At 37.2% G+C, this 1,153,433-nt stretch overlaps 8 protein-coding genes, 1 long non-coding RNA gene and 1 other non-coding gene across 13 annotated transcripts; 4 read left to right on the forward strand and 6 right to left on the reverse strand.

Annotated features, from left to right (window-relative positions):
• Positions 1 to 72,983: 72,983 nt before the first annotated feature.
• Positions 72,984 to 297,237, forward strand: LOC116417791 (SET and MYND domain-containing protein 4-like). The gene is made up of 7 exons (XM_031932842.1): positions 72,984 to 73,158; positions 123,142 to 123,263; positions 160,456 to 160,551; positions 189,696 to 189,860; positions 208,467 to 208,680; positions 230,000 to 230,215; positions 296,863 to 297,237. Exons 1-7 carry the CDS (start codon positions 72,998 to 73,000, stop codon positions 297,164 to 297,166), a joined length of 1,278 nt encoding a protein of 425 aa, XP_031788702.1. The 5' UTR covers positions 72,984 to 72,997; the 3' UTR covers positions 297,167 to 297,237.
• Positions 143,100 to 144,717, reverse strand: LOC116417793. Its single transcript, XR_004228049.2, has 3 exons — positions 143,976 to 144,717; positions 143,309 to 143,883; positions 143,100 to 143,211 (listed from the first exon to the last, which is right to left on the reverse strand). It is a non-coding gene; the product is annotated as an uncharacterized LOC116417793 (long non-coding RNA).
• Positions 147,360 to 152,246, reverse strand: LOC107981769. The gene is made up of 3 exons (XM_031932841.1): positions 151,966 to 152,246; positions 151,809 to 151,904; positions 147,360 to 149,742 (listed from the first exon to the last, which is right to left on the reverse strand). The coding sequence occupies exons 1-3, from the start codon at positions 152,068 to 152,070 to the stop codon at positions 148,345 to 148,347; spliced, it is 1,599 nt and encodes a 532-aa protein (XP_031788701.1). The 5' UTR covers positions 152,071 to 152,246; the 3' UTR covers positions 147,360 to 148,344.
• Positions 152,386 to 157,886, forward strand: LOC100678896. Its single transcript, XM_008211738.4, has 8 exons — positions 152,386 to 152,919; positions 153,023 to 153,141; positions 153,237 to 153,495; positions 154,256 to 154,414; positions 155,882 to 156,838; positions 157,029 to 157,165; positions 157,238 to 157,451; positions 157,534 to 157,886. Exons 1-8 carry the CDS (start codon positions 152,673 to 152,675, stop codon positions 157,677 to 157,679), a joined length of 2,238 nt encoding a protein of 745 aa, XP_008209960.1. The 5' UTR covers positions 152,386 to 152,672; the 3' UTR covers positions 157,680 to 157,886.
• LOC116417792 lies at positions 189,762 to 245,081 on the reverse strand. 4 transcript variants are annotated; one of them, XM_031932847.2, is made up of 3 exons: positions 244,633 to 245,081; positions 237,050 to 237,209; positions 189,762 to 189,867 (listed from the first exon to the last, which is right to left on the reverse strand). In XM_031932847.2, exons 2-3 carry the CDS (start codon positions 237,189 to 237,191, stop codon positions 189,818 to 189,820), a joined length of 192 nt encoding a protein of 63 aa, XP_031788707.1. In that variant the 5' UTR covers positions 237,192 to 237,209; positions 244,633 to 245,081; the 3' UTR covers positions 189,762 to 189,817. The 4 variants fall into 4 exon arrangements, with proteins under 4 accessions (XP_031788707.1, XP_031788703.1, XP_031788704.1 ...); XM_031932843.2 differs by lacking the exon at positions 189,762 to 189,867 and having other exon boundaries at positions 236,662 to 237,209; XM_031932844.1 differs by lacking the exon at positions 189,762 to 189,867 and having other exon boundaries at positions 236,662 to 237,209; positions 244,660 to 245,057.
• Positions 297,238 to 312,627: 15,390 nt separating the features above from the next.
• LOC103316369 lies at positions 312,628 to 314,129 on the reverse strand. The gene is made up of 2 exons (XM_008209715.1): positions 313,116 to 314,129; positions 312,628 to 312,714 (listed from the first exon to the last, which is right to left on the reverse strand). Exons 1-2 carry the CDS (start codon positions 314,127 to 314,129, stop codon positions 312,628 to 312,630), a joined length of 1,101 nt encoding a protein of 366 aa, XP_008207937.1.
• A 4,162-nt stretch (positions 314,130 to 318,291) lies between these two features.
• Positions 318,292 to 780,870, reverse strand: Msh4 (mutS homolog 4). Its single transcript, NM_001159771.1, is given in 15 exon segments — positions 318,292 to 318,693; positions 318,764 to 318,850; positions 351,722 to 351,899; positions 375,891 to 376,099; positions 410,517 to 410,630; positions 436,577 to 436,678; positions 465,409 to 465,628; positions 479,803 to 480,046; positions 542,317 to 542,503; positions 601,231 to 601,425; positions 670,871 to 671,091; positions 721,810 to 721,931; positions 734,734 to 735,076; positions 771,581 to 771,639; positions 780,735 to 780,870. Coding segments are annotated over 14 exon segments (2,265 nt in total). The 5' UTR covers positions 771,612 to 771,639; positions 780,735 to 780,870; the 3' UTR covers positions 318,292 to 318,681.
• Positions 780,871 to 933,942: 153,072 nt separating this feature from the next.
• Positions 933,943 to 934,602, forward strand: LOC116417794 (proline-rich receptor-like protein kinase PERK10). The gene has a single exon (XM_031932848.1). It carries the CDS (start codon positions 933,943 to 933,945, stop codon positions 934,600 to 934,602), a length of 660 nt encoding a protein of 219 aa, XP_031788708.1.
• Positions 934,603 to 937,664: 3,062 nt separating this feature from the next.
• Positions 937,665 to 958,290, forward strand: LOC116417795. The gene is made up of 8 exons (XM_031932849.1): positions 937,665 to 938,106; positions 938,239 to 938,491; positions 938,625 to 938,875; positions 938,951 to 939,133; positions 939,224 to 939,392; positions 940,211 to 940,611; positions 957,436 to 957,826; positions 957,926 to 958,290. The coding sequence occupies exons 2-8, from the start codon at positions 938,245 to 938,247 to the stop codon at positions 958,288 to 958,290; spliced, it is 2,007 nt and encodes a 668-aa protein (XP_031788709.1). The 5' UTR covers positions 937,665 to 938,106; positions 938,239 to 938,244.
• Positions 958,291 to 1,007,091: 48,801 nt separating this feature from the next.
• On the reverse strand, positions 1,007,092 to 1,007,164 carry TRNAK-CUU. Its single transcript has one exon. It is a non-coding gene; the product is annotated as a tRNA-Lys (tRNA).
• Positions 1,007,165 to 1,153,433: the final 146,269 nt, after the last annotated feature.

Consider the following 1,153,433-nt stretch of genomic DNA (forward strand, 5'->3'; position numbering starts at 1 on the left):
ATAAAAATATATCCTGTAGCTTTCCGGTAGTTGATCAATAGTCTACGAGTAGTCCAAGTATAATATAAGTCCGAATATAAATATATCCTTTAGTTTTCCGGTAGTTGAGCCATAGTCTACGTGCAGTCCGAATATAATAAAACCACATCCTATAGTTTTCCAGTAGTTGAATATTATCCTACAAGCAGTCTGAGCGAATAGAAATATATCCTGTAGTTTTCCGGTAGTTGATCAATAGTCTACGTGCAGTCCGAAAATAATAAAAATATATCCTATATTTTTCCAGTTGTTGAGCAATACTCCTCAAGCAGTCCGAAAATAATAAAATATATCCTGTAGTTTTCTAGTAGTTGAGCCATAGTCTACGAGCAGTCCGAATATAATAAAAAAATTATATCCAGTAGTTTTCAGGTAATTGAATATTATCCTACAACCAGTCTGAGCGAACATAAATATATTCTATAGTTTTCTGGTAGTTGATCAATAGTCTACGTGCAGTCCGAAAATAATAAAAATATATCGTATATTTTTCCAGTTGTTTAGCAGTACTCCACAAGCAGTCCGAAAATAATAAAAATATATCCTGTAGTTATCCAGTAGTTGAGGCATAGTCTACGAGCAGTCCGAAAATAATACAAAAATTATATCCTCTAGTTTTCCAGTAATTGAATATTATTCTACAACCAGTCTGAGCGAACATAAATATATTCGTTAGTTTTACGGTAGTTGATCAATAGTCAACGTGCAGTCCGAAAATAATAAAAATATGTACTTAGTTTTCAAGTTGTTGAAAATTAGTCTACGAGCAGTCCGAAAATAATAAAAATATATCATATAGTTTTCCAGTAGTTGAATATTATTCTACAACCGGTCTGAGCGAATATAATCTTGTAGTTTTCCAGAATATAATATATATTATCGAATATAAATATATCCTTTAGTTTCCTAGTAGTTCAGCAATATCCTACAAGCAGTCTGAGCGAATAGAAATATATCCTGTAGTTTTCCGGTAGTTGATCAATAGTCTACGTGCAGTCCGACAATAATAAAAATATATCCTATATTTTTCCAGTTGTTGAGCAGTACTCCACAAGCAGTCCGAAAATAATAAAACTACATCCTATAGTTTCCAGTAGTTGAATATTATCCTACAAGCAGTCTGAGCGAATAGAAATCTATCCTGTAGTTTTCCAGTCTACGAGCAGTCCGAGCGCATACTAAAATATCCTGTAGTTCTCCAGTAGTTGAGCAATAGCCTACGATCATTCCGAAAATCATAAAAATATATCCTGTAGCTTTCCGGTAGTTTAGCAGTACTCCACAAGCAGTCAGAAAATAATAAAAATATATCCTGTAGTTATCCAGTAGTTGAGCCATAGTCTACGAGCAGTCCGAAAATATTACGAATATATCCTTTAGTTTCCTAGTAGTTCAGCAATAGCCTAAAAGCAGTCTGAGCGAATAGAAATATATCCTGTAGTTTTCCAGTAGATGAGCAATAGTCTACGAGCAGTCCGAAAATAATACGAATATATCCTTTAGTTTCCGAGTAGTCGATCAGTAGTCTACGTACAGTCCGAAATAATAAAAATATCTACTATATTTTTACAGTTGTTGAGCAATACTCCAAAACCGTCCGAAAATAATAAAAAAATTATATCCTCTAGTTTTCCGGTAATTGAATATTATTCTACAACCAGGCTGAGCGAACATAAAATATATTCTATAGTTTTTATGGTAGTTGATCAATAGTCTACGTGCAGTCCGAAATAATAAAAATATATCCTATATTTTTCCAGTTGTTGAGCAATACTCACAAGCAGTCCGAAAATATAAAAATATATCCTGTAGTTATCCAGTAGTTCATGGCCTAAAACGAGTCTGGGCAAGAGATAGAGAATATATTCTGTAGTTTTTCCAGTAGATGAGCAATAGTCGAGCAGTCCTAAAATAATACGAAAATATCCTTTAATTTTCCAGTAGTCGATCAGTGATCTAAATTACGATCCGAAAATAATAGAAACCATATCCTGTGGTTTCAGTTGTTGAACAGTACTCCACAAGCTGTCGAAAATAATAAAAATATATCTTGTAGAGATTTATCCAGTAGTTGGTCATAGTCTACGAACAGTCTCAGCGAATAGAAATATATCCTGTAGTTTTCAGTCTACGAGCAGTCTGAGGCGCATGCTAAAATATCCTGTAGTTCTCAGTAGTTGAGCAATGGCCTACGATCATTTCGAAATCATAAAATATATCCTGTAGCTTTCAGTAGTTTAGCGGTACTCACAGAAGCGGTCCGAAAATAATGCAGATATATCCTTTAGTTTCCTAGTAGTTCAGCAATGGCCTAAAAGCAGTCAGGCGGGCAGAAATATATCCTGTAGTTTTCAGTAAGATGAGCAATAGTCTACGAGCAGTCGAAAATAATACGAATATATCCTTTAGTTTTCCAGTAGTCGATCAGTAGTCTACGTACGGTCCAATAATAAAATATCACACTATATTTTTCCAGTTGTTGAGCAATGCTCCAAAACCAGTCCGAAAATAAAAAATTATATCCTCCTAGTTTTCCGGTAATTGAATATTATTCTACAGCCAGTCTGAGCGAACATAAATATATTCTTTAGTTTTACGGTAGTTGAGCAATACTCCACAAGCAGTCCGAAAATAATACGAGATATATCCTTTAGTTTTTCCTACTAGTTCAACAATAGCCTACAAGCAGTACGGGCAGAAACTAAATCACCATAGTTCTCCAGTAGTTGAGCAATAGCCTACGAGCAGTCGAAAATAATAAAATATATCCCATAGTTTTCGGAAGTTGATCAATAGTCACCACAAGCAGTCCGAAAATAATAATCAAAAAGTATCTATGAATACGGTAGTTGATCAATAGTCTACGTGCAGTCCGAAAATAATAAAATATATCCTATATTTTTTCCAGTTGTTGACAGTACTCCACAAGCGGTTCCAAAATAATAAAATATATCCTGTAGTTATCCACTAGTTTGAGCCATAGTCTACGAGCAGATCCAGAAAATATTACGAATATATCCTTTAGTTTCCTAGTAGTTCAGCAATAGCCTAAAGCAGTCTGAACAGACAAAGTATATCCTATGGATTTTTCAGTAGATGATGAGCAATAGTCTACAGGGCAAGTCCAAAAATAATACGAATATATCCTTTAGTTTCCGAGTAGTCGGTAGTCTACGTACAGTCGAAATAATAAAAATATACTATATTTTTCCAGTTGTTGAAGCAATACTCCACAAGCCGTCGAAATAATAAGGAAATTATATCCTCTAGTTTTCCGGTAATTGAATATTATTCTACAACCAGGCTGAGCGAACATAAATATATTCTATAGTTTTTATAATGGTAGTTGATCAATAGTCTACGTGCAGTCCGAAATAATAAAAGAAATATATCCTATATTTTTCCAGTTGTTGAGCAATACTCACAAGCAGTCGAAAATGAAATACGAATATATCCTTTAGTTTCCTAGTAGTTCAGCAATAGCCTAAAAGCAGTAGTCTGAGCGAATGAAATATATTCTGTAGTTTTCAGTAGATGAGCAATAGTCTACGAGCAGTCCTAAAATAATACAGAAATAATAGCTAATTTTCCAGTAGTCGATCAGTAGTCTAAGTACAGTCCGAAAATAATAAAATATATATCCTGTGGTTTTCCAGTTGTTGAACAGTACTCACAAACTGTCCGAAAATAATAATAAAAATATATCTTGTAGTTATCCAGTAGTTGAGCCATAGTCTACAGACAGTCTCGAATAGAAATATATCCTGTAGTTTTCCAGTCTACGAGCAGTCTGGTAGCATACTAAAATATCCTGTAGTTCTCAGTAGTTGAACAGCCTGCAGTCATTCGAAAATCATAAGAAATATATCCTGTAGCTTTCGGTAGTTTAGCAGTACTCCACACCAAGCAGTCGAAAATAATACGAATATATCCTTTAGTTTCCTAGTAGTTCAGCAATAGCCTAAAAGCAGTCTGAGCGAATAGAAATATATCCTGTAGTTTTTCAGTAGATGAGCAATAGTCTACGAGAGCAGTCCGAAAATAATACGAATATATCCTTTAGTTTTCCAGTCGATCAGTAGTCTACGTACAGTCGAAAATAATAGAAATATCTACTATATTTTTTCCAGTTGAAACAATACTCCAAAACCAGTCCGAAAATAAAAAATTATATCCTCTAGTTTTCCGGTAATTGAATGTGTTCTACAACCAGTCTGGGCGAACATAAATATATTCTTTGAACACGGTAGTTGAGCAATACTCCACAAAGCAGTCCGAAAATAATGAATATATCCTTTAGTTTCCTACTAGTTCAGCAATAGCCTACAAGCAGTACGAGCGAAAACTAAAGTATCCTGTAGTTCTCAGTAGTTGAGCAATAGCCTACGAGCAGTCCGAAAATAATAAAATATATCCCATAAGTTTTCGGAAGTTGATCAATAGTCTACAAGCAGTCCGAAAATAATCAAAAAGTATCCTATAGTTTTCTGGTAGTTGATCAATAGTCTACGTGCAGTCCGAAAATAATAAAAATATATCCTATATTTTTCCAGTTGTTGAGCAGTACTCCACAAGCAGTTCCAAAATAATAAAAATATATCCTGTAGTTATCCACTAGTTGAGCCATAGTCTACGAGCAGTCCGAAAATATTACGAATATATCCTTTAGTTTCCTAGTAGTTCAGCAATAGCCTAAAAGCAGTCTGAGCGAATAGAAATATATCCTGTAGTTTTCCAGTAGATGAGCAATAGTCTACGAGCAGTCCGAAAATAATACGAATATATCCTTTAGTTTCCGAGTAGTCGATCAGTAGTCTACGTACAGTCCGAAATAATAAAAATATCTACTATATTTTTCCAGTTGTTGAGCAATACTCCACAAGCCGTCCGAAAATAATAAAAAATTATATCCTCTAGTTTTCCGGTAATTGAATATTATTCTACAACCAGGCTGAGCGAACATAAATATATTCTATAGTTTTATGGTAGTTGATCAATAGTCTACGTGCAGTCCGAAAATAATAAAAATATATCCTATATTTTTCCAGTTGTTGAGCAATACTCCACAAGCAGTCCGAAAATAATACGAATATATCCTTTAGTTTCCTAGTAGTTCAGCAATAGCCTAAAAGCAGTCTGAGCGAATAGAAATATATTCTGTAGTTTTCCAGTAGATGAGCAATAGTCTACGAGCAGTCCTAAAATAATACGAAAATATCCTTTAATTTTCCAGTAGTCGATCAGTAGTCTAAGTACAGTCCGAAAATAATAAAAATATATCCTGTGGTTTTCCAGTTGTTGAACAGTACTCCACAAGCTGTCCGAAAATAATAAAAATATATCTTGTAGTTATCCAGTAGTTGAGCCATAGTCTACGAACAGTCTCAGCGAATAGAAATATATCCTGTAGTTTTCCAGTCTACGAGCAGTCTGAGCGCATACTAAAATATCCTGTAGTTCTCCAGTAGTTGAGCAATAGCCTACGATCATTCCGAAAATCATAAAAATATATCCTGTAGCTTTCCGGTAGTTTAGCAGTACTCCACAAGCAGTCCGAAAATAATACGAATATATCCTTTAGTTTCCTAGTAGTTCAGCAATAGCCTAAAAGCAGTCTGAGCGAATAGAAATATATCCTGTAGTTTTCCAGTAGATGAGCAATAGTCTACGAGCAGTCCGAAAATAATACGAATATATCCTTTAGTTTTCCAGTAGTCGATCAGTAGTCTACGTACAGTCCGAAAATAATAAAAATATCTACTATATTTTTCCAGTTGTTGAGCAATACTCCAAAACCAGTCCGAAAATAAAAAAAAATTATATCCTCTAGTTTTCCGGTAATTGAATATTATTCTACAACCAGTCTGAGCGAACATAAATATATTCTTTAGTTTTACGGTAGTTGAGCAATACTCCACAAGCAGTCCGAAAATAATACGAATATATCCTTTAGTTTCCTACTAGTTCAGCAATAGCCTACAAGCAGTACGAGCGAAAACTAAAATATCCTGTAGTTCTCCAGTAGTTGAGCAATAGCCTACGAGCAGTCCGAAAATAATAAAAATATATCCCATAGTTTTCCGGAAGTTGATCAATAGTCTACAAGCAGTCCGAAAATAATCAAAAAGTATCCTATAGTTTTCTGGTAGTTGATCAATAGTCTACGTGCAGTCCGAAAATAATAAAAATATATCCTATATTTTTCCAGTTGTTGAGCAGTACTCCACAAGCAGTTCCAAAATAATAAAAATATATCCTGTAGTTATCCACTAGTTGAGCCATAGTCTACGAGCAGTCTCAGCGAATAGATATATATCCTGTGGTTTTCCAGTCTACGAGCAGTCCGAGCGCATACTAAAATATCCTGTAGTTCTCCAGTAGTTGAGCAATAGCCTACGATCATTCCGAAAATCATAAAAATATATCCTGTAGCTTTCCGGTAGTTTAGCAGTACTCCACAAGCAGTCCGAAAGTAATAAAAATATATCCTGTAGTTTTCCAGTAGTTGAGCCATAGCCTACGAGCAGTCCGAAAATAATAAAAATATATCCTATATTTTTCTGGTAGTTGATCAATAGTCTACGTGCAGTCCGAAAATAATAAAAATATATCCTATATTTTTCCAGTTGTTGAGCAGTACTCCACAAGCAGTTCCAAAATAATAAAAATATATCCTGTAGTTATCCAGTAGTTGAGCCATAGTCTACGAGCAGTCTCAGCGGATAGAAATATATCCTGTAGTTTTCCAGTCTACGAGCAGTCCGAGCGCATACTAAAATATCCTGTAGTTCTCCAGTAGTTGAGCAATAGCCTACGATCATTCCGAAAATCATAAAAATATATCCTGTAGCTTTCCGGTAGTTTAGCAGTACTCCAGAAGCAGTCCGAAAATAATAAAAATATATCCTGTAGTTATCCAGTAGTTGAGCCATAGTCTACGAGCAGTCCTAAAATAATACGAAAATATCCTTTAGTTTTCCAGTAGTCGATCAATAGTATACGTACAGTCCGAAATAATAAAAATATCTACTATATTTTTCCAGTTGTTGAGCAGTACTCCACAAGCAGTCCGTAAATAATAAAAATATATCCTGTAGTTTTCCAGTAGTTGAGCAATACTCCACAAGCCGTCCGAAAATAATAAAAAACTATATCCTCTAGTTTTCCGGTAATTGAATATTATTCTACAACCAGGCTGAGCGAACATATATATATTCTATAGTTTTATGGTAGTTGATCAATAGTCTACGTGCAGTCCGAAAATAATAAAAATATATCCTATATTTTTCCAGTTGTTGAGCAATACTCCACAAGCAGTCCGAAAATAATACGAATATATCCTTTAGTTTCCTAGTAGTTCAGCAATAGCCTAAAAGCAGTTTGAGCGAATAGAAATATATCCTTTAGTTTTCCAGTAGTCGATAAGTAGTCTACGTACAGTCCGAAAATAATAAAAATATATCCTGTAGTTTTCCAGTAGTTGAGCCATAGTCTACGTGCAGTCCCAAAATAATAAAAATATATCCTATATTTTTCCAGTTGTTGAGCAATACTCCACAAGCAGTCCGAAAATAATAAAAATTATATCCTCTTGTTTTCCGGTAATTGAATATTATTCTACAACCAGGCTGAGAGAACATAAATATATTCATTAGTTTTACGGTAGTTGAACAATAGTCTACGTGCAGCCCGAAAATAATAAAAATATATACTGTAGTTTTCAAGTTGTTGAAAATTAGTTTACGAGCAGTCCTAAAATAATAATAATATATCATATAGTTTTGCAGTAGTTGAATATTATTCTACAAGCGGTCTGAGCGAATATAAATATATCATGTAGTTTAGCAGTAGATGAGCTATAGTCTACGAGCATTTCGAAAATAATACGAATATATCCTTTATTTCCTAGTAGTTCAGCGAATAGAATTATATCCTGTAGTTTTCCTGTAGATGAGCAATAGTCTACGAGCAGTCCTAAAATAATACGAAAATATCCTTTAGTTTTCCAGTAGTCGATCAGTAGTCTAAGTACAGTCCGAAAATAATAAAAATATATCCTGTGGTTTTCCAGTTGTTGAACAGTACTCCACAAGCTGTCCGAAAATAATAAAAATATATCTTGTAGTTATCCAGTAGTTGAGCCATAGTCTACGAACAGTCTCAGCGAATAGAAATATATCCTGTAGTTTTCCAGTAGATGAGCAATAGTCTACGAGCAGTCCTAAAATAATACGAAAATATCCTTTAGTTTTCCAGTAGTCGATCAATAGTCTACGTGCAGTCCGAAAATAATAAATATATATCCTATATTTTGCCAGTTGTTGAACAGTACTCCACAAGCTGTCCGAAAATAATAAAAATATATCCTGTAGTTTTCCAGTAGTTGAGCCATAGTCTACGAGCAGTCTCAGCGAATAGATATATATCCTGTGGTTTTCCAGTCTACGAGCAGTCCGAGCGCATACTAAAATATCCTGTAGTTCTCCAGTAGTTGAGCAATAGCCTACGATCATTCCGAAAATCATAAAAATATATCCTGTAGCTTTCCGGTAGTTTAGCAGTACTCCACAAGGAGTCCGAAAGTAATAAAAATATATCCTGTAGTTTTCCAGTAGTTGAGCCATAGTCTACGAACAGTCTCAGCGAATAGAAATATATCCTGTAGTTTTCCAGTAGATGAGCAATAGTCTACGAGCAGTCCTAAAATAATACGAAAATATCCTTTAGTTTTCCAGTAGTCGATCAATAGTCTACGTGCAGTCCGAAAATAATAAATATATATCCTATATTTTGCCAGTTGTTGAACAGTACTCCACAAGCTGTCCGAAAATAATAAAAATATATCCTGTAGTTTTCCAGTAGTTGAGCCATAGTCTACGAGCAGTCTCAGCGAATAGATATATATCCTGTGGTTTTCCAGTCTACGAGCAGTCCGAGCGCATACTAAAATATCCTGTAGTTCTCCAGTAGTTGAGCAATATCCTACCAACATTCCGAAAATCATAAAAATATATCCTGTAGCTTTCCGGTAGTTTAGCAGTACTCCACAAGCAGTCCGAAAGTAATAAAAATATATCCTGTAGTTTTCCAGTAGTTGAGCCATAGCCTACGAGCAGTCCGAAAATAATAAAAATATATCCTATATTTTTCTGGTAGTTGATCAATAGTCTACGTGCAGTCCGAAAATAATAAAAATATATCCTATATTTTTCCAGTTGTTGAGCAGTACTCCACAAGCAGTCCGTAAATAATAAAAAAGTATCCCGTAGTTTTCCAGTAGTTGAGCTATAGCCTACAAGCAGTCCGAGCGAATACTAAAATATCCTGTAGTTTTCCAGTAGTTGAGCAATACTCCACAAGCCGTCCGAAAATAATAAAAAATTATATCCTCTAGTTTTCCGGTAATTGAATATTATTCTACAACCAGGCTGAGCGAACATAAATATATTCTATAGTTTTATGGTAGTTGATCAATAGTCTACGTGCAGTCCGAAAATAATAAAAATATATCCTATATTTTTCCAGTTGTTGAGCAATACTCCACAAGCAGTCCGAAAATAATACGAATATATCCTTTAGTTTCCTAGTAGTTCAGCAATAGCCTAAAAGCAGTCTGAGCGAATAGAAATATATTCTGTAGTTTTCCAGTAGATGAGCAATAGTCTACGAGCAGTCCTAAAATAATACGAAAATATCCTTTAATTTTCCAGTAGTCGATCAGTAGTCTAAGTACAGTCCGAAAATAATAAAAATATATCCTGTGGTTTTCCAGTTGTTGAACAGTACTCCACAAGCTGTCCGAAAATAATAAAAATATATCTTGTAGTTATCCAGTAGTTGAGCCATAGTCTACGAACAGTCTCAGCGAATAGAAATATATCCTGTAGTTTTCCAGTCTACGAGCAGTCTGAGCGCATACTAAAATATCCTGTAGTTCTCCAGTAGTTGAGCAATAGCCTACGATCATTCCGAAAATCATAAAAATATATCCTGTAGCTTTCCGGTAGTTTAGCAGTACTCCACAAGCAGTCCGAAAATAATACGAATATATCCTTTAGTTTCCTAGTAGTTCAGCAATAGCCTAAAAGCAGTCTGAGCGAATAGAAATATATCCTGTAGTTTTCCAGTAGATGAGCAATAGTCTACGAGCAGTCCGAAAATAATACGAATATATCCTTTAGTTTTCCAGTAGTCGATCAGTAGTCTACGTACAGTCCGAAAATAATAAAAATATCTACTATATTTTTCCAGTTGTTGAGCAATACTCCAAAACCAGTCCGAAAATAAAAAAAAATTATATCCTCTAGTTTTCCGGTAATTGAATATTATTCTACAACCAGTCTGAGCGAACATAAATATATTCTTTAGTTTTACGGTAGTTGAGCAATACTCCACAAGCAGTCCGAAAATAATACGAATATATCCTTTAGTTTCCTACTAGTTCAGCAATAGCCTACAAGCAGTACGAGCGAAAACTAAAATATCCTGTAGTTCTCCAGTAGTTGAGCAATAGCCTACGAGCAGTCCGAAAATAATAAAAATATATCCCATAGTTTTCCGGAAGTTGATCAATAGTCTACAAGCAGTCCGAAAATAATCAAAAAGTATCCTATAGTTTTCTGGTAGTTGATCAATAGTCTACGTGCAGTCCGAAAATAATAAAATATATCCTATATTTTTCCAGTTGTTGAGCAGTACTCCACAAGCAGTTCCAAAATAATAAAAATATATCCTGTAGTTATCCACTAGTTGAGCCATAGTCTACGAGCAGTCTCAGCGAATAGATATATATCCTGTGGTTTTCCAGTCTACGAGCAGTCCGAGCGCATACTAAAATATCCTGTAGTTCTCCAGTAGTTGAGCAATAGCCTACGATCATTCCGAAAATCATAAAAATATATCCTGTAGCTTTCCGGTAGTTTAGCAGTACTCCACAAGCAGTCCGAAAGTAATAAAAATATATCCTGTAGTTTTCCAGTAGTTGAGCCATAGCCTACGAGCAGTCCGAAAATAATAAAAATATATCCTATATTTTTCTGGTAGTTGATCAATAGTCTACGTGCAGTCCGAAAATAATAAAAATATATCCTATATTTTTCCAGTTGTTGAGCAGTACTCCACAAGCAGTTCCAAAATAATAAAAATATATCCTGTAGTTATCCAGTAGTTGAGCCATAGTCTACGAGCAGTCTCAGCGGATAGAAATATATCCTGTAGTTTTCCAGTCTACGAGCAGTCCGAGCGCATACTAAAATATCCTGTAGTTCTCCAGTAGTTGAGCAATAGCCTACGATCATTCCGAAAATCATAAAAATATATCCTGTAGCTTTCCGGTAGTTTAGCAGTACTCCAGAAGCAGTCCGAAAATAATAAAAATATATCCTGTAGTTATCCAGTAGTTGAGCCATAGTCTACGAGCAGTCCTAAAATAATACGAAAATATCCTTTAGTTTTCCAGTAGTCGATCAATAGTATACGTACAGTCCGAAATAATAAAAATATCTACTATATTTTTCCAGTTGTTGAGCAGTACTCCACAAGCAGTCCGTAAATAATAAAAATATATCCTGTAGTTTTCCAGTAGTTGAGCAATACTCCACAAGCCGTCCGAAAATAATAAAAAACTATATCCTCTAGTTTTCCGGTAATTGAATATTATTCTACAACCAGGCTGAGCGAACATATATATATTCTATAGTTTTATGGTAGTTGATCAATAGTCTACGTGCAGTCCGAAAATAATAAAAATATATCCTATATTTTTCCAGTTGTTGAGCAATACTCCACAAGCAGTCCGAAAATAATACGAATATATCCTTTAGTTTCCTAGTAGTTCAGCAATAGCCTAAAAGCAGTTTGAGCGAATAGAAATATATCCTTTAGTTTTCCAGTAGTCGATAAGTAGTCTACGTACAGTCCGAAAATAATAAAAATATATCCTGTAGTTTTCCAGTAGTTGAGCCATAGTCTACGTGCAGTCCCAAAATAATAAAAATATATCCTATATTTTTCCAGTTGTTGAGCAATACTCCACAAGCAGTCCGAAAATAATAAAAAATTATATCCTCTTGTTTTCCGGTAATTGAATATTATTCTACAACCAGGCTGAGAGAACATAAATATATTCATTAGTTTTACGGTAGTTGAACAATAGTCTACGTGCAGCCCGAAAATAATAAAAATATATACTGTAGTTTTCAAGTTGTTGAAAATTAGTTTACGAGCAGTCCTAAAATAATAATAATATATCATATAGTTTTGCAGTAGTTGAATATTATTCTACAAGCGGTCTGAGCGAATATAAATATATCATGTAGTTTAGCAGTAGATGAGCTATAGTCTACGAGCATTTCGAAAATAATACGAATATATCCTTTATTTCCTAGTAGTTCAGCGAATAGAATTATATCCTGTAGTTTTCCTGTAGATGAGCAATAGTCTACGAGCAGTCCTAAAATAATACGAAAATATCCTTTAGTTTTCCAGTAGTCGATCAGTAGTCTAAGTACAGTCCGAAAATAATAAAAATATATCCTGTGGTTTTCCAGTTGTTGAACAGTACTCCACAAGCTGTCCGAAAATAATAAAAATATATCTTGTAGTTATCCAGTAGTTGAGCCATAGTCTACGAACAGTCTCAGCGAATAGAAATATATCCTGTAGTTTTCCAGTAGATGAGCAATAGTCTACGAGCAGTCCTAAAATAATACGAAAATATCCTTTAGTTTTCCAGTAGTCGATCAATAGTCTACGTGCAGTCCGAAAATAATAAATATATATCCTATATTTTGCCAGTTGTTGAACAGTACTCCACAAGCTGTCCGAAAATAATAAAAATATATCCTGTAGTTTTCCAGTAGTTGAGCCATAGTCTACGAGCAGTCTCAGCGAATAGATATATATCCTGTGGTTTTCCAGTCTACGAGCAGTCCGAGCGCATACTAAAATATCCTGTAGTTCTCCAGTAGTTGAGCAATAGCCTACGATCATTCCGAAAATCATAAAAATATATCCTGTAGCTTTCCGGTAGTTTAGCAGTACTCCACAAGGAGTCCGCAAGTAATAAAAATATATCCTGTAGTTTTCCAGTAGTTGAGCCATAGTCTACGAACAGTCTCAGCGAATAGAAATATATCCTGTAGTTTTCCAGTAGATGAGCAATAGTCTACGAGCAGTCCTAAAATAATACGAAAATATCCTTTAGTTTTCCAGTAGTCGATCAATAGTCTACGTGCAGTCCGAAAATAATAAATATATATCCTATATTTTGCCAGTTGTTGAACAGTACTCCACAAGCTGTCCGAAAATAATAAAAATATATCCTGTAGTTTTCCAGTAGTTGAGCCATAGTCTACGAGCAGTCTCAGCGAATAGATATATATCCTGTGGTTTTCCAGTCTACGAGCAGTCCGAGCGCATACTAAAATATCCTGTAGTTCTCCAGTAGTTGAGCAATATCCTACCAACATTCCGAAAATCATAAAAATATATCCTGTAGCTTTCCGGTAGTTTAGCAGTACTCCACAAGCAGTCCGAAAGTAATAAAAATATATCCTGTAGTTTTCCAGTAGTTGAGCCATAGCCTACGAGCAGTCCGAAAATAATAAAAATATATCCTATATTTTTCTGGTAGTTGATCAATAGTCTACGTGCAGTCCGAAAATAATAAAAATATATCCTATATTTTTCCAGTTGTTGAGCAGTACTCCACAAGCAGTCCGTAAATAATAAAAAAGTATCCCGTAGTTTTCCAGTAGTTGAGCTATAGCCTACAAGCAGTCCGAGCGAATACTAAAATATCCTGTAGTTTTCCAGTAGTTGAGCAATACTCCACAAGCCGTCCGAAAATAATAAAAAATTATATCCTCTAGTTTTCCGGTAATTGAATATTATTCTACAACCAGGCTGAGCGAACATAAATATATTCTATAGTTTTATGGTAGTTGATCAATAGTCTACGTGCAGAAAATAATACGAATATATCCTTTAGTTTCCTAGTAGTTCAGCAATAGCCTAAAAGCAGTTTGAGCGAATAGAAATATATCCTTTAGTTTTCCAGTAGTCGATAAGTAGTCTACGTACAGTCCGAAAATAATAAAAATATATCCTGTAGTTTTCCAGTAGTTGAGCCATAGTCTACGTGCAGTCCGAAAATAATAAAAATATATCCTATATTTTTCCAGTTGTTGAGCAATACTCCACAAGCAGCCCGAAAATAATAAAAATATATACTGTAGTTTTCAAGTTGTTGAAAATTAGTTTACGAGCAGTCCTAAAATAATAATAATATATCATATAGTTTTGCAGTAGTTGAATATTATTCTACAAGCGGTCTGAGCGAATATAAATATATCATGTAGTTTAGCAGTAGATGAGCTATAGTCTACGAGCATTTCGAAAATAATACGAATATATCCTTTATTTCCTAGTAGTTCAGCGAATAGAATTATATCCTGTAGTTTTCCTGTAGATGAGCAATAGTCTACGAGCAGTCCGAAAATAATACGAATAAATTCTTTTGTTTTCCAGTAGTCGATCAGTAGTCTACGTACAGTCCGAAAATAATAAAAATATATCCTATATTTTTCCAGTTGTTGAGCAATACTCCTCAAGCAGTCCGAAAATAATAAAAATATATCCTGTAGTTTTCCGGTCATTGAATATTATTCTACAACCAATCTGAGCGAACATAAATATATTCTATAGTTTTCTGGTAGTGGATCAATAGTCTACGTGTAGTCCGAAAATAATACGAATATATCCTTTAGTTTCCTAGTAGTTCAGCAATAGCCTAAAAGCAGTCCGAGCGAAAACTAAAATATCCTGTAGTTCTCCAGTAGTTGAGCAATAGCCTACGAGCAGTCCGAAAATAATAAAAATATATCCCATAGTTTTCCGGAAGTTGATCAATAGTCTACAAGCAGTCCGAAAATAATCAAAAAGTATCCCGTAGTTTTCCAGTAGTTGAGCTATAGCCTACAAGCAGTCCGAGCGAATACTAAAATATCCTGTAGTTCTCCAGTAGTTGAGCAATAGCCTACGAGCAGTCCGAAAATAATAAAAATATATCGTATATTTTTCCAGTTGTTTAGCAGTACTCCACAAGCAGTCCGAAAATAATAAAAATATATCCTGTAGTTATCCAGTAGTTGAGCCATAGTCTACGAGCAGTCCGAAAATATTACGAATATATCCTTTAGTTTCCTAGTAGTTCAGCAATAGCCTAAAAGCAGTCTGAGCGAATCGAAATATATCCTGTAGTTTTCCAGTAGATGAGCAATAGTCTACGAGCAGTCCGAAAATAATACGAATATATCCTGTAGTTTTCCAGTAGTCGATCAGTAGTCTACGTACAGTCCGAAAATAATAAACATATCTACTATATTTTTACAGTTCTTGAGCAATACTCCAAAACCAGTCCGAAAATAAAAAAAAATTATATCCTCTAGTTTTCCGGTAATTGAATATTATTCTACAACCAGTCTGAGCGAACATAAATATATTCTTTAGTTTTACGGTAGTTGATCAATAGTCTACGTGCAGTCCGAAAATAATACGAATCTATCCTTTAGTTTCCTAGTAGTTCAGCAATAGCCTAAAAGCAGTCTGAGCGAATCGAAATATATCCTGTAGTTTTCCAGTAGATGAGCAATAGTCTATGAGCAGTCCGAAAATAATACGAATATATCCTTTAGTTTTCCAGTAGTCGATCAGTAGTCTACGTACAGTCCGAAAATAATAAAAATATCTACTATATTTTTCCAGTTGTTGAGCAATACTCCACAAGCAGTCCGAAAATAATAAAAATATATCCTGTAGTTTTCCAGTAGATGAGCATTAGTCTACAAGCAGTCCGAAAATAATCAAAAAGTATCCCGTAGTTTTCCAGTAGTTGAGCAATAGCCTACAAGCAGTCCGAGCGAATACTAAAATATCCTGTAGTTCTCCAGTAGTTGAGCAATAGCCGACGACCATTCCGAAAATCATAAAAATATATCCTGTTGCTTTCCGGTAGTTGATCAATAGTCTACGAGTAGTCCAAGTATAATATAAGTCCGAATATAAATATATCCTTTAGTTTTCCGGTAGTTGAGCCATAGTCTACGAGCAGACCGAAAATAATAAAACTACATCCTATAGTTTTCCAGTAGTTGAATATTATCCTACAAGCAGTCTGAGCGAATAGAAATATATCCTGTAGTTTTCCAGTAGATGACCAATAGTCTACGTTTTGTCCGAAAATAATAAAAATATATCCTGTAGTTTGCCAGTAGTTGAGCAATTGCCTACGATCATTCCGAAAATCATAAAAATATATCCTGTAGCTTTCCGGTAGTTTAGCAGTACTCCACAAGCAGTCCGTAAATAATAAAAATATATCCTGTAGTTTTCCAGTAGTTGAGCAATACTCCACAAGCCGTCCGAAAATAATAAAAAATTATATCCTCTAGTTTTCCGGTAATTGAATATTATTCTACAACCAGGCTGAGCGAACATAAATATATTCTATAGTTTTATGGTAGTTGATCAATAGTCTACGTGCAGTCCGAAAATAATAAAAATATATCCTATATTTTTCCAGTTGTTGAGCAATACTCCACAAGCAGTCCGAAAATAATACGAATATATCCTTTAGTTTCCTAGTAGTTCAGCAATAGCCTAAGAGCAGTCTGAGCGAATAGAAATATATTCTGTAGTTTTCCAGTAGATGAGCAATAGTCTACGAGCAGTCCTAAAATAATACGAAAATATATCCCATAGTTTTCCGGAAGTTGATCAATAGTCTACAAGCAGTCCGAAAATAATCAAAAAGTATCCCGTAGTTTTCCAGTAGTTGAGCTATAGCCTACAAGCAGTCCGAGCGAATACTAAAATATCCTGTAGTTCTCCAGTAGTTGAGCAATAGCCTACGAGCAGTCCGAAAATAATAAAAATATATCGTATATTTTTCCAGTTGTTTAGCAGTACTCCACAAGCAGTCCGAAAATAATAAAAATATATCCTGTAGTTATCCAGTAGTTGAGCCATAGTCTACGAGCAGTCCGAAAATATTACGAATATATCCTTTAGTTTCCTAGTAGTTCAGCAATAGCCTAAAAGCAGTCTGAGCGAATCGAAATATATCCTGTAGTTTTCCAGTAGATGAGCAATAGTCTACGAGCAGTCCGAAAATAATACGAATATATCCTGTAGTTTTCCAGTAGTCGATCAGTAGTCTACGTACAGTCCGAAAATAATAAACATATCTACTATATTTTTACAGTTCTTGAGCAATACTCCAAAACCAGTCCGAAAATAAAAAAAAATTATATCCTCTAGTTTTCCGGTAATTGAATATTATTCTACAACCAGTCTGAGCGAACATAAATATATTCTTTAGTTTTACGGTAGTTGATCAATAGTCTACGTGCAGTCCGAAAATAATACGAATCTATCCTTTAGTTTCCTAGTAGTTCAGCAATAGCCTAAAAGCAGTCTGAGCGAATCGAAATATATCCTGTAGTTTTCCAGTAGATGAGCAATAGTCTATGAGCAGTCCGAAAATAATACGAATATATCCTTTAGTTTTCCAGTAGTCGATCAGTAGTCTACGTACAGTCCGAAAATAATAAAAATATCTACTATATTTTTCCAGTTGTTGAGCAATACTCCACAAGCAGTCCGAAAATAATAAAAATATATCCTGTAGTTTTCCAGTAGATGAGCATTAGTCTACAAGCAGTCCGAAAATAATCAAAAAGTATCCCGTAGTTTTCCAGTAGTTGAGCAATAGCCTACAAGCAGTCCGAGCGAATACTAAAATATCCTGTAGTTCTCCAGTAGTTGAGCAATAGCCGACGACCATTCCGAAAATCATAAAAATATATCCTGTTGCTTTCCGGTAGTTGATCAATAGTCTACGAGTAGTCCAAGTATAATATAAGTCCGAATATAAATATATCCTTTAGTTTTCCGGTAGTTGAGCCATAGTCTACGAGCAGACCGAAAATAATAAAACTACATCCTATAGTTTTCCAGTAGTTGAATATTATCCTACAAGCAGTCTGAGCGAATAGAAATATATCCTGTAGTTTTCCAGTAGATGACCAATAGTCTACGTTTTGTCCGAAAATAATAAAAATATATCCTGTAGTTTGCCAGTAGTTGAGCAATTGCCTACGATCATTCCGAAAATCATAAAAATATATCCTGTAGCTTTCCGGTAGTTTAGCAGTACTCCACAAGCAGTCCGTAAATAATAAAAATATATCCTGTAGTTTTCCAGTAGTTGAGCAATACTCCACAAGCCGTCCGAAAATAATAAAAAATTATATCCTCTAGTTTTCCGGTAATTGAATATTATTCTACAACCAGGCTGAGCGAACATAAATATATTCTATAGTTTTATGGTAGTTGATCAATAGTCTACGTGCAGTCCGAAAATAATAAAAATATATCCTATATTTTTCCAGTTGTTGAGCAATACTCCACAAGCAGTCCGAAAATAATACGAATATATCCTTTAGTTTCCTAGTAGTTCAGCAATAGCCTAAGAGCAGTCTGAGCGAATAGAAATATATTCTGTAGTTTTCCAGTAGATGAGCAATAGTCTACGAGCAGTCCTAAAATAATACGAAAATATCCTTTAGTTTTCCAGTAGTCGATCAGTAGTCTAAGTACAGTCCGAAAATAATAAAAATATATCCTATATTTTTCCAGTTGTTGAACAGTACTCCACAAGCTGTCCGAAAATAATAAAAATATATCCTGTAGTTTTCCAGTAGTTGAGCCATAGTCTACGAGCACTCTCAGCGAATAGAAATAAATCCTGTAGTTTTCCAGTCTACGAGCAGTCCGAGCGCATACTAAAATATCCTGCAGTTCTCCAGTAGTTGAGCAATTGCCTACGATCATTCCGAAAATCATAAAAATATATCCTGTAGCTTTCCGGTAGTTTAGCAGTACTCCACAGGCAGTCCGAAAATAATAAAAATATATCCTGTAGTTTTCCAGTAGTTGAGCCATAGTCTACGAGCAGTCTCAGCGAATAGAAATAAATCCTGTAGTTTTCCAGTCTACGAGCAGTCCGAGCGTATACTAAAATATCCTGCAGTTCTCCAGTAGTTGAGCAATTGCCTACGATCATTCCGAAAATCATAAAAATATATCCTGTAGCTTTCCGGTAGTTTAGCAGTACTCCACAAGCAGTCCGAAAATAATAAAAATATATCCTGTAGTTTTCCAGTAGTTGAGCCATAGCCTACGAGCAGTCCGAAAATAATACGAATATATCCTTTAGTTTCCTAGTAGTCGATCAGTAGTCTACGTACTGTCCGAAATAATAAAAATATCTACTATATTTTTCCAGTTGTTGAGCAGTACTCCACAAGCAGTCCGTAAATAATAAAAATATATCCTGTAGTTTTCCAGTAGTTGAGCAATACTCCACAAGCCGTCCGAAAATAATAAAAAATTATATCCTCTAGTTTTCCGGTAATTGAATATTATTCTACAACCAGGCTGAGCGAACATAAATATATTCTATAGTTTTATGGTAGTTGATCAATAGTCTACGTGCAGTCCGAAAATAATAAAAATATATCCTATATTTTTCCAGTTGTTGAGCAATACTCCACAAGCAGTCCGAAAATAATACGAATATATCCTTTAGTTTCAGCGAATAGAAATATATCCTGTGGTTTTCCAGTCTACGAGCAGTCCGAGCGCATACTAAAATATCCTGTAGTTCTCCAGTAGTTGAGCAATAGCCTACGATCATTCCGAAAATCATAAAAATATATCCTGTAGCTTTCCGGTAGTTTAGCAGTACTCAACAAGCAGTCCGAAAGTAATAAAAATATATCCTGTAGTTTTCCAGTAGTTGAGCCATAGCCTACGAGCAGTCCGAAAATAATAAAAATGTATCCTATAGTTTTCTGGTAGTTGATCAATAGTCTACGTGCAGTCCGAAAATAATAAAAATATATACTATATTTTTCCAGTTGTTGAGCAATACTCCACAAGCAGTTCCAAAATAATAAAAATATATCCTGTAGTTATCCAGTAGTTGAGACATAGTCTACGAGCAGTCTCAGCGAATAGAAATATATCCTGTAGTTTTCCAGTCTACGAGCAGTCCGAGCGCATACTAAAATATCCTGTAGTTCTCCAGTAGTTGAGCAATTGCCTACGATCATTCCGAAAATCATAAAAATATATCCTGTAGCTTTCCGGTAGTTTAGCAGTACTCCACAAGCAGTCCGAAAATAATAAAAATATATCCTGTAGTTTTCCAGTAGTTGAGCCATAGCCTACGAGCAGTCCGAAAATAATACGAATATATCCTTTAGTTTCCTAGTATTCGATCAGTAGTCTACGTACTGTCCGAAATAATAAAAATATCTACTATATTTTTCCAGTTGTTGAGCAGTACTCCACAAGCAGTCTGTAAATAATAAAAATATATCCTGTAGTTTTCCAGTAGTTGAGCAATACTCCACAAGCCGTCCGAAAATAATAAAAAATTATATCCTCTAGTTTTCCGGTAATTGAATATTATTCTACAACCAGGCTGAGCGAACATAAATATATTCTTTAGTTTTACGGTAGTTAAATAAAATAAAAATAATAAAAATATATACTGTAGTTTTCAAGTTGTTGAAAATTAGTCTACGAGCAGTCCGAAAATAATAAAAATATATCATATAGTTTTCCAGTAGTTGAATATTATTCTACAACCGGTCTGAGCGAATATAATCCTGTAGTTTTCCAGAATATAATATATATTATCGAATATAAATATATCCTTTAGTTTCCTAGTAGTTCAGCAATATCCTACAAGCAGTCTGAGCGAATAGAAATATATCCTGTAGTTTTCCGGTAGTTGATCAATAGTCTACGTGCAGTTCGAAAATAATAAAAATATATCCTATATTTTTCCATTTGTTGAGCAGTACTCCACAAGCAGTCCGAAAATAATAAAACTACATCCTATAGTTTTCCAGTAGTTGAATATTATCCTACAAGCAGTCTGAGCGAATAGAAATATATCCTGTAGTTTTCCAGTCTACGAGCAGTCTGAGCGCATACTAAAATATCCTGTAGTTCTCCAGTAGTTGAGCAATAGCCTACGATCATTCCGAAAATCATAAAAATATATCCTGTAGCTTTCCGGTAGTTTAGCAGTACTCCACAAGCAGTCCGAAAATAATAAAAATATATCCTGTAGTTATCCAGTAGTTGAGCCATAGTCTACGAGCAGTCCGAAAATAATACGAATATATCCTTTAGTTTCCTAGTAGTTCAGCAATAGCCTAAAAGCAGTCTGAGCGAATAGAAATATATCCTGTAGTTTTCCAGTAGATGAGCAATAGTCTACGAGCAGTCCGAAAATAATACGAATATATCCTTTAGTTTTCCAGTAGTCGATCAGTAGTTTACGTACAGTCCGAAAATAATAAAAATATCTACTATATTTTTCCAGTTGTTGAGCAATACTCCAAAACCAGTCCGAAAATAAAAAAAAATTATATCCTCTAGTTTTCCGGTAATTGAATATTATTCTACAACCAGTCTGAGCGAACATAAATATATTCTTTAGTTTTACGGTAGTTGATCAATAGTCTACGTGCAGTCCGAAAATAATAAAAATATATCCTATATTTTTCCAGTTGTTGAGCAATACTCCACAAGCAGTCCGAAAATAATACGAATATATCCTTTAGTTTCCTACTAGTTCAGCAATAGCCTACAAGCAGTACGAGCGAAAACTAAAATATCCTGTAGTTCTCCAGTAGTTGAGCAATAGCCTACGAGCAGTCCGAAAATAATAAAAATATATCCCATAGTTTTCCGGAAGTTGATCAATAGTCTACAAGCAGTCCGAAAATAATCAAAAAGTATCCTATAGTTTTCTGGTAGTTGATCAATAGTCTACGTGCAGTCCGAAAATAATAAAAATATATCCTATATTTTTCCAGTTGTTGAGCAGTACTCCACAAGCAGTTCCAAAATAATAAAAATATATCCTGTAGTTATCCACTAGTTGAGCCATAGTCCACGAGCAGTCTCAGCGAATAGATATATATCCTGTGGTTTTCCAGTCTACGAGCAGTCCGAGCGCATACTAAAATATCCTGTAGTTCTCCAGTAGTTGAGCAATAGCCTACGATCATTCCGAAAATCATAAAAATATATCCTGTAGCTTTCCGGTAGTTTAGCAGTACTCCACAAGCAGTCCGAAAGTAATAAAAATATATCCTGTAGTTTTCCAGTAGTTGAGCCATAGCCTACGAGCAGTCCGAAAATAATAAAAATATATCCTATATTTTTCTGGTAGTTGATCAATAGTCTACGTGCAGTCCGAAAATAATAAAAATATATCCTATATTTTTCCAGTTGTTGAGCAGTACTCCACAAGCAGTTCCAAAATAATAAAAATATATCCTGTAGTTATCCAGTAGTTGAGCCATAGTCTACGAGCAGTCTCAGCGGATAGAAATATATCCTGTAGTTTTCCAGTCTACGAGCAGTCCGAGCGCATACTAAAATATCCTGTAGTTCTCCAGTAGTTGAGCAATAGCCTACGATCATTCCGAAAATCATAAAAATATATCCTGTAGCTTTCCGGTAGTTTAGCAGTACTCCAGAAGCAGTCCGAAAATAATAAAAATATATCCTGTAGTTATCCAGTAGTTGAGCCATAGTCTACGAGCAGTCCTAAAATAATACGAAAATATCCTTTAGTTTTCCAGTAGTCGATCAATAGTATACGTACAGTCCGAAATAATAAAAATATCTACTATATTTTTCCAGTTGTTGAGCAGTACTCCACAAGCAGTCCGTAAATAATAAAAATATATCCTGTAGTTTTCCAGTAGTTGAGCAATACTCCACAAGCCGTCCGAAAATAATAAAAAACTATATCCTCTAGTTTTCCGGTAATTGAATATTATTCTACAACCAGGCTGAGCGAACATAAATATATTCTATAGTTTTATGGTAGTTGATCAATAGTCTACGTGCAGTCCGAAAATAATAAAAATATATAGTCTACGAGCATTTCGAAAATAATACGAATATATCCTTTATTTCCTAGTAGTTCAGCGAATAGAATTATATCCTGTAGTTTTCCTGTAGATGAGCAATAGTCTACGAGCAGTCCGAAAATAATACGAATAAATCCTTTTGTTTTCCAGTAGTCGATCAGTAGTCTACGTACAGTCCGAAAATAATAAAAATATATCCTGTAGTTTTCCGGTCATTGAATATTATTCTACAACCAATCTGAGCGAACATAAATATATTCTATAGTTTTCTGGTAGTGGATCAATAGTCTACGTGCAGTCCGAAAATAATACGAATATATCCTTTAGTTTCCTAGTAGTTCAGCAATAGCCTAAAAGCAGTCCGAGCGAAAACTAAAATATCCTGTAGTTCTCCAGTAGTTGAGCAATAGCCTACGAGCAGTCCGAAAATAATAAAAATATATCCCATAGTTTTCCGGAAGTTGATCAATAGTCTACAAGCAGTCCGAAAATAATCAAAAAGTATCCCGTAGTTTTCCAGTAGTTGAGCTATAGCCTACAAGCAGTCCGAGCGAATACTAAAATATCCTGTAGTTCTCCAGTAGTTGAGCCATAGCCTACGAGCAGTCCGAAAATAATAAAAATGTATCCTATAGTTTTCTGGTAGTTGATCAATAGTCTACGTGCAGTCCGAAAATAATAATAATATATACTGTAGTTTTCAAGTTGTTGAAAATTAGTTTACGAGGAGTCCTAAAATAATAATAATATATCATATAGTTTTGCAGTAGTTGAATATTATTCTACAAGCGGTCTGAGCGAATATAAATATATCATGTAGTTTACCAGTAGATGAGCTATAGTCTACGAGCATTTCGAAAATAATACGAATATATCCTTTATTTCCTAGTAGTTCAGCAATAGCCTAAAAGCAGTCTGAGCGAATAGAATTATATCCTGTAGTTTTCCTGTAGATGAGCAATAGTCTACGAGCAGTCCGAAAATAATACGAATAAATCCTTTAGTTTTCCAGTAGTCGATCAGTAGTCTACGTACAGTCCGAAAATAATAAAAATATATCCTATATTTTTCCAGTTGTTGAGCAATACTCCTCAAGCAGTCCGAAAATAATAAAAATATATCCTGTAGTTTTCCGGTCATTGAATATTATTCTACAACCAGTCTGAGCGAACATAAATATATTCTATAGTTTTCTGGTAGTGGATCAATAGTCTACGTGCAGTCCGAAAATAATACGAATATATCCTTTAGTTTCCTTGTAGTTCAGCAATAGCCTAAAAGCAGTCCGAGCGAAAACTAAAATATCCTCTAGTTCTCCAGTAGTTGAGCAATAGCCTACGAGCAGTCCTAAAATAATACGAAAATATCCTTTAGTTTTCCAGTAGTCGATCAATAGTATACGTACAGTCCGAAATAATAAAAATATCTACTATATTTTTCCAGTTGTTGAGCAGTACTCCACAAGCAGTCCGTAAATAATAAAAATATATCCTGTAGTTTTCCAGTAGTTGAGCAATACTCCACAAGCCGTCCGAAAATAATAAAAAACTATATCCTCTAGTTTTCCGGTAATTGAATATTATTCTACAACCAGGCTGAGCGAACATAAATATATTCTATAGTTTTATGGTAGTTGATCAATAGTCTACGTGCAGTCCGAAAATAATAAAAATATATAGTCTACGAGCATTTCGAAAATAATACGAATATATCCTTTATTTCCTAGTAGTTCAGCGAATAGAATTATATCCTGTAGTTTTCCTGTAGATGAGCAATAGTCTACGAGCAGTCCGAAAATAATACGAATAAATCCTTTTGTTTTCCAGTAGTCGATCAGTAGTCTACGTACAGTCCGAAAATAATAAAAATATATCCTGTAGTTTTCCGGTCATTGAATATTATTCTACAACCAATCTGAGCGAACATAAATATATTCTATAGTTTTCTGGTAGTGGATCAATAGTCTACGTGCAGTCCGAAAATAATACGAATATATCCTTTAGTTTCCTAGTAGTTCAGCAATAGCCTAAAAGCAGTCCGAGCGAAAACTAAAATATCCTGTAGTTCTCCAGTAGTTGAGCAATAGCCTACGAGCAGTCCGAAAATAATAAAAATATATCCCATAGTTTTCCGGAAGTTGATCAATAGTCTACAAGCAGTCCGAAAATAATCAAAAAGTATCCCGTAGTTTTCCAGTAGTTGAGCTATAGCCTACAAGCAGTCCGAGCGAATACTAAAATATCCTGTAGTTCTCCAGTAGTTGAGCCATAGCCTACGAGCAGTCCGAAAATAATAAAAATGTATCCTATAGTTTTCTGGTAGTTGATCAATAGTCTACGTGCAGTCCGAAAATAATAATAATATATACTGTAGTTTTCAAGTTGTTGAAAATTAGTTTACGAGGAGTCCTAAAATAATAATAATATATCATATAGTTTTGCAGTAGTTGAATATTATTCTACAAGCGGTCTGAGCGAATATAAATATATCATGTAGTTTACCAGTAGATGAGCTATAGTCTACGAGCATTTCGAAAATAATACGAATATATCCTTTATTTCCTAGTAGTTCAGCAATAGCCTAAAAGCAGTCTGAGCGAATAGAATTATATCCTGTAGTTTTCCTGTAGATGAGCAATAGTCTACGAGCAGTCCGAAAATAATACGAATAAATCCTTTAGTTTTCCAGTAGTCGATCAGTAGTCTACGTACAGTCCGAAAATAATAAAAATATATCCTATATTTTTCCAGTTGTTGAGCAATACTCCTCAAGCAGTCCGAAAATAATAAAAATATATCCTGTAGTTTTCCGGTCATTGAATATTATTCTACAACCAGTCTGAGCGAACATAAATATATTCTATAGTTTTCTGGTAGTGGATCAATAGTCTACGTGCAGTCCGAAAATAATACGAATATATCCTTTAGTTTCCTTGTAGTTCAGCAATAGCCTAAAAGCAGTCCGAGCGAAAACTAAAATATCCTCTAGTTCTCCAGTAGTTGAGCAATAGCCTACGAGCAGTCCGAAAATAATAAAAATATATCCCATAGTTTTCCGGAAGTTGATCAATAGTCTACAAGCAGTCCGAAAATAATCAAAAAGTATCCCGTAGTTTTCCAGTAGTTGAGCTATAGCCTACAAGCAGTCCGAGCGAATACTAAAATATCCTGTAGTTCTCCAGTAGTTGAGCAATAGCCTACGAGCAGTCCGACAGTAATAAAAATATATCCTGTAGTTTTCCAGTAGTTGAGCCATAGCCTACGAGCAGTCCGAAAATAATAAAAATGTATCCTATAGTTTTCTGGTAGTTGATCAATAGTCTACGTGCAGTCCGAAAATAATAAAAATATATACTGTAGTTTTCAAGTTGTTGAAAATAAGTTTACGAGCAGTCCTAAAATAATAATAATATATCATATAGTTTTGCAGTAGTTGAACATTATTCTACAAGCGGTCTGAGCGAATATAAATATATCATGTAGTTTACCAGTAGATGAGCTATAGTCTACGAGCATTTCGAAAATAATACGAATATATCCTTTATTTCCTAGTAGTTCAGCAATAGCCTAAACGCAGTCTGAGCGAATAGAATTATATCCTGTAGTTTTCCTGTAGATGAGCAATAGTCTACGAGCAGTCCGAAAATAATATGAATAAATCCTTTAGTTTTCCAGTAGTCGATCAGTAGTCTACGTACAGTCCGAAAATAATAAAAATATATCCTATATTTTTCCAGTTGTTGAACAGTACTCCACAAGCTGTCCGAAAATAATAAAAATATATCCTGTAGTTTTCCAGTAGTTGAGCCATAGTCTACGAGCACTCTCAGCGAATAGATATATATCCTGTGGTTTTCCAATCTACGAGCAGTCCGAGCGCATACTAAAATATCCTGTAGTTCTCCAGTAGTTGAGCAATAGCCTACGATCATTCCGAAAATCATAAAAATATATCCTGTAGCTTTCCGGTAGTTTAGCAGTACTCCACAAGCAGTCCGAAAATAATAAAAATATATCCTGTAGTTTTCCAGTAGTTGAGCCATAGTCTACGAGCAGTCTCAGCGAATAGAAATAAATCCTGTAGTTTTCCAGTCTACGAGCAGTCCGAGCGCATACTAAAATATCCTGCAGTTCTCCAGTAGTTGAGCAATTGCCTACGATCATTCCGAAAATCATAAAAATATATCCTGTAGCTTTCCGGTAGTTTAGCAGTACTCCACAAGCAGTCCGAAAATAATAAAAATATATCATGTAGTTTTCCAGTAGTTGAGCCATAGTCTACGAGCAGTCCTAAAATAATACGAAAATATCCTTTAGTTTTCCAGTAGTCGATCAATAGTCTACGTGCAGTCCGTAAATCATAAAAATATATGCTATATTTTTCCAGTTGTTGAGCAGTACTCCACAAGCAGTTCCAAAATAATAAAAATATATCCTGTAGTTATCCAGTAGTTGAGCCATAGTCTACGAGCAGTCTCAGCGAATAGAAATATATCCTGTAGTTTTCCAATCTACGAGCAGTCCGAGCGCATACTAAAATATCCTGTAGTTCTCCAGTATTTGAGCAATAGCCTACGATCATTCCGAAAATCATAAAAATATATCCTGTAGCTATCCGGTAGTTTAGCAGTACTCCACAAGCAGTCCGAAAATAATAAAAATATATCCTGTAGTTATCCAGTAGTTGAGCCATAGTCTACGAGCAGTCCTAAAATAATACGAAAATATCCTTTAGTTTTCCAGTAGTAGATCAATAGTCGACGTGCAGTCCGAAAATAATAAATATATATCCTATATTTTTCCAGTTGTTGAACAGTACTCCACAAGCTGTCCGAAAATAATAAAAATATATCCTGTAGTTTTCCAGTAGTTGAGCCATAGTCTACGAGCAGTCTCAGCGAATAGAAATATATCCTGTGGTTTTCCAGTCTACGAGCAGTCCTAGCGCATACTAAAATATCCTGTAGTTCTCCAGTACTTGAGCAATAGCCTACGATCATTCCGAAAATCATAAAAATATATCCTGTAGCTTTCCGGTAGTTTAGCAGTACTCAACAAGCAGTCCGAAAGTAATAAAAATATATCCTGTAGTTTTCCAGTAGTTGAGCCATAGCCTACGAGCAGTCCGAAAATAATAAAAATGTATCCTATAGTTTTCTGGTAGTTGATCAATAGTCTAAGTGCAGTCCGAAAATAATAAAAATATATACTATATTTTTCCAGTTGTTGAGCAATACTCCACAAGCAGTTCCAAAATAATAAAAATATATCCTGTAGTTATCCAGTAGTTGAGCCATAGTCTACGAGCAGTCTCAGCGAATAGAAATATATCCTGTAGTTTTCCAGTCTACGAGCAGTCCGAGCGCATACTAAAATATCCTGTAGTTCTCCAGTAGTTGAGCAATTGCCTACGATCATTCCGAAAATCATAAAAATATATCCTGTAGCTTTCCGGTAGTTTAGCAGTACTCCACAAGCAGTCCGTAAATAATAAAAATATATCCTGTAGTTTTCCAGTAGTTGAGCAATACTCCACAAGCCGTCCGAAAATAATAAAAAATTATATCCTATATTTTTCCAGTTGTTGAGCAATACTCCACAAGCAGTCCGAAAATAATACGAATATATCCTTTAGTTTCCTAGTAGTTCAGCAATAGCCTAAGAGCAGTCTGAGCGAATAGAAATATATTCTGTAGTTTTCCAGTAGATGAGCAATAGTCTACGAGCAGTCCTAAAATAATACGAAAATATCCTTTAGTTTTCCAGTAGTCGATCAGTAGTCTAAGTACAGTCCGAAAATAATAAAAATATATCCTATATTTTTCCAGTTGTTGAACAGTACTCCACAAGCTGTCCGAAAATAATAAAAATATATCCTGTAGTTTTCCAGTAGTTGAGCCATAGTCTACGAGCACTCTCAGCGAATAGAAATAAATCCTGTAGTTTTCCAGTCTACGAGCAGTCCGAGCGCATACTAAAATATCCTGCAGTTCTCCAGTAGTTGAGCAATTGCCTACGATCATTCCGAAAATCATAAAAATATATCCTGTAGCTTTCCGGTAGTTTAGCAGTACTCCACAAGCAGTCCGAAAATAATAAAAATATATCCTGTAGTTTTCCAGTAGTTGAGCCATAGTCTACGAGCAGTCTCAGCGAATAGAAATAAATCCTGTAGTTTTCCAGTCTACGAGCAGTCCGAGCGCATACTAAAATATCCTGCAGTTCTCCAGTAGTTGAGCAATTGCCTACGATCATTCCGAAAATCATAAAAATATATCCTGTAGCTTTCCGGTAGTTTAGCAGTACTCCACAAGCAGTCCGAAAATAATACAAATATATCCTGTAGTTTTCCAGTAGTTGAGCCATAGCCTACGAGCAGTCCGAAAATAATACGAATATATCCTTTAGTTTCCTAGTAGTCGATCAGTAGTCTACGTACTGTCCGAAATAATAAAAATATCTACTATATTTTTCCAGTTGTTGAGCAGTACTCCACAAGCAGTCCGTAAATAATAAAAATATATCCTGTAGTTTTCCAGTAGTTGAGCAATACTCCACAAGCCGTCCGAAAATAATAAAAAATTATATCCTCTAGTTTTCCGGTAATTGAATATTATTCTACAACCAGGCTGAGCGAACATAAATATATTCTATAGTTTTATGGTAGTTGATCAATAGTCTACGTGCAGTCCGAAAATAATAAAAATATATCCTATATTTTTCCAGTTGTTGAGCAATACTCCACAAGCAGTCCGAAAATAATACGAATATATCCTTTAGTTTCAGCGAATAGAAATATATCCTGTGGTTTTCCAGTCTACGAGCAGTCCGAGCGCATACTAAAATATCCTGTAGTTCTCCAGTAGTTGAGCAATAGCCTACGATCATTCCGAAAATCATAAAAATATATCCTGTAGCTTTCCGGTAGTTTAGCAGTACTCAACAAGCAGTCCGAAAGTAATAAAAATATATCCTGTAGTTTTCCAGTAGTTGAGCCATAGCCTACGAGCAGTCCGAAAATAATAAAAATGTATCCTATAGTTTTCTGGTAGTTGATCAATAGTCTACGTGCAGTCCGAAAATAATAAAAATATATACTATATTTTTCCAGTTGTTGAGCAATACTCCACAAGCAGTTCCAAAATAATAAAAATATATCCTGTAGTTATCCAGTAGTTGAGACATAGTCTACGAGCAGTCTCAGCGAATAGAAATATATCCTGTAGTTTTACAGTCTACGAGCAGTCCGAGCGCATACTAAAATATCCTGTAGTTCTCCAGTAGTTGAGCAATTGCCTACGATCATTCCGAAAATCATAAAAATATATCCTGTAGCTTTCCGGTAGTTTAGCAGTACTCCACAAGCAGTCCGAAAATAATAAAAATATATCCTGTAGTTTTCCAGTAGTTGAGCCATAGCCTACGAGCAGTCCGAAAATAATACGAATATATCCTTTAGTTTCCTAGTAGTCGATCAGTAGTCTACGTACTGTCCGAAATAATAAAAATATCTACTATATTTTTCCAGTTGTTGAGCAGTACTCCACAAGCAGTCTGTAAATAATAAAAATATATCCTGTAGTTTTCCAGTAGTTGAGCAATACTCCACAAGCCGTCCGAAAATAATAAAAAATTATATCCTCTAGTTTTCCGGTAATTGAATATTATTCTACAACCAGGCTGAGCGAACATAAATATATTCTATAGTTTTATGGTAGTTGATCAATAGTCTACGTGCAGTCCGAAAATAATAAAAATATATCCTATATTTTTCCAGTTGTTGAGCAATACTCCACAAGCAGTCCGAAAATAATACGAATATATCCTTTAGTTTCCTAGTAGTTCAGCAATAGCCTAAGAGCAGTCTGAGCGAATTGAAATATATTCTGTAGTTTTCCAGTAGATGAGCAATAGTCTACGAGCAGTCCTAAAATAATACGAAAATATCCTTTAGTTTTCCAGTAGTCGATCAGTAGTCTAAGTACAGTCCGAAAATAATAAAAATATATCCTATATTTTTCCAGTTGTTGAGCAATACTCCACAAGCAGTCCGAAAATAATAAAAATATATCCTCTAGTTTTCCAGTACATGAGCATTAGTCTACGAGCAGTCCGAAATTAATACGAATATATCCTTTAGTTTCCTAGTAGTTCAGCAATAGCCTACAAGCAGTCTGAGCGAATAGAAATATATCCTGTAGTTCTCCAGTAGTTGAGCAATAGCCTACGAGCAGTCCGAAAATAATAAAAATATATCCCATAGTTTTCCGGAATTTGATCAATAGTCTACAAGCAGTCCGAAAATAATCAAAAAGTATCCCGTAGTTTTCCAGTAGTTGAGCTATAGCCTACAAGCAGTCCGAGCGAATACTAAAATATCCTGTAGTTCTCCAGTAGTTGAACAATAGTCTATGTATTGTCCGAAAATAATACAAATATATTCTATAGTTTTCTGGTAGTTGATTAATAGCCTACGAGCAGTCCGAAAATAATAAAAATATATCCTATATTTTTCCAGTTGTTGAGCAGTACTCCACAAGCAGTCCGTAAATAATAAAAATATATCCTGTAGTTTTCCAGTAGTTGAGCCATAGTCTACGAGCAGTCTCAGCGAATAGAAATATATCCTGTGGTTTTCCAGTCTACGAGCAGTCCTAGCGCATACTAAAATATCCTGTAGTTCTCCAGTAGTTGAGCAATAGCCTACGATCATTCCGAAAATCATAAAAATATATCCTGTAGCTTTCCGGTAGTTTAGCAGTACTCAACAAGCAGTCCGAAAGTAATAAAAATATATCCTGTAGTTTTCCAGTAGTTGAGCCATAGCCTACGAGCAGTCCGAAAATAATAAAAATGTATCCTATAGTTTTCTGGTAGTTGATCAATAGTCTACGTGCAGTCCGAAAATAATAAAAATATATACTATATTTTTCCAGTTGTTGAGCAATACTCCACAAGCAGTTCCAAAATAATAAAAATATATCCTGTAGTTATCCAGTAGTTGAGCCATAGTCTACGAGCAGTCCGAAACTAATAAAAAAAGTATCCTGTAACTTTCCAGTAGTTGAAAATTATTCTGACAAGTAGTCCGAGCAAATGAAAAAATAACCTGTAGTTTTCCGATAGCTGATCAATAGTCTACGAGCAGTCCGAAAATAATAAAAATATATCCTGTAGTTTTCCGGTAGATGATCAATAGTCTACGTGCAGTCCCAAAAGTCTGGGCGAATATAAATATATCCTGTAGTTTTCCAGTCTACGAGCAGTCCGAGCGCATACTAAAATATCCTGTAGTTCTCCAGTAGTTGAGCAATTGCCTACGATCATTCCGATAATCATAAAAATATATCCTGTAGCTTTCCGGTAGTTTAGCAGTACTCCACAAGCAGTCCGAAAATAATAAAAATATATCCTGTAGTTTTCCAGTAGTTGAGCAATACTCCACAAGCCGTCCGAAAATAATAAAAAATTATATCCTCTAGTTTTCCGGTAATTGAATATTATTCTACAACCAGGCTGAGCGAACATAAATATATTCTATAGTTTTATGGTAGTTGATCAATAGTCTACGTGCAGTCCGAAAATAATAAAAATATATCCTATATTTTTCCAGTTGTTGAGCAATACTCCACAAGCAGTCCGAAAATAATACGAATATATCCTTTAGTTTCCTAGTAGTTCAGCAATAGCCTAAGAGCAGTCTGAGCGAATAGAAATATATTCTGTAGTTTTCCAGTCTACGAGCAGTCCGAGCGCATACTAAAATATCCTGTAGTTCTCCAGTAGTTGAGCAATTGCCTACGATCATTCCGAAAATCATAAAAATATATCCTGTAGCTTTCCGGTAGTTTAGCAGTACTCCACAAGCAGTCCGAAAATAATAAAAATATATCCTGTAGTTTTCCAGTAGTTGAGCCATAGCCTACGAGCAGTCCGAAAATAATAAAAATGTATCCTATAGTTTTCTGGTAGTTGATCAATAGTCTACGTGCAGTCCGAAAATAATAAAAATATATACTATATTTTTCCAGTTGTTGAGCAATACTCCACAAGCAGTTCCAAAATAATAAAAATATATCCTGTAGTTATCCAGTAGTTGAGACATAGTTTACGAGCAGTCTCAGCGAATAGAAATATATCCTGTAGTTTTCCAGTCTACGAGCAGTCCGAGCGCATACTAAAATATCCTGTAGTTCTCCAGTAGTTGAGCAATTGCCTACGATCATTCCGAAAATCATAAAAATATATCCTGTAGCTTTCCGGTAGTTTAGCAGTACTCCACAAGCAGTCCGAAAATAATAAAAATATATCCTGTAGTTTTCCAGTAGTTGAGCCATAGCCTACGAGCAGTCCGAAAATAATACGAATATATCCTTTAGTTTCCTAGTATTCGATCAGTAGTCTACGTACTGTCCGAAATAATAAAAATATCTACTATATTTTTCCAGTTGTTGAGCAGTACTCCACAAGCAGTCTGTAAATAATAAAAATATATCCTGTAGTTTTCCAGTAGTTGAGCAATACTCCACAAGCCGTCCGAAAATAATAAAAAATTATATCCTCTAGTTTTCCGGTAATTGAATATTATTCTACAACCAGGCTGAGCGAACATAAATATATTCTATAGTTTTATGGTAGTTGATCAATAGTCTACGTGCAGTCCGAAAATAATCAAAAAGTATCCCGTAGTTTTCCAGTAGTTGAATATTATTCTACAAGCGGTCTAGAGCGAATATAAATATATCATGTTGTTTTCCAGTAGATGAGCTATAGTCTACGAGCAGTCCGAAAATAATACGAATATATCCTTTAGTTTTCCAGTAGTTGAGCAATAGCCTACAAACAGATCGAGCGAATACTAAAATATCCTGTAGTTCTCCAGTAGTTGAGCAATAGCCGACGATCATTCCGAAAATCATAAAAATATATCCTATATTTTTCCAGTTGTTGAGCAATACTCCTCAAGCAGTCCGAAAATAATAAAAATATATCCAGTAGTTTTCTAGTAGTTGAGCCATAGTCTACGAGCAGTCCGAAAATAATAAAAAATTATATCCTCTAGTTTTCCGGTAATTGAATATTATTCTACAACCAGTCTGAGCGAACATAAATATATTCTATAGTTTTCTTGTAGTGGATCAATAGTATACGTGCAGTCCGAAAATAATAAAAATATATCCTATATTTTTCCAGTTGTTGAGCAATACTCCACAAGCAGTCCGAAAATAATACGAATATATCCTTTAGTTTCCTAGTAGTTCAGCAATAGCCTAAGAGCAGTCTGAGCGAATTGAAATATATTCTGTAGTTTTCCAGTAGATGAGCAATAGTCTACGAGCAGTCCTAAAATAATACGAAAATATCCTTTAGTTTTCCAGTAGTCGATCAGTAGTCTAAGTACAGTCCGAAAATAATAAAAATATATCCTATATTTTTCCAGTTGTTGAGCAATACTCCACAAGCAGTCCGAAAATAATAAAAATATATCCTCTAGTTTTCCAGTACATGAGCATTAGTCTACGAGCAGTCCGAAATTAATACGAATATATCCTTTAGTTTCCTAGTAGTTCAGCAATAGCCTACAAGCAGTCTGAGCGAATAGAAATATATCCTGTAGTTCTCCAGTAGTTGAGCAATAGCCTACGAGCAGTCCGAAAATAATAAAAATATATCCCATAGTTTTCCGGAATTTGATCAATACTCTACAAGCAGTCCGAAAATAATCAAAAAGTATCCCGTAGTTTTCCAGTAGTTGAGCTATAGCCTACAAGCAGTCCGAGCGAATACTAAAATATCCTGTAGTTCTCCAGTAGTTGAACAATAGTCTATGTATTGTCCGAAAATAATACAAATATATTCTATAGTTTTCTGGTAGTTGATTAATAGCCTACGAGCAGTCCGAAAATAATAAAAATATATCCTATATTTTTCCAGTTGTTGAGCAGTACTCCACAAGCAGTCCGTAAATAATAAAAATATATCCTGTAGTTTTCCAGTAGTTGAGCAATAGCCTACGAGAAGTCCGAAAATAATAAAAATATATCCCGTATTTTTCCGGTAGTTGAAAATTAGTCTACGAGCAGTCCGAAAATAGTAAAAATATATCATATAGTTTTGCAGTAGTTGAATATTATTCTACGAGCGGTCTAGAGCGAATATAAATATATCATGTTGTTTTCTAGTAGATGAGCAGTAGCCGACGATCATTCCGAAAATCATAAAAATATATCCCGTAGTTTTCCGGTAGTTGAATATTATCCTACAAGCAGTCTGAGCGAATAGAAATATATCCTGTAGTTCTCCAGTAGTTGAGCAGTAGCCTACGAGCAGTCCGCAAATAATAAAAATATATCCTATATTTTTCCAGTTGTTGAGCAATACTCCTCAAGCAGTCCGAAAATAATAAAAATATATCCAGTTGTTTTCTAGTAGTTGAGCCATAGTCTACGAGCAGTCCGAAAATAATAAAAAATTATACCCTCTAGTTTTCCGGTAATTGAATATTATTCTACAACCAGTCTGAGCGAACATAAATATATTCTATAGTTTACTTGTAGTGGATCAATAGTATACGTGCAGTCCGAAAATAATAAAAATATATCCTATATTTTTCCAATTGTTGAGCAATACTCCGCAAGCAGTCCGAAAATAATAAAAATATATCCTGTAGTTCTCCAGTAGTTGAGCAGTAGCCTACGAGCAGTCCGAAAATAATAAAAATATATCCTATATTTTTCCAATTGTTGAGCAATACTCCTCAATCAGTCCGAAAATAATAAAAATATATCCTGTAGTTTTCTAGTAGTTGAGCCATAGTCTACGAGCAGTCCGAAAATAATAAAAAATTATATCCTCTAGTTTTCCGGTAATTGAATATTATTCTACAACCAGTCTGAGCGAACATAAATATATCCTTTAGTTTGCCGGTAGTTGATCAATAGTCTACAAGCAGTCCGAAAATAATCAAAAAGTATCCCGTAGTTTTCCCAGTAGTTGAGCAATAGCCTACAAACAGACCGAGCGAATACTAAAATATCCTGTAGTTCTCCAGTAGTTGAGCAATAGCCGAGGATCATTCCGAAAATCATAAAAAATATATCCCGTAGTTTTCCCGGTAGTTGAATATTATCCTACAAGCAGTCTGAGCGAATAGAAATATATCCTTTAGTTTGCCGGTAGTTGATCAATAGACTACAAGCAGTCCGAAAATAATCAAAAAGTATCCCGTAGTTTTCCAGTAGTTGAATATTATCCTACAAGCAGTCAGAGCGAATATAAATATATCATGTTGTTCTCCAGTAGATGAGCATAGCCTACGAGCAGTCCGAAATAATACAAATATATCCTTTAGTTTTCCAGTAGTTGATCAATAGCTACAAAGTCGAAAATAATAAAATATTCTTAGTTTCCAGTAGTTCATCAATAGCCTACGATCAGTCCGAAAATAATAAAAATATATCCTATATTTTTCCAGTTGTTGAGCATACTCCACAAGCAGTCCGAAAATAATAAAAATATATCCGTAGTTTTCCAGTAGTTGAGCAATAGCCTACAAGCAGTCCGAAAATAATAAAAATATATCCTATATTTTTCCAGTGTTGAGAATTACTCCTATAATCAGTCCGAAATCATAAAATATATCCTGTAGCTTTCCGGTAGTTTAGCCAGTACTCCACAAGCAGTCCGAAAATAATAAAAATATATCCTGTAGTTTTCCAGTAGTTGAGCCATAGCCTACGAGCAGTCCGAAAATAATACGAATATATCCTTTAGTTTCCTAGTAGTCGATCAGTAGTCTACGTACTGTCCGAAATAATAAAAATATCTACTATATTTTTCCAGTTGTTGAGCCAGTACTCCACAAGCAGTCTGTAAATAATAAAAATATATCCTGTAGTTTTCCAGTAGTTGAGCAATACTCCACAAGCCGTCCGAAAATAATAAAAAATTATATCCTCTAGTTTTCCGGTAATTGAATATTATTCTACAACCAGGCTGAGCGAACATAAATATATTCTATAGTTTTATGGTAGTTGATCAATAGTCTACGTGCAGTCCGAAAATAATAAAAATATATCCTATATTTTTCCAGTTGTTGAGCAATACTCCACAAGCAGTCCGAAAATAATACGAATATATCCTTTAGTTTCCTAGTAGTTCAGCAATAGCCTAAGAGCAGTCTGAGCGAATTGAAATATATTCTGTAGTTTTCCAGTAGATGAGCAATAGTCTACGAGCAGTCCTAAAATAATACGAAAATATCCTTTAGTTTTCCAGTAGTCGATCAGTAGTCTAAGTACAGTCCGAAAATAATAAAAATATATCCTATATTTTTCCAGTTGTTGAGCAATACTCCACAAGCAGTCCGAAAATAATAAAAATATATCCTCTAGTTTTCCAGTACATGAGCATTAGTCTACGAGCAGTCCGAAATTAATACGAATATATCCTTTAGTTTCCTAGTAGTTCAGCAATAGCCTACAAGCAGTCTGAGCGAATAGAAATATATCCTGTAGTTCTCCAGTAGTTGAGCAATAGCCTACGAGCAGTCCGAAAATAATAAAAATATATCCCATAGTTTTCCGGAATTTGATCAATAGTCTACAAGCAGTCCGAAAATAATCAAAAAGTATCCCGTAGTTTTCCAGTAGTTGAGCTATAGCCTACAAGCAGTCCGAGCGAATACTAAAATATCCTGTAGTTCTCCAGTAGTTGAACAATAGTCTATGTATTGTCCGAAAATAATACAAATATATTCTATAGTTTTCTGGTAGTTGATTAATAGCCTACGAGCAGTCCGAAAATAATAAAAATATATCCTATATTTTTCCAGTTGTTGAGCAGTACTCCACAAGCAGTCCGTAAATAATAAAAATATATCCTGTAGTTTTCCAGTAGTTGAGCCATAGTCTACGAGCAGTCTCAGCGAATAGAAATATATCCTGTGGTTTTCCAGTCTACGAGCAGTCCTAGCGCATACTAAAATATCCTGTAGTTCTCCAGTAGTTGAGCAATAGCCTACGATCATTCCGAAAATCATAAAAATATATCCTGTAGCTTTCCGGTAGTTTAGCAGTACTCAACAAGCAGTCCGAAAGTAATAAAAATATATCCTGTAGTTTTCCAGTAGTTGAGCCATAGCCTACGAGCAGTCCGAAAATAATAAAAATGTATCCTATAGTTTTCTGGTAGTTGATCAATAGTCTACGTGCAGTCCGAAAATAATAAAAATATATACTATATTTTTCCAGTTGTTGAGCAATACTCCACAAGCAGTTCCAAAATAATAAAAATATATCCTGTAGTTATCCAGTAGTTGAGCCATAGTCTACGAGCAGTCCGAAACTAATAAAAAAAGTATCCTGTAACTTTCCAGTAGTTGAAAATTATTCTGACAAGTAGTCCGAGCAAATGAAAAAATAACCTGTAGTTTTCCGATAGCTGATCAATAGTCTACGAGCAGTCCGAAAATAATAAAAATATATCCTGTAGTTTTCCGGTAGATGATCAATAGTCTACGTGCAGTCCCAAAAGTCTGGGCGAATATAAATATATCCTGTAGTTTTCCAGTCTACGAGCAGTCCGAGCGCATACTAAAATATCCTGTAGTTCTCCAGTAGTTGAGCAATTGCCTACGATCATTCCGAAAATCATAAAAATATATCCTGTAGCTTTCCGGTAGTTTAGCAGTACTCCACAAGCAGTCCGAAAATAATAAAAATATATCCTGTAGTTTTCCAGTAGTTGAGCAATACTCCACAAGCCGTCCGAAAATAATAAAAAATTATATCCTCTAGTTTTCCGGTAATTGAATATTATTCTACAACCAGGCTGAGCGAACATAAATATATTCTATAGTTTTATGGTAGTTGATCAATAGTCTACGTGCAGTCCGAAAATAATAAAAATATATCCTATATTTTTCCAGTTGTTGAGCAATACTCCACAAGCAGTCCGAAAATAATACGAATATATCCTTTAGTTTCCTAGTAGTTCAGCAATAGCCTAAGAGCAGTCTGAGCGAATAGAAATATATTCTGTAGTTTTCCAGTCTACGAGCAGTCCGAGCGCATACTAAAATATCCTGCAGTTCTCCAGTAGTTGAGCAATTGCCTACGATCATTCCGAAAATCATAAAAATATATCCTGTAGCTTTCCGGTAGTTTAGCAGTACTCAACAAGCAGTCCGAAAGTAATAAAAATATATCCTGTAGTTTTCCAGTAGTTGAGCCATAGCCTACGAGCAGTCCGAAAATAATAAAAATGTATCCTATAGTTTTCTGGTAGTTGATCAATAGTCTACGTGCAGTCCGAAAATAATAAAAATATATACTATATTTTTCCAGTTGTTGAGCAATACTCCACAAGCAGTTCCAAAATAATAAAAATATATCCTGTAGTTATCCAGTAGTTGAGACATAGTTTACGAGCAGTCTCAGCGAATAGAAATATATCCTGTAGTTTTCCAGTCTACGAGCAGTCCGAGCGCATACTAAAATATCCTGTAGTTCTCCAGTAGTTGAGCAATTGCCTACGATCATTCCGAAAATCATAAAAATATATCCTGTAGCTTTCCGGTAGTTTAGCAGTACTCCACAAGCAGTCCGAAAATAATAAAAATATATCCTGTAGTTTTCCAGTAGTTGAGCCATAGCCTACGAGCAGTCCGAAAATAATACGAATATATCCTTTAGTTTCCTAGTATTCGATCAGTAGTCTACGTACTGTCCGAAATAATAAAAATATCTACTATATTTTTCCAGTTGTTGAGCAGTACTCCACAAGCAGTCTGTAAATAATAAAAATATATCCTGTAGTTTTCCAGTAGTTGAGCAATACTCCACAAGCCGTCCGAAAATAATAAAAAATTATATCCTCTAGTTTTCCGGTAATTGAATATTATTCTACAACCAGGCTGAGCGAACATAAATATATTCTATAGTTTTATGGTAGTTGATCAATAGTCTACGTGCAGTCCGAAAATAATCAAAAAGTATCCCGTAGTTTTCCAGTAGTTGAATATTATTCTACAAGCGGTCTAGAGCGAATATAAATATATCATGTTGTTTTCCAGTAGATGAGCTATAGTCTACGAGCAGTCCGAAAATAATACGAATATATCCTTTAGTTTTCCAGTAGTTGAGCAATAGCCTACAAACAGATCGAGCGAATACTAAAATATCCTGTAGTTCTCCAGTAGTTGAGCAATAGCCGACGATCATTCCGAAAATCATAAAAATATATCCTATATTTTTCCAGTTGTTGAGCAATACTCCTCAAGCAGTCCGAAAATAATAAAAATATATCCAGTAGTTTTCTAGTAGTTGAGCCATAGTCTACGAGCAGTCCGAAAATAATAAAAAATTATATCCTCTAGTTTTCCGGTAATTGAATATTATTCTACAACCAGTCTGAGCGAACATAAATATATTCTATAGTTTTCTTGTAGTGGATCAATAGTATACGTGCAGTCCGAAAATAATAAAAATATATCCTATATTTTTCCAGTTGTTGAGCAATACTCCACAAGCAGTCCGAAAATAATACGAATATATCCTTTAGTTTCCTAGTAGTTCAGCAATAGCCTAAGAGCAGTCTGAGCGAATTGAAATATATTCTGTAGTTTTCCAGTAGATGAGCAATAGTCTACGAGCAGTCCTAAAATAATACGAAAATATCCTTTAGTTTTCCAGTAGTCGATCAGTAGTCTAAGTACAGTCCGAAAATAATAAAAATATATCCTATATTTTTCCAGTTGTTGAGCAATACTCCACAAGCAGTCCGAAAATAATAAAAATATATCCTCTAGTTTTCCAGTACATGAGCATTAGTCTACGAGCAGTCCGAAATTAATACGAATATATCCTTTAGTTTCCTAGTAGTTCAGCAATAGCCTACAAGCAGTCTGAGCGAATAGAAATATATCCTGTAGTTCTCCAGTAGTTGAGCAATAGCCTACGAGCAGTCCGAAAATAATAAAAATATATCCCATAGTTTTCCGGAATTTGATCAATACTCTACAAGCAGTCCGAAAATAATCAAAAAGTATCCCGTAGTTTTCCAGTAGTTGAGCTATAGCCTACAAGCAGTCCGAGCGAATACTAAAATATCCTGTAGTTCTCCAGTAGTTGAACAATAGTCTATGTCTTGTCCGAAAATAATACAAATATATTCTATAGTTTTCTGGTAGTTGATTAATAGCCTACGAGCAGTCCGAAAATAATAAAAATATATCCTATATTTTTCCAGTTGTTGAGCAGTACTCCACAAGCAGTCCGTAAATAATAAAAATATATCCTGTAGTTTTCCAGTAGTTGAGCAATAGCCTACGAGAAGTCCGAAAATAATAAAAATATATCCCGTATTTTTCCGGTAGTTGAAAATTAGTCTACGAGCAGTCCGAAAATAGTAAAAATATATCATATAGTTTTGCAGTAGTTGAATATTATTCTACGAGCGGTCTAGAGCGAATATAAATATATCATGTTGTTTTCTAGTAGATGAGCAGTAGCCGACGATCATTCCGAAAATCATAAAAATATATCCCGTAGTTTTCCGGTAGTTGAATATTATCCTACAAGCAGTCTGAGCGAATAGAAATATATCCTGTAGTTCTCCAGTAGTTGAGCAGTAGCCTACGAGCAGTCCGCAAATAATAAAAATATATCCTATATTTTTCCAGTTGTTGAGCAATACTCCTCAAGCAGTCCGAAAATAATAAAAATATATCCAGTTGTTTTCTAGTAGTTGAGCCATAGTCTACGAGCAGTCCGAAAATAATAAAAAATTATACCCTCTAGTTTTCCGGTAATTGAATATTATTCTACAACCAGTCTGAGCGAACATAAATATATTCTATAGTTTACTTGTAGTGGATCAATAGTATACGTGCAGTCCGAAAATAATAAAAATATATCCTATATTTTTCCAATTGTTGAGCAATACTCCGCAAGCAGTCCGAAAATAATAAAAATATATCCTGTAGTTCTCCAGTAGTTGAGCAGTAGCCTACGAGCAGTCCGAAAATAATAAAAATATATCCTATATTTTTCCAATTGTTGAGCAATACTCCTCAATCAGTCCGAAAATAATAAAAATATATCCTGTAGTTTTCTAGTAGTTGAGCCATAGTCTACGAGCAGTCCGAAAATAATAAAAAATTATATCCTCTAGTTTTCCGGTAATTGAATATTATTCTACAACCAGTCTGAGCGAACATAAATATATCCTTTAGTTTGCCGGTAGTTGATCAATAGTCTACAAGCAGTCCGAAAATAATCAAAAAGTATCCCGTAGTTTTCCAGTAGTTGAGCAATAGCCTACAAACAGACCGAGCGAATACTAAAATATCCTGTAGTTCTCCAGTAGTTGAGCAATAGCCGAGGATCATTCCGAAAATCATAAAAATATATCCCGTAGTTTTCCGGTAGTTGAATATTATCCTACAAGCAGTCTGAGCGAATAGAAATATATCCTTTAGTTTGCCGGTAGTTGATCAATAGACTACAAGCAGTCCGAAAATAATCAAAAAGTATCCCGTAGTTTTCCAGTAGTTGAATATTATTCTACAAGCGGTCTAGAGCGAATATAAATATATCATGTTGTTTTCCAGTAGATGAGCTATAGTCTACGAGCAGTCCGAAAATAATACGAATATATCCTTTAGTTTTCCAGTAGTTGAGCAATAGCCTACAAACAGATCGAGCGAATACTAAAATATCCTGTAGTTCTCCAGTAGTTGAGCAATAGCCGACGATCATTCCGAAAATCATAAAAATATATCCTATATTGTTCCAGTTGTTGAGCAATACTCCTCAAGCAGTCCGAAAATAATAAAAATATATCCAGTAGTTTTCTAGTAGTTGAGCCATAGTCTACGAGCAGTCCGAAAATAATAAAAAATTATATCCTCTAGTTTTCCGGTAATTGAATATTATTCTATAACCAGTCTGAGCGAACATAAATATATTCTATAGTTTTCCGGTAGTTGATCAATAGTCTACGAGCAGCCCGAAAATAATAAAAATTTATCCTATAGTTTTCCACTAGTTGAATATTTTACTACAATCAGTCGGACCGAATAGAAATATATCCTTTAGTTTGCCGGTAGTTGATCAATAGTCTACAAGCAGTCCGAAAATAATCAAAAAGTATCCCGTAGTTTTCCAGTAGTTGAGCTATAGCCTACAAGCAGTCCGAGCGAATACTAAAATATCCTGTAGTTCTCCAGTAGTTGAGCAATAGCCTACGAGCAGTCCGAAAGTAATAAAAATATATCCTGTAGTTTTCCAGTAGTTGATCAATAGTCTATGTATTGTCCGAAAATAATACAAATATTTTCTATAGTTTTCTGGTAGTTCATTAATAGCCTACGAGCAGTCCGAAAATAATAAAAATATATCCTATATTTTTCCAGTTGTTGAGCAGTACTCCACAAGCAGTCCGTAAATAATAAAAATATATCCTGTAGTTTTCCAGTAGTTGAGCAATAGCCTACAAGCAGTCCGAAAATAATAAAAATATATCCTATATTTTTCCAGTTGTTGAGCAATACTCCTCAATCAGTCCGAAAAGAATAAAAATATATCCTGTAGTTTTCTAGTAGTTGAGCCATAGTCTACGAGCAGTCCGAAAATAATAAAAAATTATATCCTCTAGTTTTCCGGTAATTGAATATTATTCTACAACCAGTCTGAGCAAACATAAATATATTCTATAGTTTTCCGGTAGTTGATCAATAGTCTACGAGCAGCCCGAAAATAATAAAAATTTATCCTATAGTTTTCCACTAGTTGAATATTTTACTACAATCAGTCGGACCGAATAGAAATATATCCTTTAGTTTGCCGGTAGTTGATCAATAGTCTACAAGCAGTCCGAAAATAATCAAAAAGTATCCCGTAGTTTTCCAGTAGTTGAGCAATAGCCGACGATCATTCCGAAAATCATAAAAATATATCCCGTAGTTTTCCGGTAGTTGAATATTATCCTACAAGCAGTCTGAGCGAATAGAAATATATCCTTTATTTTGCCGGTAGTTGATCAATAGTCTACAAGCAGTCCGAAAATAATCAAAAAGTATCCCGTAGTTTTCCAGTAGTTGAGCAATAGCCTACAAACAGACCGAGTGAATACTAAAATATCCTGTAGTTCTCCAGTAGTTGAGCAATAGCCGACGATCATTCCGAAAATCATAAAAATATATCCCGTAGTTTTCCGGTAGTTGAATATTATCCTACAAGCAGTCTGAGCGAATAGAAATATATCCTGTAGTTCTCCAGTAGTTGAGCAGTAGTCTACGAGCAGTCCGAAAATAGTAAAAATATATCATATAGTTTTGCAGTAGTTGAATATTATTCTACAAGCGGTCTGAGCGAATATAAATATATCATGTAGTTTTCCAGTAGATGAGCTATAGTCTACGAGCAGTCCGAAAATAATAGGAATATATCCTTTAGTTTCCTAGTAGTTCAGCAATAGCCTACAAGCAGTCCGAGCGAAAACTAAAATATCCTGTAGTTCTCCAGTAGTTGAGCAATAGCCTACGAGCAGTCCGAAAATAATAAAAATATATCCCATAGTTTTCCGGAAGTTGATCAATAGTCTACAAGCAGTCCGAAAATAATCAAAAAGTATCCCGTAGTTTTCCAGTAGTTGAGCTATAGCCTACAAGCAGTCCGAGCGAATACTAAAATATCCTGTAGTTCTCCAGTAGTTGAGCAATAGCCTACGAGCAGTCCGAAAGTAATAAAAATATATCCTGTAGTTTTCCAGTAGTTGATCAATAGTCTATGTATTGTCCGAAAATAATACAAATATTTTCTATAGTTTTCTGGTAGTTCATTAATAGCCTACGAGCAGTCCGAAAATAATAAAAATATATCCTATATTTTTCCAGTTGTTGAGCAGTACTCCACAAGCAGTCCGTAAATAATAAAAATATATCCTGTAGTTTTCCAGTAGTTGAGCAATAGCCTACAAGCAGTCCGAGCGAATACTAAAATATCCTGTAGTTCTCCAGTAGTTGAGCAATAGCCTACGAGAAGTCCGAAAATAATAAAAATATATCCCGTATTTTTCCGGTAGTTGAAAATTAGTCTACGAGCAGTCCGAAAATAGTAAAAATATATCATATAGTTTTGCAGTAGTTGAATATTATTCTACAAGCGGTCTGAGCGAAAACTAAAATATCCTGTAGTTCTCCAGTAGTTGAGCAATAGCCTACGAGCAGTCCGAAAATAATAAAAATATATTCCATAGTTTTCCGGAATTTGATCAATAGCCTACAAGCAGTCCGAAAATAATCAAAAAGTATCCCGTAGTTTTCCAGTAGTTGAGCTATAGCCTACAAGCAGTCCGAGCGAATACTAAAATATCCTGTAGTTCTCCAGTAGTTGAGCAATAGCCTACGAGTAGTCCGAAAATAATAAAAATATATCCTATATTTTTCCAGTTGTTGAGCAGTACTCCACAAGCAGTCCGTAAATAATAAAAATATATCCTGTAGTTATCCAGTAGTTGAGCCATAGTCTACGATCAGTCCGAAAATAATAAAAAATTATATCCTCTAGTTTTCCGGTAATTGAATATTATTCTACAAGCAGTCTGAGCGAACATAAATATATTCTTTAGTTTTACGGTAGTTAATCAATAGTCTACGTGCAGTCCGAAAATAATAAAAATATTTCCTATAGATTTCCAGATGTTGAATATTATTCTACAAACAGTCTGGGCGAATATAAATATATCCTTTAGTTTTCCGGTAGATGATCAATAGTCTACGAGCAGTCCGAAAATAATCAAAATATTTCCTATAGTTTTCCAGTAGTTGAGCAATAGTCTATGAGCAGTCCGAAAATAATAAAAAAAGTATCCTGTAGCTTTCCAGTAGTTGAGCAATTGTCTACGAGCAGTCCGAAACTAATAAAAAAAGTATCCTGTAGCTTTCGAGTAGTTGAAAATTATTCTCACAAGTAGTCCGAGCAAATGAAAAAATAACCTGTAGTTTTCCGATAGCTGATCAATAGTCTACGAGCAGTCCGACAATAATAAAAATATATCCTGTAGTTTTCCGGTAGCTAATCAATAGTCTACGAGCAGTCCGAAAATAATAAAAAAGTATCCTATAGTCATCCAGTAGTTGAATATTATTCTAAAAGCAGTCTGGGCGAATCTAAATACATCCTTTTGTTTTCCGGTAGTTGGTCAATAGTCTACGTGCAGTCCCTAAATAATAAAAAAAGTATCCTGTAGATTTCCAGTATTTGAAAATTAGTCTACAAGCAGTCCGAGCAAATGAAAAAATTACCTGTAGTATTCCGATAGCTGATAAATAGTCTACGAGCAGTCCCAAAATAATAAAAATATATCATGCATTTTTCCAGTAGTTGAATATTATTCTACAATCAGTCTGGGCGAATATAAATACATCCTTTTGTTTTCCGGTAGTTGGTCAATAGTCTACGTGCAGTCCCTAAATAATAAAAAAAGTATCTTGTAGCTTTCCAGTATTTGAAAATTAGTCTACAAGCAGTCCGAGCAAATGAAAAAATTACCTGTAGTTTTCCGATAGCTGATAAATAGTCTACGAGCAGTCCCAAAATAATAAAAATATATCATGTATTTTTCCAGTAGTTGAATATTATTCTACAATCAGTCTAGGCGAATATAAATATATCCTGTAGTTTTGCAGGAGTTGAGCAATAGTCTACGTGCAGTCCCTAAATAATAAAAAAAGTATCCTGTGGCTTCCCAGTATTTGAAAATTAGTCTACAAGCTGTGCGAGCAAATGAAAAAATTACCTGTAGTTTTCCGATAGCTGATCAATAGTCTACGAGCAGTCCGAAAATAATAAAAATATATCCTGTAGTTTTCCGATAGCTGATCAATAGTCTACGAGCAGTCCGAAAATAATAAAAATATATCCTGTAGTTTTCCGGTAGCTAATCAATAGTCTACGAGCAGTCCGAAAATAATAAAAAAGTATCCTATAGTCATCCAGTAGTTGAATCTTATTCTAAAAGCAGTCTGGGCGAATCTAAATACATCCTTTTGTTTTATGGTAGATGGTCAATAGTCTACGAGCAGTCCGAAAATAAAAAAATATTTCCCATAGTTTTCCAGTAGTTGAATATTACTCTAAAAGCAGTCTGGGCGAATATAAATATATCCCTTATTTTTCCGGTAGATGGTCAATATTCTAAGTGCTGTCCCTAAATAATAGAGAAAGTATCCTGTAGCTTTCCAGTAGTTGAATATTATTCTACAAGCAGTCTGGGCGAATACAAATATATCCTTTAGTTTACCGGTAGATGATCAATAGACTACGTGCAGTCCCAAAATAACAAAAATATTTCCTATAGTTTTCCAGTAGTTGATCAACAGTCTACGAGCACTCCGAAAGTAATAAAAAAGTATCCTATAGTCATCCAGTAGTTGATCAAACGTCTACAAGCAGTCCGAACGAATAAAAAAAATATCCTGTATTTCCCAAGAAGTTGAGCAATAATAATAAAAATAAATAATAATAATATTTCCGAAAATAATAAAAATATTTCCTATAGATTTCCGATAGCTGATCAATAGTCTACGAGCAGTCCGAAAATAATAAAAATATATCCTGTAGTTTTCCGGTAGCTAATCAATAGTCTACGAGCAGTCCGAAAATAATAAAACTATTTCATATAGTTTTCCAGTAGTTGAATATTACTCTAAAAGCAGTCTGGGCGAATATAAATATATCCTTTATTTTTCCGGTAGATGGTCAATAGTCTACGTGCTGTCCCTAAATAATAAAAAAATTATCCTGTAGCTTTACAGTAGTTGAATATTATTACAAGCAGTCTGGGCGTATATAAATATATCTTTCAGTTTTCCGGTAGATGATCAATAGTCTACGTGCAGTCCCAAAAGTCTGGGCGAATATAAATATATCCTTTAGTTTTTCGGTAGATGGTCAATAGTCTACGAGCAGTCCGAAAATAATAAAAAAGTATCCTATAGTCATCCAGTAGTTGAGCAAACGTCTACAAGCAGTCCGAACGAATAAAAAAAATATCCTGTATTTCCCAATCAGTTGAGCAATAATAATAAAAATAAATAATAAAAATATTTCCTATAGTTTTCCAGTAGCTGAGCAATAGTCTACGAGCAGTCCGAAAATAATAAAAATATATCCTGTAGTTTTCCAGTAGCTGATCAATAGTCTACGAGCAGTCCGAAAATAATAAAAATATTTCCTATGGATTTCCGATAGCTGATCAATAGTCTACGAGCAGTCAGAAAATAATAAAAATATATCCTTTAGTTTTTCGGTAGATTGTCAATAGTCTACGAGCAGTCCGAAAATAATAAAAAAGTATCCTATAGTCATCCAGTAGTTGAGCAAACGTCTACAAGCAGTCCGAACGAATAAAAAAAATATCCTGTATTTCCCAATCAGTTGAGCAATAATAATAAAAATAAATAATAAAAATATATCCTTTATTTTTCCGGTAGATGATCAATAGTCTACGTGCTGTCCGAAAATAATAAAAAAGTATCCTATAGTCATGCAGTAGTTGAATATTATTCTAAAAGCAGTCTGGGCGAATATAAATATATCCTTTAGTTTTCCGGTATATGATCAATAGTCTACGAGCAGTCCGAAAATAATAAAAATATTTCCTATAGTTTTCCAGTAGTTGAGCAATAGTCTACGAGCAGTCCGAAAATAATAAAAATATATCCTGTAGTTTTCCAGTAGTTGAGCAATAGTCTACGAGCAGTCCGAAAATATTAAAAAAAGTATCCTGTAGCTTTCCAGTAGTTGAGCAATAGTCTACGAGCAGTCCGAAACTAATAAAAAAAGTATCCTGTAGCTTTCCAGTAGTTGAAAATTATTCTCACAAGTAGTCCGAGCAAATGAAAAAATAACCTGTAGTTTTCCGATAGCTGATCAATAGTCTACGAGCAGTCCGAAAATAATAAAAATATATCCTGTAGTTTTCCGGTAGCTAATCAATAGTCTACGAGCAGTCCGAAAATAATAAAACTATTTCATATAGTTTTCCAGTAGTTGAATATTACTCTAAAAGCAGTCTGGGCGAATATAAATATATCCTTTATTTTTCTGGTAGATGGTTAATAGACTACGTGCTGTCCCTAAATAATAAAAAAATTATCCTGTAGCTTTACAGTAGTTGAATATTATTACAAGCAGTCTGGGCGTATATAAATATATCCTTTAGTTTTCCGGTATATGATCAATAGTCTACGAGCAGTCCGAAAATAATAAAAATATATCCTGTAGTTTTCCGGTAGCTAATCAATAGTCGACGAGCAGTCCGAAAATAATAAAAATATTTCCTATAGTTTTCGAGTAGTTGAATATTACTCTAAAAGCAGTCTGGGCGAATATAAATATATCTTTCAGTTTTCCGGAAGATGGTCAATAGTCTACGTGCAGTCCCAAAATAATATAAATATGTCCTGTAGTTTTCTAGTAGGTGAGCAATAGTCTACGAGCTATCCGAAAATAATAAAAAAGTATCCTATAGTCATCCAGTAGTTGAATATTATTCTAAAAGCAGTCTGGGCGAATCTAAATACATCCTTTTGTTTTCTGGTAGATGGTCAATAGTCTACGAGCAGTCCGAAAATAATAAAAAAGTATCCTATAGTCATCCAGTAGTTGAGCAAACGACTACAAGCAGTCCGAACGAATAAAAAATATATCCTGTATTTCCCAATCAGTTGAGCAATAATAATAAAAATAAATAATAAAAATATTTCCTATAGTTTTCCAGTAGTTGAGCAATAGTCTACGAGCAGTCCGAAAATAATAAAAATATTTCCTATAGTTTTCCAGTAGTTGAATATTACTCTAAAAGCAGTCTAGGCGTATATAAATATATCCCTTATTTTTCCGGTAGATGGTCAATAGTCTAAGTGCTGTCCCTAAATAATAAAAAAAGTATCCTGTAGCTTTCCAGTAGTTGAATATTATTCTACAAGCAGTCTGGGCGAATATAAATTTATCCTTTAGTTTACCGGTAGATGATCAATAGTATACGTGCAGTCCCAAAATAATAAAAATATATCCTGTAGTTTTCCAGTAGTTGAATATTATTACAAGCAGTCTGGGCGAATATAAATATATCTTTAAGATTTCCGGTAGATGGTCAATAGTCTACGTGCAGTCCCAAAATAACAAAATATATCCTGTAGTTTTATAGTAGTTGAGCAATAGTCTACGAGCTGTCAGAAAATAATAAAAATGCATCCTATAGTTTTCGAGAAGTTGAGTAATAGTCCACAAGCAGTCCGAAAATAACAAAAATATATCCTATAGATTACCAGTAGTTGATCAATAGTCTACGAGTAGTCCAAAAATAATAAAAATATTTCCTACAGTTTTCCAGTAGTTGAATATTTTAGTACAATCAGTCTGAGCGAATAGAAATATATCCTGTAGTTTTCTGGAGTTTTGTTCAATAGTCTACGTGCAGCCCGAAAATAATAAAAAATTATCCTATAGTCTTCCAGTAGTTGAGCAAACGTCTACAAGCAGTCCGAACGAATAAAAAAATATCCTGTATTTCCCAATAAGTTGAGCAATAATAATAAAAATAAATAATAAAAATATATCCTGTAGTTTTCCGGTAGCTAATCAATAGTCTACGAGCAGTCCGATAATAATAAAAATATATCCTGTAGTTTTCCAGTAGTTGAGCAATAGTCTACGAGCAGTCCGAAAATAATAAAAAAAGTATCCTGTAGCTTTCCAGTAGTTGAAAATTATTCTCACAAGTAGTCCGAGCAAATTAAAAAATAACCTGTAGTTTTCCGATAGCTGATCAATAGTCGACGAGCAGTCCGAATATAATAAAAATATTTCCTAAAGATTTCCAGATGTTGAATATTATTCTACAAACAGTCTGGGCGAATATAAATATATCCTTTAGTTTTCCGGTATATGATCAATAGTCTACGAGCAGTCCGAAAATAATAAAAATATTTCCTATAGTTTTCCAGTAGTTGAGCAATAGTCTACGAGCAGTCCGAAAATAATAAAAATATATCCTGTAGTTTTCCAGTAGTTGAGCAATATTCTACGAGCAGTCCGAAAATAATAAAAAAAGTATCCTGTAGCTTTCCAGTAGTTGAGCAATAGTCTACGAGCAGTCCGAAACTAATAAAAAAAGTATCCTGTAACTTTCCAGTAGTTGAAAATTATTCTGACAAGTAGTCCGAGCAAATGAAAAAATAACCTGTAGTTTTCCGATAGCTGATCAATAGTCTACGAGCAGTCCGAAAATAATAAAAATATATCCTGTAGTTTTCCGGTAGATGATCAATAGTCTACGTGCAGTCCCAAAAGTCTGGGCGAATATAAATATATCCTTTAGTTTTTCGGTAGATGGTCAATAGTCTACGAGCAGTCCGAAAATAATAAAAAAGTATCCTATAGTCATCCAGTAGTTGAGCAAACGTCTACAAGCAGTCCGAACGAATAAAAAAAATATCCTGTATTTCCCAATCAGTTGAGCAATAATAATAAAAATAAATAATAAAAATATTTCCTATAGTTTTCCAGTAGCTGAGCAATAGTCTACGAGCAGTCCGAAAATAATAAAAATATATCATGTAGTTTTCCAGTAGCTGATCAATAGTCTACGAGCAGTCCGAAAATAATAAAAATATTTCCTATGGATTTCCGATAGCTGATCAATAGTCTACGAGCAGTCAGAAAATAATAAAAATATATCCTTTAGTTTTTCGGTAGATTGTCAATAGTCTACGAGCAGTCCGAAAATAATAAAAAAGTATCCTATAGTCATCCAGTAGTTGAGCAAACGTCTACAAGCAGTCCGAACGAATAAAAAAAATATCCTGTATTTCCCAATCAGTTGAGCAATAATAATAAAAATAAATAATAAAAATATATCCTTTATTTTTCCGGTAGATGATCAATAGTCTACGTGCTGTCCGAAAATAATAAAAAAGTATCCTATAGTCATGCAGTAGTTGAATATTATTCTAAAAGCAGTCTGGGCGAATATAAATATATCCTTTAGTTTTCCGGTATATGATCAATAGTCTACGAGCAGTCCGAAAATAATAAAAATATTTCCTATAGTTTTCCAGTAGTTGAGCAATATTCTACGAGCAGTCCGAAACTAATAAAAAAAGTATCCGGTAGCTTTCCAGTAGTTGAAAATTATTCTCACAAGTAGTCCGAGCAAATGAAAAAATAACCTGTAGTTTTCCGATAGCTGATCAATAGTCTACGAGCAGTCCGAAAATAATAAAAATATATCCTGTAGTTTTCCGGTAGCTAATCAATAGTCGACGAGCAGTCCGAAAATAATAAAAATATTTCCTATAGTTTTCGAGTAGTTGAATATTACTCTAAAAGCAGTCTGGGCGAATATAAATATATCTTTCAGTTTTCCGGAAGATGGTCAATAGTCTACGTGCAGTCCCAAAATAATATAAATATGTCCTGTAGTTTTCTAGTAGGTGAGCAATAGTCTACGAGCTATCCGAAAATAATAAAAAAGTATCCTATAGTCATCCAGTAGTTGAATATTATTCTAAAAGCAGTCTGGGCGAATCTAAATACATCATTTTGTTTTCTGGTAGATGGTCAATAGTCTACGAGTAGTCCAAAAATAATAAAAATATTTCCTACAGTTTTCCAGTAGTTGAATATTTTAGTACAATCAGTCTGAGCGAATAGAAATATATCCTGTAGTTTTCTGGAGTTTTGTTCAATAGTCTACGTGCAGCCCGAAAATAATAAAAAATTATCCTATAGTCTTCCAGTAGTTGCGAAATTACTGCAGGCAAAACTACAAAAAATAAATAGTTCAAATAGTGGATGCGCAGTAATTATGCCAGTAGTTCAAGTAGTAGTTTGCTAGTAGTTTAAACAGCACTTATGTTCCGTAAGGAAAATAAATATTAAATCGAATAGATCTTATTAATTTATTTGAATTTAAAAAATTTAAGAAAATTGTTTGGCTAATGTGGTTAAAACACGTGTTATTATAGAAAATTAGAGAATTTAGAGAAATTTGCAGTTGTAAATTGTCGGACATACAAACGCTAAACTGTCTGCATCTTTTGGCAATGAGTAGAGCGTTGGTCAGTGCGACGGAATCAGAAGTAGTTTGCTCTGTGACTGTTCGTTTGTCATCTCCGTTTGTTGTGAGGATGCAACGCTAATTTGTTCCGCGTATTCAGGAGTTGGAACATGTTGCTGCTGGAATTTAGTGTCTGCTGTAAAATTGCTGCAAAACGCGTTGTACGTCTCACTAAAGCAGTTGAGCAAATCATCTATGTCAATCTCTTCACGTGGCGTATCAGACGACGACTCCGCAAGAGGAGTTTTTTCGTTTAACTCGACTTGTACCTCGCTAGTAGACTCCTGCTGGTTATTTATTCCAAGTGCTTCGCATACAACCTAGAATAGCAAAAAAAATTTGGGTTTAGTTTTACTGATTAATAAATTATAAGAGTACATAGATAGTATTTTTTTAAAATAACAAAGCAACGGTTAATCAAATAAATAACCTCGCCATTTACAAATTGAAATTACAAAATTCAACGCACAAAAATTGATATTTTTCTGACTTTACTCGTTCAAACTCTGGAACTTAAAACAATGAAACAAATGGACTTCGTGGCTCCTTATACAAGTATTTTAAAAAAGAGAATACGTCGGAAAACCGGAGAAAGGCGAGCGGGAGCGAGAATCAATGCCCCGGAACAAAAACTCTTAAATCTAGCTATCCAAACTTCGGGACTTCTTAAAAAAAACTATTTTATAAACAAATACCGCGGCAAATCAGAGAAATCCGAGGTAAACAAGAAGCAAAGCTCCAAAACGAAAACCCTTCAATCAGCTACATCACGCTCCGAGACTCCGTATACAGACTAGCTACCCCACGCTTCGAAACTTTTTATACAGTAACTCTTTTAAAAAGCAATGACGTCGGCAAACCGAATGGAGGCGAGTTAGAGCAAGAAGCAAAGCTCTAAATCAAAAACCCTTAAATCCTACGCTTCAAGACTCCTTATACAAGTATTTAAAAAAAAAAATACGTCGGCAAACCGAAGGAAGGCGAGCAAGTGCTGGAAGCTTGGCTCCAAATCAAAAACCCTCTAATTAAGCTACACATCACGCTCTGAGACTTCGTATATAGGCCAGCAACTCCACGCTTCAAAACTCCTTTTTTAAAAAGCAATGACGTCAGCCAACCGGAGGAAGGCGAGTTAGATCAAGAGGCAAAGCTCTAAATTAAAAACCCTCAAGCAAGCTCAAATCAAGAAGGCGAGATAGAACAAGAAGCGAAGCTCTAAATCAAAAACCCTTAAATCTAGCTACCCTACGCTTCGAGAATCCGTTTACGAGCATTTATAAAAGAAAGGACGTCGGCAAACCAGAGAAAGGCAAGCGAGAGCAAGAAGCAAAGCATCAAAACAAAAACCTTCAAATCAAGCTACCTTACGCTTCGAGACTTCTTATCCAGGCCAGCTATCTCACGCATCGAGACACCTTATACCGTAACTTTTTATCAAAAACAATGACGTCGGCAAACCGAGAAAAAGGCGAGCTAGTACACGGCAACAATAAAGTATTGTTAATTTTAATTATTTTGATTGGATAAATTTTATTATGTTCTTAAACTGGTATGATATACAATATTCGCTATATTCAAAATATATGCTGCATAATATCCGCCAGGGGACGCAGGCACGGATGTTCAAGCCGGGATCTCCGTGGTTTATTGTTTTTTATTTTGTTTCTCCGCATCGTGCATCGCCAATAAGTGCTAAGATCATCACTGGAGAGCTGCCCGGATCATCGGGAATACAAATTTGTGTGCAGTTCGGGAGGATTGCTCCGATCCCCGCATCGCCGTGACCACGACAAAAAACCATGGAAAAACTAAATTTAACGAAAAATGTCCTTAACAAAAGTTGAAGCGGGTAAAGGGGGCCATCGAATGACACAAACACCTATGACCTTGAACTCGATTTTCAAGGTCATTTGAAGGTCATTGTATTTGTTTAACGGCAACCCCTATTTTTGACCTCGGAATACGGAGCAGAGCAGCGGAAAAAATTACGTCGGAAATGTGACATTTCAAGTTTGCCTTAGTGACCTTGAGAAGGTCAATTCAAGGTCAAATAAGAAGTATCAGCCTAAGATTGTTTTCCTTTCAATTTTTTCGTAGAATTATCATTTTGTTATTGTAATAAACATTAAGAGAATAATTGACTTAAAATGTGATTATGCTTTGCTGACTTCAAAGCCATTTTTTAAGGTCAAAAGTGCAAAAATGCAATATCAAATGTTATGTGGAGTACATATTTATATCCTAACTTTAGTGTTGCCCAGGAACAACGACGTGGACGTAATAGGATTGTGTTCCCTTTGGGGTGCTTGATTGAGTCTCCTTGTCTCTCACTTTTATTATGTACAGATTTGAATGTAGGTGCCCAAAGACACCACCATTTTTTTGGATTCTATTCAGTTCTTGGGATTTTTTCGTAAGCGAATTTTTATTCTATCTTTAGCGTTACTCAGGAACAACGTGGACACAATTGGCTACTAATTTTCCTCATCGAATTTTGCCTGAATTTATTGTTGAAATCAATAATTTATTTTGTAAAGATGATTTTCATGTTGAATTTTCCCGCGACTCATTGTTGAAATAGACAATTTTTCTAATAAGAGATCTCTTTTCATATGGAAGAGGAAATTCCCTTTTCAGAGGAATTTATCCTCTACTCATTGTTACTTACACTTAGTATTCAATAGTTTACTAGTTATTGAATAGTTATTGATTAGCCAAACTAATCAAATATCATTTGTTTAACTCTTTTTCATTCATTGACCTTTATTTTTTCTATTAAAATTTATTACTCATCGAAAGCTGTCTAATTTGTTCAGTTTGGTAAAAACAAAATTTTTTATTGAACTTGTTATAAATTTTTAACAATGGCTGATTATCCAGCCGCTGAAAGGGTTGATATTTTATTGATTCTTGGTGAATCTAGACGTAATTATCGATAAGCTGCAGCCTTGTATCGAATTCGATATCCCGATAGAAGACATCCAAGTCATACAACCATTCGTGAGATTTACCGTAGAGCTCAACAAGGGCAACTAGCACGGGTTAGAGAACGTCGTAATTACAACGAAGATGATCTTCGTGTAATGGTCGTTTTAGCAATGGTTCATTTGAATCCCCACGTTAGTACCCGTGAAATTCAAAGGCAAAGTGGTATACCTATGGCTACTGCTTGGAGAATACTGAGAAGTCAACGTTATCATCCATATCATATTACTTTGACTCAGGATCTCACACCTGCTGATATGAGGTTAAGGCTACAGTTTTGCCAATGGGCACGACAAATGATTGCTAATGATCGTCACTTTTTTCAATACGTAATGTTTTCTGATGAAGCAAAATTCAAAAGCAAAGGAGAGCTTAACCGACACAACTGTCATTATTGGTCGAATGTTAATCCGCATTGGTACAGGCAGATAGATAACCAAAATCGTTGGAGTCTTGATGTTTGGTGTGGAATTGTTAACGGATACCTTGTAGGCCTTTTTCGATGAAAATGTAAATGGCCATAATTTTTTACAGTTCCTGAGAGAACGTCTTCCAGTACTTCTTGAAGAAGTAGATTTATACACAAGAGCAAGAATGTGGATTCAATTAGATGGAGCTCCTGCACACTATGCTCGAATAGTTAGACAATATCTTAATCAAAATTACCGTGACAGGTGGATTGGACGCGCTGGACGTGGAGATTTGGGTGTTCGATGGCCACCGAGATCTCCAGATATAACATCACCCGATTTCTATTTGTGGGGGTATTTGAAAGATGTTGTTTATGAACATGAAACTACAACAAGGGAAGATATGATCCTCAGAATTCAAACCGCTTGTGAAAACATCCCAAGAGCTGTATTACTCAGAACAGTAGAACATTTTCAGCAGCAAATTGAATTGTGTATCCAAAAAAATGGTGGTGTCTTTGAGCACCTGCGTTGAATTTTGAGCAAAAGTGAGAGGCAAGGGGACTCACTATAATCAAGCACCCCGAAAAGTGAGAGGCAAGGGGACTCACTCTAATCAAGCACCCCAAAGGGAACACAATCCTATTACGTCCACGTCGTTGTTCCTGGGTAACGCTAAAGGTAAAGCTAAAGGATATAATATGGACTTCACATAACATTTGATATTGCATTTTTGCACTTTTGACCTTACAAAATGGCTTTAAAGTCAGCAAAGCATAATCACATTTTAAGTCAATTGTTCTCTTAATGTTTATTAAAATAACAAAATGATAATTCTACGAAAAAAATTGAAAGGAAAACAATCTTAGGCTGATACTTCTTATTTGACCTTGAATTGACCTTCTCAAGGCAAACTTGAAATGTCATTTCCGACGTAATTTTTTCTGCTGCTCCGTATTCCAAGGTCAAAAATAGGGGTTCCCGTTAAAAAAATACAATGACCTTGAAAATCGAGTTCAAGGTCAAAGGTGTTGGTGTCATTAGATGGCCCCTTTTGCTCCCTTCAACTTTTGTCAAGGTCATCTTTCGACATCAGTAAAATAAAACCAGACAAACAGCTGTTTAGTAGATTTTTTGTTATTTGACCTTGAATTGACCTTCTCAAGGTTACCAAAGCAAACTTAAAATATCATTTGCGACGTAATTTTTTCCGCTCTATCCGATTCCAAGGTCTAAAATAGAGATTCCTATTTAAAAAAAATAATTACCCTAAAATGACCTTGAAAATCGAGTTCAAGGTCATAGGTGTTTGTATCATTCGATGGCCCCCTTTACCCCCTTCAACTTTTGTTAAGGTCATTTTCCGTTAAAATTAGTTTTTCCATGGTTTTTTGTCGTGGTCGGATTAAAATGAAACACCTTGTGTATATATATATATATATATATATATATATATAATACACAAATTTATAATAATAGAAAAATAAAACACAAACAATAATAAAATAAATATACCATCATTAAAATATAATTTTAAAATTAGAAGTAACTACATCATAACAATAAAGCATAATACTTATTATTTATATTTAAATTAAATTCCAAGAGTGTACGGTTATGGAGTAATATTGTCGGAATAAAGGATATTTCCTACGCGTGATATAATACGCGAACAGGGTAACACACAAAATAAGTACACTAGGATAAATGAAAGGAGCTAAACGTGGCTTTATTAACTAAAAGTGACCGAGCGTGGTAAGAGAAACGTGGCGTGGTACGCGATATGTTGCTTGCTCGGAGAGCTGGCGAACAGTGAGGCGGCAGCCCGCGCGCGCCGCCGAGCTGAGCGGCGGATCACGTGACTGTGTCGACTCGTGTTACATCTCCGCGTGTGAAGCTAAGTTTTTAATAAAAATTAATTACTTAACTTTTGATGGTAGAAATGAGACCTAACTGTTCCACGGTCAAGGCAGTTTTACAAGTCCTGCAAAGGGCTGGTGCTGTTGCAAGGAGAATATGTTAAGTTTGGCTGCTTAGGGCTGCTGTCACCACTCCTGAAGATGTTTGAAAGTGCCGGGTCAGGAGGCCCGGGTAAGAAAGCCGTAGAGTGGACTCTGTCTTCAAGCCGGTCTATCCGCTCCTCGATTTTATAAGTATAATCCTGTATTATACTTATTTTGCAAATTGGATGAAATGGTATCAAATAGTCGTAAGATGTATTTTGTAGCAGTAAGCAAATGAAAAAAAAAATGACGTAATAACTCTAAGTTTTAATACTCGAAAATAAAACTCAAGGATCAAAAAGGTTAAAGAATACTATGAAATTTATTCAAGTGAAAATTATAAAGTGACTGCTCAGTTAGAGGTCTAGCCGAGGACTGCTACACTGTCTGCTTCAGTGTGGCCGGCAGTAGTAGGTGGTGGTTGGCGTGGGCGGAGCTGGCTCGGCATTGGTGTTGCCATGGATACGGCAATGGCTGCTTGTGACGTAGGCTTCTTCTGGTTGGTTGTCGTTATTCTTGTGGCGGGACTATTTGTCGGATGAACTCATCTTCAATTGCATCATGCTTGGTTCTTGATTTCAGTCGAAGTATATACGAAGTATAAACGTTATTGAATCGTGATATAAAATATACAAACAGTTTTTTGAGCCGCCGCCGCTTGATGACATTTTAAGGCTTGGGCATATGAGAGAGTCGTTGCTATACGCAGATAGCATATTGACAAAGAACTGACGTGTGCTTCGGAACATCGTATTACAAAGGAGTATACGGTCACTGCCGGATGTATAGTCTTGGACTTATCGGTTTCAGAATACAAAAGCAGTGTTACCGGACTTGGCTATAATCACTTTCTTGCTCTATACGCCTCTTTCTTATACGCATGAAGAATAATATAACTTTGTTCTTTAGTATAAAATAATTATTATAAATTTCATTGCGGTTTCGATGCTAAAATGTAGGTGAGAGCTTTTACATGTTTTTAGTATTTTACATTATTTTTCTGACTGCAATATTAAGGAAGATATGAGGTCCGAAAGACGAGAAAAGTATCAGGAGAGCAGGAGATCTAAGGAGGTACGTCACGGTATTGAGAGGCGGCTGATAATGGTTTCTATTAGTACTGGATTTCAGGAGGTAGTTGATCATGGTTTCTGTTACTATTGATTTCTGTAGAAAGAGTGCGTTTTTCAAAAGCTAAAATAAAATGTGTTTTATATGTATGAATAATATAATTTTCTAAATTTCTAAATTTACTCGTAGCAGAGGGATTATATATGGTCATGACTTAATCTAACGGATATAATAGAAATAAATGTTATTAAATTAATAATAATATATGTGTATATTGTAAGTGCGTTTTTACGCAGCATGACTCGTTTGTTATTCGATTTATTTATCTTCTTTAATTAATTTCTCATTTACCACACGGTAGTCGGTTACCATACGATAGTCGGTACCGCGGGGTAACAACTCTCTATGTTCAAACGGGTTAGCAGTTGTCGGTAAGTTATTGACGCTAGTCATGGTAATGGTTCAAATGCAGTGTATGGTTTTCTACGTTCTGATTTCTGATTCTATTGTAAAGTATTATTTGTCTTTTTAGAATCGAAAAAGTTTGGCTGTGAATTGGCCGACGTCACACCCCCCCCCCCCTGTTAGAATCAAAGCCGTGCGAAGAATGAGCTCGAGTTTGATCCAAAACATCGGAAGTCGGACAATGAGAAAGTCTTGGGTTGTAGGTTTTTCTATGTTTATTCTAGGTGGTATTGCTGGGAGTTGAGGCGGAGTTCCAGAAGGTGCTGTTGGAGGAAGGTCTGGAGGAAAGGTTTCACTCATTTTTACGTCTGTATTGTTTTTGTTTTGTTTCTTGGGTAATGGCCCTTGGTGTATCAATAAATTTGCTATTGTACCTCAAAGAGCTCCTACCATTCTTAATCCGAGCCCATAAATTCTATAAAGTGTGTACCCATGTATAATTGTATTTAATATATATTTTAATAATCCTAAAATGATCCCAATCATCATTATGCTTGCGCTAACTGATCCGAATGTCACAAATTTCTTCCACAATTTATTTACTGTATTTTCAGTGAAACTATTTAATGTATTTTCGTTCATTACGTTTAAAACATTTAAGTCGTCGGTAGAAACATCTTCTCCGATTATTCCTCGAGCAACTTGATTTAATACGGCTGACTTTGTTACCGGAAACATAAGTGCATTTTTATAACTTTCTAAATCATTATCTGTGTAAATACCGCTTCTCGCGAGTTCGCCCGGATCAGTATATTTCCATGTTGGCTTATTCAAAGGCTGCAGTACCTGCGGCGTGTCTGCAGTAGTCGGAATCGGATCTAATTGATACCAACGTTCGTCAATTTCAAACATTGTAGGTAATAATCTGTTACAATCGCGTTGTGTTCCGCGATTCGTTATTATTCTCGACTTCGGTGTGATAAAATAAGATTGATTTTGATAAGTGATTGGTAGTTCAGCAAAGCACGTTAAGTTTGTTCTCCGTAGATTAACCGGAACAGCGTCACACTGAATGACATGTGCGACCTCACCCGCAAAGATAGCCATATAGCCGGGGCTTTTCATAATGGTGAATGCAAATTCGTCCGGATCTACAGACGATTGTGATAAGGAATTTTTGATAACTTGTTGTTCAAGTAAACATCTTTGCGTGATAATGTCTTGGTATAAAGATTTTAGTTCGTTCTTGAAATGATGAGCAATAAATAATATTTTAGCGTAATAATATCTTTTGGATTAATTTTCACGTTTTTTGTTGGAAAAGAATTACCGATTGTGGTTTCGAATATATATATATATTACTTTGTTCCGTTAGCTTCAAAGTATGACCGCATACAAATTCGTTTCCCAAGTCCGTATACGCGAACTTTGTACCTGTGTTGTTGTTAAAGAATAAGGCTGGTGCGTTAACTGCTTTACTAAATGTTTTGACTACATTACCCTCGAATAATATAACGAAGTTATTAAAACCACAGGGCGATGCCTCTGTTTTTTCCATAATGCATAAGTATCATCTTGCTCTGTGCATTGTTCAGTTGAATACACACAAAAGGTTCCAGAATTTAGAATGAGTGAATTTTCGTTTCTACGTATAATGGCTAAAGAAGTGGATAAGGTAATTTCTAAGGTGAGTAGGACAGTAAGGTCACTTTGACCTTCAAAGAGTTCTGCTTTGCATCTCGAGTCACCATCGACTGAGCCTTTGACTCTAACAGTTCGGTAGTTTGTACGATTTGTTTCCAAATTTGTAATAATCTGATCATAAATTTTATATTGCCCGAATTTGTACATTTCATGATATGCTTCGCGAGAAATGCGTTTTGCGTATTTTCTTTCTTTATTAGTTTCGGCTGTATGAGAACCCATACCACAATATTTAACGTTTTTTGTAATAATGACTCGACATGATTCTATCATGGTACTTTCAAATTCTGCTTTCTGTAATAAATTTACGTACTGCATTTGCGTCTCGGTCGTCATGCTGTTAAAGTCGCACTTACCGACATGACGCAGTGATATTGTAGTGACGTTCGGTGTAGATTTTCTTCCGCAGTCGTATCCAATAAGGGCGTCTGTCGCGCCAGCAAAGAGTGTTGTGAATGATGCTAGCCATTAGGTTGATCAAGATCGTCGAGGCCATCTTGGTTCCGATCCTCGTCTGAAATAGATGTTTCAGTTTAACTACTACTTATCTCACTTGGGTCTCTAAATCTAGTTAAAAGTAATTTGTTAGTATGAACAATTCTGATTTTATTTTTAGCAATAATATCTACATTATTGTTATCTCGGTTTACTCGTATGACCTTGTATGGACCAGAGAATTCGTTCCCGAACACGCCCTTCTTTGGTTCCGCCAAAAGTCGTACGTAATCTCTGACTTGGAATGTGCAAGGATTAACTTTTCTATCGTAATATTTCTTTGACCTTTTCTTAGACGACTTCAAGTTCTCTTGAGCGATCTCCTGAAGTTTGCTAATTCGCCTTTTTAATTCTAGAAGGTATGAAAAATATGACTCATTATTTTGTTTTTCGTCAACACGCACGCGGTCTGAAGGTACGCGGGCTATTTTTCCAAAAACACATTCATACGGTGTTAACTGGGTGCCTTCATGGACACTCGTATTATAGCAAAATGCGGCGCTGTGAATCCATTCATCCCATGTCGTTTCGCTTTTTACATAGCATTTGATATACTCTTTCATGATGTGGTGCATACGTTCGATGCTGCCATTACTCTGAGGCCGATAAGCCGTCGTTGTACATTGGTCGGTCAGAATTAATTTAGGTGAACCGTATATGTACTCGCAATGGTTCAAAAATGCAGTCGCGATGTGTATAGAGTCCGCTACCGAAAGAGGACATAAAATTACGTATTTTGTCAGAAGGCACTGCATAGTTAGTATATATGTATTATTGTTCATTGTCGTTGGCAGAGGCCCAACGTTATCGAGAGCAATTTCTTTCGGTAATCTATAACTAATCGTTTTTTGGGTTTGCCCTTTGAATCAAGTGTTTTTTTAGGAACCATCCAAATCGGGCTATTGTACGCGGAGGTAGATGGTTCAATAATTCCTTTCTTAAATAATTTGTCAACTTCTTTTTCCATTTCTTGTTGCATGATTACCGGAGGACGATGTGGTTTAACATGGAACATCGGTTTTTAAAATAATTCTATGTTCAGTTAGTAATGTAGCAGGTAAGTCTTCATCGGGTAATTGAAAAACGTCTGCATACATTTCACACATAAGATTCAATCTTTGATGTATCAAATGTATTTCGTCGGTGTATGTATCAAGTTTTACTAGTTTTTTTACAATGGAGATTCGTTCGTCTCCTTGCACATTCAAAGTGGGAGACTCAAAACTCGATGAATTCATATGATAAGCAAGGTTATCATCACAAATTACCATGACTTCGTTGTCAAAATCAATTGTAAATTCAATATCGTTTATGCAATTAAACACAGGATGCGAGCTTGCGCTATCAAATTTTTCGGAATGTTTGTGATTTTTTATAAAGTTGATTACGTATGGTGTCATCTCGAGCGAGTTCTCAAGTAGCAACGTGTCTAAGTCGTCTGTATGTGAGTCACTGTCGTAGTCAGTCAGCTTTTGTTTATATATTTGACAATCGGGTCTTTTCTTCGGTCTGAGCCACGGATACCACTCTCTATCAGTAAATAAATTTTTCCAATCAATGCTTGAGATTGAATTTGTATGTGCGAGCGGAGTGTCAAACTGTCATTGGTAAAACTGAGAAGTCTCTTTGATTACTTTTTCTGTCAGCGCGCTCCGGTTTATTCGCATCGTCATAAATACGAAGCATGTTTATTTTATCACAGTTCTGATTACATTGCCCGTCTTTCTCTGGTGGTGAAATAACATCCGATAGCTTTCTGTCATCGGTAGATATAGTTTTATCTGTATCGATGATTATAGGTTTACTTTTATCAGAATCTTCAATAATATCAGTATTCAATTTTTCAGCTTTAACGACTGGCTGAAGCTTACAATCACGAGCCGCACTCGGGTAATGATTTATATCAGGAACACTGCCGTTCAGACCGGGCGGTTCCTTACATTTACTTTCGTCATCGAAATCAAGATCAAAATATAAGTTATTGCGTATAGCGTCAATGATTGCTTCATTATCGGCTGCATTCGGCGGAGAGATGGACGATGATGTAACGGATGTATCAAGTAAAGGGAAAACAATATAGCTTCGAGCGGTGACGGGGCATGACTCAATGATGCAGCACGCGGCGAAGAAATAATAAAAGGTGAGCACGAGTCGGCTTTGACTGGCGACTGGGCACAACACGATGGTGCGGCACACAGCAAAGGCCTGGGCTCTAAAGACGTGAAAGTGTTTATACTTGACGCACGTGTAATATAATTCAAACATGAAGCTTCGTTGAGACTATCGTTATTAGAAGTGGTCGGCTGAGGATCCTTAAGTAAGCAATTCGATGAATTTAATACCGCGTTCTTACGTGGCGTTTCGTGAATTTCCGCTTGAATAGTACGCGTATTTGTAAAATATTCCGACGAACTAGATTCGGCATATCTATCGTTAACTCGATGATTAATTCTATCTTTGTTATTATCTGTATTTTGCGGAATCAAAGAAACAAGCGGTATTCTAATATCTACCGGAAAAGAATTTTCGTTTTTAATAGGAACGACGACGTTACCCTCGAGATTTTTCGCGAAATTTCCTCCGACTGAAACTCCGGGGAATACCTCGATATTGGGGACGTCTCCCTCTTTGGTTCCTGGCTGAGTTTTGGAAACAGCTCACGTGGTCGTGTGTGGATAAATTAGACGCATTTCTTCCTGTTTAAAATGGAGTTCAACGTCCAGAAATTGTAATGTTTCCGAGCAATAATCAATGTACATATCTCCTCCGCTTAAAAATTCCGACCCGAGTATTGCAGGTACCGAAATGGGGAAATCGTCGGCTACAACGAGGAAATTGGCGTGCGCGAAATGAAACTGCGTCAACGCGACCGTAATTAGCCCAATCGTGGGAATAGCGTTGTCACCGATCCCCTTAACTAAAGCGAGAGAGATCTATCGACTCTCGAATGAAACTTGAGAAATTTTTACAATATTTGGCATCGCGCCCGTATCAATCATAGTCCACATAAAAAATCGGGACTCTCCAAACTAACGACAGGGATTTTCCCTAATCGCGTTGTGCCATATTTTTGAAATTGGTAGACCGGGAGTTGCTCAAATGATTCACTGGGCGGACTTACTCTTTCTCTGTGCTCGGAAATCGGTCCTCGTCGTTCCGAGCATTGTCTTTTCCCGATTTTTGTTCGAATTCTAAACGTTGTCTTTTTAGACAATAATCGTATTCATGAACTCTGCGGTCGCAATAAGTGCAAATTTTATTATCATCTCGCGGTGCGCGTCTGAAATTGTCAGGCGGATACGTACGATCCTAACGATTTGGTACAGCTTTGTTATAATTTGAGTCATGCCTTACATCTCCACTATTTTTATTATTAGTAGGAGCTTTACGGGGCTCACTATTGTTAGCAGGATTATTATTCCCGGAATAATTTGGATTATTACGGCCCTGATTTGGGCTCTGTTGCGGAGCACCTTGAACTGCATTTGTTCTATGTTTCATGCGATCAATTTCGACACGTTTTTCTGTACGTATTGTCTCGGCATACATTGTGTTAACGTTAATGTATTTGCCATATTTACTTGTAATCTAAAATCTGGCGGTAATGCGCTTAAAAACTCTTTAATGCAATCTCTCTCTAAGTTTAATATTTCTCGCGGAGATAAAGAATCACGGTTATTTTCAAGGCACGTACAGTCTATAATCGCGGCATAAATTTCTGCGAATCTATCAATAAATGCGAGAATAGTTTCGTTATTTCTTTTAAGGAGGTTCGCGAGCTGACCTCTGTAATAGCTTGACGATTGGTGTGAAGCAAAGATAGTTTTCAATGTTTGAATTAATTCATTTACCGTGTTAATTTGCACGTCATCAATAAGCGTACTCGTGTTATCAGATTTTTAGTAGACCGGAATTTTAGTAGACTAACAAGCTCTTGTTGTGCGGCAGCAGGAAATTGATCGCGAATTTTTTTAATAGCCTTTAAGAATTTAAAAAGATTCTTACCGTCAAAAATCGGAATTGCTTTGATAGCTTCCTTAATAAATGTATTAGACGGTAGGTAATTTACAGGCAGGAGAGACCGTATAAATATCTTTATTAGGTGGATCAACTACGTTTCGTGGCTGCGGATTTTGTTTGACATTTCGAGGATTGTTCTCCTCGTTAAATGCAACACGGCGCTGTCCTACATTATTTGACTCGCCGCTACCCGATCCGAAAATATTACGCGCAGGAAATTCATATGTTCTATCAGAATTACGATTAGGCGGATTTGATCTATCACTTTTGGGCGTAGAATTTGCAATACTTCGTGTTATAAAATTTTCTGAAGGTAGAGCAGCTTCGTTGAGTTGAGCTTGCTCTTGAATATCGGCAATTGCGCCTTCTAAATTCTCTATTTGCGCGTGTAATCGGCGTTCACTTTCGATTCATTCTTGTAATTCTGCTTCGCGTTCATTTAATTGTGCTTCGAGTGCCACGACGTTATCTAAATTATTAATTTGATTAACATCCTCAACTTGACGTGCGCGTATTTCAACTTCTCTTGCCTGTCGTTCAATTTCGGCTTCCCGTGTATTTAATCTTCTCTCTCTATTCACAAGTTCTTGGATACGATACTCTATTTCTACTGCATTCATATTCGCGTAATCATCGGCCATTTTGTATCAAAATTTATTAAAGTCAAATACGTGTACACGAAAATAACAATATCGTAATATATACAAATGTCGCAATAAAAGTAAGAATGAAATAAATGTTAGTAAATTAATAATAATATATGTGTATATTGTAAGTGCGTTTTTACGCAGCATGACTCGTTTGTTATTCGATTTATTTATCTTCTTTGGATAATTTCTCATTTACCACACGGTAGTCGGTTACCATACGATGGTCGGTACCGCAGGGTAACAACTTTCTATGTTCAAACGGGTTAGCATTTGTCGGTAAGTTATCGACGCTAGTCATGGTAATGGGTTCAAATGCAGTGTATGGTTTTCTACGTTCTGATTTGATTGTAAAGTATTATTTGTCTTTTTAGAATCGAAAAAGTTTGGCTGTGAATTGGCCGACGTCACAGCGTATGGTTGTGTGGTGTCGACTGTTGGCTTAGCCTTCGCTGAGGTTGCTGGTATATGTTGCTATCTTCTAATTCTGAAGTTGAGAGATTATTGTTCGTTGGTTCGAAATACCTGGTCGTGTACGTCTCATTAAAATCTTGGTCCCTACTGATGGTGGTGCATCTTCTATCGACCGTGTAAATTCTGATGTTTTCAAACGGGTACTACACGCTGGGGGCTCTCTCGGAGCGCTGTTAGCTATACGTAATTTCTTTTTATATTCGCACGCCTCATCTTGTATTTTCCTATACTGTGCGGTTTCGTCGTCTTTCTTTAATAGGTCGTCGACGACTCTCCTCGGTAAGTTGTATGTGCAGCCGTCACTGGCTAAATACAACAGGGAATCGACGTTCGATGTTCTTTCTTGTTCATCCGCTAATTCTGGGGGATTCCCGTCTATTCTTATTTGAACTGGACTTTCGAGGCTTTCCTCAACAACGTCATTCCCTACCGTGCTAGTATTATCGCACGGATTACCAACGAAAATTGTTGCTAACGGTTGTCGAACCTGTTCTCTATGTAGCGGTTGACCGAACCCTATTGTTACTGGTTCCAACCAGCTGAATTCATTTTCGACGCCGCTTGGATTGCTGCAATCCGTAGGCTGATACGCCTGTTGCTCCTGGCTTTCAGCATCAGGATTGCTGATTGCATTTCTTTGGTGCAAAATTCTTAGACTTATTTGATTCGCGTTCCGCTCTTCTTCTTCAAATATGCCGCTGACTTCTTGAGGGATATAGTTTGTTATGTACGACGCGCGTCGTGTCGCCCGCGACCTAAATAACTCCTCAGAATTTAACAGGGATAGCGATGGACGGAAGTCTGCTGGCGCGTAGTCACCTAAACAATCGACGCTTTCTGTCTTCATCAGCCCCCCTATCCTGCAAACCTAAGAAATCTAACGCTTGACCTAACGTATTTGCGTCAATCGATCTTACGTGGTCTTGTATCGCTACATGCGATCTGCTTAAGTCTATGTACGAGCCAGTTAAAGACATTGTGCTCGTTGAGTATTCTGACATTCGGCAGAGCCGAGTCAAATTCAGCACAACCAAAAAAAACTCAGGATTCAACAATTCAAGTTACTCTCGAAGTGATTTTAATACCTAGTTGTCGACACTGGAACACACGTTTGCTTTTCCGATTAATACGTGTGATTTAATTTTAATCACTCCATTAAATTTTTATAACGGTAACAATGATTTGTTTTTGGACCGCGATAAGTTGCCTGACAGGGCACGTTTTAAAATCTGAGAAAGAGAAAAAAAAACTTACTAATTTGTAAAAAAAAACAATTCCACTTTAATAAATTATTTGTGAGTTTAGATGTTACTAACTCCCTCTATTTTATCATGCAAAAAAAAATTCTACGCAATTCGAAAAAGCAATTATACGCCGGAGCGGCTATGTGTTGATTGTATATGTATTTTTATTCGTACGTTTCTGTACTCAACTACGCAGCTATTTTTTTTCACAAAACCAGGCTCAAAATCTCGCGAAATTTTCATAAATTATTATCGCGGTTTAATGCGTTAACATTCCTCATAACACAACAATTTGTTGCACTGCGAGATTACGGCGTAAACAGTAGTCAAGTTCAAAAATTGCATCAGAGTGCAAAAAGAATTCTCAAAAATCCATACAATAGTTTGAATTCCTATACTGACTATAGTTCATCCGTCTCACTCGCACTCAGTCAAAAATTCCCTGCCTAACGGGCGACACTGTAAGCATTCGAGCTCCCGGTTCGCGGCGCGCGATGTAAACAATGTATACACTCGCTGTCGCTGGCCGCTCGGTCGTTGACCGTTTCGAATTTTGAAGGCTGATGCCTGCCGCTACAAAGTTAAACTGCGCGTATTATTCGACGCTGTCTAATACTTCCTACCGTTGCGGTCAGTTTTTTTTTTCCGAGTCTCACTTACGTCTACAATGTGTCAACACTGTAGCACGAGCAGCCGCTGTACAATTTTCGTATACTCGCTAGTAAAATCGCTTGACCTAGACACACGTTTTGGGCGCCATTTATAACACTCGGTTAATACTTTCCTGCCGTGTTATAATATATAACCAGGGCCAGAGGGTCCTGTTTATTGTAAATTTACGTCGGGCGTGCAGAAGGCACGGCTCGGCCGACTCAGATCATGCACGTGTTTTTACACGAGCCCGCGGAGGCGGCGTAGGTCGGGTCGTAGGAAATAACACACGAGAAGTTTAGATAAGGAAATATATATTCAATCGTTACTATACACGGAGGTGCAAACGCCGCACACTTCGACGAACGATAAAGAGAGACGAGAGATATTACCCTGTCGACGTGAGAGCGTGAGGTACTTACAACTCGGTAGTGGCAGTAGTACTTGACGCAACGGACGTGGTCCAGTCTCGGACGTGGAGATGTACAGTTCGGACGGGCGTCGCAGCAACTAGTCGGTAACGCACGGACGAATATCGTTCGCTCGCAGGTGCTCGCAGGAATCACAACAAATCCGCGTATACAGTTGCGCGAGCTATTCGTGTTGATAGCGCAGCGAGACTAACTCTAGTCGCGGTTCTCCCGGCCGTCGGCACATCGTTGTCATATCTCGCCAACGCTGTGCGGCCAGGCGGCAACCGCGCTACCTATGCTCTCACTCTCTCTGTCTCTATCTTGCCTCGTTTCTCGTTCTCGCTCGTTTCGGCACTCGTTGGCAGCTTCTGAAACAATAATCTTATTACATTTAGTACATAATTAGCCGTTAGACATTTGACGTGCACTTGGCCGTCACAATATATATATATATTATTTTTAATATATTTCCTTTCTTAAGAATATCATTTATTGTTTTTCATTAATAAATACATAGTCCTAATGAAAATGGTATATTTTATACGGTAGACTGGTAAAATTTTTACTTGTCCAGTGTTTTAGGTTGTTCAACAAACCAAAACTGGGTAAAATCGGCCCCTAATTTAGGTTACACATTTCCTATTGATACATGACCATTCGAAACTTATTATTATAGCGAATAGCAAAACAGGGTATATGATACAATGTATAGGGTATATGGTACAATAAGTATACAAAAAATAAACCAACATAATTTTTTAACTACAGCAGACAATGCCCGGGTATCAAAGTCAGCGAGACATGGTCTATGTTACAAAGCACTAATTATATATGAAATGTACAAAAAAATGTTTACTTTTTGTAAACGATATCCAGGTGTCAAAATCGCTTTCCGAGCGGCAAAACATGGTCTATGATACAACGCACGAAGTATACAACAAATGTACCGAAAAAAATTTCACTTTTTGTTGGTATCCAAGATTTTTGGGTCCGTCGAGAGGGAGGTAGAGACTACGGAGGAGGTGATGGAGACATAAATGGCTACATCATTCCTTCTTATCTCTCAGATTAACTTGCATTACTGTCAAGACGCCTCAGCTATCCTACGAATGGCGAGAACAAGCATTACACTTGGCTTGGTCCCTACAGCGTGGCAGGTAACCCAGGTAGTATTCATTCCGAAACCGGAGAGAAATGGATAAACATCCATGAAAGACTTTCGGCTAATCAGCCTGACCTTTTTTGTACTTAAGACCGTTGAACAAATGGTCGACAGATGCATTCGAGAAAAGGTTTTGGGTAACAAAGAGCTACACAAAAAGCAATACGCCTACAAAGCAGGGAGGTGCACGGACAGCACTCTTCAGGGCAGTATCCACTATTGCTGGAGGCCAAAGAATATGCCATAGGCGCACTATTGGATATCAAAGGGGCATTGATCCACACATTGTGAGCATTGATCAAAAGGGCCATGTGATCTTTAAAATAGCGAAATGAATTGCCACATGTTGGAAAATCGCAATTTAGAAGCGAGAAATGACAGCACGACACTTAAAGGTACGAAGCGTCTGCTGGATGCTCGCAAGGCGGCGCGGGCGTCCTTTCACCACTAATATGGTGCCTGGTGATGGATGAGCTGCTCACCAAATTAAACAACACAGGCTGCACGGCGATAAGATACGCAGACGACATCCTAATCATTGCACGTGGCCCTTCCCTTGACCCCCTGATCGCTGTGACGCAAGGTGCCCTAACTTTAGTAAACAAATAGTGAAGGCCGGGTTATCTGTCAATCCGGCCAAGACGGAGATCCTGGTCTGCGCCAAAAGATACAAATAGAAAATGGAATGCAAGTTGACTCTTGGGGGGCAGAAACTGCCTCTTTGAGTCAAGTCAAATACCTAGGAGTCATCCTAAACAGTAAGCTGTCCTGGAAGAAACACTTGGAATACGTGATAGGCAAGGTCACGGCCAACCTATGGCACATTAGTAGGGTCATAGGGAGAAACTGAGGCCTGAAACCAGAAGCCTTGAGATGGTTTGACAGTGTGGTGGACGAGAGCAAACCTCTCCACCCTAAACATCCTCCTCGAATGGCTGAGAAGTCAAACTGCGAGGAGCATCTCAGGTACTATGAGATCAAAACCAACAGCGGCACTGGGAATGCTTTATGTAGAACCACTCAGGGTGACACTGGCTACAGCGGCTGCGCAAGCCCTGCACAGGATCACCAACTCGCTTGGGGAAGGCAATATGCAAGAGCTACAGCTCCCAAAAAGATTGGACAAAAAGGGGACTCTGCGGATTAAACCCGAACGCCACAAAGCCTTCCTGTTTGACAAGAAATATAGAGTAAGCATCTCATATACAGAGGGGAATGGGATGACGAAAGAATAAACATCTCGAATGATGGAGACCTGTGGTATACAGATGGATCCAAAAATAAGGATGCTGCAGGAGCGGGGGGTACCAACGACAAAGAGGCAAAGAAACAATCTTGCTGCTGTTTCGTCACGCTACCGTACTCCAAGCGGAGCTGACAGCGATCATGTGGACGGCGTAAGCGGGTACTAGCTGAGAGCACGCGCCCGCGGATATATATCTGCTCCGACAGCAAAAGTGCTCTCCAAGCACTAAACAACTTCACCACAAAATCTAGGCTGGTATGAAACTACTTTTAGACCCTAACAGACTAGCACTGTGCGTCAAGACCGATAAATTCTTTATTTCAATGTAAAAATACATACAAACATTAGCTTCCTAATAATATATTAAAAATATTTTGTTTTCATAAGTTTCTAGTGGACCGAATGCTTTAACCTGCTTTCTCCGCTGGTCCTTAGGAGTCGCACGGATCCTAATCAAAATTTCTGAGTCGGCCATCATTTACTGTCTTGCCTCACGGTGACTGCATTTGGAAAGGATTTAACGATGTCGGCGCCGACGTAGCAAAGTTGGGATTGTATAGTTAAAAACGCACATTCTTCAGATTCACAGAACCAAGCATATTTTTCTTTTATATTCGTTCATTTTAAATAGAAATAAACAAAAATACACATTTACCAAGAATTCTTTTTCATTTATCGCAGTATTTTCGCAGCAACTATAAACTTGACTTCTCGCAATGAAAAGAACGAGAACATTTAATTTAAATGTTTATCATTCCCCTCTTATGCCAAGTTTGAAATTTTATTCTAATTATTATAATCTTACAACTATTTGATTTATTTCAAATATAATTTTTTAATCTTATAGAATCATCTGGAAGTCATTCTATAATCATGTCAAACTTTGTGAAAATAAGACAATCTATTTTAGCTGGAAAAGAAGCTGTAGCTAATGCGGCTGTTAATCCAGGCGAAGTTCTTGTTGCAGAGAATCCTCTGGCTTCGTGTTTATTACCTAATGCTTATAATTCTCACTGTCAAACATGTTTAAAAAGGTAATATGCTTTTATTTTCATTTATGATAATCTTTTACATGATATTAATATTCTTGATGCTTTCTGTGAACATTACCATATCCTGTTAAGTATCTTATGAAAATTATCTTGCTTTCTCCTAGGAGAAGCTTCGTAATAGTAAAATTTCTAGTTTTGTTAAAACTTCATAGAAACGGTGTACGGAGATTTGATCAAAAAGAGATTTGATCAAAAAAATTTTGGCCGAACGAATATTTGATTAAGAGCTTTTTTGCCAAATAGCTATTTGATAAAAAAATATTTTTTCCCGGTCAACAATTTGAAGATGTTTAAGAGATTTTCGAAAGGCGATCAGGTTCACTATTGTTTCAATATACACTGTAACGAGTTGAGCACCGCAGCCAACTCGTAGCGGTATGAGTACCGCTGCGTCGCGACAATAAACACGTGCGAATTCGGTAATAGGCGCAAAAGAGATAGAGAGAGCAAGCGCGCGGGCTAATCCTGCAGGAGCGCGCTCAGATAGCTCTCGGCCTTCGCTATGTAGCCACGCCTTTATCTAAACACGCGACTTCGCTAGCAAATTCAAAGGTTTCGCGATATCGTTTGTGCTGTGCTGTGTCCAACGATTCGAGGTGCATTTTGTGTGTGTGAGTGTGACGCGGAGCCAGGTGACCCCAGCCTAACGGTCCAGGGTGGTTACGAAGTCTTTCGGCCTGTCCAGGACTACGAGCGTCTTCGACGAAAGAGAGAAGGTTTGTGTGGTGCGCAGTCCATGAGAGAGAGAGAGACTAACAAATATAACCTTTTCGTCTTTTTATTTTACGTGAGTTGTCGTCATTTCTAAACCTCGTTCGCTTATTTCCGATCCCTGTTCCTTCCTGCGAATACCGCCGCCTCCGCATCGAGGGAACGCGATCCAGTCGTTCTACGAGTTATTCGTTGATCGAATTCACACCCCGTTACAACACGTTGTAGGCGAATTCGCAAATATTTATTGAACTTGGGCTGACCATGGTGCCTTTGATTATCTCACAATAATATAAAAATAACCCAAGATCCTAAAACAGCAACGACCAGGGGTGACAGCAAGTGGCTCTATTGCCGCAGCAGTTTTTATTAAAGTGTTAGTTTGTTTGCCCTCTTGGGTACAAATTTCTATTGTTTACTATAAATCGATCATCGGTGATCGAATATGGGCATGAAATGAACTGAAAGTCACATTATACAAAAGTGATCGTTAATGTGCACTCGAGCGAGCGCCAGCGAGTGAGTGATTTTTTGATAGTTATGTATTAAGAATAATATTAATAATGTGAGAATAAATATGTGTTAAATATATATGGTAATGGTTATCAAGATCAGATTTATGTTAAGTTAATTATTTACGGTGTAAATTGGTAGTCAAGTTTTCAGCAAAATTTCTGAATTAAGATGCTTATTTGAAATTTTAAAAAGATTTACAAAAATTCATAGATTTTTTTCAAGTAATAATGAGGGATCCCGAAACTTCCTAATAGAACTTAGTCTACATATCTATACTAGGTATTTTTGTATGTTTTTTTTTTCATTGCATTAAATTATTAACTCGAATTACTCCCAATTGTGAATTAGCATTCAATTCCAAGCATAATTTTTTTTATAATCAGAGAAGATTGTCAATTTAACATACAATCGTTACTCCTGTTGACTGTTGTATTTAACAATGACGTTTGAGAAATCATTCATTCTGCTACTAGCTTTATGCATTTGTGCGAGGGTATGTTTGTTGACGATCAAAGTGGAATTTTCAGGCGCGTTGTACAGATGCACCCATTACTAAAATTATAGAGGTGTAAGAAAACCATAAATGAATTTGCATGTATGGTAATTATTTATACGTGAAAAATAGATATAATTATGTAGAAACTCAAAATGAGCGAAGCGCAGTTTTTTATCACAAAACGTAGGATCATACAATAATTAGAGATTATAATCTTAGCTCAGTCATCTCTAAAAAAAGGAAAAAATTTATATATATAGTAAATTATATTAATTGTTCATAATCTATTTGTGTATCAAATAAAAAGTTATTCCAATTGAATATTAATTTTTTTATAATGCTATACTCTCATAATATAATATTCTTAATTGTCTCTGAGTTTCAAATAAATTTGTCACCATAGCTAGTTCCTAGTTTTACATTATTTTATTATAATAATTATAATGTTTTGTATCACTGTTAAAATAGTAATCGTAAACTGTACTGACTGTTTATCATATCACTCAAAAGATAAATTAAAATGATAAGATTGAGTAGATTTTTTTATATTAATTTTTTGACTATACTAAGAATACTTTTCAGTCTATACACTTTTGAAAACACTAATTCCAAACTAAATTTTTACTTTCATTAAAGCAAGAAACAAATATTACTCAAAAATTATGTTTTGCTTAAAAGTAACTCTTACAAGTATCTTGTCCAACCATTTTTAGGTCCGGCTGCTTATCGTATGACAGAATGCAATATGAGATAATGAAGAGAAAAACAAATAATTGTAAATGATGAAATTGAGTAAATTTAAGTTACTACTAAATCAGTCATCAGACTTGAGATCATAACATTTACATTATACTCCTTATTAGAACATCTCTAGACATAATGATTAGAGCATCTCTATACTGTTCAAAGCATAAAACATACTGTTTAAAAAAACTGTTTGAAACTTAAAATTTTATTGTTGATTATGAGTTTGAAGCTCTTATTTTAATTTCTTACTAAAACGTGTCGACAAGCATGTACCTTAATGTACCATTCGAGTAATAGATAACAATCGTTATAAATATAAATTTTCTCTGAATCAGGCTAAATGCAAATATTACGTATGCAATTTTAATCGATTCCTATTTACTTAAATATCAATACTTTCTTATCGTTTTTCTAATCAACAAAAACATTATGTCAATATATCGGTTTCTATAGCCTTTAATAGGAACATTCAACTATATCGATTTGAATAAGTTTTAATCAGTTTTAATAGTATCGTGAATGTGCGCGCAGGCTGCGAGATTATGAACTATATATATTATATTGGTTTGCAATATGTGGACGGATCCTGCTACGTGTAAAGTGGCGCAATAGCGCATGCGAGCTAATAATAATCCTCCTAACAGTTAGAAATTACAACCAATTAAAATGATTATTAGAAGAATTGTCGATTAAAATAAATTAATGAATCCAGTTCAATTGTGATCTATTTTAATCGTTTTCAATCATTTTAATATGTTCTAATATCCAACTGTTATCAATGAATCAGCGAAAATTATGATGTTTCGGCTATTATATACTCAACTTAATTCAAGCTGATTATATGTTAAATGAGTTTTTACACAGACTCGTCAATCGAGATTATTGAATCTAAATATGATTAAAATTGCCCTCGTTAAAAAAAATTGAAACGGATTGAAACAATAAAAGAAATGAACTAATTCGATTTAATCAGTTTTAATTGGTTTCACTCGGATCAATTTGTCTCAATTTGAAAATTCCGGATAGCAGTTCTATATTGAACATTCGATCGTTTTCAATAGATTATTTTCAGCTGGATAGGATATCCTGCTACAAGTTACAAGTTAAAAAAAGTTGACAAGATGAGTCAAGAAGATTCCTGATGTAATAGAATGGCGCGTATAAGCATATAATTTCACTTTTTGTATTGGAACTTGATTAAATTATATATTATAGTATCAATAAAAGTCAATAGAATTCTATAGAAAAAAGATTAATTAAAATCGATAGATTTTTATATAGAATTTTATCGACTCCTATTGATACTATCTAATTTAATCAAATTTTAAGGCTTTTGTTCGGTTATAAAGGATTTTATGGACTTCTTATGAATGGGTAACAAATGATTGAATTAATCTCCCATGAATTAATTAAAAAATTTATATCAATTTATTGTACTTCAATAATATTAGGTAATGAACATAAATAACGTGCATTTTTTGCATTGACTACTATAACTTTACATTTTATATCATTTATTAAAGTATAAATAGTATGAGTATAATTTTCACTTTTTATCTTTTTTATATGGAAAACACCTTCAAAAGGATTATCACTGAACATTTCGAAGATTGATATTTTGAAATAGCATTGTCTATTAACATCAATAATTTTCATAATACGACCAAATTCTTCTGTCTGCAATTGAACTATCGTGTCATCTGTTTTATTTGCTCGTTTATACTGAATACTATGGTAAACAACAACTTTAAAAATACACTTTATTGTACTCTGAACCTTGTAAAAATTGTCTTTCTCTTCTAAAATTCCATTTAAACAAGGTAAGCTAAAAAGTAACCTTCATTTCAGAAGCTTTAGGTTTCATTGATCCGTGAAAAATACCAGCTTTTGGAAGCCTATGGATTTCATGGCTTGGAGTTATAGATAAATATCTTCTTTCTACTTCTGTGATTTTTTTTTTGTTAGTTTATATGAGGAACAACCACTTTCCATTCCTTCCATATTTGGAGAGTTACGCCAAGAAGCAATTCATGCATATACTCGTAGGAATATGACCAAACCATATCAAAATTTCGGAGGTCCTGCAAACTTGAGTAACCTTTCACACCTCTCTTGGTAGAGCCATGTTCCATAGAACATCGAACATTACTCGCGTGAGTTTCATACGTTCTTATGATAGCTTCTTGTTCAAATAAGTAACGAATACCTTTGCAGCAACTGCAACCACAATATCCATTGAATTGCAAACGATTTTGCGTTACAGGGCGAGCAACAGAATCCACAGCACAATTAGCAATACATAATTAAAATGTATAACTAACATTGTTCTTTTTGAAAACGATTCCTTTTGTAGATAACTTATTCATTTCTTCACAAAAATTTTGTCACGTACAAGTTCATTAAATCACTCTTTGGTTCTTTATCTGTTATTTAATAATCCTACTAAGTAGTACACACTCAAATCTCAACTTTGGTTTTAAAATTAAAATTTAAAATTTAATCATTTAAAATTAGTTGTAACGGCCAAAATGCTCGCTTACTAGTTAATGGAGCACCATCGGTGTTAAAATTCAATGTTAGCAAATATTCAAATTTCTTTACTCTCGCGAGATTGCAAAATTTACTGACATATTTGTCCATCATAAACATCTTTAATTTTATCATGATTAGATATAGTTGTGGTCCGAGCTTGTACATTTTGCAATAAATTATCAAATATATAATCACTAGTAAATAACTACATAATTTGATAAGATATATCTATAGAAATAAAATAATTTTGTGAATTTCTACGTATAAGATTTCGCGTTTCACATTCGTCACAAATAATGTTTTTGCTTTTTAATCTTTGTTGCGCAGTGCCAGAATATACAATTTTCTTTGAACATTCATAACAAAAATAATGATATGTTAAATTTTCAATTTGTGTGGAGAAACATTGACGTATAAAGACAAGTCATGAAATCTTGGTCCAGCATATATCTTAAGTAAGTTTATCAGTTCTAGTTGTCCTTCATCAGAAAGTTGAAATCGCAAAGAAAATGCTGAACTAAGTTTAACTATATCACAAAAACTTCAATTTGAAGATTCAAACATTATCTTATTAAATATTACACGATCATTTTTACTTGGCATGGTAAAATCTTCATTCTCGTCACTACTATATTCACCACCATCCGTGCAACTATCACTGGCTGAAGTATAATTATTCTGACAATCGTTTTCGTATAATTTTTCATTACAACTATCAAGTGGCGCGGGAGCGCCACGAAGGCGAGTTTGAGAAGCAGACGACGCCGCGGCGCCCGTGACACTATTTACTTCTATATTGGTCTCTCGAATTTTCAATTAAGGAAATAAATTATTTATCATTCATGTAACCAGCTAATTTTGATAAATGTTTATACTGGTATGCCAAACTATGATTTTAAACCAAAATATCAGCAATAAACCAGCTTTAACATAATAAACAAGTATGCAGGTGAACAAAAATGCTGAAATCACTTGCTTAATTTTTCTTCAGCCCAAAAAGTGGTAAGACCGTTAAGTTAGCTGCGTGCAGTTTGACCGAGTGGTTAGACTGTGAAGTTGGCCGCACAAGCTATTGAGCCTACATTGTCTGCTCCTCTGCTTGAATTATAAATGTGTGCTCCGTAGTATTCGGTGTTTTGGTGTAAAAATCTTTCAAGGAAGGTGTCTAGATAAATAGGGTAGCTGATGACGACGTCTAGGTGGTGCGCTCCGTGATTTTTGGTGTTTAGATAAATAAATCATACGAGGACGGCATCTAGGTGTACAGGGCGGCCGATGGCGAGGTCTAGGTAGTTCGCTCCGTGGTTTTTGGTGTCTAGGTGTAAAAATCATTTGAACGCGGTGTCCAGGTGTACAGGGTGGCCGATGACGAGGTCTAGGTCGTGCGCTCCGTGGCTTTTGGTGTTGAAATAATTCGAGGGCGGTGTCTAGGTGTACAGGGTGGCCGATGACGAGGTCTAGGTAGTTCGCACCGTGGTTTTTGGTGTCTAGGTGTTGAAATAATTCGAGGGCGGTACCTAGGTGTACAGGGTGGCCGATGACGAGGTCTAGGTAGTTCGCTCCGTGGCTTTTGGTGTTGAAATAATTCGAGGGCGGTGTCTAGGTGTACAGGGTGGCCGATGACGAGTTCTAGGTAGTTCGCTCCGTGGTTTTTGGTGTCTAGGTGTAAAAATCATTTGAACGCGGTGTCCAGGTGTACAGGGTGGCCGATGACGAGGTCTAGGTCGTGCGCTCCGTGGCTTTTGATGTTGAAATAATTCGAGGGCGGTGTCTAGGTGTACAGGGTGGCCGATGACGAGGTCTAGGTAGTTTGCTCCGTGGTTTTTGGTGTCTAGGTGTAAAAATCACTTGAACGCGGTGTCCAGGTGTACAGGGTGGCCGATGACGACGTCTAGGTGGTACGCTCCGTGATTTTTGGTGGTTAGATAAATAAATCATACGAGGACGGCATCTAGGTGTACAGGGCGGCCGATGGCGAGGTCTAGGTAGTTCGCACCGTGGTTTTTGGTGTCTAGGTGTTGAAATAATTCGAGGGCGGTACCTAGGTGTACAGGGTGGCCGATGACGAGGTCTAGGTAGTTCGCTCCGTGGCTTTTGGTGTTGAAATAATTCGAGGGCGGTGTTTAGGTGTACAGGGTGGCCGATGACGAGTTCTAGGTAGTTCGCTCCGTGGTTTTTGGTGTCTAGGTGTAAAAATCATTTGAACGCGGTGTCCAGGTGTACAGGGTGGCCGATGACGAGGTCTAGGTCGTGCGCTCCGTGGCTTTTGGTGTTGAAATAATTCGAGGGCGGTGTCTAGGTGTACAGGGTGGCCGATGACGAGGTCTAGGTAGTTTGCTCCGTGGTTTTTGGTGTCTAGGTGTAAAAATCACTTGAACGCGGTGTCCAGGTGTACAGGGTGGCCGATGACGAGGTCTAGGTCGTGCGCTTCGTGGTTTTTGGTGTCTAGGTAAATAAATCATACGATGACGGCGTCTAGGTGTACAGGGTGTCCGATAACGAGGTCTGGATAGTTCGCGCCGTGGGTTTTGGTGTCTTGGCGTAGAAATAATTCAAGGGTGGTGTATATCAACAATCAGTGATCTCATGTTTGTGATAAAAATGTTACAAAAAAGCTTTGATCTAAAGGTGCTAAATATGCTTATATTTTATTTCTACGACGTCGAATATGAAATACTCAAAAAATTTTACTAAAAAGGATTGAAATCTCTAAAAAAAATAACTTTTAAAAAAGTAAAAAGTTAGGCAAGTTTAATATATTTCGCAACAAAATTACAGATTGAAAAGTACTAAAATCAATCAAACAAAGTCAAGTTTATTATATTTAATCGTGATGAAGCAAGGAACAACTCTCAAGATAATTACTACGTAACTTGCCATGCCCGTTTCATTGTACTTATGGTGTTTGTATGACGTTCTAATACATAAAAGGAAATTTTAGTTGTTCACCAATAAACAAAATTAAACGGGCATGGCAAGTTACGTAGTAATTATCTTGAGAGTTGTTCCTTGCTTCATCACGATTAAATATAATAAACTTGACTTTGTTTGATTGATCTTAGTACTTTTCAATCTGTAATTTTGTTGCGAAATATATTAAACTTGCCTAACTTTTTACTTTTTTAAAAGTTATTTTTTTTAGATTATACTCACTGTTACCATCATCTTGAATTTCTTGCTCATAATAACCATTGTTATTATCATTATTTTCATCGACTTGTTCGTAACAATGATTTTGGTTATTACTATGGTTTGTTGTGCATACTAAATTTTTATTATTTGAACTGATTATATAGCTATTATCACCAGCAGTCGACTTTCCATTATTATTTCCACATGCTTCATGTGCAATACCTTCGTGCAATAATTCGTTATTATCTGACTTATAAGAGCATAAAGACTTTTGGTGGTTTCAATTTTTTCAGTAATATCACTAAATTGAATATCATTTATCGTTTTATTTGAGATGCTTTGATGCAATTCAGAATTTATTTGATTTAAAAACAGCGTGGGCCATTTTAATCAAACCGGTCTAATAACTCCTAAATTAAGCCATGAACAGAAAAATTGTTCAGATGAAAGTTGTCCAGGATCAAGGGAGACATCTTTTTGTGCAATTAGTGTTGACCTTGAACTCAAATTTCAAGGTCATTTGAAGGTCAAATTTTTTAAAAAATCGGAACCCCTATTTTTGATAGCAGATTCGGTAAGAACAGGAAATTTTACGTCCGAAACGTCCGAAAGTCAACATCCTCTAAAAGCTCTGGCAGTCGATCTCTGAGCAATGCCAAATAGCTATTCTGGTTAACATTTTGACCGAAAAATATGGCCCAATCAGGTAACCATTAATGATCCCACACCACACCACTAAACTCCATCGGTTTTGTTGGTCAATAGCCCTGTACCAGTGGGGATTTACAGGTGACCAGTAGTGACTATTGTGCCTATTTAATTGACCATCACTGCGAAATATAGCCTCGTCAGAAAACATAACAAATCTGAAAAAATCTGGATCATTTTGTAAAACTCCTAAAGCCCACTGGCAAAAGTTAATACGCATTAGAAAATGGCGTGGCCTCAGCTCACGAAATAATCTTATGTGGTAATCATGATAGTGGAGATTATTGAGAATTCTCAATGCTGTTCTTCGTGGTATACCGATTTCTCTTTCAATTTGTCGACTACTAATTTGTGGATTGAGATGAACAGCTGCTAAGGCGGCTATAACATTAGGATCATTTTCGTTGTATTCGTGGCGTTGACGACGAAGATGTCCATCACGAGCTCTTTGAAGTAATCTGTGTATGTGTCGTGAGTAGGACGCCTTCTTAGAGGAAACCGTTCAGCGTAGAGCCGCACCGCGGCTCTGGCATTGTTTTGGGTTTCGTCTAAGATCATTATCATATCAACAATTTCATTGGATTGATAAGCGTCCATGTTGAAAATTTTGTTTATAATAAGAAAAGCTATTTTATTTACATTCAGTCTTTATTGAAATTGAAACTAAACCAAAATAAGAAAGTGACAACAAAAAAAGGAAGAATTTTCAAACTGTATAATTTTTAAATCAAATTTGTAACTTCTTATTTTCTTACGTTAAGACATTGTGATTTAAATTGAAGACAGCGTGAGTACAATCGTTACAATTCATTAAATTAGATTAAAGAAATTCAACTTAAATAAAAACATCTAAACTGGAAATGATGCACTTTGGCAAATACAATTAAACATTTTTTTAACATCCTACCTTTATTGTTTAACCATTTTTTACGCTTTTGAAACGTTAAACTTTTACTTGACTCTGTTTCGACCGTGAATGAATTGACAACATTGATTTTTAACGTTCCATTTCCCACTCCCATTAAGAACTCAGATATTTAAAATTATCATGTTTACTTCAAAATTTACTTTTGACCACTAAAAATTTGTTAACGAATGTTAAACAAGTACCCCAGTGAGAGGCAAGGGGACTCACGTTAAAAAAGCACCCCAAAGGGAACATAATCCTAATACGTCCACGTCGTTGTTCCTGGGTAGCGCTGAAATTACGGAATTATTTTGTTTTCAAGGTAAATATTTTCATGGTCATTGTCACATTGGGTTTGAATATTCATCATAAAAGTACATTAACTATGATTATTCTATCAGAAAATGCGATTAAATAGCAACTACAGTATTTCTTAACATTTGACCTTGAAATGACCTTGTGTGAAGGTCATGAAAAAAAATTTGAAATACCGTTTCGGACGTAAAATTTCCTATTCTTTCCGAATCTGCTATCAAAAATAGGGGTTCCTGTTTTAAAAAAAAATTTGACCTTCAAATGACCTTGAAATTTGAGTTCAAGGTCAAAACTAATTGCACAAAAAGATGTCCCCCGTGATCCTGGACAACTTTCATCAGAACAATTTTTCTGTTCATGGCTTAATTTAGGAGACTGGTTTGATTAAAATGTCCCACCCTGTAGGTCTGTAAATATAAGATTAAGATTATAATTCCACTTTTTGCATTAGAACTTGATAAAACGCGATAAAATACGATAACAATCGATACAAGTCGATAAAACTCTATACGAAAAATTACAATTAAAAGCAATAGCTCTCAACTTCTATCTAATTTTTTTAGCAGGAATATTTCTAAAATAATATTATTATTACCTTTCTATAACATTATCAGATAAAACTTGCAGATTTGAATTCCATTTGCGTCGAGTTTGTCTGCATACATCATTATCATCATGATTTTGTTGCAGATAATCTGCATCTAAATTTCGCCTATAACGAACACGTTTAGCATTTGATTGTCTTACTTTTTCGTCATCATCTGTACGTTCATCTGTGCTAGTACTAATACTCGTCATTGTTATATATAGCTAAAACTAGTTTTTTAACGAAATGTTAAATGTTAATTTTATGAGAAATAATAGATATATATAACCTATAACATAAATGTATTATATACCTAATATATATTCAATAAAATGATTATTGTATACACTGTTTATAAAGTCTTATATAATATGTATATATACAGGGTGTTTCATTTTAATCCGACCACGACAAAAAACCATGGAAAAACTAATTTTAACGAAAAATGACCTTAATAAAAGTTGAAGGGGGTAAAGGGGGCCATCGAATGACACAAACACCTATGACCTAGAACTTGATTTTCAAGGTCATTTGAGGGTAATTGGGATTTTTTAAATAGGAACCTCTATTTTAGACCTTGGAATCGGATAGAGCGGAAAAAATTACGTCGCAAAGGATATTTTAAGTTTGCTTTGGTGAGCTTGAGAAGGTCAAATAACAAAAAATCTGCTAAACAGCTGTTTGTCTGGTTTTATTTTACTGATGTCGAAAGATGACCTTGACAAAAGTTGAAGGGAGTAAAAGGGGCCATCTAATGGCACCAACACCTTTGACCTTGAACTCGATTTTCAAGGTCATTTGAAGGTCATTGTATTTTTTTTAACGGGAACACCTATTTTTTACCTCGGAATACGGAGCAGCGGAAAAAATTACGTCGGAAATGACATTTCAAGTTTGCCTTAGTGACCTTGAGAAGGTCAATTCAAGGTCAAATAAGAAGTTTCAGCCTAAGATTGTTTTCCTTTCAATTTTTTCGTAGAAATATCATTTTGTTATTGTAATAAACATTAAGAGAATAATTGACTTAAAATGTGATTGTGCTTTGCTGACTTTAAAGCCATTTTGTAAGGTCAAAAGTGCAAAAATGCAATATCAAATGTTATGTGAAGTCCATATTTATATCCTAACTTTAGTGTTGCCCAGGAACAACGACGTGGACGTAATAGATTTGTGTTCCTTTTGGGGTGCTTGATTAGAGTGAGTCTCCTTGCCTCTCACTTTTATTATGTACAGATTTGAATGTAGGTGCCCAAAGACACCACCATTTTTTTGGATTCTATTCAGTTCTTGGGATGTTTTCGTAAGCGAATTTTTATCCTATCTTTAGCGTTACTCAGGAACGACGTGGACACAATTGGCTACTAATTTTCCTCATCGAATTTTGCCTGAATTTATTGTTGAAATAAATAATTTATTTTGTAAAGATGATTTTTCATGTTGAATTTTCCCGCGACTCATTGTTGAAATAGACAATTTTTCTAATAAGAGATCTCTTTTCATATGAATTTATCCTCTACTCAATGTTACTTACACTTAGTATTCAATAGTTTACTAGTTATTGAATAGTTATTGATTAGCCAAACTAATCAAATATCATTTGTTTAACATTTTCTCTTTTTCATTCATTGACCTTTATTTTTTCTATTAAAATTTATTACTCATCGAAAGCTATCTAATTTGTTCAGTTTGGTAAAAACAAAATTTTTTATTGAACTTGTTATAAATTTTTAACAATGGCTGATTATCCAGCCGCTGAAAGGGTTGATATTTTATTGATTCTTGGTGAATCTAGACGTAATTATCGACAAGCTGCAGCCTTGTATCGAATTTGATATCCCGATAGAAGACATCCAAGTCATACAACCATTCGTGAGATTTACCGTAGAGCTCAACAAGGGCAACTAGCACGGGTTAGAGAACGTCGTAATTACAACGAAGATGATCTTCGTGTAATGGTCGTTTTAGCAATGGTTCATTTGAATCCCCACGTTAGTACCCGTGAAATTCAAAGGCAAAGTGGTATACCTATGGCTACTGCTTGGAGAATACTGAGAAGTCAACGTTATCATCCATATCATATTACTTTGACTCAGGATCTCACACCTGCTGATATGAGGTTAAGGCTACAGTTTTGCCAATGGGCACGACAAATGATTGCTAATGATCGTCACTTTTTTCAATACGTAATGTTTTCTGATGAAGCAAAATTCAAAAGCAAAGGAGAGCTTAACCGACACAACTGTCATTATTGGTCGAATGTTAATCCGCATTGGTACAGGCAGATAGATAACCAAAATCGTTGGAGTCTTGATGTTTGGTGTGGAATTGTTAACGGATACCTTGTAGGCCCATACTTTTTCGATGAAAATGTAAATGGCCATAATTTTTAACAGTTCCTGAGAGAACGTCTTCCAGTACTTCTTGAAGAAGTAGAATTATACACAAGAGCAAGAATGTGGATTCAATTAGATGGAGCTCCTGCGCACTATGCTCGAATATTTAGACAATATCTTAATCAAAATTACCGTGACAGGTGGATTGGACGCACTGGACGTGGAGATTTGGGTGTTCGATGACCACCAAGATCTCCAGATATGACATCACCCGATTTCTATTTGTGGGGGTATTTGAAAGATGTTGTTTATGAACATGATACTACAACAAGGGAAGATATGATCCACAGAATTCAAACCGCTTGTGCAAACATCCCAAGAGCTGTATTACTCAGAACAGTAGAACATTTTCAGCAGCGAATTGAATTGTGTATCCAACAAAATGGTGGTGTCTTTGAGCACCTGCGTTGAATTTTGAGCAAAAGTGAGAGGCAAGGGGACTCACTCTAATTAAGCACCCCGAAAAGTGAGAGGCAAGGGGACTCACTCTAATCAAGCACCCCGAAAAGTGAGAGGCAAGGAGACTAACTCTAATCAAGCACCCCGAAAAGTGAGAGGCAAGGGGACTCACTCTAATCAAGCACCCCAAAGGGAACACAATCCTATTACGTCCACGTCGTTGTTCCTGGGTAACGCTAAAGTTAGGATATAAATATGGACTTCACATAACATTTGATATTGCATTTTTGCACTTTTGACCTTACAAAATGGCTTTAAAGTCAGCAAAGCATAATCACATTTTAAGTCAATTATTCTCTTAATGTTTATTACAATAACAAAATGATAATTCTACGAAAAAATTGAAAGGAAAACAATCTTAGGCTGATACTTTTTATTTGACCTTGAATTGACCTTCTCAAGGTCACTAACGCAAACTTGAAATGTCATTTCCGACGTAATTTTTTCCGCTGCGCCGTATTCCGAGGTCAAGAATAGGGGTTCCCGTTAAAAAAATACAATGACCTACAAATGACCTTGAAAATCGAGTTCAAGGTCATAGGTGTTTGTGTCATTCGATGGCCCCCTTTACCCCCTTCAACTTTTGTTAAGGTCATTTTTCGTTAAAATTAGTTTTTCCATGGTTTTTTGTCGTGGTCGGATTAAAATGAAACGCCCTGTATATATATATATATATATATATATATATATATATATATATATATATATATATATATATATATATACATATATATATATATATATATGGGACGTTTCACGTCAACCGGACCATAAAGAGAGAAGCTACAAGACCGAGCTTACAAGCTGCAAAAAATAAAGCAATTCTAGGTGTTAAAGCTCTTTATTCATGGGCTAATGGGCGATCATTCAATATAATATTTTTCTTATACACCAAAAAAGATCACGAACAAACTCGTAAATTCCTAACAAAGAGATTTAAAAACTGTCCACCTGTCACAAACATACAAATGGGGCATGGATTTATCCCAGAACATAATGAAACGTTGAAAGTCATGTATTACTCTCATGCCAATGAACCTAGGAACAGAGTAATTTATGATATCGGCGAAAGCCATTTATCACCAGTAAAAACTCCACAAACGATCGTCCATTTTCTCCGTCTTAAGGCTCTAAGTGTCTTACGTCTATGATGTTTCCGAATTGTTGGAATGTCTCTGTTAAATTTTGTCTTGTCGTATGTCCGGGTACTCGTACACATATAGTATCTAATTTTCAAGTTTGTTGCACACACACGTTTTGATTAAACGAGCAAATTTGTTGTCTGATAATAATACGAATGAATTATTTGATCTACTTTTTTTTCTTCTATAAGACTCATATAAACAATTAACTTTTATTATTTTGAAATGTACTGTCGCATTCTTCGATAGATTAATATTAAATAATGATAGATCATCTACGCTGTTACCTTTACCAAAGTAAGTTACATACGATATTTGAAAAAAATTCTTGACATGTGATTCAAGAATATCATGACAGTATAACTTGACGACTTCACTTATATGTGAATAAGTGAATTCTTGCAAAACTGTTGCAGTATGATGAATTTTAACATACCTAATTATTTGCTGTGTAACCCTTTGAACATTTAATCGCTTTAAGTAAATCATGATTTCCTGATTCAAAAGAAAATGTAGAATGGCACCATAAAGGTCCCCAATTCAGTACACTTTGGGACAGATGAAGAAGTTGATGTATGTTATAGGTCATCGCTGTCTGTCCAAAATATTTTTCAGTATCTTATGAATGGTACATTCATGCTCTCTAATATTTTAAATGATTTAATTTCACTGTACTGATTTTTCATGATACAACAAAATATTTTATTGATATCCCTTTATCAAAAGGGATATCAATAAAATATTTTAAATATAAAAGTTTACAATTAGTCTTACCAAAGCTAACTCTTGCGTAGTGTATGTCACACGTTCCTTCTGTCCTTTTTTTTGCTTTGGTGGTGGGAATTTTATTTTTTCTATCGTCTTCATCATCATTGAATTGTCCATCACCATCATCAGAAAGCAATAAATCTTTTGATTTATTTAATTCGTGCTAAGGAGTTGTGGCTCTGTTCTCTCTGTCTTTATTGACTATTTCAATGTCATCGGAATATGACAAATCAAAATGATCATGTTTTTTGTCATAAGGATTTTCTTTATCATGCGCATTCTTACTTTTCTTCTTTGGGTCAGAAGTAGAGAGATTTGAATCTGTTGATTTAACTGACTGTGAATTAGTTGGTACTTCACCGTCAGAATCGTTACTATTATATACATCGTCATAATCTAGTTTAGCCACATGTTTCCTCTTTAGACTTGCGTTCTTGTTCTTCTGCATAGCTTTCTCTGAATAATGCTTATCGCAGTTGACATTGTTGCTTGAATCCAGTGTTAATGTATCCTATTCAGAAGATTTATTATAAAATATTTAATTTTTGAAAATTATATTATAACTAAAATATACAAATATGTTTTGAAAGATTACAAACCTCTTGATTTATACTATGCAGGAGCGCCTCATTTTGTATTTGTTCTACTTTGCTATTTTTTCTTTTCTTTTTCTTGGGTGGTAGTGTCGTTTTGTTTCTCGTCATGAAATTCCTTCTTTTTGATAATTTTACGGCTATTTAGTGAAACATTCAGTTTATCATATTTTACTTTATTTTCGATTTGTTCCTTCACATCTGTCCATTCTGAAATAAATGTAGTATAAAATACAGGTATAACATTGAAAGTTTATCCAATCACATTCATTAATATCATAAAAATAATTATATTTGTACTCACCACCATAGGCTAGTACTTTCACAACATGCTTAACAAAATTTACTTTTCGAAGCTTTGGTTTTAAAAGAGCAGCAGATTGAGTGTCACATGTGGGCCAGAAGATTGTGACTTCCTCTTCCAACAAAATGATATAATCTATTCTGGCAGCATCATCTTTTTCAAGCCATGCTGTGAATCCTACAGCTAATGAATTGTCATTGTTCACAAATTCTACTAATATGCTTGCATGATTGTGAATTTGTGACAATTTTCATCGAAGTTTCTTATCGACCGTTGCCATGAAATTTGCCATTTTGGTGAGAAAAAGAGTTTAAAACCGAAAGACTTATCGTTGCATGCCCAAGTGATTGTACAAAACTGTAGAAGCAGCAAAGCGCTTTATTTTTAGTGTAAAAATCAATCCAATAAGAATGAAATACCTTCGCTTTTATTGTTAGCATTTAATTATACTATATATTTACAAAGAATATTGTAAAAGCTGAGGAGAAACAAATTTTTAAGAGCGGATATATCGATACTTTGTTAATTTTGGCCAACGATACTATATGACTTATATAATATGAGTTGGGAAACATATATATGTCAACTCATACACTTCTATTACACGTTTACCACACGCGTACTTGCCGTGTACTACACCTATGCAGTATGCCGTTAGTATATAAGGGCCTTTGCCTTCGCGCAAAAACGGAACAATACCACTGTTCCGTTCCTCCTATCCCTCATATATATTAGCAATGTGCGAAACCGACAGTATGGTGCCATGCGAAATACATACAATCAAATATGAAATGATATGCATCCCATTTGATTGCGTGTATTTCGCATGGCGCCACTGTTGCTTCCGCACATAGCGAAAACATTAGGCCTTAAGGCTTCGTCTACATTTAAATATATTCTCTGGCTGTTCCGCAGTCTCAGTATTCCATTTCTAAAAGGAAGATAGCGATAGTATCGAATTGAAGCTCATACAGAGCCAATTCAGACCGTTATCAAAAAATAGGAAGCAACTTCAGAGAGTTCAACAACAATAAAATCAACGCGCGCGGCACGCGCGCTAAGCCAATTTCTAGTTGTCTTAAAAAGTAGTATATCCAGGGTGAGTCATTTTAATCTTTAATCTCAATTATCTCGTTGGCAAAGCATGCCAGCGAAAAAAGTTTCGGGTAAAAGTTTTAGGATTTTTCCCTGGCTATCTGATGACCTTGACAATGTCATTGAGCATGACCTTCAAGGTCATTTGAAGGTCAAGTCGATTTTTTCAAATAGAAACCCCTACTTTTGGCACCAGAAATGGAAAGAGCGGGAAATTTTACGTTCGAACATGTGATTTTGGAAACAAATCATCTTTTGTGCGGAAATTACGTTTGACATCAGCCGAACCCAGGATGCACCATCGAGGAGGTTGTCAAAAGGATTTAGCATCCCATTTTTTGTTTTTTGTTTTTTTTTTTTATTTTTTTATTTGTTTTTTTTTTGTTTTTTCCCTTTTTGTTATTTTTTTGGTATTTTTATGGAATGTTAACTGGAGTTAACCATTGATTAATTGTTCGAAATTACCGCCGTTTTGTTGGATGCAAAGATTAAGTCGAGCTCTGAATTATCTTATGGTTCTAAGTAGAACATCTCGAGGGATTGCTGCACAAGCTGTACGAATGCGTTCGATCATATTATCTCGCGTTGTTGGCCGTTGAGCATAAACAACATTCTTAAGATATCCCCATAAGTAAAAATCGGGAGGGATTAAATCAGGTGATCGAGGGGGCCAGGCAACTGGGCCATCTCGCCTAATCCACCTGCCATTGTAGCGGGTGTTTAAATAATCACGAACAATGCGTGCATAATGTAGTGGTGCTCCATCTAATTGGATCCACATTCTTAGCCTTGTGGCTAGGTCTACATTTTCTAGTAATTCAGGTAAAATGTCTCGAAGTAATCTCAAAAAGTTTACCCCATTCACGTTCTCTTCAAAGAAATAAGGACCAATCAAATAGCCATTGATGATTCCACACCAGACCATAACACTCCAGCGGTGTTGATTGTCTATGGGCCTGAACCAATGAGGATTTTCATCTGACCAATAATGGCAATTATGTCTATTCAATTCTCCAGTGTTTCTGAATGTTGATTCATCTGAAAAAAGAACGTGCCTGAAAAAGTCTTGATCTTGTTGAATCATTTGTATTGCCCATCGACAAAAACGTACTCGCAAAATCATATCATTTGGAGTTAACTGTTGTGATAATGTTATGTGATAAGGATGATATCTTCTCGCTCTCAATATTCGGGATGCTGTTGATTGAGGTATACCTATTTCTCTTTCTATTTGTCGAGTACTAATGTGAGGATCAAGATGAATAATCGCTAGAATGGTAATAACACGAGGATCGTTTTCGTCGTATTCATGATGACGGCGTTGACGAACAAAAGCTCCATTTCGAGCTCTCTGAGTTAAGGTTTGAATAGTAACATTACTTGGGTGTCTCCTATTGGGATAGCGTTCAGCATAAAGTCTGGCAGCTGCTGCATAATTATTTCGACTTTCTCCCAAAATCATGCTCATATCAACGATTTCGTTGGGACCATAATCATCCATGATCAAAATCAAAATAATTTGTTACAGACCAGTAAACAGGGAAACAGATTTTTTTCAATAATAATTATCGATTTACAAGAAGTAAAAAACACGATTAAGCTTTTCTGCACTAATTTGCTATCTACATAACTGTTAAGAGTAGTTCACTCTCAAAAATTGACACTAATACAAAATGATGGAATGACTTAACTACATCAAGAATTTTGAAAATTGACACTAATACAAAATAATGGAATGACTTTGAAAATTTCTGGAAATATTGAAAAATTTTTCATTTTTGAACGCATGTCACTCTCATTTCATTTATGGGGCTAAAAGTAGGGGTTTCCATTTCAAAAAATCAACTTGACTTTGAAATGCCCTTGAAGATCCTGTTTAACGACAGGGTCAAGATGACCATTCGTCAGCCGGGGAGAAAACTGAAAACTTTTGTGGGTAACATTTTCTCCTTGAATGCATTAGAGTTCAGCTAACCAGTTGTACTGTTATCGGCATGAACAATGACCTTGACCATTGAATTCAAGGTCAAGGAAAGGACATATTCAAACGTAAAATTTCCCGCTCTTTCCATTTCTGGTGCCAAAAGTAGGGGTTTGCAAAATCACCCATATGTTGATCAATATGTCAAATTTTATCGTTTTCAACTAGAATAAGTAAATTTTTAATTAAGACTTTTGCTATTACAAAACTTTCTCTAGCGACCGTGGGAGTAATTAATTGACAAAAACAGATCTAATTTCAGATCAGCTGATCAAGCTGGTTTTTAAAGTACAAGTATATCATTACTAAAAAAGTCTGCAGATATTTTTGCACATAAATCTGCGCATAAATCTGCGCATAAATCTGCAAAGATCTCTGCAGAGTTTGTTGCACAGATTTCGGCAGATGTTACTGCAGATTCAAAATTATCTTCATGAATTTCTGCATATTTCTCTACAGTAATCTCTGCAAACTTTTTTCGTAAGAAATATTATCCAAACAATTCTTTGCATCTAAAAATTTAGCAGTTATTCTATAAATTCAAGTGGGTTTTAGAATTGAAAAATGTTTAACAGTATCATTTTCGCATGTTCTACTTTAAAAAATAGAAAATTAGTTGTTCTATACCGTAAAGTGTATTTAAGAATATTCAAAGTAAGAAAATATTCGTTGAAGCCCCTTATGAAATAATCCTGCAGGAATTCCAATAGCAATTTTTTTTTTTTTTGATCCTTCCCTTGATGAACCTGTTGGCTTGATTTTTTGAATACTAATTCTGTAAAATACTTAAATGAAAAATCTGTCGGCGTATAGGTGCTACCATCTGGATGATAGCAATAAAAATGGAGACTAATGCCTATAAAATTTTAATTTTTAACTTTTTTTATTCATTAAAAATATCATAAAATTAAAATTATAATTATATATAAAAATATATACGTATCTTTAAGTATTTTAAAGAATTATTGTTAAAACAAGCAATCAACAGTAATTCCTGCTGTAAATTCCTGCAGGAATTCCTGCAGGCTACTTGTAAAAATAATTATTTTCTAACAATTCTGCAGGTGATCTCCAGGAAATACTACGAAATACATGCAGGATTTCCTACACGATATCCTACAAAATATCCTGCAGGATTACCTGTATAATTTCCTGAAGAGTGTAAGGGGCAGCAAAAGTTACCTGTAATAAACAATTACTTAATGAGATAAAAATATGTTTAAAAACCTCAAAAGCGATAAAATGGTGCCTCTATACAAGTTGTACATACTATCTAGATGATGCAACAAAAAATAGATGATTATATGGTTACTTAAATTTATAATTAAAAACAAAATTGTTTAGCCCGTACTGAGCTCTACACAAATTTTTGCACAAATCTCGAATCTGTACAGAAATCTGCAGGAACTTTTGATACCAGCAATATTAAAACAAATCAAATCCCATTAAATTTTTCAAAAAAAGATATGTATTTCAGAAAAGGTCTGTTCAGGTTTCTGCAGTGACACCTGCAGAGATCTCTGCTGGGAATTTGTACTCTGTGCAGATATTTATCGGCATCTGTATCAAACTCTGCAGCGAACTCTGCAGGTATCTCTGCAGACTTCATTGCATGTCTACAGAGAGTACAAGTTCCCCGTATAGAGGTCTGCATTTCATTGCAGGAAATTCTGCATACTTTATTAGTAAATAATATGCATAGATCTCTGCGGAGCTCTCTGCAGGAAATTAGGACTGCAATATGAAAAAGTTCCATAACAATTCTTCATAGATATATAACTTTAATACAATATAGTGTCCTTGGCGAGAAAAATCACGTGATTTATCACGTGACTATTTGGCGTGATTTCCGCGTGACAAATCACGTTAAAAATCACGTCAGAAATCACTCATAAAATTGTAGTTTTATATTTTATATTTGTTTTAATTAAAATAAATTATTTTTTTTACTAAACAATTAGAAAAATATATTTGTTGATCATCCAAATAAATTAACCGCAAAAAAAGGAAATAAAAAATTGTCTCTAACCGAGGATTGAACCGTGGTCCTCAACTTCAAAATCCATTCTTACTGCCTGAGCTCAATCCTAGGTTAGGGCAAAGTATTTTTTCCGTTCTCACGTGAGGAATCACGCTAAATCGTCACGTTAGAAATAACCTGATGATTAATCACGTGCGAATTCAAGTGATCCATCACGTGATTGATCGTGTGAGAAATCACGTTATTTTTCTTACCAGGGGTATTAAAGTTATATCATATTCAAGCACTTTCATGAAACTTAATTTTTTTCATACTCTTACTAAAAAAGTCTGCAGAGATGTCTGCAGAGATCTCAGCAGTAAATATAGACTCTCTGCAGAGCTGCGTTAGCATGTACACCCGCCTGAAATTATGTTTTAAATAAGTTTTTATGCATTTAAACTATATTGTTGTTCATTATATAACGTTTTACGGCACCTCTGCAGAGGGTCCGAATTTCCTGCTGAGATCTCTGCAGACATCTATACAGATTTCTCTGCAGGGATCAGTGCAGAAATCTCTACAGATTTCTCTGCAGGGATCAGTGCAGAAATCTCTACAGATTTCTCCGCAGGGATCAGTGCAGAAATCTCTACAGATTTCTCTGCAGGGATCAGTGCAGAAATCTCTACAGATTTCTCTGCAGACATCTATACAGATTTCTCTGCAGACATCTATACAGATTTCTCTGCAGAGATCTCTGCAGACATCTCTACAGATTTCTCTGCAGGGATCAGTGCAGAAATCTCTGCAGAGATCCGTGCAGAAATCTATGGACATTTTTTTTAGTAAGTAAATATTATATTAAAGTTAAATTTTCACAATAACTTTTATGGAACTAAAATTTATTTATATTACTAGAGTCCAAATTTTGCGCAGAAAGCTCTGCAGAGCCCTGTGTAGAAATCTCAACGGAGAGCTCTAATAAAACTCAGAGAAATCTCTGCAAACTAGTTTAGTTAGGTTATAATGATCCACCATTTTTCAAGGCAAGTATCATCCAGATGGTACAAACTAATATAGAAATATTTTTATATTACTTTTAAAATTTTAAACCACTTTAATGATAAAAAGTAAGGCATAATTTATTGCAGGAGTAACGCTCTGAATACACTCACGATACCTGATGCAAAAATGCTTTAAGAAATTTCTGTATGAGATCTGCAGGAATCGTGCAGGATTTTCTAAAGATTTTTTATTGAATGTCCTGCACGATTAATTCATTTTTTCCAAATAGAAATTGAAATATCTTGTGATGCATGTAAATTATGTAACCCAATGTGTAATTTCCTTCATTACCCAGTCTACTCATCTTACTTTAGGCCGTATATTTTTCTCAGAACCTTATTTTCGAATACTATTGTGTACATTGCGAAGCGAGCGCGACCATTCCGCTGCGTGCGCTATGGGCAGCAATGCATGAGCACATAAGAGTTTCCAGCAGCTTTAGTTAGTACCCACATTTCGTACCCGTACCGAATTACCGGCACTATTACATTTCTAAAAAAATTGTCCTCACTCAAAAGCGGGAGAATAATTATTTTTACCACACATGCACGATTTCTGCGTTTTTTGACATAAAATTAGGGGCTAATGTAGTCAATTTTCGACTCGGCTTCTGCTCGGTATGCGTACTCGCCTTCGCCTCGTACTGCAAACTCACACGCGGGAGCAAAAGGCCTCCTTCTCTTCTTGGTGCATAATGTACTATTTTCTCCTCTGGGAAAAAAAATGTTTCTCTCGCTGCGGTATATATATATATATATATATATATATATATATATATATATATATATATATATATATAGTTATAGTTTGTGATTTATTTCTTAACCACAAACTATAAAATCAGATAGTACAGAAAAACAGTTTTATTCAATTAAGGATTACTACTCAACACTTAACAATTAGCGTTTTGTCCAAGACGATTTGTTACCAAAAAATCTGCAGGGAGGTAATTTTATCATTGTTAATTTTATCTTTTAATTCAAGGTTGACTCATCTGACAATGAAAACGAACAAAATCGCTTTGTGGATAGTGAGGATGCGATATCTGACGTATATGATGAGAGCGAATATAAAATACATGCAAATAGCAAGATATGTCGAACCAGGGCTATTGGTACAGTATGCAATCCGCCAATTGTTGTTGAAGACATTGCAATGGAAACTAATGATGATGGTAATATAGATAATGTACAATATAGTTCAGAATCTAACGAATAAAAGCAAGCTAAGAGGGACGAACATTTATATAGAGCATGATTTAAGTTACGAGGAAAGGAGAATGCAGGAAGAAATTAAGAGATGGTGCATAGAAAAGAAAAGGAAGGGATGGAATATAAGAATAGTAGTAGGTAGGGTAGCAATCGACGGGCAGTGGATAAGGTGGGAGGAAGAAGATAGAATAAAAGAGATAGAAGCTGAAGACAACAAAAGACAGGAGAAAGTAACTAAGCAATTAGAATGGATGAGGCAAAATAGAAAGGAAAATAGGTCTGTGGTAACAGAAGGAGAAATAGGAGGAGAAAAAGTGGACGGAGAAGAAAATTTCGAGTAGGCCAGAAATGGAGATCGGAACAGGAGAGGGAGGAGAGGAAGGTAGGAAGAAGAGAAAAAATGTTTACAAGTAAGCAGAAAGAAAATAAAGGGAAGGAAAAATGGAAAGAAAATAAAAGTAACACTTTCAAGTATGAAGAACAGTGGGGCAGTCAGGAGCTAGAGGAAACAGTGGGACAAAAGAATAAAAAAAGGGAAGAGGAGAAGAGTAAGGGAGGGCCAGGGGAGGTAAACACAAAGAAGCTACTGTTCTGGAATATTGCAGTGTTATGGAATAAGGACATGGATTTTTGGAGATACATCAAAGGGAAAGACTTCGTAAGCCTGTCAGAAACATGGGTGGACAGAAAAGATATAGATAAAGTAAGAGATTTATTACCAAAGGAGTTCGAATGGGAAATAGGCAAAGAGGACACAAAAAAGAGGAAGAGCAGCAGGGGGTTTTATTATAGGAATCAAGAGAAACTGGAGCAAGGAGGAGATATTAATAGCGGAGGAAATAACAGAAGGCTTAATTAAAACAGAAATCAGGGAACAAAAGGAGATAGTAAAAATTTGGTCAGTATATAATCAGAAGAACACGGATAAAATAATAAAAAAATTAGAAGAAATAGAAATAAAGGAAGAGGGGAAAGTGATAATAGGAGGAGATTTTAACATCAGAATAGGGGAAAAAGGGGGCTACATAGACATAGAAAACGGTGAAACGAGACATAGAAAAAGCAAAGACAAAAAGTGTAGCAATGAATGGGAGAAAGTAGTGGATTTATGCGAAGAAAAAGGTTGGAAAATATTAAATGGAAATAAAGAAGGGGACGAAGAAGGAGAATACACTTTTATAGGAGGTAGGGGAGCAACGGTCATCGACTACATAATAGTAAATGAGGAGGTTTGGGAAGAGGAGTCAAGGTTTGAAATTCAGGAGAGCATAGATTCAGACCACGCACCACTAGTATTAGAATATAGGAATGAAGGTCAAAAGTCAAAAGAGGAAGTAAAAGAAAAAGGAAAAATAAGGAAAGTATTGATATGGGAGGAAGAAGCGGTGGAAAAATACAAGGAAAAAATAAAAGAGCTGTGCAGAGAGATAGAAGAAAAGGATGAAGATAACATTGAAACAAGATGGAAGGATACAAAGGAAATAATAAAGAAAGCGTGGATTGTAGAAAGATTGTTGAAATAAAGAAAGCGTGGATTGTGGAAGAAAGATTGTAGAAGAAGGGTAAAAGAAAGAAAACTAGGCTACAGGAGATGGTGGAATAGGGACTGCTCAAGAATGAAAAGGATAGCAAAGAAAGAGTATAAAGAAGTAAGATATATAAAGAAGTGGAAAAAAGGGGAGAGTAATAATGCAAAGTATAGGCTAGCTAGAATAAAATGGAGAAGGAAATGCAGGGAAAGAGAAAAAATATGGAAAGAACAACAAATGAAAGAATTAGAGAACATAAAAAGGAAAAGTCAGGTTTGGGATTACATAGGAAAATTTAGGAAAAAGAAAACAAAGAAAGGGATTAAAAATGAAATCTCAGAAGAACAATGGAAAACACATTTTGAAAAACTACTACAGGGATCTGGGACAAAAAAGGTAGGAGAAAAAAGGGAAATGATAGCAGAAAAAAAGAGGGAGAAGGTATTACGGCAGAAGAAATTTTGCAAGCGTGGAAAGGCATAAGAGGAGGAAAGCGCCGGGATGGGATGAAATCCCAAATGAAGCATGGATACACGGTAGTCAGGAAATAAAGGAAAAGCTGGTAGCAATAATAGGAAAAATATGGGACGGTGGGGAGATCCCAGAGGACTGGAAAACGGGGGTCATAGTACAGATATATAAAAAAGGAAACGTAAACGAACCTAGCAATTACAGAGGAATAACATTGTTGCCGACTGCGTATAAAATCTATGCAGAAGTGCTAAGGAAAATACTAAGTAAAGGAAGTAGAAGAAAAAGGGTTATTGTCAGAAAGTCAAGCAGGGTTTAGGGAAAACAGATCCACAATAGATAACATTTTCACACTGGACCATTTGATAAAGAAAAGTAAAAGAAATAAAAAGAAACTGTACGCGTTATTCATAGATTTGAAGGAGCCGTTCGACACGGTAAACAGAAAAAAAACTATGGAAGATTCTAGGAGACATAGGAGTAAGTAAATATATAATAGAGCAACTGAAGGGAATATATGAGGGAACCAGGGTGAGGGTAAGAACGGAAGGAGGAGTTACAGAAGATTTCTGGACGGAACTAGGACTAAGACAAGGCTGCGTGTTGAGCCCAATTCTGTTCTGCCTATATATAGGAGAGTTAGAGAAAGAGTTTAGGAAAAGGAATATAGGGGGACTAGATACTAATGGAATTAGGATATGGAACCTGACTATGCAGACGACATCGTACTTCTAGCACTGAATAGGGAAGCAATTCTAGACATGATGGATACTCTAAGAAGATTTTTAAAAGAGAGAAACTTAATATTGAGCACGGAAAAGACAAAGATACTGATTTTTAATAAAAAAGCAAATGAAAGGAAAGAAGTATGGAGATGGGAGTGAGATAGGATAGAAGAGGTAAGAGTATTCAAATATCTAGGATTCACATTTAATAGGGAGGGCAACTATAAAGACCATATAAAGGAGATGAAATAGAAAGGCCTAGCGGCAGTTAAGGAAGTGTGGGGATTAGGAGAAAGGTCCTGCAAGTATGATATAAAAGTAAGAAAGATGCTATTCAATTATTTAGTGAGAAGTGTAATGGAATACGGAGTAGAAATATGGGGATGGGAAGAAAAAGTAGAATTGGAAAACATTCTAATACTGTACTGGAGATGGAGCTTAGGATTAGATTTTTGCACGCCCAAGTACTTAATACAGGAGGAAGCGAAGTTAACAAAGCTAAAGGGAAGATGGGCTCTGAGGGCACTGAAGTATGAAGATAGGATAAGAAAGCAAGAAAATGGGAGACTAACAAGGATATGCTGGGAAGAAAAATTAAAGAACATGAAAGAAGATGAGTACGTGATGAAAAAAGAAAAATATTTAAACAATATAGGACTTAGCACGGTGGAGGTGGAAATTTTGAAAGGATTAGAAAAAGATATAGGAGAAGAGATTATAAAAAGAGAAAAAGACTTACAGAAGCAGTGGCAAAGAGAGAAAATAGAACAGTCCAGATATAATACAAGATACAAAGAGATAGTAACGCTAGGCAGACCAGAATACCTAAAGAAAGAGAACAGAAATATCAGGGAAATAGCTAGGCTTAGGTGTGGGAACGTGGAAAGTGCAAACAGATACTGGGAAACAGAAGAGAATAGGAAATGCAAGCCATGTAGGAAAGAACTAGGAACATTGGAACACGTAGTCGAAACCTGTGAAATAATTAGGAAATGGGAAACAGATACAAACAAAAATATAGTAATAGGATTAGAGCAACTGAAAGAGGTCTGGGAGGGAAGAAGAAATGAAGAAGTAGGAAAATGGGTAAAAGAATTAGAATTAGAAATAGAAAAAGAGAGACGTAGACAAGGGCAGACATAGGACGCAAAATGGGGAAAGAATGATAGAGGGTAAAATTACAAAAGGGCAGAAAAACAAAACGTAAATAAGTTGTAAAAAGAGAAAGAGCGCAAAAGTAGATATAAGAATGTAAAAGTTCTGTAATAAATAGGAGGAATGAAAATGTAAAAGTAAAAAATGTAAGATTGGAAAAGGGTATAAGTGTAAAAAAGGCAAAAATGTAATAAGGTAAATGTGTAAAAAATGTGAAAATGTAGAAATATAGAAACTGTAAAAAGTAAATATGTATAGATGTATAATTGTATAAATGTAAAAATGTATAAGGTAACGCCGAAATTAAGTTAAGATAAAATAAATGTAAAGGTAATAAATGTAATTGCAAACCATAATGATAGGAGGGAAGAAAGAGGGGATAGCATGGAAATATAAAAAAGGGAAGCGCAATACTGTAAAAACCAAGTCCATTTCTGGGCCATGTAAAAGGATGAAATAAACTATTATATATATAATGATAGTATTCTTAGCCAAACCGAAGAGGACAATAATTATGGAGAATCTGAAGAGACACAGGTTTCCGATAATCAGGTTGGTTATATTTCATATAATTTAACGTCATAGGAAGTACATTCCTCGTAAATTCGTACATTTTATGTTTAAACTGATGTTTGATTCGTTTTTGAGCTATATTACATGCAGCAGCATTATTGAAGTGATAACTTATTATGGCACGCTGTGAACTTTTTCCAGCTCATGTTCCCAAAACCGTAACGGCGCCAGACTGTCGCGCCAGCCATCCCCTCTCTCTTATCCTGACTCGAAATTCACCTCACTCGTTCTATCTCTTTCTGCGCGTGCTCCCCACCTCTGGCTTCTCTCGAGATCTCTCTCTCTCTCTCTCTCTCTCTCTCTCTCTCTTTCTCTCTCTCAAGTATTAATATTATTTAGTTTTATTGCAGGAACGCAATGTCTAGTACGAAAATTGTAGGATTACGAAGAATGAAAGTGAACTGATCAATTTGGCATTTGCAATAAGGCACAGTTTGCCGGATATCGGCTTCGAAAATCTGATCAGTACAATCGATTGCCACCTACCTCATGATGAATTCAGGTCAAAATATCTTTTTATGAAGATTTATTTATTTATTTATTTATCCCACAACTGGACTCTCCAGAATCTTATTATTGTGATGATTGCAACGAAATATTGACCCTTAATAAGGAAGGAAATGGTACTTGCCGTTTCTGCTTAGTAAGTATACTAACAAAATTTTAAAAAGAAAAGGTCAGTTTTTCATTAGTATTTCTTTGCGAAAACAATTAGAAGATCTAGTTCATAGCGAATTATACGAGAAATTCAGGAACATATGTCAGGAGACTGATGTCATCAATGCAAAATTATATAAGCGACTGAAAAAGCGAAACATTATTGGTGCAAATGATATAACATTACAATGGAACGTTGATGGTGTTATGCCTATCGAAGTCATCAAAAGCTTCTCTGTAGCCAATTTTAGTAACCGTAAACGAGTTCCATATCGAATCCGCAAAAATAATGTTTTGCTATATGTAATAATCATTTTCACACATTCAAATTAATTTAAGAATGAAAAGAAAAACTAATAATGTTACAGTACGTAATATTATTAGTAATAATTTACTAGACAAATTAATACAAGATGATGATTGCTTTAGAATCCTAAAATGCGATAGATCCAGTCCGTCCTTTTGGGAACATAAAAAAAAGTTTTGATGGTAATGATTAGGCAGCGTGGAAGGCCAGATTTATTTTTAACACTATCAGCTGCAGAAACGCAATGGTTAGATCTCATTCGCATATTTGTAAAAATTTTAGAGAATAAAAATATAACAAATGAAGATGCCGAAAAATTGACTTGGCAAGAAAGAACTAAACTAATTCAATCAGATCCAGTTACATGTGCTAGATATTTTGATCATAAAATAAGATGTCTATTAAAAGTTTTAAAAGCAGAATCTAGACCGCTTAAAAATCATCCAATTGCAGACATGTATCACAGAATCGAATTTCAACATCGAGGAAGTCATCATTTGGTTAAAAAACGCACCAAATTACGAACCAAATAATACATTATCAAAATCTTTAGTTGAAAAATTTATTGATCAATATATTACATGTGATTCTAAAAATGAACTAGTTAAAGATTTTATAAAATATCAAGGTCATAAACATGCAAAAAATTTATATAATGATAATATAGATTTAAATACAAGAAAATAGAAAAAAGTACGTGTACGAAATTAAAATAGATTATGATAACATTTTAGAAAACATACAAATAGATGAAGATAATGAAAATATTACTCATGATAACAGACCATCAGAATTTCTTATATTTGAAGCAGCTGAAAATGAAACTGATATAGCAATTGATATTCTGAATGAACCCAGTAAAAAAGCAGAATCATTTATTGTTCCGAAACTCACGACAGACACGGAATACGGTGAATTAATCAAGAGCTTAAATAAAGAACAATACGAATATCATATAGATTTATTACACAAATTAAAAACGAAGAATCAACAATTCTTTGATTTTATAAGTGGAGGAGCAGGCGTTATTAAAAGTAGATTAATTAAAGTTATCGTGCAAACATTACTTCGTTTTTATATAAAAATGTATAAAGAAGAAGCAGATTCTTTATTTGTCTTACTTTGTGCACCTACTGGAAAAGCAGCGTTTAATATTGGAGGAATGACTCTTTATTCAGCATTCAGCTTACCAGTGAATCAAATTTCAATGAATCATCTAAATGCAGATACAGCGAATACGCTTGCTACAAAATTAAAAAATTTTAAATTATTAATCATTGATGAAATAAGTATGACAGGTCGACGAATGTTTTCACAAGTGAACCAAAGATTACAGCAAATATTTAGATCTAATGAACTATTCGGCGGTGTATCACTTATAGTTTGTGGAGACTTCAATCAGTTAAAACCTGTTATGGATGGCTGGATTTTCGAACCACAAAACACAACTCTAGAAATCATACAAGGAGCTTACTTGTGGTCAAAGTTCAAAATCTATACTCTGAAAGAAATAATGCGCTAAAGAGATGATAAATTATTTGCTGAAGCACTAAATAATTTAGCAACAGCTTCAACAAGAACTATAGACGATGATTTATTTAAATCGCGACAAATAAATAATATTCAAAATATTAACATACCAGAAAAATGTTGTAACGGGGTGACACTTTGACGTGAGTGGAGGAAATCGCAAAAGTAGACGCCGGGACCGAGAATCGATCCGGCGCTCCCGAGATCTCTAGGCACGCGCTCTGTACGTCGAGCTAATGCCGCCTTATTTTGTCACACTCTATTCTGCCTCGATTACCGGCGTGGCGAGAGACGTTGTTCCTCGTTACAACCCCCCGCTAGAGTTGGATTATCGTCCCGATTTCGACTCTACCAATCCACCGCAGGATCGCCGGTAAAGCAGGAATTCTTCTTCGCCGACTAGCTCTTCGACGATGTCTCCAGCCTCGTACATCCCCGCACCTTTCGCACTCGTTTTCTTTGACCGCATGTCGTAATCCGCAGTGCCCTGGGCTGCCCTCCGCTGCAGCTGATCAGTTCGATCCCTCTTCCCGCCTGGGAGAGTCAGGTAGGTGGGGGTTTCTTCCTCGTCTCCTATTCCTTCGTGGAACTCCTGGAGAACCGTGGAAATCTTCCTTATCCGCGCCTGTGGGTAATTCAGTTGGGCGCCATGTAACGGGGTGTATGATTATTCGCCTAAACGACGTTGGATGAGATCGCGGCGGATAGCACTTCAACGCCAGCGATTAACCCGCATTGCAATGCAGCTTATCCCGCTGCTTCTTCTCGTGGATACCACACCTTCTAGTGCGTGCTCGGCTACTCAGGTGCGTTGAAGCTACTTGTTCAACGCCCGCGTAGGCGGCGGTAATCGGGGGAAGGAATTAGCAAGGTGGCGGTCGTTAAATAATAACAAAAAGTCGTAAAATAAAAAGACTAAGGTTATATTTAGGCTCGCGAGATAAACGTGAATTTACAATACATCGAGAGACAAAATAATAATAATACACGAGTCGCAACAACTTTGCGACTCGCCGCGAAGCCGGAGTATTTGTGCTCGACGCGTGTCTCGCACCACGCAGGTGGAATCCTCGCGCACAATCTCTCTCTCTCTCAAGCACTGCGCGCATCCACACTAACCTTCTGCTGGTCTTCTCGATGACGCCGTCTCCAATTATCGAGGTCTAGCGCTGGACCGCTCGGCAGGACCTGGATCAGCCTAACGCACTCGCACACACTCCTTTCTCTACGCCGCACGTACCGCGAAACACCGATAGACGCACTTTCGCGATACGAGCGAAGCCGCGTATTTATAATTCGGGAGCCGAAAGCTATCTGTCCTCCTCGCTGGACTAGCCCGCGCGCTCGCTCGTTCCGTCCCTCTCGCGCCGAATTTCGCACGTGTTTTTCTATCGCGCGCGCGACTCTACGTACTCTCGTCGCGGCGCAGCGGTACTCATACCGCTGCGTGTTAGCCGCGGTGCTCAACACGTTACAATGTATAAGGTTATTTAGCACTAATAATGCAGTGAACCATTACAATAATACATTTTTAAATTCGTTAAACACAGAAGGATCAAAATCATCAGCGTTACAAATAAATAGAAATCAGTTTCCTTTACAACCAGCAGAAGCAATGACAATACATAAATCGCAAGGATCCACGTATTAAACTGTATTTGTAAATATTGATAATATCAAAGACAAAAGAATGCTATACGTAGCATTTAGTCGAGTAACAAGCGCTTCTGGACTATTTCTAGAAGGAGAATATATACCACGGCAAAAACACCCTGATAAAGTTGAAAACGAAATGCATCGTTTGAATCATGAAAGTCCTTTATTACTTTCATTAAACTTTATAAAAAATCATAGAAATTTAAATACTATAACATATTTATGTAAGAAGTTTGAATAAAAATATTAATTATATAAGATATGATTTCATTAATAGCGCTATAATATCACTTGTTGAAACATGGTCATCATAAATGTGTGCATTTTTTCACTGTCCGTAAGATTCGAAGTAAACGAAAGGTTCTTTTGGGCTCAAACTCAAGGAGAATACTTTGTACACTTTTACTTTTAGTATAAATGCAGGAATTTTAATTTGAATGCTTAGAAATATTATAGCGGTGAAAAACAGATTTTTTTTTGTTTATTCTGGCACCTTTTTGTGTATAAAACATTTTCTTAACATTCAAATCAAAATTACTGCATTCATACCAAAACTACAGGTGTACAAAGTATCTTCCTTGAGTTTGAGCCCAAAAGAACCATTCGTTCACTTCGAATCCTACGGACAGTGAGCTGAAATCAAAAAACATCATTTGAAAAAAATCAACCTTAAAATTTAAGATTATTGGTGAAAATATAACTTAAATTAGTGCTTACCTTAAAAATGTAATAAAAAGATTATTTTATCCTTGATAATAATAACACTTTATACTTGTCTTCTCTTTAGGTTACTGTGTCGAATCTTCAAGTTAAAACTGCAGAAAATTACCAGTCTAACCTCCAAATGTCAAAATGTTTAGTCAGGGAGCTCCAATCTCTGTAGCGGCTTTTTTTCCATCACTGCAGTTTTCACGGAGTCCTTGGCCACTTTTTTACACGCTTCACTGAATTGTTTGCTAATTGCATCACATGTACACTGAGCCACGGGTATTAAGCAGTCCATCAACCAATAAAATAGATGATGGCCAGCGTATCCAAGTCCAAGAGTATGAAATGTAACTACTGCTCTTTTGTTGTTTACCCAACCATGGTTCTTGACGTCAACTTTTCTGCATGAGTTAAAAGCTGTTAGCTGACCACACTCAATACACATTACTTCAATCTTGAATCATAATCCCTAAGCGTCTAATTTGCTAAGTTGATCTTTATCATGGCATTGGTTGCAAATCAAAAGTTCCTCAAGCGCAGGAAATAGAATATTGATATCATTTAATCTATTCCTGACCTCAGAGGTTCCTTTCACTGCTGAAGTTTGTATCTTTTTTGCTGAACTCGAAGGTCTTGACTTGTTGGCAGGTTCATCCTCACTTGTTACTCCTAGAAATCTTCTTGGCCTCTTTTTGCCTCCTTCTCGAGAGTACTTCTTGTCTAGAGGGTACTCGTAAACCTTCCCTTGGTATCTCGACGATCACACACATTTTTAAAATCACTGAACTTTACACTTTTTTAAAAATCTTCACTACTCTGCTTAAAAAAAAATACTTTACTTTTTTTCTTTTTGAGGTTATAAGCTATAACCCCAAAAATACTACGAACACTACTTAGATTAGTTTTAAAACACTTTTAAAAAATATCAGCTATTTTTATGCTAAGCAAAGGCATTAGAGTGTAAAACACATGCCAGGATTGTACCAGCTGTGTTTTGAAATATTTGCTGTCTGCTAGCAGAATAGCAGAACGGTCGCTCTTTCCTTCTTTGACACATTGATTCTAACCTTCCCACAGGTAGCGCGTAGACGTGCGATATTTTGTTGGCGAGTCTTCGCGCCGCTTGCCGTCTATAGTAGACTACAGGGTTAATCTAGCGCCACCATGCGGGCAGCGCTAGGTATTCACGCGTGCTCTGCAAAGTACTCTCTCTCCTGCCGACCGCTCTCGAAGCAACAGCTCCGTCGCCCGAGTTATACATCAGAGGAAAATAAATAGAGAGTTATAACAGAATATTAGTGCCTAGTTTAATTACGAGTTCTCCTCACCAACCATCCAACTAGGATTACTCTAACATATTTAAATAATTTAAATTCAAATAAATGTCGCTAAGTTTCGTTCGGAGCATTATGTAAGAAGCAAAACTAGAAATTTATCTCAAAAATAACGCAAAAAAGCTTATTAATACGCTTAAATTTATTTACTAAAACATGTATCCTGAGGATAATATATTAATACATATATACTACGCTAATAAAATAGTATTTTTAACATTTATAATAAAAATTTATTTTATATTAGATTTATGAAACTTAAAATTATAATTTGTCACGGGCAACTGGGCTTTAGCGCGACAACCGCGAAGATGCTGTCGCGTCAACGAGGGGGATTACTCACTCTTTTATCTCCGCACGGCTATCCCTCGATGATGCTGAAGTCGGTGACGGACGTTAGTCGTCGGTGCAATGCCGACTCCGTACTATGCAGCCGGGTTCCCTCGGTGTACAACTGTGCGGCGTGCGAAGCTCGCTGCGCTTTCTTCACGTATAGAGTCTCCGGCCAGGCGCGAGCTCTGTAGCCGCGCAGCGATGTAACCCGCTTTACTCTTCCGGGTTCGTCGGAAGGACGCAATAGGTATACGGAAGAAACAGACATGCGTTCGTGTTCAAAAGTAAGATGTCTATATTCACTCAAGATGTTAATACAAATACAAATACATGTGGCGCGTGTCGCGAGAGGACGAGTTCGCAATCCCAGCTCGCACTGGAGACGAGCCGACGACTCGGTGGCAGCGAGCCTCGGCCTCGGCGTCTGTAGCCGATTCGGTGATCTATAAATCGCGCAATAGCTAATGTTACGGACTTACAGTTTTGACGCGCGCGTTGGTTACTCGGTCGCCGCGTATCCGTCGGCTGACGACGGGGAAAAGTCCTGGATGGCCGGGAGGTGTCCCTCCTGGCTGAAGCAGTGACGTGCTGGGGTACCCCGGGTGCTCACGGTGATGATGACTCGGGTGTGCTACTCCAGCGGATGGTCTCTGGTCGTCGATGCTCTCTCACGTCTCGTAGATACGGATAATCGCGGGTGGTATACCGCTAAAAAGTGCCGCACGTCTGGACTGTACTAGCACTTTTACCAATCTGTCCCGGGTGCTGATTCCGCGCGCGCTTCCCGAGTCCCGCCGAACTGGCAACGTCGCCCTCACGCCTGAAATGGTCGCCCAACGCAGCGAGCGCGCGAAAAACGGATTCGCGTTCGCTCGTCACAAATTATAAGTCGTACTAAACAAAAAATGAAAAATACGCAATTTTACGAAAAATGATAAAAATTTTGTTCAGTATTTTACTTTGCGGAAAATTTCCTGTCAAAATAAGGAATAAAAAGGAATCGATTTTGTGCAAAAGTGTTGTGTCCCCTTAAGTTTATTATTTGTTATTATTTAAGCTTCGCGCTTGCTCGGATTCCCACGGTGCTCGCGTTACGCTCTCACCCGGATTCCCATGGTGCTTGCGCTATGTGCTCGTCCGGGCTCCTACGGTGCTCGTGCTACGCACTCGCACCGTACGGATGTCGGTTTTGTTACCGAGTTGCTCCAATAACTAATTCGTATGCGTTAAGAAATAATCCAACCAACCCCATTACTGCCCTTGGGGTGTGTTGCACTCTGTTTAAGTGCCACGTTGGTTAAGTATCAGACTCGTATGCCCTAAAAAATAACCCAACTAACCCTATTACCGCCCTTGGGGTGTGTTGCACTTGGTTCTAGTGCCGAGTTGCTTAACCAAATAACCCAAGTAAAGATGGTGGGCGAGTCAACTGAAAAACCCAAATGAAAATAACAGTGGAGTTCTGGGCTGATCACTTCGTCGATCATTCGCTGGAAGGTCGCTCCAGCGTAGGCTAAACTAAACTTCATACGCGTGAATTGGAATAAACCTAGCCCAGGAACTGTAAAGGCCGTCAGAGGTATTGCCTCCGGCTTCAACGGTATTTCAAATCAAATGATGGTACGCGCTGCTAAGGTCCAACGTCGATATGTATTTCGCTATCTGCAGTTTACGAAGGATATCATCCATGTTAGGTAATGGATATGCGTCAGCCTTTGACAGCGCATTAACTTTCCGGAAGTCGACGCAAAAACGATATTGCCCGTTCGCTTTGCGCACCATCACTACCGAGCTTGACCAAGCACTGTCGGAGGATTCGATGATTCCCGCAGCAAGCAACCCTCGTACTTGTTGAGACATTTCCTCTATTTTTGGCGACACGGTATAATACTTCTGTTTTATCGGCCTGGCCGATCCAACGTCTATCCCGTGCTCAATCAACTGCGTCCGTCCGATCGTACGATTGGATTCAGGCAGGATGCTGTCCAGCATTCTGCGAATCTGCGCGTGCTCGTCGTTACTGACGTACACGAGTCCAACCACGGCGATATCTATCGCCCCTGCTGTAGCTATTGTTTTCATTTGGATCGTGGACTGCCGAACAGGCGTCCGAAATTCGTCCCAACTAAACATTCGTTGGTCGCTTCGGGAATGATTGCCACCGTTACGTCGCATTGTACGTCTGCGACGTCGAATGGGAAGTCCACAAATCCTACGATCGGCGACGTCTGACCATTTGCACACTGTGCTTGACGGCCATCCCGTTGTCGCAAAGGTCGACCGCAGGCGCTAGCGATCCGAAGTCCTAACGACCCCATCCACGGTCATAGCGGCGTCTGTGTCGTAGAGAGCTCTTACTCTGAACCCTCCGATGCCCACTTGTACCCACCAACGCGACTCGTCTTCATTGGGCGACATCGTCGGCTGGCGAGACTCACTGGACAACAGTGCGACCATGCGATCAAAATCGCCTGAGGTTCCGCGCGTGGTACCGGCTACGCCCTCCGTCACGTGCCTCTCCTCTCTGTAAAACTCCTCGCGCGACGGTTAAGGAGGAGCAGTAACCTCGCCTACTCCTCCATTTTGCCGTTTCCCTTACCCAAGGGACATTCTCGGACAATGTGACCTTTTCCACGGCATTTGAAGCATTCTATTGACTTCTTTTGCTCTCGTTGGTCCGATTGACCGGCATTCTCGCCAGACCTCTGGCTTTTGCGCCTCGGACTAGGAGACTTGCCTCTCTTTTTCCTAGGTCCGGAGCGTCCTCGCTGAGGGGCTGACTTATTGTTGCCTCATCCCGCGTTGGCGAGTTTCGCCGGTTGCGCCATTGCTGCAAACTTCGTGTCGAATAGCTGCCTATGGCGTCAACCAATAAGGGCAGGGTGTCGGTTTGCTCCGCAAACCCCATGGCTGCCACCGGCGTTTTACCGCAAGTCTTCGGCGTTTCGCCCTTAAATGCGCATTCGGGGACGATTGCTACACCAGGCTTCGGAGGTGCTCGGTACGAGGCTTCGCATGCTAGTGCAGCCTCGAATTCGACTAGTAGAGAACTCTTTCCGCTGGAGCCCGCGTTTGAGACTAGGCAGCATATTGTGATAGATCCGATCCAGTTGCTGGCTAGTGTCTGGTCGGGGAACCATCCTCCGCATTATACCTTGCAGGTTATTCACGTACACCCGCACGCGTTCGCCAGGCCCTTGCGTCCTAGAAATTACTTCGCTCAGTAATTTCTGCTGGTAACCTTGCGTCTGTCCGTACCATCGCTTGATGCACTCGCAGAAATCGTTCCAGCTAGACCATTCTCCCTGTTCGGAGAGCCGGTTCTGTATAAATTTTTCGACTCAGAGAATATGCGATACTAGTGTCAGCTTCAAGTTTCGCTGCTCCGAGTCGTTTAATTCTACGTCGTGTGATAATATCGGTAGATATTTGTTCTCGGCCTGGCAACAAAAATCTCCGCTTATTATTCATAGACTTCTCGTGTGAATTGCATTCTAATTATTCGTATACGCCGGACGAATAAATTCGAACGTCGCTCAAATCCGCCCGATTTGAGCGCGACGTAAACAACGAGGGGATGCTCGTGTTTACGTCGCTCGCGCGACCTTCTGAAATTCGCAACGGTTTCTCCCTCGCGCCGAAAATCGCGAAAATTACAATATTTGCGCGTTCCATCCTAATTAACCCACGAACTGGGCGCCAATGTAACGGGGCGAGAATTCGATCAACAAATAACTCGTAGAACGGCTGGATCGCGTTCCCTCGATGCGGCGGAGGATTCATCTCCGCCCGCGAAACACCACCGTTGCATGCAGCTGTTTCAGCTGCTTCTGTTTGCTGGGTCTACGCGCCGCCCGGCGCGTGCTCGGATGCTCAACTGCATTAAAGAAATACTCTTAAAGAACGCCCGCGGAGGCGGCGGTATTCGCAGGAAGGAACAGGGATCGGAAATAAGCGAACGAGGTTCAGACATGACGACAACTCACGTTAAATAAAAAGACTAGGGTTATATTTGTCAGTCGCGAAATAAACGTGAAGAATGATAAATTATAATACACGAGTCGCCAACAACTTTGCGACTCGCCGCGACGCTAGAATATTCGCGCTCGCACGCGTGTATCGACGTGAAGGTCGCGCGCGCCGGATCACCCTCGCATGAGTGATATCCACTCACCAGACACTCTCTCTCTCTCTCTCTCTCTCTCTCATGCACTGCGCGCCACATACACCTTCTCTCTTTCGTCGAAGACGCTCGTAGTCCTGGACAGGCTGCACCAATACAAGTTTATAAATATTTGGATCGATTTTAATCAGATTGAATAAACACTTTTTAATCGGTTTTAATCGACTTTCATATACTGATCATTGAGTTCGAATGTAATAAATGGTATTAAAAATTAGACTTGAATTTGATTCAACCGTTTATATCAAATTCAATTGTCTTTTTTAACAGGGATATAGTTGTTTTCCACATATGATCGTATCAACTCCTATCGATATTATGCGAAAATGAAAATTCGAATGCAAATCATATCGACTTCTATGAACTACTTTTAGCAGGGGCAATTTGTTTTTCATGTACAAACATATATATAAACTCGTTTTGATATTATCAACGGAGTTATAATAAAAAAAAACTTTAATCAAGATTTATCATGAAATACGATAGAAAATCTTATCGACTCCTATCTACTATTTTCAGCATCGGCAACTGGGTTATATAATGTTGATACAAGTCTATAAGATTATTTATCAAGTTTAATAGTAAATCTGAATTCTAAATTTTGCTTTAGAACTTAATAAAATGCGATAAGCTCGATATTGGTCGAGAAAACTCTATATGAAAGATTACAATTCAAATGAATACTCAGAATCTTATTGAAATTCTATCGGTTTTTATTGTAATTTTCCAACTTAAACGATGTCTAATTGGATGTTTTTGGAATGGCGCTGAATTTGAATATTTTAACCTTAAAATTTAAAGGAGTAAAGTTCGCATAGATGCACTTAGTCCCTATATAAAAAAGTGATGATCGGATATTGTGAAGACAATATAGACGTTTTGTGATTAGCTTATGTAGTGCGCATGTGTTAAAGTCAAGAAGTCTAAAGGTTGACCGTCTTTGAGGTTAGGGCGCGCAAAGCGCGCTGTTCAAGCTCTACTCTAATTAAAATTTATATTATTTTTAGAAAATTGTTGAATTTATTTTTTTTTTTTAATGAACATTAGCGAACATAGATTAATTATTTAATGTATATATTTAAATAAATAAATATTTAAGTGTACGCATTACAAAATATAAAACATAAATTAAACTTATGTAAAGCTGTTAAAAACTGTGAATAATCGATGTGATAAAACCCTATCGAATGATCTATCTATAATCTTATCATATATTATCTAGTTCTATAAATGGAATGAAGATCGAATCGCTATATTATAAGTAACCCTGCTAAAAATAGTCCATAGAAATCGATAAGACCTCGTATCAAATTGAGTAGTCACGATTTTTGCATTAAAACTCGATTAAATTAGATTGGGTCAATGGGAATCGATTCAAATCTATAGAGAAATCAATGGATTTTAAGTGGTTTTCTATCTATTTATTTGAATTAATGTTTTTCATATAGAATTGAATCGACTTCTATTGAATCTATCGAATTTAATCTAGTTTCAATGCGAAAATGGCGACTAAGATTTACTATTCAATTCAATAAGATATCTTATCGATTTTGAAGTACTTTTATGGACTATTTTTAGCAAGGAATCTTATAGTGTCTATCAACCGTTTTCAACAGGAATCGTTAAAAAAAAAAAAATTATTTTAAGATAGTATCACTTAAGACTGTGTATTTTTCGATACGACTGTGTCATTCGACACATCCTCTATTTCTGTATAATTTGCATCAACCTTCTGCACTATCTTCATTAGATTTATTTTCTGGAACTTCGTCCTCACTTTCTGCGTCCACACTATTCTGGGATCCCACAGGTGAAAAATCTTCATATTCTTCGAAAGGCTCAAATGGCGTAGAAGGAAAACCCGAAAATCGAGCAGTAAACGAATCAGTAGTATTTTAAGTCATTGATAAGTTTTGGATCGTCTGTTTCTAGATCAGCTAAAGGATCTTTTACTTGCTTCTCATCAATACTTGATAATAGTGATAGAGATGCAGAAGTCATAATATCAGTGTTCAACAAATCCTCATTGTTACTAATTGAATGTACTGGTGCAGCAGTTTTTAACAGATTCTCATCACCATCAATTGAACGTACTGATGAAGCAGTTACGTTAGTTTCATCTTTGTCTTCTGTTTGATTTTTCGGAGATTTGGGCGTTTGAATGGCTTCATCTGACGACTCATTGCTGGTTTTTGATTTTTTTTCCTTTGCCTTTGAATAAAAAAAGAAATACGTTACTTTTAATTTTATTAATATTTATACGTATGTTTTCTTTATTAACAAGCAAAATTGTACCTTTTGATTTTTTAGGTTTTTTATCAGAGAATCTTTTTAAATAAGAAATATGCTTTGTAATGACTTTTAAAATTGAGTAAAACCTGTTTTTCATTCGCTTCTGGATTTTTTGGCATAAATTCCGTCTTCACCCATTGTGTATACCATTCTATAAAATTACAAGAAATTATGTATACAGATTACAAGCGAAGAATTTTTAATTAATCAATTTTTTGTAGGTTTCCTAAAAGCTATCAATTCAAACTAATTTAGACTAATCGGTTTTCTAAATTTATTGTACATTATATTCTATATGGAAAAAATCGATCAAATTTCTTATCGACTCGAATGGTGAATCTTGATTGTGTTGTTGCATTAGAAGTTGAAAAAGAACAATAATCGATAAAAGTTAATAAAATCGTATACGATAAATTACAATTAAAATCTATTTAAAAAAATTATTAATTATAGAATTAAAATTACATATTGATTTCAATTGTTCTACTGCAATTAAGATTTATCATTGATGCCGATAACTATTGACTTCTATCGACATTTTGCAGCGAGCTAGGAGAATGAATTAAAACACAGTACATTTTTTTATGAACATTTTAAGGACCTGCAAGAAGCTAACAGATATTTATTTTTTCAAAAAATAGAAGACAAGCTACTATGCGCTCAACATTTATTTATTATTTACATATTTTTTAGAACCTAATATAAATTAAAACCTAAATATTAATTTTTAAATAAAATAAATAATATTATACCTTTACAAACTCCTAATTTGACCGGATCTAGTTTTTCTACATTACTATGTATCCTTCAAACTACTTTTATTGATTGGTCTTCCAGTCAGGGTGCTTTTCAATAAAACTTTCTCGCCAAAAATTGCTTTTAAGATATTTCCAGTACATTGTGATGCTGTATAGGATGTGTTCATGGCATTGTCGAACACTGATTTTGGCATCCATGTATTTCGTCCAACATGTTTTACTTTACAGGTTAAGAATCAAAAAACATTTAAGTTAAATGTTTGTTTGTGTCTCTATTCCCTGCTAAAAATAGTCAGTAAGGATCGATCGGGATCGTTTAAATTGTCAACGAATTCTATGCTAATTCTGAATACCATTTTTTGTATAAGGACTCGATTTAAATCGATTAGAATCAATAGGAGTCAATAGATTTTAATACGAAAAATAAAAAAGAAAAGTTGATAGTTAATACCTAACATTGGTTTCTATTAACTTTATTACTCTATTTTTGTATAGAATTTTATCGATTCCTATCGATTTGTATCGAATCTATCTATTTTAATCAAGTACTTATGCAAAAAATGAGATTCAGATATAGCATAGAATTCAATTATAATTAAATCGATCTCTATTGACTATTTTTAACAGGGTTATGTCATATAAATTACCGTATCATCAGAAGTTCGTAAGTGACCAACAAGGATACAATTCTTTGGATAGCTTATGAAACCACCTGGCTTTCCCCGATCCACTTGTTTCGCTACAACTGAATAAAAAATAATGCATTTTAGGAAAAAATTTTGTTTGTAAATAATTTAAAATTAGGACGAGAATAAAATGATACTGTATTTATATTAGTATGAAAATATATTTCTAGCACAGTGTGGCTAAAATCCGCTGTTAAGTCACGAATAGGCGAGACTTGCGGACTTTAGCAGTCTGTGCTACAAAATTTTATACGATACTCTTGACTTGAATGGTTCAGTTTTACACGGCGCTTAGTGCCCTCGCTACGCTCGGGTGCTAACTGCGCCGTGGAAAAAAGAACCATTTAAGTCACATGTATCGTATAAAAATTATACCACTCAAACCTAAAAACCACACATTTGAATTGAGTTTTAGGTTCTCGTGGTATAAAATGCGGTTCGATATTGGTGCGTAAGGTGACTTGCTTCGCTCGTGCGAAAAACGTCACATGAGGTAAATACAATCACCTTTCCACACCCGTGTCGAAATGTACTATTTCGATATAGAGCTTATAGTGCGTCTAAAATTGCTTTTACGCACGCTCCTCGTGCGATCAATCACATTTTCCATTCCCTGTATCGAAAAATAAAGTTCGATACCCGTACGAAAATTGATTGTGCAGTCGTGCAAAATCAACTTTTCCGCACCTGTATGGAAATATACTATGCATGCATACAAAATTTTAAATAACTTAAAATAAAAACAATATCGATATAAGTTAAAATAAAAAATATTATAGCATCCAAAACATATTCAGCTATATGAGAAAACGTTAAAAGGCTATTAAATATTAAATTAAATATAGCATTAAGGTGGTATCAAATTTATGCACACTTTTCAAGTGCCTATTATACCTGCCTCTGTGAGTTTTACTTACCAATCTGGGCCTAATTGTGGAGATTCAAATTATACTTGCATGAAAAGTAGATATAAATCGATAAGTTTTCGTATCGACTTAAATTGTCGATAAATAAATCTTAAATGCATGTTTTGCAGAACTCTGTTAAATTCAATAGGATGGATAAAAATCGATTCATATCTGTAAAAAGACGCAAAGTATATACGATTTCAAAGTCATACGAGTCTACCGATTTTATTGACGAGTTTCAATACATAAATACTATTAAGATTCACGGTCAATACGATACCTTATCGAATTTAATTCATCGATAATTGTATCAGGATTGTAATATAGATATAGTGTCAGATAAGCACCGATATAAAGCATACCCAGCTAAAAATAATCATTAGGTAACGATTAAATTATTAAAAATTCTATGCGAAATCTAAATCCCACGTTTTGTATTAGAAATCAATTAAAATCGATAGGAGTCAATAAAATTCTACAGACAAATGACTATTGGAGTTAAGAGAAATCATTAATAGTTGGTATTAGCTATTGATTTTTATTGTGATTTTTCATATTGAATTTTATAGACTCCTATTGATCTTATTGATTTTAATCATGTTTTAATACAAAAAGTGGAATTCAGATATAGCTTAGAATTCAATTAATAATTTAATTGATCCCTATAGACTATTTTTAACAGTGCAAGTAAGCATCATATACATACACACATACACACATATCCTCTCTTAAAAAAGTGATTGACTTTGTTATGACGAATTACCCAGATAACATCACGCCGGCGCATTGACGGTAATATGTTGAGAAAACGCAAAAGCACGCATGTCAGCAATTTTCTATTATTTTGCTTCGTAAGCGGGGTCAACGTGCAAGCACGAAGCTTTATGCGCTCTTTCGGCGGGGTATCCGTAACCTATATAAAGAGGTTTTAAAATTTATTTTCAAACAAGAAAAATTAAAAATGAATTTGAATGTTTATTTATTAAAAATACATAACAATAAATATCACATTACGTAGATATACAAATCACGAACGTAAAACAATCAACATAAAATAGAATCGCAAATTTAAATGAAATATTGAAAATACTGGAATGCAACAATCGTTATAATAAAAAATATAAACCTTGAACACAACAATTGATCGCCAATGTGAATAAAACAAATTTACTATAATAATCCCTACAACTGTATAAAGTTTTATACTTGTTACTGTAAAACAATCCAAATGACATGACAATTATTGCATCTGATAATATTTTGAGATTATTTACAGTGCCATTTGAATTGTTTTTTACAATATGTTTAGGTCCTGATGGTAATAATCGCTTGGTCCTTTAGCTTAGTTCATTAATAAGAATTTTAAGTTTTAAGTGCTCCGGTAGCTTTTTATTAATATAGACAGGCCAATGACAAAGTAATTATTTCATTTTGGACCTACAATACAGCAGAAAACATATTCATATTGAGGACTCATAGATCGTCTTTATGTATTGTAACGAGGTTGATCGAACCCTGTTACAGTATATTCATGAAACACTGGCAATGGACTCTTAAATCTTCATGTTAGTGAGTCCTCGATGAAGATCCTGGCGAAGAAGACGAGCAGTACTCATGTCCTGCCGCGACATCCAGCATGGTTTGGATGGTTTATTATTATATACACCTCCTGGACACCTAATTTAGCCTCATTGCTCATCCCTGTAACTGCAAAACATTATTTTAAAAAACTGTTGAGAGCAACAGAGAGTAAAAAAAATGAGGTTCACACTGCACATATTATATAGGCGAGTAAGAAGTATAATAAAGACCAACGAAGAAGGATTAGAGAAGCCCATTGTCAAGACCTGAAAAGTGAAGAATTTAGAGGACTGGATACTTGTTGATCTTTTCCAGCTTCTAATGAAATTGAATAACGAAAATTAAATTTTTTGTTTAGGTGTGAGGGGGCCCCGACCTCGCCCTTCTCTGTGAGGGTCATCCACTTTCGTAGCCCCTCCAGCGCTTTCTTACATATATACTAGTGTCTAAAATAATTTAGTTAAAATTACAAGCAAATACGACAAATTTAATTTTAATTCTAAACGATTACAAACAAGTAAACTACCGAAACTGTAAAAAAGCGCTATTATAAAATAAAAGACAGACAGCAATGAATGAAATTGAAAAAGAATAAAAAGTAGTTCGATGTTTATTTTTTATTTTCCTGTGAGAAAACATCACAATAATAAATAAATAAATAAATTGAAAAAAGGAGGAGAAAGTGCAAAACCATAATCACAACCTTTTTCCGCCTTTTATAAACCTGTACACGTGATCCTCCTCCTGATCCAAATACTCGGTTGCTCAATCGTTTTCCTCATCGGTTGCTCAATCGATTCCTCACGTTAGCGTCTTTATTTGCCTCATTATCTTCGGTGCGGTCATCCTTCTCGTAGTCGTTACGGTCTTCGCCGTGATATTCAGAAATGTTCTCTTCACTATGTTCCTTAGTCCTGAAGTCATTATAGCCTCCGATGCCGAAATTTTCTCCACCACCGCCGTTGAAATCATATCCACCGTTCGGAGAATAATCTTCATCTCCGTTGTCCTCTCCACCGACGCCCAATTCATCTTCGCCGTTGCCCTCTCCACTGACGTCCAGTTGATCCCTGCCGTTGCCCTCTCCACTGACGTCGAGTTGATCCCTGCCGTTGCGCTCCCACCGACGTCATCGTAAATGTAATCGTTGTCACCGTTGTTGCCGTAGTCATCGTCTGGATTGTTGACTCTCTGGTTGTTGCCAAGGATGCTGTCATTCTATCTGATGTTACCTAACTAGCAATGCGGATACTCTTCGCCATCGTTCATTGCGTTCTCTCTTGTGCTGATGTCACCGGAGGCAATCGACACGGTATCCTCGTCGTTTTCGTGTCGTCGTTTTCGTTGCGGTGCTTGTAGATTGAGATTATTATGCGGAAGTGGAGCTTTCCTCTTCAGACATTTACGTCGAAAACCTTCCTTGGCGCTTTTCAAAGCTTTTGTCATCACGAAGACGAACGCATCCTTCTTCGATTTCGTATAAACGAGGTTGTACGATGGTAAGGCTTCTAAAAAATTAAAATTCATTGTGAATTTATAAAAACGCAATAAATATGTATATAAATAAAGTATAATTTAAAAAATGCATACCTTCGCATGCAGCTGCAAAGTGAGTATCTTTTAAGCCCACTATGTTGAACTTTTCTGACCCAGTCCAGGTCATCCTGTGTAAAGAATTCTTCATTGAATTTGAAGCAATTCTTAATACATATTGCTGCTGCGTTGACTCTTCCTAAATATAACAAATAGTCGACCTGAAATGAAGCAATTGATTGCATTAATTTACAAATACATATTAGAATCATTATGTTCTACTCACGAGGTCGGCATACTGCTCTTCATTGGCGTAATTAAATGAGAGGAGATCAGCTGTTGTCTTGAAGGGTAGGTACGCGGGTTGGTCTCTGGCTGTGATCCGTTTGTTCTTGTTAGAACGCTTTAATCTCTCGTTTATTTGTCTGTAAAATATAAATTATTACAATATTAAACCGAATGCAGGAAATAAAAGCTATACTAAGACGAATCCCAGTGATCTTATCGACCAGCTGAGACATATCAATTGGGTGAGAGGCGTTGCTTTATCCAATTTGTGACATCGATTCATTTGAACATAGTTTAGCTCGTGATAATTGTTTTATAAAGAAGAGAGAAAGCAGACTTTTTTCGTGCGCATAGTTCACAACCGCTATTATACGTTTATAGCGTTCAAAAATGCAAGCTTAATATATACGTGACGCTTTTCTTTATATGGGCAAGTGCGTTCTTGAGAAAAATGGATACGAGTTTTATGCTTTTAAATCTACTAAAATCACCAATAATCTGTATATAGACAGCATCGGTGCATCGCGATAATCGGCCATAAAGATACGCGGCTAATCGAGCGCCTAAGGTGCCCCTTCACTCAAGCAACCATCCAAGCACCTGCTTTAATGTTCGGTGCTGCGAAATGCGCGGAAATCTACGATTCTTCCGTCGATCGTCGCGCAATTTTTAGAGCAAGAGAAATAATAATAACGGAGCATCCGAGCTCCGGTAGAGTCCCTCTGCCCGTTGCCAAAAAAATTCATTTTTCCTCGCGCGGCTGCTCGGAGATACAATACGCATACTTCACAGTCTGTTCCAAATTTTCTAATCTTGTTCCATATTCACTGAAATTGAACGAAATTTTGTTAGTACATTTCTCCAATAACTTTAGTATTAGTTAATTCATAAGTAAAACTTGAACAAATTTTACCTCATTCGTTTTTCGGTGGCTTCCAAGATATTTTCAATATTTCTATAAATTAATTACAAATTTTAGTATTATTGTGAAAAATAAACAAATAATGTTATACAATAAAAGCTTGCTTGCATGCTTAAAAGATTCATCCAAATTAGTCAACTTTTGAAGAATCAAGCTGAAGATTTGAAAGAGAGGAACGCATTATAGGCATATTTTTATGCATTACATTTCACAGGAAATAAATGTACTCGATTTTTGACGATGAAGACCTTAGTAGATTAAACGGCGTGCTGAAGAGTTGCTGGTTTCTATGACGTAGCTATCAAAAATATAAAAAATATCATGAATATCATCACTAATGGATCATTTTTTATTGTACATAACTAATTTACCTACGAGAAGAGGGACGTAATTGTTGCTCTGTATTCATGCTGCCTTCGCCTGCTTCATTTCGTCGTGGAGCTTCTCCGTGGGGCTTCCTAAATTTGGGCCGAGACTTATTGAATGTTGATGTTGGTGTTGGAAATTGACGTGGATCACGCTTGGGCGTACTCGAACCAAGAGGTGGTGCCTGTAAACCTTTCAAAGGTGTAGTTTATCTACTTGCGCTGATGGCAATTGCATGCGTGATTGTGAGTGTGCGCGTTGAGTTTTAAAGGATGAGGATGCGCGTGATAAATCACGGTGCTCCTGAGGTGGTTTCTCTACAAAGGACGAAGTATTTACAGTTTGTCGCATGGGTGTTTTGCGAGAATTTGCAGAGGATGTGTGGACGGGATGCGGGGTTCATTCAATAAGCGTTGTCTAGTGTCTTGTGTATGCTGGTGTCGTCATGTGTGCTGATTTGCGTGTTGTGTGTCTTGTGTATGCTGATTGTGTGATGTGTGTTGATGAGCGAGTTGTTTTTGTTGTGTATTCTGATTATGAGATTTGTGTTGATTTCTCCTCAGTGACTGGCATTTCTGCGAACGCGTTTATTGTCATCGCGTATAGCAATTGTAGATTAGGCCCTGTCAGTTGGCCTAATCCTTGCGCCCGTTGACTGTAGTTCATCTCGATCGCCCGCATCACCACGACTTCGTTGGCCTCGATCTCTTGTTGTAACAGCTTCAGAGGTTGTGGCTGTTCGGCGTCGTAATCATCGTAATGCTTCAACTGCATACTTTCGAGGGCATCGTCCATTTCTTCTACGTCGATGCCCAAGCATCAATTCTCGACGACCTTCTCTACTTTCTTCGCTATGCTGGTGTATTTTCTGCGTCTATACGACGTTTCGCGGTTGCGCAACAAGATTGTATTCTTGTTACTATAATGTAAGCTGCAAAAATACAACTTTTCTACTCACACACTTGGACACATAAGCGCGTCGCTGTAACGTGGATTATTGCTCCAAATCGTATAAAACGAAAATTCGAATTCTTATATTCGGAGCCAAATCCGTAAAAAAATTTTAATTACGCCGCTGTGCTCTCTCTTGCAACGCACAGTTTGTGCAACAGACATATACGCACTCATACGCCCGAAAAAAAATTCCGAAAACAGACGAAAATATTTTTCGCGGAATTACGGGTATATCTCGACCTGCGAGTCGGGTGTGTTCTTTTCTTGACAAATATTGAGGTCTTCTCGGATGAAAACTGGGCGTATACTGTTCCGCGTCTTCCCATGGAAGTGACTATATGCCTCGCGCCCGTCGCGTTTTCGTAGAATCGCCTCTATGTAGCGCTGCAAGCGCTCGCACTCTCTCTCACACACTCGCGCCGCTGCGTGCTTCGCTCCACTATAGCGTGCGTGGACTAAGTATAGTCGCAAAGTATTGCGTTTACACGCGTTTATGTTGCCGCTTTGCTGCATTTTGCTGTTTAATTGTTAATAATTAAACAACTTACAGTTTCGCATACACGCTCTGCTTTCACGCGAGACGTCACGAAAAAATAGTTATGCTACTCTCTATCCTAACAAGAGTGCTTTAAAATTCTCCCGACAACAAATAGAAAATTAATCGACTCGGAGAGCATGCGATACTAATGTCAGCTTCAAGTTTCACTGCTCCGAGTCGTTTAATTCTACGTCGTGTGATAATATCGGTAGATATTTGTTCTCGGCCTGGCAACAAAACTCTCCGATTATTATTCACAATCTTGCCTCGATTACCGGCGTAGCGAGGGACGTTGTTCCTTGTTACAATATAAGCTATTATATTTTATTAAGATGCTTTCATTTATATTTTCAGACTAAAATTAAGTTATGGATGTTCAGATTGTAGCAGCATTAGTTTTTGTAGTTATAAGTGCAGAAATATCGGTTTAAACACTTATCATAAATATGAGTGTAAGATTTTTTGCATGATTATCGGTAAGTAAAGAAGTTCAATTAAAAATGTTAAATTCTATTTTCTAAAATTTCTAATAACTGCTTAGAATAATATAATATATTTTAATAAACAGTTTTTGTAACTGATTAAAAGCATTTTTCATAACTGCTTATAATTATATAATTCAGTCTAAGTCCACTTGGGAATGGGAGCCACAAAGGCATGACTTAAAAATTGGACCAAGACATCGGCCATTATAGATGTTTTTAATGTTACATTTTACAGTTACACTATGACGAGTAACTGTAGGTAGTAGTGAATAGTAGGTGGTTCTAGGGGATTTTATTATAGCATAATTTCTTTTTTATAATAGCATAATTCGGTTTTTGGTTTGCATCTTGCAGTGCCTGGGATAGATGAGTTTAGGGACTTGAGGTACATTAGTATTAAAGTATTAAGTTTGCAATTCTTTGCGTATGGCGTAAGTGGATTTAGGGTATAGAGGCGTATTCGGACTTTTGTCCAAAGACATTTTTTTCGACGGACGTTTTTTCGAAAACCGTTTTTTTGAACGGACGTTTGTTCGGCAAAAAAAATTTTTTCCATTGATCCACGTTGACTTATTTGGGGCAACTGCGAATGCTGGCACACTTATCGCTCGGTAGAACCACTGCGGTAACAGATACACTGCTGTACCACCCCGAGGTTGATGCTGTTGGGGTTTCAGGTTATTTTTATGCAAGTGTGAGTTTCATAAAAAGACCAAGGTCAGCCCGGGTTGACCCGGTGGGTTTTGAATGTGGAAGGGCGCAAAGCAAAGCGCCTGACACATCCATAACCCACCGGGTCAACTAACACGGCACCAGAACAACTGCGGTAACTGAGCTACTGCTGTGCCACCCCAATTTGGTGCTGTTGAGGTTTTAGGTTATTTATACAGGGTGGGTATACCATTTTAATCAAACCAGTCTAATAACTCCTAAATTAAGCCATGAACAGAAAAATTGTTCAGATGAAAGTTGTCCAGGATCAAGGGGGACATCTTTTTGAGCAATTAGTTTTGACCTTGAACTCAAATTTCAAGGTCATTTGAAGGTCAAATTTTTTTTTTTAAATAGGAACCCCTATTTTTGATAGCAGATTCGGAAAGAACAGGACATTTTACGTCCGAAACGTCTGAAAGTCAACATCCTCTAAAAGCTCTGGCAGTCGATCTCTGAGCAATGCCAAATAGCTATTCTGGTTAACATTTTGACCGAAAAAATATGGCCCAATCAGGTAACCATTAATGATCCCACACCACACCATTAAACTCCATCGGTTTTGATGGTCAATAGCCCTGTACCAGTGGGGATTTACAGGTGACCAGTAGTGACTATTGTGCCTATTTAATTGACCATCACTGCGAAATATAGCCTCGTCAGAAAACATAACAAATCTGAAAAAATCTGGATCATTTTGTAAAACTCCTAAAGCCCACTGGCAAAAGTTAATACGCATTAGAAAATGGCGTGGCCTCAGCTCATGAACTAATCTTATGTGGTAATCGTGATAGTGGAGATTATTGAGAATTCTCAATGCTGTTCTTCGTGGTATACCGATTTCTCTTTCAATTTGTCGACTACTAATTTGTGGATTGAGATGAACAGCTGCTAAGGCGGCTATAACATTAGGATCATTTTCGTTGTATTCGTGGTGTCTGCGTTGACGACGAAGATGTCCATCACGAGCTCTTCGAAGTAATCAGAGTAATGTGTCGTGAGTAGGACGCCTTCTTAGAGGAAAGCGTTCAGCGTAGAGTCGCACCGCGGCTCTGGCATTGTTTTGGGTTTCGTCTAAGATCATTATCATATCAACAATTTCATTGGATGAATTCACGTCCATGTTGAAAATTTTGTTTATAATAAGAAAAAAATATTTTATTTACATTCACTCTTTATTGAAATTGAAACTAAACCAAAATAAGAAAGTGACAACAAAAAAAGGAGGAATTTTCAAACTGTATAATTTTTAAATCAAATTTGTAGCTTCTTATTTTCTTACGTTAAGACATTGTGAGATTGAAGACCGCGTGAGAACAATCGTTAGGATCTAGTACCATGTTGGTTGACCATGGTCTATAGCAAAACACCATAGGCAAGCCAGGTAAGCCGGAGTATTTTTTTTGTGAAATCACGCCACGTACATGCTACATACTCTTACAGAAACTACAAAGGAATCTATGCTGAGAAGCTAAGGGACTTCTTTAGCGCATGTGACTGGTCATCCTTCACCACGCCATCACTTACCATGCATTACCATTCTTAACGCTCACATCACGAACGCCATAAATGATCTTGCCCCATTAAAGACTGTGACACCTGGACATAAACGTCACCCGTGGTTTACCGCGGCTCTTCGTGACCTTTTAACTGAAAGGAACAGACTCTACAGGCGCTTTCGCAGAAGTCGTTTACCTTGGGATCTATACTTCTATAGAATTGCAAGGGACAACGCGCATAAACAGGTATAGGAAGCCAGGCTGAATTACTACTATTCACGCTTGTCTACCTTGACCGACGTTGCAGAGATCGGGAAAGAACTTGAAAATCTTATTATCTTACTACCTCTAAATCTCCTTCACCTGCTCGGTTCTCTTCAGATGCTCTCGACAAACACTTTAGCTCCATCTCAAACGACCCTCAAGCTCCATCTGTTGAGGAGTATCTGCGAACCCTGGAGAGTCTGGACCTCCCTGAACACTTCATCTTCAGGGCTATCACGGAGTCGGATGTGTCGGCTGCAGTATCACACTTTAACACCCAGGCCAAGAGAAGCGATGGCATTCCACAGGTTGTAATCTCCAAAGCACTGCCAATACTCGCTCCTTTACTTTTACAAATTTTTAACCTGTCTTTGATCGAGGCACGCTTTCCTTCAGCCTGGAAATCATCGATCGTAAGAGCACTAAACAAAGTTAACTCTCCAACAGCTGTAACTGACTATCGTCCGATCTCTCTACTCTGTTTCCTGTCCAAGGCGCTAGAGTGGCTGGTGCACAAGCAAATCTCTGAATATCTTGAAACAAGACTTTACCTTGACAATTTCCAAACTGGCTTTCGCACTAGCCACAGTACGCAGTCTGGCTTAATTAAGCTGGCTGATGATGTCAGGCTTGGGATAGACAGGAAGAGGGTCACACTGCTACTTCTATTTGGTACGTAGCAACGACTAATTGGGGGTTTTGACCTCGTGTGGTTGCAGTACTCGTCTTTGATTCGTACTGCAAACTCCATATTCGGTCTAAAAAGGCCCACTTCACTTCCTTGGTACTAACATAATATTTTCTTTTCAGAAGTCAAAATAATTAATTAATGAATATTAAAAAATATACAATAAAATATACATTCTTTTTATTTTATTACAAATGTCAGTATTAAAATTTGGTCAATCGCATAAAATTCGTATTGTAATATTTTCATTCATGCATTGCATGAATTCTCAAAAACATTCGAAACAGATGAATACTTCATCTCTTAACTCTTAAGAACTTAAAAGAATATCAAAATCGAAAAAAAGAAGCTCTGAAAATTTACAGAGCTTTTAGTTAGGGAATTCTTTAAGTGGGCTATTTTAAACAAAAACGATGATTGTCTAACAAAAGCGTGAGCATTCAAACAAAAAATATTGCATTTTTTTAGTTAAAGTATACCCAAGTATGAGTAAAACACAAATTAGTTATTCAATTACTATTAAACAGAACAGAGCTTAGTGTAAGAAAATCGCGAGCTTTTAAACAAAAATCTGCATACATTTAATCAGTATCTTTATTTCTTGTTTTTAACGATTTATCTCCTCTTGCTGTGCATATTTTATCAGATACTGCTTTGGATACTTTTCCTTTTATACCTTTGCTGCAGCCAAAAACTTTTGCCACACAATCTGCAATAATAGAATTGTTAGTTTTTTTTTGTTTTTTAGTATATATATATATATATATATATATATATATATATATATATATATATATATATATATATATTACAATGAATCAATCTTATAACGTTTACTTGTTTACTTTTTAGGTATTATAATATGGAAAATTCAGAAATGATTAAGAATTATTTATATGAATGTGTTAATTGCAAAAAAGGATTTACAAAAAAAATCTTTTAATAATCCATGAACGAATTCATTCAAAAAACAAACCATATACATGCGATATATGTAAAAAAAGTTTTGCACAAAAAGGTAATTTTAATGAACATGTGAAAACACATAAAAATATAAAAAATTATCAGTGCTTAACATGTCATAAAACTTTTATGAGAAGATACCAATTAAAAATCCACGAAAATACCCATACAAAATTAAAAATGCATTATTGTAGTGATTGCAAAAAGCCATTTTCTCAAAAAAGTCACTTAGAAGAACATAAATTGATTCATAATAATATACGTCAACACATTTGTGAGATTTGTGACAAAGCTTATACGAGCCAAGATACTTTAAAAAGACATTTATCTACCCATTTCAAAAAAGAATACACTTGTGATTATTGTAATAAGAAATATACTATCAAAAAAAAATTGAAGAAGCATGTTATAGCACATATGTTTCCAATCACAAAAGTGTTTAAACCTCCAGTGTTAAATATACCTACATTTGAGTAAAAGAATTTGATTTGTTTCAATCATGTTGTAAAATAAGAAGTTGTCAATAAAAAATAAGATAAATATTTCATATACGTAAATTATTTCTAATGAAACAATACCCTTTTATGGAGTATAAATAAATTTACTATAATGTTATATATATTTAGGAACTATTTTGCTTTGTTGAACACAAGTATTTTAATACTTAATCTTGCACAGTGAATTACTGCATTATTATTTAAATCTGTTTTAACAAAAAAACTAAAAATATTTACTTAAAAAAATGAAATAAAGTTTGAACTTAAAAAAATAAAATAAAGATTGATAATCTTCTATAATAGCACATAAAATTTCTATTGTGGTCTAATCCGTTTAACTGGTCTACATCCCCGTTGAAACTTTTCTGCGGTCATTGGCACAGCTTCAGGATCTAACTTTACCTGATCCATACTATCATAGAAAACTGTGACGAGGGAATCTAAAAAAAAAACTAGACTTAATGAACAATATTAAATTAAAATATATGAAAAAAGTAATAGAAATATATATGGACAAACCTTGTCCCTTTACTGTCCCTGTTACTGTAACACCTAACTCAAGTTTGGACTGCAAAAACTGCTTTACTTGAACCGTAATCTTCTTCTGCCCATCTGTTATAGCACCTAAGCCATAACTCATGAGGCCAGTTCGATTATGAATTAAGGAAAATGGGGTCCTAATATAACCTGAAATTTCTGAAAAAAATATATGTATCCGTGCGTATGTTTTAGTAACGACAGGTAAAAATCATAGAACACGGTACACAATATCCTTACCAACTAGTCCTTCTATGTTGTGGATAGTATCAAAAGAGACTTTTTGCACTTGTTCTGTCGCTGAACTCTTCAATGTATGATACCCCAAGAAATGGATTGTGGTATTTTCCTTGACTAATATTTCAAACGGTACGAGGTTGTTGTCTTGATGGAACTTTGTTGCACGACAGTGACCACCATTAATATTGATAATCTATAAATATAAAAACATTTCAAATGACGCATTTCCATAAAATACCGTTGTTTTCAAAAGTTTTATAATCACTTAATTTATCACAGAGAAGTAGAATATTTAAACATGTACCTAAAATGTGCAAAAGTGTGCCAAAAATTATTTGAAGCTTTACTAAAATTATGAATTTTGTACAAATGGAATATTTTATATGAAATAATTAGTATACTTTTTCCACAGTATAATGTTTGTTATACTTTAAGTACATGAAAAAACTTAATGTGTCTAAATTAATACTTGATTAAGTACAATTAGGTATACAAAACGTAAAATCATTATTAAAATGCAATATTCTAATAAAAACAATGTATACAGCGATGAATGCTATTTTCAGTTAAAGTCCACGTCTTTTATGGCATATGTATGTAAAATGATAATATACGATATTTACCCTATTAATATTTATGATATTTATTGATAAGGTCATTGTCATCGTCCCATATGAGAATGTCAATTCTTTTACTACCATTTGTTAAAGTGAATTTTAACAAAGGAGTATTTTCTTTGCCAGATGGAGCAGGTGCCGTAATGAAATCGACATAACCTATCATGCTTCTGCAAAAAATAAAATACATTTTGTTTGTTATTCATTTTATATTATTTTTGAAAGAAAAAAGTAAGAAAAGAACGATAAAAATATAGATAACATAATTTAATTGAAAAAACATAACCTCAAAAATATAATTTCTAAAATTACTTACGTGGTCGCATCTCGATCTTCAAACTGCAACATTTCCTCATTTGTTGTAAAAAAGGACGCCATAATCCTCTTAGTAAAAAACAATTTATTTTAATTAATAGATAAAATTGTTATCGATTGTAAAGATGCGATACTGGATACAATGACTAGCATAATAATCCGCGCGACTTGATATGATAGAAGTGTGTGGGAAAGCAATATCCAATACATATAGCTCATAAGTGACAAACTTCACGGTCCTAACGTTTTTCGGTCTGGAGAATCGCAAAATCACACATCGTTCATCATAATAATTACATAAATATTTACTAATATTTTTAATGGAAATCGTAATAAAACATAAGCCACTTGATATAAGCTACAATTTTTACAGCAGGTTAAATGACAAAAAAGCAATAATGAATAATCAATTTTCAACTACACTACATTCGCGGCTAACTTAACGGTCCTAACATTTTTGTCTAGAGAATAAAGAGATGATTTGAGCATTCGAGAATTACACATCCATATATTTTGAAAATGAAACAGTTTTTTTGCCAATATTCTTGGTAGAATCATAGTTTAGCACAAAAACATGCTAATGATTCAATAATTTAATAGAAAACAGTAATAATATGCATTTTTTTACGATACTATAAAATCCGAACGCCAATATAGAAGTAAATAGTGTCGCGGCGCCGCGGCTTCGTCTGCTTTTCAAACTCGCCTTCGTGGCGCTACCGCGCCACTTGATTATCAAAGAAATCAATTTGTAAATATGCTTCTATTGTTTGAGACAGTGCATGCCGTTTTAGTATATATTTTAAATAGCAGTCACTTGCCACACGTTTTCAATTGATCGCTTTATTCGATTTAGATGAAAATATAGTAATCTTAAGAAACATAGTAGGAATCACTTAAGTGGTGTATATTATTATATGATTGTACTTTATTGTTTAACTAACTTTTTATTCCAAATAAGCTTATTTTAATGAAAGAAAAAGTGTAATTCATCATTTAAAAATATAATTTACAACTTTTACTATAATTGGCTCTACTCAAGTGGATTCAAATATGTTCGTTAAAATCTCCATAAAATTTCATCTGAATCGAATGAAGCGTTCAAGAGAAAACGCGTGGTAAGTGACTCTGCTATTCGAAGTAGATACTAAAAAGATATATGCAGTGCCTGAAGCAATACAAGCAAAAAATAGAAATTGTTTATTGTCAATATTTTTATAAACATGTTTTTTATCTTTAGAAATAGGCAGAATACACACCACCTTTTTCAAAAGTTGGAAGCAAAGGACATCTGATTTCCTTGTTTACTTATACATCTATATCGATATGTTCAAGGGCCCTTAATCCGTTAAAAAAAAACTTCTTGTGTGACGAGGATACATATAGTTTTTTGTACAGTTTCTTGCACCTATCTCTACAGTATTGTTTACACATTTACCTGCACAGATCTCTACGCTGTTCTTTGGGCAATTCCCTGCACAGTTCTCATTTTTTTATCTGCAATAATATATAATCAAAATATTATTGCAGAAAAGAGCACTCATAGGTCTCCTCAGAAATATTTGCAGATTAATTTATTTCGTTAGTCCCTTGTTCCGTCTCATGATACGTGCCGCTGGCTATAGTTAAAGCAAAAAACAATTACGTTAAAGTTAATAAGTTATTTAAAAAATTGGATTTTTAACATTTTTTATGCAACTGTAAAAGTAAGAGTGATATTTCTCGTAGGCATAATCTACCTGATATCGGATTATATAATTAATCACTGATGTGTACAAAGCGAACGAATGGACGAACTTCGTATTATACTATTCGATTCCATGCTTTGAAGGGATTATGAAAAGTAAATATTTGAAACATTGGAATTTATTTGTCTTTGGATTAAGTTTACTTTTACAAGAAAGAATTTCAAAACAGAATTTAAACTTTGCTAAAAGAGCACTACATGAATTCTTACGAGATGTTGCAACATTATATGTACCAGAATTTATGAGGTTCAATGTGCACTTGCTGTTACATTTGCCAAAGTATGTTGCATTGTTTGGAGCACTATGGGCTTGGGCTGCATCCGTTTCGAAGGTTTTAATGGCTTTATCAGACATTTGTATTTTGGAACCCAATATATACCTCTTCAAATAAGTAAATTGTACAGTAGACTTAGGTATGTAAGAAATAATTCATTCATATTCAGCAGTGATGAAATAGATGTAGGTGTATTAAATGTATTTCTAAAACTGATGAATCAGTGTAACGTAAAAACCTGCATTGAGTACGGAGATTACTTACGAGTATTTGGTAAACCAAAACAAATCAAATTATCGATCATCGAAAAGAATATTATAGAGCAACGCATTGGACATAAAGTAGAAGATACCTGTTTATGTTATGATAGATTTATTTTAAAACATATACTTTTTTATTCAAAAAACTACAAAAGAGCCCAGAAAAGAGATAACAGTACTCTTATATACAAACAAGGATTAATAATTACTATTTCACATCTACTTATGGTTAGTCACTCCACATCTAATAACGAAGAATATGTTATTATAGGTGAAAAATTGAAAATTAAATAATGAAATTTTATGTAAGAGTTATATTGCGACTATTCGAAGATTCATAAAAATATTGTTTCATTACCGAACGACGAGAATTGAATGCATAAAGGTAAATTACGTTTACATGAAATGTATAAACGTGCCTCTTCCATATGGGAAAAGATGCATATTTCCCTTAATTAATAAATTCGAGACAGACTAATTGTTATATATTTCAATAAATATTTTACCTACGATATATTTTATTATTATATTAAATAAATGTTATTAATGTATTGAATACATATTTTATTACGATTTCCTTCATTCTGTAGAGACATCTGCAAAGTTTGTTGCACAGATTTCTACATATGCCACTGCATATCTGCAGCGGGCCTAAAATCTCTGCAAAGATCTTTGCAGATTACCCTGCTGACCTCTCTGCAGGGACTTGTGCAGACTTTTTTGTGAAGGTGTACACAAATCTGTACAGAAAATTATGATTTTCTGCAGTGATCCAGTGGCAACTGCAGAAATATCTACAGAAAACTGCAAATTGAGTTTCAGTTAACTATAGAGATTGCAAAGATATCTGCAGGTGTCACTGCATCTAAAGAGAGTGTTTGGTTCCCTGCAAAGAAATTTGTAGATATCTTTACAGGTATCTCTATAGACAACTTTATCGTAAATATTTCCACATAACGCAAGAATAGCTGTAGGTAATTACATTTAAAGTTTTTCTTACAAAACACTCTGCAGAGAATCCTGCACAGAAATATGTAAAGTAATCTACATATCAATCTACAGAAATATCTGCAGGGAATTGGGACTATCTGCGAATACTCATGACTCCTACAGAAGCATCTGCAGAAAAACCTGCAGAGAAGTCTGGAGAGAAATCTGTAAAGTAATGTATCCCTACAGAGAGTTCTCATTCACTACACTGATCTCTGCAGATTTCTTTGCAAACATCTCTACGGAGTTCTTTGCACATTTTTCGTAAGGGTTTCCGTAGATAATTATGCAGAAAATCAGCCAAGCAACTCGGCACAGATCTTTGTAGAGAATTGTACAAACTTTATGAAATTATTATTTATAACTTGTGTTCGAAATCTCTCCACAAAGATCTGTAGATTATCCTGCAGATATTCTTTAACAATCTGTGTAGGATACGTATACATTGGACCCTAGTGGAAATGGATTTCGTGCCAAAGTGTGCCAAAGTGTGCCAATGCATTCAAATTCGGAAAAAAAGAAACACTTTGACACACTTTGGCACACTTTGGCACACTTTGGCACATTTTAGCATACTTTGGCACAGTTTAGCACACGTCCTAAAAAAGACCAAATTAATATATTCAATTTTTGTTTTGTGAACACTGTGGCACACTGTGGCACACTCTGGCACACTTTGGCACACTTTGGCACACTTTGGCACACTTTGGCACATTTTGGCACATTTTGGCATTTTTTGGCACACTTTGACACAGCATATTACATCAATGGTACACTTGCGGGTATGACATAAATAGATATACACTGACATAGATATGTTTTAAAATTAAACAAGTGCTTGCAATTAAAAAATATATTTTTAAAATTTGAGTTATAAATTTTGTTTATTAAAAATGTCTAATAAACACATCAATAAACTATATAAATGAGCTATTATTATTAAAAGGTATCACGAATAAATATACATAAAATTTATTAATGCATATTCATTTTATTATGCTCGCACGGCGACAACTTTTCTATATTTAAAATATATAAACGTATATATTATGAACACATGTATTATTTATTTTTGGATAGATCTTTGGCTACCTCTTTGATTTTTATGTAGCCGATTAAAAAGCTGTGATGAAGTACTATAAAAAGATTTTCTATAAGCATTTGTGAGGTTTCTGCAGCAGGAAAACCAGATAAAACATTATAAAATTAAGAGAAAATTAAGTAGTTAAGAGCCTTTCTATATAAAAATCAGATTTTTGAATGATAACTTCTTACAGATTCTTTTTTTTATAATGTTTTATCCGCAATTGCTGGTACAGATACCTCATACGTGCTTATAGAAAATCTTCTTATAGTATTTTATCAGTGCGTTTCAACCGGGAAATAGTCAATAATGGAATAATCAGTCAATTTCCATTAAGTTTCATAAATTTCTTACATACTAACAACAAATTCTTTCGTAATGACAAATATTACTAATACAAAGTCTTATTAAAGTAAGAAAAAACTGTAGTTTAAATTTAACTTTCGTTGCCATTGCTTTCATTATGAAATGGATTCTTCGATTTGTTCCTTCTTTGTCCTACAGAAGTAGGACTTCTTAATGGATGAAATCGAGTTATGCTGATATCTGTTTACTTTCCTCATTTCATTATCGATCATGTGAAGTGGATACCATTTTATATTGAGAAACTTGTAAAATTCGTTCTCTACGACTTCTTTCTTTATTGGGGAAAGAGGGCGATCCTCTAAGCCAACAATCTTTTTCACACACCGTGTTAACAAATCACTTTCTCCGTAAATACCTCGATTTATAATCGTAAAAAATAATTGACAATTATCGGTTTTAAACGCATCTTTGTATGCTAATGAATTTATATATACACCCTTCTTAATATGTGTCAACTCATTGTCACCATCTACGTTGCCAATATCCTTTTGGTTCAGTTCAAAAACGTTATGTGGAAGTCCTACTGCATCTTTTTCTGAAAAATTATATATAAAATTATAATAAAAACTATGTACAAAATAGCTAGCATATGTTGGATTCAAACAATAAAACAGTTTATAGATATATAATTTTTTATCACTATAATCTGAAACTAGTGGTTTAAAAATACAATATCTTAAAAGTGGTTCATCGCTTAGACTTCAAACTTGATATGCTAGCCCTTGTAATGTGTAGAAACATAATTTGGGTAGTTAAGTTACTTTACTGTAGCCAGAAGGTCAAGTTTTATCTCATTATGGGCTCGAGACGCGACTTTTTCTTCACCAAGTTGACCCACTAGCTGCATTAAAGTAACCAAACAATGAAAATATGTTTCAATACAGTACAAGGGCTAGCATATCAAGTTAGATGCCCAAGAGATGAACCAGTTTTGAGATATTGCATTTTTAAATCACTGGATTCTGATTTATGTGATGAAAAGTTATATCTCAATACTCAAAACTTGATATGCTAGCCTTTGTACTGCATTGAAACATATTTTCATTGTTTGGTTACTTTAATGCAGCTACAGAGTACACTTGTTGAAAAAAAAGTCGTGTTTCGAGTCTCTAATTACTGTAATATCCTATTAATATAAGGAAGACACGGGTTGAAATTCCACGCGTAACGGTCAACGGGCCTCAGCTGAGTCGAACTCATAAAATACCGCGTATACATAGATGCGCATATTAGCGACCTCTAGTAGCAAAAGGGAGATCCGTCTCTGTATCTATTATCTATACGTAGACTAATATACCATACGTTGTGTTCTTTTTGGACTGTAACGGCCGATTGTGTTTTGAAAAATGACCATCGGAAATAAGTTATGAATATAATATAATTACGTATATTAATTATTACAGTGATAATTCTAAATACGTATAGCGTACGCATACGCATACGTATACGTACATGTATTGGCGCAGATGATTCGTGAAGGAATAAAAAACGAGTACTAAAGTAATAAAAGGTTGTGTCTACATATCATACAAAAAAATTCTATTCGTTATATTGATAAATAATTAGCTGTCAGTGTAAGTGTAATACCATAATGACTTCAGTAAAAACACATTATCTAATGCTTATAAGAAAAAATATTATTAAAATTAATTTACAATTTTTCACAGCGATAAAATCCACCTGTCGAAGCATCTTTTAAAAATCTTCAGTATTATGACAAATATGGTAAACAAATGATACCTTCAAGTACAATACATGATCGTCAAAAGGATATAAACTCAAACGTAGTTAATGTGGTACGTGTGTATATATATATATATATATATATTGAAATATAAAAATCATCATTAGTATGTTTTAATACGATACATATGTATATATAATACAAAATATATTTTCATAGCAATCAGAATCAGTGTTAAAAAATGTTCATGATGCGACAGAGATATTCAACGAATCTGTTAGATCTGATATTAGAAGTAATGAAATATCACAGCCGTCCACAAGGTTTAGAACAATTGATTCAACTGAAAATACATTTGTAAGTAAACTTTGTAGTTGGGTTTCAACAAAAATTATGTTCATATCAAGTTGAAGAGTCGAATGTCCAATTTGCAGAGTTGATGAACCAGTTTTGAGATATTGCATTTTTAAATCACGGTATTCTGATTTTTGTGATAAAAAGTGATCTACAAACTAGTTCATCGCTTGGACTTCAAACTTGATATGCTTGTTATGTATAGAAACATAATTTGTGTAGTTAAGTTACTTAATTTACTTTACTGTAGCAAGAAGGTCAACTTGTTTCTCATTTTGGGCATAGAGATGCGACTTTTTTTTCAACAAGTTGACTCTCTAGCTGCATTAAAGTAATAAATTTATTAATAAATTTTGAACACGAGTCGACGGCACAATGCCGTCATGTAGCTCCTCAAAATGTCGTCATAATGCTACCATGAGTGCCAACACGGCGTGACGGGGCGATAACATGATGTCGGCCGAATGACGGCACTGAGACTGCACGGAATGGGCCACGCGTGACGTCCAGGTACCCCTGCTCCGGGACATGAAAATGACGGCATTGTGCTGAGCACAATGACAGCACGCGGTGCAAGCATCGTGCCGGCACTTAAATTAAGCGAAAAAACAAAAAAATTAAAACCCTAACGAGGATCGAACCCTGAACCTTTCAGTTAGCAGGCAGGCACTTTACCACTCGACCACGAACACTTGTTACAAGACATAGCTAATTGTGTCCTTATGTATTGCGAGCAGCTGTTGATGTTAATAAAGTTGCAAGTTATTGTAATAAACAATCACCAAAATTATTATTAACGCGTTTAACAACATTGATATTCGCCGCTTATTTCGTGTAAGGCGCGAAACTGGCAGGCTGCTATAAATTCGGTAGTCATGAAAGAGTAGTCGTAATAATATGATTAGTGAAAATTGACAACGAACAAAGTCCGGTGGATAAATAATAGCCCAAATTAACAAAATCAACAGCCTTAAAATATAATTCATTGAAAAGCCTTATTTTGTGAATTGTGCGGCTGAAAATTTTCTAAGTTTCGCAGCCAACAAAGCCAGCATTCTTGGTGCCGTCAGTCTTGGTGCCGTCAATCCGCCGACATCATGTTATCGGGGATGTTATCAAGTATGTATGAAATATTGTAATAAAACGATAATACTTATTGGAAATTTTATATTTTCATTTCACATTAATAAATACACAAAATAAGACAAACTACTTTCAAATATGCTGATCTGCAATATTCTGTGTCATAGTGTGCCAAACTGTGCCGTACTGTGTCACACTATGCCATACTGTGCCAAAGTGTGTACAAGTGTGCCAAAGTGTGCCAAAGTGCCAAAAAACAATTTCAAAATATACATTTTGCAGTATTATGCAAGGCTGAAATTGATAGTCGAAAGTCGAAACTCACACTCAACTTTAACATGTCAATGTGTAAATGTCGATGATGAATATCAGCATGAAATTGATAGTCGAAAGTCGAAATTCACACTCAACTTTAACATCTCACTGTGTAAATGTCGACGATGAATTTCAGAATCAGTTACTTTGTACTACACTAATAGGTTCTAATTACCTTAATTGCTTTATCATGCACATCACGGTTGACGTGCAAAGTGTATGAAGAATTGGAGGATCTTCCAAAATTAATACGCAGTCGAGAATTTGGTTACTGATTTTTTAGTGGGACTCTACTCTGACGCGAGTTCAGTATCAAAATAACAGATTTTGAACCACTATTTCTGTAACGAGAAGAAAGTATGTAGCATTTTAATAAATGCGATAAACGGTCGCATGCAAGAAATAGAGATATTTCGCTGTACTTACGTAATGATAATTGTCGTGTAATCACTTTTGTCTCGATGAAATTTAATATACTTATAACCTCAAACCTCACATAGTCACATGGCATGCTCATCAGTCACCATCGCGGAAATCAGCTCGCCTAACCGTCTATTGTTTACACGCGCTGAACGTCGGTCAGTCGGTTAGCGTAGGGCTACCAACCTAACTACTAACTGAAATTTAATCTCCGAACATACTAATAGAGCTTACAAAAATGTTTACCGAGAGTCGCTACAGAGGGCCCCGCTCTCCGCACTCCGCTCTGCGGGTGGCTTTTGCAATATTCCCGACTATATACATATATTTTCGAAGCATGCTTATGGGCAAACAATACTCAACGGATAGCAGCTTAACTATGTTTTAACACATAGATTCGATAACAAATGACAGTTAATTTTTTCGCACAAACCGAGTCGTTGAAATCTTGAAAAACTTGTTTCCTGTATATAATTGTTGGACTTTATAAAATTGTGTTGAAATTAACCTCACAAATCTATTTATTTACGGTAGGTGCTAATCTAATAACGTACAAGTTTGTTTATTTCGTTTCAAATTGAGAATGTAGTAAAATATATATAATATACAATGCAACACTATCTAACAGCAAGAGTACATATAAATATATGTACTCAATAATGAATATTGTTGACTCATTAAATTATAAAAAATTGACTAATATAAATTATATTATTTCAGTTTATTTATTGCAAATAATGGGTTCATACAATTTGGCAAGATTTGATCGTAACTTGGAAGCCAAGAACAACCAGATACAACCGTCAAAGAAGACAAAATAGAGATGATTCTTCAGATTCCATTATGGAAAATGAGACCTGGCGTAATCATCATCACATCAATCACCTAAAAAAATTGCAACAATAAGTAATGAATAGCTATCGTAACTGATAAGATTTCAAAAATTGCAATACTTATGAAAATTAAAAAAATATCATATTATTGCAGCACCAAATATGTATTATTTTTGATAAAATGTCAATAAAAATTGATTATATTTGTTTTATACATATAATATATTAATAAGTAAATACGTGACAATACAAAAAGTAATATCTCTTTGTAATAAATAAAAAATTTCAAATGGATTTTATCCTCACATCGAAATAAGTTGACACTAATATCACTCGGCACAAAATCAATACGGCATCGATACTGACTTGATATTCAAATCAATGCGAATTTCGATATCCGTCGGAACTATCAATCCTGATTTCAATATTGATTTCAGTCTGAAATCAGCGTTGATTCAGTACTGAATCCACGTTGAATTAACGAAGATTTCGACAACGTTAGCTTCAACCGTCAAAACGATCAACGTTGAAATAATGCTGATTTCAATTTTGAATTTCAGACTGAAAATTCTACGGACTTGCACGATTCGACGCGCGCGTAACCACGTTCGCGGAACCGGTCGCGAGTCAAGCACGGCGTGCAAGCTAAAATAGAGCGAAAGAGAGAGAGAGAGAATGAGAGACACCAAACACCGAGATATCCAGAGAGAGAGAGAGAGAGAGAGAGAGAGAGAGAGAGAGAGAGAGAGAGAGAGAGAGAGAGAGAGAGAGAGAGATACAGAGAGAGAGAGAGACAGACAGAGAGAGAGAGAGAGAGAGAGAGAGAGAGAGAGAGAGAGAGAGAGAGAGAGAGATCAGCAGAAGCAACAGCACTACAACACTTCGGCGGACCTTTTCGTACGAGCAAATTCACAAGGTCGAAATCGATTCGTCGCTTAGCTAGACAGCGTGAGCTGTCAACGGCTTGGCGTCTTATCGAGAACTATCGCAGCAAGTCGCGAAGTCGCTTACTCAACTCGAGCACGGGAGATGGCGCCACGGGCTCTACGTCGACCTCGCGGAGTTCGCTCGACGCCGTTTACACGGCGGAACTCTTCTCCTCGGGTCTCGACGGAACAGGCCCAATGGAAGCTGCATGGCGTATTCAAGAATTAACAATTTGCGCTCGTTCTTACAGCGTAACTAAACTAGCTATTCATTTACCGAATCAACAAAAAATAATTTTTTATGAAAACAACATCGATATTGATTCTCTCAATCATGAGACAACTTTAACAGCATGGTTTATGTGAAAAACCAGAACATTATAGTTTTACGAAAAATAGTAGATAAGACGTAAAAATTATTCAAATACTTTGGGAAGATTGGTCTGTGTGATTCCAAACGAACGGAAATTATTTCACTTGAAGTTAATATTACATAGAGTTAAAGGTACAACGTCATTTAATGATTTAAAAAACTTTGAAAATAAAACGTATTCAACATTTACTGAAACAGCAATAGCCATGGGATTAATTGAAAACGATGAAAAAGTTTTTCATATATTTGACGAGGCATGTACAATTATTATGTTATGTTATGTTATAAATTATGTTACCAAAGTAATTACGTTTGTTTTTTGCTTGGTTTATAATCGTAAACAAAGTACCATTAGCACAAACTGTTTGGGAATAATACAAAAAATTTTTTTTGTGAAGACTGTCGACAACGTAAAAAATCAAGCTTTACATATTCAAGAAATTTTAAAAGGCAAAAACTATAAATGTTCAAATCTTAGACTATCAGAACCTGTATTGAAGTTAAACAAAACAAATGAACCGTTGGATCTACTATAGATGATTACAAAAAAACATTCACTGAATTATATCATAATCAAATAAATTTTTGATTATGTAACTAAATCTCCAGAAAATAAAAAAAAACGATATTCATTTATGGACCTGGTGGTACAGGAAAAACAATTTTATATAATACTTTGATTTATTATTATTTGAGTCAACGAAAACAAATTTTGTCAATGGCTTGGACTGGAATCGCTTTAATTTTATTACTCGGAGAAATGACAAGTAATAAGAATTTACAATTACTATTGGATTTACAAGACATAAAAATTGCATGTTTAAAACATCCATCTGAAAAAAATAATTAGAGAATGCGAAGTTATGAATTGGGATGAAGCTTCTATGATCCTAAAAAAGCTTTGGAAATTGTTGATAATACAATACGTGATTGTTGTAAATTAGAAAACATTCCTTTTGCGGGTAAATTGGTAATTCTAGGCGGAGATTTAAGACAAAAATCCTGTTATATCGGTTTGTCACGAAAATATGGCACGGAATTTTTTGCAGATTTAGCGTTTGCAACAAGGCTTTTGCAATCGCACAAAGCAAGTATAGCTGAACAAGCATCCAATGCAGTACAGACCAACATGGTTCCACAAGCTTCTAATGCTTCTCATGTAAATAATTTAATTCAATTACAACTGTTTGAAGAACAAACTGGTCAGTTACACTGCTTACTACTCTCTTCTGAAGATCACGAACGTGCATCGACAGGTATGTTTCTGTAATAATTAGATGTTTCTCACCTGTTTTACACTTTATATCTCTAATTTTTTTTTAATATTTTAATATATATGCAGTATTTGCAGCTGAAGTGCTTCGGCAACATAAAGAAAAATATTTCATTCGACCAGTTGACGATAAATAGGAAATGCCACCGATGCTAGAATGTGAAGTCCCAAGTACGCAGGAGGGAGAAGAAGAAAGTACTCCAAGTGGATCCAAAGGAAATAAGCTCTATATCTTTGTAATACAAATTTTTACCATAAGGTGTTCGAATATTAGTTTAATATGCGAAGAGAACGAGAAGGTTCGAGAAGCTTGTCACCTTAAGTTCAAATTCGACGATTTTCGCTAGCCCGCACGGCATCAATGAGGTTGCCATGGCAACGCGCGCTCGCTTGCTCTTACTCTGTCTCTCTCCGCCTGTTTCGCGAGCGGTCTTCTGCCGCTTTCGCTGATTTGTGTTATTCAGTTTTCGTATTGCCGAAGCGCTGTGAAGACTCGCCTCATAGTGTCGACCGTTAAACAATACCGTTTGTTAACGCGTCGGTGCTCTAACACTCTTCTAATACTCTTCAATTTTCCATAGTCAATACATTTGTAATCACACTCTTTTCTTTTCAATAAACATCAATTGTTTGACGGTATACTTAGTATATACCTTTTCATCTCAAGTTTAAAGAGCGTGTTATTATTTTCACATTAATTGTTTTGATCCACAAGTATCTATCAAAGTCGTGATACTATAAATATAAGGTATTTATAACTAATAATATATTCTTGTACATTTTTAGAGTCAATACGATGCTCTTGGAATTCTGAACAAGTTCTATTACTTTTAACATTGTAGTACACTTGTTTTGATACCACTCTTAGGCAAATAACAAAACTTTTGATGGAATTAAACTACCTGGCATGAAGCTACGGTGATTGAATCACACTGCCAGGCTACTTTTTTTTACATATACTCAGTGATTAAATCACACTGACAGGCTACTTTTTTTTAACTAGTTGGATTATATTCGTTTTTTACGAATTACTCAACAAAATTTTGTTTTGTTAATCAAGCTTTAAAGCTTAATGAAGATATTGAAACTATCAAGTTAACCATAACTAATTACACGACATAATTAAATAAGATTTATATAAATGGTTAACTTGTAAATAATCTATATTCTTCGTTTGGAGTGTTGGCAATGTTCTAGTTTTAAACTTATTACACTTATTATTTAATAAGGTTCGATTATATTTATGTACTATAAATGTTGACAAAAGCATGTTAATGACTGATAATCATTAAGATAAAAGTACATACGTAGATTTTTGTTTTCAGAATTTTTGTATGGTTTGTGTACCTTCAATTTATATTTTCATAACGTTCGATTATAGTAATTTATTATACATTGTATTACAATAAATACTGATAAAAAGATGTGATTAAAAAAGACAATAAATTTTTTTATTCACAATACAACATTTTTTATTTCATACAAAATTGTATACATTAGTATTAAAAAAAGACACCTTTTACCGTCAAAAAATTAAAAATTAGATTTCATTTTTATGTTTATCTAGTAAATATTTTCTTCAAATTTCGTTTCAGTGGTGTGTGGCTGTGTGCTGGTACTGGTATCTATAAAATTGTAAAGCCTCAATTATTAATTTCATTCGTTATATTTAATTTCCAAATATGCTTTGATATAAGTACATTTATAATAAAAAATACTCACTTTACAAAGTGCATTTCATTCAAAGTTCCTTGCTCTCTTTGCATTAGTTATTAACAATATCTCTATTTATTATGTGCCTTATATTTTCTCTTTTAATAACTCCATATTCTCTTGATTGATTATCTACTTCTTCTGGTTCGGGATATCCATTAATTATATCCGGTATTATGACAGGATATTGAAACTCATCATTTCTTTTTAGACATATATTATGTAAAATGCATATGGACAAAATGTAGTATTAAATCTGTTCGTCGCATAGGTATTTTATCCAAGAAATACCTCCATCGCATTTTTAACAATCCAATGGCTCTTTCTACCATCATACGACTTCTTGACAGCATTGTATTAAAACAAATTTCTTCTAAAGTTAAATGGCCATGATCTCTGTAAGGAACCATGATATGTCTTTGTAGAGTGTATGCCGCGTCAGCTAACAGATAGGTATTATTTGGGAAAAATTGATCGTTGCATTGATTCTGTACCCCAGAGTATCTGTATACTCTCATATCATGTACAGATCCAGGCATACCTGCATAGCAATTTATGAATTCTAACTTGTCATTGCAAATAACCTATAATAAAATGATAAATGTTAAAAATAACTGTTTACATTTTCCAAAGAAGGAATCATCCAAATTGTTTGGCTCCATTTAATTGTACGTACTTGTAATTGAATGGAATGTCTGCCTTTCCTATTTATATAAGCATTCGCATCTCTTCTAAGAGCAGCTATATAAATATCGGTTCTATCTAAGGCACCAATAACACCTGGAAATCCAAATCTTTGTTCAATTCTATCAGCAGTCTCCTGTGCTTCAGCAGGAGATGGCCAGCTTATATAGTAATTTCTATAATTACACAGTGCTCTTACTACCCTGTATGTAGCACACCAAGCTGTAGATTTGGCAACACCAAATTTACTGGTTATTGACCTACAAAGTTAAGAACGTGTTAAATTAATTTACTCAATATTGTAAAATATTTTAAATCTGTGTATATTTGTATCTATAGGAATCAGGTGTTGATTCCTATAGATACAAATATACACAGAACTAGATAGAAATATACACATCCAAGAACCCAAAGAGCTATGAATAATTGTCTTTCTGCGCTAATACGCACATTACCAAATCCAATAGCATCAGCTTCCAATTGGTCCCTCAATACAAACAATAAATAATTGAAAGTATCACGACGCAATCACCATACAGGTAATGATTATATAGTTAACAATTTGTTAAATATCCCATGCTTAACATTAACATAATGCAATAATGTGTACATTAAAATAGGTTTAATTTACCTAAAATTTTCTCGAAATTCTTCATCATTAAAGTTATGTACAACATTAACTACAAAATTTTCAACTCGTGGAATACGATGATCATTGGTTTCATAATCATCGAAAATGTCATCAAACATTTCATCTACATCACTTTGTTCATCCCTACTGAAAAACATCACGTGATAATCATGTGATGATCACATGATAATCACGTGAAGTTATCGATAAAATTATCACGTGATTATCACGTGATATACTTAATTTTTTTTATATAAAAAATTACAAAATTAAATATCTGCGTTTAAATCAGTGCACATAAATATATTATTTGAAATGTATACATACTGCAAAATTATTATATAAAAAACAATTTATATTTGTTTCTAAAATGAATATAAAATAATTATTAATGTGACGTCGGCTAATTCGCAGTCAAACTTTTTCGATTCTAAAAAGACAAATAATACTTTAAATTCAAATCAGAACGCAGAACGTAGAAAACCATACACTGCATTTGGACCCATTACCATGACTAGTGTCGATAACTTACCGACAGCTGCTAATCCGTTTGACCGTAGAAAGTTGTTACCACGCGGTACCGACTATCGTATGGTAACCGACTACCGTGTGGTAAATGAGAAATTATCCAAAGAGGATAAATAAATCGAATAATCAACAAGTCATGCTTTATTATTGCACTTATTTGCCAATTGGATGGAATCGTATTAAATAGTCGTAAGGCTATTTATTTTGTAGGAGTAAGCAAACGAAAAAATAGCGTAATAATTCTAAGTTTTAATACTCGAAAATGAAACTCAAGGATGAAAAACGTTAAAGTATACTGTGAAATTTATTCAAACGAAAATTATAAAGTGACTGCTCAGTTCGAGCTCTTATAGTTGAGGACTACCTCACTGTCTGATTCAGTGCGACCGGCAGTGAGTAGGTGGTGGTGGGTGTAGGCGGAGCTGGTTCGGTATTCGTGTTGCCATGGATACTGCAATGGCTGCTTGTGACGTTCTAGTTGGTCGTCGTTATTCTAGTGGCGGGACTATGAGTCGGATGAACTCATCGTCCGTTTCATCATGCTTGGTTCTTGATTTCTGCCGAAGTATACATATATGAAGTATAAACGTTATTGAATCGTGATATAAAATATACAAATAGTTTTTTGAGCCGCCGCCGCCGCTTGATGACATTTTAAGGCTTGGGCGTGAGAGCGAGTTCGTTGCTATACGCAGATAGCATATTACAAAGAGATGACGTGCGCTTCGGGACATCGTATTACAAAGGAGTATACGGTCACTGCCGGACTTATCGGTTTCAGAATACAAAAGCGGTGTTACCGGCGTTGACTATCATCACCTTCTACTCTGTACGCCTCTTTCTTATACGCATGAAGAATAATATAGCTTTGTTTTTTAATATAAAATAATTATTATAAATTTCGTTGCGGTTTCGATGTTAAAATGTAGGTGAGAGCTTTTACATGATTTTAGTATTTTACATTATTTTTCTAACTTTAAAATTAAGGAAGATGTGGGGTCCGAAAGGCGAGGAAGGTATCAGGAGGGCAGGAGATCTAAGGAGGTAAGTGTATCGGTATTGGGAGGAGGCTGATCATGGTTTCTATTACTAAGAGGCAGTTGTCATGGTTTCTATTAATATTGATTTCTGTAGAAAGAGTGCGTTTTTCTAATACTAAAATAAAATGTGTTTTATATGTATGAATAATATGATTGTCTAAATTTCTAAATTTACTCGTAGCAGAGAGGTTATATAAGGCACTTGTATATGTATGTAATGACTTAATCTAACGGGTATAATAGGATTAAATGTTAGTAAATTAATAATATATGTGTATATTGTAAGTGCGATGTTACGCAGCATGACTTGTTGATTATTCGATTTATTTAACCTGTTTGGATAATTTCTCATTTACCACACGGTAGTCGATTACCATACGCTAATCGGTACCGCGGGGTAACAACTCTCTACGGTCAAACGGATTAGCAGCTGTCGGTAAGTTATCGACACTAGTCATGGTAATGGGTCAAAATGCAGAGTATGGTTTTCTACGTTCTGCGTTCTGATTTGAATTTAAAGTATTATTTGTCTTTTTAGAATCGAAAAAGTTTGGCTGCAAATTGGCCGACGTCACAGTAAATAGTCTACCTATGCGCGGGTAGATGGCCTGCGCGCATGTAACACAGGAGAGAGGGAGCAACTCGCGTAAATAAGGTGACCCGGAGCCAGCAGCGAGCATTAATGATCTGGCTCTCAACTGAGTAACATGCGAATGGTAGTACTCGCTGCTTACTCCAGTCTCCACCATACCTAGTAGTTCATGAGCCCAAAGCTCTCAAAGAGTATGTGTGCAGTCCACTCCCTCTCCTATAGACTGAGATCCAGTATCGCTTATGAATAATTATCAAAGGAATAAATGAATAACATTTAATAATACATAAATAATTTAAACCCTACTGATAAAACTCACTTGAGAATCAAGTGAGATCTCAAGTGATTCTCAAGTGAGAATCATGCCAAAATCTCAAGTGATTCTCAAGTGATTCTCAAGTGATTCTCAAGTGATTCTCAAGTGACTCTCAAGTGATTCTCAAGTTGAATTGTGCATAAAAATAAATAGAAAAATATATTATATTGTTTTAATTATTATTAATACCGATACTTTGCATAGTATGCATTACAGAGAGGGAATACAGGATATAGGAATACTGCAGAAATAATAAAATTAAACAAATGTTTTTAAATTTATTTATTACAAAATATGTATAAAACGGTTTTCTTAATCGACAATAAAAAATTAATTAAAGCTTTCATTAATGTGCTCGTAAAAGCTTGCAATTCTTTAAAATGCTTGTATACTTAATAATGTAGTAGATTAGGTAGAGGGCAAATATACATGATTCCAAGTATTTGCATGAAAATACAAATAGTCTCGATCTCATTGGTTTCAACAATTGTAGATTCTGTGCTGATATGTTCTATTACTCTAAGATTATTGTAATGCTTGCTGAATCGATGTCTTGTTGTAACAACATTGCAGACAGTGAATTCTTGATTTTTTTCGTCATCTGCAATAAAACTATCAATTTGTATAAATCTTTTGTCCTTTAACTGTGCAAATGAATTATTTGATCTTTTTTTCTTTCTAATAGATGATTCGTATAAACATCCATTTTTTACCATTTTCAAAAAAAGGTTTGCAGAATGTTCAGACAGCTGTAATTTTTCTAATATATCATTTGGTACTCGGTTACCCAGACCAAAATATGTGATATCCCTTATTTTACAAGTATTTTGCACTTTTGAACCAAGAAAATCATCACAGTACATTTTTACCAAAACATCCGCATGTGGATATACATATTCTTGTACAACAGAAATAAAATGATTGATATTGATAAATCTTACGATTTGTAGTTTAACTCCTTTTGAACATTGTATTGCCTTTAACAAATTTTGGTTTGCCGATTCAAAAGAGAAGGTTGACTGACACCACAATGGTCCCCAATTCAATACGGTTTTAGAGATATGTAGTAACTGGTGGACATTAAACGTCATTGATTTTATTCCAAAATATTCTTGAGACTTAGCTACAAATTCGTGCAACATTTGATCGGCTCGATCCAATTCTCTTATATGAATACTACTTTGTAACAGTATATTCAATTCTTTTAACAAATAGAAGCCAATGAAAAAGATGATTTCTGCTTAGGTGATCTGCTCAAAGCGGTACACTATAAAATAGAACATAATTTTCCCATTCACGTGCTTTCCAATCCTTTCTGATACTTATTGGTCGGCTTAAACGTGAAATTTGATGAGGCGCAGTAATTTTATTAATTTTTTCATCAAGTTCTTCAATGTCATCTTTACTCATTGATTGCAAGTGATATTCTGTAAACTGACTTGCAACACCTTCTAAACAACAATGAAGGTAATCAACAGTAAAACCTAATATAATATTAAATTTTGGAAAATTTATAAGAGGTGATGGGTATTTAATACCATTAATAGGATTATCAGGAGTTGCATGTAACATATCATTAACGGTTTTTTCATGATCTCGATCATTCACATAATATGTTAATAAAGGATACCGCATACTACCTTCAGCCCATTCTCCCGGATGCAGGCACCAACTGCATCCGTATTTACCATTAAACTGTTTAATGCCCTGAACAGGAGCTCTAGCTACAGAATCTACACAGCATGTGAGGACGTGCAGTTTTAAGACCTTGTTTTCATTTTTTACATTACATGAAATTCCTTCACTAGTTAATTTATTAATTACGTCCACAAACGTTGATAAGAACACGCTCATATCAGGTTTTTTCTTATTAAACCATAGTCCACATGTGATTAACTTATTAATTCGGTCTTGTTTAGGTAATTCGTTTAACATAAGGTACAATGGCCAAATCGAATATTGCGAACTTTTGAATTTTGGAGCTCCATCCGTATTAAAAACAGCACTTACGTAACTATGCTTATCTTCTGGCAGTAGTGAATTAACGAATGACCGGTACTCTTTACCATCGTATACATCTTCTATATATTCAGGCTTTGAGACTCTTGTGTTGACTACATAATCGTAATGATTTTCATAAAAATGAATCAAATCTCTTATTTGTGTAGATGGATCAATAATAACAAAATAACTTGTGTTACTCGGATTATCTAAATCTAATTCTGCTTGACATATATTACATTGTTTAACGGACGTTATTTCGCCATATTTACCTATATATGCTGAACAATTGTGGCATACGGCATGAAATTCGGCAAATTCTTTTGGATTTAACAATTTATCTACAGAATATCGCGATTCAGGCATGACTGGCGATTCAAAAATAACATTAAACAACTTGAAAAGATTAGTCATGCCTAAGAATGATAACTTATTCACAACACAAAATTTAAGTATCATTAAAAATAATTCGCCTTTTTTAACCTTAATAGGACACGTAATATATTGAAAAAAATCTACATTTTGAATCATTTCTTCCAAATTTTTAGGGATATTGCATGATTGTTGAAGGCATTCGTTCTCATCTTCTAGTAATAAGCTGCGAAGGTGATTGGTTAAATCTAGTTCATTTGATTCTGTCGAAGTGCGATTCTGAAAAAAATAATTAATTTCTTCATGTTATACAATAATTGATTTTGTATATATATATATATATATATATATATATATATATATATATATATATATATATATATACATATATATAATTATTAATCATATTTTTAAATTTAATTATTAATCACGCGATGATTACGTGAGAAATCGGTCGAAAATCTCACGTGATTTGAACGTGATAATCACGTAATTTTTCTTAGATAGGGTCTAGTTCGCATTTTGTGACCCATCTGCCTATATTGAAAAAATTACGTAATTAAACACGTGACTAGTTTCGTGATTAACTGCATGATTAATACTATGATTAGTTACGTGATTGGTTGTGTAATTAATCGCGTGATTACTCACGTGACTAACAGCGTGATCAATTTTTCAATTATATAATCACACGTAATTAACCACGTGATAATTCACGAAATTTATTGATCGATGATATCACTTAATTTATCGCGTGATTGATCACGTGATAATTCATGTGTATAATTACGTCATTTTTTTCAATAGGGCGTTTGTTTGTGCCGCAATTTTTTTTTTTCAGTAAGATATTTCACAATTTGTTTAAACAATATTTAATCAATTGCATCGGATTTAATTTGTTAATATCTGATCAAAATTCCGGATAAAAATCGATCACATGCTGGATTAATTTATTTGTATTGAACGGATGTGCCTGCGTCATTTATTACATAATCAATCACATTTTGAAACAAATATATATATATATATATATATATATATATATATATATATATATATATATATATATATATATATACATACATATATATACACACACACACACAGTTTTCAAAACATTTTAATGAAATAAAATTTTTTTTTCAATTAATAAATGAATTTGGGAAATTTTAATATATAAATATATTATTTTCAAATTGAGTAAATGTCTAATAAAATAAGTGTCTCATTGTGCGAAATAAAATTAAAACGAAATAAAATAATAAAGTATTGAATTTTATGAGTAGCCTATTTACTTATTTAGCAACTTTGTGTGTTAAGTGCAAATTCACACATTCAACAAATTCTCAGTCTCAATTAAAAAATCCTTGGCAAAAAAAGAATCTTTAATGCATATGTTCGCACTAGTATTTAAATTTTCTCTCATTAAAAAAAAAATTGTTTTATGATTTTAGGAGTTGTATAATTATGGACACCGTACAAACTCTACACAAAAATAACCCTACACACTACACGAAATAACTCTATACACATATTTGCTACACGAAAAAACTCTACACAGATATTTACTACACCTAAAACTCTACACGCATTTTTGATTATTTGACTACACCGTAAAACTCTACACAATCGTATAACCTATTGTTGCAACAATAGATAACAATAACTTATACGATTGTGTAGAGTTTTACGGTGTAGTCAAATAATCAAAAATGCGTGTAGAGTTTTACGGTGTGGTAAATATCTGTGTAGAGTTTTATCGTGTAGCAAATATGTGTGTAGAGTTATTTTGTGCAGGGTGTAGGGTTATTTTTGTGTAGAGTTTGTACGGTGTCTAATTATGCTTACTATTTTTTTTTTACCTGTGTTCTTCAGACAGAGCAATTTATCGAGACTACTTGACAATAAATTATTAATGAAGGTTTTTGAGCTTAGGGGTTACTGTTTATGCTATTATACATGGTTTTCGTTTAAGAAAAATCTCTCAATTTATAATGTGTTAATAAAATTGAAATAATTGCTACAGTCGTATTAATCCATAATAATAATGTCAAATTTAAGGTGATAGCTGTACTATTTTTTAATCATTTTTAATAGAAAAGAAAGTATATATTAATTAAATGTCTATAAACAATGAGTTAAACATTTCTTTGAGGTTACAAAGCCTAGTCAAAGGTAACACTTGGTCCAAAACTGGGTGATAAAAAATTGTGCAGTAAATATTACATTAACAATTTCTACGGTTTAACAAGAAACAAATTTATCACAATAATTCTGCTTTCCGCTTACATGAATGAAAACTAACTTATACATAAAATAAATATTTTCTTTCATACTATACTAACCGTAACTTTATTACTGTTTTCTGCACATAAAATATCTTGATTTGTGACAAGATTTTCCAACACATTTCCATCGTCTGAGCTATGATGACTTGATACCTATCAACAAAGCATTCATTGAATAACATAATATAATTATCAATGCATTTGTGCATTTTACCTCCTCAAAATTTAAGTTTTCATTAATGACAGCTTTGTATCTTTCAGCTGTTCTTTTTGTAATTGCTTCATCTCCGACATCTATATTTTTTTTGTATCTTTTCATTTCACAGATATAAGTAAAAAATCTTTTACAATATGTGTTGTTACAATAACTGCTTTCATTCGAGTAATAATAAACTTGTTTTCACTTATTACAATATTTGATATTATTTAAAAATAATTGTAAATATATTTATGTTAGGTTATTACAACAGCGTTACTTTTGTTGTGTTACTTTTATGCATATACAATCCTGATGTACATACCTATAGAAGCTATATATATTGTTCCTATTCTAATACTATAGGATGGAACAAGGAACAATGGAACAAATCGTTATAATACGGAAAATAGATTACTCATTTCTATGTTATCTGGGTTGAACACTGTGATCTGGATGCTAGCTAATGTTCTATTTTATCATATTCGCGCTGTCCGCCGCATACATTAATATAATAATGGGCTAGATAAATACATTTATTTTTGCATTTAGACGTAGTATTAAATAACGTAGCATAATATTATATTGTAAAACTGAAATTATTTCTGATAATTTTATCATATTCGCGCTTTTTTTTTATTTCTGAATTATTTTTGATTACAATAAGTACTTTAGTAAACAATAAGTAGTTTACTACTGAATAAAAGTTTGACATACTTAACAAAATGTCAAAAGTGTCTTATGCTTGCTTGCAATATTTAGATGATAAAATAAAATATTATTATGCACCGATAGAGACTATATTTTATAAGAAGAATGATCAGAGTCCTATCGTTGGAAAAGATTTGCTAGATTTTGATAAGACACACAAATACTATGTTTTATGGTCAAAAGGTAAAAATGAAGTACCTATTTCTGGTCAAAGAGATGATGAATCAGAATTTTATGCTGCCTATATTGTATGTCTAGGAGGTAAATAGTTTATATTTAATTATGAACAATAGTAAATAATCGTTACTTCATCTGGTACGTACTAATCGTTCATTTCTAACATTATTTTTTTTAACTGTTTCAGAAACGGAAGATGATGCTAGACTCAGAGCAATAAGTAAATCTAAGCGATTAATTGTTCCAAAAAAAATAACTTCCAGTGAGTCTAATGAAAGTTTATTTGAAAGTCAAGAATTGAAACCGGTAAGTTTATGTATTTTGTATTGAATAATATAAATAATATAATTTGTGTACTTCTTTCTAACATCTATTATAATATTTAACCTTTCTACTTTCAGAAAACTGGAAAAATTATTAAAAATGTAGTTCAAAAAGTAAACAGTCAACGAACAATTGAGAAGTATAAACAAATAACTCTCATGAATAACAGAAAACCATTATTTCTTGGTACTAGTACAAATGAATATCTAACAGAAAATAATGCAAGGAATGTTCAAATTGATTCTACAATACGCATACAAAATTCAAAGGAGACGAAAACAATGAACCTACCTGAAGTTAGAGTAGTTTTACAAGATATTTGTAAAACTAATAGAGGTTAGTAATATTTGTAATTTTTTTTATCTAGGTTATAACATTTTTTTTCGGGCACATTAAAAACGTAGTCTTTTCATAATATTAAGGGGGTTTTACCAGCTATATAATAAATTTCATACATATCAATAAGAAATTGTAATCATTCTCAATTTTAATTTTATTACTGGTAGAACCACCTAAATACATTTTAAACTAGTATACGTGTAAATTGGTGAAATATCAAATTGTTGTAAAAATGCTTGTAATATAATACTTACCCGAGTAAAAAGTCATATGGCTGGCCTTACGTCACATTTAGCATTATGATTGTTAGATTACAATTATAATTTGTAGAAACAATTATGCAGCGATTGTGCCTTTTTTTATCTTTTATGATATTGAGATTATTAAAGTTGTTTTTCTTGTACGTATTCGATTTGATTATTGTGTACGCTAATCTTTGTATTCTACTGCACCTAATAAATTATAAGTAGAGCCGCAATAAAAAGTATTTTATAATTGTTTGAGAAAATATTATAGAAATGGATAAATAATCTACAAAACAAATTTTGCGGTGTTATGTAATCCACCTGAATCGTGACAAAATTATACAAATTATTGTAAGCCAGAAGTGCAGCAAGCATATAAAAATGTTTGTCAGTCGGAAGTTCGAAAAACTGGCATCCTGCTCGGACCCTGGTCCAATCGTTAGGATTATTTTTAGTCGAACACTTGATTTATGTAATCCGTAACAAGCATTAAAAATTTTCTTTTATTTTAGATGAATTGAACCATAAAAAAAATGTAACTATACGTAATATGGTTAAGTGCGTGTCATTACCTATTGCTTTTTCAACTCCCAAACGCACAGTTGAGAAATGTTCACTGTCACTGAATTTCCAGTGTCATAAACCATATGAGCGATGGACTCCACAAGCAGGTTACTTAATTAATAAATTAACATGCGTGTATCTACCCTAGTGTAAATGAATATAATGTATATAAATGAACAAAAATAAATAATTTAATACTTCGCATAATTTTTTAGTGTTTTGCATCAAATTTGAGATCAATTGAATTTCTGAATGGCAATTAGAAAAACTTATATTATTACACTCATGTATATTTATATACTTTTTCATTTCCACTAGAGAATGTCTAAAAATCGCTTCGTGCAAGTAATAAAAAAAATTAAAAATCCATATTATTCTTTAAATTATTACTTTTTGAGGTTAGAAATTTAAACAAGCAGATATCGCACACGAAAACGTTTGAATATGTGTATACGTGCGTGGGTGTGTGTGTGTGTATGAGTATTTGCGCGTGAGTGCGTGCATACCCTACTAAAAAAAATCACGTAAAAACACTTGAAAATAACGTGAAAATCACGTGAGATATTTGACGAATTTCTATCGTAGTTATCACATTAATTAATTTTCTGACCCATAGTCATGTTCATTAAATAGTTCAAAAATTCGAAAATTTCGGTCAGACAATTAATTAATGTTACAAATTAACTATTATTTTAATAACAATAACTCAATTTATTTATCTATTTTCTTAATTTATAAATATTATTTTAACACTCCCTACTGAAAAAAATCAGATGAAAATCAACTGATAATCAGCTGATAATCACCTGATAATTTACAAATTTTTGATGATTATCAGCTGATTATCAGCTGGTTATCAACTGATTATCATTAACATTTTATCTCTTATAAACGCATATTTATAACTATCAGCTTTAATAAAAATATTAAGCTGAAATCACCTGATAATCAGCTGACGTTTTGGCACGATTATCAGCTGATTATCAGTTGATTTTCATCTGAATTTTTTCAGTAGGGCTTTTAATAATATTTTTAAATTTTTTATTATGAATCACACAATATTCACGCGATTATCACGTGATAATTACGTAAGAAATTGGTAGAAAATCTCACGTGATTTTGACGTGATGTTACGTGATTTTTTTTTTATTTTCACGTGGTAAACACGTGATTTTTTTCATTAGGGTATATATATATGTGCGTGTGCGTATGTGGGTATTCACGTAAATAGTCGCGTAAGTAGTTTCACGATTAGTTGCGTTGCATGAGTAGTCGCCGATTAATCTCGAGATAAATTGCTTTAATAAATAATCACGTGCGTACTAGCCCTTTTTTAAAATATTTTCTGAAGATCTTGCGTAAGTTCTTACTTAAGATTTAATATCACAGCTTGAATATGATTTTGCCTAAGATCATGCACAATATATTGCCATAAAATCTTACGTCAGATATAATATGAGGTATCACGTGATAATAAATTATTAACTTACAACAGGGTACTGAGTTTGCACGGAGCGAATATTGTTTTGATTTATATTGTCTTATACTAATGAAGTACATAAAACTATTTTCAGAGTTTACAAAATCACAACAAGTAAATATCCATCAGAATTCTCTGTCCTTAGAAAGAGATGATAATGTTTCCGTATCCATACCACAATTTTCACCGATTCTCAATGGTTCGCACTTATCACAATCACAAACACCACGAAGATTAAGAGATAAGACGCCCTTTCGTTTACAGACTCTGCTAACTTCTACAGTAAATGGTCCAGGAGATCATCATTCGCCAAGTGTTGGTGTTTCAAAGATGCGTTGCAATAGATTATCGACTTTGCAAAAGATTCCGCGTTTAGATTCTCCACTACCTTCAGACAAACGCGCTTCACAACATTCGCTTTCAAATGCTTCTCTAAATTTAGATTATATTGATCAGTCAGATCACTCTGATTTAAGAATGCCTTCACGTTCACGGAGAGGTCGTTTGCCTTCTATAGCTTCAGATTCGTCATCAAGATATAAAGATATTTCAGGACCGAAAAGTCAGTCGTCTACACCATTTGTGCCTTCTAATAGGTTGTATTCGCCAGTTATGTCGTCTCCACAAGAGCCTTCTACTCCTACTAGGTCATGTTCAGAAGCAAGATCTGTAAGACGTTCGCTCTTGAACAGTCTCTCGCGTTCTGTAGCAGAATTTCGAACAGAACAAGAAACACCACCAAGACGGACAGGTCCACGTTCTGGAGCGCAAGAAGTAGTGCCTACTCGCACACCGCCGAGACGACCAGGCCCACGTTCAGTAACCCAAAAAGTAGTGCCTACTCGCACACCGCCGAGACGACCAGGCCCACGTTCACTAACCCAAGTAGTAGTGCCTACTCGCACACCGCCGAGACGACCAGGCCCACGTTCACAAACCCAAGAAGTAGTGCCTACTCGCACACCACCGAGACGACCAGGTTCTGCTTCACCAGGAAGAGAAGATATTCAAGATAACGAAGACGAAAATGAAAATTTGGAAGTTTATGCAGGTAATAAGGGTAGAGATTTTTTTAACTAGCTTTAACAAGCTATATTTTCTCAATGTTCACCTTTTGAGGTTAGGATTGAAAAAATACGCAAAGATCGCGCGCGAAAACAGCCAATTAGAGAACGTCTTTTTTAGAGAAGGATTGCTGATTCTACACATCATATTATTTTGTATATAACATTTATTTTCAGGAGGAGAATCTGATTCTGCCGTTCCAATGCTTGAACAGTACAAACCCAAGTTATTAAAAAAATACAATAAAGCAGGGTACGACTTGGACTCTAATATTCCTGAACAACACAAAAGATACGACATTGTTAGGAATAAGGTATGTATGAAAACGCAATACGACGAATTTTCAAGTATTTTATCTTTTCATTAAATCTTTTTTATTTTCAAGATATACCTAGGTGAAGGCAGGACAATTGGACAGAAATCATGGAGGATCATTAAATCCAAACGAAAGAATGCATTTTTAAGAGACTTAGGAACTATTTTATGGACAAAAAAAGTTATAGCTTTAAAAAGTTTAGATTTAAGTAAATTGAAAAAAAATACCTTTGGAACAAAGCCCATTCAGCTTTATTCACCCAGAAAACTAAATTTATATCTAAGTAAGAGCTATATATAAACATACTACATGTATTACACATTTATCATTTTATACTTACAAAAATAAATATTAATTTTACGTAGGTTTGTACAGCGATTTCCTTGACACTTCTAATAGGTATAAACAATTACCGCAGGAAACCAAAGACATTCTTATAAAGGATGCGACTGAAAGCTTAAGTTTTCACTCAAGAGATGAGAGAAAACACCAAGATGAACCAAATGATTGAACCAAATAATTAAGCTTAAAAACTTGAATGTTTAGATTACATATTTCGTAACATTAAGCTTATAAATTTAGAACTGAATGATAAATTGTTATGTTAGTATTACATCTTGTGTAAAAATTAGTTTTGAAAACTAAAAAAAAAACAGTTATGTTCAAATTACATTATATGAAAAACCCGCTTTAATGAAAATAAATATTTTTCTACTTACCTTGATTTTTCCTAATGCAGTTCCTTTAATTTTATATTTATATTCCCGTTATTCTACCTAACTACGTGTTACGTCCGAATGAGCGCAACTCACCAATATACTTACGTGTGCCGAGTTCCTATCGTAATATTATTTTATTTGTATTGTAATAAAGGAAATCCCTTTTGGCTACCGCAGACGCGGTCACTGCCTTCCGGGAAAGGGAGCCGGATAACGAAATCACTTAGACGGGGTTAAGTTTTAAAGCAACTACTATAATGTATTTCACTCGTATTAGAAAAGAGAGAAAAGTACCTTTTACAATGTGTGTGTATGTTTGTGTGTGTGTTTGTCTGAAGATGCACGCCAGCAGGAGGTTGCAGCTGTGGATCCTTGGCGCCTGGTTCCTGCGTCGGTGGTTCAGTACGGTCAGGCTGTTGATGGGCCGTCGGCTCTCAGCTTCTCTCCTTTATGGTAAACAAGTGTAGACTGATGGGCGCCTCGATGCGTCGGCTTCCTTTTGGAGACGAGAGGGTGATGCGCTTTGACGAACGCCAACACGTGTATCTCCGTTCACTATATAGACTGTCGATTTGGGCTAAGTCCCTTTAACTTGCGCACTGTTAACTCGTATTTATAATTGTTGTTGGTCTAGCGACTGGCAGAGTAACGACTTGCTTAGTTACTGTTGGACTCTCTACTGACTCTCCCTCTGGTTTTCCCACTGGGCTTGTACCCTTTGCTCCCGGGCTTTATATACTAGATTTTCGTATTTTTCTTCATTCTATTTTTGGAGATGCTAACATAAGATTTTCTTGTGATACTTGCTCTAATGGAAATGTGACAGGTCAATTCATAAAATCTTAGTTTTATTACTTCTAATTTTGGGGAATCGAGCTTGTAACTAGCTCTCCCGCTGCTTTCCGTTGCCTGCGCGCTCTTTGAGAGTGCGCGCGTGAGACTTTCCCGATTGTTTTAAATTAGAAAGGTCGTAACTCGCTGTTTTCTTCTTGCCGCCTGTTCTCGTCAATCTAAAATCGTCTGCCTGGATTTCTTTGTATCGCGATATATTTCATTTTTATGTGTGACATCGTTGCAGAGTGTCGCGATATTTATGAGGTTCCTCTATTAGCTTGTTTGTTTCGTATTCTGGTCTATGTCTAATTTACTCTGCCATTTTTACGGTAGTCGGCTTAGATGCGTATTGGCTGCTGGCTCTTTAGTTTTATTTTGGTAAGGCATGACCTCTTTTCTCAGCGTGTGGTTGCTGCGATGGCGACGCGTCATGAGTGTATGTGTCTGTTTTAGTGTGTACGCGTGCCATTATTTTATTTTTTATTCTGTTTTTGTGCGCGTAGTGGAATTTAGGATTCCCTTACGCCTGTAACTTTTCTATGTTTCATTACATCGCGTTTATGTGCGTAATGGAATTGTGAATTCCATTACATACGGTCTTCAGATGAAGAGTTAACACGCGTTCTTGTATCATTTACTCTTAAATTTTCACTTTTCTAAATTAGAAATTTATTTGTATAAACAACGCATGTGAAATGAGCAACTAATTTGAGAATGTTCTCGAAAAACAGTTAGAAATTCTGAAAATTTACTTTGAAGATAAAATTTATTCTTATATTATATACAGATCGCGCACGGAAAGGAACAGCTAATCACGGAATAAAAATTAGGCATCCATTTTTGAAACGCAGAATTCACGATAATGAGGATTCGTAAAATATACTCACAATTCAACTTGAGAATCACTTGAGAGTCACTTGAGAATCACTTGAGAATCACTTGAGAATCACTTGAGAATCACTTGAGATCTCACTTGATTCTCAAGTGAGTTTTATCAGTAGGGAACCCTTTATTAGTATATCCACTCCCATCCCCTATCCGTTGTGTCACCGATGCAGGATGGTAGTACCCTGTTCTTAGGTGGCGCATCTGGTCATAGACTTACGGTGAGATGGTAGTACCTCACACATCAGTCTAATAGCTGCGTGGTTTACCTAAGTGTGCGGGACGTGCGTAGTGGATAGACCCTACTCATTTCCTCCAACACACGAGCAGCTCTCCACTGGTGGGTCTCCCACCTCAAAGGATAGGGAAGGCTTTTGTCCACTCAATAGATATTACCGGATGGATCAAAGTTTATTGTCGTTCTTCGGATTTGCTTGTCTACTGATTTACTAACCCCGGGTCACTAATTCCTCGCGTTCGCGTACTAATCCTTCGCGGACCGTTTCAAACTTAAAGACTAACAAGTAGCAACATGGAGAAGCAGGTCTAAATTAAAAAAGTCAATATTTACTGCCAATAAGCGCTTCACGAAGTATCAATCTACGTGTTTTAGACAGATTTTCCAGTACAAAAGTGTTTTTTGACGCTAAAACCAAATAAAGTCTGGGATAGCTAAAAATAAAATTTCTGAATTTTGCCTTTTAAATGTGTTTTATTCGTCATATGGCACATGTATGCATTGTTTTATATTTTTTACATTATACCAGAATGAATCTATGGTTTAATTCTTATTTTAAACGAAATTTTGCATAATATATAATAAGATACTTATAAATGTATATGTTTTAGGTTCTGGAATGAGCATTCTTAGTCATTTAGCTTTACGCATTGTTACACAATTGGGCTTAAAAAACTGCTTATCCCTCTATTATTATAATTTTGAAGGTATGTCTTAGAATATTTTATTTTTCATCAAATTTAAAAATTGAGTTATTTTAAAAGGAATTTTGAAACTATTCTTATTCTAAAAGACAATTATAGTACATTACACAACTAGGGGCGAAAATTGGCTTCATCAAGCGAGGGAGATGATTGAGCACGAGTGGGAGTCAAGGGCGCCGCAGGCGCCCAAAACGGATACCAGTGCTCGATCATCATCCGAGTCTGAAAAATCCAATTCACCCCTTGTTGTGTACCCTGCTTTTTATAATCAGGGCATCAATAGTGCTCTTTATAAAACCTGCCTGAAAAAGCAAAACTTTGAAAAATTTCAAAATTCTAAATATTTAAAAAATTTTGACCTTTCACCTTTCACCTTAAGATATATGTATATATGTGGCTACACGCGCTGGGCAGCAGCGTCGCCAGCGCAAGTAGACGCTGCGGCCAAGACCCGACTTCGACTGGCGAGGTTACTGCCGAAGTCGACGCCATAACGCCATCCGCCGGACGCCATGCTGTGGCGAGCGGGGAGCGCGTCCCCGATCACCATTCTGGATTCGGCCGCCTAGTAAAGCACACGCTCCATCATTCTGTGATATTAACATTAAGGAATAAAGTCTTCATAGTTAGTTGTATTAAACAGAGTAGCTCTTTCTTGTCGCCTTCGAACGGCAAGTAGATATTATTGTTTTCTATTATCATTATTTTTTTTTAAACGTTTGACTATTTAGTTTTAAAGATATGAATTTTTAAATAAAAAACAACTTTTTTATCATCTTGCGGAAAAAAGTAGGCAACTTTTAGATTATTTTGTAAGATACATAAATCATTACATAGAAAAACTAAAAAATATTTGAATAAAAATCTAGAAATGGTTGTAATATATGACCATAAAATCAAAAAAAGTTAATTTTTTATTTTAATTGACTCAATACTTACAATTAATATTGCTTGTATTTGGAGTTTGTAACTGGTGCTTATTACATTATGATTTCATCACCCCTAGTTCCTCTCATCATCCCGTTAATTACTAAAAAGAATTTAGTAAAGCTCAGACTAATTGAAAAGATCAATATAAAACGATTTCAATCGAAAAACGTTAATATTTCATACTTACATTGACGCGCTAGTGGATGATCGTAACGCTGGCGTATGCTTTCCAGAGCAATCGACAGAACATCTAGATTACGAAATAAACCATTGGTAAACATACAAGAGACCGTGGTTATTCTACAATGTAGTAGGAGAAAACGCAACTTCCTACATAAATTATTATCTATCGATTGCTGCTGAAGATCTAAAGCCCACACTGCACGACACATCGTACGAATATACGGATCTAGAACTTTCGCAATATTCAATGCTTTACGCAAAACTTTTACTAAATGTGTCACACTTGCTCGAATCATTCTGTAAAAAAAAGATGTTTTGAAGGGTTACCGACACTTCGCCTAAGGACATTTCACCTACAGACATTTCACCTAAGGACATTTCGCCACATGCGACATTTCGCCACAAATGATAAATTTACCGGGGTCTAGACCAACGCTCTAGAGCAACGAGTTCTCATATGTACAGGCGACATAAAAACTAAAGAAAAGAAAGTTCAATGCAAGGATTTTTTGGTACGATAAGTAGAAGGGCATTCCTTTGATAATTTTTTTTGAAAAATTAATACGCTGACATGTTGAATACAGACAAAAGTTTTCCTGTATGCAAATTGCAGAGTGAGAATTATGACATAAAAAAAACAATAAAAAAGAGAGCGCAACGCTTGACTGTATTTTAAAATGTTTTCAAGGCCACTTCATACAGTGTGCAAAAATACATCTACAGTTAAAAAATCGTCGCTCTAGGTCAAAAACTAAATTTTTGGTAGCAAAAGACAAGAGCGGCATAGTTGTTTGCGGTAGTGGTGGTGGTGATGGTGGGACAGCATCCCTACCTTCACATTGCGCGAATGCCAAATGGTTGCTGACAGTAAGTGTCTATAGAGAAAACTTTGGTTGGTGGCAGTATGTGTTTTTTTTCGTTCCTTTCTCGTAGAAAAAGGTATTAGGGAAAATCTTAGAAAGACCATAACATGACCTTGTTTACGGGGTCGTCGAAACATCCCCATCCCCAAGACAGCCGTGTGTCGGATTCACACCGACTAAACCCACCCCCTTGAAAAACACCCAGCCGTAAAACGGAACGCCCTCTTTGCTTTTATCGATCCTTAAGGTATCGTAAAGGTTCCTAGCTCTATTTTGTATGCCTCTGGACCCCGTGGTACCACCGTCAAGCAATGCTTCGCAGGGAAGGCAAAAGGCTTTTGCCCGCTTCTGGTTGATCTACTCACCTTTTCGTCTTCTTTATCTTTTCTGACTTTCTTGAGAATTTCTGCTGCATAGTTGCTGACTGCGTACCATTTATCCTCTGAAGTCAGCATGGCCGTCATAATCGACTCAGGAGTTACTTCTGATCTAAAAATAACCCTTAAGTTCTTCTCGCTCTTGATGATATCGTAAGCACTCGCAAAAGACGTGCTCAACATCCTCTGTTGCATCCAAACTTATTGGGCAGTTCGGAAAGTCGTCTTCGGAAAGTTGAAACCGATGCAGGTACGCCCGGAAACATCCGTGTCCGGTCAAAAACTGCTTGAGGTTAACTTAACCATGTCTTCTTTCAATTCAGTCTTCTATCGCCCCTTGCTACTAGCGTCCCATCTTGTTTGCCATTCAGCCATCGTCTTCTTTCTAGCGGCATCCAGATCTCCTTCTGGCTTTTGTCATTCAATCGTCTTCTAGCTTCAAATACGTCCTTTCTTGCATTCGACATACATGCGACATTTCGCCACAAGACATTTCACCACAGTGACATTTCGCCACATGCGACACTTCGCCACAAATGATAAATTTACGCTTGTGAGTCTTTTTATTGATGTTTTTTTTTTTATTTAATTCTGCCGAGCTCGGTTGAGATCCAGAACCACGACGTGAACGTGTCTGCAATGGTTCCATTTTTTTTTATTTTTATCACTTTTTATGTGTGATTGTTCATTTTATAATAGTAGTTTTTTTAATTTGTTTCTGGAAGTGAAAATAAGAAAATTATAAAATAACTAAAATTAAACGGGGTGGTACCGCTGTGGCTCTGTTGCCGCGTTGGTTCTAGTACCGCGTTGGTTGTCCCTCATGGGTTATGCGCGAAGCGCCCTTCCACACCCAAAACCCACCGGTCAACTCGGGCTGACCTTGGTTTTTATTGAACTCTCAAGGTATATAAAAATAACCTAAAACCCCAACAGCACCGACTCGGTGTAGTACCGAAGTATCACTGAAGCTGCGTTGGTTCTAAGTACCGTGTTGGTCGACCGGGGTCTAGAGCAACGCATCATAGTTGGCACCCTTCCACCAAAACCCCAACAGCAGCACTGACATACACTAAATGGCCTAAAAAACATAAATCTGAAATTTGTGGCGAAATGTCACTGTGGCGAAATGTCGCTGTGGCGAAGTGTCGCATGTGGCGAAATGTCACTGTGGCTAAATGTCGCTGTGGCGAAATGTCGCTGTGGTGAAATGTCACTGTGGCGAAATGTCGCATGTGGTGAAATGTCTTTAGGTGAAATGTCGCGTGGTGAAATGTCCTTAGGTGAAATGTCCTTAGGTGAAATGTCCGGATACGCTGTTTGTGCATTGCAAATCACTAGACTAACGTCCAGGGTTCAACGCTTCGTTCTGTGCCATATTCACCAATGTGTTCTGCTAATCCACCTTTTCCTTCTATAAATTCATCCATTCTGACGCAGATAATGCGCTCCAGGATTTTGCCTAGGGTATCAGCATGCAGAGCGGTCTGTATGATGAGGACTCCTGAAGTGGTTTCTTTCCTTTTGGCAGAAGCTGAAGTCGCTGTTTCTTTCAGTTTGTGGGAAATATTCCCTCTTCTAGACATGTATTGTACTGTTACGTCTCCGCGTGAAAGGGGTAAGCATGTCTATAACTGGCCAGTCAGCGAAATGTAATTATTGTAAAAATGACACGAAGTTAATTGAAACAGTTTATTGATACGGACGGAGAATGGTTGTGCGATGGCAAGAGTTTCTGAGCGGAAAGGCCAAGGTCGAAGACCGGTAAACCAAAAGTCGACAGACATCCACACGGAATCTACATCTGCAGCAAACCAAGACCTCAGCGGTTCTCCTCTTGCACGGCTTCCCACAGACAGATCGGCCTTCCAGCTCTCCGTGCTGGAGATCCGCAAGCAAGTGTCGTACTTATTATAGGCAACGAGGGACGTGGCAATATCTCGTTGGAAAATTCGTTTTGACTATAATAAATATTTAACATTATACTGACCACGTCTTTTGGACCTATAAACAAGAGTGAGTATGAGTGGTATGAGTGTGTGTGTGCGTGTAAAATACGAGACATCTAGCGAGAACTATCGTGGAAATATAGCTCTGTATTGCGTTCTACTATTTTATATAATTACAATTATGTCATCAAATCCTATGTCATGAACAAGATATATCTTTCTTATAAATTATATGTACATTAAATATCCAAACCACGCAATTATTACATGGCGCTCAACGCAAGGTCATGACGTAGGACAATTTCATGACATAAGGTGTATAAAATTAAAATATAAATTAGTCAATAGTTATTATTTACAATCTGACCTCGCATGGTACTAACGCGAACCGGTAAAGGTAGCGATATAGAGAAGATGACTAACGCAGACATTGATGAATTTGAAGAGCAGGTAGCACGACTATCGGCCGTATCGACAGCGTCCGAAAACGAAATCAAAGTATTGCGTGAACAGCTCGATGAACTGAAGGAGCTAAACAAGAAATTAATGGACAGGCTTGATTCAAGTTCAAGCGGAAATAATCGCAATGGTAGAAGCACGCAGTCTAACGGGAGCCAGACCTAGCCTGGGCGTTCAAATAATAATCACAATTCGACCGAGGATTCCGAGAATCCGGATAATAATGGACGAAATAATGATGAAAACGCGGTTGACAATCTCAATCTAGATTTAGTAAGCGGTATTTTAAATCATTTTGAATCCCTCAGTATCTCGGTTGTACTACCAATTTACGATGGCGAAAATGGAAACCCAGTTCAATTTATTGAAAAATTAGAGAAATACTTCGCTGGAAAAAGGACAAAGACGGAACAGAAATTGTTAATAGTCGAGGACGCGTTGAAGGGGAGAGCACGCGCGTTTGAACATTTCAAGACGATATTCTTGAGTGAATTTTACGGGGTTGAGGCGCGCATAAAGTTCAAAGCGGAATGGACGAGTAAAGCATCAAAATTAAAATTTATGTTTAAATTTTAAGCACAAGTTCGAAAAAGATCCCACCGCTGTCACCAAAATTATGTCACGTCTCCGCGTGAGAAGCTAAGTTTTTTGAAATGCCGAAAATATATTTAGAAATCTCAAAATACTTAACTTTTGTTGGTAAGAAATGAGACCTAACTGTTCCACAGTCAAGGCAGTTTTACAAGTCCTGCAAAGGGCTGGCGCTGTTGTAAGGAAAATATATTAAGCTTGGCTGCTGTCACCACTCCTGAGGATGTTTGAAAGTGCCGGGTCAGGAGTCCCGGGTAAGAAAGTCGTAGAATGGACTTCTTCTTCAAGCCGGTATATCCGCTCTTCGATTTTATAAGTATAATCCTGTATTATACTTATTTTGCCAATTGGATGGAATCGTATTAAATAGTCGTAAGGCTATTCATTTTGTAGGAGTAAGCAAACGAAAAAATAGCGTAATAATTCTAAGTTTTAATACTCGGAAATGAAACTCAAGGATTAAGAAGGTTAAAGTATGCTGTGAAATTTATTCAAACGAAAATTATAAAGTGACTGCTCAGTTCGAGCTCTAGTTGAGGACTGCCATTCAAGCATTCTTAATCTAAACCCATAAATTCTGTAAAGTGCTTACCCATGTATAATTGTATATATATATATATGGGACGTTTCACGTCAACCGGACCATCAGTGCACCCAAAATTTGGGTTGACCTAACAAGACGTTTGAGGTCTCAAAATGATCGTCGGGTCAAGGGCTTTTGAAAAAGTTCTGGCCTTTTCAAAAATCCAATGTGGCGCATAAAATATGGAGCCTGAAACCCACGTTTTCATAGCCCATTCAACAAAAACAATAGTAAAAATGTTCTAATTTGTGAAATATCCCACTAAAAAACATGTACAACTCATGATAGGACATATTATTGATAATGCTGATGGAATTCCAAAATAAAAAATGGCGAAAGCAAAATGGTGTACATTATACCTCCACCAAACCCATTTTACCGCAACAAATGATTTTTGATCAGTTTAAAGTATCGGTATGGGAGTTTAAGGGGCCGCTGAATCTTATTTTAACCTCGAAATTTCAAAATTCAATATGGCCAATATAAACTGGCGGATATTTGTCATAACCCACCCGCAGGCTCTCTCGCGAAAAGCCCCTACTAACGCGCAACCCGCCGAACACGCCTCGCACGCTGCAGCACTTATCACCGCGGCGCTAGTACCTCGGCGCGCCGCTAGGCGGCTGCGCATTACCCACAAGTGAAGTAGCGTCGCGGAGGGCACATAAGGAGGCCGGGTCCAGCGCTGTACCTCGCCCCTCTTCCAACAGCCTAATGCTGCATGTACACGGCTCGTGTCCAATGACAACTTGTGAAAGACTTCAGCAAATAAAACTGTTTTGTGGCAAAGGTATTTATTGCTTTCAAGTGATTTATTTCATCCCTCTTTTTTACCTACATCCCCAACCCCTTCCCACGTTTAGCAACCCATAGAAAGGAATATTTTCTTCAAGGAATGCTTTCTTCATCGGCGACTTTTTCTCCAACAGTCTTTTTAAAGATAGTTGGTGAGCAAGTCCATCAGCGGCTTTATTCATAGGCGACTTTTTCTCCAACAGTCCTTTTTAGGATAGTTAATAGGTACATTAATAGATACATTGGCGACTTCTTCTTCAATATCCGTTTTAAGGCAGTTGTTGAGTAAGTCTTACTTTACCGGCATCTCCTTGTTCAACTGTACTAGCCGTAATTTTGTTATTTCTAACATTTTTTTTGTTTTGGTTGTGCTTTCTCATATCCTACAACAATGTCTTCTCCTGCGAAAAAATATCGTATCGATAGATGCGTTAATCCATTTGATATTAATACAGGACACAGCAAATCTTTTAGGAAGATCTCCAAAGAATTTCAAGATGTCTATCCTGATTATCCAACTCTTCACTGATTTGTGATACATGTAGAAAAGCCTTTTACAAACTACATGATTTGTCATCTCCAAACGTCAGTATGAGTGTTGATTTTGATCAGAGACTGACTCACCTTCGGTTTCAAACACGGATGTACCTATGCAAGATGATCTTACAGATATTTTAACTGAAACAAATTCCAATCCCAGCCGGAGAACGATCCATTACGTGTCAGTATTCTTACTATATTGCCCGAACACTGGGCAATACGTAAAATTATGAACCAATTTGGTGTGTCAAGATTTTTACGAAAATGATCTTAACAGCAGAATTATGCCAAATAAAAATGATACCGTCAGTATTTATTTATATGGTGAAAAAATAAAAGTGCAGAAAAGATTATTACTTACTGATATTAAGAACCTTCATAATAAATTTAAAGAACAGTTTCCTGAACATCCGATTGGGCTTACCAAGTTTGCGGAACTGAGACCAAAATGTTGTGTCTTTGCAGGATCCTCTGGTACACACAATGTATGTGTATGTACGATACACCAAAATTTCAAGGCGATAATTGACGCAGTAAATCGTAACCGGACATTTCACCTAAAGATATTTCACCAAAAGACATTTAACCTAAAGACATTTCACCTAAAGACACTTCTCCAATGCGACATTTCTCCAATGCGACATTTCGCCAATGCGACATTTTACCAAAGCGACATTTCGCCAATGCGACATTTCACCAAAGCGACATTTCGCCAATGCGACATTTGACCAAAGCGACATTTCGCCAATGCGACATTTCGCCAATAGCGACATTTCACCAGAGCGACATTTTGCCAATAGCGACATTTCGCCAGAGCGATATTTTGCCAATAGCGACATTTCGCCAAAAATCGTATGCGGTGTAATTACTAAGAAATCAGTTAATTATAACATGATAAACGCTTCGCGGAGCGCTTTACCACGGTTCAACGACTTTCTGCTGCAACAAAGCCAATGCTGTACCACCCCGAGCCGGTGCTGTTGGGATTTTTGATTATTCTGATATTGCTCTAGATCAATATAAAAACCATGGTCAGCCCGAGTTGACCCGCTGGATTTTGATTGTGGAAGGGCGCGAAGCGCCCAACACACTCATAACCCAGAAGGATCAACCAACTCGGTTCTAGAACCATTGCGGTAACAGAGTCACAGCTGTACCAACCCGAGTCGGTGCTGTTGGGGTTTTAGGTTATTTTTATATTATTGAGAGACAAACAATATCACAAAATCGTAACAAAACGGTCACAAAACTGTCATGTGACGGTCACACGGCGTCATGTATCGACCACACACACGATCACACGCAGTCATGTATCGAATTATCGAATTAGGTTTATAAGAAGTTGTTTCGTTTCTATCCGCCAGGTGGCGGCGACCCTACTTTTACCAATCCATTATCAAAGTTGTATTCTGAAATGCATAAGTAGGGACTGAGATATTAAGCAAATTGTCTATTCCAATTTATTTGGAATATTTTCTGAGTCCCTCAACCATAAAAATTGTCTAAGTCCCATCATCCTTAAAAATTTGTTAATTTCCTCCCCATCTTAAAATTCTTTCGTCAAACATTTTTTTTTTCACAATCACTTGTTTTTTATTTATTAAAAATGGAGTTTGAGTTAGACTACATATCTAGTACAAAGGGAAATCCGATGTTACATTACAAAGGCTTCGTTTATCATAAGCAGATAGAAACAGCTAATAAAGTTTATTGGAGATGTACGGAGTATGACAATCTGTTTTGTAACGGCAGAGTCATCGTTGCAAATGAAATTGTTGTTAAAGAAATCGGTCATACCCATGAGGCTTGGGCTTCAGATATAAATAAAAAAATATTATTAAATAATATTAAGGATACAGCAACATTTTCTGAGGCATCAACTAGTGCAATTGTCAGCAGAAACGTTTCTCAAGCTTCTGAGTCGACAAAACTAATTCTGCCAAAATTTAAAAGTATGAAAAGGACTGTAAATAGAGTGCGAGCACGACTAGCAGATCGTCCTAACCTACCTACATCTTTGGAAGATTTAATAGTTCCAGAAGATTTACAAGTAACCGAAAGTGGTGAATGTTTCCTTTTATATGATTCAGGTAGCGATAATCAGAGAAGGATACTTATTTTTTCAACAGCCAATAATCTCAAACTATTATCAAAAAGAAAGAATTGGTTTTCTGACGGAACTTTTGATAATTGTCCAGAATTTTTTTATCAATTATACACAATTCACGGATTGTATGATACAGTAACAGTTCCATTAGTTTACTGCCAAACAAAACTACTGAAACCTACATTGAATTATTTCAGGTTTTAAAACGTCTTCAACCTAATTTGAACCCAGAATTAGGGATGATCGATTTTGAGTTAGCTGTTGCGAATGCATTAACCTCTGAATTTCCAACTATTAATATTAAATTCTGTTTTTTTCATATGAGGCAATCATTGTATAGGAAAATAGGAGAACATTCTTTGAAAACCTTATATGATGATAATAGAAAAGTGAAGATGCTCGCCGCTTTAAGTTTTGTGCCACCAGACGAAGTTAAGGAACTTTTTGAAAACTTAGTCGAAGAGGAGTTTGCAACTGCAGAAGCAAACGTAGACAATTATTTAGGATATTTTCAGAATACCTACATAGGTAATACTGTAGGTAGGCGTGTTGTAGCACCACTTTTTAGTATAGATCGATGGAATCATTACAACTCAGTAATTGACAATCTACCTAGGACAAATAATAGCGTTGAGGGATGGCATCGAGGATTCGACTTTACACAAAAGGGGTGCCAACATTTTTGATCTATTCAAAGCTTTCAAAGCCGACCAAGCATTGACTGGGGTTAAATTAACACAAATACGTACTGGCAATGCGCCAGAACCACCTAGGAAGAGATATATGTCATACAATGAAAGAATTCAAAGTATAGTTTCAAAGTATGATACAGATATTTATTCCGACGATAAAATCTTATATCTATCAGATATTGCAGCTCTACTAGGGTCATAAAAAAATCAAAATAGTTTATTAACTATTTCAAAATATAATATTTATTTAATTTATATTTTTATTTTATAATACGATGACAAACAATATAAGATATTGTTGATATATATATATATATATATATATATATATATATATATATATATATATATATATTATTATTGATATACAAAATTTCATAATCAAAGATAGAAAGCAAACTTCTTTTAGTTTTTTACCCATGTACTATTAAAACTACAAAAAAAGAAATAAAAAAAAATTTAAAAAGAAAAAAAAAAATTAAAAAAAATAAATAAATAAAAAAAAATAAAATGTGTAACCGCAGTAAATATAGAAAAAATCTCAAACAATATTCTGAAGAATTATAAAGATTGTTTGAATTTCGTTCTATGTGAGGATCCCAAACCAAGTTGTTATTTGAATGAATACAAATTTTGTCCGGACATTCAAAAGTTTTCTAATTACGTTGAGAACATTATGGATGAGCACAATATTGATCAAGTCATATTCAGCACGTGGTAATCAACCGATAGATACACTTTGATAAAACAATGCCTAACATCGCAAGAATTTATTGAAACTTTATGTTCTAGCCTAGAAAAGTTGATACTTCATCGCTAAGGAACAATCAAAGTTTATTTTTGGGAAGAAAAATAATCTTTCAGATGAAGAGCTTCTTGCTCAATTGGATTTTGCTGAGAACTATGCTTTTACAGCCCAAGATGCTGCACAGGCATTTCATTTTAATAATGATCAAAGTACGATTTTTCCTGCTGTTGTTTATTATAAATCTGAAGGCAAGTCAGTACAGTATCTATGTCCGACTATACTACTCATGATGCCACTGCAGTATACATAATGCATCAAAAGCTTATACCTGAAATTCGCAAGGTTTGTCCCACAGTAAAAAAGGTAATATATGCTACTGATGGTGCTAAACAGCTTTTTAAAAATCGTTATCAAATGAGTAGTTTAATGTGTCATAAGAGAGATTTTGGCATTGATGCTGAATGGCACTGTTTTGCAATAGCACACGGAAAAGGTAGTTGCGATGGAGTTGGAGCGATAGTAAAGAGAGAAGCTACAAGAGCAAGCTTACGAGCTGCAAAAAATAAAGCAATTCTAGATGTTAAAGCTCTTTATTCATGGGCTAATGGGCGCTTATTCAATATAAAATTTTTCTTATACACCAAAAAAGATCACGAACAAACTCATCAATATCTAACAAAGAGATTTAAAAACTATCCACCTGTCACAAACATACAAATGCGGCATGGATTTATCCCAGAAAATAATGAAACGTTGAAAGTCATGCATTACTCAAATGCCAATGAACCTAGGAACAGAGTAATTTATGATATCGGCGAAAGCCATTTATCATCAGTAAAAACTCCACGAACGAGGAGCCAGAATTGATAAGAGTGCACAAAATGTCATTAAAGATTGATTCATTTGGCCAAATTATATATTTTTTTCATCAACGCAGGCATATACATATACACAGAACAATAGAAAAATTTAAGTACAAAAACCGCAGACAGATAATTCTAAATCTAATAGACCGGAAAAATATAAGATTCATGTGCACAAATACTGATTCCGATAATACATTTATAACCATTTACCTCACAAACCCCCATATCGATACTTTAAAGTGATCTAAAATCATTTGTTGCGGTAAAATTGGTTTAGTGGCGGTATTATGTCCGCCATTTTGGATCCACCATTTCGAATTTTGAAATGTCGAGGTTAAAATAAGATTCAGTGACCCTGGAAACCCCCATATCGATATTTTAAACTGATTAAAAATCATTTGTTGCGGTAAAATGGGTTTGGTGGAGGTATAATGTACACCATTTTGATTTCGCCATTTTTTATTTTGGAATTCCATAAGCATTGTCAATAATATGTCCTATCATGAGTTGTACATGCTTTTTGGTGGGATATTTCACAAATGAGAACATTTTTACTATTGTTTTTGTTGAATGGGCTATGAAAACGTGGGTTTCAGGCTCCATATTTTATGCGTCACATTGGATTTTTGAAAAGGCCAGAACTTTTTCAAAAGCCCTTGACCCGACGATCATTTTGAGACCTCAAACGTCTTGTTAGGTTAACCCAAATTTTGGGTGCACTGATGGTCCGGTTGACGTGAAACGTCCCATACACACATGTATATATATATATATATATATATATATATATATATATATATATATATTACTTTGTTCCGTTAGCTTCAAAGTATGACCGCATAAAAATTCGGTTCCCGAGTCCCTATACGCGAATTTTGTACCTGTGTTATTGTTAAAGAATAATGCGGGTGCATTAACTGCTTTACTAAATGTTTTAACTACATTACCCTCGAATAATATAACAAAATTATTAAAACCACATGGTGATGCCTCTTTTTTTCCCAAAATGCGTAAGTATCGTCCTGCTCTATACATTGTTCATTCGAATAAACAGAAGAGGTTCCCGAATTTAGAATGAGTGAATTTTCCTCCCTGCGTATTATGGCTAAGGAAGTGGATAATGTGATTTCCAAGGTAAGTAGGACAGTAAGGTCGCTTTAACCTTCAAAGAGTTCTCCTTTGCATCTCGAGTCACCATCGACGGAGCCTTTGACTCTAACAGTTCGGTAATTTGTACGATTTGTTTTCAAATTTGTAATAATTTGATCATACACTTTATATTGCCCGAATTTGGGCATTTCATGACAAGCTTCGCGAGAAATGCGTTTCGCGTATATTCTCTCTTTATTAGTTTCGGCTGTATGAAAACCCATACCACAATATTTAGCGTTTTGTGTAATAATGACTCGACATGATTATATATCATAGAACTTTCAAATTCGGCTTTCTGTAATAAATTTACGTACTGCATTTCCGTCTTGGTTGTCATGCTGTTAAAATCGCACTTACCGACGTGGCGTAGTGATATAGTAGTGATGTTCGGTCTACACTCTTTTCTGGCGCAACAGACGCCCTTATTGGATACGACTGCGGAAGGAAATCTACATTTCCTTCCGCAGTCGTATCCAATAAGGGCGTCTGTTGCGCCAGAAATGAGTGTTCTGAAGACCATGCTAGCCGTCAGGTGGATCAGGATCGTCGAGGCCATCTTGGTTCCGATCCTCGTCTGTAATAGATGTTTCAGTTTCACTACTACTTATCTCGCTTGGGTCTCTTAATCTAGTTAAAAGTAGTTTGTTAGTGTGAACGGTTCTAATTTTATTATTAACAACAGTATCGACATTATTGTTATCTCGGTTTACTCGTACCACCTTGTACGGACCAGAGAATTCGTTCATTGGTTCCGCCACAAGTCGTACGTAATCTCCGACTTGGAATGTGCAAGGGTTAATTTTTCTATCATAATATTTCTTTGACCTTTTCTTAGCCGAGTTCTCTTGAGCGATCTCCTGAAGTTTGCTAATTCGCTTTTTTAATTCTAGAAGGTATGAAAAATATGACTCATTGTTGTGCTTTTCGTCAACGCGCACGCGGTCTGAAGGTACGCGAGCTATTTCTCCAAAAACGCATTCATACGGTGTTAACTGTGTGCCTTTCTGGACACTCGTATTATAGCAAAATGCGGCGCTGTGAATCCATTCATCCCATGTCGTTTCGCTTTTTACATAACATATGATATATTCTTTCATAACGTGGTGCATACGTTCGATGCTGCCATTACTCTGAGGCCGATAAGCCGTCGTTGTGCATTGACTAATTTTACAGATTTTTGCAATGTTTTTCATAAGTGAGGAAGTAAAATTTGAGCCTTGGTCGGTCAGGATTAATTTAGGTGAACCGTATATGTATACGCAATAGTTAAAAAATGCAGTCGCGATGTGTATAGAGTTCGCTACCGAAAGAGGACATAAAATTACATATTTCGTCAGAAGGCATTGCATAGTTAGTATATATGTATAATTGTTCGTTGTTGTTGGCAGAAGTCCAACGATATCGAGAGCAATTTTGTAAAATGCCTCGCCTGGCGTGTCGGTTAAGATCATGGGTTGATTAACCTTACGTCTTACCAGTTTCTTTAATTGACAAGTTTCACAACGGCTTATGTACGTCTGGACGTCCTGCTTAAAGAAGGCCAGTAGTAATCTTGTCTATTACGCAAGTACGTCTTTGTGACCACTTTGTGACCATTGATGTGCGAAGAATGAATCGTATGTATAATATCAATTCTCTCTTCTTCGTCCGGTACACGTACTAGGTTTTTACACAAGAGAAACTTGGTATCAGGCACAAATTGCGATAAATGTTCTAATTTTTCTCAAATAGTGATCCACGGCACGTCGTCTATTGATTGCGAAACCGAGAATCGAATAGTTTTAAGTTTTTTCTCAAGCAACTAATCTTTCAAATGACTGAAAGCTAAGTCATGTGTGTCGACTTGTACGCGAACGCGATTGTTCTTTTTTATACACAAAGCAAGAAGATCTTTTCGACTGACTGTCCGAGTGACTACTGAGCCAAGCTCCACTCTGTCATGATGTACATAACGGTTTGCGTCATGCAGGGCTTGCGCCCCACTACAGACCGGTTCGTTCTTGCTTGTGATAAAGTAAGCAAGATTATCTTTGTATATGAGAAACGAGTCACGTATTTCGATTACGTTATTCTTTGCTCGTCTCATGATATCGTACGCAACAGCAGGCGGTTCAAATATCTCAGACGATTGATCGCTTGACAGGCGTAACCACGCTCTCGGTAGAATCGAATTGGATCACGTTTCGTTTGCGCGTATGTTTAATTATCGGTACTTTGGAATTTGGCGCGAAAAGAAAGACACGGCGCGACGTGCTAAGCATGTCTGCTGGAGTGAATATTTCATCTGACTCGGACGAGGCCAGAGTTAAAACAAAGAATTGCAAAAGCCTTCCGGCTCGAGTGTCGGTGGATTTCTCGATAACGCTGTACGCCTCTTTCTTATACGCATGAAGAATAATATAGCTTTGTTTTTTAATATAAAATAATTATTATAAATTTCGTTGTTATTTCGATGCTAAAATGTAGGTGAGAGCTTTTACATGATTTTAGTATTTTACATTATTTTTCTAACTCCAAAATTAAGGAAGATGTGGGGGTCCGAAAGGCGAGGAAGGTATCGGGAGAGCAGGAGATCTAAGGAGGTAAGTGTATCGGTATTGGGAGGAGGCTGATCATGGTTTCTATAACTGAGAGGCAGTTGTCATTGTTTATATTAGTATTGGATTTCAGGAGGTAGTTGATAATGGTTTCTGTTACTAAGAGTATATGTATGAATAATATGATTGTCTAAATTTCTAAATTTACTGGTAGCAGAGAGATTATATAAGGCACTTATGTAATGACTTAATCTAACGGGTATAATAGTAATAAATGTTAATAAATATATGTGTATATTGTAAGTGCGATGTTACGCAGCATGACTTGTTGATTATTTGATTTATTTATCCTCTTTGGATAATTTCTCATTTACCACACGGTAGTCGGTTACCATACGATAGTTGGTATCGCGGGGTAACAACTCTCTACGGTCAAACGGATTAGCAGCTGTCGGTAAGTTATCGACACTAGTCATGGTAATGGGTCCAAATGCAGTGTATGGTTTTCTACGTTCTGCGTTCTGATTTGAATTTAAAGTATTATTTGTCTTTTTAGAATCGAGAAAGTTTGGCTGCGAATTGGCCGACGTCACATCTTCCTCGCCTTTCGGACCCCACATCTTCCTTAATTTTGCAGTCAGAAAAATAATGTAAAATACTAAAATCATGTAAAAGCTCTCACCTACATTTTAGCATCGAAACCGCAACGAAATTTATAATAATTATTTTATATTAAAAAACAAAGCTATATTAATCTTATACGAATAAGAAAGAGGCGTACTGAGTAGAAGGCGATGATAGTCAACTCCGGTAACACCGCATTTGTATTCTGAAACCGATAAGTCAAAGTCCGGCAGTGACCGTATACTCTTTTGTAATACGATGTCCCGAAGCGTACGTCATCTCTTTGTAATATGCTATCTGCGTATAGCTACGAACTCGCTCTCACGCCCAAGCCTTAAAAAGTCATCAAGCGGGGGCGGCGGCTCAAAAAACTGTAACCGAGTTCAACAGCTTTACACAACTCATCAGCAAACCAGGTGCCCGTGAATTCACGCATTTTTGGGTCTTCGTGATTGCAGTCACACTGCTGCATTTCTTCGCAGCATGAGCGACAAAGAGCAAAAAGAAGACGTCCGTGCATTTTAATTGGTAAGAGTGGAATGTGCAGGTCGCGCGGTGGTAAGATACTACATTTAACTAATCCTTCAATATTGTTGAGATTATTGTTATTCCCCTGCGTTAATTCGTTGCAGTCTTCACCAATTAAAATTCGCGGATGTCCCACGGGAAATCGACCTCTTTTACACACGTACGGATAAAGAGAGCATATATCTGTATATTGAATTTTTTCGTTATGTCCGATCGTGTACTCAGTAACTATATTCTCCGTTCTACCTCAAAAAAAGCATCGCGCTGATTCAACGTTATACGACTCATAAGAGGATGCTGTGTTACATATTCGTAGATTTCGCGATTCTCTACTTTTATCCGATCAAAAGTACATTCCCATATCTCTCGAACTTCGTAACCCAGAGCTTTTATTTTTTGAATTCTCCGAAAAGTATTCTCGTACGACTCATCCATAGTTCGGCCGTATGACATTATTTTATCTCGTCGTTTATTAAAGCAAATAGGGCAACCGTGTGTGTAACAGCCTTGATATTCAAAGACAATATACCTTTATTTGCATTGTCATTTTCCGGAGGTAAATAGCCATCTACACGAAACCCTTCTGGAAGCATAAATTCACGTGCTCTACCCGCGTGTATGATTTCCCGACCAATCTCACGTTCACACTGTAACAGCCACTGTATTGACTTTTGCGAATGATTATCAGCGCGTCGATATCCACCTGCTGGAATGATACCGATAGTTTTTACGCGTAAGAAATTTTTTCTATACACAATGGAGCATGCAGAAGCTATGGTCGTTGCCTCTGTAAACGGACAAGTATTCCCGCATTTAATGAAAATTTTCCGAAAAGCCATGCATGCAAGTCTTAAAATTTCTACATCCATACGGCAATAATCGAGTATTTCACGTTGAAATTCAAACTCATAAGTATTTCGGTTCTCCTCATACCATACAATAAACTTTTCCCTCTCAGACGTCGACATGGCATTAGGCGCATAGAACGATGCTTCGGTTAAAGCCCCAACATAATTTTGATTATCTAAAGTATTGAATAGATGAGGAAAATATCATTTTTTACTAGCTGGCGGTAGAGAAAGGGTTTGTGGTAAAGCACTTAATTTCGTGTGAAAATAGTTTAAGCTATCAATAAATTTTGTTCGCCCGCATTGAAGCATAATTATATTTTGTCCATTCAATATTACGTTTGGTACTATTGAGGTATTTTCAACGATTTCTCTCAAAATAAATTGCGCATCAAACCTACGAGAGTTATGAGCAATACAAATTATTTGACCGAAGGTAGTTTTCTCGCGTACTGTCAAACCTATTAATTGTTTAACTGGATCATCGCGAAATATATGCTCTCTTACACCACACGTATGGCATGGTATATTTATATTTTCATCATCCATGCAATCATCGCAAACCTGTTGTACAACACATAGATTTGGAATGTGTATTTTTATCTCTGTATGTTCACGGTAAGCAGAATCTTGACGCGTCTCAAAGTCATAAAAAATAAATAAGTTTTTCTTTGGGGATTTACGATTAATCTGTGCGTTAACATTACGTCCAATGGGTTGAATATAACAGAGCTGATTTACATCATGTTTTTCGCGACATAAGTTGCACCAATTGATTCCACACTCGTGCTTTGACTTGTAGATATTAATTCGTTTGCAACACATATTACAAAATTTTACTACATCGCATATTTTTTTATTATTTTTTTTGTATGACCCATCTATTTTGTGACGGTCGAAACATATTTGTCCGTAAAATTCTCAGTTACATTCTACACACTTTATAATATCTATATTAGAATTATACGTTGGCGCACAAAAACACCTGTCACATTTGGCTGTGCATCTATGCTCATCTACGTATCTATAGCTTTTATTACAATGTTCGCAGAAAAAACGATTGCGTGCAGCACCGGTTAAATTTACTATTGTATCGAAATGACGCCTTCGCGCGTTGTACAAAAGATTTATAACGTCAAAAGAATTTGACTTTAACAGAGGTCTTCCATCGTAAAAGGGCGGTTCTCCACTTCCAAAAGATAAACTATCGTATATTACAATAGCGATATTTTTTGCAACATATTACCGCTGATACGTCTCTATTTCTCGTATACCGCACCCGTTTGCAGGAATTACGACGTTTGCATTAATAGTAAGGAGATTTGCGCGCTCTTTTTGCATACCACGTCTGCTATCTCTGACAATATTCCAAGTATCAATGGCTTCGTTTGAAAAGAATTTTTTATACATCATAAAAGCCTCCCCGACAATTAAAGCTCTTGGCAAGCATAAATTATCGTTATTTCTTATAGATACAACCGATCTCTGAGATAAGCTATCAACACTCATCCTCTTTCTACTTCCACCTCGGCCACTATTAGGTATATTAACAAGTGTTAATGTTAGAATAAAGCTCTCATCTATTTGAAAATCCTCATTACTCTGAGCTAATCCGCTTATTAAATTCCATAAATCATTGTAAAAAAAATTATTTACTAATCGTAAAGATAACCCACCCGGGCCTCGTGCAAAATTTAAACTTCTAACGGAGACGCCAATCATGTCGTTTTCATTACATAATGAAATTATATAAGAATAAACATCGCGAATAACTAACTCCAACCAAACTATCGGATTTATAGATCCATCCTTCGGTGGAGATCTTATTTTTAGCACAATACGTCTACCTTCTATTTTATACTTAGATATATAATGCGAATTTTGTTGGAAAATATCAAAACGATTACCAGGAGGCTGGATATCCTCATCCTCTCTTTCCTCATCGACTCCTTGATAATTCATATTATCGTCTGTTTCGCTTCTCTCCTCATCCTCCTCGCTGATCTCCTCCTCCGCCTCCTCATTCTCCTCACTGGGCTGATTATCATCTTGTTCGTAGTGTCAGACAAATCATCATTATTGCTGCTTGAATTTTCAATTCTTCTTCTTTGTCCTCTACCAACTTGAATAGAAAAATCACTTTCATCGGCCTCGTAATCCTGCGATTCTACAGAAGTATTGGTGTTCAAAGATGATGTAGATAAGGGAAAAATTTTTAAATTATTCTTCTGGTGGTCCTGAAAAACTCTGTCCCAGGCGATTAAACACTTCAGGTAAATTTTCAGTGTCTAACAGTATGGAATTTTTATCTTTACAAGCATTGAAAAACCAACGTATTTCTTGTGCTCTTCGAACATACATGATACGCATGATATCTTGTTTCAAAGCCCTGGGGTACTTTGCAAATCCTTCGAGACCACGTCGAATAACTTAAATAATATTTAAAAATAAGAATTTATTTCAAGAAAAATGTATATTTAAATACAGCATAATACTCACGTTCAAATTTGACGATCTCTTGGATTTCTCTGGTTAAAAAAATGCTCGGTGACCAATCCTCCAGCGCTTCTTCTTGTGTACCGCATTTATTCGGGTTCTACTGGTCGGGCCAAAAAGTCGAGGATTTGTTGCCGTCTTTTGACACATGGATGCTCCGCATACTCAATAATATTCTCGCTTTCATCAGCTGCTCGTTCCATCAAGCGCTGTAAAATATTATTAGCAGCAGCTGTCGGCTCTATACATGTGGCAAGAAGGTGGTCAACATTAACCATGCGCTGAGAATCCCTATTGGCAGGTACATCTTCAGCCTCTTCCGCTCTAGCATTGTGCTCATTTTGCGCTCTCTCTACTGCTTCATCTTCCCCTCCTCCTCCTCCTCCATCGCCTCATTCACCTGAAGACGCACTGCTGCAGGCGCCGCAGCCACCGCTTCTGCTGCTGCTTTTCTCCTTACGGCTTCGCTCTCCTCCGCCCGCAACTCCTCTCCGTGTGCATCGGCAGCGCTCACCCCCACCATTTCAGCCGGTACAATCTGTACATCGGCTACAGCGTTCAGCGCTTGCGCTGCATCCTCCTCTTCCGTCTCACTTGCCTCTCTTTCTTCCTCCTCCACCTCCTCCTCCTCCTCCTCCTCACCTTCATCCGATGACGTAGGTTCAACATATTCATTTGATGTGTATTCTGTAATATTATCATCATCTTCATCAGAGGTTATGTCGGCTAACAAATTTTCTAACGCTGAAATATAAAACAATTTTATGTTAAAAATACAGAGCTTACTTTTTATAATAAACGTTATATGTATTCGAAGGTAGTGATGCATACAACACATAAATATTAAAATCGCTTTGATGTCGAATGAATTAAAACAAAATATTAACCGATATTTGACTACACATTTTTTTAATAAAAAAAAAAAACAAGAAGTATAGTGAGAAAAACAGTTGTTTAAAAAAGTATTCTCACTGTCATAGAATATAGCGGATGTATATTCTTTGATTTTATAATTATACGTTATATTACTGTAATGATAAAGAAATACGCATCGCATGCTATGTAATACGACAGATGTAAGAAGCTAATATCCCTAGCGCTGAAGCAGACGACTTGAAAACACTAGGCGTCATACGTAGCAGTCGATGCGTTCTACGTCAAGAGCAGACGACACTGCGTTACGAATGTGTGTATGCGTGCGCGAGCGCGAGTGAATGAAACGGAGCTTGTAGCAGCAGTAGCAGACGACGCTATCAGCTGTGGCACCGTTTACCTCGTTGCCAAGTACAAGTGCTGTTTGATTTTTATTAATTGACAACGCGATATAGGGTAGAAAAATTGCAATCAATAAAAATGTACTCACCATTGTTCTCCTCGAATGCTGTCATTAACCGCATCAACACAGGTAAATGCGCAAAATTCTGTTGCATAAAAAATTCTGCTGCGCATCGCACAGCTAAGTTGCATTTTTTAAAAATGTGTCTATGAAGCTGTGCAATTTTCCGTGGCCCACAGCATCTTAAAAGACGTGAAAACTCGCGGCATAATTGGCACGCTACCATGCGTTTCACGCGTAGACACCAGCTTCTTGTACACCTGCGTCTAACAACACTATTTGCTTGAAGATTGCCCGCGATGCGAAGCACTACACTGCGTAAAGACTCCTCGGCTACGTTATACATGCTTGCGAGCTCTTGATTTAATGCAACTACTCTCATGACTACTAAGCTCCTGAGGTCAACGTAGGGTTTATATAGTATAAAAAAACTCTCTTGCTAGTGGGGGGATGTGTGGACTCGCGCAACAGTATAAAGCACAAAAAATAACATCCTGTGATAAGTTTTGCCTCAGCTTTATCATTCGCGAGTATCAAAATTTCGCCGAATGTCACTTACACGGTAAGAGGATCGACTGATTAATAGGTATTAGATTAACTACGCTCTCACGGGTCCAAGATGCATAACAATCTGAAATAATGATACCGTCGACGATTCTCGCACGATACAAGGCGGCTGAAAGCAATGCTCTATCACATTTAATAGCATTCGACTTCCTGTGCAAGCGATGACCATAGCGATTCTCATACAAGCAGTATCAAATATACGGCTCCGAGAATCCACGTGTTAATTACATTTGAGATTACTCTGAACCGTTGTTTTGTCACACTGATCCATTTTTTCCGCGCATAGGTATCGACTGTAAAGACTCTTGCCGCCCAGTAGATACTAAAAATATCAAGTTCACACTTAGAGCAGTCGAGAGTCAAAGATCATGCTCTCTCTCTCTCTCTCTCTCTCTCTCTCTCTCTCTCTCTCTCTCTCTCTCACACAATACATAATATTTCGTAGAAAGTTTGTATATAGAGGTTTTCGAGGTCGCTGATTACAAATCTGTTATCAGATTTTGAAAATTCAAAATGGCGGATCCAATATGGCGGACGGAAATATCGAAAAAAAATTTTATATAATAAAAAAGTTTTAAACGACTAAAAAATTTGGAACAAATTTGTAAACATCTATAATAAACAAATTAAGTTTTTCGGTTTTTTCATAGATACTTCCCCTTAGGGGGGTAAACCACCCCTAACACAAAATAACTATAAGTATACTTCAATCCATAATATTTTGTAGAAGGTTTGTATATAGGGGTTTTCGAGATCGCTCTTTACAAATCTGATATCAGATTTTAAAAATACAAAATGGCGAAACCAATGTGGTGGACGAAAATGTCGAAAAAAAATTTTAACTTTCAAAAAAACTTGTTTACAAATGTGTGATCTTTGTAGCCTGTACATGTGAACTAAAGAGCCTTAAACCCTAAACCCCTAAAGAACAAATAGGCTAAATGGTTGTGCTTTTTAACCAAACGACTCCAAACCCCTAACCTCCAGACAAGCCGAAGGCCTATGCTTTACCGTAGACACGAGTATAGACATATTACCGATATTTTATTCTATCATTTTGTATGTAACAAATAACGTCTCGTTTTATGTTTCAATCAAAGATTATTTATTTTTCTGCTTTTATAAATTAGCATAATTTCAAAAGTAATTTCATAAATTATAAAGTATTTCATAAATTGCATAATTATATAATTTTATAAATTCAAAAAGTCCACACTTTTTTGCAAATGAAAAAACATAGGTTAATAAAATTAGTTTATCAAACTCTTTTGCGTTTTGTAATAAAATTTAATGTTGTCAAACTTGGAAGTTTTTCATTGTTACAATTATTTCGTAAGCCGAAAGTTTTTTAGATGAATTCTCGAAGTAATGATTATTGTATCTATAGTAAAATATTTACAGTCTGGAATTCCATAATAATACTATTTGCTACGATTTAATGAATTTATCAAAAAATCTAAATTTAATAATAAATATTATTCTAATTATTATTATTATTTTTCATTATCATTGCTATTATCAGTATTACTGTTATTATTGCTATTGCAATTATGCTTATTCTTATTATTATTATTATTATTATTATTATATTACTATGATAATTTTTGTTATTGGTAAAAATACATAAAAGAATATTAATACTCGAACTTCATTTGCAATTAAAGAACACGTTGTTATTGAAAGGGAATTTTATATGCATTCATTAGTTTAATGAATGTTATCGTACATTCAATGATAATTCCACAGATAAATGTCTTTCACTCATAAAAGTTGTTGACAATATGTGCGAATCAGTATGTTCTTTTTTTAGATTGTTTTCATCGAGTGTTTACCTCAGCTGCCTGTGTTATTTTTTAGGCAGTGAGTGAGTTTTGTGGGTATTCTAGCTCGATGCCGGAAAGTACGAATAGTACGTCTTTTTGTTTGTCAGTGGTATCATACAGTTGTAGAAAATTTTCTTTAGTGATTTTATATAGATTTACATTATTCAATTTCAAAGTGAATAAAAGTTGAATAAAACCAAAAATAGAGTTTTCCGAACATCACAAAGTGGAACGAGAATTCTTCTCCAATGCATAAATTAATGATTTGATTCAATTTACATTCACTCGTTTTATTCTGGTAGAAATGTAGCAGTCGTGCCTTACATGCAAAAATACAGCTTGTATAAATTTTACCGCTTGTTTTCATTTTAGAGTGAAAAATGAAAATTAATCCGTTAAACGTTCTAAACTTATTATTAGCATACTTAAACATACCAGATAGTGTCACGAATTATCACGAAACAGAGTTGGCCGAAAAAATAAAAGAAATTTTAATAGATGCAACACATGATTTCAACGATGTAGAAATGATTACTGATGACTCTTTGGATTTTCAAGAAGAGTATAAAGACCATAATGCGGAAATAATTGAAGATGAAGTGCAACATCATTTTCCTGATCCGGATATAGCACCAACAAATCAATGTACAGCAGATAATGAAGAACTAGATTTTGAATACAAAAAAAGAGCTGTAGAATTTTGGAGAAGTAGCAAAACGAAGCAAAATTTAAGTCTCAAAACAGTGCAAAACAGATTCAAAAAAGTATCATCTATTAGTCAGCTACGTCGTTGGGCTCATTCAATTAATAAAGGTGGTACGTATAGAGAAAAAGTAGCACAAATTTGTCAGTATACCCTGGATAATTTTCAAGCAGCTCTCGACAGTGGTTCAATTATCCATGATGAAGATATAATTCGATGGGCCTTACAAGCTAAAAAAGAAATTGGTTTTGATGATATTAGATTCAAAGCTTCTAAACATTGGTTACTCAAATTTAAGCAAGCACACCGAATAGTTTCTAGGAAAATAAATAAGTTCATAACAAGAAAAACACTAGAAAGTAGTGCAGAACTTACGGCTAAAGCTGAAGCATTTATCGATGACGTTAAATCGTGTATACCAAGGATTGGACTCAAAAATTTGTATAATACAGATCAGAGCGGATTTCAGCTAGAAATGCATTCTGGAAGAACATTAGCAGTAGAAGGAGAAAAGCAAGTGCAATGTCTGGTACAGTCAATTTCAGCAACAACGCATAGTTATACTATACAGCCACTAATATCAGCTACTGGACAACTGTTGTCACCGCTATTTCTTGTTTTAAAGGAACCAAGTGGCAAGTTTGGCCCTATTGTAGAACAAAACATATTTAGACCAGAAAACGTGTACGTGGAAGCATCCAAATCTGGAAAATTAACAACAAGTAAGGGAACTAATAACAATTTTTACATTGTAATATCGTTGATCAGTTAATTAGTAAGTCGTTTAATTGCAGATCACTTCAAAATCTGGTTGGAAAAAATATTTTATCCCTATGTAGGCCATCACTCAATACTATTACTTGATTCTTGGAGTGGTCATTGTGACAAAGTTATAGAAGAAACAATGCCACAAAATAAAATTATTAACATAAAAAAATTCCAACTGGAACCACAGGAAAAATACAACCACTTGATGTCTATGGATTCCGTATTTGGAAAAACTTTGTCCGAACATTTTCTGATAATGTAATGTTAATGGATCATGATATGAATTTACATGTGAGAAATAATATAATTAAACTTCAATCATTGGTTCACAACCAACTGTCTTCACCGAGATATATAGATTTGTTTAAATATTCCTGGTATAAAAGCGGTTACGTCAATGAAAAACCAGATAAATTTGATAATCCTATAGATTTCAGTTTTGGAAAGTCTTGTGCAACACATTGTGAAATAGAAGGGTGCACAAACATTGCAATTGTACGATGTGGTTGGTGCAAAAAAGCATTGTGCTTTAAACACTTTTATGAGGACTACCATTATTGTAAAAACATCGTAAAATAATATATTTTATGCTCAATACAAAAAATGCACTATGGCAAAAGATAAAAGATTGTAGATTATTATTATACTCTAATATTATAAACAAAAATACATTATAAGTTGAATTTACAATAAAGGAATTTCAATAACATTCTGATAACAATTTCTACGGAAATTATAAAACTGCTTCACACACAGAATTTTCTTGTTTACAAATTTAGGAATTTGAGGTGGTTTGGTTAAAAAGCACAACCATTTAGCCTATTTGTTCTTTAGGGGTTTAGGGTTTAAGACTCTTTAGTTCACATGTACAGGCTACAAAGATCACACATTTTTAAACAAGTTTTTTTGAAAGTTAAAATTTTTTTTCGACATTTTCGTCCACCACATTGGTTTCGCCATTTTGTATTTTTAAAATCTGATATCAGATTTGTAAAGAGCGATCTCGAAAACCCCTATATACAAACCTTCTACAAAATATTATGGATTGAAGTATACTTATAGTTATTTTGTGTTAGGGGTGGTTTACCCCCCTAAGGGGAAGTATCTATGAAAAAACCGAAAAACTTAATTTGTTTATTATAGATGTTTAAAAATTTGTTCCAAATTTTTTAGTCGTTTAAAACTTTTTTATTATATAAAATTTTTTTTCGATATTTCCGTCCGCCATATTGGATCCGCCATTTTGAATTTTCAAAATCTGATAACAGATTTGTAATCAGCGACCTCGAAAACCTCTATATACAAACTTTCTACGAAATATTATGTATTGAATTACATATTTACAGTTATTTTGTGTTAGGGGTGGTTTACCCCCTTAGGGATAATATTTATGAAAACACCAAAAGACGTCAACTAAATTTTGTTAATAAGGATGTTTAAACATTTTTTCCAATTTTTTTTAGTCGGTTTAAACTTTTTTATTATAAAATTATGCCAAAAAATATATGTTTTCAACCCCTAAAAAATAGCGGATGCTACCCTTACTCTTCAAATCACCATGAAATACTTGCTCTTTTTGTAAGAAATAACCTCCAATTTGTTTCATTGAAAAATATTAATTTTAAGCCGAGATATTTAAAAAAAAAACGCTTTTTGGGGGTTAACTTTAGGGGAGGTTTTTACCCCTTAAAAGTGAAAATTAGCTGATAAAAAAAAATACGTGTCTCTTATTTTTTTATGTTCTACAACATATATGAAAATCATCAAAATCGGTGAGTTCGGGTTGGGTACCTTTCCTTGTAAGAAGCAGTTGTCATGGTTTCTATTACTGTTGATTTCTGTAGAAAGAGTGCGTTTTTCTAATGCTAAAATAAAATGTGTTTTATATATATGAATAATATGATTGTCTAAATTTCTAAATTTACTCGTAGCAGAGAGATTATATAAGGCACTTATGTAATGACTTAATCTAACGGGTATAATAGTAATAAATGTTAGTAAATATATGTGTATATTGTAAGTGCGATGTTACGCAGCATGACTTGTTGATTATTCGATTTATTTATCCTCTTTGGATAATTTCTCATTTACCACACGGTAGTCTGTTACCATACGATAGTCGGTACCGCGGGGTAACAACTCTCTACGGTCAAACGGATTAGCAGCTGTCGGTAAGTTATCGATACTAGTCATGGTAATGGGTCCAAATGCAGTGTATGGTTTTCTACGTATTGCGTTCTGATTTGAATTTAAAGTATTATTTGTCTTTTTAGAATCGAAAAAGTTTGGCTGCGAATTGGCCGACGTCACAATAGGTATTACTAATTTAGCCAATAGCGTGAAAGAAGGCGGGGCAAGATCCACCCACTTTCAAGCTTATGCATTGCCCATATAGGAAATGGGCGTGGTCTTTAGCCATACACTATGTGTTCGAACCAAAAATCAATCTCTTATACGCTGCTAGCAAGGAAGCAGGCGTGATCTATACACGCCCGCTTTCTTGAAGCCAAACCGAACGTCAGAGTCAAACTACTCCTTGCATCTTATGTGATCCTAATCGGTCTCGCGCTTAAATGCTACGTGAATGTTGTACAATGTATTGTAAATAATATAATATACTAGTGCATATATGGCTAATCTGAGTTTTACATTTACATTTTACATATGAATTTGCATAAACTTTGAGGCATATATGTTGAGCACATGCTCTGTATAAGATGCGAAGATTCTAGTGATGACAAAAATATAATACAATGCAAAATCATAATAAAGATATAATTTAAACAAATTAATTTACGTAGATTGTCAAAAGTATAATTTGTGCATATGTTCTATTGAAAAATATAAAATTGCGTAAATGCAGTGTAGTATATAATTGTAATATAATGCAAAAATAGTGTATAATTATTATTAATATTGTCGATGATTCAGTTTTTCGATCAACTGGAAATATCATTGATCATACGATAATCAGTTACCGTAATCGTACGATCGATCGCGAGCAGCTAAATCTTCCCGCGAGTAGGGACTAGCTGTTGTCGGTAGGTTATCGACATCAGTCAGTGTGCTCGATTCACGTATGGTATAAAGTCCTTTGCGTTCTGCCGGTATAACGGGGATTTGATCGTTTGCTGTGCTTCGCGCTGAAGTTTGATTTGAAAGATTTACCTTTTTGGTTTCGAAAAAATTAAACTGAGAATTGGCCGACGTTACAATACATCCGTAATAAACGCGTTCGAATAGCATAATAGAACATGTAGTTGAGTGGCTCGAGAGTCAACGTGCGTATAATTTACACCGGCCTGAGACGTCGATTTGCGCGACGTAGTTATAATGTGCGTAATTTGGATGACGTGTGGGAGGCTGATTTCATGGATATGAAATCCTTAAAAACTTACAATGACGGTTACGCTTATATCTTGACTGTCATCAATGTTGTGTCAGTAAATATAGCTGGATGGAACCGATGAAAACTTCTAAAAATACCGCTGAGGCTTTCTTGCGGGTGCTGTCGAGAAGCAATGATCCAGACAGACAAGGGGATCGAATTCCTCGGTTGTGAGAGGCAGTAAGTTTTGCGCGACAACGACATTGTTCACAGAGTGGCACGCAGTCCGGAAACGAAGGCTGCTATCACTGAGCAAGTGATAAGAACAATTAAAGAGCGAATTTGGCGATATTTCACCATTGATTAAAATGATTTCGTTCTCCGGCTTTTATCCCAAGAGGATGTGAGCACATGAGCAGTAGCTAAAAGAGATTTCCTAAGATTTAAAAATTAAGATGAAAACTTATTTTGCTTATCTACCTTACATTGGCGAACAACAATGCATGTGCAAAATAATTTTTATTATGGTACGTTTTAATCAAATCTAGATATCAGTGAGTGCCTTCTTTAGAAAGCAAAGCCTTTTACTTTAAGTGATTTATCACCTATCTAGGTTAGATTATACTTTAGAATAATTATGATGCTGTTAATAATTATAGAGATTTAATAAGTTTACGAAGGTAGTGTTAATGAATACAGTAGAATTCTTGGTTAAAATAAATCTTTATTTACATTATTATTCATTTGATTTCAGGCATAATGTGTACAAAATTAAGGAATTATTTAAAACTTTATGATTTGGAAATGCATTCTTCAGAAAGATCAACAAAGGATTATTTTGATCGAGTATTAATGGCAGCATTCTTAATTCAGTGTTTAAAACAAGTTGACTTTTTCTGCGACTCCAAACATCATTTCGGTAAGTTCTACAATAAATAAATAAATATTATGTAAGATCGACTACGATTACGTGTACTATTATTAACAACATGGGACGCGTCTTGCCCAGCTGTTAAAAACCGTGTTCGTACGAGTATTTAGATGACGGTGGACTACGCTTTGCCGAGTTTCATCACAAATAAATTTTTGCTTCCTTCCTAAGGAAGCCTTGTAATCGCTTTTTTGGAGTTTGTGTAAAAACATGTAGGATGTATGTTTTAACGTATATTTAGTCGAAAAATAGTGTTTTTAGAAAATGTCCTTACGGATGTGTGTGTGTGTGTGTGTGTATTTGTTTGTATACGCCTGTATCTCAGCTTCTACGCAGTGGATCTTAACCCACCGAGTCTCATTTTCTTTGTTTTTACTAGTACTTATAGTAGGAAAATAGTCCGTTTTTAGCGTAACCGGACATTTCACCTAAAGATATTTCACCAAAAGACATTTATCCTAAAGACATTTCACCAAAAGACATTTAACCTAAAGACATTTCACCAAAAGACATTTAACCTAAAGACATTTCACCAAAAGACATTTAACCTAAAGACATTTCACCAAAAGATATTTAACCTAAAGACATTTCACCAAAAGACATTTAACCTAAAGACATTTCACCAAGCGACACTTCGCCAAAGCGGCTTTTCGACAATGCGACATTTCGCCAATAACGACATTTCGCCAATGCGACATTTCGCCAATAACGACACTTCGCCAAAGCGACTTTTCGCCAATGCAACATTTCGCCAATGCGACATTTCACCAAGCGACACTTCGCCAAAGCGGCTTTTCGACAATGCAACATTTCGCCAATAACGACATTTCGCCAATGCGACATTTCGCCAATAACGACATTTCACCAATAGCGACATTTCGCCAAAGCGACATTTTGCCAATAGCGACATTTCGCCAAAGCGACATTTTGCCAATAGCGACATTTCGCCAAAAATCGTGTGCGGTGTAATTACTAAGAAATCAGTTAATTATAACATGATAAACGCTTCGCGGAACGCTTAACCACGGTTCAACGACTTTCTGCTGCAACAAAGCCAATGTACCACTCCGAGCCGGTGCTGTTGGGATTTTACATTATTCTGATATTGCTCTACATCAATATAAAAACCATGGTCAGCCCGAGTTGACCAGCTGGGTTTTGAGTGTGGAAGGGCGCGAAGCGCCCAACACACTCATTACCCAGAAGGGTCAACCAACTCGGTACTAGCACCATTGCGGTAACAGAGTCACAGCTATACCAACCCGAGTCAGTGCTGTTGGGGTTTTAGGTTATTTTTATATTATTGAGAGACAAACAATATCACAAAATCGTAACAAAACGGACACAAATCGGTCACAATATGGTCACAAAACGGTCATGTGGCGGTCACACGCAGTCATGTATCGAATTATCGAATTAGGTTTATAAGAAGTTGTTTCATTTCAATCCGCCAGGTGGCGGCGACCCTACTTTTACCAATCCATTATCAAAGTTGTATTCTGAGATGCATAAGTAGGGACTGAGATATTAAGCAAATAGTCTATTCCAATTTATTTGGAATATTTTTTAAGTCCCTCAACCATAAAAATTGTCTGTCCCATCATCCTTAAACATTTTCTAAGTCCCCCTCACCCTTTAAAATTTGTTCCTCCCCATCTGAAAATTCTTTCATCAAAAATTAAAAAAATTTTTTTTTCACAATCACTTGTTTTTTATTTATTAAAAATTGAGTTTGAGTTAGACTACATATCTAGTACAAAGGTTTGAGTTAGACTACAAATCTGGTACAAAGTACAATCCCATGTTACATTAGAAAGGCTTCGTTTATCATAAGCAGATAGAAACAGCTAATAAAGTTCATTGGAGATGTACGGAGTATGACAATCTGTTTTGTAACGGCAGAGTCATCGTTGCAAATGAAGTTGTTGTTAAAGAAATCGGTCATACCCATGAGGCTTGGGCTTCAGATGTAAATAAAAAAATATTATTAAATAATATTAAGGATACAGCAACATTTTCTGTGGCATCAACTAGGGCAATTGTCAGCAGAAACGTTTCTCAAGCTTCTGAGTCGACAAAACTAATTCTGCCAAAAATTAAAAGTATGAAAAGGACTGTAAATAGAGTGCGAGCACGACTAGCAGATCGTCCTAACCTACCTACATCTTTGGAAGATTTAATAGTACCAGAAGATTTACAAGTAACCGAAAGTGGTGAACGTTTCCTTTTATATGATTCAGGTAGCGATAATCAGAGAAGGATACTTATTTTTTCAACAACCAATAATCTCAAACTATTATCAAAAAGAAAGAATTGGTTTTCTGATGGAACTTTTGATAATTGTCCAGAATTTTTTATCAATTATACACAATTCACGGATTGTATGATACAGTAACAGTTCCATTAGTTTACTGCCAAACAAAACTACTGAAACCTACATTGAATTATTTCAGGTATTAAAACGTCTTCAACCTAATTTGAACCCAGAATTAGGGATGATCGATTTTGAGTTAGCTGTTGCGAATGCATTAACCTCTGAATTTCCAACTATTAATATTAAATTCTGTTTTTTTCATATGAGGCAATCATTGTATAGGAAAATAGGAGAACATTCTTTGAAAACCTTATATGATGATAATGAAGAATTTAAGTTTTGTGCCACCAGACGAAGTTAAGGAACTTTGAAAACTTAGTCGAAGAGGAGTTTGCAACTGCAGAAGCAAACGTAGACAATTATTTAGGATATTTTCAGAATACCTACATAGGTATTACTGTAGGTAGGCGTGTTGTAGCACCACTTTTTAGTATAGATCGATGGAATCATTACAACTCAGTAATTGACAACCTATCTAGGACAAATTATAGCGTTGGGGGATGACATCGAGGATTCGACTTTACTATACACAAAAGGGGTGCCAACATTTTTGATGTATTCAAAGCTTTCAAAGCCGACCAAGCATTGACTGCGGTTAAATTAACACAAATACGTACTGGCAATGCGCCAGAACCACCTAGGAAGAGATATATGTCATACAATGAAAGAATTCAAAGTATAGTTTCAAAGTATGATACAGATATTTATTCCGACGATAAAATCTTATATCTATCAGATATTGCAGCTCTACTAGGCTCATAAAAAAATCAAAATAGTTTATTAACTATTTCAAAATATAATATTTATTTAATTTATATTTTTATTTTATAATACGATGACAAACAATATAAGATATTGTTGATATATATATATATATATATATATATTATATTGTTGATATAACAAATTTAATAATCAAAGATAGAAAGCAAACTTCTTTTAGTTTTTTACCCATGTACTATTAAAACTACAAAAAAAGAAATAAAAAAACATAAATAAAAAAATAAAAAAAAAGAAATAAAAAAAATAAATAAAAGAAATAAAATGGGGTCGACAGCCGACACGTCCCCTTCGTGACCCTGGAATACAAACTAAGATCAGTCTTTGTTCTGTTTCTTGGGTAATGGCCCTTTGCCTAAGTGTATCAATAAATTTGCGATTGTACCCCGAAGAGCTCCTAGCATTCTTAATCCAAACCCATAAATTCTGTAAAGTGCATATCCATGTATAATTGTTTTTAATATATATTTTGATAGTCCTATTATGATCCCAATCATCATTATGACTGCAGTAACTGATCCGAATGTCACGAATTTTTTCCACAATTTGTTTACTGTATTTTCAGTGGAGCTAGTTAATGTATTTTCATTCATTAAATTTAAAACATTTATGTCGTCGGTAGAAACATCTTCTCCGATTATTCCGCGACCAACTTGGTTTAATACGGCTGACTTAGTTACTGGAAAGTAACAAACTTTTTCGTAAGTGAGGAAGTAAAATTTGAGCCTTGGTCGGTCAGGATTAATTTAGGTGAACCGTATATGTATACGCAATAGTTCAAAAATGCAGTCGCGATGTGTATAGAGTTCGCTACCGAAAGAGGACATAAAATTACATATTTCATCAGAAGGCATTGCATAGTTAGTATATATGTATTATTGTTCGTTGTTGTTGGCAGGGGCCCAACGATATCGAGAGCAATTTTGTCAAATGCCTCGCCTGGCGTGTCGGTTAAGATCATGGTTTGATTAACCTTACGTCTTACCAGTTTCTTTAATTGGCAAGTTTCACAACGGCTTATGAACGTCTGGACGTCCTGCTTAACAGAAGGCCAGTAGTAATCTTGTCTAATACGCAAGTACGTCTTTGTGACCCCTTTGTGACCATTGACGGGCGAAGAATAAATCGTATGTATAATATCAGTTGACTTGTACGCGAACGCGATTGTTCTTTTTTACACAAAAAGCAAGAAGAACTTTTCGACTGACTGTCCGAGTGACTGCTGAGCCAAGCTCCACTCTGTCATGATGTACATAACGGTTTGCGTCATGCGGGGCTTGCGCCCCACTACAGACCGGTTTGTTCTTGCTTGTGATAAAGTAAGCAAGATTATCTTTGTATATGAGAAACGAGTCACGTATTTCAATTACGTTATTCTTTGCTCGTCTCATGATATCGTACGCAATAGCAGGCGGTTCAAATATCTCAGACGATTGATCGCTCGAGTTCTTTATTGAACTGACAGCCGTCTCGGATAACTCCGGAGGGTTATCGTCGATAGCGTGTGCTGTGATATCATTTTCATCATTGTTTTCATTTGTATCGTCATGACCGGATTCGACAAGCGTAACCACGCTCTCGGTAGAATCGGATTGGATCACGTTTCGTTTGCGCGTATGTTTAATTATCGGTACCTTGGAATTTGGCGTGAAAAGAGAGACACGGCGCGACGTGCTAGGCATGTCTGCTGGAGTGAATATTTCATCTGACTCGGACGAGGCCAGAGTTTTAACAAAGATTTTGCCTTCCGGCTGGAGTGTCGGTGGATTTCTCGATAATGCGTCTGCGACGTAATTTGTCTTTCCTTCTTTATATACAATGTTATAATCAAATTCGCTGAGTTTAAAATAGAATCGTTTCAAACGCGTAGTCGGATCTTTCAAATTGTGAAGCCATACTAAAGGCTTATGATCTGTCATGAATGTGAATCGGCGACCGTACAACGCGGGCCTAAACTGCGCTGCTGAGTCGACCATGGCCAAAAGTTCTTTCTCAATAGTTGAGTAATTAGTTTCTGCATTTTTCAAAATTCGAGAGTACGCGATCGGCTTATCGTCCTTTCCATAAATCTGGCTCAGCACGCTGCTAATAGCAAACTGACTGGCATCAGTCGTTACATAGAAGTGTTTTGTATAATCGGGGTATACGAGTACAGGTTCTTTTGTTAAACATTGATGTAAATAGTCGAAACCTTTTTGGCATGCATCCGTCCATTCGAATTTCGTACCTTTACGTAAGAGTGAAGTCAACGGTTTAGCTTCTTTTGCAAAATTAGGAATAAACTTACGATAATACCCGACTGCCCCGATAAATTGTTTAATATTTTTCTGGGTTTTTGGAATAGGGAAAAATTCCATTGCGTTGACTTTACTCTTATGAGGTCGGATTCCGTCAATTCCAATTTCAAGTCCCAAACAAACTACTTTTTGGCAATAGAATATTATAAAGATAGCATATTATAAAGAGATGACGTGCGCCATCAAAAACCAAAAGTTAAGTATTTTGAGATTTCTAAATATATTTTCGGCATTTCAAATAAAACTTAGCTTCTCACGCGGAGACGTAACAGTGACTGCTCGGTTCGAGCTCCGGTGGTGGAATGGCGTTCTGGGCTTCGTCTGAGAACTTCCTCGAAGATTTTGGAGGTGGAGCCTCATGTGTGGAGGCGGACTGATGTCTACTCTCTCTGCTCTCATTGGTGTTATCATGGGATGAGAATGATGGCTTCCTCGTTGCCATGGTTACGATGTTCTTATTGGCTGCCGTTCTACGACTTCGCTGGTGAGAGAGCTGTGCAGTGACGTAGGTGGATGATGCAAGTGTGAGTCAGTTCTTTGGTCTTCGGTCGCATGAGAAAGTTTACAGTTCGAGTAAGCAAGGCATCGAAATATAGTAAGTGTTTATAAGAGGTTAAATATGCAAAGCTTGTGGAGTATAAAGTGTCGGCGGATGTATAGTATAGATATCTCTTGACAGAAGAGTCTCGAGTATACGTGTGAGAAAAAAGGCGAAGAGAGCTGTGCATATCGACGAGTTACTCATCGGTTAAAGGCGTGTGACAAATATATATGGTCGGGCTAGCTTATACGTACCAATGCGTAATACATATGATTTTGCTTAACAATACTTTAACTCTAGTGACCAACGGGGTCAGTGTCTACATACATATGAATATCTCTTATTGTAATAATTATTTAGCGCTAAAGGAAGACGAGAAAAGGTCTAAAGGTATCAGGGAAGCATGAAGACGTAAGAGCATGCTGAAGTTTATGTGAATATATATATATATATATATATATATATATATATATATATATATATATATCCGCATCCTCCCGCTCGGCAGTCCATGCTTCTCTTCTCTGTAGATCTCAATCGATTCCAATAGACTCCTATATATTCACATAAACTTCAGCATGCTCTATATATATATATATATATATATATATATATATATATATATATATGTATATATGTAGACCTTGGGTGGTGAGTGGATAGGATGCTTACATACTGTGTACTCGTATGTAGACGTATACATACAGGGTGTTTCATTTTAATCCGACCACGACAAAAAACCATGGAAAAACTAATTTTAACGAAAAATGACCTTAACAAAAGTTGAAGGGGGTAAAGGGGGCCATCGAATGACACAAACACCTATGACCTTGAACTCGATTTTCAAGGTCATTTGAGGGTAATTGTGATTTTTTTTAAATAGGAACCTCTATTTTAGACCTTGGAATCGGATAGAGCGGAAAAAATTACGTCGCAAAGGATATTTTAAGTTTGCTTTGGTGACCTTGAGCAGGTCAATTCAAGGTCAAATAAGAAGTATCAGCCTAAGATTGTTTTCCTTTCAATTTTTTCGTAAAATTATCATTTTGTTATTGTAATAAACATTAAGAGAATAATTGACTTAAAATGTGATTATGCTTTGCTGACTTTAAAGCCATTTTGTAAGGTCAAAAGTGCAAAAATGCAATATCAAATGTTATGTGGAGTCCATATTTATATCCTAACTTTAGTGTTGCCCAGGAACAACGACGTGGACGTAATAGGATTGTGTTCCCTTTGGGGTGCTTGATTAGAGTGAGTCTCCTTGCCTCTCACTTTTATTATGTACAGATTTGTAGGTGCCCAAAGACACCACCATTTTTTTGGTTTCTATTCAGTTCTTGGGATGTTTTCGTAAGCGAATTTTTATCCTATCTTTAGCGTTACTCAGGAACGACGTGGACACAATCGGCTACTAATTTTCCTCATCGAATTTTGCCTGAATTTATTGTTGAAATAAATAATTTATTTTGTAAAGATGATTTTTCATGTTGAATTTTCCCGCGACTCATTGTTGAAATAGACAATTTTTCTAATAAGAGATCTCTTTTCATATGAATTTATCCTCTACTCATTGTTACTTAACTTAGTATTCAATAGTTTACTAGTTATTGAATAGTTATGATTAGCCAAACTAATCAAATATCATTTGTTTAACATTTTCTCTTTTTCATTCATTGACCTTTATTTTTTCTATTAAAATTTATTACTCATCGAAAGCTATCTAATTTGTTCAGTTTGGTAAAAACAAAATTTTTTATTGAACTTGTTATAAATTTTTAACAATGGCTGATTATCCAGCCGCTGAAAGGGTTGATATTTTATTGATTCTTGGTGAATCTAGACGTAATTATCGACAAGCTGCAGCCTTGTATCGAATTCGATATCCCGATAGAAGACATCCAAGTCATACAACCATTCGTGAGATTTACCGTAGAGCTCAACAAGGGCAACTAGCACGGGTTAGAGAACGTCGTAATTACAACGAAGATGATCATCGTGTAATGGTCGTTTTAGCAATGGTTCATTTGAATCCCCACGTTAGTACCCGTGAAATTCAAAGGCAAAGTGGTATACCTATGGCTACTGCTTGGAGAATACTGAGAAGTCAACGTTATCATCCATATCATATTACTTTGACTCAGGATCTCACACCTGCTGATATGAGGTTAAGGCTACAGTTTTGCCAATGGGCACGACAAATGATTGCTAATGATCGTCTTCTAGTACTTCTTGAAGAAGTAGATTTATACACAAGAGCAAGAATGTGGATTCAATTAGATGGAGCTCCTGCGCACTATGCTCGAATAGTTAGACAATATCTTAATCAAAATTACCGTGACAGGTGGATTGGACGAACTGGACCTGGAGATTTGGGTATTCGATGGCCACCGAGATCTCCAGATATGACATCACCCGATTTCTATTTGTGGGGGTATTTGAAAGATGTTGTTTATGAACATGAAACTACAACAAGGGAAGATATGATCCACAGAATTCAAACCGTTTGTGAAAACATCCCAAGAGCTGTATTACTCAGAACAGTAGAACATTTTCAGCAGCGAATTGAATTGTGTATCCAACAAAATGTTGGTGTCTTTGAGCACCTGCGTTGAATTTTGAGCAAAAGTGAGAGGCAAGGGGACTCACTCTAATTAAGCACCCCGAAAAGTGAGAGGCAAGGGGACTCACTCTAATCAAGCACCCCGAAAAGTGAGAGGCAAGGGGACTCACTCTAATCAAGCACCCCAAAGGGAACACAATCCTATTACGTCCACGTCGTTGTTCCTGGGAAACGCTAAAGTTAGGATATAAATATGGACTTCACATAACATTTGATATTGCATTTTTGCACTTTTGACCTTACAAAATGGCTTTAAAGTCAGCAAAGCATAATCACATTTTAGGTCAATTATTCTCTTAATGTTTATTACAATAACAAAATGAGAATTCTATGAAAAAATTGAAAGGAAAACAATCTTAGGCTGATACTTCTTATTTGACCTTGAATTGACCTTCTCAAGGTCACCAAAGCAAACTTAAAATATCCTTTGCGACGTAATTTTTTCCGCTCTATCCGATTCCAAGGTCTAAAATAGAGGTTCCTATTTTAAAAAATCACAATTACCCTCAAATGACCTTGAAAATCGAGTTCAAGGTCATAGGTGTTTGTGTCATTCGATGGCCCCCTTTACCCCCTTCAACTTTTGTTAAGGTCATTTTTCGTTAAAATTAGTTTTTCCATGGTTTTTTGTCGTGGTCGGATTAAAATGAAACACCCTGTATAATGAGAAATATCGATAAATGTTGCTACAGGCGGCTTATAACTAAAGAAATCTTGCTTTCGTATACTAGGATCGCATGACTTGATAGTAAGTGGCACAAGATGCAAGTACAGACTTAAGTAGATACAGATCTAACAGAATAGGTATTACTAATTTAGCCAATAGCGTGAAGGAAGGCGGAGCAAGATCCACCCACCTTCAAGCTTATACATTGCCCATATAGGGAATGGGCGTGGTCTTTAGCCACACACTATGTGTTCGAACCAAAAGTCAATCTCTTATACGCTGCTAGCAAGGAAGTAGGCGTGATCTATACACGCCCGCTTTCTTGAAGCCAAACCGAAAGTCAGAGTCAAACTACTACTTGCATCTTATGTGATCCTAATCGGTCTCGCGCTTAAATGCTACGTAAATGTTGTACAGTGTATTGTAAATAATATAATATATGTTAATAAGATATATACTAGTGCATATATGGCTAATCTGAGTTTTATATTTACATTTTACATGTGAATTTGCATAAACTTTTAAGGCATATTCGCTGTGAGCACGACTGGGTCCGACATCTGGCGAGATAAAATGGCAACCGCGAGAGTACATTTCAGTGCAATCACCTATAGAGATTCCGTTAAAAATAGATAATTTCGAATCTAAAATACTTATTTTGTGAAAATAAGTGATCCAAACGAAGCATAAACATTCTTATATATTTTCCAACATATTTCGGTAAGTACACTGAATGTAAATATTCGATTTCCAAGACAATGTTTTGTAAGCGGTCAGAGGTTATATTTACATATCATACATATAGATGTATATATATATATATATATATATATATATATATATATATATATATATATATATATATATATATATATATATATGTGTGTGTGTATGTGTGAATTTATTTGAAAATATACAATTTCAATAGATTTAAATTAATAGTATCAAATTTTAAAATAACGTGATAAAGGACATTTAGTTATTTAATATTTTTAATTATTTTGCAGAGTAAATATGAATATCATCTTCAAAACTGGTTTTGAAAAAATAAAACATGTTGTTCAATTTCAACCTGAAATGATGTCAAAGGGTAAAAAACTGGTTGAAGCTAATCATGTTTTTGATGTTGAGGAAATACGAGAAAATGGAAACAGTCTTTTTATTCGAGCTCAAGTTATCAGACAAACATCTGTTACCTCTACGCCTTATAAAGTGCAATTAAATGTAAGTAAGCTTTACATGTTCTAAACTATTTATAAAATTTTTTGCATAAAATTAAAATAACAAATCTTTTTAGATAAATGCTAGTCGAGTAGTGACAACTGTGACTTGTAACTGTGTTTACAATCAAAGTGGTAAATGTAATCATGTTGCTGCTGTTATATATTTACATAAATAACGAAGACAGCTTATCAAAAACAGACTTTGAGCAACAGTGGGGTAAACCTACAAGCCACCAGCTGGTTAAAGAGAAGTATGCTAAGGGCAAATTTTTGTAAGAAATGTTTGGATGCACACCAAAGACGCAAAAGAGTGAATGCTGTCCTGTGAAAGTTTCTGACTTAAAAGACGTGTCTGCATTAAAGCTCATTGGTTACACGACATTTTACCTAAAGACATTTCATCAAAAGACGTTTCACCTAAAGACATTTCACCTAAAGACACTTATCCAATGCGACACTTCTCCAATGCGAACATTTCGCCAAACGACATTTCACCAAGCGACATTTCGCCAATAGCGACATTTCGCCAAAATAAACAGTATTCAATAAAAAATAAAATACAAAATAACTTTTATAAGAAGACTGTAGCCGATCTTAGTTTGTATTCCAGGGTCACGACGGGGACGTGTCGGTGGTCGACCCCATTTTATTTTTTTTTAATTTATATACTTTTTTTTATTTTTTTTTATTTATTTTTTTGTAGTTTTAATAGTACACGGGTTTTAAAAAACTAAAAGAAGTTTGCTTTCTATCTTTGATTATTAAATTTGTTATATCAACAATAATATATATATATATATATATATATATATATATATATATATATATATGTATATATATATATATATATATATATATATATATATACAGGGTGACCCAATTTAAACGGGCACCGCTCATAACTCGTCAGGGACAGCCACAATCGAAAAAATGGTAGAGACCAAAGTTGTAGGATATCGAAGGTGCAACCCGATGGTGACCTTGGATTTGACCTTGAACGCGTTTTTCAAGGTCATTTGAAGGTCAACTTTGGATTTTTAAATAGGAACCCCATTCTTTTATTGCGGGAATGGAAAGAGCGGTAAATTTTACGTTCAGAATGGTATGTTCGGTTGCGGTACTGAAGGTCATCGCAAGGTCATGCAGCCAGAATGAAACTCCGCCTACGTAATTCCTCTAGCAATATATATATATATATATATATCAACAATATCTTATATTGTTTGTCATCGTATTATAAAATAAAAATATAAATTAAATAAATATTATATTTTGAAATAGTTAATAAACTATTTTGATTTTTTTATGACCCTAGTAGAGCTGCAATATCTGATAGATATAAGATTTTATCGTCGGAATAAATATTTGTATCATACTTTGAAACTATACTTTGAATTCTTTCATTGTATGACATATATCTCTTCCTAGGTGGTTCTGGCGCATTGCCAGTACGTATTTGTGTTAATTTAACAGCGGTCAATGCTTGGTCGGCTTTGAAAGCTTTGAATACATCAAAAATGTTGGCACCCCTTTTGTGTATAGTAAAGTCGAATCCTCGATGCCATCCCTCAACGCTATTATTTGTCCTAGATAGGTTGTCAATTACTGAGTTGTAATGATTTCATCGATCTATACTAAAAAGTGGTGCTACAACACGCCTACCTACAGTATTACCTATGTAGGTATTCTGAAAATATCCTAAATAATTGTCAACGTTTGCTTCTGCAGTTGCAAACTCCTCTTCGACTAAGTTTTCAAAAAGTTCCTTAACTTCGTCTGGTGGCACAAAACTTAAAGCTGCGAGCATTTTCATTTTTCTATTAAATTCTTCATTATCATCATATAAGGTTTTCAAAGAATGTTCTCCTATTTTCCTATACAATGATTGCCTCATATGAAAAAAACAGAATTTAATATTAATAGTTGGAAATTCAGAGGTTAATGCATTCGCAACAGCTAACTCAAAATCGATCATCCCTAATTCTGGGTTCAAATTAGGTTGAAGACGTTTTAAAACCTGAAATAATTCAATGTAGGTTTCAGTAGTTTTGTTTGGCAGTAAACTAATGGAACTGTTACTGTATCATACAATCCGTGAATTGTGTATAATTGATAAAAAAATTCTGGACAATTATCAAAAGTTCCGTCAGAAAACCAATTCTTTCTTTTTGATAATAGTTTGAGATTATTGGCTGTTGAAAAAATAAGTATCCTTCTCTGATTATCGCTACCTGAATCATATAAAAGGAAACATTCACCACTTTCGGTTACTTGTAAATCTTCTGGAACTATTAAATCTTCCAAAGATGTAGGTAGGTTAGGACGATCTGCTAGTCGTGCTCGCACTCTATTTACAGTCCTTTTCATACTTTTAAATTTTGGCAGAATTAGTTTTGTCGACTCAGAAGCTTGAGAAACGTTTCTGCTGACAATTGCACTAGTTGATGCCTCAGAAAATGTTGCTGTATCCTTAATATTATTTAATAATATTTTTTTATTTACATCTGAAGCCCAAGCCTCATGGGTATGACCGATTTCTTTAACAACAACTTCATTTGCAACGATGATTCTGCCGTTACAAAACAGATTGTCATACTCCGTACATCTCCAATAAACTTTATTAGCTGTTTCTATCTGCTTATGATAAACGAAGCCTTTGTAATGTAACATCGGATTTCCCTTTGTACTAGATATGTAGTCTAACTTAAACTCCATTTTTAATAAATAAAAAACAAGTGATTGTGCAATAAAAATTAAAAAAATTTTTGATGAAAGAATTTTAAGATGGGGAGGAACTTTAAAATTTTAAAGGGTGAGGGGGACTTAGAACATTTTTAAGGATGATGGGACTATACTGTGTGTGATCGTGTGTGTGGTCGATACATGACGCCGTGTGACCGTCACATGGCCGTTTTGTGACCAGATTGTGATCGTTTTGTGACCATTTTGTGACCGTTTTGTTACGATTTTGTGATATTGTTTGTCTCTCAATAATATAAAAATAACCTAAGACCCCAACAGCACCGACTCGGGTTGGTACAGCAGTGACTCTGTTACCGCAATGGTTCTAGTACCGAGTTGGTTGACCCTTCTGGGTTATGAGTGTGTTGGGCGCGTCGCGCCCTTCCACACTCAAAACCCAGCTGGTCAACTCGGGCTGACCATGGTTTTTATATTGATCTAGAGCAATATCAGAATAATCTGAAATCCCAACATCACCGGCTCGGGGTGTTACAGCATTGGCTTTGTTGCAGCAGAAATTCGTTGAACCGTGGTTAAGCGCTCCGCGAAGCGTTTATCATGTTATAATTAACTGATTTCTTAGTAATTACACCGCATACGATTTTTGGCGAAATGTCGCTATTGGCAAAATGTCGCTTTGGCGAAATGTCGCTATTGGCGAAATGTCGTTATTGGCGAAATGTCGTTATTGGCGAAATGTCGCATTGGCGAAATGTCGCTTTGGTCAATTGTCGCATTGGCGAAATGTCGATTTGGTCAAATGTCGCATTGGCGAAATGTCGCTTTTGTAAAATGTCGCATTGGCGAAATGTTGCATTGGCGAAAAGTCGCTTTGGCGAAGTGTCGCTTGGCGAAATGTCGCATTGGAGAAATGTCGCATTGGAGAAGTGTCTTTAGGTGAAATGTTTTTAGGTTAAATGTCTTTTGGTGAAATGTCTTTAGGTGAAATGTCCGGTTACGAAGCTCATTACAGCTGAGTCAACCAAAGATGAAAATGAATACGCAGTTAAAGCTGTGATGTCCTCACTTCTAACAGATATTGAAGGTCTTTTAAAGAGGGAAAACTGTGAAGTTTGTGCAGACAATCTTCTTTTATATGTTGAAGACAATGAAATATACACACAGAAGTTTCAATTTGAAAATGAGTTAATAAAACAATTATATACTAAAGAAATAGTGTTGACAAGAGATGAAATAATAAAAGTTTGCTGTAATACAGTGGATAAGTCAAAGTGCAAGGATTGGTTTTCTGCTAGACAGTGTAGAATATCTGCAAGTACAAATTGTCACAGCATCAAAATCCGTGTTAAGAAATCCATTGCTTCTGTAGTTACTGACATGATATCTCCTAAGACTATCAGTACTCTGTCACTTCGCTATGGAATCGAAAATGAATCTCGCGCAAGACAGCATTATAAACAATTATTTCACTGTGAAGTTATAGATGTTGGAATTGTTATTAGCAAAGTACAACCTTGGCTATGCGCAAGTCTTGATGGAATAGTTATCGTGGATGGTTGCATAAGCAAAGTCCTGGAATTAAAATGTCCTATCAGTTGTTCCAATAAAGTAATTGTAGACTTTGAAAAACAGGAGTGCAATGTAAAATACTTACACAGTTTGAAAGCAATGAAGTCGTATTAATAAAAACAGTACCTTACTACACTCAAGTGCAAGTCCAAATGTATTTAAGTGGCTTAAGTGTTTGTGATTTATTTATATATTCTAGTGTACTACATGATTCTTGCTGTGTACAAGTTCATCGTGATGAAAACTTCTTAAAACATGTTATCACTAGTTTTGAAAAATTCTATTTCGAACATTATTTATCAGCATTGTATGCAGCAAGTCTAAAAACAATATCCTAAACGAAAAAGTTGTACTACATGTTACAAAAATCATACAATAAGTCTGAGTCGTCTCCAAAAATTATTTATATTTATATAAAGTAGATTAAGATTTAAAGTTATGTATAATGCATGCTCAACCTTATGAAGGTTCAATGGTTTTTTATGTTATAGTAAGGTATTTTTGTTAAAAACAATGACTTTAATACATAGACGCATTAACATTATTTATTGATAAAAATGTACAAACTTGTCAAAATACAAATATGCTGAGTTCACACTGAGTCAAACAATAAAAATATATTGTTAATAAAAGTATGCAATGTATGTATTGACTATTATCCTCATTCCTTTTGGTTTTCTTGATTATCTGAGAAAATTGGTGGTTGTAAATTCACTAGTACACAGCATACATGCAATATATCATCAATGTGTTGAAATAAATATTCAGGAATATTGTCCAATATTTTATAAATTCTTAAACGTTGCATTATACGCTCTACGCGGATTCTCACTTTTGCCACATTGTAAGTCTGATCAGTTTCCTCATGGGTAAATTCTTTTTTTTTCCAAAAATGGAGGCATAACGACCAACACTGTCTTACCCTTTTGATCAATTATTTATTGTAGAAATGTTGGGAAAACCTTTATCAGCCAACACACAATCTCCATCTTCTAATAAGTCTACAAGACCAGATTCAATGGTAATTGGTGAATCACTCTTCCTTCCTCCGGCAACTTTTGATTTCAAGCAAATAAATCCTGATGGAGTAATTCCTATTAATACCTTAGCTGTAAAACTTTTTTATAGTGTGAGTAGCAATATACACGATTATCCACTGATGACGGAACTTCAATTCTAAACTCAGTACAGTCTATGATTACAAGTGTATTGCATACTCTGGATAAAAACACTGTGGCATCGTTCGCTGGACAACATCTTTGGTTGGCCAAAATACCAAATTTGAGGTAGCACTACTAAGCTGCTCCAAAACATGATGAAAAATTCTTGATATGGTGGTTTGATGCACAGAAAATAAAACAGACATTGCTGAAAATGATAATCCCGTCTTGATTCTTACTAGGAAAATAAAGAGATTATCTTTTTTTGACAGCTTCCACCTCTCAGGTATACTAATTCTTTGTAATAAAAAATCGAAATTATTCAATGACACGCCAGCAAGATCAGACATCTGTTCATTATTTTTCACTGAATTAAAATCAGTAAAGGAATCACTTTTCACTTCCACTTCACTATCACCTCCAACAGCTTTATCAACGTATGATTTTACTTCAGTTCCGCATCTTTTATTCTTGAACTTCGACTTAATCTCAAGAGTTACAATTTCATTAGCATCCAAAATTTCTGTTTGAACTTCAGCTTCACAGAAGTCAGATTTTTCATAGATGTATCTATTACACGTAAATGTATTTTCATGATAGCTACACTTGTTGAATATATTTACTTGAGACTCTTGATCAATGCATACTTTTTCAGGCTAATGTACATCTATGTCAGTAGAGTCTTCAACAACACTTTCATAAGGTGTATTCTCCTGAGGCGTCGTTACCTGGCACTCTTGTTCAATGCACACTATTTCATACTGATATACATTCATGTCCTCAGTAGAATTTTGAAAAAGACTCTCATCAGGAGTTTGGATGATATTTCCACTCATGACTGTTGCTGCAGTGTTCGTTAATGCTTTTTGGAGTCTCCTTTTCATGAAACGATGGTGCCTGTAACAATAACAAATAAATAGTGTCACAAAATCAGTGATCGTGACAGAGTTATTTCACAAAAAACAATTTTGTTTACCTGTTCATAGCAGCTAATTCATTTACATGCTTTCTCTTGTAGACACCAGGAAAAATTGTTGGGTGATAAGAGGGACTGAATTGATTTTCTGACTTTTCATTGCCAATAAAATGACTGCTACATATCTTGTCATCAATCCGAAGAGTCCATAGTGATCCATCAGAATTATCCAATTGATTAACAAACAAAAAATAAGTTGTTTACATTACTCCTTTGAGCAGCAGCTCAGCTGTAGCGTCTGCTTGTATACACTTTGATAAGTATGGTTATGTTACTCACTTCTTTCGACTTACAGCAGCAATCCTTTTTTGTCTCTGGGTTAATTTCCAGTCATGTGTTGGGAATTTGTAAAATTTGTACTTACTATTTTCACTTGTGTTTTTGCAATCAACAACACAACAATAAGTACGGCCCATTTTATTTAATATTTACACACGGTTATGCACAGACATTTACTCTCGCTGTTTCTCTATTTCTCCGCTGTTAAGCGCTGACAGTCACTGCGAAATCCCCTCCATCCGGCTGCTCAAGGCGAATATGTTGAGCACATGCTCTGTATAATATGCGAAGATTGTAGTGATGACACAAATATAATACAATGCAAAATTATAATAAAAATATAATTTAAACAAATGAATTTACGTAGATTGTCAAAAGTATAATTTGTGCATATGTTCTATTGAAAAATATAAAATTGCGTAAATGCAGTGTAGTATATAATTGTAATATAATGTAAAAATAGTGTATAATTAATATTATTAATATTATTAATGTTAGTAGCTTAAATAATTAAATGTGAGTGCGTTTTTACGCAGCATGACTGTCGATGATTCAGTTTTTCGATCAACTGAAAATATCATTGGTCATACGATAATCAGTTACCGTACGATAGTCGACGGTACGCGATCGATCGCGAGCAGCTAAATCTTCCCGCGAGTAGGGACTAGCTGTTGTCGGTATGTTATCGACATCAGTCAGTGTGCTCGATTCACGTATGGTATAAAGTCCTTTGCGTTCTACCGGTATAACGGGGATTTAATCGTTTGCCGTGCTTCGCGCTGAAGATTTACCTTTTTGGTTTCGAAAAAATTAGACTGAGAATTGGCCGACGTTACAACATGGATATTTCCGCAGATATTCTACATGAAAAATATTCATTTTTTTACAATACGTTCCCTCTTGAAATTATCTGTGGAAATCTATGTGGAATCCATGTGGAATCAATGTCAATTCGTGTAAATATCCACGTACATAATCCACATGGATATCTAGTCAAATATTTTTATTAGGGTTTGCAAATTTACTTTTTATTTTATTAATTAATCTTAATACAGAGATATTTTCATAAAATATAAATTTCTGAATGAAGCTTGTAATACAACGTCAAGTCTGTAGCTCTAATGGTTTTAAAATAAAAAATTGCTTTATGAAAATTATACGTTTATTAGACTTTTAATTTTTGTTAAAGTTTGGAAATTTAAAATGGATAAGGAGGCATGGTTTTTGACACTCCCTCAAAGTCCAATACTTTATATTGCATATTTATTTGATAACCAAGTTTCCATAATAATAATAATAAATTAACTAGTTTGAGGGGATTTTATAAAATGCACTTAATAACAAATTCTGATGAAGTAAACATTTATTTGTAGTTTTTGATATTTCACATTATGTTTTGCAGATTTGCATGAAAATAGACAACATAACGAAATTGTCGTGGGCACGCTTTTGTTAAGACATTTACTTTTATTACAATTTAATGCTTATGAGATATATGACACTATCTCTGAGAATATCCCAAATGTGTATGATACGTACAATCTAAGATATATTGGTGTTGGGATATATCCTACAGCGGCTAGATTCAATCATGAATGTTATTCTGCAACTTTCAGGTAAGCATTGTCATATGTCTGTTTTGAAAACTGTATGTTATAAATCGGAAACTCTGTCGCTGATTATCTAATTTTACAAATAAATTCATCGTTACAGCCCTGTTAAAAATGTAAACAGTAAATAAAAAATATGTAATATAAATGTAAACAGTAAATAAAAAATGTAAATCTCCTTCTGAGTGTTGTACTTGTTCTTCTTTTAGTTTGGAATACTTCCTTACTTTTTATGGCCAATAGGTAAATCGGCGGCATACCAGCAATTGTCCGATACTGTACGGTAAGCGGACGCCACTCTTAGTGCACATCGTCTGTACACAGTGGTTAGTAATCGGGCATACGATTTCACCCGCATCGCATCTGCCCATATTGGGGCTCCATATAGCATAATCGATGTAGTTACACTGGCTTCTTAGCATAGTAACCTTTGCTTCTGAGTTGGACCTCCTACATTTGGCATCAATCGTGATAGAGCAGCGCTGACTTTTACTGCTTTATCGCTGACTATTTCCAGATGTTGTTTGAAAGTTTTGTAGGAGTAAGCAAACGAAAAAATAGCGTAATAATTCTAAGTTTTAATACTCGAAAATGAAACTCAAGGATTAAAAAGGTTAAAGTATACTGTGAAATTTATTCAAGCGAAAATTATAAACTGACTGCTCAGTTCGAGCTCTAGTTGAGGACTGCCGTACTGTCTGATTCAGTGCGACCGGCAGTGAGTAGGTGGAGGTGGGTGTAGGCGGTGCTGGTTCGGCATTGGTGTTGCCATGGATACTGCAATGGCTGCTTGTGACGTAGACTTGTTCTGGTTGATCGTCGTTATTCTAGTGGCGGGACTATGAGTCGGATGAAATCATCTTCCGTTGCATCATGCTTGATTTCAGCCGTAGTATATATGAAGTATAAACGTTATTAAATCGTGATATAAAATATACAAACAGTTTTTTGATCCGCCGCCGCCGCTTGATGACATTTTAAGGCTTGGACGTGAGAGCGAGTTCGTAGCTATACGCAGATAGCATATTACAAAGAGATGGCGTGCGCTTCGGGACATCGTATTACAAAGGAGTATACGGTCACTGCTGGATGTATAGTCTTGGACTTATCGGTTTCAGAATACAAAAGCGGTGTTACCGGCGTTGACTATCATCGCCTTCTACTCTGTACGCCTCTTTTTTATACGCATGAAGAATAATGTTGCTTTGTTTTTTAATATAAAATAATTATTATGAATTTCGTTGCGGTTTCGATGCTAAAATGTAGGTAAGAGCTTTTACATGATTTTAGTATTTTACATTATTTTTCTAACTCCAAAATTAAGGAAGATGTGGGGTCCGAAAGGCGAGGAAGGTATCAGGAGAGCAGGAGATCTAAGGAGGTAAGTTTATCGGTATTGGGAGGAGGCTGATCATGGTTTCTATTACTGAGAGGCAGTTGTCATGGTTTCTATTAGTATTGGATTTCAGGAGGTAGTTGATAATGGTTTCTGTTACTAAGAGTATATGTATGAATAATATGATTGTCTGAATTTCTAAATTTACTCGTAGCAGAGATTATATAAGGCACTTATGTAATGACTTAATCTAACGGGTATAATAGTAATAAATGTTAGTAAATTAATAATATATGTGTATATTGTAAGTGCGATGTTACGCAGCATAACTTGTTGATTATTCGATTTATTTATCCTCTTTGGATAATTTCTCATTTACCACACGGTAGTCGGTACCGCGGGGTAACATCTCTACGGTCAAACGGATTAGCAGCTGTCGGTAAGTTATCGACACTAGTCATGGTAATGGGTCCAAATGCAGTGTATGGTTTTCTACGTTCTGCGTTCTGATTTGAATTTAAAGTATTATTTGTCTTTTTAGAATCGAAAAAGTTTGTGCGGCGAATTGGCCGACGTCACACAAAACACGGTGGATCGCAGCGCACTTACGTGTTGTTGTGACTCGAGGTTAGCACGTTGTCTGCTACGCAAAGGTTATGCCTGTGCGGATTGCTTGGTCAGCGCAGAGGCTTCGACGTCTTGACCTGCTCGAGGAGGTGATCTACGAAAATCAGAAGGACTGCAGCACGCTTGCAACATCGCCCAGCTGTCTTACCGACAAGGCCGGTGCGATGAGTCGCTCCGCATCTCGGTCGTAAGTATGCGACCTTGCTCCTCATGCAGATATTTTGGAGCGTAGGCGGGTCCCGTTCGAGGCACGCTGGCACTCAGGCTGCAACGACTCGTAAGTCGTTGCAGCCTGAGTGCCAGCGTGCCTCGAACCTCCAAGTCCTCATGTGCGTCATGCAGTATTTGCAATAGGAAAATGCGCTGCATATATGAACGTGAGTGCCGCGATAAGACTGCCGCTGCATCTGGACCACAAGAACTCCAAAATTGTTGTAGTGATGCAAGTGGTGGTAAAGTGTGTATACAATGTTAGGATTTCAGTGCTGAAAATGTGTGACGTAAATCAGGGTATAGCATAGGTGTACTAGCGAGTTCAAGCTCTAAAACACGTCAATTTTTCCCGCAGAACCTACTAAGCCGACAACAGCAAGTGCAAGGCCTGCTACGAAGAGTCCAACAACACCTGCACCAGCCTGAACCCCGAGGACTGCAGCAGCTGTTGGAACGTCTTTGACGGCTCGTACTGCGTGGAGAAGTGCCCTACGTATAAGTTCGACGACAAAGGCCAGTGTCACCACTGACACAAGAACTGCGTGGGCGGCTGTGCATGCATAGCGAGATGCCTGAGAGATGCCTGCAGAAGGAGCTCTGCCCCGACAGTTTTTTTCTAAATTCGGTGATTGCGCTTCCACAGGAGGGCGGTGATCCAAACGACAACACGACGAATTCCAACTGCACAGAGGCTTGTCCGCCTGAGTACCTGCGCAAGGTCTTACCCAACGACAGCTCGCAGAAACCGGTAGACTTTGGCCTCCAGTACGACGGGAGCTGCAGCTAGCCATTCTGGGATCTTCATCGTCAGTGTTCTTGTCAACATCTTTATCTCCTTCGCCGGTCTCTCATGTACCAGTAGAGCCTGAGGGTCAAGGCCAATGAGAACATCGTAAAGATGACGATGGCGTTCACTAAGCTAGACGTCATGGAGCCGCTAAAGCCGACCGGCGTCAAGCATACGGCGAGGACAAGAACTCACACTTCTGGGCTGGCGGACGTAGCGCTGCAGAACTAGGACAAAAAGGAAAGCGTCTAAGATTCGGATTCCGACGAAAATCAAGACAGAGCTCACTCAACGCTCAGAAATTTGTTAATTAAAACGCCTCACAAGCCCAATCGCAGTAACTCGGGATCCAACTCGCCCGACACTGACAGCAACACTGCGCATCTGGCGACGCAACAGCTTCTGGTGCACAAGGCAATTTTGAAAAAGTTGCCAAGGCTGGAAAGAAGTCCAAGATGGATACACTGAACGAGGCCATCAACAGTATCATTTAACACAGCAAAGTACGTTTTTTTATGCATAAGTACATTTTTAAATACTTCTATCGTTAATTATTATGATGATTTCTTAAAATTATACTTGATCAATTGTGATTGTTTATTTGATCTTTTTAACCCTGAATTACTTTAACTGAATCTCTATTTCTGTATAATTTATAATTCTTTAATGAGAATATTTATGTTTTTGGACAGAAGGAAGATGACTCTGGAATAGAGGACGTAAAATCGCGTGAGCTGAAGCACTTTGTACTGGTTAAAATAGGGTCAAGAACATTCGTAAACACCCTGAATGCGATCGAACCATTGATCTGCAATATACGCATCTGTCTCTGCATCGTCCCTAACGACAATTTCAGAATGCGTCTTCCTAGTCTCCACCCAAATCTGCTTAACAGCATCAAGTCGCGCCTGGACCATGCTTTTATTAAGCGAGTCACGCTGCTTAGCAAGCAGGCGTGTACGAATGCTCTCAATTTCGACTTCTCGAGCCGTCTGTAACGCAGTCAGCATCTTCAGCGCAATAGGAGCCATGATGCTCGCAAAGTCTCCCTATACGTAACGCAAACTTAAAGAAAATAAGTGTCGTGCACGCACGCCGCTAATACGCGGACACAACCGCAGTGTGTCTAAGAAGTCGCCGCTCCCTAATCCGCAAACGTCAACACACGCGCGCGGCGCAAGGCCTCGCTTCCGAGAACGCTCGACCGGCCGAGTATGTAAACAAGAGCGAGCGGCGCTATACAAAACGTTCACACTGAGGCTGAGAAAAACAATACTTGGAACTTCAACAGAAATATAATATGCTACTGGAAAAAGTCGTTACAGTGTGAACGCGTTTGTGTACAGATTTTATACACTACGTTTATCGCACGATTATGCCCGATAGAACAAAGAAAAACGCACGAAAAAACCAATCACTCACTCCTCACCCGGGGCACCATGAATAATAATCTTAGAACGAATGAAAGAACTCAGAGTGAGTTCCAACAAAAGGAAAGGGTTGAGTGAGTGAAGGGTTCTTTTTAATTAACACACACGATTTCGCGGTACACAAAAAGCACTTGCTTTGGCGTAAAAACCCCCACGGTTTAGAGGGAAAAGCCTCAGCAAGTGTAAGCTTTATTGAAAATAAGGAAAGGGAAACTATACAAATAAAAGAAAGAGAACAGTGACTCTAAAAGAGAAAAAACTCAAGTGAAAGAACGCACGCAAACGCAAAGACGCGAGGTACCTTTTCCGCACGCAGAGAGAGCTCTCTTACCGCAAAGACGAACGCAAAAACCGCCGCTGAAGAGGGCGTTGAGCAGGCCTCGTCGTAGTCCGGCGCTGCTTCCGTCCTGGTCCTGGATGTCTGGAAGCTAGGCCTGGGGAGCGAAAGGATGGTCCGCAACCGTGCACTAAGCGCGCCCCGACGTCTCGGGGAGCCAGACGCTTGGCACGAGGGCAACAAGGGGTGTTGCCGCTGTTCGCTCGCCCCGAAGGAGTCACGTACAACACGTGGACACCTTCGCCAACAAACCTTAAGACTATCGCCTCGAGGCACACTCACACACTCGCACAAATACTCACACGCGAACGACGCGATCGCGAATTTTCCGCTAAACACTACCAACACGGCGCAGAACGAGGTGAACAGTGATAGCTCTGAGAAGAACACGTCACTGGCTCACCGTCAGAAGAAAAAAAAATCGAAAAGCGTAAGGAAGCCAAACGTGCGAAGCGCTAGGCAGTCCGAACAGGAATCCGCGCGCGCGGGCCCTTCGCGCGCTCGCAAGCGGGGCCGGCGGCGCGCAACTCGAGGCATGCGCGCGCGCTCTCAACGTCGCAACGGAAAGCGAGCAGCGGCGCGAAATTCATAAAGCCTAAATTTACACCTACACTACTTGAACGAATAAAACGAACTGAACACTTATATTCCGACGCTATTACCGACGCTAAAATGAAATATGAAACAAATCTTATTCAAAATAATTCCAATAACCCAAAAAACTTTGGGAAATAATAAATATAAAAATCGGGAAAGCTAAAAAATGCAATGCCATAATTATATAAAATTAAATAATCAAAAAATTACTGATAAATTCCAGATAGCGCAAAATATGAATACTTTCTTTTATGATATAGGTAGAAATCTAAGTGCTAATATCGTTAAACCAGTAAATACTGGACTTAAGCTGCCTGCCATGAATCCTATCTCTATTTTTTTAAAGCCAACAAGTACAGCAGAAATAATAAGTATAATCAATGCACTGAAATTGAAAAATGGAGGAGTTGATAAAATAAATGCGAAGATCTTGAAACTAGTATGTAAACACATTGCAGGTCCTGTAACCCATATATTTAATAAGTGTATTGAGAAAGCGATATGGGCAGATTCTTTAAAAAGGGCCGAATTAGTGCCAGTCTATAAATCAGAAGAGAAACATACAATCACGAATTATAGACCCATCTCTCTCATATCCAATGTTCCAAAGATTTTTTAGCGAAATATATATATATATATATATATAATAGAATTCGTGATTTTGTAGAACAGAGCAATATAATCTCGAAGCAACAATTGGGTTTTATGAGGAAGATTGGTACGAAAGATGCTCTAAAGTACATAACTAATGCACTATATAATAATGTTAATAAGAGTAAGCCTATGATTATAACATTCCTGGACCTGGCGAAATACTGTTGACTATAGCATACTACTGGCAAAACTTTATTTCATTGGAATTACGGACCAAGCGTTGGATCTCTTTTTCAGCTATTTGAGTGACAGATACCAAGTAGTAAAAATAGACGGTATTCAAACCGATAGCTCTGTGGTTAACACAGGCGTTCCACAAGCAACGATCTTGGGACCACTACTTTTTATCCTGTACATAAATGATGTCTTGAAGGAGATCTCCCCCCCCCCCTCCGAGGCTATAATTTCGTATGCAGATGATACTGCTATTATAGCCACTGGTAAAAATTGGATAGAAGCCTAAGATACCATGAACGATTTTCTAAGTGTGATATCGAAGTGGCTGGCATTAAATAAGTTGTCATTAAATGTAGAAAAGACTGTTTGTATGACTTTTGAGAGCAGTATCAGCCGGTATCGAAGTGTACCAGCTCAAGTAAACATCAAAATCCTCGACAAAAATTTAACTAGAGTAGAAGATTTTAAATATCTAGGAATTGTTTTTGATAGTAACCTAAGGTGGGAAAATGACATGAAACATATAATCGGGAAGACAAAATACCTAGTATATATTTTTTTCAAAATTTCAAAAACTAAGCTTACAGAAACTCTCAGAATAATCTATTATGCTTTTTTTCATAGTATCATTAGCTATGGTATCATTGCTTGGAGTGGAGCATATAGTGGAGACCAAGTTCAAAAGCTAGAAAATAAAATTTTAAAAATCATAAATAAACGTAAGTATCCATCACACGACAATCCTCTAAATATAGTACAACTTTTTACTCTTGAATCTTTGAAGCTGCATTATTAAGATCTAAAAGAAAAATACCTAGCATCAGATAGTATTACTAGAAATAGAAGTACCATTATACCTAAGACTAAGAGAATTAGCAATAAAAACAGCTATATGAAAGCAATAAATATTTATAATGAGCTTCGTAACCAACTGAAAGTATAAAATATAGAAAAATTCTCTCAAAAGAGAAAAATTATAAAATGGATTAACTCCAATTGTTGAAAAAATATTTTTACATGATAATAATAATAAGAATAGTAATAAATAAGAGAATAAAAAAAAATGGTTACTTTTTGTTAAAAACAACAAGTAAAATTGTTCAGCGACAGTTACAATTATGTACAATAAATAGTTTTAAATAGGTTAAGTTCTAATTTTAAGTTTCATATATATTTTTGTTGTAACCAGGTCTGCTAACAGGTAACTTTGTTTACCTCTGCAGGATTTCCAGGCATGATTCACATGCCTTGTAAACAATTTTCTGATGAATAAATAAGTAAATAAATGAATTCACCCATTAAGAATAATGAGCGGCTTTTTCTGATATGACATGTTTTGGCAGAATTATAGTAGTCGGATACTAAGTTATTGTAATCTACATCAAATTAAAAATTCGAGTAAAAAGTATTTTTATACTTTTCTAATAAAATTGGAGTGTTTTGGAGTAATAGATAAAACAAACTTGGTTTTGAATGATCATTTCTGTTTTACCGACCCAGGGAGCTTTGAAAAAGTTTATTTCTCTGTAACTTAACAGTCGAAGAATTTTATCAAAAAATTGTAAAATTACTTTTATTTTTAAATTTGATGTAGATTATAGCAACATCAGTCTCATTGAATAACTTGGCATAAAACTCTTACAAGCCTGCAAAAATATGAAATTTTGGAAAGAAACGCCAATTATTTATGGGCGAACGGATGCATAGAGAGACTTTAGAGTCTCATGTAATAGCAAAAATCATTTTATACCATTCCAATTAAAGCATTTAAAATTCTTTATACACCCACATACTTTAAAATTATTGTACACTCATAATTCAATACGAAATATCTTGAGCTATGGATAATAACGATTATTTGAAAGTAAATTTGAAAATATGAAATGCACCATTGTATTCTACATACATTTACAGAATAGAAGATCGTATCACTCGTTAGTATTCATCATGAATTGAAATAATATTCTACAGTTTTCAATGAAAAATAATATTTTATATATTTTGCGAAATATTCTTCAAAATCTTAGAATGTGAAAATAAATAATAACAACTGATACTGTTACTATAGCTGCTGGTGTGTAACACCCCGTACAAGCTCCACAAAAAATTTATAAATATTAAATACTAAATTATATGAAACAACATTTTAGATCCTACAAGAGCATCTTATCACCTCAAAATATTGAGGAACTCTTACAACAATGTTTCAGGGTGGAAGTCATGTCGAGTCTCGATTTAACATCAAGCTTCTGGCAAATACCTCTTTGTGAAGAAAGTAAAAAATACACTAAATTTATGTTCGAAGGAAGATCACCTGGGGCATTTAGTAGAGTTATTTCAAAGTTTAATAAAATGGAATTTCACTTTGAGTTTCAAAAAATCTGAATTTTTCAAAAATAAAACTAGGTTCTTAGGATTTATTCTATCAACAAAGGGGATAAAACCTCAAGAGAATAAAATTGAAGCGATAAAAAACTATCCAATTCCTAAGAATCTAAAACAGTTACAGGCCTTTTTAGGCACAATACATTTTTACGCGAAATTCGTAAAATATCATGCGCATGAGTTAGTTACCGTTATTAGAGCTACTAAGAAAAGAAAAACAAAAATCCTGGGAGTGGGGGGACAGTCATCAAGAAGCTTTCGAACGAGTCAAAGAGCTCTTCGAAAAAGACGTTTGCCTTGCATATCCCGATCCTTCCAAACCTTATATCCTCCATTGTGACGCGTCGAACTTCGCAATCGCTGGTGCATTATCGCAAATTGACGATAACGGGGATGAACGGGTTATTATATATATAACGTTTTTAACGAAAAATGACCTTAACAAAAGTTGAAGGGGGTAAAGGGGGCCATCGAATGACACAAACACCTATTACCTTGAACTCGATTTTCAAGGTCATTTGAGGGTAATTGTGATTTTTTTAAATAGGAACCTCTATTTTAGATCTTGGAATCGGATAGAGCGGAAAAATTACGTCGCAAAGGATATTTTAAGTTTGCTTTGGTGACCTTGAGAAGGTCAATTCTAGGTCAAATAACAAAAAATCTGCTAAACAGCTGTTTGTCTGGTTTTATTTTACTGATGTCGAAAGATGACCTTGACAAAAGTTGAAGGGAGCAAAAGGGGCCATCTAATGACTTTAACACCTTTGACTTTGAACTCGATTTTCAAGGTCATTTGAAGGTCATTGTATTTTTTTAACGGGAACCCCTATTTTTGACCTCGGAATACGGAGCAGCGGAAAAAATTACGTCGGAAATGACCTTTCAAGTTTGCCTTAGTGACCTTGAGAAGGTCAATTCAAGGTCAAATAAGAAGTATCAGCCTAAGATTGTTTTCCTTTCAATTTTTTCGTAGAATTATCATTTTGTTATTGTAATAAACATTAAGGAGAATAATTGACTTAAAATGTGATTATGCTTTGCTGACTTTAAAGCCATTTTGTAAGGTCAAAAGTGCAAAAATGCAATATCAAATGTTATGTGAAGTCCATATTTATATCCTAACTTTAGCGTTACCCAGGAACAACGACGTGGACGTAATATGATTGTGTTCCCTTTGGGGTGCTTGATTAGAGTGAGTCCCCTTGCCTCTCACTTTTCGGGGTGCTTGATTAGAGTGAGTCCCCTTGCCTCTCACTTTTCGGGGTGCTTAATTAGAGTGAGTCCCCTTGCCTCTCACTTTTGCTCAAAATTCAACGCAGGTGCTCAAAGACACCACCATTTTGTTGGATACACAATTCAATTCGCTGCTGAAAATGTTCTACTGTTCTGAGTAATACAGCTCTTGGGATGTTTTCACAAGCGGTTTGAATTCTGTGGATCACATCTTCCTTTGTTGTAGTTTCAAGTCAGCAAAGCATAATCACATTTTAAGTCAATTATTCTCTTAATGTTTATTAGAATAACAAAATGATAATTCTACGAAAAAATTGAAAGGAAAACAATCTTAGGCTGATACTTCTTATTTGACCTTGAATTGACCTGCTCAAGGTCACCAAAGCAAACTTAAAATATCCTTTGCGACGTAATTTTTTCCGCTCTATCCGATTCCAAGGTCTAAAATAGAGGGTCCTATTTAAAAAAATCACAATTACCCTCAAATTACCTTGAAAATCGAGTTCAAGGTCATAGGTGTTTGTGTCATTCGATGGCCCCCTTTACCCCCTTCAACTTTTGTTAAGGTCATTTTTCGTTAAAATTAGTTTTTCCATGGTATTTTGTCGTGGTCGGATTAATATGAAACACCCTGTATATCAGTAGAACGCTCAAAGCAGCAGAAAGAACATACTTCACAACAAAGAAAGAACTCCTCGCGGTTGTATGGAGTTTAGAAAAGTTAAGTACCTATTTACGAGCCGCAAAAGTTTATATAAAAACGGATCACAAAGCTTTAATATTCTTATTTAAATGCAAATTTGTTAGCAACTGAATCCGTCGGTGAATTTTGGGTCGACATCCTCACTTTAATTCAGAAAAACTACAGAAACCGGGAGAGATGATTATTGCAATCTTTTAAAGATATAAATTCACAAAAGATGTAATGTTTAAATTTAAATATTTGTCAAAGTTACAACACGATGCCGAATATTTAAATCAATTATTTATAAAAAATTCAGATAAAAAGAATCAGAGCAATAATGCTACTTATTTAATAGAAAATGATATAATTTATAAAAAGAATCAAGCAAACCAATACAAAATTATGGTTCCAAAAAAAATGATTAAAATACTTATTTTTGAAACACACGAGACTTATGGCCATGTAGGCGCGAAATAAGTCATTCTTATGTTACAAGAAGATTTCTATATTGAAGATTTAAGACGTAAAGCTCAAAAGCTTATTTCATTTTGTGACCCACGTCAAAGAAATGAAATTTCCACACGACCATGTACAGCGCCAATGGAGTCGATAATTCCGAAAGCGCTACATGATTTGTTATCCATTGATTTCTATGGGCCGTTACCGACAGAGCGCGGCGGTATGAAATATATACTTGTAAATATAGACACGTTTTCAAAATTCGTTCTTTTATGTCCGATTCGTAAACCTGTAATACAGCGATAAAGAAAATTTTTAATGATTATGTTTTGTTATACGGAAAACCGAAGCTTATTTAATGTGATCACGGCTCACAATTCACTGCAAATGCGTGGAACAAGAAATTAAGAGAAGAAAATATTGGGTTAGTTTTTTCATCTATCTGACATCCACAAAGTAAAATCGTTGAGCGAGTTAATAAGGAGCTCGGTAGATTTTTTCGTACATTTACTAATGAGAAACACACCGGTTGGGTCGGATATATTAATATCATCCAAACCAAATGAAACGTATCACGAAACAACGAGTTTTACTCCGATAGAATGACACATGGGTATCAAACCTAAACGTGCGTGGAAAAATTGGATATATCCAATTAATTCAGAGGTCGAGCCTCCGCTTGAACAAAAAATTCATTTCGCTCGGGAACGTATAATTTCAAAAGCGCAAAAACGTGCAGAAAAATATAATTTACAAAAGAAAACATTTTTTGTTGAATTTAAAGAGGGAGACGAAGTTCTATTAAAATCAAATAACATTTCAGATTTAGACAATAACTAAATTGCAAAATTCGTTTCAATTTGCGAAGGCTCATATGAAATATTAAAACAAAATGGTAATACAACTTATTTATTATTTTTGATCGCGATAAACAAAAAGAAAAAGGAAGATTTTATATAAATGATCTAAAAGAATACAAAAGAGAACCTAAATAAATATAATGTTATTTGATTACATAATAGAAAAGTTCATTACTTTTGCTCATCAAACATTGTAAAGAAAAAATGATCACGCTCAAAAATAATCACGTTTCTATTTCATACGATATTTTCGAACACTCAGAGCTGTATATACAAATGTAAACAAGCCGGCACGGCTAATCCCGACTCAAGAAAACAGAGGTGGGACATAGTCCGTCTTTCTCTCTTTCCCCATTCTCCCGCGACAACACAACTCGTATCCGCGAGGCCGCGAATTCCCCCTCTCTTACTACACACACAGCGTTGCCACGTCACTTTGTCGGCGAACCTAAGATTGTAGGTATACTTGAGACGCGGGATAATTCAAAAATATGACAACATGGTCATTTCTCCTTTTTCGGAGCAGCTCTAGCTTTCTCCATAAAAGAGCTCGCGCTGGGCTGACGCAGTCAGTTTTTCGACGGTCGCAACTTAAGCGCCTTAGAAGAAATCTAGCCATGGTTTACCCACGCTAGCTATCTCCTGGTTGGACGTTTTGGTTCAGACTATTCCGTTAGGACAGGAGACGAGATCGCGTTATCACGCCAAGGTCGTCGCAGGAGCGAGCGAGCCTAGCGCACACGTGGAAGTCGTGCGGTGTGCGCATGCCATTCGTCCGCGCCGTGCAGTGCGACTCCGCACATCCGTCGCCTCCTCGCACAGGTGAAACACCTGCAACGCACGCAATAAGCGTATCACCGGCTTCTGCGCTTACACTTTCGCAGGAAAGCCTCACGCCTCCTCCCACGCCATCATCTACATCAGCTCCAACAAAACCCTGCATCACCAGCATCCAAGCAGTCAAGATTGAAACGAAAATACGTGGTTTGTTCGACATGCCAGCTCTCGTTACCTCTAACACCGAAAAAACAACCTTTGTGAGCGAAAAGAGCGAGGTCCTGGAAGCTCTTCTACGCAAGCCAAAGCAAAAGCTAAACCCATACGCCACCTACGGGTACGGCAACAGCGTCTGGCAGCGGCAGGTCAGGCTTGACTTTGAGGACACCTGGAAGTCAGTAGGTAAGGAGGAGGCGAGGATAAAAAGGAGAGTAAGTGCCAAGGTCACCGCAATAGGTATACAGCTCTGAGTGCATGCATTTTAAGCAGCACTTTTTATTCCTTTTGTTAAAACTCATGAATTTATTTTTAATCATTTTTTCTCCGGGAGTATAGTGAAAGTTCTTCGTTTTTCGAAAAATTTTCACTAGGGGACTATGTAATACCCCGTACAAGCTCGTACAAGCTCCGCAAAAAAATGTATAAATATTAAATATTAAATTATATGAAACAACATTTTAGATTATACAAGAGCATCTTATGCTCCCCCACTCCCAATACGAAGCTACGCGTGTCACGTCCCGGCGTGAAAGAGTAAGTTTTTGAAAATAATTTTGATACTTAGCTTTGTAGAAAATCGGGACTTGACGTTCGAAGCGGTCAAGGCGGTTTTACAAGTCCTGTAAAGGGCTGGAGCGGATTTGTGCTGTAGAACAGGTAAGCAGTAAACGGCTGCTGGGCGTGCTGTCACCAGTCCTGATATGTTTTCGGCCGAGTCAGGAGTCCCGGGTGGAAAAAGGGCTGCTCTGCGTCCAGGTCACGATGTCCAAAACGCCAAGAAAAGACTGTTTCCCAGGCGCTGTCTCCAAGCAGCAGAGATGTTTGTTGAGCTAGGGAGTTTCGTGAAAATCTGTCGCTCGTTTTATGTATTTTAGAGCGAAATTTCAAGTGAATAAATAATATATTTGACTGTTTGAAACGAGAGCAATATTCTGCTTCTAGAGTAAAAATACTTGTGTAAAATAATAGAATTTTAACTTAAAATTCGTAAGAAAAAAACTCAAAATATAAGCGTAAAACGAATTGTAACTTTTATTATACAAGGTATAAGTCAAGAAAACAAGGCAGAATTATAAGTCAAGAAATTATAAGTGACTGGTGGGAGAGCTGTGCAGTGACGTAGGTGGATGATGCAAGTGTGAGTCAGTTCTTTGGTCTTCGGTCGCATGAGAAAGTTTACAGTTCGAGTAAGTAAGGCATCGAAATACAGTAAGTGTTTATAAGAGGTTAGATATGCAAAGCTTGTGGAGTATAAAGTGTCGGCGGATGTATAGTCTATAGATATCTCTTGACAGAAGAGTCTCGAGTATACGTGTGAGAAAAAAGGCGAAGAGAGCTGTGCATATCGACGAGTTACTCATCGGTTAAAGGCGTGTGACAAATATATATGGTCAAGCTAGCTTATACGTACCAATGCGTAATACATATGATTTTGCTTAACAATACTTTAATAATTATTTAGCGCTAAACGAAGACGCGAAAAGGTCTAAAGGTATCAGGGAAGCATGAAGACGTAAGAGTATGCTGAAGTTTGTGTGAATATATAGGAGTCTATTGGAATCGATTGAGATCTACAGAGAAGAGAAGCATGTACTGTGGAGCGGGAGGATGCGGGTATATATATATATATATATATATATATATATATATATATATATATATATATATATATATGTGTACATATGTATACAGTGGGTGGTGAGTGGATAGGAGGCTTACATACGGTGTACTCATACGTAGACATATTGTGAGAAATATCGATAAATGTTGCTACAGGCGGCTTATAACTAAAGAAATCTTGCTTTCGTATACTAGGATCGCATGACTTGATAGCAAGTGGCACAAGATGCAAGTAACAGTATAGGTATTACTAATTTAGCCAATAGCGTGAAAGAAGGCGGAGCAAGATCCACCGACCTTCAAGCTTATACATTGCCCATATAGGAAATGGGCGTGGCCTTTAGCCACACACTATGTGTTCGAACCAAAAGTCAATCTCTTATACGCTGCTAGCAAGGAAGTAGGCGTGATCTATACACGCCTGTTTTCTTGAAGCCAAACCGAAAGTCAGAGTCAAACTACTCCTTGCATCTTATGCGATCCTAATCGGTCTCGCGCTTAAATGCTACGTAAATGTTGTACAATGTATTGTAAATAATATAGTATGTGTTAATAAGATATATACTAGTGCATATATGGCTAATCTGAGTTTTACATTTAAATTTTACATATGAATTTGCATAAACTTTTAAGGCACATATGTTGAGCACATGCTCTGTATAAGAAGCGAAGATTCTAGTGATGACGAAAATATAATAATGCAAAATTATAATAAAAATATAATAAAAATATAATAAAAATACAATGCAAAATTATAATAAAATTATAATAAAAATAATTTAAACAAATGAATTTACGTAGATTGTCAAAAGTATAATTTGTGCATATGTTCTATTGAAAAATATAAAATTGCGTAAATGCAGTGTAGTATATAATTGTAATATAATGAAAAATAGTGTATAATTATTATTAATATTATTAATGTTAGTAGCTTAAATAATCAAATGTGAGTGCGTTTTTACGCAGCATGACTGTCGATGATTCAGTTTTTCGATCAACTGGAAATATCATTGGTCATACGATAATCAGGTACCGTACGATAGTTGTCGGTACGCGATCGATCGCGAGCAGCTAAATCTTCCCGCGAGTAGGGACTAGCTGTTGTCGGTAGGTTATCGACATCATTCAGTGTGCTCGATTCACGTATGGTATAAAGTCCTTTGCGTTCTGCCGGTATAACGGGGATTTGATCGTTTGCCGTGCTTCGCGCTGAAGTTTGATTTGAAAGATTTACCTTTTTGGTTTCGAAAAAATTAGACTGAGAATTGGCCGACGTTACACGCGCCACAGTTGAGCTCAAAGCAGCAGTACAACAGTAGCGCCACGAGCCAGCCAGCAGCAACAGCGACAAGCAGCAAGAAAGCTGGGAGAGCGCGCAACACGCGCCTATATCTATATGGACTGAGCGGCGAGCGCAGCGGTGCAATTATAATGAGAGTAGGAGTAGAGAGTGAGCGGCGGCGCGGCGTACGTATTATATTATAAGTGAATAAATGATTTTTACATATAGGTGTGAATGAGTGTGTGCAAGTATGAATGTGAAGTTTTTCCGACGGCTCGATTCCCGCTCTCTCCGTAGCCTATAAAAGGACCCGCACAACCCGTATTAGCTCACTAGCTCCAGTGCAACTTAAGCGCCTAGTCTCTCCTTAAGAGCAGCTCACGCCTTGAGAAGATGCACGACATAGAATTATTTCCAATCGTTTCTATACTTATAAAATTTCGAGTCAGGCACGATATCTTATCTTAAAGCGTATCAGTCCTACATTTGTCATAAATTTAAAGACTTGTCAAACACTTATAAAAATTTCGAACTAAAGTAGATAACGCAAATTTAAGCGTATCTACTTAAAATCTCATTTGTAAAAATCAAAGCGGATTTATTCATATATTGTGACACAGAATATATGCAACAATTGATGCAATATTCCTATCCTCAAATATAATTTGAGTATATTTATTTTGTTATAAAAACTTTTATTATTGAAATAAATTTCCACTACCTGGTATTCCGGACCTGACTTATATGATAATAATACACTACTATCTATAATTACTTTCTTATTTATGATCTGTTGTCAAAATTCGGACGTAGATCAGTAAATGATAACTGCTCTTCTCTAAAATTTAAAATCTCATACGCGCTGCGAACCGAGAAGAGTAGTGACCGTTTCAGGCGCCACCGGTGCAGATTTCAAATTTTGCTACGTTACAATTTCAGGGATTGTTTCAGCAACAATCTAAAGTTTAAAATAAGTGTAGATTGAATATATCAAGTTACAACACAAATAATAATAATGTATCATCAATTTCGTTATTCAAATAAATAAATTTGAATAAAGAAATTGATGATACCTTAGCCAAGCTTTTATCCTGATCCTTATGTATCGATTCATTGCTCGTAATCGCAATTGCAGTTTTCGTGGCCGATTTTTTTTCCTCTTCCTATAAATATGAATGAATAACGTACTTTGTATACATTTTTTTAGGTACAAGAAAATCAATAATTATTCGACAGAGAGTTGAAAAAATTATTGTTTATCTTACCCTAAAGTTATATTGCTTTTGCCAAAGTTTCTTGTTGTATTGTTCGTTCTTCTTGATATATATATACACATACACATACACACACACGTATGTGTATAATTGTGTATGAATTATTTTTTTACTAACTTTGATCGTAAATTTCATATTTACCGGAAAAACATTAATTTTGCAATAAATAATTTCCCTAAATTTTCTAAACATAATAATTTTATGCAAATCTGATAGTGAAAACGTGATCAGCGACCCCAAAAACAGTAGACAACCGATCTGTTATCAATTTTTTATTTTATTTTCAAAAGTCGGTTTAATGTCGTTAGGTCCCTTAAAATCACTACACTTCACACTTTTTTAAATAACTTCACTGCTCTGCTTTTACACTAACACTTCACTTTTTAGTTCTTTTTAGGGTTACAAGCTATAAGCTATAACCCCGAAAACAATACAAACACTACTTAGATTAATTTAAAAACACTTTTAAGAAATATCAGCTTCTTTTATATATTAAGACAATAGCTGTGTTTACTCGGTGTGAAACCCATCCCAGGACTATATCAGCTGTGTTTTAAAATATATGCTGTCTGCTAGCAGAATAGCAGAACGGTCGCTATGTCCTTCTCAGACACATTGATTCTAACCTGCCCACAGGTGGCGCGCGGGCGAGTGTTATTTGAATTTAAATCAATGTCCCTACGTATCCATCGGAGCCTTATATAAGAAGCGAAACTAGAAATTTATCTCGAAAATAACGCTAAAAATCTTATCAATACGCACTAATTTATTTATTAAAATTTGTATGCGGAGCATAATATACGTATATACTACTGTAAAAAAATAGTATTTTTAACATTTACAATACAAATTTTATTCAGATTGAATTTATAAAACTCAAAATTAAAATTATTAAATAATGAAAAATGTGCAGTTTTACGAAAAAACAATAAAAATTTTGTTTTAGTATTTTGCTTGTAGCTTTGCGGGAAATCTTTTTTTTAATAAACGTGTTTCAGGAGCATGTTTTACGGAATATTTTCTGTCAAAATAAGCAATAAAAAAAGAAAACGATTTTTTCGAAGTTTAAAGATGATGTGTCCTTAAGATCGTCACGGACCACAGTAGCTTGCGGTGGCTATGCAACTTGCATAATCCCACCGGACGCCTAGCAAGATGGGCGCTCAAAATGCAGGGCCGTGTCTACACTGTCGAGCATAGAAAAGACCTGCTAAACGCCGTACCAGACGCATTATCACGTATGTACAAAAAAGACGCAGTAGCAGTCGAGGCAGTTGGATGGGCAAGCGAAACCCCAGGACGAATAATACTGTGAAAAGGTCTGTGAAATACAGCTGCATCCAAGATCCACTGTATAAAATGTACGGCGGGCAGCTACATTACTTCTACCTAGATGCGGATCTTCGGACGGCGTGATACCAAGAAGAAGAGTTAGCGATGAGACGAAATCACATGTTGTCTTCTGGAGCAAAGCAACGCTCCGCAAAGCTAGCACCACCAAATATTAGGCCGTAGAAAGTAGTGGAGATACGTGGCACCAATGCATATCGACTTGTCGATGAGATGGGAGAGTAAGTCGATCTTGCACCAGCTGCGCAGCTGAAGCCTTTTTATTCGGCAGCGGCGAACGAAGAGTCGCAGAAGAGTGAAGAAGATGGCTACGCTCAAACACCGAAGGATGCGAGCGTAGACGCGGATGTTAGCAAAGCACCGTCGCGAAGCGAGCGAGACTCTGTCTACGAACAGAGCGATATAGCGTCCGAACGAACAAAGTCGCCAATCGTCTGAAGCGATCGAAAAAGACACGAGTGATCGTAACAAATCCTGCGACCAAGAAGATAGGCTGTCCAAGGAATAAGGTGTACACGGTTAAGCGTGCAAGGCCAACGCCAGAGACCCCAAGAGCTGAGGTCGACACCGAGAGGAGGAGCCTTCAAGCGAAGAGGCAGCCGGAGCGGCGTGGCGCCAGCATCGCACTAAGCTGGTGGAGGCTCTAAAGGCGTCTGTACACACCCGCCAGCTGGAAAGCAAAGCGTACCGGCTATACACTCAGTCGGTGCGTAAATACGGCGATGCCTTCCGCCTGTGTGCCAGAAAGTGGGCGCTCCTGCTGGAAGAAAAAAGAGCGACGTTTTACGCTGAGCGCGACAAAAAGACGTGCGAATTCAGCCAGCGATATAAAGAGACAGAGAAAGCGCGCAAACAAATCCCTCAGGTGCGCGCTCAGATAGCTCTCGGCTCCCGAACTATAAACACGCCACGCGACTTCGTCGATATGATATACCAGTGTGCTGTGCCTAGCATAGTGAAGTGTGTGTGTGTGCCGCGAAACCTGGTTGATCCTGATCTCCCTGACAAGCAGTATGGTGCAGCGTGCAAGTGCAGTGATTGTCCAGGGTCAGGAACGTCAACGCTGAGAAAGGTTTAAGAGCGCGTAGTGCATGTGATTATATGTATGTGTGTGTGCATCACCTACGCAAGGGTGCGCGGGACCTTCTTGGGTTACCGACACTTCACCTAAGGACATTTCACCACATACGACACTTTGCCACAGTGACATTTCGCCACATGCGACATTTCGCCACAAGACATTTCGCCACATGCGACATTTTGCCACAAGACATTTCACCACAGTGACATTTCGCCACATGCGCCACAAATGATAAATTTATGCTTGTGAATCTTTTTATAGATGTTTTTTTTTATTTAATTCTGCCGAACTCGGTTGAGATCCAGAACCACGACGTGGACGTGTCGGCAATGGTTCCATTTTTATTTTTTTTATTTTTATCACTTTTTATGTGTTATTGTTCATTTTATAATAGTAGTTTTTTTAATTTGTTTCTGGAAGTGAAAATAAGAAAATTATAAAATAACTAAAATTAAACGGGGTGGTACCGCTGTGGCTCTGTTGCCGCGTTGGTTCTACCTACCGGGTCAACTCGGGCTGACCTTGGTTTTTATTGAACTCTCAATATATATAAAAATAACCTAAAACCCCAACAGCACCGACTCGGTGTGGTACCGCAGTGGCTCTGTTGCCGCGTTGGTTCTAGTACCGTGATGGTTGACCCTCCTGGGTTATGGGTGTGTCGGGCGCTTCGCGCCCTTCCACACCCAAAACCCACCGGGTCAACTCGGGCTGACCTTGGATTTATAATTGAACTCTCAAGGTATATAAAAATAACCTAAAACCCCAACAGCAGCACTGACATACACTAAATGGCCTAAAAAACATAAATCTGAAATTTGTGGCAAAGTGTCGCATGTAGCGAAATGTCACTGTGGCGAAATGTCGCTGTGGCGAAATGTCGCTGTGGTGAAATGTCACTGTGGCGAAATGTCGCATGTGGTGAAATGTCTTTAGGTGAAATGTCTTTAGGTGAAATGTCTGTAGGTGAAATGTCGCGTGGTGAAATGTCCGGATACGACCTTCTCTGCGTTAGACGCAAACGACAGCGCATATTTCGGCATCGCGGCGAGTCCCAATTTTGTGACGACTCGCATGTTTATTTTGCTTTTGTAAAATCACGATCATTTCGCGTTTGTTAGAGATAATTGTAGTCTTATTATTTTAAGCAAATATTTGTTTATTTCTGGACCTTTTCCGCTCGATTTCGATCCCGGCTCCATCCCGCGAATACCGTCGCCTCCGCGGGCGTTATCCAGATTCGATCAACGATGTTGAGCAAGCGAGCACGCGCTAGGCGGTGCGTAGACCACTGATGAATTAATATAAAAAAAATAAGAAAAAACAAGCCTAGGTGGGTTAAAGTGTATTATATGAAAGCCGAGATAGAAATGATGCAGTTTTTAGTTAAACAGAGTATACAGGGTAAAAACTAAATATTTAAACCTTAATACCTTTTGAAACTAACTGGTTTTATGAACAGCCTAAAAAAAGGGATCATGTATAACGCTCAAGAAATCCAAACTACTTAGCATTTAAGAGGGCATTGCGGCAGCATTTATTTGATGTTGATCGCTAGTTATAAGCATTTTATGTATGCAACAGATGGCTAATAATGGCCAGACCAAAAATTTTATTTGATTGTGTCGGATGTGTTATCACGTGAATTATTTATAGGGCTAGTCATAACCAAAAGTATTTTTTTCTATAAGTGATCAAACCACAATCTGCGATATATGAGTATCTGTGACATACCAATTTTAACAAAATTACTTTTTAAATGTTTTTAACTGTATTTGCAAATAAGTAATCGCCTAAAATTAGTATTATTTTACTGTATTTAAATGTTATATGCATACTCTGTATTTATTGTTTTGCCATAATGCACTTAAATCTCTCTCTCGATATATACGTTCGTATACGTTTATTGTATCATAAACAATTTTTATACTATTTCCAGATATTTTATAGGAAAAATGATGATATTAAGATCAAGTCGGTTACTTGAAATAAACAATGTTATTGCTGAAAATTATGGACCGATATTTACTAAAAAACTCCGTTCTGACAGACAAAGGCACTTATATGGAAGATATTGGTTCAACTGTAAATGTCAAGCATGCGAAAATGATTGGCCATTATTAAACAACATCGAATACAGTGCTGTTAAGATAAGGTAACAAATATCTCTACATTATATTACAATTTTATATTTAGTCAATTTTGTAAAAACCCTCCAAAACTCGTAAAAAGAAAAAAATTATATCTATTTTACGGTAGAAATGTTCTTTGAACTAAAATCATTCAAGTTACTAAAAAAAATCTAATGTCTCAAATTTCAATTAGTTTCTAGCAGTGAAAGAACTTAAAAAATGTCCGTCTGTCCGTCTGGATTTTTATTTGCGTTTATTCCACAAAATTTGATGTATTTCATAAACAAAAAACTATTGATTAGTATAGACAGGTACATATGATAAAAATATAGATTTCTACCAAAAGACATTTTCAAGTTTGGTGTAGGTAGATTGGAAGCTGTGAAAACAATAAAGAAACAAAAATAGACGCAATCAATTCATTTTTTTAATATTTTTGACACATATTATGACACACAAATACACATACACACACAGGCATATATATATATATATATATATATATATATATATATATATATATACATACATATATATTTACTATATTTGTTGTCGGGAGAATTTTGACGCACTCTCGTTAGGATAGAGTAGCATAACTATTTTTTCGTGACGTCTTGTGTTAAAGCAGAGCGTATATGTGAAATTGTAAGTTGTTAAATTATTAACAATTAAACAGCAAAAGACAGCAAAGCGGCAACACAAACGCGTGTAGCAGCAAAGTATAATCCACGCACGCTATAGTGGAGCGAAGCGCGCAGTGGCGCGAGTGTGTGAGAGAGAGAGTGCGAGCGTTTGCGGCGCTACATGATGCAATTCTACGAGAGGCAATCTACGAGAACGTGACGGGCGCGAGGTATATAGTCACATCCACGGGAAGACGCGGAACAGTATACGCCCAGTTTTCAGCCAAGAAGACTTCAAGATTTGTCAAGAAAAGAACACACTCGACTCGCTGATCGAAATCTACGCGTAATTCCGCGAAAAATATTTTCGTCTTTTTTCGGATTTTTTTTCGGGTGCATGATTGCGTATATGCTTGTAGCACAAACTGTGCGTTGCAAGTGAGAGCACAGCGGTGCTACGAGTGCGCGCGCCAAAAGCAATTCGTGTTTATCTGGCGTAATTAAAATGTTTTTTTTTTTACGGATTTGGCTCCGATTGTACGAATTCGATTTTTCGTTTTATTCAATTTCGCGTATTAATCAACTTCACAGCGACGCGCTTAGGTGTGCAAGTTTGTGAGTAGATAGGTTGTAGTTTTGCAGCTTACGTTGTAGTAACGAGAATACAATCTAGGGGCAATCTGGAGTAAGTGCGTAGGATAGGGAGCTGCTACGTCTCGTTGTTGCGCCACTACGAAACGTCGTTTAGACGCAAAAGATACACCAACATGGCGAAGAAAGTAGAGAAGGTCGTCGAGAATTGGTGCTTGGGCATCGACGAAGAAGAGATGGACAATGCCCTCAAAAGTTGCAGTTGAACCCAGACGGCAATTATTAGATAACGTTGCTAGGCTGAATAGATGGCTATACAAGGGTTGAGCTACCAGCAAGCGGGAGTAATGTACAGAATTCACGCAAAGCCGGTCATGTGAATTTTCAAGATACATACAGCATAAATCACATGAATCACAGCAGCTTCCGCGAAGACGCGGGAGCGGTGGCTAGTGTCGAGGCTCAAAGAGAGCAGAAGTAGCCAATAGAGTGCTTCAAATGCCGTGGAAAAGGTCACATTGCTTGAGAATATCCCTTGGGTAAGGGACACGTCAAAAAGGAGGAGTAGGCAAGGTTACTGCTCCTCTTGAACCGTCGCGCGAGGAGTCTCCCCGAGAGGAGAGGCACGTGACGGAGGGCGTAGCCGATACCTCGCGCGAAACCTCAGACGATTTTGATCGCATGGTCGCACTGTTGTCCAGCGAATCTCGCCAGCCGACGATATCGCCAAATAAAGACGAATCGCGCTGGTGGGTACAAGTGGGCATCGAAGGGTTCGAAGAAAGGGCTCTCTACTACCCAGGCGCCGCTATGACAGTGATGGGGTCGTTAGGACTTCAGATCGCTAGCGCCTGCGGTCGCACTTTGCGACAACGCGATAGCCGTATAGCCCGGGCTTTTCATAATAGTGAATGCAAATTCGTCCGGATTTACCGACGATTGTGATAAAGAATTTTTGATAACTTGCTGTTCAAGTAAACATCTTTGCGTGATAATGTCTTGGTATAAAGATTTTAGTTCGCTCTTGAAATGATGAGCAATAAATAATATTTTGGCGTTCAAGTACGCGTCAATTCTTATATCTTTTGGATTAATTCTCACGTTTTTTGTTGGAAAAGAATTACCGATTGTAGTTTCGATATATCTTCCTATATTATATAGTCATTTTGGCAAGACTCCCCCCCACCACCCCTCCACCACCCCCCCCCCCACCACCACCCCTCCACCACCCCCCCACCTTGGCCCCCCCACCAAAACACGTAAAATTCTTTCATTTTTCTGTTATTTTCGAAAATCTCAAAAACCCTCATTTTTCAAGGAATCCGGAAGAAGATCATGTCTTCTACGAAATTTTAAAATACATTGAATAGTTAATGTAGTTTTAGTTGGAATTTGGGCTAAACTTATAAATTTTGATGTTATTTGAACTTCGTCAAATATTTCGAAAAATTGAATTCGTGAATGTAATCTTTTTAATTGATCTTCATCATATTCTCTGATCAAATCATTTAAATAAAGTTCATAATTTACTTGCTCTAATTCATGTTCTTCAATTTGATTATTTAATGCTCGCAAAAAGTTTTCATGTGCTTCGTTTTCTATTGGAACTAAAGAATTTTGAGTTGGATCCCACTCCATTTTTAAATATTTGTGGATACAGCTATAATATCATTAAAACAAAAATATTTTTTTTATTAAATTAAAAAAAAATATATATGTATATTCGTGCAAATTAAGTATAAACTTCTAATCGAAAATTTTATTCCAAACTATATTTTCTATTTCTGAATTGTTTTCACTTTCGTTTTGAATAAACAATCGATTAGGATCTTTGCATCTAGATAAAGATACATACAATTGTCCATGAGAAAATAAAGGTTTTTTTAAGTATATTCCTACATTATCGAAACTTTGTCCTTGAGATTTATTAATAGTCATAGCAAATGCTAAGACTAGAGGAAATTGTTTTCTGTATAAAATAATTGGTAATGAAGATAAATTTCCGGTATTTAAAGTAATTCTAGGTATAAAAACTTTATTTCCAATTTTTTCCCCAGTTATAATTTCGGCTTCAATGTTGTACTTAAATAATTTGGTAACTTTTAATCGCGTGCCATTACACAAACCGTCTGTTATACTCAAGTTTCTTATTAACATAATGATAGCCCCAATTTTTAAATTAAGTTCATGAGGTGGCAATCCTTCTCGAATGCTATTCAATATTTCGATCGGAAAATTTATGTAAATGTTATCGTCAGATTTATCAACACCTTGATATGTTGCAGTATCAACACTGTAATAAGTTTTTGTCTCTCCTTCCATTTGATTTAAGATCTTATTATTCAAAAAATAAGTATATTCATTGTGAGAAGTGAGTATTACGCTATTTAGTGATAAATCTATGCTGTGACTAAAGATTTTTGAACATATATCATTTGTTTTCCATTTTTCGGGAATTCTAAACTTTTTTATCTTTCCTTCTCCTACTTCTAATAATAATTTTGCAAATTTTCTATCGAGTGAACGCATATTTATGTTTAATTTCAAAATATGAAAGTGTAACCAAAGGTATGATGTTTTTATAGTTTCTGCTATTATAATAGTTCTACTACTATTTTTTACAACAGGTAGAATTTGCCGAAAGTCTCCTCCTAAAACTATTAATTTATTCCCGAAAGGAATGTTAGTATCACATAGATCACGTAAAGTTAAATCAACTATTTCTAGAGCTTTTTTAGGAATCATAGAAGCTTCATCCCAAATAATCAAATCTGCTTCTCGTAACTTTTCTTTATCAGATTCAAACTTTAAAAATGCAATTTTTAAATTTGTCAAATCTAAAGGTAAGCGAAACGTTCTATGACTCGTCATTCCCTTTGGGAGTAATATTGAAGCTATACCAGTCCATGCCATTGATAATATTTTTTTATTCTGAGAAATAAAATAATAAATCAAAGTTTTGTATAGAAATGTTTTTCCAGAACCTCCAGGACCGTCGATAAAATACATTTTGTGATTTTGTGAACATTTTGTTTCAAAAATCTTTTTTTGGTCATTATACATTAATTCAAACAAACGTTTGCACTGTTTAAGTTCATTACTATCATAAATGTTCTTTAGAACAGTTTTGTTTGGCATAGGTAAATTGAATGAGTCACAAGATTTATCCTCTAATTCAAATATTTGGTTAATATGTAAAAGAGCACAATTTTCTTTGTTATCAATAAAATCCTCTGTGAAAATGTTTTTGTATTCTTTCCATATGCGATCACCTTGAATATTTTCAGAAAGTAAGAACCACGCAAAAAATTGTCGCAACTGATTCGGTAACATAACAGTACAAGCTTCTTCAAAAATTTTATCAATTTGATCATCATGTTCAATTAAACCATGGCAATAGCAGTGTCTTTATATGTACTATAATTTATATCGTTGTAAGTTTTCAAATCTTTAAACGACGTGGCACCTTTTACTTTATTTAATATCAATTTTAAATAAAACCGTTCGTGATCTTTGGGAAAAACCACGTTTAATCTACCAATAGTATTATTTTTCATTTTATTTTTTCTTTTTTGCCACTTTTTACTTTGTCTATTAAAAATATAATATTCTGGAATATTTACGTATTTTATAGATTTTGCGAAATCATCGACTTTATTTAATTCCAACCATGCTGTTAGTCGTGTTTGATAGTTGTCTATTGCAATTTTAATTTTATTTAGTTCAAATATTTTATATTGTTTGTTTTCATCATGTACAGACATATTTTCTACTGAATGACTTCTATAACAAATTGGATAATTTTGTAATCGCCAAGCTGCTTCCATTGGACTTAAATATCTACCATCAACATAAGTTTTATGTTAAACAATACTTTTACTTCCAGTAACAGGTTTTCTTATACAATAAGATCGATCATTTTCAACCATCCAGAACATAATTATCAGTTCATGAAAATAAAATTTTGAAGATAAAATCACACAGAAACTACAATAGGGGGTTGGCGAGCGAAGCGAGCAGGGGGGCGGAGCCCCACTAGTATATATATATATATATATATATATATATATATCGAAACTACAATCGGTAATTCTTTTCTTATATACATATATATATATATATATATATATATATGTATATATATTACTTTGTTCCGTTAGCTTCAAAGTATGACCGCATACAAATTCGTTTCACGAGTCCGTATACGCGAATTTTGTACCTGTGTTGTTGTTAAAGAATAAGGTGGGTGCATTAACTGCTTTACTAAATGTTTTAACTACATTACCCTCGAATAATATAACAAAATTATTAAAACCACAGGGTGATGCCTCTGTTTTTTCCCAAAATGCGTAAGTATCGTCCTGCTCTATACATTGTTCGTTCGAATAAACACAAGAGGTTCCCGAATTTAGAATGACTGAATTTTCTTCCCAGCGTATTATGGCTAAGGAAGTGGATAATGTGATTTCCAAGGTAAGTAGGACAGTAAGATCGCTTTGACCTTCAAAGAGTTTGTAACGGTCACTTATGGGTCGGGGGAAGTTTTAAATTTCGCGCTGCGACACGGGCGACATTTTATAGGGTAGATTTGGCAAGCATCGATTTGTATGTGTGTGTGTGTGCGGGAGAGAATACGAAGCGCCGGATCGCCGGGCAAAGCAGAACGCTGCGAGAGGTCCAAGCGATCGGTTGGACTCTGCAAATTTATAATACAGTCGACTCGAGAGAAATTGCAGAAACCCGAGAAGGGGTAAGCCGAGTGAATACCGTGATAAGAATTTAAAAGTAGATTTAATTCTAATTGGTTCCGATTAGTTTTTGTATCAAATCAAAAGTTCGCTGCTCTGAGGAGGCGATCAGGGAGTCGTAGCCCTGGAAAGGACATCGTCAACGTGGCCGTCGAGACGTGGCTCCGATTTCGACGTACCCGCAATACAGATCCTAAAGCCATCCAACGCGCCAACGCCACTACTCCGAGCGCAGAGCATCAGTGATCGACGCATTGTAAGCGAACGAATTTGAATCGAAGTTATAGATATCGAGCCGGCCATTCAAATAGTAGCGGAGACAAGCTTGTCTTTTAGAGCAAAGCCACATTTAATTTGTTGACGACGATAGCGCGCTGCGCAAGTCAAAGCATGTATGTGAGTGTGTGTGATTTGATAAATGTGCATGCGCGCATATAATTTCTTTTTAAGATTAGTTCGACGAACGACGGTATCCCAGTTGTGCCTCGCAGAATTTTGTACTCAAAATAACAACGTACCTTATTTTATTTGAAATATACATATATCTATTCTCCCCATACATCCATTTTTTACAAGTTCTCCTTTGTATCTCGAGTCACCATCGACGGAGCCTTTGACTCTAACAGTTCGGTAATTTGTACGATTTGTAATAATTTGATCATAGACTTTATATTGCCCGAATTTGTGCATTTCATGACAAGCTTCGCGAGAAATGCGTTTCGCGTATTTTCTTTATTAGTTTCGGCTGTATGAGAACCCATACCACAATATTTAACGTTTTGTGTAATAATGACTCGACATGATTCTATCATAGTACTTTCAAATTCGGCTTTCTGTAATAAATTTACGTACTGCATTTCTGTCTCGGTTGTCATGCTGTTAAAATCGCACTTACCGACGTGGCGCAGTGATATAGTAGTGATGTTCGGTGCAGATTTCCTTCCGCAGTCGTATCCAATAAGGGCGTCTGTTGCGCCAGAAAAGAGTGTTGTGAAGACCATGCTAGCCATCAGGTGGATCAGGATCGTCGAGGCCATCTTGGTTCCGATCCTCGTCTGTAATAGATGTTTCAGTTTCTACTTATCTCGCTTGGGTCTGTCTCTTAATCTAGTTAAAAGTAGTTTGTTAGTGTGAACGGTTCTAATTTTATTATTAACAACAATATCGACATTATTGTTGTCTCGGTTTACTCGTACGACCTTGTACGGACCAAAGAATTCGTTCCCGAACGCGCCCTTCTTTGGTTCCGCCACAAGTCGTACGTAATCTCCGACTTGGAATGTGCAGGGGTTAATTTTTTTATCATAATATTTCTTTGACCTTTTCTTAGCCGACTTCAAGTTCTCTTGAGCGATCTCCTGAAGTTTGCTAATTCGCTTTTTTAATTCTAGAAGGTATGAAAAATATGACTCATTGTTGTGCTTTTCGTCAACGCGCACGCGGTCTGAAGGTACGCGAGCTATTTTTCCAAAAACGCATTCATACGGTGTTAACTGTGTGCCTTCGTGGACACTCGTATTATAGCAAAATGCGGCGCTGTGAATCCATTCATCCCATGTCGTTTCGCTTTTTACATAACATTTGATATACTCTTTCATAACGTGGTGCATACGTTCGATGCTGCCATTACTCTGAGGCCGATAAACCGTCGTTGTGCATTGACGAATTTTACAGATTTTTGCAATGTTTTTCATAAGTGAGGAAGTAAAATTTGAGCCTTGGTCGGTCAGGATTAATTTAGGTGAACCGTATATGTATACGCAATAGTTCAAAAATGCAGTCGCGATGTGTATAGAGTTCGCTACCGAAAGAGGACATAAAATTACATATTTCGTCAGAAGGCATTGCATAGTTAGTATATATGTATAATTGTTCGTTGTTGTTGGCAGAGGCCCAACGATATGGTTAAGATCATGGGATGATTAACCTTACGTCTTACCAGTTTCTTTAATTGGCAAGTTTCACAACGGCTTATGTACGTCTGGACGTCCTGCTTAAGAGAAAGCCAGTAGTAATCTTGTCTAATACGCAAGTACGTCTTTGTGACCCCTTTGTGACCATTGACGGGCGAAGAATAAATCGTATGTATAATATCAATTCTCTCTTCAAACTGTCCGGTACACGTACTAAGTTTTTACACAAGAGAAACTTGGTATCAGGCACAAATTGCGATAAATGTTATAATTTTTCTCGAATAGTGATCCACGGCACGTCGTCTATTGATTGCGAAACCGAGAATCGAATAGTTTTAAGTTTTTTCTCAAGCAAATAATCTTGACAAATGACTGAAAGCTAAGTCAAGTGTGTCGACTTCTACGCGAACGCGATTGTTCTTTTTTACACAAAAAGCAAGAAGAACTTTTCGACTGACTGTCCGAGTGACTACTGAGCCAAGCTCCACTCTGTCATGATGTACATAACGGTTTGCGTCATGCAGGGCTTGCGCCCCACTACAGACCGGTTCGTTCTTGCTTGTGATAAAGTAAGCAAGATTATCTTTGTATATGAGAAACGAGTCACGTATTTCGATTACGTTATTCTTTGCTCGTCTCATGATATCGTACGCAACAGCAGGCGGTTCAAATATCTCAGACGATTGATCGCTTGACAGGCGTAACCACGCTCTCGGTAGAATCGGATTGGATCACGTTTCGTTTGCGCGTATGTTTAATTATCGGTACCTTGGAATTTGGCGTGAAAAGGGAGACACGGCGCGACGTGCTAGGCATGTCTGCTGGAGTGAATATTTCATCTGACTCGGACGAGGCCAGAGTTAAAACAAAGATTTTGCCTTCCGGCTGGAGTGTCGGTGGATTTCTCGATAACGCGTCTGCGACGTAATTTGTCTTTCCTTCTTTATATATAATGTTATAATCAAATTCGCTGAGTTTAAAATAGAATCGTTTCAAACGCGTAGTCGGATCTTTCAAATTGTGAAGCCATACTAAAGGCTTATGATCTGTCATGAATGTGAATCGGCGACCGTACAATGCGGGCCTAAACTGCGCTGCTGAGTCGACCATGGCCAAAAGTTCTTTCTCAATAATTGAGTAATTAGTTTCTGCATTTTTCAAAATTCGAGAATACGCGATCGGTTTATCGTCGTTTCCATAAATCTGGCTCAGCACGCTGCCAATAGCAAACTGACTGGCATCAGTCGTTACATAGAAGTGTTTTGTATAATCGGGGTATACGAGTACAGGTTCTTTTTTTAAACATTGACGTAAATAGTCGAAACCTTTTTGGCATGCATCCGTCCATTCGAATATCGTACCTTTACGTAAGAGTGAAGTCAACGGTTTAGCTTCTTTTGCAAAATTAGGAATAAACTTACGATAATACTTGACTGCACCGAGAAATTGTTTAATATTTTTCTGGGTTTTTGGAATAGGGAAAAATTCCATTGCGTTGACTTTACTCTTATTAGGTCGGATTCCGTCAATTCCAATTTCAAATCCCAAATAAACTACTTTTTGGCAATAGAATTCGCATTTTTCTGGTTCAAGTTTCATACCAGATTCTCTCAGTCGTTCTACTACGAGAGACATCTTCCTATCGTGATCATCCATTGTTTTCGCGAAAATTATTAGATCGTCTATGTATAAGAAAATCTCTTTATTCTGTAACCCAACAAATATATCGTTCATAGCCCTCATGAAGGTACTAGGACTGTTTCTTAATCCAAAGGGCATTCTTTTGAATTGATAATGGCCGTAAGAGATAGAAAATGCAGTGTATGGTTTGTCGCACTCACGCATTGGGATTTGGTGAAACCCAGATGCTAAGTCGAGAACCGAAAAGAATAAATTTCCGCCCAATTTTTCAATAATATCGGATATATTCGGACTAGGATAAGCGTCCTGTTCCGTTATTTCATTTAACTTTCGGTAATCTATAACTAATCGTTTTTGGGGTTTGCCCTTTGAATCAAGTCTTTTTTTAGGAACCATCCAAATCGGACTATTGTACGCGGAGGTAGATGGTTCTATAATCCCTTTCTTAAATAATATATCAACTTCCTTTTCCATTTCTTGTTGCATAATTACAGGAGGACGATGTGGTTTAACATTGATAGGAACATCGGATTTTAAAATAATTCTATGTTCAGTTAATAATGTAGCAGGTAAGTCCTCATCGGGTAATTGAAAAACGTCTGCATACATTTCGCACATCTTTGATACTTTTCGTCGGTGTATGTATTAAGTTTTATCAGATTTTTTACAATGGAGATTCGTTCGGCTCCTTGCACATTCAAAGTGGGAGATTCAAAACTCGATGAATTCATATGATAAGGTTCTCGTCGCAAATTACTACGACCTCGTTGTCAAGATCAAATTTAAATTCAATATCTTTTATGCAATTATACACAGAATGCGAGCCTGCGCTATCAAATTTTTCGGAATTTTTGTGATCTTTTATAAAGTTCGTTACGTATGGTGTCATCTCGAGCGAGTTCTCGAATAGCAATGTGTCTAAGTCATCTGTACGTGAGTCACTATCGTGGTCAGTTAGCTTTTGTTCATATCTCTGACATCCCGGTCTGCGCCATGGATACCAATCTTTATCAGTAAATAAATTCTCCCAATCAATGTTTCAAATTAAATCTGTATGTGCGAGAGGAGTTTCAACTATCATCGGTAAATCTGAGAAGTCTCTTTGATTACGTTTTCTGTCGGCGCGCTCCGGTTTATTCGCGACGTCATATTTACAAAGCATGTTTATTTTATCATAATTCTGATTACATTGCCCGTCTTTCTCGGGTGGTGAAATAACACCCGATCGTTTCTTGTCATCGGTAAATATAGTTTCATCTTTATCAACGAGTATAGGTTTACTCTTAACAGAATCTTCAATAATATCAAAATCAAAAGTATCAAGTTTTTCAGCTTTAACGACTGGCTCAAGTTTACAATCACGGGCCGCGCTCGAATAATGGTTTATATCGGAAACACTGCCGTTCGGACCGGGCGGTTCCTTACGTTTACTTTCGTCATCGAAATCAAGATCAAAATATAAGTTATTGCGTATAGCGTCAATAATTGCTTCATTATCAGCCGCATTCGGCGGAGAGACACACGAGGATGCAACGGATGTATCAAGTGAAGGGAAAACAATATTAGCTTCGACCGGTGCCGAGGCATGACTCAATGATGCAGCACGCGGCGAAGAAATAATAAAAGGTGAGCATGGGTCGGCTTTGACTGGCGACTGGGCACAACGCGATGGTGCGGCACACAGCAAAGGCCTAGGCTCTAAAGACGTGGAAGTGTTTATACTTGACGCACGTGTAATGTAATTCAAACATGAAGCTTCGTTGAGACTATCGTTATTAATAATGGTCGATTGAGGAGCCTTAGATAAACAATTCGATGAATTTAATATCGCGTGCTTACGTGGCGGTTTGTGAATTTCCGCTTGAATAGTACGCATATTTGTAAAATATTCCGACGAACTAGATTCGGCATATCTATCGTTAACTCGATGATTAATTCTATCTTTGTTATTATCTGTATTTTGCGGAATCAAAGAAACAAGCGGTATTCTAATATCTACCGGAAAAGAATTTTCGTTTTTAATAGGAACGACGACGTTACCCTCGAGATTTTTCGCGAAATTTCCTCCGTCTGAAACTCCGGGGAATACCTCGATTTTGGGGACGTCTCCCTCTTTGGTTCCTGGCTGAGTTTTGGCAACAGCCCAGGTGGTCGTATGTGGATAAATTAGACGCGTTTCTTCCTGTATAAAATGGAGTTCAACGTCCAGAAATTGTAATGTTTCCGAGCAATAATCAATGTACATATCTCCTCCGCTTAAAAATTCCGACCCGATTATTGCAGGTACTGAAATAGGGAAGTCGTCGGCTACAACGAGAAAATTGGCGTGCGCGAAATGAAACTGCATCAACGCGACAGTAATTAGCCCAATCGTAGGAATAGCGTTGTCTCCGATCCCCTTAACTAAAGCAAGAGTTGATCTATCGACTCTCGAATGAAACCCGAGAGCGGAAATTTTTACAATATTTGGCATCGCGCCCGTATCAATCATAGTCTCTACTTCTCCACATAAAAAATCGGGACTCTCCAGTCTAATATCCGGGATTTTTCCTAATCGCGTTGTCCCATAATTTTGAAATTGGTAGACTGGGAGCTGCTCAAATGATTCATTGGGCGGACTTGCTCTTTCCTTGCGCTCGGAGATCGGTCCGCGTCGTTCCGAGCCTCGTCTTTTCCCGACTTTTGTTCGAAAGCTAAACGTTGTCTCTTTAGACAATAATCGTATTCATGACCTCTGTGGTTGCAATAAGTGCAAATTTTATTATCATCTCGCGGTGCGCGTTTAAAATTGTCAGGCGGATACGTACGATCCTGACGATTCAGTACAGCTTTGTTATAATTTGAGTCGCGCCTTACATCTCCGCTATTGTTATTATTAGTAGGAGCATTACGGGGCTCACTATTGTTAACAGGATTATTATTCCCGGAATAATTTGGATTATTACGACCCTGATTCGGGCTCTGTTGCGGAGCACCTTGAACTGCATTTATTCTATGTTTTATGCGGTCAATTTCGACACGTTTTTCCGTACGAATTCCCTCTGCATACAGTTGTGTTAACGTTAATGTATTCGCCATTTTTACTTGTAATCTAAAGTCTGGCGGTAATGCGCTTAAAAACTCCTTAATGCAATCTCTCTCTAAGTTTAACATTTCTCGCGGAGATAAGAAATCATGGTTACTTTCAAGACACGTACAGTCAATAATTGCGGCATAAATTTCTGCGAATCTGTCAATAAATGCGAGCATAGTTTCGTTATTTCTTTTAAGGAGGTTCGCGAGCTGACCTCTATAATAGCTTTACGATTGGTGCGAAGCAAAAATAGTTTTCAATGTTTGAATTAATTCATTTATCGTGTTAATTTGCACGTCGTCAATAAGCGTGCTCGTGTTATCAGATAACCGGAATTTTAGTAGGTTAACAAGCTCTTGCTGTGCGGCAGCAGGAAATTGATCGCGAATTTTTTTAATAGCTTTTAAAAATTTTAAATATTTTTACCGTCAAAAACCGGAATTGCTTTGATAGCTTCCTTAATAAACGTATTAGACAGTAGGTAATTTACAGGCGGGAGAGGCCGTATAATATCTCTATTAGGTGGATCAATTACGTTTCGTGGCAGCGGATTTGGTTCGACATTTTGAGCATTGTTCTCTTCGTTAAATGCAACCCGGCGCGCTCGTGCATTGTTAGGCTCGCCGCTACACACTCCGATAATAACAGGCCGTGGAGGAAATTCAAACGCTCTATCGAAATTACGGTTATGCTGATTTATTCTATCTTCACTTTTCGGCGTAGAATTTGCAATACTTCGTGTTATAAAATTTTTTTGAGGTAGAGCAGCTTGTTGAGTCGAGCCTGCTCTTGAATATCGGCAATTGCGCCTTCTAAATTTTCTATTTGCGCGTGTAATCGGCGTTCACTTTCGATTCTTTCTTGTAATTCTGCTTCGCGTTCATTTAATTGTGCTTCGAGTGTCGCGACGTTATCTAAATCAATATCCTCAACTTGACGTGCGCGTATTTCGATTTCTCGCGCCTGTCGTTCAATTTCCGCTTCCCGTGTATTTAATCTTCTCTCTCTATTCATAAGTTCTTGAATGCGATACTCTATTTCTGCCGCATTCAGATTCGCGTAATCATCGGCCATTTTGTATCAAAATTTATTAAAGTCAATCACAGAGAATACATGTACACGAAAATAATAATATCGTAATATATAAAAATGTCGCAATAAAGTAAGTTTAGATTTGTATAAGTCGGCAAATTCAAAAATAATAAAAAGGTGCTAATAAAAAAATTATAGAAAATCACTTGATATTGTCACAAGTCAGTACTATAAAATTGTAAAATTGTAAAATTGATTGTCACAAGTCAATACTATAAAATAAGTACTATACAGATTATGTAGTTGAATAAAAATATAAAATAATAATTAATTGAGTCCTCAATAAATTTAAAATTATTTGAGATAATAATCGAGATTTAAAATATTGTCACTTGTATAAATTCGAATTGACAGTATAAATAAAATTAATTAAAATCAGCGTGCCTAGAACGATATAATTTAATTATAAGAGCTATGTTCTTTGCTTCTTTCTTATTGCAGATAGCCGTACTGTCAGCTTCGTTCACGATTTTTTCGAAGAATTTAAGTTTGAGTAATTTCAATCTGAGTGTATCGCGCCTATGTATTTTATTGTGTTACAAACATTACGTATCATTTATGTGTGATAAAATTCAAAAATCGAAAAATTCAAATTTAATAAAAGTAAAGCATCAAAATTAAAATTTATGTTTCAATTTTAAGCACAAGTTCGAAAAAATATCCCACCGCTGTCACCAAAATTATGTTACGTCTCCGCGTGAGAAGCTAAGTTTTTTTTGAAATGCCGAAAATATATTTAGAAATCTCAAAATAGTTAACTTTTGGTGGTAAGAAATGAGACCTAACTGTTCCCCGGTCAAAACAGTTTTACAAGTCCTGCAAAGGGCTGGCGCTGTTGCAAGGAAAATATATTAAGCTTGGCTGCTTAGGGCTGCTGTCACCACTCCTGAGGATGTTTGAAAGTGCCGGGTCAGGAGTCCTGGGTAAGAAAGCCGTAGAATGGACTTCTTCAAGCCGGTATATCCGCTCTTCGATTTTATAAGTATAATCCTGTATTATACTTATTTTGCCAATTGGATGGAATCGTATTAAATAGTCGTAAGGCTATTTATTTTGTAGGAGTAAGCAAACGAAAAAATAGCGTAATAATTCTAAGTTTTAATACTCGAAAATGAAACTCATGGATTAAAAAGGTTAAAGTATACTGTGAAATTTATTCAAGCGAAAATTATAAAGTGACTGCTCAGTTCGAGCTCTAATTGAGGACTGCCGCACTGTCTGATTCAGTGCGACCGGCAGTGAGTAGGTGGTGGTGGGTGTAGGCGGAGCTGGTTCGGCATTGATGTTGCCATGGATACTGCAATGGCTGCTTGTGACGTAGGCTTCTTCTGGTTGGTCGTCGTTATTCTAGTGGCGGGACTATGAGTCGGATGAGCTCATCATGCTTGATTCTTGATTTCAGCCGAAGTATATATGAAGTATAAACGTTATTGAATCGTGATATAAAATATACAAACAGTCTTTTGAGCCGCCGCCGCCGCTTGATGACATTTTAAGGTTTGGGCGTGAGAGCGAGTTCGTTGCTATACGCAGATAGCATATTATAAAGAGATGACGTGCGCTTCGGGACATCGTATTACAAAGGAGTATACGGTCACTGCCGGATGTATAGACTAGTCTTGGACTTATCGGTTTCAGAATACAAAAGCGGTGTTACCGGAGTTGACCATCATCGCCTTCTACTCTGTACGCCTCTTTCTTACACGCATGAAGAATAATATAGCTTTGGTTTTTAATATAAAATAATTATTATAAAGGCTATAGCCGGGTTACTATGGTGAAATGGCCCCCTTGGAAAATGTATATATGTTATATACCATTCGATGGGGGATAAAAAAAAACTCCCATAGCCAAATTTTTAGCTCTCTGCCTAGTGCGCATGCGCAGTAACGTCGATAAACGTGTTTTTTTGATTTTATTTTTTTCTGAAGTCCCTATAGGATAAAAATTTTTTTAAAAATTCACATTGGTGTATTCTTATGTCATGAATAACTGCAATTTTTTTGGGATTACATAACCTCAAATATCGGATCTAAAAAAATTATTAAAGTTTTCAATCGATATTTTGACCCCCTTGTTTTTGAGGTGCAACTTTTTAAGTAGACTTTTTTTGTGTACTTTTTCCCGTTCTTTACGATGGCACTAACGTTTTTTCCTTAAAAATGGTGGCACAACTCGATTTGAGCCAAAAACTGATTTTTTTGCCATTTTTTCACGTTTTTAGCTGGTTATGTTACAATTTAGTTACTAAAGTGACTCCTTTTGAGTAGTTTTGCATATCTTCCCATGAAAACATAATCAAATGAAATATTTTGTTCGCTCCAAGCCGTATTTTTTATATTATCTTACGTTTTCAATGATGGTCTTATCAGAATTGTGATATCACCTTATTATAAAACTGATGGCTAATGTTATGTTCTTTTTAAACGTTCTGTGATTGGTGGAAAGTATTGTCTCTGTCGCACTTTTTTGTTTATTGTTTATTTTTATTTATAATAAAAGGTTATGCTTGGCCGCGCGGTTGACGCGGCGGCTGCAATGCAGACGATCTGCGTAGTGAATGGTCAATCATAAAATTAAGAATTATCAGGAGCATAAACAAATAAAGTATTTTGATTTCTTAATTAATTAAACGATGCGCAAACCAATGGCCAACATTGTTTTTTTCAAAACTAATTTTTTTTTTTCTTACAATTGTCTATATAAGGGAGAAAGTACAATACGTCCCGTCCCGTCCCGTACCGACCCCGGGACATACCGTCTGAAATAAGTCACTTTTATATTATTGGCTAATTCTGTTCGATAACCCAATCGACGGTACAGAATTAGCCAATCCCGTAAAAACAGCTTATTTCAGACGGTATGTCCCGAGGTCGGTACGGGACGACGGACTCAATTGTACTTTCTCCATAATATACTAATACAAGTGAATGGTGAAAACGCTGTTAGTATAAGTTTATAACTTTTAAAGTAAATTAAAATCTAGCAAATAAAAATTGTTTCGATTTTTCTTTTTACTATTTCGGCTTTTGACTGATAATTGATAGCAATACTAGAAAAAATAATAAAGTAGTTAAGTATTTATTTTCAAATACATTGGAGTTAGTTGGAACCGAAGGCTGACGCGGCTACTTTAAATCTTTCTGCTGTTTACTTCAAAACTAACAATCTTGTATATTTAAAGTGAGTACTATATATTTTACATATCTTTTAAAAAAATGAAGATTTAACAAAGTTTTTCAAAAGTTTTGACATCACAGATTATATGCTTTGATATTAGGGTTATATGTATTTCTAATACATATTACACAATAAATTAATATTTTGTTAAATAACTTCTTTAAAATCAAAACCTATTATTAATATCTAAAATGTTATTTTTATGCCGACACTTAGAGTTTTGAAAAAAATACTGTAACCAACCTACTGATAAATAAAAAATCTCCCATGTATTTATAATAAATACACTTGTATTTTACCGGTATATGCAGAGTAAGACTTATTAATGGGTAGAAAAATAAAATTTTTATTATAAATTCTGTAGTATTAAGAGTAATTGTATCAAAAATAATGACAGATAATATAGTAATATAATAATATGATATAATAATATAATAATATGATATAATAATATAATAATATGATATAATAATATAATAATATAATATAATAATATAATAATGTAATAATAATAACAGATAATTATTAGACCTTTTTATACGCTAAATAAGAAAAACATGTTGTGTACGTTATTAAATTCTTGCATAAAATCAAAAGTTTAAACCAACATTAAATTATAAACTGTTTTAGTACTCGCATAAAGATCCGATCTTATCCTAAAATAAAAATAGCAATCAGATTTTAAATCAATAAGCTAACAAAAAAGTAATTAATAAAAATGAATTTTCAATCCTATAGATATAGATATACGTACAATGCATGTAAGGGGAACGAGTCTTTATCTATTTAACTTAACCAATTTAGGCTAATCACATAAAGTAAAATGAGAAATTAGTTAAACATAAAGTTGTTGAAACTATTAACTAAATAAAATTAAGAAGGAAAAACATTTGAATAAAATATGACAATAAACTTTTGCTAGAAACGGATTTGACGATTGATGAGTTGCATGTTTTGATGTAATGCGGTATATTAATTATACAAGTATGATTAAATTGATAAAATATAGAAAGTCTTGAACAATAATTAATTTGTTTATGTATAAAATACTGTCAAATTAATAAAAAATGCACATAAATATCTGCATATGACTATATATGATGTGATTTTTACTATAGTTAATTATTATGAGATGAGAAAAAATATTTGGTTTTACATAAAAACAATACATGAGAAATAATAAAAATGAAAAATAGAACTAATAGGATGCGAACTTATTAATTGTCAATTAACTTTTAAGTTAAAAAAATGTAAAATGAATAAAGTAAACACAAGCTAACCTATGCTTTAAACACATACGTATATGAAACATCATTAAAAACAACATTATTTATTTATTTTAAAATACACTATTATTCATGTCTAGATACAAGAACATATTTTTACAAAAAAACAAATTGAATATAATAATTTCATAGGTTTGTTGATTTTATAAAGTCACTAGGTGCAAGCACTTCAATACAGTTTTTATGACAAAAAAAAATTATTTGCTTAAAAAACTTATAAATGAAATACAACTTATTTCACTTTTACTAGGCAATATTATTTTTTTACTTTTCATGTAAAGCTACTGAGAAAACTGGATTATACAAGAACTTAGATTATAATATTTTTGTAATATTTATTATTCATTCTAGTTTTTAATTTAAAAAAAGGCAAACAATTTTTTTAGATTTTTAAAAACTAACTAACAGCATTTTTAAATGTATTGTAAAATATTTATATTTTATTATTTCAGAAGTGATCTTCTTGTCTAATGGTTAAATAAATATGGCATCTAATAGTAATGAAGAGTCAGATAACATCAGGAAACGCGATGATCGAAGATGTGCCATGTGTAATATTTATATTAGAAAATCAATTGGTCGAGAAAAGGAAATCGAATCTGAAGTTGAAATCGAATATGCTAAACAATTATCAAATAAAGATATTTACATCCATGATGTAATTTGTGATTCATGTAGAAAGCGATTAGCCAAATACATATCAAGCTCTAAACCTAAAAAGGTTAATGTTCCAGCAACTGCTTCGTCTCAAGATTCAAATGTTTCTGAATCATTTTCTCAGCTAACTGTCACTTCATCATCTCAGGAAAGTACACAATCATCTGTATACACAATAAAGGAACAAAAAGTACGAGCAACCACGGAATTACTTATTCAAAGGACGATTGCGGCACATAAATATTGCTTTGTTTGTGGGTACCAAAAACAGACTAATAATATATTAGTTCCTTTAGAGGCCCGAATTCAAGTTTATAGTAAAATGAATGTTTTTATTCCACATGGCAATAGATGCTGTTGCACACATTTAATTAAAAAAAGATTTTATGAAGATGAACTAAATAAAATTAATATTTTTTCCACTACAAGTACGGTATATATTGATGAATTACTACAATTTTGGAGTCAATTATCAATGAAAGCAGACGAAACTTTATTAGATACAGTAGCTGAATTTTCCATGCCTGAAAAAAAATTGAAAGTTTTTACGGGATTAACGTGGGAAAATATTAATTATCTTAAAGATCAACTCACTTCTCTGAAGAATTCCTGTGTAAGGACAGCGACACAAGCCATTGTCGTATTTTTATTCAAAATGCGCTCTGGGAATTCTAACTCGCTCATCTCTACAATATTTGACATTGAAAGCGAACAACAAGTATCTCGTTTTTGTCAATCAGTATTATTATCTTTCGAAAAAGATTTACTACCAAAACACTTTGGATTAGAAAATGTAGACAGAAATGAATTGATTGAAAATCTAACTTCTAATATGGCAAAGAAATTACATCCTGGTAAACAACTTATTTTGATTGCTGATGGTACTTATATAAGACATGAAAAAAGCTCTAATAACGAGTACCAAAGAAAATCTTATTCAGGCCAAAAAAAAGTTCCTCTGACTAAACCATTTACTATATGTACTACTAATGGTTATGTTGTTGACCAGTTAGGTCCATATCTTGCAAATAAAAATGATGCTATAATACTGATTGAAATATTGGAAGAGAAGCAGAATATTTTACAGAAACTTCTTCGCCAAGGGGACATTTTTATACTGGATAGAGGTTTCAGGGACATTAAACAAAAATTAGAAAATATGGGTTATATTGTTTTGATGCCTGCACTCAAAGGTTCAAAATCTCAACTTTCTACGCAAGAATCAAACGAAACAAGATTCACGACAAAACTGCGATGGGTTGTTGAAGCAGTGCACGGAGTTCAAAAGAAAAAATATAGGTTATTAGATCACAAACTTGATAATAAAATGGTGAAAAATACTGGATCTTATTGTAAAATTTCTTGCTACTTAAATAACTTGTTTGGCAAACGCCTAGATTCTGATGAAGACATGCAAGATGAAATATTTAGTGCTATGCAATCTAGAAAAAATGTTGAAAATACATTAGCAGTTTTAGTAGCAGACAAAAGATGGAGTCGTCGGAAACTACCATTTAAAATAATAACTTCGGATGATTTACCAGACTTTCCTGAATTAACAATAAAAGATTTGAAAATTCTGTTTACAGGAACATATCAGCTTAAACAGACAATATCTTACTTAGCGGAAATGCTTGACGCAGATAATAATTTGAAGATTGGATATTCAAAAGAGACTAACAATATTCTCAAACTTGAAGTTCAATCCAGGCATATTAACAGAAAACAATACAAATGTTTCGTTGAGTATAAACCAAATGGTATTGGTTATTCTAGCATCTTAAGACACTGTTGTGATTGTGCTAACGGTAACCGTACTATAGGATGTTGTGCGCATATTGCTGCCATAATCTATTATCTTTCACATGGAAGATATTTATCAAAAATCATACGACCATCTGAAATTATGTCTAAAATGTTTCTTAATGATCAAATTGAAGTGTGTATTGATTAAGATAGTGACAATGATGAGTGAATCATTTTTTCTATTGTGAACATTCGTTATTTTTAAAAAGCTACTTGTATACGTTCCATAATTTATTTTAAATAGCCTATGAAGATAATAAATTATACTTTGTACGAATTGAACATACTTAACTTCAATTCCTTTTTACCTGATAATTATTACTGTCAATAGATTTTGAATAATCAATTAAGTAGAGGCAGATAAGCCAAATATGGCCTTTTTAAGACCACAAGACGCCAAAAGTACCCTCAAACGATCGATTTCAAGGCTATGTTTAGCTAAAAACAGGCTTTTTTGCGTGAAAACCCTTGCATTATGACATTTTTAGGTTAGTTTTGGGTTACATGGTACCAAAAATGGCCTTTTTCGGCGTTAAATCACTCAAATGAGGGCATTTTTAGGTTAAAGAGAAAAGCAGACACTGACAGAGGCGATATTCTTTTTATATATAGAGAGAAACCCTTTATTACCTCAAATTCTGATAAGACCATCATTGAAAACGTAAGATAATATAAAAAATACGGCTTGGAGCGAACAAAATATTTCATTTGATTATGTTTTCATGGGAAGATATGCAAAACTACTCAAAAGGAGTCACTTTAGTAACTAAATTGTAACATAACCAGCTAAAAACGTGAAAAAATGGCAAAAAAATCAGTTTTTGGCTCAAATCGAGTTGTGCCACCATTTTTAAGGAAAAAACGTTAGTGCCATCGTAAAGAACGGGAAAAAGTACACAAAAAAAGTCTACTTAAAAAGTTGCACCTCAAAAACAAGGGGGTCAAAATATCGATTGAAAACTTTAATAATTTTTTTAGATCCGATATTTGAGGTTATGTAATCCCAAAAAATTGCAGTTATTCATGACATAAAAATACACCAATGTGAATTTTTAAAAAAATTTTTATCCTATAGGGACTTCAGAAAAAAATAAAATCAAAAAAACACGTTTATCGACGTTACTGCGCATGCGCACTAGGCAGAGAGCTAAAAATTTGGCTATGGGAGTTTTTTTTTATCCCCCATCGAATGGTATATAACATATATACATTTTCCAAGGGGGCCATTTCACCATAGTAACCCGGCTATAGCCTTTCGTTGCGGTTTCGATGCTAAAATGTAGGTGAGAGCTTTTACATGATTTTAGTATTTTACATTATTTTTCTAACTGCAAAATTAAGGAAGATGTGGGGTCCGAAAGGCGAGGAAGGTATCAGGAGAGCAGGAGATCTAAGGAGGTAAGTGTATCGGTATTGGGAGGAGGCTGATCATGGTTTCTATTACTGAGAGGCAGTTGTCATGGTTTCTATTAGTATTGGATTTCAGGAGGTAGTTGATAATGGTTTCTGTTAGTAAGAGGCAGTTGCCATGGTTTCTATTAATATTTATTTTCTGTAGAAAGAGTGCGTTTTTCTAATACTAAAATAAAATGTGTTTTATATGTATGAATAATATGATTGTCTAAATTTCAGAATTTACTCGTAGCAGAGAGCTTACATAAGGCACTTATGTAATGACTTTATCTAACGGGTATAATAGTAATAAATGTTAGTAAATTAATAATATATGTGTATATTGTATGTGCGATGTTACGCAGCATGACTTGTTGATTATTCGATTTATTTATCCTCTTTGGATAATTTCTCATTTACCACACGGTAGTCGGTTACCATACGATAGTTGGTACCGCGGGGTAACAACTCTCTACGGTCAAACGGATTAGCAGCTGTCGGTAAGTTATCGACACTAGTCATGGTAATGGGTCCAAATGCAGTGTATGGTTTTCTACGTTCTGCGTTCTGATTTAAATTTAAAGTATTATTTGTCTTTTTAGAATCGAAAAAGTTTGGCTGCGAATTGGCCGACGTCACAAGCCCAAAAAGGTTTATGGTGCCCGGACCCATCAACTTCATGAATATAGGGGTTTATGGTGCCCAAGCTTACAAAATATAGGAGTTTAAGGAGCCCGAACTTATATATAGGTTATTATGGCCACATATAAAAAGTACTCAGAGCCCGGATAAAGACGACATATGTCGCTTTCATGAAATTGGCCATTACTAAGTTGACAACAACGACAACGCTTGAAAATAAAGAGGTCTCATCTTTTGGAGATAATGTTCTAAAATATATTTATATAAGGTGCAAAGCAAATGACCGGATAATGACGACATCTGTCGCTTTATTTATTTTAACAATAAGGAAATTTTGCTATATTTAAACTGATAACAACGATAGTGTGAGACTTACGAACTACGATAATCATGATTTTTATCTAAAGACTCCGGCGTAATAGTATCGTTTACTATATACCGGATATAAACGACGCTTTGAGAATAACGATTACGGTTAAGTGACTGGATCACAACAGCATTATGAGAACTGTAAACAGAAATATGTTAACATGATTTAAAATGATATGCTTAAATGGTCTAAATAATAGAGAGGCCTGATATTTTAAAAAATTTACTACTCAGACCGTATAATGACGACATTTTACACGTCCACGAATTTAGTACCAACTGACCGGTATTCTATGAGAAATAATGTTCTAAATTATATTGATATAAGGTTAAAAGCAAATGACCGGATAATGACGATTCTGTCGCTTTAAGGGATTTTGCTATATTTAACCTGATAACCAACGACAGTATGGGACTTATTAACCTATGCTCAAGAATCATAAATTTGATTATTGAACGGATAACGACGACATGTAAAGCTTTAACCATAGAGACTGAAATCAAATGACCAGATGATAAGTACCTTTATTCCCATTTGAACGAATTTTGCTACAAGTCAACTGATAACATCTACAGTATGAGGCTTACGAACCTGGATAATAGTGTCGTAGTAATCCAGACACTTAACGATACTCGTTATTTTGAAAGTTTTATGTGTTATATTATCCGGTTAATAATAAACAATAATATTACACCGGCGATTTTCAATAAAAATTATTATTAAATGGTGGAGATTAGTAAGTCTCATAATATTGTTCTTATCAGGTTAGTGGTAGCGAAACACGTTAAAATGACAAATCTCATTACCCGGTCATATGGTTTAGTAGCGTATAAACAGAATTTAGAATATTTATTCTGATAGTATATTAATTCTCATAGTGTCGTTGTGATCCAGATACTTAATGATACTCGTTATTCCCGAAGCCGTATCCCTGCTATAAGCTATAGACAGCAATTAAAAACAATTAAAATTCAATTGATTTGAGTTGACTTAATTGACTATTCTAAAAACTATCAATTAAAAATTAATTGATATTAATTGACTTTTATTACAATTTAGTTCAATTGCTATATTTCTCATTCATTTTAATATATTTAAATTGATTTCTATCACGGAGTATTTTAATTTTTTTTCCTATTGAATTTAATTACAATTTTGACAAAACAATCCTATCTACTTCTATATATTTTAATAACTTGTAAGTCAATTGATTTTAATGTATTAAATAAGTACAAAATTTATATTGACAGTAATTGATTTCTGGTGATTCTAAGAATTTATTGATTTGAATTTAGCCATCAAGTGTAAGTCTAGAATTGACTTTAATTAACTTTAATAGAACATTTTTTCAGTTGAATTATATAGAAGACTAATATTCAGAATTTTAATTGACTTTAGTCAATTTCTATAAATGCAGAACATAAATAGATCTTAATATTATTTATCTTCATAGGCCAAAAATATTTTTTTATTCATTGTAATTCAAAAACTTTAATTGAAATGTGTGCGCTATTAATATCTTGAATTTGAATTGTATCTAGTCAATTTGGACATACATATCCAAAATAAATTAAAAAACTTAACTTCAATAAACAATATTTTAATTCAATTCTATCGATTTCCAACATTGATATTATTTATTGAATTTAGTTGATTTGTAATTAATAATGTTATCAACAGACCTTAAGGCTACTTATCTTATAAGTATAATTTCAATTGACTTTTGAAGAGAAATTAATTTTTATGTACATACATAAAAACTAAATAGTTTCAATCCAAATATCTCATGGAAGCTATACATAAATTTTATTCAATTTTAATTAATAAACGTTTAATTAAATGTAGCATATAAAATAAACAGTCATTTTAATTTTCTAAAAACATTTTAATTTTATTAAATGTGTATTAAATTTTATTAAATTTCGTATTGATTTTAGTTGTAATATTTATTATAAAAGCTAAGAATTGTTTTGACGTTTTGAATTTCTATTTGATAACTTTTTTTATTATTTTTTTATTGCATATCAAAGTCAAGTAAAGTTTGTCATTTCGACTCATACCATAAACTGAATGGCTAATCATCTTCTAGTTACCTTAAATAATGTTAAGTTGGTAGTGTAAAAATAATACAATGATCTAAATCGCTTTTCAAATGGTTGACAACTGAAGGATAGATCCATTAATATTATAAAGCGTGCCTCATATACTGTTCTGCTGAATTTCTTATTTTTTTTTTTGTTAAAATTTTTCGTAACCAGTAGTTATTTTAAGCAACAAAATTTAATAAGATTGCTAATAATTTTCTTAACCATCAACTTACAAAGCAATAATTTTTAACGATGTTAGCACATGTTCTAATACAGCGTTCGAATTTGTGTTTCGTCTTATACTTGACCTATACAATCTACGAATTTATATAGGTTTAATTATTAAAGATAAATCTGATTAGCTAGTTATTTTCACCTTTCCTTTAATTTATTTTTGTAGATTTGTTCGGTGAACAATTAAAAGTTTGATGAATCAAGAATCATCGTTAATGTTTGACATTTCGACTCATACAGTAAACTAAACTGAATCGCTAATCATCTTCTAGTTACCGTAAATAATGTTTAGTTCGTAGTGTAAACATAATACAATGTTCTAAATAGTGTTCAACTAGTTTATAACTGTATCATAGATCCATTCATATTATAAAGTGTCCTCATATAGTGTTCTGCTGAGTTTGTTATCTTTTTTTGTTAGAATTTTTCGTAATCAGTAGTTATTTTAAGCAACAAAGTTTAATCAGATTGCTATTCATTTTCTTAACCATCAACTAACAAAGCAATAATTTTTAACGATGTTAGCCAATTCTCTAATACAGCGTTCTAATTTTTATTTCTTCTCATACTTGACCTATATACAATCTACTAATTTAAGTAGGTTTATTTATAAAAGATAAAGCTGATGAGCCAGTTTTTTTCTCATTTCCTTCAATTTATTTTTTAGTAATTGTTCGGTAACAAATTAAAAGTTTGACGAATAAAGAATCATCGTTAAAGTTGGTCATTTCGACTCATACCGTTAACTGAATGGCTAATCATCTTCTAGTTACCTTAAATAATGTTTAGTTCGTAGTGTAACCATAATACAATGTTCTAAATTGTGTTCAACTAGTTTATAACTGTATCATAGATCCATTCATATTATAAAGTGTGCCTCATATAGTGTTCTGCTGAGTTTGTTATCTTTTTTTGTTAGAATTTTTCGTAATCAGTAGTTATTTTAAGCAACAAAGTTTAATCAGATTGCTATTCATTTTCTTAACCATCAACTAACAAAGCAATAATTTTTAACGACGTTAGCAAATTCTCTAATACAGCGTTCTAATTTTTATTTCTTCTCATACTTGACCTATACAATCTACTAATATAAGTAGGTTTATTTATTAAAGATAAATCTGATAAGCTAGTTATTTTCACGTTTCCTTAAATTCATTTTTGTAAATTTGTTCGGTAACCAATTAAAAGTTTGACGAGGCAAGAATCATCGTTAAAGTTTGTCATTTCGACTCATACCGTTAACTGAATGGCTAATCATCTTCTAGTTACCTTAAATAATGTTTAGTTCGTAGTGTAACCATAATACAATGTTCTAAATTGTGTTCAACTAGTTTATAACTGCATCATAGATCCATTCATATTATAAAGTGTGCCTCATATAGTTTTCTGCTGAGTTTGTTATCTTTTTTTGTTAGAATTTTTCGTAATCAGTAGTTATTTTAAGCAACAAAGTTTAATCAGATTGCTATTCATTTTCTTAACCATCAACTAACAAAGCAATAATTTTTAACGACGTTAGCAAATTCTCTAATACAGCGTTCTAATTTTTATTTCTTCTCATACTTGACCTATACAATCTACTAATATAAGTAGGTTTATTTATTAAAGATAAATCTGATAAGCTAGTTATTTTCACGTTTCCTTAAATTCATTTTTGTAAATTTGTTCGGTAACCAATTAAAAGTTTGACGAGGCAAGAATCATCGTTAAAGTTTGTCATTTCGACTCATACCGTTAACTGAATGGCTAATCATCTTCTAGTTACCTTAAATAATGTTTAGTTCGTAGTGTAACCATAATACAATGTTCTAAATTGTGTTCAACTAGTTTATAACTGCATCATAGATCCATTCATATTATAAAGTGTGCCTCATATAGTTTTCTGCTGAGTTTGTTATCTTTTTTGTTAGAATTTTTCGTAATCAGTAGTTATTTTAAGCAACAAAGTTTAATTAGATTGCTATTCATTTTCTTAACCATCAACTAACAAAGCAATAATTTTTAACGACGTTAGCAAATTCTCTAATACAGCGTTCTAATTTTTATTTCTTCTCATACTTGACCTATACAATCTACTAATATAAGTAGGTTTATTTATTAAAGATAAATCTGATAAGCTAGTTATTTTCACGTTTCCTTAAATTCATTTTTGTAAATTTGTTCGGTAACCAATTAAAAGTTTGACGAGGCAAGAATCATCGTTAAAGTTTGTCATTTCGACTCATACCGTTAACTGAATGGCTAATCATCTTCTAGTTACCTTAAATAATGTTTAGTTCGTAGTGTAACCATAATACAATGTTCTAAATTGTGTTCAACTAGTTTATAACTGTATCATAGATCCATTCATATTATAAAGTGTGCCTCATATAGTGTTCTGCTGAGTTTGTTACCTTTTTTTGTTAGAATTTTTTGTAATCAGTAGTTATTTTAAGCAACAAAGTTTAATCAGATTGCTATTAATTTTCTTAACCATCAACTTACAAAGCAATAATTTTTAACGATGTTAGCACATGTTCTAATACAGCGTTCTAATTTATTTTTTGCTTATAATTGACCTATAAAAACTAGTATTTCCTTTAGTTATAATAATTAAATAAATCTGATGAGCCAGTTTTTTTCTCATTTCCTTCAATTTATTTTTTAGTAATTGTTCGGTAACAAATTAAAAGTTTGACGAATAAAGAATCATCGTTAAAGTTGGTCATTTCGACTCATACAGTAAACTGAATCGCTAATCGTCTTGTAGTTACCTTAAATAATGTTAAGTAGGTAGTGTAAAAATAATTCAATGTTCTAAATTCTGTTCAACTAGTTTATAACTGTATCATAGATCCATTCATATTATAAAGTGTGCCTCATATAGTGTTCTGCTGAGTTTGTTATCTTTTTTTGTTAGGATTTTTCGTAATCAGTAGTTATTTTAAGCAACAAAGTTTAATCAGATTGCTATTCATTTTCTTAACCATCAACTAACAAAGCAATAATTTTTAACGACCTTAGCAAATTCTCTAATACAGCGTTCTAATTTTTATTTCTTCTCATACTTGACCTATACAATCTACTAATTTAAGTAGGTTTATTTATAAAAGATAAATCTGATAAGCTAGTTATTTTCACGTTTCCTTTAATTCATTTTTGTAGATTTGTTCGGTAACCATTTTCTTAACCATCAACTAACAAAGCAATAATTAAAGATAAATCTGATAAGCTAGTTATTTTCACGTTTCCTTTAATTCATTTTTGTAGATTTGTTCGGTAACCAATTAAAAGTTTGACGAAGTAAGAATCATCGTTAAAGTTTGTCATTTCGACTCATACCGAAAACTGAATGGCTAATCATCTTCTAGTTACCTTAAATAATGTTAAGTTGGTAGTGTAAAAATAATACAATGATCTAAATCGCTTTTCAAATGGTTGACAACTGAAGGATAGATCCATTAATATTATAAAGCGTGCCTCATACACTGTTCTGCTGAATTTCTTATTTTTTTTTTTTGTTAGAATTTTTCGTAATCAGTAGTTATTTTAAGCAACAAAGTTTAATCAGATTGCTATTCATTTTCTTAACCATCAACTAACAAAGCAATAATTTTTAACGACGTTAGCAAATTCTCTAATACAGCGTTCTAATTTTTATTTCTTCTCATACTTGACCTATACAATCTACTAATATAAGTAGGTTTATTTATTAAAGATAAATCTGATAAGCTAGTTATTTTCACGTTTCCTTAAATTCATTTTTGTAAATTTGTTCGGTAACCAATTAAAAGTTTGACGAGGCAAGAATCATCGTTAAAGTTTGTCATTTCGACTCATACCGTTAACTGAATGGCTAATCATCTTCTAGTTACCTTAAATAATGTTTAGTTCGTAGTGTAACCATAATACAATGTTCTAAATTGTGTTCAACTAGTTTATAACTGCATCATAGATCCATTCATATTATAAAGTGTGCCTCATATAGTTTTCTGCTGAGTTTGTTATCTTTTTTTGTTAGAATTTTTCGTAATCAGTAGTTATTTTAAGCAACAAAGTTTAATTAGATTGCTATTCATTTTCTTAACCATCAACTAACAAAGCAATAATTTTTAACGACGTTAGCAAATTCTCTAATACAGCGTTCTAATTTTTATTTCTTCTCATACTTGACCTATACAATCTACTAATATAAGTAGGTTTATTTATTAAAGATAAATCTGATAAGCTAGTTATTTTCACGTTTCCTTAAATTCATTTTTGTAAATTTGTTCGGTAACCAATTAAAAGTTTGACGAGGCAAGAATCATCGTTAAAGTTTGTCATTTCGACTCATACCGTTAACTGAATGGCTAATCATCTTCTAGTTACCTTAAATAATGTTTAGTTCGTAGTGTAACCATAATACAATGTTCTAAATTGTGTTCAACTAGTTTATAACTGTATCATAGATCCATTCATATTATAAAGTGTGCCTCATATAGTGTTCTGCTGAGTTTGTTACCTTTTTTTGTTAGAATTTTTTGTAATCAGTAGTTATTTTAAGCAACAAAGTTTAATCAGATTGCTATTAATTTTCTTAACCATCAACTTACAAAGCAATAATTTTTAACGATGTTAGCACATGTTCTAATACAGCGTTCTAATTTATTTTTTGCTTATAATTGACCTATAAAAACTAGTATTTCCTTTAGTTATAATAATTAAATAAATCTGATGAGCCAGTTTTTTTCTCATTTCCTTCAATTTATTTTTTAGTAATTGTTCGGTAACAAATTAAAAGTTTGACGAATAAAGAATCATCGTTAAAGTTGGTCATTTCGACTCATACAGTAAACTGAATCGCTAATCGTCTTGTAGTTACCTTAAATAATGTTAAGTAGGTAGTGTAAAAATAATTCAATGTTCTAAATTCTGTTCAACTAGTTTATAACTGTATCATAGATCCATTCATATTATAAAGTGTGCCTCATATAGTGTTCTGCTGAGTTTGTTATCTTTTTTTGTTAGGATTTTTCGTAATCAGTAGTTATTTTAAGCAACAAAGTTTAATCAGATTGCTATTCATTTTCTTAACCATCAACTAACAAAGCAATAATTTTTAACGACCTTAGCAAATTCTCTAATACAGCGTTCTAATTTTTATTTCTTCTCATACTTGACCTATACAATCTACTAATTTAAGTAGGTTTATTTATAAAAGATAAATCTGATAAGCTAGTTATTTTCACGTTTCCTTTAATTCATTTTTGTAGATTTGTTCGGTAACCATTTTCTTAACCATCAACTAACAAAGCAATAATTAAAGATAAATCTGATAAGCTAGTTATTTTCACGTTTCCTTTAATTCATTTTTGTAGATTTGTTCGGTAACCAATTAAAAGTTTGACGAAGTAAGAATCATCGTTAAAGTTTGTCATTTCGACTCATACCGAAAACTGAATGGCTAATCATCTTCTAGTTAACTTAAATAATGTTAAGTTGGTAGTGTAAAAATAATACAATGATCTAAATCGCTTTTCAAATGGTTGACAACTGAAGGATAGATCCATTAATATTATAAAGCGTGCCTCATACACTGTTCTGCTGAATTTCTTATTTTTTTTTTTTTTGTTAAAATTTTTCGTAATCAGTAGTTATTTTAAGCAACAAAGTTTAATCAGATTGCTATTCATTTTCTTAACCATCAACTAACAAAGCAATAATTTTTAACGACGTTAGAAAATTCTCTAATACAGCGTTCTAATTTTTATTTCTTCTCATACTTGACCTATACAATCTACTAATTTAAGTAGGTTTATTTATTAAAGATAAATCTGATAAGCTAGATATTTTCACGTTTCCTTTAATTCATTTTTGTAGATTTGTTCGGTAACCAATTAAAAGTTTGACGAGGCAAGAATCATCGTTAAAGTTTGTCATTTCGACTCATACCGTAAACTGAATGGCTAATCATCTTCTAGTTACCTTAAATAATGTTTAGTTCGTAGTGTAACCATAATACAATGTTCTAAATTGTGTTCAACTAGTTTATAACTGTATCATAGATCCATTCATATTATAAAGTGTCCTCATATAGTGTTCTGCTGAGTTTGTTATCTTTTTTTTTTGTTAAAATTTTCCGTAACCAGTAGTTATTTTAAGCAACAAAGTTTAATAAGATTGCTAATAATTTTCTTAACCATCAACTTACAAAGCAATAATTTTTAACGATGTTAGCACATGTTCTAATACAGCGTTCGAATTTGTGTTTCGTCTTATACTTGACCTATACAATCTACGAATTTATATAGGTTTAATTATTAAAGATAAATCTGATAAGCTAGTTATTTTCACCTTTCCTTTAATTCATTTTTGTAGATTTGTTCGGTGAACAATTAAAAGTTTGACGAATCAAGAATCATCGTTAATGTTTGACATTTCGACTCATACAGTAAACTGAATCGATAATCATCTTCTAGTTACCTTAAATAATGTTTAGTTCGTAGTGTAACCATAATACAATGTTCTAAATTGTGTTCAACTAGTTTATAACTGTATCATAGATCCATTCATATTATAAAGTGTCCTCATATAGTGTTCTGCTGAGTTTGTTATCTTTTTTTGTTAGAATTTTTCGTAATCAGTAGTTATTTTAAGCAACAAAGTTTAATCAGATTGCTATTCATTTTCTTAACCATCAACTAACAAAGCAATAATTTTTAACGACGTTAGCAAATTCTCTAATACAGCGTTCTAATTTTTATTTCTTCTCATACTTGACCTATACAATCAACTAATTTAAGTAGGTTTATTTATTAAAGATAAATCTGATAAGCTAGTTATTTTCACGTTTCCTTTAATTCATTTTTGTAGATTTGTTCGGTAACCAATTAAAAGTTTGACGAAGTAAGAATCATCGTTAAAGTTTGTCATTTCGACTTATACCGTAAACTGAATGGCTAATCATCTTCTAGTTACCTTAAATAATGTTCAGTTGGTAGTGTAAAAATAATACAATGATCTAAATCGCCTTTCAAATGGTTGACAACCGAAGTATAGATCCATTAATATTATAAAGCGTGCCTCATACACTGTTCTGCTGAATTTCTTATTTTTTTTTTTTTTTTTTGTTAAAATTTTTCGTAATCAGTAGTTATTTTAAGCAACAAAGTTTAATCAGATTGCTATTCATTTTCTTAACCATCAACTAACAAAGCAATAATTTTTAACGACGTTAGCAAATTCTCTAATACAGCGTTCTAATTTTTATTTCTTCTCATACTTGACCTATACAATCAACTAATTTAAGTAGGTTTATTTATTAAAGATAAATCTGATAAGCTAGTTATTTTCACGTTTCCTTTAATTCATTTTTGTAGATTTGTTCGGTAACCAATTTAAAGTTTTATTCTGATAGTATATTAATTCTCATAGTGTCGTTGTGATCCAGATACTTAATGATACTCGTTATTCCCGAAGCCGTATCCCTGCTATAAGCTATAGACAGCAATTAAAAACAATTAAAATTCAATTGATTTGAGTTGACTTAATTGACTATTCTAAAAACTATCAATTAAAAATTAATTGATATTAATTGACTTTTATTACAATTTAGTTCAATTGCTATATTTCTCATTCATTTTAATATATTTAAATTGATTTCTATCACGGAGTATTTTAATTTTTTTTCCTATTGAATTTAATTACAATTTTGACAAAACAATCCTATCTACTTCTATATATTTTAATAACTTGTAAGTCAATTGATTTTAATGTATTAAATAAGTACAAAATTTATATTGACAGTAATTGATTTCTGGTGATTCTAAGAATTTATTGATTTGAATTTAGCCATCAAGTGTAAGTCTAGAATTGACTTTAATTAACTTTAATAGAACATTTTTTCAGTTGAATTATATAGAAGACTAATATTCAGAATTTTAATTGACTTTAGTCAATTTCTATAAATGCAGAACATAAATAGATCTTAATATTATTTATCTTCATAGGCCAAAAATATTTTTTTATTCATTGTAATTCAAAAACTTTAATTGAAATGTGTGCGCTATTAATATCTTGAATTTGAATTGTATCTAGTCAATTTGGACATACATATCCAAAATAAATTAAAAAACTTAACTTCAATAAACAATATTTTAATTCAATTCTATCGATTTCCAACATTGATATTATTTATTGAATTTAGTTGATTTGTAATTAATAATGTTATCAACAGACCTTAAGGCTACTTATCTTATAAGTATAATTTCAATTGACTTTTGAAGAGAAATTAATTTTTATGTACATACATAAAAACTAAATAGTTTCAATCCAAATATCTCATGGAAGCTATACATAAATTTTATTCAATTTTAATTAATAAACGTTTAATTAAATGTAGCATATAAAATAAACAGTCATTTTAATTTTCTAAAAACATTTTAATTTTATTAAATGTGTATTAAATTTTATTAAATTTCGTATTGATTTTAGTTGTAATATTTATTATAAAAGCTAAGAATTGTTTTGACGTTTTGAATTTCTATTTGATAACTTTTTTTATTATTTTTTTATTGCATATCAAAGTCAAGTAAAGTTTGTCATTTCGACTCATACCATAAACTGAATGGCTAATCATCTTCTAGTTACCTTAAATAATGTTAAGTTGGTAGTGTAAAAATAATACAATGATCTAAATCGCTTTTCAAATGGTTGACAACTGAAGGATAGATCCATTAATATTATAAAGCGTGCCTCATATACTGTTCTGCTGAATTTCTTATTTTTTTTTTTGTTAAAATTTTTCGTAACCAGTAGTTATTTTAAGCAACAAAATTTAATAAGATTGCTAATAATTTTCTTAACCATCAACTTACAAAGCAATAATTTTTAACGATGTTAGCACATGTTCTAATACAGCGTTCGAATTTGTGTTTCGTCTTATACTTGACCTATACAATCTACGAATTTATATAGGTTTAATTATTAAAGATAAATCTGATTAGCTAGTTATTTTCACCTTTCCTTTAATTTATTTTTGTAGATTTGTTCGGTGAACAATTAAAAGTTTGATGAATCAAGAATCATCGTTAATGTTTGACATTTCGACTCATACAGTAAACTAAACTGAATCGCTAATCATCTTCTAGTTACCGTAAATAATGTTTAGTTCGTAGTGTAAACATAATACAATGTTCTAAATAGTGTTCAACTAGTTTATAACTGTATCATAGATCCATTCATATTATAAAGTGTCCTCATATAGTGTTCTGCTGAGTTTGTTATCTTTTTTTGTTAGAATTTTTCGTAATCAGTAGTTATTTTAAGCAACAAAGTTTAATCAGATTGCTATTCATTTTCTTAACCATCAACTAACAAAGCAATAATTTTTAACGATGTTAGCCAATTCTCTAATACAGCGTTCTAATTTTTATTTCTTCTCATACTTGACCTATATACAATCTACTAATTTAAGTAGGTTTATTTATAAAAGATAAAGCTGATAAGCTAGTTATTTTCACGTTTCCTTTAATTCATTTTTGTAGATTTGTTCGGTAACCATTTTCTTAACCATCAACTAACAAAGCAATAATTAAAGATAAATCTGATAAGCTAGTTATTTTCACGTTTCCTTAAATTCATTTTTGTAAATTTGTTCGGTATCCAATTAAAAGTTTGACGAGGCAAGAATCATCGTTAAAGTTTGTCATTTCGACTCATACCGTTAACTGAATGGCTAATCATCTTCTAGTTACCTTAAATAATGTTTAGTTCGTAGTGTAACCATAATACAATGTTCTAAATTGTGTTCAACTAGTTTATAACTGTATCATAGATCCATTCATATTATAAAGTGTGCCTCATATAGTGTTCTGCTGAGTTTGTTATCTTTTTTTGTTAGAATTTTTCGTAATCAGTAGTTATTTTAAGCAACAAAGTTTAATCAGATTGCTATTCATTTTCTTAACCATCAACTAACAAAGCAATAATTTTTAACGACGTTAGCAAATTCTCTAATACAGCGTTCTAATTTTTATTTCTTCTCATACTTGACCTATACAATCTACTAATATAAGTAGGTTTATTTATTAAAGATAAATCTGATAAGCTAGTTATTTTCACGTTTCCTTAAATTCATTTTTGTAAATTTGTTCGGTAACCAATTAAAAGTTTGACGAGGCAAGAATCATCGTTAAAGTTTGTCATTTCGACTCATACCGTTAACTGAATGGCTAATCATCTTCTAGTTACCTTAAATAATGTTTAGTTCGTAGTGTAACCATAATACAATGTTCTAAATTGTGTTCAACTAGTTTATAACTGCATCATAGATCCATTCATATTATAAAGTGTGCCTCATATAGTTTTCTGCTGAGTTTGTTATCTTTTTTTGTTAGAATTTTTCGTAATCAGTAGTTATTTTAAGCAACAAAGTTTAATTAGATTGCTATTCATTTTCTTAACCATCAACTAACAAAGCAATAATTTTTAACGACGTTAGCAAATTCTCTAATACAGCGTTCTAATTTTTATTTCTTCTCATACTTGACCTATACAATCTACTAATATAAGTAGGTTTATTTATTAAAGATAAATCTGATAAGCTAGTTATTTTCACGTTTCCTTAAATTCATTTTTGTAAATTTGTTCGGTAACCAATTAAAAGTTTGACGAGGCAAGAATCATCGTTAAAGTTTGTCATTTCGACTCATACCGTTAACTGAATGGCTAATCATCTTCTAGTTACCTTAAATAATGTTTAGTTCGTAGTGTAACCATAATACAATGTTCTAAATTGTGTTCAACTAGTTTATAACTGTATCATAGATCCATTCATATTATAAAGTGTGCCTCATATAGTGTTCTGCTGAGTTTGTTACCTTTTTTTGTTAGAATTTTTTGTAATCAGTAGTTATTTTAAGCAACAAAGTTTAATCAGATTGCTATTAATTTTCTTAACCATCAACTTACAAAGCAATAATTTTTAACGATGTTAGCACATGTTCTAATACAGCGTTCTAATTTATTTTTTGCTTATAATTGACCTATAAAAACTAGTATTTCCTTTAGTTATAATAATTAAATAAATCTGATGAGCCAGTTTTTTTCTCATTTCCTTCAATTTATTTTTTAGTAATTGTTCGGTAACAAATTAAAAGTTTGACGAATAAAGAATCATCGTTAAAGTTGGTCATTTCGACTCATACAGTAAACTGAATCGCTAATCGTCTTGTAGTTACCTTAAATAATGTTAAGTAGGTAGTGTAAAAATAATTCAATGTTCTAAATTCTGTTCAACTAGTTTATAACTGTATCATAGATCCATTCATATTATAAAGTGTGCCTCATATAGTGTTCTGCTGAGTTTGTTATCTTTTTTTGTTAGGATTTTTCGTAATCAGTAGTTATTTTAAGCAACAAAGTTTAATCAGATTGCTATTCATTTTCTTAACCATCAACTAACAAAGCAATAATTTTTAACGACCTTAGCAAATTCTCTAATACAGCGTTCTAATTTTTATTTCTTCTCATACTTGACCTATACAATCTACTAATTTAAGTAGGTTTATTTATAAAAGATAAATCTGATAAGCTAGTTATTTTCACGTTTCCTTTAATTCATTTTTGTAGATTTGTTCGGTAACCATTTTCTTAACCATCAACTAACAAAGCAATAATTAAAGATAAATCTGATAAGCTAGTTATTTTCACGTTTCCTTTAATTCATTTTTGTAGATTTGTTCGGTAACCAATTAAAAGTTTGACGAAGTAAGAATCATCGTTAAAGTTTGTCATTTCGACTCATACCGAAAACTGAATGGCTAATCATCTTCTAGTTACCTTAAATAATGTTAAGTTGGTAGTGTAAAAATAATACAATGATCTAAATCGCTTTTCAAATGGTTGACAACTGAAGGATAGATCCATTAATATTATAAAGCGTGCCTCATACACTGTTCTGCTGAATTTCTTATTTTTTTTTTTTTGTTAGAATTTTTCGTAATCAGTAGTTATTTTAAGCAACAAAGTTTAATCAGATTGCTATTCATTTTCTTAACCATCAACTAACAAAGCAATAATTTTTAACGACGTTAGCAAATTCTCTAATACAGCGTTCTAATTTTTATTTCTTCTCATACTTGACCTATACAATCTACTAATATAAGTAGGTTTATTTATTAAAGATAAATCTGATAAGCTAGTTATTTTCACGTTTCCTTAAATTCATTTTTGTAAATTTGTTCGGTAACCAATTAAAAGTTTGACGAGGCAAGAATCATCGTTAAAGTTTGTCATTTCGACTCATACCGTTAACTGAATGGCTAATCATCTTCTAGTTACCTTAAATAATGTTTAGTTCGTAGTGTAACCATAATACAATGTTCTAAATTGTGTTCAACTAGTTTATAACTGCATCATAGATCCATTCATATTATAAAGTGTGCCTCATATAGTTTTCTGCTGAGTTTGTTATCTTTTTTTGTTAGAATTTTTCGTAATCAGTAGTTATTTTAAGCAACAAAGTTTAATTAGATTGCTATTCATTTTCTTAACCATCAACTAACAAAGCAATAATTTTTAACGACGTTAGCAAATTCTCTAATACAGCGTTCTAATTTTTATTTCTTCTCATACTTGACCTATACAATCTACTAATATAAGTAGGTTTATTTATTAAAGATAAATCTGATAAGCTAGTTATTTTCACGTTTCCTTAAATTCATTTTTGTAAATTTGTTCGGTAACCAATTAAAAGTTTGACGAGGCAAGAATCATCGTTAAAGTTTGTCATTTCGACTCATACCGTTAACTGAATGGCTAATCATCTTCTAGTTACCTTAAATAATGTTTAGTTCGTAGTGTAACCATAATACAATGTTCTAAATTGTGTTCAACTAGTTTATAACTGTATCATAGATCCATTCATATTATAAAGTGTGCCTCATATAGTGTTCTGCTGAGTTTGTTACCTTTTTTTGTTAGAATTTTTTGTAATCAGTAGTTATTTTAAGCAACAAAGTTTAATCAGATTGCTATTAATTTTCTTAACCATCAACTTACAAAGCAATAATTTTTAACGATGTTAGCACATGTTCTAATACAGCGTTCTAATTTATTTTTTGCTTATAATTGACCTATAAAAACTAGTATTTCCTTTAGTTATAATAATTAAATAAATCTGATGAGCCAGTTTTTTTCTCATTTCCTTCAATTTATTTTTTAGTAATTGTTCGGTAACAAATTAAAAGTTTGACGAATAAAGAATCATCGTTAAAGTTGGTCATTTCGACTCATACAGTAAACTGAATCGCTAATCGTCTTGTAGTTACCTTAAATAATGTTAAGTAGGTAGTGTAAAAATAATTCAATGTTCTAAATTCTGTTCAACTAGTTTATAACTGTATCATAGATCCATTCATATTATAAAGTGTGCCTCATATAGTGTTCTGCTGAGTTTGTTATCTTTTTTTGTTAGGATTTTTCGTAATCAGTAGTTATTTTAAGCAACAAAGTTTAATCAGATTGCTATTCATTTTCTTAACCATCAACTAACAAAGCAATAATTTTTAACGACCTTAGCAAATTCTCTAATACAGCGTTCTAATTTTTATTTCTTCTCATACTTGACCTATACAATCTACTAATTTAAGTAGGTTTATTTATAAAAGATAAATCTGATAAGCTAGTTATTTTCACGTTTCCTTTAATTCATTTTTGTAGATTTGTTCGGTAACCATTTTCTTAACCATCAACTAACAAAGCAATAATTAAAGATAAATCTGATAAGCTAGTTATTTTCACGTTTCCTTTAATTCATTTTTGTAGATTTGTTCGGTAACCAATTAAAAGTTTGACGAAGTAAGAATCATCGTTAAAGTTTGTCATTTCGACTCATACCGAAAACTGAATGGCTAATCATCTTCTAGTTAACTTAAATAATGTTAAGTTGGTAGTGTAAAAATAATACAATGATCTAAATCGCTTTTCAAATGGTTGACAACTGAAGGATAGATCCATTAATATTATAAAGCGTGCCTCATACACTGTTCTGCTGAATTTCTTATTTTTTTTTTTTTGTTAAAATTTTTCGTAATCAGTAGTTATTTTAAGCAACAAAGTTTAATCAGATTGCTATTCATTTTCTTAACCATCAACTAACAAAGCAATAATTTTTAACGACGTTAGAAAATTCTCTAATACAGCGTTCTAATTTTTATTTCTTCTCATACTTGACCTATACAATCTACTAATTTAAGTAGGTTTATTTATTAAAGATAAATCTGATAAGCTAGATATTTTCACGTTTCCTTTAATTCATTTTTGTAGATTTGTTCGGTAACCAATTAAAAGTTTGACGAGGCAAGAATCATCGTTAAAGTTTGTCATTTCGACTCATACCGTAAACTGAATGGCTAATCATCTTCTAGTTACCTTAAATAATGTTTAGTTCGTAGTGTAACCATAATACAATGTTCTAAATTGTGTTCAACTAGTTTATAACTGTATCATAGATCCATTCATATTATAAAGTGTCCTCATATAGTGTTCTGCTGAGTTTGTTATCTTTTTTTTTTGTTAAAATTTTCCGTAACCAGTAGTTATTTTAAGCAACAAAGTTTAATAAGATTGCTAATAATTTTCTTAACCATCAACTTACAAAGCAATAATTTTTAACGATGTTAGCACATGTTCTAATACAGCGTTCGAATTTGTGTTTCGTCTTATACTTGACCTATACAATCTACGAATTTATATAGGTTTAATTATTAAAGATAAATCTGATAAGCTAGTTATTTTCACCTTTCCTTTAATTCATTTTTGTAGATTTGTTCGGTGAACAATTAAAAGTTTGACGAATCAAGAATCATCGTTAATGTTTGACATTTCGACTCATACAGTAAACTGAATCGATAATCATCTTCTAGTTACCTTAAATAATGTTTAGTTCGTAGTGTAACCATAATACAATGTTCTAAATTGTGTTCAACTAGTTTATAACTGTATCATAGATCCATTCATATTATAAAGTGTCCTCATATAGTGTTCTGCTGAGTTTGTTATCTTTTTTTGTTAGAATTTTTCGTAATCAGTAGTTATTTTAAGCAACAAAGTTTAATCAGATTGCTATTCATTTTCTTAACCATCAACTAACAAAGCAATAATTTTTAACGACGTTAGCAAATTCTCTAATACAGCGTTCTAATTTTTATTTCTTCTCATACTTGACCTATACAATCAACTAATTTAAGTAGGTTTATTTATTAAAGATAAATCTGATAAGCTAGTTATTTTCACGTTTCCTTTAATTCATTTTTGTAGATTTGTTCGGTAACCAATTAAAAGTTTGACGAAGTAAGAATCATCGTTAAAGTTTGTCATTTCGACTTATACCGTAAACTGAATGGCTAATCATCTTCTAGTTACCTTAAATAATGTTCAGTTGGTAGTGTAAAAATAATACAATGATCTAAATCGCCTTTCAAATGGTTGACAACCGAAGTATAGATCCATTAATATTATAAAGCGTGCCTCATACACTGTTCTGCTGAATTTCTTATTTTTTTTTTTTTTTTTGTTAAAATTTTTCGTAATCAGTAGTTATTTTAAGCAACAAAGTTTAATCAGATTGCTATTCATTTTCTTAACCATCAACTAACAAAGCAATAATTTTTAACGACGTTAGCAAATTCTCTAATACAGCGTTCTAATTTTTATTTCTTCTCATACTTGACCTATACAATCAACTAATTTAAGTAGGTTTATTTATTAAAGATAAATCTGATAAGCTAGTTATTTTCACGTTTCCTTTAATTCATTTTTGTAGATTTGTTCGGTAACCAATTAAAAGTTTGACGAAGTAAGAATCATCGTTAAAGTTTGTCATTTCGACTTATACCGTAAACTGAATGGCTAATCATCTTCTAGTTACCTTAAATAATGTTCAGTTGGTAGTGTAAAAATAATACAATGATCTAAATCGCCTTTCAAATGGTTGACAACCGAAGTATAGATCCATTAATATTATAAAGCGTGCCTCATACACTGTTCTGCTGAATTTCTTATTTTTTTTTTTTTTTTTGTTAAAATTTTTCGTAATCAGTAGTTATTTTAAGCAACAAAGTTTAATCAGATTGCTATTCATTTTCTTAACCATCAACTAACACAGCAATAATTTTTAACGACGTTAGCAAATTCTCTAATACAGCGTTCTAATTTTTATTTCTTCTCATACTTGACCTATACAATCTACTAATTTAAGTAGGTTTATTTATTAAAGATAAATCTGATAAGCTAGTTATTTTCACGTTTCCTTTAATTCATTTTTGTAGATTTGTTCGGTAACCAATTAAAAGTTTGACGAAGCAAGAATCATCGTTAAAGTTGGTCATTTCGACTCATACCGTAAACTGAATCGCTAATCGTCTTGTAGTTACCTTAAATAATGTTAAGTAGGTAGTGTAAAAATAATTCAATGTTCTAAATTCTGTTCAACTAGTTTATAACTGTATCATAGATCCATTCATATTATAAAGTGTGCCTCATATAGTGTTCTGCTGAGTTTGTTATCTTTTTTTGTTAGAATTTTTCGTAATCAGTAGTTATTTTAAGCAACAAAGTTTAATCTGATTGCTATTCATTTTCTTAACCATCAACTAACAAAGCAATAATTTTTGACGATGTTAGCAAATGTTCTAATACAGCGTTCTAATTTTCATTTCTTCTCATACTTGACCTATACAATCAACTAATTGAAGTAGGTTTATTTATTAAAGATAAATCTGATAAGCTAGTTATTTTCACGTTTCCTTTAATTCATTTTTGTAGATTTGGTCGGTGACCAATTAAATGTTTTACGAATAAAGAATCATCGTTAATGTTTGACATTTCGACTCATACAGTAAACTGAATCGCTAATCATCTTCTAGTGACCGTTAATAATGTTTAGTTGGTAGTGTAACCATAATACAATGTTCTAAATTGTGTTCAACTAGTTTATAACTGTATCATAGATCCATTCATATTATAAAGTGTGCCTCATACAGTGTTCTGCTGAGTTTTTTATTTTTTTGTTGTTTGAATTTTTCGTAACCAGTAGTTATTTTAAGCAACAAAGTTTTAAAAGATTGCTAATAATTTCTTTTACAATCAACTTACAACGCAATAATTTTTAACGATGTTAGCACATGTTCTAATACAGCGTTCTAATTATTTTTTGCTTATAATTGACCTATCAAATCTACTATTTCCTTCAGTTATAATAATTAAATAAATCTGATGAGCCAATTTTTTTCTCATTTCCTTCAATTTATTTTTTAGAAATTGTTCGGTAACAAATTAAAAGTTTGACGAATAAAGAATCATCGTTAAAGTTGGTCATTTCGACTCATACAGTAAACTGAACTTAAATAATGTTAAGTTGGTAGTGTAAAAATAATTCAATGTTCTAAATTGTTTATAACTGTATCATAGATCCATTCATATTATAAAGTGTACCTCATACAGTGTTCTGCTGAGTTTGTTATCTTTTTTTGTTAGAATTTTTCGTAATTAGTAGTTATTTTAAGCAACACAGTTGAATAAGATTGCTATTAATTTTCTTAACCGTCAACTTACAAAGCAATAATTTTTAACGATGTTAGCACATGTTCTAATCCAGCGTTCTAATTTTCATTTCTTCTCATACTTGACCTATACAATCAACTAATTTAAGTAGGTTTATTTATTAAAGATAAATCTGATAAGCTAGTTATTTTCACGTTTCCTTTAATTGATTTTTGTAGATTTGTTCGGTGACCAATTAAAAGTTTTACGAATAAAGAATCAGCGTTAATGTTTGACATTTCGACTCATGCAGTAAACTGAATCGCTAATCATCTTCTAGTTACCTTAAATAATGTTAAGTTGGTACTGTTACCATAATACAATGTTCTAAATTGTGTTCTACTATTTTATAACTGTATCAGCGATCTATTAATATTATAAAGCGTGCCTCATAGACGCTCCTGCTTAGTCTGTTATCTTTTTTTGTTAGAATTTTTCATAACCTGTAGTTATGTTAAGCAACACAGTTGAATAAGATTGCTAATAATTTTCTTAACCATCAACTAACAAAGCAATAATTTTTAACGATGTTAGCACATGTTCTAATACAGCGTTCTAATTTGTGTTTCGTCTTATACTTGATCTACACAATCTACTAATTTAAGTAGGATTATTTATTAACGTTAAACCGCATAAGCTAGTTATTTTCTCGTTTCCATCAATTCATTTTTGTAGATTTGTTCGGTGACCAATTAAAAGTTTGATTATGCACACACTCCTAACTCTTAATTACTAATCTAGAAACACACACACACACACACACACACACACACATAGGTTAAATATAATTAATGATAAAACTTACGCGTTCACTATACACTCACGCACATAAACACAAAATTTCACGATACGACGTCGATTGTCTCTTTTTCAGTACTCGCCTCTATCTTCACGATGACAAGCTTTCCCCTGTCAGATATGTTGTCGGGAGATGCAGGCGAGTCGAACTGAAAAAATTCTTCTCCTATATCAATTTGCATGGCGGCATCGTCCACGGCCTCCACCTCCACTTCCTCCGCTTCCTGCGCTTCCTCTTCCTGCTCCTCTCTTTTCGTGATTTCCACCATAGCAGCATCTTCATCGGTATGCACCACCTGTGTAAAGATACACATAATTAATCTATTGTGACAAACATAAGATATTCACCTTATTAACTAACTAACCTCCTGCTGCTGCATCACCGCCTCAGCAACCACCTCCGTCTCCTCCCTCTTCTCTGTTCCTACGCTGCAACACCACAGTTCTCTTCTGCTGCACGTCGTACAGCGTCGCGCCCTGCACTCCGTGCAGTACGTCCAGCGTGTGCGTATGATCATACGCTTCATCACCCGCGCACACACTTTACATACATCCCCAAGCTTAGGGATGTAGTAATTGACGGGGCCGATGGTAGGTGAACTTTTCATGAAGGAGAAAAATTTAGACTTGTGCTGATTATTGTTCGATACCGCACGTGTGCTCGTACACCCGATACCCGAACGAGCTGGCTGACGCGTTGTGCAGCGAAATGCTTGACGGATACGGGATACTTTTTACGAGCGCGACAGAGCATAACCTTTGACTCTCAAGTGCTCTTCGCAGGAAGTTGATATTTTTTAGTATCCACTTGTCGCCACGAGTCTTAGCAGGCGATACCTATACAGCGGAGATGAATTAGTGTGACAAAACAACTATACATGTTTGATACTGCTTGCTGCTCGACGAACACGGGATACTTTTTTTACGATTGTGTGTGTGTGAGAGAGCGAGAGAGAGAGAGAGAGAGAGAGAGAGAGAGAGAGAGAGAGTGAGAGGGAGAGAGAGAGAGAGCATGATCTTTGACTCTCGACTGCTCTAAGCGTGAACTTGATATTTTTAGTATCTACTCGGCGGCAAGAGTCTTTTCAGTCGATACCTATGCGCGGAAAAAATGGATCAGTGTGACAAAACAACGGTTCAGAGTAATCTCAAATGTAATTAACACGTGGATTCTCGGAGCCTTATATTTGATACTGCTTGTATGAGAATCGCTATGGTCATTGCTTGCACAGGAAGTCGAATGCTATTAAATGTGATAGAGCATTGCTTTCAGCCGTCTTGTATCGTGCGATAATCGTCGACGGTATCATTATTTCAGACAGCATTCGAGGAGAATAATGGTGAGTACATTTTTATTGATTGCAATTTTTTCGCACGATATCGCGTTGTCATTAATAAAAATAAAACAGCACTTGAACTTGGTAACGAGGTAGACGGTGCCACAGCTGATAGCGTCGTCTGCTACTGCTACTACAAGCTCTGTTTCATTCACTCGCGCGCATACACACATTCGTAACGCAGTGTCGTCTGCTCTTGCCGTAGAACGCATCAACTGCTACGATAACGCCTGGTGTTTTCAAGTCGTCTGCTTCAGCGCTAGGGACATTAGCTTCTTACATCTGTCATATTACATAGCATGCCATGCGTATTTCTTTATCATTACAGTAATATAACGTATAATTATAAAATCAAAGAATATACATCCGCTATATTCTATGATAGTGAGAATACTTTTCTAAACAACTGTTTTTCTCACTATACTTCTTGCTTTTTTTATTAAAAAAATGTGTAATCAAATATCGGTTAATATTTTGTTTTAATTCATTCGACATCAAAGAGATTTTAATATTCATGTGTTGTATGCATCACTACCTTCGAATACATATAACGTTTATTATAAAAAGTAAGCTCTGTATTTTTAACATAAAATTGTTTTACATTTCAGCGTTAGAAAATTTGTTAGCCGACATAACCTCTGATGAAGATGATGATAATATTACAGAATACACATCAAGTGAATATGTTGAACCTACGTCATCGGATGAAGGTGAGGAGGAGGAGGAGGTGGTGGAGGAGGAGGAAGAAAGAGAGGCAAGTGAGACGGAAGAGGAGGATGCAGCGCAAGCGCTGAACGCTGTAGCCGATGTACAGTTTGTACCGGCTGAAATAGTGGGGGTGAGCGCTGCCGATGCACACGGAGAGGAGTTGCGGGCGGAAGAGAGCGAAGCCGTAAGGAGAGAAGCAGCAGCAGCAGCGGTGGCTGCGGCGCCTGCAGTGGTGCGTCTTCAGGTGAATGAGGCGATGGAGGAGGAGGAGGAGGAGGAAGATGAAGCAGTAGAGAGAGAGCGCAGAATGAGCACAATGCTAGAGCGGAAGAGGCTGAAGATGTACCTGCCAATAGGGATTCTCAGCGCATGGTTAATGTTGACCACCTTCTTGCCACATGTATAGAGCCAACAGCTGCTGCTAATAATATTCTACAGCGCTTGATGGAACGAGCAGCTGATGAAAGCGAGAATATTATTGAGTATGCGGAGCATCCATGTGTCAAAAGACGGCAACAAATCCTCGACTTTTTGGCCCAACCAGTAGAACCCGAAGAAATGCGGTACACAAGAAGAAGCGCTGGAGGATTGGTCACCGAGCATTTTTTTAACCAGGGAAACCCAAGAGATCGTCAAATTAATGAACGTGAGTATTATGCTGTATTTAAATATACATTTTTCTTGAAATAAATTCTTATTTTTAAATATTATGTAAGTTATTCGACGTGGTCTCGAAGGATTTGTTGGTTTTTCAATGCTTGTAAAGATAAAAATTCCCTACTGTTAGATACTGAAAATTTACCTGAAGTGTTTAATCGCCTGGGACAGAGTTTTTCAGGACCACCAGAAGAATAATTTAAAAATAAGAAAGTGTAAAATAGGGTATTCAAATATTTTGTATTCAATAAATTTTTTCAGAACATAATCACTCTGACGATTCATCTTGTTCTTCTTCTACAACCATTTTTCCCTTATCTACATCATCTTCGAACACCAATACTTCTGTAGAATCGCAGGATTACGAGGCCGATGAAAGTGATTTTTCTATTCAAGTTGGTAGAGGACAAAGAAGAAGAATTGAAAATTCAAGCAGCAATAATGATGATTTGTCTGACTACGAACAAGAGGATAATCAACCTAGTGAGGAGAATGAGGAGGCGGAGGAGGAGATCAGCGAGGAGGATGAGGAGAGAAGCGAAACAGACGATAATATGAATTATCAAGGAGTCAATGAGGAAAGAGAGGATGAGGATATCCAGCCTCCTGGTAATCGTTTTGATATTTTCCAACAAAATTCGCATTATATATCTAAGTATAAAATAGAAGGTAGACGTATTGTGCTAAAAATAAGATCTCCACCGAAGGATGGATCTATAAATCCGATAGTTTGGTTGGAGTTAGTTATTCGCGATATTTATTCTTATATAATTTAATTATGTAATGAAAATGACATGATTGGCGTCTCCGTTAGAAGTTTAAATTTTGCACGAGGCCCGGGTGGGTTATCTTTACGATTAGTAAATAATTTTTTTTACAATGATTTATGGAATTTAATAAGCGGATTAGCTCAGAGTAATGAGGATTTTCAAATAGATGAGAGCTTTATTCTAACATTAACACTTGTTAATATACCTAATAGTGGCCGAGGTGGAAGTAGAAAGAGGATGAGTGTTGATAGCTTATCTCAGAGATCGGTTGTATCTATAAGAAATAACGATAATTTATGCTTGCCAAGAGATTTAATTGTCGGGGAGGCTTTTATGATGTATAAAAAATTCTTTTCAAACGAAGCCATTGATACTTGGAATATTATCAGAAATAGCAGACGTGGTATGCAAAAAGAGCGCGCAAATCTCCTTACTATTAATGCAAACGTCGTAATTCCTGCAAACGGGTGCGGTATACGAGAAATAGAGATCAGCGGTATTATGTTGCAAAAAATATCGCTATTGTAATATACGATAGTTTATCTTTTGGAAGTGGAGAACCGCCCTTTTAAGATGGAAGACCTCTGTTAAATTCAAATTCTTTTGACGTTATAAATCTTTTATACGACGCGCGAAGGCGTCATTTCGATACAATATTAAATTTAACCGGTGCTGCACGCAATCGTTTTTTCTGAGAACATTGTAATAAAAGCTATAGATACGTAGATGAGCATAGATGCACAGCCAAATGTGACAGGTGTTTTTGTGCGCCAACGTGTAATTCTAATATAGATATTATAAAGTGTGTAGAATGTAACCGAGAATTTTACGGACAAATATGTTTCGACCGTCAAAAAATAGATGGGTTATACAAAAAAATAATAAAAAAATATGCGATGTAGTAAAAGTTTGTAATATGTGTTGCAAACGAATTAATATCTAGAAGTCAAAGCACGAGTGTGGAATCAATTGGTGCAACTTATGTCGCGAAAAACATGATGTAAATCAGCTCTGTTATATTCAACCCATTGGACGTAATGTTAACGCACAGATTAATCGTAAATCCCCAAAGAAAAACTTATTTATTTTTTATGACTTTGAGACGCGTCAAGATTCTGCTTACCGTGAACATACAGAGATAAAAATACACATTCCAAATCTATGTGTTGTACAACAGGTTTGCGATGATTGCATGGATGATGAAAATATAAATATATTATGCCATACGTGTGGTGTAAGAGAGCATATATTTCGCGATGATCCAGTTAAACAATTAATAGGTTTGACAGTACGCGAGAAAACTACCTTCGGTCAAATAATTTGTATTGCTCATAACTCTCGTGGGTTTGATGAGCAATTTATTTTGAGAGAAATCGTTGAAAATACCTCAATAGTACCGAACGTAATATTGAATGGACAAAATATATTTATGCTTCAATGCGGGCGAACAAAATTTATTGATAGCTTAAACTATTTTCACATGAAATTAAGTGCTTTACCACAAACCTTTTCTCTACCGCCAGCTAGTAAAAAAGGATATTTTCCTCATCTATTCAATACTTTAGATAATCAAAATTATGTTGGGGCTTTACCCGAAGCATCGTTCTATGCGCCTAATGCCATGTCGACGTCTGAGAGGGAAAAGTTTATTGTATGGTATGAGGAGAATCAAAATACTTATGAGTTTGATTTTCAACGTGAAATACTCGATTATTGCCGTATGGATGTAGAAATTTTAAGACTTGCATGCATGACTTTTCGGAAAATTTTCATTAAGTGCGAGAATATTTGTCCGTTTACAGAGGCAACGACCATAGCTTCTGCATGCTCCATTGTGTATAGAAAAAATTTCTTACGCGAAAAAACTATCGGTATCATTCCAGCAGGTGGATATCGACGCGCTGATAATCATTCGCAAAAGTCAATACAGTGGCTGTTACAGTGTGAACGTGAGATTGGTCGGGAAATCATACACGCGGGTAGAGCACGTGAATTTATGCTTCCAGAAGGGTTTCGTGTAGATGGCTATTTACCTCCGGAAAATGACAATGCAAATAAAGGTATATTGTCTTTGAATATTAAGGCTGTTACACACACGGTTGCCCTATTTGCTTTAATAAACGACGAGATAAAATAATGTCATACGGCCGAACTATGGATGAGTCGTACGAGAATACTTTTCGGAAAATTCAAAAAATAAAAGCTCTGGGTTACGAAGTTCGAGAGATATGGGAATGTACTTTTGATCGGATAAAAGCAGAGAATCGCGAAATCTACGAATATGTAACACAGCATCCTCTTATGAGTCGTATAACGTTGAATCAGCGCGATGCTTTTTTTGGAGGTAGAACGGAGAATATAGTTACTGAGTACACGATCGGAAATAACGAAAAAATTCAATATACAGATATATGCTCTCTTTATCCGTACGTGTGTAAAAGAGGTCGATTTCCCGTGGGACATCCGCGAATTTTAATTGGTGAAGACTGCAACGAATTAACGCAGGGGAATAACAATAATCTCAACAATATTGAAGGATTAGTTAAATGTAGTATCTTACCACCGCGCGACCTGCACATTCCACTCTTACCAATTAAAATGCACGGACGTCTTCTTTTTGCTCTTTGCCGCTCATGCTGCGAAGAAATGCAGCAGTGTGACTGCAATCACGAAGACCCAAAAATGCGTGAATTCACGGCACCTGGGTTGCGGATGAGTTGCGTAAAGCTGTTGAACTCGGTTACAGTATTACGAAAATTTATATTATTTCGCAATATGAGATGACACAATATAATCAAATTGATGGTAGTGGAGGTCTTTTTGCTGAATACGTAAATACTTTCTTAAAAATCAAGCAAGAGGCTAGCGGATGGCCCTCATGGTGTACTGATGAAGCAACTAAATTACAATACATTGAACAGTATAGACTCGATGAGGGTATAACTTTGGATAAAAATAATATCGAAAAAAATTCAGAGTTACGAGCTGTTGCTAAGCTCTGCTTAAATTCGTTTTGGGGTAAGCTTGGACAACGGAGTAATTTGAAACAAACTGAAGTTGTAAAATCACGTGAATCTCTTTTAAAACTTCTACTTGTCCGGAAAGAGATGTTAATGATATACTAGCAATTAATGATGAGATACTGTAAGTGAATTGGCAATACAAGGATGAGGCTGTCATTCCTGCCCCGCATACGAGTGTCGTGATTGCGGCTTACACCACTGCTCAAGCACGTTTAGAACTATATAATTACTTGAGAAGGTTGGGTGATCGTGTTCTTTATTATGACACTGATTCTTGTATATTTGTTTCGCATGACGATGCTTCGGATGAGTATAAACCTTTTATTGGCTCTAAACTAGGTGATATGACAGATGAACTTTGTGGTTATGGTGAGAATACGTATATAAGTAATTTTGTTTCGGGAGGACCAAAGTTTTACGCTTTCATAGCTGTAACACCCAATAAAGATGATAAAATTGAATGTTGTAAAGTAAAAGGTATCTCATTAAACTTCTCAAACGGTGTAAAAATTAATTTTGATAGCATTAAGAATTTGATTAACGATGCCTTTGCAAACGAAGATCACGAATCTGAAAAAATGAATGATGAATGTAGTAAAATGAATGTACGCTTAAAATTCAAAGGTATCAGAAGAACTAAAATGCATGAAGTTGTAACGCGTGAAGAATCGAAAATATGTTGTGTTGTATTGAAAAAACGACGATACCTTACGTCACGTAAGTCTCTACCTTTTGGATATAAGAATAATTAACTTTTTGGATGTATTTATTGTAAATAAAAATAAACACACATTTTTATATAATTTCCTTATTTTTCCATTTAAAAGATCCCTAACACATTTTTATATCCGCAGTATAGCTTCTGTCATCGAAGAGAACGCTTCTTATGGAAATTTAGCTCATTTTAACGCATAATTCAGCTTACACGCGGTGTTATTTAGCTTGTTGGACACGAATATCAGCTTAAACAGCGGTAATAACAGCTTGTGATTCAGCACACGTAAAATTAGCTTATTTTTACGTGTGCCGCGCCGCGCCGCCGCCGCCGCCGCCGCCGACCGTCCGCATGCCATAAGCTTATTTTAAGGAAAATCTCTCGTGTGTGTGTGTGTGTGGGTGTGGGTGTGTGTGTGTGAGTACTCGGCGAAATGGATATGCGATTCAAACATCCGTTTACGTGTATCGTTAGCGGACCCACGGGATGTAGTAAAACAGTTTTTGTCAAAAGGTTTCTTCGACATCTTCCACTCATGTGCAGTGTAACTTTTGATCGGATATTACTCTATTATGCCGAGTGGCAGTCTACGTATGAGACAGACTTTGTTCCAGGAGGCATAAGTAGGGAGAGTAGAAAAAAAATTGTTGAATTTCACGAGGGATTACCTCAGCCTTCAGATTATTCTCAAGACAATGAAAAGAAAAAATTATTAATTATCGATGATTTAATGAGAGAATCTTCGAATAACATTATTCTCGATTTATTTACAAAGGGAAGTCATCATAAGAATTTAAGTGTGATTTTTATTACACAAAATCTTTTTCACAAAGGAGCTGGTCAACGCGATATCTCATTAAATGCAAATTACCTAGTTATTTTTAAAAATCCACGTGATCGTTCACAAATACAATATCTAGCGCGTCAAGTCTATCCCGGAGACCCAAAATTTTTACAAGAAGCGTATCTCGATAGTACGTCAACTTCTCATGGCTATCTATTGCTGGATTTGAAACAGTCGACCGAGGATGAATTTCGTTTCCGTACCTCTGTTTTTCCCGATGATAAATTGAGTTACGCATATGTACCGAAGAAGAATAAGAAATTCCGATAAAAGTAGAGTATTCTATGATTAAAACTTCAGTCTGATTGAAACAATGGCAGGGAGAGGAGCGTCTGCGAGAACCGATAGTTGTAGACAGCGTAGAAGACAGCGTGGAGATGGTGGTGCTGCTGCTGCTACTGAAGAAGAAGAAGAAGAATAAGATACAAGGTGTGGGTGCCTACCAAAGCATTTTACAAAAAAGTGTGTTGCAGTATTGAATGCTCTTTGTCATGCAGATAGTCAACAGCGCTTAGCACTGTTACGTGTAGCTGATAAAAAACTCATTAAAAGCATATGCGAGTGCGTGTTAAATGTATTGTGCGGAGTCGTTAAAATAAAAAACTCACACAAGTTAAAGTTAAAAAAAACATAAAAGTGTCTTGAGAAAATTATTAAATAAATCCAGTAGTAATAACAGTGAAAAAGAGTGGAAAAAAAATAAACGCGTCCTTATTCAAAACGGTGGTGCTTTTTTACCAATGTTACTTCCACCAATTATAGGTGCACTTGTGTCAAAAATATTTGGAGTCTCTGGAAATTAAAATATAGAGCACGCTCGTAAAATGGTCATTGTACCAGAGAAAACATACGAGAGAGTAACGAAGCAACAGCATCAACAACAACAACATATAGTAGAAGAGTCGAGTAATGCTTTAGAGCCAACGATACAGACAAAGGGTGATAATTTAAGTCGTCTCGATGCTGAGATGCACGATATACTTTTTTCAAAAAGTATCACCGATGAACGTGAAAAATGTCAAAAATATTTACAAATTTTAAGAAAATATCTTCATTTTAAAAATTTTGAACGTCAGGAACTTTTATCAGATGCAAATATACTTGATGTAGAGCATGAAAATGAAGATATATCGAGTCCATTGTCCAATGAAGCGATACTTGCAAGCATTTCCAAGGGTTATGTGAGAAAAGCACGTTTATTGCTTCAACATTGGAAATCAGCATCGCATCGTATTAAATGGGATAATTCAGGTACAGTTAGCATTGATGATAAAGCTATACCACACTCAAATATTATAGATTTACTAGAAGACGTGGTACGGAGTAGACCTGTTGAAGAACCTGTAGGAAGATTTCAATTAGCTAATTTTATAGCAACAACTAACACTCCACCCAAATTAATAAGTAATCCAGATGTGATAAAAATTAGTGAAAGTTTGAAACGTGCATTAAACAAAATTCCTTCAACCAAGAGAAATAATTCCGAGAGCGCTCAGACTTTGGAACAAGGTACTAGACTCGCGGCCGCACAACGCTATAGTGCACGTTTGAATAAGAAAAAATCCATACCGCAGAAAGCAGACAAGTGGCTGGCTTATAAAATTTAACATGTCTTATGAAAATCAATACTTTGACACTAGACACGAGACTGGATACGCTGGTGCTCGTAATCTGTTACGAATTAATGGTAAAAATAAGAAGAAAGCGAGGTTAATGAGTGGTTAAGTAATCAAGATGCATACACACTACACAAACCTATTAGACGAAAATTTCCTAGATTGATGTACAATGTCACTAATGTGGATGATTGTTGGGAAATGGATTTGTGTGACATGCAATCTCTCAAAACGTATAACGATAATTTTGCGTATTTACTTGTAGTCATAGATGTTCTCAGTAAATATGCTTGGGTCGAGCCTTTACGTGACAAAAGTACAAAAAGTGTTGTAGCTGCTTTCGACAAAATCTTAAAAAGAGCCGATGGGCGACGCCCAATTCTTATACAAACTGATCGAGGCAAAGAGTTTGTCGGATCAGATTTTCAAAATTATATAAAACAACACAAGATTAATTTTCGAGTAGCACGTAATCCCGATGTTAAAGCAGCCGTCGTCGAGCGTCTAAATCGCACGCTCAAAGAACGTATGTTCAGATATTTTACTCACAAAAATACTCATAGGTATATCAATGTTATTGAAAATATCGTTTACGCGTATAATCACACTATGCATAGTGGTACTAAAATGGTTCCGGTAGTTATAAATATTCGTAATGCAGTTGTGGCAAGAAAAAATTTAGAAAAAAGAGCTCTTAGTCAGAGAAAAAAGTCTAGAGCACATATATACAGCGTGGGTGATCATGTTCGCATCAGTCGGTTGAAAGGCACCTTCGATAAAGGTTACGAAAAGAATTACAGTGAAGAGATCTTTAAGATTACCCGTGTCTCACGTCGTCAAAATCTGTTCACCTATGAATTGACTGATTTAGAAGGTGAAATAATCGACGGATTTTTTTATCCCGAAGAACTAGCTCGAGTTGGCGATGATCGTTTGTCACAAAATAAGGAATTCAAAGTGGAACGTGATCAAGAGTAGGGGACGTGGTGTTAAAAAACAAGTTTTTGTAAAGTGGCTTGGCTATCCTGATAAATTTAATTCGTGGATTAAAGCAAGCGAAATCGTTACACTTTAAACATGGCTGAGGACGAATTTTATTTGATATTATCGAGTAACAGTAGTATGAAATATTTTTCTGAAAATACAACATCTTGCTTCACCACGCACTTATCGCACGAAGTACGTCTGTATGGTAGTGGAGTGTTGCTCTCACGGAAATCAGCATACCATGCACGATGATGCATATTCAGAAACACGAATGTAATATAAAGTTTGTCAACGCACATAGAATAGCAGTTGCAAGAAAGAGAGACATATCTGAATATTTACCGGATTGGATAAACGACAAACACAACGATGCCATATTTCTACCAGGTGTTTACGAGAATCTCAACAATCTCACAGAAGCTATAAACAATATACCTGAATCTCACTTACGTATTGAACAGGCAAAGAAAAAAAGTGGTTATTACAATTTACATAAAAAGTGTGAATGTAAGGAAACTCATTTTTTCAGCTTGAGCGAAAAGGTCAAACGAATATTTGGCTTTGAGAATGAAAAATATAGAAATCAGGAATTTATACCCATGATTCCATCTGTAGAGTCGAAAAAAATGCAACATTGGTAGGAAACAGACCTGATTGTTTGGCAAGAGCGATAGCTGATCAATTTTTCGTTTACTCAGATATTTGTATTCCGTACACAGTCGGTGACGTTCAAGCATCCCTTTTGCGCATAGTAACACACGATAATTCAAAATATAAATTTGGTTCGAGAGTGGTCAAACAATTTGCACTGGGAATTTATCTACCTTTGTTAAATAACACATTTCAGAATATAATAATAGATATAAGAGATGAAAATGGGAATCATATACCATTCGAGTATGGGACGTTGACCGTAACACTACATTTCAAGCGCATTCTCTGAGAAAAAAAATGGCTTACTACGCAGAATACTATGCCGATCAAATCGGTGGTGGTGATGGTGGAGGAGGAGTACGTCGAGTGTTTGCAGGTTCAACTTATCAGCGAGGTCATGGTGGAATCGGCAGCTTTTTGAGTGGATTATTTCGAAGAGTTTTACCTTACATTACGAGTGGTGCTAAAGCCGTTGGAAAAGAAGCTATAAGAGCAGGAATGCATGTACTAGATGATGTGGGAAATCACGGAAGCAATTTTAAACAAGCTGTAAATATGCGCATGCGTGAGTCCGGTAAAAATCTTAAGCATAAAGCCGCGATAAAATTGCCGCTATGATGAAGGGATCAGGATATAAGATACGCGCTAAAAAGCGGAAGCGTCAATCGTCCAAGAACAGTTCAGCTGTACGCATCAGCAGTAAAAGTGGCCGTGTAAAGAAGAAGAAGAAGAAGAAGAGCCGTGTCAGTGTTCGCAAATCTACGAAAAAGAAAGCTGGTAAGAATAAGCCAAGGAAGAAGAGAAAACAACGCAGTGTGAGCGATATTTTTGGATCTACATAGATATTATTTAATATGGCTTTTCTACACTCAAACTCATGTGAATGCATGAAATCAGAATTAGATTTATTTACATTACCACCTACACAGACTTCGGTGGAAAGCTCTCAATTTATACATTATAAACCAGTTTAAGACTTAATGTATAAATTGAGAGCTCTCAATTTATACATTATAAACAGACGATGGACCGTTGGAATTCGTCGTTCCAGCTGGTAGTGATTATCTCGATCTTGCACATACAATGCTAAGCATTCGTATGCAGATAGAGCCAAATGTTGAAATAACAGAAGCAGCTAAAGCTACAGAGTATCCGAAGGTAGCAGCAATAAATAACACGTTACATTCGCTATTTAACCAAATAGACGTTTTCTTTAATCAAAAATTGGTTTCACCACCAAACAATGCTTATCCTTACCGAGATTACATCGAAACACTGTTAAATTATTCAAAGAGTAGTATGGAATCACATCTCACGAGTGGACTCTGGTATGCGGATACCCCTGAAAAATGGGCAGCGCCTCCCAATAGCAAGCGTACTGATGTAAATGCAAATATTGGTCAGTGTAACCGTCAGTATTTTACCCATAATGGTAAAACTGTCGATTTACTCGGTCATTTGCATTGCGATGTTTTCAATCAAAATAAATTTCTGTTAAATGGTGTTGAACTGCGATTACGATTGGTTAGGAGTAAGGATGCTTTTTGTTTCATGGATTTTACAGATGATGATAAATTTACTATACGCATTAAGGAAGCTTCACTGATTGTGCATCGAGTTAAAATAAGTCCAGGTGTTATACTAGCTCATGCTAATGCACTTACAAAAGCCACTGCTAAATACCCAATCAATCGTGTGGAGGTGAAGGCATTTACAATGCATAGAGGTATTCTTGGCGATACACTGGACAACGTTATTCTCGGTCAAATACCCAAAAGAATAATCATTGGATTTATGGATAACAAGGCATTCAATGGAAATAGAAAGTTTAATCCATTTAATTTCCAACATTTTAATATAAACTATATTTCTCTTTATGTGGATGGTGTCCAGATTCCCAGCAAACCATTGCAGCCTTGATTTACGGGTGAAAGACAATTATTTATCGACTCGTTTCATACACTATATTCTGGGACTGGAATTCATTTTCTAAACGAAGCATTAATTATCTCACGATCGGACTACGATGAAGGGTATACATTATTTGCTTTTGATCTATCGCCTGATTTATCAGCAAATTCAGTTTCTCATTGGAATTTAATCAAGCACGGCAGTGTTCGTATAGAGGTAAAATTTGAAAGAGCACTTGAATCTACAATCAATTGAATAATTTACGCCGAATACGACAGTGTCTTGGAAATAGATTCAAGTAGGCAAATAATAACGGATTTTAATGCATAATACCGTTAAAGCGATGGAAAAGTAAGAGGAGAAGGTGGAGAAGGAGAAGAGGGATGGGGAAAGAAGCAACAGCAGCGCCTCTATGCTATAGATGAGCAAAAAAGCTAAACGTCATACTCTCAGTGACGTTTGAGAAGTGAGCGAGTTTGGATCGACTGTGTCAATTTTTTATAGTATCATGGATTACGTTATCGATATTCAGGGTTTGAGAGACCGTAACAACAAGTTTACACCTAAAGAAGTTGGTGTACTTGGTTTAGAGCACAGAATCGTCCAACATTGGATAGTTAAGGGGTTCCTAGGGTTAAGGGGTTCCATAGATTTGAAGAACTTGCAACTGGACTTAAAAGAACTAACGACTGCATCTCTATCTCATCATTTTCATGGAATTCGTTGGCATGAAGGTGACATCACCATTGAACAACTACAGTATCATTTACAACAAATAGCCAAAGTGGCTATACGTATTTTTACACGCGGTCATGACAATTGGAGATTCCTGGAGACTGTAATGTGTCGAGAAGTTGTGAATGTTGAAGAAATGTATGCCCCGAATTTTGTCGAATTGAAAATAAATTCAGGTAACTTCATGTGTTTAAATCATGGCATTTAAGGTATAAACTCCAGTCGCGATTGTGCTCTCAATCATGCATATGTGCTACGAAAGTGGTTACACTCTATAGCTGAAGGTATAACGCAAGATTCTGCACAGAAATTGAGTGATGCATTGTACTGCAAACTAAACTCGCGGGTACGTACAGCTACGTCATCGTCTATTTACGCGACACACGAAGAGGACGTAGTCGATCATTGCTGAAATAATAATAATAATAGAATGAATACACAAGAATTACTAAAAGCTCTTGACCCGTTAACCGTCAAGACAGTTGGCGTGTATGCTGCGGATAGAATTCCAAACGTTTTGGAATACCCCGCGGCCATCATAGCTAATACAGATGATCACACGAAGAAAGGAACAAATTGGATTGCTATCTACATAGACTCAAACGGTTATGGAACATACTTTGACAGTTACGGACTACCACCAATGTCCCAACATCATCTTAAACGACTCAAAAGAAATTGCAAGCGGTATCAGTGGAATAAAAAAAAGTTGCAAAGTTTTGATTTACAGGTGTGTGACCAGTATTGTATTATGTTCCTTTACCATATGGTTAGGCTACCTAACTTACGCGTGTTTTGTCATAAGTTCTCGCGAGATTCACGAAAAAATGATGCCGTAGTTGTATCGTTCTATAAAAAGCTGTTACGAAATAATAATCATCATGTACGCTCGAAAGATGTTAGGAGGTTTGGAAGTGAAGCCTCGCGCGGCTCAGGATTTTGTAATCAAACATGTACTTCGAGAATGTATGTAAAGTAATAATAATAATTGTTAGATATCATGTAGTAAAAAATATGAATAAAGTGTAATCTTTCATAATATAAAAAATGTTTTCATTTATAGAGCCTTACTCATTCCTTTAATTCCATACTGTAGTACTATGATATATTTTTTCCTGTTGCATCACACCTCGCTGTATAGTTCTAAGTACATATACATCGGCATTTATTAACGGTTATAATACTAACATCCGGTGATATTTACTTTAGTTTTATATTCCATTTCAATCTTTATCTGTAAGCGAAAGAGAAGCTGATAAAACTGACGGTTGTAGTAGTAGTAGAGTAAACATCCTGTTCTTAAAAACTCGGAGAAATGTAACCGTAGCCTTTGACGGTTAACGAATATGATATTTCCTTTGTGAAGTTCTGAGAATACACGCGCAGAAAATCTCTCCCCACTGCATTCGATCATTTTACTTTGAGGTAGCGGGGGTAAAACGTATAAGAGAGATTGAAGAGTGAGGAGCTCCATCAGTTCTTTCGTGAAAGTTTGAGAGATCGTTTGCTAAGTGTAACTCGGTATATTGTGCCTCTTGTTTTTCGTACCATGGCCCAATCAAGTGTCAGTGCTCCATCTCGTGTGCAGAACGTTCTGCCAAATATGCTGCTCTCCACGTCCTACGCCATTAATAAGTCAAACTCGAAACGCGTTACTCTTGGCTTAGAAAGTTACCAGGGAAGCTATCGACCAGTGGTGAAACTCTCAACGTCTACAACATGTTTTAAATCCGTCAAATTTGATGCATCTGGCTGGAAGGTCTTCAAGAATTACTTTGATCTTATAAATTGCTATTTCCAAGATGCGTACAGATTCCAAAGTGAATACGCTCGACCAACGAAGGTGTACATGGAAAATCATGATCTGATGTTTACTTCTTCATACAATACCAAATCCATATTGATAGAAGAAAGACCTGTCGGAACATCCATCTTTCCAAATCTTTTGATTGACGAAGAAAACGATGATGTACTGCATACAGTTAGTGCTTCCCATTTCAATGACTACACTGGTACTGCTGCTGCTGCTGCTACTGTTACTGATGGTGAGAATCTACGTCATCAACCACCACGAGCAAAGAAACAAAAAACAGCTTATCATCAACCATCGATATGCATGCAGCAAGTCATTTTTGACGGGTTAAAAATTGTCTCACAGTGTATTGACGAACGTATGAGTAAACTTGAAGAGTGTGTTGATAAAGTGAATGAAATTGTTTCTCATATTAAGAAGTTTATAATTGACTGTATTAAAAACAATGGTATTGAGAAAGACCCTAATTCTATACTAAAGACGTATGAGATGTTTCAACAATATTATACTTTATACACTGAAAATATTAAAATTATAATTCACAACAAGTTTAAAGATACTATTGAGGAAATAATTTTAAATATAATCTTATGTGAAATAGCTGCTTTTCAATTGTTTGATATATATAAAGACATTTATACTGCCATAATTAAAGTATAAATATACATGCTATTTTTTGTCATTACGCTTTGTACATATGTCTTCCTATCTTGTAATAAACCAGAAAATATTAAAATTCACTTTTTGTGACATCATCTAAACCTCCCACCCTACTGCCACTCCTTACGACTCTCTATAAATATCAACTGTGCATAATTATGTTCTCATTGCTTCGCGTACACTAGACGAGTCATAATCGTAATATAGACAAACACAATATGGAGAAGAAGAAGAACGAAGGTTCAGGTCGAGAGGAAGTGAAATATAAACTGGCTTCTGGATTCCAAAAGTATCTACCTCAATATTCTTCCAATACTGGATCATTCCCGAAAAAAGAAGGGTACAGGAGTTATTGTCCTGACAAGGAAGCAAATAAAGATTCCAAATATCAAGGACACAACAACACTGATTGAGGATAGCAACAATAAAGTCTTATTGTAAGACTTTTATTTATCAATTAAAATCGGTCCTTTTTAGGACCACAATATTACTATAAACGTACTACAAACTCATCATACATAAAAATCTCATTATCTTATGACGTCATAAGAGGTGTACATGACGTCAGTAACAATCCATATTTATCTTAATTGTTTAAGATAAATGCTTAAGACGTTGGCGATACCTTATCTTTATTACCTGTTTTCATAATAAAAAAAGTATCATCATGGATTATTATTGCGGTAAAGATAGCTTCTTTGTTTATGTAAACATTATATCTTAATTACACACGTATAAACAAGATATCCTTATCTTAAATTCGATAGAAAAAAGTTGTATTTCCTTGAGATCAAAAACTTTTCTATTTAACTTTATTTTGTAGAATGCATAGAATTTGAGTTAGAGCCAACAAACCGTTTTTAGAAATTTTTAGACGTGACCGCATTCTGCGTATACATGCAGAATCAAGCCCAAAATAAATTTTGGCATCATACTATTACGAGGAGAGTTTGCACACAAATTTTTAGCCGGATTGATAAAAGTCTCCCAGAGATAATCGTGTAAAACCAAAATTTTATTAAAAAAACACGCAAAAATTAAACAAATTGTGGTTGTATTTTAAAAAAACGTATATGATCGGGATAAAAAAAATTGGTTCTTAGGTTCGTGCGAGAGGAGACTTCTTCAAAAATTTCAGCCTGATCGGTCGAAAATTGCGTGAGATATCGGATCTCACACATTTTTCGATGACAAAGCTATAAGGCACTTCCATGTCGCGGTCGTACCTAAAAATTAGCTGTAAAGTTTCAGAATTGGTCTGGCCTACTACTAGAAGTTATGTAGAAAACAAACAGTATATAATGGCTAATAAGTGGTTTTACATGCAAATTTGACACTTATAACCTATTACATTTCATGTCTACCGATACGTATACCCGATACCTCTTGCATTCGCGCGCGGAAGCGTCGTTCTTAGATTATTGTAACTATTTGTATCACGAATCAAACTTTGACAATATACTTCAATTCTTTTCAATTTACACGCGAGTGTTTCTTTCTTTGTTTAATTCCCGATTATCCCGATTGACCGTCTACCCTCGGATACACGGAGAAAAATGTGGTGCCCCCAGCGCACCACGCATTTCTATCGAGCATCGATAGGCCAAACCACTAGTGATAGCGCTTCACTCAGCGGCTAACGTCCACTCGCTATCACTTGGGGGTCATTTGGAAAAGAACCTTCTCGAGGTGACGTGCGGAATCTTCGCGGTCGCACAAATTGCCTGTCGAACGCTTCGTGACAACTAGCGCCCAACTGCGTACAGCGGCACTGGGAAGTCGCAAAAAACGGTTTAAATAAATAAGAGTAAAATCACTGGTATAAATTTCGTAGACGTAAACACCGTAGCGGGCGAGAGGACGCAGCGAGCAGGCGTAAACAAAGCGTGTGGACGAACGGTACACGCTGAGAGAGACAAGCTCACGCGCATATAGGTGTGCTCGCCGCGTTGTGCGAGCTACACAGTATAGACACAGGCGTCGAACGGCAAGCCGCGGGGTTCGCATCTAATACTTCGTGCGCGTTGGCGCACAGAGTCGCGCGGAAAACGGATTTATACTGCTCTGTAAACTGATGACAACAGGCCTCTCACACTCGCACGGATATAACTGTAGTGCGTGTAGCGCGTAAATAGGCTTTCGCTAATTTTCTTCTATTTTTAACAATAGGAAAAATTCCTGTATACGAGAACAGGAGTGGCAGTGCTGCTGGCCAAACAAAGATTTAATTTTTTTTTTTTGCGAAACCGCCTGCAACGGAATAAGTTTGTAGCGGCCAGGCATTTGTGTACATTTATTTTTTTTAATGTATTTTTCTCATTTTTAATGCAGGATTGTTTTTCATCGAACCGGGGATATAAAGTAGAAAACAACCGGCGGCACAAAGCGAACGAAAGCGAAAAATCAAGCAAAAGCGAAAGAGAATCCTGCAGAATAAAGACCGCGAAATCCGAGCGCACGACAGGCGATACTAACATTGTAAGAGCGTGCGCGAGAAGAGAGATTGAAGAAGAAAAAATCAGAATAGTAAGAAAAAGACGACAAGATGCAAGAGAGTAAGACAAGATCGCCGTCTGGCTAGATTTAGGGAAAGAAGGAATGCACACCGCACTAATCAATATAGATATGCGCCGAGATATTAAGTTGGAATGAGTCCAGAGATTGCTGACGGGTGAATACAGCCCGAACGACTTCGAACCCTCACTGTACCTGGATCCAGTGGACATCAAGGCTGAGCGGGTAACGATGCGCAGAACGTTCATACGATCCGTCTGCAAGCAATACCGACAAGCGACGAGCGGCACAGCCGCCGCTCCGCACCTGCTGAAAGGTGCACTCAAGGATGATATTGTTGTTATATATATACGATCATATATGTAAATATATATGATCGTGATAATATACTCAAATTGGTACACGTTGCGCCATCTCTTGGTTGATGACGATTTAGTACAACGAGACGAGTTCGCGCACGAGACTCTATACTTTGTACAAGCACGTGCTACGCTAGGCTATACTATTCACGCTAAACCTTACACAGTTTATTTATTAATCCACCCTCGATTCCAACGGATATCATGCGCAATCGACTCTAGAATACATTGAGCAGACCAGAAGCCACCAAGGAGGAGAGCAAAGAACCTCCTAATCAAGTAGCACCAGTAGAAGCAGTCAAACAACACGCGAACAGGTACAAGGGATCGCAGGGGAAGATGAGAGCCTCCAGCTCCCAAGTAAACAGCGCAGCAGGCCACGCGCCGGTGACTCTAGATATCTAACTCTCAGTGTATAATTATTTTCTACCCTTCTCCCTTTTCTAAATTCTAGCGCCTTCTATCATCAGAGACTGTTTTAGCCTTACGGCGTCATTCGATTTATCGATTAGTTGCGGATTGAGCCAGTCCTTGATTGTTCAGTTTACCTCGCAGGTAGCCAGCCTGTCTGCCTTTTTGTTACCCACTGCACCGTAGTGCCCTGGTACCCACACTAGTCTCACTACATTGTGTTCCTCCAGTGATTCTAGCGCCTGTCTGCACCTAAGTACCTCTTTTGAGAAGATAGCGATACTTTCTAGCGCCATGAGAGTTGCCCTGTCCGAGCAGAAGCTCACAATTCTTTGTCATGTGCTTCTCTCCAACAGCGTTTTGACTGCCTCTTTAATGATCTGAGTTCGTGTGATCCCGTCTTCCATTCTACCCTTTCTGGGATCATGATCGAGAACAGTTTGTAGAAAGATGGTGCGGATTAATCTGCGTGAACTGTATGGTAGTGTCTGGTACAGATCAGCCATTTTGATCAAGAGCATCGCCACCCGCATCTACTTCTATGGCTACCGTAGTAAGGCCGGAATCTACCTCCATCACCTCTTCTTCCGTCTGTCCTGACTCTTCCTTTGTATTTTTTTTAAATGGGTCGACGTAAGCCCTGCCACTTCCACAGAAAGGCCTAAAGTCGAGGGCCTTCAGTGCTTCGACCTCAGTCCTTTGGAGCAGCACCCGAATAGCCGTCTCCGCCTTCTTTTTACCCTCAGTGCCCAACGTTACCGTTTTAGTTTCGGTAACCACCCAGGAATCCGGTGCGAGTATGGTGTTTTGCCTCTTTAAGCGCTTTACCACGACCTCCGGAGTATGCACTCCAAGGGCGTAGATCATCACTCTGACGAGTTTTTGAAGGTCCTCTATCTAAATAGCCTCAAATTAAGTGCCCTCCCCACACAATTATGTAGTGGCATTGCTAAATAACCATTCCTTGTCCTTTTAGTACTTGCAGTAGAAATTTTGTGCACCCCTCTGGAACTAATTGTCCGAGAAACTTGGAAAATAGCTTTCGTCCGGGGCGTCATCGATCTCATTCTCCATGGCCTCTAGGACCTTCTTTCTCTGATCCTCGTCAAGACGCTCCTTTAGGTACTTGACCGACACGATGGCCACCTTTAAGTCAGTGGCCACCGCTCAGCTGTAACTTTTTGAAGCGTCCCCAACTGACCTCTTCTTACGCTCCCTCGGGGTGGAGCTGTCGGAATGCTGTCTTTTCGGCGTGCCCGCTAGGGTACCAGCCTGAGACCCTCCAGGAGCGCCCTCCAGGCGTCTCGCACTCAGCTTCACCCCCGAGGCTAGCTTCCTATTTACATGCCTATTTCTTTTCTTATCTTTGCCGTTTTCTGTCCCTGAAGAGACACCTGTATTAATAAGGGTGACAATTTTTGAAACGGTGGCAGCGGCAACGGCGAAATTTCTTTTATAATATAGAGAGACAATTCTAATTACAAATAGTTTAATGATAAGAAAAGAACGAAAAAATTGTTTTGCTCGGGATACTGTACGTGACAAGATTCGTGCAATAATACGAGCTTTTCGCGCATTCTCGCAAGTGTGCATTTGAAAAAGAACTCTTGATACGGTTGTTCCACATAGTGTCAATTGCGCGACGATCGAAAATGCGAGGTGCCCTGTCTTACCCTCGTTATAATCTCCTAACAGAGCATTTGGTCTCTCTTCTTTGATATACCGTAATTCTGGTCCCATTTTAACAAAGTTGATTATGTTAGATGCAAAATTGTGAACAACGTTGTGGCTATTTTTATTGTAACATATGTAAACGTTATATAAAATATAATCATTTTTTTTACATGGCTCCGCTACAAGAAACAAAAAAAAAATCTGCGACTGCGGATGATAACAAAAGAGAGAGAAAAATATTAATTGTTATTTTATGATTTTGAAACTAGACAGGACAAGCCTGTTTCATGAAGCTTTAGAGACTTTTAGCATATCTCGTCTTTGTGTGTTGCACAACAGGTTTGTACAGACTGTTTAGATAATAACTGTACATAAGATGTTGATATCTTATAGGAATACATTGATCTTGTGAATACTATGCTAAATTTACGTGTAAAAATAAAAAATTTAACTTAAGAAGAATTAACAGAGTGAAAATATAAAATTGGTCCTGTAAATAATTTTCTTCATTCCCTGTTTAATCAAATGGAGGCTTCATTCAATTAGAAATTAGTGATACCAGCTAATAATGCATACGCTTATAGAGCGTATATCTAGCCTAAAATAGAAAGAGCGTATATTTAGATTATAGAATAAAATTTAAAACTTTTTCATGAAATTTTCATTTGCTTCTAGTACCAAGTTGCTTCTGTGACAGACTACATGCTTTAAAAAACCACTCTCCTGATCAATTACGGCCCTTAGCTTGTGTTAAAGTTGGCTTAAGAACCAGGTTGCTTAAACTAATAACGTAAGTTAAAGATGGTGGGTGAGTCGAATAAACTGCTATTTTCATTCAGGTTGTTCAGTCGACTGATCCACTATCATTACGTATGTTATCATGTTAAGTGATCAGGATAAAGTGGTTGCGTTGCATATTCATTTTACTAGAAATCGAGAAATTTGAGAAAATACATTAGCGAGTTAGTCAAAATGTCGCATTGGCAAAGTGTCAGATTGGCGAAATATCGCATTGGCAAAATGTCGCATTAGGGAAGTGTCTTTAGGTAAAATGTCCGGTTACCTTTAGGTTTGTGGAACATGTTTCACAGCTAGTTGCAGTTTTAACAAAAACATATTTATTTTTGTCACAAATAATATCGAAAATAGGGAATTCGGAATAGTTGAAATAGCTTCAAGCTTCCATCGGGGCTGAAAATTTAAAATAAAGTTTTTTATCCAATTGACTTTTACACAGCAAGTCAGTAGCCTATTGTACTCTTCTCATCTCTCCTTATCATTCTACTGTCGATGCGACTTATTGTCAGAAAACAGTCGTACGTGTGGACATGCTCCTTGCATTTTCACACACTAAGTTCTTAAGTAGTAGCGTTTGTAGCTGACGATGCCTATAGCGTCGTCAGAGGTATCGCCAGTGATGCCATCGACTGTTATCATGGAACAGTACTTATCTTGTTTGTTTTTTTCACATACGTACATAAAGAGCGCTATTCATTTTATTGTTCTTCGACTCGCCAATTTTATAGTATCCTTATAAAAATATTGTTATTAAAAATAATAATGATAATTATACCTTTCTTTCAGATGTAACCACAAATCGTGTACTGAATATATTAGAGTTCATCTTAATAAAAATTACAAAAAATGTTATGCATGTCTCAAATGCTTGAAAATACAAAATTTCCGGAAATCACATGAAAATATAATTACAAAATGTGTGTTATGGTATGCATATGGAACGACTGCAATAAGTAGACAATGCACTCCCGAAGCGGCACAAATACTATTTAAAGCATTAAAAGTTTTTCATCATGTAGCAAGTGTTCCTCATCGATTTACTCATTTAGCTGAGCTTGGGCAGCAATATTGTTTAATTAGCAACATATAAAAAGACAATATGTTTCATAATTATTTATAAGTCGTTTTAAACGTATAAATAATAAACGTTTTCATAGCCAGAAAAATGTTTTAAAAATTGAAAAAAATTAATTTTTAATAATTATGTAAACATAGAAATATTAATTTAAAACAATAATATACTACTGTATGACTTTAATGCTCGTATAATCACATGAATCACTTCGTTGTCATAACAAGGATAAAAAGATACTTGTCCAGAGATATATTCTAAAAATTTAATTTGGAAACTCAAATGTTAAAACAATGTAGTTGATAGTAAGGTTTTAAGTTCCAAAAGGTTTAGAATTTGAACAAAGATTATTAAAAGTTGCTCGCTTAGGTGTCGTGCTGCGAGCAACGATACAGGGTAAACTGCCGAACTAATCGTATGCTAAGACTCGTATATCGTCCGTTTGACTACGTAAGAATCATAGCGTTCTGTGATTCCGCAATTTGATGTTTTGACGGTTCTCTATTTAGTCTTTAGATGAAATGTCCGGTTACCCTTACGATTGTGGAATATGTTTCTTAGCTAGTTAAATTTTTGACAAAAACATCCTTATTTTCCTCACAAATAATATCGGAAATAGGGAATTCGGAATAGTCGGAATAGCCTCAAGCTTCCATCGGGGCTGAAAATTTGAAATTTAGTTTTTTATCCAATTGACTTTTACACAGTAGTTTTTCCAAAGTTGTAACAAGGTGCGAAAGTGCAAGGTGAGATCGGGACCTCGTGTCACGGTTCATCGGACAGAAAAATAGCTTCCGGCCATAGGTAGCATCTGAGCTCTTCTGCGTGAAACTGAGTACAGCAAGTGACTACCAATAGCATGCAAAGGAGAGGGAGTGGGTGTAATTGCGAAAAGAAGATGTCTTGACCAACTCCTGCTACCATGGGGAAGGACGATTCGACCTGTCGACCAGCAACCAGACGAGAGGACGACGGCACCTGTATGAAAAACATCAACATCAACAGTGCCAAGTGCGTGTGAATGTGTGGTGTAAAGTGAGACGTGAGGTAAGGAGCTTATTTTGTCAGCAATAACAGCTACTACTGCTTTGCTACTTTCGGTAGCGGCACCAAGTAACTGCCTTCTTGTATGCGCGCGTACGCGTAGCAAGATACTCTCTACCCCAAGTCATACCAATTGACGTGAATCGACGCATACTTGTACAGAATCAAGTTTAGCTGCACAATATACTACTTTTACTATTTTATAGTACATCGGGATTTGTCTCATTTTCCCAAGTTGTTCTCTCCCGTTTCTTCCATCCTTACTGCGAATACTGCCGTATCCACGGGTGTTGCAACAAATAATTGCAAATCTGAGAAACCAGCTCCGCACAGGAGAGGGCGAAGTAATAGCACATGTGCGAACACGAAGTTTGCAAACTGATTCACCGGTTAAGTATTGCCAAGTTTGCCCCAAAAACTAGCCCCGTTACAAAGTATTTACTCAAGAACTTTTATCACATTGTATAATACTTTCTAATCATCAATTATATATAAGACAATTTATATTTACACATAACATTGCTACCTTGATTTATCATTTCGAGCCTTATTACTAATGTCCTTGAGTCAATTCAGTTTAAAAAGTCGCGCGGATTTAATTTGTTGCCACATTTTTAACAAAGTGAGGTAAACTGAAATAAAACCTATATTTTTATTTATTTGCATTTTTATTATTTGCATATATTAACTGCATTTTTTCATCTTTCATCAGCAACCAACCAAGGTTAGATAATAAACTAACAGAATGTAAGTTCAATTTTTAGGTTCTTATTTTTCTATTACCAAATGCAATCGTGGCATGAAATTGATCATTTTTGGTAACTACTCATTACCTTTCATTAAAAGCTATCTTAAAACATCTAACTTTAAACATGCTTTTGTATTTTTGTTCGGCAACATTACTTAAAATTTTACGAGAACGCGTATTAACACCTAAATGATCGTTTTTTTTCGAAAAAGAAATGTTAAGAAAATACTTACACCTACAACGATATGCTCGACGACGCGAAAATAGATATTATCGTTCTTTATTGTCATAAATTTTTTCAAAACGTTTGACAATCTAGTTTTGGAGATATTAAATTTTTTTTCAAAATCACCTTTTTATCATAACAATTGAAGGGAACGGTCAATCTTGAAAATCTTGCAGGAAAAAGTAAACAATTTATTGCTCTTTTAGAAGCAGTATTGCTAAATTTATTGTATTTATCATTTCTACCAGAGCATCTTCATAAATCTACATTTCTATAAGAATTCTATTATAATTTCTCCTTCAAAATTTCTGAAATTATTGCAAGCTGCAAAAACTTGGCAATTCTTTCAGTGTATTTTTATATGTAGAAAGTTATGATAACTTTGCCCTTTTCCCAATGCATTAATAAGAATTTTGACTTTTAAAAGTTGCAAGTGATTTTGAGCACGATGACTGATTTTCAAATTTTGTTGCTGCTCTCATTCAGAAACTAATATACGTAAAGAGCTCATCTTTTGCATGCAAATTTCTTTTACAATACTGAAACAATATTTAAAGTTAAATTTCTCTCAAGTGATAAGTATTAGGGTTCATCGCTGAGATGTTCACATGGGTGTCCGGATGGAAATTAAAAGTATATCACTTGAGAAGAATTTAACTTTAAATATTGTTTCATTATTATCAAAGAAATGTGCATGCATCTGCTCTTTACAGTATTAGTTTCCAAAGGAGAGCAACAACTAAATTTGAAAAATAGGCATCGTAATCAAAACCACTTTCAACTTTTAAAAGTCAGAATTCTTATTAATGCATTGAGAAAAGAGACCAAGTTATTGTAACTTTCTACATATAAAAATACACTAGAAACAAGAACTACAACTGGCTAGAGTTATTAGATCCTCTGGAACAAGCCTAACAAGAAATGTCACCCGCCAAATCCAAAATTTCTCATAGCCCTCGAGCTGACAATTCCAACTAGGACATTTAAGTAAAAACTAATATGGTGACTAATTTTTAATTTAACAAATATCTGTAGACAAATTCAGATATCTAGCTTTAATACAAAACAAATGGAATAGTAATACTAGACCTGGACATCAGCTACCAGGGGATATAAAATTTTGATTTTACTTAATTAAAAATGACTTAATTAAAATAGAAGCCTTCATTAATAAATATTTTTGAATTATTATTTAATTAAATGTTTAATGCCTTTATTAATAAAAAATTTCTATGTTATATTAAATGATATATTTTCTTGCACTAAATCATAACCTAAAATTTTAAATTTATATTGCTTGGTGGGTTGTTACCGAGATTTCCACGGATTAACGTCATCAGGTCACGAGGGAACTAGCGAAAACGGTTCAAATAAATTCGCGTAATTTCTTAAATTTGGGTATTAATCGGCAACAACTTCTCAAGATTTCTACCAGGGAAATCGCAAGTATTCTTGGCAACAGAAAAATATATATATATATATATATATATATTGTATATATTCCCTTTGATTTTACAATCTAGTTATAGTTATATCAGTAAGCTTTATTTTGCATTATTGGCTTTGGATCACGCTTTTTTAAGTATACAAATGATTTGAAATTATTCTAAGTTCTTAACTGATAAGCGTTAGTTGCGTTAGGGTACCCGACATTTCACTGAAAGACATTTCACCTAAAGATATTTCACCAAACGACATTTCACCTAAAGACATTTCACTGAAAGACATTTCGCCAAAAGACATTTCGCCAACTGCGACATTTCGCCAATGCGACATTTCATCGTCCTTCGCGCCCTTCCACACCCAAAACCCACCGGGTCAACTGGGGCTGACCATGGTTTTATATTGACCTCTCAATATATATAAAAATAACCTAAAACCCCAACAGCACCGACTCGGGGTGGTACCGCAATGGCTCTGTAGCCGCGTAGGGTCTAGTACCGTGTTGGTTGACCATGGTCAATAGCAAAACACCATAGTTGGCGAAATGTCGCATTGGCGAAATGTCGCATTGTCGAAATGTCCCATTGTCGAAATGTCGTATTGGCGAAATGTCGCATTGGCGAAATGTCGCATTGGCAAAATGTCGCATTGGCGAAGTGTCTTTAGGTGAAATGTCTTTAGGTGAAATGTCTTTCAGTGAAATGTCTTTAGGTGAAATGTCTTTAGGTGAAATGTCTTTCAGTGAAATATCTTTAGGTGAAATGTCTTTCAGGGAAATGTCTTTAGGTGAAATGTCCGGTTTAGGTTGCGTTATCATGTTTAACACGTTAACACGTCTTTTGGAAATATCAAAATAGCACGTGCTAGCTCTTCACCACATTATACAGTGCCGAGCTCTCCGCATTATATCTATACTCTCTTCTCCCAGCAGTCTGATGAAGGCTGGAACGCGCGTTGAGTATAGATATACTCTAACTCTACCATACAGAGCACGCTGTATACGCATACAGTGTCGTCGAGCTCTCCGCGTATATCTATACTCTCTTCTCCCCGCGGGCTGCAACGCGCGCTGAGTATAGATATAGATAAACTCTCTCCGCCACAGCGCGCACATAGTGTTGAGTTCTCTGCACGCTGAGTATAGTTATACCTATACTCTTTTCTACACTCGGTCCGGCGCGCGCTATGTTTGCTCTGCAAATTCAAATGTATGATGTGCGAAAAGTATGGAGGGGAGCCGACACTTAAACCAACATTATATTACAAACGTTTTATGCTATTCTTGTGCCCATATATTTCTATGTTTTCGCTGTATCGAATAAGTTAGGTATAGAGCCTATTTATATGATATCAAAACTGTACATGGCACTGCCGTGTCGAGATTTGTATCCTACAGTAACATAATATATATCTAAACGACAATAATTCACATATGACTACATTAAATTTTGCACTACAAAATACTGATGCAATTGTTGCCTAATCAGCTACTCTCGATATGTATGTATCGTCATTATCATTACATTTTACACAAACGGTTGTTCCCACGGTATCTACTCATAAGAATAAGGAAGAGATAAAGGAAAGGAATAATAAATAAATGTATGCAAGATATAAAATTATTTTGTTTATTAAAAATTATAATGGTATATAAAATTATGTTTTGTTTATTAAAAATTATAAGGTTATAACCTATTACAAACATTATATGTAACGACGTGTATTATATTATCTTAGAACCTCTTGTAACCTTGATGTTCTGGCATAGGATTCGTGTTGCTGGAATACTTGCTGAAATAATTTTTTCATTCTTTGCTTTTATCAGCAGGCTAAGAGCAAGGCTCGCCTCGATATGTATTACATTGTTTGCTATCTTGTACTTTTCTAGCGTTTTTATCTTCAACTTGAGGTGTATATGAAACTTTATTTTGACTCATTTTGGAGAAAGTCGTAACCACACTAAGACCTTATGGTTATTTGCATAGCTTTATACAGAGAAAAATGTTGTGGGGAAAATTTTTTAAATTAAATAATTGATTTAACATCTCCACTTGTAGGATTATACTTGACAATGCGATCATGTATAATTAAACAATATGCTGTTGTATCAGCGGGTATATTTTCTTTCGTTTCAAACTCGAGGCGTAGATCCACAGCTGCTTGTTTCAATGATTCATTCTGCTTGGAACAGTCAATAACTATAAGTGGTGAATATGTAATGAATTCTTCCTTGCTTAAAAGAGGATTCATATTGTGCATATCATACAACATTGCAAATTGATTATTATCAATATCAAGATTAAGATTATTGTATGGATAATTCTGTGAGTTGAGAAAAAGTTTTTCACTGCTAATCTCACAATGAGCAAAATGGCTGCAATTTTTCCTATTATATCCTTTTCTAGCAGTTTGAAAAGCTAGGGATAATAAAGCGCGGTTTTTCCAACTGGTTTGATGTTTTGACGGTCCAGACATGCTGACTAGTTCGTGGAAGTACTGAATATTCATAAAATTCCTAAAACCGAAAACTCATAGTAATGGGTATATCTTTTTAAATGTAGTTATAAAGTTGTATTTTCCTTTTGTCTGACAAAACTACATAAGGCATGAGCCATTTCTCTATACGAGAAATTGTTAATTTAAACTCATCAAATGTAGCTAGATTTAACAAATCACCATCTTGATCTACGATCCGTAATATAAGTGATCAATAATTTTAACTGTTATCGGTGAATATATAATTTGTTTCGGAACTTCAATTATTTTATAACCTAGTGAAACTACAGGGAAAAACTCGTGAATGGTATGAACTTGATTTTGATTAATGTATACTCCAGATGTGATATTACACTCTATTCGTATGGCATTCACTTTAAGAATGGCGACAGGCAAGTCAGAGTTGTGAGTTATATAGGGTTTCAACAGTCGTGGAGTGAAACCTAGTAGTCGAGCTATCGAGTCTTTGGGACGAAAGTCTACTTCATGACTACATGTAATGACACTTCTCAATGTATTATTACTTAATTTAATACTAGAGAATTTCCTGAAAAGTACGTTCAATATCTTCTATTTCATAGCTACCAGTTAGTGATTCAATGATTTCTTGTGCAACATAAAATTTATTGATTTTGAAGTCCACATTAGGTATGGAGTTAAAAGTTAGTAATTCAACCAATCCGAGAACGTACATTTTATCTAAATCGAGTTCAATCGGTGGAAAGTATAGAATTTCCAGAACAGGTGAAGTGCCTGGCAGGCTTAAAGTTAGATACTTATAGTACAGAAGTAAGATACTTATAGTTTATCGATCCATTTACTTCTTATATAGACCGAGTTGATTGCATCAAAATTTTAGGCAGACCACATACAAAAGTATCAATTTCTTAATATATTTTATAATTATATTTAAGTTTATTAATATTTAAGTATTTCATAAGATCTTCAGGTGGTTGTAAGTCACCAAAACTGTCGTAGTAGAAAACATTATTACCATTTTTACGATAAGCTACCCAGTGAGTACCAGCTCCTTTTTTATCATCCAAATTTATAATTGCAGTTTCTCGATAATGACTTTTATTTGTAGGTAAATCATTTATCACGAAAACTCCTCGAAAATTTTGAATTTTCAATAAGAGCGCGTATTTCAGTAAATTATAGTTAATCAATGGTCGATGTGGTAAACGTATTACGTCAACGGAGTTTTTTTTTGCTGTATACTATTCCGCTTACTTTGTTTCAGACAGATTCCATAACATGTTTTATGAGATTTTAAGTAAAGTCCCTTTCCAAGTGTTAACATTTCTATTTTTTATTATGTCGTTTTTGTTCTTTAATTTGCTGCTTATCAGCATTTGCCCTATTAATAGCTTCAGCGATGCCTGCATCTCCCAGCAAGTGAGCCTACAGCACTCAAACCAGCAAAAATAGGAATTAGAGCTGGAAGAAAACCACCTACCTTAGGCACAGCTAGTACACGTGGAATATTGATATTTGTTTTTCCACCTGCATTTTTTATATGTTTATGAGCTACTATTAAAGCTGACTTGATTAAACTACGTGAATTATTGCTAAGAATAAATGATTTTGCAGTAGATTAGATCACTAATTTTCAAACAATTTTCTTTTCTTTTGCATCTTTCTTCTCTTTCCACTGAGTCCCATACCTAACTTCGATTTTACTTCAATGATAACTGACGTAAAAACTATAAACGCATGCTTTTATACTTTTATTTAGTCAGTTGGAACTAATCTTTAAAACAAGATGGATCTGCAACAACAATCACTAAAATTACCGGTAATCAATTTTGATACGCACTGAATCAAATTCTAAACGACATGGACACTTAGTTGCGGATAACATTCGAGCTGTCTTTTGCGGACCATCTAATTGTGAAAAAACAATTGCTGTATTATTTCTCATAATACATCCGAATGGTCTGAAATTTAAAAATATATACGTATATTTAAAGTTTCTAAATGAGTCAAAATATAAATTTCTCGAAAAGCTTATTGAACCACTAGAAGGTAAACAATACTTACCTTCCGGTGAGCACGACCTTGTTGTATCACCTGATGAAGCTCGAGCTAATTCTATATTTGTTTTTGACGATATTGCATGTGAAAAACAAGATATGTCAAAGCGTTCTACTAAATGGGCAGACATAAAAATGTTGATTGTTTCTACTTATGTCAATGGTATGCACAAGTGCCAAAACATTTAGTTTGTGATAACATTAATTTATTAATACTTTTTCGACAAGATAATATGAATTTGAAACATATATATATATATATATATATATATATATATATATATATATATATATATATATATATATATATATATATATACAGGGTGAGTCATTTTAATCTTTAATCTCAATTATCTCGTTGGCAAAGCATGCCAGCGAAAAAAGTTTCGGGTAAAAGTTTTAGGATTTTTCCGTGGCTATCTGATGATGACCTTGACAATGTCATTTAGCGTGACCTTCAAGTCATTTGAAGGTTAAGTCGATTTTTTCAAATAGAAACCCCTACTTTTGGCACCAGAAATGGAAAGAGCGGGAAATTTTACGTTTGAATATGACCTTGCCTTGACCTTGAATTCAATGTTCAAGGTCATTGGTCATGCCGATAACAGTACAACTGGTTAGCTGAACTCGAATGCATTCAAGGAGAAAATGTTACCCACAAAAGTTTTCAGTTTTCTCCCCGGCTGACGAATGGTCATCTTGACCCTGTCGTTAAACAGGATCTTCAAGGGCATTTCAAGGTCAAGTTGATTTTTTGAGATGGAAACTCCTACTTTTAGCCCCATAAATGAAAAGAGAGTGACATGCGTTCAAAAATGAAAAAATTTTCAATTTTCCCAGAAATTTTCTAAAATTTTCGTAATGTTTTCAGTTTTCAAAAATTTTCAAAGTCATTCCATTATTTTGTATTAGTGTCAATTTTCAAAATTCTTGATGTAGTTAAGTCATTCCATTATTTTGTATTAGTGTCAATTTTTGAGAGTGAACTACTCTTAACAGTTATGTAGATAGCAAATTAGTGCAGAAAAGCTTAATCGTGTTTTTTACTTCTTGTAAATCGATAATTATTATTGAAAAAAATCTGTTTCCCTGTTTACTGGTCTGTAACAAATTATTTTGATTTTGATCATGGCTGATTATGGTCCCAACGAAATCGTTGATATGATCATGATTTTGGGAGAAAGTCGAAATAATTATGCAGCAGCTGCCAGACTTTATGCTGAACGCTATCCCAATAGGAGACACCCAAGTAATATTACTATTCAAACCTTAACTCAGAGAGCTCGAAATGGAGCTTTTGTTCGTCAACGCCGTCATCATGAATACGACGAAAACGATCCTCGTGTTATTACCCCGATTTTTACTTATGGGGATATCTTAAGAATGTTGTTTATGCTCAACGGCCAACAACGCGAGATAATATGATCGAACGCATTCGTACAGCTTGTGCAGCAATCCCTCGAGATGTTCTACTTAGAACCATAAGACAATTCAGAGCTCGACTTGATCTTTGCATCCAACAAAACGGCGGTAATTTCGAACAATTAATCAATGGTTAACTCCAGTTAACATTCCATAAAAATAACAAAAAGGGAAAAAACAAAAAAAAACAAATAAAAAAAAAACAAAAAACAAAAAATGGGATGCTAAATCCTTTTGACAACCTCCTCGATGGTGCATCCTGGGTTCGGCTGATGTCAAAGGTAATTTCCGCACAAAAGATGATTTATTTCCAAAATCACATGTTCGAACGTAAAATTTCCCGCTCTTTCCATTTCTGGTGCCAAAAGTAGAGGTTTCTATTTGAAAAAATCAACTTGACCTTCAAATGACCTTGAAGGTCATGCTCAATGACATTGTCAAGGTCATCATCAGATAGCCAGGGAAAAATCCTAAAACTTTTACCCGAAACTTTTTTCGCTGGCATGCTTTGCCAACGTATATATATATATATATATATATGTTTCAAATATGTATATAATGATCATGTGAATTCAGACATGTCATATCAAAGATTTAAAGATTTCTGTTCGTCATGTTGGAATAGCAATCACGGCTTTCTTGTAATTGACAAAAATTCAAAAATTAATGATAGCCGTTACAGAAAAGGTTTCAATAAATTTATAATAAATATACAACGCACGGAATAACTTTAGTATTCGACTGTGATACTTGTAAGTGACAAGATGGCTGATTTCAATAGATTGCTGTTCTGCGATAAGTAGATGTAATGCTATAAAACAAAAACACACTTTAAGGTAAAACGCCCAGTAGCCGGACAAAAATGAAATTCAGACCTATGCTTGGACACTCAAAAATGAATTGTAACGATAAATTAAACTATATAACGTCCAAAAACAAAATGGATTATTATTGTTAATACTATTTTAATAACCTACTTAAATTTCGTATTAATTTTGTACATAATTTAATAAAAATAAACAAGTTGAAATTTTGCCATAAGCCCCGTAAGAAAAGCATAATTTTCGTCCACTAGTTTTACATTTTTGAAAACTGTTTAATAAGAATAACAAATTATCTGAAGTACGTATTACGTACGTAATACTTTTATTTTATAGCTCTTGCACCGTAGAACAACTTTCCCATTTAAATATTGTTAAAAAAAAATTATTTAAGCCAAAATTAGCTGTCTAAGTTTACCTCGCATAATCGGAGTAGTCGGACAGCGCGGTGATCGTGTCCAACTTTAGCTCATATACGAAGCTAGTACATGGATACATGTTTCGCTTTATTTTCACCTGGTATTTATGATAAAACTGTTGTTAAAAGTGCATCATTGTAATAATATTGATAAATTATAATCGACATAAAGTTATGTAATTGTAAATAATCTCAAGAAAAAAATGTTGCGTATCATTGTGCAACTTAACCTACAAATCTACAAACGGAGTGTTACCCTTAGGAGACAACCTAACCATACTGAAGAGTGGAACTTTACCGCTTAAACGAGACGAAATGCATAGTTTTTTTAATCAATAATAAAATTAAATTGAATCAATTTGCATAATTTACAAGCCCTCGGGTATTATTTTTATAAACCGCTAAGCAATTATTATTAAATCAATTGTCAACTAGGAAGTACATATAAATGCAAACTTTAGATACAGTATATGGTGTACGAAGATTGCGTAACGATAAACTCAGGGTCGGTGATAGGTTTCATAGAATTTGATGATAATTTTATAAAAAAAAAACTTTTAACCAAAGTATAAATGTTAGGCGAGTTTGATGTATCGCATACTGTCATGTATGTTAATAAAATAACGTAACACAATAATATACTTTTTTTTTACTACAAAATTACAGATTAAAAAACAACTAATATTTTTATTACGAAATGACAGATTAAAAAACAATTGAGATCAATCAAAGAAGGCAATTTTCACAATGAAATTACAAATTAAAAAACAACTGAGATCAATAAAATAAATTCAAGTTTATAACCATATTATTTTTTATTTATAATTAAGGGATGAGGCAAATGATTACTAATTTTAATTTAAGTAATATATTGATAATTTACAAAGAACTCAAGATACTACGTAACTTGCCATGCCCGTTTCATTTTATTCGTAGGTAAACAACTAAAATTTTCTTTTTAGGTACGACCATGGTACGGAAGTGCTTTATTATACGTTACAACGTTATACCGAATTTATTAATGTTTTTAACTTCTTACAAAGACTTTTGGAATATGCAAAATTTGATGAATATTATTTAAATAGTAATTTTTTATTTCAAAATAAATAAAATTTTCATGACTTAAATTTCTATATTTTTTTACAAAAGGAAAAAATGTTATATTAAATACTATTTTCTTCAATTACATTAAGTAATCTATATTGGAAATGTATCATTATATAAAACTAATTTTTAAGTTTCTGTACACAAATAAAACATGCAGAAAATTACGCTTACAATCACACAACACCATGAATAATATGAAACGGGCATGGCAAGTTACGTAGTATCTTGAGTTCTTTGTAAATTATTAATATATTACTTAAATTAAAATTAGTAATCATTTGCCTCATCCCTTAATTATAAATAAAAAATAATATGGTTATAAACTTGACTTTATTTTATTGATCTCAGTTGTTTTTTAATTTGTAATTTCATTGTGCAAAATTGCCTTCTTTGATTGATCTCAATTGTTTTTTAATCTGTCATTTCGTAATAAAAATATTAGTTGTTTTTTAATCTGTAATTTTGTAGTAAAAAAAAATTATATTATTGTGTTACGTTATTTTATTAACATACATGACAGTATGCGATACATCAAACTCGCCTAACATTTTTACTTTGGTTAAAAGTTTTTTTTTTAGAGATCTCATATCTTTTTAAGTAATCTATTGAGGTATCTTAAATTTGTTCTATTTAATAATACATGCAAGAATACACTCAAAAAGTAAACCATATATATGTAGTATATGTCAAAAAAGCTTTACTCAGAAAGGAAATTTCAATGTGCATATCAAGATTCATGATAATGTGAAAGCTTTTAAATGCTTAGTATGCAACAAAAGTTTCAAAACAAGTTGGCAATTAAAAGTACATCAAAGTGTCCATACAGGTTTAAAAAATTACAGTTGTAGTGAATGTAATAAGAAGTTTACCCAAAATCAACATCTGCAAACTCATAGATTGACACATAATGATATATGTGACTTCAAAAGTCATATCTGTAGCAAAACTTTTGCGAGAAAAGATGTTTTGAAACAACATTTAAACACGCAACATCCTAAAAATATTTATACATGTAATTATTGTAAAAAAACATACGTTAACAAAAGAAATTTGGAAAAACATATTATGGCTCATATGTCTGGAACCGTTGAAATTGGAAAACCTCCAGTTCTATCTATGCCCTTATTGTAAAATTATGAATTACATATACAGATAATACAAAAAATATTGTTCAAAATCATTTTAACACTTATTTAATTAAATAAACTTATTTTGTTTGAAATGTCATAATAGACTTTTTATTCACTTTATAGTTATACAAAAATATACGTGGACCTGATACATTGTTCGTACAAATAAATCTTTGTATAGTAAAAAAACATTACTGAGAAATTTTTATTACACTTGATGGAAATACAAAATTGTATTGAGATATTATGTTAACTATTTAGTATTATAAACTATATATTTGGATCTACAAATATATACTATCGTTTAAAGAGTGATCTTTACAAGATAGATTTTCTCTTTTTATTATTAGTCTTATAAGCCACTTAACGGTGTAATTACTAATCTTCCTGTTATAAATTAGTCTTCAAAGTCATTTAAATACTTAAACACGTAACTGAAAATCTTAGTCAATTAGTTATTAAAGTTATTTGAACACTTAAACACGTAACTGAAAATCTCAGTCAATTAGTTTTTAAAGTCATTTGAACACTTTAACACGTAACTGAAAATCTTTTAAACTCATGCAAATTTATGAAAATACTGCCATAGTTTTAGTATTGACTTTTTAAATATAACATTATTCTAGTTTCAATAAACACGAGTATCACATATTTTTTAATCTGGAGAATAACTATAAAAAGTTTCTTTTTTTTAGATTAAAATATGTTTCTAATATCACAGTCATAAAACTATGAATCACATTTTGTACGTAACCTGTACATAATTATCCTTGGTTAATAACTATTCATCTTTACTCTAATAAATAAAAGCTTGAAAACGTAAAACTTAGAACATATAACATTTTTAAATGTAATTTAACATTTTTTGTCACTTGGGCGTACGCGTTTAACTGGTCTGCTACCCCGTAGAACTTCTGCTGCTGATAAAGCTGGTGTTTCAGCATCTAACTTTATATTTGTGATGCTATCGCAGAAAATTATCACAAGTGAATCTAAAAAAGAAAAGAAATCGTCAAAAAGTTATCTACAAAAAATAGATTTTAATATCACACATCAAATTTTGAAGACAAAAATAATAAAATTAAAGACAAACCTTGTCCTTTTACTATTCCTGTAACTATAACAGAATCTCCAATTTCAAGCGCACATGCCGTAAACTGTTTTACTTGAACAGTGATTTTTTTTATACCATCGGTTATGGCTCCTAACCTATAAGTCATCTGGCCACTACGGTTATGCAGTAATGAAAATTTAGTTCTTACGTAGCCAGAAATTTCTAAAACAATAAGGAAATAGATAACAAATAGATACAAAATATCAGCAATTAAAAATTACTACTTACCCACTAATCCTTCAAAAGTATGTATGTTATTAAAAGTTGCTTTTTGAAGTTGATTTGTCGTTTGATTTCCTAAGTTGTGATAGCCCAAAAAGAAACTTGTGTGTTTTCTTTTATAATTACTTCAAATGGGATCAAATTACTCTCCTCCTTAAATTTTGATTGGGCAACAGCTCGACAGTGGCCACCATTAATACAAATTACCTAGTAATAAAAAAGATAAAAACATACACACATTAAAAACAATTGTATAATATAATATAATATAATAATCATAAACTAGACAATTTACCCTGCTAGAACATATTTCCTTGTAATACTTGTCGATAAGAGTTGGGTCCCACACAAGGATAGGGATTCGCTTGGTTCCATTTGACACAATGAACTTAAATAAAATATCATTTTTTCCAGTAGCTGGTGCAGGGGCTGTTATTGAGTCAACGTATCCCACAATAATCCTATTTCATAAATGAAAAACAAAATAAGACTTGAAATAAAAAAACCATAACCTTACAAATACTTACGTGGTTACATCGCGATCTTCCAAATTCGCCATCTCCTCATCAGTTGTGAAAGAAGAACTTAAATTCATTTTTTATGAAGTGTAAATTTGCTGATTTCTTGAATTTTAATAATAATAATTTAACTGAATTTCTTTATAAAAGTACACGATGATTCCCTTGTGATAATACTAAATGAAAGAGCGGGAAAGAAATATATGTGAGAAAGCAATCCCCAAATACTCTTGGCCGTATGCGGCTAAGTTCACGGTCCTTTCACTTTTCGGGCTGAAGAAGAAAGAGATGATTTTAGCATTTGTGGATTATACACTCACATATTATAAAAATAAGCAGCCTTTTCACTAATATTTTTGTTGGAAATCATAGTTTAGCTCAGAAAACATTCTAATGAGCCAAAAAACCTTATCAACAGTAATGATAAGTATTTTTTTTTTGTATAATGAAAAATCTGAACACCAATATAGAAGTAAATAGTGTCGCGGCGCCGCGGCTCTTTTCAAACTCGCCTTCGTGGCGCTACCGCGCCACTTGATTACAATTGGTCAGAAAAAGAATAACAAGAAGTCTGGCCTCATTCAATTGTTGTTCATGAAAAATTCTGATCAAAGTTTAATTACGGCTAAGGATATGATAGATTATGCTGAAATTTTAAGTGATACCAGCGCACATAGAAAATATTATCTTCCGCATGAAGCTATCCGTGTGCAAGACAGTAAAAAGTATACTAATTACATCAGCAAGTCTATCAAGAAAGCCAAGCTTAAGAAAGGTAAAGGCTTATCATCCATGTTGGGTTTGGGGTGAAGTAATGATGACTGAGAGTTCGGTTAATGACACTTTATTATAATAACGTAGGCTGCGCAGCGTAGCGTCTGTTCCGGTTGAAGGCTCGGAGTATACTGGCTTGGGGAGGTGGCGTGGGAGGCCGCTTGGGTCTGAGAGATGAAGGGATGGGGGAGGGACGAGCGGCTGAGAGAGCCATCTGAGGGGTGTCGGAGGTAGCCGGTCGAGTTGCATGGGGGCGCCAAGATTCAAATCCAACATCCCGCCAGCCCCGTTCCGTGAACGGAATAATTGCTGCCCGCCGTGCGGGTTGCGCCGCCCGCCGTGAGGTGGTCAGCATCGAGGGGGACAGAGGTCGAGCGAGAAGATCGTGGCCAAAGGGCCCGCGTTGGGGGCGGGGCTGCGATGCGACGTTGCAAACGTCCGACTTTACGCCAGCTTCCCAGATTCCGCCAAAGTGAGGCGCGGATGGTAGGATGAACCGCCATGTGATGCCTTGCTGTGCGAGGCTGCCCTCCACTTGTCCCCAGTCCATTTCGGCAGCGCGAAGCAAGCGGTTCAGTTCCACATTGGCGCCTTGGAATGTCGTGCCGTTGTCACTCCAGATCTCCTGTGGCTGGCCGCGGCACCCGGTGAAGCGGTCGAGAGCGCCGAGAAAGCTCTGGGTGGTAAGGTCGCCAACGAGTTCCAGGTGCACGGCTTTGGTGGTCATGCAGACGAACAGCGCAACGTATCCTTTGGTGGACCGTATTCCTCGGTCTTTCGTGCACAGTATCTGGAACGGCCCGTCATAGTCGACCCCCGTGCGGAGAAAGGCGGCCGACGGCGTGACCCGGGCTGCGGGCAGCGGGGCCATTGCTTGGGTCTGCGGCCGGGCGTTGGTGATGGTGCAGGCTACGCACTTCTTGATGTGTGATCGCACCTGTGTCCTGGCGCCGACGATCCAGGCTCGCTGGATGGCGTAGGAGTACGTGGACCTAAACCCGGCGTGTAGGCTGCGGCGGTGGGCCCAGTCGATGATCAGTTTTGCGAGGGGGCTGCGCCCGCACAAGATGACTGGGTGCATCTCGTTTGCCGGCAGGAGCGAGTTGCAGAGTCGGCCTCCCACGCGAAGCAGTCCGGATTCGTCGAGGAACGAGGAGAGCGTTCTCAGCGCGCTGTCCTTGCTGATTGGCCGCCCGAGCTGAAGCTGCCTGATCTCGGGCCCATAATCCTGTCGCTGGCTGAGTTTGGCACAGATATGGGGACCAGGCTTCGGACCGGTGAGAGTTTGCTCTTCGACCACAGCAGGCTGACCGACGTGGTTTTGCTGCGGGGGTCGGTGGTCCTGCAGTACAGTGCGGTTGCCATTGCGCGGCGGCTCGCGTTTATTATTCAGTTGAAATCTTATTTCAAAACGATTATTTAAGAGGACGCCGTACACAAAAAAAGATTCCTGTTTTACCATCGTTTTATCCGGTTTTCGTAATTCAAAGTTTTCTCAAAATCAACCATACCGATTGACTTGAAACTTTAGGAAGTTACTTGTAATAAAGAAATAAAGGGGGACAACTATTACTTTTTCGAAATAAGCTAAAAATATTATTTCTGTGTTTTTATCGCTTACCGACCGCGCATTCAGTATGCACAGAGCCCACGGTGCCTTCCCTTTCCAGCCTTTTTACAAATAATGAATAAATATTTCAGAGAAATCTTTAGTTGTCCCCGCTTACTTACGCAACAAAGTACATTCCTAAAGTAATACAATATATATAATAACAAACAAATCTACAAAAACCTTGAATTACTCGGCGACGCTATATTGCTGTGTAATGGCATTGTTAAGCAGACGACATAAGTCTGGTTTCATCATTTCGACTCGTATGTAAAAATCACTGATTTTGATGCATTTTGCGGAGTTGTCACCCCTTACTGTTACACTAAATTATCTGATAAATCACATCTTGCCACTGAAATATCCGTCAATTTTTCAAAAACTTTGAACTACTCCGCGAGGTGACACGAGCCCGAGACGAAAGGTGGCGGCCATATTAGGTACTGATTTATAACACCACCAAGAGAGGGTGTTTGAGTCTCGTTCTCAGTCAGTTTACCTGCACTCTAGAAATCTTTGCCGCGCTACATCAAAACAAGAACGACGTAACGAACGTTATATTTACAAAAGTAATAATTATTTACTTAGGGTTGGGATAAACGATAGAAATTTAAACAAGAAGTGCCTCTATATGGTTTTTTACCGTTCCTCCTGCCTAGGTTCGCTGATCGAAAGTAGCATCTAAAACGGCTCCAGGTGAGCCTTTTTACACCTAACCTACCCAGAAATATGTTTTACTACTCATAGTTCGTCGCGTAGGGGGCTCTGCGGGCGAGGCGCAGATCAAGTCGCAACATGCCGGTCGTTCGTGTGTAACAGCATTTAATGGGTAGACTCTAACCTCTGTGGATGAAGTAAAAGTTTATCAAACTTCGCACATCATCGTTTGTAGTACCCTTTGACTACCAACATGGTCACGTGAATTCATCTCTAGTATTCTTACGGTTTTATGACAGTGACAGAGAGAGAGAGAGAGAGAGAGAGAGAGAGAGAGAGAGAGAGAGAGAGAGAGAGAGAGAGAGAGAGAACGTGAGCATGTTTATACGGGTTTGTCATCGGCTGACGCGCTGTGAGCATTTCGCTGATAACTCATCCTGTAATGCATATTAATTGCAATCAAACTATCACAACCATCCCATTAATTTGCAGTTTATCAGCAGGCAGAAGCTGTCACTTTTATCTATTACATTAAAGACAATTTTAACAAAAGTCATAAACCTATATTTTACGATAATAACATTATGAGCATACATTATTACATTGTTGCGCGGTTGAAATGATAAGATTGTTTTGATAATGATACTCTGAGTTTCGCATTTATTACGCACAGTCGTTATTGCACACGCAAACACCAAATCACCACGCAAAAATGGTGAATTGTTTATTTACGGTAAATGACCTGATAAACGAAATGGAAAAGTGTATGATTACATAGGATGGCAAATGAATGATCTATGATCTAGGATTCTCATAACTTACCCCTGCTGAGTTTCACTTAAAAATTGGTATAGTCGTGATGATTTGGTACCGATGAATATGTATTAGATAATTCTTAAAGTCGTAAAAAGTAGGTCAAAATACTCTAAAGTAGATAAGTAAAGATTCCCGACCAATTGACTTGTTAATCGAAGTATTTTATTTAGAAAAATATATCGAATCTTATTTCATCTTATCTTATAGAAATTTCAATATATTTGCTTTGTATTTTATTCGTAAATATTCAATACTTTTAGCACTTTCATTCAAAATTATGAGTACAAGAAATCTTCAACATATAACTTTTCTTTTTTTTAAACATTTTTTCGTAACATTATTTGTAAACAAAGATGTGGTTTTCCCAATAGGCTGAATCCACAATTTTTCCGTATTTATATATATTTTTTGTACTTATAATTTTAAAATCATAAGATATATCCAATATAATGCAATACCTTATAGAAATCTGAATAAATTAGCTCGTATTTTATTTTTAAATATCTAATACTTCATGCATTTATTATTCAGTTTTATATGAGTATATAAAAGTTTTGTAACGTATGAATTAAGAATTTTAAAATGTATGTGTTATACAAGTGATTTTCGAGTATTTTCAAACTGTTACTATTGATATATGATATAGTAACAGCCGTGTGCGACTGTGTATCGTCCGCGCGCCTCTACATTGCCTCTCTGTTTTGAGCCTGACTCGAGTGAACGATCTCTTGGTGTTATCGCGTTACTTTCCTAACTTTTTTATTCACACAACCAAAAAGAAATTCGATAGTTTATTCCGTCCAAAATCGGACCATCCTGCCACTAGACTTCTTATTTCTGCCGATCCGCCGAGAGAATCCAACTCACGAGTCTAATACACTCGCACTCAATGTACACTCTCGCTGGACTGACGCCTGTTCTAGCCGCGCGCGATTTAAACAACCGCTGTTTACGTCCGCACTGCTTGCACGCTGCCGTCCTCTCACCGTTGTTCGCTATGCGTGCTGTTGCTGCGCTCGCAATCGATTCGAATTTTCACGACAAAATTTTTCCTCCGCGAGACGAGCTAATTCTTCATTTTTGCTACACGAATTTACTTTGATGTTTGCCTACTCCTACGCTCTCGCTCGTTACCTGCAACGTTAAGGCGCCAGTTTGTAACGGAGCAACTAGTGCAAGTGCAAGTGAAGCTCGCCGCGCTTTCTCCGCGTACAGGGTTGCTCGACTGCCAACGGCGACGACGATGCTACAGCTACATCTCGGTCTAACCCTGACGAGTCCGCGAACGGGAGATATAATTTTTTTTTCATAATAATAACAACGATCTATTCTTTTAATTATAGGAATACATTCATTCATTGATTCTATTTTTTGATAAAGATGAAATTGCTTGATTCAATCTTTTGGTACAGAATTATACTCGACATTTATTCTTTTGAAATGACGGAGCAAAATATTACTTTTTACAAACAATTAAACTGTGAGATATAATCCTTACAATAGAATAAATAGTGTTATTTTTTTCGTTTTAAATGGTGGGTCGAAATTTTATTCTTCGCAAAAGATTAAACCGCGCGATTTATTCTATAAATAATGTAAGTTTTATTCTTTACAAAAGAATATAGTGTAAAAATGTATTCTTCATAAAGTAAAACCGTATTCAAAAATAGATGCTTCGAAGCATTTTGAGCAATATTTTGATTTCATAATATTAAACATGAAAATTTCAGGTGAGAATATCATAGTGATTTCACTACCAATAAAGTGTCTTGATTATTGCCAAGTGCATTTTATCTATTTATAAAATTTTAAAAATCCTTACGCTAAATTACAGATAAAGTTTTGACTGAAGATTACACTTTAGATGTTTTAATAAGGATTGTTAAAATAGTATATTTTGATACAAGTGCGCAAACTTGCTTCGCTCGGCCAACAAAATCTTTTAATTAGAGCAAAATTTGTGAAAAAAATGTTATTACGTTAGGTAAGCACAAATTGCTCCTTACGTGCGCTCTTGTAGCTCTTGAGTGTACTTGGAACGCACAGTTTGTGCTACAGGCATATACGCACTAACACTTCCAGAAAATTTAAAAAAAGACAAAAATATTTTCCGCGGAATTGAGCGTATATCTCGGACGTCGAGTCGAGTGAGTTGTTCTCTTGAATGCTTCCAACGTCTTCTTCGCTGTGTAACTGGGCGTATGCGTTACTTCTCGTCTTTTCGTGGAAGTGTATCTATATATCGTGCCTGCCACGTAATCGTACAAGTGACTTCCGAAATCAGACACTTCAGGACACCTAAATATTTCCAATAGAGACTTACTTAATTTATTCATTATTTTACTAATAAGTAATAATTTGAAGAATACGCAGAAAAAAAATATATATAATTAAAACTTTCAACCTTGATTATACGTAATTCTAGCCACTTAACCCATTATCTTTACGTATGTTAAGCAAATCGGTACGAGGTTACTAATGTTTTTTTTAAGCATTCGAGCCTGTCGCTTAAGCGACTCGGCATTACTTGGCATCAGATTTGTGGGAAAAATTATATTTTATTTGTTACAAATATCACTATGTGATAAACTTAAATTTTTTTCCAGTAATTGTCGATAGAAGTCCATTACATTAAAAATTTTACTATAACATTTTGCATTATATTTAACAGTTTTCATGTTTTCTAATTGATCGCTAAATACAACATTTATATTTTTATCTCCACGAGTTTTTAACAATAGTCTTGTTTTAGCTATTTTCGCATAATCGTTAACAGACTTTATATTCTTCGAAAATCTATGATTTTGTTTCCAATTTCCCATTATCACGCTATTTATGGAAATAAGACAAATAAGTATCTGTAATAGAAATTTCTTTGATGATATATTTTCGTATTTTCTCAAAACTTGCTCGGTGTGTTTAAGAAACGGCCTCATGTTATGATCTATATCATAATTTTTATTTATATTATCTTTGATTATCCTTGTAGCAGTTGATATCTTAAAATTTCTTACTTTTATCAGGTTATAAATCTTTGCGATGAAAGTATAATATTTTTTATTTAACATTTTTGATTCCGTTAAGTTTAATTTTATTGGAACCTGCAACAATCATACATTATAATTATTCTAAAATATAAACGTACGCGACAAAATAAGTTTATTTAAATGCAAAATTTTTGCATCTTTTATCTATTTCCAATAATTTGTTACTTTTCAGAGATGCATTTTTGACTAAAATGCATTCCTGGAAAGCTACAAAAAAAATGTCCTACGAAGGACCTTTTTTGTATAATATTCTGAATTTATCAATAAAAATACTTTTAAAGTCCAAATATGTGTATACTGAGGATAACTCATTTGCATTAAGATCTTAAAAAAATGCATTTTAAACCTTAAAATGTGAAAATGTCAGTGTTCGATGTAAAGATACCTTTTTATGGTAAAAAAGTAAGACTAGAATGGGTCTACTACTAATAGTTAAATAGTAAACAAATATAATATAAAAAGTCGCTTTAGATGCAAATTTTTACTTATAAATTAGTACATTTAATGTCTATCGATACCAACAAAGTTATGCAGATAGTGTTTAGTAGTTGTTTTGTTGAGTAGGAACGAGGTTTGAACATAGGAAAAAGCGAACACTAAATATAGTTTTAAAATGAATAAGTTATATTTTAAAAATAAGAGTTTAGAAAATTACACTGTTGCTATCACTCCATGTTTACTCAATCGAGACGATGCTGAGACTGCTAGAGCTCTCGCACTCTGGCTCACAAGAAAGCTCGGTCTGCTGACCTGAGGCCTAATGTACGTTAGATTAGGGCCGGACAAAGGATCCTCATTAAAGACTTAAGCCGCAACCTGGGTTTCCCCAGCTAGGCCCAGAATAGTCACGCAATAGATCTCAGACGTGGGATGGGAATTCCCTGCTCACAGCGTCGCTATAAAAAGAAACTGCGCCCTTTTCACCGGCATCTTATTCCTATCGTAAAATATCCGAAAAAGGTACGCGATACTTAGGAAAGTACTCATTGCCACGCCTGACAATATGCTTAACGTAGATATACATACTTTGCCATTTTCCATTAAAATTGGTCACTCTCAAACTAACTGTAGTAGATGAGCAGTACATAACAAATAGTTCATAATACCGGAGTGGGGTTTGACTAGTTGCAGCATATCAGGATATAATTTTGATTAAAAAATGTTAAAAATTAATATTCAACTTTTATTTTATACTGCCTATAAATTATCTAATAGGATATTTGTTGGAATATTGGCGATCCCACACGACATCCAGCCCCGTCCGATAGCACTGCTGTGCCCAAAAAGTCAAGCCGTCTTAATCACGTGACCGGCCGCTCCGCTCAGCGGCGCTTTTCGGTCGCCGTCTCACTGCTGCTTACCAGCTCCTCAAGCCAGCAACGCGCTCTCCACTCACGTCACGCGTCTAAGTCCCGTTGTTCTTTTCAAGCTACAATAAAGCCACGTTTATTAATCTTACTCTTCTTGTGAAGTGTTCTTAATTTGCATATCACCTTTAACGGGGCTCGATTTCTGGGGAAAACTCGTCAATATCCGACCGGATCACAATCCCTCGGTGCGGCGGAGAACTCTTTCAACGCCTGTGATTTACCCGCGTTGCAACACAGCTTGCTGCTAGAGCTGCTTCGCGAACGTCATGTTCGCACGTGTGCTATTCCTCCGCACTCTTCTGTGCGGAGCCGGCAGTATTCGCGATGAGGACGTAGGGAACAGGAGAGAACAACTCAGAAAAATAAATCTAGTCTCGATTAAAATAAAATAGCGAACTCATATATTGTGCGGCCAATATTGTCTCTTTACAAATGTGCGCCGAGTCACCTCAATGTCGACTCGGCGTGAAGAGTATCTCGCGAAGCTTACGCGTGCGAACGAGAAGGCCGTTACTTGGTGCCGCTGAACCAAGTCACAAAGCTGTAGCCGCTGCTACTGCTGACGCGATACAGATAAAAGGACTCAGCCATACTTACTCGCTGACGCCGTCCTCGGTAGGCGCGCACCACACACTCACACATCCCTGCGCCGGTAAGTTGCGCCACTAATGAGTTAATTGCCCACAGGTCCAGCACTCGAGCCTTTTTCGCGCTATTCTGGACAGGCATTATCTGGCTCAGAACAACTTTCCCTTTCATGCGTCCGTGATTTAGCATCTCTTTTTAGTTATGCTCTTCGTCAAAAGTTATTTCGCTGTTCAGCGTTGGTGATGTCTTGCTCGTTGTTGAGGTTATGACAGCGTTTCCACTTGATCTTTTATTCTCATCGACAATCGGATGATGTGGGTCCTCACTCCCCTAAACGCTGTCTATCCTCGACGTAACTGTCTCACCGTTCTCGGCTGGACTTGGCTCTCAACTGCTTTTCTGTGGTCTGTGCGCACTTTTCGTCGGCACTGTCAAATCCGCTATCCTGTGCGATTCATGCCGCGACTGTTTTGTAGACACTCGACAACGCGATTTCTAAAAACGTGAGCAGCGTTAACTCTTTCTTGTCTTGAATGACGTCTCTGCCAAGCTCTTTAGCGCTGACGAAATCTTCTTCGTTATCGTCGCCTACTAGCCGTGTCTTCAGACGCCGTATATTGCTCCTATGGTCGTCTGAGGTCTTTAATATCAGCATTTTCGGCGCAACTGTACTATGAAATGTGCCTCGCTGGCGTCATCATTGGCTCCTATCACTGAGCACTTTGAGCATCCTGAAGCCTTTTGTATTTTTGTTGCTTTTAAGAATATTCAGTAAATTAAAAAGATACGCTCCAAATATAGTGCAGAGGTCTGTGCAGAGATTTGTACAGAAATCTCTGCAGAGATCTATGCACAGATATCTGCACATTATTTCCGTAAGGGAATACTGTTTTGCAGCACAAGAAATTCTTATATATTTAAAAAAAACAATCAAAGATAAAATCTTTGATATTGGTACTGATTACGTCATGTACTCAAATTACATTATGATATGTTGCTTCGAGCCAACCCCATCTACATGAACTACTTAATGTGTACTGCTTTTCTACTATTTGAAGTTAGCTGCGTAAATTTGTTAATACCGTTAGATATGAAATGCAATAATTTATATGTAATATATACATTCCTAAAAAAAAAATTTTTTTCAGAAGTTATAACCCTGGGCAAGAAAGGGTAGTGAAATTTATAAATATTAAAATGTCAAGTAAATGTTTTTCTGTTTTGCTATACGGGCTGAGATAAAACTAAACTTACAATCATCTTTCCCAAATAATATCTTAATGCTTGTAGCAAAAAAAACATTTACTTGATATTTTAATATTTATAGATTTCAATACTTTTTCTTGCCGAGGTTATTATTGTTATCATATACAAAGCATATTCTCCTTGAAATCTTGATCTATTTAATAGACAATAAGCTACTATTGCTTGAGACATTGATCTCATCGCAGATATAATCGTATAGCATTATTATATGTACATAATATATAGCTATATACGTATATAATAATACCACAATCGCGTGTCACCGAGTAGCAGACGAATGATGGTAAAGTAGATTATAACTGCTGTAACCACTGGCGTATAATACGTCAGACCGTAAGTCACATGATCAAAGGAAACAAAATATCAGGAGAAGAAAATCTGATGAAAAGAAATACACCGAACAAATTTTCAACTTGCAATATTAAGTTAATAACGTAATATATATTCGAATGAAACCTTTTAAAGATAAAAGATTAGGTTACTATATTTTAAATAGATATTAGCAGATTGCGCAAAAGTGCAATACTAATGATTTAAACGCAATCATGATTTTTGTTGGAGATTAGAAAACCCAATTTTTAAGTATATAGGGTCGCCTTGTCCTGAACCGAACTTCGTCCTTTACTTTGTCCTTTACATATGTTACTTTTGAAAATGCCCCCCCCCCCCCTCGTTACCTGCTAAATAACACTTAAATATTACAATCAATATAGTACTATACATATTTATGTGAGCGAAGAAAATGGTCGGATTAATTAGAGAATACAAAGCCGAAGGCACCAAGCTTATTATGGGTTGTGATTCAAACGCACATCACACATGTTGGGGCAACACAGACTACAATTCTAAAGGAGAAAGTCTATTGGAGTTCTCAGCAGCAACGAACCTGGACTTTCTCAATACAGACAGCAGATCCACGTTCCAAAACGCCGTAAAAGAGGAGGTCATAGACATCACCCTGGCCTCCAGAAACGTGTGGTCCAAGGTTATGGACTGGAGCATGTAGGAAAAAGTCTCTATTTTGGATCACCAACACATAGTGTTCAGACTCGGCAGACAAAGTACATTCGACCATCTTATAAGGAACCCTAGGAAAACAAACTGGGTAGGTTACAGAGAAAAACTCAAGGCCAAGATCAGTTGCTTCCCTGTCACATACGGGACGGCGAAGGACATCGATCACTGCAGTAGAATCCTAAGCGACATAACAATAAGTTCTTACGAGAACAATTGTGAACTTAGGCTAAAGAGGCCATCGAAAAGCGCTCCCCGGTGAAATAAGTCACTGGAGAAATGCAGGAAAAAAGTACGGTGGCTATACAACCGGTCCAAGCACACGAAGATTAACAAGGACAAATGGGCGTATAGAGTGTAGCGAGAGGGATATAAAAAGTAGATCGAAAAGGCCGGGGTGGAGGGTTGGAAGCGATACTGCAAAAGCCGAAGCACGTTATCAGGCACGGCTAGGCTGTGCAGTGTCCTGCAAAACCCGAAGAAGCCTCTGACAGACTCGATCAGACTAGCAACAGGGGACTGGGCAAAGAATGGACAGAAGGCCCGAGAGGGCCTAATGGAAACCTACTTTTCAGACTTCAGGGAGGGTGCGAGGTCAGAGGCTGTTCAGTTGATGGCCCACGATGAGGACTGGAGACTGGCGAGACGCGTAACAGACAAGACGAGGATAAGGTGGGCTATAGGGACGTTCGAGCCCTACAAGGCGACAGGTCCGTACAGCATTTTCCCGGCTCTGTTGCAGCAGGACACATCACGCGGTCGCAAAAGACTTTAGGCCAATCAGCATGACCTCATGTTCACTCAAAACCCTAGAAAAGGCTGGTTGACAGATATATTAAGAAGTCATCACTAGTAGAAGCGCCGCTGCACATCAAGCAGCAAGCCTACCAGACAGGAAAGTTAGTGAACACATCGTTGGTAGCTGCGGTTAGCTTTATTTAATAGAACATGAAAAACAGGGGTTTGGTATTGGTGGCTTTCCTAGGCGTTGAAGAATCTTTCAATTACACGACTGGCGAGGCGATTTCAGCAGATATGGAGGAGCACGCAATACCAGCAACTGTCGCCAGGTGGATCAGCGTTATGCTGAAGACCAGGACGATAGTGGCTGCCTGGAGAGCGTACTCTTGCAAAGGGGTGGTGAGAAAGGGATGCCCACAAGGAGGGGCGCTGTCACCGACACTATGGTGCCTGGTAGTGGACAGCTTGTTCTGCATCCTGAACGAGGCTGGTATAAACGCGCAGGCATATGCAGACGACATCGTCATTCTGATTAGGAGGGACGACGAGGACATGCAAGCAGGTCTAATGCAGTTCGCACTGAGCCTGGTAGAGAAATGGTGTAATAAAGTAAAACTGGGGGTTAACCCTAACAATGAATGAAAGGACTTGGAATGGAAATTATAATAATCTTTAATGATCATGATTTTTTAAAAAAAGCTCAACATTTAGTTTCCTAATGGTCAGGATAGTTTTCGGAACGCTTGTAAAATCACTAGTAATCGAAAAATCGCCATAAACGCACATGCGTAACTGAATACCTTGTGTTTCACAAATTGGTTAGAAAACAACAAAAAAACAAGCCTAGGTATGGATTAAAATCCATTAAATTGAAGCTGAGATCTAATAAACAACCCCGAAAAAGGGATCAAGGAACTATATAATAATAACTAAATATAAAATTAAAACTTGATTATTGTTTTTTTACTTCAGTTATGGAACAAGTAATGCCGCTAATGGAAGAAAGAGGTTGTGACATAATGGCGGAGAGAATTTATTTCTCTAAGCCGTTCTTGATCATAATCCCAGAAAGGAAATAATGGAAGACGGGTTCACATAAACTCCCCAAAAACAGTGTGGCGTGGTTTACAAATAGCTCAAAAAATGAGAACGGTGTAGGAGCAGGTGCCTGGCAAAAGTGAGACACACAAGAAATTGTGTGCTCGCTCGACTACTATGCTACGGTGTTTCAGACAGAAATCAGGGCTATTGCAAAAGCTGCTAAATGGCTGTTGGAGAGAGGCACAAGACAAATAACTGTAAGCTTCAGTATCTCTTCAAAAGAGGTACTAAGGTGCAGACAGACGCTGGAATCACTGGCAGAACACAACGCGGTGAGACTGGTGTGGGTACTGTGACATTCCGGTGTGGTGGGTAACGAAAAGGCAGACAGGTTAGCGGGTAGGGGCGCGGACGGTATTCGTGCAAGAAGGTGCGCAGTCGCTGTCCCAACCTGCGGGATTAATAAAGCAATTAATGACTAGCTAAACTCGCAACTAAGCGACAGTGGACGGATACGAAAAAGACTATCGGCCGACTATTAAGTACCTAGAATCAACATGGATGCCAGTTAATGTTTAAGGACTAATGCCAAATGCAGGTGTACCAACGTATGGTCGAAGGTTACTTCTAGCCAGTGTAACTACATAAATTATGTTATACGGTGCTTCAATATGAGCAGATGCCATGTAAGTGGAGTCTTCCGCACGAAAGCTGTTAAAATTTTATAGGAGAAGTGCATTTTGGGTCGCTTTTGCTTACCGAATAGTATCAGAAGATGTAGTGTGCGTTATTTCAGGTATGCCGCCTATTGACCTTTTAGCAACAAAACTAAGGAATATATACGAAGGAAGCTGACGTGGTGACAATACTCAAAAGGAAGTATAGAAATCTGCGAAGAAACAAACTCTAGCTGAGTGGCAAAGTTGATAGGACTCCAATAAAAAGGAGCGATCGACGCACCGCCTCTTACCACGGATTGTTGACTGGACCAAAAGACGACACGGGGAAGTGAATTCCTACCTCACGCAGTTTTTGAGAAAACATGTGTGCTCTCAAGCCCACCACACCGCTTCAAGATAGAGGACAACCAAAATTATCCAGTATGTTTGAAAGCAAATGCAGATGTGCAGTATGTATTCTGTGACTGTTATCGATACAAAATAAAACGAGAAGAACTCGAGTGCTACCTTTGAACTAGATTGACACCTGAAATGAATAGAAGAGAAGAACAACGTGAAATAGCCGAGTAAATATGTTGCTAGACGAAGGCCACTAAGTACTTGATACAAAATGTTCCTCGAATCGATGCAGAGTAAGATAGGCCACAGGGTTAAGCTTTCACTCCCTTGCCCGATGCAGAGGAACGAAGAAGCTAGGGTTGAGTAATTTGAAGTGCTCCTCAGACCGATACTGAGGAACGTAGGTAACTAAGTCGAACCCAGACTCCCTCACCCGATGCAGAGAAACGTAGATGTCGAAGTTAAGTATGTCCAGAGGATGACCGGACGATGTTGCAAGAAGTATACGGCCGGACGATGATGCAGGAAGCAGCAACTAGAAGATGCAGAAAGAAGAAGGCAAGTTTGATCCTGAACCCCTAATCGCTTTGGTGGATGGGGGATGTATGGAAATATCAAGCTTTAAAGGAGAAGCCAACTAGTCTAATTCACACGCTCCGAAAGAGTATTGTTTAACGATCCCATTATCAAAATTGGCTTTGCTCGAAGCTTTTGTCATAAGAAATACTTTCACCATTGAATACCCAAAATTGCCTTCGCCAAAGCTGAGCAATCGGCCCGTATAGCTTATATTTTAATATAGCAATATGCAACAAGCTATATAGATCAAAATAAACTTTTTTTTATATTCTACAAGAAATATGCAAAAAATTGATATGTGTTTACCTAAAATGCTTCTATTTTGAGTTATAAGCCATTTAAGTTGTCATAAAAAGCAAAAATTGAGAAAATTTTAATTTTTGATAAGGCCATAACTTTGAAGTGAGGGTACTCAGAGGTCTGAAAAATTTGTCGTATTCTTTTGAGGGTATACTACTAGTATACAAATTTTGGCCAGGATTTGAAAAATTTTCCCACGGCTTGGCGTGAATATCCCATATATCTTTCTATATTATAGAATCACTTTGGCAAGACCCTCCACCACTATGGCCCCCCACCAAATAGCGTGATAATTCTCTGTTATAAAGAATATTGTAATTTGCGCAATATTCTATCTAAAAAGATTATTGATTGAATATATTTTGTTAATGAAAAGAAATAACATACTATTATTATTGAAATGACTTTTCACTACCTGGTATCTTGGACCTCTCTTATATTATAAAAATACATCAATATAAAATCAAATCTTTATTTGTGATCTGCTGTCAAAATTCAGATCAGAAAATGATCATTGCTCTTCTTAAAAACTAAAATCTTCTACGCGCACAAATCCAAGAAGAGTCGTGACCATTTTAAACAGGCCAAAAATTAGCTTAAAAAGCTTTATTACAAATTTTTAATTAATGCAGTCTATGGTAAGTGCATTAAGCGAGAGTGATCTCGCGTTGATGTGCGATTAGTGAATAAATTTACTAGTAGATATGGAGCAGAAGCGCGTATAGCTCAACCAAAATTTTCTGCTATCTTTTATGAAAATTTGGTTGCTCTACAGCCTAAGAAAGCAAGTATTAAAAAATAAAAGCCAATATACGTTGGTCTCAGCATTCTCGATTTGTATACTCATTGTCATATAATTATTATTATCCACTTTCTCTTTCTCCATTATATTAAAATGTGTCTAGCTGTTAGTAGTCTCCGGATATAAGTTCACTTTATCCCTAAAACTACCCTTTCTAAGGTGTTAGGGTAAACCGGAAGTTGACCAGAAGTCGACCGGAAGTAAACCGACCGTCGACTTAGGTCTGAGATATTATCTGAGTAATTGTAATACAGTATAAGTATGCGTATAGAGATCCTTAACTTCTATGTACGCGTTTTGGGTACGGCACCGCGATAGTACAAAGTACGAGTTAGAACTATGATAAAACTTTAAGAAGCGATCTTGACAGAATGAACTCTGTCGAACTAAAGAGACGCCCGCGCTGGCCATCGATCCCTTTTTAACAAGTTTAGGGTTTCCATATTTGGCTTATCGTAAACTATTAAGAGGTCAGAGTTCGCTTGCCTGAAATTGAATCTAGACCAGTAAACAATACATGACGTAGTGTGACTTTGTTACACGTGTCGTTATTTGTTTGCATGTACTACTTGTTGTCTCAAAGATCAATGGTCGTGGCGTGAGTTAAGTGCTAGCGATTAAATTATACAGGTGATGTATGGGATTATTATAGGTAAAAATTGAAATTATTGCGGAATATCACACATAAAAGAAAGGTCAGGTGGAGGAGAAAGAGGAGAAATAGAAGGAAGAACCGGATGATAAAGCGAAAAAAGAGGAGACGACGGAGAAAGAGAACACGGCAGAAAGAGGTAAGGTAACGAAAGAGGAGGACAGAGAGAGAAGGAGGAAGAGAGGAGAAAGTGGCACGGTCGCGAAACATGAACGAACTCAATAATAATCAGATGGGATACAGAGATCAGAAAAGACATAGGAAGAGGGGAAAAAGGGAGAAGAGATAACAGAGGAATATGGAGAGCTCAGAAACAACTAGTACTGACGAAAAGTTTTACGAAAGAAGAAAAGGAAGAAGAGAAAAAAAGAAGAGAAGCCTGGAAGATGAGAACAAAAAGAAAAGAGAGATAAAGGAAGAGATAAAGGAGAGAAGCCTATTTGAAAAGAGTATTCTAATACCTAGAGCACCAACAAATAAGGAAGAGAAGAAAGGGGAGGAGAAAGTGGAAGAGATGGAGGATCTTAAAAAGATGTCAGACAAAATATTGGTGTCGATGAAGGCAGAGAAAAAAGAAAGCAAGGAGGAGGGAATTGGAGGGAACGGGAAAAGAAATGAGAGACCATGGAAAAGAAGGTTAATGAAGGACTAAAAGGGATTGGCCTAAGGCTCGAGATAGAATGCAATTGAAAGAAAAGATAAAGAGACTGAAAAAGAAAGAAGCGCAAAACAATGAGGATCTAAAATAGAAAATTGAAGACAAGGTAAGAAACTTGGAAGAAAAGATAAAGGAGACACCACAGATTGAAGATAAGGAAGTAGAAGAGCAGAAGACAGAAAGTAAAGAGAAAGAGGAGAAACAACTACAAGAACTATAATGGAGAATAGAGGAAGGCAAAAGAGAGATGAAAAAAACGCCGTAATATCAGGAGTAAAAGGGGAAAGATGGGATGAAAAGAGTCTAGGAACATGGATAGAAGAATAACTAAGAGTAAAAATAGAGGTGAAAAGGACATTGATGATTAGAGAAGGGAGCGGAAGCAAAATAGTTGCAGAATGCAGAGACAGGGAAGAGAAAGAAAAGCTTAAAGCAGCGAAGAAGAGACTGAAGGGAACGAAAGTGGGGAACGAACAGCATCACATTTTGGACGTATTTGACGTATGAGGCCGCATAATTCATGCGTTGCAACAGTAAAATCTTTACTTTTTCCATCGCTAACAGATAACGTTGCAATGGCGTACGGCCATGAATGTGAAGATATAGCACGAAAAGAATTGAAAACAATAACAAAGAAGGAAATGAAGATTTGTGGATTATTTATAGATCCAAAAGATTCACGTTTTGGTGCTAGCCCTGATGGCATAATAGATGACGACAGAATTGCTGAAATTAAAAATCCATATCGTGCACAGAATTTAACTGCAAAAGAAGCCATGGAAACATTTTCCGATTTAAATTCCGTTGACAAGAAAACGAATGGCATGAAAACTACACACAAATGGTATTACCAAGTACAAGGTCAGGTGCATGTAACAGATCGAAGTTATTGCATTTTTGCATTGATAACGCCTAAAAGTATGGAGATAAGAGTAGTGAGGAGAGATGATGATTTCTGGAAATCGAAATAGGGGCCTTTCTTATTGCGATTCTATGACAATTGTTTGCTACCAGAAATTTTGGATTGTCGGTATCTTCGAAATATGCAAATAAGAAATCCACGTTATATTTTAGATGCAAAAGAGAAGCAGAATCAAAAAACTATTAAAAAAAATTCAGAAACAGCAATGTTTCGAAGTTAGCGAATCCTGATGATTTATTGGTTAAATTATTTAAAACCAAAACAGAAGCAGATCATACGAGCGTTGTATTAACGACTGATGATTGCCATATGAATAACAAATTATTACCTACATTACAATCAAAGAATGATAAACGTTCTCAGAAAGCAAAGAAAAGATCCAGTAACTCTATATTAAAAGTGTAACAATTGATTTGAAAACAACTAATGATACATATAACGATACAAATGGCGATAGCAATAACGAAGTGGTATTCGTTAGTTCTAGCAATAATGAACATGTTTGGAGTAAAAAAGATATTTCAAATGTTACAAGTTATTTCAAAAACATATTTAAAAGCTATTTGCAGAAATGTTTTATCCGACGAGTGGTTAAGTGACGATGATATCGAAGCTTTTCTTGGTGTTGTTAGACAAAATCATCCTGAGTTTGAATTACAAAGCGTAATGTATTTATATTATCCTAATTGCGTTGAACCAGTATAAACAAATGAAAGTGTATTCGTTACCGGAAGTAGATGTCCTAAACACTGGCGTTTCGGTTATTACAATGGGCATGCAGTCTATATGTATGATTCCCTTCCTAACTACACAGGTGGAAAACTAGTTAAGAGAAAAAAAAATTACATCATGCTTCGTTTTATAAACATCAAAGAAAGTGATATCAATTTCATACAAATAAAGACAATACAACCGGATAGCAACAGTTGCGGATCTACTCGGCAGCGCAATTAACTTCTTTAATCTTTCAAGGAGACCCTTCAAGTATTACTCTGTCGGGAGATGTGATTGTTATGAGAGTCTTAGAAAGAAATTATGTAATGTAATACAAAAAATAAATTTTTTGACACTGTGTGCGAAAATTGATTTCTCCTAGCTGCGTAGCGTGGAGCAAAGCAGCAGTTTTCGTAGTTGAAACTTGGAATTATTGCCTGATCGTAGCGTACACAAGTAAGCAAGTTTTGTAAGTGTCTTAGATTATAATTTGTGGTTGAGACCCCTTTCTAAGCTATTGTGCATTTATCCTTATTCATTATCGCGAGTTTCTAGTCAAAAGTAAAAATAGAAAAATAAGCAAACGTTTAACAGTTTCTAGGTTTCGAGATAATGTACAGTTGAGTAAATCACCAAAGCTGATCATGTATTTTGACCTTCTGATTAGGAATCGCGTATGTGATATGCCAGAAAATGCGTCTAAAGAAGATTCTCTAAAAAATGATTGTAAAAATGTCCACCCATGCGCTCCAAAAATAATTTATTTTAATTTGTTTGAAAAAGTAAAGAATAAAGAGTTCTACTAAATTTTCCCGTAAAATGCATTGTTTCTCGTTGAAAAATCATTGAAGTTAACCTTTTTATCGTGAGTTCTTTTTGGTAAATTCAGCGATTTTTCTACAATAAACAATAGATTTTATGAAGAAACGTCGTACACTTTTGTCTTAAATTTGTACATAAAATTGAAGTACAATGTTTTGGAGCTACAAAATAAATATTTTCCAAAACCTACTACGTGATTAATAATCAGCAAGCCAAAATTTGCAACGTGTGGATCAGATTTTAATCCTTTTTATAATCACGTTAGTGATGCTATTTTTCATCATTATTCAACAAATATCAACATTTTGTAATATTTTTTAGATATTGTTCTTCCTATTTCATGAGACGAGTACAACCCGGATGACTGCTTCAATTGGCACAGTTTACCACTATTATTGTATCAAGTGGCGCGGTAGCGCCACGAAGGCGAGTTTGAGAAGCAGACGAAGCCGCGGCGCCGCGACACTATTTACTTCTATATTGGTGTTCGGATTTTTCATTATACAAAAAAAAAAATACTTATCATTACTGGTGGTAAGGTTTTTGGACTCATTAGAATGTTTTCTGAGCTAAACTATGATTTCCAACAAAAATATTAGTGAAAAGGCTGCTTATCTTTATAATATGTGAGCGTATAATCCACATATGCTAAAATCACGTTTTTCTTCTTCAGCCCGAAATGTGAAAGGACCGTTAAGTTAGCCGCAAGAATTGTTAGGACCGTGAAGTTGGCCGCAAAGCTATATACAGATGGGGATTGATTTCTCAAGAAAATATAATACTTAATATATTACGATATTTAGAATAAAGAGGTTGCCGGTGCATACTCTGCGTTCCGGAGCTGTAACAGTAACTAGCTTGCCAGGGTAGCCGATGACAAGGATCAGGATGTTTTCAGTGACAATGAATGATTTTTATACCAAGTACTGTGTCTAGATGTACAGGGTGGCCGATGACGAGGTCTAGGAGGCGTCCTCCGTGGTTTTTTGTGTCTAGGTGTAAAAATCATTTGAACGTAGCGTCCAGGTATACAGGGTGGCCGATGACGAGGTCTAGGTGGTGCGCTACGTAGTTTTTGGTGTCTAGGTGTAAAAATCATTCAAGGGCGGTGTCTAGGTATACAGGGTGGCCGATGACGAGGTCTAGGTGGTGCGCTACGTAGTTTTTGGTGTCTAGGTGTAAAAATAATTCAAGGGCGGTGTCTAGGTATACAGGGTGGCTGATGACGAGGTCTATGTGGTGCGCTACGTGGTTTTTGGTGTCTAGGTGTAAAAATCATTCAAGGGCGGTGTCTAGGTGTACAAGTTGGACGATGACGAGGTCTAGGTGGATGGCCGATTACGTGGTCTTGGTAGTTCGCACCGTGGTTTTTGGTGTCTAGGTGTAGAAATAAGTCGAGGGTGGTGTATATCAGAACAATCAGTGATTTCATCTTAGTGATAAAAATGTTACCAAAAAGCTGTGGTCGAAAGGTGCTAAAGATGCTTATATTTTATTTTTACTACGTTGAATATGAAATACTCAAAAAATGTACTAAAAAGGATTGAAATCTCTAAAAAAGTTAACTTTTAAAAAAGTAAAAGACCATAAGTATAATGAAATGGTCATGGCAAGTTACTTAGTAATTATCTTGAGAGTTATTCCTTGCTTCATTACGATTAAATATAATAAACTTGACTTTGTTTGATTGATCTCAGTTCTTTTCTATCTGTAATTTTGTCGCGGAATATATCAAACTCGCCTAACCTTTTACTTTTTTAAAAGTTAATTTTTTTAGAGATAGGTAAATTTATAAGTGTATTATACAGAAGTACATATTAATTGTTTATCATTTTATTACAAGTAGCTAAACAAACGTTCAATGATAATACAATCTTTTTATAAATTACACTATTACATGCACATTTCCAATATATTTTCATTTGTAGGGCAGAATATCAGGGTTATCAATCAACTCTTACATGCGGCAAATTACCATTCACCTAGGTGTCCAAAAAATTGTGTAATGGAGCATACCACCTTTAAACAATAAATTAAATAAATTAATATTTAAAATATAGTAATGAAGGTAAACGTCAAACAATAAACCAACTAAATTATACTAAAAAACAGTAATTTTCTTGTTAAAATTTTTCTACATATATTCCAATTTAATTTCCTGATTTCATACGACAACTAATTTATTAAAAAGCTACATGCTTAAATTTTGAGCATTTTAAAACATTTTTTAACTCTGCACAGAAGATGCCATCCATAATGAGGAATATCGAATTTAAGATATAACCAAGCAATTAGTATGGAAATACTGAATTTTGTGTGTACTTTTGAATTAAAAACAAAGAATTTTCTTCAGACTGATTTATGGATTCAAATGAAAATTGAATATACCAATATCTCTCAGTATGTATTGCATGCTGGGTATAGAGTTTAGAAAATATTTTTAGAGTGAGAAGTTGTTTTTTCTCTAAAAAGTCACTTGTGCGCATGGGAATTAATACAAAAAAGACCCTTCTGCGCTCTGATAATTAACAAAACTGTTGATTCACCATGAACTACATAGAGAGGTGTAGGAAATCAAGTTTTTATATCCAATCAATCATTTAGTGTGAAAAAAATATTGAACCTGCAAAATGCGCATAAAGTGCATTATCTCCTCACTGTTTGGATGTTTAGAGCTAAAACTTTTCTCGTGAGCACGAGCGACTATTCGAGCTAAAACCAACTCCCAGTCTCTGAATACCTTCCAAATTGTACACACAACATACAGTACATATTGACGAATAGTATATCAAATTTTAATTCAAATCAATCAGTCAGTGTGGAGAAAATCCTTTATTTATTTGAAAAATACACACAAGATACAGTATTTCTATACTGTTTCATTTTTTGGATCTTAGAATTAATATACTATGCCTCAATGTGTACTGCGTGTTCAGTGTAAAGTTTAACAAATATTCTGAAAGTGGGAGGTTGTTTTATTTTGAAAAAGTCGCTCGTGCGCATGAAAATTAATACAAAAAAGACCCTTCTGTGCTCTGATAATTTACCAGACTGTGGATGCACCGTGAAGAAGAAAGGTGTAGAAAATCAAATTTTTTGGATCCAATCAATCAGTCAGTATGAACAGAACAACTTTTCAAATTAAAAAATGCACATAAAGTGCATTATCTCCACAATGATTGAATGTCAAAAGCTCAAACTTGAAGGTGCTTATGGTGATAATTCACATTCACACGAGCTACTTTTTCAAGAAAAAACTACTTCATAATCTCAGAATAAACTATACACACACTGTCTAACAATACTAAATCTAGTAATTTAGTAAAATCAACACCTGAACTTTTTTGAGGGAATCTCAGCTGAGTTTGGTCCCGTGAATCCTTTGACTTTGAAAGCGGTAATGTAATAGGATACATCTGCAGCTAATAATGTTTACAATACTGTAAAAGAAGAGTTCGGTGAGCCAGGGACTTGTTGATCAGAAGAGACAGTTACTGACTGATTTGCAATACCATCACTCACATCCATAACTACCGCCTTAAAATTCTTCTCGTAAACTAAAAATTAAAAGATATATCGTTTTAAATCCTAGTAAATCCATAAACGCAAGAACACACTCATCTCTGTAGACATATATAGTTACAACAAATAGAAGTATAATAGTGCATTTTACAACTGGAAAAGGTATTCTGCACTGTCGAGATGTCATAGAAGCTAGAAGCGACTTATGGCAATTTAACTGTATGAGATGTCTGATGCCTGCACCATTGCTAGTCTACTTGGAGATTAGAAAAAAAAAAAAAAAAAGAAATGGCATTCATCTCTCTTCTATCTGGTTAGTTTCGTGAAAATAGGAAGCAACAATGAATTAAGATACTTACCTGAGAGGTGGTGGAAAGCTGTTTAGCAACGCTGATGGTAGTAACCGTTGTGTTCTCTCATAAACTCTGTTTTCCTTATCAGCTGTCATACGTAGTGCTGCAGACGGCAGTCTGCGATTTCTGGACCTCGGGTCGTATTCAGAGAGACACATCTTCTATCTGATGTTGCTGTTTCGGATTGTTACCGGTACGATCGCGTTCGACCATTGTCTGCTGTATATATACATACCTAAGGTGCACAAAATCTACTGTTTGGTAGTACCAACAGTGAAATGTACTATACCTATATATATGAGCCTATATTCGTACACCCGACATGAATATAACCTAAACTAGCGTAACCATTCTGCCAGTCACGAATCTAGCGTACTCTGCGAGCGAGCACATGAGCGAGACAGCCAGAGTCAGTCAGGCAGAGAGCTTGTAGCGCCATCTCTGCAAGACGTCAAATACTCAGCTGATGCCTACACGAAATACAAAGAACATGTTCGTATTTCAAGACTTTCCAAAAAAATGCATACTTGCTATTACATCTGATAGGCACGACGAATACCTGATAACCATAGCAATGGCGCTCTGGTATTCTAAAATAATAAAAATACATATTTCTTTTATTATTCATAAAATTAAAGTTGGAATTGCACATTTCTGCCTGATGCCAGCGCCACCAACGTGAACTTCCGAAGCTCTTGCTCCCACATTCCCTTAATTATAAACAGCAATCATTAACTCTTTTAGAAGCTAAGTAAAAGCCAAAGAAAAAGTAAATGCTAAAAATCAATCAGAAAATAATATAAATAATAAAATAATAAGTTTAGCTGATAAAACAACTAATTATTGTAATCATTATTTTTAAAGAATCATACTGATGGATGTGAATAACAATGACATTGTAGATTTATTAAATCAAAATAGCAAAAAAAACTTCATTAAAACGAAAAAGACCCCGGCAAAAATGATAGGGAAATTGGGTCCCGGTAAATTTAGACATAAATATAACCAAGTTGTAGCTATCGGTTCCGCGAACAAAATTCCCCATGGGCCCAAGTCTCAGAAAACCACCGTTTTCGAGAAAATAATGATTTTATGCGCCGATTTTGGCGAAGGTTAGAAAGGCCGGCGCATAACTTCAGACGATCTCCAGGCGCAACAGGTTATTGTTGTTGTTTACTTAACCCCCTATTAATGTGTATTATTCTCTATCGGCAGCAAGAATTCGCGCGCAGTCGCTGTAAGTAATCCGGCAGCCTTAAGGAGTAATCACGGAGTCTCGAGAAGTTTCAAGAAGTAACGTTGAAGTGTGCAGTGCGCTAATACTAAGAGTTGCAATGCGGATGATGGATGTAGGAACAAGCAAGCGCGTGTAAGTAATTATATTAAAATCATATGATACTTGATTGATTACTTATTACTGGCTCGCGCATCACCTGCAGAAGTTTCTCGCGACGACTCTAGCCGGCGACTAATGCAACGGCTTGGCCGAGAAGCGCAAGCTCTGCGAGGTGCACAAGAACCTACAGACCGACCAGCAGATGCTTATCCTGATGGTTCAATAGGAGGAGCGCCGCGACTTCACGATTATGGAAGAGTCTAATGCCCGAACTGCAACGAACCTGAACAACGGAAACCTCGCACGTATCATGGAGAGGTACGAAGCCGTGCAGACCGCCTCGCCGCCTAGAGGTGCAACAGGATCGATCAAAGCAAGCTACTCCCCTAACCTATTACGGATGTCGACCGAGAAAGGGCTCGAGACGAGCAAGGCCATCAAGTAGTCAGCTATCAAGAGCCAGTTGGACTCGACGCAGCTGCAGAAGGTCAGTCTCGTAAACTGCACGAGCTAGCTCAAGGTGCGTGGCGTCACGGCAGGGCAGGGGCGCGCGTGCCTCAGCCCCTCGGACATAAAAAGCTTAAACCAACAGGGCTTCTTCCTCCATCAACAGCACGGCGACTGGGAACATGAGCTGGCTGAGCGAGCGGTGCAGTCCGCACTCGAGGTGGGAGCTGGTGGAGAACAGGTCGGCTGCTAGTCAGGATCAAGGATACAGCGAACTTAGAAGAGCCGAAGAATGCGTTAAAGCCACCCAAATATTTTGCGAGGATAGAGAAATACTCCAGAGTATTTCTGCGATACTGAGTGGGATACTGTGCGCAATATTGTGTGCGATACTGGACGCGATACTTTGTATACGAGACTGTGCGCGATACTTCGTACGATACTGTGTCCGATACTTTGTACGAGACTGTGCGCGATACTTTGTGCGATACTGTGTCCGATACTTTGTACGAGTCTGTGCGCGATACTTCGTACGATACTGTGTCCTATACTGTGGCATAAGATATCGCACATAGATAAACGTCATGTCTGCAGGATAAGTATAAAATTCACTGAATTGAAAGTGCTCGCTAAAAATCCCGGTAAGTGTTTGATGCAGCATGTGGTCCTCGCTTTTAACGCCTTTTCGGCCTAAAGATATTCACGTTGCAGTCCTGATAATAAGTCCACAGCTCCGGCAGCCTCGTAATGTTTTGCTCTATTCGATCGATGGCTGCAGGTAAGTCTTACTCAGAGCCAGCGTCCTGGTATCAGTCTGGTGATTGCTTTCGCGTCCTGGTATCAGCCTGGTGATTGCTTCTGCTGTGTTCACGTGCCTGCGCCGACAGATAAAAGTAGCCAGAAGATATCCTTGTCGAATTTCTCGCAGGCGTTGTGCAACACGGTCCGGTCGCAAGTAGTTTTCGAACAAATGTTCGTGCCGCAATTGATGAGCAAAGTTAACACTGCTTTGCTTCCGTCCATGGCTGCCGTGTCTAGTGGTATCCGGCCCTTATTTTCAGCGACGTGGACGTCGGCTCCACTTTCGAGGTTGATCCTTGCTCGACCAATCCCCGCTGCGTAATGCAGGGTTGTTTCTTCGCGGTTTCGAGCTTGCACGTTTGCTCCATGTTTCAGCAACAACAATTATAGCGCTCGTGAGTTCTGCTGTGACAGGCTCCTACATACTTCTACAAATATCGATACTTTGGACGATACTGTGTGGGATACTGTCTCAGGTACCGTGTCCGTTACTGTGTCCGATACCGTGCCCGATACTGTGTAAGATACTGTGTGCCATACTGTGTGTGATACTGTGCGCGATATTGTGTGCGATACTGTGCGCGATACTGTGTGCGATACTTTGTACGAGACTGTGCGCGATACTTCGTACGATACTGTGTCCTATACTGTGTGCGATATTTTTAGTGATTTTCTGAAATATTTAAATCGTTGGTATAAGATATCGCACACAGTATCCTGAAACGTATGTGTATACACATCAGGTATGTAGGATAAATAAATTCTTAATGAAAAAAAGCGTATTAAATTAGGCTGCGTGCAAGATTTTTCAGCAGGTCCGACAAGGCGCTTCTGTTATAGTTGCACACTGCTATGTATGCACGTTTGTGGCATATAGTACATTTGCCTGTTTTGATTTTTACTGACCACAGTATATTTTTGAGTGACATTTAATATATTCATTTACGGTAACATTATTTCGAAAAAAATTTAACGTTTTAAAATTTATTATATATCTAAAGATACTTTTCTGGCTGATTTAACGGCATAATAACACAGGTAAGTCTGCGGTTTGAGGAACATCGCTGAAAAACCGAAGTATGATTTTCTACTTTTTTTTTCGTATTTTTGTGATTTTTCTTCGCTAATGCTTTGAGTGAACAAAGAGTAACCATCACCATATAGTTGGTTTCTTTTTCATGTGGTTTGTTTAATGATAATGAACGATATAATACTATATTTAGATAGCCGCAAGTTCATTTGTATTTCGAATAATGCGACATTGCGTTACTGTGGTAACTTTTGTTAAATATAAATTCAAGGAACTGTTGACATTTAGAGCATCGATAACATAATAGAATATGCCTAGTTATTGCAGACCAGAAAAAGGTGGATGGTAATAAGTGGCAAAGCATATGTAAAGCAATATTTTATTAAAAAATCCCACCTGCATGAAGTGATTTAATTTCAACCTATATCATCTAAACTTCAGGTATTATGGTGCACAAGTTCTTTACTTTTCTAACGTAAGGTTAGGTTATTCACTTTTTCGCCTGTTAAAAGCTAGTACAGAGCTCATACACACAAGCGCACATGTACTGCAATCACGCATTTGTGCATACACACGCTTACGCAAACCAATGCATTCGCTCACATACACGCGCCCACGTACAGCCACACGTTCGCTCATATACACACGCTTATGCTAACAGGCCGGCCTCTCCCCCTGCCTCGCGAAAAAAGCTCACATACACACGCACTCACGCACAGCCACACATTCGCTCATGGTTCGCTCACGGCTCGCAAACAAAAGCAGACATACACACCGCGCACAGCCATGCATTCGCTCGCGATTTTCTAGTTCAGAGAGGCTGGCCTCTCTACGTGGCTTGTAAAACAAACGCACACACACCCCTGCACACCCCCGCATTAAATCGCACACGCACGCTTATTCACACTTCCCGATTTGCCCACGATAAGACAGTACGAACAGGCCGGCCTCTTCCACTGCTTCGCGAAAAAAAGCTCACGTATATACTCTCCCACGTACAGCCACACGTTCGCTCATGGTTCGCTCACGGCTTGCAAACAGGAGCACACATACACACCATGCAGTTCTAAAAGGGCTGCATCTCTTCCTCCCTTGTGAAAAAAAAACTTACTTCTACACTCACGCCACGTCCGCATTCGGTCATATACACGTTCATGCACACCCCCGCATTTGCTTACATTTATACGCACAGGCACACAAACTTGCTGCTTTCCCTAGCTTGCAAATGAAAAAAACACATACAGGCGCCTACGCACAGCCACGCATTCGGTCACATGTAGATCCGACGCATTCGCCCACAGTAATTCAGTACAGAGGCCAGTCTCTTCTATTACTCGGTGCATAAATAGGCATATTATTATTCGGAGACCGTATCTGCAGATTTTCTTGGAGAAAATGAGAAATGCTTTGTTGCAAAATAAGAGAATTAGTGATGTTAACGATTTCACAGATGAAGAAGTTCACACACTGACGAGCCTATCGAAAGATCAGTACAATGAACTCTTCAATTATTGCGACAGAGTATCTGCTGGACAAGTCTCTAGAAAAGATTTACTCATGTTTTTGTGCAAGCTATGACAGGGACTCTCGGATGAATTTCTTACACTACTATTTCAGTACAATGATAGACGAGCTACAAGTGCTGCTGTTGCGAAAGTAAGAGAATCGTTGATGTTACGCTTTGTCCCAGAAAATATTGGACTAAACGCAATTACGAGAGATGAGTATATTCGGCAACACGTTACAGAATTTACTAATGTAATGTACAATCCAGAACCTGCTAACCCTGTAGCCATTACATACGTAGATGGAACGTACATCTACTGCCACAAAAGCAGTAACTTTAGATCTTTGCGACAATCATTTTGTCGGCATAAAGGACGGCATCTGGTGAAACCAGCGCTTATGGTCGCTCCAGATGGCTATATTCTGGATATTCATGGTCCTTATTTCTCGGATTCTCAAAATAACGACGCAGCCATGCTTCGAAACGAATACTTTAACGATGAAGATACCAACAACTGGTTCCGCGAAGGAGATATAATCATTATTGATAGAGGTTATAGAGATGTAGTACCATTATTGGAAGATCATGGATTGCGTTGCAGAATGCCTCCCTTATTGGAACCCGGACAACGCCAACTATCAACAGAAGATGCAAACGAAGCTCGTTTAATCACAAAAACAAGATGGATTGTGGAAGCAAGGAATGGACACATCAAGACAATATTTAAATACTTAAATAATGTCCAACAGATTCACGTACTTCCCAACAATGGTGATTTTTATCGAATCTCTGGTGCAATTATAAACAGGTAAATTAATCATCCCGTCAGTAAATTAGAAGCATTATGTAACAAAATTATCATTACCTATAACATAAATTAGGTTTCACCCATTAATAATAATGCAAAACGTCAATGCTGCGATTGCTAGACAGAGCACTGCAAGAGAACAATATAAGCTGAGAATATTGCCAATCGACAAGCTCAAAGGTGTGTATTTTCTAATATAATCTGCAATAAGAAGCGTTGCCTGTGAAGATAAATCAGTGCAGAGAGCCCGGCCTCTCCCCCTGCCTTGCGAAAAAAAGCTTACGTATACACGCGCCCACGCACAGCCACACATTCGCTCATGGTTCGCTCGCGGCTCGCAAACAAAAGCACACATACACACCACGCACAGCCACGCATTTGTATGTGATAAGACAGTACGAAGAGGCCGGCCTCTCCCCCCGCCTTGCGGAAAAAGCTCACATACACACGCGCCCATGCATAGCCACACGTTCGCTCATATACACACTAATGCACACAGGCCGGTCTCTCTTCCTACCTTACAAAAAAGCTCAAATAATACATGCACCCACCCACAGTCACACGTTTCCTCTTAGTTTTCTCACAGCTCGGAAACAGAAGTACACATACTCATACTTATGCATACTGACGCATCGACCTGCGGTAAGGCACTACAGAGAGGGCAGCCTCTCCCAGACCTTATGCGTGCAATGGACGCCTTTGGATCGACAGAAGCTTTTACATACATATATAGGATTCGCGTTTCTGCATTGGTTTGAATTTGCTTGTGCATAGACACTATTACATTAGCATGCTTTACAGACACAGACATAAGCTTTCGCATTTGAAGAAGCTTGTGCAGTTACTCGTGTATTTATATATACTGCATTTACAGATGGATTCGGATCGATGCTGATCAGTTAGATGATTTTCCTGAATTAACAATAGAATATTTGCAACAACTAACAGTAGGAATATATCAAGTACAATTAGCTCCAGGTTACATACAGGATAACTTACAAAGAGAAGAAAATGACGAATTACAAATCGAAATGCTAAGAGATGGCAACAGACTACCAGAACCTGGATTATTTAGAGCAAGGATTTTTTCACGCCATCGTAATCGCGTGAGCTATCAGCTATGGATTGCTTATGTACCTCATGCTAATGTCAATAATGAACCCGTGAGAGGTTATTATTGTACCTGTAAAACTTGTGCACGCACCTTAGGTACGCTAAGGACTCGCTACGCTCGGGCGCTTACACACGCCGTGCCGTAAAGTACGACTTATGCCACTAGTATCGTAATGTACTATAATTTCATGTGAGTATATTAATTCTAAAATTATATTTTTATAGAAACAACTTGCGGATGGATACGATGTCTTTATTTCAATAAAAGAGTTGTCATATATAGAGGAAAAATGGATTAAGAACAGCAAGGAAATGATCAGAAGTTTAATGAAATTAATTATTGGAAAATCTCAATTAAAGCTTATGACGCCCACTGGTAGAAATAACTATAGAAAAATAACAGAAACACTATACAACGCCGTTTTCTGAGAGATATGCATTAAATTAATTGACTTACTGATTATTGACTTGCTAAATAATAACTATTAAATATAACTTGTTATTTCAGATTACGTTAACAGAAAAGTTGAAGTAGAACACCGGCTCTCACCATTAGACTATCGCCGATGTCTTACTCTAATGTGCAATGGGTTGAGAAATCCTAAAAACTAATGCAATTCTGTTGATAGCTTTCAAAATTCATGGATCTAATTTAATAAATTTTTTTTTTCTCACTACGAATTTATTTATTCTACAAACATGACGTTATACTCATACGTTTTGCGATACTGTGTGCGATATCTTATGCCACTATGTAAATACCGCAGAGAATCACTAAAAATATAGCACATAGTATCGGACACAGTATCGTACGAAGTATCGCGCACAATATCGCGCACAGTATCCCACACAGTATCGCGCACAGACTCGTACAAAGTATCGCACACAGTATCGCACACAGTATCGCGCACAGTATCGCACACAATATCGCGCACAGTATCCCACACAGTATCGCCCAAGGTATCGATATTTGTAGAAGTTTTAAGAAGCATGTGACAGGAGAACTGGCAAGCATGCAGATGTTGTTGTTGAAACACGGAGCCGACGTGCAAGCTCTTTTTTTTACAACCTCTTTCTCACTACGAATTTATTTATTCTACAAACATGACGTTATACTCATACGTTTTGCGATACTGTGTGCGATATCTTATGCCACTATGTAAATACCGCAGAGAATCACTAAAAATATAGCACATAGTATCGGACACAGTATCGTACGAAGTATCGCGCACAATATCGCGCACAGTATCCCACACAGTATCGCGCACAGACTCGTACAAAGTATCGCACACAGTATCGCACACAGTATCGCGCACAGTATCGCACACAATATCGCGCACAGTATCCCACACAGTATCGCCCAAGGTATCGATATTTGTAGAAGTTTTAAGAAGCATGTGACAGGAGAACTGGCAAGCATGCAGATGTTGTTGTTGAAACACGGAGCAGACGTGCAAGCTCTTTTTTTACAACCTTTTTCTTACTACGAATTTATTAATTCTACAAACATGACGTTATACTCATACGTTTGGCGATACTGTGTGCGATATCTTATGCCAACTATGTAAATACCGCAGAGAATCACTAAAAATATAGCACATAGTATCGGACACAGTATCGTACGAAGTATCGCGCACAGACTCGTACAAAGTATCGCACACAGTATTGCACACAGTATCGCGCACAGTATCGCACACAATATCGCGCACAGTATCCCACACAGTATCGCCCAAAGTATCGATATTTGTAGAAGTTTTAAGAAGCATGTGACAGGAGAACTGGCAAGCACTGCAGATGTTGTTGTTGAAACACGGAGCAGACGTGCAAGCTCTTTTTTTACAACCTTTTTCTTACTACGAATTTATTTATTCTACAAACATGACGTTATACTCATACGTTTTGCGATACTGTGTGCGATATCTTATGCCAACTATGTAAATACCGCAGAGAATCACTAAAAATATAGCACATAGTATCGGACACAGTATCGTACGAAGTATCGCGCACAATATCGCGCACAGTATCCCACACAGTATCGCGCACAGACTCGTACAAAGTATCGCACACAGTATCGTACACAGTATCGGGCACAGTATCGCACACAATATCGCGCACAGTATCCCACACAGTATCGCCCAAGGTATCGATATTTGTAGAAGTTTTAAGAAGCATGTGACAGGAGAACTGGCAAGCATGCAGATGTTGTTGTTGAAACACGGAGCCGACGTGCAAGCTCTTTTTTTTACAACCTCTTTCTCACTACGAATTTATTTATTCTACAAACATGACGTTATACTCATACGTTTTGCGATACTGTGTGCGATATCTTATGCCAACTATGTAAATACCGCAGAGAATCACTAAAAATATAGCACATAGTATCGGACACAGTATCGTACGAAGTATCGCGCATAGTCTCGTACAAAGTATCGGACACAGTATCGTACGAAGTATCGCGCACAGTCTCGTATACAAAGTATCGCGTCCGGTATCGCACACAATATTGCGCACAGCATCCCACTCAGTATCGCAGAAATACTCTGGAGTATTTCTCTATCCTCGCAAAATATTTGGGCGGCTTTAACGCATTCTTCGGCTCTTCTAAGTTCGCTGTGTCCTTGATCCTGACTAGCAGCCGACCTGTTCCCCACCAGCTCCCACCTCGAGTGCGGACTGCACCGCTCGCTCAGCCAGCTCATGTTCCCGCTCATGGCACGCGCGCCCCTGCCCTACCGTGACGCCACGCACCTTGAGCTAGCTCGTGCAGTTTACGAGACTGACCTTGTGCAGCTGCGTCGAGTCCAACTGGCTCTTGATAGCTGACTACTTGATGGCCTTGCTCTTCTCGAGCCCTTTCTCGGTCGACATCCGTAATAGGTTAGGAGAGTAGCTTGCTTTGATCGATCCTGTTGCACCTCTAGGCGGCGAGGCGGTCTGCACGGCTTCGTACCTCTCCATGATACGAGCGAGGCTCCCGTTGTTCAGGTTCGTTGCAGTTCGGTCATTAGACACTTCGATAATCGTGAAGTCGCGGCGCTCCTCCTAGTGAACCATCAGGATAAGCATCTGCTGGTCGGTCAGTAGGTTGTTGTGCACCTCGCAGAGCTTGCGCTTCTCGGCCAAGCCGTTGCATTAGTCGCCGGCTAGAGTCGTCGCGAGAAACTTCTGCAGGTGATGCGCGAGCCAGTAATAAGTAATCAATCAAGTATCATATGATTTTAATATAATTACTTACACGCGCTTGCTTGTTCCTACATCCATCATCCGCATTGCAACTCTTAGTATTAGTATTACTCCTTAAGGCTGCCGGATTACTTACAGCGACTGCGCGCGAATTCTTGCTGCCGATAGAGAATAATACACATTAATAGGGGGTTAAGTAAACAACAACAATAACCTGTTGCGCCTGGAGATCGTCTGAAGTTATGCGCCGGCCTTTCTAACCTTCGCCAAAATCCGCGCATAAAATGATTATTTTCTAGAAAACGGTGGATTTCTGAGACTTGAGCCCATGGGGACTTTTGTTCACGGAACCGATAGCTACAACTTGGTTATATTTATGTCTAAATTTACCGGGACCCAATTTCCCTATCATTTTCGCCGGGGTCTTTTGATTAAAACAGTATAATATGTTATAATACCTTATTGATGAATAAATGGGATATTATAAAATACACAGATAATAGATCAATAAATAATTAATTTGTTCTTTTTCATATAGCATATAATTATTATTCAAATTTAACTGTCACATTAATGTTGAAGTGTATTCAACTGTATACGGTGTTAAATATTTCGGTCACTTCCGTCATTTTTTTTTCGATTACTTTCGGTCAACTTCCGGTTCACCCCAACCCCTAAAGAGGGGTAGTTTTGGGGATGAAGTGAACTTATATCCGGAGTTTACCAGACACATTTTAATATAATAGAGTAAGAGGAACTTTGTGGAATATATATATTAAAGTATTACACTCGGTTAATACTTTCCTGCCGTGTTATAACCAGGGCCAGAAGGGCCCTGTTTATTGTAAATTAACGTCGGGCGTGCAGAAGGCACGGCTCGGCCGAGTCAGATCATGCACTTGTTTTTACACGAGCCCGCGGAGGCGGCGTAGGTCGGGTCGTAAGAAATAACACACGAGAAGTTTAGATAAGGAGATGTATATTCAATTGTAACTATACACGGAGGTGCAAACGCCGCAAACTTCGACGAACGATAAAGAGAGACGAGAGATATTACCCTGTCGACGTGAGAGAGTGAGAGTGCAGGTACTTACAACTCAGTAGTGGCAGTAGTACTTGACGCAATGGACGTGGTCCAGTCTCGGACGTGGGGATGTAACAGTTCGGACGGGCGTCGCAGCAACTCGTCGGTAACGCACGGACGAATATCGTTCGCTCTCGGGATGCTCGCAGGACTCACAACAAATCCGCGTATATAGTAGCGCGAGCTACTCGTGTGGATAGCGCAGCGAGACTAACTCTAGTCGCGGTTCTCCCGGCCGTCGGCACATCGTTGTCATATCTCGCCAACGCTGTGCGGCCAGGCGGCAACCGCGCTACCTATGCTCTCACTTTCTCTGTCTCTATCTTGCCTCGTTTCTCGTTCTCGCTCGTTTCGGCGCTCGTTGGTAGCTTGCTGAAACAATAATCTTATTACAATTAGTACATGATTAGCCGTTAGACATTTGACGTGCACTCGGCCGTCACAACATCCTCCCCCAGACGCTGTGTACCCTGCCAGGTGTACCAGCTCGCACTCAGTCATGTTTAACTGGGTTATAAGAACTTGTAATAAATATCAATTTTTACAAGGAAAACTTGACTTTTTATTATCATCATTAATTAGATAATACATATAATGAAAGAAGTAAAAAAATAGTTCATTTTTAGTCTCTCGCCTCTCTTTTTACATACGGCCGTTGGCCAGTACGGCAGTCTTTTGCCTCTAAAAAAAAACATTAAGAGAGAAAGAAAAGAAATAAGAAAAAACAAAATGCTTCATTGCACGGGATTGAGGTAAGGTACAGGAGGAAATGAAGTGGTTCGGCCGTTAGCCTGAGCTTCTTCTTCTACTTCTTCTTGTACTTGTCGCCGTACGTTAAGTCCATTCCATGGACGTTGAAATTGGGGCACTCGTCCAATCGAGCAATACCTCGGTATCCGCAAATGGGGCATTGCGGTCCAGGTTCGGTGTAAGTCGGCAGCCTGTTTTTCGCTCGACGCTTCAATTCACGGTTACGGTCGAACTCTTTGTTCAACTGTTCGTTGGTTAGAGTCGGCCGTTTCTTTACGGCTGTTGCTGCTGGAGCAGCCGTGGTTTTCGACGTCGTGTCGGGCTGATGGCTGGTCGAATCTGGCCTTACGGCTGTTGGAGCCGTCTTCGGGACAACCGGTGGTGCTGGCAATGGTTGCGGCTTCGCTTTGCATTTGGTCTTTAGAAATGCTACGATTTCTACTAGTGTTGTGTCTCCCTTTCTACTAGTGTTGTGTTTCCCGTAGATCCCTCCCTGTGATGCCGAGATCCCTGAATTAACCTCGGGGTCAGTACGGATCTCGCTTACTGTTCCCCTTTGGCTTTTCGTTTGATGACATGTCAGTACTTGTGCCTGTTGCGCCATTCTGTTCAGTGAAAAGATATTCCTCTAGTAACTAGACTGTGGTAACGTATACGGAGGCTGAATCGGCCGTAGTTGGCCAGGCGTATGGTTGTGTGGTCTCGACTGTTGACTTAGCCTTCGCTGAGGTTGCTGGCATATGTTGCTATCTTCTAATTCTGAAGTTGAGAGATTCTTGTTTGTTGGTTCGAAATACCTATTTGAGTACGTGTCATTAAAATCTACGTGTTTACTCTTGGTCTCTGCTGATGGTGTTGCATCTTCTTTCGACCGTGTAAATTCTGATGTTCTTAAACGGGTACTACACGCCGGAGGCTCTCTCTGAGCGCTGTTAGCTATGCGTAATTTCTTTATATATTCGCACGCCTCATCTCGTATTTTCTTATACTGTGCGATTTCGTCGTCTTTCTTTAATAGGTCGTCGACGACTCTTTTCGGTAAATTATACGTGCAGCCGTCGCTGGCTAAATACATCAGGAAATCGACGTTCGATGTTCTCTCTTGTTCATCCGCTAATTCTGGGGGATTCACGTCTATTCTTATTTGATCTGGATTTTCAAGGCTTTCCTCAACAACGTCATTCCCTACCGTGCTAGTATTATCGCACGGATTACCACCGAAAATTGTTGCTAACGGTTGTCGAACCTGTTCTCTATGTAGTGGTTGACCGAACCCTATTGTTACTGGTTCCAACCAGCTGAATTCGTTTTCGAAGCCACTTGGATTGCTGCAATCCGTAGGCTGATACGCCTGTTGCTCCTGACTTTCGGCATCAGGGTTGCTGATTGCATTTCTTTAGTGCAAAATTCTTAGACTTATTTGATTCGCGTTCCGCTCTTCTTCTTCAAATATGCCGCTGACTTCCTGAGGGATATAATTCATTATTTACGACGCGCGTCGTGTCGCCCGCGACCTAAATAACTCCTCCGAATTTAACAGGGTTAGCGACGGACGGAAGTCTTCTGGCCCGTAGTCAACTGCTAGGCACCTAAACAATCGACGCATTCTCTCTTCATCAGCCCCCCTATCCTGCAAACCTAATAAATCTAACGCTTGACCTAACGTGTTCGTGTCCATCGATCTTACGTGGTCTTGTATCGCTAATTAAGTCTATGTACGAGCCAGTTAAAGACATTGTGCTCGTTGAGTATTCTGACATTTAATAGAAGCAGAGCCGAGTCAAATTCAGCACCACCAAAAAAAACTCAGGATTCAACAATCCAAGTTACTCTCGAAGTGAATTTAATACTTAGTTGTCGACACTGGAACACACGTTTGCTTTTTCGATTAATACGTGTGATTTAATTTTAATCGCTCAATTAATTTTATATAACGGTAACAATAATTTGTTTTTGAACCGCGATAAATTGCCTGACAGAGGAAGTAATCACGCACGTTTTGTGCTACAAGTTTGAAAATCTGAGAAAGAGAAAAAAACTTACTAATTTGTAAAAAAAACAATTCCACTTTAATAAATTATTTGTGAATTTAAATGTTACTAACTCCCTCTATCATGCAAAAAAAAATTTTTCTACGTGAATTCGAAAAAGCAGTTATACGCCGGAGCGGCTGTGTGTTGATTGTATATGTATATGTATTCGTACGTTTCTGTACTCAACTACACAGCTATTTTTTTCACAAAACCAGGCTCAAGATCTCGCGAAATTTTTCTATATTATTATCGCGATTTATGCCTTAACATTCCTAATAACACAACAATTTGTTGAACTGCGAGATTACGGCTTAAACAGTAGTCAAGTATAAAAATTGCATCAGAGTGCAAAAAGAATTCTCAAAAATCCATACAATAGTTTGAATTCCTATACTGACTATAGTTCATCCGTCTCACTCGCCTAACGGGCGACACTGTAAGAATTCGAGCTCTCGGTTCGCGGTACGCGATGTAAACAATGTATACGCTCGCTGTCGCTGGCCGCTCGGTCATTGACCGTTTCGAATTTTGAAGGCTGATGCCTGCCGCTACAAAGTTAAACTGCGCGTATTATTCGACGCTGTCTAATACTTTCTACCGTTGCGGTCAGTTTTTTTTTCCGAGTCTCACTTACCTCTACAATGTGTCGACACTGTAGCACGAGTAGCCGCTATACAATTTTTGTACACTCGCGAGTTAAATAGCTTGATCTTGACACACGTTTTGGGGCGCCATTTATAACACTCGGTTAATACTTTCCTGCCGTGTTATAACCAGGGCCAGAAGGGCCCTGTTTATTGTAAATTAACGTCGGGCGTGCAGAAGGCACGGCTCGGCCGACTCAGATCATGCATGACGAATATCGTTCGCTCTAGGGATGCTCGCAGGACTCACAACAAATCCGCGTATATAGTAGCGCGAGCTACTCGTGTGGATAGCGCAGCGAGACTAACTTTAGTCGCGGTTCTCCCGGCCGTCGGCACATCGTTGTCATATCTCGCCAACGCTGTGCGGCCAGGCGGCAACTGCGCTACCTATGCTCTCACTTTCTCTGTCTCTATCTTGCCTCGTTTCTCGTTCTCGCTCGTTTCGGAGCTCGTTGGCAGCTTGCTGAAACAATAATCTTATTACAATTAGTATATGATTAGCCGTTAGACATTTGACGTGCACTCGGCCGTCACAATACATATATGTATATATATATATATATATATATATATATATGTATGTATATATATATATATATATATATATATATATATATATATATATATATATATATTTAAAACTTGAATCAATGTTGTTCATGCTGTGTGGGTATGTGCGGGCCTATCGCTTTGCTGCCGCAGCCACTCGCTGAGTTACAAATATAGTTATAAAGCGAGCGTATTGCTACATATATATATATATATATATATATATATATATATATATATATATATATATATATATATATATACTCGCGCGCCCCTACTCTGCCACTTTACTCTAGTTTATACTGTTGCTGCCGCTGGCTAGTAAGGCCGCTGTTCTTCTGCTGCTACTATCTGCTCAGCTGTGGCCCGGAGTCTTGACGTGTAGATGTCAGAATGCAAGTTTACTTTGGCATTTTATAAGATCGACATCATCCTGCTTCCTGCTGACAGCAAAATTGATACTTACCATCATACTGATGAATAGCGTGCTACTATCGGACAGTCGCAGCTGCGGCATCGATGAAATTCGCAGGGGTTATCCTCGTCGCTGTTCTTGGAATCAAACGTATGAGTATCTATGGGGCTGGCGTAACATCAAATAGTATCTCAATCGCCGTGGTAAAAGAAAAAATAATAATGCGCAAATGGCAAATCAGATAGACGAAATGCTCAAGGGCAAGGTAGACTGAGATTCTCATCACAATCGTAGGATCATAGAGATAACGTAAGAGAAAGTTAATTTTTACTAGACCTAGTTTCTTTTCAGTCACGGATATTTTAGGAAATACCTTTTTATGATTAATAGAGAAGATACACCCGGATGTGAATACACATCCGAACAGGACAACGTCAGGCACACATTTTTTGCTACCCTTACCGAGTTGTAGGACGTAGAGTATTGGAGTTTATAATAGGGGTGTTCACGGCTAATACAGCAGATAAAACAATGCTTGGCGATTCTCTGCACGAAAAACAATAACGGATATTCACAAGACTTATTACCACCAGAATAGCATAAAAAAGGTGACCCCCCAAATCAATGCGAAGGCAGCTACCGAGGGGACTGTCGTCCTACACGCGGATAATAACCAAAAAACAATAAAATTAGAGTAATACATAAGGTTCAAGTAAGCCACGAGCCAAAAAGATTGGCAGCATTTTACAATGTACCTGCGGAAACGCTTTATAATGGTAATAGGCACCTTAATAGACACTAGTATACTATAGAATTTTTGTAATAGTATTGTAATAAATAACGTACTCGATTATATTACCTTTATACTAATTTTCTTTGCTATTGCTTCTGCTCCACTTATTAAAGATTTTGGAAGGGATGACATTCTAGCGGCTGCGATTCCATAATATTCGACGTTAGAAGCCCCAATTTTTAATTTATGCGTATATATTAAATTGATACTTGTCGAGATTTTTGGGTGGCAATCAAAATGTAAACTGCAAAAAAAAAAATAAAATTTTTTACTTAAAATAGTTTTACAGTAAAAAGTAATGGAAATTAAGAATAACTTAATTGCTATAACAAAATTTATAGCAATTAATAACAATAAAATTTTACTGTAACAATTGTCTTAGCAGTCGTTATAGTATATTATATTATATCGCACAGTATGCAGTAAAATATATAGCGGATGATAGTCAAGAAGTTCAAAGGAGCACAACATTTTATAACATTAAAACCTTTAATGAATCATAGAAAACCGATTTTTTTATCGCTTATTTTGATCGGAAATTAACCGCCAATGTTCTTATCACCGTAAAATGTTTCGTGTCCAAGTGATATGTAGAATTCTGAAATAAGATTTTAAAATTAAAACTTTTTGCAAGCTTTCGTCTATTAACTTAAAATTAGTGTATTTGAAAAAGAGCTAACCGACTTCGACGTACAAAACAAGTACTATACATTTTTCACTTATTTTACTTTCAGCACATGTACTTACAGATCTTTTTAAGAATACACACGTGTTTTACGTATCGTTTACTTTGAAGAGAAAAGTGTTCTATTAACCCAACTTAACCGAATTGTTCCTAAGATCCAATAGTCAAATTTGATCACGTTAAAAGTGAATCATTTATTAGTAGTAGAGGACGAGAGTTAACTCAGGAATACTGTGAACACTATCAAACAAAGTTTATAAATACCATTGTCAGGTACAATAGGTCCTCAAAGGCCAAAAATCACAATTATCATTATTTCAGCTACCGCAGACTTACTTCAGTTTTGGGCTTCATAGGACACTTTTTTCTTAATGGATCTACTTTAAACACATATGTTTATGGAATGAGTGTGGGAATTTCAAAAAATTTTAATTCAAGAAGTTGTCTACAAGTTAGACGGTTGAGAAGAGGCTAGTCAACGGCAGACATAAGGAGACGCTAACTCCCATAAGAAGAAGAAAACTGAACCATCGCCTGGTTCTGGTGGCTACTTTTGTTAGTTAGAGTCAGTAGGATTCCATTTTTCTCTCTCTCTGTCTCGCTCTCTCTCTCTCTCTCTCTCTCTCTCTCTCTCTCTCTCTCTCTCTCTCTCTCTCTCTCTCTCTCTCTCTCTCTCTCTCTCTCTCTCTCTCTCTCTCTCTCTCTCTCTCTCTCTCTCTCTCCCATCTCATCTACGCGGATGACTTGCAAAGGCTATAGCCGGGTTACTATGGTGAAATGGCCCCCTTGGAAAATGTATATATGTTATATACCATTCGATGGGGGATAAAAAAAAACTCCCATAGCCAAATTTTTAGCTCTCTGCCTAGTGCGCATGCGCAGTAACGTCGATAAACGTGTTTTTTTGATTTTATTTTTTTCTGAAGTCCCTATAGGATAAAAATTTTTTTAAAAATTCACATTGGTGTATTTTTATGTCATGAATAACTGCAATTTGGGATTACATAACCTCAAATATCGGATCTAAAAAAATTATTAAAGTTTTCAATCGATATTTTGACCCCCTTGTTTTTGAGGTGCAACTTTTTAAGTAGACTTTTTTTGTGTACTTTTTCTCGTTCTTTACGATGGCACTAACGTTTTTTCCTTAAAAATGGTGGCACAACTCGATTTGAGCCAAAAACTGATTTTTTTGCCATTTTTTCACGTTTTTAGCTGGTTATGTTACAATTTAGTTACTAAAGTGACTCCTTTTGAGTAGTTTTGCATTTCTTCCCATGAAAACATAATCAAATGAAATATTTTGTTCGCTCCAAGCCGTATTTTTTATATTATCTTACGTTTTCAATGATGGTCTTATCAGAATTTGAGGTAATAAAGGGTTTCTCTCTATATATAAAAAGAATATCGCCTCTGTCAGTGTCTGCTTTTCTCTTTAACCTAAAAATGCCCTCATTTGAGTGATTTAACGCCGAAAAAGGCCATTTTTGGTACCATGTAACCCAAAACTAACCTAAAAATGTCATAATGCAAGGGTTTTCACGCAAAAAAGCCTGTTTTTAGCTAAACATAGCCTTGAAATCGATCGTTTGAGGGTACTTTTGGCGTCTTGTGGTCTTAAAAAGGCCATATTTTGCTTATCTGCCTCTACTTAATTGATTATTCAAAATCTATTGACAGTAATAATTATCAGGTAAAAAGGAATTGAAGTTAAGTATGTTCAATTCGTACAAAGTATAATTTATTATCTTCATAGGCTATTTAAAATAAATTATGGAACGTATACAAGTAGCTTTTTAAAAATAACGAATGTTCACAATAGAAAAAATGATTCACTCATCATTGTCACTATCTTCATCAATACACACTTCAATTTGATCATTAAGAAACATTTTAGACAGAATTTCAGCTGGTCGTATGATTTTTGATAAATATCTTCCATGTGAAAGATAATAGATTATGGCAGCAATATGCGCACAACATCCTATAGTACGGTTACCGTTAGCACAATCACAACAGTGTCTTAAGATGCTAGAATAACCAATACCATTTGGTTTATACTCAACGAAACATTTGTATTGTTTTCTGTTAATATGCCTGGATTGAACTTCAAGTTTGAGAATATTGTTAGTCTCTTTTGAATATCCAATCTTCAAATTATTATCTGCGTCAAGCATTTCCGCTAAGTAAGATATTGTCTGTTTAAGCTGATATGTTCCTGTAAACAGAATTTTCAAATCTTTTATTGTTAATTCAGGAAAGTCTGGTAAATCATCCGAAGTTATTATTTTAAATGGTAGTTTCCGACGACTCCATCTTTTGTCTGCTACTAAAACTGCTAATGTATTTTCAACATTTTTTCTAGATTGCATAGCACTAAATATTTCATCTTGCATGTCTTCATCAGAATCTAGGCGTTTGCCAAACAAGTTATTTAAGTAGCAAGAAATTTTACAATAAGATCCAGTATTTTTCACCATTTTATTATCAAGTTTGTGATCTAATAACCTATATTTTTTCTTTTGAACTCCGTGCACTGCTTCAACAACCCATCGCAGTTTTGTCGTGAATCTTGTTTCATTTGATTCTTGCGTAGAAAGTTGAGATTTTGAACCTTTGAGTGCAGGCATCAAAACAATATAACCCATATTTTCTAATTTTTGTTTAATGTCCCTGAAACCTCTATCCAGTATAAAAATGTCCCCTTGGCGAAGAAGTTTCTGTAAAATATTCTGCTTCTATTCCAATATTTCAATCAGTATTGTAGCATCATTTTTATTTGCAAGATATGGACCTAACTGGTCAACAACATAACCATTAGTAGTACATATAGTAAATGGTTTAGTCAGAGGAACTTTTTTTTGGCCTGAATAAGATTTTCTTTGGTACTCGTTATTAGAGCTTTTTTCATGCCTTATATAAGTACCATCAGCAATCAAAATAAGTTGTTTACCAGGATGTAATTTCTTTGCCATATTAGAAGTTTGATTTTCAATCAATTCATTTCTGTCTACATTTTCTAATCCAAAGTGTTTTGGTAGTAAATCTTTTTCGAAAGATAATAATACTGATTGACAAAAACGAGATACTTGTTGTTCGCTTTCAATGTCAAATATTGTAGAGATGAGCGAGTTAGAATTCCCAGAGCGCATTTTGAATAAAAATACGACAATGGCTTGTGTCGCTGTCCTTACACAGGAATTCTTCAGAGAAGTGAGTTGATCTTTAAGATAATTAATATTTTCCCACGTTAATCCCGTAAAAACTTTCAATTTTTTTTCAGGCATGGAAAATTCAGCTACTGTATCTAATAAAGTTTCGTCTGCTTTCATTGATAATTGACTCAAAAATTGTAGTAATTCATCAATATATACCGTACTTGTAGTGGAAAAAATATTAATTTTATTTAGTTCATCTTCATAAAATCTTTTTTTAATTAAATGTGTGCAACAGCATCTATTGCCATGTGGAATAAAAACATTCATTTTACTATAAACTTGAATTCGGGCCTCTAAAGGAACTAATATATTATTAGTCTGTTTTTGGTACCCACAAACAAAGCAATATTTACGTGCCGCAATCGTCCTTTGAATAAGTAATTCCGTGGTTGCTCGTACTTTTTGTTCCTTTATTGTGTATACAGATGATTGTGTACTTTCCTGAGATGATGAAGTGACAGTTAGCTGAGAAAATGATTCAGAAACATTTGAATCTTGAGACGAAGCAGTTGCTGGAACATTAACCTTTTTAGGTTTAGAGCTTGATATGTATTTGGCTAATCGCTTTCTACATGAATCACAAATTACATCATGGATGTAAATATCTTTATTTGATAATTGTTTAGCATATTCGATTTCAACTTCAGATTCGATTTCCTTTTCTCGACCAATTGATTTTCTAATATAAATATTACACATGGCACATCTTCGATCATCGCGTTTCCTGATGTTATCTGACTCTTCATTACTATTAGATGCCATATTTATTTAACCATGAGACAAGAAGATCACTTCTGAAATAATAAAATATAAATATTTTACAATACATTTAAAAATGCTGTTAGTTAGTTTTTAAAAATCTAAAAAAATTGTTTGCCTTTTTTTAAATTAAAAACTAGAATGAATAATAAATATTACAAAAATATTATAATCTAAGTTCTTGTATAATCCAGTTTTCTCAGTAGCTTTACATGAAAAGTAAAAAAATAATATTGCCTAGTAAAAGTGAAATAAGTTGTATTTCATTTATAAGTTTTTTAAGCAAATAATTTTTTTTTGTCATAAAAACTGTATTGAAGTGCTTGCACCTAGTGATTTTATAAAATCAACAAACCTATGAAATTATTATATTCAATTTGTTTTTTTGTAAAAATATGTTCTTGTATCTAGACATGAATAATAGTGTATTTTAAAATAAATAAATAATGTTGTTTTTAATGATGTTTCATATACGTATGTGTTTAAAGCATAGGTTAGCTTGTGTTTACTTTATTCATTTTACATTTTTTTAACTTAAAAGTTAATTGACAATTAATAAGTTCGCATCCTATTAGTTCTATTTTTCATTTTTATTATTTCTCATGTATTGTTTTTATGTAAAACCAAATATTTTTTCTCATCTCATAATAATTAACTATAGTAAAAATCACATCATATATAGTCATATGCAGATATTTATGTGCATTTTTTATTATTTTGACAGTATTTTATACATAAACAAATTAATTATTGTTCAAGACTTTCTATATTTTATCAATTTAATCATACTTGTATAATTAATATACCGCATTACATCAAAACATGCAACTCATCAATCGTCAAATCCGTTTCTAGCAAAAGTTTATTGTCATATTTTATTCAAATGTTTTTCCTTCTTAATTTTATTTAGTTAATAGTTTCAACAAGTTTATGTTTAACTAATTTCTCATTTTACTTTATGTGATTAGCCTAAATTGGTTAAGTTAAATAGATAAAGACTCGTTCCCCTTACATGCATTGTACGTATATCTATATCTATAGGATTGAAAATTCATTTTTATTAATTACTTTTTTGTTAGCTTATTGATTTAAAATCTGATTGCTATTTTTGTTTGAGGATATGATCGGATCTTTATGCGAGTACTAAAACAGTTTATAATTTAATGTTGGTTTAAACTTTTGATTTTATGCAAGAATTTAATAACGTACACAACATGTTTTTCTTATTTAGCGTATAAAAAGGTCTAATAATTATCTGTTATTATTATTACATTATTATATTATTATATTATATTATTATATTATTATATCATATTATTATATTATTATATCATATTATTATATTACTATATTATCTGTCATTATTTTTGATACAATTACTCTTAATACTACAGAATTTATAATAAAAATTTTATTTTTCTACCCATTAATAAGTCTTACTCTGCATATACCGGTAAAATACAAGTGTATTTATTATAAATACATGGGAGATTTTTTATTTATCAGTAGGTTGGTTACAGTATTTTTTTCAAAACTCAAAGTGTCGGCATAAAAATAACATTTTAGATATTAATAATAGGTTTTGATTTTAAAGAAGTTATTTAACAAAATATTAATTTATTGTGTAATATGTATTAGAAATACATATAACCCTAATATCAAAGCATATAATCTGTGATGTCAAAACTTTTGAAAAACTTTGTTAAATCTTCATTTTTTTAAAAGATATGTAAAATATATAGTACTCACTTTAAATATACAAGATTGTTAGTTTTGAAGTAAACAGCAGAAAGATTTAAAGTAGCCGCGTCAGCCTTCGGTTCCAACTAACTCCAATGTATTTGAAAATAAATACTTAACTACTTTATTATTTTTTCTAGTATTGCTATCAATTATCAGTCAAAAGCCGAAATAGTAAAAAGAAAAATCGAAACAATTTTTATTTGCTAGATTTTAATTTACTTTAAAAGTTATAAACTTATACTAACAGCGTTTTCACCATTCACTTGTATTAGTATATTATGGAGAAAGTACAATTGAGTCCGTCGTCCCGTACCGACCTCGGGACATACCGTCTGAAATAAGCTGTTTTTACGCGATTGGCTAATTCTGTATCGTCGATTGGGTTATCGAACAGAATTAGCCAATAATATAAAAGTGACTTATTTCAGACGGTATGTCCCGGGGTCGGTACGGGACGGGACGGGACGTATTGTACTTTCTCCCTTATATAGACAATTGTAAGAAAAAAAAAAAATTAGTTTTGAATAAAACAATGTTGGCCATTGGTTTGCGCATCGTTTAATTAATTAAGAAATCAAAATACTTTATTTGTTTATGCTCCTGATAATTCTTAATTTTATGATTGACCATTCACTACGCAGATCGTCTGCATTGCAGCCGCCGCGTCAACCGCGCGGCCAAGCATAACCTTTTATTATAAATAAAAATAAACAATAAACAAAAAAGTGCGACAGAGACAATACTTTCGACCAATCACAGAACGTTTAAAAAGAACATAACATTAGCCATCAGTTTTATAATAAGGTGATATCACAATTCTGATAAGACCATCATTGAAAACGTAAGATAATATAAAAAATACGGCTTGGAGCGAACAAAATATTTCATTTGATTATGTTTTCATGGGAAGATATGCAAAACTACTCAAAAGGAGTCACTTTAGTAACTAAATTGTAACATAACCAGCTAAAAACGTGAAAAAATGGCAAAAAAATCAGTTTTTGGCTCAAATCGAGTTGTGCCACCATTTTTAAGGAAAAAACGTTAGTGCCATCGTAAAGAACGGGAAAAAGTACACAAAAAAAGTCTACTTAAAAAGTTGCACCTCAAAAACAAGGGGGTCAAAATATCGATTGAAAACTTTAATAATTTTTTTAGATCCGATATTTGAGGTTATGTAATCCCAAAAAAATTGCAGTTATTCATGACATAAAAATACACCAATGTGAATTTTTAAAAAAATTTTTATCCTATAGGGACTTCAGAAAAAAATAAAATCAAAAAAACACGTTTATCGACGTTACTGCGCATGCGCACTAGGCAGAGAGCTAAAAATTTGGCTATGGGAGTTTTTTTTTATCCCCCATCGAATGGTATATAACATATATACATTTTCCAAGGGGGCCATTTCACCATAGTAACCCGGCTATAGCCTTTACAGTCAATGCCACCTCGAAGAGCTCGATTCTTTATCAAACAAGATGAGTGCCAATGCTGAGAGGATTACTGGTTGGGCTGCACAGAATAAGCTAAAACTTAATGTTGCTAAAACTAAAGCAATTGTCCTGGGCTCTCCCTACTACATAAACGCATTACCCTCAACAGCTAACACTTTCATTAACATACGGGGTGCCCAGGTCAGCTTTGAATCTTCCGTGCGTAATCTGGGATTGGTGCTCGACTCTAAGCTTACGTGGAGGGAGCATATTACACAAGTGTGTAAGCGTGCTCACACGCTAATGTACAGGCTTTACTTTTGCAGGAAAAGCACCAATCTCAGGTTGCGCAAGCACTTAGTGCAGGCCCTCCTGTTTCCTCTTATAGACTATTGTTCTCTCGTATACTGTGACCTGACGCAGGGACTCGACCTAAAACTTCAGAGACTCGTGAATACAGGAATTCGGTACATCTATGGTGTAAGATGAGATGAGCACATCTCCCCATACAGGCGGGAGTTGCAGTGGCTAACCACTGCCGGACGCAGAAAGTATTTCACTGCTTGTTTCCTAAGAAAAATCTTTAACACAGCCGTACCATCATACGTACTGGCATACTTTGACTTCCGCGTGACACTTCGGCCTGTTAGGGGGGAGGTGATACCTCTGGATATTCCGACATTCGCGACGGAGACGCTGAGGAACTCGTTTCATATCAGCGCCTCATACCTATGGAACAACCTACCATCTCACATTCGTAACACTACATCTGTCTCAGGTTTCAAGAGACTAGCTAAAGAGCACTTTCTCGAGCTTGAAAATACAAACACTTGAATCTCTTGTACACATTCACGCAAACGCACACACTCACACACTCTCGCTTAACCCATCTTCACATTATCATACTATCACAATACACATTTTTGCTGTACTACTACTCCTGCTGTACAACATATTGTACCCCAAATAAATCTAATAAATCTAAATCTAAATCTCTCTCTCTCGCATTCTCTCACTCTCATTGGGCATCCGTGACCACTTTTTAAAGAAGCAATGGCTCAGACCGATGCGCATCTGGTCGATTATGTTGATTTTGCTGTTGGCGTTATTCGTTATTCTGCATCTGGCTTGCGATTGCCCTAAAATTCTATTCTTGTATGATGTAATTGAGAAATTAGTAATAGAAATTTTTGCGTTCCTATTGCATCAGTAAATGTGCTGGTCGACGCTCTAGTTTTTCATCCGTATAGGACTCTAAAGTTTTTATTTTCTTCACTAGACTTAAACTTTGTTCCAATGGCAGAGCTGATAAAGATGTTGTACAAGGCCAACTTAATTTATAATTACATCGTAACAATAAAAAATTCGGATTGATATTCTGGATGGGCATTGGAACGAGTTGGCATTGAAGGCTAGATTTATCCTAGTTATTTCCCGTCGCGGTGAAAACATTCTTTTATTCTACCCACCCTAAAAAAGGGGAAAACTGGGAAGTAGCAAACTATAGACCGATCTCAATGATTAGCTGTTTACCAAAGCTATTTGACGCTTTCTTATCTAAGGAATTGGCGTCGAGAATTGTTTCCAGGCTGACCCAGCAGCAACACGGTTTCATGGCAGGCCGTTCTACTGTAACGAATCTACTGGTTTTTAATGACTTTATCTCAGAAGCTATTGATAAATATCTTCAGGTGGATGTCGTTTACACGGATATGTGGAAAGTGTTCGATTTCGTTAATCATAAGCGCCTTTTAATAAAGCTTCGAAACTTTGGTGTAAGCGGCAACCTATTGCTTTTGATACAATCGTATCTAGCGAATCGCTCGCAGGCAGTCAGATTTGATGAGTCAATATCTGAGTCGGTTGTGGTAACGTCAGGAGTTCCTGGGCCCTTTGCTTTTCTGTATTTATATTGACGACCTCGTTCCTTTAATAAAAAAGTCAAACATTTTGCTTTACGCTGACGATGTAAAAATTTATTGTATCGTTGGATTGGATAAGGATGCGATTGGCCTTTAGAATGATTTGGACGCATTGTCTCGCTGGTCATCGGATAATGGGGTAGATCTTTATGTAAATAAATGATCTGTTATTTGGTTTTCTAAATGTACGTTTCGTCTGATCGCGAACTATAACATTGGTGGCAAAGATCTTCCTAGAGTCTCTTACGTAAATGACTTAGGAGTAATATTTGAAAGTGCTCTTACGTCTAAGCAACACATCGAGACAATGGTGTTCAAGTCCTTCAGAATGCTCGGTTTTGTTAAACGTTCAATGGTAGACTTTAAGAATTGTGACTCTATTAATCTATATCGTTCGCTGGTCCTCTCCAATCTGATGTATGCTCCTCAAATATGGCGTCCTCACACCAAGATTTTGATGGATAGAATCGAATCTGTCCAACATGCATTTTTGAGATATGCTGCATACAAACTGGGTAGACCGTTGCACAGATTCTGTCATAAGTACGGTCATATTGCCGAAACTTATCAGCTCCAAACCGTGAGTTCTATTCATTAAGTTCAAGACTGCACGATAACATTTAAAATCATTCATGGTTTAGTGGATTCCAACAATCTGCTGGGAAGATTTTCGGCACGATCTTTGAATTACTTAGGCGTTTTAGGAGCCTTCAGGAGGAAACTTCGACTGTCCACATCTAATACGGGATTCTTTAGTTTCATAAATTGTATAAGACGACAGTGGAACCTACTTCCTCAAATGGCAAGCAACAACTACGCGCGTTTTTCTTGGCCTATCGCGTTTACATGGCGCATCAACGTTTACATTAGGATCATTTGATTGCGCATTATCGCTAGTAGTTTTCTCTTAAAGGTCTTCATCGGTGGGTGATTTTCCTCCATCTCAGTAGCATTTCAAGTCGACGACTTGGATCTTCTCGAACACCTCTCAAGTGTTACTTTCGAGTCTGTAGATATCCTGACCCAGGCGAGCAGTGATTTCAAACAGTCCGCCATACTTCGGAGATAACTTGGTATTAATGCCTTGAATGGCTAATGACAAAATGCGATTACGCTTCTAGACCAAGTCGTTGATTTTAAATTCGACTTATCGGCGTCTCGCGTTATAATATTTCGATTGTCGTTCTGTTACACGTTGCGCTCATTTTGGGGTAATACTTGTTCAATATGGCATCCATGTGTGGAAGCGAGTACACACGTACAGTCAGATTTCCGCACCATGACTACTGGACTAGACCAGTCACTGTTGGATCTTTGTATTATCCCGGCCTCCAACATCGTTTGCACTTGAGCATGCATTTCTTCCTCTAGCTTCTTTGATACTGGATAATATCGTTGTTTAATAGGCCTCGTGGACCATACATTTATAGCATGTTGAATCAACGTCGTGCAACCAAACACTGCGTATGGGTCACGTCTGCTAAACCGATGGCCACAAGGGCATTAGTCACTCCATCCGTAAGAGTGGGAAGTTCTAAAGGGACTGAGTTCTCTATTCTCTCAATCTTTAGTCGATTTTCTCTAGGCAGAAGTATTGCATTGAACACCCGCATAAAGTCAGTCCCAAGGATACATTCTGAGTCTATCTGACTCATAATCATGACTTTTAAGTAGCAGCGATGCCTAAGGAGATCAAATGGCAACTCTACATGACCGTAAATTGGAAATAGATATCCATTTTCGGGCTTCGCACATAGCCCTGTATACGGAATCATTGATTGGCCAGAAGCCGAAGCTATACCAATAGGGCCAATAGCAGTGCAGGAGGCCCCTGAATCACCGAGGGCGCGCAGTCGAAATCCACCAATTCCAACTTGAGTTCACCAGCGACTACAGTCTATATCGGAAGAGGAATTTTTTTTTAGCAGCATAACTTCGTTACCTCCCGTCTGCCATGAAGATGAGTTTGAGGTCCCTTGGGTGTCCCCGGGAAACGTAGAGACCCCTTCTACTGTTTGCCTTGACTGTTGAGCTTTTTTCGCCTTCTGCGATCATTCTGGACAGAACTTCTTATAATAACCGGGTCAGCCACAGCAATAACACTTGACTGGAGGCTTGGCTGGACCGTGGCTTGCTTGACTCGCGTTGTAATTACTAACGGGCTCATGTCATGGTTTGCTTTTATCCGGCACTTCTTAAATGATAACCAAGGATGTACTTTTCGGCGGACTGAATAATCTTGTTTTGTGTAAGTCAGGACGCGATTAACGTCTCTGTCGTGTACATCGTATGAAAGATCCCAAACTTCCGGTTCTATTAGTTTATATTAAATTAATGTTAAGCTAGATTTGATGATTTATGATGCTAAATATGTGTAAATTGGAAAGATCCCCAAACTTCCGGTTCTATTAGTTTAAATTAAATTAACGTTAAGCCAGATTTGATAATTTAGTAGCTAAAACAAACGTCGATAGTCAACTAATCCGTTAACAGATGTTTTCGAATGCAGACTCTAGATGGAGCTGCCTCGACCTTGATATAACTATTGCGGATTTGCCCGAATCTCAACATGCTGCCGTCTGAATGAATATTTTATATGTAAGTCAGCACGTTATTTAGGTCTCTGTCGTGTACATCGTATGATAGATCCCAAACTTCCGCTTCTATTAGTTTATATTAAATTAACGTTAAGCCAGATTTGATAATTTAGTAGCTAAAATAAACGTCGATAGACAACTAATTCGTTAACAGATGGTTTCGAATGCAGTCTCCAGATGGAATAGACTCGACCATGAGATAACTATTGCGGATTAGTGCGAATCTCAACGCGGAGAAGGACTGAATAATCTTTTTATGTGTAAGTCAGGATGTGATTCACGTCTCTATCGTGTACATCGTATAAAAGATCCCAAACTTCCGGTTCTATTAGTTTATATTAAATTAACGTTAAGCCAGATTTGATGATTTATGATGCTAAATATGTGTAAATTGGAAAGATCCCCAAACTGTCGGTTCTATTAGTTTATATTAAAATAACGTTAAGCAAGATTTGATAATATAGTAGCTAAAACAAACGTCGATAGTCAACTAATTCGTTAACAGATGGTTTCGAATGCAGACTCCAGATGGATCAGACTCGACCAGGAGATAACTATTGCGGATTTGCGCGAAACTCAACATGTAGACGGACTGAATAATCTTTTTGTGTGTAAGTCAGGACGTGATTCACGTCTCTGTCGTGTACATTGTATGCAAGATCCGCAAACTTCCGGTTCTAATAGTTTATATTAAATTAACGTTCCGCCAGATTTGATGATTTATGATGGTAAATATGTGTAAATTACACATGTCCCGTATGCTAAGATTTCTCAAATATTCCGTAGCTAAAAGAAACGTTGATAGTCAACTAATCCGTTTACAGATGATTTCGAATTCAGACTCCAGATGGAACAGACTCGACCAAGAGATAACTATTGCGGATTTGCCCGAATCTCAACATGCTGACGGTCTGAATGAATGTTTTATATGTAAGTCAGCACGTTATTTAGGTCTCTGTCGTGTACATCGTATGATAGATCCCAAACTTCCGGTTCTATTAGTTTATATTAAATTAACGTTAAGCCAGATTTGATAATTTAGTAGCTAAAACAAACGTCGATAGTCAACTAATCCGTTAACAGATGTTTTCGAATGCAGACTCTAGATGGAGCTGCCTCGACCTTGATATAACTATTGCGGATTTGCCCGAATCTCAACATGCTGCCGTCTGAATGAATATTTTATATGTAAGTCAGCACGTTATTTAGGTCTCTGTCGTGTACATCGTATGATAGATCCCAAACTTCCGCTTCTATTAGTTTATATTAAATTAACGTTAAGCCAGATTTGATAATTTAGTAGCTAAAATAAACGTCGATAGACAACTAATTCGTTAACAGATGGTTTCGAATGCAGTCTCCAGATGGAATAGACTCGACCATGAGATAACTATTGCGGATTAGTGCGAATCTCAACGCGGAGAAGGACTGAATAATCTTTTTATGTGTAAGTCAGGATGTGATTCACGTCTCTATCGTGTACATCGTATAAAAGATCCCAAACTTCCGGTTCTATTAGTTTATATTAAATTAACGTTAAGCCAGATTTGATGATTTATGATGCTAAATATGTGTAAATTGGAAAGATCCCCAAACTGTCGGTTCTATTAGTTTATATTAAAATAACGTTAAGCAAGATTTGATAATATAGTAGCTAAAACAAACGTCGATAGTCAACTAATTCGTTAACAGATGGTTTCGAATGCAGACTCCAGATGGATCAGACTCGACCAGGAGATAACTATTGCGGATTTGCGCGAAACTCAACATGTAGACGGACTGAATAATCTTTTTGTGTGTAAGTCAGGACGTGATTCACGTCTCTGTCGTGTACATTGTATGCAAGATCCGCAAACTTCCGGTTCTAATAGTTTATATTAAATTAACGTTCCGCCAGATTTGATGATTTATGATGGTAAATATGTGTAAATTACACATGTCCCGTATGCTAAGATTTCTCAAATATTCCGTAGCTAAAAGAAACGTTGATAGTCAACTAATCCGTTTACAGATGATTTCGAATTCAGACTCCAGATGGAACAGACTCGACCAAGAGATAACTATTGCGGATTTGCCCGAATCTCAACATGCTGACGGTCTGAATGAATGTTTTATATGTAAGTCAGCACGTTATTTAGGTCTCTGTCGTGTACATCGTATGATAGATCCCAAACTTCCGGTTCTATTAGTTTATATTAAATTAACGTTAAGCGAGATTTGATAATTTAGAAGCTAAAAGAAACGTCGATAGTCAACTAATCCGTTAATAGATGGTATCAAGTGCAACTCCAAATAGAACAGACTCGACCAAGGGATAACTATTGCGGATTTGCCCGAATCTCAACATGCTGACGGTCTGAATCAATGTTTTATATGTAAGTCAGCACGTTATTTATGTCTCTGTCATGTACATCGTATGAAAGATCCCAAACTTCCGGTTCTATTAGTTTATATTAAATTTACGTTACGCCAGATTTGATAATTTATGATGCTAAATATGTGTAAATTGGAAAGATCCCCAAACTGCCGGTTCTATTAATTTATATTAAATTAACGTTAAGCCAGATTTGATAATTTAGTAGCTAAAAGAAACGTCGATAGACAACTAATTCGTTAACAGATGGTTTCGAATACAGACTCCAGACGGAACAGACTAGACCATGAGATAACTATTGCGGATTTGCGCGAATCCCAACGCGGAGACGGACTGGATAATCTTTTTATGTGTAAGTCAGGACGTGATTCACGTCTCTGTCGTGTACATCGTATGAAAGATCCCAAACTTCCGGTTCTATTAGTTTATATTAAATTAACGTTTAGCCAGATTTGATAATTTAGTAGCTAAAACAAACGTCGATAGACAACTAATTCGTTAACAGATGGTTTCGAATGCAGACTCCAGATGGAACAGACTCGACCATGAGATAACTATTGCGGATTTGCGCGAATCTCAACGCGGAGACAGACTGAATAATCTTTTTATGTGTAAGTCAGGACGTGATTCACGTCTCTGTCGTGTACATCGTATGAAAGATCCCAAACTTCCGGTTCTATTAGTTTATATTAAATTAACGTTAAGCAAGAATTGATAATATAGTAGCTAAAACAAACGCCGATAGTCAACTAATTCGTTAACAGATGGTTTCGAATGCAGACTCTAGATGGAGCTGACTCGACCTTGAGATAACTATTACGGATTTGCGCGAATCTTAACATGCTGACGGTCTGAATGATCGTTTTATATGTAAGTCAGCACGTGATTTAGGTCTCTGTCGTGTAAATTGGAAAGATCCCCAAACTGCCGGTTCTATTAGTTTATATTAAAATAACGTTAAGCAAGAATTGATAATATAGTAGCTAAAACAAACGCCGATAGTCAACTAATTCGTTAACAGATGGTTTCGAATGCAGACTCTAGATGGAGCTGACTCGACCTTGAGATAACTATTACGGATTTGCGCGAATCTTAATATGCTGACGGTCTGAATGTTCGTTTTATATGTAAGTCAGCACGTTATTTAGGTCTCTGTCATGTACATCGTATGAATGATCCCCAAACTTCTGGTTCTAATAGTTTATATTAAATTAACTTTCCGCCAGTTTTGATGATTTATTATACTAAATATGTGTAAATTGGAAAGATCCCCAAACTTCCGGTTCTATTAGTTTATATTAAATTAACGTTAAGCCAGATTTGATAATTTAGTAGCTAAAAGAAACGTCGATAGACAACTAATTCGTTAACAGATGGTTTCGAATGCAGACTCCAGATGGAACAGACTCGACCATGAGATAACTATTGCGGATTTGCGCGAATCTCAACATGTAGACGGTCTGAATCAATGTTTTATATGTAAGTCAGCACGTTATTTATGTCTCTGTCATGTACATCGTATGAAAGATCCCAAACTTCCGGTTCTATTAGTTTATATTAAATTTACGTTAAGCCAGATTTGATAGTCTAACTTCACAGTCTAACCACTCGGTCAAACTGCACGCAGCTAACTTAACGGTCTTACCACTTTTTGGGCTGAAGAAAAATTAAGCAAGTGATTTCAGCATTTTTGTTCACCTGCATACTTGTTTATTATGTTAAAGCTGGTTTATTGCTGATATTTTGGTTTAAAATCATAGTTTGGCATACCAGTATAAACATTTATCAAAATTAGCTGGTTACATGAATGATAAATAATTTATTTCCTTAATTGAAAATTCGAGAGACCAATATAGAAGTAAATAGTGTCACGGGCGCCGCGGCGTCGTCTGCTTCTCAAACTCGCCTTCGTGGCGCTCCCGCGCCACTTGATTAGTTTATCAAACTCTTTTGCGTTTTGTAATAAAATTTAATGTTGTCAAACTTGGGAGTTTTTCATTGTTACAATTATTTCTTAAGCCAAACGTTTTTTAGATGAATTCTCGAAGTAATGATTATTGTATCTATAGTAACATATTTACAGTCTGGAATTCCATTATAATACTATTTGATACGATTTAATGAATTTATCAAAAAATCTAAATTTAATAATAAATATTATTCTAATTATTATTATTATTTTTCATTATCATTGCTATTATCAGTATTACTGTTATTATTGCTATTGCAATTATGCTTATTCTTATTATTATTATTATTATTATTATATTACTATGATAATTTTTGTTATTGGTAAAAATACATAAAAGAATATTAATACTCGAACTTCATTTGCAATTAAAGAACACGTTGTTATTGAAAGGGAATTTTATATGCATTCATTAGTTTAATGAATGTTATCGTACATTCAATGATAATTCCACAGATAAATGTCTTTCACTCATAAAAGTTGTTGACAATATGTACGAATCAGTATGTTCTTTTTTTAGATTGTTTTCATCGAGTGTTTACCTCAGCTGCCTGTGTTATTTTTTAGGCAGTGAGTGAGTTTTGTGGATATTCTAGTTCGATGCCGGAAAGTACGAATAGTACGTCTTTTTGTTTGTCAGTGGTATCATACAGTTGTAGAAAATTTTCTTTAGTGATTTTATATAGATTTACATTATTCAATTTCAAAGTGAATAAAAGTTGAATAAAACCAAAAATAGAGTTTTCCGAACATCACAAAGTGGAACGAGAATTCTTGTCCAATGCATAAATTAATGATTTGATTCAATTTACATTCACTCGTTTTATTCTGGTAGAAATGTAGCAGTCGTGCCTTACATGCAAAAACACAGCTTGTATAAATTTTACCGCTTGTTTTCATTTTAGATTGAAAAATGAAAATTAATCCGTTAAACGTTCTAAACTTATTATTAGCATACTTTCAAGCGTTAAACATACCAGATAGTGTCACGAATTATCACGAAACAGAGTTGGCCGAAAAAATAAAAGAAATTTTAATAGATGCAACACATGATTTCAACGATGTAGAAATGATTACTGATGACTCTTTGGATTTTCAAGAAGAGTATAAAGACCATAATGTGGAAATAATTGATGATGAAGTGCAACATCATTTTCCTGATCCGGATATAGCACCAACAAATCAATGTACAGCAGATAATGAAGAACTAGATTTTGAATCCAAAAAAAGAGCTGTAGAATTTTGGAGAAGTAGCAAAACGAAGCAAAATTTAAGTCTCAAAACAGTGCAAAACAGATTCAAAAAAGTATCATCTATTAGTCAGCTACGTCGTTGGGCTGATTCAATTAATAAAGGTGGCACGTATAGAGAAAAAGTAGCACAAATTTGTCAGTATACCCTGGATAATTTTCAAGCAGCTCTCGACAGTGGTTCAATTATCCATGATGAAGATATAATTCGATGGGCCTTACAAGCTAAAAAAGAAATTGGTTTTGATGATATTAGATTCAAAGCTTCTAAACATTGGTTACTCAAATTTAAGCAAGCACACCGAATAGTTTCTAGGAAAATAAATAAGTTCATAACAAGAAAAACACTAGAAAGTAGTGTAGAACTTACGGCTAAAGCTGAAGCATTTATCGATGACGTTAAATCGTGTATACCAAGGATTGGACTCGAAAATTTGTATAATACAGATCAGAGCGGATTTCAGCTAGAAATGCATTCTGGAAGAACATTAGCAGTAGAAGGAGAAAAGTAAGTGCAATGTCTGGTACAGTCAATTTCAGCAACAACGCATAGTTATACTATACAGCCACTAATATCAGCTACTGGACAACTGTTGTCACCGCTATTTCTTGTTTTAAAGGAACCAAGTGGCAAGTTTGGCCCTATTGTAGAACAAAACATATTTAGACCAGAAAACGTGTACGTGGAAGCATCCAAATCTGGAAAATTAACAACAAGTAAGGGAACTAATAACAATTTTTACATTGTAATATCGTTGATCAATTAATTAGTAAGTCGCTTAATTGCAGATCACTTCAAAATCTGGTTGGAAAAAATATTTTATCCCTATGTAGGCCATCACTCAATACTATTACTTGATTCTTGGAGTGGTCATTGTGACAAAGTTATAGAAGAAACAATGCCACAAAATAAAATTATTAACATAAAAAAATTCCAACTAGAACCACAGGAAAAATACAACCACTTGATGTATATGGATTCCGTATTTGGAAAAACTTTGTCCGAACATTTTCTGATAATGTAATGTTAATGGATCATGATATGAATTTACATGTGAGAAATAATATAATTAAACTTCAATCATTGGTTCACAACCAACTGTCTTCACCGAGATATATAGATTTGTTTAAATATTCCTGGTATAAAAGCGGTTACGTCAATGAAAAACCAGATAAATTTGATAATCCTATAGATTTCAGTTTTGGAAAGTCTTGTGCAACACATTGTGAAATAGAAGGGTGCACAAACATTGCAATTGTACGATGTGGTTGGTGCAAAAAAGCATTGTGCTTTAAACACTTTTATGAGGACTACCATTATTGTAAAAACATCGTAAAATAATATATTTTATGCTCAATACAAAAAATGCACTATGGCAAAAGATAAAAGATTGTAGATTATTATTATACTCTAATATTATAAACAAAAATACATTATAAGTTGAATTTACAATAAAGGAATTTCAATAACATTCTGATAACAATTTCTACGGAAATTATAAAACTGCTTCACACACAGAATTTTCTTGTTTACAAATTTAGGAATTTGAGGTGGTTTGGTTAAAAAGCACAACCATTTAGCCTATTTGTTCTTTAGGGGTTTAGGGTTTAAGGCTCTTTAGTTCACATGTACAGGCTACAAAGATAACACATTTATAACAAGTTTTTATGAAAGTTAAATTTTTTTTTCGACATTTTCGTCCACCACATTGGTTCCGCCATTTTGAATTTTCAAAATCTGATATCAGATTTGCAAAGAGCGATCTCGAAAACCCTTATATACAAACCTTCTACAAAATATTATGTATTGAAGTATACTTATAGTTATTTTGTGTTAGGGGTGGTTTACCCCCTAAAGGGTAGTATCTATGAAAAAATCGAAAAACTTAATTTGTTTATTATAGATGTTTACAAATTTTTTCCAATTTTTTTAGTCGTTTAAAACTTTTTTATTATATAAAATTTTTTTTCGATATTTCCGTCCTATTGGTTCCGCCATTTTGAATTTTCAAAATCTGATAACAGATTTGTAATCAGCGACCTCGAAAACCTCTATATACAAACTTTCTACGAAATATTATGTATTGAATTACATATTTACAGTTATTTTGTGTTAGGGGTGGTTTACCCCCTTAGGGGTAATATTTATGAAAACACCGAAAGACGTCAACTAAATTTTGTTATTAAGGATGTTTAAACATTTTTTCCAATTTTTTTTAGTCGGTTTAAACATTTTTATTATAAAATTATGCCAAAAAATATATGTTTTCAACCCCTAAAAAATAGGGGATGCTACTCTTACTCTTCAAATCACCATGAAATACTTGCTCTTTTTGTAAGAAATAACCTCCAATTTGTTTCATTGAAAAATATTCATTTTAAGCCGAGATATTTAAAAAAAACGCTTTTTGGGGGTTAACTTTAGGGGAGGTTTTTACCCCTTAAAAGTGAAAATTAGCCGATAAAAAAAATACGTGTCTCTTATTTTTTTATGTTCTACAACATATATGAAAATCATCAAAATCGGTGAGTTCGGGTTGGGTACCTTTCCTTGTTAGACTTTGTTATCGGCCAATCTGTACAGCTAGACACCGCCATCAAATGACTTTTACACCTAGATACCGAACACGCGGAGTGCACAACCTAGAGCTCAACATTAGCCACCCTGTACACCTGGACTCCGCCTTCAAATAATTTTGACACCTTCACACTAAAAACCATCGAGCGCACTACCTAGTTCTCGTCGTCGGCCACTCTGTACACCTGGAAACCAGCCTTGAAAGATTTTTACACCTACAGACTAAAAACCTAGGAACACACTACCTAGAGCTCGTCATCGGCCACTCTGTACACCTAGATACCGCTCTAAATAGTTTGTATACTTAGACACCAAAAACCACGGGGCGCACCACCTAGGGCTCGTCATCGGCCATTTTGTACACCTAGACACCGCCCTTGAATGCCTTTCACAGCTAGACACGAAAAACCACGGAGCACACCACCTAGTGTTGGTCATCGGTTACCTATTACACCTAGACACCGCCCTTAAATGATCTTAATACCTAGACACCAAAAACCACAGAGCGCTATACCTAGACCTCGTCATCGGCCACTCTGTACACCTAGATAACGCTCTAAATAATTTGCATACATCTAAGTAGTGAGCTTCGTGGTTTGTTATCGGCCAATCTGTACAGCTAGACACCGCCATCAAATGACTTTTACACCTAGATACCGAACACGCGGAGTGCACAACCTTGAGCTCAACATTAGCCACCCTGTACACCTGGACTCCGCCTTCAAATAATTTTGACACCTTCACACTAAAAACCATCGAGCGCACTACCTAGTTCTCGTCGTCGGCCACCTTGTACACTTAGACTCTAAATCTTAGGATTTTTATACCTAGATACCACAAACTATGAAGCGCAGCACTTAGACCTCGCCATCAGCTACTCTGTACACCTGGACACCGCTCAAATGATTTTTATACCTATACACCAAAAATCACGAAGCGCACTACCTAGTCTCTCTTATCGGCCACTCTGTACACCAAGACACTTTCATACCTAGACTTTCATACTAGACACCAAAAACCACGAAGCTCACTACTTACAATTAGACTTTGTACCTGAAGGATTAGCCCGCGCGCTCGCACTCTCTATCCCTCTATCTCCTATTGCCGAATTCGCATGTGTTTTCTTTCGCGAGATATATAAGATCAATCTCTAAGGCAAAAGTAGTTTTTTAAAAGTGAAAACCTCGACAAAAAGAAAGACTAATAAAAGTAGCGAAATCTATAAATATAAAAATGTCAAGTAAATGTTTTTTATTTGCTAAACGCATTTAGATATTTTTCTGGGAAGCTAATTTAAACTTTAATTTTATCTTAGCACGTATAGCAAAAAAAAAAAAGAATTACTTGACATTTTTGTATGTATTGATTTCGCTACTTTTATTAGTTTCTTGCCTACGTTTTTATTTATTTATTTATTTTTTTTCAAATTCTATTTAGGGTCAATGATTAACACTTAAATTGTGTCCGGTTATAGACTTCTTCTCATTTGTAATTCCGGCACTTTTGTGATAATTTTCAGCCTTTTCTTAATTGTCTTAATGTAAACTTTTGTAAAATGTGTTTGATTTTATTGGTTTGTAAATTCTGAGCTTCAAAATTCGCTTTGTCTGCATGTAATGAGATTGATCATAAATGCAAAGAAGAGTTTTGTGAGGTTAATTTAAATTCTTTTAATTACAATAAAAAAAAAATAATTCTAAAGATGATTTCACAGTGAAATTACGTGTTTTACGTTTTCTTTTGTTACTTAGTGCCAAATTCACAGGCGTCAATCTGATTTTTTTCGTTCCTAGGCGTGTGATTTACTTGAAATTTCCTAATGTTTATTGTTTTAACGTGGTCTAATGAATAGTTGACAATTTTATGCAAATTAATTTTCTTTATAATAATTTGAGAACATTCATGTTCTTATTGTGAATCCTTACACATGATTTTTAATATAAAAAGATGTTAGTAGATTTAATGCAATTGACTTTACTCCGCTTTTGTTGTTTGGGTACACGCCTCTATGCCTTTTTTTGATCTTACAATATTAAGACTTTGACACTGATGTTTAAAATAAAAGGATTTGTTAATGTTTGTCTATTATATTCACTATTAATTTAAATATATTCGTGAACGCTTTGAGTGCTCTGAGCTACACCTCTGCTTAAAAGTTTTCAAATATTATAATATTCTTGTGTTGCTTTTACAGAAGTTGTGAAGGAAATCTGTCTCGAATCTCTCAAATTATGTTCTATCCTGGGAGAAGTCAAACTCCAGCACTCTGGAGCAGTGTCGATTACACCCTAGTTCGACCCTGGCAACTGTTCGTCAGTGCACTACAGTGCTCACTCATCAACTAGATTATTTTAAGGATTTTTGTGGATATTAATGGTTTTTAAAAGTGCAAATTTTCTAACTAGCCCACCCCTAAGTGCTTTAAGAGCGATTTTTGTTTGTGTATAAAAATGTGGTCAAGGATATTTAGTATAATTTGAAAAAGTGAAATGTTGTGACTTAGTGTTTTAACGAAAAATGTACACAAACACGAATCCTTAAAATGTTTGTGGAAGTAACAGTGAAGTGGGTATTAGTTTTTTCTGTGGTTTTTTTTGTAAAAAAAAACTTTTGTTTTCCGGACAAGGTAAAGTGTAGTTGTTTTCACTTGGAATCGACAGGGTGTTTTTAGCGTTAGATATTCGAAGTTCAAATCCCGGAGGGGTATCCGAATTTGTTATGGTAATTTGATCTACTGAATTCTTTTAATCGGGTTTTCTACCTTGTGCTTCCCTACGGGTGCGGGACAGTGGTGAAAATAAGACACTACTTGTCTTCTGCCTGGATTTAGCAACATTGTAAATTCGTGGATTTCGCGAATAATCATCAAAAGGTGAAAATCTATGATTGTTTATTTATTTATTTTTTTTTTGTTGTTCGTCCTGATGGGCGTGGCACAAGCTTCGAAAACCGCCACGCTTTGCACGTGTGCTCCAGTAAGGCGAAGAAAGTTGCTTTGGTTTGCATTCCTCAGGACATTTCATATTTATCCGGAGGAGTTACGGTTAAGTGTAGAAACTTCTCGACTATTATTTTATAATCTATAATATACTTTTGTTCAGTGATGCTTCGTCACTTAACAGTGTATAAATATTATTCGTTATAAATAATATCCTATATTGAAAACGGATATTTGTTAATAATTATCTATGCTCATGAATGAATTTATGATAATAAGTATAATATTAATTAAATATATAAATCACGAGCGTTTCTTGCTAATATATAATTAAAAATGCATAGATAAAGGCAAGATAGTCAGTTATTATGGCGTACGCAGAAATGCCTAGTGTTTTAACAAGGAAATTATTAAGGAAATTATAAGGAAATTATCAAGGAAATTATTCTTTCAACTTACTTTCAAATATTTTAATTAATTAAAAAAATTTAATTTAACGCTAATTTCTAAGTAATCGCTCTTAATTAATTTTTTTTATTAATGGTAATGAAAATAAAAATTCATTTAAATTAATGCATATTTCATTACAATAATTTCAAACTTGAACGTATTGAGAACTTACGTTGTAAAAAGGATTTTAATTGATTTAAATTGCATCAATCAATCTTTTTTACTAAAAGTTTTTATGTTAAAACGCCTTGCATGTTTTATCTGGCCATCAAATCATGATAATATTAGGTGTATAAAAGAAATTAAAATTACGTACTTAGTGACATTCAGGAAGCTTTCTGAGATTTTAGTCAGATAATAATGATGTGTCGAACAAAATCCAAATGCTTTTGTGCTTAGTATTTTGACGCAAATTGATACAGCAAGACTTGTTCCTTCTTGAAAGTTAGTACTTACGCAAGGTTCATCAAGTCCTATTAATGCATTGTGCGTGAGAGAATCTATGATTAACTTTAGGCCGCGCATCTGTAAATATTTAGAAAGTATAAAGCAATTAATTATTTATGGGTTGCCTTGAAATATTAGATTTATAATTAATTGGCCACAATAATTTCTAACCATGCAGTACTATAAACTAGAGAAAACTATCTATGCAGTACTATAAACTAGAGAATATATGCAGTACTATAAACTAAAGAAAACTATCTTAAGCGTCCATTTGCTGCTCTATAAGTAAAGCAAGCATGCACGTTTCGCTTTTTATATGAGGCACTCGCCTATATTCTAAACTTAGATGAAATACATTTAAAAAATGGTAGAAAATGGCTTAGACATAAAGCTGTCTTTATGGTGAATAGTAAGTACAAATAGACTTAAATGGATTAACAGATTTCGTGAAAATTGAGAAGACGTATGGGGGTATTGAGCAAAAGAGTATGTACAAATAGTTTGAATGGTCAAGATCCCGTTCGAATGGGAGAATGTCGGCGAGAAGTCGATTACAAATTTTTATGCGATTTTGAGGTCACAATGACTTTATGGCTTTTATTCAGCCGGATATTATTCAGCCTGATTGACATATCGCAAAAATCTAGTATATTGCATATATAATTTATGTGGTGAGTTTCGGTAAAAAAATGTGGCTGTTGGCTCTCAGGGCCAGCCGATAAAAGTAAATACCTAAATATGTGTGTTGTAGACTTCGTTTTTTTCTTATTTTTAAATAGGTAAAATAATCAAAAAATGAATATCCCCTTTTCACGTAAAAATGTCAAAATTTCTGTAAGCATGCTTCCATCGTCCAAATCAACGCATGTCATAATGACATGAGTCCATAAAATAAAAAAGTTATCACGTAGAAACTTTTAATTACATAATGTAGTGAAAATTCCAATATGCGGTATATAGCTTTAGGTGCACATACATATCTGGTGGAGAGATGTTATGATATTTTATCATATTTATATGTATCGTTATTTTCGTTTACATTGTCTTCTTTACCTGGATTATGTTCATTTACAAGTTTCACAAGAGCTGTATCAGGACCTTTATGAAAATATTCAAACCATCAGGATTATGATGGGTTTGATTGACACACACACACGCGCGCACACACACACACACACACATATATGACTCTGAATCCTCTGGCGCTGCGTTCTTAATCTAGTCTGACTTGGCCTATAGGCCGTAAACATTTTTCAGTATTATATACTCTGATACTAAATGTGCAATACGGATAGGTCTATGACCAAACCTCACGTGTACAGCGTAAAGATAGAAAGGTTTATTGTGATATTTAATATCACTAAATGTGATTTTTTGTGATGGTATTTTGACCAAAGTATTATTTTAATCTGTGTAGGACAAACACTTTTACCTTCAAAATGCTGTAAATATATTATTATATTCTCTTTTTGTTAGTTTGAATGAGACCCAGTATTATATGATCTCAACGAATTGTATTGTTTTTTACTTTGAGCAAAATAAAGATCTATCTATCTACCTATCTATCTATCTCTCTCTCTTACTCAACTCACGCGCTTACACCGTCGCGACCCGCTGAACAGAATTCGAGCTCAACCTGAGTAAGTTTAACTTACAGGTCGAACAAAAGACGCTGGCTTCCGGCTGCTTACGGCTCTGTCTTGGCGCTGCTCGTCCCGTCTTCTTCCTCGCCTCGTCTACTTCCTTGCCTCTTTTTCTTCTGTACCTCCCGGTCCAGGACTGGCTCCGCGTCAATGGGTCGATCTCCTCACCGTCCTCGTCGCCGTGGCCTGGAATGGATGCGAGATGGTCGTCTTCTTTCTCTCGTCTCTTCGCTCTCCTTCACACTACCACACACCCTCACTTTCGCTCGACTCCACGTATCACACACGCAAACGCGCTCTCTCGAATAATCACGATTTCACACCTCAAATTCGCGATGTACAGAAAAAACTCGTACGACTGTTACACCGACGTGCGTCTTGGGCAACCCGCTTACACACGCTACAATTTTCTGCGAATTCTCCGGACGCAGCCAGAGTTACAAGGATTCCGCGAACACTCTTACACTCTGTTTCTTCTTCTTCTCCTCGAACTTGCTGCTTGCATTAATCCTCCGGCTTTCTAGACTCCTAACCAACAACACTCGCACCGAAAAGCAGAGAAACACACACGAGTTAGCAACAATTCGCGCTCACGACACAAATCACGCCGAAGGACACGGCGCACGACGAGTCGCCTCCTCGCAGATTTTTATCAATTACATCGTCCCAACGTACATTCTAAATCGAAACACTTTTCGCGAAACTAATAGATTTTATTTGTTTCTTCATAACAAATGATTTTAATTGTTTCGAACCGGCAGTCAAATGTTTAGTAATCTTAGAGATGCTTTTGCGTTCGACTTCCTGTAATATTATAATAAAGTGATGTTGATTACTTTTTGGCATTACTCTTAATTCTCCTGGGGACAAGTTATGTAATCGCGGTAGCTTAACTTGATCTGCCAAGAGTCGTGCTCTCTGATCACAAGGCTCGTTCGTAGAAGATAAGAAGTAAAGATAGTTATCTCACCGCACAGACAATTGTTCACGACTCTCTGCAAAAATTTTACCGTAGCCCTTGCGACGTTTCTGAAGATAACTATCTAAATTCATTTCTTCACGCGCGGAATCATCGAAAACGTTAGTTTCTTTATTTATGGATAATTCATTGTCGTTAATATTTTCGGTTTCGATATTTTCTGAATCACCAGGCTCTTGCAAAACTTCTTCCCCGTTTGGAAAATCATTAACTATCTCGCTTAACTTAGAGTTTGCTCTCGTTTTCCTACTTTGCTTATCTCTTTATTACTTTTTTCTATCCCAACCTTCCCCCTAAGTTCCTTTGTCCCTCCGGTTTTATTGGTAATTTTTCTCCGAATGTCTCGATTGTCCGGCCTACTCAATTTTCCTGCACGTGATCGTGTCATTCGACCCGTCGTTATTCCGTCCGTCTCGGGTGCACTGGTCTGTGGAGTCTCTCGCATAAATGTTTCGACGTTAATGTCCGCGTTTTCAATAATATGCATTACTGATTCTGTAGTTTCATCTATCGGATTCCGAGAAAGAGCGTTAGCATTAAGATTGATTTGACCTGTTTATATATTATGTCAAAATTATAATCAAATAACTTTAATCTCCATCCTGTTGCACGTGAGTCTGGATCGCGAGAATCCTTCCACCAGCATAACGGCTGATGATCCGTACAAATTGTAAATTTAGTGCCCATCAAATAATGTCTAAAATGTGGAATACCGAAAACCATTGCTAATACTTCTCTGGACTACGTGTCGTAACGAGTTTCTGAGTCATTTAATACTCGAGACGCATACGCGATCGGGCGGTCTAGGCCTATAGTGCCTTGAGAAAGTACTGCCCCGACGCAGGTCAAACTGCTGCCAGCGATGGCGTTGTCGACGTTGGCACCCCCGTTACCGACCCCCTTCCATAGCTCAGAGTGAGCATCGGTAAATTACTTTATCGACCTGGGATGCTATGGATAATTTGGAATAGGATTTGTAGGATTAAAGGTTAAGATTAATAAATAAATACATCAAAATATTAATTTTTATTTTACTTTATTCAAAAAAAAGATAGGTACATAAAACATTATTTGTAAATACATATATGTATATATATATATATATATATATATATATATATATATATATATACACAGGGTGAGTCATTTTAATCTTTAATCTCAATTATCTCGTTGGAAAAGCATGCCAGCGAAAAATGTACGAATGCGTTCGATCATATTATCTCGCGTTGTTGGCCTTTGAGCATAAACAACATTCTTAAGATATCCCCATAAGTAAAAATCGGGAGGGGTTAAATCAGGTGAACGAGGGGGCCAGGCAACTGGGCCACCTCGCCCAATCCACCTGCCATTGTAGCGGGTGTTTAAATAATCACGAACAATGCGTGTATAATGTGGTGGTGCTCCATCTAATTGGATCCACATTCTTAGCCTTGTGGCTAGGTCTACATTTTCTAGTAATTTAGGTAAAATGTCTCGAAGTAATCTCAAAAAGTTTACCCCATTCACGTTCTCTTCAAAGAAATAAGGACCAATCAAATAGCTATTGATGATTCCACACCAGACCATAACACTCCAGCGGTGTTGATTGTCTATGAGCCTGAACCAATGAGGATTTTCATCTGACCAATAATGGCAATTATGTCTATTCAATTCTCCAGTGTTTTTGAATTTTGATTCATCTGAAAAAAGAACGTGCCTGAAAAAGTCTTGATCTTGTTGAATCATTCGTATTGCCCATCGACAAAAACGTACTCGCAAAATCATATCATTTGGAGGTGTTGTGTTAATGTTATGTGATAAGGATGATATCTTCTCGCTCTCAATATTCGGGATGCTGTTGATTGAGGTATAGCTATTTCTCTTTCTATTTGTCGAGTACTAATGTGAGGATCAAGATGAATAATCGCTAGAATGGTAATAACACGAGGATCGTTTTCGTCGTATTCATGAAGACGGCGTTGACGAACAAAAGCTCCATTTCGAGCTCTCTGAGTTAAGGTTTGAATAGTAACATTACTTGGGTGTCTCCTATTGGGATAGCGTTCAGCATAAAGTCTGGCAGCTGCTGCATAATTATTTCGACTTTCTCCCAAAATCATGATCATATCAACGATTTCGTTGGGACCATAATCAGCCATGATCAAAATCAAAATAATTTGTTACAGACCAGTAAACAGGGAAACAGATTTTTTTCAATAATAATTATCGATTTACAAGAAGTAAAAAACACGATTAAGCTTTTCTGCACTAAATTGCTATCTACATAACTGTTAAGAGTAGTTCACTCTCAAAAATTGACACTAATACAAAATAATGGAATGACTTAACTACATCAAGAATTTTGAAAATTGACACTAATACAAAATAATGGAATGACTTTGAAAATTTTTGAAAACTGAAAAAATTACGAAAATTTTAGAAAATATTGAAAATTTTTTCATTTTTGAACGCATGTCACTCTCTTTTCATTTATGGGGCTAAAAGTAGGGGTTTCCATTTCAAAAAATCAACTTGACCTTGAAATGCCCTTGAAGATCCTGTTTAACGACAGGGTCAAGATGACCATTCGTCAGCCGGGGAGAAAACTGAAAACTTTTGTGGGTAACATTTTCTCCTTGAATGCATTCGAGTTCAGCTAACCAGTTGTACTGTTATCGGCATGACCAATGACCTTGACCATTGAATTCAAGGTCAAGGCAAGGTCATATAAAATTTCCCGCTCTTTCCATTTCTGGTGCCAAAAGTAGGGGTTTCTATTTGAAAAAATCGACTTGACCTTCAAATGACCTTGAAGGTCACGCTCAATGACATTGTCAAGGTCATCATCAGATAGCCAGGGAAAAATCCTAAAACTTTTAACCGAAACTTTTTTCGCTGGCATGCTTTGCCAACGAGATAATTGAGATTAAAGATTAAAATGACTCACCCTGTATATATAATAGCGCTAGAACCGTTAGAGTACATTATAAACTTATGTGAATCTAATAGTAATTAAATTGTGATTTATAAATTGAATAATATGCAATCTTAAGCTAAAAATTATAAATAGCGTTAGAACCGTTAGAGTACATTATAAACTTATGTGAATCCGATAGTAATTAAATTGTGATTTATAAATTGAATAATACTGTGTATGTAAGATGTTACCTTTTACCCAAACAATCACGTTTCTTGTCGGTGATAAGTCGAGAAGGCTGGAGTAAACTTCAGCTACCTTGTCATACGGAAGGTCACCATCGTTCCATTTTAACCCATGGAAAGAATACATTGCTCGGCAAGTTGTAGCAACAGTGCGGTGGTTGAAACATTGCTAGTTGAGCTACTGCTGCTGGCTCGTTGGGATCAATGTAGGCCAACTCCTTGATTATATATTGACCGTTTTGTCCCTTGAATCCCTGAGTATCAACAATCAAATCCATTTTATCTATGAAAATATTACTTATTATTAAGAATAAATTTATATATGAAATAATAAAATATTTAAAATATACTTACAAATGCTACAGCAAGCTTTCTCAACTAATGTAATGTAGAGCACAGTATACTGCTTGAGTACACTCGAAAATGAGTATACAAATACGGAACAGAGGACTGCTTAAATATACTCGAAATTTGTACCCCTTCCACTAAAAAAGCTTCTCAAGCTCAATTCATTCACGCTTGCAACGTGCAACGTCTCTTTTCTTCGGACGGTATCAGCTACCCTCTCTCTCATACGTTTAAATGCGTTTCCCATAGTCCCCACTCTGGCGTATTTTCGGTGCATTGATTCTCTATAGCGCGCTCGGTGCAGCCGAAACAGCTAGATCCTAGGATTTTTTCCACTACCCCGTCTCTCGTACTTTTAAATGCGTTTCCCATAGTCCCCACTCTAGCGTATTTTCACTGCATCGATTCTCTACAGCCCACGCAATGCAGTCGAAAAAAGCTAGCTCCTCGAATTTTCCCTCTACCCTCTTTCTCATACTTTTAAATGCGTTCCCCATAGTCCCCACTCTAGCGTATTTTCGATGTGTCGATTCTCTACAACCTACGCGGTGGAGTCGAAACAGCTAGATCCTCGCAGTTTTCTTTGAGCACATACAGCTACCCTCTCTCTCGTACTTTTAAATGCGTTTCCCATAGTCCCCACTCTAGCGTATTTTCACTGTACCGATTTCCTATAGCGTGCGGTGCAGCTAGAGATTCTTTGCAGGACCAAATATTTGTGTAATGCGTTTTATATTATGAAAATTACCCCCACTCTTTCAGCTATTATATTATTTAAACCAAATTGCGGACGATATGTATTTCAGTTGTGTGAAGTTGTTTTGCTGCACAGATTATTATCATTAATTTATTAGTTTAATTGGAGGAAGCATCTTAAAATAGAAAGCTGAGACTTTACTGGTATAAATAACATTAATTTTACCTTAAATTTAAAAAAATTGAAGGAAAGAAACACTTGTAGGAAAAGCAGCGCGTCAAAGAATTCTACCCTATAGCTTCAGATTTCTTGAGTTTTCCCATCCCTCGAACTGATACTGCTAGTTTATGCGACAATTTTTGCTTCCACATGCAGCGTCGCGTCAGAGAAACCTACCCTGTAGTCTCACATTTCTCGAGTCACTCACATTCCTCGAGCTGATAAGGTTACTTTATTTGATAATTATTGCTTTCACGTGTGCAGAAGGAAGCTCTTCGGGCACACTTGCTGACCCGTGGTACCATTCGAATCCAAGCTCTCAGTGCAGTAACATCGTGTATTGGTGTCAGTGATTGCATAGATTAAAAAAGTTTTTAAAAATACTTAAATTTTAAGAATTTCTGTTTATTAAAGTGTGCGCAAATAAAAAGTGCAAATAATAAAGCGAGTACTATAACGTGTGCTGAAAATTACAAGATCATCTTCATGGAGAATAAAGTGAGTTAATTCTTTTTTTTTCATTATCTATTCAGTGTATCTCTCTCTCTCTCTCTCTCTCTCTCTCTCTCTCTCTCTCTCTCTCTCTCTCTCTCTCATATATATACTAGTCAGACTGCTCTTGTGCAGACGTTCTCTCTCTCTTTCACGCACACACTCAAGCTCTCAGATACATTTCTCAACTAATGATTTTCATAAACACAACAGTGTCATATTATACTATTAAGTATTTATTTATTTATTTTACTGTGAACGTGAAACAACCCTATCTATTAATCTATTTATCTCTCTCGCTACTATATCATAAGCTTCATCTGTTTCTTCTATGCAATATTGATACATTAACCAATTTCATTCTTAATTTATTGCAGAATAGCTTGACCTATACATTAGGATTGGATTTCCTCCTGAAGGATGATGTAATGCTAAATAATGAAATTGGAATTATAGACATGGTAAGTTTATGAAAATTTTTAGTATATGACAATACTAGTGGTATCACTCGTACTTTACTGTATAGTGTTTTACCACTCGGCGCTCTCTCTCTCTCTCTCTCTCTCTCTCACACACACACACACACACACACGCATATCAGTTTTTTTATGTTTGCATTCATATCAGCAACATCAGCAACATCCTCAATTAGATGATATGATTACTCTTGATGAAATACTTGGAAACGACTGCATGAATAAGGAGGAACTATCAGCGATGTACGAAGAGTTAGCTGTATCATTGGAGAACGAGTATCAAATAAATGAATTCGAAGAATATCAGCAACAAAAACAACAACAAATAGAAGAGCAAAACAAACAACGACAAGAATAGGAAAAGCATGTTGAGACGACAGATTTGACTGAGTCTCAAGTTGAATTAGTTCAAGTTATGCCATCAGTCAACATCCTCCAAACAAGTGATGTTATAAAACTCATTGAAGTTATATTAAAAATAATGCCAATATTACAACAAAATGTTGAAATAGTTAAACAGTATCATCATGATACTATAAATGAATTGAGAAATCTATCACAGCAATTCGAAAACTTTTCCAAAACCTTTTCGACATGAATGCAACCTCAGCAGCAAATGAAAAGAAAGAAAACGGCAAATGCTGAAGAAAAAGAAGTGAATTCTAAAAAAAAGAAAATTGTAAAAAAACCTAAGAAAGAGCCAGTAAATGCAACTATTTCTAAACAAGTATTGGAAGAGTTGCAAAAATTAAATGTAATAAATAATGAAAATATTTGTAAAGTAAAAAAGAATATTAAAAAATAAATTTTAATAAAATATTTGTAATTTTTTTAAATTATTTTTTCCTCTGACTACCACCACTACTCGAGTGCAAATAATCCTCTCTCCCTCTCTCTCATGCATAGCGTTCTGCAGGATACAGTCCTCGTACTCACTCTAGATACACACACACGCACGCACACTCACACGCACACACACACGCGCGCGCCCACACACAAACATACACACACCATTATTAACGACCGCTCTTACACTCAAGATCATTCGAATTTCTTTTACGTTAGTCACATTCATGCAGTCGCATCCGCAGGTGTCCAGTAGACCTCTGTTTTACCACTTGGACCAATCGTTTCTCTCTTACGCTAGTGACACAGCATCTCTCTCTCTCTCTCTCCCTCTCTCTCTCACGCTAGTGACAGACATATCTCTCATACACACACACACATTGACACTGCTCTTGTATAGAAGAATCTTACGCTGCCAATCATTTGCGGTATCTAGTAGGTTCCTGTTTTACCAACTTGTTCTCTTACATTATATATAGCTCTCTATATTAAATGTTTTATAATTTTTTAAAAATATATATATCAAACATTTATTGTCGTATAAATTAAAGTATTATAATTTTTATTTGTTACAAGTAGATATCAACTTCAGTAAATGGCGTATATTATGGATGAATGCTTACAGCAAGTTAAGCTGTTAGAAGAGGTTGAAAAAATATTATTTTCCACTACTGCTGCAGTCGATTTATCCACCATAACACGATGGAAAAACCACTTTCTTCTATCAATAAAGACTTTTCAGAAGGTTTTAAGGAATAACAAACTTTCAGTTGCACAAAAACAAAGTATCTTATGTACTTTAGCAAAAGTAGAATGTATGAAGGCTAGACTTGAAGTTATGGCTAAAAGAAAAAGTGGTGCTGGAGTACAGGTAATAAAGAAGAAGAAGAAGCAGACTATCACTGATCGTATGCGTTGGATTGATATGGACAACGCTTTTAAAAATCGCATGAGGACTGTGGTTATCGCAAATTTAACACATATTGATGTACTTATAAACAAATATAAACAAACATATAAACAAATTTAATCCAATGCGTGTCGGTAGCTCTTATATACCATTACCAGCATTCATAGAGAAAAGGAAAGCATGCATAAATGTTAAAAATTATGATAACAAATGCTTTATATGGGCAATTTTATCTGCATCATATCCTGTAAACCGTAAAAATCATCCCAATAGATTGAGTAATTACATTAAATATGAAAACACCTTGGGTATGAAAGGTATTGAATTTACTGTGTCATTGAAAAAAATACCAAATTTCGAGAAGCAAAATACTACAATCTCAATAAATGTATTTGGCTTAGACAATAAAAATGTAGTGCCTCTGTATATAACATCATGTAAAAAGAGTAATCATATTAATCTTCTTTTACTCATGAATGATAATTTAGATGATGATGAGTTTGCAACAAAATCACCTTATGTATACATAAAACAGCTATTACGTTTGCTTAGTAATGATTTAAGAAAAAATGGTAGAAAACTATTAGTATGTGATAGATGTTTAAATTTTTTTTACACAGAAGATAATTTAACTAAGCGTGAAGAATACCGTAAAAAGTTGAATAACTGTAAAATAAGACTTCCTACTGAAAATAATAATATTATAATGTTCAAAAATCATTGCTATAATGAAAAGTTACCGTTTATAATATATGCAGACTGTGGGTGTTTATTAAAACCGATAAGACAAGATGTGAAAACTAACACTCGACCAGTACAGAGTCATGAAATTTATAGTATAGGATACTATCTTAAATGCAGCTATAATGACTCTTTATCAAGATATGACTTTTATAGAGGTCGTGAAGCATCAAAGTAGTTTGCCGAACAGTTAAAAAATATTGAAGAAAAAATAAGTGCTTTATATGCGAATCCTTTACTTATGCCTGTTCTATCTCAAGCTGAAGTAACAGATTATTATAATTCAAAAACATGTCATATTTGTAAAAAGAAATTTAAATAATGATGTCAAGGTACGCGATCACTGTCATCTTACTGGAAAATATCGAGGACCTGCACATACTACATGTAATCTAAACTATCAAGACTCGAAAATGTACCAGTGGTGTTTCATAATTTAAGTGGCTATGACACTCACTTTATTATATCCGATATATCAAATCATTTTCCAGGACAGATTGATCTACTACCTCTGACAAAGGAAAAATATATTTCATTCACAAAACATGTAGAGTATAGTAAAATTAAATTTAGATTTTTAGATTCATTTCGGTTCATACCTTCTTCTTTGGAAAAATTGGTATCATATCTACAGGACTATAAAATTATTAATAAAGAATTTAATCATTATAGCAGAGAACAAGTTGATCTATTAACGAGAAAAGGTGTTTTACCTTATGAGTATATAAGCTCATGGGAAAAGCTAGAAGAGTGTAAATTACCTGAAAAAGATGATTTTTATAGTATGCTTAATGATTCACATATATTTGATAGAGATTATGAACATGCACAAAATGTGTGGAAAACATTTAATGTTAAAAAACAAGGTGAATATTCTGACCTTTATATGAAAACTGACGTCTTGTTACTAGCAGATGTTTTTGCAAATTTTCGAGACCAAAGTATACAAGTCTATGGTCTCGACCCTGCTCACTATTATACTACTCCAGGCTTTTCCTGGGATGTAATGCTTAAACATACAGGTGTACAATTAAAACTTTTAACAGATATTGATATAGTACTTTTTATAGAGCGTGGAATCCGAGGTGGTTTAAGTCAGTGTTCAAATCGGTATGCAGCAGCCAATGATAAGTATATGCTTCAAAAGTATAATAAAGATAAAGAAAATGAATATTTAATTTATTTATATGCGAATAATTTGTATGGATTCGGACTTTCACAATGTCTTCCATACGATGAATTTGAGTGGTTTGAAAATTTCGATTTATTTTCTATCGCATCAGATGCTTCTCATGGTTATATTTTAGAGGTTGATTTAGATTATCCTAGTGAAATACATGATGAGCATAATGACTTACCGTTTTGTCCGGAACATGCAAAACCTCAGGGTTCTAAGCAAGAGAAACTTTTAGCTACACTTCATCCTAAAAGAAATTATTCACTATGTAGCTCTAAAACAGGCTCTCTCAAATGGTCTTCGACTCATTAAAATACATAAAATTCTGAGATTCAAGCAGTCTCCATGGCTCAAATCATACATTAATTTGAACACTAGTATGAGAGCAGTAGCAAAAAATGAATTTGAAACCAATTTTTTCAAGTTGATGAATAATGCAGTATTTGGCAAGACTATGGAAAATGTAAGAAAAAGAGTTTCAGTCAAGCTTATGAGTAAATATGATGGAAGATATGGCGTAGAAGCTCAAATTTCAAAGCCAAACTTTCACAGTAGTTCAATATTTAATGAAAATTTAGTTGCCATACAGTTAAATTAGACTGACATATAAATATAAATATAATACACTTATAAATAAACCAATCTATGTTGGTCTCACAGTTCTAGATCTCTCCAAGACACTGATGTATGATTTTCATTATAATTATATGCGACAAGTGTATAAAGATGATTGTAAATTATTGTATACAGATACTGATAGCTTGATCTATGCTATTAAATGTGACGATTTTTATGAAGATATGAAAATAAATATTTACATGTTCGATACTTCAGATTATTCTGCAGATAATATATTTGACATGCCACGTGTTAATAAGAAAATTGTTGGACTCATGAAGGATGAGTGTAATGGTCAGATTCTCACTGAATTTGTTGGATTGAGAAGCAAAATGTACAGTACACGTGTTAATAATCAAGATAGTATGAAAAAAATCAAAGGTATTAAGGCTTCAGTTGTAAAGAAAACCATTGAATTTAGTGACTACTTGAACTGTCTACAAAATTCATGCATACAGAGTCGAGAGCAGTATGCTATAAGATCAAAACTTCATAACGTCGAGACCATTGGACAGAGAAAAATTGCTCGTAGTCCTTATGATGATAAAAGATTCCTTCAAGAGAACAGTACAGATACACTTGCCTGGGGGCATTACCAAATACGACGACAACAACAACAACAACAAAATGGGTAAGTTCAAATTATAACTATACGTTTTACGCAAAATTCAATTTAGAAACGTTTAATTCCAGCAAAGAGAAGTGTGTACGATTCAAGGAAGAGCCTACCATTCACTTGATGTATACATGGAGATTTGCGCATCATCAAGCTCGATGTGGGAAGTAGGAGGAGGCTGCACGTGATCGAGAACGTTTCAGACGAAGAATTGTGCAGACAAATGAAATTATAATGCCAGTACTTTTGAAAAAATTGAAGGAAATGTAAAATAAATGAACAATAAATAGTTATTTAATCATAATTTATTTGTATGTGTTTACATATCATTCTTATTTATCCAACTATTGTGAGTATTTTCAAAACCTAACCATTTTACATAAACTCTATTACCACTTTTTTTCAAAACTTTCTCAATCAAATAGATATCTGAATATTTAGTTTTGAGAAGTTCTTCCTCATAGAATCCTCCAGCTATTGGCTTGTCTTGATAGTCCTTTAGATGATAAGTGTAGGGCTTCATAGGTGAAACTCGGGTTATTGTAAAGACTTCGGTTGACCAATTGGGTGTATAGCATTTGTCGAAAACCTCCTTGTTTCTACTCACACGAACTTTATCACCAATTTTATATTTAGCTCGCTTAAACAGATTTCTACTGTTCAGCTTTCTAATTCGATTAAAAATGTGATTAACTTTGTCTCTATTCACTTCTGCAGGCTTCATTCCTATTGTTCGATGACGACTATTATTATACTGCGAAGTTAAATCATGTAAGATATCCAACCATTTGTAAGTGCCACGCAAACTAAATAACTTCCACATCTTGCTTTTTAGAGTGCGATTAAAACGTTCACAAATTGATGCCTTAAGATTACTGTAGGTAGAGTATAGATGAATTTTATAACTTTTCATTAGTTTGTCAAAATCTTTATTGTAAAATTCTTTTCCACGATCTGTTTGCAATTCTTGGGCACTCCTTTTTGCAATAGTATTGATTTCATCGCTTGAGTTACACATTTTCCAGTTTTTTGTTTCACTGGCACAGTCCAAGCATACTTTGAGAATACATCAATAACTGTGAGCAGGTACTTAAACCCTTTATTTTGCTTGGCATATGGAATCATTTCAACAAGATCTACTTGCCAAGTTTCATCGATATTTTTGCTGAGAAAAGAACGACGTGGATAATTACGTCGAGCAGGTTTATGAAGTTCCTCCAATAGTCCTGCTTTCATTATGATTTACAGGTTTATTTATTCTAGAATCCAAGATTTGTAATTTCTCTTGCATATCTGATAGTTTGGAGTATATCCTAGAAAATTCAGCCTCAATATTTAAAATTTTGTCATTCACTACACTCTCCAATTCCTGCACAATTATTTCAGCTTTTTGTTTAATCATCTTTTTCACAGACTTTAAATTTACTGCACCATCTCGATCCGTAGCATCTCCAACATTACACAGTTTTTGGTTCTCTAAATCAAAATTTACATCACTGGTTAGCTTGAATCCTAGTCCAGGTGGTCCTCGAGATGCGTCTGCATGGATCAGTTGACGTCCAAACACATCGATGCTCATTTTGATACTGAGTCAATAATTTCAGCTTCACGAAGCTCCTCAATGATTGATTGTATTTCATTAATGTGATTGTTATTACCTGCACTTGTTTCAGCTAAAAGTAATCTTAAACGATCGTCAAGCTCGTTTGGATCATCCCAATAAATGTAATCGATATGTGTATTATTATTATTATTATTACGAACAATCTTATATTGCAAAGCGTCAGAGAGTCCTTTACCACTTTTACTCCGCGGAATCTTGAGAATTTTACTTACAAAATCAGTATATTTCTTACTTGAATTTTCACGAATACTCTCGTTTGCTTTATAGTATTTTTTATGTGCATTTGTATCTTTTAAAATTTTAGCATAATTTTTCTCATCAATATCAGTGATTAAAGTATCATCAGGATATTTCTTAAACAGTACCTCAACTAGTCCAGTAGCTTTTTCATACTCTTTATTACCAACGATAATTTTATCTTTTTTAAAACTTATAGGACTGTCTCCATTCATCAATGAATCATCACGCATTTTGTGCACACCATACACTGTATCCAATGTTTGTGTTTGTCCATTAAGCAGCAATTGAATATTTTCATCTACATTACCGCTCCTCACTGTTTGTTCATGTTCTGAAATATCTGAAAAATCTTCGATATCATGCTGATCTGACTCAAAAGCTGATTCTCCAAGATCATCGTCAGGATCATCAACGTTATTATTGTCAATGTAGTCGTCGTCGTCGTTGTAGGCATCGTCATCATTTTTTTTAATCGGTCTCAATTTTCTCTTCTTTCTCTTTTCCATTTTAATAGCTGGTGGCAAATTTGTTTCTTGTTTTATTCTATGCTCACTTACATCGATTAGCTTTTGTAGAGGTTTCAAAATCGGTTTGAACGAATCATTCAAACTTTTTTCCGCTTCTAATTTATTAAATTTTAATAAATCATACTTTCTTTTCACAGCGTTTCGAGCTTTCTCAACTTAACGTAGGACTGCAGTTTGTTGATTAAAATCAGACATCTTGATAGTTTAGAGTCTCACAACTGAATGCTAAATTTCTCCCGTATTCTGTATATTTATTACAAACTGATCAAAACCTTTTCTGTAGCGACCATCATGAATATGACGATCTTTGTCTATGACGAGAAAACTATGATTGCCATCATTCCAGCACATAGAGCAAATATCTTTGAAACGTTGATATGTCATATCCGTATTAACGTGATCGTTGTAAACATGTTTCAAATTCATATCATCTTGACGAAAAATTACTAACAAATTGACGTTGTCACGCACTAAATGTTTCGGTACTTGTGCATATGACTGACACAAGTAAAAGCAATCCACACTTTTATGTCTACCCATACAGTAAAAAGCTTTGACATTATCCTGTTTTTCACAAGCGATATCATCAAAGACAAAAATTGAATTGGGTCGAGCTTCATCAGGTGATACGACAAGATCGTGTTCACCGAAAGGCAAGTATTCAATACCTTTTAGAGGTTTAACAAGTTGCTGCAAAAATTCATATTTTGTCTGATTCAGAGATTTCGAGTAGACGTAAATATTTTCAAATCTCAGACCATTCGGATGAATGATTAGAGATAAGAGAGCGTTCGTTTTACCACAATTGGATGGACTACAAAATACTGCTCTTATACTGCTAGGTAATAATTTTCTATGACGTGCTTTTTTCTGCTGTTGCTGCTGTGTCAAAAGATCGAAATTAATCACTGGCAACTTTGCTGACTGCTTCTTAAGATCCATCATGCTTCTATTTCATATCACGACTGACCTGTGATAATATAAATATGAGCTTTTATAGTTTTTCTCGGTTAGTCTTGGATGAGCTTGCTAAGAGCTAGCATCATGCAACGAAAAGCAGGTTCAGGATTAGTGAATACACTGATTAATAAATTACCTGTTGAACTTCATGTGCCTGGTTATCAGTACTGTGGTGCAGGTACTAAACTTGCTAAACGTTTAGCTCGTGGTGATTCAGGAATAAATCCTCTAGACGCTTCTTGTAAGGAACACGATATTGCCTACTCAAAAAATCCTGGTAACATTCAAGAGAGAAACGCAGCTGATCAGATTTTAGCAGAGAAGCCGTGGCAGAGAGTGAAATCTAGATACGCTGGTTTGAAAGAAAAAGCGACAGCTTTCGCTATAGCAAATACCATGAAGTTAAAATCAAAGCTTGGTTTGGGTGTTGGAAGAGGAGGAGTAAGAGGAGGTGGCAGGCGTAGATCTAATAAACTTCAGAAAACGATTTCAAAGAAAAAGATTACACTGAAAAATTTGATCAAGTCAATGGGAAAATCTATCATTCCTGGCAACGATTCTCGCTCTATGATAAAATCAGTACTAAAGATGGCTCGAGAGCATGTGAAAAATGTTGGTGGAAAAAGTAAAGTTAATGTTTCACGCATATTGCCTGTTCCCAGCAAAGTAGGTGGCTTTCTTCAAGCACTTATCCCACTTTTTGCTGGTCTCAGTGCAGTAGGCTCACTTGCAGGAGGAGCTGCGGGAATCGCTAAAGCAAAAAAGACATAATGAAAAAATTGAAATGTTGGCACTCGGTAAAGGACTGTTTCTAAAACCTCATCGTAAAGGTTTCGGCATCTTTCTGAAGAAGAAGAACAAAAAGTGTAAAGGAAAAAAAAAAAACTTCGATGAAATAAGATTGCCTAAACGTGCACTTACCGACTACGATCTGCTCAAATATGTAAACCTAATGAATATACCAAATTTTCGAGAAGTTTTTATGAGAAATGCTCTGCCTTCAAACGGTTGTCGAGCCAGAGAATCAGCAGTCATTAATGTGGATGATGCAAGTGGACCTGGCACGCATTGGGTAGCTTATCGAAAAATTGGTAATGAGGTTACTTACTTTGATAGTTTCGGTGATTTACAACCACCGCGAGATCTTATGAATTACTGGAAAGTATCTCAAGTTAAGTACAATTACCAGAAGTATCAGGAATTTTGAACTTTCATCTGTGGTCATCTCTGTCTGAAATTTCTCTGCAATCAGCTCAATCGTAAAGATAATTTTTGTCTATATAAAAAGAAATCTACATGAATGATTTGAATTAGTCTACTCAAGATGGTTGTTGAATCAATGACTCTCAGCCTTTCCGGCACCTCCTCAATCCTTGAGACGCACTATTTTCCTCCAATAGAACTGGATTCGGATAAGCAATACAGTCTTGGACTTGTTGAGCTGCTAACTTTTAATTCTATACCGAACGTCGATGAAAACTGTAATAAATTTTATGTTGGTCAAGAAATAATTGAACTACCTACTGGCAGTTATGAGATTGAGGATATTGATCGAACTCTACAAGGTATCCTCGATACTCGAGGTATAAAAGTTAGTATCAAACCAAATAATAATATGTTACGAAGTGTTATTATGTGTAGTGTGACGGATTGATGGATGGTGGGCTCTCCCTGAGAGCAGAGGGTTGGCGAGAAGAGGAAGACTAAGTGGTGGTAATGCTCTTTATTCTGCATAGAATGAGAGCTCCGCACTGGGTCGTAGTCGCCGGTGATCTGCCCGCTCCGCCGTCGATGCGACTGCTCGACGGCGAGCGATCGCGCGTGCAAAGGTGCATACGCTACACCTCTGCAGCGTGCGAACTCTCGGCAGCGGCGTTCCCTGCTGACGATGCGCTCTAAGCATCGCCAGCGGTGGTCACCGGAGATGCTACGTGAGATCCTAGAGCTCGTCCGTGAGACGTCCAAGGCCGCGCGGGCGGACCTCGACGCCTCAAAAAAACAGGGCCTTTCAGGGTAGCCGTGCCACAGAGTGCTGTGTGCTTAGGTGCTGGGGCGCGCGAGTGCACCCCGCACCTGAGTGTATGTGCACGCGTGAGCGTGCTGTTTGATTCGTCTGTAGTACAAATGTGTGTGTGTGTGTGTGTGTGTGTCCTGGGATGCCAGTGAGGGTATGGCCTCACGACCTCGTGAGAGGTAGCGCATAGAATTTCTACCATCCTTGTCGTGTAGGGTGACTGTGTGCATGTAGCGCGGATGTTATGTATGTGGGCGGCCACTACTGCTCTACAAAAAACGCTTGCGAAGCTCTCTACATTATAAGAAAAAAACTCGAGAAATCCGATGATTGTGAAAGAGATATCAAATATAGAAATTTGATTGGTGCTTTGTTATATATAAGTTCGGCTACAAGGCCTGATATAAGTTTTGCAGTAAATTACTTGAGTAGATTTCAAAACTGCTATAATAATACGCATTCTAAATATGCTTTGAGAATTTTAAAATATTTACATGTGTCTCGAGATTTAAGTTTATCTTATAATGGAAATAAAGTTTGTGATATACTTGATTGTTACGTAGATGCCGATTGGGCAGGCGATAATAATGATGGAAAGTCAACAACCGGCTTTGTGATACGATTATTCGGTAACGTTGTGTATTGGAGGTCAAGAAAACAAAAGTCTGTTACAAAAGTGTCAACATTTGCCGAATACGTTGCTTTATCAGAAGCAGTAACTGAAATTAAACTAGTCACAGAGTTATTAAAATGTTTTAATATTAAATGTAGAAAACCAGTGAATATATATGAAGATAACACTGGAGCAATTAATATAGCAACGTACGGCAATTTTACTAAAAACTCTAAACACGTAGAAGTTCATTATCATTTTGTACATGAGAGCGTAAATGAAGGTAAAATAAATATTGTAAAAGTCGATACAAATGAAAATATTGCTGATATATTTACGAAATCATTAAGTAGAGAAAAGCATGAAAAATTTTGTAAAAAGTTAAATTTGAAATAAATGATAATATTGTAAAATAGCACAAATGTAAGGAGGCGTGTTAAGTATAAGTACATTTATGCTAGTGCATGAGTCAGCGGTGTTCGTGTGAGCCCGTGATGTATGAGTGAGAGAGAGTGGAAAGGGAACTCTAGTTCCAGGGCGCTCGCTTGAAAGAGAGTTGTCAGAGACTATATAGAGTCCTCGGTAGTAGCATCACGCTTAATATAATTATTATCTAGTCTTACGTTTTATTATATTAAATTACACTTAATAAATACTTAATAGTGTATTTATTTTCCACCACTTTATCAAAAATAACTTTACTTTATTATATTACCATTTATGGCTTGCCCTTGAAAATAATTACAATTATCTTAACTCGACGATGACGCATTAGTACTATTATAAAAGTATTACAAAAATACAAAAAGGTTCGTCGAATATATAGCTGGATATCTAATACTAAATTCCGCCTGGCGTGCGGCGGTGGCCATGTGCGACCTTGGTTTTTCTTGCCGATTTCTGTAGCTTGGCTTTTTTCCTTTTTTTTTGCGTGACGGTTTTGCTATTACTGCCGTGAGGTGGGAGCTACCGCGAGTGCTTGCCCGATACTGACCGCCGATGACTCGCTGCGGTTGGCTTAGCTGCGATACGTCTGCAACTAAGTTGTTTGCTGCATTCTTCTGCGCCGCCAGGCCTGTGTCATCTCTATCTGCATCATCTCACGCTGCTGATTGACCAGGTCGCACATCGGTTGCCCGGCTCGGTACCGAATAAAGCACCAAATTAAACAAATTACAAACGCGAGCGTCGCGATCATGGACCAGGACGAGTATCCGAAAATCGAAGCATACCCGCTCAGATCTCTAAGCTCGAACTCCGTCGCCTTTCTTTGAGCGATTTCGCGCGCTTTATTTGCAATTTCGTGCAGGCCCGCTCCTGCCTCTAAATTACCTAAATCCGTGCCGTGTAAGTATTTGGCTCGGCTCGCCGCTACATCCGCGATTGCCTGCTGAATATCAGCAACCGTAGTAAGAGAACCGTTCAGTTGCGCCACGATTCTGGATGCGTTAAGCTGAATTAGCTCGAATATCATGTCGTTTAGGTGGGAGACCAGTGATCGAGAGGCCGTGAGCCGCGCGTTTGCCGTTAGAGCTGCGCACCCTTCTCGCAACTCCAGAACGCCCGAGCCTGTGATTCGCGACGTCACCTGATCTGCGCGCTGGCATTGGATAAATAGGTTTTCCGGCCCACTCGCTGAGTAGATCCACGTGTTGGCTCTATGCAATCTAAGCCAAAACGTGTCTCGCATCTGCTTATGTCGCAGTTGCCCGCATTTTCGATCGGCCGTCCCGACGCAACTTTGATCTCGCACGCTGTGTTTTCTTCGATCTCGCGTACCGGCTCCGGGTTAACCGCGATGCGTACGTCGCCTAGTCTCCGCAATTTCGGGACTCTTTCTGCAGGCACGGGTATAAATGTCCGGTTCGACTCGCTGATTGCGAAGTAGCGGTGCTCGGGCCAAATATAAGTCGCTATATTAGTGATATTTAATATGCGCTGCGCGGTCGGTACTGGCGAAGCTCTGAGCAAGTTAAATCTCTCTATGTCGAGGAGGGGAATTGCCACCTGGTAGACAAGGTGACCTTCGACGAATAATATCGAAATTTTTGACACCTCCATTATCGGAATTGCCGAAAATCCTCCAGCTGGAATCGGAAATTTCGCATTTACTACCGAATTTTTTACCGTTTCGGCCGCGCGACTAATCGTGCTCAGCGGCATAATCCGCGGATGGATTAAACCTTTGACCGCGAATAAAATTGCGTCAGTCACTACCTCCGTATCCAGTCTGAATTGCGCTATAGACGCTTTAGCGTTCTGCACCGCGTTATGCGTGACGATAGCATTCCGGTTTTCGGTCGTTGCGTTGACTAAGATTTCAGATGCGACCTTTAGTTTTAGCATCCGGCTGCTGAGATCTGATAGCTCGCACTCAACGATCTCTGTCTGATTAGCCAGAAGGGCCGCTGTTTGGCGAGTGTCATCTTGACTGCCGTCTGAATTTCCACTAAATCGGCCTCGTCTAACGTACCCCACAGAAATCTGTGAATCTTGCCGACGAATGGCACGAGGGAATCTCCGTGCGTGAGGATAAGGTCAAGAACCCGCTCGGCCTGGCGCGCGGCCACGCTCGCTTCCTCGACTAACTCTTCGACGTCTTGGCAACGCTTGACACCTGCTCGACTAACTCCTCGCCCGCCCTAAAATAGGGGCGAAAGTCGATTTTCTGGATAATTCTCCAGTCGACGCTGGAGGTCGCCAAGGGTGCAATTTTTTCGGTTATTAGCACTAAATTTTCTCTTAAATTATTTATTACGCGATCTGGTCCATATAGCGGCCCTATCCTGATGCCCTCCTGTTGGCCGAATGCGCACGTCCTGAAAAATATTTCAAGGTTAGGCTAAGGCGATATGGACGGGGCAGCATGGCTTTCCGTTGTGCGTTGCAGGCTGGGACGTAAAAAACACGTCCTAGTTCTCCGGGTTTGTATTCGCGTCGGTGGCCTCTCTCGCTAGAGCGCTTGGCCTATGCAACTAGTCGATGTGAACAACCTTAGTGAGTTCTTCGTTCTCGATTGTAGCGTTGTTATTTTCCCGGTCGACCTTAATTATTTTGAAAGGGCCGCGATATTCCTTAGCAAATTTGCCTTTTTTAGGCTCCTTTAATAAGAAAACTAGCTCTCCCTCCCGAAAATGCTTAGCATTTAACTTGCGGTCATAATAGTGCTTAGACCGGAATTTCGACTGAACTAAATTCATCGCCGCGATTGTTTGTACAGCTGTCAAGTTAGCCGTCATTTCGGAGATGTAATCGTTATAAAAGAGATCATTACTAGCACGCGGGAAGCTAGACGGCGTTCTAGCCTTTGTTCCAAATAGCAGCTCATGCAGTGTGTAGCGAGTACTTTCGTGTTCGGTACAGTTATAAGCGTGCTGAGCAATCGCGGTCCAGTCGTCCCATTTCGCGATATTTTTTACATATTTTCGAAGGTACTCCGTTAACGTGTGGTGCCTCTCGATCGAGCCGTTCGCCTGCGGATGATACGCCGTCGTACAGAACTTTTCAATCCCGAAAATTCTCGCGAGCTTTTCGAGCACTTTATTTTGAAAATGCCTGCCCTGATCGGTCACGAAAGCGGCAGGGGTGCCGAATACGCATATTATTCTCTCCGTGAGGACGCGCGCGACCTCGTCCGCGTTGGCGTGCCTTGTCGGCGTCAGAATGACATATTTGGTTAACATATACTGGATAGACAGGATATACAAATTCCCTCTTTTCGTTCTTTCTAGGGGACCGTAAAAATCCAGCGCTATTTGTGCAAACGGCATCGACGGGGTATTGCTACCTTGCAACGGGAGACGCGTTTTTATACGAACTAATTTATTACACTGGCATGTTGCGCATCTCGCCACGAATTGTTTAACGTCGTGGCGCATATTGCGCCAGTAAAAATCAGTAGCTAGCTTACTATATGTCTTTGCCATGCCTCGGTGTCCACCCAACTCGGCCTCATGATATTCTCTTATTAATTTGAAGCGCTGTGATACTAGGGGCACGGGTAAATTGTTGTCTAATAGGACCGCGACTACTGGCTTGTTTGCGAACGCGCAATCGAATAGATCGACGAACTTCGACCATTCCGTCGGAGTTAACATAGCCAGGTCCTTGATTACCGCGAAGTTCTGTACGTTTTCCTTAGTTAACACGTTTCGGAGCGTGCGCAGGTACTTACGCAAATCTGCACGAAGCGGCCGGTTCTCAAAGAAGGATTTTATGTAAACTCCAAAGAGTTTAATGTTTTTACAATTAGTGACATTTATTTCGCCAGATTTAAATTCTTTTTCGGTTAAGTCGCTTGCATTTAGGTACCCGCGCTCGATTAGAGCCTCTTGCACCTCGGTAGATATAAACTTATCCGCCGAGATTAAATAAACTAAGTTCTCATTGAACCGGAACGGGTGCTCGGTGAGAGCCTGCAAGTGCACAAATGGCGGCGGTGCCTGACCCTCAGGAACCGACCACGGAGGTTTCTCAAGTGGAGGCCTCGCGCTGGCCACGACGTAACGTTTCATTTTGTCGTCCTTGAGCGCAGCTGATACCGCGGCAGGGGGGATTCCGTGGGCGTCGGAGCCCGAATCGTTGTCGCCACTTGCGTACCCGACGGGTGCATCAGCACTAACTGTTAGCTGCTTAGAGCCTCGCTGCGACGTGGCTTTGTCCAGCTATCTAGCCGCGGGCATCGCACTACTCATCTGTTCCTCGCACGCGTCTGCTAAGCTGTCGTTACCCCGCGGTCCGTACCGAGTGCCCGGCGGTGGCTCGATATCGTTGAAAGACATTGGAGATGTTAATTCCCGGTCTTGACTTCTTTGCTCTGCTAGATGCTCTGATGCGCTGGCTGCGCTCGGAAATACGTTGCCCTGACCAGATACCGGTTGTGCGGCGCCGCTCACGCGGCCTTTGCCCGGGGTAGGGTTCGCGGCTGCTTTCGGCGCGATTCTTTTCGATGTCCGCTTCCTGCCGAGCACAGGTGATTTCGGCTCTGGATATTCGTAATCGCTGGACGGCGGTGGGTCCCGGCCGCTCAGCGATCGCGCTGGTGCCGAAGGCGCATCTATAACCATGTACGACGTAAAGTGCAGACCGGTTAGATTTAGGTGAATGGTTTCACGCGCGTCAGCTACCAAAATGTGACAAAATACCCGTGGATTGCCCGGCACATCGTAATGGATGCAGATGTTCACGTGGAATTTGTGAGCAAAGAGAAAGGCGCAGTCGACCGAGCCGTATTCTGTGTCGGACTTTAAAATCTTTTTAGTTTCGAACGGTTCACCGCAATTCTGCAGCTCTGCCGAGGCTCACAAATGGCGCCTCAGCCACGTGGCCGATACGTTTAATTTGCGCAATTTGATCAAGGAATAAAATAAGCAATTACCCGGCGGTGAACTAGGAATATCGTCAGACCGTCGTAGGCTCGCGAGCGGCTCTGCGCAATGGCTTTTGCGTAAGTACGTGTGCATGCAGACGTTGCCGGATCTAGCCGACGAATTCCCGTTTGTAGGCACGGGTTTCCTATCATAATTACGAGGGACACCGGCAAAGTCCTCAGACGGACCCACGATATCGGGTGGCGAAGATACTTGCGATCCGAGCGCTGCAGCAGCACTTGGCGTCGGCGAAAGCTGACAGCCTGGGGTCGTCTTCTGCGGATCAACCGTTTTTTCTAGACTCGGGTTACTCAACCGTCTCCCGGAGCTGTTTTTTCCGTTGGATGCGGTCCCTTTCTGCAGACACCGCGACTCGTCATCGCTGCTTGAGTTGCGGCTCGGTGCACGAGCAGTCTCCCTTATCGCTCGCGAGTCTTTGCCACTTATACTGCGCGGTGGTCCGTCTACGCCGAGCCTTGATTTAAGTTTTTCGGGTGGAACCGATGAATTTAATTTCCAAACATCGATTTGTACGCCGCGCTTTCCGTCGCGTGCGCCGCCCTTTACGTTGACTCTAAGTTTCTTCTGAAATTTCTCTCCTGACCATGGCCAAGGTACTAATGTTTCCGGCTCTCGTGAGTCGAACAATAGACCCTTCTTTGGCGATTCATGGTTCCTATTTATTTGTCCTCTTTTCTCGAATACCGGACTTGCAGGGGGGGACGAATTCGCGGCAACTAACGAGAGGTTGGCGTTATCCGGTCTCTTGCTGGGCTGAAGCCCTTTTTCGATGTTCGGCGCCTGGGATCCGTCCAGCCGGGGAAAGCTGTACGTTTGCAACGGTTCTACCTCCTGTGCTACAACGCCCGAGGGTTGGATACGAACGTCCTCCTCGTCGTTGCTCGAGCTGCTGGGCTCGACTGGTTTCTGAGGCGCTAGCACTTGATTTTGCTTGTTACTACGCGTCTCGCGGCCCGAGGGCTCTACATAACGTAGATAAGACTTTACCTGTTGGTGTAAGTCCGACATTATGTCTGAGTACTCCGAAATTATTGATTTAACGGAGCGCATTGACTCATCGGAATCTGACCTTATTCGCCCGGCAGTTTCCACGACGGGTGCGGCTGCGATAAATTCGGTCGAGGCTATTAAAATTTCCCCGATACGCGTGCGTTCGTTTTTACTCAGTGAGTACCTGTCCTTGCTGAGCCTCCTTACGAGGGTATTGGTCAACACACATTCGTATCTCACCGTGTCGCGGTAGTCGGGGGCATAAATGAATTTGCAGCCGCGCACCTCGGTGAACCATTGGATTTTTACTTTTACGTCCCCGTGGAAGACGTCGTGTAATGCGCGACCTAAGTAGAAGCCGTTGTGCTCGTTCCTTATCGCAAGGAACTCTCCCTCCTTATAAATCAACGCGTTATCTTCGCGCTTCTTTTGCCTCGCGACGCGGCTGCCAGAGCAACTCGAATCAGACGCCCGGCGCACTTTTCTGTCCCCGTCAATTTTTCGTTGCTTTATTGCGCGTGTACGAAATATTCTTCCAGGCGGTGCACCAGCCTCTTCGTCCGGATTTTCTTCCACTTGCAAGTCGGCCAATTCGAGCATTTCTTTTCTCGGTAATTCGGGATTCGCCTCGCCGTCAGCGATTATCGGATTTCTAGATAGCGCGTCAGCGTTGGCGTTCTTAATCCCCGGTCTGTATATAATATCAAATTGATAACCGATTAAAGCTGCCTTCAGGTGGTTGAAGTGGAGGTCCGGCTTTTTAGTTGTGTGGAAGTGTTTCAGCGCCTCGTGATCCGTCACGATCGTGAATCTTCTACCGTAAAGGTAGCAGCGAAACTGCTCCTTCGCGAAAACTACTGCTAGCAACTCCTTGTCATAAGTGGGGTACTTCAACTCGCTGCCCTTAAGGCACCGAGACGCATACACGCACGGCTGGTCTGACCCTAATTTCCCCTGACGCAAAATCGCGCCAAGTGCGTAATCGCTACTATCGGTGGTTACAATAAATGGCTGAGGCAGATCGGGTGCTCGTAGAACCGGCTCGCTCGTCATTAGTCGCTTAAGCTCGTCAAACGCGGCCTGCTCCGTCACTCCCCAAACGAAATCTACGCCCTTTTGCAGTAGTCTAAACAATGGGTACGCGATTTTCGAAAAGTTTTTTATAAATCTGCGATAATAACTAAATAATCCTAGGGCTTGTTTAACCTTTCTCGTATCGGTAGGATCTCGGTACTCTGCCATAGCGCGAACTTTGGCCGGATCAGTTTTAATGTAGCCCCCGCCGACGATGTGACCTAGGACCTGTGCCTCCTTCTTTAGGAATTGACACTTTTTGGGTTCGACCATCATGTTGGCGTCCAGCAGCCTTTTTAAAACGCGGCGCAAACGCACTTTATGCTGATCTAATGTCTCGCTAAATACCATCAGATCGTCTAAATAAATTTCGACCTCTTCTCCCTGCAATCCGGCCATCGCCAAGGACATAGCCCTGGTAAAAGTGATAGTGGCCTCTTTAAAACCCATGGCCATGCGATTGAATTGCAGGAGCTGGTTCCCGTGCATACCATCGGGCGCATAAAAGGCCGTCAGATGTGCAGAGTCTGGGTCCATCTCGATCTGATGGTATCCCTGCTTGAGATCCATAACCGTTATGTACTTAGCGGCTGTTAAATGTTCTAAAATATCACTAGTGAACGGGAGCGGGTGGCAGCTGCCTTCCGTCTCCTCGTTGAGACCTCGAAAATCGGTTACTAGACGATATCTCTTATTCCCGTTCGCGTCCGGTTTTTTCGGCACGATCCATAAGGAGGACGAGTAATTTGAGTTCGATTTGACGACTATATTTTGCTCGCGAAGTTTCTTGAGCTCCTTAATAGCCGGCACGCAGTCGATCGTTTAGTGTATGCACTTCTTGGTATTTTTCTTGTTTTTTGTCCGCATCGAACATGCGGCGGAGCGAGGCTGTGAAGTCGGCAATCTTCTCAGCAGAGCCGTCCCCAGCGGCTTGATACCGCGGGTTCTCTATGACGGTCTCGCATTCAACCAGCTCGACCGTCGGAGTAGGAATAACTACCTCTTCCTCGCTGATGTTTATACATTCAGCGTAAATCGGACCGTTCCTACTTTCGGCAAGTAAATTTCCGAATCATAAATTCGGGTGTAAATCGGTCATCGGTACCCATCCCGCTTCTACGTCGTCATTGCTGACGCGTGCGCTGATTACCATTTTTACCCTGGGGGAATCGCGATACGCTCCTCGGACTCAAACGGCATAACTCTGTCGCCTAGCTTCAGAGTTTTGCTGGCCGCGTCGACGCACCCATTATGCGCGTTGATGACGTCCCAGCCGATGACCTGTATTTTCTATAGGGAAATCATTCGGCACAACCTGGACGTCACATTGCAAGCCCTATGGCTGAATAACAGCTTGTCCGAGAGTGTAAGACGTTCCGGGGGTTACTCCCTGCAGCCTAATAATTTTCTGCTTATCTATGGGATAACCGGGGGCCAAGTGGCCGATCTTTACGATCGAAATATCCGCGCCGGAGTCAGCGTAGAATTTGCCCGACCTGTCACGTAATTGGGGACAGTTGACCGAAACGATAGGAGGTTGCCTACCCGCTGTGAGGAATCTAATTGTTGCTGAGTTTTTATCTGAGATTGCCGTTTCTATGCCTGATTTTTCACGTTCGGCGCTTGGGGGGCGCGGCGAGCGTGTATCTAGTTTAAATGCCCGCTAACGTTAGAATTATTGCCGCGGTTATCATTGCGATTATCGCTGTCGCGATTGCTATCGCTCCGATTGCTATTATTATTCTTGTAGTATTTACGGTTACTATTTTTTCCGCGGTAACCCTTGTTGTTATTGTACTCGTTTTTTGAGTTATTACCGGAGTTCACGCTTTTGCCATTCTGCGCGTTGCCCTGGTTATTGTCCTTATTATTGAACGCTCTCCCGGACTTCCCGTTATTATTACGGCTGGGGTGCACGATTATTTTCTTAGCTGCGTGTTTAATCAAAATACGGCATTTCGCCAGGCCATGCCCCGGTATATCGCAATAAGGGCAGTGCTCCATGCTCTGCTCCGCGTTTTCTGGCGTTTCGCCCGATTTTCCTGCGCCTGGGTCCGGTACCGACTCCCTGAGTGGCTCGGTCTCATCGGCTACCACTCGACATACTTGAGCGGCCGGTTTCGAGGCAGAAAGACCCGTGCTGCCCGCGTATCTAGTGCTCTGCTTCCCCTCAAACTCGATAGCCGAGGTCATTGCCGCGGTTAAATATTTAGGGTTTCTACTGCGTACCTGATGGTCTAGCGGCGCTCGCAACTCGAATAGGAACTGCTCTAACACGTCCTCTTTCACGCGGTGCCTTCTCACTTTTCTATCAGCTCGTGACAATTCTGGAGCAGAATCAATTATCGTCATTAATCGATTGTAGAGCTTTTCTACCCGTATACCGTACTCGGCTACCGACTCGTTCGACCCCTGCCTGACTAGTCTAAGCTGGGTATTAATCTGGTACGCGATTCCTATGTTTGCAAAGTGCAGCGTGAGATCGTGCAAGAGCTTCTCAACCGACTTGTATTTCGCGGTTCTAGCACGGTATCCTTCCGTCGCTTTGCCCTTAAGCCTATTGGCGATATGGAGAAGCATATACTTCTCTTGTTTTGGTCCATAGGACCTCATAACTTCGCGAACCGCGTTACAAAATTGAAATAAATTGTCGGAGACTCCATCGAAAAATGGGATGAATGCCGCAGCCTGGTGAAATGGCATCTTATACTCCCGGCTGGAGCAGTCGAACTCGCTCCCGTCTCTTTTTGCCGAACGCTTGCGGCGTGAATGTTTCGCCTTGCGTCCACGCTTATCGGATCGCTCTTGCTCGGACTCATTGTCTGAGGAACGGCGCCTGTCTTTATCTTTACGCCTGCGACGGGGAGTTTTGTGATCAATTGATTCGTCGCGGTTGCCGTCGCGTTGATCCCAGCGATTATGCTTGTGACGGCGCGCTTTATTTTTCCAGGACGATACGGATGGTGCCGAATCCGCACTATCGCTGGATTCGGAGCTCAGCTCGCTTTCCGACTCGCTAGAGTACTCAGAGTCCCAGCCGCTCTCTGAACTGGACTCCGATTCGGAGTCGGAGTCTGACCAGGGGTGCTTCGCGGCCGATTTCTTGCGACGAGATGCCTCTCGGTGCGAGTGCTTACGCCCGCTGCCGCTACGTCTAGACCCGCGCGAGTCAGAGTTGGAATCCCTAAAACTAGCTGATTTTTGAACTGCGCGTCCCGGGGATCGTTTGCGCGGCGCGCCCTCCTTGCCGCGCCGACTAGTTACATTGTCAGACGTTCCCTTCGATTTACGCGTCTTGCCGCGGCCAAGGCCACTACGGTCACTGTCCGACGAACCTCCAAGCCCGAATTCGTCTGCTGAGGCCATTATTTGCTCAACTATCCTTCGCACCCGGTCCTGCATAATTCTCACTATGTTGAATTACTGTTCAACATGTACAACACGCTTCTCCGGCCTATCCCTTTCGAAATTCAGCTCTGCCGATTTTCTAATTTTCCGACGGCTGCCGCTACTTCGGTCACTGTCCGACGAACTACGGAGTCCGCGCTCATCTTCCAAGGTCCTAACCTGCTCGGCGATTAATCGACCTTGATTTTCAACGGCCCTGAGTCTATATTCGGAGTCGCTCTCCTTACCGAAGCTGCGGTTCGCGCGGCGACTCCATTTCCCGGGTTCCCTGAAACGGTGTGCGGCCGGCACATGTTCGCTAAATAAGCAATCACGCGGGCTGTTAATGACTCGTGGACTAAGCGCGCCGGGTCTCGTTTTCCCCGCGAGCATTGGCGGACTGCGTAAATACTCGGTCGCGATAGCTGGCGGGCTGCGGATGCGTTCGGACGCGTTGGTAGCCGCCTGTTGAACTCCGTATAACGGGTTCGGCACTTGCTGACGTGCACTTGCCGCTCTCTGGTGTTTTGCCATAAAACTTTTGCTTTTGCCTGCGAGAGCTCCATCTTTATTACCCCGAGCGCCAATATTTTCCCAAACTATATTTTTTATTCCGTACAAATTGTACACCCCCGCGCGGCATCTCTCGTCTATGGCAAAACGCTCCTTCACTGACAGCGGTACAGCGGACGGGTCACCCGGAATATGCTCGTCACACTTAACTCCTCGAGTTTACTTTCTATTTTTCGCAAGTCGAACTGACTAGCCTGCACCCCGGTGAACTGAGCGGTAAAATTTGCGTCGATCGACCTGGCCGAGCTGTCTGAGTGAGCACGACGTGAAAATTGTCCTTGCCCTTCCGTAGGCTCTGGAAATTCCAGTGGGTGGGTGTGCAGCTGTCGCTTTGCCTTTTAAAAGCAAAGCTTCCTGAGCCTCCGGCCAAGCACTCGTGATTCGCTTCACGCGCCGGTCGGTCTCGGAACCGTCCGTGTCTATTGCCGTCTGGCTGAGGGTTTTTCTGAACGATTTTCCGGAGCGAGGACTTATTTTCCCGTAGACTCTAAACCCTTCGCTGGCATACTTTTCCTGCTTCCTAACGTGCTCCGGGTCGCTCTCCGCGTCTCTCTCTCTTTCTTTCTTTCGCGCACCGCGATTGAGCGCTGCTTTAGCGGCGTCAATTATGCCTGCTGGAGCCATTTTGCCCGAAACCCGCACTGATTTTAAAAAGAGATATTTTCCTTTTTACGCGAGAGGAGAGAACAAATAATTGGCCAATCGAGCACAGTTGAAACTATATCGCACTCCCGAAAAGCCAAGCTGCGCGAAAATTCAGGAAATATTGGCAAGAAAAACTTACATGCTGACGAGAATGATACTTATAGCTGCGACGCGCATGTTGGCTGCTGCTGAACGAGACGAATCGTACGCGCCGACGGCTGGTCCGCGCCGGCGACTGTCTGTGCGTGGTGGCTGCTAAGCTGCTCGGCTGGAGGGCAGCTGGTCCGCGACGAAGGCTGCTATCTGGTTCGTTGGCCCAGGCGGGCTTCGGTGGTCCAAATGGACTTAGATGGCTGAGATCAGCTTTGCGGATTCTTCTTATGCGCCGTCGCTTGCTCCCCTTTTGTTGATAAGGCGGATACTGCAGCGAAATCTCGACGGCACTTGGTATATATATATATTTTTTTTAAGCTCTAACAATAGTTGAGCCTCGGCGACCACAAGTGTTGAAAACGACAGGACAGGCGGCTCTCTGAACTTCCCTCTTGTATTTCTGTCGGCTGAGTTGCTGCTGCTGAATTCGCTCGACAGTATCACTGCGAAGATGACAACTCTCTCGCTGACTCTTCTCGACGACGTTTATAATTTATGCATCGAGAGAACAAAAAAACGTTGTGATTTCAAAGTCTTAAAACGTTTGAAAACTTCTGCTGCTGCAGAGCCCCACTGTGGGATGGCAGTTGTGACGGATGGATGGATGGTGGGCTCTCCCTGAGAGCAGAGGGTTGGCGAGAAGAGGAAGACTAAGTGGTGGTAATGCTCTTTATTCTGCATAGAATGAGAGCTCCGCACTGGGTCGTAGTCGCCGGTGATCTGCCCGCTCCGCCGTCGATGCGACTGCTCGACGGCGAGCGATCGCGCGTGCAAAGGTGCATACGCTGCACCTCTGCAGCGTGCGAACTCTCGGCAGCGGCGTTCCCTGCTTGCATTCAATAATAGTGATGAAATTCGGATAGCTATACAACATCAAGATTTGTGTGTTATACCATCAAAAAGTTCTTTACATATTTGTGGAAAGATTACTAGACAGGATGGACAAGCAGTACAACACACCCTGTTTGTGAACAATGCTATTAGTCATCTCTTTAAAGAAATTCGATATGAAATGAATGCCATAGAGATTGATCGATGTAAGAACGTTGCTGCTACAACCCTGATGAAAGGTTACACATCTTTCACACCTAGTCAACTAAATCTTCTAATTCTAAGTATCTTGAAAATTCGATTTTTGGTTTCCAAATTTGATTTTTGGTTTCGCTGAAGATTATCGCGAAATCGTTGTAAACGTTAAGCATGAACGTATTCTCACAAGATCGAGAAATGATTTGAATGCTGTTTTGCAAGAGGCTTTAATGGTGGACGGGAGACCGACATTTGAAGAAATCAAAATCGAGATCAATCGTATAGAGTGGCTTATGCCCTACCTCATGCTGTCAGACCGACGAAAAATACAACTATTTAACTATATTCAAAAAGATATACCGATTTCGATGAGTTTTCGTTCATGGGAGTTGTATGAGTATCCAGTACTTCCAACAACCACGCAACATGTATGGACTGTAAAAACATCGAATCAGCTGGAAAAACCACGTTTTATCAATCTCGGTTTTCAAACAGGGAGGAAAGGTGTACGAAGACAAAATGCTAGTCATTTTGATCATTGTAATATTAGTAATGTCAAACTTTTTTTCAACTCTCAGAGCTGTCCGTATGGAAATCTGAATCTTGATATTTTAAACAATCAGTTTGCCATGCTTTACGATATGTATGCTAATTTTCAGAATGCGTATTATTCTGATAGAATTGTAATAGATCCCCTTTTAAGCAAAGAAGAATTCATTACAAATGCTCCACTCATAGTTATCGATCGCTCAAAACAAAACGAGTCACTCAAACAGGCAGCTGTAGACGTACGTCTTGATTTTGAATTTAAGCGTAATATACCCGTAGACACTACAGCGTATTGTCTAATTCTACATGATCGCATTGTCAAGTATAATCCTATAAGTGGTGATATTAAGAAACTTGTTTGAAACTATATAAAGCTTGCAGGAACAAACATTCGAATCAGTATTATCTTAAACCATCAGTCAGGATAGATATAAAAAATGAAACGAAATAGCATTTCGTACACACCTCTCAAGGAGGATAAAAGCGCTAGAAGAATGCAAGATGATAAACAATGTAATACGTATCGTGGAGAACCTTCTTCTACTCCTGTTAATAAATTTGAACGGTTAAAAAATACTTTTGAGAAATATTGCACTAATACGAAGTCCATGCCAGAACATCAAGGTTATAATAAGTTCTGAAAGATTTTATAATATACATGCATATACATGCTTCGGCGATCGTTGAGACGTGTCTGAAATTGTTACCCTTAAGTCTATGTTGTTACACAATTTATAGGATTTAAAAAAATTCAAATTAGATAAGAATTATACTAATAGATATAAATATGTCAGTTATTGAGAAAAGATATGAATCGCTCCACTGCACACAGGAATATTTAAATAATCCGAAATTATTAAGGATCAAAAATTTCAAGGTTATACATTTTAAGATCCAAAACTGTTAAGGCCCAAAAATATTAATACCCAAAAATTTTAAGGCCCAAAAATATTTGAGTCCCAAAAATTGTGAGGCTTAAAATTATATCCTAGATGTTAAGTTATTGGGAAAAGTTGTGAAAGGCTTCACAGCACACGGGGACATTAAGCACTTTAATATAATAGTAGAAGTAGATAGATATTATAAACTAATTATTTAATATTATAAACTACTTTTTCAATCATTACACTGGGCAAAACAGGGTAGTCAGTCGTCTTTTTGTAATGCAGGAATGACCTAACGTTTAACATCTCCGTCTTAAGTAGGTTATATCGGTAATGTTCTAGTCAAAATAAGTCCTTTTTTCATTCACGATTTATTCGTGTAATATACTTTGCTGAAGAAGCTATATAGATAAACTTACACAAAATAATGATTATACAATCCATTTCTACAATTCTATTTATCCTAATTATCTATGAAAAGTTAGATATCAAAGCTAATTTAACTCTTTTTTTGGGATTTTTTTAGGATAAATAATGTTCGTCGCGTACTCATTTTCAACTACAATAAATTTGAACAAAATAGTAATGTTCAATGCTTTGTAACAAACAAATAAGTGGAATGAAATCGCAATTTCCCATAAGAGCCCATGTTAATCGGGATGAAATAAAAACATTTATTGTTATAATAACACCTATATTTAAGAGAGAGAAGTCTTTTTCAGAAACAACCCATTTTTTAAATATAATAAGTTTTGTGTCAAAAGAACCCCCCAAACAAACTTTTGTAATGATTCTACGATTACTGCACTTTTTAGGCCTAAAAAATACCAATCGGATAAAAGCGATACTGAATAATTTGTCAATATCACGTTTTCAATAAAGTATTTGTTTTATTGCGTTAAGGATTATATATTTTTTAGCAATCTTTTCTACGTACTTCCTTTTCAAATGATGATTCGTTAGTTCCCATATTGCTGTAATAGCATGAATGAAATAATAATCTATCCGACAATCGAAACTCTGCATTCTTTGCTGGTACGTAACATCCAATCTGGAATAACAGGAAACTTTAAATAATATGCTAAATTTGTTTACCAGACTTAATAGATCAAATCATAAATTTAAAATTCTAATGCTGAGTACGAATAATTGAATAATAAAAGTAGTAAATAATCAAAGAAACTTCCTTTTTCTATTAAGATAATTTTCTAAACGTAAATATTACCAGCTCTATAGTCCTTTTAATTATATTAAAGTTAGATATTTTTCCCTATGAAAAATGTTTTTATTTATCTAACCAAATTTATCTTTAAAAGAATCACAGTAAATTTATGGACACAAAGTTTTCTTTCTCGAAGTAGACGGCTGGACGATGCTGCAGGAAGCAGACGGTAGGACGATGCAGAATGAAGAAGACGAGTATGATCCTGAACCCCTATTCACCCGAATAAATGGGGGATGTATGGAAATGTCAAACTTCAAAAGAGAAGCCAACTAGGCTAGTTAACAGGCCTTATGAAAGTATTGTTCGACGATAGTACCTGTGGAGATCCGGTATCAAGGGGGCACTTATACAAAGCTTGCTCTGCCTACGCCACAGACGAATAAAAAACCAGTAGTGGGGCAAAACAAAATTCGGGACCTATAGTGGGATACGGACAAAAGATTAACGTTTCTTTTTAAAGTACAGCCATGAATGGTTAAAGGGAGACATTTTATTTATTACTGAGGGTATCAACTATTTAAATAAACCTTTCAGAGCACCAAATTTAGAGTCAAATTAATTATGAAGATTTTATCAAAAATGTATTTTGAGGGTAATGGCAGGCGATCCCGAATCAGACAGATTTCACTGATTCAGGAGGATCGAATTTTGCGTATAAAAAATATATTTTAATCTACCAGCACTAAAATAATGCTTTTTAATGATAGATGACACACTAATGAATATAATTCGGGTTGTTTTTAGTGAAAAAAAAAATTATTTTCTTTAAAATTAAGTGTTCAAGTACGCCTCCCATATTTTACAGCAGGACTAAAACTGGGACACGAAAAAGTACACAAATTTGAAACGAGGTGCGAAATCGGGTAGATTCGCGCATCGTTAAATCGCGACGTTGCGCAAGCGCGAGGCAAGATTCGGGGCCTCGCGTATAAGTCGCGGTCCGTCGGACAAGGAGATAGCTTCCGACCATAGGTGCGAACGCGTCAGCTCTCGTGTGTGAGACTGACGGCATCGGGCGACGACCGATAGCGTGCGAGAGAGTGAGAGTGTGTGTGTGTGAGATCGCGAGAAGAAGACGTCCAAGTCAAGTCCAGCTACGAGAAGCAAGGACGACCCGGCCTGTCGATCAGCGGCCAAACGAGAGGACGTCAGCTCCAGCGAGTGAGCCAGCAACACCACCGGCGCAGAGTGTGTGTGAGTATGTGGTGCGCGCCTACCGAGAACGGCGACTGCGAGTAAGTGGGGCTGAGCCTTTTTTCTGCATCGCGTCAGTGGTAGCATGCGGCTACAGCTTTGCGACTTGGTGCAGCGGCACCGAATAACGGCCTTCTCGTTTGCGCGCGTAAGCTTCGCGAGATACTCTCCACGCCGAGTCGACATTGAGGTGACTCGGCGCACGTTTGTATAGAGAAAATATTGGCCGCACAATATATCATTATTTTATTTGATTTTAATTGGAATTAGATTTATTTTCCCGGCTTGTTCTCTCCCGTTCCCTATGTCCTCATCACGAATACCGTCGCCTCCGCGGGCGTTGCAACAAGCGGTTGCAACGCAAAACTGAGAAGCCGGCTCCGCACAGGAGAGTGCGGAGAGATAGCACACATGCGAACACGACGTTGGCGAAGCAGCTCTAGCGACGAGCTGCGTGCAACGCGGGTAAGTCACGGACGTTGAGAGAGTTCTCCGTCGCACCGAGAGATTGTGATCCAGTTGAATATCACCGAGTTTTCCCCCGAAAGCGAATCCCGTTTCAAATTTTATTAACAATCAGTAACTGAAAAGTATTTTTCCCCACACCACGCGTAAAGTGCATACTGTGCTTCCTCTTAACGGCCGGTAAAGTAGTTAATAGACGCCCTAATACTTTACAGCGAGAAAATTTCTAACCTCGAGCTTATCTATGTTGACATATTCATAGACTGAAGCGACTCACTATAAAAACAAACGACTCATTATACATCGCACGAATAGTTTGGTTATGTTAATGATTGGTATTGTCTAGCTTCAGAAAATAACATTTTACGAGTGAAAACTATAATGTCTTTAGGAGAGTCCTCTGATGAGGAAAATTTTGATAACAAATTGCTTATACGCAATTGCTCGTCGATAACTTGTTGCCCCAGAAATCAAAAGAAAAGTATATAAAAACTTATGATGATTTAATGTCTTGGAAACAAGTAAACGGTGCAGCATGCAGTTAAAGTGTTATGCTAGTGTACTTTGAAGAATTGCCTAAAAGAATAAAACCTGATATTTTTCTAAATTTAGTAATTTCAGATAAGTATTACAATATTATAAAAAAATATAGGTTATTGAGACCTAATGACGTACCAGATTCAGACAGATTTTTCGTAAATTACCAAAGAAGAAAGTGCACGAAGCAGTTTATTGGAAAAATTAGCGAAATACCTAGATTTCTCTACAGTGAGTAAAACTAAAATTTTTAATAATTGTTATCATTTCTTAAGTCAAATATTAATGTAGGATATTACGAGATGATTGGATAAATGAGCCTCGTGTATATTTAAGAAATGTCAAATATATTTAAACTATACCATACATCGTCTTTACTCGGGTCAGTCTACATCCGCACTCTACGGCGTCACCCTTCTTCACCCTCTTTCATACGTCACTCGCTCTCAGGCCATCAGCTGGCCCCCGCATCTTGCACACGTGTCAACCATACTCTCAGACTCTCTCTCACTCAAACGTTGCACGCGCTTGTAAACCTTAATCCGCCTCTCTCTTTCTCTCTCTCTCTCTCTCTCTCTCTCTCTCTCTCTCTCTCTCTCTCTCTCTCCGCTGGGCGCGCGTCCTTTATGATGTCCAGGCAGGCGGCAGGGTCCATTAATGATGGGTCCGTCAGCCCACGCTTCGCGCAAATTTGACACTTATAACCTAGTACATTTTATGACTACCGATACCAACATGTGTTTGTATTTTCAACGTTGAGAGCTCGTTTGTCGTACCAAGACTTCGTTTTTTCCGATTGTAAGTTAATCCGGTCTCGTGCCATTTTATGGATCTCGCTGAGTTTTCTCCGAAGCCTGTCTCCGTCTCCTTCAATTTCGACCTCCTCTAGTAGACACCCTCGGATTAAGTCCAAAGAAAGCCTCAGATCAAAACCGGTGTACACCTCAGCTGGAGTAGCTCCGGTCGTCGTATATTTGGAGGACTTGTAAGCTTACAGAAATAGTAAAACCCAGAGATCCCACTCTTTCTGATTGTCGTGTATGTATTTTGTGAGATAGTGAAGTAGTATTTGGTGTTGTCTTTCTACTTATCCGTATAATTGTGGGTGTAATGGTGATGTTCTTGTCTTTTTAATTTCTAACAACACAAGCAAATTTTTAATCAATTTCGAATCGAAATTTGTCCCTTAATCGTATTTACTTCTAAAGGTACCCCATACTACAGACAATCTGATCAACGAGAATCTTAGCAATGGTTTTTGTTCTCATATTAGAGAGAGGAAAAGCTTCAACCCACTTCGAAAAATAGTCTGTCACAACTAAGAGGTATTTATTGCCTAAAAAATAAAGTGAAAAGGGACATAAAATATCCATTTGAAGTCGTTCGAATGGAACTCCTGAATTGTAAATCTTTATCTCACCATGGCCTTTATCTGGAAGACTTTGCTTTGCAATACAAACTTCACAGGATTTACACCAATTTTCTACATCTCTTTTGCCAGTAGTTCAATAAAATCTTTCTCTAATTTTATCTAAAGTTTTATTTACTCCGAAACGTCCTCCAGATGGTGAATCATGTGCTTCTTCTGAAGAAATTTGTTGCCATGCTGGTTTTTTCTGTAATACCTTCGTTTGACAAATAAAAGAAATAGCCTCATCTTCTGCTTGACTCTTCTTCCAATCTGCTGATGTATTTTCTTTAAAATTAATACGGCAAATTGTCTCTTCATTGAATTTTTCGTCTACTCTGGAACAATACTTACATGAAAAATCTTTACAAGGGCGTCTTGAAAGTCCACCAGCATTTTCATGTGAATTACCTTTTCTGTGAATAATTTTGTAGTCATACTGATACAATTTCCCTAACCAAGGAGCTAATTGTCCATCTAGTTCTTTAAACGATAATAACCAAGTCAAAGTAATGATGAAAATGTTTTAACGATTAATTATATAATAGCGAAGAGTTCACGTCGATTGACACAATAATTTATTTCCGGTTTAGAAAGGACTCTACTATAATGACCTATGACACGTTTGATTCCATCTTGCTTTTGAGAATGAAATGACCCAATTCGATGGTCAGAAGCATCAGTATCTAAGATAAATTCAGAAGGTAGAGAAGGAAATGCCAAAATTGAAGGTTTTTTAAGAACTTTTAATTTTGAAAAGGCTTTTTGACAATCTTCTGATTATATAAACTTTGTCGATTTTTCAGTTAATTTATACAAAGGTTTTGCTATATCAGCAAATCAAAACAGAATTTTGAGAGATAATCTCTAAGTAACTTTTCCATCAAACGATGATAAATTGCCGGTGCATTGCATAATCCATATGGCATAACCTTAAATTGCCATAAACCTTTTCCAATTGAGAAAGCCGTGATTTTCCTATCCCCTTCCCAAATCTTGATTTGCCAGTATCTATTCTTCAAGTCCAATGTACAAAACCACGAATATCCTGCAAGTTTATGAAGAGTATCATCAACTCTTGGAAAAAGGTACGAATCTTCAATCGTAATTGCATTAATTTTGTGGAAGTTTATGTAACGTCGTGCGATTTCTTTAATATTTAAAAAATTTTTAAACTTTAATTTTCAAAATGCATAAATGCGTCCTTGACGCTCGTCCAGAGCAAATTCGGAGATGTGGGCCTGAAGAGAGAAAGCAAGGGACAGATAGCCCTATCGTTAACCTCTTGAGCTGCGCGCATCGACGAGAGGCATCAGCGGATGCACTACAATAGCGATAGTAAAGTTTTTCTGCGCATTAGTCGGTACGGGAAAGTTTTTTGCATGACGGATCGAGCGCAATTTTATGCCGAGCAGCTGCGTTTGCCTAAGATATCGGCAGCGTCTAAAACGACCGTAATTAAGGCAGCCTACGAGGCTCGAACCTTTTTTTATTGCAGTGACAGTTTCGGGAGATACGCACACTTGCAGCTGTGTACCGATCCCGGAATTTTCTGCTGTTTTTCAGAATACGAATATTTATTTTTGTCAAATTCGAAATATTTATTTAGAATTATTTTTTATCAGGCTGTTGTATAAACTATGCAATTTTCGAATTGCACCCGTTTGCTTTTAGCAAAATTTTTAGTTGGATGGTTCTACAGAAATGTATATAAATGCACAGTTTGTTTGCAGCTTGTAGTATAGTTATAATTTTACAAACTGATAACACGATCTATTTATTTATTATTTAGCACTAAACTGTATATTTTTTTATTTATACAGTTCGCTTCTTGTGCATAATTTATAAATGGATCAAATGTCTATTTGTTTATTTCAATTTTATCATATATTTTGTTGCGACAGTCGGCCGGTGTGAAGCTACGATTGTTGCAGTAGAGTATATCATTTTTGAAGAGTTATAATAATCGGTCGGTGTTAAGCTACGGTTGTTATAACGATGCATTGCTAATTTATTAAATTTTAAAAATAAAAAAGGAGTTAGAATAAATATTGAGGCTGTAAACAGATGAAATGTATAAATTTCATTAGTAAATTCAATAGTAAATTCATTCATTTATAATATTTTCTTTAACAAACGCGTAGAAAAGCTTTATTACAAAGTTTTAAATATAAGTTGTTTGGTATCGGTGTGTAGAGAATTTCACAAGCATTAAAATTATAATATTGATTATTTTATACAAAACTCTATTCAATTTTTATTGATGATAAATAAAATGCTTGGGAAATTTTACACAAATCGCGGCTTTCGCGTGAACCGTATTTATAGAGGAGAGGGTGTAGGCGGACCGAAGCTGCGTAGGAGTAGAGATGCGAACATTAAGCGTAAGTGAGGGAAAGCTTAGATATAACAGCTTCTCTGACTTGCTAATTTTCGGCATCTAGGCGGAACAAGACCTCAATAACATCGAGAAGGGAGGACTCTAGGCCCTTCGTGCTGCCAAACATCAGACTAGTTTATCACTCCGGTCTTGGCTCTAAGTAAGCTCAGTAGATGCTCGCGCTTGTACGCATTAGATAGAATTCGCGCTTGTCCGCACTAAGATTTATTTTCGCGCTCGAACGCATTAAGTTTTGTAGTTTATAAAATAAATTAGCTTTGTTAACCTTTTTAAATCGTGACTAAAGTTTTATATTAGTTGTATCTCCAAATTCCTGAAATATAAACTCTGTGTGAGTTTATACGACGCCTAGCAGTAGCATCAGCCAGCAGCCAGCGGCAAGAAGAAAAAAAACTAAGTAAAAATTTGTTTGAGCTGCCCTAATTTCCTCTATTCCTTCCTACAACCTATCGCTTGGATACGTGAACCGTTTAATACCGGGTCATTTATCCCTTTTCTTTTTCTTTTAGAATTTAGATTCGAATAACTCCGGGTCATTCTCTAAAATTTTTATTTTCGTTTCATTTTTTTTTTTTTCACAAACATTCAAACCACCCAGCTATTGCACGAAAGTGCAGGCTAAAGGTGTAGTTAAAAAAATATAGTGCATTAGCATCGTTAGATATTATATTAATACGAAAACGAATTTTTCCACCCTTCTTTTTCCTGGGAACTACAGATGAGCAATACAAACTATCTAATTATTCAATGACTCCTTGATAATGCATCTCAGCAATACATTCATCTAATTCCTTCATTTCATGAATAGGGGGTCTTCGAATAAGTTGTTTAATTAGTTGAATATGAAGTAATTGAATTCTGTGTTCAACCAAATTACATTTTCCAGTAACGTCATCATCTTGAAAAATTTCTTAAAATTCGTGTAGAAGATTCACAAACTCCCGACGTTGATCTTGATCCAGGTTCCATGAGTTCTTGTCAAAAATTTCTTGTAATGAGTCTAGTACAACCTTAGTAGAATCTACTATTTTTGAAATTTGTTTATTAATGATTGAACTTGGAGTATTTAAAATAATTTCAGTAATTTAATCTGTAATACTAGTTGTATCAAGAAAATCACTTCCAAGTATACAATCATCAATAATATTCCCAACAAAAACATCTAAATTAGCTACATAATCACCCAATTTTAATGACGCTGAAATCAAAAATTCAACTGGTACCTTTTCTCCAGTTGGATACTTAAGTGTTGTAAATTAATAGGAATTGTCATATCTTTTGATTCAACAAATTTTTGATTTATAATAGTCACATCAGAACCAGAATCTCCTTTAAAAATACAAGCTTCGTCATTAATTAAACCATCAAAATAAAATTTATTAGAGTTCCTATTCATTTTTCCAACATGGCAATCAATCCAATAAGAGTGAGAGTTTGTTGGAGTCTTGTCAAGTTCAGTTAAACTCGATCCAGAAAGTTTAACATAACCTAGTTTTCCTGATGTGTTGACAAAGTCGTATAATTAGACTTAAAATGTTCTTTTATACCACAATTCAACACTCTATTCCTTTTACAAAATCTTGAAAATTCTGTCTGTCTGACGGCTGAGATGACAAACTAACACTCTTTGGAAATGATGAAGATGCATAATTATTTATCTGAGCTAAATTTTGAAGTTACTTGTCCTGATCTTCGATAACTTTAACTTCCATAGCTCTTGCCAGAGCAATTTAAAGCGAAGAAATTCTTTCTAATTGAAGAATTTTCCGAATTGAGTTGTCGAAAATAGCAATTACGGATTGAGCACAGGCAATTTTATCTTGAGTTTTAAAAGAACAATCAGGATAAATCAAACCTGCTAATCTCATAATATCAACAGCTAATGTTGGAAAATTTTCATCCCGTTGTTGACGCCGTTGTTGACGCTGTTCTGAAATTGGAAATAGTACATTATTGCAAAATGTGCATCACCAAATCATAAATCTAAACTTGATTTTAACTTATCAAAATCTATTGAATCAGTATCTTTATAGATATCAAGAACAGATGTAGTTTTTCCCCGTAAAGAAGCAGCTGAAGCAACCATCTCCTAGCACTATCCCAATTATTTGCTCTAGCAATTAATTGAAAGTGATTCAAAAACTCACGCAGTGGTGTTGTACCATCATAAGTATCCGGTTTGAGATTATTACCCAAACTAATATTCTGTGTTGATTGTGTAGTGTCCAGTGGATGTACATTGTTAGACCTTAACGTATCGAATGTGCCAGTAGCTATAGCAGCATTTGTGTTCATGTTTGTGTTGTAAATATTTGAACGACTTAGCTCAGTGAATCAACGTTCGAGACCCCGTTGTTTCCTTGTCCACTCTGACCGTTCTGCGAGAAATGCCTCGTTTGACCGTTGCAGTCTCTCAATGTCTTCAACCAGGCGCTTTATTTTCTCCTCACAGTCCTCGCGAAGCCGTCTCTCGGACAGAAAATCCTGATCCCGTCGTCGAAGTTCATCGGAAAGGTTTACTTCTTTCAAAGAACGTTGAGATAAACGGACTTCCAAATCTCTTAATTGAGTATGTTCTTTTTGTAGTTGTATCTTCAAGTTGTTTATTTTCTTAATAGCAGCCACCAGTGTTGGATTTGGAACATGAGTGTGTGTAGTGAGGATTGGGGTTTGTGTGTGTCCAAAAACATTTATGTCCTTTAGATTCGTCTGCTCAAGATTCAATAAATCCACTTCTTCTCGTTAAGCATCGATGGATTGTGCTAGTGCGTCCGGCTTACGTGGTCTTCTAGGAACCATCTTGCCAGATCGAAGATGCATAAAAAGATCACTTAAAAACACTAGTATCTTGGACGAGCCCCTAAAATGTTATGACTGGGTACGGGTTAATGTAAATAACAACACATTATTTATAAATAATAAATGTTATGATTGGGTACGGGTTAACGTAAATAACAACACGTTATTTATAAAAGCGTAACTCAAACTCGAACTCTTTTTATACAAATCGTACACGACTCAGCTCATCAGCTGACACGATCAGACTGAACATAAACAACAACATTCGCGACGTCGTTAATCTCGTTGCTAAGGGTCGCTATGCGCGATTCTTGGCGTTTGAATCGCGCAACGTTCAGGCTCGGTCACAACAATATAGTGCCTGGTGGTAGATGAGCTGCCGACCGAATTAAATGATACAGGTTTCATGGCAATAGGATACGCGGACGATATCCTAATCATTGCACGCGGCCCTTTTCTTGACCCCGTAATGGAAGTCATGCGAGGAGCCCTAACATTAGTAAAAAAATGGTGCATTAAGGCTGAGCCTAAGAGAATGCAACTTTACCCTTGGGGGGCAAAAACTGCCTCTTAAAAGTCAAGTCAAATAACTAGGGGTCATCCTAGACAGCAAGCTATCCTGGAAAACACACCTTGAATACGTGATAGGCAAGGTAACAACTAACCTGTGGCAAATCAGAAGAGTCATAGGAAAGAACTGGGGCCTATCACCAGAAGCCTTCAGATGGATGCATAAGGCTGTATTCAAACCCAGACTGACGTATGGATCGGCAGTATGGTGGCTGTGAGTGGCCCTCTCCACCTCAGACATCCTCTTCGAACGGCTAAGAAGCTAAATTGTGTAATCCAAAAGGATTGGACGAAAAGAGGACTCTAAGGATGAACCCGGACGCCATGAACAAAGCCTTCCTGTTTTACAAAAAATATAAAGTAAGCATCCTATCCTGAGGAGAATAGGATGATGAAAGAATCAACATCCTGAATGGTGGAGACCTGTAATATTTAGATGGATCTAGAAATAAGGATGCTGCAGGAGCGGGGTGTATCACTGACAGAGCGGTAAAGGAACAATCCTGCCGCTAGGTTGATACGCCACCGTACCATAAGCGGAGCTGACAGCAATCATGTGGTTGGCGCGAGCGGCACTAGCTGGTAGCACGCGCCTACGGATTATAATCTGCTCCGACAGAAGCGTGCTCTCCAAGCACAAAATAACTTTACTACCAAATCTATGCTGGTATGGGACTATTTTCAGACCCTAAACAGACTAGCATTTAAGGCCAGGGTTACACTATTATGGGTTTTGGGGCACTACGGCGTCAAGGGAAATATGATAGCAGATGATCTGGCAAAGTTAGATGCAAAAAGCAGCCTAATAAGGCCAGAGCCGGCTATCGGACTTTGCCAAAGTTTGATCAAGGGGGATGGAGATGAGACAATGGGCAGTAAATAAGACAAATCAAGTCTAGAGTCAAATTGCCACGTGCGGCAAAACCAAAGCCTTCGTGATCTAAAAATGCAAAAAGCTGGTCCAGTGTAATCCTTGGACTTAAATGGGTAAAAACCAAGCAGCTTGTGCGTAATCCTCACGCATACACACACTATTCGTGCGAGTTATGCCGCTGCGTGCTTGCTCTCGTTATGTAACTATCGTACTGCCTCTGCCGCTGCTGTTGGTATGTGGATGTTGTGCCGCTGATGGCAACTCGGCTGTGCTGTTTACATGATGCAAGAGAGAGACAGCGGAAAAGTCCCGCATTTCTGAAATATAGTCTAACGACTTTAATTTTCAATTAATTTTTAAATACGCGACGGATCGTGTACGGTGCATTGCAGACCTTTAAGTTAAGCAAGAAAGATACAAACTCCAGCAGCGGAAGAAACCTCTGAGTTCAGTAATAGATTGATTGATATCAATATTATATTTTCTGCGCTCAAGAAACTTTTGATTTGCAACCAATGCCATGGTAAAGTTTAACTTCACGAGTTTGAAGCTCAAGGATTAGGATTCAAGGTAAAGGAAGTGTGCATTGAATGTGGTTAGCTGGCAGTTATCTACTCACGCAGAAAAGTTGGAATCAAAAAAAATGCTTGGGAAAACGACAGAAGAGCAGTGGTTACATTTCGTGCTCTTGGACTTGGACACGCTGGTCTATCAACATTTTGTGGGTTGATATACTGCTTAAAACCCATGGCTCAGTCTGCACATAATGCAGTTAACGACCAATTTAGTAAAGTGTGTAAAAAAAGTGATCAAGGACTCTATGAAGACTGCAATGATAGAAGAAATAGTCACTACAGAGACTGGAGCTTCTAGACTAAACATTTCTAGTAATGGTTTGTGGAGAAAAAAGGGTTTTTCATCGTTGCAAGTATTTGCAAGTATCGTGGGACACTACACAGGCAAGGATCTAGATGTTGCTATTAAAAAAAAGTTCTGCAAGGCATGCTCAGCGTAGGATAACCGTTTACAGACTGCAAAATATGAAGAGTGTTACGAAAAGCACGAACCAGACAAAACTGCAAACCACAAAGGTAGTGCAGGTAAGATGAACGTGGATAGTATCTATGATTTCCAACGCTTGGAAGAAGAGTATGGTGTTAAGTACCATTGCTACATTAGAGACAGAGACTGCTAAGTATATAAGACTGTCAGTGAAAGTGAGCTTCATAGTGAAAAATTTGTAGCGGAGAAGATTTTAGATTTTAGATTTAGATATGTTTTATTTTTGTACATTATGTTGTACACCATGTTACACGGCAAAATTTCGCCGTGTAACAACAACATTCGACGCGGACGAAGTAGAGTGTCTCAAGGCTACCTGTGTGAATGAGAGTGAACAGTGCGTCGTTTATTTTTTGACTAAACGACGAGAAAGGAGCAGTGGCTGCGACAGACGAAAAGGACAACGCACGTCGCCGACTCGTAAGTGAGAGATGCGAGGAGACGACGAGCAACGTTAGCGCAGCAGCAGCGACCTTTCACCTCGACAGGGCGTTCAAGTCGGCCCCGCGCACCGCAAGACAGACTAATTTAAGGTCAGTGAATCGTTTTCCATTTTCTCCGGTCGTATCCGTCTCGCGGGTGAACGGCAGTTCCACGTTCGGTTTCGCGAACGAAAAGGTTATCTCGCTTACGCGTTAGTTACCTCCGGATCGCTGTCTTTATCTCTTTATCTCTTTGTATTGTTCCGTCGAATAAAGGATTACCTCGTTTATACGGGTTATATTCTCGAGTAATAAGCAAAGTGTAGAATTAAGGATTTTTACGATTATGATGGAAGTGTAAAGTTATTGTGTGAAAACGTAGGTTAATACTTGGCACCGACACCTGGACGCACGAGGCGTAAGGTGGTCAGGCAATTCTAGGATAAGTCGTTCGGCATTTGCGGAATTCGCGTGCGACGTAATTGTGTTGGTAAGTGAGAGACGAAAAGTGCGAGCTAGTGTGAGTAATCTGGTTGCTTCTTGAGTCTTGAGACGCGCGCAAGTCACGCGGGATATCTTTTGTGTACGGGTATTTGCTTGTCGGACAACTATTAGAAATAGCAATAAAAGAAGAAGTGGATAGGTACTCGCCTCCGAAACCTGGTGAAATATTTCTGCAGGAAAAAGCTTCCAGACAACAAGCCTATTGGCGGAAGAGGAAGGCTTAGTGCAAAAGTGATTGATAAGTTGTCGATTTTCTATGGCAAAGCTATAACAAGTCATCCAGATTCCATTGACCATATGTATAATGCAATCTAGGCAACTTTCACATGCACAGCCAATGCTGCAATAGAGAGAGATAGAGAGAGAAAGAGAGAGAGAGAGAGAGAGAGAGAGAGAGAGAGAGAGAGGTATAAGAGTTTTATCGTGACTTACTGGCAGTCGTGTTTGTTTCACGCAATCATGGCGCTCATTATGTAATTGGGATAGGTCTTTGGCTAGCGCGAAGTCTGACGCGTCTGTGGTCAATATATACGACTTTTTTGCATTTTCATATTTAAGAAATATATTGTCATCAAGAAGCGTATTAATGTTTTCGAAAGCTTCTGGATGCTCTGCTGTCCAATAGAACAATACATTTTTTCTCATTAAGCCAAGCAATGGAACTGAACTTTCTGCAAAGTGTTTTGTGAATTTGCCATGCCCGTTTCATTTTGTTTATCGGTTAACAACTAAAATTTTCTTTTTGTGTATTAAAAAGACATACAAACACCATAAGTTCAATGAAACGGACATGGCAACTTACGTAGTAATTATCTTGAGAGTTGTTCCTTGTTTCATTACGATTAAATATAATAAACTTGACTTTGTTTGATTGGTCTCAGTTCTTTTCTATCAGTAATTTCGTTGCGGAATATATCAAACTCGCCTAGCCTTTTACTTTTTTAAAAGTTAATTTTTCTTATTGATTAGATTGATCTCTTAGAGATTGTAGTCCTTTTTAATAATTTTTTTTTTGAGTATTTCATTTTTGTCCTAAAAATAAAATATAAGCATCTTTAGCACCTTTCGACCATGGCTTTTTTGTAACATTTTTAGACACCAAAAACCACGGAGCGCACCACCTAGACCTCGTCATCGGCCACCCTGTACACCTAGACGCCGCCTCCGTATGATTGTATATCTAGCACTAATAATCCGCGCAACTTGATATGATAGAAGTGTGTGGGAAATCAATATCCAACTACAATATACATATATGTTAGATTAATCCTAGTTGGATGGTTGGTGAGGAGAACTCGTAATTAAACTAGGCACTAATATTCTGTTATAACTCTCTATTTATTTTCTTCTGATGTATAACTCGGGCGACGGAGCTGTTGCTTCGAGAGCGGTCGGCAGGAGAGAGAGCACTTTGCAGAGCACGCGTGAATACCTAGCGCTGCCCGCATGGTGGCGCTAGATTAGCCCTGTAGTCTACTATAGACGGCAAGCGGCGCGAAGACTCGCCAACAATATAGCTTATAAGTGGCAAACTTCACGGTCCTAACGTTTTTCTGTCTGGAGAATCGCAAAATCGCACATCGTTCATTATTACATAAATTTTGTTAATATTTTTACTGGAAATCTTAATAAAACATAAGCCACTTGATATAAGCTACGATTTTTGCAGCGGTTAAATGACGGAAAAGCAATAATGAATAATAAATCTATAACTATACTGCATGCGCAGCTAACTTAACGGTCCTAACATTTGTCTGGAGAATAAAGAGATGATTTGAAGAGCATTCGGAAATTACACATCCATTTATTTTGAAAATAAAACCGTTTTTTTTCCCAATATTTTTGGTAGAATCATAATTTAGCACAAAAACATGCTAATGATTCAATAATTCAATTAAAAACAGTAATAATATGCATTTTTTTACGATACTACAAAATCCGAACACCAATATAGAAGTAAATAGTATCGCGGCGCCGCGGCTTCGTCTGCCTTTCAAACTCGCCTTCATGGTGCTGCCGCGCCACTTGATTTCCAAAATCATTGTGGTGGTATATGACATTTTTTAAGCGAAAATTCTAATTTCTCTCGTTCATCCACAGTGTACCGCGTAGAGCGCCAGCCTGTCACGCAAAAGGTCGCCGGTTCAAATCCCCGTTACGTCAAGGTTTTTTAATTCTTAAATTATTTCAGGCATATTATCCATAAAATATTTCAAAATATAATATTTATAATATATTAATTACGGAAACTTGCATGTTCAAAAAAAAAAAAAAAAAAAATTAGGTTCTGTACATATTTGGAAAAAATTAAAAATTTTTGTATCAAAATATAGTACATTAATTTTTTAAAATATTTTATAAATATTTCTTCATTACTTAAGGAACTAGAAAATAATTATATGATATTTGATAAATATTTCAAAATATTTTAATAGATTTTGTAAATATTTACAAATGTTTGTCTGAGATTTGGCAGCAATTTTTTAAAATTTGACAAAATATTTTGGAATATGTTAACAATGTTTTGCAATTATTATAAAATTATATTAAAATATTTTGTTGCAATATTTTTTAGAAATATTTTTACCCTAGGACAAATGAGATTGTAACAATATTTTAGAAATATGCTTAAAATGACTGCAGAAACATTTCATTTGTGATGTAAAATATTTAAAAAATAATAAGGCAATGTCGATCAATCGCTCGTCCCATGTGTTATGGTTCTCCTCGATGAGCGCGCGCACTACGTTATTTATGGTGCGATTCACCCTCTTCACTGGGTTCGCCTAAAGGTGATAAGGTGGCGTCAACTCATGTCGCATGCCTTGTTCTCTGAGGTATTGATCAATGGCCTTATTTTTGAATTCTGTGCCATTGTCCGACAGGAATACGAAGATGCTGCAGGATTGTCTTCGCGTTCGCCCGCTTAATTGGAATGCACTGTATTCAGCGGGTGATCAAGTCTTCGAATATGAGAATATGTTGGTCTGATGCAGCTATATCTCACGGACCTTTTCGCAGTACCATTCGTCCTGGGTTTCGCTTGCCCATCCGACTGCCACGACTGGTACTGCGTCTGGTACGGCATTTACCAGCCCTTTCCTATGATCTACAGTGTAGACGCGGCCCTGCATTTCTAGTGCCCATCTTGCTAGGTGTCCGTCGGGATTATGCAAGTTGCATAGCCACCGCAAACTACTATGGTCCGTGACAACCTTAAATTGATATCTCTCAATATAAGGCCTAAACTTCCGTATAACCCAGATGACAGCGAGACATTTTCTCTCCGTGACACTGTAATTTCTCTCGGCTTTCGACATCGTCCGGTTCGTGAATTCCAAAATCCGCTCTTCTCCGTTGATTACTTGGAAAAGTACCGCGCCGAGACCGGTGTCACTGGCATCCGTCTGCAACACGAACTGTGATTCGAAATCTGGGCGATGAAGAATCGGTGCAGACGCTATCAGCGCTTTCAGTTGTTGGAAAGCGTCTTGTTGTTCCGTCCCCCACTCGTATTTCTGCCTTTCTTCGTCAGGTGATGGAGCGGTTCAGCGACGGTCGCGAATTCTTGCAAGAATTTGCGATACCACGACGCAATTCCTAAGAAACGTCTCAGCTCTTCTCTGGATCTGGCCGAAAACCATTGTGATTTACCAGGACGCGGAGGTACTTCACCTCTTATCGGCAAAAGACACTTTTGTCCCGGTTGATCGTCAATCCAGCCGCGTTCACTTGCTGGAGCACTTTCTCTAAGTACTCGAAATGCTCTTCGAAATCATCGAGATACGAGTACGCATATGGCTCGAATTCTGGGCTGATCACGTCGTCGATCATTCGCTGGAAGGTCGCTCCAGCGTAGGCTAAACCAAACGGCATACGCGTGAATTGGAATAAACCTAGCCCAGGAACTGTAAAGGCCGTCAGAGTTCTCGCCTCCGGTTTCAACGGTATTTGATGGTACGCGCTGCTAAGGTCCAACGTCGATATGTACTTCGCTTTCTGCAGTTTACGAAGGATATCATCCATGTTAGGTAATGGATATGCGTCAGCCTTTGACAACGCATTAACTTTCCGGAAGTTGACGCAAAAACGATATTGCCCGTTCGCCTTGCGCACCATCACCATCGGGCTTGACCAAGCACTGTCAGAGAGTTCGAAGATTCCCGCAGCAAGCAACTCTCGTACTTGTTGATACATCTCCTCCTCCATTTTTGGCGACACGGGATAATACTTCTGCTTTATCGGCCTGGCCGATCCAACGTGTGTCCCGTGCTCAATCAACTGCGTTCGTCCGATCGTACGGTTGGATTTGGACAGGATGCTGTCCAGCATTCTGCGAATCTGCGCGTGCTCGTCGTCACTGACGTACGCGAGTCCAACTGCGATGATATCTATCGCCCCTGCTGTAGCTATCATAGCCACCTGAAGTTGGACGATCTTTCGCTCCTTCTTCAGATACAGGACGTTTTCATTTGGATCGTGGACTGCGCCGAACAGGCGTCCGAAATTCGTCCCAACTAGACATTCATTGGTCGCTTCGGGCATGATCGCCGCCGTTACGACGCGTTGTACACCCGCGATGTCGAATGTCAAGTCCACAAATCCCACGATCGGCGCCGTCTGACAATTTGCAAACTGTGCTTGACGGCCATCGCGTTGTCGCAAAGGTCGACCGCAGGCGCTAGCGATCTGAAGACCTACCCCAGCACGGTCATAGCGGTGCCTGGGTCGTAGAGAGCCCTTACTCTGAACCCCCCGATGCCTGCCCACTTGTACCCACCAGCGCGACTCGTCTTCATTTGGCGATATCGACGGGTGGCGAGACTCGTTGGACAATAGTGCGACTATGCGATCGAAATCGCCTAAGGTTTCGCGCGAGGTATCGGCTACGCCCTCTGTCACGTGCCTCTCCTTTCGGGAAGACTCCTCGCGCGACGGTTCAAGAGGAGCAGTAACCTTGCTTACTCCTCCTTTTTGCCGTTTCCCTTACCCAAGGGACATTCTCGGGTAATGTGGCCTTTTCCACGGAATTTGCAGCATTCTATTGGCTTCTTTTGCTTTCTTTGGTCCGATTGACCGGAACTCTCGCCAGACCGCTGGTTTTTGCGCTTCGAACTAGGAGACTTGCCTCTCTTTTTCCTAGGTCCGGAGCGTCCTTGCTGAGGGGCTGACTTCTTGCTGTCTCCTTCAGTGTTGGCGTGCTTCGGCGGTTGCGCTATTGCTGCAAGCTTCTAGTCGAACAGCTTGCCTATGGCATCAACTAATAAAGGCAGGGTGTCGGTTTGCTCCGCAAACCCCATGGCTGCCACCGGCGTTATACAGCCAGTCTTCGGCGTTTCGCCCTTAAAGGCGCATTCGGGGACGTTTGCTACACCGGGCTTCGGAGATGCTCGATACGAGGCTTCGCATGCTAGAGCGGCCTCGACTTCGACTGCTGCCTCGAGCAACTGCTCCACGGTGAAGAAATATTTTCCGCTGGAGTCCGCGTTTGAGACTAGGTAGCATATTATGGTAGATTCGATTCAGTTGCTGGCTAGTGTCTAGCCAGCAACTGAACCATCATCCACATTATACCTTGCAGGTTATTCACGTACACCCGCACGCGTTCGCCAGGCCCCTGCGTCCTTGAAATTACTTCTCTCAGTAGTTTCTGCTGGTAGCCTCACGTCTGCTCGTACCATCGCTTAATGCACTCGCAGAAATGGTCCCAGCTAGACCATTCTCCCCGTTCGGAGAGCCGGTTCGGTAACCACTCGTACGCATTATCCGTCAAAACTTCTTGTAATGATACTAGCATCTGCGCATCGGACAGGTCGTCCAGCATTCTGCGTCCTTCCGTGCGTTGCAGGAAGTTCTCGACTCTCTGTGACGAGTCCCCGGTGAACTTAATCCCCCATTTGTTCATCGCAGGACCGATGGGTCTGTTGTTCTGTCTTCGCGACCCATCGTAGTTGCTACTGTCACTCAGCGCTGTGCTTTAACTTGCAACGCACAATTTGTGCTACAGGCATTTACGCACTCATACACCCGAAAAAAAAATCCGAAAAAAGACGAAAATATTTTTCGCGGAATTACGCGTATATCTCGATCTGCGAGTCAAGTGTGTTCTCTTCTTGAGAAATCTTGAGGTCTTCTTGGCTGAAAACTGGGCGTATACTGTTCCGCGTCTTCCCGTGGAAGTGACTATATATCTCGCGCCTGTCGCGTTCTCGTAGAATTGCCTCTATGTAGCGCCGCAAGCGCTCGCACTCTCTCTCTTTCTCTCTCTCTCTCTCTCTCTCTCCCACACACTCGCGCCGCTTGCTCGTCGTCTGGAGCTTGTAAGAGTTCATTCCTACACGAGCCGTGATGATGAACGGCCCTGCGTATTTCGGGCAGAGCTTTGCAGCGATGGCTTGCGTAGCAGAAGAGAGTATACGGTTTCTTGCCCATACTTTTTCACCGTCCTTGTATTCAACGTCGCGATGTTTAGCGTTATAGTATTTTTCTTGCCTTTCCTGAGCGGCTTTAGAATTTTCAAGGGCATTGGCTCGAAAGTCGTCCAATTTTTCCATGCGAGCTTGCCAATCGTCCTGCGCGGCTTTTTCTAAGCTTTTTCTGGCGGCTTGCTTTATTTCTCTTTGCAGTATTATACGCGAATGCGAACTCTGGTATGTGCTCGTCCGAAGTAGTATGCTTGGTTTCGATAAATGCAGCAATCATTGTCTTGATCGTGCGGTTCACTCGCTCGGTCCGATTGGATTTTGGCAAATAGGGAGCGCAGGTGCCGTGGTACACTCCATGTGCTTCCAAAAAGCTGTCCACTTGCTTGTTCTTGAAAGGCGTTCCATTATCCGATAAAAATCGGTCGGGAATTCCGAATCTTATGAAAATCCTCTGATTCAGTTCTCTCTTGGTGGTTTTTCCATTCGCCTTTCTAATCGGGATGCATTCAATCCACCTTGTAAATAGACCAATGAAAATTAATAGGTGTTCGAGTCCTTGGGTTGATCTAGGGAAAGGTCCCATAGTATCGCCTGCGACTATTTTCCTAGGGTGTGTAACAATATGTTTGCCCATAAGTCCTGCAGGAGCCAGTTGCTCAACCTTGATTTGTTGGCAAACTAGGCAATTTCGTACGAAATGAGCTGTGTCCTTGTACAAATTGGGCCAGTAGTACCTGAGAGCTGCTTTCTGGTGAGTCTTAAATTTCCCGAGATGATCTTGTCCCTGTAAGTCATCCACTATCGGATCAGGGCGGTAATGGTAAAGCCGTCCAGCCGTGATTTTCCAAAAAGGACGTGCCGTGGGGTCCTCGACGACTTGCTTCGCCTTCTTCAAGTACCATGCTCCGGTGTCGTAGAGTCCTCTTTATTCATATTGGCCAACTTTTACGACCAGCCACCACCGTGGGTACTTCTCTACTAAAGCGCTGGAAACAGTACCTCCATCGCAAAACAACTCCATATCGGTCGGGCTTCTCGTTGCTAACGGTGAGTCGCTCGCCGTGCCGTGTAGTGTTTGCTCTACTCCTGTTACGCTATCAGTGTTGAAGGTCCGCGGATTCTTTGGAGCGGTAGGGACCTTAGCTACACGCTCTCTTTCTCGTTTTTTGTCAATTCTTTTGCACATTCCGGACCGGTAAACTTGGTACAACCATGCCAGCTGCAATCCCAGCAGAGAACTTTATCGCCATCAGGACCTGCCGTTTTATCTTTGTTTTTATCTGACTTGGGAGTAATTGTCTTTGTTCGATTACCTACCCGCTGCCAGCCACCTCTACCACGTCTTCCTCCGCGACCTCGACCACCACCGAGAGTTGACACTCCATTGCTGTCAACCGTTCCCTTTTTCGGTGAGGTTTCCGCTTTAGTCGAGGGGGCCTTATTTCCTGGGGAATTATTTCCTGAGCCGGACGTATTAATAGATCAAGATATCAAGAAGTTTCGGTTTACTATTGAATTATTTCGGATTGATCCTTTAGAAGTAGTTGAGCGAATATATCTCATTTCGGTCACTTCCTGTTTATTTTCGGTATATTTTTGGTTCACCCTTACAAAAATAATGTGCACAGATATCTGCACTGACCTCTGCACATTATTTTCGTCAGGAATAATTACATACATTTTTTGTACTCTTCTGCTTAATGGATAAAATTATTTAACACGTGTAAGCGGGCAAGTTGGGAAAAATTTTCACTGATCGTGGAACACAAAAGAGCGTGTTTTTTTATTATTCGATCTATTTCTCGAGATTTAATCAATGAAATAACTTATAATTTTTCATGATAGGTGCACGAAAAAACTTTTTCCTCCCAAGAGAGTAATTTTTTCCTCACTCTGCAGCCTATATCCGATGAATGTGTGTATTTATATAAATATTACAAGATTTTCAAAATTTTTGAAATTTTCAATATACTATTTTTTTACTTTGAATAGTCCTCGAATTTCCCATTCCTTTCATATGCATGGCAAGTGGCCTATTCGTGCACTTATCGTAAAAAGTACGGTGTGCAACAAGGAGGAAGTGTCTTTTTCAGACTCGGGTGATGTTTTAAGCTCTCTCTCTCTCTCTCTCTCTCTCTCTCTCTCTCTCTCTCTCTCTCTCTCTCTCTCTCTCTTCTGCTCCAGGTGAGTCTCGCACGCGTGTCAGATCGCTCCATCATCGAAACTAGTTTTTACCTGTTTTCTGACTGACTCTGTGTGAGTCTGTATATTGTTAGAAAATCTGGCCTCCCGCAGGCTCCACGTGCCGGAGTATTACTGCATGGCTCCTGAAAAAAGAGCCAGGGACACCGTGTAAAACTTGAAGTATCCTGGAGAGGTTAGGAGCGCAGTAGAGCAATTCGGCGGGATTCTGGCAGACTTTCCATCTTGGCCGTTGGCATCCCTGCTTCTTGGTGATGACGTCAAGAGCAATATTACTAGTACTCGAGTACTGCGCATATGTAGACCAGACAGGGCTCAGAAAAATGGCACGACTGCGACAAAATCAGCGACACCTCATGGTGTGCTGCCATCACTTGTGGTCAAGCTTGCGAGCCCGGGCTTGGTCAGGGAAGTCATGCGAGCGAAAAGCGCGCTGGCTAACAACTACCTGACCAGAAACGACATTAAGCCTGGTGTTCTAGACCCGGAGGCTGCTGCCTGCTTGACCGGAGATAAAGTTTTTATAAATGAAATGTTGTCCCAGGAAAAATTCTCGGGGAGGCTCATTGTACAGGAACTGGGCTTCAAATATGTCTGGCACGCTAGGCGTAGGGGAAGGGGGGTGAGTGAGCGCGCGCACGTGTTCGCTTCTGCTGTCGATTTGCAGGCCATTTTCACGGCGTGTCAGGCCGGCTCGAAACAACCTTGACGACAGAACACACGAATGACTGTCACTGAAAAGGAAGTAAACTCTGACACTACCTCAAGTAACGGACCTGAGTCGGACTTGGCAAGCAAATCGGCTGCAGTTTTGCTGGCATTGTCGCTATCATTGACGACTGTATCATCTGCATTAATATCCATACAGTCGTCATTATCGTCATCATCATCATCCGCGCCCTTCATATGACTCGCGAGGCCCCTTGACAATGCGCCGGGTGCTGGGAGTAGCTTGAGGGCGGGCTTTCTCAATGTGAACTCGCTCAGAGCTCGCATTAGGATCGTCCGTAACTTTCTAACAGAGCACCCCTCGTATGACATCTTCGGTTTTGCAGAGACATGGCTGGGTCCGATTGTGGATGACAGCCTGGTTAACATCGGGGGATATTCCATCATCAGGCAGAACAGAAATGTAAACGGAGGTGGCGTCGCCTTATTTGTACGCAATGGATTGAAAATTAAAAAGCTTGTTTCTTTTGATACTATGGGTCTAGGAAAACCTGGAATCCCAAAGTACCTATTTCGCAGCGTACAAAGAGGCGACTAACCTCCGGTGCTTCTAGGTGTTATTTACAGGCCCCCGAAAATTCCGATGCAAAAGGACTCATACCTTTTTCATGTATTGCGGGACTTATCCTACGAATTTAGTCATAAGATCATAATGGGTGATCTGAATTCGGACCTATTGTCTGACTCGGACGACGCTACTACTATCAAGCGTCTGTCCAAAGAGTTATCTCTTCAGATCATCCAGCATGGTCCCACGCATCATACCTCATCGTCTCATACATGGATTCACCTTATCATGACCGACGATAACGACACAATTCTGGAATCTAAGAATGAGTGGTTGCCTAGTTTCGGCAAGTATTGTGTCATAGATGTCTTGCTAGACATCTACGCTCCCACTCCCGTGAGTGACACTTTCTCTTACCGAAATTACACTTGTCTTGTTGTGACTGGACAGTCATGAATTTTATCGAAGCCGATCTGGAGGGCGCCTTATGCGTTCTTAATAACAATCTAAAATTAGCAATTGATGAATTGGCACCTTTGAAAACGGTTTGCCCACGTAGGAAATATGCTCCTTGGTCTGGACCAGAGCTGAGGATCCTCATGGATAATCGCAATGCTACACTCAGGCGCTATGAGCGCACGGGGAGAGCGGAGCTTTTCAATGAGGTTTTTCGACTCACCAATGAGGTCGACATGCGTTCTGCTCGAGAGCGTGAATCCTTCCTTCGCCAACTATCGGACGCTCTTGATGATAACAGAAATATATAGAAGGTAATGCGTAATCTCGGCCTCCTGCCTGGGCGTAAGGAGGAAGAGTTTTTTGGTTTCGCGCCGGGGGAGCTAAATGAGCATTTCGCGGGAGTATCGGTGTCACCCCTCGAAAATATAGACAATGCAACGGACACTATTTTACTTGCAAGCGAGGAGGGCTTTACTTTTAGCCCTGTTAGTATGAGCGACGTCGTCCTTGCTATATCACATTTTTCCTAACAAGCAAGGGGTGTCGATGGTATTCCGTGTGGCGTGATCGTCAAGACCCTCCCAATTATTGGCGAATTTATTCTTAATCTATTTAACTGCTCCTTCACTCAGGGAATATTTCCGAAAATCTGGAAGCAGGCACAGTTAATCGCGCTAAGAAAGACCAGCGCTCCTTCAAACGTTAAGGACTTTCGTCCAATTGCACTGCTCTGCTTCCTCTCAAAGGTATTCGAGAAGATTGCGCACACCCAGATCACGGAGTATCTTAATAAAAATCATATACTCGACCCCTTCCAGGCCGGTTTCAGGAAACACCACAGTACACAGACTACGTTATCAAAAGTGACCGACGACGTACGCATGACTATTGACAAAAAGAAGGTAACGATTATGTTGCTGTTTGACTTCAGCAAGGCCTTTGACACCATCTCACCTTCTAAGTTACTATCTAAACTGCGACAGTTGGGGTTCTCTAGGGCAGCTCTTCTGTGAATTAAGTCATATTTACAGGGGCGATCTTAGATGGTAATTTCGAATAAAAACGGAACCTCAGAGTGGTTTGAAAAGAATCTGGGAGTTTCACAGGGTTCTGTCCTGGGACCCCTGCTGTCCAGTCTCCACGTCAATGATCTTCAAACAATACTCGACGGCACCGCAATTAAACATTTTTTCTGCGCGGACGACCTCCAGATTTATCTACACACCAACAAAGATAAATTCCTAGACGGCGTGGCTCGACTAGCAGAAGCGGCACGGCTGGTTTCTGGCTGGGCGGAGGGTTCCGGTCTGCAGCTCAACTCATGGAACTTGTCTAGGGTTCCGTTGCCGGACGGAGCGGTCGTCCCGTTCAGTGATGTGGTCGTGAGTCTTGGTGTTGTATTGGATAGCAAACTTACTTGGAAACCGCAGGTGGATGCTATCACAAAAAAGTCAACAAAGCCCTGTATAGCCTCCGGTTTATCAGGGGCTGCACCACTGAGACTCTCCGCAGAAGGCTGGTTGAGACACTGATATAACCACACATCGACTACTGTACTGTGACCATCCTGGACGCGTCGAATAAACAGAGAATACGGTTACAGAGACTGAGCAATTCATGTGTGAGATTCATCTTCGGGGTTAGAAGGGATGAACACATCAGTTCTTACCGGAGGCGTCTTGAATGGCTTCGCACTGATTCCAGAAGGCTCTACTTTGAGGCCATTCTACTCTACAAAGTAATTTGGATCGGTGAACCCTCGTATCTGGCCTCATTTTTCAGCAAACACAAGCCGAGACCCTCCAGTAGGGGAGTTCCTCCGGAGCTGAGCATCCCTACCGCGAGCACTGAAAGCAGAGCTAGGGCCTTCCAGGTCCAGGTCCGTCCAGCTCGGTTCTGGGAGTCTCTCCCTTCTACTCTGCGAAGCTTACCATCACTCGCCTCCTTCAAGAGGGCACTACAACGGCACTTGCTGGCCGCCGAATCGTAGCGACTCTAGGCCCTCTAGTGCTGCTTCTTTTTTTTTGTTTTTTATTCTAGTCAGACTCAGTCTTTGGCCGTAACCTAGTTTAGTATTACAACAATGACATAGCCATAAATCTTGTGCAATATTTTTCTTTTTCCTAACGGAGGTGTTATCACTCTTTTAGTGCTTTAAATGTTTTAATTGAACAGTGATATTAAATTGATATACTTGTGATAACTACCTAACTACTGTGATAAGGCTTTGTGATATCTGCGTGTATTTTTCTGTGTTTTTTATTTATTAGTGTATTCTATGTGTATTCGTTATATTATGTAATAATTGTATGTATCTTACTTTGCCGTGAATGAGAATAAAGCTCTCTCTCTCTCTCTCTCTCTCTCTCTCTCTCTCTCTCTCTCAATTTTTGAGTAAAAACGATTTATAATAAAAGAACAACGAAAGATAATATAAATTTTGTGCGGTGTAAAGATAGGTAATATAATTATCTTAAAGGTTCGTATTAGGCAATTTACTTTAATTATTTTGTTCGATAACTTTATAAGATAAATCTAGCTCTTAAAACTAAAAATCGATATAATAAAAACGAGTTAAAAAATGTAAAAACGGGCTATTTAACGTGTTACAGCGTTACGAGTGAAAGTACAATGAAAAAGTGACGGACCCTGGGCTTTCACCGAGATCCTCTGGCTTACAAGGCAGACGTTCTATCGTCGCGCCACGGCCGTCACCAACATTGCACTTTTCTACTCGCTCTCCTATAGTAATTAGACACCTGTGACGTGTATCCAAACCTAACAGTAGAAAAAAAAATGAAATTTGGTGGCTTAAAATTTACTTAGTAGAAGCTCAAATATAGGCGTATACATACACAGACACACGAACATACACACATCCATACGGACATTTTCCAACACTATTTTTCGATTTAAAATGCATCAGAACACACTTCCAACATGTTTTTAGACGAACTCCAGAAATCACTATTACAAAGCTTTGTTAGGAAGAAAACAATTATGCTATATAATTTTGCTATAATGCAAAACTAACTAAGTAAAATTTTTAATACTATTATAAATAATTTTAATAATTTTGGAATGTAAGCGCCGGTAGGAGTGAGATTAATCACTCTAGTCGCCTATTATAATAAGATGGTCAATATTTATTTTTCTAAATTTATATTGTAAATAAACTATGTGAGAGAGACATTTTATTGAAATAATACTAACTTGTGCAAGAATACTGAGTAGAATTATTTGCTTTAAATATAATGTTTTCCCACTTAGATTCGGTCCAGTTATGATGTGGAAATTGTACGGGACTGATGCAATCTAAAACAAAGTCAATATCATATTTGTAAAAAGTATGTACTATTTTTACAAGTACCTTAAGAAAGGGTTATTTTAGCTATGGTTAAGCATTGCTTCTAAACATTTTCTAGTAAAACATTTTTAAAACACTAGTTTTAATGCCAAGAACCTTTTATACATGGTTAATTTACAATAAACTCTATCATTGCTATATCTTAAAGATTACTTCATCAGCGACTTATAATAGCACGTTGCGATACTAGTGCAAGACTTTGAATTTAGTCTTGCATAACCGTTTGCGCACAAGTAAAGCGAGTGCAAAAGTGTGTCGCAATTTGAATCAAATCAAACAAGTATAAGTCACATTCAAACTCAAACATGTGATGTAAATTAATATCTGCAAGATATTGTGCAATGGATATGAATAATATGAATAATCCGGGTACTGAGGAAGTACCCAGAAAAAAAGAGAAAAGTCTATACAAGCAGTATGTGAGAAACCGCAATAGTGAAATTTTATATCAACATTACGATCCGAAAACAAAAATGATGTGAAGAGATCTGTGCATAAATTTCTGCACAAATAGCTGCACATATCTATTGTGTAACGCTTTTAATATAATATACAAGTAAGGTTAGTTATTGTAAAGTGTATTGTAAATTGTAAATCAATCGATACCCTTACCACTAGAATGCAGCGTAGAATAAGATTTTCCCAACACGCGCATGCAATGGGCCTTTTTTCATGCCTAAAAGTAGCGTAGAAAATCGTCATTTCCAAGCGTGTTAGAAAAAGTTTGAGCTCAAGCTGGGAGAACATTTTTTTCTACCCGCTTGAGAAGTAGCAAGGAGAAAATTTGTTTCTCCCCGCTCGAGTCAATTTAACTCAAGTGGGGTTAAGTTCAGCCAAGTTATCTCTGTTAATACCCGTTTCTCAAATTTTTCAAATTTCTCAAATTTTTCAAATTTCTCAAATTTTTCAAATTTCTCAAATTTTTCAAATTTCTCAAATTTTTCAAATTTCTCAAATTTTTCAAATTTCTCAAATTTTTCAAATTTCTCAAATTTTTCAAATTTCTCAAATTTTTCAAATTTCTCAAATTTTTCAAATTTCTCAAATTTTTCAAATTTCTCAAATTTTTCAAATTTCTCAAATTTTTCAAATTTCTCAAATTTTTCAAATTTCTCAAATTTTTCAAATTTCTCAAATTTTTCAAATTTCTCAAATTTTTCAAATTTCTCAAATTTTTCAAATTTCTCAAATTTTTCAAATTTCTCAAATTTTTCAAATTTCTCAAATTTTTCAAATTTCTCAAATTTTTCAAATTTCTCAAATTTTTCAAATTTCTCAAATTTTTCAAATTTCTCAAATTGCTCAAATTTATCAAAGATGCTCTCGATAGCACAAAGTATAGCACTATACTTGGCATCGGGATACTATCACATTATTATTAAACAGATTCTAAATACAAAACCGATAGTAATTGACAAATGCAATAATTAATTAAATAGATAAGAACAAGGAACGACAACGTAAGACGAAGTAAACATAAAAACATAATTTTACTCGAATATTGGCAAGTAAAATCAGTTAAGAAAATCAATAATAATAGTAGATTCACGTAAAACAATAAGGATAAAAACGCACACCGATACGCACGCACACATTGAGTTCTACAGCGGAGGCAAGAGACCAAGCAAAGTACACCGATATGCACGCACACACTACGACTCTAAAGCAAGAGACCAAGCGAAGCACACCAATACGCACGCACAAATTGCGGTTCTACAGCAGAGGCACAAAACCAAGCGAGGCACAACGATTATAAATGCATACCTTACGACTCTACGGCAAGAGACCAAGCGGAGCACACCGATACGCACGCACACATTGCGGTTCTACAGCAGAGGCAAGAGACCAAGCGAAGCACACCGATATGCACGCATACATTACGACTCTACGACAGGAGAATAGCAGAGCAGAATACACCGATACTAGAACCGAGCCACTACAAAATATAACGAATACAGTACAGCACAAGTAGAAAAAAAATAAGATACATCATGGACCGCGCATACCATAAAGCGATGCACGTGCAATGAAAGGGAAACCCACGGAGCGCGCAGCGCTATCTGCAAATGACACATAAGTCACGAGCGCTGAAATCTTGAGAAACTGCCAAAGAAGACACCGCGCAAGTCGGCTCTAAATGCATAGACGAGCTTCTATATGCCTGCAGATAAAAAAAATTAAATCAGAGGCGAGTTTGACAGGAGAGGAACACAAGGGGACTCGATGTACTAGAGAAGAGGATTTTTACTCTGGTTTTCTCTAAATAAGGCCAGAAGCTGAATCTAGGCCTCCTAATTGGCCAAACATACACCCCACCGAAGAGACGAAAAATTGGAGATCGCCTCTGCTACGAGGGCATAAAAGAGCCCAGAAACAGGTCCGCACGTTCTCAGTCTGCCTCAAAAATCATCGCCACGCACAAGCTCTGCCCGAATTCGGTCCGGTATAGCATCTTGGGACTTAGAACATTTTCGACAGTTCGGGAACTTAGAATATTTTTGATCATTCAAAAACTTAGAACAATTTCAATCACGCAAGGCTTACAATATTTTCCACTCTATTGGAGTAGCATACTTACGTTGTTGTTCGTCATTCTTGAAAAGCCAAAATAATTAACAAAACATTAGATAGTTGCGAGCGAGCGTTATTTTCGAGTTGTTAAAAATTGAATAAAGTAAGAAAGAACGAAACCGCGAGTGTACTTTTAACCTGGAAACTCCTGATACCTTGCGAACCAATCTACCCTCGCATTTACTCCGCTACTTGGCAAACCAGTGCCGTCTATCTAATTAGTGCAAGCCCCATACCTGGTAAAACATAGCATTCATAAACGCACTTTTTTCCGTTTAAATTGACCGTCAAATTATTTAACTTTGCGAATGATTGCACGCTTCAACCGTCATACATTCTTAGATTTAGTAGTATTTTCGCAAGTTTACAATGTTTTAAATGTGCATTAAAAATTTTATCTGACATTACCGGCATTCGTTTTAGAATCAATTTCCTAATAACATTTATTCCGTTTATCAAAGCATCAACATACATATGCTCGGCATCAATATTACCACTCGCACACCTTATACATTTTCGCTCACTAATCTTGCATAAGTCCATTGCGAAGAATTCGTCGTGGTGCGTGCTTGGTGCAAATTCGATGCTAACGTCGACGCCCTCCTCGACAAGCTTGAGCTGCTGCTTCACTATCTGCTTCGCTACCTACTTGAAATTTTTGCACACTTGCTGTAAAAAACCTTTTATCCACAGCTGTTACAAGTGTATCGAGACAGCGGCACTACCGGTCAGGTAAGAAAGCAGCAATGGATAACTTACCAACGCCAGTAAGTTACCGACTACGAGTGATAGTAGTTACAATATAAATAGTCTATCTAAGCGTAGCTAGATGGCGTCCGAGCATATAACCTTGGAGAGATGGAACGCTATGAGTATATAAGCTTCAAAGCCAGCAGCGAGCATTAGTGATTTTGCTCTTGCACTTACCACTTGACAAAGGGTGGTTTTCGTCGCTTGCTACGCCATTCTGAGTATCATATGAGCACAGTGTACCTGAATAGAATGCATAGAGTCCACTTCCTCTCTCCTTAGATTTACTAAGTTCAGATCATGTTATATTTTAATGAATGAATAAAATAGAAAATATATCTAATTCCATTTGTTATGAATATTTTATTCACTACTCTCACGCTATCTAGTTACAGATTAGTAGTAAGACTGTCGATCCTCATATACTAGTCTAAAGCTGCGTGGTTTACCGAAAGATGCCTAATGTCGACCAAAAGTTAACTGAAATTTGACTGGAAGTGAACCGAAAGTCAACCGCTTTTTGTGTCTAGGTAAATAAATCATACGAAGACGGCGTCTAAATGTACAGGCCGGCCGATGACAAGGTCTAGGTAGTTCACACCGTGGTTTTTAGTGTCTACGTTTAGAACTCAATCGCGGGTGGTGTCTAAATGTACAGGGTGGCCGATGACGAGGTCTAGGTAATTCACACCGAGGTTTTTGGTGTCTAGGTGTAAAAATCATTCGAAGGCGGTATCTAGGTGTACGGGGTGACCGATGACGAGGTCTTAATGGTAGGCAATATGAAACACTCAAAAAATTTACTAAATAAATCTAAAATCTCTAAAAAGATTAACTTTTACCGAAGTAAAAGGTTAGGCGAGATCGATGCATTCCACACAATCGTTATGTCAGTGACGTAGCATTTCATACATATTTATTACAACAGTTCTTCTATTTGTCAAAATTGATTGTAACTTGTAGCAACTAAATTACAGATAATGCTTAATTAGGAACAACTTTTAAAATTCTTACTACGTAACTTGCCATGCCCGTTTCATTTTGTTTATTGGTGAACAACTTGTTGGAATATAGGCGCTAACACCCGACATATGTCCCAGACTGACTGCTCACAGCGCCCATGACGTCGAGTCGACACAGTCACGTAATCTGCCACTCTTCTCAGCGGCGCGCGCTGGCTGCCACCTCACTGTTCACCAGCTCTCCGAGCAAGCAACATCTTGCGTACCACGCCACGCTTTTCTTACCGCGCTTTGTCACGTTTACTTAAGGGGTCAAGCCTAGATTAAATCCTGCAAAAAATTAAAAAGATATTTGTCTCACCAAAAAATGTTTTATTTGATGTCATTTGAAAAAAAAAGTCTATCAAAAATATATAAAATATACACCATTTTTATCGAAAAAACATGTATATACCTTGTAAAATCATTGACCAAAATTCATGACATTTCACTATATAAATAAGTGTTTTAAGTCACTTGCCACGGCTTTCTGAAAGTTCCAGACCGTCTTCTTTACTCTATCCTGGCTTAAAATGTACCTTAAACATGCCCTCTCAGATAGACATCTCAGACAGAACAAGAGACATTTCTGAAAAACATGAATTCAATATTGCTAGCAACAAATTTTGTTATCTAAAAAATATCAATTAAACATTGCTAGCAACAAAATTTGTTAGTAGCAATATTTAATTCATTTTTTTAGAAATGTCTCTTGTATAGTCTGAGGGGGCATGTTTAAAGTACATTTTAAGCTTGAGAGATAGAGTAAAGAAGACGGTCTGGATCTATCAGAAAGCCGTGGCAAGTGACTAAAAACACTTATTTATATAGTGGAATGTCATAAATTTTGGTCAATGATTTGATGAATGAATGCATTTTTTTTAAATTACATTAAATAAAAAATTGTTTGGTAAGAAGAATATCTTTTTGTTTTTTTGCAGGATTTAACACAGGCTCCACCCTGTTCCCTTATTATATAACGCGTAGGAAATATCCCTTATTTCGACAGGTTATGAGCCCCGCTTGCGACTACTGCGCGTGTCCGTTTTTGTAAACAGTGACACAGAAGTGAATAAAAAGAAAAAAAAGAACTACGATCTACACTCAAAAGAAAAAGACACGATGCTTCTCAGTGAACGTCACGACTACGCTGCTCAACAAAGAATCCAAAGAAAGCCACACGTCCCGCTTCAGCCTACAACGTCTACGAAGTCTAGCTTCCTCCAGCTAAGTTACCAAGGTCACCGTCGACTCAAAACAATAGCATCAGGTAATTTGTAAAGTGACATAGAAACAAAATACAAAGAAGAACGCGTTTTCTCTTGTTAAGACTTAAATCTAAAAAACGAGTAAAAAAACGTGTTAAAATCGAATTGACGAAAATCGCGTAGAGAAAACGACGCGAATAAGCATTTCGAAAAATCACGTTCTCATATAAGCAAAAACGCGCCGAAACAAGAAACATCGACTGGACAAAACGCATTTCCTAGAATTTTATACGGGTAAAGCCGCGCGCTAAGCTTCTCCAGTAAAAGGGAGTTGCTAAGCAACCGAGCCAACATGCGCGCTTATACTACCCATGCAAGTCTGCCTGCGTGCTGCGCTGCTTGCGGATACCGCGTAGGTGGGGCTGCTGAAGTATAAGCGGACTCAGTAATTAATCAATCAATTAAATTAATTAAACAAAGATCAATTCATAATACGATATAATACGCGTGAATGAAAAACTTATACGCCTAGTGTAAGTCTGCCTGCGTCCTGCGCTGTTTACAGGCACCGTGTAGGTGGGGCTGCTGGTGTATAAGTAAACTCTGCAGTAAATTAATTAAACAATTAATTTAAAAAAATGACTTTAGTTTGTAAACGTGTACATAGGACAAAGAAAATACAATCAAAGAGTAATTATTAGTTGCGAAATGTTTCAACAGATTTAAGCTCAAGCTCAGACTGTGAAGAGATACGAGAAAAGATCCTGGATGAGTTTGGACTGCACTACGAACGGTCCGACGAGGAACTCTGGCTCACTCTCTACAGCGAAAATATATGGATAATCACCAGCAAAGATAAAATACTCCTGCTAGGTAATAAAGTCGTCTGTGCAATATATATATATATATATATATATATCTTCCTATATTATATAGTAATTTTGGCAAGACTTAACCCCACCACCCCTCCACCCCCCCCCCCCACTACCCCCCCATCGCCCCCCCATCGCCCCCCCCCCCCCCCATCGCCCCCCCCCGGCCTGTCCCCCCCACCACCCCCCCACCAAATAACATGACTGCTCTCTGCGTTATCGGGCTTGAGACCGTCATACTTTCACAACGCTATTGCGTAGTAAAATAAGGCCGCATTAACAGTCCAATTAAATACAAATTTATAACATATTATGATTAAATAGATTTAAATTGGATAATATTAAATAGAATTAAGGTTTAGGTTAAGGTAAGAAGTATCAGTTCCAAGAGAACCAGATATTGAAGATCTCTAATTTTATTTAAGTTATAAGATTAAAGTTAATTATTAATAACGTGTAAATAAGTTAGGGAATAATTGAGTTCAAAGAACTCAAAGAACCATCAGAAAGTATAATCATTATAGATGATTCACTGATTGAATAAACAACAAAATGGACAAGATAAGCGAGATCAAAGACCTCGATGAATTTTCAGGTAATATGAGTAGTCAGACAGAACTAGAGAGACAGAATAAAGAGACAGTTTGCCAAATAATTTAATTTTCAGGATCACCTCACGTCTCCCAATGGCGCGCAACTCGAAAAGTCTATCATTTTATAGATGCCTTTTGCGGCACAAAGATTTAAACATTAAGAACATTAAAAAAAATTAAAATTAATTTAAAAAAAAATATATATATAAATTCAAATGATGAATTTCAAGCGTCAGAAAACTTCAAAAACTAGCTAAAACTATTTTAAATGCCATTAATAGTAGAAGTTCAATGTTAAACAATACTTTTACTTCCAGTAACAGGTTTTCTTATACAATAAGATCGATCATTTTCAACCATCCAGAACATAATTATCAGTTCATGAAAATAAAATTTTGAAGATAAAATCACACAGAAACTACAATAGGGGGTTGGCGAGCGAAGCGAGCAGGGGGGCGGAGCCCCACTAGTAAATATATATATATATATATATATATATATATATATATATATATATATATATATATATATATAAATTTATGAAAAGTTTAATGGGCTCGTAGCCAACGTAATGAATGACACGGAGTCTGTGAGGATCTGTGAGAGGTTTAACACGAAAAATATGTAATTAACTTGGTACGTGCACACGTACAGACACTTAGTCAGTGTCCCATTCTCAATAAAAACTAGACCCTCACACAGATCTGCCAAACCTGGTCTCGTGCTTAGTGGGTCTCGGTCGGCAGGAGCCGTGCTTCGGCACACATTCTGCAATGAGAGACTAGGTTGGTTGGGGAGCTGTTCTTTTAGAAAGTGTCTTAAATAACTGCAAGGTAGCCCGGTGCTTGTGTACAAAGCATCGGGAGCCTTGTAAGGGTCTTCTCAACCGCAGACTAATGCCCACATGTATTTTTAGGCACGACCGTGACACGAAAATGCCTTATAGTTTTGCCATCGAAAAATGTGTGAGATGCGATATCTCACGCAATTTTCGACCGATCGGGCTGAAATTTTGGGAGGAGTCTCCTCTTGATCAAACCTAAAAACTATTTTTTTTTTATCCCGATCGTCTACGTTTTTTTAAAATGCGGGCACAATTTGTTCAATTTTTGCATGTTTTTTGAATGAACATTTTGGTGTTACACAATTATCTCTAAGAGACTTTTATCAATCGGGCTAAAAATTTGTGTATGGACTCGTCCCGTAATAGTAAGGTGCCAAATTCATTTTGAGCTCGATCCTGCATGTATACGCAGAATGCGGTCACATCCAAAAATCACTGAAAACGGTTTTTTGGCTCTAACTCGAATTCTATGCATTCTACAAAAAAAAGTTTTGGAGAAAAATTGTGGATCTCGAAGAAATACAACTTTTTTCTATTTACACTTAAGCGTGAAAATGCTTCTAATTCGAGTTAACAGGCCAAATTCGATTTTTTTATAGCAATAAACCAGTATTCATCATAGAACTTTGAGGCTATACATTATACATAAAAACCTTAAATATAAAAGTTCTAGATATTTTAAAAATACAACTTTTTACCGTGACAAACATTTTTTCAAAACGCTTTTACATAAACAACAACCCTAGAAACGATTTTTGGTACATACAGGGTGGGCCATTTTAATCAAACCAGTCTAATAACTCCTAAATTAAGCCATGAACAGAAAAATTGTTCAGATGAAAGTTGTCCAGGATCAAGGGGGACATCTTTTTGTGCAATTAGTTTTGACCTTGAACTCAAATTTCAAGGTCATTTGAAGGTCAAATTTTTTTTTAAATAGGAACCCCTATTATTGATAGCAGATTTGGAAAGAACAGGAAATTTTACGTCCGAAACGGTATTTCAAAATTTTTTTCATGACCTTCCCAAGGTCATTTCAAGTTCAAATGTTAAGAAATACTGTAATTGCTATTTAATCGCATTTTCTGATAGAATAATCGTAGTTAATGTACTTTTATGATGAATATTCAAACCCAATGTGATAATGACCATGAAAATATTTACCTTGAAAACAAAATAATTCCCTAATTTCAGCGCTACCTAGGAACAACGACGTGGACGTATTAGGATTATGTTCCCTTTGGGGTGCTTGTTTATCGTGAGTCCCCTTGCCTCTCACTGGGATGCTTGTTTATCGTGAGTCCCCTTGCCTCTCACTTTACTATTTTACAATAAATGCTCAAAATTTCTTCCATTTGCTTGAAGACACAAATTTAACCTCCTCTGAGAATGCTGTACCGTCCTGAGCAAAACTTCTCTTAGGATCGCTGCACAAGCTCTGCGAATGCGGTCCATCATGTCATTTCTAGTCGTTGGCTGCTGTGCAAAACAAATATTTTTTAGATAGCCCCACAAGTAAAAATCAGGGGATGTCATGTCTGGTGAGTTTGATGGCCAGTTAATTGGACCTCCGCGATCAATCCATCTTCCATTATAATTTTCATTCAAAAATGTACGCACTGTCTCGCGCAAAGTGGGGACCTGCGCCATCCTGTTGAAACCACATTCTTCTTCTCGTTTCCAAGTCAACATCCTCTAAAAGCTCTGGCAGTCGATCTCTGAGCAATGCCAAATAGCTATTCTGGTTAACATTTTGACCGAAAAAATATGGCCCAATCAGGTAACCATTAATGATCCCACACCACACCATTAAACTCCATCGGTTTTGATGGTCAATAGCCCTGTACCAGTGGGGATTTACAGGTGACCAGTAGTGACTATTGTGCCTATTTAATTGACCATCACTGCGAAATATAGCCTCGTCAGAAAACATAACAAATCTGAAAAAATCTGGATCATTTTGTAAAACTCCTAAAGCCCACTGGCATAAGATAATACGCATTAGAAAATGGCGTGGCCTCAGCTCATGAACTAATCTTATGTGGTAATCGTGATAGTGGAGATTATTGAGAATTCTCAATGCTGTTCTTCGTGGTATACCGATTTCTCTTTCAATTTGTCGACTACTAATTTGTGGATTGAGATGAACAGCTGCTAAGGCGGCTATAACATTAGGATTATTTTCGTTGTATTCGTGGTGTCTGCGTTGACGACGATGTCCATCACGAGCTCTTCGAAGTAATCTGAGTAATGTGTAGTGAGCAGGACGCCTTCTTATTGTTAGAGGAAAGCGTTCACCGTAGAGTCGCACCGCGGCTCTGGCATTGTTTTGGGTTTCGCTTAAGATCATTATCATATCAACAATTTCATTGGATTGATAAAATCGCCCATGTTGAACATTTTGTTTATAATAAGAAAAACTATTTTATTTACATTCACTCTTTATTGAAATTGAAACTAAACCAAAATAAGAAAGTGACAACAAAAAAAGGAGGAATTTTCAAACTGTATAATTTTTAAATCAAATTTGTAACTTCTCATTTTCTTACGTTAAGACATTGTGATTTAAATTGAAGACAGCGTGAGAACAATCGTTACAATTCATATTAGATTAAAGAAATTCAACATAAAAAAAAAACATCTAAACTGGAAATGATGCACTTTGGCAAATATAATTATTAAAAATTTTTTTTAATATTACAAAAGCAAAATGCTGTTTAATATTTTATCTTAAATAATGTATTTTTTAACATCCTACCTTTATTGTTTAACCATTTTTTACGCTTTTGAAACGTTTAACTTTTACTTGACTCTGCTTCGACCGTGAATGAATTGACAACATTGATTTTTAACGTTCCATTTCCCACTGCCATTAAGAACTCAGATATTTAAAATTATCATATTTACTTCAAAATTTACTTTTGACCACTAAAAATTTGTTAACGAATGTTAAACAAGCATTCTAGTGAGAGGCAAGGGGACTCACAGTAAACAAGCACCACAGTAAGAGGCAAGGGGAATCAGGTTAAAAAAGCACCCCAAAGGGAACATAATCCTAGTACGTCCACGTCGTTGTTCCTGGGTAGCGCTGAAATTAGGGAATTATTTTGTTTTCAAGGTAAATATTTTCATGGTCATTGTCACATTGGGTTTGAATATTCATCATAAAAGTACATTAACTACGATTATTCTATCAGAAAATGCGATTAAATAGCAATTACAGTATTTCTTAACATTTGACCTTCAAATGACCTTGAAATTTGAGTTCAAGGTCAAAACTAATTGCACAAAATGATGTCCCTCTTGATCCTGGACAACTTTCATCCGAACAATTTTTCTGTTCATGGCTTAATTTAGGAGTTATTAGACTGGTTTGATTAAAATGGCCCACCCTGTATAATTGAATAACAATTTCGGTGTGACACGCCCTATCTGGCCCAAAAGCTTTAATTGATCGCCTGACGGTGGATCGGGCGAGCGCGCAGCTCAAGCGTTAGCGATCGTGCCTTACACACAATAAAACGCGAACGAAGGCCATGTGTGGCGCGCTAATTTACAGCTAAGAAACAAGTGGCAGGGTTGAGAGGACCCATAAGCCACTGTAGTGACGTAGAGAGAACAGGAGCCACTACGTCCATGCCCAGGAGTATGCCTTACGTTCACGTCCACGAGTACGCCTTCCGTCCATGTCCATGTCCACAAATACGCACTATGTACATGTCTACGAATACGTACTACATTTATCTTCACGAGTAAGTCTTACGTCTATGTCCACGAATACATTTTACGTCCATGTCCAGGAGTACGCTGTAAGTTCAGGACCAAAGAAAAACAAACGATGATTCAGATCATTAAAAAGAATCTGAACAAGCTAACGAGATCAGTCGACAACTTGAAGCTGAAGGACCAGGGCATAATCAAAGTAAATGCTGGCCTTGAAATTGAGTTTTCTTACTCCAGATAAGCCTGCTATGGTCACTACTAACTAAGTTAAACCTAAGGTGATAAGTAACGAACGTATCAAGGAACCGTATTATTTGCTGCCGAAAAGACAAGATGAACATGCAACGATTGGTGACTATTCTTTATTTCTGGTGACAGAAGATAGAAATGCAGCAAGGTCAGGGTTCAGAGCTTTAATCACTACGAATGGAACAGTAAGTTATCATGGAAAACGCTGTATGAACAGCTATAAAGTCATGTCTCTATGGAAAGATTGAAGGAAGCTGCAGAACGTTTGTTGTTCTGCAGCTTCCTTGTTGTTGTTGTTGTTGAATTGTTCGAGTTCTATGTAAGATTTGAAAACCTAGTCAGAAAATATGAGAACTATGGAAAAATCTCCAAGCTAACAGAAGTAGAGAAGAAAAGCCTGCTCTACAAAGCAGTAATGCAAGCTTTTCCGGAGATATTAACGGCAGAAAAATTATCAGTTTATAGTACGGGTGAAGAGATTACTTATATAAACAAACGATACACACAAACGCACTGGTATCCCATATAAGCGATAAAAAACTAATAAGTAAAAGGTAACATTTGAAGATGACAAGACAAGTACAGATCCGATGAGTTAAAGCGATGATAATAAAGATAATTCGACAAGCGTGATGAACACCATGAATTTATGGCACGAAATGTACAATTTATCGAAAGCAAAGTCTTCGGAGATGTCTACAAGCCCGAAGACATACAAAATTGGACACTAACTAACGACAATCTGAACAAAGAGACTTGGTTATTCGACTTTGAGGAGCAAAACCCAAATTAACTGGAAGAAGTAGAGCCAATACCCAAGAAGAAAGGCAGATCAGGAAAAGAGAATCAAAAGTCAGCAGCAAAGCTGCCTCCAAAGGTGATACACAGACCAGTTACTCAAAAGCAGACTTAAAGCAGAAAAACTGCACCTGCAGATGATGCACAGGATGAAATCAAAGGTCTAAGTGCATATAGTCTATATGCACTGTTAACTTCAATCAACGGAGATCCAAAATCTAATGCCCGTTTCATTTTGTTTATTGGTGAACAACTACATTTTCTTTTTATATATATTAGAACGTCATACGAACACTATAAGTACAATGAAACCAGCATGGCAAGTTACGTAGTAATTATCTTGAGAGTTGTTCTTTGCTTCATTACGATTAAATTAAGAATAAACTTGACTTTGTTTGATTGATCTCAGTTCTTTTCTGTCTGTAATTTTGTTGCGAAATATATCAAACTCGCCTAACATTTTACTTTTTTAAGAGTTAATCTTTTTTAGAGATTTCAATCCTTTTTTTAAATTGTTTAGAATATTTCATATTCAAAGTCGTAAAAATAAAATATAAGCATCTTTACCACCATTCGACCACAGCTTTTTTGTAACATTTTTATTACTAAGATGAAATCACTGATTGTTCTAATGTACATCACCCTCGAATTATTTCTACACCTAGACACCAAAAACCACGGTGCCAACGACCCAGACCTCGTCATCGGCCACCCTGTACACCTAGACGCCGCCCTTAAATGATTTTTATACCTAGACTCCAAAAAACACGGAGTGCACCACCTAGACCTCATCATCAGCCACCTTGTAAATCTAGACACCGCCCTTGAATAATTTTTACACCTAGACACCAAAAACCACGGGGCTAACTACCTAGACGTCGTTATCGGCCACCCTGTACCTCTAGACACCTTCCTCGAATGACTTTCACACCTAGACACAAAAAACCCCAGGGCGCGCCACCTAGACCTTGTCATCGGCTACCCTGGAAAGCTAGTTACTGTAACAGCTCCGGAACGCAGAGTATGTACTGGCAACCTCTTAATTCAAAATATCGTAATATATTATTATATTTTCTTGAGAAAGTAATTCTCATCATATAGCTATGCGGCCAACTTCACGGTCCTACCACTTCTTGCGGCTAACTTAACGGTCCTTTCACATTTCGGGATGAAGAAGAAAAACGTAATTTTAGCATTTGTAGATTGTACACTCACATATTATAAAAATAAGCAGCCTTTTCACTAATATTTTTGTTGGAAATCATAGTTTAGCTCAGAAAACATACTAATTGCCAAAAAATCTTACGAACAGTTACAATAACCATTTTTTTCTGTATCATGAAAAATCCGAACACCAATATATAATTAAATAGTGGCACGGGCGCCGCAGCTTCGTCTGCTTCTCAAACTCGCCTTCGTGGCGCTACCGCGCCACTTGATAATCACTTGTGTTGTTGACTGTTTCTTTTGCACTCTTGTGATACTTGGAGTTATTCAATATGTTTTCTTCTACTTTACCTCTCTTCTATTTGTTTAATTTATTTTTAAATAATTGTAGAATTTTGCCTAATTAATGCCACCACTCTCACTTGTCACCAATATCACTTATTTTTCCCCTTTTAAAAGAAAAATTCCACTTTAGGATTTTTTTTTTTTTTTACGTGGCATTTGGAACTCGAAAGTTCATCGCCTCATCTACGCAAGCCTTCCACGCTGCCCTATCTTGTGTCAACCCCACCCATGATGCACCTCTCCGATCGACACCCACCCGTCCTATTTCTACTAGATCTGCTTTTACGTTGTCCTCCCATCTACGTCTAGGTCTACCTAGAGATCGCGTTACCATCGGCCTGCCCTTCATGACACGCGCTGCCGTACGGTCGTCTCCCATTCTCGCTACGTGCCCTGCCCATCCCAATCTGCGCGATTTTATTATTCTGTTAATATTTGGTGACGCGTACAGATTGTGTAACTCATCATTGTGTAGTCTCCTCCATTCCCCGGTTTCCTCATCTTTCTTCGGCCCGTATATTTTTCGCAAGACTTTATTTTCAAATACCCTAAAACGGTTGCCCGCCTGCTTAGTGAGAGCCCACGTTTCGCACCCGTACAGAACCACCGGCAGTATTATTGTCCTGTATATTCTTATTTTAACGTTTTTAGACAACAGCCTCGACTTAAGTAAATTACTCACGGCGTAGAAGCAAGCATTACCCGAATGGAGTCTCTCATTTATTTCGACATTAATCTCGTTTCTATAATTTATGGTCGTACCCAGATACCTGAATTCGCTAACCTTTTCAAAAGTAAAATTCCCAACTCTGAGATCTTCCTCCCCTTTGCAGATGCCTAGCTTATCCACAATCATGTACTTTGTTTTTGATTCACTCACTTCTAACCCTGTATACTCCATCGCTTTTATGAGGATTTCCGTGTTTCTTGCTACCGTTTCCCTACAATCCCCCAGTATATCCAAATCATCTGCGTAGTCTAGTATCTGCGTTGTTCCATTAAGCGTTGCGCCCAGCTGGCTAACCTGCATTTTTCTAACGGCATACTCTAACGTTAAGTTGAACAGCACCGTAGAGAGCCCATCCCCTTGTTTTAAACCATCGCGTATCATGAAGGGTTCTGATACATTACCGCCTACTCGGACCTTTCCCGTGCTTCCGTTCAGACATATTTGAATTAATCTCACGAGTTTTTTCGGTACACCGAGAAGTACTAGAATTTGATACATTTTGCTTGGCTTAATAGAGTCGTATGCTTTTTTAAAATCTATAAATAGTTGGTGTATGGTTTCGCAAAATTCCCACTTTTTTCCCCACTTTTTCTCAAACAATCCACTTTAGGATTAAAAATGTACAAATGTATGTATGTGTATCTTACAAAAGGGGTTTATAGGGTAATAGGGTGTCATCAATGCTAGACTGCGAGAAGTACTAGAATTTGATACATTTTGCTTGGCTTAATAGAGTCGTATGCTTTTTTAAAATCTATAAATAGTTGGTGTATGGTTTCGCAAAATTCCCACTTTTTTCCCCACTTTTTCTCAAACAATCCACTTTAGGATTAAAAATGTACAAATGTATGTATGTGTATCTTACAAAAGGGGTTTATAGGGTAATAGGGTGTCATCAATGCTCGTCAAATGGGTAAAAATAATTGTTTAGATTAAAAAATTCACGCAAATCGGAATGAAAGTTCCAAAAAGTTAAACTTAACCTAAAACCGTTCAAATTATCATAACCTTTATCCTAAAACGAACTTGTTCAATTTTTATATACTAAAAGGAAAAACAGATAGCTACCCTAGGGAAAAAATGTAATAAATTGTAATAAAATGTAATAAAACGTAAAAAAATGTAAGTAAATGTAAGAAACTGTACTTTTTTGTTGGATTTTGGACCTTTTTTCCCATACATTTTTGTACACTTTCTTACATTTTCAGATTTGTTAATTTTTTTGTACATTTTATTACCTTTTATTACATATGTTATTTTACCGCCTAATATAGTCAATATATTTTTTTAATTATTAATTTTATAATAAAATGTAACAATGCATAAGAAATTGTAAGAAAAAGTTAAAGGATGTAAGCAGAAGTAAGAAAATTAAAAAGTCGCCATTTTCTTATATAATATTACGTTTACAGACAATTTTTTACATTTTGTTATACTTTTTTACGTATTGTTACATTTGACGTTTCAAAGAAGAGACCCCCATGAAATCCTGGATAATTGGATTTGTAATAAATTGTAATAAAACGTAACAAAATGTAATACAATGTAGCAAATTGTAATAAAACGTAAAAAATATCCGAAATCCAACAAAAACGTACAAATTCGTACGATTTGTTACATTTTCTTATATTTTATTACAATTTATTACATTTTTTATTTCCACTAGGGTATATCTTAATAATTAAATTCAAAACCCGAAAACCAGTACCCCCAAATAAAAAACTTAAACGTTACCAATTATCCTAACAGTAATTAAAATCCCTAAAATTTCAAAAATTATCGATGAGATTTAATTGTCTATTTACGAATGCATGTAAATATTGATTGGGCGGATTGAGTTAAATAATCGAATTTTGGCATATGCCGTGAAAGTTAGCGAGAAAAGAAATTAAGTGTGTTGCAATAATTTAATAAAAATTTCAGAGTTCTTACGTAATTGTATATAAAGCGTCACTTGATTTTATTTAATTTTGATAAACATAAGAAGAATTAGATGAACACGATAAAAAAAAACAAAATTGGAATTCTAAACAATTATTAGTTTACTTATCCTCTAAAATAATTAAATACCTTTTGATCAAAGAAAACCGAATTAATAATAAAGTATTATTCCAAAAACAAAAGAAAATTTTAATATTATTCTTAAATCGACAAAAAGTTTAATTAACAAAACCCTAAACCAACAATTATTACTTCCTAAGGTGTAAACTTCTCTTAATAAAATAATTAAAGAAAAAAATTATTTATCTACGATAAAGGTTAAACAAGCGTGATCTTAAATCTATGTTAATTAATAATGATTATTATTGTTGTAGAACTCTTAAAATGTTGGTCTTTTGTTTTTATTATTTGAATTACGCGCCCGCTCAAAATGGCTGCCGCGCGCTCTCTCTGCTTCTTGACTCTACTCTGACTCGCACCGCTGTAAAGTCCCTAGCCGTGCCTAGTAACTACGCTCGCACGCATGCGTCTGCGCCCTCGTTCGCTCTGAATAAACACGTGCCGTCGACTGCTATGCTGCAATCGCTAACCTCACCCGCATCGCGTCGCGTACTTTCTCCTTCAATTAGTGTTATTAAATCGAGGTGAAAACAGTGCCTACGTATAATCTAATGGTTCGCGGGTGTGTCCTTTACATGTGAAAGTGATTTTCTGAAGGTGTTTATTGGCAAAAAGTGGAAATATAAGTGTGGGCCCAGGACTCTCTACCCCAAGCAGTACAACCTGTTGCTGCTTTCGAATCAGATAAGTTCTCCTGAAAATTTACTTAAACATAAATCATTTGTATTACACTAGAGCTTGTTGCTTTGTGTTGAATAAACTTTCCACATATTTTAGGATAGCACAAGATTCTCAATGACTTCTTTTCACCTGCGACGACTAAAGAAAATGCACACAAGTTTAAAGTTTTGAGTGTTGTCACACGCTTTATTTTCTTAAATATTGTAATTTTTGCTTCCTATATTGTTTGAATGAGTTTTACGGGTTGGCTTTAACAACATGAACGAGGCCTTTTGTCGTAGATTTTTGTTAATTGACAAATTTTCATTCAAAAATTGTTGAAATTGTTCATTCTCTGACTATAATAATAAAATGTATTGATAAAAAGTTTAATCACACGTCAAAAAGAATTCATGGAATCTATTTGTGTAAAATTCTCTTCATCTAAATCGACAATTGGACCAAATTGTCACAAGTTTTCTTTTTTTTAAGTTTGTTTTCTTTTTGCTTATAGTGTTCAACTCTATTTGATATAACTGTGGAAAATTGTGCATGAAAATTTTGCTTTTCACATTTATAACTGATTTGCTCCTTCTAGGGTCGATAAAATTGCACAATGAATGCTGTTCACGGGGCCAAACCGAATCTACTTGCTGCAACTTCAACGATCGACGTCAATGCTAGGATTTCTTTAATTTTGTGCAGTACGTAACAATGCTACAAAGCTGAATAAACCAGATGAGTGTTCTTTTTAGTGTATGTGCTTTTACTTCGTTTTCTACAAGTGTTTTCAAATGAAATTAGCCTCGACGCGTTCCAATATTTGTCTTTCTCATAAATAATGGTGTAAATGAAAGTGTGTGTTTAATTGTTTGTGTATTAATAACGAATAATTTGAAACTAGGTGTTTAATTGCATTTGCTGTACAACAAACTTAAATACTCTTGTTTAGACGTGTTTTGTTAAGCTTTTCACTCTCCTAAAGATTATTGGAGCCAATTTGTTCATATTTTTCTTTCTGAAGTGCCTTGGAATCACGTTTATTTTTAAATTAAGACTAGTCGTAGAAAAATTTTAAATGCTATGCGTATTTCATCATGTTTGATTAACTTTCAGTGTATAAGCCTATTGTTATGTCCAAAACTTATAAGAGTTGTCACCGGACAGTGACTCTACGGGTTGATTTGCTTGGTGTAAACCAAATGGAAGAACCTTAAATTGCATTAAGCCTCTTCCGGGAACGATAAAAGCGGTATACTTCTTGCTTTCCTCTGACAGCGGTATTTACCAGTATCCATTTTTCAGGTCGATCGTGGTTAGGTACTTTGCTCCACGGAGTTTGTTTAGTGTCGCGTGAACTTGTGGTAGCGGATGTGCATCTTTGATGCTGATTTTGTTGATGCCCTGGAAGTTGATGCAGAAACGCCTCTTTCCATCCTTTTTCTTTGCGAGAACTATGTTGGAGCTCCAAGCGCTGTCGGATGGCTCAATCACATCTTCCTGTAACATTTCTTCGACAGCCTCGTCGATTATTTGTTGCATGGTGGGGTTGCGTGGCCAGTAGCGTTGTTTGACTGGATTTGATTCGGTTACCTTTATTGTGTACTCGATGAGCGGTGTGGGGCCCTGTATAATTCCGAAGAGTTCTTTTTCGTATTGGATGATTTCGTCCACTCGTGTCTGTTGATCTTTCGAGATTTCCTGAATGCCGATGTATCTGAATGAGAGTACCGAGGTATTGGACCGGTTGGGTTATAATTCCTTTCCCGCTATGATTACGCGGATGTTCATTTTGCGTAACGCGTCCTTCCCCAATAGCATCTCATGGCGTAGCCCTTTCATGACAATAAATTTGTTCCTGAAGGTGGCGCCGTGGGTCGTCGCCTTACCTTCCACATAGTCTGTCAGCTCGGTGGTTGAGCCGTCTCCCAGTATAGCGATCGTCTCTTGCTTCTCATGTCGCCAACCGTTGTTTCGTCCGATCATGGCGGTTTCTGGTATTATGAACGAACTCACGGCCCCTGGGTCGATCAATGCCAGCACCGTATCATGGTTTATTTGTACTTTTACGAGGTATCGGCAGTCTTGGGACGGTCTTCCGCTACTGTAGAGCCGTCCTTTGGCGCGTTTTCTGAACGATCAGGTAATCCGTGGCAGTCTCTTATGAGAACGCCGTCCTTTCCGCATACAGAACAGAACTTCCGTGCTACATTTTTGCAGTCGGCGCGGGAATGGCCGCGTTGTTTGCAATACCAACAGCATTCGGCTCTGTTATAATAGTCGGTGGTGTTGTTACTTGTGGAGGCGCTATTGATGGCGGTTTTTCGTTCTTGTTCGCGCAGTTTGGCAGCAATATCTTCGTATTCTTCGATGCGCTGTATGAGCTACGGTAGTCTGTTATCTCTTCCCTGCGTACCCGCAATTGAAACTCGGGTTTCATATTGTAATATATATTGTCGAGTTGCTCTATCAACGTATATCCTCCCCTTCTTCTCATCAGGGTCGTCAATGCATTGCAGTAAGAACTTATGTTCTCGTTGAGTTTTTGAATCCTTTCGGCGACTTGTCTTGTTAGATTCCGTCATTCTCCGCTCGATAAATAAAAATTTCTTAACCTGATTTCGAGCTCCTCCCAGGTTCGACAGTCGCTGGCGTAATTTCGTCGCCATTGCAGGGCTTCTCCTCGCAGCAGTTCAGGGGCTCCTTGCAGCAGCTGTTCACTGGTAAATCCGTACGATGCCTGTAGTTCCTGGACCCGTTCTAAGAAAGAGTAGACGTCTCTTCCCTCAAAGTGACAGTTCCATTTGCGTATCTGGCCGAGAACTTCCTGTGGATTCTTTCGGACATATCGAACTAGTCGTTGGCGAAGCTCTACTACGGTAACCTCGCAGTTGAGGTTTCTCCCCCGCAGTTTGGCGATAAGCTGCTGCTTGTTGAGGCGGTAAATCCAACTAACCCTCATTGTAAAAAAATCACCGGTTTTAGTTTTGGACGAAATTCTGTGTACAATTTTTCGTAAAAAAAATTTTAGAGATTTGAGAAATTTTGAGATGTCGACGTAAGGCTGGGTTTGTTGGTTAGGAATTTAGCTTTGTTTCACCAGGACGTGAGCGCACGAATGGGCGAATCGCTGGCGCAACTAATGTTACTCCTTAAACCCTGTGAGCTAACAGTGGCAGAGGGAGACAGCAATGTGTCGGAATGTAGGTTAGGATTTTACGGTGGCACCGGGTGTCGCCCACGTGTGCTCACGTAGACGAGGCTTGGTGTCGCTCGGGTGTTCCGGGTTGCCTCGTATGCTCACGATGGCAATTCGGAGTTTCGGGTTTCGGTTCGTCTACCAAATCGTCACATGGGCTCACGAGACGATTTCGTCGGCCTAGATCTATCTCTCGCTGTTCCTTGTAGTAATGTGTACGCACCTAGATAACTTATAAAGGCGCGCGGCGAGGATGTGTATAGGTGCGTTCACGGCGCGTCGTGGCAGAGTCGCTCGCTGCGCATGCCGCGTCTATTGCATGCAGTTTGTGTTGAATGGAATCGTGTCATTAAAGGTATGCTCGAATTTTTCTTTACATTCAAAAAAAGTGAGTAGTGACAGTGTTTAAACATGCTCAACAAAATTAATGTTTCACTCATTCTCTCTAAGTGAAAATCTGCCCAAATTAGGTGGCGCGGTAGCGCTACAAAGGTGAGTTTGAGAAGCAGACGAAGCGGCGCTCATAACACTATTTACTTCTATATTGGTGTTCGGATTTATCATGATACAGAAAAAAATGCTTATCGTTACTGTTCGTAAGTTTTTTTGGCTTATCAGTATGTTTTCTAAGCTGAACTATGGTTTCTAATGAAAATATTTGTTAAAAAGCCGTTTCGTTTAATAATAAACAAGTTTATATATCACGAATGCTCAAAACAGTATATCTACTTTTTTTCTCCAGTGTGGCAGGACCGTAAAGTAAGCTTTCTAGCCTAAAAGTTGTAGGACCGTGAAGTTGGCCGCACAAGCTATTATGTGTAATATAGTTGGGTATCGCTTTCCCACATATTTTTATAAGTAATACATTTGGGTATCGCTTTCACACGACCCCATTATCCCATCTATAAGTTGCGCAGAGTAAATGTGTTTATATTGTCTGCTTGACTTTATGGTTATGTGTTTGAACAGCTGCCGCACTGTCGCTGCACAAACTTTCTGAGTTTTCAGGGTCACTGATGACGGAACTCAGGAAGTGGATTTCGTGACTTTTTGTGCATACATGCAAATATCGTTTTGCGGTAGCCGGTCACGCTTGATATCTAGGTGCCAAGGGTCTGTGATGACGAGGCTGTCGATGTATATTGCGCGCTGTAGATTTTTGTTTCCACGTGTTAAATCGGCCATAAATGCCATGAATGTCTAGGGTGACCGATAACGGAGTCAGTACGCACTGTACTTCTTGGCGCAAAAATGTTCAAATCAGTTATGTTTACTGTCTAGGTACATGCGGTCGACAATGACGCGATTGAGGTAGTGGGTTTAATAGCTTTCATTGTCTAAGTGTAAAAACTGATTTTAGGAACGGATACTATACACGAGAGATATCGATATTCCCGTAATAAAAATTACAGTGTGCACTACCCAAACTCCATCATCATGTATTTTATTTTTAGAACAAATTTAAGGTACATACTTCAATAAGTTCTCTTAAAAAGACATGAAATCTTTAAAAAAAACTTAACCAAAGTAAAAAGGTTAGTAAAAATTATATTTATTTATTTCCAATATTTTAAACATTTAGATTGACGAGAAAACGCTAGATAAAAAATCTGCTGCAATAGCATGCAAACGTTTTGCAGGTCGTCACACATATGATTCTTAAGTGACGAAGTTTCTGGATGAATATTCAGAAACATTAAATTAAATGAAACAAAGACAGTAGGAAAAATCCAGAACCTTCGACCCTTAACGAGCGTAAGAAGTAACCCTAAACCAAAACAAACTTCTTCTCCCTCGGCTGAAAGCGCGCGTGCACAGTCGACGCTGCAGTTTAGCCGTTGACCGTACTTAGGCCCATAACGCCTAATGAGTAAGAAAGAGAGCGCGGCTAAACTGAAGTGCGGAGGAGAAGACCCTGCGTGGGAGAAAGCCATGACGTTTTCTTCAAGCTTCGCCTCCCCCGATTTTTATTCCTGTGCGTGCGATCCAAGAGTAAGGACGCTATTCAAGAGTTCGATTTTATAGGTATATTTCTGAGTCTTTAATTTGGAGTTTAGTCTTAATTGTGATTCCGTCTTGATCATCATTTACCGAAATTGTGTCTTATTCCATTTGAAAATTATTTGAAGTCTCCAGAAACAAATAAAGGAATTTTTGAAATAATTGAGTCTAAGAGATCACTTGATTTGAGAGTTTTGATCGTCAACCTTTGGGTCATCCCCGTTAACAAACACAAGTAAGTCGTTCTCGAAATAATTTAATTTTCCTTGGTGTTTTATTATTACGCAAACAGCTCCGCCGCGACTATCAATGCGAAGTACTGATCTCCCCCGTATGGGAGAGTAAGCTATCATCCGGATAATCACACAACATTACTTTGTTAGTTCGGTAAACTTATTACTACCCTAACAAAACTGGGATTCGTCCGGGATTTTTATAGCTTTTGTCGAGCGAAACTGCTTCTTCACGTATTTAATTCTGTGTGATTGAATGAAAGAGTCATAAATTAAAATTTATATAAGTGCGCGCACATAAATGAAATTAAAAAAAAATTAAAAAATCAGAGATCGCGAGTGCGCAAATAGAAGAAGAAATTACATTCAAAAGAATGCACGAGAATTGAGATTAGCAAAGATTTAAAACATAAGGAAATTTGAGACGCGCGCGAGACAAAGACGTTGTGACGTCAAACCAAGTGCATATCGGGTGGCACGCATAGAACTATTAAAATAATTTTTCAGAGTGGATTCTATTTAATGAATTGTCGAGTTTTCTTGGGAAAAAGGGAAATAAGAAAAATACAACACACGCTAGACGGGTCACTATAACAACAATTCGGTAGCAAATTCAATTTTTAAATAAATTTAAAATTCACATTTTCGTCGCAATAATCAAAACAATATTAATTCCTATTTTCACATCAATTTTCTTTACAAAATTAGCACAGGCAGTTTGACGTATCTTGTCAGACATTGCGTAGTGCCAAAATTACTCCTTTTATACACACAGACACATTTACATTGTAGATACTTAACAGACTAGGCATACACACAAAAGTTTAAATTCATTCATTTACTTAATACACAATATACAATTATTTAATGCATACACATCAAAATCATTTCACTCGAGACACTAACATTTGATTAAATTTTGAGTAATCACGCACAACTGATTTAATATTTCAAATACAAAATTCAAAATCACATTTCACATTTTATTTATAGAATTTTTTTTGTCACTTTAACACTGCAATAAATCACACTCATTACACTGCACAAGTTTCTTTTGCACGAATACACTTGGTTGATAAGCATAGGGGTGGACCCGTTAGGACCTTGCTCGTGCCCCAAAAATACCCAAAACACTCAAAATCTGGTCGACAAGTAGCACTAGTGTGCACTGGCAAGTGATCATCAGAAGTCGAGCCAGGGCCTGGACGAGGCCGGTGCGTAGAGTGTAGAACTCCGGGTTCCACAAAGGAGAAACTGGGCTTCTGCATTCGAAACAGCCAAATTTGGTGATGAGACGCGAACTGGATCCCTATAAATATTGATAAGCATTAGGTTTACGTACATTTATTTCCCAAATTATAAATAAAGTTACATTTGCCCACAAATCTAAAGTACGCCCAAGTTTACATATACAGGAGCCCATTGCGCGTGCAGTACAAGCATAAGTTTGTGCAAAGAATTAATAAACAGATCATAGGAAATATTATTAAAAAGAGGTGTGACTATTTTCAATTGAAAAAGTTAAAATCATTCAGTCAAAGGTGGATACGAGCATGAGAGTCAGTAGTGTGATTTAATTTAAGCAAAGTATTTCCGGTCAAATTCACAAAAATTGATTTTTTCAAACAAATTAAAGCAGAAGCTAGGGGTTTAGACTTAAATGCACCTTTCTCATTGGAAAACTAGTAATAAATAACAGTAGTTCTTAACAAAAAGCGACAATTGCCCTCGAGGCGCGACAATTTCCCATAGAATTAGTACACAAAAGAATTGATCACTAACTGTATTTTGTGAAAAGCATAAAGAGCAAATTAGAAAGTGTATAAACAACAAAGCTTATATGATTTTAAACAACTATTACAAATTTATTAAAATTTAAAGTGTAGAAGCACGGGTTTAGCAAAGTTAACGTGATTTTGACAATTATTTTTTTGCATTATTGAGAATAGCTTAAGGTCACTATTGTTAAACACGCAAATTGAATGCCAAACTATAAATTATTGTTAAATCATAGAATAAACACACGGTTAAAAGCGCACAAGAGACGGTTCGACTCACAGTTTTGGTTCGTTTTCTTTGAATAAAAGTGAACAATTAACAAGCCGGAATGCGCAATCTATTGAAAGCACTATATAAATTATAAATAGTTAAACAGTGAAAGAGAAAGTGGTAGAGTATCTGGTTGCACAAATATACCCGTGACGTCACACAGTCAGCATTGTCCTCCTTGATCTTGAAAGTATTTAAGAAAAGTAAAACCACTGCTGACTGCATGGAAAGCTGAAAAAGAAAGACAAACAATTTTACACAAAGCAACAGTTCTTGAGTTGCTCGAGTGACTGCATTATAAAATTATAAAAGAAAACTTATCTGATGCTGTAACTTGCCACTACAGCACTGGGGACTATCCCGGGTCACGAGTTTTCACCTTTTCAGAAACGCGGCAATAGCACACTCACACCTTCGTTGAAGTAGTGCGAAATAGCACGCACGGTTTATAAATTGCAAAACTTTGTCAACAATTTATCGCGAAATAAACGGCACACGACGCGACGCAAGGCAGACAGCTGACGCAAGCAAACTTGACTAGGGAGTTTAACTCTAGTGTGAAGTCAGGCGTGAAGCGGTGCCACACCCAGCCGAGTAACTAGGCTCGAGAGCGAGAGGACGCCATCTTGAGAGCGGCCGAGCGCGCGCGCGAAATTTGAATTTGAAACTGTATATTGAAGCATTTCGGGAGTATACACGGACGATGAATAATTAATCCAATTGTTAAAAATTATTAATATTATATTCGAGGATCATTAACACTATAAAAACACGTTTATCCGAATTTTGTTTTTTTAACAATACGCATACTTTTAAAACAGATTGAAGCTATAATTCGTTGACAAACTTATAAATACAATTGATCGTTTGCGCGAATACAAAAATTAACTTTGCATCTACTATTAATTATTAACAAATTAATTTCGAAACCGAACTTTGAAAATTTAGTTTTTTTCCTCTCCATAAAATTAATAATTGTTTATTTTCCGTGGTTTAACAAGTCAATTAAAACATTTCAAAATTTTTTTTTTTGGAAATTTACTTAGCCTAATTTTCCATATTTCAAACGAAGATGTCCATCACGAGCTCTTCGAAGTAATCTGAGTAATGTGTCGTGAGTAGGACGCCTTCTTAGAGGAAAGCGTTCACCGTAGAGTCGCACCGCGGCTCTGGCATTGTTTTGGGTTTCGCTTAAGATCATTATCATATCAACAATTTCATTGGATTGATAAAATCGCCCATGTTGAACATTTTGTTTATAATAAGAAAAACTATTTTATTTACATTCACTCTTTATTGAAATTGAAACTAAACCAAAATAAGAAAGTGACAACAAAAAAAGGAGGAATTTTCAAACTGTATAATTTTTAAATCAAATTTGTAACTTCTCATTTTCTTAGGTTAAGACATTGTGATTTAATTGAAGACAGCGTGAGAACAATCGTTACAATTCATATTAGATTAAAGAAATTCAACTTAAAAAAAAAACATCTAAACTGGAAATGATGCACTTTGGCAAATATAATTATTAAAAATTTTTTTTAATATTAGAAAAGCAAAATGCTGTTTAATATTTTATCTTAAATAATGTATTTTTTAACATCCTACCTTTATTGTTTAACCATTTTTTACGCTTTTGAAACGTTAAACTTTTACTTGACCCTGCTTCGACCGTGAATGAATTGACAACATTGATTTTTAACGTTCCATTTCCCACTCCCATTAAGAACTCACATATTTAAAATTATCATCTTTACTTCAAAATTTACTTATGACCACTAAAAATTTGTTAACGAATGTTAAACAAGCATTCTAGTGAGAGGCAAGGGGACTCACAGTAAACAAGCACCCCAGTGAGAGGCAAGGGGACTCACGTTAAAAAAGCACCCCAAAGGGAACATAATCCTAATACGTCCACGTCGTTGTTCCTGGGTAGCGCTGAAATTAGGGAATTAGTTTTCAAGGTAAATATTTTCATGGTCATTGTCACATTGGGTTTGAATATTCATCATAAAAGTACATTAACTACGATTATTCTATCAGAAAATGCGATTAAATAGCTATTACAGTATTTCTTAACATTTGACCTTGAAATGACCTTGTGAAGGTAATGAAAAAAATTTTGAAATACCGTTTCGGACGTAAAATTTCCTGTTCTTTCCGAATCTGCTATCAAAAATAGGGGTTCCTATTTAAAAAAAACATTTTACCTTCAAATGACCTTGAAATTTGAGTTCAAGGTCAAAACTAATTGCAGAAAAAGATGTCCCCCTTGATCCTGGACAACTTTCATCTGAACAATTTTTCTGTTCGTGGCTTAATTTAGGAGTTATTAGACTGGTTTGATTAAAATGGCCCACCCTGTATATCTAAAAAAAATTAACTCTTAAAAAAGTAAAAGGTTAGGCGAGTTTGATATATTCCGCAACAAAATTACAGATAGAAAAGAACTGAGATCAATCAAACAAAGTCAAGTTTATTATATTTAATCGTAATGAAGCAAAGAACGACTCTCAAGATAATTACTACGTCACTTGCCATGCCCGTTTCATTTTGTTTATTGGTGAACAACTAAATTTTCTTTTACATCTATATATAAGAGTTAATTTTTTTTAGAGATTTCAATCCTTCTTTTAAAATTGTTTAGAGTATTTCATATTCAAAGTCGTAAAAATAAAATATAAGCATCTTTAGCACCATTCGACCACAGCTTTTTCGTAACATTTTTATTACTAAGATGAAATCACTAATTGTTCTAATATACATCACCCTCGAATTATTTCTACAGCTAGACACCAAAAACCACGGAGCGCACCACCTAGACCTCGTCATCAGCCACCTTGTACCTCTAGACACCTTCCTCGAATGATTTTTACACCTAGACACAAAAAACCTCGGAGCGCGCCACCTAGACCTTATCATCGGCTACCCTGGCAAGCTAGTTACTGTTGCAGCTCCGGAACACAGAGTATGCACTGGCAACCTCTTAATTCAAAATATCGTAATATATTATTATATTTTCTTGAGAAAGCAATTCTCATCTGTATATAGCTTTGCGGCCAACTTCACGGTCCTAACACTTCTTGCGGCTAACTTAACGGTCCATTCGCATTTCGGGCTGAAGAAGAAAAACGTAATTTTAGCATTTGTGGATTACATACTCACATATTATAAAAATAAGTAGCCTTTTCACTAATATTTTTGTTGGAAATCATAGTTTAGCTCAGAAAACATACTAATAAGCCAAAAAATCTTACGAACAGTAACAATAAGCATTTTTTTCTGTATCATGAAAAATCCGAACACCAATATAGAAGTTAATACTGTCACGGGTGCCGCAGCTTCGTCTGCTTCTCAAACGTGCCTTCGTGGCGCTACCACGCCACTTGATAAAGTCGTCGTAATTCTAGTTTTGCATAAACAGTCGGACTAGGTCAATTCTCACCCGCTCTACCTCATTGTTTACGAGCTGTGAACGATTATTGTATGTTTGAGAATATAATAATATTGTGTTATTATGTATAAAAGATGGATACGTATAAAATATTCCTATTATATTTAACTAAAACGCATAGAAAATATTAATATATATATATATATATATATATATTCATGCATACTTACAACGTTATTATAAACACAATTTTCAGAGTTTGTTAATAATTGGATCGGATGATAAGAATCGATGAGGCATAGTTTATGACTAAATCGAGGACAAACAAAACCTGATTTACTGCTAATTAATGCAAGTGATGCCAAAAAATCTAGTTTACTTATGCAAGTAGATAGTTCAAAAAGAAATGTAATGTATACGTTTAAATTTCCAAGTAAATTTACAATTAGTCTGTAAAGAAATTATATTTCTTTATTAATCGAATGTTATTATTCTTATTATGATTATTATATTAATGATTATTATTCCCGTAAGAAATTGCTAGTCCGTCATACGGCGCGATCTCTCAAGATTGCGGATAAGATAACACTCACTTACTATCTAACGGGCTTTATCAGACTAGCCATAAAGGACCCCCCCCCCCCAGTTGCATAATATAGTATTCCTGTTATAATTTCTCCAGTACCTCATAGAACTTGTTTCGTACTGATTCTATATTATATTATATCTCACTGTGCCATTAATAAAAAACCGCTGCCAATTCTTCGTCACGTAGCTTCCTTCAACATTATGTATTGCTTTAATATCAAAATTGTTTTCACATTGTGCATAATTCCGATTACATGCATCTAAAATGAATGACAAGTTTCTCATTTCGAGCGTGAAAGCCATTCCTCCTATTGTAGCGGAGGTTTTCAGTTGTCGTATAACACAAAAAAGTGTGCATTTTCAGTATTTGATCTATTTCTCAGGATCAAATCAATAAAATCACATAAAATCACTTAAAATTTGTATTATTCTCATATAGCTATAATTGATTAATGGGGGTGAGGGTAAAAATTAAAAAAAAAATAAAAATTAGAAAGGGTAAAGATAAGAAATTCTGGGACTTACAATTTTACCTTACGTTATAATTCAATTCGTAATTTTTGCCTTTCGAATCTTTATTTTTTTAAATTTCTACCCTCAACCGATTAATGGTTGTTAAACGAAATATCATCATGAAATAAACGCACATGCAAGAGTAATAATGTTGTTTTTCATAAGTTAATAAAAAATGAAACAGAAAAAACGAGCCTTGGTAGATATTATATAGAACTGAGATAGAAATTTTAAAGTCTTAAGTTAAACCGAGTATACAAGTAAATGAATTTTTTGAACCTTAATATGTTTGAAACCAACTGATTTTGTAAACAGATCAAACAAGGGGATCAAGGTGTTGTGTAATGCTAACTAAATCTTAAATTCAAACTTAATTATCACCTTTTTACTTATGGCTATTTTTTAGAAAAGTTCAAGATTTAGTTTTTGAGTTTCATAAAAAACGTTATTTTATTCTCTTTTGAATTAATATCAAGCTATTTACTCTTTTTAATTATTCCAATAACTTTATCAGAAAAAACTGAACTCTTAAAACTAAAAGATTGCTATAAAAAAAACGAGTTAACAAAATGTAAAAACGTCCTTTTTACACTATCTTACAGTAAAAACAAAGAAAGTAAAACTTGATTGCTTTAAATCTACTTAGTAGAAGTTTAGATGCAGGCGTATACATACGCACACAAAGACACATACATCCATTTTTCAACTTAAAATGCATCAGAACACACTTCCAATATGTTTTACACAAACTCGAAAATGTCCGTGCAAATAACTGTGTGTGTTTTTTGTTTATGTGGCGTAGGCTGAGCAAGCTCTGCACAAGTGGCCCTCTGACACTGGAACCCCACTGGCATCGTCCGGTCGTCTGCTTCGTGCAGCATCGTCGGGTCATCCTCTAGACAGACTCAACCCCAACAACTACGTTTCTCTGCATCGGGCAGGAGAGTAGAAGCTCAACTTTGTGACCTACGTTCCTCTGCATCGGGCAGACAAGTAGAAGCTCAACTCTGTGACCTACGTTCCTCTGCATCGGTCTAAGAAGCGTTTTGTACATACGGCTTAGTCGCCTTTGTCTAGCAAGATTTTTTATTATAAATTAAAATCCCTGTTTTTATACCAAATATTACTATAAAAAATTTTAAATGATTTACTTTAATTTTGTGATTTGTACTCATAATTCTTTTTTTTCCGGGTATAAAGGTGTTGTGTCCCCTTAAACCAATTAATTTGTGCAGAAATACCTGATTAAAATGGAAATGAAAAATAGATTCTTTACTGTTGTACGGCATTTTATGATACATTTATGCTACTATAAATGTACTTATTTTAAAGGAAACTCTTTTCATTCTAAAAGTCAATTCAATGATAACCATATACTCGAATTCAACACCATTTTAAAATTTTACTTGATTTTGAATTACATATAGGAAGATAGAAAATTTTGAGAGGTACACTCGGGATCGGGGGGTCTTGCGGGTCTAAGAGTGGAAATGTGTTTATTTATGACGGTTGCGTGGCGTAGGCCCAGATGTTTGTAGCTTTCTCAAACATGTGTACTTATTGAGGTGAGTAAGCGTGCCGTAGAGAGCGTAGGGGATGAACATTTGTTTCACGATATAGGCGCTGCTTTTACTTGAGATAATGGTGATAATGATAAGAAATTTGGGTGCTTTGAGTCGCCTGAAGAGTGTTTCTCTTATAGGAAAATATATGTGGGATATAATATAGGTTTGTGTGTTTTTGAATAAATAAGATTGTAATTTAAAACTGAAAAAAATATTTATTGCGACAGGCGACTTTTGTATGCCTGTTTGTTATTTGGAAAATTCACAGCTTGATTTTCCTAAATTTTAACAAGTAATTTTTGTAGATTATTTGCATACAAAGTTGTTAATTCTAAGTATAAATTATTATCAAAGTAGTATTTTAAAAAGTAAGCGTCATTAGTGGCGTCAAACTGCTCTTGAACATGTCGTACCACTTTTTTATTATTTTCAAGGCGTAATTCAATAATATTTTCGTTATCGGTGTCGAAAAGATCTTCTTTTTTGACGAAGCATAAAAGCTCTTCTATGATGTAATCTGTGCAGTTGTTGACGGATGACGTTCGTTGGATATAGATGGCTGCCCATTTCAGTCCGTCTTTATAGTACGGTAGCAGAAGTGAAAATTTTGTTCCCCTCGTTAGTAGACTCTTTGAAAATGTTGTCGAAAAGAATAGTAAAGCGTATCTCTGTATCTTTATCAAGTAAGATTTTTTCAGGGTTGTTAGCGATGCTGACTTCAAGATATGCTGTAATTTTTTCGAGATTATTCAGAAGAGTGATCCATGCAGTGAGGCTTAAAATGAGTCCGTACGAATACTGATGGTTGATGAGTTAAATAGTTAGATAAAAAGTGTCGGTGGTGTCGTTGTGCATAAGGCAGACGTTGATCCTTTTTGAATTTGAGTTATTTGACATGTAAATTGTTGTTAATACAGCATAGTTTGGCGGTGTGTGCTGCAACTGCACGATTGTATGCTGCCTCGAGCATGAGTATTTTTTTCTTTTTGCCTTCTTCTGGCACCTCTCCGGGTGTGTCCTTTCGTTTTAGCATTGCTTAAGCCATTGTTACACTTAACTCCACAAACACACGCACACGGTGGACGTTTTAAATATTTTAGCTGTAATTCCCACGTTAGCTAACAGAGAACTGATGTGTGTAGCGAGAAAAGCGGGGACCAGTGTTCAAACCCGAGGACCCCGCGGACGTGATCCGTGGATAGGTATCGTGAAAGAGTACTGGGCGTCTTAGGATATTTTCTATTAAATATAAAGGGGTGGAAGCTCGAAAACGGAGAGTAGTACCCGAGCTGAGTAATATAAGAGCTCTGGAGACGTTTGCGCTGCTATCCGGTCTACTCTGCCGTCTCGTGCAGGACTCTCCGTATTTAAAAGTCAAGAAAAAAGTAGGAAGATAGTCGCAATGGCTCGTTGTAAAGAAGTTGTTTGCATCCTAAAGTCACCGGAGTTCGTCAAACTTGTCGCGAGTTTTCGCGCTATAGTGTCTGAATGTACATCTGCAGGTTGTTTGCAGCAAAACCGTCTATAAAAGCGTCGTTAATAGCGAGTGGTGGTCACAAATACTAGACATGACACCGCATAATCTTGGGCTAGAGTTTTTATACATTCTAGCGCTGTGTGACCTAAAATTTGTATTTAAACTCTACGACAGGTGTATACACCAGAATGTGTTGGCTACATATATCGCTGGAAGGTATTTGACTCGTGCTGTGACATTACAAGCTTCTGCTTATTAAGAAGTATCACGAATTGCGTAAGTACAATTATACAATTAATTTATAATTTTCTATTAATTCTTTTTATTAATCCTTCATATTTTTTATGTTTATTCAGACGCTAGCCCGCAAAAGCGTATTACATTATAAATAAATACGATCAGTTGAGCCTAGAGTTGCTAGTGAATTAACACATTACACAATTTTAATTAGTCCATAAACCACCGAATATAGATTCGGACGCGTGGGTCGATCAGGCGTTTCAGAAAATTGTAGAACAATTAACAAAAGACTGTAAAGAGGACGATTTAATTAGTACAACTGTTAAGTGTGACGGCTTTGTAGACGGGTCAATTTGGCTTAAGGGCGCAGCTATACGCGATTTGCGACATGAGCCTGTGCGAGACTTGTTTCAATTAATACAACAGAGTAAAAAAATTGTAGTCATAGACGCCTCTTTTACATTAACATTTGCATATATCTCTATGCCGGATCTAAACGAATAGATGACGAACGTTACAGGAAAGGGGATTACGTCTGATGTCAAAAATATGCTCAACAAACGTAGCATTTTAAGCATAAAAAATGATAACTTATGTTTGCCACGCGTTCTTGCTTCCGGCAAGTTTTATGTAAATAAAAGCGCGAGTCGCAAGTGGGCCAGAGAGTGGTTTGATATGCACCGCAGATCGCATTTTCAAAAGCATCGAGCTTTAGCATTAATGCAAAAATCGGGTGTAGAGCTTGAAAATGACCAAGAGCGGTCTTCGCGAGCTCGAGAAATTTCAACAGTATTTTGTAACTAAAAGATAGCTATTCGTGTGTACATAAATGAAACGTTCAGGACGACCTTTATTTTTCGGCGGTTTAAAGCAAAGCAAGTTCGCGGGAAATATAAAAAAATAATAAATTTTATGCTTTATCGCGAGGATAAAGATTTCGTTTAATTTCGATTTAATTCTAAACTTGGTAGGCTTGCGCAGTCGGATGTATTTTTGTGAACTGTGTAATTATGCCTATTCCGTGATATAGTCGAGGAAATGAAGTACTAAAAACGGCCTCACTGTCGATTTTTTAAACAGTAAGATGGATCGTAATGCGGTTTTTTGCATTTGATTCGTCAGAGTGTTAGAAAATTTTGTGACCTAGTGTGATTAATTACTTTTTGCTTTCTTCCTAAAGAAGTCTTGTAATAGTAATTTTTGGAGTTTGTGTCAAAACATGTAGGAAATATGTTTTGGGACATTTTAAGTCGAAAAATAGTGTTTTTAGAAAATGTCCGTATGGATGTCCGTATGGATATGTGTGTGTGTGTGTGTGTGTGTGTGTGTGTGTGTGTGTTTGTTGGTATCGCCTCTACATTCGCTTCTACTCAGTGGATTTCAATCCACCAAGTCTGATTTTCTTTGTTTTTACTAGTACATAGCGGGAGAATAGTCCGTTTTTATATTTTCTGGACACTTTTTTTTATATCAATTATTTAGTTTTGAGATTTGAGTCTTTTCTTATAAAGTTATTGGAAAAGTTGATCAAAGTAAATCGCTTAATATGTACCTAAAAGGGAATAAAATTACCTATCTTTTTAATGCAGAAAATTTATATTATCGTCCGTCATTTTTTTATTACACACCATAAAGCGCAAATTTTTAAAATTGTTTTAACTCGAAAACTAAGTTTTGACTCTTTCTAAAAAAAATCATGATTATTAAAAGTTATTAGGCCTATACTTCACTTTAATTTTTAGTCATTTCACGAGGCAGATCCTGCGAAAAACATCAACAACTGAAAAAAGTCATTTTTCTACGTGACGCGATAACTGGAGTAAAAAGGCAATAATCAATTTAAAATTTTAGATTTAGATCCCTTTTTTAGGTTGTTTATGATACCAGTTAGTTTCAAAGATATTAAGCTTCAAAATTTTGTTTCTCACCCTGTATACTTTGCATAATTAGAAACTGCATCGCTTATATCTATAGCGTCCTCACAGTGGCGGGTGGGTAAAGTAATTTTAACTCTAACGTGAGGGTACATGGCAATTAGCGTTCGCGGCTACCTCAGACATACTGCCATCTTGCATCAATATTCGCAAGCGGCGGCAGCAACGCCGGCGGTGTGGTGCATATACGGCTGCCCTCCAGTACTCGAAACCATCGAAAGTATGATCTTCGAATATACCGAGGATATACCGGAAGTATACTGGATGTATACAGGGTGAGTCATTTTAATCTTTAATCTCAATTATCTCGTTGGCAAAGCATGCCAGCGAAAAAAGTTTCGGATAAAAGTTTTAGGATTTTTCCCTGGCTATCTGATGATGACCTTGACAATGTCATTGAGCGTGACCTTCAAGGTCATTTGAAGGTCAAGTCGATTTTTTCAAATAGAAACCCCTACTTTTGGCACCAGAAATGGAAAGAGCGGGAAATTTTACGTTTGAATATGACCTTGCCTTGACCTTGAATTCAATGGTCAAGGTCATTGGTCATGCCGATAACAGTACAACTGGTTAGCTGAACTCGAATGCATGCTCGAAGTTTTCAGGTTTCTCCCCGGCTGACGAATGGTCATCTTGACCCTGTCGTTAAACAGGATCTTCAAGGGCATTTCAAGGTCAAGTTGATTTTTTGAAATGGAAACTCCTACTTTTAGCCCCATAAATGAAAAGAGAGTGACATGCGTTCAAAAATGAAAAAATTTTCAATGTTTCCAGAAATTTTCAATATTTTCTAAAATTTTCGTAATTTTTTCAGTTTTCAAAAATTTTCAAAGTCATTCCATTATTTTGTATTAGTGTCAATTTTCAAAATTCTTGATGTAGTTAAGTCATTCCATTATTTTGTATTAGTGTCAATTTTTGAGAGTGAACTACTCTTAACAGTTATGTAGATAGCAAATTAGTGCAGAAAAGATTAATCGTGTTTTTTACTTCTTGTAAATCGATAATTATTATTGAAAAAAATCTGTTTCCCTGTTTACTGGTCTGTAACAAATTATTTTGATTTTGATCATGGCTGATTATGTTCCCAACGAAATCGTTGATATGATCATGATTTTGGCAGAAAGTCGAAATAATTATGCAGCAGCTGCCAGACTTTATGCTGAACGCTATCCCAATAGGAGACACCCAAGTAATGTTACTATTCAAACCTTAACTCAGAGAGCTCGAAATGGAGCTTTTGTTCGTCAACGCCGTCATCACGAATACGACGAAAACGATCCTCGTGTTATTACCATTCTAGCGATTATTCATCTTGATCCTCACATTAGTACTCGACAAATAGAAAGAGAAATAGGTATACCTCAATCAACAGCATCCCGAATATTGAGAGCGAGAAGATATCATCCTTATCACATAACATTAACACAACAGTTAACTCCAAATGATATGATTTTGCGAGTACGTTTTTGTCGATGGGCAATACGAATGATTCAACAAGACTTTTTCAGGCACGTTCTTTTTTCAGATGAATCAACATTCAGAAACACTGGAGAATTGAATAGACATAATTGCCATTATTGGTCAGATGAAAATCCTCATTGGTTCAGGCCCATAGACAATCAACACCGCTGGAGTGTTATGGTCTGGTGTGGAATCATCAATGGCTATTTGATTGGTCCTTATTTCTTTGAAGAGAACGTGAATGGGGTAAACTTTTTGAGATTACTTCGAGACATTTTACCTGAATTACTAGAAAATGTAGACCTAGCCACAAGGCTAAGAATGTGGATCCAATTAGATGGAGCACCACCACATTATGCACGCATTGTTCGTGATTATTTAAACACCCGCTACAATGGCAGGTGGATTGGGCGAGGTGGCCCAGTTGCCTGGCCCCCTCGTTCACCTGATTTAACCCCTTCCGATTTTTACTTATGGGGATATCTTAAGAATGTTGTTTATGCTCAACGGCCAACAACGCGAGATAATATGATCGAACGCATTCGTACAGCTTGTGCAGCAATCCCTCGAGATGTTCTACTTACAATAGAACCATAAGACAATTCAGAGCTCGACTTGATCTTTGCATCCAACAAAACGGCGGTAATTTCGAACAATTAATCAATGGTTAACTCCAGTTAACATTCCATAAAAATACCAAACAAATAACAAAAAGGGAAAAAACAAAAAAAAAAAAAAATAAAACAAAAAATGGGATGCTAAATCCGTTTGATAACCTCCTTGATGATGCATCCTGGGTTCGGCTGATGTCAAAGGTAATTTCCGCACAAAAGATGATTTGTTTCCAAAATCACATGTTCGAACGTAAAATTTCCCGCTCTTTCCATTTCTGGTGCCAAAAGTAGGGGTTTCTATTTGAAAAAATCGACTTGACCTTCAAATGACCTTGAAGGTCATGCTCAATGACATTGTCAAGGTCATCATCAGATAGCCAGGGAAAAATCCTAAAACTTTTACCCGAAACTTTTTTCGCTGGCATGCTTTGCCAGCGAGATAATTGAGATTAAAGATTAAAATAACTCACCCTGTATATCTGCGGTATACCAGGGGTAAAACCGCTGGATCTAACCAAAAATTTTTATGAACCGCGGTAGTTTCAAAATATCCACTTTTTCCAGGAAGATAATCATTTAGTGCAAGCTCTCTGCTAAGAGTGCGTTAAAAGGGCGAGGCAGTGACAACAGCTCTTGATTGCTTCTGCAGCAGAGAGTAGCGCTTGATACCAGCGGACGTCGTGCTACGGTCTGTCTACAAGGCATCCCTTCAGATTATCATCAGGCAGATCCTTTATTGCATGCTCTTTGTAGGAAACACGATATAAACTATGAAATGAACAATAAAATGTACCAATTGCAAATTTTATCAAAATGTATCATACTTTGTACAAGCCAGCAAACCCTTCAAGGAAGCAAGAAGCAAGCTAAATTCAATAAACCTTCTTTAAAAAAAATCTCTTTTAATTGTTTTGGCTTTCGTATTAAATTATTTCCTTCTAGAGGAAGCTTTGTAATAGTAAAATTTTGAGTTTCGTCAAAACTTCTCGAAAATACTTTTTGGCGTGTTAGAACTTCAAATCAAGTGTTTTTAGAAAATGTTCCTATATATATGTGTTGTTTTTTTTTACGTGGCGTAGGCAGAGCAAGCTTTGCACAAGTAACCCTCCGACACCGAATCCCCACAGGTACTATCGTTGAACAATACTTCCGTGGGGCCCGTTAACCAGCCTTCTTTGGCTGCGCCATTGAAGTTTGACATTTCTATACATCTTCCATCCACCAAGGTGATTACAGGTTCAGGATCAAACTCGCCTTTTTCATTCTGCATCGTCCTGCCGCCTACAAGCAGGTGGCTTATCTCCTTTTGGTAGTAGCACCAGGCATTGCTTCTTCCAGTTCTTAGAAAACGTCCCTTCTTCGAGACATGATCTGTATAATTCCACAAAGATGTCGAGACGTGCCTGTATAGCTTGTTTCAATGCAATATTGGGTATGCCATCTAGGCCTGAAGTCTTGTTGTCCCCAATTCTTTTGCGTGCAGCCAGTAATTTCTCTGTGGTGATTGTTCGAATGATTTTATCGTTTGCCTCAGCTTCAGGAATAGCTGTTACTTTTAGTTGAAGGGAAAACAGTGTGGTCACAATACGTTCCAGCAATTCCGGGCTTTTTGAAGGGGGGGTATAACCTCCCTTCATCTTCTTCATTACCACTTAGTACGGTTGCCCACAGGGATCCAGCTCAACCTCATCCTGTAACTCTTTCAGGCACCGTCGTTTATTTTCTCGGATTTTTTTCTTGAGTATCCGTTTAGCATCCTTCATTTCTTTATTTAGGGCGTCTACTATTTCTCTACCAGGACCAGTCTTGTAGTATTTCTTCCGAGACCACTGTTCCCGTCTTCTGGTTCGATGAAACTTTTTGCGGGCCGCGTCAATTTTTTCATCCCACTACCACTTCACACACTCTTCCCACCTGTGCCTCCTTTGCAGAGTACACAGTTGGGTTGGTTCTTACACTTATTTGCTTTGTGCCCATCTTTGCCATATTTAAAACAAAGCTTACTTCTGTCATTAGTTACTGTGCAGTTTCTACCGATATGGCCAAGACCTAGACATTTTTAACACCTAAGCAACTCGTTATTGCGGTTAGCCACCCGGATCCTACAGTTGACCCATCCTAATCTGATCTTCTGTAGCTTAGTGATCTTAGCCGCTATCTAAGCTGGTACCGTATTACTGCAATCTGCGTGTCACCATACGTCTTTCTCAGAGATCTTATCGTAGAGACTTCTGTGATGTTCTCTTCGCCAATTTCCTCCTGTGTGTATATGTGTGTGGATGTCGTTGGGTATTTATACCGTAATATTTCTGGAACTACTCTGTCAATATCAATAAAATTTGACATGCATATATATTTTTATATTATAATTTAGGAAAAAACAGTTATTTTTCATTTTCTCAACTATTTTACTTTTTATTGCCATTTTTTAATTTTTGAAAATCGCTCTATTGCATTTTTTTCAATCATCCCATTGTTACAAATAATTCAGCTATAATGCATTTAGAAAAAAATAAAATTACCTACTTTTCCTTGTTTGGTGCTAGGGATCGACTGCTTTGTTCAACAAATTAAATGAAAAAGTTGATTTATTTTTTAATTTATATCTTTAAAACTAAACGTCATAACCTCGCGAAAAAAATATTGTTGATGGTCCACGTGTCAAACTATATCCCATTAAAATTTCAAGTGATTTGACTACTTATTTTTTCAGAAATAAATCGAAAACTGAAAAAAATGAATATTTTTTGGAAAATATGTTTATTTGTATTAATAATCTAAGTCACTTTTTTAATCATATGCGCCACATAGATACATATGTATGTTTTACATATATCATTACTAGTGATTTCGAGATTCGGTCCAAATAAAAGAAATGCTGCGAATAATCATCTGTGCAGATACGATCTTGATTTTTAAAGATATCTGTTTATAAATGAGAAATATCGACAGCTCTATGTGTTCACGCATATCACAAGACGTTTTCTGCAGATTTGATCCGGATGAAAGAGATGCTGCAAATAATCATCTGTGCAATTATGATCTGGTTTTTCAAAGCTATTTGTTTATGAATGTGAAATGATGCATGCTCAATGGATTCACGCATTTCACAAGAGGTAATCTGCAGATCTAGGCCAGACAATGAGATGCTGCAAGTAATCCTTCGCGCAGATATAATCTGTTTTTTTTTAAGATATCTGTTTGTGAATGTAAAATGTCGACTGCTTGATGTATTTACGCATATCACAAGACGTAATCTGCAGTTTTCTTCCGGATAAAAGGGATGCTGCAAATAATTATCTGTGCAAATATGAACTAGTTTTTTTAAAGATATTTGTTTATGAATGTGAAATGACGCATGCTCTTTAGATTCACGCATATTACAAAACATAATCTGCAGATTTGGTCTAGATGAAAGAAATGCTACAAATAATCATTCTTGCAGATATGATTTGGTTTTATAAAGATATCTGTTTGTAAATGAGAAATATAGACTGCTCTATGTGTTCGCGCATATCACAAGACGTTATCTGCAGATTTGTCCAAATCAAAGGAATACTGCAAATAATCATCAGTGCAAGTATGATCTTATTTTTAAAGATATCTGTTTGAAAATGTAAAATGACGACAGCGTTATGTAGTCGCGCATATCACAAGACGAAATCTGTAGGGAGGAATGCAAATGCGACGAACACGCATACGCTAGCGCTGAGTGACAGTAGCAGCTACGATGGATCGCGAAGACAAAACAACAGACCCATCGGTCCCGCGGTGAACAAATGGGGGATTAATTGCACTGGGGAAATCGTGCTTTTAATCAGTTAGAATTTTTCAATCTGGGAATCTGATTGGACCATTTCAAAAACGTTTCACTAGAATTAACACCCATTAAGTGTTCATCTAAAATTTAACAGTGTAATCATGACACGTCAAATAAATAAAGATCACAATTTATATGTAAATCACAAGCAAAGCGAGCGTTTCTCGCTGGTTGGATTATAATACACTTATATCGTGACTTTATCACGATATTATGCTCCGCAGACCACACAGGCTAAGGAAAGAAACTTCATAAATAAATCAAACATAGATAGTGAGTTAATAACATTACTACGTCAAAGGCGTCAATCTACAGAGCCCAGTCTCACAACCGATTTCAATCTAGTGAAAGCCCTGGTGGTCGGCGCTGGCCCCATGGAGATGGGGGGTGGTGTGGGGGCAAACTCACAAGGTCGTAAAAACGAGTCAAAGAGAAGAAAGGAAAGGAAAGGTAAAGCAAGGTCCATTGTCCTCAGGGATCCAAACTCTCAATCCGGCTACGCAAGGCGATCACTAGCCGATCCTGAAGGATACGGTTAGGGAAACAATTAAGTACGCCAAGGGCAGAACTAACGTGCACTGACTGATCAAAACGGGCCTTGCGAAGGCGTTGGAAGAGATAGTAAAGATAAAGGAAAATAGTACGTCCCACTTGAAGGTGCCATAGACTTGTCATAGACTGCCAGTCTGCACTAAGGGATGTAGGACGTATCGCAGAATGGGATGAACAACTTAAAGTTCTGTTAGAGGAGCTAAGAGAAAAGCACGAAGAAGGAAATAAGGAAGATAAAAGCTATCAATATGCCGTTGGATACTACCAAGCGCTGCAACGAGACACGAGAGAAGCTAGGAAAGGTGCGCGAGGGTAGCTCCTGAAAGACGCGGTCCTAGCTAGTGCCGGAAGCAAAAGATCAAGGGACAGGCCAACTAATAGCCCTGAAGAGAAGATGGAGAAAAAGTAACTCAGGAAGAGACAATGACATGAGAAAACGGCGATGCAATGTGAGATCTTTGCCCTGAGAGTACCTCACAATGCATTAGAGCTACTGGCAAAAGCAGGAAAAAACAAGACGCATGCGGAAGTCCTGGGAAAAAAGTTGCAGGATCAGAAAGCACGTGAACGTAGTGCGATGCCACATGTGCCTAGGTTTCGGACACTGGAAGAATGAGTGCAATAAAGCAGATAAATCGAACTTCTGTTTTAAGTGTGGGGGAGTCGATCATCGCATGGCTGAATGCCAAATAGATTCGATCTGTTTCCTCTGCAAAAAGGATGAACAATAGAAAGTAAGCTATAAACTTGTAGCTGGCTCCGGTGGCTGCATTGTATTCAGGCGCACCTTAGACAAGGTGAAGATAAAAGAAAAAAGATCTTAAAAGATGGCAATAGCAGGCGAAGTGCTGGATGTAACAGCATCGAGAGCATAGCAACAAAAAGACGGGGTTGATGTAGAAAGAAGAAGACGAGTTTGACCTCGAACTCCTAATCAATCCGGTAGACGGGGAACGTATGGAAATGTCAAACTCAAAGAAGAAGCCAACTAGGCTAATTAACGGGCCCCAGGGAAGTATTGTTTAACAATAGTACCTGTGGGGTGCCAGTATCGAAGGGCCACTTGTGCAGAGCTTGCTCTGCTTACGCCATATAAAAAAACACACACGCACACACACGCACGCACGCACACCCACACACTTACACATACACACGTATGTGTACACTCAACGCACATTCAAAAACTCAAGCGACCATGCTTTAAACAAATGACAGTCCATCCGCTTATAAGTGCAGATTCGTCTTCCGCGTCAAGGGGACATGAAGCGTTTAAGCCCGTGCTCAAACATGTTGTTGTAGCCGTTTGCATCTCGATGCTTGCGGCTGATGCTGGCCTGCGCTGGGTTTTCCTCGGCGTTATAAAACCATAAACGGCTGGGGCCACATACGCGCGCCGACGATAAGATATCCCCGGCGTAGTGAAACGGTGAACGGCTGGCCGCTTGGGCCAGCTGACTCCGCCACCAGCATGCTATTCGGACCTCGCAAGCTCCGTCCCTGCCATTCCGATTGGTTGATCGGTACAAGAGGTGAAGCTGACGAAACCTTTGATGGCTGATATTGGAGAATAGAGAACAGAACATCAGTTTCTCTGGAGATACGACCCGAGTCGCAGTTTACTTCAGGCAATCGTCACACGACGAGACAAGACAAAAATAAACCTAGGTTTTTGGTTGCATACCCTGGAGTTGATTATTTCAGACGCCTTCACCTTACGATTTTAGTCATATTCCTGCGCCTTTCACACTCCCAAACGTTTAATATAATAAAATCCGCCCTAATCTACCAGAATACTGGTTAATCAAACTTTCTCCATTATTTCACAATAGAAAAAGTAGAATGAATTATATTACTTACACATTACTTATTATATGAATTTCTTCACAAATTTCTTTGCATTTATTGCTATAAATAAGCAATTGTTCAGTAGTTAATAATAAATTGTATTGTTGTTTTTTAATTAGAATAATATCTTTGGGTAAATCATATTTTTGAAGTGATGAATTATGTTGCGTGTTTAAGTCCATATAATAACCTAGATTATTGTTGCAATTTAAAGTGAAGCATAATGAATAGTCGTTGGATAATTTATGTACATATTCTGAAAAAAAAAGTTCGTGTCCCATTAGTAATTAGTTCAAGATGTCAAATAAAATGCTTCCTACTCTTAGGAATACGCTTTCTCCTATTTTCTTAAATCTGATTTTATATTATGTTTTAAATTCAAATTAAATGAAGCTTTGCTGCAATTGACTTCAGAATTTCAGGTCTTAAGTAATCAAAATAGTACATTACGATACAAGTGTCCTATGTGGCACCTTCTGTCACGGCTACGCTCGGGCGCTATAGCACGTGGGACGTAAATTCGCCCAAAGAAATTAAAATTACGATACAGGTGTCTTTAATGGTATGTTAATTTTATATATACATTTTTTTTAACACTTCGTGCGTAAAACACGGTTTCTCATGCTTGTTTTCCTTGTGCGAAACACGCAATTTTTCAACTAGTACGCGAAACATGTATGCCATCTTGCCTTTGTTTTTTCTAACGAGACTCTCAATTGTTTGTCGGACTTGGAATTCTCGCATCGCTTAAGTATCAATAAGACTTACATTTGCAAAAATGAGTACAGAAAGTGATTCAAAGAAAGCTTGTGACGATTCAGTGTCGATAGATTTGATTGAAAAAGCGAATGATATTAGCCTCAATCTATTGGAGCGTACGAAGAATTTGAAAAATGGTTAAAAGAGAAGAAGAAAATTTGTTTGAAAGAAGAAATCAATCTAGTTTATTTAGATGAGCTATCGAAACACTTTGCTCCGTCAACATTGTGGGCTCGTTACTCCATGCTAAAATAGGGTGGACCTTAATTTTTTTTTTCACTCGGGCCGGACCAATATAGCTTCTATATACCTGAAAAAGCATGCGCATATAGGTTTTGAACCCATAGCATCGATTTTTCACGTGCTTCAAAGCACCCGAAGTTTCTCATGGGATTTACATGTTAAAAAAGGGTCAAAACGTTTATCGTTCTGAAAACCTGTGAAAATTTTGGAATTTTAACTTTGGAAGTATATTTTCCCATGTATTTTGAGCCGCTGAATCGAATGGTGCTATTAGTTTTCGCTTCGTTCGTTTTCGTAATAGTGAAATAAAAAAGTTATAAGCCAAAATCGTTGAAAAACTCGAAAAATCGCAAAAAAACGTGTAAAAATGGACTTTTAACGTTTAAAATGAGTGATAAGTTGGAAAGTTTTTTCAAAAACATACATTTTTATGTATTTTGAGCTCATTAAACGAATGGTGCAATTGGCTTTTGCCGATTCAATCGAGAAAAGAAGTTAAAATCATCAAAAAACTCGAAAATCACGGTAAAAAGGCCAAAAAGCTGATTTGTGCAGCATGGTGAATAGGTCCAGGTGGATAAAAAGTTATACCACTAGGTAATTTTCCGCCTAGAAAAATGATGACTAGTTCCAAAAATTCTTTGAAATCACTTCTGTTTAAATCCTTTTTTAAATACTTCGAACAAAAGTCTAAATTTCTTCTTTTACATCTTGCAGAGATTCAATTACAAAAGTATCACTAATACCCGGTTCAAATTTTGTTTGATCTACAGATTTCCAAAAATCTCCAAAATTTTTAAACAATTGTACCTCCGGACCAGTTGTCTTACCAAATTTTATTTCAAAAGTACTTCTTAGAACAAGCTCGTAAATATGATGCCGGCAGATAAAATAGAGAACATCTTTATCGATTAATCTTTCTAATAACACACAAGCTCCATTTATTCGACCAGTATTGCTAGCTGTTGAATCACAACAAAGAGCTTCAATATTTTCTAATAAAGACCAGTCATTTAAAGTATCGAATACTGCTTGAGCTTGATTTATTCCACTACTAGAAGAGATATTTGGAACACCCAAGAGTTGCTCCATTCCATTGCTTGTAATAATAATCGCTAGTCTATCAGTAGTTTCTCTTCGTAAATATCCTGGAAGCAACTTTCCATCCCAGTGGATGGTGCTCGGTAAACCAGAAAAAAGTGGTGGAGCAAGTTTTTTAATTGCCTCATATCGTTCTTTGCGAAAATTTTGACGAGCCCTGTGAATAGATGATGTGTTTAATACTAAATTGCGCGTATCAATGCTGAATGCTTGCGCAGCGGCCATCAACAAATGCATCACGTCTTTTTTACTAATTTTACATTTATCTAATACTGAAGCCAATTTCTCAGTCATAATTGGTTCAGTAGCTCGCCTTTTCAGAGGAGGTGTACTTTCAAATAATGGAGATTCAGACTCTGTTTCAAGCAACTTCATGTAAATCTTCTGTAAATAAAATTAAAGAAGAGATTAAATTAAAAGTTAATAAAATAAAATTATGCTATAAATACATTTTTTCTCTATTAGTAAAAACTGATATCAACTGACTATTCACTTGACATTTTTTACTTGATCAGAGAGGTAATTATATTTTGTTTTTGAATACTTCATTATGACACGGCTGAACATGGAAAATAGAAATGGTGGTTATAGACGATGCTGCAGAAAGAACTGATGATCTATATATAGTTAAGCTTTGTTCAAAAGTGAGTTCTACGGAGAGCTGAAATTTTGCATTTTAAGTGATATCTTTTATTCTTTCTAAGATGTAGTCTTAAAACTTTACAGGTAAGTGTAATTTAACTTAATTAACAATAAAAAAGAAGTTATAGTACTTCAAGTCCTTGAAATATATCAGCAAGTCCTAAAAGCTTTTAATTTTTTGTAATAAAATATTTAATAACATTTAGTTCTTTTAAGAACTATTTGCATTAATTAAACGTATAAATAAAAATTCACTTGACGAAAAAACCTACCTTAGCGGCAATTTCGACCAATATCAAAATGTCAAGTTTTTTAATAAATAAATGTCAAAAATTGTTAAATTTAATCCAACTGTATTTTTCTCATTATATTAAAGTAAAATAAGCCTGTATGCAAAGTCTCAAATCTCTACCTATCATAGATCCAGAGATATGAGAAAAAATGTAATATTCAATATCAGCTCAACCCCAACTTTTTGTCAAACTTCATGCTTTTAGGACTTGCTGATATATTTCAAGGACTTGAAGTACTATAACTTCTTTTTTATTGTTAATTAAGTTAAATTACACTTACCTGTAAAGTTTTAAGACTACATCTTAGAAAGAATAAAAGATATCACTTAAAATGCAAAATTTCAGCTCTCCGTAGAACTCACTTTTGAACAAAGCTTAACTATATATAGATCATCAGTTCTTTCTGCAGCATCGTCTATAACCACCATTTCTATTTTCCATGTTCAGCCGTGTCATAATTAAGTATTTATAAAACAAAATATAATTACCTCTCTGTTCAAGTAAAAAATGTTTATCAGATTCGTCTTCCATCTTCTTCAAAGCATCTGCGCAAGCATTGTCAAATAATTTGTTTATGCTTTCTTTATATGTTTGTTCATTTTTTATTTGAGTGTCTATCTACGTGAAGCATTTCTTTGTATTTTTCTCCATCTTTCATATTCTGCCTCCAGTTTAATGACACATTTTTTATCTTCTTGCGTAGGAATTCGAGCTTTCTTCCAAATAATGATACACTCTTCAATGGTTAACTTCGCACTTTCACGTACAGACTTTGAAACTCTTCGTAGGTTATAGAATAAAGCAGCTAGTACTTGTTTTATCGTTGGTAGATTATTAGTTGCAACTATTTGATTAGTACAATATCCAATGTGATTGACTCTTTCGCGTAAATTATAAGCCATTGTTGAAAAACTAAATAAAATTGTTCATGCGGAGTAATATATCTCGAAATTAAAAAGTACCTGTTGAAATAAATTGAGCCGTGGTCACATAGGAGAATAAGTTTAATATAAATATTCTTATGTTTACATGAGCACATGCTCGCCGTGCAGTGCTTATTGCTCTGAGTCCGATGATAGAGAGAACGTACAGTGTTGATTGTTTATCGTTGTATAATATAATATGTATACATTCAACACTACCATTTTGTATTCACGTTACTTCGTGTCAGCTGATCCCTTCGCTGATCCGAAAATGCTTTAGGCCGCGGTCCCATCAATGGAACGAAAATCCGGAATAAGAATTCTGGAACGACAACAGCCATTCCGGTTTACCCTTCCGGTTTTTGAATATAGCCCGTATCTGATACAAAAATACTTTTTATGTATGAAAAAATTGACCTCGTATTGACATTGTAACAAACCCATTTTTTGGTCACTTTACCGTGATTTTCGACCTTTTTGACGATTATGGCTTATATCTTGTTTCCTCAATTGAATCGGCAAAAGCCAATTGCACCATTCGTTTAATGAGCTCAAAATACATAAAAATGTATGTTTTTGAAAAAAACTTTCCAACTTATCACTGATTATAAATGTTAAAAGTCCATTTTTATACGTTTTTTTGTGAGTTTTCCAGTTTTTCAACGATTTTGGCTTATAACTTTTTTATTTCATTATTACGGCGAAAACTAATAGCACCATTCGATTCAGCGGCTCAAAATACATGGGAAAATATACTTCCAAAGTTAAAATTCCAAAATTTTCACAGGTTTTCAGAACGATAAACGTATTGACCCTTTTTTAACATGTAAATCCCATAAGAAACTTCGGGTGCTTTGAGTCACGTGAAAAATCGATGCTATGGGTTCAAAACCTATATGCGCATGATTTTTGAGGTATATAGAAGCTATATTTGGCCGGCCCAAGTGAAAAAAAAAAAAAATTAAGGTCCACCCTAATGCTAAAAACCACTATAAGTACTTACGACAACGTCGATATTGGTACTTATAAAAATATCAAAGCTTTTTTGAAGAGGAAAAGTGCTAAGCACAAGTGGAAAAAGTCCAAAGTATTTAGACCATCTGAGGTTTCGAAATTTCGCAGTGAGGCCACAGAAGTTCATTTATTGAACAAAGTGAGTTTTATTCGCTTATTATACAAATATAATTTATTATTCATTTGATGTTCTAAATATGATTTTGTATTTGTAGGTTGTTTTAGTAATCGGTATATCTGGTGCATGTAGAAGAGAAGAGCTCACAAACGTAACCCTGAACGATATCAACGACCTGGACAGGAAACTTTTGCGCATCAATAAACCGAAAACAAAGACTGGAGTTGATTGTTCATTCACTGTTGATAAAGATGTTTGTAATATTTGTAAACGTTATCTAAAGCTCCGACCTGAGGAGTGTAAAACTGAATGTTTATTTTTAAATTCCCGAGCTGGAAATGCAACAAGCAACCAGTCGGGATCAACAAGATCGGTGCTATGCCAAAGGTTATTGCTTCATTTTTACAATCCGAAGTTCTATACTGGCCACAACATTATTGGTCGAAGCTGGGGGAGATATAACCACTGTAAATAAACTTGGAGGTTGGAAATCAACGACAGTAGCTGAAGGTTATATCGAATCATTTGTAGCTAACGAAAAAAAAAAAAAATTGGTGAAAAAAAAACGAATTCTATTTCAATTGCAATACCATCTACTTCAAAATCAGTCACCAACTCTACTTCATCTTCTACTTTGACATCATCTTTGAATACTCCTTCATTATCAGTATGTAAGAAATCTCGTGGAGAATCTGCAAAATCAAAAAATGATGTGCGAATTGATTCACTTAAAAGCAAATCTACTTCTGTCTTGACTGATGTAGAAAAATGGTCACAAGAAGCAAATATTTCTTTAAAATTTGATGAAAGTGAGATAGAAGAATTGTTTTCTATTCTTTTTGTTCCGGATGCAGAAAATTGGTCACAACAGCCTGCTGCTTTTTCGATCCCGGATAAAAGAGATTTAGAAGAGCTGTTTTCTACTCCTTTTGAGTCTGATGAGAACAAAAAATGTGTCTTGTCCTTCTGTGATTAATTCAAGAAAATATCATGAACTGTCGTCAACTTCGGCTGACCAACAATTGATTACAACTAATGTTTTGACGAATGAGTGTTTCAATTTGCAATTTAATAATTGCACAGTTACATTTGTTATAAATGAAAATCTGCTAATGTTAAAAAATAATAAAAGATTTATTATTTGTCATTTACTTTTTTTGATTCACTTGTCTAATTGACTCGTCTCGCTTCGCTCGGTTAAAAATGATAGAAAAAAAATCGTGTTTCGCTTACGATGTGTTAAAAAATAGTATACGCAACACGTGCGCGATACAGGTGATCCCCGCACTCGTCTTTTTTGTCGCCCGAGCTTCGCTGCATGCACCTAACGAGATATATCTGACAACAAAGGTGAGTAATAAAGTGTCTTTGTTACTTTACAGTATCTTTTACTGTATTTTTAGATGAAATAGACTTTTGTGCAAAATTTTAAGTCAATATGTTAAGTAGAATAATAGTTAAGACAAATTTTGTAAAATCTTATTTCGTCGAATGCCAGATTTTCAATTTTGATTTTTATAGGGTTTATTCGAATCATCAAGAGTCTTAACCAATTCAGAGTGTTTTTGTATTGCATATTTCAATAGAATATACTTTTACACGAGATTCAAAGTCTGTTTCATAATATAATTAAATAGAGTTAACTTTGGCTGTTTGGATTGATACATTTTTATGATTTATTTCAGGTTGTTCTTATAATGGGAATTGCAGGTGCACTCATTTGAATTGACAAATTTATTGACGAGTGGCTGTTTAGAAAAAGAAGTTTTGCTACTTGTCAGTATAAAGAATATCAAGAACAAAGTACCTAGGTCATTCACAGTCATAGATAAGTTATACAATATCTGCAAAATATATATGAATATTAGGCTAGTAGCATGTCCAATAAATAGATTTTTTTTAAGTATGCCAAGGGAAAGTGTATAAATCAGCCAATTAGCGTTAACAAATTTGGTGCCATGCCAAAGAAAATTCCTTTTTTTTTTAATGCTGACATTCACTGGTCACAGTTTTTAAAGAACCTCTGCCATACTTTTAGTATATGCTGGAGCAGACATAACAGCGCTTAAAAGGCATGGTGACTGGAAGTGGAATATTGTGGCAGAAGGATACATTGCTGGCTCGTTGAATAATAAAACACAAATCTTTCATCAAATAACATCTGGAATTTCATTAAATAATGTGACTGATATTGCAAATACCAGTCTTAATGTTGTAGTAGTTAGAATTAAGCCAGCGATAACTCCATCTACAACCAGCATCCATCACAAAGTTCAACAAAACAGAAAACAAAAAATCGAAACGTGCCTGTCAATAATGATTCTGTTTATCAGGAAGCACCTTCTACATCACAAACGCAGAATTCAAATATTCCTGTTACTAAAGAAACACCATCCACATCACAAATTCAGATCTCAAATACTTATATTCTTGTCGCTGGAGATTCTATTTTAGATACTACAAATTCTAGAATAAACAAAAAGTATCCAAAGTTGCAAAATTTTTTATGACACAGATATTGGTTTTTTGTTCATGACATGATCAATAAAAATCCAAACAAGACCATAATTCTAAATAATTGCAATGTAACATTACATGGTGAATTAAACAATAATGTAGTTTTTAATGATTAGAATATCCATAAATCTCAATAATGTCAACATATGCGTGTTTAAAATTATAAGAAGTTTACATTTATAATAAAATTAAATATCTCATAATATAAAATACCCGTCATAATATCAAATCATATAATTTTCATTAAAAAATATAAACCTCAATATTCTAAACACCATAGGGTCCTCAATCTCATAAAATCGTGAATATTCTCAAAACATTCTAAACTTTTGTTAGCGAGTTAGAAGGTTTAACAAAAATAGTAATTTTCAGTTATACAGGGTATACAGGGTGAGAGACAAAGAATTTGAATCCTAATATTTTTTAAACTAAATGGTTTTATAAGCCGCAAAAAGAACCTAGCAAAGGTGATTAAAAGATCGATATTTTCTCAAAATTTCAACTTAAATAAAACTTTTTCCTCCCGTAATCGTAAGACATAAAAAATCCATATTTTTCAGTTTTCGATTTTTGGCTGGAAAACTAGTCATCAAAATGGTTTATAATTTTTACAGCAAATCGATATTATTGTCTTTGATTGTCATAAATGTTTTCAACAAGTTTGATAATTTAGTTTTAAAAATATTAATTTTTTTTCAAATCACCTTTTTTATCATAAAAATTGAACGAAACGGTAAATCTGAAAAATTTTGCGAGAAAAAGTAGGCAATTTTATGCTTTTTTAGATACACTATTGTTGAATATTGTAACGAGTTGAGCACCGCGGCTAACTCGTAGCGGTATGAGTACCGCTGCGCCGCGACGAAACAGGGTAGACTCGCGCGCGCCAAGAAAAACACGTGCGATTTCGGGAATAAGAGCGAGAGAGATACAGAGAGCGAGCGCGCGGGCTAATCCCGCACCTGCAGGTGCGCGCTCAGATAGCTCTCGGCCTTTGGCAGGTAAACACAGGACTTCGCTCGTGATATCGTGTGCTGTGCTGTGTCCAGCGGATCGAATTGTATCTTGTGCGTGAGTGCGACGCGGAGTCCGGGTATTTCTGATCTCCCTGCTTAGCGGTTCAGGAACGTTTAGTCCTGTAGTCTGTCTGGGATCAGGAGCGTCGGCGATGAGATCGTGAAGGTTTGTGTGGCGCGCAGTGACTGTGATTGTATGCATGAGAGTGTATACCACCCGTGCGAGGGTGATCCGGCACGCGCGACCTTCACGGCGATATATAAATTTTACATTTTTATCAGCAGCACAACTGATTGGCGCATAGTTACTGTGATTAAATTTTTCCAATATTTTTCTGATGTAAACACTTTGATAAATTTTTAACATACCTAAATTACGGTTTCTAACGATTTGCATAACAAAAAAACTCGGCTCTGAAACTTTTAGTTTTAAACCTTTATTCATCTTAACAATTAAATCATTTATTCTTGTTATATTATTTCCACACATAAATCTTATATGAGGTAGTGAAGAATGTGACGGTAGAGGATGGTTATTTTTCACATGCTGAATTTCCGTTTTTTGCAGATTTTCCTATGCTGTGAGGCAGAGTAGCTGTATAGGCGTGTGTGCAACGCGCCACGTCACCATGGAGCTTTTCGCTGCTGCGAATACGACATGAAAGCTGGTGAACTTTTCCGAGGAAGCTCGAGGGTCCTTCCGCCGCAGATTTTTTGATGCTCTGAGGCAGAGAAGCTTCGTACGCCTGTGCACAACGCGCCATTTCGCCGTGGAGCCATTCAAAGCACAATAAGTTCCTAAGTAATAAACAAATACTGAGTAATAACAGCTGATACTTTCTTAGACATTTATTTCTATCTAATTTTGTTTAAAGAAAGCCTTAAAAGTTGGGATCAGAATAGAGCTTTTTGCTGCTTTCAATTCACTGTGACCGGAGAATGCCCAGGATATCAAGGAAATCTGGAAATGAAGGAAAAGGAATTAGGTTATAGAATATTCTGTGATATGGAAAAGTTTAGTATAAAGTTAGGATATTCTGCTAAAACGCCCTTTGATTTCATTCTGAAACCTTATGCTCTTGCGGTGAAGGCAAGCAGAAGCATGCTGTCTCATGTGCTATGCTCCAAAATTACGCTACCTCTAAGGGGCTTTAGACCTACGTTCTTTTCAGCTAAAAAATAGTTAAACCGGGCATAGAGACTTGGACAGTCGTACACACAAAACATTTCTAATCACTGCTCACGCAATGGAAACAAGAGACAGCACATTCTGTGCTATAAAAGCGGTCTCTCGTTTGAAATTTTTTCGCGCCTAGCTTTCGATAGCTCGTAATCGCAGCTTTACCGACCAAGTTCGGACTGTGCGTCAAAGTACAGACTCATTTGAAATTAAAATGCAAGAGCTTGATAACCTGTAAATAGGTTACGTTTCAATCTGCGTTGGGTTACGCACCTCCTAGCTTTTCTTAAATTACAAAGATTTTGCTCATGGAACATTAGTTTTCGGTGCAAGCCGATCATCAGATTTTGCGGAAATAGTTTAAATCGCATCTGCTTCCCCTTTTTCTCGCGCAGCCGTCGCCGACCTCCTTTTCCTGACTGGGAAAGTGAAAAGCGGAGGAAATTTTTTTGGATCAATTCCCCTTGACTCAGTTTTTCTTGCTGATCACGGTGGTACCAAAATGTTGTATTGTTTTAGATTCACCCTGTATTGGTGACTTAAGTTAAATGGGAATTATAGTCTTAGTAGTTGACGTCCAAGTTCATTATTACTATTCCATCTGTGCTATATAAAAGCTAAATATCTAAATTTTCGTACAAATATTCGTTAAACTATTTAGAAATTAGTCACTGTATCAGTTGTTACTTAAATGTCCTAGTTGGAATCGTCAGCTCAAGGGCTATGAGAAATTTTAGATTTGGCGGGTGACATTTCTTGTTAGGCTTGTTCTAGAGGATCTAATAACTCTAGCCACTTATATTTCTGGTTTCTAGTGTATTTTTATATGTAGAAAGTTAGAATAAATTGGTCTCTTTTCTTAATGCATTAATAAGAATTTTGACTTAAAAGTTGCAAGTCGTTTTGATTACGATGCCTATTTTTCAAATTTAGTTGTTGCTCTCCTCCGGAGACTAATATACGTAAAGAGCTGATCTTTTGCATGCAAATATTTTTTTAATAATAAAACAATATTTAAAGTTAAATTTTTCTTAAGTGATATACTTTTAATTTCCATCCGGACACCCATGTAAATATTAGGGTTCATCACTGAGATGTTCACATAGGTGTCCGGATGGAAATTAAAAGTATATCACTTAAGAAAAATTTAACTTTAAATATTGTTTCATTATTTTAGAAGAAATGTGCATGCTGAAAATCAGCTCTTATCGTATATTAGTTTTCGAAGAAGAGCAACAACTAAATTTGAAACATAGGCATCTTAATCAAAACCACTTGTAACTTTTAAAAGTCAAAATTCTTTTTAACGCATTGGGAAAAAAGACAAAGTTATTATAACTTTCTACATATAAAAATATACTAGAAACCAGAATTATAAGTGGCTAGAGTTATTAGATCTTCTGGAACAAGCCTAACAAGAAATGTCACCCGCCAAATCCAAAATTTCTCATAGCCCTCGAGCTGACAATGTCAACTAGGACATTTAAGTAAAAGCTGATACGGTGACTAATTTCTAAATAGTTCAACAAATATTTGTATACAAATTCAGATATCTAGCTTTAATTAAACATAAATGGAATAGTAATACTGGACTTAGACATCAGCTACCAGGGCTAAGATATAAAATTTTGATATTACTTAATTAAAAATGACTGAATAAAAATGTAAGCCTTCAATAATAAATATTTTCAAATTAATGTTTAGTTATATGTTTAATGTCTTTATTAATAAATAATTTCTATTTTATATTGAATGATTTTCTTGCACTAAATCATAACCTAAAATTTTAAATTCATATTGCTTGGCGGGTTGTTACCGAGTTTTCTACTAGTTAACGTCACCAGGTCACGGGGTTTCTAGCGAAAACGGCTCAAATAAATTCGCGTAATTTCTCAAATTCGGGTGTTAATTGGCAACAACTCCTCAAGATTTCTACCAGGGTATACCTGAATCCCTCTCGGCCCATAATCCCAATAGTTCTCAACACAGTTCGCTAAAGCAGACCAGGTAGCCTGAGGACTCAGCACTACAGAAGACCAGTACGACAAAAGGTAGGTGTCGACCATATTCTTAGAATAAGCTAGTTAGATATGCTCTCTCTCCTCTCTCTCTCTCTCTCTCTCTCTCTCTCTCTCTCTCTCTCTCTCTCTCTTTCTCTTTCTCTTTCTCCTGAAAGAGTAAGCTGTAGGTAAACAAGCGTTCTGATACGAGCTGCATTAACAAGTAGATTCCTGATCCCGCATTCGTTCTCTCTCTTTTGATAATTTGAATTGAATTAACGAGACCGAGAGAGAAATTAACTATCAAGTGAAAATGCAAATAGACCGATAACTATTCCGGATCAAGCAGTTTACTGTACAGATACTTCCTGCTGTTTCTTTAGATCGCAGAGGTGTCTAAACATTGGAGCGTCGAGTCGTCTTCCGTGTTCTCCATGATCAATGTAACTACCTCACGATTCGTCCGTTGACCGCCATCACACAGCTTGGGACGTAACAATACAATCAAGTAGGACAAAGAGAGGGAAAAAGTGAGTTGGGGGATAAAGCATCGATGAACATGCATCGATGGTAGGGATGACACTTTATGACAATGAATTGTTGACGTGCTTGATAATAGCTTTCAAGTTTTCTTGCCAGAGAGTATTTCATCGACTATTCTAAAAGATGAAGCATTTTTCAGCACACTTTGCAGCACTGCAAAAAAACTCTTTTTATTTTTTAAATACCAAAGTGGAACTTCCTTCAAGTCTGATTCATGCACTCCATAAGAAAGTATAGTGTACTATACGAAATTAATTTTTTTTTTACAAAAAATATGTTTTTTGGTAACTTGTACATAATACGAAAATAAATTTTATGTTATAAACATCATATCTTTGCTTTTTTTATTAACTATTATAAGCTATTTTCTTATACATAATTACATCAAAGAATCTCATTTTTATTTATCCAGCTATTATGTGCATCATTAAATACTAACTATTTAACAAACACGCGATTCCCACGTTTTCGAATACATAGTTTTATAAATCTCCGTTTCATAAAAGCCCCCAGAGACGAGTTTATTGTGATAATCTTTGAGGTAATAAGTAAACGGATTGGTTTGTACAACTCGCATTATTGTGAAAATTTTATTAGACCAGTTTGATGTATAACCTTCTTCAAAAACATTATTTAACCTACTTATTCGAACTTTATCTCCTACTTTGGATTTCCGGTTTTTTGCTGGTGACTTTTAATTTGGAAACCTCTCCTCACCTCTCTCTCATTTGCCTCTGTAACATTTTTAGGCTTGATTCTTGTTGTCCAATGTTTCCTCTAGTTGTATATATTTAAGCAAGTTGGATAGAATCTGTAACCATTTATAGCTTTCTTGATTACTAAATTTTAATCACATTGCATTTTTTAATATTCTATTGAATTGTTTGCATATGCTTGCATGAAGATTACTGTGTAAGAGTATAGGTTCATTTTGTGCTTCTTTACGAGATTTTCAAAACTTGTAGTGTAAGATTCTTTTCCTTGGTCAGTTTGTAGGTTCTTTGGTACTCGTCATTCTATTAGTATTGATTTCATAGCTACAGTAACATCAATGCCACTCTTTGACTTGACTAGAATGGCCCATGAATACTTTAACAATATATCTATGACAGTGAATGAGTAATGAAAACCTTTGTTCTCGTTAGAGTGAAGTATCATTTCTATAAGATTAGCTTGCCAAGTATCATCTATTTCACGTATGTCATATTTTCTTCTCTTGAATTGCCGACGTGCTGGCTTGTGTAGCTTTTTAGCTACTTTTTAGTATTCCATTTGCAACTTTTTGTGAACCCATTTCCAATTGCTTATTTAATTTTTTAATAAAATCACTATTAACTGGAGGATTTTTGTAAGATGCTTTTCGTATACCGATTTCCAGTTGTTTATTCAATTCTTTAATAAAATCACCGTTGTCAGTAGAGGCAGAATTTTGCTTAGTTGCCTTTTGTATGCCAATTTGCAATTGATTATTTAATTCTTTGGTGAAATCATCATTACCTGAGAAGTTGTGATTTGTTTCTTTAATTCTTGAACGATATATTCAATACTAGAATAATTTTTTTGAATAAGGTCATAAAGATATTTTAATTTTTTGTCTTCTTCCATTTGGTAATTTTCAACTTGTTTCTTATAGTCGCTTATAACATCACTAATTACAGCTAGTTTTAAAGTTAAATAATCCACTTCGGTCGGTGGGATAGCATTCAGTGGATGCAAAGTGATTGCATCGTTTGGTTGACTTAGCACTCCTAAGTTGCAAAGACGTTAATTTTCTGGCGGTTTATGGTTGTTAGTTTATGACTGGTGGGCCGCGAATCACTTACGAGCCCTCCAGTTTTTTTCCAAATACATGGAGACTCATGGTACTACTGATGCAAAGAAGAAAGTTGCGTGTTAATATAAATGCCCAGCTTCGCGTAATTACTCAATAATTGATTGTATTTCATTGACGTGATTATTATTCCTAGCTGATCGTTTGGCCATCAATAATCAAAGTCTTTTAGTAAGCTCGTTTAGATCATCCCAGCAGACGAGATCAATGTAACAATTTTTCTTAGCTATTTCATATTTAGGTATACGTTCTCCTTCGCTGCTGGTTTTCTTTTTACGTCAAGTGCTGCGGAACATTGGTGCTAAGATGTTCTTATATTTATTACTCCTTGAACTTCGTATGGATTCAATTTACTCCGTTTTTTTTTTCGATAAGCATGTGTTGCTTCTAGGGTCTTGCGACAATTTTCACGATATGATGAGCTCAGAAGAAAATCATCTAGATATTTTCCAAATAGCAATTTCATTAGTCTACTACTTTGAGGATAACTTTAATATCTGACTTTGACATATTTATCATTAAATTCAATTTCTGAATCACCAATCATATACACTCCATTCACTTTCTGCACTCCGTATATATTATCAACATAATCAACATAATCAAATAAACTTGATTTATTATTATTATTTTGATCGTTGAGCAAACTTCATCGATGCTCATTCGTTTTTTCATTTTTGTACTGCTGTTTTTATCCAAAATGTTAAGAGGAGAAGGTTGTGAGCTTTCAGATTTTGAATCAACAAGTTTTTCAAGTGGTGTGATGACTGCTTTCGGAGTAAAACACATGACTTTTTCAAAATCATCTTTCTCCGGTTTTAATATAGTGTATTTACTTTTAATAGCCTCACGAGCTCGCAAGAGCTCAATAAGAACATTCTTCTCTTTCTTGAAGTCTGACATGCTGACGTGGCGATGTCTACAACTAAACTGTAAGTTTGAGACTCATAATTCTTTTTTAATTGCAAAACAGTCAAACCTATTTTTGTATCTACTTTTATTTAAAGCTGGAAATCTACTATTAAAGCAGCTAGTCGTAGAACCATGTTTCAATTGTAGTAGATATGGTCATAGCGGAAACAAATGCAAAAATAATACAGTTTGCCTATATTATGTAGATAGTCATAAGACCAGTGACTGCACAAACAATATAATAATGTGCATATATTGTGAATATTCAAATGTTAACTAGAACACCACATTAGACATTAAACATGTTGCTAGTGATTACAACTTACCTTGTATAACCACTGTACCTTTTGTATGGGATGATAGAGCGTAAGAAGCTTTTGATATTTTAAAATACAAATTATGGAAAAAACCCATATTAATTCATCCTGATTTTACAAAACCATTTGTACTTACTACTGACACTAGTCAGACCTGCATTGGAGCCATGTTGTCTCAAGGGCCTATAAACCAAGATAGACCAGTAGCATATGCCTCTAGAGTGCTCAACGACGCCGAGACGCGTAACGATACTTATTCAAGTGAAGCACTCGCCATGGTTATTGGAATAAGACATTTCAGACATTACTTATTAGGTACTAAGTTTACAATTTGCACCGACCATTTACCTCTACGTTGGTGGAAAGATTTGCGAGATCCCGATTCACGCGAGACTTGATGGAGGTTGAAATTAACTGAATATGATTTTGACATTGTATACAAGCCAGGTCGAATTAATTTAAATGCAGACGCTTTTTCACACAACCCGATTGATGAAAGTACTGAAACCGTAATGTGTATGTCAAGAGCAAATAAATCCTAGAGATTTCGCAAATTCTAAAACAGAGACACTGCCGTTAGGCAGAATGACCCAAACGCGCGCAGAAAAACTAGAACGTCCAAATTATAAAGAAACTCGAAAAAAGCCCCTAACAATACTAGGGATAATAATGAATGCAGGGGGAAGGCGAAGACCATGCGGGACGACATACACCTGCACTTGCATCACGAGTAAGCAACGTTCTCGAAGTTACGCCACATGAGGTCACCGCGCCATTGACAGAACCATAAGCGGTAAATACGGACCACACAGAATCTGAGAAAATTTATAGCGCTGTAGAGTCGCCGGGAGAAACAGAGATCAACATATCAAAGGAGTTTCCGGAGCCGAGTGAAGAGACGCAGACCGAGGCTACGAAGCAGCGTTCTCAAAGCTATGGGAAAATTTTCGTAGAATGCAAAGAGCAACTATTCATGACGAAAGATAATTACTTGTACTTTCTTGCTTCCAGAGGCACACCGTGTGACAATGGTGCACGACTGTAAGAAGAACGCAATGAACTTTCGCGATTACACAACTTGTTAGTAGGCGAGTGAAAAATAATGCCCAAGAGTAACAAACATCACTTTATAATAATATTACGAGGTGACGAAGGTAAAGGCATAACCACTATAATTGAACATTTAACAAGCGGGTTGAAACAATTGAAAACATAATAAAAGAAGGATTGCAATCAATCAGCATTACCAAGAGCAGCTCTATAGAAAATGTGTCATGGGACGAGATAGTCATAAAAATTGGAACAATTCTACGCAGGTTAACCGTAAAAATTGTTATTTGTCCAGAAACCATTATTCACCCACCTTTAAGCGAACGAGTAAAAATTATAGAAGAAGCTCACTGTTCGACCATCAGAGGGCATAAAGGAGTCAATAAAAGCTATAAACTAATGAAACAAAGGTACTATTGGGAAAACATGAAAGTTAACGTACAAATGTACATCTGCAAGTGTTTGCCCTGCCGATTAAAGTAGCTTGTCAGAGTAAAAACGAAAAATCCAATGGTGATTACAGATACGCCAGTTTAACCCTTTGAAAAAATAGCTTTCGATATAGTCGGACCATTACCTAAAACCAAAGAAGGGCACGATTAAATACTAACTATACAATGTTGCTTAACTAAATATTCACTCGCGATCGCGCTTAAAGATCAAGCCCGATTGGTGGCTGTCGCTTTAATCAAATGCTTTATATGTAAATTCGGCGCTCCTATTGCAATTCTCACCGACCAAGGAACATATTTCTTAAGTAATTTAATGAAGCGCGTGGCGAAACGATTTTGGATCACGCAGTTTAAAACAGTTTAAAGCCTTCCACCCACAGTCAAACAGTTCCCTCGAAATAAGTCACCACGTACTTAGTGAACATTTAAGGGGGCACACCACCTTTGAAATTAAAATCAAAATTTTTCAGTAAAAATTTATAAATACTTATATAAATGAACCAAATTTTTATTACTATTCTTAGACATAATTACCTTTATTTTGATGGTTTTAGACCTTCTATATACCTCTATAATACCTACGTATAGTAGCGAGTCCATAATTCACTTACCGTAAGATTCCAAAGGAACGAATGGCCCAAATGAGCTCAAACTCTAGGATATTGTTTAAAAGTACATTAGTTATGGTATGAATGAGGGGATTTGGTTTAAATTTCATAGAAAAAAAGTTACATGATAGTTATGTTAAAATTAATCAAAAATTGATTAAAAAATCAGTAATATGGTTATAAAACTTTTTCTAAGAATAGTAATAAAAATTTGGTTCATTTATATCAGTATTTATACATTTTTAATGAAAATTTTTTATTTTAATTTCAAAGGTGGTGTGCCCCCTTAAAACAATTCATTTCACAAGATGCAAATTTGGATCAATGGCTAGAAATGGCTGCATTTTCATATAAGGAGATCTCCAACGCCTTTCCGGGCCATATCGTGCTGTTGTCGCAGACGAAAGAGCGTTACATCTCTTTCAGCAAATACATGGGAAAGAGCGAGGTGAACTTTCGATTTATCGACTCTATTCGCTTCATGGCCTCGTTCTTGGATAAGCTGGCATTCTATTTGCAAGAGCTGAAGACTGTCGAGGCGGTGTTCGAGAAGGACGACGGTTACAGCGCGCAACAGATCGATCTGCTGAAACGTAAGAGAGTCCTTACGACTACGTGTCCACGCTGGAAAAACTAGACGAGACTTGTCTGCCAGCTCAGTCGGAATTTTACAGCCGCCTGACTGACAGCGACATCTCCATTGACGACTACGAGCACGCGAAGGCGGTATGGCAGGCTGTCGACATTTGGACGCTCGGCGAGTACTCGGATCTGTATCTCAAGACAGATGTGCTACTACTCACCGAGATCTCTGAGAATTTTCGAGACAACTGCATGAAGGCTTACGGTCTGGATAAAGCTCACTACTACACGACACCCGGTCTCTCGTGGGACGTGATGCTCAAGTTTACGGGCGTAGAACTCGAGCTGCTCACCGATATCGAGATGCTACTCTTTATCAAGCAAGGTATTCGCGGAGGTGTGAGTCAGTGCTGTAATCGCTACGCAGAGGTCAACAATAAGTATATGAGAGAACTACGATCTGACAAAGGAGTCCAAGTACTTGATGTACTTTGACGTTAATAACCTCTACGAGTGGGCCATGACGCAATCCCAGCCTTGCTCCGGCTTCAAGTGGATCGAGGACATTGAGAACGCGAGTTTCTACGACGTGGCCGACGACAGTCCCATCGGCTACATCCTCGAGGTGGATCTGGAATATCCGGAGGAACTCCATGACTCTCACAAGGATTTGCCTATGTGTCCGGAGCACAGAGTAGCGCCAGAGTGGAAGCGAGTCGATGTGAAGCTCGTGAATAAGTGAAAAGGTTGCTACGGCGCTGAGGCTCTCATAGCTAAGCCAAATTTCCACAGCTGCTCCGTGTTTGACGAAAATCTCGTAGCCATTCAACCGGCTCGCACCGAGATCAGCATCATTAAGCCGATCTACGTGGGACTCAGCGTTTTCGATCTTTTCAAGTCACTCGTGTACAGATTCCACTACGACTACATGAAGATTTGATTCGGCGACAACTGCAAGCTGCTCTATACCGATACGGATAGCATGATGTACGAGATTGGTGGCCGCGACGTATACGAGATCATGAAGGAGGATCTCCACGAGTTTGACACGTTAGACTATCCGCAAGCCAATCCGTTCGAGATGCCGCGCGCTAATAAGAAGATCGTCGGCCTGATGAAGGACGAATGCAATATGAAGATCATGACAGGATTCGTCAGCTTGCGCAGCAAGACGTACGCCGTTCGGATTCAAGGTCAGCAGGTGTCTATCAAGAAGGCTAAAGACGTGAAGAGTGCTGTAGTGAAGAAGACGCTCACCTACGAGGACTACGTACACTGCCTACTTGAGAACGCTACGATCTCGAGAGAGCAGTGTAATATTCGCTCGCGACTTCACGTTCTCAGGTCGGAGAAAGAGAGCAAGGTGACTCTAAGTGCCAACGACAACAAGCGATATTTGCTCGAAGGGGAAAACACTGATACGCTTCCTTGGGGCCATTACAAAATCCCCGCAAACGCTCGCAAAAGAGCGGCTTCTGACGAGGTAAAGGGCGCCAGCAAGAGAGCGGCTTCTGACGAGGTAGAGGGCGCCAGCAAGAGAGCGGCTTCTGACGAGGTAGAGGGCGCCAGCAAGAGAGCGCGACTGGAGTGGACTCGCGAGTGGAGGAGAGCGATGGAGCGAATATAAGTCGAGCCGTCGCCGGTGAGAATTTATTCGCTTCGCAGCACTAGCAGCAGCAGCAGCAGTAGTAAGCTACATACACCAGCAAGTAAGAAAGATTAGCGCAATAGTAAAATGGATCTACTAAAGCTGAACGAAGTCGCTAAGACTAAGGAGTTTCTCCCGACGAAGAAGATTTCCGAGCTCGAGGAATGCCGAGTCTACAAGGTCACCAAGCTAAGGATAGTCAACACGACATTTTGAAGGAGAACCGTGGCGGAGCTCGACGATGCTGTGCAGGTGTTTCTACCAAATTATTATTACTATTCTTATATCAATCGAATCATTAGCTCAACAGTCGCAGAACATTCAACATGCTCGCCGACAAGACGATAGCCGACTTGGAGGAAGATGTAATGTACATGGTTACAGAACTCCAACTCATCAGCACCGAGTCAGCTTCTTTTACCACAACGTTTCGCCGTAGCCTTCAAGAACGAGAAGGAGGAATACTTCTACATACTTACAGCTGCAGCTAATACCTACAGGCTATTCGCCAATAAGAAGCAGATAGATAGCCTTAAATTTTCTTTTCTTTGAACATGTATATGTATTTATTATGAATAAACTGTGTCGTTTTCACGACAAATACAAAGAGAAATAACGAGGAACATAATATTTTTTACACTGACTGAGATTTGTCGATCCACGTATTGTGAGTGTTGTCAAATCCAAGCCGCTTTACAAATACCTCGTCTCTTCAAGACTTTCTTGGCGAGATGGACGCTCGGATGGGTCTTCGAGAGTTCTTGCTTGTAAAAGCAGCCAGCGATAGACTCATCGCAAAAGTCTCTTAGTTCATAAGTCACTGGCTTCGTGTGTCTGAATCGAGTGATAGTAGATACCTCGGTCGACCAGTTGGCCATATAGCCTTTTTGGAATAAATTTTTCGCTTTGCTCACTCGGACTTTGTCATTGACTTTGAACTTTAGTTTCTGCTGCTTTGCTGCTGCTGCCTCGTGTGCAAACTTTTTCATGACTAGCTCGACATTGGCAGCCGTCACATCCTTAGGCTTCATACTGATAGTACGATGCTTGCGACTGTTCTAGGCAGTCAGGAGTTTACTCAGCACATCGTACCATTTGAAGCTGCCGCGTAAACTAAACTGCTTCCACATGGCATTTTTTAACGTACGATTGAAGCGTTCGCAGATCGCAGCCTTAAGAGTACTATACGTCAAGTATAGATTAATCTCATACTGTTCCATGAGATTCCGAAAGGTGGAGTTGTAAAATTCTTTGCCACGATCCGTATGCAAGTTTTTAGGCACTCAACCTCCCGACAATAGTATGCTTTTCATAGCAGCTGCTACGTCTTCGCCGGTTTTTCTCTTCACGGGAATGGCCCAAGTGAATTTCGAAAACGTGTCTATGACAGTGAGCATATATCTGTAGCCTTTGTTCTCTCGCGAATAAGGTTGCATCTCAACCAAATCAGCTTGCCAAGTCTCGTCTAATTCACGAACATCGAATTTTCGACGCGTGTACGTACGACGAGCTGGCCTATGTAGCTCCTCAACGATTGCTTTCTTCGACATGTTCACAGCTCGTCATTTAGAGAGTGAATGTTTCGATTAATTTGCATGATCACGGCTTTTATAGTCTCGATCTCGCTATCGATGCGTCTGAATTTCTTATCGATTTCATCTCGATACGACTGCAATAGCCGATCGATGACTTTTTTTTATTCTTCCTGCACGACGCGAAGATTAACGGCATCGTTTGACTGAAGCGCTGCAGCGACGTTGCACAAGCGTTTATTTTCAAAATCAAATTGACCATCGGCGCTGACTTTAAAGCCATGACCAGGAGGTCCTCTACTGCTCTCGCCACGCTTCATGTTACGTCCGAACACGTCGACGCTCATAATGTGAATGGCGTCAGATTTTATTATTAGTTTATTTGCTGCAGCAGCAGCGGGCAATTTTTGCTTTCTAGAAGAATTGACCACTAACTGTTGCAAGGGGTCGACGATCAGCTTGAAAGTCTTATCCAACACTCTTTCAAAGTTTTCTTTACTGTATTACAACAGATCAAACTTTCGCTTAACTGCGCTTCGCGCTTTCACGAGCTGCTCGAGTATATGGTTCTGCTGACTATTACTATCAGACATGTTGACATATCAACGGTTAGTGATAGACTGTTATAGATCGCTAACATTGTCCTATATTTATAGCAAAGCAGTCAAAACCCTTTCGATAACGACCTCGTTGATCAGACTATCTTTGTCGATCATGAGAAAGAACTTTCTTGAACTGCGCGAATGTCATGTCGCAATTGACGTGATCTGCATACAAGTGGCGTAAATTCACGTTATCTTGTCGAAATATAACCAACAAATTGACATTATCTCTCACCAAGTGCTTCGGCACTTGAGAGTACGACTGACAGAGGTAAAAGCAGTCGATGCTCTTGTGTCGACCCATGCAGAAAAATGCGCGTATGTTATTTTGCTTCTCGCACGCGACATCGTGGAATATCATGATCGAATTGGGTAGTGCCTTGTCAGGCAAGACTACTTCCTCGTGCTCGCTGAAAGCAAAGTAGCGCATACTATCGATCGGTTCCAGCAACTATATCAAAAATTTATATTTCGACTAATTAGGCGACTTGGAGTAGACGTACACATTCTTGAATCTAAGTCCGTTCGTATGCGTTATGAGAGCGAGAAGGCTATTGGTTTTACCGCAGTTCGATAGTCCGCAAATGACTGCGCATATACTGTCAGAAAGGAGAGCTCCGTGACGTTTCACGCGTCTCTCCCCGTGCTCGGTGATAGTGTCAAATTTGACCACGGGGAGCTTCACAGCCTGCTCTCTGATGTTCATCCTCTCAAATCTCCGCTAAGACTGATCAATTTCCTATAAATAGGCTGCTTAGCCGCCTGCATCAGTTATCATTGAACCTTCGTGGAGTAATGATCGTACACATCGAGAGCGGACGTGGTTTCGTGAACAAAGTGCTCAACAAAATTCCTGTTGAACTTTATTTGCCGGGATATCAGTACTGCGGACCAGGAACAAAGTGAGCTAAACGTCTAGCTAGATGAAATCGAGGCATAAATCCTCTCGATCAAACTTGCAAAGAGCACGATATAGCGTACTCGCAGAATCGCGAGAACGCAGAGGCTAGAAATCAGGCCGATAGAGTATTAGTCGACAAAGTTTGGCAGACAGTCAGCGCGAAAGACGCAAAATTAGGTGAGAAAAATTCCGCTCACGCCGTATCGAAAGCGATGAAAATAAAATCGAAATTGGAAATGGGTATGAAGAGTAGTGAAAGGAGGAGAATGGCTACGACGAAGAGGAGACCATCCACGAGGCTGAACGCTATAGTGAAGGCAGCCTCGAGAGCGATGATCAAGGGCACTAATAGTCATGAACTCATCGCATCGGTTTTGAAAGGAGTTCGCGATGCCGTAAAGAAGGCTGGTGGCAAAGATAACGCGGCCATATCACGAGTCTTGCCACTACCTCATAAAGTAGGTGGCTTTCTTCCTCTCCTCATAACCATCTTTGCTGGATCAAGTGCGGCGGGTGCTTTGGCTCGAGGAGCTGCTGGCATTGCCAAGGCGTTCAACGACTCCAAGGCTGCAAAAGAGTAGCTAGAGGAGACTCGTCGACATAACAGAGCGATGGAAAATATCAGCGTGGGTAAGGGACTCTGCCTGAAAGCCAGCAAGACTAAATTGGGCCTTTATCTCAACCCCCTATTGCGAAAGCAGTTTGAAAAGAAACTTCTTCGTGATAAACTTGCCCGGGAGGGCGCTGACAGCCGTGGACATCGTGAAGTACGTTAAAATCTTGAAAACTCTATATTTTCGAGCTGTATTCATGCGCAACGCGATGCCTGCGAGTGGCCCACGAAAGCGCGAATCAGCCGTTGTGAAATTGGACGTTGCGAGCGGGCCTGGAACTTACTGTGTAGCGTATCGGAAACGGGACGCCAACGTCGTTTACTTCGATAGCTTTGGAGATTCACAGCCTCCCTTGGACTTGATGCTGTACTTGGGAGTGAACGAGATCCAGTACAATCAGTTCTTGAGTAATAAGCTATATAAGAAACGACTGCCGTGAATGCACATTCATTTAGCATTCGATAGTCAGTATGGATAGCTCGCTCACTCTGGGTCTCTCCAGAACTACATCTGTACTCAAAGCTCAGTACTTTCCACCGATCGAGCTCTCGAAGCAAAAGATCTACGTTCTTGGTCTAGTTAAACTGCTCACGTTCAACTCCATTCCCAATATCGACACGGATAATATCAAGTTCTACGTCAATGAGAAAGAAATTATCTTACCTACGGGGAGTTACAAAATCGAGGATATCGACGTTTACCTTCACGAAGCTTTGACTTCCAAGAGTATATCGTTTAGTCTCAAGCAAAACAATAATACGCTTCGTAGCGTGATAAAGTGCAGTCATCCGATCGACTTTCGTCCGCGAGACTCGATCGGCTCTCTGATCGGCTTCACCGAGTGCATCTTATCGGAGAACGTGAGCCACAGTTGGGATAGACTTGTAGCTATTCTAAAAGTCATCGCTCTGCAAGTCGAATGTAACATCACCTCGGGTGCCTATATCAACGGGCAGTACGTGCACACTATTAACGAGTTCTTTTCTGCTGTACCTCCTGTAACTAGGGTTTTCGTGCTAGCCCAGTTATGGTGCAATCTTCTCGTTCGGGGCTTGGAAAATGACCCGGTGGCGCCAGAGTCTCGAAACTCTTTGTTTCACGGCGCAAGGGTTTTCGCACGTGGTTTGCTCGGCTAGCTGCAGCCCCGAAAACGGTAAGGAGAGAGGGCAGTTCGGGATAATAGAGACACGTGGTTTATCAGACGGAACTGTATATTCTTAATAAATTCTTACAACTTATAATCGGTTCGTACAAATTACTAAGATAACCCGTGAACAAAGGCAACACCGACAAGCAAATACCCGTACATGAAAGATATCCTGCGTGACTTGCGCGCGTCTCAAGGCTCAAAAAGCAACCAGATTACACACACACTCGCTCGCACTTTTCGTCTCTCACTCACTTACATAATTATGTCGCACGTGAATTCCGCAAACGCCGAACGACTTGTCCTAGAATTGCCCGACCACTTTACGCCTCGTGTGTCCAGGTGTCGGCGTCAAGTATTAACCTACGTTTTCACACAATAACTTTACACTTCCATCGTAATCGTAAAAATCCTTAATTCTACACTTCGCTTATTACTCAAGAATATAACCCGTATAGACGAGATAATCCTTTATTCGACAGAACACAATACAAAGAGATACAGAGATAAAGGCAGCGGTCCGGAGGTAACTAACGCGTACGCAAGATAACCCTTTTGTTTGCGAAACCGAACGTGGAACTGCCGTTCACCCGCGAGACGGATACGATCGGAGAAAACAGAAAACGATTCACTGACCTTAAATCCTTATAGCTGGAACACCAGGTGAGGTTAAAGTTGAGGCACGTCCGTTAGAGAGCAGTCGGGGCAGACTAGTGCCGGCTCGAGTGTTCGAGTCTCGCGGCCGCCACTCTGCTCTCCCTAGCTGCCATACCGCGCGCGTGCTAATTGGTCAACGCGTCGCGTCCCGACGGCTCGCTCGCTCACAACAATATCGGTTCACGCGCCGTTGCTAAATTGCGCGGTCGCGCGTGCGCGCAAATAGCCCCGCGGACACGATATCAAAACAGATAGCCGCGAAGTTCGAATTCTCGTAGCACACAGACAGCCTTTTACCCGCAGACAACCAAGATAACTCTTGACTGCGGAACCCGTAGGGACTCCCAATGTCCCGTCGTCGGGGTCCTTGACTCAAGCGGCATCTGTCACTACGAACGCGAGCGGCTGTAGTTTTTGTTCCTAGTGTTCGTGCGGGCGAGCTGTCATCACACTGGTCCTGCTGCATCAGACGCTCACGTAGATCGACCCCACGAAGGGCTCCGCCACCTACATCGGCTGTCTTACGGTGCGCGGGGCCGACTTGAACGCCCTGTCGGGGTGAAAGGTCGCTGCTGCTGCGCCAACATTGCTCGGCGTCTCCTTGCATCTCTCACTCACGATTTGGCGACGTGCGTTGTCCTTTTCGTCCGGTGCAGCCACTGCTCCTCTCTCGTCGTTCACTCAAAAAATAAACGACGCACTTAGACACGTTTACTCTCTCATTCACACAGGTAGCCTTGAGATACTCTACCCCGACCGCGTCGAACGTCGTTGTTACATGGCAAAATTTTGCTGTGTTACACTTCAGGATACAAGTTCATCGAAATTCTCTCTCAAGTCATCCATTTGCCAATCACTGTGAGAAGCATAGATCAGCTTCAAGTGCGCATAGTCGATAAAGACAATCGCTTGGTTAATTTTTGTGGAGAGATGATGACTATCAGATTACACCTACAACAGATATAATGGGTATCGTTTACAACAGCAGCAGCAAAGTTGGAGCTGGCTATATAAGCAAGCCGACGAGACGCAGCGAGATCAGTCGTCAGCGAATTGACAAAGCGCTAACACGACAAAACGTAGACTCCCTGAAGAGTCTCAAATTCAGAGTACGTCCTTGTGGAAAATAAAATAATGCAGGAGATTCTAAGTATACAGGCACCGGTGGCCTCCGACGAGTCTGTAGCTCATTACGGATACAACAACAGCGACAAGATACGCATAGCCATTCAACATCAAGATCTATACGTTCTTCCATCGCGCAGCTTGCTTCATATTCACGGCAAACTGATGAAAGCCGACGGCAGCGCCGTGGAGCGCACGCGATTGGTCAACAATGCGATATGGCACATGTTCAAGAAGATTTGATACGAAATGAATGCCGTGGAAATCGACAGATCTGAAAATGTCGATCTTAGCACGCTCATGAAAGGCTGGATTTCTTTCAATCCCAATCAGAGCTCGATGCTCGAAAATACTGGCTGGTTAGACGTCGAGGAGACGTTTCAAGTGACCAAGAAAGCCGGCTATTTCGATATTAACATACCGCTCAGTATGATACTCGGCTTTGCTGAGGACTATCGCAAAATCGTGTTCACCGTAACAGCACGAGCTAATACTGACGAGATCGCGAAGCGATCTGAACGCCGTGACGCAGACTGCTAGCAGAAACGCGGCTGGACATCAATATTGGAGTATTGAAAATCGAGTGGCTCATGCCCTACGTTGTCGCGTCAAACGTTCAAAAAATTCGTCTGCTGCAGACTGTGAAGAAGAACAAGCCGATTAGCATGAGTTTTTGCAGCTGGAAGTTGTACGAGTATCCGCTCCTTCCCGTCTCCACGAAGCACGTGTGGACGGTGAAAACGTCGAATCTCTTTCTCAATTCCCAGTACTATACCCATGGAAATTTCAATCTCAATGTCAATTGAAATCAGTACAGTGTACTGTACGATATGTACGTAAATTTTCAGAACGCCTACTACGACAAGAATCCCAAGCCGATGCTGAAGAAGACGGACTTTATCACGCACATATCTCTCTTCGTTATCAACTGCTCCAAGCAGAGTGAAACGTTGGAGAGCGCGCCTGTAGATGATCGTCTGGAATTCGAGTCACGTGATAATTTTCCCGCCAACACTTCGGCCTACTGTCTCATCCTGCACGATCGAATCATTCAGAATAGTTCTGTCAAAGGGGGAGACGTGAAGAAGTTTGTGTAATGGAGTACGCTGTAGATATGCAAGGCTTCAAGCAGCCTGCAAATAATTTCGTTCTCAAGGAGCTGGCTATTGTCTCGCTCACGGATGAGAGCGAGCCTCTAGTCCTGCTGTTTTAAGAACCGTTTCTCTGGATAAGACTCGCGGAAAAGTATAGGAAGGAGAGTGAGTGGCTAGAGCGCAGCCATCACGAGCTATCCTGGTCGGGCAACATAGCCTACACCGATCGGAAAGCTGCTCCAGGAAGTTCTTCGAAACACTAGCATGATCTTTATCAGAAGAGAATTACGCCGACGATGGCTAGAACGTTTCGATTTCACCGCCACTGATATCTGCGATTACGGATATCCCTCGGAAGATTTGCCGAAAATCGTGACTGTATGCACCAATCACAATGGAGCCTACAAGTCTACCTACGCTCTGCAAAATGTCAAGATCATAAAACTCTAATATCTCACCAACATTCACATGGAGTGGAAAGATGCTTCGGAGACTGAGGAGTATGCTTAATATGCGAGCGACTGAAAAGTAGGGCGGTGGGTCGAGAGTAAGATCTCGGCCTGCTATACTAGGGGTACCAGGTTCAAATCTCGGCCACGGATAAATTTTTTGTGATATTTCGCTGGGTAAGCTGGGACCCACACTGGCTCGCCGACTAAGAGCGCGCGCTCTTTATTACCAGGTAGCAGAGCTGGGACAAGCATACTGTCTGGCTCGGCGACTGGCACTCTGACGCGAGAGCGCGCTCTTTGTTACGCGAACGAAATTGGCAAAAAGGGGGGATACCCTGGGTGAGCTGGTAGCCGCAAAAAGTGGGAGCTGGCAGCCGCTCGGAGAGGGAGTGAGCTAGTAACCGCAAAGAGTGGGAGTGAGCTGGGACCTGCATGAGCTGTTACCCGCATGTGCTGGGACCCGCATGAGCTGGTATTCGCATTAGCTGGTACCCGCACAGCTTACCGTCTTGCGCATACATAAATCGTAAATCCTTTGAGGAGTTTTATCTGTAAATATAATTATTTGAAATAAACAAAAGTTAAGTTGGTAGATCAAGAAATAACGGAAAATATGTACATACTTTTCCTTTTTTCATCATCGCTGTAGCGTTTCTCTTGAACCTCGTGCTCGACATAAATATCATCACCGTTGTCTACATCGCCCTCTACGTTGTCTTCACCTCTTTCATCTTGTTGTCTTTCAGCCACCTCCGCTTCTTCTTCTTCTGCACTTTGATTTCCTTCTTCCTCTGTTTCTTTTTCACTGTTTTCTACATGGCCCTCTGCATTTTTATCACCTTCTATATCTTTGTTTTTTTTCAGCTACCTCTGGAGATTTCATCGGCTCGGTCTCTTACGCTCTAATTATCTCCGATTTACGACTATCAATGACTCTTCTCTTTTTATTTGTCTTTGGCTTTGTCATTGGCTTTGTCTTTGTCATCCTTATTTGTCTTTGGCTTATCCACACCATTTTTCTGAACAAGTTCCCCGATTTTCTTCCGTTTTTTCGGATTTTCCTGACTTTTATAGTCTATTTTCTCTTCTGCAGTTGATCCTTTTCCTTTTTCTTTTTGGTCTTTCTTTCTTATCTTTTCTTTGATTAGAGAGACTGCTGAAATATATGTTGAGTACATATTAGTGAATTATTTAGAAAAACTTGATAGTAGAAAATTATATAATAGTCTGATTACAGTTTATGCTCTTTGAATAATTGAAGCATCCATACGATTTACTCTTTATGAGAGTAAAGTAAATTACGTAACGAATATGTAAAATATGTGACCGCATCGCTCAGGGCGAGGGTTAGTAACTCCCGAGCGAATGAAGGGTGAGTAATGCCGTGTGCGATGAGCCAAAGGCTTCAGGGACGCCACCGTCAAGCGAATTCAGCATTTGATGCACGCCTACGCGTCTAAGTCCCAGCCACGACAAGAAGCCCGTCTTCGAGGTCACTGGACTCCCAGAGAGCGTGGCGGCTGCCCGCACAGAGATATATTTTTGTCGTGCTCGCATCACCCAGCGCACCTGCGTCCTGCCGCTCTGCATGCACGAAGAGAAAGACTCGCTCGAGGTGCTCTGCCGCAGCGGACTCGGCTTCATCCTTGGCTGTCTCGATCCACGAGGCAGTGCCAATGGCAGAAACGGCAGCGGCAAAGCGTTCTCATCCAGGGCAAGCAGCTCGTTATCACGCATCGAAGCGTCCGGACTCGACGATCTCGTACCCGTCTGAGGTGCCGACGTGAAACGCGACAAGAGAATCGGCGAGTCTCACCTAGCTTCAAGTCGCAGACCACCTTGGTCTCGTCCATCTGGTCCTTTCTTGACGACCTCGTTGGTAACCTGCGAACAAAAACACTTCTACCTTGAATGCGGCCACCGTATCTGTATGAGCAGCAAGCTCTCAAATAAAGTGAGATCGTTGATATTTTCACGTATATCTTTAGCTGCAGTGAGTTTTTTGGGCATTGGCTTTTCATTTTGCTTCTGTACTTTAGATTTCTGACTCAGTTTCGTTTTTGTATCTCTGCTGGTAGATTCATCTCGCGGTACATCGATAGCCTTGAATTCCTTCTCATTATCAGATCTGTAAACTAATTTATTGTAAAAAAATTCGTTGTCATATAAGCTATTGCTAAAAAAGACAATATCTTTATAAAAAATGTAAAAATATACATAAAAATTAGATAATTAACCTCATTTCATCATCTTTTGAATTACTGAATATAGAGCGTTTATTTAAAATGTCTTTTTCGAGATGTTTGCCAACTTGTACTTTAGTAGCAAGAATTTCTTGTTCTTCTTTAGCCATCTTCCGCTTTTCTAGTAACACTGCACTGGGGAGAGACTTCATCCTTTCCTCAGTCATGGTATTGCCATCTGTGTCTATTCCTAATTAATCCAGAAATTCTTTATCTCCTAAGCATTAGTCAAAATTATTTGTGAAAAAACTGATGTGAAAACTAGGTTAATTCAAATCTGTCTAAGGCTCGTACTCACGTATGCGAAAGCGTCTACAAAATACGTAAAACTTATACAAATTAACGAAAACAAAACAAATTCGGAGTTCCTCAAAAGCCAATATTGAGGTTATACATATATACAAGCTCTATAAGCATAACAATTAATCAAACAAACCCTAAAACTATTTGACGTTTTTCATTTTCACGTATTTTGCGGACGTTTCCTCGTACGCGAATACATACCTTAGGACAAATCGCTTTATTAAATAGGATGTTTGACTTACTACTGATGTTTAAAACTTTTGCATCGAACCATTGTGAGCCCCATTTATGTGTGACGTTTCTTTTACCGATTTTGACGTCGCGTTCGCGTAACCCGCTCGTTGTCCGTTCTAATGGATCCTCCGCAAGCCATAGCACTAGATAGTAGTTATCTGACACCATTTTGGTACAATAAATACGCACAAGTCTACTTATTTTTTACGTAGCGTCCGCAATAAGTATGACGTAAGTACAAGTCAACTACGACGTACGAATAATACCGTAGTTCACTTCAATCTAATTCGAAAAAAAAAACGTTCACGAGTACGCGTCGATATAACCTTGCAACTTCAAGGCGTAAACAAAAAAATAATTTACGAATGTCAATATTCTTTTATGAAAACTAACCGTAACCTGTAGATGCGGACGAGAATACATTCACGATGCCAAAGAGAGCCGAACATTTTTTCGATTATAGTAAATCAACTAAATATAAATTGCGTAAAAAGTATTTGTTGACTAAGGATAAGCAAGATCCTTCATGATAAATCGGAAATATAACTCAGCATATCAACTGATTATTACAGTGATGAAACTTCTCGCAACTAATCGAACACGTATAAAACTATACCCAGAACGATAGCGTTTGCCAAGATTTACAAGGTGAAAATTGACATCGCTGTAGTTACGTCGCACAACAAACTAAGCGTTTTTATACTCGTGTTCAAATGATTATAAATATCCTACGATACACGCGTCATAAGTCGATCGTCATGGCACGGTGTTAAGCGCACTCGCTACGCTCGGGCGATTATACACGCCGTGCCGTAAAGTACACTGACTTATGCCACTAGTATCGTAATTTATTGTAAATACTATATTATTATTAACGTTGGTAACAGAATTCCGAGATCCGGATAGAATTCAAGAAAATTTCGACGAGGCAATTGAGAGATTAGATTAATAGATTCAGACGAGGAAGTGTCCGATTATAGCGAAGAAGAAGGAGAAGAAGATGATTTTTTATTAGGTAACGCCGATGAACCCTTATATCCAGGCTCACCCATATCTGTTGCGAAGCACATATTATCAGTGCTATCATTGATAATGCGTTTTGCGGTGACGGGAGTATTATTTGGAAAAATACTTAAATTAATTCGTTTGCACTGTAATTAACCGAATCATTGCATCAAATCAGTTTAAAAATTTAAAACCTTCTAAGCGAGAAAAAAACTCCGTGGATTCGACATTATTATTGCACGGTTTGTTTTAAAAAGCGAGATAATCAGGGAAATCAGGAATGCATAGATTGTAAAAAAAAGAACGGCCACGAATTATTGTTTGGAAATTTCCATTTTTGATCAATTACAGAAATTCTACAAACGTACTGATTTTCAAGGACTTTTAACTAACAGATTCACGCGTGTTAAACTAAATGATAACAATTTTGAGAACATTTACGATCGCTCAATTTATAAAGAACTGATTGAGTAAGGTTTTTTTCTGATCCAAATAATATTTCATTAATATGGAATACGGACGGCGTTCCACTTTTTAAATCATCAAAATTAAGTATCTGGCCATTCTTTTTTGCTATAAATGAACTGCCATATGTTCACAGATTTAAAGAAAGCATGATTCTCGCTGGCCTGTGGATTGGCCCAACCAAACCTGAGTCTAATCTTTTTATAAGTGTATTCACCAAAAGTTCGAAAAAACTGTATAAAGGGTGTTCATTTTATCTCAGCAAAGGTAGTGAGACGATAAAAGTAAGGGGTATAGTAATGGGTAGGCCATGTAATTTGTGTGCAAAATCTCTGTTTTTAAACATGAAATTGTTTAACGGTGATTATGGCTGCCAGTTCTGTAAAGAAGAAGGCGAAAGAATCGAGCATACTGACGTATATCCGTACAAAAATAATTTACAATTGCGTACTTCTGACTAAAGCATTGCATACAGTAAGCAAGCTTTTGAAACATGCGAGGCTGTTTATGGCGTAAAAGGACCAACTGAATTGTCTGAATTTGTTTATAAATATATTGAAACTACGGCAATTGATATTATGCATTTCGCATACGTAGGTATTGCCAAAAAATTCGACTGGTTTTAGTTTGATTCTGAAAATCATGATCACGCTTTTTCTATGACAAAATTTTTATCGATTATTAATAAACGCCTCTTAGCGATCAGTCCGCCGTATTCTGTTACACGATTATTTCGTTCTTTCACAGATTTTGCTTACTGGAAAGCTTCTGAGTTAAAGCTTTTTCTTTTATCGTATAGTATTCCAATTTTACACGATCCCATGGCTGCAAAGTATTTTAATCATCACAAATTATTAGTTTTTGGTATCTATTTGTTAAACCAAACAAGTATATTGAGTGAAATGATCAAAAAAGCGTCCTCGATACTTAATGAATATGTTTCGCAATTCAGTCACTTGTATGGAGAAAAACACACAAGCTGTAATTTACATCTTTTATTGCACCTACCAGAGGTAGTAAAACGATTTAATCCTTTATGGGTAACGTCATGTTTCCCGTTCGAAAATATAAATGGAGTTTTAAAAAGTTTGGTTCACGGAACCAAGTACGCCGAATTGCAAATCTGTTCTTCGTTCTCATTATTTCTAAATCACGATGGATTGAAAGAAAAGTATTTTAAGAAACAAAATGATGTAAGTAATTATTGTCACGTATTAGACACGGTTTTCAGGCTCAGAACAAAACGAATATTTAAAAAAAGTTCTTTTGGGGGCTGTCTAAAAAAAGCGCCGATGCTTTAAATCATCGTATACTGTTTTTGGATCACCGACATAATGATAATAAAATTCATACGTTCTATAGACTTTTTAAAAACAAATTACTGTTCGATTCTAAGTGTTACAACCGTCAAAGAAAAACAAAATCATCCACTATGAAATATATTCTGGGCGGAGATACGTATATAGGTTGCATAGAAATTTTTGTGAAAATTTGTAACTGCGATTGCCAATAATGTGATGTATGCGATGACAATATTTGTGAGTGCTATGCAATTATTAGCAAGTACAAATCTGATTGTGAGCCTATATTTGAGTGTAATTTAATTTATGGTTCATTACCTTTCATTTATTCATGTAATATAAATTTAGATGCCAAACTTGCCGTTCCCCTAGAGAATATATTGCAAGTATTGTTTGAAATTAGTATTGATCAATTTACTTACGTAATTGAGCCTGTAAATAATATTGAAAAAGAATGAAATAAACAAATGCAGTATAAAATATTATTGTATACTTCGGTCGTAGTATAAAATACAATACAAAATATGCCCCTTAAAAGTTTCGCATAAGATCTTGTATATTTTGCAAGACAATAAAAAGCAAAAATGTTGTCCGACTACATATCCCGCAATTCGTCTTGGGCGTTATCCGAGACTTATATCAACGTGAAAATATAGTCTTCATTAAACTCTTGCAATTAATCTCGCATTTCGAGCGAGACTTGTCGAGCTAAAAAAATATTTAGTCTTACAAAGTGGCCTTAGCGATATTACTGCGACATTAACGAGAGACTACATTTAGGGGACTAATACGAAACCAATGCAGTACCAAAATTTGTACACGGGTATTAATAATAATAATTACAGATCCATTGTATTTGGCCATTAATTTCAAGATTTATGTTATCATCGTAAGAATATAATTTAAGATTACAAAAATAATTATAAGAATATAATTTTCTTTTATTACAGAAAATCATTGTAGAATCAAACTTTTCAGCTTTAACATGAATTACAGAAATCAACTGATTTGAGCATAAGTTGATTTGAGCATAATTACAGAAATCAAACTGATTTGAGCATAAGAATTGAAATTATATATAAAAAAAATTATTAAAATAGATTATTAAGAGAACCGTATCATTGTAAACAGTTAATAAAGTATGGCTAGCGCAATAAACAATCAAATTATAATAGAATGAAAATTCTCAGAACGCTCAACTCAGGCGGAAGGTGTGAAATGCTCAAAAATTTCTTTAAGTTATACTTGTGAACTCTCTACTGAGGAGGATAAACTCAGTGCCACGGGGTCGGGGAGCCACAGGATAGCTAATCCTGTCTCGACAGGGTAAAGGACTCGTGGTGGTGGTTGTTAGCCCACATGCTGGGCAGAAAGTTTATCTTTCGATGTGTGAGTTGCAGTGCACAACTCGGGTATTGACCTGCAGAGTCATGAGGAATTGGATGGGATCCCGCCGCCCATCCGAGCGGCCGGCTGACTTCCCACATAAGTCACTGGGCATCGGTAGGTCATGAATGTTAACGTGCATTCATTGGTCGCGTTGGCCGAGCGTATCTCGGCCCGTTGTCCTACGGCACACCGAAAGTCAGTGGAGGCCCGCCGGGGTTAGTTGCGAGGTGGTTTTTAAAGTATGTGTGTGCATAAAGTGTGAATGTGAAGTAAGGTCTAGTGGCGATTACTGGCGAGTTTTCTGTTGACTAGTAGGGGTGCTTAGAGGGCCATGTGGGTGAGCCGAAAGGCAGGTACTGCATGTAAAAACAAAAACAGGACTTGAGTTACAGCGTAAGTGAAGGAACAGCCGAAGACAATAGTATTTACATTTAAAGCGACCGAACGGCATAGAGCCAGAGAGCATGATGACTCACTTAAACTCAATAGAATACGCTATGAATACATTTAGTAGTATTTAGAGAGACTTTATCGAAACTAATGAAAACCAATTTGAATAATTAAAAACAAAAATTATAACAAGAGAGCGAATCCCCAAATCACAGTATCATGAAAAAAAGCACTACAGACTACAGGAAACGCACACACAGACATATACAAGATACGCACTAACGTGAAAACCGCGTCGATCCACACATACACGGAAAGGCGTAACGCCCTGCACTAGCCACGAGCCAGAAGTCTTCCAAAGCCCGCCTTGCAAACGAAGAAGAGAGGTGGCTCGATTACAAAAAACCGAACGGCCATACATACGCACTCAAATAAAAGCGACATAAACTACGAATATTCTTCAACGTACTTTTTGGCTAAAACAGTGGCTTTTGCTTTATCACGACATGATGCGCTCCTAATCTAGATTTTGACTTCAATTTCTTTCTAAGTGAACTTTTAGTTATATCGTTATTCTATCTAAATTTCAGAAACAACAATTAAGCCGAAGCCACCAGCACTCTACAGCTGTGCAAACAAGCAGTCGTATACCTCAAAGCAGAGCACAGCACGACTCGGAACGACAAACAACAGCCAAAAGAGGAGAAGCCGGGTAGCAACAGGAACCGAATTTCCAAGAATAATAATTGGTAATTTACCATAAAAAAGTTATCTGCTGCTAAAATTTTAAACGATTTCGTTGAACGGTTTTCAAGTAAAGAGCTAAAATGTAAAAATCGTTTTCGAAAATTGCGCGAGCGACCTATCTAATGAATAACCTGTTGTTTTATGGTGGTTAAGTTGGTTGGGAACACATGTAAACATGCGTGAATTTCTGTGAAAAAAAAATTAACGGCAGTGTTCGTATTCTATAATAAAAAAACAGAGGGGTCTGCAAACTTTTGGACAATGACCTATCTAAACCTTATACATTAAATTATGTATCAAAAACCGCCTCATACATTAGCAGGCAGATATACTTTATATTGAAACAAAATTTCATTTATTGGACCTATAAATTTAGTTGAAGGAAGCTACGTGCCAATGAATTGGCAGCGGTTTTTTTTTTGTTTCTCTCTCAGAGAAAGAGGTATTCATAAGAAATTTACTGCTATCCGCATAAAAAAAAACACCCTATGCCAGTTTTTATTAGTCACAAGTTTATTTTCAATATGAAACCATACTAAAACACGGTACAAAAAATTAAATATATTTAATAAAAAATCTAAATTATTTAATCTAGTATTCACTTTTTAGAATAATATTGCGATTATTTGACAAAGTAAATTTACAGCACATTTCATAAAAAAATATGATTTAAAATTGGACTTACTGTAAAAAAAGTAACTTTCTTTTGGCACTAAAGATGCAAGATAAGGACTACTAACTATAGAAAACGAAATCACGTTTGGTAAAAAATCAATTTTAACAATTCTTCTATTTCACGAAACAGTCGTATATGACTTTTATTGCGCGAATTGATTTATAAAACCTTTATAAAAATCACCATCCATACATTTAATATCTTTATGCAAATTACTATACACATACTGAAAATGTATCTTACAAAAGTATTATATGTATGAAGGGCGAAAAGAAGGCCACTGCAGACGACTGTTAAAGTTTCTCTTCATGCAATGCAAGAGTGGCAATCTCATTTATCATAATTGCCTTCTTCCAGCCCATCATTACACTATATTATTTGTCTGATTACCGAAAGTGTGCAAAAATGCCACTGCTGCAATTCATCAACTTATTTTAATGCAGTTAATGATTTAAAAAACAAATATCGAAATTTTTGGTCGAGTCATTAATTAAATTATTATCAAAATTATTCTGTTATTCGTTATTAGTTCTGGTATTGGTATGGTATTTGCTTACATTACTAATTTAAGATGAATGCGTTGAATAATGATTGAGTACCGTAACATATCAACAATTATACCATTTGTTTTTAATTTTAGAACATAAGATAGACTTCATTTCTTTTACTAGTATGGCAGAAAAGGATTTCATTAACATGGGTATAAAATTAAAAGGACCTCTTATTAAACTACTGCATCTAGTCGAAGAAGTAAAGAAGTCTTACGTAAATATATTTGATATTAATTTATTATACTGTTTTCTCTTTTTAATTTTCTGTAAAGCTAGTGCGTTAACCGATACGTGCATTATTTATAGAAGCCTGAATGAATGTCTATTTTATGTTGTAGAACTTTGTAGTCAACGAAAACTTGCCGGTGAAAGAAGCCTCTCTACCGGAAATTCCATGTGCACGTCAATCTGAGCATAACCAAGAAATTGGCACTCCTGATTCACATAATATACCTTGTGAAGCAAAAGCTGTAGAAAAAGTTGAAGTTATAAATAAAGTAGGCAAAGGAATAGGAGGAGAAGAAAGACAAGACGGAGAAACAAATGACCCACTAAACATTGCAGGTGTAATGCTAAAACAAGGGTCACTACTGTGTTAATTCAATAATTGATTATAAATTTCACAGACAATTTGTTTATTATTGTTATGTGCAAACTGAGTTGGAATATTTCGCATAAAAATTAATTTTGATAATCATAAATTATATTACGGAGGGCAAATTATTTTTGGTTCAGTATATAAACGTAACTAAATGAATCCTCGTATATTATTTATCTCTATAATATTTCACATTCTAATTTTTGATTTTACTATATTTATAAACTATCCGAATCATAATCTTTAAAAAACAAACGTAATTATACAATGTCAATCGTTTTCTCATCGTAATCTGTTGCATTTCTTTCATGCAATGCTATCTAATCACCTTGCCTGCTATTAATTTCTAAATTTAAATTCAGCATAGATCTATAATACGATAAACGAATCTTTTTATTAAAGGAGTCAATGTATACACAATAAAAATATATGCATACTTAAAATCATACTGTTACTAATTGCAGGGTTAAGTAAACTGGATTAATGTCAACATCAGAGAGTGGATCCAGGAAATCGATAAAGCTATAAGCGATAAGAACCTAAAATATAAGGAACTGCTGAATGCTAAACTGTCACTTCCAAGTGCACATAAAAACGCCCTTGGAAGGTTATTCTGCCGAAAGATACCAATTGCTTGGGGAGATCTGTAAGTATAACAGCTACTTTTCAAACATTAATAACAACCGCATTATTTAACAACGGTCTATGAGTTCGAGAAATTCGTATGCGATCTTAAAAAGAACTAGGTATAATTCAATTACTGAGTTTAACATGTTTAGGCAAATTGTTTTTATTTAAATTAAAACCTGTATCTTTTACAGATATCCTCCTAATTGCTTTAAAATAAAAGTCGCTAAACAAATCATCACAGAGTTTCCATCACTGGGATCAACAGAACCAAATCACCAAAATAAATATGTATGAAAATACGCTGTCTTCAAAAATGTTTTTTATAAATCGAAATTATTTGAAACTTTTTTCTTGGCCTGTATCGTTTATAAATATACATTTTATGAATACTATATACAAATATTGGTATCAATATTACTGGTTTCAATAATTTCGAATTAATTTGCAAATGACTATATAATCTTCTATATCACAAGTTGTAACAAATTAATTTTTTTTCAGGAGAACTGGTCTAATGGAAACTATGGTCTAATTGATGCTCATTTGCGGTTTCTAAGAAAAAGCTTAGAACCATCTTCCAAGAAGCACAAGAGTAGTCAAGGATACACTTGTTTATGATATTACTCCAGATATGTCAGAAGAACAAATTCAATATTTAAAGGTACCTATGATTCTCAAATTAGTTGCGGTGTCACGGATTCAAGTTCCTCTGATAACCGATTATTTTTTCATATTTCTCGGTTCGATAACTCTCGTGATTCACTGGTCTTGTAAAGGACGTAGTTATAATAGGCTTGATCTATGAATTTTCGAAATTAAAACATTCATTTATCTTTTTATTTAAATTAATTCAAAAATAATAATTTTTATAGATTGAGAAACTTTGGATGATTATGCCTGACCAAGCACACAAAACAGAAATCATTCGTTTAATGAATGAAACAGCGATTTTGAGGAAGACGCTTCTTGCTGCAGTAAATTTAAGTCTCTAAGTCAAATTAAATAAGTTCCCAAAATTCTTGCAATACGGAGGCTTACTGGTAATAATCATACAACTGTTCTCTGCTCTTATTTAAGGGGCTGTCGAAACGAATTCTACTGTTGTGACCTCCCCTCGTGCTGTAGTTCTCATATCCGATTTATAATACGCATCTTGGAACACCGAGTTTATGTGCTATATATAAGTATATGTACTTATTATTTATGATTTAAAATAGTTTTGAGGTTAGGAAAGCCAGTACATTTTAACTAATCAGCGTGGCTCTGACATCCCCTGAACAAAATTTGAAATGTTAACTAACAAATATAAATAATTGAATAGTTAAGAAGTTGCTATATTTATTTACACGTAATTTTATTTTTTTTTTATTTGCAGTGGATGTGAAAGCAGTAGCCATGCTGCTTTACATTTTGGCTCAACAGAAACATAAGGATATTCTACGTTATATTTTAGAAACTATTCATCCTGCATATACATAATACATATCTCACAAATATATTCTTATTATTCTATTTAACGTAATTAACATTTTTTTAGATGGCTGTCCAAAAGAAGAGGGGAAGACAAAGGAAAATAGAACTACCAGAAATTCCTCATCCTCGAATCCTTCGAGTTGTTCAAGTAACTTATGTGTGATGATATTTAATCTTTTTTAAAGAGGGTAGCTACAAGTTATGTCTCTCTATAAATGATCATGAATTGAGAATGCAAGTAGCCCGTCTAATAGTTGCTATTAGATTTTATTAACCTTAATTTTTTATTTCTATACTTGCAGTGACATAATGGAAAGCTACTTCAAAATAAAAAATAAGCTGCATCCTGTTATTATTTGTAGGCCGTTCAATGCAGATGAGAAGCAGCTCTTTTTTGAGAGCTGTTGGCAAATCAATGGAGCTAGGCCCCAATATCTTGCATAACGTCGACATTTTAGTCAAGTTTTACTTGATTTTCGATATCAGCTTTCTAGAGGAACTGCAGGAGTTCTTTAGTTTTTTTACAAGTACGATAATGGGAATGATAAAGCACGCAAATGTATTGAGAATTTTATGAATTAGTGAATAGGCCAGAATCAGATATAGAAATCGTGCGATTTATTCTTTTAAAATGGCGGACCGAAATTTCATTTTTTTTTGAAAAGATTAAATCGTGCGTTTTATTCTTTGCAAAAGACTAAACTGTGAGATTTATTCTTTTGAACTTGCGGACTAAAATTTAATTTTTTAGAAAAGATTAAATTGCGAGATTTATTCTTTACAAAAGATAAAAATGCGAGGTTTATTCTTTATAAAGATTAAACTTTACGTCTTATTCTCTACAAAAAAATAAACTGTACCTTTTATTCTGTTTGCCCTTGTTAAAAGTATAAAAGTAATGATTTATACTTTTCCAAAGAATAAATTAAAACATTTATTCTTCCTAGCGCCTGTTTTTACTCTTTAGACTTTAGAGTGTAGATTTATTAATCTATTATTTTTTAAAACTATTGATTAGTTTAATAAATTTATCAATTTACTAATAATTTTATTTAAATAATTTTTTTTATAATTTACCTAATACTAATAAAATAATATAATAAATAAATTATTAATATAACATTTAAATAATTTATTTGATACTATTACTTAAATACTAGAATCCAATAAAATTAATAAATTACTAATGCTACAGGTATAATAAAAACACTGAATTTAAAGCATAATTTAAAATTTACTTCCAATGATTTGATCACAATCAATGGAATAAACCTTAATTATAAATTTATATATAAATTTTACAAATAAACTAAATAAACTGATCAAAAATATTCAATTTACGGAATAATTTAAAATTTATATCCAATGATTTTGATTAATAATCTTAGAACGAGTGAAAGAACTCAGAGTGAGTTCCGACAAAAGGAAAGGGTTGAGTGAGTGAAGGGTTCTTTTTAATTAACACACACAATTTCGCGGTACACAAAAAGCACTTGCTTTGGCGTAAAAACCCTCACGGTTTAAAGGGAAAAGCCTCAGCAAGTGTAAGCTTTATTGAAAATAAGGAAAGGGAAACTATACAAATAAAAGAAAGAGAACAGCGACTCTAAAAGAGAAAAAACTCATGTGAAAGAACGCACGCAAACGCAAAGATGCGAGGTACCTTTTCCGCACGCAGAGAGAGAGCTCTCTTACCGCAAAAACGAACGCAAAAACCGCCGCTGAAGAGGGCGTTGAGCAGGCCTCGTCGTAGTCCGCCGCTGCTTCCGTCCTGGTCCTGGAGGTCTGGAAGCCGGGCCTGGGGAGCGAAAGGATGGTCCGCAACCGTGCACCAAGCGCGCCCCGACGTCTCGGGGAGCCAGACGCTTGGCACGAGGGCAACAAGGGGTATTGCCGCTGTTCGCTCGCCCCGAAGGAGTCACGTATAACACGTGGACACCTTCGCCAACAAACCTTAAGACTATCGTCTCGAGGCACACTCACACACTCGCACAAATACACACACGCGAACGATGCAACGGAGAGCGCGCAGCGGCGCGAAATTCAAAAAGCCTAAATTTACACCTACACTACTTGAACGAATAAAACGAACTGAACAGATTTGATCACAATTAATGGAATAAACCTAAATTATAAACCTATATTCGAATTTTGCAACTAAACTGAATGAATTGATCAAAAGCATTAAATTTAAGGAATAATTTTAAGATTATTGATATTATTGCGAAGATGCTGCACGTCATCTCGTGAAGGTTCTTTTCCCGGTCGGCGATCCGTCGGTGACGGCCAAGTGATAGCGAGCGGACTTTAGCCGCTAGGTGCAGCGCCATCACCAGTGCTTCGGCCTACCGATGCTCGATATAAATGCGTGGTGCGCTTAGAGCACCACGCTTTCCTTCGCGTATCCGTGGGTAGACAGTCGGACGGGACAATTGGGAAGTGAACAAAGAAAGAAGCACTCGCGTGTAGATTTAGTAGAATGAAAATATACTGCCAAAGTCTAGGTTGAAATACAAAATGATATAATATTTCAGAAGCGACGCTTGCGCGCGTGATTGCGAGAAGGACGCGCGCGGTTTCTCAGGCGAAGCTGGGCCGACGATTCGGTGGCGTCGAATCTCGGCCTTCGACGTCTTTGTCCCGGATATCGATAAAGAACCTACTCGGTCGCTGGTCGAACGCTTCATGCCTCGTCCTCACGACCGCTAACGGCGCCAGGAGTAGGTGTAGGCTGGGGTGGATTTGGAGGCGTCCCTCCAGGTACTCGGAGCTCTGGAAAACACTCTTGTGCACTGGTGCGGTAAAACGGTTCGCGAAATATCGACGGTATATGCTGCGTAGCTGTTGACACGGCCGAAGCTAAAACGAGTCTGAGCGCGCCTCTTGTCAGCGCTGCCGCTGACGTCTTCTGCTATTGTCTTAACGTTCAGCTTCCTGCCAAAATTTAGCATCACGGGCGACACTCCGGTCGCCGCGTGCACTGCGGTAATATACAAGAACGCAATCTCGTTCAAGTGCTCGTCCTAGGTGCAATGATTACCTTCTTACCGTCCGATTTACCCTTTCCACAGGGTTTTCCTGCAGGTGATATAGCGGGTTTAATGAATGCCGAATGCCTTGTGCCGCCAGATACTCGTCTATCAGCTTATTTTTTAACTCTGTGCCGTTGTCAGAGTAAAATACTTCCGGCGCCCCAAAGCGCAGTATGATTCGCTCTTTGAGTGCCGCTAACACTGTTTTTCTATTCTCTTTTCGTAGAGGCACGCACTCGATCCATCGAGTAAAAAGATCTTGAAAAATTAGAGCGTATTGTGTAAAATTAGAGCGGTTTCTGAACTATTCGCTTCCCCATCAAACCGGGACGGGGCCTTTGTTCGAACTTGCTCCGCTGGCACAGATGGCAGCGGTGCACGTATATCGATACGTCTCTGTACATGCATGGCTAGTGGTATAATTCTGCCACTCTTTTATAAGTCTTTTAGCGGCCAAACTGCCTTGCCGTTGGTTGATCATGGCATTCTTTTAACACTTTTTCCCGTTGCTCTTCGGGCACTACTAAATTCCATGCCTCTTCGTCTTCTCCGAGTGCGTTTGCTATGTCAGGATCCATTTTGTACTTGTACACTTGTTCACTTGCCCCCCCCCCCCCCACAATTTTCCAAACCGGAAAATTCGTAGGATTGTCACTGACCTCTTTAAGATTTGCGTTGTACCATTAGTCTTGCGACGGTGGATCCTGACTTATCGCCGCTATCTAAGGCTCTTTTTCTTTGTACATTCAAGACACGGCATCTGGCACATGATGGTCTGCGCCTTTCTAATGTTCAATCGTGTATCTGTGTGACTTTGCAACTCTAGCGCCCAAGTTTTAAGTTACAGAGCCAGCGGAGGCTGCTGTGGTCCGTTATCACTTGAAATTAATAACCTTCTATGTATTAGCGGAACTTTCTTACCGCGAGAATCACCGCCAAGCATTCTCTCTCGCTTACGGTATAATTACGCTCTGCAGGCGCGAGTACTCGGCTTCCGAATTCGAGTACTCGCTCTTTTCCGTCGACTTGTGTCAATACTACATCGATTTTCGTGTCGCTCGCGCCTGCCTAGATCACGAATTCTTGTTCGAAGACTGGGCTGTGGAGTACCGGTGCTGAGGCGATCAGAGCTTTGATCGCGTCAAACGCTCTATTGTTCTTCGCCCCATCTATACGGCTGATCTTCTTTTCGATTCAGTTGCGTTAGCTGTTCTGCTAGCGTTGCGTAGTTATCTAAAAATTGTCAATACCACGACGCCATACCATGAAAGCGTCGCAACTGATTTCTTTCATCATCACCTTTTCCGTCGGAAGACGTTGCCAACACGGATGAGAGCGCAACGCACTTTTGCGCGCTTTTGTCTGTTGTCTGCGCTGCCGTCTCTTTACTGAGATCCGCCACCGTTGCGGCGCCAAGCTTCTCTCCCGTTTTGCGCGGGGAGATGCTTGTCGTGTGCCTTTTGGCACACTTTTTCCGGAGACCTTATTCGCGGGGCGGCTTTCACCCCCCTGCCATCTTGCTGTTCTTGAAGGTCGTGCCGGAGTTCTGCAAGCGTTCCCTCCATGCAATCTTTTCTTATGTGGTCCTTCTTGTGGCAATTGTAGCAGATCAGCCCCTTTTTGCTACTGCTCTGCTGCTTGTCGGCTGGTGTTTTCCATGGTGCGGTTTTCCCCCGCCTTTCAGCTCTTTCTTGGAGGCTCCTAACCGTTTGTCCAGCATTTTGCTGAACATCGTCGCTAGCTGTTCGTTGGTGTTGCTTGACGTACAGTGCTTTACTGTCACTGCTGCCACTTTAGTGAGGTTCGCTGTTGTTGACTGTGCTGCTGTTGGCGATCTATATCTATATCTATATATGTAGTGGAGGTTTATTGCAATAAAGAGATTTTTGTACTTTATAACAAAAATAAATATATTAAAATAAATAAATAATAGAATATTGAGTATATCTTACATATATTCTAAGTATCACAAAAATTAAATGGGTAAATCCGCTTTGATTTTTACAAATAAAAATAAACAGATACGCGTTTACTCGAGGCATAAGTTGCTCGGGAGTTTTGACTAGGCACCTAAGTTGCGCTGGAGCTAGTGTGCTCATACTAGCCGTGCGGGTCCTATTATAGGACTCGGAGCGAGCGGGGATCGTGCCGCCGAAAATACTTTCACATTCACACTTTCACACAGACATTCACACCTATGTACATAACCTATACATACAAATAATTTATAATATGCGCGCGCTACGCCGCCGCCGCCGCCGCCGCTTCTATATACATATATACATGGTGTGTTGCGCGCTCTCCCTCTTCTTTCGGTGTTGCTACTACCGCCGCTCACTGGCTCGTGGCGCTGCTGAAATTACGCTGTCAGCTGTAGCGCGGGCTTATCCTAGTTGAAAATGGGGGAGCGCGGTACTCGCGTAAAATCTAAAAATGTATTCAATAAATTTTAGTTTTTTTTTCTGTATAGTTTTTTGCGGAGCTTGTACGGGGCGTTACAGCCTACGCTGTTTATCTGGCTGCTGAAGGCTCTCGTGTCCCCTGCAATCCTTGTACTTGTTCGCGCAACTCGTTAATTGAGCGTTGCAGATTTTCTAGATGCTGCATCATGCCTGGTGGCATGACGTACTCTTTTCCGTCTATCCCTGTAATTGTTTCAGCCTTTTCTTGTTCGACTGCTCTTATTGGTGTTGCTAGTTTCCCATCCAGCAGCCAGTTAGCAATCTCTCCTTCTTTATCGTCGAGCATCTTGTCGTCTATATTCAGTTGTTGTAATTTATTTTCTTCTTTAGTATATATCTTCTTCTCTAGTCTATTTTCTTCTTTAATCTATTTTCTTTTTTAATTCTTGCGCGCGCTCTTACAATGTTATTTTTGTCCGTCGTGCGCGTGCATATTTCGCAATTCCTAATCTACCAGACTCTATTTCGCTTTCGCTAAATTTTTATTTTTGTTCGTTTTGTACAGCCAGTTATTCTCTATTTCTAATACAGCAGTCTCGTGTAAAAATATAAAAAAAAATAAATATACAAATGTAGTCCCTGCAACCTTGTTCCGTTGCAGGAGGTTTTGCCAGTAAAAAAATGTTAAATTTTAATCTTCGTTTTTGAAAATCTGATTGTTCGAACCGGACTCTGACAATCTCAATACAGTAAGAAGATACCTTTTTATAGTAAAAAAGTAGCTGTAAAGTTTCAGAATGTGCCTGACCCACTACTAGAAGTTATGTAGAAAACAAACATGATATAACGGCTAATAAGTGGTTTTATATGCAAATTTGGCACTTATATCCTAGTTCATTTCATGTCTACCGATACGTATACTCGATAGTAAAGAGTTTTTTAGTTTGTGTGAGAGGAGACTCCTCCCAAAATTATATCCCAATCGTTTAAAAATTTTGTGAGATATCGCATCTCACACATTTTTTGCGTACGAAACTATGAAGCAGTTCCGTGTCGCAGTCGTGCCTAAAAAGTCATCATTTAACATGTTTTACCGCTTCCATCGAAAATTAGTGGATTCTTTTCTTTTCTTATTTCATTGTTCGCAAGACTAAGTGTGACTGATGCCCTAGCAGGAGGTGCTGCTGTAATAGCTAAAGCTATTAACGATGCTAAACCTGGGCAGAAAAACCATAAAGAAAGTAAGAGACATAATAAGACCATGGACTCTATTGCTTTAGGTAAAGACATCTTCATTCCAAGCCCTATAAAACTGGGATGGGATTATTTATGAAACCTTATATAGGTCGTAGCCGTCAAGTCAGTGGAAAAAGAAACTTTGATTCAACTTTGCCAAATCGTGCACTGTCTGACTACGACCTAGGAAATATACTAATATGATGATTTTTTTTTTATGATTTACACTGGTCTTCAGTCAACTGTGCTGTTTCTCTACCCTTTATGTGATGTTGTTGATACCTTGTGAGCTATTGCTCAACACATGATCTATGTGTGTTATATGATATGTTGATGCTTTCGCTCATGGTTCTTTAATGCATTTAGCCTATGATTGTTTGGTTTGAATACACACTTGGTGTGTTTGATTGGTGGGATTTTGATTAGAGAAACGCCTTTGATGAGACTTCTGTTGTTCCTAAATGTTTTGTTTTTATGTTCTGGTGGGTGGTTGCAGAGATTATCGAATCATTCTGTTGCTTTGGTATTATTTATGAGTATTAGACATGTGTTTTAATTAATATTCCACTTACTTTTGTTGTTGTGGTCCGTGGTCTTACATTGGGTGCCTTACATGCTAAATTGTTAGTACTTTTCGATTCCCTGCGCTAACTAATTGTCTTATGTTTAGATACTTCATTTTGTTAGTTTATAATGTTATATTTATTTGAATACATGAGGGTTGAAATCAAAAACTTAGTGTAGTATAAAAATATGAAAAAATGTGATTTATTTCTTTGGGTCCCCCTATTTTTGGTACCATTTTACAATAAAATATAATATACATTTTTATAGAAGATTGAGGAAAGAGAGAAACAAAAAAGAAAAAAAAATTATTGTGACAGTTGCGCATAACTATAAAGATTCATTTTGTCGTCTTCTTAACCATAGTGTTGATTGTGGTCCATTAACTGTGTCGAGGCTTTGGGTCATTGTTGTTGTTGTTGGGTTTGTTTCGCCATGTCCTTGTGATAGCTCTTCCAGATCTATCTCTTCTATTATTATTACGTCAGGTGATTCGGATTCTTCTCTGTCCGTTGCTTGTTGCTGGTCGTTTTGCGTGGACCTCACTTCTTCTATAGGTTTTTTTTGGAATCCCTTTGCAATCTCTTGCATGGGTGTCTATGTGCTTGTACTGAAAGTAATGTCCGCATTTTTTATGTAGGTCCAACTTTTCTCCGTTCTGTATTTTGCACACAAACTCATGGTCCAATTTGTTTCTGTGGTCAGCGAGTTTTCCGCAGATGTGGTGCCTTTTCCTGTATTATGTATCTTGCTTTATGACGTGTCTCGGCGTCGCTCATCTCTATTTGAATCTCTCGATGCAGTGGTTGATTGCCTTCTTCGTGTGTTCTTTTTCAAAGTATTGCACGAAGGCGGTACTTGCGCAATGGTGTGCCTGGCTCTTGATTTTTGTGCAACACGAAAGTTATATGGTCCAATGGACCAAATGCGCCAAAAATTCTCGTAAATTCTTCGAATTTCATGCCCAACGGTATTTGGGTAAAGAATCGCAGTCCCGCTGTATCGTCCAATGGTCCGGTAATTAGTGGTGGCATTGGTACAGGTTTCTCGCTTGGTTTTGTTTCCGGTTTAGCCGATAATGGTGGTATTGTCGGTGTTGCGAATAATGGTGGTCGTAATGCGGGTGGCAAAAATGGGAAGACCAATTGTGGTGCCATTTCTGTAGCTGGTACCATGGATGTAGGGATGTCCAATCTTGGTTGGTCCTTTGCAGTTGTATCAGGCGTTGTATTGTCGATTTTTTTTATTAGGCCTGTTGCGTACTCTATAGCTTTCTTGTTGTGTATTGAGATCTGATATGTGATTGCCAGCCTGGTACGTCCTTGTTGGTCCGTGTATATTTGTTTAATATCGCATGGTCCAAACTGTTTTAGATCTGCTTCTATGTGTGCTGGGTTTCCCCTTATGACTATTGTTATGGATTTTTCATTTATTTTATTTGCTTTCATGACTTCTCCTGGTTCTTCCATGATTGCTGGTAATGATTATTTCTGCTCGGTGATGAATCCGATGTTTTGGTGGTCCTCATAATAGTCTAGGGCTGTTGCTCCTAGACCCTCTTTGTTGTGATTAGGTATGGCTTTTATCGGTTCTATTCTATCCTGTAGATTTTTATCTAAACCCTTGTTTTCTATGTATCCCATTTTCTCCATTATACTCTGATACTTGGGCTTGGTGTATGCTTTGATTGCTTTTTTCTTGTCTTCCTCATTTGCATATTGCACGTCTACTATGTATAGGTATGGAGTTGCTGTCGATGTGGTGGAAACGACGCATGGTCCATGTATCATGAAGTTTTTCATGGCACTATCTTCTCTGCCCTTGAATTTTATATGGACCTTGGTGCCTCCCATGTCCGTGATGTCCAAGACGTCTACTTTGTTTTGATCCATTTTCCTATAACGAATTCCGCGCCCGCTCAAAATGGCTGCCGCAAGCTCTCTCTGCTTCTGGACTCTATTTTGACTCGACCGCATCAGTTGCGCGCGCCTAGTCTCGCACCGCTGTAAAGCCCCTAGCCACGCCTAGTGACCATGCTCGCGCCCGCGTTCGCTCTGAACAAACACGTGCCGTCGGCTGCTATGCTGCAATGGCTAACTTCACTCGCGTCGCGTCGCGTACTTTGTTTTTCGATTATTGCTATTAAATTGCGGTAAAAATGGTGCGCACGTGTAATCTGTTGGTCCGCGAGTGTGTTCTCTACCTGTGTCAGTGATTTTTGGACAGTGTTTATTAGTGCAAACAGGAAATATGAGTGTGGGCCCAGGACTCTCTACCCCAAGCAGTGCACACCTGTTGCTGCTTATTCAGATGAGTGTTCTTTTCTGATGATAATTAAACTTAAATTAATATTGAGCTTCAAGGACTCGTTGCTTTGTGTCTAATGAACCTTTCTCTTTTTGTTTTCTGCAGGGGCGTACTCATTCAATGTGAGGGGAAAGGCGCATACTACGAAAACTGGCTTGTATATTCACACAAGGATGAAGGTATATAACATCTGGGTAATGTTTTTGCACATTTAATCTAATCAGGAGTCTCTTTATTCGAATTTACACCAATATTTTGTCAAGTTTAAGCTAATCGTTACATTGATTGTCAAAATTTGTCTGAACCTTAAATATTTATGCTATCATACGGTCTTAATTAAACTATACTTTGAAAATAAGTTACTGATTCTAATTTTACTGAATTTTCTTGTTTGGAATAAAAACCTTAGCCTCTTTAGCTTTAACCTTAAAATATTTGTTCTTAGCCTTGTTGGATTTATTGAAAATTCTAAAGTGATCTTGAAAAATAAAAATGCTCGTCCAAATATGCGACTAATTCTCTTATTAACTTAATTTATACTTTTCGGACTTAGAAACAACTTTCAACAACGTTACATTGGTCCAATAGATGCTGTATTGGAGCAGGAAGTCGAAATTCAAGCTGTTCAACCTCGTCCACCAGTACTATACAACAAAATTTTGGGCTTTTGGCGAAAAATCAACTGGGTTCACGAGTTTTAAGGCAAGGGTAAAATAAAGTGTTCTGTGTATCTTGTGCTCCTGTCTAGTGCTTCAGCGGTGTTTATATAGTGTTAAGGTATTGAGAGTGTCAGTGCACGACAAAATTTTGTGTACAAAGTGAGAAGATACTTTGTATTGTATATGTGGACTAGCGAGAAATGCAATCCTACGTTTCACTTGCTCTTCCCCATTGTGAGAAATAAAGTTTTGTAATGATTTTGCTTTTAATTAAAAAAAAAAAAATTTTATACTTCTCGAGATCTTGTACAAAGTGCTTTTAATTGTTGATTTTACGTGTCAACTCTTTGTGTTTGACCACGAGTGCTTCTATTCCAATGCTAAATATTCAAAAAAAAAAAACCTGTCATAAACTTTTTAATCGGATTTCAAGTGATTTTAAAATTTCTCTTTTTCCTTTAAAAATTTGAGTTTTTATGTGATCGAAAATAGTGTATTCCGTTTATATCTCAAATATGGTCCAATGATTTGAATGTTTTTCAAAGTGCGTGTAATTTTTGAGTTGTGCCAGTGGTGTATTATGCCGTGTATGTGAGATTTTCAGTGTTTGCAATTATCTTTATATTGTGTACATGGGGAGTTTGCACGAATACTTCAGTGCTTTCTACACGTTTTTTTTTATTTCCTTTTTATTCATAAACTTTAACTAGTGAGTTTGACTTTACCGATTTGTTGTCAGTCGCACTCTTTGCTAATGAACCAATTCTTTTCTTAATGATCTCTGATACCAATTTTGATTTTTCTTTTCTTTTATAGCATGGAACATATACTTCTGGTCCTGAACAGTCAACTCTCACTTTTGCTGCAAAAATCGAATTTCAGCACCAGAGCACCTGCGTAATGAGAACGCTGATTCGACTCTGACTGGGAAAATGCCAATGATTTTTTTTTATCTTCGTCGACCAGATTGAGGTGTGTATTATTCACATATATTGTTTTCGCATGTATTTCTTTGTTTTTTATATATAAAAAAAACTAACGGGCCCTTCCCTCTAAAATCACACAGCTTTACCAACTTGTTGTCGGCTGTGTTATGTAAATTTTATGTTATGATCAAATATGATTTTGCATTAGAAATTATAAACATTTAAATTATTAGCACTCGGGATCTATTGGCAGGGAACAATTCCTGATCAACCAATTTGCTCCGTTTGAAAATTATGAATTTATTTTTGTTAATATTTTGAGGGTAAAATTGTTCTTTTCTCTAAAATGACTTTATTTTTAGCTAATTTTGGCGGTTTGAGAATTTCTACTTTACAAAATTTGGACCTTCAATAATTTTCTTTTCGACTCAAATGTTTTCTTAACACGTATTTTAACAGATTAAATGAACGCGAACAAAGCTACGATTGATTTTAAGTTTGGAAAAATCGAAGCTCTCAAGATGGCCGCCCCCTTGTTCCCACGCTGTTGGACCGGCACAAAGGCTCTGACACGACGCCAAGCTCTCCAAGCGACGCTTCACCTCGACTATGCGCGCAGTTTGAAATTTGACACTCGTCTTTGTCGCAAGTATAACGCGTACTTTGTCTCTTATGGAATTTTTCACTGCGCGGACACTACACTGATTTTATATTAATTTATTTTCTTAATGGACCAAATTCACTCGCGTAATGTTTAAGTTTTTTTTTATTATTCGAAATTCGTTTTAATTCAATCTATTTTTAGCTATTCATGCAAAGAAATCAAGAGTCGGACAAGAGAGAAGAAAAGTTATACCGTGTCGGCACAAAAAAAAATATCTTGGTGGGACCTCCAATTTTTGTTACGGGATATTTTAGATAAATATCCCTTGAAAATATTATTTATTTTAACGAGTCTGATGTGCACAGACAACTATACAGCTATCGAGCAAAAAGCATGAATGGTCACGTCATGCGTTTCGCTCCCACGATCGATTCTTTTATTCTCTCCTTTTGTCGCGAGTGTTTATTGAACCACTGAATATTTATTTAAGTCTCTTACCTTGTATTATAACATGTATGTGTCGTAGGTTTGATTGCTCTGATTTCTGAAATCTCTACCTTTGTGCTTTATTGGAATTCGGATTGAATGGTTTGGAATGATTTAAATTGGCAAAGTTGTGGTCCAAATAATTGTATATTCTCCTCTCTATTTTATCTTTTACAGATCTTTCGTCAAAATGATTTATGAAACTCTCAAACCAACAAATAGGAAAAATTGATCTTTCTTCTCTATCTCTACTCTAACAAATAAACTCTCGAACAAATAAATCTGATCTGAAGAAAAACTCTATATGGTCCGCCGGCTTCGTCGCCCGATCACGGAGTGGCGAGCAGCGTGGTTCGAGAGCGCTCGGAAGAGGTTCCGGACCTCCCACGCTACCGCCAGCTTACTTCCCCTCAGCCGCGCTACAATGTCGGTGCTTGTTGCACTCATTAGGCCTTACGGGGCCTGGCAACTAGCTACGCACCGAAACCGCAACGCAGCTCCGCACGTGTGACTCTAGCCGTTCGGCGGGGAAGTTGTTTAGGTCAGCGAGATTCTTAGCCACTTGATACTTTTATGGCCAGAGTCTCTCTTCTTCAAAAATATGATCGACACTTACCTTTTGTCGTGCGGGTCTCCTGCAGTGCTGGGTCCTCCGGCTACCTGCTTGGCTTCGGTGAACAGTGTTGTAGACGATTGGGATTAAGGGCCGAGAGGAATTCAGGAATAGCGGTGTCGATTAATTCACTCCCAATTTGCGTTCAAATGTTGTATACATTTAAATTTGTGACAGACTTATGATGTTTAATTACGTAGGATACCGCAGATACGAGAGATGATTTATTCGAGAGATTTGTTTGTAATTTACTGATTCCGATAATTATTGATTATGAATGGTTTCACTTAATTCGTGTTTCGACTGATTGTCTCGGAATTTTCATGTCATTTAGCCCGAAGATCTAAGGTGTACTGCGCGACAGATTCTAAGTTAAATCTAATCGAGAAAATTCTTGAGTGTTTGCATTTTTTAGCCCGAAACGAACTGACGTAAGGCGTCTGAAAATTAGGATTACTAGATACGCGTGCTAATCCTCTTCTTAGGCCGTTCACTGTTTGTGCATTTCTTATGCTTATTATTCTTGTTGAAATCTGGTACATTTATATTTTATATTGCCAAGTTCAAGCCAAGTTCAATATACATTGCCAAGTTCAAACGAAGCTCAATACGTATAGTATAGAGCGCGCCAGAATAAGTGAGTGCGCTAATGAGTGTATGAGGGGACGCACACTTGTAAGCCTCCCCTTCTGCGGTATGTGTATCACGTGATTATAAGCGGTATTGAAACTATACGACATAAAGTTACTGCGCGACTACGACTCTGTCTACTTGTTAGTGTACGCTCTTGAAGCACACGCATGCTCGGCATGCTTTGTATATATCCACTACAATATATTCTTTTGTTATAAACAATATTTCCGTCTACCTCACTCAGTATCTGAACAATTCTTGGAAATTTAGTTCCTGTTACTACCCGGCTTCTCCTTTTTTGGCTGTTGTTTGTCGTTCCGAGTCGTGCTGTGCTCTGTTTTAAGGTATGCGACTGCTTGTTTGCACAGCTGTAAAGTGCCGGTGGCTACTGCTTGAATCTTTTTTTACGTTGAAGAATATTCGCAGCTTATGCCGCTTTTATTTGAGTGCGTATGTATGGCCGTTTGGTTTTTTGTAATCGGGCCACCACTGTTATTTGTTTGCTAGGCGGGCTTTGGAAGACTTCTGGCTCGTGGCTGGTGCAGGGCGTTACGCCGTTTCGCGTATGTGTGGATCGACGTGGTTTTCACGTTAGTGCGCATCTTGTAGATGTCTGTGTGTGCATTTCCTGTAGTCTGTAGCGCTTGTTTTATGATGCTGTGATTTGGGAGTTCGCTCTCTTGTTATAATTTTTGTTGTTAATTATTCAAATTGGTTGTCATTAGTTTCGATAAAGTCTCTCTCGATTTCGTCGTCTCTCATCTTCTCGCGTTTCTGTATAATGTATTCATAGTGTATTCTGTTGAACTTAAGTGAGTCACATCTGATAAACAAAAAATCCAGCTACTGAATTTCATTAGTAAGGATAATCCTATGTCCATGTGTTTCCGTTCTTGGGAGTTATTCGAATATCCCCTTTTTCTGAGCACAAATAAATACGTTTGGACAGTAAAAACTCCAAATCAATTGGAGAAATTTTGTTCTAAAATTCTCGGCCTACCGACAAAGAGAGAAGTTTTAAGAACCGCAAATGCTAGATTTGATCATTGTGAGTTGAGTAATGTAGAACTTTTCTTGAATTTACAATACCATCCATACAACAATATAAATTTTGAAATGAATAAAATTCAGTATGTTATTCACCTATGATATGCATGCTACTTTTCAAACATCCTATTATAGAAAAGATCCGCAGCCGCTGTTAAAAAAGTCTTTATTTATTAACTTTGAGCCACTTGTAGTTATTTGCTGTTCAGGGAAAAACCATTCTCTTAAAAGCACTTCTGTCAATGTACTGGAATTTAAGGTAAAATATAATAGTACATCACACAACTAGGGGCAAAAGTTTGCTTTTTTTGAGCGAGTATGATAATTGAGCACGAGTGAGAGTCAAGGGCGCGGAGACGGACATGGATCCTTAATTATTATACGAGTCTGGGAAAGCCAATTCGCTACTTGTTGTGTACCGTGCTTTTTATAATCAGTCCATCGATAACGCTCTTTTGATCCTGCTTAAGACAGCAGAGTCGTCCAGAATCTCATAGTAAAGTCTTTACATCTGTGACCTTCGTTTCTTTGCATCAGTCCGAGGAGCGTTTCGTATCTATTACCTCATGGCCTTCGTCTAGCATCAGTTTTACTCAGCTATATCGCCATGTCCTTCCCTTCTATTCTCTTCGTCATTCCTAACCTTCTTGAGAATTGTCCTTACGTAGTTGTTTACTGCGTACCAGCCATCCTTCGACGCTAGCATAGCTGTCATCATTGACTCAGGGGTCACCCTAGTCTAAAGGTAACGCGTTCAAACCGTTACGTATTGCGAACAGTCACACACGAAGAGAACGAACTAGCAATAAAAGCATGGACGCAGTGGATACGAAAATCGCAAAAACTGCGTAAGATAGTAATTTACTTTACCGTATCGTCTATTAGTCCAGCCAACAATACGTGGTATGAAGCGGTTCGTCCATCACCCCTTTCCACTGGAGTCCTATCGTATTTGCCACTCAGCCAGGGTTTGTTCCTTCGCGGATTTCCAAACTTTCTTCTGAGTATTATCACCACGCCAGCTTTCTTCGTATATATTCTTTTGTTCTGTTGCTAGAAAGTAAATCGGCGGCATACTTGAGATAACGCACACTGCATCTTTTGATACTGTTCAGTAGCGACCCGCAATGCACTTCTCCTCTAAACTGTTGACAGCTTTTGTGCATAGGACTTAACCAACATAGCGTCTGCCCATATTGGGGTACCGTATAACATAATTGATGTAGTTACACTGGCTAGAAGTACTCTTCAACCCCGCGTTCGTCCACCCACATTTGGCATTAGTCGCGATAGTGCAGCATTGACTTTTGCTGCCTTATTACTCATCCTGTTGAGATGCTGCTCAAACGTTAGTCTCGCGTCCATGGTGATTCCCAGGTACTTAATGGTCGGCTGTGAGTCTATTTGGTGTCCGTCCACTGACAGCGTTATTGTCTCAATTTTTTTCTTTCTGGATATAAGGATAGCCTCAGTTTTATGGCTAGCAAGCTTAAGTCTAGTCTGCTTTAGCCAATCGTCGATTATACCTACTGCCTCGTTAGCGATTTTCGTCACCTCTTCTTTTTGTTTTGCTACTACCACTACTGCAATGTCATCTGCAAACCCTACAACCGTTGCTTTTTTGGGTAGTTCTAGCCTAAGTACTTCATCGTACATAATGTTCCACAATAATGGGCCAAGCACTGACCCTTGTGGGACCCCTCCGGTTATTTAATAGGTTTTTGTACCGCTTTCTGTGTCATACAAAAGAGTTCTGTCTTTCAGGTAGTCGGACATAATCCTTCTCATGTATGCGGGTACCTCTTTTTTTCGTAGTGCCTCGTGTATCTTGCCCTAGCTGGCTGAGTTAAAGGCATTTTTAACATCTAGTGTAATAATAGCACAGTACTTTTTGGCTCCTTCTTTCTATCTCTTTCCCTCTATTGCAGTTCTAGCGATGTCAACTACTAAGCTCACGGCGTCAAGAGTGGAGCGATTCTTTAGCCGTATTAATATTATGCTAGTCCTCGTGTATTTTAATGACTTGGTCCATTTCAACGCTGATTATGCGCTCTAAACTATTGCTCGGGGTGTCCAGCATGCAGAGTGGTCTGTATGAGGCAACTTCTCCAGGTGGCTTATCTCCGACCAGGCGTTGTTTCTTCCAGTTTTAAGGAAACGTTCCTTCTTCGAGACATGAGTTGTACAAGTCCACAAAGACATCGGGGCGTGCCTGTATAGCTTGTTTTAATGCAATATTGGGTATGCCATTCAGGCCTGGAGCCTTGTCGTTCCTAATTTTTTTACATGCAGCCAGTAATTTCTTTGTGGTGATTGTTGTGACGATTTCGTCATTTGCCTTCGCTTCAGGAATAGCTGTTACTTCCAGTTGAAGCGAAAACAGTGTGGTTACAATACGGGTTAGCAATTTTGGGCTCTTAGAAGGGGGAATATAACCTTCCTCTATCTTTTTTATTACCACTAGGTACGGTCACCACCAGGGATCCAGCTTAACCCTGTCCTGTAACTCCGGCACCGTCGTTTATTTTCTCGGATTTTTTTCTTGAGAATCAGTTTAGCATCCTTCATTTCTTTATTTAGGGCGTCTACTATTTCTCTACTACGACCAGTCTTGTATTATTTCTTCGAAGCTCGCTGTTCCCGTCTTCTGGTTCGATGACACTCTTTGCGGGCCGCGTCAATTTCTTTATCCTACCAGTATACTGGCGGTCGTCTATTGTTAGGAGCCCTCCTTGGCATCGTTGCGTCGCAGGTTTGGGTAATATTTTCTATTACCTGCTCGACCTTATTATTCGCAGATCCAAACAACTGTATTTCTTTCAGAACTAGCAGGAAATTCTCCTTATCATAATCCTTCGTATTCTAACCAACACTTTTATTCGTTGCCCTCCCGTTTGATCTCTGCTTTGATATTTTTATCTCCATTATTATCGCTTGGTGGTCACTATTTGTGTAATGATTGCTCACAATCCACGATCTAATTAAGCCAATCAGGCAGCTGCTGACAAACGTGAGATTTATGATGGACCCTGCATCTATTCTTTGAAATGTGTAAGAACATTCCTGGTTAACTAAGACCAAGTCGACGAGAGCGAATGCTTCCAATAGCGCTCGTCTTTCGTTCGTCCTTCGGCTGTCCCACTCTACTGCCAGGTGTTGAAATCGCCTTCTATCACTATTCGTTTTTTTCCTACAGCATCCTGTACTATCCGATCTAACAGTTGTCTGAATTGTTCTGTCGACGTGTTAGAAGAAGCATAGCAGCTGTAAATATGTGCGCCTGCGACCTTAACGCGTACGAATCCTTTATTACGTCTCGTCATTTTTTCCTGGAAAGCGACGTCTCCGCATGCCAATATCGCCGCTTTACCAGTACTGTCTATACCCCACGATGGTTTGTCCAGGGCTCTGTATCTGTCATAGACGATGGCCATGTCGATTTCTGTCTCACGGACATGTAGGTCATGTACAGTCGCGCAGTGATTCATATTCAACTGCACTATTTTCATTTTCTTTCTCTTTTTTTTGCTTTCACTGCTGCCCGGTAGACTGGGCATGCATAGCTACTAGGGTGTCCCAAAAAACACGAACTTTCGAGTAGCAAAAATCTTGATGCAGTTTCATATTCCGGCATAGCAAAAAGTTAGCCTGCATTTTTTTCAGAATTTTTAAATTATTTTTTCGCACCGCTCAAGCCTCACAAAGATTTTAAATGTAAAACCTATACAAAAAAAAAACGGTCTGATGCTTCGAATTTATTTTAAGCATGATGTAATATAGTGAGGTCAATTATTTTTTGTGTACGTGTTGCCTGTCAATTCAGAATATTATAGAACTGAATTTCATTAATAGGCTTGTTCAAAGCTGAGATATTCAACGATAAAAACAGCAATTTTTGCTATATTTAGAGCCTCATACAGCCCACAAATATTAAGTTACGGAACTAAGATTTTCACTTTACTGAAGTTTAACTCTTTGTCAAGAATTGACCAAGGTGTCGTTCACCTAGGAATATTTTATAGGCTTTTTGGATCGTAGGCAAAAACTTTAGGGCTTGGGTCGGGGCGGTCACTCGGGTCAAAATTTTCACGATCATGCTTTCCGGTATTTCTATGGGATTGTCAGCTATGAATATCTCTATTTATTTTTGACAAATATTAGTTCAATAAAAAATATCATTGTTTACAAATATTCTTTAAAATCAGTTTTTTTTTTTTTTAAACATACACAACCTAAACATAATTTAAAAATGCTGAAAATAATACAGGCTAACTTTTTGCTATGCCGGAATATGAGACTGCATCAAGATTATTGCTACTCGAAAGTTCGTGTTTTTTGGGACACCCTAATGGTCACTCTTTCCGCCTGTACCTCCTTCGCAGAGTACACAGTTGGGTTAGTTCTTAAACTTCTTTGCTTTGTGCCCATCTTTTCCACATTTAAAGCAAAGCTTACTTCTGTCTTCAGTTACTGTGCAGTTTATACCAATGTGGCCAAAATCTAGACATTTATAACACCTCCATTTCCTTATCAACTGCGTCTCTACATGCAGCAGGGGTCAGGTGACAAACCTCTGCGGCTTCTAAGTGAGAATGCCCCCCCCCCCTTAAACTCCATGGGGCCAGCGCCGACCACCGGGGCTTTCAGTCGATCGGAATCGACGGCGGGACTGGGCTCTGTGACTCGACCCGCTTGGGGTAGTAATGTTATTAACTCACTATCCACGTTTAATTTATCTTTGGGGCTCTTCCCCTAGCCTGTTTGGTCCACGGAGCATATTTCATTTCTGCTCTACCCTTCAGCCGGTTGAGGAGACCTTGACGCACCGATGAGCGTTACCCTATCCGCCATCCAGGGGACGTGCTACATACGGGGTATTGGCATCTCCGCGCAGTGAGTGCGTGTGTGTGTGTGTGTTTATGTATACAATTATATTTTTAGAATTACTCCGTCAATGTCGATAAAATTTGACATGCATATCTATTTTTGGATTCTAAATTGTAGAAAAATAGTTTTTTTTTATTTTTTCAACTACTTTTTTTATGACTATTTTTTGATTTTTGAAAAACACTATTTTGCGTTTTTTTCAATCTTCCTATTGTTACAAAAAATTCAGCTATAATGTATTTGAAAGAGATATTTGGTCTTCGGGATCGACTGTTTTGTTCAACAAATAAACTGAAAAAGGTGATTTTTTTCTAAAAATTCATATCTCTGAATCTAAACATTATAACCTCACGAAAAAATTCATGTCGATAAGTCACGTGTAACTATATCCCATTTAAATTTTAAGTGATTTGATTTGAAACCTTTTTTTTTTTTTAATAAATCGAAAACTGAAAAAAATGAGTTTCCTTGTGCCTCGATTACGGACGTAAAAAGTTTTTATTGCACTTAAGATTTTGGGAAAAAGTAGATATTTTATGTGTTTTGGCTAAGTTCATTGCACAGGTTTTAAACCGCTATGGTTCTTAAGATATCAAGGTTTCAATTTTTTTTTGGAAATTTCCTGATTTTGCGTATCTCTAAAACAATGTAGTCAAATGCTTCAAAATTTCATTTGGTGACTGACCATAAAAAAATCTGTCTGCTGCTAAAATTTTAAACGATTTCGTCAAGCGGTTCTCAAGTAAAAAACATTTTTCTTAAAACTTTTGCTTCTTCTTAGAGGGGTGTCGTTGCACGTCGTTATAGTCCCTTGCGAATTTTGCGACTTCTTTTCCCACCCATCCGCTCATGTACGATAGACTTTTTTGATACCCCTCGTCCTAGTGAGTACCATAGTATTTTATTAAGAAAATTGCTCCTTTAGCAAAATAATTAAAATTAATAATATCAATTAGTAAAATTTTTTATTCTTTTTTTTTTGAGTTCAGTTATTATAAAAAATAACATTTTTTAACACACCTCAGCATAAAGATAGTACTTTATCCCCGGCGAGTCGGGAATAAAGAGCTACAGGTATGTATATAGAAACGGAGGATTCAGAGGAATAACAAGAATCAACGACGAATTTAACATCGGCTACTATACCTATACCTATAAGGAGCACTGAGCTTATTCCTCGCTGTTATAATATATGCGACAGTAGAGCATACTTTTGCCCTTGTGCATCTCGATTTGGATTTTAGCGTTTTTGCGTGTGTTGTATTATTGTATTTGAAAACAATAATAAAAGCATTACCATATTGTATATTCAAACAATATTTTATTTATTGGAACTACGGATTTAGTTGGAGAAAGCTACGTGCGAATGAATTAGGAGCGGTTTTTCTTGAGGTAACAATACTTTGCACTTATTGATTTTGTACGCGCGTTTGCTTGTTTTACACAAAACAAAGGTAATGAGTTAATGCCGTTTGTAATATTAAATAAGTTGCTTTGTATTAAGCAACAACTGAATGAAAATACAATGATTAAATAATTAAATTGAGTGAAGTGTAAGTGTGCGATTTTAAAGCTTTCAATTTCGTTTTACTGTGTCGCGACACGCGGTTTCGTGCAAGTAGCGCGCACTAATAGCTTCTTCTTGGCCTTAAAGTTGAGCGGAAAAGAGAGCGCGAGCCGGGAGCAAAGGGGTTTTGTTCCCAATCGTAGGCGATAAGTAGGGGGTATCACGCGGTCTGACTGCGGTGGTCAGCGCGAGACCCCCTGCGGAGACTGCAAGACAACGCGAAAAAGCTGATAGACTAGCGGCACGAGATTCGAATGAATTGGCCGCGACAGACTTGTAAACAGTCGACTACGTTAGCTGTCAATTTAGTTTTATCGTAAAAATAGTTAAGGAATCGCTCACAGAGATATTTTCTCTCGTTGCATTGCGTTGATAATTGAAAATAGGCTAGACAAGATAGATCTTTTGTCTATACGTAACGGTATCCTGGAACTCTCAAATTTCCTCTTTATTCTCACCTATATAGATGTCTTTAGCGAGCTCCTCCGAGTATGTGGGTCCTTCTAACCTCAAAAGTTTAAGATTAACTCAATACATTTTAAGATTGCTATTGACCACAGATGGCGCTACTGTAGTGGAAGTATAAAGCCAACTTTCGCACTAGCGAACTCACTCGATGACTCAAGTATATAAAGGTAGGACCACCTAACCTCGGGGTTGCAGATAGTTAATCAAACATGACCTAAAATCTGCGCATGAACATAACCTCTACACGGATATCTAACGTCCGGATATCAACGATAGATAGTGCTGCAAGATGTGGAATCTGGCGGCGGAATATCTGCGGAAGACCTCTTGGGTTACTGCATAACCTCTATACCGAGGTGGATGAGCCAGTGAATTGGGCGAGCCAGAAAGTTAGCAGCATACCCCTCTGTACTGATACCCCTCTAGCTTACCTACTTAGATAAACACAAAAATCTCTAAAATATCAAAATCCTGATTTTGACTAAAATTGCTATATCTGTAAATACACACACGAACGCGCTTATGTGTGTGTGTGCGTAAGAAAAAAGTTATTATTCATTTTTTGATAAGTTGAGGTCTAAGACTTCTTATTGCTCCTAAAATGCCGATTCAATATTGATGTTTTGTAAAATATAAATTTAAATCTATATTTTGTGTTTTCAGAGTTCAGAGATCCATAATCTACAAGTATATGCTATTTTCATTTTTTTCGCAGATTAAACGATTTTAGTAAAAATCGGGATTTCGACATTTTAGAAATGCGTATGATAACCTTTCTTTGGGTTATGTAAGCTTGTATTAAATATAAGCAGTTCTACATAAATGAAAATCATCGTATAAGAATTTTGCAAGATTTTGCAAGAAAAATGATTGCGATTTGGCTTGTCGAGCGAATTTTGGCCACAAAAAGCGAATTTTGGTACACTGTGCGTCAGTACGGAATTGATTTCGCAGATATTGTCACAGTAGAGCTAATTGATGTGGTTTCACCGAACGCGTGAACGCACTTCCTCATTCTCGGAGCTCTCTTATTAGCGTCTGCGGCTGACATTGTCTGCTAACGTCATTTGCTGTGTCTTGGTCACGCAAAATTTCAGTGCGCAAGATTCGAATATCTCGGTGCTTGTTATACACTTATACATCGTGTTATCTATCAATTTGCTGTGATCTATCTATGTTGAATTTTATATAAAAATGCTTATTACTGTAATACTTACGAATGATGGTATCTATCAATTCACAATAAGCTTGCCTGACAATATCTAATAGATCATTTATTTTTGGCTTTATTGCAAAGCATCTCTGTAGGTTCGACGAGGTAAAACCGTGATTACAGCATGCATCTTTATGAATAAGTTCAGAAATAAGATTTTGAATGCAGGCGTAGCTATCTTTAGAAATTTTCTGAAAATTGAATGTATTGTTAATAACAAATCGTAATTGTAAAGTAAATTTCTAGTAAAATATGGTCAAACTATTAAATTTCATTGAGACATTTTACTTGACACAAATATAATTTTTTAAGCTTATGTTTCTTTCATTAAATAAATCCCTCAATATGTAATAGACCTATTTAAGGTTTTGAAAAAGACTTAATTTTTAATACAATTCAACTATATCAATGGCTAAGTGAAATAACAGCGTATCCCAGCAGCGACTTCGGAAATGTCGTATCCCAGATGCAATTTTTTTTTCCTAATTTTATAGTAGCAGCACTTCACTTTTAACAAGTTTTTCAATGGCTTTAGTAGAAAAAAATAAAACCTCAAAACTAAAAAATCACTATAAAAGAAACTCATTTACAAAATGTAAAACGGATTGTTTTCTTACTATGTACTAGTAAAAACAAATAAAATAAGACTTGGTGGGTAAAATCCACTAAGTAGCAGCTAAGATACAGGTGTATACGAACGGATACACACGCATACATCCGTACAGACGTTTCCTAAAAAGACTATTTTTCAACTAAAAATGCATCAAAACACACTTTCTACATGTTTTTACACAAACTTGAAAAATTTTATTAAAATATTCTTTCTAATTCATATGACTTATTCTCTGAACAGTCAAAAGCTTTACCAGACCAAGTTTTTTACATGCATTTGGACATAGAATATGTAAAAAATAAGGTTAGCACCTCGTTTACCATAAGCCTACAAAAGGTTGTGGACCAATTAATAACACAGCCCCACAATAAAAAAAATTGTAAGTCCCAAAAGCTTGACCACGGTACTTATATGTTTTTGGGATCGCTGAATCCGAATCCAGGGTCATTTTAACCCCATCAGATCTTAAGTCAAGGTCAAATAGGGGACAAATTATCAAAATACATTAAGAAAAGACTAAACCATGGTATCTTGGGCTTTTTGGGGTCGCTAAATGCGAATCCGGGGTCAGTTTAACCCCATCAGCACGTTCTCAAGGTCAGCTGAAGGTCAAATTATCGAAATACATGAAAAATACACTAAAACCATGGTATCTTGGAATCTTTTCGGGCACTGAATCCGAATCTGGGCTTATTATAACCCTATCAGGTCATGGTCAAGGTCAGTTGAAGATCAAATCATAAAGATTCATAAAAAGTAAAATCAGGTTTTTTTTCGGTCGGCTAAACCCCTGGGTGAAGGCTTTAGAGCCGTCATGGCAGACAAACAGCAAAAAATTACGATGCAGGGATTCGGAACCCCAGTATCGGCGGCTGGTCAGGGTGATCAAGCGGGCCCGCAGGCGTCGTCATTCAGCGATCGCAGCTCTTTGTTAGTGGGAAACTTGCCTTTCGAAGAGTATAATACTACAAGAATTTATCACTTGAGGTCTGGTGACCAAGAATGCCTTATAGCAAAACGGGATAGTTTTTGTTACATTTGTGGCAAGTATGAGACCCCAAAAAATAGAAGAAAAATAAATCAAAATATTAAAGAGCAGTACAAGAACATGTTTGACTTAGACATGAAAATTGACGAATTTGATTGGGTTCCTAAAATCATATGCGGAATATGTAGGAAAATGATACAGAAAGGCATAAATGGTAAAACTGAAGTAAAAATGAAAGTGCCTACGATATGGAAGGAATCTTTAAGGAAAGAAGACTGCTATTTTTGTAATACGAATTTGATACGAGTTAGACGGTCGGTAGGAGGAAAAAACGAGAAGTTTTCTACGTTATTTGTTGGTAAAGGGATTGATGGCGGCTTTCTGGAAGAGCATCCTTGGAAGGCTCCTTAAATAAAGAGAGTTTTCGTCGTTTCAAGGTTTTGTTTATTTATTGAAATTTGTAGGGCCTAAACGCGTCGTAAGTGGGCGAGCTCGAGGTTGTTGGGTTCGTATCCGGGGCTATAAGCCGCCAGATGCGCCTCTTGGTAACGAAGTCCGGGGCTAAAGCCTTCCAGACTCGTTGGCGCACGAGGTGAGTCCGGGGCTTATCGGCCTTCCAGACTCTGGGAGCGTGTCCGGGGCTGCTGCCGTCCAGACCGTTCGGTCGCCGGAGAGCGACTGTCGCTCCGCGCGAGCTGCCGCTCCTTTTAACCGCTCGCGCGAAGCAGCGCCGAAGCCGCCGCGGAGAGGGGGAACACGAGCGCTCGCGCCCGTGCCGCTCAGCGCGGACTCTCGCAACGGCGCGAAAGTTCCTTACAGTACAGGCTTCAAATTTGCATGGAGTTAATAGTAAAATCAAGTCGCACATTAATTACGCTAACGTTGAAAGTGTCACGAAACCTATATATGAATCGTAAATTGATAAAAGAGAAGATCCACTGGGTACGTACATAAGTGGAAGTATGGATCTTGAGGAAAATTTAGAAAGACATGATAAAGATGAAATAATAGAAGAAGAAATGGAGGAAGGAGATGTTATTGCGGAAGAAGAAAAATCGCCTGATGAAGACAATGACGTTGCTAGTACAAGTGATACAAGTGATGAGGAATACATCCCCTATAATTCTAAGAAGAAGAAAGGTCCACTTACACAAGAAAAAGTGAACGATCTCATACGCGATTTGGGCCTACCAAAGGATGAGGCGGACTACTTGGCTTCATGGCTAAAAGAAAATACTAATGAAGCTGCAAAAATTCAAGTTTCTTACTACCGAGACAGAGATAAGAAATATCGTCATTATTTCGCTAAAGATGAAGAATTTTCCTTAGTTTACTGCAAAGATATAGTTGGGTTGATGAATTGCTTTAATCACGGATGTTACAACCCCAACGAGTGGAGATTGTTCATCGATTCGTCGACGAGAAGTTTAAAAGCCGTTCTGTTACACAATACAAATGTTTATACAGCCATTCCCATAGGATATTCGGTAATACTGAATGAAGAGTACTGTAACATGAAAGTAATATTAGACCGTATAAAATACAATGATCATAAATGGCAAATATGTGGGGATCTTAAAATCATAACAATACTTCTGGGGCAACAATTGGGATTCACAAAATATACTTGCTATTTATGTGAATGGGATAGTAGGGATAGAAAGAATCATTACATAAAGAGTGTCTGGCCCCTTAGAAAAAAGTTCGAACCGGGTTCTAAGAATATAAAAGAAAAGCCACTTGTTGATCCATCAAAAATTCTTATACCACCTCTGCTCATTAAATTGGGACTTATGAAACAATGGGTAAAATCTTTAGACAAAGATGGTAGCTGCTTTAAGTATCTGTGAAATCAGTTTCCCAAATTAAGTGATGCTAAAGTAAATGAAGGAATTTTCGATGGCCCTCAGATTCGTAAGATGATAAATTTTTGTTACGAAAATGAATCATACAGAGAGAGAAGCATGGTTATGTTTAGAGGACGTAATTAAAAATTTTCTTGGAAATCATAAGAGCCCAAATTACGAATAAATAGTTTTAAATTTAGTAAATAGTTACAAATATCAAGACTGCCTAATGAATCTAAAATTACACTTTTTATATTCGCACGTTGATGAGTTTCCAGAAAACCTAGGTGATTACAGCGAAGAGCAGGGAGAGAGATTTCACCAAGATATCAAGAAAATGGAGCGCAGGTACCAAGGAAGATGGGACGTAAATATGTTAGCAGATTACTGTTGGTCGTTAAAAAGAGATCTACCATCAACATCGGAGAAGCGGAAGCGTAATCCGCTTCGTAGATCATTTGACAATAAAATAGTTCGTTACCATAAAAAAGAGTAATGGGCTTAATATTTTTACGGGTATTTTATTGAATTGCATATACTTCTAACAAATTTAAAGCAAATGAAGGAGCAGCAAACTATGATATAGTTTTAAAGGATACGATTGTACTTGCATATATATTGTTCTTTGCTTTATGGTTTCCATTACCTTTTGCATTGTTTCAGTTTATAACTATTTTTTTCACTCTCTTTACGTCCATGACCTTGAACTAACCTTGAACTGACCATAAATATAACCTTATGGGACTATACTGACCCTGGATTAGGATTCAGCGACCCCAAAAACCCCTAATGTCATGGTTTGATTTTACTTTTTATGAATCTTTATGATTTGACCTTCAACTCACCTTGACCATGACCTGATAGGCTTGTAATAAGCCCGGATTCGGTTTCAGTGCCCGAAAAATTCCAAGATACCATGGTTTTAGTGTATTTTTCATGTATTTCGATAATTTGACCTTCAGCTGACCTTGAGAACGTGCTGATGGGGTTAAACTGACCCCGGATTCGCATTCAGCGACCCCAAAAACCCCAAGATACCATGGTTTAGTCTTTTCTTAATGTATTTTGATAATTTGACTCCTATTTGATCTTGACTTAAGATCTGATGGGGTTAAAATGACCCTGGATTCGGATTCAGCGATTGTTTTCAATACTTATTAAATAAAAGTCAGAGTTAAATCATTTAAAATATAAACAATAATAGTAAAGTACATTAAACAATAATAATACTGAATAAAAAGAAGCACACATCGCAGTGCAAACCTATATACTGTAAATAGAAGAAGCTTAAAAAAAAATTTCCGCGTAAACCGATGCACAATTGTAGCGTGAACCTAATTGTATTCAACAAAAGAGAATCACAATCCCCTATTATATTAAAAAGAAATACATTTTGGCGTTCTCCGTTTCTTTGGTCCTCTGGTTTTCCGAGTTCATAATTTCTTTTATGAATTAGATTGACCTCTCTATTATATTAAATCTCATTTGAATCATCAATTAATTAACAACCTTTTGCAATAGCATCGACTTAAAGGTAACGATTTCATGCCCGTCGCACCGATCGCCATAGCGAACAGCGTCCCTCCATTGAAACCCATACAGTCAATATATGCACAAGGTTGTAGTTATTAAAATTATTAAACACACTTCAAATGAGAAATAATATAAATGATAATCTGCGCAGACTTCAAAACGTTTCTGTTCCTGATACTTAATTATTTATGACTATGATTTACTGATCCTAACGCATACATATTATGCATCATGCAGCTTCTACAGGTCAGAGCAGAATAATTAGAGGAAAATATAATAAAAATTTATTGCTAAATAACAGGAAAGTATTTATATAAACTCAGTCTGCGCAGTCTTCCAAACGTTTAGTCTGCTTCTGATAGTGCAATAAATTCAAGCGAATAACTATCAAAGTGTATTCTACTCCCATAGAAAATTAAGCATATTATGGCAATAATTCTATCGTCAATGCATGTTAAAATGACGTATATCTAGAAATACTGGAAATAGTTTAAAACGAATTTAAAATATTACCTTATTTCGAAAAATTTTTTGTACAAATATCGCCATAAAATGCTAAATTTACCAGGGTAGAACATTTTTATGATCAAAATAATAGGATTCATTGATGTTATCAATTCTAGAGGTCAAACCAGAATGAGCACTGAAACCAATTTTTCACGTTATTTATACATATTTTCGCGCATGCGCAGACGTTATTGATAGATAACAGGAAATAATGTATACTAACTCAACATGTGTTTTTATCGGTAGATATGAAATTTACTAGCTTATATGTGTCAAATTTGCATGTAAAACTACTATTAGCCATTATATCACGTTTGTTTTAACATAACTTTTAGTAGAGGGTCAGGCCCGTTCTCAAACTTTACAGCTAATTTTTTACTATAAAAAGGTATCTTTTTACTGTATTGAGGTTTCCGGAGTCCGGATCAAACATTCAGATTTTTATATTTTAAGGTTTAAAATGCAAATAAGGTAGCCTTAAATATATATAAGGCTTTAAAAGTATTTTTATTTGAAAATTAAATATATATATATATATGTATGTTCTATATGTTGTACCTAACTCCGAAAAAAAAATTTCAGCGCAATTCCTTCATTTGGCTTCGAGTTCTCGGTGATCAAAGTTGAGGTTTTAAGCAATTTTTGCATTTTTTGCCTATTTTTAATGATTTGTAGCTCATAAGGGATGCATTTTTAACTAAAAATACTTTTAAAGCCTTATATATATATTTAAGGCTACCTTATTTGCATTTTAATATATATGGGACGTTTCACGTCAACCGGACCATCAGTGCACCCAAAATTTGGGTTAACCTAACATGACGTTTGAGGTCTCAAAATGATCGTCTGGTCAAGGGCTTTGCAAAGACTTCAGCAAATAAAACTGTTTTGTGGCAAAGGAATTTATTGCTTTCAAGTGATTTATTTCATCCCTCTTTTTTACCTACACCCCCAACCCCTTCCCACGTTTAGCAACCCATAGAAAGGAATATTTTCTTCAAGGAATGCTTTCGTCATCGGCGACTTTTTCTCCAACAGTCTTTTACAGGATAGTTGGTGAGCAAGTTTATCAGCGGCTTTATTCATAGGCGACTTTTTCTCCAACAGTCCTTTTTAGGATAGTTAATAGGTACATTAATAGATACATTGGCGACTTCTTCTTCAATATCCTTTTTAAGGCAGTTGTTGAGTAAGTCTTACTTTATCGGCATCTCCTTGTTCAACTGTACTAGCCGTAATTTTGTTATTTCTAACATTTTTTTTGTTTTGGTTGTGCTTTCTCATATCCTACAACAATGTCTTCTCCTGCGAAAAAATATCGTATCGATAGATGTGTTAATCCATTTGATACTAATACAGGACATAGCAAATCTCTTAGGAAGATCTCCAAAGAATTTCAAGATATCTATCCTGATTATCCAACATCTTCACTGATTTGTGATACATGTAGAAAATCCTTTTACAAACTACATGATTTGTCATCTCCAAACGTCAGTATGAGTGTTGATTTTGAATCAGAGACTGACTCACCTTCGGTTTCAAACACGGATGCACCTATGCAAGATGATCTTACAGATATTTTAACTGGACTTAAAAACAAATTCCAATCCCTGCCGGAGAATGATCCATTACGTGTCAGTATTCTTACTATTTTGCCCGAGCACTGGGCAATACGTAAAATTATGAACCAATTTGGTGTGTCTCACAGAATGGCTCGTAAAGCAAAACAGTTAAGAGAATCAGATGGAGTTTTGGCTTCTCCTGTTGCAAAACGTGGAAAAACATTACCTGCAGAAACTACTCAGAAAGTTGAAGATTTTTACGAAAATTATCTTAACAGCAGAATTATGCCAAATAAAAAAGATACCGTCAATATTTATTTATATGGTGAAAAAATAAAAGTGCAGAAAAGATTATTACTTACTGATATTAAGAACCTTCATAATCAATTTAAAAAACAGTTTCCTGAACAATCGATTGGGCTTACCAAGTTTGCGGAACTGAGACCAAAATGTTGTGTCTTTGCAGGATCCTCTGGTACACACAATGTATGTGTATGTACGATACACCAAAATTTAAAGGCGATGATTGACGCAGTAAATATGGAAAAAATCTCAAACAATATTCTGAAGAATTATAAAGATTGTTTGAATTTCGTTCTATGTGATGATTCCAAACCAAGTTGTTATTTGAATGAATGCAAATTTTGTCCGGTCATTCAAAAGTTTTTTAATTACGTTGAGAACATTATGGATGAGCACAATATTGATCAAGTCATCTTCAGCACGTGGCAATCAACCGATAGATACACTTTGATAAAACAATGCCTAACATCGCAAGAATTTATTGAAACTTTATGTTCTAGCCTAGAAAAGTTGATACCTCATCACTTCATCGCTAAGGAACAATCAAAGTTTATTTCTGGGAAGAAAAATAATCTTTCAGATGAAGAGGTTCTTGCTCAATTGTATTTTGCTGAGAACTATGCTTTTACAGCCCAAGTTGCTGCACAGGCATTTCATTTTAATAATGATCAAAGTACGATTTTTCCTGCTGTTGTTTATTATAAATCTGAAGGCAAGCTAAAGCATTTCAGTACAGTATCTATGTCCGACTGTACTACTCATGATGCCACTGCAGTATACATAATGCAGGAAAAGCTTATACCTGAAATTCGCAAGGTTTGTCCCACAGTAAAAAAGGTAATATATGCTACTGATAGTGCTAAACAGCATTTTAAAAATCGTTATCAAATGAGTAGTTTAATGAGTCATAAGAGAGATTTTGGCGTTGATGCTGAATGGCACTGTTTTGCAACAGCACACGGATAAGGTACTTGCGATGGAGTTGGAGCGATAGTAAAGAGAGAAGTTACAAGAGCGAGCTTACAAGCTACAAAAAATAAAGCAATTCTAGATATTAAAGATCTTTATTCATGGGCTAATGGGCGATCATTCAATATAAAATTTTTCATATACACCAAAAAAGATCACGAACAAACTCGTAAATTCCTAACAAAGAGATTTAAAAACTGTCCACCTGTCACAAACATACAAATGGGGCATGGATTTATCTCAGAAAATAATGAAACGTTGAAAGTCATGCATTACTCAAATGCCAATGAACCTAGGAACAGAGTAATTTATGATATCGGCGAAAGCCATTTATCACCAGTAAAAACTCCACGAACGAGGAGCCAGAATTGATAAGAGTGCACAAAATGTCATTAAAGATTGATTTGGCTAAATTATATATTTTTTTCATCCACGCAGGCATATACATATACACAGAACAATAGAAAAATATAAGTGCAAAAACCGTAGACAGATAATTCTAAATCTAATAGACCGGAAAAATATAAGATTCATGTGCACAAATACTGATTCCGATAATACATTTATAACCATTTACCTCACAAACCCCCATATCGATACTTTAAATTGATCTAAAATCATTTGTTGCGGTAAAATGGGTTTGGTGGATGTATAATGTCCGCCATTTTGGATCCACCATTTCGAATTTTGAACATTTTTACTATTGTTTTTGTTGAATGTGCTATGAAAACGTGGGTTTCAGGCTCCATATTTTATGCGCCATATTGGATTTTTGAAAAGGCCAGAACTTTTTCAAAAGCCCTTGACCAGACGATCATTTTGAGACCTTAAACGTCTTGTTAGGTTAACCCAAATTTTGGGTGCACTGATGGTCGGGTTGACGTGAAACTTCCCATACACACATATATATATATATATATATATATATATATATATATATATATATGCGTGTGTGTGTGTGTGTGGGGGACATGTATGTATATATATATATATATATATATATATATATATATATATATATATATACATAGTTTAGGCAAAAATTGGAATTTCTTCCATTCCACAGAGAACCACCTATATATAAGTTTAAGCTCCACAGTCTTTCGAACGTTTAGTCTACTCCTGAAACTGCAATAATTAAAAGGAAATAAAATCGAAGAAAAATCTTTAATATCTTATGGATTCTATTGCCATGACTAATCGATCATACCACTTCTAAGGGTAAGAACAATATAAGTCCAGGAACCAATTTCTCACGCTATTCGTACATATTTTCGCGCATGCGCAGACGTTATTGATAGACAATAATGTATACTAACTCAACATGCGCAGTCTTCCGAACGTTTAGTCTGCTTCCAATAATTCGAGTGAATAAGTATAAAAGTGTATTCCTAGACAATGTTATTAATCAAAATAATAGGGTTCACCGATGTTACCGCTTCTAGAGGTTAGAGCAGAATGAGCACCGGAACTAGGTTTTCACGCTATTCATACATATTTTCATCAATGGTGTCTCGTAAAAGGTTGTGATGTCAGATATTCTTGCAATTTATATAAAAAGAAATAATCGAAAATTATGTTCTCGAGTTTTCCAACGTTAGTTAAATTTATTATGTTGTTACCGGACTTTTACGGCGAGGACGTGCTGGCAAGGTTTATTTTCGAAAGTCATATGTATTTTTGCTTTTATTTTATTAGTTTTCAGCACATTTATTTAAAAATGCTGCAGCTGTTTTATGTAATTTCTTATTATGAACACTTACACTCATATTTCTCATCATTGTAATTATTCTGATTTCTTGTCTCTGGATTCGGAGGGAGGGGATCCGCCTCATCGAGCCTAGGCTCGCTCGCAGGGTTGTGTATGACTTGAAGGATAATGGTAACGCTGGTCCCGATAATATCTCTGTATTTTCTTAAGCGTTGCTAGAGTCACCTTGAGACTCCCGTCTTACACATGTTTAACTGATCGCTGGCCCTGAGTCATTTTCCGAAGCCGTGGCGCTTCTCGCACGTGCTCCCTATTTTTAAGAAAGGCGACGGACACGATATCCGCAACTACCGTCCAATCTCTATCTTGGAAATCCTTTCTAAACTATTTGATACTCTTGTTACCCACATTCTCAGCGATTTGCTGCTAGCCAGTCTGGCTGACGAGCAGCACGGTTTTGTCGCGGGGCGATCCACCCTAACTAACTTGTTGATTTTTAACGATTACTTGTTGGTGGCCCAGGAATCGTCTCTTTAGGTAGATGTCATCTATACCGACTTTTCCAAGGCCTTCGACACCGTTAGGCACGACCTTCTCCTCTCCGAGCTCTCTTGCCTAGGCATTAAGGGCGCACTTCTGAGATGGCTTGCCTCGTATCTCTCCAGACGTAGTTTCTCTGTTAGGGTAGGTGAGTCTTTGTCCGACCCAGTTTCTGTTGGCTCTGGGGTCCCTCAGGGCTTGTACTTGGGACCGCTGTTGTTTTGCGTTTACGTCAATGACCTCGTCGCCAATCTCAAATTTGTAAAGGTCTTATTATACGCTGACGATGTCAAACTATACTCGATAGTCCGCTCCGATGTGGAGCCACAGTGTGTCCAGCGGGACTTCAACATGCTTGTGGAGTGGTGGACCAGCAACAGTTTCCGACTTAATTTCTCTAAGTGTTTCATCATCTTATTCAGTAGGCGTCAGAGCCCGTAGCTATTCGATTACTCCATGGGTGATGCCCCATTGCAGTGGCCATATTGACTTTATCTGCTCTAAAACTTTGAGTTGAATCCGTTTTATTAAACGAACTACCTCCGACTTCTCTAACATTGACTTCATACTTTATTTGTACAACTCATAAGTGCTACCAAACTTTTTATACTGCTCGCAGATTTGGGCTCCGTATAAGAGCTGTCAGATTGAGAGGCTGGAATTAATCCAGTACAAATTTATTCGATATGTAGCATTTAAAATGTCACGCCCCATGCACTTCTTCGTCTCAATATTCATCCTTTGAAATCAGTCCTTCGTTGTTACGACTGTATATTAGCGTTTAAAATATCCACCAAACTTTTTAATTCTGATCTAATTAATGAGTCTTTTCTGCCACGTCAAATATCTTACTCGCTGAGAACAAGAGCGATAGAGAAAGGCGACTCCGACCACAATTATCGGTTCTACTCCACCCTGTGTCGGATTTACCTTTAAAGGACCGGAAAACCGATATATCGGTTCACCCTGTATTATCAACACTGTATATATAGTTATTACATGATACCAGACACCAATTTAGCCACTTTTCAAGGACGATTTCAACTCTCAAATCACGGCCGTCTAAAGGTTAAGAGATAATGGAATCCTCTTCCGGAAGAAATTCGTAGCTTTCAGTCTATTCCAGTTTTTAAGCGTCGACTAGTTTCATTTTTATTCAGTTTTGCATAAAATAAATTTTATTTCGTGACTCTAACTGCGCGTTTACTTCCTTTATCACTCTCATCTCTTTGCCCCTCCGCCCCCCTCCGCGCCCCCTCCGCTGGCCCCTCCACTAGCCCCTCCACACTCCCTCCGCAAGCCCCTCCGCATCCCCTCCGTTGGCCCCTCTTAAATCAATTTTATTAATATCAAAATGATTATTATAAAACTTCGTCAAAAAGATTTTAAAAGTTCCATTTTTTTAATAATGGTATAATGATGTGTTATAATCAAATTAAGAAGATCGACAAAATTTCCTTTATTGGAAAAATGGTATAATGATGGGTTAAAGTTTAAATTGAGAATATAATAACGACAGATTTCCACACCACCCAAGAGGTACTGTCAGAAGCACATTATAATATGGATATACAATGTATTTCAGACGCGTTGATTTTTTTTTTGTTTTTCTTAAATTATTATTTAAAAAATTCGCCAATTATTTTACGTAATTATATGACATGATATAATTATATAACATAAAGGCTACTATGAACAATAGTTTCATTTAATAAATAAAATTATACTATTGATTTGGATATATATCAAGTTAGAAATTATCTATTGTTAACAGTTTGAATTTTTTATATAATAATTTAATAAAAAACCGTGGAATCATCGCCTAGAGCCATATAATCGCGGGAGTCTTAGATACCAGTCCTCCTCCCATAAGACTCCACCTAATACCATCCTCCATCCTGCAGAAACATATTTACTTAAAAAAAGTTTACAATCTTTATAATCATTTTAATATTTTTAATTTATGCATTTAATCTAAATAATATCTTGTTAAAATAATGGATATTAATCAATTTGTTATAAAATCTACAGATGAACTGTCATTTTTTAATTATTTACAATACTTTTATATAAATAAATATTTACATTTTTTATACTCAATTTATTATTTATCAATACAATATAATAAAAACCAAAATTTGGGGGTTGGCGAGCGGAGCGAGCAGGGGGGTACCCCCTACTATATATATATATATATAATCGTCGTCGATTTATGTTCGAAAATTAGTTTGATATGCGAAGAGATTGCGAGAAGGTTCGAGAAGCTTGTCATCTTAATTTCAAATTCGACAGTTTTCGCTAGCCCGCACGGCACCAATGAGGTTGCCATGGCAACGCGCGCTCGCTCGCTCCTACTCTGTCTCTCTCCGCCTGTTTCGCGAACGGTCTTCTGCCGCTTTCGCTGATTTGTGTAGTTCAGTACGTATTGCCGAAACACTGTGAGCGCACGTACTCGCCTCACAGTGTCGTCAGTAACAATATCATTGTTCACGCGTCGGTACTTTAATACAGTGGCCTTCATTTATTTTCCGTAGTTAAACACTTGTAAATACACTCTATCTTTCAATAAATATCGAAGCCTTTTCTTACGGCATATTAACTCGAGCTAATGGTTGAGAGTGTTTTTGTTTATTGCCAACTAGTCCTTCGAGATCCACAAGTCTCTAACATCAGTTCGAGAGACTATAATTATTGGTAGCAGAGTGTGCAGTATCGTGGCAATAGGTGTTTTGTGTACGGAAAAGTTTTTTTGCAAAGTGAAGGTGTGCTAAAGCACTTCGGCAGCCGATCGACTATTCGAAGTCGCAACGGTCGGAGAGCGTCCAGAATCTTCCTGGAATTCGCTCGCGCAGTTGGCCGCATGGGGCCTAGCTGCCTGTTGTTGTAACAATTTAGACGTTTAGACGATTAGAAGTACTTATTTGTTTAGAGGTAGGACGTATTAGAAGTTTAGAGGTTTAGAGGCTAGAGGTCATCAATCAAGATTTGAACTTCGAGGGATGCCAAGAGTTCGCCATTTGGGGCACAACGAGGGAAAATAAGAAGAAGACGGCCATATTGGTACCGCATTCCCGCCAACTTCGGACGACGCGACCAGTACGCAAAGTCATCACGGGAGTCGACGGTACCGGCGTAAACGAGGTTGAATTTCATTCTCGCTCTTTCTCTCTCTCGCTTGCTCTGTCTCGCTCTCGCTCACTTGGCGTCGTTAGGCCACGTTGAGGCAGCGGCAGAGCGGTATTCGCTCTTAGTCTCGCTCTCTTTTTCTCTCTCCCTCGTTCGTGCATTCGCACTAGCAGCTGTGCGCAGTTCAACGGCCGGCACAAGCTCGCTCGCTCGACGCGTCGCTCGTTGCTCGGCTCGCCGTCCGGACGGGACGGACATTTTCGCTGTCGTGCGTCGTAAGGCCACGGGGGCCGCACCACACAGCGCATTTCTTCGCGCATTGGCGTCTCGACGACCATATTAATTAGTGTCCGTGTGTATGCGGACCGTCGGAGGCACTTAAGTATCGTTTTTATTTTTGTCTCGCTCTCTACTCGTAGTCGATCGCTGCTGGAAATTCTAAATCAAGTTTCAGTTTATTCGTATTATTCGTATTTGATCGAGTTAGCATTCTGCAACAATGGCTGATGCGGCTGCAGAATTAGTTAAGCAGAAGCGCATAAGCGGGTTCTTGCTGAATTTTATATCTGAATTTTATTATGTATCTGCTCGCACACTGCCGCACATGCGCACGCATTTGAGCTTGTTAGAGTCGTATTGGTCCGAGTACACTCAAAGGGATCTGGTCCTGCAAGCGAATAGGTCGGCTTTCAAAGGCGAGGCGTACTTCGAGAACGACGAGTATCTCGAGGTTGAGACGAGTTATGTGGAAAGTAAAGCGGACGTGCTTCAGTCAATTAAAGATTTAGAAATTGCCGCGAAGCCACCAGTAACCGCTGCAAGCGCGCAATATAATCAGGTCATACACGCACCACCTGTTCCGGGTCCGTCGGAGTTCGCGAACATGCCGAAATGTCAAATCCCGAAATTTTCCGGAAAAGCCGAGGAATGGGAGACCTTCAAGGAGCAATTTTCTTCGATGGTGAAAAACAAGGCCAACTTACCGGATGCTATCAAGATGCAATATTTAGTAGACTCGGTTGAAGGGCCTGCAGCGCTCAGAGTAAAGGGTCTTCCGTTGACGGGTGCTAGTTTTGAGTTGGCTTGGCAAAAATTGATGCGCAGGTACGATAACCCTACGAGACGCATGCATACGTATATGGAATTGCTGATAGATATAAAACCGGTTAAGCGGAAATCTTCGGGAGAGTTGATCGAGTTACTGGATAAGGCGGAAGCCGCGCTTTAAACCTTCAAGGATGTAGGTTGCCCATGCGAACATTGGTACAGTTGGCTTATCCATATGGTCGCGCGCAAGTTAGATAATGAGACGCGAGAAGGGTGGCGTATTTCGCAAGAGTCGGTGGTAGGTTTTTCGACATTTTCAGCTCTCACAAATTTTCTCGAGACTCGTGCGTCCTCGCTTGATCAGGATGCAGATGGTGATGCGGAGTCGCCTACCAAACAATCTAGCCAGAAGGGTAATGGTTCGAATCGTTCGTCTCGGCGTGAGTCAGTCTCAGCCAACGCAACTAGCACGTCGTTTGCTAAAGGCAATCGCAATGCTTCTGTAAAATGCAGCTTATGTAAGGGTCCTCATCAGCTTCAAGCGTGTCCAAGGTTCAATGGTATGTCGACTTACGCTCGTTTTGAACATTGTAAAAAGGAGAGATTGTGTCTCAATTATTTGAGATCTGGGCATTTTTTGGCTGATTGCACCTCTCAGAATCGTTGCGCCAATTGTAAGGGCAGACACCACACGAAGATTCACTCGGATCGATGACAAGGAGGAGAGGCTGCGGATTCTTCAAATTCAACAGGTCAGAAGGGCTCTTCTAGCGCGCCTGGCAAGTCAAGTATGCTGGAGGTATCAGCAAGTACAACAGTGGTGGGTAGGACCCGGTTGATGGCCACAGCCAAGGTCTTACTTCAATCCGTAGATGGTAATTCGATGTACGCTAGATGCTTGATTGATCCGTGTGCAGAGGTCTCTTTTGTCACGCAAAGAGTTGTGCAATGTTTGTCCGCAAAGATTAAGCCTGTTTTTGTGTCTGTGGTTGGTGTCGATGCAGGTCCTTCTGCGGTGTCAAAGGGTGAAGTTTTTCTCCGATTAAAGTCCAGGTTGAACTCAGAATTTTGTTTGGAGTTTTCGGCGTTGGTGTTGAAAGAGGTAACGGGATTTTTGCCGCGAGAGGAGGTCGTAGTGTCCAATTGGGTTCACACCAGGGGCTTGCAGCTTGTTGATCCAGACTTTGCTCGCTCGAAGCGTATAGACTGCGTGCTCAGCGCAGAGGCGTACGCTGCTATCATTCGGCCAGGGCTCAGAGTTGCTGCAACTGATACTCCTTTTGCTCGGGAGACCGTATTTTGGGTGGATTTTGACGGGTAGAGCGTCTTCTGCTCCTGAGCCTGATAGAGCTCAGAGCGCTCAGGCCTGTCATGTGGAAGTAGAGCCATCAATTTCGACGTTATGACAGAGGTTTTGGGAAATGGAGGAGATTTCCACCTCTAAAGTTTTGTCCGAGGAGGATCAGTATTGCGAAGATTATTTCGCAGATACTGTTTATCGGGATTCCAAGGGCAGATTTGTCGTTCGCTTACCATTCTCTGAGAAGTTGTCAGAGGTTTCTTTTGCACACACGAGGCAGATTGCTGTGGCATGTTTGCTCCGCTCAGAGAAGCGTCGAGCACAGGATTCTAGGGTAGATGGTACCTATAGGAAATTCATGGAGGAGTATCTGACTTTAGGTCATATGGAGCCTGTAAATAGTTCGCATCGAAAGGACAATACGTTCTATTTTACTCATCATCCAGTTTACTCGGCTGAGGTGGGGCCGGAAGGCAAATTTCATGTCGTTTTTAATGGCTCTTTTGGGAAAATATCGCTGAACGACGTTCTCTTGACTGGTCGCAAATTACAGTCGGATGTCACGATTATTATTTCGATGTGGAGATTTTCGAAGATTGTATTTACGGCTGATATCGTCAAGGAGTTCAGGCAGATCCTCATTCACCCAGATGACGTTGATTGGCAAAGAATAGTCTGGCGTTCTGATGATTCGAAGCCTATCGAAGATTATAGGTTGTTGACGGTTACGTATGGTACGCGCTCCGCTCCATACCTCTGAATTCGAACTCTTCTTCATCCAGCGAATGAGAGAAGTGTAGAGTTTCCCTTAGCTGCGCAGGTGCTCAGACACAATATGTATGTAAATGACGCGTTTGTAGGCGCTGACAATGAGTCTGAGGCCATTGAGATTCGAAATCAGCTGATCAAGCTTCTGTCATCAGCAGGTATGGAGTTGGGTAAATGGGCGTCAAACGGTTCGGCTATCGTGGAGGATATCCAGGCGGAAAAGCAGAAAGAGTTCACTGTCGAATGGGATGAGGCAGTTTCTTGCCTTCAGGCGACTCGTTTCGTTTCGAGGTTAAGGTTCCAGTTGCTCCGAAAATTGTGTCAAAGAGATCGATTCTGTCAGAGATTTCGAGGTTGTTTGATCCACTTGGTTGGCTGTCACCTGTATTAGTCAGGGCCAAACTCATGCTCCATGATTTGTGGATTAATGGTATCGACTGGGACTCACCTCTCACAGGAGAACTTCTAGATCAGTGGCAAACGTTGAGGTCTGACCTTCCTGAACTGGCTCAGTTGCGCATTCCTCGTTGGTTTGGCTCTTCATCGCAAACATCGTGGGAGTTGCATGGATTTTCCGACGCATCTCAGAGAGCTTTCGTCGCTGCAGCCTATATGGTAATACCAGGGCAGAAATTGGCGCTGATTATGTCCAAGACAAAAGTAGCTCCTATTAAGACGGAGAGTTTACCTCGATTGGAGTTGTGTGGCTCGGTGCTGTTGGTTAGATTGTTGAAGCGTCTATTAGATGGAATTTTATTGAAGCCTGTATCAGTGCATTGCTGGACAGATTCCAAGGTAGTGTTAGATTGGTTGAAGGGCCACCCATCGAGATGGCAGACTTTCGTGGCAAACAGAGTGAGTGAGGTGATCACTACTCTGCCTGGGGTGCAATGGCATCATGTTAAGTCCGAAGACAATCCAGCCGATTGCGAACCCGAGGGTTTTCGTCGGAGCAGCTACAGCAGTCTTCCTTGTGGTGGGAGGGACCTGACTGGATCAGGAATGCTTGGAGGAAGGTAATTGATAGATTGCCCGTGGATGTTTCGCCAGATGTAGTAAAATGCATAGGTTGCTGTCGAGAAGAAGGTTAACGAGAATCATGAATCACAATCGCTGTCTTATTTGGAGAAGTTTTCGAGTTTTCCAAAGATGTTACGGATTTTGGCTTGTGCTTACAGACGGCGTTCGAATGCGGTCAAGCCCAGAGGAAATCGCTGCACTGGTCATTTTACTGCTGGGGAGATGGAGGCTGCTCGAGTCGGTCTGATTCGTTATGTGCAAAGTCAGCACTACGAGGAGGAATTGCGGTGTCTCAGAAGTAAACAACGATTGTCAGACTCTGTACATCGTCAGACTCTTCATGGAGGTATCCAGCTGATGCTTAGTTCCCTCAACAGGACGTATTGGATTTCACGTGGGTTAAGAGTTGTACAAGGAGTTTATCGGCGCAGCCATAGATGTATCCGCGACGCTGCTAGGCAGCAAATTGCACCGCTTCCATCATATCGAGTTACTCTCCAGCGGGTTTTCGCATACCCCGGTCTGGACTATGCGGGACCGTTTCCAATATTGTTCTCCAAGTGCAGAGGTGCCAAGTCTACAAAGGGATATATAGCGATCTTTGTGTGTATGGTTGTTCGGGCCATTCACATTGAAGTTGTGTCTGATTTGTCCACTTCTGCGTTTCTAGCTGCGTTTCGCAGATTTACCGCACGACATGGACTTTGTAGGATGGTATTCAGCGATAACGGCACCAACCTCAAGGGCGCAGCCACAAAAATTGACAAGTTATTCCAACGGGCTTCATCAGTATCGCAAGAGGTGGCAGCTGCATTGGCGAAGGACGATATAGTATGGTCTTTTATACCTCCTAGAGCTCCTCATTTCGGAGGACTATGGGAGTCGGCAGTGGGAAGTTTTAAGCATCACTTCAAACGTGTCATTGGAGACACGTCATTAACGTTCGAGGAAATGTCGACAGTTGCTGCTCAGATCGAGGCATGCTTAAATTCTCGGCCGCTCTGCCCACTGAGCTCTGAGTCCACTGATTCGGTGGCGCTTAGGCCTGGTCACTTTCTTGTGAACGCTCCTCTGAATGTCTTACCCGAGTCCTTTGAAGACGTGAATCTAAAATCTCGCACTTGCAGGTGGAAGCTACTCTCGGTTATGAGAAACCATTTCTGGGAGCGATGGCAACTGGAGATATTACATCATTACAGCAGAGAAACAAGTGGCTGACTCCTGGACGCCAGTTGGTCGTGGGCGACTTGGTGCTTCTGAAGGACGAGATCTGCCCTCCATCCAAGTGGCCACTGGGTCGAATTACAGCGGTACATCCAGGGAAAGATGGTCTAGTTCGAGTTGTTACCATCCGTACTGCCAATTCCGAGTTCCAGCGACCAGTTGTGAAGGTCATCTTTCTGTCCTCAGACGAGAGTGCGCAGAGGGCAGTCTCCAGCCTTCAACCTGACTCCAGTCAAGACTGAAGAGTTTCCCAGTTTCATCAATCGAAGAGATTTTACACACAACACCTACACTGTAAAGTCACTTAGCTTGTGAATAGATAGCATCCTAGTCGAATGTTTAAATGTAGATTCATTAGTCAAGTTTTTATTTTGTTCTTTAGTATTAGCTTTGCTAGAAATTTTGCATTAGATTATTCAAGTATATAGGCGAATTTAACCTTGTATCAAATTTTATTGTAATGTTGTTAAACTTAAAGCATTGTAAACTTGTTGTTGAACGACTGTTCGTTGAGGAATTGATTCCAAAGAAATTTTAGTGAGAACAGTTCGATCGGTAGAGTCATGGTAGGGATTAGCTTCTTTTGAAGTAGGCTTTCCTATCTTTAAATTTAATTTATTGTTATTGCCGGTCTCTTTATTGCTGCGAGGCAGCAAGAGGGGCGGTATGTTCGAAAATTAGTTTGATATGCGCATAGAGAGCGAGAAGGTTCGAGAAGCTTGTCATCTTAATTTCAAATTCGACGGTTTTCGATAGCCCGCACGGCACCAATGAGGTTGCCATGGCAACGCGCGCTCGCTCGCTCCTACTCTGTCTCTCTCCGCCTGTTTCGCGAACGGTCTTCTGCCGCTTTCGCTGATTTGTGTAGTTCAGTACGTATTGCCGAAAAACTGTGAGCGCACGTACTCGCCTCACAGTGTCGTCAGTAACAATATCATTGTTCACGCGTCGGTACTTTAATACAGTGGCCTTCATTTATTTTCCGTAGTTAAACACTTGTAAATACACTCTATCTTTCAATAAATATCGAAGCCTTTTCTTACGGCATATTAACTCGAGCTAATGGTTGAGAGTGTTTTTGTTCATTGCCAACTAGTCCTTCGAGATCCACAAGTCTCTAACATCAGTTCGAGAGAATATAATTAATATACAACCAAGCCAGCGTCAGCAAGCGAGGCATATGCATAAATAATATTACGAAAAGTATCAAGCATAGATAGGGTGACACATATGAAGATAAAAAACAAGCGTAATACATGCGTCTTGATTATACGCGGTATCAAGTTAAATTTCAGTAGCTACTCGCGTTGCGGCAAATGATCTACTGAATCGGCTAAAATTAGCAAAAATGCGGAAGTAAAACAAAACGTAAACTAACGTGAAATAAGTAATTTTAGAAACTTAATGGGTTCTAGTAAAACAATCAAACAATACTTCTAATCGAGTAATGAAAATTTCAAATAAGCGAGAAAGCAATAACAGACAATAAAAATCCGGATAACGCAAGGATAAATAAAAAGCAAGTCCAACAAAACCCAAATTGAAAAAGCCTACCAACTTGAAGTTCACGCAATAGTTCAAAAATAAAACGGTCACCTCAAGGAAAGCAAGAAACACCGAACGAGAATAAACAAAGTAAAAAGAATTAATAAACATAAATACAGGGAACTATTTCGAAAGTACCGGCTACAATAATAAATAAGAACGAAGGAAAATACAAAAAGACAGTAAAACAAGGATAAAAATAAATACAGTAAACATCCGGACAGAAAGCCCTAAAAAGCGACAGCGAAAAAGCTTGGAAAAAAACTAGTGTAAAATTAAAGCTTTATTTCAGATAATTTTAGAGAAAAAGTGAAAGCATTACATGCTTTAAATACGTAATATAGCCAGAAACGCCTGAAATCGGCCGGAGACAAAGCCGATCGTATTCTTTTACCGATCGTATTACCGGCGCATGGGAAAAACGTGCGCAGGCTTGAGCGCGCTTTGTGCCGAGTCGAGTGAGGATGTTTATGGAAAGTCTCGCTGTTTATGTTAGTGAGTCATAGTTCTTGAAAAGTATAATGAACAAAAGAGAAATTTTGAAAACAGTACATTCTTAGAATGTATAATTCCTTTATTTCTTGAATATTCTTTTGTACAGATATGCTCACAAAAATTATTCAAGCGCTATTGTAATATTAGAGTATTGCAAGAGTTAATAAAAATAGTGTTTATTTTGATTAAAATTTTATTTGGAGGTATTTTAGAGAATAAAACGTTTTAATACACTGGCTTATAGTAAGCAGATGTGCTTTAAAAGCTGTGATTGTTACGTTTTTATTAACGATCAAAATTAAAATCTACCGGGGTCAACTTTTGAATAAAACTTGCTGTGCAGTCGAATTTAATTGTTGACTAGGGATTCCATGAGTTTTTGTAGGAGTCTCGTATGTGTGCTTGATCAGCCAAAAACTAATAGATTTTATTAGCAGTGCTTAAAATCAAACATTAGAATATGGTGTGTATACGAATGGTTCTTGCATGAGCACTTGGTTTCTCGTTTCAAATTACAATGAATTGCTGTGCGTTCTTTGTGATTTAGAAGCATGAAAACAAAATTCTTTTGATTTTAAATTAATTTATAGAGCACCTGGTTATAATTAGAGATTATTTAATCTCTGAGAGCGTATTGTCTATAATTTTTTTAAATTATTCAGACTAATAACATTTTGTTTCAATTCCCGGAATAGATGGCAGACACTTATCTGGAAACAGATACTGACGACACACTCCGTGCTTTGGTGGATTATGACAGCGATGAATTGAGTTTCCACAAAAATCCAAAAGAAGCAGTTCAAGAACAAGTAAAGGTATTCACAGAGGCATCGATAGAGAACAAAGAGGCTGAATATCAACAAGTGATTCAGACAAATAAGATGTATAAGAGTAAGCAACAGTTTTGTCGCTTTTGAATTATTTTTACTTGTAGTCAGTTTTGCATATTTTTTTTTGCTGTGAAATTATACAGAATTTTTTCTAGAAATAGAATAAGATTTCATAGACATAGAGATAACATTTTTAGAGATTAAGAGGCTTAAAGTGACTGACGATCAGGCCTGATAATTTCGAGTATAAGAGTAAGCCAGGTACTAATTTTGAGTTTTTGTTTTACAGAAAATCAAGAGTCAAATAGGCCTCCGTTGTCAAAGCCAAGAATTTTGAGCGATTTACCTGTTACACGTGAATCCATAGGATTAGCTGATAACAGGAAAATGTATGAGATGCAAGAGAAGCTGATTGTGAGAAATGAAGCTGCGAATGAGAAGATTACCGCATCCTTAACTACGCTTGAAAAAATCATGGAGGGAGCCAAATCCATGATGTCTAATATGGTTCAAATTTCCGAAAATCATTTAGAGGCTGAAAAGCTTAAATTGAGAAGATTTGAGGTAAAGAGTAGAAATGCAAATAGCCTAGTTTCACATATAGAGATAGATTTAGAATAGAAAAGAGAAAATATGCAGATGATACTAATAATAGCACTGATTCGCGTTAGAGTTCTTGATACTGAAGAAAATGATAAATTAAATAAATGTGTTCAATTTATTAATAATGTAGAGAATAGCCCTACAAGTCATCAAATTTGTATCAAAGGTGATTATAAATTAACACAAAAATCAAACTTTGATATTTGGTTGGATTATTTGAAACATGATTTGCTGAATCTTGATTTACTGAATGTTATTGATTCAAAAATTCAGGGTCCAGAAAATCTGTCTGAAATAAAAATACTTAAGAGAAAAGCTACTGTTATAGGCTTAATCATCAGACATCTTGATGAAACTTATCACAAGAAAGTTTTAAATGTATCTGATCCTAGAGAAATTTTACGTAGATTAAGAGAGTGTAAAAAAGATGAGTCAAACGTGACTCACTCTTCTGTTAGAACAAAAGTGTATCTACTTAAGATGAAAAAGGATGAAAAAATTACTGATTTTTGTGAACGTTTTGACTTGATTATTAGAGAATATGAGGCTTATAAAGACACTGTACCGCTCACTGAACAAGAAATAAGAACAGCTTTTTATCAAGCAGTATCTTCCACTGTAGTAGAACTACGAAATACTGACTTGGCGTTTAGGCAAACTGAAAAGAGGGAAATGAGTCTAGAGGAAATTAAATCTTTTCTTTTGCAACTAGAGGCAGAGAAAAAGACGGAAGTTAAAGAAGAAGTAAAAGTTCAAAGAGCGTATAAGGAAAATCAGCAAACATCTGAAAATAAATGTTTTAGATGCAACAAATCCGGTCATTGGTCTAAGGATTGTCCGCTTAAAAATTGTGGCAAATGGTTTTGCTACTTTTGTCAAGCAATAAAGAACCACAAAGGTCCTGATTGTCTTCAAGCTAGCAACAGCTCTGGTGACAAGACAAACAATGATAAAAGACCTGCAAATGCTAATAAAAATCATAAGAGTAAGGGTAAGAATGAATCAGGTGCGAATAATACAAATAAGAAAGAACAGAAAGGCTTCAAAAATAGAGGAAAAGGAAAATCGAACCAGGCATTAGGAAATAAAGAGTCGAAGAATACAAATGATTCAGATAAGGTTTTATTTACAAATACTTTAGAGTCTAGAGAAGTTGTTAATTTTATAGCTGATTCTGGAGCGTTAGATCATATAGTTAATAAAAGTTTTATTTTAAGTGATTTTAATAAATGTGAGAATGGAGTTATAAAGAGTGCGAATAAAAATGAATTCGCAGATATTGTAATAGATGGCAAAGGTAATCTTTTATTGTAAGCAGATGCAACTGGAGGTGTTCTCAAGTTGACTGATGTAATTGCAGCAAAAGATATCTCAGATAACTTGTCGTTAAGAAAATTAGCAGATACAGGTTTTAGCATTTATTTAGACGATGAATCACTAGAGTTTATAATAAGACGACAAATAAAACTATTTTAGAGGGAACTTACGAAAAACCAAATTGGATAGTAAGTTTTGAAGTCATTAAAAATAATGATGGTTCAGAGTCTAAGAGATATTCGTGCAATGTAAAAATAGTTTCGGTTCAAAAGCTTCCTGAACAATCACATAAAAGCATTCAAAATAAAGAGTTGTCAGTTTCGGAGGGGAAAGAGTTAGAGAATGCTGATTATGTGATTGGGAGGGAGAATGAGAAGCTTTCAAATAACAGAGATGTTATTACAGAGTGCGATGAAAGTTCTATTTCAAGAGATACTATCAAAGTGGATGATTTAGAATCGTTACAGAATATAGAAGATATGCTCATCACACATCCGCTTGAGAAGAAACCAAGTAATTTTCAAAGTTATAACGAGGCGATGTTGTGGCATCTTAGATTAGATCACGCGTCGTTGAGTTACTTGAAAAAATTACAAAGAGTTATTAAGAATTTACAGAACGTTAAATTTGACGATTCGATTCTAGAGTGCGAAGTATGCATAATAGCAAAAATGGAAAAATTGCAATTTAAAGAAACGAGAAAAAGAGCAGAAAGACCTCTACAAATTATTCATACAGATACAATAGGACCAATTAAACCAAATTCATATCCAGGATTTATACAGTAGTCTTTGTAGATGATTATTCACGTTTTGCAAAGGTTTATTCTATAAAATCTAAAGATGAAGCTAGTGATGTTTTTTGAAAAGTATATTGTGTCTGCTCGTAATTTGTTAGGTAAAGATGAAAAGATTTGTTATATTAGATCTGATCAAGGCACCGAATTTACCGGTGGAAAATTTCTTGAAATATTAAAAAGAGAAAATATAGAAACTTAATTGTCACCGCCTTATACTCCAGAGCACAACAGGATAGCAGAACGGTTTAATAAAACAATTCAACAAAAAATAAGAGCTTATATGTTTGATTCAGGTTTACCTAAAAGTATATGGGAGTTGGCTGTTGATGCTGCTGTGCATGCATATAATAGGACGCCTCACAAAACTATAGAGTTTGAAATACCTTTAGAGAAATTTGCGTCAAATGCAAGATGTCATTTCAATCAAATTAAAAGATTTGGTTGTATAGGTTACGTAAAAGTACCAAATCCAAATTCGAAATTTGATCAAAGAGCAATAAAAGCTATATTTGTGGGATACAAAAACACTGCCTATTTATTGTGGCATCCAAGTACATGAAAATTCGTAAAATCTAGACACGTCAGATTCAATGAAAAATCAGTGTATAAAGATGTTTTTAAGAGAGATAAACTTGATCAAAGTTTACAAAATTCAGATGAAGAGACTGATTGTAATTGGATGAAAGAGTTTGAAGATGATAAACCTAATCAAATAGAAGAGATAAGTATAGATCCGAATAAAAGAGAAAGACCTAAAAAGCAATCAAATAAGAGCAATAAACAAAAGAAAAATGTTCAAAATGAAGCTGAAGGTCCAGCAACCAGAAGCAAAACTAAGAGAAAATTAGAGTCTGATGATCAAACTAAAAATGTCTTTATTAGTAAACCATTAAAAGATATAAGTTTCATAAATTATGCTGGATATACAAATGTTTTGAGTGCAGAAGAAAAACAAAATAGAGAAGGCGAATTAATACATTGTTTGATAGCATCAATAAATAGAGAACCACTCAGAGCAGAGGATGGCGGTGGTCGAATTGGACCAGACCAAGGCCGTCGCACTGCTCAAAAAGGGAAAGATTCGCATCGGCCGGGTAAACTGCCGAGTGCGAATGCGAGCGAGCGTCATGTGATGCTACCGTTGCCTTGGCTACGGGCACGTGAAAGCCAAATGCAAAGGCCCTGACAGGAGCACTAGCTGTTGGAAGTGTGGTGCGGGTGGACATAGAGCGGCGGCATGCAATGTGCCGTCCCAACAGATAAAGTGTTTTCTTTGCAAAGACGACAAGACGCCTGAGGATAGGACGATGCACACTCCAGGCACCGGAGCGTGCGCAGTCTTCCGGACGGCCCTAAATGCAAACAAGATCCAAAAATAATGGCGAGGATACTCCAAGGAAACCTGCACAGAAGTAGGCTCGCAGATGATCTGCTAACCCAACACGCGAGGGAGCAGAAAGTGGATGTCCTATTGATCAGCGAACAATACAACAACCTAGGCCCACCCTTTTGGGTGTCAAACGGCGAAAAAATCGCTAAAAATATATAGAGGATATATAGGCGAAAAATATATAGAGAATATTTTAGAGAGATTCAATATGCAAGATTGTAAGCCTCAGAGTACTCCAATGGTTACTCGGCAGTTAACTAATAGAGATAAAAAGAAGAAAACAGAAGATGGTGTAATCGAAAATCTTGATCAAGATATTAAACGTGTACCATATAGGGAAGCCATTAGAAGTCTGTTGTATTTGTCGAATGCTACTCGTCCGGATATTACGTTTGCCGTAAATTATTTGGCGAGAAAACAACTAGAGCCAACTGAAGAAGATTGGATGAATGTTAAGAGAATTTTTAGATATCTAAGAGGCACTACTAATAAAGGGTTAAAGTATAGTACGGAAACTGAAGAATTAGAAGCATTCGCTGATGCAAGTTTTAGAGATTGTCAAGATTTAACATCTACAGGAGGTTATATTATTAAATTGTTTGGAGATGTTATAGCCTGGAAGAGTCATAAACAATCTTATGTGACTCTCTCGACATGTCAAGCTGAATATTTGGCAATGAGTGATGCATGTCAAGAGTTGATTTCATTAGATAAGTCGATCAGATATATCCTTGGAAAAACGCTTTTTCCAGTGACAATTTGGTGCGACGACAAATAAGCTGGAGAATGAATCACACATTCATCACAATTCACAAACAAGAATCACACATTCATCACAATGAACGATGGAAGTCACAAATTAAAGATGTTTGATGAAGCCTTAGAAAATATTAATCAGAGTCTTCTGGAAAGAGAGAAAACTGACAATCGGAAGCATATGGCTAATACTCATGGAGATTTTGTCAAGCAATGTGTCGACGAACAAAAAGTTAGAGTTTGTTGGATTGCAACAAAAGAAAACTTAGCTGATATAATGACAAAACCTTTGCCATTAGATACACATAAATATTTAAGAGATAAGATGTTAAACTATAATTAACTTTAGAGTTTTTAGAGATATATCTCATATATGTATATATAATATATATTAATTTTAATTTTGTTTTGTTTGTTCACAGATAAACGCAAGAATTAAGAGTAAAGAGGCCAAGAGAAAAATAGATGTCAATTAATTATAAGAGATATATAATTAATGAATTCAATTAAGTTTGAGATGTTTTCATTATATAAATTCTACATTAAGTTTTTTTTTTGGATAAGCTTTGTATTCACATGTTTTTTTTTGTACTTGTATTTTGTAATACTAGTATCATAACTTTATCTAATTGATAAATGGAGGGAGTCTAGGGAATAAGCTAAGCTTTTTTAATTAGATCTAGATATTTAGGTACAAGAGTCGCCATCTGTGTCAAAGGAATCGAACGCCCTGCGTGCGTTCAAGTGCTTTGACACGCAGGTCAATGAGTCAGTCGATTGCGGAACTTTGACCGGTCGACAGCATTCATATTAAGAGCCTTGCGTTTTCATAGAGATTTAGAGACAATAAACTTATTTAGTGTTTTACAATATAAAGTGTTAGTATTTGTCATCCTTGTGTCCAAGAATTCAGAAGTTAATATATAAACAAAATAACAACGGCCTCAGGTGTGACCCCTGGGGTACACCCAAGGTAACACAGACAGTCGATGAGATACAGTCCTTAAAACGGACCGCCTGAGATCGGCCTGTCAAGTACGACGCCAGGAGCGAGTGAAGGACCCCACGCACACCAAAGTTCCATAGCTTTGACAGGAGCCTCGCGTGATTAACCCTATCGAAGGCCTTAGACATATCCGTATACAAAGCATCGACCTGAAGATGCTTGGCGAGACACTCAGACAAGAAATCGTTGAAGATGAGAAGATTGGTGAACGTCCACCCTTTTATGCCATGTTGCTAATCTGCAAGCTGATTTATATTTTGTTAATATAATTAATACTTTCATCAAATAATTACAAAGAGTTTGAAAACATTTTTTAATATTTAAAATTTATTTTTATTAAATGTTGGCTGTATTGAATATATCCATTTGTACTTAACGGTAGTTAATTCTCGTGGAACGTTTTTGAAATCGTGCTTTTAATTAGTTCGAATTGATCCAGCAATCTGATTGCAGCATTTCAAAAACGTTTCACAAGAATTACCATCGAGTGTACATCTAATATTTAATAGTATATTGAATAATGACACCTCAAATAATTAAATATCGTTACAGTTACATTGTAAATCGCGAGCGAAGCAAGCGGTCCTTGCTAGTTTTTAATTGTTTTGATTTCACTCGCGGATTCTGATAAAGCTACATATTTTGCAGCTGTTGACGATTTAGTGACTCTTTCTTGCTTTCTAGATTTCCAGTAAACAACATTTTTAAAATTCTTATAATAGACTCTGTAACGGGATATGAATTTCTGCAAGAAAAGTCAATAAAAATGAACGAAATCGTAATACCACGTTTTCGCAGAGAAGTCCTCGACGCCAGCGATCAACCCGCGTTGCATGTAGCTATCGAAGCTGCTTTCTCTCGTAGTGGTATACGCACTGCCCGGTGCGTGCTCGGCTGCTCAACTGTGTTGATCGTATCTAGATAACGCCCGAGGAGGTGGCAGTATTCGCGGGAAGGAGTCGGGATCAGAATCGAGCGGAAGGTCGAGAAATCACGAACACTTTCGTAAAATAAAAAGACTACGGTTATATTTCAACAAACGCGAAAGAAACGTGAATTTACGAAACAAAATTAATAAGCGAGTCGTCAACAAATTACAACTTGCTGCGACGCCGAAATATTCGCCGTCGTCTAACGCCGAGAAGGTCACGCGTGCCGTATCACCCTCGCGTAGGTGATGCACTCACACATTCATGCAACACATGCATTGCGCGCTCTCAAACCTTATCCCTCGCGTACGAAGTTCCTGTCCCTGGCGATGAACTCCCGCTCGTTAACTGCACCGCACAGCTGGACAGGGTAGGCAGGATCGACTGGGTTTCGCGCTGGCACAAACACACACACACACACTGCACAATGCAGCGAAATCGCAACTCGTGTTTTCCATTCGGAAGCCGAGAGCTATCTGAGCGCGCACCTAAAGGATTCGTCCGCGCGCTCTCTATTTGTCTCCTATCGCGGGCCGAATTTGCACGTGTTTACCTCGCGCGCGAGTCCCTGCTGTTTCGTTGCAGCGCAGCGGTACTCATACCGCTACGAGTTAGCCGCGGTGCTCAACTCGTTACAACCCAGTGGTGGATTTTCTATCAATTTCATCTCAAGCCCAGTCAGCATCAACAAAACAATCTATCACATCAGCATTTTAATCTTTTTTGTACGTTAGTTTAAGTTTCTTTGTTAAATACAAGTATTTTAAAATTTTCAATGCATGTTTGTTATGTGTGTCACCATAACAGTTCTGGAAACGACTCTAATAATTTACGCTATAACTAATATCTACTCTCGTTCTCTTACTAATATATAACAATGCTCCAATTATATTTCTATACTTTAAATGCTGGCTGTGCAGGTTCTAAACTCAAATTCCTTTCCATCGGCGTAAAACAAACATGAATGATCACGTTAGCCTGGTTAGGGCATGAATGCACACAAAAGTCTCCTTACTGCAGGCAAGTCAGCATCAGTTGACAACTTGAAGCTGGAGAATCAGGGTATGTTCACACGTAAAGTCTGGCCTAGAAGGTCAAGTTTTTCTGCTCCAGACAAACCCGCTATGGTCACTATCAACTTAGTTGAAACTATGGCGGTAAGTGACGTACGTCCCAAGGAGCCGGATCATCCGCCTCTGGAAAGACAAAAGCATCAGGTGACGAATGTAGACCGCTCTATATTTCTAAAGACAGAAAATAGAAATGCGACAAGGTCAACATTCAGGGTTTCGTCTACTCTTATGCCAGGACATCAGGACTTCAGTCTGTACGAATGAAACAAATACGCAAATATAAACAATGAGAAATTAAAATCTAAAGCAGCAGAAGTTATTTTACGTTCTTGAAAAACACGCTCAAGCTCTAGTACAAAGATTTAAAAAATTAAAAGGAACGAATTCAAAGTTAATTTTCCAACAGCTGGAAAACAACTATTCAACGTAAGGTAAGGTATTATGAAGATAAATAATCAGCGTTTAAGTTCTACCTAAAATTTGAAATTCCAGTCAGAAAATACGAGAACCATAAAAGAATCACGAAGCTTTTTTGAAGATAGTCATGGTAGAAAGATTGGAAATGTATGGTACGGGTGAAGAATTATTTATATAACCAACTAAAATACTTAACCTCTTCAGATTGACAATGCACGCCAGAAAGTTCCAGAGAAGTCTGCGTTATTTGGAGTGGCGCTCCAAAAGGAAGAACAGGCCGCACAACTTTGGCCACATATCATCTGACTACACCAAACCGAGGAAAGGACGTGAGATCTCACATAAGAGAACAACCTAAACGAAAACAGAGGATTAGCTAAATCAGGAAGGACGAGAGCCAGTCGTTTCAGTAAGTCGCATTAAACTCGCCAACTAGACGACTGGCCTTTCGATTGCCAACGCAAGCAAAGGTACTGTAATCACCGATTCAGTAAACATGTATGTGAGTCTGAATGAGTATGATAGTACGACACAAAAGTTTATCCTAGATTTGGGCGCGACCGATCACATGACGAATTCTAAACTCATTTTAACACAGCTTCATGAAAAAGCCGAGTATGTAATAGGTTGTGCCAACAGAGACAAAAAGTCAAGCATAAAATCAACTAATCAAGGTCGGGTCAAGTTTGAATGGCAAAGTTATAAAATTAGATAAAGTAATATACATTAAGAATTTAAGCAAGAATCTTCTGTCACTTAAGCGCTTCACAGATCAGGGCCTATGTGTGTATCTGGACAATAGAAAAATAATTGTTTACAAACCAAATATGAAAGAAAAGATCTTAGAAGGACAGTTCGAAAATTCATTCTTGACAATTGACTTGAAATTGAAAACAAATAAGAGCCAAGCGATACACACAAACGCTCTGGTCTCCCATAAAGGCGATATAAAGATGGTTCAAAAAGGGTAACGTTTAGCGATGAAAAATAAATTACAGATCAGACAAGTCAAAATGATGACAGTAACGCAGATAAATCGACGATCGTAATAAATACTATGAATTTATGGCACATTAGTTGAGGACACACGTCTTAGAATAAAAGCTACACCCGGATATTAAGGAATTAAGGAAAAATGATCACGGTGTGTGCTTGAGAAACTGCGAAATATGTGAAGTAGCAAAAATAAATAGGCCAAAATTCGAAAACAACAAGGAGATGGCAAAGAACCACTGCAAAGATTTAGTGCCGACCCAATAGGACCTATTATGCCAGCTACCCATCCGAAAGGCTGCAGGTTTATTGTCGTATGAGTAGATAATTCACGTTTTACGATGGCTTATCCAGTTAAGCAGAAGTCAGATGCCGCTGAATATATTGATGCCAATCGATATTATTCCTACAATTCGGCAATGCACGTTTTCTTAATTAAAACCAATGAATAGTACACACCCAAAATGATTTGAGCAGATCTGAGTTTACAGACTGATTATAGAAGCGGATGCGAAGCTAATACACGCTTGGATTATTGGATCAGCGCGAGCTTAGTAGTAGCGACAAAAACAGTATGCTCGTGTTTAATCTCTTTATCTCCCTTTCTTTTCCACTATCTCAAGTGAATGCAACACGTACGTTCCGAAAAACTTGCTTACATTCCTTACTTTCTTTCCGTGAATTTTCGCTGATCGACGATGGCTGTTGAATTTTGGAGACTTGTGGTGCGTCAAGAAATAAGGAGATAGTAAGTTTCGTATAGATTATCGTAAGAGTTATTATTTTTAACACGTTTTTTGTATTTACTTAGGAGTTAAACGAGTCCGAAGACGACGGCTACATTTCCGATAGGGTAGAAGTTGTTGGGACCGTTGAAGAATTCATGGAATATCCATGTCATGGAATTTCTGGATTGAGCATTTATATTAATGGGTTGTGTTTTATTTGTTTGCAGCTCCCGACATCTTTCGCTTATGTGAAAGTTTGTCATACTCCACATAGTGTTTCTGTAAGTAATTTTTTCTTGTATAATTTATTTGCTTCTAATTTTTGATTTCTTTCTAATCGTTTTAATTCTTTTTTATATAGCTGTCTTATAGCTTCGCTATCGGACAAGAGCAGGTAGGGAGCTGGGAGACGTGTCATGATGAGATATGGGAGTTGCCGAGGGCTGCGGAAATATGTCTGGAATGCCACAATACCATAGATTCTGCTTCTCTGATTCGTATAGCAGGACAGGAGGTATGTGGTTTTTCTGTCGGTGTATAATTAAGTTTAAAGATTTTCCTTTTTTCTTTCTAGGAGTGGATTGAAGCCTTCAACTCACGAGTCCTATTCGATTAACGACAGCGGAAAATTTTCTTTTTTAATTTTTAATCGTTTTGTTTTGTTTTTGCTTGGGTTGTTCCTGAATCACTGCTGACGCATATTAAGGAATTTGCTGGTAAATACTTCATGAAAATTGATTCGTTTTTCGCTACATTGCGCGTCGAGAGACCAGTGTATTAATTAAAATTCTCTATTTCAGCTAACAAACTGCGCAGTTTGTACATCGAGTTTGCTGGCGGCCATCCGGGCCTCTACGAGGGCAGCCTCCTCTACCACAACCCGATAACTTGGCTAGATCTCACTCACGTCTCTCTCGTCGGGACGGTCTCGACTGTGAACGCGAGCCACCATCTCTCGCCAAGGTCGTCATCTCCGTGGTGGTACGAATGGACATGCAAACCTTCCGCCCAAACGTCGTCGGCTTCTTGCGAGACATGGATCACGAACTGCGCAACACTCTCGGAATCAAACAGGACGAGCTTGGTCAGGACATGATCTTTCCTTGGAAAGGGGATAGGGAGCCTCCTATTGAAACCAACTTCTTCGGCAGCCCCACCAGCATCTACACGGACAAACAGACCGGTATCATCGCCTACTTGGAGATCGACAACCGCAAGTGTACGATGACTCAGGGCTCGGTTTGTTTCCCTACTGCCAACGAAGCAGCTGAGTATCTGGCCACCACTGCATTAAAAAACTTGTTTTTTCTTTCTCGACGTCTGCCCCGACACACCTAGCTTGTGCATCTTATCGTTAACACGTTCAAATCTGCGCGTCACATCGACACATTGGACACTGAAACGGTCACGAGTTATCTCGGTCCTGTAGTAATTAAATTTATGTAAGAATACAAAATCTATTGATATTACTATCTGGAAAGTTGCGAACATTTACTAATCTGCATCGTGATTCTGACAACAGATTAAATATGTGACGAGACACGAGTCTCGCACAGATAAATACACATGAAGACGGCCGTAATAAACAGAACATGCGCAGCGAGCGAATACACACGACGCGAAATGGGCGCACGCGCGCAACATTCACAAGGCGAGTCCGCACGAAGCGAAGCGAGTGCGCGCGCGCAATAACCGCAATGCGAGTCCGCACGAGCGCGGAGCGCGACAGCCGACGAACAGCTTAGCAACGACGCGCCAGGTGGCGCGAGCGGCGTACGCGCTCATACGTATCCGCACCGCGTGCCTTTATAAGGCGGACAGCGCAACACGGTAGGAGAGTTCTATTCGAGCTCCACTCCAGGTAGCATCGTGCGCACATGTTACTACAGGGAACAGCGAGAGATAGATCTGCGCCGACGAAGTCGTCTCGTGAGCACGCGTGACGATTTGGTAGACGAACCGAAACCCGTATCTCCGAACCCCGAAACTTCGAATTGCCGTCGTGAGCACACGAGGCAACCCGGAACACCCAAGCGACATCGAGCTTCGTCTACCTGAGCACACGTGACGGTACCCGGTGCCACCGTAAAAATCCTAACCAACAAAGCCAGCCTTATGCCGACATCTCACGACTCGCTTTATCTCTGTGCGCACGCAGGATAAAGAGAGGAACAAGACGAGCGACGAAGATTTGTTAAGCCGTGCGCACACGAGCCCACCGTACCGAATGAAATCCTAACCTTCAAACCCATCACCGATCCGCCATACCGTCACCGTATCCGAGGAATCCGAGGGATAACCTCAAAATCCCGTTACACTATCCTGGCCGCTACTGTGCGCACACAGGGCGGTCGAGATTGTTGTTACGCAAGTCACCCGGATCGGTGTAGCCGTGCGCAGACGACCCCACCGTATCGAATGAAATCCTAACCTCCAAACCGATCCGCCATACCGTCACCGTACCGAAACACCGTAGCCGTAACCACCGACTCATTGTTATAGCGAAGTCGCGTAGATATTTTCGTAAATTGTTAACAGCGCTAGTTTAAACAATTCCATTTGTAAAGGCGAAATATTCTTAACCAAGCGCATAATTGATTTCTGTTTCAGACGGGATTTAACAACTGATTCCCAATTACTATTATCTACTTATATTTTGTTAACATTAAAAACATAAGAACAGACTCTTTTATTGCCCCTTTCCCCAATCCAGATCCTGGAACCAACTGACTGTCCAACATCCTGGGGAAAGTTGAACCGTTACAAATAGAAAGATTTAAAATTTTTATAATAATTCTCAATTATGATAGTTCAGGTCCGAGATACCAGGTAGTGGAGGTTTATCGCAATAAAGAAAATAAATATATTCAAATAAATAAATAATAGAATATTGCGTATATCTTGCATATATTCTAAGTATCACAAAAATTAAATGGGTAAATCCGCATTGATTTGTACAAACAAAAATAAACAGATACGCGTTTAAGTTGCGTAATCTGATTTTAATCGTATTGTTACAAGAAGAGATTTTATGCAGATACGCTTAAATTTGCGTTATCTGATCGTATTCGAAATTTTACAAGTTTAAATTAGGTAACGAAATTTTTCTAAATTATTTTGACAAGAATTAGAATTTTTCTAATTCTTGTCAACAAACAAGTCTAGGACTGATACGCTTTATGATGCGATATCGTACCTAACTCGAAATTTTTATAAGTGTAGAAATATTTGAAAATATTCTAAGTCTTTTACCTGCTCAAGGCATAAGTTGCTCAAGAGCAGGGACTAGGCGCTTTAGTTGCGCTGGCGCTTAAGTTGCACTTCGGCTAGTGAGCTCATACTGGCCGTGAGGGTTCTTTTATAGGCCTCGGAGCGAGCGGGGATCGTGCCGCCGAAAATACAATCATTCACACTTTCACACAGCCATTCACACCTATGTACAAAACCCATTCATACAAATAATTTATAATATTCGCGCCCTATGCCGCCGCCGTCGCTTCTCCTTCTCTTGCGCCGCTGCGCTCGCCGCTTCTATATACATATATATATGGTGTGTTGCGCGCTCTCCCTCTTCTTTCGGTGTTGCTGCTACCACCGCTCGCTGGCTTGTGGCGCTGCTGAAGTTGCGCTGTCAGCTGTAGAGCGGGCTCATCCTAATTGAAAATTGGAGAGCGCGATACTCGCGTAAAATCTAAAAATGTATTCAATATATTTTAGTTTTTATTCTGTATAGTTTTTTGCGGAGCTTGTACGGGTCGTTACAACACATCGACGCACGCATCAACATCTATCCATTTTCGCGCGAGCGATGCGCGCATTATCCTCGGCCTTCTTTATCGAAACGATCAATCCTCCAACCCTTTCTCTCTCTCTCTCTCTCTCTCTCTCTCTCTCTCTCTCTCTCTCTCGGGCGCGCGGCCGCAAAGTACGTTGCTCCGATTTTCAACAGGCCTGTACCGGCACGATGCCCGCGTGGTATAAAAACTGGGTGATAATACGAAGGAGTAAGAAGGAGTAAGAGTGGAAGGAAAAAAATGCAGCACGACGATTGAAAGATCCGTCCGCGTGCCAAGGAAATCCGCACGCGCGCCGGGCGAGCTACTCTGATTTAAAAGCCGATCGATCAGAATTGCAGTCGCTCCTTCGTCCTCCCCGACAATTTTATCCGGCTGCTCTCTCTCTCTCTCTCTTTTTCTTTCCTTTCTTACTTTTCTCTCTCCTAGCTCGGCCTGGCTCTCTTCAGCAGACGGCTTCTATCTATCATGATCAATTTTCCTCGCGAGCCCATGTTTCTAATCCGAGAAAGAGTATATAGAGCTGCTCTCTCTACTATGTAGCGAAGCATTTCGCGTGCTTTTATGCGAAAATATAAGGTATCGGATTATGGACTGACTCTTGTCTCTATACCTGTATACACAAGCTACTTTGTGCAGCGTACAGCTCGTTGCTTCTATACGGGGATCTCGCGTATATGAATGGACTGTACCATAAGCGACCTTTATCACATCGATCTAACCTATACACTCAGTAACATTGATCCAAAATAAATTTCAAAAATCACGCGTTTTTTTAAAGGCGGTTTATGTAGGCCAGAGATCATCATTTTGATAAAATTCGAATATCCGTACTCTGATCTCTGCTACACATCTGCAAGGCGGTCCGCCTGGCCGAAGTATATGCTTATACCATATACACGATATGGATTATGCAAGCTGTGCAAACAAGCGGATGAATTCAGCGTTGAAAAATTCTCTGAGGCGAGCTGCACACGTATAATAAGTGAATTATTCTGGCGCGCGCGGTGCCGTGTTCATGAAAATTAACGCGAAAAAATATGCCGCGCACGCAGGAATATTTTGCTGACTATTTCGCATATTTTTTCCCCTGGAACTCGAATTTTCGATACAGCCTGCGCAGCGGCGCGAATTCTTTCGAAAATTTTTCCGTCGTATTCTGTAATATGCCGGATTTTCTAAGCTGAGACTAATGCAGGCCATTAGCGGTCGTACGAATTATAACAAAAGAAAAAATTAGAATTTTTTTCTTTTTCAAACGCGCGCGAATTGAAATCGCTAGCTCGCGCGCGGGAAATTCGAAGAATGGCCGCGCGTGCGCCTTTTTATTTTATTCACGCTGCTGTAATTTCGAGCTGACAAAAGCCGTCGTCCCATGAGCTGCAGCAACAATTTCGCCGATCATTCCTTGCTTAAACGCTTAAAAATAATAAAGGCACAATGAAAGCCCGACCCTTGTCGTGGCGCGGCTTTTGCCGAATTCACCGTACAGAGCAAAAAAGAGGCTACGCCGTCGTCGTTTCATCTCTGCTATTAGAATGTATTCAACAATCATGCTCTTTTCTCGATAAATGGTTAACTAAGCGAGAGCTATTATATAACATTATACAAGATAAAATAGGAACCTTAATTAATCTCGACTCGCGCGCGTTAAGTTGCGCAATTTACATAGCCAGCGCCTAATTGTTAAGAGTAATTAAATTCAAAGTCAAACTGCCGAAAATTGAAACTTTCGAGTGCGAAAGCGGCTGCAAGTTGGCTCCCGCGCGCGCGCTATAATTGAAAAACGGCAAATTGCCGACACCCGCGCTCTCGCGCCCAATAAGATAGGATGTCAACTCCATGCCTGCACCAAACAAGCGATTATTCAATTCGCGCGTACTTTGTGTCGGGCACGTGTCCGTTCGAATTTTTCTGACGAATGACTCTTTTTGTTCCAGAGGGCAAGCTTTACAGTAGGCGTGTGTTTGGAGACTGGCTGTACGACGTTTTTGGTCAAAAATGTGCGTTCGAATAGGCCCTGCTCCAGATGGCATTATACCGCTTATAACAGAGTCAATAACGCCAATATAACGCAAAGCGCGTTCCCGTATAGGCGGGATAATTACACGGGGTGCATCGTCCATATAGATCTGCCTGTTGTCTACAGGTAATCGCGTTCATATGCGGAGTGATCGTGATACTGCTGATGTTAATAGGCCTGGCGTCGACGGACTGGCTCTTCGCCTACTGCATCGAGGTATGCGCGCCTACGCTTCTGTGCTTCAACATGCCCGATCCTCTCGGCTGCTATCAGGCCAGGGACGTTGGCGAGTCTCGATACCTATACATATTGCATATTGTACTACAGTTTAATTTGCTCACGCGAAAATTCAATCTACTTATTTACTACGCGCGCAGCTAAATAGATTAAAGTTGGGACAAAATAGCGCAACAACTGCCGCGCGGAGATACCCTGCACAATTCGCCTTGTTTTCCTTTTGACTTTGCCTCTGTGATAGACCCCAGCGCGAGTTCTACCAGCTTCGACGGAATTATTATCATTATTATTATAATGCAGCTCTGCAGTGAAACTTACTTCAACGCGATTACACTTTTGCCGCTTAAACTTGCCGTCTATAACCGAATCACTATTATAATTTTCTCCTTCGACGAATTTCCCGACGAACTTCCAACGCGACCGGCTTCATTTATATCAATTTCTACCAAAAGCTTTATTTAGAATTCTCGCTCGCGCGAGTTCGATATTGCTAAGGATTTGCGCGCGGGAAAAACATTTCCCTCACGTCAGCGTATATAATGCGTCTTATATCGGGATTCATCTGAGCGAGAAAATGATTTTTCCTGACAGGCTACATCAGAGCGGCCGCGGCCCTGTGCGTGGTGTGCCTACTGGCCGATATAGCGGTCACCGTGCTCACCGGCCTCAGGCTCAGGTGCCAGGATCAGTGTGACAAGCGCAAGTACTACAGATTCGCGGTCTTCTGCATGGGGGTCACCCGTAAGTTTTCTCTTTGTTTTCCTCACGATAATTGTTCGATAAGTCGTCTCGCTCCTGATAGTGCTTGTCATCTATCCCGTGTGCTTTGCTGCCGAGCTCAACTTCGATACGTATGATGTGCGCTACGAGCCTATGTCGTGGCTGCAGTGTCATATATGTATATAAATTTTTGGAGCGTGCATCGACGTTGTATGCGTTGTATGCTAATTGACGCGAGCTTTGCGCAACGATGCGCTTTCCTGACTTTTAATTCGATCTACCGAAAATCCGTCGACTATAAACTTCATCAACAATTCAGATACTGTTCCGTCGACGATATACATCAAGATTTTTCCGGAACCTTAGAGAGCGGCCACGCCTATGCCGACCGCTGCTCCCACGACCCCGTTAGCCACGATGTCATCTGCGAGTGCTACCAACGCTACGCCGGTCTGCGGTGCGACACTTGCGCTGATAATTTCTACGGTAATACCGTGACTCCCGGTGGCAAGAGCCAGCCCTGCGAGTGTAGCAACAACACCGATCTTAACCGGCTAGGCAACTGCGACCCACATACCAGCAAGTGCCTGCAGTGCCTTTGGAACACCGACGGTTTCAACTGCCAGGTCTGCAAAGCCGATTTCTACGGTGACGCTCTCTAACAGAACTGCCAGTCCTGTCAGTACAACATCCGCAGTCAAGTGACAAGGCTGTATCGTCCAAGCCCGCGGAAGCTTCGCATCAGCCGCCGCTGGCTGTTGTGGTCAAGACCAAGCGCACGGACGACAAGCGCTGCGTCGACAGATTATATATTTTACTTCGTTAGCATTTTTTAATTATGCCATCTATTTGAAAAGACTGCAAAGTGTTATTTTTTCCGTTCGTCCTTATCTCCGAAAATAAAACTCTTTTAATGTTTTTTCTTGTTTAATTTTTTTTTTACTTGATGTGACATCGCTTCGAACAGCATTTGTGTTATCGGCAAGCTTTTGTAAAGGATGGAAGTAACGAAAAGCCAAGGCACTAAAATAACGTGATGGATATCAGCGATAACCCTCTGATGGCGAAGCTCCTGCTCAAGCTTACAGATTTGGCCACCTTCACCCTTTTCTTGATAACGTGATCAGCTGTATCTGCTATTAGTTATTTTTGTAATAAAATTTATAAAAAAAACATGCTTTGACGTGCGGCTCCTCTAGATTCGTCGAAAATAATTATATACAAGTAATGTTTTCGAGTGCCACAGCGCAAGTGTGTAAATTTGCCGTGTATTTAGTAAGGGTTGCTGTTATTGGATTTTTCTTTTTAGCGTAAAAAGAACGTTCTATTTTTATGCGCAGCAATATTCGTTTCTATACTATATGATATAAATAGTTAACTTTTGTTTATGTTATGTAGTTCGATTGTAAACGTCAAATCTGTCGCATCTTCCGTTATAGATTTTCGAGACAAATTAACTCGAAATTAAGGTAAATTAAAAGAAATTGTTAAGTAAGACTGTAGTGCATTGTCAACATTTCAAAATATTGTTTGATCGACATCAAAATTTTTATCCATTTCCTGGAAAAAGCACTGGAAAATTTAAGTCGTAGATTATGATAATGGTTTTTTAATTTCTTGCTGCTAACGTTACAGTTTCTTGCTTAAGGAAATTTTTTTGAGGTTAATTAAAGGTAATTTGAATACAAATACTAATTGTTTAATACATTCTATTGTATGTTCGGTTGTGCTTTTACGTAGAGGTTACGGTAGTGCGTGTGTAATCAAATTTCTTTCTTTCTTTCTACGGGTTTCTGAGTGTTGAATTGTTTAGCATTGATTTCTCAAATATAATAGTATTTCTGTTCAATTGTGGCGTGATCTTTAATGACGTGATTTTTAAGCTCTTAAATTAGTTTAATAAGCTCTTTAATAAGCACAGAGTATATTTTTTTTATATACAAATTTACGTTGCAAATATAGCGACACAGAGTTTAGAATATAAAAATTTAAGCATATGTAACTTTAATAGTTCCATATTTTTTGTAGTGGATACAGTCTATACTACATTGGAATTTTCTTGAATTATATTAAATTACATAAACTATTACATCTTCTGTCGGTCTGACAGTTGAATAAGATTAAATACTTCAAGATAAATCGCTGACGTTATTATCTTGAGTTGCAAGCATATATTAGTAGAATATCTTCAGTAATAGAAGGTATATTTATAAATGTAATACGATATGATAAATGATCTAGGTAATTTGCTACGTATGAATATGAATGTGTTCACTAAAATTTAAAGGTATTATTATATTCTGTTTCGTGTATTTGTTTGAAATCTTAGAATTGAAATGTATCCAGAAACGATACAAAATACAAACGTTCAAAAAAAATCAAAGGTGATGGAAATTGTTTATAACGTGCTTTTTTTATATAATACTGAAGATAAATATCAAAAAGTCAGAACATTGATTATAAAATACATTGCTCAAAATTGGGAAGATTACAAAATCCATATTGAATCAGATGAATCTAATAGTATGAAAATAACAAATGAAGAAATAGTAGCATTGGTTAATACATACAAAGTTTTAGTGTCAGTTTACAGTACAAATATGATATGGTAAAAATTTCAGAAATAATGATAATACATTGGATCTTTTATTGTCAGGTTCAGTTAATGCTGGACATTATGATATCTTAAAAAATGCAAATTCTAATTTTAGGCAAAATTGTAAAGAAAAATATAATCGAACTAATTATGAACATAATAAATGTTCAATATTACAAAAATTGCAATAAAAACATGATCTTATGTTTAAGAAAAAAAAGAGAATATGATTTAAAGAAAAATTTAAACGATCATCGATTAATTAAGAAACGAAATAAAGATAAAACCATTAATATGAACGCAGTTAGACTAATATTGAAAAAACAGAAAGATTTTGTCAAAAATATGAACAAAGATAGATTGAAAGTAAAAAGGAAAAAATGATCTTGTTGAAAATATGAATGAGGAGAGACTGAAAGTTAAGACAAGCAAGGATGTTGTCGAAAATATAAATGAAGAATGATTGAAAGTTAAGAGAAGCAAGGATGTTGTTGAAAATATGAATGAAGAAAGATTGAAAGTTAAGCGATGTAAAGATAATGTAAACAATTCCATTTAATCTATTTTAATCTATTTTAATGTCCTTGAAATCGCTGAAAATAATGCGGCAATGTCAGGTTAAATCCAAAGTAATCGTATCTTTTTCAAAAGACTATATTATAATTGAAAGTAATAAATTTTAATTATATTTGATTGTTTGTTAGTTAATCGTAATTAATGATAAGCCAAATGAAATTGTTTCTAATAGCATATGATTGAAATCATTTCAATCGTTTTTAATATACAATATTAAAATCGCAAATAATACATAATTCTATGGTTTTTGATCGTATTCAATGCAAATCATTAAAATCATTTTTAACTACTTATTACGCAATTGAAAGTGATAAACTTTAATTCTTTGTGATTGTTAGTTGATAAATCCAAATTCGGTAAAAATTCGGCGCGCACTCCCTGTGACCCATCATGGCTGACCCAAAACACCGACACCGTTTGAAAGCATTCTTATAACTACGGAGCGTTCTTACTAGACTCAGTGATTGGTGATCTGGAGTTCCTAGAAGTTACTCTTTTACTCGAAAATAAAGCCTTTTTCAGAAAATCTTGTAGGAACATTTTCGATTAAGAATTATACAAAGAATCTAAAAATATGTTTTCTGGGTTAAAAAATTTAATTTTGTTTAATATTAACAATTAATTTGTTAATAACAAATTACCTGACCACTTTTGGGCAATCCACCCTCGAAATTCGTGTTCAGGAGGCAAAAATACATAGAAATAACCTTGGTGATCCACTGGCCATTCAAGTCCGACGAAAAGTGCTTAGCGCCTAGACTAGGACTTTAGGAAACTAAACAAAGTAACAGTGGGAAACAGGTATCTAATATTCAATTCAGGGGACATTATCGACAGCGTCACCTCGGCTAGGTACATAACCGCCATATTCTTGACGACTGGATTCTACCAGATACCAATGGACCCTGCAGATGCCGACTGTCAGATATACTGACGACGTTTCGTTGGTTTGGTTCCCAACCTCTTCAGATCTTTATTAGCAATATATATATTTTTATTATATATATACTAGTGGGGCTTCGCCCCCCTGCTCGCCAACCTCCCAGTGTAGTTTTTGTATGATTTTTATTTTCAAAATTTTATTCTATATAAATTTTATAGATTATAAAAAAAGATTGAATGTTTGTCGAAGTTGAGAAAATAAAAAGAAAATCCGTTTCTGAAGTCTTAAGTATGTACATACATTATTTAGATCAAGTGGTGCGATAGCACCGCACTAGCAAGAAAAAGAAGTTCGATTCGTTGTCGTCAGGGCATCCCTATATATATTAAGCAAGCAATGTATATTAAAAGATAAATAAATATTTTTTTAAATAATATTGTATTTTGTTTGTATGTATATATTAATATTCAAATTTTACCCAAAATTATTAATTTATAATATCTTTAACTTTAATTATTTTAAAAAATTGATTGATTGATTAAAAATTGATTTTTTAAGACAAAACTTACAAAAAAGTTGATTCATATAGTCATATACATTTAATTATGTCCTGACCGTTTTTGACGGTCTTGACGTCTCAGGAGAATTAGTGGACTGCGCTTTCGCCTTCCCCTGAGTGAAGCCAAAATTAGCCGCGTAAATTTGAATAGTGTAATTTTCGTTAACAAAAATTTTAAAATACATTCTTTACCATCGAATATTTATTTATAAATTGTTACTGCTGAGCGAGTTAACGCGAGCCATTCGGATGATATGAAAAAATTATTTCGTCATTGTAAAATTCATTTTTTTAACGAAAATTACACTATTTAAATTTGCGCGGTAAGTTTTGGCTTGCCGCGCAAGACCGTCAAAAAACGGTCAGGACATAATTAAATGTAGTTGGGTGTACTTTATAATTTGGTTTTTTATTGTCTAAAAGAAAATCTCTATTGAATTGAGATATTGCGATTGCATCGCATATTGCAAGTTGAAAATTTGCTTGGTATATTTGTTTTCGTCAGAGTTTTTTCTCCCGATATTTTGTCACGTGACCGGTCCGATGATATGTATTATACGCCAGTGGTTACAGCAGTTAATCTACTTTACCGACATTTACCGAAAAATAACATTAACAATTCAAAATATTCCAAAGTTTCGTAAAAAACAAAATTTATTCCCGAATGAGGCTTATGTTGAATACATCATCAATATAGCCAATACATTAGATCACATTTATCAAAACTAGTGAAACCATAAAATTATTTTCTTTTCAAAATTACCATAACTTCATTATTTTTTTCAGAAAAAATTCCCGCGGTTATAGGGCTCTCGGCGATCATTCCACGTTTTTTTTTAGATTATTGTATAAAAATGAATCAGTATTAATTACTTTATTTTCAAATGCATTATCTTAAGAACAAAATTCATTCATTTTTAACAATAACCATAATTTAGTATAATTTGATCATGTCAGAAAATTATTGGTAATTTTTATACAATAAAATAAAAAAAAAATCAACGCGCCTAAAGTACATTCTGACTGAAATAATGTGCTTCTGACGTACCCCTTGGGTGGTGTGGAAAACTGTCTACTGATGGTTATCTTTTTACCGTTCATAAGTATAGCCAAAATAACTATATAATATAGTATATAATTTTAAACCATATACATTGACAGTTATAGTATATAATTTTAAACCATAAACATTGACAGTTAACTAACAGTACATTTTAAGTAAGTTAATTCTACAAAATTCGTGTTATTGCTGTGTAAAGGGCTGTGGAGGGAGGGCTGTGGGGGGGCATACACATTTTTAAAAATAACATAAAAATAAACGATTATTACGTTATTTTGTGGGGGAGCTAAGTGGGGGGGGGGGGGGCTGTGGAGGGGTGAGGGGGGGTATAGCCAAAATAACTATATAATATATATATGTATATATATGTAGGACGAGGTGGATGGTGGACAGAGAAGATGCCTCGCCTACGTGTAATAAGTGCTTTTATTGCAGTGTCTCTCCAGACGTCTGACCGTGTGCGTGGTCAGTACAGAACTGAGCGGCGGCGACGGCGCTCGCTCGCTCGCAGCATGGCTGCTCTCTCTCTCTCTCTCTCTCTGCAGCGGTACGTGCCGCTACCTATCCGTGTGGTACCTACAGTACTCCCCCCGAAAAAAAGAATCTAGCGTCAGAGGCTGGAGGATGTTTACATGGATATTTTTCTTAGAGCTATTCGCTGGTGCGTGTGGTTCAACGCTTTACAAAATAATAGTCTATAAATAGGAACTGAGATCACAAGTGTTTGATCGTACAAGTATTTTCTTGTATTCGTAGTTGTACTTAAGTTTCCTTTGGTGTTTTGCTGATTTCGCACGTGTTGCTTGTTCGCGTAATTTGAACGTGGTTCGCCGCAAAGTAGTTGACGAGATTATTCGGAATTGCTATTTTGCAATTGGTGAGCTTAATGTAAAGCTGATCTCGAGAATGGAACAAGTCGCGAATGCAGAACATGTCCATCGCTTTGGTTTTTTTCTTACCTAGTAAGTTTACTATTTCTATAGACTTGACTCTAGTCGGAATCAAGCTATACAACGTGCTAACTAGGTTTTCTCCGTAGTTAATTTTGATTGACAAGATTTGCTCACAGCTACTTAGAACTAAGACTTGATCGATATCTAATCCTAAAATATTTACATGTTGTACATTAGGCAGTTTGGAAAGCAAGGTGTTGGCATGTTTTTGAAAGAAAGTGTTGTTCTCTAAATCGATGGATTTGATAGACTTCGACTCGTTCCAGATTAAGTCTGGGATCAAGTGAGTTCGGAAGGTTTTTGCAGCTGAGTAATTAAATTGAAACTTTTTCAACACGTTACTTCCCGAAATCGCTGCTACGCTTAAGTCTACGGTATGTTGGTTTCTGCTTTGACTGTCGGTGAATACCAACTCTTCGAGTCGTTGGTTGCAGATTACAAAACTAAAAAGTTTGTCCATGGGGACTTCGTTGCACCCTACCATTCTTAATGTACGTAGATACGAGAAACAGTCTTTTGTTAGGAATTTAAGTGATAAGTGTAGATTGTTGTACAGGCTTAACGTGCTTAGTTTTTCTAATTCTAAGTTTTCTTCAGAGCCCCCGGGTGTTTTACCGAGAACAAGCTTGTGGACTGCGAAGTGATCTGCTAGGATTTTGATCGTTTCGCGAGTGATCGCAACCGCTGAGAGATCGACTAGGTGCATGCCTACTCGTCTCGTAGAGTTTTTACAACGATTTGCGCATGCTTTAAAAAACTTATTTACAAAGGGTGTCTCAAAGACGTTTGCGTTTGACGAAAAACTAATGCTACGAAAGGTAAATGTCGTTGCGTCTTCTAGCATTTGGTTTAGGCCATTCGGACCAGAATATCTAATGCTAGATGAGTCGAAAGGAATACCTAGGCGATGAAAAATCGAATTTTCATGACATGCTATATACAAGTTAAAAATGTCGTCCGCGCTAAGGTAATTCCACAGCGTAAGCACTGGGTCGCTTTGGTTGAATAAGCGAGTAAGGTTATCCGGTAGGATGGAAGTTTTCCGTTTGATCGCTTGTGCAGGTAGCAGCGCGTTTTGAGTGATAAACTGATCCGGTTTAGTCTTGATGTGTGACTGTTCGCCGTTGGGATCAGTGAAAACGAGTTCTTTTTTACAAGATTTAACCTGCATCGCGCCCGATGATGCGAGCGAGTTGCAGAGTACTGTCGCTACCGACCCGGATTTTTTTGTTTTAACGCTAACGATTTCGAAATCGGTACAACCTTGATCTAGTAGACATTTGTGAAGAGCTGTTTTGTTAACTCTATATCGGATGTCGCGTAAAAACAGTCGGAGCGCTGGCTCGTTGTTTACAAAAAGTTGCGGTAATTGAGGATCGTAGAGCACCGGGTGGCTAGAGGAGTTGTGATGTCTGGCCATGAGGAGATGCGTCTCCCGGCGGTCGAGTGTTGTTCGGAGATATGACTCGAAAAGTTCCAACTCCCGGTCTGCCCGGAAGCAGTCTGCTCGAGTTTGCTCGTCAGCTGAGGCGTTTCTATACGCCCTGAGCTGAGATCTCAATTCGCCTACTTTTTCCATGTCTAAACTGATCGGAATTTTTAGTTAATAGAGAGTCTATTATTGTGGGCACTACGTCTCCTCGCACATGAAGTTCGCTTCGCGTGACTGAATTTACTCAGTGTTTCTATTTCTCCTAAGAATATTCGGAACAAACTTGGTGCGCTTAGGCGTCGGTTGTGTAGGAGGAATAGGTTGGATCGTTGGTTTTTTGTTGTGTTTTGGAGGGAAAGGAGCGAACCTGACGTGTTTGGGTGCGGGAGGTTGAGGTAGTGGTTGATCCGGTGGATCGACAGTAGGAGGGGTCGGAGGTGCAGGTTGATCTGCTGGATCTTCCGCAGGAAGCTGCACTGGCGCGGGAGCGTCCGCTGCGGGGCGAGTGCGAGCTCCGCTTGAAGGGGAAGGGATCCTGATTGGTTCAGGCGTGGTAACCTTAGTGCCGTCAGGATCTTCTTGAAGGATAAATGCTGGCTTCAACCGTTGCAGCGTTACTGTTTTCTGCGTGCCGTTGAAGTCTATGTTGAAAGTCTGGTTTTGCATGTTGCGGGAAATGACTTTGTGAGGGCCAGTGTAAGGCCGAGTCAATGCGGGCTTGATTGGTTTTTCTTGTAGCCAAACGTGGAAGCACGTTTCCATGCCTTGATGAAGGAATGGTTTAATTGCTGTTTTGTGGCTGACTGGCACTGGTCTCAGTTGGTGCATAAAGTCGCGAAATTCGTTGTAGAAAATGCGAACGTTTGGCTCTTCGCTGGTGAGAGGTGAGAAATCACCCGGGATTTTCACTGATTTTCCAAAAACTAAGTCGGCCGGACTGGCGTCTGTGTCTAGACGGATGCGTGTGCGCAGTCCCAGCATGACTGTTGGAAGTAGTCTGACCCATTCCTGGTTGTTTCCGTGGCACATGAGAGCTGTCTTGATGTCTCGGTGGAGGCGCTCCACCATGCCGTTGGAAGCAGGATGGTATGATGTTGTACGAATCCTGTTTACTCCGAGGATTGACAGGAGTTCGATGAACAATCTGGATTCAAACTGAGCACCTTGATCGGTGGTGATCGTTGTCGGTGCGCCATAACGGCAGATCCAGTTGTCATAAAGGGCACGAGCTACCGATGCTGCAGTGGTGTCAGCAATTGGAATTGCCTCAGGCCATCTCGTATAGCGATCGATGATGGAGAGGAGATGAGTGTAGCCGTGGCTATAGGCGAAAGGTCCTACGAGATCCAGGTGGATGTGATCGAATCTTGCATCTGGAGTGATGAAATGCTTGGGCAAAAATTTGTTGTGCTTTGTCACTTTGGATTGCTGACAAGCTAGGCACGTTTTGCACCAAGTGGCTATGTCGCGACTCATCTTAGGCCAGACGTACTGTTGGTGGATGAGTCGGGATGTGACTTTAACTCCAGGATGCGATTGTGAGTGGAAGTTGTCGAACACTTCTTTCCTCAGTTTCTTCGGGAGGTAAGGACGAATGACATCTTCGTGGATGTCGCAGTAAAACGCTGCGTGCTGGGAGCCCCATGTAAGCTTGCGAAGCTTCAGCGGATGGTTTGCATCGTTGAGGATCTCCTTCAGCTGATCATCCTTTTCTTGCTCTTCGCTCAGCTGTTTCGCGTCGAACAACGTCGGTAGCTTGAAGGCGTCTAAGTTTGCTAGGACTTTACGAACTTGTGTGTCGGCTAGCAGTTCGGGATCGCTCCAGTCAAAAATTGCAGGCGAAGTGAAAGCGTTGATTCGGGAGAGTGCATCCGCAACGACATTCTCTTCTCCTGGGAGATAGTGTATCTCGGTGTTGAACTGGGCGATATATGATAATCTGCGAGCGCGAATGGCTGGCATCTTGTCAGAGTTCTGTTGAAGAGCGTAGATTAAAGGTTTATGATCCGTGTGGATTTTAAATTCTACGCCTTCGAGATAGTGGTGGAAATATCTGATGGCTTCGTAGATGGCCGTCAGCTCTCGGTCGTACGTAGCATACTTCTGTTGCGCAGGTTTGAACTTCTGCGAAAAGAAAGCTATCGGTTGCCAAGAGTCGCCTGGGCGTTGTTCGAGGGCTGCCCCCATTGCTGTGTCGGAAGCGTCGGTGATGAGGCGCAGCTCTGCGTTTTCGCATGGGAACGCAGTGAACGCTAAATTTATAAGGTCCTCTTTACATTTCTGGAAGGCTGCTTCAGCTTCTGGGGTCCATGGGACTGGACGTTTGTCCTTTTTCTTGGCACCTTTCAAGAATTCATTTAGCGGACGTTGCGTGTCGGCAGCGTGCGCGAGCAAACGTCTGTAGCTGTTCACAAGACCCAGGAATCTTCATAGTTCCTCGATGGTCTGTGGCAAGGGGAATCCTTGAACCGCCTTGACTTTCTCTGGGCTTGGCTTGAAGCCGTTTGGCGTGATAAGATGACCCAGGAAAACGAGTTCGGAGACGCCGAGACTGCATTTCTCGAGATTGACTTGCAGCTCGTACTCCTTTAGGCGATTAAGCACTATTTCGAGGTGCTTTTGGTGCTCTTCCTCTGTCGTGGAGGCAATAAGTATGTCGTCAATGTAGACGAATACGAAATCTAAATCTCCTAACGCTGAGTTGATGTAGCGTTGGAACGTCTGTGAAGCGTTTCGAAAGCCGAACGTCATCACTGGGAACTCGTAGAGTCCGAACGGAGTGATGATCGCTGTTTTGGGAATGTCCTCCCGGGCCACCGGTATCTGGTGGTAGGCTTGGCGTAAATCGAGCGCCGAGAAAATCTTTTTGCTGTGGCAAAAGGCCATGCAGTCGTGCATGTGCGGGATTGGATAACGGTCTGGCACTGTAGCCGTGTTTAGTTTTCGGTAGTCACCGCATGGACGCCATTCCCCGTTTTTCTTCATTACCATGTGTAATGGACTTGCCCATGAGCTGTCCGAGGGGCGACAGATGCCCAATTCGCACCATTTGCGAAACTCCTTTTTGGCTGCCTTGAGCTTGGCTGGAGATAACGGACGAGCTCTTTGCGAGGCAGGAGGACCTTTCGTTAGTATGTGATGAAATACGCCACGTTTCTTGGTTGATCTGAACTGATCAGGACCAAAAACTTCGGGATACTTGTTCACGATGTTGGCATACTTGTGGTTCGGTGCCATAAAAGAAATTTGCACGGGCTCTACTGATTTGATAAAGGCAGGAGCGTGCGTGAACTGATTGCCGTCTACCAGTCTCTTTAGCTTGAGATCTGGTAGGAGATGGTAATGTTTCAGGAGATCGGCTCCTATAATCGGGTGCGGGACATCGGTGATGGTAAAATTCCACGCGAGTTTGTATGGCAAGCCGACGTCCAGTTCGCGACGCGCGACGCCGTAGACGTTGATGGTTGTGCCGTTGACGGCGTAAAGCTTGAATTCAGTTGGCTTGCCTTGCCAGTTTGATGGCTTTGGGATTACCGAGATGTCTGCGCCCGTGTCTATCAGAAAGACTTCTTTCGAGATTCGATCTCTTACGTGGAGACGTGTGGCTGCGTGTAACCGGCTGTCAGTCTCCACGACAGCAGGATTATTTAGTTTTCCTGGTCCTTGGAATTCTTAGGTTTTCTTACCTTATAGTCCTGACCCGGAGCGTGCTTCCAGGTGCAAGGAAGTTGGCAGTTCTTTGCCTCAGTGCCGAATTTGCGGTGGAAGAAGCAAAGGCTTTTATCGTTTGAGAGTTTCGACCTGGATTTCGATTTCGCCGGAGTGGAGTCTCGGTTTTTGGAATTTGAACGAGACTGGTTGCGTCGATTCTTGGTTTTTGAGCGGCTGGCGTGGTTGCTGTTGTGTGAGTTTTGGACAGCAGCAATCAGTTGATCGATCTTGTCGATGGGAGTGATGGCGAGCTGGCTGTCTGACTTCAGCGCGTTGATGTTGTGCGATTGTTGAAGCACATCAAAAGCTATGTCTGCACTCTTAATGAGTTCCGATTCTTCCTTGTAATTCCAGACCATTAGCTGAATCTGAGCTGGGAGACGGTTTCTCCAGAGAGATATTACAGTGTCTCTCGGTACCTTGTCCTGAGCGAGACTGATTAGTTCGGCGAGGAAGTCGGATGGTCTTTTGGAACCTATTTCTAGACCTTTGAATAGTCGGTCTAATTGTTGCTCCGGAGTTTCAGCATAACGGTCTGTTAAGATCTTCTTAATTTGCTGATATTTCTGCCCTCTTGTGAGGGTGTTCAGCTTGAATTGGATGTCGACATGGATGTCTTGTGTTAGATATCTCATGACGAAGTTAAATCTGGCTTCGTCTTCGTTGACGTTGTGTGCCAAAAATAAATCTTCTAATTGGCTGAACCAGCCCTGTGGGTTGTGTTTGTAGAAGTTCCAGAAAAGCAAATGCCTGGTACTTGAGAAAGCAGATGCGTAGTGCTGTTGGCCGAGATGAGGGTCTCCCTGCGAGAGATTCGGCAGGGGTAACCCGGTTCCCAAGTTTTCCGAGTTGGCAGCTTGTGACGGATGTGTGTCTGTGGATCCTGTTGGCCTCTTGCAGTCGTAATCTCGATGCTGTTGGACTAGAGCCAGGCGTTCCAGAAACGCGTTCAGTTTACAGTCCAGCTGCTGGTTGAGCCGTTCTGTTAGCTGTGCTAGGTTATCCGCAGTGGCGTAGTTGACTGCTGATGACTGCTGTTTGTTTAGCGGGCTGTGCTCTTTCCGCCGCGTTCCTGAGTTCTGGAAATGACTGTCGTTGGCCGATTCCGCAGTTGGGAAGTGTGTCTGTCTGCCATTTGCTCCACGGCCGAACAGAAAGATGCTGTCTGTGTCGTTGTGCTGGTTGAACGTCGGCACCGTGTTGGCTGAATGTGGAAACTCTGCATCTTCCATTGCGTTTGGAACGATCGGTCGCCTCGAGTGGTTGACGTTCATCGTGAAGGGAGAATTTGACGAAGAGACAGTCGTGAAAGTCGGAGTGAGCTGCAATGTCTCTGAACTCGTCGTCGTAAACGAGAAGGTTGGGCTTGATTGACTCTGACTCGTTGTAGTTGTTAGGGTTGTTTCTTCGTCTGCACTCGTATTTTTTGTTTTGATTGGGGAGTGCGTGAGTGTCATTTTCGGTTTCCTTAGTTTACGAGAGGAAAAGGGTATTTGAGGGATTTCTTTGCCCGACCTAAGCGTTAATCCCGGTTCGTGCTCATTCATGTGCGGCGAGACGCAGTGCCGTGCCTAACGAGATGTTGCAACAAGACGTACAAAATTATTATTTGACTAAAGTGTACTCGCAGGTACATATAGAGGCAAAGCAAAGTCTTGTTCAACCGCTAGCTAAAGTATTGCTGACGATCTTAAAATAAATTTAAAAGAGATTTTTACCTCGTTAGAAGGATGATGAGCGAAAGGTGCTGTTGGCTCTCGTGTGTGACGTCAGATATACTCTGCGAGGGGACTGCCGTCCGGGGAAAGAGTACACTGGACTGTCGTGCACGGGAGTTGCGTAGCACTGGACAAAACAAAGCGATAATTAATTGTTTGTCCCGAGAAATGCGGTTCATCAAATGACCGCGTCGTTGTAAAATAATGCGCGTGAAAAATCGTGCGTCGCACTGTACAAAAATAAAGCGAGGTTGCAACTATGTTTTGATAAGTCGAGCGCGCGACCGTTGCGCTGTACCGCGAACTGTTTACTCGACTCGCTCGCTGTTCTCGGAATCCGAGTCGGCGCCGCTCGCAAGATGGCCGCTCGGTGTTGTGTTTTTGTTCGCGCGCGCACTGAATTACCTGTAGATTTCGGTCTCGGGGATATCGCCTTGTGCGGCGCACGACGCTCGACGAATCCGTTGACACTGCCGCTGAGGAGGTTCCGGATGGTCGTCGTCGGGAGATGCGCTGGTGTCGGTGGCCTCGTGCGAGGGACTTGGGTGAAGCGCCGTTGACCGGTGAAGCTGCTGAGATGAAGGGCTCCGGTGACGGTGGCTTCACGCAGTGACCAAAATCCCACGGCGATGGCTTCCACGTGGCACGACCTTGAGGTGTCGCAGTAGTGTGCGCCGGCGTGCCAGCACGCACACTTTGTTTAAGCTCAACGCTTGTCGTTGCGAGGCTCTATACGCGCCGGCGTGCCTGCACGCGTATAGAGTGAAATGGCGGTGGGTCGCTAGGACCTGTTGCCGCAGCTCGACACGTGTTGAGACGTGTGTCGAGGAGGCCGAGTTGGCCGAGGATTGTCCCTCTCGTGTGCACCGGCGTGCCAGCGTGCACCCGGAAGGTGGCGGAGTGCTGCGCGTTGGATGACGCAAGCACTGCCTGTCTTTGTCTGCCGTCGTGCAGCACAAAGACACCGCTGCTGGAGAAGCACAAAGCTGCGTGGTTCGCTGCTCCTGGAGATGTTCCAGTCGGGGTCACCAATGTAGGACGAGGTGGATGGTGGACAGAGAAGATGCCTCGCCTACGTGTAATAAGTGCTTTTATTGCAGTGTCTCTCCAGACGTCTGACCGTGTGCGTGGTCAGTACAGAACTGAGCGGCGGCGACGGCGCTCGCTCGCTCGCAGCATGACTGCTCTCTCTCTCTCTCTCTCTCTCTCTCTCTCTCTCTCTGCAGCGGTACGTGCCGCCACCTATCCGTGTGGTACCTACATATATATATATATATATATATATATATATATATATATATATAAATTATAAAGATTAAAATTACAATAAGATACAGTCATATAATAAAAAATGTGTACCAATTTTTGTAAATGTTACATATTAAATTACAATATTACAAGGAAAAAAACCTTGAGTCAATCACAGTCATTCGCTATACATTTTATGTTGTGTATCCATCACATATCAGTCAAGTACGTTACTAATACATACAAGTCACACACTAATACAGCATAGATAACAGTGTGGCGCAAGATATTCACGAAAAGGGTAATAACGGAACTGTAATTACCGACAAGTTTGAAAGTTTTCATTAACGAGCAACCACATTATAAATATTTGATGCTAAAACATAAAAAAATAATAAAATAAAATTGATTAATATGAAAAAAATGGAGTGTAAATAATTGTATATAATTATTGCAACGTAAGAAGTCCTAAATGAACAATAGATTTAGTTAATAAATTTTATATTTAATTTTTTTTTTAATTTTTTAAATTATAATTATATTTTACTGATTAAAAACCCGGTTAAAAAAATATATGTAAAATTTTACATCAAATTTCACATCAAATTATATGTAATGATTTTGGACTAATTTATGTGAAATTTTACGTAAAATTTTATGTGAAATTTCATTTTCAAAATTAAAGGAGTTCTACTATTTTTTAGGACGTTTTTTATTGTTTTTTTCGATACAGTGTTTATTATAGTACATTACGAAAATAGTTGCATAAATCGTACTTTACGGCACGGCGTATATAATCGCTTGAGCGCAGCGAGTGGGCTTAACGCCGTGCCATGAAGAGCGACTTATGACACGTGTATTGTACTAGTACATTACGATACAAGTGACCTAAGTAGCACTTCTGCACGGTGAGAAGTTAGGAAGCGTTGCATGCGTCCTAATTACACCGTGCAAAAGTGTTACTTAGGTCACGAGTATTGTATGGAATTTTAGGTGGGGGTGTTTTTTACCATGGACGGAGAAATTATTTTTGTTTAGATTTTTTGAATAAAAACCCTAGTGGAAATGGATTGTGTGCCAAAGTGTGTCAAAGTGTGCCAAAGTGTGTCAAAGTGTGCCAAAGTGTGCCATAGTGTGCCATAATGTTCCAAAGTGTTCAAATTCGGAAATTTATTACACTTAGGCATACCTTGGTATACTTTAGGCACACTATGGCACACTTTGGCACATTTTGACACACATGGGTTTTTCGGAAATTGAGGACTTAGACAATTTTTGCACGAAATCTGGAAAACTTGTATTCCCGATGGATTCCTCTGTTGAGGTATGTTTTTCCAACTGTTCCGTCCGGGCGGCCGCACAGAGCGATTACTCGCACGATAGAAATAATTACAAATTCCGAATCGACGAGACCTTTTATTTAGCGCAGCCCGCTCACGCGATACCGCCTAGGGAAAAGGTAAAGAAGGGCGCGATTTGATCGGTAGCTCAGCTGACGGTGAGATAGTGATAGCTCACCAAGTAGCGTAACTCAGAGTGACTTCTGTACGAGTTGATATTAGCTAGATTAAGACACCATGTACTGACACAATAACATTACATGCGACACTGACGTGAAATTGTGAATAATGATAGGAGGAACGACTTACCTTGACGAAGCGGACTTGTAGTTACCGAATGGCTAGCTCGCTCTCGTTCTGGCGCTGTACCTCGTCTCAAAAGGGCGCGAAGTTTGTAATGTAATAATTCGTACGCAAGGATTAAGTAACTGAGTGAAGTGATTTATTCAATTAGTCAGATTATAATTAGTACAAGATATAAGGCCTCAACTGAGTTCAACTCGTGTCTGAGGTAGAAATATGACTAAGTCCAAAAACTTGGCGAACGCTCTGAGTCTAAGCCGGTTACAGCAAAATAGTTTAAGTCGCGAGTCGGACAGAGCTTCGCCCTACCAGTAAGAACTCCGGACTACGAGAGAGAGAGAGAGAGAGAGAGAGAGAGAGAGAGAGAGTCCTCCTTGCTCTCTATTGTTATTTATAGGGATGAGGGTAACGCATAAGCATAGGGAAGGTTCTGGCCAATCAACATTTAAGGAGAGTGTATGTCTCAGCGGGGGTGGCTCCCCTTTTATTAATCAATGTTCCTTAGTACGTGTCCCCTAGCCTGGCCAGCTGTAATAGTTTTTCTTTATTGTAATTTCCCTCATTATCGTATCGATTTCCGCTGATTTGGGTCGTTCGGCTGAGATTTATAGCTTCCTTATTGTTTGGTAGGTCTGGGGTGTCTCCCCCTGTTTGACCTGGTTTATTCATGATCGACGCCCTTTCATCTGCCGTCGCGCGTGTCAGTGGCTTGGCTGTTTTGTCGTGCTCTGCGTTGCCGACTGTTGCTGGTTTGTTGGTCTCCGTTATGCCTGCCGTGGAACAGTTTCATTTACCGTGGTGAGGTACTCCTTTGGTCGAGCGTGGTATTCGCGTGCGCATTGACCGGACAGTTTAGATCATAGTAGGCTGACGTGACACAACATTTACGGCGGACAGCGTATCTAGTCGTTTTTAGCGCTGTGCTAACCTCACGATGCCAGAAACGACTACTTACGAGACGGAAAAGCGTGTCCTATCAGATTTAAAGCAGGCACTGCTTTAAAATATTGTACGATACGCGTATCTTGTGACATTTTCTGTCACGGCGCTTGACTCGCCGTGCTAGAAAATGCCGCATACGACACTTGTATCGTAATGTACTATTACTGGTTTCAATCTTCAACTATTATTAACTAAACTAATATAATGTATCTAATTATGGCATAAGTTCGGAACAGTGGAAATATATGAGTTGTCATTCACTTTCATAAAAACGCACACTGCGTCTGTATCATGAACATCAATAGCTATACATTCATCAATGGCATTTCTAACTTTTTTTATTGATTTGCATATGCCATAAAAATTATTATCTACAATTAATTGTATTGAAAACAAGATATTGTTTGCTCATTAATGGAAAATTCTCTTGATTATTTATATTGTTTACATTTAGATTAATAAAAAAGATTTCTGAAATCAGTTTTTTATACGATTACTCTCACGATCTAAAATTGTAACGTTATCAAAATCAAAACAATGTGAAGGATTATTTGTTATGTGTGTCGAAATCGGTAATAATTTATTATTAGAAGTTCTTCTGTGTTCATCAATCCTTGTTTTTAAATTTTTCTTTGTTTGACCAATACGTAGCAGGACAATCATTACATTGAAATTCATATATCACGTAAAAAAGTAAAAAAATTAAAAGTTAAAAAGTAAAAGAAAATAAAAAAAGACTCTAAGATAAGACAAAAAAGGGAGAGAAACGCAATTACAATTAACGTTATCGCCGCAAGGTACCTTTTCGAACGCTGGAGAGCTCTCCTACCTATATCGCAACGAACGTGGACGGCACGACGAAAAGCCCTGGCCGCACGTGGGTGGGATGCACCTTACTTGGTTGCAGGACGCCTCGACATCTTGGGGAAACCTATTCAGAATCACCTTTAATGTTTAAAATATCACGCCGCTCTATCCAGCTCAGACATTGTGAATCAGCTTCAGGATTGTCTCTAGATAGTCGAATCAACAGTGGGGAAACAGTATATCATGTCTGTCTTCTGACAGCAATTGCCACGAAGCTACTAGTAGGAAACATGAGAATAAACAATATTGATGCAACTCTAAAAAACCGCTGCCAATTCTTTGGCACGTAGCATCCTCCAACAAAATTTATAATTCCAATCGATAGAATATTATTCAAATATACAGTATATTAATGATTATTGAAATACTTTCAATCTTAATTATTTTACTGAAGGATCAGAACCCGTCACAATATCAAATTATATAATTTTCATGAAAAAATTTAAACCTCAATATTTTAAATACCATACGGTCTTCATAACCTCATAAAATCATGAATTGCCTTAAAAAATTCAGAACTTTAGTTAGCGAGTTAGAAGGTTTAACAAAAATAGTAATTTTCAGTTATACAGGGTATACAGGGTGAGAGACAAAGAATTTGAATCCAGATATCTTTTAAACTAAACGGTTTTATAAGCTGCAAAAAGAACCTAGCCAATGTGATCGAAAAATCGATTTTTTTCCCAAAATTTCAACTTCAAGTCTTTTTACTCCCGTAATCGTACGACATAAAAAAACCATATTTTTCAGTTTCCGATTTTTAGCTCGAAACTAGTCATGAAAATGGTTTAAAATTTTTACAGCAAATAGATGTTATCGTTTTTTATTGTCATAAATTTTTTCAAAACGTTTGACGATTTAGTTTTGGAGATATTAATTTTTTTAAATCACCTTTATCATAAAAATTAAACAAAACGATCAATCTGAAAAATCTTGCAGAAAAAAGTAGGCAATTTTATGCTCTTTTAGATACACTAATGTCAAATATATTGTATAAATTATATTATCAAAAAAACGAAAAAATATTTTTTCAAAAACTGAAAAATGGCTATGATATGGTCATAAAATGGTCAGAATCATAAAAAAAATTTCCCGAATTCAGAATGAGAAAACATATATGCATGCTAAATTTTATTACGATTGATTGCGTAGTTCCAGAATTATGACGTACATACACATACACACACACACACACAGAGCCATCCGCACGGACATTTTCTAAAAACGCATGATTTTTACTCAAAATGCGTTTCTGCAAAGTTTCAGCGAAACTAAAAATTTTACTATTACAAAGCTTTCTCTTAGGAGGAACCAAAAATAGATTATACAATCATACAGTCACTAATTTTACTGCACATAAAACAATTAATAATCTGTAAAAATGATTAGAAAAAAACGCAGTAATACCTATTATGGGCTCCCCACCTTATAGACAGCATCTAGCATAAAAAATGTATCAGCACAGGAGTAGCAATAGCACTAGTAGTAACTGAAACAAAGGGCAACCTCTAAGCAAGAACTCAAGATTCTTACCAAACTTACATTTTTTACGAGATACGTGCACTTTTTTTGATACGCCACTTTTTCAGACTTTTCTTGCTGCACTATGCATTAACAGACAAAGAACCGTACTGTAAGTAAAAATTAGAGATATATAGGGAGATTCCACACTTCTTGAAGTATAAGTACATATGTCTAGTTAATGTGGAAAAAATTTAGTTTATTCAAATAATTATTAAAAAAATGTTTATAAAAATCTTTGAGTCATAAATTTTGTACAAAGATTAATTACTGCTGAATGGCAAGTATGTGTTCTGAATTCGAGAGCGTACAGCGCACCAAGTTTTGGATATCTTAAATTGCAAAGCTACGCAAGGCAGACAAGACACGACAGCCGTCCAGTTAAACTTAAAAATATAATTTTACAAAGTTTTCTTATAAGAACAATTTGTAATAGTATCTTTCCTATAGAAAAAATGCAATTATAATATACAGAAGTAAACAAATAAATACTTACTGATTTTATTGTTTGCAAAGTGGAGCATGAAGTCAGACTAAGTACAATGTTTAATTCTGGTAATATTTCTAATGAATGTTTTAAGTACAGAAGGTAGTTCAAATTTTTTTCAGCTTGTTGACTAATTTCATAATCATTTATTCCAGGACAAACATTAATTATATATTCCACGTATTTGAATTTCCTCAAGATACGCTGAAAATAGAAGTATGTTTCTGCAATCAAGGTTTTAATATAATTTTTGGATATTTACACTGTAAGAGGTATTTAAGAATATCTCCATAAAAAAACTCTTTTCAAAAATAAAATCTTGGGAAGAAAAAGTAGTGAAATCTATAAATATAACAATGCCAGGTAAAAGTTTTTTTTTGTTATACGCATTTGGATATTTTTCACTACTTTTTCTTGCCAAGGTTTTTACTTAAGAAAAAAGTTTTTTTAAAGGGTTTTGTATATACCACTCTTCAATGTTTTTTTAACTAATGTCTTGTCAATATTTGTACAGGGTGATTTCACATCGAGGCTGGTTTGACAATGGTTCGATGAAACATTTATGTCTTTTATTTTTTCTATAAAATCATAACTATTTTCTACGTTGTCACGTGTGGATACTCATACGTATATACAGTTGCTAGTTATAATGCAATCGATGAGTAAGTCGTCAAATACGCGCACAGCAATAGCTCGAACTCACCCCGAAGCCCGTTTCTTTCGGCTCAGCACAACCTGCCTTCCACGATTTCGGACGACCGTACAGGTAGGAATCACACTAACCGGGGATTCTATAAAAGGAGGTGCATGCGGGCACTCGCTCTCGATTCCGCAACTCACGATCCAGCACTAGACAGGTATTTTTGACTCGGAGATGACAGATAGAATCGTATACTTAAAGACGCACATTCTCCGCGGTCACTTTAACACGCGTTTCTCTCTTTCATGCATTCAATCCGTCGTGAATAACCATTAATAAACAGACACATTCAACAATAATCTCTTGTGTTCATTTATTACCCCTGTATTTTCGCAACAAGCGTGAGCTTAACACCTCACGGAGAACAAAACCATCGACCCTCACACGTAACACTTTTTAGTGCTACATGTGAGGTATTGTTTGCAAAATATACAAAAGTATTATAAGACCGTGATAAAGATAGATTACTCGGTTATTATTTTAATCCAATAGATATGAAGAAAGGAGAAACCTTGCCTGAGTACTCATCATTGTTACGTCATAGATTATATATATATATATATATATATATATATATATATATATATATATATATATATATATAAAAGAAAATATAAAAATTTTAAAATAAATAAAATGTAGACGCAGCTGCGTTCAAAAAAAGAAAATGTATGTACCGTAGGGCTTAAGAGCAGGCGAGCGTCCGGACAGTGCAGTTAGGCAGTCCGAGGAAATAGTCATTAAGAGCGAGCGTAGGTATAGCGATTAGGAGGCAGCGGCCCAATCGTAAAATTTGTGCGTAGATAGGAAATTCAAATACTTGTATATGTAATATAACGACCTTGTTTGTCGAAAACTCGGCGACGAGACGATAATCGAGCGGCGCAAGTTTCTAAGTTTTGCGACGCAGATGCGAAGCTATATATAACGTTACAAAATAAAAGTAGTTTAACAGTAGAAGCATTTGTTGTAAATAAAATATAAATTTAAATTCACATAAGGTATGGACAGTTGAAAACTATATTGTTGTAACTGTGCATATTTTATTTAGTTCAAAGATTATTAGTTTACCAGGAAGAGCTCTTGTTCGCGGCGTAAAAATAAATTTATACTCGCACAGATTTTATGATTTGTTTTTAGTTTAAATAGATAGTTTATAAAAATAATAACTAGGATAATATACAAACAGAATAAAGTTGAAATAATAATTAAATATTATAGTAAAGTTTTGAAATTTTAATATTAAATAATAAACAAATTTGACAATAGACATTAGATAATCACATTTGACAATAGTTATGATAGATATTACCAAATAATGTAAAATTTATAAATAATTATAAAATAAAAATAGTAGAGTCGAAAACGGTACAGGTAGGGCGATCTAGCGAAGAATCGGCAAGGCTAAGAGAGTAGTGTGGGAGGGACAAAGGGAGCGGGAGAGGACCGGAAGAGGCGGCAGCCAAGCGGAAAGATGCGACGCTATAGGTCGATGACCGATATAGAGGGCGTTGACGCAGACCCAAAGGGATGGGCATGTAGGAAAAATCGGGTTGGAGAGGGAAAAGATGCGACGCGGGGGTGAAGCGAGGAAAAGCGTGCGGAGGAAAGTTAAGTCCTGTCGAGGAGTTCAGTCGAGGTGGCTGCTCCTAAATAACTTCAAATTTTAAGCCGTGGTGACAAAAGCGTGCATTATAAAATATTTCTAAGTAAAAGAAAAATATATTATTAAAAAGAAAATATTTGAAGCGAAGTGTTTTATAATTATTTTTCGGAAATCTACCTATCAACATAAATATTAATAAATATCAAAGGAAGGAAGAAGTTTACAAACTTGTAAACTTTGAATTTGATTCAATCTACAATTGAAAAAGTAAGTAAGATTTTTATAAGAGTAAATTTAAAAAAGGTTGGGAATTTGAGTAATGAGCAGGGTTTGAACGCTGCCACTCATTATCACAAATATTTTTGGGAGAACTTGTTTGGAAGTTTGGAGGGTTGATTGGACTTCGCTCGTCGGAGGCCCTTTGACCTACAAACTGACTAAACCTGTTCATTAGAGTGGGAAGGGATATTTGTTTAAAACTCTCGCGAATTTTTAAAATAAAATAAGAAACGACTCCATCCCGAGTTCAGCGAAAGCTGACTCAAAACGGAGATTTTTATATTGTGCGCCGAATATCGGACATAACATCATTGCGGCCATTTTAAGGTAAGTCAATTAAATTTTGATAAAAACTGACAATTATATCTAGTGTTATGAGTGAAAAGTGTAACGAAAAGTGACGGACCCCGGGCTTAAACTCTTCTACTCGCTCTCTTATAGTAATTAGACATCCGTGACGTGGATCCACACGTGACACCAGCGATGAACATCAGTGAAAAATTTTTGGGTTCGGATCACTAATAACTAAATTCTCCTCTCAAAACATTAAATTCTGTAGTCCAAGGTACCAAGGAAACACAGAATATCGACACCTAAAGGGAATAACGACGTATTTTGCTAACCGCTTCGGGAACGACGAATTTGGTAAGCCGCTTTAAAATCGACAAATCTTGCAAGCCGCTTTGAGTATGGCGTATCTCGGGATTTGATCCGAGACCGACGAATCTGGGGCATGTATTTATTTTCTTGAATTGTGTAGTGGCAGATCTGCAGCATTTAATATATCACAATTTCTGGCAATTCACGCGGTGAAAAATTTTGAAAAAAAATGGAGCCCTAAATGCAAGTTTAAGTATAACAGTTTGGTTAATTTAATAAAGAATATTATACAAAAAAATATAGAAAATAAAAAATATATTTATCAATGTATATAAATGTTAATTCGGCTGGATAACGTTTGGGAGCAAGTAGATAAGTTTCGATTTCTCTCTTGCTCTCCAAAGAAAGCTACGTTGGTATATATGGTATGGTTGGTATATAATTGATATTATAGCCAACATGGCGGGCGTACGGTTGCCTCCCGACAAGTCTCCCAGCTACTTCAACTGTCATAAATGAACGAAAGCGGCAACAATTGTTTGTATTATCTGCGATGCAGCGTATCACCCGAGCTGCTTAGCGCAGAAAGAAAAAAATTATTGGCAAGTGAGTAACAACTTAATGGTTTGCCCAGAACATAGCTACAAGTGCATAACCTCAAAAATTGAGGATGACAGCATAAGTAAGTCAGCAAAAGTGTTAATTGCGCAAATAAAGTTAAAGAAATCCGAAGAAGTAAGGAAAGAACTCCTAAAGGAAGTAACAAGTTAAGCGCAAGATCTACAGGATTGTGATATTGATGAGAAGTACAACATACTGAAAGCTGAAAATTTACTATTAAAACAGCTAGTCGAAAAATTGGGAGAAAAAAACAATTTATTGAACGAAAAACTTGTAACTAAACAGTATGATAGTGTATTACCTAGGGTATCCTATGCTGAGGTGATAAACCAGCAAAAACTGCTCCGTAATAAAGTGCCAAAAAAAAACAGTAAATAACATGGGCAATGAGACTATAGATATGAAAAAGAATGTTATAGAGTGCTTAACGCGAGAAAAAAAAGATACAAACTAAAAATATGTATTATAACAAAAAAGAAGAACTAGTCAATAACTGTGTAAATAGTGATAAGGAGTTTGCGAGGTTAGGAAAGAAAAACTAATAAATCCTAAAATAAAAATAGTTGGTTTCAACAACTACATGAATTGGAGTCAAGCTGAGATAAAGAGTGATATCAACTCGAGGAACTTCAGTAGTTTTTCAAATAAAGGCCTAGCCGATACAAGTTTATCAAGGAGAATAACAGCAAAATCTTCGTAGGATGCCAAAGCTGCAAAGTCTACGACTATTTAAGTATAAAACCATGTTTTAACTGTTGTAGATATGGTCATAGTAGAAACAAATGCAAAAATAATACAGTTTGTCTAAATTGTGCAGATAGTCATAAGACCAGTGACTGCTCAAACAATATAATAAAGTGCTTAAATTGTGAATATTCCAATGTTAACTACAACACCATTTGATATTAAACATGTTGCTAGTGATATTAAATATGTTGCAACCTATGCAACATATTCAAGAAGAAAATAAACTTATGCATGCAAAGAATCGACTATCCGACGAACCTACCTTACCATCTGTGATCCCAGGTTATTATACAAGGATGGTAAATTTAGCCGTGTAACAACAACGTTCGACGCGATCAGGGTAGAGCGTCTTAAGGCTACCTGTGTGAATGAGAGAGTGAACGTGTCTAAGTGCGTCTTTTATTTTTTAAGTGAACGACGAGAGAGGAGCAGTAACTGCGACGGACGAAAAGGACAACGCACGTCGCCAACTCGTGAGTAAGAGACACGTTCGCTTGCACGAACGCCAGGAACAAAAACTACAACATCTTGCGTATGTAGTGATAGATGCCGCCCGAGTCAAGGGCCCTGACGACGGGGCAGTATGAGTCACTACGGGTTCCGCAGTCAAGAGTTATCTTGGTTGTCTGCGGGTAAAAGTCTGTCTGTATGCTACGAGAATTTGAATTTCACGGTTATCTACTTCGACATCGTATCCGCGGGGCTATCTGCGCGCATGCGCGACCGCGCGACTCGGCCACGACGCGTTAACCAATCAGCGCTTGCGCGGTACGGCAATTCGGGAGAGCAGAGTGGCGGCCGCGAGCTGCGAGTGCTCGAGCAGGCACTCGCCTGCCCCGACTGCTTCCGAACGGACGTGCCTCAACTTCAACTTCACCCGGTGTTCCAGCTAGAAGGATTTAAGGTCAGTAAATCGTTTTCCGTTTTCTCCAGTCGTGCCCGTCTCGCGAGTGAACGGCAGTTCCACATTCGGTTTCGCGAACAAAGAGGTTATCTCGCATACGTGTTAGTTACCTCCGGATCGCTGTCTTTATCTCTTTATCTCTTTGTATTGTGTTCCCTCAAATAAAGGTTATCTCATTTATACGGGTTATCTTCTCAAGTAATAAGTGAATTGTAGAATTTAGGATTTTTATGATAGAAGTGTAGAGTTAATTTGTGAAAACGTAGGTTAATACTTGGCGCCGACACCCAGACGCAAAAGGCGCAGTGTTCACAATTCTAGGATAGGTCGTTCGGCGTTTGCGGAATTTGCGTGCGACGTAATTGGATGAGTAAGTAAGAAACAAAAAGTGCGAGCTAGTGTGCTATCTGGTTGCTTCTTGAGACTTGAGACGCGCGCGAGTCACGCGGAATATTTTACGTGTACGGGTATTTGCTTGTCGGAGTTGCCTTTGTTCACAGTTTATCTTAGTAAGTTGTACTAGTCGATTATAAGTTGTAAGAATTTATTAAAAATATACAGTTCCGTCTGATAATCCACGTGTCTCTATTATCCCGAACCGCCCTCTCTCCTTACCGTTTTCGGGGCTGCAGCTAGCCGAGCAAATGACGTGCAAAAAAAACCCTCGCGCCGAGAAACAAAGAGTCGCGAGACTCTAGCGTTCACGAGGAGCGCATGACGCCACCGGGTCATTTTCCAAGCCCCGGGCGAGGGATTAGAACATAACTGGGGTAGCACGAAAACCCAAGTTACAAACTTATGGCAGATGGATATTACAAATGATTAACTCAAACTAGATTACAAAAACCATGCTAAAATGTTAGATAAAGTTATCAAAGATGCTATAATTAAATATGATGCAAAGCTAATTCAAAATAATGTAAACAATCCCAAAAAACTTTGGGGTATCATAAACAACAAAATGGGAAAACAGAAAAACATTAATACTATAAGTTATATAAAGGTTGATGATAATAAAATTACGGATAAAGTAGACAGCTAAGAGAATTAACAAATTTTCTTGTGATATTGGCCGCAAATTGTCTGATGATATAGTGAAACCAAATAATGCCGAATTTAAACAACCAGACACAAATTCAAATTCAATATTTCTTAAGCCTACAAGTACATGTGAGGTAATTAATATAATCAACAACCTGAAGCTAAAAAGCCGTGGTGTTGATAAAATAAATAGTAAGACCTTAAAGATTCTTGGAAGTTGTATCTCGGTACCATTAACACATATTTTCAATATGTGTATTAAAAATGCAATTTTGCCGGATGCATTGAAAAAAGCTAAAATCGTACCAGTATATAAAGTAGGTATGAAGCATAGCATCAATAATTACAGGCCAATTTCACTCATATCTAACATATAAATGATATTTTATCCAAGCATCAATTTAGATTTAGGAAAAATATTGGATCAAAGGATGCGTTAAATTATATTACGTAAGTATGGTATAGTTTGGATAGGAATATACCAACAATTGTAACTTTTCTTGATCTAGCCAAGGCCTTCGATACGGTCAATCATAAGTTACTACTTAAAAAATTTTACTGTATTGGCAGGCTTTGGATCTCCTTTCAAGATATCTTGATAATAGATACCAGACAGTTAAAATCGAAGAAAGTAAAAGTGATTTTTTGTTCATAAACACAGGTGTCCCTCAGGGTACTATCCTGGGGCCACTACTATTTATATTATATATTAATAATGTCTTGAAGGAGATCCCCCTGAACTCCGTACTGTCTTATGCTGACGGTACTACCATAATAGCCACTGGAGAGACTTGGTTAGAGGCGCAAAGTAACACGAATAAATTCCTATTGGTCATAGATAACTGGCTAGCGGTGAATTAAATATCGCTGAATGTAGATAAAACAGCCTGCATGACATTTGGAAGCTATTGTAATAGTGTACCGGCTCACATAGAAGTAGAAATCTAGGATATAATGTTGACTAGAGTGGAGAGCTGTAAATACCTTGGAATTGTTTTTTACTATAATTTGAAGTGGGATAAACATATTCAATATATATTCAAAAAACGAAGTATTTAGTATATATTTTTATAAGCTAGCAATCATGTCGACGGTAACACTACGAATGATATTTTATACTTTATTCCATAGTATGATAAGCTATGGAATCTTAGCCTGGGGTAGAGTGTATAAAAATAATCGAGATCTGGTGCAAAAATTACAAAGAAAATATTGAAGATAATTAATAAGAACAGTTTCAACGTACATGACAGCCCTCTAAACCTAGAACAACTTTTTATCTTCGGCTTATACATTCTAACGACCTCAAAACCCAGTACTTAAGTTCTACAAGTGTTACTAGAAAAAGTAAAACTTGTAGGTACTGAGTGACTATATCAACTAGTTATACTCTGTACTATTCTGGAATAAATGAATAAAAAAATAAAAAAATAAAAAAATATACATTGTTACTATTATTTTGTTTATATTATAAAATTTTTTAATACAAACTATATTTCTAGAAATATTTGTGGAATCCATGTGAAAGCCATGTCAATTCATGTCGATCCATGTATTATTAATGTTTAATAATAGTAAATTTTAACCAAAGTAAAAAAGTTAGGCGAGTTTGATATATTGCGTATTTCATGCATTTTGTTTTTAGAACAAACTTATGGTACTCAATAAAATCGATTAAAAAGACATGAAATCTCTAGAAACAAAACTTTAAAGCAAAGCATAAAATGAAACGGACATGGTAAATTAGTATCTTGAGAGTTGTTTGTAATTGATCAATATATTACTAAAGTAAAATTAGCAATCATTTGACTCAACCCTCAATTAAACACAATAATTTTTTGTTTGCTGCCCCAAGGGAAAAAAAATCTGTGCCAAAATGTGCCAAAACCGTGCCAAAACTGTGTCAATATATTTCAAAATTGTGGCATAACTGTGTCAAAACATGAACATTTTGGACATTTGACACACTTATGGCACAGTTTGGAACAATATTGACACAGTTTGGCACAGTTTGTCATACTGAAAATTAATAAAATTTGTGCAAATTTTATCGCAGTGTACGGTACAGTTTGGTACAGGTTGGCATAATATTGGCACAGATTAACACAATATTGGAATAGTTTGGCACAGTTTTGGCATAGTTTGGCACAGAATTTTTTTTCACTAGGGAAGTTGTTTAGAATTATTAAAGATCATAAAATTCACATAAGGAGGACTTAAATAGGTGTTACCGTCCGGATGATAACACCAAAACTCTGGTTGTGAGCTCCAAAATTTTTATTTTCCAATAATTTTATTTAAACAAAATTTTATATCGAATACTTAAATGTGTTGATTTGTACCAAACTGTGCCATAATGCACGAAAATTGAGTAAATAATTATAGTAAAACTGATTATGACAACTGATTATGCCAAACTGGGCCAAAACTGTGCCACAGCTGTGCCAAAACTAGGCCAAAACTGTGCCAAACTGTGCCATAAGTGTGTTAAATGTCCAAAATGTTCACGTTTTGGCATAGTTTGGTACAGCTCTGGCACAGTTTTGGCACAGATTAGCATATTTTTCATTTCCACGGGTGTGTATCATAAATAATAAAATAATATGGTTAGAAACTTGATTTTTTATTAATCTTAGTTGTTTTTTAATCTGCAATTTCATTGTAAATAAAATTGCCTTATTTGATTGATCTCTGTGGTTTTTTAATCTGTAATTTCATAGTAAACAAAATTATATTATTATGTTACATTATTTTATTGACATGCATGATAACATGCAATACATCAAACTCGCCCAACCTTTTTGTAAAGGCGAAATATTTTTAACGGGACGCATAATTGATTTCTGTTTCAGCTGGGATTTAACACCTGATTCTAAATGCTATTGTTTAACTAAGCAATATATTTTGTTATTGTTAAGAATATAAAAACAGACTCTTTTTTGCTTCTGTCCCCTATCCAGATCCTGGTACCGACTGACTATCCAGTCTCTTGGGGAAAGATAAATCGTTACACTCATTAAAGTTATTCGACTCATTAAAGTTTTTTACGTATGCCGCGATCTCGGGATTTCGCAATTTTATCTCGCCGAACTCGCATTCCCATATGCTGTGAACGTCGTATCTACAATCGCGCATTTTTTGCAATTTTGACATTGTATTTTTGTACGCCTCATTAATCGTGCGACCATAAATTGAAGTTTTTTCACGTGCTCTATCGAACCATTTTGGACAGACATGTGTATAATAACCCTCGTACTCGAACCCTTTCAGACCCCAGTCAAAGACGATAATAAACCGTCTACGAGAAAAACCTCGGGTAGTCGAAACTCTGGAGCCCTTCCAGCGTGAATGATTTCTCGACCGATCTCTTGTTCGCACTGAACCAGCCACTCCGAAGATTTTTGAGAGTGTTCTTCACCACGCCGATATCCTGTAGCAGGTATAATACCGATGGTTTTTTCGGATAAGAAATTTTTCTGTATACAAGCGAACACGCGCTCGCTATAGTGGTCGCTTCAGCAAAAGGACAAATCTTACCTACATTGAGAAATATTTCTCGAAAAGCTATACACGCGTGTCGCAAAATCTCAATATCTATTCGACAGTACTCTACAATTTCTTTTTGAAAATCAAATATTTAATCACGCGTAGTTTTGCTGTACCACTCGTAGAACACTTTTTTTCTTTGACCGACATTGAATCGGGTGCGTAAAAACGCTCATCCGGTAGAGGCCCAATTTAATTTGGATTTTCGAGAATGTTAAATAAATGCGGAAAATACCTTTTTTCGCGCACGGTGGCAAACCAAAAGTTGAGCACGACTTAAGGATTTGCGTTTTGATGTTTTTCCACCAGGCACTTTAAGATGAATTAAGCATCGAACCCGCTAGCGTTATGCGTGATACATATGATATGATGGAACGCTGATTTTTCACGAATGTACAGCTCAACGAATTGACGTACAGGATCTTCCCGAAAAACATATTCGCGTATACCGCAAGTTTCCCAGCGCTCGCTCAGGTCACTACGCGTGCATAGCAGGCATGTACTACGCGTCGTTTGTCGAGTGTTAAGTACGGCAGATTTTACAATACGAAATACCGCATTCGTGCTTTTCACGATAAGCATGTATACGTTTAAGGCAAGTTTGACATTTTTTTACCAAGTCGCAAACTTTCTTATTTCGTTTTTTATACGAACCCGAGGTCTTGTGATTTTCGAAACAAGTAATTCCGAGAAAATTTCTAAAACAAGCAAAGGCGTAAAGTAGGCTTTTTTAGGCCGAGTAGGCGTTTACGAGCCACAGATGAGTACTGCATCCACACGAGGCCTAAAAGCCCACTTAGCCCTTGTAGCACACCATATTTTTTGTAACGCATGTACTGATTTTCGCGTTTCAAACTGCACTTTTTGAATTTCACGCGATTTTAGAAGATTTGCCAATGAATTGAGTAGCGGGTGCAAAAGTACTTTTGCGCTTACTGCTGCATTTTTTCGCCCACCGGTCGGAAAATAAATACTTTTGTCCCTAATTTGAGGTCAAAAAAAAACGCGAAAATCGTGCATGTGTTACAAAAAATTTAAATTGAAACAATTGGTGAAATTTCATTTATAAGAAACGTTACTCACGCAATAAAATCTGCTGAATTTATATTAAATTTTCATAAAATCCTCTCCTCTATTATATTAAAATGTGTCTGGTAATCCCCGGCTAAAAGTTCACTTTATTCTTAAAACTACCCCTCGTTAGGGGTTAGGTTAAACCGGAAGTTGACCGAAAGTAGAACGGAAGTCGACAGGACGTCGACCAGAAGTGAACCTGAAGTGAACCGGAATTAATTGGCAAAAATACAAAATGACCTGGAAGTGACGAAAAATAACCGGCAACGAACGAGAAATATACCGCAAATGAACAGGAAGTGACCAGAATGATGTATATTTGCTGAAGTACTCCTAAAGGGTGAATTGGAAATAAATCAATAAATAATTAATAAAAATTTTAAAAAGTTTGAAAAGCATTATTCATAAACTGTAAATAATATTACAGCTTTCATTATACACATACACACACACACACACACACATATTTTCCAAACTCATCTAAAACAAATTGACGACCATTATCTGAAACAACAATGCTAGGTACACCATAAGTAGCGAATAATTAATCGAGAATATCGATTGTAGCAGCGCTAGTACTGGAACTTGTGACCTTGACTTCAAGCTATTTACTATAAGCATCAGTAATAACTAGAAGCATCTCACCAACTACTGGTCCAGCGTAGTATATATGGATACGTTTTCATGGGCCTTTAGTATATTCCCAATGATGTGTGTTGAATTTAGGCGGAGCATGAGCAAGCTTGGTACACTCAGCACAAGATTTAGCAATAAGTTCAATATCTGCAATATTTTCTGGCCAGTAAACAAGAGATCTTACCAGACGTTTTATTTTGACAATGCCCAAATGCGCCGAATGAATGACGTTTAAGATTGCTTGATGAAGAGACGACGAAATCACAACTCGATGTTCAAAAATCAAGCCATTTAAAGATAAACCATAAGAAGACTCAGGCATTTTGAATCCATAACGAGATAGATCTTGACCAACTTCGAGTAGTTGAATAATTTTACCTAGGTTAGAACCTTTACAAGTTTCCTTCGCAATCTGCTCTGGTCGTACAGGAAACTGATTAATCAATAGCGTCAACCGTTGAAGGAAGTAGAGCACGTGAACAATAATCTGCATTTGCATGAGCTTAAGTTGGCTTGAATTTAATATCGTAGTTAAAATGAGCTAAGTAATCAGCATAATTAGCCATTTGACTGATACAAAGAATAGGAAGTGATTTTTCAGGTCTCAATGTCTTGTGATCTGTAAACAGCGTAAAATGACGAGCATATAAATAATTGAAGAATTTTTGACAAGCCCATACAATAGCTAAAGCTTCCTTGTCGATTTCTCGTAGATTTCTTTGACTGCGTTGAAACATTCCAATGTATCTATTCGTTGTGTAGGCTCTTCAGAACTTTGTATTTGAGAAGTAGAAAGCGAAGATGAAGCTCTGCAAACTTTCGCTATGTGCCCACGTTTTTTGCACTTATGACACTCAGAAGTACGAAATGGACACTCACTGCGTTTGTGACGTTCTCCGCATCTATAACAAGCGTACTGACCTTGTTGTTTACCATGATCTTGCTTCCGAGAAGCACTGCGCGATGTATGTGAAGCATTCCGTTAATGCTTGAAATGCGTCGTTGAATAAGATAGCGCATGTATCTTATTAGAAGTATAGGTAATCTTATCCGCTGTTTGACGAGTTGACTCCAATGGATGTGCTATTTCGTAAGCGTCTTTGAATGTAGTAGGTTTCTTGGCGATTATTTCGTCGCGCATATCACGATCGGTGAGACCATTTAGGAGCTGCTCAATCAGCATCCTGTCAAGAAATGTGTCGTATTCGCAGAACGTAGCTCGTTGCTTTAATTGTAGTGAGAAATTAGCAATGGATTTATTCTGTACCTGTACAATTTGTCGGAACTTAACACTTTCTGCATATTTATTTTTCTCGATGTCAAAATGTGTAATTAAAACAGTGCGAATTTGTTGATACGTACGACTATCTGGTGTATCAGGAGCAACAAGAATTTTCAGAGCATTATTAAGTTCTGCGCCCGTATATACTCGAGCGAAATTACCGTATTCTTCTTCCTAAATTTTACTCAGTTGTAATGCCCACTTGAATGTCTTGAAATAATCGTCGACTATTGTTTTGTCGAACGAACGATATTCTTGATACTTGAACGGAGGAGCTTTGGTTTGAGCTTGAGAAGTAGATTCAGGCTGGTTTGTAACAAAAGTGGTAACTTATGGAATAGCAATCCTCAGAGCATCCGTCAACGCCTTTGTCACAGCAGCAATCAATGCAGTAGAAGGTTCCTCTACGTCCGACATGGTTATGTTGACTTGTAATAAAAATATGAACTTTTCACTATTTCTCTCTGCGTGTTATTGTGGTAGAATATAGAAAATCAAGTAATTGGCGTATTTTTGATACCATTTCTGACACCAAAATATTGTGTATGTATGGAGTAAACTTAGAGAAAGTGTAAAGATGTTTACTCAGAAATAGGTTTATTTAGAATGACAGTTATTGTAGTGTCCGGAGGAAGGTAAGGTAGAAGAATGCCTTCTGGATATTCTCTTTATTGATCGACACGTTGAGTGTTACACAGATGAGCGCTCGATCTGGTCTGAGCTCCTCGCACGCGGGCCTCGAGCTTCGCGGCAGTCCCTTCGGTGGTCACTGATACGTAGCGCCATCATGTGTCGCTACTTAGTACTAGTTCGCACATACATAACAATTATTTACAATATGAAGTTGCATGAAAAACAATAAATTGAAAGAATGTTAATTGAAATATACTACATATTTAATACAGTATACAGTTGGACACGCTTCAACGTTAATGTGACAGTTAAATTTTTATAATAAGTATGGGCTATATAAAAAATTAATTATCTATAGATATATTATCTGTGTATTTTATAATATATTGATTTATTATCAATAAGTTATTACAAATTACTGTACTGTTTTAATCAAATTTTTGTTTTAATGAAGTTTTTTTTGCTATTTTGATTTGATAAATACACAAGGTCATTGTTATCTACATCCATTGGTATGTTTCTTTCAACATGATGAATAACATTTTTAGTTGTTATACCATAAGCTTATTATTCTATTATCTATATTATTTTTCGATTGATTTTTAGAAGTTACTTATTCTTTGTGTTATAGCTTCTAAAACAGTTAGTTAATGATTGTTGTATATAATACATCAAGTTCCTTAATATTAATTTTATCAAAATTTAATTTAAATTTGAAAAAATTGTATTGCTTAAGTAATGTTTCTTATGGTTAAAATTTCAGAAATCGTTCCAAAATTAATTTTATTATTATAGACTTTTGATATTGGAAAACATGACAAATTTAAAGTATCATACATTCTAATCAAATGTTCTCGCATTTTACTAATAATAAATTAAAGATTGCATGGGAAAACATTAAATACAATACCGACTGCAAATGCTATATCAAACACACCGCAATCATAATAATTAGTCTGATACTGTGTCACGTTTGGCGGATACACGTCACGGGAGTCTAATTAGTATAAGAGAGCGAGTAGAAGAATGCGGTGGCGGCAGGGGCGCGACAACAGAACATCTGCCTTGCAAGCCAGAGGATCTCGGTTCAAGCCCGGGGTCCGTCACTCTTCGTTGTTCTCTTCACTCGTAACAACTGTACTTGTTCAAAAGATATGCGTAAATTATCTTTATTTGGAAACAGCCTATCAATAAAAATTGTATGATTATCATCAAGACATTTTTTTGTTAATACTATCAAAAATTCGTATTACATTGTCTTTATACCACAAACAAATCCTGTGTTTGTTTGTACTCGAACCAGAAAAAAGATTTTGAATATATTCTTTATGTCTATCAATAGGTTGAATTTTTGACAATTTTTGACATTAACTGCAAATTGCATATAAAAAATCGAGTAGAATTTTAAAATTTTGTTAAATTTAAGTATATGGTTATCATTCAATTGACTTTTAGAATTAGAATGATTTGCAATTTCTTTTAAAATAAGTACATCGATAGTATCATAAATGTATAATAAATTGTTGTACAACAGCAAAAAATCTATTTTATATTTTTACATTCATCAGGTATTTCTGCACAAATTAATTGGTTTAGGTGATTTGCAGCATACATTATTTTACCTCTTTCTGAAACAAATGTCAGATTGAAAGTAACAAATTGACATTAATAACTATAAAATTTTAATACACAACAAAATTACGTCCCTGTTCTTGCCAGTAATAAATAGCTTTATGCAAAGATAACTTTTTTGATAATATAAAAATTTCACGCTGCTTACTAGATAATAATAAGACATCATATTTTTCTATTTGTTTACTAAAATATTAAGCATCTTCATTTTCATGACAATTAGTAATTGAATAATTAATTTAACTTAGCAGAAAAAATTTTGAAAAAAAATTCGAAAAAATTGAAGCATGAAATGCAACAATTAAAAAACTGAAATTATCAAATTTAATACTTTGTAACGAGATGTGTATTTATACCATAACAAACAGCGAAATCGCAATCTTGCGTTGCGGCGGAGAACTCCTCGACGCCCGCGATTTATCCACGTTGCATGCAGCTATCAACACTGTTTTATCTTGTAGTGGTCTACGCACCGCCTAGTGCGTGCTCGGTTGCTCAATTGCGTTGATCGCATCTCGATAACGCCCGCGGAGGCGGTGGTAATCGCGAGAAGTAGCCGGGATCGGAATCGAGCAGAAAAGATCGATAAATAACGAATACTTGCGTAAAATAATCAAGTGGTGCGGTAGCGCCACGAAGGCGAGTTTGAGAAGCAGACGGAGCCGCGGCGACCGTGACACTAGGTTAAAGGTTTTTTGGCTTATTAGAATGTTTTCTGAGCTGAACTATGATTACCAACAACAATATTAGTGAAAAAGCTGCTTATTTTTATAATATTTGAGTGTATGATCCACAAATGCTTAAATCACGTTTTTCTTATTCAACCCGAAATGTATTAGGACCGCTAAGTTACCCGCAAGAAGTATTAGGACTGTGAAGTTGGCCGCACAGCTACATACAGATGGAAATTGCTTTCTCAAGAAAATATAATAATATATTACGATATTTAGAATTGAGAGGTTGGCGGTGCATACTCTGCGTTTCGGAGCAGTAACGGTAACGAGTTTGGCAGGGTAGCCGATGACAAGGTTTAGGTTGTTGTCGATATCTTGGTATAAAAATTATTCAAGTACGGTGTCTAGGTGTACAGGGTGGCCGATGACGACGACTAGATAGTGTGCTTCATGGGTTCTAGTGTCTAGGTAAATAAATCATACGAGCGCGGTGTCTAGGTGTACAGGGTGGCCGATGACGAGGTCTAGGTGGTGCGCACCGTAGTTTTTGGTTTCTGGGTCTAAAAATTATTCAAGGGCGGTGTTTAGGTGTACAGGGTGGCTGAGGACAAGGTCTAGGTGGAGCGCTCCATGGTTTTGGTGTCTAGCTATAAAAATCATTCGAGGAAGGTGTCCAGGTGTACAGGGTGGCTGATAACGAGGTCCAGGTGTAGCGCTCCGTGGTTTTTGGTGACTAGGTAAATAAATCATACGAGGACGGCATCTAGGTGTACGAGGTCTAGGTAGCTCGTACCGTGGTTTTTGGTGTCTAGGTGTAGAAATAATTCAAGGACGGTGTATATCAGAATAATCAGTGATTCCATTTTAGTGATAAAAATGATACACAAAAGCTGTGGTCGAAATATGCTAAAGATGCTTGTATTTTATTTTCACGACGTCGAATATGAAATACTCAACAAAATTTATTAAAAAGCATTGAAATCTCAAAAAAAAATTTTAAAAACTTTAAAATTTAAGTGAAGGTTAGGTGAGTATTATATTTCCTGCAACGAAATCACAGATAGGGAATAACTGAGATCAATCAAACAAAGTCAAGTTTATTATATTTAATCGTAATGAAGTGAGGAACATTTTTTAAGATAATTACTACTTAACTTGCCATGCCCGTTCCACTTTGTTTATTGGTGAACAACTAAAATTTTCTTTTTATGTATTAGAACGTCATACAAACACCATAAGTACAATGAAACGGGCATGGCAAATTACAACCCGGTTACGCGGAAAACACAAACGCTTCACTTTTCTCCGGATTATACTCGAACGGACAAGAAAAGTCGCGTGTTTATAATTCAGAAGCCGAGAGCTATCTGAGCGCGCACCTGAAGGATTAGCTCTCTCTCTCTCTCTCTCTCTCTCTCTCTCTCTCTCTCTCTCTCTCTCTCTCTCTCTCTCTCTCTCTCTCTCTCTCTCTCTCTCTCTCTCTCTCTTATATTGCCGGCCGAATTCGCACGTGTTTTTCGCACGGTAGTTATACCGCTACGAATTAGCAGCAGTGCTCAACTTGTTACAAGTTTCTAAAATAAAAATGCTAAATTGAAATATTAGGAAATATACAGTAACAAGAGTTTAGAGTATTTTCGTAATAAATCAAGAATTAAAAATTTATTTTTTTGACTGTCATCGTTTTTTAATTTTTTTAGATCCAAAATTTTACCTTCAATGCTTAATTTTCGTGTTTTAAATCTTTATTATTTAAAATTTTTACTTCAACCTATATTAAGAATAGACACTAGAAAAAAAGATCTTAACAAAACTAGAATTCAATTACTTTTAACTGTCCCCGTCAAAACGATCAACGTTGATTCAATGCTGATTTCAATAATGATTTCAATCTGAAATCAGCGTTGATTCAATATTGAATCCACGTTGAATCAACATTGAATTTGTCCGAAAACGCAACGTGGATTCAGCGTTGATTTCAGACTGAATTCAGTGCTAGATTTCAAAGTTCAATCAGGATTGAAATAAAATTTAAAAAAAAAAACCACCAAGACGTGGGCTCGAACCCAAGACTTTTTGATTAGTAGATGAACGACTTGACCACTAAGCCATTTCGACACTTGCAATGTATATCTCATAATGTAACATACACGGAAACCTATAGGTGGCAAATAGTTTCGAAGCTGGGTACCTTCCCGACAGCACAGAGAGGTCCAGTTGAGGTCCAGTATTATTATAAAAATCATGATAGAGTAGGTTAATTTTCGGTTATTCTCTATAGGATTCCGTTTATGTTACATTATGAGATATAAATGTAAGTGTCGAAATGGCTAAGTTGTAAAGTTATTCTTCTACTATTCAAAAGGTCTCGGGTTCGAGCCCAGGTTTTAGCGATATTTTTTTTACAATTATTTATCTCAACTCTGATTGAACCCTGAAATCCAGCACTGAATTCAGTCTGAAATCAACACTGAATCCACGTTGCGTTTTCGGACAAATTCAATGTTGATTCAACGTTGATTCAACGTGGATACAATATTGAATCAACGCTGATTTCAGACTGAAATCAATATTGAAATCAGTATTGAATCAACGTTGATCGTTTTGACGGGGGTGTTAGAAGCCGACATAAAAAAAGTAACTGCTAAAAATAAATCCAAAAATAATATAGATAATAAAATAATAAGTTTAGGTGATAAAACAACTAATACTGGCATTCATCATTTCAAAAGAATCATACTAATGGATGTGGATAACAATAACATTGTATATTTATCAAATCAAAATAGTAAAAAACTTTTATTTCAACGAAAATTTGATTGAAACAGTATAGTATTTTATAATACCTTATTGATAATAGATCAACAGATAATTGATAAATGCTCAACTGTATATTGCGTCAAATAATTATTTAAATGTCCAGTTTTATTGACGTGATTTTTAGTATTAGATAAATTGAGAATTGTACATAATATTAATTATTTTGATATTTCATCATCATTAATGCATATATATATATATATATATATATATATATATATATATATATATATTTATATAGTATGACGGGCGATATTAGCACGTCATAAGCTCAGCATGCCGCGAGAAGAAAGACTTGTACTAAATTCACACTGTTACAGGTACCAGCGCTGGCAAGGCGGGGAGAGCCGCTGGACGACACGAGAGAGGCGGAGAGAGAGGGAGAGAGAGAGAAAATTCGGCGACACGCGACTGAGACGCGTGCCGCCAGATACGATCCGACCTTTGAACCGACTCCTCGCGAGACGCTCAGTACTTTCGGGAGATAGCTGCTAAGAGAGTGAAAGTCGAAGTGTGTGAGTGTGCGTGCGTATACGACGTTGCGTCTCGCTACCGCATCCAGAACTGCACCGACGGGGTTCCGACTGCTGACAGCGAACATTAGGGCGATACCGGCTAACTGTAAGTGCCAGCTCTCTCTCTCTCTCTCTCTCTCTCTCACGCTACACTCGCCAGGGCTCTCCTTATCCTCCCTCGTACCTGCGACCTCGCTTGCTCGCATGCAAGCCCTGTATATAGTTTATCAATAAACGATGTGACTGTCCCTCAACAATCTCGGTAGTCGTTATTTTGCGTGTTCCTACGCGTACACTTGTATCTCGCTCCATCACCGACCCAGCCGCCTCCGCGGGCTTGCGTCTCGTATATGTACGTGATCGCAGCGTAACTGGCCTGGCCGGAACCTATTCAGCACTAGGTGCTATCCCGACGACTCTCTTCCTCGAGAGTAACGAGGTCTACGGACCTTGATTATAGCGGAGCTGGAAACTGAACAACTGCACCCAGCACACCGTTATATTGGCGCCCAACGTCTGGGATTTAACAATATTTGTTTAGAAGATTTCAAATTTCGGCATCGCAAGAAAAATAACAGTCGCACCGAAATAAAATCTATACAGCGAACAAAAGCCTATATTAGAGCGAGAACGCAAGTTACACGCTAAGCATAGCGACGCGCGACTTTGTTGACATCGCGGTCGAGCGAGCTCGCCGCACGAGATAAACAACACCGGTCTCCGGCGTTGTAGACGTTCGACGAAGTCGACGCGGCCGAAATATTATATTACGACTTATTACATTTAGCGTATAAGTTTCGGAAAGAGTTTTTGCGATTCGCTTTAACAGTTGTTGTGGGCGGTTCGTATCTCTGTGTACGTGAATTCGTATTGAGTTTTTTTTTCTTTCCTTTTCGTGTTATCAAACATTTTTTTTTGATACGACTTCAAATGTATCGTAGAAAATTTGTTTAGTCGTAATTAGTAACCGAAAATACGAATTCACAAACAATTATTTTTGTTCTTCTCCTTCTATTTTTTTTTAGTTACTACTATAAGTACGACACATAAGTCGAAGCGAATATTTACCGCGCGCAGTGTAGTCAGTATAGTATAGCAGCGCACTGTACATGCACATAGGTATATAGTTGCGTACATACAGTCTGATCTATAGGATAGCTGCGTACGATACATATAGGCATACAGACGTACAGTACAACGCTTACAGTAACATAGGTGGTTTTATACGGCACGCGCTCACGCTATAGAGGTACATACTCACTGAGTATTCCTAAGCGTCCTACACGTATACGGCCCTTGATATAAACATATTATCTGCTTGACGAATTTAAATTCTAGCGCACCGTTATATAACGCACAGTGAGTAAGACTGTCAATAGTCTCCGAAGCTTAAAGTATACTCATAAAAATACAGCTGCTCGTAGCTAACGCGAGTAATTCAAACATTATTTTATTTATTTACTAAGTGATTACATCTGTTTGAATTACTTTTCCCCTTATTGTCAATTTGTTACCTCCTGGTGAAATCAAACTTTTCTTTATTAATCGGACCCTCACAATACTAATTAAATATTGGAGGCAGAGGTATTGTTTAAGAGCGACACGCGGAAATAAATTCGACTTGATTATTTTATTTTTTACAAACGCTTATAAAATTTAAGGAGAACAAAGCTTACTCATCTGACGAGCGCTCACTTGTTTCTCTTGTTTGTTGGAAATACAGTGAGTCAGAACCGCGTGAATTATTTTTTCTTCTCTCTTTACCCTTTCGTTATAGCAAACCAAAAAGAATTTTTCAGAGGATGGCGCTTTTTCAAGAAGAACTAGATTTACAAATAGAAAACTGGGCGCTTTCCCTGTCGCCATTGGAATTACAAAATAGATTAATCGAACTAGATCTTATTCGGAGTAATTCAAGGCTAGAAAATGTAAGTAGGTTAGCTAGACGACTTCGCGGAGACTACACTGCAGAAGATTTTCAAGAATCAAGTGATCCAATATTTATAGTTAGTTCAAGAAGAGACACAGATCTTCACAGATTAATACGGACAGATAAAACGTTACCTACGTCGCTGAAGAATAGCATAATAGCACAGCGCAGAGGAAGCAGAGTAAACGTGTTCGACACAAATTCGACATTCATAGATGAGTTCGAACCTCAGATTAATAATCCACAAATGTCAAGCATAACGCAAACGGGTACAAGTGTGTTGCCGACTAGCAACAGCACAGCGGCAACGACAAGTACCAGCACAATAACAACGCAAGCACAAGGAACAAGGCAAGCGAATGCGCAAGTAACGTACTCAAACAATGCCCAGAGAAACGAAGAGTACCTCAGGCAACAAAACGAACAACTGATTAGAATGCGCATCGCAGACGTCAAAGAGAAGGAAGCTTTACGACAACAACTAGAACAGCTGGAACAAGTTATTTTAGATATGGCAGAATCCAGTAATTCGTACACTCCGACGACGCCAGCTGATAGTAGGAAAGTTCGATTTCAAGAGACGCTAGATATTCGACACCCTGAACCTGACGCGCATAGTACGCGATACGCAAGCGAAAACCCGTGGATAATTAATTTAGACGGTACACAGAACTATCAGACCAGGCAAAATCCATTCAGAAGGCAGAGTAACACTCCAGACTATCAAGAGTCTAAGGGGAGGGGCGGATCACCGATTGGTAATAACAATCCATTCCTCAAGCCTTGGGAAACACCATACGCTAATAGCACGAATCCTTTTTGGCCATTTGACGCCACGCAAACGAATCCGTTCAACCACACACCCACTCCTACGTGGACATCACAGTCACGTAAAGACATCGGAAAAATCGCCCGAGAATGGAAAATAAAGTTTGATGGCAGCCAAGACACTTGCATCGAAGAGTTCCTACAGAGAGTCAACGAATGCAGAATGTCATCTCATCTAGACGACACCGATTCACTGAATGCTATGTTGCACGTATTAACGGGGCCAGCACTAATCTGGTGTAGACAACTGCGACACACTTGGTGTACATGGACAGATTTCTGCAAAGCTGCAAGGCGAAGTTACGGAGTCGATCAGGACATCCAAATGCAGCTGTTAGCCGAAGCCCAAGCGCGTACCCAAGGGAAAAAGGAGTCAGTGAGGGAACACATCTTTGCAGTACTGACGATCCTCAGCAGGTTAGATGAACCTCCACCGGTAGACGTACAATTGAAGATGATTTATGACAATATGTTGCCAGAAATCAAGATGATTGTACCACGTAAAGACGTCACAGACTTAGACGCCCTAGTTACGTTAGCGAGGGACGCCGAGAAGTTGGTTCACGATCGAGACAACTACAAGCCGCCACCTCCACCGGAACGTAGCCTGCTACCGCATGTCGCCTATAAGGAAAAGCCGGCTACACCAACAGCCACCACTGCGAAAACTCCTAGCATGAACGCTGTAACAGAACCCGTCCAACCAGCGAGCTCGCTCCAGAGCACGCTAGTCGTGACGGCAGTAAAGGAGGCTCTAGCCCAATTAGGCCTTGCGGGCATTGCTGCTTTTCAGCAGCAACCAGCGCAACTACAGCCGAAAGCCATCACAGCGGGTAGAAATAACCCGAAGAACGGCAAGAAGTCGAAGCCGGAAAGTGTCTCTACCGTGACAGTTGAAGAGGTAGTAGAGGAGAAAACGAGACGAACGGTACGCAAACCGGATAGTGACCACAATAAAGACCAGAAGGCTCGTGGGCCATATAAGCCCCACATTAAATGCTATGGTTGCAGTTGGCCACAACACGTAAAAAGTTCGTGCCCAGAATGCTCCCAGAAGTCGGGAAAAGACCAAGGGAAGAAGTGAGTCAGGCCAACACTTCTCCCGAGGCAACAACGGCCTCTAGCGAATCGCTCGATTTAAAGAGCGAGGACGCACTCATGCCGTTGAAGGCCGAAGATCCAAGTCCGGAGGATCACCGCCGCTGGTGGGTGCAGGTTGGAATTGCAGGGTTCAGAGTCCGCTCTTTGTTCGACTCTGGAGCTGCACGCACCGCCATTGGCCCGGTCGGCATTCAGATTGCCTCGGCCTGTGGACAAACTATTACGCCCTATAAAGGACCAGGAGCGAAGCTCGCTAACGGCCAGTTAGTGCCGATTTATGGTCACGTCGACCTACCCTTTGATGTACAGGGTCGTCGAAAAGTACTGAAAGTCATGATCATGAGCGAACTTGATTCCTCCTGCATTTTAGGGACGGATTTCATCCGTGCATTTGGCGCCACGCTTAGACCTCGTCAGAATGTCCTAGAGATTGAGGGCACGTCGGAGACTATCCCTCTGGAGTTATCTAGTCTCACTGACGGCGAGAGTAATGCCCTGGCGGCCATTGGCCTAGTTGATGTTACGCCGCGGCAGCGTAACCATTTAAACGAACTGCTGGATAGGTGGCTACCAGAGAACGAACAACCACTTGGCTGCACTTCATTGATCATGCACGCCATTGATGTGGGTTCCGCTCGACCTATCAAGCAGAGGTACTACCCCGTGTCGAAGAAGATTGAGGAGGAGATGCATAAGCAAGTGTTGGAAATGCTAGAAGCAGGAATAATTCGACGGTCGAACAGTGAATGGTCGAGTCCCGTAGTCATGGTGCGAAAAGCCAATGGATCCTACCGGTTTTGCATAGACTACCGTAAACTCAACGCCGTTTCCAAGGCCAGTGCGTATCCGCTTCCATTCATGGACTCCATCCTTAGCAAATTGCAGAATGCTCGTTACATCTCGACGATCGACTTGAGTAGTGCCTACCACCAGATCCCCATGAAGGAGGAAGACATGCACCTCACGGCATTTACGGTGCCCGGACTCGGACTTTTTGAGTTCACCCGGCTTCCTTATGGCGTGGTTGGTGGCCCTGCGACGTTCCAACAGCTTAGCGATAAGATTATCGGGCCTGAGTTGGAACCTCATGCTTTTTCGTACCTGGATGATATTATTATCACTACCGACACGTTCGAAGACCATTTACATTGGTTAGAAGTCGTACTCAAGCGGATCAGCGATGCTGGACACACGATTAATTGGGAGAAAAGCAAATTCTGTTGCAGCGAGGTTAAGTACCTTGGGGTGATGGTAAATCGAGATGGCTTCCGTCCCGATCCGGATAAGGTTGCTCCAATTTTAGACTACCCGGCCCCCAAGAATCTAAAACAACTCCGCAGGTTCCTAGGGATGGTCTCTTGGTATAGGAAATTCCTGGACAATTTTGCGACACTCGCCGATCCTCTCACTCAGTTAACCAGGAAAGAAGTGAGATATAACTGGGGTGAATCGCAGCGAGAAGCGTTCCTACAAATTAAAACGCTGATAGCTTCGGCTCCAATCCTACATAGTCCATCATTCGACGAAACTTTCACGATTCAGACGGATGCTAGTGACACCGGCCTGGGTGCAGTGTTGACTCAAGTCCATGATAGCGAAGAACGCGTGTTAAGCTTTGCGAGCCGCACCCTGTCAAAAGCCGAGAGAAATTACTCTGTCACTGAACGCGAATGTTTGGCTGTATTGTGGGCGATACGCAAATTTAGGGCCTATGTTGAGGGTTATCACTTCCAAGTTATTACCGACCACAGTAGTCTGAAGTGGCTGCGTAATATGCGTAACCCCAACGGTCGCTTAGCTAGGTGGGCTCTCGAATTGCAAGCCTATGATTTCGAGATTATCCATCGAAAGGGCTCATTACATTGCGTACCAGACGCCTTATCCCGAATGTACGAGGATGAAGACGAGAATACGCCCTTAGCCACACTTGGTATAGGAGGAAAATTTACAGACGACCCATGGTATACTGACATGTGTGCCAAGGTAAGGGAAAACCCAACCGATCATCCAAACTGGAAGATTTCGGAGGGCAGACTGTATCATCTACGTCCTGATCCTCTCTTAGACGATATCCTAGACGAACAGGACGAATGGAAAATGGTTTTGCCACCAGAGAAGACCGTAGAAGCGATGCGGGAATCGCACTGCGAGCCCACAGCTGGTCACTTGGGCCGCCGCAAGACTTACGAGCGAATCGCACGATACTTCTACTGGAAGGGAATGTATAGAGATGTAAGTAACTTTGTTCGTACTTGCACGGTCTGCCAGCAGTGCAAGGTAGAACAAGCGTTACCCGCTGGGTTAATGGGTCAGAGAAGAGTCCCTGGACCCTGGGAAATTGTCGCCGCTGACATTATGGGTCCGTTCCCCCGGTCGACTCAAGGTTACCAATACATCCTCATCTTCTTAGATGTTTTCACGAAGTGGATCGAAGTCATCCCAATTCGCAAGGCGGATGGAAAAACGATCCGGAAAAACCTAAATGAACGTGTTATTCTACGTTTCGGAGTGCCCGAGGCATTTTTATCTGACAACGGGACGGAATTTCAAAACAAGGTGCTAGCCCAATTTCTTAAAGAACTGAGGATACAACATCGAACTATCCCACCGTATCACGCTCAAGCCAACCCGGTAGAACGTGTCAATCGCACTTTCAAGACAATGATTACGACGTTTATCGAAGGTGAACACAGGTCCTGGGATAAACACATTCCCCAACTAATGTTTGCATACAACACGGCTATCCAAGAGACCACAGGTGTTAGTCCGGCCTTTCTAAATTTTGGACGGCACTTAGAGCCACCCCACAACAGCCGCCGAGCAGAAGAGATTCTCAAGAAAGAAGAGGCAGAAGAACAAGCCATCAAGGACTGGGAAGATAGAATGCAACGTTTGTTGGATCTGCAAGTCCGTACAGCGAGACACGCACAGAGAGCTTCTGAAAAACAAGCAACTTACTATAACGCGAAACGCAGACAATCCGAGTATCAGGTCGGTGACCTAGTCTGGAAGCGTAATCGCATTCTTTCGTCCGCTCTATTAGGCATACATGCGAAGCTCGCGCCGAAGTTTGCTGGCCCATTCAGAATTACGGCCAAAATTGGACAAGATGTGTACACCCTCGAGAACGACAAAGGTGACAAGTTCGAAAAGATACATGTAGTCGATTTGAAGAAATATGAGGACGACGAAGACCCATCGAGCGACGAAGAACCAACAGACACCGCAACGACGACTGCGAATCCACAAGATGCTGCCCCGGCTTCGACTAATACGTCTGTAAACGTGGAAGAGCCACGTAAGCGAGGTAGACCGCGGAAGACGCGCATCGTTGTTAACCGTGCGATAACTAGAGTCACGCGCGGAAAGAAAACTAGCGAATCACCTCCTAGTATCGAGAATGAGGAGGTAACCCCGTTAGTAGTACCCCTGAAAAAGCGAGGTCGCCCAAAAGGTTCCGTGAACAAGCGAGGACTCCTCCTGTCCTGTCCCCTCGTCGTACTCGGTCCAAAAGGCCCTCATAAACTTCCTAGAACTCCCTCTTATTGACCTTGCAGATGATGGCGTCAGACCCCAGCTGGATCAGAGTCGTGGAGGGGGGCCGAACCCGCTGGGTTCAGATAGAGGATATGCCTCTACCACCGACTCCTGACAGCACCACGTCGGCGAGCGCTACGCCCTCCACTACGGCAAAGACCCCCTCGACCGACCACAGCTCCAACGCACCAGCGCCCACGAGAACAGCCGAGGAGGCCTGGGAGGCCACCAAGAAGCAGCTGGAGCAAGCCAGGGCGCTGAAGAGGGAAGTCCTCAAAGTCGAGGAGGAAGCCTTCTTGGCCCTCGACAACTTCCTGGAGAAGTTCGGGGAGGACGGCCGTGCACTCGCGGGTAACTACCCGAAGCTAGTGGCGGACGAGCGCGACGTCAAACGCCACCGCCAAGAATACGTCGAGGGGAGGAAAAAGCGCCGCGCAGCCGAGGAGGCCAAGGAAGCACTTCAACAGCGCATCGAGGAAGGAACCCGCTTGGTTGAGGAGCTCAACCAAGCCTACGAGGACCGGCGACATCTCGGTCATCCTCCCCCCAAGCTCCTGGAAGAACTGCGACTCGCTAGGCTCAACCTAGCGCTGTTGAAGGGAGAAAAAGCACCGCAGTGCTACATCTGCGGCATGCTAGGTGTGGAGAGGGGCAGAGAATGCCCGAACGCCCGGAACCACGGGAATTTGCTGCGCCTCGCTCGTCAAGCGGCGAGAAGAAACACCCTATAATAAGGGCCTAAGGCCCTTCAAAAATTTTTTTTTTTTCTCTTCCCTCTTTTCTTCTATATATATATTATTTTCTTTTCTTTCTCTCCTACTCCCTTATTTATTTATTTTTTTTTCTTCTTCTTCTCATTCTCTCTAAATACAGTTTCCTTCAATAAATAAGCCTCTTCAAAAATTTTTCCGTCTCTCAATGTTGATTTATTTACCCTTCCTTACCAACCTTTTTATTGCATGCTGGCGAGTTTTATAGAGTGAGAGCTGGTACACCTGGCGGTTACCCAGCGTCTGGAGGGGGGGTGTATGACGGGCGATATTAGCACGTCATAAGCTCAGCATGCCGCGAGAAGAAAGACTTGTACTAAATTCACACTGTTACAGGTACCAGCGCTGGCAAGGCGGGGAGAGCCGCTGGACGACACGAGAGAGGCGGAGAGAGAGGGAGAGAGAGAGAAAATTCGGCGACACGCAACTGAGACGCGTGCCGCCAGATACGATCCGACCTTTGAACCGACTCCTCGCGAGACGCTCAGTACTTTCGGGAGATAGCTGCTAAGAGAGTGAAAGTCGAAGTGTGTGAGTGTGCGTGCGTATACGACGTTGCGTCTCGCTACCGCATCCAGAACTGCACCGACGGGGTTCCGACTGCTGACAGCGAACATTAGGGCGATACCGGCTAACTGTAAGTGCCAGCTCTCTCTCTCTCTCTCTCTCTCTCTCTCACGCTACACTCGCCAGGGCTCTCCTTATCCTCCCTCGTACCTGCGACCTCGCTAGCTCGCATGCAAGCCCTGTATATAGTTTATCAATAAACGATGTGACTGTCCCTCAACAATCTCGGTAGTCGTTATTTTGCGTGTTCCTACGCGTACACTTGTATCTCGCTCCATCACCGACCCAGCCGCCTCCGCGGGCTTGCGTCTCGTATATGTACGAGATCGCAGCGTAACTGGCCTGGCCGGAACCTATTCAGCACTAGGTGCTATCCCGACGACTCTCTTCCTCGAGAGTAACGAGGTCTACGGACCTTGATTATAGCGGAGCTGGAAACTGAACAACTGCACCCAGCACACCGTTATAATAGGGCTTTAAAAGTATTTTTATAAAAATTCAGAAAATATCACACAAAAAAGTATTTAGGCAGTTCTAGTTAAAAATGCATCCCTTATGAGCAACATATTATCTCTGTCATTTCGTTGCGGAATATATCAAACTCGCCTAACCTTTTACTTTTTTAAAAGTCAGGGGAGGATTTGTATCATTGTTTATTTTGGGAAAATATCGTTTATTTTACGTTCATACGTAAACATTTTGAACAATAGGACGGTAAAATAAAGTTTCTTAAATTGACAGGCTCAATAAATATAGTATTAAATATCACAAAATATTTTGTTAACACTTCTTGCGCGAAACCCGGTTTTTCGGGCTCGTATTCTGTACGCTAAACACAAGATTTTTTACCTAGTGCGCAAAATAAATAATATGCACGAGACATCCTGTTGATATATATATAAAAGTGTTGTTTTAATACATTTCCTTAATTAATCTTATCTTAAAATATATTAGAAATATTTTATAGATATACGTTTCGATTAAGAATGAAGATATCGATAAACTATTGGGAAACATTTTTATAATCTTTTTAAGTTAACTTTTACTTAGCCTCGCATATTACAACTTTTTTTAAATACTCCTCAAAAATTTAAATCAACTAGACTTGGCGCAGTGCGCTGTGCGCACTGTAGTAGACTATAATTTCATTAACTTATTAAATGGAATATAAATACTTGATTGATATTTTTAATATTTGTTTTATATCACGGAAATATATCAAACTTTACAATATATGATTCATTTCGCGCTCATATAAATTACAAAATTGCCGCGGTTTCGTCGCCAACTTCCTTTTAAAATTTTAAGGTTATGTCTCGAGAATAGAATAGTCTCGAGAGTAGAATGTCTCTAGAATATTATAAATACACAAATTATAATTTGATATGTATTATAGTATTATATTATATTTTTAATATTAGAATTAATTTTAGAAATCAAAAACAAATCAAAAAATTCTAACGATACTTTTGACGCATGCGCACTACATGAGCCAATCATTTGACGCATTCTTGGCTTCACTTCATCCGGTCATGACTTTTTTATATAGGGTTAATCTAAATTTTTTTTAATATATTAACCCTTTTAAGTAGTATGTAACGCATTTAAATTAAAATAAAATATCACTCTAATAAGGCACAATTAAATTGCAAAAAAATTAACACATTACAGAAATCTGTGTTACCGACACCCTATTTTATATTTGGGACATTTATAATACCAAAAAAAGTATTTTAAATCGTATATCATTGTTATATGTAAATAATATATAATAACACAATCGCGTGTCACCGAGTAGCGGATGAATGTCGGTAAAGTGGATTATAACTGCTATAACCACTGGCGTATAGTACATCTCACCGACAGTCATGTGACCGGAGGAGACAAAATATCTGGAGAAGAAACTCTGACGAAAATAAATTCACTGAGCAAATTTTCAACTCGCAATATTAAGTTAATAACGTAATATATTCGAATGAATCCTTTTAAAGATGAAAGATTAGCTTAATATATTTCAAATAGATACCAACAGATTGCGCATACGCGCAATACTAATGATTTCAATGCAATCGAGAATTTGGTTGGAGGTTAGAAAACCTAATTTTAGAGTATATATCCCCCCCTATCCTGAACCGAACTTCGTCCTTTTTTGCCAGTGCGGCGCTATTACGCCTCTTGATTTATAATATATGAATTACGAAAACTTGCATGTCCCAAAAAAATAAGTAAAATGTTCATGAAACCTAAATTATTTCTGTACATATTTTATAAATAATTGATATTAATATATTTTAATATTTTATTAAAATATTGTATATCAATATTTTCGTTACTTAAGGAACTAAAAAATAATTATACGATATTTAATAAATATTTCAAAATACCTTAAAAGATATTGTAAATATTTACAAATGTTTGTCTGAGGTTTGGCAGCAATTTGTCAATGAAATATTTTTGTAATCTTTTAAAAAGATTATAAAATATTTTAAAATATGTTTAAAGTGTTTTGAAAATATTATACAGGGTGACCCAATTTAAACGGGCACCGCTCATAACTCGTCAGGGACAGCCACAATCGAAAAAATGGTAGAGACGAAAGTTGTAGGATATCGAAGGGGCAACCCGATGGTGAACTTGGATTTGACCTTGAACGTGTTGTTCAAGGTCATTAGAAGGTCAACTTTGGATTTTTAAATAGGAACCCCATTCTTTTATTGCGGGAATGGAAAGAGCGGTAAATTTTACGTTCAGAATGGTATGTTCGGTTGCGGCACTGAAGGTCATCGCAAGGTCATGCAGCCAGAATGAAACCCCGCCTACGTAATTCCTCTAGCAACGCCAAATTAAAAAAAAGTGGTAGAGACCAAAGTTCTTGTATAGGGGGGGGGGGGGGGGGAGAATTGTGACCTCGAATTTGAGCCAGTCCTACAAGGTCATTTCAAGGTCAAATTATTTTTTTTCAAACTTTACTTTTACTTTGTATCCGAGATGAAATCCCTTCTTAGATGTTCTCTGTCCAGCGGCCAAGACGCAAATGAGCCCTCGCTAGCGTCCAAACATAAGTCTCGCTATTCCCCGAATGATCCCTTCCGACGGTTAACTTGCGAGTGACTCCTCTAGGTGGTCGCCACCTACCTACCCGAACTCCTGATGTGCGAAAAATAAAAATGGCTCCCGAAATAAGCCTTTTAAAATAAGTCCCGCGCTCAGTCTTGCCACCGCGACTCCGTCGAACCTTCCCCTACGACGCTTAACTCACGAATGATTTTCAAGCAGGCGCCCCGGCCCCGCAACGTACCTGCCGCCCGAACTTTCGATTTGCAAAAATAAAAATAGCCTCCGAAAATTGTCGAAAGAGTCTCACACTCGGCCTTCCGCCAAAAATATTATTTTTTTAATTTGGCGTTGCTAGAGGAATTACGTAGGCGGGGTTTCATTCTGGCTGCAGGACATTGAGATGACCTTCAGTGCCGCAACCGAACATACCATTCTGAACATAAAATGTACCGCTCTTTCCATTCCCGCAATAAAAGAATGGGGTTCCTATTTAAAAATCCAAAGTTGACCTTCAAATGACCTTGAAAAACGCGTTCAAGGTCAAATCCAAGGTCACCATCGGGTTGCCCCTTCGATATCCTACAACTTTGGTCTCTACCATTTTTTCGATTGTGGCTGTCCCTGACGAGTTATGAGCGGTGCCCGTTTAAATTGGGTCACCCTGTATAATGATATTAAAATATTTTTTTGCAATATTTTTTAGAAATATTTTTACCCTAGGACAAATAACACTGTAACAATATTTTATAAACATGCTTGAAATGATTGCAGAAACATTTCTTTTGTAATGTAAAATATTTTTTAAATCTACTAAAAAAGTGTTATTCACTTTGAATTACAAAGTCTAATTAATTAATGAAATCTTGTTGAAGAGACTGATTATTCTTGATGAGTTTTTGATGTTTACATCTGACATTTCTCTTTGCAAATTTTCTATAGAATTTTAAAACAATAGTTTTTATGGCATCTTTTAAAAATTTGAGAAAACTAATTTGCTTCGTTATTGTAAAACCTTTAAATTTAGACCTAGTATAATAAAGGCTGAGCTTAATAATTTTGGTATTTATATTTTATAATTGAAAAATGGCTGTAATCATAAATAATCTGCTAAAGGCAGCAAAACTACTGTTATTCACCGTGTATTTATTTCACCCATATTCAAAATTTTAATGTCTAAATTTGAAGGTCTTACGATGACTATAATTTTTCAAATGAATGTATACGTGTTAAAAAGGCAAAAAGTAACTACCTAACCGAGTATACTCCGAGTGTATAGTATAGGTGGTACAGGCTGCCCGCTTATATCTTAATTATATTTATGTAGCAGCCAAAGCAGTACCTAACCGCACACACACATACATACAAAAGTATATACCACGAATAGTATACAGATAGTATATGTTGTCTGCTATGCTATACAGCAGAATAGCAGATACAGCACACACAGTTCTCAGGTTCTCAGTCAATGTTAAAAATGATATAATATACACTGACTAAATACAACTGATGAGGTCTGACAAGTCAATTGCACAGATATTTTCATCGCATCAGTATGCGAGCAAGTTACTGTCAACATCCAAATCTGTCATTCTCATGCTAAATCAATGATATTGAAGTTCAATGTATGTTCTTTCACGTAGAGACTTGTTAAATTAGTTAAAAACAGACTGCCATATCAGTTATCATTTAACCGTCTTGGTTCAGCATTTGATCTTGAAATAGCCTTGATCTCAAAAAGCCATAAGGGGCTTTGGCGTCAAATTATACAGATAGGTCTGTACATGAAAATTAAAGAATTTTTAACATTTAAAAATTTTAAAATTTTATACATATTTGGATCCGAAACTTTTACAAATCTTAAAGATTTGATATATGTATCTAAAATAAAACAAACTATGTTTATGGAGCCTGGGCTCCATAAACCTGGGTTTAATTTTTTGAGAAGCATATTTATGGAGCCCGGCCTCCATAAGCTAGGGTTGTTACTTTTTTTATGGAGCCTGGGCTCCATAAACCCGGGTTAATAAATAAATAAATAAATATAAATAAATAAATATAAATAAATAAATAAATAAATATAAATAAATAAATAAATATAAATAAATAAATAAATAAATAAATAAATAAATAAATATATATATATATATATACATATATGGCGCTTGCTGTACCTTCATATATGGCTCCCCTCTTTTAATTCTTTGGCCACTTCGGAATTTGAAATAGCAGCTTTATCTTCAATTATTCGTGTAATATGAGTAGAGATGCTTCATATTCAGTTATCCCAAAACAAAAAAACGCTGCCAGTTCTCTGGTACGTAGTTTCCTTTAAGATAATCTATTGCTTTAAAAGTTACGTACATCGTATCTTGAGAGTTGTTTCTAATTGATCATTACGTAACTTAAAATTTAAGTTAAATAAGCCCTTTAATGAACAAAAGAATTTTTTGCTTCATCTTTATTAAGATTACATCTAATGAACTTGACTTTGTTTAATTAACCTCATATCTTTTTATCTGTAATTTAGTTGCTACAAGTGACAATTCATTTTGCCAAATAAAAGTTATAAGCAAAATACTAAAACAAAATTTTTATCGTTCTTTCGTAAAATTGCGTATTTTTCATTTTGTGTCTAATACGACTAATAATTTTAATTTTAAGTTTTATAAATTTAATCCGAATGAAATTTTTATTGTAAATGTTGAAAATCCAATTTTTTTACCGTAGTATATACGTATATTATGCTTCACATACAATTTTAGTAAATAAGTTTGAGCGTATTGATAACATTTTTTTGCGTTATTTTTGAGATAAATTTCTAGTTTTACTTCTTATATAAGGCTCCGGTTAATACGTAGGTACATTTATTTGAATTTAAATATCGCGCGCCCGCCCGCCACCTGTGGGCAGGTTAGAATCAATGTGTCGGAGAAGGACAGAGCGACCGTTCTGCTGTTCTGATAGCAGACAGCAAATATTTCAAAACACAGCTGATATAGTCCTGGGGTGTGTTTTACACTGAGTAAACACAGCTGATGTTTTATTACATAAAAAAGCTGATATTTTTTAAATTAATCTTAGTAGTGTTTGTAGTATTTTTGGAGTTATAGCTTATAGCTTATAACTCTAAAAAGTAAAAAAAGTAAAGTGTTAGTCTAAAAGCAGAGCAGTGAGGTTACTTAAAAAAGTGTAGTAATTTTTTTCTAAAAATATGTGTGATAATCAAGATGCCAAGGGAAGGTTTGCGACTACCCATCCAGACAAGAAGTACTATTGAGGGAGAGGCAAGAAGATTTCTAGGAGTATCAAGTAAGGATGAACCTGTTAACAAGTCAAGATCTTCAAGATCAGCAAAATAGATGCAAACTCCAGCAGCGGAAGGAACCTCTGAGTTTAGGAATAGATTGAATGATATCAACATTCTATTTCCTGCGCTCGAGGAACTTTTGATTTCCAATCAATGACATGAAAAAGTTCAACTTGGCAAATCAGAAGCTCAAGGATTAGGATTCAAGATTAAAGTAGTGCATTAAGTGTGGTCAGCTGGCAGCTATCAACTCATGTAAAAAATTTGGCGTCAAGAACCATGCTTGGGAGAATAACAGAAGAGCAGTAGTTACATTTCGTGCTCTTGGACTTGGACACGGTGGTCTATCAACATTTGGTGGGTTGATGGACTGCTTAAAACCCATGGCTTAGTCTGCATATGTTTCAATCAACAAACAATTTAGTAAAGTGTGTGAAGAAGTGGCCAAGGACACCATGAAGACTGCAGTGATAGAAGAAAAAGCCGCTACAGAGACTGGAGCACCCGGATTAAAAATTTGGAGGTATGACTGGTAATTTACTATCAGTTTCAACTTAAAGCTTCAGCATAGTAACCAAAAGAAAAGATAAGTATAAAGTGTTATCATTATCAAGGATAAAATAAACTTTGTATCAAATTTTTACTACAATTTATTAAATGCCTTTTTGTGGTTGCAGGTAAGAAAAGCCGTGCAGAACCCAGAGGTATAATGTAAATATACTATATATATGGTAAGTCTAACATTATCAACAAGTCGCTCTGCCTGTTTAACATCTTTTTAATGTGTTTTCTCACTCGATTGAGTGATTTTTTGCTGCGAGAAGGATCCTCTAACCGGCTCGCACGCTAGCGCTAAAAAAAACACGGCTTTTCGTGTGTTTTACGAGCCTGGAGGATTTTTTTCGCAAGCTGGTGATAACATGACCTCATCTGAACCACTGAACGACTGCTGACGGCGAAGATACTCATGGCTGTCCCATCAGGAGGATATAATATCAGTGCTCAACATCGCTAAAAAGGAAAAAAAGGAAAATCACGTTTCTGTGATCATCAGCTCCAAATGCCACCGAACCGAGGTCTTCTTCAGAAATGTTTTGAGGTTAGAAACATATAGCTCTATCTCTCTCTAAAGAGCGCGAGATCAGTTGTCACCGTCGCTGCGCGTCTAGTACCAATTTTCGCCACCAGAGTGCAACACCATCGACTCTGGAAAAACGTTGGCACCTATGACTGATCGGTCATGGTAATTTTGGCGCGTGTCTCAAAAATCTGCTAGAGCGGGAGTTTTGAAAATTGAAAAAGGAAGGAAGGTTTCTTTCTTTTCTCTCGAAAATTTTGATAAGCATTACAAGCTGAAAAAACACATACGTCCTCACATGCCAAAATGGCGTCGGGCCGAAACAAGCCTCCTGACAAATATCGCAGTAATTTTGCATGTTGCAAAAAAAACCTGCAACAACAGCAGTGTGCGTGATCTGTGATGAGGTATATCACCTTAGCTGCCTTAAGAACAAGAATGAAAACTTTAAATTCATTGGTAATAACCTTATAGTATGCTCTGAACACAGTGATCGGAACATAACCTCAAAAATTGATGAGGATGTCCTGAGTGAGTCAGCATCACTTTTAATTGCACAGATTAAACTAAAAAAATCAGAAGATGTGAGGAATAACCTTCTGGCAGAAACTAGTAACAAGACTCAAGACTTGCAAGAAACTGATTCCATAGATGAAAGTGATCTTGAACTGCTGAAAACGGAAAACATGCTGTTAAGGAGATTAGTTAGTGAATTAACTGAGAAAAATGACCTCTTAAAAGAAAAATTACAAAACACCAGAAGTAAAACTGACAACAATGTCCTTACATACTCAGATGCCATGAAGTACTCTAGACCAATCCATAAAAAAATTCCTAAAATATCCGTAAGAAAAAACAACAACAGTAATATAGATGTTATGAAGTCAGTTATTGAATGTCTAACAGCTGAAAAAAACATCCAAACAAAGAACATCTACGTAAATAAAAATGAAGAAGTCATTATAAGCTGTCTTAATGAGAATAGTGCGGTATTGACAGAGACAGTACTAAAGGAAAAACTAGAGGACCAATGTGTTGTCATGAAAAATGAACTCAACAACCGGAAAATTAAGATAGTAGGTATAGATAATCACGCAAATATGGACATCAAGGATATTGAAAAGGACATAAACGAAAGGAACTTCAGTTATTTTGAAAAGGGAGGACATGTCCTACACATGTATAAGAATAATTATAATAGCTTGAGTACGGTCCTAATGGAAGTCTCAACTGACATCTACAAGCATATAAGAGAAAATAATAACAAAGTTTTTGTTGGATATCAACAATGCAAAGCCTATGATTTGGTTAACGTTTGCCCATGTTTCAAGTGCGGTAGATTTGGACACAGTGCCAGGAAATGCCAAAATGAGTTTCTGTGTTTGAAATGTTCCGGGAAGCATAATACGTGTAATTGTGATAAAGATTATGCTAAGTGCATTAACTGTCACTATTGTAACACAAAATACAAGTCAAAGTTAGACACGAAACATCATACTTATGACTCTAACTTGTGCAGCATCTTGAAAAAGAAAATTGACAGATATATTGACTCTATTGATTACCCGATGAAACCTACTATACCTGAAACTGAATCGATCTATCACAGCATAGAATTGGCAAACAGGCGTAAAGTATCCACAGAGGCTAATAATGTCGTAGATAGTGAAAAACAGGAAAATGACACTCCACGCAACAAAACAAAGACAGAAACTGAACACAACAGAAGACCAATCACAAGACGTGATCCACAAATTCCACTGAACCATCTAAAACCGCAATCCTCTGCATTGTCACCAGCCAACAAGAGTGATAAAAACAAGATCAAGAAATAGGTAAAAATGGATATTTTTGATTATTTGGATAGGTTTCAAAATGAATCGATGCAAAAAGAACGGACATGTGGTAATATTGAAAATTTTAACAAAGCTATAAACAGTAAGAAGGACTTTATCATGCATGTAAACATTCGTAGTATGAATGCAAATTTTGATAAGCTGAAAATTTTAATAGAAAATTTAGCTATCAAACCAGCGATTGTGATATGTTCAGAAGCTTTTGAGCAAGTTAATTATAATTTCTATCAACTGAATGGTTCATATTATAAATATAAAACTTATTATAACGAAAGTAGGATAAACAGGAATGATGGAGTCTTTGTTTTTGTCAATAGCAATCTAGTCCAAAATACCATAGTCATTGAAGCAGGAAGAATTAAAATAATAAATACTAGAATAACCTTAAATGATAAAAGCGATCTTGAAATATCAGCCATGTATAGGTCACATGGGATACCGAAAACAGAATTTATACTAGATCTTAATAAGTACTTAATTTATAAAAAAAATGTAAGGAATCACTTAGTCATAGGTGATTTTAATATTGACCTGCTAGACTGTGATCATTATAGCCAAGATTTTCTATGTAACTTCCTTGATAAGGGATTTATTCAGGGTTTTGTTGGTATTACAAAGCCAGCTATCGGTAGAGCTAAAGGATCATGTATCGACAACATTTTCATTAAATCTCACAACATTAACACAGCCACATACAAGCTTAAGCATGATCTAATGGATCATTACCCGATTATCATAGCTGTAAATAAGTTAAAGACAGTAACTAAACAACCGTATGTTTTCTTAAACTACAAAAAAATAATAAATAACGCTAATTCAAGAAACTGGGATGAAATTAGTTCGATACCTGATCCAAACTTGGCTGTAGAAAAATTGTTAAATGAAATCCAGCAATGCGTAGAATTGTCAAAAACAACAAAAAAGGCTAATAGACAAAATGGTAGAAAAACTGGATTACCGACGCAATAATAAGATCATGTGAAACCAAAGAATTTTTGTATAATTTGTGGCAACTAGATGTGCAGATATTGAAGTTAATGTTTCATACATTGTAATCAAATGTTATAGCATTTGTCTAATATTAAATAGAACATTGCATCGGCACATATTAAATAAAATAGCGACTGCGAATGCTGTAGCAGAAACACCGCAATCATAATAATTAGTCTGATACTGTACTTGTTCGAAAGATATGCGTAAATTATTTTTATTTGGAAACAGCCTATCAATACAAATTTGATGATCATCATCTAGACATTTTTTGTTATTACTATCAAATATTTGTATTACATTGTATTTGAACCACAAACAAATCCAGTGTCTATTCGCACTAGAACCAGGAAAAAGTATTTAAATATATCATTTATGTCAATGAATAGGTTGAATATTAGACAATCTCTGAAAATTAAATGCAGATTGCATATCAAAAATCAAGTAACATTTTGAAATGTTGTTGAATTAAAGTATATGGTTATCATTTAATTTACTTTTAGAATTATAATAATTTCCAATTCCTTTTAAAATAAGTACAACTATAGTATCATAAATCTTTAAAATAAAACCTTTCTCAAAAAGTAAAAGGTAGGCAAGTATAAACTGGTTTTCATTTACTATTAATTTTTTATCTGATGATAATATAATTCATTTAAATAATTATTTATATAGGTGACAAACTATGGTAAAAAATATATGATATCGAATAGTTAAATGCAATTACGTATTTAGAATAAATTTATCAAATTATTCTTTAATACGATTTATAATTTGGTTGTTTTCCTAATGTAATTGTTAATTTACTGGCGGTATTCTACACTACTATGAACATACTTGATAAACCCGTCGCTTAATAATTTTACGGTGAGATAAAAAGAATAATTTTTTTCAACGATAATTTTTCATTTTTCAATATCTGTTTTATTATTAAAGATGTTGTGTTTCAATAAATTTGAAAGATGTTATGAGTTTATTTGACAATGCTATTAATTTTTATCAAATCAAACAATTCACATTAGGAACTATCAACTGACGGGTTTATTAAGTACGTTCACAGTAGTAAACCGCCAGTAAATTAACAATGACGGTAGGAAAACAATGAAATTGTGACGAGACACGAGTCTTGCACATGCAAATACGTGTGAAGGGGGCCGCAATAGACGCGGTATGCGCACCGAGCGCACAACATCCGCAAGGCAAGTCCGCACGAGCGCGGAGCGCGGCAGCCGGCGAGCGAGTCAGCGGCGACGCGCCAGGCGGCGCACGCGGTGCGCCGTGAACGCACCTATACACATCCGCCTCGCGCGCCTTTATAAGGCGGATTGCGCGACGCAACGAGCAGTTCTACTCGAGTTCTACTCCGGGTAGTATCGTGCGCACACTTTACTACAAGGAAAAGCGAGAGATAGACATACGCCGACGAAATCGTCTCGTGAGCTCACGTGATGATTTGGTAGATGAACTGAAACCCGAAATTCCGAATTGCCATCGTGAGCACACGAAGCAACCCGAAACATCCGAACGACACCGAGCCTCGTCTACGTGAACACACGTGGGCGACACCCGGTGCCACCGTAAAATCCTAACCTTCAATCCGACATATTGCTGCCTCCCTCTGCCACTGTGAGCCCACGGGGTTGAGGGAGTAACAATAGTTCCGCCGGCGATTCGCCCGGTCGTGCGCTCACGTCCTGGTGAAACAAAGGTAAATTCCTAACCTCCAAAGCCAGCCTTACGCCGACATCTCACGACTCGCTTTATCTCTGTGTGCATACAGAATGAAGAGAAGAACGAGACAAGCGACGAAGATTTGTGAAGCCGTGCGCTCACGACCCCACAAATCCGAGGGATAACCTCAAAACACTGTGACACCATCCCGGCCATTACTGTGCGCACACAGAGTGATCGGAATCATTGTTACACGACACATTCGGATCGACGTAGCCGCGCGCAGACGACTCCACCGTACCAAATGAATTCCTAACCTCAAAATCCGCCACCGACACGTCATACCGCCACCGAACCGATATACCGCAGCCGCGTACACCGAATCATTATTGTAACGAAATCGCTTATATATTCTTGTAAATTGTTAACCGCGTTAGTTTAAACAATTCCACTTGTAAAGGCGAAGTATTGTTAACGAGACGCATAAATGATTTCTGTTTCAGCCGGGATTTAACAACTGATTCCAAATGCTATTGTTTAACTAAGAAATATATTTTGTTATGGTTAAGAATATAAAAACAGACTCTTTTTTGCTCCATTCCCCTATCCAGATCCTGGAACCGACTGACTACCTAGTCTCTTGGGGAAAGATAAACCGTTACAAAATTATAAATCGTATTAAAGAATAATTTGATAAATTTATTCTAAATACGTAATTGCTATTTAACTATTTGATATCATATATTTTTTTGCCATAGTTTGTCACTTATATGAATAATTATTTGAATGAATTATATTATCATCGAATAAAAATTCATAGTAAATAAAAACCAGTCTATACTTGCCTACCTTTTACTTCTTGAGAAAGGTTTTATTTTAAAGATTTCACGAATTTTTAAGGGTATTAATTATAATAAAAACTATTCTCTAGATAGATATATTACATTATACCTTACTAACTTAAAAAAGAATCATAAAACTGTTGATAAAATAGTAAGTATTAGTTTTAGTTAAAAAGCAACCATCAAATAAGATTTGTAAAATAAATAGATGTACACGCTAGAATCTATCTCCACAGCAATACCTACAACCCGTATCCACATATACCTCATTAACTACGTAGTGATAAGTGACCCCCAAAACCCTTGAGTAACGAGTTTCGACTTATTATGCTACAAATTCTCATAAAACTCTTGAAAACGACGTTTATACTCATCACCCTGGGCACCAGGTATCTCGGAGGCTGTTGTCGTCGCGATATTTGTGTTTAGCGACCCCCAAAACCCCCGAGTAGCAAAGCTGGACTCATTTTAATGAATAATATACACCGAATGCGTCTTTTCATTATATATACATTATATTTCTAATTCGATTTGATTTTTCGCGCCACGGAAGTTTCGAGGATAAAAACGGAAGTTGGGAGATGAAAAAAAAAATTGAAAAGAAAAACAGAACACCAAATATTGATCAGCTATAGAATGATAATGGATCGTTCACTTTTTACGAAACTTTTTTTAAATAAAAGTACTTTTAATATTTGTGAAAGTAACATTGATTCGCCTGATAAAACAACGTATTTCAATAAGATATAAAGGTTTGAATATTTTGTAGAGGTTAGAAACTCCATTTTAAAGAATATAAGGTTACGGTGCGCCCGACAGCGCGTATAGTACTCTAGTACTTATACTTGCCATCGGGGGCGCTTCCGCGCCCTTGATGTATCATACATTGTCGTACAACATCAAATTAATTGGTTTAAGTGATTTGCAGCATACTTTTTTTTACCTCTTTTTCAAACAAATATCACATTGACGGCGACGAATTAAAGTAGAAACTATAAAATAACTAACTATAAAATTTTAATACATAACAAAATCACGTTAATGTTTACGCCAGTGATAAATAGCTATGTGCATAGACAACTTTTTTGATAATATAAAAATTTAACGTTGCTCACTAGATAATAATGAGACATTATATTTTTCTATTGATTTACTAAAATTTTAGCGTCTTTATTTTTATGATAATCAGTGATTAAATAATCAATTTAACTTAGCGGCAAACATTTAGAAAAATTAAAAATCGAAAAAATTAAAGCGTGGAAGGCAAAAATTAAAAAACTGAATTTATGAAATCAAACAATTTATAAAACGGAAATGTTGAATTGCAATATGACGCTACTACGAGTTTACGCGACCTGTGTTCGTTCTATGGGGTGCGCGAAAACGTATTCAAAGGGAATAATTGCGTGAAAAAATTTTTAGATTCAGCGACAAAATTATGAAAACAAAGATTTCAAAGCTATATATGTATTGCGCCCAACGTTAAGGGCTTTGACGGGCAGTTTATTTTAAAACAGATTGTCAATCACCGTTACGAGATCAAGACGGGCGTCATTATGAACGGTCGTAAAATTTTAAAATTACAAGCCGGTGTAACGCGTTTTATCGATAGTCTAAACTATCTCCCTATGAAACTCGCTGATCTCCCTAAAGGTTTTGACCTTTCGAAGGTAGCGTAAAGGGATATTTTCCAGACTTATTTAACAGAGCGGAGAATCAGTCGTACGTCAGACTATTGTCGGGTCCTAAATATTACTCGTCAGAGCAAATGTCCGTAAAAGGACGCTCTTGTTTCTTAGAGTGGTACGAGGAGCGTAAAAAGCAACCGTTCAATTTTAGGGAAGAGATAGTAGCCTATTGTAAACTGGATGTAAATATACTTAAGCAGGCATACCTAAGATTTGGAAAGATTTTTTTCGACGTTTCAAGAGTGTGCCTGTTTGCCGAGAGTATAACTATCGCGTCAGCATGCTCATTAGTTTTTCATAAAATATTTTTACAGAAGGATACTATAGGTCTTATACCTCTGACGGGCTACCTGCGTTCGGGGCAATTCTCTTAGAAAGCGATTGAATGACTTTTATGGGAGAAAAAGTGTATCGTTCGCGAGATAATTCACGCAGGTCGATCGCGCGAGTATTATTTAAAGAGAGGCTATAGGGTTGACGAATTTTTATTTGATTCTGAGGGCAAAGAAAAGGTATATCAGTTTCACGGGTGTTATTTCCATGGTTGTCCCGAGTGTCACCGTGTAGATAGATACGTGAAACTTGCCATAGGCGGAACTTACGCTTAACGTTACGAGGAGACGTTAACAATTTCTCGTAAAATCGTGAGCGCTGGTTATTCCTTCGTAGAACAATAGGAGTGCGCGTTTGATAGAGAGCGTGCGGGTAATGTCGAGTTTAGGGATTTTATAAAAGAGCACCTTATGGCGAGGGCGACGGTGCAAGATCCACGGGAGACATTTTTCGGAGGCCGCACCGGCAACATAGTGACATACTATGAAACTCACAAAGGTGAAAAAATTCGGTATGTAGACGTATGCTCATATGTACTCTTATATTTGCAAAACGGGTACGTATTCTCTAGGCGATTCTCAGATTTATAATTTAGAGGATTGTTTTTCCATAATCGGTCAAAATTACGAGTATTTTGATAACTTTGAGGATTTAGTAAAGTGATATGTGCTCCCCCCAAGTTCGTTATTTCACCGTTTTACCTATAAAAGCGAATAATTGTTTAATTTTTGTTTTATGTCGTAGTTGTATAATAAGCGAGTGTGTCACCGAATGTACGCATTATAGCGACAGCGAGCGCGTGCTCTCTGTTAAATGGGTTTCGATAGAGACAGCAAAAGCTCTTAAACTCGGGTATAAGATTATTAAAATTTACGTATTCTGGCAATATAAGACAACCAGATATGGAGGTGGAATTTGTCGATTTCATAAATACTTTTACATAATTAAAAACAGAAGCCTCATGGTAGCCTTCGAGATGCGTCACCGAGGTCGATATATTAAACTTTGTTTGGGAGTACGAGGAGCGTGAGGGGGTAAATTAGAATTTTCAAAAATTGAAAGAAATCCGAGGTCAAGAGCTTTTGCTAAACTGATATTAAATAGTTTCTGGGGTAAGTTTGGGCAGCGATCAAACCTACCGCAAACAGAAATTGTTAGATAATCTGATCAATTATAGGGGTTGCTTAATAATTCGGAAATTGAGGTACAGCACTGTATCGTAGCGAGTGAGAAAGCCACGTACGTAACTTGGAATTATAAAAATGAGGCTGTAATTCCGTCAAGGAGCGCGAATGTAGTTTTTGCTGCGTACACCATATCTCAGGCGCGTCCAAAATTGTATAACTATTTAGAATTTTCAGGTGAAAGTACTGTATTACTATACATAATCAGTTATTTATAGGTCGTCAGAAGGCGAGATCGATCTTCCTACAGGGGAGTTTTTAGGTGACCTGACGGATGAGCTTAAGGTGTATGGCGTCGGGTCATTTATAGAAAAATTCGTCTCGGGCGGGCCTAAATTTTACGCGTACCGAGTATGCCCCTCAAGCGGTGAGCATCACGAGGTTTGTAAGGTGAAGGGAATTAGACTCAATTATAAAAACACGAATAAAATTAATTTCGACTCAATAGTCGAATAGATAGAAAAAAACGAGTAAGAAGCTCAGGAGTCGGGGTGTGATATACAGGCATGAAACAGCAATATTACTCTTTAAAACTCTATGATTAGACGCACTAAAAAACACGAGGTGGTTACGCGTCGGGAGAGTAAAACCTGTAGACTCGTTTTAAGAAAGTGTTGATTCCTCGCCGTACTCGCTCGGTACCGTACGGTTATAAAAAATGAATTTTTTCTATTTTTAGATGTAATTTGTCAACGTGGCCTTTGGGAAACATACGAAATGTATGCTGCGTCGACATTAACTGTAATTTTGCAAGGTGTCATTGTTTTTCCGAGTATAAGAACTCGCTGAAGGGCCTGGCGAGGCATAGGATCATTCATATGCTGATAAATTTTATAAGAATTTTAAAAGATTTTAGAACCGGTGATAGTCGTTGCCCGATTCATTATGATGTGAAAAAAATTAGGTAACGCTGTCATGATTCTGTAAAATACCATGCAAAGTAAAAAAAAATTTCTGTATTCACGTGTGTGTGTGTGTGCGTTGCGCACTCGCGTGTCTTTAAAAAATATATTGTAAAATTTTTGTAATTTTGTAAGGAAAATGTTACATTTATTATATATAATAAATAAAAATAATAATAATAATCTTCATTACTTATACAATGGTATTAACAATTTTCGTATGAAAGTATAAAAAGTGAACTACTGTTCTCCCTCTGGGAGCTGTGTGACGTTGCCGTGGGTGAGGGGGCTTAAACGGGAGGGAGTCCGTGTCCTGAGGGAGTGGGTGTCTTAACAATAATAGCGGATCTGATCCCTATAAACGGACACTCTATGATCTAGCGGGTGAAGAAGCCTAGCGAAAACGGGTATTGCTGAATCCCCGCACATTTCCCTTGGGATGGGCAACAGCTCGCTTCCGCGACTAAGGAACAGCTCCCCATTGTGATTTGGTGGACCACAGTGGAATTCATGCACCTCTCCCCCCCCCCCCCCCCCCAAACCCAAGGTATGACAGAACCGTGCCGAAGGGACTAGTTGGCCACTCGGGGGCTCCGAGGGAGAAGGGGCTGGGGGATCCACGGATAACCTGGTCTCGTCGATGGGAGGGCAGGACGACCTGCAAGAGCAGCCAATGGAAGTGGGCTACTGACACAACTAGCGGCAACTCGAACCTTGCAGGAGGGGGGGGGGGGGGACTCTACGAAGAACGCTCAGGTGAGTTTATTTAAAACTGTAGGCTAAGAAAGTCTCAGAAGCCCAGAAAAAAACTAAGAGCAGAGAAGGGGTGGACAGCCAGGACAAAAGTTCCTACGGAGCGATCAAACCAGCACACCTCGCCCCTACAACAAGCAATGAGATCTGCAAAGGGAGAAGGGAGGACCCCAAGCGTCAAGCGCCGTAAGGGGACCGACTCGACCCCTCCGGCCAATCAAGTTGCTAGCAAAAAGCCCAACCTGGAGCCGGGCATCATGGCGGACAGAATGGTGTACCCCCTCACGAGGGCGGTCGTGTGCGAGGGCTATCCTGATAAGGAGCTGACACAACAACAGTTAGCACTTGTCAGTGAGGTGGTCCAGTCGGAGGTTGACAAGATCTCCACTAGACCTTGACCCGAGTACCGCGACTCCTTCGTGAAGTTGGGGGCCATCATCGTGGTAGCTGAGAACGAATTCTCAAGTAACTGGCTGGAGGAAGTTGTCCCCCGGCTAAGGCCTTGGGAAGGCGCTAAACTTCTCGTGGTTGAGATGAGTCTGCTCAGAAAGCCATACAGGGCCACCATCCAGATACCGGAAAACAAGCTGGATCAGGAGGTGGTACTGAGTCCCCTGGGGCATCGACATCCCGACCTGAGGGTACACAGATGGATAGTGCTGGGTGCTGAGAACAGGGAGGGACCGGACTGTGGTACCTTCCTGGTGCTCAGTATCCCGGAGACATCTGTCAGGATACTAAGACAGAGCAATTTTCAGCTGCACTGGGTGCCGGGTCGGGTCACCGTTAAGGTGGACGAGGGACCGCGAGGGCAGCGCGGACATGCTAATGACGTCTCGTCCTAATTACCATGGCTAGGGACGGAATAACTTTTACCCAAATTGACTTGCATCACAGCAAAGGCGCCTCGACTCTCTTGACCAGGCGCATGGCTGGGATGTACACAGGCATCTGCCTAATACAAGAACCTTGGGTAGTAGCAGGGAGAGTCAGGGGTCTGAGTGGGTCGGGTCGGATCTTCAGGGACCCTTCATGCGATAATACGAGGGCGTGTATTCTTGTTAAAGGGATGGAGGTCTCGCTACTGTTGGCCAGGTACAGCGGGGAGTTGACGGCAGTCAGGATAAGGTTTCCTGTTGAGGGGGACTCTGAAAGAGATGTGGTAGTAGCCTCAGGCTACTTCCCTTACGACTCCCGGGAAGAGCCTTTGCCAAGGAAAGTGCAAGAACTTGTCGAGCATTGCCGAATTTAGGAAATTCCGCTTATCCTGGGCTGTTATGCCAATGCACATCACATCGTCTGGGGCACTTCAGATAATAACAGCGGGGATGATGCACTGCTACAATATTTTGTCACTACGAATCTCTGTATATTAAACAGGGGAAGGGAATCCACCTTCTACAATTCTGTCAGAAGTGAGAATATCGACTTGACCCTGTGTGCTACAGGGATAGAGGGGTGGCTCGGCAACTGGAGGGTCTCCAACGAACCTTCCTTATCGGATTACAGCTATATCTTTTTTTAAATAGAAGAAAGGAGGCAATAGGACTAAGGCCTTTCAGAACCCGAGGAGAACCGACTGGGGCTCTTACAGGGACAACTTTGAAACGAACTCGAATCTTATAAACCAAATTTTGAAACAACTGACGGATTAGACTTCTGGGCCAAAGAACTAGAAAGAAAAATCGATAACGCGTTTCATAGGAACTGACCCTGGTCAGCATCAAAGGGAACCAAAAGGTCCCTTTGGTGGAATCAGGAGCTGGAAGAACTTCGCCTCGAAACGAGGAAAGCCTTCAACAGAGCCAAGAACACTCGTAAAAGTAGTGATTGGGATAAACATAAAGACGCCTAACGGCGGTATAAAAACCACGTTAATTCTAGTAAAAACAAAGGGTGGAGGGACTACTGTGAGGGAATCCAAAGATACCCAAACGCAGCTAGGCTAATCCGAATACTCGCAAAGAATCCTGAGGTATGGCTCAAAGCAATAAAACTACCGACAGGAGAATATGTGTCTTTGGAAGAGGAGAGTCTTCATCTTTTTCTAGAAGCCAACTTTCCAGACTTTCAGCTGGTGAAAGAATTGTGGCCGATCCCCTCTCAGAGGAATAGACCGCAGAATACAACATGGGAGCTGGCGGCGAAGGTTGTCACCCCAGAAAAGGTCAAATGGGCCATCGGGAACTTTCAGCCCTTCAAGGCTCCAGGTACGGATGGTATATACCCGGCCTTTCTACAGGAGGGACTGGAAGAACTAATAAGCCCCCTGGTCAAACTTTTTAGAGCTAGCGTTGCTCTGGCTTACGTCCCCAACATTTGGAAAACGACCAAGATAGTTTTTATCCCAAGACCTGGGAGGGCTAGTCACACGACTGTCAAGGATTTTAGGCCCATCAGCCTGAACTCCTTTGTGTTTAAAACACTTGAAAGGTTAGTGGACAGATATATACAAGGTAAAATCCATACCATCAAACCACTACACCCCAACCAGCATGCGTATAGGGCGGGTTACTTTACGGAAACCGCACTACACTCGGCAGTCTATCGCATCGAGGAGCAGCTGGAAAAAGGAGATCTCATGGTAGGAGCATTCTTGGACATAGAGGGGGCGTTCAATCGCACCTCAATTGAAACGGTAACTGAGGAGGCTATCAAGCAGGGCGTGCCCAGCCCACTGATTCAATGGCTTGAGGGCATGATAAACTGCAGGACTATGGTCTCAAAACTAGAAACCAGTACGGTTTCGGGTGTAGTCAGTAAAGGATGCGCGCAGGGGAAAGTGGCATCCCCTACCATCTGGAGTCTGGTGGCTAACGGTCTGCTGAAGACGCTGAATGCTGGGGGGTGCTATGCCCAGGCCTATGCAGATGACTTCCTAATACTGATCGAAGGTACCGAAGCTGCCGCTGCCATGGACGCCATGCAGCTCGCACTAAGAAAAGTGGAAAATTAGTGCTGCTCGAGGGGGCTCTCGGTCAACCCGGACAAAGTCAAGCTCGTCATCTTTACACGCAAGTACAAGATTGAAACCTACAGGGCATCTAGACTTTTAGGCACAACCCTGGAGGTAAAGGACTTAGCTAAGTACCTCGGCATTGTCCTCGACAGGAAGCTGACCTGGGAGAAACAAGTTCCTAGTGGCATTCTGGACATGTCGTAGGGCGTTTAGTAGCACGTGGGGACTCAGTCCCAAAATCCTCCTATTGCTCTACAGGGACGTACTTCTTCCCAGGCTTGCGTACGCCGCACTGGTCTGGTGGCCAAGGGTAGAGCAGACCGGGGCGAGGGGGACCCTAGAGAGACTAAGGCGACTTGTAACGAGGGGGGCTACTGGGGCTTTAAGGACCACGCCCACCAAAGCGCTAGGAATCCTAGTAGAAGTAGAACCCATTCACCTTACGATCGTAGGAAAGACTACCAAGGCCGCCCATGGAATTAATGGCTACGGTCAGTGGAAATAGGGGACGGGGCATACTCGGCTTCCGCCAAAATTCTGCCTCAAATCGGAATTCTCCATAAAATCATACGTGATGATAGCGCGTTACTTCTTTGGAAAGAAGTACGAGATAATCATCCTAACACGGCAAGACTGGGAGACTAGGAGAGACATCCTGCCAGGGAAAGGAGATATCTGGTACACTGATGGATCCAGAACCGATGACGGCACGGGCTCCGGTTACTACTGTCACAGAGACGGGAAGGGCACCTTGTTCTCCCTGGGGCGGTTTACCACGGTCTTCAAGTCAGAAATTTATGACACATTGAGCTGCACACAGAGGGTCATGGAACTCGGTGCACTTGGCAGGGCGAATAAGTATATGCTCAAACAGCCAGGCTGCGCTTAGAGCACTTAGTGCCCAGAAGACAATATCCAAGCTGGTCTGGGACTGCAAGGTAACACTAAATCAACTGGCCAACAACAACAAAGTCAGGCTACTCTTGGTCTCAGGGCGTACTGGGATCAAGGGCAATAAAATCGCTGATAGACTCGCCGCTCTGGGAGCTCGAACTCCCCCGATTAAACAAGAACCTTTTACGGGTGCCGCAAGGTGCCTACTAGGAGGGGCGATTTGAGAATGGGCGGGGGACGAGCACACCAGGAAATGGCGAGATACTCAAGGATGTAGACAAGCCAAAGCGGTCATGAGACGGGACATTAACGCGGACTGGACCAACTGTACAAGCGGAGGCAACAGAAGCGACTCCAAACTCCTGTCTAAGATCATCACGGGACACATGACTATTTTCTTATACACAAGATTATTTTCTTTGTCTCCTTGTTGTAGGTGTCCTCAATCTCCCATTCCGTCCCACTCAAGAGTTTTCCAGCCACTCGTTCAGATCTTCCTCCTTGTTCCATCTATCTACCCTGTGTACGATGATCCCTCTCTTCCACACCTTGCACTTTTCTTCCTCCATCCTTTTCCTCTTGCTCGAACTCACCAACTTAACCTCACTTTTCACTTTCTTTTTTCCTTCCTTCCTCTTTATTTCTCTTTTTCTCCTTTGCTTTGTCTCCACCTTTTTAGCATTTTCCCTTATCTCACCTATTGTTCTGCTTATCTTCTTCCTTACTCTCCTAACCTCTTTTAGTTTTTCTTTTAGGATTTCCACATCTCCTTCCAGATCCGTCAGCTTCCTTTCTGCTGATTCTCTTTTACCTCTCTCCACCTGTAGTTTAATCCTCCACTCCTTCATCTTCTCCTTCATACCTCTCAGCTCCCTCTCCATTCTTCATTCGGCTCCTGACATCTCTCCTTATCGGTTTTTTATCTATTCTTTGATCTTTTCTTCTTTTTTTTCTGATTCTATTTGCTTTCCTATTGTATTAGTAACTTCCAAATTTCCACGTGTGATGCTTTCTCGTTCCTTTACTCAATTGTTCCTTCGTTCCTCTCTCTTCTTTCTTACCGACTATTCCTAGTTTCTTCTTCGTTCCTCTTCTAGGGTGTTTCTTCTTAAAGTTCCTATGGGCTTTTGCGCGCCTTTTTTGAATTTATTTCTGTTTCTTGCCCCATATTCATCCTTCCTCCTGTCTATTTTCTTTGTTTTTCCTTTTCCAAATTATTATGCTGTTTTTCTATCTGTGCCTTTCTTCCTTCGCAGACTTCTTGCCATTTCGTCCCTGATATTTTCGTTTCCTCGCATTCTTTCACCACGTGTTTCAGCGTTCCTTCTTCTTTTCCACACATCCTGCATTTCCTCTTCTGTCCTTCAATATTTATTGCCCGTCATCTCACTTTCTAGCCTGAATCTTGCAGTAATTCCTTATGATTCTCTTCTGTAGTCTCCTTTATCAGTCTTTTACCTCCTCTATCCACTTTTGCCACTGCGTATCTTTGTTTATTCTTTCAATCTCTTCTTCTATCCCTTCTCCTTCTTCTACTCTCTTGATATATTCCACTATTGAGATTCCGCATTTCTCCAGTTCATTTTTCCTTGCGTTTTTTCCTCTTGCCCTCTACTCTCCTCTCTTACCCTCTGCCTTCAGAACTTTCCAGCATCCTCCTTAAATTGTATTTTTTTTTTGCCCTTCTTAGCTTTCCTTCATACTTAATCGCTCTTTTCCTAGCCCTCGTTTCCAGCTTAAACCGTTTTGTCTTCCAATGGATTACATGCGCCGGCGTTCTCACCAACTTTACTACCCATTTCATTTATCTCCTTTGTACCTTTTCCAGATCTTCTTGGCTTTTCCAGCCCCATATTTCCGCTCCATATTCCATCACGCTTTGAACCAGTGCTTCAAAAAGTCTCATTCTCAGCTTCCAGTTTATTCTGAATGTTGATTCTCCTATTCCCCATACCGTGCTTATCAGCGAGTTTGCCTTATCCTTCATTTTTTTTATCTGATCCTTTTCCTTACTATTTTCCTTTATCATGTATACCAGTGTTCCGGAGGTAATCAAGGGCTACTAGGGATAAGAGCAGTGCGACGTATTTATTAATATTTACTTTGCCTAGTATTAGTTTAGCAAACGTTTTTAGGCCACTCGATTCTCACATGCGCGAATCGACAAGGCGATTCGTGGCTTCAGGCCAATACGGCCAATACGGTTAGGAGTGATTTTATAATCATTCCTAGACTGCCACGACCCCTTCTAGGAGTTTTACTCCGCGGATTTTGAGGGTCACTCTAAGTGCGGAAAGACCAAAGGGCCAATCTGTGACTGCCAGGCTAGAGAGTCGAGTGGTGGGAGGCGTTCGCACGTGTATATGACTACGCTTATAGATACAGATATAGAGGAGAGCGCGCACTGCTTCGAGTCCCTTCGGTAGTCCTCGGAAAAGCGCCTTTGTTTTAACGGGCCCGGGTTTTTCGGCGGCTCGAGTGCTCGGGTCTGTAGGGGCGCAAGTCTGCGACACGTCGTCACTTCGCTCTAACTCCTCATCCAGTTAGTTCGAATCCTAAATTCATTTACGTTCTATTGCTCATTTTTTAAATTAAGTTCTTTTTAAGTTTGCGTTTTAGTTATTATTTTTTTGCGTAGTGTATTTTCTCGTTTTTGTATTATATTTATAGTTTATTTCAATATATTTTATAATTTCATAATTATTTGTTTGAGTCTTATTTATTGACCTTTTTACTTGACTTTATTAACTTTATTCCTGAACACCCAGATACTCAAATTTCTTCTCCACTTCTAATTCCTCTCCTTCCCATTTAAAGCTCTCGTCTTTCTTCCTCCTTCGTTCGTTTTTGATGATCATTACCTTTGTTTTTTTCGTGATCAGCTCTAGCCCTTTTCTTTCCATAACCTCCTTAAATTTGTTCAGCATTTGCTTTAGTCCTCCAGCGTTTGTTGCCAGTAACACCACATCGTCTGCATATGATACCGTCCAAATTTTCCTTCTCCCCAGTACTATCCCTCCGTCTTAAATCTTACTCATCTCTCCTTTCAAGCCCGCCATTGCCACATTAAACAGCAGCGGGCTTAGCGGGCATCCTTGTCTCACTCCTTTCTGTGTTTCGAAGCTGCTTACGTTCCTTTCTCCTGTCTTTACTTCGCATTTCGTTCCTTTGTAGATTTCCTTCACCCTTTCTCATATTTTTTTGCTAACTCCGAGGCTTCTCATCATTCTCCATACCTTTTCTTTCCTTATTTTGTCAAAAGCTGCCCTCATCCACGAAACATGCGTATACCTTTCCTCCTTTATTCCTGAGCTCCAGCTCTACCGCTTTGCTTACCACGTATATTGCGTCCGTTGTACCTCGTCCCATTTCTGAATCCCACCTGTGTGTCGCTGAGTCTTTCCTCTTCTTCCAGTTGTTTCTTCATTCTACCTCTTAGGTTTCAGCTCCGCGTATATTTTATATCCCGAGTCCATCAGGGTTATTCCTCTGTAGTTTTTACATTCTCCTTTATCTCCTTTTTTGTATATCGATGTTATCGTCCCATTTTTTCATTTACCTGGTAATCCTTCTCCGTCCCATATTTTCCTTAATATCTCTGTAAGTTTTTTCAATCAGCCACTCTTCCCTATATTTCCACGCCTCGTCCTGGATACCATCTTCTCCCGGGGCCTTCCTCTCTTTCAGTTTTCTTATTATACTTCTTACCTCTTCTCTTTCAATCGCGTCTTCTTCTCCCTCCTTATTCGTGTGCGCCTCGTCTTTCTCCTCTGTCCTCCTTTCCCCGTGTTCTTCGCTCTCCCCTAGTTGCCCTATGAAGTACTCGATCCATTTTTCTCCCTCTATACCTTCATCTACTTTAACCCTTTTCCCTTTCCTTCTTCTCTTAACTAGGTTCTAGAACTTCTTGCCTGTCCGATCCTCTTTCGCTTCTTTTACCTCCTTTTCTAATTCCGCCTCTTTCTTCCTCCTGTACGATTACCTCAGTTTCCTTTTAACCTGTCGATATCTTTCGCTACTCGCGTTTCCTCACTTTAACTTTCCTTTTTCCTTCCTCATTTCCACCTTCTTTTGCTTACATTGCTCATCCCACCAGCTCTCCTCCTCTCTTCTCTTTTCTATCCCTTCTCTGGTTTACAGCGCATTTCTGACTTTAATTTGTAGGCCCCGCCATGTTTTCGCGCTTCCTTGTATTCTTTCATCGCCCTCTTCAACCAGGCTGTTCTACATTTTTCCTCCCCTTTCTCTTCTGTCTCTCTCTCTCTCCGTATTAATCTCTATCTCTAGCGCCCCGTAGTCTGATTCTCTTTTATCTCTTATTTTCAATTATCTTTTTTCTGCCTTCCTCATTGGTTATTCCGTAATCTATTACCGAGCATCCTATCCCTCCTATGTATGTTAGTTTCCCTTCTCCATCTCCCTCTATATTACCGTTGAGAATGCTCATCCCCATTTCCTTTATCTTGTCCAAAAGTCCCTCCCCTTCCTTGTTAGTTGTCCTGTCTTTCATAACTCTTCTCTTCTTATTCTCTTCTTTATCCACGCCGCCCCCTCTATATCTGTTCTCGCGTTCATATCTCCACATCATAAAATTTTCTCTCCTCCCGCTCTTTCAACCAATTCTTCCACCTCTTCGTAATTTTTTCCTCTTTCTTTCCTCATATATGACGATGCTACCCACCATTTTTCTCCCTTAATCTGAATCTTCCCCCTATGAATTCTCTCGACCTATTTCTCAACTATTCTACTTTATCTCTTTTATATTTTAGCCTGACTGCCATTAGCATGCCTCTATTTTTTCCCTACTCCCTCCCTTTTTGGCCTCTCTTAACTCTACTCCGTATCCTTGCAGCCTTTTCTTTAATTTCACTTCTTTGTCTCTCTCCTACCACGTATCTTAAAGGCAGATGACGTCGAATTCCTTTATGTAGTTCTACCCCTCTTCTTCTAGCCCTTTTAATCCTGCAACGTTCCAGCTTACTATCTTCATTCTTTTCTTTGTTTTTTTCCGATTCCCTCTCTCTCCTCTTTTCTTCTTGTATTCTCTTAGTCTGCATCTCTCCAAAAAAGTTTCTCCTCTCTTTCGTGTTATCAGTATTCTTCGTCACCGACCGTCAGTTTGTTTCTCCCCACTTTTACGACGTATCCTCATTTCCTCTATTCCTTAGCCTTTTTGTTCAGCTTTTCTCTGGTCCTCCTCTCTTTCCAGATTAGTCGTGATCGATAAACACCTCTGTCCCTTTCAGCCTATTCTTCACCTTCATCAGTTTTTCTTTCTCATCTTTATCTTTGCACTCTGCTCCTATTCTTCTAGTGTTTCCTCCTCTAATTTGTCACACTCTTCTCATCCCCACTGTCACCCCTAGTTGCTCCTCTATTTATCTTTCCAGTTTTGGTTTGTCCCATTTATCTCCTCTTATACCTGTCAACACTACGTTGTTTCTTTTCCTTTCTCTTTTACCCTTCTCAATTCTCCACTCTAGTTCTTTCAGCGGCCTCATCTCCTTCTCTTTTTCACCAAAGTTTTCCTCTCCTCCTTTCTCGCCTTCTCCTGTGGGTCCTTCCTTTATCTATTCTTCTATATCCCTTACCTTGGCCTCCAGTGCTAGCTTTAGCTCCTCCCTTTTCTCACACTCCTTTTCCGCCTGGCCCTTCAATCTCTCTTCCATTTTGATCCTTTCCCTTCTTTCCTCTTCCAGCTGGCGTCTCACCTTAGTCCTCCGTTCACCTTCTCCTCCATATTCTTCCATTTTCTCTCCCATTTTTTCTCCCACTCTTCCATCATCTCCTTTCTTTTTTTCCTCTCCTCTCTGATTATCTATTTTCTCTAGTGTTTCTTGTACCTAGTCCATACTTCCATTTTCCTTCTTTGTAATTTCTCCTTCTTCTTTCGTTGCCTTACTCTACGCTTTACCTCTCCCCTTACGAAAATATACTGCATGGACATCTGCACAAAAAACTGTAAACATTTATGCACGATTATCTGCATGACATATTGCATTATATACTCTATATGGATATGCAGGTTGCTGTGCATGCTATTATGGTGGAATGTCTGCACATAATTCGCGAAATTCATGCATGAGTTACTGCACTAATCTGTGCATACATGTGTGCATAATACTTTGTATGAACTTGTTGGTTCTATGTACATATTTGTACATGAGTTTCAACATGCAAACATGCTTTATCGAATATTCTATACAAAAATGTAGTATACAATACTGATCATCGTATTAAGGCTATATTATGTACGTAAATTTTAATACAAGCACACAATACCTGCAATAAATTCTGTTAAAATTTTTGCATGATTTCTGTATGGCTCCAGCAGTGGATATTGCAGTATCGTCTGTTATATTTTTTGCAAAATTTTTACATAAGGGGGCATGTCCAAGTCGTTGTCGATAGAATATCAAAAACGATCGTTACCGCCGGATAAAGACTGGAAAGAGCAAGCAACTGTCTAAAATAACAAATTAAAACCCAAGTATATATATTTTTTACTTAAACATGCATCCCGCTTAGGAAAATTAATTTCTGTATAGAATTCAACGGAGTGACAGAGATAGAGAGAGGCTAGAAGGTTACCTCACGTGCGGCAGTCGCAAGAAAAAATTTTGAATTTTAATAGAATAATTAGAAAAACAAGCTTATCCGACGTCGATGATGGTGCTTTTGAAAATCCTGATTTAACAGTACACCAGCTCCATTGAAGATTTCCGTAGCTTCCGCAGAAGACGGCTCGTGAAAATTTTTAAGTATAAACAATACTGAAGTGACCTTACGTTTCTACTGCTGATACATTCATGCATGCAACTTTAGTGTTATTTGAACTTTAAAAATTTTTACAAGTCGTCCTCTATAAATGCTACGAAGATCTTTAACGAAGCTGGTGTACGGTTTAATCAGGATTTTTGCGAGAATGATCATTCATGTCAGTTAAGCTTTTTTTTCTAATAACCTTTAAGTATTCAACATATTTTCTTACGATTGCTGCACGTGCAGTAACCTTTTAACCCCTATCCATCACTCAGTCCGTTGAATTCTATATGATAATTAATTTTCCTAAGCAGAATGCATGTTTGAGTAAAAAAAAATATATACTTGGTTTTTGACATTCTATCGGCAACGACTTGGACCTGTGCCAGTATAAGAAAATCCTGCATAACAGGAGACACTGCGATATATTCCCTGTAAGAGCCATAAAGAAATCATGCAAAAATTTAAGCAGAATTTGTTGCAAGTATTGCGTGCTTGCATTTAAATTTACTTACATAAGTTAGCCTCAACATGATGTGACTCATGTACAAATCTGTACATACAAAGAGCAAGAGTTTATGCATAATGTTATACACAGAACAGTACAGTAACTCATGCACAAAATTCGCGAATTCTGTGCAGATATTTCACCATAATAACATGTTGTATCATGGCAAAATTTCGCCGTGTAACAACGATGTCCGACGCGGTCGGGGTAGAGCGTCTCAAGGCTACCTGTGTGAATGAAAGTGTGAACGTGTCTAAGTGCGTCGTTTATTTTTCGAGTGAACGACGAGAGAGGAGCAGTGGCTGCGATAGACGAAAAGGACAACGCACTTTGTCAACTCGTAAGAGAGAGACGCGAGAAGACGACGAGCAACGTTGGTGCAGCGGCAGCGACCTTTCACCTTGACAATGCGTTCAAGTCGGCCCCGCGCACCGTAAGACAGCCGATGGAGGTAGCGGAGCCCGTCGTGGGATCTACCTACATGAGCGTCTGATGCAGCAGGACCAGCATGATGGCAGCTCGCCCGCACGAACGCCAGGAACAAAAACTACAGCGTTTTTCGTTCGTAGTGACAGATGCCGCCCGAGTCAAGGGCCCTGACGACGGGTCATTGGGAGTCACTACGGGTTCCGCAGTCAAGAGTTATCTTGGTTGTCTGCGGGTAAAAGGCTGTCTGTGTGCTATGAGAATTCAAATTTGGCGGCTATCTACTTCGACATCGTTTCCGCGAAGCTATCTGCGCGCATGCGCGACCACGCGATTCGGCAACGGCGCGTAAACCGATAGTGTTGCGAGCGAGCGGGCCATCGGGCTGCGACGCGTTGACCAATCAGCGCGCACGCGGTACGGCGGCTAGAGAGAGCAGACTGGCGGCCGCAACCTACCCCGACTGCTCCCGAACGGACGTGCCTCAACTTCAACTTCACCTGGTGTTCCAGCTAAAAGGATTTAAGTTTAGTGAATCATTTTCCGTTTTCTCCGGTCGTATCCGTCTCGAGGGTAAACGGCAGTTCTACGTTCGGTTTCGCGAACAAAAAGGTTATCTCGCGAACGCGTTAGTTACCTCTGGATCGCTGACTTTATCTCTTTATCTCTTTGTATTGTGTTCCGTCAAATAAAGGGCTATCTCGTTTATACGGATTATCTTCTCAAGTACTAAGCGAAGTGTAGAATTAAGGATTTTTATGATAGAAGTGTAAAGTTATTTTGTGAAAACGTTTTCGGGGCTGTAGCTAGCCGAGCAAAATCATGTGAAAAAACCCTCGCGCCGGGAAACAAAGAGTCGCGAGACTCTGGCGCTCACGAGGAGCGCCTAACACCACCGGGTTATTTTCCAAGCCCTGGGCGAGGGATTGCTCCATAACTGGGGTAGCACGAAAACTCTAGTTACAATGTACAGCTACATGCATATTCATATACAGTTCATGATGCAATATCTCATGCAGAAAATCGTGCATAAAAGTTTACATTTTTTTATGCAGATGTTCATGCAGTAGCTCATTCATAATATCATGCAGTCAGGTATGCAGGATCACATGCAGATTATTTTCGTAAGGGATCAGCTGTTTCTTCTTTTTTCATTCTACCTTCTCCTTTTTTTCCCTTTTATTTTTCTCCTCTTCTTCTAAACTTCTTTCCTTTCTTTTTTCTTCTGATTTTTTTTCCTTTCTGAAGCTTTTCTCTAGGTTGCGCTGTTTTAGTATCTTTTTCCCTCCACTTCCTCCTCTTCCGCCTTTACCGTCTCTTAGTGTGCTGTTTTTTTCTCTACCTGACTCTATTCCTTTTGGCACCGATTCAAACCCTTGCGGGTTTCCGTGTTCCTTTCGTCCCCCTTTATCCCTATTAGTTCCTGGCTCTAAATTTTGTTGCGGTTCATATTCCGCGGCCGTGCCGCTTTCTCCTTTTCTCCTTCTCCCCTATCTCCGTCCTTCTCTACTTCTTCTCAACTCACTTTGCTGCTTTCTCTTTCCCTTCCCTGTACACTTTTATCTTTTTGCGCCTTTGCTTTACTCTATTATCTGTCGTTTCCTCCGCTTTTTCCTTTTTCTCCTTCGCCTTACTCCTCCTAACCTTTTTAACTAACTAACTAACCTAACTCTATAGAAATGGACAGACGCTGGACTGATCCGTGGGCTTGCTTAGTGTGCGTTCTAAAAAGATTTTTAAATTCTCTAGAACATATGACCGATGCAGTATTTGACAGAATATTATTTTACTACGCAGAGTGGTAAGACGGTTACTAAAGCGTGAATTATATAAACAACGGCAAACAGATAGAGTTTCGCTAGGGGTTACCTGAATTGGAGGATTATTCAATGATTTGCATCTAAAAAAACTTGTAATCATTGATGATTTGATGCATGAAGCCACAAACCTTGTGATTGATGATTTATTTACAAAGGCAAGTCATCATAAGAGTATCTCGATACTGTTTGTAACTCTAAACCTTTTCCATAAGGGTCGATATTCACGCGACAAAGTTTGTGTTAAAAGCGTATTCTAAAAATCCTCACGGATACCTTCTGATAGACTGCAAGCAGAGTACGGCTGTTGAGTTTAAATTCCGCGCGTATATATTTACCAACGACTAGTTTCAGTACATCTACTTGCTAAAATATTCTTAATTAGCCTACACGCATACAATTTAAATCAGTTTGCCATCTAATAGGGGAGTGGAGACAAGCTCTCTCAAAACTCGACAAAGTACCAATCAAGAAAAAATACGTTGCGCTTCAAAACGTTCTAATTTATTCGAGTAAGGAACAGAGGGTAGCACTCTTACGTGCAGCAGACAAAAAATTAATAAAGTACGCTCAACGTATTGCGGGAAGTAGTTTTTCTAAAGAAAAGTGAAAAATCTAAATTGAAAAAACACAAGACAGTGCTGCATAAATTAGCTTTAAAAAATAGTCATAAAAACTCTTGGATAAATAAAAAGCATTTTATATTTCAAAAAGGTGGAAGATTTTTACCGTTTCTACTGCAACCTATAATTAGACTTGTGAAAACCGTGTTTAAAAAAATGGAGAGAGCAAAAAAAATGGTATAAATACCGACAGAGCAGCTTGATACAATTCAAAGGCTAGCTGAACCTGTAAGTACGAGTATAAACGTGTCAGTTTAGCGGACAACACAGCCAGAGCTCTCAACATACCTACACTCTAATCTGCACAGACAATAGGAGATAACTTGATCCGTCTTGATAACGAGTTGAATCATTTTCTCGAGTCCCGCATGTTTGCAAACGAAGAGGAGAAATTAAAAGGATATTTGACCGTATTACACAAGTCTTTATTCTTCGTCGAGGAGAATCGCCGCCCGACTGCTCTGAATAACAGTCAAAGCGGGAAGGAGATGAAGTAGGAATAAAAAATCATGTAATACTGGAAAGTTTTCCAAAACTCTATCGGTCAAAGGCTCTTCTACTGCTAAACCATCTAAAAGTAAACTCAAATCGAATCAAGTAGGGTGTGAATGGAATAGTATTTATTGGCGGTTTGAAGATCAAAGATTTCAATATTATTAATTTATTTAACGACGCACTCCGAGATAGAAAAAAAGTTTACACGACAGGAAGAAGAGAATTTGCAGCGCTACTTTAAGACATTTAAACTCGGAGAGAGTAAGTGAAAAACAGCGAATTTTTCAACATAAGTACGAGTACACCTAACAAACATTAGGAAATGTTTCAACAGTAGTTGCTTAAGGACACGAACAATACTGACGAGTCACTTTTCGATATAGATAATAAAGCCTCATTCGAGGATGATGAAACTATTTCCGTAAACAAAAGTTCTAATTCGAGCGGAAAAAGAAAAGCTGATGGACGAACTTCTCCGTCTCATTCTCGTCTGAGAGTCATCTATTTTGAAAATGCTTTCAAAACGGATGACTCTCAGACAATAACGAGCAAGCTAAATAAACTGTATTTCGATACAGAGCATGAGGTAAGGTTATCTGGCGCTTGGAATTTCATCAGGATGAACGATAACAAATTTAAACCAGCTGCTGTCACAATATATAACCTGTGTGAACCGCGTATTGTCGGCGATACTCATGCTCCTCTGCTACGTATTGTTAATATAGAAGCCGAACAGTTCAACTTTGGTAGTACAATAGTGAGAAAATTTTCTCCTATGAATTATATTTCGCTTTTCACCAACAGATTTCAGACAATCGATATCGATATAAGAAACCAGTTTAAGCAAACCATACTATTTGAGTTTGGGACGTTGAACGTTGCACTACACTTCAAGAAGGAGTTTTAAATCATGAATTTTCACGACGGATATTATCAGAGTGGTAGCAGAGGATACGGAGTGAGCACCGTGTGCGTAGGATCTCACCGTATGCGTGGGCACGGAATTGGCTCCTGGTTCTCTGGTATATTTCGTAGTGCCCTCCTCTACATCACCAAAGGCGCTTGAGCTATCGGTAAGAAAGCTTCTCATAATCCTTTCATACCGCCTCAACGAGTCAAGCCATAACCTAAAACGTAAAGCTACAGAAAAACTTCATAACATCATGGAAGGCTCAGGATATAAAGTTACGCCACGTAAGCGCATAGCACAGTTCCCTCTTAAGCTTCAAGTCGGAGCTTCAAACCCAAGAAGAGTACCAGTCGATCCAGACGGAAGAGAAAGACCACGAAAAAAATTAAGAGAGGTGTCCGAAAAGTGAAGCGAAAGAATAGTGGCAAAAAGAAAGTTAGAAAATCTTGCATGACCGATATATTCAACTAAGTGTAGAATGTATTTTCTGCACAATCATTCCGAAGCCTGGCTCAAGACAGAGCTTAACTTATTCGCATTACCCCCTACACAGACTGCTATAGATTCGAGTAGATGGGTATCCTAAAAATCCCGTATTGTCGTTAAGCGACGAAAGACCGATAGAGTTCTGCATAAATTCGCAACGAAGATTACTTGGACCTTGCACATACAATGCTGAAAGTGAGTGTACAAGTACTACCAGCTACCGACAAAACAAAAGATCTAGTGGCTCCTGTCAACATTTTTCTACACTCAATGTTCAATCAAGTCGATGTATATTTCAACCAAAAACTAGTATCACCTCCGAATAAGGCGTATCCTTACAGAGCATATCTCGAAACTCGACTAAACTACGGCCCTGCAGCTAAATGCTCACATCTTACGACAGCGCTCTGGGATGCTGACACCGCAGGTGCTATGGACGGTCAGCCTGGGACCACTAATAATAAAGCGCTCGTCAGGAGAATAAAATATATAGCCGGTGGCAAAACGCTGGACCTCCTAGGCTATCTGCATTGCGATGTAGCTAATTAAGATCGATTTCATCTAAACAGCGTAGAGGTACGCCTACGCCTTGTTCGCTTTAAGGACGCATTCTGTCTTATGGATTTAGCCCCAGACGTCTCAGTACATATAACAGAGGCTTCTCTGCTAGTTAGATGGGTTAAAGCCAATTCAGCGGTGTTAATCGCTCACACCAGAACGCTCGAAGTAAAAACTTTTACAATACATAGCGGTATTCTTGGCGATACTCTGGAAAATTAAATACTCGACCAACTTCCTAAAAGAATTATCCTAGGATTTGTGGATAACAAAGGCTTTTACGGCGACAGAAAAATAAACCTATTCAACTTTCAAAATTATAGTATAAACTATTTATCTTTATACGTCGACGGTAATCAAGTACCGAGTAAACCGTTACATTCTAGCTTTGTAGGTGCGTCGTCTCAATATATGGAGTGCTTTCATACGCTATTCTCTGGCACAGGTATACACTACATGAACTAGGGTCTCGAGATGAATCGAGATGACTCCGCAAACGGCTATTATCTATTCGCCTTCGACTTAACAGCCAATTTGTCAGTTTATTTTGCAGGACATTGAAATCTTGTTAAAAACGGCTCCTTCAGAATAAAAGCGCGTTTTAATAAACCACTAGCGAAATCCATCAACTGTATTATATTATACTCAGAATTCGATAATTTGTTTGAAATAGATTCCAGTCGTCAAATGGTCGTAGACTCCTAAACGCCCCCACCATCGACAGCTAACGGCTAGGGACGCCAGCGCGCGCATGTGCTCTCAGTAACCCTGTGAACAGTAAACCGGTCGCTAGTATTAGTCATAGAGAAACTCTACTACATCATAGACGTTCAAGCATTTCACAATAAAAACGGATAGTTTTTACCAAAATAGATCGCTATCGTAGGAGCCGACACCAACCTCATCGCTTATTAAATAATAAAACCACCATACGACTGCAGTGAAATTGGAAAAGGATTCCTCGCCATGATAAGTTATTTGTCGTGTTTTCATCGCGGATTAGAGTGGTTCGATGGCGAATCCAATTTAAAGGATGTCTACACCGTTTTAAAAGATGTGGCAAGAAACGCTATGCGTATATACGTGCGCAGAGTGAAAAAACAACATTGACTTGAATGAATTCTCGAACGCCATGTTATCAACTTGGAAGAATATAATTGTCCTTCGTTTAGAAACCTACCACGAACCAACGCTCACTACTGTTTTTATCGCGGCATAAAGCCTGTACAAAATTGAAAAAGCTCGACATTTCTACAGAAAAACCCTTGAGGACGTCCCCGTCATTTTCGTCGTCGTCACCGTATTCGTCGTCACCGTCGTCATCGTCATCGTCGCTGTCGTCTAAGCTCAGTACTAATGACTCTATACCAGCTGAGTTACTCAGTACTAAACAGTGGGGGTATTTCCAGCAGATCAGATTGCGATTGAATGGAAGAAGCCGTGTGCACTTGTATTTAACACCAACGAGAGCAGCAAGCAAGGCTGACACTGGGTAGCCGTATACGTCGACAAAGATGGTGCAGGAATATTTTTTGACAGTTACGGACTCCCCCCAGCCATTCCGTTATATCGACGATTGGAACATACAACAATTGCAGAGTATCGACTCCAGTGTGTGCGATAACTATTGCGTCGATTTTTTGTTTTATCTGTCTAATAGTTATTCTATTAAGCACTTTTGTACTCTTTTTTTCTCTAACACCGTAAAAAACGATGAGCTCAGTATAACTCTGTACAAGCGTATACTTAAGAATAATAAGATTTGTAAAAATAAGAAAATTATATGTACTTAATGCGAACAATCATGTATACCGACAACGCATATTCATCATGAACATGTATTCCATATAATGTAAATGTACATGTGAGTTGAATTTTCTAAAAACCCTACTACCACATTCATCCTTTTTTCAAAACTCACTCGTAGATTATGAAGGAGAAAACAAGTAAATAAAATGTAAAACGATGATAATTTTGATACACTTTATTTATTTAGAATTTCTTATAATTTTGGATTGAGGGAAAGACTTTGTATCACTTGAAAATTTATCGGTGATTTGCTTCCGTGTGGATTTTTTTCACCGTCTTTTTTCGGTTAATCAAAATGGGCATAGCCCTCGTTTTTCGGATTGTTATGCTCTGACGTTTATTCATCTTAAGTGAAATTGCGATTGAGGGTACAAATATTTAGAAACCGTTCGAATAGTAATGATTCGATGTGACGCGCATGCGTTTAAACAAATATATTTATTTATTTAGTTATTATTTATTATATATCGCATATCGTCTCTACTGCTCTCACAGCCGACGTACACTGCTACACTCGCCAAGCTGAGATCACCATTATTTATTTAAAAATTATTTATTGAAAAAATCGCTGGCAGTTGGCACGTAGCTTCCTTTAACGTTATGTACCGCTTTAATATCTGAATTGTTTTTACTTCATATATGATTTTATGAAGTTTTTGTACTTTTTTGTTTGATAGATAAAATTATTTCAAATTAATTATATATACATAATCAATTATAATTCTCTCTTTTTCTCGCATAGCTATAATTGCCGTGCTGTTTGCCAAAGAGAAACAAACAGAAAAAGGAACTCTGCACGTTGGTGTTAAAATTCCTCCTTCCCGTTTTTCTCCGGATATGCTCCATGAAATGACTTAAAATTGAAATAGTCTATAGTTATAATAACATTCGATAATCATGATGTTTTGAGGAAAAGTTCAACATCTGGTTTCCGAGTTATAATGGTTAGGATAGTTTGCGAAACGCATCTAAAATCACTGGTGATCGAAAAATCGCTATGAATAAACGCAAATGCGGGATTGAAAATCTTGTTTTTAACAAATTGGTAAAACAAAAACAGAAAAAAACGAGCCTTAGTATACATTCAAATCCATTAAATAGAAGCTGAGATATAAGCAATGCAGTTTTCAATTATGCAAAGGGTAACAAAAAATTTTAAAGATCAATATCTTTGAAACTAAGTAGTATCATAAACAACTAAAAAAAGGAATAAGAGTGCTATAATAATGCTAACTAAATCCAAAATTTTAAATCGATTATTGTTTTTTTACAGCAAACACATCGCCGGAGGGGAATGACGAACCGTATAGCTTATGGGGGGACATCGAAAAAACGGTAAAAGAGGCCGCGAACAAAGTACTGGGTAAAAAGAAAAAGCCAAAGAGCAAATCATGGTTTGACGAAGTGTGCAAACTCTGGTTTGAAAGGCGCAAAAAGGCTAAATTAGATAGCTTACACAATAGAAGCGATAGGACCGTAGAAGAGTATTCTAACGTAAGGAAACAGGCGGGTGCGATCTACAGAAATAAGAAGCGGGAGTATCAAAAGAATCTTATTAAGAGAATAGAAACAAACAGTAAGGAAAATAATCCCCACGAAACGTACAGAGGGATAACGCCATCAGAAAGGGTTTTAGGAGTAGAGCGCAATTGATGAAGGAGGAAGACTTGCACGAAAATAGCGAAGAATTAGGGGACGAAATTCACACTGCTGAACTCCACGTGGAGGAACCGAGCTACCAAGAAGTAGAGTCCGCGATTAAAAAACTAAAAAACCAACAAAGCAGCGGGAAATGACTCTATATCAGCTGAGTTACTCAAATGTGGGGGCGTCGAGCTTACTTTTAAAATCTATAAACTAGTATGTGCCATCTGGAAAAATTAAACAATACCCGAAAATTGGAAGGAATCTATCATTATACCGATTTTTAAAAAGGGGGATAAGACAGACTGCAATAACTATAGGGGTATCTCACTTTTAGCAACGTGCTACAAAGTTCTGTCAAACGTAATACAAGCTAGACTCACTCCATTCGCGGAAGATATAGTAGGAGATTATCAGTGCGGATTTCAGCGCAATAGATCGACGAGCGATCAAATGTTTAACATAAGACAGTTGTTAGAGAAAAAGTGGGAATTTTGCGAAACCATACACCAACTATTTATAGATTTTAAAAAAGCGTACGATTCTATTAAGCGAAGCAAAATGTATCAAATTCTAGTACTTCTCGGTGTACCATAAAAACTCATGAGATTGATTTAAATATGTCTGAACGGAAGCACGGGAAAGGTCCGAGTAGGCGGTAATGTATCAGAACCCTTCAAATTGTCTTTTTACTCAAGTTATCGCGTCACGTAGAAAAACGACTTTTTTCAGTTTTTGATCTTTTCCTCAGGATCTGCCCTATAAAATGACTCAAAATTAGAGTGGATAACTATTAATAGATATAGTATATCTATTAATAGTTAACTTTAATTATAATATAATTAGTTAACTTTATACTGAATAAAGTATAGTCCTGATAACTATTAATAATCGTGTTTTTTTGAGAAAGATTTAACATTTAGTTTTCGAGTTAAAGCAATTTCAAAACATTGAGGTTTATGGTGTATAATAAAAAAACGATGAACGATACTATAAATTTTCCGCGGTAAAAAGATTGATAATTTAATTTTCTTTTAGGTATATAGATCAATTTACTTTAATTAACTTTTTCAATAACTTCATTAGAAAAAAGTGAAATTCCAAAACTAAAAAATCGCTATAAAAACGCGTCCACAAAATGTAAAATCAGACTTCTTTCCCACTATGTACTAGCAAAATAAAAAAAATAAGACTTGGTGGGTTAAAATTCACTAAGCAGAAACTGCGATACAGGCGTATACAAACGAACACACAGCTCCGCTACGTTCGTCTCAAGCCCGAGGCCCTGCTTAGCAAGTGGCGGGGAAGGAGGAACGGGAGGATTATCAACCTCGTTAAAATAACCAAGGGTCATCTCGCCCGGATGCAAACACCTTGTTAAAGGGCTCCTTTATAGGATACATAATAGAAGAAGAAACCCCGAAATTAAATTAATCATGAGTAGTGAGTTATCAACAAAACTACCTCAAGTGGGTAAAGCTTGAAAGCCCTGTCCCGCCACCGATTCCGATCGGGTGAAAGCCCCGGTGGTCGACGCTGGTTCCATGGAGATTGGGGGGCAAACTTACAAGGTTGTAGAAACGATTTAAAGAGAAGGCAAAAAAGAGAAGTTAAAGCAAGGCCCGTCGTCATCTGGGATCCAAACTCTCAATCCGGCTATGCAAGGCAATAACTTGACGGTCCTAAAGGATACAATCAGGAAAACCATTGAGTACGCCGAGGGCAGAACCAACGTGCACGGGCCGATTAAATCGGGCCTTGCCAAGGCGATGAATGAGCTAGAAAAGATATTTAAAAAAGTACGTTCCTCTTAAAGGTGTCAAAGCTTCGCTTAGGAGGAGAATCTCTTGGACCAAGAACGAGCAGTCAAGAGAGTTTGGCAAGCATCGTCAGTGCCAGGAGCATAGATAGCAACTTGTCAACAAAACAAATCGCAGAATCCAGAGAGTCTCGGCAAAAAGCCATAAAAGCGCGTAATTAAGAAGAGGAGTGCATAGGAAAGCTGGAGAAAAAGTAGACGAACTTATCGGAGACTGCCAGTCCACAACAAGGAATGTAGGTCGTATAGCAAAGCAGGCAGAACAACTTAGACTCTAACAACTTAGTTCTGTAAGAGGAACTAAGAGAAAAGCACAAAAAAGGAAATTTTGAAGGTGAAAGCTATCAAGGTGCCGGTAAATGCTATCAAGCGTGGCACGAGACACGAGAGAAAGCGAGGAGAGGTGCGCGAGGACGGCTCCTTAAGGACGTGGTCTTAGCTAGTGCCGGAAGCAAGAAGTCAAGGGAAAGCCCAACCAATAGCCCTGAAGAGAAGAGCGTGGAAAAGCAAGTCAGAAAGAGGCAATGACATAAGAGAACAGCAATGCAACGTGAGACTTTCATTCCAAGAGTCTCTCACAATGCACCAGAGCCACTACCGAAAGTCAGGCCCAACAAGAACAAGCGTTTAGAAGGGGTACTAGTTAAAGTGGGGCAAAACAAGATGTATGCGGAAGTCCTAGGGAAAATATAAGAGGAAGTAAATCCGGGCACCACTGGAACATTGGTGCTGGGAGTCAAGCAAACAAGAAGTGGAGACGTTCTCCTTAAAGTAGGGAGATGGTCTGACAGGACAGCGTTTACTGCGGAAGTTAAAAAAGCAGTGCTGGGCCTTGGACAGGTCAAAAAGGAAGAACGAAAGGCCACCCTAGAAATAAGTGACATGGACTCGAAAGCTACGGAAAAAGAGGTGAGAGCAGCAATAGGAGGGGCCCTTACAAAGCCGGACAATGGCAGGAGGGTGACCCTACTGAAGCCTAACATAAAAGGCGTTAGAATAGCTATAGTGATACTCGGCAAAAGATAGATCGCAAAGCTATTGGAGATAGGGCACATCCGCGTGGGCCTTGTAAGTTGCAGGATCAGGAAAAGTGTAAAGGCTTCGGACACTGGAAGAACGAGTGCAATGGAGCAGATAGGTCGAACTTCTGCATTAAGTGTAGATCATCGCATGGCTGAATGCCAAATAGATTCGACCTGTTTCCTCTGCAAAGAGGATGGACAAAAGGAAAGAAGCTGTAAAAATGTAGCTGGATCCGGCAGCTTCATTGTATTCAGGCGCGCCTTAGACACAGCGAAGAAAAAAGAAAGAAGAGCTTAAAAGATGGCAATAGCAGGCGAAGTGCTGGATGTAACAGCATCGAGAACATAGCAACAAGGAGACGGGGTTGATGCAGGAAGAAGAAGACGAGTTTGACCCTGATCCCCTAATCACTTCGGTAGATGGGAGATGTATGGAAATTTTAAACTCTAAAGAAGAAGCCAACTAGGCTAATTAACGGACTCCACGAAAGTATTGTTAAACAACTTGCCTGTGGGGTCCCAGTATCGGAGGGCCACTTGTGCAGAGCTTGTTCTGCCTACGCCACATAAAAAAAACACATACACATACATCCGTACGGACATTTCCCAAAAACACCATTTTTCAACTAAAAATGCATCTAAACACATTTCCCACATAGTTGTACACAAACTCTAAAAATTACAATTACAAGGCTTCCTTAGAAAGGAAGCAATTACTATTATAAATAATCACACACAGCCCCGAACGTCAGCCGCGAGCCACCCGACCACCACCTACTCTTCAGCCTCCGCAGGCCACGTGCGCCAGTCTGGCAGAAACGTCCCCCTGCTTCTTACCGCGTGACCGTTTTATCACGCTTTTTTTATATTTGTTAAGCGGGTCTGGCGTAACTATTTTTTGACACAGCAACCACGTTCTGATTGGATCACATGTATAGAATAAATTTCAAATATTTTTGAATGCGGGCGATAAGTCTTTATTGCCTGCATATCTGATCTTTATTGCCCCTCGGTTGAAAAACAGTATGTTGTCATAAACTAAAGTTGCATTAATCTTATAACTATTAAATAGTTTCGAACGTAGCTGAAGTTAAAACTAGTTCTCGAACAGGTACCTTCATATACTTCTTCATATATCTAGCTCATATATTGTGTTTATCACTGATATAACTACTAGTCGTAAATAAATGGCTAATTAGTTATACTTAGTTACCTGTAACTTAGAAAGTAACGTGTGATCTGCAATAAGTTCAGTTACACACATTAGTCTGTCTTCAATCTTTTGAATATTGTATAACGGTTGAAGTAGGTTTGCACGCAAAAATTTTTTTCCTAATGGTGTAACGCATTTATTCATAACATCAAATAAACTAAATTTAGGTAAAGCTTTGTTGAGCGAACATAAAATTTCTAGGGATTGCACAGCTTCAAGGTCTGAAAAATTTTAAAACAATAGCATTACGTGTATGAAGAAGAAAAGTTAATCTCTAAAAAAATTAACTCTTAAAGTAAAAGGTTAGGCGAGTTTGATATATTCCGCAACAAAATTACAGATAGAAAAGAACTGAGATCAATTAAACAAAGTCAAGTTTATTATATTTAATCGTAATGAAGCAAAGAACAACTCTCAAGATAATTACTACGTCACTTGCCATGCCCGTTTCATTTTGTTTATTGGTGAACAACTAAATTTTCTTTTTATATATATTAGAACGTCATACAAATACTATAAGTACAATGAAATGGGCATGGCAAGTGACGTAGTAATTATCCTGACAGTTGTTCTTTGCTTCATTACGATTAAATATAATAAACTTGACTTTGTTTAATTTTTTTAGAGATTTCAATCCTTTTTTAAAATTGTTTAGAGTATTTCATATTCAAAGTCATAAAAATAAAATATAAGTATCTTCGACCACAGCATTTTGTAACATTTTTATTACTAAGATGAAATCACTGATTGTGCACCACGGTGCGAACTACCTAGACCTCGTCATCGGCCACCCGTACACCTAGAGGCCGCCCTTAAATGATTTTTACACCTAGACACCAAAAACCACGTAACGCACCACCTAGACCTCGTCATCAGTCACCTTGTATATCTAGACACCGCCCCTGAATAATTTTTACACCTAGATACAAAAAACCACGGGGCTAACTACCTAGACGTCGTTATCGGCCACCCTGTACCTAAAGACACCTTCCTCGAATGATTTTCACACCTAGACACAAAAAAACCACGGAGCGCGCCACCTAGACCTTGTCATCGGCTACCCTGGCAAACTAGTTACTGTTACAGCTCCGGAATGCAGAGTATGCACTGGCAACCTCTTAATTCAAAATATCGTAATATATTATTATATTTTCTTGAGAAAGTAATTCTCATCTGTATATAGCTTTGCGTCCAACTTAACGGTCCTTTCACATTTTGGGCTGAAAAAGAAAAACGCAATTTTAGCATTTGTGGATTATACACTCACATATTATAAAAATAAGCAGCCTTTTCACTAATAATTTTGTTGGAAATCATAGTATAGCTCAGAAAACATACTAATAAGCCAGAAAATCGTACGAACAGTAACAATAAGTATTTTTACCTGTATCATGAAAAATCCCATGAAAAACACCAATATAGAAGTAAATAGTGTCACGGGCGCCGCGGCTTTGTTTGCTTCTCAAACTCGCCTTCGTGGCGCTACCGCACTACTTGATAAAACGAAATGGGCTAGCTCTTTTAGTGGAAAGCATTGCCACGTATAAGGACTTACACGTATATAACAAAGCTAGTTATAACACAATCAAACATAACTCACGCATATAGGAATGACACCTACTAGCAAAACTATAAAAAGAGGTGTACAGAGGCGCTTAATCTTTTACTCATAATTGGGCTCTTATTCTCCAATACAGCTTTAAACCAGTAGTTGATTTGGATTACAATAAAATATTTAAAAGCGCACATTCTCTAAATTTACTTAATTACTTAAGTACGGTTTTCTTTCTTTAAGATGTGGGATTCTGGTGTTTTTCGACCAAAAAATCGAAAAAAATTTTATTTCTTTAAAGTGTTCTAAAGAATGCGTAGAATCTAGTTTAAAAAAAATAATACGTTTTTCGATTTTTTAATAAAATTCTAAATGTGTGCATTCTAGTGCATAAATTGCTACACATTTAATTTTAATATTGATTTTTAAACGACGAATAGATAGTTTGAATGCAAAACAAAAACGTAAGTATCATTTTATCCAATCGGCCCAGTCTGTGATCCCTGCGATAGATGGCGGCACAGACGTTTATACGGTACAAATTTTTCTGCTGTGCGAGTCTATGTTTGTTACATACCATACATGTAAACAAAATATATGTATATGCTAAAGTTGTAGTTGCATAATTTATAATTTATTAATTTATAAATTACAACAATGTATGCTATACATTCAAAGTGGCATAAACCGAAGCCAAAAAAAATCGTAAAAGTGCTACGAGTGCAGCTAACCATGACTATGATGATGATTATGAAATCATTTTGTAAAGATTTATGTACAGTGAAATAGATTATTTATAAAATATTATGAATAACAGTACTTTTTTACAAAAACCTCATTTTCTCAGCTTTAAGTTTTGAAATATTCAAAATGCATCCTGCGCAATGCATTTCCATTTCATGATTCAAGCAAACTACGGTGAATTCTTTGTTAGCAATTCTTCATGTGAGTTCTAAAATTTTATATAAATTTTATGATAAGACTATAAATATTAATCAAGAGAATTAATAATTTTATATAGTTTTACAGGATTACAGGATTTGAGATTATTATTATCTGATGATTGAGATCAGACTGATGCTTAGTGAGGTTATGTAAATATAAAATAAGAAGATATTAATGTTAACATTAAAAACCAAAGTACGGATGATTATGAAATCATTTTGTAAAGATTTATGTACAGTGAAATAGATTATTTATAAAATATTATGAATAACAGTACTTTTTTACAAAAACCTCATTTTCTCAGCTTTAAGTTTTGAAATATTCAAAATGCATCCTGCGCAATGCATTTCCATTTCATGATTCAAGCAAACTACGGTGAATTCTTTGTTATTTTAACAGCAAATCATAGTGATTACATTTTTATTATAGCCTATATGATATTAATGGCAATCCAGGTACATCAAAATTTATTGTAATTTAACTCACTTTATTATTAATTTTATGAATTCAAATGACATATTTATTTATAAAAATAAAAAAATTTATTTGAAAATCTAATCACTATAATTCTTTCACATCGGCTTAAAGATTACACTCAAATTTTCTGGAATCATGAGATGCAAATGGGTTGTGCAGGATACCTTAGCAATATAGCTAAATTATAATAAAAAATTCTGCTTCATCTGCATTATCCAACTAAATATTAGATAAATTGGGCTGAAAATTTACATAAAATCATATGTTTTTATATACATAATGAGGTCAAAATCTTAGTTCACTAGATCTAAAGGGGGAAAAAAAGTGAAAACACCAGAACCCCACCTTATATAAACTAGCAATAAACGCTCGTTTCTCTCGCGATTTACAAATTAATTGTAATTGTTGAGAAAATACTCACACATACAACGATACGCACATACATACAGCTTATAGCTGTACAAGAACGGAGCAGAGGACCGAAGGTTGCTGCCTGGGTTTTATTGCACCCGACCCACCACCGACGCGACGCTCCCTAGCAGAGACGCAGAGGCACAGGGCCTCACTTCTTTAAGAACCGCAGACCAGCCAACACATCAGCGGCACAACAAGCTATTCTCTATTTTGTTCATATAAAGTTTATTCAGTGTATTGTTTATGCTCTAAACAGTGTTACAATTATATTTTGATATTTTGTCACTAGTTTCTGTATTAACTCTGGAGTACGAACTCGGCTGCATTATTTACATAAAGTCTCTTTAATAAATACTTCGATTTCAACCTACTTCCGACAGTAATGATATTTAATTATTTGACGTGTCATTATTAAATGTACTATTAAATATCAGATGTACACTAGATGATAAATTCTAACAGATCGAATGCAAGATTACAAAAACGTTCCACGAGATTTAATTACCGTTGAGTATGAATGAATATATTCAATACAGTCAACATTCTATAAAAGTAGTTATGGCAAAAACAGGTGCTGGAAAGTATAAATCATTACTTTTATACTTTTGACAAGAACAAAAAGAATTTAAGGTACAATTTATTCTTTTGAAAGATTCAATCTCACAGTTTAATTTTTTGTAAAGAATAATATTGTTATGTCCTGGACACGGTGGTTTTTATCGGACAGTAACACTCCGATGTTGCTTATAAATATGGGAACACGGAGGGCGACAGAGATTCTAGATAATAGATCTGGGCGCCGACGGTGCTTAGTTATCCTCGCGATCTTGAAGAACAGCCTGAAACGACTGTCCGAGTACACTCTCAAAATGACAAAAACCGATTCGCGGACTAATAAAGTATTAGGACGTGACCTATTGCCGTCACGTCCTTGATTTATAAAAAAGGGAAACGACCCGGATGTTAATGAATTGAAAGAGAGGATATGAGAGAAAGAAAGGGATACATTATTGGCCTATTGTCGTGTTGAAAGACACCTTTATCGTTATCAGGTTCAAACTGCATCGCCACCTGCTCATTCTCACAGTTAATAGCGCAGTTTGGGTAAGCGCAATAGAATCGGGAACCCGCAGAAATGATACACACACTCGTATGAATTTGTAGAGTTGTTTTAATTTGCTCAAATTGTTTAACTCGACACAATAAAAAATACACTTTTGCACACACGTACGCTCAAATTTTTATAAAATTATAGCGCTCCAGATACAACAATATAAGACGGCGATACAAGATAATGCGATCGATGTCAATTGAACCGAACCTGCGACACTATACGAATAAGACTGTGTTCACGAGTTGAAGTTTTGTTCTGAGATGCAGAGACGAGGACCGATAAAGAAACGGGCAGAGCTTCCGCACGGTCCAAACATTTTATGATAACTGAGAGTCCCTTCGGCTTGCGCTCTAGAGTTTTTATATCCTCCGCTTCTTTGTAACCGTTTTCTTCCAATTTCCCGGAGGGGTGAGTACTTGGCCAATTAAATACCTAGATGTCGATGTTCTCCTCTCGTCATTTGAATTTTGAAGTAATGTGGACCATTCAGAATTTTATTATTAGTCGAAGTATTTCTCCTTTTCTAGTGATGCGGCTAGTCTTACTCTCGCCTTTCGATGCGTTTCCGCGCTCTATTATCTGAGTCGGTCCATGATTATGTCAACGAGTTCACAGCTTTGAAACACGTACACTTGTTGTGTTGTAATATTATATATTGCAACGACTGAAAATTTAATTGATCGTGATTTTAATTTTGTGTTAAAACGTTATCTCTCTTTCCCGGTCAGATCATTAATTATTCTTTGCCCGGGACATCTAGTAAAATAGCTACTATTATGGCTCTCCCATAATAGTATATAATACTCGCAATAGTGTCGATTGGCGGATTCACAGAGAAGCCCAGAGGCTATATAAAAACCGCATCAACGCGGTGAGAATCAAGGGATGGAGGGACTACTGCGAGGATATCGAGAGATATCCTGACGCGGCCAGACTCCTTCGGATACTCGCGAAAAATCCTGAGGTATGGCTTGAAGCAATCTGACTGCCTACAGGAGATACACAACCTCGGAAGAGGAGTGTTTAAAACTACTTCTGGAAGTCAACTTCCCGGGCTTTCGGCTCTCCCATGAGATGGGGGATGAGATCTCGGGTAGGAATAGGCAGCAGAGGGCGGCATGGGATCTGGCGGCGAAGGTCGTCACACCGGAAAAAGTCAAATGGGCCATAAGGAACTTTAACCCTTCAAGGCGCCGGGCATCGATGGAATCTACCCGGCATTCCTTCAAGAGGGGCTGGAGGAACTGGTTGGCCCCTTAGTAAAGCTCTTCAGAGCAAGTGTGGCTTTGGCTCATGTACCTGAAATATGGAAAACGGCCAAGGTTGTGTTTATTCCTAAGACAGGGAAGTCAAGTCACACCACCGTCAAGGATTATAGACCTATAAGTCTTAACTCCTTTGTGTTTAAGACACTAGAAAGATTGGTGGATAGATTTATTCAAGGCGATATCCTAACCGTGCTTCCTCTTCACCCTAACCAGCATGCGTACAGGGCGGGATTCTCTACAGAGACTGCCTTACACTCGGCGGTTTGGCGCATTGAGGAGCAGCTGGAAAGGGGGGAGGTAATGGCGGGAGTATTTCTAGACATAGAGGGAGCGTTTAACTGCACCTCTATCGAAGCAGTTGTCAAAGAGGCAGGACTACATGGGATGCCTGGACCATTAATAAAATGGCTTCAGGGCATGCTTACACGCAGGACTGTGATCTCGAGTCTCGGAACCGTAACGGTCTCCGGCAAGGTCAGTGTCGCCCACCATTTGGTGCCTGGTAGCAAATGGGCTACTGGAAGCGCTGAATGGGTGGAGCTGCTATGCTCAAGCTTACGCGGACGATTTCCTGATACTGATAAAAGGAAGTGCAATTGGCGCAGCCATGGACGCCATGCAGCTTGCATTAAGGAAAGTGGAGAGATTGTGCTGCTCAACGGGACTTTCGGTTAACCCGGATAAATTCGAAATACTGATCTTCTGCCGCAAGTACAAGTTAGATGCCTATAGAGCGCCCAAACTCTCTGGAGTTGCCCTACAGGTAAAGGACTCAGCTAAGTACCTCTGCATTGTTCTGGATAAAAAGTTAACCTGGGAAAAAGCATCTCACGGCCGAGTGCGATAAATTCTCTGGTCATGTCGCAGGGCATTTGGCAGTACATGGGACTAAGTTCCCGGATTATACTGTGGCTATACAGGGCCGTCCTGGACCTTGTCTGGTCTACGCCGCGTTGGTCTGGTGGCCAAGGGCGGAGCTGGCGGGTGCTAGGGAAGCGCTAGAGAAACTCAGGAGACAGGTGCTAAGGGGGGCGACAGGGGCCTATAGGATCACGCCTACCAAGGCACTTGGAATCCTTGTGAAGGTGGAACCACTCCATCTTACTATCATTGGGATGGCTGCTAAGGCAGCGCACAGACTCAATGCGTACGGACAATGTACACAAGGCACGAGGCACACTCTTGCCGGAATTTTCCATCAAAACTGATATGATGATCCCGCGCTACTTCTTTCGGAGAAGATACGGGGTCGTGATACCGACAAGAGAAGAATGGAAGGCCCGCAGGGACAGTCTAACAGGAACTGGGGACGTCTGGTACACAGATGGCTCTAGGACAGAGACTGGCACTAGTTCGGGGTACTACTACCAAAGGGATGGAAGGGGAACCTTCTTTTCCCTGGGACGGTATGCTACGGTCTTCCAGACCGAGATATACTGCGCTATACTGACCTGCGCTCAGAGGAACATTGAACTCGGCGCAAGGGATAGAATTATCACCATTTGCTCAGACAGTCAGGCGACACTTAGAGCACTTATGGCTCATAGGACGACCTCCAGACTGGTCTGGGAATGCAAAGTAGTTGTAAATCAGCTGACCGCTCACAACAAGGTCAGGCTGCTCTGATTCCCAGGGCACACCGGGATCAGGGGTAACGAAATAGCAGATAGACTTGCAGCTTTGGGAGCTAAACACTCTCCAATCGGGCCGGAGCCCTACGCAGGTGCCGCAAGGTGCCTGATAACGGGCGAAATCCGGGGCTGGGTTGAGAGGGAGCATACTAAGGAATGGCAAGGAACTCAAGGATGCAGACAGCCAAAGCGGTAATGGGACAGGACACCAATGTCGGCTGGACCAAGTGCATGCAGATAGTGACCGGACATATCCGCTTAAGGTACCATTTCTTCTTTCCAAAGAGTAGAGTCTCGCAGCGCGAGCATGTATTAATGAACTCTTTAAGAACGCACATTGTCTTACCCTTGTTTCAACAGAACAAATTCTCAAGGATACGCGAGCACGCTCAAGCTCCTTTCCGAAGCTTCTACATTCTAGAGAGCAACGGCGAGAATTATTTTAGTGTCTCATTTTAAGTTTAAGTGTAAGTGCAGTAATTGGATCGCCCAATAGCAAGTTCATGTTCAGTGTTTTATGTACAGTGCGAGCTTATAAGTTTGGCCGGAGGAATAGGCATTTGTGCTAAGCTTTATGCGTCAATTTCACGTGTGCTCACAGAGGTATAGCCACGGCGAAGCTCTGGCACGGTGAACGCGACTTGCAAGGCTAACATAACTAACAACTGCCCCCTTAAGTCGGAGAGGTTGAATTGCAGTCTAAGGACTGCTAAGTGCCTTTTACAATTTTAGGCTACATCGGTATTGTACTTGCCGGCTAGGGCGCATTGCGATCTACGACGTAAATCACTCACGCGATAATTCAGTAAAATCTCGCGTAACTAACAAACACGTGGATCTTTTATCCAAACGATCGCTAGGTGGTCACGAGTGTTTCTTTTCTACGCAGCAACGTATACTCTAACACGCATAACGAATTCCATCGATACTATTGATTCAGCATTTTTCGAATACAAAAAGAATGAAACTGTGTTGTCACAAACCACTATATCATATTAAAGGTAATAATTAGAGTGTTGTTTTTCTCTCTGTACTAGTTTCTTTCAAACAGTCGACTATAGTCTCCCACGAAATACAAGCTGTTCAATTGTTGCTGAGGACTAGTTCATGACACAATTAAATTAGATTATTTAAATCTACGTCAATTCTAAAATTAACTTTCTTTTAATCATACTAAATTTACTTGCATAGATTTAATTATTATTTGTTCGGTCATTATATGATAAAATTTAATCTTTGATTTAAATACAACTAAATATCTCCGAGAAACTTGCGATGCGCATTTAGATATATTGTTCTGAATTTAACATTCTGTTATATTAATTGACAATAAATTTTCTTTTTTATTACACATCGATGTTATTGCGTTTAAAGTCATTTACCTGCCCAAATGCTACACAAGTTTCCCTTTACGTAAATCAATAAGAATCCACAGTCGTCGCAATATATTTTTAGGGCGTCACTTAACACTATCCTCTGCAACTTAAACAAAAATTTACAATTGCTCAAACATAATTTTTTAAATATTTTTTGTCTTCCTTGAATAACTTTTTCAAGCAATCTGAATTCTTGTTAGTGGAAGTTAGTGGTTCTCTCCATGTACTGATGAAAGGCTCTGGTTTCTACTCTTTGTATTTGTCTGATGAAAATTCCAATTGAATCATGATGATGTTGTTGGATTAGTAGTGTTGGAAGAGGATTCGTAGGTTTTTCTTCGAGAAATGGATTGTCTAGATTATCGTTTATGGCGGGATCGATGTACGGAATTTTTGTCGTTAAGTGGTGTAAATACATCAGAGTCTAATACATTGTCATCTATAACGTCTAGTACTTCTAAATCGTCTTTGATAAGAATGGTGTCGTTTTAAGGTCGACTATCTGCTTTCATTTTCTCTAAATATCGTAAAAAAAGAATTCTGATTTTAGTTATTACAGTTGGCTCTCTCTCTCTCTCTCACTCCTTTCTTAATTTATTTAATTGTGCGTATTATTTAATACGCATTATGTACCGAAAGGAACTTTGTTTTAACCGAGTGTCCCACGACACCTTACATTAACATATAACTTAACTTTAAGTTCTGTAAGCCCTAGATTGAACGAAACAATTTTTTTTTGCTTTATTATGATTAAATATAATAAACTTGACTCTGATTGATCTTAGTTCGGTTTTATCTGTAATTTCGTTGCGGAATATATTAAACTCGCCTAACCTTTTACTTTTTCAAAAGTCAATTTTTTTAGATTTGAACTACTCATAAATTATTTCTTTCTATAGCAAATTTCATGGCTGTGACTCCGACTCGGTCTGAACACCCGGCTTGGATTCCGACTTTGACGATCAGTCGCACGTATTGCAAATCATTGTATTTGATGGCTTGACATAAGCGTAGAACATAACTAGGTAGGGTTCGCTTCAGGATTTACTATGAGCTCTACTAATATTTCTAATATATCCAGTCGTTTATAACATACAGCGGTGAATGTTGTTGGAATCCGCCAGAAGTCAGAACGTTCAGACCAATCAACTTCATATTGCAGCAGTAGTGATATCATATTCTCGTCGCTTCTTATTACAATCGAGGACATAGCTTTAGCTAGCCCTAATGTTGATTTTCGTGGGTATACTTTGATGCTATATTTCATTATCTTTTTATCGCCGACAATGACGGCATCTTCGATAATCGTACACAATTTTTCCGTTGTCAAAAATCTGGCAAATAACCGTAGAAATTTCTTTGCGTCTTTCCTCTCCTTGCGCCAGATCTTTTGTCGTATGATGTAAATTCTTTCTTGTTGACACGAAAATGCAAACTCGGACCAGGTAAGCATTTTTCCGACAAAGTTGACCATCTGTAGGATAAGGAGAGACGAACTTATCAGACTATGTAAGTGTAAGAAAAGGTGTGCAAGGCTTGGAAATCAAGTTGATACACTTATATACTTATAATTAATTATTTTGTTTGAATTGGTGCGCTCTCATGAGCGTAGCATTGTCTTGATCATTGAACGCAGTAAAGCTCCAATGACAAGAATATATTGATGTAGTAGAGCCTCGATGACAAGAATTTGTCAACGAGTGCGGTAGTGCTTCAATGACAATTATATATTTATTTATTTATTTAAACCACTTACACTTTAAAAGGCATCCTATGGAGGTAAATAAAATTACCTCTACATAGGAAATGGTCCAAAAGAAAAGCTTAATACTAATCTTAAACTAATAAAAATAAAACCTTTTCATAGTATTGTAACAGTGCACACGCACACGCCGAAGGCGGCATGCGTACAATATACACAAGCGCGTAAACGACGCTTACGCGCACACATACACCATACGACACGTGCTCTACGAGACGCATGCCGAGGCTACAGGAGTCGTTTGCGAAGCATAGCATAGGGATAGGTAAGCGAGAGAGAGATAAAGAGATAAGGTATAGTGCGATACGGAAGCCAACACTATACCCAAAACGGTGCCAAGTCGCCGAGCGAAGAGACAACAGCACATTTCAAAGGGCCAAGAGAGGGGAGCCGAAACACAAGGCAGCGAAACCGAGGCTAAACACTCTTACGATAGCTGCTAAAGCGGCAAGAAGCGCCCGGCACTCTCGACGAGGCGAGCAGCGAACATAGCGGGAATTCGATACGACAATCCCGATCAGCCAGGGTGTGCATCAGCCCAATTGAGAGAAAAGGCGCAGCCACGGGCAGAATCTTCTGAGCAATGTAAGGGCGAGAAAAGACCGGACATAATTAGCTCGACGGATTCCCGGAGCAACGTGCGGCCAACATCGAACGACGCAGCGCAGACCGAAAGCGCATCGAATACATTGTAAGTGTCAGCGCGCAGCGCACTTGTTGCTCTCTTCCTCTTTCTCTCTCGCGAAAAGCGCAAGGCGCAAACAGCGCGATTAGACGCTGTAGCTAATTTAGTTTTGTAGCTACTGTCTTTGATATTTTAGGTATTTAATTATTTTTGTTCCTTGTTTTTTTTTTTTTTTTTTTTGTCAAGCTAATATATTTTTTACACGACTGCTAACGCTCGCGCTGCGAGCTCGCCTCGATATTGCCTGATGCTCGCGCTTTACGCGAGCGTCAGGCAATCAATTAAAGCTTTTGGGCCAGATAGGGCGTGTCACACCAAAATTGTTATTCAATTATATGTACCAAAAATCGTTTCTAGGGTTGTTGTTAATGTATAAGCGTGTAACGGTTTATCTTTCCCCAAGAGACTGGATAGTCAGTCGGTTCCAGGATCTGGATAGGGGGAAGGGGCAAAAAAAAGAGTCTGTTTTTATATTCTTAACAATAATAAAATATATTTCCTAGTTAAACCATAGCATTTGGAATCAGTTGTTAAATCCCGGCTGAAACAGAAATCAATTATGCGTCTCCTTAAAAATACTTCGTTTTTACAAGTAAAATTGTTTAAACTAACGCGGTTAACAAATTACAAGAATATATACGCGATTTCGTTACAATATTGATTTGGTGGACGCGGCTCCGGTGTATCAGTTCGGTGGCGGTATGGCGGGTCGGTGACGGATTTCGAGGTTAGGAATTCATTCGGGACGGAGAAATCGTGTGCGCCTGGCTACGCCGATCCAAATGAGTCGTGTAACAACGATTCCTACCGCTCTGAGTGCGCACAGGAATGGTCGGGATAGTGTCACAGTGTTTTGAGGTTATCCCTCGGATTTGTAGGGTCGTGAGCGCACGGCTTCACAAATCTTCGTTGCTCGTCTCGTTCTTCTCTTTATCCTGTATGCACACAGAGATAAAGCAAGTCGTGAGATGTCGGCTTAAGGCTGGCTTTGGAGGTTAGGAATTAACCTTAGTTTTACCAGGACGTGAGCGCACGACCTGGCGAATCGCCGGCGAAACTATTGTTACTCCCTTAACCCTGTGGTCTCACAGTGGTAGAGGGAGGCAGCAATATGTCGGAATGTAGGTTAGGATTTTATGGTGGCACCGGGTGACGCCTACGCGTGCTCACGTAGAATAGGCTCCATGTTGTTCGGATGTTCCGGGTTGCCTCGTGTGACTCACCTTGCGGATGTTGCGCGCGCGCGCTCAATCCGCGTCGTGCGGATTCGCCTTTTGTTCGTTGCACATGCGCACATTGTTTGTCTGATATTATCTTATTTATTTATATAAGATCATAGAGCCTATTAAAAATTATTCTTCTAAAAATTATTGGAATGTTTGAAATGAGGTATATCAGCCATTAGTTAAACATTCGAGTCTTAACCTCTGCTTTGTATATGAGTATAACTGTAGCCCTCTTGTCTTAATGATTTTGTTTAATATTTTCGAATATTTGATGTTTTTCTATTTCAAAATGGGATGTTTGATGGGACTTGTTATCTTGTACGAATCTATTAAAATATTATTTGACCGAAAAAAAAGTTATTTATGCATGTACCCCTATCATTATTAGTGGAGGGCCTCGTTATCGTGGTGAAACAAGGACTATATTCAAACTTTTAAAACAGTAAAAGGGTAAGCAAGTTTGATATAAGGTAAAAGCACCAGTACCGGGACAAAACGAAATTCGGGATCTATAATGGGACACTTACAAAAACCTTTGGGGGATTTAGAATATTTTGTTAGCAAATCAATAAAATAAAATATGAATGGAAATTTTAGGACCATAAATTATATTAAGCTGAGTTTTTATTTTTGTTTTAAATTTAATTTTTACCAGAATCGCAAAATATCCCGTTGCGTTGCTTGCGTTTTCATGAAAACTAGTGTTCGTTTTTCGTAAAATCCGCATATAATTTATATAGAAACTATATAAAATAACTTATTCAGAAAATAATTTTTATGATTATGCATCGAACCAACGTAATTTTAATAAAAAAAAATTAATGACTTCAAAATTCTTTGTCCAAGTTTACCTCCCGATTTTCGAACGGGTACCTTGTACTGGTACGAGATGGCGCCGCTCATTCAACTGCTGCTCCTGCGGGCATCTATAGTACAACTACGCAGTCGACAAAGTTTTGCATTTATTTATCCAAAAATGTAAATGAACCTCATTATAAATTTCTTGTAAAAGTGAAGTTCTACATAGTAAGAAGCCTTTCATACAACGATTTGTGAAAATCCATTTCAAGCTTACAGTTAAAGTTCTAGTGAAAAATCTTAACCTCAAAACTACCTCTCAATTTGTGCTGACTCTCATTTATATTACAGACGCTAAGCATACCACCAAAAGTGAAAACAAGTAAAAAAACTGTGAAAAATAGTGACAAGAGCGGTGCCAAAAGTGGAGCTCTTGATAAAAACAGTTTCTTTATCAAAGAGAAGATTCGACAAGTTTCAAACTTACAATTTAAGAGGAAGAAGAAGGTAGAAAAGCAGTACATCATTGAGGATATTATGCAAGCTATGAATGCGTTAGGCAATGGACTGCCTTTAAGGCAAGCTGCTGAAGAGTTTGGTATACCTAAGTCAACGTTATTTGCTCAGTTGGAAAAGTTCTCACCTTTTGACTGTGTAAAAGGTCCTTCGATAGTGCTTAGTGCAGAAGAAGAGAGAACAATTGTAGATTGGATTCTATATTGTGCAGACCATGGTTTCCCTGTTACAAGAACACATCTACTTAATTGTGTTCAGAAATATATGGTAGAAAATGCGAAGAAGAATCCTTTCAAAAATAATAGATCAGGCAAGCATTGGTTTAATGCATTTATGCGCAGGCACAGTCATTTAAGACAGAGAATAGGTAAAAATTTAACGTCAACTAGAGCAGCTGAAACAGAAAATGACGTCAGACGGTGGTTTGACAATGTGAAGGACTACTTAACAAAGAAAATCTTGTTGGAGATAGATTCGAGTCGAGTTTTCAACTTAGATGAATCTGCATTTATGTTGGTGCCTAGTGATAATACTGTTATAACGCAAAGAGGTGCACGTGCTCCATACCAAATTGTATCTGGCAACGCTAAAGCTTTAATAACAGTTCTTTTTGTTGCTTGCGCTTCTAGTATCATCCTACCACCAATGATTTTATATAATTCAAAAAAGACTCCTGAGAAGAAAATATTAGAAAAAAAAACCCGAAGAATGGGCAGTTGGAAATTCTGACACAGGCCGGATAACATCTAAAAGTTTCTATCACTATATTTTGAATATTTTTTTCAAGTAACTTACAAACAATAATATAGAACCCCCAGTTGTACTCTACGTTGATGGTCACTCTTCACACTTGTTACTTCCATTAGTTAAGTTTTGTTATAAAAATAAAATAGAACTTTTTGGTGGGCTCTGTATCCGAATACCACACACATAATACAGCCCTTAGACGTGTCAGTATTTCAACCACTGAAGAATTCCTACAAACAAGTTATACGAGAATGGAGAATAGAAAAGAATATTGTAAATATTGAAAAGTACGTATTTCCAGAAATTATGGACTTAGCATTAAGAAATATCGACCGCACAACCACTATTCAGAATGAATTCCGAATCTGTGGATTGTGCCCGTTTAATTCTGAAGCAGTAGATTATAATGTTTTAAATAAAAAAAGTAAAAAGAAATCCGAAGGTGATTCGCCTGAAACACAAAATCAAGATGAAAACTCTACTGAAGATCGGACAGGATTTCTACATTTCTTTGAGAAAAAAATGCTTTCTTCTGATGTCCTACGAGAATCCCAACAAAATGAATTTGAAAAATTTTAGACTGGCGACATTAAGTACCAAACACTTTTGAAGTTTGGCAAAAAATAAAGAACTTCCACAGTAAGAATTATGATTCTATTATATTATTCTCTTAATGTTTATTTATGCAATTACTTATGCTTATACAGATACTGAACAGTATGATGGTGTAAGAGATAGTAAAGAGGCAACCGATCTTTTAAATTTAGATTGTAGTAATTAGGACATAACCAATGACGTGTGCAATGTAAATATAGATACTGCACCCAACAATAATGATCTTAGAATCACAAGCATTGAATAAGTAAATATTGATACCTCAAAATTTATTTAAAGTAAAAAAACGAAGAAGAAAGATCCATCGATATATCCATTATTGATGAACAATGTAATGCTGATAGCAGTTATAACTTATATTATACAGTAGGCGATTTAAAGTTTTACGATGACTCTGGCAAACGCACAATAGTATCTATTATAGCAGTGATACCTGACTGCGTCGACAATACAGAAAGTTCCTTTGCTACAGAAGATAATATTTTAGGTATGTTTGATCTCATACATCATTTATATATTTTATATTAAAAAATTTGTTATTTACAATTTTATTTCTTACAGAGGAAAGTACAGTTTAATTTAAAGTTAAATTTAAAGAAATCAGAACATGATTCTACATCATCTAAGGTTGTAAATGATACGATGGTTGTCTCTTCATTTGAAAATACTCTTAGTATAACTGATAAAATTTTAATTAATAATATTAAGAATGATAAAGATGTGTCACAGGATTGCATAGTTCCTAATACTGATTACGAAATGGATCAATCACAGTATAGTATTACAACAGTACGCAATTGTGCACAAGTTTACATAGTTAATAATTATGTCAGGGAAATAGATGTATCTACAATTAATAATATTGATTATAGTTAATAATACTAACAGTGTTTTGGATTTATCGTAGATTGAAAATACTGCTAATACTGATAGTAGTGTTGATGTATAACAGGATTGTGATGCTACGAGTGGTAATACTAAGAGTGGTATGGACAAATTTAATGAATACTCAAATCGTACTCAGGATTCTGGTGTATTCGAGGATGGAATTTTAGATTTGTCGATACACAACAATAATATTGAGAACACAGTGTTAAAAAATCAAAATCAAAATATTGTATCGCATACAGATGATGCAGTTGATATGCAATCGCATTTCAATAATTACAACCGTACAAACAACACGTGTAGCACAGGAGGAAACTTTCAAATGCCTGGACAAATAAAAGCATTTCCTATTCCAAATCTAACAAAAAAGAAAATAAAGAGTGTTAGTGAGGAAAATATTCCACCAATCACAACTGTTGAAAGTTTACTCGAACTTCTAAGCAAAAAAGAAGAAGAACAAAAAGTTACAAAGGGAAAAAATAAGAAAATTAAAAAAAAAGAACAAATTATTCAGAAAGAATTACAAAACAAAGATATAACTTGTCAATGAGAAAAAAATCTCTAAATTTATAATTAAAAAAACTGAAATCAAAAATGAAGTTAGAAAAGAATACAGAAAAAATAAAACTATGGGAAGAGCAATAGGAGTCTCTAGCATCAAGATTACTTGAAAGCAAAAAATTAATCAATGAATATAAAATTGAATCCTTACACAAAAAAATGAAAATTAAACAAGTTTATTATATTTATTCATAATAAAGCAAAAAAATTGTTTTGTTCAATCAAAGGCTTACTTAACTTTAAGTTAATTTATATGTTGATCCATCACAAACAACTCTCAAGATACTTATAACGTAACTTGCCATGTCCGTTTCATTTTGTTTTTTGGTGATCAACTAAAATTTTCTTTTTATGTATTTAAACGTGATACAATCACCATTAGTACAATAAAAAGAGCATGATAAGTTACGTAGTAAATATCTTGAAAGTTGTTTTTGATGGATCAACATATAAATTAACTTAAAGTTAAGTAAGCCCTTGATTGAACAAAACAATTTTTTTGCTTTATTATAATTAAATATAATAAACTTAACTTTGTTTGATTGATCTCATTTTTATCTGTAATTTCGTTGCGGAATATATTAAACTCGCCTAACAGCCATACATTTAGAAGTCACTCTGAGTTTCGTTGCTCCGTGAGCTATAACTATCGCACAGTCAGCCGAGCTACAGGTCAAGTCACCCGCTTCTTTACCTTTTCCCTAGGCAGTATCGCGTGAGCGGACTGGGCTAAATAAAAGGTCTCATCGACTCGGAATTTTTAATTATTTCTATCGTGCGAGCATTCGCTCTGTGCGGCCACCCGGACGTAACAGTAATTGGGGGCCCCTTCCGGTCTTGGTTTTTACTATTAGAAGCAAACGCGATTAGATCAACGGAATCATGGCGTTAGGCGGGTCGAATAAAGTAGACGAAGCATTACAAATTTTAGAAGTAAACGCGAAGGCACTAGAACCTGACGTACAGAGGGACGGTTGGGACATACGCAACAAGAAATACGCAACATACTTTCGCGAACTAAAAGTAAAGTGTTCAAACAAAAAACCGCAGTCAACGGTGATACAAACGCGCGCCGCGATATGCGACGCTTTAGTAGCAGAACTCGACAGGGAGGAAATCGAAAAAACAGTCAATTGCAGCACCTTAGTTAACGTCGTAGGGGATTTCATAGCAGCTCGAGTAAATCCGACGTCGCTAATTAAATTCCTGGCGGGCGACGACGAGGACGACTTAACGTATATACCGGAATTAATTCTCAGAACAGAAATTACGGAGGATTATCAAACATTAGGCCTTCCAAGCAATACTATGTCCTTCTATGAGAATTTAAACAAAACGGGACATTCATCGAATAAACTAGATCGAATAAAATAGACTAGAAGACTAATGGTGAGAGCCGGACGAGAAGAGAGAGAGAGAGAGAGAGAGAGAGAGAGAGAGAGAGAGAGAGACAGACAGACAGAGACAGAGAGAGAGAGAGACAGACAGAGACAGAGCTCGCCTCACTGCCACACTACCACAACTCAGCACGGCACATACACCAAGCCGATCTCGCCGCCTGCTACTACCGCAGGAGAGTCAAGCAAGGAAAAGTTGGCCACCAGGAGGAAGAGCTGAGCCCGAGCACCGAGATAAATTATTTGTTAGAATGAATGTAGATCAAACAATGAACTTGTTAAATTAATGGAGTTGCTTCTCGCGTGCAAATACATGTATAAACAAACGATGATTTAGCAAAGAAACTATGTAATGATGAGCAAAGTATGTGAAAGGGCATGCACATAGAAATACGTGATCCTTCGCGTCGCGAGGAGCAGCGATGATTCATTCACTAGAGTATTGACCATCGATCGAGACACTAGACAAAGCCCTCCGTTATCACATATAACCTTCCGCACAGTTTACTTCGCGTCTCTTTCAAGGGTACGAGCCTGCACCAGTGCGTGAGGAAGTGGAGAAAATCATTATATTGCCAGGTAGCAATTTCGGGCAGGGTCAGTTTCATACACATAAGAATTATACACGATTTAATATAACACAAACGTTTATGAAGTTTTTATTCTGCGCAATGTGTTTTTGATTGAACACACATGGAAAATATAAATATTTAGACATCGTTCTACACGTATAAATTTACACGATAAAGAAATCAATATTTAATATACCTCCAAATTGTACACAATATATTGTGCACTGAAATTTTTTAGAAAATAATTACGAGTGGTTGGTATTTAACACATATTATTATACACAATTAAATTATACACAACTTTATTTTTGTTTGGTAATAATTTATTTTACACTAACATAAAAATATTTTACACGTCCTAATATAGACGCAAAATAACATTTTTTCTACACCTATGTTTATACACATTAGAATAAGTTTTAAAGAAATACCAAAGTTTTACACATTTTATTGTCCACGATGGTACAATTAATTAAGCATTCTATACTATGCCAGTTGATGTGTTGTTAATATTTTTAATTCTACACCCATGGAAAAATTTTATTACTCTAGATTTGTATTTTTGTACACGCGGTGCTTCTAGTTTCGAATTCTCCTAAAGTCGCGATGTTCAAACACGTTGCAAAGCAACGGGCAACAGAATGTTTTCATTTCTCAAGTTCATCTCCGTACACAGGAACGTTCATCAGTTGCATTTTTCGTGAGCAGTGACAGGAATACTACAGTCAAAGTGAACTGAAAGACTCCCAGCCACGCAAAACAACTTTCATTTGTAGTGCGGCTTGCAGAAGGTTAATTTTTCCAGCTGCAGCAAAAATCAAAGATCAGGTAAGTATCCAAAAATCATAGAATTGTTTATCGCGCCTCTCCTCCTTCTCCTCTCTTTTCTCCTCCCTTTTCCGTCTCTCTCTCTCTCTCTCTCTCTCTCTCTCTCTCTCTCTCTCTCTCTCTCTCTCTCTCTCTCTCTCTCGCATCACTGCATCCTCTCTTTCAGCTTGTTCTCTTGATCTCAGATCTCTCTCCCCTGTCTCCTCTCCCATTTTCGCTCTTTGGTTCTCTTCCGTCTCTTTCGTTTCTCTAACCCGTTTCTGTCTTCCCCGTCTTAGGTGGTGTTTCGTTAAATATCGGGAACATACCAGATAGTCAGCTAAAAAGCCGGAGGGAGTACACGTGTTTTCATTTTCCAAGTGTAGTGACGGACATTGGAACGTGGATTTCCTAGGTAAGTGCTTGAATTTTTAGGCGTACTTCTCGTACGCCAGTCTCACTCCTCTCTCTTGCCTCTTTCTAACTTCTCTTTCGGCGCTATCTCTCTCACTCCTCTGCTTCTCAGTTGACTTTCTCTTGCTTCTACTGTCTCATTCTTGGTTTTAACCCTTTGTTTGCAATACTTTTCTAATATAATATTTTTTTATATCAATACAGGTTCCAAAATGTTTCGTATACCTGGAAAACATAATAATACCGTTCGGTACATTCATCGTTATTTCCTTTAATAAATAGATACAGACTTCTGTTTGAGAATGGCGATGTGGACTATCATCGTCATTATAAGCATGTCATTTTGAACATTTTCAAAAAAACACTCCCAGGCAATCCTAATAATATAGAGGAACTAAACGAAATGCTGCAAGAATATCGCATAACACGTGAGTTTTATAAAGGCATGGCAAGAGCTACTGATGACTCGGTCTGCCTTGTTTTTATCCATGATGATATGTTGGAACCCTTGTCACAGTGCACTCAACTATTTTGTGATGGCACTTTTGACGTACGTATACAGACTAAAGCTAACTAATTTATTTGTATTATTTGCTTCAGACTAACCCTGGTAGAAACATTTAGTTCTTTTAAAACGTTTATCAGTGCTTTCTACAAGAACTCAGGAATTTAATTAGAAGATAAATCTTAAAAATTAACTGTAAATTATTTTGTATTTTTTAAATAGAAAAGGTATACTTAGGACTAAGAATAAAATCATATATTCGTAAATATGTTTATTATTTTATAGCAATATCTAATTACATAAAAATAAAAAAAAAACGTAACAAATATTATCTTTACTTTAAACGGTATGCTCACACCTTTTCTTTGCACACTCTCAGTTGAACAACTTTGTTTTTTACACTCAGTTGACTAGGGATTCGCGTGCAATCTACTTTAAGTGTGGCTACTTTAATTTGCACTATCATAAACATAATGATATTGTTGAAGGATTTTGAAGCGAATCACCTTGCAAAATTTCGACCTTCTAAGTGTGCTGGTCTTTAAATTAAAGAAAGAACAAAATTTTTTATTATTAAAGAAGTCTACAAGAAATTTTTGAGATTGGTTACCCAGATACTTTGATGTCCCCCTGTCAGACAACAAAAATTACGGATCGCACGTCCTAAGCCCCATCATTAGCAGTTTTAGACACTATCCGTGGCTGATATGTTCATCTACGCAACAAAAAGTACAAATCTAATTTCTTGGTCTCCGTCATCGCAATGTGGATAATTAGACACCGCTTGATTACAACACTAAAGTTTGAACAGACTTAGACGCATATGCACTACATGAGCCAATCACATAACGTCTATCTTGGCTTTACAACATCCCGTCACGACCCTTTTTATATGTAAAGGATTTACTTTTATACACCTTAAAAATCGCGGAGCACATTTCGTAGACCCATAGTAAACGCTAAATGTAAAATATAGTTTTGTTCGTAAAATTTTGGATTCAGTACTTATTCATAACATTATTTCATAATTAGCAAACCATTGCTAAATCATAGCAGTGACCGTTGACCAACGATGTTGGCGAACTACTGATAAACAGCTCTTTTTATTTGGCTCATTTTCTACCAGGGTCATCTTGCTCTTACTTATATTTATCTGATTTGGCAATTTTACTATAGCTCAGTAATTCTTACAGTTAATTGTATAATATTATTGCAGATTGTTCCTAGAAATTTAGGAATTGCACAAGTGTATATAATACATTTTCGAAAATTAGATGCAGTACGTTATCGCAAATACGGCAAATTTGATCGGTATACTTTTGTTATATACATAACGAACATTTTCAGGGTTTCGCCTCTATTTTTGTTCTTTGTTCATCAAGAACAACAAGCATGTATGACGCAATGTGGCAAAAAATTTTTGAAATTGTGCCAGCTCTCAGAGAAAATGTACGCTCATTAATGGGTGACTACGAACGCGCGTCAATAAATAGTGGACGGACAAATTTCCCAAAAGCCATTATTTCTGGATATTCATTCCATTTTAAACAAGTAATGATTTGTTATTATTAAAATTATAATACTCTCTTTACGTTACACTTTATTATACGAATTATGATGTGCAACTACAGTGAAAATAATTTTTTAGCGTTTTGTCAGGATCATTTTTTTTAATTGCGAATTTTTGAGTAATGATTTCATGAAATATCCATTAATCACGGTTATGTTAAAAGGAGCGTTAGCAATACATTGGCACATAGCTTCCTCCAAACGAATTGTTTGTTCCTTAATCCAATGTATTGTTTGAATATTTAAAAATATTTATAAACTGAAATCCTTGAAAAAAGGCAAAAACAATCATAAAACAAAAACTAATTGGTAAAACCAAAAACAACTTCTTTTCCAGAATTCAGAATCAAAAAATACCTTATGCCTGTCAAATTATATTGATATTCACGGTCTAGTTACAGAAATATTACGGTACTCACAAACACTCACATCTATTGTAAAATGATACTGAAGTAAATTTACAGTTTTAAATGCTGTAAATTGAACAATCAAGTGAACTAACCTTTAGTAAAAATTGATCATAATCGTATGGGCTCTCTCATTCGAATAGATCAAACACGTATAACCGCGATGAGAACTTTGTTAGCTAATTTCTTGCAAGTGGTTCACCCAGCAGAGAGATTAAAAACAAACTAAGTATCTTGAATCTTAAAAATCGAATCTTGAAAATTCTTATAATTTACAATCCTCTGCGATCCAACACATGGCTACTGTCGGCACTATGTGTTTGATCTTGAGAATGAAACAGTTCCCTTATGTAAACAATCTACAGTGAACGATGCAGTTATAATTGCGACCGCGTTTGCATATTTTTTGCGTTCTCTGCACAGAATTTCTAGTAGACTTTTTCGTAGACTTCCTGCGGTTGAATTTTTGTGGATCTCTCTCTCTCTCTCTCTCTCGCGCTCTCTCTTTCTCGCTCTCTCTCTCTCCCTCTCTCTCTCTCTCTCCCTCTCTCTCTCTCCCCCCCCCTCTCTCTCTCTCTCTCTCTCTCTCTCACAGATTTCAATTTCCAATAATAGTGTAAAATTCTGAAAATTAGAAAGAGTTACGATACAAGTGCTAGCATACAGACTTTTAATTTTTCAATATTTTTCTTTTAAAAAGTTTACTGGAAATTCTGTAGAGAGCTTGTAGACAATATGCATATGTGCAAATCCACGACCAACAGTACACAACTTGGGTGTTGGAAGTTGCAAATTTCAAATTGAGGGCACGCTTACCTGAACAACATTTTTTGGTTCTTTGGGTCACCTGGAGTGAGAAAACTCCCGCGTGCATCGCCGATCGCTTACCAAACTTTTCTGTCGCGCAGATGAAGTTCTCTTATGGGGATTCAGCATTGAGAAAAAACTAATCACGATTAAACTTCACCCACTCAGTGTCTGAAAACGTAATCCAAAAATCTGTTCTACTAGGATCGGGGTATCTGAAAAGAGCTTTAATTTGAGGGCTGGTGGGTTGAAAATGGTCGCCTAGGTCAAAAATTGTCTAGACTTGAAAATAGTACAAAATCACGGGGAGTAAGATTTTTTACTAAAATCAGCGATTTTTCTTTTTTTTTTTTAATTGTTATAACTCTATCCAAGCAGTCAATTTCAACCACCCAGGGCTCAAATTGAAGCTCTTTTCTTCTACTTTTGTTTTAAAAATTTGGATTAACATTTTAATTGTACAATCAGTTACGTATATGCCTATCAATTATGGCCATTTTTTGACCATTTTCATCGTCATATATATAGCTGATCGTAAAATAAAAGTGTCAGTTCTAAATTTTCTAAACAAAAGCTGAAGATAAGAGCTTTAATTTGAGCCCCAGACGGTCGAAATTGACTGTTCGGATCAAAAGTTGTAAGGATTTTAAAAATAGGGAAAATCGCTGATTTTCGTAAAATATCGAAAATTTGGTAATTTTTTGGGATTTTCAAGCCTAGACAACTTTTGACCTAGGCAACCATTTTTAATCCACCAGTCCTCAAATTAATTCTTCTTTTTAATACTTTGATTTTATTAAAACACATTTTTAGTTTGCGCCTGACAAAAAGTGGCAATTTTGTGGTTTTCGTTAATTTTCCCTGTGTTAAATTTCCATAAGAGAACTTCAACTGCCCCGCAAAAAAGTTTGGCAAGCGATCGGCGATGCACGCGGGAATTTTCTTACTCCAGGTGACCCAAAGAACCAAAAAAAGTTGGTTTGGTAAGCGTGCCCTCAATTTGAAATTTGCAACTTCCAACACCCAAGTTGTGTACTGTTGATCGTGGATTTGCACATATTATATAGCTGTAGACTTTTGCATCTTTTTCGCATGAGGACGAAACACAACTTCAATTATATATATACATATATATATATATATATATATATATATATATATATATATATATATATATATATATATATATATATATATATATATATATATATATATATATATATATATATGTATGTATATATATATATATATATATATATATATATATATATATATATATATATATATATATCATAAATTCTATAGGCTATTGCTAAGAAATGGGATAGCTTAAACATCGATGTTCAACATGAACACATCTTGGAAACGACGTACGCGTTAGTTCATCTTCCAGCGGATAAAATCAGTGAAGGCGTTACACACATAACAAGTATGATTGATCAGCTAGAAGAAGCTAACGATGGCCAAAAATTGCAAACATTTGCACGATATATCAGGTGATTTTGAAACTGCAACAATTTCAATTACATATTGCGTTGTAATCAGCACACCAGGTATACAACGTTACTCGAATGAGTTTTTAAAACAATTGCAAAATCGTACTCCTAAGACAAGTCCATAACTGCAAATCTAAAAGACACAAGTCCATTATTGATTTACTACCCCTAGATTTAATAAATTTAAATCGATTATTGGTTGTTTTTCCGAAATAACGTTTGAAATGTCTGGAAACAGATTGAAAGGTAATGTTTTGTTTTTAATCAACAAAACCAAGTCCTAGAGGAAACTACCACCACATAACTCATTTTGAAGTAGACTTGTGTCGTTTTGTCGGGAGAAAAATCGGAAAACAGGACTTATGAACTTATGTATTCGATGTATCCTAGCTTAAGGGCAACCTTTTAGCAACTCCCGACATCTTTACATGAAAAGGGTCTGTTTGAAGACATCGAATCCACAGTTCTCTCAATTTTCGCGAAAAGTGGACTAATATAATTTTGCCCGTCAGCCACAGAATTAGAATTTTAAAAAATCAAAGATTCTATTGTTGTCATTATGTCTAAACTGTATCTAAAATTACGAACTATTATTATACGTGAAGAACATTTTGGCTCCCTTTGGCCAATGTCATTTCCGTGTATGAGCAACCTATCCGTAGCAATAATACATGCGAGAACACAAATCTGCATCTTGGGAAGAGAATTGGACGTCACCCTAATATTTGGAACTATCTAGGTAATTACAAGAAATTCTACCTAACATGACCATGAAATGGGCCTTTCTTCATGCTTGAAAGTAGCATAGAAAATCGTGCATTCCAAGCGTGTTTAAAAGTTTGAATTTGACTAAGTAAAATCGTATATTGTGCAACTATGGGGGGGGGGATCGGATTTTTTTCCAGCGAGGGATGAAAAAGCCCACTTTACGCCATTGGTATGCAATATACTATTTTCGCGCTGTTAATTTATACCGTTATGGCCTATTTTTGCAAGTGAGGATTGTTATAAAAAATAAAAATTTTAATATATAAGAACTTCCAAATTCGTTGTGCTTAACTCGAAATGTACTATCGCCAGTTCAACTTTCGTGCATAAAAAAGCTCTTCACGAGATCGTTGGAAAAAATACGGCGTGTAATTTGGGAAGAACAGTTATTTCAGACCCGGGTGAGGTGTTATTAAATATCAGCAATCTCGCTTAAAATAGCTTATAGCTTATTTTCTACCCTTGTTGCACAATGTACTTGTGTATTATATCTAGTTATTTATTTAAATTTTGTATTTTATAGACAAGACTATGGTATATACTTCGGTATTAGTGAAAAACCTTGGACGAGTCTCGCGAGGTCTTACTGTTACTACCAGAAGACCCCAACAACTAGTAGAAGCTGACTTAAGCATTATGGAAGCAGAACGACTTTTCAGATTAGGAAGGCGAGTCATAATATAAGTATAATTATATACTGTGCACCGATAGTAGAAAAAAGGTGATAACGACAAGCGTGAAATTCACTATATATGCAACGCAAGAACTGCAAGCATTACAATAGTCGTTACTTTCTGCCCCTGATACATAATAGTACAGACAAGCATAAATCCGCTATCACGCCTATCCGTGGTATTTACAGTCCATTTTTGCACCGATCAGCACGGTGCATTAATGGACTATTTATGCCACAGATAGGCGTGACATAGATGCAGATTTATACCACCCAGCGCTATAAAGTAAACGCGACTGCTGCGCCAGAGCAGGACCCCTATGAACATATATAAATTATTAAAACCTCAATGTATCTTTGATTTACAATGATTTTAATGTTTTAATCCTACTTCAAAATTAAAAAAAAAGATGCAGCATTCTATTCATTCTCCGATTGGCTGTTCATTCACGCGAGCGATCTCTGCTTCTGTTTGAATTCCTATAATCTCAATTAGTATAGTTAAAATTTAGAACGCGCTACACGCGCGTCTAATCGTTACGAGTAATTTGAATTTCCGATATTAAAAGTTTTTGGTTATAATATTTAACAATTTTTATCTTTTTTTATAAAAATTTAACGTTGACCGTTTTATAATTTTATAGTACATATGTTTGGTATTACATGGTAATCCATATTTTACAGATATACTGTACCTGAATTATTGCTACGTATCTCGGCGTTAAGAAGAGTCAGCTTACAAGGAAAGGTACCCAACCCGAACTCACCGATTTTGATGATTTTCATATATGTTGTAGAACATAAAAAAATAAGAGACACGTATTTTTTTTTATCGGCTAATTTTCACTTTTAAGGGGTAAAAACCTCCCCTAAAGTTAACCCCCAAAAAGCGTTTTTTTTAAATATCTCGGCTTAAAATTAATATTTTTCAATGAAACAAATTGGAGGTTATTTCTTGCAAAAAGAGCAAGTATTTCATGGTGATTTGAAGAGTAAGAGTAGCATCCCCTATTTTTTAGGGGTTGAAAACATATATTTTTTGGCATAATTTTATAATAAAAATGTTTAAACCGACTAAAAAAATAGGAAAAAATGTTTAAACATCCTCAATAACAAAATTTAGTTGACGTCTTTCGGTGTTTTCATAAATATTACCCCTAAGGGGGTAAACCACCCCTAACACAAAATAACTGTAAATATGTAATTCAATACATAATATTTCGTAGAAAGTTTGTATATAGAGGTTTTCGAGGTCGCTGATTACAAATCTGTATCAGATTTTGAAAATTCAAAATGGCGGAACCAATAGGACGGAAATATCGAAAAAAAATTTTATATAATAAAAAAGTTTTAAACGACTAAAAAAATTGGAAAAAATTTGTAAACATCTATAATAAACAAATTAAGTTTTTCGATTTTTTCATAGATACTACCCTTTAGGGGGTAAACCACCCCTAACACAAAATAACTATAAGTATACTTCAATCCATAATATTTTGTAGAAGGTTTATATAAGGGTTTTCGAGATCGCTCTTTGCAAATCTGATATCAGATTTTGAAAATTCAAAATGGCGGAACCAATGTGGTGGACGAAAATGTCGAAAAAAAATTTTAACTTTCATAAAAACTTGTTATAAATGTGTTATCTTTTTAGCCTGTACATGTGAACTAAAGAGCCTTAAACCCTAAACCCCTAAAGAACAAATAGGCTAAATGGTTGTGCTTTTTAACCAAACCACCTCAAATTCCTAAATTTGTAAACAAGAAAATTCTGTGTGTGAAGCAGTTTTATAATTTCCGTAGAAATTGTTATCAGAATGTTATTGAAATTCCTTTATTGTAAATTCAACTTATAATGTATTTTTGTTTATAATATTAGAGTATAATAATAATCTACAATCTTTTATCTTTTGCCATAGTGCATTTTTTGTATTGAGGATAAAATATATTATTACGATGTTTTTACAATAATGGTAGTCCTCATAAAAGTGTTTAAAGCACAATGCTTTTTTGCACCAACCACATCGTACAATTGCAATGTTTGTGCACCCTTCTATTTCACAATGTGTTGCACAAGACTTTCCAAAACTGAAATCTATAGGATTATCAAATTTATCTGGTTTTTCATTGACGTAACCGTTTTTATACCAGGAATATTTAAACAAATCTATATATCTCGGTGAAGACAGTTGGTTGTGAACCAATGATTGAAGTTTAATTATATTATTTCTCACATGTAAATTCATATCATGATCCATTAACATTACATTATCAGAAAATGTTCGGACAAAGTTTTTCCAAATACGGAATCCATAGACATCAAGTGGTTGTATTTTTCCTGTGGTTCCAGTTGGAATTTTTTTATGTTAATAATTTTATTTTGTGGCATTGTTTCTTCTATAACTTTGTCACAATGACCACTCCAAGAATCAAGTAATAGTATTGAGTGATGGCCTACATAGGGATAAAATATTTTTTCCAACCAGATTTTGAAGTGATCTGCAATTAAACGACTTACTAATTAACTGATCAACGATATTACAATGTAAAAATTGTTATTAGTTCCCTTACTTGTTGTTAATTTTCCCGATTTGGATGCTTCCACGTACACGTTTTCTGGTCTAAATATGTTTTGTTCTACAATAGGGCCAAACTTGCCACTTGGTTCCTTTAAAACAAGAAATAGCGGTGACAACAGTTGTCCAGTAGCTGATATTAGTGGCTGTATAGTATAACTATGCGTTGTTGCTGAAATTGACTGTACCAGACATTGCACTTGCTTTTCTCCTTCTACTGCTAATGTTCTTCCAGAATGCATTTCTAGCTAAAATCCGCTCTGATCTGTATTATACAAATTTTCGAGTCCAATCCTTGGTATACACGATTTAACGTCATCGATAAATGCTTCATCTTTAGCCGTAAGTTCTGCACTACTTTCTAGTCTTTTTCTTGTTATGAACTTATTTATTTTCCTAGAAACTATTCGGTGTGCTTGCTTAAATTTGAGTAACCAATGTTTAGAAGCTTTGAATCTAATATCATCAAAACCAATTTCTTTTTTAGCTTGTAAGGCCCATCGAATTATATCTTCATCATGGATAATTGAACCACTGTCGAGAGCTGCTTGAAAATTATCCAGGGTATACTGACAAATTTGTGCTACTTTTTCTCTATACGTGCCACCTTTATTAATTGAATGAGCCCAACGACGTAGCTGACTAATAGATGATACTTTTTTGAATCTGTTTTGCACTGTTTTGAGACTTAAATTTTGCTTCGTTTTGCTACTTCTCCAAAATTCTACAGCTCTTTTTTTGGATTCAAAATCTAGTTCTTCATTATCTGCTGTACATTGATTTGTTGGTGCTATATCCGGACCAGGAAAATGATGTTGCACTTCATCTTCAATTATTTCCACATTATGGTCTTTATACTCTTCTTGAAAATCCAAAGAGTCATCAGTAATCATTTCTACATCGTTGAAATCATGTGTTGCATCTATTAAAATTTCTTTTATTTTTTCGGCCAACTCTGTTTCGTGATAATTCGTGACACTATCTGGTATGTTTAACGCTTGAAAGTATGCTAATAATAAGTTTAGAACGTTTAACGGATTAATTTTCATTTTTCAATCTAAAATGAAAACAAGCGGTAAAATTTATACAAGCTGTGTTTTTGCATGTAAGGCACGACTGCTACATTTCTACCAGAATAAAACGAGTGAATGTAAATTGAATCAAATCATTAATTTATGCATTGGAGAAGAATTCTCGTTCCACTTTGTGATGTTCGGAAAACTCTATTTTTGGTTTTATTCAACTTTTATTCACTTTGAAATTGAATAATGTAAATCTATATAAAATCACTAAAGAAAATTTTCTACAACTGTATGATACCACTGACAAACAAAAAGACGTACTATTCGTACTTTCCGGCATCGAACTAGAATACCCACAAAACTCACTCACTGCCTAAAAAATAACACAGGCAGCTGAGGTAAACACTCGATGAAAACAATCTAAAAAAAGAACATACTGATTCGCACATATTGTCAACAACTTTTATGAGTGAAAGACATTTATCTGTGGAATTATCATTGAATGTACGATAACATTCATTAAACTAATGAATGCATATACAATTCCCTTTCAATAACAACGTGTTCTTTAATTGCAAATGAAGTTCGAGTATTAATATTCTTTTATGTATTTTTACCAATAACAAAAATTATCATAGTAATATAATAATAATAATAATAAGAAGAAGAATAAGCATAATTGCAATAGCAATAATAACAGTAATACTGATAATAGCAATGATAATGAAAAATAATAATAATAATTAGAATAATATTTATTATTAAATTTAGATTTTTTGATAAATTCATTAAATCGTATCAAACAGTATTATTACGGAATTCCAGACTGTAAATATTTTACTATAGATACAATAATCATTACTTCGAGAATTCATCTAAAAAACGTTTGGCTTACGAAATAATTGTAACAATGAAAAACTCCCAAGTTTGACAACATTAAATTTTATTACAAAACGCAAAAGAGTTTGATAAACTAATTTTATTAACCTATGTTTTTTCATTTGCAAAAAAGTGTGGACTTTTTGAATTTATAAAATTATATAATTATGCAATTTATGAAATACTTTATAATTTATGAAATTACTTTTGAAATTATGCTAATTTATAAAAGCAGAAAAATAAATAATCTTTGATTGAAACATAAAACGAGACGTTATTTGTTACATACAAAATGATAGAATAAAATATCGGTAATATGTCTATACTCGTGTCTACGGTAAAGCATAGGCCTTCGGCTTGTCTGGAGGTTAGGGGTTTGGAGTCGTTTGGTTAAAATGCACAACCATTTAGCCTATTTGTTCTTTAGGGGTTTAGGGTTTAAGGCTCTTTAGTTCACATGTACAGGCTACAAAGATCACACATTTGTAAACAAGTTTTTTTGAAAGTTAAAATTTTTTTTCGATATTTCCGTCCACCATATTGGATCCGCCATTTTTAATTTTCAAACTCTGATAACAGATTTGTAATCAGCGACCTCGAAAACCTCTATATACAAACCTTCTACAAAATATTATGGATTGAAGTATACTTATAGTTATTTTGTGTTAGGGGTGGTTTACCCACCTAAGGGGAAGTATCTATGAAAAAACCGAAAAACTTAATTTGTTTATTATAGAAGTTTACAAATTTTTTCCAATTTTTTTAGTCGTTTAAAACTTTTTTATTATATAAAATTTTTTTTCGATATTTCCGTCCGCCATATTGGATCCGCCATTTTGAATTTTCAAAATCTGATAACAGATTTGTAATCAGCGACCTCGAAAACCTCTATATACAAACTTTCTACGAAATATTATATATTGAATTACATATTTACAGTTATTTTGTGTTAGGGGTGGTTTACCCCCTTAGGGGTAATATTTATGAAAACACCGAAAGACGTCAACTAAATTTTGTTATTAAGGATGTTTGAACATTTTTTCCAATTTTTTTAGTCGGTTTAAACATTTTTATTATAAAATTATGCCAAAAAATATATGTTTTCAACCCCTAAAAAATAGGGGATGCTACCCTTACTCTTCAAATCACCATGAAATACTTGCTCTTTTTGTAAGAAATAACCTCCAATTTGTTTCATTGAAAAATATTAATTTTAAGCCGAGATATTTAAAAAAAAACGCTTTTTGGGGGTTAACTTTAGGGGAGGTTTTTACCCCTTAAAAGTGAAAATTAGCCGATAAAAAAAATACGTGTCTCTTATTTTTTTATGTTCTACAACATATATGAAAATCATCAAAATCGGTGAGTTCGGGTTGGGTACCTTTCCTTGTTAGCAAGAAGTGTGTTAAAATTTTTTTAATAAATATCTATATTAATGAGATGTCGGAGCAGAGTACAGATTCTTACATAGTAATTTGACTAATCATAATAGAAGAGATTTTTTTGTTTATCACTTGCTTTATGTTTGTTATATTTAAATGAAAAAATTGGGTACGTGTATGAATATTTTCTTTGGTGCGGTATCCATGATTCGCCTAGAGAATACAAACCAACACAATTTTATAACTTTACAATAGTAGATTACGCAACTAGTGCTCAAAGAAGGTATTTACAATTTTTCTTAACGAGCTGCGCGAATTCGACAATTTATACAGCATTTATTACTTGACCAAAATTTGGGCCATATAAGGAATGACATGCTGCATCAGGTACTTGTGTCAGTAATGTGATCAGGGGTAAAGAATTCTTTTGTGCTCTTGTCGATAATAATTACATTGTAGCACTAGTGCGGGAATGTTCTATTTTGCGCGCTAGTCCCTGGAAGAAACGTTAACGGGTTTCCAGTTGGAAATAAGCGAGACCTGTTCCAATATTTACAGTTTCGGTTAATAATTTACCTATACAGAGAAATTACTCCAAATACGTTAACAGGCTAATTAACATATTTTCAGCTAAAAACTAGCCATAAACCTGCATTGCATATTAGCTAACATTTTTAACTACTTTTTAATAAGTTAACGGGCGAAACTCGTTGACGCTCTATCAGGAGTGTAGGAAATGCCACAACATGATAAATAATAGTTTTTTGCAAATTTCAAACGTTTACAAAGAAAATAACACACGATCTATCAAATTAAAACACAAAAACATTGAGTTCATGTACCCAAGTATGCTTATTAACTTAATATAAAAATTATTCAATAAGCGAAGCACCAATAGGTACATAAAACTTAAGACTCCGACATCTTTGTAAGCATAAGAGATACAAGTTTGTAATTAACTATATTTATATTGCATAATGGTCCAAAAATATCTTAAGCTTATCATTATTTACAGTTACGATGTACAATCAATGGGTTATGCTCGATAATGATAACGTTAATCTAAACGCAAATGAAGCAAGGGCAGATGTTGAATTTTTGGGTGAGAATCTTCAACAGAATCCTGGAGCAGGTACCAGCAAAAATAGTTTATTACGATACAAGTAGCGTAAGTGACACCTTCTGGCACGGCGATTTTCCGTGCTCGAAAATGTCATTGGAGACATGTGTATCGTACCATATTTTATAGTAGTGCCTGCTTTAAATCCGTCCAAGACACGCTAAGCCGTTGCGTAAGCAGCTCTTTCTGGCAGCGTGAGGCATCTGACCACTAAGTATCTTAAATGTGGATTTAAGCCACGCATTGCTATAATAAGTATTTTACGTTTAGGCGTAATCTACAAGTTTCCTCCATAAATTTTAACTTTACGTTAACTAGCTTAATCCAACGCGGGCTTCGCACGCTTCATTTTTTTAATGTTGAAAGTTCAAAATCGTAATTAGGATGTTCGTAGGTTGATTGTAGTTGCAATGAAACTTGATCGTTCTTGCACTTAAGCATCATAATGATCATTCAGTTTAGAAATGAGAGGCGAAGTAAACTGCATTCCCTATTGAATCCTGTACATAGGAAATGCCTTTGAAAACGAGTACATCGTAAGAAGACGGCGACGAGAACACGTCGGGAGAGATCGGCAACTAATGCCAGAACCTGCCCCAGCTCCTAGACCAAGAGGTAGGCCCAGGCGGAATGTGCAGGTAGATGAACAGCCGGCTGCTCGTCGAAGAAGGGGTCGTCCTGCAGCTCCTGCCCGACATGCTCTTCAAAGGAGAGATAATCCTGCACCTCCACCTGATGCTGATCCTGGTAGACCGCGAAGGAGGCGCAGCCCTGCTCCTCCACCTGATGCTGATGCCGGTAGACCGCGAAGGAGAGGCAATCCTGCACCTCCACCTGATGCTGATAGACCGCGAAGAAGAGGCAGACCAAGACGCATTCAGGTTGAGCAAGACATTGCTCAAGTAAATATTTTGATTATGTTTATCCTTTGCGAAATATTAGTAACTTAAAAATGTATATACTCACACATACCCAATAGTGTTATACAACCCAATACAAGTTGCTTAAGTAGTCCTTTACATCACGGCGTTAGCACACTTATAGCCAGTTTATGACACGAGTTTTGTACAGGATATATAATAATTATTGATGTGATGAGAATTAATTTAAAAAAATAATAATAATATTCTTCTACAATTATAAATATCATAGAATGTAGCCAATGGTGAGGAGGACATAGATTTACGCGAAGCTGCTGTTGTAATCAACGATGAGGAGTTGGATTTACAAGATCCTAACGATGCAGCTCAATTAGCTCTACAACAACAGGAGGCTGCTGTTGTTGCACAAGTAAACGTTTGAGATATATGAGGAAAAACGAGAAAAAAATCGTTTCCCATAATTTTAAATGTTTAAAACAATGTAAAACCACTTTCCAACATACAGAAAGTGCCTTGGGGTATTTTTTTTAATTAGCCCTTCGAATTTATCCAGAAAAAGCTATTGTTCAATGTCATGTACTTAATTTCTGAAGGCGCTAACAGAAAATTCATAATTCTGTGGTAAAAGTGCGGGAAAAGAGCTTTAATTTTAAAAAATGCGTTAAAAGTGCTGGATTCGGTCAAAAAATACATATGGTTGAAAATATGGAAAAACCATTAAAAAAGGTACGAATTTTTTGACTTCAAAAAATCCTGACATTTGTATAATTTTTCCATATTTTTAATTCTATTATATTGAAGATAATAAAAATATTTTTTACTATTTTCTGCGTAAAATATTGATGTGTATATAATATTGAAACTAATTTGCAAAAGCTGTTATTATGGTTTCATACATTTGGTCAAATGTATGAAATCATATTGTGATAATGTTTTGCTATAAAAGTACACTCACATCTAATACCTAAAACTGGCCATTAATAACAGACATTTCAATGAATTCAAAGAAAGTAATATATTCTCTTCGAATTATTAATAACATAGATTGCGGTTGGTGGTGAAGATGATTGGGATATGCTGGCGCCTAAAAATCAGGCTTGGTTAGATCACCTGCAACACGAAGCTGCTCTTGATGCACAAGTAAATAAATAAATAAATAAATATATATATATATATATATATAAACAATTTTATAGCACTGCGTGGCATAAATCAGCATTTATGTCACGCCTATCCGTGGCATAAGTAGTACTTTATTGCACCGTGCATATCGCCTAACTACGGTAACCTTACGGTGCAAAAAAGGACTGCTAATGCTACGGATAGGCGTGACAGCGGATTTATGCTAGACAGTGCTATAAAATATCGTACGATACACGCGTCATAAGTCGATCTTCATGGCACTCGCTACGCTTGGGCGCTTATACACGCCGTGCTGTAAAGTACGACTTATGCCACTAGTATCGTAAAGTATTATATTAAGTTAATTTCTATTAGGACAACGCTGATGATAATGCCGATGTCATTATTAATGCACATGTAGCAGACATTGACCAAATGCTTGATGATATTAATAATGAGCCGCAAGTTGTAAATGAGATTCCTAACGTATTGCCAAGACGTAAGTATATATGTTGATGAAATGTTTTTAATTTACCGGATTGCAATGATAAGTTTATAATTTTTGGCACTTCCCTGGTAGAAACGGTATCCAAGTTATTTGGAAGTTCTGAGGTTGTCAATCTCAGAACTTGGTAGTTTTCTTTGTCAGTTTTTGTTACAAAATGTAACGCTTTTTATCCTAGTTCTTTAGGTTAGTTAAAATACTTAGCTTTTTCACCATTTTAAATCGGCCAATTTTTACCAGGGTTACAACTCGTTTAGTTGCTTAACAATGAAACTATATTCATTGTAAATCTTAAGAATTTAATTAAAAGTATAATGTATAGCAGGAAACATTGAAATTAGATTTCATTTTAAGGGAATGCAGAAGCCTCGTATTTTGTATTACGATGTTTTTAGATCGACATCTAATTCCGATAAAACGATTCATCAAACTTAACACTATGGCACTACAGACTTGGTTTTTCATTGCAAGCTTTTTTTAATATGTTATATGTAATAGAAAAACACTGTTTTTAGCTCCCGCATCCCCTTAACTTATGTATTATTTGCAAAATCTCCAATTTCTCAACAATTTTTTGCGTTATATTAATTGTGTGAGTTGCGATTCTAAACTTTTTATAAATTCGGACATCTTTCTCTACACATTCATATTATAGCAAAGGCTGGTTGCAGTATACACTTTACATAGGGATTATTGTTGAGAAACAATTATAAAAAGTAGAACAATGAACAGTGTTATTACAGACAGAGACTCTATCATATCTCAGAAACACGAAGTTACCACCAGATGGTGTATATACATATACATCAATAATATTTTTCAATTACTAGGTCCGATTGACGAAATTCAGTAGTCCCGCATAATTATTTCTGGTACATAGTTAACGATCTTTAAATCTTCTGCCGGAATATCGTACTACATTTATTAGATTATAAAATATACAATAAAAGTGAGAATAATTGCATTGAAAGGAAATATTTTTATTTTAATAAAAACTTATGTCCCGCATATAAACCCGGTGTGAAATGTATACTCTGACTTGCCATATTACCTGATCGGCAGAGGCGCCGTCAGCGGCGCGATAGTATTTTTCTTTGCCAATGTCTGTCTGCAAGACCATCTATTACATATAGGCTCAAATAGTCTTCCACCTCCTTTCGGATTGTATTTATTCATCAGCACCTTAGTGGTAACTTTATGAAATAAAATCAGTTTAAAATCATTTTAAAATTAGGGGTAAGGCGAAGGTAACACAACCGCATAAGTAACATAATAGTTATTAATATTATATTATAATGTAGATTGTACCAAATCTAGATCATTATTAACATAATCGATTTTTATCTACGATATAGAACCAGAAAACAGGACAAGAAGGCGTCGAAGAGGAGCAGGCAAAAACAATCGTAATAACAATTTGAATTATGTTATATTGTATAAAAGTGTATTGAGTTAAGGGGCAGTTCTATTAAAACAGTAAATTATTTGTAAGTATGATAATATACGGCTTTTTGACAGTTTCATGAGAAGTTCATTAGAAAATATGTAAAAATTTCTTATATTTAACTATAATTAAATTTATTTAAAACAAATCTTGTTGAATAAACAATATTATTTTTGAATAAGTTAAATTTTACGATTGCAAAAATAATCATGACCTTAACTCAAATATATCGTTATAAAATATAACATGCCATTCAAATGTTATTACTGGTGAAACATGCACAAAAGGCTATAGCCGGGTTACTATGGTGAAATGGCCCCCTTGGAAAATGTATATATGTTATATACCATTCGATGGGGGATAAAAAAAAACTCCCATAGCCAAATTTTTAGCTCTCTGCCTAGTGCGCATGCGCAGTAACGTCGATAAACGTGTTTTTTTGATTTTATTTTTTTCTGAAGTCCCTATAGGATAAAAATTTTTTTAAAAATTCACATTGGTGTATTTTCATGTCATGAATAACTGCAATTTTTTTGGGATTACATAACCTCAAATATCGGATCTAAAAAAATTATTAAAGTTTTCAATCGATATTTTGACCCCCTTGTTTTTGAGGTGCAACTTTTTAAGTAGACTTTTTTTGTGTACTTTTTCCCGTTCTTTACGATGGCACTAACGTTTTTTCCTTAAAAATGGTGGCACAACTCGATTTGAGCCAAAAACTGATTTTTTTGCCATTTTTTCACGTTTTTAGCTGGTTATGTTACAATTTAGTTATTAAAGTGACTCCTTTTGAGTAGTTTTGCATATCTTCACATGAAAACATAATCAAATGAAATATTTTGTTCGCTCCAAGCCGTATTTTTTATATTATCTTACGTTTTCAATGATGGTCTTATCAGAATTGTGATATCACCTTATTATAAAACTGATGGCTAATGTTATGTTCTTTTTAAACGTTCTGTGATTGGTCGAAAGTATTGTCTCTGTCGCACTTTTTTGTTTATTGTTTATTTTTATTTATAATAAAAGGTTATGCTTGGCCGCGCGGTTGACGCGGCGGCTGCAATGCAGACGATCTGCGTAGTGAATGGTCAATCATAAAATTAAGAATTATCAGGAGCATAAACAAATAAAGTATTTTGATTTCTTAATTAATTAAACGATGCGCAAACCAATGGCCAACATTGTTTTTTTCAAAACTAATTTTTTTTTTTCTTACAATTGTCTATATAAGGGAGAAAGTACAATACGTCCCGTCCCGTCCCGTACCGACCCCGGGACATACCGTCTGAAATAAGTCACTTTTATATTATTGGCTAATTCTGTTCGATAACCCAATCGACGGTACAGAATTAGCCAATCCCGTAAAAACAGCTTATTTCAGACGGTATGTCCCGAGGTCGGTACGGGACGACGGACTCAATTGTACTTTCTCCATAATATACTAATACAAGTGAATGGTGAAAACGCTGTTAGTATAAGTTTATAACTTTTAAAGTAAATTAAAATCTAGCAAATAAAAATTGTTTCGATTTTTCTTTTTACTATTTCGGCTTTTGACTGATAATTGATAGCAATACTAGAAAAAATAATAAAGTAGTTAAGTATTTATTTTCAAATACATTGGAGTTAGTTGGAACCGAAGGCTGACGCGGCTACTTTAAATCTTTCTGCTGTTTACTTCAAAACTAACAATCTTGTATATTTAAAGTGAGTACTATATATTTTACATATCTTTTAAAAAAATGAAGATTTAACAAAGTTTTTCAAAAGTTTTGACATCACAGATTATATGCTTTGATATTAGGGTTATATGTATTTCTAATAAATATTACACAATAAATTAATATTTTGTTAAATAACTTCTTTAAAATCAAAACCTATTATTAATATCTAAAATGTTATTTTTATGCCGACACTTTGAGTTTTGAAAAAAGTACTGTAACCAACCTACTGATAAATAAAAAATCTCCCATGTATTTATAATAAATACACTTGTATTTTACCGGTATATGCAGAGTAAGACTTATTAATGGGTAGAAAAATAAAATTTTTATTATAAATTCTGTAGTATTAAGAGTAATTGTATCAAAAATAATGACAGATAATATAGTAATATAATAATATGATATAATAATATAATAATATGATATAATAATATAATAATATAATATAATAATATAATAATGTAATAATAATAACAGATAATTATTAGACCTTTTTATACGCTAAATAAGAAAAACATGTTGTGTACGTTATTAAATTCTTGCATAAAATCAAAAGTTTAAACCAACATTAAATTATAAACTGTTTTAGTACTCGCATAAAGATTCGATCTTATCCTAAAACAAAAATAGCAATCAGATTTTAAATCAATAAGCTAACAAAAAAGTAATTAATAAAAATGAATTTTCAATCCTATAGATATAGATATACGTACAATGCATGTAAGGGGAACGAGTCTTTATCTATTTAACTTAACCAATTTAGGCTAATCACATAAAGTAAAATGAGAAATTAGTTAAACATAAAGTTGTTGAAACTATTAACTAAATAAAATTAAGAAGGAAAAACATTTGAATAAAATATGACAATAAACTTTTGCTAGAAACGGATTTGACGATTGATGAGTTGCATGTTTTGATGTAATGCGGTATATTAATTATACAAGTATGATTAAATTGATAAAATATAGAAAGTCTTGAACAATAATTAATTTGTTTATGTATAAAATACTGTCAAATTAATAAAAAATGCACATAAATATCTGCATATGACTATATATGATGTGATTTTTACTATAGTTAATTATTATGAGATGAGAAAAAATATTTGGTTTTACATAAAAACAATACATGAGAAATAATAAAAATGAAAAATAGAACTAATAGGATGCGAACTTATTAATTGTCAATTAACTTTTAAGTTAAAAAAATGTAAAATGAATAAAGTAATCACAAGCTAACCTATGCTTTAAACACATACGTATATGAAACATCATTAAAAACAACATTATTTATTTATTTTAAAATACACTATTATTCATGTCTAGATACAAGAACATATTTTTACAAAAAAACAAATTGAATATAATAATTTCATAGGTTTGTTGATTTTATAAAATCACTAGGTGCAAGCACTTCAATACAGTTTTTATGACAAAAAAAAATTATTTGCTTAAAAAACTTATAAATGAAATACAACTTATTTCACTTTTACTAGGCAATATTATTTTTTTACTTTTCATGTAAAGCTACTGAGAAAACTGGATTATACAAGAACTTAGATTATAATATTTTTGTAATATTTATTATTCATTCTAGTTTTTAATTTAAAAAAAGGCAAACAATTTTTTTAGATTTTTAAAAACTAACTAACAGCATTTTTAAATGTATTGTAAAATATTTATATTTTATTATTTCAGAAGTGATCTTCTTGTCTAATGGTTAAATAAATATGGCATCTAATAGTAATGAAGAGTCAGATAACATCAGGAAACGCGATGATCGAAGATGTGCCATGTGTAATATTTATATTAGAAAATCAATTGGTCGAGAAAAGGAAATCGAATCTGAAGTTGAAATCGAATATGCTAAACAATTATCAAATAAAGATATTTACATCCATGATGTAATTTGTGATTCATGTAGAAAGCGATTAGCCAAATACATATCAAGCTCTAAACCTAAAAAGGTTAATGTTCCAGCAACTGCTTCGTCTCAAGATTCAAATGTTTCTGAATCATTTTCTCAGCTAACTGTCACTTCATCATCTCAGGAAAGTACACAATCATCTGTATACACAATAAAGGAACAAAAAGTACGAGCAACCACGGAATTACTTATTCAAAGGACGATTGCGACACATTAATATTGCTTTGTTTGTGGGTACCAAAAACAGACTAATAATATATTAGTTCCTTTAGAGGCCCGAATTCAAGTTTATAGTAAAATGAATGTTTTTATTCCACATGGCAATAGATGCTGTTGCACACATTTAATTAAAAAAAGATTTTATGAAGATGAACTAAATAAAATTAATATTTTTTCCACTACAAGTACGGTATATATTGATGAATTACTACAATTTTTGAGTCAATTATCAATGAAAGCAGACGAAACTTTATTAGATACAGTAGCTGAATTTTCCATGCCTGAAAAAAAATTGAAAGTTTTTACGGGATTAACGTGGGAAAATATTAATTATCTTAAAGATCAACTCACTTCTCTGAAGAATTCCTGTGTAAGGACAGCGACACAAGCCATTGTCGTATTTTTATTCAAAATGCGCTCTGGGAATTCTAACTCGCTCATCTCTACAATATTTGACATTGAAAGCGAACAACAAGTATCTCGTTTTTGTCAATCAGTATTATTATCTTTCGAAAAAGATTTACTACCAAAACACTTTGGATTAGAAAATGTAGACAGAAATGAATTGATTGAAAATCTAACTTCTAATATGGCAAAGAAATTACATCCTGGTAAACAACTTATTTTGATTGCTGATGGTACTTATATAAGACATGAAAAAAGCTCTAATAACGAGTACCAAAGAAAATCTTATTCAGGCCAAAAAAAGTTCCTCTGACTAAACCATTTACTATATGTACTACTAATGGTTATGTTGTTGACCAGTTAGGTCCATATCTTGCAAATAAAAATGATGCTACAATACTGATTGAAATATTGGAAGAGAAGCAGAATATTTTACAGAAACTTCTTCGCCAAGGGGACATTTTTATACTGGATAGAGGTTTCAGGGACATTAAACAAAAATTAGAAAATATGGGTTATATTGTTTTGATGCTTGCACTCAAAGGTTCAAAATCTCAACTTTCTACGCAAGAATCAAATGAAACAAGATTCACGACAAAACTGCGATGGGTTGTTGAAGCAGTGCACGGAGTTCAAAAGAAAAAATATAGGTTATTAGATCACAAACTTGATAATAAAATGGTGAAAAATACTGGATCTTATTGTAAAATTTCTTGCTACTTAAATAACTTGTTTGGCAAACGCCTAGATTCTGATGAAGACATGCAAGATGAAATATTTAGTGCTATGCAATCTAGAAAAAATGTTGAAAATACATTAGCAGTTTTAGTAGCAGACAAAAGATAGAGTCGTCGGAAACTACCATTTAAAATAATAACTTCGGATGATTTACCAGACTTTCCTGAATTAACAATAAAAGATTTGAAAATTCTGTTTACAGGAACATATCAGCTTAAACAGACAATATCTTACTTAGCGGAAATGCTTGACGCAGATAATAATTTGAAGATTGGATATTCAAAAGAGACTAACAATATTCTCAAACTTGAAGTTCAATCCAGGCATATGAACAGAAAACAATACAAATGTTTCGTTGAGTATAAACCAAATGGTATTGGTTATTCTAGCATCTTAAGACACTGTTGTGATTGTGCTAACGGTAACCGTACTATAGGATGTTGTGCGCATATTGCTGCCATAATCTATTATCTTTCACATGGAAGATATTTATCAAAAATCATACGACCAGCTGAAATTCTGTCTAAAATGTTTCTTAATGATCAAATTGAAGTGTGTATTGATTAAGATAGTGACAATGATGAGTGAATCATTTTTTCTATTGTGAACATTCGTTATTTTTAAAAAGCTACTTGTATACGTTCCATAATTTATTTTAAATAGCCTATGAAGATAATAAATTATACTTTGTACGAATTGAACATACTTAACTTCAATTCCTTTTTACCTGATAATTATTACTGTCAATAGATTTTGAATAATCAATTAAGTAGAGGCAGATAAGCCAAATATGGCCTTTTTAAGACCACAAGACGCCAAAAGTACCCTCAAACGATCGATTTCAAGGCTATGTTTAGCTAAAAACAGGCTTTTTTGCGTGAAAACCCTTGCATTATGACATTTTTAGGTTAGTTTTGGGTTACATGGTACCAAAAATGGCCTTTTTCGGCGTTAAATCACTCAAATGAGGGCATTTTTAGGTTAAAGAGAAAAGCAGACACTGACAGCGGCGATATTCTTTTTATATATAGAGAGAAACCCTTTATTACCTCAAATTCTGATAAGACCATCATTGAAAACGTAAGATAATATAAAAAATACGGCTTGGAGCGAACAAAATATTTCATTTGATTATGTTTTCATGGGAAGATATGCAAAACTACTCAAAAGGAGTCACTTTAGTAACTAAATTGTAACATAACCAGCTAAAAACGTGAAAAAATGGCAAAAAAATCAGTTTTTGGCTCAAATCGAGTTGTGCCACCATTTTTAAGGAAAAAACGTTAGTGCCATCGTAAAGAACGGGAAAAAGTACACAAAAAAAGTCTACTTAAAAAGTTGCACCTCAAAAACAAGGGGGTCAAAATATCGATTGAAAACTTTAATAATTTTTTTAGATCCGATATTTGAGGTTATGTAATCCCAAAAAAATTGCAGTTATTCATGACATGAAAATACACCAATGTGAATTTTTAAAAAAATTTTTATCCTATAGGGACTTCAGAAAAAAATAAAATCAAAAAAACACGTTTATCGACGTTACTGCGCATGCGCACTAGGCAGAGAGCTAAAAATTTGGCTATGGGAGTTTTTTTTTATCCCCCATCGAATGGTATATAACATGTATACATTTTCCAAGGGGGCCATTTCACCATAGTAACCCGGCTATAGCCTTTATGAGACTATTAAAAATATACGACTTTATATTAATTTTATAATAATTATTGTAAACAGATAAGGTAACTTAATCGCTAATGAAAATTTGTAACTTTAAAAAAATTCAAGTTAACTAGCGGCTTATGAAAAGTTAAGCACGATTTTATCGTCATTTTTCAATATTTTCTTTAACATTCGTTTAAATTCATACGTATAGAAAAACAATAATTCAGCATGTTCACAATGAGGTTGTAATCACAAGTATAAAATAACAACCAATCAGAGGGTGAACAAAAATGTTGAAGATGCTATTAAGGGGTCCCATAGTTTCCCGTTTGTAAATTATGGTCAGGTTGACTGTAGACAATGAATATGGTAAATCAAGTATCTACACTAAATAAACGACCGAATCGTTTGTTAACGGCTTTTCTCGAAATTATTCCATAGGCTCATCTCATTGTAGTCGCGAATAATAAAATTTAGACAAATTGTTATTTGAAAAGATCTGAATTTTTACAGTTTATTATTTATGCACTTAACATTTCTCACGATCAAGAACACATCTTTACAATGCTGTAACAAGCGCTGACTTGATTACTAAGAGTATGCGAGCACGACCGTGTTCCTACTCTTTGGTCTTCAAGTATCGCATGTAATAGACGTTTACACTTTTATCTGCCCCAAGTATGCGAGCACGACCGTGTTCCTACTTTGTGGTGGTTAGAAGATGCTATTAAGGAGTCCCATAGTTTCCCGTTTGTAAATTATGGTCAGGTTGACTGTAGACAATGAATATGGTAAATCCAGTATCTACACTAAATAAACGACCGAATCGTTTGTTGACGGCTTTTCTCGAAATTATTCCATATGCTCATCTCATTGTAATCGCGAATAATAAAATTTAGTCGAATGCTTAATTTGAAAAGATCTGAATTTTTACAGTTTATTATTTATGCACTTAACATTTCTCACGATCAAGAACACATCTTTACAATGCTGTAACAAGCGCTGACTTGATTACTAAGAGTATGCGAGCACGACCGTGTTCCTACTCTTTGGTCTTCAAGTATCGCGTGTAATAGACGTTTACACTTTTATCTGCCCCAAGTATGCGAGCACGACCGTGTTCCTACTTCGTGGTGGTTAGAAGATGCTATTAAGGAGTCCCATAGTTTCCCGTTTGTAAATTATGGTCAGGTTGACTGTAGACAATGAATATGGTAAATCCAGTATCTACACTAAATAAACGACCGAATCGTTTGTTGACGGCTTTTCTCGAAATTATTCCATATGCTCATCTCATTGTAATCGCGAATAATAAAATTTAGACAAATTCTTATTTGAAAAGATCTGAATTTTTACAGTTTATTATTTATGCACTTAACATTTCTCACGATCAAGAACAAATCTTTACAATGCTGTAACAAGCGCTGACTTGATTACTAAGAGTATGCGAGCACGACCGTGTTCCTACTCTTCGGTCTTCAAGTATTGCTTCTAATACACGTTTACACTTTTAGCTTCCCTAAGCATACGAGCTTATGATAAAGTTGAATGTGACCAATGATGATTTTACTACCTATATAGGTAGTAAAATATCTGTATTTGGTTAATGTAGTTACTTTATCATTCATTTTTTGTAAACACGATGGCAGTTTTATTAAAATCATTTGAAAAAATGTGAAAAGCTTTTTTGAATATAATCGCAGAATATTATTTTAGTATATTATATAACTTTTAAATAGCATTATAATCCATTATCAAATGCAATAACATGATTTCATGAAGTTAATAGTTAAATTTGTTTCAATAATTATAATTTTATTGAATATGCATGAGAAAATATGTACAGCTTACGTAACACGATTTCGTTTAGCTAGTGTAGTGCTTAATATAAAGTCGTATATATGTATATATCTGTGGCTTACATTGAACGATTTAAGTACACTTTTTATCTCTAGTAGAAATTGATTCTATTTAACATATTTTTGATTGAATAATAAAATGCACTTGGTATAAAAAAAATTAAAAAAAGAGAAAATTATGAATATATTTATGATGCGTGTCCTGTATATGAGTTTTATCTACTACAAGTTACAAAACTGAAAAATTAATCGAAATTTTCAAAATTTTTTGCAATTTAGTGTAGAATACAAAAAGTTACAAAAGGTAAAGTCAATATTATGGTTTTGAGGTTAGGTCTATTCTAGAAAATGACCAAGAAATGGAAGTAAAAGCGTTTTATCACAAGCTAGTTATAGGCTATTTCTCCTAGTCATTTTGTAGTATCCAGCTTATTTTAAATATTCGAATTTCTACCAGAGATGCTTTAGTGATGATCAAATTTAAGAAAATCTATTATAAAAAATGACAATATATTGTTTTACTTGGCGTTAAAAAACGATGTATATACAATGTAGTTTTTATTGTTATGTATATTCTGAAAAAGGCTGTTTCCTACACACACACACACATATATATATATATATATATATATATATATATATATATATATATATAAGTGTATAGTGACCGTATAGGAAAACAGCTAATTTACTCCTAAATCGTAGTTGTGAAAAACGCGAAAATCCATACATGCGTTACAAAAACTATATCAATTCGAACTGCAAACTTCACACTCGTCTAAAGTCCACTTTACGCCCTTGGCACACATTATACTAATTTTTTTAAGGGTACGATTTAAACATGAACTTAAATCGATTTTCTTATAAGCCACAGATATAATTTAATATCACAAATAATCACATAAATATGTCATATGTATAACACCAAATTTATCCAAAAAGTATGCTGCGTCTGCTCGGGTCGCTCTCAGATTCAAAAGCTTTGGCCCTGCGGTCATCGAATGTGTACACCCTGCATTCGGAGTATCCTTAGACCGATCTGCCCTTGTTGCCGAGCACGGATCCGGTCCTATCTCCCCGCAAACATGATGGGAGGTGAAACGTAAACTCTGAATTTACCATCATATGATTGGAACGATGTTTTAATCAGAGAATATGGTCCAGTAATTGGTTAATAAAATTGTTGAAAAATATCAGGCATTGTTCTTATTATAATTAAGATTTTGCTATCATACTTTAAAAAATAATTTCTTCTCAATTGATAAATTATGATAAAACAAATTATATTTTGGTAAGTAATAATTCATTCATATATTTATTATTGCAGCAGCAACAAAATTTGAAAATCAGTCATCGTAATCAAAACCACTTGCAACTATTAAAAGTCAAAATTCTTATTAATGCATTGAGAAAAAAGGCAAATTTATTGTAACTTTCTACATATAAAAATACACTAGAAACTAGAAATACAAGTGGCTAGAGTTATTAGATCCTCTGGAACAAGCCTAACAAGAAAGGTCACCCGCCAAATACAAAATTTCTCATAGCCCTCGAGTTGACAATTCCAACTAGGACATTTAAGTAAAAACTGATACGGTGACTAATTTCTAAATAATTTAACAAATATCTGTACAAAAATATTCAGATATCTAGCTTTTATATAACACAGATGGAATAGTAATAATGAACTTGGATGTCGACTACTAAGACGGCATGCCACTAAGACTATGGCTACCAATTTAACTTAAGTCACCAGCCAACATAACCAACATGTAAAATAATGTTTGATATCACTTAATTAAAAAATAATCAGTAAAAATATAAGCCTTCATTAATAAATCATTTTTATCTTATATTGAATAAGTGTTATTATACTGCATCATAATAACCTCAAAAGGTTATGTTATATGCGCGCGCATGCAAATTCGGCTTCCCGAGTTGTTGCCGAGTTTTTTTTTTAAATTTGTGAGAAACAATTCGTCTTTGGAACTCGCGATGTGCTAGTGTACTGACTAGTTCAACTCGTCAATTTTCTACCAGGGTTAGGACCGTGAAAATTGCACAATCTGCAGGATTTACTTGCTGCTATAAGGACCTTTGATGTACTGTATAGTAGGGCCGTTAATTTTGCAAAATGAACAAATAGAATTAAGCAAAATGGTAAAAGCTAACATGGGATATTGGAAAAGTGTCGCCCAGATTAGAATACTATTGATATTTACAATAACTAATATATGTATACACTGCAAACGTCCGAAAACCATTAAAATGCTCGCGTTATGCTTTGTACAAGAGATAAGATGATTAAAAGTTGTTTTGATTATCTTTTCATATTTAAGATTTTAACTCATTAAAGCTGTAAATATAGAAAACAAAAAACTTGCAATAAGCTTTGATAGCATAATTTTGGAATTATAAGAAATTACGTCCATTTTCATAGAATATAGCAACACAATACGCGATTTACTATTCCGACAAACATAACAAATTAGTTCCTGTTGTGAAAGAAGCTTAATTTAATTAAAATAGACAACTGTAAAGCACTATATATAAATTTTCCAACATGTTTACTTTTTATTGATATTTATTCATAAACAAAACCATGAAAGGTTCCAGACATGGTGATGAGATATTTACTATTGAGTTTCGGAATTTCAGAACACGAAAAGATTCATTATATATACCTAGACTCTTCGCCTCAAAAGATCAAACGTTTACGGCAAAAATTCGGTGCTTCAGTCGTTGTTTTTAACAGTGTTCAGACGATCAAGGAAATCTGGAAAGTCATGGAATTTTCTGGGAAATGTATCAGAAAAAATAAGAAATTTTAAATAAAGTCTAAAATTTCTAAAATGCAACTTTGCATACACTAAATCAGAATAGTACATTGTGCAACTAGGTTGGGGGAAGATTGGTGTTTTCTACAGAATATTGTGGGCAAAACTATAAATTGTAAATTGAAATTTATTGCAAAAACACTTTTCAAAGATTTTCAAAATTTTGATAAGCTTCATTATGTCATAAATTATAATTTTATAAATTATATATATATATATATATATATATATATATATATATATATATATATATATATATATATATATATATATATATACTAAAAAAACGCTTATAACGATCAAGGTTCATACATATAAAGTATATATCGTCGCTCCCTACGAAGAGTAGCGCTGTTCAAATTTCCCGTCATAAGTACAACTCATTTGACAAACGCTAGACTAGCACAACTCAAGATTTCCCGCGGAGACTAAGTAGCACAACTCAAACTTTAAACGCAGCTAATTTCTGTAAAAATTTCCCGATTTTTGTGAAGCTGTCCGAACATTTTTAAATATTCACAATTTACAACTTTTTACCTAATATAAAATTGTTTTAAAAAATACAATATTATACAAACATTTTTTTTAGAAATCTACTCAAATTTCTGAAACCTTTTCAAAATTTGAGGTTTGTCTGTCTTTGTCCAAGGGTTTTCATTAACTTAACCAACAAAATAAACCAATAAAAACGTAAAATACTCACATTTTAAGTAAAATAAAGTCGCGAGTTATGCTACCTTGACCGCATTTCTGAACTGTGCCACTCTTCGCGGCAAATCGTGAGTTGTGCTAGTTTTTGTTTGTAAATTTGAACTGTGCTAGTCTTCGTACGGAGCGAAGATATTATCTAGGCTGATCTTTATCTGGGATAAATAGGACTTATAGGAAAAACGCTCAAAAACGACCAAATTTATTTTAAACTTGTTTTTTATGACCCAAAGGGTGTGGACGCTCCTCGTAAGTGTTTTTTTAACCTCGTGTGTAGTTTTTAAGTACTCGTCTCCGTTTCGCTAACACCCACTTGCCTTCGTGGTAGTTCATCTTTAATTCGAATCGCAAACTACACACTCAAGCTAGAACACACCTTGGTATAAAAAGTATCCTACTTCTTAGAATACTTAAAGAAATTATAACTCATCAGCACGCGCCTCAAAAAAAAACTTGGCTATCTCTTTTAAAACTATCTAGTTCAGTTAGTGGTTAACAACGTCCACTAAATCAAGAGCGTTTTTTTTGTTGCGGAAATCCTGTAGGGTTTGGGAAAAATTCTGCAGATGTCAATTGCACAAGATTTTTTCTCCCTCTAGGTGTTAAGACATTGCCCGATCGTGGCGTGTATAATACGTTGTGTACAAAAGTACGAATTAATAATAACATTTTTCCATGGATGTAGAATAAAAAATATTCACAACACATCAACTGGCCAAGTGTAGAATGCTTAATTAATATGTACCATTGTGAACAATAAAACGTATAAAATTTTGGTATTTCTTTAAAACTTATTCTAATGTGTATAAACATAGGTGTAGAAAAAATGTTATTTTGCGTCTATATTAGGACGTGTAAAATATTTTTATGTTAGTGTAAAATAAATCATTACCAAACAAAAATAAAGTTGTGTATAATTTAATTGTGTATAATAATATGTGTTAAATACCAACCACTCGTAATTATTTTCTAAAAAATTTCAGTGCACAATATATTGTGTACAATTTGGAGGTATATTAAATATTGATTTCTTTATCGTGTAAATTTATACGTGTAGAACGATATCTAAATATTTATATTTTCCATGTGTGTTCAATCAAAAACACATTGCGCAGAATAAAATCTTCATAAACGTTTGTGTTATATTAAATCGTGTATAATTCTTATGTGTATGAAATTGACCCTGCCCAATTTCGTACCATGTTTAGTAGACAAGTCGATTCGCCGGTTTGTTGTCGGAAAAATCAGGCCGTGTAACGCGGTTTGTATGTTGTATGTGGGAGTGTTCATCGTATTCTCAGCCAAAGTGTAAAATCAGGTTGCTTAGAGTCTGAAAACAATAAAGTCAAAGCTTAGTGTGTTAAGTGCTGATTTCTATTTACCTATTCATTTCTACCTTGTTATTATTTACAAATATTGTATTGCACTGGAAATTTGTGAAATTTTCAAGCTTGTAAATCGTTTGCTTACATAAAACTAATACCATTAATATTTCCAAGTATATTCTCGTGCTCTTTAAATCAACTGAGTACTTTTCGAAGATCGTTAATGTATAGGCAAAGTACGATACATAATTTAATGATTTAAGGCACCTTCTGGATAAAATTAACTTGTTAGGTAAAATTTAATCAAATACCCTGTTAACATTATTAACTACTTCAACATTACTAACTGTTTGATTCGTCAATCTGTTAAGTACAGTTTAATATACTATCTATAAACCTTATTCTAATAAGCTTACATTGCAATCTCAGCAGAAAACTGCTAAATTACTAACTAATGTTAAAAAATAATGGTATATTAGCTTAGGGTATACCTTCAGATAATATCAAATGACATAATATATTAAAATAATATAAAAATTAAATCAATAGATATTTTCTTATTTTTTTAGGTGTGAACATAGATAACAATCAGCTAAAATATTTACATACGTATCACTGCAAAGTTGTAATTGTTCCGAAATTCAATTTTAACAGTATTCGGAGCATAAATTATATTTTGTATAGAAACTATGTACTTTATTAATGCAGATACCGCAGACAATGCATAAAACCTAAAAACAAAGTATTGTATTTTAATAATTAGAAATTTTATGTAAAAATATTAAAGATTAGTAGAGATATTAACAATGGGTATGGTGTGAACCGTGTCAAACAACATGCAAATCTAAAAATTAAGCTGCTTAATCAAGTTACTCTATGCACAGAGGGATGCATATTAAATTTTTAAATACGTTGGCCCTTCAAAAAATTGATCTTTTTATTTTTTGACAATTTAAGGTGCACTTATCCCTTTGAATTCATTTAAACCGAGCGCAAAGAGTCCTTGTTACATCTAGCGATGTAACTACACGCATGTATAAATTTAACACCTTTAGCATTCACTTTCGTGTCATAGATGGGTGCTTTAATTGTTTGTAGATAAAAGCTAAAATACGTTAATCATTTAAATGAGTAAGCCAAGATTAGTTTGTTTTAATTACTTAAAGAAAGGATTACAATAAGGAATGATCAAACCAGTGTTAGTTAGTTTGATGATTTTAATGATATTTTATACGGCAGATACAGAAGAAAACGTGATTTTCGGATTCTTCGAGCAGCAAAGGGGGAGACGCGACTCTGCTATCAACAACCATCTGGAGACGACGAAAAGGAGAGCAGCAGCCTAGGATTTGCAAAGCGATATTCCTCCCGAGTTCTTTCGTCTTTTGCTCAAGTTAAAGAAGAAAGCCTTTCCGGAACTTGCTGGGCCCTGTAGCAGCATACGTCTGAGCACTACGAAAAAGCAGGTGAACGGTCAATCGCGGGCAAGTGCGTGCAAAATCAAATATTGACGACGTTTTGTGCCACCGTAACGTCTCTGATAAATACGCAGATAACGCAACGTGAACACGTGCGGGTGTGCCGGCTCAGTGCGAAAGAAACGCAGGGCGATATTTTAATTTTAGAAAAAGAATAAATACTTTATTAAAACAAATCTCTCTGTGTATCACCCTTTGCGTGCTCATGAATGTTCGTTCTGTCGACGTCATGAGCTATTCTTGTTAATAAACAAAATATTAATAAAATAAGTTATTTTATCTCCGAAATATATAGATATTTTGAATATTAATAATGAAATTTTATTAAAAATGAAAGGTAAAGTTAAAGTATATATACGTATAAATTTGTTACATAATGATACTAATGAAAATTTAGTAAACAACTTACCAATTAAAATTATAAATTTATTAACAACAAATTATATTCCACTGCATAAATTAGAATTAAAAGAAGGAGCAATTGTTGTATTACTGAGAAATATAAATTTAAATGAAGGACTTTAAAATAGGACAAGATTCAAAGTTAATAAAATGTTACACTATTGTATTTGTGCAGAAATAATTAGTGGAAGTAAAATGGAAAATGAGTTACTGCTATCACGCATCAAATTATCCCTGTCTAAAAAAATATTTCAAGATATCAAGATATCATTTTCCAGTGCGATTAAGATTTGCAATGACGATAAATAAATCTTAAGGTGAAACTTTCGACACTGTTGGAGTGTATCTTTCATCTCCGGTTTTTAGCCATGGTCAATTATATGCAGCCATATAAAGAGTGAGATCAAAATCAAATTATTAAATTTTACTAACACAATATGCAACAGTAACAAAGGAAAAAGATAATATGTAAAAATTATATACTAAAAACGTTCTATTTAATGAAATATTATAATTGCATATGAAGAGAAGCAACTGGAAGATTAGATGTACTGTTGATATCAAAACGGCTGCAAGAAAAATGCACTGTATATTTGATATCAAACTTCTTGAGCGTGCTGCTAGACAGCTAGGAGGGGACACTTTGCGTTCCAACGCCTGTACTGATCGGAGAGCAAGAAACAACATTTTTCGACGAACTGAGCTCTGTCGCTTCTTTGATGTCGTCCTCAGATTATCTGGCCGCGATCTGTCACGACGGCGATGCGCGAAAACCCCAAGTCCATATATTTGTGTGCTGAAATCCTGCGCGTGAGAAGATGCATAGATACTCGGATAGCTTCCCCCACCTTCCATTCTCGAAGAATCATTGTAGTATATTTCAATTAACGTTCTTTTTAAGTTCTATTGTTTTTCATGCAACTTCATATTATTGATTGTAAACAATAAATGTCATTCAAAATAAACCTATCTTTGAGTAAATATCTTTGCACTTTCTCTAAGTTTATTCTATATATATACAATATTTTGGTGTCAGAATTGGTTTCGAAAATACGCCGATTACTTGATTTTCTATATTCTACTTCAATATCAAGCAGAGAGAAATAGTGAAAAGTGCATATTTTCAATACAAATCAACGTCAACATAACCATGTCGAACGTAGAGGAACCTTCTACTGCATTGATTGCTGCTGCGACGAAGGCGTTGGCGGATGCTCTGAGGATTGCTATTTCACAAGTTACCACTCCTGTTACAAGCCAGCATGAATCTACTTCTCAAGTTCAACCCAAAGCTCCTCCGTTCAAGTATCAAGAATATCGTTCGTCCGATGGAACGACAATCAAAGATTATTTCAAAAGATTCGAGTGGGCATTACAACTGAGTAAAATTTCGGAAGAAAAATACGGTGATTTCGCTCGAGTATATATGGGCGCAGAACTTAATAATGCTCTAAACATTCTTGTTGCTCCTGATACACTAGAAAGTCGTACGTATCAACAAATTCGCACTGTTTTAATTGCACATTTCGACGTCAAGAAAAATAAATATGCAAAAAGTGTTCCGACAAATTGTACAGCTACAGAATGAATCCATTGCTAACTTCTCACTAAGATTAAAGCAAGGGGCTACGTTCTGCGAATACGACACACTTCTCGAAAGGATGCTGATTGAACAGCTCCTACATGGTCTCACTGATCGTAATATGCGCGACGAAATAATCGCCAAGAAACCTACTACATTCAAAGACGCTTACGAAATAGCACATATATTGGAGTCAACTCGTCAAACAGCGGATAAGGTTACCTCTACTTCTAATAAGATACATGCGCTATCTTATTCAACGACGCATTTCAAGCATAAACGGAATGCTTCACATACATCGCGCAGTGCTTCTCGGAAGCAAGATCATGATAAACAACAAGGTCAGTACGCTTGTTATAGATGCGGAGAACGTCACAAACGCAGTGAGTGTCCATTTCGTACTTCTAAGTGTCATAAGTGCAAAAAACGTGGGCACATAGCGAAAGTTTGCAGAGCTTCATCTTCGCTTTCTACTTCTCAAATACAAAGTTCTGAAGAGCCTACACAACAAATAGATACATTGGAATGTTTCAACGCAGTCAAAGAAATCTACGTTATTGATAAGTCTTGTGGTAAGAAAATACTTCAAGTGCTCATTGAAGGCCACAAATTAAATATGGAATTAGATTCTGGTGCACCATATGGTTTCATTGGTAGCGATACACTTTGTAACCTCAAACTTGATTTTTAATTACAGCCAACTTCTAAGAAATTCGTGAGTTAATCGCAACATCGCCTCAACTGCATCGGGACTTGCTCTGTTAATGTATTATTTGGTTCTACATCTCGTCAACTTCCGGTCTACGTCCGGTCACGAAATTGATTGGACCAAACTCTTTTCTCCAACGAAGGTTAATGCCCTTTCTACTCTTCCATCTTCATAAACTCGTGATCAACAAGCACAGCTAGATCAACTTTTGATAAGGTACGCTGAAGTTTTCAGTAAAACAGCTGGAAAGCTTACTGGACCTTCAGTTAAGGTACATTTTAGACCTGTAACTTGTCCTGTTTTTGGTCGTGCTCAAGATATAGCATATGCGTTACGCGACAAATATTCTAAAGCAGTTGACGCTAAACTTGCGTCTGGATTTTACAAAAAAGTTGATTTTTCCGAGTGGGCTTCGCCTACACACGTCGTTATTAAAAAAAGAATGGTGATATTTGTATAACTGGAAATTATAAACCTACGTCCAATCTACGTATAATAATAGATGAAATAATAGATGAACGACTAAGTCTTCTTATAGTCTATCCTCAAATTCCTTGATTTTTGAACATTGAGTTGTGATTCCATCGTCTCTTCGTCAAGCAATTTTAAACGACATTCATTCAGCGCATTTGGGCATTGTCAAAATGAAAGGTTTAGCACGATCATTTGTTTACTGGCCAGGAATTGATGCAGATATTGAACTTATTACTTAACCTTGTGCTGAGTGTACCAAGCATGCTTATATATGCTCCTCCTAAATTTAACACACATTTTGGGAATATCCTAAAGGTCCATGGGAACGTATCCATATAGACTTCGCTGGACCAGTAGCTGGTAAAATGCTTCTAGTAATCACTGATGCTTATAGTAAATGGCTTGAAGTCAAGGTCACAATTTCCAGTACTAGCGATGCTACAATCGATATTCTCGATCAGTTATTACTTATGGTGTACCTAGCATTGTTATTTCAGATAATGGCCGTCAATTTGTTTCAGATGAGTTTGAAGCATTTCTCAAGATAAGTGGAGTGAAATATTACAAACTTACTGCTCCTTATCATCCGTCGACAAATGGTCAAGCAGAAAAATGCGTGGGTACAACAAAAAGAGCCTTACTTAAAATGGATACGACACAAGGTTCTTTGCAGCGAAACTTGAATGAATTTCTGAAACAATATAGCTCCTCATTCAACTACGGGACAACCACCTGCTTTATTATTTTTAAAACGAAACATTCGCATACGATTAGATCTTGTTCGACCCGAATCTCTCAACGAGAAGATTTCTGAGAAAAATCAAGCTGATTTTATCAATACGTACCGAGAATTTAAACAGGCTTATAGAAGCTCCTCTATGCACTTTGAGCCGACGTGCGTGGTGTCCTCTTTGGCGGCTCCTCGAGCTTCCAGCGCGCGTGACTTCCCCCGCAATACGCGCTCTTCTACATCCTCATGAGGGCAGTCATCTTGTGTCAGTTGTTCGAAACACGTTCGACATAATGGGAATATTTAATTACCGTGCATTTTCACGGGTAATAATAAGTGATATAGATTTTGTGGTGGTAATATATCGCACGAAATTAATCCATTCACTCCTGAAATGTCGTTGTTGATACCTATCAGCTATCGACACTCCTCTTCACCAACAAAAATGTTTTGAAAACCCACGGGATACTTGCAATTTGTGCAAATAAATGGATACAGAGAACAAACATCAACATACTTGATCTTCTCCTGCCCCTGACAATCAAACACTTTGACCGTGTTTCCAGTGCGACCACCAAAAAAGCATCTCGTGGATCAAGCAGTTTTCTCTTTATATTTCTCTTATTTTCATCAACGAATCGATGTAGTTCTTCGTTTTGCGAGATTTCGATATTGAATTAGCATTCCCATTTTTCAATAAGTTGATAATTTACTGTCGTCATTCTATCAATGATTACCAATGTCTTCTTGTATCTCGCATCCAGTAATTCACTACTTCTCAATCTATATTTCTGTTTAATGTATACCATTAAGAACAATAGTACCAGGAATAACCATGAAACTGAAGTACAATACCACGGTGCTGCTCATTTTCTTGCGGTTCACAGTAACCATCAACTACGATTCCTTCTGTCAGTCTTTTTTCCTGGCCGCGTCCCGCATGCTCGATGTGACGGTTAAGAACTCGCTGCTCCATCCAAGCGAGCCAGTGTAAGGCTATTTCAGACTGATTGTCAGTCATTCTATAACCACGTGGTAGTAAAATACCTATTTGAGCTTTTTCTAAAAATTTCTTTCTAAACACTCTCATACAAGAACAAGATATTGTTGTGTACTCGACAAAAGGATCCACATTGTATTTCATAAACGTCTTGCGAAAAGCTGAACAAGCTAATATTAAAATTTTTACAGCTTGTTTGCAGTATTTCATGATTTCCGATTGAAAATTATACGTATATACGCTTAGCTGCTGATCGGTGTACAATTAAAAAAAATGTCTTGCTCCCTCACACTCATAGATTCCGCTGCGTATGAATTGAGAGGTAATGGACCTTCGTAGGACTTATTTTCCGCCGTATTGAATAGGTGTGGAAAAACACCTTTCTCCATATCGGGTAAACCGTAGGCTTTGGGCAAACTGCCTAATGACATGTGAAAGTAATACAAGCTGTCGATAAACTTTGCCTGTAGTACCTCCATCAGAATTATTTTTGATCCATTCATCACTACTGATGGTACGACACGACCTTCATTGAATGTCTACAATATATTTGAAAATAAACCGTGCGTCAAATCCTTGTGCATTGTGTGCTATATATATAACTTGTTGAAATTGTTTTTTGGAGCTATTGCTAGCTCGACGAATTGTTTCACCGGCTCGTCATCAAACACATATTCACGAATACCGCATTTTTCACAGCTTATTGGAATGTTTCCAATCTCTATGCAATATGTGCAGACCTGTTGTACAACACACAAATTTGGAACATGCACCTTTGTCTCTTTATCACCTAGCACAGGTTGCGATTGCTGCGTTTCAAAATCGTAAAACAAAAATATGGTTAGATTTGTAGAATTTGAACTCTTGACTAGCTGTACATGACATAGATGTCTAATGGGTACCCGTGACTTGCATGTTGTGCAAAAAGATATACCGCACTCGTGTGGATCTTTCCTGTTTATTTGAATTATTTTAAAACAATTTTGACAGAGTTTAACTTTGCTACATACACTACTGTTTCTATTGTACATTCCTTTTTTCATATAATTTGCTTGACAATTATCGCCAAAAAATAATCTTTAACAGTCATTGCATTTTTTAAGTACCTCTGTCACACTACAGGGAGGCGGCGACATACATTTGTATCACTTGATGGAGCATCTATGCTCCTCGGCACGCCAATAACTTTTATTGCACAGTATACAGTAACTGGCGCTACCACCGGCTGCAACAAGATTCAATATCGGCTGGTAATGATGCGCTCGCTCATAATATATTATACGTAGCACATGTAAAACTTCATTACCGTAAGAAACGCTAAATGTAGAAAAGTTGGAAACAACAATTACTGTATTACAAGTAGCAAAATAATCGTGAAACTTACAGATTTCTTGTAGCGTGCAACCCTCGACAGGTACTTGAAAATTTGCTAAATGAACAAGTTCCATGGCCACATTTCTCTGTGTTCTTCCTTTACTATTCTTAATGAGATTCCAATATCTGTGAAGCTCCCCCGTACGTGTTTGTCCTCTGATTGCGTACGTATAGGCGGTGACTAAACTTCGAGGTAGACACAAGTTGTTACTATTCACAATAGTCAATATGGACTTTTTATTCACTGATTTTTACGTCAAACGCACTTGCCCATCACCCACTATATCTTCAACAATAACACAATTAATCAATAATCTTTAGTTTACATTAAATTTATGGGGGGTTTAAGAAGGATCCCTTGTATTTCTCTTCCTTCGTAGCCAAAACGTCTGTAGAAACGCGTTGACTCGCTTTCGATTATAAACCGAGGATTTTCATCAGCTCTTCTTCTTTCACCGCTCTGTAAATTAACACCTGTAATATTTATTTTTCAATTTTTATAGATTTATGTATATATGTTCTAATAGTACAAAAATTAATTTTTGCTCTCACCTTCTTCAGCTGTATCGGTTGTACTGTTGCTTCTACTACTACTACTACTGTTGTCGCTGTTACTACTTCGACTGCTTGTATGACTATCACTACTGCTATGGCTAATAGTGCTATCGGTACGACTACATATCTCTGAAACTAAAGTATAATATATAACCAAGACATGCCATGTTATGTTCGGAAGAAAAAAATTTGCATTACAGTATAACAAATGTAATACTTACATCCGATGACGATGATGATTCTCGATGGGGTCCTTGATGATACAGCTTCTAAAACTGTAGAGTAAAGCGGGTGCCATGATTGTGTAAAATAAATTAAAATTTTTTTCTACTGTCGCAAAAACATTACTCTCTTACCATGAAATATTTCTTCTTGGTGTTGCTGCTGCTGTTCATCGCGAGACTATATCTCTGAAACTTAAGTATTAAACCTGCATTTTAATGATTGAAAATAATAAAAGAGTTTTATAATGCCAGGTGTAATACTTACTAGGATTTAATAATGGTGATCCTCGATGATTAGTGGTTGTTGATGGCCCAGCTTCTAAAAATAGAGAGTGAAGCCAGTGCCATAATTGTATGAACAACAAAATTTTAAGTCATCATCACCGCACAAACATCACTCTCACCATTACACGTTGTTTGATGGTGCTGCTGTTGCTATTGCTGCTGCTGCTGCTGCTGCTGCTACTGTTCATCACAGGCCAATATCACTGCATCACCCTCAATGTCACTACGCATCGCATTGATGACTAAAAGAGAAAAAGAAAAAAATGCATTATCAATATTTAAAAAATAAATTATTTCAATATAAAAATCCTCTATTACATTAAAATGTGTCTAGTAGTCTCCGGCTATAAGTACACTTCATCCCCAAAATTACGCGTCCTTAGAGGTCGAGCTAGACTGGAACTTATCCAGAAGTAGCCTGGAAGTCGACCAGAAGTAGACCGGAAGTCGACTGGAAGTGAACCGGAAGCTGACCAGAAGTGAACCGAAAGTGAACCGGAGGTAATCGGAAAAATACAAAATAACCCGGAAGTGACCAAAAATAACCGGCAATGAACCGGAAATATACCGAAAATAAACAGGAAGTGACTTGAATAATGTATATTGCCTGAAATACTCCTAAGGGGTAAATCGAAAAATAACCAATAAATAATTGATAAAAATTTTGAAAAGTTTGAAAAGTATTATTCACAAACTGTGAATAATGTTGAAGCCTTTCTTCTACATAGATATATATATATATATATATATATATATATATATATATATATATATATATATATATATATATATATATATATATAAATACATATTTTATTGTTAAAATATGAAAATATTTAAAATTATGTTCAATTCTAATTGTATTTAATACTAAAAATTACATCAATATAAATCATTTTCAGAAATGTACATTCAAACGTACATTTTTGAAAATGATTTATGTATGTAGTGTATTTTATAATATCTTATCTATTGATCTATTATCGATAAGGTATTATGGATAAGGTATACTATACTGTTTTAATCAAATTTTCATTTTTGCGAAGTTTTTTTATTTTGATTTGATAAATATACAATGTCATTGTTATCTACATCCATCGATTTGATTCTTTCAGAATTGATAAATACAATTATTATTTGTTTCATCCTTAGTGTAAATAATTGGGTGTGCCAAAATATGCTAAAGTGTGTACAAACCTCAGAATGTATTTCTAACCTACTTTAGAGAGACTCGAAAATTTTACTATTACAAAGCTTCCTTTAGGAGGAAGCAAAAAGTATTTGAATTGTAACGAGCGAATGCAAATTCGTATTTCGCGCGCTCGTCGCGTCACGCGGTGATTTCATGCGTGAGGGCGACGTTGCCAGTTTGGCGGTACTCGGGAAGCACGCGCGGAAACAGCGCGCGGGACAGATAGGCAAAAGCGCTACTACAGTAAGGACATGTGGGAGACTTTTACCGGTACGTCACCCGCGTTTACCCGTACGACTGAGACGAGAGAGAACAGCGACGGTCCAAGACCACCTGCTGGAAGAACGCACCCGAGCCACCTTCACCCAGAGCACCCGGGGTACCCCAGCACGTCACTGCTTCAGCCGAGAGGGACGCCTCCCGGCCATCAAAGGACTTTTCCCCGTCGGCGGCCGACGGACACGCGGCGACCGAGAACCACACGCGCGCGTCGAAACTGTAAGTTCGTCACGTTATTGCGCGATTATAAACAACCGAATCGGCTGCAGGCGCCGAGGCCGAGGCTCGCTGCCATCGAGTCGTCGGCCCGTCTCCAGTCCGAGGACGAGTGCGAACTCGTCCTCTCGCGACGCGCGTTCTATTGTACTAACATCTTGGAGAATATAGCCATCTTTCAATTGTACATGAATGCATGAATGTTTATTCCGTATTCCCGTTGCGTCCTTCCGATGAACCCGGTAGAGTAAAGCCGGTTACATCGCCGGTTAGAGCGCACGCCTGGCCGGAGACTCTATACGCGAAGAAAGCGCGGCGAGCTTCGCACGCCACGAAGTTGTACACCGAGGCAACCCGGCTGCATAGTACGGAGTCGGCATTGCACCGACGGCTAACATTCATCGCCGACTTCAGCATCATCGAGGGATAGCCGTGCGGAGATAAAAAGGAGTGAATAATCCCCCTCATTGACGCGACAGCATCTTCGCGGCTGTCGCGCTAAAGCCCAGTTGTCCCGTGACAGAATATATTCTTTATGTCTATCAATAGGTTGAATATTAGACAATCTCTGAAAATTAACTGCAGATTGCTTATCAAAAATCGAGTAAAATTTTAAAATGTTGTTGAACTCAAGTATATGGTTATCATTTAATTAACTAAACAACTCTCCAGATACTTACTAATATTAACTTGCCATGTCGTTTACATTTTGTTCATGGTGTTGTCTAATTGTAAGTGTAACTTTTCGCATATTTCATTTGTGTGCATAAACTTATAAAATTGTTATTTCAATAAAATTAAATATTTTAAATGTAAAAGTTTAAATGAACAAAATGTAAAGGGCATGGCAAGTTACGTAGTAAGTATCTTGAGAGTTGTTTGTAATTGATCAATATATTACTCAAGTTTAAATTATCAATCATTTGACTGAGCCCTTAATTAAACATAATGATTTTTTATTAGTCGTATTATAAATAAAATAATATGATTGTAAACTTGATTTTTTCAAATTGATCTCAGTTGTTCTTTAGTCTGTAATTTCACAGTAAAAATAATTATTGACATTCATGATGATACGCAAAACATCAAACGCGCCTAACCTTTTTACATTAGTTAAATTTTTTTTAGATATTTCATGTCTTTTCGAGAGTACTTATTGAAGTATGAACCTTAAATTTGTTCTAAAGATAAAATACATGATGATGGGGTTTGGATAGTGCACGCTGTAATTTTTATTACTGGAATATTGATATCTCTCGTGTATGGTATCCAGGTGCATGAGGTCGCTGATGACAGGGTCTAGTTGATGCGCTCATTGTCGACAAAATTCCTTTTAGATTGAATTTATAAAACTAATTATAGTCTCTCGAACTAATGCTAGAGACTTGTGGATCTCGAAGGACTAGTTGGCAATAAACAAAAACACTCTCAACCGTTAACTTGAATTAATATGCAGTAAAAAAAGGCTTTGATATTTATTGAAAGATAGAGTGTATTTACAAGTGTTTAAACTATGGAAAAGAAATGAAGGCTACAGTATTAAAGTACTGACGCGTTAACAAACGATATTGTTTAACGGTCGACACTGTCAGGCGAGTCCTCACAGCGCTTCGGCAATACGAAAACTGAATAACACAAATCAGCGAAAGCGGCAGAAGACCTCTCGCGAAACAGGCGGAGAGAGACAGAGTAGGAGCGAGCGAGCGCGTGTTGCCATGGCAACCTCATTGGTGCCGTGCAGGCTAGCGAAAACCATCGAATTTGAAATTAAGATGACAAGCTTCTCGAACCTTCTCGCTCTCTCTCTTCGCATATTAAACTAATTTTCGAACAAAAACTAAATTAAAATTAATAGTCGTATTAGACGAAAAATGAAAAATACGCTGTATATATACGTATTTCGTACAATTATATACATATATAAATAATTGTACGAAACAATGGTAAAAATTTTGTTTTAGTATTTTGCTTATAACTTTGCGTGAAAAGTTTTTTTTAATAAACGTGTTTTAAAAACGTGTTCTACGGAAAATTTCCTATCAAAATAAGCAATAAAAAAATCGACTCTTTTAAAGTTTAAAGGTATTGTGTCCCCTTAATAAAGTCATAGCATCTCCTTTCCTAAATTTCGCATAAAAAATGTATTTGAACAAGGCTCTTGGTGTCGCCCACAAAGAAGCCAAGACTTTTGAGAGACTGAATAAAGACTTAAATACTAGTAGATCTGTCGAATGCCTCGAGCGTCGTGCAGAATCTAGTTTGGGTGAATAATATCGACTGATCGCACCTCGTATGCGGGTGTATACGTTAACATCGCTGAGCTACTAATTGTACGCACTCAGCAGTTTTATGTTTGCTGGCTTATTGTAATTCATCAGATTAGTCCCAAGAGTAGTGGATCTAGAAATGCTATCTATTTTGATTAAAACGAAGAGCATATTCTGATATAGTTCATTAACTTGTTTATTCCGTTAAAGGGTTTTTTTTTCGTAGACAAGGAGACGTAGTGACATTTTGCAGCGCTGCTGATATTCAGCGCTGGCGCAGCCGGTTACGTCTAACTCGTTAGTCGACAGCCCAACTTAATGTTGGATGATGGCAAGCCCCGTTTATATATTGCTTGAGTACTACGATACTCGTGCGTCTATACGTCCTTGAAGTAATTACCGCGTTAGCCTCGCATGGACAGCACAGACGCAAAAATACATGCAAGAAAGCAGCTTTTTACTCAGTGGATCAAGTTTAATGATGTTTAGTTAATTTCGTAATTAGAATCACTGTTTACAATTTGTCACGTGTACTTGGATACGTGTGGCGTAGCTTGCTTACGCACCAGAGACGTTTCGGTGGCATGATACATCGCTAATAGCCAGGATAATACACGCACTTCCCGTGTTGCTACGAGCCGATGCTACTTAGTCTTCAAGGTGCTCATTACATTACACACATCTGCATATTTTTAAATAATAAAAAGTGCATTAAGGATCTAATCCTTTTTTCAAAGGGTTATAAATAGTAAAAGATTTTTCTTACTTTTTTTTCAATACTTGTTGAATTGAATAAGCATTATTTGTACAATAAGCTTGAATTAAATCCCATCCGACTAAGGCACTGAAATGTATAGCTGGAACTGCAGTAATATTTATATTTTTGAATTGACTTTTTATGATTTGATGCAAACATACTTTCTTATGAAAATTTTTAATCATGTTTGCGGGAAATATGATTTCTTGAGGATAAAGTAAATTTATTTTTGCTAATGTATTTGAATAAACGTAATCATCACTAATTTGGTACAGCATTATATGTGGGTAGTATAAATCTATAAAAGCAAGTCCAACTTCATATTTCAATTTGCCTTTTCCTTGAAACAGAGCTAAAACAAAAGATTAGCTTAATTTTCCTATAAGAGTACATGAATAAAAAAAATGATATATGTATAAATGCAACATCAATTTTCCTGACTAATGAATTTGTTAAAATTAAAATTAAATGTATACATTTGATTTGTATACTATGATACGTGGGCCAACTTTTTTGTTTCTAAAGTTATTTTGATTCCTGTATATAAATCATAATTTAGTGACAATTACACGCAATCCTTATGCGCTAATACTATATAAAATTAACTAATAAGCTATGTAAACTGTCCCATTATTTTGTTATGGGCATGCAGATTATGTATGAAATAAACTAACTAATTCATCATATCTTCATTATGCTTTTCGTGCAAGGTAAACCAAAATAACTATGAAAAATAAATTAAAAATGATTCTATCCTATCTAATAAAAGTGATGGGAACGCAATAAATGAAACGCAATAATTCGGATGACTTTGTTTTTGCAAATAAGTCAAAAGTATATGGTACATTAAGGCTTTAAACACGTACGGTAATCCCGTAAAACGATATAAATAGTATTTAATTACGTCAAGCAAGAAACACTCGCTTCGCTCGCAATTTACAAATTATTTGTAATGTTATTAATTATTGGACCTGCCATTATTAAATTTTCTATTGACTATTAGACTAGCAGCGAAGCATGCTATGAAAGAATAAACATTTATAAATAATATTTGTTTGTATAAATATGTTTTGTAAGAATGATAGAGATTATATCAAATTTTTTTAGTAAATCATAGAGTAAAATATTAAAATATTTCTTTGTTGGTTTTGTTAACCTGCATATAATTTTGTTAAATTATTATTTATATTTATAATTAAAAATATTATTCATAAATAAAAGATAATTAAGGTGTCAGTATTAATAATAATGTTTAAATTATTTGTGATTATGACATATAAAAAATATTTTTTAATCAAAACACATATTTTAGTTAAATTACTTTAATTAATGTTTGTATATTTTTATTTCTTTATATGTCAAAAATAATCTCTAATGATTATCAAATAAGATATAAGTGAATAATTCATATAAGCTTGGGGTGCGTAGTGGAACGGGTTGTGAGATTTTATTAAAACGCACACACATGCGCGCACAAACGCACACACGCACACACATACACACACGCACACACACACATATATATATATATATATATATATATATATATATATATATATATATATATATATATATATATATATATATATATATCAATAAATTTCGTTATGATTTAAAAATATAATATATGTGTTAAAATAAATAAATATATTAAATACGTAACTTATAATTAGATTTTTGTTTGTGTTCATAAATAATGTATCAACTCGCATTACCTTTTACTTTTTTAAAAGTTAATTTTTTCTAGAGACTTCAGTCCTTTTTAGTAATTTTTTTTTTGAGTATTTTATGTTTCTCCTAAAAATAAAATATAAGCATCTTTAGCACCTTTCAACCATGGATTTTTTGTAACATTTTTATCACTATGAAATGAAATTATTGATTGTTCTGATACACTAATCTCGAATGATTTTTACACCTAGACACCAAAAATCAAGAGCGAACTACCTAGACCTCGTCATCGGCCATCCTGTACACTTAGACACCGCCCTCGTATAATTTATTTACCTAGACACAAACAACCACGAAGCGCACCACCTAGACCTCGTCATCGGCCACCCCGTAACCTAGACACCGCCCTCGAGTGATGTATTTACCTAGACATAAAAAATTACGAAGAGCATCACCGACACCTTGTTATCGGCCACCTAACACACCTAGATGCCGTCCGCGTATGACTTATTTACCCAGACACCAAAAACTACGGATCGCACCACGTAGACCTCGTCATCGGCCACCCTGTACACCTAGATGCCGTTCCCGTATGATTCATTTACGTAGACACCAAAAATCAAGAGCGAACTACCTAGACCTCGTCATTGGTCACACTCTACACCTAGACACCGCCCTCGAATTATTTTTACACCTAGACACAAAAAACCACAAAGGGCACCACCTAGACCTCGTCATCGGCCACCTCGTATACCTAGACATCGCCCTCAAATCATTTCTACAACTAGACACTAAAAACGGGTGGGGAGAAATGTACCGAAAGCTTATTTAGCAGATAAATAAAAACACCAAAAGTTAAAAATAATGAAGAAACAAATCCCATTAGGTAAAGTTGTGGAAAGTTAAAATTGCCGAAAAAAAAATCACGAAGGGTAAAAATGCCGAAAGTTAAAAATGCCGAAAACTAAGTGTAGAGGAAGAACAAGTCACAGAAAACTTTTAAAGACTTTATTCGCTGTTCTAATATTGTGATTCGTTTGCAAGCTCTCAACTAACTGACTCGCGTCAAAGGGCTCCGATTTTTACGTCCCGAGAAAAACAAAGAAACTGTTGATCTTTCATGGCAACGCATTTCCCTCCCCGGTAACCCGCGCGCCAAATCGTCACTACAGAGCTCGATCCGAATATTCTTTGAAATTAAGATCAAAGTCGTTCTTCGTGCTCGAGACGGCCGACCACGAAATAACACCTTTATTCCGTGCCGGGGCACCGCGGCCCAACAGGAGGTTATGCGCTACGGTTCTATTTTTATTATCGCGACAATTCTCGAGCCAGTTCCGCCAAATATCGACAAGAATCCTGTATTATTTCGATCTCATCGGCTCCAGAGACACTAATTTTCTCTGTGCACGAAGGCGACTGACCACAAAAGAGACACATCATTCTTTCGTGCCAGGGCATCGTGAATTGTCGCACGAACTTAATATTAGAATAAAATTAGACCTTTCATACGAAATTTACAATGATTGTTATTTATTAAATAAAAACGCTTTAACTCTAATACTAAGATTTGTTCAAAATGATAAAAATTTTGTTCATTTACCGATCAACATATATGATTCGGTATTTTATTTTTCAGCATTTTTACCCGTCGTGAATAATTTTTCGGCACTTTTGAAAATCGAATATTCTGACCGTTGACACTTCCATCTTTTGGTAAATTTACCCCTCGGGAAATATATATTCAGCATTAATATTTATCTGGAAAATTATCTTTCGTTGCAATGATCCACGCCCACTAAAAACTACACGTGACCGAGCATGCAGAAAATCGATGAGAAAGCAATATCCATCTGTATATAGCTGTGCGGCCAACTTTACGGTCCTAACAGTTGTTGCGGCTAACTTAACGGTTTTTGATTTGATTTGAGCATTTTGTGAATGACACACTCATGTATTATAACAGAGGTAGCTGTTTTAATCAATATTTTTGTTTAAAATCATAGTTAGTTCGGCATAATAAAATATGATATACGTCAAAATACATTACAGACAACAAAGAAACCCATTTATTTCTTTGTAATGAAAAATGCGAACCTCAACATAGAAGTAAATAGTAGCGCGGGCGCTGTGGCTTTGTCTGCTTCTCAAACTCGCCTTCGTGTCGCTACCGCGCCACCTGACAACATAAAAACTATGGTTTTAAGTTTTCAGATTGCAATTTTGTAAAAAAGTTAAAATTAGAAGTTTTGAAATTCAAAACCATAGTTATGGTGTTACCATTCTGTTGATAACATTTATATAGGCATTCATTATTTAAATCAAATGGTGCGGTAGCGCCAGGAAGGCGAGTTTGAGGAGCAGACGAAGCTTTGGCGCCCGCGACACTATTTACTTCTATATTAGTATCCGAGATTTTACTTTCAAGAAAAAAAAATACTTTTCATAATTATTTCTAAGTGATTTTTATATATTATCACATTCGTGTGCTAATCAGTGATTTTTAAAAGAAGTTGTCAAAAAAACGCTGTCATTTATATAATACAAACAATCTTGCATATGATTTGCTTAAAATATTATTTTTTTTTCCAGTGTGAGAGGACGGTAAAGTTAGCTGCACATAAAAAATGATAGGGAGTTGCTTTACTACCGTTTTTTACATATCCTTACATTCCTCATATCATTGCGGTGTTACATACAATAAAATATTACTGCAGCGTTTTGTTATTGATGAACATATATTCTGTTTATTGGTGAACAACTAAAATTTTCTTTTTATGTATCAGAACGTCAGACAAACACCATAAGTACAATGAAACGGGCATGGTAATTTACGTAGTAATTATCTTGAGAGTTGTTTCTCGCTTCATTATGATTTAATATAATAAACTTGACTTTGCTTAATTGATTTCAGTTCTTTTCTATCTGCGATTTCGTTGCGGAATATATCAAACCTGCCTAACCTTTTACTTTTTTGAAAGTTCATTTTTTTTAGAAATTGATTTATCCAATGATATTTTAGTAATTTAAAGACGATAGTTTACATTTTTGCAAAAATTTATGTTGAAAATTTTGCAAAGATTTATGCACATATTTTTGTTAAAAATACATCGTTTACCTTAAATTGATTTTCATTGCTATCAAAAATGTTAATGTTTATTATTTTTACAAAAAAAAAAGACCTGTAATAGTAAATAATTTAAAAAAATAACTGATAGATAAATAGACAAAAAATTGCAATTTAAAAAATTTTTCAGTAAATATTTAAAATACTGTATTTTTTAATAATGGCGACATATATAATAATTGTTTTTCCACATAAGTAGGTAAATTGGATGATATTATTTTCTTGGTGTATAAATCATATTATTAATAAAGTACTAGCAAAAAACGCTCGCTTCGCTCGCGATTTATAATGCTCCCACATCCCCTTAAATGTGATGATATTTAAGGGGATTTCGTCCCAAAAACACTGTTTTTCTATTACATAAAACTTTTTGAATAAAGAAAGCTAATGAAAAACCGAGTCCGTAGCGCCGTACTGTTGAGTTTGATGAATCGTTCTACCGGAAGACAAATGCAATCGGACTTTCTGTTTTTCTAGAAGTTTGAAAATTCAAAATACACCGTGGCAGATTCGCGAAGCTTTTGCGCCGACATCCCCTAAATTATTTGACGTGTCATTATTAAATATACTGTTAAAAATTAGATGTACATATGATGGTAGTTAATTCTCGTGGAACGTTTTTAAAATGCTCCAATAAGATTGCCAGATTAATAAATTCTAACCAATCAAAAGCACGACTCCGGAAACGTTTCATAAGAATTAATTACCGTCGAGTATAAATGAATATATTCAATACAGCTAACATTTTATAAAAGTAGTTATAGCTACTAGTACACAGGACCGGCTTTAAAATTATAGAATAAAAGAGAAATAAATTTTGAATATTAAAAAATGTTTTTAAACTTTTTTTAATTATTTGAAGACAGTATTAATAATATTAACAAAATCTAACAAAAAAATAATATTAATTTAACATTTTTTTTTTATTTACATTTATAGAATAATGTAAATTGTGAGATTATAACAATCATAACGTTTATATTCTGTACTAAAATGGCATACATAATACGATATTTACTTTTATATTAAATGATAACGATATCTTCAATCCCTAACAAAAGAGAGAAATGAAAACAATTAAAAAAAAAAACGTTATGAACTGTAAATGAGAGCAGGAAAATGTCGGAATTGAGACACAGATAACAGTAATCTTTTTTTGTCTTCAGTTTTATTTAGTTTACTAGATACTTCAGTTGGATTTATTTTTTTAGGTGTAAAATTTTACAATTAGAAAAATAAATAAAAAAATTAATACAAGTAGATTTCTTTATTTTATAATTGCTGTCTTCTACGTTGACTAGTGTTAGGGTAGTAATAAATTTACCGAACTAACAAAGTAACGTTGTGTGATTATGCGGATGATAGCTTACTCTCCCATACGGAGGAGATCAGTACTTCGCACTGATTGTTGCGCCGAAACTGTTTGCGTGATAATAAAACACCAAGGAAAATTAAATTGTTAACGAGAACGACTTACTTGTGTTTGTTGACAGGGGTGACCCAAAGGTTGACGATCAAAACTCTCAAATCAAACAATTTCTTAGACTCAATTATTTCAAAAATTCCTTTATTTGTTTCTGGAGACTTCAAATAACTTTCAAATGGAATAAGACACAATTTCAGTAAATGATGAACAAGACGGAAACACAATTAAGACTAAACTCCAACTTAAAAACTCAGAAATATAACTATAAAATCGATCTCTTGAATAGCGTCCTTACTCTTGGATCGCACACACAGGAATGAAACATCGGGGGAGGCGAAGCTTGAAGAAAGCGATTTTTGCAAAGTCTTTTATGTATTTTCTGTAGTACCCAAACATACCGAGTACTTCTCTCACATTTATCGCATTTTTAGGTGTGGCAAGTTTTGCTATGGCTACTACCTTTTCTGTGGTTGGCTCTATGCCCTTAGCGCTTATAATGTGTCCTAGGAATCCGACTTCTTTTCTAAAGAACTCTATTTTATCTGGTTGTAATACTAGTTTCGCATATCTGAGTCTCTCCATCAAGTTTCTAATTCTTTGTTCATGTTCCTGAAGATCTTTACTATATACTATTATATCGTCTAAGTAAACTAGCATTTCTATGTTCTGCAAACCTCTGAGTACCTTCTCCATTAGTCGTTGGAATGTAGCCGTTGCATTTTTCAATCCTTCTGGCATTCTGGTATATTCATAATGCCCGTTTATTGTGGTGAAGGCCGTCTTGTAACAATCTTCTGGGGCCATTGGTATTTGTTGGAAACCACTTGCAAGGTCAAAAATGGAAAAGTATGTGGCTCCTTCCAATTGATCCATTATATCAGTGATATTGGGTAGAGGGTAAGCATCTCTGATTGTCCTTTTGTTGAGCTCTCGGAAGTCAATTACCATTCTCCATCTCGGATTTCCGTGACTATTAGGCTTCTTCGGTACTATCCATATTGGTGAATTGCATGGTGAGTTTGACTCTCTGATAATTCGGTCTCGTAAATTCTTTTCTACACTTTCTCTAACCACTTGTTTGTGTTTCGGTGGGTGCCTGTATTGTTTCGTATTTATTGGTATATCGTTCTCTAAATGTATGTGATGCTGAATCATGTCTGTGCATGGTAGCTTGTCTCCAGCCAATAGAAATCTGTCTACATAATCCTCTATAATACGATCTACAATCTTTAGTTCTTCTCTATTTAGGTGGCTTCTTCTAATAGCTTCTTTCACTCTCTCTAACCGTTTGATTTTATCTACTATGATTTCGCCATCAAAATCACTATCTGTCTCTTCTAAGAATTCTGGTTCAATCTCGAACGGTATGAGTCCTTTGGCATCAACTTCTATGGTAACATCGTGCTCACTTGTGTTTATTGCTAGCATTTTGGAGGTATTATTGTCATTGATCACTACTCCTTCTCCCAGAAATACGTTTTTGTTTCCTACATCTATTCTTGGGATATATCCTTCTTTTAATTCAGTTCTGATTAAATTGATTCTGACAACTTGTCTCGTTCTGGCTTTTATAATATGTCTTGTTTTCATGAGTACATCTGCTTTTTCTGACGCATTCATATTGCATGATTCCTTGTCATTATTTCTCTCCTCAACTTGTAGTATATCACTCGATTTGTAAGGGTTGTGTGCTCTTTTTCTTTGCTCTCTGTATTCCTTTTCTCGCCCCAAAAATAGCATTGGATGCATTACGTCACCATCAGAGCGTTGTTGTGGTAAGAGATGACAGCTTCTTCCTTCTTTAAGTAATTTCTTCCTAATAATCCATCGTATGGTGTTGGAAAGTCGTCTCTAACTATGTGAAATTTCACTGGACTGTTCTTGAGTAGATAAACAGATTCTAGAGTTGGTACTGTCTCTGCAGTAATCCCTCCAAGCCATCGTACATCTTGCATATTTATTGGCATATTGTCGTTTATGAAGCCTAATTTAACTAAATTCACCGTTGCTCCATTGTCTATCATGAATGTCATCCATGGTTTGGTGGTCCCTTCTGGCACTCTTATTCTCACTGCTGTTGGTTCATCATTTTCCCAATTAAACTCTTCAGGTCCCGTGCAGTTGGCTGAACACATTCTTGAAACTCGGGCTGTTTTGTCAGGATCGCCATTACCGGTGCTCTCTGTGGTCCGTAGTTGTTCTGGCTGTTCTGAATTGGATTCTGCTTTCCTTGATTGTAGTTCTGCATCTGTTGTTGGTATTTGTGTTGATCTGGATCCTGCTGTTGTCTCTGGCTCTGGTTTCGTTCCTGGCTCGTCATTCTTTCTCCATGACGAGCCCCTTGAGAGTTTAAATTCTCTCTTTCGTTTTCATTTTGTTGGTAGTTTCTTCCGTTGCCGCCTCTCCAATTATTTGGATAATTATTATAGTTCTCTCATCTATCTGGACCAGTGGGCTGATAATCTTCGCGACGTCCATTCTCGTGATTGAAGATTTGCCTTTGATTTCCTTGACCATTGTTTCTATTCCATGAGGGCCAGTTGCTTTCTCCTTGTCGATTACTATTGTTATATCCCCGCTGATAGCCTCCTCTGCCACAATTATTGTAGTTACTATTGCCTCTTTGATAACTGTTACGATTGTAGTTGTTTTGATAATAATTATTTCTTCCATAGTTATTTGAACGTTCCCTTTGTTCGGGTTGATTCACGTACCCCACGTAGTCTTCTTGCTCATTTACATAACCAACATAGTTTTGTTCTCTATGATTTCGTTCGTCGTATTTATTCTGGCTTCTATACCCCTCATGTCCTCTATTATTATATCCACCTTCATTTCCATATCCATTATTATAAGAATTTTGTCCATTATAATAGTTTCGAGTTATTCGTGGCCTTGAATCTGGTATGATTCTCGCCTCCATTCTTGATTCTAATCGTACAGATTCTTCGTATGCTTCTTGCAGGTTTTTAGGTCTAATTATGTCAACTCGTTCGTATAAGTTTGCCGGCAATCCTTTTATGTATATGTCAACCGCTAACATTTCCAATGGTTCCATCATTTTATCAATGTTTTCTTCTCCTTTCTCCTCTTTTAGAGCATTCTTGGCGCTGCTCAATAGCACATTCAATTCGTCATAAAAATATCCTACTGTGTCACCTTGTCTCATCCTTAGTGTTTGTATGCGTGTGTTATAATAGCTGAAGTCCCTCCCTGGACCAAATCTTTGTTTTAAATGTTTGATTAATTCTTCTACTGTTGTTATAGTCTTGTTATTGAGACTCTTCTTTGCTGGTCCGGTTATTCTTTGCAACACGTTCCGCATAAACTGTGGTCTGATGCGTTAGTGACTAATTCATTTGCATTCTTTAAATCTTGAATGTAGTCTCTTAGCTTGGTGTGCCTTCCATCGAAATTTGGTATGCCGCTTATGCAATTCATAAGCGCAAAACTATTAGCCATTGTAGTGGCTAATGCAGCAGCCGTTTGATCACCCGCACCGTTTTCGTCAGGCATGTTGAATATATCACTTGTCTTTTATAATTTAAATAAATTGTCTATTCTTCTAAATATTCTTAAAAATGTTTAATAATCTATGATACTCTTGATACAAAATGTTCTTGAATCTTCTTTATTATTCTTATTTATTGCTTCATTTCCATGATCTGCTTGTATATTTCTCGTCGCAAACAACGATTATGGGAGAAAAATCATAATATGGGTATCGCGTGGATTAACTAAATTAAATTATGAAAACTTTATGGCAAACCCAAAATAAATGTAGGGACTCCCCTAATTTCATTCAAAATTGTGGGTAATAATTACAATGATTAATGATAAGAACAATGATTGATCAGTTTAGCATATACGTGCCTAAATTAGTGGGTCTGTCCAACAAGAGTCATCAAATTGTGGACCTTTTCTTTCCTTTTTTTTTTGAAACAAAAGGGAAAAATATAGAAAGTTAGGCTAGGCAAATTTCCAAAAAAAAAAAAATTTTAAATTCTTTAGTTGACTTGTTAAACCACGAAAAATAAACAATTATTAATCTTGTAGAGAGAAAAAAAATTAAATTTTCAAAGTTCGGTTTCGAAATTAATTTGTTAATAATTAATAGTAGATGCAAAGTTAATTTTTGTATTCGCGCAGACGATCAATTGTATTTATAAGTTTGTCAACGAATTATAGTTTCAATCTGTTTTAAAATTGTGTGTATTGTCAAAAAAAAAACAAAATTCGGATGAACGTGTTTTTATAGTGTTAATAATCCTTGAATTTAAATGTTAATGATTTTTAACAGTTTGATTAATTATATATTCATCGTCCGTGTATACTCCCGAAATTGCTTCAATGTACAGTTTCAAATTCAAATTTCGCGCGCGCGCTCGGCCGCTCTCAAGATGGCGTCCGTTCGCTCTCGAGCCTGGTTACTCGGTTGGGTGTGGCACCGCTTCGCGCCCGACTTCACACTAGAGTTAAACTCCCTAGTCAAGTTTGCTTGCGTCAGCTGTCTGCCTCGCGTCGTGTCGTATGCCGTGTATTTCGCGATAAATTGTTAACAAAGTTTTGCAATTTATAAACCGTGCGTGCTATTTCGTACTATTTCAACGAAGGTGTGAGTGTGCTATTACCGCGTTTCTGAAAGGTGAAAACTCGTGTCCCAGGATAGTCCCCAGTGCTGTAGTCGCAAGTTACTCACAGCATCAGATAAGTTTTCTTTTATAATTTTATAATGCCGTCACTCAAGTAGCTCAAGAACTGTTACTTTGTGTAAAATTGTTTGTCTTTCCTTTTCAGCTTTCCATGCAGTCAGCAGTGGTTTTACTTTTCTTAAACAGTTTCAAGATCAAGGAGGACAATGCTGACTTTGTATGACGTCACGGGTATGTTTGTGCAACCAGATGCTCTACCATTTTCTCTCTCACTGTTTAATTATTTGTAATTTATACAGTGCTTTCAATAGATTGCGCATTCCGGCTTGTTAATTGTTCACTTTTATTCAAAGAAAACGAACCAAAACTGAGTCGAACCGTCTCTTACGTGCTTTAAACCGTGTGTTTATTCTATGATTTCACAGTAATTTATAGTTTGGCGTTCAATTTGCGTGTTTAACAATAGTGACCTTAAGCTATTCTCAATAATGCAAAAAAAAAAAAATAATTGTCAAAATCACGTTAACTGTGCTAAACTCGTGTTTCTACACTTTAAATTTTAATAAATTTGTAATAGCTATTTAAAATCATATAAGTTTTGTTGTTTATACACTTTCTAATTTGCTCTTTATGTTTTTCACAAAATACAGTTTGTGATCAATTCTTTTGTGTACTAATTCTATGGGAAATTGTCGCGCCTCGGGGTCAATTGTCGCTTATTGTTAATAACTACGGTTATTCATGACTAGTTTTCCAATGAGAAAGGTGCATTTAAGTCTAAACCCCTAGCTTCTGCTTTAATTTGTTTGAAATAATCAATTTTTGTGAATTTGACCGGAAATACTTTGCTTAAATTAAATCACAGAACTGACTCTCATGCTTGCATCCACCTTTGATTGAATGATTTTAACTTTTTCAACTGAAAATAGTGACACCTCGTTTTAATAATACTTCCTATGATCTGTTTATTAATTCTTTGTGCTTTTGCACAAACTTATGCTTGTAGTGCACGCGCAATGGGCTCCTGTATATGTAAATTTGGGCGTACTTCAGATTTGTGGGCAAATGTAACTTTATTTATAATTTGGAAGATAAATGTACGTAAACCTAATGCTTATCAATATTTGTAGCGATCCAGTTGGCGTTTTATCACCAAATTTGGCTGTTTCGAGTGCAGAAAACCAGATTTTCTTCTTTGTGGAACCCAGAGTTCTACACTCTACGCAGCAGCCTTGTCCAGGCCCTGGTTCGACTTCTGGCGATCACTTGCCAGTGCACACTAGTGCTACTTGTCGACCAGATTTTGGGTGTTTTGGGTATTTTTTGGAGCACGAGCAAGGTCCTAACGGGCCCACTCCTATGCTTATCAACCAAGTGTATTCGTGCAAAAGAAACTTGTGCAGTATAATGAGTGTAATTTATTGCAGAGTGTTAAAGTGACAAAAGAAAATTCTAAAAAGAAAATATGAAATGTGATTTTGAATTTTGTGTTTGAAATATTAAATCAGTTGTGCTTGATTACTCAAAATTTAATCAAATGTTAGTGTCTCGAGTGAAATGATTTTGATGTGTATGCATTAAATAATTGTATATCGTGTATTAAGTAAATAAATGAATTTGAACTTTTGTGTGTATGCCTGGTGTCTTAAGTGTCTACAATGTAAATGTGTCTGTGTGTATAAAAGGAGTAATTTTGGCACTACCCAATGTCCGACAGGATACGTCAAACTGCCTGTGCTTTAATTTTGTAAAGAAAGTTGATGTGAAAATATGAATTAATATTGTATTCATTATTGCGACGAAAATTTGAATTTTAAATTTATTTAAAAATTGACTCTTCTACCGAATTGTTGTGATAGTGACCCGCCTAGCGTGTGTTGTATTTTTCTTATTTCCCTTTCTCCCAAGAAAACTCGACAATTCATTAAATAGAATCCACTCTGAAAATTATTTTAATAGTTCCATGCCTGCCACCCGATATGCATTCGGTTTGACTTCACAACGTTTTTGTCTCGCGTGCGTCTCAAATTTCCTTATGTTTTAAATCTTTCCTAATCTCAATTCTCGTGCATTCCTTTGAGAGTAATTTCTTCTTTTATTTGCGCACTCGCGATCTCTGATTTTTTTATTTTCTTTTTTTTTTATTTATGTGCGCGCAATTATATAAATTTTAGTTTATGACTCTTTCACTCAATCACACAGAATTTAATACGTGAAGAACCAAACAGTTTCGCTCGACAAAAGCTATAAAGATCCCGGACGAACCACCAGTTTTGTTAGGGTAGTAATAAATTTACCGAACTAACAAAGTAACGTTGTGCGATTATGCGGATGAGGGCTTACTCTCTCATACGGGGGAGATCAGTACTTCGCACTGATTGTTGCGCCGAAACTGTTTGCGTGATAATAAGCGTCGAAGTTTCTAGATTTTTCCTGCTGTCTTTGTTTCATTTAATTTAATATTTCTGAATATTCATCCAGTAACTTCGTCACTTAACAACTAGTTTGTTCCCAATCAAAACAGATATCTTCGGATTTCTACATATTTTTCTTAACTTTTTTAAAAACACGCCTTTAATGACATTAGAAGAAAAGAAAAAGAAAATTAACATTTAAAAAAGTAAAAGGTTAGGCGAGTTTGATATATTCCGCAACGAAATAACAGATAAAAAAGAACTGAGATTAATCAACCAAAGTCAAGTTTATTATATTTAATCATAATAAAGCAACAAAATTTTGTTTGGACAATAAAGGGCTTACTTAAATTAAAGTTAAATTATACATATACTGATCAATTAGGAAGAACTAGGAAGAACTAAAAATATTTACTACGTAACTTGCCATGACCGTTTCATTGTACTTATAGTGTTTTTATAACGTTATAATACGTAAAGAGAAGATTTTCGTTGTTTACCAATAAACAAAATGGAACGGGCATGGCAAGTTACATAGTAATTATTTTAAAAAATGTTCCTCACTTCATTACGATTAAATATAATAAACTTGACTTTGTTTGATTGATCTCAGTTATTTTCTATCTGTGATTTCGTTGCAGGAAATATAATACTCACCTAACCTTCACTTTTTAAAATTTTTTTTGAGATTTCAATGCTTTTTAATAATTTTTTTTTGAGTATTTCATATTCGACGTCGTGAAAATAAAATACAAGCATCTTTAGCATCTTTCGACCACAGCTTTTGTGTATCATTTTTATCACTAACATGGAATCACTGATTGTTCTGATATACACCACCCTTGAATGATTTCTACACCTAAACACCAAAAACCACGGTGCGAACTACCCAGACCTCGTACACCTAGATGCCGTCCTCGTATGATTTATTTACCTAGTCACCAAAAACCACGGAGCGCTACACCTGGACGTCGTTACCAGCCACTCTGTACACCTGGACACCTTCCTCGAATGATTTTTACAGCTAGACACCAAAACCATGGAGCGCTCCACCTAGACCTTGTCATCAGCCACCCTGTACCCTAAACACCGCCCTTGAATAATTGTTATACCCAACCACCAAAAACTACGGAGCGCACCACCTAGACCTCGTCATCGGCCACCCTGTACACCTAGACACCGCCCTCGTATGATTTATTTACCTAGACACTAAAACCCATGAAGCGCACTATCTAGTCATCGTCATCGGTCACCCTGTACACCTAGACACCGTACTTGAATGATTTTTATACCAAGACATCCACAACAACCTAAACCTTGTCATCGGCTACCCTGGCAAACTAGTTACTGTTACTGCTCCGGGAACCTCTTAATTCTAAATATCGTAATATATTATTATATTTTCTTGAGAAAGCAATTTCTATCTGTATGTAGCTGTGCGGCCAACTTGACAGTCCTAACACTTCTTGCGGCTAACTTAACGGTCCTAATACATTTCGGGTTGAATAAGAAAAACGCGATGGCAAGTTACGTAGTAAGTGTCTTAAGAGTTTTGAAGTGAATTCTTCTATAGGCCCGCCGAGTACACATTTTACTGAGTGAATCGGCAAACGGCGACCGTCACGGCGTCGCGACAGACCGATTGTTACGAAAGCAGCGGCAGCTCTTTCCCCTTACCACGCACTCTTCGCTGCGCATGTTAGCATGCTCGCACAGCTCAGCTCTTACCTTACATAGCGCTAATATAGCGGTAATTTTCCATGGTATTTTAAATTTTTGCGTCAACTAGACAACGTGACTTTTTTAATATGCGCAAACCTTTGCAGGTAAACATTATTGACTTATTGCGGTAAACATTATCACTGTATGACACACCATGGCGTAAACCTCGATTTACCGCACGCTTGTGCAACAATGCACTCTCTAAATCTCGGATTACGCAGGTTGTGTCATAAAATATTATACGATACTTATTATAATTTCTTTATTCGTATTATATTTTGCCTATCCTAAATTTACTCGTTGATCAATGATTACTTCACCTAGGATTGTTTAACCCTCTGTCGAAGTAGCGAATGAGTTGGAAAAATAAGAAAATGGCGGCGATTAACGCATCAAAATCAAAAAATCATAAAAATTTATCAAAAAAAGTCACAATTAAATGTATCTTTGTAGATTAGTACTTTGCACACAACGAAGACGCTTTTAATTTGCGTCAAAAACTAATTTATTCTAGATATGCCGCAAAGACAATAGTATATATATTTTGAACTCTTGCGTCGAAAACTATAAAGGACATTTGCAGTCCCGCTGCGAAGACTAGTACAGTTCTCACTTCGTTTACGTTTGATTCTCTGGCAACGAAACCATTCAAAATTTTCCAAAATTATATACCATCTATTTAAGTATTCACATGTATCGGCTGTCCCCAAGACAGCCACATTTTTCTAATCGATCAGTATATAAGCGCACCACCTAGACCTCGTCATTGGCCACCCAGTACACCGAGACACCCCCGTCAAATGATGCATATACCTTGTTGGGACCTGACGGCGTGGGAGATGAGCTCGACTAGCTCTAAGGAATGGGTGGAGTATCGAACAGGGTCGTGGGTCATAAAACTCATTAAGGCTTGCTGCTGATATGATATGTCGTATTTATTCTTCATTTTCTCTCTTAACAACCACGGCAACCTGCCGAAAACCTGCGGCCTCTACAGTCAAGGCAAACGGTAGCTTGAGCGGAGGGTAACGGTAGCGTGAAAGGAACGATAGCGAGGAAAAACGAGAGCTTACAAAATTCGCAACAGGCGACGAGACCTCACGGCACTCGACTCGCCGCCCTTGCCACGACCGTCAAAGTGCATTGCGTCGCACTAACCGTGACGCGACGCGTTCATCCGAGGCACAGCCGCACTAATTTATTCGCACGCTAAGTACACTTTTACTTACTTGCTACGATAGCGAGAGCGAAGGCGAGCTGCAATGGCGCACGGGTACCGGGGTCACGAGACAATCGAAAACCTCGGTGAGCAGCGCAGACGTCCTATCGGTAGCAGCGTTGCGGAGCGAAAGAGGCCGAGCTCTCGCGACGCGGCAACACGTGGCCGCGGGGCCAGCGCTGCGCGCGCTCCCCACACGAACTACTCCTCCTTCTGCGCGCCTCTCTATTGCGCGGCGCAAATTTTCCACTTGTAACGTGCAGTCGAACTGCCACTTTACAACCTAGACATAAATAATTACGGAGCGCACCATTTAAACTTCGTCATCGGCCACCCTGTACACCTAGACACCGACTTCGAATATCCATTTATCGTCTCCATTTTCGTCGTCATTATATGTCACGAACACGAAACTTTAAGAAAACGATTGTATCTGCACGAGAAATTATTTGTAGCATCCCTTTTATGTAAATCGAATCTGCAGATAGCATTTTGTGATATGCATGAATACATAAATCGTTATTTCATATTTACAAACGTATGACTTGCATTCGTCATCTTATATGCACAAATAGATGGCTATAAAAAAACAGCATATCTGCACAAATATTTAATCGCAGCATCCCCTTCATCTGGACCACTTTTAAAATAATCTTTATTCATCCATTTATATGTTTATATGTCATAATATATGTCAAAAATATAAAAAAATAATTAATTAATTGCTTTTTTTTAATTGTTTTAACAGCTTCCAATCTACCTAGACCAAATCTTGAAAATGTTGTTTAGCAGGAATGTATATTTTTATCATATGTACCTGTCTTTACCAATCAATAGTTTTTTGTTTATAAAATACATCAAGTTTTGTGTAATAAATGCAAAAAAATCCAGACGGACATTTTTAAAGTTCTTTCACTGCTAAGAACTAATTGGAATTTGATTTTCTTTTTCGGCAGCTTGAATGATTCAAGTTCAAAGAACATTTCTACCGTAAAGAAGATCTAATTTTTTTCTTTTTACGAGTTTTGGAGCGTTCTTACAAAATTAACCAAAAATAAAATTTTAATATAGTGTAAAAGATTTATAGAAATATACAGATAAGATTGTAATAAATTAGAAATAAAATTTTATATACATATATATATATATATATATATAACAGGGTTAGCCGTGAGGAATGAAAAGCAGCTTGTTGCAGGCCTCTTGCAGGCTATGCGAAGCCTGGCCCTTAGCTCAGTTTGCTATACGTACTCGTCCTTGAACACGTGAGCCCGCGGAGGCGTCGTGAGTTTTACGCTACGCTGCTCGGTCGCGAGTAATTCATTTATATGAGAGGCAAGCGCTGGGAAAGGTAGAGAGTCAGGAGAACGAAATATCAAAGCGAGTTAAGTTTAGAGGTAGTTTTATGTAACGCAAAACAATGTACAAATACGGTGCGAGGCAAGATAGAGACAAAGCGGAATCTAATGCAGAGCGAGAGAGAGAGAGAGAGAGAGAGAGAGAGAGAGAGAGAGAGAGAGAGAGAGAGAGAGAGAGAATAGCGATCAAGCAGGTACTTACATCCACACTCGCGCAGGTTCGCTCGGATGCCTCGTGACTGGTCGGGGTGGCGTAAAGCGGATGACCGTGGCCCTGGCTGGGCAGCAGGGAATACGCCTCGTGGCCTTGAGTGTGTGGCTGGATGCAGCGGGAAGACAGGCGGCAGATGATGCACCGCTCCTCACAAATACGCGGAACTGATTCGCACCAGGAATACTTCAACCGGTGACACACTGTGGACACGGTACTATTGCAGCTACAATCCTCCTACATTCTACAAAAGTAGTTATAGCTACTAGTACACTCTAAAGTCAAAAAACAAAAACAGGTGCTGGAAAAAATACATGCTTTGATTATTACTTTTATACTTTTGACGTGTGCAAAAAGAATTAAAGGTACAGTTTATTTTTTTGTAAAGAATCAAACGTACAGTTTAATCTTTTGTAAAGAATAAAATTCCGTTCCGCCATTTAAGAAGAATAAATCGTATAGTTTATTCTGATACTTCGCCTGTACACGGTAGTCAACTTTCGTGCATACGATTTCACCCACATCGCATCTGCCCATATTGGGGCTCTGTATAGCATAATCGATGTGGTTACACTGGCTAAGTGTATTTGGCATTAATCGTGATAGAGCAGCGCCAACTTTTGCTGCTTCATCACTGACCATTTCCAGATGATGTTTGAAACTTAGTCTTGCATTGATGGTAATGCCCAAGTATTTGATGATTGGTTGAGAAACGATCTTATATCCATCCACCGTCAGTGTGATTTCCTCCATCTTCTTCCTAAAAGAAATAAGAATAACTTTGGTTTTGTGACTGGCTAGTTTCAGACCCGTCCCTGTTAGCCATTCTTGTATTATACGGGTTGATTTTTCAGCTATGTCTGTCACCTCTTCTTTATGTATTGCTACTACTACTGCTATGTTGTCAGCGAATCCCACAACTGTTGCTCCTTCTGGTAATTGTAGTTTAGTACCCCGTCGTACATGATGTTCTAAGTCGGTGGGCCAAGTACTGACCCTTGGGAAACGCTTCCTGACATCATCCTTCTTATATATAAGGGCACATCCTGCTTCCGGAATGCCTTGTGTATTTCACTCTATCTGGCCGTATTAAATGCATTTTTAACATCCAATGAAGCTTAGCAGCTGTAAACAGTCACATTTGCTACCTTAGCCCGTATAAATCATTTTTTACAAGCCTTCATTTTTTCACAGAAAGCAACGTCTTCACATGCCCGGATCGCTGTTTTATCCGTAATGTCCATTTCCCACGACGAATCGTCTAGATCCTTATATTGATCGCACGCAATGGCTACGTCTACCTCTTTCTCGCGGACATACTGATTGAGTAGGTCCTGTGCTGTCTCACAGTGGTTTAGATTTAACTGCACTATCTTCATTTTTGTTGGTTCTTTAGTTTTTTTAATGCGGCTTGATAGGATGGGCATGTATAGCTGTCAGCTACATGGTCACTCTTTTATTCTCCATATTAAACTTTTTTCGAAACATAATGATTATCAAATGTTGTTATAACTATGGACTACTTTAATTTTGAGTAATTTCATGCAGCATATCCGGAGAAAAACAGCAAGGAGGAATTGTAACTCCAACGTGCAGAGATCTTTTGGAGCTTAGTTAAACAATTATAGCTATGCGAGAAAGAGAGAGAGAGAGATTTGAAAAAATGTTTTTGCTTTATTTTGATAATATGATTTCTACAATATGTTTAACAATAGTCTAAATTAACAATCTAAAAAAGCATTAAATTGCCTACTTTCCTCCGCAATATTTTTGAGATTAAATGTTCGGTAGGGGTTAGCTACTTCCGAGACCGGTGCTGCTTGTCGCAATTAGTGCGGTATGATGACCAGATCGCCTACTCCGAACTGATCGTCATAGTTGGGCCAATGCTTAGCATCCTCGTCTCCTCCTTCAACCTCGGTTAAGGCGTCAACGTCAACAACCGTTGCAGACTGCATCTTGGTGACTGGCGTTCCATCTCCTCGCCGATCCGGCGATCTTTCCTCTCGCCATGGACTCTCGCCTTCGCTCAGCTTCCCACTTGGTCCGTTTCCTCTCTTTGGCTGGCTCTCTGGTGCTAGTCCTCTTCTATGCTCCTCGCCACCTCTCTCTGGTTCTCTAGGTCGTTGCTCGCTTTGATCTCCTCGGCTGTTTGCAAATCCCAACGCCTCTGGGCTGGTCGGTTGACCTTCCCTACGCTCGCTGGCTTTCTCTGCGCCTCTCTACTTTTGGGCCGCTATCTCGGCTTGTCGTCTTTGGGCCGCTCGCTCCTCGTCAGGGGTGCGAGCTGGTGGCTCTCCGGTGACTCGACCTTCCTCCTCTGCTTGTAGTTAGCTTTGGGCTTATTTCTGCATCTGACTCGCGGCCTTGCCTTGTCTCTAGCTCGAGTCCTCGCCTTGCCGTGTAGCCCTCGTCTTCTCGCCTCTTCCCGTCTCGTTCGATGCATAGTCTTCCCGCGTCTCGTTCGGCTCTTGGTCTTCCCGCGTCTCGTTCGGCCCTTGGTCTTCTCCGTCTTCTTCTGGTTCCCTTGCGTCTCTCTCGGGTTTTCTGGCGTCTCGCTCCGGTCTTCGGCTGCTGGTCCTTCCGCGCCTACGTCTGCTCTCGCGCCGATTGAGTCTGTCTCACGCTCGGCCCTGCTCTGCGCTATCGGCTTTACTTTCATACCCTTGGGGCCTCCTAGCGATAAGCGCGCCACGCTCAGCAGCGGTTCACCTAGCAGCATCTTCTCGGCGGTTGCGGAAACTGGCACCACTAAGTACTATAATACGTACCTCGTCCCGTCGATAAACACGACGAGCTTGACGCGGCATGAGGGTTGTACGCGACGTCCTCCGAATCCTCTCAGCATTCCACTGTGTTCGAATACCTCGAACAGCAGTGTTCGGTTCTCGTCCAGAATCTGGTCCCACACGTCTTCTCGGATGATGTTGTATTGAGAGCCCGTATCCAACAAGGCTCTGATCAAGATACCGTTGACCTCGACCGGTGCGTGGACCTTGGACTCACGGGTCTTGGTTACGTCGTCCCTCACCTGGTTGACGCTCTCCCGGTTTTGCTCTCTCGGCGACTTATTGGGACAGTACGTGGCGATATGCTCTGACTCCTGGCAGGCGTTGCACTTTGAACCCTGCGCCTTTTCGATGCTCCGCTCCTTCTGGCTGTTGAGTCGACGCACTCATGGACTTGCTCTGCGTCGTTCCTCGGGTGCCTTGGGCCTTCCTGGACTCCTCGTAGGCCGTACCGTACGCCTCGAGCTGGTTGGTGAGCTCGTGGAAGTCTCTACACGCGTATAGGCTCGCCTTCATCCTCGCGTCTCCTGGGAGTCCGTTTATGATGTACCGGATGATCAGCGTTTCCGAGATACCTCCTTGTTGTCCTAAGCGTCGCATGCGGTGCACGTAGCGAATCCACGTTTCGTCTCGCTCGGGACGGCTCTTCTGCAGCGTCTCGATCACCAGCCCCTGTTCACCTGGCGCTTAAAAGTGTCGACTATCTGCGCTCGGAAATTCGTCCAGGTACTCACACCCTGGAGACACTCGCTCCAATCTTTGGCTGCTTCTGTCAGCGCTCTCTTTCCGGCAATGAGCATCTGGTAGTCATCCCAGCCGCTTAGCCTCGCTTGCTCTTCTACGGCGGTCACCCACCATTCGACTCGTAGCGTCGTGTCCTCTCCGGAATATTTTGGGAGCATGTCCGCTTCCACTCTAAAGGGGACTCTCGCTCTCTCCCGCCACTCGCCGCCTTCGATCCCTGGCGTCTCCCCTCGGAGGCCATCTTGGTTGTTCAATGGCAGCGTCTCGAACGACGTGCTGCCATTGAGCGAGTTTGGCGCTTGGCCTGCCACCGCTGCGCCCCTCGTCGCCTGGAGCTGCTCTCGAAGTGACTTCAGCTCCGCTCACATCGCGTCTATTTCTTCCCTCTCCTTTCGTCTCTCTTCGTCCATCTTAATTACCTGTGACGTAGTTGGTCCTTTGGATGCGGTCGGATGCTTATCAGACATCCCTCCGGTAGCGCCTGCTACCTCTCGTTGTGCTCGTCTCATCGTTTGTTTTCGGAGCACTGTCTCCGAGGCAGCTCTTTGGGGTTGCTGCTCCTTAGACCCGTTAGCGGCCGCTGCCATCTGCAACGGGAAAGCGTCGCTTGGCATCTGGACTCGGGAAGCGCGGAAATGCCTTCGCACACTATTTGCTGTGAAAATTTTGAACCATTTTAATAACTAGTTTTCGAGCTAAAAATCGAAAACAAAAAATATGGGTTTTCTATGTCGTACGATCACGGGAGTAAAAAGGCTTTATTAAAGTTGCAATTTTTGGAAAATAACGATCTTTCAATTACCTTGTCTAGTTTTTTTTTACAGCTTATTCAACTATTTAGTTTAAAAGATATGAGGATTCAAATTCTTTGTCTCTCACCCTGTATAGCCTGTGTAACTGAAAATTACTATTTTTGTTAAACCTTCTAATCCGTTAACTAAAGTTCAGAATATTTAGAGAGAATTTATGATTTTATAAAACAATTAAGATTGCAAGTATTTTAAAAATCATTAATATACTGTATATTAGAATCACGAATTTTGTTGAAAAAAGCTACGTGCCAAGGAATTGGCAGCGGTTTTTGTTTTTGCAAGCATTATCAATAAACATTAGCAAATAAGCGTGACACACAGTATTAAATGCTTTGCTGAAATCAAATAGAATTAGTAGAGTGACCTTCTTTTTATCTATTCCAAGCCTAACATCATCAGTCAACTTAATTAAACCGAACTATGTGCTGTGGCCAGTGCGGAAGCCTGTTTGGAAGTTGTCAAGGCAAGGTCTTGTTCCGAGCTACTCCAGCGCCTTGGATACAAAACAGAGTAGAGATAGAGAGAGAGAGAGAGAGAGAGAGAGAGAGAGAGAGAGAGAGAGAGAGAGAGATCGCGCCAGATGTGCTGTGTAAGGCAAGGGCCACATCAGGCGTGCATACAAGTGAGAAAAAGATAGAGTCGAGAGCGAGTACCGCGTGACGTAACAGGCTACGGCTTCAGGACTAGCGCGAGTACGTAAGCGGGAGAGATAGATAGATAGATAGATAGGTCTTTATTTGCTAAAAGCAAAAAATAATACAAATTAGATCACAAAGACTGTCGCATACAGTCTAACAAAAAGAGATAATAAAATATGTAAAAATACCGTCACATAAAATCACATACAATCACATTTCGTCATATTTAATTATCACATTAAACTTTTCTAATATTACGCTGTACATTTAAGGTTTGGTCATAGACCTATCTGTATTGCACGTTTGAAATCTAAAATACGTAATACTGAAAGAATTTTTACGGCCTAAGGGCCGAGTCTGACTAGATTAAAAACTAGATTAAGATTAAGAATGCAGCGCCAGAGGGCTCAGAGTCGTCACGATTCAGTGGCCAGCAGGTGCCAACGTAGTGCCCCCTTGAAGGAGGCGAGAGATGGCAGGTTTCGCAGAGTAGAAGGGAGAGAGTTCCAGAACCGAGCACCCTGGACCTGTAAGGCTCTAGCCCCGGTTTCAGTACTCACGGTAGGGATGCTCAGTTCCGGGGGAACTCTCCTACTGGAGGGTCTTTGCTTGTGTTTATTGAACAATGAGGCCAGATACGAAAGATCACCGATCCGGATTATTCTGTATAATAGAATGGCCTCAAAGTGGAGCCTTCTGGAATCGGTGCGAAGCCATTCTAGACTCCTCCGGTAAGGACTGATGTGTTCATTCCTCCTAACCCCGAAGATGAATCTCACACACGAATTGCTCAGTCTCTGTATCCGTATTTGTTGTTCGTTAGACGCGTCCAGGATAGTCACAGCACAGTAGTCGATGTGCGGTTGTATAAGTGTCTCAACTAGCCTTCTGCGGAGAGTCTCAGTGGTGCAGCCCCTGATAAACCGCAGGCTATACAGGGCTTTATTTATTTTTTTCGTGATAGCATCCACCTGCGGTTTCCAAGTAAGTTTGCTATCCAATACAACACCGAGACTCACGACCGTCTCACTGAATGGGACGATCCCTCCGTCCGGCAACGGAACCCCTGGCAAGTTCCATGATTTGATACCATTAACGTTCTTCAGAGAGAGAGAGAGAGAGAGAGAGAGAGAGAGAGAGAGAGAGAGAGAGAGAGAGAGGGAGAGAGAGAGCCAGCCGTCAGCGGACTGAACCTGGGCCTGTGGCCTGTTGTCTGCTGCGCAAGCGCGGTTTCTGTGTGAGCATAAGCCCTGCGTAACTACATTGTGTGCGGGGGGCACTACAGCCACCGCGTTGTAGTGAAGGTCTGAGTAAAATACAGAGTATAATAAACTGTAACTATTATATGTGATTATTTTCCCCTCGATCGCGCCAAATCCTACGATTAAAGAACAATCCTAGTGCATGCTAGGCACTAGGTTTTGCGGACCTGTGTTGGAAGACACAGCGTTGCAATTACGACAACTCAATTATAAAAATACTAATTAGAGATCTCTGGCGCTTCGAGTTTGTTCGGCGGCCGATCCCAAAATGGCGATTATGTTGCGCCAAAAGTTTGCGCTACTCACTCGCCACAGCTTGGCGTCATCCTGGTGGCGCTCTTTCCTAAGCTGGTAACAAGGATCGGCTAGTGTACACCTGTGCCGTAGCGTTACGGTATATGTACACATGCGCAGTAGCTTTGGGGTATAAGTACACATGTACTGTAGTATTGATGTGTACATACACGTACACTTTACCATCGATGCGTTAGTACACATTTAAATAAGCATTTGTATGTACGTATATACATGTGGCGGTCCCCTCCTACCACCGGATGCGACCCGACGCGCCGCCTAACGGAGCACCACGACGTGGCGAGCGCGATCGGAGCTTGGAAGTTAAGTCACTTTCGTGAATCAGTCACGGCCTGGCCGCCGGTGCGAACAGACCTAGTCATCTTGTACATAGTTAAATGTAATCTAGTCACAATCAACACTCAGTATTATCTTTATTCCTTTGTACCTTGTCTGTTCGTCCTTGCCTACCTTATCTCCTGTTCGGGAGCGTAGAAGAAGAGATTTAACCAACCATCCTAATCCTCTAAATACATAAGTGTGTGTGTTTTTTTTTATGTAGCATAGACAGAGCAATTTAACTAGCCTTTTTGGCTTCTCCTTTGAAGTTTGACATTTCCATACATTCCCCATCCACCAAGGTGATTAGGGGTTCAGGATCGAACTCGTCTTCCTCTGGACAGACTCAACTCCGACACCTACGTTTGTCTGTATCGGGTGTGGCGGTCTGGGTTCAATTCAGCTACCTACGTTCCTCAGCATCGGTCTGAGAAGCACTTAGAGGTATTCAACCCTAGCTCCTACGTTTCTCTGCATCGGGCAGGGAAGTGAGAGCTCAACTCTGTAACCTACGTTTTTCTGCATTGGTCCAAGGAGCGTTTAGTATCTACTATTCATTGGCCTTTTTCTAGCAACAGTTTTACTTAGCTATTTCGTCTTGTCTTTTCCTTCTATTCTCTTCGTTATTTTTAATCTTCTTAAGAATAGTGTTTACGTAGTTGTTTACTGCGCACCAACCATCCTTCGACGTCAGCATAGCTGCCATCGTTGACTCAGGTGTCACCCTAGTCAGAAGGTATCACTTAAGTTCTTTTCATTCCATTTTGAATCGCGAACAGTGACAAAAGGCATGCTCCGCATCTTCATTTGCTTCCAAACATACTGGGCAATTCGAGTTGTCCTCTACCTCAATGCGGTGTGGTATTTTTACCAACAATATTGGTATGAGGCGGTGCGTCCATCACCCCTTTTCACTAGAGTCCCATCGTCTTTGCCTACTGTTTACTGGCCAGGAATTGATTCAGATATTGAACTTATTAAATCTTGTGCTAAGTGTGCCAAGCATGCTCATGCTCCTCCTTAATTCAACACGCATCATTGGGAATATCCTAAAGGCTCATGGGAACGTATCCATATAGACTACGCTGGACCAGTAGCTGGTAAGATGCTTCTAGTTATCACTAATGCTTATAGTAAATGGCTTGAAGTCAAGGTCACAGGTTCCAGTACTAGCACTGCTACAATCAATATTCTCGATCAGTTATTCGCTACTTATGGTGTACCTAGCATTGTTGTTTCATATAATGGCCGTCAATTTGTTTCAGATGAGTTTGTAACATTTCTCAAGATAAGTGGAATAAAATATCACAAACTTACTGCTCCTTATCACCCTCCGACAAATGGTCAAGTAGAAAAATGCGTAGTTATAACAAAAACAGCCTTACTCAAAATGGATACGACACAAGGTTCTTTGCAACGGAACTTAAATAAGTTCTCGAGACAATATAGAAAAGCTCCTCATTCAACTACTGGACAATTACTTGCTTTATTATTTTTAAAATGAAACATTAGCACACGATTACATCTTGTTCGACCCGAACCTATCAACGAGAAGATTTCTGAGAAAAATCAAGCTGATTTTATCAATACGTACCGAGAATTTAAATCACTTGAACATGTTTATTTTCTTTCCGGTAATCCATAATTAGATAAATGGATTCTAGGACAAATTAATTCTCGTCTAGGAGATCTACATTTTGAAATCAGTTACATGGTTAAAAGGTATAAATGACACGTCAATAAAATTCGTACTTTTACAGAGAAATCAGAAGAAGGGAAAGAAACCAGAAAGAGTAACATTTTTTGAAGATAAAATTGGTGCTAATTTGACAACGCTTTCTACCACAAGCACACGACGTCGTACTCGATTTTACAAAAATTACGTAACTCCAAGATCTATGAGTGCACAACAAAAACTAAATACTGAAGTAATTACACCATCATATAAGACTCCTTCGACTTCTCAGACTGTGCTGTTTAAAGAATCACCGACTATACAAGCTACGTCAACTCAAGAATCTTTAATTTTTAAATCTTTACCAACTTTAAGTGTTGAGATGTCTATGACTACAACGGAAGCTCAATTCTCAACATCTCACGCATCTCTTCCACCTACTGTGAATGATTCATTCCAAAATCTATCTACCTCTGCAACTCTTCAAGAAGAATTTCCGTTTCAAACTCAATATCAACGTACTAAACGTTTACCTCAAGAACATTTTTCATTCTAAACACACCGCAGATTCAACGATCATCTCGGATACGTAAATCACGAACTATTTACTTTCTACCATGATAATTTAAGAAATCTTTATAAAGGAGGAAGGAAATGTAGTATATTTCAATTAAAGTTGTTTTTAAGTTCTATTGTTTTTCATGTAACTTCATAGCATTGATTGTAAATAATAACTGTCATTCTAAATAACCCTATCTTTGAGTAAACATCTTTGCATTTTCTTCAAGTTCACTCTATACATACACAATAGTATATTTGAACAATATTTAATCTATTGGAACTATGAGTTTAGTTGGAGTAAGCTACGTGCCAAAGAGTTGGCAGCGGTACTTAATTACAGTGGAAAACGAGCTAGAGTCATCTAAATTTTTTAACTTAATTTTATCTAGTTTATTCCTTACACATATCTGTAGAGTCAACGATTCTTTTAAGTACACATTTTCAAACTCGACGCATTTTTTCCACTTTATAAACAATAATATCCTTTACTTCCAAATACTATAATTTTTACCATCAAATAGTGGAAGTTTGACGTCGACGTCATTGTCCATTTCTTCTTTCTGATAATACAATTCTTCGTTTACTTTCAATTCTTGATCACTGCTTTGGTTCCTAATTTTTTTTTGGTCGGTTTCTTTATTTATTTTCTGCTTAGAACTTTTTTCTTTATACTGCATTTGCCTTTGTTTCTTTCTTTAGTATATGTACATAATTTCCAAAATACGTCAATGTATAAGAGAGTTAACACCTATCCTACTTTGAAGATGTATAGATATTCGATTAATTCTTCTTTTGAAACTGTGTACACCAAACTTGCACTTTTTCCTTTTCAATACCTATATTTATCTTCGACGCTCATTAGTAGACTTTTCTGTATGCTTGCTTAAGTCCCTTTTCAAACATGGACTTCTTCTTTGCAACACCGAGAATCCCGTTTCAGAGCAGCTGCGGCAATCTTCTCGCGCTTTTCTGGCCTTATCATACTAGCAAACGGTACGAGGAGCTCGGTTCTTGTCAAAAATGAAAGCTATATTAAAGCAATAAATATTTATAATGCGTTTCCTAATCAACTAAAAGTATTAAATAGAAAAATACTCTCATAAAAGAAAAATTATAGAATAGATAAGATCAAATGATGGTTGTAAAAAATATATTTATATATTATTGTGAGCGTGAAATTTTACATCGGATATGCCTTAGTACTCAACTGATGCGTGACCGTCTACACTCCACTCTATGGCGGCACATGCGCGCTGCACGATATGCAACCATAGCGTTAGCTCTAGTCAGCCGGTGTCTGCAGGCTTCTGTATACCTATAAATATATATTACTTTACTCGCGTAAATAAAGAAACCTGTTTAATCAGATAATAAACAAACAACGATCAGTTGAGTACTAAGGCATATCCGATGTCAAATTTCACGCTCTTCAAGATGGTTACATCCATTTTTCTGTAGCTACCACTGTTTTCGAGAAATTGACGAAAAATATATTGTTTTGCTGTTTTTACCCCCACCCCGGGCACTATGGGGACTGCAATTTTACGTAAATGTTTTGGGCAGGCTAAACTTAAATATATTCAAAATGCAGTTCTTCTAGTGAAAAAGTGTATTTCGAGTAGATTTTGACTGGACTATACGACGATAGGTTCAATACGCTGCAAATCCAGACGCATGTAGTGCTGAGTTGATCCAACAATCATAGTCTTCGTTTTGGCAACATTCGAGAGAAGACCATTTAAGTATACAGCTGGCATCCTCATTAAGTAAAAGTAAAAAGCTCCAGCACTTTGTTCTCTCAGAGTAGCCATGTAGTAAATACTCCTCGTGTGCACTTCAAACAGCACGTTTTACCTCAATACGAGCAATCTCGTAGCGAGTAATAGCAGCTTGCCTTCTGGAAAACTTAGCGGCACTGTACAGCCGATCACAGGCTTTACATCGACGTTCAAGGTCCGCTGTAAACCACGGTGTAGCGTTGCGACTAGGCTTTCTAGCGGTAAACGGTGCGTGAGTATCTAGAGCCCTGCACGCAACTTGCTGAAAACCAACCAGCTTATTATCAACAGAAGCCAATGTATCATAGAAAGCCGGTAAGAAGAGATGGGGCAGAAGGTCAGCCAGAAAAGCAGCTGAAGAGAACCTTAAAAAATTGCGCGATATAATCAGCAACTCTTGCTTTGCAGGGATATCAAACATAAAATCGATCAAGTGGTAATCATGACCATTGATGTAAGGAGCAGCGGATTTCTCGTAATGCATAATCTTGTCACCGCAATCTGATACTATCACATCAATCCCCGTGTCGGTATGATGATCGGAATAATTTTGGAACCGTCTGTTTTTCTAACTAAGATCTTATCATCACTTACCCAGACATATTTATAGCCCAAGGTATTCGCACGCGTTTTCACAGTTAAGCGTAAATTATGGAGAAACGGGGATAACATGTCGTGCATATCGATAAATGTATCACTACCGCCCGGGTAGATATCACTAAACTTAAGTGGGCCAAATAGTCGCTTCGCTCGCAAGACATCATCGCGCAGCAGCATTAGACTACGGGCGACTGACAATTGCATGGACACTATGCACGTCGGTGAGATTATTAACGACGTTTAGCTTAGTAAAAATAGCCCAAGTGATGTCATGCAGAGAAGAGCAAGTAGGCAGAATTCCCGAAACCTTAATCTTCGCATATTTACAGCCCTTATAAAAACGCTTTTTTAGGCTCGCAACCTCTTTCGCAAGTTTCGCGTTCACGTTCTCAAGCGAGGTAGCTCTGCTTTCCTAGTTGTCGACCTTAGCAGCATGCGCATCAATTCTGCTACTAACAAGGAAAGGTACCCAACCCGAACTCACCGATTTTGATGATTTTCATATATGTTGTAGAACATAAAAAAATAAGAGACACGTATTTTTTTTTATCGGCTAATTTTCACTTTTAAGGGGTAAAAACCTCCCCTAAAGTTAACCCCCAAAAAGCGTTTTTTTTAAATATCTCGGCTTAAAATTAATATTTTTCAATGAAACAAATTGGAGGTTATTTCTTACAAAAAGAGCAAGTATTTCATGGTGATTTGAAGAGTAATGGTAGCATCCCCTATTTTTTAGGGGTTGAAAACATATATTTTTTGGCATAATTTTATAATAAAAATGTTTAAACCGACTAAAAAAAATTGGAAAAAATGTTTAAACATCCTTAATAACAAAATTTAGTTGACGTCTTTCGGTGTTTTCATAAATATTACCCCTAAGGGGGTAAACCACCCCTAACACAAAATAACTGTAAATATGTAATTCAATACATAATATTTCGTAGAAAGTTTGTATATAGAGGTTTTCGAGGTCGCTGATTACAAATCTGTTATCAGATTTTGAAAATTCAAAATGGCGGAACCAATAGGACGGAAATATCGAAAAAAAATTTTATATAATAAAAAAGTTTTAAACGACTAAAAAAATTGGAAAAAATTTGTAAACATCTATAATAAACAAATTAAGTTTTTCGATTTTTTCATAGATACTACCCTTTAGGGGGCAAACCACCCCTAACACAAAATAACTATAAGTATACTTCAATACATAATATTTTGTAGAAGGTTTGTATATAAGGGTTTTCGAGATCGCTCTTTGCAAATCTGATATCAGATTTTGAAAATTCAAAATGGCGGAACCAATGTGGTGGACGAAAATGTCGAAAAAAAATTTTAACTTTCATAAAAACTTGTTATAAATGTGTTATCTTTGTAGCCTGTACATGTGAACTAAAGAGCCTTAAACCCTAAACCCCTAAAGAACAAATAGGCTAAATGGTTGTGCTTTTTAACCAAACCACCTCAAATTCCTAAATTTGTAAACAAGAAAATTCTGTGTGTGAAGCAGTTTTATAATTTCCGTAGAAATTGTTATCAGAATGTTATTGAAATTCCTTTATTGTAAATTCAACTTATAATGTATTTTTGTTTATAATATTAGAGTATAATAATAATCTACAATCTTTTATCTTTTGCCATAGTGCATTTTTTGTATTGAGCATAAAATATATTATTTTACGATGTTTTTACAATAATGGTAGTCCTCATAAAAGTGTTTAAAGCACAATGCTTTTTTGCACCAACCACATCGTACAATTGCAATGTTTGTGCACCCTTCTATTTCACAATGTGTTGCACAAGACTTTCCAAAACTGAAATCTATAGGATTATCAAATTTATCTGGTTTTTGATTGACGTAACCGCTTTTATACCAGGAATATTTAAACAAATCTATATATCTCGGTGAAGACAGTTGGTTGTGAACCAATGATTGAAGTTTAATTATATTATTTCTCACATGTAAATTCATATCATGATCCATTAACATTACATTATCAGAAAATGTTCGGACAAAGTTTTTCCAAATACGAAATCCATAGACATCAAGTGGTTGTATTTTTCCTGTGGTTCCAGTTGGAATTTTTTTATGTTAATAATTTTATTTTGTGGCATTGTTTCTTCTATAACTTTGTCACAATGACCACTCCAAGAATCAAGTAATAGTATTGAGTGATGGCCTACATAGGGATAAAATATTTTTTCCAACCAGATTTTGAAGTGATCTGCAATTAAGCGACTTACTTATTAACTGATCAACGATATTACAATGTAAAAATTGTTATTAGTTCCCTTACTTGTTGTTAATTTTCCAGATTTGGATGCTTCCACGTACACGTTTTCTGGTCTAAATATGTTTTGTTCTACAATAGGGCCAAACTTGCCACTTGGTTCCTTTAAAACAAGAAATAGCAGTGACAACAGTTGTCCAGTAGCTGATATTAGTGGCTGTATAGTATAACTATGCGTTGTTGCTGAAATTGACTGTACCAGACATTGCACTTACTTTTCTCCTTCTACTGCTAATGTTCTTCCAGTATGCATTTCTAGCTGAATTCCGCTCTGATCTGTATTATACAAATTTTCGAGTCCAATCCTTGGTATACACGATTTAACGTCATCGATAAATGCTTCAGCTTTAGCCGTAAGTTCTGCACTACTTTCTAGTGTTTTTCTTGTTATGAACTTATTTATTTTCCTAGAAACTATTCGGTGTGCTTGCTTAAATTTGAGTAACCAATGTTTAGAAGCTTTGAATCTAATATCATCAAAACCAATTTCTTTTTTAGCTTGTAAGGCCCATCGAATTATATCTTCATCATGGATAATTGAACCACTGTCGAGAGCTGCTTGAAAATTATCCAGGGTATACTGACAAATTTGTGCTACTTTTTCTCTATACGTGCCACCTTTATTAATTGAATGAGCCCAACGACGTAGCTGACTAATAGATGATACTTTTTTGAATCTGTTTTGCACTGTTTTGAGACTTAAATTTTGCTTCGTTTTGCTACTTCTCCAAAATTCTACAGCTCTTTTTTTGGATTCAAAATCTAGTTCTTCATTATCTGCTGTACATTGATTTGTTGGTGCTATATCCGGATCAGGAAAATGATGTTGCACTTCATCATCAATTATTTCCACATTATGGTCTTTATACTCTTCTTGAAAATCCAAAGAGTCATCAGTAATCATTTCTACATCGTTGAAATCATGTGTTGCATCTATTAAAATTTCTTTTATTTTTTCGGCCAACTCTGTTTCGTGATAATTCGTGACACTATCTGGTATGTTTAACGCTTGAAAGTATGCTAATAATAAGTTTAGAACGTTTAACGGATTAATTTTCATTTTTCAATCTAAAATGAAAACAAGCGGTAAAATTTATACAAGCTGTGTTTTTGCATGTAAGGCACGACTGCTACATTTCTACCAGAATAAAACGAGTGAATGTAAATTGAATCAAATCATTAATTTATGCATTGGAGAAGAATTCTCGTTCCACTTTGTGATGTTCGGAAAACTCTATTTTTGGTTTTATTCAACTTTTATTCACTTTGAAATTGAATAATGTAAATCTATATAAAATCACTAAAGAAAATTTTCTACAACTGTATGATACCACTGACAAACAAAAAGACGTACTATTCGTACTTTCCGGCATCGAACTAGAATACCCACAAAACTCACTCACTGCCTAAAAAATAACACAGGCAGCTGAGGTAAACACTCGATGAAAACAATCTAAAAAAAGAACATACTGATTCGCACATATTGTCAACAACTTTTATGAGTGAAAGACATTTATCTGTGGAATTATCATTGAATGTACGATAACATTCATTAAACTAATGAATGCATATAAAATTCCCTTTCAATAACAACGTGTTCTTTAATTGCAAATGAAGTTCGAGTATTAATATTCTTTTATGTATTTTTACCAATAACAAAAATTATCATAGTAATATAATAATAATAATAATAAGAAGAAGAATAAGCATAATTGCAATAGCAATAATAACAGTAATACTGATAATAGCAATGATAATGAAAAATAATAATAATAATTAGAATAATATTTATTATTAAATTTAGATTTTTTGATAAATTCATTAAATCGTATCAAATAGTATTATTATGGAATTCCAGACTGTAAATATTTTACTATAGATACAATAATCATTACTTCGAGAATTCATCTAAAAAACGTTTGGCTTACGAAATAATTGTAACAATGAAAAACTCCCAAGTTTGACAACATTAAATTTTATTACAAAACGCAAAAGAGTTTGATAAACTAATTTTATTAACCTATGTTTTTTCATTTTCAAAAAAGTGTGGACTTTTTGAATTTATAAAATTATATAATTATGCAATTTATGAAATACTTTATAATTTATGAAATTACTTTTGAAATTATGCTAATTTATAAAAGCAGAAAAATAAATAATCTTTGATTGAAACATAAAACGAGACGTTATTTGTTACATACAAAATGATAGAATAAAATATCGGTAATATGTCTATACTCGTGTCTACGGTAAAGCATAGGCCTTCGGCTTGTCTGGAGGTTAGGGGTTTGGAGTCGTTTGGTTAAAATGCACAACCATTTAGCCTATTTGTTCTTTAGGGGTTTAGGGTTTAAGGCTCTTTAGTTCACATGTACAGGCTACAAAGATCACACATTTGTAAACAAGTTTTTTTGAAAGTTAAAATTTTTTTTCGATATTTCCGTCCACCATATTGGATCCGCCATTTTGAATTTTCAAAATCTGATAACAGATTTGTAATCAGCGACCTCGAAAACCTCTATATACAAACTTTCTACGAAATATTATGTATTGAATTACATATTTACAGTTATTTTGTGTTAGGGGTGGTTTACCCCCTTAGGGGTAATATTTATGAAAACACCGAAAGACGTCAACTAAATTTTGTTATTAAGGATGTTTAAACATTTTTTCCAATTTTTTTTAGTCGGTTTAAACATTTTTATTATAAAATTATGCCAAAAAATATATGTTTTCAACCCCTAAAAAATAAGGGATGCTACCATTACTCTTCAAATCACCATGAAATACTTGCTCTTTTTGTAAGAAATAACCTCCAATTTGTTTCATTGAAAAATATTAATTTTAAGCCGAGATATTTAAAAAAAACGCTTTTTGGGGGTTAACTTTAGGGGAGGTTTTTACCCCTTAAAAGTGAAAATTAGCCGATAAAAAAAAATACGTGTCTCTTATTTTTTTATGTTCTACAACATATATGAAAATCATCAAAATCGGTGAGTTCGGGTTGGGTACCTTTCCTTGTAAGAGCAGTATTACCATCCGTGACGACATTACATAATTCGCCAAGCTTATCGTCGACAGAAATCGCATTCCAATTAGAAGGCATCGACATTGTGGAAGTACGAGGGAGAGGATGTGAACTAGTGTCGTTCAGCTGATTTTCAGTCAACGATGAAAGGTCAGTACTACGAGTGAACTCCGAACTAAGGCTAGCAATACTTAGATCGCTAATATCGAGAAGAGATGTAGAGCCAAGGTCATGCCTGGCGTAAAAAATAGAATCGCGCTCACTGCGACTAGGAAGCGGAGTAATGTCGGGTGGCGTAGATAGTGCCTTATAAGTTTTAAGGCAGCAGCCGTTACAGGACTTACTATTGACGGAACGTGCTAGACAACCTTCATGAAAATCAAGCCCACATTGATGGCACGAGTAACTGCGTTGCGGCCGCATTTCCTATACACTGGCATTAATACGCATATAAATTATAAAAATAAAACGAAACTTAAAAATAAGACGCAAAATTATATTATTATTATTACAACTATACATAACTATAACAGCGCAAGAATATAAACAATAAAAAAAGGAAAAGCGGAAAACGCAATGCATAACGCAGTAAATGTAAAAATACAGAGATCGATTTGGCTTATTGATCGAAATCCGATGAATTTGAAAACGCAACAGAGTTTCGCGCCAAATAGGGTGTGCGTTAAGAACAACTGATGAACCCGGCAAAAAAAAAAAAATGGGTTCGAGAACGCAATGAAATTTTGCGCCAAACGAAAATGAGTGTCTTTAAGAACACACGCCAAATCCGACAAAGTTGAGTGAGTTTACAAACGCATTTCAAATTCGCGCCAAACATAAGTTGATGCTTTCATGAACACAGGCCGCGATGAAGCAAACAAGTGACGTAATCGGCCACTGAACTTGTACCACGTGCAAACGAAAATAAATAAATAAATGACCAACAAAAAAGGCCAATTTACTAGAACGAAAGCAACGCATAGGAGCCAAAAGAGATTCAGATTGGCTAGGATGCCTGCGCTAGAGCTCTCTCTCACCGCACAAATGACGCCTGAACGCACATACCTCACACACACACAGCCAAAGAAGAATCAGGAGATGGTCTTGATTCACCGGGTTGGTGTAAAGCAGAGTAGGCTTCAGCCGATCCTCACTGGTGTAACGGACGGTAACGATGACGGTCATGAACGAGCGAAGGTCGGCAGCGAACGAACGGGCTGAGTAGTAATGGCGAAGTAGTATAACCTCAAAACTATTCGTCAGGCAAAAGTGCAGAACCATGGCTCAACAGCAGAATAACAGTGCTAGAATTATATTTCCAAAAAGAGCCATAACAGTCCCACACCGCCAGAGAGAGAGAGAGAGAGAGAGAGAGAGAGAGAGAGAGAGAGAGAGAGAGAGAGAGAGAGAGAGAGAGAGAGAGAGGCAGAGAGCGGGCACGCCGACGACGAAATAGACGAAGAAAAAGGCGAAAATCGAGCTGCTGCTGCCTGGCTCACTGCCTGGTATAAGATAGAGGGAGAGTGAGCGCCTAAAGCGAGAAAGTAGGCGTGCCTACTCTGTCCAAGTCAGTGCTCTGGTAAAGACTTTGCAAACTGCACGAGGGGATCAATTTGCATCGAGACTCGAAAGATAATGCCTTTTTATAGCGAAAATTCGGGAAACGTTGATAGTCTTGATTTTAGAGAAACTGCGTCTTACAATAGCGTAGTTGGCGTCACATTTTTATTCTTTACGTTGTACAAGACGTTGATAAGCTTTTACAGAAACAGAGAAATGCAATGACTGTCGTTTATACCGTACGGCAACGATCTCTAAACTCGTTTAAATACAAGTAAAATATTGTGGTTAAGGGCGAATACAGTAGAACGGAGCCTAGGCTACCTGCGCAATCTCTTTTCCGGATCGGCCGCTATGGCAGTGATTCGCAGGCTAAATTGTAGAATAAAAACTAACCCTTATAACACCTCTGCTCGGTAGTTTCTACACAACTGCTCAAGTATGCTAGCTGGTAGATTATCGAACAGATTAATGTTTGTTTTTGACTAGACGCCAGTTGGTGTCTTGCAAAACTAATTTAGTATGACTTATTAAAAACAATGCTATCGACTCAGTGAATCAGTGCATGATTTACTGAGTCTATCGCACATGGCAAGCCATAATAAATTTAACATGTCTCAATTATGGGGGATGCAACTTTGTCACAGTAATGTTTTTAGATATTTCTGTATACATTTCTCTAACTTACCAAGCACTATAAATGATGGTTTAGATATCATTGTCTTTGAAGACGCTTCAAATGCTGTGCTAAAAAAGAAACGTCAAATATTAAAACTCTTGAAAGCTTATTTTTCTAATATGGAGGGGCAGTAGGAGGTAAAAGCACTATTTTCAAATCATTTTTTGTAGAAGGTTGTATGGGGAATCAGCATTTTACCGCCCTACTGTAATGTTTATTTCGACCACCACTTAAGGGCTTAGTGTGAAATTCTGTCAAAAGTATTTGTGTACAGAATTTAATTCATGGATATTTTTGACATAGTAATACGAAAAAAAACCGCCGCCTTTGGTTCGGCTGGTAGCTTCCTTCATAATTATGTATTGCTTTTATATTAAAATTATTTTTTCTCCATAGATAATTCTATACATTTTTTGTACTTTTTTGTTTAATGGATAATAGTATATTGTGCATCAAGGGGAAAAAATAAGCCATTTCAAACAAGGGTAAGGTGTTGTAACAAACAAACATCTGACTTGAGTTTCAAATAAACTTTCTTCCCATGGTAGACACTGTATTTTCTACGAATGCACAAAACCCCAAAACTACCTCTCCTTAGGGGTTCGGGTAAACCGGAAGTTGACCGTAAGTAGACCAAAAGTCGACCGGAAGTAAACCGGAGGTGAGCCGGAAATGAACTAAAAGTAATGAGAAAAATACAAAATGACCCGAATGTGACCAAAAATAACCGGCGATGAACCAGAAATATACCGAAAATTAACAGGAAGTAACCAGAATGATGTATATTTGCTAACGTACTCCTAAGGAGTTAATCGGAAATTAACCAATAAATTATTAATAAACAAATTTTGAAAAGTTTGAAAATTATTATTCATAAACTGTAAATTATGTTAAAGCTTTTCTTATAAATAAATAAATAAATAAATAAATGAATAAATATATATATTGCGAGGACTGTGGATTCTAATTGATTTAAGTGAAAGGAAACTTGTGTAGCATTGGGGTAGGTAAATGACTTCAAACGCAATAACATCAATGTGGTAGTAAAAGAAAAAATATATTGTCAATTAACAAAATCTTAAATTCAGAACAATAACTCTGAATGCGCCTCGCAAGTTTCTCGGAAATATTTAGTTATATTAAAATCAAAGATTAAATTTTATTATATAAAAACCGAACAAATAATAATTAAATTTATACAAGTAAATTTAGTATGTTCAAAAGGAAGTTGATTTTAGAATTGACGTGAATTGAAATAATCTAATTTAACTGTGTAATGAATTACTCTTCAGCAACAAATGAACAGCCTGTAGTTCATGGGAGACTATAGTCGACTGTTTGAAAGGAACTAGAACAGAGAGAGCAAGAACACTTGAATTATTATCTTTAGTACGATATAGTAGTTTGTGACAACACAGTTTAACTCTCTTCGTATTAAAAAAAAAAAAAAACATTGAATCAAGTAGTTTCGATTTAATTTGTTATCCGTCTTTAGATTATACGTTTCTGCGTAGCAGAGGAACACTCGCGACCACCTAGCGATGGTTGGATATAAGATCCACGTCTTTGTTAGTAACGCGTGACTTTATTGCATTATCGCGTGAGTGATATACGTCGTTGATCGCGATGCACCCTAGCCGGCAAGTACATACGGACGCAGCCCGATATTGCAAAAGGCACTTAGCAGTCCTTAGACTGCAACTCAACCTCTCCGGCTTACGGGGGCAGTTGTTAGTTAAGTTAGCCTGGTAAGTCACATTCACTGTGCCAGAGCTTCGCCGTAACTATACGTCTGTGAGCACAAGTAAAATAGACTCATGGAGCTCAGCACGAGTGCCTATTCCTTCGGCCAGTATCAGTAAACGTACAATTTAGCACTGCACATAAAACACTGGAAACATGAATCCACAATTGAGCGATTCAATCGCTACACTAACATTAAAACTTAAAAGGAGATGATACACTTATCGCCGGTGCTGTCTGGAATGTAGATGGCTTTGGATAGGACCTTGAGTGTGCTCGCGAGGCCTCGAGAATTTGTTGCGTGAAAACGGCTCCACGTGGTTAAGTATAAGTTACATGTTTGCAGTTTGAGAGTTCAGAGTAAGATGATTCCGCTCGCAATACAACTGACTCGCAAAAGTTAGGCAGCTCAAGTTTTGGAATAAACTCAGTAGCCGATTTTCATATTCAATAATGTAAAGTCGTGCATACTATTTGGTTTGCATAAACAATACAAATTTCCACCTGAATTCTGTTACTGCCGCGCTTCCTTTATGTTTACCTCTTGGTCTCATCGCACTTCCAAGGACTTGTACGAATTTTCAATTCATGATAGAAATATATCCGAGGTGATGCAGCAAGTGGCTCTATTACCGCCGTAGTTCAAGTACCGTGTTGGTTCTAGTACCGTGTTGGATCTAGTACCGTGTTGGGTCTACTTTCTTGTTGCTTCTAATGCCGTGTTGATTAACCCTCATGGGTTATGTGATTGTCGTGCGCCCCACGCCCTTCCACACATACAATCCAGCGGGTCAACTCAGACTGACCATGGATCTTTTATTGATCTCACAATAATATAAAAATAAACTAAATCCCCAAAAACACCGACTCGGCGTAGCAGTTCAAATACCATAGTGGTACAGCACAGCATCAGCTCTAATACCGTAGTAGTACTAGTTTTCATCATTGTTGGCGAAATGTACTACTGGCAAAGTGTCATTCTGGCGAATTGTCCTTATTGGCGAAATGTCCTCCTGGCGAAATGGCCCTACTGAGGAAGTGTCCTTCTGTCAAAATTACATACTGGCAAAATATCGACGAAATTTTAAAAACATTCAATTCTTACAACAATAGATTACAATTTACTCACGGGACTGAGATTGATTAAACATTATAAATATTTTAGATGCTTCAATTAATCATGGACAAGTATACAAAAGCTATATCAGCTTAAAAGTTAATTGTGTCTTCTTGAAACTAATTTTTCTGTCATTAAAAATACAACGTGGAAAGTAATAGCTAACACATTTTGTAGAATTTGAAACAAAACTAAACTATAGAGAAAGATTCTGGACTACAACAGTATAAAAAATAATATTATTTTAAATATACTTGAAATCAAAATTTAATAAATGAGAATAATAATCTAAACTTTGATTTAAATATTTTAAAAGAATTCTAGGTTAAACAACGTGTGATACAATTTTTACTATAACTTTACCGTCAGAAAATATATCAATGACAAGAGTAGCGCCTGCAACGTTTACACAGTGATAGCAAGTACAACTCAATTAATATTATTAAAAAATTATAAACTTAGAAACATTTTTAAAGTTTAGAATCTTTGTTGGTTGCATTGGACAGCAGATGAAGTTGTTTCGATGAGAAGGTTTTGTAACTTATATTTCCAAATAAACATACATAGCAACGAAGTATCAAAATATTATCATAGTTTGATAAAACGCGTTTTATGCGAAACATATTTTAAATATAATAGTTAAGCAATTCCAAAATAGGTAACATAATTTAGAAATATTTTTATTATAAAAATTCTGATTAGAAAAATATGTTTACCACAAGCGAAGCGAGACCGAACGTGCAGGTGCTATGAAATTATCTTTAACTTGTATTCGTTTTTTTAACAAAAATGATAATGCTATTTATCTCTTGAAAAAAAATTAAGTCAAGTAAACTAACTTTACTATATGTCATAATATTTAAAATTAAAATATAATTAAATATATTGATATTTTTTTTACAATAAAAATTCTCATTAGCATGATATGATAAAATAAATAATAAATATGTTTAGTAAATGTTTTAATGTAGCCTTAATATGAAACGGTTCTAAAAACTTTTAATACCATACTTGGAAACGCTGGAATGAAAGTTTAAGAACTTGGAAAATGGAAAAAACGATAAATAAACGATGGAATGTCCACACTTTTTGGATTTTATTAATTTAAAAAATTTTAAACTTTAAAAATGTTATAAACTGCAGAAAAATAAAAAATTAGAAAAGACGTTTGATTGCACATAATGTGAAATACGTAGATAAAATATAAAATATAAAAGGGTAGAAATCTGTAAAATCTTGTAAAGCATGCTTCTTTACGGTTCTCTACTATTTTTAGTATAATTTTATAGCTAAACAGTTAAATTTTTATTTTATTTTGGTAATTTTTAGAATATCCCAACTAAGGCTTTTCAGAATAAATTCAATTACAACGCGGGCTATGTTCTGATTACTTATGAAGTTTAGTAATATTTGGTTATTATGAACGCCATATGGAATTGACGTAATCGAGTTAATTAAATCAATAAATTTTCTAAAATGACAGGTATTTCAATCATTTTCCAAAACGAACCAGTATATTTCATCTATTTATTTCTTTGAAGCCATGAATCAGTATACATACGACCAAAAATGTTTTTAACAGGTATAAAGTAAAGGTACGTCCATCTAATTATTTAGGTTTTAAAGTCATTTGGGTTTTAATCGAATGTACTTAACTAATAGAAACCAAAAGAAATAAGCTTCGTGTTTAAATTCAGTGGCTCAAAATTCATAAAAATAGACTTCGTCAATAATTTTCCTCCCGTTGATCACAGGATAAACCTCTCAACTGCGTGAAAAAGCAATTTTGGGGTGTGTTTTTTGAGGATAGGGACGAACGCGTGAGGTATCGGTAAAACATACCGTTGGCTTCTTGTTCAGCAGCTCAAAGTACATGAAAATAGTCGTTGCTTAGAATTTTTCTGAGCCCCTGTGATTTCTGACAGCTTGATCATTTCGTAAAGTAGTAATTTTGTAAGGTTAGGGAACGCGTAGCTCCGCCTGGGAACAAAATTTTAAAGAACGCCCATCACTAATTGAAAGTACATAAAAAATGCTAAATTTTCCATATTTTTCAAAATTATTAGATCAAAAGGAATTTTGGGCAGAGCTTTGTTACGTTTGACGTGGAACGTCCCATATATATATATATATATATATATATATATATATATATATATATATATATATATATATTAGGGTGTATCGAAAATTTAAACTGTTAAGAAAACAACTTTAATAGCTAAGAAAAGTTAGTATTTGATGAAAAAAGGTCGTACGTTCAAGGAGGGCGCGATAGATTAAAATTTTCTTGTCGGTATAGAGCGATCAATTTTGCAAATTTACTATACGAAAAAAATACGTTTAAAAAAGGTCACGCCATCTTCGCGTGTTAGCCAAATTTTTAATTATTGATATTTTTAACTCAAATTTTTCAATTTTCTTCGTTTTTTTACGGGCTTTCGATCTACCGTGTGACATTTAGGATTTATCGTTGCTAAGCTGCATCATAACCTCAAATTAACGTTGTGTTTTATTCAATTTTTGCTTATTTTCGACACTAGTACAAAAATTTTAATTGTCAACATTGTTTAACAACACGAGTAGAAGGGTTTGATTAAAAAAATATAGCAGTCCACAGAAAAATTGGTTAAAATCGATCATAAATAAAAAAGTCGCAAGAGCTGAAAGTTGGCTATTTTGGCGAAAATTGCGTTTTTTGCTGTTTTCTAAAATCACGATCTCATTTCTGTCTGGCTATTTTCTATAAAACCAACGTAAAAGGTTCGCATTCTGGCGGCGCTCTGACCCTCTCACTTTCTAAATGTCCATGATTTAAATTTAAATAAAACACAATTAATGCTTTCGGATCTCCACTCGATAAATGTATTCGTCTACTGCTTTGGTGCACTGTATCTTCTTCTGATTGAGATACAGCTTAAATTGTACAAACAAAATTTGTACTAATCTTATTCTTTTAAAGTTTCCAAATATGCGTACATAATTTTCATTTGATTTTAAAACTAGCTACTTATTTTCTAATCTTTGTCAGAAACTATTTTAAAGGGAATCTAAATAAGAAAATGCTCTTCATTTGTAAAAATGTGTAGGTTTTTTAAGTAAGTGTTTTTATTAATTCATTAAATAATTTATTCTTTAGATTACAGAAATACAAGGAGGGCGAAAACGGCGTACAGTATTATTTGTTTGTCGTTTTCTTGCATCAAGGATTATCTGAACTGATCTTATACGAAAGATATAATCATCAAATAATATACTAAGAAGTATATTTTCCGGGTGAGCGAAATAAGCATTTCGCTCAATTACTGGTTCAATTATATTAAGGTATTTTTGTAGCTAATATCTTGTATTTTGTATAAAAGTATAGAAATTTTTGGCTCCATCTTTAATAGATGATTGAGTTTTAACCTGAAACCAAAATGGTATGTAGACTTTCATTACGTAGGTAACTATGTCAATTAATTTAGAAGTTGGTGACTCAGTTGCCATGTACAGTCTTAACACTCGATTTGCAGTAGTTAACCACCGAGATAAATTAAGGAGCCCAGAATTTCGATTTGCAAGATCCTGTGAACAGACTCCTGACTTTATAGCGTTGTAGCAAAGATAGAGATACTGTTGGTCTTTACTTAGTATTTTGTAATCACTTATTGGCAAATTAATTTTTACAAAAATTTTTTGAAATGAGACGATTGGTAGATTTTCACATTCTTTTAGCTTCTTACCTATTATACCAGTAAACATTTGTGGACCTCTTGCCAAACCATCGATTTTTTCAAAAAGATATCTAGATGGTAACTCATTAAAATGAAGTAAGCAGATGACCCACTGCAATGGACGGTTTAGTTTTTCTTCGAGACAACGTATTGCACCACCATTAACACCAGTGTTAACTGGTGTACCATCGCACCCAATAACAGTAAAGTCAGCAAGTATACTAGGAGAATGTTTGAACAAATAATGATATAAAGTATTGCAAATAGTAATAGCGTTTCCAGAAGCAAGAGTGATATGACCAAGGAAGTGGGAATCAGGTTCCAGTATTAATGAGTAGTGATCTTCCGTCACAACTTTTCGATAAAATTTGTTACCTTTTTTTTCTTGATCAAGCGTTTTATCTCGTCGACCATCGAAGTAAACACCTATAACCGAGATTGCATCTGCCACTTTATATTGTGTTAAAACAGTCTTTTTGTTTCTCGCATTATCTTAGATTTATCAATTGCTTATGATATATCATTTTTTTCAACTATTTTGTAATCCATATGTACTGATGTAGCTATCGCTGCCGTGGCTCTTGCTGAAACATTATATCTTTGTCTTGTTAATAGTGTTCGTAAGATTTATTCTATTTTGAATTCTTCTCAAGGACTTTCTTTTTCATGTGCTACTGTTAGCTGTTCTCATATTTGATTTTATAGCTATATACTTTTTATGATATGTTGTTAACATTTGTAATACGCGTTGATAAGTGACTGTTGGAATGGCTATCTTTTTATACAAATCTAGTAAATCATTTATAACTATTTTTGAAATCTTTAGAAAAGAAGGTTCTATATTGCAATTTGTTCCTTTTTTAATCTCAACTTAATTATACTATAGTACATCTATTTTAGAGAGCTGAAAAGTAATTGAATATAAAGTACTTATAATTTATTTATTACCTGTATAAGCCGAATATTTTAAATGTTTTATTTGCAAAATTCTAAAAATTGTTTCAAGCTGTTTTTCTGACTTGCATAAAATTAATATATTAGATCCCTGGTGACAAAATTCACTGCTTTTATCTTTTATTTTATAATTTTTTAAATATAATTTTGTTATTTTTAATTCATATATTGTAACGGGTTTTCGGGAACTAAATTGCAAAAAAAGTAAATCGACGAGGGGGATTTGACCCGACGTCCCCGAGAACTCAAGGCGCGTGCACTACCACTAAGCCAACGACGCAAAACTCATTTACTCGTACCGACTAGCTGTTATATGGGCTATTCCGCCTGTCACAATATGTATTTCAATGCATGTTATGGTAAATTTTCCAAATTTTGAGGAAAGGAATAGTTTTTTAGAATATTATTTACACGTTTCTACGAAATGGTACACTTTTTGCTAGGATTTATCATAAATATTCAAATTTTACTACAATCTAAATACAAGTACAAAATAAAACAGTAAAAATAAAAAATAAAAACTATGGATTTTTCTGCCAGGGTTTACATCGCTTATATACATTAATGAATGTTTCTTTATTTTTTTTGGTTTACATTAAATGAAAATAAAGTATTAATTTTTAGTAACATTAAATATTGCAACAATCGACTGTAAGTATTCTTTTGTGATAAAGTTACTCTTGTTTTAATGATCTAAAATTGTACAACGTATATTTTTATTCTTTTGTCAAAGTCAAATGTGTAAGGAACTTTAGTAAGTAAGATGAATTTTACGGGTTTAAAATAAATTATTTGCTATATCTTATCTGATTTTTATTAAAAATAGCTCAGAATTAACGAAAGTATCACTTGTTTGAGATCAAATATGCGTAAAAAATTTCAGAAATTGATATTATTAAATAAATGTTTTAAAATTTGCTTATACTCCACTTTAATATAATAGTATAAGCAAAAAGTGTAAATACGCTTGTAATACATTTGTTACAAAGAAATTTTTACATTTGTTCAAATATTGTCTAACTTTGATAAATTTAGTAAAACTATTATAGATATTGGAACTCCTCTCCATATTATCAAATTATAGTAAAATAAGGCAAAACTGGGCAAAAGTATTATATTATTATATTATATATTATATTTTATTACAACTGCAAAAATTCTGATATTATCATTTTAAAAATAATAAAAGTGAAAAATTTAGAAAAACTATAACAAAAATTAAGACACGGTGAAAAAACGTAATAGTCATAAATACACTTAACATTTTTAGAAAAAAATTTTTAAATTTGCGCAATTATTGTCGAAAAATGATAAATTAAAAATTTAATAAACAGCAAGAATAACGTATGCAAAAAAATAATTTTACAAGACGTTTTTCTAATTTTTCTCAATGGTGTCTTGGACAAAAGCTTTTTTATGTGTGAAATAATGTACTACTTATATTTCAAACGATATGAAACAATATAAAAAATAAAGAACGAATACTTTCAAAATAAAATAATACTTTTAATATCTTTCAATATTCAATGTACTATAAGTTAAAAAATATAATATTATCTCGTTCACTTTAAAATTTTTAGCTTGAATAATATTTATAAACATTATATTTCTTTATTTATATTATGAAACTTACCTTCAAGAATGTATATTTGAATTCATATCAATTTATAACATAATTTATTTTAAAAGCAAATTTTTTTCTTCTTCCAAGTTTTTAATTAAATTAAACAAAAATGAAAATCATACTAGCTTGAATGCTTGGCTAGTCTGAAAAAAATTTCTATGACGATAATATTTAGCTTCTGCTACATTATAGGTGGTTGCGCCACTTTTATATTTTTGTTAGTGCAAAATTTTAATCATTATTTTGGTCTTATGAGCGTTTGTTTGCAAGCTGTAAAAGGTATAATAAGCAAACGACCTGAATTGCAGGACTAAAATTATATGAAGTAAAATCTAAAGAAAAATGTTATAAATATAAGGGATACTACTGATTACGAACAATTTTAAACTTATAATATATTGAAACGCTCTGACTTAGTTTCGTCAAAGTTGAAAATTTTATTTGTGGTCCGAGATGTCGTGGTATTGAATTGAATTTTATTAATATTTTGATAATTCTTTCTTATAATTCTTTAATATGTTGTAAATTTGTTTATAAATCTTTGAACTCATGTAGAAACTACTCAAATTACGTATTGCATTTGAAAAAGAATTTATTTTTGAATTGATCAAAAATTATGCTTTCTTCTCAAACAAACTTAATGTTGTTGAGAATATTCAATCTAATAAGAAATTTTTTGCGGCGTGCAGGCGTTCCCACTTCTTACGCCCTTGAACGGGCAAGCGTATGCGCAGTAAACATTAAACGCTACAAGTGTACATTTTCTTCTTATTCTTCTTCTTCTTCTTCTTCTTCTTTTTATTCATGTTTATAATGAAACGGGCAGAAAGGAGACGGAGTCGAAAGGGAAAACAGTAGACGACGGGACTCGAACTCGCGGACCCGAAAGCCAGAGGCCTGATGTGCTCTAATCACGGAGCTAACGTCTACGATGCATTCGCAGCGGTGCATTGTAGTACGGCTTGGCAGACTCTTATCGCTGACTCGTCTCACAAGCTCGCGTTTCCAGACATGTGCGTCTGTGACAATAATTAATGGCTTTATCCAACTGCCTGGACGGTAGAAATGTCATAAGCCTAACCTTTAAACATTTTCAATATTGCCACCCCATCGTTTGAACCTCACCCAAGAATTGGCACCAGACACAGAGGGTGTCTGTTTGGATAGACATCCCCGTTCCTACTTTAAGATTTAATAGTAATCAAAATGTTCTTAAGTGAACCTGCTTTTTAAAATTAAGCTTAAAATGAAATTGTTTCTCTTGAAAAGCGGAGAAATATGAATTTTAGTTAGTCTTCATTGATAAAAAATGAGTGGGAAGGAAGACTTCAAAATAGCAATAAAGCTCGAAAAATATGAAAACGGGAAGTTTGAATACTCGAAATTCATGTAGATTAGTACAAATTTTGTTTGTACAATTTAAGCTGTATCTCAATCAGAAGAAGATACAGTGCACCAAAGCAGTAGACGAATACATTTATCGAGTGGAGATCCGAAAGCATTAATTGTGTTTTATTTAAATTTAAATCATGGACATTTAGAAAGTGAGAGGGTCAGAGCGCCGCCAGAATGCGAACCTTTTACGTTGGTTTTATAGAAAATAGCCAGACAGAAATGAGATCGTGATTTTAGAAAACAGCAAAAAACGCAATTTTCGCCAAAATAGCCAACTTTCAGCTCTTGCGACTTTTTTATTTATGATCGATTTTAACCAATTTTTCTGTGGACTGCTATATTTTTTTAATCAAACCCTTCTACTCGTGTTGTTAAACAATGACAATTAAAATTTTTGTACTAGTGTCGAAAATAAGCAAAAATTGAATAAAACACAACGTTAATTTGAGGTTATGATGCAGCTTAGCAACGATAAATCCTAAATGTCATACGGTAGATCGAAAGCCCGTAAAAAAACGAAGAAAAGTGAAAAATTTGAGTTAAAAATATCAATAATTAAAAATTTGGCTAACACGCGAAGATGGCGTGACCTTTTTTAAACGTATTTTTTTCGTATAGTAAATTTGCAAAATTGATCGCTCTATACCGACAAGAAAATTTTAATCTATCGCGCCCTCCTTGAACGTACGACCTTTTTTCATCAAATACTAACTTTTCTTAGCTATTAAAGTTGTTTTCTTAACAGTTTAAATTTTCGATACACCCTAATATATATATATATATATATATATATATATATATATATATATATATGGGACGTTCCACGTCAAACGTAACAAAGCTCTGCCCAAAATTCCTTTTGATCTAATAATTTTGAAAAATATGGAAAATTTAGCATTTTTTATGTACTTTCAATTAGTGATGGGCGTTCTTTAAAATTTTGTTCCCAGGCGGAGCTACGCGTTCCCTAACCTTACAAAATTACTACTTTACGAAATGATCAAGCTGTCAGAAATCACAGGGGCTCAGAAAAATTCTAAGCAACGACTATTTTCATGTACTTTGAGCTGCTGAACAAGAAGCCAACGGTATGTTTTACCGATACCTCACGCGTTCGTCCCTATCCTCAAAAAACACACCCCAAAATTGCTTTTTCACGCAGTTGAGAGGTTTATCCTGTGATCAACGGGAGGAAAATTATTGACGAAGTCTATTTTTATGAATTTTGAGCCACTGAATTTAAACACGAAGCTTATTTCTTTTGGTTTCTATTAGTTAAGTACATTCGATTAAAACCCAAATGACTTTAAAACCTAAATAATTAGATGGACGTACCTTTACTTTATACCTGTTAAAAACATTTTTGGTCGTATGTATACTGATTCATGGCTTCAAAGAAATAAATAGATGAAATATACTGGTTCGTTTTGGAAAATGATTGAAATACCTGTCATTTTAGAAAATTTATTGATTTAATTAACTCGATTACGTCAATTCCATATGGCGTTCATAATAACCAAATATTACTAAACTTCATAAGTAATCAGAACATAGCCCGCGTTGTAATTGAATTTATTCTGAAAAGCCTTAGTTGGGATATTCTAAAAATTACCAAAATAAAATAAAAATTTAACTGTTTAGCTATAAAATTATACTAAAAATAGTAGAGAACCGTAAAGAAGCATGCTTTACAAGATTTTACAGATTTCTACCCTTTTATATTTTATATTTTATCTACGTATTTCACATTATGTGCAATCAAACGTCTTTTCTAATTTTTTATTTTTCTGCAGTTTATAACATTTTTAAAGTTTAAAATTTTTTAAATTAATAAAATCCAAAAAGTGTGGACATTCCATCGTTTATTTATCGTTTTTTCCATTTTCCAAGTTCTTAAACTTTCATTCCAGCGTTTCCAAGTATGGTATTAAAAGTTTTTAGAACCGTTTCATATTAAGGCTACATTAAAACATTTACTAAACATATTTATTATTTATTTTATCATATCATGCTAATGAGAATTTTTATTGTAAAAAAAATATCAATATATTTAATTATATTTTAATTTTAAATATTATGACATATAGTAAAGTTAGTTTACTTGACTTAATTTTTTTTCAAGAGATAAATAGCATTATCATTTTTGTTAAAAAAACGAATACAAGTTAAAGATAATTTCATAGCACCTGCACGTTCGGTCTCGCTTCGCTTGTGGTAAACATATTTTTCTAATCAGAATTTTTATAATAAAAATATTTCTAAATTATGTTACCTATTTTGGAATTGCTTAACTATTATATTTAAAATATGTTTCGCATAAAACGCGTTTTATCAAACTATGATAATATTTTGATACTTCGTTGCTATGTATGTTTATTTGGAAATATAAGTTACAAAACCTTCTCATCGAAACAACTTCATCTGCTGTCCAATGCAACCAACAAAGATTCTAAACTTTAAAAATGTTTCTAAGTTTATAATTTTTTAATAATATTAATTGAGTTGTACTTGCTATCACTGTGTAAACGTTGCAGGCGCTACTCTTGTCATTGATATATTTTCTGACGGTAAAGTTATAGTAAAAATTGTATCACACGTTGTTTAACCTAGAATTCTTTTAAAATATTTAAATCAAAGTTTAGATTATTATTCTCATTTATTAAATTTTGATTTCAAGTATATTTAAAATAATATTATTTTTTATACTGTTGTAGTCCAGAATCTTTCTCTATAGTTTAGTTTTGTTTCAAATTCTACAAAATGTGTTAGCTATTACTTTCCACGTGGTATTTTTAATGACAGAAAAATTAGTTTCAAGCAGACACAATTAACTTTTAAGCTGATATAGCTTTTGTATACTTGTCCATGATTAATTGAAGCATCTAAAATATTTATAATGTCTGAGTCTACTGCAAAGCATTCTTTTCCAACAGTTCATGTTGACAGATGTATTAATCCATTTAATATTAATGGACATAGAGGTAGAGGTAAAGTTTCAAAAAAATTTTTGTTAGAATATTCAGATATACTTGGAACAGCTATGATTTGTTCATCTTGTAGAAAGTCGTACTCTTCTGTAAATTTTAATTTATCGAATAACTATCTAAATGAGCCGAGTGAGGAAGAAAATGAAAGACCATAAAATTAGAGAATTCGTCTGTCGAGAGAAGCTCAATTAGAACAAATGTTGGATGGTCTGAAAAGTAAGTTATCTTCTTTACCTCCAAATGATCCATTGATAGTTTCTATTTTGACAATAGCACCTGAATGCTGGACATTACGCGATATTAAATCAGAGTTTAATGTCTCTTTAAGAATTGCAAAAAAGGCGAGAGATTTGAAAGATGAATTCGGTATCTTAGCGATTCCTGATCCGAATAAAGGGAAAAGTTTACCTGAAATTACAATTAAAGAGGTAAACAAATTTTATGAATCTGATATTAACAGTCGAGTTATGCCGAATAAGAAAGATGTAATTAAAATTAACGAAAATGGTGAATCTCAGTATGTTCCAAAAAGATTGCTACTATGTGATATTAAAGTAGTGTATCGAACTTTTAAAGAAGAATGTCCACAATTTCCTATCAGCTTTAGTAAATTCGCCAAACTATGTCCAAAATGGTGTGTTTTGGCTGGTGAAAGAGGCACGCATAGCGTGTGTGTATGTGTAATACACCAAAATTTCAAGGCCATGCTTGAAGCATCCAAATTGATAATTCTCACGAAGAGATCTGGTGATCCAATAAATGGTTATATCGATTGCTTTTCGTTCATCTTATGCAGAAATCAGAATCCTGCTTGTTTTTTAGGAAGTTGTCAAAAATGTGGTAATTTTTTAAGATTTGAAAAACATGTATCTTCTGTATTATACGAAAATAAGATTGAAGAATTAATTTTTAGTGTCTGATAGTCAACAAATAAATGTACTTTAAAAAGAGAATGTTTTTCGGTGGATGATTTTATGTCTGAATTGTCTAATTGTCTTTGAGTTTAAAAAAACTTATACCACATCATTTCATCGCAAAAAGTCAATCTAAATATATAAAAGATCAGAAAAACAATTTACAAGAGAACGAAGGGCTTCTGGAGATGGATTATTCTGAAAATTTTGCTTACGTCGTTCAAGATGCTGCTCAGCAATTTCATTTTAACAATGATCAGTGTACAACAAATGTTGCAGTACTATATATTACATAGAAGATAATGAAACAAGGCATTGTAGTTTTATAGCACTTTCTGAATGTATTACTCATGATACGGCCGCAGTTTATATTTTACAAGCAAAGATTATTTCTGAATTAAAGAAAAGATTCCCAAAAATGAATAAGATTATATACGGCACAGATGGTGCAAAGCAGCACTATAAAAATAGGTATCAAATAATGAACTTGGTTAATCATGAATCAGATTTCAAAATAATGGCGGATTGGCATTTCCATGATACTGCTCATGGAAAGGGTTCATGTGACGGAGTAGGAGCCGTGTTAAAAAGAGAAGCTACTCGTACCAGCTTGCAGGCCAAAGCTACGGAAGCGATTTTAAATTCAAAACAACTTTATGACTGGGCGAGACAAAAGTTCCAAACAATAACATTCTTTCACTATTCCAAAAAAAATTACGAAAAAACTTCAAGATCACTAAAGAAAAGATTCTCGGCTGCACCGTTTGTTACAAAAATTTCAGAAGGACATGCGTTTTTAGTTTCTCCCGACAAAAAAAATTACTGTGTTTAGATACTCTAATGCACCAAGTCCATTCTCAATAGTACAATATTAATAATTGAATTATAATATGTTCAACAAAATAATACAAATATACAAAAATAAAAGTAATAATTAAAACAAATTGAGTGGACCAAAATTCATAAAAATAGCCTTCGTCAATGATTTTCCTCAAGATGTAAATTTCTTAACCGCGTAAAAAAGACATTTTAGATGATTTTTTGAGGTTAGGGACGAGCGCTTGAGGTATCGGTAAAAATGACGGCCAGTATCGTGTTCAGCAGCACAAAATACATAAAACTACTCTCTGTCAATAATTTTCCTCCCGTCGATCACAGGATAAACCTCTCAACTGCGTGAAAAAGCAATTTTGGGGGTATTTTTGAGGTTAGGGACGAACGCTTGAGGTATTGGTAAAAAAATACGGTCGGATTCTTATTCAGCAGCTCAAAATACATGAAAATAGTCGTTGCTTAGAATTTTTCTGAGCCCATGTGATTTCTGACAGCTTGATCATTTCGTAAAGTAGTAATTTTGTAAGGTTAGGGAACGCGTAGCTCCGTCTGGGAACAAAATTTGAAAAGACGCCCCTCCCTAATTGAAAGTACATAAAAAGTGCAAAATTTTCCATATTTTTAAAAATTATTTACAATAATACAATAATGTCTTGCATCAGATTAGTTTGATTTAATTTAAAAAATGAGGTTAATGTCGTTTCTATTATTTTATTCTTAATTTTTTCTTTCTTTACTTTTTTGAAATATACATATTGTTGATCTTTATAGTGAATAAATTGTCTTTTTATAACATGCGAAATTTCGTGTAACTTATATTCTAACAATTTCTTTAGGAGGACTTAAATATCTTGTATTAAAATATTAATTGATATCATAATTGTTGTATTTATCTTCTTCCGTACTTAAAGTTTGATTCTTATTATTATTATCTTCTTCAAAATTAATATCTGCATTACAAATTTTAATAAAAGCACAATCATGCCCTTTATACCGGTATTTAAATATGTATTTAATACATTGGACAGGACTACATCAATATGAAAGTAGAACTTTAATAATAAAAAGGGATTATAAGGTACAACAAATCGATTACCAGCTGTTCTTAGATAATTTTTCTGTTTATAATACCATCATTTCTTCGTTTGTATATTGGATATTCTTTTGTTTGGAAACCTATATCATTATTATAATTTTTTGGAAAATTTTTCGGTATTTTTATCCATACTAGGAAAATTTTTATTTATTACTCTACAAGGCCCATGAATCATTAACTGTTTTACAATGCTATACAAGCGCAGATAAACATTTTTGTTCGGAATTACTGCGTTTATTAAATTATCTACTTTTTCACGAGTATCAAGTTTATAATTTTTATCTATAACTACTAACATATGCATATGAGGTAGACCTCATTTTTGAAATTTAATAACGTAACTATATGCAATACTTTTTTCTAAAATTCCATATTTTATAACTCATTCTTTAAATTCTTTCACTTTTTGTTGAAATACTTTAGCAACAATATCTGGTCGATCAATTCAATTTTTATAATTTTGGAAGTTTTCTGTAATTTCCTTCCAATTCGGATTACATGTCATCGTAAAAATTAGATTAGGTATTCCATAACGATTAACCAGTGACATAGAAGCAATATAGTTTTGTTTTAAATGCCTAGGACTTCCAGTGAAATTTGATGGCAAAATAAACATTTTCCCGATTTTTATATTTTCAGCATCTCCTTTTTATTGCAAATAGTATAAAATATAATCTGAAGCTTTCTACTCTAACAAAGCATCTATTATTGCCTGTTGAGATATCTGTCCTACTGAAAAAAATCGCGCGATTACTCGCGCAATTATTCGCGTGATTAATCGCGGGAATAATCGCGCGATTAATTGAGTTAATTTATCGAACTTTTTTCGACGCGATTAGTCGCACGATTAATCGCCTGACTAATCGCGTGATTCATCTAAAATAAAGTTTTTAATAAAATAAAATTGTTTAAAATGCAAAATTTTTAAGCAAGTTGGCCAATTTGGGTGTTACCGTCCAGATGGTACTACCTATACTGGCCACCCCGCTAACTGATTTTACATTTTGAACAAATTTATTTTATTTAAAAATTTGTTTTGGATGGATTTGTTTTGTCATGCTATTTATCGTTTAATTAATCACGCGAGTAATCGCGCAATTAGTCGTGTGATTGGTGGATGGCTATCTTCACCAACAAATATCATTGTAACTCCATTACATGTAGCTTCATTATATCTATTTTCATCTAATTCATCATTTCTTGTAATTGACATAATATGTTTTGGTTTGCAATTTCTTTCATTAGACCGTTTTGATATTAAATAATTGTTCTTTTTCTACCTCATACATCATTTTATAAGCTTTAGCATATGGATTAAAAGTTCTCAATAAACTGTATAATTGACTTGGTAAATCCAATTTTGCATCACGATTACTTTTATTATTTTTATGATGAGTCGTTGCCCATACTCATACCAGATAATTTGTCGATATTGGTTTCAAAACTTACAAACGCCAAAGAATTATTATATGATCGTATATTTTTACAAAAATTAATACTTTCAGCTGAAAATCCTGTAGCTAATCACTTTAATTCTTCTGGGTAACAAGGATTTTTTAGTAAACTAGCTTAGTTTAAGTTATATTTAATTACAAAGAACGAACTAAATATTGACATATATAGGAGTTATATCAAAACGTACAATAAATATAATTAATTGTAATAATCAAACGTTATTATAAAATTAAAAAGTAGATTAAATTTATATTTTTTTTAATATAGAATAATCAAGGGCTCTAATGCTCGTTGTATTTCAATCCTAAACTTTTTTAATATAGTAAATACAAAAAAAAACGTATTACAATTTTTAACTATTTGTAAAATAATTTAGATGAATTTTATTATTATCAATTTAATAAAAGTATTATATTCGAAATTAGTTTTCTTTATAAAAATAATAGAAATTACATATGTGTCTTTGGGGTGCATTGTAGCACAGGAAATGTTTTAATATTTTTTTTTAATATAATATTAATAACGCAATATTGTAAGCTGTTAAGTGACGAAGTTACTGGATGAATATTCAGAAATATTAAATTAAATGAAACAAAGACAGCAGGAAAAATCCAGATACTTCGACGCTTAACGAGCGCAAGAAGTAACCCTAAACCAAAACAAACTTCTTCTCCCTCGGCTGAAAGCGCGCGTGCACAATCGACGCTGCAGTTTAGCCGTTGACCGTACTTAGGCCCATAAGGCCTAAGGAGTAAGAAAGAGAGCGCGGCTAATCTGAAGTGCGAAGGAGAAGTAAAGACCCTGCGTGGGAGAAAGCCATGACGCTTTCTTCAAGCTTCGCCTCCCCCGATTTTTCATTCCTGTGTGTGCGATCCAAGAGTTCGATTTTATAGTTATATTTCTGAGTCTTTAAGTTGGAGTTTAGTCTTAATTGTGTTTCCGTCTTGATCATCATTTACCGAAATTGTGCCTTATTCCATTTGAAAGTTATTTGAAGTCTCCAGAAACAAATAAAGGAAATTTTGAGATAATTGAGTCTAAGAGATTATTTGATTTGAGCGTTTTGATCGTCAATCTTTGGGTCATCAGGAGAGTTTGAAATGAAGATAGAAGATCTAACAAAAAGAGTTTGTTGATTAGATAACGGCAATGAGGACGCCAAATTTGAGGAAATTATAACAAGTAAGGTTGAACCAAAGATTTGAATAGGTGGAGTATTGCAGAGGGATCCGAGAAGTCAACGGTGGATCGCTTGATAAAACCAAGCATCCGGAGTGACCTGGAGACCACGGCATCGACCTACTGGGAAAATGTCAGTGCAGAATCAAAGATCACACCCAGGTCTTTAATCGATTCCACTCTAGGCAGTTCGACGCCGTCAATGCGGTAGTCGAGAGATAACGGGGTCTACTTTTGTAGAACAAGATAACCGAGCACTTACTGACATTGAGAGATAGACCGTTGTCAATCGACCATGCAGAGAGAAAATCCAGGCCCCTCTGGAGTCTGAGAGCGTCCTTTGCTGAGGTTACACGCATAACAATATTTACATTGTCAGCATACATTAGGACCTGCGCAGATTCGATTTTCGGTACAAGGTCATCAATATATATACAGAAAAAAAGCGGTCCCAGGTGAGACGGACCCCTGAGGAACAGCCAGATATAACACACTCGAGCCGTAATAAAACTCTATTAATCCTGACCGCCTGCGAACAGTCAGTTAGATAATCCGAAATTCCACAGTTTCGATGTAAGTCGCTTGTGGTTGACCGAGTCGAACGCTTTGGACATGTCTGTATATATAATTCATCGGTTTGTACACGACTGCATAGAGACTTAGACACAAAATCATTAAAAATTAAGAGGTTTGTAAGAGTAGATCGGCCGCTGATAAAGTCGTACTGCTGCTGATCCAATTTCGCAAGGAGTGAGTTAGACATTTCAGATGCAATGTACGCATCAAGAATTTCGGGAATACAGCTGATCGTCAAAATCGGACCATAATTTAAAACGCTCTGCCTATCGCCATTTTTATAAATCTGAACAACATGAGAAAATGTTCAGGCGGCGGGAAAATAGCTGGAGTGCCACAAAGAATCGAAGATCGAACAACAAGCTGAAACGGTCACGACTCTTCTCGGTCCGTAGCGCGTATGCGATTTTAAAGTTTTTAGAGAAGAGAAGATCATTTACTGATCTACGTCCGAATTTTGACAACAGATCATAAATAGGAAAGTAATTATATATATAGTAGTGTATTATTATCATATAAGACAGGTCCGAGATACCAGCTAGTGGAAATTTATTTCAATAATAAAAGTTTTTATAACAAAATAAATATATTCAAATTATATTTAAGGAAAAGAATATTACATTAATTGTTGCATATATTCTGTTACACATAATATATGAATAAATCCGCTTTGATTTTTACAAATAAGATTTTAAGTAGATACGCTTGAATTTGCATTCTCTGCTCTAGTTCGAAATTTTTATAAGTGTTTGACAAGTCTTTGATTTTATGACAAGTGTAGGTACTAGTTCAGGAGAGATGGGCTCCGGGTAAGACAACCGGACAGCTACAGGCTCAACGCGAGCTAGAAGCCGCAGCCATCTGCACAGCCGCCAATGAAGCAACGAGATACACAGCAACGCGTGACTCGGGCGGCCACAGAAGGCGCACTAGGTGAGGTGGAGCTGCAACAACAGCAGAGCAAACGGCTACAAACCTCGCAGACGACACGTCTCCCCTCAGCACCGAAAAACAGGCGCGCGAGCTCAAGATGGCAGACCACTCAGTGCACCCGAGCCAGCCGATGTACAGGTGCCCGATTCAGTGCACCTCGAATGTACCGAAAAGTCTTGCAGAGACCTCTGGTGACACTACCTCTCCAGAAGGGCACGTTTGAGCTCCGGTCACGACTCCGAGGTGCAGCCATAAGACGCCGAAGATTAAAATTATTTAAAAGATTTGTAAATATTTTGAAAAGCTTACAGTAACCCTCTTAAGTAATTTAGACAGCCTCTCAGAACATTGTGGAAGCCTTTTTAAAGCTTGCATTAAATTTTGCTGAAACTTTTATGAGTAGTACCCCGGCACCATGGAGAAAATAAACAAAACTGACCTTGATCCCCCACCCCAAGCCAGTGAGAGGTCAAGGTCAAGATTGTTTACTCCCCATGTTGCTATTTGTACTTTGGAGAGAGAGCCCCCTCACTCTCCCTCTTTCTATCCAAAGTGCCTCTGATTTTTCGAGACACTTTGGAGAGAACCTTACCCCTTTTCTTTCTATCCAAAGTGACTCTGATTTTTCAAGACACTTTGGAGAGAACTCTTTCCTCTTCTCTGCCTATCCAAGGTGTCTTGGGTTTTTCAAGGCACTTTGGAGAGCGATGAAGTGACTTACTTGTTAAGGTGTTGACAACCCGACGATCTACAAACGACTGATGTATGGTGTGGGGGGTGTTTCCACCACCACCACTGCCCTCCTCTACGCGTACTCAGCATATTACCCTTTCCATTGCGAATTGAGGACCCCCATTCCCCAACAGTATCTTGATTTTAAGAGATGTTTTTGGGGTAATAAAAGAGAAAAAAAAATGTAGCGAGACCCGGGCTTGAACCTGCATTCCTCGGAGTTCGAGATAGTCATTTTACCACTAAGCCACGAGTACACTGTAAAATTAATTTTCAAATGTTTGGTTCGTGTGTGTGAGCGCGCATTTGCGCGTGTTTGTGTGTATGTGTGTGCTTCTAATACACTTATGGATAAACTTAAAATCTAGCTTGTAAGTAGAACGAGTGTGAAGGATGACTGGGATAGGTACTGTTGGATAAAGTACACAGGTAAGTGAGTAGAAATATTTATATATGTTTAACAATTATATTTATTCAAAACTCTTAAGCTAAATACAATTATAGTTATGTATTATTATATATAGTTGTATTTAAGTATACCACTAGATTATATAAATATAAATTAACAAACTCGTATATGATGATATAATTATCTTCTAAACCTAAACATATATTTTTATCTTTTAATAATTGATCTACAAGCGTCTCGTCAGTATCTCTCACTGCACATTCAATATAGTAAGCACAATAATTGCTATAGCCTCTTTAACTTTTAATAAGTACTTAATTCTATGATCTATTATCTTAGGCAAGGCTTTAAACCTGTCAAAGGTCACTCTTTTAAGCACTAGTGAAGACTTGTGCACTTTTTTCGCCCTAGACCCACCAAAGTCTTTGCATATTGTCGTCTCATTATCCTCCAGTAATTCAAATGCTCGATCGGAGTAGCTGATGATGAATCTGATATTATTTTCGGAGATGGTGATTCGTTGATTCAGCATATCCTCTATGCTGTATGCCTGGAAGTATCGGTCGATTTCGGCAAACTGCTCCCGGAACTGTAGCGAGACGGAAAGCAACAAGGATAGTCCTTAAAATTCGTTATGACTCAGTCGAACAAACAGATTAAGATCAGAACCTACTGAGATATTTTCCATCCCAACGTGAATAATTTTTCCATAAGAGTCGTTGAAGCCGAATACTATGGTTAGAATTTGATGACAGCGATAATTAGTGGTGGTGGAAGTCTGGCTGTCCTGAGTCTGGCTATCGTGATGTCTCTTTTGTCCAGCCATCTTTTTCTTCTTATAATTTTTCTTGTTAACGAAAGAGAGAGAGAGAGAGAGAGAGAGAGAGAGAGAGAGAGAGAGAGAGAGAGAGAGAGAGAGAGAGAACTGTGCTCTCTGTGCTGTAACTACGCCGGTTTATATTCGAAAACCACTACATTTGGTGGGAGGCGAGACCAATGAGAAACAGTCTCGCGACAAGTGGATGACTAATAGAATCACTGGTGCTGTAGAGGGGATTCAACGAAAATCTGTAGAATTGCACTTTTTGGAAGCTGTGCAAGCTAAATATCCTCTCACTTTATCGTTTCACGTTTAAAATTTTTACAATATATATTAAAACTTAGCAACGAATTATTCGGCAATCATTTTTTCTCAAATCTGCTTCAATTTGCTGACGTTGTTGAGCGCACAGGTGTACTGGAGCGTGCAGTGTTTAATGGAATATTGCATGCAATACTGTGCGCAGTATGGCAATTTGCAGTAAGGTGAACACTCGAACGCCTTCTCTAAATTGATAACTTTGCGTGTCGTAATTTTATTTAACAGTTTCACCTTTTCCTCTCTTCGCACATAAATTTGATTTGCTTTTCAGCAAATATCATGCATGGTTTTGTAAAATTTTTTCAGCAAAACATCGCCATCGTATCAATCCAGACCAAGACAGACATGATGCAGTGTCAGCCAATTATTCTCTCTTAAAATATCTTTATTTAAGAATCTCGTATTACAAGTAGGCGCGATAATCTAATGTGCTGTAGCATCTAAATATAATACTGCTAGGCCCACTTTTTCGGCACAACTCAACCCTTGTTATTCTTGAAAAACTGAAAATCGATAACTAGATCTATTTCTCCGTTTGTCTGCACAAGAATTACCGGTATTTGGAAAATGTACCCCTGTATTAAGATGAGTGTGTGATACGCATCCACATACATCTTTGTTTTTTTGAAGTCAGGCTGCAGTGGTTTTAATGGGACTTGTACATCGTCCACAAACAAACACAAGAAATTGATATTGAAATTTTTAAAATTGAACGGATTGAATTTTGTATCGCTGTTATAAGCCTTATTTTCAATAAATATAATCATAAAAATTATTGGCAGTTGACCCAGTATGACATTATCTATCGACCGACCATGCACGCCACTGTTCAGGATTACGTTTTTCACCTCTACCCGTGTAAGCGGATACTTTTCTCTGACTTTAGAAAGCATTTTTGTGAGCTAATGAAATGCCTAAATTAACGTTACGCATCGAACAAATAGTGTCACCTTGGTTATGTGTACAGTATACGCAGAATCGGGATCCATTAGACAGAAGCTGTCTCGAGAACGCACAAGACGTACACGTACCTCAACACTACCAAGTAGTAGTCTATCCATATTTAGCACAGCTACCTGTAAGTAGCCCAATAAATTAATTATATTATTTGTCATAACTGCTTGTCGTCTAAAGAAACCTGCATTACCGGCATCAGTGTTATCCATTTTACCGGCCGTGTCATCATACCACAAGACGCTGCTCAAGTGTGAGTTTTTTGCCGCTGGTCCGTAATTTAATAACGTCTCAATGTACGATCTGCATGTGTAGGCGTTATTTGGTGGTGATACTGGTTTTGATTGGAAAATACATCCATCTGACTGAACATCAAATGCATAAAATTATTCACAGGTCTGACGACTGTTACTGACGCATCCTTCTCTAATGGCTTTGTCGGTGTTATATTCACACGTTAACTCAGCATTGTATACGTTAAATCTAGATATTCACAATTGCCAGGGATCGTGAATTTTATTGGTGCTTGATCGGTGAGTGACCGGATTGGCTTATACTGCACCCAATGAGAACTCTCAATTACCGTCTGTGTTGGCGTCAATTTAAAGAGTGATAATTCCTACTTCAACGGGTCACAAAAGTCAGTGTGTAAAAAACTTATGTTTTGTTTTCTAGCTGGTATAGTAAGTAGGTATACCGTTCAAAAAGAGAGTCTTTTAGTTGAAAAAGATATTTTAAGCTACTGCTGACGATGTTGCTTTAGTTGTAGATTTCTCTCTCTTTTTCTTCTTTTTCTGCGTAGTTGTCACGCTTTTACCAGCTCCACGTCCAGAGTCTGACTGCGCTTTTTGTGTCATTTGTGTCTTCTTGTATTTAGCTTTCTCTTTCTTACCCCCCCCCCCACCTTTTTCCCCTCCTGTTTATCCGCTGCCATGATTTTATTACACTTCTCTAAAAGGCCTGTTCTCGTTTACCGCATCATCCATGATCTTTGCACTAGCACAAGCAGCCTCTTTACCGACAGACTTAGCGCCACGCCTCACCAGAGGTAAAGCACCGCAAAATAAACCTTTTAAATAACTGCCAATGCCCGCGCCAGTATAATAATGCCTACGACCAATTGTAATGTAATTGTCCCCACCACCGTCACCACAGCCGATTTGGTGGGCAAGAAAAAAACTATAGTCAGAAATTTTTAATTTATGCGCTTGAAATGAAGTTTCACCGACAACGCACCACCCTCAAATGGGACAGGATGTCCACGCTTGCCTCTTATATCTATCTCGATTGACTAAAAAGACGAGGACATCAAGGGCAGATACATTGGTGGGGTAAAGTTCTAAATTTGCGTTCTACCGTGAGTACAATCATGTAACTGAATAGCCACAGCACGCAGCAGTCGTGAACAAACATCACCTGTCACGTAAGGCTGACAAATACTTCCATAAACCATCAGCAACCTCGGTAAACCATTTGCAAGATTTGCCGGTCTATTGCCGATAATGTAGCTGTATTTTTTACCATCACAAGTTAATAATTCACCACTTTTGAAGCCTAATATTTCACACAACGTTCAGATAGAGCTGAATCTCAAATATAAGATGATCTTTCACATTGTCGAGGTTATTTATATCGCTCAAAAGAGTATAAAGGATGTTATAAACGCCGCATTTTATTTGACTAAAAGTCTCCCGATAATCATCATCGTCATCACCATCATCATCATTGCGAAACTTATTGTTAGTGTAAGTAGCGTGTGTGGATTTTCTCATTACGCTGACGACTCCCTCTCTTCTCTTCTTCATTGATATGTGTTGAAAAATAAGAGGTATTTTAATTTCGGTGAGACCGATGCACCAAATGCCGTGCAGAAAGAAATTTTGGAAGAGTTGTGTGGTGAAGTGATTGGCATTGTTCTCGGAGTAAACATATTTACTGCTACTACTGGACAAAACCATGTAAAATTCAACCGTAATCATCATCATCATTGCTTTGTATATTCACGAGATTTTTAACAGACACCCAAAAATTAAATTAATTAACTCACAAAATACTCCTTCCTTTTTCCTTTGTCCCGACTGTGTAATACTTAGTCGATATGAAAAACGTCGCCAGACAAATCTTTGCGCACTCTACTCAGCTGCTGTTCGTAAAAATAGCCTTCAATTTTTTCACCCTCCAGATCCCCGAGTGTGTAGACGGGCGGCTATCTTGTCATATCGACTTTTATAATCCTAAATACTTCCAGAGTCCAGCTACCTTCGTATGCTTTTCGAAAGGCTGTCCGAGTATGACTAACTAAGTCTTAAACATTATATTTATGGGTATAGCGTTACTGTCGTTTGACACAGTAGCGCCGCGCTAAATTCTCATGAGCTTTAGCTGCATTATACATATTCACACTAGATGGCGTCATTTTTATTGCGCTATGCCACGAATTATTGTATGACTGTATAATGCCATCCAGCACATCAATTTAGCGTCTTGTGTTGAGATGTGTGGAGTAGCGCCATATTCGCTCTTTAAGAATTCTGATAAAAGGCTCAGCTACTGCTGCCTTAACGTCGGAGTCTCGCACAGCATGGTAAATAATGTTTCTTCTTCTCAACAAATTCTGCACTTTGCGTCCAATAAATTCCTTGCCCTTGTCCGTTTGAAAGTATATAGGCTGTCTGCCATCGTTTCGTTGTAAAATCTAAGAGCGACGAGGAAAACGATATCGCACCATTTTATGCTTACCTTGTTCGAGCAAACTTTTTTGCGCGTGGCTCGCATACCTGCCCACCAGCGTATGCTCATGGAGCTGGCAAGCCATAGTACAGTTTTTCAAGCTTGTTTTCTATTCGTTGACTGTCTCCGACCAACTAATCTCGACTTTTTTTCCTTGTATGTTTTATAGCCTGCCTGAATCGTCGAGAAACCCTTTCAAGATTGATTTTACCGACCATGCACAAAACAGTTAAAATGCGACGCTTGTCTCCTCACTACCTGACGACTCAGATAGCATACGTAAAAAAGCACGCTCAGCCAGTCGACGATCGGCTTCAGTATGCCTCCCACCACCACCACTGCCGTGACCTAAACCACCACTAACACAGCCATTATTGGGCGAATATGCGATATCGTGCTCGAGACAGGCTCTATCTAGAGGTTTTCTGCCGGTCTCACCGCGTGCCAGTCTCTTCTCAAGATAAGTACCCGGCTCGAGAAACTGGTATCCCGGTATATGCATCTCGAAAGGCACTTGATTGATTAGCGTGGCAAGCACACTAGATGACTCTGCACTCTGCACTCTTTGTGGTGCTGTCATCTTTTGTGACCAAGCTTAGGTTCTTTTAGTACTACTTGTTTTTAGCAGGTGACGCTACAGATTTTATTGAAGTATCCACCGTGGTGTTGACTGCTGCACGACTGCTGCCACCTTGTAAAAAACCTCTCGTTAAATGAAAATAATTAATTCAATGGATTCGATAAAAAAGAGAAATTGATAGTCACAGATACGTTGTCGCTTTATTCACACTATAGCGCTATATTAAACCTATAATAGGTGTCGTCGATCGATACAAAAATTGATATATACGATAATACTCGCGTCACGACCGGAGTTGTCAAAATTAGTCGCATCGGCGTTAACACTATTGTTGTAATATGTAAATATATATGATCGTGATACTATTCAGAAATAGTACACGTCGCGCCATCTACTGGTTGACGACGATTTTGTGCAGTCAGACAAGCTCACGCAAGAGCCAGCATATCGCGCATGCCTCGCGACTATACTCTAAGTGCCTATACTACACTGTACACTCTCATTCGTAACTATAAGATTCAGATTTGAGCAGACGTGTTTCTCGTCAGACTATTGCTAACTACAATATGTATATAATTATTAGTTATTAACCCAAGTGTCCACTTATTGATCCAACCTTCCAACAATTATGACTAGTAATCTTTGATTACGTCGTTCAAATTGTGCTTTGATTCTTTAGTAAAGCCTCACCTTATGTCACAAGCTTGCCGTTTATGGATGTGCGCAGCACAGAGACTTGTACATTTGATTTCACTCAAATCAATCGACTTATTGATCTAGTCGTGTCAGTTGCGTATAAGATCGTCTCTCTCTCTCTCTCTCTCTCTCTCTCTCTCTCTCTCTCTCTCTCTTTCACTCTCTCTCTCTCTCTCTCTCTCTCTCTCTCTCTCTCTCTCTCTCTCTCTCTCTCTCTCTCTCTCTCTCTCTCTCTCTCTCTCTCTTTCACTCTCTCTCTCTCTCTCTCTCTCTCTCTCTCTCTCTCTCTCACAAACAGCTAAAATAGAAATTAATCATGACTACGCGTAATTCTACTTTTTAAGACGTTGCAAACGACGCAGCCGCGTCGATACGAGGAATCTCGTTCGATGCGGCCAAGCCCTGAGTACGCGGAAGAAACAAGCGAGTTGGCTTGTTGTTTTCGGCGCCAGCCTGACCTCGAGTTCGAGGAACGGCCCGGCTAACCGTCCACGTTGGCGCGAGAGTGAGCATCGTTGGCGCGAGAGTGAGCCTCGTCGGCGCGCGCGCGCTGATTGGTCCTCCGCATGTCGCGAGCCAATCAGCGGGCGCCGATGTGCAACTCGCTATCCGTGCAGATTGCCAGCCAATCAGGCGCGAGGAAGATGCGCGGGCCCGACGAGCGTCAGTGGAGAGTGAGCGCGAGAACGAGCGGGAAATCCGCCAGTTCTCTCACGACTGTCGACGGAGTACGTCGACATGCGAGAGAGATACGTGGCCTCCTCTGTTACAAGGAGAATTGGGAGAGTCTCCCGAGGTTGTGCGAGTGTGCGAGAGTGTGAGAAAGTCACAGGTGCAGCGCGTTGGCACGAGCAAGTGCCGACGCCCGGACGAGCCAGCAACCATCCGCACGAGAAGAAGGAAGCTAGCCAGTCCGCCATCATCGTCTGGAGGACCAGAGCAGCCAGCAGCCTTGGCGTGGGAGAGCCGAGGAAGGTAGCCGTCACCAGGTCCACGAGAGTCAGGGAGGCGCCGGCGGGAGCACCGACGGACGTCCACCAGGAGCCTCGAGTGGAGAGAGCGAGTAAGAAAGTATTAGAGAGAGAGAGAGAGAGATAGAGAGAGAGAGAAAGAGATAGAGAGAGAGATCCGAGAGTGAGGCGAGTGTGGTGCGGGCACACTAGAGAGAGAGAACTCGAGAGACCAGGGTGTTGGTGTGCAGTGTGGGCGCACACCCAGACGTCTTCTGCGCGTGGCGTCTGGCCAGCGCACGCGAGAGAGAGAGAGAGAGAGAGAGAGAGAGAGAGTCAGCCATCAGCGGACTGGACCTGGGCCTGTGGCCCGCCGTCTGCTGCACGAGCGTTGCTCGTGTTTGAGCGTCCCAGCGTAAGCCCTGCGTGGCTAAACTGTGCGCGGGAGGCACTAGAGCCAACGTGTTGTAGGGAAGGGCTGGGCGAAATACATGTGCAATAAAACTTAACCATTGTGTGTGATCATTTTCCCCTCTCCCTAGCGTTCTCCCAAACGTGATGATCGCGGTCAAATCCTACGTTTAGAAAAATCCTAGTACATCTCTAGGTGATGCGCACCTGTGTTGGGAGGCACAGCGTCGCATTTTATGCTTAGTGATATATTCTAAACATATTTACCCCGATCGGGCTTGTCGTTTCTGCGCAGTCTCGTTCTTCTCGCAACTTTCTCACAGCTATGCAGCTGATACCAATAATATGCAATATCTAAAATATAGGAAAGTGACTCGCGGCGCGTTTAGTGTTCTAATAGACTTACCTGTAACCGAAACGTGAGGCGCTGGTAGGAGCTGATCCCTTACAACCTCGGTTTCTATTTTTATTGCTTTGCGATACTTCACAAACGTCAAATTGTTCGGATCTGGTGTTTTCTCTCCGTCGTAGTCCTCCTCCTCTTCCTCCTCCTCGTCGTTATCGTTCTCGTCCCTAGCGCTTCCACTGAATACTAGTTGTTGTCGTCCCGGCACAGATAATAATGACGTGTCAGAAGCAGTCAGCAGAGAATTGTAATTGCCGCTACTGTTAGATTATTCTGCTATAGCAGTGGCTACAGCAAGATGTTGCTTGATCCATCACATACGAACAACTGGCACATTGTCGGTGACGCAGTTGCTTTTAATCTGTTCGCGCGGCACGTACACATACTGATGCCGATCGGACGAAAATATGCACGTACAATACTGGCAATCCTTCGGCGTATCTTGCTTCAAGTCAAGCAGTAGATAATGCAATGGCCGAGAGACAGCATCGTTATATTCGTGGCGACTGGATGCATGCAAAAGAGATAGAGAGAGAGAGAGAGAGAGAGAGAGAGAGAGAGAGAGAGAGAGAGAGAGAGAGAGAGCTGGATAGGTTATTATTAAATATAGAAAAATTGTATTAAGTTTATACTTTTTATTAGTCATTTTAGAGTTACATATTCGTACGGGTAACTCTTATCGTTGGCGACAAAGCGACGTTTAAAGTAGACAGGTTCACAGACTTTACATTCCGCGCATGTGACCACAACATGCAGTGCTGTCCATCTAATCGCATCAAAAGAGATTAATGTCGGTGGTATTTCGCTACTCACAAGTTCACGCACACATTCAAAATTAATCTTTTTGGATGCTGATATATACAATCGGATTCCTTTGTTCTTACATACACACGATTCACGGCCGTAAGGTGCTAAATGACTCAAAGTTCTAAATATAGCGATCTATTGCTTGCTCATCATTATTTCTACACTCTGGTAGGTATCCCGATGCATAGGTCTTTTCGCGAAGAATTTATCAATGAACTCGTGAAAGAGACGACCTTTACACGACCGCTTGTCATATTGTGTAATTTTATACGACCATATTTCAAATACCTGAGTAATTACGTAACCAAATTCCACAACTTTTTTAAGCTTGTCGGCCACCCAGGTACCGCCAAAAGCGCTCGGCACACGATATACAAAGCGAAAATAGTAGCTCATTATGCATTTTTACGGGTCGAATAGGGTGGTAAAGATTTCTTGGCGGTAACACCTCGCACATCAGAAGACCGTCAATCTGGCTAATGTCGTTGTTGGGGTTAACTACACGCGCACACACAACCTTACCCACATAAAGTTTCAAATAGCCGACGATAGAGCGACCATATTTGCAAATGTACAGGTATCATGAGCATACATCAACATATTTAAATTTTTCATTCTCGCGAATATCGTATGATTTTATCGTGTTACCCGTGTGACCACCGAAAAATACATCTCGCGGATTAAGTGGCGTATGCCAGTCTTTTGTGACCTCTTTTATATACGTTATCATCTGCTCGTTCTCGCTATACTCGCGATCAAAATCACACTCCCACTTCTCAATGAGATGATACCCGTGCCTCCTTATTTTTTCCGAAACTCTAAGTGTTCTCTTGTACCGCTCGTCCATACTCTCGCCAGTAAAGATTGACAAATCACGACCATCAGTGTAGCAGCGAACACAACCATACCAATAACACCCATGGAACTGCAGTACGACTTTCTCATTGTTTTTTAACACGCAAAATCCATCCACCAGACGGCCTTCGGGCAGTCTCTTATCACGCGAATTTACAGAACGCTGTATCGACCAGCCTGTCTCGTGCTCCATCCACGTAAGCCAATGTGCTGCTTTAAGCGATTGTTTATTGTCTTGACGATAGCCACCCAACGGTATAATGCCAATTGTATATTGTTTTACAAATTGCTTACGGTACACACGCATACACAACGACGCAATAGCGACGCAACGATAAATATCTTTCTGAAGGCAAGACATGCTAGTCTTAATATCTTAACGTCCTGCTTACAATACTTAATGATCTCGTTTTGAAAATCAAAAATGTAATTTTGTTCTTCTCTATCGGCGTACCATTCTAAGAATGTTTTTCGCTCCTCGACACCCATTGAGTCGGGTGAGTAGCTCTCTACAGGTGGCAACTCGCCCACATAGTTCTGATTCTCTGGTCTGTGGTATTCCACAGTGGGGGAATGTTTCCTTCTTAATACCGCCGTCAATTCCATAAGCTTTCGGTAAAGCGCTCAAAACCAAATAATTTAATCTATCGAGAAAGTTTATGTGGGCAAACTTCATAATAATTATTTTTGACCCGTTTAGAATTACGGAAAGCATTCCACGGAAATCTTCGCGCCACACCAAATATTTCAGCACGAACTGTGCGTCGAATCCTTGAGCATTGTGCGCGATACAGATCACGTCTGCGATATTTTTTCTACGATGCAAGGCTAAGTCTACTAACTATTTCACCGGATCTTCCTTGAACACATGCTCTCACACCCCGCAAAAATTACACAACTCAGAAATATTTTCGTTATCCAGACATGCTACATACCTGCTGTACTACACACAGATTGACAACGTGCATATGTGTCTTATCAATACGGGCTCCGACCGTCGTGTCTCGGAATCGTAAAATAAGTATAAAGTCTGTTTTTCGTGCTACTACTAGCCGTCTGCTGACGCGTTTCAGCTATAGGCCGCATAAAACAAAGATGCCCGATTGGCTGCATCAGCTTTCAAACTTAACAAAAGACTGTATCGCAAATATCAGAGGTTGTATCATTACTGGGGGTTCTAATCGTTCTACAACACCTCGTATACATTTTTAAACTCGGATATACTGTATGATTCTTATCGAATGACCCTGGTTTTAGATAATTCGAAAGACAAATTTGACTGAAAAAGATTCTGTTACAGTGTGGACACACCACGTGCCTGTCGGCTTGGTCACGTTTACAAGGCGGTTTCTGCAGATAACTACGACACTTGTTCGGACACCTATAATTCTTTTCATTTGTTACTTTTTAATTGCAAGGTATGCAATACTCCCTACTGCCAGACGCAGCTACCAAGTTCAAAATAGGCTGATCATGTCGGCTACTCTCATAATACATAATACGAAGATTATACCTAACAGTATTATCGACATTATGAACATATTCCGATCCATCGTGTATAGGCTTTTAACCTTGAGTAAAACCTTGAAATGAATAGACTACTATTGCAACGTCTAAACACGCGTAATATTCTTGAAAAAGTTTTATCTCGGGTTTCCCACAGCCAATCTTGGGGATAACAAATCGAGCATTGTTAACGAGTTTTATAGGTGTCTCTTTTTGCCATTTGACATTACATTAACTAATTCTGTCCCACATTTTCTGCATATACTCCGTGCGAACGTCACCGTGGATAGCATGCATATGCGCGCAAACAAGCGATCGAGGCAGACAGAGATTATCCGTAGTTTGGATGGATAAAATAGATCGTTTAAAAGTGGTCTCAGAAATGAATGAGACCCGACCAGTCACTCGAGGCACTAAAACACTATTAACATTAACTAACAGCGTATTATCAATCTCAAAGTCCGTGTTACTCTGTATTACACTCTGCATTATCTCTGACGTTTCAACTGCGCTCAGTTCTTGCACGGATCTACACGAATTCCACACTACACCCTGTCTAAACTGCTCTGAGTTCATTGTTATACAGACAAAGTCGTCGGGTGTTGTGGTCTCGCACACATACCTGTACAGATCATGCATAGCGAGCCCTAGCCACTCTACGACGTCTGCATTCTGTGATGGCTGCCTGATAGTGATCAGTGCCTTACGGCTATTCAGACGGAAAAGCGGATTATAGTAGAATTTATAATATAAAAATACTATAAATATATACTATAAAGTTATAGTATAAAGTTATATTATAAAAATATATACTATAAAAATATTACTATAAATATATCCTATAAAATTATAGTGAAATATACTATAAAAATAGTGCTATAAATATATACTATAAAAACAGTGTTTTCATAATAAATTTATATTTTTATATAGTGTGTGCATAATGGATTTTTCAAGACAGCGTCACAGAAAAGTTGATTCAAGAAATTATATCGTCAGAAAAAAAAGACCTAAATTTTGTTCTGCTAATAAAAAAATAAAAAGTTCTTCTGTCCGTAAACTGTCATCTCTAGATTATCCAGAGGTTGATTTCGAAGGTTATATAATCTTTGATATGAGACTTTTGTTTACTTTCATAGAGAACAACCTGATGTGTAAGTATGGTGGAAATATAAAATTTTATGAAATAAAATGTCATGGATTAGGTGGCAATTATTCTATTACGTGTGATAAGTGTTTACATAAGAAGAATTTTCACAACTGTAAAAAAATTGGAAAAAAAATCAAATATTTTTGAAATTAATAGACGCAGTGTCCTAGCTATGAGACTGGTTATTAGCCATCATAACATGTTTATTTTCTACATAACTTCTAGTAGAAGGTCAGGCCCCTTCTATAAAAAGGTATCTTTTTACTGTATTGAGGTTGCCGGAGTCCGGATCAAACATTCAAATTTTTATATTTTAAGGTTTAAAATGCAAATAAGGTAGCCTTAACATATTTATAGGGCTTTAAAAGTATTTTGATTGAAAAATTCAGAAAATGCAAATGCAAAAATTAAAATTTTCTTATCTTCGATTTTACAGAGAACCACGCGTGTATATATATATATTTTTTTTTGGTAGGAGCCTGTGAATCCTTGTAATGGACTGACTGGTGTTCCCTTGTAGGAACTCCAAGTGTGGGATTCGGCGGCGGTGGCCACCCCTACCCACTAAACACATATCTCCCTGTACGCCCGACACCAGCCCGGTACGTTTTATCACATTACTTCGAACTGGGCCGCTGTCCTTTGCGCTTACTTTGCGCATCCATTCCTTACTTCCAGTCATTCATAGCTACGCTAATATTCTTCCACCCTCGCTCTCGCTCAATTATCCAAACACCCATCCTCTTTCTTACCTCGCAAGATACTACCAACGTATGACGCATTGCTTCTCCACGCATCTTCGCTGGTTATCATCAGTTTCGTTACGTTGTCTGGCGTGATCGTCGTGCCTAGTAATGTCTCAAGTCTCTGTCGCTGTTCGGTCCATCGGTTGCACCTGAAAAATGTGTGCTCCGCGTCGTCCCAAGCCTGTCCGCAGTACGTACATTGTGGTGTGGTCACTCTGTTCATTCTGTATAGATACCTTCGGAATGTCCGGACAGAAATTGGGTGAGGTAGAAGTCCACCTCACCGTGTTTCCTGTCTTTCCAGGGTCCGACCTCCGGTATCAGTCTGTGCGTCCAGCGACTTTGTCCGTTTGTCGTCCATCTCGTCTGCCATTCTTCCATCGTCCTAGTCCGTTCTTCTGTCGCAGCGTCTGCCCTGCCAACGTTCAAACTCCGTACATATAAGCATGATCGAGTGGGTGACGCTCATGAGACGTCGCCGTGTACTCGGTTTTGGTCCTCGCGTGTTGGCCATGAGTCTACTCAAAGCTTTCGTCGTCTCTGCTGCTTTAGCTGCAGCGTTACGTATGTGTGCTCAAAAAGTCAGTTTCGTATCTAGAGTCACCCCCAGATACTTGTGCTTACGCGTCTCATTACCTGATTCAGTTTTAGATGCGCCAGGTGAGTGTTCCGTGCAGTCTGACTCTACTTCGTCTTCCAGTCGTCTCCAACACCGTCGTTTCGTGCTGTTGATCGTCTGTCTGAGTAGCCGTCTTGCGAGCTTGTATTCCCGCAAGAAAGCCTCTCTTTCGTCCGGGTCCCGTTCCCTTCCCGCTAGTCTGCGGAGTCGGAGGCATTCTTTTCTGATTTCGGCAATTTCCTGCGTCCACCAGTAAGTCTGCCTTCTGTCCTGTCTGTATCGTTTCCGTAGCATCGCGGCCTCGCAGATGCGCTGCATATACTTTTCCAGATCATTAGCACTCCGTTCCGCCCGCCCTTGAGACAGATCCGCAGAAGGTATTACTACGTTCCGCAGTTGCCTCTTAATTTCGTCCCTGTTTATGCGTCCAATGTACCATCGTGTTGTCCGCATGCTCTGCCTTTGCCTCGACGTGGCGTCATTAGTCAGGTTCAAGACGATGTACTGGTGATCACTGGCTGTGTAGTCTTCGATCACTCTCCATCCCCTCAGCCTTGTCAACATCCTGTCCGTGGCTAGGGTTATATCTGGTATAGAATTACCAAAATCGGGTCGTCTGTAGGTGGTCACGTTTCCGTCATTTATGATTTCCAATTCCAGTCGGGCGGCCATTTGTAGAATCAGTTGTCCTCGTCTGTTCGTCGTAGGCATCCCCCATTCGATCGCTCTCGCGTTAAAATCGCCCGCCACGATTACATCGCCAGTAAGGTCTCTAACGACGTCTTCTAGGACTTTTAGCTTGTCTTCGTATTCGCTCGCGCTATTGTTCGGAGAAAGGTAGGCACTGACAATAGTGACAGAGCCCACCCTTGTCCAAGCATACTCTTCTCCGGCCCCACTGTCTATAATCCGCGCCGCGTTCACCCCTCGCACCCACACCGCCGCCGTGTTCGAGCTGCTAGCGATCCACGATGGCTCGGAGAGGTTTCTGTACTGTTCGCTCATCACGAGTACGTCCGCGTCCGTTTCCGCCGCAATTTGTGGGGGCAGCGAATGTGCGAAGCTGCTCCCGTTCAGGTTGCATTTGAGTATTGTCAGGTTCATTTTGTCTGTTTCGTCTTGTATTCAATCAGGGCTGACTTAAATGCTGCGCACGAGGCCGTACCAGGCACATGTGCTAGATCTTGGTTGACTCGCCCCGCGCAGAGGAAGCAGGAAGACGCGCTTGTGCACGCCTTGCCTACATGACCCTTTCGGCTGCATTTCCAGCAGCAGTCTTGTCTGTCCAGTCCTTTGCAGTCAACCCTCACGTGTCCATAGCCAAGGCACCGGTAGTACCTCGGAACGCGAAGCCTGGGTCTGATCCGGCAATTAATCCACCCGATTTTAATTCGGCCTTTCTTAAGTAGATCCGTTGCCTTCTTCGCGTCAAACTCACAGACAGCTAGGGCTTGTCCGCGGTTATTCGCGTCAAAGATGTGGATATTTCGGTCAGTCGTGGTCCCCGTTTCCCGGTTGATCGCGTCCGCGACGTCCTGTACTGTTGTGACGCAGTCCAGGTCCATGAATTCTAGTGTCACCTTGGAAGTCACGTCCCTCACTGTGGCAGTCTGTCCCAGTACGTTTTGTAACATCTGCTAGAAAACCTGTCGCTCCTGTTCTTTGTCAAGCTGTAGCAATACAGAACCGTATTTGGTTTTACGAATAGCTCGTATGTCCACTTTACTGTCCGTCAAATTCACTATCTGTCGCATAGAAAGTAGAACGTCCGCGTACGTCTTGCCCTCTGCTGGCTTGATCAAAATCGCGCTTCGCCTGGGTTTCAGGTTTGGGCGATCTGTCTTGCGCGCCGTCGGCTCTTTTGTCTTTGTCCTGTTTGCTTCAGAAGCGTTTCTTTCGTTTCGTGGCGGTTGTCCACGTATCCTTTGCCGTCCTCCTTAGCAACGGTTCCCCAAACTTGTCACCGCGCGGCCGCCGCTGCGCTCACTTCCCCTCACGCGCTTCCCCGCCTGGCGCAGAGGTGGGGGGATTTTCTTTTCCTGACTGGGAAATTGAAAAGTAGAGGAAAATTTTTCGACCAATATGAAACAATACAACATTTTGGTACCAGTGGTACCAAAATGTTGTATTGTTTCAGAATCACTCTGTATATGCAGTTTACGCATGCTCAACATTTGAAACGTTCCGCGGTGTGTTAGACGCGAACTCGTGAGATTCGTGACCCGAGGTTAGTGATCAGGAGATAAGCACAGTCGAAGAATAATGATTGTCTTTGATCCACCCGGTAATATCTGTTAAGTGGACAAAAGGCTTTCCCATCCTCTGAAGTAGAAGACCCACCAGAGGAGAGCTGCTCGTGTGTTGGAGTAGATGAGTAGGGTATATTTACTTCGCATAGACTGATTTGTGAAGTACTACTATCTCACCACGAGTCTCTGACCAGATAGCCCCACCTAATAACAGGGTACTACCATTTTGAACCGGTGACACATCTGAAGGGGGGTAGGAGTAGATGATACTAATTAATGAAGGGTTTGAGTCATTGTAATAATATGTTTATAAATGATATTCGTTTATTCACTTGATGGTTGTTTATATGCGATACTGGATCTCAGAGCCTACAGGAGTGGGAGTGGACTGCGTGCATACTCTTCGAGAGCCTGGGGCTCACGAACTTCTGGGTATGGTGGAGAGCAGTTAAGAGCCAGATCATTAATGCTCGCCTCACTCCGGGGTTCCTTATATACACTGAAAAAATCCCCGGGCATCCGCACTACGAATCGCCAGCAATCAGTGCCGGCTCCACAATTTTCATGCAGCGGAGCCACAAATTTCGGACTCTAGCAGCCTGAAATCGCTGTGCTGCTGTTCAGTAAGCAACGAGAGGAGAAAAGAACTCTCTGAAGAGCAAAACAGTGCGCGCGTAGACACGCACAACGTTGCACGTAAGAAGTCGGTATAAAAAAGAGAGGAGGCGTGGCTAATTAACCTCACTTTTAACCTACTACGCATTCAATGCGCGTCTACCGCGCATCTGCTTTGTTTTAGTACGATTTTCGGGCCGCTGGAATTCGAAAATCATCGGCACGGAACTGCACGTCGTTTCGTAAAGTGGGAGTACGGGCTCGTGCTGCGGGTGCTTGAGACTTTTTTCAGTGTACCCGTGTCAGTCCCGCTTTCCTGGGTTGTATGCTCGCACGTGAACTACCAGCGCATAGGTAGACTATTTACATTCGGCTACTAGCGCCTTTCGGGCAATAACTTGCCTACGCCAGGCTATAACAATGAGTCGGTGGTTACGGCTACGGTGTTTCGGTGCGGTGACGGTATGCTGCTGGTGCCGAGTGTAAAACGAATGGAAGCACCTTGGATTGCATTAGACCTCTTCCGGGGACAGTGAAAGCGGTGTACTTCTTGCTTTCTTCTGACAGCGGGATTTGCCAGTATCCATTTTTCAGGTCGATCGTGGTTAGGTACTTCGCCCCCCGGAGTTTGTTTAGCGTCGCGTGAACTTGCGGTAGCGGGTGCGCATCTTTGATGCTGATTTTGTTGATGCCCTGGAAGTTGATGCAAAAGCGCCTCTTTCCATCCTTTTTCTTGGCAAGAACTATATTCGAGCTCCAAGCGCTGTCGGATGGCTCAATCACGTTTTCTTGTAACATCTCCTCGACCGCCTCGTCGATTATCTGTTGCATGGCGGGGTTGCGTGGCCAGTAGCGTTGTTTGATTGGATTTGATTCGGTTACCTTTATGGTGTATTCGATGAGCGGTGTGGGGCCCTGGATACTTCCGAAGAGTTCTTTCTCGTATTGGATGAGTTCGTCCACTCGTGCCTATTGATCTTGCGAGATTTCCTGAATGCCGACGCTGCTGATAGAGAGTACCGAGGTATTGGACCGGTTGGGTTGTAATTCCTTTCCGGCTATGATTACACGGATGTCCAGTTTGCGTAACACATCAAACCCCAATAGCATTTCATGACGTAGCCCTTCCATAACAATAAACTTGCTCCTGAAGGTGGCGCCGAGGGTCGTCGCTTTACCCACGTAGTCTGTCAATTCGGTGGTTGAGCCGTCGGCCAGCGTGGCGATTGTCTCTTGCTTCTCATGCTGCCAACCATTGTTTCGTCCTATCATGGCGGTTTCTGGTGTCACGAACGAACTCACGGCTCCTGGGTCGGCTAAAGCCCGCACCTTTCATGGTTGATTTGTACGTTTACGAGGTATCGGCAGTCTTGGGGCGGTTTCCCTCTATTGTTGAGCCGCCCCTTGGTGCGTTTCTCGAACGATCCGGGAACCCGTGGCAATCTCTTGTGAGAACGCCGTCCTTTCCACATACGGAGCAGAACTTCCGAGCTATGTTCTTGCAGTCGGCGCGGGAATGGCCGCGTTGTTTGCACCGTCAACAGCATTCGGCTCGGTTGTAATAATCGGTGGTGCTTTTACTCGTGGTGTTTTTACTCGTGGAGGCGCTATTGATGGCGGTTTTTCGTTCTTGCTCGTAGAGTTTGGCGACGATATCTTCGTATTCTTCTATGCGTTGTATGAGCTGAGGTACGTCGGTTATCTCCTCCCGACGCACCCGTAATTGTAACTCGGGTTTCATATTGTAATATATATTATCGAGTTGTTCTATCACCGTATATCCTCCCCTTCTTCTCATCAGGGTGGTCAATGCGTTGCAGTAAGCCCTTATATTCTCGTTCGGTTTCTGAATTCGTTCGGCGACCTGTCTGGTTAAATTCCGCCGCTCACCGCTCGATAAATAAAAATTTCTCAGCCTGCTTTCGAGCTCCTCCCAGGTTCGACAGTCGCTGGCGTAGTTTATCATGTGTGCGCACAGAAATAAAGCGAGTCATGAGATGTCGGAGTAAGGCTGGCTTTGTTGGTTAGGATTTTTACGGTGGCACCGGGTATCGTCACATGTGTTCACGTAGACGAGACTCGATGTCGCTCGGGTGTTCCGGGTTGCCTCGTGTGCTCACGACGGCAATTCGGAGTTTCGGGGTTCGGAGATACGGGTTTCGGTTCGTCTACCAAATCGTCACGCGTGCTCACGAGACGACTTCGTCGGCGCAGATCTATCTCTCGCTGTTCCCTGTAGTAACGTGTGCGCACGATGCTACCTGGAGTGGAATTCGAGTAGAACTCTCCTACTGTGTTGCGCTGTCCGCCTTATAAAGGCGCGCGGTGCGGATACGTATGAACGCGTACGCCGCTCGCGCCACCTGGCGCGTCGTTGCTAAGCTGTTCGTCGGCTGTCGCGCTCCGCGCTCGTGCGGACTCGCCTTGCGGTTGTTGCGCGCGCGCGCTCGCTTCGCTTCGTGCGGACTCGCCTTGTGAATGTTGCGCGCGCGCGCCCATTTCGCATCGTGTGTATTCGCTCGCTGCGCATGTTATGTTTATTACGGCCGTCTTCATGTGTATTTATATGTGCGAGACTCGTGTCTCGTCACAATATTATTTTGATAAAAGTCTATACTCATATTTAAATAATAATAAAATATTGTTTTCTAAATAGTTTATACAAAATATAATGTTTTTAGAACACATGATTCCAATAAATGATTTTACAGAATTTTAGCATATGATTTTAGTATATGATGCTTCGAGACTATAAAATTATGTAATAAAATCATGTACTAAATTTATATGATTATTTTTAACTGGGTTAACCACGCAGCGACAGATAAATAAGTGAGAAACCACACTCTCACTACTACATTTGTGTGTCGTATGACTTATTGAAGGCAGAGATCTCTAGTCCTGAAGATGGCAGCAACGCAATAAACAAAATAATATTTAAGAAGATCAAAATATACATAAATTTATCTCTATGAATGCAAGCATTGATCAGACTCGAACATGCTAATGTTAAAGGGGCTATTCCCTGTAGTAATGTTAGAAAGCGGAATGCTCGTTGCATACTAACAAGGAAAGGTACCCAACCCGAACTCACCGATTTTGATGATTTTCATATATGTTGTAGAACATAAAAAAATATGAGACACGTATTTTTTTTATCGGCTAATTTTCACTTTTAAGGGGTAAAAACCTACCCTAAAGTTAACCCCCAAAAAGCGTTTTTTTTAAATATCTCGGCTTAAAATTAATATTTTTCAATGAAACAAATTGGAGGTTATTTCTTACAAAAAGAGCAAGTATTTCATGGTGATTTGAAGAGTAAGAGTAGCATCCCCTATTTTTTAGGGGTTGAAAACATATATTTTTTGGCATAATTTTATAATAAAAATGTTTAAACCGACTAAAAAAAATTGGAAAAAATGTTTAAACATCCTTAATAACAAAATTTAGTTGACGTCTTTCGGTGTTTTCATAAATATTACCCCTAAGGGGGTAAACCACCCCTAACACAAAATAACTGTAAATATGTAATTCAATACATAATATTTCGTAGAAAGTTTGTATATAGAGGTTTTCGAGGTCGCTGATTACAAATCTGTTATCAGATTTTGAAAATTCAAAATGGCGGATCCAATATGGCGGACGGAAATATCGAAAAAAAATTTTATATAATAAAAAAGTTTTAAACGACTAAAAAATTTGGAAAAAATTTGTAAACATCTATAATAAACAAATTAAGTTTTTCGGTTTTTTCATAGATACTTCCCCTTAGGGGGGTAAACCACCCCTAACACAAAATAACTATAAGTATACTTCAATCCATAATATTTTGTAGAAGGTTTGTATATAGAGGTTTTCGAGGTCGCTGATTACAAATCTGTTATCAGATTTTGAAAATTCAAAATGGCGGATTCAATATGGTGGACGGAAATATGGAAAAAAAATTTTAACTTTCAAAAAAACTTGTTTACAAATGTGTTATCTTTGTAGCCTGTACATGTGAACTAAAGAGCCTTAAACCCTAAACCCCTAAAGAACAAATAGGCTAAATGGTTGTGCTTTTTAACCAAACCACCTCAAATTCCTAAATTTGTAAACAAGAAAATTCTGTGTGTGAAGCAGTTTTATAATTTCCGTAGAAATTGTTATCAGAATGTTATTGAAATTCCTTTATTGTAAATTCAACTTATAATGTATTTTTGTTTATAATATTAGAGTATAATAATAATCTACAATCTTTTATCTTTTGCCATAGTGCATTTTTTGTATTGAGCATAAAATATATTATTACGATGTTTTTACAATAATGGTAGTCCTCATAAAAGTGTTTAAAGCACAATGCTTTTTTGCACTAACCACATCGTACAATTGCAATGTTTGTGCACCCTTCTATTTCACAATGTGTTGCACAAGACTTTCCAAAACTGAAATCTATAGGATTATCAAATTTATCTGGTTTTTCATTGACGTAACCGCTTTTATACCAGGAATATTTAAACAAATCTATATATCTCGGTGAAGACAGTTGGTTGTGAACCAATGATTGAAGTTTAATTATATTATTTCTCACATGTAAATTCATATCATGATCCATTAACATTACATTATCAGAAAATGTTCGGACAAAGTTTTTCCAAATACGGAATCCATAGACATCAAGTGGTTGTATTTTTCCTGTGGTTCCAGTTGGAATTTTTTTATGTTAATAATTTTATTTTGTGGCATTGTTTCTTCTATAACTTTGTCACAATGACCACTCCAAGAATCAAGTAATAGTATTGAGTGATGGCCTACATAGGGATAAAATATTTTTTCCAACCAGATTTTGAAGTGATCTGCAATTAAACGACTTACTAATTAACTGATCAACGATATTACAATGTAAAAATTGTTATTAGTTCCCTTACTTGTTGTTAATTTTCCCGATTTGGATGCTTCCACGTACACGTTTTCTGGTCTAAATATGTTTTGTTCTACAATAGGGCCAAACTTGCCACTTGGTTCCTTTAAAACAAGAAATAGCGGTGACAACAGTTGTCCAGTAGCTGATATTAGTGGCTGTATAGTATAACTATGCGTTGTTGCTGAAATTGACTGTACCAGACATTGCACTTGCTTTTCTCCTTCTACTGCTAATGTTCTTCCAGAATGCATTTCTAGCTAAAATCCGCTCTGATCTGTATTATACAAATTTTCGAGTCCAATCCTTGGTATACACGATTTAACGTCATCGATAAATGCTTCAGCTTTAGCCGTAAGTTCTGCACTACTTTCTAGTCTTTTTCTTGTTATGAACTTATTTATTTTCCTAGAAACTATTCGGTGTGCTTGCTTAAATTTGAGTAACCAATGTTTAGAAGCTTTGAATCTAATATCATCAAAACCAATTTCTTTTTTAGCTTGTAAGGCCCATCGAATTATATCTTCATCATGGATAATTGAACCACTGTCGAGAGCTGCTTGAAAATTATCCAGGGTATACTGACAAATTTGTGCTACTTTTTCTCTATACGTGCCACCTTTATTAATTGAATGAGCCCAACGACGTAGCTGACTAATAGATGATACTTTTTTGAATCTGTTTTGCACTGTTTTGAGACTTAAATTTTGCTTCGTTTTGCTACTTCTCCAAAATTCTACAGCTCTTTTTTTGTATTCAAAATCTAGTTCTTCATTATCTGCTGTACATTGATTTGTTGGTGCTATATCCGGATCAGGAAAATGATGTTGCACTTCATCTTCATTTATTTCCGCATTATGGTCTTTATACTCTTCTTGAAAATCCAAAGAGTCATCAGTAATCATTTCTACATCGTTGAAATCATGTGTTGCATCTATTAAAATTTCTTTTATTTTTTCGGCCAACTCTGTTTCGTGATAATTCGTGACACTATCTGGTATGTTTAACGCTTGAAAGTATGCTAATAATAAGTTTAGAACGTTTAACGGATTAATTTTCATTTTTCAATCTAAAATGAAAACAAGCGGTAAAATTTATACAAGCTGTGTTTTTGCATGTAAGGCACGACTGCTACATTTCTACCAGAATAAAACGAGTGAATGTAAATTGAATCAAATCATTAATTTATGCATTGGAGAAGAATTCTCGTTCCACTTTGTGATGTTCGGAAAACTCTATTTTTGGTTTTATTCAACTTTTATTCACTTTGAAATTGAATAATGTAAATCTATATAAAATCACTAAAGAAAATTTTCTACAACTGTATGATACCACTGACAAACAAAAAGACGTACTATTCGTACTTTCCGGCATCGAGCTAGAATACCCACAAAACTCACTCACTGCCTAAAAAATAACACAGGCAGCTGAGGTAAACACTCGATGAAAACAATCTAAAAAAAGAACATAGTGATTCGCACATATTGTCAACAACTTTTATGAGTGAAAGACATTTATCTGTGGAATTATCATTGAATGTACGATAACATTCATTAAACTAATGAATGCATATAAAATTCCCTTTCAATAACAACGTGTTCTTTAATGGCAAATGAAGTTCGAGTATTAATATTCTTTTATGTATTTTTACCAATAACAAAAAATATCATAGTAATATAATAATAATAATAATAAGAAGAAGAATGAGCATAATTGCAATAGCAATAATAACAGTAATACTGATAATAGCAATGATAATGAAAAATAATAATAATAATTAGAATAATATTTATTATTAAATTTAGATTTTTTGATAAATTCATTAAATCGTATCAAATAGTATTATTATGGTATTCCAGACTGTAAATATTTTACTATAGATACAATAATCATTACTTCGAGAATTCATCTAAAAAACGTTTGGCTTACGAAATAATTGTAACAATGAAAAACTCCCAAGTTTGACAACATTAAATTTTATTACAAAACGCAAAAGAGTTTGATAAACTAATTTTATTAACCTATGTTTTTTCATTTGCAAAAAAGTGTGGACTTTTTGAATTTATAAAATTATATAATTATGCAATTTATGAAATACTTTATAATTTATGAAATTACTTTTGAAATTATGCTAATTTATAAAAGCAGAAAAATAAATAATCTTTGATTGAAACATAAAACGAGACGTTATTTGTTACATACAAAACGATAGAATAAAATATCGGTAATATGTCTATACTCGTGTCTACGGTAAAGCATAGGCCTTCGGCTTGTCTGGAGGTTAGGGGTTTGGAGTCGTTTGGTTAAAATGCACAACCATTTAGCCTATTTATTCTTTAGGGGTTTAGGGTTTAAGGCTCTTTAGTTCACATGTACAGGCTACAAAGATCACACATTTGTAAACAAGTTTTTTTGAAAGTTAAAATTTTTTTTCCATATTTCCGTCCACCATATTGGATCCGCCATTTTGAATTTTCAAAATCTGATAACAGATTTGTAATCAGCGACCTCGAAAACCTCTATATACAAACCTTCTACAAAATATTATGGATTGAAGTATACTTATAGTTATTTTGTGTTAGGGGTGGTTTACCCCCCTAAGGGGAAGTATCTATGAAAAAACCGAAAAACTTAATTTGTTTATTATAGATGTTTACAAATTTTTTCCAAATTTTTTAGTCGTTTAAAACTTTTTTATTATATAAAATTTTTTTTCGATATTTCCGTCCGCCATATTGGATCCGCCATTTTGAATTTTCAAAATCTGATAACAGATTTGTAATCAGCGACCTCGAAAACCTCTATATACAAACTTTCTACGAAATATTATGTATTGAATTACATATTTACAGTTATTTTGTGTTAGGGGTGGTTTACCCCCTTAGAGGTAATATTTATGAAAACACCGAAAGACGTCAACTAAATTTTGTTATTAAGGATGTTTAAACATTTTTTCCCATTTTGTTTTAGTCGGTTTAAACATTTTTATTATAAAATTATGCCAAAAAATATATGTTTTCAACCCCTAAAAAATAGGGGATGCTACCCTTACTCTTCAAATCACCATGAAATACTTGCTCTTTTTGTAAGAAATAACCTCCAATTTGTTTCATTGAAAAATATTAATTTTAAGCCGAGATATTTAAAAAAAATGCTTTTTGGGGGTTAACTTTAGGGGAGGTTTTTACCCCTTAAAAGTGAAAATTAGCCGATAAAAAAATACGTTTCTCTTATTTTTTTATGTTCTACAACATATATGAAAATCATCAAAATCGGTGAGTTCGGGTTGGGTACCTTTCCTTGTAAGTACTTGGAAGATAGGCCGACAGATGAGGACCATACTTTATCTGTCAACCTGAAATCAGAGCAAGAGAGCAAGTAACTCCGTACGAGTTGCGGAGTTCCTTATATACTCGGGTCTGCCAACTACGGTTAATAATTTTGAAGGAAAAAACGAACTAAAAGGGGTATAAAGATTTAAATTGCAAAATTTTTAAACAAATTTTTAAGTTGCTTGGTAAAAAGTTGAAAAATCGTTAAAATAGTATTTGAATTACCTTCTGCATGTGTAATGATGTATATTCTGATGCTTTGTTCGTATAAGTGATGTATCTATTTTGTTTGTATTTGGATCGCATAATAATTTATTATATACGTAAGTTCTAGTTGATTGTTTCATTATGTAGCATGTATACTGTATATGTAGAACCTAAGTAATTTAATAATTTTTATCTTCAGTAATCATACAATTTTATATATATATACACCAGAGTATTATTTAATATATCAAAAGTTGGAATTAAAAGATAGTACATTACAATACAAGTTATGATGTAAGGTCATGAAAGAGCCATGAAAAATAACTTATTATGCAAGTGTTGTATCCTATTTTATAGCACAGACTAGCATAAATGCACTGCAACTCATTTAACCTTATATTGTCAGGATATTAATAAAAACATATGCATGTATATACTGTAACGGGGTTTCTGGTATCGATCAAGCGATAGCGAAGGCACCGCGTTTCACCCAGCAGGGGATTTAGCTTTGGCTGGCTGGCTCCTGGTGATGGCAGGGAGGGGCGTAGCAAACGTTAGTTGCTGCGTGCAATGTTGTCGGGTTTGCACCGTCTACAAATGCGTAGTGTGCTCGGCACTACAAGTAGTATGTGGGCTGGTGTGGAGAGACTGGGCGTAACCTAGAGTGACGTCAACAATGTTTTGTTTAGTAGGAACGAGGTTTGAACATAGAAAAAAGCAAACACTAAAAGTAGTTCTGAAATAAGTAAAGTTAAAGAGTTTAGAGAAATAACACTGTTGCTATCGCTCAATGTTCACTCGATCAAGACGATGGTCAGACTGCCAGAGCTCTCGCACTCTGGCTTACAAGAAAGCTCGGTCTGCTGACATGAGACCTGATGAACGTTATGTTAGGGCCAAGAAAAGGACCCTCAATAAAGTCTTAAGCCGCAACCTGGGTTTCTATAGCTAGGCCGAGAATGGACTCGCAATAAAGCTCAGACGTCGGATAAGAATCCCCCGCACGCAGCGTCACTTATAAAAAGGAACCAGGTCCTCTTTACCGGCATCTTATACCTATCATAAAAGATATAAAAAATGTACGCGCTTCTTAGGACAGTACTTATTGGAACGCCTGGCAATAAGCTTAACTCAGGTATACATACTTTGGGAATTTTGTTAGAATGGTCGCTCTGATTCAACAACCAGTCCCCTGGCCGGTGTTTATGCAAGCTTGTGTTTATGCAATCAGTAGCTGATAAGGTCAATTAACATGATTGATGACCCTTTAAGTATGTAAACAATAGCTAATTTTTGTATAAACAATAGATAAATATGTTAATAAACATGATTAACGACCGTTACTGTAATAAACAAGCAATCAAAGTATATCATTGCCATAATATGTGACCTACTTTCATTTGTTTATTTATAAATAATTATAAATAATTTTTCAACAAAAGTTATATAGGTCACGCGTCTATACGAGCCTCGATATACTAGCCCGGAGCCCTCTCCTCTTTTTTACTCCGTAATGGCAATCTCTCTCACTCCTTTATCCTTTTCCTCGCTCAGACCGCGAACGGTTACGCTTATAGACGAACCGTACATGCGGACGTATAAACGGCTCGTCTGCGGATATACGCTGATACTCGTGGCCTCATCATCGACATTTACAATCATACGCAACATAGCGGTACAAAGATGCGACCCTATGACGTAAGCATCTACAATGCTGCGAAAGCGCGCGAACATTTAGCGAAGAGAGCTCGTATGTAAACGACTTACAAAATCGCAAAAAGATAGCGTCAGGTGTAATGAATCAATGCAAGCCCGGATCTTACATGCGCATTATTCGCATGAAAATTACGTTTGTAAAGGGATACGAGATAAACTTTAGCGACAAAGTTTTTAAGATTAAGCGTATATCCAACCGACAGAATTGAATTCCTGGAAGATTTGAACGTCGATGAGATTGACGGCTTTTACTATCTCGAGGAGCTCGCTCACGTTGGCACAAAACGTCGGACGCTGCTAAGCAATTCAAAATAGAACGCGTAATTTGTACAAAGGGTCGTGGCTTGGAGAAGCCGCTACTCGTCAAGTGGGCTGGCTATCCGGACAAATTCAACTCGTGGATCAAAGCTTCTGAAATATAAAAAATTTTAAAATGGACCAGAACGATTTTTACCTAGTTCTGCCTAGCAACAGCAGTATGATGAACTACAACGAAAACACCACCAGCTGCTTTACAACATAGCTTTCGCGTGAGCTTAGACTCAGCGGAAATGGTCCGTTGCGCTCGTCGAAATTTACGTGCCGAGCACTGTCACGTACATTCAAGAATCGGACGCCTTTTACACGTTTGAACAGTCGGAAAACGCGAAGCAGGAAATGCATTTTTTTCCGGTATTCACGACAAGATCGAGCAGCTAACCAACGAAATCAATGCATCAGCTGTATTTCACGATCATCTGCGTCTCGAGATTGCACCCTTTGAAAAGGGCTACTACATGCTACAGCGCAAGTGTGCCTGCGTTGATCAGCATTAGACAAAGTCTAACGGAAAAATTTGCCGTATTTTCGGTTCCAAAGATTCCGAGACGCAGCAAAAAATGGCACCTTTGTAACATCGTCAATGGACAGTTTTGTCGGGCTAGGAAACAGACCAGCATCGCTTTCTAGAGCTATTCCAGATCAGCTCTACGTGTACACGGATATATGCGAGCCACACACTGTAGGCGACACTTAAGCTCCTCCACTGCGTATAGTTTCCGTGGATAGTGCAAAGTACAAATTCGGCATTAATATTGTGAGATATTTTGCACCTGCTCATTACATCACAGTTTTCGCTCTATTGTCATAGATATAAGGGATCAGCACGGAGAGAGAGAGAGAGAGAGAGAGAGAGAGAGAGAGAGAGTTGCGACTCTATTTTTGATTTTATAAAAACAAAGAGGCTATATTTTTAATGCATGTGAAAATTCATTCAAAATTAAAGATGTTAAAAGTATCGAACTGATATAGCCGGTGTGAAAACTTATAACTATAACGTGGAATAAAGTTGCGGACTCTGGTCGTTACGATTGTTGGCCAAGTAACAACTTTTCTTTTTTTTTAGAATTCAGATCCGAATAACTTCAGGTCATTTTGTAAAAGTTTTATTTTTCTTTCATTCCTTTTTTACAAACATTCAAAGCACTCAGATATTGCAAGAAAGTGCAGGCACAGTAGTATAGGTAAAAAAATACAGTGCAGTAGCATTGTTAGATGTTACACCGTAGCGTCTCATAATCTGAAGATTACATACAGAAATGCGGTGCAATTATTGCGCAATAAGTCTGAGACGCAGACAGGTAAATTCCGGGGAAACTAGAAGGCGCGCCTAGGCATCTAGTCATCAGACAGCTTGATAAACCCGTCGCTTAGTAATTTTACAGTGAGATAAAAAGAATAATTTTTTATTTTTCAATATCTGGTTTATTATTGATGATGTTGTGTTTCACTAAATTTGAAAGGCGTTATAAGTTTATTTGACAAGGTTATTAATTGTTATCAAATCAAACAATTTACATTAGGAACTATCGACCGACGGGTTTATCAAGTATGTTCATAGTAGTGTAGAATACCGCCAGTAAATTAACAATGACGTTAGGAAAACAATGAAATGATAAATCGTATTGAAGAATAATTTGATACATTTATTCTAAAAACGTAATTGCCATTTAACTATTGCGACGTGTAGCCTGCTCGGCTACACGTGTACACTAGTACTAAATTGTCTGCGCCATCAATGTTGTTCCCTGCTGCAATTTATCATGCAGCAGAGGAACAATAACATTGATTGTCGTCGCGCCGAGGAAAATAACCTCACCAGCCAGCCTCGTGGAGCAGCGTTGGCTCCCCTGCGCTGGGGGTTACAGAATATACGATTATTGTTATTCAAAATAAACATTGTGTAAGAAGCTTTATTTCGACACCTCTGCCACGCCAGGCATACCTGTTTCTAGACCTACACGTTGTCCCCTTCTGTAGATGTAAGAGTCCGCGGTACGGAGATTGAAGTAGAAAATTAGTGTAAACTGATTGTTTGCATCACCGGAATCGGTTATAAAAAGCGCAACATCACACTATTTAATATCATATATTTTTTACCATAGTTTGTCACTTATATGAATAATTATTTGAATGAATTATATCATCATCAAATAAAAAATTAATAGTAAATAAAAACCAGTTTATATTTGCCTTCTACCTTTTGAGAAAGGTTTTATTTTTAAGATTTCACGAATTTTTAAGGGTAATAATTATAATAAAAACTATCCTCTCGATAGATATATTACATTATACCTCACTAACTTAAAAGAGAATCATCAAACTATTGTTAAAATAGTGAGTATTAGTTTTAGTTCAAAAGCAACCACCAAATAAGATTTGTAAAATAAATAGATATACACGCTAGAATCTCCACAGCAATACCTACAACCAGTATCCACACATACCTCATAAACTACGAAGTGATAAGTGACCCCTGAAACTCTTGAGTAACGAGTTTCGACTAATTATGCTACAAATTCCCATGAAACTCTTGGAGACGACGTTCATACTGTCCATCCTGGGCACCAGGTACCTTGGAGGCCGTTGCCGTCGCGATATTCGTGTTCAGCGACCCCCAAAACCCCCGAGTAGCAAAGCTGGACTCATTTTAATAAATACTATGCACCGAATGCGTCTTTTTATTATGTATACATTTTATTTCTAATTCGATTTCATTTTAGCGCCACGAAAGTTTCGGGGATAAGAACGGAAGTTGGGAGAAGAAAAAAAAAATTGAAAAGAAAAACACAACAAAAAATTTCGGTCAGCTATAGAATGATAACGGATCGTTCATTTTTACGAAACTTTTTTTAAATTAAAGTTCTTTTAATATCTTTAAAAGTAACATTGATTTGCCTGATAAAACAACGTATTTCAATAAGATATAAATGTTTGAATATTTTGTAGAGGTTAGAAAACTCCATTTCGAAGAATATAAGGTTGCGGTGCGCCCGACAGCGCGTATAGTACTCTGGTACTTATACTTGCCATCGGGGGCGTTACCGCGCCCCTTGATAAAACCCGCATTGTAACATTACGCAGTGCTGCTACTACAAAATTTAAGAAAAAAATCTCATTTGAGATACAGCCTTTTTGAATCGGCTGCCGATGTACGGCCTTCTTTGAGGGGTCAAGGCTGGGTAAAATTCTGCAAAAAACCAATAAGATATTCTTCTTATTAAAAAATTTTTTATTTGATGTAATTTGAAAAAAAAAATTCTATTGAAAATATATAAAATATACACCATTTTTATCGGAAAAAAAACATGTATATACCTTGTAAAATCATTGACCAAAATTCATGACATTTCACTATGTAAGTGTTTTTAGTCACTATATAAGTGTTTTTAGTTACTTGCCACGGCTTTCTGAAAGATCCGAAACGTCTTCTTTACTCTATCTGGGCTTAAAATGTACCTTAAACTTGCCCCCTCAGACTGATCGAGAGACATTTCTAAAAAATATGAATTAAATATAGTTAGCAACATTTATTTTACAAGGTATATACATGTTTTTTTTCGATAAAAATGGTGTATATTTTATATATATATATTTTGTTTTTTTGATTACATTAAATAAAATTTTGTTTAAGCCGCGGCTGAGATACGGCCTTCTTTGAGCCGCGACCAAGATACGGCCTTCCTCAAACCGCGGCCGAGATTTGGTCTTCTTTAAGCCGTGGTCAAGATACGGTCTTCTTTACGCCGTGGCCGAGATACGACCTTCTTGCACTCAGCCATCGATATGCCTATCGATAGGCCAGCTTCTGAAGAAAATAATCTTGGGCTTTGTGGAGAACAAAGCATTTAACGGAAACCGCGCGGTGAAACGTTTTAATTTTCAAGGCTTCTTTATAAATTATATTTCTCTCTACGTCGACGGCGTACAAAATCCAAGCAAACCTTTGCAGCCACGTTTCACGGGGCTCGACTAACTCTACACTGACACTTTTAAACGCTGTATACAGGCACATACGTGCTTTTTCTCAACGAAGGTTTCGGCATCAATCGCTATAACTATTAAAAGAGCAACAATTTATGATGGCCTTCGATCTCACTCCTGATTTATCGGCACACTGTGCCACACATTGGAATCTTGTAAGTTCGAGCAGCATACGCATAGAAGTGAGATTCGAGACGGCTCTTCTCACTACTATCAATTGTATCGTTTACCGAGAGTACGACCACGTTCTGAAAATCAACTCTAGCCGCCAAATCGTAAATGATTTTAGCGCTTGATGCGCACGCACGCGCGATCGCAGCGCCTTAAAGAAAATTTTGATTCACGCTTCATAAGACGAGCGCGCTGATAGTCAGCAGTTAGTCTCTCTCTCGAAACTCGCGCAGCAATTTCCGATCTTCTTGCTGTGCACCAGTCACGGTATCAAGAAATTCGAGAATAAGAAAGATTTTTGCGCACTGGTGGATACACTCACTCGTTACCAGTAATCATTAAAGCGACTCGTACGACATGAATAGTCAAGTAATGTACTAAGCTATATTAGATTACGATTGGCTGCAGATGGAGAGGTATGACTATGCCTAAAGATTTCGTTTTTGCGACGTTGTGGATAGAATTAGAAAAAAAAGCTGACGAGAGAAAAGACGGTGCAGTAAAAAAATGTGGCTGTCTCGGGGACAGCCGATAGAAGTGCATACTTAAATAGATGGTGTGAAATTTTGGAAAATTTTGAATAGTTTAGTTGTCAGAGAATGAAACGTATACGAAGTGAGAAATGTACTAGTCTTCGCAGCGGGACTGTAAATGTACGCAAGAGTTCAAAATGTATATTATGACGGGCGATATTAGCACGTCATAAGCTCAGCATGCCGCGAGAAGAAAGACTTGTACTAAATTCACACTGTTACAGGTACTAGCGCTGGCAAGGCGGGGAGAGCCGCTGGACGACGCGAGAGAGGCGGAGAGAGAGGGAGAGAGAGAGAAAATTCGGCGACACGCGACTGAGACGCGTGCCGCCAGATACGATCCGACCTTTGAACTGACTCCTCGCGAGACGCTCAGTACTTTCGGGAGATAGCTGTTAGGAGAGTAAAAGTTGAAGTGTGTGAGTGTGCGTGCGTATACGACATTGCGTCTCGCTACCGCATCCGGAACTGCACCGATGGGGTTCCGACTGCTGACAGCGAACATCAGGGCGATACCGGCTAATTGTAAGTGCCAGCTCTCTCTCTCTCTCTCTCTCTCTCTCTCTCTCTCTCTCTCTCTCTCTCACGCTACACTCGCCAGGGCTCTCCTTATCCTCCCTCGTACCTGCGACCTCGCCTGCTCGCATGCAAGCCCTGTATATAGTTTGTCAATAAACGCTGTGACAGTTCCTCAACAATCTCGACAGTCGTTATTTTGCATGTTCCTACGCGTATACTTGTACCTCGCTCCATCACCGACCCAGCCGCCTCCGCGGGCTTGCGTCTCGCATATGTACGAGATCGCAGCATAACTGGCCTGGCCGGAACCTATTCAGCACTAGGTGCTATCCCGACGACTCTCTTTCTCGAGAGTAACGAGGTCTACGTACCTTGATTATAGCGGAGCTGGAAACTGAGCAACTGCATCCAGTACACCGTTATATTGGCGCCCAACGTCTGGGATTAAACAATATTTGTTTAGAAGATTTCAAATTTCGGCATCGCAAGAAAAATAATAGTCGCACCGAAATAAAATCTATACAGCGAACAAAAGCTTATATTAGAGCGAGAACGCAAGTTACACGCTAAGCATAGCGACGCGCGACTTTGTTGACATCGCGGTCGAGCGAGCTCGCCGCACGAGATAAACAACACCGGTCTCCGGCGTTGTAGACGTTCGACGAAGTCGACGCGGCCGAAATATTATATTACGACTTATTACATTTAGCGTATAAGTTTCGGAAAGAGTTTTTGCGATTCGCTTTAACAGTTGTTGTGGGCGGTTCGTATCTCTGTGTACGTTTTTTTCCTTTTCGTGTTATCTAAATTTTTTTTTGATACGACTTCAAATGTATCGTAGAAAATTTGTTTAGTCGTAGTTAGTAACAGAAAATACGAATTCACAAACAATTATTTTTGTTCTTCTCCTTCTATTTTTTTTTGTCCCATACAGTTACTACTATAAGTACGACACATAAGTCGAAGCGAATATTTACCGCGCGCAGTGTAGTCAGTATAGTATAGCAGCGCACTGTACATGCACATAGGTATATAGTTGCGTACATACAGTCTGATCTATAGGATAGCTGCGTACGATACATATAGGCATACAGACGTACAGTACAACGCTTACAGTAACACAGGTGGTTTTATACGGCACGCGCTCACGCTATAGAGGTACATACTCACTGAGTATTCCTAAGCGTCCCACACGTATACGGCCCTAAATATAAACATATTACCTGCTTGCCGAATTTAAATTCTAGCGCACCGTTATATAACGCACAGTGAGTAAGACTGTCAATAGTCTCCGAAGCTTAAAGTACACTCTTAAAAATACAGCTGCTCGTAGCTAACGCGAGTAATTCAAACATTATTTTATTTATTTACTCAGTGATTACATCTGTTTGAATTACTTTTCCCCTTATTGTCAATTTATTACCTCCTGGTGAAATCAAACTTTTCTTTATTAATCGGACCCTCACAATACTAATTAAATATTGGAGGCAGAGGTATTGTTTAAGAGCGACACGCGGAAATAAATTCGACTTGATTATTTTATTTTTTACAAACGCTTATAAAATTTAAGGAGAACAAAGCTTACTCATCTGACGAGCGCTCACTTGTTTCTCTTGTTTGTTGGAAATACAGTGAGTCAGAACCGCGTGAATTATTTTTTCTTCTCTCTTTACCCTTTCGTTATAGCAAACCAAAAAGAATTTTTCAGAGGATGGCGCTTTTTCAAGAAGAACTAGATTTACAAATAGAAAACTGGGCGCTTTCCCTGTCGCCATTGGAATTACAAAATAGATTAATCGAACTAGATCTTATTCGGAGTAATTCAAGGCTAGAAAATGTAAGTAGGTTAGCTAGACGACTTCGCGGAGACTACACTGCAGAAGATTTTCAAGAATCAAGTGATCCAATATTTATAGTTAGTTCAAGAAGAGACACAGATCTTCACAGATTAATACGGACAGATAAAACGTTACCTACGTCGCTGAAGAATAGCATAATAGCACAGCGCAGAGGAAGCAGAGTAAACGTGTTCGACACAAATTCGACATTCATAGATGAGTTCGAACCTCAGATTAATAATCCACAAATGTCAAGCATAACGCAAACGGGTACAAGTGTGTTGCCGACTAGCAACAGCACAGCGGCAACGACAAGTACCAGCACAATAACAACGCAAGCACAAGGAACAAGGCAAGCGAATGCGCAAGTAACGTACTCAAACAATGCCCAGAGAAACGAAGAGTACCTCAGGCAACAAAACGAACAACTGATTAGAATGCGCATCGCAGACGTCAAAGAGAAGGAAGCTTTACGACAACAACTAGAACAGCTGGAACAAGTTATTTTAGATATGGCAGAATCCAGTAATGCGTACACTCCGACGACGCCAGCTGATAGTAGGAAAGTTCGATTTCAAGAGACGCTAGATATTCGACACCCTGAACCTGACGCGCATAGTACGCGATACGCAAGCGAAAACCCGTGGATAATTAATTTAGACGGTACACAGAACTATCAGACCAGGCAAAATCCATTCAGAAGGCAGAGTAACACTCCAGACTATCAAGAGTCTAAGGGGAGGGGCGGATCACCGATTGGTAATAACAATCCATTCCTCAAGCCTTGGGAAACACCATACGCTAATAGCACGAATCCTTTTTGGCCATTTGACGCCACGCAAACGAATCCGTTCAACCACACACCCACTCCTACGTGGACATCACAGTCACGTAAAGACATCGGAAAAATCGCCCGAGAATGGAAAATAAAGTTTGATGGCAGCCAAGACACTTGCATCGAAGAGTTCCTACAGAGAGTCAACGAATGCAGAATGTCATCTCATCTAGACGACACCGATTCACTGAATGCTATGTTGCACGTATTAACGGGGCCAGCACTAATCTGGTGTAGACAACTGCGACACACTTGGTGTACATGGACAGATTTCTGCAAAGCTGCAAGGCGAAGTTACGGAGTCGATCAGGACATCCAAATGCAGCTGTTAGCCGAAGCCCAAGCGCGTACCCAAGGGAAAAAGGAGTCAGTGAGGGAACACATCTTTGCAGTACTGACGATCCTCAGCAGGTTAGATGAACCTCCACCGGTAGACGTACAATTGAAGATGATTTATGACAATATGTTGCCAGAAATCAAGATGATTGTACCACGTAAAGACGTCACAGACTTAGACGCCCTAGTTACGTTAGCGAGGGACGCCGAGAAGTTGGTTCACGATCGAGACAACTACAAGCCGCCACCTCCACCGGAACGTAGCCTGCTACCGCATGTCGCCTATAAGGAAAAGCCGGCTACACCAACAGCCACCACTGCGAAAACTCCTAGCATGAACGCTGTAACAGAACCCGTCGAAACAGCGAGCTCGCTCCAGAGCACGCTAGTCGTGACGGCAGTAAAGGAGGCCCTAGCCCAATTAGGCCTTGCGGGCATTGCTGCTTTTCAGCAGCAACCAGCGCAACTACAGCCGAAAGCCATCACAGCGGGTAGAAATAACCCGAAGAACGGCAAGAAGTCGAAGCCGGAAAGTGTCTCTACCGTGACAGTTGAAGAGGTAGTAGAGGAGAAAACGAGACGAACGGTACGCAAACCGGATAGTGACCACAATAAAGACCAGAAGGCTCGTGGGCCATATAAGCCCCACATTAAATGCTATGGTTGCAGTTGGCCACAACACGTAAAAAGTTCGTGCCCAGAATGCTCCCAGAAGTCGGGAAAAGACCAAGGGAAGAAGTGAGTCAGGCCAACACTTCTCCCGAGGCAACAACGGCCTCTAGCGAATCGCTCGATTTAAAGAGCGAGGACGCACTCATGCCGTTGAAGGCCGAAGATCCAAGTCCGGAGGATCACCGCCGCTGGTGGGTGCAGGTTGGAATTGCAGGGTTCAGAGTCCGCTCTTTGTTCGACTCTGGAGCTGCACGCACCGCCATTGGCCCGGTCGGCATTCAGATTGCCTCGGCCTGTGGACAAACTATTACGCCCTATAAAGGACCAGGAGCGAAGCTCGCTAACGGCCAGTTAGTGCCGATTTATGGTCACGTCGACCTACCCTTTGATGTACAGGGTCGTCGAAAAGTACTGAAAGTCATGATCATGAGCGAACTTGATTCCTCCTGCATTTTAGGGACGGATTTCATCCGTGCATTTGGCGCCACGCTTAGACCTCGTCAGAATGTCCTAGAGATTGAGGGCACGTCGGAGACTATCCCTCTGGAGTTATCTAGTCTCACTGACGGCGAGAGTAATGCCCTGGCGGCCATTGGCCTAGTTGATGTTACGCCGCGGCAGCGTAACCATTTAAACGAACTGCTGGATAGGTGGCTACCAGAGAACGAACAACCACTTGGCTGCACTTCATTGATCATGCACGCCATTGATGTGGGTTCCGCTCGACCTATCAAGCAGAGGTACTACCCCGTGTCGAAGAAGATTGAGGAGGAGATGCATAAGCAAGTGTTGGAAATGCTAGAAGCAGGAATAATTCGACGGTCGAACAGTGAATGGTCGAGTCCCGTAGTCATGGTGCGAAAAGCCAATGGATCCTACCGGTTTTGCATAGACTACCGTAAACTCAACGCCGTTTCCAAGACCAGTGCGTATCCGCTTCCATTCATGGACTCCATCCTTAGCAAATTGCAGAATGCTCGTTACATCTCGACGATCGACTTGAGTAGTGCCTACCACCAGATCCCCATGAAGGAGGAAGACATGCACCTCACGGCATTTACGGTGCCCGGACTCGGACTTTTTGAGTTCACCCGGCTTCCTTATGGCGTGGTTGGTGGCCCTGCGACGTTCCAACAGCTTAGCGATAAGATTATCGGGCCTGAGTTGGAACCTCATGCTTTTTCGTACCTGGATGATATTATTATCACTACCGACACGTTCGAAGACCATTTACATTGGTTAGAAGTCGTACTCAAGCGGATCAGCGATGCTGGACACACGATTAATTGGGAGAAAAGCAAATTCTGTTGCAGCGAGGTTAAGTACCTTGGGGTGATGGTAAATCGAGATGGCTTCCGTCCCGATCCGGATAAGGTTGCTCCAATTTTAGACTACCCGGCCCCCAAGAATCTAAAACAACTCCGCAGGTTCCTAGGGATGGTCTCTTGGTATAGGAAATTCCTGGACAATTTTGCGACACTCGCCGATCCTCTCACTCAGTTAACCAGGAAAGAAGTGAGATATAACTGGGGCGAATCGCAGCGAGAAGCGTTCCTACAAATTAAAACGCTGATAGCTTCGGCTCCAATCCTACATAGTCCATCATTCGACGAAACTTTCACGATTCAGACGGATGCTAGTGACACCGGCCTGGGTGCAGTGTTGACTCAAGTCCATGATAGCGAAGAACGCGTGTTAAGCTTTGCGAGCCGCACCCTGTCAAAAGCCGAGAGAAATTACTCTGTCACTGAACGCGAATGTTTGGCTGTATTGTGGGCGATACGCAAATTTAGGGCCTATGTTGAGGGTTATCACTTCCAAGTTATTACCGACCACAGTAGTCTGAAGTGGCTGCGTAATATGCGTAACCCCAACGGTCGCTTAGCTAGGTGGGCTCTCGAATTGCAAGCCTATGATTTCGAGATTATCCATCGAAAGGGCTCATTACATTGCGTACCAGACGCCTTATCCCGAATGTACGAGGATGAAGACGAGAATACGCCCTTAGCCACACTTGGTATAGGAGGAAAATTTACAGACGACCCATGGTATACTGACATGTGTGCCAAGGTAAGGGAAAACCCAACCGATCATCCAAACTGGAAGATTTCGGAGGGCAGACTGTATCATCTACGTCCTGATCCTCTCTTAGACGATATCCTAGACGAACAGGACGAATGGAAAATGGTTTTGCCACCAGAGAAGACCGTAGAAGCGATGCGGGAATCGCACTGCGAGCCCACAGCTGGTCACTTGGGCCGCCGCAAGACTTACGAGCGAATCGCACGATACTTCTACTGGAAGGGAATGTATAGAGATGTAAGTAACTTTGTTCGTACTTGCACGGTCTGCCAGCAGTGCAAGGTAGAACAAGCGTTACCCGCTGGGTTAATGGGTCAGAGAAGAGTCCCTGGACCCTGGGAAATTGTCGCCGCTGACATTATGGGTCCGTTCCCCCGGTCGACTCAAGGTTACCAATACATCCTCATCTTCTTAGATGTTTTCACGAAGTGGATCGAAGTCATCTCAATTCGCAAGGCGGATGGAAAAACGATCCGGAAAAACCTAAATGAACGTGTTATTCTACGTTTCGGAGTGCCCGAGGCATTTTTATCTGACAACGGGACGGAATTTCGAAACAAGGTGCTAGCCCAATTTCTTAAAGAACTGATGATACAACATCGAACTATCCCACCGTATCACGCTCAAGCCAACCCGGTAGAACGTGTCAATCGCACTTTCAAGACAATGATTACGACGTTTATCGAAGGTGAACACAGGTCCTGGGATAAACACATTCCCCAACTAATGTTTGCATACAACACGGCTATCCAAGAGACCACAGGTGTTAGTCCGGCCTTTCTAAATTTTGGACGGCACTTAGAGCCACCCCACAACAGCCGCCGAGCAGAAGAGATTCTCAAGAAAGAAGAGGCAGAAGAACAAGCCATCAAGGACTGGGAAGATAGAATGCAACGTTTGTTGGATCTGCAAGTCCGTACAGCGAGACACGCACAGAGAGCTTCTGAAAAACAAGCAACTTACTATAACGCGAAACGCAGACAATCCGAGTATCAGGTCGGTGACCTAGTCTGGAAGCGTAATCGCATTCTTTCGTCCGCTCTATTAGGCATACATGCGAAGCTCGCGCCGAAGTTTGCTGGCCCATTCAGAATTACGGCCAAAATTGGACAAGATGTGTACACCCTCGAGAACGACAAAGGTGACAAGTTCGAAAAGATACATGTAGTCGATTTGAAGAAATATGAGGACGACGAAGACCCATCGAGCGACGAAGAACCAACAGGCACCGCAACGACGACTGCGAATCCACAAGATGCTGCCCCGGCTTCGACTAATACGTCTGTAAACGTGGAAGAGCCACGTAAGCGAGGTAGACCGCGGAAGACGCGCATCGTTGTTAACCGTGCGATAACTAGAGTCACGCGCGGAAAGAAAACTAGCGAACCACCTCCTAGTATCGAGAATGAGGAGGTAACCCCGTTAGTAGTACCCCTGAAAAAGCGAGGTCGCCCAAAAGGTTCCGTGAACAAGCGAGGACTCCTCCTGTCCCCTCGTCGTACTCGGTCCAAAAGGCCCTCATAAACTTCCTAGAACTCCCTCTTACTAACCTTTTTATTGCATGCTGGCGAGTTTTATAGAGTGAGAGCTGGTACACCTGGCGGTTACCCAGCGACTGGAGGGGGGGTGTATGACGGGCGATATTAGCACGTCATAAGCTCAGCATGCCGCGAGAAAGACTTGTACTAAATTCACACTGTTACAGGTACCAGCGCTGGCAAGGCGGGGAGAGCCACTGGACGACGCGAGAGAGGCGGAGAGAGAGGGAGAGAGAGAGAAAATTCGGCGACACGCGACTGAGACGCGTGCCGCCAGATACGATCCGACCTTTGAACTGACTCCTCGCGAGACGCTCAGTACTTTCGGGAGATAGCTGTTAGGAGAGTAAAAGTTGAAGTGTGTGAGTGTGCGTGCGTATACGACATTGCGTCTCGCTACCGCATCCGGAACTGCACCGATGGGGTTCCGACTGCTGACAGCGAACATCAGGGCGATACCGGCTAATTGTAAGTGCCAGCTCTCTCTCTCTCTCTCTCTCACGCTACACTCGCCAGGGCTCTCCTTATCCTCCCTCGTACCTGCGACCTCGCCTGCACGCATGCAAGCCCTGTATATAGTTTGTCAATAAACGCTGTGACAGTTCCTCAACAATCTCGACAGTCGTTATTTTTCATGTTCCTACGCGTATACTTGTACCTCGCTCCATCACCGACCCAGCCGCCTCCGCGGGCTTGCGTCTCGCATATGTACGAGATCGCAGCATAACTGGCCTGGACGGAACCTATTCAGCACTAGGTGCTATCCCGACGACTCTCTTTCTCGAGAGTAACGAGGTCTACGGACCTTGATTATAGCGGAGCTGGAAACTGAGCAACTGCATCCAGTACACCGTTATAATATATACTATAGTCTTCGCTGCAAAACTGAAATGAATTAGTCTTCGACGCAAATTAAAATGCGCCTTTGTTGAGTGTATAGTACAATTCTACAAGGATACATTTAATTGTGACTTTTTAATAAATTTTTATAATTTTTTGATTTAGTGATTTTGATGCGTAAATCGCCGCCATTTTCTTATTTTTCCAACTTAATCGCATATTTTATAACTTTGACAGAGAGTTAAAAAATCTTAGGTAAAGTAATCATTGATCAACTAGTAAATTTAGGATAGGCAAAATGTGATACGAATATAGAAAATATAATAAGAATAATAGTATCGTACGATATTTTATGACAAAACGTGCGCATATGTTTACCGCAATAAGTCAATAATGTTTACCTGCAAATGTTTTGCGCATATTAAAAAAGTCACGTCGTCTAGTTGACGCAAAAAAAATTGAAGTACCATGAAAAGGTACCGCTATATTAGCGCGTCCGAAATCCGATGAAACCCGATAGTCATTTCCAGCGTGTGTAAATAAGTGCGGCTGATATGTAAGAGAAGAGCTAAGCTGTGCGAGCATGCTAACATGTGCGGCGAAGAGTGCGTGATGGGGGAGATAGCTGCCGCTGCTTTCATGACGATCGGTCTGTCGCGCCGTCGTGACGGTCGCCGCTTGCCGATTCAGTCCCAAGTAAAATATGTACCCGGTGAGCCAATAGAAGTATTCACTTAAAAAATAAAGATGCAGTTGTTGGCCTTGTCCTTCTAACAGCCTTGCGTCGGTGGTTCAGTATATGGCTGGAGATGGGCTATCTATGGCTCACCGTACTTGTCCTTCACGCGTAGGGCAGCTGCCATCGTAAAGGCGCCTCTTAGTGTCCCTTGCCTGCGGCTTAGAGTTACAGATCCAGAGATAATTCGTCCGTTTGTTGGGGAAAGTAACACTTTGGTTTCTTCTTTTGTACAGCGCAATATTGTTTTTTTTTTATTTACTCCAGAATATTACAGAGTATAACTAATTGATATAGTCACTCAGTACCTTGCAGAGGTAATCAATGTTACCGGTTCGCAAGCACTGGCATTACATAAGAAAATACAAAATTAAAAAACACTTAAAATTAAAAAATACTTAAAACTAGAAAAACTTTTCTTCTTACTCTATATGTTACAAACGAACGTTTCACAAATAACTTGTTTATATTTTATTTCGCACGCAGTATTAACAAACTTTCTTTAAATAATTCATATGTTAAATTATGACATATTAATAGTCAACAATTAATTATAATTCACTTCTTGATTAAATTCTTACCCAATGGTTTATTTATATCTACTACTTTTAGACTATTTGGTAACGCATTATATGTAATGATAGCTTTGTTAATACTTTTTTTTTGTCACTGACTCTTTTATAACTTTTAGGTACAATTAAACTCTTTTTCCTATTAACACTTGTTTAATTTACTTAAGTACTGGGTTTTGGGATGTTATAATGTAACCTTACTGCCTCGAAGATAATGAGTTGTTCTTGGATTTTAACTTCTATGTGAGCCGGTACACTATTACAATAGCTTCCGAATGTCATGCAGACTGTTTTATCTACATTCAGCTATAATTTATTTATCGCCAGGCAGCTATCAATAGGAATTTATTCATGGTACTTTGCGCCTCTAACCAAGTCTCACCAGTGGCTATTACGGCAGTATCATCAGCATAAGACAGAATAGAGTCCAGGGGTATCTCCTTCAAGATATCATTAATATATAACTAGCAACAAACGCTCGTTTCGCTCGCGATTAACAAATTAATTGTAATGGAAGGGGATGTCGTCCCAAAAAACACTGTTTTTCTATTACATAAGACTTTTTAAATAAAGTTTGCTAATAAAAACCCGAGTCTGTAGCACCTTAGTATCAAGGTAGTTAGTTCACTTGGCCCAGTGGTGCTCAATTCGAGGTTGAATTAGAAAATTAATTTTTATAAATATTATGCAGTGTTATCAAGTGTGAAAACTCTAGAATTTTTAGTTTTGTATATCAAAATATCGATAGACAGTATTTAAGGCATCAAATATCCTCAATTTGCTTCAATCCTTTATTTACTTAATTTGTATTATAATTTTACATCATGACCTAGTTTTTGAAAAAGATGTAAGATTTATTTTCTTCGTAATTAAACAAAATGTACACTGAATTTAGATGTAGCCTACGCTTCCCATGATAAAATACACAACTTCAAGACCCGATATCTTAAAAAATCATACCACTTGGAGGGTAAAAAATTTTACCACGTTATAAAAGGCACTTAATAGGATATATTTACAAAATTGCAGCAATCTGTGAAACTATTAATTTTTGAATGAACTACCTTAACTTTAATGAATCGTTCTAACGAAAAAAAAATTCGATCGGACTTTTTGTTTTTCTAAAATCTTGGAAATATGAACAGATGTTTATGCGTACTTCGTCGTACTCATGCGATTGCAGCGTCAACCTTAAAATCTAATTTTACATAAAACTTTTTAAATAAAGCTTGTAAATGAAAAACCGAGTCTCTAGCGCCGTTATGCTAACAAGTTTAATGAATCGTTCTACAAAAAGAAAAATTCTATCGGACTTTCTGTTTTTCTAGAAGTTTGAAAATACAAAATACTCCGTGGTGGATTTGCGAAGCTTTTGCGCCGACATCCCCTTAATTATTTGACGTGTCATTATTAAATATACTGTTAAATATTAGATGTACACTCAATGGTAGTTAATTCTTATAGAACGTTTCTGAAATACTCCAATAAGATTGACAGATTGATAAATTCTAACAAATCAAAAGCACGACTTCGGAAACGTTTCATAAGAATTAATTACCATCGAGTATAAATGAATATATTCAATACAGGCAACTTTCTATGAAAATAGTTACTAGTACACAGGACCGGCTTTAAAATTATAGAATAAAATAGAAATAGGTTTTAAATATTAAAAAATGTTTTTCAACTCTTTGTAATTATTTGATGACAGTATTAATTATATTAACAAAATCTAACCAAAAAATAATGTGAATTGTGTGATTATAACAATCATAACATTCATATTCTGTACTAAAATCTAATACATAATACGATCAATGATTACTTTACCTAAGATTTTTTAACTCTCTGTCAAAGTTGCGATTGAGTTAGAGAAATAAGAAAATGGCGGCGATCTACGCATCAAAATCAAAAAATTATAAAAATTTATCAAAAAAGTCACAATTAAATGTATCCTTGTAGATTAGTATTTTCCAATCAACAAAGGCGCATTTCAATTTGCTTCGAAGACTAATTAATTTTAGTTTTGCCGCCAAGACTGTAGTATATATATTTTGAACTCTTGCGACGAAGCTGTAGTCCCGCTGCAAAGACTAGTTACATTTCTCACTTCATATACGTTCGATTCTCTGGAAACGAAACTATTTAAAATTTTCTGAAATTCCACACCATCTATTTAAGTATTCTATCAGCTTCTGTCACTTCTATCAGCTGTCCCCGAGACAGCTGCATTTTTCTAATTGATCAGTATATAAATTAACTTAACTTGTGTTGAGTAAGCTCTTTATTGACAAAAAAAAAATGTTGTTGCTTCATTATGATTAAATATAATAAACTGGAATTTGGTTGATTGATCTCAGTTATTTTTTATCTGTTATTTCGTTGCGGAATATATCAAACTCGCCTAACCGTTTACTTTTTCAAAAGTTAATTTTTTGAGATTTTAGTCCTTTTTAGTAAATTTTTTTTAAGTGTTTCATATTTTTCCTAAAAATAAAATATAAGCATCTTTAGAACCTTTTGACTATGGTTTTATTAAAACATTTGTATCACTAACATGAAATCACTAATTGTTCTGATACACTACCCTTGAATGATTTCTACACCTAGACACCAAAACCAAGTGCAAACTACCTAGATCTCGTCATCGACCACCCTGTACACCAAGACGCCGTCCACGTATTATGTATGTACCTAAAAATAAAAAACCATGGAGTGCACCATCTAGACTTTGTCATCGGCCACCCTGTACACCTAGACGCCGTTCCCGCATGATTTATTTACCTAGACACAAAAAGCCACAAAGCGCACCACCTAGACCTCCTTATCAGCCACCCCGTACACCTAGACATGGTCTTCGAATATCCATTTATCGTCTATATATATATATATATATATATATATGTGTACACATATACTAGGGGGGGTCACCTTCTTCGCGGGTTAACGCGGCCATCACGTGCTAGAAAGCTGCTTGCAGCTTCTCGGGACTCCTAAGCATATAAAATTTCTATCTTAGGTCCGCAGCTCTTTGTGCGCGCGTTTTTCGCGGTGACGTCGAAGGGTTAGTAATCGTCGTTGCATGCCCGCGGTTGCGCGAACTCTTCGGGAGACCAGGCCTCCTCTTCTCGGTGTCGACTTCCACTCTCGGAGTTTCTGGCGTAGGTCTAACCCACCTAGCCGTGTACACCTTTTTTCCCGGACGGCCTCTCTTCTTGGTCGCAGGGTTTACTACGATCGCGCGCGGTTTTTTCGCTCGCTTCGAATGGTCGGCGACTTCGCTCGCTTCAGACGCAATATCGCTCTGTTAAAGACAGAGTCTCGCTCGCTTGGCGCTGGTACTTCGCTAGCACCCACGTCTGCGCTCGCATCCCTCGGAGGTTGAGCGTCGCCATCTTCTTCGCTCTTCTGCAACTCTTCGTCCGTAGCTGGTGCATAAAACGGCTTCAACTGCGCAGCTGGCGCAAGATCGACTTGCTCTGCCATTTCATCGACCAGTCGATATGTATTGGTGCCACGTATCTCCACTATTTTATACAGCCCAATATATGGTTGCGCTAGTTTCGCGGAGCGCTGCTCCGCTCCAGAATAGAGTCTGTGATTTCGCCTCATCACTAGGTCTCCTACTTTGTATGTCGGTGGTTTACGCTTGGCGTCATAATAGCGCTTCTGACGATCTTGCGCGCTTTGCGTCCTTTGCAACGCTTGCTCGCGCAGCTGGGGTAAGTCCCACATTCGATCGTGCCATGCATCGATCGCGTGTCGCTGCAATTATTCTTCTGCGGCGACGTCCTGCTCGCGCTTCGCTGCAGAAGGCTTCCTCGGTTGAGTCCCGTACATAAGGATCGCCGGACTCACGCCTGTCAAGGAATGGGGCACGATATTATACCCGAAGGCGATGTCGCTTAATCGCTCGTCCCATGTGTTATGGTTCTCCGCGATGAGCGCGCGCACCATGTTGTTTATGGTGCGATTCACCCTCTCCACTGGGTTCGCCTGGGGGTGATAAGGTGGCGTCAACTCATGTCGCACGCCTTGTTCTCTGAGGTATTGATCAATGGCCTTATTTTTTAATTCTGTGCCATTGTCCGACAGGAATACCTCTGACGCACCGTATCGCAAGAAGCTTGGCTCTCGGAGATGCTACAGGATTGCCTTCGCATTCGACCGCTTAATCGGAATGCACTCTATTAAGCGGGTGAACAAGTCTTCGAATATAAGAATATATTCGTTTACTCGAGCGGTCTTTGGTTTCAGCCCCATGATATCTCTCGCTATGATCTGCCATGGCCGAGTAATCAATCGTTTTCCCAACAGGCCGCTTGGCGAGCGCTGCTCGACTTTGCATTGCTGACAAACGAAGCATCGTATAACATACTCAGCGACGTCGGTGTACATACCGGGCCAGTAATAGTACATTGAGACGCGCGCACAAGTTTCACGCCCCTGGTGACCGGCTGATGGCTCGTCGTGACACTCTTGCAAGATCTCTGCTGGCTTTTCTTTTGGCACGACGATTTTCCATGCCGTATCGTCGTTCATAGACGCTGGCAATTTTTCACCCGGGCAGAAGTAGTACAGCTGCCCGCCGTACATCTTATACAGCGGATCTTTGTTCGGATGCAGCTGTATCTCACGGACTTTTTCGCAGTACCATTCGTCCTGGATTTCGCTTGCCCATCCGATTGCCTCGACTGGTACTGCGTCTTCTTCGTACATACGCGACAATGCGTCTGGTACGGCATTTAGCAGGCCTTTTCTATGCTCCACAGTGTAGACGTGACCCTGCATTTCTAGTACCCATCTTGCCAGGCGTCCAGTTGGATTATGCAAGTTGCATAGCCACCGCAAACTACTGTGGTCCGTGACGATCTTAAATTCATATCCCTCAATATAAGGTCTAAACTTCCGTATAGCCCAGATGACAGCGAGACATCACTCTCTCTGTGACACTGTAATTTTTCTCGGCTTTCGACATCGTGCGGCTCGCGAATTCTAGAACCTGCTCTTCTCCGTTGAATACTTGGAAAAGTACCGCGCCGAGCCCGGTGTCACTAGCGTCCGTTTGCAACACGAACTGTGATTCGAAATCTGGGCGATGAAGACTCGGTGCAGACGCTATCAGCGCTTTTACTTGTTGGAAAACGTCTTGCTGTTTTGCCCCCACTCGTATTTTCTGCCATTCTTCGTCAGGCGATGGAGCGGTTCAGCGACGATCGCGAATTCTTGCAAGAATTTGCGATACCACGACGCCATTCCTAGGAAACGTCTCAGCTGTTTAAGGTTTTTCGGCGCTGGATACGCCACAATGGGCGCTATCTTCTCTGGATCTGGCCGAAAACCATCGTGATTAACCAGGACGCCGTGGTACTTCACCTCTTCTCGGCAAAAGACACTTTTGTCCCGGTTGATCGTCAATCCAGCCGCGTTCACTCTCTGGAGCACTTTCTCTAAGTACTCGAGATGCTCTTCAAACGTCTCTGTCGCGATGATGATATCATTTTCGGGGACGATTGCTACATCGGGCTTCAGAGGTACTCAATACGAGGCTTCGCATGCTAGAGCGGCCTCGACTTCGACTGCTGCCACGAGTACCTGCTCCACGGTGGAGAAATCTTTCCGCTGGAGCCCACGTTTAAGACTAGGCAGCATAATATGGTAGATCCGATCCAGTTGCTGGCTAGTGTCTGGTCGGGGAACCATCCTCCGCATTATACCTTGCAGGTTATTCACGTACACCCGCACGCGTTCGCCAGGCCCCTGCGTCTTCGAAATTACTTCGCTCAGTAGTTTCTGCTGGTAGCCTTGCGTCTACCCGTACCATCGCTTGATGCACTGGCAGTAATTGTCCCAGCTAGACCATTCTCCCTGTTCGGAGAGCCGGTTCTGTAACCACTCGTACGCATTATCCGTCAATACTTCTTGTAATGATGCTAGCATCTGCGCATCGGACAGGTCGTCCAGCATTCTGCGTCCTTCTATGCGTTGCAGGAAGCTTTCAACGCTCTGTGACGAGTTTCCGGTGAACTTAATCCCCCATTTGTTCACCACAGGACCGATGGGTCTGTTGTTCTGTCTTCGCGACCCATCGTAGTTGCTACTATCACTCAGCGCTTGCGTATACGCGTTCGTCGCATTCGCATTCCTCCCCCCCCCCCTAGCAACTACTGGGGGTTGCGAATAGAGAGGATTCGCCGGGATCCAAGAGTTGGAAGCTCCACCAGCCACCGCGCCCGCGTCTTCGCGGAAGCTGCTGTGGTTCATGTGATTGATACTATACGTATCCTGGAAATTCACATGACCGGTTTTCGTGAGCTCTGGCCCTAAAGGCCCCTTTGCCACCTCGCTTTAGCACAGATGAACTCAACAAGCATTTCAGCTCGATCTCCAATGATCCATTAGCTCCTGCTGTTGAGGAGTATCTTCTAACCCTGGAAAGTCTTGACCTCCCGGAACATTTCGAGTTTGGCACCATAACGGAATTGGACGTGATGGCTGCAGTATCGCACTTCGACACCCAGGCCAGGGGAAGCATCCCTCAGGTTGTTATCTCAAAAGCACTGCCAGTTTTCGCTCCTCTACTATGTCACATTTTCAACCTGTCTCTGAGCGAAACCCGTTTCCCATCTGCCTGGAAATTGTCACTTGTGCGTGCATTCAGCAAAGTCAGTTCACTAACAGCCCTGACTGACTACCGTCCGATTTCACTTCTCTGCTTTATCTCCAAGGCCCTGGAGTGGCTGGTGCACAGGCAAGTCTCACGATACCTTGAATCAAGGCTCTTACTAGACAACTATCAAACAGGCTTCCGCACTGGCCACAGCACTCAGTCTGGCCTAATTAAGCTAACTGATGATGTAAGGGTCGGGATAAACAAAAAGAAAGTGACACTCCTTCTACTCTTTGATTTTAGCAAGGCGTTTGACACTGTATGTCACGTCCGGCTCCTGAGGAAGCTATCCACTGTCGGCTTCTCTAAGCAGGTTATCCGCTGGTTTGCCTCCTATCTCACTGGGAGAGAGCAAACCGTCGTTGGTGACAATAGCGAGCGTTCCTCCTCGCAGCGTCTCAACATCGGCGTCCCACAGGGCTCCGTCTTAGGTCCCCAGCTGTTTGCATTGTACATCAACGACATCGGTTTCTGTCTAGACTCCGATGTTTCCCATCTTATTTACGCGGATGACTTGCAAATGTACAGTCATTGCCACCTCGAGGAGCTCGATTCTTTATCAAACAAGATGAGTGCTAATGCGGAGAGGATAATGGGCTGGGCTCCGCAAAACAAGCTTAAACTTAATGTACAAAAACCTGTCCTGGGCTCCCCATACTACATAAATCTAATTCCCTCAACAGCTAACACTTTCATTAATATCGGGGGTGCCCAGGTCAGCTTTGAATCCTCTGTACGTAATCTGGGACTGGTGCTTGACTCTAAACTCTCGTGGAAGGAGCACGTTACACAAGTGTGTAAACGTGCTCACTCGCTAATGTACAGGCTTTACTTTTTCAGAAAGAGCACCAATCTCAGATTGCGCAAACATCTCGTGCAAGCACTCCTATTTCCGATCATCGACTACTGTTCTCTTGTATACTGTGACTTGACGCAGGAACTCGACTTAAAACTACAGAGGCTCGTGAATGCAGGAATCCGGTACATCTATGGTGTAAGGAGAGATGAGCACATCTCCCCTTACAGGCGGGAGCTGCAGTGGCTAACCACTACCGGACGCAGGAAGTACTTCACAGCTTGTTTCCTACGTAAAATGTTTAACTCGGTCGTACCATCATACGTACTGGCCTTTTCGGACTTCCGCGTCTCGCTCCGGCCTGTGAGGGGCGAGGTGATATGTTTTATTTTGTTGTAGTTTAATAATTCTAGAGGTTTAATTTAATCTGTTTTCATTTTGCTGACTGCAATAAAAATAGGGTAGTAGTCAGTTATTGTAACTTTGAGGTAACTGTGTCAAAGTTATTAGTTTTTATAAATATATTGTCAATGCAGGATCCTTTGGCTAAGCCCATGGGTGGTCTAGTTACACCAAAAAATCCAGGTTTATAACCTTTTTCTAGAAAATTGCACAGAAATTCCTAGCTCATGTAATTGGATTCTAACAGATCTACATTAAAATCGCTAATTACAAGATGATTTTTGTTGTTTTTCTTTTTGATTAAGTATTTATTCAGATCCATTATAAATTCAGTTTTTTGTAACATATTTAACTACTTTGATATTTTGTACTAAATTATTATTAACAAAGACTATAACCCCATATTTTTTATTTAACCTACTATCGTTGTAATAGCAGTCATATTTTCCATTGGATCCTATCAGTTCATATATACTATGGTAAGTCTATGGTAAGTCTAACATTATCAACAAGTCGCTCTGCCTGTTTAACATCTTTTTAATGTGTTTTCTCACTCGATTGAGTGATTCTACGCAGCGAGAAGGATCCTCTAACCGGCTCGCATGCTAGCGCTAAAAAAAACCACGGCTTTTCGTGTGTTTTACGAGCCTGGAGGATTTTTTTTCGCAAGCTGGTGATAACATAACCTCATCTCAACTACTGAACGACTGCTGACGGCGAAGATACTTATGGCTGTTCCATCAGGAGGACATAACATCAGTGTTCAACATCGCTAAAAATGAAAAAAAGGAAAATCACGTTTCTGTGATCATCAGCTCCAAATTGCACCGAACCGAGGTCTTCTTCAGAAATGTTTTGAGGTTAGAAACATATAGCTCTATCTCTCTCTAAAGAGCGCGAGATCAGTTGTCGCCGTCGCTGCGCGTCTAGTACCAATTTTCGCCACCAGAGTGCAACACCATCGACTCTGGAAAAACGTTGGTACATATGACTGATCGGCCATGGTAATTTTGGTGCGTGTCTCAAGAATCTGCTATAGCGGGAGTTTTGAAAATTGAAAAAGGAAGGAAGGTTTCTTTCTTTTCTCTCGAAAATTTTGATAAGCATTACAAGCTGAAAAAACACATACGTCCTCACATGCCAAAATGGCGCCGGGCCGAAACAAGCCTCCTGACAAGTGTCGCAGTAATTTTGCATGTTGCAAACAAAAACCTGCAACAACAGCAGTGTGCGTGATCTGTGATGAGGCATATTACCTTAGCTGCCTTAAGAACAAGAATGAAAACTTTAAATTCATTGGTAATAACCTTATAGTATGCTCTGAACACAGTGATCGGAACATAACCTCAAAAATTGATGGGGATGTCCTAAGTGAGTCAGCATCACTTTTAATTGCACAGATTAAACTAAAAAAATCAGAAGATGTGAGGAATGACCTTCTGGCAGAAACTAGTAACAAGACTCAAGACTTGCAAGAAACTGATTCCATAGATGAAAGTGATCTTGAACTGCTGAAAACGGAAAACATGCTGTTAAGGAGACTAGTTAGTGAATTAACTGAGAAAAATGACCTCCTAAAAGAAAAATTACAAAACACCAGAAGTAAAACTGACAACAATGTCCTCTAGACCAATCCATAAAAAAATTCCTAAAATATCCGTAAGAAAAAACAACAACAGTAATATAGATGTTATGAAGTCAGTTATTGAATATCTAACAGCTGAAAAAAACATCCAAACAAAGAACATCTACGTAAATAAAAATGAAGAAGTCATTATAAGCTGTCTTAATGAGAATAGTGCGGTATTGACAGAGACAGTACTAAAGGAAAAACTAGAGGACCAATGTGATGTCATGAAAAATGAACTTAACAACCCGAAAATTAAGATATATTAGGTATAGATAATCACGCAAATATGGACATCAAGGATATTGAAAAGGACATAAACGAAAGGAACTTCAGTTATTTTGAAAAGGGAAGACCAGTCCTACACATGTATAAGAATAATTATAATAGCTTGAGTACGGTCGTAATGGTAGTCCCAGCTGACATCTACAAGCATATAAGAGAAAATAATAACAAAGTTTTTGTTGGATATCAGCAATGCAAAGCCTATGATTTGGTTAACGTTTGCCCATGTTTCTAGTGCGGTAGATTTGGACACAGTGCCAGGAAATGCCAAAATGAGTTTCTGTGTTTGAAATGTTCCGGGAAGCATAATACGTGTAATTGTGACAAAGATTATGCTAAGTGCCACTATAGTATTAACATTAACTGTCACTATAGTAACACAAAATACAAGTCAAAGTTAGACACAAAATATCATACTTATGACTCTAACTTGTGCAGCATCTTGAAAAAGAAAATTGACTCTATTGATTACCCGATAAAACCTACTCTACCTGAAACTGAATCGATCTATCACAGCATAGAATTGGCAAACAGGCGTAAAGTATCCACAGAGGCTAATAATGTCGTAGATAGTGAACAACAGGAAAATGACACTCCACGCAACAAAACAAAGCCAGAAACTGAACACAACAGAAGACCAATCACAAGACGTGATCCACAAATTCCACTGAACCATCTAAAACCGCAATCCTCTGCATTGTCACCAGCCAACAAGAGTGATAAAAACAAGATCAAGAAATAGGTAAAAATGGATATTTTTGATTATTTAGATAGGTTTCAAAATGAATCGATGCAAAAAGAACGGACATGCGGTAATATTAAAAATTTTAACAAAGCTATAAACAATAAGAAGGACTTTATCATGCATATAAACATTCGTAGTATGAATGCAAATTTTGATAAGCTGAAAATTTTAATACAAAGTTTAGCTATCAAACCAGCGATTGTGATATGTTCAGAAGCTTTTGAGCAAGTTAATTATAATTTCTATCAACTGAATGGTTCAGATTATGAATATAAAACTTATTATAACGAAAGTAGGATAAACAGGAATGATGGAGTCTTTGTTTTTATCAATAGCAATCTAGTCCAAAATACCAAAGTCATTGAAGCAGGGAGAATTAAAATAATAAATACTAAAATAAACTTAAATGATAAAAGCGGTCTTGAAATATCAGCCATGTATAGGTCACATGGGATACCGAAAACAGAATTTATACTAGATCTTAATAAGTACTTAATTTATAAAAAAAATGTAAAGAATCACTTAGTCATAGGTGATTTTAATATTGGCCTGCTAGAATGTGATCATTATAGCCAAGATTTTCTATGTAACTTCCTTGATAAGGGATTTATTCAGGGTTTTGTTGGTATTACAAAGCCAGCTATCGGTAGAGCTAAAGGATCATTTATCGACAACATTTTCATTAAATCTCACAACATTAACACAGCCACATACAAGCTTAAGCATGATGTAACGGATCATTACCCGATTATCGAAAAATTGTTAAATGAAATCAAGCAATGCGTACAATTGTCAAAAACAAGAAAAAAGGCTAATAGACAAAATGGTAGAAAAAACTGGATTACCGACGTAATAATAAGATCATGTGAACCCAAAGAATTTTTGTATAATTTGTGGCAACTAGATGTGCAGAATAAACAGCTTAAAATACAGTATAAAACCTACTCTAAAATCTTGGATAAAGTAATTACCGATGCCAAAATGAAATATGAATTGAATCTAGTGCAGAATAATTACAACAACCCAAAAAAACTATGGGAAATAATAAATACAAAAATCGGTAAAGTTAAAAAATCTAATGATGCCATAAATTATATAAAGGTTAATGATAGGAAAATTACAGACAAAGTCGAAATAGCTCAAAACATGAATACTTTCTTCTGCGAAATTGGGAGAAAATTAAGTGCAAATATCGTGAAACCTGTCAACGCAGAACTTAGACTACCTGACATGAATCCTATATCGATTTTCTTAAAGCCAACCAGTATGGCTGAAATAATAAGTATAATCAATACGCTAAAACTGAAAAATGGGGGATTTGATAAGATAAATGCCAAGACTTTAAAATTGCTATGTAATCATATAGTAGGTCCTCTGACCCATATTTTCAATAAGTGTATTGAAAAAGCGGTATGGCCTGATGCTCTAAAGAGTGCTGAAGTAGTGCCGATTTATAAATCAGGCGAAAAACATAAGATCACGAATTATCGACCTATCTCTCTTATATCGAATGTTGCAAAAATTCTTGAGCGAATTATGTATAATAGAATAAATGATTTTGTAGAAAAGAGTAATATAATTTCTAAGCAACAATTTGGTTTTATGAGAGGGATTGGTACGAAGGATGCTTTAAACTGCCTAACCAATGTATTATATAATAATATCGATAAGAGTAAGCCTACGATAATAACCTTTCTTGACCTGGCGAAGGCTTTTGATACTGTTGACCACAGTATACGACTGGCCAAATTATATCGTATTGGAATCAGGGGTCAAGCGTTGGATCTCCTTTCCAGCTATCTAAATGACAGATATCAAGTAGTCAAAATAGACGGTAATGAAAGTGATAGAACTTTAGTTAACACAGGAGTCCCGCAAGGAACGATATTAGGACCGCTACTATTTATCCTATATATTAATGATGTCTTAAAGGAGATTCCCCCCGAGTCATAAGTTTATTTTCTTCTTCAATATGTTGCATAGGTTGTGATCACTAGCGACATGTTTAATGTCAAATGTGGTGTTGTAGTTAACATTTGAATATTCACAATTTAAGCACTTTATTAAATTGATTGTGCATCCACTGGTCTTATAACTATCTGCAAAATTTAGACAAACTATATTATTTTTACATTTGTGTAGTATATTTCAATTGAAGATTTTTTGAGTTGACGTAGCTTGTATAGTCGGTGATTCTTTAAACGACACAGTCTGAAGTCTGAAGTCGAAGGAGCCTTATATGATGGTGTAATACCTTCAGTATTTAGTTCTTGTTGTGCACTCATAGATCTTGGAGTTATGTTATTTCTGTACAATCGAGTACGACGTCGTGTGCTTGTGGTGGAAAATGTTGTTAAATTAGCACCAACTTTATCTTCAAAAAATGTTACTCTTTCTGGATTCTTTCTTGTTTCTTCCCCTTATTCTGATTTCTTTGTAAAAGCAGGAATTTGATCGACGTGTCGTTTATACTTTTTATCCATGTAAGTGATTTCATAATGCAGATCTCCTAGACGAGAATTAATTTGTCCTGGAATCCATTCATTTAATTTTGGATTACCGAAAAGAAAATAAACATGTTCGAGTGGTTCAAATTCTCGGTACGTGGTTGTCCAGTAGTTGAATGAGGAGCTTTTCTATATTGTCTCAAGATTTCATTCAAGTTCCGCTGCAAAGAACCTTGTGTCGTATCTATTTTAAGTAAGGCTCTTTTTGTTGTACCCACGCATTTTACTGCTTGATCATTTGTCGAAGGGTGATAAGGAGCAGTAAGTTTGTGACATTTCACTCCACTTATCTTCAGAAATGTTTCAAACTCATCTGAAACAAATTGACGGCCATTATCTGAAACAATAATGCTAGGTACACCATAAGTAACGAATTACTGATCGAGAATATTGATTGTAGCAGTGCTAGTACTGGAACTTGTGACCTTGACTTTAAGCCATTTACTTTAAGCATCAGTGATTACTACAAGCAATTTACCAGCTACTGGTCTAGCATAGTCTATATGGATACGTTCCCATAGACCTTTAGGATATTCTCAATGATATGTGTTGAATTTAGGAAGAGCATGAGCATGCTTGGCACACTCAGCACAAGATTTAGTAATAAGTTCAATATCTGCATCAATTCCTGGTCAGTAAACAAATGATCGTGCCATACCTTTCATTTTGACAATGCCCAAATGCGCTGAATGAATGTCGTTTAAAATTGCTTGTCGAAGATACGATGGAATCCCAACTCGATGTTCAAAAATCAAGCAATTTGAAGATAGACCATAAGAAGACTCAGGCGCTTTGTATCTATGACGAGATAGATCTTGACCAGCTTCGAGTAGTAAAATAATTTTACCTAGGTTAGAATCTTTACGAGTTTCCTTCGCAATCTGCTCTGCTCATACAGGAAACTGATTGATCTGGTTGATAATAAATGTGTCAAAAGAATCAAGCTCTGAAATTTCTTCAATAGCGTCAACCGTTGAAGGAAGTTGAGCACGTGAACAATAATCAGCATTTGTATTAGCTTTAGTTGGCTTGAGCTTAATATCGTAGTTGAAATGAGCTAAATAATCAGCATAATTAGCCATTCGACTGATGCAAAGCATAGGAAGTGATTTTTCGGGTTAAAAAATCTGTGTCAATGGCTTGTGATCTGTAAACAGCGTAAAATGACAAGTGTATAAATAATTGAAAAATTTTTGACAAGCCCATACAATAAGCTTCCTTGTCGATTTAAGGATAGCGTTGTTCAGTAGCAGTTAATGTACGGCTCGCATAAGCAATTGGCCTTTCGATTCCGTTGCTAAGTTGATGTGATAAAACAGCTCCGAGTCCTACTTTGTTTGCATCAGTGGCGAGTATGAGAGGTATGAATGGGTCGTATGGCATCAAAGCTTGAGGAGAAATGAGAATATTTTTAAGCTCTTCGTATGCTTTATCAGCAGTTGGTGACCATTGAAAAGATGATATAAGAAGCATGTCCCGAAGTGGTCGAGCTTATGTAGCTAATTCAGGAATTAATGAATTGTAGTACGTAGCTTTACCAATAAACAATTCTAATTCTTGAGGTGTAGAAGGTTTAGGTGCATCACGAATTGCATTGATTTGAGAATGAGATTTATGAATACTTTGTGTATCTAGTTTATGACCCAAAAATTCTACGGAATTTGTAGCGAAGAGACATTTACGTCGATTAAGACGAACACCATTTTCAAGAAGATGGATCAAACACGTTTATAGAATAATCAACAATTCGTCGAAACTTTCAGCCGATACAATGATGTCGTCGAAAAAATTTTCAACGTTTTTTAGACCCCGTAAGATTTCTTTTAATCGATGTTGCCAAACTGGAGGAACGTTAGTTGCGCCGTAAACAGCTGGTGTAGGACGAACCAACCCATGTGTAGGAGTATTGAGGGTTAAAGCATGACTGTACTCGTCGTTAGCAGGCAGATGGGTATACGCATCTGTAATATCAAGATGTGCGTAAATTTTGGCTCCTATTACTTTGTTGAAAATGTCACTAGATTTGGAATGAGACATTCATCTATTATGATACGTGGATTCAACGTAGGTTTATAATTTCCAGTTATACGAATATCACCATTTTTTTAATAACGACGTGTGTAGGCGAAGCCCACTCGGAAAAATCAACTTTTTTGTAAAATCTGGACGCAAGTTTAGCGTCAACTGTTTTAGAATATTTGTCGCGTAACGCATATGCTATATCTTGAGCACGAGCAAAAACAGGAGAAGTTCCAGGTTTAAAATGTAACTTAACTGAAAGTCCTTGTCAAAACTTCAGCGTACCTTGTCAAAAGTTGATCCAGCTGTGATTTTTGATCACGAGTTAATGAAGATAGAAGAGTAGAAAGGGCATTAAATCTTTACCATCTTCAAGTGTTGAGATGTCTACGACTACAACGGAAGCTTAATCCTCAACATCTCACGCATCTCTTCCACCTACCGTAAATGATTCATTCCAAAATCAATCAACCTCTGCAACTCTTCAAGAAGAATTACCGTTACAAACTCAAGATCAACGTACTGAACATTTACCTCAAGAACAGTCATTTTTCATTCCAAACACACCGCCGATTCAACGATCATCTCGGATACGCAAATCACGAATTATTTACTCTCCACCATGATAATTCGAGAAATCTTTATCAAGGAGGGAGGAAATGTAGTATATTTCAATTAACGTTCTTTTTACGTTCTATTGTTTTTCATGCAACTTCATATTATTGATTGTAAATAATAACTGTCATTCAAAATAAACCTATCTTTGAGTAAACATCTAACATATACAATAATTTGTTTCCACTATGATCATATCTACCACAGTTAAAACATGGTCTTATACTTAAATAGTCGTAGACTTTGCAGCTTTGGTATCCTACGAAGATTTTGCTGTTATTCTCCTTGATGAACTTGTATACCTCAGAAGGAACCTGCATTAATACTGTAATTGTATCACTACGTTTGCTTTTGCACATATGCAGGGCTAGGCCTTTTTTTGAAAAACTGCTGAAGTTCCTCGAGTTTATATTACCCTCTATCTCAGCTTGACTCTAATTCAAGTAGTTGTCAAAACCAACTATTTTAATTTTAGGATTTATAAATTTTTCTTTGCTAACCTCAGAAACTCCTTCTAGGTTTTCCTTTAATACAACTTCGGTTAGTTCAACACTCACTATTTACACAGTTAATGACTAGTTCTTCTTTTTTGTTATAATACATATTTTTAGTTTCTATCTTTTTTTTCTCGCGTTAAACACTCTATAACCTTATTTTTCATATGTATAGTCTCCTTTCCCATGTTACTTACTGTTATTTTTGGCACTTTTTTGCGGAGCAGTTTTGGCTGGTTTATCACCTCAGCATAGGATACTCTGGGTAATACACTATCATACTATTTAATTATAAGTTTTTCCTTCAATAAATTTTTTTTCCCAGTTCTTCGACTAGTTGCTTCAATAGCAAATTTTCAGCTTTCAGTATGTTGTACTTCTCATTAAAATCACAATCCTGTAGATCTTGCGCTGAACTAGTTAGTTCCTTTAAGAGTTTTTTCCTTAATTCTTAATATTTCTTCAACTTTATTTGCACAATTAACACTTTTGCTGACTCGTTTATGTTGTCGTCCTCAATTTTTGAGGTTATGTCCTTGTAGCTATGTTCTGGGCAAACCATTAAGTTGTTACTCACTTGCCGATAATTTTTTACTTTCTGCGCTAAGCAGCTTGGGTGATACGCTGCATCGCAGATAATGCAGACAATTGTTGTCGCTTTCGTATGTTTATGACTGTTGAAATAGCTGGGATACTTGTCGGGAAGCAACCGCACACCCGCCATGTTGGCTAAGTGCAACCCCATTGCTATGACTTTATTCTATGCTATTTACTTTATTCTATGTTATTACGCTTGAACTTTTTACTAATAGGTCTGTCGACTAGCAGACTAACAAGCTGTTCACGCTCTTTCGGAAAACTGGCGATGCTTAGCCCTTTGCTCCCAGTCTTAATATACTGAAACTTTCAATTGGCGTCGTAGGTGCGTAATGGAATCAGGGATTTCATTACACAATCAAGTTTCGAAATTGCTATACACACCGACCGCTATTGTAACGAATCTCGACACGTCCGATCAGCTAGGATCGGATAGGGTTGCCATCTTTAAAGGTAAAAATAGAACCGGAATTTACTCCTACTACGGAGTTGCACCCGTATCAAAGCATCATCTCGATCGACTCGGAAAAAACTGCGCACGATTCGACTTGAATAAAAAAAAACCGCTGCCAATTTTTTGGCACGTAGCTTCTTCCAACAAAATGTATAGTTTAAATAGATAAAATATTATTCAAATATACAGTATATTAATGATTTTCAAAATACTTTTAATTTTAATTATTTTACATAAAGAGCACCCGTCATAATATCAAATCATATAATTTTCATGAGAAAATTTAAACCTCAATATTTTAAATACCATAGGGTCCTCATAACCTCATAAAATCATGAATTTTCTTAAAACATTCTGAACTTTAGTTTGCGAGTTATAAGGTTTAACAGTGTGACAGTGCACACGCACACGCCGAAGGTGTGCAAACAGCACACACAAGTACGCAAGCGGCGCTTACGCGCACACATACACTACACGACATGCGCTCTAAGAGACGCATGCCGAGGCAACAAGAATCACCCGCGAAGCATAACATAGGGTAAGAGAGGTAGATGCAAGAGAGAGAGAGAGAGAGAGAGAGAGAGAGAGAGAGAGAGAGAGAGAGAGAGAGAGAGAGACAGAGAGAAGGTATAGTGCGACACGAGAGCCAGCGCTGTATCCGAGACGATGCCTAGTCGTCAAGCGAACAGACAACAACACATCCCGAAGGGCGAGGAGAGGGGAGATCTGAGCCGTGACACTCTTCCGATAGCTGCGATAGCAGCAAAAAGCGCTCAGCGCTCTCGACGAGGCGAGTAGCAGACGGAGCAGGACTCTAATACGGCGATCCTGATCAATCAGGGCGAGCATCAGCCTGATCGGCGAGAAATGCGCACCAGCAAACAGAATCTCCTTGGCACGTGAGGGCGAGAAGAGACAGGGCGTAATCAGCTCGACGGATTTCCGGAGCAGCGTGCTGCCGACTTCGAACGACGTAGCGGAGACCGACAGCGCATCTAAGCGAGCAACTTGTCCGTACTTCCGGGGTCCCGCAGGGATCACTGTCTGGTCCACTGCTCTTTTCATTATATATTGATGATATGCCCGACATCTGTAGTGGCTGTAAATACCATCTCTACATAGACGATTTTTGCATCTACGCACATAGCAATGTCCGTGACATTGGCTGTATCATTGACCAAGTCAACGCCACCCTCGTCAACATTGTATCATGGGCACAGGCTAACGGGCTTTGCATAAACAGCAACAAAACCAAGGCCATTTAGTTCAGCTCACGGAGGTTCTGTGGACAGCTCGAGCAGCTGAACATGCATCCCATCATAGTCGATGGTTAGTGCATAACTCCTGACATTACACTAAAGATGCTGGGTTTCACTTTTGATAGTTGTCTGTCTATGAGGGACCAGTGTAACTCCATTGCAAAGAAATACTTTGCTGCCCTTGCTCGGCTTAGAAGGAGTGCGTACTTTTTCCCGCAACATACTAAACTTATGTTTGTTAAAGCCCTCGTTTTTCCATACTTGGAGTTCTGCCCTTCGCTGTATCTCGGTATGACTGACGAGCTTGCTACGAAGCTCGGTAGATGCAAAAACGCTGCTCTGCGATTTGTAGAAGGAGTCAACCAAATCCAACATATTTCGCCAACATACAAAAAGTACGGCATCGCCTCTTACAAATGCTGATTGAAAGCATTAACTCTAGGTCTTCCTGCTGCCGTGCATAGGTCAGATACTCCTTCCTATCTGAGCGACCATCTTGTTTTCCGCAATACTGATAGACCAGGCTCGAAAAGGGCCAGCGAGCTTGACCTTGTTGTAAAATCTTACCGAACTCGTTCCGTGTAGGTGCGGTTTAACTCTGGAACGAACTTCCTGTTGAACTACGCGAACTTTATAAAGAGCAATATCCGGCATCGGCTTTTAAATCTAGTCTTAGCGAAATTATCGCAGCGACTGACCCTCGTCTTCAATGACCTGTGTCTCATATGCGACAAGCCTTGCGTCTTTTTTTCTGATCTCGCTCATGTTTTCGTATATTTATTTATGTATTTATTAGTCTGTTAATCGCTTGCTCACTGAATGTATATATTTATATTTTATTTTTTCTTGTCACGTCTGACGTACATGTCCGTAAGTATCGCGGTATCTATTTTATATGTTGATATTTTAGTGTTTAAGTTATTTTTTACTATTTATACACGATATGCCAGATTTGTAAGGGCTCTGCGTAAGCCTGTTTCCGCCTTCTTTCTGTATATGCATATAATGTATCGGCTACGACTATAACGGACCCTGCGTCCCCAGTCGATAATACACGAATCAAAAATGTTGGAGACTGACGAAATACTCCCGCACATAATCGACGATTTTCTTTCGTCAGTCAACAACGAAAAATTAGAACGCGCGTTGAAAGAATTAAAACTTGATCTATACGGACCGACTATATATGGACTATCTATATGGACATCAGACAGACTCGCGAGACTTCGAAGCGGAGGAAGAAGCTCAAACGATACGCGACAAAGCGTGAGAAAATTTCCTAGATAAATTCAAGGATCAAAACTTGACCGACGCACAGCAGCGTGGAATTTCGACGACCAAAATGTCACAAAGCGAGCGCCCCAAAATCCATTAAATCAAGATGACTCGTTGTTAACCGCAAATACAAAAATAGGGACTATACCTAAAAGAGAAATTAGTAAATTCACCCGAGTAACGTAAGATACGGGAGAGCAAATTAAAATCTCGATCGAACTCGTAAAATTCCGGAAAACCTCGAGCGCGGAAGAAGAAATCGCACTTATACAAGAATTAATTTAGAATCAAACGACGCGCATACCGATGGGTAATAGCACGCCGAATAGACCGCGCTTAACCGGGTAAACTAGACGAATCAGTTAACCGAATACACGATTTAGCAGCGCAACAACAAGAATTAATTAATTAAGGAAATACGAAGATTTACGAATTTTAAATGAATAATTAAGCGCGCATAATGCACAACTAGAATCAACGAACCGCGGAACCAATAGTGCACAACCACGCCAAGCACCATTCAACAATAGAGACACAAACCGAAAGACGTAGCGAAATCGGTTTCGTCATGGGATTTTAGATTAAGCGAAGACGACGAAAGATTATAAATCAATCAATTATGAAGCCGAGTACAAGAATGCCGAATAACAGCAGCTTTCACCGACGAAGAATTGCTGAGGAGCCTACCGATATTATTAAAAGTAGCGGCGCACGACGCACTCCGCGTAAATCAAGAAAAAATTCGATTAAGATCAGTTAAGATCGGAAGGTTATTCCAAGCAATTCAAAGACGAAATCCGCGAGAGAAAACAAAAACCGAACAAAACGATGAACATTATTTAAACGCAATGCTAGCGATGTTTAAGAAACTACCAGAACAATGATCCGATCTGAAAAAAATAAATCGTATTTATAGTAATATGCGCGGAGAATTTCTCACGTTATTAGGTATGTTTAAAAACGAAACCCTCGAAAATTTTTTGAGCCAAGCGAGAACCATAGGCCAAGCCTACGAAACCGGTAAACGTGTAAATGAAAAATCAGCCAACGCTACACCGCTAAAACCGAATGTACATTAAACGGTCAACACACAGAAAAAGCCAGACAAGTATTCCAAACAATTCGCAGAACACCAATAATAATTATTCGCGAGGCAATAAACAGTACAATAATCGGTATAGAGAACGGAATAATAACAACCGTGGGTACTATAACAACAACAATAACGACGAAAATAGAAATGACCCCGACAATGGCAATAATTGGCGAAATTAACGGAATGATAATAACTCACAAAATAATAGAGGGGATTCCAACAATCGAGGTGGATATCAAATCGTCGGCAATAGAGGCAGTTTTAACCATAATAGAGGAAGAGGCGGCTATAACGGAAATAACGCAAACCCTAATCCCAATTAGAACCGCGGTCCACCTAAGAACGCGACAGAAACCAAAGAGATGGGAAACGAGGAGTGGGCAGCGTAAGTGAGACCACTACGCTAGCCAAAAAGTCTAAGGTCTCAAAAATACGAAAGGGAAAATTAAAAAACGGCGACACTAGACGGCAGCCCAGCATTAACTCACCGAAGCCACTATCAGTACCGGACGTGGGAAAACCAGTAGAACATCCGCGATATTGGCTAAAAATAAGAGTCGGCAACACGGAATTTAAAGCCCTAGTCGACTTAAGGGCAGCACGTACAATAATAGGAAAACACGGAAAAGGAATAGCGCGGAGGTTAGGCGCAGAACTTAAACCGACGATTTATAAAAATGCCGTAATGGCGAATGGCTTTCCTGATCCAATCGACGGAGAAATGACCGTACCGTTGGAAATAGCGAAAGTGAGCAAGAAAGTGCAAATTCTCGTTATTTCTGGAATACGACGCGATACATTTAAACTCCCAGACCGAAAAGACAAGAAAGGAATTGCTTTTGAAGTGTGGTCAATCGACACATGCGACAGTCCGATAAATGTTGCGAGTTACAGAGTATCTCAAATATCGGCTAGCGAGCAACAGTAGATCAACAATCTGATAGACGAGTTACTACCGCGCGACAAACAACACAATAAAATTCTAAAAACAACTGACCTCGATGAACATGAAATACAGTTATTACCTAACGCAAAAACCAGTTAAACGGAGATATCACCCAGTTCCGGATAAAATGTAAAAAAAAAAAAAAAAATATCAGATCAGTTAGATAAATTAATAGAAGCAGGAATAGTCGAAAAGTCGCACAGCGCATGGAACAGCCCGATAGTTATGGTGAAAAAGAGCAACGGATCATTTAGAACGTGCGTAAATATGCAGGTCGCGAATAATTTATCAAAGAAAGACGCGTATTCATTACCATATATGACTGTCATTTTAAAAAAATTAAAACGCGCAAAGTACATAACTACGATCGACTTAAGCAATGCGTATTACCAAATACGACTGACGGAAGCGTCGATAGAAATTACGGCATTTATGATACCAGGCCGCGGATTATGGCAATAGACGCGTTTACCCATGGGACTGAGCTGTAACGGAGCGACATTCCAGAGACTGCTAGAAGAATTAATCGGCGATCTCGAACCATACGCGTATAATTATCTCGATGATATTGTACTCGCAATAGAAACGTTTGAAGAGCATCTGCGAATGCTACGAAAAATAATAAACCGTATTACCGGCACCGCATTAACAATAAACCGCAATAAAAGCAAATTCGGTTGTAAAATAGTGAAATTTCTAGATTTCCTAGTTAACAAAAAAGGGTTTATGATAGACCTTGACAAGACCGAAGCAGTTAGAAATTACCCGAAGCCAAGAACTCTGCGACAGCTGCGTTGATTCCTCGGAATGACCTCGTGGTACAGAAAATTCATTAAAGATTTCGCATCAATAGCAGATCCGCTTACAAAACTGACACAAAAAGTCAAATTCGCGTGGAAAGAGGAGCACGGAAACGCGTTTCAAATAATAAAGAAAGCTCTCAGCAAAGCACCTCTTTTACACAGGCCGGATTCTGACGCAGAATTTATTTTGCATTGCGACGCATCGAACAAAGGTTTAGGAAGCATTATTACACAAATAATTAACGACAAGGAGAAAGTAATAGCATACGCGAGTAGAACATTACGCAAAAATGAATTAAACTATAGCACGACCAAACGTGAGTGCTTAGCGATAAAATTCGGCGATAGAAAAATTCCGACCGAATATAGAAGGAAGTAGCTTTACCGTGATAACCAATCATAGCGCACTGCATTGGCTTTTCAAGAAAAAAGACCCTGCAGGAAGATTAGGCCGATGGGCGCAAGAGCTCATGAGTTACGATTTCAAAATCGTTCACCGAAAAGGCAAATATAACGTAGTGCCAAATGCACAATGACCGACAGATGGTATAAGAGACGGTTTTATTAAATACTCAAATTCCCGTGCAGATATAGAGACTGGAAAATAGTCGACAAAAAAATTTATAGATACAAACCGAACAAGGATATCGGCGACATATTGACAGATTCAGACACGTGAAAACTCGTTGCTCCCAAAGAAAAACGCGAGCAAATTCTCAAGGAGTCAGACTCCGAACCTTCAGCAGGCCACTCAGGCAAAGATAAAACATATTCGCGATTAGCACAATTTTATTACTGGCCCGGTGCATACAAAGATTCAGTCTGTTTCGTTAAAAATTGCACAGTTTGCCAACAAACGAAAACTATACAGCAGCCATAGATAGAACTGATGAGCTTACGCGACGTCGATCGACCGTGGAAAATTATCGCAACCAACTTAATGGGAGATTTCCCCAAAAGCAAAACAGGTTTCGAATACCTCGTAGTATTCGAAGACTCATTTTTCAGATTTATAATCTACGTGCCAATCCGAAAGAAAACCGCAGCAAGCGTCAAAAACACATTAGAAAATATCGTATGCGCACAATTCGAAACATCAGAAATATGTATTAGATAACGGCCGCGAGTTCATTAACGAAACGATGAAAAATTTTTTAGAAGAAAATTCTATCTTTAACGAAAAAACACCGGCGCATTATCTACAAAGCAACCCGGTAGAACGAGTAAACCGCGACTTGAAAACACGCATTTCATTACACATAACGAATAATCATAAAGAATGGAATAAATTCATCCCACAATTTCATTTCATTTCGCTCATAATACTAACGTACACAGTACGACGGGAATGACCCCCGCATTTTTAGTCTTCGGCCGAGAACTACAACCACCAAAATTATGGCGACGGCTAGCAGAAGCGTAATCCGAACCAAATCACGGAGAATCGGGCCCGATAATTTGCGACGATAACGAAATCAGCGACAATTATACAGACGATTCGGACAGCTCGAGTTCACGTTCCGACAGATCTTCGCGCAAGTACAACACGAAAAATCGCGCTAAGAAAAAATCAGCAAAAGCGGAAATAAAACGACTAAACGCAACAAAAAATAATACGAACAGGGATACGACACTTAAAAGCAGTAAGTCATCCAGTAGCAAACCCGAAAAAACCACTATAAACTTCAAAAATATGAAAAAAAAATTAAGCGAATAGTCCGAGAGAATAACAAATTTAAAACACGTACACGACAACGCGCAAGTTTGAATCAAAAAAGAGAAAAGTAGGCAAGAAAGCCACTACAACAAAAATAAGCGCGAACATATTTTCAAAATCAGTCAGCTAGTTTGGAAAAGAATAAAATTTTGTCATCCGCACAAAAAGATATCAGCGCGAAAATAGCAAAGCCGTACGTCGGCCCATACGTAATTAGCAGAAGAATAGGCGAAAACGTTTACGTACTTCAAGATATCGACGGAAAAACACTAAGTAGCTCATGCCACGCAAAGGAGCTCAAAGAGTACGCGAGCGAAGAAAATACTGTTTTTAATATCCTGAAAACTGAAAAAGAAAAACACAAAGAAATATGTTTTTATCATAATAATTTATACTATACTCTAAGACACTTATCTGATCGTATTCGTGTTGATTATAAAAATCCAAAACACTTTTAATAAACACAACAGCAGACATATTTTGACTCTCCGCGATGCAACAGCTGAACAGAAACGGATGAATTTGTCCAGCTCATGCCGAAGATCAGGTCTGTTCGTTTATCTACTGGTCTGCTCGTTTGTCTGCTGGTCTGTTCGTTCATTTGGAAAACGAAATTGTGTATATAGATCGCGCTGCGAAAATCAAACCCGACAACCCATGGTAGATCCACAAACGCTAGCGTCTGTGTGGACGTATCCTAACGACTGTCGACCGTTATAGGCTGTGTCTACAATCACGAAATACGATTAAAGATACGAGGTAAAGAAGCTGTTGCGCACAGCGACGCCGGTTCCGAAGCCAATTCTGGAGTGATGCAGTCGACCGTTTGCGTGTTGATAAGAAGACGAAATCTAGCAAGTACAAGTGTTCAGTGGGATAGACTAGTAGTTACAACGAGGTGTCAAGTGCTAGAATTCGTAATCTATTCTACTATTCTTAAATTATTCTTATATACACGCTTACAGCCTGAAAGTATATGGAGAGTAATTTCGTAATTTGAGGTTATTTTTGTCATTTTGGCTTCCCGAGTTCTTCCCGAGTTTTAATCGAATTCGCGGTAAATAATTCGTCTTCGAAACTGGAAATTTACTACTATACTCGCTAGTTAAACTAGTAATGATTCGTAACTAATATTTAGGTGATAGTACGTAAGTCTATATCTAGTATAAAAGCAAGATAGGTGATATAATAAAAAATTCATTGTAGCGAGTACCAGGATTTGAAAAAAAATGAATGCTCTTATGGTGTCTTCGATTGAGAAAATGTTCTAGCCAAGCCTAAACTGTATTTTATTGTATATTAGTATTAAATATACCATCACAAAATTTAAAACCTCTATCTTTATTTACAGTGGATTGGTGAATGATTTCAAATAAAATGTACTGACTAAATATGTTTTTCGAGCAGTCAAAGGTTGCTGAATAAGTTAAAATTAGACTTAACAATTATAATTACAATTGACTGAGTTCATATTTCATCAGGGGCCGACAAAAGCAAATTTCATACTTTTTATTTGAAATGATTCACCAATCCACTGTAAATAAAGATAGAGGTTTTAAATTTTGTGATGGTATATTTAATACTAATATACAATAAAATACAGTTTAGGCTTGGCTAGAACATTTTCTCAATCGAAGACACCATAAGAGCATTCATTTTTTTTTTCAAATCCTGGTACTCGCTACAATGTATTTTTTATTGTGTCACCTATCTTGTTTTATAGTAGATATAGACTTATGTACTATAACTTTGTAGTATTTGAAATTCAAAAATTTATATTCGTGGTTTTTGTTATATTCTTTAGGAGCATGGAAGAGGAAGTAATCTGGTGACTGTGGTGGACTTAAAAGTTTCTAGTGCTTGCTTCGGCTGGATTAGTAGATTAAAAAACAAAGAAGTCATATACTGATGGAACTGATCTACCTTCGTTGAAGCTTTGCACTCTCCCAGTTTCTCCAACCAAAGAAGTGTAAATTATCTAAATTCTTTCTTGTTTATAATTTTTATTTATCAAGTAGGAAACCGGAACATCTACCGCACTATAAGAATGGACAAAAGCTCGCATCCTCACAAAACAAGCTCTTTTTAAGTCAACTTCAGCTTCCAGGCTCTGATCAGGTGAGTACAATTCCAATATTTAAAGACTGATTTCTAGCTTATAATGTTTATTTGGCTTGCATTTTCAGCACTGTATTAGAAGAAGGCAAACAATGGAAGTAAGCAGAAAACCGAAATCCCTGGTAGAACCAAAGTATAACCGGATCCAGCTCTCTGCGAGTAGAAAGTAACTCGCATCCTGATCAAACCAATTTACTTTAGGTGAACCTCAGTATTCTTCCAGGCTCCGATCAGATGAGTATAACTCTAATATTTGAAGGGTGATTTCTATTTCTATTCTTATAATGTTTATTTATATTCATTTTTATGACTACATAAGAGGAAGGAACTAATGGAAATAATTAGGCACAGCATACTCTCAGTAAAAAAAGAGAGTTGATCGCTGCCAGCAACACTGCTGGCCTCTCCCTCGGGTACTCCTGGCAGTTAGATGAAGTAGCGTCAGCGGGCCTATCGAAACTACTTCTTTACGCCAGCTTTTATACTCGACGACAGCAGTGGCGAGTATTGAAGCGGCAGTCTCAACGGTAGAAGAATGTATAGCTACTGAACAGTATTCTGGGCCGATCGCGCGAGCTTATCGCTCCGAAAATCAAGAAAGAAGGTAAGCAGCTAGTACAGAAACTAATCCCGAATCTAGCTCTCAGCCGCAAAATGTCTATCTCATGCAGGCCAAGCCATTCGAGCTTCGAGAGATTAACTTCTGGTCATCGACCACTTTGTAAATCGTTCGCTTTCACTCGAGCATTGCTTTTGGTTTGAAATATACTAAGACAGGAGCCAAGAGACCCAGCCCGTTAAAGATCGCGGATTTTAGTTTTACCGTTGAATTGTTTTAGATTGTGGGACAATTTTGTTGATATTGTATTGAACAGTAGCTTTTTTGGCTTTTTTCTAATGAACTTGCCGATTTTTTACGGATCAATATCTCGACCAACTCAGTAGTAGGGATGCTTTCACGATAATGTCATAGTTTTAGAGAACGATATGCTTGTTTAGACAGAATTCGAATTATGGACAATAAATAGAAAATAATTTAATTATCTACACTTACCTACCGTGACAGATTAAAAGTTTTAACTTTTAATTGTCTATATTTATTGAGAAAGAAGGGATTTTTTCGACATTCAACAATATTGTGCTGTGCTATTTTGCGAATATCATCCCTAAGAGCTTGATCTTAGCTGTTCCAATGGTTTATATTTAAATCTGTTCTAATATGTTATAGCGAAAACTTTTCTTTGAAAATGTGATAAGAGAGTACTTGATATTATAGTGATATTTAAAGTGAACTTGACGATTTGCTATATAGAATAAAAATTTTGATAGGAATGGTTTTTTCGATTATAAAAATATTCAAATAGGAATAACTTAGTTAATAATTATATAGTTTTAAATAAGGTATTTAACTTAAGAACGAATAAAAAATAAAATATTTATTTGAAATTCCTTTATCAAGCGATTAAATTTTTGAAACTTAAAACTATGAAATAATTTTTACATAATTCATCAAATAAAATTATCATCAATTTAACTTTAGTAATAATGAGGCTTAATTAATATTCCAATTATAAAATAAAAAAGTTAATGTTTCAACATTATCACATAATAATTTAGATCTATTGCTTGCTACTACATTTCCTGCAGTCGAAAATATCCTTTCGCTTGGTACTTGAGAACCTACAATACCTAAATAGTCCAATGCTACTTCTATTCTAGGGAATGATGTGTTGTTTTTCCAATACTTTAAAATACATTTTTCAAAACAGAGAGTTTTCTTCTAAATAACGAGAAATTTCTTCAGTTAATTCCATCTCAATTGAATTTATTGTCATTTATATTTCTTTGTAAAAGCTGCATTAATTAATTAGGCTTCGTAACTGCAAAAAGATTAATGAAACAATATATTACTCAAATCAAATTAGACAGATAGTTATAATATAATATGATCTAATTGAATACCATTTTTCGGGATTGATGTGCTTTCTTTATTTGACTTGCCTCTTCATTATTCGCATTTAATTCTTTCTCCATCAATAATTTTTTTTTAAATTTCTTCAGCTCTTTCTTGACCTTCACCCTCAAGCATCCTGTTTTTGTAACGTGGATTAACAATCATTGCAGTTATCAAAATTTCTGATTCCATGTAACCATTTAATCTAGCCTATAAAGTATACAAAAATTAGTTTATTATTAAAAAGATATATGAACAAGAAATAACCCTTTTTTATATTTTAACCTGGATATTCTTTAAAAGAGATTTTAAGAGTACTTTTTCTCCTCCTCTAGAGCTATTAATATTTGATTGTAATTGGCCAACAATCAACATTACTACAGGTATAATTTGGGAAGCTGTGGAATAAGTTTGTCCACTCATGAGTACAGTAACTTCCTTAATTGGTTGAAAAACTTCTATTTGAGCTGCATTAGAACCCAATCATCTTCTTTTAATCTCGGCACATTTCTTTTTTCTATTATCACAGCTTCTACTGGGATTCTTAAATCAAGCATCCTTAAAAACATATCATATTAGCTATTCTATCTAGTGTCAACTTGCTAAATAAATTTCAAAGGAACATTATCAGGGTTAGGTTTTTTTCATATTCCTCCAACATTTCTGCAGCATTTGTAGATTTCGAAAAATGGGTTATAACTTGGCTTACAAATTTTGTTAATTCATCAACATTTGGTAAATCTTTTCGGCAGTCTTTGACTGCCAATTGTACTGTGTGGGCAAAGCAAGCTATCCTACTCTATTGCTTATTTAAGTTTACAGCTTTAATCATATTCTTGGCGTTATCTGTCACCCAAATGATTTTCTTTCCTTCAATATCAATAACCCATTCTTCTAACATTTCCGTCAAATGTTGTTCTATGTTAACATCTGTATGCGAACCAATTATGTGCCGATTGTTTAACACGATGCTTTCGAGCTCAAAATTTTTATTTAACTAATGTATAGTCAAAGTTATAAATTCACAATTTGCTCTTGAGCTCCATCCATCTGAAGTAAAAGTCAGAAGATTCACATCTGGAATATAATATTTGAAACGTTAATATGCATATTATAATAGTAATCATTTATTGATTTAAACGCTTATAATTACGTGGCAGGTCATTTGCTAGTTTATCTTTTATTTTCTGTACTTCTTCGTTATAAATTTGTGGTATGACATTTCATGAGAATGTTCTTCTAGCAGGAATTTGATATCTGGGTTCCAAAGTGTGCATTAAATACTTGAAGCCTGTATCGTGGACAACATCAAATGGCTGTAAATCTTTACATATCATGTATGCGAGAGCTCTTGTGATTGTTTGTGCTTTACTTGATGTAGGTTCGAGTGGTGGTTTTTCGACTTTTACATCAGCTTTTGTTGTGGTTTGACAGTTATGAATGCTTGTGTAGTGCCGATGTAATGCAGACATACTTCCATGTTTTTTTTTGATTTTCCTAAAGCATAAGTTACACTTAGCTGTATTTTTGTCTATTCTAATAAAAACACTCCAAATACTACTTTTAAGTTTCTGTCTTGGTGGCTCTTCATCTTTATCATTTTCTGATTTATTCTCAATATCTAATTCTTCTTTGTTAACTTAATCAGTGAGAAAATTCAAATATTCACTTTAAAAGACTTATCAATTACAGTAAAATTATAAGTTGTTTCTCTCTCAAATATGTATAATCAATTTTTATGGCACACCGTGGCGTAAACATTGATTTACTGTACGCTCATGCAAAAAATGCACTCGTTAAATCTCGGTTTACACACGTTCTATCGTAAAATATAGTACGATACTAGGGGGGTAAAGGGATTTTATTTTTTAATAATCGTGCGGTTAATTACACCTAACATCACGGATCATAAAAAAAAAATACACACACGCGCCACTTCCCGGCGCACTCATGTGTCATACTTCATTACACGTGCGCGCGATCAGCCTATCTATAAGAACCGAAATCGCAATTACGGGTACGAAAACCCGCGAATTTGCATCAAGCCGCTCTCGACAAGATATTATCCACGTATGGTACTTGCCGTTTCTATATCCGATAATAATTGCGCTTTGATAACGAATCGATCTCCCGGCCTCATTTTTAATTATTTCGGCGCCTCGAGCGCGGAGGGAAAAAAGAATCGTTGGATAACTCACCTAATGAATTCATCATCGCAAATCACCCGTACACAGCTTCGAGAAAAAACCGTTGGATATCGTTAAAAGTATTAGAATTACGCGGCGCGTAAGTATACACCGTACTCTCTCAATTTTCTCCATCGAGCATATACGTACGCTTGTATTCATTCAATCGGTGGAATTATCGAATTATCCCCGCAACCGCTAATGCCCCCGCGGTAGTATAATCCGACGCGTGTTCGCGAACATATCGCGGACGAAAATAATCTTCGCTAATTACTATGCGAAATCGTACACACGCGAACAGATGTTTTCCTAAACGGACGAAAAACGCGTTGTAATCCCCGAATGATTTGAGCGCCAGAAAGTGTGAGAAAAGCAGGTGAATAGTTGCAGTAGAGAGAGAGAGAGAGAGAGAGAGAGAGAGAGAGAGAGAGAGAGAGAGAGAGAGAGAGAGAGAGAGAGAGAGAGAGAGAGAGTCTTGCGGGAAAAAGTAGACAATTTGATGCTCTGATAGATACACTATTGTTGAATATATTGTATAAATCATATAATAAAAAAGCAAGAATATTATTTCAAAAATCAAAAAATGGCTATAATATGACCATAAAATGGTCAGAATCATACAAGAATCAGAAAACATATATGCATGCCAAATTTTATTATGATTGATCGCGTAGTTCCAGAATCATGACGGTATACGTAGAAGAATGGAACAAAAAAAAACAATGCATCATCATTGAGTTAACGCATTCCTACGAATGAGTTCTACAGGACGGGGTTACTGTAATCAAATCTGCACATGCAAGACCGAATATTTGTTATCTGTTAATATTTATAGTCTCTCGAACTGATGTTAGAGACTTGTGGATCTCGATGGACTAGTTGGCAATCAACAAAAACACTCTCAACTGTTAATTCGAATTAAATATGCCGCAACAAAAGGGCTTTGATATGTATTGAATGATAGAGTGTATTTACAAGTGTTTAAACTACGGAAAATAAATGAAGGCACAGTATTAAAGTACTGACGCGTTAACAAACGATATTGTTTAACGGTCAACACTGTGAGGTGAGTCCTCACAGCGCTTCGGCAATACGAAAACTGAATAACATAAATCAGCGAAAGCGTCACAAGATCGCTCGCGAAACCGGCGGAGAGAGACAGAGTAGGACCGAGCGAGCGCGCGTTGCCATGGCAACCTCATTGGTGCCGTGCGGGCTAGCGAAAACCATCAAATTGGAAATTAAGATGACAAGCTTCTCGAACCTTCTCGCTCTCTCTCTTCGCATATTAAACTAATTTTCGAACAGTGAAGTTTATACAAACGTATTAAGTTTCGGACACGCACACATATATCGTGTATTGGATTTTTACTGTTTTATTAAATAAATATAAGAGTATCAAACCAAATTTCTCATTTTTATATGTACGGATCCCATCAATAAACCCCAAAGCTGAAATTTAGAGTAAGCTTTGCGGCACTGGGTAGTAGGAAATCATACATGTTATATATTATTACAGCGCAGAAAGGATCAGAGTCGGCACTACGACAATAAAAACAGGTATACGGCGACTGATAGACGGCAGCTTTAGAGAATGCGCGCGTGAGTATGGGCTCATATGGCGTAGAGAGGAAAGAGAGAGAGAGAGAGAGAGAGAGAGAGAGAGAGAGAGAGAGTCGCGCACGTACAGTTCCGGTATGGAGTAAACAAGGAAGAAGGGCTCTGGGCTGGTATAGCAAGGCTCGTATAGACGCGTGACCTATATAGCTTTTGTTAAAAAATTATTTATAATTATTTATAAATATACAAATAAAAGTAGGTCACCCATTATGACGATAACACACTTTTATCGCTCGTTTATGACAGTAGCGATCATAAATCATGTTTATTGACATACTTATCTATTGTTTATACAACAATTAGCTACTGTTGACATACTTAAGAGATCATAAATCATGTTAATTGACCTAATCAGCTACTGTTTACATAAATATTTGACTTCGCGCAGGGGACTGGTAACGTGAAGAGAGAGAGTGAGTGAAGACTCGCACGGCAACGGCGCGACCAATCGAGCGAGCGAAGAGCGCGAGGTCCGCGAGAGAAGGGGCAAGCCCGCAGAAACAGCGCGATTTCAGACTCGCAGCGATCTGCGAGGCTAGTCGGCCGACATTGCGACTCGAGGGGAGAGCGCACTGATTGGACGCGAGCGGAGAGCGGGACTGAGCGCGCGAGTCGAGAGGATCTCGCAGGAATCCTCGCTGAGCGGGTCTGCCGGGAGCGGGAGAGTGCGGTGTGTGTTGCGTGGGGGTGTGTGGAGAGAGTTATGGGGAAAGAGACAAGTAGAGGAAGTGGACGACAGCCGCAAATGTCAAGGGAAAGGTCGTCACGTTGCTGAGGAAGAAGACGAGAGAGAGCGAGAGTTGCTGAGGAAGAAGATGAGAGAGAGAGAGAGAGAGAGAGAGAGAGAGAGAGAGAGAGAGAGAGAGAGAGAGAGAGAGAGAGATTAGATTAGATTAGATTAGATTTATTTGCTGTACAATGTGTTGTACAATACTTGTATATATCGATACATAATTTAAAGTTTAATTGGATTGAGGATATGTGTGTAGGTGTGCTTGAAGGTGTGTGTTTATGTGTGTGTGTGTGTGTGTGTTTGTAGTTTTGTTTAATGATGGTGATGTATGAGACTGTATGAGAGGTAAGTGCTTGGTTTGCTATGAGGATGATTACGAATTACGAATTTTCAAGGCTAAAAAAGTATTTTTTAGCCTCGCTTTTGAAATGATTGATGGGTATGATGTCTCGTAATCGTGAGGGTAATGAATTCCAAACGTATGCGGCGAATATGTGAAATGAATTCCTCAGCGCCTCCGACGAGAAAGGAGGTATGTCTAGCGGTATCGCTTCACCCCTCACAGGACGGAGTGCGACGTGGAAGTCAAAGTAGGCAATTAAATAAGATGGTTTAGCATTGTTAAAGAGCTTTCGCAAGAAGCAGGCCGCAAAGTACTTCCTACGTCCGGCAGTGGTGAGCCATTGCAGCTCGCGTCTGTAAGGCGAGATGTGCTCGCCCCTCTTAAGACCATAGATGTAACGTATACCTGTGTTAACCAGTCTTAGTAGTTTAATGTCGAGTTCTTGTGTCAAGTTGCAGTAAACCAGTGAGCAGTAGTCTATGATCGGGAATAGTAGGGCCTGGACGAGGTGTTTACGCAGACCGAGGTTCGTGCTTTTCCTGAAAAAGTATAGCCTATACATAAGAGAGTGAGCACGCCTACACATTTGTGTTACGTGTTCTTTCCAGGTTAGTTTGGAGTCAAGCACGACCCCCAGGCTGCGCACAGAAGATTCAAAATCAACCCGGGCTCCCCCTATATTGATGTACGTGTTAGCCATTGTAGGTAGAGCATTGATATAGTAGGGCGAGCCCAGGACGATCGCCTTAGTTTTGAGGACATTGAGTTTTAGGTTGTTATGCCCAGCCCAGCACCTTATCCTCTCGGCATTAGCTCTCATTCTGTCGGAACAGGAGTCAAGATCCTCGAGGTGGCACTGGGTGTAGATCTGCAGGTCATCCGCATAGATCAGATGTGCAATATCCACGTCCAGACAGAGGCTTATGTCATTGACGTACAGTGCAAAAAGTAGAGGGCCCAGTACGGATCCTTGTGGGACTCCCGTATTGAGCGGAAGGTAAGAGGATAGTTGATTGTCGTCACCAATGACGGCCTGCCGTCTGCCCGTGAGATAAGATGCAATCCATCGGATGACCTGCTTAGAAAAGCCGAAAGAGGTTAGCTTTCTAAGGAGCTTGGCGTGACACACAGTGTCAAACACCTTGCTAAAATCAAAAAGAAGAAGAAGTGTGACCTTCTTTTTGTCTATTCCAAGCCTGACATCATCAGTCAGCTTTATTAAGCCGGACTGTGTGCTGTGACCGGTACGAAAACCTGTCTGTAGGTCATCAAGGAAGAGCCTAGTTTCCAGGTAATGAGAAAGCTGCCTATGTACCAGCCACTCCAGCGCCTTGGATAGAAAACATAAGAGTGAGATCGGACGATAGTCAGTAGTGGATTTTGGAGAACTGACTTTGTTGAGTGCACGCACCAGTGACCTTTTCCAGTCCGAGGGGAAGCATGACTCGCTCAAGGACAGGTTAAAGATACGACATAATATGGGCGCCAGTACTGGCATGGCCTTGGAGACAAGAACCTGTGGGATGCCATCAGTTCCCCTGGCCTGAGAGGTGAAATGCTGAACTGCGGCCAACACGTCCGATTGCGTAATCTCACTGAAGCTGAAGTGGACAGGATATTCCAGACGATCAAGTGATTGCAGTTGTTCGTCGACAGAAGGGGCGAGTGGATCATTGGATATCCCGCTGAAGTATCTGTTAAGATCATCTGTTGAGAAGCGAGATGGAGTGGTTTCCTTGGAGGTGGTGATTCCAAGTTTCTCGAGTTCTCTCCAGATTTCTCCTACATCTGTTATGTTTGATAGTCGTGAGTGATAGTAGTTCAGTTTGGCTTCCTCGACCTGCTTATGTGCGTTATTTACTGCTTGTGTATAAAGAAGTTGATCTCGAGGATGACGTGTCCTGCGAAATATCATGTATAGTCTGTCCCGCTCAGTCACAAGGTCTCGAAGAGCCGAGGTGAACCACGGGTGTCGTGTGGGTCCTGGCGTTACAGTCCGTAATGGGGCGAGCTGATTGAGAGAGAGAGAGAGAGAGAGTTGCTGAGGAAGACGACGAGCGAGGCCGAGAGGAAGTCCACCCAGGAGTAAGAGGCTAGGAGACGAGTGTAAGTGTTTCTTACTCAGGCGCGGCCACGAGGTGAGAGAGTGAAGAGTGTGGGGAACGAGAAAGAAATCGAGTGTTAGAGTGTGTGTTAGAGAGAGAGTAAGAGTGTGTGAGAGAATATAGAAACGTGGGAAAGCGCGAGAAGAAGACGAGAACAAGTGTGAGAGATAAAACGCGAATCGTCCACGAGAATTCAGGGACAAATTGCGAGCGTTGACAGACGAGAAGTGCGCGGCGTCCATTCCGGGAAGCCGGTTCCGCTTTGTGTTGGCGAGCGGGCGCGAGAGGGGAGGCAGTACGGGCGAGCGCGAGACGCGAGGCGACGGCCGCTCTCCGAGCGCGGAGAGGTAGCTCGCGACGTTACCGACCTCGCCGAAGTCGAGCCGCTCGCGAGCTCGTGTTGGAGAGAGAGAGAGTGTACGAGCGGCGATCGTTTGTGCGTGAGAGAGAGAGAGAGAGAGAGAGAGAGAGAGAGAGAGAGAGAGAGAGAGAGAGAGAGAGAGAAGGATAGGAAGAGCGAAGTGTTGTTGCGCGGCGGAATCTTGTAAATTTTTGAGACCGAAATAAAGAGAGAGATTCGATTGTAACTAAATTGACTCATTATTCCGACATTCCCGATTACCCCGATTCGGGTTGATCTAGCGGTCCCCCCTCTGAGATCCAGGCCGGGATCCTCTGGTTCATGTTTCTTCTCACTGGAGAGTTTCCTTTTTTTATCCTTCTGAGTCGTAATTTTTTCTGCATGACTTGTCATCTTACGGTTTGTAATTGATGCAAGTATCTCAGCACATCTTTGACGACCCAGGTTGTACTCAGAAACTACATGACCTACAGCAATTTCTACTCTAGTTTTTGATGAAGAATTATTTTTGGAGCACTTTCTCCACAGTACTGAATGTATAGCCTCGTTGGCATTTTGAGTAAGTCCTTGGGTGCACCGAGCTAATAATTCTTCATTTGACAATCTTTCATATATTGGTAGAATATTTTCTACAACAACCTGATTCAAAAACACTTGCATACTTGTATGATTATGCGGCTTTTTTTCTGCTACAGCACGCTTGTAAAAGCACCAAGACTGCTTTCCTTGAGGACACAGTGAATGATTGTGCTTTATATATCATATAATTTATTGCACTCTGTATTTTGCCCAGCCCTTCCCTACAACGCGGTGGCTGTAGTGCCGCCCGTGCACAATGTAACCACGCAGGGCTTATGCTGGCACGCTCACGTACGAGCCGCGCTCGCGCAGCAGGCGGCCCAGGTCCAGTCCGTTGACCTCACTCTCTCTCTCTCTCTCTCTCTCTCTCTCTCTCTCTCTCTCTCTCTCTCTCTCTCTCAAATCATCATCGAGCAGGTTGGCTTGTGCTGCCTTGGTACTTTTTTTTAACGTCAGATGCCAGGCGTTGTTGTAATTGCCTGTTTGTTACGTACCATCGCAATGCAGCACTGTAGAAATCTTCCCATTTCTGCTATTCCTCTCTGCTTGTATGATACTATTTGGCCGTTAGGCCCGAGAACAAGTATGGAAGTGCAGATAATTTTTCCTTCTTTAACATCTGCACGCTCGCCATGTTCTGCTCTAACTTGCTTCCCAATCTTCCCATTCGTTCTGCGCTTGAGGCGAAAAAACGTATGTCACAATTGCATACTGTTTCGATAATATTTATTGGCTTTCCTTTATTATTTTCTGCAGTCGTTAGAGCGTCTGTTTTCCTTATTTCTCGTACGAGGTCTCCTCTGATGTTGCTATCAGATGTTGTTCGGAGTTACGAGCGTACTTGTCGCGTTTTCGGCAAAGGTTACTCTTGCTGGAGCTTGCTTGCCACGGTGAGCGCTATTACAGAAGTAGCTGTACAGCTTATATCACCTGACGGCTCACTCGTCGCAAGCTTACCTTGCCGCGCAGCGCCGAAAGCCGCACGGCTCCCCCTCCCGCGCTTGCCTCTCTTCTGTTGCGGGTATGGCTCTGGTCTGATGTGGTTTAGCAATCTGCTACTATGTGCTGCGCTGCTATATTCCAGCGCAGTTTGTCACACTCTTATATCGACTCCTACACTGTGTGAGCCTGCCACACGGCTCATTTAGCTTTGGCCGGCTGACTTCTGGTGATGGCAGAAAGTATTTAGAACCAAATTATTTAAACAGGTGACAGAACATTGCTTGCTCAAAGTTCAGTACATTAAACACGGTTTCACACCAAACACAAAAAAACATGCTACTAGTTCAAAAATTGTTTATGTTAGCACGGAACCCCCGTATTTAAGTAATTCAGCTAGTATTTAAGGGGACACAACACCTTTAAACCCTAAAGTAAAGAACTCTAAGAAAAATTCATAAATTTCAAGTAACTTATTTGAAATTTTTTTATAGATATATTTAGCATAAATACCTCAAATTGTATCATGCTCAAACCTTCATTATTCCTGCTGGCCCATTGTGGCACTCGGTGGAAGAATTTGTGAACTTTTTCACTGTCCGTAGGATTCTAAGTGAATGAATGGTTCTTTTGGGCTCAAACTCAAAGACGATACTTTGCACACTTGTTTTAATATGAATGCAGGAATTTAAATTTAAATGTTTAGAAATGATTTGGCGATGCGAAAACTGCAATTTTTTCCTTTTTTTCGCTTCTTCTGGCACCTTTTTATGTATAAAACATTTTCTAAACATTTAAATCAAAATCCCTGCATTCATATTAGAACTACAGATGTATAAAGTATCCTCCTTGAGTTTGAGCTCAAAACAACTCCACACTTTTTTAAAACCTTCACTACTCTGCTTTGAGACAAACACTTCACTATTTTTTTTTGGTGGGATTATAAGCTATAAGCTATAACCAAAAACACTGCAAACATTACTTAGATTAATTTAAAAATACTTTTAAAAAATGTCAGCTTTTTGTGTATTAAAACATCAGCTGTGTTTACTCAGTGTAAAACACATCCCATGACTATATCAGCTGTGTATCGAAATATTTTCTGTCTGCTAGCAGAACAGCAGGAACGGTCGCTCTGTCCTTCTCTGACATATTGATTCTAACGTGGCTACAGGTGCCTAGGCATCAGGTATCTTGGAAATCGTCGCTGTCACGATCTTCGCGTTCAGCGACCCCAAAAACCCCCGAGTAGCAGAACTGGATTAATTTCCTCTAATATTTACCAAGTTGTTGATTATTCATTGCCTTTTTGCAATGCACTTTTAAAATGCATATTTTTAATGCACAAATGTATTTTTCAAAAAGTAATTTATCACATAGGTCACAAGTTTTTGGACGCTTTTAGGAATCGAATTCAAAAAACCGCATTAAGATCTAACTTATTGTTCAAAAAATCGACAGTTAAGCCATTTTCAGTGCTTTATTTCCTCGACAGAAAATATAGGTTATGGTTTCACGGGATTTATTTTTTACGTGAATACCAAGAAAATTATTATTCCTACAGTTCTAAGCAATCCTTTGAATCGTAAATTATTATTATAACATTTTTAAATCCATATAAAAGGAATAAAAAGCTTTATATTTATTACTTTTATTTGTTCTCGATATTCTACCGAGAACGACGTGCAAAATTCATGTGACCAGTATAGGGTACCAGGTAGATCAACCAGACAGAATCTACTGATAATGTTCATTTCTAGACAAATTCTGCTAGAAAACCCGGCAACGTTTCTACCAGGGATGGTCCCGTGAAATTTTAAAATTTTAGAAAGTTTAAAAGTATAAATTTAAACTTTTACTAAAGTTTAAAAACTTATTTTTAAACATTCAACGTGTTCCCGTAAAATTTTAAACTTTCAAATAGTTTGAAATTACAAATTTGAACTCTTCCGAAAGTTAAAAATATTATTTTTAAACTTTTGAAATAGTCTCATTAAATTGTATACCTTTGGAAAGTTGAAAATTGTCAATTTAAACTTTTGGAAAGTTTAAAATTATCAATCTAAACTTTTTCAGAAGTTTAGATTTTCTTCTTTACACTTTTAAAATGTTTTCATGCGATTCCAAAGTATAAAGTCATCAATTTAAACTTTCGTAAAGTACAAATCTAAGTAGTTATTCTATTCCTAAAGTATAAACTGATTTATTTACACTTCCTAACGTCAATTTTTCTACTTTGGGGTTAAGAGTGTACTATTTTCTTGCCTATACCAGTTTTATAGTATTTCTTTCTCGCCCGTTGTTCTCGTCTTTTGGTCCAGTGGCACACACTACGTGAACTCGCAATCTCCTTGTCCCACCAGTATACTGATGGTCGTCCACTGTATGTCACTCTTTGAGACATAGGAGCGTCACATGCTCGAGTGATGTTTACCGTCACCTGCTCCGCCTTGCTGTTTGCCGTTCCAGACAGTTGCATTTCTTCTAGTGCTAACAGGAACATCTCCTTATCGTAATTCTTCGTTTTCCAACTAACTCTATTGGTCGTTGTACTCGCGCTGAGTCCCTGTTTTAATATTCCTACCTATATTATTATGGCCTACTGATTATTATGTGTGTAGTGCTCACTTACTGTCCATGAAGCAACTGAGCCAATAAGGCTGCTGCTAACAAACGTCAGGTCGACAATAAACCCTGCGTCTCTTCTTCCAAATGTGTGGGTGCATCCTTGGTTAACTAGGACCAAATCCAGGAAAGCGATTGCTTGTAGGAGTATTCGACCTCTGTGGTTAGTCCTTATGCTGCATTACTCCACAGCCCACGCATTGAAGTCAAATGCAATCAGTACCAGTTATTTTCCTACTGCGTCTTGTATGAGCCGATATAGCAGTTGTTCGAACCATTCGATTGGAGCGTTAGTTAAAGCGTAGCAGCTGTAAACAGTGACACCTGCTACTTTAGCCCATATAAATCCTTCTTCAAGGGTCTTCATTTTTCCACAGAAAGCAACGTTTCCACATGCCCAGATTGCTGCTTTACCCGTAGTGTCCATTACCCACGATGGTTCTTTTAGATCCTTATATTGTTCGCACACAATAGCTAAGTCTACCTTTTTCTCGCGGACATACTGGTTGAGTAAGTCCTGTGCTCTTTCACAGTGGTTTAGATTTATCTGCACTATCTTCATTTTCGTTCGTTTTTTCAGATTTTTTAATGCGACTCGGTAGGCTGGGCATGTATAGCTACTAGCTGCATGGTCACTCTTCAATTCTCAATCTATTTATTGGCAGAGAATGCACTTCAGCTTATTTGTGCAACTTTTCGTTACATGTCCTTCCGTTCTTCACTTAAAACAGCATTTACTTCTGTCGTACGTCTCTGTACACTTTTTTGCCATGTGGCCAAAACCCAGTCATTTATAGCATCTAGGTAGTCGCATCTCTTGACTAATCTTCCTGATTCTGCAATTAACTCAACCTACTTTGAGCTTTTTCTGTGCGATCGCCTTCCGGGCAATATGGGCAGGCAGCTGTACAACGATGGTCTACGTATCTCCATAAATCTTCCAGAGGGCCTTTACGGACGTCTCCTCTACTACTCCCTCTCTTTTGAAAACTCTCTATTCAGGGCTTCTAGAATATCCTGTTTAGAGGTAAGCATGTCAAGGTCTTTTATTTCAAAGACTACTTCATACTGGGGTCTCTTAATTGTGGCTTCTTCTACCAGCACCGCTTTAACCGCTTTTTGAAGTTCCTGCGTTTTCACGTCTTCGGTGCGTCGTAGCTCCAAAAGAAGATCTCCTGCCACCGTTTTGCGTATCTTATTTATGTTGTTATGAAGTACTGTCAGATTGGGGTCCGCTTTTATTTTCCTCAAAATAACAGCGTACGAATTCCCCTCAGCAGCTTTTATAACAAGTGCATCAAGCCTGGTCGATCTCTCTCGTTTCTTTCTAGTGCCATTTTTGTTTTTGGCACCAGTGCCTTCATGTATCTCCTTTTTCCTCTTCTTTTCTTTCTTTTTCTCCTTTCTAGTGATAACCTCCTGCCAGGGTGGTTCTGCCTTTCCTTCCGAAGTCACCTGTGAATGGCTTTTTGATGTGACTACCACAGGGGCTACTTCCTTATCTTTCTTCGTTTTCTAAGCGAAGTTTTCTTGTCGCTCTTCTACCTGGCTTAGTGACATTGCCTTACGCTTATTTAGCGTTCTTGTCGTTACCACGTTTGATGCATCTATCGTCTGTGATGCCTTGTCCTCCGTCTGGATATGCTGCTGGTTCGGTAACATTTCCATTTTACTTAGCATCAATCCAAAGCTCTCCTTTTTTTCCAGCGCCATTTGTCCTCTTTGAAGCCGCTTAACCTGTGACATAATCACCGATAGATTCTAACAGACCTATGAATCTTGGATGCGTTAGACACAATATTATCCATATAGTCCAGCCTGTCTCGGATTTTCTCCCATATACTTTCTCGTTCTCGCTCAAAATCCCGGATTTTATTCCAGATTTCGAAAGTTGATTTTCCAGCTTTCTTTCCTTACTCGGTTGAATTATTTATGCTCAATAATAGTTTTCATCCCGGTATGTGTCCGACCACCCTTGATCCCCGGTCTATGGAGGCAGCTGACATGGCCCCAACACATAACTGTAAGCAATGCCAGACTTAGAACACCACAGCAGGGTAAAGCACGCGATACTGCCTTAGCCTACCTCTACTCTCTCGAACCTCCCACCCCGAACAAAGTGCTTGGCTCTTTGGAGAGTTTCTGGCAGACATCAAGCAATATCACGCACTCACCTTAGCCAATTGACTAGTACAGGCTATGTGCCCGATCTTCCGTCTTGCCGTCAACGGGAGCAAAAGGTGGTATAGGTCACTTTGGCTCGCAACCTCAGATTCCCTTTTCACCCATTTTTCTTTTGGCAGCTTACGGACCGCACCGCACGGCAAACGCGGCAGCCTGATTTGGTCCACGGAGCATAGTTTATTTCTGCTTTACCCTCTGAGGTATATACGACAGCGAGCTCTCCCACATCCGCCACCCGGGAGACGCGCTACATACGGGTGTCAGCAAGGCTGTGACGAACCATTTTAACATGGCGTCGATGGCAGCATGGTTCACTACTACAAGTCCAGCGCGGCCGTGTCGGTGTGAGCGCTTGGCCGAGTGATGGCCAAGCATGCGCAGTAAGTTAGGCCGAGCCAAGGCGCGAATGAAAATTTCTGAATTTTGCAGGTTATGTGTATGGGCATACATACAGGGTGGGCCATTTTAATCAAACCAGTCTAATAACTCCTAAATTAAGCCATGAACAGAAAAATTGTTCAGATGAAAGTTGTCCAGGATCAAGGGGGACATCTTTTTGTGCAATTAGTTTTGACCTTGAACTCAAATTTCAAGGTCATTTGAAGGTCAAATTTTTTTTAAAAATAGGAACCCCTATTTTTGATAGCAGATTCGGAAAGAACAGGAAATTTTACGTCCGAAACGTCCGAAAGTCAATATCCTCTAAAAGCTCTGGCAGTCGATCTCTGAGCAATGCCAAATAGCTATTCTGGTTAACATATTGACCGAAAAAATATGGCCCAATCAGGTAACCATTAATTATCCCATACCACACCATTAAACTCCATCGGTTTTGATGGTCAATAGCCCTGTACCAGTGGGGATTTACAGGTGACCAGTAGTGACTATTGTGCCTATTTAATTGACCATCACTGCGAAATATAGCCTCGTCAGAAAACATAACAAATCTGAAAAAATCTGGATCATTTTGTAAAACTCCTAAAGCCCACTGGCAAAAGTTAATACGCATTAGAAAATGGCGTGGCCTCAGCTCATGAACTAATCTTATGTGGTAATCGTGATAGTGGAGATTATTCACTCAGATATTTAAAATTATCATGTTTACACCAAAATTTACTTTTGACCACTAAAAATTTGTTAACGAATGTTAAACAAGCATCCTAGTGAGAGGCAAGGGGACTCACAGTAAACAAGCACCCCAGTGAGAGGCAAGGGGACTCACGTTAAAAAAGCACCCGAAAGGGAACATAATCCTAATACGTCCACGTCGTTGTTCCTGGGTAGCGCTGAAATTAGGGAATTATTTTGTTTTCAAGGTAAATATTTTCATGGTCATTATCACATTGGGTTTGAATATTCATCATAAAAGTACATTAACTACGATTATTCTATCAGAAAATGCGATTAAATAGCAATTACAGTATTTCTTAACATTTGACCTTGAAATGACCTTGTGAAGGTCATGAACAAAATTTTGATATACCGTTTCGGACGTAAAATTTCCTGTTCTTTCCGAATCGGCTATCAAAAATAGGGGTTCCTATTAAAAAAAATTTTTTGACCTTCAAATGACCTTGAAATTTGAGTTCAAGGTCAAAACTCATTGCACAAAAAGATGTCCCCCTTGATCCTGGACAACTTTCATCTGAACAATTTTTCTGTTCATGGCTTAATTTAGGAGTTATTAGACTGGTTTGATTAAAATGGCCCACCCTGTATATAAAGAATGACTTTCTGTGTAATAACTGAGCTGAATATCTTGTATTTCGTTTGGAATCACAGTTATTATAAGACTTTAATTAAATATCAAGTCTAAATAATGCACAAGATTTGACTTATGCAATGTTTAGTCGAAAGAATTTAAAAAAAAATAATTTATATGAAAGTGATGTATCCTACGATCTCGAAACTTGACATGCATGTAATTAATCATATTCATAGAGTGTGAACATTTACGTTGAATCAGAAGATTCAGTTTATACCAAGTAGACGCATTTGGCGCAGGTTTTCTGAAACCAACTGGATCTTCCAGTAATAGCTAATTCATCAAACTTTTGAAATATGTTTAAATTTGTTGCAAGGGCTTGTGTAACAAATTTTAAGTTAAACCATGCACTAAAAATGAGATTTGCTATTTTTAGTCATAGCATTTAGATAAAAACTGAATTTTTTCAAAAAGGGTGTATCGTACAAACTTGAAAAATGTCATGCAAGCCATTTGCATGTAATAAGCCATAATTCTGAAGTTGAAACACTTAAGTGAAACCAGAAGATCCAGTTCGTACCAAGTAGACACATTTGGCGCAGGTTTTTTGAAACCAACTGGATCTTCCAGTCATCGCTAAACCATCAAGCTATAGAAATATGTTAAAACACATTATAAGAGCTTGTCTATCAAATTTCAAGTGTAAACCATGCACCATTATTGTGTTTTGTTATATTTAATGACAGAAAATTTAAAGACCGCACTGTTTTTAACCGTTTTTAATTAAAACGCAGAACTCCAAAACGATAACACTTGGAACTAGCTAGACCACACTTCAAGGCTTCTTACAAAAAACTACTTTTAATAACAAGATATAGCTTGGCAAATCGAAGAAAGACGAGAAAGAGCGAGCCTCCAAAACAAAAATCTTTAAATCTATATACTCCACGCTCTGAGACTCCTTATACGAGTATTTTAAAACCGCTGCAAATTCATTGGCACGTAGCTTCCTCCAACTAAATTTATAGGTCCAATAGATAAAATATTGTTCTAATATACAGTATATCTGCCTGCTAATATATGAGGCGGTTTTTGATACATAATTTAATATATAAGTTTTGGATAGTTCATTGTCCAAAAGTATGCAGACCCCTCTGTTTTTTTATTATAGAATACGAACACTGACGTCAATTTTTTTCACAGAAATTCACGCATGTTAACATGTGTTCCTAACCAACCTTACCATCAAAACAACAGACTATTCATTAGATAGGTCGCTCGCGCCATTTTCAAGAAATCAATTTTTACATTTTAGCTTTTTACTAGAAAACCGCTTGACGAAATCGTTTAGAATTTCAGCAGCAGAAAGCTTTTTTACGGCAAATCACCATATAAACTTTTGAAGTATTCGACTACACTGGTTTAGAAATATAAGTAATCAAAAAAGTTTCAAAAAAAAAAAATTGAATCCTTGATATCTTACGAACGATAAGGGTTTGAAAGCTGTGCAATAAACATAGCCGGAACACATAAAATATCTACTTTTCCCAGAAATCTCAAGTGCAATAAAGTCTTTTTACGGCCGTAATCAAGGCACACAAAAAACTTATTTTTTCAGTTTTTGATTTATTACTGAAAAAATACGTAGTCTTGAACTCCGAATAGGATATAGTTTGACACGTGACCCATCAACATAAATTTTTTGGCGAGGTTATAATGTAAGGATTCAGAGATATTAATTTGAAAAAAAACACCTTTTTTATTTTATCTGCCAAACAAAGCAGTCGATCCCGAGGACCAAACAAGGAAAAGTAGGTAATTTTATTCTCTTTCAAATGCGTTACAGCTGAATTGTTTGTAACAATGGGATGATTGAAAAAAACGCGAAATAGAGTTATCGAAAATCCAAAAATTGCAATAAAAAAAATTGTTGAGAAAATAAAAATAACTGTTATTCAGAATCCAAAAATATATGTATGTCAAATTTTATTAATATTGACGGAGATTTTATAGAAATATTACAGTATTCATACACACACGCACACACACACATACGCATACATCTATACGGATATTGTCTAAAAACACTTGATTTAAACTAACCCCACAATTCAGGGCTTTGTTAAAGAAACTACTTTTAAACCAAGTACGTTGGCGAACCGCAGGAAGGCAAGCAAGAGCGAGAAGCTAAGCTCCAAAAGGAAAATTCTCAAATATTGCTACTCCAAGCTCCGAGACTCCTTATACGAGCATTTCTAAAATGAAAGTACGTCGGCAAACCGGAGAAAGGCAAGCAGGAGCGATAATCAATGCTCCAAAACGGATATCCTTTGAACTATTTACTCCACAGTTCGAGGCTACGTAGAAGAAACTATTTTCAAAGCAAGTACGTCGGCAAACCGAAGGAAGGCGAACAAAAGCGAGAAGCTAAGCTCCAAAACAAAAATTCTTAATTCTAGCTACCCCACGCTCCGAGACTCCTTATACGAGTATTTTTTTAAATAAGTTACTTCGGCAAACCGGAGAAAGGCGAGCGAGAGCGAGAATGTCGGCAAACTGGAGTAAGGCGAGCGAAAGCGAGAAGCTAAGCACCAGAACGAAAGTGGTGGTTAGCGGGTTAGCTGGTTCTAAGGGTTCCCGTTTTTGAGGCATGTTGCTTGCTCGCCCGCTTGCCTGTCTTCGGTTTACCAACGTACTTGCTTTAAAAATATTTTTTTTACAATGCCTCAAAGTGTAAGGTAAATAATTTTAAAATTTTTTCGTTTTAGAGCATTGATTTTCCCTCCCGCTCGCCTTCCTTCAGTTTGCCAAAGTACTCTCTTCTAAAAATACTCGTATGAGGAGTCTCGGTGCGTGGGGTAGCTAGATTTAAAAGTTTTTGATTTTGAGGTTTGATTCTCGCTCTCGCTCGCCTTTCTCTAGTTAGCCAACGAACTTGCATTGAAAATAGTTTCTTTTACGCAGCTTTGAAGGTAGGGTAGTTAGTTTTAAGATTTTCCGTTTTGGAGCATTGATTTTCGCTCGCACTTGCCTTTTTCGGGGGGGGGGGGGGGTAGCTGGATTCAAGAATTTTTGTTCTGAAGCTTAGCTTCTCGCTCTCGCTTGCATTTCCTTTGTTTACCGACGTACATTCTTTTTAAAAAGTTTTTTTACGGAGCCTCAATGTGTGGGACAGTTAATTAAAAGGTTATTCGTTTTTCGAGACGTACTCTCATTTTAGAAATGCTCGTATAAGGAGTCTCGGAGCGTGTAGTAGCTAGATTCAAGAATTTTCGTTTTGGAGCTTAGCTTCTCGCTCTTGCTCACCTTGTTTCAGTTTTCCAACGTACTTGGTTTGAAAATAGTTTCTTTAACGAAGCCCTTAAGTGTGGGGTAGTTAGTTTAAAAGTTTTCCGTTTTGGAGAATTGATTTTCATTCCCGCTCGCCTTTCTTCAGTTTGCCAAAGTACTCTCTTCTTATAAATACTTGTATAAGAAGTCATTATGCGTGGGGTAGCTAGATTGAAGAGTTCTTAATTTTGAGCTTTGATTCTTGCACTTGCTAGCTTTTCTCCAGTTTGCCGACGTACTTGCTTTGAAAATATTTTCTTTTACAGAGTCTTTTCCTTTTTGGAGCATTGATTTACGCTCTCGCTCGCCTTCCTTCGGTTTTTCAACGTACTCTATTTTTTTAAATTCTTCTATAAGGAGCCCTAGAGCGTGGGGTATCTAGATTTAAGGGTTTTTGTTTTGAAGGTTTGCTCTTGCTCGCCTTTCTTGGATTTTCCAAGGTATAACTCGTTATAAAAATCGTTTCCTGTAAGGAGCCTTAACGTGTGGTGTAGCTAGTTTCAAGGGTTACCGTTTTGCAGTTCTGCGTTTCAATTAAGAAAAAATTATAAAGGTGCATGGTTAACACTCAAGTGTTTAAACTTTAGAAATGTACTTATTTACATGCAAATGGCTTGCATGTCATTTTTCAAGTTTGCACGATACCCCCTTTTTGAAAAAAAAATCAGTTTTTATCAAAATGCTATGACCAAAAATAGCAAATCTCATTTTTGGTGCATGGTTTACACTTGATGTTAAATACACGAGCCCTTGCAATGTATGTCAACATTTTTTCAGTTTGATGAATTAGTGATGACTGGAAGATCCAGTTGGTTTCAGAAAACTTGCGACAAATGCGTCTACTTGGTACAAACTGGATCTTCTACGTCAACCTAAATGTTCAAACTTTATAAATATGTTCAATTATATGTAATGGGCTTGCGTGTCAAGTTTTAAGTTCGTAGGATACATTACTTTCACATAAATTGAGTTTTTTTAAATTTTTTCGACTAAACATTGTATAAGTCAAATCTTGTGCATTATTTAGACTTGATATTTAATCAAAGTCTTATAATAACTGTGATTTCAAACAAAAATCAAGATATTTAACTCAGTTGTTAAACAGAAAGTCATTCTGACTGCCCATACACATAACCTGCAAAATTCAAAAATTTTTATCTTTGCCTTAACTCGGCTGAACTCACTGCGCATGCTTGCCCATCACTTGGCCGAGTGCTCACACCGACACGGCCGCGCTGGGCTTGCAGTAGTGAGCTATGCTGCTAGTAAATTTTTTGAAGGTTGGTACGTCGGTTTTGGCCATCGACGCCATGTTGAAATGGTTCTAGGCACAGCCCTGCTGACACCCGTATGTGGCGCATCCCCCGGGTGGCACATGGGGGAGAACTCGCTGTAGTATATACCTCAGAGGTAGAGAAAAAATAAAATATGCTCTGTGGACCAAATCAGGCCGCCGCGTTTGCCGTGCAGTGCGACCCGTAAGCTGCCAAAAGGAGATCCTGGGTGGGAAAGCAAACGTCGGTTTTGGCTATCGACGCCATGCTAAAATGGTTCTAGGCACAACCCTGTGTGTGTGTGTGTGTGTGTTTGTTCGTATACGCCTTTATCTCAGCTTCTACTCAGCGGATTTTAACCCACTTAGTCTTATTTCCTTTGGTTTATACTAGCATTTAGTGGGAAATCAGACCGTTTTTACATTTTGTGGGCGATTTTTTTTTCATAGTGATTTTTTGTTTCGAGATTTGAGTTTTTTCCTAATAAAGTTATTAAAAATGTTGTTAAAAGTATATTGCTTAGTATGTCCCTGAAAAGAGAATAAAATAACCTTTATTTTTACTGCGGAAAGTTTATATTATCGTTCGTCGTTCTTTTATTATATACACCATAAAGCGCAATTTTTCTAAACTGTTAACTCAAAAACTAAATGTCAAATATTAAAAAAAAAATGTGGCTGTCTCGGGGACAGCCGAAAGAAGTTTTGGAAAAACTTGAATAGTTTCGTTGCCAGAGAATTAAACGTTTACGAAGTGAGAAATGTACTGGTCTTCGCAGCGGGACTGCAAATGTACTTCATAGTCTTTGACGCAAGAGTTTAAAATATATATACTATAGTCTTCGCGGCAAAACTGAAATGAATTAGTCCTCGACGCAAATATAAATGCGTCTTCGTTGAGTGCAAAGTACTAATCTACAAGGATACATTTAATTGTAACTTTTTTGATACATTTTTATAATTTTTGGATTAAGTAATTTTGATGCATAAATCACCGCCATTTTCTTATTTTTCCAACATAATCGCAACTTTGACAGAGAGTTCAAAAATCTTAGTTAAAGTAATCATTGATAAACTAGTAAATTTAGAATAGGCAAAATATAATACGAATAGAGAAAATATAATAAGAATAATAGTATATCGTACGATATTTTATGACACAACGTGCGTAATCCGAGATTTAGAGAGTGTATTTTTGCACGAGCGTGCGGTAAATCGAGGTTTACGCCAGGGCTTGTCATACAGTGATAATGTTTCCCGCAATAAGTCAATAATGTTTACCTGCAAACGTTTTGCGCATATTAATAAAGTCACGTCGTCTAGTTGGCGAAAAAACATTGAAGCGCCATGAAAAGGTACCGCTATATTAGCGCGTCCGAAATCCGAGAAAACCTGATAGTTGCTTGCAGCGTATGTAAATAAGTGCGGCTGATAAGAATGTAAGGGAAGAGAGAGCTGAGCGGGGGAGAGAGCTGCCGTTTGCTTATGTTATATCTCATTCACTCTGACTCTGTATACATCAAAATTTAAATTACACATTTAAGTGTTTCAACCTTATATGTTGTATAAGTAAATTAAGTACTGGATGGACTTACACAATAATTTAAATATTACAATCAACAAATTCTCACCCCGTACACCTTAAGTCAAAAGTATATTACATGCACCCTGACTCCGTATACATCAAGTCAATCAAGAGCATCACCTGAACTCTCACTTCATATAGATTGTAAAAAATGCTAGGATTATATTTGAAATATTTATATTTACATTTTTTATTTTTGAAACGTGACAATATAATAAAGAGGATATATTTGGTTCAGAATTTGCGACAGTAAGATCATCAAATAGTCATAAATTCATGCTCATAAAATTTTCCACTCATACATACACACACACACAGTAGGGATGATTATGCGATGATGATCGTTGTTAAATTAATACCACAGACGACTTTCTTAATAATTATGCGTTATACGCTCGTCAAATCGTGCGCGACGTTCGCAGCGCGGCCAAGTTATGATTACAATGAATCGACATCGAATATTATTTTTATGTTAAATATTTACTCACTGGCTGCTATGGAATTCACATACTATCTCGCACAGGAATCTAGTGGCTATAGGTCTTGGTGTTTTGGATCTGATGCTTTCGTTCGCAGTTGGTCCTGGCGATGCTATGTGCGGTCTTCAGCATGCACTGCACTGGTTAGTAGCGGGCACTGTCAAAGATATAATCGTGTGGTGCTCATCGTTACCAGGGTATGACCCGTCTATGATGTCGATAGAAGATTCGTTAGCTATGTCTCCGAGATCAACCGGTGTATCGCATCACTCTTATCCACAGGCTAAAGATTGACCTATGCTTACACACAAAAACTATCGAGGCGAACATTAGTCCCGACTCGTTACAGCTAAGACTCTAAAACTTACCCCTTCTCGGGTTTTTGTGATGTGTACGTCGTCTGGATTTCTCTACAAATTTAATTGAGAACCCGAAGCGTCTTTCTGGGTTTCTCACAGCGTTCTGGCGACGCAGCGCGTAGATTTTCCTTAAACTTGTTCGCATATCACACACACCATTATTCTACACGCGCATACACGTACTTGGTTCTCCCTACATTCGTCTTTCTTTCTCGGTATCAAGGCTTCGTTTAAAATCAAATCAACTCTGGAGTAGGTACGATCCGTTACAAAATCAATATTACAAATACACATTTAAGTGTAAAAACCTTGTATGTTAAATCAGTACATTTAGTAATTTATACACTAAGAAAAAAACAAAGTTAGGGTTACCGGAGAATCCGGTGGACACTACCGGAGTTGCTTAAATAAGCATTGTCAAGTAGCCCTAACCGGAGAAAGTCTGGTAGCCAGTACCGGACAGAATCCATAGGCCAGAGTAGATGACTTTTCGAACTCGTGCTACCGCATCTACATTGTTTGTAAACTAGAAAATTATCAATAATAGATAATATAATCGATTAATGCAGTATAACTAGAAGCAAAATGCGATTTACGAGTAAGACAGCGTAGGTACGTTTAGAGGTTATGTTGGACTCCGGCTCTGGCTACCAGACTCTCCGGTTGTGGCTACTGGAGACTTTCCGGTTGGTGCTACTTTGTGCTATAAAGAAACCCTAACTTTTCTCAGTGTACAACCATACAATGAATTATTTAAAATACCACTCATTATCCAATTTCATTTATACATTACAGATGTAGTTTTTAATCACTTTTTTAAAGCTTAACCAAGAAACTAAAAGAAATAAAAGCTATACAACAATGACCTGTTTGATTATTTGCAATATACTGAATGGAATCATTAGCTTGAGCTTGACCATCATCATGCGCAATAGGTTAAACAAAAACGTTTTAATTATTGATATTTGCATCCGCATTATTCTGTTCTAATAATAGAACTTCTGCAATAACGACAGTGCCATTATTTTCAGTCATCAAATTTTTGAAAATAATGAACTTTGTCATGAAGTCAGAAAGGCATTCTGTATTTTCATTTTTCAAAATGCTTGTTAATTTAGGAATATCCATGAAATAAAAATTACTGTCGTCAATGCCATTTGCTAACTAAAATAAAAAAGATTATAATGAATGCAAGGTACATTAAAATCACAACATCAAGTGGCGCGGTAGCGCCACGAAGGCGAGTTTGAGAAGCAGATGAAGCTGCGGCGCCCGTGACACTATTTACTTCTATATTGGTGTTCGGATTTTCCATGAGACAGAAAAAAATGCTTATTGTTACTGTTCATAAGATTTTTTGGCTTATTAGTATGTTTTCTGAGCTAAACTATGATTTCCAACAAAAATATTAGTCAAAAGGCTACTTATTTTTATAATATGTGAGCGTATAATCCACAAATGCTGAAATTACGTTTTTCTTCTTCAGCCCGAAATGTGAAAGGACCGTTAAGTTAGCCGCAAGAAGTGTTAGGACCGTGAAGTTGGCCGCAAAGCTATATACAAATGACAATTGCTTTCTCAAGAAAATATAATAATATATTACGATATTTTGAATTAAGAGGTTGCCAGTACATACTCTGCGTTCCGAAGCTGTAACAGTAACTAGCTTGCTAAGGTAGCCGATGACAAGGTCTAGGTGGCGCGCTCCGTGTTTTTCTGTGTCTAGTTGTAAAAATCATTCGAGGAAGGTGTCTAGAGGTACAGGGTGGCCGATAACGACGTCTAGTTAGTTAGCCCCGTGGTTTTTGGTGTCTAGGTGTAAAAATTATTCAAGGGCGGTGTCTAGATGTACAAAGTGGCTGATGACGAGGTCTAGGTGGTGGGCTCCACGGTTTTTGGTGTCTAGGTGTAAAAATCATTTAAGGGCGGCGTCTAGGTGTACAGGGTGGCCAATGACGAGGTCTGGGTAGTTCGCACCGTGGTTCTTGGTGTCTAGGTGTAGAAATAATTCGAGGGTGATGTATATTAGAACAATCAGTGATTTCATCTTAGTAGTAAAAATGTTACAAAAAGCTGTGGTCGAATGGTGCTAAAGATGCTTATATTTTATTTTTACGACTTTGAATATGAAATAGTCTAAACAATTTAAAAAAAAGGATTGAAATCTCTAAAAAAAAATAACTCTTCAAAAAGTAAAAGGTTAGGCGAGTTTGATATATTCAGTTCTTTTCTATCTATAATTTTGTTGCGGAATATATCAAACTCGCCTGAAATTTTACTTTTTGAAGAGTTAATTTTTTTTAGAGTTAGATATACTTCAAAAGCATCAGTGCATTTACAGGTTATAATTTTACATGCCTTGTTTTCTGTACAAAATAATAATACACTTACATTCAAATAAGTGCTTATGGTGGTTTATATAACACTGTTGAAAGAACTGGTCCATTGTCTGCCAATATTCCTTTTTTTGTTTACGTGCTGTACATAATTTGAGAAACACTCTCAACGATTAGCACGAACTACTTATCTCGTTAGCAGTTAGGTGAACAGGTGTGCCCTGTCGTAGTACCGAATATGCTCGCAAGCCGAGAGAGCGCTGTTGTGCCTTGCAGTAGGTATAGTAAATGCGCCGTTCAAGGTAATTTTTTGCCCGAAAACGACGAACAAATCGTGCCGTTAAAAAGCACAACGAAAGTGCCGACTCGCATAATACTTTTTATACGTTTCGGTAGATTTTTTCTACCGTTTCCTTTTCAGTGTACCTTTTAGAATAATCAGTTTCATAAGCTGCAAAAAGGACTTAACCGAGGTGAGCAAAAGATCTATCTTTTCTCAATAATTAAACTTAATTAATCATCATAGTCTTTTTACTTCCGTAATCTTACGACATCGAAAACAAATTTTTTTTTCGTATTTTCATTATTAGCTTGTAACGGTTTAACTTTCCCCAAGAGACTGGATAGTCAGTCGGTTCCAGGATCAGGATAGGGGAAAGGAGCAAAAAAGAGTCTGTTTTTATATTCTCAACAATAACAAAATATATTTCTTAATTAAACAATAGCACTTGGAATTAGTTGTTAAATCCCGGCTGAAACAGAAATCAATTATGCGCCTTGTTAAAAATACTTCGCCTTTAAAGTAGAATAGTTTAAACTAATGCGGTTAACAATTTACAAGAGTATATACGCGATTTCGTTACAAGAATGATTCGGTGTTCGCGGCTGCGGTGTATCGTTTCGGTGGCGGTATGACAGGTCGGTGACGGATTTTGAGGTTAGGAATTCATTCGGTACGGTGGAGTCGTGTGCGCAAGAGTGGCTTGTGTCGCTCAGGTGTTCCGGGTTGCCTCGTGTGCACACGATGGCAATTCGGAGTATCGGGTTTCGGAGTATCGGGTTTCAGAGTTTCGGGTTTTGGTTCGTCTACCAAATCATCACGTGGGCTTACGAGACGATTTCGTCGGCGCACAGTGGGAGAAAATGGACAAAATTCGAGCCACGCGTCATTCTTAATCGGAGAGCCATCATTTTTTTTAAACTCTTTAAAAAAGCATCAAGTTTAAGCTACAGGTGCGGAAATTATTGTATCACCTTCCCCTAAACCCATGCAACCCCTAGAAGTCACCCCTACCAAACCACAAGCAGTCTAACTCATCTATCCCAGGGAACAGCGAGTTAATCGCTTTATTTTTTCTTAAAATAATTAAGCCACACACCATAAGCCAGCCAATCACCTATATACCTACCCCTAACCTGCTTAACCCCTAGAAACCACCCCTACCAAACCACAAGCAATAAAACATGATTTAAAAAAAAATCTTTATTCATGTCGATTTTTCACATTGAAATCATTTAAGATTTAATGTTTAGAGCGAAGAAATCGTGTCCTCGAGACTTAAACTTCAGTGTCACAGTTTACAAACAAAGGTAAAAGCACATAAAATGGCGGCTAACACGGGAAAATCGTGAAAAATTTCCAGAATTTTTTCTTGAGAAGGATAGAATTTAGAAAAAAATTTACTGAAGAAAAAGTTCTTAGATTAAATAAAAAAATACGTTGAAATTCTATCAGAATTTTTTGAAGATTTCTCGAATTTATTATATTATAGTATAATTTAATATAATTAAATCTATTGATCATACGAGTGTTTGATGGTTAAATGTTTAATTTTGAATTTATTAGATTATAGTATAATACATACAAATATTGATCATACGATTTTTTGATGGCTAAATAGCAACCTTGACGTGGTAAAGGGGCTTAAATCTGTTTGAACACAGATGACTAATAGCAGTTCATTCAACAATTACAGCTAACAAATAATGTGACTAATTTACTTGCAATAATGTCTTGAATTACGTGGTTATACGATTCTGCGTGTTTCCGGTCTGGCCTGTGAAGTGGGTTTTTATTATTTTTAGAAAAAATAAAGCGATTTAACTCTCTGTTACCAGGGTTATGTTAGTTAGCCTGCTTGTGGTTTGGTAGGGGTGGTTTCTAGGGGTAGGGGGGTAAGTGGTTAGGTGGTTAGCTTGGCTTATGGTGTGTGGCTTTATTATTTTAAGAAAAAATTAAGCGATTTAACTCGCTGTTCCCAGGGTTAGGCTAGTTAGCCTGCTTGTGGTTTGGTAGGGGTGGTTTATAGGGGTTAAGCGAGTTAGGGGTAGGTATTTAGGTTATTAGCAGGCTTATGGTGAGTGGCTTAATTATTTTAAGAAAAAATAAAGCGATTTAACTCGCTGTTCCCTGGGATAGATGAGTTAGACTGCTTGTGGTTTGGTAGGGGTGGCTTCTAGGGGTCTGATGGGTTTAGGAGAAGGTGATACAATAATTTCCGCACCTGTAGCTTAAACTTGATGCTTTTTTAAAGAGTTTTAAAAAATTGATGGCTCTACGATTAAAAATGACGCGTGGCTCGAATTTTATCTATTTTCTCCCACTGTGCGGCGTAGGTCTATCTTTCGCTGTTCCTTGTAGTAACTTGTGCGCACGATACTACCCGGAGTGAAGCTCGAGTAGAATTGCCCGTTGCGCCGCGCGATCCGCCTTATAAAGGCGCGCGGCGCGAATGTATATAGGTGCGTTCACGGCGCACCGCGTGCGCCGCCTGGCGCGTCGCCGCTGAGTCGATCGCTGGCTGCCGCGCTCCGCGCTCGTGCGGACTCGCCTTGCGGATGTTGCACGCGCGCGCTCAATTCGCGTAGTGCGGATTCGCCTTTTGTTTGTTGCGCGCTCGCTGCGCATGCCGCGTCTATTGCGGCCGCCTTTACACGTATTTACATGTGCGAGACTCGTGTCTCGTCACAAGTTAAAAACTTGTCGCCAAAATGGCTTTAAATTTTTACAACAAATTGATATTATTGTTTTTTATTGTCATAATTTTTTTCCAAACGTTTCACAATTTAATTTTGGAGATATTAAAATTTTTTTAATCTACTTTTTTATCATACAAAATTGAACGGAATAGTCAATCTGGAAAATCATGCACGATAAAGTAGGCAATTTTATGCTTTTTAAAATACACTATTGTTAAATATATTGCATAAATCATATCATCAAGAAAAAACCGCAGCCAATTCATCGGCACGTAGCTTCCTCTAACTAAATGTATAGGTCCAATAAATAAAATATTGTTTTAATATACAGTATATCTGCCTGCTAATGTATGAGGCGGTTTTTGATACATATTTTAATATATAAGTTTTGGATGGTTCACTGTCCTAAAGTTTGCAGACCACTCTGTTTTTTTTTTTATTATAGAATACAAACGCTGCTGTCATTTTTATGCCACAGAAATTCACGCATGTTTAAATGTGTTCCTAACCAACCTAACTATCAAAACAACGGGCTATTCATTAGATAGGTCGCTCGCGCAATTTTCGAGAAAACGATTCTTACATTTTAGCTCTTTACTTGAGAACCGCTAGACAAAATCGTTTAAAATTTTGGCAGCAGATAGCTTTTTTTATGATGAATCACCAAATAAAATTTTGAGTATTTGATTACATTATTTTAGAGATATAAGAAATCGAAAAAATTAAAAAAAAAAAAAAATTGAAACCTTGGTATCAATACCGTAGGGGATTGAAAGCTGTGCAATAAACTTAGCCAAAGCACATAAAATATATACTTTTTCTCGAAATCTCAAGTGCAATAACGCCTTTTGAAGTCCGTAATCAAGGCACAAAAAAACTCATTTTTCTCAGTTTTCAATTTATTATTGAAAAAATAAGTAGTCAAATCACTTGAAATTTTAATGGGATATAGTTTGATACGTGACCCATAGAAATAATTTTTTTCGCGAAGTTATAATGTTTAGTTTCAGAGATATAAATTTTTAAAATTATTACCTTTTTCATTTTATCTGCCGAACAAAGCGGTCGATCCCTTAGACCAAACGTTTTTTCTCTATCAAATACATTATAGCTGAATTGTTTGTAACAATAAGATGATCGAAAAAAAAACACAAAATAGTATTTTTCAAAAATCAAAAAATAGCCATAAAAAATATAGTTAAAAAAATAAAAAATAACTGTTTTTCCCAAATTCAGAATCTAAAAATATATATGCATTTCAAATTTTATTAATATTGACGGAGTAGTTCCAGAAATTTTACGGTATACATACACACACATCCACACACACACACACACACAAATTCCGCTTGACCAGTCCCAAGCCCGGGGCCCCACCACACAAGAGGTGGGGTAGGAGGAGGAGGAGGAGTAGCAACATCGTTAAAATAACCGAGGCTCATCTGGCCCGGATAACAGCACCTTGTTAAAGGGCTCCTTCCTAGGATACAGGATGTGGGAAGAAACCCCGAATATAAATTAATTATGGACAGTCAGTTATTTATAACACTGCACCAAGCGTGTCAAGCTTTACAGCCCACTCCCGACGTTGGTTCCGATCAGGTAAAAGCCACGGTGGCCGACGCGGGCTCCCTGAATGTTAGGGGGAGCCAATTAACTCAAACAAGACAGGAGGTTATAGAGGTGGGTCACTCGGCCCTCAAAAGAAGATTAGCCTCAAGTGACGCATCAAGATGTGATGGGGTCATAAACAGGGGAATGCACGAGGTATGGTCTAAAATTCAGACATAAGATCGTGCGGAAGAAGAGTTGATGAACAAGATTCAGAACCATCTGGATAAGATGGATGCTGTAGTAGGTCCAGCCAAAAACATTCACAAGAGTGTTAAAGATGACATGAGGAAGGTCATGTGTTTCTGGAAACGGCTCATTAGCGTAAGAGAAGCGTCGAGCAAGACCAAGTCTAGCTTTGGACTGATGATGTCAAATAGCTCACGGATCTTGCTCACCTCAGAAGAAAAACGGGAGGTAGAAAATCCAAGGAAGAGGAAGGAACGATCTCCTACACAGAAAAATCGACGCTAGTGCGCCACTAGCGTTGATTTCCAGCACTACTCAGTGCCCAACGCCCACAACAGGGACATAACCACTCTGGCAAAGGGAGGAATTAAGAAAGAAAAAGAAGAAAAAGGAAAAAGAAGACGATAAGATCAACAATGGTCTTGTAGATCAGAAAGGCACTAGAAAATCTTAGCCGCCAAGGGCAAGACCAACCCGACCAGAGGCTCTAATCATAAAAGCTTCCGACAGGAAGTCCTACGCTAATATCCTGCGAAAGATAAAAGCAGACCCAAAACTGAAGATGCTAGGGGATAGCGTAAATAGGATACGCAAAACGGCGGTTGGCGACCTACTTTTGGAACTCCAACGCACATCGGAAGGGAAGGTAACGGAACTTTGTCAAGCGGTGCAAGAAGTGCTAGAAGAGGGTGTCACCGTAAGAACCATACAAGATGTGGAGGTCTTTGGAGTTAAGGATCTTGATGTTCTAACCAATAAGGAGGACATCGTGGAAGCGCTATGAAGGGAGTTTCAAAATAGCGGCTCAAATGCAGTGAAGAAAACGGCAGTAAAGTCTGTGCGCAAGGCATATGGCGATACGCAGACGGCGGTCATTCAAATGCCAGCAAAAATGGCTTAGCAGATGATCGCAAAGCAGAAAATTAGGATAGACTGGGTAGTATGCAGAATTCGAGAGATAAAGCGGAATGCACGTCCACTTTGCTGCTATAAATGTCAAAAACAGCACAGCAACATAGGATTGAAGTAACCACTGTTACAAGTGTGAAGTAGAAGGATATAATGCAAGAGATTGTAAAAAAACCGAGCTGCGTCCTCTGCCAAGAAAGAGGAGCAACAGAGAAAAGTGATCATGCTGCTGGCAGCTACACATGCCCAGTATACCATGCGGCAGTAGTGAAGTTGAAGAAACAAAGATAATAAAGATAGTGCAGTTGAACTTAAATTACTGAGAGACAGCACAGGATTTACTTAACCAGTACTTTCATGAGACGGAGGTCGGCGTAGTCATTATATGTGAACCACACAGGGCTTTGAACGAGATATCGTGGGAAACAGACAACACTGGAAGAGCAGCGATTTGGGCATGTGGGAACGTGGCATTCCAGGACAAAATGTTGACCAGCGAGGAAGAATTTGTTCGTGCAAAGATAGCAGGAATACATATATACAGCTGCTTTGCTTCGCCTAACGCACCGATCGAATAGTTCGAGCGGCAGTGAAATTTACTCGTGCAGGATATTGCGGGAAGAAAGCCAGTAATTATCGCAGGTGATTTTAACGCATGGGCCGTACAGTAAGGCAGTCTAAGGACTAACCAAAGAGGATGAGTACTGCTAGAAGCATCTGCTCTCCTGGACTTGGTGTTAGTTAATGAGGGTAGCACTAACACCTTTAGGAAAGGAGACGCAGGATCTATTGTAGACCTGACCTTTGTTAGTAGTTGCCTTATTTGCTCAATTGACAAGTGGACCGTGAGTGAACACTACACAAATAGTGATCACTAGGTCATAATAATGGAGGTAAGAAAATCAGAGCAGAGACCCAGCACGAGTACAAGGACCAACAAAGTCGGTTGGAAAACGGAGGATTATGATAAGTAGATGTTCCTACTAGCACTGGAAGAATTGCTCGGGGACGGCGAACAGCAAGGCGGAACAGGTGATGGGTAATATCACACGAGCCTGCGACGCGGCCATGCCGAAAAGAGCGCCCAATTGTAGACGACCACCAGTATACTGGTGGAATAAAGAGGTTGAGAGTGCGAGCAGTGAGTGTCACCGGACCAGAAGAAGAGAACAACAAGCAAGAAAGAAATACTATAAAGCCGGAAGTGGCCAGGAAATAGTAGATGCCCGCGGACAAGAAATGAAGGACGGTAAGAAGAAGCTTCAAAAGACAATCCGCGAAAACAAGCGACGGTGCCATAAAGAACTAGAGGATAAGGTCGAACAGGGCCCTTCGGGTCAACCTTACAAAATAGTAATGAAGAAGATTAAAGGTAGCTACGTACCTCCTCAAAAATGCCCGGAACTGGGTAGCAAACACACTGTTCCCCAGGCAACTGGAAGAGCTAAGAGTCATCGAAAAAGGTGAGAATAAAGAGGCTGTTCCACCGACCACGACTGAGGAATTGTTAGCCGCCTGCAGAAGGGTAGGAAACAACAAGGCTCCAGGGCCGGATGGTATTCCCAATATTGCATTGAAGCATGCCATCCATGCTTATCCAGAGGTCTTCGTAGACTTGTACCATGCATGTATATAAGAGTGAACATTCCTCACAAACTGGAAGAAACAGCGTCTCGTGCTTCTGCCGAAAGGAAATAAGCCACCCCAGGATTCCTCATCATACAGACCGCTCTGCATGTTAGACACCCTGGATAAGATCCTTGAACACATAATCTGCGTCAGAATTGATCATTTTCTAGAAGAAAAAGGTAGATTAGCGGAACACCAATATAGCAATAGAAAGAATCGTTCAACCCTGGACGCGGTGAGCCTAGTGATCGACACCGCGCAAACAGCGATAGAAAGGAAAAGATGGAAGGGAGGAAAAAAGGAGTACTGCGCCATAGTTACATTGAATGTCAAAAATGCATTCAATTCGGACAAATAGTGTGAAATACACGAAGCACTCCGGAAACAGGATGTGCCCTTATATATAAGAAGAATGATGTCCAACTATACCAAAGGACAGAATCCAATTATATGACACGGAGGACGGTACCGAGACCTATAAAGTTACAGGAGGCGTAACCCAAGGGTCAGTGCTTGGCCCACCGACGTGGAACATCATGTACGATGGGGTATTAAGACTACAATTACCTGACGACATAGCAGTAGTGATAGTAGCGAAACATAAAGAAGAGGTTACAGAAATAGCGAAAAAGGTGACCCGTAAAATACACGAATGGCTAACGGAGACGGGTCTGAAACTAGCCAGTCACAAAACGGAAGTTATTCGTATCTTTAGTAAAAAGAAGATGGAGGAAATCACATTGACGGTGGATGGACATGAGATCGTTTTTCAACCAACCATCAAGTACTTGGGCATCAACATCGATACAACACTAACTTTCAAACAAATCTCGAAATAGTCAGCAATAAAGCAGCAAAAGTCGGCGCTGCTCTATCACGATTAATGACAAATGTAGGAGGCCCAACTCAGTAGCGAAGGTTACTCTTAGCCAGTGAACCACATCGATTATGCTACATGAAGCTCTAATATCGGCAGATGCGATGCTGGTGAAATCGTATGCCCGAATGCTAACCACTGTGTACAGACGAAGATAACTAAAAGTGGCGTCCGCTTACCGTACAGTGTCGGACGATGCGGTGTGCATTATTGCTGGTATGCCGCCGATTGACCTATTGGCGATGGAAAGTAAGGAAGTATTCCAAACTAAAAGAAGAACAAGTAACAAAACTCAAAAGGAGATCTGGCATGCAGCAAGAAAGAAGACAATTGACGAATGGCAAACAAGATGGGATGTTAGTGACAAATAGCGATGGACACTGTAATGGAATCCCCGATTCCATTACGCGCCTACGACACCAATTTAAGTAGGTCACACAATTTTTCTACGCACGAAACAAGAAACACACATACGTGAGACACTCGCGAACATCGTCATCGCAGCAGCCGCAAGAAGCAGTATTTCCCACCACAACGTATTCCTACAAAAATAGGATTAGAGGCGTAGCGACAAACCGCGCTCTAGGCGAAGAACGAGTCGCGATATTCCTCACGAAAAGCGACGAAAATCAAAATAGCTATGCGACGAGCAAGCATCGGTCGAGCACGCTCTCCCGAAAACGAATCGGGAAAAGCAGGTGACGAAAAGCAGCAGGAGAGCTGTCACAAGACGCTTTTCCTAAAAACTCAAGGTAATAAATTTTTACGAGGTCACGCAAAGTCAAGAGAAAAGTCGTGAGAATATTAGGCACTCCTAATATGGAAAATCGAGGCTACAGAATTTCCAGTATATAAAGGCCGGGAGCAAAAGGGTGCACATGGTCAGTTTCCTTGAACTCGTCATACTAAACGAATCGCTGCTAGTCGCCAGATCCAGTCGATATCAGTTATACTATTCAAATCAGTATCGAATCAATTAGTCAGCCAGAACAGCGCGGACGAACTTTGTCGCCACAATAAAACTAGTGCGCACTAAACCAATTAAAAAGTGCGGATACGTTAAAGAGTTCGATAAAGAATAGCTTATACAAAAACTAAGTGATCGTGTCAAGAATAAGACAAACGCCACTTTCACCGTCCTCTCTCATCACGGAAAGAGAGCCGACGCATCGGAGCACCCGTCTGTCAACACCTGCTTCAAAGAGGGACAAGCTAGGAGGACCGAGACGCACACCAGCCTGACCGCACTGAACCACAGACGCCAGGCTCCAGAGCGCCAAGGACCCACAGCTGCAGCTTTCTGCTGAGACATCGATACATCCACACACACACACACACACACACACACACACACACACACACACACACACACACACACATATTGTAAAAGTTACTTCTCTCTTTCTTTTCTAATCGAGTGAATAAAATCGTAGTTCTCTTAAAATTCTAACGGCTTTAAAGTGATTTCGTTATCCGGCTCCCTTTCCCGGAAGGTAGTGACCGCGTCTGCGGTAGCCAAAAGGGATTTCTTTTGAATAAATAAAAATAATAAATAATAGCCGAAGATAGGGACTCGACACCGTAAGTATATTGGTGGGTTACGCACATTCCGACGTAACAACACATCGCCTTATACTAAAAATAGACGATTGGACTGGAAGAGAACATGGGGAGTCAACTACTACCTCATACAGTTTTTAACCGGGCATGGATGCTTTCGGGCTTATCTGCACCGATTTAAATTAAACGACAGTCCGAACTACCCAGCTTGTTTGGACGCTAAAAAAGATGCGGAGCATGTTCTCTGTGACTGTTTGCGATTCCAAATATAGCGAGAAGAACTTGATTGTTATCTTCAGACCAGAGTGACACCTGAGTCAATGATGACAACTATGTTGACGTCGGAGGATGGTTGGAACGCACTAAACAACTACGTAAGGATTATCCTCAAGAAGGTTAGAAATGACGAAGAGAAAAAAAGGCAAAGACAAGGCGAAACAGCGGATTAAAAATGTAGCTAGACGAAGGTCACTGAGCCGTGTCGGGGTTGAGGCTGTCCAGAGGATAACCAGACGATGCCGCACGAAGCAGACGACCAAACGATGCGGAAAGAAGCAGACACCCGGACGACGCAGAAAAAAGAAGACGTGATGACGACCACATCAATTAGAAGAGGGCGTAAAAGCCTTTCGCCCCCCCCCCCCCCCCCCCGCGAAGCACTACTCGACGGTCGTACCGCAGGGAACAAGGGCACAGAAGATGGAGATAGGTGCGCTTTTATTGAGGGTCGATAAAGGCAAAGAGGGCGTTCCTTAGTACGGTTGGGTGTTTTTCATCTGACCGTAAAAAGGATGGGTTTAGTCGGTGTGAATCCGACACACGGCCGATATTGCGGATGGGACTGTTTTGACGACCCCATAAACAGAGTCACGCTATGGTCTTTCTAAGATTTTCCCTAACACCTCTTCTCCGAGACAGAAGAAACACACACACACACACCTAGTGGAAGGCGCCACAATAAAAGCACTCTAGCAAATAGAAATCATTAAAGTAAGAAATCTGGAAATGCTTATCTCAAAAGAAGAGGTACTAGAAGCACGACAGAAGGAAATTGGCGAAGAAAACGTCATAGAAGACTTTAGGATAGGATAAGGTCTCTGCGAAAGTCGTACAAAGACTTGCAGATTGCAATGATACGGATACCAGCTCAGATAGTGGCGAAGATCACTAAGCTACAAAAGATCAAAATAGGATGAGTCAACTGTAGGATCCGGGTGGCTAACCGCAAAAACGAGCCGCTTAGGTGTCATAAATGCCTAGGTTTTGGCCATATCGGCAGAAACTGCACAGTAACTGAAAATAGAAGCAAGCTTTGCTCAAAATGTGGAAAAGATGGGCACAAAGCAAAGGAGTGTAAGAACTAACCTAACTGTGTACTTTGCAAAGGAGGCATAGGAGGAAAAAGTGACCACGCAGCTGGTAGCTATGCATGCCCGATTTACCAAGATGCAGTAGAAGCCCCTACTTAGGCTAGAGCTACCTGAAGAGGCAATAGTTGTAGGGTTTGCAGATAACATAGCAGTAGTGGTAGTAGCAAAGCAAAAGGATGAGGTGATGAATCGCGAATGAGCGATCGCTAACGAGGCAGTAGGTATAATCCACGATTGGCTGAAGCAGACTGGACTGAGACAATAACGCTGACAGTGAACGGACACGAAATAGACTCTCAGCCGACCATTGAGTACCTGGGAATTACTATGGACGCCAGACTAACGTTTAAGCAGCATCTTAAGAGGGTGAGCAATAAGCCAGTAAGCCAGTTGGTGCTGCATTATCGCGAATAATGCCAAATGTGGGTGAACCAATGCAGGGTCGAAGGTTACTGATAGCCAGTGTAACTACATCAATTATGTTATACGGTGCCCCAATATGGGCAGACGCTATACTGGTAAAGTCCTACGCACGAAAGCTGTCAACAGTTTATGGGAGAAGTGCATTGCGGGTCGCTACTGATTACCGAACAGTATCAGAAGATGCAGTGTGCGTTATCTCAAATATGCCGCCTATTGACCTTCTAGTAACAGAAAGAAAGAATATATACAAAGAAAGCCGGCGCGGTGACAATACTCAAAAGGACATTTTGAAATATACAAGGAAACAAACTCTAGCTGAGTGGCAAAGACGATGGGACTTCAGTAGAAAGGGGCGATGGACGCACCGCCTTATATCGCGTATTGTTGGCTGGACCAAAAGACGACACGGGGAAGTGAATTACTACCTTACGCAGTTTTTAAGTGGACATGGGTGTTTCCAAGCATATCCACACCGTTTCAAGATAGAGGACAACCCAAATTATCCAGTATGTTTGGAAGCAAACGAAGATGCGAAGCATGTATGTTCGCGATACGAAACAGAACGAGAAGAACTTGAGTGTTACCTTCAGACTGGGGTGACCCCTGAGTCAATGATGACAGCTATGCTAGCGTCAAAGAATGGCTGGTGTGCAGTAAACAACTACGTTACTAACGTAAGGACCATTCTCAAGAAGGTTCGAAATTACGAAGAGACTAGAAGGAAAGGACAAGTCGAAACAGCTTAGTAAAACTGTTGCTAGACGAAGGCTACTAGGTAGTAGATACGAAACGCTCCTAGACTGATGCAGAGGAACGTAAGTCATAGAGTTGAGCTCTCACTTCCCTGCACGATGCAGAGGAACGTAGGTGTCGGGGTTGAGTCCGTCCAAAGGATGACAGGTCGATGCTGCTTGAAGTAGATGACTGGACCATGCTGCAGGAAGCAGACGGATAGACGATGCAGAATGAAGAAGACGAGTTTGATCCTGAACCCTTAATCACCTTGGTGGATGGGGGATGTACGGGAATATCAAATTATAAAGGAGAAGACAAAAAATGTTAGTTAACGGGCCCCACGGAAGTATCGTTTAACGATAGTATCTGTGTTGAGGTCTCCTCAACCGGTTGAAGGTTGGAGCAGAAATAAAATATGCTTAGCGAACCAAACAGGCTCGAGAAAGAAACCCTGAAGATAAATCGAACATGAATATTGAGGTAACAACATTACTATCCGGAAAGCCCCGGTGGTCGGCGCTGGCCCCATGGAGATTTGGAAGAGGGCGAGGCAAACTTACTTAGAAGCCGCAGACGTTGGTCACCTAACCCCTGCTGCATTTAGAGACGCAGGTAATATGGAAATGGAGGTTGATGCTGACAGAGATAAGAGAGCTGTTCGGATAACGCAAAAGAATGCGCACTTCGACCGCCTTGGCAGCAGAATCGAGAAATTGATGAACTATGTCAAGGGCGGACACAATCTGCACAAAAACAATTTAATGATCTTACCCGAATCATAAGAGCAAGCTATAAGAATCTTTGCATGGCAGATAATAATTTACAGAAATGACAACACCCGGGGACTAAGAGAAGGGAAACTCAGACAACCCCAAGTCTTAGATCTCGGAAGGCGGGTACAACAAAGGAAGCCCCAATTACGAGACAAATGTCATCACAAGAAAGTCAAAAAAAAGTCGAAAAGCTGGCCATCCAAAAACGGTCGTAAAAAGGTTTAAGCCTGTTCTTTTTTGATATCGTTTCGTACTATTTTGTATCAAAGAGTCGATAGGTGGGGAACAAAATGGCGGCAAAAGTGCAGTAAGTTGTAAAATATTTATGCAAAGTGACGTTATAAGGTTTAATTCTGCAATTTTGGCTAGGGATTCCTTACATCATTAATAAGCAGTAAACAAAATGTCAGAAGTATAGATGGGAGACAAGTATCGAAAAAATTAACCTAAAGTTGCTGAATTTCGTGAATGAGCTGACTGGTATCATCTGTACTTCTTTTTATTTTATATCGATTTCTAATCCACCGTAATTCAATGCACTATGCAATTTTATAAAAGCATAGTTTGTAGTTATTTGACATTGAAATAATTATGGCAAAACCTATTTATTATTTGTATTGATAATAGTATAACAACAACAATAATAAGGATTGTTATTATTATCATTATTATTATTAATCTATTTTTTGTTATTTTGTTGTTGTTATTATTAACTAAAATTCGCAATTATATCAATGGTTTTATTAGTGGTAAACACTTTAATAGCTCACACCCTCTCGTTGTTGTAGGTTTACAAATACTACATTTTAAAAAATGTCTTAAAATATATTATCTGTATATTGAAGATAGATTAGTAGAGATGATTAAAAATTGTCAAACCTAAAAAATTATAAGTAACTTCTTTGATAATGCTAAATTGATACAAATAACTTTAAAATATGTTATATTAAAAAATTACACATTACCCGCATCTCACGCATTTTTCGATGACAAAAATATAAGGCACGTCCGTGTCGCAGTCGTGCCTAAAAAGTACAAGATGTGACTTTTGATTTAAAAAAACATCAATTAAGCAAGGACTCTTTACAACTTAATAAATTTATCGAAGAAATCGAAAAAAATATAAATTCTTTTACCACAATAAGTTAGATGATGACTTATTATATATCATTAGTACAGGCCAAAGCGCATAAAAGGAAGTCGCTACCTTTCTCTTAGATGTAGAGAGATGGTAATCAGTTACGTGAAACATTTATTGAAAAAGAGAGATTTAAGGAGCCTATAAAAAAGATAAAATATTAAATTTTGCTTTTTGCAATGCAGTTAAGAAACTAAAAATTAATAATAAAGTGCAAGAAGTAAGGTTGCAAAGAGATTTAGTTAGAAGGGTATGCTTGGAATTTATTCACTGAAAATACTAATGGACGGCACTATATATAAAATAGAAGAATCAATATTGCTTAAGTGTTGTAGAGCCGAAAATACTCCCCCACCTTATGTCGATATTCAAATAATAGATGTTTTTTGTTGCATTGCATGCGAGATATTCCTTAATCATTCAAAAATATATAAAAAAAATATTACAAATAATAACTAATAACAACGTTTCTAAATTTCATATTATTTTTTATCAATATTTTTCACCATCTATTAAAGATTATAAGAGGAGGATCTATGAGAGATTACGTTATATCTGGGCCTGAGAAAATACTGCCGAGTGACTTCCATAAAGAATAAGGGAATAATCGGTTCGGAAAATAATGAAATGGAAATTTATACTGGAACTAAAATTATTATGTTAAATTTCAAATACTTTTATAAATATGTACTTGATGAAGAACATAATGTTATTAAAACTGTTAACTAAAGATTTTTTTGTCCTGCATATGAAGAAGCTGATACAAAAATTGTTTATCATGCGTGCAACACTGATAAAAACGCGAATATTGTAATAAAATGTTTTGATACCGACATTTTAATAATTATGTAGGCAAGTATGCATCAAGTTAAATACGAATAAAACATTTGGTTTGCATATGAAACTTCAGAAAAACTACAAATTATCTATATTAATGAATTATACACATCATTAGGAAAAACATTGTACACAGCGTTACCAGGATTTCACGCTTTAATAGGATACGACTGTAATTCGGCATTTTATAGAAAAGGAAAAAAATCCTTTAAAAATTTTAAATCTAACTGAACAATATCAAGTAACATTTGAAAAATTGAGTAATGATATATGTGAGAAAGAAACAATTTTGTACTTATGGTATTCGTATGACATTATTATACATGAAAAGAAAATTTTAGTTGTTCACCAATAAACAAAATGAAATGGGCATGGCAAGTTACGTAGTAATTATCTTGAGAATTGTTCCTTGCTTTATTACGATTAAATATAATATAGTTGACTTTGTTTGATTGATCTCAGTTCTTTTCAAACTGTAATTTGGTTGCAGAATATATCAAATTCGTCTAGCCTTTTACTTTTTTAAAAGTTAATTTTTTTTAGTTATAATAACAATAATAATGATGATAATGTATAATCGTTATGGTAGCTGTGTAACTACTGCACGTATAGTTTGTCTATTATAAATATGCGTATACAAATTTTACAATTATGTAAATAAATAAAATAATTTCAACAATTTAAAAAATATATTAATTACTAAACATGCTTCTACGTATGAGTTCAAGACTGTGCATAACTAATATTATATTATAAAATATTAAATTAAATGGCATCTTACCCATTCATATGTTTGTTTATAGGTATAAAAAGTAAATATTTATAAACATTAAATATTATTTAATTATTTATTATGTAAATTTAAGTATTTCAAGTAGAGTAATTATATATTTATTTATCTATTTATTATATAAAATATTGTATATTATAAATTATTTTGGTTTACTCAGTTATTTCTTCTTGATTATATTCTAATCCTTTGTCACTTTTGTAATGAATGTTTTTGTTTTCTTCTGTTAAATACGTTATTGAGGTAAATGGTAAATACGTTTATTGAGATGAATACACTTCGTTTTATACTTTATTATAATTTTATTTCAATTTATTTTACCTTCAGAATATTCTTTGTCCAATATTATATCTATAACGGTATTTGGTGACTGGTCTCCTTTAAACTATGAGAATTTATATTTCTTTTTGTTAAAGATCATTTCATAATTTTCTGCATCAAGTTCGGTAGGCATTTTAACAGAGGCATTTCTTCAAATATTAGATATATAACGAGCTCGTAAAAGTTGCTCTGTTAATTCTGTTTTGCAGATGCTAATTTAAATGCGTCAAAATTTTTTTCTTTTTTCTTTTGAAATAGCTCATTGATATTTTTTATCATATAATTCTAGTAATACAACTGAAAACAAGCATTGTTTACTGTTTCTGTTTTTACACCATATAGTTTGTAAATAAAAGCTTCTAAAACTGAAAAAATTGTTTATTTCTCAAATATATCATTACTCAATTTTTCAAATGCTACTTGATATTGTTCATTTTGATTTAAAATCTTTAAAGGATTTTTTTCCTTTTTTACAAAATCCCGGATTACAATCGCATTCTGTTAAAGCGTGAAATCCTGGTAACGCTGTACACAATGTTTTTCCTAATGATGTGTATAATTCATTAATATATATATGTTGTTTTTCTGAAGTTTCACATGCGAACTAAATTTTTGATTCATATATTACTTGATGCATATCGGCCAACATAATTATTAAAATGTCGGTATCAAAACATTTTATTACAATATTCGCGTTTTTATCAGTGTTGCACGCATGATAAACAATTTTTGTATCAGCTTCTTTAGAAATTTAACATAATAATTTTAGTTCCAGTATAAATTTCCATTTCATTATTTTCCCATTGAGAAATAAAAAATTCAACTAAAGCTTCTTTGAACCGACTATTTCTTTATTACAATTATGTTTTTGACCTCCATGTTAACAAAAAATATAAGAAAAACGAAAGTGAGAGAGGCAACCCATGTAAATAAAATACTCCAACAAATAGATATTTCACTGACGACGTTTCGTTTGGTTCCAACCTCTTCAGATCAGTTTTTGTAAATGTTACATATTAAATTACAATATTACGAGGAAAAACTCCTCGAGTCAATCACAGTCATTAGCTATACATTTTATATAAAAGCTGAAGACAGCAGAGGGAGAGCTCGTGTAACCTTTGCAGCGCCTGATTCCATTCGAACAAGCCCAACCTGAAACTGACATGTGTAAAGAAAGCGTTACAATCGCATGAGTGGAAAATTGGCAACATCAAGAAACAGTGAAAGAACATGATCAATCAAGAAACCATGATTCTCAAGAAACAGCGCAGATACCAGAAGCAAAAGATTTACTGTAGTTCCTGCCTTGGATCAAACACGGAGCGGACGAATGATCAAGATCCGAAGAAATTCTCTCAAGATTTTGTCAGTCATTGAGTAATACCAGTTGACCAATTAGCGCGCGCGTGATACGGCGGCTAGGGAGAGCAGAGTGGCAGCCGTAAACCGCGAGCGCTCGAGCCGGCACTCGCCTGCCCCGACGGCTCCCGAACGGACGTGCCTTAACTTCAACCTCACCAGGTGTTCCAGCTAGAAGGATTTAAGCTCAGTGAATCGTTTTCCGTTTACTCCGGTCGTATTCGTCTCGCGGATGAACGGCAGTTCCACGTTGGGTTTCGCGAACAAAAAGATTATCTCGCGTACGCGTTAGTTACCTCTGGATCGCTGTCTTTATCTCTTTATCTCTTTGTATTGTGTTCCGTCGAATAAAGGATTATCTCGTCTAAACGGGTTATATTCTCGAGTGATAAGGGAAGTGTAGGATTAAGGAGTTTTACGATTATGATGGAAGTGTAAAGTTATTGTGTGAAAACGTAGGTTAATACTTGACGCCGACACCTGGACGCACGAGGCGTAAGGTGGTCGGGCAATTCTAGCATAAGTCGTTCGGCGTTTGCGGAATTCGCGTGCGACGTAATCGTGTGAGTGAGTGAGAGACGAAAAGTGCGAGCAAGTGTGTGTGATCTAATTGCTTCTTGAGCCTTGAGACGCGCGCGAGTCACGCGGGATATCTTTCGTGTACGGGTATTTGCTTGCCGGAGTTGCCTTTGTTCACGGGTTATCTAAGCAAGTTGTACGAGTCGACTATAAATTGTTAGAATTTACTAAGAATATACAGTTCCGTCTGATAAACCACGTGTCTCTATTATCCCCAACCGCCCTCTCTCCTTACCGTTTTTTGGGGCTGCAGCTAGCCGAGCCATCCATGTGCAAAATACCCTCGCGCCGGGAAACAAAGAGACGCGAGACTGGCGTTCACGAGGAGCGCCTGGCGCCACCGGATCATTTTCCAAGCCCCGGGCGAGAGATTGCACCATAACTGGGATAGCACGAAAACCCCAGTTACAATACATCTCTCTAAAAACTTGTTATTTTCTTTTAAAAAATCGTTTGATAAGTTTTTTTATTTAATTTCTGGAGTTTGTTGTTTAATTCTACACTGCCGTGTATTTACCTGATCCTGTACGCCACAGCGAGTTTTTAGTCAGGCTTTATTATTCAAATACAATTTTTTGCATTTAAATCGTTATTTAATGTGGTCCTACAATAAAAACCCTCACTAAACGTTTCAATATTGAGCTTTCAATATTCTACCTCAAATCGCAACACCCCATGTGTAACTGGATTCCAGTTCTTGTTTAACTATTACGGACAGTTTCTAAGAGGATACTCAATCTAATTGTAAAAAAATCGTTTCATTCTGTAACAAAAACCAGCAAGTAAAACTACCAAGTTCTTAGATTCAGAACCTAAAAACTTGCCAGTTACTAGGATTCCGTCTCTACATCCTATTCAAAAATCTTATGTCAAAATTTTTTCTAACCATTTTTTTGTTTTTTACGCGTTTTCAACTATTCTCAGTCGAGTGGTGACTTTTTAAAAAAAGAAACTTATAAAATTTGTGACAAATTTTGACTTAAAAAAAAATGAAGTCTAAATTTTCAAAAATTTTCCAAGTTCGAATTTTTTTTTTTTGAAAATTTAGACTTCATTTTTTTTAAGTCAAAATTTGTCACAAATTTTATAAGTTCGAATTTTTCAAACAAGCCACTAATTGACTAACAAGGAAAGGTACCCAACCCGAACTCACCGATTTTGATGATTTTCATATATGTTGTAGAACATAAAAAAATAAGAGACACGTATTTTTTTTTATCGGCTAATTTTCACTTTTAAGGGGTAAAAACCTCCCCTAAAGTTAACCCCCAAAAAGCGTTTTTTTTAAATATCTCGGCTTAAAATTAATATTTTTCAATGAAACAAATTGGAGGTTATTTCTTACAAAAAGAGCAAGTATTTCATGGTGATTTGAAGAGTAAGGGTAGCATCCCCTATTTTTTAGGGGTTGAAAACATATATTTTTTGGCATAATTTTATAATAAAAATGTTTACACCGACTAAACAAAATTGGAAAAAATGTTTAAACATCCTTAATAACAAAATTTAGTTGACGTCTTTCGGTGTTTTCATAAATATTATCCCTAAGGGGGTAAACCACCCCTAACACAAAATAACTGTAAATATGTAATTCAATACATAATATTTCGTAGAAAGTTTGTATATAGAGGTTTTCGAGGTCGCTGATTACAAATCTGTATCAGATTTTGAAAATTCAAAATGGCGGAACCAATATGGCGGACGGAAATATCGAAAAAAAATTTTATATAATAAAAAAGTTTTAAACGACTAAAAAAATTGGAAAAAATTTGTAAACATCTATAATAAACAAATTAAGTTTTTCGATTTTTTCATAGATACTACCCTTTAGGGGTAAACCACCCCTAACACAAAATAACTATAAGTATACTTCAATCCATAATATTTTGTAGAAGGTTTGTATATAAGGGTTTTCGAGATCGCTCTTTGCAAATCTGATATCAGATTTTGAAAATTCAAAATGGCGGAACCAATGTGGTGGACGAAAATGTCGAAAAAAAATTTTAACTTTCATAAAAACTTGTTATAAATGTGTGATCTTTGTAGCCTGTACATGTGAACTAAAGAGCCTTAAACCCTAAACCCCTAAAGAACAAATAGGCTAAAGGGTTGTGCTTTTTAACCAAACCACCTCAAATTCCTAAATTTGTAAACAAGAAAATTCTGTGTGTGAAGCAGTTTTATAATTTCCGTAGAAATTGTTATCAGAATGTTATTGAAATTCCTTTATTGTAAATTCAACTTATATTGTATTTTTGTTTATAATATTAGAGTATAATAATAATCTACAATCTTTTATCTTTTGCCATAGTGCATTTTTTGTATTGAGCATAAAATATATTATTTTACGATGTTTTTACAATAATGGTAGTCCTCATAAAAGTGTTTAAAGCACAATGCTTTTTAGCACCAACCACATCGTACAATTGCAATGTTTGTGCACCCTTCTATTTCACAATGTGTTGCACAAGACTTTCCAAAACTGAAATCTATAGGATTATCAAATTTATCTGGTTTTTCATTGACGTAACCGCTTTTATACCAGGAATATTTAAACAAATCTATATATCTCGGTGAAGACAGTTGGTTGTGAACCAATGATTGAAGTTTAATTATATTATTTCTCACATGTAAATTCATATCATGATCCATTAACATTACATTATCAGAAAATGTTCGGACAAAGTTTTTCCAAATACGGAATCCATAGACATCAAGTGGTTGTATTTTTCCTGTGGTTCCAGTTGAAATTTTTTTTATGTTAATAATTTTATTTTGAAACTATTCGGTGTGCTTGCTTAAATTTGAGTAACCAATGTTTAGAAGCTTTGAATCTAATATCATCAAAACCAATTTCTTTTTTAGCTTGTAAGGCCCATCGAATTATATCTTCATCATGGATAATTGAACCACTGTCGAGAGCTGCTTGAAAATTATCCAGGGTATACTGACAAATTTGTGCTACTTTTTCTCTATACGTGCCACCTTTATTAATTGAATGAGCCCAACGACGTAGCTGACTAATAGATGATACTTTTTTGAATCTGTTTTGCACTGTTTTGAGACTTAAATTTTGCTTCGTTTTGCTACTTCTCCAAAATTCTACAGCTCTTTTTTTGTATTCAAAATCTAGTTCTTCATTATCTGCTGTACATTGATTTGTTGGTGCTATATCCGGATCAGGAAAATGATGTTGCACTTCATCTTCAATTATTTCCGCATTATGGTCTTTATACTCTTCTTGAAAATCCAAAGAGTCATCAGTAATCATTTCTACATCGTTGAAATCATGTGTTGCATCTATTAAAATTTCTTTTATTTTTTCGGCCAACTCTGTTTCGTGATAATTCGTGACACTATCTGGTATGTTTAACGCTTGAAAGTATGCTAATAATAAGTTTAGAACGTTTAACGGATTAATTTTCATTTTTCAATCTAAAATGAAAACAAGCGGTAAAATTTATACAAGCTGTGTTTTTGCATGTAAGGCACAACTGCTACATTTCTACCAGAATAAAACGAGTGAATGTAAATTGAATCAAATCATTAATTTATGCATTGGAGAAGAATTCTCGTTCCACTTTGTGATGTTCGGAAAACTCTATTTTTGGTTTTATTCAACTTTTATTCACTTTGAAATTGAATAATGTAAATCTATATAAAATCACTAAAGAAAATTTTCTACAACTGTATGATACCACTGACAAACAAAAATACGTACTATTCGTACTTTCCGGCATCGAACTAGAATACCCACAAAACTCACTCACTGCCTAAAAAATAACACAGGCAGCTGAGGTAAATACTCGATGAAAACAATCTAAAAAAAGAACATAGTGATTCGCACATATTGTCAACAACTTTTATGAGTGAAAGACATTTATCTGTGGAATTATCATTGAATGTACGATAACATTCATTAAACTAATGAATGCATATAAAATTCCCTTTTAATAACAACGTGTTCTTTAATTGCAAATGAAGTTCGAGTATTAATATTCTTTTATGTATTTTTACCAATAACAAAAATTATCATAGTAATATAATAATAATAATAAGAAGAAGAAGAATAAGCATAATTGCAATAGCAATAATAACAGTAATACTGATAATAGCAATGATAATGAAAAATAATAATAATAATTAGAATAATATTTATTATTAAATTTAGATTTTTTGATAAATTCATTAAATCGTAGCAAATAGTATTATTATGGAATTCCAGACTGTAAATATTTTACTATAGATACAATAATCATTACTTCGAGAATTCATCTAAAAAACTTTCGGCTTACGAAATAATTGTAACAATGAAAAACTCCCAAGTTTGACAACATTAAATTTTATTACAAAATGCAAAATAGTTTGATAAACTAATTTTATTAACCTATGTTTTTTCATTTGCAAAAAAGTGTGGACTTTTTGAATTTATAAAATTATATAATTATGCAATTTATGAAATACTTTATAATTTATGAAATTACTTTTGAAATTATGCTAATTTATAAAAGCAGAAAAATAAATAATCTTTGATTGAAACAGAAAACGAGACGTTATTTGTTACATACAAAATGATAGAATAAAATATCGGTAATATGTCTATACTCGTGTCTACGGTAAAGCATAGGCCTTCGGCTTGTCTGGAGGTTAGGGGTTTGGAGTCGTTTGGTTAAAAAGCACAACCATTTAGCCTATTTGTTCTTTAGGGGTTTAGGGTTTAAGACTCTTTAGTTCACATGTACAGGCTACAAAGATCACACATTTATAACAAGTTTTTTTGAAAGTTAAAATTTTTTTTCGACATTTTCGTCCACCACATTGGTTTCGCCATTTTGTATTTTTAAAATCTGATATCAGATTTGAAAAGAGCGATCTCGAAAACCCCTATATACAAACCTTCTACAAAATATTATGGATTGATGTATACTTATAGTTATTTTGTGTTAGGGGTGGTTTACCCCCCTAAGGGGAAGTATCTATGAAAAAACCTAAAAACTTAATTTGTTTATTATAGATGTTTACAAATTTTTTCCAAATTTTTTAGTCGTTTAAAACTTTTTTATTATATAAAATTTTTTTTCGATATTTCCGTCCGCCATATTGGTTCCGCCATTTTGAATTTTCAAAATCTGATAACAGATTTGTAATCAGCGACCTCGAAAACCTCTATATACAAACTTTCTACGAAATATTATGTATTGAATTACATATTTACAGTTATTTTGTGTTAGGGGTGGTTTACCCCCTTAGGGATAATATTTATGAAAACACCGAAAGACGTCAACTAAATTTTGTTATTAAGGATGTTTAAACATTTTTTCCAATTTTGTTTAGTCGGTGTAAACATTTTTATTATAAAATTATGCCAAAAAATATATGTTTTCAACCCCTAAAAAATAGGGGATGCTACCCTTACTCTTCAAATCACCATGAAATACTTGCTCTTTTTGTAAGAAATAACCTCCAATTTGTTTCATTGAAAAATATTAATTTTAAGCCGAGATATTTAAAAAAAACGCTTTTTGGGGGTTAACTTTAGGGGAGGTTTTTACCCCTTAAAAGTGAAAATTAGCCGATAAAAAAAAATACGTGTCTCTTATTTTTTTATGTTCTACAACATATATGAAAATCATCAAAATCGGTGAGTTCGGGTTGGGTACCTTTCCTTGTAAGAATGGTTTAAAACACGAAAAAAACAAAAAATTGGTTCGATGTCAATATGGCGTGAGATCTCACGTGAGATTTTTTAATAGAGCCGGGTTGTTCTATAGTATTAAAAATTGATAATATTGTACATTTAATCTATTTAACTTATTTAAATAAGTGTAATCACATTATTATTTTTGTAATTGTACTTACGTACAATATCAAAATTTCTTAACTTAATACATATGGTATTAGAAAGCATATTTAATTCTATTATGATTATAATAACCCTTGTAGAAATGGAATGTGTGATAAAGTGTTACTTGAGTATAGTAAATTTTATAATGATGAAAACGTAAGTTTTTGTTGTCGCTAGGACAATTTATAATACTTATATCACGCCTTTTTTATAATAAGCATACGTTCGTCTGTTACATTTTTTTAACAATTCTATAGCACTTTCGTATAACCTATGTTCGATCCAAAAATTAAGCATTTGTAAAAAGTTGTGAATAATTGTAAGATAGTAGGCACTTGTTCTAAAAGTGTAACTAATGTATGTTAAAACTGTTCTAAAAATGGTATAAAATAATAATTTTCTGGATAAAAATAGTGTTATAAAATTGTACGAAAGCATTACAAAAGCGTAACAATAATATAAATATAGACTATTATATATGTTCTGTTCCTGTATGCGTTAAATAGATAACTAATATGTATTACAAATATGCTACAAAAGTGTTACCTAATCAAATAGAAAATGTAAGAGTGATATGATAAAAGTATAACAAAACTATGACAAACCTTTATTTTTGTCTATATTTTGCTACATCTTGCCCTAACTACGACAAAAATGTATGGTTTTATTACACTTTTGTTGCACTCTTGTCACATTTTTCACACTGCTATGTTAAACAAATTTAAATCAAATTTTAAATCAAATTTTATGTAAAGATTTTAAACTATAACATGTAAAATTGTACATGTACGAATAAAATTGTAAAACCGAAAAATTTCATGTACAATTTTACATACTGATCATTACACAAATATTACGTAAACTTTTACAGTTTTATTGATTTTCGTAAAATTTACGTGTAAAAATTCAAAATCATTACATAAAATTTGATGTAAAATTTGTTGTAATTATTTTTAACAAGGTCACGTCACATACAATTATCTCTACTCCGAAAATTATAAGATAAATTCAATTTAAAAAATATAGATGCGAATCTATATACGTAATAAACGTATATAAAAAAAATGTTTAGTTGTATGTGCTAAATAAATGTTCATTGTAATAAGAATTAATTTATAAAATATGATAACAAAGCAAAAGAATTCTATCGGTTAGCCATGTACAATAAATTGAAGATTTTAAGATATAGGGTTCTACCAAATATTTTGGTTTCTTAACCTTTTTTATTTAATTGTTATATTTTCTCAAATTCTGCACTCACATTTGATATGAAGAAAGAGAAAAATATTTTAATTTGAAGCAATTTTCATAAATCTTTTCATGAAATATTGCAAAAAAAAACATAAAATAATAGAGTTTTTAGCAAAAGTTACTTGCTCACTAGGCTTCGACTAAAGCCAAAAAATTAGTGCTGAATGTTTTTATTAATCTAAAATGAAGAAAATCCGACTTTTGACAAAAGCTTTTGAGCCTTTTTGACATAGAAAAAACCGATTTTTGAGCCAAAAACTTTTAGATGAAAAATCAGTTTTTCCTATGTAAAAAAGGTTTAAAAGCTTTTGTCAAAAGTCGGATTTTCTTCATTTTATATTAATAAAAACATTCAACACTTATTTTTTGGCTTTAGTTGAAACCTTAACAATAAATAATGGGGTACTTACAATTGTAAGTACCCCATTATTTAATTTTTTTTTGGCAATACTTCATTAAAAAAATTATGAAAATTGATAAAAATTTAGATATCTTCCTCTTTTTTAGACCAACTATGAGTGCAAAATTTAAGAAAATATTACAATTAAACACAAAATTTAAAATATTTGTTGGAAGTCCACCTTAAACGATACTTGCCTTCATGTATTATTCAAACTGATGCTATCCTATAAACTCTTAGAAATATTGTTTTATACTGTAAGTTGAAATAATAATTATAAAATCTATAAAACACTGTATGTTTCGAAGTACATATAATCTATAACTGAAAGAAATGTTCAATTTGTGCACTAGAACGTAATAGTTAGCCTGTTTTTAAGGAACCTAATCAGGAGCGCGCCTACGCACATCCACACACATATAATTGTATTACAACGTTACCAAAGCGTTACAATAATATAAATAAAATATATTATATTTTTTGCTACTGTAAGCGTTAAATGTAGATAATTTATATGCATTACAAGAATGCTACAAAACTGACATAATCAAATAGAAAATAAAAAGATAATATAATGAAACTATGACAAAACTATGACAAACCATCATCATCTATAAAAAAAGCTGCTGCCAGTTCTTTGGCACGTAGCTTCCTTCAAAATTATGTATTGCTTCAATATCAGAATTGTTTTTACTTTATATATCATTCTATAAAGTTTTTGTATTTTTTGACAATCGTCACGATAAACGCGCGCCGATTGCCAAAGAGAAAAAAATAGAAGCAGGAACTTTGCACGTTGGAGTAAAAATTTATCCTACCCGTTTTTCTCCTGATCTGCTTCATGAAATGACTTAAAATTAAAGTAATCTATAGTTATAATAACCTCCAATCATCATGATTTTTCGGAGGCTGAATCGGCCGTAGTTGGCCAGGCGTATGGTTGTGTGGTGTCGACTGTTGACTCGCCTTCGCTGAGGTTGCTGGTATATGTTGCTATCTTCTAATTCTGAAGTTGAGAGATTCTTGTTCGTTGGTTCGAAATACCTAGTCGTGTACATGTCATTAAAATCTACGTGTTTACTCTTGGTCTCTGCTGATGGTGGTGCATCTTCTTTCGACCGTGTAAATTCTGATGTTCTTAAACGGGTACTACACGCTGGGGGCTCTCTCTGAGCGCTGTTAGCTATGCGTAATTTCTTTATATATTCGCACGCCTCATCTCGTATTTTCTTATACTGTGCGATTTCGTCGTCTTTCTTTAATAAGTCGTCGACGACTCTTTTCGGTAAATCATACGTGCAGCCGTCGATGGCTAAATACATCAGGAAATCGACGTTCGATGTGCTCGCTTGTTCATCCGCTAATTCTGGGAGATTCGCGTCTATTCTTATTTGATCTGGATTTTCGAGGCTTTCCTCAACAACGTCATTCCCTACCGTACTAGTATTATCGCACGGATTACCACCGAAAATTGTTGCTAACGGTTGTCGAACCTGTTCTCTATGTAGCGGTTGACCGAACCCTATTGTTACTGGTTCCAACCAGCTGAATTCGTTTTCGACGCCGCTTGGATTGCTGCAATTCGCAGGCTGATACGCCTGTTGCTCCTGACTTTCGGCATCAGGATTGCTGATTGCAATTCTTTGGTGCAAAATTCTTAGACTTATTTGATTCGCGTTCCGCTCTTCTTCTTCAAATTTGCCGCTGACTTCCTGAGGGATATAATTCGTTATGTACGACGCGCGTCGTGTCGCCCGCAACCTAAATAACTCCTCCGAATTTAACAAGGTTAGCGACGGATGGAAGTCTTCTGGCGCGTAGTCACCTGCTAGGCACCTAAACAATCGACGCATTCTGTCTTCATCAGCCCCCCTATCCTGCAAACCTAAGAAATCTAACGCTTGACCTAACGTATTCGTGTCCATCGATTTTACGTGGTCTTGTATCGCTACATGCGATCTGCTTAAGTCTATGTACGAGCCAGTTAAAGACATTGTGCTCGTTGAGTATTCTGACATTTAATAGAAGCAGAGTCGAGTCAAATTCAGCACAACCAAAAAACTCAGGATTCAACAATCCAAGTTACTCTCGAACTGAATTTAATAATTAGTTGTCGACACTGGAACACATGTTTGCTTTTTCGATTAATACGTGTGATTTAATTTTAATCACTCGATTAAATTTGTATAACGGTAACAATAATTTGTTTTTGAACCGCGATAAATTGCCTGACAGAGCAAGTAATCACGCACGTTTTGTGCTACAAGTTTTAAAATCTGAGAAAGAGAAAAAAAACTTACTAATTTGTAAACAAAAAAACAATTCCACTTTAATAAATTATTTGTGAATTTAAATGTTACTAACTCCCGCTATCATGCAAAAATTTTTTTCCTCTACGCGAATTTGAAAAAGCAATTATACGCCGGAGCGGCTGTGTGTTGATTGTATATGTATACTCGTATTACTCGTACGTTTCTGTACTCAACTACGCAGCTATTTTTCTCACAAAACCAAGCTCAAGATGTAAACAATGTATACGCTCGCTGTCGCTGGCCGCTCGGTCGTTGACCGTTTCAAATTTTGAAGGCTGATGCCTGCCGCTACAAAGTTAAACTGCGCGTATTATTCGACGCTGTCTAATACTTTCTACCGTTGCGGTCAGTATTTTTTTCCGAGTCTCACGTACGCCTACAATGTGTCGACACTGTAGCACGAGTAGCCGCTATACAATTTTTGTACACTCGCGAGTTAAATAGCTTGACCTTGACACACGTTTTGGGGCGCCATTTATAACACTCGATTAATACTTTTCTGCCGTGTTATAACCAGGGCCAGAAGGGCCCTGTTTATTGTAAATTAACGTCGGGCGTGCAGAAAGCACGGCTCGGCCGACTCAGATCATGCACGTGTTTTTACACGAGCCCGCGGAGGCGGCGTAGGTCGGGTCGTAGGAAATAACACACGAGAAGTTTAGATAAGGAAATGTATATTCAATTGTAACTATACACGGAGGTGCAAACGCCGCACACTTCGACGAACGATAAAGAGAGACGAGAGATATTACCCTGTCGACGTGAGAGAGTGAGAGTGCAGGTACTTACAACTCAGTAGTGGCAGTAGTACTTGACGCAACGGGCGCAGTCTAGTCTCGGACGTCTTGCCTCGTCTCTCGTTCTCGCTCGTTTCGGCGCTCGTTGGCAGTTTGCTGAAACAATAATCTTATTACAATTAGTACATGATTAGCCGTTAGACATTTGACGTGCACTCGGACGTCACAGCACATACAAATCCATTCAATGGCATTGATCACATAAAAGAAGTAAACATCACTGAAGCTGGCAATGACAACATCGTCGTTATGTTACCTCTCAGTACAATTAAAAATAAAGCAATACTTATTGACGTAAACTCTAAAAAATTCTTATGTACTTTACCGAATAATATTGAAATACAATGAAAATTGACAATAGAAACTGTGCCATAATTATAACGACGTTTAAATTGTTGCATTTTGATGTCAAAAATGCATGATGTAGTTTTATGTAAATATTAAGGTAACTGTATTATGTATAGTAATATGCTCATGGTAACAAATTATGTAAATAATATTTATATGGTCTGAAATGTAAATAAGTGATAATAAATCTATGATCAGTTTCAACAACTGCTGTATATATTCAAAATAATAGAAAACAGTAGTATTGAATGTGGATTAAAAATAATTAAGTCTAAATCTTAAAAATAATACATAATTTAAAAGGGGAAAAATAGATAAAAGTATATCCAAAGTTCAATACCTTTTTTTAGGTATTAAAAGTGATTAATTAAAAGGGCTTAATAAAAACGTATTAAGTGTTAATCCTTACATAGTATGTAATGCCCTATACACGATCCGGCGTGTAACTTCCTAGAACATATACATTTAAAAAATAACCTAAAAAACATCCGACTCTGCCTATTCAGCGAGCGTACGGAATGTTTCGGCCGTCCCCACTCTTCTCAACTTGTCAATGTTATTTTGTCAATCTATTTTAATCAATTTGAAAATCACTATTTATTACTCAATAGTTTATCGATCCAAATACTAGTTTTATGAATAGCTTTGAATATAGTTTAATAGACTTTAATAACCAAAACAAATACTACCATGCTAGAAATAACGGATTCAAAAGATTAAAAATGTATTAAATTTGAATCTCATTGAATACTTCTAATACCGTTAATCCATTTCATGAAAACCCACACAGCATGAAATATTTCAGAAATATTTCGGAAATATTGGAACGAAATATTTGAAATCTTCCAGGAATCTTTCGACGAAATATTTCTGAAATAATGTTATGTCCCTCGAATTCCTATATTGAAATATTTTTTGAAAGAATTCAGAAATATTTCTGAAATTTTTCACGAAATATTTCAGAAATATTACTGCAATAATATCATTTCATAAAATGCCCCGCCTTGCCAATCTCTCATAAAATATTTCTGAAATGTTTCTAAATTATTTTGTGGCACGCAGACTCCTGGGATTTGTTGAAATAATTCTGGAATATTTAAGCAAGCTTCCGTAACATATTTCTTTAAAATATTTCTGATTTATTTCTGAATTATTTCAGTGTTTAATATTTACTGGAAAATTTGCAGTAAAATAATTCCGGATCATTCCAGAAAACTTGCATAAAATTTCTTTAAAATATTTCGGAATTATTTTCTAATTATTTCAGTGTTTAATCTTCACCGGAAAATTTTTAGTATAACAATTCTAGAATATTCCAGAAAACTTTCATAAAATATTTCTTTCCTAGATTTAAGCAACATTTCAAAATTATTTCTTAGCCCGTAGTCTCCTGGAATTTGTATTTGAAATAATTCTGGAATATTTAAGCAAGCTTCCAAAATATATTTCTTTAAAATAATTCTGATTTCTTTCAGAATTATTTCTGCGTTTAATATTTACTGGAAAATTTGCAGTAAAATAATTCCGGAACATTCAAGAAAGCTTTCATAAAATATTTCTTTCCTAGATTTGAGAAACACTTCTGAAATGTTTCTAAGTTTAATAATCACTATAAGTTACTTGTGAAATGATGATTCAGAAATATTTCTGAAAAATTTAATAAAATATTTCACCTGAAATAATTCAGAAATATTCCGCATATCTTCCGTGAAATATTCTTCAAATGTTCCCGAATTGCTTGAAGGTACAGTCGCCGGACACAATAACTTTGCTTTACGCGCCACAACATGGCGGCGGGTCTCTTCTTAATTGGACTCCTTAGATCGGTCATGACTGTCAGGAAAGCGATATCTGCCGCCATGACCGTCCTAACCTTCTTCTTCTTCTTCTTTTTATGGCCGTGGTTCGCTGTCTATGCGACTGCGAAGCCGATGCGTCACCTTGTTCTGAAAGCCCAATCAACAAGAGACCCGCCGCCATGTTATGGCGCGTAAAGCAAAGTTATTGTGTCCGGCGACTGTATATATATATATATATATATATATATATATATATATATATATATATATATATATATATATATATATAAAATTATAGTAAATACACAAACAGTTTTTATCTTTGCTTTTACGCCATCGGCTTTCGTAAACTAGTTAATGTTAGTAATATTAATAATTGAAATCATGTAAGCGGATAAACTGTTAATTCGTTAATTCGAACCCCTTTTGTTTTTGAATATAAAGAATAACTCCATAGTTTGACAGCAGGTACAAACACATAATTGATCCAGTGTGAAGTACCGGATTAAAATTTAATCAGATTTAATTTATTTCAATTCTAATCCATTTTAATTTCCAATTTAAGTATTGTTTTTTAATAATATTAATAACATTTAATTCCCAAAAAAGATGAATGTCTTTCAATACACAAATTAAGTATTACAATTAAATACAGTTTAATCATATTCAATTACGCAAACTTTAATGCTTTTTAAGTCGCCATTTTGGTGTATACATTCAATCATATTGTATCCAAATTTGATACTGATTATTTAAATCTCTTTTAATACAGAAAGCTGTCATTGAAGTTAAAACTGTTTTAAACTATTTTAATTACAAACAAATGAATCCCTTTTAATATGCTATTTAATTATTAACATTTAATTCTTTTTTATCCAAATTTTGAACTTCTAGTGTTTATCGCCTTTAATGCACAAAACAAGCATTAAAATCAAAACTACTTTTATCTACTTCAATGACATACAATTTAATACCTTTTAATCTACTTGAAACGCTCATCACTTCTTCTTACTGGTCCTTGGTACTTTTTAATATTAGATTTTAATAAAAGAAATAATAAGTCTAATATTTATTAGAAAAAGTAATAAACATTTGCAAATCTGAACCGTGGATCCGAATTCACATTCGGAATAAATCGATTTTACTTTAAATTATTATTTAACGAATAATATAAAAAGAAAATTGATTTAAAATGAATTAAATAATAATAATAATAGTAGGTCCGGGATTGTGGGTAATGGATATGCAACGCAATAATTATAAACTCTTGTTTCTATTTAAAATAGTGTGTATATTAACAAAAATAATTTAACATAAGAATAATGCCGATTATTACTATTATTCTTTTTAAATCAGATTTAGTTACAATTTTGTTTATTTTTTGATGAAGACTTCTGTTATGCGATTATTAAATATTATTAAATTCTACGCTTAATTTTGCAGTAGAGTATGTGTTAGAGCGCTTAAAAGTGCTGCTCGAATTTTATAATTATTAAATTCTACGCTTAATTATGCAGTAGATTTCTGTACATATACTAAGGCGCTTAAAAGTGCAGCCAGAGTAGACTAGGGCGATTGAAAATGCTGCCGCTAGTGATTGAACACAGGCCTCGCATGGCCTTTTATACACGTTCACACAATCATACTATCATTCATTCATATTTACATTTATCATTCATACAAACATACTCGGATGCGCACGACTCACCGTCGCTCGCTTGCGCTCACATATACATATAAATATATAGTGTTACGCAACGCGCTGCTGTTAATGCTGGCTTAGCCTTGGCCCTTGGCGGGTCGATGGCCTGCCGTCGCTGCGTTGACTACTGCGTAGCTGATGGTTTCGTAGGAGGTGAGAAGAGTGGGGACGGCCGAAACATTCCGTACGCTCGCTGAATAGGCAGAGTCGGATGTTTTTTAGGTTATTTTTTAAATGTATATGTTCTAGGAAGTTACACGCCGGATCGTGTATAGGGCATTACATACTATGTAAGGATTAACACTTAATACGTTTTTATTAAGCCCTTTTAATTAATCACTTTTAATACCTAAAAAAAGGTATTGAACTTTGGATATACTTTTATCTATTTTTCCCCTTTTAAATTATGTATTATTTTTAAGATTTAGACTTAATTATTTTTAATCCACATTCAATACTACTGTTTTCTATTATTTTGAATATATACAGCAGTTGTTGAAACTGATCATAGATTTATTATCACTTATTTACATTTCAGACCATATAAATATTATTTACATAATTTGTTACCATGAGCATATTACTATACATAATACAGTTACCTTAATATTTACATAAAACTAAATCATGCATTTTTGACATCAAAATGCAACAATTTAAACGTCGTTATAATTATGGCACAGTTTCTATTGTCAATTTTCATTGTATTTCAATATTATTCGGTAAAGTACATAAGAATTTTTTAGAGTTTACGTCAATAAGTATTGCTTTATTTTTAATTGTACTGAGAGGTAACATAACGACGATGTTGTCATTGCCAGCTTCAGTGATGTTTACTTCTTTTATGTGATCAATGCCATTGAATGGATTTGTATGTGCTGTGACGTCCGAGTGCACGTCAAATGTCTAACGGCTAATCATGTACTAATTGTAATAAGATTATTGTTTCAGCAAACTGCCAACGAGCGCCGAAACGAGCGAGAACGAGAGACGAGGCAAGACGTCCGAGACTAGACTGCGCCCGTTGCGTCAAGTACTACTGCCACTACTGAGTTGTAAGTACCTGCACTCTCACTCTCTCACGTCGACAGGGTAATATCTCTCGTCTCTCTTTATCGTTCGTCGAAGTGTGCGGCGTTTGCACCTCCGTGTATAGTTACAATTGAATATACATTTCCTTATCTAAACTTCTCGTGTGTTATTTCCTACGACCCGACCTACGCCGCCTCCGCGGGCTCGTGTAAAAACACGTGCATGATCTGAGTCGGCCGAGCCGTGCTTTCTGCACGCCCGACGTTAATTTACAATAAACAGGGCCCTTCTGGCCCTGGTTATAACACGGCAGAAAAGTATTAATCGAGTGTTATAAATGGCGCCCCAAAACGTGTGTCAAGGTCAAGCTATTTAACTCGCGAGTGTACAAAAATTGTATAGCGGCTACTCGTGCTACAGTGTCGACACATTGTAGGCGTAAGTGAGACTCGGAAAAAAATACTGACCGCAACGGTAGAAAGTATTAGACAGCGTCGAATAATACGCGCAGTTTAACTTTGTAGCGGCAGGCATCAGCCTTCAAAATTTGAAACGGTCAACGACCGAGCGGCCAGCGACAGCGAGCGTATACATTGTTTACATCTTGAGCTTGGTTTTGTGAGAAAAATAGCTGCGTAGTTGAGTACAGAAACGTACGAGTAATACGAGTATACATATACAATCAACACACAGCCGCTCCGGCGTATAATTGCTTTTTCAAATTCGCGTAGAGGAAAAAAATTTTTGCATGATAGAGGGAGTTAGTAACATTTAAATTCACAAATAATTTATTAAAGTGGAATTGTTTTTTTGTTTTCAAATTAGTAAGTTTTTTTTCTCTTTCTCAGATTTTAAAACTTGTAGCACAAAACGTGCGTGATTACTTGCTCTGTCAGGCAATTTATCCCGGTTCAAAAACAAATTATTGTTACCGTTATACAAATTTAATCGAGTGATTAAAATTAAATCACACGTATTAATCGAAAAAGCAAACATGTGTTCCAGTGTCGACAACTAATTATTAAATTCAGTTCGAGAGTAACTTGGATTGTTGAATCCTGAGTTTTTTTGGTTGTGCTGAATTTGACTCGACTCTGCTTCTATTAAATGTCAGAATACTCAACGAGCACAATGTCTTTAACTGGCTCGTACATAGACTTAAGCAGATCGCATGTAGCGATACAAGACCACGTAAAATCGATGGACACGAATACGTTAGGTCAAGCGTTAGATTTCTTAGGTTTGCAGGATAGGGGGGCTGATGAAGACAGAATGCGTCGATTGTTTAGGTGCCTAGCAGGTGACTACGCGCCAGAAGACTTCCATCCGTCGCTAACCTTGTTAAATTCGGAGGAGTTATTTAGGTTGCGGGCGACACGACGCGCGTCGTACATAACGAATTATATCCCTCAGGAAGTCAGCGGCATATTTGAAGAAGAAGAGCGGAACGCGAATCAAATAAGTCTAAGAATTTTGCACCAAAGAATTGCAATCAGCAATCCTGATGCCGAAAGTCAGGAGCAACAGGCGTATCAGCCTGCGAATTGCAGCAATCCAAGCGGCGTCGAAAACGAATTCAGCTGGTTGGAACCAGTAACAATAGGGTTCGGTCAACCGCTACATAGAGAACAGGTTCGACAACCGTTAGCAACAATTTTCGGTGGTAATCCGTGCGATAATACTAGTACGGTAGGGAATGACGTTGTTGAGGAAAGCCTCGAAAATCCAGATCAAATAAGAATAGACGCGAATCTCCCAGAATTAGCGGATGAACAAGCGAGCACATCGAACGTCGATTTCCTGATGTATTTAGCCATCGACGGCTGCACGTATGATTTACCGAAAAGAGTCGTCGACGACTTATTAAAGAAAGACGACGAAATCGCACAGTATAAGAAAATACGAGATGAGGCGTGCGAATATATAAAGAAATTACGCATAGCTAACAGCGCTCAGAGAGAGCCCCCAGCGTGTAGTACCCGTTTAAGAACATCAGAATTTACACGGTCGAAAGAAGATGCACCAACATCAGCAGAGACCAAGAGTAAACACGTAGATTTTAATGACATGTACACGACTAAGTATTTCGAACCAACGAACAAGAATCTCTCAACTTCAGAATTAGAAGATAGCAACATATACCAGCAACCTCAGCGAAGGCGAGTCAACAGTCGACACCACACAACCATACGCCTGGCCAACTACGGCCGATTCAGCCTCCGTATACGTTACCACAGTCGAGTTACGAGAAGAATATCTTTTCACAGAACAGAATGGCAAAACTAAACGAATTTAAGAGTAAAGCTGTGAGTGCCGAGAAACGGACGAGAGCAAAATCACGTTACAAGCCACCCCCTACTCCGGAGAAATCTATGCTACCAGGAGTGGCTTATAATCCACAGGAGAAGGCAAAGAATAAAAATCAGCCGGCGATAGCAGCTATCTGTCCAACGGATGCAAAGGAGCCACCCCTCTGGTTCAAGACTTGGGTCAACAACAATTACCCTTCAATAGCAAAGAAGGATAACAACGGCCGTCAGAACCAAAAGGGGTCCAATAGATCTATCCAGGGTAAGAAGATAACCTTTGCGGAAAATCAGCAGACGAAGTCCACAATGCCGACAGATGTGAAAAATAAATCCGACTCCAAGGAGGCCAATAAATCGTCTGGAAAATCGAGTGACTCAGCAAACAAGGAAAAAAGAGAACTAGCTTGCTGGACTTGTAAGTCACCGGGCTTTACGAAGAAGACGTGTTCCAATTGTGCGGGAAAAGCCAAAGGGGAACAGTAACCGAGATCCGTATTGAACCCGAGGTTAATTCAGGGATCTCGGCATCACAGTCGACTGAACAACGAAATCCGACTGCAATAGTAGACTGTGTAACGCTGCGTTACTACTGGTATTGCACCAGTAGTAACGCTGTTTTATCCGACCAGCGCTGGTGGCTGCAGGTGCAGGTAGGTGAATTCAGGGTCAGGGCCCTTTACGACCCTGGAGCCACTCAAAATTGCATTGGGGCTACGTCCGTACAACTAGCCAGTGCATGTAACGCAGAAATAAAACCATGTGACGGAATAGTCGCCTGCATGGCTGACGGTAAAACCTCAATGGTGACTGGAACAGTCGACTTGCCTTTCACGATCGGTGGACAAACCAGGACTTACTACGCTAGTAGTACCTGACTTACGTGAAGGATGCAATTTAGGCGCTGACTTCGTTCTACAATTCGACGCCAGGCTTAACCCTCGTGAACGAACGTTAACGGTTGAAAATTCAACCGAAGTCATAAACGCCTGTGAAGCGGTAACAGACGGAACCACTCGTCTGGTCTTAGCTTCGATTGGCCTGCAGGATTTGCATGAAGGCCAGAAACGGATGTTAGAAGAATTACTCGATCGGTTAATTCCTAAAGATGATGGGCCGCTCGGCTTTACGAACTTGGTGGAGTTCGATCTAGAGGTAGAAACATGTCGTCCGATCAAGCAGAAATTCTATCCGGTTTCGAAGAAACTTGAGGAAATGCTCTTTTCTCAAGTAAGAGAGTTACTAGCAGCAGATATCATCGAGCCTTCGTTCAGCGACTGGGCTAGTCCCGTCGTGATGGTGAGAAAGGGGAATAGTGGAAAGCGTCGATTGTGCATCGACTTCCGCAAATTAAATAAAGTTTCCAAAGTAAGCGCTTACCCCCTACCTTTCATGGATACTATCTTGAGTAAGCTTCAATGTGCTCGTTACATATCTACGATAGATTTGAGCAACGCTTACCATCAGATAAAAATAAAAAAGGAAAGTCGACCGTATTACAGCATTCAAGGTCCCGGGAATGGGGTTGTTCCAATGGAAACGTCTCCCGTTCGGCTTAGCTGGTGCTCCTGCCTGCTTCCAGCGTATGATCGACTCCTTGATTACGCCCGATCTCGAACCACACTGTTACAGCTATTTGGACGATATTATCGTCTGTACCGAAATGTTCGAAGACCATTTAAAAGTCTTAGAGATCGTGCTGACGAAGCTAGCCAAAGCACGATTGACTATAAATCGCGAGAATCATTTTTGTCAATCGGAAGTGCGGTATCTTGGCGTGCTCGTCAACAGGGACGGTTTTCGTCCGGATCCGGATAAAATCGCTCCGATTATAGAGTACCCGACTCCGAAGACATTAAACCAAATGCGCAGGTTTTTGGGAATGTCGTCGTGGTACAGGAAGTTTCTCAAAGATTTTGCAACGATAGTTGAACCTTTTAATCGACTGCTTAAGAAAGGAACAAACTACGTTTGGGGGGAGGACCAAGAACGCGCGTTCGAGCAAACTAAAATGCTGATAGCATCCGCTCCGGTTCTCCACCGACCAGACTTTAATAAAACCTTCTGTTTACAATGCGACGCTTCTGGCACAGGCCTTGGTGCTGTTTTAACGCAGGTGATAGAAGGGGAAGAACGTGTGTTATCGTTCGCGAGTCGCACTATGACTCCGGCGGAACGGAATTACTCAGCGAGCGAGCGTGAATGTTTAGCGGTTCTCTGGGCGATACAAAAATTCCGTCCGTACGTTGAAGGTTACCATTTTCTGGTGATTACCGATCATAGCAGTCTCAAGTGGCTAAGTAATTTACGAAATCCAACTGGACGTTTAGCCAGATGGGCACTTGAGTTGCAGGAATATGATTACACGATCGAAGACGACGACGCAGAAGAGACACGTCCGATTATTGCGAGTATTACGCCAGAGGACGAAACAACTGACAAATGGTACACCGAATTAAAGAAGGAAGTAACTGATAACCCGCTAGAATTTCCTGGCTCGAAGTTATTAGGTGGAAAATTATATACCTACCGGCCTGACGCATTCGTCGATGATGTTTTCGAAGATGAGAATGCTTGGAAATTAGTACTTCCGAAAGAGAAAAGAGCTTTGAACGAGTGTCATGACGAAGCGACGTCAGGTCATTTTGACCGCAAGAAAACGCAAGAAAGAGTCGCCCTGTCATACTATTGGCCATCGATGAAAAAAGATGTGACAAATTACGTCCGAAGCTGCTTGATCTGTCAACAATGCAAAGTTGAACAAAGAAAACCAGCTGGTCAGATGGGCAGTCGCAACTTCTCGCGTCCATGGGAAACAGTTGCTGGTGACGTAATGGGTCCGCTACCAAAGTCTACCCACGGTTATGAATATTTACTGATGTTTCAAGACATGTTTACCAGGTGGGTAGAATGCATACCTATACGAAAGGCCAACGCTCAGACCATCATTAAAAACTTGAATGAACGGGTTTTTCTACGGTTCGGAACGCCAAAAGTCTTCTTTTCCGACAACGGAACAGAGTTCCGAAATCAGGCTATGGATAAATTCCTAGAGGAACGGGGAGTACACCATACGTACGCACCACCGTATCACCCTCAGCCTAACACCGTAGAACCTGCGAACCGCACGATGAAAACGCTGATCCGCGAATATATCGAGGGTCATCATAAAACCTGGGACGAATATATTGCAGAGTTCGCATTCAGTATGAACACGGCTTCACAAGAATCACTCCAGACTTCTCCGGCAATGCTGAATTTTGGTAGACAGCCGAGCCATCCCAAATCTCTGCTTCGACAAGAGGAGATTGAAGCAATAGCCAACGAAGATCAGATCGCTATATCTGAATGGAAGGCTAGGATGGAGAAGCTGAGAGAAGTCCAAGAAGCGGCTAACGATAACGCTCAAGAAGCGCAAGCGCGCCAGGCCAAATATTTCAACAGCCGACACCGAAACGTGAAGTACTCAGTAGGCGACGAAGTCTGGAAGAAGAATAGAGTACTGTCATCAGCAGCGGAGGGAGTGTCAGCTAAATTAGCTCCACCGTTTATCGGCCCCTTCAAAATCAGCCGTATACTAAGCCCAGGTATTTACGAACTAGTTGACCGAAACGGAACGGTTGATGGACCGACTGCTGTCGAATATTTGAAAAAGGATCACAGTAGAGAAGAAAACGACGGTGAGCCTGTCACAGCAGCAGACGACTGTGAAGTTACTGATCAAGTAGACGACATCAGGACTACGTCCGTCAACAATGAAGAAATTGAAGAAGCGAAAGAATCTAACGTAAGTAGCGAGCGATCGAAAAAGCGTGGTGGGCCGAGAAAAACGCGGTTACTTGTAAAACGCAAAACACTACCGGCGAAGATTGTAAACCCGACAAACACCGTAAGCGTCGAGCTAGACAAAGCGAAACGCGGAAGACCGAAAGGTTCGAAAAATAAACCGCGTGACGTTCCGAATAGTTTGTCTCCTAGGAAAAAGCAAGCGCAAAAGGCGGCGGGTACGGTTGACAATTAAAATCATGCGATTAGGGAGCTTCATTCTTCTGTATACCGTCCCATTCTCCACTCATAATTCCCTTCTTCCCATATAGACGGCTGAACGCAAGATGGACGACATCAGGGAGTTAGCAGAGGAGATTGTGCAAACAATCGTCGAAGAGTCGATGAGTCACACGGTCGACGACACGCCAGCAGTACCGGCCAACGTCCCATCCGGAGTAGAGGTGGGAAGCGAACTTCTGAACCGGTCGATTTTTGCTATCCCGGAATCACCGACCGAGATCGAACTGAGGAAGCAAGCTCTGCTGAAAGAACTGCAGGTGATAGAAGACGCACAGTTCGCTCAGGCTCTAGTCAGAAGACAGCAGGCGAGAAACCGAGCGACGCAGCTCAGAACCGAGCTGATCGCTGCGCTGGAAGAAGCCATCGCTATTGGGTCGGAAATTAAGGAGAAGTATGGCCACCGGCCGGATTTACCTAAGGGAGACACAACCCTAGTAGAAACCGTGGCATTTCTAAAGGCCAAATGCAAAGCGAAGCTGCAACCATTGCCAGCGCCACTGGTTGTCCCGAAGACGGCTCCAACAGCCGTAAGGCCAGATTCGACCAGCCGTCAGCCCGACACGACGTCGAAAACCACGGCCGCTCGAGCAGCAACAACCGTAAAGAAACGGCCGACTCTAACCAACGAACAGTTGAACAAAGAGTTCGACCGTAACCGTGAATTGAAGCGTCGAGCGAAAAACAGGCTGCCGACTTACACAGAACCTGGACCGCAATGCCCCATTTGCGGATACCGAGGTATTGCTCGATTGGACGAGTGCCCCAATTTCAACGTCCATGGAATGGACTTAACGTACGGCGAAAAGTACAAGAAGAAGTAGAAGAAGAAGCTCGGGCTAACGGCCGAACTATTTCATTTCCTCCTGTACCTTACCTCAATCCCGTGCAATGAAGCATTTTGTTTTTTTTTTCTTATTTCTCTTCTTTCTCTCTTAATGTTTTTTTTTTTTTGAGGCAAAAGACTGCCGTACTGACCAACGGCCGTTAGTAAAAAGAGAGGCGAGAGACTAAAAATGAACTATTTTTTTTTTACTTCTTTCATTATTTGTATTATCTAATTAATGATGATAATAAAAAGTTAAGTTTTCCTTGTAAAAATTGATATTTATTACAAGTTCTTATTACCCAGTTAGACATGACTGAGTGCGAGCTGGTACACCTGGCAGGGTACACAGCGTCTGGGGGAGGGTGTTGTGACGACCAAGTGCACGTCAAATGTCTAACGGCTAATCGTGTACTAATTGTAATAAGATTATTGTTTCAGCAAGCTGCCAACGAGCGCCGAAACGAGCGAGAACGAGAGACGAGGCAAGATAGAGACAGAGAGAGTGAGAGCATAGGTAGCGCGGTTGCCGCCTGGCCGCACAGCGTTGGTGAGATATGACAACGATGTGCCGACGGCCGGGAGAGCCGCGACTAGAGTTAGTCTCGCTGCGCTATCCACACGAGTAGCTTACGCTACTACTATACGCGGGTTTGTTGTGAGTCCTGCGAGCATCCCGAGAGCGAGCGATATTCGGCCGTGCGTTACCGACGAGTCGCTGCGACGCCCGTCCGAACTGTTGCATCTCCACGTCCGAGACTAGACTGCGTCCGTTGCGTCAAGTACTACTGCCACTACTGAGTTGTAAGTACTTGCACTCTCACTCTCTCACGTCGACAGGGTAATATCTCTCGTCTCTCTTTATCGTTCGTCGAAATGTGCGGCGTTTGCACCTCCGTGTATAGTTACAATTGAATATACATTTCCTTATCTAAACTTCTTGTGTGTTATTTCCTACGACCCGACCTACGCCGCCTCCGCGGGCTCGTGTAAAAATTCGTGCATGATCTGAGTCGGCCGAGCCATGCCTTCTGCACGCCCGACGTTAATTTACAATAAACAGGGCCCTTCTGGCCCTGGTTATAACACGGCAGAAAAGTATTAACTGAGTGTTATAGTGCTAAGTTAAATATTGACAATTCTAAATAACATCGTCTATCATCTAGGGACTTTAATAAGCGTAGAATAGTAGCAAAACGTTCATCGTTGAGTTGAACTATAGTATCATTTTTAGTGGGTCGCTTGTACTTCGTACTGTGATAGGCAGAACCATTGAAAATACACTTTTTGTATGCAATACATTTCGAAAAATGATGTACATTATATACTCGCGTACCCTTTCCTACGTACGTAACTTTTTCTACATTCTCATCTACTTCACCAATATCATAATTTTTTTTTTAATCTTTGTGGATTAAATAAATTAGCACAGAAATCCTTACTTTTTTTCAGAATTAGATGTAATGTCACCAGTCTTAAACATCAAAGTTTGAAGGCTTTTACGAGCCATTTGCCTGTCCATACCTTTTGGTCCATTAACAAAAGTTTTTAAGGTGTGGATGTTGCTTTCAAACGGAAAAGCTGAATTTGTATATAATAATCCCGTTTTTCTAATGGATTTACAAATATGGAGAAGCGTGTGAATGTTGAAAGTCATGGATTGTTCTCCATAATACATCTCATAGTGCACTACAAATGTCAGTAAATCATTTTCACAAAATTTTAATTCATCCTCTGTAATTTGTGGTTTTAAAAGAGTGTACGATGATTTTACTAATAAAAAATAATGATCCAAAGCTTCTGGTTGCAAAGTTCCTGATAAACAGGGTAAACTGTAACAAAGAAGCCAAGAATGTAGTTCACTAGCTTTTGCTTTGCTGGAACCAACAATTATTCCTGACCTTGGAAGTCGGTGAATTTCTTTATTAGGTGTAATGGTCAAAAATCGTTTCTCGATCATCTCAATCATAATTTTTTTTTATGTTAAATGGTGAATTGCCACTTTTCCACTCATTTAATATTTGGTGGGTTACTCCAAGAAGTAATCCGTGCATATTTTCGTAAGAAAAGGACCAGATAATGTCAAAATATGGTAGATTCCTTAATACGGAATCTCCTTTTACTCCTCTTATTGTTTTATTATTTTCTAAAGCTAAAGTCAGATCAGCCAAATGACTTTCTTTTGTCCTTAAACAGTGGTTTGGTTGAGCAGCAGTGTATCTAATTCCTATTGACAGCAAATATTGACCTAGTTGGTAACACCAACTGCAACCGCAGTAGCCATTAAACTGGAGTCTGTTCTGCGCTACAGGACGGCAGACAGAGTCGACTAAACAATTGTGAGTGATATATCTGAAAGTTATATCGGTGTCATCTTTTGTTATTGTTATTCCATGTTTATAAAATAAGTTAATTTGATCCACAAATTTAGACATATAAAGATTCATTAAATCGGGGTTTGGCACTCTTTTTACAATTAACATTCCAGCCAGCAAAATGTTTTTATATCTCAATTTAGGAGATAAGCTATTTATAGTTACTTGCAATAACCAGAATGCGTTTTTACCACTTTTTGTTAACGGAGCACCATCAGTACTAAAATTCAATAGAAACAACAATTTTCTATTTTTATCTTTGAGAATTTCTCGCTGAATTTCTCCACAGTGGATGTCTGTGATAAGTTCATTACTTCCTGGAGTGTCGTTTCGAAGGGATAGATTGCGTAAAATATCATCTAATAGTACTTTCAATTACTAATGTGTTCATAGTGATTTGGAACAACTTGTTCCATTATCTATTTTGATATACTAGTGTCGTGAAATGTAGGTCCAGCACATATTTTAAACATATCTATTAAGTACAAACGACCTTCTTCTGAAAGATTGTATCTTAAGCTAAATGCGGCGGTCATAGTTATAACATCGCGTATAGTAGGTTTGATTTTTCAAACATCAAACGATCCAAAATAGAGTCCTTTTTTATATTATGTTCAAAATTACTATTGCTACTATTACTATCACTATCATTATCGGAGTCACTATAACTGTCATTATTTTCAACATCTAAATTTTGAAAATTATTTTCTGCGTCAGCTAAATCTTCAATGTTAACTTCGTAATTATTATCGTTATTTTCACCATTGCTATCATAATGAACTGTAATGTTATCATCATGAATAGTTGGGATGTTATCGACGTTGTGTACAAATGATTCATTAGATTCATGTTCAGTAGTTGTCAAATTGTTTTCTTGATTTGGACTATTTTCAGAATTTGGTAGATTTAAATCACTGATGTCTAACTGACGATTAAAATTATTGCCGTTTGAGCTACTGCTACTGGAAGCTATATTATAAAAAGATATATTTATTTGCAATATATTTATCATGGCTGTATTATTGTTGTACATTTTTATAAGAAGCAAACTTACTTGAATCTTTCATTGCAGTCGACTCAGTATTATTTTTACATTGCAGTAACGTTGTACAATTGTAGTGAGTCTACTCACTTACATGAGATTCTTTATAATTTGCACGAAGAGCTCTTTTATATCGTTTTCTTACACGTTTTACTTCTGTCTCGCTATCACTACTAAAACTGGTATCCATATTACTTTATTTTTAACAGATCTATTTAACGTACTGGATAATATAGCGATTATTTTAACAAATCCAGCTACCCTAGTGGAAATAATTGGGTGTGCCAAAGTATGCCAAAGTATGCTAAAGTGTGCCAAAGTGTGCCAAAGTGTGCCAAAGTGTGCCAAAGTGTGCCATACTGTGCCGTACTGTGCCAAAGTGTTCAAATTCGGATAAGTGAAACAGTATAGCACACTATGGCACACTTTGGCACACATTGGCACACTTTTACACACTTTGACAAACTTTGACACACTTTGGCACAGTGTAATACACGTGCTTTACAAAAGTAAATAAAATGTATTTATATTTTGGCACACTATGGCACACTTTGGCACACTTTGGCACACTTTGGCACACTTTGGCATAGCGTGACACAGTACAGCACAGTATGGCAAACTATACAGAATATTGCAGATCAGCATATTTGAAAGTAGTTTGTCTTATTTTCATTATTAAATAAAATGTTAAATAAAGGTATAAAATTTCCAATGAGTATTATCGTTTTATTACAATATTCCATACATACTTGATAACATAGATATTTACATACTAGTAGATAATCACAGGATTTGATGATACGATGTACAAAAATGTATTTATAAACATTATCTTAATTTATATTTCTGCCCATAACACCTTTCGGAATTGTACAGATAAAATATTCATTTTTGGAGCACATAAAAATACAGGGTCTGTAAATATTTGAGTAATGCATGACATGTAACTTATTAAGTAACGAATTAACACGTTTGAAATGTGTAATCTGTACATCGTTAGTATGTACAATCGAGACATCATCAGTTTCTAATAATTTATAAAAAATAAGTACGTCACTTGAATTGTTGTATTCTATTTTACAAATTTTATGAATAATACAAAAGTCATTTGCTTTTGTTTGCACGAAGCAGTCCTTGGTTTTTTTACTTTGCAAAATACGTATGAGTGGTGTATCGACATCTATTATAAATAATTTTACAATATTTTTTACATTCTTTTATATCTTTTATATTTATAGAATCTTGTAAACTTTCTATTTCTTCTTCAGTTAAATTGTTAGATTTACCAGAACCCAATAGTATACAATCTTTGAATTTAGTTATATTTTTTAGTCGATTTTCAAGTAGGCTATTGCAAAACTCTCTTGTTTTTGAAGTTATCAAGTTACTATCGTTATACATAATAGGTAATTGTTGATATGCCTTACAGCGATTTGTTGGGCAATTCGATGATTACATTTTTTCATTTTTAATATAAGTTTGTTCTGATTTTCGAATAGAAATGTGCTATCAGCCCATAGAGTGTTATAACCCACCCGCAGGCTCTCTCGCACAAGCCCCTAAACACGCGCAACCCGACATACCGTCACTATAGCGCACCGCGCCAGTAGTTCCGCACCCGGCCGCTAGGCGTCCGACGCCACCAGTTCGCCCTCCCTATAGTGGGAGAGCGTTCCGGAGGGCATATAGAGGCGCCGGGCCCGGCGCTAAATCATCCCCCCCTCCGATCAGATTCCGGATCTAGTATTGGAGCACGGTGCCTAGGCAACCTGCACAGCTTACCAGAACACGGAAATAAATCTGATTTTTGTTTACGAATAAATTACTCTCGTAATTATTTCGCCTCCCCCTCCTTCTCGCATGCCGAGACCATCTTACGCAGCCTTACGGGCCGAATTGGAGCTCACTCGGCTCTATCTCACTCAGGCCCATCGGGCAGGAGTTTTGGAACGGCAACGTCGGCCTCCGCCAGGAGTCGACGCCGCCACTCAGACCGAGCCGACGAGCGCCCATCAAGACTGTGCTACCCAGGTGGATTGGCCTCCTCTCGCCCCTCCTCCGTCTCCGCCGCAACAGCCTGCTCCCGAGCCTGCAGTCGACGTTATCTGCGCCGAGTGGCCGGAGCACCTGGAACTGGTGGACACGTCCGCTCGCCCTGCCTCTCCTGACTTCCGAGCGCTCTTGGCGGCTCCTCCGACAGACCCGCCCCCAGCCGCTCTTCCACGGCTGAGCATCATCAGCAGGAAGATAGCAGCGGGCCAAGCCGCTCGGCCAGAGTCCCGCAAGGTCTTGCTGGTCTCCCCGACCAAACGGAAGGCGTCGCCCTCGCCAGCCGTCAGGAAGCGGACCGCCCCGCAAAAACCCGGGATCCCGAAGCCTAAGATTGTCCGCAACGAGCTCCTCAGGACTCCGCTGCGACTTCCACCGAGGAAGAAGGTGGCTCACGCCCCTCATCCTCCGGTGTCCTTAGCCGAGGGAAAGATAGCTGAGGCGGCCATTGATCTAACGATCACCGACTAAAGCGCTCCGCGCCTCTTAGTCATTTTTGAGTGGACCGATCCCTCTTTGGGATTGGCCCCGCAATAAATACAAACACAAAGCTCCTCGGAGCTCCCCCTTTCCCCTTATACGAAACTGGGTGGTGCAGCCTTCACCGGGTTGGGCGGCCCTCCCTCGTCCAGACTCGCTCCAAGAGTCGACCTAGAGAGGTCCGAGCAGTGTCCGCTCTCTAGGCAACGAAGAAGCCAAGGACAAGGAACCTCAGCAGGCCTCCTCGCCTGTCTACCTGCTGTCTCGCCGCCTGCCTGGGATCAGGCCCTCCTTCACTCCGCTCTTCAGAGAGAGAGAGAGCCTCACGACCACCAGCAGTTCTGCAGCAGCGCACACATCTCTCCCTCCGCTCGCCCGCTCTTTTGGGCCACCCCAACAAGCCCGCTTACATCAAGAGGCCCCCAGTTTTGTACATTATCACAAAGATGTAAAAGTAAATGCACATTGTAATGCATATATTTTTTACCATAAAGATTTTCTAAATTTATAACAAATTTTATTAAAAGCGTTTTTGCAGTCTTTAGCATTGTTGGTGTAATTGAATCTTGCAACAAAATTTACATTGCTTCTACGAAAAGAGCAAGATTATTATAGTATTTTTGAGGCAAGATTCCACGCAAGCATATCAAGGAGTAAAAGATTAGCCACATAAGCCATTCAGAAGCTTTCGACATATTTCTTTCCTTTAAACTTCTAGGCACTTTACCTATACAAGTTGGTGGTTTAATTTGTAATAATCTTTGATTTATTACATCTATTTTTGCCGGGGACCCTATGTAATATTTTTGCTTTGCATCAGTAAATAATATGGTCATATAAAGTTCTGTGACCCCCAATAAACACGAATGCATAAAATCAACGACCATTCCTCTGGCAAGATCAAAGTGTTGCAGATTCATCAATGATAATGGACCCCAAACACCTTCAATGTCATAGCTATTCTCTTAAGCAGCTATCATATTACTTTTAATAGATTCATCTGTTCGGTTTATTGGTACAGTAAATTGCATAGGATATTTACGAGTGCCATCAACTGCTTGTGTGGGGTGATCACAGTATGTGCAACCTTTTATTCCATTAAATTTCTTCATGTGTAACATTGCACACCGGGCAACAGAATCAACACAACACCCAAGCGGAAATAATTTAATTTTTACAATATCCTTATTATTTAGAGACAAATCGAAACCCTTTGAAGATAATTCGTTAGCTTGATTAACAAACGGTTCAAGAAATATATTCATTTCTGGCTCAGTTTTCGCTACCCATAATTCAGCTAATAACATGTATTTATTACGAAGATGGCTAGGCAATTCATGTAACATAATGTATATTGGCCATACGGATACTTTAGAATTATCAGAAGCCTGACATCCATCTGTATTAAAAGTGTACGATAAATTAATGTTATGACTATCTAATACATCATTGTTAGTAAATTCTTTATAGACTCCGCCATCATAGATATCTTCCAATGCATTATTATTAAATTTATTTCGAGTTGATGAATGATCTAAATTTTTAATAATTTTCTCATCCGATAACAAATTTTTCAACTGACTTTTAACATCTATCTCAATAAAAATGAACCAACTTTGGAAGAATCTATTTTTGAACTGCAACTACATTCAATAATTTTTTTTAAACTTTTGGTTTGACCTAAATATTTGTTACATTCGGAACACAAAAAATGATACATTAAACAGTCTGTGTTTATTCCCAGTAACTTGTTTAACTTATACTTTGTAGTGGGAAAAATCTTTTTATCGAAAATATAATTGAGCATTTCAAAAATATCTAATAATGCTATCCACGTCAACGAATGTTTTTTTACCAATTTGCATGGTCATTAATAAAACTTCTGCTACATTAATGATCCTACAGTTGCATACAAGTGTTTTTAATGAATCTTGAACACGTTCTTCAGCCGTCGTATCTTCGTTCATCTAAACAATATATTTTTTCAAATTAATATAAAATTATTATTATCCCTTGGTAGGGCTAGCATATCAACTTGGATGTCCAAGCGATGAACCACTTTTGAGATATATAACTTTTTATCACAAAAATCAGAATATAATGATTTAAAAATGCAATATTTCAAAACTGGTTCATCGCTTGGACATCTAACTTGATATGCTAGCCCTTGTAATGAATTGAAACATATTTTTATTGTTTGGTTACTTTAATGCAGCTAGAGGGTCAAGTTGTTGAAAAAAAAGTCGCGTCTCGAGCCCATGATGAGAAAAAAGTTGACCTTCTTGCTACTGTATAGTAACTTAACTACCCAAATTATGTTTGTACACATTACAAGGGCTAGCATATCAAGTTTGAAGTCCAAGCGATGAACGAGTTTTTATCAGACAAATTTTTTTCACAAAAAATCTGAAAATTTGACATCCAACTTGATATGAACAAAATTTTTGTCGAATCCTAACAACAAAGTTTACTTACAAATGTATTTTCAGTTGAATCAATTGTTCTAAACCTTGTGAACGACTGTGATATTTCATTACTTCTAATATCAGATCTAACAGATTGATTGAATACATCGGTTGCATCATAAACACTTTCAAACACTGTTTCTGATTGCTAAGAAAACATATTTTGTATTATTATATGTACATATGAATTGTATTAAAACAAACTAAGGATGATTTTTATATTTAAATGTATACATACGTACCTCATGAACCACGTTTAAGTTCATATTCTTTTGACGATCATGTATTGTACTTGAAGGTATGACTTTTTTACCATATTTGTCATAATACTGAAAATAACTACCCCTATCAGTCATTTTTAAAAGATGCTTCAGACAGGTGGATTTCATAACTGTGGAATTGTAAATTAATTTTAATAATATTTGTTCTTATAAGCATTACATAATGTGTTTTTACTGAAGTTATTATGGTATTACACTTACACTGAGAGCTAATTATTTATCAATATAACAAATAGAATTTTTTGTTATTATGTAGACACAACCTTTTAGTACTTTTAGTTGTTTTTTCTTCTTTAACGAATTATCTGCGTCAACATATGTACGCTATACGTATTTAGAATTATCACTGTAATAAATAATATATGCAATTATTTATATTATATTCATAACTTATTTCCGATGGTCGTTTTTTCAAAACACAATGGGCCGTTAGAGTCCAAAAAGAACACAACGTATAGTATATTAGTCTACGTATATAATATAGATAATAGATACAGATACGGATCTCCCTTTTGCTACTAGAGGTCGCTAATATCCGCATGTATGTATACGCGGTATTTTATGAGTTCGACTCAGCTCAGACCCGTTGACCGTTGCGCGTGGGATTTCAAGTATACCCGTGTCTTTCTTATACTTATAGGTAATCGTGTATACTTTGTAGCGATACAGAAAGTAAACAACGAAGGACCCATCAGCTACATATTTTTCGGAACGTGGCCTCAAAGCGGATACCTTTCAGAAGGAAAAGGGTAAGCATTTTTATACATAAATGTCATGATTACGCAAGACTACGTATGCCTAAGCAAATATACAATGAAAAAAGACTTATGTGAAATTTGTACATATATGCATATCACCTTAACTTATGTTATACTTTGCAGGTTACAATGGCTAATGACGAGAACGAGGAGGGAACTTTTCCTCCTGATGATGTCGAACCATATGCATATATACACATATCCCCTGCAAAAACAGGAGACAAGTTCAGAAGAGAGATAGTGCCTATCTCAATACTCAAAGAATTCGATTATGTCGAGTACCAATTCAACCCCAAAAATTTCAAGGACAAAGTTTTCAAGGCAAAAATTTATCCAGAACAAAAGAGAGTGGCTTGTTTTGTGTTATATGTAGCAGGTATATTATATAGTTTTTTTAATCTTTAGGGCTGACAGTAATGTTGGGGACTGTGCTTTTTTAATTGTCATGGCTGTGATAATTCGAAATTTCTAAATATTTTGTATTAACATTATGTTTGTATCTATTGTAGATAGTTACAATTTGGTAAGGGAGTACCTTGACAAGAACCAAAACAAAAGGTTTGCAGTACCAAGAGCAAAATATCCACTTAATGATACTGGTGATACTACAATACAAGATGCATGCGAATCAAGTGATAAACACAGAAAACGTGGTCTCAACGAACCAGGTGGCTCTTTTAAAGTAACATCAGATATTGAGAACGATGAAATGATCGAGATGGATAAACAAATTGTACAGCAAAGTAAAAAAACTAGAAAGGTATTTTATATTATTATATTAATAAATCAAACTCTAAAATCATGAATAATATACATTTTGAATTCATTTTTTCAGGAGGCTAAAAAAAGAGTAAAAGCAGCCGGCAAAAAGAATTCCCAGAATATTCTGAACAAGGACTTAGCAACTGCTTTACGGAATGATTCAGTCTTGAATATTGAAGAAAACGATAATGGATTAAACCCTCTTCTATCATCTACTCTAAATGATTATCATAATCAATCATCAACGACAGAACAGGTAAATCATTTACAAAGTTTAATTATTTATATCTTCTAACAGTCTTAACTATATAGTAATGTCTTACATGATAATCTATTTTTATTTTAGGAGAATGAATCTCTTGCGCCAAGAAATGCATACGTAATGCAAATCGAGTATTACAAGAAGAAATGTGCGGAAAAAGAAAAAGAGAACGAACAATTAAAACTTGCTATGAATGCAAATGAAGAAACTACGAAGACAGTTAAGGGTACGGGCATTGCTTCTACACAGCAAGGTAGTTATTGTTCTTGTTCTTGCACAAGTGTATATGTTTTAATTATGTCCATATCAAGTTGGATGTCTACATTTTATATTTTTGTGATAAAAAGTTATCTATCCAAATACTGGTCTATCGCTTAGACATCTAACTTGATATGCTAGCCCTTGTAATGAATTGAAACATTTTTTTATTGTTTAGTTACTTTAATGCAGCTAGAGAGTCAACTTATTGAAAAAAAAGTCGCGTCTCGAGCCTATAATGAGAAAGAAGTTGACCTTCTTGCTACTGTAAAGTAACTTAATTACCCAAATTATGTTTGTACACATTACAAGGGCTAGCATATCAAGTTTGAAGTCCAAGCGATGAACCACCTTTGAGATATATAACTTTTTATCACAAAAATCAGAGTATAATGATTTAAAAATGCAATATCTCAAAACTGGTTCATCGCTTGGACATCTAACTTGATATGCTGGCCCTTGTAATGAATTGAAACATATTTTTATTGTTTAGTTACTTTAATGCAGCTAGAGAGTCAACTTGTTGAAAAAAAAGTCGCGTCTCGAGCCCATGATGAGAAAAAAGTTGACCTTCTTGCTATTGTAAAGTAAGTTAACTACCTAAATTATGTTTCTACACATTACAAGGGCTAGCATATCAAGTTTGAAGTCAAAGTGATGAACCGCTTTTGAGATATTGTATTTTTAAACCACTATATTCTGATTTTTGTGATAAAAAATTCTATATTTTTAAACTCGTTTATTGCTTGAATCCAACATATGTTAGCTATTTTGTACATAGTTTTCATTATAATTTTATATATAATTTTTCAGAAAAAGATGCAGCAGGACTTCTTCATAACACATTTGAACTGAACCAAAAGGATATTGACAACATAGATGGTGACAAAGAGTTAACACACATTAAGAAGGGGGTTTATATCAATTCATTAGCATACAAAGATGCTTTCAAAACCGATAATTGTCCGTCATTTTTTACGATTATGAATCGAGGTATTGATGGCGAAAATGATTTGTTAACCCGGTGTGTGAAAAAGATTGCTGGCTCAGAAGAGCACCCTCTTTCTTCAATTAAAAAAGAAGTCGTGGAGGACGAATTCTATAAATTTCTGAATATAAATATAAATATAAATATAAATATAAATATAAATCCAAGAATGATAATGAAAGCAATGGCACAGGAAGTTAAATTTAAACTTCAGTTTCTTATTACTGTAATAATATTTTGTATTATTAATATTAATGTTATTAGAAAGAATTTGTTAGTATGTAAGAAATTCACGAAACTTAATGGAAATTGACTGATTATTCCATTGTTGACTATTTCCCGGTTGAAAAACACTGATAAAATACTATAAGAAGAATTTCTATAAGCATGTATGAGGCATCTGTACCAGCAATTACGGATAAAACATTATAAAAAAAGAATCTGTAAGAAGTTATCAGTTATTTCATATAAAAATCATATTTTTATATAGAAAGGCTCTTAACTACTTAGCATTTTTTATCGCACTATAAGTATCCGGATGTTCTGTATAGTCATTATTTAGGATTAACAAACAACTATGCCAGACGTGCAATTAATGGAGCAAAAGCTCACCTTAAATTGATAGAAGAATATCCAGAATTACATTCTGACAACGAGGAAGAAGCAGATATGACTGAGTTATAAATAAGAAAAAGTTTAAGTGTGTTTAGCATTTAATTAAGATATATGTTAGTTTAAGTGTGTTTAGCATTTAATAAGAATATATGTTTACTACGCGCGTTTACACCTATGAATGTAATTCAATAAGGTTTATTTTTAATAAATAAAAATTGGAGTATGTACATTTATTCTTTTTATTTAAACTAGGTACTTTAAAATAAAACTATCTTGATAAAAACAAATATATATGAAAAATAATTAATATAATTGATAAATAAAAAAAATAAAAATTCATTTAAAAGATTGAAAAAAAATCAAATAATGGCAAATAATAACAAATAAATTTGTCCGAATGTCAATTTCTGAGGGAAAAAAAATCAAATATATATGAATATAATAATTAATAATATTTGATAAATTAAAAAATAAATAAATTCATTAAAAAAATATTGAAAAAAGAACATATAATGACAAATAATGAAAAATAATGACAAATAAATTTGTCCGATTCTGCGAATATCTGGAAAAAATATATATAGAATGGATATGAATAATAATTAATAATATTTGATAAATTAAAAAATAAATAAATTTAATTAAAAAAATATTTAAAAAAAAAAAAAATAATGACAAATATTGACAAATAAATTTGTCTGATTCTGTTAATTTCAGGGAAAAAAATATCAAATGTATATGAATAATGATTTATAATATTGATAAATTGAAAAAAAAAAAAAAATCATTTAAAAAATATTGAAAAAAAAACAAATAATGACAAATAAATTTGTCCGAATCTGGACTACTAGTAACTACTATTATTTGCTATTATCTGCTATTATTTATTGTTATTTGATTTTATTTGATTTTATTTGATTTTTTTATACATTATCAGTTGCTGTTTATTTATATCTGTCATTATTTGTTGTTATTTTGTATTATTTGTAGCAATTTAAAAATACTTCCACCAGGGGAACTCGTACCGCATACTCGCACCGTGGTTTATTGTGTCTGGCTGTAAAAATCATTCAAGGAAGGTGTCCAGGTGTACAGGGTGGCCGATGACGAGGCCTAGGTAGTTAGCCCCGTTGTGTTTAGTGTCTAGGTGTACAGGGTGGCCAAAGACGAAGTCTAGGAGGTACGCTTCGTAGTTTTAAGTGTCTTAGTGTAATAATAATATTTGTGGACAGCAAAAATGTACACCTATTCAAATTTTTTAACATGCGTTATCAATCATAGCCACTATACTAATATTTTGTGACAGAACAATCAGTGTTTTCAAGTTGATGATAAAAATGTTACAAAAAAAACATGATCAAAAGGTGCTTAAGACACTTACATTTTATTATAGGACAAATATGAAATACGCAAAATAATTTACTTTAAAGGACTAAAATCTATAAAAAAAATTAACTTTTAAAAAAGTAAAAGGTTATGCGAGTTTGATATATTGCGCAACGAAATAACAGATAAAAACGAACTGAGATTAATCGAACAGAGTCAAGTTAATTATATTTCATTATAAAAAAGCAAAATAATTGTTCATTCAATTAAGCGCTTACTTAACTTAGAATTAATTTATATGTTGATCCATTAGAAACAACTCTTAAGATACTTACTACGTAACTTGCCATGCCCGTTTTATTTTGATTTCTGGTGAACTAAATTGTCTTTTTATGCTTTAGAACGTGATACAGACACCATAAGCACAATAAAAAGAGCATGACAAGTTACGTAGTAAGTATCTTAAGAGTTGTTTCTAATGGATCAACATATAAATTAATTCTAAGTTAAGTAAGCGCTTAATTGAACGAACAATTATTTTGCTTTTTTATAATGAAATATAATTAACTCGACTCTGTTCGATTAATCTCAGTTCGTTTTTATCTGTTATTTCGTTGCGCAATATATCAAACTCGCCTAATCTTTTACTTTTTTAAAAGTTAATTTTTTTTATAGATTTTAGTCCTTTAAAGTAAATTATTTTGCGTATTTCATATTTGTAATAAACTGTATATTGTAATAAACTGGACTTACTTTGATTGATCTCATTTATATTTTAATATGTGATTTCGTTTTAATCGACATATATACTGTTATATTTCATTATGTCATTTAAATGTACAGAAAAAATTCAAACTCGCGTCACCTTCTAATATTTTGTAGTTATTATTATGGTATCCTTTTTTTTTATTAATTTTCCTTGGAGCTATAAATATGTATACCTAACATCAACCGAGCGACGTTAGGAGCGAGGTGAATCTACTAGTTACTATTACAAGGCTTCCTTAGGAAGAATGCAAAAACTATTATTACCAAAAGTATTTAAAATGCCAAAAATATTTTCTAAAAATAAAAAAAAAGAACAGGACCAGAATACTTTAAGCATACTGCAATGTATTTTTAATCATGCTTATATCTTTATTCGTATGTACAAGTTAGTATCGCATTACCCCGGTATTCATTTATTTTGCAGGATTCTGATTGAGACTGAAAACGTAAACTGTGTACGGTTATAGTTACGAGATTTTTAGACACTCTTATGATTAACATATTTTATAAAAATCAATTTACCAGAAAACAATGACGCAAAGCGTAGCCATCCCTCGACAGCGTATACTCATAACTTGGAGAGATCTTTCGATTTACGTAGTTAATTCGAACAAAAGAGTGTGCAAACAAATCATTTGTAACGGTAAAAACAAATCATAACACAAATTGCTTTTTCAACTTAGATTAAAATATAATCACAATAATAATTAAGGAGCTTATTCATTTACCACCGGATACCTTAGGCTTTTTATGTGCGAAAATCTTTCTCATGGTTTGAATTAAATTTGTAAATAAGAATTTCGTTGGTTAAGTACTTCATTTCCGCAAATGCGGGAATAAAGTCTTTATTTCCGTAAATGTGGAAATAAAGTTACTTCAGGCTGGACAAAAAATATATAAGGGAATATAAAGCTACTTTAGTCCTGCTTTTCAGGGAATAAAGTGGCTATTATAGTTAAGCCTTGAATAATGGAATTTAATTATAAAAAGTTGTCTCAAAATAACCTGAATATTTTTACTATTTTAATTTTTAAAACCATATTTTCAGTTAATTCCCAAACTTCTTTTTTAAATAAAATTTTAAAGAACATTCCTACATTTATGGTAGTACACTAATGTATATTGCAAGAAGATCCCGTAATATAAAAGTACTCTTTGATGCCCATATCATGAATTTTGGTCTTCAAAGACTTGTTGAACTTAGTATATGGTATATAAATGTATCGTTTACTGTTTGTTATTTTACACCTTAATCTATCTTATAGTTTGATTCTGTTACGAGCAAAATCGCTCGGTTTGCTCGTAATTACACATTTCTCTAACATAAAATGTTGTTATCGATAACAAATTTTAATAGATTTATTGTGATGGATTTTTCGTTGTATATGACATTTATATATTATTATCAGAATGCTAAACACAATTATAATCACGAACAATACTTAGCAGGAATCATACATACATAAATTCATTTTAATATTTTTATAGAGGTATAAATTCCTTTACTTTATTAAGTACGACATATCTTATTTATTTATTTATATATTAATATAAGGAAATAGTTTACATAGTATACATTGAAAAACGTATATTTACCTGTATTACATTATTAGAATTCTGGCATAACATAGAAAAATAGAATAAAACGCATAATGTATTTAATACAAAAATTTAAAACTAAAAATTGCAGACTAATATAATTCTATTTTTTTTTTTAAATTAATCAACAACTTTATTTATATACTATCCATTCCATCTCATACAAATTCAACAGTTTTAACCTTGAGGTACAGATTTTTTGAAAGCAGATTAACATAAGCTCTGGCATTTCTAACTTTATCCATTTTTTGATTGAAACTTTTGCCTTGGGTTTGTTAATATCTAGGACTTTTAATTCGTTTCGACGTGAATTATATATAATAATTGCTTTATTGTATAACTATTTGTGTCTTTAGCTCTATGCTCTTCTTCTTGCTTGGTATAATGATATTGTTTTTCCTGGTTATACTCGTCAATCTTTGGTATTGAGTTTTAAGATCAGAACAGTGAATTTTCAGGTTATCAAAAATGAATAGTTGTTTAAGATTTAATAGGTTATCCTGCATACTAAAATTATTCTTGTTCACAATATTTAGAATTTCTGTTTGCAAATTCTGCACTAGATCTCGATTATTTTTGTAAGCATATCCCCAAGCTATTATTCCATATGTGACTGTACTATTAAATATAAGGCATACTATAACATTCTTAGTATTTCCTTCGACATAGTTTTTGCAAGTTTGTGAAAAATATATACTAAATACTTTGTTTTTTTAATAATGTATTGGATATGTATGTAACATTTTAGATCATATTAAAAAACAATTGCCAAGTATTTACGCAGCTGTCGATAATCGCTATCTATTATATTAAAATGTGTCTGGTAGTATCTGGCTATAAATAAGTTCACTTTATCCCCAAAACTACCCCTCATCAGAAGTAGACCGGAAGTAATCCGAAAAAAATACAAAATGATCCGGAAGTAACCGAAAATAACTAACAATGAACCGGAAATATACCGAAAGTGACCAGAATGATGCATATTTGCTGAAGTACTCTAAAGGGGTAAATCGGAAATGAATCAACAAATAGTTAATAAAAATTATACAATGTTTGGAAAGTATTATTCATTCATGCCTTTCGATGTATATATATATATATATATATATATATATATATATATATATATATATATATATATATATATATATATATATATATATATATATATATAGATATAGATATAGATATATATACACACATATTTTAGTGTTGAAATATCAAAATATCTAAAATTATGTACAATTCTAAATGTATCGTTTACTAAAAATCACATCATTATAATTCATTTTCAAAACTGTACATTTAAAAAAATATTTGGTTGGGAAAAATTTCGGTTCTTCCTAATAGATAGCGTTAAAGTTGTATATCTATAGTAATGCTTATTCAATAAAGCCACACTATCGCATGTTTAGAAGTTTAAATTCTATAGAATATTCTAGAGTACAAAGTAGTGTCATTGTTTACTGATTCAAAAATTATTGCGCTTTGACAATGGAGATTCCAGAAGGCCACTTTCGTCACATTTTGCTTTTCTACTTCCAAGAAGGTAAAACTGCAGCGCGGTCTTATCGAAAATTGTGCAGTGTTTATGTTGATGAGAGCTTATGTAAATGCCAGTGTCAGAATTGGTTTACTTAATTTCATTCCGGAAATTTCGATCTTAAGGATGAACCTCGCCTTGGTTGGCCAACCATGGAAATAGTCGATGAAATTCTTGAAAAATTGAGATATACTGACATACTTAATCTTACGACATCGCTATGGAACTAAGCATCGATCATAAAACAGTTTCGAAGCATTTACATAAGACTAAATACAAAAAGAAGCTCGATACTTGGGTTCCATACAAATAAACGTTAAAAAATTTAATGGACTGAGTTTCCATTTGTGAATCCCTGCTGAAACGAAACGAAATCGAGCCATTTTTTAAACAAATAATTACGGGCGATGAAAAATGGATCATGTACGACAATAATGTGCGAAAGAGATTGCGGTTAAAGCCCGGAGAAGCTTCACAAACATTTGCGAAGCCCGTATTGACGCAAAGGAAGGTGTTGCTGAGTGTTTGGTGGGATTGGAAGGGTATTGTTCATCATGAGCTGCTTGAACCTGGACAAACCATTAATTCGACTATCTACTGTCAACAACTAATGCGATTACAGCAGGCGATTTAAAAATAATCGTCCAGAATTGATCAATAGAAGAGGCGTTGTCTTCCATTACGACAACGCTAGACCGCACATATCTATAATGACTCGTCAAAAATTGAGAGAGTTTCGCTGAGAAGTTTTGATGCATCCACCGTATAGCCTAAACCTTGCTCCGTCGGACTATCATTTATTCCGGTCTCTGCAAAACTCTCTTAATGGTGTAAAGCTGGATTCAAAAGAAGCTTGTGAAAATCACTTGAACGGCACATATATCGTTGATTAGTTTTCAAATTTTATATTAAAAAATTCTTATAATATCTCATCTATTGATCTATCATCAATAAGGGTATTTTAAAATATTATACTGTTTTAAGTATTTTTGCTATTTTGATTTGTTAAATAATCAATGTCATTGTTATCCACATCCATCAATATGTGAACAAAAGCTAATGAGTTCAAATTGTATATAGATATATAGAGAACTCTCTCAACGTCCGTGATTTACCCGCGTTGCAACGCAGCTCGTCGCTAGAGCTGCTTTGCGAACGTCGTGTTCGCACGTGTGCTACCTCTCCGCACTCTCCTGTGCGGAGCCGGCTTCTCAGTTTTGCGTTGCAACCGCTTATTGCACCGCCCGCGGAGGCGGCGGTATTCGCGATGAGGACGTAGGGAACGGGAGAGAACAAGCCGGCAAAATAAATCTAATTCCGATTAAAATCAAATAAAATAATGATATATTGTGCGGCCAATGTTTTCTCTATACAAACGTGCGCCGAGTCACCTCAATGTCGACTCGGCGTGGAGAGTATCTCGCGAAGCTTACGCGCGCGAACGAGAAGGCCGTTACCCGGTGCCGCTGCACCAAGTAGCAAAGCTGTAGCCGCTACTACCGCTGACGCGATACAGAAAAAAGGCTCCGCCCTACTTACTCGCAGTCGCCGTTCTCGGTAGGCGCGCACCACACACTCACACACACTCTGCGCCGGTGGTGTTGTTGGCTCACTCGCTGGAGCCGACGTCTTCTCGTTTGGCCGCTGATTGACAGGCAGGGTCGTCCTTGCTTCTCGTAGCTGGAGTTGACTTGGACGTCTTGTTCTCGCGATCTCACACACACTCTCACTCTCTCGCACGCTATCGGTCGTCGTTCGATGCCGTCAGTCTCACACACGAGAGCTGCCGCGTTCACACCTATGGCCGGAAGCTATTTGCTTGTCTGACGGACCGCAACTTATACGCGAGGCCCCGAATCTTGCCTAGCGCTTGCGCAACATCGCGTTTCAACGATGCGCGAATCTACCCGATTTCGCACCTCGTTACAATATATACTAAATTAAAATGGTGGAATGAGTGAGGGAAGTTTGGGTGAATAAATCAACGCAAAACACAATGAATTTCGCGGGAGAAAAAAAGACGACTTGCCACGGCGTAAAAACTCGCACGGAGTAGAGAGAAAAGCCGGAACAAGCCTATAGCTTTATTTTAGAAATAAGGAAATTATACAAAGAAAAGTGACTCTAGGATAGACTAAACAAAAAGTGAGAAACGCAATTACAATGTACGCTTATACAAAAAAAGAGAGACTCTACTATAGGCAACAACAGAGAAAGAAACTCAAGTAACTTAATCCTATCGCCGCGAGGTACCTTTCGCACGCTGGAGAGCTCTCCTACCTTATTCGCAGAACGAGACGTGGACGGCGGATGCACCTTCGCAGGACGCCTCGACGTCTCGAGGGAACCAATCCTGGACCACGGGCAGGCCTTTTCAGCCCTGCCGCGTAGGTAGCAATCGCCGGGTGGAGATCGACACGGCGATGAAGCTCGCACGTGGCCGAAGTCCCAACACTCGAAGAAGTCACACAATCCGCACACCGCATGCAAAATGCATACACACTACGTAACGCACGGTACTACAATAAAGAGTGTCGATCGTCTTGAAAAGGCTTTTGCAATCGCAAGTACAAAAGCGCAATGTCAACTGACTACTCAAGAGGAGCTGTCAGAACTGAACTGCACGTGCTCCCGCGGGCTCCGACGGGAGCGGCCCACATCAGCGCGTGCATGCGCTCGACCGCTCTCACTGCAGCGCTCGCCGCGCTACGACGCGAAATTCGAAATTTCCCCTCCCGCTCTTACATAACCCGAACAATATGATTCTTTTAAAATGACGATTACAATTATTAGTTGCTTTATTAGCTAAACTTACTATTTTATTATCTATACTAATTTTTTATCGATTTTTAGCATTCACTTTTTCTTTGTGTTGGCTTCTAAAAGATTTAATAATTGCTGTATAAAATACCTCAAGTTCCTCAATATTAATGTTACCAAAATATATTTTAAATTTGGCAAATTTTATGTTAACATACAAATGTTAATATGCAAGCTCGGCCCAGAGGACGTCTTGGTTCCTAGCCCCAAACCCATGTTAAATGTAGATCTATATATACATGGTGTTTCATTTTAATCCGACCACTACAAAAAACCATGGAAAAACTAATTTTAACAAAAATGACCTTAACAAAAGTTGAAGGGGGTAAAGGGGGCCATCGAATGACACAAACACCTATGACCTTGAACTCGATTTTCAACGTCATTTGAGGGTAATTGTGATTTTTTTAAATAGGAACCTCTATTTTAGACCTTGGAATCGGATAGAGTGGAAAAAATTACGTCGCAAAGGATATTTTAAATTTGCTTTGGTGACCTTGAGAAGGTCAATTCAAGGTCAAATAACAAAAAATCTGCTAAACAGCTGTTTGTCTGGTTTTATTTTACTGATGTCGAAAGATGACCTTGACAAAAGTTGAAGGGAGCAAAAGGGGCCATCTAATGACACCAACACCTTTGACCTTGAACTCGATTTTCAAGGTCATTTGAAGGTGATTGTATTTTTTTAACGGGAACCCCTATTTTTGACCTCGGAATGCGGAGCAGCGGAAACAATTACGTCGTAAATGACATTTCAAGTTTGCCTTAGTGACCTTGAGAAGGTCAATTCAAGGTCTAATAAGAAATATCAGCCTAAGATTGTTTTCCTTTCAATTTTTTCGTAGAATTATCATTTTGTTATTGTAATAAACATTAAGAGAATAATTGACTTAAAATGTGATTATGCTTTGCTGACTTCAAAGCCATTTTGTAAGGTCAAAAGTGCAAAAATGCAATATCAAATGTTATGTGGAGTCCATATTTATATCCTAACTTTAGTGTTGCCCAGGAACAACGACGTGGTCGTAATAGGATTGTGTTCCTTTTGGGGTGCTTAGTGATCGTAAGGTAAACGATTTGAGCTTTTCTTGACTAACAAGTTCATGATTTTATAAAATTCAAGCGTAAACGTGCCCACGAAAATTATCTTTATAGTCATGACGCTGAAACGTAGCTACAGACCTTATACATATGATGCATTTTTATGCAAGGCCTATTCTGAGTCATGAAAAATCCATTTGAGTTTTTTCATTATCAAAGTTGCTTAGTCATGGTAATTTTAGCGATCCAGGTTTCGACGTACTAATAAATTATCGATTGTCATCATTTTGCCCGTGATTACAAGCGGAAAAGTAACCTTGTGAGATTTTTCTCTGAAACATATCTATCAACCTCATACATACAATATATTTTTATGCACGGCCTATTCTGAGTTATGACAAATTACGTTAAATTCATCATTACCAATAATTGTTTATTGTAGTATTATGCGCGAATCGTCGTGCAGGCGATGAATGAGTTTTAGTTTTTCTAATTACACTCGTGATCAAGCGTGACGAAATAAACTTTCGGACCAGTCGCTAAAACATGTCTACCAACATTATACATACAATATATTCATTTGCAATGCCTATTTCAAGTTATCGGAAATATAATGGATATATTAATATTATTACTAGTTAGTGATCATAAGGTAAACGATTTGAGCTTTCCTTGACTAACAGGTTGATGATTTTATTAATTCGAAGCGTAAACGTGCACACGAAAATTATCTTTACAGTTTCGACGTTGAAGCGTAGCTGCAGACCTTATACATATAATGCATCTTTATGCACGGCCTATTCTGAGTTTTGAAGAATCCATTTGAGTTTTTTCATTATCAAATTTGCTTAGTCATGGTAATTTTAGCGATCCAGGTTTCGACGTACTAATAAATTATCGATTGTCATCATTTTGCCCGTGATTACAAGCGGAAAAGTAACCTTGTGAGATTTTTCTCTGAAACATATCTATCAACCTCATACATACAATATATTTTTATGCACGGCCTATTCTGAGTTATGACAAATTACGTTAAATTCATCATTACCAATAATTGTTTATTGTAGTATTATGCGCGAATCGTCGTGCAGGCGATGAATGAGTTTTAGTTTTTCTAATTACACTCGTGATCAAGCGTGACGAAATAAACTTTCGGACTAGTCGCTAAAACATATCTACCAACATTATACATACAATGTATTCATTTGCAATGCTGACAGACCTTATACATATGATGCATTTTTAGGCAATGCATATTATACAATGCACGGCCTATTCTGAGTCTTGACAAATTACATTAAATATATCACAACCAATATTCGTTGGTTGTACTAATATGAGCGAATCGTCTTGCAGTCGATGAATGAGTTTTTGTTTTTGTCATTTCACCTGTGATCAAGCGTGACAAAATGAATTTTCGGACTAGTCCCTAAAATATATCTACCAACATTATACATACAATGTATTTCCATGCTAAGCCTATTTTGAGTTATCGGAAATATAATAAATATATTAATATTATTACTAGTTAGTGATCATATGGTAAATGATTCGAGCTTTTCTTGACTAACAAGTTCATGATTGTATTAAATTCGAGCGTAAACGTGCCCACGAAAATTTTCTTTACATTCTTGACGCTGAAATGTAGCTACAGACCTTATACATACATTGTATTTTCATGCAAAGCCTATTTTGAGTTATTAGAAATAGAATGTACATATTTATGTTATTACTAGTTAGTAATCGTAAGGTAAACGATTCGTGTTTTCCTTGACTAACAGGTTCATGATTTTATTATTTTGAAGCGTAAACGTGCACACGAAAATTATCTTAACAGTTTTGACGCTGAAACGTAGCTACAGACCTTATACTTACATTGTATAATTATGCAAAACCTAGTTTGAGTTTTGCTTTGAGTTTGAGCGTAGCTACAGACCTTATATATGACGCATTTTTATGCAAGGCCTATTCTGAGTGGTGATAAATCAAATTAAATGTTTTTATTTCTAATATTAGTTAGACGTAGTATCTGGAGCCAATCAGTTTTCGGTCGAGCTATAATTCTCTGATCGTAAGGTAAACGATTCGAGCTTCGCTTGACGATTAAGAATTGATTTTATTCATTTTGAGCATGAACATGACCCTGAAAATTATTTTTTTTTTTATGTCGCTGAAATGTAGCTAGGGACCTTATTTATACAATGTATTTTCATGCAAGGTCTATTCTGAGTTGTGATAAGTTTTATTGGATTTATCAATATTTATAATAGTATTAATAAGCTTTCTGAAATACTGGTATTGAAATGAAAGCGGATTTTCGAATCGTTTACTTCTTTTAAAAAATGTGCAGAGTCGTTGTCAGAAAGGGCGGTAGTTAAAATCCATTATTTGTTTCAATAGATCTGCATAGGAGTTTTCATAAAAACGCAGTATCTAATATCGGTCTTGCGTGTTGATTGATCTTCCGAGCATTCGCGGTATAAAGCCGCCGTTAAAGTCGATTATGTGTACACATACATCTGCAGCGCAATAGTCTGAGAAATGCAATCTTCAATATCGGTCGTGTTGGTTAATACATCTTCAGAGCAGTACTCTGAATAATGCAGTCTTAAATATCGATTATGTATGTCAATATATCTGCAGAGCAGTTGTGAAAAAAAGCTCTAGTCAAAATCGATTATGTGTATTAATACATATGCAGAGCAGTAGCCAGAGAAATGCAGTCTTTAATATTGGATATCTGTGTTAATACATTCGCAGAATAGTTGTTACAGAAAGTCGGTCTTTAACATCGATTATGTTTGTTAATGCATCTACAGAGCAATAGTCATAAAAAAATGGTCGTGTAAATCGATTATGTGTGTTAATACATCTGCAGAGCCGTGGTCAGAAAAAGCGGTCGTGATAATCGATCTTGTGCTTTATTACATTTGCAGAGTAGTTGGCATAAAATAGCAGTAGTTAAAATCGATTATATGTGTTAGTACATCTGCAGAGCTTTAGATAGAAAAAGGGGTAGTTAATATCGATTATATGTGCTAATACATTTGCAGAGTAGTTATCATAAAAAAACGATCGTTAAAATCGATTATGTATGTCAATACACCTGCAGAGCAGTAGTAAAGGTAAGGGTTGTTGAAAACGATTATGTGTATTAATATATCTGCAGAGCAGTAGCGAAAAAAGCGTTTGTCAAAATCAATTATGTGTGTTAATACATATAAAGGGCAATAGTCAGAATTAGGGGTAGTTAGGATCGATTATGTGTGTTAATACTGTTACGTAGAAGAATTGGGTGAGCGCTAGTGTGCGTACGTTACATTTGCCGAGTAGTTGTCAAAAAAAGAAAAGCAGTCGTTAAAATCGATCATGTATGTTAATATATCTGCAGAGCAGTATTTTGGAAAAAAGCGGTAGTCAAAATCAATTATGTGTGTTAATACATCTGCAGATCAGTAGCCAGAGAAATGCAGTCTTTAATATTGATTATATATGTTAATACATTCGCAGAGTAGTTATCATAAAAAGTGGTTCTTAAAATCGGTTGTGTGTGTTTATACGTCTGTCGAGCATTAGTCTTAAGACTTGATATTCAATTGAATATTAGTTTGTAATTTCGAGTACGTATGTGTATCCGTCTGCTGAGCATTTATAGTTAAAAGCGATAGTTGAAAGAGATTATGTATGTGTACACGTTGGTCGTATATGTCGCGACACGCTGTCGTTAAAATCGATTAGGTATGTGTATATGTCTTTTAAGCGCAAGTCGTTAAAAGCGTCAAAATGTAAGTCTATAGTATGCATTTACGGAAAAAGTCGTCAAAACCGGATACGCACATGTTCCCCTTTTGGCGACGTCGTCAAAACCGGTTATGTACATGTTTCCCATTTTGGCGACGTCGCCGAAATGGATAAAAGTCGTTAAAACCGATCAAGTATATACAAAAAAGTCGCCAAAACGGCTAATAACAGACATATATATATATATATATATATATATATATATATATATATATATACATATATTTATATACACATTATATACACACACACACATATATATATATATATATATATATATATATATTTGAAATTACTACAGTAATAAAAAAAAACAAGATTGAATCAAATCGATCATCTAATCAGCGACACTGACTTTCTTGTCTATATTTTACAGGTGTTTATTTACAACATTAGTCAAAACAAGACACAAAAACATTTTTATCTAGCAAGCTAGCTCGATCCCTGTTTACGTGAGCACGAGCATCTCACTAGCACGGCAGGCAGACCCAAAGCTTTCCGATAAGCTTACGGCTCCGAGCAGTGAATTTAATCTATAAACAATGACACGATGTTTTCATCTACGCGCGACTCCGAATTGTCGCGCGCCTTTAAACCGCCTTTCCGCCAGCAATTTGAGCCTGACTCAAGTGTAAGATCTCTCGGCGATGTCACTCTACTTCACCGGCTTTTCGTCAGTCGCAAAAAAAAACGAAATTTCTGGGTATAGCCGTTCTTGACTTGAAAGTCGTGGCAGCCTGCCACTCGGCTTGCTACTTCAACTATCCCGCCGAAAGAATCTAATTTTCTGCTGCCATCGCTGCTGGTGTTTATGTGCTGGACTGAAGGGACCAGCCAAATATTCTCAGTGTCCAGGTGATGTTCGTCGTGGTGCTCGAATACTCCCCGGGAATATGTAGCCGGTATTCTCACACATGTGTGATAACTCGTCGCAAGCCCAAATCTGTCTCCCTTTGCGCGCGGTCACTGGCGCGTGCCTCCTTAGTGATACGACTTGGCAACGCCGAGCCCTCAGGCCTCGCCAACATTGCGCAATTTAAACTCGCGATTGCTCGTTACAAGAAAAAAAAACATTTATTTGACATTTTTATACTTTGAGATTTTACTACTTTGATGAGTCTTTTTCTTGTCAGAGTTCAACTTTAAAAAGTGTTTTTTCCTTTTGGTATGGCAGAAAGCTAAAACAAGAATCTAATTGATCCACAATGAAAAAATCGAAAATATTTTTCACTTTTAAGTCCATATTCACTGATTTACTTTGATTTAGTTTTTCTATAAAGTTATCGCAATAAACTGAAATTTCTAAGTTAAAATATCACTGTACAATTAAAACGCATAAAAAATGGCAGTTTTGGGAAGACCGATAGACGCTTTTTAATGTTTTTTTATATAAACTTTATATTTTGAATGCTTATAGCAGCAAAAGTTCAAGGTTCATTAAGTACTTTATATCACTCGTGCTCGTATAGTGCCGCATAACACAACGGTTTTGACTTGGCTAAATGGCGAATTGTATCATCAGATGAGGTTAGAGGTAAAGGCGTTAGGTTATAAGCAAAAGCGTTGCGTAATAAAAAATAACGAAAAAAAGTAATGAAAAATAACAAAAATAAAATGAAGAAAACGCAACGCTACTCGCACCGCCCTCGGCGATCTACATAAACTCTCTCATTTTAGCCTTGACAAAACAGTAAGTTCTGCGGCACTTTATCCTTGCACTCATGATAAAAAATAGTGTGGGCAACTAGTGCAATAAGTTGCTGATTACGCACTCGTTGCACAATATACTATTTATTTCTAGTAACGCATTTTCTTTTTGCACTGACTTTTTTATGATCTATCTTTATAACAAAAGGGAGTTCAGATTTATCCAACCAGAACGTAATCATCAGATCATGAAAATAAAATTCTCATAATATAAATAAAAATGAGGGGTCGGAGAGTAAAGCAAGCAGGAGGGCGGAGCACCACTTATATTGATATATCTCTAATACTGTTTAACTTATTACAATTTTTCAGTTAATCGTTCCTATAAATGTTGTTATTTTATCAAATTGTTTATTAAATTTATTTGCATTACAGTAAGAGGAGCTGTTGAGCCAGGAATGGTGACTGCCTTACTTGGTGAAAGGTTTGTACAATACAACAAATAATTGAATCAATATGTTCCTTTTAATAAAATCATTATCCCGATAATGATAACATCGAAAAATGTTTCATTTTTATAGATGTAGAAGTTTTGTTCGTATGTTTTTACTGCTTCCTCCTAGAGGAAGGAATTTATGAAGTTTGCTTAAAAACACGTTGAAAATTTGTTTTCAGGTATAAGAAAGCAAAAAAATGGTTTTTAAAAAATATCTGTGTATATGTGTATGTATGTGTGTGTGTGTACATTGAGATCTTAGCTTCTACTCAATAAATGAAAATGCAAGAAAAAGATTGCAACAAAGCTATCTACTTTTGTTTTTGGATGTAGATGGACGAAGGATAAGCGAAAAGACGTCAATTAAAGCTTACTTAAAGCTCGAGAAAGTTTTGAGAAGCCGTTTAACTTACTGAGAAAGATTACAGTAAGCGTTCAGAAAACTTCTTAAAAGATTTCATGAAAGTAGTACCCCAGCCCCATGGAGAAAGTAAATGAAATTGATCATGACCCCCCCACTCGAGCCAGTAAGAGGTCAAGGTTAAAGTTGCTTACTCTCCATGGTGTTATTTGTACTTTGGAGAGAGTCCCCCCCCCTTAAGCTAATCAAAGTGTCTTTGAATTCTCGAGGCACTTTACAGATAATCCCTCCCCTCTTCTCTGTCTATGCAAGGTGCAACTTTAGCAACTTTTATGTAGTGTTGGCGGTCTGACAGATAGCAGGCGACTGGCAAGAATTTCGCCAGCACTAAAACTTCATACACACACACACACACACACACACACAGACGGAGGCCTGACACCCGTATGTGGCGCGTCCCCCGGGTGGCGGATGGGGGAGAGCTCACTGTGGTACATACCTCGGAGCCAAAATGACCTGAACCACCTTTGGCTCCCGCTGATGGCGAGACGGGAGGCCAGTCACATAGCCAGTACTAGTCAATCGGCTAAGGAGAGTGCGTGATATTGCTTGATGTCTGCCAGAAACTCTCCAGAGAGCCAAGTACTTTGTTCAAGGTGGGAGGTTCGAGAGAGTAAAGGCGGGCTAGGGCAGTATCGCGTGCTATACTCTGGTGTGATGTTCCCAGTCTGGCACCGCTTCCAGTCATGTGCTATGGCCATGTCAGCTGCCTTCATAGACGGGGGGATCGACGGTGGTCGGACACATACCGGAATGAAGACTATTATCGAGCATACAAAATTTAACCGAACAAGGAGAGAAAGCAGGTAAAGGAGTTCTCGAGATCTGGAATACAACCTGGGATGCAAAGCGAGAAGGAGAAAGCATATGGGAGAAGATCTGAGACAGGCTCGACTCTATGGATAATGTTGTGTCAAATGCATCCAACATTCATAAGTCTTTTAAAAGCGATCTATCGGCGATTATGATCCAGGTTAAGCGGCTTAAAAGAGGACAAGTGTCGTTGGAAAAGAGCAAGGAGAGCCTTGGAATGATGCTAGAAAAAGCGAAACTGTCACTGAACCAGCAGCATATTCAAAAGGAGGACAAGGCATCACAGACGATAGAAGAATCAAACGCGGTGACGACAAGAACACTAAATAAGCGTAAGGCAATATCACCAAGCCAGGTAGAAGAGCGACACGAAAGCTACGCTAAAAAAACGAGAAAAAATAAGGAAGTTGCCTCTGTGGAAGTCCAATCACAGGTGTCCCCGGAAGAAAAGGCAGACCCACCCTGGCTGGAGGTTATTACCATGAAGAAGAAAAAAAAAAAGAAGAGAAAAAAGGAAATACGCGAAAGCATTGGTGCCAAGAACAAAAATGGCACTAGAAAACCATGAGAGAGACTCACCAGGCCTGATACACTTGTTATAAAAGCTGCTGAAGGAAATTCGTACGCTGATATTTTGAGGAAAATAAAAGCTGACTCTAATCTGACGGTGATTGGTAACTGCGTAAATAAGATACGCCAAACGGTGGCAGAAGATCTTCTTTTGGAGCTACAACGCACCAAAGAAGTGAAAACGCAGGAACTTCAAGAAGCGGTTAAAGCAGCGCTGGCAAAAGAAGCCACAATCAAGAGGCTTCAGCATAAATTGGTCTTTGAAATAAAAGACCTGGAAATGCTTACCTCTGAGCAGGATATTCTAGAAGCACTAAGTAGAGAGTTTCCAGGAAAGAAGGAAATAGTAGAGGAGACGTCCGTAAAGACTCTTCGGGAAACTCGTGGAGATACGCAGACTGCCGTCGTACAGCTGACTGCCCATATGGCACAAAAGTCGAAGTAGATTGGGTTAATTGCAGAATCACGGAGATTAGCCAAGAGATACGACCACCTAGATGCTATAAATGCCTGGGTTTTGGCCATATCGCAAAAAAGTGTACAGAGACGTACGATATATGCTGTTATAAGTGCGAAACGGAAGGACATGCAGCGAAAAGTTACACGAACACGTTGAGTTGCATTCTCTACCGGGAAAAGGATGGGGGATTAAAGAGTGACCATGCAGCTTGTAGCTATACATGCCCAGCCTACCAAGCTGCATATAAAGTACTGAAAAACTAACGAAAATAAAGATAGTGCAGATAAATCTAAACCACTGTGAGACAGCATATGACCTACTCAATCAGTATGTCTGCGAGAAAGAGATAGACGTAGCTATTGTGTGCGAACAATATAGGGATCTAGAAGAACAATCATAGAAAATGGACACTACGGGTAAAGCAGCAATCTGGGCATGTGGAAACGTTGCTTTCTGTGAAAAAATTAAGATCCGTAAAGAAGGATTTATACGGGCTAAGGTAGCAGGTGTCAATGTTTACAAATGCTACGCTTCACCTAACGCTCCAATCGAGCAGTTTAAACAACTGCTAGATCAGCTTATACAAGACGCAGTAGGGAAGAAACAAATACTGATTGCAGGCGACTTTGATGCGTGGTCTGTGGAGTGGGGCAGCATAAAGTCTAACCACAGAGGACAAGTACTCCTAGAAGCATTTGCTCTCCTAGATTTAAACCTAGTTAACCAAGGATAAACCCACACATTTAGAAGAGAAGACGCAGGGTCTATTGTCGACCTGACGTTTGTTTGTAGCAGCCACATTGGCTCAGTTGATTCATGGACAGTAAGTGAACACTACACAAATAGTGATCATTAGGCCATAATAATTGAGGTAGGAATACCAAAAAGGGAACCCAGCGCGAGTGCAATGACAAATAGAGTTAGTTGGATAACGAAGGATTATGATAAGGAGATGTTCCTGTTAGCACTAGAAGAAATGCAACTGTCTGGAACGGCAAACAGCAAGGCGGAGCAGGTGGCGGTAAACATTACCCGAGTATGTGACGCTGGAATGCTACGAAAAGTGGCATACAGTAGACGACCACCAGTATACTGGTGGGACAAGGAGATTGCGAATGCACGTAGCAAGTGCCACTAGATCAGAAGACGAGAACAACGGGCGAGAAAGAAATACTATAAAACTGGTATAGGCCAGGAAATAGTAGATGCTTGCAGACAAGAAATGAAGGACGCTAAAAGGAGTCTTAAGAAGAAAATCCGCAAAAACAAACGACGGTGCCTTAAGGAATTACAGGAGGATGTCGAACAAGACTCTTGGGGTCGACCGTATAAAATCGTAATGAAGAAGATTAAAGGAAGCTACGTGCCTCCACCAAAATGCCGGGAACTATTACACCACTTAGTGACCACACTGTTCCCCAGGCAACCTCAGCTTTGTGTCAACGAAAGAGGTTCAAATGAAGAGGCTATCCCACCGATCACGATTGAGGAATTAGTAGCCACCTGCAAAATGATAGGAAACAACAAGGCCCCAGGGCCGGATGGCATTCCAAATAGTGCGTTAAAGCATGCCATTCATGCTTATCCAGAGGTCTCAATAGACTCGTACGATACATGTCTAGAAGAGGGAACATTTCCCACAAACTGGAAAAAACAGCGACTAGTGATTCTGCAAAAAGGAAAGAAACCACCCGAGGAGTCCTCATCATACAGACCACTCTGCATGATGGATACCCCAGGGAAGATTCTGGAACGCATGATCTGCGTCAGAATGGATCATTTTATAGAAGGAGAAGGTGGATTAGCGGAACACCAATATGGCTGCAGAAAGAAGCGTTCAACCCTGGACGCAGTTAGTCTAGTGATTGAAACTGCACAAACAGCGATAGAGGGGAAAAGATAGAAGGACGGAAAAAAGAAGTATTGCGCCATTGTTACATTGTATGTCAAAAATGCATTTAATTCGGCCAGATTGAGTGAAATACACGAGGCACTCCGAAAGCAGGATGTGCCCTTATATTATAGGATGAAGTCCGACTACTTGAAGAATAGAATTTAATTATATGACACTGAAGACGGTACCAAGACATATAAACTTACAGGAGGCATCCCCTAAGGGTCAGTACTTGGCCCACCAACCCGTAACATCATGTTTGACGTGGTACTAGAGCTACAATTACCTGAAGTAGCAACAATCGTAGGATTCGCTGACGACATAGCAGTATACATAGTGGTAGTAGCGAAACATAAAGAACAGTTGACAGATATAGCTGAAGAGCAACCCGTATAATACACAAATGGCTAACAGAGACGGGACTAGAACTAGCTAGTCCCAAAACAGAAGTTATCCTTATTTCTAGTAGGAAGAAGATAGAGAAAACCATACTGACGGTGGATGGACATGAGATCTTTTCTCAACCAACCATCAAATACATCGATCACCATCGATGCAAGACTAAACAGCATCTGGAAATAGTCAGTGATTAAGCAGCAAAAGTTGGGGCTATTCTATCACGATTGATGCCAAATGTAGGAGCGCCATCTCAGAAGCAAAGGTTACTCTTAGCTAGTGTAACCACATCAATTATGCTATACGGAGCTTTAATATGGGCAGATGCGATGCGAGTGAAATCGTATGCACGAAAGTTGACTACCGTGTATAGGCGAAGTACACTAAGAGTGGCGTCCGCTTACCGTACGGTATCGAACGATACTGCCTGCATTATAGCAGGTATGCCACCTATTGACCTTTTACCGTTGAAAAAAAAGAGCTATTCGAAGATAGAAGATGATCACATGACAAAAGCCAGAAAGAGATCTGAGACGCTGCAAGAAAAAGACGATGGCTGAATGGCAAACAAGATGGGACGCTAGTGGACTCATCGCCTTTTACCAAGGATAGAAGACTGGATTAAAAGAAGACATGGGAAAGTTAACTACTACCTCACCCAGTTTTTGACCAGGCACGGATGTTTCCGGGCGTACTTGCATCAGTTCAAACTAGACGACCATCCGAACGGCCCAATGTGTTCGGATGCAACAGAGAATGTTGAGCACGTCTTTTGACTCCTTATATCAGGAGCGAGAGGAACTTGAGAGTTATCTTTAGATCAGAGTAACTCCTAAGTCGATTATGACGGCCATGCTGACCTTAGAAGATGGATGGTGCGCAGTCAGCAACTATGCAGCAGACATTCTCAAGAAAGTCAAGAAAGACGAAGAAGACAGAAGAAGACAAAGAGGCTAAATACGTACGTGTGTATTTGCGACGCATAAAATGAAGAATGACTATAGTGATGACGACTACATCAACCAGAAGCGGGAAAAAGCCTTTTGCCCCCCCCCCCCCCCCCCCCGCCGCGAAGCATTGCTTGACAGTGGTACCACGGGGTTCAGGGACATCAAAGCAAAGATGGAGCTAGGCATCTTTACCGAGCGTCGATAAAGGCAAACAGAGCGTTTCTTTTTACGGCTGGGTGTTTTTTCACCTGGCCGTAGAGAGGATGAATTTAGTCGCTGAGAATCGGACACACGGCTGACATTGTGGATGGGGCTGTTTCGACGACCTCATAAACAAGGTCATGCTATGGTCTTTCTAAGATTTTTCCTAATACCTCTTTCTCTGAGAAAGAAAAAAAACACACACACTATTTAATATTACACACACACACATATATATATATATATATATATATATATAATTTTATTTCTAATTTATTACAATCTTATCTGTATATTTCTAAAAATACTTGATTATTAATACTCTAAAAAAATTAACTCTAAAAAAAGTAAAAGGTTAGGCGAGTTTGATATCTTCCGCAATGAAATTACAGATAGAAAAGATCTGAGATCAATCAACCAAAGTCAAGTTTATTATATTTAATTATAATGAAGCAACAACATTTTTTTGGTCAATAATGGGCTTAATTAACTTAAAGTTAAGTTATATAATGATCAATTATGAAGAACCCTCAAGATACTTACAACGTAACTTGCCATGACTGTTTCATTGTACTTATGATATTTTTATGACGTTCTGATATATGAAAAGAAAATTTTAGTTGTTCACCAATAGACAACATGAAACTATAAAGCGGAGGTATAGATAAAATAAGTGCAAGGATACTCAAAACTATTGCTGCTATTATTGCAGACCTCCTGGCCCACATTATACATCAATGTATTGAAATGGCAATTTGGTCAGATATGCTGAAGGCGGCTGAAGTAATATCAATATACAAAGCTGGGAAAAAAAATGAAATGGGTAACTATAGACCGATATCACTAATATCAAATATTGCTAAAATCTTTGAAAAAGTTATACACAGGAGAATTATAGACTTCGTAAGTCAAAGTAAGATATTAAGTAAAAATCAATATTGATTTATGAAAAACATTAGAACCAAAGATGCTTTGAACATGATTTCTAAAACAATATACGAAAACCTAGATCAGAGTACACCGATAGCTATTACATTCCTAGACCTGGCAAAGGCATTTTACACTGTAAATCATAAAACACTATTAGACAAGCTTTACGCATACGGTATGAGAGGTAAGGGTCATCAACTTATTACGCGTTACTTAAACAATTGGAAACAAAAAGTAAAAATAGGTTCACATACAAGTGATTTCGAAAACGTAAATACTGGTGTCTCACAAGGGACGATACTTGGCCCATTGCTTTTCATACTTTACGTAAATGACTTACTGATGAATATGCCAGAAAACTCTATAATATCCTATGCAGATGACACGGCAGTGATAGCTAATGGAAAAACCTAGTCTGAAGTTGAAGTAAAAATGAACAAACACCTTGAAGATATCTCTACATGGCTTAGGCTTAATAAACTAACATTAAATATTCAAAAAACAGTATATATCACTTTTGGAAACTATTGCGATAGCGTGCCAAAGAAAATTGAATTTAAAATAAATCACGAAATACTAAAGAGAGTAAATGAAACGAAATACCTAGGCCTAATATTTGATTCTAATATGAGATGGAATAAACATATTCAATATCTCATAAATAAGACTAGATACCTCATTTTTATTTTCAGTAAAATTTCCAAATTCATGGATACATCTACTCTAAGAATAATTTACTACGCATTTTTCCACAGTCTGATTAACTATGGAATAGTTGTGTGGGGTGGTGCGTACAAAAATAACTTGCAACTGTTACAAACTGTCCAAAAAAGAATCCTGAAAATTATAAATAAAAATACCTTTCAAAGAGCACTTAACCTACAACAATTATTCGCATACGAAAATCTACGCTATCATTATACTAACTTTAAAGATCAGTTTATTAATTCAACAAGCAGAACAAGAAATAAACTAATAATCCTACCAAGGTATAACAAAACTGTAAGCACAAAAAATAGTTACATCAAAGCTATTAACATCTGTAATAAACTACCAAATGATCTCAAATTCATAGACATGCGAAGAAAAACAAACATCAGAAAAATACAAGACTGGTTAAGAATTAATGAGTGAAAAAACAAATACCACGACAATAGACTGCCAGCAACCAAAAATATGGCTCTCAGAGATAAGCAACCAAGATCAATGTGAGCGTAGATATGTAATATCCTCAAAAATACAAAATTTAATACAGCAAAGAAAAGAAATGAATAATGATCGACAAGAAACTGCAGAACACTCTGTATATTTAGATATTAGAACCTACATTTGCACAAAAGACAAATGTAATTCATACAATATACGCAAACATCGTCGTATCTCCACCTACAATTACAATAAAATTCATAATACATATCCAAATATTATTGATAGTTTAAACGATATAACAAACGATATTATGAATACCTGGATGTTCAAAACGAAAAACAATAAGGATAACATCAAATTCATTAAATTTATTAAAGGAACATGATTGGAAAATATCAAAAATCCTAATATTGAACAATATAAACCAATGGAAACGGTCTTCTCCATGATAGATGGAATGGCTGCAGAAAATAGCAACAAAGCAAGAAATAGACAAGCGACTGCCGCACCTGGACAGAAAATCACGGAATCAGCCAGCCATAGAATGACCTATGGCGGCATTAACTATCTAGGATCAAACAAAGCCTTTTTCATCATACGTGCACGAAAAAGGCCACTTTCCATGTATGTAAAATGAATAAAAAATCGAGTTTTTCTTAGCAGTGGGAAAAAAACTACTTCCTTGGAAGGAAAAAACTTTTTCCTCTCAAGGGAGTAGTTTTTTCCTCACTCTGCAGCCTATCCGATGGATGTGTGTGTCTATATAAGTATTTTTAAAATTTTCAAATCTATATAAATATTTTCAAAATTTTCGAAATTTTCAAAATTTTCGAAATTTTCAAAATTTTCGAAATTTTCAAAATTTTCGAAATTTTCAAAATTTTCGAAATTTTCAAAATTTTCGAAATTTTCAAAATTTTCGAAATTTTCAAAATTTTCGAAATTTTCAAAATTTTCGAAATTTTCAAAATTTTCGAAATTTTCAAAATTTTCGAAATTTTCAAAATTTTCGAAATTTTCAAAATTTTCGAAATTTTCGAAATTTTCAAAATTTTCAATCTCAAAATTTTCAAATCTTTCAAAATGTTTAACCCTGGTAGAAATTTGGCTGGTTGAACCAGTCAATATCCTAGCGGCTCGGCAGATTCATTTGGTAGAATCCCGACTAGAAATACTCAAGAAATCTCGCCAATAACTCGGATCGACCGCACTAACGTATATTTTATAACCTTTTGCGTATACGTTTACTCGTCACGACAGACGCTACATAATACCAACGTATATAGTTGTTATGATATTTGTTATAATTTTATTATAAGGTGTACTATGATACACCTATGAATAATATTATAACAAATATAATAAGCCACAATTACAAATAGTTACCAAAAAATAGCCTTTATTGCGCCCCGGGTAATTTATTACCTGGCCGAGCAAATATTATTTTTTCTGGCATTAATGAATAGCTTAGCCCGAGATCTTGAATTTAAAAAAAATTGTCGAAAATGACCCTCCCTATCAAAATTGCGAGCTATTTGAAACAGAGTGAAATTGTTCAAAAATGCGTTCAAAACGATAATTTTCGGTTTTTTGATGAATTACCCGGGGCGCAATAAGGGCTATTTTTGGTAACTGTTTGTAATTGTGGCTTATTATATTTGTTATAATATTATTCATAGGTGTATCAGTGATACATGTATATTATGTATACACACAAATCAAAAGTCGGTCGCACATCCAAATCCTACGAACCATAAAAAAGAGCGAAAAAGCAAGGACTTCTAGCAAATCTGGCTAGAAATATTCCAGAATTCGTGTCATTTTAGATGGGATTCCTACCGAGGTGTTGAGACTGGAATCTACCAAGTTCATACAAATCTTGCTTATTTCTGGAAATATTATCGTCAACATCTCTACCAGGTAAAATTTTCTAAATTTTGAAAATTTTCAAAATATTTGAAATAATTTTTACATCAGACTGTAATTGTGACTCACCTAATCAGCACACGGAGAAAAATAAACCGTTGCGGTTACTGAAGTCAGTTCAGTAGATGCTACTGCACAAACTTCAGTAAAATCTACTTGACTCCGTGCGACAGCGAAAAGGAGCGGCGCACCTAACCTAAAAAAGTATACTAGTATGGTGTATCGTGAGATACGAGAGACTGGGAGAGAAAAAAAGAGACATATAAGTATGCAATATAGTGTGTCCTATCTGAGACGAGATACAAAGAGCTTCGGATCTGTGCCGATCATCCTTTCCTGTGTTCAAAACTTCTGCCCGGGTTGCCTTCGCGGCACAGTCGAGTATGGTCTTTTTATATTATTATATGACCTAATTTTGTTGGTTTTACACACCAACTATGACTATAAGACTATGTCGAGCATAGTAATAATATCTATCATACAGTTTTTATTTACAAATGTTATTTAGTACTGGAGTAAGTGACCGACTGTTCATTCAGTTATTACTATGCCAGTGACTTCGTTAGATTTACTTAATAGCTGTCACTGAACAATATAGGTTGCATTTACTTAAATTTTGAGTAAGCGCAACGTTTTATTTTTCTCCGTACACAAAGAAATGTTTCCACACTATAGAGTTAGCTGTGCGATTGGACTTACGTGCCCGGCTAGGCTCAACTCAACAGAGGAAATGTCGTACATAAGAGAAAAAATGCAACAACGGATAGATTTATGACAGCAAGACAAATGTTAGTGCGGAACTAGTGAAATAGTGCGAAATATGAAAAGTGCCATTATACAAAGTTAGAATATAATATTTTAAATGTTAAGTTTTTTCTTTACAATACCAAATTACAATACAAAAACATAGAATCTAAAAAATTGTGCAATATAATCTTATTTAATGAGATCTTTAATGTCGTGGTAGGAATATTACTCGTATAAAAGACCAAATCATAGAATCACTTTCTAATAATTAAGAAAATGTTAACAAAATTTAAATATATTAATATTAAAAGGATTATATGTCACTGTTAATTTTTTTTTATTAGAAAATAATATATATTGTCATCAGAGTTGGGACGAAGAGAGCCTAAGGATTCTTGTAACCCAACCTACGTTTGTATCAATGAGAAGGGTAGTATGAACTGTGTCTGGAAGTCCGACATGGTTTCATGTTATCCTTAAGCATGAATGGAGATTGTATGGTATGTTGTATGGCTGGATGTTATTGCTGAAGAAACAGCAATAACTAACCAGTACTCATGTATTTTGAGTATTGTTAATCCGGACCTGTGAACAGGAAATATTGTTTTCCTCTGCAGGATTGCGTCGTTATAGTGTGTTATTGTGCAAATAATATCAACTCTGTATCGAATGCAATTGTTTTGTAACTCTGTAGTTAAATAAATAAATATTATAATTTGCTCATTTTTTAATTTTTTATCATCATTTGAGTTAGGTTTTACATTACATGTTGTGCATTCAGTTATATTAGGTGGCAGTTTGAATGTCGTGTGGACCATTTTGCTATTATTTAATAAATTTGCAGCAATGCCTGTCCAAACTTTACATAAAAATGGTATGTTAAAATATTCCAAATGGTCTATCAAAACATTGAGTAAATAACTTCTTCCCACTTCCTCCTGGTCCATCAATTAAAATGCAGTTATTATGTTTAGTATTTAAACTTTTCAAAACTTCGTTAAATATATTTTTCTGATTAACTTTTGAAAATTCCACATTATTTCTAACTCATTTATTATATTCTTCTATGCATTCGATTATAACGGGTAAATTAAAATCACTTAACGAATATCCGTTTCTTTGCAAATTTCTCTCAATTCCAATGAGTGCTACTTTTTACCAACATTTTTTTCGTATTGGGGTGATAAAAGTAATTTTTATATTTTTCATATGATTCTTTTGCGTTAATAGGATTATGATAAATACAAATAAAGGTAAATAACGCACATAATGCACTAGGAAACCCTTATTGAATTGCTTCTTCTAAACATCTATCTCATTCTCTATCTCCAGTAACCAACTGTTTAGCTATAGCGGCTTCATGAAAAGTAGAATATAATATACCATCAACAGTAAATTTTCAAACGAAGTTGCTCCTTTCACATGTAAAAGTAGCAATCTAATAAAAATCGTTCTCGATCCTTTGGATTGACTAAATACATTCTGCTAATTATTGGTTTAATAATTTTTTTCTTTTGTTCCATTGATTTAATTTTTCATCAAACGTATAATGAACTGGTATAATTTTGTGTTCCAATATCTCTTTGGTTTAGTTTAATATATGCTGTTAACGTAGTTTCTAGTATTGCATTCATTATTTTTTTTTTCTTTCCTTCCTCAAAATATACATATTGTTCATCTTTATCATGAATAGCTAATCATTTTATAGCATACGATATTTCATTTAATGCATATTCTAATAACCTGTGCATAGTTTCCGGTGGACATAAATATCTGCACTATATTAAAATTTTATATTTGGTAAATTTTGTAAAACCCCCTCCAAAACTCGTAAAAAGCAAAAAATTAGATCTATTTTACGGTAGAAATGTTCTTTAAACTTAAATTATTCAAGTTGCAAAAAAAAAAATATCAAATTTCAATTAGTTTTTAGCAATAAAAGTACTTAAAAAATGTCCGTCTGTTCGTCCGTCCGTCCGTTTGTCCGGATATTTTTTTGCATTTATTTCACAAAACTTGATGTATTTTATAAATATAAAACTATTTAATGGTATAGACAGGTATATATGATAAAAATATACATTTCTACTAAAAAATATTTTCAAGATTTGATCTAGGTAGATTGGAAGCTGTTAAAAAAATATAAAAAAAAATTAATTAATTGCGTCTATTTTTGACATATATACATATAAAAGGATATATAAAGATTATTTTAAAATTGGTCCAGATGAAAGCAATGCTGCGATTAAATATTTGTGCAGATATAATTTTTTTTAAAGTTATTTTTTTGTGAATATGAAATGACGATTTATGTATTCATGCATATCACAAAATGTTATCTGCAAATTTGATTTACAAAAAAGGGATGCTACAAATAATTACTCGTGCAAATATAATAGTTTTTTAAAAGTTGTGTTCGTGACATATAATGACGAATGCTGTAAGTATTCATTCATATCACTAGATAAAATCCGCAGTTTTGGTCGAGATCAAAGTGATGCTGCAAATAGTTATTTGTGCAGGTATAATCTTTTTTTAATTCTATGTGTTTGTAAATATGAAATGACGCACATGCATATCACAAGATGAAATCTGCAATGTTGGTCGTGATAAATAGAGACGATAAATGGATATTCGAAGACCATGTCTAGGTGTACGGGGTGGCTGATAAGGAGGTCTAGGTGGTGCGCTTTGTGGCTTTTTGTGTCTAGGTGTAAAAAAAATTCGAGGGCGGCGTCTAGGTGTAGAGTGTGGCTGATGACGAGGTCTAGGTGGTGCGCTCCGTAGCTTTTTATTTCTAGGTACATACATCATACGAGGACGGCGTCTTGGTGTACAGGGTGGCCAATAACGAGGTCTAGGTAGTTCGCACTTGGTTTTGGTGTCTAGGTGTAAAAATCATTCGAGGGTAGTGTATCAGAACAATCAGTGATTTTATGTTAGTGATAAAAATGTTACAATAAAACCATAACCAAAAGATGCTAAAGATGCTTATATTTTATTTTTAGGAGAAATATGGAATACCTACAAAAATTTACTAAAAATGACTAAAATCTCAAAAAATTAACTTTTAAAAAAGTAAAAGGTTAGGCGAGTTTGATATATTCCGCAACTAAATAACAGATAAAACATCGCTAAAAGCGAAACGCTTTGCTTTTCACATAAGGCACTCGCCGATATTTAAAGGTTCACTGATAAACACATATACATGCACACACATAGAGTACATACACACACAAAGTATGCAGATATTCAAATATTGATGATAAATGAATTAAACTGTAATGGGATATGACTTGACGATGAGAGGAAACATAGCCTTTTTTCCTGTTCTAATTACCGGTTGTGTTATCGGATGGTATTTTTAATATACTGACCATGCTTTATAGAAGAAATTCGTATTCTTATGGAACAGATCACTTTTTCAGATTCGTCAATAGCATAATCTAAATAAATCTAGTCAGTTTCATTCGAATACTTTTATTGATCTGCTGCAGCAAAAAATAATGTTGAATTTTAATGACTATTGATTTGTGTATAAAACATTTTAGGGATTATAATGATACCTGTTAAAAATATTCACACCAAATTTTGTATTAAATTTTATGGAATAATTTAGAACTTTTACGTGTACAATTTTACATAAATCAATTAAATTGTAAAACTTTACGTAAAATTTAAAATAAAATTAAAAATTTAAAAAATTTAAAAAATTTTGAAAATTTAAAAAATTTTGAAAATTTAAAAAATTTTGAAAATTTAAAAAATTTTGAAAATTTAAAAAATTTTGAAAATTTTGAAAATTTAAAAAATTTTGAAAATTTAAAAAATTTTGAAAATTTAAAAAATTTTGAAAATTTAAAAAATTTTGAAAATTTAAAAAATTTTGAAAATTTAAAAAATTTTGAAAATTTAAAAAATTTTGAAAATTTAAAAAATTTTGAAAATTTAAAAAATTTTGAAAATTTAAAAAATTTAAAAAATTTTGAAAATTTAAAAAATTTTGAAAATTTAAAAAATTTTGATAATACAAAAAAATTTGCGTTGCAGATAAGGTAACGGCAGAGATGAGAGGAGAGATCGCCGATGAGCATGGGCGAAAGCGTGCCGTGCGATATGCAGTCGTAAGCTAGCGCCGCCCTGCGGTTTTCGCTCCTAACTATACGCATCTAGAAGCAGCGGAGGAGAAGTAGGGGCGGCCGTACGCAACTAGCTTCCCCACCAGCAGCAGCGGCGAAGAGGGAAGTAGAGAGTACACAATCACATCGCGGCGCGGCAGAGCATAGAGGAGAAATTACATAAGCGGCGGTAACTGTCAAGGATTCGGGCTTACGCTTGATGTCAGTGGCCATGATCGTCTTTATGAAATCAACCCTCATAATTAAAAACTTTAATTTTTTAGACGGATTATGGTTAAACCGACACAAACACGTTAAGCTTAAGCTTAAACAAAGCTAAATTAAACTAACAAGCCACCCCAGCCTCCCGATAAACATATGCTACTTTCAGTTTTTCTCCATCAACGATGATTGTGGCGGCGCGATCTACGTTGTTGCTTGGTATTCTTATGCACTCGGGTTCGAGTCCGAGTCTCAGCAAATCTTTTTTTTTTTCTACTTGCTGATAAAATATACAGTATACAATAATAACGCAATATGCCATTCATATTGTTGATAATTAATTTCGGGTGCCAACTTCTAGGTGCTATTCTGCTTCTGCAATTATATTTCAATTTAGGTAAGTATACGGTGGGCCTGCAATAAATATAGGTATAATTTACTTCTTAATCGTTTATGAAAAAAAAGTATATAATGAAACTTCTTGAATTTTAGGAATACAAATTAATAATTTTTTTTTTTTTTTTAATATCAATGTAATTAATAAAACGTTATCGTACTAATAAGATAATTTAAATGTATTTAAAATTGTATTTTTTCTTTACATAAAACACTATAAATAATGGTAGTTATACATTGCAGGTCCCCTCTGTACCGTATACATACCTAAATTGGAATATAATTGCAGAAGTAGAATGGCATACTGCGTTATTATTGTATACTATATATTTTATCAGCAAGTAGAAAAAAAATTTGCTGAGACTTGGACTCGAACCCAAGTGCATAAGAATACCAAACAACAACGTAGACCGCGCCGCCACGATCGTCGTTGGCATATGAAAACTGAAAGTAGCATATGTTTATCGGGAGGATGGGGTGGCTTATTAGTTTAATTTAGCTTTGTTTAAGCTTAAGCTTAACTTGTTTGTGTCGGTTTAACCATAATCCCTCTAAAAAATTAAAGTTTTCAAAAGTTTTAGATTCTAATTTTTGTACACTTATGTTGTTGTTTAAACATTATTTTTAGTCCAATAATATGCCCGAATAGTTATTTGGTATTGGTTGAACTACCGCGAGGTATGGATGCGCAAATTCGACAGTCGCCGTTTGTCACTTTTCCTCCGCCGCGTCAGGCGCGGTGGACCTAAGAATATATATCGTCTCTCCCTTCTCCTCCACTGCCGCTGGATGAGTATACTTCCCCTACGCTCTTTTTCTAGATGCGTATAGTTCGATCGCAGGCCGCAAGTGGCGTCATGATCGAATTCGCCACGCATTTTTAACACGGCATCGGCAATCTCTCCTCTAATCTCTGGTAACGGTCCTAATAGCATTGACAGCGAAAGGAATTCTGTTTCTGGAGATAGAATAGATTGGATTGCCAGGAACTGCAATTCCTTCTGATGACTTCGTTACAGAAGATGTCATTTTATGTTGTTGTTGAATTGACAAACAGGAGTTCTTGAAGACGTCATTCCAGAAGATGCAGAACGTCCTGCATGTCCAACTAAAAACAGGAAAAAAATACATAAATAAAATTGTTAAACAATTATCAAGTGGCGCGGTAGCGCTACGAAGGCGAGTTTGAGAAGCAGACGAAGCTTTGGCGCCCGCGACACTATTTACTTCTAGTTAAATAGTAGTTATCTTGAGAGTTGCCCCTTGCTTCATTACGATTAAATATGATAAACTTGACTTTGATTGATCTCAGTTCTTTTCTATCTGTAATTTCGTTGCGGAATATATCAAACTCGCCTAACCTTTTACTTTTTCAAAAGTTAATTTTTTTAGAGTATGAAATAACCAATTCCATAAGCATAAAATATTAAGATTTACATGATTGTTGATTTATTTGTTGACCCACAAAGGATTGAGAGTTAGTTTTGCAGACTGTAATTATATTACCTGTTGTCCTTGGTAAGGCGGTTTTAATTAAGCTAGAAAAATTATTCGGTGGCATCCGAAATTCTGGAAAATATTCATCTAGAAAAATAAAACAACTATGAGTCCATCGAACTTAAATACGTATACTATTTGCATATGAAAAGTATAAAGTTACATGAAAACTGACAAAGTAGATAGTCGACAAATCAGTTTTAAAATATCTGAGCAAAGTTACGTATAAGATTACATAATAAATAATTCGCATACCTGAGTCCTTAGTAGTTTTTGAATTTCCAGTTGATTTATTTTTTAATATATTGGGCTTCGGTTTTTTGAGCTTTTGATTTCCTAAAGGCGTCTGAGCAGCTCTTTTCAAGTGTTGCTTTCCAGTCATGTTGTTGTTATGACTATTTACAAGGCAAAAAAACATTACATGATTGGATTAGACTAATACATCGTTGTTCTTATTTAAATATAGATAACAGAGTTGAGTGCGAGGTTAGTCAGCCGCATCACAAATAATCATACTATCAATAATTTGTTTATTATTATTATTAGTTTTTGAAATATTTGAAAATTGAACATTTAAGTGGTTAAAATATAATTATAAACAATTAATTATGGTTAGAATAAAGAATGGGATAAATGTAAAAGCTATTTTCATATGGAATCTGAAAACCTTTGTTTTGAATTTGATCGATAGGCCATATCTGAACATCATTACTTAAAGAATAATTGGGTATCGAAGAATACTGCATGAATACTTGACCAATAATAACCGGTGACTCATTTTGATAGCAAATATGTTTAATTAGAACTATAACCCCATCAGATAAATAACAACAGTTGTTAAATTTCTGATCCGACAGTTTAAAATGATTGAACTGAATAAATGAATGGGCTTTATGAAATTCTAATGGAAGTCTATAACCTGAAGATTTTTCACCTTGAAGATTGTAATGAGATAGGAAATGCAAAATGCGAGGAGGAATTGCCTGACTCTTTTCTTGAGTTCTCTTAATAATTTAAGCTAGAGGCGAGGAAGAACTGCGAATCATTATTTTCAAAGTTTGTAGATAATTTTCATAAGAAAATACACTAAAATTTTTTAGGGGTCCAAACTTAAGAACGTCAGCTGCCAGATGAATTAAGTTGTGCACATTCAAAATAACTGTTTCCTGGCCGTACAAAATTATCATTTGCTCGACAAAATATCTTAACAGCTCGTCTGTATAAGAGTTATTATCTTTACATTTATCCTTATTGCACAATTAAGGGTATTGAAATGGATAACCCTAGCAGGATGTAGATAATTTTGTACAGTTACAGGACCTAAGAAAGAGAAAAAATAATCTTTATTCTGTAGCCTTCCAATATTTAGTAAACACGAAGCGAGAGAAGTATAACTGGAACTGAATTTTGCATTCATTTCTCGAGCAGCAATGCCATTACCGTATTCAGATATCTAGATACCAATTAATTTCTTCATAACTCCCATGTACAAAAGGTGCATAGAGTCCAATGGTACTTAAGAGACCATTCCTACTCCAACCAATTTAAAAGGACTCAACGCTTGCCTGAAACGATCCGTCAAGTTGTCTCTGAAATTCTGATCATCCTTGAGGGAAGCATTTAAGTCCAGAAAAAGCATTCTGCCACCTTGCTTCCTACCTTTTGACGAACATTTCTCGCAACCATCAGTGGAATTATGGGCAGGATGGCATAACACCCAATTTCTGGCTACTGTATCTGCTATCAGTGCTCTAATTTGGGCAACGTAATGCTTATTTTAGTAGTCAAATCTCTCTGTATTTAAACTGTTATACTCAATTACAAAAGCCGACAAAAAATCATTTATATCAGGAGCCTTATCACTACCAATATAAGCACCAATAAGAAAAGGATCTATTATCTGATGGACAATTTTTCCTAAAATAGGTATTAATCCTATTTTTCTCCTTTTCCAAATAGGAATTCCGTCAATGTAGATATCAAAATTGTTAGTAGAATTGAAATTAAAATATTTTAGATGATGAACTAGACCTGTTTTTAAGCTCACATGCGTATAATAACCTTGTCCTAAACTTTTAATCTGATAACTTCTTGGAGTTTTTAGAAGAGTCCACACATTCTCTGGAAACTGTTCTCACGCATTTGAGGCCAAATTTTAAACAATTTTAAGAGATCATTGACAGCATCGTGGGCAATATTGCGCTGGCAAACCCAAGTTGCAAGAGATGTACACGGATCACTTGCATTATTCTCACTATGAACATTAGAAAAAAATTTTTCCTCGTGCAAATCTGAATAAGTCTCTGCTCGAGGATAACCACCATTATCACTATAATCAATGCGAGTATTACCAGCATCATCACTCTTATTAACGCTGTTATCTTCACGATTAGGAAATCCATTTTGTTCAAGATTAAATGATGAATTACAAGGACTCTTATAACTTTCATCAGTGCTTATAGACCCCGGGAGTAATTAGCATCAGATGTTATTGAGGTTATAGATAGATTTCTCGCCGAGAATTTGCCAAAATCTGATCCAAATTGCTGCCACTTGTTGCACTGATCGAATCAAACGCTAGCTGATACACATAACCTCCCTGCGTGTCGGCTTTACAGTTAGCGTGACATAAGCTCCGATATCCGATAGACATCTGTTTGTTGGACGTTTTAGCGGTCGGTATTACAGCGTAGCGCATTAGAATGATAACCATAGAATATCCAGAAAAATTTGTCCAAAAGTTATACAAAAATCGACGACTACTTCGTATCACTTTTGAGATATAAAACATCTAATATTTGATATCATTTAGTTATCTTATAGTTTGTCATTAGAATAAGTCATATTATCGAAAAATGGACGAGATTTGGATATTGATTGGATGACTATTTCTTTGCTGCCTGAAAAATACCTTAATAAGTCCATCGTCTGATGATCTTTTTTTAGTTATTAATTGGTTAACGAAAAGTTTATAACATTTCGGCAATATTTTTTTAGACAGTTTTTCTTTATCCAAAACAAGACAATTTTTGGTTATACATTAGACAACCGCTCATTAGTGCCTCTACAAATATCCTTAAAAACGGCATCTTCCGAACATCCACCTAAGATATCTAATAGGTAACAGAAAACTGATAGCATTTTGTTATATTTTAAATAAACAATTTTTAGATAACATTTTTAATGAAATAAAGAACATCTATTAGATGTCAAATGTATATCGAAAAATGGATGTTCAAAATTTTTGTCTACAGGGTATCATTTTAACAACAATTCGGTACGTCCATAAGATAACTTCTAATGGTTGAGTTTTAGACGTCCAAAAAGTTAACCTGTGCTAGCTGGGTATATGTATTAGAAACTGAACGATACTGCAGCGCCAAAACTCTGTGTTAATTTCCATAAGGTGGCGAATTTTGGAAGCTAGCGAGATGTCGTCTTTGTTATATATAGATATAATATATGGGTAATATGGACAACATCTCCTCAGCTTCTGAGTTTGATCTGCCAGGATCGTGGCGGCGGAAAGCGCGTTTTGGATGCACGTGTTATGAAAAATGTATAAGTTAATAATACAATTAGAAAATAATAATCAACGGGACCTTTTTCGCAATAGCATTATTCCAGCTGACGAAATAAACTAAACTATTCCTGAGAAATGCTGCACTACGGGATAATACTTATTTAACATGGTGGGTCAGTATTTATTTGTTTCTGACACTTATGACGGTTTATGTCGTGTTGTTAAGGCCTACAGTTTGGGATTTGCTAAACGACGACAGCGCCACTGTATGCTCTCTCTCTCTGAAATAGATGTATTCTCATCTAAATAGTTCTTAATTCCGTTACTACAGTTAAATGTGATTTATATTTATGGAGCAAATTAATCATTTTCTGATTTTCCGTAACAGCCATGCTAGCAAATTGTGTAAGGAGTGAAGTTGCCTTTCATTACTAATGGTGTTATTCTATAGTTACATTTAAGTAGTTAAGGGGTCAAGCCTGGGTTAAATCCTGCAAAAAAACAAAAAGATACTCTTCTTACCAAAAAATTTTTGATTTGATGTAATTTGAAAAAAAAATTCTATTGAAAATATATAAAATATACACCATTTTTATCGAAAAAAAAAACATGTATATACCTTGTAAAATCATTGACCAAAATTCATGACATTTCAAAAATGAAAATGGTGTAAATTTTATATATTTTCAATAGAATTTTTTTTTTTCAAATTACATCAACTCAAAAATTTTTTGGTAAGAAGAATATCTTTTTGTTTTTTGCAGGATTTAACCCAGGCCTGACCCCTTAATTATTCGGATCGTTTGTCCAATTTTAATATTAAAGTTCACACTCCATACTCCATATTTAGTTAGTATTTTAGATTTAAGTTTGTTTGACTTTTTGATTTTAAATTGTAAATTGTATTGCATATATTGTTAGTGCATAATAATATTGTTTAATAGTTATTATTTTTCTTTAATCATTAGTGATATATGTGCGTGTATGTATATAATTAGTTAAATTTCACAAGTGTTCCATGTATGTATATCCTGCCTTCAATAAAGTACTTCAATGGAATTATTCGATAAGTGAATTATTATAAATTAAAAACAAAAATTATCGTTCAAAACTTTTTCTATTGAGAATTTACTTTGAGGAATTTATGTTATTGTTGCAGGTTCTTCAATGAATTTTTCTATCAGCCTCTTGACTAGTAAAGTAAATTATTTTTAATTTATTAAAATTATTATTTATCTTGTATATAAATGATTTTGTTGCGTTTTCTCCCAACGTTAGTCAACTTTATTATGTTGTTACCCGACTTTCACGGCGAGGACGTGCTGGTAAGGTATTTTTATGAAAGTCATATATATTTATTTCTTTTATTTTATTAATTTTCAGCGCATCTATTTATTAAAATGTTGCAGCTGTTTTATGTAATTTCATATCATGGTATTCGGCGTATGCATTTATCTTGAAATGCTGCAGCCGTTTCACGAAATTTCCTTTTGCTTATTTCAGCGCATCCACTTATTAAAATGCTGCAGCCGTTTTACAAAATTGTCTTTAAAGTGTTCAGTGCATTAATTTATTGAAATCCTGCAGTCGTTTTATTAAAATTTCTATTATGGTTTTCAGCGCATTCATTTATTAAAATATTGCAGCTAATGTATGAAATTTTCTATTAAAATTTGTAGCTCATGCATTTATCAATATAATATAGGAAATATCGATTAAAGTTTATAAATCTAGTTACATTTTTGAGAATTAAAGATATATTTGTCCCCTTAATAAGTTTCAAAATATAATTTTACAATATTTTGGAAGTGTTCAATTATCCGTAATTGAAAATTCAAATACTACAAAACGTATTTATGAAATATACATATTTAATAAACACACACACACGCACACACACGATCGTCATCTAAATACAACCGAGCGAGCGTCAGCGGAAATGTCAGAGGAAATATGGGTCCATATCAGCAAGATTACAGGTCCTTGACACCAGCTTCTTAGCCGAAAACACCATATTCGATGCAAACAATGGAGGGTTGTCCAGCAATGGCTCGTCAGCCTATTTAAACAGGGAAAATACCAACCAAGGATGTAGCGATGACTGGGAGAGGGAAGTCCGGACAATCCCTCAACCAAACCCTAGGAGTCGTCCACTAATCGGGCAAATTCCGAACTACATACCTGTTGAACCAACAGCATTAGGTTATGCCAATCTATTGACGAATTACACACAAATGTTTCCGTTTCCAATAAATCGGAATCCGGCAAGCTTTCCACAATTCCAGACAGACTCCTTCGTGAACAGTGGGATAGACTCTCGATACAATAACCTAAAGAATATTCGCTTGTAAACCGCAAGTTGAAGTGAAAGAATTCATTGTCCGAGTAAAAAAAAATGCAGAAGACTTTTAAACCCACCAATCATAGAAGAATAACTTCTAGAAGGGCTAAGTCAGATGCTACAAGGCAAAGTATTAAAGTGATGTCGGGTAGAGAGAGCCAAATAAGCAAGCTGGTTTGTTTTATGCTTACATATTAGAAGAGAGTAGGGCATGACCGAAGAATATCCTTTGCAATTTATTTTTGAAGAATCCTAACGTACTCAGCGACCACAAGAGACGGTGTGAGATTACTATGTTTAAATACAGAGCATTTTCAATAGACTGCACGAAAAATTACCCAAGCCGCAGAAGCTTAATATATTATTTTAAAACATGTCCCCCGGACTCAAACTGATCTTTGGCAGATGCAAAATAAACTCTATACAAGAATTTCAAACAAAAGCATAGAACGTTGAAGCACAAGTGCGCTTGCCGAAGTGCGAGTCAAATACCAGCCGGCCAAAAAACCGAAAGCAAGAAACCAAGCTTCGGTGGCTGCCATTAGTGCGAATGAACAGGCTAATCCAAAGCAGCTAAAACAGCAGATCATTACCTACCCAATCAAAACCAGCTAAACTAAAACCCGCACACTTAGGTGGGAACATTTCAGGAAAAATTCGCCAAAAGCCGTTTCTAAAAAAGATAAGTAAGAAATATCGTCTACTGTTCTTAACTCTTCGAAAAATCTTACTCCTTTAACGTGTTGTGACGTCCTGCGACGTATTGCATTTAAGCAATATCAGCGGTGTCGTTACGAAGCCGAAAAACTGACGACTCAGATTAATAAGTAGATCAGCGAGGTTAATGAGTATCCCCCGAATACGTCGAGCGAACAGTTGTAATTTTACACTCGATCTGGACTCTTACGACGCTCCTATCCGTCGACAAGAGTTATCCAGGTTTAAGTCGCGATTCCGATACTTATAAAACTTTATCTTGAATAAATCGTGAACGTCAATTAATTACAAGTATTTTCATTTAAATAATCCATCCTGTATAAGCCTGACTACAGTACAGCAGCAGAGTTTCCAGCCCAAGCAGTTAAACACAAGTAAGTAAAATTCAGTAAATAATTATAGATCGGATAGTGACTTAACATTGGTTCCGATACAAATCGAATTATAGAGTCTTAAAAAAGAAGTTACATATAAAATAAAGAAAAATTTTAACAAATTAATCAAATTACAGTTGCATTTGTAAATTTAAACAAATATAAATTACGTATATAAATATTCATACCCCAATAGTAAATCAAAGGGTTAAAAAAAAAAAAAAAAAAGTATGTGCTAGAATTTTGTGCAAAAACCTATCCTAAAGACGCTGAAAAGCGACTTATCCTTTGATCGCTTAAATGGCGATTACTTTTTTCCATAAATCAATATCCTAACGAAAACCATATAAGTCGGGAAATTCACTTAGTAAACTATAAAATTATATCTGAATAAACAGAGATAAATAAAAAAAAAATATAAAATTTGCAAATAAAACTGTAGTTGGATTAGAAAATCAATCACTAAAACAGAAATATAAAATCGCAAATTCAAAGAAAAATTGGGTGAGTGACCTGCTTGCGCTCATCGGTGATCGCGCTCACCTTACGTTGCAGTGTCAGCAAGGCGATTGAACGAAGCGTTTCAAATCGGTAGCGCTTGTGTCACTAGGTGAATCGAAAATATTCAAAACATATGTGAAGAAATTAATTACGCGCATGCCCAATCTGCCGTGTAATTAGTGGTTCATTAATCGATATAAACGCGTCATTTTTATTCAATGAAAGATAATATTAATGTAGGAAGTACGGTAAAAAAGAATCATAAAAGAGGCGGTAAAAAGATATTTTTACGAAAACTATTAAATGAAAAATCTAAATTAATAGAAGAATTAAGGAAATTAAATAAGAAAATAGATTCAGTTTTTCGATCGCAAGAAATTAGACAGCCAAAAATAATAAACAAACAAGTAGAACGATCAGAGTTTCAAATAGAAATCGGTAACAAATTTGAGGAGTTGTTTAATTTTGCTATTACTGAATTGAATAAAAATAAATAAGTTTAAATCGTAGAATCATATGCAGAATCCTAAAACCGTTTAAAGAATAATTATATCGCATAGTCGACTAAAATTTCGGTGTTACGCGTATAGCCACAGTAATCGAACTGACTGTGCATAATTTGCAAAACGTAAAAAGTAGGTCGCGTGTTGAAATATAAGTAGGATAGTAAAATTTCGTTTGAATTGTTTGTATGCGATTTGAAATTCTAAAATTCGGACTAAATAAGATTTTGTAATAAATAAAAAGTTAACAAAAATGAGAGTATCAAATGAGTGATAATAAGAAAGAAGTAAATAAAAACGACACACAGAGGCCAAGATTAACTAGAAACGCTCTTCGTGAAAATCCAGCATTAATAAAGGACAAAGTAATCCCTAACATCCAAAACCCATTCACGGAAAGTAAGAAAATAACTCGATCGCCGCCGACATACAGCGGATGGATAAGAGATAGTCAGCAAGTACTATCATCTGATATAAATAATAAGAAGCTAGAAGATAGCCAACAAATAGTAGCACTTGATACAGATCAGCAAATTAAACAGAATCTAGAAGTTCAAGAAATTTTGAAAGAGAATCAGGATTTTAAGCAAGAAGATACAACACCAGGGCGAACTACCGGAGCAATCAAAAAGCAAATCAAGCAGTTTAATAAAAACCATCTAAGCCTAAATTTACTGATAACACCTTTAAAACAAAAAGAATTCGAATCAGAGGAAAAGCCAGATCATTCAATATTTTCACCTATAACACCAGCCACAGCGATTCCAATAGGCCTAGACAGAACAGTTAATAACACCAAATTTCTACAAGGAGTTGAGGAGACATCGCTAATAGATATAGAACGTATTAGTGACCAGCCTAGCTTAATTGGAAACCCAAGTAATTCAAAATTTAATTTTACTTTTGATTTCGATAATCTGCTGAACGGCAATCCTGCCAACGATATCAACATGGCAGAGAATCCGCTACGCTTATCGTTAAAATATGTAGCTAATTTGGTTCCAGAATTTGATGGAAAAAATATTTCGGTAAATGAATATATCGAAAAATTGAAGCATGCCAAGAATATGTTGTCAACAGCAGATCAAACTAATTTAATTCCAATTTTGAAAATTAAATTAAAAGGGGAAACTTACAAGGCAATGTTGAATGTAACAGTCAATAATATTGAAGATTTCATAAAAGCAATACGACAGATATACCCATCTACGGAGAATATGCACTCGCTGTATGGGCAAATTGAAGAAATTTGGCAAACACCAGATGAATCGGTTCTTAGTTTTGCCAATAGATTGCAAGAGTTAGTGCTGAAGATTAAGGACAGCAAAGAAGTTCAAGGTCTTACAGCAGCAGATAAGGCCGCGTTTGAAACTAAAATAAATAATGATGCTTTTAAAGGTTTTAAGGAAGGATTAAAGCAAGAAATCAGAATAGAATTGGGAGCAATAACCGATTTAACAGAAGCCACTAAAAAAGCGATAGAAATAGAATCAAAATTCAATAAAAGAGGAATTTTATCCAATAAAATAAATAATATATATAGCAATTCAAATAATCACAATACAAGTAATGCTACTATATACGCGTGTCAAATCTGTGACAGTTATGGCCATGAAGCGTTATTCTGTCATAATTCGGGATGTGTATATTGTAAAAACAAGGATCATTTGTCGAACAACTGCAGAAAAGTTAAAGATAAAATTGAATTAATTCGTAAATTTTGCAATAATCAAGGACATTCTGTAGACGCGTGTAAAATGAATAAAATTAAAGGCAATCATTGCCAATATTGCCAAGTTATGGGCCATACCGTAACTCAATGCCCATTTATAATAGAATATGAATTGTGTTGGAAGTGTAAGGAAAGTGGTCATGATCCAACTGCCTATACAAAAAAGGCAGATGTTAGCAATTCATGTGAATTTTGCAATAGCGCGGGCCATACGATAAAAGCATGCCCAGAAGTTATATGCAAACGATGTAATCAACTTGGACATCCAATAAGGTACTGCCCGTTAGTGAGAAGTCCGATTGCAAATAACAGATATATAATGTGCTCAATTTATAATGCAGAAGACCATGAGGCCATAGAATGTGAACAAGTCAAAATATTAGTAGCGCAACACAAGACAAAATCGTTTCAAACAAATATTCTATGTCAAGCCTGTGATGAAAAAGGCCACTCAGCTAAAAACTGTCCTCAAATAGGTAATAAACAGCAAAGTTTTAATAATTCAAACAGTAAATATCAAAATTTTAGTAACTCTAATAAGTTTAGAAAATATAGCAATTATAACAATCAAAATACTAATTTTCAAAATACAAATAATAGCCAAATAAAGTGTGATTATTGCGAAATGCGTGGTCACCCCGTATATAAGTGTAGAAAATTGAAGAATTTAGAAAATATTGCTAGAAAAGAGGACAACTGCATATATTGTAACAAAAGCGGTCATAACATAAAAAATTGTACCGAAGTAAAATCATTGGAAATGCGCGCGAGCAAATTTTGCAGTCTCTGCAAAAATTCAAACCATATGGCAGGAGAATGTTTTCGATTACAAAACCAGCAAAGCGTAGAGTCGGGAAACGAATAAAGCCTTCTCGGACCGAGTGGCCGAGAAGTTACAACACAAATCCACTCAGCAATATAGAAAACACGGTCAAAACAAATGTTATAATAGCGCCTCAAAATCAAAACAGGGCAAATTATGAAGATCACGATCAACAGGAGGTTCAACCGCTCGAAGAAAAAGAAATCGAACTAGAAATATATCATTTAAAATTGGATAATCTATTAGAATATGTTGAAATAATAAATCCCTATTCTAAAAATGTATGCAATTTACTTGTCGATAGCGGAGCACAAATAAATATAATAAAGCAAAATCAAATTCCTATAGGAACACAACTAGATAAAAAAATATTACTATCCGGCATCGCAAATAATTCTATAAAAACATTAGGTATAGTAAAACTACCGATAAATGGCAAATATTTTGATTTTCACGTAGCACCTAATGATTTTGTGATTCCATATGATGGAATATTAGGAATTAAATTGTTAAGAGGAAATAAACTACGTTTAGATGAAGGGTACTTAGAGGTCAATAACATAAAATTAAAATTGCAGAGAGGTCCGATTACAAAAACCAGAATGAAGTTAAGCCAAAAAGAAACTCTGAATATAATTTTAAAAGAAATTATTCGTGACAATGATGCATATAATCTCGAACAACAAAATATTTTAAAAGAAATGGATCCTGAAAATAATATTGATAAAATCAGAATGCAAGATGAAGCAAATCAAAAGATTTTTGAAGAGAGTAGGACTAGCAAAATCAGTAACATAGAGGATGAGTTAAAGCAAAATGAACAATGGCATGAAAAACATAATACTGAGATAAATGAGGCAGAACCATTACTAGAAAATGATAGTGACACAGAGTACATATTTAATAATGATGTTTGCACCATTTTAAACACAATATCGGAAATCCACGAAATAAATGGCAAATCAAAATTACAGAGTTTAGAACAAAAAAAGATAAATGAAAACAAGCCTAGTAACTTGAAAAATTTTTTGAAAAATGATGATAAAAATATAGAAAATTTTATACTTGACGTAAATACAGTATTGCAAGAGCAAGTAACGCCTGAAAAAACGCCAATCCAAACCAAAAAGCTGAATTATAAGGAGATATTAACTATTATGAAGAAAAATAATGTAAAACTATCTAAAGCGGATAAAAAAATAATTTTTGAAGATAAGAAATATCAATACGTTTCAATAGACGTCGATTATATACCAGAAGGGGCTCAAGTAGTAGAAGAACTTAATATTGATGAGAAATTAATTCTAAATATAGAAACTGAATTTTTAAATAAAAACCAAGATAATAAAACCAGAAAACCGAGTCGGAAGGAAATATTGCGAAAGAAGTTGCAATTAAAAAACGGAGGTAAAAGAAACAACGAAAGAATCGAGCGAATGATAAATCAATATCCGGATGTTTTTTTGGATAGAGGGCGATAAATTAGGTACATGTAACGTGGAACAACATGAAATCAACTTAACTTCAGACAAGCCAATATACGTAAAGCAGTATCCATCAGCACACAAATCTAAGGGAATAGCTTTAAAAGAAATGGGCAAATTACAAGAAACGAAAGCAATCAGAGAAACTAAAAGTGCGTTCAATGCGCCAGCGTTAGTAGTGCCGAAGAAAGAGCTAATCCCTGGAGAGAAAAGATATAGATTGGTGATAGAATATAGAGCCTTGAATGAGGTGACTATAGCCGATCCATATTTGCTTACCAATATTAATGAAATTTTAGACTTAATTGGAAAGAGAAAATATTTTGATGTATTAGATTTAAAATCTGGCTTTCATCAGGTAAAGATGAAACCTTCGGATATTCACAAAACTGCATTTAGCCTACATCCATTAGGAAGATTTGAATTTGTCGTCCTACTGTTCGGTATTAAAAACTCAGCCCGGACTTTTCAACGGGTTATAAATAAAGTTTTAGCCAAATATATTGATAAAATATGTTTTAATTATATTGACGATATCATTATTTTCGGTGACACGATTGAAGAATTAGAGGAAAGATTCGGCTTAATAGCTCAAGCATTAATAGAAGCAGGGCTCAAACTAGAGCCGGAAAAATGTGAATTCAGCAAAACAGAAGTGTGTTTCTTAGGCCATGTTATTAGCGAAGCAGGTATAAAACCAGATGAAAACAAAATACAGGCAGTAAAGAAATTCCCAATTCCCAATAACGTTAAAAAAATTAGACAGTTTTTAGGTTTTGTAAATTATTATAGAAGGTTTATTAAAAATTTAGCAGAAATTACCAAATCACTAACAATATTACTACAAAAGGATAGGCCATTTTTGTGGGGATTGGAGCAACAAACGGCATTTGACAAACTCATAGAATCATTATGTTCAGCACCGGTCTTGCAATATCCGCAATTCGATAAACCGTTTATAATAACGACGGACGCAAGTCAATATGCGTTAGGTTGCGTAATTTCTCAAGGTGAAATAGGTAAAGATAGACCAATAGCCTATGCATCAAGAGTACTGCAGCCTGCGGAACTTAAATATGCAACCTATGAAAAAGAAGTTCTCGGTATTATCTATGCTATAAAAACATTTAAAAATTATATTTATGGAAATAAATTTGTAATTGTAACCGACCATAGACCACTATTATGGTTGAAATCTGCGGATAATAACGAAAGAGTTCAGAGATGGAGATTAAAACTAGCAGATTATGATTATGAAATTGTGTATAAAGCTGGAAAACAAAATACAAATGCGGATGCATTATCGAGAAATCCTGTAACAACAATGGATACATTCGTAGTAACAAGAGCCCAGAAAAGGCGAGAAGAAAATCAGATGTCGCAAGATTTGACGAATGATGAGAAGATAAAAATTATTAATGAACAAAGATCGAAACTTCATAATAAGAAGTTACAGATAAAAAAACGCAAAAGGGCTAAGGAGGAAAAACCACATGATAAACAGAAAAATATAGTATATTCCAAGAGTACGATACAATTTCGCAATGATAATATTATTCATATAGTTAATAATAAAGGAGAGTCATTAGATGACAATATAGGGGAACTATTAAAAAAGGAAAATATTCATTGCAATAAAAACTTGGGTAATAATGAAATTGAAATATTAAATAAGGGTAAAAATAAAATTTTTGTTTTATGTTTAAATACAGCCGAATCACTATTTACGGTTAAAGCTAATATCATTAAGTTATTCCAGTTATTAAAAACAATATTTTTGCAAAAAAATTATTTAATATTTAGCATCTCGAAAGATATAAGAATAAATAATATAAGTTGGGAGGAAATTGAGGAAATCTTGAAAACTATATTTGAAGGTACAAATATAAAGGTTGTGATCTGTCTAAATAATATAGTTTATGTAGAGGAAAATCAAAGAGATAAAATATTTGAAATGCTACACTCTACTAAAATAGGAGGACATTCGGGTATAAATAGAACATATAATAGAATAAAAGATAAGTATTATTGGGAAAATTTTAAGATAGATATTCAAAACAGAGTAAATGCATGCGAGGATTGCCAGAGAAATAAGCTAAAAAGAATAAAAATTAAACAACCTATGGTAATTACGGATACACCCTCAAAAACTTTTGATAAAATCTGTATGGATGTAATAGGTCCGTTTAATGTAACTAAAAATAATAATGAATATATACTTTCAATACAGTATAAACTAACTAAATTTATAATTATAGCATCTATGTCAGATTAAACGGCGGAATCCGTAGCTGACGCGTTAGTTCAGAAATTTATATGTATTTTTGGGTCACCAAAGCTCGTACTAACAGATAGAGGGGCAAATTTTACAAGTAAACTATTAAAACAAGTAGCGCGTAGATTTAAGTTTACAAAGATTGAAACTACGGCATTTTCACCCCAATCAAATGGTTCTTTAGAGAGAGCTCATCACACTCTGTGCGAATATATAAATTTTATATCAAAGAAAATCAAATGGGATGAGTTGCTAGAGTTCGCACAGTTTCATTATAACACGAGCGTTCATACCAGCCATAAGTTCACACCAAATGAACTAGTTTTTGGTTATCCAGCTAGACTTCCATCTAGCGAAACATTAAAAAAATCAGAGCAATTGCCAACGTTTAATGGATATTTAGAAAATCTTGTATTAAAAATGCAAGAGATGGCAAAATTAGCTCGAGAAAATTTGATAGATTCAAAATTAAAATCCAAAGCATATTATGATCGATTTATAAACCCAATCGAATTAAAAATTGGTGAAAAGGTCTGGTTAATAAAAGAACCAAAACCAGGAAAATTGGAGAAAAACCATAATTTGGGTCCATATGAGATCTTGAAAGTACATGAAAATAGTAATGTAACTATCAATTACAATGGAAAACCAAAAACAGTTCATACAAATAAATTAAGTCGTTGCAAAACTTGACACTAAAATATTTCTCTTTCTAGGAATATGGACAACATGATTACTCAAATGATTATAATTTTTACGCTTTTTCGAAATAATCACGCTATAATAGGATACGACTGCGGCACAACAACACCAAACATAACAACATTCTCTCTACTGGACTCAGGAGAATGCGACTTTCACAATACACAAGTAAATTCAACAAGCGTCAACATCGAGCTAATACAAGTCGCTGAATTCTAAGAAGTCACGGTAATACAATGTAAAATAGAAATCCACCGAACAGTATCAAGCTGTGGAATCTTCGGACATCTTATTCCTACAGAAAATGGAGAGCAAGAATATATTTACGAAATAAGTCATGAACAATGTAAACTTATTCATGATACAGGAATTTTTAAGTATGATAATATTCACACAATAGCAAATTTAAAGGTAAATTCAACAATTACAAAAGGAGTAGATTTTGCCGGAAGTGCAGAGGGTAACTCCTGCTCAGGCGCATCTTACGCTGATAGTTTTGGATCATGGAATAATGTATTTGTTCATGGCTTAATTAAAATAACATTAATTCAAAATAGTGCTAAGGTTAGTTTAAAAAATGATAAATTAAGATTAAGCTCAGGAACGGCGTGCAAATTTTCAGAGAAACATTGTATAGATATGGAAGGCGGACACACTTTTTGAGAAGTTTTACCGCAAGGGGAGTGTTTTAGAAACTCTTTTGATATTCTTTTCAAAGGAATAGCCACAAAATATTTTAGCGATACAAATCATGAAATTGTTTACGCATTAAATTCAAATGAAATAACGTTCGCTTTAGCTACTAAGGATAAAATCATGCGTTGTAATAGAGAATTTATACGTACAGAACATCCAAAATTACTAATCATAGAAAAAAGTAGTTATTTAAATGCGTATCATTTTCAAAACGATAAAATTAGTAATGTAAATAGCGTAAACTTAGATTTATTTACATATGTTAATTCGAAATTTGTATATGTAGAAAAGCATTTAGGGAAGCAGCTAAATAATTTATATTTTAATTTAATAACGGAAAAATGTGAAATTGAAAGAAAAGTAATCCAAAATTCCTTAGCCATTGCCTCTCTTTCCCCGGATGAATTTGCCTACAGTATTATGAAAAAATACATAGCAAGAATTGCAGGAGAAGTGGTACATTTAATAAAATGTGTACCAAAAACAGTAAAAATTTTGCATCTAAATGAATGCTACAATCAGTTACCAGTTTCATCAGGAAATGAAACCTGGTTCTTAACGCCAAAAACGCATATCCTCGTGAAAAAGGGAGTTCAAGTAAATTGTAACTCAATAGGACCCACATACTACAGAATTTCGGAGGACTGGATAAAATTCACACCAACACCAACTAAAACAGTATCACCGTATATTTTGAAACCAAAAACGAAGATTGGATGGACATTTGAGTCTGTCGAAACACTGGCAACGAGTGGAGTATATTCTCAAGAAGAGTTGGACCAATTACAACAGCAATTAATGTTTCCAATGGAGAAGGCATCACTTTTAAATGTGATTGCAAGAGAAATGGCGGGAGAGAAAACATCTGAAAACATATTTTCTGAAAATACAATAAGAAACTTAGCCGAAAGTACATGGCACATGCTTATTGAAAAACTGATCACATATGGGTCGTTTTCATCTGTGTTTATCATGATACTTATAATCCTGTATATTGGAAAACTGATCATCGATACCATTATTAGAGGCTACACGTTACACACGATTTTTGGATGGTCAATACATCTATGTGGAGCCATTTTCAGCTCAGTAACGCATTTATTGACAACACTGGAAAATACAAGCAGCATAAAAGAGCAAATTCATATGAATAAAATAAAGAACAGAGTTTATGAAGAAACAGAATTACAAGAAATAAAGATTACCGCTCCAATATCCGCCCCAGTGCCACCACCTATTCCTTTACGCCCACCACATACAAATACCTATACAAGCAAGATCACAGCACCGAAAATTCAGACACAATCTAAGGATAGTATATCATTATTTTCATTAACACCATTATAAAAAAAAATCTATTATATAAAATCCCTATAATGTTATTCTACGTATACAACAAAATAGGTATACAAAATTTATATTTTATGAATATTGGTAGTTTATAGATATTTAAGACAAATGTTAAAGCTCCGATTATATTATTCTGCATATATGTGTTAAAATAAACTGATGTTTTTAATGAATGTTATGTAAAATGATATCTTTAAGATATTTAAGTATGTAAATAAATTTCCAGCATATTTAGTAATTTAAATATAAAACAGTAGAAATGATAATTAATAAAAGAAAACTATTCTTGAAATTTTAAAGTAAATGAGTTGGAATTTTAAGTGAATAAAATTAAACCGCTAGTTAATTTTAGTTAATATTACAATAAAGTTGCCATTGTACCAATGGGCAACCAGCTAGTTGTGGGGGTGTGACGTCCTGCGACGTATTGCATTTATCAGCGAGGTTAATGAGTATCCCTCGAATACGTCGAGCGAACAGTTGTAATTTTACACTCGATCTGGACTCTTGTACGACGCTCCTATCCGTCGACAAGAGTTATCCAGGTTTATGTCGCGATTCCGATACTTATAAAACTTTATCTTGAATAAATCGTGAACGTCAATTAATTACAAGTATTTTCATTTAAATAAATCCATCCTGTATAAGCCTGACTACAGTACAGCAGCAGAGTTTCCAGTCCAAGTAGTTAAACACAAGTAAGTAAAATTCAGTAAATAATTATAGATCGGATAGTGACTTAACAGTGTAATAGTAATAATCTAAAATCAAATAGTTCACGGTTTTTTTTTTTATTACAGTATACAATCTGTTCAATCATTTCATCATGGTATACAATCTGGTAAAAATTGATTTGTATGATTTTTTTCTTGCTGTCCATTTTTTCTAATTTCATTAAAAACACGCATGTATGGTATATCCGTTTATAAATAATGTGTTGCATTTTCATTATCCTGATTAAGTAGAAACCATACAGTTATCGTTGTATTTAAATTTTTATTAAACAACATTTTTTCATAGCCTTCTTTACAATGAATATATTGTCTATTCATAAGATGTACTTAGATACTAATCTATACAGTAGATAAGATACTAATCTATACAGTATGTCGCAGATAAAGCGGACACATTTCTTTTTTGGCGATTTTGGGAAAACTGGCGTTGGAAAAATTAAACTGGGGGGGGGGGGGGGGGATAATTAAAGCTTAAATTACGCTCTACAAAGTTACCGTAGCCTTTTTCCCTAAGTTGTAAAGTTTTTTTACGGCAATAGGTATAATTCAATAATGCATAAAAACAAAGTTAGGTAAGGTGTTCTAAGCCATTCGATAGGCCTTCCATACTGTTGTGACTCGAGGTTAATGCGTCGTCTGCTACGTGCAGGTTATGCGATCTCCTTTGGAAAATCGTGCCTCTGCAGGCCCCGATGAACATAAGCGCTCAGTCGCAAATTGTCAACCCAAAAGCTCGTTACGCCCCTAGAGACCCTCGGAGAATCTTTCAAATGTCGAAAAACCCTTGGAGCATCTTTCAGTCATCGAAAATCACTCAAAGCATTTTTCGATCGTCGAGAAATACTCGCGAGTATTTTTTGATCGTCAAAAAACCCTCTGAGAATGTTTCGATCGTCGAAAAACCCTCTGAGTATCTTTCGATGGTCGAAAAGCCCTTCGAGCATCTTTCGATGGTCGAAAAACTCTCGGAGCGGAGCATCTTTCGATCGTCGAAAAGCACTCGAAGCATAATTCAATCGTTGGGAAATAATCGCGAGTGTTTTTTGAGCAATTTTTGATGGTCAAGAAACACTTGTGAATACTTTTCAATCGACGACACGGTTTCCCGAAGAAGATCGCACAAATTGCACGTAGCAGACGACGCACTAACCTTAAGTACGGAAGTGCGTCGCATGCCGCCATCTTCGGTTGCCCGGCGAAATATTCCCTCTTTAGAAATCAATTTTTAAAATTGATTTAAAATTGAATAAACACAAGCGTAATCGTAGAACCGCGGTTTTCAGCATTATTTGCCACGGCCTATCGAATGGAAGGGTTTAGAGCACCTTACCTAACTTATTTTATGCATCATTGCATTATACCTATTGCCGTAAAAAAAACCTTATGACTTAGGAAAAAAAGGCTACGGTAACTTTGTAGAGAGTGATTTGACGTTTCATTATCCCCCCTTCCCAGTTTTATTTTTTCCAACGCCAGTTTTCCCAAAATTGCCAAAAAAGAAATGTGTCCACTTATCTGCGACATACTGTATATGACGTGAGATAATTCACGAGTCGTGCATGTAGGGAAATAGGTACAACGAAATCCAAAAACACGGCGCCACTACCGAAAAATAAAGTCAAAAAAAGGACCGGCCTATTCGTCCCGAGCGTACTCGTAATACTTGCGATCGCGATAGAGCAACTTCGGTTCCGACTACCTACACTGTTCCGCAACTACGCAGCAAGAGCGACTGATCGACTCCGCACTCCCAGAGGCAACCGGCCCCGAGCACATCGACCGGGACATCGTCGTGCGAGCAGCCCAGTGCACCAGCTGACGCCAGCAAGGATAACGTCCGACTCCGCAGCAAGCTCTTAATCTTAATCTCAATCAGGTCAGCTGTAAGTGTGAACTTTCCCACTTCCCCTCTCTCTCTCACACACTGTTACCTAAGTTTTTGTTATGGACCTTCATAAACGTTATAAAGAAAATATTTATTATATACTTCTTTTTTATTTTAGTTTTTAATTAGTTATGTAAATTTGTTTAACCATTCCTATATACAGGCAACTCGTTTACCTCTACATGATGCCTTTTTAAGGGGTATGTAATAGTTGTAAATAAATAAAATAAATGAATTAGCTTTAAATAAAAATCAACATGTTTTGTTAGTGCTACCAGTGGTAGTGATTCCATTACAATAGCATAATACTGCACTTAACCGTAATAACAAAGTAAAATAATGTTGTTATGTTTTAGTGGATCCGGAAAAAGTTCACTTATGTATGCATTGGCCTGTCGCAGTCCAGGTAAATAATCTACACTATATTAAAACAATAAAATGAGCCATTTTGTAAAAATTCACAAGAACGAGTAAATCATTCCGGAATGACAATTATTTCATGATAGATATGGGGCAAAAACATAAATACATTATACAGCTGCAAAAAAAAGGATTAAGTTAACTTTTTTAATAATAAATGGTTTAAAAAAAGTAACTGTGTCATGAAACATTTTACATAAAACGGCTATATTTACGTACAAATGTGAAATTATATATTCATGCCATTATTTCAATAATTAATTACTTATAATGTATATATATACATATACCATACACTATAGTAAGATTAGTCCTGATATGTCAGATGCTGTAAATATTAATCTTCAAAGAAAAATATAGGAAATATGTTTATTCGTATTTTTAATCTAAATTATTTTATAAATAATATGCGTCACATAGATATATATGTATATTTTACATACATCATCAAAGGTGAACTTAAGATTTAGTCCAGATGGAATGGATGCTGAAAATAATTATTTGTGCAGGTATGTTTTTAAAGCAATGTGTTTGGGAATATGAAATGACGAATGTTGTATGAATTCGAGCATATCACAAGATGTAATCTGCAGATTTAGTCTAGATAAAAGAGATGCTGCTGATAAGTCTTTGTGCAGATATACTCTTTTTTTTTAAGCGATGTGTTTGTGAATATGATGTGACGAAAATCTTTATGTTATCATTTTCTTTATGTAAAGAGTACTCACAAGAGTTTTCAGTAGGGAAAGATGAATTAATATTAAACAATATGAATTTCTTTAAAGAATTAACCATGATTTACAATCAAATAGATTTTTTAAACAAACATTACAATGAATTATATACTTTGAATAGTGTATTATATATTTTTTTATAATTTCTAAATAAATGTTATAAAAATGTATAGTTATACATATATATTCCATAATATTTACATTAATTATCTATCGTCATCCCTATTAATAAATCTAAAATGAGATCTCTACTATTAGGTATATTGTTCTATTAGGTTTACTTCTCAAATACTTATAAAGTTAAATTCTAAAATACCTATAAATCTTATAGAGTTTGTTATAATTGATAATTATTTTCTAAGTAAAGTAAAAGTAAAACCGTTTATAAAAATAGATGCATTGAAGCTTTCTAAGTGGTATTTTGATTTTAAAATATCAGACATGAAAATTCCAGATGAGATACTCATAGTGATTCCACAATCAATAAAGTGTCATTTGATTACTAACAACTGAATTTTATATATTTATAAAATATTAAAAATCAACTTTTTGCATCTGTATCGAGTTTTCTAGGAGCAGGTACCTGGGAAAAGGAGGACACACAAAAAATTGTGTGTTCGCTCGACCACCATGCTACGGTTTTTCAAGCAAAAATCAGGGCCATTACAGAAGCTGCTAAATGGCTGTTGGAGAGAGGCCAAAGAAGTGTAAGCTTCTACTCGGATAGCAGGGCAGCTCTCATGGCGCTAGACAGTATCAGTATCTTCTCAGAAGAGGTACTAAGTTGCAGACAGGCGCTGGAATCACTGACAAAACACAACGCGGTGAGACTGGTGTGGGTACCAGGACACTCCGTCGTAGTGGGTTACGAAAAGGCGGACAGGCTAGCGGGAAGGGGCGCGGACGGCATTCGAGCTAGAAGGTGCGCAGTCCCTGTCCCCACATGCGAGGTTGATAAAGCAATTAAAGATTGGCTCAACTTGCAACTGAGCGACAAATGGACCAATGCCAATGGGCTAAGACAGGCTAGGGCCTTGATGGGCAGCAGTCCACCTGATGAGTGGCTGCGGACCATTAGGGGCCTAAGCAGGAATAGGTTAAGATTGGCCGTTGGCTAGCTGACGGGACATTGGAGGGTAGGATACCTCTTGTGGAAACTGGGACAAAGGGACTCCAGGAGCTGCGGGTGGTGTTAGTACGAAGAGGAGACCACCTTCAACTTGCTGTTTGAATGCCTAGCTTTCACAGGAACAAGACAAAGGGTGTGGGGGTTCCCATGTTGGGGTTAGAGGAGCTAATGTTAAAAAGCTTGGCATCAATTTGCCGAGTTGCCGAAGGTATGAACCAAGGCTTATAAAGTAATTACTTATGGTACAGTAGGCACAGCACAATAGGCTTCGCCTGAGTGCTCGATCAGCACGTACCCGTCCAGGGGCCGCCGCAATTCACCTTTACCCAACAGATTAAGACTAAGACTATCTGTATCGAACGTTATTTGCTGATACAGTGGGCGGAAAATGTGCTTGAACGTGTGTAATAGTGCATTTTACGCACACTTTATCGAAATATTCTCTTCGTCATTTCTAACCTTCTTCATAATAGTCCTTACGTAGTTGTTTACTGCGCACCAACCGTCTTTCGACGCTAGCATAGCTGTCATCATTGATTCAGGGGTCACCCTAGCCTGAAGGTAATGCTCAAGTTCCTCTCGTTCCATTTCGTATTGCGAACAGTTGTAGAAGACATGCTCCGCATCTTTGTTTGCTTCCAAATATACTGGGCAATTTGGATTATCCTCTATCTTGAAGCGGTGTAAGTAGGCTCGAAAGCATCCATGTTTGCTCAAAAACTGCGTAAGGTAGTAATTCACTTTCCCATGTCGTCTATTGGTCGAGCCAACAATACATGGTATGAAGCGGTGCATCCATCACCCATTTCCACTGGAGTCCCATTGTCTTTGCCACTCAGCTAGAGTTTGTTCCTTTGCGGATTTCCAAACTTTCTTTTGAGTATTGTCACCACGTCGATTTTCATCGTAAATATTCTTTCGTTCTGTCGCTAGAAGGTCAATAGGCGGTATACTTAAAATAACGCACACTGCATCTTCTGATACTGTTCAGTAGGCAGAGGCGACCCGCAACGCACTTCTCCTATAAACTGTTGGCAGCTTTCGTGCATACACTGAGAGAAATGTAGAGTTGGATTAACTAGAAACTCCGGCAGTTTTTACCGGAGCGCTCAAGCAAATGGTTTAAGGTTGAATCCGCCTAAGCACTACCGCTGTTTTTACCCGGCAGTAAGCATAAGTATAAAAATTAAATATTTAATAAGTGATTCATTGTTTTGGCATGAAAATTGGTTTACAAGTCCTTAGAGTACAGTTTATCGTATTTTTGTAAATTTTCATGATCCCAAAGCAGAAGGTTTGCTTAGCTCTGACGAGCTTACAGCAACACCGGATTTTGAGGGCAATGCAGGTCTACGGCTTTCAGATAAGCCTTTACACTTTACAGGTATGTCACATTGTACTCTAAGAACTTGTAAACCAATATTCATGGCTAAACAATGCATTGATTTATAATTATTTAAATTTTGTGCTTTAGCATTAGTATACGAATTTTAAGGTTAAGAGGTTAAGTTGTATATGTTGCAATACTTATTCTCAAACCTTTCGCAAAACTTTTACAAATTCCACGAAACCAATAGGTCCCTTATGAATTTGTCACACATTGTCATATGACATGCTAAAAAATCATAAACATATAAGTAAAACCTTACGTGTTTGGCGCGGCTGATATAGCGTGGGGAGGAGCCAAGCTTGGACTAGTGCAAACTCCAGTAGAATCTGCCTGAGTGTTCCGGATGTAACCGAGGGCTGCTAGGGATAAGAGCAAGTGCGACGTATTTATTCTTTATCAATAATATATTCCACCTATTAGTAGTTTTAGCGAACGTTTCTCCGTCATTTGGCTCTCATATGCGCGAATCGACAAGGCGATTCGTGGCTTCAGGCCAATACGGTTAGGAGTGATTTTATAATCATTCCTAGAATGCCACGATCTCCTCTAGCACTTTTACTCCGCGGATTCCGAGGGTCACTTTCTGTGCGGAGAGGCTAAAGGGCCGATCTGTGACTGCCAGGCCAGAGAGTCGAGTGGCGGGAGGCGTTCGCGTGGGCACATAACTGCGTGTGTATAGCTATAGATATAGAGGAACGCGCGCACTGCTTCGAATCCCATCGGTAGTGCTCGGGAAAGCGTCTTTGTTTTAGCGGGCCTGAGTTTTCGGCGGCGTTTAATGAGTAGAGCGTCAGTTCTCGGCGACAATTTGTGAGAGAAGGTCACAACAGGACCTGATCGTTCAGAGATTTCAATAAAGTCATAATATATGATCAACAATGATTTCACAGTTTATTTTTGAACCTTAATGTAGTCTTTTCCCTTACACTGAGTCCACCGCTAAATCAGCTGTGTTCGTCCAAGGCTAATACCACAGAAAAATACACGGCTATTCTAACTCTACATTTCTCTCAGTGTAGGACTTTACCAATATAGCGTCCGCCCATATTAGAGCACCATATAACATAATTGATGTAGTTACACTAGCTAGGAGTAACTGTCGGTCCTGCGTTGGTCCACCTACATTTGGCATTAGTCGCGATAATGCAGCACCAACTTTCGCTCTCTATTTGCTCGCCCTCTCAAGATGCTTAAACGTTAGTCTGGCGTCTATGGTGATTCCCAGGTACTTAATGTTCAGCTGAGAGTTTATTTTGAGTCCATCCACTGACAATGTGGATTATACTTACTGCCTCATTAGCGATTTCTGTCACCTCTTTCTTTTGCTTTGCTACTACCAAACCTACAGCAAACCCTACAACTGTTGAGACTTCGGGTAGCTCTAGCCTAATTACGCCATCGTACATAATGTTCCACAATAGTGGGCCAAGCACTGACCTTTGTGGGACCCCTCCGGTTACTTGATAGGTTTTCGTGCCGCTCTCTGTGTCATACAAAAGGGTTTGGTCTTTCAGTTAGTCAGACATAATCCTTTTTATATATGCGGGTACCAGTTTTTTTCCGTAGTGCCTCCTTTATCTTGCCCCAGCTGGCTGAGTTAAACGTATTTTTAACATCCAGTGTAATAATAGCACAATACTTCTTGTATTCTCTGTTCCATCTTTTTCCTTTTGTTACAGTTCAAGCGGTGTCAACTACTATGCTTATGGCATCAAGAGTGGAGCGATTTTTCCTAAAGCCGTATTGATATTCTGCAAGTCCGCCTGGTTCTTTAATGACTTGGTCCATTCTCACGCCGATTATGCGCTCTAAGATCCTGCCCGGGGTGCCCAGCATGCACAGTGGTCTATATGAGGAAGCTTCTCTAGGTGGTTTATTTCCTTCTGATAGTAGCACCAGGCGTTGCTTCTTCCAGTTCTTAGAAAACGTTCCTTCTCCAAGACTGTAACGAGTTGGATTTTCTCTCGTTATTTTCCTTTGCAACAATGATTAGCTACTAACGCCCGGCCGTATTTATTTCGAAGGCGCCAGGTCGGACGATTTATCCGCGAACGTTTTGGGGTCGCGTCTCCGGCTAGTTACGAGACTCTACTCTCCGAGGGAGTTCGATCGGGAAAATAGGAAGTAATAAGCTTAGACCACGCGACTGATTATCACTTCACAAATTTTTACTTAAACAAAACCGGCTGTAATATAATAAACGCGAGGCTCTAAGGTGATATTTTCAACTAGTTACAATTTCCGTTTTCGCACACAACGCTCACACAGTAATCCGGTGCTACAAAATCTTGGCTCGTCAAAAATGCGGCCACGAGGCAGTAAAGCTCCGACTTTCGCAACGTCCGGCTTATTCCTCTCACACTCAACTTGACTCTACTCTAAATTAAAAGTGAATAGTCAAACCGTAGGGATGTTCTCTGGACTGCGACGAAAACTCAAGTCGCGAATTCTCTGGCCGAGGCGCGACGGTATACCTCGCTAGAGTACTCACACAAGCGCAATACATAGTTATCGGTCTAGTGCCGTTACATTTGGAGATTTACATATGTTTTCTCGTGCGATCGTTGGATTTTCACACTGTAACATACCACCTCTCATGTCATACATTACAAATAAATAATTCTTTAAGTTACATAGGTGAATATTCTTTTTACACACACTCAACGCCTCACACATACAAGTAGCAGTATAGTATCTGCTGCCGCGGCCTGGCGCGAGGTTTTCCCCCTCCCGGCGGCGGGCTTATCTTCTGACTCGAGCGGCTTAGGTGTGAGCGTGCGTGAGCTCCAGCGTGTGCGTGTAGTCGCGCGGCTGGTGGGAGCGCTCTACAGTAAGCGACTAACTCGGCTGTTAGTCGGCTATTCTCTCTCTCCTTCTCCCGGCTGCTATTGCACGGCTATGTGGCCGATTCCGACCTTCCTCTACCTAGAATGCATACCAGATCTATGAGAGTTAACTCATGGTGATGCAGTTCTGATAGGGTGACGTAGAAAAGAGAGAGAGAGAGAGAACTTCTTAATACTAGACGGTCACCCCGTCGCATTCCCCCTCCCAAAACTAAACATACTCTGAATGTTTCAGTTTTTCTTTACCTAAGAAGGAAGGAAAATGTCACTCTCTCTCTCTCTCTTCTTCTCACAACTACTATCTCGAGACTGCAGGGCTGTAAGAATTGCATGATTAGTTTATACAATGAATAATAAAAAAAAAGGTCAACAAAATTTTGGGCTGATAAACCCGGTCTAGATTAGGAAACTCACTCTACTGGCTGTAACTGGCTGCAGTTTGGCTGTGAGGGCGAACTCAGTCCTTCCTGGACCTACTCCTGGATCGTCTGGGTTTCGGCTGGCAGAAAGTTCGCCTCAAGATCGAATCGATTTCCGTACGTAGACTCTTGACTGGTGAGGGGTGTCTGCCAAAATTCAAAAAGGGTGGGGATGTTTTGAGCGTTGATTGTACGGCGGTATTCATGGCGTGACGAAGCTCGTGGACATGTTTATCCCAATCTCTGTGACTCTCGGCGAACATCGCTATCATTGTTTTGAGGGTGCGATTACTCCTCTCGACAGGATTGGCTTGAGGGTGGTATGGTGGTGTAGTAACGTGTGTCACACCGTATTCCTTTAACGTCTCGGCAACGTGCTTGCTCAAGAATTCCGTTCCGTTATCGGTCAACAAATACTCTGGCGTCTCTCAGCGAAATAACACTAGTTCTTCAAAAGCTCTGGCAACTGATTTTCCGTCTGCTTTACGCAATGGCTTGACTTCCACCCAGCGGGTAAACAGGTCTTGGAAAACTAGTAAGTATTTATTCTGGCCTTTACTTCTTGGGAATTCCATCATATCGGCGGCTACCACGGTCCAAGGCTTTTCTACGATTCTTTTGCCGATAAGGCCTTGTGGGCCTTGTTGCGACACTTTGTATCTTTGGCAGACTGGGCAGGCGGTGATAAAGGAGTGGACGTCGTGGTACATCCCCGGCCAAAAATATTCTCTCGCTATTCTATCGTAGGTCTTTTCGATCCCCATGTGTCCGGCAGTAATTTCCACGTGGGCAACAGTCATGACTTTCTCTCTCTGTTCGGCTGGTATGACTAATTTCCAGGCTTCGTCGCTATGGGTAATAGGGTCCAACAACGAATCTCTCTTAAATCGGTATAGCCGACCATCTTCTACTCTCCACTGGGGAAATTTATTAGGAAACTCTTCTACCTCTTTAAATCGTCGGAGATACCAAGGATCAGAGATCTCCGCCACGGCTGCTAATTCTGGCTCAAGCATTCTCGACAAGGCGTCTGGCACTCTATGGTTCGCGCCTCTACGGTGAATAATGTCGAAGTCCCATTGCTGAACTTCAAGTGCCCATCTAGCTAGCCTTCCACTGGGCTCCTTTAACGAGCGAAGCCAGCGTAGTGCACTGTGATCTGTGATCACTGTGAAATGGTATCCTTCGACATATGGCCGTAACTTCTTTATGGCCCATACTAAAGCTAGACACTCTTTCTCTGTAGTAGTGTAGTTCTTCTCGGCGGCTGTTAGGACTCGGCTGACATACACAATCGGGTGTTCCCCGTCGTCAAACTCCTGAGTTAACACAGCTCCTATGGCGACGTTGCTGGCGTCACATTGGATACAGAAAGGCTTGTTGAAATCGGGTCTGGCGAGTACTGGCGCTACGGTTAAGGCTTTCTTGAGTTTTTCGAACGCCTGTTGCTGCTCGTCTCCCCAAGTCCATTTTTGGTCTTTGCGTAGAAGTTTAACTAGTGGGATTTTAGTTTCCGAACTGTTTTCAATGAATCTGGCATACCAACCTATCATTCCCAATACTCTTCTTAATTCTCTGACATTACACGGTGCTGGACAATTCAATACCGGCGCGACTTTGTCGGGGTCAGTCCTAAGCCCGTCTTTATCTAGAACGAAACCTAAGTATTTGATCTGACTCACACAAAATTGGCATTTCTTGGGATTGATAGTTAGTCCGGCTGAAATCAGTTTCTGTAGTACATATCTAACTTTTATTTTATGCTCTTCAAAAGTGTCTGTGGCAATCACTATGTCATCTAAATAACCAAAAATTTGAGGAGCATCTTCGGGGCCGAATAAGGTGTCCACTAGACGTTGTAGAGTCATGGGGGCATTAATCAGGCCAAACGGTATCCTAGTGAATTGCCACAATCCATATCCTGGTACGGCAAAGGCGGTATATTTCTTACTACTTTCCTCCATCTTGACTTGGAAATAGGCTTGACGTAGGTCAATTTTACTCAGATATCTGGCACACCTCAGTCTGTCAAGAATTGCGTCCATTTGCGGTAACGGATACCCATCCTTTTTAGTAAATTTATTCACGTCTGTAAAGTCTACACACAGTCTCTCTTCGTCCGTGCCTTGTTTCGGCACCATCACTACTTGGCTAACAAAATCACTGGCTGATCTCTCTATGATACCTAGTCTCTCTAACTCTTTGGCTCCTTTCTGAATCGACTCTATCTTTTTGGGTGATCTCCGGCGGAATTTCTGTCTCACTGGCGTATCACACGTTAGACTGATGTGATGTTCGGTGAGATCAGTGAAACCTAATACATCCGGTGAGTATTCGGGCAGGGTTCCGTCGACTATCTCTTCTATCTGTCTTCTTTCGTCTTCATCTAATTCTGTTATTCCGGCACATTCGGCGAAAACTTTATCATTTTCAGACGGGTTTTGGCTATTAAATCTTCGCCATATTCCACCGTTTGCTCTCCACCAACCCCTGTGATCCGTATCTATTTTAAAGATTTCACAGAAATCTCTACCGAATACCACGTCGTGCCCAATCTCTTTAACTGCGCGGGCTATAATGGTTGCATCAATGCCGTCCAATTCAATATTGATCTGTAAATATCCCATTACGGGTGATAGTTCGCCCGTAATCGCCTGAATAGAAGTTTTAGCGGCTATCAGTCGGTTTTCAAATTTCTCGGCTACTCTGGGGCCTACTAAGGTGATTACGGCGCCAGGATCGAAAAGTGCCCGATAGGTTGTTCCGCTCAAGACTACTTGCATGTAGTTCCGATTATCGGTTATCACAGCTGCCGTAGGAGCTTGATGCTCTACTTCGTCTGAGATTTGGATGGGTGGGCTTACGTAGTCGACGTTGGGGTCTGGCGGTATTGGCTTCTTCTGTTCAGCAATTTCCTTAGTCTCTGGCAGTGATTGGTTTTCGGCTGCTACATCTGTCGACTGTAGTTGCTCGACAGTCAATTCAATCTTACTCAACTTTTCAAAATCTTCTTCTTCTTCTATCAACTCGATAATCTTCTCTCTTTTGACTTGAGTTGGCGTATCTTCCCAGGTTCCCGAAACCTCCACAAGGTCTGAGTCATCTGATAGATCCGACTGTTCCGATTCTAACTCGAAAGAGACTCTCTTCTCCGACTTCTCTACTTTTAACGGCTCAAATTCACACTCCTTTCCAACTACTGTCTTCTCGTTCTCTTCTCTACTGGCAACTCTCTGTCTGACTTTATTAATGCATTCTTGAGAGTAAAGGGTGCCCTGTTCTAGGGTTAGGCCTCTAGTCTTCGATGCGTTCAAGTTTGCAGAGGTTTGGCTTCTATTATTTTTCACTCTCTCATCCAATAACGACCCATCTGATTCACTACTTGAGTCCAGTGTCAGCGGCGTAGGTTTATTCCACTCGTTTTGAGTTTCGAATTGGCTGTAATGTACTTTGCTCTGGAGCTCGTTTCTCCACGGGCGGGATACACTGTCCTCTTCGTTGCTCGAGGAGTTTAGAACTGCTTCGCCGGCTGCTACTCTGTTCTCTTCCTCTACTTCGTCTCGGTTATTTGGCCAACGGGTTACGTTAGCATTTGGCCGTGACTTCTCTTTCTCTTCTCTCGTCTCTGTGCTGTTATCTGGCCAACGGGTTGCGTTAGCTTTTGGCAGCAATTTCTCTTTCTCTTCTTTCGTCTCTGTGCTGTTATTTGGCCAACGGGTTGCGTTAGCTTTTGGCAGCAATTTCTCTTTCTCTTCTTTCACCTCTGTACTTAGTGGTCCTCGGCCACTACCTCCCCCTCCCAAAACTTCAACTACCTCTGACAACGGAGTTACAGAGCTAGAAGTTTTCACCACAACGTTTGAGGCCGTTATTGTTGAGTTGCGGGTGGCATCGGCCCCAGGGATGCCCCCGCGTTGCCATTTCCCCACATCGTTCGAAAAGTAGCGCAGTTTCCACAATTTTGGAAGGGAGTGCCGAATTGGCCGCAAACTTGACACTGGATCTGGCTCCGGCTGCGATTTGGGCAAACTGGTGATTTATGGCCTTTCTGATGGCAGGCGTAACATTCTACAGTCGGGCAGGCTGATGCTCTGTGGCCCACTTGTTGACAGTGATAGCATGCTCCGACAAATGGTGTAGAGCCTCTGTTATTGTACCGGCTTAGTGGTTGACTCTGGGTAGCATCACTGGCGTCAGCTCTGCCTTGCGACTGTTGGATCTGCCTTTGCGATTGAACGTTAACTGGTCTCCATACTGGTGGGCCATTGTTAGTCTGCTTGGGCTCGCTAGTTGAGTTGTTATTCACTGGTTGATCTGTGATCGAGGCTGAAGTTACTACTGGCGGGTTCTGTTGTTGCTTCTGTTTCTTATTTTTATTGTTGTTGTTCATATTTTGTTTGTTTGAATTCGCGTCGGTAACTCCTGCTGCTTCCTCAACTTCTTTGGCGGCTGCTACTTTGGCTTTCGATGTTGGCGTCCAAGCTGCGGCTGGGAATCGGCTTTTTTCAACAGTGGTTGGTGGTGTATACATCGCATCTCTTTCCATCTCCTCCTCTAGTGTTCGGCAGTACCTCTTAACATCTTCGTAGGATTCTATCTTTTTCCTTCTAATCGCTCTACGATACTCCGGCCGTAACCTCTCTGTCAATAATGTCAGCTGATCTTTTAATCTCATCGGTCTCTTTAGATGGGCTGCTATATATTTGAAATTCATAATATACGTAGATATCTTCTCCCCTTTACCCTGCGTTCGTCTACGTAGTTCTTCTATTACGTCATTGTCACTCACCTCGCTGATGAATTGTTCTTCGAATGCCTTCTTAAAGGTCTTCCAGGTTTTAAGTCCTTCCTTTTCTGTTCTGAACCACATGCTAGCCTTCTTTGATAGAGTATGGGGAATCATTGCAAAAATCTCTTCGCATTTAAGATTTAGACTCTCCTTGAACTCTTGTATCTGAGATAAATATTCTTCTGGGTCGTCTCTAGTCTCACCAGCAAACTTGATGTTCCGCCCCTGTATAATTTGGAGTTGATACAAGTGATTGGCCAATCTCTCTTCCTGTTCTAATCGTCGGGACGATTTCTTCTTGCAGCTTTTTGTTTTCCGTTTTTCGTGGCGGTCAGAACTTGAGGAGCTATCGAAGTCGTTCTCTTGGCTGCTAAGGCTGTCACTGCTGTCGGAGCTACTACTCGAGCTGTCTCTTTTGGTCTGTTTCTTCTTGGACTTCTCTTTCTTCAGACTCTCTCGAGTTGGTTGTTTGCTCTTGGTGTCTATGGCCTTTGTAGGAGTCTTACCTAGGGCTCCGTTCTTCGACTCTTCTTTTTCCGATTCGTCACTGCTACTATCTTCTTCGCTATCACTACTACTATCAGATGATTTCTTGGCTCTCGGCTGTGATGCCGGCTTCTTAGAAGCTCCTCTGGCGAACCAGGGCAACCCAGGGTTTTGCACTGTGATTTTTCTTCTTCTAGGCTGATTAATGGCACACGGTTCTATCGGCTTCTTCCTTTCTACATCCTCAGTTTCGTTGAGCGCTGACTTTAAGTTGGTCGGTTGAACGTGAGGTCTGTTTTTCGACTTCGGCGTTCTTAATTCCCACTCTTGTACTTGTCTCGTGAATTTCCCATCGTCTGATATCGATCTTCTCAGCGTGCTACTTTCCTTGATTGTTCCCGTATTGGGCTGAACGGAGTTCCTAATTGTTTCTGCATAAGGCCAAATCCCCATAAAATTTTGAGCTCCCTCGTTAGAGTCGAGTGTTGGGCTGGAGGCAAGACGGGACACTGGCACGACTTCTGGCTGGGCTCTCGTGGTTTTATTGACGAATAGTAGAGATGTGGGATCTATCGACTTCTGGCTGGTAGCATAACTCGATGATCCCTGAAGAGCGCTGAGTACTCGTGCAGAAATGAGTTGTTGGAGCTGATTTGATACTGTTAACGGGCATCCAAAACCGGGCGTTCCATCGTCTGTGGAAGTGAGGCTCGACAGAGCTTGTATTTGTCTCACTGAAGAGTTAACAATTTCTTCGAGGCTTTCATCACCGGCTTCATACTCGGTTTCCTTGCCAGTCTCAATTTCTGATTGTGAGGCAGACTCGGCGATCACTTCTTTTTTATCTCGTTTACTACTCGTTCTGGATTTACTTTTCTTGTGGTTGAGGATCGCCGTTAGCGCCTCCTCGGAGTCAGTTGGGATAACGCCACCATTGTCCCATTCATACCACGGCACTGTCTCGCTCAAACCGGCTCGTAAAATTTCGGCTCTTAACAAACGATCTCTTAGAATCGCCTTATTTCCCTTCGTACTAATTTTCAACGACTTGAGTTCTTCTTCTACGTCTTCTTCATCATACTTTCTAATCTCGCTGGCCAAGTTACGAACTTCTCGATCTTTACGCAGGGCGTCCATCATCTTTCTGTGATTATCCATGGTTACTTTCTGCTATTTACCCTTTAAGCCTTGGTTGATGGAAAAACGTATAAAATTTTCTAAACTTCTTGGTGGTCTGACTGTAATTTTCTCTCTATATTCTTCTTTTATTTCTTGATAAGATAGGCTGTAAATACTTCTTAAACTTCTCAAAATTAAAATTCTTGGCAGATAATAACCGGTTAAGCGACTGGTTTTCTTCTCTACGCAATACTTTACACGGTGGTGATCGGGTTCGAATAATCGGGGAAAAGCAAAAAAAAATTCAATATATTTCTCAGCTAAACCGCTGTAAAGGTCGAAGGGCCCACCCAGGGTCTATCTCTCATTCACTCACTGGAAAACGAATTCAACCCGACTTCAAAAATTTCGATTAGTACAACGTATTTTGCGAATCTAGAATCTGGGCAAAAAAAAAGAAAGAAATAATTACTAGGGTTAGCCCGAAAAAGAAACTAGTAACGATTGACCGTCTTACTGATAAACCAAATGGGTTATTCGACTGCTAGCTTATGGGTGTAATATTCATCAACTGATTTAGCCGTTCTACTGTTAACCGGCTAAAACAAGTGATTTATTTGGGGCCAAAAAAAAAAGCTTTCATCCAGGCAGAAAGGTTATACGAAACCAGCGGGATCGGATTTCAATGTTAAAATTTTTTACAATGGGAATGCGTACAAAAACATCAATATACATATATATATATGTTTATAAATTATAAATAGATTATATGTATATATTTTATAGATATTGAAATATTACCTCAATTGATACTTATAATTATTCATGCGCAGTCGGCATGAGTTGCGTCAATTGTAATTAAATTGTAAAGTGGGCAAATTAATTTCTTCTATTGCTAGTGCTTGATTTAACTTGCAATCGGGCCACAAAATTTGTTTATTAACTCGTTCGGGGTTTAGGATAGTTAGCGGTATGGCTAGAATTGAGTCTTCGATTAAAACTTTCCAATCAAGTCAAACAGGCTATCTCAAAATTTTTCCCGACATTGAATTCTCAAAAAAAAATTTTGTTCGGCTAAAATGATCGTTTTAAGCAATTATCAAGCAACTATATGCAAGAGAAAATTTTCTTCACTATTATTATCGACTTCTACTCTCTCGACAAACAAATCAGCAGAGAGGGAAAGAAAAAAAAATTATTTTTCAACTCTCGACGTCTTCAACTACTGCTCGGTATTTTTAAAAATTCTATCACTCCAATTATTCTTCGGAAAATTACGGCTGTAAATTTTCACGACAAAAAAAATTTATTTTCTTCGTTTCGCGTGTTAGTAGCTAATCATTGTTGCAAAGGAAAATAACGAGAGAAAATCCAACTCGTTACAGTGGCGCCCAACGTGGGGCCCGAACCCACGACCCTGAGATTAAGAGTCTCATGCTCTACCGACTGAGCTAGCCGGGCTTATTCCTCTCACACTCAATATATATTATAAATATTACCATTAAACGCTACCTTCCGGCTGAAGTTCTCTCTCGTACCTCTCCCTCGTTCTTATAACCATCACGACAAAATAACACACTCTTATACTTGACTCTACTCTAAATTAAAAGTGAATAGTCAAACCGTAGGGATGTTCTCTGGACTGCGACGAAAACTCAAGTCGCGAATTCTCTGGCCGAGGGGCCGAGGCGCGACGGTACACCTCGCTAGAGTACTCACACAAGCGCAATACATAGTTATCGGTCTAGTGCCGTTACATTTGGCGATTTACATATGTTTTCTCGTGCGATCGTTGGGTTTTCACACTGTAACATACCACCTCTCATGTCATACATTACAAATAAATAATTCTTTAAGTTACATAGGTGAATATTCTTTTTACACACACTCAACGCCTCACACATACAAGTAGCAGTATAGTATCTGCTGCCGCGGCCTGGCACGAGGTTTTCCCCCTCCCGGCGGCGGGCTTATCTTCTGACTCGAGCGGCTTAGGTGTGAGCGTGCGTGAGCTCCAGCGTGTGCGTGTAGTCGCGCGGCTGGTGGGAGCGCTCTACAGTAAGCGACTAACTCGGCTGTTAGTCGGCTATTCTCTCTCTCCTTCTCCCGGCTGCTATTGCACGGCTATGTGGCCGATTCCGACCTTCCTCTACCTAGAATGCATACCAGATCTATGAGAGTTAACTCATGGTGATGCAGTTCTGATAGGGTGACGTAGAAAAGAGAGAGAGAGAGAGAACTTCTTAATACTAGACGGTCACCCCGTCGCAAGACATGAGTTGTACAAGTCCACAAAGACATCGGGGCGTGCCTGTATAGCTTGTTTCAATGCAATATTAAGTATGCTATCCAGGCCTAAAGCCTGGTTGTTTCCAATTCTTTTGCATGCAGCTAGTAATTCCTCTGTGGTGATTGCTGGAATGGTTTCGTCATTCACCTCTGCTTCAGTAATAGCTGTTACTTCCAGTTTAAGGAGAAAAAGTGTGGTAACAATACGATCCAGCAATTACGGGCTTTTAGGAGGAAGGATATAACCTACCTTTATCTTCTTCATCATCACTTGGTACGGTCGCCCCCAGGGGTCCAGCTCAACCTCGTCCTGTAACTCTTTCAGGCACCGCCGTTTATTCTCTCGGATTTTCCTCTTGAGTATTCGTTCGGCATTCTTCATTTCTTTATTTAGGGCGTCTAATATTTCTTTACCACAACCATTCTTGTAGTATTTCTTCCTAGCCCGCTATTCCCGTTTTCTGGTTCGATGATACTCTTTGCGGGCCGCGTCGATTTCTTTATCCCATCAGTATACTGGCGGTCGTCTATTGTTGGGAGTTATCCTTAGCATCGTTGCGTCGCAGGCTCGGGTAATATTTCCCATTACCTACTTGACCTTATCATTCGCAGATCCAGACAGCTGTATTTTTTCTAGAGCCAGCAGGAATGTCTCCTTATCATAATCCTTCGTTTTTCAGCCGACTCTTTTTGTCGTTGCCCTCCCGTTGGATCTCTGTTTTGATATTCTTATCTCTATTATTATCGCTTAGTGGTCACTGTATGTGTAATGATCGCTCACCATCCATCGCGATTAATCATGCGACTAATCGCGCAACTAATTGCGCGATCACTCGCGTGATTAATTGCATGATGAATCGCAAGACAAGTTGCGCAATTCATCCAAAAGAAATTAAAAAGGTAAAGATTAGAAAGTCAAAATTTATAGACTGAGATTTTGAAATGAAAAAATTTATAAACAAAAATGTTGAATTGAAATATTGCGAAAGGTGATATTTGTAGTTAAAATATTGCAAAAGCGATATTTTTAGGAATTTCGAAATTTAGGTTTTCAAAATTATACCTTTTCAATATTCTGGGACTTAAAATTTGACTTTTTTTTATAATTCAATTCGTAATTTTTGCCTTTCAAATATTTATTTTTCAAAATGTTTACCATCACCCCCCTGCGCCTCCTCTTTAAAATGTGTAAGAACATCCCTGGTTAAGTAAGACCAAGTCAAGGAGGGCGAATGCTTCCAATAGCGCTTGTCCTCTTTCGTTCGTCCTTTGGCTGCCCCACTTTACTGTCCAGGCATTGAAATCGCCTGCTATCAGTACCCGTTTTCTTCCTACAGCATCCTGTACTATTAGGTCCAACAGTTATCTAAATTGTTCTATTGACGTGTTGGATGAAGCATAGCAGCTGTAAATGTGTAAGCCTGCAACCTTAGCGCGTACGAATCCTTCATTACATCTTGTCATTTTTTTCTAGAAAGTGGCATCTCCGCATGCCCATAACGCCGCTTTACCAGTATGTCCATATCCCACGATGGTTTGTCCAGGTATCTGTATTGTTTACATACGATGGCTATGTCAATTCCTGTATTGCGGACATACTGGCTCAGTAGGTCCTGTGCAGTCGCGCAGTGATTCATATTCAACTGAACTATTTTAATTTTCTATGTCTGTCAGTGGCTTCTACTACAGATCGGTAAACTGGGCATGCATAGCTACCAGCTGCATGGTCACTCTCCCTCTCTGTGCTTTCTTTGCAGAGTACACATTTGGATTGGTTCTTACACTCCTTTGCTTTGTGCCCATCTTTTTCACATTTAAAGCAAAGCTTACTTCTGTCTTCAGTTACAGTGCACTTTCTACCGATATAGCCAAAACCTAGGCATTGATAACACCTAAGCGGCTCGTTTTTGGGGTTAGCCTAGATCCTACAGTCAATCAGTCCTGATCTTCTGTAGCTTAGTGATCTTAGCCGCTATCTAAGCTGGTACCCGTATCACTGCAATCTGCGTGTCACCGTACGGCTTTCGCAGAGATCTTATCGTAGAATCTTCTATATTTTTTCGCCAATTTCCTTCTGTAGTGCTTCTAGTACCTCCTCTTTTGAGGTGAGCATGTCCAGATCTCTTAATTCATTGGTGTCTTCTTGCTGAAGTGCTTTTATTGTAGCGCCTTCCACCATTACTGCTTTAACTGCTTTTCGGAATTCCGAGGTTTTGACTTTTCTTGTGCGTTTAAGTTCTATCAGAAGATCTCCTGCAACTGTTCTGCGTATTTTATTTACGCTGTTCCCCAGCATGTTAAGTGACGGAGCCACTTTTATTTTTGACAAAATGTCTGCATGGTTCTTTCCTTCTGCACCCTTGATGATTACAGCATCCGGGCTAGGAGGTCTTGCCCGCTTTGATTCATCCTTACTGGTCCTACTCTGGTTTGTAACACCAGAGACATTTTCATCCTTTCTGCTTGCCTTTTTCTCCTTTATTTCCTCTACTTCTATCCTGTGAAGTAGTTTGGGCTTTCTTTGTTGTACCTGCCTTCTGAGATCTAAGACTTGTGGTTGTCTGGGTTTCCCTCCTCTGAATTCCCGGGTGTTGGCATTGATGTAAGTTATCATCTGCCATGCAGAGATTCTTATAGCTCGCTCTTATAATTCAGGCAAGATCTTTAATTTGTTGGTGCACATTGTGCCTGTCTCTGACATAGTCCATCAATTCATCGATTTTGCTGCCATGGCAGTCCAAGTGCGCATTCCTTTTCTTTATGCATGCAGCTCTCTTATCTCTGTCTGCACCAACCTCTATTTCCATATCACCTACATCTCTGCATGCAGCAGTGGTCAGGTGATAAACCTCTGCGGCTTCTAAGTGAGTTTGGCCCCCCTCCCCAAAATCCATGGGGCCAGAGTCGACCACCAGGGCTTTCACCCGATCGGAATCGACGGCGGGACTGGGCACTGTGGCTTGACCTGCTGGGGGTAGTAATGTTATTAACTCACTATCCATGTTTGATTTATCTTCGGGGTTTCTTCCCCTAGCCTGTTTGGTCTGCGAATCATATTTTATTTCTGTTCTATTCTTCGGCTGGTTGAGGAGACCTTGACACGCCGATGAGCTTTCCCCTATTTTCCACCCAGGGGACGCGCCACATGGGTATTGGCATCCCCGCGAGGGTGTGTGTGTATGTATGTGTGTGCATACACACGGCTATTGATGGAATCTTAAAATTGAAACTATATAACGATTTTAAATCAACTGGCACGGCGCCTTCATGTCTGGCCACGCGCCCCCTGGCGTTAACGTACTGAACCACTAAACATCGAGTTAACCTTCTATTAACTACGATGCTTCGATGCTCGTGCTGGACGCCGCGGCCCGCAGACACTCTCACTGCATACATACTTACATGTTTACTTTTGTATCCTAAGTGAGCTAACTCTAATTGTTCAGTGAACTGTTCATACTTATCTTGGTTGAGAATTATTGCTAATATGAGTGGTTCCAGCAGTGAGGATAAAGAAACTGTAAATACGCCACCCGATATTATCGAACAGGCAGAAATCGCAACACTTGATTTATTACTAGCAAAACAGATATACAAAGCATGTTATAAATCTTTCTGTTCCGGACGTAATCGAGGGCTACTAGGGATAAGAGCAGTGCGACGAATTTATTTTTATTAATATTCATTTTGCCTACTATTAGTTTAGCGAACGTTTCTACGCCATTCGATTCTCACATGCGCGAATCAACAAGGCGATTCGTGGCTTCAGGCCAATACGGTTAGGAGTGATTTTATAATCATTCCTAGACTGCCACGTCCGACCTTTACTAGGTCACCAGAATGCCATTCCCGAGTTAGGGTCGATAAAACAAGACAGTGGCATGCCCTTAAGTAACAGTAGTACTATAGTACTGAAATACAACAAATTTCAACAGCTTTATCACAGTCATACTTAATCGTATCGAACACTTTTAAATGAAAGCAAAACAACTAGCTAGTTTGTAACAGAGGATGACGAGTCTGAGCTCGATCCTGAGCTTGACCTTGAAGTCTGACTTGACTCAATATCTCCTTTTTTATACTTGGTAACCAAATAGTTTACAAAAGCTGAATAAAGTTTCCAAGTGTTTTTATTGGTATTTGTAACTTGGTCTTTAGGATATTGTATGTTTTTATTGATAAAAGCGAAATATAACTTTAAAACAAATTATTGAAATTATTTTAAATATTTGATTTACAAAACAATGGTAACAATAGTTTTTAAACTTACTCCGCAAAACAGCTTTTTTACAGGCGTAAATGTTATTTTTTGGTGGACGATCAGGTAACGTAGCATGACATCTCTTCACATCAGATGCTCGGTTTACTAAATGGTACGGTTTCCATATAGCTTTTGCCAATTGTCTTAAAAAAGAGTTGGTTCCTATTCTTTTTTTCTTTTATTCCATAAATTTGATAATATAGAAACGCCAAACTTTAGATGAATCATTTTATATATATATATTTATAGATAGATTTGACTTACTTTTTCTCTATTAATTTCATTGTACCAAATCGTCATGTCGTGCATTTCACTTTCGTGTTTAAATATATCTGAATCGTATTCAGAATCACTTTTTCTATATTTCCTTCTTCTCTTTTTGCTTTTTCTTTTTTTATCCTTTCCCTTTATTCTCTTTAATCTCTTCGTTCTTCTCTATATCTTTGTTTTCTGTAACAAATCCTTATTCCTACTTTTCGCTTTTTTATGTGCTTTTTGTGCTTTTTACTATGATTATTTATCGGGTTCAGTGTTACTTTGGACTTAATTTCTTTTTTAATAGTTTTAATATCTGAACCACTTATGGGATTTGCGCTTTTTGGAGAATCTGTTAATTGTGGCATTTGTCCTGAAGGAGGTGATTGAATAGGAAATTTGTTTGTAGAAGTATTTTGCAAACGAGATATATTATTAAAAAACGATGTTTGGCCTGCAGATGGGCTTACTGGAGAAGGCACACGATTCAGCAACTGACTAATCATTTCTTCAGAAGAGTCTTTATTCGAAGTCGCAGAATCCGACGCAAAATGCTGTTGAAGCAAATCTGATGATGTATTGCCTGAAGAATGTTTCTCAAAATCTGTCAGAGATCTGAAGGATTTATAATTTTTTGGCGTAGAGGTTGCCTTTTCTTTTCTTTCCACCTACATTGATCTCTCCACCTACAAAAAATGTGAACAATTAAAAAATTATTTCTTATGTGTGTATATATACGCACAAACGCACATAAAAGCATGCACATACATAACTTACCGTTAAATTTTACTAAATTTTTGAAATTAGAGTTGTTATTATTTCCAGAACTTTGTGCTACTGAGTTTTGTCGTGTATGACCTAGTGTGGGTAATGTAGAAATATCTAAGGTGAACGATAAACAAATTTTAATTATGTTATGCAAAATTAATGAATTGTAATAGGATAAGTTCAAACAATTGATTGTGATAAAATATATATATTATATGAAAACTGTTACCTCTTGCATATAATGTTTCCGATAGACTACCATCATTGGTCGTGGAAAGCTTTGCGATGTCAGACTGCATAAAAAGCAATTTTTCTTTAAAATCAGCGATTTGAATGTTTAGATTTATGTTAGCACTTTTTTGCGCCTCCAGCTTTGCAAAACTAAAATTTCATTTTGTAAGTCGCTTATTGCATTGTCACTTTCCTCAAATACTCTATATATTGAGGAGTTCCATTTTTTTGTATCAATTTAAAGTTCTTTTAGTTACAACTATTTTTGCTTCTTACTCTTATCATTGGGCGCAGAAACAGTTTTTCCATTTTTACTTTCGTTTGTCTGTAAAATAAAATTTAAATTGAAATAAATCAATATTATCAACTTATATATGAACTTTCAATAACAAATGAAGTTTATAGTTATGTTGAATACCTGTTTTGAATCTTTACTATGAATGTCATATGTGCTGATTCCTTTACTCAAATCATATGTTTTTGACACATAGACATCGTCTACTGGAAGTGGGGATTTTCTTTTAGTAAATTTGTAGTATACTGAGTGCGTTGTATCATAGACCATGTTTTGCCATCCGGGAAGTGATTATGACAATTTGACATCGTCTACTAAAAGCAAAAATATTCTGTTGGTATAATTGTTGTATACTAAGTGCGTTGTCTTATAGACCATGTTTTGCCATCCAGGAAGTGATTATGACAATTTGACATCGTCTACTAAAAGCAAAAATATTCTGTTGGTATATTTGTTGTATACTGTGTGCGTTGATTCATAGACCATGTTTTGTCATCCAGAGTGATGTCAGACCTGGACATCGTCAACTGGTAGTGGAGATTTTCTTTTAGTGCATTTGATGTTTACTAAGGTCGTTGTATCATGGACCATGTCTCACGATCCTGGAGGCAATTTTCACACCTTGACATCGTCTACTGAAAGTAAAAATATTCTTTTGGTATATTTGTTGTATACTGAGTGCGTTGAATCATAGACCATGTTTTGTCATCCGGAGAGTGATGTCACACCTAGACATCGTCTAGTGGAAGTGGGGATTTTCTTTTTGTACATTTGATATATCCTACGTGCGTTGTAGCGTAGACCATGTCTCACGAACCTGGAGGTAATTTTCACACCTTGACATCGTCTACTGAAAGTAAAAATATTCTTTCGGTATATTTGTAGTATACTGAGTGCGTTGAATCCTAGACCATGTTTTGTCATCCGGAGAGTGATGTCAGACCTGGACATCGTCTACTGGAAGTGGAGATTTTCTTTTAGAACATTTGTTGTATACTAAGGTCGTTGTATTATAGACCATGTCTCACGAACCTGGAGGTAATTTTCACACCTTGACATCGTCTACGGAAAGTAAAAATATTCTTTTGGTATATTTGTAGTATAATGAGTGCGTTGTATTATAGACCATGTTTTGCCATCCGGGAAGTGATTATGACAATTTGACATCGTCTACTAAACGCAAAAATATTCTGTTGGTATATTTGTTGTATACTACGTGCGTTGTCTTATAGACCATGTTTTCCATCCCGGAAGTGATTTTGACACCTTGACATCGTCTACTAAAAGTAAAAATATTCTTTTGGTATATTTGTTGTATACTGAGTGCGTTGATTCATAGACCATGTTTTGTCATCCAGAGAGTGATGTCAGACCTGGACATCGTCAACTGGGAGTGGAGATTTTCTTTTAGTACATTTGATGTTTACTAAGGTCGTTGTAGCGTAGACCATGTCTCACGATCCTGGAGGTAATTTTCACACCTTGACATCGTCTACTAAAAGTAAAAATATTCTTTTGGTATATTTGTTGTATACTGAGTGCGTTGATTCATAGACCATGTTTGGTCATCCAGAGAGTGATGTCAGACCTGGACATCGTCAACTGGGAGTGGAGATTTTCTTTTAGTACATTTGATGTTTACTAAGGTCGTTGAATCATAGACCATGTCTCACGATCCTGGAGGTAATTTTCACATCTTGACATCGTCTACTGAAAGTAAAAATATTCTTTTGGTATATTTGTTGTATACTGAGTGCGTTGATTCATAGACCATGTTTGGTCATCCAGAGAGTGATGTCAGACCTGGACATCGTCAACTGGGAGTGGAGATTTTCTTTTAGTACATTTGATGTTTACTAAGGTCGTTGAATCATAGACCATGTCTCACGATCCTGGAGGTAATTTTCACATCTTGACATCGTCTACTGAAAGTAAAAATATTCTTTTGGTATATTTGTTGTATACTGAGTGCGTTGAATCATAGACCATGTTTTGTCATCCGGAGAGTGATGTCACACCTAGACATCGTCTAGTGGAAGTGGGGATTTTCTTTTTGTACATTTGATATATCCTACGTGCGTTGTAGCGTAGACCATGTCTCACGAACCTGGAGGTAATTTTCACACCTTGACATCGTCTACTGAAAGTAAAAATATTCTTTTGGTATATTTGTAGTATACTGAGTGCGTTGAATCCTAGACCATGTTTTGTCATCCGGAGAGTGATGTCAGACCTGGACATCGTCTACTGGAAGTGGAGATTTTCTTTTAGAACATTTGTTGTATACTAAGGTCGTTGTATTATAGACCATGTCTCACGAACCTGGAGGTAATTTTCACACCTTGACATCGTCTACGGAAAGTAAAAATATTCTTTTGGTATATTTGTAGTATAATGAGTGCGTTGTATTATAGACCATGTTTTGCCATCCGGGAAGTGATTATGACAATTTGACATCGTCTACTAAACGCAAAAATATTCTGTTGGTATATTTGTTGTATACTACGTGCGTTGTCTTATAGACCATGTTTTCCATCCCGGAAGTGATTTTGACACCTTGACATCGTCTACTGAAAGTAAAAATATTCTTTTGGTATATTTGTTGTATACTGAGTGCGTTGAATCATAGACCATGTTTTGTCATCCGGAGAGTGATGTCACACCTAGACATCGTCTAGTGGAAGTGGGGATTTGCTTTTTGTACATTTGATATATCCTACGTGCGTTGTAGCGTAGACCATGTCTCACGAACCTGGAGGTAATTTTCACACCTTGACATCGTCTACTGAAAGTAAAAATATTCTTTTGGTATATTTGTAGTATACTGAGTGCGTTGAATCCTAGACCATGTTTTGTCATCCGGAGAGTGATGTCAGACCTGGACATCGTCTACTGGAAGTGGAGATTTTCTTTTAGAACATTTGTTGTATATTAAGGTCGTTGTATTATAGACCATGTCTCACGAACCTGGAGGTAATTTTCACACCTTGACATCGTCTACGGAAAGTAAAAATATTCTTTTGGTATATTTGTAGTATAATGAGTGCGTTGTATTATAGACCATGTTTTGCCATCCGGGAAGTGATTATGACAATTTGACATCGTCTACTAAACGCAAAAATATTCTGTTGGTATATTTGTTGTATACTACGTGCGTTGTCTTATAGACCATGTTTTCCATCCCGGAAGTGATTTTGACACCTTGACATCGTCTACTAAAAGTAAAAATATTCTTTTGGTATATTTGTTGTATACTGAGTGCGTTGATTCATAGACCATGTTTTGTCATCCAGAGAGTGATGTCAGACCTGGACATCGTCAACTGGGAGTGGAGATTTTCTTTTAGTACATTTGATGTTTACTAAGGTCGTTGAATCATAGACCATGTCTCACGATCCTGGAGGTAATTTTCACATCTTGACATCGTCTACTGAAAGTAAAAATATTCTTTTGGTATATTTGTTGTATACTGAGTGCGTTGAATCATAGACCATGTTTTGTCATCCGGAGAGTGATGTCACACCTAGACATCGTCTAGTGGAAGTGGGGATTTTCTTTTTGTACATTTGATATATCCTACGTGCGTTGTAGCGTAGACCATGTCTCACGAACCTGGAGGTAATTTTCACACCTTGACATCGTCTACTGAAAGTAAAAACATTCTTTTGGTATATTTGTAGTATACTGAGTGCGTTGAATCCTAGACCATGTTTTGTCATCCGGAGAGTGATGTCAGACCTGGACATCGTCTACTGGAAGTGGAGATTTTCTTTTAGAACATTTGTTGTATACTAAGGTCGTTGTATTATAGACCATGTCTCACGAACCTGGAGGTAATTTTCACACCTTGACATCGTCTACGGAAAGTAAAAATATTCATTTGGTATATTTGTAGTATAATGAGTGCGTTGTATTATAGACCATGTTTTGCCATCCGGGAAGTGATTATGACAATTTGACATCGTCTACTAAACGCAAAAATATTCTGTTGGTTTATTTGTTGTATACTACGTGCGTTGTCTTATAGACCATGTTTTCCATCCGGGAAGTGATTTTGACACCTTGACATCGTCTACTAAAAGTAAAAATATTCTTTTAGTATATTTGTTGTATACTGAGTGCGTTGATTCATAGACCATGTTTTGTCATCCAGAGAGTGATGTCAGACCTGGACATCGTCAACTGGGAGTGGAGATTTTCTTTTAGTACATTTGATGTTTACTAAGGTCGTTGAATCATAGACCATGTCTCACGATCCTGGAGGTAATTTTCACATCTTGACATCGTCTACTGAAAGTAAAAATATTCTTTTGGTATATTTGTTGTATACTGAGTGCGTTGAATCATAGACCATGTTTTGTCATCCGGAGAGTGATGTCACACCTAGACATCGTCTAGTGGAAGTGGGGATTTTCTTTTTGTACATTTGATATATCCTACGTGCGTTGTAGCGTAGACCATGTCTCACGAACCTGGAGGTAATTTTCACACCTTGACATCGTCTACTGAAAGTAAAAATATTCTTTTGGTATATTTGTAGTATACTGAGTGCGTTGAATCCTAGACCATGTTTTGTCATCCGGAGAGTGATGTCAGACCTGGACATCGTCTACTGGAAGTGGAGATTTTCTTTTAGAACATTTGTTGTATACTAAGGTCGTTGTATTATAGACCATGTCTCACGAACCTGGAGGTAATTTTCACACCTTGACATCGTCTACGGAAAGTAAAAATATTCTTTTGGTATATTTGTAGTATAATGAGTGCGTTGTATTATAGACCATGTTTTGCCATCCGGGAAGTGATTATGACAATTTGACATCGTCTACTAAACGCAAAAATATTCTGTTGGTATATTTGTTGTATACTACGTGCGTTGTCTTATAGACCATGTTTTCCATCCCGGAAGTGATTTTGACACCTTGACATCGTCTACTAAAAGTAAAAATATTCTTTTGGTATATTTGTTGTATACTGAGTGCGTTGATTCATAGACCATGTTTTGTCATCCAGAGAGTGATGTCAGACCTGGACATCGTCAACTGGGAGTGGAGATTTTCTTTTAGTACATTTGATGTTTACTAAGGTCGTTGTAGCGTAGACCATGTCTCACGATCCTGGAGGTAATTTTCACACCTTGACATCGTCTACTAAAAGTAAAAATATTCTTTTGGTATATTTGTTGTATACTGAGTGCGTTGATTCATAGACCATGTTTGGTCATCCAGAGAGTGATGTCAGACCTGGACATCGTCAACTGGGAGTGGAGATTTTCTTTTAGTACATTTGATGTTTACTAAGGTCGTTGAATCATAGACCATGTCTCACGATCCTGGAGGTAATTTTCACATCTTGACATCGTCTACTGAAAGTAAAAATATTCTTTTGGTATATTTGTTGTATACTGAGTGCGTTGATTCATAGACCATGTTTGGTCATCCAGAGAGTGATGTCAGACCTGGACATCGTCAACTGGGAGTGGAGATTTTCTTTTAGTACATTTGATGTTTACTAAGGTCGTTGAATCATAGACCATGTCTCACGATCCTGGAGGTAATTTTCACATCTTGACATCGTCTACTGAAAGTAAAAATATTCTTTTGGTATATTTGTTGTATACTGAGTGCGTTGAATCATAGACCATGTTTTGTCATCCGGAGAGTGATGTCACACCTAGACATCGTCTAGTGGAAGTGGGGATTTTCTTTTTGTACATTTGATATATCCTACGTGCGTTGTAGCGTAGACCATGTCTCACGAACCTGGAGGTAATTTTCACACCTTGACATCGTCTACTGAAAGTAAAAATATTCTTTTGGTATATTTGTAGTATACTGAGTGCGTTGAATCCTAGACCATGTTTTGTCATCCGGAGAGTGATGTCAGACCTGGACATCGTCTACTGGAAGTGGAGATTTTCTTTTAGAACATTTGTTGTATACTAAGGTCGTTGTATTATAGACCATGTCTCACGAACCTGGAGGTAATTTTCACACCTTGACATCGTCTACGGAAAGTAAAAATATTCTTTTGGTATATTTGTAGTATAATGAGTGCGTTGTATTATAGACCATGTTTTGCCATCCGGGAAGTGATTATGACAATTTGACATCGTCTACTAAACGCAAAAATATTCTGTTGGTATATTTGTTGTATACTACGTGCGTTGTCTTATAGACCATGTTTTCCATCCCGGAAGTGATTTTGACACCTTGACATCGTCTACTGAAAGTAAAAATATTCTTTTGGTATATTTGTTGTATACTGAGTGCGTTGAATCATAGACCATGTTTTGTCATCCGGAGAGTGATGTCACACCTAGACATCGTCTAGTGGAAGTGGGGATTTGCTTTTTGTACATTTGATATATCCTACGTGCGTTGTAGCGTAGACCATGTCTCACGAACCTGGAGGTAATTTTCACACCTTGACATCGTCTACTGAAAGTAAAAATATTCTTTTGGTATATTTGTAGTATACTGAGTGCGTTGAATCCTAGACCATGTTTTGTCATCCGGAGAGTGATGTCAGACCTGGACATCGTCTACTGGAAGTGGAGATTTTCTTTTAGAACATTTGTTGTATACTAAGGTCGTTGTATTATAGACCATGTCTCACGAACCTGGAGGTAATTTTCACACCTTGACATCGTCTACGGAAAGTAAAAATATTCTTTTGGTATATTTGTAGTATAATGAGTGCGTTGTATTATAGACCATGTTTTGCCATCCGGGAAGTGATTATGACAATTTGACATCGTCTACTAAACGCAAAAATATTCTGTTGGTATATTTGTTGTATACTACGTGCGTTGTCTTATAGACCATGTTTTCCATCCCGGAAGTGATTTTGACACCTTGACATCGTCTACTAAAAGTAAAAATATTCTTTTGGTATATTTGTTGTATACTGAGTGCGTTGATTCATAGACCATGTTTTGTCATCCAGAGAGTGATGTCAGACCTGGACATCGTCAACTGGGAGTGGAGATTTTCTTTTAGTACATTTGATGTTTACTAAGGTCGTTGAATCATAGACCATGTCTCACGATCCTGGAGGTAATTTTCACATCTTGACATCGTCTACTGAAAGTAAAAATATTCTTTTGGTATATTTGTTGTATACTGAGTGCGTTGAATCATAGACCATGTTTTGTCATCCGGAGAGTGATGTCACACCTAGACATCGTCTAGTGGAAGTGGGGATTTTCTTTTTGTACATTTGATATATCCTACGTGCGTTGTAGCGTAGACCATGTCTCACGAACCTGGAGGTAATTTTCACACCTTGACATCGTCTACTGAAAGTAAAAACATTCTTTTGGTATATTTGTAGTATACTGAGTGCGTTGAATCCTAGACCATGTTTTGTCATCCGGAGAGTGATGTCAGACCTGGACATCGTCTACTGGAAGTGGAGATTTTCTTTTAGAACATTTGTTGTATACTAAGGTCGTTGTATTATAGACCATGTCTCACGAACCTGGAGGTAATTTTCACACCTTGACATCGTCTACGGAAAGTAAAAATATTCATTTGGTATATTTGTAGTATAATGAGTGCGTTGTATTATAGACCATGTTTTGCCATCCGGGAAGTGATTATGACAATTTGACATCGTCTACTAAACGCAAAAATATTCTGTTGGTATATTTGTTGTATACTACGTGCGTTGTCTTATAGACCATGTTTTCCATCCCGGAAGTGATTTTGACACCTTGACATCGTCTACTAAAAGTAAAAATATTCTTTTGGTATATTTGTTGTATACTGAGTGCGTTGATTCATAGACCATGTTTTGTCATCCAGAGAGTGATGTCAGACCTGGACATCGTCTACTGGAAGTGGAGATTTTCTTTTAGTACATTTGTTGTATACTAAGGTCGTTGTATCATAGACCATGTCTCACGAACCTGGAGATAATTTTCACACCTTGACATCGTCTACTGAAAGTAAAAATATTCTTTTGGTATATTTGTAGTATACTGAGTGCGTTGAAAAATAGACCATGTTTTGTCATCCAGAGTATGATCTCAGACCTGGACAACGTCAACTGGAAGTGGAGGTTTCTTTTCGTACATTTGTTGCATACTAAGTGCGTTGTATTATAGACGAAGTCTCACGACCCTGGATGTAATTATCACACCTTGACATCGTCTACTAAAAGTAATAATATTCTTTTGGTATATTTGTTGTATACTGAGTGCGTTGATTCATAGACCATGTTTGGTCATCCAGAGAGTGATGTCAGACCTGGACATCGTCAACTGGGAGTGGAGATTTTCTTTTAGTACATTTGATGTTTACTAAGGTCGTTGAATCATAGACCATGTCTCACGATCCTGGAGGTAATTTTCACATCTTGACATCGTCTACTGAAAGTAAAAATATTCTTTTGGTATATTTGTTGTATACTGAGTGCGTTGAATCATAGACCATGTTTTGTCATCCGGAGAGTGATGTCACACCTCGACATCGTCTAGTGGAAGTGGGGATTTTCTTTTTGTACATTTGATATATACTACGTGCGTTGTAGCGTAGACCATGTCTCACGAACCTGGAGGTAATTTTCACACCTTGACATCGTCTACTAAAAGTAAAAATATTCTATTGGTATATTTGTAGTATACTGAGTGCGTTGAATCATAGACCATGTTTTGCCATCCGGGAAGTGATTATGACAATTTGACATCGTCTACTAAAAGCAAAAATATTCTGCTGGTATATTTGTTGTATACTACGTGCGTTGAATCATAGACCATGTTTTGTCATCCAGAGAGTGATGTCAGACCTGGACAATGTCAACTGGAAGTGGAGGTTTCTTTTCGTACATTTGTTGTATACAAAGTGCGTTGTATTATAGACGAAGTCTCACGACCCTGGAGGTAATTATCACACCTGGACATCGTCTACTGGAAGTAAAAATATTCTTTTGGTATATTTGTTGTATACAGAGAGCGTTGAATCCTAGACCATGTTTAGTCATCCGGAGAGTGATGTCAGACCTGGACATCGTCAACTGGAAGTGGAGGTTTCTTTTCGTACATTTGTTGTATACTAAGTGCGTTGTATTATAGACTATGTTTTGCCATCCGGGAAGTGATTTTGACACCTTGGCATCGTCTACTAAAAGTAAAAATATTCGTTTGGTATATTTGTTGTATACTGTGTGCGTTGAATCCTAGACCATGTTTTGTCATCCAGAGAGTGTTGTCAGACCTGGACAATGTCAACTGGAAGTGGAGGTTTCTTTTCGTACATTTGTTGTATACAAAGTGCGTTGTATTATAGACGAAGTCTCACGACCCTGGAGGTAATTATCACACCTTGACATCGTCTACTGGAAGTAAAAATATTCTTTTGGTATATTTGTTGTATACAGAGAGCGTTGAATCCTAGACCATGTTTAGTCATCCGGAGAGTGATGTCACACCTCGACATCGTCTAGTGGAAGTGGGGATTTTCTTTTTGTACATTTGATATATACTACGTGCGTTGTAGCGTAGACCATGTCTCACGAACCTGGAGGTAATTTTCACACCTTGACATCGTCTACTAAAAGTAAAAATATTCTATTGGTATATTTGTAGTATAATGAGTGCGTTGTATTATAGACCATGTTTTGCCATCCGGGAAGTGATTATGACAATTTGACATCGTCTACTAAACGCAAGAATATTATGTTGGTTTATTTGTTGTATACTACGTGCGTTGTCTTATAGACCATGTTTTCCATCCCGGAAGTGATTTTGACACCTTGACATCGTCTACTAAAAGTAAAAATATTCTTTTGGTATATTTGTTGTATACTGAGTGCGTTGATTCATAGACCATGTTTTGTCATCCAGAGAGTGATGTCAGACCTGGACATCGTCAACTGGGAGTGGAGATTTTCTTTTAGTACATTTGATGTTTACTAAGGTCGTTGTAGCGTAGACCATGTCTCACGATCCTGGAGGTAATTTTCACACCTTGACATCGTCTACTAAAAGTAAAAATATTCTTTTGGTATATTTGTTGTATACTGTGTGCGTTGAATCCTAGACCATGTTTTGTCATCCAGAGAGTGATGTCAGACCTGGACATCGTCTACTGGAAGTGGAGATTTTCTTTTAGTACATTTGTTGTATACTAAGGTCGTTGTATCATAGACCATGTCTCACGAACCTGGAGATAATTTTCACACCTTGACATCGTCTACTGAAAGTAAAAATATTCTTTTGGTATATTTGTAGTATACTGAGTGCGTTGAAAAATAGACCATGTTTTGTCATCCAGAGTATGATCTCAGACCTGGACAACGTCAACTGGAAGTGGAGGTTTCTTTTCGTACATTTGTTGCATACTAAGTGCGTTGTATTATAGACGAAGTCTCACGACCCTGGATGTAATTATCACACCTTGACATCGTCTACGGAAAGTAAAAATATTCTTTTGGTATATTTGTAGTATACTGAGTGCGTTGAAAAATAGACCATGTTTTGCCATCCAGGATGTAATTTTCACACCTAGACATCGCCGAATAAAAGTAAAAATATTCTTTTACTACATTTGTTGTATACAAAGTGCGTTGTATTATAGACCATGTTTTGCCATCCGGGAAGTGATTATGACAATTTGACATCGTCTACTAAACGCAAGAATATTATGTTGGTTTATTTGTTGTATATTACGTGCGTTGTCTTATAGACCATGTTTTCCATCCGGGAAGTGATTTTGACACCTTGACATCGTCTACTAAAAGTAAAAATGTTCTTTTAGTATATTTGTTGTATACTGAGTGCGTTGATTCATAGACCATGTTTTGTCATCCAGAGAGTGATGTCAGACCTGGACATCGTCAACTGGGAGTGGAGATTTTCTTTTAGTACATTTGATGTTTACTAAGGTCGTTGAATCATAGACCATGTCTCACGATCCTGGAGGTAATTTTCACATCTTGACATCGTCTACTGAAAGTAAAAATATTCTTTTGGTATATTTGTTGTATACTGAGTGCGTTGAATCATAGACCATGTTTTGTCATCCGGAGAGTGATGTCACACCTAGACATCGTCTAGTGGAAGTGGGGATTTTCTTTTTGTACATTTGATATATCCTACGTGCGTTGTAGCGTAGACCATGTCTCACGAACCTGGAGGTAATTTTCACACCTTGACATAGTCTACTGGAAGTAAAAATATTCTTTTGGTATATTTGTGGTATACTGAGTGTGTTGAATCATAGACCATGTTTTGTCATCCAGAGAGTGATGTCAGACCTGGACATCGTCAACTGGAAGTGGAGGTTTCTTTTCGTACATTTGTTGTATACTAAGTGCGTTGTATTATAGACTATGTTTTGCCATCCGAGAAGTGATTTTGACAATTTGACATCGTCTACTAAAAGCAACAATATTCTTTTGGTATATTTGTTGTATACTGAGTGCGTTGAATCCTAGACCATGTTTTGTCAACCGGAGAGTGATTTTATACCAAGACATCGTCAACTGGAAGTGGAGGTTTCTTTTCGTACATTTGTTACATACTAAGTGCGTTGTATTATAGACGAAGTCTCACGACCCTGGATGTAATTATCACACCTTGACATCGTCTACTGGAAGTAAAAATATTCTTTTGGTATATTTGTTGTATACTGAGTGCGTTGATTCATAGACCATGTTTTGTCATCCGGAGAGTGATGTCACACCTAGACATCGTCTAGTGGAATTGGGGATTTTCTTTTTGTACATTTGATATATACTACGTGCGTTGTAGCGTAGACCATGTCTCACTATCCTGGAGGTATTTTTCACACCTTGACATCGTCTACTAAAAGTAAAAATATTCTTTTGGTATATTTGTTGTATACTGTGTGCGTTGAATCCTAGACCATGTTTTGTCATCCAGAGAGTGATGTCAGACCTGGACATCGTCTACTGGAAGTGGAGATTTTCTTTTAGTACATTTGTTGTATACTAAGGTCGTTGTATCATAGACCATGTCTCACGAACCTGGAGGTAATTTTCACACCTTGACATCGTCTACTGGAACTAAAAATATTCTTTTGGTATATTTGTTGTATACTGAGTGCGTTGTAAAATAGACCATGTTTTGCCATCCAGGATGTAATTTTCACACCTAGACATCGTCTAATAAAAGTAAAAATATTCTTTTACTACATTTGTTGTATACAAAGTGCATTGTATTATAGACGATGTTTTGCCATCCGGGAAGTGATTATGACAATTTGACATCGTCTACTAAAAGCAAAAATATTCTGCTGGTATATTTGTTGTATACTACGTGCGTTGAATCATAGACCATGTTTTGTCATCCAGAGAGTGATGTCAGACCTGGACAATGTCAACTGGAAGTGGAGGTTTCTTTTCGTACATTTGTTGTATACAAAGTGCGTTGTATTATAGACGAAGTCTCACGACCCTGGAGGTAATTATCACACCTGGACATCGTCTACTGGAAGTAAAAATATTCTTTTGGTATATTTGTTGTATACAGAGAGCGTTGAATCCTAGACCATGTTTAGTCATCCGGAGAGTGATGTCAGACCTGGACATCGTCAACTGGAAGTGGAGGTTTCTTTTCGTACATTTGTTGTATACTAAGTGCGTTGTATTATAGACTATGTTTTGCCATCCGGGAAGTGATTTTGACACCTTGGCATCGTCTACTAAAAGTAAAAATATTCGTTTGGTATATTTGTTGTATACTGTGTGCGTTGAATCCTAGACCATGTTTTGTCATCCAGAGAGTGTTGTCAGACCTGGACAATGTCAACTGGAAGTGGAGGTTTCTTTTCGTACATTTGTTGTATACAAAGTGCGTTGTATTATAGACGAAGTCTCACGACCCTGGAGGTAATTATCACACCTTGACATCGTCTACTGGAAGTAAAAATATTCTTTTGGTATATTTGTTGTATACAGAGAGCGTTGAATCCTAGACCATGTTTAGTCATCCGGAGAGTGATGTCACACCTCGACATCGTCTAGTGGAAGTGGGGATTTTCTTTTTGTTCATTTGATATATACTACGTGCGTTGTAGCGTAGACCATGTCTCACGAACCTGGAGGTAATTTTCACACCTTGACATCGTCTACTAAAAGTAAAAATATTCTATTGGTATATTTGTAGTATACTGAGTGCGTTGAATCATAGACCATGTTTTGCCATCCGGGAAGTGATTATGACAATTTGACATCGTCTACTAAACGCAAGAATATTATGTTGGTTTATTTGTTGTATACTACGTGCGTTGTCTTATAGACCATGTTTTCCATCCCGGAAGTGATTTTGACACCTTGACATCGTCTACTAAAAGTAAAAATATTCTTTTGGTATATTTGTTGTATACTGAGTGCGTTGATTCATAGACCATGTTTTGTCATCCAGAGAGTGATGTCAGACCTGGACATCGTCAACTGGGAGTGGAGATTTTCTTTTAGTACATTTGATGTTTACTAAGGTCGTTGTAGCGTAGACCATGTCTCACGATCCTGGAGGTAATTTTCACACCTTGACATCGTCTACTAAAAGTAAAAATATTCTTTTGGTATATTTGTTGTATACTGTGTGCGTTGAATCCTAGACCATGTTTTGTCATCCAGAGAGTGATGTCAGACCTGGACATCGTCTACTGGAAGTGGAGATTTTCTTTTAGTACATTTGTTGTATACTAAGGTCGTTGTATCATAGACCATGTCTCACGAACCTGGAGATAATTTTCACACCTTGACATCGTCTACTGAAAGTAAAAATATTCTTTTGGTATATTTGTAGTATATTGAGTGCGTTGAAAAATAGACCATGTTTTGTCATCCAGAGTATGATCTCAGACCTGGACAACGTCAACTGGAAGTGGAGGTTTCTTTTCGTACATTTGTTGCATACTAAGTGCGTTGTATTATAGACGAAGTCTCACGACCCTGGATGTAATTATCACACCTTGACATCGTCTACGGAAAGTAAAAATATTCTTTTGGTATATTTGTAGTATACTGAGTGCGTTGAAAAATAGACCATGTTTTGCCATCCAGGATGTAATTTTCACACCTAGACATCGCCGAATAAAAGTAAAAATATTCTTTTACTACATTTGTTGTATACAAAGTGCGTTGTATTATAGACCATGTTTTGCCATCCGGGAAGTGATTATGACAATTTGACATCGTCTACTAAACGCAAGAATATTATGTTGGTTTATTTGTTGTATACTACGTGCGTTGTCTTATAGACCATGTTTTCCATCCGGGAAGTGATTTTGACACCTTGACATCGTCTACTAAAAGTAAAAATGTTCTTTTAGTATATTTGTTGTATACTGAGTGCGTTGATTCATAGACCATGTTTTGTCATCCAGAGAGTGATGTCAGACCTGGACATCGTCAACTGGGAGTGGAGATTTTCTTTTAGTACATTTGATGTTTACTAAGGTCGTTGAATCATAGACCATGTCTCACGATCCTGGAGGTAATTTTCACATCTTGACATCGTCTACTGAAAGTAAAAATATTCTTTTGGTATATTTGTTGTATACTGAGTGCGTTGAATCATAGACCATGTTTTGTCATCCGGAGAGTGATGTCACACCTAGACATCGTCTAGTGGAAGTGGGGATTTTCTTTTTGTACATTTGATATATCCTACGTGCGTTGTCGCGTAGACCATGTATCACGAACCTGGAGGTAATTTTCACACCTTGACATCGTCTACGGAAAGTAAAAATATTCTTTTGGTATATTTGTAGTATACTGAGTGCGTTGAAAAATAGACCATGTTTTGCCATCCAGGATGTAATTTTCACACCTAGACATCGCCGAATAAAAGTAAAAATATTCTTTTACTACATTTGTTGTATACAAAGTGCGTTGTATTATAGACCATGTTTTGCCATCCGGGAAGTGATTATGACAATTTGACATCGTCTACTAAACGCAAAAATATTCTGTTGGTATATTTGTTGTATACTACGTGCGTTGTCTTATAGACCATGTTTTCCATCCCGGAAGTGATTTTGACACCTTGACATCGTCTACTAAAAGTAAAAATATTCTTTTGGTATATTTGTTGTATACTGAGTGCGTTGATTCATAGACCATGTTTTGTCATCCAGAGAGTGATGTCAGACCTGGACATCGTCAACTGGGAGTGGAGATTTTCTTTTAGTACATTTGATGTTTACTAAGGTCGTTGTAGCGTAGACCATGTCTCACGATCCTGGAGGTAATTTTCACACCTTGACATCGTCTACTAAAAGTAAAAATATTCTTTTGGTATATTTGTTGTATACTGAGTGCGTTGATTCATAGGCCATGTTTGGTCATCCAGAGAGTGATGTCAGACCTGGACATCGTCAACTGGGAGTGGAGATTTTCTTTTAGTACATTTGATGTTTACTAAGGTCGTTGAATCATAGACCATGTCTCACGATCCTGGAGGTAATTTTCACATCTTGACATCGTCTACTGAAAGTAAAAATATTCTTTTGGTATATTTGTTGTATACTGAGTGCGTTGAATCATAGACCATGTTTTGTCATCCGGAGAGTGATGTCACACCTAGACATCGTCTAGTGGAAGTGGGGATTTTCTTTTTGTACATTTGATATATCCTACGTGCGTTGTCGCGTAGACCATGTATCACGAACCTGGAGGTAATTTTCACACTTTGACATCGTCTACGGAAAGGAAAAATATTCTTTTGGTATATTTGTAGTATACTGAGTGCGTTGAAAAATAGACCATGTTTTGCCATCCAGAATGTAATTTTCACACCTAGACATCGTCTAATAAAAGTAAAAATATTCTTTTACTACATTTGTTGTATACAAAGTGCATTGTATTATAGACGATGTTTTGCCATCCGGGAAGTGATTATGACAATTTGACATCGTCTACTAAAAGCAAAAATATTCTGCTGGTATATTTGTTGTATACTACGTGCGTTGAATCATAGACCATGTTTTGTCATCCAGAGAGTGATGTCAGACCTGGACATCGTCAACTGGAAGTGGAGGTTTCTTTTCGTACATTTGTTGAATAGTAAGTGCGTTGTATTATAGACTATGTTTTGCCATCCGGGAAGTGATTTTGACAACTTGGCATCGTCTACTAAAAGTAAAAATATTCTTTTGGTATATTTGTTGTATACAGAGAGCGTTCAATCCTAGACCATGTTTAGTCATCCGGAGAGTGATGTCAGACCTGGACAATGTCAACTGGAAGTGGAGATTTTCTTTTAGTACATTTGTTGTATACTAAGGTCGTTGTTTCATAGACCATGTATCACGAACCTGGAGGTAATTTTCACATCTTGACATCGTCTACTGAAAGTAAAAATATTCTTTTGGTATATTTGTTGTATACTGAGTGCGTTGAATCATAGACCATGTTTTGTCATCCGGAGAGTGATGTCACACCTAGACATCGTCTAGTGGAAGTGGGGATTTTCTTTTTGTACATTTGATATATCCTACGTGCGTTGTAGCGTAGACCATGTCTCACGATCCTGGAGGTAATTTTCACACCTTGACATCGTCTACTAAAAGTAAAAATATTCTATTGGTATATTTGTAGTATACTGAGTGCGTTGAATCATAGACCATGTTTTGCCATCCGGGAAGTGATTATGACAATTTGACATCGTCTACTAAACGCAAGAATATTCTGTTGGTTTATTTGTTGTATACTACGTGCGTTGTCTTATAGACCATGTTTTCCATCCGGGAAGTGATTTTGACACCTTGACATCGTCTACTAAAAGTAAAAATATTCTTTTAGTATATTTGTTGTATACTGAGTGCGTTGATTCATAGACCATGTTTTGTCATCCAGAGAGTGATGTCAGACCTGGACATCGTCAACTGGGAGTGGAGATTTTCTTTTAGTACATTTGATGTTTACTAAGGTCGTTGAATCATAGACCATGTCTCACGATCCTGGAGGTAATTTTCACATCTTGACATCGTCTACTGAAAGTAAAAATATTCTTTTGGTATATTTGTTGTATACTGAGTGCGTTGAATCATAGACCATGTTTTGTCATCCGGAGAGTGATGTCACACCTAGACATCGTCTAGTGGAAGTGGGGATTTTCTTTTTGTACATTTGATATATCCTACTTGCGTTGTAGCGTAGACCATGTCTCACGAACCTGGAGGTAATTTTCACACCTTGACATCGTCTACTGAAAGTAAAAATATTCTTTTGGTATATTTGTAGTATACTGAGTGCGTTGAATCCTAGACCATGTTTTGTCATCCGGAGAGTGATGTCAGACCTGGAAATCGTCTACTGGAAGTGGAGATTTTCTTTTAGAACATTTGTTGTATACTAAGGTCGTTGTATTATAGACCATGTCTCACGAACCAGGAGGTAATTTTCACACCTTGACATCGTCTACGGAAAGTAAAAATATTCTTTTGGTATATTTGTAGTATAATGAGTGCGTTGAAAAATAGACCATGTTTTGCCATCCAGGATGTAATTTTCACACCTAGACATCGCCGAATAAAAGTAAAAATATTCTTTTACTACATTTGTTGTATACAAAGTGCGTTGTATTATAGACCATGTTTTGCCATCCGGGAAGTGATTATGACAATTTGACATCGTCTACTAAACGCAAAAATATTCTGTTGGTATATTTGTTGTATACTACGTGCGTTGTCTTATAGACCATGTTTTCCATCCCGGAAGTGATTTTGACACCTTGACATCGTCTACTAAAAGTAAAAATATTCTTTTGGTATATTTGTTGTATACTGAGTGCGTTGATTCATAGACCATGTTTTGTCATCCAGAGAGTGATGTCAGACCTGGACATCGTCTACTTGAAGTGGAGATTTTCTTTTAGTACATTTGTTGTATACTAAGGTCGTTGTATCATAGACCATGTCTCACGAACCTGGAGATAATTTTCACACCTTGACATCGTCTACTGAAAGTAAAAATATTCTTTTGGTATATTTGTAGTATACTGAGTGCGTTGAAAAATAGACCATGTTTTGTCATCCAGAGTATGATCTCAGACCTGGACAACGTCAACTGGAAGTGGAGGTTTCTTTTCGTACATTTGTTGCATACTAAGTGCGTTGTATTATAGACGAAGTCTCACGACCCTGGATGTAATTATCACACCTTGACATCGTCTACTAAAAGTAATAATATTCTTTTGGTATATTTGTTGTATACTGAGTGCGTTGATTCATAGACCATGTTTGGTCATCCAGAGAGTGATGTCAGACCTGGACATCGTCTACTGGAAGTGGAGATTTTCTTTTAGTACATTTGTTGTATACTAAGGTCGTTGAATCATAGACCATGTCTCACGATCCTGGAGGTAATTTTCACATCTTGACATCGTCTACTGAAAGTAAAAATATTCTTTTGGTATATTTGTTGTATACTGAGTGCGTTGAATCATAGACCATGTTTTGTCATCCGGAGAGTGATGTCACACCTCGACATCGTCTAGTGGAAGTGGGGATTTTCTTTTTGTACATTTGATATATACTACGTGCGTTGTAGCGTAGACCATGTCTCACGAACCTGGAGGTAATTTTCACACCTTGACATCGTCTACTAAAAGTAAAAATATTCTATTGGTATATTTGTAGTATACTGAGTGCGTTGAATCATAGACCATGTTTTGCCATCCGGGAAGTGATTATGACAATTTGACATCGTCTACTAAACGCAAGAATATTATGTTGGTTTATTTGTTGTATACTACGTGCGTTGTCTTATAGACCATGTTTTCCATCCCGGAAGTGATTTTGACACCTTGACATCGTCTACTAAAAGTAAAAATATTCTTTTGGTATATTTGTTGTATACTGAGTGCGTTGATTCATAGACCATGTTTTGTCATCCAGAGAGTGATGTCAGACCTGGACATCGTCAACTGGGAGTGGAGATTTTCTTTTAGTACATTTGATGTTTACTAAGGTCGTTGTAGCGTAGACCATGTCTCACGATCCTGGAGGTAATTTTCACACCTTGACATCGTCTACTAAAAGTAAAAATATTCTTTTGGTATATTTGTTGTATACTGTGTGCGTTGAATCCTAGACCATGTTTTGTCATCCAGAGAGTGATGTCAGACCTGGACATCGTCTACTGGAAGTGGAGATTTTCTTTTAGTACATTTGTTGTATACTAAGGTCGTTGTATCATAGACCATGTCTCACGAACCTGGAGATAATTTTCACACCTTGACATCGTCTACTGAAAGTAAAAATATTCTTTTGGTATATTTGTAGTATACTGAGTGCGTTGAAAAATAGACCATGTTTTGTCATCCAGAGTATGATCTCAGACCTGGACAACGTCAACTGGAAGTGGAGGTTTCTTTTCGTACATTTGTTGCATACTAAGTGCGTTGTATTATAGACGAAGTCTCACGACCCTGGATGTAATTATCACACCTTGACATCGTCTACGGAAAGTAAAAATATTCTTTTGGTATATTTGTAGTATACTGAGTGCGTTGAAAAATAGACCATGTTTTGCCATCCAGGATGTAATTTTCACACCTAGACATCGCCGAATAAAAGTAAAAATATTCTTTTACTACATTTGTTGTATACAAAGTGCGTTGTATTATAGACCATGTTTTGCCATCCGGGAAGTGATTATGACAATTTGACATCGTCTACTAAACGCAAGAATATTATGTTGGTTTATTTGTTGTATACTACGTGCGTTGTCTTATAGACCATGTTTTCCATCCGGGAAGTGATTTTGACACCTTGACATCGTCTACTAAAAGTAAAAATATTCTTTTAGTATATTTGTTGTATACTGAGTGCGTTGATTCATAGACCATGTTTTGTCATCCAGAGAGTGATGTCAGACCTGGACATCGTCAACTGGGAGTGGAGATTTTCTTTTAGTACATTTGATGTTTACTAAGGTCGTTGAATCATAGACCATGTCTCACGATCCTGGAGGTAATTTTCACATCTTGACATCGTCTACTGAAAGTAAAAATATTCTTTTGGTATATTTGTTGTATACTGAGTGCGTTGATTCATAGACCATGTTTTGTCATCCAGAGAGTGATGTCAGACCTGGACATCGTCTACTTGAAGTGGAGATTTTCTTTTTGTACATTTGATATATCCTACGTGCGTTGTAGCGTAGACCATGTCTCACGAACCTGGAGGTAATTTTCACACCTTGACATCGTCTACTGAAAGTAAAAATATTCTTTTGGTATATTTGTAGTATACTGAGTGCGTTGAATCCTAGACCATGTTTTGTCATCCGGAGAGTGATGTCAGACCTGGACATCGTCTACTGGAAGTGGAGATTTTCTTTTAGAACATTTGTTGTATACTAAGGTCGTTGTATTATAGACCATGTCTCACGAACCTGGAGGTAATTTTCACACCTTGACATCGTCTACGGAAAGTAAAAATATTCTTTTGGTATATTTGTAGTATACTGAGTGCGTTGAAAAATAGACCATGTTTTGCCATCCAGGATGTAATTTTCACACCTAGACATCGCCGAATAAAAGTAAAAATATTCTTTTACTACATTTGTTGTATACAAAGTGCGTTGTATTATAGACCATGTTTTGCCATCCGGGAAGTGATTATGACAATTTGACATCGTCTACTAAACGCAAAAATATTCTGTTGGTATATTTGTTGTATACTACGTGCGTTGTCTTATAGACCATGTTTTCCATCCCGGAAGTGATTTTGACACCTTGACATCGTCTACTAAAAGTAAAAATATTCTTTTGGTATATTTGTTGTATACTGAGTGCGTTGATTCATAGACCATGTTTTGTCATCCAGAGAGTGATGTCAGACCTGGACATCGTCAACTGGGAGTGGAGATTTTCTTTTAGTACATTTGATGTTTACTAAGGTCGTTGTAGCGTAGACCATGTCTCACGATCCTGGAGGTAATTTTCACACCTTGACATCGTCTACTAAAAGTAAAAATATTGTTTTGGTATATTTGTTGTATACTGAGTGCGTTGATTCATAGACCATGTTTGGTCATCCAGAGAGTGATGTCAGACCTGGACATCGTCAACTGGGAGTGGAGATTTTCTTTTAGTACATTTGATGTTTACTAAGGTCGTTGAATCATAGACCATGTCTCACGATCCTGGAGGTAATTTTCACATCTTGACATCGTCTACTGAAAGTAAAAATATTCTTTTGGTATATTTGTTGTATACTGAGTGCGTTGAATCATAGACCATGTTTTGTCATCCGGAGAGTGATGTCACACCTAGACATCGTCTAGTGGAAGTGGGGATTTTCTTTTTGTACATTTGATATATCCTACGTGCGTTGTAGCGTAGACCATGTCTCACGAACCTGGAGGTAATTTTCACACCTTGACATAGTCTACTGGAAGTAAAAATATTCTTTTGGTATATTTGTGGTATACTGAGTGTGTTGAATCATAGACCATGTTTTGTCATCCAGAGAGTGATGTCAGACCTGGACATCGTCAACTGGAAGTGGAGGTTTCTTTTCGTACATTTGTTGTATACTAAGTGCGTTGTATTATAGACTATGTTTTGCCATCCGAGAAGTGATTTTGACAATTTGACATCGTCTACTAAAAGCAACAATATTCTTTTGGTATATTTGTTGTATACTGAGTGCGTTGAATCCTAGACCATGTTTTGTCAACCGGAGAGTGATTTTATACCAAGACATCGTCAACTGGAAGTGGAGGTTTCTTTTCGTACATTTGTTACATACTAAGTGCGTTGTATTATAGACGAAGTCTCACGACCCTGGATGTAATTATCACACCTTGACATCGTCTACTGGAAGTAAAAATATTCTTTTGGTATATTTGTAGTATACTGAGTGCGTTGAAAAATAGACCATGTTTTGTCATCCAGAGTATGATCTCAGACCTGGACAACGTCAACTGGAAGTGGAGGTTTCTTTTCGTACATTTGTTGCATACTAAGTGCGTTGTATTATAGACGAAGTCTCACGACCCTGGATGTAATTATCACACCTTGACATCGTCTACTAAAAGTAATAATATTCTTTTGGTATATTTGTTGTATACTGAGTGCGTTGATTCATAGACCATGTTTGGTCATCCAGAGAGTGATGTCAGACCTGGACATCGTCTACTGGAAGTGGAGATTTTCTTTTAGTACATTTGTTGTATACTAAGGTCGTTGAATCATAGACCATGTCTCACGATCCTGGAGGTAATTTTCACATCTTGACATCGTCTACTGAAAGTAAAAATATTCTTTTGGTATATTTGTTGTATACTGAGTGCGTTGAATCATAGACCATGTTTTGTCATCCGGAGAGTGATGTCACACCTCGACATCGTCTAGTGGAAGTGGGGATTTTCTTTTTGTACATTTGATATATACTACGTGCGTTGTAGCGTAGACCATGTCTCACGAACCTGGAGGTAATTTTCACACCTTGACATCGTCTACTAAAAGTAAAAATATTCTATTGGTATATTTGTAGTATACTGAGTGCGTTGAATCATAGACCATGTTTTGCCATCCGGGAAGTGATTATGACAATTTGACATCGTCTACTAAACGCAAGAATATTATGTTGGTTTATTTGTTGTATACTACGTGCGTTGTCTTATAGACCATGTTTTCCATCCCGGAAGTGATTTTGACACCTTGACATCGTCTACTAAAAGTAAAAATATTCTTTTGGTATATTTGTTGTATACTGAGTGCGTTGATTCATAGACCATGTTTTGTCATCCAGAGAGTGATGTCAGACCTGGACATCGTCAACTGGGAGTGGAGATTTTCTTTTAGTACATTTGATGTTTACTAAGGTCGTTGTAGCGTAGACCATGTCTCACGATCCTGGAGGTAATTTTCACACCTTGACATCGTCTACTAAAAGTAAAAATATTCTTTTGGTATATTTGTTGTATACTGTGTGCGTTGAATCCTAGACCATGTTTTGTCATCCAGAGAGTGATGTCAGACCTGGACATCGTCTACTGGAAGTGGAGATTTTCTTTTAGTACATTTGTTGTATACTAAGGTCGTTGTATCATAGACCATGTCTCACGAACCTGGAGATAATTTTCACACCTTGACATCGTCTACTGAAAGTAAAAATATTCTTTTGGTATATTTGTAGTATACTGAGTGCGTTGAAAAATAGACCATGTTTTGTCATCCAGAGTATGATCTCAGACCTGGACAACGTCAACTGGAAGTGGAGGTTTCTTTTCGTACATTTGTTGCATACTAAGTGCGTTGTATTATAGACGAAGTCTCACGACCCTGGATGTAATTATCACACCTTGACATCGTCTACGGAAAGTAAAAATATTCTTTTGGTATATTTGTAGTATACTGAGTGCGTTGAAAAATAGACCATGTTTTGCCATCCAGGATGTAATTTTCACACCTAGACATCGCCGAATAAAAGTAAAAATATTCTTTTACTACATTTGTTGTATACAAAGTGCGTTGTATTATAGACCATGTTTTGCCATCCGGGAAGTGATTATGACAATTTGACATCGTCTACTAAACGCAAGAATATTATGTTGGTTTATTTGTTGTATACTACGTGCGTTGTCTTATAGACCATGTTTTCCATCCGGGAAGTGATTTTGACACCTTGACATCGTCTACTAAAAGTAAAAATATTCTTTTAGTATATTTGTTGTATACTGAGTGCGTTGATTCATAGACCATGTTTTGTCATCCAGAGAGTGATGTCAGACCTGGACATCGTCAACTGGGAGTGGAGATTTTCTTTTAGTACATTTGATGTTTACTAAGGTCGTTGAATCATAGACCATGTCTCACGATCCTGGAGGTAATTTTCACATCTTGACATCGTCTACTGAAAGTAAAAATATTCTTTTGGTATATTTGTTGTATACTGAGTGCGTTGAATCATAGACCATGTTTTGTCATCCGGAGAGTGATGTCACACCTAGACATCGTCTAGTGGAAGTGGGGATTTTCTTTTTGTACATTTGATATATCCTACGTGCGTTGTAGCGTAGACCATGTCTCACGAACCTGGAGGTAATTTTCACACCTTGACATCGTCTACTGAAAGTAAAAATATTCTTTTGGTATATTTGTAGTATACTGAGTGCGTTGAATCCTAGACCATGTTTTGTCATCCGGAGAGTGATGTCAGACCTGGACATCGTCTACTGGAAGTGGAGATTTTCTTTTAGAACATTTGTTGTATACTAAGGTCGTTGTATTATAGACCATGTCTCACGAACCTGGAGGTAATTTTCACACCTTGACATCGTCTACGGAAAGTAAAAATATTCTTTTGGTATATTTGTAGTATACTGAGTGCGTTGAAAAATAGACCATGTTTTGCCATCCAGGATGTAATTTTCACACCTAGACATCGCCGAATAAAAGTAAAAATATTCTTTTACTACATTTGTTGTATACAAAGTGCGTTGTATTATAGACCATGTTTTGCCATCCGGGAAGTGATTATGACAATTTGACATCGTCTACTAAACGCAAAAATATTCTGTTGGTATATTTGTTGTATACTACGTGCGTTGTCTTATAGACCATGTTTTCCATCCCGGAAGTGATTTTGACACCTTGACATCGTCTACTAAAAGTAAAAATATTCTTTTGGTATATTTGTTGTATACTGAGTGCGTTGATTCATAGACCATGTTTTGTCATCCAGAGAGTGATGTCAGACCTGGACATCGTCAACTGGGAGTGGAGATTTTCTTTTAGTACATTTGATGTTTACTAAGGTCGTTGTAGCGTAGACCATGTCTCACGATCCTGGAGGTAATTTTCACACCTTGACATCGTCTACTAAAAGTAAAAATATTGTTTTGGTATATTTGTTGTATACTGAGTGCGTTGATTCATAGACCATGTTTGGTCATCCAGAGAGTGATGTCAGACCTGGACATCGTCAACTGGGAGTGGAGATTTTCTTTTAGTACATTTGATGTTTACTAAGGTCGTTGAATCATAGACCATGTCTCACGATCCTGGAGGTAATTTTCACATCTTGACATCGTCTACTGAAAGTAAAAATATTCTTTTGGTATATTTGTTGTATACTGAGTGCGTTGAATCATAGACCATGTTTTGTCATCCGGAGAGTGATGTCACACCTAGACATCGTCTAGTGGAAGTGGGGATTTTCTTTTTGTACATTTGATATATCCTACGTGCGTTGTAGCGTAGACCATGTCTCACGAACCTGGAGGTAATTTTCACACCTTGACATAGTCTACTGGAAGTAAAAATATTCTTTTGGTATATTTGTGGTATACTGAGTGTGTTGAATCATAGACCATGTTTTGTCATCCAGAGAGTGATGTCAGACCTGGACATCGTCAACTGGAAGTGGAGGTTTCTTTTCGTACATTTGTTGTATACTAAGTGCGTTGTATTATAGACTATGTTTTGCCATCCGAGAAGTGATTTTGACAATTTGACATCGTCTACTAAAAGCAACAATATTCTTTTGGTATATTTGTTGTATACTGAGTGCGTTGAATCCTAGACCATGTTTTGTCAACCGGAGAGTGATTTTATACCAAGACATCGTCAACTGGAAGTGGAGGTTTCTTTTCGTACATTTGTTACATACTAAGTGCGTTGTATTATAGACGAAGTCTCACGACCCTGGATGTAATTATCACACCTTGACATCGTCTACTGGAAGTAAAAATATTCTTTTGGTATATTTGTTGTATACTGAGTGCGTTGAATCCTAGACCATGTTTTGTCAACCGGAGAGTGATTTTATACCAAGACATCGTCAACTGGAAGTGGAGGTTTCTTTTCGTACATTTGTTACATACTAAGTGCGTTGTATTATAGACGAAGTCTCACGACCCTGGATGTAATTATCACACCTTGACATCGTCTACTGGAAGTAAAAATATTCTTTTGGTATATTTGTTGTATACTGAGTGCGTTGATTCATAGACCATGTTTTGTCATCCGGAGAGTGATGTCACACCTAGACATCGTCTAGTGGAATTGGGGATTTTCTTTTTGTACATTTGTTGTATACTAAGGTCGTTGTATCATAGACCATGTCTCACGAACCTGGAGGTAATTTTCACACCTTGACATCGTCTACTGAAAGTAAAAATATTCTTTTGGTATATTTGTAGTATACTGTGTGCGTTGAATCCTAGACCATGTTTTGTCATCCAGAGAGTGATGTCAGACCTGGACATCGTCTACTGGAAGTGGAGATTTTCTTTTAGTACATTTGTTGTATACTAAGGTCGTTGTATCATAGACCATGTCTCACGAACCTGGAGGTAATTTTCACACCTTGACATCGTCTACTGGAACTAAAAATATTCTTTTGGTATATTTGTTGTATACTGAGTGCGTTGTAAAATAGACCATGTTTTGCCATCCAGGATGTAATTTTCACACCTAGACATCGTCTAATAAAAGTAAAAATATTCTTTTACTACATTTGTTGTATACAAAGTGCATTGTATTATAGACGATGTTTTGCCATCCGGGAAGTGATTATGACAATTTGACATCGTCTACTAAAAGCAAAAATATTCTGCTGGTATATTTGTTGTATACTACGTGCGTTGAATCATAGACCATGTTTTGTCATCCAGAGAGTGATGTCAGACCTGGACAATGTCAACTGGAAGTGGAGGTTTCTTTTCGTACATTTGTTGTATACAAAGTGCGTTGTATTATAGACGAAGTCTCACGACCCTGGAGGTAATTATCACACCTGGACATCGTCTACTGGAAGTAAAAATATTCTTTTGGTATATTTGTTGTATACAGAGAGCGTTGAATCCTAGACCATGTTTTGTCATCCGGAGAGTGATGTCAGACCTGGACATCGTCATCTGGAAGTGGAGGTTTCTTTTCGTACATTTGTTGTATACTAAGTGCGTTGTATTATAGACTATGTTTTGCCATCCGGGAAGTGATTTTGACACCTTGGCATCGTCTACTAAAAGTAAAAATATTCGTTTGGTATATTTGTTGTATACTGTGTGCGTTGAATCCTAGACCATGTTTTGTCATCCAGAGAGTGTTGTCAGACCTGGACAATGTCAACTGGAAGTGGAGGTTTCTTTTCGTACATTTGTTGTATACAAAGTGCGTTGTATTATAGACGAAGTCTCACGACCCTGGAGGTAATTATCACACCTTGACATCGTCTACTGGAAGTAAAAATATTCTTTTGGTATATTTGTTGTATACAGAGAGCGTTGAATCCTAGACCATGTTTAGTCATCCGGAGAGTGATGTCACACCTCGACATCGTCTAGTGGAAGTGGGGATTTTCTTTTTGTACATTTGATATATACTACGTGCGTTGTAGCGTAGACCATGTCTCACGAACCTGGAGGTAATTTTCACACCTTGACATCGTCTACTAAAAGTAAAAATATTCTATTGGTATATTTGTAGTATACTGAGTGCGTTGAATCATAGACCATGTTTTGCCATCCGGGAAGTGATTATGACAATTTGACATCGTCTACTAAACGCAAGAATATTATGTTGGTTTATTTGTTGTATACTACGTGCGTTGTCTTATAGACCATGTTTTCCATCCCGGAAGTGATTTTGACACCTTGACATCGTCTACTAAAAGTAAAAATATTCTTTTGGTATATTTGTTGTATACTGAGTGCGTTGATTCATAGACCATGTTTTGTCATCCAGAGAGTGATGTCAGACCTGGACATCGTCAACTGGGAGTGGAGATTTTCTTTTAGTACATTTGATGTTTACTAAGGTCGTTGTAGCGTAGACCATGTCTCACGATCCTGGAGGTAATTTTCACACCTTGACATCGTCTACTAAAAGTAAAAATATTCTTTTGGTATATTTGTTGTATACTGTGTGCGTTGAATCCTAGACCATGTTTTGTCATCCAGAGAGTGATGTCAGACCTGGACATCGTCTACTGGAAGTGGAGATTTTCTTTTAGTACATTTGTTGTATACTAAGGTCGTTGTATCATAGACCATGTCTCACGAACCTGGAGATAATTTTCACACCTTGACATCGTCTACTGAAAGTAAAAATATTCTTTTGGTATATTTGTAGTATACTGAGTGCGTTGAAAAATAGACCATGTTTTGTCATCCAGAGTATGATCTCAGACCTGGACAACGTCAACTGGAAGTGGAGGTTTCTTTTCGTACATTTGTTGCATACTAAGTGCGTTGTATTATAGACGAAGTCTCACGACCCTGGATGTAATTATCACACCTTGACATCGTCTACGGAAAGTAAAAATATTCTTTTGGTATATTTGTAGTATACTGAGTGCGTTGAAAAATAGACCATGTTTTGCCATCCAGGATGTAATTTTCACACCTAGACATCGCCGAATAAAAGTAAAAATATTCTTTTACTACATTTGTTGTATACAAAGTGCGTTGTATTATAGACCATGTTTTGCCATCCGGGAAGTGATTATGACAATTTGACATCGTCTACTAAACGCAAGAATATTATGTTGGTTTATTTGTTGTATACTACGTGCGTTGTCTTATAGACCATGTTTTCCATCCGGGAAGTGATTTTGACACCTTGACATCGTCTACTAAAAGTAAAAATATTCTTTTAGTATATTTGTTGTATACTGAGTGCGTTGATTCATAGACCATGTTTTGTCATCCAGAGAGTGATGTCAGACCTGGACATCGTCAACTGGGAGTGGAGATTTTCTTTTAGTACATTTGATGTTTACTAAGGTCGTTGAATCATAGACCATGTCTCACGATCCTGGAGGTAATTTTCACACCTTGACATCGTCTACGGAAAGTAAAAATATTCTTTTGGTATATTTGTAGTATACTGAGTGCGTTGAAAAATAGACCATGTTTTGCCATCCAGGATGTAATTTTCACACCTAGACATCGCCGAATAAAAGTAAAAATATTCTTTTACTACATTTGTTGTATACAAAGTGCGTTGTATTATAGACCATGTTTTGCCATCCGGGAAGTGATTATGACAATTTGACATCGTCTACTAAACGCAAAAATATTCTGTTGGTATATTTGTTGTATACTACGTGCGTTGTCTTATAGACCATGTTTTCCATCCCGGAAGTGATTTTGACACCTTGACATCGTCTACTAAAAGTAAAAATATTCTTTTGGTATATTTGTTGTATACTGAGTGCGTTGATTCATAGACCATGTTTTGTCATCCAGAGAGTGATGTCAGACCTGGACATCGTCAACTGGGAGTGGAGATTTTCTTTTAGTACATTTGATGTTTACTAAGGTCGTTGTAGCGTAGACCATGTCTCACGATCCTGGAGGTAATTTTCACACCTTGACATCGTCTACTAAAAGTAAAAATATTCTTTTGGTATATTTGTTGTATACTGAGTGCGTTGATTCATAGGCCATGTTTGGTCATCCAGAGAGTGATGTCAGACCTGGACATCGTCAACTGGGAGTGGAGATTTTCTTTTAGTACATTTGATGTTTACTAAGGTCGTTGAATCATAGACCATGTCTCACGATCCTGGAGGTAATTTTCACATCTTGACATCGTCTACTGAAAGTAAAAATATTCTTTTGGTATATTTGTTGTATACTGAGTGCGTTGAATCATAGACCATGTTTTGTCATCCGGAGAGTGATGTCACACCTAGACATCGTCTAGTGGAAGTGGGGATTTTCTTTTTGTACATTTGATATATCCTACGTGCGTTGTCTCGTAGACCATGTATCACGAACCTGGAGGTAATTTTCACACTTTGACATCGTCTACGGAAAGGAAAAATATTCTTTTGGTATATTTGTAGTATACTGAGTGCGTTGAAAAATAGACCATGTTTTGCCATCCAGAATGTAATTTTCACACCTAGACATCGTCTAATAAAAGTAAAAATATTCTTTTACTACATTTGTTGTATACAAAGTGCATTGTATTATAGACGATGTTTTGCCATCCGGGAAGTGATTATGACAATTTGACATCGTCTACTAAAAGCAAAAATATTCTGCTGGTATATTTGTTGTATACTACGTGCGTTGAATCATAGACCATGTTTTGTCATCCAGAGAGTGATGTCAGACCTGGACATCGTCAACTGGAAGTGGAGGTTTCTTTTCGTACATTTGTTGTATAGTAAGTGCGTTGTATTATAGACTATGTTTTGCCATCCGGGAAGTGATTTTGACAACTTGGCATCGTCTACTAAAAGTAAAAATATTCTTTTGGTATATTTGTTGTATACAGAGAGCGTTCAATCCTAGACCATGTTTAGTCATCCGGAGAGTGATGTCAGACCTGGACAATGTCAACTGGAAGTGGAGATTTTCTTTTAGTACATTTGTTGTATACTAAGGTCGTTGTTTCATAGACCATGTATCACGAACCTGGAGGTAATTTTCACATCTTGACATCGTCTACTGAAAGTAAAAATATTCTTTTGGTATATTTGTTGTATACTGAGTGCGTTGAATCATAGACCATGTTTTGTCATCCGGAGAGTGATGTCACACCTAGACATCGTCTAGTGGAAGTGGGGATTTTCTTTTTGTACATTTGATATATCCTACGTGCGTTGTAGCGTAGACCATGTCTCACGATCCTGGAGGTAATTTTCACACCTTGACATCGTCTACTAAAAGTAAAAATATTCTATTGGTATATTTGTAGTATACTGAGTGCGTTGAATCATAGACCATGTTTTGCCATCCGGGAAGTGATTATGACAATTTGACATCGTCTACTAAACGCAAGAATATTCTGTTGGTTTATTTGTTGTATACTACGTGCGTTGTCTTATAGACCATGTTTTCCATCCGGGAAGTGATTTTGACACCTTGACATCGTCTACTAAAAGTAAAAATATTCTTTTAGTATATTTGTTGTATACTGAGTGCGTTGATTCATAGACCATGTTTTGTCATCCAGAGAGTGATGTCAGACCAGGACATCGTCAACTGGGAGTGGAGATTTTCTTTTAGTACATTTGATGTTTACTAAGGTCGTTGAATCATAGACCATGTCTCACGATCCTGGAGGTAATTTTCACATCTTGACATCGTCTACTGAAAGTAAAAATATTCTTTTGGTATATTTGTTGTATACTGAGTGCGTTGAATCATAGACCATGTTTTGTCATCCGGAGAGTGATGTCACACCTAGACATCGTCTAGTGGAAGTGGGGATTTTCTTTTTGTACATTTGATATATCCTACTTGCGTTGTAGCGTAGACCATGTCTCACGAACCTGGAGGTAATTTTCACACCTTGACATCGTCTACTGAAAGTAAAAATATTCTTTTGGTATATTTGTAGTATACTGAGTGCGTTGAATCCTAGACCATGTTTTGTCATCCGGAGAGTGATGTCAGACCTGGACATCGTCTACTGGAAGTGGAGATTTTCTTTTAGAACATTTGTTGTATACTAAGGTCGTTGTATTATAGACCATGTCTCACGAACCAGGAGGTAATTTTCACACCTTGACATCGTCTACGGAAAGTAAAAATATTCTTTTGGTATATTTGTAGTATAATGAGTGCGTTGAAAAATAGACCATGTTTTGCCATCCAGGATGTAATTTTCACACCTAGACATCGCCGAATAAAAGTAAAAATATTCTTTTACTACATTTGTTGTATACAAAGTGCGTTGTATTATAGACCATGTTTTGCCATCCGGGAAGTGATTATGACAATTTGACATCGTCTACTAAACGCAAAAATATTCTGTTGGTATATTTGTTGTATACTACGTGCGTTGTCTTATAGACCATGTTTTCCATCCCGGAAGTGATTTTGACACCTTGACATCGTCTACTAAAAGTAAAAATATTCTTTTGGTATATTTGTTGTATACTGAGTGCGTTGATTCATAGACCATGTTTTGTCATCCAGAGAGTGATGTCAGACCTGGACATCGTCTACTGGAAGTGGAGATTTTCTTTTAGTACATTTGTTGTATACTAAGGTCGTTGTATCATAGACCATGTCTCACGAACCTGGAGATAATTTTCACACCTTGACATCGTCTACTGAAAGTAAAAATATTCTTTTGGTATATTTGTAGTATACTGAGTGCGTTGAAAAATAGACCATGTTTTGTCATCCAGAGTATGATCTCAGACCTGGACAACGTCAACTGGAAGTGGAGGTTTCTTTTCGTACATTTGTTGCATACTAAGTGCGTTGTATTATAGACGAAGTCTCACGACCCTGGATGTAATTATCACACCTTGACATCGTCTACTAAAAGTAATAATATTCTTTTGGTATATTTGTTGTATACTGAGTGCGTTGATTCATAGACCATGTTTGGTCATCCAGAGAGTGATGTCAGACCTGGACATCGTCAACTGGGAGTGGAGATTTTCTTTTAGTACATTTGATGTTTACTAAGGTCGTTGAATCATAGACCATGTCTCACGATCCTGGAGGTAATTTTCACATCTTGACATCGTCTACTGAAAGTAAAAATATTCTTTTGGTATATTTGTTGTATACTGAGTGCGTTGAATCATAGACCATGTTTTGTCATCCGGAGAGTGATGTCACACCTAGACATCGTCTAGTGGAAGTGGGGATTTTCTTTTTGTACATTTGATATATCCTACGTGCGTTGTAGCGTAGACCATGTCTCACGAACCTGGAGGTAATTTTCACACCTTGACATAGTCTACTGGAAGTAAAAATATTCTTTTGGTATATTTGTGGTATACTGAGTGTGTTGAATCATAGACCATGTTTTGTCATCCAGAGAGTGATGTCAGACCTGGACATCGTCAACTGGAAGTGGAGGTTTCTTTTCGTACATTTGTTGTATACTAAGTGCGTTGTATTATAGACTATGTTTTGCCATCCGAGAAGTGATTTTGACAATTTGACATCGTCTACTAAAAGCAACAATATTCTTTTGGTATATTTGTTGTATACTGAGTGCGTTGAATCCTAGACCATGTTTTGTCAACCGGAGAGTGATTTTATACCAAGACATCGTCAACTGGAAGTGGAGGTTTCTTTTCGTACATTTGTTACATACTAAGTGCGTTGTATTATAGACGAAGTCTCACGACCCTGGATGTAATTATCACACCTTGACATCGTCTACTGGAAGTAAAAATATTCTTTTGGTATATTTGTTGTATACTGAGTGCGTTGATTCATAGACCATGTTTTGTCATCCGGAGAGTGATGTCACGCCTAGACATCGTCTAGTGGAAGTGGGGATTTTCTTTTTGTACATTTGATATATACTACGTGCGTTGTAGCGTAGACCATGTCTCACTATCCTGGAGGTAATTTTCACACCTTGACATCGTCTACTAAAAGTAAAAATATTCTTTTGGTATATTTGTTGTATACTGTGTGCGTTGAATCCTAGACCATGTTTTGTCATCCAGAGAGTGATGTCAGACCTGGACATCGTCTACTGGAAGTGGAGATTTTCTTTTAGTACATTTGTTGTATACTAAGGTCGTTGTATCATAGACCATGTCTCACGAACCTGGAGGTAATTTTCACACCTTGACATCGTCTACTGAAAGTAAAAATATTCTTTTGGTATATTTGTAGTATACTGTGTGCGTTGAATCCTAGACCATGTTTTGTCATCCAGAGAGTGATGTCAGACCTGGACATCGTCTACTGGAAGTGGAGATTTTCTTTTAGTACATTTGTTGTATACTAAGGTCGTTGTATCATAGACCATGTCTCACGAACCTGGAGGTAATTTTCACACCTTGACATCGTCTACTGGAACTAAAAATATTCTTTTGGTATATTTGTTGTATACTGAGTGCGTTGTAAAATAGACCATGTTTTGCCATCCAGGATGTAATTTTCACACCTAGACATCGTCTAATAAAAGTAAAAATATTCTTTTACTACATTTGTTGTATACAAAGTGCATTGTATTATAGACGATGTTTTGCCATCCGGGAAGTGATTATGACAATTTGACATCGTCTACTAAAAGCAAAAATATTCTGCTGGTATATTTGTTGTATACTACGTGCGTTGAATCATAGACCATGTTTTGTCATCCAGAGAGTGATGTCAGACCTGGACAATGTCAACTGGAAGTGGAGGTTTCTTTTCGTACATTTGTTGTATACAAAGTGCGTTGTATTATAGACGAAGTCTCACGACCCTGGAGGTAATTATCACACCTGGACATCGTCTACTGGAAGTAAAAATATTCTTTTGGTATATTTGTTGTATACAGAGAGCGTTGAATCCTAGACCATGTTTAGTCATCCGGAGAGTGATGTCAGACCTGGACATCGTCAACTGGAAGTGGAGGTTTCTTTTCGTACATTTGTTGTATACTAAGTGCGTTGTATTATAGACTATGTTTTGCCATCCGGGAAGTGATTTTGACACCTTGGCATCGTCTACTAAAAGTAAAAATATTCGTTTGGTATATTTGTTGTATACTGTGTGCGTTGAATCCTAGACCATGTTTTGTCATCCAGAGAGTGTTTTCAGACCTGGACAATGTCAACTGGAAGTGGAGGTTTCTTTTCGTACATTTGTTGTATACAAAGTGCGTTGTATTATAGACGAAGTCTCACGACCCTGGAGGTAATTATCACACCTTGACATCGTCTACTGGAAGTAAAAATATTCTTTTGGTATATTTGTTGTATACAGAGAGCGTTGAATCCTAGACCATGTTTAGTCATCCGGAGAGTGATGTCACACCTCGACATCGTCTAGTGGAAGTGGGGATTTTCTTTTTGTACATTTGATATATACTACGTGCGTTGTAGCGTAGACCATGTCTCACGAACCTGGAGGTAATTTTCACACCTTGACATCGTCTACTAAAAGTAAAAATATTCTATTGGTATATTTGTAGTATACTGAGTGCGTTGAATCATAGACCATGTTTTGCCATCCGGGAAGTGATTATGACAATTTGACATCGTCTACTAAACGCAAGAATATTATGTTGGTTTATTTGTTGTATACTACGTGCGTTGTCTTATAGACCATGTTTTCCATCCCGGAAGTGATTTTGACACCTTGACATCGTCTACTAAAAGTAAAAATATTCTTTTGGTATATTTGTTGTATACTGAGTGCGTTGATTCATAGACCATGTTTTGTCATCCAGAGAGTGATGTCAGACCTGGACATCGTCAACTGGGAGTGGAGATTTTCTTTTAGTACATTTGATGTTTACTAAGGTCGTTGTAGCGTAGACCATGTCTCACGATCCTGGAGGTAATTTTCACACCTTGACATCGTCTACTAAAAGTAAAAATATTCTTTTGGTATATTTGTTGTATACTGTGTGCGTTGAATCCTAGACCATGTTTTGTCATCCAGAGAGTGATGTCAGACCTGGACATCGTCTACTGGAAGTGGAGATTTTCTTTTAGTACATTTGTTGTATACTAAGGTCGTTGTATCATAGACCATGTCTCACGAACCTGGAGATAATTTTCACACCTTGACATCGTCTACTGAAAGTAAAAATATTCTTTTGGTATATTTGTAGTATACTGAGTGCGTTGAAAAATAGACCATGTTTTGTCATCCAGAGTATGATCTCAGACCTGGACAACGTCAACTGGAAGTGGGGATTTTCTTTTAGTACATTTGTTGTATACTAAGGTCGTTGTTTCATAGACCATGTATCACGAACCTGGAGGTAATTTTCACACTTTGACATCGTCTAATAAAAGTAAAAATATTCTTTTACTACATTTGTTGTATACAAAGTGCATTATATTATAGACGATGTTTTGCCATCCGGGAAGTGATTATGACAATTTGACATCGTCTACTGAAAGTAAAAATATTCTTTTGGTATATTTGTTGTATACTGAGTGCGTTGATTCATAGACCATGTTTGGTCATCCAGAGAGTGATGTCAGACCTGGACATCGTCAACTGGGAGTGGAGATTTTCTTTTAGTACATTTGATGTTTACTAAGGTCGTTGAATCATAGACCATGTCTCACGATCCTGGAGGTAATTTTCACATCTTGACATCGTCTACTGAAAGTAAAAATATTCTTTTGGTATATTTGTTGTATACTGAGTGCGTTGAATCATAGACCATGTTTTGTCATCCGGAGAGTGATGTCACACCTAGACATCGTCTAGTGGAAGTGGGGATTTTCTTTTTGTACATTTGATATATCCTACGTGCGTTGTAGCGTAGACCATGTCTCACGAACCTGGAGGTAATTTTCACACCTTGACATAGTCTACTGGAAGTAAAAATATTCTTTTGGTATATTTGTGGTATACTGAGTGTGTTGAATCATAGACCATGTTTTGTCATCCAGAGAGTGATGTCAGACCTGGACATCGTCAACTGGAAGTGGAGGTTTCTTTTCGTACATTTGTTGTATACTAAGTGCGTTGTATTATAGACCATGTTTTCCATCCCGGAAGTGATTTTGACACCTTGACATCGTCTACTAAAAGTAAAAATATTCTTTTGGTATATTTGTTGTATACTGAGTGCGTTGATTCATAGACCATGTTTTGTCATCCAGAGAGTGATGTCAGACCTGGACATCGTCTACTGGAAGTGGAGATTTTCTTTTAGTACATTTGTTGTATACTAAGGTCGTTGTATCATAGACCATGTCTCACGAACCTGGAGATAATTTTCACACCTTGACATCGTCTACTGAAAGTAAAAATATTCTTTTGGTATATTTGTAGTATACTGAGTGCGTTGAAAAATAGACCATGTTTTGTCATCCAGAGTATGATCTCAGACCTGGACAACGTCAACTGGAAGTGGAGGTTTCTTTTCGTACATTTGTTGCATACTAAGTGCGTTGTATTATAGACGAAGTCTCACGACCCTGGATGTAATTATCACACCTTGACATCGTCTACTAAAAGTAATAATATTCTTTTGGTATATTTGTTGTATACTGAGTGCGTTGATTCATAGACCATGTTTGGTCATCCAGAGAGTGATGTCAGACCTGGACATCGTCAACTGGGAGTGGAGATTTTCTTTTAGTACATTTGATGTTTACTAAGGTCGTTGAATCATAGACCATGTCTCACGATCCTGGAGGTAATTTTCACATCTTGACATCGTCTACTGAAAGTAAAAATATTCTTTTGGTATATTTGTTGTATACTGAGTGCGTTGATTCATAGACCATGTTTGGTCATCCAGAGAGTGATGTCAGACCTGGACATCGTCAACTGGGAGTGGAGATTTTCTTTTAGTACATTTGATGTTTACTAAGGTCGTTGAATCATAGACCATGTCTCACGATCCTGGAGGTAATTTTCACATCTTGACATCGTCTACTGAAAGTAAAAATATTCTTTTGGTATATTTGTTGTATACTGAGTGCGTTGAATCATAGACCATGTTTTGTCATCCGGAGAGTGATGTCACACCTAGACATCGTCTAGTGGAAGTGGGGATCTTCTTTTTGTACATTTGATATATCCTACGTGCGTTGTAGCGTAGACCATGTCTCACGAACCTGGAGGTAATTTTCACACCTTGACATAGTCTACTGGAAGTAAAAATATTCTTTTGGTATATTTGTGGTATACTGAGTGTGTTGAATCATAGACCATGTTTTGTCATCCAGAGAGTGATGTCAGACCTGGACATCGTCAACTGGAAGTGGAGGTTTCTTTTCGTACATTTGTTGTATACTAAGTGCGTTGTATTATAGACTATGTTTTGCCATCCGAGAAGTGATTTTGACAATTTGACATCGTCTACTAAAAGCAACAATATTCTTTTGGTATATTTGTTGTATACTGAGTGCGTTGAATCCTAGACCATGTTTTGTCAACCGGAGAGTGATTTTATACCAAGACATCGTCAACTGGAAGTGGAGGTTTCTTTTCGTACATTTGTTACATACTAAGTGCGTTGTATTATAGACGAAGTCTCACGACCCTGGATGTAATTATCACACCTTGACATCGTCTACTGGAAGTAAAAATATTCTTTTGGTATATTTGTTGTATACTGAGTGCGTTGATTCATAGACCATGTTTTGTCATCCGGAGAGTGATGTCACGCCTAGACATCGTCTAGTGGAAGTGGGGATTTTCTTTTTGTACATTTGATATATACTACGTGCGTTGTAGCGTAGACCATGTCTCACTATCCTGGAGGTAATTTTCACACCTTGACATCGTCTACTAAAAGTAAAAATATTCTTTTGGTATATTTGTTGTATACTGTGTGCGTTGAATCCTAGACCATGTTTTGTCATCCAGAGAGTGATGTCAGACCTGGACATCGTCTACTGGAAGTGGAGATTTTCTTTTAGTACATTTGTTGTATACTAAGGTCGTTGTATCATAGACCATGTCTCACGAACCTGGAGGTAATTTTCACACCTTGACATCGTCTACTGAAAGTAAAAATATTCTTTTGGTATATTTGTAGTATACTGTGTGCGTTGAATCCTAGACCATGTTTTGTCATCCAGAGAGTGATGTCAGACCTGGACATCGTCTACTGGAAGTGGAGATTTTCTTTTAGTACATTTGTTGTATACTAAGGTCGTTGTATCATAGACCATGTCTCACGAACCTGGAGGTAATTTTCACACCTTGACATCGTCTACTGGAACTAAAAATATTCTTTTGGTATATTTGTTGTATACTGAGTGCGTTGTAAAATAGACCATGTTTTGCCATCCAGGATGTAATTTTCACACCTAGACATCGTCTAATAAAAGTAAAAATATTCTTTTACTACATTTGTTGTATACAAAGTGCATTGTATTATAGACGATGTTTTGCCATCCGGGAAGTGATTATGACAATTTGACATCGTCTACTAAAAGCAAAAATATTCTGCTGGTATATTTGTTGTATACTACGTGCGTTGAATCATAGACCATGTTTTGTCATCCAGAGAGTGATGTCAGACCTGGACATCGTCAACTGGAAGTGGAGGTTTCTTTTCGTACATTTGTTGTATACTAAGTGCGTTGTATTATAGACTATGTTTTGCCATCCGGGAAGTGATTTTGACACCTTGGCATCGTCTACTAAAAGTAAAAATATTCGTTTGGTATATTTGTTGTATACTGTGTGCGTTGAATCCTAGACCATGTTTTGTCATCCAGAGAGTGTTTTCAGACCTGGACAATGTCAACTGGAAGTGGAGGTTTCTTTTCGTACATTTGTTGTATACAAAGTGCGTTGTATTATAGACGAAGTCTCACGACCCTGGAGGTAATTATCACACCTTGACATCGTCTACTGGAAGTAAAAATATTCTTTTGGTATATTTGTTGTATACAGAGAGCGTTGAATCCTAGACCATGTTTAGTCATCCGGAGAGTGATGTCACACCTCGACATCGTCTAGTGGAAGTGGGGATTTTCTTTTTGTACATTTGATATATACTACGTGCGTTGTAGCGTAGACCATGTCTCACGAACCTGGAGGTAATTTTCACACCTTGACATCGTCTACTAAAAGTAAAAATATTCTATTGGTATATTTGTAGTATACTGAGTGCGTTGAATCATAGACCATGTTTTGCCATCCGGGAAGTGATTATGACAATTTGACATCGTCTACTAAACGCAAGAATATTATGTTGGTTTATTTGTTGTATACTACGTGCGTTGTCTTATAGACCATGTTTTCCATCCCGGAAGTGATTTTGACACCTTGACATCGTCTACTAAAAGTAAAAATATTCTTTTGGTATATTTGTTGTATACTGAGTGCGTTGATTCATAGACCATGTTTTGTCATCCAGAGAGTGATGTCAGACCTGGACATCGTCAACTGGGAGTGGAGATTTTCTTTTAGTACATTTGATGTTTACTAAGGTCGTTGTAGCGTAGACCATGTCTCACGATCCTGGAGGTAATTTTCACACCTTGACATCGTCTACTAAAAGTAAAAATATTCTTTTGGTATATTTGTTGTATACTGTGTGCGTTGAATCCTAGACCATGTTTTGTCATCCAGAGAGTGATGTCAGACCTGGACATCGTCTACTGGAAGTGGAGATTTTCTTTTAGTACATTTGTTGTATACTAAGGTCGTTGTATCATAGACCATGTCTCACGAACCTGGAGATAATTTTCACACCTTGACATCGTCTACTGAAAGTAAAAATATTCTTTTGGTATATTTGTAGTATACTGAGTGCGTTGAAAAATAGACCATGTTTTGTCATCCAGAGTATGATCTCAGACCTGGACAACGTCAACTGGAAGTGGGGATTTTCTTTTAGTACATTTGTTGTATACTAAGGTCGTTGTTTCATAGACCATGTATCACGAACCTGGAGGTAATTTTCACACTTTGACATCGTCTAATAAAAGTAAAAATATTCTTTTACTACATTTGTTGTATACAAAGTGCATTATATTATAGACGATGTTTTGCCATCCGGGAAGTGATTATGACAATTTGACATCGTCTACTGAAAGTAAAAATATTCTTTTGGTATATTTGTTGTATACTGAGTGCGTTGATTCATAGACCATGTTTGGTCATCCAGAGAGTGATGTCAGACCTGGACATCGTCAACTGGGAGTGGAGATTTTCTTTTAGTACATTTGATGTTTACTAAGGTCGTTGAATCATAGACCATGTCTCACGATCCTGGAGGTAATTTTCACATCTTGACATCGTCTACTGAAAGTAAAAATATTCTTTTGGTATATTTGTTGTATACTGAGTGCGTTGAATCATAGACCATGTTTTGTCATCCGGAGAGTGATGTCACACCTAGACATCGTCTAGTGGAAGTGGGGATTTTCTTTTTGTACATTTGATATATCCTACGTGCGTTGTAGCGTAGACCATGTCTCACGAACCTGGAGGTAATTTTCACACCTTGACATAGTCTACTGGAAGTAAAAATATTCTTTTGGTATATTTGTGGTATACTGAGTGTGTTGAATCATAGACCATGTTTTGTCATCCAGAGAGTGATGTCAGACCTGGACATCGTCAACTGGAAGTGGAGGTTTCTTTTCGTACATTTGTTGTATACTAAGTGCGTTGTATTATAGACTATGTTTTGCCATCCGAGAAGTGATTTTGACAATTTGACATCGTCTACTAAAAGCAACAATATTCTTTTGGTATATTTGTTGTATACTGAGTGCGTTGAATCCTAGACCATGTTTTGTCAACCGGAGAGTGATTTTATACCAAGACATCGTCAACTGGAAGTGGAGGTTTCTTTTCGTACATTTGTTACATACTAAGTGCGTTGTATTATAGACGAAGTCTCACGACCCTGGATGTAATTATCACACCTTGACATCGTCTACTGGAAGTAAAAATATTCTTTTGGTATATTTGTTGTATACTGAGTGCGTTGATTCATAGACCATGTTTTGTCATCCGGAGAGTGATGTCACGCCTAGACATCGTCTAGTGGAAGTGGGGATTTTCTTTTTGTACATTTGATATATACTACGTGCGTTGTAGCGTAGACCATGTCTCACTATCCTGGAGGTAATTTTCACACCTTGACATCGTCTACTAAAAGTAAAAATATTCTTTTGGTATATTTGTTGTATACTGTGTGCGTTGAATCCTAGACCATGTTTTGTCATCCAGAGAGTGATGTCAGACCTGGACATCGTCTACTGGAAGTGGAGATTTTCTTTTAGTACATTTGTTGTATACTAAGGTCGTTGTATCATAGACCATGTCTCACGAACCTGGAGGTAATTTTCACACCTTGACATCGTCTACTGAAAGTAAAAATATTCTTTTGGTATATTTGTAGTATACTGTGTGCGTTGAATCCTAGACCATGTTTTGTCATCCAGAGAGTGATGTCAGACCTGGACATCGTCTACTGGAAGTGGAGATTTTCTTTTAGTACATTTGTTGTATACTAAGGTCGTTGTATCATAGACCATGTCTCACGAACCTGGAGGTAATTTTCACACCTTGACATCGTCTACTGGAACTAAAAATATTCTTTTGGTATATTTGTTGTATACTGAGTGCGTTGTAAAATAGACCATGTTTTGCCATCCAGGATGTAATTTTCACACCTAGACATCGTCTAATAAAAGTAAAAATATTCTTTTACTACATTTGTTGTATACAAAGTGCATTGTATTATAGACGATGTTTTGCCATCCGGGAAGTGATTATGACAATTTGACATCGTCTACTAAAAGCAAAAATATTCTGCTGGTATATTTGTTGTATACTACGTGCGTTGAATCATAGACCATGTTTTGTCATCCAGAGAGTGATGTCAGACCTGGACATCGTCAACTGGAAGTGGAGGTTTCTTTTCGTACATTTGTTGTATACTAAGTGCGTTGTATTATAGACTATGTTTTGCCATCCGGGAAGTGATTTTGACACCTTGGCATCGTCTACTAAAAGTAAAAATATTCGTTTGGTATATTTGTTGTATACTGTGTGCGTTGAATCCTAGACCATGTTTTGTCATCCAGAGAGTGTTTTCAGACCTGGACAATGTCAACTGGAAGTGGAGGTTTCTTTTCGTACATTTGTTGTATACAAAGTGCGTTGTATTATAGACGAAGTCTCACGACCCTGGAGGTAATTATCACACCTTGACATCGTCTACTGGAAGTAAAAATATTCTTTTGGTATATTTGTTGTATACAGAGAGCGTTGAATCCTAGACCATGTTTAGTCATCCGGAGAGTGATGTCACACCTCGACATCGTCTAGTGGAAGTGGGGATTTTCTTTTTGTACATTTGATATATACTACGTGCGTTGTAGCGTAGACCATGTCTCACGAACCTGGAGGTAATTTTCACACCTTGACATCGTCTACTAAAAGTAAAAATATTCTATTGGTATATTTGTAGTATACTGAGTGCGTTGAATCATAGACCATGTTTTGCCATCCGGGAAGTGATTATGACAATTTGACATCGTCTACTAAACGCAAGAATATTATGTTGGTTTATTTGTTGTATACTACGTGCGTTGTCTTATAGACCATGTTTTCCATCCCGGAAGTGATTTTGACACCTTGACATCGTCTACTAAAAGTAAAAATATTCTTTTGGTATATTTGTTGTATACTGAGTGCGTTGATTCATAGACCATGTTTTGTCATCCAGAGAGTGATGTCAGACCTGGACATCGTCAACTGGGAGTGGAGATTTTCTTTTAGTACATTTGATGTTTACTAAGGTCGTTGTAGCGTAGACCATGTCTCACGATCCTGGAGGTAATTTTCACACCTTGACATCGTCTACTAAAAGTAAAAATATTCTTTTGGTATATTTGTTGTATACTGTGTGCGTTGAATCCTAGACCATGTTTTGTCATCCAGAGAGTGATGTCAGACCTGGACATCGTCTACTGGAAGTGGAGATTTTCTTTTAGTACATTTGTTGTATACTAAGGTCGTTGTATCATAGACCATGTCTCACGAACCTGGAGATAATTTTCACACCTTGACATCGTCTACTGAAAGTAAAAATATTCTTTTGGTATATTTGTAGTATACTGAGTGCGTTGAAAAATAGACCATGTTTTGTCATCCAGAGTATGATCTCAGACCTGGACAACGTCAACTGGAAGTGGGGATTTTCTTTTAGTACATTTGTTGTATACTAAGGTCGTTGTTTCATAGACCATGTATCACGAACCTGGAGGTAATTTTCACACTTTGACATCGTCTAATAAAAGTAAAAATATTCTTTTACTACATTTGTTGTATACAAAGTGCATTATATTATAGACGATGTTTTGCCATCCGGGAAGTGATTATGACAATTTGACATCGTCTACTGAAAGTAAAAATATTCTTTTGGTATATTTGTTGTATACTGAGTGCGTTGATTCATAGACCATGTTTGGTCATCCAGAGAGTGATGTCAGACCTGGACATCGTCAACTGGGAGTGGAGATTTTCTTTTAGTACATTTGATGTTTACTAAGGTCGTTGAATCATAGACCATGTCTCACGATCCTGGAGGTAATTTTCACATCTTGACATCGTCTACTGAAAGTAAAAATATTCTTTTGGTATATTTGTTGTATACTGAGTGCGTTGAATCATAGACCATGTTTTGTCATCCGGAGAGTGATGTCACACCTAGACATCGTCTAGTGGAAGTGGGGATTTTCTTTTTGTACATTTGATATATCCTACGTGCGTTGTAGCGTAGACCATGTCTCACGAACCTGGAGGTAATTTTCACACCTTGACATAGTCTACTGGAAGTAAAAATATTCTTTTGGTATATTTGTGGTATACTGAGTGTGTTGAATCATAGACCATGTTTTGTCATCCAGAGAGTGATGTCAGACCTGGACATCGTCAACTGGAAGTGGAGGTTTCTTTTCGTACATTTGTTGTATACTAAGTGCGTTGTATTATAGACTATGTTTTGCCATCCGAGAAGTGATTTTGACAATTTGACATCGTCTACTAAAAGCAACAATATTCTTTTGGTATATTTGTTGTATACTGAGTGCGTTGAATCCTAGACCATGTTTTGTCAACCGGAGAGTGATTTTATACCAAGACATCGTCAACTGGAAGTGGAGGTTTCTTTTCGTACATTTGTTACATACTAAGTGCGTTGTATTATAGACGAAGTCTCACGACCCTGGATGTAATTATCACACCTTGACATCGTCTACTGGAAGTAAAAATATTCTTTTGGTATATTTGTTGTATACTGAGTGCGTTGATTCATAGACCATGTTTTGTCATCCGGAGAGTGATGTCACGCCTAGACATCGTCTAGTGGAAGTGGGGATTTTCTTTTTGTACATTTGATATATACTACGTGCGTTGTAGCGTAGACCATGTCTCACTATCCTGGAGGTAATTTTCACACCTTGACATCGTCTACTAAAAGTAAAAATATTCTTTTGGTATATTTGTTGTATACTGTGTGCGTTGAATCCTAGACCATGTTTTGTCATCCAGAGAGTGATGTCAGACCTGGACATCGTCTACTGGAAGTGGAGATTTTCTTTTAGTACATTTGTTGTATACTAAGGTCGTTGTATCATAGACCATGTCTCACGAACCTGGAGGTAATTTTCACACCTTGACATCGTCTACTGAAAGTAAAAATATTCTTTTGGTATATTTGTAGTATACTGTGTGCGTTGAATCCTAGACCATGTTTTGTCATCCAGAGAGTGATGTCAGACCTGGACATCGTCTACTGGAAGTGGAGATTTTCTTTTAGTACATTTGTTGTATACTAAGGTCGTTGTATCATAGACCATGTCTCACGAACCTGGAGGTAATTTTCACACCTTGACATCGTCTACTGGAACTAAAAATATTCTTTTGGTATATTTGTTGTATACTGAGTGCGTTGTAAAATAGACCATGTTTTGCCATCCAGGATGTAATTTTCACACCTAGACATCGTCTAATAAAAGTAAAAATATTCTTTTACTACATTTGTTGTATACAAAGTGCATTGTATTATAGACGATGTTTTGCCATCCGGGAAGTGATTATGACAATTTGACATCGTCTACTAAAAGCAAAAATATTCTGCTGGTATATTTGTTGTATACTACGTGCGTTGAATCATAGACCATGTTTTGTCATCCAGAGAGTGATGTCAGACCTGGACAATGTCAACTGGAAGTGGAGGTTTCTTTTCGTACATTTGTTGTATACAAAGTGCGTTGTATTATAGACGAAGTCTCACGACCCTGGAGGTAATTATCACACCTGGACATCGTCTACTGGAAGTAAAAATATTCTTTTGGTATATTTGTTGTATACAGAGAGCGTTGAATCCTAGACCATGTTTAGTCATCCGGAGAGTGATGTCAGACCTGGACATCGTCAACTGGAAGTGGAGGTTTCTTTTCGTACATTTGTTGTATACTAAGTGCGTTGTATTATAGACTATGTTTTGCCATCCGGGAAGTGATTTTGACACCTTGGCATCGTCTACTAAAAGTAAAAATATTCGTTTGGTATATTTGTTGTATACTGTGTGCGTTGAATCCTAGACCATGTTTTGTCATCCAGAGAGTGTTTTCAGACCTGGACAATGTCAACTGGAAGTGGAGGTTTCTTTTCGTACATTTGTTGTATACAAAGTGCGTTGTATTATAGACGAAGTCTCACGACCCTGGAGGTAATTATCACACCTTGACATCGTCTACTGGAAGTAAAAATATTCTTTTGGTATATTTGTTGTATACAGAGAGCGTTGAATCCTAGACCATGTTTAGTCATCCGGAGAGTGATGTCACACCTCGACATCGTCTAGTGGAAGTGGGGATTTTCTTTTTGTACATTTGATATATACTACGTGCGTTGTAGCGTAGACCATGTCTCACGAACCTGGAGGTAATTTTCACACCTTGACATCGTCTACTAAAAGTAAAAATATTCTATTGGTATATTTGTAGTATACTGAGTGCGTTGAATCATAGACCATGTTTTGCCATCCGGGAAGTGATTATGACAATTTGACATCGTCTACTAAACGCAAGAATATTATGTTGGTTTATTTGTTGTATACTACGTGCGTTGTCTTATAGACCATGTTTTCCATCCCGGAAGTGATTTTGACACCTTGACATCGTCTACTAAAAGTAAAAATATTCTTTTGGTATATTTGTTGTATACTGAGTGCGTTGATTCATAGACCATGTTTTGTCATCCAGAGAGTGATGTCAGACCTGGACATCGTCAACTGGGAGTGGAGATTTTCTTTTAGTACATTTGATGTTTACTAAGGTCGTTGTAGCGTAGACCATGTCTCACGATCCTGGAGGTAATTTTCACACCTTGACATCGTCTACTAAAAGTAAAAATATTCTTTTGGTATATTTGTTGTATACTGTGTGCGTTGAATCCTAGACCATGTTTTGTCATCCAGAGAGTGATGTCAGACCTGGACATCGTCTACTGGAAGTGGAGATTTTCTTTTAGTACATTTGTTGTATACTAAGGTCGTTGTATCATAGACCATGTCTCACGAACCTGGAGATAATTTTCACACCTTGACATCGTCTACTGAAAGTAAAAATATTCTTTTGGTATATTTGTAGTATACTGAGTGCGTTGAAAAATAGACCATGTTTTGTCATCCAGAGTATGATCTCAGACCTGGACAACGTCAACTGGAAGTGGGGATTTTCTTTTAGTACATTTGTTGTATACTAAGGTCGTTGTTTCATAGACCATGTATCACGAACCTGGAGGTAATTTTCACACTTTGACATCGTCTAATAAAAGTAAAAATATTCTTTTACTACATTTGTTGTATACAAAGTGCATTATATTATAGACGATGTTTTGCCATCCGGGAAGTGATTATGACAATTTGACATCGTCTACTAAAAGCAAAAATATTCTGCTGGTATATTTGTTGTATACTACGTGCGTTGTCTTATAGACCATGTTTTCCATCCCGGAAGTGATTTTGACACCTTGACATCGTCTACTAAAAGTAAAAATATTCTTTTGGTATATTTGTTGTATACTGATTGCGTTGATTCATAAACCATGTTTTGTCATCCGGAGAGTGATTTCACACCTAGACATCGTCTAGTGGAAGTGGGGATTTTCTTTTTGTACATTTGATATATACTACGTGCGTTGTAGCGTAGACCATGTCTCACGATCCTGGAGGTAATTTTCACACCTTGACATCGTCTACTAAAAGTAAAAATATTCATTTGGTATATTTGTTGTATACTAATTGCGTTGATTCATAGACCACGTTTTGCTATCCAGAGTGTGATTTCAGACCTGGACAACGTCAACTGGAAGAGGAGGAATCTTTTAGTACATTTGATGTTTACTAAGGTCGTTGTATCATAGACCATGTATCACGAACCTGGAGGTAATTTTCACACTTTGACATCGTCTACGGAAAGTAAAAATATTCTTTTGGTATATTTGTAGTATACTGAGTGCGTTGAAAAATAGACCATGTTTTGCCATCCGGGAAGTGATTATGACAATTTGACATCGTCTACTAAAAGCAACAATATTCTTTTGGTATATTTGTTGTATACAGAGTGCGTTGAATCCTAGACCATGTTTAGTCATCCGGAGAGTGATGTCAGACCTGGACAATGTCAACTGGAAGTGGAGGTTTCTTTTCGTACATTTGTTGTATACTAAGTGCGTTGTATTATAGACTATGTTTTGCCATCCGGGAAGTGATTTTGACACCTTGGCATCGTCTACTAAAAGTAAAAATATTCTTTTGGTATATTTGTTGTATACTGTGTGCGTTGAATCCTAGACCATGTTTTGTCATCCAGAGAGTGATGTCAGACCTGGACAATGTCAACTGGAAGTGGAGGTTTCTTTTCGTACATTTGTTGTATACAAAGTGCGTTGTATTATAGACGAAGTCTCACGACCCTGGAGGTAATTATCACACCTTGACATCGTCTACTGGAAGTAAAAATATTCTTTTGGTATATTTGTTGTATACTGAGTGCGTTGAATCCTAGACCATGGTTAGTCATCCGGAGAGTGATGTCAGACCTGGACAATGTCAACTGGAAGTGGAGATTTTCTTTTAGTACATTTGTTGTATACTAAGGTCGTTGTATTATAGACGAAGTCTCACGACCCTGGATGTAATTATCACACCTTGACATCGTCTACTGGAAGTAAAAATATTCTTTTGGTATATTTGTTGTATACTGAGTGCGTTGATTCATAGACCATGTTTTGTCATCCGGAGAGTGATGTCACACCTAGACATCGTCTAGTGGAAGTGGGGATTTTCTTTTTGTACATTTGATATATACTACGTGCGTTGTAGCGTAGACCATGTCTCACTATCCTGGAGGTAATTTTCACACCTTGACATCGTCTACTAAAAGTAAAAATATTCTTTTGGTATATTTGTTGTATACTGTGTGCGTTGAATCCTAGACCATGTTTTGTCATCCAGAGAGTGATGTCAGACCTGGACATCGTCTACTGGAAGTGGAGATTTTCTTTTAGTACATTTGTTGTATACTAAGGTCGTTGTATCATAGACCATGTCTCACGAACCTGGAGGTAATTTTCACACCTTGACATCGTCTACTGAAAGTAAAAATATTCTTTTGGTATATTTGTAGTATACTGTGTGCGTTGAATCCTAGACCATGTTTTGTCATCCAGAGAGTGATGTCAGACCTGGACATCGTCTACTGGAAGTGGAGATTTTCTTTTAGTACATTTGTTGTATACTAAGGTCGTTGTATCATAGACCATGTCTCACGAACCTGGAGGTAATTTTCACACCTTGACATCGTCTACTGGAACTAAAAATATTCTTTTGGTATATTTGTAGTATACTGAGTGCGTTGAATCATAGACCATGTTTTGCCATCCGGGAAGTGATTATGACAATTTGACATCGTCTACTAAACGCAAGAATATTATGTTGGTTTATTTGTTGTATACTACGTGCGTTGTCTTATAGACCATGTTTTCCATCCCGGAAGTGATTTTGACACCTTGACATCGTCTACTAAAAGTAAAAATATTCTTTTGGTATATTTGTTGTATACTGGGTGCGTTGATTCATAGACCATGTTTTGTCATCCAGAGAGTGATGTCAGACCTGGACATCGTCAACTGGGAGTGGAGATTTTCTTTTAGTACATTTGATGTTTACTAAGGTCGTTGTAGCGTAGACCATGTCTCACGATCCTGGAGGTAATTTTCACACCTTGACATCGTCTACTAAAAGTAAAAATATTCTTTTGGTATATTTGTTGTATACTGTGTGCGTTGAATCCTAGACCATGTTTTGTCATCCAGAGAGTGATGTCAGACCTGGACATCGTCTACTGGAAGTGGAGATTTTCTTTTAGTACATTTGTTGTATACTAAGGTCGTTGTATCATAGACCATGTCTCACGAACCTGGAGATAATTTTCACACCTTGACATCGTCTACTGAAAGTAAAAATATTCTTTTGGTATATTTGTAGTATACTGAGTGCGTTGAAAAATAGACCATGTTTTGTCATCCAGAGTATGATCTCAGACCTGGACAACGTCAACTGGAAGTGGAGGTTTCTTTTCGTACATTTGTTGCATACTAAGTGCGTTGTATTATAGACGAAGTCTCACGACCCTGGATGTAATTATCACACCTTGACATCGTCTACGGAAAGTAAAAATATTCTTTTGGTATATTTGTAGTATACTGAGTGCGTTGAAAAATAGACCATGTTTTGCCATCCAGGATGTAATTTTCACACCTAGACATCGCCGAATAAAAGTAAAAATATTCTTTTACTACATTTGTTGTATACAAAGTGCGTTGTATTATAGACCATGTTTTGCCATCCGGGAAGTGATTATGACAATTTGACATCGTCTACTAAACGCAAGAATATTATGTTGGTTTATTTGTTGTATACTACGTGCGTTGTCTTATAGACCATGTTTTCCATCCGGGAAGTGATTTTGACACCTTGACATCGTCTACTAAAAGTAAAAATATTCTTTTAGTATATTTGTTGTATACTGAGTGCGTTGATTCATAGACCATGTTTTGTCATCCAGAGAGTGATGTCAGACCTGGACATCGTCAACTGGGAGTGGAGATTTTCTTTTAGTACATTTGATGTTTACTAAGGTCGTTGAATCATAGACCATGTCTCACGATCCTGGAGGTAATTTTCACATCTTGACATCGTCTACTGAAAGTAAAAATATTCTTTTGGTATATTTGTTGTATACTGAGTGCGTTGAATCATAGTCCATGTTTTGTCATCCGGAGAGTGATGTCACACCTAGACATCGTCTAGTGGAAGTGGGGATTTTCTTTTTGTACATTTGATATATCCTACGTGCGTTGTAGCGTAGACCATGTCTCACGAACCTGGAGGTAATTTTCACACCTTGACATCGTCTACTGAAAGTAAAAATATTCTTTTGGTATATTTGTAGTATACTGAGTGCGTTGAATCCTAGACCATGTTTTGTCATCCGGAGAGTGATGTCAGACCTGGACATCGTCTACTGGAAGTGGAGATTTTCTTTTAGAACATTTGTTGTATACTAAGGTCGTTGTATTATAGACCATGTCTCATGAACCTGGAGGTAATTTTCACACCTTGACATCGTCTACGGAAAGTAAAAATATTCTTTTGGTATATTTGTAGTATACTGAGTGCGTTGAAAAATAGACCATGTTTTGCCATCCAGGATGTAATTTTCACACCTAGACATCGCCGAATAAAAGTAAAAATATTCTTTTACTACATTTGTTGTATACAAAGTGCGTTGTATTATAGACCATGTTTTGCCATCCGGGAAGTGATTATGACAATTTGACATCGTCTACTAAACGCAAAAATATTCTGTTGGTATATTTGTTGTATACTACGTGCGTTGTCTTATAGACCATGTTTTCCATCCCGGAAGTGATTTTGACACCTTGACATCGTCTACTAAAAGTAAAAATATTCTTTTGGTATATTTGTTGTATACTGAGTGCGTTGATTCATAGACCATGTTTTGTCATCCAGAGAGTGATGTCAGACCTGGACATCGTCAACTGGGAGTGGAGATTTTCTTTTAGTACATTTGATGTTTACTAAGGTCGTTGTAGCGTAGACCATGTCTCACGATCCTGGAGGTAATTTTCACACCTTGACATCGTCTACTAAAAGTAAAAATATTCTTTTGGTATATTTGTTGTATACTGAGTGCGTTGATTCATAGACCATGTTTGGTCATCCAGAGAGTGATGTCAGACCTGGACATCGTCAACTGGGAGTGGAGATTTTCTTTTAGTACATTTGATGTTTACTAAGGTCGTTGAATCATAGACCATGTCTCACGATCCTGGAGGTAATTTTCACATCTTGACATCGTCTACTGAAAGTAAAAATATTCTTTTGGTATATTTGTTGTATACTGAGTGCGTTGAATCATAGACCATGTTTTGTCATCCGGAGAGTGATGTCACACCTAGACATCGTCTAGTGGAAGTGGGGATTTTCTTTTTGTACATTTGATATATCCTACGTGCGTTGTAGCGTAGACCATGTATCACGAACCTGGAGGTAATTTTCACACTTTGACATCGTCTACGGAAAGGAAAAATATTCTTTTGGTATATTTGTAGTATACTGAGTGCGTTGAAAAATAGACCATGTTTTGCCATCCAGAATGTAATTTTCACACCTAGACATCGTCTAATAAAAGTAAAAATATTCTTTTACTACATTTGTTGTATACAAAGTGCATTGTATTATAGACGATGTTTTGCCATCCGGGAAGTGATTATGACAATTTGACATCGTCTACTAAAAGCAAAAATATTCTGCTGTTATATTTGTTGTATACTACGTGCGTTGAATCCTAGACCATGTTTTGTCATCCAGAGAGTGATGTCAGACCTGGACAATGTCAACTGGAAGTGGAGGTTTCTTTTCGTACATTTGTTGTATACAAAGTGCGTTGTATTATAGACGAAGTCTCACGACCCTGGAGGTAATTATCACACCTTGACATCGTCTACTGGAAGTAAAAATATTCTTTTGGTATATTTGTTGTATACTGTGTGCGTTGAATCCTAGACCATGGTTAGTCATCCGGAGAGTGATGTCAGACCTGGACAATGTCAACTGGAAGTGGAGATTTTCTTTTAGTACATTTGTTGTATACTAAGGTCGTTGTATTATAGACGAAGTCTCACGACCCTGGATGTAATTATCACACCTTGACATCGTCTACTGGAAGTAAAAATATTCTTTTGGTATATTTGTTGTATACTGAGTGCGTTGATTCATAGACCATGTTTTGTCATCCGGAGAGTGATGTCACACCTAGACATCGTCTAGTGGAAGTGGGGATTTTCTTTTTGTACATTTGATATATACTACGTGCGTTGTAGCGTAGACCATGTCTCACTATCCTGGAGGTAATTTTCACACCTTGACATCGTCTACTAAAAGTAAAAATATTCTTTTGGTATATTTGTTGTATACTGTGTGCGTTGAATCCTAGACCATGTTTTGTCATCCAGAGAGTGATGTCAGACCTGGACATCGTCTACTGGAAGTGGAGATTTTCTTTTAGTACATTTGTTGTATACTAAGGTCGTTGTATCATAGACCATGTCTCACGAACCTGGAGGTAATTTTCACACCTTGACATCGTCTACTGAAAGTAAAAATATTCTTTTGGTATATTTGTAGTATACTGTGTGCGTTGAATCCTAGACCATGTTTTGTCATCCAGAGAGTGATGTCAGACCTGGACATCGTCTACTGGAAGTGGAGATTTTCTTTTAGTACATTTGTTGTATACTAAGGTCGTTGTATCATAGACCATGTCTCACGAACCTGGAGGTAATTTTCACACCTTGACATCGTCTACTGGAACTAAAAATATTCTTTTGGTATATTTGTTGTATACTGAGTGCGTTGAATCCTAGACCATGTTTTGTCATCCGGAGAGTGATTTTATACCAAGACATCGTCAACTGGAAGTGGAGGTTTCTTTTCGTACATTTGTTGCATACTAAGTGCGTTGTATTATAGACGAAGTCTCACGACCCTGGATGTAATTATCACACCTTGACATCGTCTACTGGAAGTAAAAATATTCTTTTGGTATATTTGTAGTATGCTGAGTGCGTTGAAAAATAGACCATGTTTTGTCATCCAGAGTGTGATTTCAGATCTGGACATCGTCAACTGGAAGTGGAGGTTTCTTTTCGTACATTTATTGTATACTAAGTGCGTTGTATTATAGACCAAGTCTCACGACCCTGGAGGTAATTATCACACCTTGACATCGTCTACTGGAAGTAAAAATATTCTTTTGGTATATTTGTGGTATACTGAGTGTGTTGAAAAATAGACCATGTTTTGTCATCCAGAGAGTGATTTCAGATCTGGACATCGTCAACTGGAAGTGGAGGTTTCTTTTCGTACATTTGTTGTATACCAAGTGCGTTGTATTATAGACCAAGTCTCACGACCCTGGAGGTAATTATCACACCTTGACATCGTCTACTGGAAGTAAAAATATTCTTTTGGTATATTTGTGGTATACTGAGTGTGTTGAATCATAGACCATGTTTTGTCATCCAGAGAGTGATGTCAGACCTGGACATCGTCTACTGGAAGTGAGAATTTTCTTTTAGTACATTTGTTGTATACTGAGTGCGTTGAATCATAGACCATGTTTTGCCATCCGGGAAGTGATTATGACAATTTGACATCGTCTACTAAAAGCAACAATATTCTTTTGGTATATTTGTTGTATACAGAGTGCGTTGAATCCTAGACCATGTTTAGTCATCCGGAGAGTGATGTCAGACCTGGACAATGTCAACTGGAAGTGGAGATTTTCTTTTAGTACATTTGTTGTATACTAAGGTCGTTGTTTCATAGACCATGTATCACGAACCTGGAGGTAATTTTCACACTTTGACATCGTCTACGGAAAGGAAAAATATTCTTTTGGTATATTTGTAGTATACTGAGTGCGTTGAAAAATAGACCATGTTTTGCCATCCAGAATGTAATTTTCACACCTAGACATCGTCTAATAAAAGTAAAAATATTCTTTTACTACATTTGTTGTATACAAAGTGCATTGTATTATAGACGATGTTTTGCCATCCGGGAAGTGATTATGACAATTTGACATCGTCTACTAAAAGCAAAAATATTCTGCTGGTATATTTGTTGTATACTACGTGCGTTGAATCATAGACCATGTTTTGTCATCCAGAGAGTGATGTCAGACCTGGACATCGTCAACTGGAAGTGGAGGTTTCTTTTCGTACATTTGTTGTATAGTAAGTGCGCTGTATTTTAGACTATGTTTTGCCATCCGGGAAGTGATTTTGACAACTTGGCATCGTCTACTAAAAGTAAAAATATTCTTTTGGTATATTTGTTGTATACAGAGAGCGTTGAATCCTAGACCATGTTTAGTCATCCGGAGAGTGATGTCAGACCTGGACAATGTCAACTGGAAGTGGAGATTTTCTTTTAGTACATTTGTTGTATACTAAGGTCGTTGTTTCATAGACCATGTATCACGAACCTGGAGGTAATTTTCACACTTTGACATCGTCTAATAAAAGTAAAAATATTCTTTTACTACATTTGTTGTATACAAAGTGCATTATATTATAGACGATGTTTTGCCATCCGGGAAGTGATTATGACAATTTGACATCGTCTACTAAAAGCAAAAATATTCTGCTGGTATATTTGTTGTATACTACGTGCGTTGTCTTATAGACCATGTTTTCCATCCCGGAAGTGATTTTGACCCCTTTGCATCGTCTACTAAAAGTAAAAATATTCTTTTGGTATATTTGTTGTATACTGATTGCGTTGATTCATAGACCATGTTTTGTCATCCGGAGAGTGATTTCACACCTAGACATCGTCTAGTGGAAGTGGGGATTTTCTTTTTGTACATTTGATATATACTACGTGCGTTGTAGCGTAGACCATGTCTCACGATCCTGGAGGTAATTTTCACACCTTGACATCGTCTACTAAAAGTAAAAATATTCATTTGGTATATTTGTTGTATACTAATTGCGTTGATTCATAGACCACGTTTTGCTATCCAGAGTGTGATTTCAGACCTGGACAACGTCAACTGGAAGAGGAGGAATCTTTTAGTACATTTGATGTTTACTAAGGTCGTTGTATCATAGACCATGTATCACGAACCTGGAGGTAATTTTCACACTTTGACATCGTCTACGGAAAGTAAAAATATTCTTTTGGTATATTTGTAGTATACTGAGTGCGTTGAAAAATAGACCATGTTTTGCCATCCGGGAAGTGATTATGACAATTTGACATCGTCTACTAAAAGCAACAATATTCTTTTGGTATATTTGTTGTATACAGAGTGCGTTGAATCCTAGACCATGTTTAGTCATCCGGAGAGTGATGTCAGACCTGGACAATGTCAACTGGAAGTGGAGGTTTCTTTTCGTACATTTGTTGTATACTAAGTGCGTTGTATTATAGACTATGTTTTGCCATCCGGGAAGTGATTTTGACACCTTGGCATCGTCTACTAAAAGTAAAAATATTCTTTTGGTATATTTGTTGTATACTGTGTGCGTTGAATCCTAGACCATGTTTTGTCATCCAGAGAGTGATGTCAGACCTGGACAATGTCAACTGGAAGTGGAGGTTTCTTTTCGTACATTTGTTGTATACAAAGTGCGTTGTATTATAGACGAAGTCTCACGACCCTGGAGGTAATTATCACACCTTGACATCGTCTACTGGAAGTAAAAATATTCTTTTGGTATATTTGTTGTATACAGAGAGCGTTGAATCCTAGACCATGTTTAGTCATCCGGAGAGTGATGTCAGACCTGGACAATGTCAACTGGAAGTGGAGATTTTCTTTTAGTACATTTGTTGTATACTAAGGTCGTTGTTTCATAGACCATGTATCACGAACCTGGAGGTAATTTTCACACTTTGACATCGTCTAATAAAAGTAAAAATTTTCTTTTACTACATTTGTTGTATACAAAGTGCATTATATTATAGACGATGTTTTGCCATCCGGGAAGTGATTATGACAATTTGACATCGTCTACTAAAAGCAAAAATATTCTGCTGGTATATTTGTTGTATACTACGTGCGTTGTCTTATAGAGCATGTTTTCCATCCCGGAAGTGATTTTGACACCTTGACATCGTCTACTAAAAGTAAAAATATTCTTTTGGTATATTTGTTGTATACTGATTGCGTTGATTCATAGACCATGTTTTGTCATCCGGAGAGTGATTTCACACCTAGACATCGTCTAGTGGAAGTGGGGATTTTCTTTTTGTACATTTGATATATACTACGTGCGTTGTAGCGTAGACCATGTCTCACGATCCTGGAGGTAATTTTCACACCTTGACATCGTCTACTAAAAGTAAAAATATTCATTTGGTATATTTGTTATATACTAATTGCGTTGATTCATAGACCACGTTTTGCTATCCAGAGTGTGATTTCAGACCTGGACAACGTCAACTGGAAGAGGAGGAATCTTTTAGTACATTTGATGTTTACTAAGGTCGTTGTATCATAGACCATGTCTCACGATCCTGGAGGTAATTTTCACATCTTGACATCGTCTACTAAAAGCAAAAATATTCTTTTGGTATATTTGTTGTATACTGTGTGCGTTGAATCCTAGACCATGTTTTGTCATCCAGAGAGTGATGTCAGACCTGGACAATGTCAACTGGAAGTGGAGGATTCTTTTCGTACATTTGTTGTATACAAAGTGCGTTGTATTATAGACGAAGTCTCGCGACCCTGGAGGTAATTATCACACCTTGACATCGTCCATTGAAAGTAAAAATATTCTTTTGGTATATTTGTTGTATACTGAGTGCGTTGAATCTCAGACCATGTTTTGTCATCCAGAGAGTGATGTCAGACCTGGACATCGTCAACTGGGAGTGGAGATTTTCTTTTAGTACATTTGATGTTTACTAAGGTCGTTGAATCATAGACCATGTCTCACGATCCTGGAGGTAATTTTCACATCTTGACATCGTCTACTGAAAGTAAAAATATTCTTTTGGTATATTTGTTGTATACTGAGTGCGTTGAATCCCAGAACATGTTTTGTAATCCAGAGAGTGATATCACACCTAGACATCGTCTACTTGAAGTGGAGGTTTCTTTTCGTACATTCGTTGTATACTAAGGTCGTTGTATCATAGACCATGTCTCACGATCCTGGAGGTAATTTTGACACCTTGACATCGTGTACTGAAAGTAAAAATATTCTTTTGGTATATTTGTTGTATACTGAGTGCGTTGAATCATAGACCATGTTTTGCCATGCTTGAGGTAATTTTCACACCTTGACATCGTCTCCTGAAAGTAAAAATATTCTTTTGGTATATTTGTTGTATACTGAGTGCGTTGTATCATAGACCATGGCTCACGATCTTGGAGGTAATTTTCACATCTTGAGATCGTCTACTGAAAGTAAAATTGTTCTTTCTGTATATTTGTAGTATACTGAGTGCGTTGAAAAATAGACCATGTTTTGTTATCCAGAGAGTGATGTCAGACCTGTATATCGTCTACTGGAAGTCGGGATTTTCTTTTAGTATATTTGATGTTTACTAAGGTCTTTGTGTCATAGACCATGTCTCGCGATCCTGGAGGTAGTTTTCACACTTTGACATCGTCTACTGAAAGTAGAAATATTCTTTTGGTATATTTGTTGTATACTGAGTGCGTTGAATCACAGACCATGTATTGTTATCCAGAGAGTGATTTCATACCTGGAAATCTTCTACTGGAAGTGGAGATTACTTTTCGTACATTTGTTGTATACTAAGGTCGTTGTATCACAGACCATGTCCCACGATCCTGGAGGTAATTTTCACATCTTGACATCGTCTCCGGAAAGTAAAAATATTCTTTTGGTATATTTGGTGTATACTGAGTGCGTTGAATCCCAGACCATGTTTTGTCATCCAGAGAGTGATATCACACCTAGACATCGTCTACTTGAAGTGGAGGTTTCATTTCGTACATTCGTTGTATACTAAGGTCATTGTATCATAGACCATGTCTCACGATCCTGGAGGTAATTTTCACATCTTGAGATCGTCTACTGAAAGTAAAAATATTCTTTTGGTATATTTGGTGTATACTGAGTGCGTTGAATCCCAGACCATGTTTTGTCATCCAGAGAGTGATATCACACCTGGACATCGCCTACTGGAAGTGGGGATTTTCTTTTTGTACATTTGATATATACTACGTCCGTTGTATCACAGACCATGTCTCACGATCCTGGAGGTAATTTTCACATCTTGACATCGTCTCCGGAAAGTAAAAATATTCTTTTGGTACATTTGTTGTATACTGAGTGCATTGAAAAATAGACCATGTTTTGTCATCCAGAGAGTGATGTCAGACCTGGACATCGTCAACTGGGAGTGGAGATTTTCTTTTAGTACATTTGATGTTTACTAAGGTCGTTGTATCATAGACCATGGCTCACGATCCTGGAGGTAATTTTCACATCTTGAGATCGTCTACTGAAAGTAAAATTGTTCTTTCTGTATATTTGTAGTATACTGAGTGCGTTGAAAAATAGACCATGTTTTGTTATCCAGAGAGTGATGTCAGACCTGGATATCGTCTACTGGAAGTCGGGATTTTCTTTTAGTATATTTGATGTTTACTAAGGTCTTTGTGTCATAGACCATGTCTCACGATCCTGGAGGTAGTTTTCACACTTTGACATCGTCTACTGAAAGTAGAAATATTCTTTTGGTATATTTGTTGTATACTGAGTGCGTTGAATCACAGACCATGTTTTGTCATCCAGAGAGTGATGTCAGACCTGGACATCGTCTACTGGAAGTGGAGATTTTCTTTTAGTACATTTGTTGTATACTAAGGTCGTTGTATCATAGACCATGTCTCACGATCCTGGAGGAAATTTTCACACCTTGACATCGTCTATTGAAATTAAAAATATTCTTTTGGTATATTTGTAGTATACTGATTGCGTTGAAAAATAGACCATGTTTTGTTATCCAGAGAGTGATTTCATACCTGGAAATCTTCTACTGGAAGTGGAGATTACTTTTCGTACATTTGTTGTATACTAAGGTCGTTGTATCACAGACCATGTCCCACGATCCTGGAGGTAATTTTCACATCTTGACATCGTCTCCGGAAAGTAAAAATATTCTTTTGGTATATTTGGTGTATACTGAGTGCGTTGAATCCCAGACCATGTTTTGTCATCCAGAGAGTGATATCACACCTAGACATCGTCTACTTGAAGTGGAGGTTTCATTTCGTACATTCGTTGTATACTAAGGTCATTGTATCATAGACCATGTCTCACGATCCTGGAGGTAATTTTGACACCTTGACATCGTGTACTGAAAGTAAAAATATTCTTTTGGTATATTTGGTGTATACTGAGTGCGTTGAATCCCAGACCATGTTTTGTCATCCAGAGAGTGATATCACACCTAGACATCGTCAACTGGAAGTGGAGATTTTCTTTTAGTACATTTGATGTTTACTACCTTCGTTGTATCATAGACCATGTCTCACGGTCCTGGAGGTAGTTTTCACATCTTGACATCGTCTACTGAAAGTAAAAATATTCATTTAGTACATTTGTTGTATACTAAGTGCGTTGAATCATAGACCATGTTTTGCAATCCTGGAGGTAATTTTCACACCTTGACATCGTCTTCTGAAAGTAAAAATATTCTTTTGGTATATTTGTTGTATACTGAGTGCGTTGAATCATAGACCATGTTATGCCATCCGAGAAGTGATTATGACAATTTGACATCGTCTACTAAAAGCAACAATATTCTTTTGGTATATTTCTTGTATACTAAGGTCGTTGTATCATAGACCATGTCTCACGATCCTGGAGGAAATTTTCACACCTTGACATCGTCTATTGAAATTAAAAATATTCTTTTGGTATATTTGTAGTATACTGATTGCGTTGAAAAATAGACCATGTTTTGTTATCCAGAGAGTGATGTCAGACCTGGATATCGTCTACTGGAAGTCGGGATTTTCTTTTAGTATATTTGATGTTTACTAAGGTCTTTGTGTCATAGACCATGTCTCACGATCCTGGAGGTAGTTTTCACACCTTGACATCGTCTACTGAAAGTAAAAATATTCTTTTAGTACATTTGTTGTATACTAAGTGCGTTGTCTTATAGACCATATTTGTCATCCGGAGAGCGATTTTACACCTTGACATCGTCTACTAAAAGTAAAAATATTCTTTTGGTATATTTGTTGTATACTGAGTGCGTTGAATCATAGACCATGTTTTGTCATACAGAGAGTGATGTCAGACCTGGACATCGTCAACTGGGAGTAGAGATTTTCTTTTAGTACATTTGTTGTATACTAAGGTCGTTGTATCATAGACCATGGCTCACGATCCTGGAGGTAATTTTCACATCTTGAGATCGTCTACTGAAAGTAAAATTGTTCTTTCTGTATATTTGTAGTATACTGAGTGCGTTGAAAAATAGACCATGTTTTGTTATCCAGAGAGTGATGTCAGACCTGGATATCGTCTACTGGAAGTCGGGATTTTCTTTTAGTATATTTGATGTTTACTAAGGTCTTTGTGTCATAGACCATGTCTCACGATCCTGGAGGTAGTTTTCACACTTTGACATCGTCTACTGAAAGTAGAAATATTCTTTTGGTATATTTGTTGTATACTGAGTGCGTTGAATCACAGACCATGTTTTGTCATCCAGAGAGTGATGTCAGACCTGGACATCGTCTACTGGAAGTGGAGATTTTCTTTTAGTACATTTGATGTTTACTAAGGTCGTTGTATCATAGACCATGGCTCACGATCCTGGAGGTAATTTTCACATCTTGAGATCGTCTACTGAAAGTAAAATTGTTCTTTCTGTATATTTGTAGTATACTGAGTGCGTTGAAAAATAGACCATGTTTTGTTATCCAGAGAGTGATGTCAGACCTGGATATCGTCTACTGGAAGTCGGGATTTTCTTTTAGTATATTTGATGTTTACTAAGGTCTTTGTGTCATAGACCATGTCTCACGATCCTGGAGGTAGTTTTCACACTTTGACATCGTCTACTGAAAGTAGAAATATTCTTTTGGTATATTTGTTGTATACTGAGTGCGTTGAATCACAGACCATGTTTTGTCATCCAGAGAGTGATGTCAGACCTGGACATCGTCTACTGGAAGTGGAGATTTTCTTTTAGTACATTTGTTGTATACTAAGGTCGTTGTATCATAGACCATGTCTCACGATCCTGGAGGAAATTTTCACACCTTGACATCGTCTATTGAAATTAAAAATATTCTTTTGGTATATTTGTAGTATACTGATTGCGTTGAAAAATAGACCATGTTTTGTTATCCAGAGAGTGATTTCATACCTGGAAATCTTCTACTGGAAGTGGAGATTACTTTTCGTACATTTGTTGTATACTAAGGTCGTTGTATCACAGACCATGTCCCACGATCCTGGAGGTAATTTTCACATCTTGACATCGTCTCCGGAAAGTAAAAATATTCTTTTGGTATATTTGGTGTATACTGAGTGCGTTGAATCCCAGACCATGTTTTGTCATCCAGAGAGTGATATCACACCTAGACATCGTCTACTTGAAGTGGAGGTTTCATTTCGTACATTCGTTGTATACTAAGGTCATTGTATCATAGACCATGTCTCACGATCCTGGAGGTAATTTTGACACCTTGACATCGTGTACTGAAAGTAAAAATATTCTTTTGGTATATTTGGTGTATACTGAGTGCGTTGAATCTCAGACCATGTTTTGTCATCCAGAGAGTGATATCACACCTAGACATCGTCTACTTGAAGTGGAGGTTTCTTTTCGTACATTCGTTGTATACTAAGGTCGTTGTATCATAGACCATGTCTCACGATCCTGGAGGTAATTTTGACACCTTGACATCGTGTACTGAAAGTAAAAATATTCTTTTGGTATATTTGTTGTATACTGAGTGCGTTGAATCATAGACCATGTTTTGCCATGCTTGAGGTAATTTTCACACCTTGACATCGTCTCCTGAAAGTAAAAATATTCTTTTGGTATATTTGTTGTATACTGAGTGCGTTGTATCATAGACCATGGCTCACGATCCTGGAGGTAATTTTCACATCTTGAGATCGTCTACTGAAAGTAAAATTGTTCTTTCTGTATATTTGTAGTATACTGAGTGCGTTGAAAAATAGACCATGTTTTGTTATCCAGAGAGTGATGTCAGACCTGGATATCGTCTACTGGAAGTCGGGATTTTTTTTTAGTATATTTGATGTTTACTAAGGTCTTTGTATCATAGACCATGTCTCACGATCCTGGAGGAAATTTTCACACCTTGACATCGTCTATTGAAATTAAAAATATTCTTTTGGTATATTTGTAGTATACTGATTGCGTTGAAAAATAGACCATGTTTTGTTATCCAGAGAGTGATTTCATACCTGGAAATCTTCTACTGGAAGTGGAGATTACTTTTCGTACATTTGTTGTATACTAAGGTCGTTGTATCACAGACCATGTCCCACGATCCTGGAGGTAATTTTCACATCTTGACATCGTCTCCGGAAAGTAAAAATATTCTTTTGGTATATTTGGTGTATACTGAGTGCGTTGAATCCCAGACCATGTTTTGTCATCCAGAGAGTGATATCACACCTAGACATCGTCTACTTGAAGTGGAGGTTTCATTTCGTACATTCGTTGTATACTAAGGTCATTGTATCATAGACCATGTCTCACGATCCTGGAGGTAATTTTGACACCTTGACATCGTGTACTGAAAGTAAAAATATTCTTTTGGTATATTTGGTGTATACTGAGTGCGTTGAATCCCAGAACATGTTTTGTAATCCAGAGAGTGATATCACACCTAGACATCGTCTACTTGAAGTGGAGGTTTCTTTTCGTACATTCGTTGTATACTAAGGTCGTTGTATCATAGACCATGTCTCACGATCCTGGAGGTAATTTTGACACCTTGACATCGTGTACTGAAAGTAAAAATATTCTTTTGGTATATTTGGTGTATACTGAGTGCGTTGAATCCCAGAACATGTTTTGTAATCCAGAGAGTGATATCACACCTAGACATCGTCTACTTGAAGTGGAGGTTTCTTTTCGTACATTCGTTGTATACTAAGTTCGTTGTATCATAGACCATGTCTCACGATCCTGGAGGTAATTTTGACACCTTGACATCGTGTACTGAAAGTAAAAATATTCTTTTGGTATATTTGGTGTATACTGAGTGCGTTGAATCTCAGACCATGTTTTGTCATCCAGAGAGTGATATCACACCTAGACATCGTCTACTTGAAGTGGAGGTTTCTTTTCGTACATTCGTTGTATACTAAGGTCGTTGTATCATAGACCATGTCTCACGATCCTGGAGGTAATTTTGACACCTTGACATCGTGTACTGAAAGTAAAAATATTCTTTTGGTATATTTGTTGTATACTGAGTGCGTTGAATCATAGACCATGTTTTGCCATGCTTGAGGTAATTTTCACACCTTGACATCGTCTCCTGAAAGTAAAAATATTCTTTTGGTATATTTGTTGTATACTGAGTGCGTTGAATCATAGACCATGTTTTGCCATCCGGGAAGTGATTATGACAATTTGACATCGTCTACTAAAAGCAACAATATTCTTTTGGTATATTTGTTGTATACTGAGTGCGTTGAATCATAGACCATGTTTTGTCATCCAGAGAGTGATGTCAGACCTGGACATCGTCAACTGGGAGTGGAGATTTTCTTTTAGTACATTTGATGTTTACTAAGGTCGTTGTATCATAGACCATGGCTCACGATCCTGGAGGTAATTTTCACATCTTGAGATCGTCTACTGAAAGTAAAATTGTTCTTTCTGTATATTTGTAGTATACTGAGTGCGTTGAAAAATAGACCATGTTTTGTTATCCAGAGAGTGATGTCAGACCTGGATATCGTCTACTGGAAGTCGGGATTTTCTTTTAGTATATTTGATGTTTACTAAGGTCTTTGTGTCATAGACCATGTCTCACGATCCTGGAGGTAGTTTTCACACTTTGACATCGTCTACTGAAAGTAGAAATATTCTTTTGGTATATTTGTTGTATACTGAGTGCGTTGAATCACAGACCATGTTTTGTCATCCAGAGAGTGATGTCAGACCTGGACATCGTCTACTGGAAGTGGAGATTTTCTTTTAGTACATTTGATGTTTACTAAGGTCGTTGTATCATAGACCATGGCTCACGATCCTGGAGGTAATTTTCACATCTTGAGATCGTCTACTGAAAGTAAAATTGTTCTTTCTGTATATTTGTAGTATACTGAGTGCGTTGAAAAATAGACCATGTTTTGTTATCCAGAGAGTGATGTCAGACCTGGATATCGTCTACTGGAAGTCGGGATTATCTTTTAGTATATTTGATGTTTACTAAGGTCTTTGTGTCATAGACCATGTCTCACGATCCTGGAGGTAGTTTTCACACTTTGACATCGTCTACTGAAAGTAGAAATATTCTTTTGGTATATTTGTTGTATACTGAGTGCGTTGAATCACAGACCATGTTTTGTCATCCAGAGAGTGATGTCAGACCTGGACATCGTCTACTGGAAGTGGAGATTTTCTTTTAGTACATTTGTTGTATACTAAGGTCGTTGTATCATAGACCATGTCTCACGATCCTGGAGGAAATTTTCACACCTTGACATCGTCTATTGAAATTAAAAATATTCTTTTGGTATATTTGTAGTATACTGATTGCGTTGAAAAATAGACCATGTTTTGTTATCCAGAGAGTGATTTCATACCTGGAAATCTTCTACTGGAAGTGGAGATTACTTTTCGTACATTTGTTGTATACTAAGGTCGTTGTATCACAGACCATGTCCCACGATCCTGGAGGTAATTTTCACATCTTGACATCGTCTCCGGAAAGTAAAAATATTCTTTTGGTATATTTGGTGTATACTGAGTGCGTTGAATCCCAGACCATGTTTTGTCATCCAGAGAGTGATATCACACCTAGACATCGTCTACTTGAAGTGGAGGTTTCATTTCGTACATTCGTTGTATACTAAGGTCATTGTATCATAGACCATGTCTCACGATCCTGGAGGTAATTTTGACACCTTGACATCGTGTACTGAAAGTAAAAATATTCTTTTGGTATATTTGGTGTATACTGAGTGCGTTGAATCTCAGACCATGTTTTGTCATCCAGAGAGTGATATCACACCTAGACATCGTCTACTGGAAGTGGAGATTACTTTTCGTACATTTGTTGTATACTAAGGTCGTTGTATCACAGACCATGTCCCACGATCCTGGAGGTAATTTTCACATCTTGACATCGTCTCCGGAAAGTAAAAATATTCTTTTGGTATATTTGGTGTATACTGAGTGCGTTGAATCCCAGACCATGTTTTGTCATCCAGAGAGTGATATCACACCTAGACATCGTCTACTTGAAGTGGAGGTTTCATTTCGTACATTCGTTGTATACTAAGGTCATTGTATCATAGACCATGTCTCACGATCCTGGAGGTAATTTTGACACCTTGACATCGTGTACTGAAAGTAAAAATATTCTTTTGGTATATTTGGTGTATACTGAGTGCGTTGAATCCCAGAACATGTTTTGTAATCCAGAGAGTGATATCACACCTAGACATCGTCTACTTGAAGTGGAGGTTTCTTTTCGTACATTCGTTGTATACTAAGGTCGTTGTATCATAGACCATGTCTCACGATCCTGGAGGTAATTTTGACACCTTGACATCGTGTACTGAAAGTAAAAATATTCTTTTGGTATATTTGGTGTATACTGAGTGCGTTGAATCCCAGAACATGTTTTGTAATCCAGAGAGTGATATCACACCTAGACATCGTCTACTTGAAGTGGAGGTTTCTTTTCGTACATTCGTTGTATACTAAGTTCGTTGTATCATAGACCATGTCTCACGATCCTGGAGGTAATTTTGACACCTTGACATCGTGTACTGAAAGTAAAAATATTCTTTTGGTATATTTGTTGTATACTGAGTGCGTTGAATCATAGACCATGTTTTGCCATGCTTGAGGTAATTTTCACACCTTGACATCGTCTCCTGAAAGTAAAAATATTCTTTTGGTATATTTGTTGTATACTGAGTGCGTTGTATCATAGACCATGGCTCACGATCCTGGAGGTAATTTTCACATCTTGAGATCGTCTACTGAAAGTAAAATTGTTCTTTCTGTATATTTGTAGTATACTGAGTGCGTTGAAAAATAGACCATGTTTTGTTATCCAGAGAGTGATGTCAGACCTGTATATCGTCTACTGGAAGTCGGGATTTTCTTTTAGTATATTTGATGTTTACTAAGGTCTTTGTGTCATAGACCATGTCTCACGATCCTGGAGGTAGTTTTCACACTTTGACATCGTCTACTGAAAGTAGAAATATTCTTTTGGTATATTTGTTGTATACTGAGTGCGTTGAATCACAGACCATGTTTTGTTATCCAGAGAGTGATTTCATACCTGGAAATCTTCTACTGGAAGTGGAGATTACTTTTCGTACATTTGTTGTATACTAAGGTCGTTGTATCACAGACCATGTCCCACGATCCTGGAGGTAATTTTCACATCTTGACATCGTCTCCGGAAAGTAAAAATATTCTTTTGGTATATTTGGTGTATACTGAGTGCGTTGAATCCCAGACCATGTTTTGTCATCCAGAGAGTGATATCACACCTAGACATCGTCTACTTGATGTGGAGGTTTCATTTCGTACATTCGTTGTATACTAAGGTCATTGTATCATAGACCATGTCTCACGATCCTGGAGGTAATTTTCACATCTTGAGATCGTCTACTGAAAGTAAAAATATTCTTTTGGTATATTTGGTGTATACTGAGTGCGTTGAATCCCAGACCATGTTTTGTCATCCAGAGAGTGATATCACACCTGGACATCGCCTACTGGAAGTGGGGATTTTCTTTTTGTACATTTGATATATACTACGTCCGTTGTATCACAGACCATGTCTCACGATCCTGGAGGTAGTTTTCACACTTTGACATCGTCTACTGAAAGTAGAAATATTCTTTTGGTATATTTGTTGTATACTGAGTGCGTTGAATCACAGACCATGTTTTGTCATCCAGAGAGTGATGTCAGACCTGGACATCGTCTACTGGAAGTGGAGATTTTCTTTTAGTACATTTGTTGTATACTAAGGTCGTTGTATCATAGACCATGTCTCACGATCCTGGAGGAAATTTTCACACCTTGACATCGTCTATTGAAATTAAAAATATTCTTTTGGTATATTTGTAGTATACTGATTGCGTTGAAAAATAGACCATGTTTTGTTATCCAGAGAGTGATTTCATACCTGGAAATCTTCTACTGGAAGTGGAGATTACTTTTCGTACATTTGTTGTATACTAAGGTCGTTGTATCACAGACCATGTCCCACGATCCTGGAGGTAATTTTCACATCTTGACATCGTCTCCGGAAAGTAAAAATATTCTTTTGGTATATTTGGTGTATACTGAGTGCGTTGAATCCCAGACCATGTTTTGTCATCCAGAGAGTGATATCACACCTAGACATCGTCTACTTGAAGTGGAGGTTTCATTTCGTACATTCGTTGTATACTAAGGTCATTGTATCATAGACCATGTCTCACGATCCTGGAGGTAATTTTGACACCTTGACATCGTGTACTGAAAGTAAAAATATTCTTTTGGTATATTTGGTGTATACTGAGTGCGTTGAATCTCAGACCATGTTTTGTCATCCAGAGAGTGATATCACACCTAGACATCGTCTACTTGAAGTGGAGGTTTCTTTTCGTACATTCGTTGTATACTAAGGTCGTTGTATCATAGACCATGTCTCACGATCCTGGAGGTAATTTTGACACCTTGACATCGTGTACTGAAAGTAAAAATATTCTTTTGGTATATTTGTTGTATACTGAGTGCGTTGAATCATAGACCATGTTTTGCCATGCTTGAGGTAATTTTCACACCTTGACATCGTCTCCTGAAAGTAAAAATATTCTTTTGGTATATTTGTTGTATACTGAGTGCGTTGTATCATAGACCATGGCTCACGATCCTGGAGGTAATTTTCACATCTTGAGATCGTCTACTGAAAGTAAAATTGTTCTTTCTGTATATTTGTAGTATACTGAGTGCGTTGAAAAATAGACCATGTTTTGTTATCCAGAGAGTGATGTCAGACCTGGATATCGTCTACTGGAAGTCGGGATTTTCTTTTAGTATATTTGATGTTTACTAAGGTCTTTGTGTCATAGACCATGTCTCACGATCCTGGAGGTAGTTTTCACACTTTGACATCGTCTACTGAAAGTAGAAATATTCTTTTGGTATATTTGTTGTATACTGAGTGCGTTGAATCACAGACCATGTTTTGTCATCCAGAGAGTGATGTCAGACCTGGACATCGTCTACTGGAAGTGGAGATTTTCTTTTAGTACATTTGTTGTATACTAAGGTCGTTGTATCATAGACCATGTCTCACGATCCTGGAGGAAATTTTCACACCTTGACATCGTCTATTGAAATTAAAAATATTCTTTTGGTATATTTGTAGTATACTGATTGCGTTGAAAAATAGACCATGTTTTGTTATCCAGAGAGTGATTTCATACCTGGAAATCTTCTACTGGAAGTGGAGATTACTTTTCGTACATTTGTTGTATACTAAGGTCGTTGTATCACAGACCATGTCCCACGATCCTGGAGGTAATTTTCACATCTTGACATCGTCTCCGGAAAGTAAAAATATTCTTTTGGTATATTTGGTGTATACTGAGTGCGTTGAATCCCAGACCATGTTTTGTCATCCAGAGAGTGATATCACACCTAGACATCGTCTACTTGAAGTGGAGGTTTCATTTCGTACATTCGTTGTATACTAAGGTCATTGTATCATAGACCATGTCTCACGATCCTGGAGGTAATTTTGACACCTTGACATCGTGTACTGAAAGTAAAAATATTCTATTGGTATATTTGGTGTATACTGAGTGCGTTGAATCCCAGACCATGTTTTGTCATCCAGAGAGTGATATCACACCTAGACATCGTCTACTTGAAGTGGAGGTTTCTTTTCGTACATTCGTTGTATACTAAGGTCGTTGTATCATAGACCATGTCTCACGATCCTGGAGGTAATTTTGACACCTTGACATCGTGTTCTGAAAGTAAAAATATTCTTTTGGTAAATTTGTTGTATACTGAGTGCGTTGAATCCCAGACCACGTTTTGTCATTCAGAGAGTGATATCACACCTGGACATCGCCTACTGGAAGTGGGGATTTTCTTTTTGTACATTTGATATATACTACGTCCGTTGTATCACAGACCATGTCTCACGATCCTGGAGGTAATTTTCACATCTTGACATCGTCTCCGGAAAGTAAAAATATTCTTTTGGTAAATTTGTTGTATACTGAGTGCGTTGAATCCCAGACCATGTTTTGTCATTCAGAGAGTGATATCACACCTGGACATCGCCTACTGGAAGTGGGGATTTTCTTTTTGTACATTTGATATATACTACGTCCGTTGTATCATAGACCAAGTCTCACGAACCTGGAGGTAGTTTTCACACCTTGACATCGTCTACTGAAAGTAAAAAGATTCTTTTGGTATATTTGTAGTATAGTGAGTGCGTTGAAAAATAGACCATATTTTGTCATCCAGAGTGTGATTTCAGACCTGGACATCGGCATCTGGAAGTGGAGGTTTCTTTTCGTATATTTGTTGTATACTGAGTGCGTTGAATCATAGACCATCTTTTGCCATCCTTGAGGTAAGTTTCACACCTTGACATCGTCTATTGAAAGTAAAAAAAATATTCTTTTGGTATATTTGAAGTATACTGAGTGCGTTGAATCATAGACCATGTTTTGCCATCCGGGAAGTGATTATGACAATTTGTCATCGTCTACTAAAAGCAAAAATATTCTTTTGGTATATTTGTTGTATACTGAGTGCGTTGAATCATAGACCATGTTTTGTCATCCAGAGAGTGATGTCAGACCTGGACATCGTCAACTGGGAGTGGAGATTTTCTTTTAGTACATTTGATGTTTACTAAGGTCGTTGTATCATAGACCATGTCTCACGATCCTGGAGGTAATTTTGACACCTTGACATCGTGTACTGAAAGTAAAAATATTCTTTTGGTATATTTGGTGTATACTGAGTGCGTTGAATCCCAGAACATGTTTTGTAATCCAGAGAGTGATATCACACCTAGACATCGTCTACTTGAAGTGGAGGTTTCTTTTCGTACATTCGTTGTATACTAAGTTCGTTGTATCATAGACCATGTCTCACGATCCTGGAGGTAATTTTGACACCTTGACATCGTGTACTGAAAGTAAAAATATTCTTTTGGTATATTTGTTGTATACTGAGTGCGTTGAATCATAGACCATGTTTTGCCATCCGGGAAGTGATTATGACAATTTGACATCGTCTACTAAAAGCAACAATATTCTTTTGGTATATTTGTTTTATACTGAGTGCGTTGAATCATAGACCATGTTTTGTCATCCAGAGAGTGATGTCAGACCTGGACATCGTCAACTGGGAGTGGAGATTTTCTTTTAGTACATTTGATGTTTACTAAGGTCGTTGTATCATAGACCATGGCTCACGATCCTGGAGGTAATTTTCACATCTTGAGATCGTCTACTGAAAGTAAAATTGTTCTTTCTGTATATTTGTAGTATACTGAGTGCGTTGAAAAATAGACCATGTTTTGTTATCCAGAGAGTGATGTCAGACCTGGATATCGTCTACTGGAAGTCGGGATTTTCTTTTAGTATATTTGATGTTTACTAAGGTCTTTGTGTCATAGACCATGTCTCACGATCCTGGAGGTAGTTTTCACACTTTGACATCGTCTACTGAAAGTAGAAATATTCTTTTGGTATATTTGTTGTATACTGAGTGCGTTGAATCACAGACCATGTTTTGTCATCCAGAGAGTGATGTCAGACCTGGACATCGTCTACTGGAAGTGGAGATTTTCTTTTAGTACATTTGTTGTATACTAAGGTCGTTGTATCATAGACCATGTCTCACGATCCTGGAGGAAATTTTCACACCTTGACATCGTCTATTGAAATTAAAAATATTCTTTTGGTATATTTGTAGTATACTGATTGCGTTGAAAAATAGACCATGTTTTGTTATCCAGAGAGTGATTTCATACCTGGAAATCTTCTACTGGAAGTGGAGATTACTTTTCGTACATTTGTTGTATACTAAGGTCGTTGTATCACAGACCATGTCCCACGATCCTGGAGGTAATTTTCACATCTTGACATCGTCTCCGGAAAGTAAAAATATTCTATTGGTATATTTGGTGTATACTGAGTGCGTTGAATCCCAGACCATGTTTTGTCATCCAGAGAGTGATATCACACCTAGACATCGTCTACTTGAAGTGGAGGTTTCTTTTCGTACATTCGTTGTATACTAAGGTCGTTGTATCATAGACCATGTCTCACGATCCTGGAGGTAATTTTGACACCTTGACATCGTGTACTGAAAGTAAAAATATTCTTTTGGTATATTTGTTGTATACTGAGTGCGTTGAATCATAGACCATGTTTTGCCATGCTTGAGGTAATTTTCACACCTTGACATCGTCTCCTGAAAGTAAAAATATTCTTTTGGTATATTTGTTGTATACTGAGTTCGTTGAATCATAGACCATGTTTTGCCATCCGGGAAGTGATTATGACAATTTGTCATCGTCTACTAAAAGCAACAATATTCTTTTGGTATATTTGGTGTATACTGAGTGCGTTGAATCCCAGACCATGTTTTGTCATCCAGAGAGTGATATCACACCTAGACATCGTCTACTTGAAGTGGAGGTTTCTTTTCGTACATTCGTTGTATACTAAGGTCGTTGTATCATAGACCATGTCTCACGATCCTGGAGGTAATTTTGACACCTTGACATCGTGTTCTGAAAGTAAAAATATTCTTTTGGTAAATTTGTTGTATACTGAGTGCGTTGAATCCCAGACCACGTTTTGTCATTCAGAGAGTGATATCACACCTGGACATCGCCTACTGGAAGTGGGGATTTTCTTTTTGTACATTTGATATATACTACGTCCGTTGTATCACAGACCATGTCTCACGATCCTGGAGGTAATTTTCACATCTTGACATCGTCTCCGGAAAGTAAAAATATTCTTTTGGTAAATTTGTTGTATACTGAGTGCGTTGAATCCCAGACCATGTTTTGTCATTCAGAGAGTGATATCACACCTGGACATCGCCTACTGGAAGTGGGGATTTTCTTTTTGTACATTTGATATATACTACGTCCGTTGTCTCATAGACCAAGTCTCACGAACCTGGAGGTAGTTTTCACACCTTGACATCGTCTACTGAAAGTAAAAAGATTCTTTTGGTATATTTGTAGTATAGTGAGTGCGTTGAAAAATAGACCATATTTTGTCATCCAGAGTGTGATTTCAGACCTGGACATCGGCATCTGGAAGTGGAGGTTTCTTTTCGTATATTTGTTGTATACTGAGTGCGTTGAATCATAGACCATCTTTTGCCATCCTTGAGGTAAGTTTCACACCTTGACATCGTCTATTGAAAGTAAAAAAAATATTCTTTTGGTATATTTGAAGTATACTGAGTGCGTTGAATCATAGACCATGTTTTGCCATCCGGGAAGTGATTATGACAATTTGTCATCGTCTACTAAAAGCAAAAATATTCTTTTGGTATATTTGTTGTATACTGAGTGCGTTGAATCATAGACCATGTTTTGTCATCCAGAGAGTGATGTCAGACCTGGACATCGTCAACTGGGAGTGGAGATTTTCTTTTAGTACATTTGATGTTTACTAAGGTCGTTGTATCATAGACCATGTCTCACGATCCTGGAGGTAATTTTGACACCTTGACATCGTGTACTGAAAGTAAAAATATTCTTTTGGTATATTTGGTGTATACTGAGTGCGTTGAATCCCAGAACATGTTTTGTAATCCAGAGAGTGATATCACACCTAGACATCGTCTACTTGAAGTGGAGGTTTCTTTTCGTACATTCGTTGTATACTAAGTTCGTTGTATCATAGACCATGTCTCACGATCCTGGAGGTAATTTTGACACCTTGACATCGTGTACTGAAAGTAAAAATATTCTTTTGGTATATTTGTTGTATACTGAGTGCGTTGAATCATAGACCATGTTTTGCCATCCGGGAAGTGATTATGACAATTTGACATCGTCTACTAAAAGCAACAATATTCTTTTGGTATATTTGTTGTATACTGAGTGCGTTGAATCATAGACCATGTTTTGTCATCCAGAGAGTGATGTCAGACCTGGACATCGTCTACTGGAAGTGGAGATTTTCTTTTAGTACATTTGTTGTATACTAAGGTCGTTGTATCATAGACCATGTCTCACGATCCTGGAGGAAATTTTCACACCTTGACATCGTCTATTGAAATTAAAAATATTCTTTTGGTATATTTGTAGTATACTGATTGCGTTGAAAAATAGACCATGTTTTGTTATCCAGAGAGTGATTTCATACCTGGAAATCTTCTACTGGAAGTGGAGATTACTTTTCGTACATTTGTTGTATACTAAGGTCGTTGTATCACAGACCATGTCCCACGATCCTGGAGGTAATTTTCACATCTTGACATCGTCTCCGGAAAGTAAAAATATTCTTTTGGTATATTTGGTGTATACTGAGTGCGTTGAATCCCAGACCATGTTTTGTCATCCAGAGAGTGATATCACACCTAGACATCGTCTACTTGAAGTGGAGGTTTCATTTCGTACATTCGTTGTATACTAAGGTCATTGTATCATAGACCATGTCTCACGATCCTGGAGGTAATTTTGACACCTTGACATCGTGTACTGAAAGTAAAAATATTCTTTTGGTATATTTGGTGTATACTGAGTGCGTTGAATCCCAGAACATGTTTTGTAATCCAGAGAGTGATATCACACCTAGACATCGTCTACTTGAAGTGGAGGTTTCTTTTCGTACATTCGTTCTATACTAAGGTCGTTGTATCATAGACCATGTCTCACGATCCTGGAGGTAATTTTGACACCTTGACATCGTGTACTGAAAGTAAAAATATTCTTTTGGTATATTTGGTGTATACTGAGTGCGTTGAATCCCAGAACATGTTTTGTAATCCAGAGAGTGATATCACACCTAGACATCGTCTACTTGAAGTGGAGGTTTCTTTTCGTACATTCGTTGTATACTAAGTTCGTTGTATCATAGACCATGTCTCACGATCCTGGAGGTAATTTTGACACCTTGACATCGTGTACTGAAAGTAAAAATATTCTTTTGGTATATTTGTTGTATACTGAGTGCGTTGAATCATAGACCATGTTTTGCCATGCTTGAGGTAATTTTCACACCTTGACATCGTCTCCTGAAAGTAAAAATATTCTTTTGGTATATTTGTTGTATACTGAGTGCGTTGTATCATAGACCATGGCTCACGATCCTGGAGGTAATTTTCACATCTTGAGATCGTCTACTGAAAGTAAAATTGTTCTTTCTGTATATTTGTAGTATACTGAGTGCGTTGAAAAATAGACCATGTTTTGTTATCCAGAGAGTGATGTCAGACCTGTATATCGTCTACTGGAAGTCGGGATTTTCTTTTAGTATATTTGATGTTTACTAAGGTCTTTGTGTCATAGACCATGTCTCACGATCCTGGAGGTAGTTTTCACACTTTGACATCGTCTACTGAAAGTAGAAATATTCTTTTGGTATATTTGTTGTATACTGAGTGCGTTGAATCACAGACCATGTTTTGTTATCCAGAGAGTGATTTCATACCTGGAAATCTACTACTGGAAGTGGAGATTACTTTTCGTACATTTGTTGTATACTAAGGTCGTTGTATCACAGACCATGTCCCACGATCCTGGAGGTAATTTTCACATCTTGACATCGTCTCCGGAAAGTAAAAATATTCTTTTGGTATATTTGGTGTATACTGAGTGCGTTGAATCCCAGACCATGTTTTGTCATCCAGAGAGTGATATCACACCTAGACATCGTCTACTTGATGTGGAGATTACTTTTCGTACATTTGTTGTATACTAAGGTCGTTGTATCACAGACCATGTCCCACGATCCTGGAGGTAATTTTCACATCTTGACATCGTCTCCGGAAAGTAAAAATATTCTTTTGGTATATTTGGTGTATACTGAGTGCGTTGAATCCCAGACCATGTTTTGTCATCCAGAGAGTGATATCACACCTGGACATCGCCTACTGGAAGTGGGGATTTTCTTTTTGTACATTTGATATATACTACGTCCGTTGTATCACAGACCATGTCTCACGATCCTGGAGGTAATTTTCACATCTTGACATCGTCTCCGGAAAGTAAAAATATTCTTTTGGTACATTTGTAGTATACTGAGTGCGTTGAAAAATAGACCATGTTTTGTTATCCAGAGAGTGATGTCAGACCTGGATATCGTCTACTGGAAGTCGGGATTTTCTTTTAGTATATTTGATGTTTACTAAGGTCTTTGTGTCATAGACCATGTCTCACGATCCTGGAGGTAGTTTTCACACTTTGACATCGTCTATTGAAATTAAAAATATTCTTTTGGTATATTTGTAGTATACTGATTGCGTTGAAAAATAGACCATGTTTTGTTATCCAGAGAGTGATTTCATACCTGGAAATCTTCTACTGGAAGTGGAGATTACTTTTCGTACATTTGTTGTATACTAAGGTCGTTGTATCACAGACCATGTCCCACGATCCTGGAGGTAATTTTCACATCTTGACATCGTCTCCGGAAAGTAAAAATATTCTTTTGGTATATTTGGTGTATACTGAGTGCGTTGAATCCCAGACCATGTTTTGTCATCCAGAGAGTGATATCACACCTAGACATCGTCTACTTGAAGTGGAGGTTTCATTTCGTACATTCGTTGTATACTAAGGTCATTGTATCATAGACCATGTCTCACGATCCTGGAGGTAATTTTGACACCTTGACATCGTGTACTGAAAGTAAAAATATTCTATTGGTATATTTGGTGTATACTGAGTGCGTTGAATCCCAGACCATGTTTTGTCATCCAGAGAGTGATATCACACCTAGACATCGTCTACTTGAAGTGGAGGCTTCTTTTCGTACATTCGTTCTATACTAAGGTCGTTGTATCATAGACCATGTCTCACGATCCTGGAGGTAATTTTGACACCTTGACATCGTGTACTGAAAGTAAAAATATTCTTTTGGTATATTTGTTGTATACTGAGTGCGTTGAATCATAGACCATGTTTTGCCATGCTTGAGGTAATTTTCACACCTTGACATCGTCTCCTGAAAGTAAAAATATTCTTTTGGTATATTTGTTGTATACTGAGTTCGTTGAATCATAGACCATGTTTTGCCATCCGGGAAGTGATTATGACAATTTGTCATCGTCTACTAAAAGCAACAATATTCTTTTGGTATATTTGTTGTATACTGAGTGCGTTGAATCATAGACCATGTTTTGTCATCCAGAGAGTGATGTCAGCCCTGGACATCGTCAACTGGGAGTGGAGATTTTCTTTTAGTACATTTGATGTTTACTAAGGTCGCTGTATCATAGACCATGGCTCACGATCCTGGAGGTAATTTTCACATCTTGAGATCGTCTACTGAAAGTAAAAATATTCTTTTGGTATATTTGTAGTATACTGAGTGCGTTGAAAAATAGACAATGTTTTGTCATCCAGAGAGAGATGTCAGACCTGGATATCGTCTACTGGAAGTGAGATTTTTCTTTTAGTACATTTGTTGTATACTGAGTGCGTTGAATCATAGACCATGTTTTGCCATCCGGGAAGTGATTATGACAATTTGACATCGTCTACTAAAAGCAACAAAATTCTTTTGGTATATTTCTTGTATAATGAGTGCGTTGAATCATAGACCATGTTTTGTCATCCAGAGAGTTATGTCAGACCTGGATATCGTCTACAGGAAGTCGGGATTTTCTTTTAGTACATTTGATGTTTACTAAGGACTTTGTATCATAGACCATGTCTCACGATCCTGGAGGTAGTTTTCACACCTTGACATCGTCTACTGAAAGTAAAAATATTCTTTTAGTACATTTATTGTATACTAAGTGCGTTGTCTTATATACCATATTTGTCATCCGGAGAGCGATTTTACACCTTGACATCGTCTACTAAAAGTAAAAATATTCTTTTGGTATATTTGTTGTATACTGAGTGCGTTGAATCCCAGACCATGTTTTGTCATCCAGAGAGTGATGTCAGACCTGGACATCGTCTACTGGAAGTGGAGATTTTCTTTTAGTACATTTGTTGTATACTAAGGTCGTTGTATCATAGACCATGTCTCACGATCCTGGAGGAAATTTTCACACCTTGACATCGTCTATTGAAAGTAAAAATATTCTTTTGGTATATTTGTAGTATACTGATTGCGTTGAAAAATAGACCATGTTTTGTTATCCAGAGTGTGATTTCATACCTGGAAATCTTATACTGGACGTGGAGATTACTTTTCGTACATTTGTTGTATACTAAGGTCGTTGTATCACAGACCATGTCCCACGATCCTGGAGGTAATTTTCACATCTTGACATCGTCTCCGGAAAGTAAAAATATTCTTTTGGTATATTTGGTGTATACTGAGTGCGTTGAATCCCAGACCATGTTTTGTCATCCAGAGAGTGATATCACACCTAGACATCGTCTACTTGAAGTGGAGGTTTCTTTTTGTACATTTGTTGTATATTAAGGTCGTTATATCATAGACCATGTCTCACGATCCTGGAGGTAATTTTCACATCTTGAGATCGTCTACTGAAAGTAAAAATATTCTTTTGGTACATTTGTTGTATACTGAGTGCATTGAAAAATAGACCATATTTTGTCATCCAGAGTGTGATTTCAGACCTGGACATCGGCTTCTGGAAGTGGAGGTTTCTTTTCGTATATTTGTCGTATACTGAGTGCGTTGAATCATAGACCATCCTTTCCCATCCTTGAGGTAATTTTCACACCTTGACATCGTCTATTGAAAGTAAAAATATTCTTTTGGTATATTTGTAGTATACTGAGTGCGTTGAATCATAGACCATGTTTTGCCATCCGGGAAGTGATTATGACAATTTGTCATCGTCTACTAAAAGTAAAAATATTCTTTTGGTATATTTGTTGTAAACTGTGTGCGTTGAATCCTAGACCATGTTTTGTCATCCGGAGAGTGATTTTACACCTAGACATCGTCAACTGGAAGTGGAGATTTTCTTTTAGTACATTTGATGTTTACTACGGTCGTTGTATCATAGACCATGTCTCACGGTCCTGGAGGTAGTTTTCACACCTTGACATCGTCTACTGAAAGTAAAAATATTCTTTTGGTATACTTGTTGTATACTGAGTGCGTTGAATCCCAGACCATGTTTTGTCATTCAGAGAGTGATATCACACCTGGACATCGTCAACTGGGAGTGGAGGTTTTCTTTTAGTACATTTGATGTTTACTAATGTCGTTGTATCATAGACCATGTCTCATGATGCTGGAGGTAATTTTGACACCTTGACATCGTGTACTGAAAGTAAAAATATTCTTTTGGTATATTTGTTGTATACTGAGTGCGTTGAATCCCAGACCATGTTTTGTCATTCAGAGAGTGATATCACACCTGGACATGGCCTACTGGAAGTGGGGATTTTCTTTTTGTACATTTGATATATACTACGTCCGTTGTATCATAGACCATGTCTCACGATCCTGGAGGTAGTTTTCACACCTTGACATCGTCTACTGAAAGTAAAAATATTCTTTTGGTATATTTGTTGTATACTGAGTGCGTTGAGTCCCAGACCATGTTTTGTCATCCAGAGAGTGATGTCAGACCTGGACATCGTCTACTGGAAGTGGAGATTTTCTTTTAGTACATTTGTTGTATACTAAGGTCGTTGTATCATAGACCATCTCTCACGATCCTGGAGTTAATTTTCACACCTTGACATCCTCCATTGAAAGTAAAAATATTCTTTTGGTATATTTGTTGTATACTGTGTGCGTTGAAAAATAGACGATGTTTTGTCATCCAGAGTGTGCTTTCAGACCTGGACATCGTCAACTGGAAGTGAAGATTTTCTTTTTGTACATTTGATATATACTACGTCCGTTGTATCATAGACCATGTCTCACGATCCTGGAGGTAGTTTTCACACCTTGACATCGTGTAATGAAAGTAAAAATATTCTTTTGGTATATTTGTTGTATACTGAGTGCGTTGAATCCCAGACCATGTTTTGTCATTCAGAGAGTGATATCACACCTGGACATCGTCAACTGGGAGTGGAGATTTTCTTTTAGTACATTTGATGTTTACTAAGGTCGTTGTATCATAGACCATGTCTCACGATCCTGGAGGTAATTTTGACACCTTGAAATCGTGTACTGAAAGTAAAAATATTCTTTTGGTATATTTGTTGTATACTGTGTGCGTTGAATCCCAGACCATGTTTTGTCATCCAGAGAGTGATATCACACCTAGACATCGTCTACTTGAAGTGGAGGTTTCTTTTTATACATTTGTTGTATACTGAGTGCGTTGAATCATAGACCATGTTTTGCCATCCGGGAAGTGATTATGACAATTTGACATCGTCTACTAAAAGCAACAATATTCTTTTGGCATATTTCTTGTATAATGAGTGCGTTGAATCATAGACCATGTTTTGTCATCCAGAGAGTGATGTCAGGCCTGGATATCGTCTACTGGAAGTCGGGATTTTCTTTTAGTACATTTGATGTTTACTAAGGTCTTTGTATCATAGACCATGTCTCACGATCCTGGAGGTAGTTTTCACACCTTGACATCGTCTACTGAAAGTAAAAATATTCTTTTAGTACATTTGTTGTATACTAAGTGCGTTGTCTTATAGACCATATTTGTCATCCGGAGAGCGATTTTACACCTTGACATCGTCTACTAAAAGTAAAAATATTCTTTTGGTATATTTGTTGTATACTGAGTGCGTTGAATCCCAGACCATGTTTTGTCATCCAGAGAGTGATGTCAGACCTGGACATCGTCTACTGGAAGTGGAGATTTTCTTTTCGTACATTTGTTGTATGCTAAGGTCGTTGTATCATAGACCATGTCTCACGATCCTGGAGGTAATTTTCACATCTTGACATCGTCTCCTGAAAGTAAAAATATTCTTTTGGTACATTTGTTGTATACTGAGTGCATTGAAAAATAGACGATGTTTTGTCATCCAGAGTGTGATTTCAGACCTGGACATCGTCAACTGTAAGTGAAGATTTTCTTTTAGTACATTTGATATATACTACGTCCGTTGTATCATAGACCATGTCTCACGACCCTGGAGGTAGTTTTCACACCTTGACATCGTCTCCTGAAAGTAAAAATATTCTTTTAGTACATTTGTTGTATACTGAGTGCGTTGAGTCCCAGACCATGTTTTGTCATCCAGAGAGTGATGTCAGACCTGGACATCGTCTACTGGAAGTGGAGATTTTCTTTTAGTACATTTGTTGTATACTAAGGTCGTTCTATCATAGACCATGTCTCACGATCCTGGAGGAAATTTTCACATCTTGACATCGTCTATTGAAAGTAAAAATATTCTTTTGGTATATTTGTAGTATACTGATTGCGTTGAAAAATAGACCATGTTTTGTTATCCAGAGTGTGATTTCATACCTGGAAATCTTCTACTGGACGTGGAGATTACTTTTCGTACATTTGTTGTATACTAAGGTCGTTGTATCACAGACCATGTCCCACGATCCTGGAGGTAATTTTCACATCTTGACATCGTCTCCGGAAAGTAAAAATATTCTTTTGGTATATTTGGTGTATACTGAGTGCGTTGAATCCCAGACCATGTTTTGTCATCCAGAGAGTGATATCACACCTAGACATCGTCTACTTGAAGTGGAGGTTTCTTTTTGTACATTTGTTGTATATTAAGGTCGTTATATCATAGACCATGTCTCACGATCCTGGAGGTAATTTTCACATCTTGAGATCGTCTACTGAAAGTAAAAATATTCTTTTGGTACATTTGTTGTATACTGAGTGCATTGAAAAATAGACGATGTTTTGTCATCCAGAGTGTGATTTCAGACCTGGACATCGTCAACTGGAAGTGAAGATTTTCTTTTAGTACATTTGATACCTTGACATCGTCTATTGAAAGTAAAAATATTCTTTTGGTATATTTGTAGTATACTGAGTGCGTTGAATCATAGACCATGTTTTGCCATCCGGGAAGTGATTATGACAATTTGTCATCGTCTACTAAAAGTAAAAATATTCTTTTGGTATATTTGTTGTAAACTGTGTGCGTTGAATCCTAGACCATGTTTTGTCATCCGGAGAGTGATTTTACACCTAGACATCGTCAACTGGAAGTGGAGATTTTCTTTTAGTACATTTGATGTTTACTAATGTCGTTGTATCATAGACCATGTCTCACGGTCCTGGAGGTAGTTTTCACACCTTGACATCGTCTACTGAAAGTAAAAATATTCTTTTGGTATATTTGTTGTATACTGAGTGCGTTGAATCCCAGACCATGTTTTGTCATTCAGAGAGTGATATCACACCTGACATCGTCAACTGGGAGTGGAGGTTTTCTTTTAGTACATTTGATGTTTACTAATGTCGTTGTATCATAGACCATGTCTCACGATCCTGGAGGTAATTTTGACACCTTGACATCGTGTACTGAAAGTAAAAATATTCTTTTGGTATATTTGTTGTATACTGAGTGCGTTGAATCCCAGACCATGTTTTGTCATTCAGAGAGTGATATCACACCTGGACATGGCCTACTGGAAGTGGGGATTTTCTTTTTGTACATTTGATATATACTACGTCCGTTGTATCATAGACCATGTCTCACGATCCTGGAGGTAGTTTTCACACCTTGACATCGTCTACTGAAAGTAAAAATATTCTTTTAGTACATTTGTTGTATACTGAGTGCGTTGAATCCCAGACCATGTTTTGTGATCCAGAGAGTGATATCACACCTAGACATCGTCTACTTGAAGTGGAGGTTTCTTTTTATACATTTGTTGTATACTGAGTGCGTTGAATCATAGACCATGTTTTGCCATCCGGGAAGTGATTATGACAATTTGACATCGTCTACTAAAAGCAACAATATTCTTTTGGCATATTTCTTGTATAATGAGTGCGTTGAATCATAGACCATGTTTTGTCATCCAGAGAGTGATGTCAGACCTGGATATCGTCTACTGGAAGTCGGGATTTTCTTTTAGTACATTTGATGTTTACTAAGGTCTTTGTATCATAGACCATGTCTCACGATCCTGGAGGTAGTTTTCACACCTTGACATCGTCTACTGAAAGTAAAAATATTCTTTTAGTACATTTGTTGTATACTAAGTGCGTTGTCTTATAGACCATATTTGTCATCCGGAGAGTGATTTTACACCTTGACATCGTCTACTAAAAGTAAAAATATTCTTTTGGTATATTTGTTGTATACTGAGTGCGTTGAGTCCCAGACCATGTTTTGTCATCCAGAGAGTGATGTCAGACCTGGACATCGTCTACTGGAAGTGGAGATTTTCTTTTAGTACATTTGTTGTATACTAAGGTCGTTCTATCATAGACCATGTCTCACGATCCTGGAGGAAATTTTCACATCTTGACATCGTCTATTGAAAGTAAAAATATTCTTTTGGTATATTTGTAGTATACTGATTGCGTTGAAAAATAGACCATGTTTTGTTATCCAGAGTGTGATTTCATACCTGGAAATCTTCTACTGGACGTGGAGATTACTTTTCGTACATTTGTTGTATACTAAGGTCGTTGTATCACAGACCATGTCCCACGATCCTGGAGGTAATTTTCACATCTTGACATCGTCTCCGGAAAGTAAAAATATTCTTTTGGTATATTTGGTGTATACTGAGTGCGTTGAATCCCAGACCATGTTTTGTCATCCAGAGAGTGATATCACACCTAGACATCGTCTACTTGAAGTGGAGGTTTCTTTTTGTACATTTGTTGTATATTAAGGTCGTTATATCATAGACCATGTCTCACGATCCTGGAGGTAATTTTCACATCTTGAGATCGTCTACTGAAAGTAAAAATATTCTTTTGGTACATTTGTTGTATACTGAGTGCATTGAAAAATAGACGATGTTTTGTCATCCAGAGTGTGATTTCAGACCTGGACATCGTCAACTGGAAGTGAAGATTTTCTTTTAGTACATTTGATACCTTGACATCGTCTATTGAAAGTAAAAATATTCTTTTGGTATATTTGTAGTATACTGAGTGCGTTGAATCATAGACCATGTTTTGCCATCCGGGAAGTGATTATGACAATTTGTCATCGTCTACTAAAAGTAAAAATATTCTTTTGGTATATTTGTTGTAAACTGTGTGCGTTGAATCCTAGACCATGTTTTGTCATCCGGAGAGTGATTTTACACCTAGACATCGTCAACTGGAAGTGGAGATTTTCTTTTAGTACATTTGATGTTTACTAATGTCGTTGTATCATAGACCATGTCTCACGGTCCTGGAGGTAGTTTTCACACCTTGACATCGTCTACTGAAAGTAAAAATATTCTTTTGGTATATTTGTTGTATACTGAGTGCGTTGAATCCCAGACCATGTTTTGTCATTCAGAGAGTGATATCACACCTGACATCGTCAACTGGGAGTGGAGGTTTTCTTTTAGTACATTTGATGTTTACTAATGTCGTTGTATCATAGACCATGTCTCACGATCCTGGAGGTAATTTTGACACCTTGACATCGTGTACTGAAAGTAAAAATATTCTTTTGGTATATTTGTTGTATACTGAGTGCGTTGAATCCCAGACCATGTTTTGTCATTCAGAGAGTGATATCACACCTGGACATGGCCTACTGGAAGTGGGGATTTTCTTTTTGTACATTTGATATATACTACGTCCGTTGTATCATAGACCATGTCTCACGATCCTGGAGGTAGTTTTCACACCTTGACATCGTCTACTGAAAGTAAAAATATTCTTTTAGTACATTTGTTGTATACTGAGTGCGTTGAATCCCAGACCATGTTTTGTGATCCAGAGAGTGATATCACACCTAGACATCGTCTACTTGAAGTGGAGGTTTCTTTTTATACATTTGTTGTATACTGAGTGCGTTGAATCATAGACCATGTTTTGCCATCCGGGAAGTGATTATGACAATTTGACATCGTCTACTAAAAGCAACAATATTCTTTTGGCATATTTCTTGTATAATGAGTGCGTTGAATCATAGACCATGTTTTGTCATCCAGAGAGTGATGTCAGACCTGGATATCGTCTACTGGAAGTCGGGATTTTCTTTTAGTACATTTGATGTTTACTAAGGTCTTTGTATCATAGACCATGTCTCACGATCCTGGAGGTAGTTTTCACACCTTGACATCGTCTACTGAAAGTAAAAATATTCTTTTAGTACATTTGTTGTATACTAAGTGCGTTGTCTTATAGACCATATTTGTCATCCGGAGAGTGATTTTACACCTTGACATCGTCTACTAAAAGTAAAAATATTCTTTTGGTATATTTGTTGTATACTGAGTGCGTTGAATCCCAGACCATGTTTTGTCATCCAGAGAGTGATGTCAGACCTGGACATCGTCTACTGGAAGTGGAGATTTTCTTTTCGTACATTTGTTGTATGCTAAGGTCGTTGTATCATAGACCATGTCTCACGATCCTGGAGGTAATTTTCACATCTTGACATCGTCTCCTGAAAGTAAAAATATTCTTTTGGTACATTTGTTGTATACTGAGTGCATTGAAAAATAGACGATGTTTTGTCATCCAGAGTGTGATTTCAGACCTGGACATCGTCAACTGGAAGTGAAGATTTTCTTTTAGTACATTTGATATATACTACGTCCGTTGTATCATAGACCATGGCTCACGATCCTGGAGGTAGTTTTCACACCTTGACATCATCTACTGAAAGTAAAAATATTCTTTTAGTACATTTGTTGTATACTGAGTGCGTTGAATCCCAGACCATGTTTTGTCATCCGGAGAGTGATTTTACACCTTGACATCGTCTCCTGAAAGTAAAAATATTCTTTTGGTATATTTGTTGTATACTGAGTGCGTTGAGTCCCAGACCATGTTTTGTCATCCAGAGAGTGATGTCAGACCTGGACATCGTCTACTGGAAGTGGAGATTTTCTTTTAGTACATTTGTTGTATACTAAGGTCGTTGTATCATAGACCATCTCTTTCGATCCTGGAGTTAATTTTCACACCTTGACATCCTCCATTGAAAGTAAAAATATTCTTTTGGTATATTTGTTGTATACTGTGTGCGTTGAATCCTAGACCATGTTTTGTCATCCGGAGAGTGATTTTACACCTAGACATCGTCAACTGGAAGTGGAGATTTTCTTTTAGTACATTTGTTGTATACTGAGTGCGTTGAGTCCCAGACCATGTTTTGTCATCCAGAGAGTGATGTCAGACCTGGACATCGTCTACTGGAAGTGGAGATTTTCTTTTAGTACATTTGTTGTATACTAAGGTCGTTGTATCATAGACCATCTCTCACGATCCTGGAGTTAATTTTCACACCTTGACATCCTCCATTGAAAGTAAAAATATTCTTTTGGTATATTTGTTGTATACTGTGTGCGTTGAATCCTAGACCATGTTTTGTCATCCGGAGAGTGATTTTACACCTAGACATCGTCAACTGGAAGTGGAGATTTTCTTTTAGTACATTTGTTGTATACTGAGTGCGTTGAGTCCCAGACCATGTTTTGTCATCCAGAGAGTGATGTCAGACCTGGACATCGTCTACTGGAAGTGGAGATTTTCTCTTAGTACATTTGTTGTATGCTAAGGTCGTTGTATCATAGACCATGTCTCACGATCCTGGAGGTAATTTTCACATCTTGACATCGTCTCCTGAAAGTAAAAATATTCTTTTGGTACATTTGTTGTATACTGAGTGCATTGAAAAATAGACGATGTTTTGTCATCCAGAGTGTGATTTCAGACCTGGACATCGTCAACTGGAAGTGAAGATTTTCTTTTAGTACATTTGATATATACTATGTCCGTTGTATCATAGACCAAGTCTCACGAACCTGGAGGTAGTTTTCACACCTTGACATCGTCTACTGAAAGTAAAAAGATTCTTTTGGTATATTTGTAGTATACTGAGTGCGTTGAAAGATAGACCATATTTTGTCATCCAGAGTGTGATTTCAGACCTGGACATCGGCATCTGGAAGTGGTGGTTTCTTTTCGTATATTTGTCGTATACTGAGTGCGTTGAATCATAGACCATCCTTTGCCATCCTTGAGGTAATTTTCACACCTTGACATCGTCTATTGAAAGTAAAAATATTCTTTTGGTATATTTGTAGTATACTGAGTGCGTTGAATCATAGACCATGTTTTGCCATCCTTGAGGTAATTTTGACACCTTGACATCGTGTACTGAAAGTAAAAATATTCTTTTGGTATATTTGTTGTATACTGAGTGCGTTGAATCCCAGACCATGTTTTGTCATCCAGAGAGTGATATCACACCTAGACATCGTCTACTTGAAGTGGAGGTTTCTTTTTATACATTTGTTGTATACTGAGTGCGTTGAATCATAGACCATGTTTTGCCATCCGGGAAGTGATTATGACAATTTGACATCGTCTACTAAAAGCAACAATATTCATTTGGCATATTTCTTGTATAATGAGTGCGTTGAATCATAGACCATGTTTTGTTATCCAGAGAGTGATGTCAGACCTGGATATCGTCTACTGGAAGTCGGGATTTTCTTTTAGTACATTTGATGTTTACTAAGGTCGTTGTATCATAGACCATGTCTCACGATCCTGGAGGTAATTTTCACATCTTGAGATCGTCTATTGAAAGTAAAAATATTCTTTTGGTATATTTGTAGTATACTGATTTTCTTTTAGTACATTTGTTGTATACTAAGGTCGTTTTATCATAGACCATGTCTCACGATCCTGGAGGTAATTTTGATACCTTGACATCGTGTAATGAAAGTAAAAATATTCTTTTGGTATATTTGTTGTATACTGAGTGCGTTGAATCCCAGACCATGTTTTGTCATTCAGAGAGTGATATCACACCTGGACATCGCCTACTGGAAGTGGGAATTTCCTTTAGTACATTTGATGTTTACTACGGTCGTTGTATCATAGACCATGTCTCACGATCCAGGAGGTAGTTTTCACACCTTGACATCGTCTACTGAAAGTAAAAATATTCTTTCAGTACATTTGTTGTATACTGAGTGCGTTGAATCCCAGACCATGTTTTGTCATTCAGAGAGTGATATCACACCTGGACATCGTCAACTGGGAGTGGAGATTTTCTTTTAGTACATTTGATGTTTACTAAGGTCGTTGTATCATAGACCATGTCTCACGATCCTGGAGGTAATTTTGACACCTTGACATCGTGTACTGAAAGTAAAAATATTCTTTTGGTATATTTGTTGTATACTGAGTGCGTTGAATCCCAGACCATGTTTTGTCATCCAGAGAGTGATATCACACCTAGACATCGTCTACTTGAAGTGGAGGTTTCTTTTTATACATTTGTTGTATACTGAGTGCGTTGAATCATAGACCATGTTTTGCCATCCGGGAAGTGATTATGACAATTTGACATCGTCTACTAAAAGCAACAATATTCTTTTGGCATATTTCTTGTATAATGAGTGCGTTGAATCATAGACCATGTTTTGTTATCCAGAGAGTGATGTCAGACCTGGATATCCTCTACTGGAAGTCGGGATTTTCTTTTAGTACATTTGATGTTTACTAAGGTCTTTGTATCATAGACCATGTCTCACGATCCTGGAGGTAGTTTTCACACCTTGACATCGTCTACTGAAAGTAAAAATATTCTTTTAGTACATTTGTTGTATACTGTGTGCGTTGAATCCTAGACCATGTTTTGTCATCCGGAGAGTGATTTTACACCTAGACATCGTCAACTGGAAGTGGAGATTTTCTTTTAGTACATTTGTTGTATACTGAGTGCGTTGAGTCCCAGACCATGTTTTGTCATCCAGAGAGTGATGTCAGACCTGGACATCGTCTACTGGAAGTGGAGATTTTCTTTTCGTACATTTGTTGTATGCTAAGGTCGTTGTATCATAGACCATGTCTCACGATCCTGGAGGTAATTTTCACATCTTGACATCGTCTCCTGAAAGTAAAAATATTCTTTTGGTACATTTGTTGTATACTGAGTGCATTGAAAAATAGACGATGTTTTGTCATCCAGAGTGTGATTTCAGACCTGGACATCGTCAACTGTAAGTGAAGATTTTCTTTTAGTACATTTGATATATACTACGTCCGTTGTATCATAGACCATGTCTCACGATCCTGGAGGTAGTTTTCACACCTTGACATCGTCTCCTGAAAGTAAAAATATTCTTTTAGTACATTTGTTGTATACTGAGTGCGTTGAGTCCCAGACCATGTTTTGTCATCCAGAGAGTGATGTCAGACCTGGACATCGTCTACTGGAAGTGGAGATTTTCTTTTAGTACATTTGTTGTATACTAAGGTCGTTCTATCATAGACCATGTCTCACGATCCTGGAGGAAATTTTCACATCTTGACATCGTCTATTGAAAGTAAAAATATTCTTTTGGTATATTTGTAGTATACTGATTGCGTTGAAAAATAGACCATGTTTTGTTATCCAGAGTGTGATTTCATACCTGGAAATCTTCTACTGGACGTGGAGATTACTTTTCGTACATTTGTTGTATACTAAGGTCGTTGTATCACAGACCATGTCCCACGATCCTGGAGGTAATTTTCACATCTTGACATCGTCTCCGGAAAGTAAAAATATTCTTTTGGTATATTTGGTGTATACTGAGTGCGTTGAATCCCAGACCATGTTTTGTCATCCAGAGAGTGATATCACACCTAGACATCGTCTACTTGAAGTGGAGGTTTCTTTTTGTACATTTGTTGTATATTAAGGTCGTTATATCATAGACCATGTCTCACGATCCTGGAGGTAATTTTCACATCTTGAGATCGTCTACTGAAAGTAAAAATATTCTTTTGGTACATTTGTTGTATACTGAGTGCATTGAAAAATAGACGATGTTTTGTCATCCAGAGTGTGATTTCAGACCTGGACATCGTCAACTGGAAGTGAAGATTTTCTTTTAGTACATTTGATACCTTGACATCGTCTATTGAAAGTAAAAATATTCTTTTGGTATATTTGTAGTATACTGAGTGCGTTGAATCATAGACCATGTTTTGCCATCCGGGAAGTGATTATGACAATTTGTCATCGTCTACTAAAAGTAAAAATATTCTTTTGGTATATTTGTTGTAAACTGTGTGCGTTGAATCCTAGACCATGTTTTGTCATCCGGAGAGTGATTTTACACCTAGACATCGTCAACTGGAAGTGGAGATTTTCTTTTAGTACATTTGATGTTTACTAATGTCGTTGTATCATAGACCATGTCTCACGGTCCTGGAGGTAGTTTTCACACCTTGACATCGTCTACTGAAAGTAAAAATATTCTTTTGGTATATTTGTTGTATACTGAGTGCGTTGAATCCCAGACCATGTTTTGTCATTCAGAGAGTGATATCACACCTGACATCGTCAACTGGGAGTGGAGGTTTTCTTTTAGTACATTTGATGTTTACTAATGTCGTTGTATCATAGACCATGTCTCACGATCCTGGAGGTAATTTTGACACCTTGACATCGTGTACTGAAAGTAAAAATATTCTTTTGGTATATTTGTTGTATACTGAGTGCGTTGAATCCCAGACCATGTTTTGTCATTCAGAGAGTGATATCACACCTGGACATGGCCTACTGGAAGTGGGGATTTTCTTTTTGTACATTTGATATATACTACGTCCGTTGTATCATAGACCATGTCTCACGATCCTGGAGGTAGTTTTCACACCTTGACATCGTCTACTGAAAGTAAAAATATTCTTTTAGTACATTTGTTGTATACTGAGTGCGTTGAATCCCAGACCATGTTTTGTGATCCAGAGAGTGATATCACACCTAGACATCGTCTACTTGAAGTGGAGGTTTCTTTTTATACATTTGTTGTATACTGAGTGCGTTGAATCATAGACCATGTTTTGCCATCCGGGAAGTGATTATGACAATTTGACATCGTCTACTAAAAGCAACAATATTCTTTTGGCATATTTCTTGTATAATGAGTGCGTTGAATCATAGACCATGTTTTGTCATCCAGAGAGTGATGTCAGACCTGGATATCGTCTACTGGAAGTCGGGATTTTCTTTTAGTACATTTGATGTTTACTAAGGTCTTTGTATCATAGACCATGTCTCACGATCCTGGAGGTAGTTTTCACACCTTGACATCGTCTACTGAAAGTAAAAATATTCTTTTAGTACATTTGTTGTATACTAAGTGCGTTGTCTTATAGACCATATTTGTCATCCGGAGAGTGATTTTACACCTTGACATCGTCTACTAAAAGTAAAAATATTCTTTTGGTATATTTGTTGTATACTGAGTGCGTTGAATCCCAGACCATGTTTTGTCATCCAGAGAGTGATGTCAGACCTGGACATCGTCTACTGGAAGTGGAGATTTTCTTTTCGTACATTTGTTGTATGCTAAGGTCGTTGTATCATAGACCATGTCTCACGATCCTGGAGGTAATTTTCACATCTTGACATCGTCTCCTGAAAGTAAAAATATTCTTTTGGTACATTTGTTGTATACTGAGTGCATTGAAAAATAGACGATGTTTTGTCATCCAGAGTGTGATTTCAGACCTGGACATCGTCAACTGGAAGTGAAGATTTTCTTTTAGTACATTTGATATATACTACGTCCGTTGTATCATAGACCATGGCTCACGATCCTGGAGGTAGTTTTCACACCTTGACATCATCTACTGAAAGTAAAAATATTCTTTTAGTACATTTGTTGTATACTGAGTGCGTTGAATCCCAGACCATGTTTTGTCATCCGGAGAGTGATTTTACACCTTGACATCGTCTCCTGAAAGTAAAAATATTCTTTTGGTATATTTGTTGTATACTGAGTGCGTTGAGTCCCAGACCATGTTTTGTCATCCAGAGAGTGATGTCAGACCTGGACATCGTCTACTGGAAGTGGAGATTTTCTTTTAGTACATTTGTTGTATACTAAGGTCGTTGTATCATAGACCATCTCTTTCGATCCTGGAGTTAATTTTCACACCTTGACATCCTCCATTGAAAGTAAAAATATTCTTTTGGTATATTTGTTGTATACTGTGTGCGTTGAATCCTAGACCATGTTTTGTCATCCGGAGAGTGATTTTACACCTAGACATCGTCAACTGGAAGTGGAGATTTTCTTTTAGTACATTTGTTGTATACTGAGTGCGTTGAGTCCCAGACCATGTTTTGTCATCCAGAGAGTGATGTCAGACCTGGACATCGTCTACTGGAAGTGGAGATTTTCTTTTAGTACATTTGTTGTATACTAAGGTCGTTGTATCATAGACCATCTCTCACGATCCTGGAGTTAATTTTCACACCTTGACATCCTCCATTGAAAGTAAAAATATTCTTTTGGTATATTTGTTGTATACTGTGTGCGTTGAATCCTAGACCATGTTTTGTCATCCGGAGAGTGATTTTACACCTAGACATCGTCAACTGGAAGTGGAGATTTTCTTTTAGTACATTTGTTGTATACTGAGTGCGTTGAGTCCCAGACCATGTTTTGTCATCCAGAGAGTGATGTCAGACCTGGACATCGTCTACTGGAAGTGGAGATTTTCTCTTAGTACATTTGTTGTATGCTAAGGTCGTTGTATCATAGACCATGTCTCACGATCCTGGAGGTAATTTTCACATCTTGACATCGTCTCCTGAAAGTAAAAATATTCTTTTGGTACATTTGTTGTATACTGAGTGCATTGAAAAATAGACGATGTTTTGTCATCCAGAGTGTGATTTCAGACCTGGACATCGTCAACTGGAAGTGAAGATTTTCTTTTAGTACATTTGATATATACTATGTCCGTTGTATCATAGACCAAGTCTCACGAACCTGGAGGTAGTTTTCACACCTTGACATCGTCTACTGAAAGTAAAAAGATTCTTTTGGTATATTTGTAGTATACTGAGTGCGTTGAAAGATAGACCATATTTTGTCATCCAGAGTGTGATTTCAGACCTGGACATCGGCATCTGGAAGTGGTGGTTTCTTTTCGTATATTTGTCGTATACTGAGTGCGTTGAATCATAGACCATCCTTTGCCATCCTTGAGGTAATTTTCACACCTTGACATCGTCTATTGAAAGTAAAAATATTCTTTTGGTATATTTGTAGTATACTGAGTGCGTTGAATCATAGACCATGTTTTGCCATCCTTGAGGTAATTTTGACACCTTGACATCGTGTACTGAAAGTAAAAATATTCTTTTGGTATATTTGTTGTATACTGAGTGCGTTGAATCCCAGACCATGTTTTGTCATCCAGAGAGTGATATCACACCTAGACATCGTCTACTTGAAGTGGAGGTTTCTTTTTATACATTTGTTGTATACTGAGTGCGTTGAATCATAGACCATGTTTTGCCATCCGGGAAGTGATTATGACAATTTGACATCGTCTACTAAAAGCAACAATATTCATTTGGCATATTTCTTGTATAATGAGTGCGTTGAATCATAGACCATGTTTTGTTATCCAGAGAGTGATGTCAGACCTGGATATCGTCTACTGGAAGTCGGGATTTTCTTTTAGTACATTTGATGTTTACTAAGGTCGTTGTATCATAGACCATGTCTCACGATCCTGGAGGTAATTTTCACATCTTGAGATCGTCTATTGAAAGTAAAAATATTCTTTTGGTATATTTGTAGTATACTGATTTTCTTTTAGTACATTTGTTGTATACTAAGGTCGTTTTATCATAGACCATGTCTCACGATCCTGGAGGTAATTTTGATACCTTGACATCGTGTAATGAAAGTAAAAATATTCTTTTGGTATATTTGTTGTATACTGAGTGCGTTGAATCCCAGACCATGTTTTGTCATTCAGAGAGTGATATCACACCTGGACATCGCCTACTGGAAGTGGGAATTTCCTTTAGTACATTTGATGTTTACTACGGTCGTTGTATCATAGACCATGTCTCACGATCCAGGAGGTAGTTTTCACACCTTGACATCGTCTACTGAAAGTAAAAATATTCTTTCAGTACATTTGTTGTATACTGAGTGCGTTGAATCCCAGACCATGTTTTGTCATTCAGAGAGTGATATCACACCTGGACATCGTCAACTGGGAGTGGAGATTTTCTTTTAGTACATTTGATGTTTACTAAGGTCGTTGTATCATAGACCATGTCTCACGATCCTGGAGGTAATTTTGACACCTTGACATCGTGTACTGAAAGTAAAAATATTCTTTTGGTATATTTGTTGTATACTGAGTGCGTTGAATCCCAGACCATGTTTTGTCATCCAGAGAGTGATATCACACCTAGACATCGTCTACTTGAAGTGGAGGTTTCTTTTTATACATTTGTTGTATACTGAGTGCGTTGAATCATAGACCATGTTTTGCCATCCGGGAAGTGATTATGACAATTTGACATCGTCTACTAAAAGCAACAATATTCTTTTGGCATATTTCTTGTATAATGAGTGCGTTGAATCATAGACCATGTTTTGTTATCCAGAGAGTGATGTCAGACCTGGATATCGTCTACTGGAAGTCGGGATTTTCTTTTAGTACATTTGATGTTTACTAAGGTCTTTGTATCATAGACCATGTCTCACGATCCTGGAGGTAGTTTTCACACCTTGACATCGTCTACTGAAAGTAAAAATATTCTTTTAGTACATTTGTTGTATACTGTGTGCGTTGAATCCTAGACCATGTTTTGTCATCCGGAGAGTGATTTTACACCTAGACATCGTCAACTGGAAGTGGAGATTTTCTTTTAGTACATTTGTTGTATACTGAGTGCGTTGAGTCCCAGACCATGTTTTGTCATCCAGAGAGTGATGTCAGACCTGGACATCGTCTACTGGAAGTGGAGATTTTCTTTTCGTACATTTGTTGTATGCTAAGGTCGTTGTATCATAGACCATGTCTCACGATCCTGGAGGTAATTTTCACATCTTGACATCGTCTCCTGAAAGTAAAAATATTCTTTTGGTACATTTGTTGTATACTGAGTGCATTGAAAAATAGACGATGTTTTGTCATCCAGAGTGTGATTTCAGACCTGGACATCGTCAACTGGAAGTGAAGATTTTCTTTTAGTACATTTGATATATACTACGTCCGTTGTATCATAGACCATGTCTCACGATCCTGGAGGTAGTTTTCACACCTTGACATCGTCTACTGAAAGTAAAAATATTCTTTTAGTACATTTGTTGTATACTGAGTGCGTTGAATCCCAGACCATGTTTTGTCATCCGGAGAGTGATTTTACACCTTGACATCGTCTCCTGAAAGTAAAAATATTCTTTTGGTATATTTGTTGTATACTGAGTGCGTTGAGTCCCAGACCATGTTTTGTCATCCAGAGAGTGATGTCAGACCTGGACATCGTCTACTGGAAGTGGAGATTTTCTTTTAGTACATTTGTTGTATACTAAGGTCGTTGTATCATAGACCATCTCTCACGATCCTGGAGTTAATTTTCACACCTTGACATCCTCCATTGAAAGTAAAAATATTCTTTTGGTATATTTGTTGTATACTGTGTGCGTTGAATCCTAGACCATGTTTTGTCATCCGGAGAGTGATTTTACACCTAGACATCGTCAACTGGAAGTGGAGATTTTCTTTTAGTACATTTGTTGTATACTGAGTGCGTTGAGTCCCAGACCATGTTTTGTCATCCAGAGAGTGATGTCAGACCTGGACATCGTCTACTGGAAGTGGAGATTTTCTTTTCGTACATTTGTTGTATACTAAGTGCGTTATCTTATAGACCATGTTTTGTCATCCGGAGAGTGATTTTACACCTTGACATCGTCTACTAAAAGTAAACATATTCTTTTGGTATATTTGTTGTATACTGAGTGCGTTGAATCCCAGACCAGGTTTTGCCATCCGGGAAGTGCTTATGACAATTTGTCATCGTCTACTAAAAGCAAAAATATTCTTTTGGTATATTTGGTGTATACTGAGTGCGTTGAATCCCAGACCATGTTTTGTCATCCAGAGAATGATATCACACCTAGACATCGTCTACTGGAAGTGGAGGTTTCTTTTCGTACATTTGTTGTATACTAAGGTCGTTCTATCATAGACCATGTCGCACGATCCTGGAGGTAATTTTCACACCTTGTCATCGTCTACTAAAAGCAAAAATATTCTTTTGGTATATTTGTAGTATACTGAGTGCGTTGAATCATAGACCATGTTTTGCCATCCGGGAAGTGATTATGACAATTTGACATCGTCTACTAAAAGCAACAATATTCTTTTGGCATATATCTTGTATAATGAGTGCGTTGAATCATAGACCACGTTTTGTCATCCAGAGAGTGATGTCAGACCTGGATATCGTCTCTGGAAGTCGGGCTTTTCTTGTAGTACATTTGATGTTTACTAAGGTCTTTGTATCATAGACCATGTCTCACGATCCTGGAGGTAGTTTTCACACCTTGACATCGTCTACTGAAAGTAAAAATATTCTTTTAGTACATTTGTTGTATACTAAGTGCGTTGTCTTATAGACCATATTTGTCATACGGAGAGCGATTTTACACCTTGACATCGTCTACTAAAAGTAAAAATATTCTTTTGGTATATTTGTTGTATACTGAGTGCGTTGAATCCCAGACCAAGTTTGGCATCCAGAGAGTGATGTCAGACCTGGACATCGTCTACTGGAAGTGGAGATTTTCTTTTCGTACATTTGTTGTATACTAAGGTCGTTGTATCATAGACCAAGTCTCACGAACCTGGAGGTAGTTTTCACACCTTGACATCGTCTACTGAAAGTAAAAAGATTCTTTTGGTATATTTGTAGTATACTGAGTGCGTTGAAAAATAGACCATATTTTGTCATCCAGAGTGTGATTTCAGACCTGGACATCGGCATCTGGAAGTGGAGGTTTCTTTTCGAATATTTGTCGTATACTGAGTGCGTGGAATCATAGACCATGTTTTGCCATCCGGGAAGTGATTATGACAATTTGTCATCGTCTACTAAAAGTAAAAATATTCTTTTGGTATATTTGTTGTATACTGTGTGCGTTGAATCCTAGACCATGTTTTGTCATCCGGAGAGTGATTTTACACCTAGACATCGTCAACTGGAAGTGGAGATTTTCTTTTAGTACATTTGATGTTTACTACGGTCGTTTTATCATAGACCATGTCTCACGATCCTGGAGGTAATTTTGACACCTTGACATCGTGTAATGAAAGTAAAAATATTCTTTTGGTATATTTGTTGTATACTGAGTGCGTTGAATCCCAGACCATGTTTTGTCATTCAGAGAGTGATATCACACCTGGACATCGTCAACTCGGAGTGGAGATTTTCTTTTAGTACATTTGATGTTTACTAATGTCGTTATATCATAGACCATGTCTCACGATCCTGCAGGTAATTTTGACACCTTGACATCGTGTACTGAAAATAAAAATATTCTTTTGGTATATTTGTTGTATACTGAGTGCGTTGAATCCCAGACCATGTTTTGTCATTCAGAGAGTGATATCACACCTGGACATGGCCTACTGGAAGTGGGGATTTTCTTTTGGTATATTTGTTGTATACTGAGTGCGTTGAGTCCCAGACCATGTTTTGTCATCCAGAGAGTGATGTCAGACCTGGACATCGTCTACTAGAAGTGGAGATTTTCTTTTAGTACATTTGTTGTATACTAAGGTCGTTGTATCATAGACCATCTCTCACGATCCTGGAGTTAATTTTCACACCTTGACATCCTCCATTGAAAGTAAAAATATTCTTTTGGTATATTTGTTGTATACTGTGTGCGTTGAAAAATAGACGATGTTTTGTCATCCAGAGTGTGATTTCAGACCTGGACATCGTCAACTGGAAGTGAAGATCTTCTTTTAGTACATTTGATATATACTATGTCCGTTGTATCATAGACCAAGTCTCACGAACCTGGAGGTAGTTTTCACACCTTGACATCGTGTAATGAAAGTAAAAATATTCTTTTGGTATATTTGTTGTATACTGAGTGCGTTGAATCCCAGAACATGTTTTGTCATTCAGAGAGTGATATCACACCTGGACATCGTCAACTGGGAGTGGAGATTTTCTTTTAGTACATTTGATGTTTACTAAGGTCGTTGTATCATAGACCATGTCTCACGATCCTGGAGGTAATTTTGACACCTTGACATCGTGTACTGAAAGTAAAAATATTCTTTTGGTATATTTGTTGTATACTGAGTGCGTTGAATCCCAGACCATGTTTTGTCATCCAGAGAGTGATATCACACCTAGACATCGTCTACTTGAAGTGGAGGTTTCTTTTTATACATTTGTTGTATACTGAGTGCGTTGAATCATAGACCATGTTTTGCCATCCGGGAAGTGATTATGACAATTTGACATCGTCTACTAAAAGCAACAATATTCATTTGGCATATTTCTTGTATAATGAGTGCGTTGAATCATAGACCATGTTTTGTTATCCAGAGAGTGATGTCAGACCTGGATATCGTCTACTGGAAGTCGGGATTTTCTTTTAGTACATTTGATGTTTACTAAGGTCGTTGTATCATAGACCATGTCTCACGATCCTGGAGGTAATTTTCACATCTTGAGATCGTCTATTGAAAGTAAAAATATTCTTTTGGTATATTTGTAGTATACTGATTTTCTTTTAGTACATTTGTTGTATACTAAGGTCGTTTTATCATAGACCATGTCTCACGATCCTGGAGGTAATTTTGATACCTTGACATCGTGTAATGAAAGTAAAAATATTCTTTTGGTATATTTGTTGTATACTGAGTGCGTTGAATCCCAGACCATGTTTTGTCATTCAGAGAGTGATATCACACCTGGACATCGCCTACTGGAAGTGGGAATTTCCTTTAGTACATTTGATGTTTACTACGGTCGTTGTATCATAGACCATGTCTCACGATCCAGGAGGTAGTTTTCACACCTTGACATCGTCTACTGAAAGTAAAAATATTCTTTCAGTACATTTGTTGTATACTGAGTGCGTTGAATCCCAGACCATGTTTTGTCATTCAGAGAGTGATATCACACCTAGACATCGTCTACTGGAAGTGGAGGTTTCTTTTCGTACATTTGATGTATACTAAGGTCGTTGTATCATAGACCATGTCTCACGATCCTGGAGGTAATTTTCACATCTTGACATCGTCTCCGGAAAGTAAAAATATTCTTTTGGTATATTTGGTGTATACTGAGTGCGTTGAATCCCAGACCATGTTTTGTCATCCAGAGAATGATATCACACCTAGACATCGTCTACTGGAAGTGGAGGTTTCTTTTCGTACATTTGTTGTATACTAAGGTCGTTCTATCATAGACCATGTCGCACGATCCTGGAGGTAATTTTCACACCTTGTCATCGTCTACTAAAAGCAAAAATATTCTTTTGGTACATTTGTTGTATACTGAGTGCGATGAATCTCAGACCATGTTTTGTCATCCAGAGAGTGATTTTACACCTTGACATCCTCTACTAAAAATAAAAATATTCTTTTGGTATATTTGTTGTATACTGAGTGCGTTGAATCCCAGACCATGTTTTGTCATCCAGTGAGTGATATCATACCTGGACATCGTCTACTGGAAGTGGAGATTACTTTTCGTACATTTGTTGTATAGTAAGGTCGTTGTATCACAGACCATGTCGCTCGATCCTGGAGGTAATTTTCACATCTTGACATCGTCTCCGGAAAGTAAAAATATTCTTTTGGTATGTTTGTTGTATACTGAGTGCGTTGAATCCCAGACCATGTTTTGTCATCCAGAGAGTGATGTCAGACCTGGACATCGTCTACTGGAAGTGGAGATTTTCTTTTCGTACATTTGTTGTATACTAAGTGCGTTATCTTATAGACCATGTTTTGTCATCCGGAGAGTGATTTTACACCTTGACATCGTCTACTAAAAGTAAACATATTCTTTTGGTATATTTGTTGTATACTGAGTGCGTTGAATCCCAGACCAGGTTTTGCCATCCGGGAAGTGCTTATGACAATTTGTCATCGTCTACTAAAAGCAAAAATATTCTTTTGGTATTTTTGTTGTATACTGAGTGCGTTGAATCATAGACCATCATTTGCCATCGTTGAGGTAATTTTCACACCTTGACATCGTCTATTGAAAGTAAAAATATTCTTTTGGTATATTTGTAGTATACTGAGTGCGTTGAATCATAGACCATGTTTTGCCATCCGGGAAGTGATTATGACAATTTGTCATCGTCTACTAAAAGCAAAAATATTCTTTTGGTATAGTATATCATAGACTATGTCTCACGATCCTGGAGGTAATTTTGACACCTTGACATCGTGTACTGAAAGTAAAAATATTCTTTTGGTATATTTGTTGTATACTATGTGCGTTGAATCCCAGACCATGTTTTGTCATCCAGAGAGTGATATCACACCTAGACATCGTCTACTGGAAGTGGAGGTTTCTTTTCGTACATTTGTTGTATACTAAGTGCGTTGTCTTATAGACCATGTTTTGTCATCCGGAGAGTGATTTTACACGTTGACATCGTCTACTAAAAGTAAAAATATTCTTTTGGTATATTTGTTGTATACTGAGTGCGATGAAGCCCAGACCATGTTTTGTCATCCAGAGAGTGATGTCAGACCTGGAAATCGTCTACTGGAAGTGGGGATTTTCTTTTAGTACATTTGATGTTTACTAAGGTCGTTGTATCATAGACCATGTCTCACGATCCTGGAGGTAATTTTGACACCTTGACATCGTGTACTGAAAATAAAAATATTCTTTTGGTATATTTGTTGTATACTGAGTGCGTTGAATCCCAGACCATGTTTTGTCATCCAGAGAGTGATGTCAGACCTGGACATCGTCTACTGGAAGTGGAGATTTTCTTTTGGTGCATTTGATGAATACTGATTTCGTTGAATCCTCGACCATTTTTTGTCATCCATAGAATGTTTTTGACATATAGACATCGTCTTCTGGAAGTGGAGATTTTCTTTTAGTTCATTTGTTGTATACTAAGTGGGTTGTATCATAGACCATGTTTTGCCATATGGGAAGTGATTTTGACACCTGGACATCGTCATCTGGAAGTGAGAATATTTTTGTACGTTTTTCGTATACTAAGTGCGTTGTATCATAGACCATCTTTTGCCATCAAAGAAGTGATTTTGACACCTTAACATAGTCTATGAAAAGGAAAAATATTCTTTTGGTATATTTTTTGTATATGGAGTTCGTTGAATCATAGAACATGTTCTGTCATGCGGAGAGTGATTTTACACCTGGACGTCATCTACTGGAAGTAGAGATTTTCTTTTGGTACATTTGATGTATACTGATTGCGTTGAAGCCTCGACCTTTGTTTGTCATCCTGAGAATGTTTTTGACATATAGACATCGTCTACTGGATGTGGAGATTTTCTTTTACTACATTTTTTGTATACTAGGTGCGTTGTATCATAGACCATGTTTTGACATCCAGAGAATGTATTTGACAGCTAGACATCGTCTTCTGGAAGTGAGAATTTTTTTTTCTTTTGGTACGTTTATTGTATACTTAGTGCATTGTATGATATTTGTATAAACTATTTCTTGCTATTTGGAAGGTGATTTGGACACCTACACATTTTCTTTTGGTACATTTATTGTATACTTAGTGCTTTGTATAATATTTGTATAAATTGTTTCTTGCTATTTGGAAGGTTATTTGGACACCTAAACATCGTCTACTGTAAGAGAAAAATTCTTTCTGGTATTGCATTTGCAGACTTAGTGCACTGTATCATAGACCACTTTTCGCAATTCGGAACGTGATTTTTATACTTGGAGATCGTCTTCTGAAAGTGCAATTTTCTGTTGGAATGTTTGTTGTATACTAAGTGCGTTGTATTATAGACGAAGTCTTAATATCTGGAAGGTGATTTTGACATCTGGACATCGCCTACTAGAAGTGAAAATTTTATTTTTCATTTCGTCTGTGTGTTAGTTTGTGTGGGTGTATGTGTGTTTGGTGTATGTCTGTGTTTGTGAGGATGTAGACCGAGGAAAAAAATTAGATCTCAATCCAAGTTTATTAGCTTATTAATAATACACTTAACGGTTAACAGTGTTAAAACCGTCATTCTTTCGATTGTAATGGGCGGGGTCAGCGCCCGTAAGAGCTAGTCGGCGTGAGTGCAGTGTAGTGCGTCGTTGGCTCAGTGGTTAGATTACGCGCCTCGAGATCTCGGGGACGTGGGGTCAAATCCTCCTTGTCGCTTTACTTTTATGCGAATTAGTTTCCGGAAACACCGTTACATGGCGCTAAACTCGAAAACCCTCAAGGTTCGAGAGTCGGTAAGTTCTGGGTAGATTCCTGTGGTCGCACTCAGGCAAGTCTTGGGTTGAAGCCTTACCAGTCAGGCGTTTAGCAGTCAAGGACTTGCTGGCAAGGCTGGGTGCCTGGGGAATCGGTATAAAGAAGGTGAAGTTGACCTGGCCAATCCACTTTTTAAGGGTGGCTGTAAGGGGCGGGGATAGCGCCCGTAAGAGCTATTCGGGCACGTGGGGTCAAATCCTATTCGTCGCTTTACTTTTGTCCGAATTAGTTCATGGAAACCCCGTCACACGATATAACAATGAATAAATAAATATAATTATCTAAACTTCTATTAAACTAAATTCAACTGTTAATCTATTAAATTATATTTAGAGTTAAATATAATTAATAGTTGTAATAATCAAGTATAACAAATCATATCAAATATGCAATAGTTTAAAGTTAAGAGTAGTAAATAATTAAAGTAAATAAGAAATAAGATTCAAAAATATACGAAATATGCATAAAATGTTAATTATATAATACATAATAATCTTAATGTCAGAATATATTGAAAAATTAGATAGCACATCGAAAGAAGCCCGCATTAATATTATTGACTATATATGCGTATATTCAGAAAGGAAATTAGAATTTATTAAGCATCTTAACAGATTTATAATTGAATAAACTTTACTAGATTATATTATCTTTAAAATTTACTTTTTATAATAATTGTATTGACCATAAATTATTTATCCTAACTATTTTAACAATATCAAATAAGTAAGCGTACAAAACTAATAATAAAACTTATACCGTTAAAGGCACATATTTGTATCAAAAGTAAATTGTAATTATTTTGGTTATTGATATTTTGATTCATTAATTTTTATAATATATTATCTATTGTAGATGTTACATTAGCGATACCAAAAAATAATATTAGTTGCTGCTATTGTTATATTTTAATTGATTAATTATTAAAATTATTTAAAATTATTATTAAAGCAACTTATTATTCATTGTCGAATAAATGTGATCTACCCGGTAAAAAGAGGTCTTTTAGAGCTACTATTCTCGAAGTAGGAAACTAAGTAACATATTTTGAAAGTTGTAAAATTACTACACAAAATTGTAATTTTACTATTTTTAAATGAATATTTTACTAAATTTGTAGTAAATTTACAGTTTTTCAGTAGTTTATTTACGAATTATACATGTTAGTTCTCATTAATAAATTCAAAATTCAAAATTTATATTCTACACATGGTTTATTTTTTAATTTCTATATACATATTCTATACTATAAATTTGTAAATATAATTAAAAGAGCGCTACTAAATTTGAGATTTAGAAGCAACTTGTATATTAATTTAAAATGTAGTTTTGAACTACAAATTTAATAATATTTAAATAACTTTATTATTTAATTTATTAAATATATAAATTATAATGCACAAGCGCTACCAACGTCAATAAAATTAGTTACTTCTATTATTTTTCTTTGATGCTTACGACATAAAATTTTTATAATCAAATTCTTATATTTTGTTATTTAAATAATTTGTTAAATACATAAATGATAATGTACAAGCGCTACCAACGGCAATGAAATTATTTTCTGCTATCTTCTTTGTTTGATGCTTACTATATAAAATTTTTATAATCAAATACTTAATCTTGCTATTTAATTAAGGGGTCCAGCCTGGGCTAAATCCTACAGTAAAACAACAAAATATTCATCCAAAAAAATTTTTTCTTACCACGTAAATTAAAAAACAAAAAATATTTACTGTAAATATTTACCGTAAAAATTTACTGTAAAAATTTTATATAGTAAGCATCAAACAAATAAGATAGCAGAAACTAATTTCATTATTTATATATATATATATATATATGATTTTGTGTATATATATATATATATATACACAAAATCACTGACCAAAGTTCATGACTTTTTACTATATAAATAAGTGTTTTTAGTCACTTGCCACGGCTTTGTGAAATGTCCACTTTGATGTGGACCGTCTTATTTACGCTACCGGGGCTTAAAATGTACCTAAAACATGCCTCCTCAGACCTAATAAAAGACATTTCTGAAAAATAATAACTAAATACTATTAGCCATACGTTGTATACGTAACTAATAAATATAATTAATATTTTCCACATTGTACTTGTTGCTAATATTATTTAATCAATATTTTTTAGAAATGTCTTTTATTGGTTCTGAGGGGGCATGTATAAGGTACATTTTGAGCCTGGGTAGAGTAAAGAAGACGGTCCGGATCTTTCGCTAAGCCGTGGCAAGTGACTAAAAATACTTATTTATATAGTAAAATGTCATGAATTTTAGTCAGTGATTTTGTATGGTATATATATGATATTTTTGGTAGATATCGTGTATATTGTTGATATTTTCAGAAGATATTTTTTGTTTTTTAATTTACGTGAAAAGAAAAAATTTTTTTTTGGACAAATATTTTGTTATTTTTTTGTAGGATTTAACCCAGGCTGGACTCCTTAATTCATTATATAAAAATGATAATATACAAGCGCTACCAATGGCAATGAAATTGGTTGCTGCTATTTTTATTTCATTGATGCTTATTGTATAATTGTTATTAGGCAGAGTATACTTTATAACACTCGGTTAATACTTTTCTGCCGTGTTATAACCAGGGCCAGAAGGGCCCTGTTTATTGTAAATTAACGTCGGGCGTGCAGAAGGCACGGCTCGGCCGACTCAGATCATGCACGTGTTTTTACACGAGCCCGCGGAGGCGGCGTAGGTCGGGTCGTAGGAAATAACACACGAGAAGTTTAGATAAGGAAATGTATATTCAATTGTAACTATACACTGAGGTGCAAACGCCGCACACTTCGACGAACGATAAAGAGAGACGAGAGATATTACCCTGTCGACGTGAGAGAGTGAGAGTGCAGGTACTTACAACTCACAAGGAAAGGTACCCAACCCGAACTCACCGATTTTGATGATTTTCATATATGTTGTAGAACATAAAAAAATAAGAGACACGTATTTTTTTTTATCGGCTAATTTTCACTTTTAAGGGGTAAAAACCTCCCCTAAATTTAACCCCCAAAAAGCGTTTTTTTTAAATATCTCGGCTTAAAATTAATATTTTTCAATGAAACAAACTGGAGGTTATTTCTTACAAAAAGAGCAAGTATTTCATGGTGATTTGAAGAGTAAGGGTAGCATCCCCTATTTTTTAGGGGTTGAAAACATATATTTTTTGGCATAATTTTATAATAAAAATGTTTAAACCGACTAAAAAAAATTGGAAAAAATGTTTAAACATCCTTAATAACTAAATTTAGTTGACGTCTTTCGGTGTTTTCATAAATATTATCCCTAAGGGGGTAAACCACCCCTAACACAAAATAACTGTAAATATGTAATTCAATACATAATATTTCGTAGAAAGTTTGATATAGAGGTTTTCGAGGTCGCTGATTACAAATCTGTTATCAGATTTTGAAAATTCAAAATGGCGGATCCAATATGGCGGACGGAAATATCGAAAAAAAATTTTATATAATAAAAAAGTTTTAAACGACTAAAAAATTTGGAAAAAATTTGTAAACATCTATAATAAACAAATTAAGTTTTTCGGTTTTTTCATAGATACTTCCCCTTAGGGGGGTAAACCACCCCTAACACAAAATAACTATAAGTATACTTCAATCCATAATATTTTGTAGAAGGTTTGTATATAGGGGTTTTCGAGATCGCTCTTTACAAATCTGATATCAGATTTTAAAAATACAAAATGGCGAAACCAATGTGGTGGACAAAAATGTCGAAAAAAAATTTTAACTTTCAAAAAAACTTGTTTACAAATGTGTGATCTTTGTAGCCTGTACATGTGAACTAAAGAGCCTTAAACCCTAAACCCCTAAAGAACAAATAGGCTAAATGGTTGTGCTTTTTAACCAAACGACTCCAAACCCCTAACCTCCAGACAAGCCGAAGGCCTATGCTTTACCGTAGACAAGAGTATAGACATATTACCGATATTTTATTCTATCATTTTGTATGTAACAAATAACGTCTCGTTTTATGTTTCAATCAAAGATTATTTATTTTTCTGCTTTTATAAATTAGCATAATTTCAAAAGTAATTTCATAAATTATAAAGTATTTCATAAATTGCATAATTATATAATTTTATAAATTCAAAAAGTCCACACTTTTTTGCAAATGAAAAAACATAGGTTAATAAAATTAGTTTATCAAACTCTTTTGCGTTTTGTAATAAAATTTAATGTTGTCAAACTTGGGAGTTTTTCATTGTTACAATTATTTCGTAAGCCGAAAGTTTTTTAGATGAATTCTCGAAGTAATGATTATTGTATCTATAGTAAAATATTTACAGTCTGGAATTCCATAATAATACTATTTGCTACGATTTAATGAATTTATCAAAAAATCTAAATTTAATAATAAATATTATTCTAATTATTATTATTATTTTTCATTATCATTGCTATTATCAGTATTACTGTTATTATTGCTATTGCAATTATGCTTATTCTTCTTCTTATTATTATAATTATTATATTACTATGATAATTTTTGTTATTGGTAAAAATACATAAAAGAATATTAATACTCGAACTTCATTTGCAATTAAAGAACACGTTGTTATTGAAAGGGAATTTTATATGCATTCATTAGTTTAATGAATGTTATCGTACATTCAATGATAATTCCACAGATAAATGTCTTTCACTCATAAAAGTTGTTGACAATATGTGCGAATCAGTATGTTCTTTTTTTAGATTGTTTTCATCGAGTGTTTACCTCAGCTGCCTGTGTTATTTTTTAGGCAGTGAGTGAGTTTTGTGGGTATTCTAGTTCGATGCCGGAAAGTACGAATAGTACGTCTTTTTGTTTGTCATTGGTATCATACAGTTGTAGAAAATTTTCTTTAGTGATTTTATATAGATTTACATTATTCAATTTCAAAGTGAATAAAAGTTGAATAAAACCAAAAATAGAGTTTTCCGAACATCACAAAGTGGAACGAGAATTCTTCTCCAATGCATAAATTAATGATTTGATTCAGTTTACATTCACTCGTTTTATTCTGGTAGAAATGTAGCAGTCGTGCCTTACATGCAAAAACACAGCTTGTATAAATTTTACCGCTTGTTTTCATTTTAGATTGAAAAATGAAAATTAATCCGTTAAACGTTCTAAACTTATTATTAGCATACTTTCAAGCGTTAAACATACCAGATAGTGTCACGAATTATCACGAAACAGAGTTGGCCGAAAAAATAAAAGAAATTTTAATAGATGCAACACATGATTTCAACGATGTAGAAATGATTACTGATGACTCTTTGGATTTTCAAGAAGAGTATAAAGACCATAATGCGGAAATAATTGAAGATGAAGTGCAACATCATTTTCCTGATCCGGATATAGCACCAACAAATCAATGTACAGCAGATAATGAAGAACTAGATTTTGAATACAAAAAAAGAGCTGTAGAATTTTGGAGAAGTAGCAAAACGAAGCAAAATTTAAGTCTCAAAACAGTGCAAAACAGATTCAAAAAAGTATCATCTATTAGTCAGCTACGTCGTTGGGCTCATTCAATTAATAAAGGTGGCACGTATAGAGAAAAAGTAGCACAAATTTGTCAGTATACCCTGGATAATTTTCAAGCAGCTCTCGACAGTGGTTCAATTATCCATGATGAAGATATAATTCGATGGGCCTTACAAGCTAAAAAAGAAATTGGTTTTGATGATATTAGATTCAAAGCTTCTAACATTGGTTACTCAAATTTAAGCAAGCACACCGAATAGTTTCTAGGAAAATAAATAAGTTCATAACAAGAAAAACACTAGAAAGTAGTGCAGAACTTACGGCTAAAGCTGAAGCATTTATCGATGACGTTAAATCGTGTATACCAAGGATTGGACTCGAAAATTTGTATAATACAGATCAGAGCGGATTTCAGCTAGAAATGCATTCTGGAAGATCATTAGCAGTAGAAGGAGAAAAGCAAGTGCAATATCTGGTACAGTCAATTTCAGCAATAACGTATAGTTATACTGCCACTAATATCAGCTACTGGACAACTGTTGTCACCGCTATTTCTTGTTTTAAAGGAACCAAGTGGCAAGTTTGGCCCTATTGTAGAACAAAACATATTTAGACCAGAAAACGTGTACGTGGAAGCATCCAAATCTGGAAAATTAACAACAAGTAAGGGAACTAATAACAATTTTTACATTGTAATATCGTTGATCAGTTAATTAGTAAGTCGTTTAATTGCAGATCACTTCAAAATCTGGTTGGAAAAAATATTTTATCCCTATGTAGGCCATCACTCAATACTATTACTTGATTCTTGGAGTGGTCATTGTGACAAAGTTATAGAAGAAACAATGCCACAAAGTAAAATTATTAACATAAAAAAATTCCAACTGGAACCACAGGAAAAATACAACCACTTGATGTCTATGGATTCCGTATTTGGAAAAACTTTGTCCGAACATTTTCTGATTTTATGAAAGTTAAAATTTTTTTTCGACATTTTCGTCCACCACATTGGTTCCGCCATTTTGAATTTTCAAAATCTGATATCAGATTTGCAAAGAGCGATCTCGAAAACCCTTATATACAAACCTTCTACAAAATATTATGGATTGAAGTATACTTATAGTTATTTTGTGTTAGGGGTGGTTTACCCCCTAAAGGGGTAAACCACCCCCTAAAGGGGTAAACCACCCCTAACACAATCTATGAAAAAATCGAAAAACTTAATTTGTTTATTATAGATGTTTACAAATTTTTTCCAAATTTTTTAGTCGTTTAAAACTTTTTTATTATATAAAATTTTTTTTCGATATTTCCGTCCGCCATATTGGATCCGCCATTTTGAATTTTCAAAATCTGATAACAGATTTGTAATCAGCGACCTCGAAAACCTCTATATCAAACTTTCTACGAAATATTATGTATTGAATTACATATTTACAGTTATTTTGTGTTAGGGGTGGTTTACCCCCTTAGGGATAATATTTATGAAAACACCGAAAGACGTCAACTAAATTTAGTTATTAAGGATGTTTAAACATTTTTTCCAATTTTTTTTAGTCGGTTTAAACATTTTTATTATAAAATTATGCCAAAAAATATATGTTTTCAACCCCTAAAAAATAGGGGATGCTACCCTTACTCTTCAAATCACCATGAAATACTTGCTCTTTTTGTAAGAAATAACCTCCAATTTGTTTCATTGAAAAATATTAATTTTAAGTCGAGATATTTAAAAAAAACGCTTTTTGGGGGTTAACTTTAGGGGAGGTTTTTACCCCTTAAAAGTGAAAATTAGCCGATAAAAAAAAATACGTGTCTCTTATTTTTTTATGTTCTACAACATATATGAAAATCATCAAAATCGGTGAGTTCGGGTTGGGTACCTTTCTTGTCAGTAGTGGCAGTAGTACTTGACGCAACGGACGCAGTCTAGTTTCGGACGTGGAGATGCAACAGTTCGGACGGGCGTCGCAGCGACTCGTCGGTAACGCACGGCCGAATATGGCTCGCTCTCGGGATTTTCGCAGGACTCACAACAAACCCGCGTATAGTAGTAGCGCGAACTACTCGTGTGGATAGCGCAGCGAGACTAACTCTAGTCGCGGCTCGCCCGGCCGTCGGCACATCGTTGTCATATCTTGCCTCGTCTCTCGTTCTTACTCGTTTCGGCGCTCGTTGGCAGCTTGCTGAAACAATAATCTTATTACAATTAGTACATGATTAGCCGTTAGACATTTGACGTGCACTCGGCCGTCACAACTTATACATAACCATATTAAAAAGTTTAATGTATAGAAAAATAAAATTGATCTAATATTTCGTCTTTAATTTTTAAAACATCAATATTAGTCGGTGCTAATATTACTTTTTGATATAATGTTTTATCATTGGGATCAATCTTACTTCCGAAAATTTCATATATTAAATTTCCTCTAGATAACATATCATTGGATATTAAAGTTACGTGGTTTCGTTTTTCAAATTTAAGTGTGGAATTTTGTTCGCCTACGTTTAGTAACCAAGATTTAAACGATTGATCATTATTTGTGACTCTAATATTATTAATTAATTTCATAATTTTAAATTTATTCCATATTCAACTTTTTTTGACACATGATTCTAGATTTTGAGCTCGACTTCCACGTCGTACAACAGGTAATATTTGACGAAAATCTCCTGATAATACGACTACTATTCCTCCAAATGGTTTTACTGAATTAGCAAATCTTTAAATAATTGATCAATAGCATCAAACGCATATTTTAATACTTTTATTGTTTGTAGAAATTTTCCATAATTTGAATTAGGACTTACATTACTTGTTGATAATTCTGATAAATTTAATGGGAATTTAAATGTTGTATGAACTGTTTTAATTTCATGTAACAAAATTGCGGCTATACCAGTTTAAGCTACAGATATAACTGAAATTCGATGATAATTAAGATGTGAAATTAATATATTGTGTAAATAACTTTATTTTGATCCTCCGGGACCATCCACAAAAATTAATTTTTAATTTTTTTTATTTGAATGTATTGCTTTTATAACCTCATTAAAAATATCACGTTGTCTCTTTACTATAGATACAGCGTTCGCTTGCGTGCGACGGCGCGGCGCCCGAATGTGTGTGTGTGTATGAGCGATGAGCTAGCGGCGGCGCGGCGCGCGTATCCTTGTCTGCATGTATGAATGTGAGTGTGTTTTCGGCGGTTCGACTCCCGCTTACTCCGCTGCCTATATAAGGCCAAGCGCGGCCTGTGCAAAGCACTTGTTCTCAGCGCAATGTTAAGCGCAGGAGCTCTAGCTCCGAGAGCAATTCGGACTAGTTGTCGCATTTTCAGCGCTCTAATCAATACACGCTCTACAGCAATTTAAGCGTAGAATATATTGCGATATTTATAAAATTTAATATACTTATAAAATATATTTGTAGCATTGTCAGCGCTTTAGCTTAAAACTCTAATGCATGTTCAGCGTTGAGTATAAATACGATAAGATATAACAATTTATGTATATCCATTTAAAAACTTAAAAAATTTACAATAATTATTATATTTTCAAAACACATCGTAAAATTGACAAAACTGTAACTAAGTTCTATCGATAAGAATAAATGTTGATGGTAAAATAACCATTTTGCCAATGTTGACATTAATTGATTGAGCCTTATTGGTTACATAATCCATTAATCCACGATACGTTTCAGTTCTTAATTTTGCTTGCTGATTTCTAATATAAAATAATCTCGTTCCTTCATCTTTACACCAAGAATCGACTATAAATTGTTCAGTTAACTGACCTAAATTCAAACGAGGATTAAATTCATTCCGTACACTTAAAGGAAAGGAATAATATAGCAACGCTGTAACTTGGGTTTTATTTTTAATTTCACATTCATGATTAGGTTGCCATCCTCCTTGTCCGAAAGAAAAAATTAAAGGATATGTTATAGGATCAACTTGGGTTTTATTTTCAATTTCACATTCATAATTAGGTTGCCATCCTCCTTGTCTGAAAGGCAAAATTGAAGGATATGTCATAGGATCAACATGTTTACTTATAATTAGAATATTGTAGGTTTTTGAATTTTTAGGATCAATATGGCGGAAGTGCGGATGCCTCTCGATAAGTGTATCTCGAATTTCGCCTGTCACAGCCAGAAAACTGCAACATTATTGATTTGCATCATATGTGACGCAGCATATCATTACAGTTGTTTGGCACAAAAAATCAACTGACATCAAAATTGTAAGTGGAAACTTAATAGTGTGTCCAGAACACAGCAACAGAAACTTAAGTGTCTAAATTGTATAAATTGTAAATTTTAAAGTTAAACGGAACAACAAGATTCCTGATTGCTTAAATAAAACTCAGTAAAACAGAAGAAGTAAGGAGAGAATTATTACATAAAACTTCAACAGAAACGGAGGAACTCGACATCAATATTAAAGAAAAGTATAAGCTAATAAAAAATGAAAACTTACTTTTGAAACAGCTAGTCAGTGAATTGCAGGAAAAAAACTTGTTACTTAAAGAAAAAGTATTAAATAAGCAAAATGAAAGTGCCGTGGCTAGTTTTTCGTATGCAGAAGTTACGAGCTTCCCTAAACTACTGCAAAACAAAGTGCCTAAGATAACTGTTAAAAATGTGAGCAATAAAGCTGTAGATGTTAAAAAGAAAGTTATTGAGTGCTTACCCTAGTGGAAATAATTGGGTGTGCCAAAGTGTGCCAAAATGTGCCAAAGTGTGCCAAAGTGTGCCATACTGTGCCAAAGTGTTCAAATTCGGAAATTTGCTGCACTTTGGCACACTTTGACACACATGGGTTTTTCGGAAACAAACATGCACAATGCCGTCATATCGACGGCACGCGTGGAGCTTGAAGTCCCAGTTATAAAACGTAACAATAAATAATTTAATACAAAAAAAAAAAATTCTAATTCGGTAAGACTTGAATCCATTGGGTCAGTAAGCTGAAGGTCTACCATTGAGCCACAAGTACTCGTTACAGTTAATACAAAAATTTAAACACATGTACTTCAAGCAGCTTTAGATACTTAGTACTTTTACAATATTAATTAACAATTGCCCGTAATTGCCTTAAAGCTGCTGTCCGCCGTAAATGTTTGAAAAACATGCCTCAACAGAGGAATCCGCCGGGAATACAAGTTTTCCAGATTTCGTGCAAAAATTTTCTAAGTCCTCAATTTCCGAAAAATCCATGTGTGTCAAAATGTGCCAAAGTGTGCCAGAGTGTGCCAAAGTATACCAAGGTATGCCAAAGTGTAATAAATATCCGAATTTGAACACTTTAGAACATTATGGCACACTATGGCACATTTTGACACACTTTGGCACACAATCCATTTCCACTAGGGTAGTTACTGAAAAGAAAATTCAAACAAAAAACTTATACGTAAACAGAAAAGAAGAACTAATTATCAATTGCTTAAACAGTGAAAGTGCTATGCTAAATGAATCTGTATTAAAACATAACCACGAAGGTATATGTGAGGTAAGGAAAGACACGTTGAAAAATCCTAAAATTTAAATTGTCGGAATCGACAACTACAGTAACATGAAAATGGAGGACGATATAAACATGAGAAATTTTAGAAGTTTCATAAATAAGGGGTAAGTACTACATACGTACAAAAGCAGTTTTAGTAGCCTAACTACAGTACTAATAGAGGTTCCTGCTGACATATACAAATTCATCAAGGAGAACAAAAGTAGGATTTTTGTTGGCTAACAGAACTGCAAAGTATATGACTCAAAAAATGTAAAGCCATGTTACAATTGTGGAAGATTTGGGCACAACGGTAACAAATGCATTAACAATTCTGCATGTTTTAAGTGCGCAGAGAAGCACAAGACCAGTACCTGCACAAACAACACCATTAAGTGTCTAAATTGTAAATTTTCAATTAGCAAATACAAGACAAAGCTTGACACTAATCACGTTTCTAGCGATACAAACCAATGCACCATCCTTAAGAAAATAATAAGCATATTTATAGACTCTACTGATTATTCTATCGGACCGATCTTACCATCGGTGCATCAAGGGTATCGAGAACATGATACTACAACAGAGACACATAACCCATCCACAGACAACACAAGGAACGAGCCATTAGGAAAGAGCAGCAACAACATCAACAATTGAAAATGGCTCGAACACCACAACAAGCTGCTCTAGCGAAAAGTACAAGGTTGAGAAGCAGTAAAACTTAAATTCATAAAATGGATACTTTTGATTATTTAGATATAATTCAAAAGAATTCAATACAGAAAGAAAAAACATACAGTGGCTTTGGCGATCTAAACAAGGCGATTATCAACAAAAACGAAATTATTATGCACTTAAATGTAAAAAGCATGAATGCAAATTTTGACAAGGTAATAGTACATTGCGATACGTGTGACTTAAATGGTTCTTTTTTACACGGCGCAGTTAGCACCCGAGCGTAGCGAGGGCGCTAAGCGCCGTGTAAAACTGAACCATTTAAGTCAAAGGTATCATATAAAATTTTATAGCACAGACTGCTAAAATCTGCAAGTCTTGCCTATTCGTGACTAAAGTAGTCCTTATTTGCACCGTGAGATTAGCGCACAAGCATAGCGAGGACTACTTTATAATAACTTATAATGCACTACCAAATGAGCTGAAAGAATTAGATGTAAGCAAAACTGCGGCAGAAAGTATTAATATAAAATTAATATAAAAATTGGGAATTTGTATTTTATATTATTAATATAAAATACAAATTCCCCTGAAACTCTTAGAGACGATGTTGATACTCTCCACCCTGGGTACCAGGTACCTCGGAGGATGTTGCCTTTGCGATATTCGTTTTCAGCGACCCCCAAAACCCCTGAGTAGCAAAGCTGGACTCATTTTATTGAATAATATGCACCTATAATTCGTCTATTTATTATACATACATTTTATTTCTAATTTGATTTGATTTTTCGCGCCACAGAAGTTTCGAGGATAAGAACGGAAGTTGGGAGAAGAAAAAAAAATTTAAAAGAAAAACCCAAAATTTTGGTCAGCTATAAAATGATAACGGATCGTTCATTTTTTACGAAACTTTTTTAAATAAAAGTTCTTTTAAGGGGATATGGGAGCTGAAAACACTGTTTTTCTGTTCAATATAACTTTTTTAATAAAGCTTGCAATGAAAAACCAATACCAGAGCACCATAATGTTAAGTTTAGTGAACCATTCTACCGAAAAATAATACCAATCGGACCTATGGTTTTTGTAAAAGTTGTGAAATACAAGCGGGTGTTTACGCGTGTTTATGCGATTACAGCGCCAACCTCAAACACAAATTTCAGTTATTAACTTTTTTTAATTTGAAACTTCATCAATATAATGAAAAGAGCGCCATAGGTTTGAGATAAGTGAATCAGACTTCCGATAGAAAATGTCAATACGGCTTTTAGTTTTTTTTTTGGCAATTGAAATACTAAATACCCCGTGGCGGATTTGCGAAGCTATAGCTTCCACCTCCCCTTAATATCTTCGAAAGTAACATTGATTCGCCTGATAAAACAACGTATTTCAATAAGATATAAATGTTTGAATATTTTGTAGAGGTTAGAAAACTCCATTTCAAAGAATATAAGGTTGCGGTGCGTCCGACAGCCTGTATAGTACTCTAGTACTTATACTTGCCATCGGGGGCGCTATCGCGCCCCTTGATTATGACACATAAAATGATTAAATATCATTACAATTAATTTGTAAATCGCGAGCAAGGCGAGCGTTAGTAGCAGGGGGACGTTTCCACCAGACATGGGGCGTGGCCTACTGGGGCCAGAGCCAGGGGGACGCTATAGCCGAGGCGTGGAGGGGATGACTGGCTGGGAGGACGTTATAGCCGACTGGCGCTCGCGGGCCGCGAGGGCCTGAGAGGAGGGGGTGGTTGGGTGGCTTGCGGCTGACGTTGCGTAAGGAGGGGGTGGTAGGGTGGCTTGCGGCTGACGTTGCGTAAGGAGGGGGTGGTAGGGTGGCTCGCGGATGACGCGGCGTAAGGAGGGGATGGTCGGGTGGATCGCAGCTATCGTTGCGTGTGGAGATGGTGGCTGGGTGACTCTCGGGTGAGGAAGGGGTGGCTGGGTGGGCTACTGATGACACGACGTAAGGAGGGTGGTCGGGTGTCTCGCTGTTGTCATTCAAGGCTGTGTATGTTTATTTATAATAATAATGTTTAAATAAATAATTATTTAAATAAATAATTTTTAAATAAATAGTGGTGATTTTGGCGTGGTGAGTATGGTAGTGTACAACGGCTATGAGAGCCGTACAGACGATATGAGATCTTATTATTAATAAATAATGATTTGTTAAATAATAACTGAATAAATAAATATAATGAGTGTCGCACGCTCTCTACACGCATATGAATGGCATGTGACGTATAGGAGTGATTACTCGATTTCGTGTCTGTATATTTAAATAAATAAATATCGTGTGGGTTGGAGAAAGTGCGTGTAGAGAGTCGGTGTGGTAGCATCTGGTATCAAGCCTATTACGTACTCAAGTGGCTGTTTTTTCTAGCGCACGTGTGCATGCGCAGCGCTGGGAGAGTATACGCTTTTGACGGTTAGGTCCGTGTTGGGACTCTTGAGGTCTGGAAAAACTCGGACTTTACGAGCGCGGGTAAAAAGCATTTTTGAAAACCAGGAAAGCTGATGTCGATAAATTAGGTTTTTTATGAGCCGGTTATTCGTTTAAACCAGGATGTATAAAATAACTGATTCGAGTGCGGAGGAAATGTCTAAGAGAGTGGTTCCTGTCGTAGTTGCGAGCTGTCCCTATGTTATTAAAGTAAAATATTTATGAGATTCTTTTTTAAGCTATGCTGAAAAATATTATAGAGAGCAGTATGTTTTAACGTCTTACGACTAAGAGGAGAGGTATAAAAATAAATAGAAGATTTTTTTAAGGATGTAAATATACTGTAACGAGTTGAGCACCGAGCCAACTCGTAGCGGTATGAGTATCGCTGCGTCGCGACGAAACCGCGTAGAGCCGCGTGCGCGACAATAAACACGTACGAATTCGGCAATAGGCGCGAAAGAGATAGAGAGAGCGAGCGCGCGGGCTAATCCTTCAGGAGCGCGCTCAAGTAGCTCTCGGCCTTCGCTAGGTAAACACGCGACTTCGCTAGCAAATTCAAAGGTCCCGCGATATCGTTTGTGCTGTGCTGTGTCCAGCGATTCGAGCTGCATTTTGTGTGCGTGAGTGTGACGCGGAGCCAGGTGACCCCAGCCTTAGCCTAGCGGTCTAGGGTGGTTAAAAAGTCTTGCGGCCTGTCCAGGACTATGAGCGTCTTCGACGGTTTGCGTGGCGCGCAGTGCATGAGAGAGAGTGGCTGTGTGAGTGGATATCATCCATGCGAGGGTGATCCGGCGCGCGCGACCTTCACGTCAATAAACACGTGCGAGCGTGAATATTCTAGCGTCGCGGCGAGTGGCAAAGTTGTCGGCGACTCGCGTATTATTGTTTCATTATTGTAACTTCACGTTTATTTCGCGACTGACAAATATAACCTTAGTCTATTTATTTTACGTGAGTGGTCGTCATTTCTAAACCTCGTTCGCTTATTGCCGATCCCTGTTCCTTCCTGCGAATACCGCCGCCTCCGCGGGCGTTATTTAATAGCACTTATTTAACGCAGTTGAGCAGCCGAGCACGCGCCAGGCGGCGCGTAGACCCAGCAAACAGAAGCAGCTGAAACAGCTGCATGCAACGGAGGTGTTTCGCGGGCGGAGAGGAATCCTCCGCCGCATCGAGGGAACACGATCCAGTCGTTCTACGAGTTATTCGTTGATCGAATTCACACCCCGTTATAATACGTATATTGCGGAATTCAATAAATATTTACATTTTTTTTCGCTATTAACATAATTTTCGTTTTTTACGAACGAGACGGTACGGTATTTTCATTGCAGTACGAGCTGTAAATTTCGTCGTGTAAAATATTAGATAAAATAGTTGATAGTTCGGCAAACGTAATATCGAAATATTGCAGTGTGATAAATAGAGAATCGTTGTTAAATTTACTTAGTATATTATTTTTTAAATGAACAGCGTTTTCTTTAAGAATACTACGCACTACCTCTTCACTATTATTCTCATTGAAAGTTGTCGCAGAAACGAGTTGTTTCAACTCTTTAACCATAAAATTTTTATACTGGTTTACAATGGCTGTAGACAATGAAAAGCTTAGATATTTTCTCGACCCCTTGGGACCGGCCTCCGCCATGACGATTTTTTCCGCGCTTCGAGGATTAGTAGGCTACTGGCGTATAGCGCGTAGGCGCTCTTCGGGGGGTTCTGCGGAGCAACCAACCACTCTAACCACTGAGCTAACTCTAACCACCGAGCTAAGCGCATGCTATGCATCGTAGTACGGCTCTGCGGACTCTTATCGCTGACTCGTCTCACAGCTCGCGTTGCAGACGTGTGCATCTGTGACACCACCCCCCTTTGAGACGAGTCGTCCTCGGCTCGTGAACTACCTTACCGATCGGCGGTGCTGCTTCTTACACCTCTAATGTGTATAGACACTGGGCTGCAGACACTGCACTTAGCCACACAGATCAGAAGCCTGTTAACGCTTGATCAACGAATGGATCAGAGGCGGGCGCTGAGACAGCTGAGACACTGACTGAGGGCCTGATCGGAGGAGTTATGAGGGTAAGGTAGGTGTCTGTGAGTTCGAACACTCAGTAGATCTGTTTAGCCGGGTTCTGAACCGGCGATCTACCGCACAAAGGGATGCCAAGTGTAACGGACGGAGAGGAGACGAGTCGGAAAGCGAAAAAGAGTATAAACGCGGGCTTGAACCGCGGACCCCGAGATTAACAAGCGGGAGCTCTAACCACTGAGCTAACGTCTACGATGCAAGCGCATGCTATGCATCGTAGTACGGCTCTGCGGACTCTTATCGCTGACTTGTCTCGCAGCTCGCGTTGCAGACGTGTGCGTCTGTGACACAAGATTGGTGTCCGCTCTGCGACGGTCCCCGGATGGTGATGTTGGCTACATGCTGTTTAGCCGGATGACCTTCCCGCATGCACAGGCACCTTTAGAGGCCTCGCGGAAAATGTGCACCGATTTTTTTTAGGAGGTGGGAAAAGTGGGGAAAGCTGCTGTAGGGATGGGAAACTGAAAAGAAGAGAGCTAGAGGGTCATTCGTATGACATGATCAACTTTTATGATAGCCGTAAGCTCATTTACTGCTTGTGTGCTTGTATCTCTGTGCTATGGGCCTATCAGAGTTCTATACTCTACCTGAAGCTGCTGTACCTGTAGCTGAACCTGCACTCCTCGTATCTACCGTATCTGCTCAAGATTTTAACGTGGAGGCGGACGCTGCTCTCAACGAGGCTATCGATTATTTCGAGGGGATATTGGAAGAAGGAAGGTCTCTGTGGGATTACCATTTAAATCTATAAAAGTGTAATCCAGCAAGTGTGTGCTACGTTCTCTATAAGTTGAGAAGAAAGTTAAAATATCCGACAGTGTTTGTAAAATAATAAGTTAAAATAAAAATAATGGTTCGTGAGAGAAAATTCCGTAGTGTATACGCGCGCGTAGCGGCTTATGCGCGCCTTAAAGAATCTTGAGTGCGCGAGCGATATTCGGTATCGTATATACGCACGATACCGTTCATCAGCATGTCGGAAGCACGTAAAACCTTTATAAGGTTAATTTTGATGCTCACACTATGCCTGTTGGAAGCGTTATATCATTATGTGCTGCGAGAAAGCGAGGTGGCAGTAACCCTTGCCTGCGAGGCCTTGCTCGCTCAGGAAGAGCCGTGCATGGAGCACGTGGAGTTGCGTAATTATCATTACGGTGAAAAAAAATCTCATGAATATTTATAATTATTTACAGTGACAGAGCTGGGGACAATAAATCTGGATGATTTTGACGCTCTCGTCGAGGAGGACCCGATACCACACACACCAACAACGCATGAAGGGCACGGTTCTAGCGCCGGTGCTACAGCAGCAGCGGGCGGCAATACCGACGTGCCGATGCCCGGCCCGTCGGGTACCAACGCTCAACCGGTGCAGCCCAAGAAGAGCAAGGATGAGGGCAGCAACGAAGCGGAGTACAAGGGCGCCGCTCACCAGGAAAAGGGATGCGCGTAGACACTAGGTACACTTGAATTTATAGAAATAGTAAGCGAGCGCGGTAGCGAGACCACGAATTTTAGGTTGAACAAGCGTCGGGTAGTTTTTAAGGCAAAAAAATCGCTGTACGAGGCATCGAAGTGTCCTCCAAGTATAATTCAAGGGGCGATCCTTGAATTAGCGCGTTATGTCACGTCAGGGGCTTCCCCGCGAGACGTGATAGGCGTGGTGATCGAGTCCGCGGACCGTACTATCCGGTAGCCGAATTTAATGCTACAGAATTGGCTGACATTTTCGACAGCGTCATGCAGAGTCAACGGAGTCTCAACGTTGACGAAACTTTTTTAATAACTGCGACAATTTGCAAACCCATAATAGGTAAGTGATTAGACGCACTGAAAAACATGAGGTGGTGACGCGTCGAGAGAGTAAAACCTGTAGACTCGTTTTAAAAAAGCGTCGTTTCCTCACCCGCACTCGCTCGGTACCGTACGGTTATAAAGAATGAATTTTTTTATTTTTAGATGTAATTTATCAATGCGGCCTTTGGGGGGCCACACGAGATTTATGCTGCGTCGACACTAGTTGTAACTTTACAGGGTGTCATTACTTTCCCGAGTATAAGAACTCGGAAGGTTTGGCGTAGCATAGGATCATTCATATGTTAATACATTTTAAGAAAACCGATAATTATAAAGCGTTCGGTTTTTATTTTAAACACATCCAGAGTTATGTGAAGCGAATTAATTTAAAAATAACGGCGAATTTAAAAGGGCGGTTTTACAAAAGTATTTGTCTTGTGTGCGGTAAAATAAGATGTACCAGTAGTAATTGTTTAAAAAATATATTGTAAAATTTTGGTAATTTCGTAAGGAAAATTTTATATTCATTTTTAAAAAATATATTTTTAAATTTTTGTAATTGTGTAAAAAGAATTTAATCTTCATTCTCTTTAAAAAATATATTCTAAAATTTTTGTAAGGAAAATTTTATATTTATTATATAAATAAATAAAAACAAATTTAAACTGATGTATTTTTATTTAATAAAGAAAAAATCTTACATCTATCTCTCATTTTATGTACTTATAATTATTGCGTTATTATTTAGATTTATTATTGTTAATTATTTACATTTATCTTCTGGCCATATAGGGTGATGCAATCCAGTAACATCAGAGGTCGCCTCGTTATACGCGACTAAAAGTGTATTAACGTGCACGACTGAATTATTTCTTGCTATACTTGAAAGAAAGATATAGAATGTGTTTGGCGCTAAACTATGTTTTATGAACTGGTAGCTAAGTAAGCAACCTTCCGTCACGTTCTCAAATAATCTGTACGCATTCCTCGACCACTGAGCACCACGCGCAGACGAAGGTATGATGTTGCTTAATCCACATAAAATCACTCGAGGTGGTAGTATTATGTCCTAAGCTATTGAAAGCTGTCACCGGACAGTAACTTTACGGGTTATTTTGCTTTCATAAGCATGGACGAGGGCAAAGCTTCAGAGCGCGAAGCTGAGCGCCGTCGGTGCTTGACTACCTTCGCGATCTATTTAATAGAACGGCCTCGAGTAGCCGCCGGAAAATCTTTCGAAACTGCACAAGTTCCCGTTACACGCACAAATTTAATTTAAACTCCTAAATTTTGATTCCGCTGCTTTTCGGGTAATTCGTCGAATGGACGTGACTTTAATCGTGTGTGTGCATAATGTGTGCATGCATATTAGTTTGCTTCGCTTCGTCTTGTGCCTCTGCTGTAGGGCCGCAATGTGTGCGTGCGTATCGGTGTTTTTCGCTTGATCTCATGCTTTCGCCGTAGAGCCGCAATGTATTGTATCCTGATTGTTCTACGTGTATTTACTATTATTATTAATCTTCCTTAATGATTTTACTTCGGATTTAATTATATTTTCATGTTTACTTTGCCTTACGTTGTCGTTCCTTATTCTTATTAATTCAATTAATTATTGAATTTGTCGAGTTTTCTATATCTTATTCTCTAACCCTATCGAAAATGCGAAGAGAATGAGAATTTCACACTAGTCTAAAGAAGCGGAGCTCGAGTCTAAAAATGACATCCTTCTCTTGATCTGATGTAATTTTTATAAACTCGCCTGTGTCGATTGCTATACACCTCTTTGGTGTCTCCGTTGAAAGACAACGAATCCATTTTCCCATTCGTAAAATAGTAATCATTGTTTTAGGCTGAAAGTTATTGAAAAAATTTGTAAAGTTATATACAGTTTGAAATATGGTTAAAAAATCTAGAATTTAAAAAAATACCTGCAAGTTTTGTAAAGTTAATTTTTTATACATTTCGTCGTTTGGCTGAATTTTAAAATCTTTAATCTTATCACAATACTGGTAAAGAGGTGCAAACTGGTAAAATGTGCTCATCTCTTTTTCTAATTCCTCATAAAAACCATCCTCTTCTACTAGTTGTACGTAAAAAGACGATGGATTGTTGAAAGATGTAATGCCTACGTATTTTGTTGTATTTTCAAGGTGAATAGGGACACGGAGCCCCGCACTTGCTAGAGAGACCGACGCCATGTCGTCAACGCCCAGGCCTCCAGATGAGAGGGCTAACTACTGTTTACACTGAAAATGACTGGTGGCTTTACGAGCGTCGTGCCCTTAAATACGGAAAGCATACGACTGGTGCGCATGCACGCGCTTGTACATCGTCGAAGACAAAGTCCTTTAAAGGACCACAAATCATGTGATTGTTGATTTATTTACAAAGGCGAGTCATCGTAAAAATATCTCGATACTGTTTGTAACTCAAAACCTTTTCCATAAAGGTCAATATTCACGCGACATAAGTCTCAATTCATCTTACATTGTCCTGTTTAAAAATCCTCGTAATCGAGCTTAGATACAGCATCAAGCTAGACAAGTCTACCCTGAGGACCCAAAGTTTGTGCAAGAGGCGTACTAGGACGTAATGGCTAATCCTCACGGATACCTTTTGATAGACTGCAAGCAGAAAACGGCTGATGAGTTTAGATTCCGCGCGTGTATATTTCCCGACGACGAGTTTCAGTACCTCTACTTGCTGAAATATTCTCAGTCAGCCTATACGCATAAAATTTAAATCAGTTTGCCATCTAATACCTTCCTCAGTCAGTGGCGCACCATGAAAGCGAACGTATCTACGTCAAAAAGGGTGGGGGAACATGGCTCAACGAGTCGGACCATAACCTAAAACATAAAGCTACAGAAAGACTTCATAACATCATTGAAGGCTCAGGATATAAAGCTATGCCACATAAGCGTATAGCACAGTTCCCTCTTGAGCTTCAGGACAGACGGATCGCTGCATCTAAGACTCGGAGACGGCGAAAACCCAGAAAGCCCAAGAAGAAAACCACTAGCCGATCAAGAAAAAAGAGAAAGATAACAAGAAAAATTGAGAAGGGTGTCCGAAAGTAAAGCGGAAGAATAGTGGTAAGAAGAAAGCTAGAAAATCTCGCGTGACCGATATATTTAACTAAGTGTAGAATGTCTTTTCTGCACAGTCATTCCGAAGCCTGTCAAGAAGGAGCTTAACTTATTCGCTTAACCCCCTACACAGACTGCTATAGATTCGAGCAGATGGGTATCCTACAAACCCGTATCGTCGTTGACCGACGAAAGTCCGATAGAGTTCTGCATAAATTCGCAGAATGAAGATTACTTGGACCTTGCACATACAATGCTGAAAGTGAGTGTACAAGTACTACCAGCTTCGGACAAAAAAAAAAGATCTAGTGGCTGCTGTCAACAACTTTCTACACTCAAAGTTTAATCAAGTCGACGTATATTTTAACCAGAAACTAGTATCACCTCCGAATAACGCGTATCCTTACAGAGCATATCTGAAAACTCTACTAAACTACTGCCCCGCAGCTAAAAGCTTGCATCTTACGATAGCGCTCTGGAATGCTAACACCACAGATACTATGGACGGTCAGCCTGGAACCACTGATAATAAAGCACTTGTCAGGAAAATAACATATATAGCCGGCGGAAAAACGCTCGACCTCGTAGGCCATCTGCATTGCGATGTGGCTAATCAAGATAGATTTCTTCTAAACTAAAAAATTCTGTCTTATGGATTCAGCTCCAGACGGTGAGTGCTCAGTACATATAACCGAGGCAACTCTGCTAGTTAGACAAGTTAAAGTCAGTTCAGCAGTGTTAATCGCTCTCGCCAGAACGCTCGCTACTACAACAGCCAAATATCCTCTCACAAGGGTCGAAATAAAGACTTTCACAATACATAGCAGTATTCTCGGCGATACTCTGGAAAATGTAATACTCGACCAACTGCCTAAAAGAATCATCCTAGGATTTGTGGATAACAAAGCCTTTAACGGCGACAGAAAACTAAACCCATTTAACTTTCAAAATTATAGTATAAACTATTTATCTTTATACGTCGACGGTAATCAAGTACCGAGTAAACCGTTACAGCCTAACTTTGTAGGTGCATCGCCTCAATATATAGAGTGCTTTCAAACGTTATTCTCTGGCGCGGGTATACACTACATGAACTAGAGTCTCGAGATCGATCGAGATGACTATCCAGACGGCTATTGCCTATTCGCCTTCGACTTAACACCCGACTTGTCAGTTCATTTTGCAGGACATTGAAATCTTGTTAAAAACGGCTCGGTCAGAATAGAAGTGCGTTTCGATAAACCGCTAGCAAAAACCATCAACTGTATATTATACTCAGAATTCGATAATGTGCTCGAAATAAACTCCAGTCGTCAAGTGGTCGTAGACTTCAACTCCTAAACGGCCCCCCACCATCGACAGCCAATGGCTAGGAGCGCCAGCGCGCGCCTGCCGGCGCTTTCGCTCACACATGTGCTCTCAGTAACTCTGTAAACAGTAAAGCGCTCGCAAGTCTCAGTCATGGAGAAACTCGACTATCACTCTAAACCCCGAAGTAGAAAAATTGACGTTAGAAAGTATAAATATATAATTTTATACTTTAGAAATAGAATAACTCTAAATTTGTACTTTAAGAAAGTTTAAATTGATGACTTTATACTTTGGAATCGCATGAAAATATTTTAAAAGTGTAAAGAAGAAAATCTAAACTTCTGAAAAAGTTTAGATTGACAATTTTAAACTTTTCAAAAGTTGAATTTGATCATGTTCAACTTTCCAAAAGTATAAAATTTAATGAGACTGTTTCAAAAGTTTAAAAATAACATTTTAGGTCAGCGAGATTCTTAGCCACTTGATACTTTTGTGGCCTTGAGTCTCGCTGTACCTTTATACGTGTAGAACTTTCTCGATCCCACATTTGAAATTATTATTTCAAATGTGAATCCAGAAAGTTGTCACGTAACATCCTCCCCCCCCCCCCTTGAGAACGTTTCTCGTCCCCGAGAAACAACTGACGCCGTTATCTTTGGGTACGTGGTCCCGTAAGTGGAAAAGGAGAAAAAGAAACTTGTGTTCGATGTGGTTGAGTGAAAGAGAAAAAGAAATTTTGTCAGAATGATTCGATTTATTCGGAGGGACAAAAGGCTTTAATTTACTTTTTGTTGTTATTACAAAATTTTTTTTTTATTATTATTATTTGTTCCGGTCTCCAGTCAATTGTGCTGTTTCTCTTCCCTTTTAGGTAATGTCGTTAAAGTCTTGTGAGTTATCGCTCAGCACATGATCTATATGTGTAAGGAAAACATTTTTATTGTGATAATCACGCGTAACTGTAAAGATTCATTTTGTCTTCTTCTTCCTCGTTGATTTGTTCGTCATTTACCTTTAGCCATAGTATTTGTTCTGGACTGCTGACTGGATTAAGATTTTGGTCCATTGTTGCTCCTAGTAGGTTTGTTTCGTCATGTCCTTGTGGTAGTTCTTCTAGGTCTATTTCTTCCATTATGATTACATCAGGTGATGTCGACTGGTCTGTGCTTATTTGGTCGTCTTCTGTGGACATATTTTCTTCTTTTGGATCTTCTTGGACCCCTGTACAATGTTCTTTATGAGCGTCCATGTGTTGGTATTCTATGTACTTGCCACACTCTTTATGATGTTTTAATGCTTTTCCATTTTGTATCTTACATACGAACTCGTGGTCCTCTTTGATACTATAATCGCTCATTTGCCGCAGACACTGTGTCTTTTCCTGTATTGTGTCTCGTCCTTTTTGAGGTGCCGTGGTGGTGCCCATCTTTGTTTGAATTTTTCACTGCAATGATCTATTGCTTTCTTGGCATCCCCCTTGTCAAAGTACTGGACAAAGGCTAGATACTTCCTGAGTGGTGTGTTGGGTTCTTGCTTCTTGTGCAGCACAAAAGTTATGTGGTCCAGTGGACCAAATACAGCAAATATCCTTCCAAAGACCTCAGAGTTCATGCCCAAAGGTACCTGGGCACAGAATCTTAGCCCTGCTGTGTCATCTAGAGGTCCTGTTATTACTTCTGGCATCGGTATAGGCTTTTCGCTTGGCGATTTTTGCGGTCGTACTGGTAATAGTGTTGTTAATGACGTCGCGAATAACGGTGGTCGAAGTGCTGGTGGTAACAGTGGTAATAGTGGAAGGACCAGTGGTATGTTTATTGCTGCTGCTGGTGTTGTTTGTGTAGGAATATCTGGTAGTAATTGTTCTATTGTTTTTTTTATTAGTGCTGTTGCATACTCCACTGCCTTCTTGTTGTGCAAAGAGATCTGGTATCTCACTACTAGTTTGGTGCGGCCTTGTTGGTCCGTATAAACTCTCTCTACTTCACATAGCCCAAATTGCTTTAAGTTTACTGTTATTTCTTTTGGGTTTCCCCTTATACTTGTCGACATAGTTTTTTCATTTATTTTGTTGACCCTTATTACCTCTCCTGGTTCTTCCATGATGGCTGGTGGTCCTGTTCATTGACAAAATTTGTGTCGTTGTGTATTCATTTGATACAGCTTTCACTGGGTCCGTTCTACCTTGTAGATTTTTGCCCAGGCCTTTGCCTTCTATATAGCCCATTATTTCAATTATACTCTGTGATTTTGACTTCGTGTATACTTTAATCGCCTTTTTCTTATCCTCTTCTTTTGCATATTCGACGTTTGCTATATACATATGTGGTGTCGCCGTTGGTATGAAGGTGATCACGCATGGTCCATGTGTCATGAACCCATTCATGGCGTCTTCTCGTTGTCCTTTGAATTTTATGAGGACTTTGGAATCTCCCATGTCTGTGATGTCCAAGATGTCTATTTTGTTTTGGTCCATTTTCCTGTAACAAAGAGGAATGCAAGATAGAGTATCGTTGCATGCTGTAATGTAAGATATTGTTTTAGGGTTTGACATATTTGGTCATGCAATGTTTATTTGTTTTAGGGGTTATACACTTTGTCTATTTATTATTAGGGGTTTTATTGAGGTCCAATTTATTTTTAATTCAAATGGAAAACAAAATTTTTGATTATAGGGATTGGGTGGTGTGGGTGTTATGTTATAGCGTACGGTAGGATAATTTGTCTTTATGAGAGATATCAGTCCTGCGGAAACGCTGGTCATCATTTATCTTTTATTCATGTGTGTGTGTGTGTGTGTGTGTCTGTGGATTTGAGGTTGAGTTATGAGAAAGAAAATAAATTCAAGAGACGTACCAGAACAGGTCCACTAACAGCAAGAGAAAATGGGCCTTATTCACCCAAAAAAAAAATTTTTGTCAAATCAAAAGCGTATGTGTTTTGAGCAAGGGATTTTTGTTTGTGGGTTTGAGATTGCTCTATTTAGCGAGCGGGAGATTTTGATTGTGGGTTTGACCTAAAGACGGTTTTAACCCACAAGTTACTGCTGTCCATGGCTTAACCTACAGGCTACTGCTGTCCATGACTTACCAAGAAAAAACAATATTCTATATCTGAATGTGTGAGTCGAATAAAGGAAAAGAAAAATTCTACGTCCACGTATGTGGTGACAGAACATTTTATGTTTCAGTCATCATTAATGTTCCCCTTTCTATTGTGTTTGTTTAATGCTTGTATTGTGTTTGTGTGTGTATGTGTGATTAGGTTGTTAGTTATGATCGTGGTAAAGGAAAACTATATATTTTTTTTTTGATTGATTATAACGGGGTTTTACTTTATTTTATTCCTTAGATTTTTCATCTACATACATCTATTCTAATAGTGTTTTTATTTTCAACGCGAGTTATGAAGTAAGAATTGGTTGGGTCCAATTAAAAAATTAAACGTTTTTCTTGATCTATGATGGTGTCTCATTCCGGTCCGACTTCTATGGTGTTACTTGGTGTTGCTATCTTTGGTAACTCTGGTAGTTCTGGTAACTCTGGCTTTGCGATGTTGCTTAATGTTGGTACTTCTTGTTGAATTATTTCCGCCTTAGCCTCCTTTCTGATTTTGGTTAGTATGGGGACATGTTGAGGTGTTGCTGTTGCGGCTGAGGAAGCTGCCATAGGGTTCTGGCAATTGGTCCATTTGGCTTGTTTCTTACAAATTTGGTCATGTAATTCATACAGGCTCACATCGATATCCCTCTTGCAGTACGGGTGGAATTTTGCATCTATTCCATTTTCGCTCTGGTTCTTCTTTCTAGGTTCGGCAAATGTTGCTTTGTACATTGGGTCACTATTCTTTCTTGCTCTCTCTGCGTCGGATTCCTCAAAATATTGAACGTAACCGTATGACAACCGTCCCTTTTTGTCTCGTATGGTCTCATAATATACCATCTTTCCAAACCCCGCAAAGTGCTGGAAAAAGGCCTCATCCTTTTCATTATCGATGCCTTGCCAGGGTAAAGTGCAAAATAACCTATCTTTACTCGTACTTCTCGTTGGACCGAACGAATTCTTTTTGCTAGAGTAGGAATGTTCTCATTGGGTAGCGACCTTCTTATCGGTATTGGTACTCTTCTAGCCAGTTTTCTGAACTTGTTTTCTCTTATGATTATGGTCTTTAAATCATTTGCTCATATAGCCTCCATTACTGTATCGTAAGTTACAGTAATCTTTTTGCTTCCGGGGTCTGTTCTGTGTTTTTCGGTAAAAATACACAGTGGTTTCCCAACTTGTTCAAATTCTCGCACAACGGTCTAGACTGGCACCTGCATGTCGCAGAATATTGATACGCTTGTAGCTGCCGTGGTCATCTTGCTACTTTCTGTAAATGTAGATTTTTTTGTGTTAGGGGATGTACTGTTAAAGCTTGGTTCGTATACAGGGGTGTGTTAATAATCGCATTCCACTTCATTTTTAAATTGGGTTTCTATTATGAATGATTTGGATTTAGTTAATTTATTGCATTTTGTTTTAGAAGTACTAGGGGTCTCTGTTAGGTTTGTTTCGATTATGGGGTTATTGCAATTGGGTTCGTTAGTTTGAGGTATTTTATGTTTGTTTATTTAAATTTGGGTAGCCACCATGTTGGAGTGGTGGAATAAATAATAAACACTGAGGTTAATAATAATAATGTATATTGAAAAAGTAGTTAGGCTTGAGAGCCCAGTAGTCGGCACGTCCGATCACATCGGAGTCTTACAGGCAAGCATTCCGCATTACATTCCCACTATTAATGCTATGATGCCTGCTATCATAACCAGTTGGAAGGTTAGACCGCTATACAGAAGGGTATTTGTTTTATATTCGCGTCTTTTATGTTCTTTTAATTCACTTAATTTTTCTATAGTCCTAAGTCAGATTTAGGTCCAATTATTTCAATTCTGGGCGGTGCATCGTGACTTGGATTCTGGTCTTTTTCATTGAGAATGGGGTACATGTCATGTATTTTTAGATCAATTTCGGGTTTATACAAATATGTAGTTCGACTGGATTTGGTTTCCTGTCCAAATATCATACTGTCGGCGGTTCTCTCGATGCACGTTGGTGGGAGTCGTATTATTCTGGCCTTCTCCAATTTTATTTTTGTGTCTCTTTGATTTGTGCACGAAATTCGCATTTGTTCTGGTTTGACAGCTGAATATAACCAGGATTGATCATTTTCTAAATATTTAATTTGGGTTTTTTTACTGATTCCATATCTTATGTCACAGGTTTTTAGTATTTCTGTGTTGGGGTTTAATAGCATTGCTACTTCGCAGTCCTTTGATGTAGGTGTGCTCTCAAATGGACCAAGTATTGGACAAATGAGGGCATAGTGTGTCTTTGTGCATTTAATTGTGGGTTCCACGTCAAACTTAACGTATCGTTCTTGATTGGAATTTATTGCTATATATTTATGCGGTGATTTAACGAAGACTATTTCTGTTGTTTGGTTTTGATAATTTTGTGGTACTGCCACCAGATGTAGTCTATAAATTTGATATGGTTATCTGTCAACAAGTGGTACATGTATTACGGCAATGGTCCTTCCGTCTTGGTGAATCGCGTCAATTTCTGATATTTTGATTATTTTTTCTATTTTTAAATGCTCTGTGGGTATGGCAAAGCCCAGGTTTTCGCTTGTTCGCTTTACGTCCGTCATAATTTGATGTAGCATGCTTGTTGTTATAAGTTCCGGGTAGATCTTTCGTTCTTTCAGATATCTGAGTACTTTCAAAACCTTCTCGTTACTTTTTATGGTGGTTCAGTGTTGATTCTAGGCATCTCACGTATACTGTTATTTGTACTAAATGTTTCAGTTCATCGTCTTCTTTTAACATTTTGTTTATTGTTTTGGTCATGCTTGCTTCGAATCCTTGGAACACTTTCTGGTGATTTTTGGTTATGTTATATTGCGCTGAGACTATATGCGCATTTTGGTCCATTATCTGCACGATTTTCTTCTGGTCCTGAAATAACGTGTCTATGTTGATATTGTCTACGTCGTTAGTGGTGACTAGACCGAATAAGCTTTTGCTTACTGAGCCTATTATTCCTAGGGGTGCTATTCTTTTCACTCGAATGCTTCTGGGGTTTCTTACTGCTGGATACGATTGGTGTGACATTGTTTTGATGGTTTCATTTATTTGCTTTTGTACCTCTTTCAAAGTTTGGTCTTTTAACTTTATAAGATCTAATCCTTATGCATGTTTGCATTTTGTCTCTTCGATTCCTGATGGATGCCACATCTCTTATGAATACTGTTGGATCAAGCGCGTTCATCACTGAGTACGCGAGGAAGTGCAGCGAGGTGTCACGGGTATAGTGTAGACCCGTGATAACAACAAAACTGTTCAAGGTCTGTTCTTAGCGCCTCTTGACTTAAGCCAGTTTACGGCGAAGGCTGTGGATTTCCGCAATGCTAAGCGAAGTGCTGCTGATGTCCTGCTGCGTTAGGAGCAGTGCAGAGAGTTATAACCAGAAAAAATGATAGAAAAGAATTGCAGCCTCCGGTGATTTATATATCACTGTTGAGGTTGCAATAAGCAACTATCTACACGAAAAAAAGCCGAAAGGCAAGATGCGGCAAAAAAGCAGTGTAGAAAAACAAGCAATCAGCAAAGCTGTTAGTTCTACTTACCAGAGACAGGAGTGGTAGATCGAGAGGGAACTCGAGAACGAAGCCCAAAGCATCCGGCAGACTTTTGCTACCAGAGTGCGAGAAAGAAGCTCATTTCCGTATCCGCGAAAAGCCCGCTAGTAGGACTGATCCGAACCCTGTCCGTAAGAAATCTGCGCCGACAGTGACCTAAAACAACGCCTCCGTCGTTAAAGAAAAAACGCTCCCTGACGTTCAGGATCGCACTGCCACAGTGAGAGGTACGAGTCGAGACCGACTCTTCGCACCCGCGTAATTCTCGCGTGTGTTTGCCGCCAAAGAGCTCATTAGTACTGTACATACTTTTACATTTAAAATATTTCATTTTATTGAAATAACAATTTTATAAGTTTATGTGCACAAATTAAATATGTAGAAAGTTACAATTAGACAACACCATGAACAAAATGTAAGGGGCATGATAAGTTACGTAATAAGTATCTTGAGAGTTGTTTATAATTGATCAATATCTTACTTAAGTTTAAATTACCAATCATTTGACTAAGCCCTTAATTAAACATAATGTTTTTTTATTAGTCGTATTACAAATAAAATAATATAATTGTAAACTTGACTTGTTTTAATTGATCTTAGTTGTTTTCAATCTGTAATTTCACAGTAAAAATCATTATTGTCATTTATGATGATACGCAAAACCTCAAACGCGCCTAACCTTTTTACTTTGGTTGAGTTTTTTTTAGAGATTTCATGCGTAGATTTTATGCCTTTTTGAGAGAACTCATTTAAGTATGTACCTTAATTTTGTTCTAAAAAGAAAATATATGATGATGGGGTTCGGGTAGTACACACTGAAATTTTTATTACGGGAATATCGATATCTCTCGTACATAGTATCAAGGTGCATAACCACTACCTCGATCGCGTCATTGTCGACCGCATGTACCTGGATAGTAAACATAACTGATTTGAACAGTATTGCACCAAGAAGTACAGTGCGCAATGACTCCTTTATCGGTCACCCTAGACCGCATTCATGGCCAATATTGACAAGTGGCACCTAGACATCAAGCGTGATTGGCAGCTGTTCAAAAACATAACCTTAAATTCAAGCAGACAATGTAAACACATTTACTCTGCGCAACTTATAGAAATCTGTGGGAAAGCGATACCCAACTGTATTACTTATAGAAATCTGTGGAAAAGCAATACCAAACTGTATTACACATAATAGCTTGTTCGACCAACTTTACAGTCCTGCCACTTCTAGGCTAGAAAGCCAACTTCACGGTCCTACGACACTGGAGAAAAAAGTAGAGATACTGTTTTGAGCATTCGTAATATATAAACTCGTTTATTATTAAACGAAACGGCTTTGTAACAAATATTTTCTTCGAAAACAAAAGTTTAGCTCAGAAAACATACTGATAAGACAAAAAACTCACGAATACCAATATAGAAGTAAATAGTGTCACAGGCGTCGCGGCTTCGTCTTCTTCTCAAACTCGCCTTCGTGGCGCTACCGCGCCACTTGATATATCATTGTAGTATAAAATATTTAATTATTATTTTGTCGTAATGATATATATATATATATATATATATATATTTTTGTTACTTTTTTCTACACATCTGTTATAATTATCTGTTATATCGTTTTCAATTGTTATTATTATAATAATGATCAAACAAAATTATATACAGATCTACTGAACTATGGTAAAAATTAATTTAAATATTTGATAATAGTACATATTGAAAAAAGTATTTTTTCATCTCATCTTATCACATCACATATGAAACGGTCCCCGAAGGGTTAGAAAGCGAACGCGAGGAATTCGTCATCAGAGGTTAGTAAATCGGAGACAAGCACATACGAAGAACGATGACGAACTCTAATCCACCCGGTAATATCTGTTGAGTGGACAAAAGCTTTCCCTATGCTATGAAGTGGAACACCTATCACAGGAGAGCTGCTCGCGTGTTGAAAGTGGTGAGTAGGGTCTATCCCCTACGCATGCCCCGCACGCTTAGGTAAACCACGCAGCTATTAGACTGATATGTGAGGTACTACCATCTCACCATGAATATACGACCAGATGAGCCATCTAAGACAGGGTACTACCATCCTGCACCGATGACACAACTGATGGGGGGATGGGAGAGGACGTTCTAATAAAAGGTCATAATTATTTATATTTTGCAAAGAGTTATTCATTTATTCTTTTAATAAACATTTGTGAGCGATGCTGGATCTCAGCCTACAGGAGATGGAGTGGACTGCACACATACTCTTCGAGAGCCTGGGGCTCATGGACTACTAGGTATGGAGGAGACCGGATCAAGCAGCGAGTCCACCATTCGGAAGTTACTCAGTTGAGAGCCAGATCATTAATGCTCGCTGCTGGCTCCAGGGCTCCTTATATAACCGAGTGGTATCTCTCCTGTATTACATGCGCGTACGCCATCTACCCGCGCATAGGTAGACTATTTACATTTAGCTACTAGCGCCACTCGGTTGGTAACTTGCCTACGCCAGGCAAGTTATCTGTTGCAGTCCTCTTATCCCCGGGCTGGGCCTGCCGTCACAAACTATATTAAAAAAATAAAATATTACATTGATATTTTTTATGCAAAAGAAGTAATTTTTACATATTTTATTCTTGTGAAACCTGTTCTACAATGAAAAAAAAACTCTGCCAATCCTTTCGCACGAAGCTTCCTCCAACTAAATTTATAGTTCCAATACATAAAATGTTGTTAAAGTATACAGTATTGTCTTATCTTGAAACTGTGAAAATATGTTCCTAAAGTGTTCCAAGGATTTCATGAATTATTTCAGAATTTTTTCATAAATATTCTTCGAGTTACTGAGGGTCAAGCCGTAGGTGATTTAAGGATTTCTTGCATTTTTAAAAGGTAAAAGGTGAAAGGTAAATGTCAACTAAAACAGAACGGCTCTCGTGAAAATGGCTTAACATTCTTACAGCAAGTAAATATTATCTATTTTCTATTATCATCATTTTTTCAAAACTAATTATTATTTAGTTTAAAAGATAAAGCAAAAATGATTTTTACAAAAATCAGAAAATGGACATAAAATTACTATAAAATGACCACAAAATTACCATGAAATGGTCATATGATGGTTAGCATCTTGAAATTGAATGTACCCAAATTCAAAAACAGTAAACATATATGCATATTCTATTTTATTCCAATCGGTCGAATAGTTCCAGAATTATGACGGTATACGTACACACCCATACACACACACACATCGCGCAAGTAAGCCTGACACCCTTATGTAGCGCGCCCCTAGGTGGCGGATGGAGGAGAGCTCGCTGGGGTATATATCGGTAGTATACCTCGGCGTATACCTCGGAGGATAGAGCAGAAATAAAATATGCTCCGTGGACCAAATTAGGCCGCCGCGTTTGCCGTGCGGTACGAACCGTAAGCTGCCAAAAGGAGATCCGGGTGGGAAGGCAATCTGAGGTTGCGAGCCAAACTGACCTGAACCACCCTTTGCTCCCGCTGACGGCAAGACGGGAGGCCAGTCACATAGCCAGTACCGGTCAATCGGCTTAGGAGAGTGCGTGATATTGCTCGATGTCTGCCAGAAACTCTCCAGAGAGCGAAGTACTTTGTTCAAGGTGGGTGGTTCCAGAGAGTGAAGGTGGGCTAGGGCAGTATCGCGAGCTATACTCTGGTGTAATGTTCCCAGTCTGGCACTGCTTCCAGTCATGTGTTATGGCCATGTCAGCTGCCTTCATAGACGGGAAGATCGACGGTGGTCGGACACATACCGGAATGAAGACTATTATCTAGCATGAAAAATTTAACCGAGCAAGGAGAGAAAGCAAGAAAAGGAGCTCTCGAGATCTGGAATACAATCTGGAATGCGAAGCGAGAACGAGAAAGCATATGGGAGAAGATCTGAGACAGGCTCGACTCTATGGATAATGTTGTGTCAAACGCATTCAACATTCATAAGTCTGTTAAAAGCGATCTATCGGCGATTATGATCCAGGTTGAGCGACTTAAAAGAAGACAAGTGGAGCTGAAAAAGAGCAAGGAGAGCCTTGGATTGATGCTAGAAGAAGCGGAAATGTCACTGAACCAGCAGCATATTCAGAAGGAGGACAAGGCATCACAGACGATAGAAGCATCAAACGCGGTGACGACAAGAACGCTAAATAAGCGTAAGGCAATATCACCAAGCCAGGTAGAAGCGCGACACGAAAACTACGCTAAAAAAACGAGAAAACATAAGGAAGTAGCCTCTGTGAAAGTCGCATCAAAAATCCAATCACAGGTGTCCACGGAAGAAAAGGCAGACCCACCCTGGCAGGAGGTTATTACCTGAAAGGAGAAAAAAAAGAAGAGGAAAAAGGAAATAAGCGAGGTATTATATTATATTATAAAGCACTGGTGCCAAGAACAAAAATGACACTAGAAAACCACTAGAGAGACTCACCAGGCTTGCACTTGTTATAAAAGCTGCTGAAGGAAATTCGTACGCTGATATTTTGAGGAAAATAAAAGCTGACTCTAATCTGACGGTGCTTGGTAACAGCGGAAATAAGATACGCAAAACGGTGGCAGAAGATCTTCTTTTGGAGCTGCAACGCACCAAAGAAGTGAAAACGCAGGAACTTCAAGAAGCGGTTAAAGCGGTGCTGGTAAAAGAAGCCACAATCAAGAGGCTTCAGCATGAAGTGGTCTTTGAAATAAAAGACCTGGATATGCTTACCTCTGAGCAGGATATTCTAGAAGCACTAAGTAGAGAGTTTCCAGGAAAGAAGGAAATAGTAGAGGAGACGTCCGTAACTATTCGGAAAACTTATGGAGATACGCAGACTGCCGTCGTACAGCTGTCTGCCCAGAATGCACAAAAGTCGATCGCACGGGGAAAGCTCAAAGTAGGTTGGGTTAATTGCAGAATCAGGGAGATTAGACAAGAGATACGACCACGTAGATGCTATAAATGCCTGGGTTTTGACCATATCACAAAATAAAGATAGTGCAGATAAATCTAAACCACTGTGAGACAGCACAGGACCTACTCAATAAATATGTCTGCGAGAAAGAGGTAGACGTAGCTATTGTGTGTGAACAATATAGGGATCTAGAAGAATCATCATAGGAAATGGACACTACGGGCAAAGCAGCAATCTGGGCATGTGGAAACGTTGCTTTCTGTGAAAAAATTAAGATCCGTGAAGAAGGATTTATACGGGCTAAGGTAGCAGGTGTCACTGTTTACAGCTGCTACGCTTCACCTAACGCTCCAATCGAGCAGTTTAAACAACTACTAGATCGGCTTATACAAGACGCAGTAGGGAAGAAACCAATACTGATTGCATGCTACTTTAATGCGTGGGCTGTGGAGTGGGGCAGCATAAAGACTAACCACAGGGGACAAGTACTCCTAGAAGCATTTGCTCTCCTGTATTTAATCCTAGTTAACCAAGGATGCATCCACACATTTAGAAGAGGAGACGCAGGGTCTATTGTCGACTGACGTTTGTTTGTAGCAGCCACATTGGCTCAGTTGATTCATGGACAGTAAGTGAACACTACACAAATAGTAATCATTAGGGCATAATAATTGAGGTAGGAATACCAGAAAGAGAACCCAGCGCAAGTACAACGACAAATAGAGTTAGTTGGAAAATAAAGGATCATGATAAGGAGATGTTCCTGTTAGCACTAGAAGAAATGCAACTGTCTGGAACGGCAAACAGCAAGGCGGAGCAGGTGACGGTAAACATTACCCGAGCATATGACGCTGGAATGCTACGAAAAGTGGCATACAGTAGACGACCACCAGTATACTGGTGTGACAAGGAGATTGCGAATGCACGTAGCAAGTGCCACTGGATCAGAAGACGAGAACAAATGGGCGAAAAGAAATACTATAAAACTGGTATAGGCCAGGAAATAGTAGATGCTTGCAGACAAGAAATGAAGGACGCTAAAAGGAGTCTTAGGAAGAAAATCCGCAAAAACAAACGACGGTGCCTTAAGGAATTACAGGAGGATGTTGAACAAGACTCTTGGAGTCAACCGTATAAAATAGTAATGAAGAAGATTAAAGGAAGCTACGTGCCTCCACCAAAATGCCCGGAACTATTACACCAGGTAGTGACCACACTGTTCCCCAGGCAACCCCAGCCTTGTGTCATCAAAAGAGGTTTAAATAAAGAGGCTATCCCACCGATCACGATTAAGGAATTGGTAGCCACCTGCAGAAAGGTAAAAAACAACAAGGCCCCAGGGCCGGATGACATTCCAAATCGTGCGTTAAAGCATGCCATTCATGCTTATCCAGAGGTCTCAGTAGACTCGTACGACACATGTCTAGAAGAGGGAACATTTCCCACAAACTGGAAAAAAACAGCGACTAGTGCTTCTGCCAAAAGGAAAGAAACCACCCGAGGAGTCCTCATCATACATACCACTTTGCATGCTGGATACCCCAGGGAAGATTCTGGAACGCATGATCTGCGTCAGAATGGATCATTTTATAGAAGGAAAAGGTGAATTAGCGGAACACCAATATGGCTGCAGAAAGAAGCGTTCAACCTTGGACGCAGTTAGTCTAGTGATTGACACTGCCCAAATAGCGATAGAGGGGAAAAGATGGAAGGAAGGGAAAAATAAGTATTGCTCCATTGTTACATTCAATGCCAAAAATGCATTCGGCCAGATGGAGTGAAATACACGAGGCACTCCGGAAGCAGGATGTGCCCTTATATATAAGAAGGATGATGTCCAACTACTTGGAGGATAAAATTATATTATATGACACTGAGGACGGTACCAAGACATATAAAGTTAAAGGAGGCGTCCCCGAAGGGTCAGTACTTGGACCACCGATTTGGAATATCATGTATGACGTATAAAGCTAAAGCTACAATTACCGTAAGGAGCAACAGTTGTAGGATTCGCTGACGACATAGCAGTATTGGTAGTAGCGAAACATAAAAAAGAGTTGACAGACATAGCTGAAGAGCAACCCGTATAATACACAAATGGCTAACAGAGACGGGACTAGAACTAGCTAGTCCCAAAACAGAAGTTATCCTGATTTCTAGCAGGAAGAAGATAGAGGAAACCATACTGATGGTGGATGGACATGAGATCGTTTCTCAACCAACCATCAAATACATCGATCACCATCGATGCAAGACTAAGTTCTAAACAGCATCTGGAAATAGTCAATGATAAAGCAGCAAAAGTTGGGGCTGCTTTATCACGATTGATGCCAAATGTAGGAGGGCCATCTCAGATTCGAAGGTTACTCTTAGCTAGTGTAATCACATCGATTATGCTATGCGGAGCCCTAATATGGGCAGACGCGATGCGAGTGAAATCGTATGCACGAAAGTTGACTACCGTGTAAAGGCGAAGTGCACTAAAAGTGGCGACCGCTTATTGTACGATATCGGACGATGCTGCCTGTATTATAGCAAATCTGCCACCCATTGACAAAAGCCAGAAAGAGATCTGGGATGCCGCAAGGAAGAACATTATGTCTGAATGGCAAACAAGATGGGACGCTAGTGGCAAAGGACGATAGACTCATCGCCTTATACCAAGGATAGAAGACTGGATCGGAAGAAGACATGGGGAATTTAACTACTACCTCACGCAGTTTTTGACCGGGCACGGATGTTTCCGGGCATACTTGCATCGGTTCAAACTAGATGACTATCCAAACTGCCCGAAATGTTCGGATGCAACAGAGGAGGATGAGCACGTCTTTTGCGAATGCTCACGATATCATCAGGAGCGAGTGGAACTTGACAGTTATCTTCAGATCAGAGTAACTCCTGAGTTGATTATGACGGCCATGCTGACCTCAGAGGATGGATGGTGCGTAGTCAGCAACTATGCAGCAGACATTCTCAAGAAAGTCAGGAAAGACGAAGAAGACAGAAGAAGACGAAGAGGCTGAGTACGTACGTGTGTATATGCGACGCAGAAAATAAAGGATGACTATAGTGTCGACGACCACATCAACCAGAAGCGGACAAAAGCCTTCCCCCCCCCCCCCCCACGAAGCATTGTTTGACGGTGGTACCGCGTGGTTTAGGGGCATAGAAGATGGAGCTAGGCACCTTTCACCGAGGATCGATAAAGGCAAAGAGGGCGTTCCTTTTTACGGCTGGGTGTTTTTTACCTGGCCGTAGAGAGAATGGGTTTAGTCGGTGAGAATCGGACACACAGCTGACATTGTGATTAGGACTGGTTCGACGACCCCATAAACATGGTCATGCTATGGTCTTTCTAAGATTTTCCTTAATATCTCTTTC

The sequence above is a fragment of the Nasonia vitripennis genome (genome assembly GCF_009193385.2).
Source record: "Nasonia vitripennis strain AsymCx chromosome 5 unlocalized genomic scaffold, Nvit_psr_1.1 chr5_random0002, whole genome shotgun sequence".
In the NCBI taxonomy this organism is placed as follows: Eukaryota; Metazoa; Arthropoda; class Insecta; order Hymenoptera; family Pteromalidae; genus Nasonia; species Nasonia vitripennis.

Bases quoted from the DNA above. Each gene is read 5' to 3' on its own strand.
- LOC116417791 (XM_031932842.1), top strand. From the start codon at position 72,998: ATGTCAAACTTTGTGAAAATAAGACAATCTATTTTAGCTGGAAAAGAA. The intron at 208,681-229,999 runs GTAAGCATTGTC...TACTATTTCCAG, and splicing joins TGTTATTCTGCAACTTTCAG to ATATTTTATAGGAAAAATGA. The intron at 230,216-296,862 runs GTAACAAATATC...CCTTTCTTTCAG, and splicing joins TACAGTGCTGTTAAGATAAG to ATGTAACCACAAATCGTGTA.
- LOC107981769 (XM_031932841.1), bottom strand. From the start codon at position 152,070: ATGAAAAGATACAAAAAAAATATAGATGTCGGAGATGAAGCAATTACA. The intron at 151,905-151,965 runs GTAAAATGCACA...CTTTGTTGATAG, and splicing joins AAAACTTAAATTTTGAGGAG to GTATCAAGTCATCATAGCTC. The intron at 149,743-151,808 runs GTTAGTATAGTA...TATTTTTTTCAG, and splicing joins AAAACAGTAATAAAGTTACG to AATCGCACTTCGACAGAATC.
- LOC100678896 (XM_008211738.4), top strand. From the start codon at position 152,673: ATGTCAAAAGTGTCTTATGCTTGCTTGCAATATTTAGATGATAAAATA. The intron at 152,920-153,022 runs GTAAATAGTTTA...TAACTGTTTCAG, and splicing joins CTATATTGTATGTCTAGGAG to AAACGGAAGATGATGCTAGA. The intron at 153,496-154,255 runs GTTAGTAATATT...CTTTTATTTTAG, and splicing joins TATTTGTAAAACTAATAGAG to ATGAATTGAACCATAAAAAA.
- LOC116417792 (XM_031932843.2), bottom strand. From the start codon at position 237,191: ATGGCCTCGACGATCCTGATCCACCTGATGGCTAGCATGGTCTTCACA.
- LOC103316369 (XM_008209715.1), bottom strand. From the start codon at position 314,129: ATGGTAAAACAGGAATCTTTTTTTGTGTACGGCGTCCTCTTAAATAAT. The intron at 312,715-313,115 runs GTAAAGTCGGAC...CCGAACTCTCAG, and splicing joins GCGGAATCTGGGAAGCTGGC to TCATCATTACTTCACCCCAA.
- LOC116417794 (XM_031932848.1), top strand. From the start codon at position 933,943: ATGCCGAGACCATCTTACGCAGCCTTACGGGCCGAATTGGAGCTCACT.
- LOC116417795 (XM_031932849.1), top strand. From the start codon at position 938,245: ATGGCTAATGACGAGAACGAGGAGGGAACTTTTCCTCCTGATGATGTC. The intron at 938,876-938,950 runs GTATTTTATATT...TCATTTTTTCAG, and splicing joins AAAGTAAAAAAACTAGAAAG to GAGGCTAAAAAAAGAGTAAA. The intron at 939,393-940,210 runs GTAGTTATTGTT...ATAATTTTTCAG, and splicing joins CATTGCTTCTACACAGCAAG to AAAAAGATGCAGCAGGACTT.